The 1,153,433-nt window shown below is 38.5% G+C and overlaps 2 protein-coding genes and 2 long non-coding RNA genes across 10 annotated transcripts; 3 read left to right on the plus strand and 1 right to left on the minus strand.

The window, feature by feature from the left end:
- Positions 1-43,659: 43,659 nt before the first annotated feature.
- HDAC9 (histone deacetylase 9) lies at positions 43,660-868,751 on the minus strand. Of its 4 annotated transcripts, XM_036010543.1 has the most exons (27): positions 867,561-868,751; positions 801,991-802,106; positions 509,028-509,090; positions 425,919-426,160; positions 422,563-422,713; positions 421,410-421,536; positions 419,042-419,163; positions 388,388-388,519; positions 383,856-383,971; positions 374,034-374,156; positions 371,046-371,256; positions 370,380-370,597; positions 352,453-352,716; positions 291,519-291,696; positions 280,278-280,411; positions 268,363-268,483; positions 263,333-263,382; positions 237,858-237,965; positions 208,744-208,799; positions 208,412-208,499; positions 202,316-202,435; positions 201,906-202,003; positions 152,865-152,983; positions 101,925-102,058; positions 80,708-80,792; positions 58,084-58,261; positions 43,660-47,494 (listed from the first exon to the last, which is right to left on the minus strand). In XM_036010543.1, exons 2-27 carry the CDS (start codon positions 802,010-802,012, stop codon positions 47,455-47,457), a joined length of 3,300 nt encoding a protein of 1,099 aa, XP_035866436.1. In that variant the 5' UTR covers positions 802,013-802,106; positions 867,561-868,751; the 3' UTR covers positions 43,660-47,454. The 4 variants fall into 4 exon arrangements, with proteins under 4 accessions (XP_035866436.1, XP_028381164.2, XP_028381167.2 ...); XM_028525363.2 differs by lacking the exons at positions 43,660-47,494; positions 58,084-58,261; positions 80,708-80,792; ... (9 more) ...; positions 280,278-280,411; positions 291,519-291,696 and having other exon boundaries at positions 350,092-352,716; positions 421,416-421,536; positions 422,563-422,704; positions 868,395-868,744; XM_028525366.2 differs by lacking the exons at positions 43,660-47,494; positions 58,084-58,261; positions 80,708-80,792; ... (10 more) ...; positions 291,519-291,696; positions 388,388-388,519 and having other exon boundaries at positions 350,092-352,716; positions 421,416-421,536; positions 422,563-422,704; positions 868,395-868,744.
- On the plus strand, positions 593,374-594,609 carry LOC118497052. Its single transcript, XR_004899603.1, has 2 exons — positions 593,374-593,464; positions 593,507-594,609. It is a non-coding gene; the product is annotated as an uncharacterized LOC118497052 (long non-coding RNA).
- Positions 868,752-977,890: 109,139 nt separating the features above from the next.
- Positions 977,891-1,100,245, plus strand: SNX13 (sorting nexin 13). 4 transcript variants are annotated; one of them, XM_028525141.2, is made up of 26 exons: positions 977,891-978,726; positions 1,014,644-1,014,756; positions 1,018,495-1,018,597; positions 1,021,267-1,021,356; positions 1,022,390-1,022,511; positions 1,037,761-1,037,882; positions 1,037,972-1,038,073; positions 1,039,544-1,039,632; positions 1,043,593-1,043,676; positions 1,045,166-1,045,304; positions 1,045,682-1,045,770; positions 1,049,511-1,049,610; positions 1,050,501-1,050,694; positions 1,057,354-1,057,458; positions 1,058,057-1,058,189; positions 1,062,505-1,062,542; positions 1,066,864-1,066,933; positions 1,071,838-1,072,010; positions 1,080,361-1,080,468; positions 1,082,075-1,082,185; positions 1,086,923-1,087,084; positions 1,088,979-1,089,050; positions 1,091,949-1,092,094; positions 1,092,355-1,092,423; positions 1,094,139-1,094,251; positions 1,096,697-1,100,245. In XM_028525141.2, exons 1-26 carry the CDS (start codon positions 978,127-978,129, stop codon positions 1,096,942-1,096,944), a joined length of 3,495 nt encoding a protein of 1,164 aa, XP_028380942.2. In that variant the 5' UTR covers positions 977,891-978,126; the 3' UTR covers positions 1,096,945-1,100,245. The 4 variants fall into 4 exon arrangements, with proteins under 4 accessions (XP_028380942.2, XP_028380943.2, XP_035866437.1 ...); XM_028525142.2 differs by having other exon boundaries at positions 1,071,871-1,072,010; positions 1,096,697-1,100,227; XM_036010545.1 differs by lacking the exons at positions 977,891-978,726; positions 1,014,644-1,014,756; positions 1,018,495-1,018,597; positions 1,021,267-1,021,356; positions 1,022,390-1,022,511 and having other exon boundaries at positions 1,071,871-1,072,010.
- LOC118497053 lies at positions 981,659-988,478 on the plus strand. The gene is made up of 2 exons (XR_004899604.1): positions 981,659-981,688; positions 981,941-988,478. It is a non-coding gene; the product is annotated as an uncharacterized LOC118497053 (long non-coding RNA).
- Positions 1,100,246-1,153,433: the final 53,188 nt, after the last annotated feature.

Here is a 1,153,433-nt window from a genome sequence, read left to right on the forward strand (position 1 = left end):
GCAAAGACAAATAAAATATTGGCATATTGCTATAAACACAACATGTGTAAGTAAACGCCAGTGGTATTTTCTGAAAAGAAACAAAAAAAACATCTTTTCTCAACTGGTTTTTCTCATAACTTGACATCAACTAACCTTATTAATCAGGACAATGAAGGAAAAAATCACAAGGCCCATGAGTCAGCCCATTTCAGATTCTCAGTGTCAGCACATGGCCGCAAAGCAGAGCCCAAGTGCAGGATGCACGCCCAGTGCAGCTTTGCCTGCTGCTTTCAGGGAGGCCGGGGGAGAGGAAGGCAGTCTGCTTTGTTATCCAGCCACGATCCGGCTCAGTGTCTCTGTCCCCAAGGGCGACGTGGCCGCTTTGGGCTTGTTGCCCACATTGTTAAATCTGCATTTGTTCTCAAGTCTCAAGAAAGGTTTTTGGTTTTTTTGGGTTTTTTTTTTTAACATTTTAAATATTCCTGTTTCTTCATGTCCCCTGCTCATTCTCCAGAGGAATTGTGCAAACCATATGATTGATCTAATTTTAGGCAGCGACTCTGCTACAGCTCTGCAGTGGGGAGACTTGTTTTCTTCCAACTTTATGGTACTTCGTGGGGCCCATTAGTCACTTTTATGCAACATCTGTCAATCTGCCCTTCCAGAATCTCATCTGTTTCTTTCAAGGCTTCATAAGCTAAATATTGTGTACGTGGCTGAAAGACACTCTTCCCAGCCATAAGCATAAGTTCTAAAAATAAGTAACTTTTCTTTTCCTTCCATACTTAATTGTAGTAATTGGATTTTAATGCGGGGTAGAAAAAAATCTATTTTGGGGTCCATGCATATATTCATTATGATAGGAGGCTTTCGGTAAATGGGTGGTGAGTTGAGTTGCACTAATATATCGTCACATGCCTTGTTCACATGCCTCAGACCCCCCCACCCCCTTCACTGCCACACACTGGTGAGGCCTTTGGCCTCCAAAGTTGGCGCCTTTGATTCAGATCTCCCTTGTGGCTGCTCGGCAATATGATGTTTGGCAAAGCGCTCCGTCTCTCTTCACTGTTTTCCTGTTTGTCAGTTGGGGAATAATGGTACAGGTCTAAGGAGGGTGTGCAAGTTAAACAGGATTATCGACGTAAAGGATTTAGACCCCTGTCTGTCACACCATTCTGCCCAATAACCATTCATTCTTGTCTTTGTGGTTATCACCAGAGAAGACCTGGAAAAAAAAAAACCGCTCTTAACTTTTGAGGAAAGGAAGGAAAGCTATTTCTCTGAACTTCTTCCCTCACAGTTCAGTACTTGTTTGAAGCTGAGAACCCTCAGCTTCCTACTACACGGCTCCAGCACAAACTTGCTACCCCAAGTCTGAATTCAGTTTTAGCCTCGAGCACACTTTCAATCCTTCCCCAACCACACTCACGAATGCAAAAGTGTGTGTGTGTCTGTGAATGTGCAGTAAGGTGGGAAGTTGGACCTCTACTTCTTTTTTTTAAAAACATCATTTTTTAAAGATTTTATTTGTTTATTTTTAGAAAGGGAAGGGAGGGAGAAAGAGAGAGAGAGAGAAACATCAATGTGCGGTTGCTGGGGGTCATGGCCTGCAACCCACGCATGTGCCCTGACTGGGAATCGAACCTGCGACACTTTGGTTCGCAGCCGGCACTCAATCCACTGAGCTACATCAGCCAGGGAAGACTTCTAAATAACCTAGTTCACTGGGATGAATGTTTTCCCCTTCAGCTCATTCCTCTTCCCTTGGTGAACCTGATTTACTTGGCAGTGACTCAGGAAGAGTAGAGGTAGATACGGCTACTACCCAGCAGTGGGAAGGGTTGTAAAACTGTGTCTGGCTTAATAATGGGAAGTTTCTGTTGGGTCAGAGGAAGAGCCAGGCTGAGTCACTTTTCTAACATCTGAGATCAAACATTTTTCTGCAAGTCTTTTATGTGATCAGTTATTAAAAACAAAAACAAATAAAAAATAAACCTTACTGACCAGTCAAAGTTTTAAGGTTAACTTAATAAAACCCCCTATTTTCCTGGTTACTGATCACACAGTGACGAACAGGCTAGTTTCCGGATTGATTCAGGAATGAAACACCTTGGGAAGTTTTTGCCGAGAGTGTTGGAATTGTTGCCTTGGGCGTAGACACAGGGATTAGAAAAAGAAGGATATGCATGTCAGTTTTTGCAAGTTCTGCTAGTTCTTTTGAGGATACTCCTGCTACCTATATGCATTTGAACACCATCAACAACAGGAAACACCTAGGTAGCAGAGCAAACTGTTCAGGTTGAGGGCAATTCGTACATCTTTTTATGTCTTGAGGATAACAGCCTGCTCGCTACTCCAGCAAAGGGCTGGAGCAGCACAGAGCGCATGCCCCATGGAGGAGCCCCGCGTAGTCATTATTTGGAGCATGCTCAGTGCCGTCAGTCTGAGGATCTGACAGCCGGGGGCTCCCACGTCTCCTGCAGTCAGTGTCTCTGCTTCACTTCATTTCTACATGAAACATCAGATTCATAACATCATCCCTTTTCCCTTCCCCACTGAGTACCCATATCACTGTCCCTTCTCCACAATACACTTCGCTTTCATTCCTCTCCCACTGACATGACTCATGGAAGGGGTCTGGCAGGCGGTCACCAACCCAGTGACTCTAAGTTAGCAACTGCTGTGACTGTCCCTCTTGCCTCTTCCAGGAAGTACCCATGTGGCAGCCCTTGTCACCCCCACCCATGGCTCAGTCACAGGGAAAAGAACTCATGCAAGGCAATATTTAGGTGCTGTGTTTTGCTTTACGTACAGCTAAAATCTCCAGGCATTTGGACTTGCTATCTGGCTGGTCAGTGTCACATGTAATCTGCTTCATCATTCAACTCAGAGGAAATAACATGTTCCGCATTTTTTTACAAAATGTAGAGCTCCCTTGCAATTTCTAAGATCTGAGTTTGAAACTGGAAATGAACCTTTCCAGAACCAAGTTCAAACTAATGTTGTGAAGCATAACATCACGGTTCAGAGGGAAAAGAGAAAAACATCTAACCAAGGTTCACCAAATAAAAGGTTTATCAGTCCCCTCAGTCATTGAATGAGGGAAACCATGTTGATGAATTGCATGTAAATGAATCACAAACAGAAGTATTATTAATACAAAGCTTCAAAGGGGAAAATATTTGGCCATATGTTCTTCCAAATTTTCTAAATATTGTTCAGTTCTACACCGATATGTAAAAAAAGTAGATTTTTTTCAGCTTTATTGAGCTACAGTTCACATACTATCCAGCTCACCACTTTAAAGTGTACACATCAATGATTTTTTGTATATTCACAAACATATGCAAACACCACCACAGTCATTGTTAGGCCATTTTCATCACTTCAAAAAGAAACCATCTATCATTTAACTGTCACTTCCCTAGGCTCCTCAGCCTCTCAGACCTAAACAACCACTGGTCTACTTTCTGTCTCTGGAGACTTGTCCTCTTCTGGACATTTCATTTCAGTGGAATCAGGTAGTATGCAGTCCTTTGTGACTGGCTTGTTTCATTTAGCATAATATTTTCAGAGATCATCAATGTTGTAGCTTGCATTAGTATTTCACTCATCTTCATGGCCAAATTATATACCATTGTATGGATATGTCCACTGATTGGAATTTGGGCTCTTTCAAGGTTTTAGCTATTATAAGTAATGCTGCTATAAACATTAATGTACCAGTCTTTGTTTCTCTCGAGCATATAGCTAGGAATTGGATTAAGTAAAAAAAAAAGTTCATGTTGCCCTGGCTGGAATGGCTCAGTGGATTGAGGTCTGGCCTGCAACGCAAAAGTTTGCTAGTTTGATCGCTGGTAGGGGCACACGCCTGAGCTGTGGGCCAGATCCCCAGTGCGGGGTGTGTGCGGGGCAACCAATCAATGTTTCTCTTGCATATCGATGTTTCTCTCCCTCCCTTCCCTTCTCTTTAAGAATAAAGAAATACAATCTTCAAATAATGATTCATATTTAACCATTTGAATAACTTCCAGAGTGTTTTCCAAAGAGGCCTCACCATTTTACAGTCCCATCAGCAGTGTGCGAGGGTTCCAGTTTTTCCATGTTCATAATTGTAAACAGTATTATCCGACATCTTGAATTTAACCATTCTAGTGGATATAAAGTAGAATCTCATTGTGGTTTTGATTTGCATCTCCCTGATGGCTAACAATGTCAAGCATCTCTTCTTGAGCTGATTGGTCATTTGTAGAATATTTTCTTTGGAGAACTGTGTATTCAGATTCTTTGCCCATTTTTAAATGGGTTATTTGTCTTTCTGTTATTCAGTTGTATGAGATTTTTGTATGTTGTAGATGAAAGTCCCTTATCACATAGATGATTTGCAGTTATTTTCTCCAATTCTGTGAGTTTTTTTCATTGATAGTGACCTTCAAACACAAACATTTTAACTTTTGATAAAGTCCAATTTATTTTTTCTTTTGTTGCTCAAGCTTTTAGTATCATGTCTAAGAATCCATTGCCAAATACCATATCATGAAGATTTATCTCTATGTTTTTTGTAAGAGTTTTATCATTTTTGCTCTCACATTTAGGCCTTTGATCCATTTTGAGTTGGTATTCTTTACACGTTGTGGGGGAAGGTCCCAACATCATTTGTTTTACATGTGGCTATCCTGTAAAATGTGTCCCAATACCATCTGTTGAAACAACTATTATTTTCCTATTGGAACCCTGGCTGAAAAATCAATTGACTATAGGCACATGGGTTTATTTCTGGACTCTCAATTCTATTCATTAGATCTGTAGGTCTGTCCTTATGTCAGCACTACACTGCTTTGATGAATACAAACTTTGTTGTAAGTTTTGAAATTGAGAAACATGAATCCTCCCACTTGGATCTTTTTTTCAAGGTTGTTTTGTATCTCCTGAATTGCTTGCATTCCCATATAAATATTAGAATTGGCTTGTTGACATCCACTAGGAAGTTGGCTGGGACGCTTCTGGAGCGCACTGCATCTACACATCAGTCTGGGGAGTGTTGCCCCCTTAACAGTGTTGTGTCCCGGTCCATGAATGTTCTTTTCATGCATGTGGTCATTTTAATTTCTTTTAATAATCTTCCATAGTTTTCAGAATAAAGCTTTGCACTTCTTTTGTTAAATTTAATCCTTAGCACTTTATTGTTTTTGATGCTACTGTAAATTCAATTTTTCTTAATTTTATCTTAGGTTGTTTATCTCAAGTGTATGGTAACATTATTGATTTTTGTATTTTGATCCTGCAAACTTGCAGAATTCATTTATTTATTATATTAGTTTTATTTGTTTGTTTGTTTTTTATGTCTTATAGTACCTAATTGTCTTAGACCCTCTGGTATAATTTTAAATAAAAGTGCTGGAAGTGGGCATCCTTTTCTTATTCCTGATCTTGGAGGGTAGGAAGCATTCTATCTTTAACCATTAAACATGATTTCAGTTGTGAATTTTTCATGGATGCCCTTTATCAGGTTGAGAAGACTCCCTTCAATTCCTAGTTTGTGGAATTATTTTATCATGAAAGCATGTGGGGTTTTGTCAAATGAGTTTATTGAGATGATAATATGTTTTTAATACACTCATTATGGTGTATTGTATTATTAATTTTCAGATACTAAGCCAACCATACATTGATGGAAAACATTCCATTGTTGTCATGGTGTATAACCCTTTGTATATGCTGCTAGATGACTAGTGCTTTGTCGAGGACTTTTGTATTCATATTCATAAAAGGTATTGGTCTATAGCAGTGGTTTTCAAATGGTGTGCCACAAAAAAATTGAAAACATGTAATACCTGACTGTCTAGTCAGGGGCACTGAGCTCTTTCCCCCTAGGTTGTCAGTGAAAAAAAAATGACATCAGCCAACACAACTGTGTTGGTGTGAATGAATCATAACTGTTTGATGTTAATGAATCAAATTGTACCTAATATTTTTTGTCAAATCACAAAAGTATAATACATTTTTGGTGTGCCACAGGATTTTGGTAGTTAGTTTATATGTGCATGAGATGAAAAAAAGGCTGAAAATTACTGGTCTATGGTGAATGTCTGGTTTTGGTATCAGGATAATAATGGCCTCATACGGAGTTGTAAAGTGTTTTCTCCTCTTCCATTTTTTTTGGAAGAGTTTGTGAAAAATTGACATTAATTCTTCATTAGATGTTTGGTGGAATTCGGCATGGCCGCCATCTGAGGCTGGCCTTCTCCCTGTGGGTAGGTGTTTGATCACCAGTTCAATCTCTTTTCTTGTCACGGTTCTATTGTGACAAGTCACAGTCAGGTTGTGTATTCTTGGATCAATTTTGGTCGTTTGTGTCTTTCTAGGAATTTGTCTATTTCATCGATGTTATCTAATGTATTGTTCAGAATATGTCTTCATAATTCTTTACTCTTCTTGCAAACTCTTACGTTTCAGAGTAGAAGACCTATCCTGACTGTGAAATGGTATTGAAGGGTGGCATGCCAATGATATCTACCCCTCCCTTTTGGGCCAATAATGTGGTTACTAGATTTTTCCTAGAGGAAATGTGAGTAAGAATTTATGTGTAAAAATATTTGGAAAAGAATTATGATATCCAGAATAGAATTATCTTTAATATCCTATATTAGAATAAATAAATCTGTCACCTTTCATATGTCGAAATGTTATCTAACAAATTACTTTTAGAAATAATTTTAATAATACTATTGAAAATGGTTATGAGATAAGTGAAAAACGCAAGATGTCAGATTGGTAGTGTATGTAATCTTTTCTGTAAAAAATTGAGGTATAATTGACATGTAATATTATGTTAGTTTCAAGTTCACTACATAATTCAATATTTTTATGTGTGATACGGCCACCAAAATAAGTCTAGTTACCATTGTCTTTGTATATATAATCGTAACTATGAATTTTAAAAACATTCATAGGAAAAAAACTAAAATATGGGTATGATTGTAAGTATTATTTTTCATAGTTGTTTGTGTTATTTATTCCAATAAAAGTTATTTCATTGCACTGCAAGTTATGATCTATATAAAATTCTTTAGCTATCACCATCAAATTTTGAGTTGCTATATTATAAAATATTTTAGATGATTTATACAAATTGCTTTGTTTGGAGCTTATAAAAGGATGAATTTCCTGAATATCAAATGCCAAGTTAGATGAAGAATTCCAATCATTTTTCATGCTACTTTTTAAAAAATCAGTTTTAGATGTGCTTGACATTAAAAACTAAATTCTCGTTTGATTCTCTCCTCCTACACTGAAGAACACAAGATCCTACAATGTAGAGGAGACAGAAAACTCTGGAATTATCTTCTCAGGATGACAGAATTTATTGTTTAAAAATGCTCTTTTAATAAAATAGTTCATTGAGTTGATACTGTTTAAATGCTAACACCTTGCCAATTGTCCATTTTTGACATTGCTTTGTTTCTTGTCTTTTTGTTTATTTGCTTTATCATTATATAGTCAGTTTGGACAGCAATTTCTGTTTAGCTTTTATGCTGTCACATGGTTTCCCAGCCTACTGAGCTCCCTAAAATACTCTTAGCATGAGTGATTTTAAACACTATTAAATTTTCTAACCGATGAAAACGTTTAGAGTAACTGTTACAAAGGACTTGCAACATTGATGTCTTATAACATCATCTCTAGGTATAATTATAAAAGATAAGCAAAGAAAAATGGAAAATATGGAATTGGAAAGATAGCATGTCACAGTTTCAGACAGTGGAGCCTGTTTCCTCTGTGTCAGAGGCCCACAAATATTATTGTTCTCATATACACAGTTGTTAGGTCAATTATTAATTGGAACTTTTTCATAATCACTATGGGTAGTAGATGTTTATGATAGTATGTCAATGCATATGCTTGTTAAATCACTTTAAAGGATCCCTATTACATTTCTCAATATTTTTCTCTTTCCAGGTTCCTTCCCCATTTTATGTTTAATTGGATTTTTGTTCAATGTCCCATGTGTTTACCCAAACAGGAAATGTCTCTGATGAAAAACACTACCGTACTGTTTTTTTTTTTTTTCCTGTGGATGAAGGGACTTTGTAGCAAAAAGAATCAAGGATGCAAAACTAGAAATTGGAAATAAGAAATCTAGACCAGTAATAATCTAGAAATCTAGACCAGACTTTGAATACTTGCTTTCACTGTTTGTCCATTTATTTCATCTTCAAATCAATCCCATGAAACAGAATGTTGAGGAAACCGATTATCACAGATGTTCAAGGTTATGTGGCCAGTAAGTGGACTATCTGAGCCTGGAACCCGACTCTGACTGGCTTCAGAGCACACTCTTAATCACTAACTGATGGTAGTAGACTGGGTTGTAAACTGAAAGTCTAGAAACTCTTCCTTTTGGCAGAGAAGTTGGTCCTATCACAAACAGAATTGCTGATCATTCAAAAAGCATATTAGTATCATATACTGACCAGTAAATAGGATCCTTATAGTGAGGTCTTAGGACACACAATTTCCATGCTGAAAAAGAAGTATTTATTATGTAGAAGATGCCTGAAATTAGCCTGCTTCAGTGACTGTTGAATAGTGGAATTAAGTGTGTCGATCACAAATAACATGCACAACAAAGTCTCATTAAGGACACGCAGAAGTATGTGACTTGTATTGGTCAGTGTGCTTGGTAGAATAAGATGGTAACAAAATTAAGGCCTTTGGAGTACAGATCATAGATGTTTTTTACTCACATAGTGAGTTTGGACAAGGCACCTTAAAAAGTCCTTAGTATTTCATGGCAAGGTAGCCTCACATGCCTGTCAGGAAGGTTATTGTGAGGGTCAGTGACACTAGTTTGAAAACACCCAGGTTGGTAGTGGATAGACAACAAATTTGTGTTGTAACTATTGTGTGTACTATAAGCAACAGGTGCAATTTAGAATGAAGAGGGCCTTCATCTGCTCTGCTTGGTGTTCTTATACTAAGAAAAGTGGTTGTGCATTATCTAAAGCCAAGGGAATCAGATGCAAATGCTGATCTAAGCATAAAAAGTAAAGATATATGTGTGTGTGTGTGTGTATATATGTATAGACACATACATATATGAATTTAAAATTTTTCTTATTATGGAATGGAGTGCTGATAATATGCATGGGAAGAATCACAATGTTCATTTCATCACTCATTCGATGCACTGTTATCCAGAGCCTAGTCTGTTCTACATGGTCGAGACAGACTCAATCTCTTTACAGGCAGGGCCTAGAGATCAGAGTGATCTTTGAAGAATGTAATATGGGAATATGCCCAAATAAAGCTATGTGTAATGGACTTATTTCAATTGCAAAATGACAAGCAAGACCTGATTGAGAAAAATGAAAGACACTTTAGGGCTTACAAAGCAATAAAGTAAAATGTGATATTAATGAACAAGAAAATGTTTAAAATTAAAATTTAATTTATTAAACCCTGACTTAATTTCTTTAAAATTGAGATAAACAATAAAAAGTAAAGCCAACTTACTTGCCAAGTGGATTATTTCTGACGGGAGATCTTGATATGTAAACATACCTTATTAAACAATCCAACAGTTAAGGTTACACTACTTGTTATAATAGGTGACCCTCACAACTTCAGTGATTTAATACAGGAGGAATTTATATTCTGCACACATAAGGTTCAATATAAGCGCTTATGTGGTTAATTAAGAGCACCGGGCTCTTTGCCTCACCATGCCATCTCCAACCCCAGGCTCCAGTGTTGTGTCGCTGCGCAACGGGGAAGACCGTGGGAGGTGTGCGTCTGCGGCCCCGGAAGTGGTGGGCCTCCTGTCCAACCACAGGCCAGTGGTCAGAACTGAACTACAAAGGAGACTGTAGTCTAGGTCAATAGTATTCAAACTGTGGTTTTTGGACATGTTGCCCATCTACAAACTATTTGTAACTGATCTTTGATAAGATAAATAACTTGTTCTGTATATAATCAACTTGTATGTTAGTGAAGACACTGTTGGGTACAGGAAAAATTATTTTTTAAAAATTTATTGACTTTATTGAGATGACGTTTCTTAATAAAATTATATAGGCTTCAGGTGTACAGTTCTATAATATATCTAGTAAATTATATTGTGTATTTCCCATTCCTAGTCAAGTCTCCTTCCACCACCATTTATTCCCCCTTTACCCCTTTCTGCCTCTCTTTACACCCCTACCCCTGGGATAATTACCATTGTGTTGTCTTTGTCTATGAGTTTTTTGTTTTGCTTAACCCCTTTGCCTTTTTCACCCAGCTCCCTAACCCCCATCCCTCTGGCAGCTGTCAGCCTGTTCTCTGTGTCTATGCATCTTTTTCTATTTTATTTGCTATTTTCTTTATTAGATTCCATAGATGGGTAAAATCATATGGTACCTGTCTTTCTCTGACAGGCTTATTTCATTTAACATAATGCTGTTGCAAAATGTAACATTGCCTTCATTCTTATGGCCAAGTAGTATTCCATCCTGTAAATGCACCATGGCCTTTTATCCACTCATCCACTGATGGACACTCAGGTTGCTTCCAGATCTTGGCTATTGTAAATAACACTGCAATGAACATAGGAGTGCATATATATATTTAAATTAGTGCTTCAGGTTTTTTTAAAAATATATTCTCAGAAGTGAAATTACTGGGTCATAAGGCAGTTCCATTTCTAATTTTTTAAAATTATTTTATTATTTTTTTTCTTAAGATTTTATTTATTTTTTTTTTATTTTTAGGGTGGGACTCGGGGAGAAACAGAGAGAGAGAGAGAGAGAGAGAGAGAGAGAGAGAGAGGGAGAGAGAGAAACATCAATGTGCGGTTGCTGGGGGCCATGGCCTGCAACCCAGACATGTGCCCTGGCTGGGAATCGAACCTGGGACACTTTGGTTCCCAGCCCGCGCTCAATCCACTGAGCTATGCCAGCCAGGCCATTTCTAATTTTTGAGGAAACTCCATACTGTTTCAAGGTATCTTTTGATTCCTTCCCTGCTCTCATTGTTAACCCATTTATTGTGTTTAGTGAGAGCTGCATCCACTTGCTTCTGTCTGCTGGCTCCCTGTTAGTCTCTGTCACTGGAAGAGCCTCTGATAGTACTCAAACTGCATGAGGCAGGTTCTCAGTGAATCACCAGGTAGGGGCAAGTGCTGCTCATGAGACTGATACAAGTTAAAACTCGGTGCCAGTGCTGGGTCTGCAGCCACTCAGCAAACATCCCCAGGTATAACAAGTCTATCTCCTGCCTACCAGGTGCTCACACACCAGTGTAGCTGGGCAGTGTCTCAGGGAGTTTTCAGGATGAGACCAGGCAGGTCTATCAGGCCCAAACAGACTGAGATTTGGCCTGTGAAGGGTGGGCTCTGCACCAGTTAAGTGTGTGAGGGAAAAATGGCTCCATCCCAGAGCCACACAACTCAGTCTGTCCCAGATTCTGCCCAGACTTGGCAGGCGGAGCCATCAGGAGTCAGAAGGGTGGGGTCACTGAGAGCCCAGAGAGTGGAGCTAGTGAATCTTTCATGAGGGGGAGGTATCGGTCAGGTTCATGGGCAAGTGAGGGCAATGGCTCCTGCCCCAAAGCCAAACAACTCAGTCACTGACACCCCCTGAGTCTTCCCAGACCTCTGCACCCTGGTCTGGGCAGCTGACTCCTCAGCAGGGCACAAGCTCCCCAGGGTGGGGTGACACAGGGTTAGGAGAGTGGGGCTATTGCATTCCCCCAAGCTGATGCCTTATGGAGGTGAGTCCTCCACCCAAGAAAGATGGAGTTGGTGGGGTGCGTGAATGACTCAGCACAGGGATCCTGGCTGCTGTCCCTTCAGCTCTCTCTCCAGAGCCATAAACCCCAGTCTCTGCTCACTCAACTCTAATCTGCTCTGTTCTCCCTCCACCAGAGCCCAGAGTGAGCGGCTGAGAATGATATTTTGTATGTTGGCCCTTTAAGAGTGTGCCTGTGTCTCTAGCAGACTCCTGTCTCTTCCTTGCATTTCCCCCCAGTGGACAGAATCACTGTGATTTTCATAGCCAGATGTTACATGGAAGCCTCTTTTCCCAGCTCTGATGCTCTGGGCTGGGGAGCCTGCCTTGGTTTGAGACTCCATGCTACTCAGTGGAAACTCCTGCAGCTGAGCTATCTCCCCCTGGAACCTCAGCTGCTGCCCTTGGGAGTGGAGCCAGCCTTTTTCATGTCTCCACTTTTCCTACCAGTCTCAATATGGCTTCTCCTGTAAATCCTTGGTTGTAAGACCTCTCTCCACCTACTTTTCAGTTGGTTATTCAGGTTGATTACTCTATATTTTATTGGTAATTCCCATTTGGTTCTGAGAAGAGGTGAGTGTAGCTTCTACCTACTCTATCACCATCTTGAAGCTCTAGGTCCTTTACTATTAAAATGTGACTTACTGCATTTTTTGGACTGTAAGACACACTTTTTTTACCACATTTTTTGCTTCAAAAAATTTCCTCCTTCTTTTCCTCCTCTAAAACCTAGGTGCATCCAGGGTCTGCACCACAAGATGCACCTAGGTTTTAGAGGAGGAAAATAGGGGGAAAATTTTTGAAGCCAAAAGTGTGGTAGAAAGGTGCATCTTATAGTCCAAAAAATGTGGCGAATGAAAAATAATCTGCAGGAAATCAGTGTGCATAATGCTCTTTGAACATATGAAAGCTTGAGCAAATTAAGAATAATTTAAGATAAAAATAATATATGTTAACTGTAATCATCTACTGTGTAAATTTTAGAATCAAATCTTCTTGTCATTTTAACATGTAGCACTCATATGACGAAGTGAGACTTTTAGCACTAAAATATTCTACAAAAAAAGAATTACAGATTTGCATTCTAGACTTACCCAACTGTGCATTATTGGATGAGGAGAGAGGGTCACTGGGAAAAGTGTAATTGACTAGATTGGGGGTGTCAAACAGGTTTTAACTCTTGTGTTAGTCTGACACAGCTGTCTGAGAGTGCTGCACTGAGAAGGTTCTGATGCAAAATCCAGGCCAAGAGTACCTTGGTCAAAAGTACCACCATCAAAAAGAGATTACCTGCTCAGGGTGAAGAATAAGAAATAGCTGCATTTGAAGTAAATATTTGCTATGTCTCAACTACATAACTTATCAAGGTCTTTATATTCCTAAATAAGTGTGCTTCTGAAGGGTATAGGTGTGGTTATCACAAAGTATACCAAAGGAAGGATACGAGATAGGATGCGGATGATTAAACAGCAAAAACAAGGAAAAGGGAGACATTTAGAGAGTGACTTCATTTGTTTGAAAAGAATTTTCAAAACATAATTATGTCCATGTTTCATGTTAGCCCAAAACACATTACAAATTTAAATATCCTTTGGATTAGTCACAGTTTTTAATTATCCACACGATTTTCTTTCTTTTAATGTGGAAAATCAAGTGTTTTCTGGATTGCACATTGTACCATGATTGTGACCTGTTAACTGGAGCATGGAAATGGGCTAGCATACTAATATTGGAGAGACAGTACTGCCACATTATAAGCAAGGGCTACACAATACGTTTAAGGGTAGGGGGGAGTGAGGTACACTGTGTACGAAAAAGCAAACATGGCTGCAGATGGAATTAATGACCTAGGACTTAGGCTGCACGTGCAGATGGTGTTTGACATTCCCCTTTCAAACATCTCAGATGACAAAGCCAGTCTGTTCTGATTAATCTAGCTTTGACATAACCAGTGAATTTAACTTGGACAGTGGTCCAAGTTATTTGGATGATTTTGGATGAAATGAACCTCTTGGTCTGCCTGGGATAAAAATTTTAAGGTGTCATTTTTACATTCATGAAAACTACAGTTTCTCGAGTCAGAAAATCCAGGTTCTAGTGTTAGTCCTGCCATTGTGTGGGCAAATCATTTCCCCACTTAAGATTTTGTTTCTTCATTAGTAAAATAAATGGACTCAGTCCCTGATACTCATGCTGTCCTTTGTTTCAATCACAGAATGCCAAGGACTTCCTGGCTGGTACTTTATAGGCAGAGACCTTGAACATCACATGAAGGCAGAGAGCTAGAGCTCAACAACAAGACTAAGGTTTTGGGGTGTCAGTAAACTTACATAATACAGTTAGATATTAAGTCAGAACCCAATACTCCTTCAAATGGAATTTCTTCCCTTTTCGGCATCTTTTAAGTTCCCTCCACCTGGATCAGTAGAAGACCCTCTATTTCCTTTCCTCCCTCCACTCCCACCTCCTTTCTACCCTCTACTTTAGTGCTTGCTCTTACTCTACTTAATCTCAGCAATTCAAAATATGTCTGCTTTGCTCCCTATAACAATGTAAAGTGAAAAGGTTCATCTCTGGCCACCTCTGTCCCCTGAAACAATGCGGTTTGAAAATGACTACAACAGAATTTTAACAACTCAAGAAGCAGCTATCTCATGAATGGCCCTCATTGATTTGCAGCCTTTCTTCTTTTCTAAAACTCCCTAGTAGCAAGTGAAACTCCCTGCGTGGCCTTTTTATGCGCAGCCAGAATCTCTACAGATCAGGGTAACGGGTTCTTAGAAATTATTCTAAACACCTCAAAGAGGTTTCACTTATCTGGGTTATATGTATTGATATTTACTTTATTACAAATGAAAACTTTGAACATATTTTCCTAAATAATATATCTTCTAAGACTAAGAAATGTAGTGAAAACAGTGACATGGTGTTACAGTTTTGCAACTCTTTTGAAACCTGGTTTAAGAAAAGATGGCTAGAATCTGCTTCTGTATTCAGTCTCTTGCACTATGTTGGTTTGGCTGACACACATGGCAAAGCTCTGGCTTTACAAAGACATGTCGGTAGGCAGAGGAAGAACATTTAGTAGCCTTTAGATGATTGTCAGCACTCTTCTTGGCTATTACACCAAAACTCAACAATGCTAGTTTCTTAAGGATTCATTTCAATGTGGAGTTTGAAACCTCATCAATGCACTTTACCTTTTTGGTTACATGAAAATCTATTCACATCTTGTACTTTGAATACATACTTTACCAGTGCATGATTTTGTCACATTATGCATTGATAATTTGACAAATATCGGTTCACTAAGTTGTGCAGAATTTCCAAACGTTGACATAGTTTATTATCCAGTATGAAAACCCCACATTCATTAACATGGTATTACCGAGCTCACCCCAAAAGTCTTAAGTATGGGGGAGCTGTCAAACTCAGAGTGGTTGACACAAGTTTCCAAAATCTGAAATTTCTACTTGAAAGGTTCAAATTTATTGACAACAAACATTTTAGTTGTTTTGGAGTGACAGTCTCCTTCTGGTAATTTTGAAGAAAATGTCTGCCGGACACCTATGAATGAGGAAGCAGTTGGGCAGTCACCCTTCCAAGTAACAAATGTGTCTCCAATGTGCCTTTCCTATCTCCTCCCTTGCCCCATGTACTTATCAGCAAAGAAGAATGTTTGTGTTTACACCCGTTATCTTACACTGAGGTTGGCACAGAACGCACGCTCAATATGTTTTTGAATAAATATCGTGTAGCATTGTGATAGTATTTGACATAGCAGATCGAGTTACTCACTTGTCCTTTTGTCTAATGTTAAAGTATGAAAGTCAGAAAATCATCTACCCTGACTCTGTTTAATTTATACCTATATTATTGATTTTAGACAACATTTATTTAAAGGAGTCACAGTGTTCAGAATCTTAATATGCCAAAATTTTGCTAAGAGACTAAAAATTATTCCAACCACTAAAGGAAAGGATAATTATGTAATGTGAGAGAGGGGCTAAATATTGCTACAACATTAATCATATAACAATACATATATATATCACATTAATATGCTGTATACCTTAAATTTACACAATGTTACATGTCAAACATAATCTATAAAAAATAAAGCCAGAAAAGAACTAGAGGAAACTAATTAGAAATTCTAGTACTTTCTATATAAATGTTCCCTACTTTGAATAAAGAAATTTAACACTGTAATATCACTCTAATGATAATTTGTGCTAGATTTAAAAACTTTCCATTATATAAGTAAATAAGTAAACCCAAGAATGACCTAACATAGATGTTTATGTTAGATAATTACTAGAATTAGTGGGGTGATCACATTATAAGATATAAAATTGTCAAATCACTATATTATATACCTGAAACTAATATAACTAATATAATATTGCTTACCAACTATACATAAATTAAAAAATTATGTTCAACGTTACAGAAAAGTTTGTATCCTATTATTTAAGTCCCACAACTCTAGCAAGATCTTGGGGTTACTTTCCTATTTTTTAATTAAGACAGCTGAAAAAGGATCACTTGGATAATGAGAAACTGAAGTAGCACATTACTTACAAATTAGAATAATTGAAAAATATAATAAAAGGCAATTTGTGTCATTTCTTTAGCTTAATATTACTGAAAACTATGTTGACTTAGATGCACAAATTTTGTAGACATTATACTGAGTACTATTACCATTGGATTTATTCTAGATATGTTTATATAGGTTGAGCAAAATGTAGAACTAAGCACTTACCAGGGAAACTTCATTAATATAGACAGGCCAACTAATTTATCTTTTCATAAACAGAAGATTTGGAGGCCCAGTTTGGAAAATTGCTTCCACTCCTTTTACTCAGTTCTGGTAGATGGACAAATCATGGACGAACAAATACTTATTGCTTTGGGGTAATGGCGGTAGAGTGGCGTGCATGCATGCATGTTTGTGTGCATGTGTGTGCATATTTTCTGGAAGCCAACATGAAAACCTCCATTAGCCTGGAAGAACTTGGGGCATCATTTCCTAGGCTGGGAGAAAGATTGATGGCCTCAGTAAGTCCTGAAATATGTCCTTGGTTAGGATTGTACCTTCAGATCTTTGGTAAATAATATTTCTGCCCCTACTATACCTTTCTAAGAAAATATACTTGTAATGGTGGCAGTGGTATGATTCTCGACCTGATTGTCATAGTCTTCTAATTTCACATTCACCTACTAAAACTGAAGGAAAATGTGAACTGTTTCTACAAATAAATGAATCATCCAATAGACTTCAGTACAAGTCTCTTTGATGACTGAAAGAGTATAGAAATAGCAAGTAAACTTGTCCCACCTCTTTATGTATCATGGGTGTGTAACACTTGTTAAAACCCAAAGAACCCCTAGTTATAAAGAAAAGTGAAATACAGTAAGGCCTGAAATTCACTTGGACTTTCATTTGCTATCTAATCTTAAGTTCCTTCACTTCTTTGAGCTTCAGGTTCTCCATTTTTAAATTGAGTAATAATATTTTGTGAATATCAAAAATGACATCATGTTGAAATATAAAAAGGCCCCTGGCATAGCACCAACATTTGATAATTTTTATCCTTGTCCTTTATATTTTCTAAGATAATATCCCATGTACAAATTGTCTTAATTAAACAAAGCCTTCTTAATTGGAATTTCAGGACAGTGATGGGGCTAAAAGACTAGAAGGTACCCCTAATATCACAGGAATTGAGAGTTTAGAAAAGTAAAAATACAAGTTGTAAGCCTATAGGAAATTCACCCTTTTTACTAGAAAAGCAACACCTTTCAGTGGTTTGGTTACTTTCTGATGTAGCAGAATTACTCTGCTAATTAAGTGACATTTACTGCCATTATACATCATTATGTTTAAATGGAGTATCTGGAAGATGTCTCAATTAGACAGTCTTCCTAATTAAGTGTGTCCTATAGGTTAATAGGAATAACTTCCTCTCCCTTGGATAGTGATGTTTGGGAAAAATACCTAAACTAAGGTCCAATCATGAAAAGGTCAAAATTGCAGTTGTCAGTGGTCCACAAAGTGGAACTGGGAAAATCTGTCGTGACGGCTGTGTTTTCTGTCAGTCTGGCTGCAAATCAGTCCAGACAAGGACAATCTGAGCTACAGTGTGATGCACACCTTAACTTGGGCAAAATAATGCATAGGGAGATCAACAACACTCTTTAATGGTTTTAGCAGTTAGATAATTCACCACATTATTACTATTTGGGTTTGATACATTTCCTAAAATATGTGGTTAAAAAAAATTAAACAAGACAGGGTAAAAAGAGCAAATGCCGAGGTTATGGATTATACAGGCCAGAAAGAACACTTCACAGGAGAAGGTTGAGTTCACAAACAATCACATGTGTACAGCACAAAGCATGTTGCTCTCTGGCATTAAACATCAAGACACTGTAAAATATTTGTCAGCCGCGGAGCAGAAGATGTTGAACAGTCTTTAGTGGGTACTGCTGCCAACAACATCTGCAGAGTCTGGTGACTCTTAAGTCACTGGGAATCTTGGATGTATTGTGCAAAATTTACAGATCACGAATGTCTAGGCTAAAAATTTTGAATGCCCCTAAGAGGTGGTGTTTCACTTGACATATACTACTTCAAGCTGTTTATGGTTTGGGAAGGAGCCACGGAGGGCAAACGTGCCTTGTTCTTTTTGAGCTATGCTACATAGAGCCTTCATTTCTTTGGCTAAAACAACTAAAACATTTCAAAGACAAAGATTGATAAGAAAGGCTTTAGGACATGAATCTGCACCCCGCTCTACCCCAGAGATGACTGACTTATCTTCAGGGCACACACAAGAAAATATAAAGAGAGAACATTTATGAAGAACATTCTTTTTTAAAATTATATTTTATTGATTATGCTATTACAGTTGTCCTGATTTGTCCCCCTTTGCTCCCATCAACCCAGCAGCCCCCAACTCCCTCAGGCAATCCCCATACCTTGTTCATGGCCATGGGTCATGTGTATGTGGTCTTTGGCTACTTGATTTCCTGTACTGTACTTTACACCCCAGTGGCTATTGTGTAACTACCTATTTGTACTTAACCCTCTCACCTTTGCACTCATCCCCCCACACCTCCCTCCCCCCTGGCAACCATCAAGATGCTCTCCACATCCATGATTCTGTCTCCATTCTTGTTTGCTTGGTTTGATTTTGATTCAATTGTTAATAGATAATGTTTTTTGCCATTTTATTGTTGATAGTTTTGATCTTCTTTTTCTTAAATAAGTCCCTTTAATATTTCATATAATAATGGTTTGGTGATGATGAACTCCTTTAGTTTTGTTCTTGTCTGGGAAGCTCCTTCTCCATCCTTAAATTCTAAATGATAGCTTTGCTGGGTAGAGCAATATTGGCTTTAGGTCCCTGGTTTTCATGACTTTGAATATTTATGCCAATCCCTTCTAGCCTGCAAAGTCTCTTTTGAGAATCAGCTGACAGACTGATGAGGACTCCCCTGTAGGTAACTAACTTGTTTTCTCTTGCTGCTTTTAAGTTTCTCTCTTTATCTTTCATCTTTGGCATTTTAATTATGATGTGTCTTGGAGTGGGCCTCTTTGCCTCCATTTTGCTAGGGACTCTCTGTGCTTCCTGGGCTTGCATGTCTATTTCCTTCACCAAATTAGGGGAATTTTCTGTCATTATTTTTTCAAATAGATTTCCAATTTATTGCTCTTCTTTTCCTTCTGGCACCCATCTGATATGAACGCTGGACCTCTTGAAGTTTTCCCAGAGGCTGCTTATATGATCCTTAATTTTGGGGGTCCTTTTTTTTCTTGTTGTTCTGATTGTTTTTTGCTTCTTTATGCTCCAAATCGTTGATTTGATTCTCAGCTTCATCCACTCTACTGTTGTTTCCCTGTAAATTGTTCTCTATTTCAATTAGTGTATCTTTTGTTTCTGACTGGATATTTTTTATGCTGCTGAGGTCTTCACTAAGTTCCTTGAACATCCCTATAACCAGTGGTTTGTACTCTGCATCTGATAGATTGCTTATCTCCATTTTGTTTAGCTCTGGTTCTGGAGTTTTGACCTGTTCTTTGATTTGGGCCTTGTTTCTTTGTCTCCCTGTGTGTGTTTCTATGTATTAGGTAGAGCTGCTTTGACCCTGTGACTTGGTAGTGTGGCCTAATACAGTAGGTGTTCTGTAGGGTCCAGTGGCACAGCCTCCCTTATCACCCAAGCTGGGTACTTGAGCTGTGCCACTCACATGAGCTAAGTACACCTCCTCTTATAGTTGAGTGTTGGTTGCTATTGGCAGATCAATGGGAGAGATTTACCCAGGCCAGTCAGCTGTAAGGATTGGCTGTGGCCACTGACCACCAACCTCCATCCTGTGTGGAGGATTAGCTGTGCAGAGGCAGGGTGGTGGTGCTCCAGCGTGGTCTGTAGCTATCCACTGGGTATGCTGGCTCTGGGGTTTCTCAGGCAGCACAGGCCAAGGTCGGCCCCCATCTGTGTTTTCTGGGGTGCCACCCTGCCTGAGCTATAAAGCAATCTGAGCTGGCTGCTTTTTGTGCTGGACTTAGAGATTCCCAGGCGAAGCCAACCTGTGAACCTAGGCTGGCTGCTGTTGCTAGTGCTGGGCCTAGGGTTCACTGAGGCCAGCTGTTGCTTGTTTGAAAGAATTTAGGAAGTTGTGCAGCCTGAGTCAAGACTAGCCATTCATATGGAAAATCAGCTTGGGTGGGCCTGTAAGTTGGATGGGGTGGAGTCTCTGGGGATCTCCAAGGTAGTTCAAACAGTGTTAGCCAGGTTGATGGAGTCTCAGTTATGGCAACAGCTTGTTGGCTCTGTGGCCCTGTGGCTCTGTGAGTCACAATTGCCTCTGCTCACCTTGATGACAGACACTTCAGTTTCTTCCAGTGCCTTTCAAGCTGCTACCCTGGTGCTGGAGCTCAGAGGGAGTGAGTCTGAGTAGGTGAGTCTGTGTGAGTTCTTTAAAAGGAACTGCTTGCAGCTCCAGGAGTTTTTCCACTGACTCAATCCCCACTCGTTTTTGTAGCCAAAAGTTGTGGGTGCTTAGCTTACTGGGATTAGAACCCTGGGCTGGTGGGCCTGGTATGGGGCTCGGACTCCTCGCTCCTGAGATATCCTTCCTGAATTTGTATCCACCACACGTGGGTGGGGGACCCGCCTGTTCTGCATCTGTGCCCCTCCCTCCAATCTGGATGGACGTGGTCTCTTTAATTCCGTACTTGTCAGACTGCCATTCAACTCGATTTCTGGCAGTTCTGAGTGATGGCTGTTCTATATTTTAGTTTTAATTTTGATGTGGTTGTTATGTCTATCTTGCTGCCATCCTGACTGAAAGTCTTTGAGAACATTCTTAATGCAATCTTGCCAAATATTCTAGAAAATCATAAGGTATGCGCACCTTTTTTATTATTACCACACAGTCAGGAATAGAAAAGAGTGTAAAAGCTTTAAAAATATTTGTTTATTTACTATGGACTCACAATCTAGATTTTATATTATTAAAAATGTAATGTGATTGCAATCTTAACTGTCTTCCTTATTTATCTCTCAGCAGTGCAGTCTACCTGTTGGCTTTGTTTATATGCATCCTTGATATGCTTGTGGTAAAGCTTCATATATGCTCTAGAACTTTCTTCCCTCTAAAAGCAGATGTCATTTTTCAGAGTTAAGGAATGTGAGGAAAATTTTTATTTCTTCATTTGGCAAATTTAACCTTTTCTAATTCACCAGATGATGGTAATTGTCTCCTGGCATTTTGTTTCTTTGTCAGAATACACACACACACACACACTTAATAAGGAGAACCCACATCCAGAACAACACTGCAAGGCCTATCAGTATGATAGGGCCGGTATCCTGGAGAATCAGGAATCCCAGGCTCTAGATCCTGCCAAATCTTGGCAATCAAGGTGAAGCATTGCAGTGGATGGCCCAGTAGGAAACTCCAGAGATTGAGAGAATAAACCAAAACCTATGTCCCCATCTTCTTAGAATGGCATTCTAAGAAGCATGTGCAATGGCACCATCCAGAGAGCCCAGTATGGTGTCAGGGATGAGGGTGGAGCACTGTGGTGGGCAAGGACATGTGTTGTGGACCTCATTTCATGGGAGGACATGTTACCTTGTCACCTGGCAGCCTCTTCAGGATTTTCCTCAGTTACAAAGGACTGTCTTGGTTATAGTCACAGTTTTCCAGAGAAGCCCACATCCAATTACTGAGTAAGGTGTGAATATAAAAACGTGGCCCTTTTAGCTCAATAACTAGATAACTAGTTATCTAGTTAACTCAATAACTCAATAAGCTAGATAACGCAGAAGAGCTATTCTAATTCCACATCTTCTTGTGGGGTTGGCTGAGGTTTTGCTGGGTCTGCATCCCCATCTGACTTCACCTCTGGCCCTTGCCCCTTCCTTTTTCTCCTTTCCACAGGTATCCACACCCCCCCCCGCCCCCCCAGGTAATATCAGCCTCTCTTTCCAGACCTGCAACAAGCACAAAAGAAATTGCATTTCTGGGTTTCCATATCTCTATTTGCTCCTTTTCTTTGCTTGTTTGTTTTGTGTTTAATGACTCCTGTTAGATAGACCTTAATTCTTAGCGGCTGCTTTGCCTAAAGATTCTCTTTGAATCAAGTAGCAAATAGTATGTTCTAAATCCAGACATTATCAAAACTGAACTGAGTAGGATATGTGTATATTTGCACTTATGAAAAAATATTGACAAAGTTACATAAAATTATTTTAAAGAGATGGACTTAACTCCATTTTAAGTGGTAATTTTTTTTGTATTAAAAAGTCAAAAAATAAACATGTAGAATTCAGGTAAAACATTATATTTTAAATAATATTTTGTTATAAAGAGCAGAAATTAATGAAATAGAACAGAGGACAGCAAACTGTAGCCTGTGGGCCTGCTGGCTGTTTTTATAAATAAAGTTTTATTGGAACACATCCTCATCAATTCATTTAGTACTGACCATGGCTGCTTTCATGCCACAATATCAAGGTTGAGTCACTTTTATAGAGATCATATGGCCTACACTGTTGAAAATATTTTCTATCTGGTCGTTACAGAAAGAGAAAACAACTGATTCAAAGAAATAAAAATCATAAAACTTTAATCTCTGAAAAGATGTATAAATTAACAAACTTTTGGTGAGACTGATTAAAAAAATGAGAGAAGACATGAATAAGCATTTTAATAAATGATAAAGGGGCATAAATAACACATAGTAAGAAGGAATTTTGAAGAAATGTATCATTATGTTTGAAAACTTAGCAGCAGTGGCCAAATTCCTAGAAAGGTGTAACTAACTAAAACTGCTAAAATGTAAGACATATGAATAGTCTTGGTAACCACTAAAAGAAACTGAATTAGCAGTTACAGTTTTTCCCAAGTAGAAAACATTAAGTCCAGATGGTTTTCAGGGCAAGCTCTTACAACACTCAAGAAACAAAAAAGCTGATATATAAATTACCCCAGAGTAAAGAGAAATAGAAAACACTCCCCAATTCATCATCTTAAGTACCTTAAACAACTATATTCCCAGATGTAGATGAGGGTACAAGAAAATAAAATTGCAAGCAAATCTCACTTAGAAAGATATATGCAAAAATTTGATAAAATACTAGCAAAAAACTCAAGTCATGTATATAAACATAATCCATGAAATAGGATTTATCATTAGAAAATCAATTACCATTCATCATATCAACGCATGACAAGCGAACGTCAAATGATTATCTCAATACAAGGATGTGATGGCTAATTTTATGTGTTAACTTGACTGGGCCATAGGGTGCACAGATATTTGCATTTGCATTCACAGACTGGGCATTTCTGTGAGGGTGCTTTTAGATGAGGTTAACACATATGTCAGTAGACTGAGTAAAGCAGATTGCTCTTCATAAAGTTGATGGGCCTCATTCAATCAGTTGAAGATATGGGGGTAAAAATGACCCTCCCCTGAGTAACAGCAAATTCTCATGCTTGATGTCCTTTGAACTGGAACATTAGGTCTCCCTGCCTGACAGGCTTCCCACTGAGAAATGGACTTTTCTTGGTTGCATAGCAGTCTGACAACCTTCAGACTCAGCCTTGAACTGGGACCCTAAGTATAGATTTTGGACCTCCCAGCCTGCACAAATGTGTGAGCTAATTCTTACTCCCAATTAACCTATAGCTTCCATTCAATTACAATAAAAATGTCAACAAACTTTTTGTACAAATTGACAAGTTGATATTAAAATTTATATGAAAGACCAAATGACCAAAAAATGCTAAAACACAAATGAAGGAGGACAATTTCGTAGAGCTAGCTTCATAAGATATGATAAGAAAGAAGCCAATGGAGCAGATACATATACAACAAGAGAAATCTATAAAATGCTCACAACACTGTTGTTCATACTAGCAAAAATCCAGAAACAGTGCAAGTGTCCATCAATTGATAATGATGAATGGAATCCACTCGCACAATGGAGTGTTATATCACAGTCAAAACTAGTGTTCTATTTAAACATGAAACAATATATATGAATCTTAGCAATGTAAACACATGAAAAGGTGTCAAGAAATTATACATCTTCACTTTTTATAAATAAAAACAAGTGAAAAATACTTTCACAGGAATGCTTATGGATGCCCTAAATTAATGTAAAATATAAAGCACTGAAAGAATGACAAAGATTTTAAAAGATAGTATCTTGGGTAGAGGAAGCCAACACAGAGGAATGCTAGGCAAACTATATTGCTAAATTATGTAATTTTCACAATCCTAACTTTTGTTTTGGGTGCTGGATTTCAGGTGGGAGCTATGGGTGATGAATAGCAATAGCTATATAAATAAAAGTAGGTCATGCAATGCTAACATTGAACTGTTATAATGTAAGTTATGAACTAAGGATTATAATTAACTCCCATTTTGTGTGCCCCAAACTTCCCAAAAATTGAAAATTAAATTCTAACTTGATAATGGAATCCTTTGAACCAAATACAAATCAAATTAAAATTACTAAAATAGATGCTACTTTTGATCATTATTAGGTTAAGTGGGTATTACCTCCAACTAAACAGTATTTTATTAGAATGTAAATTCTATAATTTTAAATCCTAGATGCCACATATTTAGGGTAAGCCAAAAAATCATTCTGAAAAAATAATGCTCCTTAATTTTGACTCCTGAAGTGATTTTGACTCCATATTTGACATACTTTCTTTAGGGCAGTACAGTGGCTTCTAGGACACTCTACTCCCTTAACCTTGGACCACTTTGTTACTCCTCATCAATTTCCCCCTTTGAGCCCCTCTGTTCTCTCGAACTTGAGATCACTGGTTGAAATGCTCCTCAACTCAGTCCTTGGTTCTCATGTATCTGTAGTTACTCCCTTCGTGTTTGCCTCCAAATGTCTGGCTTCAAATAGCATCAATGGTTTAGTGACTCCAAATTGTATATCCTTAAACCAGATCTCTCTCCCATAGTCCAGATTTATGTTTCAAGCTGTCTACTTGATACCTCTGCTTGGTAATCTAAAAGACATCTCAAACACAGGATGTTAAAAACTCAACCCCTGAACTTTCCCCTTGAACCTCCACCACCCATGGTCTTCTCCATCTAATAAGTCCATCTTTCCAACTCCCAGCTCCCAAACTTTGAAGTCATCCCTGACTCTCCTCTTTCTTTCTCACCATACATCCAACCCATGAGTAAAGTCAGTTCGTTCTGCCTTTAAAAGTGCATGTCACCATCTGGGTTAGTTAGTAGCTTAGCTGCCAAACAGGTCTCCCTATTTCCAAGTTTGTTCTTTTAAAGTCTGTTCTTAATAAAGTAGCCAAAGTGATCCTTTGAAAATGCGCTCATTTGACTCTTTACTAAGCACCCTGCAATGGATTCCTGCACCTGGGGCAAGTTGGTCTTTGCAAGGGCCTACACCGCCCTAGAGACTCTGAGCCCTTCCTCTCCTTACTGCTTTCCTGTGCTCCAGACTGACGTCCTGTTACCAGCTCCTGCCTTGCTCTAAAGGCTCCTTTCCCAGAGGTATGCTTGGCTAACACCTTCAATTTCTTTGAGTCTTTGCTCAAAATGTGTTCGAGATCCAGCTTTTACCAGTTCATGAAAGCCAATTATTAAGTATTCAGGAGCTTTGCAAGTCATTTTTCAAAGGTTTTGTAGCTTGAAATTACCCGTGGTGGACACATTTACACCAGGCCTACCTACCCTTTATTTAAAATTTCAATTTTAATACTTTCTCTAACTCCAGATTCCCCTTCTCTTGCTATACTTTTTCTTTTTCCCATAGCACATATCACCCAATAGTTCACTGTTTGAATATTTATTGATTTATTACTCTTATTGTTTCTTGGTAATCCCTGCCAACTAGAATATGAGGTTTATTAGAGCAATGGTCTTGGATTCATTTCAAATAGCTCCCAAGATACAATATCTGACACATAGTAGGAATTAAACTAATATTTGTTGATCAAATGAATAAAAGGAAAGGCCGGGAGCTTTATCTCACTGTGAGATGGGCATACGTAAAAATTACAATCAATTCTCAATGTTTTTACATGAATAATTTTAATTTAAATGAATGGCAAAGTGAGGGCAATGCCTTTTTGAATCACTAGACAAACAGCTACCCTGGCTTTGACCATTTCAAAATTGTAGAGAATATTCCAGTTGAAAATCAGTAAGCTATTCCTTATTTGTGTATTTTTTACATTGCTGGGGTTTTCATAAGCAAAGATTGGACTAAGTATAATGTTGACTGCAGACAGTATCACTTTGTGCACACACACATGAGGTCTGTCCAGAAGGGATCCAGCCATGTACTGTGAAAAATGGAGACATTTACTGAAGAAGATACAAGGTACAAGAAATATTGTACACAGGACAATGATGCCTCTGTCCCCTTCAAAGTAAGCACCTTGGGACCTCACATAGTTCTCCCAGTCGCTATCAGCTGCCCTGTTGCATTTTCCTGAATCTCATCAATAGTCAGAAATCTCTTCCCTTTCAAAGGTGATATTTGTTTTGGGAAAAGTCAAAAGTCACAGGGTGCCAAATCTGGGCTGTTGGGGTGCTGAGTCACCTGAGTGATTTGATGTTTTGCCAGACTCTGCATGAGACATGATGCATGTGCAGGTGCTTTGTGGTCATGAAGCTGCCAATCACTAGTTGGCCATAACTGTGGCCTTCTGAATAATCGGAATAGTTTCCAAAGAGGAATGCTCAAGCTTAATATAAAATTTGATGCAGATTCACTGCTCTGCTTGCTCAGTCATTTTGAATGCAATGGCCACACAGGACACATGCTCACTCAACAGCGTCTACTGCCCCCACTGACTAGTACAGTGAAGTCATCATTGTTCACACATGTGCATTCCAGTCCCCTCTCCTTGGCTGCCAGGTTACATCAATGTCTCGCAATATATTCTTGTTATATTAACAATGGCTGGACTTTTTCCAGACAGACTTAGTATATCTGAAAATTTTATATTCCATGTTGACAATACTTTCTTTGGAATGATGTCTAATTACTTTAGTATTTGAAGCATCCACTTTCAATTTGCTTAGGTACTTAACAAAGGATTTAACAGATTTCTAACTCTTGGTCTTTTAAGGTAACATTGCTTTCAAATGTTTCCGTCATGTTGGCTCAATAAAGAATAGTTGAAAATATAAAGAAATGTAAATAATGTACTTAGGTAATTGTTTCGTTGATCATATGTCGTACGTCATTGAGATATCTTTTCTCTTAGAAGAGAAAAGTGACTTCTCTTTTCAGTGTGCTTTTAAATGTTCCTTTATTAGTCTCTCATGTACTCCCTAGCTAAGCTATAGTTTAAAGTCATTTTCATACTGTAATTTGAGAAGTGCCAGAACATTAAATTCTATACACTTAAATCACTAAATTTCTCTAACTACAAATGAAAAAGTAAACATATCAAATTCATGCACTTTGCTTGTGTCAACACAAATATATGTTCTCTAAGGTTAGAAAAACAAATAAAATTTTGGAAATATTAAGCATTATATTCATATTTTATTCTTGGAAATAATAGCTTATATAAACTAGGAGCTTTATACAAAAATATATCAAACCAAATGGGAAGAAACTCTTTTAAAAAGACAAATCGGTATAAATGTAACTTACCCAGGAAGTTACGTTTCCAGGAACTTTGGAATTCAATTAAATACTTAAAATGCCTTTTTAGAATCTTAAATATATTCCTCAGAAATTGTTTTATTTTATTAATTTTTCTAAACATAGAGAAGCTTCCCAAACTATTTCGCTGGCTTATTAGGTTTGTGGGGAAATAATACAGATTAATAATGTAAAACTTAGAGTCAGAAGGAATTCATGCAAATAAGATTATATATCAGAACTAAAATTGAAAATGTTTTGTGGTGAAGATAATAAAGCTTTGAACTCTCCTGTAAATATACCAGTAACAATAATAACCAGTATGCAACCTCTCTTTAATAAGTCTCATGCTTACAGAATTCTACAACTCCGAGTTCTCTTTCAGATTACTCAGTCATTTCTGTTAACATTACTATGGACTCCTTTCAAAATTCTAGGTATTTATTGTTCTAAAGTGTACCATAAAATCTTAAATCACCTGCTAGCCAAAGTCTATGATATTTCATGACTTGAACAAATACCCCAAGGGTGCTGGAAGTCATTACTGTGACCCCTCTTTCCTCTGAATGCAAAGGCACCGAGTCTGGCTCAGGGTTCACACTGGTGTAGAAAGAGCTTGCTGGTACCTTGGGGTAGGAATATATTACTTAGACAGGATACAACATAACATTTCACATTGTTTGAGGTTGCTTTTGTTTCAGAAAATTTCCCCTACTCATTGTCATAGAGCATCAGTCACTCACACTCACTGAAACCAGAGATAATGTTTAAGTTCTCTTTCCCACCATCTGTCCCACCCCCAGCTTCCACATAGGTAAAGTATTCCCAAGTCTTCCTCTTTGGTGTTCTTTTGTGATTTTCTGAACTAAATATATTCTTTGGACACACATTGAATGGTTCCCACTTTCAATGAACATGTAAATCACCTGTTCCTGGTACCGTGCCCTGAGGTTGCTGACTTCGGGAAACTATGGCTTCATTGGTCCCAGGAATGAAGACATGGAGTTGCACCACATAACCCACAAACATCAGTGGGTGGCAAAAATTTTCGGTAGAGACAGGCTAGGGAGGGCGATGAGTGTCTGTTATTCCCACTTAGGGGTGCTGTTTCAGGGAAATCAGGGCCAACTGACCTTCTGCCAGTTATCTAAGAAGTACCATGTGGAAATCAGTGTTAGCTGACCTTGTATTACCATTTTTGTGGAGATCTTTTACTACCTTTTATAGTTGGCTTCCAAGGCAGCTGCCCAGTTAGACTACCTGGTAATATGACTAGGCTCACAATAGTCATAGTTATCTAATTAACATTCTGGACAGTGCTTCTCTCTAATGGTGGGAAAATCCCACTGTGGCCAGGGCCAAGGGCAGAAGCTCTTCATGGGGTGGGGGGTGGGGGGTAAATGCAGACAACTATAATTGAACAATAAAATAATTTTAAAAAATAGAAAATAAATAAAAAAAGATAAATCCCCAGCCAATAGGTGGTGGTGTTTTATCTATCACACATTTGCAGGCTCCACAACTTCTTAGTGTTTAGAAAGCAAGACTCCTCCTTTTCGGTGTGAGAAGCTTCAATACACCATACATAGGTTTTTCCTCCTACATACATAGATGGATATAAAGAAAATGTTTTCTACTAAAAATTCTTGATTCAGTGCAGTTGAACTGGAAGGCAAGCAATTCCATTTTCTACTGGAACCAAGATTATTAATTATTACAAAAGATAATGTGTAGCTCCTCCTTTTGAAGATTTTTCTACAGTAATGGTATAAAGTAGAGGTTTATTCTTAGCTCTTTTAGCTTTCTTTCTAAAGTATATTCTGTTCTCCTGGCATTTTTCCTTCAAGTGTTTATAGGTATTTCTATCTTCTAAGTTCTGCTGGCACACACTACGAGAGCTTACATTTAATGCATGGCCCTGACCAGTGTGGCTCAGTTGGTTGGAGCTTCATCCTGTAACCAAAAGGTTGGGCGTTCAATTTCCGGTCAGGACAAGGAACCTAGGTTGTGGGTTCAATCCCTGGTGCAGGCACATATGATTCCCCAGGTCTGGGCACTGTGATTCCTGGTCCAGGCATGCAGGGAAGGTAACTAACTGATGCTTCTCTCTCACATTGATGTTTTTTTTCTTTCTCCCTTCCTCTCTATAAAAAGCAATGAAAAAATGTCCTAGGATGAGGATAAAAATAATATTAATGCATGTTTTTTTCCCTAAGGGTAGGTGTATTGTTCCTGATGAAGTTAATGACCTTCTGTTCAATACATGTCTGCTGTATGACTGGGAGGGAGACAATTTGGGACAGAAAGCTGAAGTCGCCTTGATGATATAGTTTAGGAACTGCCATGGCACAGGGTTTAATATAAGAGTTCATCTGACCACCAACAGTTTGCCTACTCTAGGAACCACATATGGAATCATATACAACATTTGTCTTTTTGTGAATGGCTTATTTTACTTAGCATCTCACAGTAGCCTACAACATGGAAATTGGGTCCAGAGAAATACTGAGGCAAAGCAAAATGTTTTAATATGGTGAAATATTTGAGAATAGAAAGCAAATCTTGGTTCTTTCTACCAGATACACCAATGGCTTGGATTAGGATCGCTGTGTGGGTCCCAGACTATTGATAGTGATGCTATCGGCTAGGAATGCTTGAGGCACTTCCCCTGGCCCCGATGACTTGTAGCAAGTCTCCACAGACATTTCCCCCACTGGGGCTAATATGGTGGCTGGCCCAGCCCTTGTGGTTCTTATTATGATTGCAGAATGCAGTTCAGCAAAAACCATTAGGGAACTTTGAGGAATGAGTTTCATTACTCACATGTCCTGGAGCATATACCGTGTGCTGGAGGGCCATGCAGTCAGGTCACGGGTCGGGTGTGCTGACCTGGGGCTCTGCCTGGGTTAGGGTCTGAGGTTGGGGTGGCAAGGGTTTTGTAAGTTCACCCTTCATGGTTAATGTAAAGCAAAAGAGCAGGAATTAGGGTGCAGGATGGCAAAAGCAGGACCCTTTGAGTGCAAAAGGTCCAGGCTACCCAGGGCTGTCTACACAAGGCATCTTCATGGGTGGGGGTGGCTTAATTCCTTATCTGATTGTTTTGTTAGTAGGTGCCTCCTGGAGCTGGCAATAGGTTAATTCGAGATGAATGTTTTTGAAATGGATGCCTCAGCAATCAAAAGTTTAATGTCAGGTATTTACACTACAATCAACAAGCTTAATGTCAGGCACTTATACTACAAGGATATTTGCTTTATTTATTCTCACTGCCTTATGTATAAACTTTGTAATGTTCATATGTCTTTGTAATGTTTATAGGTCTATTTTGTGTAAGATAATGGTGCAATATTAAAAATAGCTTGTAAATATTGGAAATAAAATACTATCATCCTGAGAACTCTTAGTCCAGCATCTTACATTTGTACATTAAATTCACTTGAAAGAGTGAAGTCCAAAGTTAAATGAGAATTAAATTAATGAGCCATTTGCTGCCAATGTTCTTTCCAATCTGCCCACCCACGTGTTGTCATTCCCTTTAAGATTTCTCCAACTCCAAATTTTTTCCAGAAGTTTTAGGAAATATTTAGAATATGTTTTTATTGTGGTAAAATATATCTACTATAAAATTTACCACTTTAACAATTTTAAGTGTACAGTTCTGTGGCATGAAGTACATTCACATTGTTATGCATCCATCACCACATCTCTACCTCCAGAATTTTTTTATTTTCCCTAACAGAATCTCTAAACCCATTAAATACTAACTCTCCCCAATCCCTTCCTTCCAGCTCCTGGCAAGTACTATTTCTTTTTCTGGCTAAGATTTGACTGCTCTAGGAATGACATATGGAATCATACAGAACATTTATCTTTTTGTGAATGGCTTATTTTACTTAACATCTTAGCAGGTCTTCAAAGTCCGTCCATATTGTAGCATGTGTCAAAACTTCATTTAAAGGCTGAATTATTGTCTATTATATGTCTATATTACATTTTGTTATTTACATAGCATTTACACTGTATTAGGTATTATAAGTAACTAGAGCTGATTTAAAGTATATGGGAGAATGTGCATAGGTTATATGCAAATATTTCATCATTTATATAAGAGATTTGGTTTAACACCTGTGGATTTTGGTATTCAGGGGGTAGGGGGGCTGTCCTGGAACTAATTCTCTGTGGATATTGAGGGACAACTGTATATCCTACTGATTCTGTTCCTCTAGAAAGCCCTGAGTAACACAAGTATGATGTTGGCTGTGGGGTTTTCCTATATGGCCTTTAGTATGTTCATGTAATGTTTTTCTATTCCTAGTTTGCTAAGATTTTATTGTGAAGGGTGTTGAATTTTTTTCTGTAATAATGGAGGTAATCATATAGGTTTTTTCTCCCTCTTCATTCTGTTAGTGTGGTGTATTACACCAATTGCTTTTTTATATGATGAACCATCCTTATATTCTAGGAATAAATCCCATTTGGTCATGGTGTATAATCCTTTGAGCATTCTGTTGAATTCAGTTTACTAATATTTTGTTGAAGATTTTTGCATCAATATTCAAGGAGGATATTTGTCTAATCTTCTTTTAGTCTTTGTCTAGCTTTTATATCAGCCAGATATATTGTCTGTTATGCTAACCTCATGGAATAGGTTAGGAAGTGCTCCTGCCTCTTTAAATTTTTAGAAGCGATGGGAAAGGATAGATATTTGAGTGTTTGGTAGAATTTATCAGTGTAGCCATTTGTTCTTTGGTAGAATATTTTTATTAGAAAGGTTTGATTATTGATTTACTCTCCTCATGAGTTATAGATCTATTCAGATTTTCTATTTCTTCATGTTTAGTTGGTACATTACGTGTTTTATGTCTTGTCCATTACAATTAGGTTACCCGATTTATTGAGTACAATTGTTTAATTGTACTCATTTTTATTTCCATAAAATCCCTAGTAATTTTCCCTCTTTCATTTCTGACTTTAGTTATCATGGGGTTTCTCTCTTTTTTTCCTCAGTCTCTCTAAAGGTCTATCAATTCTGTTGGTCTTTTCAAAGAACCAACTCCTGTTTATGTTGACTTTACTCTGTTGTTTTTCTATTCTCTCTTTTATTTGTCTCTGCTCTTACCTTCATTATTTCTTTCCTTCTGGCAGCTGTGGAATTAGTTTGTCCTTTACTTTTGTTTCCTAATGTATAAAGTTAAGTTGTGAATTGGGTATTGTCAATATCTTGTTCCAGCAGTCTGGACACACTAAGGCCACCTCCTCCTGACCTCTGTGCAGACAGCTGTGCAGGGCCATGCAGGAGCTGGTCAAAGGTGAGTGAAAGCACCAGGAAATTTACTACCATTTTGAATGCGGCTTTTTCTTGACTGGGCATTTGCTTGGTTGCTGTAGGTCTTTAGCTGATTTCCAGAGCTCCTATGAAGTTATTTTAGTCAGTCTGTGGTTGGTTATTTGATAATTCTTTAGGGAAATAAGGGCCTGGAGCTGCCTACTGCACCATCTTGCTGACATCAACCCTCCTCTACATAATTTTTAATGTTTATTTTGAGAAATAAAGAATAATGTATAATAAATTCAAGTACAATGCATCAATTTGAGTATATTCCTTTACCTAGAAGTTTTGAAAGTTGATTAATCATATTTAGTTAGTATATTTAACTAATATTTTAATATAAATTTATAAACATGCTTAATTTCTAGTAATTCTTGAATTTGTTTCCATAGTTCACGATGTTCACTGTTAAATATCCTGAAGGGTACATGAATAATAGCCAGGTCTCATGACTAAGTGTATGTGATACGTGTGTGTATGTGTGTATATATATATATATATATATATATATACACACACACACATATATACACACACACATACAAAGACATTCCTGAGCAGTTACAAAATATGATTCTGTAACAAGCACTGTGTTTTTTCATATATAACAAATGCATTATTTCCTTGTGCCCAAAATGCAAATTTGCAAATTGCATCCAGGAACTCATCAAATCTGCTAGATGAATTACGTAATTCAATTTGGCAAAATTTTTGCTCACAGCACAAATAGTTTTCTTTGGTTTTCTTGGATTCTGTTCTAAGAAGGAGGTAGCTGGAAAAAAGTGAAAAATTACAGGATATGATTCATAAAAATCCCACATCTTTTTTTTGTGTGTGTGTGTGTGCTTGTACATTCTTTTTTCAGGGAAAATGTTTTTTGTCCCACAGCAATGATTCCTCTCCTCCTTCTCCATAGATACTTTGCAGTTGGAAAGAAACCCGTGCACAATATATCAAGGTCTTCAGAAAAGGGTAGCCAAAATGAGAGGGAGACACATGTCATTTAGCATCTAGAAGAACATGTATGTAGCATATTGCTTAAACCCCTTTTTTCACCAGAAAGAAACGTGAAGCCTGAACTTTGCTATGGCCACAGTATGTACTAGAGAGCAAAGAAACGAAACCTCAGCTATGTATGTTCCTGCCAAGCACTAGCCCAATCGTTTGCTCTCTGACATGCGATGGGTATCTGTTTCCCTGCCATGTTTTGAGAGAAAAGGAAATGCTGCCCATGTAACCTTATCCTCACTTCTAAAGTTCAGGTAAGTGGCACTCACTATTCCTTTCTCCTTTCATTTGCTGCCAGCAGTGAGATTGAGAGCACTCACCCAAAGGGAAGACAACCAGCACTGCATCATCAGAGGTAGTTTTCAGAGGGCACAAGAAACACCAGTTCATTAGTAGTCAAACCTCTATAGATGGCCTGTGTGCTTCTATCCTTCTTTTCTCCCTTGAAGCAGCCTGCAAACTTTCTCATCAGTTTCAGTTTCTGAAAAACAATTATGGCACTAGCTACCCATCACCCAGAGTAAGGAGCTCGCTTAGGCAATGGAATGACCAGCAGTTCCAGAAGCTAAAATATCAGTTTCATGCACAGAAGGAATTCACATAATTCCTCTGTAGTTCCGCTAAAGGGAACTACAGAGAATAGATGCTCTCTTTTCACAGAAAGAACCTGAGACGACTTCTAATACTGTCAATGTGAAGGAACAGTTAAACTGCAATACTTCTGCCATACAGATAAAAAGATGCTGGATGAAAATTTTATTTAAATGTATAGATAAATTTACCATAGCTAGGAAACCCTAAAACCAGGATGGAGGGAGGCATGGAAGGAAGCATGGCAGGTTGGAGAGTGGATGTTGCCATTGGCTGGGGATGGGGTTGTGGGGCGTGGCTAGTATAAGTGGCCCCAAGGGCTTATGTCTCAATATGTACACAGAGACAAGAGATGAATACTTGGGACTTCTAGAGGAAGAGAATTGGAGATGAGAAACCCATCCTGTGCACACATGTGCACAATTAACTTAGGATCCTTGAAAGGCTGCCACCTAAGTTGTAGGATAGACTAAAAATATATCTGCCCATGGACAACAGAATGACAACAAGGAAGCTGCTTGTTTCCTTGTGTGCACCAGGTGGGAAGAAAGTTTCTCCTGAGGCTGCACATAGATCTGTGATTTCATTCATATTAGACATGTGGTCAAAGAACCCATAAGCAGCAAAATGGGCATTAAAATGGCCCTATAGGGTAATACCTTTGGGATTTCTGCCAGAAGAAAATAGAAAACTGTTAAAGAGGGATATGTCCTCAATCCAGAAAACATGGATTTCTCACAGGTAAAAACCTACTAAAAATAAATTCACAATATAAATTTTCGGAGGAGAAAATAAACTAATATCAGCAATGCTTGAGTATCTGAGATTGTAGAGAATGGTAATACACTATAAGGTAAATGTATAGGAAATGATTAAAGTATAAAGCAAAAAGTTTAAGCAGGAAGAAAATAAGACACCAGAATAATGAATATTGAAAAAGGAGTGAGTACATCTTTTAAAAAATGAATAATACGGTCTTTGAAAATTAAAATTCACAGGATAAAAATGCATCAAATCAGACACAAAAGATTAGAGAAAAATATGCAGAGGGCAGCACAAGGAGACAGGGCAATGGAAAATGTGACAACAAGTTTACAGACAAAATGTAGAGAGTGAGGCCTATCAGTTTATGTCTAACAAGAGTGGTACCTAGTAAGAGGTAGGGAAGATGGTTTTAGAAGTTTGGGGCAGCTATTCTCAACCACAAAATTTAGAATAGAAGAAAGAATTTAATTCATAGGTTTAGGAAACATTAAGTGCCTTACAGAATAAACACAGAGATCATACCTGCTCACAGACATCTTAAAAGATCTAAGGCAGAAAAACATTTTCCTTACAAAGCAATTCCAGATGTTTGGCAGTGAAAATAGAAATAAGAATACAATTAAGCAATGTTATCATGGTACTGAGAAAAAGTCATTGGCAACCTAGTGTTCAATACCCAGTCAATATATCATTTAACAGTGAGGCCAAATAAATAAATGCATTTCAGAAGGAAAAGTGGAAGAAAATTATTTACTACAAGCCTGAAAAAAACAGAGAAATAGGGTGCACATAAAACTATCAAGCGAAGAAATAGGTAAACATGATAAAAGTCAATAATTATTGACTTACTATTATTGTTATGGATAGAAAAACATTAATAATCACTGATATGTAGCAACAACTGTTAAAAATAAAAGTTAGAAAAAGTGAAGCTAAATACTAGACAACAATGAGATATAAGATTAAATATGGTATATAGGAATCAGTGCAATTTAAGGCTTTTATATTCTGCAAGGGGAATGCAGAGGTGTGTGATTAAGAAAACTGACCCTAAGTGGGCATTTTATTTTTAAAAATTATTTGGCTTTAAATAATTTTTATTTTTCAATTACAGTTGACATACAATATTATATTAGTTTCAGGTGTATCACCTGGTGATTAGACATTATATGGTACTAAGTGGTCACCTCAGTAAATCCAGTACCCATCTGACACCATACATGGTTATCACAATATTACTGACTATATTGCCTATGTTGTACTTCACATCCCCATGACTGTTCTGTAGCTGCCAATTTGTACTTCTTAATCCTTTCACCATTTCTCCCCATCCCCCCAACCTCCCTCCCATTTGGCAACTGTCAAAATGTTCTCTGTATCTAAGTCTGTTTCTGTTTTGTTTATGTTTTTTAGAGCCCACATATAAGCAAAAGCCTATGGTGCTTGCCTTCCTCTGCCTGACGTATTTCACTCAGCACTGTCCCCTCTAGCCCCATCCATGGTGTTGTAGGTGGCAAGATTTCATCATTCCAAGTAATTGGTCATAAATAGGCAATTTTGACCTATTTATTGACATTTCATTATTCATGTTTTGATCTTTCGTATTTTTTCCTTCTTTTTCTTAAAGAAGATCCTTTATTTATTTTTGTATATATTGGATTTGATTTTTTTCTTTTTTAAGTATATTTTATTGATTGTGCTATTATAGTTGTAGCACTTTTTCTTCCCTTTATCCTCCTCCACCCAGTACCCCCTTCCCTCCATTATTCTCCACCCTCAGTTCATGTCCATGGGTTGTTCATATAAGTTCTTTGTCTTCTCCATTTCCCATACTATTCTTAATCTCCCTGTGACTATTTTGTACCTACCATTTATGCTTCTTAGTCCCTGTACCTTTTCCCCAATTTTCCCCCTTCCCCTCTCCATTGCTAACCCTCCATGTGATCTCCATTTCTGTGATTCTGTTCCTCCTCTAGTTGTTTGCTTAGCTTTTTTTTGTTGTTTGTTTGTTTTAGGTTCAGTTGTTCATAGTTGTGAGTTTGTTGTCATTTTACTATTCATGATTTTAATCTTCTTTTTCTTAGATAAGTCCCTTTAACATTTCATATAATAAGGGCTTGGTGATGATGAACACCTTTAAAAAGACCCTTTAATACTTGTTGAATACTGGTTTGATGGTGATGAACTCCTTTAGCTTTTTCTCGTCTGGGTAGCTCTTTATCTATCTTTCCATTCTAAATATGGCCTGAATTTTTCAACTGGGGAAATTAAACTTCAAAATGGCTTCATAGTTTTAATGACACCAAAACAAAACTCTCTATGAATGCATTCTGTCTGATGAGGATGTTATGGTCTATCAGGGCTTGGAGCCTGATAAAACATGAAGGTACTGCTTATCCAGATCAGTACTTTGAAGGTAAAAATCAACTGGAAATTGTTTCATTATTGGGCAAATGAAATAAAGCAGAAATAGTTATTGAAGAACTCGATTATCTGGCACTCAAGGTACAGGAAATTATAATTAATTTAAAAAAGAAATAATACATGTAAATGATTGCAACTTAGAAAACAATTTGTAAGGGAACTTTTTGGATCTCTATAAATTTTATTTCCTATCCTTCTAATTTTCAGCATTATATACTTTCAATTGAATGCTGACATAAAGAAGGTTGATATTAGAAATGAAATGGACATTAACAAACACCCTAAATCCTATCTACTCTCTTGATGGAACTCTGCACATATCCTCCTGTGAAGATAATTATGTCTAACTGTGTTGGGTGGCCAGGTGAAAAAGGTAGAGATGAAAAACTATGGTTGGCAGTCATCAAATAGTCCTGGGGATGTAAAGTGCAGCATAGGGAATATAGTCAATAATATTGTAGTGACTATGTACGGTACTAGGTGGGTACTTGGAATATCAAGGGGCCCCATTTGTAGAGTATATGACTGTTTAACCAATATGCTGTACACCTGAAACTAATACATAATAATATTGACTGTAAACTATAATAGAAAAATAAAATAAAGTAAAATAATAACTACCTGCAAGTTAGAGAACAAATATTTTTTAATGTATTCTGTGTCTGTTATAATTCTGTGGAGAAAGAAAACAGGTCATACCTTTTTTAAAGCCTTAGTATCACATAATTCCAAAGCCAAATCTATTCTGTGGTAATATTTCTTTTGTGGCTATATAAGAGGGAGCTTTAATGAAACTTTCATTTCTTTTATATAGTTATATTGTCAATTTTCTTGCCTGGCTCCATGCAATTATGAGAATAATATTGAATATATGTGATGTATAGTAGGCATTCAGTGAATATTCACTATATTAAATAAGATAGTTTGGATAGCAGTACAGAATTTTTTTTTAAATTCCTGGTATTTAAGCCTCAATTTCCTCTTCTACTAAATTACTGCCCTCACAGGAGTGCTTTGAGATTTAAATGTGAGCACAGGGCTTGGGCTTAATAACTATCAATATTTTTATTTTTAGAACAAATAAAAACTAAAGTAACCAAATATTTGGAAAGGAGAAAAATTAAAAATAGTACAGTAAAAATGTACCTTCTTAAAAGAAACAGCTTCATTTAACATAGATATAAAGTATTAGTATCCAATTAAGAATATGATTAACTGTTATTAAAATTTTATTTTTACTACATTACTAAATTCATTTATTTTATCACATTGTAAGCTTTTATATCTTATTCTTTTGGAAAAATTACTTTGGGAGAAAAAGCAAAACTATATGTGGGACTATATCCGATTTTAATGTACCATGTATGCTTTCAGTATAAAGTTAATAGTGTCTTTTGAAGATACACTGAGAACTTGAAAGTTGACTTGATCTAAGGTAAATACAATCTCTGTTTCATTTTATTATACTTCCAGTCTTTTAAAGATTAAAGAAGAGGAATCCATGTACCTCTTTCCCAGAATCTTATTTCTCTATTCCTATGATATTTGAAAGAATAGCTGTAAGTTTTCCAATGTTCTTATTAGGATATGTGGGCACTGATCCATTATTGGTACCCTGGGATGACCATAAAAATTGATACTGCTATTACAAAGCTAAGGAGTAATTACAATATATGGAAGACTCTGAGTAACTCAAAGTACTAAGTAGTGAAGAAACTTCCTAACAATTCTATTTTTAAACTGCAAACTACTTTTTATTTTTTAAAAATATTTTATTAATTTTTTAGACAGAGGAGAAGGGAGGGAGAAAGAGAGAGAAAGATCAACGTGTGAGCGATCAGTTGCCTCTCCTACACCTCCGACTTGGGACCTGGCCTGCAACCCAGGCATGTGCCCTGATTAGGAATCAAACCAGCAACGTTTTGGTCTACAGGCCAGCACTCAACCCAATGAGCCATACCATCCAGGGCTGCAAAGTAATTTTAAAAAATAACAATAACACATTCATTCTCATTTTTTACTCATACTCCACTTTTTCAATTGCTCTTTTCACCACAAAAACTTAAGAGAAACAAAGAACCATGAAGTAACATTTGCCAGTTGACAAGTCTGATTAAACTAGTGGTGTTTACCATTAAAACTGACTTTACCTACCCACTCCATCTCAAGTTTACTTTTTGTTAGACAAAATATTACTATTTTTCCCCCGGAAGAAACACAAACCATTGTCCACTGGAAATGGTTATATTTTGGAATGCTAACATTGTAGGGGGTTATAAAATACAAAAATAAGTATTGATCTTGGAATAGATTTCAAGAATTTTTGGAATATGTATTCCACAGACATCTTAGGGTTCTTGGCTACATTAAAGAAAGATGTTGAAATGGAAAAAAAGAAGAACTGTTTTGTAACTTGTACTTACTATACAAGCCTAGCTACAGTTACCAGATCCACTTAAAATGATAATTTAATAAAATCATAAGATTAGCAGAGATTGAGCATTTAGTCTATATGGAAGGTTAGTCATGGTTTTTATAGTTTAAGCATACCTTTAGCATACCATCTTTGACATATCATGTATGCCATTTCGAGAGAAAACAGACTTTAGAGCTACACATGGATAAGGACTTAATTTTCTCTTACTATCTGCAACAATAAGTAAATGAGTTGACCTTTTCCATGCTCCATGCTCTCATTTGTAGGTGGGAGTCACATGGCGTTCCTGTAGTAAATAACCTAATTTTGGTAACAGGAACATAGTTGATGCTTTGTCAGTGTTAGCTATTCTTCTTTTTTAAATCTTCGTCTCAGGATATTTTTAACTGATTTTTAGAGAGGGAAGAAGGGGGAAAGAGAGAGAGATAAATATCTATTGGTTGCCTCTCATACTTACCCTGGACAGGGACCGAACCTGCAACCCAGACAGATTCCCTGACAGGGAATAGAACCTGCAACCTTCTGGTACACAGGATGATGTTCCAACCAACAGAGCCACCCCACCAGGGCCTCTCTTATTATTCTTCATCCTGACCAACAAATTACATTCATATAGCAACTCTGTTTTCGTTTACTTTTTTTTCTTTTGTGACTTCTCACATCATAAAAATGGGGATTTACTTGCAAGTAACCCTTCTGTATTTTGAAAGTGGAATAGTGTATGTCCCAGTAACTTATCATTAGTAGTATTTTATTTACTCAGTGAATAGGTGTCAGCTATCTAGTATTCAGAGTCTAATGGTAGACGCCAAGGGTAGAAAAATAAGAACACTTTTATTTCAAATAGCTTTTATTCACACTAAGACTAGAAGAAAATGTAATTCAGTAGAAAACACAAGACAGAAGGGAATCTTTCATCCGCTTTGAAGGAGAGGCATGTTAACAACATCAGCGACAATTTGGAACACACCATTGAATTTTCCATTTAATGTTTTCAAATACAGAAAAGGAATCAGAAAGAAGGTGAACATTGCATGAAAATGTTTAATCATGGTACTGTTATTAAGTATTAATCCTTTATTGGATAATTATTTTTCACATCTGGGAAAACACCACTGGCAGCACAATTTTCAGAAAAGAGGTTTGGCAACATGTATTTTTCTCAGCAGCACTGGATGACAGATTTTGGTGAAGGCGAGCCAAAAAATTAAGGGCAAAACCACTGGTGCACAGAGGACAACACACTGATCTTATTACAGAAACAGATATAAGACCACGATAGAAAAGACATTTAAATTGTACCCTAAGCCAGGAACTCCAGATTATTGGCATATACATCAAGCCTGGCTTAGAGAGTTTAATCACAAGAGTAATAAATATTGGATTCCTGCCTGCCCTGCCCATCTTACTTAAAAATATCAGGGTATTTGCTTTCAAATGACACAAACTGCCTACACTATAATCTACTAAACAGTCACTCATTTTTAACAGCATGCTCGTTCTGTCCAGCAACCACCAAAAGGGCAACTTCATGTAACTCAGCTATTGTGAAGACAGACACCAACATTGCTTATCCACAAAGAGTGTGAACATCTTACAATTTTGGAGGAGCATATGGAGATTTTTTTATCTAAAAACAATGTTTGCATACCCAAGGAATTTGCCATTCCTCCTCAGATTTTAGAATTCTGAATTCCTACGTTTTTTTTTAATTACTCCATTTCTACTCAATTTTAAGTTAATAAAAGCAATAGCCAGAAACTGCTGCAAGACCTCTATCAATTGTCAAAAAATGCCAGCTCCAAAAAAGGACCCCACAGTGAAGCCTAAAGGATGTGCCCACAAGGTCTCACAAAACATCGTTGGACCCTCCTTATTTTATTTGATGTTGCAACATCTGCCTCCAGTGTACGCCTAAGGCCCAAACAGAAACATAAAAGGACTCAATTTCCTTTGACCAGCCTGGAAATATCTTGCTTCCAAATTACATTAATTTAACATTTCTCTTTTGCTATTTTTTCTTCAGTTTCAAGTGTATGCTTGTGGGTTTGACTCCTAAAGACATTATCCAAAGGGCAAGAATATGAAATGTACAACCCTTTATGTGACAACTAGCACAACACAATGGGCAGTGACAAGAACAGTAGAAAATCTACTAGAGACAAGAAGAGAAATTCTGCATTCACCAGACAGGGTGCCGGGTCCAACACTGTACACCAGAACACAACAACTTGATCTACCTCTTAAGATAAGAATAGTAAAAAAAGCCAAGTGGTTCTTAAAAAGAAAGAGATAATAAGGAAGATAAAAAGTAGCTACGGTACTAGAGTGTTTATATAAAATGACAGAAAACATACTTAGTGATGTCTCAGAAAATAAATAGCCAAGGTTGTTTCCACTCAGGAAACATAAAGTAGAGATTTAGAAAATTATTCTGATAAATTAGATGTGGCAATTTGGTATTGGCAGTTGAACAGGGGAAGGGAGAAGAGTGGGAAGGAAATTACTGGTTAGTGATTGGCACTGGAGGGTGAATTCACCATATTATTTGCTAAATGTTTCAGCTTGAGAATTAAGACAGTTTGAGAAATTGTTATAACCCTATTTACTCTGTCACAGAGATCAAGTCCAAACAGCAGAACATCAGTAGTCAAAGGGTCCATTGTCTGACCCAGCTTTGTCTAGCGTATTAATAGCAGACTCAATTGTTACATAAACCACGGTATAACGCTAGCCAGGTATATATCACAGAAAAAAATCTGGACTGCAGTTGGTTTGAAGAAACCTAGCTCTAGAGGCTCTGAGTATACCATGTTCATCTAAAAAATTTATACTCTGGCCACAGGACAATCACGCTGCACTCCATGAAACATTGGATGGATTGCATGGAAGCTGTTAGGAGGCAAGGGTTGGTATGATTTCCAATGTAAATATGACCAGGAAAAGAAGCCCCACACAGGCGCTTCCGTATTTTAGTGATGGTGTGATGAAGGGGATGTAATACTCATGATACTTCACGGAAAAGGCAGTAAATAGTACAAAACACTGCTGGAGCCTGAAAGTGTAATTGTGTCCTTCAAGAACGCAAGAAATATTTGATGATGGTCACGGCCATGTTGATCAGTTTTGAAGACCACAATAAAATGCCTTCATTTCTTAGCAGAGATCATCTGGTTTTCATTTCTTTTGGAGCTGAAAAGACCCTCTTTGTGGAAGAGCTGGACAGGTATGTTGTTTCCTACGCTTTTTCTTCTCCTTACTTTCTCAGCACGTCAAGTGATTTCATTTCTGAAGCAGGAAAGGAATGTTAAGAAAGATGCTGCCAGAAACGACAATGTCAAACTCTGACAGAGTGATTGTTTCAAGCTCAGAATGAATCACTTTTAAGACAGAAACCTTTGGCTTGTTTGTTTCATGACTATTAGACATTTAATAGTTTCAGATAGTTTCAATAGTTTCAAAGTAAGGACAAAGTAATGAGATAAACTGAGAGTAAATTTTCAAAAGATAAACAGGAGGAGATATTGAAATAAACTACCCTACACATAAATGCTGGGATAAAAAAAATAAGTATAAAGTACTGATTGGAGAGAAATAGTCTTGCAGGAGACTTTCCACATGGTCGTTCCATGTTACTCCCATGGGGAGCCTGTAACGAACCCCAGCATATCTACACAGCTTTATGAATGACCTCAAGAAACAGAACAGCACTGAGCTCCTCACCGAGTCTAGCCCCACAGTTTCTGAAATCTCGAGTGAGGTGTCCTGTCTTCAAACCCGCCATGTTGTCATGGAGAGGAGAAGGCAAGACATCAGTTCCTAGGAGTAGTAATGGAAATGCAATTGGTAATGGCTTTTCATAAGGATCTCTGTTTGTTCCAAAAGATGACTTCTATCTCCACTATTGGTGGTACAAATTTGTTAAAATATTTAAAAATATTTTATCTCAAAATATTCTTCCCACTTACAAAGCATGATTAAATACCCTCTATTACCATTTGAGGTCACTTACTTATCTAATAAAACTGTTTTTCAACTTAATATACAAACCTAGGTTGTAGTATATAATTGAGAAAATTAATTTTCTTTTGTACTTATAATCAAACCTTGTTAAATTGAACTCCTAGCATTGTTTACTAGTAGATTTCTCAAAAATACATTATTCCCCATGTGTGAGTTACTATGAGATTGTGAGAAAGTCTATGTGGTTATCTTTCAAAGTATGCATCAGAAAGATATACTATTCATAAAGCTTAGGGCAAATTCTTCTAATAACCTCATACTGGGAACCGTGAGCAATAAAAGTTAAATGGGTAAGTCAAGAAAACTATAACCGCAACTATGGTTTCAAAAAGTGCTGGCTATTTTTAAGACATGTTGCTATTCTCCAACAGCATCTGTTCTGTCCCTAAAGGCTACACCCCACCTTGTTCAGGTGTCATCGGAAAGCACTGCCTTCTGTTCCTACCACTGCATTCTGCTGTGATTAATCCTCTTCACAGTTTTCCTGCCTCTCTGTGTATGTTACAGACTCTCAGTGCAACCAGTTGGGTACAGTGTCACATGGCAAGGTGCGGAATTAACTTGTTAATATGTTGTGTTTTAGATCTAAATAACCATGGAGATGTCCCAGGGATTTGGCTCTATCAGACCCATGGCTGTGCATAAGGACACGGCAAAATTATTGTAGGAAATATCAGTAAATTAGTATGTTTGCATGCTACTGTTTCCTTTTTTTTACACAGCACCTAAAAATATCTGGGAGGATTGAAAGCAGTAAAAGAGATTTATAATTATCAATTTATTTTAAACAGTCACAATTATGTTTCTTATTAAAAATGATATAACTTTCTGTTGTAAAGAGGGGAGCCTCTTAAAAGTCCCTTTGGCTCCATTATTTGGTTTTCTTTAAGTAAATTTCAAGTAATTGCAGAAAAATAACAAGAGCTAACAAATATGATTGGCATGAATTTCTCTGAAAATATGACTTTTTTTTACAAAAAAAAATCATTACTAGTGTGAATCAAGAATGACCTTACTCTTTTATTCAATGAAAGTAATTTTTACCTAATACTGAGTTACATTCCATTTCAGATTTCCTATTTCAAAGGGCGTCTCAAATTTCTAAGATGTTAAACCACGTATTGAGCCATTTTTGTATATGTAATAAAAGTCTTTAAAATTAAAATGGTAATCCTAAAAAAACCATATGAATGAAAAATATGGTCTGACTGTATAACAAAAGGGAGTTATATAATTCTCCTTGAGTGAAATCTTTCATCTTTGATTTACAGGTTAGAGTCCTCTTTAACTGAAACCATATTGCTCCATATCCTTCTTATCATGGCCTTCCTTAAAGCCTTGTTTTAATTAAGGTTTCTTTCAGATTTCTGAATAAAAGCATGACAATCTTCACTTATGGCTTTAATATATCCTTTGAGTTAGGAAAATATATAAAAAGAAACATCAACTCTTTCAAAAGCATTGTCAGATATTAAATACTGCGAGGTATTCTTATAGCAATGCGTTTATGTGTTCGAGTTGTACACTGAAGTAGAATTCTGGATGGTAGGGAGGTAACCTACTTATATTTAGTAAGTTACTTTTAATCTCACAAATAAATGTCCGTCATGTTTAGTCTTTGACACTAAGGCCACATGTGCAAAGGTTAAGTCTGTGGTTGATTTTTTTTTTTTCACATAAAGGTACAACTTCAAGGTTAACTCAATTCAAGGTAAAGTTCAAAAAGGCAATGCCTTCATTAACACATTTCAAAGATCTAGAAAACTCAGTAACATTGCTTAAGCCATATTCACCTCAGTGATTTCACAGCTACAAGAACACATTAGACCAAGCACTGTGTTAACCTGGAAAAGTAAAAAAAAAAAAAAAAAAAAAAAAAAAAAGTCAATACTCAAAGCTCCTGAGAAATTGCAGAGATTATGGGTAATCTTCAGCTTTTCTATAGGAAGGATGGATGAAAGGTAAGAAAAAAGAAGTGATGCAGGGCAGGAAAAGAGAATTGAGAGAATAAATTCTTGAGAGATTTGGAACAGATTAAGACCACCTTTGAAACGTTTTCAAAGACGCTAGAAATCCTGCACGGAACATATGCCAGAACTACTGCCATCAGAGCGAGGGGTGGGAGCGGGGAGGGCTCCCCCCCAAATACGGCTGCAAGTCTCCCTTGTGTGTAGGAACACAGAGGGGGATGTTAGGGAAATAAGGTCTATTAAAAAAAAAAAAGGTGACATGAAATATTGCACCATTGCATACAGTGTCTGAGGTTCCTTTGGCATTCGGACTTTGAGATGTAGCATGGTTTGTTCCACTGAACACGCCTCAGCCCACTTCCTCCATCTTGAACTCGTAACTAGCAAGAGTTGAGCCATGTGTTAAAACCAAGGCCAAAAGAGAAACAAAACAAAACAAAACAAAACAAAACAAAATCCCTGCGATCTGTCGGGAATTGCCATCCGTTCATAGCTGAAAGCAAATCCTGTAAACAATGTGAGACTGTTTGACAGAAAGTCATCCAATAAAAAGCTGATTAGAATGTCAGGAACAAGTATTTCCTAGGTTTTGCCCCAAATTTCAATGGCTGTGATAGCGTTTGTAATGAACAGGGTCTAATGCCGTATTGGCTGTTTCTAGTTCATACTTCGGGCCTGGGAGTGAGTGGGTCACCCAGCATATTAAATGCATGCTGGAAGCAGTTTCTTCCAATCGTGGTTTACTGTAACTTTAGAATCACAGTGGTTACATTTAAGGAATCTATAATGCCCTTTCAAGTCCATCCAAAGAACAAGTGAAGCTGCTGTTCAGAATTTTGTGCCCGGTGTTTATATTCCATCGAATCTGTGCCACCCAGGCAGCAGACAAGACATGTCTGAGGGTGCTGGGGTGGGGGGGGATACACAATGATGTCACACACAGGAAATATCGGGGGGTGGGGAGAGTGGGGGACTTGGCACTTCACAAGGCTGGCTCCTCTTCCATAGGCTCACCCGCGATTCTGTAAAAATAAACAGGCAATCAGAATACGGCATAAGAGTACACAATGACATTGTAGATTTTCATGCATAATCAAAGCTGATTTTTCAGCTCTTTCTAATGTTTATTTGTGTTATTCAGTTATCCATAAATAGAGTTTCTTTCCTAGGAAGTATAAACAAATGTCAAGTGGAAAAACATTTTAGATCCAAGCAATCATTGGAAATGTTCCTGTTTATATTAAAACATGTCAGAATATTTTATAACTCTGGATTCCAAAATGTACATGTTTTGTGTCTAGTCCAGTCCAATAATTTATTGAAAAAATTAACTATGATATTTTCTTTTAGGAGCAATTGCAGGGATTTCCTATGGAACCAGTTTGCTCACCAGAGCGAAGGACCCAGCTAGCTTCTGGAGGGAACCCACCAGGGCTCTGCTTTTTGCTTCTGTTCTTTCATAACTGGATTGGCTGCCTGCCGGAGGCATTTCAAATCAAATTCTGAATTTGATTAGCAAATCGCTGCTACAGACCCAACACTTTTGAAAGGCACTATGGTAGTGTGTAAATAGTTTTTATTCGGCATCATCTGTGGGGTGTTCTGCTCGGGTAAAACCAAAACTAATTGCTTGAAAATTTATACTTGAGATTTAACCTTAATTGAGTAACACTCTGAGGGTGTTTTAAGGCAAACTTTTCGAATGATTTTTTAATTTAGCCGAAAGAACAAATTGTAGTAGGAATCCATGTACAGGAGGGTGGCCGGCTTGCCGAGGGAGCGGTACTGGAATTTCAGATGCAGGGAGAATTGCGTTTGGGTCTGAGCTCCGCAGTTTGCTAATTCAGTGCCAGTTGAAGTTATGACTGCATTTCTGTGAAGCTGTGGTTTCAGGTTTAAGGCCACGAGAAAAAAAGATGTTTCTTACAGAATTTGTGCAGGTGAGAAAAACGAAGGAGGTAAAACTGACTTGTAAACAACAAACGCTGTGATATGTTAGTTATTTAACACTTTGGAGCTGTCCCTTCGTCATCTAACATGCACATAAAATCGTGTTGAACGGCATCAGCTAGAGGGACAGGACCACGCCACCACAGGGAAACACCACATGCATGTGGATGGGGGTTTTCTCTGGCTTCTAATGATTTTCGCAAATAAAGAGCAGAGAGAATTTAACTTGGGATAAGATACAGCACACAATTAAATTCTTATATTTTCCCTTAAATGGGCATTTCGTATCCTATGATTTTTAAAACAGTATTTGTTAGTTAATATCAATAATATTATTGAGTAAGACACTTCTCTTATTGATTTAACTTAACCCCTATCACTTACTTCCTCTTCCTTTTCCAAGGCAAGCAATCTAATGCTTGCTTTGTACATGATTTTGTCCATAGGGCATTCCCCAAAGCTAAGTAGTATTGCTTTATGAGCACATATTTTTTATTTTATGTAAACTTGATTTGTACATACACAGGCATAATTCACCTTGCAGAATTTTCTCACTCAGCACTGCATTTCTGTTTTCCAGTCTGTAGCTGCCCTGTGTGACATGACACCTCCACCGTGTACACTGTCCACCTTTTAACTAGTCACGCTCCCCACTCAGAGCCGGGTCTGACTCCTCCTGCCCACCCATCATTAATAAAGCGGTACCAAACTTCTTAGTCCACATACTCTAATGACCTCGGGTGAGAATGTCTTCAGGATCCACTGCCAGGAGCAGGACTACTACGTCATACGTCTTGCATGTACGAACTGGTAGCTTATCGCCTTTCAGCGTGGCTGTCATAGTTTACCTTCCCACAGCTGTGAGGGCTTGTTTCAAAGCCCCACATCTCCATGAAGGCTGGCATGCCTCAGTTTACTGAGTTTTTCATTGACTTGAGAAATAATTACTGAGTGTATATATGCACCCTGGTTCTGCTCTAGGCATTAGAACTACAGAGGAAACATAAAAAGCATAACAGGGGGATCTGACCTAATTTTTGGATTGATGGTCAGTGAACCTTTTCCAAGAAGAGACAGAACTATTTGAGCTGGGCTCTAAAATTTAAGTGGAAAAGAATGGAGAAGCTCGTATAGGGTTAGTGGGAGGATAAGGAAGACAAGAGTGGTAATCCAAACAGAGGAAAGGGTATGTGCCAAAAAGGTCTGATGCGAACAAGAATATGGCTCTTTAGAGAAAATCTGAAACCACAATGAGATACCATTGAATACTCACTAGGAAGGCTTAATTATAAAGACTGATTACACAACGCGTAGGTGAGGATATGAAGCAATTGGAACTGTCATTCATTGCTGGTAGGAATGAAAAATGGCACAGCCCTTTGGAAAGCACTTTGGAAGTTTCTTGCAAAGTAAAACATATGGCTCCCTTACAACTTGGCAGGGCTACCTCTAGGTATGCATCAGAGCAATTGAGTGTTTGTGTTCACAAAATAAAAACCTGAACGAAAATTTCAGAGAGACTACATTCCTCAAAAAATTAAAAATATAATTACCATGTGATTCAGCAATTCCACTTCTGGGTATACATCCAAAAGGATTGAAAACAGGATCTTGAAGAGATAATTACATGCTCATTCATTGACGTATTTGGACATAAGAAAGCTAGAAGTCTTGTTATACACTGCAACACGGATGCACCTTGAGGATATCATGCTAAGTAAAGTCAGCTGAGTCACAAAAAGGCAAATGCTGCATGATCCCACTTGTATGAGGGATCGAAAGTAGTCAAATACTTAGAAACAGAAAGGAGAATGCTAGCTCTAGGAGCTGAAGACAGGGGGAAAAGAGAAGCAATTGTTCAACAGGTATCGAGTTTTCAGTTTTACAAGATGAAGTTCCAGGGACATGTGGCATGGTGACACACAGACAGTTCCTAGCAGTCACTGTCCTATCAAAACCAGCTCGGATGACAAACACTGTGTGCTTTTTACCACAATAAAAACATAGCAGTTTTATTCATAACGCTCCAAAAGGCAGAGGACCTGAAGAGACATTTTTCCAAAGAAAACAGACAAATGTGCTCAACACTACTAATCATCAGGAGAACACCAATCAAAACCATGATGAGATATCACTTCATACCTGTTAGAACGGTTATTATAAAAAAGACAAGAAATGACAAGTGTTGATAAGGATAGGGAGAAAAGGAACGCTTGTGCACTGTTGGTGGCAGTGTAAATTGGTATAATGACTACAAAAAAACAGTGTGGAGGCTCCTCAAAAAATTAAAAATAGAACTGCCATAATGATCCAGCAGTTCTACTTCTGGGTATTCACCTGAGGAACATACAAACACCAATTCAAAAAGATGTCTGCACCCCCAAATTCATTGCAGCATTATTTATAATATGCTAAGACATGGAAGTAACCAAAGCGGTCATCAGTAGATAAACGGATAAAGAAAGTGTGATAAATATATATAAATATATATATATATATCACATTTCCTTTATATCGTGTTCCTTTTCTCCTTATCCTTTCCAACACTTGTCATTACACACACACACACACACACACACACACACACAAATTCAGCCCTAAAATAGAAGGAAATGTTGCCATTTGCAAAAACATGGATGGACCTCGAGGGCATTATGCTAAGTAAGGTAAGTCACACAGAGAAAGACAAACACTGTATACCTCACTTGTAAGTGGAAGCTAAAAGCTCCCTAAACTTAGAGATACAGTGAACAGATTGGTGGTTGCCAGAGGTGGGGCCACAGGGACAAAGAGGGTCAAAAGGTACAAAGTTCCAGTTATGAAAGAAGTCCTGGAGATCTGATATACAGCACGGTGACTGTAGTCAGTAATAACATGTTGTACACTTGAAAGTTGCTATGAGGGTAAATCTTCAAAGTTTTCATCAAAAGGAAAAAATTGTATCTATGTGTGGTGATGAATGTTAACTAGACAACTAGACTTATTGTGGTCTTCGTTTCATAATATACACAAATATTGAACACTGAAAGTAATATAATGTTACATGTTGATTATATCTCAATGAAAAGAATCAGAAAAAAAAAAGAATAGCCCCAAATGGGAAATGAGTGAAACACCCATCCACGGGTGCATGATAAAGGAATTAAGGTTTGTTTATACATTAGAATAATGCACAATAATCAAAATGAACAAACAGCTGATTGGGTAGATCTCAAAAACATTAGGCTTATTGAAGTAAAAGCCAGATAAAAAATAACATGTATTACATTTTCCCCTTTTGATTTAATTCAAGAACTAGTAAAACTAATCTACAGTGTTAAAACTAAAAAAAAAAAAAAGGTTACTTCTGGAGGGAGTGCCATCGACTAATAAGATGCACAAGCAACTTTACGAGTGATGAAAATGTTTCTGATCCTATTCTGAGTGGTGTGTGTGTGTGAGTTGGAATAGATAAAAATATTTTGATCTGTGCATATTATTATATGTAAGGCATATCTCAGTTTAAAAAATAAAACAAGGTCATCGCTGGAGAGCAGATCCCAGCACAAAGAGGAACGCTGCCAGAGCTGAGGTGCACAGGGAAGCAGGGGTCTGACCGGCCAGGCGTACAGGCCATGTTAAGATTGAGGGTCTTCATGCTACTGCAATGGAAGGGCATTGAAGGGTTTCAAGCAGAGAAATGGCAAGATTTGCTCCATAGGGTTTTATTTTTTTTTTGTATCATTTTGAGGAGCTCTCTGATTGCTGTGTAGAAAACAGACTAGAAAGGAGGCAAAGTGGATGCGGGAATTAATACAGAAACTACTGCGAGTTTGGAGGAAAGATGAAGGTAGTTTGGACTCAGTGTTGGCGACAGAAGTTTAAAAAAAAAAGAGAGATGGTTTGCTCAAGCTTTGTCTCTCTCTTGGATGCCTTCCTTCTTATTTACTATGTAAAATCACCTCTGGCGCAGTTGTCCCAGTCCTGTGATTTGCTCCCCAGTTCTTGGCCTAGGTTACGTCTTCTTTCAATCTGCAGCGCAATCTATGAAGCGACTTTTCACTCACTATAGTTGGTTGTTATTGCTGATTCTGGGCTAGGAAGGATAATAGCCTCCAAATATCTACGTCCTAATTCCTGGAAGCTATAAATACGTTGCCTTATAAGGCAAAACCAACTCTGTAAATGTGATTAAGGTTAAGGTCCTTGAGATAGAGAATTATCCTACATTATCCCGGTGGGTCTAATACCATCATATGAGTCTTTAAAAGCGAGAATCTTTCCTAGCTTTTTTTCTTCAGTCTGAGAGAGATGTGGTGACTGAAGAAAGATCAGAGAGATAGAAATCGTTGGCTTTGAAGAAAGCGGAAGGCGCTCCTGAGCCAAGGAATGCAAGTAGCCTCTAGATGCTAGGAAAGGCAAGGAAACCGAGTCTCCCCTACAGCTTCCAGAAAGGAACCGGGCCCGTCCAACCTTTTGATTTTAGCCCAAGAGGCCTGTGTCAGCTTTCTGACCTTTTTGTCATCTCAAGCCACTAAGTTTGCAGGGATTTTTTAAGATAGCAATTGAGAACTAATATAATCCCCAAGTATGTGAGTGTTTTGAGGGCTGCAAGGAAGCTTTGTGACCCTGGCTCCCAGTGTTTGTCCCACAGACAGAACATTGTCAGGAAGTGTCTAAAGAACACATAAACTAGACATTCTCCCTTGTCTTTCCGCAAGGGAGAGGGCAATCCTGCAATGGGCTAGCATCGCCCCTGCGCTTTCCTCTGCCCAGAAAGACACGCCTCTTTCCATTCAGACACTTTACCTCCCCCTCTTTCCTTTGTTACACTGCCTCAGCCAACCCGTGTTTATGATACTAGTGCTCTAGATTCTGATTAGTAGGTATAATTGCGAATGAACATTGTCAATTAGGACTGTGAAAGAAAATAAAGGTAAAATACACATTTTAAAAACTCTTAAAAATATGAAAACACCAGTTCCTTTGAAAAACATAAGTAGAGCTAAGAAGAGCTCAGGTATTACAAAAATGTTACGTTACCATTTTTACAATATTTTGACTCTGTCTTTGGATTCATTCATTCTATAAGTATTTGTTTATTACCTACAATGTATTTGGCATTATGAAAGTCCTTAAGTCAACTAACCAGCTAACTGAATCAATGCATTGCCCAGTGATTATTCGTCAAACCCTTGTTTTTAGTGACTATGCTATTGACTTAACCTATGAACAGATAAACATATAGATGCCCAGGCACAGCCTCTGGATTCTAATATTACAGATTACTGGGTGATGAACAATGCATTAAAGGAGGGAGAAAAATAGAGCAAATTGAGGAATAAGAAACATGGCAGAAAACAATAATAAAACTCAACCTTTACTGAGTGCTTACTGTGCATCGGGGGTTCTGTTAAGGTCTTAAGGTGTATCTGTGTCATTTCATCCCAAAACCCTATGAAATTGTCCCTTCATTTTAAAGACAAAGAAAAACAAGCCCAGAGAAATAAGTAACCTTGCCCCTGACCACGGAATTATTATGTTGGGGATTATTACTATTATCTAGAGCAGCTGATTCCAGAGTCACACTCCATACTTCCTCTGTAACTGTGAGAAGATCATCATGAAAGAGCACAGACTAAGATGAGATGATGGGAAGCTCACGTTAGAATGCACTTCATTTCAGTTATGGTTCACCTCAACTGTATTTCTATTTCCAAATGAAACACTTCTCAATAAAGAATTCGGAATGGAACTCTGAAATACATAACTGGGCACTGGATTTAACCCCTGCATATGAAGTCCGACTTCACAGGAGCCGCAAGACCACGCGTTTGGCACTGAAAACACAGAGGCAGAAGATCCCAGGAAGAGGAGGAGGAAGAGGATGATATGGGACAGGCTGTCGTTCCCTTTACCAGGAGTCTTCAAATCTCAGTCCTCCTCTCAACTAAGGATTTGCTGACACTGGATGAAAATTAAGACTAAAAGTCATATTGGTGCATTTGGCTAGTTAGACAGACAAGGGTTTAAAATAACGGGATCAGAGAGAAAAAGGCAGAAACCTCCACAGTCTGTGCAATACTTTAGCTTCCAGAAGCCTTGGAGACACACCCCTAAAGGATGAAAATCAAAGTTGATTTTCTAAGTATATTAGACATGAATTTATACTTTTAAAAAGATTTTATTTAATTTTCAGAAAGAGAGGAAGGGAGGGAGAAAGAAAGGGAGAGAAACTTCAGTGTGTGAGAGAAACCAGTTGGTGGCCTCTCACACGCCCCCACCTGGAGACCTGGCCCGCAACCCAGGCATGTGTCCTGACTGGGAATCAAACTGGTGACCTTTCGGTCTGCAGGCTGGTGCTCAATCTGCTGAGCCACACCAGCCAGGGAAGAATGTATATTCTTAATAGTGGTCTATAGTTCTATACAAATCTTCAGATATGGGAAAACAGGGTTATCAATGTCCTTGGCAGTATAGATAGGCCATTCAAAGCTAAAGCAGATGATACTTGGGATTTTCCAGGATATTGTTGCACTTTTTTTCATACTCGTGAATAAAATAATTACTCAAAAAACAAAATACCAGACTCAGAATCACATATTTTCTTGTGCTTCTATATTACATAATGACTTGAAACCATCTCATTCATGATAAAAGTTGCCTGAATTTGAAAATGAAATGATTAAATAAACAATCAGATTGGGTTGTATTGAAAATACATATAACATGATCCCTACTATAATCAAGAGGTCAAACTCACATTCGAAAACCTCACTTTCAGTTGTGTTCCCAACAACTTAATTATAGATCATCCTGAAGTCTTAATTCACAGATAGATCTTTTTCTTGACTTTCAGCGGATCCTGAACTGGTAACCAAGAATAAACCCGGACACAGTACTGATCTCTTCAAAATAGAAACATTTGAAACATATATCTGACCAATGCAAATTACCATTTTTAAAAGGTACAGTCTCCTGGCAAACAAACCTTTAAGATCACAGTTCTCTTTTTAAAATAATACACTGTATAAAACCAAGCCCAGCTACTTAATATTCTTTGAACATATAACTTGGCCCCACTTAGCTTTTTTCATATTTTGCTTTTGTTTTTGTTTCTGCTGGTCCAGCGGTCATTTTTCCCACTCAAGTCCTTTGCCACCTGAAAATTAGGTCTTGAAAAGTGTATTTCAGTCAATCATCCCCCAAATGAATGCCCACATATCATTTTCTAATAACTTATTCTTCATGGTCCATTAATGAGTTATAAAAATGAAATGACTGTTTGCACTGTGTTGTCATCTCCACTCCCACCCCCATCCAAGAAAAATGAACAAAAAATACTTACAATGGGTCTTAGCCAGGAGCATTTTATCCCTTATTCACTAGTGGTAAGTGAGTCAGATATGAGTTGGCCAGGAAAAGAGCTGCTTTACCCAAAATCTTAGTACAAAATGAGTCATCTCACTCCAAACACCAATATATCCTCCAAAATAACTGGCAAGAATATTCTATAAAAAGAATCTTGCCTTCACCCTTTTCCATCCATTTAGCTCTCTGATTTTTCTAATCTCTCAATTTCCTGTGCACTTATAATATTGCATTCATCACAAGGGCCCCAGAACATTTCCACCTTTTTATCTCATTCTGAAAGTCCTCTTTCCTCTGTTGAGTCGGGGGGACAATTCTGAGAGCATTCCCCTGAAGAGAATAAAGGCTCTGTGGCTTTCAAGGTTTCTCTCTCTCTGATGAAATTCATGCATGGTTCAATAGAAATGCAAAAGCCAGTTCTAGAATAATTTTTCTTTCCCTCTCCTGGAAAAAAAAAGTGAGTTCAAAGCCATAGAAAATATTTCAAGCGAAACTATTTTCCTTTCCGCAAGAAAAATCAATCAAAATTGATACAATCTGTCTCAAACAGATAAACAAATATGAATGGAGGCCACAAACTTCAGCTCTGGTCCCCTGGACGTCAAAACACTGCCCTTCCCATGCTCTCTCCGCCACAAGATGAAGTTTGAAAATCACTGTGAACTGAAGCCCGGGTCAAGTCCCTCTGGATGAGCGGGAGTCGAGCACACTGGTTACCTGGCTACACAAGCACGCCAGAGAGCTAATTCCAGCCCAACTGCTGAGACTTTTACATTTCTTAGGGCTCATAACATGACTTATTAATCTTAATTATTCTAAGCTCCACAATTTAATTGGCAAAATTACTTACAACTCATTTCACCCAGGTTGGGATTGAGCTTCGTTGCTCTATATTAAATGAAGTTTCAAGAATAGCTATTCTCCTTTTATATCCAACACTAACAGATGCTAGTTTCCTCCAGTTTATAGCCCTCAAATGACAGAAACTAACTGTATTTGGCCTTGGGAATAATTGCAACACCTTTGGATTATGAACTTGGTTCAGTTCTTAGCTAGGATCGGCAGGGGGTTAGTTCATATTATCAAAGACGTAAAATAAGTTTTCCCTCACATTCCAGATGCCCGTATGATGATGACTTATAATACAACCCTGTACAACTCTTTTTTTCCCTTCTGGTAATCTGCTATTTAAGTGGTTACGGTAAGAAAAAATAATTGCATAAAAGTAAAATCTCTTATTCAATGTATCTCCTGCTCTGACCAAAACAAGATGTTAAATCCATTAAACTCTGAATATTCAGTAAAAGCAAGAAAGCTAAAACTGTTCAAATTTGTGCATTCTTGGGAAAATTGCCAATCTATCTACTGGTAGCAGGGTCTGTGTAATTAACGGTGATGTTATGTACAGAGGGAGTCTGGTTTCATTTTTCAGAAGCAAGTTTAAAGTGCAAGCTGGCAGAGCTTTAGCAAAGCCTCACCTGAGTCGTTTTTGCATTGAGGAAATGTGACTTTGAAGTCAGCAGAAGAAGGCACCAATATTAATGTACGTACATTTGTGGTGGCTTTGGTCATAGTAGACTTAAAAGAAATTCTGCATATTGCATTATCTGTAGGATGGGATGATGAACACCAAAATGCATAAACTGACAAACATTTCTTAAATAGAGAATAAGCAAACCCCATCTTAGGTTAAACTTATTTTTTTGCCATGAGAGCTATACGCATCCATATGAAGACTAATCAAAATCAACCCATCTTATCATCATGTGAGGTAAAATCAGACTCAAGTCCACACTTTCTGTTACACACTTTCTTCTTTGAAGGCCAATCCCATCCTCATCTCGTTGTCATACCTCGAGGCCAGCCCTCTAAGGAGCCTGCCTGTATTTAGGCTATCCAACCGGCCAGCAGTGTTTCCAGCTTCCGCTCGCCCTTTTTCCGTTTGTTACACCAGTAATTTCAAAATGACGAGAGAAAGAAAAGAACATCTGGAAAGATAGAGATGACTAGGGCAGAAGGCAAGCCCATACTCGGCTCTTTCCATGATAATCTGCACTAAATTATCCACCGAGAAGTGATTTTTCTCACATCCATCTCATCCCCTCCACTTCTCCGTGAACTGCAACCACATGCTCCGGCTCTGTGTTTCCCATGAAGAATGAAACAAATGAATGAATTCTTGACAGCCAACAGCATGTGCTGTGGCATCTGCAGCTTTGGAGAAGACAGGTGGTGGAAGTGAAGGAGACACGTGGGGGGAAGTCTGGAGCGAGGTTCACGAACATTAACGATCAGCCTGGATGTTACTGACCTGCATGGTTCGCCCACATTGGATCCATACCTGCTGTCTTCTTGAGCGAAGGGCTGCTCCACGTCCACCGTCAGGGAAGCGAGAGCAGAAACGGTCTCTGTCTCCTCTTGCAACTGAGGCCCTGCTGGAGCACAGCCCCTTGGCACAGCCGCCATCCTTACCGACTTCCAGTACTTGCCTAGGGAGAAAACCACATGCATTGTATGCTATTGGAATTTTAGTTAGAGCAGTATTAATCAGAATACTCATATAGGTCCAACTCAGAGTAGCAGTTAGATTAAAATTCACCATGTTATACCCAGTTGTAATTTGGTTTCTCGACTATTATGATTGTCTTTTTTCTCAGTCTAACGAGGCCAAGTTGAGAAGTGCTCACAAACCCAACTCTGAGTCTCTCCCATGCTCGGAAGGTGACCAGTGAGGAATAATCTGGATCCGATGAACTCACTATCAGATTGACAGCTGTCTCTGCAAATAAGTCGGCAAATGCTGGGCACCGTGCCCCTGGGAAAGCCTCAAGAGACTGGGAGGTAGAAGTCTCCTGGAGAAACTGAATGAAATAGCAATGTTAAAAATTGCTACTTGAGCCGTTAACTTTTTTTTTTTTAATGAAGCTGGAATATTAAAGAAAAGGAAAAGGCCAGAAATGCCAGCATGAATCGAGGGGCAGCTTTGCCAGAACCATCAGGTTTGTTAGTCCTGGATGTTCTTTCTTTCTTAACCCCAGGGTGTGCACTAGAACAATAATTGATTTAAAACTTTAATATACACACTGGCTGATGTTGGAACCCTTCCACATGTCACAGGGATGTTTCTTTTTTTGAGGCAGGGAAGGAGAGTGAGAGGAAAATAGGAGGTCATTTCATGAGAACGTGCCAGTGGGATACGTATGAAAGAGCAGAGTTAATGACCTTCTTGCAGCCCCGGAGCTATTTTTTGTGAAGTGTTCTGTAGCCCCAAAGGAAAGCAGAGGAATCTCCCTCCGTGCTAACATGACTCACCAGGTTAGAACTGTCTCCGAAGCCTGACCAATTATGTAGAGAGTTGGCATGCATTGTTTGCTTACTTCAAAAAAAAAAAGTTCCATTAGAGTAGAAAAGGCACATGGATGAATACCGGATTGGAAAGCAAGACAACTGGGTTCTGGACCCAGCTCTGCCTCATGCTGGCAACCCTCTGTGGCTCTTTATTTCTGCTTCTCAAAGCAAGGGGAGGGCCTCAAATCATTCCAACTCCAACTAACATTTCATGACTGACCTTTCCCTATCTTACTGTTTCACAAAGGAATGAATGTCGTGTTGGGAGAGGATCCCCGGTCTCCCCACCCACTCCCTGTGCCAACAGGACCTTCTGACACAACTGTCTACTACTGTTAATACTTTCCTTGCCGTGATCACCTACTCTGACCAAAGACTGGGAATCATAAATCTTTTAATGTGGCTCACATAATAGCAATTTTAACAGTGAATGAGCCTGTGTACTACTATTTTTTGAAAGCTAAGCCTGTCCCAGATGTGGAGGACACAAGGGTGCTTCCCTGGCATCAAGAAACTCACGGTCTAGCTGAGACAGCACTTTTAGTTAACAAACAATGACAATTCTGTACAGAGAAGGCCCATGTGTTCCTGAGAGGAAACAAGTAGAACATATACTTATGATGGCAGGAAGGTGAGAGAAGGCTTGCCAGAAAAAATAACACTTGACTGAGTATTTGAAAGACCATCAGAAGTTAGCGAAGCTGAAACAGAGGGAGGTGCTGATGGTGAGGTATCCCTGGAAAAGGAAACAGTGTATACAAATGTGTGGAAACTTGAATCCCTATAGTTTATTGAGGTACAAAGCCCACTGCTAGGCACAACTGGAACACAGGAAATGTCTGGATGTGATGAATGATACTGCTGGGATAGGCATGGGCTGATTAACATACCATCTTCAGGAACATGCCAATGATACTGGACTTCAACGTGTGGGTGTGAAGGCCATGCTAAGCAGAACACACAGGGCATCGGGTTAAAGTTTGTAAAAGATTCCCCTGGAGAGGTCATGAACAATGGATGGGAAGGTGAGGGGAGTGGTAACAAAAAACCAGTTGTACATCTTGGCAAATGTCCAGGGGGAAATGGTGATTTCTCAATTAAGAGGAAGTGACAGAATAGAAATGAGGAGATGGACTAAAAGAGGTTTGGGCGCTGGGCAACGGGAATGTATCTTGACTTATTCTTCTCTTTTAAATATATAATCTTTATTATATTTTTTTCCATGACCATTTAGTCCCCTCATAACCCCCTGCCCCCAGCAATCACCGCACTGTTGTCCATGAGTGCCCCTCCCACCTCTCTCAACTTTCAAGGGTGACCCTGAATCGACAGTTCCACTACAAGGCCCTAACTTCTCTAGATCACTATGTCATTTTAATCTTGCCCTAGTCGGAAATGCTGGGCTCTATCTTTAAGTGCAGTCAGTTGTAATGAGTTTCAGAAAATACTGCTATTAAACATTATTTTAGCTCGTGATATTCACAAGGCTGTCAATGCTGGTGGACATGCTTTCCTTGCTCTCTGGAATGACTAATATATGGGGCCTCTGGAAGAACAGGTAGCTGTTGGCTTATCAGTTAAATTATGTTGTAAACATACAGGAAAGAGAAATAACTGTTATTGAGCTTTGGATACATATGCATATTGACTATATATTGACATATTATTTATATTCATACCATAATATGAATATGAGTATATATTCATATTATGAACATATATTGTCAAGGACTGTGCCAGGTGTTTGCACATTTATAATTTACAATTTCATTACTCCTCATGACTGTGTAGGCAGTGTTAGGTAATTATTTCTAGGGTTACATGGCTAGCAAGCAGAGAAGCTCAAACCCTCAATTTGGACTGCTTGATTCCAAAACATCTATTTCTCTGCAGTCTGTTGTCTGTCTTTATTTAGTTCTCTCCTACTCTCCTCCTAAAACACAGTGCAAAAGAATTATATATATATTCTTTACAAGGAAATCATCTTTGGTAATGACATGTTACCCTTGTTCCTTAGATATATGACTCAGTCGATCCACCTTTTATTGGTTTAATGGCATGAGTTTATTGCAGCAACTGAGACAACCATGTTGAGACTAATTTTTTCTACTCTTCCTTTCTCCTAACCTTATACTTTTGCAAGACCTGGTTACCAGGCATAAGTCACTGACAAAGCTAGTGTAAAACTGGAGACAAGTGCTAACTCATTTATGAGTACGAATAAGAAGTCCACTGAAAATGGAGCCCTGAGCTAAAAGTCATGTTTTCCAGATTGGAGACACTGGGCTAGTCCCAGAGAAATCATTCAATCACTCTGGGACATAATCTCCACATTTATAAAGTGACAGGCATGGGTGTGGTGATAAGGTCTCTTTCTGTTCCACTCTCAGTGATCGTGGTGCTTCTGATCTCATATTATGTACCACTTTTGGACATTAGAATACATTTATTATGGTAGAAAATATTCCCTTTCTGTGAGCCTATGAACCCTTGAAGAGGTCAGCAAACACTTAGTTTTAGATAATATGGCACACCTAGGATGACCAAGGGCTTTAATTTTCAAGCATTGTTCTTTTTCTTCAAGAAGAGAGCTCTTGGTTGTAGAAAATACAAACATCTTCATCCCACAAACACAATCAGGACAGAAGATGTGAATCATTAATAATAATCTTTCAGCAGATAACTGACACTGATCCTTCAAAGTTTAGTCTTTATGTGTGTAAGTAGTACGAAATATCTTAAATGGCTGAGGCCTTTCTGAATAACATGTATAAAATATTCTGCCAAGTTAAGAATAAATGTTAGAAGTTTGGCTTTTATCCAAATGTGTATGAGGTTCCTGACTCAGAAATAACCCAAAACTTAAAATTCAATATGGCCTCTGGCAAAGCCTATAAAAACAAGGGAAATATTTTACATTAATAATGCATTTATAGACCACTATCTCTTTTTGTAATGTAGAATAATTAAAGTGTGTATAGCACAGACTGAAATATGAAGACAATTCAAACCCTGTGGGTTATATTTTCACATGATGAGTAGGTTTTTTTTTTTTCCTTTCACAAACCTGTGCAAGAAAATCGTATCTGTTGGCATGGGAATAATATGCACATTAGCACACAAGAGAAATGAACCAAGGTTTATTAATAGAGTTTTCTGGAGCTGCTATTCATAAAGTAAAATATTAGTAGCCAGCTACTACTAGGTTGTTCTCCTAAGGCAGTAAAGCTGGCCAAAGAGAGCTTTCCATTGAACCCGGATGCACACACTCCCTCTGTGGTCACATCCTCTACCCTTATGCATTTTTCCCGCTATGTAAAGCTTCTCACTTTTCAGCAATTTTTTTTCTTTTGGACTATTCAGCCTTCATTATTCTGCATTTTTGTTTTGTCTGCTAAAGGTAAAGCAAAGAATGAATCTAAAATAAAGGTAAAAGCTAGGTAATGGAATGCAGAAAGTCAAGAGTTAGAGACGGAGGCCATGGATGGAGTGTCACCGAGCCAGATGGGAGTCATGAGAGGGTCTCCTGCAGGTACTGGAGAGTCAGATTTCAGTATATACCAGGGTGCTCTTGGTCATGCGCAAGGTGGAAAAATAGGTAGTTGCTGACACAGGAAGGTCTGTGTTGGAAATAACCCATCTAGCAAGAGGTTTTGCAACCCAAGCCCATGGACGCTTTCAAAACCTCCTGACCCCAGCACCTCCCGCTTCAATCATCATTTTGGGACCTTCAGAATCACTTCTCAGACTTGTTCTTCCCATTTGAATGATGTTGCCTTTCACCATTACACACTGTGTTCTCACAGGAGAAGCTGACACTGACCTAAATCTCTTCCTGTCCCCTTGAAAAATTATTAACACCTGGGATTTACAAGGGGCCTCAAATCATGAATTTTCTAGAACTTGGACCTTCTTAATACTTTTTAAAGATGCAGTTTATGGGGCCACATGGAGGATTTTACTGGGATTCAAAACATTGTATGTATGAAAAAATAAAGATGCATTGAAAAGTGAAGTATAACCAGAGGCACTGAAATTAAGAACAAACTGACAGTAACCAGAGGGGAGATGGGGGGGTGATAATCGGGGGCAATGGGGGGAGGGTTTTCAGGAACAACTGTAAAGAACACATGGACAAAACCAAGGGGGGGGTGGAAGCAGGGGAATAAGGTGGGAATGGCTGGGGTGGGGGAGGGAGTAGTGAGGGGAAAATGTAGACAACTGTACTTGAACAATAAAATAATTAAAAAGAAAAAAGAAAAGTGGAGTATAGATAGCATGACCAGGTTATTTTTCATCGAAATTGGGGCAATTTTGACATTAAAATGGGGCTAAAAATAAAAATTATATGTTATGCAATTTTTCATTTATTGGTTGACTAATTATTACCAGTGGATATATAGAATATCATATTCCAAAATTATTTTCACAACTAAAATTCTTTCTAAAAATTTAAAAATAGCATAATGCATGCATAAGCACAATAAGCATCTTCTTTATATAATCTTAACATTAGAAAATAACATAAGCAGAAGTACAATTATTGGTAAATATTCACATATATTAGTTTTGTGGCCATCTCTCTCACTGATAGAATATTATTGGTATTTTTATGAAAAATGTTTTTTTGCTTTTAAGTGGTATAAATATTTTAGACTCTTTCACAAATTTGGCTTCAATCTTCTTCATAGCGGGATTTAATGGTTAAAAAAATTGAAACTGTGGCATCTTGAATTTACTCTTCCCAAGAGACTATAATATTTTGGTTGACAAATATTCTCTGCAAGGGCAGTGCTACCTGGTAAGCTCAGGGTAATTTCTGCTACTGGCAGAATATTTTCACTGTAATTATTAAGCTATTAAATGAGTAACTATTTCATACCAAACATTTTCATGACTACTGTCTTTTCTGTCTTTTCAGAATACCTTTCTCTGGCAAATATTTTATATAAGCCAAACTTTTCAAAAACATTTTCTCCAGTTATGACTCTTCAACATTTTATTTACTGAATTTAGGTGCTGCAGAAAATCATATGACTTCTCAATTTCATTCCATTCCAGAACAGAATATAAATGTATCTAGCTAGAGAATCGTTTTATCAGTGATTCTATAAACAAATAGACACGTTTGGAAATCCAGTTATACAGATTTTCAAAATCAAACCTGGTGCATGGTTTTTACCCTTCAACTTATTCATTTATTACTTTGTTTTTTTAGGGATCAATTTAAATGTTTTCCTTTTTGTAACACTGTTACAAAGCTTCAAAAGCTTCAAAAACCGAAATTTTGCTTTTTTCATTTCTACTTCTTATCAGCTTCATTGAGGTATAGTTTATAGTCAGTAAAATTTACCCATTTTGAGGGCAGGTTATGATGCACATTGACAAATGTGTACAGTCATAAAACCTCTATAACAATAAAATATATAATATTTTTTTCACCACAGAGAATTCCTTTTGGCTCTTTGGAGTCAACTTTACTCTCAGTCTTGGCCCCTAAGAGTCACTGAAATTCTTCCTCTGTACTTTTGCCTTTTCTAGAGTTTCACGTAAATGGAACCATGTAGTCTTTAATATCTGGCTTCTTTCACATAACTTAATACTTTTGAGATCCAGAAGATTTCTTATCTTTATGTTATCATCTCTATCTTTGTTTCCTTGTGTGTAATATGATTTTCTATTCCCTCTGGTTTCTTTTAGATTTCATTATGATGTTCCCCAGTGTGATTTTATTCCTGTTTATTCTGCTGGGCATTCACTGAGTTTCATGGATATGTGGAATTGCAAGTTTCCATCAAATTTATAATCTCTTTTCCATTATGTCTGCAAAAACTCTTTTACATTTTTTAGGAAGTATAAAATAAATATTACTAAATTTTTAATTTTTATGAAGTTATAAAATGTACAAGTTTCATGTACTCCATAGTTAATACCAAACACATTTCTGTTCTTTATAAATAAGCTGTGCTCCCCAAAAGTTTAAATTTGCATAGAATAAAATGATTTCATTGTCAATGTTAAGTTTTCACTGTTATTTACAACAGTACTCACAATAATGCCCTATGTTTTGTTTTTGGCAAATGTATTTACAAAGCTTTCCTTGATTCCATGAGTAAAAAATATAAAAACCATTATTAGATTTGATTTTTCTCTTTGAAGTATCTGAGGACATTGTCTCATGTAACCAAAATATTCCTCTAGAGAAATGAACAATAACAATTATTAACTCACTTTGGAGCTTGAAAAAGAAAACTTAAAGGTGAATATACATTTAAAAATTTAAAAGCATAGAGATTTTATCCAAACAAGAAGCCAGGCTTCATAGAATGATACTCAAATCATTTTATCCAACTGCAGTTGTTCAATTATCTCCCTTGGTCTCATTTTCTATTTTTGTTTTATTTTGAATAACTAATAAATTTTAAAGTAAATGCTGCCACTGATTCCATAGCATGCATCTTCAGTATTCATGTTACTCATGATATCACTATGTCCCCAAGTTGAATGATGAATATTGACAAATGTTTTATGCAAGTTATATGTTAACTACCAACTTATCTTGGGAAATAACAATTGAGCACTGAATCTTTTAACATGCACATTTGCTTCTGAGCACATTTCCACCAATGTGTTGATAGCAAAATTAAAATATGTAACTAACCACTAAAATAAATAGCTGTGGAGTTGGCATGTGAAATAATCGACAACTTCTGTAGAAAAAATTCAGAGCATAAACACTGCATGCAGGACTGCTGCCCCTATTTCTCGAACATATTTTGTCCATACCTGACCTCTGGTTCCCTGTGTTTCCCACAACCCCACCTCCTGGCAGCTTGGTGGCTTCACGCATGTCACAGCTGCGACTACAGCACTCCTGTCTGCTGCACCAAGTGGCAGCAATGTTGAATATTTTTCCCTCCACTTCTCAGACCAGAAATTTAGCTGTCTTTTTGGAAAATTGTCTCTATATTATATTTTTCCCATTACCATTTAGTCCCCTTATGCCCCCACCCTGCAGGAATATGGCCGGTGTCTTGGTTGAGGTCTGTTATTTCAACATTTCATCCAGTTGTTTCAGATATTTCATTTCTTAGAAACCAAATTGTTCTCACACCCTGTTTTTGTAAATAAAGTTTTATTGAAACACAACTATGCTCATTACACATTGGCTATAGCTTCTTCCTTGCTACAATGGAATAAACTGTTGAAACACAAGGACATATATATTTACTATCTAATGTTGTGCAGATCCTTGCAAACCTCTGATTTAAAGCAATTAAGTACATAGACTAGCATGCCTTATTTAGTAAAAGATCACTCTGGCATCAATTTAGAGACAATTGGAGAAAGCTAGAGTGGAAATGGGTAGACCACTTTGTAGGATACAGAAATAGTCTAGGAGAAACATTATAGAAGCCTGATTTGGGACAGTGGTCATAGCAACAGAAACAAATAAGTGGATGAATGAAATGTTTAAAGAGCACACACAAAAAAAAAACAACACCAGAATGGGTTAATGGACTATAAGTAGACAGCATTGTAAACAAAAACATGAAGAATAATTGCTACCTTCCTGTCTAGCCAAACTGGAAGGGTAGGGTGCCACCTACCTGAATCAAGAAACCCAAAAGAGGTTTGAGCAAAGATAATGACAATGGCTTTGGACATGTTGATTAGACGTGCCTTTGTGATACCAAGGCAAAGACGCTGAGCTAGAACTTGAATAATCATCTGGAACTCAGATCTGAGGTCTGAGCTGACAATATAAATTTTTAGAGTTATCATGTAGAGAGGATTGAGAAGCTATGTTCTGAGTCAAAAACAACAATAAGTAAAATGACAAGAAATAGTTATTGAGTGCCTATGATAATGTGTGTTTGCATGCAATTTCATAGAATTCCAAAACTACCTATGAGATAGATTCTTTCACTTTCCTTATTTTTCAGATGAGAAAACTGAAGAGGGTTAAAAACAACTTAACCCATATTGCACCCTTAGTGAGAGAATATGTGGTGTGAAAAGGATTTAGGCAGAGGATGACAGGCTCAGCTCACTTAGCAGAGATTCTGCATTTAATGTTGCAGCAAGGGGAACTAGGAGGGGCTCTAACAGCTGATTTGTTTGATTAGCCGAAACATGGACAGAAAGGTGAAATGTCAGACCCACCTTGGATCAATGAAAACAAAGGGACTCAAAGACTTAGGACGATTGGAATATTAAAGTAGGCTTGTCATTTAAGACTGACTGATTCACTCTGGGAGGGCCCAGAAGACATGCCTTTCACTATGGCTATGAGAAATAACTCTGTGAGCAAAAGTCCTGGTGTTTTTGAAGAGCCTGTGGCTGCTCATTTCTGTAGACCATGGCTTACAGTGGGAACTGTGGTTGCTGAATTGGGGAACCTAAATGCAATGGAAGTGACTGGATCCCAAGGTGGCAGAAGCCAAGTGGCTATACTTCACTGCCTAAGGCAAGGTGGGTTACCTAACGGACAGCGGAGCTGAGGTGGCTGGGTTGATAGAATTGTAGAATGTCCTTTAGAAGACTGGGTTTCCATGCAATCTAGGTCGTAATATCTTTCAGGCAAGGTTCTCCAGAGGATGGATTTGATATAGACCAGGATCCAATATATGGTGCTGTTTCACCCACATCCACAGAACCAAGGGGTGGAAATGAAAGTGGCATCTATTTTACCTAGTGATCAACTAGCAAAAATTTTTGCTTACTGTTCTGGTGACATTATGCTCTGCTAGCCTAAACGTCTTAGTTCCAAAGGGAAGAAAGCATCTACCAGGAGATACGGCAATGACTCCATTGAACTGGAAGTTAAGATGGTCACCCTAGCACTTTGTATTCCTTGTGACTGAATCAAAAGGCAAAGGAAGGAGTTCTGTGCTTGTAGGGGTGACTGATCCTGAAAACCAAGGCAAAACTGGGCTGCTTCTTCCCAATGGAGGTAAGGAAGACCATGTGTGGAATATAGGTGATCCCTTAGTCATCTCTTCATACTACCATGTCCTGGCATTAAGGTCAATGGAAAACTACAACCACTCAATCTAGGCAGCCATTGCCTTTCAGGAATGAAGGTTTGAGTCACTCCATCAGGTAAAGAACATGAGTAACATGATTAGCTGAGGTGCTTGTTGAAGGCAAAAAGAATACAGAGTGGATTGAAGTGGGTGGGCACTTACGAATACCAGCTGTGATCACGTGACTAGTCACAGTAACAAGCACTCTACTTGTCATGAGTATTCCCTTCTTATTTTGTCATGAATATATTGATATGCAAATATTTGCTTTCCTCCATCCCTTCCTCCCTTATCATGTAACATAACATGCACTGACTTTATATCATAGTATTTAAGTATTGTTAATTTTACATCATAGTATTTAAGTTATGGGACATTGAGGAGAAGAATAAACATCACTCAGAGCTTTACCTCCTCTTCTGGGGAAGGGCTTAGTGATTTTGTTTTTTGTTTGTTTTTTAGTTGTACTGAGGACAGTTGTAACATGTTAGGCATCATAAACTATCACCTTGTTATGGTCTTTAATTGAAGATTAAGTATGATTTAAAGAGATGTGTATGATGTTAAGTGGACCAGAGGTGGACTTGTGATGGCTAATTTTATGTGTCACCTTGACTGAGCCAGAGTGCCCAGATATTTGGTTAAATAGCATTCTGAGTGTCTTTGCACGGGTATTCTGAATGAGATGAACATGCAATCAGTAGACTGAGTAAAGCAGATCACCCTCCCCAAGGCAGGTGGGCCTCCTCCCATCAGTGGAAGGCCTGCAGAGAATAAAAGGCTGAATGAAAAGAATTTTCTCTCTCTGACTGTCTCCAAGCTGGGACATTAATCATCTACAGCCTTCGGACTCAGACTGGGACTTGTAGCACTGGTTCTTCTGGTTTGAAGGTCTTTGGACTTGGACAAGAACTATATCATCCATTCTCCTGAGTCTCCAGCTTGCTGACTGCAGATCTTATCATCTTAGCCTTGATAACCACACAAACTACTGCTTTACTGTATATATATTCTTTTTCTCTGGAGAACCCAGATGAATACAGGCAGAACCAGAGTGAACTTGAAACTTTCTGTGGACCCAGAGAGTAAGGGTTTGTAGAAGGATGAAGCCATGTCTAAAGGACACAGGTGTCCGTCTGAAGGAGCTCTGAATGGCCAGAGTGGGAACAATCTGAGCAACACAATAATGGCAGGACTGGATTCTAACCCATAAAATAAATACCCAGGAGCACATGATGACATGACTCTATGATGAACAAAATAAAGAATGGACGATAGAGAACAGCTCTCTATATTACAGATTATTTGTAAGTAATAAGTGTAGAAGGAGTAAGGAAAATAGAACATCAGCACTGGAACATCAGAGTAATACTTTTGGCAGGCAAGATCCACCAATGGCTGCTGATGTTAGTGAGCAAAAGTTGGAGGGCGAACAGGATACTTGCATGATCTCAAATTATCTTCCCAAGATATAGATTAATTCCCAAGGGAAACATTATAACATAATACTGGCAATCTCCTTAATCATGTGATCCAGATTAACTACACCAATAATAAGATATGCTGACATTATATACTACAGACCTGATGTAATAAGAAGGGGGCTGTATATCTGCGGTGGTAATCTTGCAAAAGATGTAATCACAACGGAACAGCAGAAAAACCTAAGCTGAGAAAAGTTCTTCAAGATGTTTCTGAGCAGTGCTTTACAAAAGAGTGAAAATCATAAAGGGCTTGGGAAGACTGAGCGAGGAACTGTCACAGATGGGAGAAGACAGAGACATGACAACTAAATGCCGTGTGTCCGTCATAGACTGAACTCTGGAACAGAATGAGGAAATCAGAAAACGTGGTGGAATCCAAAGGAAGTCTACATTCAGTCAAGAGTATTGTATTACTGTTATTGTCTTAGTTTCTGTAATTATGCCATGATTATACAAGATATCAACATTAGGGGGAGCTGGGTGAAGGTTATACAAGATCCCTGTATTACATCTGCAACTTTTCTCTAAATCTAAACTATTTCAAAAATAAAGTCTGATAAAATCCCTTTTCAGTCTGGCAGCAGAGAAGACACTGGTAACCCCAGGTGAGAGCACAACCAGACCAGACTGGTTCTGACAGAGATTTGGATATGAAGGAATTGAGATAACTAGACAGACACATTTTTCAAGAATTTGTTCCTAAAGAGCTGAAGGGCAACAAGGTGGTAAGCTGGAAAAGGGGAGAGGTAACTGGAGTTTGGTTTTTAAGATGGGTGAGATTGTTGGGTATTTAACGTTGATGGGAATAAACGTTCAAAGGATGCAGTTTGGCAGCGACACTCACAAGGTTTGTTGCTGAGATTAAGGGGGAAGGTGAGCCCGGTGGAGGCTGGAAAAGAGTGAGGTTTGAAAAGAGTTGGATGGAGGCAGAATAAACTGGCTAAGAAACACAGACGGATTACAGTGGGTCCATTTGAGTTTGGTGGTCGGAAATTTATGAGGCCAAGTTGCCATGATTCACGCCAGTCTTGAGCAGGCCTGCTCATGTATGTCCAGTGTTGGAGGACACTCTTTGTAGAGTAAACTCAGGGTTGAGACTTTATTGGACAAGCAGAAGAGCAAGGTTTTGAAGGCACATTAAGAAGTGGAAGGATAAATCAATTTACGTGTTAGTCGTTCTAAGCTGGACAGACTAAAAAGTCAAGAAAGGAAATGGATAATGAATTAGAAGAAACGATCAGTTAAAATCAATGAAACAACACAAAAAGCCTGAGGTGTGTGGGTGAACGATTCGATGGTGTATGCATGGGTCTGCTGTATCTCCTTCTGGCAGAGACATGGCTGCCAGCCCTGTCTCAGGATTCATATTTTTCACGTCTGCTGAGACAGTAACAGATGGTCATCTGCTCTCCAGGTTCCTCTTATTTCCTTCTTCATGCCTTATCTCTATAAGTGTATGTCATAAAAACAAAACAAAACAAATAAAGCCCCTGTGTTATTATTGTATTTTCTTGGAGTTTCCTGGAAGAGTGAAAGCAAATGAGTATTTTTGGTCTATTATCTTTACTTAAAAATAGTGCCCTTCCACCATTTTAACCCCACATATAAAGCTTATTATTTCTTGTTTCTCCTTTCTGCTGACTTTCCCTAGTGGCTTGTGTTCTTGTGTATTTGACCTGATTCATTTACTTAAATATGTATGTATTTATTTATCTGAGCTCATATCGTTGAGCTTAATCTCTGTGTATACTGAGGATCTAAATTAGGGATATTTCCTCCAGAGAGAAATTGCATCTGCTTCCTCCAGAATCTGGGAGTGGACCAATTTACTCATCTTTAGGGCCTATCAAACTCATATCCCCACCTTTGATGCAGACCAAGGGTTTCTTGAGCACGTGATAGCTCTGACACCATTATCTGCTCCAGGTACACTCTGCTATTTTTATGTTACCTACTGCTTACTACCGCCTCTTAAATTTCAGCTTATGTTTTCTTTTTTCTCTCCCATTCTCTTATATTATAGCAAGTCCAGTAATGTATTAAAATAGTCTGCTTTAATATACACAGAAATCTATTATGTTTTAGAAATGGTCTGTTCTAGTGTCTACCCTGGGATACTGGGGAATAAATAGGAAGGCTGGTGGGACTATGTTTTTGTATGTGAGATAAGGTGGGAACAGGAAGGTCACATGCTTCAATAGAAAGAAAGAGGGCTTATAGCACAGTTAGATCTTGGTTCTACTGCTTACCAGTTGAAAGACCTTCAACAAACAACCTAAACTTGTCATTTAGGTTTAAACCTAAACCTTAAACCTAGGTTTAGGTTTAAGCCTCAATTTACTGATGAACAAGATGAGGAAGCTAATTATGCACTGTTAGTTGTATGAGGATTACAGGATGATATATATATGAATATGATCCAGCAAATGATCGTTCCCCAAACCCGACCCTCTCACATGCCCTGCATCAGTAAATGGTATTGCATATGTATGGGAGGCTCATACTGGTATTTAGTATATAATCACAAAGCATTCCTTGAAGAGTGTTAAATCCTGGAAACATGCAATGCATAGTTTTGCTTATTCTCTTGGTTTGATTAGTTTTGTCTTAGTAGAAACGTGAGTGAAAGAAAATTCATACTTACAGATGCAGATGGATTTTTTTTAAGAATCCAGACAAGTTAAGTCTCTATGCAGATTTCCCTTTTTATTCTGGTACATTCTAGTCCTAGGGCTCCACCAAACAACAATCAGAGTTTCCACATTTCGAGAGAATGGTTAATTAGAAGTGCACAATCAACTTTTGAAAAGCCATGTGAACAGCTCTGACCTGGCTCTGATACAAGGAGGGCTGGCGGGGTTAATAGTGGGAGAACGTCTAACACTGCTTTTCCTCAATGAGGACCTGCCTGGCCCAGGGCTGCAACGTCAAGGCCTCTGTCTAAAGCCAAAGAATCTATGACAAATAGCAGCTCACACCTGACAACAGTCAGGGCTTTAAACTCAGCAGGGCAGGGATTTGAAATTCTGCCAATCCTTGCATTTTTTTGTGATTAGATGTATTTTGCAAGTTTATAAGGAGCTCCAAAATGGATTCATAGCTCCACGGCTCCTTGTAATTTGGCACTGCCCCTCCAAAACTGGCTGTGGCTACCCCTCAGTTGACTAGAACTTCCAAAACTTCAAATCTTCAGTAAGAATTGAATTTTTAAAATAAACATACCCCTTTGGGAAGAAATGGGAAAAGTGTACACAGTATTTTCAAAAGGAAGAGATTTATTTGTCAGGGATTGTAACATAATGGCTAAGACTGGAGCTAGACTGCTTGCTGTGTGCTCTTGCCTTTGTCCACTGCGTAACCTTGGGTGAGCTAGTTAATGTAGATGGGCCTCAGTTTTCCTGGCTGAGAAATGGGAATAAAAATAGTATCTACCTCACAGGTTGCTGAGAGGATTAAACGGGTTAATTTTATACTAACAAGAGCACTTAGAACAGTGCCTAGCACATTGAAAGCATTCAATAATTATTATTTGCCAACAACTTCCAGGGTTTGCGTTGTGTGCCTCATTTCAATCCAGTGTCCCTCCAAAACTTCAGGGTAGTGAAAAACGGGTATTTAGGATGATGTCTTCTCCCCCTGCCCCCACCAAACTTTCAGTCTTCCGGGGAGTTTCTTTTTCTTAAGTCTATTATTCAGCAACTTCCCTTTCAAACCTGTTCTTCCTCCACTGTTCCTTCTCAGAGCAGGTCATACCACCATCTACCCAGCTGTCCAAGCCTGAATCCTGCAAATCACCAATGATTTCCATGTCCATTCATTACAATACCACGCCACTTCTACTTCTGAGTTAAACTGGTCACATCCAACAATCAGCCTTGATGAATCTCCTGTCCTTACCGTAGGCATAAAGATCTTTGAAATGCAGTTCTTCCCTGCCTGAAGTGAAACCTCAAATCCTTATGAGTTAAAAGCCTCTTTCCTACATTGTGGTTATCTCTTGTTTTTCTCAATAGAATGGAGATGGAGGGGGCGGGGGGCGGGAAGCAGAAAAAAGATAGATAATCAAAATGAAATAGGAAGGGACGAAAAGGGAAAGGAAAAATTGAGTGTGGATTATTAGCATTTGGGTGTGGAATCAAGACGCTGTTAAAGTTTGTGAGATGATTTATGCAGTGCATGTTGCAATCTCGGAAAACAATCCTTTGAACTGTACGCATATCCCCATGAGGCTAAAATATTGGACCATTTCCCCACAACAAGAGATGTATACAAATTCCTTTCAGCTTAGGAACAATCTGGATTCTCGCCTGGATTGTCTGATGTAAATGCCCCTTCTCCCTGGAAAGGGAGTAGGCAGAGTATTGTAGCAATGATTAGGGATGGCTGAGAATAGCATTTTACATAAAAAGACAGTTGTCACCTTTAGAGCAAGTCTCATCTTACTTTAATAGCTTTTTCCCCATTAATTTCCATCCAGATCTCTTCATTACCAAGAGAACTGAACTGCACCTACTCTGATCATCCACTCTAACATAGCATCAATAGTGTTTGTGTTTTAGTTTACCAACTGGTTATCTCTTCACTGAAACAGAGTAGAAATGAAATCAACAATATTCACATTTCTTTGATCTTCTCTAGGATCAGTTGTTAATTCTAAGGATAATTTCCAGAACAGAAGGTATTATCGTGTTACATTAATGAGATGCGGGGAACAAGAAAAAAAAATAAGAATGAAGAGGAGAAAGAGAAGGAGAAAGAATAACAATAACAAAAGAAGGAGGAGGAGGAAGTCATTCCCTCTCAATGACACATATGCAAAACATAAATTAAGCCAGTTCTGCTAAGAAGTAGGCCTCACACTCACCTCTGATCTCCCAGAGAAAACTTGACCTCATTTCTATTCCTCTAGAATGCACGAAAGGGTGTGCTCCGCACATTGTGGATAACTCATGGTCACAAGGTACACTCTCCTACAGTGAGAAAATCATACCCCTTTTCCTACTGGCTTCAAAAGCTGGATAACAGAGGACATAAATTCACTTGTCATTGCCCTAAATAATACTGTACGTATGTGTTTAAAGAAATAGAGAGACAATAAGCACAATGACAAGTTTCAGATAGAGGCGACATCAATGTTGTCCTTCAATCCATGCAGAACAAGTCTGACATGAACATACAGTGACATTGTGAAGACTGTCCCTTTCTCATTCTAGCCTGGGTCACTATTTCATTATGGTTGGCATAATAAGGAATTCTGAGGAGACCCAATCCACTGAACAAGGGGAGGATCCTTAGAGTGGGAAAAAGATAAAAGTGGGAGTAAAGGAAGAACTTTCTCACTATTCTTTCATAACTTGGTTTCTAATTTATCATTTTGTTGCCAAAGTAGCACCAACTTAGAACAGTAGTATGGTGATATGCCCTACTATTCCTTTTGAAATTCCTCGGAAATGTTCTGTGGCTTGCTCATTGTCACGAGGCTGATGAGTGGAGGGCAGGGTTATACTGGAATTCAAATCACTTTAAAATCCTTGACACTAGTGTTTTTCAGCTTCCCAGAGGCAAACCACTGGAGGGTTGCAGGGAAATTCTAAAAGCGTTCTCACATCCTTGAGTGCGCACATTTTCTTGATCCACAAATCACAAGATACTCTGATTATCGCTATTATCATGCAGGAAATCTACAAAAATCGGTTGACACTTCAAAGAAGTGCTCCTCTTACTGAAACATTTAAATAAATAAAAGGAAACCATGGCTCCATACTTGTGGTTTTGGTATTTTGGGGTTTCACAGATCAATATCAATATCACTCATTATATGTTTATAGGACTTAAAATTATAGTATTTCAAACTAAATAAGTGTAGTTTTATAGAAAACTTACTTCATGGTTCTTCCCCTCCAAAGATCAGTCAAAATGTTATGATGGGCCAGCACTGGTGTGAAAAATGGCATGTGGGAGCCCTGCTTCTCACCAAGTCATATCAAAAAGGGGAAGATTTCCATGGACTTTGCAGGTTGTGAGGGTGGGTTTCGGGAAGGGAAACTTGGACATGAGGGCCCTTTTCCCCACTCCAGGCTGAGTCCTGCCGGGTATCGCCTGTGAATGATTACAGCCAGCCAACCAAATACTAGATTCAGCTCTGAGCATTGCCACCTCCGAGCGCTGCCATGGAAAGGGACCTCACAAATAATTCATGTTCTTCCTAACTTAGAAAGTATCCACCCCTGTGGGCTGTGAAGGAGGGAAGAAACGGGCTCTCACAAATTTTGCCCACTTTTTAATCTACCATTCTGCATGGGTGAGCCAAGGAGTATAACTGCCTTAGATTTGTTACAATATCAGTCTGGGCTTTAGAAAAAAAGTGTGGCAAATATTGACAGACCGACTGATTCATTCCATCTGCAGAGCACCCACCATGCGCCGGACACCATACAAAGGGTATGACAATTAAAAACAAAGTATCTTGAAAGTAATAAGAATAGTGAACGTAAACTCTAATTTTACAAAATTAAAACCAAAACAAAAATCAAAGAATCTCTGTCATGAAAACACACAGGAACTGTACCTCATCTAGAACAGAGATGAACGGGGGTTCAGAGCTGGGTTCACAGTAGATAATATCTGAGTGAAGTATTGAAAACTTAATAGGGACAAAGCAGAAAACTGTCTCATCTCAGCTGGGCCTGATCTTTGTATACACCCACCATCCTGAGATGCAGCCCGACACTTTACCTGTCAGGAGAAATGTTTGCCTTGCTGTTTGTGCCTTGTAGGATCTTCTCCGCTTGGCTAAATGAGTAACATAAACAAGGACAGGACAACAGGGATGATCCTGCTGCAAAAGACTCACATCCATGTGGCCAGGCAGAGGGCCAATGCTAATCACGGCCTCCAGCACCTGCATACCCTCAGCTGGGGGGCTCAGCTCTCAAAGGGAAATTCCCATACAGGCTGTCAGCACCTTGCTGTCTGCCTTGGGACAAGGCTATCTAGGAACTCGCCTGAATGTTTCCCACATGCTGCAGGGCCGACTTCTCGACATCGGCATAGTTTTCTGATACTGTAGTCCCAACTGCAGCACAAAAGAATCCTTCAGAACCTGGGCTAGGAGGTGGGCTGAAATTCAAACACCTCCTCAAGTTAAAAGGAGGCACCTGTGTGACGCTTAGAGACATATGGGGAGAGGAGGGCCTCCTGTTGAACAATGGCTACCTTTAAGGCTGTCTTCATGAACAGGCTACCTATACAGTCCCAAAGGGCCCTGTGCTCAGAAGGGCCCCCATGCTTGGCTCAATGCTCTGCTGTCGCCTTCATGAAACTATTAACAATTTTTTTTAACGAGGAAGCACTAACACATTTTCATTTTGCACTGGGAAACACAAATTATATAGTCAGTCCTAGCTACTTTTCCCACCAAAGAGGGTCGAGGGAGCCCAATCAACATCCTGGGGTTCTACGGGAACGCTTGAAATGGAACACTGGGTTATAAAATAGAGAAAGTAAAAGTGCGATTTTATATTCTGTAAAGAAATCCGGATTGTTTGCTTACCCAAGAGCCCATCATTCAAGCCATTATGAAGTTTGCTACTCTGAAGTACCCATTGTATTTCATTGCTCTATGGGCCTTACACAGCCCTTTCCTGTGTCTTTAGCCTGGAGGAGCAGCCCCAAAGAGACACAATTCAGTAGAACCACATAAAAATGTATCACACAGTGGTCAAAGCCACAGCATCAAACCACTTCCTCTGTACCGACTTTCACCCCATATCCTAAATGGCGGGATATCACTGTCATCTTGTGTTTGTCTTTCGCTTTGCAATTTCAACCTACCATTCAGTTCCTTCTCAGTCACAATTTGAGTTTGCCTTGTGGTGATGCTATCAGTTTTTCTTGGAAATATATTTTTTTTGTATCACCAGAGCCTTGATTGTCCTCAGAATTGGCTACATAATTTGTGGGGCCCAGTGCAAAATGAAAGCACAGTCCCTGTGTTCAAAACTTAGGAGGAATTTCAAGGCAGCATCAGCAACAGTGTTAAGCCACGTGTAGAACCACTGTAAGTGTGGAGCTCGTGTGACTGCAAAGGTCGACCATCCATGAAGTGAGCCCTGAGTCTTTCTGGCCACAGATGGGTCATGGACCCGTTCCTTAACCAATTGCTGTTAAGTCGTCACTTAATCTATCTGGTCAGTGTTACTCACTGACTAGATTAGCCTTAGACTAAGAACAGCTCCCCTGGAGTCTGGCATACACTCATCTTCCCCTGAGCTGCATGGTATCGGGTGTAAGGCTTTGTGAGTAAAACTGGGCTTCTTTTGGGTAGAGGTGAGGAGGGTGCGCCGAGTAGCAACGACAGTACTTACCTACACCACGAACCCCTGACTCCCCACGACATCACACATCCTTGAAAGGAGAAGTCCTTCAAAAGCTCCCTTTGATGCGACCTTAGGTTCCTGAGAGCCTTGAAGAGTTATTCAAATCCTTCCTACTACAATCTGCCTACTCTGCATTCCCAGACTCCCATGCCCTTCAAACCTCCCACTGCCACCCTGCCCTACAGGTATGTGCAGGGGTGAGAAGATATGATTCCTCTCCTCCCGATGACCATCATCTAATTAAGGAGCCACAACTAAATGGACTGAAACAGTCACAAAAACTCAAATAACAGGAAAATACCACTAATTAACATCCACGTGTCAGAGATGACAGTTTGTAAAAGTATTCAATTAGCAAGCACTGGATAGAATCCTCAACAGGAGTTGAGGAGGAGACAGAGTTTGGAATGGGGGAAGGGGTCAGTATTGGGTGGTATGAAATTTTGGAGCAGAAGGCAGAGATTCAGAATCCATAGTGGCAGAATTCTCTACAGTGGGTTTTGATAGCAGATTGAATTCTTTTCAAGAGTCAAACATGTTTGTTTGGCTAGTGCAGACTGCACAAGACACTTGAAAATGTCAGTGGTGAAAGGAAAAAATCATTTTAGGAAATCATATCCAATCCAAAAGGCAACAATAGAGCTTCTAAAGATATATGATGAATTCATTATGATTTATCACACCTAGATGAAAATGAAGGCCTTGGCTTCTGTTATTCCTTTCAAAACAGTCACTCTTTCTTCATCTGACCAAAATCCTGTTCAGTCTTTAGGACCAAGCTCCGGCCGTATCTCTGCCAAGAAGTCTTCCTTGAACCTTTCTTGAACCTTCCTCACTCTGCAGTACCTCTCATCCCAGCAGAAAGGAGCTTAAGGAAGGGACTGCTCCTCCTTCATGATCTCAGTGCACCTTGGAATCCCGCAATGGAATGATCTATTGCTGTGTCTCTCACTTGCTGGGCTGTGAACTCCTTGATGCCAGGAAGTCTGCCTTATTTCTTCTCATAACCTCTGTGCCTTGATACCTCGATCGAGTTATCATGTATCAACATGTAATAAGTACTCAGGAATGCTTATTGAAAGTGATAAGATGAGGCTATGCAGAGGAACAATAACCTTTGATCATCTGGGTCAGTAATAGCAAAAGAATGCTCAGAACAAATGAGAATAATATGTATAAAAACTGGATATGTCTATGCTACCTGGGGGCATTGGATTGGATGTGGGTGAATATGAGAAGGCTGTCACCTGAGGATTCCTCTCCTCGCTCTCTGGAACACCATATTATAGAGCCTCTGAATCCACTCTCAGTGATAATTAGACATACAGTGACCGGATTGGGTACTCAAACTTTTGAAACCTTCTCCCAGCCTTTCCTTTTTCATCTTTGTCAGTTTCTTTATCTGAGCCTTTTCTCAGAGGCTTCGGTTCCTATTATTTGAATGTTTATTATTCTATACTCTGAAAATCTTTTTTCTTAAGTTTCTAAAAAATGATTGATTTTGGGGGCTAGAGAGAGAGAGAGAGTGAGAGCGAGAGAGAGGTCAATGTGATAGAGAAACAGTGATTGGTTGCCACCTGTACATGTTCTACCTGGGGATCAACCCCACATGTGCCTTGACCAGGGATGGAACCAGTAACCTTTCAGTTCACGGAACAACTTCCAACCAACTGAGCCACACGGCCAAGGTTGTACTTGGAAAATCCTTGAAACTCATAGTTGAATAAACGATGAAAGGTCTGAAATATAGTCAATAAATATTTATTGGGTACCTGTGGTCCTCAATCCAGGCATGAGTGAAATTAAGTAAGGTGAGAAATTACTTCCAGTTTCTGTATGGCATGATTTGTAAATAGGCACAGCATTCCATGAATGGATGATATAGAATCCCAATCCTCTCACATCTCCAAATCACTACTGAACTAGCAAAGGCAAAGACTCAGAGAGAGAGAGCTGGGAGGTGGCTTCTCCAGTGGTGTTTAAAAAGTGTTTTCATAGGACAGTAGCAAAGTCAAGGGTTTTCTGGATCCTCCTTCACACTTAATTTTGCCCTTTGGTTTTCTTCTTCATGCTAACTTTTGTTGATTTGTGTGTGTGTGTGTGTGTGTGTGTGTATGTGTGAGCACATGCATGTGTGAGCTGACACATGTTATCACCTAAAAAGTATAACTCTTGAAAAGAAATGGCAATGTGAAGGGAGCTGCATAGTAATAAAGTCTCTGACTTTCCCTGCTTTGTTTAGTTGGATTTTCTAATAGTGAGACTTTCTCATTAACTTCTGCTCTCCTGCCAAACTTAAAACCAGTAAATGATTTCTGAATTCCAACCTCATTAGAAAATAACTTACCTTAGTTGCAACTGGACAGTAGTTGCAGTTTCTATACTAATTTGAATGTTCTGGGTGAGTGCTTAGTGGTAGTCATGGAAAAAATCCAAGTACTTGGAAAATATGAGAAAAAGCAGGATTCTAAATCTAGAGCCTTCGAGTTACATTAACAATATAAGATGCGACTGCCATATTAGGAGCCAGGCAATAACACATTTAGGTATGAATATATAATATGTGCAAATTATAATAACTCTAAATATGTTTTTCATATTTGAAAAACTCAAACATACTGTTCATATGCTCACATTCTCAACATAAATTTACTTGATTCTGTCTGATTACAAATTAAAAAAAATTTAACACATACTTTGAATTTCAATGATCTTCTGTAAAGAAATAACGGCATTCATGTTCGGGGTTTGGTGGAGAGTATCTTCTGCAAGTGGCTCCAGCTGCAAGAATAGCAGGTAATAACGTCAGCAGAATACTATGACTTTACAGTAAGTCTGACAGAAGCAACGAAAATTAAAACAACCTTAAAAAAAAACAAACCTTGCTCCAAGAACTAGTTAACATTTTGCTGATTTGAGTTCTAAAAATGTAGCCAGTTTTATTTTCTCTTTTGCAGGCTTATAACTGAATTCCAAAAGGCTTTTCTATTGGTCACCAGACTAATCTACGAAGTCCCTGAAGCAGGTGCATGTCTGTGTATTATTCATTAAAAATTGGAGTTATTTGTGTAATTTTTGTAGGCTCCTCACAAACCAAATTCCATCACGTCTGTACATGCAGGTGGGCCCTGCAAAGGAAACCTTGGGGAAGGGGTGGTAGACAGACAGGGGGCAGTCTATGACCCACATTCTGTGGTGCTTTTCCATCTAAGCACCTTGTACTCTGGGGCATTTCACAGTAGGAAACGGTGAGACACAGCTGCCCTTATTCAAATGCTAGTGAATACTTGTAAAGTGGTAGAGTAAATGTTCAAATAAAACCCAATGTAAAATAACTACATTTTAGCTCCCCCCGGACAAATTCCTTTCTTGCAAATCTATCATGATCTTCTGGAATTACACCGGTTTTTCATAGAGAAGCTCAGCACGCAGCAGTTTGCAAGAAATGAAGAGGAGCTTTAAACAATTTGTGGGCTGCTTTGGCAGAACTAATTCTGATGATGCATCCTTGGGAAAGAATACCTTTGTGAAGTAGCTTGGTGTGCCGTGGCAGAAACTGCACATCAGAGAGCTTACAAACAGAATAGCCGTCTAGCTACAGGGACCCAGAAAGCAAGGAAAGTAATAGTAATGAAGGGATTAGCAAAAAATGTTTTCTTAGAACATTTAAAGGTAGTAGTCTCAAATACAAAGGGATGGTCAAACCATCATGTGGCATGAAGCAACGCCATTAGACGTGGTACCAAAGTGGGAACTCACTATGTCCCCTGGTCTGTCGGAAAAATGAAAACACTCAGGGATTCCAAGTTTCCAAAGCATCTGTGAGTGAATCTTCCCCCCGGGGTCTTTCTGAATTGATTATTCTATACTTCACTCACGGCATCTAAGACAATAGCACCTTTCTTCCAGATGCCATAGGATAACAGACTAGCTCAAGGATATTTATACAGGGGTGAATTCTCTAAATATAACTTTCCAGAGTGTTTTTCTTAGTTGACAAAGAAAAACCTTTACAACATCAAAAGGTTTATTTGCAATACAGTTTGAGGACAGGAAAAGAAAACAGCACAGTGTTCAGTGAAAGGTTCTGCGATCTTAAAACCTTAAAACTTGTTAAAATCATTTCTAAAAAGCCTGGTATTTCAGACAGTGCCTTTAAGAATATGTTACCCTCGTAACAACCTCTTAACTCAGAGAAACTACTGAATCATGATGGCAGGTTACTTGGAAAACTCTTACTCAAGACTTAGGCAGGGTTGAGCTACCTTCCACATAAATAATCTTTCACTTCTGTCCCAGATCGCAGAGAATATTTTTAATAGAAATCAGGTGGGTTTTATTAATAAAATATTTTGAAACATCACTCGATGTTCAAATATTGAAGAATAACACCACAAGGTGCTATCAGCATACTTAGTAGTTCTTCACAAAACTTTCCCGTGACTTGAGGGTAAAAAGGCTGACAAATTCAAAGATGCTGGATACTAGAAAGAAAGTTACAGACAGATCATTAACGTAAAAACCTCACTGCTGGAACTCTTTCACTAAAATCTGTGGTCTATTTATAAGACTTGGGTTATGTAGACAGTAAACGTGATTCAGGGTGTTGAGAGTAAAAATACAAACAACCCTAAACCTCCAATTTGGAATCATCAGTTAGATTCGATAAAGGTGTGTCTACTTAGAAAAGCAACCTAGAGAATTAAGGCAATTACATTGATAATTTGTCTCCCAAACCATTTCCCAGCATGTTTTAGGTAAATGTCATTTAGAGGATTTAACCTTCAGTAAATTGCCCCAATCTGTTTCATTTTGAGGGTATACACACAGACAGAGCTGAATTCAGAAAATTCTCAATGTAGGTTCTTTATTTTTTCTTGGGTAGCTCTGGAGAGAAGGCGAAGGGGTAATATCTCAGTTGGCAAGAGGGTGAGCAGCATTTAGAGTCAGTCTGCTTCCAGAAATTAAAACCTTTACGGAGGGACCACAGAATTCAGTTGTCTTTTCAAGAGTTTGTCGATTTAATCATTCACAATTATAAGCACTAAAAACACCTGATTGAAGCATCTATTTACGTATATGTAACAAGCATATAAGTATTGGTCATTATTAGTAATCTAATAACTAACTAATGAAATAATATTAAATAGTCTTTTTATAAATTTGGAGCAAAAATAAGAATATTCAATAAAACTGGGTTATGTATTTAGTTGGGCTAATAAAATATAGCAAAAAAATTGTTTACTGAGGCTGATCAATGTCATAACAGTTTGTTGAGCAATTCCATCATGCAATAATAATCACCGTGCAGTTGGAAGACACACTACATAATTTTAAGACAATATCTTGACACATAAACTGCCTATTCAGCTTTATTATATCTAAAGCTTAATTTTTAACCATTAGTTACAACAATTCTTTATACAAATTTTTGGGCTGTGTCAGGGAAATTTATTTTTCTACATCTTTTACAGGAAGTTGCTATAACTTATTGATCAATCTCAGATGTTTGTAAAGTTGCACATACCATGTAATTTCTAAGTATTACAGCTACTTAAAAACACCATAAATGTGGTCATTACCATGTTGTGAATAAGTAATTTTCAGATTATTTACAGTCAGATTATTTAAATCACCAAAATCATTTTAGTTGGCTATGAAGCATTTACAGAAATAGGCAGGTGATAACCTTGGAGAAGCTCTTGAGTAAGAGTTTTAAAACTTATAGTACTTCCGAGACATTAAAATCAACTCTATTATTTTCATGACTCAGAACAGAACAAAAGAGAAGATAAACAGAGATTTTGTAAATATAATAGGTACATGATAATAGAAGTATACATCAACCATGCGAAAGATCTACTAACTAGTCTTGTTAGCTTTTATGTTTCCCAGATATGCCAAGTACTTTCACATTTCTACACCTTCATTTATTCTGTTCCTTTTGATTTCTATTTTTCCATCCTTCTTTGAATTGGTGATACCTTACTACATCATTCAAGGACTAGCACAAATATTGCCTGCTCTGTAAAATCTTTCCTAAAATTCTTTGTGGAGCAAATTGCTTCCACCTGTGTCTCAGATTCTCTTGTTTACTCTACTAAACACGTTATATTGTAGTCAGCCAGGTCTGCCATTCTCTACTTCCCTGTGAGCCATTCAAAGGCAATGACGGAGCCTGGTATACAACAGGCATTTTTTTTTTAATGTTGAATGAAGGAAGGATTAATTGAAAGAAAAGATGAAGAGGTAGCCTTTATTCTGTGCTCTGTAGCTAACAGATTTAAATGGAGTAGGATCTTCCTCTTGGTTGCCTGCTATAATCAGGGCATGGTTTTAGGGTGAAAGACTAGGAAGAATGACAGTGATAATTTATTTTTAAATCAATATAATTGGTGCTCTTATTTCTCTTCAGAATGTGTAAGTCTTTCACATTTTACTAAATCGAGATAGTTAATTTTAATTAACATTTTTATTTTTAAGTCTTAATTTATTTTTAAATTGCCCATCAATTGTATTAAGCTTATTAATTTTAATGTATACACAAATAATTTTATATGGATTTTCTACAAATGGAATATATAATCTGTGAATAGTAAGAGATTTATTGAATTCTTCACCAATCTTCATGTTTTTTATTTCTTTTTCTTGCCCTATTGCACTGTTAGGACAACCAGTGTAATGTGAAATGAAGCAGTAAGAGTGAGCACCTTTGTACTGTTTTGATTTCAAAGAAAAATCCTCATATTTCACCTTTAAATCTGATGCACCCTATATAATTATAGACAGGCTTTATCAAGTTAATAAATTTTCCTATTTTTCCTAGTTTTCCAAAAATAACTCATCATAATTGGGTGTTTAATACACCAACTGATGTTTAAATATCTGCTGAAATGGTTTTATTTCTTCTTGATTCTGTTAATGTGGTGAATTATATTGACTTAACTCACAAGGTTAATGTGTTACATTCTTGTCTAAACCCAAATTTGTTAATGGGCTTTTAAGATACTGATGAACTGCTATTACTTTGTTTAAGGTTTTAACTTCTATGCTTATGACCAAGATTTCCCTGTTATAATGTGTGTGGGTGTTTTTTAAGTGTTAGATATCAGTATTATACTGGTCTGGAAAAAAAATCCATTGTAAATTGTTTTCCTCCCTTCCCTTTACCCTAAAAGAGTGCAAGATTGGTTATTTTTTATTCCTTAAATTAATGGTAGAATTCCCTGGTGAAACTGTATGGGGGTCTGGTGTTTTCTCTTGATACATTAGAGGGCTGTCATGGGACATGTACAAAGGACAGACACATGGACAAAGCCAAAGGGGCTATGATCGAGGGTGGGAGGTGAGGATGGCTGGGGTCGGGGGGAGTGGAAGGGGGAAAATGGAGACAAGTGTACTTGAACAACATTAAAAATAATATTAAGAAAACAAAGACAAAAAAGATTCAATTTGGTTTATAACTATAGTATCATTCAAGTTTTCTGATTTAGTTTTGCCAGATTGTATTTTTGTAACAATTTTTTCCATTTCAAATAAAATTACAAAATATTTTACATACATTTGTTTTTAAAATATTCTCTTGTAATCCTTTTAACACACTAAAACCCGTAGTGAAGTGCTCTTTTTCATTCTGAGTGCTGACTATGCATGACTTTTCTTTGTTGACCAGTCTTGCCAGATAGAGTTCTATTAATTTTTCAGTCCATGAACATGTCTTTTTATTAATTTGTGTTATGTAAAATTGATTCTAATTAAATTTTACTGTGGTAAGAGAATTTACTCTGTATACATTCAATTAGTTGAAATTTATTGAAACTTCCTTTATGCCCCAAATATGGTCTATTTTTGAAAACATTATGGGTGTCCTTGAAAAGAATTATATTATGTAGTTATTCAGTGTGTTTTACTATATATTTCAATCAGGGCAAGTTTATTAAGGTGTTAAATCTTCTACAATATCCCTCCTTTTATTGTCTTCCTTTTCTATAAGTTACCGAGACAGGCGTATTAAAATCTGCCACTGGGAGTAAGGTTTTGCCTGGTTTTCCTTTTTTTTTCCTTCAATTTTTACTTGATATGTTTTGACACTTTGCTATTAGGTACACAAAATTTGAATTGTTTTATCTTTTTGGTTATGTAAGATTTACTATGAAGTGTCTCTCTTCATCTCTAGTTCTTTCTATGTCTTCTAGTCCACTCTATCTGACAGTAATAAAGCCGCATGGGCTTTCTCTTAGTAATTTTTTGTAGTTTAATTTTTGCTTCATTTCTGTATTCAAACTTTATCATTTTAATACAAAAACTGACCCTTAGACAAAATACTTTATCGTGATGTGTTAATCCTTGCTTTTACGAGTGATCTAAATCTATTTTAGAATCAGAACAAGCTGATTCTAAAACTTTATATGAAAATGCAGAAGGGACAAATGTAGCCAAGTGTGCCTTGAAGAAAAACAAACTGGAAGATTTGTTCTACAAGATATGAAGGTTTCTTATAAAGATACAATAGTTAACATGTCACAAGGATAGACAAAAAGACCTGTGGAACAGCAAAGAGTTTTGATGCATATATGGGCAAAGATACCACTGCCAAGCCATAAAGAATAAATGGGTCTTTTCAATACATGGCACTGGATACAGTGTATATTCACATGGAAAAAAACCTTAACTTTTATATCATGCCAAATGCTCGTCTATATTCCACTCCTGATGAACTGAACATCTCAATGTTGAAGTCAAAAAGAAAGCTTTAAAGGAAGAAGAAGATTTCCATGACTTTGGTGTACAGAACGGATACTTAAACAGAATAGAAAAAGAACTAATTGGAAAGGAAACTACTGATAAAAAGTATTGCATTTAAAAATTAAAGACACAAATTAAGAGGGTAAAAATACAGAAAAGATATTTTAACACATGAAGCCAACAGAATTTGTAAAGAACTGCTCAAGTCAATAAAAATATTGACCTTCTGACAGTGGACAAAAGACTTGAAGATACTTTGAAACTGGTATACAAATAATAAACAGGTAAAGACTGTTTTATTTCATTAGTATACTCTAGCCAGTCAAAACCATAATGAAATAGTGCTATACCTTACACAGAATGTTTAAATTTTAAAAGACTGACAATACAGTCTTTTACTGTATTGTCTTTAAAAGAATGGAAGGATTTAGAACAATGGAAACAGTACATGCTTTTGGCAGAAGTATGAACTGGGACAGCCACTATAGAAACTAGTTTGGTATTACCTACAATGATTAAACACATGTATATACCATTATCCAGCAATACTACCTTTAGATGTATACTAAAGAGACATGTCTGTGCAAACGTAGCAGGAAACATATACGAGTATAAAATGTCAATCATAGCATTGACATTTGGCACCCAAACTGGAAAAATTCCCTAAAACTATCAAAAGTAGAACAGATAATATAAACTGCGGCATCTTCCTAGAGTTCCATTGTATGAAATGCAATGCCGTATCAATAGTGAAAATGAATAAACTGTACTAGCTACAACATGGGTGAATCTCACAAACACAATATTGAGCGAAGAAGTCAGAAGGAAAGGGATATGTATTTTATGACTTACTGTCTATAAAGTTCTAGAACAGGTAAATTAAAATCTTTTGTTAGAAACCAGAAACTTGGTTACTTTTGGAAATGAGACATGGAGTACTGATTTGGAAAGGGATGATACGGTTCCTGCTGAGGTGCAGACATTATTTCTTGATCTGGTTGATAGGCTGTATAGGATGAGCTCTGTTTGTGGTATTTCATTGAGTTGCGCATATATGCCTTATACAGTTTTCCATATAAATATTACATTTTAAGATTGAAGATGATTTAAGAAGAGAATGTATTTTCTGACATAAAGGAATAGAGAAAATGAGTCTGGTTCTTGAGCCCATGTTCTTTCCACTATTTTATGATGAGGGAGATTGCAGGCTTTGCAGCAAGACCCCAAATATATTCTTCGATACAGGATACACATTCATTTACAAGGAGAACTGAAAGTCTCCCTACAACATGCACAGCAACTCAGAAAAAAATACAGGAAAGGTTCAGCTGTCAGGATCAAAGTTACTGAGGAACTTTGGAAGAAGATGATCAAGACCAAGAGAATCAGGGAAGCAGACTGCAATATAGACCTGACCTTCCACGCTAATGAACTATTATAAATTCCCTAGTGAGGAGGGATTGGTGGTTAAAACTCAACTTTCATTTAAATAATTGTCTTAGAGATGTCTGTAATTAGTTGTATATGTTTAATTTGATTGCTTAAGTAGATCTGGTTATAATTTTATCCATATTGTGGTTCATGAGTCATTCTCAAAATAACCTCTTTTGTTCATTTGCAGTAACTAAAATCCTTGACCAAATAGACTGAAAAAAAGAAGTAAATCAGAGTAGATTCTATGGATAATACAGTGACTACACTGACAGACTACTGAGATTATTCATAGTGAGTCTGCCTGTAGCCTATGTACATGTGGATGATGAAGGGTTACATCACGTAGCAATAAAGAAACATCCCTAGCCAAGAGGAGTGACATAAACCTAAGGAGTCTCATGAGAGTATCAGGAGGAGCAAGTGACAAAGACATGGCCATTCAGCTCATGTAAGATACTGAATGCATTCCTTGAATAAATGAAGTGAGACAAGTGGATTATACTCTAAGATCACTACTGTGGTTATCGTTCTATTAGTTGAGTTTTATCCAAAGCTAACGCACTGTGAAGAAATGCAGGTTACACAGTATATCAGTCATTGAATAAAGAAGGAAGAACCATGAGGAATGCCTCCGTTCACTATCATATCCAAATAGTATCCCATAGTTTTCATGACACTTAACTATGAAAAGTTTGGATGAAATGGCCTATTTAAATACTATAGCAATAGTGAGCCAAATAATAAAAATTGCTTTTAAAGGTAAAAAGAAATAGACATAATGGTCTACTGGAAAGAAGATAATGAATGCAATTAGTTGAGTAATTCAGACTATGAATATTTGTTTAAACAATGAGGTAAGATTGTAGATATGTATGTAATATAACAAGAAAACCTTTCAAATCTCATAGTTGAGTTAGGGAAATATTATATATAAATATTGAAAAGTGTATGTTAAATTGAAGTTTCAATAACATTGAAGGGAAGTTTGGTTAGTGCTATATGTATAGTTTCCTAATATAATGCCCATAGTTTCGACATCAATTGTTATAAAGAAGTGTACTTCATTTTATATGCCAAAAATCTTGTTTCCTTTTCCCTATTTTTTGTGAATAAGTTTAAATTTGATGGCTATACTTGGTAAGTCTTCATATTTCATTTCCTTTGATCCCTGGTTTTCTTACCCTCATTTGCTTTTTTAATTTTCTCTTCTTTAATTTGCTAATTTGCATGTTTTTAAACTGTTTTTCCTTAATTTTTTGTTTAGTACAAAGATTTGTACTTGTTTCCAAATGTTGATTTTTCTGCTAAGAAGAGCTGTTTCACATCATGTAGCAGTGGTGTGCTGGTAAATGTTTAACAGCTGGCTGCCTAAAAAATAACTGCAATTTGTAGTATTTGCTGATTTCTGTGGTGTAAATATTTCTACCATGGCCTATTTCAAGCTACCAAAGGGATGTCACTGAACTCAGATTTGAGTAGCGATACAGAGAATTAGCTCTCATAAGCTATTAGAGCCAGGTCCAGCATATCACTGATAAGAGTACTGTTTTGTTCATTGATAATCTGGGGAAAACTTTTCTTAATGATTGTTTTCTTTATAAACTTTTTTTCTTGTATGACATTTTGCTGTTACCAAAAATCATACACTATTCGGTTATTCTAGTGCCCCAAAGCATGGAACTCATTTATTCAATGCTTCTCTATTTTTCACAGAAATTCTAATTCCGTATGATACTCAATTCCACTGATCTAGCTTCATTATTTATTTTTATTCCACTTAAAGTAGCCTTTCTTCTGCCAAAAGCAAAGCAAACAAATCCAAAAGGGAACCATCCACTATTTCAAGAAGTCTTAACGTCTTTATCTATGCATTTCCACAACAAGAGATAACTCCTTTCCTTGTCCTTTAGCTTGTCAAAATCTCATTTTTATTCAAGACCAATGTTAAATGTTACTTCCTCTATTAGAATATCCCTCTATCCAAATATAGCTAAAAACAAAGGGTCATACAATACCAAAGTACTTCATTAATATTTCTTTTATTTTCACTTGTGTTAGAACATTCAGGCACAAAATAGATGCCTAAAAAAAGACTACTGAATAAATGTATATTCCTAGTAGCACCTTCTGAAAAGCCTAAAAACAGTACAGATCTGTATAATGCAATTTGAATTACCCAGGTAACTTCTACTTAATTAAGCATTTGCTAAAAAACACATAAACAAACAAAAAAATCCCACAATTATTTTGGCTCTGTTTCTCATAAACCTTATTAAATATAAGAAATGCAACATCATAGGCCATATCTACAATGGAAAATATCTTCAAATAATACTTTCCAAATATTTTTAATCTCTTTAAATTATCCATACCTTCTCTTTCAGAGTGTGGATAAGTTTCAAAGTCTAAGAGAAGATCATGGAAAAACATTATTTTGGATTATCACACATTTCCCCTGTTCTGAGTCCCCCCTCCTCTACTCATGAATTACAAGCTCCAAAATAGGAGCTTGTAAGCTTTCCCAGATTCACACCAATTCCCCAATGGAGTCAGCCATACATAATCTAAAGGATGAAAAAGATGACAAGACTGCTTCCCTATTCAAAGTCTAATGAAAACAAACCCCTGATGAGCAACTTGGACAACAGCATCTTAAGAGTTCACCGCAGGGGTGGTTGTCAAAACTTACTAGAGTCAATTCAAGAGACTTTTTCAGCAGCTTTAGAGCAAAAAGTCATCTTGGAAAGATTATCAACATACACAATCACTAAGTTTAGCCACTGTTGCTGAAATCCAAGTCAAATGAAAGCAGCTGAGCCTACTCAACAGGAGACAGCAGTTATTACAAAGGAGAAAAAAGGGAGAGGGAGGGAGGGAGGGAGGGAGGGAGGGAGGAAGGAAGGAAGGAAGGAAGGAAGGAAGGAAGGAAGGAAGGAAGGAAGGAAGGAAGGAAGGAAGGAAGGAAGGAAGGAAGGAAGGGAAGGAAGGATTTAGAAACCAAACCTTACAAAGAATGCGGAGATCAAGAGAAAATATGCTCTAGGCTCAAATACGTGGTGAACCTGCAGTACCAGAGGCTGTAGCATCATCTCCATCAATGGCAATTTGTTTTTTTTCTCTAACAGGCTTAAAACTGTCATTTATTCTGTTTTGACAGGTGGTCTTTTAATGGCGATGTTCCCAACTCACTGCACAGGCTCTTACCTACAATATGTCCTCTCCTTTCACCTGCCTGAAGTCCTTCAATGTTTTCCTTTCAGATTCCATAGGAATGCCAAATGCTTAAGCTCTTCTCACCTCTTGAAAAAGTTTCTTTTTCAGAGGAAGCAACCCAGGGTGTTGCTAATTGGCTTTGCAGAACAGTAGGCAAATTTGTCCTTAAAGCAACTGTGACTTTGTTTGCCAGCCAGCACAAATGCAGATTACCAACATCAGTTTCTCTGACAACCTCAGGGATGTTTCTATAACTAATTCTGAAAAAGATGTGACTATTCACATTAGAACCGCTGAAGCTATTCCAAGCAACCTAATGAGTCTTCTCATTCGGGCAGTCACTTCAGTTTCTTGCAAACTCCAAGCTGGTGTTTCTAAGTGCTTCATTGAAGAAGTTCAAAAATATTCATCATACACTGATTGGACTGATAAATCTAAGTGCTAAACTTTGCCAAGAAAAAGAAAAAAATGGACTTCTGGTATGTCTTCAAAATCAGTTGCCTCTAGGAATTTCCTGTACCATGCTCAAATTAGTTTTAATCCAACAGTATATTATTTTGACTGACCTTGTGCATATTTCTTTAAAAAATAGTCAAGAGATATTTTGCTAACTAGATCGCTTTCGTGATAAAAAAACATTTAAAAATAAATGCCTATTTTGGGTGCAACACTCAGATTACTTAATTTTTAAAAAATAAAGTTTTTTGGTACCCATCTACGTATCTATACCAACATGCAGAGCCAAGAGTTCCTGCTGATTTTACAATTCCTTTGGGTTATGTAATTCATATTATTCTGCTGATAATAAGCCATATGAAGCAGCATTTTGCTGTATTGACATGGCCTGGCCAAGAACAACAAGGAAAAGAAATAGCATTAAAAAAACTGGCAAAATGTTTATAAATTCTAATCCTCTGCACATGAATAAATACATCTGACAAAGAGCAGAGTCCCTCAAAAAGGCCCTTCTTGACCTTCTTAATTTGAGTTCAATTGCATGTTCAGTGTTGAGAAGCCAAAGTAGGTTCTGCCAATGTTTTAAGCTCAACCTTTACTACATTTTGTTATTTGTGAAAGTGAAATCCCAGATAATAAGTTATAATTGCCCTATTAATCACTTGAAAAGGGAGTTTGAAGGAAAATTAGGATTTGAAATTTCACAACTGGTATCTGAAAGACGTCCTTTTTGTTTTCTTACCTATAGCTTACCACATAAAACTACTGTGAAAACCCACATGTAGGCACTTTTTGAAATGGCGAGGTATAAGAATATGCCTTATATATTCCTTTTCTGAAGGGATGAAATTTAAAACTTCAATGTAGTCATGGCTGTTAGTCATGATGACCTTTGAACTAGGAAAAAAATACAGAAAACCAGGCCTTGGATTATAAATTATATTGTCAATGAAAGTGAGAAGAACTCTTTGTTCCTGAAGTTGTTTCAAATATTACATTTTCATTTCCTTTTTTCAAATGAATTATAATGTACAACACATATGTATTTTTCTTCCATTTTTCATTTTTAAAAATCATTCTTTCTCTTTGTCTTTTCTTTTCAACTCTGTATACTGATAGACCTGACACACCAAAATTTACCTCTCAAAGTTCAATATACCAAATCTATCTGTTATCCTTCAAGTATCTTGTGGAAAATCCGTAGTCTCATTAATATCCTTAAGAAATCTCAATGGAAAAAAAATACAGAAAGACATAGATTCTTTAAACCTCTCTTTTTTAGTTCATGATCATCAAATTTTAGATTGTGTTTATATAACTGAAGATAGCCAATGAAAAGGGACAAGATGGTATTTAGGGTCTTATAATAACTAAATCAAACTTACTATAAGACATATAGATAATTAAAGTTGATTAAAGTTAAGTGTAGCCAATAATCATTTTAGATATCACTTACTGGAATTTTTAGCATGTATATATTCACATGGCCTTGTTAAGATTGGCCAGTGACACTTTTATCCCTTCCTCTATCTCAAGCATGGCCTTTCTAAAAATGTAGAAAAAGGCATACATTTTGAACTTTAAATTAGGTAACATCCTTCTAATGTCACTAATTGTTCTATGAAAACAGTCTACTTTATCTCTAGGATTAGGTCATATAATAATGCTCTTTTGGCAAGATCTCAGTCCAAGGAGCATACAGGGAAAGGGAGATACAAAATATACTCATTTTCCTTTTTAGTAAACTCAGATAAATTAAGAACAACATATAACTCCACAACTGATTTGAATGTGTTCTGAAATACAGATATTTCTAAAAGAAAGATTGCTCTATCCAGCAAAGCTTTCATTTAGAATGGAAGGGCAGATGAAGTGCTTCTCAGATAAGGATTAAGTTAAAGGAGTTCATCATCACCAAGTCATTATTATATGAAATGTTAAAAGGACTTATCTAAGAAAAAGAAGATAAAAAACATGTACGGTAAAATGACAGAAAACTCACAATTATTAACAACCACACCTAAAACAAAAACAAAAGCAAACAACTAGAACAGGAACAGAACCACAGAAATGGAGATCACATGGAAGGTTAGCAACAGGGGGGTGGGAGGAGGAGAGAGGGCGAAAAGTTAGAGAATAAGTAGCATAGATGGTAGGTAGAAAATAGAAAGGAGGAGGGTAAGAATAGTATGGGAAATGTAGAAGCTAAACTTATAAGTATGACACATGGACATGAACTAAAGGGGGGAATGTGGATGGGAGGGGGTGTGCAGGGTGGAGGGGAGTGAAGGGGGAAAATGAGACTGTAATAGCATAATCAATAAAATATATATTCAAAAATAAAAGAAAGAGATCACAGGAAAATTTACTCCATTCTCACTGGAAATATTCGCTTGGAAGAAAAGAGTGGGCAAAGTGCAGAGATTACAAGAGCATTGTGCTCAAAGAGAGCCAGTGAAATTCTTAATTTCCTTTCACAAAGTTTGAAAAGTAGCTGGCTTTTATAAGCTAGTAACATTTCCTTCTGGACAGGTCAGCCACTCATGGAGCCATAATCCACAGCCTACAGTTAGATTTTCTGCACATCTGGCATAAGCCTTTACAAAGCAAATGTTAAAACCAGTTGGTTTCCTTAAAATGTTTCTATATTTAAAATCAAACAACTTGAGAATATAGGTGAATATGTAAATTACATTATCTGGTAGGCAAATAGAACAGCCCAACATTATCTTATAAGTAGAAGTAGCATTTATATTTTCCACTCCTTGATCAGCACAGAAACTCCCTAACATTCTGTTTGACATTATTTGTTCTCAGGAATCTTAGAAAGACTCTAATATTTAGAAAATCTTAGACACCTTGAACTATGCTTGATCTGAAATAGCAGTCCACTAGTAACAACACTAGTCATTAAATAGCTATATCCTTTGGGTTATTGAGCTGTCTAAAATTATACACAAAGACAAGTTTTCTCTTTCCTATTTTCCTTCAAGTTAAAAGTGTGCATATTTACTTTAATAAATATGGCACAATAATCATGTCAAAACACTATATGTCTTAAATAATGATGACAATAAAACTTACATGTTCAGTGTGCAGAAGAGGATACTGTTTCCCCTCCATAAATAGTATAAGCACAAGCATGAGCTACTGTTAAAAAACATTGTGAGTCACAGATATTAAAAATGATTGTGTATTGTCTATTGCATTAAAAAGTCAATTTTAAAATTCATAAAAAGGAAAAATAAATTAAAAAGTTGTAACATCTTTATACACTCACTATAAAAATAAATCGATAATTAATCTATATAAACTTTTAAATACTTGTGGAATTACAATAAACTGGTCTAAAAGCTTGATCTAGAAGTGAGCCTCATGATAATCTGATGTGAAATCAACAGAGTAGTCATAAAAATGTATATGTGGTATGAAATAAAAAAGAATGCTCTTTGGCAACATAAATTCAAGTTCAAATCTTGGATCTAATGCATTCTGGCTGCCTGATTTTGAATGGATTTCTTAAACCTCTTTGACTCACTATAAACATCTGTAAGATAGAAATAGTATCTATCTCTTAGTCTGGAGAATTCATAAATGGTGAGAAGATAAAAAGAGTTTGTCAATATTTTTAAGACTCCACCAAGACAGAGACATAGGAGGCGTCTGAATTTTCTCTTCCTATACGTGCACCAAATGTACAGCGACACATAAAGCGATTCCCTTTGAGAGAATCCAGAAATTAGCTGAATGACTCCTACACACTGAGTAAGTGAGAAAATACCCACATTGAATGTGTAGGAAAGGCTGAGACACACTTTTACCATAAACCCATCCTTGGCACAGCATCATACAATTGGAAGGGACCCCAAACTTCCAGTTTTTCCCTGAGGAGTGAAGGGTTTGGAACATTTATCTAGCATCCTATCTTTTAAGTTTCTCATTCCAAAAATGGTCTCCTAAAATACCTAGCTATAAAAGCTAGTCTTCATGAGTCCTACAGGACTTTAGCAAACAAAGAAGCAGTTCTTAACAGATGTGAGAGCACTTGCCATGACTATTTCCCCAGGGCTCAGAGCAGAGCAAGTGAGGGAAAAAGCCCATCTCCCAGTCTTTCCCTGGAAAGGGAAGTACATACTTTACAAGCTGCTGCCGAGGGAGTCTGGCTTCTAATTAGCACGCATCAAGGTGCTGGCTGTGATTTTCCCCAGAGCCTAAAAGAGCTGGTGGGCACTTCTGCCTTCTATTTCTGGTTTACCTCAACAATAAAACCAACCCACCAATATCTACTTAGAAGGAGCTTTTTCATATATCTAGCACCCCAACTTTTATGGCTGTTACCCAAAGGATCAGCCCTCAAATTACCTAGCTCGGATAGCCAACATAGCATGCTTTCATGAGTCCCACAAGACTATGGCAAACAAAAAGTGTTTAAACCTGCACAGGAGCAACTCCCACCCACCACAGGCTATACACCCAGGCCCAGTGCAGAAGGAACAGGGAAATATTCCCATGTCACAATTTCTTTATAGAGGGGATCCAGCTTTCAGTCAGCCTACATCTAGGGGCTGACTGTAATCCTCACCTTAGGGACACTGTCAGTTCTTGGCATACACTCAACTACTGGGAGCCACTAACAAAGACTGCAGCTTGTATGATCACAAAGGTTTGGGTGGTGAACAGTAGCTTGCACTGGGCTGTTCGAAGAAGTTCATCTTCTACATGAAACCAATTTGTCAAGACTGGGAGGGTGGCTGTTATGTACAATGTGCACAAACCAACTAAGAGAGTCAAGAAAAATGAAAAAAAAAACAACAACAAAAAACAAAAAATAACCCAGGGGAATATATTATACGCAAAAGAAGACATATATTCAGAAATTAATGAAAGTAATCTTAATGATATGAAGATAAATGATTTACCCAAAAGTATTCAAAATATCCATCATAAAGATGATTACTGAAGTTGGGAGAGATACACAAACAGAATATTTAACCCAAGAGATAGGTAATAGTAAAGGGTACTAAACAGAAATCATAGAGCTAAAGAATACACTAGCTGAACTGAACATTTCAATAGAATTCATCAGTAAACTAGATCAAATGGAAGAAAGGATCAGTGATCAGGGTACTGTAAGACTGGACATTGAAACTCATCCAATCAGAGTAACAAAAAGAAAAAAAATATGAAAAACAAGGAAGTTAACTTAAAGGACTTACAGGACACCACAAAGCCAACCAACATATACATTATAGGGGTCACAGAAGAAAAGAGAAGGAAAAATGCCAAAAGCTTATTTGAGAAAATAAAGGCTAAAAATTATCCTAATTTGGAAAAAGAAACAGACATTCAAATCCAGGTAACCCCAAAGACACCAATTAAGATGGCACTAAAGAGAGTCACACCAGGCACATTATAATTTAATTGTAAAAAGTTAAAGATAAAGAGAAGATCTTTAAAGCAACAAAAGAAAAGCAACTTGCTACATTTAAGAGAAAAAATAAGATTATGAATACATTTTTCAGCAGAAACTGCATACCAGTAGGAAATGGGATGAGATATTTAAAATGCAGTGGGAAAAAATTTCCAACCAAGAATACTTTACCCAGTAAAGTTGTCCTTAAGAAGAATAGTTTTGTAAACAAACAAAAGCTGAAGAATTCTTCACCACTAGTTTGACCTTAAAAGAAATGTGAAGAGGAATTCTTCAAGCTGAAATGAAAAGATGGTAACTAATAATATGAAAACTTATAAGAATATAAAACTCACTGGAAAAGGTAAATACATATTTAAATTCAGAATACTCATATTGTAATTGTGGTAAATAACTTTTAATTCTAGTGTAAAGGTTAAAAGATGAAAGTATTAAAATAACTATAACTACAGTAATGGGCACACAATATAAAAAAAGATTTTATTTTTGACTTCAAAAATATAAATTGAGGGAAGGCAGTGTAAAAATGTAGAGCTTTTCTTTGCATTAGAAGTTAAGATGTTATCAACTTAAAATACACTATAATAACTAGACAATGCTTTCTGCAAGCATCATGGTAACCACAAAACAAAAATTGACACTAGGTAAGCAAAAGGTAAAAAAAATGAGAATCAAACATACCAGTATGGAAAAATAATCAATATCAAGAGAGGAAGTAAAGAACTATGAAACAGCCAGAAAACAGCAAGATGACAATAGTAAGCCCATATATATTAATCACTACTTTAAATGAATATGGACTAAATTTTCCAATCAAAAGACATAGAATGACTGAATGGATAAAACTATGTACTGCCCTTCAAAAGAATCACTTCAGTTTTAAGGACACACAGGCTAAAAGTAAAGTGATGGAAAAGATATACCATGCCAATGGAACCCAGAGGAAAGCAGAGTTAGGTATATGGGAAAAAATGAACTTTAAGTCAAAAATGATAATTAGAGATAAAGAAAGTCACTATATAATGATAATATGGTCAATTTATCAAGCAGGTGGAAGAACTGTAAATATGTGTCTAACGTAAGAATACTTTAATTTGCAAAGGAAATTTTAACACATCTAAAGGGAGAAATAGAAAAAAAATACAGTAGTAGTAGGGGACATTAATAAACAATTTTCAACAACTGATAGGTCATCTAGACATAAAAGCCACGAGGAAACACTGGGCTTAAACTATACGTTAGACTATATGAAGCTAACAGACAAATACAGAGCATTCCATCCAGTGGCGACAGAATGTACATTTTTCTCCCACACACATAGAACATTCTCCAGGATAGATCCTGTGTGAGGCCACAAAACCAGTCCTAGCAAATTTAGAAAGATTAAAATCATCCCAGGCATTTTTTTCCAACTACAATGGCATGAAACTAGAAATCAATTACAAGAATACTTAAAAAATTACAAATACATGGTCATTTAATAGTATGCTCCTAAACAACCAATGGGCCAAATAAGAAACCAAAACAAACAAAAAAAATATTGAGGTAAATAAAAATGGAAACACAGCACACCACAATTTATGGGATGCAGCAAAAGCAGTTCTTGGAGGGAAGTTGATGGTGATAAATGCCTACATTAGGAAACAAAACTCATAGACATAGAGAACAAACTGATGGTCACAGGATGGGAAGGGGTTTGGGGGAATGGATAAAAAAGGTGAAAGGGATTAGAAGTACAAACTGTCAATTATAAAAAGAGTCATGGGGATGTAAGGTACAGCAAAGGAATATAGTAATAACATAATAACTATGTATGGTGTCAGATGGGTACTAAACAGTGCTATCATTTTCTAAGCTCAATAAATGTCTAATCACTGTGTTGTACACCTAAAACTGTATGTCAACTATAATTGGAAAATTAATCAATTAAAAAAGGAAAGATCTTATATCAACAACCTAAATTTATGCCTCAAGAAATTATACAAAGGAGCGTAAACTAAGCCCAAGGTAGCAGAAGGAAATAAATAAAGGTCAGAGTAGGAAAAAATAAAATAGAAACTAAAAACACAATAAAAAAAATCTATGAAACTGTGAAGTGGTTTTATAGAAGAAAAAAAACCTGACAAACCTTACTAAGAACAAGAAAAAAAGGAGAAGCCTCAATTTTATTAATTGATTTTATTAATCAAAAAAAATGAAAGATGGCATGACAACTGACAGCAGAGAATTACAAATGATAATAAAACGGCTATGAAGAATTAATGCTAACATGTTAGATAATATAGAAGAAGTGGATAAATTCTTAGAAACATCAAATCCATGAAAGTGAATCAGAAAATTTAGGAAATCTGAACATACCAATAAGGAAACTGAATCAGTAATCATAGACCTCCTAACAAAGAAAAATCCAGAATCACATGGCTTTACTAGTAAATTCTACCAACTTTAAATGGAAAATATTTCATGTTCATGGCTCAGAAGACTTAATATTTTAAAACATTCATATCCAAAGTGATCTATAGATTCAATGTAATCCCTATCAAAAGGCACTTTTCATAGAAATAGAAAAAAAAATCCTGAAACTTATATGCAGCCACAAAAGACCCCAAATAGCCAGAGCAGTCTTGAGAAAGAAGACTAATGCTTGAGATATCACTCTTCCTGATCTAAAACTACACTACAATAGTCAACACAGTGTGACATGGGCATTAAAAACAGACACATAGATTAATGGAACAGAAAAGAGAACCAAGAAATAAATCCATGTATATATGGTCAATTGCTCTTCAACAATGGAACCAGGAATATACAGTGGCGAAAGACAGTCTTTTCAATAAATGGTGTTGGTGAAACTAGTTAGCCATATGCAATAGAATGAAAGTGGACCCCTTTGTTACATTATACAGAAAAATAAATTCGAAATTGATTAAAATGTAAATGTAAGACATGAAATTATAAGACTCTTAGAAGAAAACACAGCAGGTAAGCTCCTTGACTTCGGTCTTGACTATGGTTTTTTGGATTAGATACCAAAAGCAAAGGCAACAAAAGCAAAAATAAATAAGTGGGACCACATCAAACAAAAAGGTTCTACACAGCAAAGGAAATCCTCAAAATGAAAAGGCAGCTATGGAATGGGAGAAAATATTTGTAAACAATGTATCCAATAAGGGGTTAATATCTAAAGCATATCAAGAACTCATACAACTTAGTAGCCTAAATAAATAAATAAACCAGTTAAAAAATGGGAAAAGTGTTCTGAATCCAAAATCCAAATAGATGATTTTCCAAAGAAAACTTACAAATGTCCAACAGCACATAAAAAGATGCCCAACATCAATTATTATCAGGAAATGCGAGTCAAAACCACAATCAGCCATTCTCTCACACATTGTTAGGGTGTGCATTACCAAAAAGAAAAGAAATAAATGTTGGTGAGAATGTGGAAAAAAGGAACACTTGTGTACTGTTCATGGGACAGTATACTGAGTACAGCCACTATGGAAAACAGTAGGAGGTTCTTCAAAATATTAAAAATAGAACTGCTGTATGACCCAGCAATCCCACTTCTGGGCAATATTGAAAGGGAATAAAATCACTAGAACGTAAGTGTCTACTGACAGACGAATGGATAAAGAAAACATGATATTTATACACGTTGATATGTAGATATGTAGATATATAGATATGTGAATATTATTCAGCCTTAAAAGAGAAGGAAATCTTGTCATTTGCAACATCTTGGAAGGCATTATGCTAAGTGAAAACAGCCAGATAGAGAAAGAAAAGATAAAAAGTACTGCATGGTGTCACTTATGAGAAACCAAAAAAAAAATCAAACTTAGAGAAACAAAGAGTAGAATGTTGGTCACCAGGGGAGTGGGGGAAGGGGAATGGGTATGGGGTATGGTGGTGGTGGTAGGTGAAGATGGGGAAAGGTTGGTAAAAATGTTTTAAACATTTAGTTGTAAGATAAATAAGTTTGAGGATCTAATGTAGAACATGGTGACTATAGTTGATAATACTGTATTGTACAATGGAAATTTGCTAAGAGAGTAGACCTAAACTTGTCACCAAAAGAAAAAAAAAACAAACCCAAAACAAAAACCAAAAGTAACTACATGAGATGATGAATGTGTGAAATTAACATAATTGTGAAAATCATTTCATAATGTATATTGTACACTTTAAATATATTACAATTTTATTTGTCAATTATACCTGAATAAAGCTAAACTTTAAAAAAAAAGCTTTTTCCCCTATGAAGTAACATAATCCTACTGAAAATGTCAAGAAATTTCTTTGAGTTATCTCTTTTTCAATGTTCATTAGTGAGGTCAATATGCAAAGCATTTCTCTTCCCAAGGGTTATCTTATTTATTGAGTTCTGCCAATAAGTTGATTGTGGAGGGTGCAATGTAGATTCTATGACAGAGCAAAAGTTACTGCATATCCCATGAGAATATGTAAACTTCCCTTACCTAAGGCTTACCTTCTTTCTTAGAATTGTAAGAGCAACATTGTGCTGAGTACATGGAATTGTTTTTTTTTAAAAAGACAAAAATATGCATGCATACATTCCTTGTCCTTGACCCTTGCTCTTTTGTACTTTTAGTTAGTGGGTTTTTTTTTACCTCATTTCCAAGAAGGGCATTTACACAAGCTTCTGATGCATCGCAGATGGCTGTGAGATCATGTCCTCCTTCTAAAGCCAACACCACGCGTCCATCAGCCAATGTCATCAATTGCTTCGTCAAATGACCAAAGCCTACCATAATACAAAAATTTTCAAAGTATTAAATCAAGAGAGAACATCTGTAGAGTATAATAGTAATAGACCATTTTATTTTTTGCATGTCTTTTCTCAGCATTTTCCATGTGCTAACTCATTTAATACTCACAATAACTTGAAAAATGAGGTCCTAGTATCTTTATTTACAAATGAGGGAAACAAAACTCAAGACCCTAATAGGTAAGAAGTATCAAAACCAAGATTTGCACCAGTCAATATGGCTATAAGCATGGCATAGAACATTCACAAAACATTCTATATGTACCTGGAACAAAAAATTAGTATATGACCAATGTTAATAAGGTAAATAATGCCATCCACTTGACATTTGTTTCCTGTCTCCATCATCTGCCCTTATCTTCATTATAAAGGTAATTTTCTATGTATCACCTCAAATTACTACAAGTATGTAAGAATTCCAGTTTAGATACAATGTTGATAACATTTGGAGTGATTGGCCAAGGGGGTAGGTGAATAATGGCCTGTTACAGGGTTCTCGTTTAGTATAAGTAGGGACCTTTCTATTTCTATACTTGGAATTAGATTTTATTACAAATAGATGTTGGATTTAATTAAATGGCCTCTTTACACCAAAAAGATGGGTTTTCTCCTATAATTCTGTAGTGTGAGTTACATTACTATTTCTAATTATTAACCCATGTTGAATTTATGGATTAAAATGTTTGCTTGTGATGTATTACCCTTTTTATACACAGCTGGACTTGTTTCACTAATGTTTTGTTTAGGGATTTTTTTTCATCTATGTTCACAAATAGGCTTAATCTAATATTTCCCATTGTTGTATTGATCATATTGACTTTTGACGTGGTTGATATCTTTTCCCATTGTCCGACTCTAGAATGGTGTGTAGAAATCCTCTGCAAAACCATTTGAGTCTTGCATTTTCTTCGAGAAAGATTTTGAACTATTGATAGAATTTCTTTAGGGATTATAGGACTACTCATGCTTTCAATATCTTCTAAAGCTATAGTTGCAAAGAAATATATTTTTTATTTAAGTGTTCAAATTTATTGAAATAAAGTTTTAATTGTCTCCATTTTCTTATTTGGACCTCTAATTAGACATACATGTTCATTGTCATTATATCCTTAATGTCTCTAAGTTTTCTTTCATATTTTCTATGTACCTCTCTGTCCTGCATTATGTATTCTTTTGATTTAGATCTATCATCCAGACTTGTTCTCCAGATGTGTCTAATCTGCTGTTTATCACTTTTACTGATATTTTCATTTCAGTGATTATATTGTTCAATTCCAGATGTTCCACTTGGTTACATTTTATATCTTCCTAGTCATTTTCATAGTTTCTCAGTCTTTGCTTATGTTTTTGTTTCTTCCTTTAGATGTAATTATTTTATATTCTGTATCTGCTATTTGAAGTCCTTATCATTTAGTTTTAGTGTTTGTTGTTTCTTCTGATTAACCATCACAATATCTTAATTTTCCTGTGTTTCTTGAATTTTTTGAGCTCATATTCATTGGAGCTTAATATGTGAGAAGTATTAAGGCTTTGAAGCCTGAGTTGAATGTGATATTTATTTTTGAAACCTAGGATGAGTGTGATTTTGTTTGCCTCTGCTGGATGACTGGGACACTACCAACTAGAATCGATTTTAAATTGTTAGATTGAAGGGTTATTTGTTCATTGCAAATGTAGGTCCCAAAATTTGATTACAAAATCTTATGGAAAAGAAATTCACTTTTTTTTCCTTTTTCAAATATCCTTTGAAATTCTATTGATAGCCATAGCTCAGATAGATTTATTGTTTTATTTGGCAGTATTTCCTTTCCTTCTATTCATCCTTTTCCTTAGATTTGGCCCTTTGACATTCCTTCTTCCTTCTGGTCTCCAATCAAAACCCTCCCCTTCATGGACACAAGACTTCGAGTCTCTTTCCTGTATGTAGTAGTCTACAATATTCAAGCTCTAGTCAACAAGACTAGAATTTTCTCATGTTCTTTCATCTTTTTAGAAGTCATTCATGAACTCAGAAGAGTAGTTTTGATATTGCCATGTAGGAGTATTTCAGGCAGGATATGTAGTCCTTCATATTGCCAAATGTAAATGTTTCTCATTTAACATTTTTAAAAAGTTAAGATTTCATTCAACCTGCCAAATTTCAAAGGCAATTGCAAATAATAAAAAAGAATAAGTGAAACTAAATAAAACTGCCCAAGCCAGTATGGCTCATGGATTGAGCACTGGACTATGAAACAATGAGTCACCAGTTCAATTTCCAGTCAGGGCACATGCCTGGGTTGTGGGCCATGTTGCCAGTAGGGGATGTGGGAGAGGCAACCACACAGTCGTGTATCTCTCCCTCTCTCCCTCCCTTCCCCTCTGTCTAAAAAATAAATAAGTAAAATCTATAGATAAGTAAATGATTAAGAAAAAGAAAAGAAACAAAACCATGTATTCAATATGGCATTTTGCTTTTTAATATGCTTTAAGAACTTGCAGAAAATAAACATTTAATTTTTTAATCAATTATATTTAAAAAATAATTAATAAATTTTATTTCTAAAGCAGTTTTGGGTTTACAGAAAAAGTAAGCAAAAAGTGCAGAGTTCCCAAACACCATTCCATCCCTTGACTGTCATTTCCCATTTAACATCTTGCATTAATGGGGTATATTTCTTAGAACTGATAAGCCAATATTGATACATTATTGTTAACAAAAGTCTATGGTTAGGATTCATTGTGTTGTATGGTTCTATAGGCTTTAACAAATGCACAATGTCATGAGCCCATCATTTTAGTATCCTATGAAACAGCTTCACTACCCTAAAAGTCCTCTGGCCTCCACCTATTCATCCCTCCCCTATACCCAACCAACCCTGCACACTAATAATCTTTTTTTGTGTCTATAGTTGGTATTCATTTTTCAATATTTACATTAATTCCAATTTTTAACTTCTTGCACTATTTGTTCTAAAGTACAAAAACTATCTTATTTTACCTTTTTCATACAATACTTAATACTATTTAGAATATTTCTACATCTATGAAAATTGAAAGAATAACCTTGCATATAGAAATGCATGTTCTGCATTCTGCAAGTGTGCCTAGGCTGTATTCAAGCCCAACTTCCAGTCCTCTCTTAGGTCTTGTGGTCTTTGTCTGAAAAGAATGAAAATTCTTGGAATACAGTTAGAAGACCTAAATGAAAGTCTATAAAATTCATCAAACAATGAGAACCACCACCCCCTCAACTGAACTAAGTAGCTTTCATTTTGGGACAATTAAATAATATCATCCTAATCCTTAGTATGCATACAGATACCCATCCAATAAACCATAAGTGTCCAGAATTTCAGCTCCAGTCCGGTGCTGGAGGCTAGCCATGGGCAAGGTGTGTTCACTTCCCCACGGCCTTGAAACAGCTCAGTGTGTTGAGTCTGTCCACTTAGCTGTTATTTTGATGGAAGTCAAAATAGTCACTTTGTAATTATCCTATGTTTCCAAATAGTTTGTAAAATGTTCTAAAAGTGATTTAAAAATCAGGTAACAAGTTCTTTCAAGTATTGTAACATTTCTCACTTCCTCTCCACCTCATGTGGATAATACCAATAGGAATCTTTTCCACAAGCCATTTAGGAATGAGACTGACCACACTAAACTTCACCTTCTTATCTGGTTACTATAAAAAGAACAGTTAAGCTTTTGGAAAATCTGTAATGCAAAGATCTGATTCCTAAAGCTTAGAAGTGTTCTTGGCCTAAGTCAAGGCTAATAGCATATAGTAATTAGTTCCACTCTAGAAGATAAAAAAGCAAACAATACTCATAGGCAAATTTTCCTGGTAATCATACTGCTAAATATCATGAACACCTTTTCCTATACTCTAAACCAGGGTACAGTAATAACTGAAAAAATATAATAATGAATCAAGCCAGAACACTCTATCTTTCATACTGAAGGGTCCTAGCAATCGAGAATTCAATTATCCAAAGTCACTACTGAGCAGATCCAATCACATGGATTTAAAAACAAAATGGAGTGAAAAAGTCTCAAATCTGATTTAAATTCACTCTTTCCTCTGGGAATAAAAAAAAAGACCCATAAAATACCAAACTTAGATGGGATAGTAAAAAGTAGAAGGAGAGGATGGAATGAAACTAATCTTTGATCTCTATCCAAATTCCTCTTTCTTTTACCTACAGGGTTTATTTCCATTCACATGTTACCCATGTGATCTCTGGAGCCACACACTGAGGCAGCTGAACTCTAAGCTATGCATGCGGAAAACATTCAAGCCAACAAATGAAATTTCTACGTGGTTTGTGCCCTCTATCCCAATCAAAGTAAAGAAGTCGAGAATAATTTTTAGTAATCTGAATTCTACTGTGTCCATTACTGTTGTATGTATGTGTATGTGTATTTAGGATTAGAAAAGCAAACTGTGGCTGCCAATGTCAAGGTATTTTTTCAGGACATGTGAGATAAAATTTTCAGTAGTTTGTGTGTGTGTGTGTGTGTGTTTATTTTACTAACAGTCATGTAACACAGTTTTAATAGGCATAATTACAAGCCTCATTTAATAGTTTTTACTTCCAGCTTCACAAAAGGCACACAAGCTCAGCCTACTTTCCACAGCATACTTAATCTGCACAGCTGAAAACCTGTAGCAGAAACCATAGCTAGCAATGTTTTCGTCAAGAGGGCTGGAGAATCCTCAGTGTGAGGGCTGGGATAACGGGAAAAGGGGAAGGGTTGTCCGAAACATGTGTAAAGGACACGGGCAAAGCCAAAGAGGGGTAGGATCGAGGGTGGGAGGTGGGGATGTCTGGGGTTGGGGGGAGTGGTGGGGGAAAATGGAGACAACTGTACCTGAACAACAATAAAAAAAAAGAAAGAAAAAGAAGTAATCAGGTGACAAAACATGTCTGTAAACATGATATATCTTGGGCCCAATAAATCACTAGATATGAGAATGGAACTCGATTTTTGGGTCCAGATATACCTTAGTTTCTGGATTTTCTTTGTGAGGGAAGTACAGAGCTGAGGGAGGGACCCAAATGCCTGGGGCGACAAGATGGGCAGCTCAGGTCACCAACTCCGACCGAACAGGCACCTACGCACTCAGTCAGCCTCAGCAGTCTCCCCACTGTGACGGAATTCTCTACCAACTTTGTTCCAGAGTGGGATTCGGCACCTTAAACTCCATAAAGGAAATCTAGAAGGAGGCATGAACAAAGTACTACCGTGACAACCACAGTATCACCACCACACTGAAGAATCCTATCTGTTGCCTGGTTGTTTGAAAAAACATTAACTTAACTTAATCTAATTTAATTTAAACAACATTAAATTAAAAGAATGAGCAGGAAGTTATGCTGGAACAAATCATTTCTTTTGATGACCATACACAGGAGCACTGGTAACTACCAAGACTCAGACACCACTGAGAAAGAGAATTAGAAGAGCGTTTCAGTTAAAAAGCCTCTGTTCAGTTCTGTTGATTTGCTAAAAGCAGATTTAATACTTTTTGCTCCTAAAGAGAGTATTAAATAAGTTGTAAATATGATAGTAATTTAACAGTTTCAATTTGAATTTCCTGATGTTCCACGCAGCTTGTTTCTGTCTAAGAAGCCACGTTGTGTCAGTACTTTTTTAGTGCAGAAAAATTGTCGGAAATGAAAAGCTGATCAAAGAAGGCTCAAAGAGCAACTTTGGATAGGTATTTAATAACTAACACAAAAGGATTCATTCTTCATGATAACACATCTCAAACACTTCTCCACAATGTTTCCCAAGTTGTTCCCAGAGAAGAGTGGTGAGAGGAAACAACTCTAACTAGCTTTATTTTAATTTCCATTTGAAAACAACTATTTTAAAAATCAAAATTAGGACATGTTCCCTGTAGAAAATTTGGAAAATAATAGAAAAATAACAATAAGATAGTATAATAAATACACTATCATATATATCATGTACTATTTAATAAGTAATAAACAGTAAGAAAATAATTATATACCTAAAATAGTAAATCTATAGTCCTACCAACTGGAAGTACCAATTCCACTTTTGTGCTATTTCATGTTTGTTATTTTTACGTATTTTAAAAATAAAACAGGATCATATTATACTTTTTTGAACTTACATTTACAAATATCAATTTAGTATAAAACAGTTTTTACACACAGATTTAATACAATATATTTATTTACTTTATTTTTAGAGAGAGGGGAAGGGAGGGATAAGAGAGAGACAGGGAAACATCAATGTGTTATTCCCTCTGATGCGCCTCCTGCTGGGGGCCTGGCACACAACCCAGGCATGTGCCTTGACTAGGAAGTGAACCAACGACCCTTTGGTTCGCAGGCCAGCATTCAGTCTACTGAGCCACACCAGCCAGGGCTATACTATCATTTTAAATGTATTAATATACCAACCAATTCTCTATTTTTAGGTATTTAAGTTATTACTAGGTTTTCTGATTTATATATAAGGTTGCAGAAAATGCCCTCTTGCATGGTTTAAGTGGGCACTATATACTGCACTTATCTGATTCTATTGTTATTAGGGGTTTTTTTAGAATGGAAAGAGCTTGATCTTTATATTGCTATCCTTTAAAAAAAACAGAACATGAGATAGAACACAAACAGGAAAGCAGAAAAGGGCAAAATGGGAACAGAGTACAGTCAAAACTTTACAAACCTCATTCTTTTACTCAAGAATGGTATTACCTTATTTTATTACATTACAATATGTTCTGATTCTGACTGTATTTTTAATTGAATTTATTGGGGTGCCACTGGTTAACAAAATCACAGGGCTTTCAGGTGCACAATTCCACAGCACGTCATCTCTACGCTGTATTGTGTGTTTACCACCCCAAGTCAAGTCTCCATCACCATTTTATCTTGCCTATATCCTTAACTTCATTCTTTTAAAACCTACATGTTTGGTAATGCCTGTGGATCATTGAAACATTCTTACAGAAGCTCAGAGAAATGGGAGATACTCAGAAAAAGTCTGTTTTTATTATGAAATTGACAATAGTGTTCTGGAAGTCCCTATGAGGCAAAACTAAGAGATTTCTGCTGGGAGTTGAAGAGCGACTTCTCTCCAAACTACAGCTAATTACCATTGCTATTCTGCCATTCAGTAATAGATCAGACTGTAATAGATTCAGCAGCCACCTCCCAAAGAAAGGCTGAATCTTGATTCATTTGGTTAATAAAGAAACTGACACAAAGTGATTGATTAGACAAGTTATTTTATTTCTACTTATAAAATCCTAACTTTGCTTATATCAATCTCCTATTCACTAGTGTTTTTCCACTAATATTTCTGTATTTGTTGAGGAAAACCTTCAAATATAAAAAGCAAAAGTAGCTCAGTTTTTTTGGCTCAGTTGATTGGAGCACCGTTCCATGCACCAAAAGTTGTGGGTTCAATTTCCAGTCAGAGCACACACCTAGGTCACAGGTTCAATCCCTGGTCAAGGAGTGTGTAAAAGCCAACCCATCGATTTCTCTCTCTCCCCCACCCCCCTTCCTCTCTATCTAAATTCAATAAATATATCCTCAGGTGAGTATTAAAACAAAAAAGGCAAAAATAATAGTGGCAAATCCCCATCCCCATACTGCCACTTCGCAGAGGTAGTGAAGGGAAAGTCAGCAGTAATAACAGTCTCTTTTGAAATGTTGACACCTAATGTTATTACTTTATATCATTTTTAACACTTTCTGATATGGCTAAAAAGCCTCAATAGAAATTCATACATTTTTAAACAGGATAGTTTAATTTGAGCCTGACATGTTTGTGAAGACTTCATTGCAAGCTTAACGTAGTAGGTGTCCCATTTTAATTTGAAAATTTACTCTGCCCATCTACTGGTCTATTTCTACAGTTACATCCAGGAAGGATCACTGCAGAACACACATCCTGTGAAGTCTAACTACAGAACTGGAGCCCTTTTCCTCTCTGAACCCCTTTGTCATTAAGTTACCATGTTGTTCTTTAGGAAAACGCAGTCAAACTCAACTTGAGAGAGAAGTTTGGGCAGCATGTGGCTGTCTCATGTATTGTGAGGCTCTCTCACAGGACTTCAAAGCAGAATCTGATTGTTGCAGATGGGAAGAAGGCTTTCCACAGAAATACCTTTTTAAGACTCATGGTGCTGTAATTCATATGGTAGGCACTTGTGATTCGTTCCTGATGATGTTGGGATCATTTAACTCACAAAACCATTGTCGCTACCATAAAATCCTTTCATCTGTAGCCAAAAAGGTTTATTTCATGCAAATGAAAATTTTTCATTAAAGTATCACCTTAATAATGGGCAAAGATATATATTTTCTGGTCATGTTTAAAATGTAAATTTATGAACATATTCTGAAGATTCATTTCATGTTATGATCTTTATTTATTTGATGTCCCAGGACTCTTTCCAAGTTCATTGAAGCCGGAAATCAATTTTAGAAGAAATATGGAGATTATTATCATTAAATCTTTCAGTTGGCTTATACTAAGCAGCCCTGTAAATATTGCATATGTTTCAAAGACGGCACTTTCAACCATAGTAAAAATCCTTTTACTGTTGTAGCTAGTAATACACTAGGAGGTATGTTTATATTCTCAGCACTCTTTGAAAACAAATGACTAGTAGGTGTATATCCTAAACAAAGTCTGAGACAACAGGCTATTCCAATGCCATTATTTCTGAAAAATGAAATTAAAAAATATTTATCCTTAGGAATTTCCAAGGGTAAAGTGGCAAGAAAGGCTGACTGGTGTTTTGACCATCCCATCCATCCTTCTATCTACCATCCATCTACATGTCAGTGGCTATTTACTGAATGCTTCATATGTGGCACAGATTTACATGTAAATCTGATACTTAAAAAAGATATGTGAACCTGATTTTCTCACCTGTAAATATAACTAAGGATTATTTATTCTACTTCACAGATTTGAAATGAATATCTAATCATAAGAAGCTTCTAAAAAAAAAAAGACACAAGCACTGGGCATTGAACTGCACTTGACAGCACTTGACACATAACAGGTACTTAGTTTTTATATTTTTAAATATTTTTAAAATATGTTTTTAGAGAGGTGAAAAGGGAAGGAGAAAGAGGTAAAGAGACATTGATGTGTGAGAAAAACATGGATTGGTTGCCTCTTGCATGGTCCCAACCAGGGCCCTGGTCTGAAACCCAGGCATGTGCCCTGACTGGTTTGCAAGACGACACCCGACCCACTGAGCCACACCAGTCGGGGCAGTTTTGATATTTTTTTAAAAGATTTTAATCATAGAGTTTTTAATCTAGGAATAAATTTCAATTTCTATACTCCAACTTTCACTTGAAGAATGAAGAAATGAATGTGGATTATCAAAGCAAACAGTTAACAAAAGAATCGAGGCGGGATCCAAAGCTTACAGTGAGTGTGTTTGCCACCAATCAGCCAACTCATCGATACTAACATCACCCATATTTTCAGACGTGATTTCCAGTTCAAAAGGAACTTTAGAAAGAATTCCTAGACACCAAATGGCTTTAACAAATCATTGCTCTGATGTGTTAGCTGTAAATAAACCAGAAACACGTGAATTTAAATTTCCCTTTAAAAACATAAACATAAAACCAGTGAGGGGAAAAAAAATCCCTAGAAAATTCTTTTGGACATTATAGGAGCATTCCTTCCCAGCCTTCAACAAAATTGTTTTTGCCAAACCCCAACTGCGATTTGATTTGCCAATCACTAGTTTTTGCTGCTGTTTTCAATAATGCATCACACACATGGGACCTATTCTCTCATCGATGCTCATGCATAATTGGCCAAGCGGGATGGAACAAGAGCAGGACAGACTCACACTAAGCAATGATGATCCCATTACAGTAGTTTGCACTACTCAAATTGAACCAATATTTAGTGGGTACATATACTAATGATAGCTAGGGAAATTCAATGATGAATAAGATATAGTTCCTGCTTCCAGTGAACTAAAATATAAGGAAAGAGTACACAGATGACTATAATTTAACATAAAGGTAATTGCTATAAAATAAACACATTTTATAAAGCTTTTATAAGGCTTCACAGAGGGATGCTTACTTGATTCCATTTCAATTGAAGAGTATGGTATGTAGAATTCTCAGAATGACCCTAAATGACTTTTGCCCTTGCATAACTCCTCCCTTTTGAATGTGGATGGAATCTGCGAATATTATATAATCCTGTGATATAGGATTTTTATATTCCTGTGAAAAGGGTATTTTTCAGTGAACTTTGACTAAAACAAAAGAGAGATTTGGGGCAGTGTTGGAGAGGGGATGATCTAATCACATGAGACCTTTGAAAGCAAGGAGTGTTCTTCAGCTGGTCGTATAAAAAGAAATTAGAGACATTTGAAGCATAAGAGGATTTGGTGCACCACTGATGGTTTGAAAATGAAGGAGACCCATGTGAAAAGGAATCCTGGTGGCTTCTAGCCAGCAAAGAGAAGGGGGATCTCAGCCCTGAAACTGCAAGGTACAGGATTTTGGTCAGCAACCTGGGTGAGCTCAAATGAAGTCTTCCTTGGAACCTCCAGATTAAGGGTCCACCCTGGCTGAGGTCTTGATATCAGAGGGAGACCCAAAAGCAGAGAACACAATTATTAAGTTTGCCTATACTTGTCATCCATAGAATGGTGAGATGGTAAATGAGCAGTGTTTTAGGTTACACATTTTCCCACATCTCTGAATATACTACAGGTCTATCATAACTCTGCTTTATGAGGTAAACTGAGATGTAAGGAATAACAATGGTAATTACAATAATTAGTGACTCTAAAATATTTGTCCTATGCCAGGTTGTGGGCTTTCTATAGAGATTTAACTCAGTCCTCACATCAGCCTCATGAGGGGTACATCCAGCTTTCCATAGAGGAGCAAACAACCAGAAATCAGGAATGTCAGGACTCGACTCAGGCTGTCTGAATTTAGAGTCTGAGGTCTTAACCAATGAGAGCAATGCATGTTTAAAATAAATGCAAAGAGCCCACATAATATTTTTAAAAATCTGCACACATAAAGTATGTTTACTTTTCATTTAGAATGAGGTGATGTAACCAGTGCATGTCACCATGTGCCCAAAGAGTTCATCTGTTCTCACTATTCTCTACCACAAAGTGTCAAATGCCAATATGCTGAGGTGTAAGACAATGCCTCAACAAATAATGTCTAGAATCCGGGGGAGGCAGGCTGTTGGATAAAAATTAGGTTGTGATGAGTTTTCAGTTGTGATGAGATACTTCAAATAGAGTCAATGCTGCTAGCTTCTCTATTTCCCTGAAACAAAGCCAAACTCTATGGGTCATTTTGCTTAAGACAACAGAGCGCCACTCCTGGATGAACTTGAGTTCATGTAGATTAGGAGATCTTCCTCAAACAAAGATTTCCAGAACTGTGAACTCTTCTAAAGAAATACAGTAAAAAAATGAACTATTAAAAGTAAATAAAATAAAATAAAATAAAATGTAAAGAAAAGAACCAAGGGCTCCACTAAAGATACATGATCATTGGCCATATCAGGCTGGATCCTGCAAGGCTTTTCTAGCTAATGCATCTAGTGCTCAAGGAATCCTAGGAGGTCTTATGTGGCTGAAGGACTGGAGGAGTTAGAAGACCATGGGCCTGGAGGTGGGCAAGCATGCTAGCAAAAACTCTAAGCGCACCAGCATAGAACAGTGAGTTCAACACCCCAGCCACAAAACCACTTGTCATTGGCTTCTCACAGTTTTCAGGATTAAATTCACAGTCTTCAAGCCATGGTCTGTCTCTCCAGCCCCATCTTTTGATATGCTCACACACTTATACTTCCCATGACATAGATTTAAATGTTTATGCAGTTTGATGCACACTGCAATAAAATAGTACCCACAGTTCTGAGCTTCTGCTGATGGAATGTCCTGTCCACATCCAGCTAACTCCTAGTCTTCCTCTAAATTCATCATAATGAACCTCCTGAACGTCTTGTGAAGTGTAGAATTTATATCTGTATGTCCCCTTATATCTATTTCTCTCTCTCTAGTCCTTGATTTGTGAGTTCACCCTATTAGGCTGTAGACCACTAGCAGAGGGACCATGTTTTGCCTGACTTCGTATAGCCACTGCTTAGTGCAGTGCTGGGAGTTTTCAATATGCTAATAAAATAACTGACATCTGCATAATAAATTTGACACTGACTTTATGGACCTGGCTGAATGTGTGATGACAACTAAAGTTTATATGGAACTTAATGAAGGGTAGGCTCTATACTAAATACCTTATAACTCATTTAATGCTCATGCACCCGCACATATAAGGCATTACCACTATTCTTATTTTAGAGATGAGAAAACAAACACAGGAAAGTTAAGCACATTGTCCAAGGTAAAATGTGACTTAAACTCTCTGACTCTGGAGTCCAGGCTCTTAAACCACAATACTCACCTTTTTTTTGATTTGGGGCCCAGAGTGGTACTGGCTGGATAGCAAGTTTTGGAGAAAAGAAAAGAAAAGGAAGGCCCAGAAAAATATTATACTCATGATATACCTACTATAGAATATCAATTTTCCTTTCTTAAAGAGTGTTTTTAAAAAGATATTGTGAAAATGGTAAGTAGAAAATCTTTTTCAAAGACTGACTAGGACCAGTGCTGCAGAAGAAATTCAGGTTCAAAGAAATACAAAGGCCAAAGAGAAAAGTCAAGTCCTTGTCACAGACTGTTTCTTACATAGTTCTATACAGTGTATAAGGAAATTCACTTAGCTTTACCCACAGTGAAACTGGAACACCTTGTCTTCAAGAGGACTCAATAAAACAATTGTGGTTGGTCCATTCTAAAGATATATGTTGATTTCAAGTGTACATTGCTATAATACATGACCTGTATTTTGCATTGTGGGCCCACCACCCAAAGTCAAATCATCTCATGACCAATGTTACCTCAATAAATTTAATTAAAAAGATTATTTGTTGAGAAGCTACTAGGTGACAGGGACTGGGATGGCCAATGAGGTATGGTTTTGAGCACAACCAAGACAGCCCCTGCCCTTACCCCTTATGTCACTTATTAAACTAATGTCAGTGAGAGCTAACATCACCAGGCCCCATCCTATGTGCTTGAAATGCTTTCCCTCATTTAATCATCCCACCGTTGCCAAAGTGGGAGGTGGAGTTATAAAGAGATTGATTTGCCCAAGCCACACAGTCAATGGCAAACTGTACTGAGAAGGTGGTTGGTTGACTCCAGGATCTGACCCTGAATTCACTCATCTGTGTTTAAATCCAAATGATGTTGAAGCATGAGTCTAATGTATTGGTCTTACATTCATGGCACCAATTGTGTCTGAATAATCATCAAATGTCATTGAATGTAAAACATTTTTCTTATTCAAGCTATAACTTACATTCATACAAATAAATTTTCAGAAAAAATCTACTTCAATTTTTCAGATAATGTCAGTTGAAAGGAAATATATTACCACCCCCACCACTCTCACCCCCCCAAAATTCTCCTAGTTCTTTTCAAATGAACTTTTGAAAGTAAGTTTTCATTTCAACCTCAGTGTGACATTAATTAAGCTCAGATAATGATGGCCACAGCAATACTTGTGGTACCATTTCCTTTCCCCCACTTTTTGTTGAATTCATAGAGGTTAGCAAACTTGTGCATGTTTCAGGAGCACAATTCCATTTTTTAAAAAGAAAACAGACTTTTAAAAGACAGATAGTTCATACTATCTGTCTTTATGGTTACTTGGTGGCTACCTGATTTTTAAAGAATTGATAGTTCCAACTAAGTACCTGACAAATAGTACCCTATTTGGTCTTTTCTTTAAAAACAAACAATAAAAACCCCTGCTGCTGAATTTCAATATACACATTCCTCAAAATAGATAGATGCCTATAAACAAGACAGAGGATAATTTATCTGCAAAGAACTGATAAGTATCAGCTAAATTTTAAAAGTTTGTTGAATGGTGGAAAAACAAATTAGTCTTTTCTAAGTAAAATGAGGACATAAGTCTCATTGCCAAAACATTCCTTAGAATTTCATTTCCCAAATGACCTAGGTTTTTAATTTCAAGACAAAATACCTGATTTTAAAAGATAAGTATCTACCCTCTGGGAAAAACTGATGATTTCTTATTTTTCCCTGCCATAAAAGGAGGTTAGGGAACCTCTAAATTAAAGGTTGCAAGCAACCATTTAATTTAGATTAAATTAGACAGCAATTGTATGTTAAATAAATACAAAATGTCTCTGAATGTATTTGTTAAAGATTAAGAATTCTGTAATACTTGACTTCTATTACACATTTGTTATTGCTGATTTTAAAAATAAATCACCATTTAATTGAAATACTTAAAGAACATTTACAAAGTAAAGCATAGCATTCAGCAAAACCCATGGGAAGCTAATAAACCCAATAGGGTACCTCTTTTCAAAGTATCCCATTCTCCAACACTGGGGCAGAAAACCTGCAGTGCGAACATGGCCAGGATCTGATACAATCTTCACAAATGCCCTACTTCAACTTGCCATATGGACCCAAAAAGGGTTCATTTCAAATATTTGTCATCAGAGTGGTTTTGGTCTATTATACGCTATTCCAATTTTCCATTTAATAAAATGGAATGAATTAAAGGTAGATGAAAACAGGAACTCCACATATCCATCAAACACTTGAATATAACTATCATTCTTTTGAGAAAAATTAAATTATCTCAGAGTAAATATCACTGTGGTTTTTATCCTGCATTCTTGCCCCCTCTCCCCGCCCCCACCACTGCTTTTCCAAGTTGAAGACCTGTGACATGAAAAGGAAGCATTCCCTTGATCACGCATCAGGTCTTGCGTCCTAAGCACAGTTTCTTTGTGAATGAGACCCGGTATCCACCTCATGTCATATAAAATACTTTAAAACCTTCAACATGGCAAAAACGGTATTTCAGGAAGGGTGGTGGTATTTTAGGTAAAATACTTCCAGGCACTTAAGGGATCTGAAAGATGACAAGCTTGTGGAATTGAACGCTGAGAGAGTGAAGTAAGCAGAGGCCAGATTTAGGATGGGGAGGTAGATCAAAGATGAAGACGAGTAGCCACAACTTTTGGATCTAGCTGGGTATCTATCAGAATAAATGAAGATGCAAAATCTGCTGGTAAATCTAGAATCATTAGAATTTAGAGGTCATGGATATCTTTTAACAAGAGACTGTAATGAGATTAGGCAACACGTTTTCTAGCTAAAGATGATCACAAATTCACTGGCCTAGAAGTCAAGCTGAAATACACTTGGTGGATGCAGCTGTTGAGTGTGTGGCTCCTCCCTTAGAGTGTCAGTTCAGATTTACCAAAAACAGTTAAAATTTCAGGATCTGCATGTTAATGGACAGACCGATGGCTAGAATATGTGGTAATTTTATTATGCTGTGGCCATCAGCATTTTTCTCATCCCAAGTGTCATAACTTCAGGAAAAGAAAAGCAACTAGGTGCCCCAAATTACCTAATTAAGAATGTATGACAAAAGAAATTCAAAGTGACTATTAAAAGAATATGACTGTTAACATAACCAATATGTATTAAAAAAGTTGTGTAGCTGGTAACTACTTTCAACCTCAAATTTGCTAGAGAAATTACTTCTCTTAAGAGATAACCAGATATTGCCTGCCAGCTGCTTAAGCCCTCCCAAGGCATTTGTTGATTATTACTTAATGAATATTAGTTTCTAGAAAAAATTATCTAGCTTTCCTTGTGAAGCATCAGTGACATAACCAGTGTGGCATCTCTGATTCTGAATTTGAATAATATTGGATGACATTACATCAACAGTTATAATGGGTACTCTCAACTAAATTCTAGTTCAAGTTCTATGACCTGATGGATAAAGCCAACTCCCACCTCTAGGTTTTTATTTTTCTGTGGGTCAAATAAAGGGTTTAAACTAAGTCAGTATTTCTTAAAGTGATATTAACCACTGGCTTATCAAAATCATATGGGTGTTTATTAAATGCAGATTTCTGAGCCTCATTAACAACCAAGTTGGAATCCAAATCTCTTGGGTGAGACTCAGACTCTGCATTAAAGCAAATGCCTCAACCGAGGGCTGAGAAACAGCTGACTGCAAACTCTCAGAGGGTCCTTTCGGTTCTATCATTTGGGTTGATCTTTTGATATCTTTTATAACTTCATAGTAGTCAACCACTTAAGCCTACCAAACACAAGTAAAATTGACCCAGTTTTATTTTATCAACAGCACAGATAGGCACTAAAATCAAAATAATAGAGTGCATTGTCACTGCAGGTTTGGCCTTCCATGAAATTGCACAGAAGGTAGCGTTTCAACCTGCCCTCTGGCTGCTTCCCTGCCCTGGGCTACCCTCTACCTCCCCTTCAAGGGCTCTTCTCCTCTTCCCGGGGTCCCTGTACAGTATACGACTTCCAAGAAGGGTGCTTACACAGTAAGTTTATGTCAATGGCCTATCTTTGTCAGAAAGCTTTAGATATGGAGGCCTCATTTCCATATTATTTAAATATTAATATTTGTAAAACTCATAAAAATGTGTCTTGCTCATTGTAAGAGGAGTTACATAACTGTCTATTAATTCTGGAATGATGAAAACGTTTTTCTACTATTAGGAAGATTTCTCAAGTGGAACTATGTCCTTCCTAGTTTTCCCAATATAGCCTTGAAGGAAACTACCCACACTTAAGACAAAACCTTGTTAACATCATGTTGGTTACTCTTACAAGGAATTATGAAGAGTAAAATGCCAACATGAAGAAAACTTTCCACTCAGCAAATAGTTTAAGTTATAATGATAATAGGGCAGCTCTGAAAAGAATAATTTGCAAAATGATACATAAGTGCCCTACTGGCTTCATGCTTCTAAAGATAATAAAACATTCCCTGAGCACATACAATTTTTGTTATGAGTAAGCCTTTAAATTCATCTTATCATTTATTAATTCAATAATTAAATATTGAAGAAAGTTTTCTATGCTGTGGGTGTCTTCTCATTACCTACTACTTCCAAGTGCAATGCTTGATTTGAATAGAGAAATCAAGTTCGACCAACCGAAAAACTAGATGTGAGAGGGGCCATGATTCTCAAAGGAAAACGAATTTTCAGGACCCTAGAATGAAAACAAATGGTATTAATAGGAGAACTGTGATGCATATCACCTGCTGTCACTGACTATACATGGAAAAGTAGTTTCCTAGGATACCTCACCATCCCAACTGGTTGATTCAGTCAAATATTGGATCTACTCAAGTTTTGCTTTTGGCTGAAACAACTGAGGTAGCAGCATTTGTAAAAATATAGGGTCAGACTGGCTGTGTGAGAACACATTACTCAAGGATATACTAGCCTTTTAGTGTAGGAGAGATATACAATAAACAAGAAAAGGTAATAAAGCATGGTTATTTCGTGGTTTAATTTAGGGGCCATTTTTAATGACCACCCCAAAGCCTGGAATTCTTGTCTATTGTTGGCATAAATGAGGGAGAAAATTGTAAATCATTTACATAAATATCTCACTTAAATGCATTAACCTATAGACAATCTCTTGAAGAGTACTCTGATTTTCTGTATCATTAATATTTCTTCCCATTTTGATAAACACTCTCAATGGGCATTGTGGCCTCACAGTCAGGTTTCCTTCCTTTCCCTCTCTCCTGGGTCCAGTCTGGCTCCTCGGCCTCCTTCCACCTGAGACACACGGGCACTCCCAAGCTTCTGACCTCAGTGCTCTACTTTCCCTCTGCAAACACTGTCTACTGGGGAATCTTTTCACTATCACAGCTGTATCCATTATCCCTAAGTCACAGACTGAATTCCCTAGCTCTCCTTACCATACTTTTCTAGATCTAATTCTCAATCACAAGTTTCCAGTAGGACATTTATTTGCACATCCACACTTGACTCTAATGGAATATGTCTAAATATTACCCATTGTCCACTTTCCATAGCTTCTCCTCCCAATGTCCCCTTAATATCTGCCAATGATAATGTGCACACTACTTGGCTTGGTAATTCAGGCCCCGATATGCCATATTGCCATATGGACACTCCTAAATAGGATTCATTCTGGATAGTGAATTGGACTAGTACACAGATTTGGGAGGTTGAATTCCATTTCTCTGTCATCAGGGTTATCTCAGGCATGTCCTTTAATTTCGTTGAGTCTCCGTTTCTTCTTCTGTGAACTGGGGCTAAGGTGAATACATGGAAGAATGACCATTATCTATGATACCTAAGCACAAGGTGAGGATGCAGTAAAGCCCCACAAATGATTGCTAATATTTACTTGTGTCCTTCCTTTCGTCTGCTTTCCCTCTTCTTCTTATCCATGTCTAAGTCACCATTCAAGAGCCAGCTCTGCTGCCCACTATCACTATTCTAGAAACTTCCCTGATCACTACACGTGTTGTCTGCAGAATTCACTTAGATACTGTTGTTTCTCACATATACGTCTTTTTCATTTTTGATTTAATTGTGCAATTCTGAAAGAGTGGTTCAACATCTCAATTTTAGACCTGACAGCCAGTAAGCCAAAACAGTAGTATTTCATGAATAAATGAAATGGCGGTGTTCCTCACACTCATATATAGCCAGAGGGACACCCAGACTGGGCAGCGCCCATGTGTGAATCTGAGTTCTTGGTCAGGGCTGACTGCAAACATTGGGACGCTTGAGTCATCGGGGAGATCAGTGCTTCGGCATTCCCTTTGCTTCCCTCCAGGGATGAAGACAGATTTCCTATTTTTGAACTAAAAACATTTCAACTCATCTTTGACTCCTTTCCCTCCATCACACACACTCACAGAACTTTTAAGATAATGTGACAAGTGAAGTGTATTGTCTCCTTTGCTTGGGTACTGCATGCTCTCAAAAGGCAACTTAACAGGAACGAAATGTGGAGTCTACCCAAGCAATGCTCAGGACAGCCTCTCAGGGTCCGGAAATAAACATTCTGAGATACTCTGCAGGCCAGATGTGCAGACTAAGAACTGACATGTGAGAGAGGAGAGAAGGAACCCAAGCCCATGAAATCTAGCATATTCCCAGGGTGGCTGACTTTCTTCGTAAAGACGTGGCAGGGAAGCCCTTTGCTCCCTGCTGCTGCTCGCCCACACTTCCTGGGTGTTTGCTAACATCAGTTAAAAGAGGAAGGCAAGGGTAGGGTTGAGAGTAATAGCTGTGATCAGCAGGTAGAAAGCAGTGCTTAAACCCTGAGTGTTCATGTGCCTGTTTCTCTCTGAAGCCCAAAAGTTTCTGTATCCACTTCATGTGCCATGTGATAGAATTCACCAAAATTCTGCCGTCTTTACTGTGTTATTCTGAGCAAACCATGTTGTCACTCTGAGATGCAATGTCTTCACTTCCTTATTTGTAAAACTAATAAATTGTAGATGATGTGGAACTTCTTTTGCATCTATGATTCTACCTAGCGAGGGACTCATCTTCCCCCCCACGTAACAGCTCACCAGGTCAAACTCAGAATATTCTCCTCGGCATTCCACAAGACAACTGCCAAATTTCTGGCTAGTGACTGACGTTTCACTGGTGCGCTTTTAAACACAAACCATCCCGAGCCTTTCTTTGTTCTTTGGACATGTCTGTTTCCATCATCCCAAGAAAATGCAAGAACAGTCAAACACAGGTGTTTGGGCATGGCCGAACAACTATAGTTGTCTATCTTTCTTTTTTTGCAGGCGGGGTCTGTTTTAATGTACAGAGAAAGTCACAAAGCAGATCCTGAAGTCTGGACATCCCTCTGGTTGCCTGAGTCCCTCTGAAGTCCACGGGAGTGCTGTCCTCCATACGCCAGGCCCGCAGTGGTAAATGAGGGAATGTCCAAGGGGACAGAATTTCAATGTTAACGACAACAATGTAAAAAACCTTAACACAGAAGAAGTGATTTTGTTGTTGTTTTTTGGGAAAAAATGGGAGTTTGAACAGCACATTTATTTCGTTTTAATTTCTGGGCTGTCAGACATCAGCTCTGAAGCCTGATTCGGAACACATGCGAGGTCCCTTTGAAGTTCTGGCTGCTTTATTTTCCCTTCTTTTTTTAACAATGGCAGAAAGAAATAAAGAAATTAAACTGCAACATAATCATGCAACAGAACTTCTGGGCTCCTGATTTACAAATTGTCATTTTTTCCTCATCCCAGGGCTCGGTTTTCAAAGCTTCATTGTGCCACATACCTTTTTATATTTTTTTTCCCTTTCAGCTATTTCTTTCCTCTCCAAGATGAAGCATTCTACTTTTATTTTAATCAACTAAAAAATAGTTTATTGTGGTTTTCAGAAGACAAGAAAGGAAGTGGAAAATCCACAGCAATATGCTAAATGAAACTTTTTTTGATAAAAGCCATAGCTCTATAGGGTTTAGCTCTTAAAGTACCCAATGCTCTTGGCACGAAGACAAAAACGTACCTTAAATTTTCAGGCAGTCCGGAGAAAATGTCTGCTTCATTTTCATGCTCTAATAACAAAAGATCCTTACCAAAGACTTCAAGGATCCTTAATAAAAACTGCATTTCAAGTTCGGTGTGGTATAGGCCACATTTGGAAACAGACGCATGCACACACATAAACAAACACACGCCAATTGATTGAATGTCGTCATCCACTGGTCATACGTATTTATTTGAACAAGGTACCCAGGAATACCGTAATCCAACAGTCCGTTTTAAGGCTACATGCAAATATGAACAGGCTTAACAATTCTTAGTCCTTAAAATCACTTGCCTTGTTCTGGATTTTTTTCTGTCATCTCGTATTGGTTTTAGCATATTAAGTATTCTAACACTTAATTGTCCTTCAAAACATTGCTACACTTTATTCTACGTCTTTCCACTTTTATAGTGAAACTTCTATTCCAGAGTTTCTTCCCTGTATATTCTTAATGGTCAGCATTTTGAAAACAATGATTTTCATTCAATGTATTGACCTTGTCGTCTTCTACGCCAAGTTCCGCCCCCACAGAGCAGAGGGGAGAGGAAAGGTGAAAGAACAACCCCATCCGTGGTCAGCTCACACTGACTTGTGAGACCTGAGTACTGCGTTTTCAGGAATTCTGTGAGCTAAGTGTAAGCACCGTTATTATTAACATTAACTATATAAACTTACAAATGAAAAATTATATTAAAAAGAAAATTATTAAATATTCAAAACCACACTGCCTAATTATTTTAATATATTGCTATTGTTTATGCTCCTGGGGTTATTTACATCAACTGTATTGATACAGAGGATGTATTAAGGATACTTCGCCAACGAACATCTCTTCTCAGCTTGTGTTAGTGACTCCACATTGAGAGCTGCAGTTGGCCATGGGGGAGTATTACATGACAGGCGTATTTGTTTTTCTTCGCTTGTGCTGGAGAAATAGATTTTAAACATTTACCTGCACACCAATAATTGCCCTCTGTACCTGAATTATACCTAAAATACCTGAACCTCAGGCCTATCTAGGTTCAACAATGTACAATGATCACTTTATATTTTATCTGGAATATTTCAAGTAAGAATTGAAATCTGGAGTTTATCTTCGTTAGTCTCCCTTTTGGGGGAAGGACTGAAGGAGAGAAGTAGAGTATGTGGCCCCATGTCTACCATCCCTACTTGCCTACAGCCGGAAACTCGTACTTCCCTAACTGCTTACTAGTCTTTAACCTTTCACTGTTATTAATTGTACTGGCTTTCTTTTATCCCCAAATTCTAGAGTTTCAACTTCTCTTCTGCCTAGAATAAAATTACACCTTCATATCTACTGAACCACCGCTTAAAGCTTTAATGAAACCTTACGTACTGTGATGTCAGTACTAATTAGGAAGGTTAGTATAAGATTCCCCTTATCTTCTGGCACAGGATCTGGCACATGTGGTCCAAATGGAGCAAAAAGAAAATTGTGCACACACACACATATTGTTTAATAGGAGTGGGGACTAACGTGTGTACTGCTAACTCATTACCTTTGAATCTTGGGCTGCAAGGGTTTGGAAGGGAAGTGCCAAGTATGTCAAGTAGCCTAATCCCTTACGTATTAAATAATCATCAGAGGGGTTGCCAAGCTTCCCCCCATTCCACCTTGACAACGGCCTCCATCTACAAATGAAAAACATTCCCATGTCAAGTAGTTTAAATTCTATTATTCAGCTATGAATGATTGTCTTGAATACAAACAGATTTTAGACATAGAAAATTAAGACATCTTTGTCCAGAAGGTATGTGAAAGAGATTTCGACAAGAACTCCAGAAAGTTTGGCCATGGAAATTAGCCATGTGTTGAAAAAATTGGATTATTTAAATAATCCACTTTGAGAAGGAAATAACTTCCCAAAGATCATTCAGCTGCTTTACTAGATCTAAACATATTTAACTCTGAAATTCATATCTACATACTCAATAAAAAATCATTAAGTAAAAGCAGTGCAATTGATGTGGCTCTTAGTTTTCATGTTATGCTTACTCCTAGAACATTAATCTTTACAAGCATATACACATATTTGTGAAATACTAAATATTCATGCAACATTTAAAAATGGGTTCCATGTAAAGTTTTTTATTCCATATATTAAGAGGCAGTATAAAAAATTATATTGTTTCCTTCAGAATAAAATATATTATTCTTGATAGTGTATTATATTATAAAAATACCTAAAATATACTAGGTGTACATACTATGTGTACACAGTTTAATGTACTATGACTGTAACATATATTATATATATAAATTTGTGCAGAGTGAATTCTCTGGAAGTTACCTTTAACTTTCACTCTAAAGGTTCTTTTGCATCTGGATGATGCTGAAAATGACCCTATATTCTTATACCGACTCTCAAGATATTACTATTCTACCAGTATGTCACTACCCAACCAAGAGTACGCTAAACTGTAAGAATGCCTTATGCCCTATGCATGCTGCCCTTCGGTGTATCTTGTTTTCTGTCAACGATTCTCTGAGTTGACATCACTGGGTTGTCTGACACTGAGAATCACTGGTCCACCGTTCTTCTAGCTATGGCTCCAAAAGTCCGCGGCCCTTCTCATAAGGAGAGCCATAATGACATCATTTCTGGATTCAGCTTTGCTTTTTGAGGTTGTGGCATTATCCACCTGTAGTCAAATTTTGCCTGTCAAGTAACATGACATCACAAAATCTGCGGGGAATTCTTCCACTAGCAGTATGACTGAACTGGGAATAACATGAGTGATGTAATCCCCATGTGCATCGAGGAATCTTACGATGTGGCCCCTTTTTAAAAATCTTTTTTAGAGAAACCCTCATAACTTAAGAATTAAATAACTGAAAATTCCTATCATATGTAACCTAGTGACAAATGTTTTTAATAGAAAGTTAATCTTGGCATTATCTCTTTTACCTGGGAAACATTTTCCAAAATTAGAGCATTCTAGTGATTTTTGTGAGAACCTCCTTCCTCCTCCTCTACCCTGAACTCATTTTTTTCCATCCAAACAAAATTATAAGAAAATGCACTTTTCTATGTTCTGAATGGTACTCGGTCCTACAGGTTGGATTCCCCATCACCAGGATCAGCTGGTTTTTACTGGAGCTTGTTTTCCTGGCTCCTGCTTGTGGTTTCTAAGCTTCTGGATGCATGTGGGGCCGGTTGCTTCTTTTCATGGAAGGACGCTCCTACTGTGAAAAGAGAAATCTTCCCTCCATTCCATGTTCTCTCTTTCCCCAGTTTTCTACTCACACCGTCCCCTCTCTAGGATGAGTTCTGGTACTCACTGATCCAAGTAGGAGCTTTCAGAGCTTAAAAACTTTAAGACATTCATGAAGCTATAAATATCCCAGTATTCTCACCATCTCAACTCTGGATACCTCATAATCTTGGGGAGAAAAATGAGCTTCCCAACGTCTTTGGAAAGGAGCTTTGAATACATCTCATCTAGCTTGGAAGGGTCAAGGTAGTGTTAGTGTACATCCATCTACTCTATCTAAGATGTTACCAGCTCCCAAGTACCCACAGGCCAGTAAGGGACATAAGGCAAGATCACAGATTGCAACAGTACAGAGACAGAGGAGTGAGCCAGAGAAGGGATTCCAACGGCATCATGAGCAGTTCACAAGAATACCTCCAGCTGGGAAATCAGGAGGCTGGATCTTCGGGGAATATACAACGTTCACACTGGAGTTCTAGGATTGGTCAGTGAAAGTGGGTAAAAGGGCTTTGAGGACAGAGAGTACACTGAGCAAGTTACAGAGAAAGAAAACACAGAAGACTTGGGGTTGTGTCACTAAACATAAAAGACAGCTTTATTTAAAAGAGGGCAAATGTTATAGTAAAAGAGGGGAGTTTGCAAACCACACATGGAGTTTCTTGAATGTCATTTCTTTATAAAACCTGCTCTATCCCTGACCATCTTGGCTGGTGGAGATCTTCTGAAAGCTTAGAGCAGTTCCTGTTGTCACTCATTTATCATGCAAAGACCATAAATTCATAGAATTTGAGCACTGAAATAACCCTAAATATACATAATAAAAATGAAGGTAAGGTTGAAATGTTCTTATACACATATATGAAAAACAAGCTACTGAGATGTTAATTAGTGCCTCCTCTTTTTGGGAAAATGAAGAGATTTTCTTTTCAACAACCTTCACGCCCCACAGTGCCCTCTTCTAACCACAGGGAGACCCCAGGACTGTGTGTTCTGAGTGCCAGGTTCTCTGGTCTTCAGAGGCTATTGATGGCTTTTATGGGTTGAGAGGAGAGAAGCTGCCAGACAACAGAAGACTGTCCAGATTTTTTTTTGAAACATCAGCCCTGTTAAGATCACTTAATATAGATCACTTCAGGGAAAGAGGGGAATAAACACCCAAGCTTGTGTTAAAGGGAAAGAAACCGGCCGGATGGATCCCAGGTGTGGTTTCCCAGAGATGGAGAGGGAAACCCTAGATCTAAAGTAGCTGCCATGTCACTCTCTGTCATGTCACCTTATTTTAAATTCCCTTTAACACTTCATGCTACTAACATTAGCCATGTTTGCTTGCTAATTGTCTAACTCCCGCATCCTCATTACTCCCAGAAAATAAGTTTGATGAGGATGGTGAATTTTCTTTCTCATTGTCACAACTGCACTCCCAGTGACATTACATAAGGGTTCCAGCAGGAAACAGACTGTACCTCAAAGGGTATAGAAGACAGGTTATTAATAAAGGGACTTTTCCCTTGTTCCAGCTGCTGGAAACAATACTTGCAACAGGGGGAGGTTATTGCAACCTCTAGGAAAGGAGGAGAGTGATGACCTGTAGCTGTGGGGGAAAGGCCCAGCAACAGAGGCTGTGACCTTTGGGAGAAGGATGTAGTCTCTGCCCAAGGCCAGGTGGGAGCAGCAGGAGGTGTTGGAGAAGAAACATTCCAGGCTCTCTCTCCTTGCCCTCTGAGCACCTGCCAGGACTCACACTGGCCACACTCACCTAGAACCCAGAGAGCCTTGTACTGCAGAGTGTAGAGGCTGCTCTCCTAGGGCACAGAGCAGCAGGTTGGACAGCTGATGCAGAGGGGCAGACAGAGAATGCAGTACATGTTGACAATTCCCTAAGTGAAAGACTAGGTTCCCCAAGCAACAGCAAGTGTTACCTTCAAGTAACATTTTGTCGGGAAGCAAAAGGAGTGTTGATGGGGTGGCATATACATTTTGACAGCAACAGAACACCAACAGCTGGTGAAATTGGGAGCCAGAGGAAAACAAAGCACAGCCCCATGCTCCTGCTTGGCAGAGAGTGAGTCAAAGTGCTGCCTACGAATGGCTCCCATGAGCTCAGACAGTGGACGACAGCAACTGTGATGGTCTAGAGGCTACAGCCTCCTTTGAAACCTTTCAACTCTGCCACCTTCCTCGACTCTGCCCCTCAGGTCTCTGCATGACTCTGGGGATGGTCCGAGGACTCCCTGTTGACTTACGTTGAGGATGTGGCAGTGGGAAATTCAGAGCCAGATCAAATTTGATTTAGAAAAATAACCCAGTGCGATATTTTATAAATCCCAGGGTTCTAGAGTGAATTCATGCTTGCAATATAGATCTTATTCTTCCAAACAGATCACTATTTCTATGAGGCTCCTATGGGATGCATAGTGTTCCCCTCCCAAATTCAAATATTGAATGTAATCCTATTTGGAGACAAACTCACCCTATAAAAAGGAGATTACATTAAATTGATGCTACCAGGTGGAGCTTTAATCTAATATGACTGGTATCTTCATATAGAAGGAAGAGATATCTACATGCCAAAGAGAGAGGTGTCGGGAGAAATCGAACATGGTGGCACCTCAGTCTTGGATTTGCAGTTTCCAGAAGTAGCAGAAAATAAATTTCTGTTTTTTAAGCAGCCCCAGCAAACTAATAATATAAGGGCTAAGACCAGATTATATGTTAGTTACACTTTATCACCACAGTGGCAGTCTGGTGCTCTAACCACCATAGCTGCACTCTGAATTCTGTGCCTTGTCAGCTGCATGGGCTGGTCGTCCTTTTCTGATATATTGGAAGTGTGAAGAACAGTGTGTCTTTCATAATTATCTTCTACTTCCATTGTGTGGCCATGTGAAGTAGAAAATAAACCTTACCATTTAAGTCATTTCTACTTCTTACTCAAGTAAAAAGAAATAATCTTTATCTATTTAAATGACATAGGGGAAAATCGTGTTTTTAATCCAAGGTATTTTAAAGCTGTGCTTGTTCCAACTGTTGGGTGTTTTTGGAAAGATAGGAATTGTGCCTATTGTAATTATGAGCACTGCAGCTTCAGACAGTCAGCAGAATCTTGTAGCCAGCATTATTCTTATTCTAGATCCTTTGCCAGTTGCGTAAAGGTCACGCAGAGGTGAGCAGAATATGAGGTATCTGGCTCCAATTCCACTTGAAACATTAAAGTGACTCCAGATTTATAAAATAAAGAGAGGGAACAGCATGCTGAACTACAAAGATCCCAAACCCGAGTGAGCCAAATGGTACATTCTTGACTAATGGTGACTGACAATGAAAAGAAGAGACCTTCAGAACAGAATAGCCGCTCCGTTTTAGGGTGGGATGTAGGAAGACATATGAGGATACTTGGCAGAAAGAGACTGAAGACGTGAGAGTAAATAGCTGGCAAGAAAGTCCAGAAACCTGTTAACATTTTTTGCAAGAATAGGAAAACTCACCCTTTCATGGTCCAACACTGGCGCTCAGTGAGATCATGGCCAAGGAGAATATTAAAAAAAAATGTTAAAAACAGACAATCGATGGATGTCCTCAGTTAAAAGAGAGGAAATTCTACTGAAGGTCTATTTCAAAGAGTATCGAGAGGAAGAATATGTAACGAGGAAGTCAAGAAAGATGAAAATAGGTTAAAGCTTGAGACAATTATTACTGATGAGCTATTCTTGGTCTAACAGTATGGCTTAGGACCATGCTAGTATTGTACATGAACTATGAGTATATTTCTTATTTCTGTCTTATAAAGGAGGGAACTTGATTTTAGGGAGATTAACAACTAGCCTGAGGTCAAGTAGCTTACAAAAGGCTGTGTCAGGACCCCAAAGCCAGGTTAGCCTAGCTCCACAGCCCTTGCTATATTTAACCACCAGGCCGAAATTTGCATCAGTTTTCTAAGCTTTCCGTTTCTCCTACTGTGATCAATAAATTTATACTCTGGCCTGAGCATGTAAATTGCTTGCAAATAGCTGTTGCAAGCACGTGACTGAATATATTTAATTTTCCCCTGAGTAATGGTGTATAGGACTTTATTATATCAGACTTTCCTTTCCTACAAGGCAGGGGGTATCTTTGCACAGTATGTTTTGTTCAACCCTTCGCAATGTACTACCATGTGCAAAATAAGTGCTCTTCCTGTAGATAGTTATACTTGTTAGAAAACACTCCAAGGAATGAGGTCAGTGAGCATCCTGGATTCAGAAAGCTTACATATTTAGGGCAGAGAAATGTTTCACTTATAAATAGTATGCAATTTCTTTCTCCTAATGGTTTCTATTCCTTGGGCACTAAAATCAAAAGTGTTCCTCTTTTGCTTGTGTGCTAATTTGATTCCTTAGCAAAATAATTATATTCTAGGAAATCCAACAAGATGCCTAACAGAGGTAAGTACATTTTTATTTATCTCAGTGACACAATTTACTCAATCAAGTATTTTCCCCTGCCTCCTTCAATTGCTTCAGTTGCTCTCAGGCAATTCTATTAGGAATGAAATATTGTTAGAGGGGGTTCTCAAAAAGTGCTTTATCTTCATTATATTGAAAATTCTATTCTAAACGAATCTTTGGGGAAATCTTTTTTACTGACATACTTTTCTTTCATAGTTTTGTTTCAAACACAGGGAGATTTTCCTGCCAAAGCTTCATTTTTCTCTCTCGTTTTGGCTAAAAGCTGTTTTCTGGAGGCTGTTCATTTCCCTCCACCCCTGTGTGGATCGCACTGTGATGACTCTCCTAAGGACACATTAGAAGGCTTTGCCCTAATCCATACTTTGCTAAGGGGCCCCAGGAGTGAGAAGGACCTTCACTAGGATTTGATTAAACAAATTCTTAAAGCCAGTAAAACGTTTTTGGGCTGCGAGAGAAAGCAACGTTCCTTCCCATTCCCAGGGAGGGCAGACGGCTTGGGATGGAGTGCGTTCTCTCCGAGAGGAGGTCAGAGGCTGCAGACTCTACAGGCAGTTGCCCATGAGGGTTGCTTTAGAACCGTGCCGCACAGTTGTGACTGAAGCCATTTCTGCACATTTCAGAGCAATTTTATATGGAACTTTCCTCAGACACTTTACAGGGTTATTGAAAAGGCAGAAGAAAAGAAAATAGATAAAACCAGGCACAGCTTGTTATTAAGCTGAAACTGAGGTAAAATAATATAACTTACTCCTGGGAGAGCTAAAAAAAAAGCTGCTGGTTAAATATTGTAGATTAGAATATATATATATGCAAATATGTACATTTGCATATATATATATGCAAGCTGGATAAAATGATTATATTAAACATATTACATTGATATATAGAGCCCATTTTTTATTTTTAAACAGATTTGATTATGAAAACAAATCTTACTGAATATTTAGAAGCTGGTTAAAATGCATCAAATTGCTTGAAATATATTAGTTAATAGTCGTATTTATATATGCTAAAACACCCATAATATCGAATGAGAAGAAGCCTAGCAACGAAGTGGTTAATTTCATCACTATCCATAATCACAGAGAGTCATTTATTCGAGGGGGGAACATCCCCCCCAGGCACGGCATTCTCCCTGTTGACTGATAATAACAAACAGGCTCCCTAGAAACAAATGGTCACAGAACCTCCGCTGGATGATGTGTTCAATAGGCATAGTTTAAATATCAACTCTAGCTTTTCTTGTTCCTAATGTCAGCAATGCAGACAAATAACAGGCCTTTGGAGGATTTTAAAACTTCGAGATGTTTAAATTTTTCCCCAGCAGAGAATCAAAGAATCACAGGAGAAAATGTATTATTTTCACACACACATACACACACACACACACACACAATAATGAGCGTCTGATCTGCTGCAGTATGGGAGTCCTGGGAATAAAGCATCTTGTTGGGAATCTCTGTAGTATTTTATTAGACAATCGTGATTAATGTCATAGAATTTAAGCAATCTTTGAAAAGAAGTCAAAATGTGCCACAAAAATTCACTTGATTGTGCCAGTGGGAATATTTCCTAACATAGTCCCAAACTTCAAAAATAGTTAAGCGTGCAAATGGAGTAAGGGGCAGGGTCCATCCACTTCTTCCCAAGTATATTTAATTTATTTAACCCAAAAATGTTGGGAAACTTGTGACTCTCATTAGCATGAGAAAGGAGTGTCCAGTGGTATCTATATGCCGGGATGCACACACGTTGTTTTTCCCAGGGTGAGGGAGGTATTTGAATTTCTTACTGCTTCATGTCACCAGTCTGTAACCCAGATTGTAACTTTAAGATGTTATCTGCTGGCTGTTCAGATAAACAGGCCATTATGTTTTTATGGTGGGCAGTTCTGAATCCTCAGGGGATTAGAAGATCTTGGCTAGAGTTTGTGGTTCCCTGCCAGACGATCAAGGGGTCCATGGGATCTTGTTCAGACTATATCTTTAAGCAAACACCTCTCTCATAATGGTGTCTCACACTGCCTTCTTGGCCATGGACTTCAAAAGCTGATTGCAGGGTGGGCCAAGAAGGCAATAACCCTTGATATAACAGAACCAGCCTGGAAGGGACAGACAGGGCAAAGGTAAGGCGTCTCTGAGGTTGGCATTTGTGTGTTTAGCCACATGGGGTGAATAGGGGCCATCTGTTCTTGAGTCTGTTCACGGTTTTCACACTATCCCAGGATCAAGTACATTTCATGCTCGTTGGTGTCAGCACTGTAAAGCTCTCCCCATCCTAACGATACATATTCTAAGCTTACTGACCTTAACCTCTCTAAAGAATAGTATGTGTAGGTGCAAATGCTCCTGTGTGTCTGTGTGGATGTGTGTTTGAGGAATTAAGCTGTTCTTTGTAGGCTTCGAAGTAAGACTATCCCAGTTAAAATAAAAGGAAAGTATGTATTCATAAAACTCATACATCCTTTGGGCAGGGGAAAAAGCTCTGGAATGCTGTGCTGTGCTGCTGGGATTCTTTGTTTCCTGTGAGTGTACTGTGTGACCTTTTTTTCTTTTTAATTAGAGAAACTGTTTTAGACCCATTGACACGAATCCCTCTTCTGTCATCTTTTGAATTGTTGTATGTTCTGTCTATCGTTTCAAGGAATACTTCATTTCAGAAAACAAAATATTCTCAGTTTTTGAGATCTGGAGATAAAGCATAGAAACTTGAATTTTTCTGTCAATATTTTCAAATCCAATATAAATTTTTTTATATGCCAATTCATGAAACGTGTCTAGTTTATTAAAAATACAATCTGGTTAATGTGAATATTTGCTTTTAACCATACTACTTGATAGATGACACTAACTAGATTGAATAATTCAAAACTAATACATCAATTTTAAATATTAAACCACTGTAGTCATAGTACTTTGTAAATTAAGTTAGCCAGCATGTCTTCTGAAAGAATAATTAAAATACTACTGATTTTAATTTTGGAGTGAAACAAATAAAATTTGTAATCTTCTGGAGCCTATAAAACTTTAAAATCACTCTTCCTTTATCAATATCTTTAACATAACCTAGCCTAAGCTGCCAGATTCTTCATGAATCTCAGTAAGGATAATGGAAAAGGAGAGATCAAGTTTATGTTCAGCTGTAGGAAGTGTGCTTTTCAGAAAAAAATGATGCCAGTGCTAACAAGCAGGCAGAGTTAACTCAATCATGCTGATTGCTATTTCCCACATAAGAGCTCAGTTCAAATCTAAACACAACACAGCAAGTGCCCTCTGTTGATGGGACACTGAATTAGCATTTTGATTCTGAGAGAGAACAGCCTGTAACTCATCCCACAGTTGTGTTTTCAATTAGTGAAACCAGAGCAAATATATCCTAAGATTAAAACATGATTTCTCATTAATAACAGTTAACTTAGTGGAGATTCCAAAACCAAAGTCCATACTTTGGAAACATTCCCTATGCAATAACTTTCTAATTCAGCAATCTTCATACTTTTTTGATAGTATAATCTTAATAGAATTTGAAAAACTATATAGTTTCTTGCAAATTTTAAAAGGGATGTCTAATATTTTATGAGTTAGTATTTTTTAAAGGATGTATTTTAAGCATATTGTATAAGTACTGTTAAAACATTCCCTTAAAATATTGGACCTCTTGATTCAGCTCACTGAATTTATGGAAAATATCTACCAGTCAATGGAATTAGCACTACCAGTCTGCTTTCTCACACCAGTCATTAACTAAATCAGACTTACTCTTTTTTTAGCCAATAAAAACTATTAGTCCCTTTTTACATTTAAATATTGTGAAAGTGAATTCCACATAGGTAGAATGATAACAGATGGATAGATGGATGGATGGATGGACGGACAAACAGATAAGACAGGCAGGTAGGTACATATATACATACAAACATACAGAGAAACACACAGCTTCTTAGTGAGTTTGTAACCACAATAAAAAGAGAGCTGCCTCCTTGGTACTGCTTACTGAAATTCACTTTGTTCTGTGTTCACGGGAAACTCCCCTAGAGATAATGCATTGTCTTAATCACTCTCGTTTACATACACTACTATCTGCATGAGGCCACGTATCATTTTCATGAAAATGCAATGCACTTTTAGAATGTTTTTCACTTATGGGGAATTTCGTTAGCTGTCTATTCCATTCGGCTGAGTACCACTTGACATGCCATGCCGCACTACGTTACCTTGTCAGCAAGGTCTTCCCTCGGCCAGGTAAACTGCTCGACCTCCTCACCTGTGTGCCCACGGGCTATGTAAATGTTTTCCATCTATACTGCCACAGTTGTATACATGTCTCTCGGAACAGACCGTGAATTCGTACTGTATCTTAAAGACTCAATAAATATTTTAAAATGGAACAAATGAGTCAATACATGATATAATAACTAAGAACTAGTGTCACTGAGAAATGTCTAAAGTAGTGACTTTTAAGTACAGTAACCATCTATTCATGCTCCTGAAGAGGTGATTTCTTTAAATGTACAAAATATGTTTTGCTAATCTCTGTAGGTACAAAAATTTACATGGTGATATAATCCTTCCTCATTCTTGGGGACACTGAGACATTCATAGGAGAGATGTTAAGGTGCACAGTACGAAGCAGCGATGTAGAAAGACCACACATAGGCACAGTTTTTGAATAACATCAGATCCAGGCCATTGTGTGGTGGTGGCAATGGGGGGCAAGGTGAAAAAGAAAACAAATTTCAAAGGACATTTGGATGGGGAAAAATAACATTTGTTTTATAGTCGCTACTAAAATCTAATTATAACCATTTAACATACATAACAAATCACAAGTACAAATTTTTAATGTAAATAATTTTTTAAAGTATTATATGCAGAATTATATTCCAGCATTCATTCTTCCTGGTTGCCAAATCAGGCAGCCTAACCGGACCTTCTCCAGTAGAGCATGGTCAGACTGAATGTGACCTACAACTTTGATCATTTGATACTCTGCAGATGAAGGTAGTAGACACCGCTGTGCAGCTTCCTTTAAACAATTTGTGGCAATTGTAACACTGGATTGAAGGAGTCATGTAACACTTATCTATTCATTTATTTTTCCCCTACAAAACAAAGGGAAATGTGTACAGTCCTAGGGTTCTGACAAACAATGCATTCTCATTTTGAGTATTGTTTAGGTTTCAGAAGGTATTCAATAAGTTAATCATTTGAGTGACCTTATTAATTTCTTCCCAAATAGCAGCCAAGCTTCAATATGCATTCTATAGACAGGACTTTTATTTTGGTATTTATTTATCACCCTCTGTTACAAATTAGTATGTAGAAAACACCACTAAGTCATTTCTGAAAACTTCAGTCGGACCAGATTTTGTTCAGCCAGCATTTTTTTCTATGGCTTAAATTAAAAAAAATAGTAAATGTTAGTGAAAATAAGCTTTGAGCCAGTCAAGGAAGTTACAGGTCATGATTTTATATCAGAAAAAATTAGTATGTGAAATCTCTGGATTGAATGAACACACTACTAAATCTTTTAGAATGTCGTTAGATGCAGAAGTAGTTTAAAACACCTTATTTGCTCATGTTTATGATCTTAGAAATTGAGAATGAATTTTCCTAATTGGGCAAGTTAGGGTTTACTTATCTACCTTCATTGTTTCTCAATAGACTTCCTTTGTTACAAAGTTTCAATAGCATAATCTGCACTTTCAAGGTGCTCGGTTAAAATTGGTAGCTTGAAAGCAATGTTCTTTCTTTTCTAACAAGGCACAGGTCCTCAGGAGTGGTGTGTGACCCGTTTTCACCATCATTAAAAAAAATGATATCTTTGTGTATAAAAGGAAAGACCTTTAAACCTAAAAATAAAATCTTGTGACACATTATGAAAATTATTTGCTCTGACATTGGGTTTTATTATGCTTTGTGTTATTCTCAAGGAACAAAGAAGATCATGCTTAAGAATGAAAAAGAAAACATTTAAGGGGGTCTGGGCAGTTTTAACAGCATGAGTGAAATACAACACCAAACAGGATGTCTCTATTCCCTTTGAACTTGAGGCATCCCATGGACCCTAAGCTACCAATTCTCTGGTTAGTTATGTGGTGCCAGACATTCAGTGGCACTTAATGAAGATAAGGTTATACCTTGTCCTTTTAAAGGTAATGGTGAAAGAATCCTGCCAGACCAAATTGAGTGTTTTTATCAAAGTCTTTTTAAAGTTGGAGAAAATGTACACATTTTTCTTACATCTGAAATAAAGCAATTGTCCACTTTCTATTTTTTTCCCATTGACTGCCAATAAATCTTCAAATCAGTAGGCGGAAATATTTCCACATTTATGTCTCAAGAATAAATATAAATATCTGTCCTTTTTCAGAAATATAAATAGGAGCCTAATGGAAAATAAAATTTAAACATAAGCATCAACTGTATCTCATCAAATATCTCCTTCTTTCACAAACAACACTTAGAATTTCCTACATATTAGGAAATGTATCTCCCTGGGTTTTTTTCCCTTTGTGCTAACAAAACATGTACCTACCTGCTCATTTTTGAGCTTTCCCTGTTTGTACAAACGGCTCAATTGTTATGGCTATGGATTCAAATAGTAAAAAACCTACACCCAAAACACTGATATTCTTCTCTTTTAGAAATATATTCATAAAGAACATAACTAAACAAAATTAAACAATGCTTATGGTTACTGGGATTGTATTTAAGTCCCCATACAAGAAATTCTTGGAAATTGGGTGCAAGAAGAAGCTTAAGCTCCTGATCAAATGCAAATCCCAACATTGCACTGTCTAGCTTCACAGAGACAAGCCAAAAAGACCCATCTATGTGATGCTATCTGAGGAGAATGTGCTACCCTATTTTTTTTATTTTTAAATTTAAGCATCAGCTTATGAGTCTATTAGAAAATTTGTTCTTTCATAAAGCGATGATACTTCAAGTCAGACAGAATGTACGCTGAGCTAGTAAGAATTTAAAGTAACTCCCTTTGTGAATTGATGCTTAGAATATGATGTAGTGACTCATTCTTAGGATCATGCCCTGTTGCCTTTAATCAGAACCTTTCATAATATCAATTCCAAGCATTCTCCTCTCATATCATCATCGCCTATCTTTTCGGTTTACTCCACTACTACAGCAACTGGAATAATTTTGGGATCTGCGATTCATTTTGATCCTATCAATTATTCATTTCCCTTACACTCCTCATTTTCTCACTTCCTGCCTTTAACCAGTTTAAAATTCACGGCACACCACAAAATTGCTTCTTTGCCTCTTTATCTCTAATTCAACCCTGTCTAAACGATTGTTCAATGTGGCTGGTGAAAACGAATTGTCTCACTTTGAAGTGATGTCCATGAAACTTATGTGGGTCCTTAAAGCGGCTCCGGGCCATCTTCTCCTAATAGATTCCCTTTTCCTCTCTCTCAGCTAATTGTCGTATCTTCTCTTTGGTTTTCAAACCTCCAAAATCTCCTTCCCATTCTCATTCTCAGTGATGACCTTGGTTCTTGTTTCACTGAGGAAGAAGTCGATCAGAAGCACACTTCATAAATCTCCTACCACTGCACTCACACACCTGCCAGCATCTGGACCCATGCGCTCTGCTTCTCCGACTGTTGCTATGGAGAAACTCTCCATACATTTATGTCCCGACTTTCTATTTATGCAACAGGTCACATGGCCTTCATAAAGTCAAGGACATTTCTCTAGAAATTAATTCTCTTCTCTCTCTTCAACAGCATCAATTTTTGGCTCTGTACTACATATGCTCTGGTTTTACTAATATTAATTTTTTAAATACTCATTCTCTTCTTTCCACCTACTGTGCCATTTACCTAATTTCCATCAGAACAAAATTCCTCACGAGGTGAGTAGTCTATACATAAAGTCTTCAACTCCCCTCCTGCAACGCTCTCCCCTAACCGGGCTTTTAACTCATCAAACCCTTCATTGCCAAGGTCAGCAGTGGCCTCTGTGTTACTGAATTTAGCAGACAGTTTTTATCTCACTTAACCCATCAACAACATTTGATACAGCTGACTATGCTGTCTTCTTAAACCACTGGCTTCAGTTGGGTTCCAGGACACCACTCTCTGCTAGTGACAATCAGCGTCTCCTCACCTGGCTCCTCCTTCTGACTTGGATGTCATCATGTTGGAGTGTCCCAAGTTCCGTCATTATTAGATCTCTTCTCTAACTAGACTTGCCCCACAGGGGATCTCACCCGAGGGCATGACTTTAAATGCCATCTACATGCTGACCACTATATTTATACCTTTAGCTCTGAGTTCTGTCCTGAACTAAAAGCACATACATCCCTCTGCCTTCTGGAAAGCCGCTCTCAAATGTGTAAGAAACATTTCATATCCAACATGTACAGAGCTGAACGCCCGAGAATTGTCTCAGATTGGCTCCTACAACTTTCCCCACTTCAGTTAACGTCAACTCTTTCCTATCTGGTGTCCAGACTCAAGGCTTTGGAGTTACCCGTTATCCTCCACCCTTACCCCTCCCTTGCTCCAGATCTAGTGTGACAGCAAATCCGCTTCCCTTACTTTTACTATAAATCAGAATAGAACCATGGCTCACCACCTGCACCTTTCTTCTTCCTTGACCACTCCGCCTCAGTCACACACGCCTCCTGGTTCCTAGAGCACTGCCAGGAACCTCTGCCCCACGGCCGCAGCCCTGTCTGCTCTCGCACCCAGAATGCTCTTCCCTGTGCCACTCCCAAGGGCTTGCTCCCTCGTCACCTTGTGGTCTTCGTGCAGTTGCCATTTGTGAGCTAGGCCATCTCTGATCATCACCTCTAAATCTGCAAATCTCATTTCTCCCAGCATGATCTTATCCTTTCCCTACTTTATTTTTTTAATTTTCGTTGATTTTTAGAGAGAGTAGGGAAGGGGGGAGGGAGAGGGAGAGAGGAGAAACTTGTTGCTACACTTATTTATGCCTTTACTGGATGATTCTTGTATGTGCTCTGACTGGGGATCAAACCCGCAACCTTGGTGTATCTGATGATGCTCGAACCAACTGACCCACCTGGCCAGGGCTCCCTACTTTAATTTTATTCACAGCATATCAGCTCCCAATGTACTCTATGTTACTATTTTTTGTGTTTAGTTGTTAACCACTGGAAAATGCTCTTCAAAAGAACTTTCTGCCACAATGCAAATGTTCTATATCAGTCTGTCCAAGGTAGCAGTTGCCAGCTATGGATGACTATTAAGCAACTGCAATATATAGTCTGACTTATTCGAATTTAAATGACCACATGTGGCCGGTGGGTAATCTTTTAGACAGCATAGCTTGGATACATAAGCAGCTGGAGAACAGAGAGCTTTGACTTTTTCAGACTGATGTAACCCCAGGACCTACAACAAACACCACCAAGCACACAGTAGGTGGCCAGTGTTTACTGGTTATATGTAGTAAGCACTTTTCACTTCTTTTTCTGGTTTCATTTTCCTGGCTAAACGCTGACCCAGACCACAGGGTTTGGTTGAGGTGCCGAGCACAGTTTACCTGTTAGCTCCCGTCCACCCTGCGGCTCTTTGTGTTGAGCACAACTGCACAACTGTAGACTGTCACCCTGAGTGGCCTGGTTGTGCCCAGAACTGGCAGTTGTTTAGAGCTTGCAGCTTTCTGTCCCTTCAGATACCACCACCAAAGACGGGCAAGGACACCGTGGGGGAGCCCTGCACACGGAGGTGTTTGCACACCTCTGTCTATTACCACCGCCTTCATGAGAAAGTACTGAGGACTCTCTTGGTTGCTGTTTTTTTCCCCCTTTTCCCCTTTTGCCTACTTGAAACCCTGTGCAGGATATCAACACTCACTTTAGAAGAAAGGTCAAATATGAGAAGAATCAAGTATTTAAAAAGAAAAAAGATTGAACATAAACTTAAGCTCCTGCAATTCAATAGTAATTATCCTTACAACGCAGGTCTCATCTCTCTACCAAGAAGGCAGCTTCGGCAGTCCTTCACGAGGAAGACTCAATACCATTGTATGTCTGGGACAAAATCAAATGTGCTTTCCTGAGTCCTCTGGCTTTTGTGTGCGTGCAATCAGCTCCCTTCTCCCACTCTGCATGGCCCCTCACTTTTAATGAAGCACCGTGAAAGAACAGGTACACAGGGCACAAGTTTACCTCTTTCTGTCTTCACAGGGCAGGGCCCCAGTTCTTCTTGGCAGAGAGCTTTATGCTCTCAACATACAAAATAACCTTCCAGGAGAGAAGAAAAAAAGAGTGGAAATAGCAGAATGGGAGAGAGGTGTAGCTACTGTAGCCAAAGGAGTAAACTTAATAAACCTGGTGACGCGAGTCTTAAATGTGTCATGGTCCTTGCCTCTCCTTATTTTCAATTTTTCAAGGTCAATTTCTGATATAAATATAGACAGAAAGTACATTTCACCAGCTTTGAAGCCAGGCCACTAGGGAATTACCATCTGTAGCTCTTTCATAAATCAGGCCATTTACTATATTTTCTTTTATATGTTGGTTTCTTCATTTGTAAAATGGGGATCATAGCAATATTACTTTATCTTAGAGCATTATTATAAAAATTCAAAAAGTACATGTACTGTGCTTCTATAGATTATAAACACTTATTAAATGTTTGTAGCTCTTGCTATTCCAGATAGAGAATTTTAAACCACTCCTTTAGTTGGCCCAAATACTTCATTTTAAAGATGAGGACTGGAAATATCATTTTTTTAAAACAGCTATTTAGTGTGTGAACGAGGATTAGAACAAAAGTCACTTTCTTCCTAGTGCAGTTTCCATGATACCACATCCCCTATTCTTCTCCATTCTTTTCTTGAGTGTTATGTGGAAGTAAAAGGAGTGATCCCACCTACAACAATTGGAGGGGGATATTGTGGTTTTGGTTGCGAGTAAGAGTTACTTAACGTTCTGCTCTTCAAGCTGTTCCTGTCTGATGTGGGAGTCAGCAGACGGGTCAGTTGGAAGCGCCCTCCTCCCTGCCACCAGAGGGGACAGATTCATTGGCATACACACCTGCCAGGCTGTTAGAAAACCAATGCTCCTGTCCCATGAGAAGGTGGCTCCAGGGCTGCCCCTGGTAGACAGTTGTGGCCCGTGTAAGGGATTTTAGTTTCTAGATGATGAAACTTCTAAACCTTGGGTGATCTGTTCCACTTGGATCAAGAGGTGACTGCAGTCGACTTTCTTCTTGCCAAACACCTGAACACCACCTCTGCACTGTCGTGCAGTGAGCTACCGCAGCAGGCACGCTGGGAAGATGAAGAAGCTGGACTCTCACACAAGCCTGTGGTCGTGCCTCGGCCTGGCACTTGCTAGTTATTAAGCCTGGCACTCAATGATTTGCTTTCTAGTGCCTGCAGTGGTGTCTTTTCCTAATTGCTGATCTCATTTTGCACCCTTGTGCCAAATAGTCCCCCTGAGACTCCTGAGTAAAACAATAGGAAAAATTTTCAATGACCATGGCAATCCTTAATAAAACATGGCTCTTAAAGTCGACAACCTTCCTGAAGCCATCCCAAGTAGCCTGATACTCCTCTGTCTTCTTTAGGCCCTTCACATGCCTGCAAGTTACTGAAATTAGCTGCATCTAATAAATGATTCCCTCTCACAGCCACTTGGACAATAAAAAGATTTTCGAGACTCCAATGTGTGCCTTATTTAGATAATTACCCTAAAACAGGAAGGAACTATTGTGTATAAGGGCACTGCTGTGGGAAGAAGCCTTTGACTCGAAATAACAACATCTGAGCAAACAGTTTACAGTAGACCCAGAAAACTGCAAATAAATGAACGGAGCTGGCAACTGTTTTTGAATTTGAGATAAGCGATCCTGAAGGGGATGATGGATTTCATGTAGTGCACAAATGTGTTGTCCTACCTCGGGCACATCACCAGAAGGCAGGGTTCTTTGGGAAAGACAATAATTCTGGGGGAAAACAGAGGCAGCAGGGAAAAAGGAAGACCAAATAGGAGATGGATTAATTTCTTTAAAATAGCCATTGGCCTGAATCCACAGGAGCTGAGCGGGGCCGCTGCAGACAGGACGCGGGGGACATCACTCATTCATGCCCAGGGTCACCAGGAGTGGGAGCTGACTCAGCAGCACGTGACACACACACACAAATATGTGCTGTGAAACCCAGATCAGACACACTTTCCAAAATACTCTGCGCTCTTTGAGTTAAGAAGGGGTTAGCCAAATAAATTCAATCCTGAGGATGCTACCTTGGCCTGTCTGGTCTCTCTGGGTTTACCTTTGTTTTTCAGCATCTCTGGCTACAACTATCCTTTTACCTTTCTAATTTTCGTCTTATTTACAATTTGATATCATAGTATTGATACTACAAAGACAAATTTCCATCAATTGCTCAAAAATAAACATCGTCTCACATTTCATACTACAGTGAATTTCTTTACCTTGGACTGTTTTAAAAAGTCTGCTTTTGAGAAAGTAATCAGTAAGAGTAGATGTGATACATTCCCAGTCACCAACAGAAACGTTCCCTCACTGTCATGCCTTGTTTTTATCTGAAGCAACACGAACAGTCTTTCCTCCCGTATATGAAAATATTTTAGATGTTTACGGAAATGTTCACTAAATGAAGAATTCTGCTCTTTGTTCCAAAATTATTAGCCTGTACTACGATGTCATTTGCCTGTATATGTGCTTGGCCAGCTAGACTGACTCCCTGTTAAGCACAAGTCTGGGAGATTCCTTGCATTTACATAAGTGATCTCCCAAAATCAATAGACTCACGCATTTTGTTAACAGTGCTCGTTGGCTTAGATTTCATCTGTAAATTAGCTTGAAGCATTTAAAAGCCAGACAGTTATATGTTATTATCAAGACACAGATCCAGAGCTGTTCAACTCCAATAAGGGTAATATGCTATTGCACGCATCAAACTTGTTATAATCCAGAGCGCTTTCAAGGCACGGGGAAAATGTAAGACTATTTAATATTTGCTAACTTTTGTTGAGTGCTACTAAATGTCATTCTTTAGGCTGAAAAATGGGCTGTCATATTTAATCTTCACAAACTTATGAAACAGACAGTCCCATTTGTGTTTGAGAAAATTCAGTCCCACTAATGTAAAGTAAGTTGCCCAAGGTCACACATGTATACAGAAGTGGCAGAGCCAAGGGTTGAACCTAGAAAGTTCCATTCCAAGGCCTGTTTTTTTTGAAGTACTACCTAAAACTGCTTGGCAGAATGAATCATTTTCTTTTCTCCATTTTTTTTCTGCTATAACATAGCAACACACGTAGCATAACATGGATCCTTATGAAAATATCTTGAATATACAGGCTGCACCAAACTTTCCAAATAAGAGAATAGATTGACTTTATGGAACTGAAATACATTTTAAATGAGGTCACTTGATTTCTTTTTTTAAAGAGAACAATCATTCAATAGCTGAAGGTCAATGAATATGTTTTGAGCCTGGACAATGAGTGAGGTGATGTTTGAGCCCCTTTGGATATAATAATTAAAGCATCTAGTAGGCCCAAATACCATAGTTTTAGCAAAGAGAAATTAGGAAAAGGGATGGAGGACGGTTGGGGCAGGGTGGGGGGGAGGGGGTGAGCACAGTGGTCAGGGAAGATCTCTCCGAGGTGAGGTCTAGGCTGAGAAGACAGCCAGGGGACACTGCCCTGGAGAACCCACAGCCAGGAGAGTGGGTTCCAGACAGAAGGAATCCCCTTTGCAAAGACCCTGACAGAAGTCTAGTCTGATAGACAGATGGGAAGGTCTGCAAGGCTGGAGCATGGCGAGCACAGGGGACACCAAGGAGGGTAAGGATGAGGTGGGGAGTGGAGAGAGGTCATGTGTGGTGTCAGGGGCAAAGTGTATTGTAGTGCAAGAAGGGAATACTGAGCATAGGGATGATATGCCAGAGGTGGTCAAGGATTTGCTAAAATAAATTTTGAAATAGGTATTTTTCCTAGTTTACAGAAAAATTCTACCATGTCAGAGGAAGGAGAAAAACAGCAGGGAATAAAGGCTTTACCTATAGACTACATTGTTGTATGACTAAGCACAAGTCACTCTTGAAAAAACGTGAATAGTCGAAAAATATGCAGTAATCAATGTAGAGTTTTACAAACTGCATTTTCATAACTCTAGGCATTTGTTTTGCTTCCTTCATTAAAATAAATACTCTTCTATATAGGTGACTCGTTTACACTGAAAAATTCCATGCTGAAAATTTGAAGAAAAGATAAGAGATGAATTAGAGTTTACAATTGGGTTAGTCCCATGCAGTTTCTTACAGAACAAGCGGGCACTGAGACTTGGTGACTAGATGAAGGTGAGAAACAGAACGAGAAGTATTGCATTTTAGAAACAACTTGGAAGAAAATTATATGTCTGTCTTGTCACTTTTCATATTGCTTGATTGCAAATGCATCTCATTCTGAGGTCAAGAGAAAGCTCATTTCTACAGAGTTTTTGCCCAATATTTCCTACCAAGGGATATGGCAGAGCCCATGGTATTCCACCAAGTACCAACAAGGCTGCTTGCGTGGAGAGATAAAGGGAAGTTCTTGGAAATGACTCTTGCTCTGAAACTATCGGAGGGAAATATTGGGCAAAAAATTCTAATCATCTCTAGCTCTCTGGATTCGTAAGTCCTGGTGGTAAAACAATCACTGAAATTCCTGGTGGCTTATCTGTGCCTATGAGCCCCAGCATCGCCTGGGCAAAGTCTGGAAGTTCTGTTGGAAAGAAGTCGGGGAGAGGAAGAGATATGTGAGCTTCTAGCCATCTCCGTATAGAAACAACAACAACAACAAACAAGTTCACAGACACGGAGAACAGATTGGTGGGCTAGAGGCATGCGTGGGCGGATAGGTGGGCAAAATGGGTAAAGGTGGTCAAAAGGTACAAACTTCCAGTTATAAAATAAATGTCAGAGGGGTGTAATGTACTCCATGGTGACTACAGTTAATAATACTGTATGATATATTTGAAAATTGCCGTGAGAGTAGATCTTAAAAGTTCTCATCTCAAGAAAAAAATCTGTAACTATGTGCGGTGATGAATGTTAACTAGGACTATGGTGGTAATCATTTTACAATATGTAAAAATATTAAATTGTTATGTTATACATCTAAAGTTAATATAAGGTTATACCACAACTATATCTCCATTAAAATAATTTGGATGTTTTAAAATATCTTTAAATAGGCTAAATACTTCAAAACAATGCTAAATATTTTAGCATTTATTTTGATATATTATTGCAAAACATTTTTGATGTATGGATTCTGACTTATATTTAAGTCTTTCATGGATAAAAGACATATGAATTCTGAACCCAGTTTAAATGTATGAAAAACGATAGCATCCCTAAATTTAATAGATAGAATATAATTGATATCTTGTTATATCTAGAGTGTCACATATTGAAAACCATTTTTCAAATCCATTATAACTCATTTGCTTCTCATAATATCCCTAAGTTAGCCAAAACAGATTAATTTATATTATTTATCTTTAAGAAACAAGAACAATAAAACACAGAAAAAAATGAGTGTATAGCCAGTTAGACCCAAACTGCAGACCGGTCAACTCCAAATCCTAGTCTGCTCTCTCTGTAACTAGCCCAGCGGTTCTCAAAATGCGGTCCCTAGACCAGGAGTCACAGCATCGCCTGGGAACTTGGAAATGCAAATTACAGACCCCACTACGGACCTAAGGTATGGGAAATTCTCAGAGTGGGGTCCAGCTAGCCTGACAAGGCCACCAGGTGATGCTGATGCCTGCTGGGTGGAAAACCACTGTCCCAGACCATAATGACTCTCCAGCCCATGGGAGCAGGGTGAGGAAAACTTCCTGTAAATGGAAAGTGCACATCCAGTCCCCATAGTTTCCTTGATAACTTTGTCAGCCACACAAATGCTAGAAGGTGATTCTCAGTCACATAGCTGTGGCCCCTACACTTACTATCGCACTGGCCTATGACGTAATCAATTGTTTGACTGACTCTCCTTTGTATTGATTTGATTTGTCAAAGAGGAAACAAATGATTTTAATTAGAGGGGTCATCACAATAGAGTCAGGACTCTGGTCATAGAGATTTCAGGCCAAGGAAGGACAATTTTTATCTAACAGCAAACTCACATTAAGAGAATCCACTATCCAAAATCTCTCCCTGATAATGTTTTTACTTCTTGGTACTGTAATTTTAATTTTTACTTTCTTGGGATTCTATTAAATCACTGGAAGCCTGGAGAAAAAAAAAACATAAAATGAAAATCTAAGCTATAATTTTAGTTATAGCCTTTGACTGGTATTTTTAAAACAACATTTCAAAAAGTAAAATACTATATTTCTTTAAATCTAAGATGTCATCAATTATAGCACAAAATAATTGTGACCAATTTTTAATAGACCGCTATAAAAATAAAAAGAACATTACTAATCCAATAATGAAATGTCATCAAATGTAAGAGGCATCCCAATTCCGACTTGTTAAAATACAAAAACGTGCATTTTAGCATCAGTGAAACTCAGCGCACATCTTGCTCTACAGTTGCAGCTGGCATCCCCCCTCAGGGCAAAGTCTGCTTATGTATTTTCCTTTCAAAAGCGATGTTGATCTGGCCCCAGTTACGGTACAGTTATAGCAATTTTGCTCTTCAAAGTTAAGTAGTAGTCACCCTAGCCTAAGGATTGTTTCATGACATCAGTAACTAAGCACGGCAGATGGAAAATATTCTTCTACAATTTGGTATCTGAGTTGTCAGGTGGTGTAAGGAAACAGGCAATTGAGGGAGAAAATGAAGGCCGGGTAATGGTAAAACATGGAGCACTCATTGAACAAATCTTTTGGTTGTCATTTCAAAATCAAATCATCCCCAAATCTAAGCTTTGTTATTTTTTTACACACTGACATTTTTTTCTTCCTTAATTAGCTGTGTTGCTTCTTTATGCTGGCCATAAGATATATCCAAGGAAACTATGCTGCATAAATGTATTTATAAATATCCATGTCTTGCAAATCCACTTCCTTCTGTCTTTGCAGGGGGCCTCATGCTTGCTTATAGCACAATGGAGAGACGACATGTATGTGAAAAAATTTGAGCCAAAGACTACGTCCCTGACTCGTTCTTCTACAGAATCCTCCATGATGAATGGCAAATAGTCCTTGCAAACTGGTGGGCTCCCCTGTACAGATGAAAAGCTCTGCTTACTTTTTTGACTTGAAGCCTTTCACTCAGATAAGTAATTTATTGTTGGGAGAATTTCCTTGTATTTTCCATAGTTTTCACAACTCAGAATATACTTCGACAGTAATTAAAAACTCTACTAATTTATGTGAAGTATTTTTTAATAACTTGTTGGGCCAGGAAACTATTATAAGCTGGACGTTAAAAGATTTGAGATCGAGTTGTGGTTTTGTTGCTCTTCAGCTCTACGACTGAGTCACTTAATTTTCCTCTCACTGTTTAAAATGACTGCTAAATCCTCTTCAGTGATTTCAGGATAATAAGGAGATACAAATATCATCATAATAAAAATATACACAGAGTGTTCTTTATGTGTATTATCTCATTTAATCATAAAGTATGAAATGAGTTGATGCAGAAAAGTACTGCATATGGTGCCTAGCACAGGGTAAATATTCAACCATTGCCAGCGGGTATTATTACTCCATCATCAATAACAGTAATACTGCCAGGATGACATTAATGTTCCCTTTAGGGTCGAGAACCTTCAAGAGGTTGCGTGACTTTCCTGTGGTCATTCATTCTAGGAGCCCACGCCAGGATTGTCACTTGTCTGCTGGATGACCAGCCTGTGCCTCCCACCTCAGGACCACTGTGCTTTCCTAGCCGCTGGCTTTGAGTAGAAAATCAGTTTTCGATTTGAATTTAATTCCCAAAGTATTCCTTGAAAACATCTTAAAATAATGTTTTTGAATCTACCTGTCACATGACTTCTAGCCCATTGTTTTTCCCCTTGATGGCTGGATTAGACGTGAAGAATATGAGTACACAACAAAATGCTCTCCGGCAATTTTAATGGGAAAGGAAGGACAGGGTGGGAAAGGGAAGGGGAAAGTTTTCGTTGTGCTGGTGAATGCGTTTGAGGGGGACCAGGAATAGGGGCTGTGGTTTGAGGAGTAGCTGAGGAAGGTGGAAGGTGTGCTTTCTTTAGCTGCCTCCCTCATGTTTTCAAGTGCTACCTTGTTTCAAGAAACAAGCCCACCTGGACCAGAACCGTCTGCGGAAGGTAACGCCTGGGCAAGAGGAAACGTGGGAGATGATGTTCACTTCAACACTGCTCATAACAGTGAAAGCCCAGACACAACTTTACAGTCCATTCATAAGGAGATAGATAAAATACATAATAGTATATGTCCATAATTGCCTAATACGTAGGAAGTAAAAGAGTATATAAATACTTATGAGTATATGTCAAAACAAAGATGTTAAAAGCAAAACAAGCAAGTTCCATAAACTATATGCACAGAACAATAATTTAATACTTACCTTCTGCTATATGCATGGTAACTTTGAAACCACACTCACTAAAATATTATAGGAGTGTGTGTTTGTGTACTGGAAAAAACACAAATTATGACACTGTTTAGGAGGGGAAGGGGAATAGGACTTAGGGGCAGTGATTTTTATTTCTTTTATAAGCAAAAGACTTGGAGTAAATGTAATAAAAGTATTTAGCTCTTGCCAATTCTAAATGGGAGCAATAATGAAGTTTGTCAGCACATACATCCGTCATGAGCAGATGAAGTGCACCAACATAGCCTCATCTGTTTAACAAAGTTTATTTCTTGGCACTTATTTGTTGACTGGTTTAGCACTTAAACTTCCTAGAGATCTATTTTTGGAGGACTGACTACTCGAGGGTTTTTGGGCTTCCCCAGGAGGAACTCGCAGCCGAGCCCAGATGCATTTATGCAGGTATCCGCCCACCGCACGCGGTGCTCTCTCCCCGTCAGACGGACGGTCACGGGGGAGAGGAGCGGAGGCTCACCGCAAAGGATAAAACATTCCACCGCGGCGAAGTTGGCAATTCAAGGCTCTAAGATACGTTATTTGATATTTTCCCCAACTATTAGCTATTCTTTACTTGTCAAAAGCCCACTTACGTATTTGCTGAGGGAAATGGTTTCTATCTCAAGAACTGTAAAACTACTTCATGTTTATTAAAGAAACATTTTTAAATCATATGTGGCTATCATCTTACAATGGCTTTTGCATTATTTCAAAGAAAAGGAAAAAAAATTTATACACATGATGAAAGCAGTTTGCACATGTGAATTCACTACCTGAAGCCAATGAAAGTAGAGAATATGTAAATGTGTTTAAAATGAAAAAAAAATTTTTGTAAGATGAATTTGAACTAAGGAACCTCTATTATATCTTTTTAATGATAACAATATAGTAAGACCAGGGGGTTCTGCAATATGGTGAATAAATTTTTTTTAATTTTATTGTTTGAACATGGCACTTAGTTGTCATGCCAACCCTCTTAGACTGTATCCAGAAGACAATCAGATGAAAACGGGAGTATTTTAAAAGATAAATGGATAGCTTCAATGTAACGTTTGAGGTGAGGCTTCAGGTAGGACGCAAGGATACTTACTTACTCCTTTTAGCTTGGGCCGTAATCCGGGTGGTTCATTGAAAGGACAGCATTGATTTCAAATAACTAAGTCAGATAATATATTTAAAACTTTAGTAGAAACAAATCTGAATGTTTTTGTTGTAGTTTCACAGTATAGAATACTTAATGTGTGAAGAAATGAGAGAAGAGAGGGAAAAAAACAGACCAGCAAAGAACCAACTTTAATTTTAAATAATCCCTATATTTGGTCTGAAACTTTTGTCATACTATTAACCAATTCTTTAAAAAAAATCAGGTAGCAAATTAAATGTTTAAAAATAAACAAAAACACTATTGGCATTGACTTTATCCTTTCCTTTCTGAAATACCAAACAAAATCATTTAAAAATATTCATTCAATGTGCCAAGACAACAAAATGTTAGCATCTCTGACATGATCGCAAAACCACTCTGCAAAGTCCTTGAACATTCTCCTTGGGGCCAGGGTGAGTTTTTTCAGAATAGGAAAACAATCGGCGAGAAATGCGTTTTTATAATATCCACCTACTTTTAGATTTAGCCCACTTCAGCCTCATTTTGGGATTCCCTCAAAGGGAGGATGACCTCAGGCATGGGACAGTGAAGGCCCCATAGGAATGGCCTGTGCAGGACTTTCAGACCAGAGCAACCTAAAGGCATCTGCCAGGTGTTCGAGAACAAAAAGACCCAGGGGCAAGGTATTTGGGGAATATGTAACTATGCAGCTGCCCAGTGATGCTAACCTCTGCCTAGTGGAGGTGGCAGCGTCTCAGCTGGTATACTCAGGCCTGCACAGGCTGATATGAACAAACAGTTGTCCAGGTGTGATGCTCTGTTGTTTTTCATGTAAGTATCCAGGGGGCTAGTCAGTGTCTATCACAGACTACACTTGAAAAGTTAAGGGTCCTAGGCACCATAGTGGCCTCTGTAGCAGGCATCCAAGTTCTCTATTCTCATGCATTTTATGAAACGTTTTTTTCCTTTAGTGAAAAAGTCCAGCAGAAGCCTTAGGTAAGTTCCTCTACTACAAATTCAGGATAAGCACTTTGGTTTTCACCCCAATTGTTTCAGATGACAGTATAAATTAGTTTATTTACCTATAAAACACATGAACTATTTCAGATAACCTCTAACTACAATCTCCTTGGATTCTAAGATTTCTTCTCCTCATTGTATATTTTTTCCTTATTAACTGCAAGTACTCAAGAAAGGGCCAGTTATTAAATCACTTATAATTCATGTGTGTTTTTCTTAGTAAGCAAATCACCTAGTAAGGCAGCCTATGGCCTGCTGAGTAGGAAAAAAAAACACAGAAAGGAAGACAAAATAAGAAGAAGTGGAAGGTTGGAGAGATTACAAACACCCTGGCATAGGAAGCAGTGAGGAATGCCCCCCCAAATGGGTAAAGAGACACAACATGAGGAAGGCTTTGGTGCATTGTGCTGAAGCGAGCAGGAGGTAGAAGCCAGGTGACATTTGATATTTGAACTTGATTTGGCAAAACAACAACAACAAACAAACAAGCAAACAAAAAGATCAATTCCTTGGAGCTAATTCTGAGAAGTGGACTTGCTACAGCTTGCCTCCAGGGCAGGGAAAAAGACCCAAATACAGATATTCCTCAGACAAATCCCTCCTGAGGGAGATTCTGGGATGTGAGAACAAGGAACACCTTTTCTGGATTTCCATCTTTGTTCCGTGTGTTTTCTCTCATTTGGGTTTATCTTAATTTGGAAATAAACTCCCCCCCGCCCTTAATTTTGACTAAGCTACTCACCCATCTCGACTCAAATGAGGTTTATATCTCTACAGGAAAGAATGACTTCCATTTGAATGGCATTCAGAAAGAAAGTAAAAAGCTTATAAAGATATTTGATATAACCAAATATATTTCTCTATTATATTTTACAAAAAGTGTGAGTTGTTATGTTTTGTCTGTGTTTGTGGAGTTGCTTCTTTTAATATGTTTTCCATAGACAACACGGCACTGAGAACCCTGGATAAATAACAGATGTTAAAAATAGCTACTACAATGTAGCTGTCACTGGATATGATAGCTACAATGCCACTGGAATAATTAGAGAGCAGAAAACTCTCTCACATGAGATGCCAACTAAAGACAAAGGTTGGCATGATGCTGGTTCATTGGTCCTATTCAAATTAATAAATCACACTTGATCCAAATGTATCACTCTCACATAAAACTATTTGGGTCGGTTTTGATTTGTTTCTATTCCCCTCACTCACCCAAAAAACATGATGGATCCTATTCTTTGTGCTGCAAATATTTGTATGCGTGGACTATGCATACCCTTGTTTTCACATTCAGATAATACAGAAATTATTCTTAAAGAAAGACTCTTTCTGGTCAAATTGCATTTAGTCACATCAATCAAATGCAAATATAACACAAAATTATTTGGTCATTTGGAGTCTGGTTGCTAAGGAACACAGCCCCCAAAATTAATCTTTGCAACACAACAGAAGACCCTGAACCTTGCCTGTAGGATGTACAGAGCCTGTGAGCACGGGAACCACGTCGTATTCAAACCCAAAGATCATCGTGTTATTGGGAAAGAGTGACGTTTTTTTGTTTGGTGGCTTTTTTTTTTAACTCCAAGTACAATGGAGTAAAAACAGTAACCTCGATTTTCCTCGTTAAATGTCCAGTAGCTTTTCTAGACTCATGACCTTCAGCTTATTTTAAACAGAAGCCCTATCACATCTGCCTTTAAATAGCAACACAGGACTCCTGAAACTGTAAAGGTTCTGAATTGTCCCCCCAAGTCCACCAAAGGAAACAAATTAACTTTGTTTTTCTTAAAGGCCAATTTCTACAAAGAGGCGAATCTGACAGAGCAGTAAACACCATCTGAAACATTTCAAAAGTCTCACCTAACTTGACTGGACCCCTGTAAAAGGTGCTGTCTATTTTAAAGATCTAAAGATGTTATGTCATAGCATGTCTTAAAGCCCCAAAGGATATACTTACATTTTGCTGTCACTTTGTATCCCCCCAGAGGAGGGGCGTGGCCTTCTAATGCATCAAATCCGGCGGAAACTAGGACCATGTCTGGATTAAACTCTTTGGCCACAGGCGTCACTACAGCCCTGCACAGTAAAAAGGCAGGCAGTTACACATGGGAACGGCAAATACCTTTAAAAATTGTGCAGTGCAAAGACTTGGCACACTCTCAAGAACTTCCCAAGAATAAAGGAAAGGGGAAAAGAAAACGCTGTTTGAAACGGATCAAAAACTTATCATTTCCTTAATACGGAATCACTGTTATTTTAGCATCCCAATTTAGCCTATCTTTCATCTTTTTTTTCCCTTCAAATTAAAAAAAAAATGCTTTGCAGGTACATTCTTAAGCCCATCATTTCCCATGCACATCTGTGGCTGTTTTATCCCACTGCCTATAAAAACGGCCTCTTCCAGGGGAGTGACTAATGTTTTACAGAGGAAAGCTGACGCTGTCCTGAAAACCCCGCTTGCTCCAGTTAGTGAGAACTTGGTGTAAATTTGAACTATAAATTTCTTTGGGGAAAAAGTTGCTTTTCCAACTTAAAAAAAAACATTTTTAAATATTTGTCGTGGTAGGGGGTGATTCTAGCAAAGAAAAAAAAACATGCAATTCCTTTAATAGAATCCAGACTATAACGTTAAGTGAGTCCAAGGTCAGAGACACCAGGAATGCGGTGGCCTCAGCCACGATAGCCGCCCCTGCTGGCCCCACGCAGGCTCTTCAGCACTTTTGCCTCCTCATCTTCCTCAGGCCCCCGACCCCTCTCTCCCCAGTGCTGGATCTGACAGGGAATGACGAATGGATGCTCCCTGGCTTTCTAACACTAAAATGTTTTCTGAATGCAGGCTTCAAGACCAGTGTGCCATCATTAGAATTCAGTTTCTCAAAGACAATTTAAGGAAATGGGAAAAGTGTCCAGTCCAGGAAATTTAAAAAGCAGTCATGTCTCTTATTCTGTGTTGGGGAGAAATGGCTAAACCGAATATTAAAATAACTATTCTTGAGGAGTGGTGTAATTATTTTAATTCTTTTATTTGTCAATTCCCGATAATAATATCAGTTTGGTACCTTAAAAAATGTTTGCATGTAAATAAGAAGTTGAAGTTACAAAATAAAAATACTTCTTTGAAACTTACCTAGATGGAGACATAAATGAATAAAATGTTCTTCATAACTCCACTACTCTTAGACAAGTTTAAAAGCTCAGTTCTTCAAACCTATTAATGTGCATGTAAATGGCTTCTGTGGAAGTCCTTCCAACCTTCCAACAACTGGAGAGCCACTTACATCTGAATTGGCCCATCAGTGAAACTAAGCCAAATGTTATTTGGTTTCCTACACACGGTTTCATTATTTTATTCTTCCATAAAATAAAAAATCTCTAATACAGTCACTTTATAAGGAGCAGTCTCATCAATTCTTTTCCATCTTAATAATACCACTCTTACATTGCCATTTTCATTAAAGTGTTACATATGATCAATTTACTACTTTTCATATGGGTGAAATAGCCATAAGATGTATGTTAGGATACTAGACATTGGAATAAGTTGTCTCAGAGAATCAAGAGTGTTGCATCAAGGTACTCTATTTAATTTGATTACTGCTATGGATGCACTGAGAGAAAAGGCAATGTGCTTAAGGAAATATGAAGAGATGAATGAACACGTTTGTCCACCCAACCCTATGCATCACACTAACTCATTTCCCATTTCCTTTCCCTCTGTTTGGAAGGTTGCTCCCCTTCCTCTTCTTGTCCCCCACTCCATCTACACTTGTTAGACCGACTGACGGGTAAACATCCTTCAGGGTACAGCTCACTTGCTACCTTCTCCAGGAGACAACAGGAGACGAGGATTGCCAACATAATTTTAGAATATTGAAAACACAGTGCTGATCTACAGAGGGAAAGCTGAAACATAAGTGTGTCTGCAGAGGCAAAGCCACAAAAAGCAAGCTGCCTCCTTTGTCTTCCCGGAGAGACGGAGTGAACCTCAAGAAAACACCGAGGGAGACTGACATGACAGCTCAGACCAATAGCCAGGTGATCTCCTCCGTCTTCCTACAGGGAGCTCACCCGCCAGAAAGCCCCTCATAGGCAAGTCTTCCCAGTGCCCTTTCTCCCGCACATGGACTGTTTGAACAAAGCTTCTCACATGAAAGACAAGAAGTAACACCCAAACAAACAAACAAAAGAGAGGGAACTCCAGAAACATGAGAAAATGCAGTCAAGAGGCTATAATTACAAACACCAGGATGATCCCCAAAACACAAAATAGTACCGTTGGCCCTCCATACCTGTGGGTTCTGCATCCACGGATTCAACCAACCGTGGGTTGAAAATATTCCAAAAGAATCATTGTTGCTGACACATACTGTGTAGTTAGGTGTCATTATTCCCTAAATAATACAGTGTAACAACTACTTACGTAGCACTTACATTGTATATGGCACAGGGGTGTCAAACTCATTTTCACCCAGGGCCACATCAGCCTCATGGTTGCCTTCAAAGGGCCGAATGTCATTTCAACTCCTTAACAGTTAAGGAGTAGTTACATTTGTACAGTCCTAAAATAATTTCAGCCCTTGAAGGCAACCGCAAGGCTGATGTGGCCCCCGGTGAAAATGGTTTGACTCCCCTGATTTACAGTATATGAGTGTGGACATGGACAATGGTTTGGGGATTGCCTGAGGGAGCTTGTGGGGGGCTCTGTGTGGAGGGAAGCAAAGGGGGGGATTGGGACAGCTGTAATAGCATAAGTAATAAAATATTTAGAAATAAATAAATTAAAAATAAAATACAAAAATAAAGTATATGGGGGATATACACAGGTTATATGCAAATACAATGCCATTTCACTTAAGTGGCTTAACCACTCAGAGATTTTGGTACCCACAGGGGTCCTGGAACCAATGTCCCATGGATACCAAGGGATGCCTGTACATCTGTGAAATGAAAAGAGGATGCTATTAAAATACAGAAAAAACAGGAAACGAAACACATAGCAGACTCATTTGGAGATAAAGTCAACGAGTTCTCTCACAGAGTTCAGCACAAAACAGAGGCACAGAAAATCGACAGGAATAGATCAGAAACTTAGAGGACCCATTTAGGCAGTCAACATACGAAGGAAAATCTAAGGGAAATATTTTTTAAATTTAGAAATCTCTTGCCCACTCAAACTATCAATCAAAATTGAGAACAGAAAAATAGAGCTTCAGACTTGGAACTCTCTCAAAAAAAACCCCAAAACAATAGTATCTCCCACAAATATTTCCACAAATGTTATCTAATAATACACTCCATGAAAATAAAGGCATAAAGTAAAAAGAATGAAATTCAAACCATTCCCTCCATGGAAGCATTTTTATAAATATCAATTTTTGCCAAAGTTTTTTTAAAAAATTCACTTTAACTTTAAAGCAAAATAGTAGAAGTTTGATCTGCAATTGTAATGGAGTCAGATTTCATTCCACTGAAACTATTTTGTTAATAAAGATATCACACCACGTATAGAAGAAATACATATATCTATTGCCATATATTCCCATATATACAGATTCCATTAGTTTCTGTTTGAAGCAGATACCACATATGTTATGTGTATTATTCTTGAATGCACAAACAATATGGATTTTACAGTTTCACACAGGCTTTCAAAATGTTCTATTAAGTAATCCTACACATTTGAATTCATTCCAAAAATGTTTTAAAAGATGGGAAATGAGAAAAATATATGATTTGATAATGTACTTCTGTGTAAAGAATTACATGCTTAGAACTGTGTCAGAGTGGTATCTGCTTGTTGAATAGATTAGTGACGCATGGTTATATGAGTTGTGTGATACTCATGAAGTCGTGATACTGGTAAGATCCATTCATTCATTTTAACCAGTATATGAGGCCTGTCTGGAAAAAGTCCAGCCACTGTTAATATAATGAGAGCAATTTGCATGACATCCATATAACCCGGCAGCCAAGGAGAGGGGACTGGAATGTACGTGTGTGAATGATGATAACTTCACTATACTAGTCACGGGGGGTGGGGTGGTAGATGCTGTAGAGTGAGTGCGTGTACTGTGTGGCCATCGCATTCAAAATGACTGAGCAAGTAGAGCAATGAATCCGTATCAAATTTTGGGTTAAGCTTGAACATTCATCCACAGAAACTGTTGGGATGATCCAGATGGCCGCAGCTATGGGCAACTGGTGACTGGCTGGCAGCTTCATCACAACAACATGCCTGCTCATGCATCACATCTCGTGCAGAGTTTTCTAGTGAAACATCAAATCACCCAGGTGACTCAGCACCCCAACAGCCTAGATTTGGTGCCCTGCAACTTCTGGCTTTTCCCAAAATTAAAATCATGTTTGAAAAGGAAGGGATTTCAGACCATCGATGAGATTCAGAAAAATACGACAGGGCAGCTGAGGGCAATTGGGAGAACTGTGTGAGGTCCCAAGGTGCCAACTTTGACAGGGACTGAGGCATCATTGTCCTCTATACAATGTTTCTTGTATCTTGTATCTTCTTTAATAAACGTCTCTATTTTTCGTGTTACCTCCTGGATGGATACCTCCTGGACAGATCATCTACATAGTGAATGTCTACCATGCTGTAAACACTGTTTTGGCTTAAACGTGTGCTACATTTTGAGCTGAATCTTATTTATTTTCCTATTGTTGACGTCGAACTCTTAAACTGTCAGGTCTCTGATAAACAGAGGAAACTGAGCCTCCACACATTGTTTATTGTGGCAACTGCCACTGTTCTATTTATATCTGTCTAGATTGATTCTTATTCAAGAGATCTTTCATGCCTGAAAGATGGAGAAACACACTTGGGAGTATTAAGTGGGAAAAACAAAGTAATTTTTCTTATATAGAACAAATTTTCAAAGGCATTCGTTTTGAATGCAGACATTCAGACATGCAGAAAAATTCAGACATTTTTATCTGAACAGTTGAGTTTTCTGGTTAAAGATAGCAAACAATGTATGTATTTGCCCCTGATCTTTCCTAATATCCCACTAAAAGGAAAGTGTGAAAATATACATGTGAACTCATGGTTTTAAGCACAGCAGTGGGCAAAGAAGGTTTACAGTTGTAATATAATAAATATTATAACTAATAAATAGTATAAGCATAAACTTTGTGTTTTCCCTACTCACAACTATAAACCTACTTTTGCCCACCCCTGTATATATCAGGTAAGTAGATACAGGGGCACCTTTAGATGTGTGTGTGTGCATGGGCCAGTACGACCTTCCAAAAGGCAAAGACAGCCCAGCAGCAAAGAGCATACTTAGTGCCCAAATCTTGTTTTCTAATGTCAATCTCCAGTAAAAGGATTCAAGGATCATTGGAGAAGTGGTTAACTCCAGGACTGCATCAGGGAAAATACAAGCTATTTCTGGAGCATCTAGTGATGACAGAAAACAGTGGGATGGGGACAGGCCAGTAGGGACTATGAACCCATGTGAAAGACCTCCAGTGGCTAGAGTTGGGACAACTTGAAGAACAAAGTAAATAATGACAGTACCGGATTATAATCCAAAAAGTCAAGTTAGTATCTATGAGTCCACAGAGACATTCAAAGATAACAAAATAAATAGAGAAAAGAAGAAACAGCTCTGTCTTACAAAAATTTTCAACTGATAACTCAAAAAATTAAAGGAAGTAGGACATCACTATTCAAACAAGACAGATATACCTGATGCAGGGAAAAGCCATGGAAGGATGCGGAAAGCAGGGCGCAGAGGTTGAGAAGCAACATGATATTTACATAATCCCAAAGTGTTTCCCCCAAGATATTATAAAATAAATAAACAACGACACAGAAACCTGCAGATACCTCCTGAATACGGTGACTCAGGTTAACATGGCTAATGGCAACACGTGTCAACATCAAAATTCCTGGACATGATACACGGAGAAAGGAAGATGAGTCCTATGGCATTCTTGCTGAAAGGATGTCACTTCACGTCTATTCATGAGAACACAGCAGATGGATTTAAAGGGAGGCACAGCTGACAAACTAACTGACCAGGGCTCTTTGAAAGTCAGGGACAGAAAAGACCGAGTCATTGCTACCGACTGCAGGGGACCGAGCAGACAGGACGTGTGGGTTTTAGTGTGAGACGCTGCGCTGGGTTCTGGAACGGAGTGGCTAGCGGCAACGCTGCTGTTCCATATAACATCTGTGGTGAAGCTCACAGTGTTGTACAGACACTCGTTTCTTAACCGTGACCCCTGCACTGTGTTTATGTAAGTTTTTCTATAAAGCGAAGCCGAGTGTAGGGCCTATAGGAACTCTGTGCTGTTCTTACAAGTTTTCTGTAAGTCCAATAATACTTCAAAATAAAATGTTACCAAGTATCAGAACACAAAACAGAACAAAGAGGATCACAGTAAAAGAGGAGAAGGGAGTTGTCAACAAACAGTGATTTTTTAACGAGATTCCCAGAAGAGGGAAACAGGCTGGGTACATACTTTAAAAATGAAACAAAAAAGCGAGCTACCACCCTGAACACGCTCTCAGGGGACCACAGAAGAGATAAGAGACGCTCCACCCAACGGAGCTTCCCTGAAAAACAAGGACAGCGGAGGAACAGAGAGGCAGGGCTGAACACAAGAAACGAATGAAATGTTCGTTGGTTAAGGAGACCAGGACCGGACCCCAACACCTTGGTGACCTTTCCTCTGTGCCACCAAGCAGCGTTCGATGCCAGGCAGATTATGCAGATGACTCTCTCTTAAGAAAAGAATGTCTCTGCAGAAAGCCAAGGCTTCTAGTGTCTTCCTCATTTTATCATTTAAGGAGATTCAGAGACTATGAGCCATCTTCTGGAACGCGTACTCCACAGTGGGGTTTGGCCATCGGCACGCTCTGTCCCCCTCCCGCTGACGCAGAGCTCCCGGCTGACCCATTTACACGACCGCAGGGAAAAATGACACCAGTGACTGCTTTCATAAATATCAATGTCAAAGCAGGAGCTTCCCGGCACATAAGGAGAGCCAGTGGTATAAAGAAAAAGTAAAGATTAAAACGCAGACAGATATAAACAACTCTGGGAAAGCAGACATAATTCAGGCAACGGAAGCAATAATCTCAAAGAGGGTCAAGAAAATATTTAAACCCAGATATGCTGTTATGAAAAAGAACAAATAAGGGAAGCACGTCCAGATAAAAACACAACTGCATACATTAATCGAGGGTCTGAAAAAATAAAATTGAAGTAATCCCTCATGAAAAGGAAGCAAATGGATAAAATATGTAAGTGGGAAAATATGAGACTTAGAGGATTATTGCAGAAGGCTGATATTTGATTAATGGGGACCCTGAGAATGCTGAGAGAAGAAAGGAGAAACAGTTTTTTAAGTAATAATAGAAAATAATTTTTAGCAGCTGACAAATAATTCAGGTCTACAGATTTGATTAGTCTAACCAATGCAAAGCTCTGGACATAAAGACATATACACACTTAAGCATATTCTAATAATACTTCAAATCCCCAGAGATCCTTTAGAAAGAAAAAAGTCCTCCTCAAAAGAGACGACGAAGGAGATTGACCTCAAAGTCCCATCAGCAGCACTGAGTGTTTGCACATTGAGAAAAAAAATTATTTTTAAACTTTAATTCTACTTCCAGCCATTACATATGAGCAATCAAGTATGTTACTTAAATAAAGAACATTTTAAGGCATGTAAAGACTTAGAAATTTAGTTCCAAAGCACCCTTTCTGAATAATTTACTTGAGAATGTCCTCTGCCAAGCAAGGAAGTAAACCAAAGAGACAGAGAGGCACAAGGCCAAAGTAGTGGATATATCATAGGAGGACAATAAAGAGGGCCCCCTGATGATTTGCAAATACATTTATTTGCAAGAAAACAGACTGAAGCAATGATAATGGCATATCTGCCTTTTCATCTTCACCTGCCCTCTGGATATTCTGTCATGCTCTTCTTGACATGTCCTGTTGGGAACTGCCCTGCCTGCTTTCAGAAGTTGTAACCCCCTATCCCCCATGGCTAAGGCTGAGGGAGCAGCCTTTGGACCAGATGCCACTAAGGAGACAAAGCTTATCTCCCTGGCAGGGGCATTGCTTCTGCTCCTTTTTCCATAACTGGCCCCCAATGCTTGATCAGTTAGCCAATGATGGGTAAGATTCCCCAAGGGGGGAACAACCTAAGACAGGCACAATCATGTGGAGACCCCAGGGAAGGACTTGGGGGCTATGGAGAAAGGGGGTGATGGACACTCGCCCATCGGCTTTGACAAAGCCTGAGTCCTCATTCTGTCTGAGAGAAGTCTCATAATCTCTTGGCTGCCTTACTTCCCCTGCCTGACTTAAGCCTGAAACAATGACAGTGGGTGGTGCAGCCCTGGGCAGGAAATGGAGGGTTCCCCAGGGTGATCAGGTCTAAGAAAGAATATGTAAAATCCTATGAAACCTGCTTTGCTATGAATGTTCTCAATTAAATGATAAAGGTCCGAGCAGGAAATGAGTTTGTTTCCCAAGGTTTTGTAGCCCTTTAGCTAACAGACCCTGACTCAGAATAGGCCCTCAGAGTTCTTTGTATGTTATCTATTGCTTGATCCTTACTGTTTAACAATGATTAATGAGCTTTACCTGTATTCCTGTGCAAAACGAACCCAATAAAAGCCCATTGAGGAAAAGGCTCTTGTCCTTTCTCCTTTGAGAGATCAGCCACCTTTCCTCCCCAAGCAGATCATGTCTTGGTAGACTTACTCTCATCGGTGGTGGCCATGGGGGGGCCCTGCAGGCAGAGCCCCCCCACAATGTCTATCCCTGCTGCCCTCTCTCCAGCTGAGACTCATGCTAGAGAGAACACAACGAGCTTATAAAACTGTACTTGAACAACAATAAAAAATGTTAAATAAAATAAAGGGAGACAAAAGTATTACTACTAATAGGCGGACCATGCAATCAGACACTAAATACAGTAAGGAGAAAAGGACCCCATTCTGGATTTCTTTCCAAGAAATGTGACTGATTCGGAACCTCCTCAGTTAGAATCAGATCTCGGGATTTACTTCATCTCCAGTCAATGGCCAAAGAACCGGTGGCAATGAGTCATGTGCTGTGCTTCAGCAGAACCACGCTGGCGCTTTCCCATGACTCACCTCTGTGTGTGTTGATGCAGTATATGCTGTCACTCACCCATTTGTTATGCTCAGTGCAGGGGAGGTCTGCACAGGCTTCAAGGGAAACACGAGCCATTTTGAAGTATGTGAAAGCATTATAACCCACAGAGTTACCCAATAATATTTTTGTTTTCATTCGGAAGTCATTCACAGAGCTCCTACAACATGACAGACATTGGGACTATGCCAGCATTCCAAGACACGTTGTAGCTCTGCCCTCAAGGAGTCCATAACCCAGAATGCAATGTAGGTGGAAAGCATTTGTCTTTGAAGTACAGCATGATATCAACTCGGGGACAAAAAATGTACCAGGAGTCAGAGGGGACTGGGCAGCCAAGAGAGATGAAGACAATTTGAAGAAAAGTCCATTTGAGGAAGAAACACAAAAAGTGGACTTGGACACTAATGCAAGAGGCTGCCAGGAAGAGGAAGTAGGGAGGACAGTTCAGGCCAATGGACTAGCAGGGGCCAAGGCGTGAATGTATGAAAGGTGTGGAGGCCACGATGGACAGTCCGATATGGCACGGAGTGTGTTGGGGTAGCAAGAGCAGAGAAGGCTTGCAGATCCCCAGCCCTATGTGCCTGAACCAGAACCAGGAGAGCCTGGTGTTGAGGAGGCCAGGGACTGGGGATGGTGGCGGCAGGTGCTTAAAGAACTGGAGAGAGCACCATCATATAAATGCATCTCAGGAGTCATCCCAATCGTGTTCTTCATGCAACACATTTTCACCAACCACCCACAATGTGCCAGATGCTGTAGCCAGGGTTCATAGCAAACAAAGTCTTTGATCTCCTGCCTTCCAGGAGCTTACATTGGAACAGAGGAGAAAGTGTGTAAACAAGCAAGCAAGCCTACAGGAAGGACGAAGGCGAAAGTCAACAGCAAGTCAGGGAGGTGGTGCACTTTTAGATGGGGGTGCGCAGCCAAGGGGGCTCTCGGGTGGTGACAGTGGAACAGAGAACTTCCCTGTGCAACGTGAGGAGGGAGGTCACTCGAATCATGGGGAAGGGGCATGGCCTGTGGGAACAGTAAGTACATGGGACCTGATGTGGCAGGGTCTTCACTGTATTTATGGCAGCACAAGAGGTTACTGTGGCTGACACACAGTGAATGACAGCAAGTGTGGTTGGACATGGGGCCAGCAAGGTGGCATGAAGCCACTTTGTGAGACTATTGCAAAGACTTTGGATTTCACTCTGAATGAGAAGAGAAATGGGCCAGTTTGAGGAGGGCAGTGACGTGATCCGACATATATCATTTCTGTCCTCATCAATTAAGGTACGTGTTTAAAAGTGTCCTTTAGAATTATGAGGTCTTGCTGACCTCTGAGACAGCAGATTCTGAGCCCCTGTGTAATTCATAATGACATATTATAATCATGCAAATATGGATTATAGGTGAAAAGTCAAGCCTATATTTTTCTTTATAGTTTAAATGTAAGCCATTGCTTAAAAGCATCACATTATAAAATTACACGCTTGCAAATGGCACAAGGGCTTCTCTTCTCTTCAGATGTTTCTAACAAAAACAAAGCGCGCATTACAGCAGGCACACTTTCTCATCCATCTGCGTGTGTTCATGCACGACACGCTCAGAGGGACACTCCCAAGGAAAACTCTTCACGACCGTTCCTGCTTGGACAAGTGGTGGAGGCAGCGCATCAAAGAGCCGCTGCAGAAGAGACTCCAGGCTGTGGCTGCAGCTGTGGCTGCTGGAGCCTCAGGTGGTCCCACGGGGCCTCACTCACCACCGGACAGTCCCCTTCTGGGGAAGCACCAAAGGAAGGCACAGCAGGGGGATTTGTGGGAGAGGCTCAGCAAGCAAGCATGCATGACTTATATCCAGAAGCCATGTCTCAACGCTTCCTCTGTCATCTCCCTGGCCTGTGCCAACACATCTTACCTCTGTAAGCCACATCTGTAGCTGGGGCACAGCTACAGCTTCCTAAGAGGCACCTTTATTACTTTCTGGATCTGTGCTCTATTCTCAACAAAGCAGCAGGATTGATGTTCAATCAGATCCCCATCATTTTTCTCAGGGTAAAAGGGTATTTTCCAATGCACCACAGGTCTCCATGCCATGAGGCTGTCACACATCTCCATGGTCCCATTTCTTACCACCCTCCACCAGGACTCGATTCACAAATACTCCAGATACACTGTGGCTATTGAGATTTTACACTGGCTACTTCCTCTGCCTGGGGGGGGGGGTCCTTTCCCAAACCTTTGCTCTTAGTATTATAATCTTTGCAAGACCTTTCCTGAAACCCTTTCCCACACCCATCCCCAGTTCCATCACTCCTGTTTATTCTGCTTCCCCTCCATAACACTTACCTTTCAAAGCAGTATATGATTATTTATTTATCACATACATTGTTCCTTTTATTGTCCTGTTTGCCCCACTACATGCAAGCTCCACAGAGGATGAAACCGCCTCTTGGTTCACAGAGGTGCCCCAGGGACCCAGAAGCACGTCTCCCCCGCAGACACACTCAATACATAGTTGTTGAAAAGAATGTTGAATCACAACCTCTCCGATGTTTCCATTTTCAGCTCAGGTTTTCTTGGTCCCTCACTCTGCTTCAGCTTGTGCACATTTCACAGATATGTTCGAGAGGCCTCTTTGAATAAAAGGCCATGAACCTTTCTATTCCCTCTCATCATGCCTGAGCTTTTGCTTTAGTGCAATCATCAAATAATCCAACTTTACCCTCTTGGTCAGCTGATTAGAAAATTCTCCAGATAAACAAACAAGCAAACAACAATAACAAAAAAAACCCAGAATAGGAAAAGAAAAGAATAGGGATGATAAACACAAGAAATGCAAACACTCATCTGATTTTTAATTTAGAAATTACATTAAAGAGGAAAAAAATGGAATAAAAAGTCTTCACAGCTCCAGAAGATATATGTGGCTTCTATTTCTTTATACAACGTGTCTACATACCTTTTCTTTGCCCCTATAATCCAGCTCAGTATGAATTTTCTCTTATCTTGACCTACTTTTGTTAACTGATGTAGACAAGTTCTCGGTGCCCAGCTCTTTGACATTTGTGCAAATCGAGCATTAAACCCGAAACTCTGCCAGCGCTGAGGACATTGCTCTCTGGCCACCTTACCCGATGAGCGTGGGAACACCGCATGAAGGGTGGGGCGGGGGGGTTTCTCCAAAAGCCTGCAAAAAGGGGACCAATTCTGCAACATTTTCCACTGGTGCCATCTCAGAATTGAACTATCTGGCTTCAACGCACAGTTGTAGGAAGATCAGTGGACTCCCAATTGCAGACATCTGGTTTCAGTTCTTGGCGCTGCTGCTAAATGAGTGACCTTAGTAAACTGTCTTTCCTCAACTACAGCATCAGGGAGGAGGTTCGTCTAGATGGCCTCTAAACTCATATGCAGCTCCCACAAAGTGTAATTCTCTATGTCTCAGAGCTACTACATTAAAGGGACAAGCTGCCCACTTCTTACACTCTTTCTCTTTCATTTGACGAGAAAAACCATTCCCTGGGTTGCGGGTGGGAATATTAGGTGAAGGTGGTCTAAGTGTATAAGTTCCAGTTATAAGATAAATAAGTCCCGGGGATGTAATGTGCAACATGATGACTATAGTTAGTGATACTACTGTATGCTTTAAAGTTGTTAAGAGCAAATCTTAAAAGTTCTCACCACAAGGACAAAAAGAATTGTTACCTTGTGAGGTGACTGATGTTAATTAATCTTATTGTGGCAATCCTTTTACAATACAGGGTGGGGCAAAAGTAGGTTTACAGTTGTGAGTACTCAAAACACATAGTTTATCCTTGTATTATTAATTATCGTATTATTTTCCATATGAACAACTGTAAACCTACTTTTGCCTCACCCTGTGTATACTTAAATCAGATCATTCTGTTGTGCCCTGGCCAGTGTGGCTCACTGGTTGGAGCATCGTCCCATAACCAACAGGTTGCGAGTTCAATTCCCGATTGAGGCACACGCCTAAGTTGCAGATTCATCCCAGGTCTGGACACTTCCAGTCCCTGTCCCGGCACGGATCCCCGGTCGGGGTGAGTACAAAGGCAGCAGATCAATGCTTCTCTTGCACTGATTTTTCTCTCTCTCCCTCTTTCCTTTCTTCTCTCTCTCTAAATAAGCAAATGAAAATGTCCTCAGATGAGGATAAAAAAAATCACATGTTGTGAACTTGAAAGTTACATAGTGATTATATCTCAATAAAACTGAAAAAAAAAACACAACAACCCTTGCCTGAAGCCCAACGTTTCTGATCAAAATCTTTGTGCCATATTCACTGATGTGCCCTTATGTTTTCTGATTTCCATTCTGAAGTGTGTCTTTCCTTGGATGACTCTGGGCTATAGACACAAATGCAAATCATTTCTCTCCAAGAACAAAGTATTCCTAGAGCAGAATAGTAATTTTTAAGTATTTTTTATTGATCATGCTATTACAGTTTTCTCAATTTTTCTCCTTTATTCCCCCTCTACCCTGCCCCCCAACCCACCAGCATTCCCACCTTAGTTCATGTCCATGGGTTGTTCATATAAGTCCTCTGAGTCCTCTGTTTCCTATACCATGTTTTATCTTTCCCTGTCTACTTTATGCCTCCTAATTATGCTTCTCCTTCTCTGTACCCCCCCATTCTTCCCTTCCCCCTCCCCACTGAACTCCTTCTGTGTAATGTCCATTTCTCTGATTCTGTTCCTGTTCTGACTGTTTGCTTAGTTTTTGTTTTCATTGTTTTTCTTGTCTTTTAGGTTCATTTGTTGATATTTGTGAGTTTGTTGTCATTTTATTGTTCATAGTTTTGATTTTCTTTTTCTTAGATAAGTCCCTTTAACATTTCATATGATAAGGGCTTGGTGATGATGAACTCCTTTAACTTGACCTTATCTGGGAAGCACTTTATCTGCCCTTCCATTCTAAATGAAAGCTTTGCTGGATAGAGTAATCTTGGATGTAGGTCCTTGCCTTTTGTGACTTCAAATACTTCTTTCCAGCCCCTTCTTGCCTGTAAAGTTTCTTTTGAGAAATCAGCTAATAGCCCTATGGGAACTCCTTTGTAGGTAGCCATCTCCTTATCTCTTGCTGCTTTTAGGATTTTCTCTTTGTCTTTAATCTTGGGTAACTTAATGATGATGTGTCTTGGTGTGTTCCTTTTTGGGTCCAACTTCTTTGGGACTTGCTGGGCTTCTTGGCCTTCCTGGAAGTCTATTTCCTTCGCCAGATTGGGGAAGTTTTCCTTCATTACTTGTTCAAATAAGTTTTCAATTTGTTGCTGCTGTTCTTCTCCTTCTGGCACCCCTATAATTTGGATATTGGAACATTTCAGGTTGTCCCAGAGAATCCTCAGCCTCCCTTCATTTTTTTTTTTTGGATTCTTGTTTCTTTGTTCTGATCCACTTGGATGTTTATTTCTTCCTTTTGTTCCAAATCATTGCTTTGAGTCCTGGTTTCCTTCTTGTCACTGTTGGTTCCCTGAATATTTTGCTTTATTTCATTTTGGGTATCTTTCATTTGTTCTTTCATTTTTTGACCAAGCTGAGTCACTTCTGTGAGCATCTTGATTACCAGGGCTTTAAATTCTCCATCAGATAGGTTGGCAATCTTTTCATCACTTAGTTCTATTTCTGAGGTTTTGCTCTGTTCTTCCATTTGGGCCATATTTCTTTGTCATGGCACAGCTGACAGGTTGTAAGGGGGTGGGGCCTTCGGTGTTCCCTCAGGCAGGGCACCCCTCCTTGCGGCAATGCTGCTGCCTATGGGGGAGGGGCCAAAGAGGGTGCACTGCAGCTCACCTGCTCATCTTTAGCTCACTTTCCAACAGACTCTGGTGTCAGACTGGAAGCATCTCCTACCATGGCAACCCCAGCCATAGCCCACAGTCAGCTCTGAGTCTCAGTTTCCCTCTTATGTCAGTCCCTCCTGCTCAGCTCAGTGGAGCTCAGCAGTCAGCCCCGCCCCCAGCTTCCTGGCTGCAGTTTTTCTGAGTTGGCCTGCACAGTCTGACTTACTGGTCTGGTTGTTCTAGTTGATATTTTCTTTAATTCCTTGGCTGTCAGAGTTCCATGCAGTTTGATTTTCTGACAATTTTGGTTGTTTATTGATTTTAGATTGGCCGTCATCCTCCTTTTGGTTGTGTGAGGAAGTGAAGGGTTTCTACCTATGCCTCCATTTTAGCAGGAACTCCACTCCAGAATAATTTTTAATAAGACTAGTGTTCTAAATATGGCTTTCAGTGAGTTTATATTATTATTTTACTACATTAAAATATTGATTATAGTACTTAGAATTTTTGAAAGAATAAGCCCTTGATGAGAATAAAATACTATGTACAAACTGCATAGTTTAAAACCTGGCACAATAATAGGTCTAAGATCTTATTGCATTACTATATTTAAAGGTGTGTATACCCATATCATAATACCACACAGTATATTCTAACTAGGAACATATATATATTGTAGCTATATATGTGTGTATATATAATATATAATATATATATTCATAGTCCGTAAAGTTCATTCTTTCAATTAAAAGTTTTAAATATGCCATTCAGTAAGTGTATTTGGCTTTAAGACAATAAAATGGCACTGCGAATTCCAGGACTCCGTTACTTGAGGAGAATGAATGCTTGAAGGGACGACGGGACTTTCCTCCTTAAGATGTGTCATGTGGGCCAGTAACCATTCTGACTAACTCCAAGTTGTTGCTCAATGTGTCTGTGAGCAAGAGGCTTGGGAGAAAAAACTTTCTCACCCATAACTCTTCCTGGCTTTTGGGATGTTGTCCATGAGTGTCATATTGTATTTATATTATTATATTTGATGTTCCTCTGAATGTGGAATGGTGCTGGCTTCCCATTCAAAATCCTACACAGGAGCATAGCCAGCTGAGGAGAACTCAGAGAGTGCTAGCCCATCAAAATGAACGTGATCTTAGGTAATTAAAATGCACACATACAGGGGTGATTAACAGATTTTTGCTTTTGCCGAACTCTATTTTGAAGTGTGGTCTAGAAAAATTAACAAAGCACAATTAGGAGTCTCTGACACATGCTTAATTTGGAGTTTTCAGAAGTCATTTAAGAGTTAATATTAAGATGTTATTGAAATGAACATTCTTTACTTTGAAACACAGAACGAAATGTACACATGATTGTATACGTCCCTTCCCAATCATTATTTTATGAAAGTGTATAAATGCCATGCATTTTAATATGCCAAAAATGTGGCTATAATTTTGTAACAGTGGTTTTCAAAACTATTTTATTATGATTCCAAATGTGGGTCCAGTAACTTACAGATGGTCTTACGTCTTTAGTTTCAAAAGTCTTGCTAAATCATTTCTTCCAAATTTGCAAAAAAAACTAGGGCTGGAAAGGAACAATTGCTCAGCCACTATCCAATTAACAAAGGACTGAGTCATAGTAACCAATGCTGAGCCAAAATGGAAAGGGCTAAGGTATTCTACCGGGTAATGCACTGGAATCGCTGATTCCTTCTTGAACCCCTTCAAACATTGCCTGTAACTACCCAAGTAGAATGAGTTTTTCTTTATGGTCACAGTGGAGCTATGGGGATGCTAACTAGCTTCACAGCACTTTAAACTCTAACTTCTCTTACACTTAACTTATTACTCTTCCCTTCCTTCTTTCCTCCCTTCTTTTCTGTCTTCCTTTTTTTTTCATTTCTTTCCTTTAGTAATTTTCTAATTCTCTCTGTCTTTTATAGCCCAGTTGTTCTTAAAGGACATGACAGTAATTTAAGAAAACTTTGGAAACATTCTACACAAATCAGATCACAAAATTTTCAACTTTGTTTCCTTAGGTGAAGACCAGCTGGATGATCACGGAAGACAGTATATTCAAAGAACAGCCTGATCCACATATTCAGGAAGAGAGGCAGAAGCAGCCCCTGCGACATGTATCTTTCCAAATCTGTGTTTATTTTCATTTCTATGGCAACCCTGTGATTGTAAAACATTGCCCAAACGAGTAGAAAATAGAACACCAACGACAGTAAAATGTTCTTATAACTCAAATAGCAGAGAATTGTTTAGAGAATTCACAAAGGCTGATTTTTAAAAAATGGGCTCATAGTAGGAACATGTCTACCTAAGTGGACAGTAAATTTCTTCTCCAGAGGGACAATAAGATGCTTATGACACGTGCACTTTGGAAACTTAATTATGTGCCCATTTCTTGTTATTACTTTCTTTATCCAAAAAATCCCTGAAGAGCTTTACTACCATCGAATCAGTCATAGGGATTTCTCTGCTTTCGGTGGGGTGCAATGTGGAGCTTAGTACACATATTGCATTTCCATCACCCCTATGAGCACAAAATATTCTTTCTGTAAAGTTTCAAATGGGCCTCGCTTTGGTCTTTGCACAAGTGATTGCATTCCATAAAATATTATTACATAAAGCCAAAGGACCCTGGTTAAAAATTAAACTCAGTGTTCCAATAAAAAACAATCTAATATATATATATATTTATACACACACACTATTCACAAACACACACACTTTAAAGAGTATGTTAGCCTTTTTATTTCTTCTCAAAAGAAGATGGAGCTGTGTAGGCATAAAAAGGAGAAAGAAAGGTCAAACTTGACTGTAAGTAAATGTTCTGTGGTTTATAGAATTCACAAAACAAATTACAGCATGACATCCTTTTCAAGGAACTGTTTGTGTCTTCGGAAAAAGTGTGTATTATTTTTGGTGAACTCTACCTTTTGATGTGGCCTTTTTGAGGGAGGCGGCATCATCAGGATTTTTTTTCCTTTTAATTGCATAAAAATGTGAGACAAACAAGACAAAAGGCAAGCTCATTTAGTAATTTAAATCCCTGAGACTAGCCAGAAAGAAATTGAGAAGGAAGGAAGAACCCCGGAGCTGAGTGGAGTTTTAAGTGCAAAGAAGGGTATCTCCTCAGTCAAGAGACCTGACCAAATCAAGGAGTTTTGGCTTTATTCTTACCTAAAATGACAGGAGAGTAAGCTTACTCCCAAAGCTAAAGAAATAATTCATCTATGTTGGAGGCAAGCTAACTCTTTTCTTCTAGCAACAACAATAAAATCAGCCATTCTAAAAGGCACCACGTGCCAAGCATGGAGTTAGACAAAAGGTTATAGACTAGGCCCTGGCTGGTGTAGGTCAGTGGATTGAGCGTGGACTGTGAACCAAAGGGTCGCAGGTTCGATTCCCAGTCAGGGCACATGCCTGGGTTGCTGGCCAGGTCCCCAGTGTGGGCCATGTGAGAAGCAACCACACATTGACATTTCTCTCTTTCTCCCTCTCTTCCCCTCTCTAAAAATAAAATAAATAAATAAATAAAATCTTTAAAAAAATTTATAGACCATCTCTGATGCTGTAATAGCTACAACATATCTGAAGTTATGCATTTTGATTTCCCATTTTATAGATCATTAAACTGAGACTCAATTAAGTTAAAAAAATTGTCAAGTTGATTCAGCAAGCAACTGGCAAATATTGGGATACAATCCCAGATTTGTCTGAATCCAAAGACCATGTTCTCAAAATCTGATAATTTCACTGCCTTCTTTTAAAAGTCCTCACCCAGGATTTAAAATAAAACTTAAAGGATATGCTTACTGATTTTTTAGACAGAGAGGAAATGAGAGAGAGGGGAAGAAACATCCATATGAGAGAGAAACTTCAAACAGTTGACTGAGCCCGCAACTCAGGCATGTGCTCTGACCGGGAATCAAACCCACAACCTTTTGGTACATGGGATGATGCTCCAACTGAACCAACTGACCTGGGCTCACTGTCTTTTAAACTGCACTATTGGAAGACACATTAATGTTCTAAATGCTATGATTCTCTAAGGAAATGAAGGCATGTCATGTGTTTCAAACTAATCACTTCAGCGTTTCTGTGAGTTTGAAAGGAAGCAGGTATGCTGTGCTCTGCTTCACAAAAGATGGTAGAAATGAGACTGGTATGAACTATTATTCTGCAGCAACTTATTACAGGCACAATTCCAACCACCATGTTCATTCTGCCAATGGGCACGGAGTTTCCCTGGTGTCCCTCCTGGCAGAGCAATTGATATTTACTCTTTAATTAGTAATGGCAAAAATAAAACACAAACGACTTAGTTAGATTATGGGTTGTCAGTTGAATTAGTATAAGGACCATTTCTAAGTACGCTCAAACACTGCACAGAAGAAGTATAAAAAGATGATGAACATCCATTTTCCTGAATGTCTGGCTCCATAGACACAAAAAGCTAGTAGCTGTCTGAGGATCTCCATTTTCAAAGACTTGGATGTCATGGCGGCACACGGATGCTGTGGTGGTGCTGCAGTGACACGCTGCATGGGCTGCCGAACATTTGGCAGAAACAGAGATTCCGAAGGATAAAAAGCTTGAGGACTAATCTTCCTTTGTGCATGCCTATTTGTCTTACAACCAAATAATTCTCGGCAGCCGTCTGTCCAGCAGTTCTGCACCTCGTATCACAAAGATTTAAGCTGATGTGAAAAACCTTTCCAAGGGGCAGGTATTCTATACACATTTTCACATTGGTGTGTGTATATGCATTCCTTACATTCCTGTTTGAAAACAGCTGAAGCTAACTTGGCCAAGGTTTTCTCGTTCATAGATTTGTTCATTTGTCCATTCATTCATTTATCCATCAAGCATTGATTCAGTTTCTGCACTGTCTCTTTGCCAGCTGGATTTCATACTAAAGGATCTCACGTGGAATGTGAGAAATAGCTCTGTATAAATTTTCCCCAGTTCAAAGCAGTAAGTTCTCTAATACAGATACAGATTTCCCCCATTTGAAAATGGTAAGTACCTTAAACATATAGATATACATGTACACACAAGAAACAAAGTTATTGATACTTCCTAGGGAACAGAGGAAAAGCTTTATAGAGAAAATTATACTTGAGTGGGATGCTTATACAGTAGCTCAGGGGGCACTTCAAGATTCTCAAAATGCCAGAAGCAGCAAAACGAATTCACTATGTAAACCCATACACACACACACACAAACTAAAGTATACATTTCATGAAACAATACTTACACGCTTACATTTTCTATTATATTCCACTCCTTTCCATTCCAAAAGAGCCAGTCTTGACTAAGTTGATTTTGTAACATTTTAATGAAGGGCAACTCAGAGTTTAAAAACCACAAGTTTTAAAGGAGCAGCAACAATTATTTATTTGAAGAAAAATAATTCCAGACAAAGAGAACCTCAATGTGCCAGTCATTGGAATTACTAAAACCAGAAAACGGTAAAAATGGCAACGGAGTTGAATCATGACAAGTTTGGGGGCGAAGAACTGAAAACTGAGATAGAAGGATCAAAAAGAGAGGAAGAAAAAGATAAGGCTGAGAGGTAGGAGAAGAATGTAAGACCAGACTGAATTTACCTCTAAGGAAAAGAGGCTTTAGGGTGCGCCAACAGCAGTCCAGCAGAAATCCTTTAGGTAGAAAATAACACGCTACCTTTCTGTGAGTTAGAGATAGCTGTGGGGTGAAAAGCCCACAATGCAATGAGACGGATGTCCTGGAGAAGAGTACACTTTGGGTACGGCCCCTTTCAGGCAGTCCTTTTTGAGCACTTAGTAGCCCCTACCTAATATTGTTCCTTGTCACCTTATTTCCAGGAAAATTTGCATTTTATGAGACTAGGGATTGTGATACTCTAATGCAGTGACTTTCAATCAGTGTGCCATGAGAATTTTTAAAACATGCAATACCTGAGTCAGGGGCACTGATCTCTTTTCCCTTAAATTGTAAAATAAAAAAAAATGACAACAGCCAACACAACAATAGCCTACCATTGTGAATGAATCAAAATTATACCTATTTTTAATTTTTGGTCAGATTGGCAAAAAATATAACATTTTTGGGGGTGCCACAGGATTTTAGTAATTAGTTTATGTGTGCCATGAGATGAAAATGAATGAAAATCGCCGCCCTAATGTTGATGTGTAAATCTTAGAATATATCATACTGCATAATATACAGGCATGGCTTTCAGAAATGTTTCTGTGGCAATTTCCATTGAAAGTCAGAGATCAAGTGTTTAGTCAGTTAGCATATTCTTTCTGGAGAAAAAAAAAATCTCTGTAGAATTAGATCCTTTTGTAACGACAAAACATTCTGAAAATCAGGAACAGAACAGAAAATCTGTATTTGGCTACTGCTGTGATAAAAAAGAATCACAATTTTTTACACAGATAGGAAAGCACTTAGTTGAATAAAGCACTAAATATATGTTGATATTTACTATTGAAAGTCAGATGTAACATAAAAGTAGAGCGCACAGTAGAGACATACAATCTAAATTTATCTCTAGGTAAGTAGAGTAACTGGAACAGCCTTGCCATGTTAGGAAGCCTATTCCAAAGCAGTAATACTAATAGCGCTTAGTTTGTGTCACGTCCTATTCTAACTCCATTACTTAAATAAACTCATATATTCCACACAGCATCCTGAAAGTCCTGCTGTTAACGCTCCCTATTTTGCAGATGTGAACAACCGAGGCACAGATGGCTCCCCTGACTGGCCTCACACAGGCAGCGAGTAGAGGAGCTGAGCTCGGAAACCAGGCAGTCTGGCTCCTGAGCTCAGACTCTCAAAAAATTTAAGTAACTGGGCAACCTGCTTTACAGTAAATACGGTGGCAAACTACAAAACTGGTTCCCACAAAAGAGTTGAGGTTACATCTCAACTCTTGTTGATAGAGTGATAGTACTGCTGATATTAACTGCAAACATGTTACTAGAAAATGGTTAAACCACAGTGGTATTTCCAGAGGGCAATGCACGTGAAATTCTGTGTCCTGCCATTTATCTCACCAAAGAAGAACCTGAAATTAAGGGAGGATGCTAATGCATTTGTAGAAAACAGGCTTCCTTTTGCCCACTCCAAGTTTAACAGTAGAAAATGAGGTTGTATCTACACAGTTTCTGAAATCAATCCCACTGACACCCCTCAGAAGCCATTCGTAAGGGGCAGGCAGCCATGAGTGGTGAAGAGCCTGCCGTTGTCAAATACCCGCTCATGATCATGACGGACACAGAAACTGGAAAAGGGCATCCTGACTTTTAGAGTTACTTTAGGAAGTGGATTTTGATTTTTAGGGTTAATTTAAGGGTTGGATTCAAAATCTAACCAGTTACTCATAGTTTCTTGGGGGCTGTAATCCTTTAGCCTGAACCTATGATGTGATGTATCTTAGGACTGAAGTATTATAATAGCACCTTCTTTCCAAAACATGCATTTTAAGAGAGTGGCAGGATTCAGCTGCCCTAACCAACAGACCCACTGCAAAGACACAACATATGTCGGTCTGTGTGCAAAGCAAACATCAGCGCTGCTAATGTGGTCTGTGCTAAATTCTTCCTAATTAGACATTTATTTCCAGTGCAGAGTCAAGGTCATTAGAGGAGAAGGCTGTAATGCTTACAATTATCTTGCCCCTCGTGTTTCTCTGCATGAAGTCAAGGAAGACAGCAGTGCACAGGGCTAAATGAAGGAATGTTTCCATTACTTCAAAGGTCTCCTGGTACTACAGAGGCTGGGAAACAGAGACTCAGTAGTAGAATCAGCTACCGTTTGGTTAAACAGCTTGACCTGATTTTGGCTAAAGATCCCCTTCGCCTCTTCTCTCCACCCTTGTGCCTTCTGACCTATGCAAGGGAAACATTAACTGACAGGATAGCAAGCAAAAAAGTAAGGGACTAGGAACCACAGCCTAATTAAATTTAACATGTTAAGAATTGGTGAAGCCACCGGCAGCTGAAAGGAGCGCTCAAGCTCTGCACAGCCACCGTTGCTAAACCCCGTGGAGGCAACGAATGACACACACAGCATCTGCAGAGGACAAGCAGGAAGCGGAGCTCACAGTGACGTCTTAAAGCACAACACTCTCTAGCAGTGATAGGAGGGAAGAGACTGGGGCAGTTGACAATGCTCCAGGTAAAACACAATCTATTGCAACCTTTTCTCTAAATAGAGAGAACGTGTTTATGTTGGGTTCACAGGGAACGGCCACTAATCAGTTAGTGAAGCTTTCAAACCCCCTTTTTCTACAATAACGCGGTGCTGGGGCAAGACAGATCTTTAGAGGATGTGTAGTTAGAAAAATTTGCTATGTGTAATCTAGTTTACAGTGCCCTGGGCTTGAAGTCAGACAATCTGTGTTGGAAACCAGGCTCTGCCAGTCGCCCGCTGCCTGATGGAGGCGCGGCCTTTGTTTCTCTGGTTTCTGACTCTGCCTTGGAGAGTAGTGTGTGGTAGGATTAAAGGATCCCTTCTAGCTAATGCCATCTGCATCTGAAATTGGATACCAGTCACTTTAACAACCAATAGCATCACTTTTCCCATTATGTTATAAAAGCATTATTTTAAACCTCTGTGATATTCAAAGGATTTCACAATCACAAGGCCTGGCCAATTTGGATGGACACTGACCACACTGCCTTCTCCGGGCATGTGAGTGTAGTGACCAAATATACAGACTATAAAAGTCCTAATGTCAATGAGCATGCTAAAGCCCCATTCTCATAAATCATAGCAGGAATTGGAAGTAATAGCATTTACTATTTTGGCTCTTTTCTTGCTGTAATGGCTCCTTACCCCCCTGCCATTAAAAAAAAGTACCGTTGATTTTATTATTTACTCCTCTATTTGACTTTTTATTTTCCTCCCTTATTTTTTTGTTTTAGCATTTCATATTCAAGACTGTATGCCCTGTCCTCACTTCCTTTTGTCTATTTCCTTTTATTTGGCCTCACTTAGCTACTTCAATACTTTCTTACATACAGACCCTACGTCCTGACCCCCTTTTCTGTCTGAGTGATGCTCTTGAGATGTTACAGACTGGCTTGCTGTGCTATAACACACAATAATAATCCCAGTGCTCACAACACCACGAGCCCCACAATATTATTTACTTAATTTCTATATCCTAGATAGCAAAAACTGTATTTTCCAGTTGCTAATAAATAACAGAGTAATGCGCTATCAATCAGCAGATAGAGCTGTGCGTTTCCCAGGAATGTGTTGTAAAATCCCTTTTCATTTTATTTTCTTGTCCTGCGTATTGGCAGGTAGCTGCCATCTGACATGCTTGCCAAATACCCATCGCTCCATTGCATTAGGCGAATTCTGGTACACATCTGGTGAAATCTGCCCATAGCAATGGGCAAATGAGTTTTAAAAATACAGATTGTATTCACTTTTACTTTCTTAATCTTGATTTTATATTTTAAAGCTCTTCAGAAGTATTTGTTATGGTTGTGAATTATATTAAATGCTGAATTTATTCTCCTGACTCCTGGACTTGTGTATTACTAGTTTCTCCCTCTTCCAAGCTATGCTTGTACACTAGAGTCCACCTTACTTTTTTTCAATAAGATTTTTATTCTTATTTATTCTATTACAGTTGTCCCAGTTTTTCCCCCTTTGCCCTCCTCCACCCAGCCCACCCCCTGCTCCCACAGTCAATCCCCACACTGTTGTCCGTGTCCGTGGGACATTCATACATGTTCTTTGTCTAGTCCCTTCCCCTTCTTTCCACCATTCATCCCCTCCCACCTCCATCTGGTAGCTGTCAGTCTGTTCCAAGTTTCCATGTCTCTGGTTCTGTTTTGCTCATTAGTTTATTTTGTTCATTAGATTCTTCATATAAATGAGATTATATGGTGTTTGTACTTCACTGACTGGCTTATTTCACTTAACATACTAGTCTCCAGTTCCATCCATGCTGTCGCAAAAGGTAGGGACTCTTTCTCCTTTCTACTGCATAGTATTGCATTGCATAAACGCACCACAGTTTTTTTAAATCCATTCATCTACTGAAGGGAAGACCCAGAACAGCCTCGGCAATCTTGGGAAAGAAGAACAAAGTAGGAGGGATCACAATGCCTGATGTCAAACTATACTACAGGGCCACTGTAATCAAAACAGTCTGGCACTGGCATAAGAACAGGCACACAGATGAATGGAACATAATAGAGAGTCCAGAAGTAAACTCATGTCTCTATGGTCAATTAATATTTGACAAAGGGGATATAAACAAGGAGTGGTGGTCTCTTTAATAAATGGTGTTGGGAGAACTGGACTGGTATCTTCAAAAAAAAGTGAAACTAGACCACTAACTTATACTATATACCGGAATACACTCAAAATGCATCACAGACTTAAATATAAGTCATGATGCCATAAAAGTCCTAGCAGAAAACATAGGCAGTGAAATTTCAGATATCCCATGTAACAATATTTTTGCTGATGCATCTACTAAGGCAAGGGAAATATAAAAGGAGACATAAACAAATGGAACTACATTAAATTAAAAGGCTATTGCATGGCTAAAGAAACCATCATCAAAATGAAAAGGGAACTCACTGTATGGGAGAACATATTTGCCAATGATACATTGGACAAGAGTTTGATCTCCAAAATGTACAAAGAACTCATAGGACTCAACATAACCAACTAAAAAATGGGCAGAGGACCTGAATAGACACTTCTCCAAGGAGGATTTACAGATGGCCCATACACATGAAAAAATGCCCAACATCAGTAGCAAACACAGAGATGCAAATTAAAGCCACAAGGAGATATCACCTTACACCTGCCAGAATGGCTACCATTAATAAATCCATAAACAATGATTGTTGGAGAGGCTGTGGAGAAAAGGGAGCCCTACTGCCCTGTTGGTGGGAATGCAGACTGGTGCAGCCACTGTGGGAAACAGTATGGAATTTCCTCAAAAAATTAAAAATGGAACTGCCTTTTGACCCAGTGATTCCATTGCTGGGAATATACCCTAAGAATCCTGAAACACCAATTCAAAAGAACTTATGTACTCCTATATTCATAGCAACACTATTTACAATAGCCAAGTGTTAATCTTGCCTTTAAATAGTCTTCCAAAAATAGGTTAATGTTTACTTGTACTAGTGGAATTAAAACTATGTTGATATGTTCCTAGCAAGTAAACTTCTTCCTTGGCTAACTCTGGGTTTTTTTATGTGTCACAGTTAGCTGGGTAAATTACAATCTGATCACCAGTTAAGATAACCAGACATTTTCTTTACCTAATATTTTTTCAGATGGGTAACTTCTGAGAAAAATTCCAATCAACTGATATTTTTGAAATCTACTTATTTGACTAATTTAATATCTACGGTATTTAATTACATGATTGTGTGGTATAGGCATAGGAAATGCATACTATTAAAATGTAAGAGTTGAAAAGAATCTTTCTGCTTCCTTGTAAGTTCTGTTAAATTAACTAGTTCTATAATTAGTTGAAACAATTAAACACTAGAACCTAAACTCGTAAATTATAAAATTTCCAAAGACATACTTTACCGGTAAAGATGGCACATACTTAATTTTCAATGAGCTAGTCAGAAGGCCTAGTCTCAGATTTATAAAGATGTTTTGAATATATCTGTGAACCATGATTTGGGGATCACATTTTTAGAAGCGAGACCAAAAAAAAATTCAAAGTCATAGAATAAATTACCTTAGAGTTGATGCACATTATCTGATCTTAATGGCTGTTTAGAAATTTTGAAATTGGTAAGAACGCCACAACTCATTTTTTTTCCTAATGGAGTTAACCCTACCCAGGGTCACCTACAAATTTATTCTGGAATGTATTGAAGTCTTCCATTTGTTTTAATAAATATAATCATACAAAAGTCCTGGACATATTTATTTAATATTTTTTAAAGGAGAGTAGGATGTCAAGGGTATTTTCTCTGTTTCATTTCATTAACATAAATCACTCTGGTTAAGATGAAACACCCTACATGTGAACTGCATTAAAGCAACTCTACCCCTTCGGAGGGAAGTCAGAGCCAGGCCAGCTCAGGGGCTCTGCGCGGTCCAGATTTTGAACATGTTCACAAGCAGGTGCAGACTCTTCACACCAAAATCAATACAAAAGGGTGTCCTCCCCATCCAAACAGTCATTGCTCTCCCCATCCCCACTTTGATTTATTTTGTTTGAAGTGACTTTACTGTTTTCCCTTGATCCATACTTTTTTTGGGGGGGGTTGTTTATTTGTTTTAAATCTATCTTAACGTACACTGGAAAGACAGAAAAAAAAATCCTTTACTTTGATCTTCTTGGCATGTGCCCTAGGATGAAAAATTGTATATCCCCAGTTAATTTTTATGTCAAGACCATTCTCCATCAGTGCAATGCTTCTAAGAAATCCTCCACCCTTGTGCAATTCCTCTGCTTCCCATCACTAGCTAGCATGGCCACTAATTTTATTGAAGGCTCATTACATGATAGGTTGTAGTTTCATTCCAAAGAACAGCAATACAAGGCATTAAGGTTACATGAACCAAGGTGTATTTACCATAAAGCTAGTGAAGCTTAATTTTCAGAGTCCCACACTTACATGGATACTTTCCAAGGCACTGTACCTCTTTTTAATATTTTTCCTTCATATTCTTTCCCTGAAAGAGAATCCCTGTAATTGTGCAAGATGGAGACTCATGCCTCTGAGTGGGAAGGGCAGCATGCCTGTATTGTATGAAATCCTCCTTCTCCAAATGTCTGTGGTGGGTGGGGAGAGGGGCTACATATAAGGCTTGGATTGGCATCCCTTTCCTCACTATCAGTATTCTTCTACTGCAAGGTGGACATTTCATGCTCTGTTCATTCTCTAATTGTCTCATATTAATTTTCACTCCCAATCAGCTCCTTCAGGGAGACCACTGAATACTTCTGCATTTTCCTCCACAGCAACTAGCTCAGCACAGAGTCCGCAGATCAGTTATTGTCAGGCAGCCTTCTGCACATCCATGCTCATACGCGATGCCCCGAGCACCGAAGGCTGCCTGAAGACACCAGTCAGGGAGCCAGAATAGAGCTGTGCCATTTCTACACCCCTCGGCAGCCACGGCAGGACAGCCTTGTCTGGGAACAGGTGTCCAGTAAACCTCAGTTTCTCTGGTATTTCTCCCATAGGCACACCTGCCTCCCAGAAAGGAAGGAGGCTTTGCTGAGTAGCTGGACTTGCATTATAAAAGGGGGAGAAAGTCTCCTGAATCTATGTTTCCAGGAAACCAACTTTAAACGGGTGTTTTCATAAAAGAAGGCAAATGGAAAATGGTTTCCCTTCATAAATGGATGTTAAAAGACAGCACTAATTACAGACATTCTATGTTAATGGAATTTTTAAAAGTTGATTGGATGATGTTATGTAAATCAACAAGCCAACTAACCATTTCAGAAGAATTACATTATATAAATCCAGGTCTTAACCTTTCACATGCACCTTTTGAAAATTAAAGATGCGGTTTCATGGGAAGGCAAATTAAGGATGATAATTACTGACAGATAATAATAAAGCAAAGCACCAGAGAAATTGTGGCGGACACCGAGGCCAGATCCTCCTGGCAGAAATTCGGCGAGGGCAGAGGTGCACCGCTGCTGGGCGAACAGAGGCACTGCATCCCTGAGAACGGCTTTCTTCTCGGCCTATTTCTAAATCCATTCATGTTTCTGTCCTTGGAATGCACTCAGTTTCCCATTTTTGAATTACTGGTGAGGGATGTCCAAGCTTTTGTTCTAGTCCTGACGCTAATTTCCTGTCTGATCTTGGTAAGTACCTTTCCAATTTATAAGGATATTTGAGGACAGATAAAACAGCCCAGTAGATGCAGGGCTTTTGAACTTTGGTCAGAAGGCCACTCCATTATGTTGGACCTGGGAAAAAAATCTACTGATGATTCACAGAAGGAAGCATTGTGTAAACTTATTCCAGGGAAGAATTCCTCCCTCAACTGTCACTTTGGAAAGAGAATCATCACCACGCTTCTTCATTTCCGGGAACGAGGAGTACCAGTCTGCGTCCCAAGGAACACTCCGCCCTCCAGCCCGTCTGTGGCTGCTCCAGCACTTCCCCGGCTCGGCCTGTTGGAACAGGGGCCAGTTGAGCAAGGGAATGCTGCATTCTTTGGTGTTAAGAAAAGTATTTTTTTTCTTTTTTGGGGGAGGGGGAGGATCTAGTAAATATTATAGGGCTCGTGTCATAATGACATCTGAATGCTTCGATATACTTTTTTTTCTTATTTATGTGTTTTTATCAGGCTTTTTTTTCCTTTCACTTATAAAATTCAACTTACATGGACATCTTAAAGACACTGGTGGAGTACTTATGCATGGAGTAAAACGAAAGAGCATTTCAAGCAAATGACTAAGAACTTTACTGCTTTAGTGCTTTGAAAGCTGTAATATCTTTGAGCAAATGTGTGATAACCACAGTTGTGGTTTAATAAAGTTCAGAACATCTGCACATCTAAAATATTATCCTTGGAAACAAAGTGACACTGGTACACAATGACACCACGGGGTCCCCTCCCAAAGACACTTTTTTTTCTAACCAGGAAAAGTAATGCATTTTATCATTTACTGTCTTATTGCAGGGTGTGATTTCTTATCACGGAGGGTATTCACTTAATTGAAACTCTCCCACTGACATTAACACAAACCAAGTTCACATTTCCCCCCCAACAAAACATAGTCCTGAATAACAAATGAGGTCTTAAAACTTTCTAAGTCCATAAATGGATTTACCCATAAAACCAATTACATGTTCACACTGCAATTAGTTGCTAATTGTAAGAGTTAGAAAAACAGATCCATGTTTTTAATATGTCATATCTGATCTAAAATAAGTTTGGGTGATATATGCACATATTTAAGCTGAAACAAAATATACTCAGTGACTGTAAAATATTACCAATTTGCTGTAATTTTGAATGACAGTAACTTTACCCTAAGAAAATTCACTGGATGATTTAATAGTGATATCAAAGGAAATTGACCCTCTTTCTCCTTTTCTCTCTCTTATTAATTCTGAGCTTCTCCTTCTTTCTTTCTTTGTCTTTACGACTCTGTTCTCTAAGAACAACCCAGATACACCCAGTGGAAAATGGAGAAGGAAATCTGTAGAATATCGGTCGCCCAAGTGTCCAGTTTATCTGATAATAAAATATTATTTGATGCATTATAGAACAATATAATTTACTTTTTATTAGATTAAGTGTGAGGATCTTAAGGGCAGATTAGTTTTACCTCTATATTATCACATTTATTAATTAATCATGAACTGTTTAAAATGCCCACTAAGTTTGTGCCCTATGTATCAGAATTTTCTATGGAATGCTGGTTTCCATGATATTTATAATTATTTTGGGGGGAAAAAAACTGAGGAAGTGGGGAGGTCTATGTTTAAGAAATCTGAGGAAACAATTAATTAAATAATGTAAGGTTTCCTTACCACTGGAATTCTTAAAGTCTTAAATATGCTTTTTGCAAATTATTTATCTTCAAGAGATTTGCCCCCCATAGGATTTTTTTTTTTATTGCTCAGAAATACTTATTGATATCCTCTGTATCTAGGATATAGCAGAATACAATTTGGAAAATACTCTTGTTGGTATCTCAAGTTAGAGCCATTACGGGTTGTTGTTTGGTCTCCTGAAGACCTTGGCGGTGGCTGCCTTATCTGCTCAGGCTGCCCTAACAAATCCTGCACACTGAGTGCTTACACAACAGGAATTTGTTTTCTCACAGTTCCGGAGCCTGGCAGCTAGAGAGCAGGGTGCCAGCAGGGTTGGGTTCTGGTGAGGGCTGTCTTCTGGGCTTGCAGACGTCCCCCATCTTGCCATGTGCTCATGCAGCCTTTCCTCAGCACATGCACCAGCAGGAAGGAGAAGGAGAGGGAGGGAGGACGGGAGCTCTCGGGTCTCTCTTCCTATGAGGACAATAATCCCTACATCAGGCCTCTGCCCTCAGGACACCATCTAACCCTAATTACTTCCTACAGGCCCCATCTCCAAATGCAGTCACACTGCAGTTAGGGCATTGAGAAACGAATTCCGTGGAAACATGGTCAGTCAATAACAGTGGCTAATGAAAAGAAAAACACGTTTTCAATTAGCTGACTATTCTCAGAATTCTTTCTGCTGGTATGAGCTGACAGTGTGTTCATCACCAGCAAGGAGTCTGCCAGCGCCTCCTCACTTTCTCCCAGGAGAGGTTACGGAGGGGAGGCGAGGCTGGGTCTTCCCAGGGCTGGTCTCCCTGGGCTCTCCACCTGGCTACTGGGGCCCAGACACATCCCCGTGAAGGGCCAGCATGCAGTCCAGCCAGGGACTAAGAACACTCAGAAAGGAGTACTGGATGAAGGGTCACCAGGACCGGGTGTAGACCACAGTAATGTCAAGTTTACTTAAATGATGTAAAAATAATCAACTTTTTATTTCAAAGAGAACCGAGTCAGACACCGTCCTCACGACTTTGCTCCCCGGAAGGTGATAGACAGGGCAGGAAGCAGGCCCAGGCTCCGCGAGCCTTGGCTGCCACAGCGTGACCAGGTCTCCTCGTTGGAGAGGGCCAAGGGCTGAATAATTATTAATTCATTAAAACACATAATCCAAGTTGACCAACTGGCCCAAAAGAGGAGCAGTAGCAAGCTTCAGGGGGATGACGTCCCTGGTGACAATACAGCCAGCCCCAAAGAGGGAGACTTCCTCATTTTTGCCTCTTGGCTTCGGACCGAATTGGGAGCACTTTTGTGTAACCCCTTTGTGAGAGAATCTGGAAGCTGGGATTTAATTTTGTAGAGTCTCCTGAGGGGTCTTTATTCCTCAGGGTGTCAGGACAACTCTAACACCACAGGAGGGTTCCTCACTTATTTCCACTTCAAAGGGGCATTAATAATAATCCTCCTTATTACAGAACCCAACCAGACCTTTCTGGTGTGATGATTAATTGGGAGGTGTTGGATTTTTTTTTTTTTCAATGTATCAGGTGCAAGCATTTTAGCCCCCCAAAAATAAATGTCCTCTCTGCAAAAAACAGGCACAAACAAAAATGTTTTGAAAAGTAATCACTTGTTTAAAAAATGGAAATTGGGCTTCTGTGTTGCAAGGAATGTATGCACATAACGGTGAAATCCAACACTGGTAAATGATCTGACTACCTCAAAGTGAAGTTTTTGCCTTCCTACAGTGGCCTTTAACCCTGCCCTTTCCTCCAATCTGAGAAGAGCTGATGTTGATGGAACATATAATGGCCCCTTTCCTGTGTAGTAAAGTCAGCAATAAAGCTTAGTAATTAAGGGTACCAGGGAGGCCCAGCCCAGCAGGCTAGTGGTGTGGCGAACACTTTTAGAACTTCAAACAATATCAAAGTCACTGAGAAACGGGCCTAGCTCAGTTCTGGTTTGAATTAAGCCTCACTTCCACACGCACTTTTCAAATCCAAGCTCAAACAAGAAAGCCAAGGCCTTCTGGATTTCATTAGAGCCAATTATCTTATCTGTTTCATCTCAGGCCTGACCCTAAGGCTGGCAAACAGCTATTCAGTGCATTTGTGGGGTTGTTTGAGAAAGCCTCCAGCCAGCCAATGGCCCGAGGACCTGCTAATTAAAACACCGTTGCCCCCCTGCCTCTAGTGATTAAATATTTTCAAGCTTTTGTAAATAATTTTTCCATTCTTTGCCCCAAGCCTCAAAGGTCCAATATATGCAGTAATTTATTTAGTTTGTCAGAGAATACTGTTGGAAATAGGGTCATAATGGAGCCTTTGGAAACTTTTATACGTCTTCATACTTCTGAAAGTGACAGTTTATAAACCAGCCAAATGTGTATACTGTTTCTGATGTAATTACGGCCTAATGGCCTTTCTCCTTTTGAAGTGATATAGTATATAACAGGCTTACATTTTGTCAATAATCATATTTCCTCAAATGTCAATGATATCTAGCATCGGAATTTAATGAGATCATTTAAGACCTAGAAACTGTATCAAGGTATATTGCCTTCAGGTTTTTGGCCCGAGGGCGGGTCACAGTCACAGAGCCCGGCTTGGGAAGAAGACTAATCTAATTCTTGCTTGCTCTCTGGCAAGGACCTGCTCGGGAACACCGGGGATTCTTTCCAGAGACAAATTCTGAGGAAGCCATGAATGATACGATGATGCCACTTTGGGAAAGAAAATATTCAGGAAGAAAAGCGAATATTTAGAGTGAAAATTATTAAATTAAAAGCCGTTTCCCAGACGTAAGTTATATTCAGACTCATCTTAGAATGTCAGAATGATACTCATCCTGCAGTTGCGTTGTAGGGGAGGGAGGACATTAGAAACTCGCTCTGTGGCTCGGACAGACACTGAAGCACACCTGGGTTTGGTAAACACCCGGGAAAGCCAGCATGGCCTTCCTAACGCATGGGCTCCCCTGCCCACCATGAGCCTCCGGCTTGCTGTAGGGCCACTCAGCCAAAGTGCATGTGAGTCCAGACCAGCTCCTCCTGGACCGAAACGGAGTCAGCACGGCACACACACCTCTTTCCTCCTGCCCTGGGCCCTGCCATTCAGGCCCACCCGTCTTCTGGCCAATCCAGTCACATTTTATTGGAGGAAAATAAAAAAACCCAGGATTTTGTTTGTTGTTGTTGTTGTTGTTGTTGTTGCTCTTTTTGAAGTAGCACAAGAAAAAATGCCCGCTCGTTAGCTGCATCCAGGGTTCACTAACACACCTATGAAAAAGAACTACGGGACTGAACAGCTCTGCTTCTGTTGTTCTTAAAATGACACTTTGGTCTTATCCTAAATAATAGGCTTTTAATAAAAACATCCACCAAAGGCAAACAATTAAACAATACATAAAGCACCAGGGGGCAACCTTGTGGTTCAGTTACAGTCTGGAGCCATTCCAAAGGAGAACATGTGGGTATTTTACAAGGAACAATACACTTTTCCAAAGTTATTATAAAACAACAAAATTTTAAATTGGACCTCATAAGCCCTTCAAACTTGGTACAGGATTTTACACTAAGTTCTGACAATGGGAAGATCTCTTTACATTCTAATTTCTCAAAAGCTTATTTAGGGAACTGTGCCAAACCCAAATTTAATTGCAATGACATATATATTTATTTTCTATTCTAAAGGACAGATAAAATATTAGTATGTTACCGTTTTAAAAATTGATACTAGTAAACCTACAGGTAAATGATCCTTCTTGCACATTTCTTTTTCATCTGGATTCTACATATAATCATTTGATTTTTATCAATTTTCATACCCTCAAAAAAAACACTAAACAGAATGGAATAAATTAACAAGCTTTTGGCAGACTCGAGTTCTCTGAATAATTTAAAATTTAACCAGATGATTTTTAATTAAATCAGTAAAATATGACACACACCAGATTTTATCATTTCTGTCCCTGACTCTTTCTTTCACCTGCTGAACACTTGGTATAATTATACTCACTGGAGAGAAAGGCCTCGCTGACTAACTTCTGCAGTGACATTTGCCAGTGAGAAATCCCGGAGTATGAAAGTGGATAATAGTATCAGAAACTTGTACCTGGGAGAGGACTCGGGTACACAGAGCGAAGGCAGAGGCCCAGCTTGGCCACTTTGATATCTGAGAGACGCCTTATGAAACTGAATGCACAGAGGATCCAGTGGCCAAGCTTTCTCTGGGCTCAAAACTTTTAAATTATGTATCTGTGCCCACTCCACTTTTGCTCGAGATTGAAAATAAACTCTTTGTTTCTTTGTCTGTAACTATTGTTTGAATAAAAATGCTTATTTGTTTCTTGCATTTGATCCACTTAAGGAACTCCAATATTGCTTTAACTTAAAGACATTATGCACTAGCAAAAAAACATACCTTTGGTGAACCGATACTTTGTTTCACATGCAATGCTACATATGATTCTTTAATAGGTAAGATAATATATAGTTGCTATTTTCTTGATGGGCTTCTCCACAATTGTTTTGGGATGCAAAATATTCCCAAATTGAGATGCAGATGGATTTGAAATTCTGCTGAGATTGAAAGGTGGCTAAATTATCAATTCCCTCCGCTTCTCCTATCCACTTTTTAAATTGTGAAATATAAACTACAATGGCAAGAAGGGTATTTTCCTAAGCCTTTTCCACTAGAAGTTATGTAGTTCACGAGCCTGCTGCCCTCCATTGGCTTTATGACAGCGATGCTGCTCTTTGGAGGAGGAGATGTTTAGACAAGCAATACCCAGAACGGTGCGGTGCCCACAAGAAACATGGGCAGATTCCTAACAGATAGAAGGACAAGTCCTCACCCTTCTAGAAGAGTGTCAGAGCAGTTTAAATGTCTGCATAAATGGGAACAGATGTTGATATACAAGTTTCATCTCATGACATCAAGTCATTGGGATGAAATATGGAAAACTGAGTCTATCATCCAGATGTTTGAACTGGTCTCCGAAGGTCCTGCCTACCCGGAAATGGTGTCAACTCCAGCCTCGTGCCTGGGGAGTAACATGTGAGTGGACTTTCTGTTGAATGGAACTTTCCCAAAGATGATCTATCTAAAAGGTTCATAAGTAAATTCTTATTAATAAACATTATCTTCACCTAGTTCTCAAAAAAAGAAACACCAATTTATGTTAATCACATATTTAAAAAAATTATATATTTTTTCACATGATTTGTCATCTCAACAAATTCATTTTTAGTAAACTTTAGGGGTGAAATCCTGAAAAAGCAAGGGAATTATTCAGTTTGAAGAAAACGCATCTAATACCCAAGGCACTGAAATTTGGTTAATAGCTATTCGATCAGATAGAGAACTGAACTTTTATTTGACTTTATCTTACCAGTAAATGAAGCATAATCTTAAATCCTCACTAAAACTGTGAACAAAGGGTGACCCCACACTTTCTGAATTATATTTACTTTCCATTCTGGCTACGTCATATCATAATTAACTGCACGACAACTTCAGTATTACTGGGTGAGATGATTTAAGTTGATGAATTGATCTGACTGCTTGACCGTCCAAAAAATCTGCTATCTTTGGCCTCCACAGCTTCACAATAAGACTTTGTGGAAAGCTTTCATTTCCTGGTATCTTTGAGTATTCCACATATGTTGGGAGGATTTTGTACAAAGCAACGGTTTTATAATCCATTGTTTCATCTTGACAATAAAAACAAATCATTTCTAGTCACGCACATTGTGTTCTTTCTTAGAGAGAACTGCTAGGAAAAAAAGAATTCAGTGAACATAGCCACTCTTTTAATTAGTCCTTATTATTTGGAAAACTGTGTAATCGCTGCACAAAATCCTGGAAATATGTGGCTTTAAAACTGTTCTAAGTCAGAAGGCAAAAATGTCTTAAAATTTTTATAGTTGATCTGACCTTTTAAAATAATATTAAAAACGATGTTGTAGCATTTGAACTATTTTAAATAGTTCTTCACTGAAAGTATCATTCACCTTTCAAAGCTTCAAGCACTTCAAGATACTTCCTGGACTTTTTACCTGAGCTCTGTACTGTCTAATAATATCATATCTCTTTGATGCTCAGCTCGAAAATGAAGTTTGCAAGTTTCCCAAGGAAGACAGGTGTGCCTAAGATCAATTTACTCGCAGGGTCAAAGAGCAGAATTCGAAGGGTATCTAGAGACACACACCTATAGAAATTGTAATTTTTTGATGAAAATTGGTACAATATGTTGCACAGATGAAAGAGGGAAAAGAGTGTTCTCAAAGTATACTTATTGGTGAAACCAAAGAGCAGATAGAGCTGACAGCTTTCTAAAAATGTACTCCTATAGCTCATTTTCTTCTGACATGTTCTGGTAAAACTTTTAAAAACATCTCCATGGGCTGAATGTAAAGAGTAGAGTCTGGACAATGAATAAGATTGTAGATCATACCAGCAGCAAATTCATATGCACTGCTCTTCATTGAAATAAAATATCAATAGATGAAAATCATTACTGCTTTGTTCCCGAGATTGATTGACAAGTTCAAATTTGAAGCCCACATCTTCTTTATTAGCCAAGTCTTTCTGAAAGAGAAAATGTGGGCTTGATTTGCGAGCTATGATAAATGGTCTGGGAAAGATGGTAGTAGGGCCAATTTGATATGTACAGTATTTCATATTGGCAAATTGTTTCAAGAAATTCCACCCTTTCCCAAAATGTCTTCGACGTCCTTGGGAAAATGCATGCTATCATGAGCGTAATATATCTGGTTGTCACTAACAATTGAGAACCCATTGCAAAGTGGGAAGCATCGACCACAGCTCTTATAGACAAAATGAGACCCCAAATCATTTTGCAGTATTGAGTATGATTTTTAGATGACAACAAATCATTCTTTACCTCAAAATTGGATCTAAAAGCTCATTTATCACTCTATGTCCTAGTAAGATTTAATTTGGTATTTCTCAAGTTCAATTACGTATGCATTCCAAAAACTCTAAATGTATACACAAGAAAAAAATACTTCTTTTAACAATGAAGGAGAATATATTTACCATTGCAAATAGTCTAAGTTATCAAAAGGAAGAAAAGCTGTGGGGGTTTCATTGGATGGGCTGTCTCAGTATTCAGACGAGGGAAAGGCACAGGAAGCAGTGGTTTGGGGTTGTATGATACAAGGTAAGTGACAGTTGAGGAGTTGTTTGCAATTTTAAAATAGTGTTACCAACTTGGACGTCCAAGCCAAAGGTTGGAGAGACTGAAATTCACTTGCAAAGAATTTCTCACTATATTCCTGTTTTATCACCCCTGCTCTTGAGTGAGGAACTACACTTCTTAGCTGGGGCCTAACGGAGCACTGTCCACACACGCATGCTTGCCGCCACCAAGTTCCCGATCACTACATACGAGCTGTGTGACATCAGAAAACCCACTGAAACACAAAGGGGCTTGATGTATGCATCTGGAAACTGGGAGCACTTAGCTCAACAACTGGTAAAGATGAACAGAAACGAGCAGCTAGAATATTAGGTCCTCAGTGAAAGCTCTACATTACTATGTTATTATCATCATTACATTGTTATTATTTTCACAAGGGCATTACTGGCCATTCTCTTCAGATGAAATTACATTAAAATATAATATAAGTAAGAATAATAGCCATAAAAATGTACTTACTTGTCATTTTCAACAGGAGAGAACATAAATACTTACAATGGTCCAATTTCATTTCTCAGAATTTAGCAACCCCTTTTCAGTCTATATGTGACAAGAATTTTTAGAAGTCACTGCTCTGAAATTAATGAGAATAATGATGATGTATTTGATAAAATGACAAGGAGAGAAAAATAAAAGAATTCACTTATTTATGTGCCCTACTCCAAATGACCTGCCATCTCGCCATGGTAATAAACCCAACCAGGCCGCGAGAGCTCCAGGCAGACCATTGCTGATGAGTTGTCTGAGGAACAGATGCTCTATGGACACAACGGGGCTCTATCCTCTGCTCTCGGCTTACATACATATTTGTTTTCTTTTCTGCCACAAGCAGGGGAGAAGTCATAGAAAGCTATGGTTCCTTCCTTATCTTTAAAGATGCTGAACTGAGAACAGAACTGACGGTTTGACTTGTGCCCTAAGAAGAGACATGCCATCTAGTAACGTTTCCAGTCACAGTTTTGTATTAATGGCTTTCAAATTTGCTTCTGTCATTAAAGCAAACAGGCCTGAACCAAAGACAGGGGAGGAGAGAGAGATGGAGGTGCTCTGGACTGCTTTTACCTGCTCAATTGATTCAACTGCTTTGAGTATGGACCACATGCACTAATTTTTCAGTCTTCCAGTTACTTCTACAGTCAAAGTGTGTGAGCAAAGGCTACAATTTGTAAGCACAAAACACGTTGGTTAAATAGAGATCCTTCACAAGACAATGAAAAGAAAAGAAATAGTTTATAATAAACATAATAACACAAATTTGGCTAGATATTTATTTTCCAGGTAGGACAACTCACTCAAATCGCCTTTTTTAAGTGGAAGACTGACAGTCTCAGTGAAACAGACTCAATCCGGCTGCGAGTTTCCCACTGAGGTGAACATCCCCGAACTGCTGATACTATCGGTCCTTTGTCTTTTGAGAATCATCATCATTAAGAAATATTAATTACAGCAGCTACAGATAACACACTGGCTTGATGAGTTGTGACTTTTTATTTCACCATTTGTTCGCATCAGAGGAACCCAGACGGACAGCTCTGCGCTACTCTCCTAGCCAGTCCTCACTGTGTGCCCAATGAGTCATTTCATTCCATCAAACCCTCCTGAATTTCAGGGGTTTGTATTTCCTTTTTTTAATACTAAAAAGTCATACAAGGAATGTCATTTGCTCACTCATTTGATTTATCAATAAAATAGACATAATTCCAAGGACTATTAATATTGTCTACATTGAAAAATATTCTTTTCATTGAATTTATTGGGATGCCACTAGTTAACAAAATTATGCCGGTTTCAGGGGCACAGTTCTATAGCACATCTTATGTACACTGTACTGTGTGTTCACCACCCCAAGTCACGTCTCTGTTCATCACCATTCATCCCTCCCTTACCCTCCTCTACCTTCCTCCACTCCTCCTCCCCCGGCAATCACCACACTGTTGTTCATGTCCATGAGCATTTTTTCTCTTCTTTTTTAAGCTCTACCCTCCACCCCCAACCCACAGCACCAGACAACTGTCAACCTGCTTTCTATCTCTGAGTCTCTCTGTTTTGCCCATTGGTTCATTTTCATTACATTCCACATGAATGAAATTGTATGGTATTTATCCTTCTCTCACTGGCTTATTTCACTTAGAATAATGCTCTCCAGGTCCATCCATACTGTTGCAAAGGGTAAGATGTCCTTCTTTTTCATGGGCCAGTAATAGTCCATTATGTAAATGTACTACATCTTTTTATCCACTCATCTACTGATGGACACTTGGGCGGCTTCCAAAATCTTGGCAATTGTAAATAAGGCTGCAGTGAACATAGGGGTTTGTATATTCTTTTGAATTGATGTTTTGTTGTTTTTTTTCATATAAATTCCCAGAACTGGAATCGCTGTGTCATAAGGCAGTTCCATTTTTAATTATTTGAGAGAATTCCATACAGCTTACCACAGTGGCTGCACCAGTCTGCATTTCCACCAATGGTGCAAAAGGGCTCCCCTTTCTCCACGTCCTCACCAACACTTGTTTGTTGATTTATTGATAACCATTCTCACACATGTGAGGTGATATCTCATTGTGGTTTTAAGTTGCATTTCTCTAATGATTAGTGACATTGCGATTATTTTCATGTCTATTGGCCATCTGTATATCCTCTTTAGACAAGTGTCTATTCAGGTCTTTTGTTTATTTTGTAATTGGACTATTTGTTTTTTGGTGGTGATTTTTGTAAGTTCTTTATACAATTTGGATATCAGTCCCTTATCAGATGTATCAGCATATATGTTTTCCAATTTAGTGGGTTTCCTTTTCATTTTGTTGTGGTTCTCTGTTCTGTGCAAAAACTTTTTTAGTTCGATGTAGTCCCATTTATTTTTTCTTTTGTTTCCCTCATGTGAGGAGGTATATCAGAGAAAATGTTGCTATGCCAAATATTCGAGATTTTACTGCCCATGCTTTCTTCTAGGATTTTTATGGTTTGAGTCTAATATTTAAGTCCTTTAATCCATTTTGAGATTATTCTTGTGTGTGGTTATAAGAAGGTGGTCTAGTTTCATTTTATTGTATGTATCTATCCAATTTTCCTAACACCATTTATTGAATAAGCTATCTTTAGCCCACTGTACATTTTTGCCTCCTTTGTTAAATATTACTTGACTATAAATGCATGTGCACTTATTTCTGAGCTGTCTATTCTGTTTCATTGATGTACACATATGTTTTTATGCCAGTACCATGCTGTTTTGATTACCATTGTGTCATACTATAGTTTGATATTAGTAGCATGATTCCTCCATGTTTGTTCTTCTTTCTGTAAACCCCTGTTGCTATTTAGGGTCTTTTGTGGTTTCATATAAATTTTTGGAGTATTTGTTCTAGTTTTGTGGAATAAGCCATTGCTATTTTGATATAAATTCTGTTGAATCTATAGATTGCTTTGGGTAGTATGGACATTTTAATGATATTAATTCTTCCTACCCATGAACACGGTAAGTGCTTCCACTTATTTGTATCTTCTTCAATTTTTTTCTTCAGTGTCTTATAATTTTCAAAGTACAGGTCTTTTATATCCTTGGTTAAATTTATTCCTAGGTATTTATTCTTTCTGAAGCAATTATTAACAGGATTTTTTTTCTTAGTTTCTCTTTCTAATAGTTCATTATTGGTATATAAAAATGCAACTAATTTCTAGATATTTATTTTATATCCTACTACTTTACTGAATTCGTTGATCAGCTCTACTAGTTTTTTTGGTGGAATATTCAGGGCTCTCTCTCTATAGTACCATATAATCTGTAACTAATGACAGTTTTACTTCTTCATTTTCAATTTGGATGTCCTTGATTTTCTCCTCTTGTCTGATTGCTGTACTGTGTTGAATAAGAGTGGTGAAAGTGGACACTCCTGTTTGTTCCAGATCTTAAGAAAAATACTTACAGTTTTTGCCCATTGAGTATATCAGCTGTTGGTTTATCATACATGCCCTGAGTTCTGCTCCCTCTATTCCTACTTTGCTGAGAGTCTTTTTTTATCATAAATTGTGCTTAATTTTATCAAATGCCTTTTCTGCATCTACTGATATGACCATGTGGCTTTATCCTTCATTTCATTTATGTGGTATATCACATTTTTTGATTTGCAGATATTGTACCTACCTTTCATCCCTAAAATAAATCCAACTTGATCAGGGTGTGTGATCTTTTTAATATATTGTTGAATCCAGTTAGCTAATATTTTGTTGAGGATTTCAGCTTCTATGTTCATCAGGGATATTATCCTATAATTTTTTTCTTTGTAGTATCTTTATCTGATTTTCAAATTAGGATAATGTTGGTCTTGTAAAATGAGTTTGGGAGTCTTCCCACCTCTTGAAATTCTGGGATAGTTTGAGGACAGGTGTTAGTTCTTCTTTGAATGTTTGGTAAAATTCACCTGTAAAGCCACCCAGTCCAAGACTTTTGTTTTTGTGGGAGTTTTTTTGATGATTGTTTTAATTTCACTAGTTGTAATCTATCAGATTCTCTGATTCTTCTTGATTCAGTTTTGGGAGATTGTATGTTTCCAACAATTTATCCATTTCATCTAGATTGTCCTGTTTGTTGGCATATTGTTGTCCATAATATTTTCTTACAATCTTTTGTACAATATTTCTGTGGAGTCAGTTGTTACTTCTCCTCTTTCATTTTTGATTTTATTTATTTGGGTCCTCTTTTTTTCTTGATGTGTCTGGTTAAAGGTTTGCCAATCTTGTTTACCTTTTCAAAAATCAGCTCTTGATTTCATTGATCTTTTGTATTGTTTTTTAGACTCTATTTCATTTATTTTTGCTCTGATCTTTATTATTTCCTTACTTCTACTCACTTTGAACTTTGTTTTTGTTTTTTCAAGTTCCTTTAAGTGAAAAATTAAGATTGTTTATTTGAGATTTTTCTTGTTTCTTGATATAGGCCTGAAATGCTATGAATTTCCCTCTTAGGAATGCTTTCACTGTGTCCCATAGATTTTGGGTTGTTGTGTTCTCATTTTCATTTGTTTCAAGGTATCTTTCAATTTCTTCCTTGATCTTATTGTTAACCCATTCATTGTTTAGTAACATGCTATTTAGCTTCCATGTATTTTTGTGTTTTTCAGGGTTTTTTTCTTATGATTGATTTCTAGTTTCATAGCATTAAGGTCAGAGAAGATGTTGCATAGGATTTTATTCTTTTTAGATTACTGAGACTTGTTTTGTTTTCTAACATGTGGTCTATCCTAGAAAATGTTTCATGTCCACTTGAGAAGAATGTCAGTTCTGCTGCTTTGGGGTAAAATGCTCTGGAGATATCAATTAAATGCATCTGATGTAGTGTGTTATTTAAGACTGCCATTTCTTTGTTGATTTCCTGCCTGGAAGATCTATCCACTGATGTCAATGTGGTGTTAAAATATCCTACTCCGACTTTATTACTATCAATCTCTCTCTTTATATCCATCAAGATTTACTTTAAATATTTAGGTGCTGCTATGCTGTGTGTATAAACGTTTACAAGGTTTATGTACTCTTGTTAAATTGCTCCCTTTATCATTATGTAGTGTCATTCTTTGTCCCTTACTAGAGCTTTTATTTTAAAGTCTATTTTGTCAGATAGAAGTATTGTTACCCCACCTTTTTTTTTTCATTTCCATTTTTATGAAATATCTTTATCCATTTCTTTACTTTTAGTCTTTGTGTGGAGCCCAGGAGAGTGGTCACAAATGAAATTTTGTGCATTGGCTGTTTCAGAGTGTCTGTTTCTCCAGCAGACCCCACCCCTTTCTGGAGGACAGGAGTCCCCACTACTTTGCACAGCCAGATGTTATGTGGGCACCTCTTCCCGACTCTAGTGCTCTGGACTGGGGAGCCCAGCTTGGGATTTAGACCCCATGTTTTTCAGGCAGAGCTGCCTGCAGCTGAGCTATCCCTTCAGAACCTCAGCTGCCCCTCAAACAGGGAGAGGGGCCAGCCCTTTCGTGTCTCTGCCCTTCCTACCAGTCTCAGTGTGACTTCTCCTGTAAATCTTTGGTTGTAAGACTTCTCTTCAGCTAGTCTTCAGTTGGTAATTCAGGATGATTCTTCTCTAATTCAGTTGTAATTCCAGTCTGGTCCTGGGAGGAGGTGCCTGTGTCTTCCCTGTATTCTGTCACCATCCTGGATCCCTCCATTTGGAAATTGCTATTCAATTTTTTAAACATGTTGAGATATTTTCCTCTTTAGATTTAATAAGAAACATGAAATACATATTGTCTCTTGCCTATTACAAACTATTTAAATGTTCTTATATAAATAATCACTTTAACATTTGCAGATTCCTAAAGAAGTAATCTTAAAAATAACTTATCTACTTATGGATAAGACAGATCCATTGGAACAATCCTTTGACGTGACTGGAACAGAGGGTGCTTAGCAGGCATTCAGTAAAATTATTTGTTGAATAAAAAGAAGACACCTGACATTGTTACAAGCAAATGAAGGAGTATTCAGAGTTCTTGTAAACCCAACTCTTTCAAGGGCCAAGAAGTAGTTAGGTTTCAAGTAGCTCTTTCAGACAAAAGTTAGGCTAGTGTCACTTAATTCCCAGGGTTTCCAATGCTTTCTTCATAGCCAGCATAATTTCTATTCTTTTTTTCTGATTCAGTCATTAATTCATCAATTCATTCAGTCATTATTAAATATCCCTTCTTTGCCATGATGTGTACTAGGCATCTGTGACTTAGGTCAGGTGGGGAGAAAGGCCTCTGTTCCAGTGAAAGCTCACTGTGCTTTATTACTCCTTACTCTTTTGAATCATGAACAGTAGAAGAGGAGCAGTGTGGCATGAAAAAAGAGCAACTATTTTAGAGTCATAACCTGAGTTCATATCACGGCCCTTCTAATTAGTAGTTCTGTGGTTCATATAAACCACTTAAGAATTAGCCATAATGTCTATAAAATTTCTAATCTAGGACTTGGCATGTAAGACTTCAATAAAAATAGCCATAATTATTTTGTAAAATGGTAACCTTGAAAATATATTTTAGTTGAACATAAGAGATATTTGATATTACTGAATATTTTGAAAACTCTTCTGAAAAATCTTAAGTATATCCTTTCTTTATTTCAGGGATGAATGATTAACTGCATGGAAGAAATAACTAGCTATCTGAACTAATTTAGGTATTCCATTAAATTTTAAAAATTATCTTTAAAACTAATAACATGAAAATGTTTGGTTTGCCTGACATTTTCTTTTGCCATAGACATAATAGAAACCACAGGGCAATATATCTGTAACAAATTTTGGCTGGAAAAATGAGCAACTGTCTTATATCCCACTCTAAATGTAGTTTCACAAAGAGAGGCCTTCCCTCCAAACATACTCATCACAGTCCAGAAACAATTAAAAACTCAGAAAGAAGAAAAGGTACCATTCCCTCATCACTCCCCCATATCCTGTTCCCATAAACAGATGCCAGAAAGATCTTCAGTTTCAATACTGGGAAACAAAGGTTGCGTTCACAAGGATAAATAATACTACATTAAAATTATTTGGGATTCTATCTCATTAAAGCCACAAATTAGAAAGGAATTTGTATATTTAGACAGGCGATTCTTTGCCTGCAAAAGACTTTATGAAGCATTATCTGTTTTCCTGCCACACAATTCCACCACAGTGGCCTTGGTCCAACAGAGCAAGACCATTTCATGACTCCATGCTTTTCAGTCTATTCTCCCTGCCCCGTATGAATCCCTCTGCTCCAATCCTTTGAAAACTCCCACTCATCCTTGGAAGCACTAGTCAAACAGTACTCAATGAAGCCTTTCCTAAAACCCTCCCAAGAGAGTTCATTATTTTACCCTGTCTATGTCAAAGAACATCTATTCTCTAGAAGAGTAAGTGCCACTCTCACATGTTCCCTAAGAGCAAGTCAGTTCTGAATTGCAAGTGCTTGTCATTGTGTCTGACATATAATATGATGTGTGTGTGTGTGTGTGTGTGTGTGCGCGCGCATGTGTGTGTCCTCACCAAGGACATGTTTCCACTGATTTTCTATTGATGATTTAGAGATAGAGGAAGGGGAGAAGGGACAGAGGGAAGGAGAGGGAGAGAGAGAAAGAAACATCAATGTGAGAGAGAAACATTGATTGGTTGCCTCCCATAAGTGCTCCATCTGGGGATCGAACCTGCAACGCAGGCATGTGCCCTGCCCAGGAATATAACCACAACCTTTTGGTGCATGGAACCATGCTCCCACCAGCTGAGCCATGAGGCCAGGGCTGGTCAGTCAATATTTTTAAATGAGTGATTTACTTTCTTGATTCTTCCACAACAAGTTCACAAGTTTTTCTAGTCATTCATATTAAATAGCTAACAGACATTGCATAGTTCAAAATTAACAGAATTATTATGGTTTAAATCTGGTTTCTAAATAACTATGAATATTAAAAGCTACAGTTATATATTTCTGCAGCCTAGCTAAATAATGGTGCTTCTCCTCTCATTAAACTTACCTGTGGTGACCATACCAGAAAATTTAGAATAGTTTGCTAATGTATGTGCACATTCCAGACAAAGAGAAACTTCCATTCTTGAGGACATTCAGCAACTTTTAGGAACTTGATTTACTTACTGTTTCGATTGAAAAACAATAATGTATATTTACTATCTGTTTTCACATTATTTAATGAAATTGTATTTAAAGGGGTTCTTCAAAAAAAATCTCATTGACCATTCACTTTGCCATGTGAGGACAATAAGAACAAAATATAAAGTATCCTTCCCTGCTGTGAATTCATGATCCATTTTTATGCAAAGCTATAGTGCTACTAATAGTATTATAAATAACAAAATAAAAAAGCCCTAGGAATTCCTTATTGCAGATCTATAGGTATAATAGTATGCTGAGAATAGTAAGGCTGAGAACTTAATGTGTGTATCATGCAAGTTAACAGGTTAACTTTGCAAACAGACATTCATATGTGATGGAGAAGTAAAGTCTATTATCCCATTAAAGTTTCTTTAAGATGGTAGTAATGTTTGTTAAGTTGCAAATATGGGCAAACAAAATTCTTAACATTGAAACTGCTATTGTTTCTTAATATATATTTTTTTAGTTTTACCATCAATTAACACAAAAATATCTTTCTAGACAACCCAAGTTACAAAGTAAATAAACTTATTTCTGCTTCTTTCTATAAGTAGTATAGGTATATGAGTGTATATTTTCTGCTTCCAAAGTACAAATCTGGAATGTGAATAGAATTTTCCTTTGTATCTCAAACATATTGATTTTTAATGTATTTTTCTTGAAAATAGAAATTTTCCATCATTTTTCCCAGGCCTGTTTTCAAAAGAGAAATGACCCTCAAATGAGAAATTGAAGTGTGCATGATACACAGGACAGCATAAACCCATCAAAACTTTGTTTGTTGAAAAATTGCCCCATTATTTCCTTCAGTTTTAAATACATAAACAACATTTTCTTGGGAATTTGTAAGTCTAAATTTCACAAAAACACTACTTCTAAAATTTCTTATTATGTAGTTATCTGCTTTTACATTCTACTAAATAATATATCCAAAAAGGATACATTACCAATAGGTTAAAATCTAAAATCTTACAAGTGAGACACAAATTGACACAGTCTGATTTCTCCTTAAAACAGAGGCCCTTCCAAGGACTCATTTTTTTTTAAATTCCAGAGATAATTAAAAAAACAAACCCATACCCCAAAAAAGGCTTTTAATTTTTTTTCTTGCCTAAATGAATTTTGAAAGTTCTTTGCTTAGGAAAAAAGTAGCAGAATGCAATGTGTATACATAAATCTATATTTCAATTACCACCTAAATTTTGTAGAGAAACGTGAAACAACCAATCAACTAGTGGATGTTTTAATGTGAGAGGGAAACATTCATACCATGAAAGGGAACAGGCACTCGCTCTGCCATGAAATGAGACGGCCTCTGCCAAGGTTCCAGGAGCGAGCTAGCTCCTCAGAACCAAGAATGCTAAGTGGCGCTGTGTACAGGAGAGATCCCATAGTCCAATGAAGTCGGGAATATGTCTGTCCAATGAAGTTAAATAGGTAGTGAAGGACTTCTCAGAGCATTTAATATGCTAATTAATGTCCATTCTAAATTGTGTCCTATGTTATAACAGCAGACTTTCCCAGAGCTACTTAATAATGAAATCTTTTTGTTTTCCTCTTTTGTAGGGAGAGCATGCCTGGGCCATTGGCCAATATACCTATACAACTACAGCTAGCTCTCTTTTTCTTTTTTATATTATATTTTTAATTAATAATAATAAAATATCTAGGGATAAATTTAAACAAGGAGGTAAAAGACCTATACTTGAAAAACTGTAAGAAGTTGAAGATACAAATAAATGGAAGGATATACCATGCTTGTGAATAGGAAAAATTGACATTGTCAAAATGTCCATACCACCCAAAGCAATCTTCAGATTCAATGAAATCCCTATCAAAATACCAATAGGGTTTTTTAGAGAACTAGTACAAATAATTCTAAAATTATATGGAACTACAACAGACCCTGAAGAGCCAAAGCAAGCTTGACAAAGAAGAACAACGTTGGAGGTATCACACTATCTGACATCAAACTACACTACACTGCTATAATAATCAAAACAACATGGTACTGGCATAAAAAGACACATAGATCAATGGAACAGAATAGAGAACCCAGAAATAAATCTACATCTATATGGTCAATTTATCTCTGACAAAGGAGGCAGTAATATACAAAGTGGTAAAGACAGTCTCTTCAATAAATGGTCTGGGGAAACCGGACAGACACATGCAAACAAATGAAGTTGGGGTACTTTCTTATACCATATACAAGAATAAGCTCGAAATAGGTTAAAGACTTAACTGTAAGACCCCAAACCATAAAAACCCCTAGAAGAAAACAGGCAGTAAACTCTTTGACATCACTCTTAGCAATATTTTTGAATATATATCCTCGGGCAAGGAAAACAAAAGAAAAAATAAATGTGAGATTACATCAAACTAAAGAGGTTTTGCGCAGCAAAGGAAACCACCAACAAAACAAAAGACAACTGACTGCATGGAAGAAAACATTCGCCAACGATACAACTACATCTTGATGTACCTGTTGTCTTACATATATTCCTTACTGGCTGTGTAGCAATATTCAGGTCCCCCAAACACAACATTTTTGGAACTTTGAGGGAAGCCTTTAGCTACTTTACCTTAGTTAGACATTTACATTTCTGTTTTGGTTTTGGTGTTGGTGTTGTTTCCACCAACATTTGTTTTCTAATTTGCCACTTGCATAGAAAGAAGTACCAACCTGAATGCTTCAAGGTACTCAGTATCTCCCATGGGGGGATCAAGGCCACCTGTCCAGGCAATATTTATGTTGTATCCTTCCCCAAGGCCTGCTCCAACCTGAGAAGAGAAAAACCACACCACCGTGGGGAGAGGAGGGCACAAGGAAGAAAGCAAGAAGAGAGGAAAACAAACACATGTGAGCTCTCGAAATAAACATCAAACAACATGTCAAGCCAGCCCACCCTTGCTTGACAACCAGTGCGCTGGGTTATGCACTTGTTCTGCACTGGTTCTTGCTCCCGTGGGACAACTCAGTAATCTCGTGTAATTTAAAACACCAGCAAAGGACAAGAAAATTATGGGTAATCATGCAATGCAATTACCTGAAAGATACAAATAAAAGTAGGGCTCTAAAGAAATAAACCGAACCTCATTTGGGGCTCCGCTGCCAGGGAAAAAGTTCCCTTCATCATAGCGATGGAGCGAAATATACAGGATGCTGGGGTCAGCATAAAAGGCCTGCTGTGTCCCATTTCCATGGTGAACATCCTACAGGGAAAAGAAAACAGATGACAGATACAGTCAGGTCTAACTCCGTGTGGAGACAGAACTCTGCATTCTGATTTTGAGTTCCCTGTCTTTCTATCCCAGCCTCCTTCTCCTTTTCTGTCCTCTCCCTGTGTCCTCTTTCTCTCTCCCCTTCAGCTTGCTTCCACACCACCCCCTTTACTTCCTGAACTTTCAGGCAAATTACCCTTTAATGCACTCATTTTTTAAACTGGCTTCTAAAAATCAGGAAACCACAGTGAACATGCCCTGGAGACTCCAGATGAGCAGTCATTGAGAAAGCCCAGTCCTTTGGTACAATTAGATATTTATACACCGGCCCTTTGTACTCTTTGCTTCAGTGATGGAATCTCGCATCCTGTTTTATGGAGGAATTTTATGACTTATTAACTGCCAACAGTTCATAACCCCTCAGGCTTAATTAACTAGCCTCATTGGCCTCTGAAGAAAGACTAATGTTTAAACTACAAACTAGTATTTTGCAGAAGGATCTATGGCTTACAGAGCATTTTCGCATTTCTTGACAGAACACTAAACATACGTGTATGCATTGATTTGCCAAGTCCCACCATTAAGGTCAAAGGCTTTGCAACCAGCTGAGTAAATTGGCTTTCTTGAAGCGTTCAGTTCAGTTAGTAATCCCTCAGCAGTTAGAATCACTTCAAAAGAGATGCCAGATGCAAAAAGGACTTCATACTTTATTTTGGTAAAATCGTGACGGCAAGTCAAAGACACAGGAGCATGAGCTCATTAGCTATTAAATCATTTGGTCTGAAGCAGAAAGATGGCATGGGGCTTTATGCAATCTTCTCCAATCTGCCTAATTTTAATATTATATCGTGGCTTTCTTCCCAGCCTCCTTCCTTCCTCCTCTTTTTTCTTTCCCCACACCACTCCCTCTTCCTTTAAAACAAAACAAAACAAAATAAAAAAAATACCCTTGTCATTTTAATGAATAAAAAAATTCTTCAGACATGTAAATGATAATGATTCAAAATGCAACAGTTCTTTTTTTCTAATTGTTTTATGATGTAGACATATGCTGGAATTGTAGAAGAAATGGGAAAAAATAAAACTAGTAGCAGTTTTTAAAATGTCTTCACTGGAAGACCTAATACCCTAAAATCTTCTGAACAAAAATAAAATAGATGACTCAAAAGCAAACAGTTTATATATTTGTACTCAATACAACATTGCTGCTACCTGTGTAACATGTACAGTTTCAGGTTCTCTAATAAAAAAATGTTGGGTCACTTTTAACTATATATAGTGCTTTATTTTGTATCAGTAAAACTCACACTGTTTTCAACAATGATTCCTACAAGTTTTGGTTCTGGCACTACATTAAATCTTTGCATGGCTTACTTAGCAGTCATGTGGTGTATATGGCACTATCCCTATGGTATTTTAAATTAGTAAATTAAAAATTTACTAAAATTAGTAAATTTTTACTAATTTAGTAAATTAGTAAATTTAGTAAATTAGTAAAAATTTTTACTAATTTAGTAAATTAGTAAAAATTAGTAAAATTAAAACTTTACTAATTTAAGCCCTGGCTGGCATGGCTCAGTGGACTGAGTGCAGGCTGCGAACCAAAGTGTCGCAGGTTCGATTCCCAGTCAGGGTACATGCCTGGGTTGCAGGCCATGACCCCCAGCAACCACACATTGATGTTTCTCTCTCTCTCTCTGTTTCTCCCTCCCTTCCCTCTCTAAAAATAAATAAATAAAATCTTTAAAAAATCACTAATTTAGAAAAAGTAAACTCAGACTCAGAGTTTCAGTAATTTACTAAGGCGATACAAAGAATAATTTGCAAGACAGCATCCTGAACATTCTTCTTACTCCAAAGGCCAAACTGGTAACCATTGTATTGCTAACTTCCATTCATGATCTCTTTGATCCCCTTAGCAAACCTGTGAGGTGAGACTGGTGGTCATTATTGCTCCTCACTGAAATTTGCATAGCTTGTCTCCACTGCAACCTGCAGCCCAGAGCTCCCTCCCTGTGGGGGGTTCTGAAAGCCTGCGCTGAGCTTGCTCTCCACAGAGTAGACATCCACTTGTCCTCTCTCCCTTCCATATAGTACACGGATCCAAAATCAGTTAAGGAGTCAAAAAATACTGAGGAAGATGTGCAGCATTCTGCAGGCTTGTTCTGGTTCAAGGAACACTCATCGGGGAAAAAAATAGCTTACTGAAAAATATATCAATTCAATTCCTGGATTTCTGAATGTTCAGAGGAAAGTAAAGAGAGATGGTAAAATTATTTTCCTTTATGTGAACAAAATGAAACAGCTTAAGCCACAATGTCCTTTGAGATTGCTACTGGATACCTAGAGGAAGAACAAATAAAATTCTTTGAAAAACAACAATGAAGGAACGTTTGCATATCTACTACATGATAGAAATTTTAGCCAGCATTGTAAGAAAAATGTTTCTTGGGGCAAAATGTACCCATACTTTGAAACCCCAAAATATATACTGCCTGGATAACTTTCCTTTCTTTAGTGTTACTATAAAAGTTTATTTAAGAATGTCAAATGAAAGATGATCATCTATCTTAAAAAAGAAATCGTTTGTTCATGAAAAATGTGTTGGGTGCTTATTACTGAATATATTTCTGAATAAGAAATATAGTCTTGCCCACAGCACAGTAAGCTTTCAACTGACATTTTCATTGAAATTCACAAGTCCATTCTAAAAATACTCAGATAATTCTTGATTCCATGTTCATATTCACAAAGTTTTTAGAGATAAAGGTAAGACAGACCAAATGTGCCTTTTGTTTTAGTTAATGACTTATAATACAACCTTGAAAAGTGAAAATATACATATATTTTTTCAGCTTTCTTTGCTATAAAATACTTATGCAAAGTACTTAATGTTCAGGCATGACTGGAGGACTTATTTCTCAATGGCAACAAAATATATGGGACTGTTATAAGAAAATCATTGGTGATTATATGAAAGTCCTATAATGATGAAATTAACTAAATCATTACATGCCTCAAAATACACATTGTGTATAAGATTTTCTTGAAATGCTGAAAAATCACTTCAATATTTTTACTGCTCAAAAATACACTGAATAAGAATTCTGCACAAGAATTTAGAACCAATATATCCTTATTAAAATGTTAAAATAGCTTTGAAAAAGTTATATATTCTACCAGCTAAAGTTATCACTTATAATAATTTAGTGACAATTCTTCAGTCAAGTTTGGTGCTTGATCAAAAGTGGAAATACCCCAAATCTGACATTTAACGTGGCCTTTCTTTTATGAAGAAAGCCCCAAACGTATTATTTTCAACTGGAAGTCACATCATATAAAAGCTACCTGAGTCATCCAGGCAAATCATACTTCTAGAACAGCTTCATACCCTGAACACGATGACCAGTCTCTTGAGAGTTGCAAAGCAAGTGCACCTGCTCCCTCTCCTCGCCAATCTGAATGTCTTTGGAATCCACCCCAGAAGGAGAACTGGAATGAATAAGCTCCACAGATCAACTAGGATTACTTCTACCTAAAATATTCACTGCCTCTGAATTTGGCTGTGGCCCCCAGGAGGAGGTGGACTAGAGTTCTGCTCTCTACTTACTAGGCACGCAAAGCTGCAGATACCAGCTGCCGGACAAGAGGGGAGCTCTGCCTTCCTTTGGCCCAAGAATTTGTGGAGCTAGTTCACACTTGATTAGCTAAAATTCGTGACTTTGGACATTCAGGAATGAAGTTCTTTTGCCATTAAAGAGCCTTCGGTTCTCCTTTGCAAACTTGCAGGACAGACCTGTCAGCCAGGGGGAACGGATGTCTCAGAGCCACGTGGCACTTTAAAACTTCCTTCTCGGCAGCTGGAAGGAACAGGGGAATTTCCTCAAAGTCTCCCTGCAGCTGCAGAATTTGGACGACTTGAACGTAAGAATACGCAGGCTGGTGGTGATCTCAGAGGCAACCCTTTGGACAGAACTTCATATATTTAGAAAATCTGAAACAAATACTTCTCCTCTACTACAGCCTGCTGGGAAATCAGTATCCTTTATGATTGGATAATGGAGCAAATTCATAATCAAAGGCCAGTAATCTTACAGGATACGCCTTGGAGCTACCAAGCAACTTATTTTATAAATCATACTGAATTATCTCTAGCAGTATTCTTACATTAACGTACAAAACCAAAACGCTACAGACAAATCCTCCCAGGTGAAAAATATCCATCTAGCCTAAGCTAGGCATTTTAGCCTCCAAGTTCATTGTACAATTCATTACTTTAGCGCTGGGATGTCGCCAATGCGTTTTCATAGAGACTCAATGGCTACTGATTATTTTCACAGAATCACAAAACAGTAGCAGAAGAGGTTCCTTAGAACGTAATAATAAAAGACTCTTAAGGATAAGATGAACAGTTTACCAATCTTCTTCCTCCATAATTTCAACAAATTTAGAAAGGTTAGAAAAATTTTCCCCGATCCACAGTCTTCATCTGCTGTCCTTCCTTCAAGTTTTTGCTTTATCTTTCTAACAGAACCTACAGTACTAGAAGTCTACTAAATTGTTTTTAATTTACTCTCTTATAAATATGTAAACCAGGAATTATTAATTACTTAAAATGTCATTTTGCATGTACACGGGACAGTGCGTGCCGATGTCCTCCTTTTTGTTAAGCTGTAGGACCTTGCTGCTGTAGTATATCTAGGCCTTCAACACGTTTCTTTAATGGTGAACTATGACCTACACTGAAACTTAAGCATGGTTGCAAAATACACGGACAGTTGGGTTTCAATGTCTCAGCACCAAGTGCTTGCAGTAAGGCTACACCACTATATGTGAAAAACAGCCATTCCTACCAAGCCCTGGAAATGTTTATCAGGTTTTCATTCCCTTTATCTTCGTTTTAACTTAACTTAGTATTTCTTCCCATGGCTTTGTCTGCACTCTCCGCCCTTGTGGAGTGCCTGCTTAACTGAATCGGAGGCTGGATGGTGAGGCCACGACTTCCCAATAAGATTTAATTATGAGTGCAGATATGAACAAGATTTAGACTATTAAGCCTTGCACTTCAAAAAAAAACTTTTAACATATTTTGCCTTTAAATCTTTTATCACCTGCAAAAATTAATTAAGTGCAGATGTAGCAGGTTCGCTTTGGATGCCAGGGTTCATTTCCTGTCTATGCTTTGTCAGACAACCTATTACACCTCCTCGTGAACTGGAGGCAAACCGAAAACGGGGCTCATAAATCACCAGCCAGCTCTCTTTCGCCCTTGCCTGGGTTGGTCCTTTTGTATGGGGCAGATCTCCAGCTCATTATTCCTGAATATACTATAGACAACATGCCAAGTGTCATCTGCATTTAAACAAGCCATTTGTTAAACAAATTATAACTCTATTGTGTAAGAATGTATCATGTTAAAATGCAAGACTAATCTAATGCCTCTGACTTTAATCACTCAGGGTCCCTGCTGGGAGTCATCCCAAACTGGCATACGTGATCTGAAATCTTCTCAGAAAGAATGACATGCTGACTTGTTTTAATAATACCACTGTTGCACAACAAGCAACATGATTGCTAACCAAGGGAAGTGGCCAATTGGTTACCAAAGCAACAGCATTCTTTCCAGCACATCTGACTGTTTAAAGTCTATATTCTGTAGGGAAAAGTAAATTCAGGTTCTGTTGGGTTATTTTAACTGTGGAAGTATCAATTCATTTAAGGATCATAAAAGTTGCCCTGATCTGCGCCTTCTTCTCATTAAATTGCAGTTAACACCATGAAAGTGAAACGTGAATGTTTATGGTTTCAGAACTGCAATCCTGAATTTAATGAGTTTCCACATTCAAAGGAAACACACCCTTCAGTTGTTTGCAAGTGCTAAAAGCAAGACAACCTCACAGAGAAATACAAAGTCACTCTCTTTTATCTAGAGGCACTGAAAATGCAGCTCTGGCCAGGAATACATACCAGATCTACAATCAATATCTTGCTTATATTTAGTTGGTCTCTCAAGTATTTGGCGGTAATTGCAACTGAATTAAAAAAGCAGAACCCCCTGCGGAATAGAGAAGAACAGAGAAATAAGAAAGCAAATCAGCCGGGAAAACCATTATAAATAATGTTCAGAGCATTTTAAAAAATGCTATATGATCTCTGAAGCCATAAATCTGCTTCTGGGAGTACCTCGCAAGATTTTTCATTCCATCTGCTAACAATTAGAGGCTTCAGAGACATGCACGGGGCAGGTGACTGCCAGGAACCGTGGCGCTTGGAGATGGGCAACCGTCCCTGGTACTTACATGGCTGTGGATTCTTCCGCGTGATGGCCTGGGGGCCTCACAACAGCAAATCCATTCTGTAAGAACAAGATATGTTTCCAATGATCAGCTATGGGAGGATGGCTTGAATCTCCGAGTACTACAGAGCATCGGGCATACGTAAAAAGACTGAAGTATAGATGGAGGCTTCCGAGTTTGTTTCACTGCCCCATCACCATTGCACAGAATCAACATAAACAATATAAGTGATCCCATTTTCTCAGATTGTGCCTTAAAAAAAAAGGCTCACCCCAGAGCCAAGGGAAGAACAGGGGTTTGGGAGCTTGTACCTAGCTGGCAAATGTGCACGTCAGCTGTTACCCTAGCATAATTCATATTCAAGAGCAACTTCTTATTTTATGACGCCAACATCCTACAGAGGGAGAAGAAAGTCACTCTTGGTGCAGGCTTGGGTCAAAGTTCGGAAAAAACGGGGAAGATCCAAAGTGAAAATTCTTTAGCTGGATTCCCTCAATGGTTATTTCCACTTCAGTGTCAGCAAAATGATAAATTTACACTCACACACCCACATGCACACAAAAGAAAACCCAGAAAGGTGAAAAAGAGAACAATGGAAAGCCCATATTTCTTCCAGCCTATAAATTTAGCTTGGATGGCTGCCAAGACTTGCAACTTTATTGGATTCCCTAAGTCAATTTCTAGCCCGCATTCTGGAATTTTATAAAGAATTCCAGGGCTGAGTAGCAATCAGATCTGTCCATGATCAAGGAATGCCTTAACCTCCAGATTAGCTGGAATGCCTCACGGAAAGCTGAAGGAACTCCAGCACGCAGGCAGGGAACTATAAATCCTTGCAAAGCCAGAATGCTCAGAAACATTGGGTTTCTTGACATGAAAAAAAAATCATTTATCAGATGGTTTACACCACCTTTCACTTAACTATGACTCGAGTGTTATGCTCCAAAGACAATGTTTTTTTAATATACAATCCTAAAACTTTTGAAATAATTTCAATATACCCCAGGGATATGTTTTCCAAATCTTACTACAAACACAAAGATGATATCAGGAAAAGTAGTCTATTCCCTAGGGCTTTCAGCAAACACAAATTTTTCTAGAATGGTATGGTAATTAACACACAATGGGTTGATTTGTTACATATTTTGATAAGTACATATATAATGATTAACTCAGGAGTAAATCAGAAGTCAAATATTACAGTATCAATTATAAATATATTGGTGATATACAAATGGTGATATATTCCCTATTCCTGTTATTAAGGTACTTACTATCTTTCTGATATCTATGATAAATATGAAAGAAACTAAAGGAGTTCTGACAATGGAGAACTCAGTAAAGATTCAGATAGGTGGCATGTATTTTATTGGGAAAACAACAAGGTGAAACTAACAACAACTATAATATAAGGCAATGCAATTAGCATGCAATAATCTTTACATTTAGATTAACATTAATAATAATCTTTTACAATTCAATTGAAAATACTGCCTTATGGGTAAAAGTAATGGCTAGACAACACAAAGAAGATCAATCCAGTGATCAATAAACTATTCAGTTTATATAAGTAATCAAATGAAAGTGTATGAAAAGCCCAATGGAAAGGCATTTTTCCCAACCAAGAAGCAGAAAATTTTAAAAATACTTTATGTTGACAATGGAGTTGTGCCTTATACACTCATAAATGCTGCTTGTAGGAGGATAATTTATTATGGCCTTTTTGGAAAATAACCCACTCTATCTAGAGCTTTTAAAATATTTATATACTCTTTGAACATATAAGTAATATAAGAATAAGTAATCTACTTAAAGGATTTTTGCCCTAAAGGTGTTATTTACTGTGCAGACAAGTATTTACGTAAAAGATGTTTTATTTATAACAGGAAAAATCGAAGTTAACTGATTATAGGAGAATGCTTATATGAATTATGGTACATCTATACTGCAGGATATTAGACAGTTGTTAAAATTTTGTTATAAATAATTAGTGGAACAAAAACACTCATAAGTTTCAGAAGTATTAGTGTTGAAAATAATATATACAGTATGATATATCTAAGTGATGGTATTACATGGGTTATTTTTAATTTATAATTTCATGTCCTTTCCAAATGGTTTTACAACTTATTTCTTGCACTTATTTCATAGTGAAAAAAAAAAAACATAAAAGGAGAACGTGGCAAGGTAGATTTTAATGGGCTGTGTTCAAAAAGGCAGAAAAATTGTTTGAAGGGCATTCTGGGCAGGAGGAAAAGCATGGACAATGGCTTAGAAGAAAGGAGTTTGGAAAATATTATATACAGGAAATCAGTCTAAACAGAGATCATGTTAAAGAAGAAACTGGAAATGAAATCACATAGGTAATTAGCTAGATTACAGAGGACAAAAATGTCAAATAGAATTTGAATTCCATCTTCCTTTTTTCTCTTACAGCCAAATTCCTTGAACAAAGAAAGAATCTGCCTTTCACTTTAAAATCTTCCACAGCAACCTCCACCATTCCACTTAAACTGCTTCTGAAACTGCTTGATTTGCGGTTGAAAAGTATCTTCTTGTTGCTGCAAACAAATTTCTCTGCAGTCATCACGATCCACCCAAACCTTCTGTGGTGCTCTCAGAAATGGTGAACTCCCTTACATTTCCCCTGTCTTCTAGGAATGTCCCCTTTCCTAAGCTGAAACCTGGCAATGCTGCTCCTCCCCGGATCTGTCTGCCCAGGTGGTAGCTCCTTCCTGACACCTTGCAGGGGATGGAGCTGGCCTTCTTGTTCCTCACGGCCGCACGGACAGCAGGTATCCCACGGCACCCACCCATCCCATAAAACTCTCTTGTAAACGCCGACTGGATCACCCAGAAGAGGGAAGATACAGCCCAGTGAGATGACAGACTGAGTTCCCCGCCAGTTCACTCCCCTTCCCACCTGTTAATCTTCCTCCTGAGGTCCATCCCACCACCTGCCGTTAGGATCCCACCCCCTCCTCATTTTCTACCATCATTGATGTTTTCTCACGAACATATTATATTGTCCATATTAAATTTCCAATTATATACATTTCATTGAGTTTTAAATAGGCTTATGTTTCTGCCATCTTGAAAGTAAATTTTATGTTAACCAAGATAATACAAATATATACATATATGAGGGGGACCCCCCAAAAGTGGAATTTATTTATAAAAAAGTGTGTATTTATTTTTACATGTTTAAACTTCTGTCACCTACATACTCTCCATTTGGTGCAGTACACCTATCGAGATGTTCTTTCCACTGCTCAAAACAGTTTTTGAACTTGATTTTGATGCCTTTTAGTGCTTCTGCCATTTTTTGTTTCACCTCTTCCACATCAACAAAACAGTTCCCTTTGAGGACTTTTTCATCTAGGGAAGCAAAGAAAAGTCTCTTGGGCGAGACTGAGAGAATAGGGAGGGTGGGGCATGGGGGTCACACCATTTTTGGTCAAACACTGCTGAACACACAGCACAGTGTGCCCAGGCACGCTTGTAAATCACCCATCATGAAATGGGCAAACATGTTCAGAGTCTTCAAAAAAGAAATTCACCAAACCTGAATGCCGCCTCTCACAACAATGCCAGCTGGTATCCTGATACAGATGCATTTCTAGAACATTCACTTAGTGGAGGAAGCCTGTACTAAAGGGGCCCACTTGCCAGAAGATAATTCCATTTTGGGGCTCCCCCCTCACATAAAAAGTGATAAATCTATTCTTAGTCCCACTGAACCCCCCAACTACCTTACTTATTTTCTTCCCCTTTAGCAACCAACATTCTTCAAAGGGTAGTCTACCTGGCTTTTTCACTTTTCCTTTTCCTCACCTCTGCCTCTGTCGCCAATCTCTACTTTCTCTTCCACACCCTCTAGTCCACTGAAGAGGTTTTACTTTGGTCACCAATGGCCTCCATGTCACTAAATCCAATGACATTTTTATGGTCTCGGCCTATTTGGTTCTTCATTAGCTTTCAACACTATTAGCTACACCTTCCACTTTAAAACCCTCTACCCTTGGCTTCTGTGACTTTGTATTCTCCTGGTCTTCTTACCTGTCTTCCTAATCATTCTCTCTTGAAGGTTCACAATCCTCGGCCTGCTCATTAAATACTGTAGTTACTCAAGACATCATCTTCAACTTCTCCTCTTCTCTTTCCACTCTTACTTCCTAGGCAATGCAACTGCTCTCATTAATTCAATTACCACCTCCCACCAGATACTTCACAGATTTCTATTTCCAGGGTGAACCCTCCACTGGGCACCAGACCAAAATAGCAGCCTAGTATTCATTATCTGCACTTGGCTATCCCAAGGTCATTTTCAAATTCAGTACATCCAAAATAGAACTCCTTATCTTCTCCCAGCCTTCTCTAACTTGCCAATGTCACCATGACTCATTCAGTGTCTGGAGTCAGGAGCTTTATCCTGAGCTATCCTTAACGGCTCCCTCCTCCTAGCCTTCCTCGATCTCATTTTAATTCATGACCAATTCCTGTTGATTTCGCTTCCAGATACCACTGAAATCTATGTACTTACAGCTGTATCCACACCTTGAATATTTGGCCTTCTGAATGTCTGCCTTTCTCTCCATTGCTCCTCCAGTAATTATTCTTGGTACTTTCAATAGCCACATAGATACCCCATTCAATACCATGATTTGTCAGGTCTCTGACTTGTCACCTTCAATAAATTTGTCTTCTGTTTACAGTCATACTTGTAGATCTTACCACTACCGGTAAGACATCTCCTCCATAATCTCAATGTCAAACATTCAAACATCACACTCTCCTCATATCCTATTTTCCAGTTAATGCTTCAAGTGCACTGAGACTTCCAGTCAATTGATCTTACTGAACTTTTGCTCTCATTTGTCCCTCCACCATATTCACTGCCCTCTTTCTCTACTTTAGGGTCCATTATATTCGGTTCTTGTAAGTACTTTCAGATACCTCATCCCTTGTTCCCTTCAACACACTCTCCTGATCTTTTACTCTGCTCAGGCTACCACAATGAAACGCCAAAGTCCTGGGGTGGGTGGCTTAACAACAGAAGTTTCTTTCTCTCATTCTGGAGGCAGGAAGTTGAGATCGAGGTCTGACAGGGTTCAGTTTCTCTTGCAAGCACTGTTCCTGGTCTGCCTTTTCCCTGGAGTCCTCACATGGCCTTTCCTCTGGTGCACATGCATAAGGAACAGAGAGAGAGAGAGAGAGAGAGAGAGAGAGAGAGAGAGAGGAAGAGGGAGAGGGAGAAAGGGGAAAGGAGAGAAGATACAATAGTGTCTCTTCCTTTTCTTATAAAACTGCCAGCCCTACCAACCAGATTAAGGTCCCACCCTTACGACCTCATGTAACCTTTATCACTCCTCACAGATGCTTTCTCCACATACAGTCACAGGGGCGGTTAGGGCTTCTCCACATACACGTGGGCAGGCACAAACCTCCCGTGCATAACAGACTTTCAGTCACCTTGTCCCTCTCTTCCTCCAACACAGTCCCCTGGTAACATCACTGCACTGATTAAACACAGCTCACATCTGCTCTGCTCCTGCACCTGGAACTGTATAAAAGGAACATAACTGGTCTTCCTTTAAATTCACGGCTACAAACCTCAGGTAGGCTCTTCATGACACCCAGCAATCATAACATATCCCTTGGTCAATTAACTCTCCGAGTCTTTCAGACGAGAATTTCTACCTTCTTTTTTCAAACCTCCGTTAACCCCTGCACACTCTTTACCCCTTGCTGATGACTTTGCTTCTCATTCCACTTAGAAAATAGAAGCAATTAGAATAAAATGTCCTCATCCTTCCAGCATAAAATCTACCCATCTTTCCCTTCCTTTGCCTCATCCTAGCTAAAGGCTACTAATTGATCTCTATATTTAATCCCACCCTCTCTGACCTATTCAAGGTAACCTCATCTACAGTTTTCCCCTCGCTCTCTGGTGTCATCAATTTTTTTCCTACGCTGGATTGTTGCAACCAGACTAAGAGTATATTTAAGTATCTCCTGTTAATAAGAACAAATTAAATACAAATTAAAGACAAATAACAGTATTATACAGGGCAGGGAAAAAGTAGGTTTATAGTTGTCTGTATGGAAAATAACACAATAATTAACAAATAATAATACAAGAATATTGTGTTCATGTACTCACAACTGTAAACCTCCTTTTGCCCCACCCTGTATTGTAATTCTATAATGTAACATATAAAACATAAAATCATATTTGCAAATAGTAATGTGACAAATAATAAGCTCTAAAATTTTGTACTCGCTTAATCCTAACAATATCTGAGGGCAGATATTATCCTCATTTCATAAATGAAAAAATTCAGTAGTAGAAAGATTAAAGAACTTGCTGAAGGTTCTTCAGGTTTATAACCAGCAAGTGACAGTGCTGGGATTCTATCCCAGACAGGCTGGCACCTTTGAACAGGTGCAGTTAATAAAAGCCAGCATTTAAGACTAGCCACATTGTGAACCTGGCCCCGCCCCCTCTTCAGCTTCACCTCCTACCAGCATCCACGTGTTTTCTCCGCTCCAGCCACACTGGCCTTGTTTCCCCCAGCCGCAGGCCTTTGCCCATGTTCCTGGTTCAGTGCAGAATGCCTTCCACTTGCCTGTGCCCTGCCTCTACCTGGACAACACACCCTCACCTGCCCATTTCAGTTCCAACATCGCCCCCACAGGGAAACCATCCCCGAGCCCAGGTACATCACAGTCATGCCCTCTGTTTGCAGTCTTAAAGACGTGCAGCCCTCATTCCTGAGAAGGTGTCTCAGTTTGTAATGATATCCCACTTAGTCTGATTGACTGATTTGTTTTATTTTTGATTATTGTGGTCTATGATTAACATCCCTATGTAAAAGTTAATTTGAATGAGAAGGAAAGGAGTCTGTCTTAATAACTGACGAAATTTCCATTTTCTTGTTAACTTTATCAAAATGTCAAACTTACTTGTGTATTCCTTAGATACAGTCAAACCCTCCCTAGGAAAGTAAAGGGTAGTCAGTAAGCATATCACTAGAACCACTCTAAGGGTTCGCTTTTTCGCTCCACCTTACCACAGTTCAAATTCTTCCACATCAACTCAGTGTACTGCAATGGCACTAATGGGAACTGAACATTGGAAAGTATGAATCTGATTTTTTTAGTTGTTGCATTCCTTAAGATAGTCTCAGGGACAGCGGAAATGTATATTTTCATTCCTCTAACATCCCCATGGTCAAATAGGTAAATTCAATGGATAACAAGGACCATAATGAATTTCCACTTTCTACATAGAGTAAGTTGGATTTCAGAAAGCATGATAATGTGGCCTAATTGCCACTGAGGAGAGTGACGTAGAAAATCAAGAACATACTGCATACGGAATCAGCCAATGCGTACAGAATCCATTAAGAGAAAAGCAAAGATCATTCATAAACTCTTAGAAATATTAAGTGATGAACTAGAGCTTAAACTACTCCTAATACCCAGCAGGCCTATTAGCCACATACTAAGTTTGATTTGTTTATTGTTTATAGAAGCATAACTATAGTGTACAGTACAGAAAGTCTGTGTGATATTTATAAACTGATGAGATTTGCTTCTCTGTTAAGAAGTAGTTGATCGACTATTAGCTTTTTACTTATTTTTTTTAATGTAATTCTAGTTGGGAAAGCTACAAGAATAAATCTTTCCTGTTGAAAATGTTTTATATATAATATAACTTACTACAATCCAAAGAGCAATTGAGCATGTCAGACTAGTTGATTGGAGTTCTGTTTTTAAAATTTCTTTTTTAGTGCACTGCTAATTTAGAGCTCAGTAATTGCCTCATGATGCCCAAGTATTACCACTACAGTATTTGTAAATGTACTAAAGTATCAATCCTCAGTGAAGAAATATGTATCAAAACCAAGCACAGCATGGAAAAACTCTATAGCATGTATTTCCAAGTAAAGATGTGATGGTTGAATTATTACTTCCAATACACTTGCTGAATCGAAATGTCATGTGCAATGACTTAAGTGCTTGAAGTATTTCACTGGAAGTCAAAATCCAAGGTACTTCTGATTCACACTGATGCATTATCCACTTTGAAAATAACTTTAAGATACATTCCTCTACCTACATACATAGGTTGATATTTAAAAGAAGAGTTGGAAATATGTTAATCTACTCAACATTCAATGATAACTATAATTATCAAGCATAGTGGTACATAAGCTATTTGGTGCTGGTATAAAGGCGTGCTGAAAACAGCCAGAACCTGCAATTTACATGACTATGCTAAGAGAGCCAATTTATCTCCTCTAACCAATCCGTGTGCTCTCCAGTGCCCTTTCTAGCCTCACAATAAAAGTGGTTGCTAAGTATTCAAATCTTTTTCCTGCTGATAGCTCAAAAGAGTAATGAAAATAAAGCATGCATTAACTGATTTGATACATTTTATGGACGGTAATAAACTCCCAGGTCTTTACATTAAGTTGGACAGAGGTAAAGAAGTCAGAAACACGGTCAAGATAATGCTTTTGAAATATTTAGGCAGAAGATCCTGATGTTCTCCTCTTATACTAAAAAATTTTGTTTCTCAAAATCATGGCTTTAAATAAATGTTATCTTCTATTGAATCCTATTTGGGTTTCTTAATTGTTGTGTGGGGTCTTGGTTTTGTTTGTTTGCTTTTTGTTTTTTGGTTGAGTGGAGGTAATGATATTTGTTGTAACAAGATTTAAAATACAAATAATTCTGTTCATCTTACTACATTAAGTACTTCATTAAGAGGAATTCCCTTCCTGCCATTCAGGTAAAGTTCAATAAGGCAAAAATGTCCATCAAAATTTTCTAGCATCTGGTGGGACACCTATGATGGTTCATTTGAACTTGACTGAACTCTGTTCCCCCCTCCAAAGTGGTGCCAGTTACACTCAACATAGAGGTATGAGAATCCATTCTTTTTGCCAACAAAACTGAAAATTTTTCAATGGCAATTACATGAAAGTCAGGTGAATGCTACCTTCCCTTCCTATCACTCTGCTAATGGATTTGGGGGTTTAGATCATCAGAAACCCACTTAGGAGAACAAAAAAACAGCTACTGACATGTTCTGCCTTGCTTTCCCCACTCCTGTTTACCTTGTGGGAGCTTGTACAATTCTCTCAGATTCCACTTTCCGGGAATGGCTCAGGCATAGCAGTACTGTTAATGGCCTGTTAAATAACCTGCAATCTAGAGCTGACCATTATGAATGATACAGCGAATCACTCGTGCAATATGCCTTACACAGTAGTCTTCCCTTTTCCACTGGGGTCACGTTCCAAGGCCCCAGTGGATGTCTGAAATGGCAGGTAGTATGAAGCCCTCTCTATATTATGTTCTTTCCTATGCATACATACCTATGATGAAGTTTATAATCCATTTATACATCAGGCAGAGAAAGAGATTATAACAATTACTAGTAATCAAATAGAATAATTATAACAATATACTATAGCAGTAAATGTCACGTGAATTCGCTCTCACTCAAAATACCTTATTGTAGTGTACTCATCTTTTTACTTAAAGAAAGCACTTTATGGCTTCTCCTTGGCAAACCCAAATTGTCAGCATCACTATGCTTGCACTTGGAAGCCATTATTAAGTAAAATAAGGGTCACTTGAACAAAAGCTCTATAATACTAGGACAGGTGATCTGAGTCCCCAGACGGCTACTAAGTGACTGATGGGCAGGGAGCGGACACCACACAGGTATGCTGGACAAAAGGATGATTCTCGTCCCGTGCAGGATAGCATGAGATATCAGACGCTACTAAAACTGGGCACAATTTAAAATCTCTAAATTGTTTATTTTCAGAATTTTCCATTTCATATTTTTGGACTGCAGTTGGCTGTAGGTAACCAAAACCACAGACAACGAAACTGCATTCAAAGTTCCTGTGAAATAGTAACTGTAGATCTTTGCTGTACTTGGAAGTCTTCCTCTTTAGCTACACTAATATCTGTGAGGAAAAAATAGTTCCCCGTGATTTCCCAGCTTTACTTCCTTGCAATAAGATCTTACTTAGAAATAAAAGAAATTCATTATGCCTAGTAAACATCACAAATAGTTTGTCTGCCTTAATTGTGAGAGTCTTAGAGAAGACAGAAAGAGAGAGAAAGAGATTATATTACTTAGAGACCTACTACTGACACATGCTAGACTTTATCCACTTGTGCTCAATTCCATAAGTTTATAAGAAATACTGTGTAATATCTTCATTGTTAATTCTCTATATAAAATATGAAATCTAGTTTTGTGACCTTTTCTGAAGCGAGGGAACTGAACAGGAATATGAGAATAAAAAAATACTGTGTTGCAGGATACTTGAACACTCAGTTAATAGGTATCTCCTACTGATATTAGAACTATTTGTATTGGGGTAAAATTTGGCATTCAAATTAGTAAATCAAGTCTTTTGGGTTCCCTAAACCTGCATTCACTGGGATGCATCTTATTTTGGAATATACTAATATACGCCTTAAAACGAGTTAACTTCGGTCTTTAAAAGGGGCTTTCTAAATAGAGAGTTTGCTTGAGAATCAATGCTATTAATCTACAGCCTCTGAGGGGAAAAACTTTCACAAAGAAAGTTTGTCTCTCACATGCTAGAATCTGGGAGGTTAAAGGAAGCAGGGAGATTTGCCAAGAAAACAATAAGGGACATATGGGAATACCATTTTGTTTCTTTGAGTGAGCTCAAGGGAGCCAGGAAAACAGGAGCCCAGCATTAGCAGTTTAACTGAATGGTGGACCTCAAAGCATATGCGCAGCTGCCAGCCCTTCTCCCTGAAGAATCCAGAAGGAAGGAGCTTGATGACAGCACTGGAAAACAGTTCTTAGGAAGCCTGGCATTTGTGGCCCATAATGCCCACAGCCTTGAGCTTGGCAACGATGTCGCTATAGATAGGAATAAACACATTCATGAAGAACCAGTCTCCTGGTGGAAGGAAGACAGGGCATTTGATGGTGCTTATATTACACATAATTTAAGCTGAGCCCTGAATGAAAATAATAACAATGGATTCACTATGAAGAAGTTTTTGTTGTGTGTGTGGTGGGGGAAGACATCAGGATGTGGGTCTTGGTAAGGCAATAATAACCCACTGAAAGCAATTTGCTTAGTTTATCAACCAGTGGTTTCAGTTGACAAAATGCCCAACAATTTAATTCCCTTAACTTTTTGAAACATGACTGGTTTTTGGACCACACTGACCGAAAAAAATCAGGTATTTTTCATCACGTAAAAAGAGCCTTAGTATGAAAATTTCTAAAGATGAGAAAGTAGGGCAAAGAGTTTTTGCTTTTGTTTTTTTTTCTTTAAGATCCAGAACAGAAAACATTTTTAAGACAGATGATCAGAGCCTCCTGTGAACATAAAATAATAGCATGACAGTATAATAGCAGTAATCATAATAGCATGGTATTATAATAATAGAAAGATTATTCTTTCTATTATTATATAGAAAGATTATTATATAGAATATTCTTTCTATTATAATAGAAAGATGATAGTAATGACCAAGACCTGAGCATAGATGGTATCGAGGGGAAAAGACTGCATCAAAAATGCCTCATAGTAAGGTCACTGTTGTTACACTCGCTCGCATCTTACTACAGTAGATTTGCATCCAATCAATGGTCGTTTCTCAGTAGCTTTTGGTGCATACATACATTTATTTAATTAGATACATAAAATTTCAAAAATTTTAAGAGTGGCAATGTACATTTTATAACAATTATCAAAATGTCTAGTGTTTATGTACATAATTTTTAACTGTGGCCCTATTATTCTTACTCTAATTGTGAATTTTCTTCTTTCATTAAATCCTAATTCTCCATGAGACTTTAACATGAATAGCTACCAATAATTAAATTGGTCGACTCAGTTAAAAGTAGGCAACTGAATAAAAATTTCAACTCAAGGAATTAAATTATGTACCATTATATACATTATAGCATCATGTAGAAAGAATACTGAATCAACTGATCAGACTTCTCATTTTAGAAGTTCATGGTGTTCAGTATGAAATTTACTGTCATATAAAATTACAGAGATGTGAAATACTTACATTCTCCAACTGTATATGATATGTACAATTTAGACACTGATATCAAAGAGCAAAACTCTTTTTGCAGAGATTAAAGAAAAAAAGCAAGGAAACATCTGCATTATACATAAATCAGCAGGTATCAAATTGAATACTATCAAATATTAAAAATAAACATACATTAGTTGGGAGATTTTTCCCCATTATATTTGCTCTATACTTAAAATATCAAAAATATAGCAGTAGAAAACCTTGTAAGTAAATGTGAAATTTGAGAGTGTAATTTATTTCAGGAAGCATTCTCTCCCATCTAAGTTATTTAAAAAATATCATCAGGACTCAGACTAAATGTGTAAAGTAGGTGCCAGGGACTGAGAAGAGCTCAGCAAGGTTTGGAGAGGAGAGATGTAAACAGACTCTGAGGGCGGATGCAGCAATTTTAGTCAGTATGAGCTAAACCACATACAAGTAATGAAACCTGGACAGTCTGAGGCAAAGAACCAGATGAAGAGGCTAGAATAGGCAGATCCAGTTACCATGGAGCAGGCAGTCAAAACTCCAAACTAGAAAGTGAAATATTAGCCATCAGAAAAGCAGATGGGCAGGATAAGAACCTGCAAGGAAGCAGACTGTGCAGTAGGATCATCACAGACGGGCCAAGTGGGCAACAGGTCTTGATTTCTGAGTGAAAAATCTAAGTAGTAGGCAGCCTCACCTTTTAACCTAGGAGTTAGAAAGTATTTGCATGTCTGTCATTTTTCTGAGGTGTAAATAATTCCATAAGTAAATTAAAAGTTGTCATAAAGAGTCGGGGCACTCGGTACACAGGAGGTGTGAAGGTCAAGAACAAGGCCATTTCCCATAAGAGTGAACATGTGACTGACAAGGTTTCTCCCTTTCTCTGGTGTTCGGTAGCCATTCACAGCAGATGTGTAGAGAGCATATAAGTGATATGCATGTTCTTTCTTTCAATTCAAGGTGAATAATCAAGTCAAGTACTAGGTCAATGTGCCGCCATTACAACTGCTGGCAGGTGCTCCTCATACGTGTGAGAGAGAAAATGTGAAACGGGAGAGAACATCAACATCCTCTCAAAAACACGTTTGTTTTAGAGATCCACACTCAGTTTAGAGGAAAAAGGTACGTACGTACAAAACTTCAGTTCTGCAATAGGAACAATGTAATATGAAATAAACCAAAAAGCACATTTTTCTTTAAATCATTCAAAAACTTAGGACACAAAGAAATTTTTTAAAAAGATTTTATTTATTTATTTTTAGAGAGGGAAGGGAAGGAGATAGAGAGAGAGAGAGAAACATCAATGTGCGGTTGCTGGGGGTTATGGCCTGCAACCCAGGCATGTACCCTGGCTGGGAATCGAACCTGCGACACTTTGGTTTGCAGCCCGCGCTCAATCTACTGAGCTATGCCAGTCAGGGCTCACAAAGAAATTTTTAAAAGAATTAAACTCCAAAGCAGAGGGCAGGAGAAGGAAACCATGCAAACCTCTACTTGTTTTTAAATACAATGCTTAGTATATTATCAAGTATTATAAGACATGTAAAGAAGCAAAATAATGAGATGTATAATCAAGTGAAAAATAAGGCACTACAAACATACAAGTGACTCAGATATTAAAACTATCAGATATTTTTAAATAATTATAATAAACATCTTTAAGAATCTGTAGGAAAAGTGGTGAAGAGAGATATAAAGGAGAACTTCAAAAGCAACCTGAAAGCTGTAAAAAAGAATTAACCAGGAATATTAAAAGTGTGCACTGCACTGTGGGAAATAAGAAATTATTTGAGCGGGATAAATGACAGTGTGGGTGTAATAGAAGACAAAAAACAATGAACTTGACTACAGGTGAAGAGAATTATCCAGATAAAAGTACACTGAAGAAAAAAAGACTCAAGTACATGCACAGACCCTCAGTGCACACTGGGACAGTGTGGGGTGACCTAATGAACATAGAATGGGACTCTAAAACACAGAGGGCATAGAGAATGGGGTAGAATAAAGTATGTTAAGAAATATCCGGAAGAACTCTAAAGGACACATGGACAAAACCAAGGAGGGGTGGAAGCAGGGGAGGGAGGTGGGAATGGCTGGTGTGGGGGGGAGTAGTGTTGGGTAAAGGCAGACAATGGTAGCTGAACAACAATAAAATAATTTTAAAAAAGAAATATTAACTGAAAGTTCTCCACATTTTATCAAAAACAGCCAGCACTGACACTTGAAACCCAGTGAACTTCATGCAGGATACAAACAGAGATGTAAATGAACATGTATGAGGGACCCATGGACAGAGCCAAGGGGGGATGGGATTGAGTGTTGGGAGCCACCCTGCTTGGTTTCAGGAGCTGTAACCCCCCATGGCTAAGGCTGAGGGAGCGACCTTCGGACCATAAGCCACTAAGAAGACAAAACCTATCTCCCTGGCAGGAGAGTCACTTCTGCTCCTTTTTTCCATAACTGACCCCCAATGCTTGATCAGTTAGCCAATGATGGGTAAGATTCCTCAAGTGGGAAATTACCTAAGACAGGCATGATCACGTGGAGGCCTCAGGAAAGGACTTGGGGGCTATGGAGAAAGTGGGTGATGGACCCTTGCCCCTCAGCTTTGACAGAGCCTGAGTCCTCATTCTCTCTGTGAGAAGTCTCATAACCTCTTGGCTGCCTTACTTCCCCTGCCTGACTTAAGCCTGAAATAATGACGGTGGTGCAGCCCTGGGCAGGTAAGGGCGGGTTCCCCAGGTGATCAGGCCTAAGAAAGAATATATAAAATCCTGTGAAACCTGCTTTGCTAAGAATGCTCTCAATTAAATGATAAGGGTCCAAGCAGGAACTGAGTTTGTTTCCCAAAGTTTTGTAGCCCTTTAGCAAACAGACCCTGACTCAGAATAAGCCTTAGTAGTTCTTTGTATGCTATCTACTGTTTGATCCTTACTGCCTGACAATGATTAATGAACTTTACCTGTATTCCTGTGCAAATTAAAAGCCAATAAAAAACCTGTGAAGGCAAGGATCGGGGCGCTCTCCTTTGAGAGAGTGGCTGTGCCATCCCTTTTCCTCCACAGGACTTGGTAGTCCGTGTGAATGTATCTCATATATCATCCATACCGCCACAGACACTGCGGGCCGGTGTCCCCGTCAATTGAGGGTGGGAGGTGGGTGTGGGTGGGGTGGAGAAAAGTGGTGGTGAGAAAATGAAGACAGCTGTATTCGAACATCAATAAAAAATGTAAAAAAAAACTATCAAAAAAGAGAAAAACAGAGAAAACTATACCTAATCACAAAACTACTAAAAATAAATAAACAGAAATTCGAACAGACGGAGAGAAGAAAGATGCACTAACCCATTAAATAAAGAGATCAACGATAAGAATGACGGCTGATCTCACAATATCTAAAAGAAAGGCAAAGGGTAACGCTGCAAGGATATCTTTCAAGTGGGAAATAATGGCCAACCCAGAATTCTATATCAAGTGGTAATATCATTCAAAGATTAATAGAAAAGAAAAACATTTTCTTATAAACAAAAGATGAATCTGTTGCCTTAGGCCTGTAATACAAAGAAGGAAATTCTTCTGACTGAAAGGAAATTATACCAGATGGAAGCTTGGATCTGCCCCCACAGGGATACAGCAGACTAAGTAAGAAGATTAAATATGTGGCCAAATATAAAAGATGTCTTCTAGATTATCTCTCACCCACACATGTACACACAAACGCATAAATACACACAAATACTTTAAACTCGTTTCAAAACTTTCAACTATTCCAGTAAAAATAATGATAATTTACTCTGGAGATATATAATATGTGTGAGAGTAAAATGTATGATGAAATTAATACAGTGGGTAGGAGGAGATAAAGAGAATTACACTGTTAGCAGTCTCAATAAATATAAAATGATTCAAGTCATATAAAGTATATTTTACAACTGGCTATAGAAAGTATCTGGGAAAATCCCTAAATAGATACTAAGTAACATACTTCTAAATAATTCAGGTGTCAAAATAATCAAATAGGAAAGACGCCCTGGCTGGTGTAGCTCAGTGGATTGAGCGCGGGCTGGGAACCAAAGTGTCCCAGGTTTGATTCCCAGCCAGGGCACATTCCTGGGTTGCAGGCCATAGCCCCCAGCAACCACACATTGATGTTTCTCTCTCTCTCTCTCTCTCTCTCTCTCTCTCTACCTCCCTCCCTCCCTTCCCTCTCTAAAAATAAATAAATAAAATCTTAAAAAAATAATCAAATAGGAAAGAAACTATAAAGTATTTTGAACATAATGAAAATAAAAATGTAATATGCCGAAATTTATAGGATACAGCTAAAACAGTATTTATGGAGAAATTTATAATAGTTAATGATATTTTATTGTTTTTAGAGAGAGAAAAAAGGGGGAGAGGTGGTGGGAGAAGGAGGAAGGGAGGAGCACTGATTTACTGTTCCATTTATTTATGTGTTCATTGATTCTTTCTTGTATGTGCCAGGACCAAGGATTGAAGAGGCAATCTTTGCATAAGAGAAGGATGCTCTCAGCAACTGAGCTACCCAGGCATGGCCTATAATAGTTAATAATTTTGTTCTGAATACTAAAAATTTGTTTAGAAAGTAGATTTCAGGTGTTCTTACCATTAAAAAAGGCAACTTCTGAGGAAATAGATGTGCTAATTAGCTTGACTGTAATAACCATTTTACAATGTATCAAATTGTGATGTACTACACTACTACACCTTAGATGCATACAATTTTATTAAGAATAATAAAGATATTCATAGCGCTAAATGCCTACATTGGAAAAGATGATTCATCTTGTCTATGGCCTCAGCTTCCACCTTAACAAAACTAGAAAAAAAAGAGCAAACAAAGGCCAACTAAACAGAAAAAAAAAAGAAATACATAATAAAGATTAAATCAGTAAAATAGAAGAAAGAAAAGAATAAAGACTATTAATGAAACCCAAAGCAGTTTCTTTGAGATCAGTGACATTGATGAACTTCTAGCCAGGCTGGTCATAAGAAAAGAAAGAACACTAATTACCACTATCAGGAATTACAGAGGTGACAAAACGAGATAAAACAGTATTCACTTTGCAGAACAGTTTGCCATTTTGTTATAAAAACTACATACACACCTAAGCTATAACACAGTTATTTCTCTCCTGGCCATTTACCCCTGGGAAATAAAAACATTGGTCCGCAAACAGACTTGGAAAAGCATCGTCACAGCAGCTGTATCCATAATAGTGCAAAACTTTCCTTATACTAATCCAACAATTGCATGGCATTCATCAAGTAGAATACTGCTCAGCTATAAAATTTAAGAAGCTTAACAAACTTCGATGTCTCTCTCTCTCTCTCTCCTCCCTCCCTCTTCCCTCCACCTTCCTCTCTCTCTTAAATCAATAAAAACATTCTTAGGTGAGAATTTTAAAAAGGAATAGAAAGAAGAAAGGCTTTCTTTTAGCAGTGCAATTTGGAGCTCTCTTTTGGTTCTTCAAATGACCTCTGTCATGGCAGGAGTTGAAAACTGTCCCTCTTCTATTGGGAGCAATTGCAGGTTCCCCAGCAACACAGTCAGTTACCCCCAGCCTGCAACCTTCATGGCCGTGGGCAATGGACTTGCCGACCAGCCTCGCAACCCCCACCCGTTTTTTCACACGTCTCCAGTCTCACTCTACTGGGGAGTGGTAGGAGGATGCTGTTTGCCCTGGAAGGTAGATGTCTTCTGTGAAGTCCTTTCAAAACGATTCCAATCTGGCTTCCATCCAAAGTGTGCACTGGCCCACAAGGGGAGGGACACCCTCACCTCACCAACAGAGCCCGGTTCAGTGCAGCAGCTCACCGCCCCCCTCCTCAGGCCCGCATGGCGGTTTCAGCCAGCTCCACTTTGCATTCTCCTGGGGACAAGCTCAGACACTCTTCAATCTCTACGCAGCTCTCAAACTCCTGATACATCTGTCAGGCCCTCCAGGGAACTCCTTCCTGCCCCACCCTGGTGGTAGTCTAGAGCAGCGATTTTCAACCGGTGTGCTGTAAGAATTTTTAAAACATGTACTACCTGACTATTTAGTCAGGGGCACTGACCTCTTTTCCCTGAGATTATGAAATAAAAAAATGACAATAGCCAACACAACAGTAGCCATTTGGTGCAAAGGAATCAAAACATATATCTGTATTTTTGCCAGACTGGCAAAAAAATTATTTTTGGTGTGCTGCAGAATTTTAGTGATTCGTTTACACGTGCCATGAGATGAAAAAGATTGTCACTGGTCCAGAGTGATCCTACAGATTTATGTAACTCAACGCACATCAAGCAAAGGCCTGGAAAGCCACTCCTCCTGTGTGCAGACATAGGGATTTCCTTGGACACCTTCTCCACCTCCTGCACATTTAGCTTAGCTTGGGGGTTGGGGGGGGTAACAGGAATAGAGAATATCTAAAACATATAAAGTATGTTCAAAGAATCTTCCATCAAGCACATAAGTATCATCTAGTCTTTTAGGTAAGATGATCACAGGCTTATAAGACTATCTTTTAATAAATTCCCTCAAGTAGTGTCCATCAGGCATTTTTAACATCCATTTGTCCTTGGAGTGAGAAGTTGATCAAAATTGGAGTCAATGCAAATGTTCGACTCCATACCTTATTTGTTGTGCTGTTTTAGGATAAATGGTATAACATTTTAAGGAAGTCCAAGCTGGTGGCCAAAGGTATTTGAAATGACAATGCTGTGTAATAGATGTACGTGTGCATCCCATTATCCAGCACTGACTACCTAAGATCAACTCCCACCAGCGCCTCTGCAGGTAACTCAGGTCCACACACACAAGCCTTCCTGCAGATCCTGAGACATATGTCAAGACTTATTCTCTCCACCCTATGAGAAAGATTACGCATTTGCATCTTCTCTTGTATGGGTCATTCTTTCCCCACACGTCTACATGATTCTTCCCCTACATTATTCAGTTCAAATCTCTCCTTATCATTAAGGTCATCCAGAGTTAACAGAGCTAGTCCTCTCCCTACATCTTCCTCCGATTCTGTTGCATGCTTTTTTTATTCATAGCATGTATTTTTTACCTGAACTCATATCTGTATTTGTTTATCTATTTATCCTTCTCCATGAGAGCACTTAATGCCCCTGTCTTGGTGTTTTCCATGTTTATAGTAGCTCCTGGTATATAATAGGCACATAATATGTATTTGTTCTGTAAATAAGTAATTAATCATTGAAATCAGTAAGATTAGTATTGGTCTGATGCAGGTGACTTAACGCAAAATAGCAACATGGGTTTGTATTAAAATTTAGTTTTGCTAATATGTATTTTAAATAATTTTGAATCAGTAAAATCCACTATTGGACACATGGTATGAAAAATACAGAATCTCAAAGCCAAAATGATGATAAAAGCTATCAGAAAGAAAAAACACAATATCTAAAATAAATGATAATTATGTTGCCAACTGATACTTTTCTTGTAAAAACTGGAAATGAGAAAAACATCAGAACTCTCCAAAACACTGAGAGAAACTGCCAGCCTCAAGCTGCGTACTTTCCAGAACTATCCTTCCAGGGTGAGGGCGAAAAGATATCATAGATAAACAAAAACCGAGAATCCGCCACTAGAGTCACTTCTAAAACATGTACTGGAAGAAGAAAAACAACCCCAAATGGAAGTTTCAGATACAAAGATAAATGGTGAATAAGGAAAATGATAAATATGTAGGCGAGTATAAAGTAACAGTGATGGTTTAAAACAGTATTATAAGGTCTCAGGGATTTCATTTTTTAAAAAATATCTAAAACTAAAATACTGAATCGTAATAGCACATCAGTTAGGGCAGCATAACTGCCTTTAAAACATTCTAAATTTCTTGTATTGTTAGGGAGAATAGGAAATGATGAAGCTTGAAATTTATTAAATAGCTGGGTTAAATTTTAAGAAGCAATTACTAAAACAATAGGAATAATGTGTGTATTTTCTTAAAAACTAGACACAACATGGAATGAGACAGAAATTTCCATGGGAAACAAAGGAAGTGGTGAGTGAAGGAAAGAAGACACACAAACAGTAGGACGAGATGGCGAGATGAAAAACATAGTCTATGATGATAGAAACACATGTGTGCACACTACCAATCATCATCAATAGAAACGAATCTAACTCCTCAGGAACAATATATAGTTAAATTAGAGAACAGAATCCAGATGTGAGCTATTTACAAGAGATAGCTGTTACAGATCATGGAGAAAAAGCATGCAAGTAAAGGGATGGTCAACGAACCAGGCAAATGCTAGAAAAGAAATAAAAAGCTGGTAATTCTTTACAAAAAGCTTAACTGGATAATCACTAAATATTAAGAAAATGTTTAAGAAGAATGTAACAAATTTAATTGATCTACATCTGAGAACAGATGTCCATTGTAAGATGATGGCATTTGACACCCACAAGATTGGCAAACATTTTGAAATCTAAAAATGGTGCATAGAGGCAAGAATGAAGAGCACTGGGAATTTTTATGTGCTGGCTAGCCGGGTCTGAAATTGGCACAATGACTTTGGTAGTTTTTTCTCCGTGTGTCACTTTTTTTGCTGTTGTTCCTTGATTCTTCCATTACTACCTCCTTGTAAGTTAAATAAGTATTCTCTAGTGTACCATTTTAATTTCCTTGTCTTTTAATACATTTTTTTTTAGTTATTTTCTTACTGGTTTCTCAGTGAATTACAGTTAACACCTCAATTTTAACAATCTACTTCAGACATGAACAAAATTCAAAAACTTTGGTTTTGGTTCTAATTTTATTGATTTTAGAAAGAGAGAGAGGAGGGGAGAGAGAGAAAAATCGATTCATTCTTTGACTTATTTATGCATTCATTGGTTGACTCTTGAATGTGCCTTGACTGAGGATCGAATCCTCAACCTTGGTGTATTGGGACGACACTCTAATCAACTGAGCTATTCGGCCAGGGCCAAAAACTTTGTTTTGCTGTTATTTAGCTCCACTGCTAATGCCCTCCCTTGTGTTGCTATTGTCCTAAACATTACATCTTTAAGTACCTTGTTCCCATCAACACGGATTTCTGGTTATTGTTTTATCCAGTTGTGTTTTAACCTGAGAGGGGAAAAAGAGTTATAAACAAAAAATATAATTATACTACCATTTGTATTTATTTATGTAGTTACTTTTTATTGATGCTCTTATTTTTTTTTTCCTGTGGATTCATGTATATCTTTGTGTGCCTCACAGTTTTATGTTGAAAACTGAGCATTTCGAACAACACACCGCGGCAATTGGGAAATCAGATTTTTCATCCCTCCCCAGGGTTTGTTATGGTTGTTTTGTTCGTTTATTGACTTTATGAATTAGTTCTATAAAGTCTGCACTGTAGGCTGAGTGTGGCACAGAGAAGTCCTTGCTTGGTGAATTGAGTGGTAGCTTAAAGACTGGACAGAGGTTTCCTCAAATGCCTGGAACCAGCAGGACCCAGTCTTTCTCAAGGGGTCCTATGTGTGTGTGTAGGGCTCACTTTAATATGCAGCCAGGTAGCTGGAAGCTCCACTTTGGCCTTCACTTCCCGTTTGAGCAGAGCCTCAAAGACAGCTTGAGGTGAGAACTTAGGAACTTCTCCAGGCTCTTCTGAGTGTGACCACAGCCCTATTATACCTGGGACCTTCCAGATTCTTAGAAATCTGATGGGGCTTTTCATAGCCCTTAGGCCTATCTCATTCCGTTTTTCCTTTGAAGCTTTCGGTTAGTCTACTGTTTTCTCCACTGTTATTCAGCACGGCAGGCAGGCATCAAGTTAATCAACTGCCTTTAATTTTTTTCCCCCAAGAAATGCTCCTTGGGAAAAGGCTTTTCATGTCTGATGAAGTACAAATCAGGTCAAATAAAAACAACCTCGCAAGTGGAGTCTTGTATTGAAGCACCAAAAGGGAAAATAATGACAATTCTCTGTGAATGAGTCTTTGAAGAAGCTCCAGCCTCACTCGGCCCTGTCTGGAGACCGCTAAGTGATGGTTTTCAGTGAGAACAGAGGCTGCTACTTGTTAAGGCTCTGGTGGAACTGGAAAGGCTAAGATGAGAGTAGGGTGAATTAAAATACCACAAAGCTTTTTAAACCAAGTTTCAGCCAGTTTGGTTTGGAATCCATGCTTCTTGAGTTGTTGCAAGTTTTTGCTTAATTTCCAAAGTTAAAAAATTAATCCCGACAGACTTTTGCCATGTTTGTCATTGACTTTGTGAAGAAAAAAAATTTTAGAGGTTTAAACTGCCATTTTAGCAGAAGTCATTGTGGCAAAAATGACTTTGGGATTCTATTCTGCATCACTTATTGGAATGTACTACATTTCTAGCCTGGGAGTGTGTTGGCCAGGCTGCTCAAGAGCTGTGCCACAGAGAAACAGCAGGCATAGTGAAAAGTGTTTGTAACAGCTTTGTTCTACAGCGCAAAAGCCTGAAGACAACTGCCATGTTCAACCAACGAATGAAGAAACAAATTATGACGTACGAGGGAATACCTCACAGCAGTGAAAATGAATGAATTATAGCTATATAAATTCATATGGGTAAATCCTTATAACATGATTTTAAGCAGAGAGAAAGAAACCTGAGAAGGGATATATTCAATGAGATTCCATTTACATAAAGGTTTAAAACATATAGTTAAAACTATTAAAGAAAGAGAAAGGAGTAATCTTTAAAATGCAATATTTAATGATTACTCCTGAGTCAAAAGATAGGCGTGAGATAAATACTGAGAGAATGATAGCAGTGTTAGCAAAATACTATGTCTTAAGTTGGATGAAGAACTCAAGTGGGTTTATTATTATGCTTTATAAGCTCTTAATGTAACTTCTTGTCTTTCTGTATATATTAAATGTTTTATACTAACAAAAAAGAGAGAGTATAAACCATCTGGAAAAGGCTGTCTTCACCCCTTTGTCCCTTACCTATTTGTGCTACCTCTGTAAGAAATGACTTCTAGGGTCCCTGAAAGAGATCAGAGGATTGACAAATTCACAGACTTTGCCATGTATTCAACTGTGTACAGAATCGTAAAAGAAGTAATGGTGCCTCTGAGCTTGTACCCAACGGGTGGTACATGTCTCACACTTCAAAGGCCATTGTGCAAATAACGGCAACCACTTACATGTAAATGGCCTAGTCCATAGGCAGCACTCAAGGAAAAGCAGGAACTATGGGCAACACAAAATCACAATGTCTATTTAAACATTTTTTTAAAAAATTATGTTCAGATAATAAGGTATTTTTTGACAAAAATTTCCAGACAGCTAAAACAGTTTTTACTTTTTTATGAGGACATTATTTTTGGCAATGCGGTCAAACATAGCATCAAAATGAACCCTTAAAAAGACCCTGAATAGCCTTAGCAATCTTCAGAACAACATGGGAGAAATCACACTACCTAATTTCAAACTATACTACAAGGGCACAGTAACCAAAACAGCATGTTATTGTCAGAAAAATACCCATAAAGATCAATGGGACAATATAGAGAGCCCCCAAATAAACTCACACCTATATGTCAATTAATATTTGACAAAGGAGGCAAGAACATACAATAGGATAGACAGTCTACTGAATAAGTGGTGTTGGGAAAATTAAACAGATATGTGCAAAAAATATGAAACAAGACCACTTTCTTATAACATATGCAACAATAAACTGAAAATGAATTGAAGACTTAAATGTTAGACTTGAAACCCTAAAGCTCTGGGAAGAAAACATAGGCAGTAAAATCTCTGACATTTCTCTTAGGAATATTTTTCCTGTATATCTCCTTGGACAAGGAAAACAAAAGAAAAAATAAACAAATGAGACTACATCAAACTAAAAAGGTTTTGCACTTACTGAAAAGACAACCTACTAAATGGGAGAGGGTATTCACCAATGGTACCTCTGAGAGGAATTAATATCTAAAATTTATTAAAAAATAATTGTATTCAACACCAAAAAACAAAACAAACAATCCAATTTAAAAATTGGTAGAGGATCTGAACAGAGACACTACTCCAAAGAGGACATGCAGATCAATGTCACTAATCGTCAGAGGAATGCAAATTTAAAAACCATAATGAGATATCACCTCACACCTGTCAGAATGGCCATCATCAAAAAAATCAACAAACAACAAGTGCTGGTGAGAATAAAGGGGGACCCTAGTGTACTGTTGGTTGGACTGAATATTGGTGCAGACACTATAAAAAACAGTATGAAAATTCCTCAAAAAATTAAAAATGGAACTGCTTTATGACCCAGCAGTTCCACTTCTGGATATCCATCTGAAGAAACCCAAAACGCTAATTCAAAAAATCATATACATGTTCACTGCAGTGTTATTTACAATATCTGAGATATGGAAGCAGCCCAAGTGTGCATCAGTGGACAAGTGGATAAAAAGTTGTGGTACATATATACAATGGACTATTACTCAGCCACAAAAAAAAAGAGTGAAATCTTTCCATTTGTGACAGCATGGATGGACCTAGAGGGTATTATGCTCAGTGAAATGAGTCAGAGAAAGACAAATACCACATGGTTTCACTTATGTGGAATCCAAAGAACAAAATACACAAAAAAAATTGAAACAGACTTGTAGACACAGACAAGAAACTAACTGGTGGTTGCCAGAGTAGAGGGGCATTGGGGCACTGGGTGAAAAAAGCAAAGAGATTTAGAAGTACAAACTGGAAGTTACAAAACAGTCATGGAGATGTAAAGCATAGCACAGGGAGTGTAGTCAATAATATTTTGGTAAGTACTCATGGTGCCAGATAGGTGCTGGAAATATGGGGAGGACACTGTGTAAAGTATGTGGCTGTCTAAGGACTATGCTGTATAATGGAAACTAAGACAAAATAATATTGAAAGTAAACTGTAATTGAAAAAATTTATAAATAAATCCTTAGAGTAAATCCTGATACGTGTTGAGCCATTTTTTCTAGCTTTACTGAGGTATGAATGATCAACAAAAATTGTATGTGTTTAAGCTGTACTGGATATTTTGTAACATCTTTTGAACCAAATATTGAGTCATTCATAACTTTAAAAATGTTGAGATTTTAGAGATATTTCTATTTCTAGACATACTTTAAAAAATGGCCTATATAGCCCTGGCCAGATAGCTCAGGTGGTTGGGGCATTGTCCTGTATATCAAAAGGTTTTAAGTTCGATTCCTGGTCAGGGCATATACTTAGGTTTCGGGTTTGATCCTGGGTTTGGGCACCTACGAGAAACAACCAATTGATGTATGTTTGTCTCTTTTGCTCTCTGAATCTCTTTCTCTCTCTCATATCATTAAAAAAAATCCTGCCCTGACTGGTATGGCTCACTTTTGGGGGCATCATCCCCCAAACTGAAAGGTCCCCTGTTTGATTACCAGTCAGACAGAGCACATGCCTGGGTTGTAGGTTCAGTCCCTGATTGCGGCACGTAGGAAAAGCAACTGATTAATATTTCTCACATGAATGTTTCTCTCCCTCTTTTCTCCCTCCCTTCCCTCTCTCTAAAAATAAATAAATAAAATATTTTAAATATATATATGTATATATGTCCTTGGGTGAGGATTAAACAATGTCCTATAGAACAATAAAAATATTTTGACATAACTCTTCTTCCAATTATAGTTTCCAGTGCACCAAACATTTCAGCATTTTCTGAATATTTGTGTTCTTTGGTATAAGAGTCTGAAAAACAGCCAATTTGGGCATTCGTAGCTTTGAGAAATTTCTGTGTATATGTGTATGTGTGTGTGTTTAAATATGTTGTTAAAACCTAGAAAATGAACGCCTCCATAATTTTTACTAAAGTCTACTGAGCGTGTCCATTGTGTACCAAAGTCCACTAATTTACAGCCACAGTTTGCTGCACCCAGTCTGGTGAGACATCAGCATTAGACCCTCTCCCTGTGCCTGGTATGTTCTAATTCTTTCAGCCTATCAGTATCCTCAAAGGAAGAAGGTCACAATTAGGCTAGTGGTCATGATAAGTTCAGCTACAAGCAAAAATCGCAGGTAATCAAATGTGCGTTTGGCATGTTCCATTTTTGTACGTATCTGTCATCTCCTGGATCCCCACCCTCTATGAGTTTGGTGACCTCCTTCCAGCTGTCTCTTACCCCTCAGTTCAGCCCTCCCTCCAGGCCCACCCTATTGGAAATAAGGCTCTTAATTCTATATTTTCTAAGCCAAATTAGTGCAGTCTCGCAAAATGTGGTGTCAAAATATGCCAGCATTGTTTCATTCAGTTACTGATTTTTCTGGGAGGATGTGAATGGGGCACATGAAAACTGAATGCAGATGCAGGATATGAAAAATAAAACCTAAAGTTTTCTCTTTTTACATCTCTGATCAGCAGATAACTTACCAACGTCCTCAAATAAGCCCCCTTATCTTCTTCCTACATCTGAATAAAGTACGCAGCTAAGTGTTACTGCTCCTGCCAGCGGGTCACACCGGAGTTTGGGGCAGGTAGACGCCGAGTAGCATCTTGGTTAGCTCCACACCTCAGTTCTCCACTCTGGCGACAAGTCATCTGTCACTGCTACCTTTCCCAAATGGCATTCCCACAGGGCTCTCGGCCTGTCAGCGCTGGTGCCTTTGTTATGATCCTGCCTGTCTTAGACTAAAGAGAAACCAGCTGCAAAATCTGGAATACTCACCAAACTAAGTTGACTTTAGCTCTGGAATACCTACTCTTTGGTGTGCCATAGTATTATTGAGAATCAGATCCACTTGTCATTTGCAAATAGCTCAGAATGTCAGCACCGCGCACTGCCTTCAACATTACCAAGTCCTCCCTGCTGATCCTGCACAAGAACCAAGGGCCCAGAGAAGTTAAGTGATTTATCCCAAGTGACACAGCATTTAAGTGGCCAAGCCTGGACTAAAATGTCTTAATTCTTAGGCTGGCTCCTTTTCTCTATTCTTCTCTTTTCTTTTTTAACCGTACCTACTACTAATTTCTCAGCTAAGGAGGGGGGAAGCATTTGTATGAATCTTTGTTCTTAACATAAATAGCCAATGTTAGTACAGCTGGTGGTCAGCATGTCCATACTATGTTGCTGACACTTTGTAATTGGCTATTTTAAATGGCTACCTCCAAAAGTAGAATCAGGTTTTTGTTCAATGGACTTCAGACATACATTGGGCGATTCTGCATTCTGTGAGGCTAACAGTGATGATGATTTTCAGTGTAATATGTGGGCATTCTACTTGGGAAGGTTTCTGAATCACTGATTAAACTTCTAGAAAATCAAAACAGTAAGAAATTGTGGATGCTAACATAGTCCTGTTTCTTTGTTATGAAGTGAGTCATAATCACTTGAAGTGAGTCAGGAGAATCATTTAAAAACTCGTACTGTGGCCTGACTATTGCTTGTCGTTTGACTTCTTTTGAAACTAAGACCCTCACATATCGCTCTTTTAAAAAGTCAATTTATTCCAGTGCTACCAGTCACCTACCCCAACAAAAAGGATTATCGCTAAAGTGCTACTGGGCGACAGCTGAAAACTCCCCATAAAGCTGAGTCCTCTTTTCTTTCTGATAGCTCATTACCAAAGATAAAGACTCAGGAGTAAGCAACTTACTAACGGCCCCAGAAATACCCTGTGATGAGCAATTAATGTCCTGATGCTGATCATGTCAACCGTACAGAAGTATAGCTATATATATATATACATATAGATATATATATATCTATATGTATATAGGTATATAACTACCTAGATATATAGATATATATCTATATAGGTAGATATAGATATCTATATAGGTAGATATAGATATATGGATATAGATATCTTCCTTGTCAAAGTCATATTTCTATAGATTCTGGCTTCTTAAAGAGTTGGAGCAAAGATTTCTGGGAGATATAATTCATTATAAAATATACATTCCTAATCTGAATTTTTAACCACAAGAGGAACACTCAGGTGACACAGAATAATAATTCATTAGACACAAAGAAAAATAATCCATGGTGAACACACAATACAATATACAGATGATGTATTATAGACTTGTACACCTGAAACCTATATAATTTTATTGACCAATGTCACCCCATTAAATTCAACAAAAAAAAGAAAAGAAAAATAATCCAATTAGACTTTATTTTAAATTAACAAAATTCACAGTGCCGATGTTGTTGATCACAATATATTTCCCTTAAGCCTCACAATTGCTAAAAATATCAAATCAATCATGGCCCAGATTTCATTATGAAGTGTGTAAAGTAGTGCATTAAAAAGCCGTGTTAGCACCAACCAAGTTTACTGGGTGAGTGCACGCAAGATGCACAGCATACCTTTAAATAGCACTGTTAAAATACCAAATAAAATGTCAGCGTCTGTCAGGTCTCTGGCTTTTATAAATTGTTTAGACTGGGAAACGTTGGGTTTGGACATTGTTCTTTTCATATGATGTAGAAAAGAAGAGACCATAAAAAGAAAAGAACAATAAAGCGTAGCTCATTTTTGAAGTTCTTTCATGGAAAAACATACTTTGGATCATTACCCTTCTAATCAACAATTTCCTTCTTCCTCCCAATCCTTCCCGTCTGGTATTTACCTTTCTCCCCCCGCCCCCCACCTCCTGCACTCTGGGTGGTATTCTGAGCTTATACATAGTACTCAGTAATCATATTTTTTAAATCACTTCAAAAGAGAACCCCAGGGGGGCATGACAGATATGTATATACTGGGTATTTTTAACCTGGACCCTAGCTTTAGTCACCATTTCTATGCTCTTAAAAACACACCAGCGTGCCCTGACCGCAGAGCCCCCCCAAGGGGAGGAAGACCCTCGGAGCAGGAGCAGCTCCTCCCTACCTGTACACTCGTTATTATCACACCTCAGTGGCCATCTCCCTGCCCTCCTCCCTCTGCCCCTTTCTTTTTATTACCACACCACACTCCCCACAATTCCCAAACAACAACACGCCTGTTTCAGCTTCTTCTCTGGATTTCCCACACTTAATGCAACCCAGACCTCACCTTCAGCTCTCCCGAGGCCACTTTGGAAGCCAGCTCGATGACACAGCCAACAGCCATGCGTGCAGCCCCGGACGAGTGCAGCTCATTCCAAATGGTGTCACTGTCCACCTGAGCAAACAGTCAGCGGAGCCCACAGAAAGAGAGGGAGAAGGAGAAGGGATAGATGAAAGAGGAATGGAGGGGGAGGGGAGTTGAGGAGAGGGGAAGAGAGAGAAAGCAAATTTGTGAGGAAGGGCTGGCAGAGTAACAGCCTATGTACAATAACATTAGTCTTCCGTCTTGGCCAGCTGAAAAGGCCTTCTGGACACAGCTTTGCTTATATTTTTTCTCTACGCTGACTTCTCCAATGGAAACACATTCCTGCCATGCCTCACTGCCATTCCCTGTTTAGATTTCTCATTACAAACAGCATTACATAGGCTAGATCTGGCGTAGTTACAGGCCTGCTAGACACCAGGCCCCAGTAGTAGATAGAGTAAAAGCTAAGAGCACTTAGCTATACATAAAAATCGGATTTGCAAGTGCTACAGGGGGAAAATTCAAATGCCTTTCTGGCTGCAGGTTTACAAAGAGCCAAAGACAATTACTAGGCAGGTAGCAGTGGCAGTCAGTGAGTAGGCAGTAGCAGGCACACTTCAGGTTCTCCAGCTCAACGGAAGGAGTGTGTGGTCCTCACACTTAACACTCACAATATTCAACTGCAAGGAGCCAATTTTATGTTTGAAGCGTCAGGTTAAAATTTCTAACATTTAGTGCAGTTTGGCAGGTAGTCTTAGTACAAACTGGTATTATTAAAATCAAAGAGGCCATTAAAACACACGATTGCTTCTCTATTGGAGAACATTCCTATCAAAACAAAGCAGGAACCAGTATTTGGGATTTACCTTTATAAAATGCTATGCAATGAGAGAATATTCACAATAAGGACAAGAGAAGTGCAGTTGTGGTTTACAATCATCATGTATGTTACATATTTTTATGTACAAAATACTTCATAACTAAAAATAACAGTATCAGATGGTAGAAGTCTCCTGTTTTAGAACACAAAGGACTCGATGCACTCTGATACAATACAATTTTTGTGACTGTGCAAATATTAAGATTTCTCAAATGTGTCAAAGAAGGGAAATTGCATACAAAATGAAGATAGTTTTAAATGATGAAAGAGGCCTAATGACATAGACAAATATATGGTAAATAATAATGAACACATATAGACAAATACGGTAAATAATTATAATTAACACCTATTCACAAGGCATGAAGTGGTTTCTGATGCATTCTCATGCGCCTCTGCTCAGGAGACACTTACCAACCTAACTTCTGTCAAGAGCAATGAGGAAATAAATAATAAATGAGAATAATAACTACATAAATAAATGCAAAATTAAGATCCTCTCAACAACAGTAATGTGGTGAAGACAGGAGTTTCTGGAATTAAGCTGTCTGGGTGATATTATGGCTGATGTAGACCTGAAGGACAGTGGGCAACTAATGAATGTCTCTGTCCCTTGGCTCCCTTACCTGTGAAATGGCCACTTTTGAAAGTACCATCAGCAAATAATGTTGGTGAAGATTAAATGAGTAAGCAATAAGTGGATGTTAGCTACTCCTATTTGGGCTACTTTGATGCCCATTTGGTACTGCCTAGCACAGGGCAGGGGCCTAATAAGCGTTCATTGCATGAATACACTGTGGCTTAGAGAGGGTACTCAGCTGGCCCGAGGACTGGCACACGGACCTCTGACCCCAACTGCTCCTGTCGCTCTACCACACTCCCAAAGTGACCCTCGCTTTCTGAGAACGTTCAGCCCATGTCCTACTCAACACTAGAAACTATGAAGTGAAGGAATCATGAAATGATCATTGGAACCTAAACATTAAAAGTTTTATTTATTTATTTTTCTGAACCAATATAAGTAGTTACTTGAGCTTCATGTGACTGTATCCTTGAGGAAGACAGTTGTTTAAGTTGAAAATAAAAACCAACATTCACATTGTGTTGCCCACTTGTTCACAGATTTTTCGACCATTACAGCTCTAGGTGTCATAAAAAGTCCTTGATAACCAGACTGAAAATTCTTCAGAAGGCAAGCAAACATAGAACAAACCCCTAAGTCCCAAAAGACTTAATGGGTGCCTCAAAATCACATACAATTTCCAAACCCCTTTTACTTGATATTGGGATACAGTGAAAGTTGGGTTTTTTTTTGAAACAGTGGAAAATTTCCTTCTAAAAAGTTGTAACACTGCACTTGATTAGAAAAATACTATAATAGCTGTTAACAACATGTGTTTGACCATGATAATAAGGGACATTAGAGAGTCACATGTGACTTTGTCTCCCATCCACCTTCCTGTCCATGTCTTTCTCTCCTCCTGAAACTGTTCCTATAGAGATGAAACTCTGTGCCACCAATTTTGGTGAATAAACTTTTATCAGTCAAAATACTTATTTTTTAATTCAGCTAACCTTTATTGGGTATCTGCTATATAATGGGTGCTATGGGTTACAGTATGAGGTTTACGTTTCTAATAAGAATATGGTTATTGATTGAAAAAGTGCTGGGTGAAAAGTTATATAAATATAAAAACATTTATCTCAATACCACTGCGTCTTATGTTGTATACACAGTTAATAACAAAATGGTAGTAATGATCAAGTTTTGTGGGTGTGATCTATTCACAAGTGGGTAATTGCATTCAATTATGAATTTATGAACAGGTTTATCTTAGCTCAAGTTGCCATCACCAAATACCATAGAATGGGTGGATTCCACAACAGAATTGGGTTTCTCACAGTTCTGGAGGCTAGGAAGTCCAAGATTAGATGGCCAGCCAACTCAGTTGCTCTTTGAAATTCTAATCCAATGTTCTTCCTGGTGTGCACATGGCTGCCTCCTCACCATGTGTTCACATGGCCTTTCCTCAGTGAATGCATGTGAGGATAGACCCGTCTGTCTTCTCCTTATTAGGCCACCAGCCCTATCAAATGAGGGCTCTACCCTTATTACCTTATTTGGCCTTCATTACCTTCTGAAAGCCCTATCCAGTTCAATCATAGGGCTTCAACAGGTGAATTTGGGAGAGACACAATTTAGTCCACAGCAAGGTTATATCCCCAAAGCTTGTTTATGTGTCAATGTCTAAGCATATTTCCCCAAGACATTGAATTTGAAATGGTGTTTCAGGGCCATTAGCTACCAAAAGCTACCACCATGTTTTTGCCATGTTACAATTTAATAATAGTGCCAAAGGTTAAAAAACGGGGCAGTCATGAACTCTTCCTAGAATGATCCGCATCATTAGAAGATATTCCAAAATCCACTTGCTGCCATTTTCTCCTCCCTTCATGCCCCACTTATTGGAGGAGAGATTGTGAAAACACCTATAGACAGGAGGTCCCAGAGACCGGAGAAAGGCAAACTGAAGATGTGCAATGAAAGCAGGGGGAGCAGAGAGTGACAAATGAGCAGACCCCAGAAAATGCGTTAGGTAAACCAATTAAATAATAAAGCAAGTCTTTGATCTTATTTACACCTGGGACTCTGCATTCCATGTCTACCCTCAACTTCAAGCACCGCATAGAAAAGTCTGTGGGGTAGTGTGAAGAGGAAATGGAAAGGCAGACTGAACATTCCTACGATGCTCTCATATTCTGTGTGGTACAAATGCAAGCCCCTGGTTCCCATAATCCGCCAGGGGCATGCTATCGGAGAGCTTTTGATGGGGTACCTATGACTGGGGCCACATGGAGTTCACAGGGGGAGCTTAGGGGGACTCCAGTGCCAAGGAGAGCCAAGCTGAGGCTGCTGGAGCCTGGGAACCCCACCAAGACCCTGCAGTGAAATTAGAAATTGGGAGAGAATCAGCTACTGAGCTCCACGTCTAATGCTGAGAGGCCAGGGACAATCGGGAAGACCAAGGAGGTTGCTATGGAAGCCTGAATGTGCAGACGACAGCCTGGGTATCCAACAATACCATCAGGACTCCATCCCTCCCTCATATCCCCAAATGCCATCTTCGGAGAAGAAGCTGAGAGATTGAGCAATTACCTAAAAAAAAAACTGAGGACAGAATTTTAAAACTGAAAGAAGGCAATTCAAACTCAAAGACACTGATATATTATTAACTGCAGAGATTGGCGTAATTACAAAAAAAGGAGGAGCATATTGATCACACACATGAGTGCACATGGGTAATTTTTTGTCACATTTCCAAGGTCAGATATTTACTCTGCTGGATGACAGGAAAAAAGTTCTAGCCAGGACCATGGGCAGAAGTATCCAAGGATATGCTTCATATATGGCTAGTGATGTACAATTAAATTTTAGAATCAATGTGGCAATATGCAACTTACTGTCTTAGAATTGATCTGAAATGTTTTACCAAGCTTTTGCTTGCATAGTATTCTTAGAAAAAAAACAGTATACTTTCTACTTTCAAACACTTCTGACAATGTAACTAATGTATAAAACATCAAAGCAGTTTTAATAGTCTGCTAAGTAGTTACTATTAAAATAATAGTTAAAATAAAATGATAGTAGTTACTCTGAGTAGTTACTCCACAGAAGCCTTGTTTTATTGTCAAAATTAAAATCTATCCATCTTGAAATTATCCCCCAAATGTTCAACTCACTTTATAAATATGTAGGAAGCTCTGGACCCAACTTGTGTCTAAAACTGGGGTTCAGAAACATTAGATGAGGCTGTCCCACAAATAGTCTCTCCCTACATGGTAACACAGGGTCAGAACTGAGAATTACACAAGCTGGCCCAGAAGGACGGTCCAGCCATTAGGAAGCAGGCCCCACAGAGCCTGACAAAGGTTCAGAGTCTGGCATTGAGATCGCGTAGCCCATACTCCCGGACACTCATGTCTCTTCAGGAGGGCAGAAAGGGGTGAGGGGAGAGAGAAGTCTATAATTAAAACTGAGATAGGCAATGCATTTTAAAAGCTGTTAAAAAGTGAGATTGAAGTAGAACTCTTTGATACCAACTTAAAAGTTATAATGCTAAGAGTGAGAGAGCGGGAGAGGCACATCTTTCTACCCCAGGAAGGACCTCAGCAATGGGAGGGATCAGGAGGGATCAGCAATGGGAAGACCCCACAGGCATCGGCAGAGGCCAGCAGGACGCATAAATTAAAAACAGAAAAAGAAAAAAAAGGAAAGAACAGGAGATGGGAAAAAAATAGTCCAGCAATTCAGAAGAATACAGCAATCATTCATATTAGTCATTATCTAAGTTCCCTGATATAATTAGGAAGATACTCTCTCCATGGAAACGTGGAGGAATTATAATAAGAAGAAGAGCAAGAACAAAAAAAAACATTCTTTATACATCTATTTGTAAAAACTTAGTCACCAGATAATACTCTCTACATCTGAACAAAAAAAGAACATCACTTCAAAACCTCTCTTACTAATAGGGAAAGAGAATACGGGCAATTAGTACAACCGCTGTATCAAACATGATGTATGGAATACGAATGGTAGGAATGTGATCTCATTCACGCCAAGTCATTCATAGCGGAATGAATTTCAGGAAAGAAAAAGAAAACCATGGACATTTCAGGTTTTCAGTTTTATTATTATAGATTCTCCTACTCTTAAAGTTATGGCTTATTATTAATAGCAGGCAATAATGAAAATAATTATAGTGATCATCTCATAATCAGAGTGCTTATTAAGATCCAAGCACTGTGCAAAGCTCTTCGCCTGTATTAGTCCACACAATTTTTACAACCACCGTTGACACAGATGTTACTATAAAGCAGTTTCGTATAAGAAATTCAGAGAGGTTATTCAGTAATTAGTGGAGTTGGAATGAGAGCCCCCCCAAAAAGAGTATGAGCTCTTAACCCATATTGATTTTTGTAATATAATCATAATCTAATAACTAAGTAAATAATAAAATGATCTTAAAAGATTCTAATCATATTTGTAGAATCAAAGATTTACCTAGTGAAATGAATCAGCTGGGACCTATAAGAATGATTTATCATAAAGGTGTTGAACTTGTACCATGTAAATTTTCTATGATACAAAAAACTCAAATGCCACGAGTTGGGTCTGAACTGGTTGGAATTTCCCCCAGTGCTGTCATTTCTCTGCCGTTTTTCTAAGGCAGTGGTTCTGAGTGGGGTTGGTTTTGTCCCCCAGGGACCAATTGGCAACTTCTGGAGACCTTTTTTACTTGTCAAGACTAAAAGTCAGGTGTATTTCTGCCTTCTGTTGGATAGAAGCCAGGAATGCTACTAAACATCTTACAGTACAACAGGACAGTATAACAAAGACAAATCTGACCCAAATGTCAATAATGCCAAGGTTCAGAAACCCTGCCCTGGAAACACCGAGAACCACATAAATAACAGTGCTGCCTTATTCACATTGCCTGCTAGAAATTTCAAAGGCAAATCTGTGGTCTTTTTCTAGTAAAGGTAGTAGCTACTACAGCACACATTTATGTACTAATTCCATTCCTGGCTCCTTGTATTTTCACTTTTGAATGATTGCCACACCTACTTTAGAAACACTCATCCATAGTTCATATTTATTTGTTCTGAGAGCTGCTTAATATCCTTTATGCGGCAAAACTAAAGTAAAAGTAGAAAAAAGGGATGGGAAGCAAAAAGAGAAAGCAGAGAGATGACCCAGAGAGTATGTAGGAGAGGAGAAGGAAGGGACAGAGAAAAAATGTTTTATATTTTCCTGGTGACTTTTTAAAAGTTGTGCTCCTTCTTGCTTATTTATTACTTGGAAGACAACCTAGAATAATTTTTTTCAATATTGTTCTTTTCCTGAATTTAGCCAAATAATTGTGTCTCCTGAACAGAATCAATGCTAATATAAACCTATTTTTAAGAATTGTTCTGCCCTTTTGAGTTTCTTAAGTTTCACAAATGTTGGTGATCGAGCCAGGAAAAACCTTTCACAGTTCTTCTCATTCGTTTGCTCCAATCTCCACTTATCTTCCTTTAATATATCAAAGAAAGGGACTGCAATTTCTTTTAATGGCTTCAAAAAGGAAATAATTATATAATGTCAGTGGCAAAAGAGAAGACCAAGGACATCATGAGGTTACTGGCATCTATACCAAGAAGAAAAAAAAAGAAAGAAAGAAAGAAAGAAAGAAACACTTTCTATTGAAAGCCAGGTCCTTGAGAAATAGTGGTTCATGAGAATGTTGGGTCTGCTCCTGGGCCCAGGGAAGGCTGGGAGTTCACGGGTCGCCTGATGCCTTTCAGCAGCCATGACTTATTTGGCCGAGTGGAAATATATAAGTGCCATCTTTGAGTATACCCATCCCTCCAAAGTGTTCACCTCCTTAGAAACAGATTCTGAGCATCCGAGAGGTAGGTATAATATATCAAAAACCATTGTTTTCACAGTTGAGTTATTCTACCATGGATTAGAAGCATGAATTTAAATGACCAAGACTTCATTCTCTGGATTTTTCAGGAAATGAAGATGTTCCCTGAGTGGTCCCACGCCCACCCCCATCTCCCATTCAAAAGCCTCTGTGCTTCTGTTGGGTATTCGCCTAATGATCTTCAACTTTTTAAAAAAAATTCTCTATCCTGAGAACAGCCACACAAAAATAGACAGCCAAATACAAGTGTGACATACAGTACACAGAATAATCCTAGTTCCAAGTGAGGCGATGATCCAAAGATAGCGCTGCCACTGGCGACACACACCGGCATCTAATTTATGGTTTAAGAAACAGCAGCGAAACAGCAGCAACAACAGCAGTTCTTTCCCTAAATATTTCCTCAGACCTGAGTAGGTATAATTTAGTGTTAACTAGGGCGTCAGGCACATTTTGATGTTAGAGGGACTGATGACCGATGTAGACAGAACGACTCCATGAACAGGGACAAGGTACAAAGAAAAGGCCCGGAGAGACTCATACATAGAGGTGGTACGGATCAGGGCTACAGTGGTGGCCACACGTTCTGTTGACTCCAGAAGTCCTACTGGCGATGCAGAGGTGATGTAACGCAAGGAAAAGGAGGTGGGGCCCTAGGGGCAATTTTTCAATTGTCAATATTGAGAATTCACTTTTTTTAAAAAAAAAATCTCTAGCCAGACTAAAAAAAATTTTGTTTCTTGAACAAGGATCCTGGGCTTCCAGTGCAGAACTTCTGCCATCCACAGAGACTCATGTTTGCACTGAGTTTAAAAATTCTAAAGCAGGAAAGGGAAAACAGTGTCTCACAGGAACGAGCTGGGTTGGCTCCTGTGTACAGTGATCACAGCCTCACTCAAGTGGATCATGTGTGTGTGTGTGGGGGGGGAACTGGGAGTGTGTAATTACACGGGCTATGATTATAAAGGGTTCCAGCCTCTGTCTGAGGCAACGACTGGAGGACTGGAGCAAGGACAGTCAGATTAACATTTCAAGAAAATGCTAAAAATATTCACAGCACTCACAGAGTTTTATTGCACTATTAAAGTTTGTTATTTGAGAAAATATATAGTGATGAAAATTATAATTAACTCAGCAATGATTTTAAATTCACTTGAAGCATATGAATTGCAGCAACATCTACATTCATGTGAAAATGTAGCCTCATGTTTTTAACACATAATGTTTATTCAGTCCATGGACAATGCTGGATATGCGAATGAATTCGTGGATTTCATGTAATTAATAACTTCATGGCCTTCAGATTAGTGAACACAATTTAAGAATAATTGGCCTAAATTTTCTCTATGATTTAAACTCTAAAAGGCTGCAAAGAATGATACACTCATCCTCACAATTTTGAAGAGGCTGAATAAATATTTACTTGAGAGGTGTTTGGGAGCTGAGGTAACAGACAACCAAGAAACCTGAATTGTTTAATACTTTAACTAGATTCTTAAAAAGAGGAAAGAGAAAAAAATGAGGCAGAAGAAATATTTAAGAGATAACAGAGACATTCTCAAAAATAATGGAACCACAGATCTAAGATATTCAAAGCATAACTAGAAAACAAAACAGCAAAGAAAACAATCACACAAACATATGAGAAAACCATACCAAGACACATCAAAATGCTAAAAACTCAACCAAAAATCTTGACAAAAAAAGTCAGAGAAAAGTGACACATCACACAAAACCGAACAAAGTTAAGAAGATAGCAGGTTTCTTGTAGTAGAAAAAAATCAAGCTAGAAGACAATGGAATGCCATTTTCAAAGAAAACAAAAGACAACCAAGAATCCTGTGTTAACAAAAGTATCTTTTCAAAACAACTTTAAGAGATAAAATAAGGATTTTTCAGAAAAATAATAGCCATGCCACTGTATTGCCATCTGATCTGAGTGACAAAAATGGGTTAAAAAGCCCCACACACATTCCTCATCCAGGATAAACAGTGCAATATAAGATGGAAAGTTGGATTGATAAAAATGAATGAACAGTGCTAAAGATGATAATAATGAAGGCTCATATAACAGAGACAGTTCCTTATTTCCACTCCCTTAAAAAAGATAACTGGCTATCTAAAGCAAAAAAATCTGTGGCATTTATGGTGCATGCAACAGCCCAGTGTATGACAACAAACGCACACGCAGACTGAAAATAAACCACAGTCGGAGTCTTATATGTGTGGTGCAGTGATATTACTTGAAAGCAGACTGTGATGAGTATCAATAAGGGCAAATGCTGCAGAAACCACTGAAAAAATAAAGAGGTAGAACAAATAGGCCAGTAGTGAAATTAAAATGAAATATTTTTTTTAAACAATATTCTATTAGCCCTGGCTGACGTAGCTCAGTGGATTGAGCGGGGGCTGCAAACCAAAGCATCGCAGGTTCGATTCCCAGTCAGGGCACATGCCTGGGTTGCAGACCACAACCCCCAGCAACTGCACATTGATGTTTCTCTCTCTCTCTTTCTCTCTCCCTTCCCTCTCTAAAAAATAAATAAAATCTTTAAAAATTAAGTTAAAAAATATTCTATCCAATGGAAGGCAGAAAAAGATATAAAGGAAAAACCAACCAACCAATCCCAAACCAACAACAACAAAAAAACAAAAACAGATGGAACAAATATAAAACTAACAAGATGACAGATTTAAATTTACCCCTATCAAGAACCCCTGGCTTACAATATTGCTCTTTAAAGAATGGGTCAGAGAACCATGGTGTCCCACAGGGTTTTCCCCGTTCACATGACCAACACAAGCAAGCATCCAGAAGTTTTTACAGCAATCTGTTCAGAACAATTTTATATTAATATATATTGACTCTAATAAATATAATTGAGTTTTGATTTTGTATATTTTTATACCTCATTTTCAGTAATTCCTTTTAGGCATTTTATGAAAGTACTGCATTATGACAGATAGGAAATAAAACATAAGCAAACCAAATATTGTTCTTCACACACCACTATTTGAGAAGTGTTAAATTCACAGAGAAAGGTCTTTTTCTTCCGAAGTGTCCAAAGAAAGAACTCTATTTGGGTAAGAGAAGAAGACAGAAAAGGTGAAGCTAGAGGTAAAATTAGGATACATCAAGAGTTTTAGTAATAAATTAGCCCTGTCAAGATAAGTTGTATCAAGAGACAATGAGTAGCAATAATCTTAGTATCACACCAATAGTTTGTACTTGGGAGCTTTCACAACCCCAAGATTTGGAGAAATTGTCAGGCTTTCCAATAAACTTTATAATAGAAATCTTAAGGAACCAATCTTTGGATAAAGTTTCCTTTACCTTATCCCATTCTTTTGGATGGCAGCTTTGGCAAGGGTACTGTCAATGCTTATAGTTCAATAGCACATTATTTACATTTAACTTTAGAGAGCTTGAAAACTATCTCTTCCATTTGTAATCCGTTCCAACTTGGACATGCTCATTAACAACTCCAAGCCTTAAGAAAAATGGAGATAAACTATCTTCCTCATGAAATCACTACACAATAGCATTATGTTAGTTAACAGGTGTGAAGTACTTAACATAGTACAACACAATTGTGAAAGTAGGAAGCTCTCAGTAAATGTGAAGTGTGAAAAAAAATCCCAGAATTTTGGTTCCAACATTACTTTCTATTCCACGGCACATCAAAAACAAAATCATATGTGGTAATGCTGGAAGCCAGAAACTACCTCCAATCAGAATGCTACATTTTTTTTTTTTTTAGCTACATATGGATCTAGTTCAACTAGAGTTTCCTGAATGAACGTGGACCATTTCCAAGCACATCCAGCATAGCTCAATCATTGGCACCTGAAACAAAGCTAATGCTCTGAAAAGCTGCACATGATAGAAATTAAGCTACCTGTACTGAAAGTGGATGTGAAAGTATTTAAAAGGGAAATAGAATGACTTAAAAGAAAAGGAATTTAGGCACCGTCTCCTTTGTATAATCTAAACGCCGCTTGTTGATTCAGTTCAGAAATATTCCAGTTAAATGTAATACTATTGTGCCCACTAACGAAACAGGTTTCACACGCACTATGTTTGGTTGATGCAGTATACGATTCTTCCTAGGATGCCTTGAGTATTTCACCCTGGAAAATGGGCACCAAAACTCTTCAGCCAACACCAGTCAGGTTAGCAAGTTCTTGCTTCTATGCTGTTGGTAGCACCACGGGGCATTTCTGAATAATTCAGTTTAAACTTGAATAATGATCAGATGCCCCTAGAAACCTCCTGACAGACACCAGACTCAATGAAGAAACAGGTTTTTCATCACAGGACTGATTCTGTACCTCTTCAGCCATGTTATATAAAAGTTTGACTATAAAAGAAATTAAGTATCTTTTCAACTTCTGCATTGCATCAGATAAAGTGCATTTTAAGTGAATCATCTATTGCGGACTACATATTTCTTCACACAGCATCTTGATTTGGTAACTTAGAAATTACCTACTATTTTTTAAGTCACTAACATCATTTTAGTTTGATTTAATTTCTAAGACAGTTTTTCTACATGGTTCATTCAACTTCAAGCTCAATATAGTATGTATAATGGCATCTGTAGGCCAAATTTCTTATTTGTTTGTTTTGGGAAATAGAATAATTACTTTTTTCCTTTAAGAGGTATTTGAGTACTTCCACATCTTTCTATCAATAAGCCACCATTCTTCCAGCTGGAGTTGAAGATTCCAGCAGACATTTTCTTCCCAGGAGCAGTGATAGTGGGAGTGGCAATAGGAAAGATTCCAAGATAGAAAAGCCTTATCACTAGTAAAGTCAAATGTATTACTCAAAGCAAGCAAACAGTAAATATCTTTGATCAGCATCTAAAGAAAGACACAGGGGCCAGAGTGAGGAAACTAGTAAATGCTGAATGCTGTTAAATACTTTACAAGCATTACCCATTTTTTCCCCATAACAGCTTAATGAACGTATGGCTTAGGTCACTTGTACAAAGAGGATACTGAGCTTTAGAGATGCTAAGTAACTTGAACAAAAAGTTCCATAGCTGATAAGGCACAGGGCTGGCCTCTCAATCAAAGTCAAACCTAGACATGGGTATTGTTACGTACTGAACTGCATTCCTCCCAAATTCAAATGCTGAAGCCCAATCTGACTCTATTTGTAGCCAGGACCTTTAAAAAGGTCAGTAAGTTAAATGTAGTCATAATGCTAGGGTCCTAATCCAGTATTACTGGTGTCCTTGTAAGAAGGCACCAGGTATCCGCGCACACACACATGGAGAAGGACATGTGAGAACACGGTAACAGGGTCGCCATCTGCAAGCCGAAGAGAGAGGCCCCATGAGAAGTCAATCCTTCAGCATGTGGTCTTGGACTTCCAATTTCCATGACTGTGAGAACATACATTTCTGGCTGAGCCACCCAGTCTGTGGTATATTTTATGGATGCTAGAGCAAAATGATACAGATAGGAACTTTGCAAAAATTTCTCTATATTGTTTGTTTTATAGACATCTTTTTAATGACACACCATGAAAGCTGGTGTTACATGCCATGACTGCAGGGTCTGACATGTAATAGATGCTTAATAAGTTTTTGTCAAGGAAATGAATTAATGAATGGAAACAAATTAATTCTATAACGATATACAAGGTCTGTCCAGAAATAATCCAGCCATTGTTAATATAACGAGAATAGTTTGCACGACATTGCTATAACTTGGCAGCCAAGGAGAGTGGACTGGAATGCGCATGTGTGAACAATGACGACTTCACTGTACTAGTCAGTAGGGGCAGTAGACACCACTGAGTGAGCATGTGTACTGTGTTGCCGTCCCATTCAAAATGACTGAGTGAGTAGGGCAATGTATTTGCATCCAATTTTGTGTTAAGCTTGAACATTCCTGTGTGGAAACTATTTGGATGATTCAGAAGGCTACAGGATGGGCAACTGGTGATTGGCAGCTTCATCAGGACAATGCGCCCACTCATGCATCACATCTCATGCACAGAATTCTGGGAAACATCAAATCATCCAGGTTTCTCAGCACCCTCTATAGCCCAGATTCAGTGACTTCAGGCTTTTCCCAAAACTGAAATCACCTTTGAAAGGAAAGAGATGTCAGACCATTGATGATATTCAGGAAAATACAGTGGGGCAGCTGATGGTGACTGGGAGAACTGTGTGAGGTCCCGAGGTGACTACTTTGAAAGTGGCTGAGTTGCCATTGTCCTACGTACAATGTTTCTTGTATCTTGAATCTTCTTCAATAAATGTCTGCTTTTCATGTTACATGGCTGGATACCTTCTGGACAGTTGTTCGTATGGAAAAGGACACACAGGTTATGATGATCACAATAGCTTTATTAACTCAAAGGGATGTTACCCACAATGGCAAACCTACTTTTGCTCACTCCTGTATTTTTTTCCAGGGTTTTAATGTGAGTAAAAAAATCTAAAACGTGATAGAAAATCTCTGTCCGATTCAGGTCCTGCGGTACACACATAGCTTAGTGAGGAACACCTCTCTCTTCTTCAGCTGGGGCACACCTACACTCGCAGCTCTCCTGTGCCCGTGCCAGACACCTCCTTTTCCTGCCTCATTGTTCAGCAGTGCCTGGAATGCCCCGTGTGCCCTGGACTTTTGTGGTCTAGGTTCACCCCTGCCCCTGAGAGAAACTTTCCTATCCTGTAACTATTTGCCCAAAGGAGACAGAATGCACTCTAGGGCCTAGTCAACCAAATCCCCAAGTATGCCACACTTGATCCCCAAAGAGGATAACAAAGCACATTTCACGAATCACCTCTACTTTGCAGAAGAAACTGAAGCCCATAGATAGTGCATGATTTGCCCATTCATGGTCATATTGAATCTTGCCACTCAAAATGTGGCCCATGGAAAAATAGATAGCATTGATATCACATGGGTGTTTGTGAAAAATATGCAAATTCAGGACCCGTCAGTTCTGTCGAATCAGGATCTCCACTTCAGAGCTGCAGAGCGGGAGAAACACCGCTGAAGCAATGACAGTGTGGAGATGTGAATCCAAACGTTCTAATCTCTCAGTCAAGGTTCTTTGCCCGTGTGCATCAGCACGGTGTCTTCTGGAAACAGTGCCCCCTCCCCCATTAGTAGTCGCCCTAAAGTACCACAATTCTAATGATAGAACATCAGTTGGGTAGGTATGTCAGACGAGACTTCAAGGTTTCAGAGCTTTGAAGAGTTTTTAAATCATACCCTTGAGACAGCAGCCTATTTATTTTCTGCAAAACCAGACCTAATTAGGGCCACCTGTCAGAGTGAGGAAGTGTCTGGTGACCATCACTCTTTCCCTCCTGTAGGATAATAATGAAAGTCATCTTTCTGAGCTGAGGACCTGTGTTATTCTTCGGTGCATCCTTCTTCAGTCAGCTCTGTGGCCTATAACAATGGGTGTTCCCCCTCCTCCTATGTGATACAATGTGCCAGCCCTTTGAATGTATATATTCATTTCATGTTAGATGTTCTGCTAAAACCCTGCGACCTTTGAAATGGAGCTGGGATGGATTTATGATGACAATGGGTGGGTGAAGCCACATGCTTTTTCTCTTTTGTTCAGCACTGGGAGGAACACATAAATGACAGCCCATTCCCTTGGGATCACTTGTAGGGCATAATGCCCACACCTTAGCTTCTTTAGTCATGGTGAGATGAAAAAGAAACAGGGCAGCTACAGGCAGGACCTTCAGATTCCAAGGAAAACCATGGATATGATGAATGAATACTGTGACCAATATTCCATATGGACAGAAGGCGTGAACTATTAATGCAGCAGCTGGAAGAGACGAGGGGCATGTCATGTACGTTAATGTTCTACTACGGACCGCCTCGCGGTATGATCGACGGCTTTCTGGGAGCTCTGCTGACCTTGCATGTGCAATTTTTAGTGACTCTCTCTGTCTTCAGAAAATATTCTTTACTATTTACGTGTCAGTAACAAGAATAGAGGGACATGTTTGTTGTGGCAAAGTATGACACTTTGAGGCTCAAGGAATCCTTACTTAAGATTCTGGTGAACCGAAGAATTTGCCAAGTAATGTATGGACTCCTGTGGATTATGTGGTCAGCCAAGGAATTTGAGAGTCACCATTGTTGTTATTCACAGTTTCAGGGACCTGTTGCTTAGTCCCACCAAGGCTGAGTTCAGAGGGAAAGCCACGTAGTACTGTCTCAGTATTGTCCTACTGTTTCTTCATTAACCTGATATGCACAGTATATACATGGTATTTCATAAAATGCTAACCTTTTCATTCTCTAGAGAGTGCACGTTAGGGCCCCCTGCTCCTACCGGGATCAGCTTCATAAAATTAACTCGGTGTTTGAGGAGAGTTTTCAGTGTTCTAGTTAGGGCTGAAATGCTGTGTAGAGCTGCATAATTTTTCCCCCCAAATTAATGATGTCTGACTAAGTGGATTTAATCCGTTACAGGAATTTCAATAGAGAAGAGAGTACGTTTGGCAAAGTAAACAACTGTGCTCTCCTATGGCTAGGGCCGCTCTCACTGGGGAGAGGAGTGCTGACAGCCACTGGGCGGAAGTGACAGTGAGCTGTGTGTGCACGGTAGTGTGGTTAAGAGCTGCGGAATCAGGAGATTTCTGCTTCACCACCTACTACTTGTGTGACATGAACAACTCACTCCCCTCTCTGAGCCTCAGGGTCCTTTTCTATAGACTCCAAAGACTTGGCTACATCTTTTGTAATAAGATGCCCAGAACTGGTATAAAGATTAAAAGATACAAGGTAGGTTACCATTGCAAACTGCACATAGAGGGTAGTTAGTCTCAGGTGAGGCTGTGAATCAGCCCAGTTACTCGAGAACCAAGAGGGTGAAGAGTTCTCTAGGCCCCTGACAAAGCCAGGGCATTTTACCTGTCCCTCCACCCAGGATCTAATTCCATCATTAAAGTCAATCCTCTGGACCCCATTAGGGCCAAAGTTAAGAGTTATTATTTTACTTATATGGTTAGAGTACAGTCCTGAATTACTTAGTTGTCATTTTTATTGGCTTTTTTCATATAATATTGAAAATATGGAGGCTCAAAAACTGATAGCTATTAGTAAGAGATGCCCCTGGAATTCATATTCCAAAAGTTGAGTTCCTTGCATTATATACATGCAACATACAATTGACCACAAAGAAATTGGAAGGTCTCCATCCTAACGTCCATGCACTAACTTAATGCAATCAACAAATCAGTTGCCCTGAATTTTTCAACTTGGATATAAATTAGCAGGGACCAGACAGAGACAAAGGAGGCCACAATATAATAGTGTCATTCAAAAAGCCACTAAAATGAACATGAAAAGGCGCTGGGAAGTATCATGCAAATTCCAGGGCATTTTCCTCACACTTGAATATGGGCAGGTGTTAGAGTGCTGTATCTAATTTGCAGCTGCACAATGTGTGCAGGAAACTGTCTGAATAACATCCCCGGGGGCTGGGAACCCCACAGCTCATAATGCTGCTAAGCCGTGGAGCCACCCAGGTGTCTCACAGCTCAGGACCTGCTATTGAGTCCCAGACCCATGAGCCCTTTTTAACTGTGCCCCCTGGCTCAAGCTCCTCCAGATCACTAGGTCAGATCTTAACAGAGATCTCAGGATCTCAGGTTGCACCTGTAAATCCAGCTTGCCTGCCCCCACATTGCCACACTTCAATCCACAAGGCAAGGAGGAGGCCAAGAGCTCTGCATGTTCTGGACAGGACACCCCTGCCCCCAGCTATTCACACCTGCATGTGCAGGAGTGACGGTGGGGACTCAGAACTCTGAGCATTCCTGACAGGCCCCTTTCAGCCTCCCTGAATTTTGTTTCCCCATCATCCTGCCTTGGGCCCTCAGTACAGATCTCATGATTTCCTGGGTCCCTCTTTAAGTAGTCACCCCAAGAAGCCAAGACTCCCAGGTGATCCCTCACTCATCGGTTCTAATCTTCAAAAGGCAACACTTCCCATCAACCACCTGCTCTGTCCCCGACCCCACCAGAATCCACGCACCATTCTTCGCTTTCTTTTCTCCAGAATACTCATCATTACACACCCATACAGGGTGGGGCAAAAGCAGGCTTAGAGTTGTGAGCATGCAGAATACAGAGTTAACTCTTGTGTTCTTATTTATTAGTTATTGCATTACTTCCATACACATAACTATAAACCTACTTTTTTCTCTATCAACTCCCAGGTCTTTCTCACTAAAATTGATGAATAGAAATAGACAATTAATACAAAGAAAAGGTGATACAAAGGAGTAGGAGGTATAAGTGGAAATCAAAAAGGGAAAAAGCATCAAACTGTAAGAGAAAATGATGAGACTAGAGATCATTCCATACTTGACACACAGCAGTCTCTCAGTACATGTTTATTTTACAAAGAGCGCACGGATGGATGTTGAAGTATCTAAAGGAAAGGCAACAGGTCAGGTAAAAAAAAATGTAATCTCTTTAGTAGCAAAGAATTTCAGTACTTGCAGGCCGCGTTTTTTCATTTCTTCGAATGACCACATTTCAAACTGGTGTAGGATTATCTTGAGAAGGCTTTATAAATTGTTATAAAGGATAGGTAGATTATGTCTCCATGGGAAATATTAATTAGATACCACATAAATCATGTTATTTAAACTATAACAGAATAAATTGACCAAATGATTTGGGTATCATCCTATATGTGTTAGTTTTTTAAGGGACTCAGTAGTCTTCAGAAAAACAATGATTCAATGTACATAGTTAAAGTCGTTTATTTTACTTATTATTCTATATGTAACATTGAGACTTTGCACGGCAACAACAGTGCTGCCCCCCGGAAGTCAGGAGCCACGGGTTCTGCTTAGGGGGTTTGCAATGACTAAGTCCTAGGAACTCCACCATGAACTGCCCGCTGCTCCTCAAGCATTCAGTCAACTATTTTAGTTCTAGATTTTGAAAGAAAAATTATTTGAAAATTTAGACATTATGCTTCACTGACCTTTCTGTCAAAATACCTCACAATGACAAAGCCAATAACAATATGCCAGTATTATGTATTGAACATTATTAGTTTGTTACAAGGATGAATATCTGGATCTGGAACTATCCAGGCTGGAAATATGACAATGGCGAACATTTTTTTTCATGTTGAAATGAAAGCTGGAGGTAGGACTGGATTTAGATGCATTTCAGGCTGCAAAGTGTAAAAGCTGGCTCAAGATTTGTTTTTCAAGGTGGTCCCATTTCCTTTACAAACTCTAAATTTTTGTCTAACCTAAGGCTTTATGCTTTCTTGACAGTCAGAAGTGGCAATCGGTAGATGACTGTCTATTCAAATTTCTTCTAGTATATTTTAATTTTTCAGAGTTTTTGTTTCATGGAACCTAGATTTCTTGAGTTAGGTAGAAGCTTAAGGTTCATCAAATGCATTTTCCTTTCAGCAACAGCAGATTCTACAATGCGATTTCTTCTCTTCTTGTCTCGGTGCTTATAATCAAGACACATATGGAAGTGAGGAAAATCATTATAGGTAATTGATAGAACAAGTAATTCTAGAAAAGGATGTTTTTTCTTTCCTGCTATTGGATCACTTTGGTTAATATAGAGGCACATATAATTTTTTACAGATATTGAGGTCCAAGAATGTAAAAATACACATTTGCAAAGCTTTGATGATGATTTCATTTTAACAACAGAAGAGTTTTAATACCATCACTAAATTCATGTTTATTTTTAAACAGATAAAAAATAAATAAATAAAAAGATGAAGATGCAATTCCAAAATGCATGCTGCTGTCTTAAGTCATAATGTCAAAACAATTAAAGGAACCTAATCACAGATGAGATGCTACAACTAAATGAATTAAGGAGGAAGTTAAGGTTTTCATTTCCAATTTTCCTGTTTCTGCAATCGACATCAGACACTTAAAGATTCTACAAAATTTTACATGTTAGAGTAAACACAGAGCAATGTATGTATGTGTTTCTCTATGAAAGTGCTGTTTGCATCCCTGCAAATATTATTGAGTATACACAATTAGCATAATCTATGCAGTACTGGAAACTTCCTTTGTCACGTAGAAGGAATTCCCTGTCTTGCATAATAGCTTGGACTACATTATCCAAATCGGGGGCAACATGATCCTTTTGTGGAATCCAGAGCACAAAACAAAATTTTCCAACAATTTCATTAAGGTGGCTTATGTGGTTTACTTTCTCCAAGTTCCGTGGAGTGCTCCTGCTAGTATCATTTACATCGAGTTTGAAATTAATGAAAATCCAAATACAGTTAGGAAGGGGAGATGAGGAGAAGAGAGATTCTGAGATCAGGGTGGATCCTCTGATTGTGCTGGAGGGAAGAAGACTGTGATGTAACTGCGATAACAGCAGCGGAGGAAATGAAGCACTGATTGCAAGCCAGGTTTGAGCTGAACGTTAATATGAGGCAAATCAACATTATCCTGATTACTGCATGTGAGAAACAGATGTGACCCCCTCCTCCTCCCATGGACGTAACACAGGCATTGTGCAGGCTCAGCGTACCGTGTGGGGGGAGTAGCACAGGATAAGGAAGGGGTTTCGGAGTCATTAGCAAAACTTGGGGGACCCACGTTTTGGCATAAGCATTAGGTTTTGTTTTAGGTTTTCATGAAGAAAAAATTCACTATTAATCAGCACCTGCTTGGTACAAATGTCAAAAATACGGTGCGTTATTGCGGATTAAACAGTTAATACCTGGACACCCCCCCCAACCCCCCGCCACAAACTCATGCAAACCCCTTCATTCCTAGTTGTTGTTGGAGATTTAGCTTTGACTGCGTGAGTAACCCCACACGACTTCTTCCTTCTTTCCTGTTCTGGAAGTCCCATCCTCTCCGCCCCGTAGCACACCATGTATCCGAGTCAGCCCCACGAAAAGGCGATGAGCAGCTGAGAAAAAGGGTCTGATCTCGTTTGTCTCACCCCTCTTTCCATGGCTTCACCTTGTTCAACCACTGGCAACCAGTCTTACCTTACTGTTGCTGCTCTTTGCTCCCCTCAGGATGGCATATAGTATGCCTTGCAAACTACTAATTTTGTTTTACAGAAAATCACTCTAAATAGCTGGAGAGGTGTGCGTTGTAACCAACCCTATCGGCTACATTGATTTTTTAACTATATAACCATAGAGTTGGTGATAAAATAAAATAAACCATTTCCTCATATTATAACACAGTAGAGAAAGCCGAAGCAGTTCTTGGAAATGCTGGTCGCTGGAACCATTTGTTACTGTTACTGGGGAGATTAACTATGGACAACCGATGTGGTGAATGAAAAAATAATATGAAGGTATAAATGTAGGGTAAAAGAACAGGATTTTCTTCTGAATATAAATGTACCTAAATAACATTTATGCATATGTAAATTTTATATATCAGATGGGAGAGCTTACATTTTAAACCTGACAGAATGAAAAGGTTTTAGACATTCCATCCAAACCTGCCTCCTGTACAGTGCCTGCAGTTAGTATATAACTGAAATGTCTGATGGAAACCTCAGAGCAATTGGAATGAGCCTTAAATTACCTCCCCACAATCACCTAATTCTCCTCCCCATCTCCCCTTCCCCAAATCACAAAAATGACATCCCTCACCCCCGCAGTGTGTCAGAGCTAGGTGTAATCAAATAGAATACGGACAGAGTAAAAGTTTGCAATGGAACGCCGGCTTCCTGTGCACAGGCTGACTGAGCCGCTGCTGGAGAAAGTGCCTTGATTAAGCTCACAGAGCCTCATTTTTGGCACATCTTTGACTGGTTAGGCTGGCCCAGATTCTGCCCAGGCTCTGCAATTCCTCATTCCTCCCAGGGAATTGTTCTGCCTCTTCCACAGCTCCTCCTCCTCCAATCAAGGCTCTGACACTGCCCATTGACCACGCTGCTTTTTCTGCCTTTTGGCACTGGGAGCTTGCCTGTTGTAGGATAAAAGTGGAATTCTCTGCTGTCTGCAAGGCTTTCCCCAGGGACCAGAGCCTGAAACCCAAACTTATATATAAAATCATATCCTGTTTGCAAACATCATATTCCCTTCGCTTCTCACTAATCTGGGCCTGTAAACCCCAGCACAGCTTGAGAGCCCATTCCTCATCTAAACAAATGCCATAAGCCCCTTTATACTTTTACAACCATGTCAAAAAATAATATTGCCTGCCAATAGTGATGTGATTGGAGTTGCCTCCTCCGAGCCATAAAAGAAGTACAGAGTCTGTTATCAATTTCTCTAAGTGTATCAGGGGAATTATGGGTCGATTCAGTTCCAAGTTATAAATGACAACTCAAAAGCCGCAGAAGCGTTTGAAGCTGGGAGCTGATGACGACATTATCATAAAAGCCTGCTCGTCCTTGCTTTTGTGGGCCTTTTCCCCCCTTTTCTTTCTTTCTTTTTCTTTCTTTTTTTTTTTGTGGCCTATCAAGTGAAGAGGGAAAAATAATGCTGAGAAATGACTTCAAGATTTCTTCACACAGCAGCAGGTCAGATGGCCGGGAAAATGATCACTATTTTTAGTGATATACCCCGAGGAGTGAGAACTAAAGTGGTCCCGCACTGGCTCTCGTTTCCCGAGTCCCTTAATTATCTGTTTCACTGTACAATGACCAAGTCCTGGGATTTGGTAAAATGCTCTTTTCTACTGGTGCATTTTCTTGCAGTGCAATCACACAGTAATCAGAAATGAGTCATGCCATAGTAACTAAACAAAATGAAAACCAAACACAAAGGAATTCAGAAACCTTGAGATTGTTGCTCAAAGTGCAACTCAGGAGAGCATGCTTTATAAAGCACTTTAAATACCACTCACCCACTGAGTTACCTGAACAACACTGTTGCATTATCACATGGAATTGTAGGGGGAGATTTCTGATTTCATTATGTCCCAGGTAGTCTCCTCAAAAGCCAATCAATCACCAGCATTCAGTAGGTATATAATAAACCCATCTAGTAGGAAGGTATACGAGGTCTGTCCAGAAGGTATCCAGCCATGTACTATGAAAAATAGAGACATTCACTGAAGAAGATACAAGAAACATTGTACATAGGACAATGATGCTTCAGTCCCCTTCAGAGTAGGCACCTTGGGACCTCACACAGTTCTCCCAATCGCCATCAGCTGCTCCATTATATTTTCATCAATCTCATCCATGGTCTTAGATCTCTTCCCTTTCAAAGGTTATTTTAGTTTTGGGAAAAGCCAGAAGTCACAGGGCACCGAATCTGGGCTACAAGGGGGCTGAGTCACCTGATGATTTGATGTTTTGCCAAAAACTGCACAGGATGTGATGCATGAGCAGGTGCGTTGTCATGATGAAGTTGCCAATGACCAGTTGCCCATAGTTACAGCCTTCTGAATCATCCAAATAGTTTCCACAGAGAAATGTTCAAGCTTAACACAAAATTGGATGCAGATTCATTGTTCTACTCACTCACTTTGAATGGGATGGCCACACAGGACACATGCTCACTCAACAGCATCTACCACCCGCACTGACTAGTGCAGTGAAGTTGTCATTGTTCATGGATGCTTATTCTAGTCCACTCTCCTTGGCTGCCAAGTTATATCGATGTTGCATAAACCATTCTCATTATATTAACAATGGCTGGACTTTTTCCGGACAGACCTCATATATTCTAGGTAACTTGAATTTCCTTTAACAATTGGGGATCGTTAAGTATTTAGAATTTAACCCAAAAGGTCTACCTTAGATCATTTGAACCAGAAGAATGTCCTAAAACAAAAGAGATTTCAATGGTTTCCAAGCTCACTAGGGTACCCCTATGTTGCCAAGTTGGGCCACTCAAAGTTCACACTGGGTATCTTTCATATACTTAATATGTCTAGAACTGTCCTGGAGGTAAAAATTGAGACTAATGCAAATCCAAAGGACCCAGAGTTTCCCTTAGGGCTTATATCAAAACCAAAGATCTCAAGGGGCAAAATGGTACCTTAATGTCTAAGAACATAATTTCATTCCTGCAACCAACAAAAGGACTAAATCAAAATAGTTCTCTAGAGCATCAATAGGACAAGCTTGTGTACACACACACACACACACACACAGCCATCCAGACCTACAAAAATACCATCTTAAGACCTATAGGCCAATTAGATAAATAGAGGTACCTCTCTCCAGCCTTTTCCTATATTAATGCAGTCAAGCTACTCAGTTGTCCTCCTCCTGCCTCTTCCTGCCTAAGCTAGATTTTCCACCACTGCCACCATCTGGGTTAGGTCAGTGTCTGAGGACATTGTTAAGGACACCCACTGTGTCAGAAGTAGTAGATACTGCTCATTCATTGGGCACATCTAAGAGTTTACTAGAGTGCTTCTGGCTAAAGATAAGAAACTACCTTGTTATGGTTTTAGAGCAGTTGAGTGGAGGTACTTTGAGTTCAAGGAATAGACTTGGCAGGTGGGTCCCAGGGAGCTGTCCTCATTTCGACTCTGGGCTATGAAATAAAGGTACTTAATGTACTTGTAAAGGAGTGGAGCTCTGATGACCACCACTCTTTCAACGGTTTTCATTTCCTCCCCATCACCAGGCCCACTAAGTCATCCTTAGATTTGGTTCATTCTTTGCCTCCTTTGCAGGTAGGTAATCAGCCATTCTCTTAAAATGGCCACTTGGGATGTTAGACAATAATATCACAGCCAGTGACACCCATTTTAAAAGTCAGTTTGTCTTCTGCTTCCTAGAGTAATTCTGCAAGCTCCTGGCTTCACAAGAAGTTTGCTAAAATTAGCAAGGATTGATATGAGGTGGTGATTTTCCTGTGCGGGGGATCACAAAGCAAGCTCCCTGGTGCGGCTCCACAGAGGGGACTACATTACATTGGCCATGTGGCTGCACTGTCGGGCCCCAGGGCCTGTGGCTAGCCTGTTAAAGACGAAATCTGTAGAAGGACCTGAAATGCTCTTTTGGATCTTGTCCACATGGACATGTCCCTCCACCCCAAACTTTCAGCCTTTTACCCTTTCCTGTGTGTCCTCAGGACAACACCCTCACTCCTCTGAGACTTCAGGTTCTCATCTGCCAAATGGTGTTAATAACAATGACTGTTTTTACCAAGTTGTTATGAACCTCTGTTGTATGTTGGTAAAGTCCAAACAGATGTTAGTTGTAGTTGCCATTCTTATTTCTAGAGGGCAGAATCACAGGTAAATGAATAGAAAGATTATCCTTTATGAATCTAACATCATTAAAATGAAAGAGTTAGCTGAAAACATAAGGGGATTCCCTGTACAAAATTTAGTGGTAGTAAAATATTGCCTAACACAGGCCATACAAAGGACTGGCTTTGCTTTTTCCCTTCAATATTTAAAAAACTGAAGTGACTTAAATTTCTTAGTCCTTGGAAACCTGAGCTAGAATTATGTTCTCCTAACATGACTTAGCACTTGGTTCTACAGGATGATGGTTTATTATTGGCAAGGGTTAACTTTAAATAGATTGCAGGCTATAGGATATGTTCTAATCATCCACAAAAATGTAGATATTTTTCTTCATATGTCGCTGGATTCAAACAAATATGTCTTTGCAATGTGGTATAAATATCCTGGGTCAAAAAGACTTTGTTAATTATTGAAGACAAAAAATAGCCCCAAGAGGTTCACAAGCAAAATGTCCCACAATGCAAAGCGCTTTGTGAAGTTTATGTGATTTTCATCAGGATTATGATGTATGTGCACACTCAGGGTGACTGTACTGCAGATTGAATTCCGCTACAAAATTGTGTTAGATTCTCTCATATTACCTTTTCTCCAGGTATATGAAGATCTAGCAAAGCCAGCTTTGTGAACATGTGTCCCGTGCAGTCACACTGGGTCCTACTTTAGATGGGCCCCACACTTGGCTTAGTTCACTATTCTTGCCATCTTGAAATTCTTAGTTTTTGAACAAGGAAATTTGTATTTTCATTTGGCATGGAGCCCTACAAATTATGTAGCTAGTCCTGCAGTCTAGTGTAACTTTTACTGAGAAACAGACTTAAACATAATTAAATAAATAAATCAAAGGAGACCTTTTTTAGAAGTTTGTTATTTAAGAACAGTAAACAAACTCATACTTACCCCAAGTCCACCACAAGGTAATGAAGAAAAAAACTTTTCAGAAGTGTCACCTACACAGTAAGAAGACATGAAAAAAAATATATAAATTGGAAATGTAGTTTTTAAAATTTTATAATTTAAAATTCCTAAAAACTAATTTACAGTTTTTTTGGTAAATGTTTAGCAGGTATTATGTCACATGGTATTTATCATTTAACTCAGGAAGAAAGGGATCTAATTTTAGACAAGTAAAAGCCAATAGCAAGTGAATAAAAGTATTATATAGTTATATTCTATTGCCCCTTATGAACAAATACCTATGACACTTGAGCTTTAAGATTTGTTTTAACTGCTCTACACACTGTATAGTACATTGCAATGTTTTTTAAATTTATACTGTATCATGAATAGCTCAGCTACTCATTGACTATATCCCTCCAATGTGGTTTTGAAAGACAAGATTTATGAAATACATTGTCATTTTTTAAATGTTTCAAATATTACAATGTCTATTCAAATATACAGATTTATTTTTCATTTCTACTTTGGATATAACTAAGACTAAGTATACTTAGCCCCTCCAATATTTACAACTTTTTTAAGCAAATAAGTGAAAAATACAGTACAAAGAGGATAATACTATTTGGGGATCTATATAATATAAATATATCTTTTTAAAAATATATGCCAAAATCTTACTTGTGACTGTCTCATTTTTAATCATTTTGGAATGTTAATCATTTTGTTTATCTGCACTTTTATTTTCTACATTATCTACTGCATGAATAGAGAAAACAAAAATAACTACTCCTAAAATTTCTTAGACCAAAATCTGCCTTGTAAAGTCTTAAAAGGGAAGGCAGTGGGTGTTTCTATATTATAGTCAAAAGGCTCTGAAATAGCTCCGATGGGTCGCTCAGGAGATTAGCGGTAGAAACGGGCACAAACCTCCATGTCATCCTTCCCAATCCATCTGTCCTATTGATGATCAATGAAATGGTAATAAAAATTGAAAACGGGTAGGTGGTGGAATTCACATGCCGTGTCACTAAAAGACTAATTAGATTTTAACGTCAAAGAAAATATTTCAGTTTTGAAAACAATAAATTGCATGAGTTAATTTTTCAAATGCAATTGCTAACAGATGGAAAATGACAAATCACGGTCTAAGTACAAATGAAAAAAATAGTGTGTCTCATTATATATAAGGGTCTTCATAAAAAAAGATAACAAAAAACAAGTCATGAAAAAATATTAAACCTGAAACACTGACATCAGTAAAAGATACATAAAAAAAATTACAGATAGCTTGGGGAGGGGTAAAGTTTTCTTAAGTTGTTCTTCATAACAAAGATACTTCTACATTACTGAACATTTTGCAAGGGTGTATTCATATGTCACACGTGAAATTAAAATGTATAATATTATATATTTTAATGTCTGAACTCTTTATTCCATAGTGTAAAGGAATAAAGTTAATATTATAATGTGATAAAGTAATTTTTAAAAAAGATTTAACTCTAAGAGAATAAGGAAAAGAAAAGATATGCTGCATAAGGAGAATTGTATTTAGTAATGTTTACATAATACAAAGAAGATAAATAATCAATAATTTAAATTTTGTAGTGTGTAAAATATTTTAAATTGCTGAATTGACTGCAGTTTTAAAAAGTAACACTATATTGCCTTACCCAGGAACTGAGATCTGGCTAGCCATACAATCATGAAAACTGGTAGTAAGAACAACAGGAATATTAATGTTAAGGAAAACCTTGCACCAAAAATGATTGGAGAGAATGTTTTTAAAGTGTCAGCTTACAGGATCTAGAGTATTTAAGGAGATGAATGGTGTACATTTTCAAATCTCATTATTTATAAGCTATAGCTATCTTTCAAGATACAACAACTTATAGGTCTGGTCATAATGAGCTCCTATTTAAATCTTTACCCCAAACTCCAGAACATTAACTATCAAGAGGACTACTACCACCTGAACTCAGAATTTCATACAATGAATGAATTTAAATTCAATGTGTGCACACATTGACAAACTACCCCCCACTGACCACCAGTCTGTGCTGGGAGGGAATAGGGGAAGAAGAAAGATATATACAAGTGAAAAAAGGGGATACAGAAAGAGAAACATCTTGATGTTTATAAATTTATGTACATTTACATGTGGCAGCTTCAATCTTGTTTTTTAGGTTTAAATAAAAATTAAGCCACAAGAATTCAAATTATATAAAGAGCAAAAAAAACTTGAAAAGTTAAACATTAAAAAGGATGGAATTATTCACTTAGATCTGAAACTGAGGACACTTTGTTCTTTCTGGATTTACATGAGAAAGTGAAATTGTTAGAAGTGGTTATAAAAGCTGAATTCTGAACTTGACATCAAGACTGAACAACACAATATCCCTGTTCATATTTACTCATGTAGCCCATACATAATATTGAAATTACTGCACTGCTCCCTGAGAGATGCCTATGTAACCTCTAAAATCATTAATTGTATAAATATTATCCCATGTTAAATACCCAAAACTAATGAGATAAGTGGCCAATTTATTTGGATCTAAACTTTAAAAATTAAATTATTGGTTCTTGGTGTTTTCATTGTATACATACATAAAAAGAATTGTCCAAGGTCATTGGACATTGGACATTGGAATTAATTTTAAATTATCAAAATTTTAAATGATATTTATGTTGGATATTTTGAGAAAATCTTTGTGTGCAAATGTCAATTTTAATTTTTCAAAATGGTGGCACTGCCATGTTTCATAAGTAACAGTTCCATTTAATCGTTCTAAGTCATCAAAGTTTAAACTTCATTTCTTTTACAAACATGTCTTTTCTCTTAAAATGTAGAAAATGATTGTTTTGCAACATCTTTCAAACACCTACACTTAAGTTCTTCCCAGTTAAGTCCAAAATATCTAGTCTTTTGTCCAGGCTGATTTATAGTTTAAGATCATAGTAAAGCCCTGGCCAGTGTAGCTCAGCGGATTGAGCACAGGCTGTGTACCAAAGAGTCGCCAGTTCGATTCCCAGTCAGAGCACATGCCTGGGTTGTGAGCCAGGTCCCCAGTGGGGGCCACATGAGAGGCAACCACACATTGATATTTCTCCCCCTCTCTTTCTCCCTCCTTTCCCTGATCTCTAAAAATAAATAAAATATATTTTTTAAAAAGACCATAGTAAAAAATAAAAAAATAATAAAAATAAAATAAAATGGGGATAGTTGCTACTTGTTTTCTCTCCATTAAATCAAAAAGTAATCAAAATGAACACGCTTCCTCTCTTCAAATGTGTGTGTATTTTGACCTCATAAAAACAGGAAAGTTAAGTTTACTTTATCTTTGAGTAAATTATATGAGATTACTAATCCAGATAAAAATAAGCACACTTATTATATAGTATTCACAGCAAATAAAGTACTTTATGTAAAGAATCTATATGTGCACAGATTCCTTCCTTCAACAAAAAGAAAAAGAGAGTATATATGTTTAGATTGACTTATTTGCCTTTATATTAATATATAGATTTAATTCTACACAAATTGTTTTTCATTATCTAATTTTAATAATGTTTTCTAGCCCTGGCTGGCATAGCTCAGTGGATTGAGCTCGGGCTGGGAACCAAAGTGTCCCAGGTTCGATTCCCAGCCAGGGTACATTCCTGGGTTGCAGGCCATAACCCCCAGCAACCGCACATTAATGTTTCTCTCTCTCTCTCTCTCTCTCTCTCTCTCTCTCCCTCTCTCTCTCCCCCTTCCCTCCATAAAAATAAATAAAATCTTTAAAAAAATGTTACTAAAAAAAAATTTAAAAAATAATAATGTTTTCTGAAAAGTGAATTTATCTTTGTGCGCTGCCCTCTCTGTCAATTTCTTCCCAAGCCTCCACTAACTCCCTGCGTGTGTGTGCGTGTGCGTGTGCGTGTACGCCCACATGCCTTTACCCCTAAATTTAGGGAGGCCTGCCGCTCCTTTTAAAAAGGCAGACTGTAAGGAGTATAATGGGTAACTGTTAATTTCCCCTTATTATTTTTTCCAAGACGCCTGCCTACTGCATGTCACATACTTGCTTTTGAATTGTTTAGAACCAAATAACAAAATCGTTTTGAAAAAATATTGAATTAGGTGAGAGAGTCCAATGATTTAGAACTGACACAATAGGTTTTGTTGAAACAAGAAGACAAGAAAAAGCCCTAAGATGCCTTTTTTTAAAGTTGGAATAGTTTTTAAAAATATCCTTTTGGCATGGATTGCCATATTATATATTGTGATTCCATGTTATAAAGGGTTATTAATAAATTTAATGGAATTGTTTTAACTAAACTACGGTTTTGGAATGAACTTTTTCCAAGTCTATCTCTCATATAAAGTTTATATAAACCTGTGCAACATTCATTTTATTTTAAAATCTGATGGCAAAGGTTTGAGAAATATTACATTAAATAAAAATTATGTTTATTAGTTTTCTACTTCTGCCATCTACTTTACTGATTAATTCCACAGTGAAGACATTAAGAAGGTTACATTAAGGTTTAAAATGCCAGCTCACTATAACATGCACTCTTTGAGGCGCAGCGATGAGGAGTTTCCACTAAAAACAAGCTGTGCTACGCCCTCTGCATGTTACAGCCATGGAAAAAAAGAACTGAAAGACACGAAACGAATGCAAAAGGTAAAGATACATTTGCATAAGGAATGTAGAAACCTTTCTTTTTTCAGTTCAAAAATGCAAGCGAACAAACTCAACAATGCATTTATTCCTGCATGCCAAAACACAGTGAAGAAATGCTATTCAAATAAAGATGAATTCAAAAGTAAACATCATGGTACTTGCGCAGCCATTTTTCTAATGCAAGATTTTCTTAATCTACATTGGCTTCTATTGTAAACGGCTCATTCCACAGAGCAATGCTGATGGAAAGGCTGATTTTTTCTGTCGCACTGCTTGCCAAGTATTTTGAACTGACACTGGCCTTGACTAATGACGGTGCTGGAATGTGCTGTTCTCAGTAGAACGGAGGCCCATACAGACCTAGGAGTGTCCTGGGGTCCAGCTTCTGTCCGTCCAGGGGGTTGGTGCCATACAATAGTGAGTGATGTTCAGAATGAACAAGCTGTATTTCCTCCAGGCTGGCTTTTCGACCTTGGATCCGCTGAAAGAAAATAGCAGAAGCCTACCTTACTCCACTGACAACATTCAGAAGAAAATAAGGCCCCGAGTCACATTTAAGATGATTAATAATGGGCTGAGTTTCATCATGTAGGAATGTGACACTGATTTGCTTAGTAAAGTACCATAATAGTATTTGAAAAATGAGAGTATGCAAGGTTCAGAACCAACGGCTTGCTTATGCCTCAATGGGCAATTGACATAAAGCATATTCTTCTGTAGCATAAAAAAATCTATAACAAAGAAATTAGTAGTGGCCTCCTTTGTAAAAGTATCAGCCTACAAACAAATGGGGCCTACTGTTTAGCTGGGAAGTAAACTCATCAACATCTTATTTTACTTTCACCTAAAAAAGTTGTTGAAACAAATTCCTCATAGTTTCTTAAAGGACTGAAGGCAATATATTTTAATGTATTTGATTATAACAAATATGCTAATTACTCCACGCATGTGCAGCTCACAGTAGTGTTAATGTGGACTAATGTCACTTGGAGTGTGTCCTATGGGACCGGTAACAGTTCAGAATTGTTTATGAATGGACTGTGATGAGATATGTGTAGAGTTCAAAGTGAATGTTCAGAAACTTTTAGAGTAACTTGACAGAATATTTTTATGTCTGTTGAATCTAATATAATCATTTTTGTCTTTGGTTATATTTTACTTTTGTAATATTTCACTTTTAATGTATTTATAAAAGTATTAGTTTGTAAGAGGGTGGAAATTAAACAAAAACGATAGCCACTGCTTAACCAGACATTCTAGAAAGTCTGAGACACTCTAGACTCAGTCCATGTTTTGGCACACATGCTGGGCACAGGCTTTCACGTCAATTAAGAAACATGGTCATTCAATATAGACAAATCCATATGTTAAGTTAAAGCTCAGTTAATCAACATGCCACGTGTTCTTCCTAGCTGCCTTTCTCAGTTCAAATAGCTGCAAGCCCAGTAAACATCATATTGGTGTATGAAATGAATTAGCCGAACTTTTGAAAATCACTGTGTTCCCTAAAATTACCCAGACAGAATTAATATTTTACGTAAAACATATATCACAACAAGGCACTTGTAAGGCGGTATACTAGAAGAAAACTGTGACAGTGAAATTCAAAGAGAATTTGTTCAGAGAACGCTGTCCTGTCATGTTTGTGACCATGGCATGAGCAGTTGACATAGAAACATCAGGTGACAACAATAGCTCTCTCTGGACCAGGACAGTTCCACAGTCAGTCTCCCTAATTTAAGGTGACGTGGCTGCTGCTGAGGTGTGACTGTCTGAGGGAGCAGGCCAGGAAACCTCAGTTTACTGACACTTGCTAGGGGTTGACTGGGTAGAGGGCAGGGCTGTGCTTGGCACAGAAAATAAGTCACATAACAGTGAGAGCGGAGCAGTGGGAGACCCATGGGGTAGCAGGAACCTAACAGGAATGAGAGAAAACAGAAATTTCTTGACACTGTGGCATTATGTGCCAAAGAAACAAACAAATGCTTATGGAATTTTCTTTGTCATAGCATTGAAGTTCCCTCTTTTTGACACCCAATTTACATTTCTAGAAAAGTAAAAATATGTGTCAGAGAAATGACTCCCAGATAGGCGTTGAATATTGAAATTCAACTGAGTAACTCATGCTGAAGACCAAGGCAAATTGAACGATGGCCATCTGGTCAGTCATTGCTCTGGTCAATAAACGCACATGTTATTGATCTACACGCCTTGATGATCAGCACTAATTTTGGAAATGTTTATGGAAGACAAGAACAACCAAAGCAATAAAATGACAAGAAATGAGATAAAATTAGGAAGCAAAAGTTCAAAGTCAGTATTAAAGGAAAACATTTTAGCTGTGAGATTTCAGCTTGTGGAAAATCCAAGAAAAATAGTGGTAAATCTAGGGTCTGAGTCACCTAAAACTGGAATGAGCAGAGCCTTGGAAACTGGGCCATGGCAACCAGTCTTATCTGGCAGAATAACGAACACCATGAAATATCAGAGCTTCCTGCTTTCATTTCTATGATACTAAGCAATCCATAGCCACTAACATCTTATATACTGATACAGTGAAACATCTATGCCTTAAATAATGTGAGTTCCATAGCTAATAATCTGATCCACATTTTTACTGATATCATAAATTTTCATTGATTTTTTCCCTTTTTCCTTTTCTATAAATATATTTTAGCTTTAGATTGAATTTATGCCTCTAGGATGACATTAAATATCATTAACCAGAAATGTGTCTTTATATTTTCATTAGCTAGTCATATATATTTGTAACCCCACACCCTGAGCCTGCCTGAACTCCTTTCTCATTCTCACTCACACATTTGAAAAAAATAATCTGCTAACAAGATTCAATGATTGACAGGGGCTCAAGTGCTGACAAACCACAGGAGTACACCTGCTGAATTGAATACCAGTCATCCCTTTATGTAATATCAGCCGATCAACGTAGATAGAGGATCTAATCTAGCCCAGCCTATTTGACATGTATTTATTCTTAGAGTATGCTGTCCCAGTTTAAACTCTTGTCCTCCTTGTCACTATTAAAATGTAAGTTTATTTTCTTGCTCTGATATCACTTTTTCCCCTTCTTTACTTCCAGGAAGTATTTGTTCTTTTTATTATTACAAAACTATTTCTTTAAAAATAATTACACTAAATATAAGGAATACTTATTCTTAACACCTTCTGCTTCTATGGCTGCTGGAGAGTAAGATCCACAAACAGGACATACATGTTTGTACAGAAAGAGCTTTGGGGCAAAAAAAACAATATGAAAATGTTTCTACCTAGAAAAAGGATCTGGAGAAAGGATGCTTTGTGATTAATATCTCACAGGGGCCCGGCTATGGCAACCTGAAGGGTGACTAAGCTAAACAGTCTGAAATGGCCACAGCTCTCCCTTCTCCTCAACCGGTGGAGTCTCCTGGAGTCCTCCCACGTTGCCTCACTGTTATCAGCCACCTCAGATTTATCAGTTTCATCTTCCCTCTCCACGTGAGGTCTCTAAGTTTTCATTCTCTGGTATCATCATGAGTTATTTGTTATGTTACGTGTCTATGCTTAACTATAGATATTTTTGTTTAATCCCTTCCCATATATCTATTTCCGGTGCACCCTTTTTCCCTTCATTTCTCTCTCATGATGCTCTCTTGAGTCAAAGGTCAACAGCATAATGAGTCACAAAGTAGGATAAAGTGCTGTGATAATTGTAATTTAGAGAGATCGTGATTTCCGTTCTCAGAGATATTTAGTCTGCAGGATGTCTCTCTACAGTCATCCATGATTCCCACCAAAAGGCTTTTTGGGAATCCTGAGTATATCTGGAAACCCAACACATGGAAGAGAGGGCACTCATTTGATTATTTCTTGAAATCTGACTTGAGATCCAAATACAGGTCCTAACTACCTTGCTAACACAGGCCTGGGAACACAAGTTTACAGCTCCTCTTTCATGTTCTTAATAAAGGAACCCTACAACGCAGGATGTGTGCGCTATGATATTTCCATCCTCTGTGACTCCCCCTTGGGCAGTGTCTTCCCAACAGTCGGAAAGGAACTCTGTGCATGCAGTGCCTACTCTGTGTGAGCATCTGGGAAGCTTATTCTGTTCGGAACCCCAGTCCACACTCCCGTTTGAAGTTCGACCAAAGTAGCTTAAAACAACCATATCATTGAGTCTCACAAGACACCATGGTTCTTTCCTGAAGAAATAGTCTTTCTGAAATAAAGCCCATTAATGCAACCTGATTATAGTAGGAATTTTCTGAACATGGCCTACAAAGTCATACTGTGGCAGGATGAAATGCAGCCTGCCCACACCCACCCACACACAGAGCACACACACGGTATAGATTCATGGTTTTTTTTCCTGCCAAGGCACAGGGAAAAAAGGAAACAGTTCTATTCCTTCCCCTCCTGTGTTCAAAGCCTGGATTGAGGCCAGTGTCCTAATCAGTTCTCATTGGCCCTGGAGGAATCAGAACCTTTTGTAAAATATAATAAAGGGCATAAAATCATGATAAAATGCATGAAAAAGCAGTGCCTTTGGTTAGGGAACTAGAAATAATTTAGCAGAACAGATGGGTTGCATTGGTTTGGTATTATTGAGGACATGAAAGGGCTCATTTTGCGGCAGTTCCAAACTAAGAGAAAATGTCCAACTGAAATCTGACAAGTCAAAGTACCTGCCTGTGCTGGGGGAGACCCCATTTTCTTTAATCATTTTCAAAGTGGTGACATATTAGGCAAAAATTTCCATTGAAATATCTCATTTTCTGAAAATATTTCACCCAGTGTCCCTAAACAGAGAGATGAGTTTTTTTTTCCCCTACAAAAATCCATAGGGCTGCAGACTTACAGAATGAAAGTGTCATAAATAACTATTGAATGTCAAAGTTACCCTTTGTTACAAACTCCGTACTTGATATTTCATGAACCAGTTCATGGCCTGTTCATTAGTCTTCACACGCCTTCTCTCTTAAACACATACAAAATCTGGTCTCATGCATCGGCCCATGTATACCTACTGGAGTTTTTAAGTACTAGAGACAATCGCTTCTTTAAATATTACATAAGAGAGAGTTTTTATCCCCTCCTCCCCAACTGCATTCTCTCCTTCCATATATTTGGCATCATCTAATAGCCTGTGTTCCTCAGAACTTGCTGATAGAGAAACGGTGGTAAAAATGGGAAGGGGGCCTACAGCCCAGCACGCTTGGTCCTTTCTTTTGGTCACATGGAAAGAATGTGAATTATAAGTCAGGAGTCCTGAGTTCTGGGTTCTGACTCTCCTGTGTCCTTAATGTGCCCAGAGCCGGCTACGAGACACCTGTCGGGGCCATTGCTGCTTCACACCCAACTGTGAGGAGGTATGACTAAATTAGTTCAAGTCCCCCTTTAGCCCAAAAATAATAAGATTCTATGTGAAATAACCTTAAACACAGTAAAAACTCAATAAAATGCCCCTTATTTTGATTTATAGGTTTGCCTTAGGCAAGCAAATATAATGACTGAAGTGATACATAATGATGGTTGAGGCACAAGAGATCTGACTATGAGGGTTTTCACAAGGACCCTATTCCTTGAAGCCTATTTTTATGAACTTAATTATAATTGAAAATTAGGGGTAACTTTTCATTCTTAGACTGTGACAACTAAAATAATGAGCAATTTTCCCAAATAAAAATATTTTTTTCATGTATGAAAGTTTGGAATTAGTACCGCTATTGTTTCTCAGATAAACATCAGTAAGGCTCTGTCTCCAAATATTTGACTCCATTCATCTGTTTGTCCTTACTTACAATGTTGAAACTTTGTCAACTTCAGTTGAGTTTCTATGGCAGTGATTTTTAACACTGACTGCACCTTGGAATGAGCTGCAGAAATTTAAACAGTATGAATTCCTGGGTCCTACCTCCAGAGCTCCTGATTAACTTTGGGTACAGTCTGGGCATTCAGGTCCTTAGGACCACCCCGTGGATTTTAGTGGGAAGCCTGGGTTGAGAACCACGTGTTCAGAGGGACCTGTCCATTTTTCCTGTTCATAAATGAATTCAAGATACTGACTCTGTACTGACTGACCAACATTTGGGCCTAAAGAGTAGTTAATACAAATGGTCAGCAGAGAAACTTTCAAGGTAAAAAAGATCTATCTGATCTTCAAAATGACAAGTGCCTTCTGTTTGCCTGTAACTGCTTGATTTGGTCATCACAACTTAATTTAAAAATATTTTAGGGCACAGAGTACTTTCAAAAGCACTTCAGATAAACAGCAAATCCCTCTTGGTAATAAAAGGCTGAGTTCTAAAAGCATCTGTACTATACATTTTTAAAAAATTTATTTCCACCCATTTCAAATCATTACGCTCATCAGAAAGTTTTAAAAAGTTTTCCATTATAGTAACTGCTCCATTTTCACAGTCTGTATCTCCACTGACTCTCCTGCATTGTAATTATTTTTTAAACACCATTGTAAGTGAATATTTTAATGGTTTGGGTCAAAGCACTGCTCTTTAAATATAACAATCATGTGTAAAACATACTGTCACAGCAAATATTTCGTCTTACTTTGACAGTACAATTTTCAGATGGTAGAGAAACATAACTGTTTTTGTTAACAAATATTTGGTTAATAAGTGGCAGTTAAAAAAAAAATCCTGCATCACTTTCCAAATGACTCAGAAGAGTAGTGTGTCTTACTTCCTTCCACTGGTCCTTTTCCATGTCAATTCTTCTTTTTTTTAAGAAATAAAAATCAAAACAAGAAATTCCAAATCATCTTAATTCTGACTGTAGGTTGCACAGGCATTTTAACGTATGATCTGCCCGGGCCCACTCCACTGTGGCTGACAAATCTCCCGCAGAACAACGTCAGTGCACCCCAGTGCGCCCATCCCATCTGCATCATCCCTACCACTTCCTAACTTAGCCGTATCTTCAGAGACAATTCACAAGACTCCCTATTTGAGTTCTTTTTACTGCTTTGCAGTTAGATTCTAAAACACAAAAACACTTTTTTTTTTGCCAACTAAACAAAACAGTAAGCTGTTGTGTGCTGCCATCTAGTTAGATTACGCTATAAAACAAATGTTTAATTGAATTTCCATTAACCTGCAGTATTCAGTGCTCTGTACCATTGATGTCAGAAAACATGCACATTCCAAAAACCGTTTCTCCAAAGGGTATTGTATTTCTTTATTTAGACTTGCAAAAGGTATTTAAAACCACCTATGTGTGCGCAGGAAAGTGTGCTGGAGATTCCAGCCCTGAGATCCTTGGTATCCTACGATTTTATACTGAACCTGCTCTCCTCTTCTCTCCCTGGAACTGGGGAGGAGTCCCAGAGGGGCAGCAGTAGCTTGGTTTCATGTCACAGAATTGTTTTGTAATTACTTCGAGTTGGCACTTGAACACAAGAGCTAAAACACGGCAGCATAGTACGTTGCTTGTGCTTTTTTACTTAGGAATTAAGCAAAACAAAGTTATTCAGCCCTAGTCACAAAGAAGCAATGCAAATTCCACATAAAGTGGAATCCAACAAAAGCATTATAAAATGTTATTATTCTCAAAACAAATGTGAGAGCAAGCGGGTGTCTGTGGGTGGCTTGGTGGGGCGGAGAGTCATGAGCAGTTTCGGAAAAACAACTGCAAGTGCATTTCTAGCAGATGACGGGTCAGTCTGAGATGTTTTAAGCACAGAAGAGTGCATTCTTTTCTTCAGGGGCACGCGCACTTGAGAAGCCCAGTACCTAGTCAAAGAGCTTGTTCTTCAAGAAGGGAGTAAATGACCCGTCCAGAGCTATTTCTTACGGTGACAAGAAAGCTGCTGGTTTTGCTTTGCCTCTCAACCAAATCACTAAACTAAGTATGGATAGCTCAAGAGGGGGAAAATGGAATGATATTGGCATGAAGGACTACTGAGCATCTCAATTTTGTAAAAGCAGAGCCACGTCATGCCAAAGGAAGTTAATCCTTGCAACCACTACAATCTAACATAATGAGGACTCATGCTTTCTCTGGCTAATAAGCAGGACTAGTGAGGAGAGCCAGTTTACACTACCGCATACCAACTGAAAGCAATGTGTTTACTAAAACAGCCTAAAAATTTTGTCTACACTTAACCAAAGGAAGTGTTATATTCTAAACGAACTCCTTAGCCATCTAATTTTATACAATATGGAGCTGGAGGAGATCCTAGAAAATCCATCTTAACAGTCTCGTCTTACACATGGGAAAACCAAAGATCAGTAGGGTTAAATGATTTGACAAAAGCACAGATAATTAATGGCAGGATGAAGGTCAACTCTAATGTGAAAAAAATAACCCTTGAAGGATCCCGTGTGGTTCATTTTCTACACTGCCAAATGAAATGACACAATACATAAGTTTGATTTGTGGGTAAGGCTATTGTTCGGAAACAGCTGAGCCCTTTCAATGTTTTCAAATTGTCATGTTTTCCATCATCGTTGTTTAACTGCAAAACTGTCTACCCTTGTTGACTGAGGAAAGCTGACTCTTCTCTGTATTCCAGCAGAACTGAAGCTCTGTACATGAATGAAAGCCACTTACCTGGCCACAGGTCTCTGCTTGCTGGCCAGGTATGTCCCCAGAGGTCTGTCAACTCCTTATGTCAAAGCACAGTTTGAACCCTGACTATGGGTGGCTACACAGACAATGGCAGGAAAGCTGTGTTCAAAGATGGCAAACTGCTATCTGGACATTGAGAAATAATACATCGGCCAACTTGGATGTGTTATATCCTACCTGATTATTCCCCTTTCTGTAAAATCTAATAGAACAATTGAGTTGAGTTCTTATTTTCATGAGCAAGAGAGGAATTTGTCCATATCAGTCGAGAGAGTGATAACTCAGACACCAGGGCTGGTGCTCGGGTCCCTGGAGTCCCACGCACACAGATGTTGCCTTCTCAGGAATGCTTGCTGTAGACATAACCAAGGAACAGGGCTGGACTTGAACTGCCTGATAGTCTTACCTAGACCATTTAGAAAGGCAGACCTGATTCTCCTTAAGACCTTGGGCCATTATGGTAAATATTCATTCACATTCAAGCTGGAACCTAACTTCTTCTCTTGGACTGAAAACGTCAAGTTCAATGAGAAGATACTGTCATTGGCCTTGATTTCTTTAAAAGGCTCATAAACACTAACCAGGGAGCTCTTAAGCATAAGAAGCTTCTTTACTTTTCAACCAGATAATGTATCCCCTTGTACCTGATCACTTGCATTCATGGTGTACTTTCCTCCTGGCTTTTTAGCAACTGATTTTAAGGAGTTTTGGTGAATCGTTGAAAGGTTTGTTGTATGTTTCTGGGGTTGTTGGTCCCCTCCACCCATCCTGACAGCACTGATATTTTCAAAATAATTTGGCTTGAGATAGAAAGGTTAGCATACTTGTAGTAGGGTTTAATAATATATCAATGAATGTACATTAGAATTAAGGTGTCAAGCCAAAAACTTTAAAGAAAATCCACAATAAACATGTATCAACTGTTTCAACTGTGTTTACTGGGGAAAGTATAGGCTAAGGGAATAGACTCACTATTTCTGAATGGGCTGAATTGGGTTGCAACAATCTTTGTATGTTCCCTTTTTATTTCATTTCCTCCCCTACTCTCGGGTAGAAACAATCAGGAAGAAGTCACGTTTCTTTTGGTTGTATGTTTTAGACCTTTTGGTACTATGTTTTATCTTACATGGAAGCTAAAAGCCTCCATAAAAGGATTATATTTGTTAAGCTAATGGTCATTTCCAAAAAGTCTACTGTGTGTCTCTAAAATCATTCACACAGAAGTAATATAACATTACATTCCTAGATGTCTTCAAGTTCATTGTTTTTTAGTGGTTTTAGAAATTCCATTTTATGTTTGGGATTAGGTCAGCATAAAGTCCTAGATATTTTAAATATAGGAGCAAATAAATACATAGGGCAATGATTTCATCACTTAAGAAAGCAAACACCTAGTGAACTGCTCCCAAACTATGTTGAGAAAAAGCATGTTCTGTTTGTATTGTTGAGAACTTTTGGATCAGACTTTTGTGCTTGGTCTCCATTAAGATCTGGCCCATGGACATGGACCAATGATGTGGGAATGCACTGTGGGAGCAGAGGGTGGATGGGACAGAGGAGGGCAAAGGGGGAAAACTGGGAAAATTGTAATAGAATCAACAAAAATAAAAAAAGATTAAATCTGCTGATCTGGGCTTTCAAGTACATTGTTTGTTAATGAGACACTCTGATTTAGCTTTCTAGTCTGGGGCTAGACTTACTCATTCTTGTCAACCCCACAAAGCTTCTGATGTTTCACCCTGGGTGTGCTATCACATCAGTCAGTGTGATGTCTAAACTAACTTTTGTGGTTTCAAGTAATACGTGAGTAAAATAATGTGATGTATGAGGAACTGAAGAGGATGTCTGGTCAGATAGGGATGGTAACAGGTTTTTGAGATCAGTGTGGGCCACATTCCACTCTATATATTTCTGTGCTTTTCTCTGTTCATAAACAGTGTTCCTTCAGGCAGAAGATTTAAGGAATACCACAATCTAATAATGCACTTGGATGCTGTGATCAGCCACTACTAAGTTGGAATGGTTGTGGTAAAGCTCCAGGAACTGATAAAGACCTGAAAGTGAAAAAATATCAGCAGCAATGCCTCAGCTGGCAAAAGCACAGAAAGGTTGCCAAGCATGGAAACCATGTACAGTGGGTGTGAAAGTGGATGGGGAAGTCCACATGAAGGCATGTCCATTAAGACCAGTCTACCCCAAACAGGTCCCCTTGCTGGTTTACGTACTCCAAATGGGATCGTGTAGACAGCCTCCAAACTGCATTATCGAAACCATGAAAACGTTGTCAGTAACTCTAAAATTTACCAAAGAGTATGAAAATCTTCTACCATACAATATGGATGCTGCCAGCAAAAGATGAATACTGCTTAGGAAAGAATTAGAGAAATAAATCTAGTTCAAATTCCTTCACTTTGGTAAAGAATACATTTAGTCAAAAGCAGAACTTCAAATATGAAAAAAACATTTGCTAGTTCTATTATAAATATATAATAAAACTTGCAAAACCAAGTCTGTACACAATGCTCTGGTGTGTTCATTCACGTTCCCAGTTGCTGAATGAGCCATAGACATTATCCATGAGTTGATGTAAAGAAAATAACCATTCACTTCCCCTGCAAGATATTATTCGTCTTCAAAAGAGAAAATCAATACAGAAAATAATTTATCATCAGAAATGAATGCCCTGAATGAATGAATGCACCTTCAAAAGTCAGTTATTTTTACCATTTTGCAGAGAAGGATCATACTGATGTAATTCACACTATCAAATACAAACAAGTGTACCTAACTCTGAAAAACATTCTGTCCATTTTGGCATTGTTATTTCAACTGAAATATTTTACAGTTTCATGTTAAACTGAATTGGCTATGATCAGAAATTTTCTTGACTTCATTTTGGGTTGCCAAAAATTAATTAACTCAAAATTAGTCAAAAAGATTGTGTCTTTATTGAAGTATAGTGAACTTAATATGGTCTCAATGTATCGGTGTCCTTATGACATAACTATAATCAAAATATTACCCATTTAATGTCTTTCCAAACTTGAAAATTGTAGTTTTTTGGAATTGTTATCAATTTTGCTTTTAACCTTTGAAAGCCTAAACAAACAGATTTTTTTCTAAATAACCAATGGAACTCATCAGGAATCTACAGAAATGAGTCTAAAGAAATATTGATAAAAGTATTCAAATATCTACTATAAAAATAGAAACACAACAGCAACTTCGACAAAAAGAAGTGACTTTTCTTGGTAAGACAACAGTTAATCTTTTAAATATATTCATTTCCATGAGACAAAACTAGCCTATATCTGAATTCAGTATAACGCATAACAAGAAATAACAACTACTTAGCACTTAACAGTTTGCAAAGAGCTTCTCAGATAACTAACTCAATAAATGGTACCTATTTAGAAATATCAATATCAGCATGTATACAGAAAAAATGCTGCAATATTAGCACTCATACACATCAGGCAGCCGCTCAGTCCATCAACACTGACTGAGAACCCACTGTGTGCCCAACCCAGGCAGGTCACGAGCTCTACGCTCCTTGTGCCCACGATGGTTCCTCCATCAAGGTGTTGGGGCTACAGAGTTAAAATTTTTCTACGACTGCTCTAACGAATGCTGGCCTCTCTACATGATTTATTTAAGTAAGTAAAAGAGTGTGGCCAATTTGGGATTACCTCACATTTATTTAGCAGCCCCGTTTCTTGCAGCCGTGACCAGATGCTCTGTATCCGTCCAGCGTGCTCGGGGTGGGTGGTGGAACTGCCACAGACGCACTGGTGTTTCAGCATCAGAGGGTCGTAGGCAATTCCTTCAGGGCAGAGAAAACACAGCGCAAGATTGACTGATGATACACGTCAGATGACAAGATGATTACTCAACAAAGGCATTCTTTTTAAAACAAGTTTACAAATAGAGAAATAATACATATATCCACAAACTCCCAGGAGCACACAGGAGCTATTTCATCCTGTGTATCTGGATAAGCAGACAAAAAGGGTCGACCCCTGGATCGATCAGTGCTCAGGCCTGGGCTTAGTAAATGTGTAAGGTGCACGACGGTGATAATATTTTTTAAAAATATTTTAAAACTTTAAAGTTTTAAAACACTAATTTTACCAGTATCTTAAATCATTATGAAGTATTTTTAGACAGATAATTCAATTCAGTAGAGGTTTAAAGTTTATCATTGAAGCCATAAAATGAGCTGAGTCTTTAAACTGTGTATTTATTTCATTACTAATTTTAGCCTCACTTTAGATCTGGTTACATTTTTGTAAGAAAGTGGAAGGTTTTCCAATTGCTTGCCTGTTCTGCTTAGCAGTTCCTTCAACACTGGGCAGAAAGAGTTTGTCCTTTACTTTTCTCATAATTTATGCCAATCTGTAAGCAACATGGATATTGTACGTCTTATAATGTCATGGGACAATAAAAGTGTTTTTTTTTAAAAAATGAATAAGTCTATTGGAATCCCTTTAGTAGAAATTAGAGATGCTTAATGAATAAAACCTGCTTTTAAATTTCCACAAGTTAACATATTTCATATTTTAGTTAGACCCTATGATGGGAAAGTTATAAAACTTTGATGAAATGAACTACTACAGATACATAAAATAGGACTTATTAAAGAAACAAATTACATGATAATTATAACGGGTTAATTTTGAAAAGATTTGTACCCTTAAACCAATTTCTTGGGGGGAACACATGTTACTTACAAAATTGTCTAACATAAGAAATTATTTAAACAATATTCCAATAAATTACCATGAAAATACATTTTCTGGGGAAATGAAGTGAGAGCAAAGGAGTCTATGTTAATACATTAAAAAGCAAAAATAAGTACCTATTCAAGAACAGATAAGTACCAACTACTTGTATTATAAAGTAAATTTAATTAATTAATGCTTTTTATTTTCCCTTTGATTTAGAGTATCGTATTAGAATAACGTTACTCAAAAATGGAAAATATTTGTCCCTGAGTATACTAATATTATGCAGAAGACTGACATAAATGTTTTAAACCATGTGGTAAAAATTATGTCTACAAAATATATTGGCTTGGCTAAAAAGTCCATTACGTTTTTTCCATATGATGGCTGTGGCAGTGCTTAGTTGTCTTTAACTTCATTCGAAACAGTTTTGTTAGATTGTGTTGTGACAGCTGTCTTATCAGTATGCATTAAAAAATTATCAAAATTGGTGAATTTTTGTGCAGCCAGCTTAATATTGAAGGTGGAAGAAGATACACAACATTTTTGGCATATTATGCTTTATTATTTCAAGAAAGGTAAAAACTCAATTGAAGTACCAAAAAAAATAGACTTGTGCAGTGCATGGAGAAAGTGCTGTGACTGATCAAATGTGTCAAAAGTTGTTTGCAAAGTTTTTTGGTACTATTGACATTTTGACCAAATAATTCTTTACTATGAGTCTGCCTTAGGCACTGGAAGAGTGTTTAGCAGCACCCCTGGCCTCTACCCGCTAGAAGCCACTGGTGGGAGATAGCTGACACACTCAAAATATCCAAATCAAGAAAGTTATTGGTGAAAATGAAAAAGTGTGTCTTTTATTTTACAGAACAAAACATAATGGTCTTTTTGGCCAACCCAATATTCATTTTGCTGGTCCAAATGATATCCATTCTTAAGAATCAAATGGCTTCAAAATCTATTCTTAGATGCCCGACTCTCAAATTTTCATCCTTAGTGCTATCTCTCTTCTGAGCAGTACACTTGCACACTTGTCTATTCAATTACCCATTCAAACTCTCCACTTGGATGCCTTAGATTCGAGTTCATGATCTTATACCACACACAGCATTCCTCATTTCAGGAAAGGACATGGTGACCCACCATTGCTCCTGCAAGAAATCTTAGTGACCCTATGACACTCCCTATCCAGTCTTGAATTACTTCTTTTCTCCAATGCCAAAACCATACACAATCCAAAGCACTATTATCTCTAATCTGGGCTTCTGAACTAGTCCTGTCATTGGCTACCTGACTTTCACTGTATTCCATTTGCCATTTAACAGTAGCTACTTTTGCTGAAATCCTTTGACACTTCACTGACGGGATCAAGTTTTCTCAAGGTCAGCATATATATTTCTCAAGGTCAGCAAGGTCAGCATGCTTGAGGAGCGTATATATATATATATATATATATATATATATATATATACGCTCCTCCCCTTCCCTCCAGCTTCATCTCATTTACACCTCCCTCCTGATCTCTGTTTCTCCCACAAAAGCCTGCCGTCTATTCACAGGACCAAAATCATACCAGCCTTGAGATCTTTATACACGCTGTCCCACCTATGCCAAAATTCTTCCTTCCGGCCCTCATTTGCCTAGTTCCTACTCATTCTTCAAGGCTGTTTTAATGCCACTTTCTCAACAAAGCATTCCCTGAGATTAGTAAATTAGGTCTCCTACTACATGCACTCATAGAATCTTCAAGGACTTCAGAGCATTTATCACAATTATTTAGTTGTTATATAATCTTGTTAGCTGTATATTTCTTCCTCTGGTAAGATCTATGAAAACACAGACTAGAAGTTGTACTATTTACCTCTGAACTCTTAGCATCTGCAAACATGCTTGGAATATAGTCGGTCCTCAAAAGTATCTTTAATGAATAGATGAAAAACATAAATAGAGGGCAGGCAGAAGGAGGTTTACAGTTGTGAGTATGCAAAACACAGAGTTTATTCTTGTGTTATTGTCTATTAATTATTGTGTTATTTTCCATACAAACAACTGTAAACCTACTTTTCCCCCATGCTGTAAATGAATAGAAATGAGAAGTAGGCTGGACATCTCCCTTACAAAGCCTCTCTCGATGAGCCTAACTAGTAGGTCTCTTGGATTCCTGAAGCTCTCATAGCCTTACTTCGTTAGTATACTACCTTTCATTTTTCTCTTATCTTTCTACTGGCAAGTGTCTCTAATACAGGCATTCATTTTATTTAGCTTTATATTTCTACATGGCAGTTCACACAAAAAGGAAGTAAGTAAATATTTTAAAATAAAGTCCAACTGAAGACATGAAGGAAGGCAAAAAGCAGGCAGTCCTAAAACGTAATATTCCAAAATGTAAAGATATGTAGGACATGTCTTCACAATTCAGATATATCTAGTATTTATGGGTTGCTATTATATAACAGAAATGGTTTACCATATTATCAACCACAGTTTCATAAAACACAAAGTAAAATATATATATATATATATATATATATATATATATGAGAGATGGAAATAAAAGTATAGTATCTCCCTCATTTTAAAAACGTATTCTTCAAATCAAAGATTCTAATCATTAAGTTGCTTAATTTTTTTCACTATTTCATCTCTTCACATATCTAACTTCACCTCCATAGCAATTGTTCCTCTTTTAACATTTTCTCTATAAACCACTGCCAAAAAAATTATGAAACAGGTTATGGTAGCTGGAAGTTATTGCCAAGTATCTGGAGATTATAACACGAAGTCCAGGAGCTCTTGGAAAGACATTTGAATTTAAGGGGAAATAAATAAAGCCTGGAACCCTAAACCTCCACTTATTCATCTTAATGATGTACCAATGAGGTGTTAACAGGTAGACTGCAAGGTGAGACTTAAACCTCATCCTTCATCCCCATTCTTTTCCTCTTTCTTTTTTTCTTTTCTTCTCTTTTTTTTTCTTTTCAGAAACAAAGACTTATAGGGTGAGAAACAATCTTGCTCTTCTCTTTGGGATTCATATGGAATTCTACTTTTCTTTGACCCTTTCTGCCTCCTGTTTACCTCTTGCAACATAAACCCATGGATCCATCTCTGTCTTGATCAAGGGATGAGTTAAGATTTGGATTTGGGGCAATACACAAGAGTCCTAAAGTCTTTACCTATATTTTATAAACCCTAACAATTTATTTTCTACCAAAAACCCCCTAAAAATATTTGATACATGTTTTAGACATTGTGCTTTTTCTCCCTTTTAGTTTTATTAAATAAGCATTTGAAGTAACTAAGCTGTTTTAAGGGCTTTCACAAATGTTGGTTTAGTTGAGCACCAACGTTTGGGTTGGTTCTATTCTGCATTAGACACTGACTAAAGAGATAGTATTACCAAAAAAAAAGAATTTACTCACAGATTATATAAAGTAACCTAGTGCTGGGGTAAAAGAAGGCCTTAAGTTGTAGTGGGTAATAGGGAAGATAAAGTCAATGAAATTTATTGCCATTAAATTCTTGTTTCAATGAATCCTATTTGGTATAAACAAGACAAGTGTATTATCTACTGTCAGCATCCTATTGTGAAGCCATGGCCAAGCCTCATTTCAGTTAGAAATAGTTAGATAGAAGAGGTGACTAAGACAGAATACACTGTCCTTCCCTTACTTATCAGAACACATAAAAATACCATACTATAGCTTCAAATAGAAAGAAAAAAACACCTCTTAAATTGAATATTATTACTCAAATTCCAATACAACCTAAAATCCCTTTGGAAATGTGGCAACCTGACTCTACAACACGCAGTCTTCATTGTCACTGCAGCAGCTGAATGGTCATGTGCTCTTCTTGTCCATTCTGGAAATCCCTTCATCCAGGATCTCTGCAGGGCCACCAGGTGGTAGTTACACCTCAGCCTCTGTTTCCTGGTCTGTTCAAGTCCTCACAGGAAATGAACTAAAGACTTCATCTTTCAACAAGTGGCTGAACTCAGATATTTTCCTCTCGGGACACTGCTTTGTTCTTTATAATAAGGGGGTGGTGTGGCTACTAAGAGTGGATTGCTGAGAACCCACATGGAGGGTGCAGGTTTGAATGGTGTTCCTTGAAAACTATGTGAGTTTAGGACTTCTGACCACGACGGAGGCATATGTAGATATGCTTTGCTTCCTTGCACAAACAAAAGAAGGACAACGACACATTTCAAAACAAAAACAACCCAAATTGCCAGAAAATTGAACTGTATGGAAGTGCAACAACCAAGGAGTTAAAAAAGAAATATTCATTCAGACCAGTAGGAAGGGTGGAGACAGGCAGCTGGGGCAGAGAGGACGTGCAGCAAGGACGCAGCTGGCAGACCAGGTGGTCCCACATTCATGTGTGGGTAAACTGAGAGGAGTAGCTGGGGAGTAAGTCAGACCACACAACCCAGGGTTCCAGGGCAGGAAACTAAAGCCTCAAAACCTCTGGCTATAAAAACCTATGGTGTTTGTGGTGGTGGGAGAAACTGCCAGGCTCATAAGAGAGTTTGTTGGAGAGGCACCCAGGGTCCTAAAACATACACAAGTCCACCCACCCAGAAATAAGGACCAGAAGATCTCAATTTGCTTGTGGGTAGCAGGGGAAGTGACTGAAAGTGGGGCAAGAGCTAAGCAAGTGGCATGTTCCCTCTCTGACCACTCCCCCACATAGAGCACCACAATGCAGTAAAGTGGGTTGACCCACCCTGGTGAATACTTAAGGCTCAGCTCCTTACAACATAACTGGTGCACTGAGACAAAGAAGTATGGCCAAAATGAATGAACAGATCAAAAGTCAAAAAAATAGAACTAAGCAAAGAGGAACTAGCCAACCTATTAGATGCAGAGTTCAAAACACTGGTAATCTGGATGCTCACAGTAATGATTGAGTACAGATGCAAAATACAGGGAGAAGTGAAGGCTATGCAAAGTGAAATAAAGAAATATATACAGGAAATGAACAGTGAAAGGAAGGAAATTGGGACTCACATCAATGATTTGGAGGAGACAGAAAAAACAAACATTCAACCAGAGCAAAATGAAGAAACAAGAATTCAGAAAAATGAGGAGAGGCTTAGGAACCTCTGGGACAATTTTAAACATTCCAACATCAAAATCATAGGGGTGCCAGAAGGAGAAAAGAAAGAATGAAAAATTGAAAACTTATTTGAAAAAATAATGAAGGAAAACTTCCCCAATCTGGCAAAGGAAATAGACTTCCAGGAAGTCCAGAAAGCCCAGAGTGTCCCAAAGAAATTGGACCCAAGGAGGAACATGCCAAGACACATCATAGTTAAATTACCCAAGATAAAAGATAAGGTTTTTAAATTTTAAAATCAGCAAGAGAAAAGGAAACAGTTACCTACAAAGGAGTTCCCATAAGACTATCAGCTGATTTCTCTAAAGAAACCTTGAAGGCAGGAAGGGACTGGAAAGTAGTACTCAAAATCAAGAAGTCATGGACCTACATCCAAGATTACTCTACCCAGCAAAGCTATCATTTAGAATGGAAGGGAAGATAAAGTGTTTCCTAGGAAGGTAAAGTTAAAGGAGTTCATCGTCACCCAACCCTTATTATATGAAATGTTAAGGGGACTTATCTATGAAAAAGAAGATCAAAACTATGGACAGTAGAATAACAACAAACTAACAACTATCAACAACTGAACCTAAAAAAACAAAAACTAAGTAAACAACTAGAACAGGAACAGAATCACAGAAATGGAGATCACATGGAGAGTTATCAGTGGGGAAGGGAGAGGGGAGATTGGGGAAAAGGGTACAGGAAATAAGAAGCATAATTGATAGGCACAAAATAAACAGGGGAAGGTTAAGAACAGTATAGGAAATGGAGAAGCCAAAGAACTCATATGTACAACCCATGGACATGAACTAAAGGGCGAATGATAGGGAGATGCAGGGCAGAGGGGGGGAATAAAATGGGACAATTACAATATAATAATCAATACAATATACTTGAAAAAGAAAAGTATGTGAGTTTAGTATTAAATAACTTTTTAGTTGTATCAAAAAGTATAGCTCTTACAGTATAGATTTAAGCAAATACCTTTACAACACCTTCTCTTCCTTACTTTTTAGTATAACAATTATTGGGTGTGTGAGATTGTATCAATTTCTTTTGATAAAAATCTTAAATATTCCCCATGAACATAACTGAATGTCACTTTTGATTTTTTAGGTGTATCTAAAACAAATAGATATTGAAGAGTCAGAAGAGAGGAGCTTAATGCTGAAAAACATTTGTTTTCAAAAGTACTACAAATGAAAGCCTTTAGAGTTCACCTCTAAAATCAGGATCATTAGAAACACTGAAATAAATTTTGAGATCATGTGGACTGTGAGTCTTCAGGCTACAGGGGAAATAATAAGTTTGGATTAAATCCAGATTAATATGTGAAGGGGTAGAGTAAAAACTGTGCATTTCATTTTCTTTGGATTTGGAAAAGTACAAAATAAAAGTTTTTTATATATGTATAAGATACATAAATATATATTTTATATACATTATACATTTGGAAAAGTACTAAATAAAAGTTTATATATAACACAAAAGTTTATATATAAGCATATAATATATAATACATAAACATATAATATAATATAGACATGTAATATATAAACATAGTTTTTATATATTCTGTCCAGAAAAATTCCAGCCATTATTACTATAACAGGAAAGGTCTGCATGACATCCATGGAACCTGGCAGCCAAGGAGGGTGGACTGGAATGTGTGTGTGTGAACAATGACGACTTCACTGTACTAGTCAGTGGGGGTGGTAGACACCATTGAGTGAGCATGTGTCCTGTGTGGCTGTCCCACTCAAAAATGTCTCAAAAGAGCAGCAAATCTGCATCATATTTTGTGTTAAGCTTGAACATTCCTCCACAGAATCTTCTATTTAGATGATTCAGAAGGCTGCAGCTATGGGCAACTGTGATTGGTAGCTTCATCACAACAACACGCCTGCTCATGCATCATGTCCTGTGCAGAGATTTTTGGTGGAATGTCAAATCACTCAGGTGACTCATACCTGCTACAGCGCAGATGTGGCACCATCTGCGCTGACATTTCTGGCTTTTCCCAAAACTAAAATCACCTTGAAAGGAAAGAGATTTCAGACCATCAATGAGATTCAGAAAAATAAGATGTGCAGCTAATGGTGACTGGGAGAAATGTGTGAGGTCCGGAGGTGCCTACTTTGAAGGAGACTGAGATGTTATTGTCTTATGCACAATGTTTCTTGTATCTTGTATCCTCTTCAATAAATGTCTTTATTTTTTATAGCACATGGCTAGATGCCTTCTGGAAAGATAGGTATATATATATTGGTGGATATATAAATTATATACTTTGTATGTTTATTTATTCATTCATTTATTTATTTATATTCTCACCTGAGGGCAGTTTCATTTGCTTTTTGAGAAAGAGAGAGGAAGGGAGAGACAGAAACACCAAGGTGAGAGAAGCATCAATTGGCTGCCTCTGTATGCACCCAGCCTGGGTATCTGCTTGGGGCCTGGGTATAATACCCGTCTGCACCAGGGGTTGCATGTGCGCAAGCCCAAATTAGGGATGGACCCACAGCCTAGGAATGTGCCCCCACCAGGAATCGAACCCGCGATCCTTCAGGTACAGAAAAACACTCCAACCACTGCTCCACAGCAGCCAGGGCTGCATGATTTTTTTATTAAAAATTACTGAGCATTTTCACTTTTAAAATTCAAGTGTTAGTGTGCAACATTTTTAAGGTCAAGTAAGATAATAGGCAGATTTTTCTCTACTACATTATATAACTTTGAAATCAGTTATTTTGTAACCAGAACAATAGTTAAAAAGTAACTTTTACTTTCAGAGTTTTTGGATTTGAACTAGTAAATTCACAAGTGTTTATCACTGTATCTATATATGTTATATATATGCTATACAAAGTATTCATTGATTCAAGTAGAATTTATTGCATGCCTACTAAGCACATAATCCCGTGTTTTTAAAGTATAGATTTATAAAATTTCTTATTAAGCAAGAAATATGCCTCATGAAGTTATTTCTCTGCTTCTATTTGGAGTATAAACCCTGATAAATACTAGGATGCTGACATTAAGAAAAAGAAACTAATGATCTGAAATGACCAGTCATTACACTGAATGATTAGGTTATGTTTAGGTCATGGTTATATTACTAGTACACCCTTTCACCTGGAACCCTCCAAGGCACAGGTGGCAAACACAAGGCCCACACAGGCCAAATCCAGCCCTCCCGCTTGTTTTATCTGGCCCGGCACCTTGTTTCTACCCAGTGGCAGCACTGACCTCCTTGCCCCTAGTTAAGGAGTAGTTACATTTATACAGTCTGACAATGATATTCAGCCCTTGGAAGGCAACCGCGACACTGATGTGGTCCCCAGTGAAAATGAGTTCGACACCCCTACTAAGGCCTAAAACCTGTCCATTTGGCAATACTGCTTTCTCAAACTTCTAGGATTGTTCTAATATTCAGAGATCTTTCTTCATTCATATTGAAGGAACATGCAAAAAATAAGGAGACCAAAGCATCAGAAGCCACTGCTCTTAACCAAGAAAAGAAACCCCATCGTCAGAATTATACCAGTAGACATCAGTATACAATGAGTACATGGGGATGACACTACAAAAATGTACAGTTCAGCTCACTTTTAAAATGAGGACATGATTTCGAGTGAATGGAAGTGGCATTAGGGTTAGGAGGGTTACGATTTTGTGTTCTCTAAAAGCTTATGGCTAAATAAAAACCACTTTCAGGAAAAGAAATGAGAAGTACCAGGTATTTCATTCTTAAAGGCCATGCTCAAAAGTGTTCCTACAGAAAGCATTCCCCTACATCACGTATTTGGCTTAGAACAAAAACTCTCCGAAGACCAGGGATAGAACCAGGCGTGACTGATACAAGCGGCTTCCACTCCCACTGTGCTGCAGTCCTGGGCCGTTTGGGATGCTGGGGCAGGTCTGCTCTGCTCCAAGAAATAAAGGGATCAGGGGCAGTGGCTAATGTGGTAAAAGAAATCTATCCAAATATACCCAGCCTGTGCTCCTACTATGGAATGCTGGCTTGTGGTCTAACACATTATAAAAAGTAGCTCCTATACGTACTTATAAAGATGTCTGTCAAAGTTAAATAATTCGCCGATTTCATTCATTGCCTTTCACATAAAATATGATATCAAGACTTGGGAATGTGATTTCAGAAAAAAGCATTTTAACTTTTCCAAGCACAAAGGGTTGCACGAGGTCGCAGAAGCCATAAAAAGAAAGTTTGAATCCTGAAAAAGGATTAAAAATAAATCAGATAACCTCTCAGAGCCTCTAGGGGAAGGTACATAAGAATTCTCTGGCTGCATCTACTCCTGAGTCCCTCAGAGCTGCAACATCTTTCGTTTGGTCAGCCACAGTTTGCAAGCCTGGAAAGAAAATGGGGTCCAACCAATAGAAAGGCATACAGCACAGTTCCTCTGCCGAGGGAAGGCACCCCTTTTCGTGTGTGTGCTCCACACACAAAAACCTTGACCTTCCTCTGACATCGGAGTTATCTGGTTTGTTTTCCTGTGTAGCTAGATTCTGAAATATCAAACACAGCTGTAGGCAAAGGAATAGGTTGGTTAAACAGCCCACCCACAGGTGCAATAATAAACAGAAATGGAACTAACTGCATAGAACTGAGTTCAGTTTGCTTGGCATTGTGTGTTGTGAGTCATTTGTATGGATAGTTAAAACAATTAAGAAAAAAAACAAGAAACACAAACTGGGGGAGGGATGCTCTTTAGATTCAAATGTAGCTGAGCATCATAAATTTCCTAGTGGCCGGGACTACTGGCGGGAAGAGATTGAGGAACACTGCTAAAAATATGTTGTAGGGATTTTTGTTTCCAAAAGGGACCATGCACCTGTTGATGTGTTTTCCAGGCCCCTGAATGATAACAATTTATGAGGCTATTAATACTAAGCCCAAGATTTATCAGATGTGCTATTTGTCTTGTGGCCAATATAACCTCATAAAATTTAGGTTGCATCGGGTTAGAATAGAGCGTTCTGCTATTGGAGTTATTCGGAGCATTTAAATCGGTTAATCCTACAAGAACGGTACATTTAGCGTGCCTATTAGGGAGAACCTTTAGGGATTCCTACCAGTTGCGGAGCCAGGCTGAAGGGGGCGGTCCATTGCTGGGTGAGGTAAAACGGAGGCAGCAGGGGAGGAATGAGCCCTGGAGACCAGACGGTGCTTCTCTAATCCATCCACGCCAACCACAGCCAGCTGAGCTTGGCGCACCGAGAGCGCATGCGTGTGCTGGGGGTCCAGGAAGGGCTGCTGCCAAGGAAAAAAAAAGCACAGTAGAAAGAAATGTGAGACAAGCATTGAGGGAGACACTGAGAGCGACATGTCAACAAATTAAGTTCATCAGGTCAGCGACATAATAAACGGTGTGAAGGAAAAAGAAAAAAAAAATAGAGAAAGGGAGAGGAAAAAACAAGATCCAGTCAATAAATCCATTCAACAGATGTTTTCACGCTGACAGCCAGGGCCTGTCTGCCTGGCTAAGGAGGAGTGATGGCAGGAGGCCTGTCAGTTTGAACTGATTGAAAGAAACAGACCTTTAACCCCAAGAGGAGCATCGACTTCGACTCATTTCCTACCTTGATACCAACGTTTTAAATACAGCCCCAGAGTTGCAGTAACACAAAGTCAGAGAACAAGTCAACCCTTTTCCAACTGCCAAGGAGCTGGATTCTGAAAATTCTGCCTTCGTTTGATTTCAGTGATATTGCTAATGAAATCTATGAGATCCTAAAAACTACCAAATAAGCTCTGTTTTGAAGTCTTTCAGTCTTCTCATAATGATCGGCAATGGCAATGGAATTTTTTCTAGGTTGTATGGTATAATCTCATTGCTACAAAAATCATTAGTTTCTTTTCTAGAGTATTAAATATAATCTCAGTGATTTAACAATGCTATCGTTTTTAATGCTTCTCAAGTTACCAAGTCAAAGAACCAGAGTTTGGGAGCCTCTGGAAGATTCACTTAGTCTATTCCTCTGTCGCCAGAAAAAGGGAATCACTAAAGCACAGATAAGTAACTAATTTAACTATAAAAACCACATGGTGAATATTTCTTTTCAACACCAGGGAATTCACTTTTGTGCTGCTTTTTATGTGTCTTTCGTTTTTAACATGGAAAATTGTTGAACAGTGATAACAAAAGATGATTATTACATGCCTTAGATAAGGAAACTGATACTCCAACAGTTTAACAAAGTCTTGTAAATACAAGTCTAATTCCTATAATTTAAAATTTTTACATGCCTTTCTGCTTTGATGTACCTGGCTGGCATTTACTTTTTCAAGACTTGATGCAAACATCACCTGTCCTTAGTGAGGCCTTGCTGTACACTCTCTGTCAGGGGAGGTGTTCCCCTACCACCCACCGCGGCCACGGTGTGCTATGCTCATCCTGCTTTCCTAGCACCAGGCTCAGGATACCCTAGGTGTACCAGTTACTAAGTGGGGATGCTGACATATCTACATATAACACAACTGTATTCAAGGTGTGTTATCTGGTTTCATATCATTGTACAGTTCTCCATATATGACTTAGTGCTATGTATAAACATGAGTTATGATTATAAATATATATTTAGTTGTAAATCATGGGCAGAGATTTTCCGATTTAAAACAATATTAAGAATCATTTAAAAGTAACTTTAAAACAGGTTACAATTGATGTATGTTGTTACTTCTGTTTTCATGTGTAGAATAACTGAACCATCAATCATTTGGAAGGCATCTGTCACATGCCTAGACTTTGGGCATTTGCTTAAACCATTTGGACGGCTTGGTCAAGATCTAGTTGTAGCCCTGACCAGTGTGGCCCAGTTGGTTCAGCGTCGTCCTGCAAAGCAAAAGGTTGCCAGTTTGGTTTTCTATCAAGGCACGTGCCTGGGTTGTGGACCCACTCCCTGGCTGGGCTATGTATGAGAGGCAACCTATCGATCTTTCTCTTCCTCTCTTTCTCCCTCCTTTCCCTTCTCTCTGAAAAATAAAAAATGAATAAAAATAAAAAGATCTAGTTCTAGTTAAAATAGATTCGACATTTTTACAAGAGTCTAACTCTGCTTTTCTCGATTACCTCTATGGTTAATGCCCTGAAGATATATGAGGTCTTTCCAGAAAATATCCAGACACGTAACATGAAAAATTGAGATATTTATTGAAGAGGATACAAGATACACATTGTACACAGAACAATGACACCTCAGTCCTCTTCAAAGTAGGCACCTTGGGACCTCATACAGTTCTCCCAATCAACATCAGATGCCCCGTCATATTTTTCTGAATCTCATCGATGGTCTGAAATCTCTTTCCTTTCAAAGGTGATTTTAGTTTTGGGGAAAAGCTAGAAGTCGCAGGGTGCCAAATCTTGGGTTATAGGGGTGTTGAATGACCTGGATGATTTGACATTCTGCCAAAAATCTCTGCACAAAATGAGATACATGAGCAGGCACAGTGTTATGATGAGGCTGCCAATCACAATTCCCCTTGTCGTGGCCTTCTGAATCGTCCAAATAGTTTCTGCAGGGGAATGTTCAAGCTTAATGTAAAATTTGATGCTGATTCATTGCTCTTTTCACTCAGACATTTTGGGTGTGAAGCCACACAGTACACATGCTCACTCAGTGGTGTCTACTATCCTCACTGACTAGTACAGTGAAGTTGTCATTGTTCACACGTGCACACTCCAGTCCACTCTCTGTGGCTGACAGGTTACATCAATGTCATGCAAACTGTTCTCATTATATTAACAATGGTTGGACTTTTTCCAGACAGCCAATCTTATCAGTAAGATTGACATAGTAGCTTCTTACATAGATCTTACAATCAGATGGAATGCAAATACATAATTATGATTTTGTGAGTTTTCTTCCAGGCAAATGCAGCTTCTATGTGTATGATCTAAAACTCTTGGGTAAATATATACCAGAATGATTATAATGCCCATCCCTCTGTCTCTTCCTACTGTAATCTCCTTTTTAACCCTCATTAAAACAAATGCAAAAAGTCCCTAATTAATCACCCTACTCCTGAATACAATCCTTTCCTGCAAGAATTGTTTTCCTGGAGCCCTTCTGTGACAAAAGTTGATGCACAATTTCCTGAAGGTAAACCAAAGCTCGAGGAACCTCCCCAGCCTGACATTTGGTCTCTCGTTGACCTGGGACCAACCTGCCTCTGCAGCCTTAGATCTGTTCCTTTTCTACGTTCCAGCCAAAATACGATCTGCTGCATAACTAATTTCATCCCAGGGCTGCATGAAGACTTTCATGGGCCCAGGGCACCTCTGCCCTCTATTTAAAAAAATTAAGTAAAAATTACATTTTATGTTTACATTGGCATGCATTGGATCCATTATTATGTATTGTTACAATATTCCTTTTCTTCGGATCAAAAATTAAAATTTAAAATATTCTGTGGGCTCTTGAAAGTATTACAGGCTCTGGGCACAGTGCTTACCATGCCTGATGGTTACCCTGGCCCTGACCATTCGTGCTCCCGCCTGTCTATCTTTTTGTCTCCACCCCCTCTGAGCGTGTCTCATTCGGCACTCATACGCATCCTCAAAGGTCCACTTTGAAGTTTACATAGAACCTTTTATGAGGTCCCACCTTCAATCTGTTTTCACCTTTCATTAAATTCCCATCACACTGTATTTTCTCTCTCCTTTTCCCTGTCATCGTCTTTTCTCTATCAGACTTACTACCTTCAATAACCATTCACGGCTCATACTCTGTGCCAGATGCTTTGTGGGTGTGTGGGGCCTTTTTTGTCTATTGGCTCTAGTGAGAAGACAGACACCAAATATTTCCAAGTTCAATGTAATTATAAATATAATGAGTGCTGTATAGAAAAATGCAGAATGCCATAAAAACTATAAAGAAGAACCTGATTTAAAAAAAGGACTTGGTGGAGAGGTTGAAGGAACTTCTATTAAACAAAGTGATGTTTAATTTGAGATGTGATGGGAAACACTGACTTAGTCAGGTGATGAGAGGAGAGAAGCTCCAGATACATTTACACGTGTGTGTGTAATTATCTTTCCACGTGTGATACTGAAAGATTTTTTAACCAGGGACTGTGTCTAATATTTGTGAACTTATTCTTTTGCTGTATTTTATATCTTTTTGCTTTCTTGGAGCTATATAATTAATTGTGCATTAAGAATATTCAACAAATATTTGTAAATTAAAGGCCATTTTTTAGAAAACAAAACCATGTTTTAGATATCTGGGTTACTAAATATTTTCATCTCTCAATGAACAGCTCAACACCATAAGAACACCATCTAAATAAACCCACATCTTCCTTCTTTTCAAATAGTGCATATGTATTGTTTTACTTTGGCTTCACTGGAAGGCTGAGATAATGGAACAACAGTTGCTAACTGATAAGCATGATACAAATGATGTTACATTTTAGTATAGAACTTGACCATAAGGTAGGCAAAATCCTATTTATCCAACCTCAACTATTAGGAACAGACAGTGTAGATGAGAGATAAATAACTAATTATTCCACAGTCATTATGTATTCACACCATGTAAGTGTCCACCTAGCATCTATTGTGCATGCGGAAGGAAATAGATCATAGACAGAAAAATGAATTAATCATGGCTCCTGAGCTGGTGTGTTGACACCCAAAATTCAAGCACTTTATCCCTAGTAATTTTCATAAGGGAATGAGCTTTGCCCAGACTCATATATCCCCACATAGTGTTTCACACACAGTAGGTGTTAATAAACATATGTTGAATAAAATAATGAATAGAAAAAGGATGTATAGTCATCCTTAAGATCTCACTGTGAAGATAAAATAAACCAATAAAGCATATTATAAGCAATCATAATGTAAAAGAACCAAGGAATGGCTAATGAAAAATATAAGAAAATAGACACCAGATCAAACAATGATCACAGGATGACAATACTCTGATATTACCTAGTGTTGAAGCCAAGAGATAATGAGAGAAACTAGTGATTTGAGGATTATTTTTCCTTTGTACTTTTATGCAGTTTCCAAATGTTCTCCATATCACCTAATAGTAAAACCTTAATTAAGAGAAATGGTAAATGTTATTTAATAAACAGTTGAATGTTTCCAACACTTCATTAGGAAAGAATCATAATTTTGGGCCCTAAGAGCAGACATGGACCAAATAGTTTTGAACCTCCTGCCAGAAAAAGGACTACAGAAGAGAAAAGGATGTATTCAGTCTCAAAGAGTTGACTGCAATTATATACTTTCATGAATTAAGTATGGCTTTTCATGAATAGGGCAAATCTTGACACTCCAGTAAGGCACATGTTATTATTGTGCATATTAGTTACTGAAGTATCACAAAATGGCAGGCCACTTTTATTTCTGATGGATATTACTCCTCACCAACAAAAACATTCTTCTTGAGGTTTAAAATTGAGACAATATTTCTTCAGTTGTAGCTGGAATTGATTGAATATTTCACAAAACCTTTTTTCTACTAGAAAAAATTTTGTCCATGGTTATTTTCCATACATCTAATTAAGTACAAAAGCACATGATTCTCTCTGCATTGTCGGAAAAACAAAATGTCAAACAGGTCAGGCCTTCTTATTAAAAATTAGATGGACACCCAAATTAACTTTTCATCTGCCGAATGCCATTGGAAAATGTGTTTTCCCATGAAATGAATAAATAACACCCTCACCCTGCAAAAAAAAGTATTTTTGATGAAAATATCTTTTAAGTATGCAATACTGAGTCTGTTGCTTATGCATACATTAGTCTTTCATTTTCCAAGTGATTTAGTTGGGGACTTTATTTTGATTTGCTACTTTGTCACGCAGTTAGTTACTCAGGTAAATCCCTCAGTCTACTGAGATGTATTCAATATAAGACAACCTTTTGTTACATGAAGCGGTCTAAGGCTATTATTCCTGAACAGCATCCATCTCCTCCCACTGATAAAAAATGCAAATTCCTTTCACAGAAGGGTTACTATATACCATATACCTATTTTATAAATTCTTCAAGGATGCCTAGTAAGACACCAATGTCACCGGAACCCAACTCCTTCTAAATTATGGGAGATCAGCATTGCCATCTATTTGGAAAGTAATTAGGAATAATTACTCATTATTTGTTGTCTTGAAGTTCTTTGTATGATGAGCACAATGTCCTTGCATACGGTAAGATATTTTTTTGAGGGTGACTTACTAATGGTTATTATGCATTCATCAAGCCCCTGGGCTGGAAAGACTTCAAGGTTCTTTTTTTCTTTTTCTTTTTTTGTAATAGCAGTCATTTTTTGGTTTTGTTTCTGTTGGGTTTTATTTTGCTTTCTTCCTGCCACTGCTTAGGAACCTATTTTATGGCGTCTGGGGTCTCACTTTGTTCTGGAGGGTCACATGTGCTTCCAGACCTGTGGGTGGTTACTCGTGGCGCACTGCGATCAATATCATCATGCAACTGCAGCGAGATCAAATACGAAAATCATCAATTGTGGTGTTTAGCCTTTGAAATAATCAGAACTATTTGAAGTAGTTTAATAAAGGATATGAGCTCAAAGTAAAAGAAAGATCATGAAAAATAATTAGAAACAATAAAATTCTATTTCTAAAGCCATTTCTTTAAAGTATACATTCCTCCTTGTTCGGAGTTATGAGCAAATTGAATTTTCTTTCTGGTTTGCAGTGTTTTGAATTTCAGAAGTCTTGCTTTCATACAAAATGAGAGTCATAAATATGCCCAAGGTTATCTTGTAAGATGCCAAGGGCTAGTGGGAATTTACATGTTCTAACATCTTTGTATTATTCAGGGTGAGTGTAGCAGTACTGGTCAATTTTAGGCTTTTTAAAACTAAACTTGCATGTCAATCATTTAAAGTGACTTTTAAATAAATAGAAGTAATGTTCATAACTTTCCCATAGACAAAAGATTTTGAAAGAAAAGTGAATCAAAAAGTAATCTATCTAAAAATAGAGAAAAATACAACATTTTTGGAAAAAGCTGAATGTAATTCACAAATAAAATGCTAAAAACAAATTTCCATATATCGCTCAACACAGCTGATGTGAATGTACTCAATTACTAGTTAAAAAATGAAGACAATAAAACTGAATTTAAAAAATAGAGAGTCTATATTCTTTGACAGAGCAAGAATAAGTTAAAAGGTTCTATGAAGACATGTAAGGAAAATACTAATCTCCACCCCCCACAAAAAAAAGGAGAAGTAAAAACCTTGTAAAGCCGTGGTAAAAACAGACAAAATCAGCTTCAGGTGAAAAATATTAGAGGCCATATAAGGACCCATATAAAATAAGTGACACAAAACTTCAATTAACCAAAAAAAAATGTTTTCCTAAACCTAATAACACAGGCTCACAATGTAAAAAGCATAAATTGGCAGAACTCTAAAGAAAAGCTGAAAAAACCACATCATGGAAAGGGGTTATAACAAATTTATAACAAAACGATAGAGATTACATACAATTTAAATAACACAATTTACTAGCTTAGAGATATGTTGAAATTTGCAACCAATAAACATATATTCTTTCAAGCACACATGTAACAAAAAAATTGACCAACACCATAAAGCAATGTCAACAAACTTAAAAAATTAATATTTACAAATTTAAGAAAGGCAGACACATATATAAATGGAATTGGATGGAGAGCCCAGAAATGAACCCTTATGCTTATGGTCAATCGATCCTCACCAAGGCTGCCAAGTCTTAATAAATGGCACGGGACAGCTGCAGAGCCACAGGCAGTGGAATGAAGCTGTACCCCTTCCCCACGCCGCAGACAAACATCACCAGCAAACGGATCACAGCACTAAATGGAAGAGCTGAACTATAAAATTCTGAGAAGATATGCAGGAGCAAACATTTTAGATACAAGATTGAAAGAGAAATTAAACCAAAAAAAACCCAGATAAGTTAAATATAATCACAGTTAAAAATTTTTGCGTTTCAACGAACACCATCGAGTACATTTAAAAATAACCCATAAATTATAGAAACTATTTGCAAACCATGTATCTGGTAAGAGACTAATCAGTACCCAAAAGACATAAAGAATTCTTTTATTTCAATAATCGATAGAACACCCAATTTAAAAATGAAGTTTCTGAATAAACATTTCTCTAAAACAGATATACGAATAGCCTATAAGCACATGAAAAGATGCTCAACATCATTAATCATTAGGAACTTGCAGATCAAGACCACAGCAAGACAGCCCTGGTGCACTGGCTCTGGTAGTTAGTGTCCCGTTGGCATAGACACGGTCATGGTTCAGTCTCATGTTGGGCACACACAAGAGGCAACCAACAAGTTCATGAATAAGTGGAACAACAAACCAATGTGCCTCACTTTCTCTCTCTCTCTCTCATCAATAAAAATAATTTAAAAAACCACAGTGAGATATAACTTCACACCAACTAGAAGAAGAGTTTATAATCAACAAGAGAGATAAAGAATAGCAAGTGCTAGTGAGAATGTGGAGAAACTGGAACTTTCAGACTTTGCAGCTGAGACAGTGAAAAGGTGCAGCCACTGTAGAAAACAAGTTTTGCAGTTCCTCAAAAGCTCAACATAGAGCTGCCATAGGACCCAGCAATATCAACAACATGTACACAACCAAGAAACAAAAACTTATGTCCCACAAAATCTTGCACATGGCGTAGCCACACTGTTCATAACAGTCCAAAGTAGAAACAACACAAAGATCCATCAACTGATGGACAAAGTATGATTTATCTATATAATGAAACACTACCCAATTTGTAAAAAGTAATTTTTTGTTCTGTTTTGTGCATTCATAAATGTACAATCTTATTTGCTATTTTTAGGGGAAGCTTAGGCACTGAAGTATGAGCTGATAAAACACGGATACCTAAAAAATCTAAATATCCTGTTAGAATTAATTTTAGTGAACTGAGTCTTAGTATCTTTACATTTTAAAAAAACCACCAACCTATTATGTCAAAGTTGTAAATTAACACTGAGTGGCCAGCAGTCCCCCACACAGTGCCCCCTGCTGCCAACAATGGACAGCGCCCCACGCTGCCAACAATGGGTGCCACCCCCCCCACCCCCCCGCCCAGCTGGTGGGTAAATGCGGCCTATGGAAAAGTTGCTGTAAACTGCTGGCACCAAACATTTCACATACAACAGACCTGACAAAAATGAGAATGGTAAGCCTTAGATGCTGGAGAACTTGCTTAATCGGGTTACTAGCAAAGGGAAAAAGGCACAGGCAGAAGCTTCCAGGAGCAAATGCAACTAGATGTGTCTGAGCCTCTGACCTACCTGTGGGCAGCCCCTGTGGTCAGTGTGCACAGCGCCCCAGAGGCTGGAGGTCAAGAAGCAAGGAGCTGCAGGTCCCAGGCAGGTCCCCCAGACGCTGACAGGGTCCCAAACCTGCTAAGGCAGGTCTGTCCTCACAGCACACAGACCAAAGGTTTTAAGGGAATCCTAACTGCCTCATTTTCCTGTTAGGTGCGCAGGGTGAGTATGAAGCCCCAAGCCTTCCAGAAATATTACCGAGAACTGCAGAGCTACACAACACGCGAGAGAGTGGCCATAAAAAAAGGAGACATTTGTGATGTCCTGGGAACATCCTGTTTTCAACGTGACCTGATGTTTGGGCTCCAGAAGCCAGGTGGACCAACACCCCCCCCCCTTGCCAGGCGACCTCCTTCCCCGACCCCACGAGCTGGCTTCCACCCCTTTTCAATGACTTCACAGATGAATCCATTTTAGGCAATTTCAGAGAAATACAAACACTGGGTAGCCCGTCCACACTGGAAGAGAAGGGCTGCAAAGCCCTGTCACCTGAGAATGAAAACAAACTGAGAAGCCCATTCCAGGCCCGGGTCAGGCCAGGGAGCCTGGCTCTGAAGGAGGTTGGACTCGGAGCAGAGGCCCTGGAAGCAGTGAGCGCGTGGAGGACGCCGAGGCAGCGGGAAGCCACAGAGCTTCACGCCGGGAGGACCGGACTTCCCGACCCACCCGCCAGGGCCTGGTGCATCAGTGGGTGACAGCGGCACCCAGCGGACACCTGGCCCCCAGGGCCACGGTGCTGCGGCCCCTTCCCACCAGCAAGGCCAGGAAAGGCTGGTTATGTAGGATCGGGAATACTGCTGCCCTTGGAAGATTTGCAGTGTTTAAAGGGGAAGGTCTGCAGCAGGTGTCTCGGGCAAGCAGCACGTGAAACACCCGAGCAGAGGCCCCATGCGGACGCCCACTGGCCAGCAGCCTCCTCTGCATGGGGACGCGGGCCTCTCACAGTGGCTTCCCTCTCTGGCCACCACCCATCTCAGAGGGGAAAAAAAAGGATGCACACCCAGCTTGCTAGAGAAATGGACGAAACAGGTGTCTTCTCCAGGCCAACCTTCCTGAGCACGGCAGTGCATTGCATGTTGGGAAAAGGTGAACTGTTTCTTTCAGCTGCCAGCGCTGTCCTCACATCCTGGAACTGCGTCCTTGCACACTGTTGGCATTCTCGTTGGGCTTACGGGTCGTGTGCTCCGGGAAGTCCTGCAGCTCCTTGGATATCACGCAGAACTCCGCCTGACCTTCAACCCCTAGTTGTAGGAGGGGCCAATGCTGACCAGCTGATCAAATTTCCAGCCCTGATGGATGCCATTTGCTGTCTCGTTCTTGGATTTTGTCCTAATTTTCTTAGTGAGGCGATGTAATAAAATTCTGCCCCCTCCAGCACTCCTTCCTCTGCAAGGTTTTTGAGACAGTGAGAACAGCACTGCCCCCCGCCCTAGTAGGTGGGGTCCCTGATGATTAAAGTGGCACCTGTTGCATCCTTGTCTGAGCCCAGGTGCCGGTCCATGGAGCACAAGCCGTGCAGGAAGAATTTGAGGCCCTGGCACAGCGTGTGACCCCTGGGGTGGAGGATGGTGAGGAAGTGCCTGTGGGGTACACTGAGTGCGATCTGCATGGAAAAGCTGCCAGGGCACTGGAGTTGGCATGGAGGCCATCTCCAGCCCCACCCAGCAGCAGACGCGGGAACTGCAGACACTACTCACAGTTACTCTCTGTCATGACCCCAGCAAACCCCAGGGCCCGCGGAGAACTGGCTGGTGGTTGGGAATGGGGAGGGGGTGGGGGTAGGGGGGTGGGGGGTGGGGCTGCAAAATGGATAAAGGTGCTCAAAGGGTACAGATTTCCAGTTATAGAATAAATAAGTCCTGGGGGTGTAATGTACAGCATGGTGACTATAGTTAAGAATACTGTCTTGTACGTTGGAAAGAGAAAAAGTAATAAAGCAGTGAAGCATGCTGCAGCACGGATGAACCCTGGAATACATTATGCAAAGTGAAAGACGACAGTTGCACATATTACACAATTCCATTTACATAGAATGTCCAGAATAGGCTAATTTATGGCGACGGAAAATACATTAGTGGTTCCCTAGAGCCAGGCTGGGGCAGTAGGGAATTATTGCTGATGTGCGCAGTTTCCTTTGGTGGGGGATGAAAATATTCCAAAATTGGCCGTGTTGATGGTTTCGCAACTGAGTGACTATGCGGCACACCATTGAATTGAATGCCGAAATGAGTCAGCTGTACAGTGTGTGATTTCTCAATAAAGCTGCTAAAAATCACACTTTTTCATCATAGTACAAAAAAGGTTTCTGTCCCATTAACTCATAAGAAAAAATTTATTTTAAAATAATGTTCATTTCACTTTTGTCTCACCTTTGTTCATTTCTATTTTTGAGCATGTTTTATAACAATACACTGATAATGGTGTATCATATGTTATACTATGTACAATTTTATAATTTGTAAATACATATTTTATATGTTTATATATCTATATAATGATTATATACATAAGTACATGCTAAAATATTTTTATTTCTTGTGATTCAAAAAATTATAGATCAAATGCATTATGACTTGGTCATAAAAAGAATGAAATCTTTCATTTGGAACAGCATGGATAGACCTAGAGCACAGGTGGCAAACACAAGGCCCTCGGGCTGAATCCAACCCTCCACCTTGTTTTATCCGGCCCGGCACCTTGTTTCTACCCGGCAGCAGCGCCAAGCCCTCACTTCACTGTTAAGGAGTAGTAACATTTATCCAGTCCTGAAATTACATTCGGCCCTTTGAAGGCAACCACGAGGCTGGTGTGGCCCCTGGTGAAAATGGAGTTTGCCACCCCTGACTTAAAAGGTATTATGCCAAGTAAAATAAGTCAGTCAGATAAAGATAATTATCATATGACTTAACTTATATGTGGAATCTAAAAAACAAATTAAATGAACACACAAACAGAAACAGACTCATCGATACAGAGAACAGAGTGATGGGTGCCAGAGGGAAGGCGTGTGAGGGCACTGGGTGGAAAAGGTGAAGGGATTAGGAAGACAAGTTGGTAGGAACCCAATAGACACAGAGATGTAAGGTACAGGATAGGGAATATAATCGGCAACATTTGCTACACCCAGGCGGATACTGAAACTATCAGGGGAACAGTGTCTAAAGTGTGCGATGGTCTAAAGCAGTATGCTGTATACCTGAAACCCACACAAAATAACATTGGCTGAAAACTGTAATTGAAAAATGAAAAAAATGTAGACCAATGCATACAAATTGGAAGGTGAAGTGCTTTTTTAAAGTAAATATTTTGTAAGATGGAAAGTGCCTTCACCAAATATGTGAGACTGTTGGTTATGCCCCCTCTTTCCTCCCGAAGGGCAGCACGCCTGGATGCTGGAGTGAGAGCGGCCCACAGTCTAGGAGGGGCTGGATTGACAGGCTGTGCACACCAACCACAGAAAGCACACGCTCTCTCTCTACCAGCCCTCTTTCCAGAGCCCGGGGCTGCCTCCCACCACAGAGGCCGGGCTCAGAACAGACCACTGGGCGTCTCCCAGTGCTCACTGGTTGCTCCCAGTGCCACCCCGTCAGTCCCACTCCCTTCTTCTCAGGCTCTCTTCCAGACAGGAGTCTTTGTCTAGCATCGCTTTCCCGCCAGTGAACCATATACAGAAAAGCACGGAGGATAAGTAACACTTTATTAGAAATTATCCTCATTTGTAGATCACAAGGAATCTATAAACAACAATGTGACTCATAAGACAAGGCTGGAGGTAGGTGAGCACTGCACAGCTTTCGGCTAAAGCGTCACCAGCAGAAGCAGAGGTCACTGGTTTCCAGTGTACCGGGTGTGTGTCTGTGAGGACAGCGGGACTGTGTGTGATGTGTAGTTAACCTGTGACTCCTCTGGATTGAAGTTCAGAGGTTTATTTTAATTACTGTAAAACTGAGCCTATTTAACAACGTTGTTCTTTAATCAGGTACAATGTTGGTAAAAGCTGCTACTTATATACAGAGTATGTAAATTGTTTCCAATGCATTTATAGATACCCTCAGACAGAAGAGGTCCGAGGGAAAATAAAGGACTAATTCAGTTGCACTATACATTTATATCTGTGAAGGGTGGCTGGTTGAGAAATGTTTAAGATCCATCCACTGTGGAACAGGCTTGAAAAAGGGGACCATGTTAAACAGAGATTTCACTCCTCGACGGAATACAGAAGAAACCACATTCAAATGTTTTAATTAAATAAAGAAGTATTCCATAAAGAGTAATTTTTTCAATAAAAATACTCAAGAAAACAAGTTATGTTTTGTTCCTTTATTTGCTTTTTAGCTTCTACAATTTTACAATTGCCTGTAGAAAAAAATTGTCAAGAGAGTGGGTTGAAATTGTTTTAATTACATCACAGCCCAGAGGAAGACGGATTGTGCGGTGGCCCAGACTAGCACCCTTGGTCTGGGTGGGAGCCAATGTACAGTAAGCGTGAACAATGGAGCTCTGGTCTAGAAATAACAGCCTAAAGATAAAGGGGGGAAGAGGGTTTTTTTCTTCACTATGATGAATCTCTTGAACATTTCCTTTATTCCTCCCCTTTGATAATTAAAGTCCAGATATAAAACAAATTATAATGAAGGAAATGGCAAGCAATATAAATCATTGCCATTTAACACACATGAATTAGATGGATTTATCTTGAATAGGTGTTCCTAGTCTGGGATCTCTGGATGAATTCTAGCAGATACCTTTGAACCTTTGAAGGTCCAAAACCTTTGAAATTGTGTGCAAAGTTGTATGAGTGTGTGCATCTGTGAAATTTCTGTGGACACAGTCCCTAACTGTCATCAAAGAGGTCCCTATTTTTTTAAAGTATTTTATCCCTGGCCTGTGTGGCTCAGTTGGATGGAGCGCTGTCCACTAAACCGAAAGGTCACAAGTCTGATTCCTGCCCAGGACACATGCCTGGGTTGTAGATTCAGTTCCGGGGTCAGGGTACCTACAAGAGGCAACCGTTCGATGTTTCTCTCTCACATCCATGTTTCTCTCCCTCTCCCTTCCCCTCCCTCCCCCCTCTCAAAAATGAATAAGGACGTCCTCCAGTAAGGATTAAATAAATAAGTAAATAAATTTTAAAAATGTTAAAAAGTGTTATGAATCATAGCTCTAAGACAAAAATGCAGTAACTGGCTAAAATAATATGCCGCTAATTATGACTTTTAGGTTTCTCTATTAATAAACCCATTTTAACAATGATAATATGTTGTGAATGAATTGTTTGAACCCCATGGATTCAACCATATCGTGAGCTGAATCAAGTGAGTAGGATCCAAACTCCTGCACAATCAGGCAGAAAGTTTTATACCCTCACCTCTGAGCCCAAGAAAGCATCTTAGGAAACCCGGCATCAAGAGAACCACCTACCTCACTGCCAGCGTCCAACTGCTTGTGTGCACGTTACCGAATGTGTCAAACTCCAGAAAATGTGTGACTTTGTGTCCATTTCCCCCCCGGGACCCAAAGCATGTGTGGGTCAAAGGCAGGATATTCAAAGTCTCTCTTGTCACTGAACTGGAAGCCAGTTAGTGATAGTTCCCTGCTAAAACATTTGGCTCACAAAAAAAAGAAAAAGAAAGAATATTGCTTAACCTTTATTCCTTTTGACATTTAACTGCAAGCATCCTCTTAAAAAATATATGTTCCCCTTAAAATAGACAAGTGCTTGAGGAAGCACACAGCTCAGCCTGTAGCATGGAAGAAAACGTCCTAGACAGAATAAACACTTGCGACTGTCTTTTCAAATTGAACATTGCTGTTCCCTCCACACCCAAACCTGTAACAATAATCCTAGGGTAGATTTGCTAAGATGAGTGTAACATAGCATACCTCAAAAGGCTACGTTTGATATTTTTTAAAGGAATATCTTTGTAAGTGTTTTTTTTCAAATCTAAAAATAAATACCTCAAAAAAGCATTGTAATTTAAAAGAACTCTAATTATTTCTTGACTTTGTGGGGTAGAAATAATTATCTTGTTCATTCATTCACTATAGGAAAAGTCTACTATGTTGTAGAGGCTGTGTCAGAAACTAGAAGACACGACGGTGAACAAAAGTGGAATTGATAGTCTAGTGAGGGAGACAAATATTCATCAAAATTCTGCACAAATAAATAGGGCAACTTTGGTAAGAGCTATGAAAGGGTCGTATACGGTTCTAATTTAAGAGAATCAAGAACTTCACCAAGGAAGGGATATTTGAGCCAAAAGATGACAGAGGATAAGCATATAAGTTGACAAAGAGGGGAAGAAGATGTTTCGCATGGAGGGAACAGCATGTTCAGAGGGGCTCTAGGGGTAGGACACCTTGTAAGTACCACATAATAGGTGCAGGCGGGCATGGCTCTGAATCATCAGGAGAGGAGGCTGTGGGGGCTGCATTCAAAGGGAAACCAAAGGAGTCCGCAGGGTGAGACCTTGCAGAATTTGCATCTTGTCTAAAAAGACTGACTCTTGGTCCTAAGAGCAATGGCAACCCCAATGAATAGTTTTAAGCCCCCAGGAGTTAGGTCTAGGGGTTGGACATTTAGTGAGGATGATACGAACATATTTGTATTTTGAAATAATTATTCTAGCAGAATAGCAACCCATATTAAAAATTAATACTCATCTGAGGACATATTCATTGATTTTACAGAAAGAGAGAGAGAGAGAGAGAGAGAGAGAGAGAGAGAGAGAGAGAGACTGACTCCCCAAAGCACCCAAACCAGGGGTCAAATCCACAACCTTTTGGTGTGTGGGATGATGCTCCAGCCAGCGGAGGCACCCAACTAGAGCTATAGCCTGCATTTTATGTAGGGTAGGTAACTTTAATTTTCAAGCACCTTCCTAAGAAAACTAGAGAAAGTTATTAACAAGAGCATGGAATTCAGAGTGGGTACCTGAATTTATAATGGTACCTGGCATGTATATTGAGTGCTGTGTGATGTTAGTTGTAGTTATAATTGTTTGGTCAGTTTTACCAGACCTTATCAGCAATATCAGACATCATTTGGAATTATTTTTAACCTTGTATTATGAAATTAATATGTAAGGCAATATTAATTATACGTCTATTACAATTCTTGGTTTCCCAGTTATATCCTTACACTTGACCTTCAGTGATTCTATACTCCTTGGGATTGTCCTATCTGTCAAACTTTGCTGTATTCAAACTGTTTTTTTGATCTGCATTTACCCATACCTACCACCATGACCATAGACCAACAGATTTCTTTAAAAAATTCAAAATTAAAAATTCAACTTAATATAAGCAAAAGAATCTTAAAATATCTACAAAGAATAAATGGATAATATAATATTATTAGACAATGCTTAATTTAATATCTTGTCTGGTATTATTTGATTTTAGTATAAAGGATTCAGTTCTAAATAGAATGAGCAGAGTCAAAGCAAATTCCATTAAAATAAATTCCTTGCTTACACAAATAAACTCTTCTATTTGAAAGTTATTTTATCTCTCTGAAAACATAAAATAATATGAGTATGCACATTTTTGCACATTATGTTATTTATTCATAGGTTATCAAAAATAATATTGAAAAAATATATTTTTATATGCTTGAAAATATTCAATAAATATAAGATATTAAAATGCTTATATTCAATTACCACCAAAGTATATTATATTTGACTTATAACATATCAATGAACCTGTAATACCTAGTGTTTACTGGTGTTATTTTTCATCTGCTTGGTTCTTCATCAAAAAGATAAGTAATAATAATATTAGTTAACAAGGCTCAAACGGTTCTCAATATTATTAGCTGGTAAGTTCATCATTAGTTTTACCTGGAGATTTTAAACCTTGCTCTTAGTAAATAGTAACTATTTTTTAATTGACAAAAAAGAAGCACTATTGCTAACTTGCAGAATGGATAAACATGGCATTCCACAATAGCTCTACGGACAACTATTAGCCTGTCCTACTGTGGTTCCACATACCATAGCCCAATTTTTCTCCAAAACATAGAGGTTGAAATAAGGCTGATGGATGAGGTTGCCACAAATGAGTGAAGAGAAGAAAACTGAAAGTGTCTGATTAATGAAAGATCATGTTAATCATTTTTAGGGGTTAATATCATTCTGATGATAATGGGCACTCAATGATATATTTTGAGGAGTTGAAGAGCATGATTACATTTGCATTTAAGGAGGACTTAGTGCTTCAGTTTAGCGAATGGGGGTTCAAAGACTGGCTCTCGTCAGAGCTGATGAGCCATGGCCAGTAGACCACTGGGTGGGCCACATACCCTTCAGCCTGCCCACTTGTCCCCTTTCCCCACTGGCCATTTGCATGACTTGATATGACTTCCCATTGCGTTTGTTTGGCAAAGAAAAAAGGAAGAATTCCAGTGAGACATGAGAGAAGAGATGGGAAAATATGAGGCATGGAAAGGGTGAACGAGCCTTTGGCTCCAAGAGTGGTTATTTGAGCTCCAGGAGGCCAGGCCTTCAGGCAAAAAGTAAGAGAGCTATTTTTAAACGAGGTTTTAGGGTACAAGAACTGTTCTTTTGTGCCTCTTGTGGCAAAGTGGGTCACAGAGCCTGAAGGGTGTTCTGCTCATTCCAGGCAGAATGCATCATGGAGGACAAAAGGCAATGAAGGGCCGTGGGCACTGCGAGGATTAGAACGCTGTCAGGGCCTGGGAGGCAACAACCGAAGTGTGGACGGTGGCCGGCATGATGACTCATAGCAGGCGCTGGCAGTTCCCAAGTCAGCGCACACCGTTTCCTGCACACACGCGAGATCCTTCAAGGCATACCCAGAATACTTGAGAGGCAGTAACGCAGCCTCTGTTTTCAGCATTATGGCGTTAGGGACTATCAGGGCAGAGAAAGGTGGGTAATCAATGCTAACGTGACCTGTTTTGTAAGGACCAACAGTCGCAAGAGTTACAAATGAACCCACGGAATCAGAATACCAGAGACAGGCAGAGGACTCTGCACTGTTCCCGTTGACCATAGTCAGAGCCGGGATCGCGGCAGTGGGGTGAAGGGAGGAAGAGGGACCCATGAGATACGTAGAAGACAGGGTCCACATACTTTGGTGCACCCGGGAGATGTTTGCTGCCTGGGGACCGTGGGCGCAGTAATGAAGAGCACAGGCTCTGAGATCAGATTGCTTTGCGTTTACCGCACACCAGCTGCGCGAGGACACCCAAATCACTTAGCTTTTTGAAACCTTGGGTGTCCCTTTTTTTGCATTTGTAAATTTTGATAATAACAGTATCTACTGCCTAGAGATGAATGAGATGACCCACTAAAAATATTCAGCACAGGGCTAGTACACTCTAGGCACTCGGAACATGCCAACAACTGTCACTCCACTTGCAGAGGGTATGCAGACTGCAAGTAAATCAAAGTGTTAATTTTAAAAATCCTATTTGTAGGTAAATTGGAAGTGTATGTTATTTACAATCATTAGTTTAAAATTCATATTTATTTGCATCTATAAATAGATGTGTGTACATATGTATATACAATTGGCTAATTTTTACCACTGAATAGTAAAGCAATAAAATGTGCTACATGGACTTTATTCTCTATTCCACGTGCTCTATGTTGTTAATTTAAACTCAGTGGCTTTCCTTGTTGGAGGCATAGCACATGATTTTTTATTCACTTAGCTCATCAAAGAGCATTTGTTGTACATTCAACTCCCAGGTGTGAATGCTGGTAACCTGTTAGATGGACAGATGTATCAGGATAGGTACTATCTCCAACATGCTGACTGTTGATCGGTTAATATTCTGAATAGTTCATCTCTTTTAGGACTTAATTATGCTTGCATTTTTTTCCTGCCCGAGTGTATGTGTATGTGTGTATATATATATATGGCTGTGTGTGTATATCTATGTCTGTGTGCATACATGTGTGTCTCTGTGTGCATTTGTGTGAATCTGTGTGTGTGCCAGCATGTGAAAATAAAAGTTTGGGAGTCAGATTATAAAGCTGCATTCAAGATTTTAAATAATTAAGTAGGTATAAAAGTAACATAAAATGAAGCATTAGCAAATTGTGATCACAAATATTGAACACCCTTTTTCCTGGTATTTCTCAGGAACTGTATCTGTGTCTAGGAGGGCCCTGGAAGAACCCTGGCTAGGATAAGTGTTGGGATGTGGGAAGGGTCAGAATCATAGGGCAGGGGAGGTTCCCTATTATTTGCATGATAATCGCTTCAGGTTTTCCATTTGCTCCTAAACCCATGAGGGAGAAGAGTGCCTCCATTTTGTTGTCCTTTAGATTCTCTGATCACAGATACAAACATAGTGTAGAGCTCAATGAGTATCTGTTGGATGAGTGAATCAAAAACTATAGTATTTGGGGTTTCCAAAACTCTGAGATCTATTTTAAAATTTTAATGTAGTTCTGTTTTAAAAAAAAAACTTGTCAAATAGATTTAACATACCCATTTACCACAGAAGAAATTGTTTTCTAATATGAAAGGGACTTACTTGTTCATGACATAGAGCAATTGAGCATCTGGCATTGAACAAGGTCCAGGGCTGTTTTTCTTGGTTGGTAATCTCTTTTAACATCTACTTTATTTTCTTAATAATATTTCAAATTATACACATGTAGGTGTATGTGGGGTGAGAGAGAGTACTTTAATCAACATGACATTTTTGTTTTATTTTGTGAGCGTTTCCGTGTTCCACATACGACCGCAGGTTGTGTTTCCACTGTCCCGTGACCATTCGAGCTCGGAGAGCCCATGGAGACATTGGCTGACACCTCCCACCTCTAACTGGTGATCTTTCATCCCTGGACTCTCACCTCCCAGTGCTCCACTCTTAGCTGCAAGCTCTGAGTACCCAAGCTCTCTCACCGCCTTGCCCCCTTCCCTCGCTTTGCAGACCTCATTGTGACTGCCATTCCTTCCGCTTTCCTCTGGCTTTATTTCTGTCGCTTTCCAGCATACACTCCTTTCTTCATTCAAGTTTTTAAAAGAGCAGTGTTTCTGCAGGGCCTCTCCCCACGTCTGCAACCTTCTGATCAGTCTCAGGATTTGCTTTCTTTATTTTTAAAGTAATGTTGCAGAGTGCTGCGAGAGAAAGCTATATGGACACAGAAATTGATGCCCTTCATTAAAAATTCAGTCTTCATCCTCAGCTGGCCTCTCCAGTCAGCTGGACAATCTGTCTATGTGTCCCACGTCCCCTTCCTCCCTCTTTCCCCTTAGCAGCCCTTCCAAATCCCCATCATTCTCCGTAAACCCTTGACCCCAATCAGCAAATGACCTCACCTTCTTCTTCACAGAGGAAATAGAGGCCAACAGACAGCAACTCCCCCAGCTTCCTGCCCCCTCCTCTGCATTCTTATCAGCACCCACATCCATCCTTACCTCTTTTCCTCATTTTTCAGTCCAAGCGATGTCTCTCCTCCTAGCCAAGGCTAATCCCACCACCTGTGATCTGGATTCCATCCCCTCCCGCTCCCTCCGGGACCTGTTCCATCAATCATCCTTGCTCCTGTATCTTCAACCTCTCTGGCTCTCTCCCCTCGACATACAGAAATGTTCTCATTGCTTCCAACTCAAACACACACACACACACACACACACACACACACACACACACACTCCTTTCCCCTCCCTCTATTCTCTTCAAGTTACTGCCAAAACTTTCTCTTTTCTTTCTCAGCCAAGCTTCTTTAAAAAAAAATAATAAAGCTTACTCTGATTTTTAAAGTAATGCATGCTCATTTTAGAACTTTTGGAGAATAAAGATTTTCAAAGGAGAAAATAATAATCGCCTATAAGATATACTACCCAGGGATGACAACTGTTAATTTCTTGGTTTTGTTTATTTAGTTTAGTTTTGCTCTGCCTATAAAAAAATGGGCATTGTATTGTATAAAGGTTTGCATCTTGTTTTTTACACTTACTGTGACCATTTTTCAAAAGTTTTAATTACTCTTCACCAATATGCCTGTTAGTGGTTATACACTATTACTTTCTATTTGTAACAATTTAAATATATTCTTTATTAGACTGTTTTCAGTTTTTCTCTTCTATAATCATAAACAAGCCTCCTGAAGATAAATCGATACTTTTCCTCTCCTCCTATTCACTTCTCTGCCTAAGACAATCTACCTCCTACCTCCTGCACTTGAGATGTCTCTTATTAAAGTTACCAGTGATTCTTTAGCAATGTTGGGACTGCTTTTCTGGTTTATCTCACTCAGCTTCTCTGAGGTACTTGACATGGTTAGCGAGTCTCTCTTTGAAACTATCTTCGACTCTGGTTTCCATTTCCCTTAGAAAGAACCCACCTCCCTGGGTTCCACCCTCCAGGGTCTCCCTATCAGCCCCTTTGCACATTCTTCTTCCTGGATCTGCCTTTGAAAGTCAGCTTCCCTGGAGCTTCATCCCTAGTTCTTGGCTCTATTTCTGCACCGTCTTCCTGGGGGTAACTCATTCTTCACTCACATGCCTCTGGTTTCCAACCTGCACGCCCAGCCCAGCTTATCTCCTCCGGGGAGCCTACCTTATCTCTCAGTCACGCAGTCTGAATTATTATTCCTTTTCTTGTTCTCTTATGGCGTCCTATTCCTAACTCTTAGCATGATATACATCACTTTTAATTTAAACCACTGGCGACTTGTCCTCTTGCCAGGGTATCTCAGCCTCAGCGCTATTGACATTGGGGGCCAGGTAATTCTTTGTGGTGGGGCTCTGTCCTGTGTACAGAAGGATGTGTAGCAGCATCCTTCACCTCTACCAACTGCGTCAATAGCAGTGCACTCCAGCTGTGGTCATCAAAAATGTCTGAAGACATTGTCAACTTCCCCTGGATACAATCCCCCTCCCCAGGTGGAGAACCACAGCGCTGAACTATGAGCTTTTTGACCAGCATGCACCCCAACGTCCAGCATATAAATGAAGTCAAATAAAGAAATGGGCCCAATTACAAGGAATAACTGGAAAAATTAAAATTAATAAGAACAGGTTATTGTTTTTACAAAAACATTCACTTTTTATTGTCAATGATTAAGCAAACATTACTAACAAGTTTCCTTGATCCATGATAGTTATTAAAAATTAACAAAGTCCTTAACCTCCAAGAGCTTACAATTTTGGAGGAAAGAAATGAGTCAGGCATGCAATCAGCCCACCAATGAACATCAGCTACACAAATGTGATGCTTAGGCTTCCTGTGGCCACTTGGAAACTTTGTTACTACTCAGGGAGAGGAAGGCAAGAAAGGAAACCTATCTGAGGATCTAGACCTTTTCTTACATGTGAACAGAAGTCCTGGTTGGCACAAAGGCAAAAGAAATAAGGTGTTTCCCAATAATATGGGAAAAACTGGGAAACGTTTCATTTGAACAGATAGGTCAGGATCTAGGTCTTCAACGATGCAAGTCTGGCCAGAGACCAACGAGATTACACTCTTCAATCTAGCTACTGAGCATAGGCTCATATTTTGCTCTGGTGAAATACCACATAATGCCTAGAAGTCTAAAAGGTTTTAGATTACAGTTGACCCTCGAACAACATGAGTTTGAACTGTGTAGGTCAACTGGTACTTTTTTTTTTTCAATAAATATACAGTCGACCCTAACTATCCCCTGGTTTTGCATCTGCAAATTCAACCCACTGAGGATCAAAAACAGTAGTTTTTTTGATCTGTGGTTGGGGATTCAGGAATGTGGAAGCCTGACTATATGCATATGCATTGTTGTACACCACTCTTTATAAGGAACTTGAGCACGTGCAGCTTTGGGAACCAATCTCCTAAAAATCTGAAGGACTATAGTTGAGTTTGCAGGGAGACAAAAGTCATATGCAGATTTGCTACTAATGCAGGGGTCAGTGCTGGCGACTTCCGGTTTTTCAAATGTCAACTGTAGTTCAATTCAACTAATAGGCATGGATATATGTGTTCAGCTGCAATACAAGTTCCAGACCCATTAAGATAAGCAGATACAAGCAAATGAGAAGAATCATGCTTCACACAGCATCCCAGTTGTTCTTAATGGGGGTGAATTTTGCACACAACAGGACATTTGACAATGTCTGCAGACATTTCTGGGGGTAGAAATAGGGTGCTCCTGGCAACTAGTAGATAGTGGTGAGAGATGCTGCTAAAATACTAAAATGTGCAGGCAAGTCCGTCCCAACAAAGAAGTATTGTGCCGTTATTTGGGAACGGCAATGGTGCTGAGCCTGGAAAACAAGGCCCCATCCCAGGCTTATGGGTCCACAGCACCAATTAGCATGTTAAAGGAGCTGGGCTCCTGAAGCAAAATTAATTGATTAATTAATATGTAATGTCTTTAAATGCAGGATCTCACCAGATTATTTTATTATGAATTTTGACAATATATGTTCTATATTGAGTGAAGCATGCAGAGTAAAATAAAAATATATTATCAACAATAATTTTACCTGTCTCTTTTTACTTATAAAGTGACTACTAGAAGTCATAAGTTCATGTATGTGAATGCACTACACTGTTGGGTGGGGTTGATCAATCCATTGCTTCATATCAATAAAAAAGGATTTCATTTCCTGTAAAATGTTGAAATTCTTCTTTAGCCAATGGGAATTGATATTTTATTCCTCTTTCCCATTCTGCCTTAATTTATATATTGTAGTTTAGTGTTTAACTGCTGCAATGGATTTTTTTAAAAATTGTTATCCAATGTGTGTTTGTGTAGAATACCTCTCCTGTCGCATGTTTAAAGACAGATTTAACCGTAGCTACTGAAATCGCTGCCATGTTTAGACTTCGAGCAAACTCGACATTATACTTGCTCCAAGTCCTATCTTTGTCCTATTTTTGAAGTAGCTAAAAGGAATAGAAGATCAAGGTCAAAGCAGATGAGAATGTCATTTGAGAATGTGATTGTCACCCAAAAATGATGCTGTAAATGAGAATGTGTCAGTTATTCAAGGAGTAACCAGACCCATAAATTCAGGTGAGTACTTCGAATCACTTAAAATTTTGGAGGGAAAATAGATCGCAGTAGGGCATTATGTACTACGTGGAGGAAGGCTGAATCTTAAAGTCACAAGAGGTAGGGAAGAGCTCACAATACTTCTAGTATTTCTAAATATTTCTAAATAAGGAAAGTACAGAATCTTCTAAAGGCAACAGGTCATGGAGGAAGAAGAGGTGAGCCACAGTAGTGACAGCATAAGGGCGTACCTTTGTGAATCTAAGACTCCCTTTTTCTGTGTGGGGCCAGTTAAATCTTGCTAAGGCTGTGCTTGCCGGCAGGCCACGCAGGTGCCACGGAGCCCTAACTGCAGCAAGGACACTCCTGGGCTCCCGAGGGGATTTAACAGAAGGCACTTGCACCGCAGTGGGGTACGCTCCTGGTTTTGAAGGGCTGTTTCTGATATTGCTGTTCTCCTGGCCGCCCTCCTCCCTGAGCCCAGGAGTGGCAGGGATGCCACATTAGTCAAGCAGGACAAGGTCAGGGCTTGGCTTAGGATCCGGTTGTGGAAATATGCAAAGGGAAGTGGCTAAAATTAGTAATGGACTGAATGTATGCCTTTGTTGTGGAGAAAAGGGAGGCATGGAGGAGCAACTGCCGATCACACTTGTATTGTTCTGCCCGCAGGAAGAAGCAGGGATACAACACTGCCCGGGAGGGGTGGGGGTTCTGAGGAGTGGAGAGCAGTTTTCTTCCCTTTGGTTTTCAGACTTGCCTCATTGCATCGTTTTCTCCCCAACCCCTTCAACTCGGAACCCTTCGTAAATATGCTACAATGTTTCATGCATTATTAGCTCACCATGTCATAAAAAATTGGGTGATGCTAAAAAGATAGGGTTGGGGACACAGTTTGTGCTTCTATGCAGAAAAGTTGGCAAGAGGTTCAGGGAAATACAAACATAGATTTGCTCTCCCATATCTTTGTCTTCTTAAAGTTATTACTGTACAGAATTGGGCAGCTGACAATGGATTTTTACCCTTATTGTGACTTTTGATTATTTTTTTAATTTCAAAGAATAATTATTTAGGGAAACTGTATATCCTGATGTATGAATATTCATAAGAATGTGATGGGAATAGGAAGTTGGGGATATAATTACATTACTGCTTACAAAATACCATAATACTTTTAATTTTTTAATTTCCTCTGAGCTTCTAGTCAGAAAGAAAACATTTAAAGTATTGTTTTATATTGAATGAACATTAAAAAGTCAGAATTGTGGGGTTTTATTAAGGAAAAATATATGATGTACTCGGAGTATCTGGTGGTTTCCTTTGATTCAATTTGGAGAGTTTTAGGGAAGAGTAAAATGAAACAGGTTTTGAAGAAGAGGTCATTGAAACAGATGTTATCTACCATAAAAAGTTTAATATTTTCCCAAATTCTTCAAACACTGGCTGTTCAAATGAAGTAAGCGTAGGATTCACATAGTACGTGTGGATTGCAACATATATAATTGTCATTCAACTAAATACATTTAGGATTCATATGGGATGTGAGGATTTCAAAAGCTACAACCTTCCTCTACCCTCCTAGCAGGAAGTGCGTGCCACACAAATGAATGTTTCAAGTTAGGCAGCCGCTTAGTACATGTGAGGCTAAAGCCACAGCTTTTGTTGCAGAGAGTAAAACGTGGGCAGGGATTTTTGATAAATGTCAGAGTAAAATGTTAATTCTAATTGTTCCGTCGAGTTGTCCTTGATTTGTGACAGGTTTGTTACTCTGCAGATATCCGAGCTGCCAGCACCTATGTGGGGATCTCACCCGGTGAAGTTACCCAGATACACCCTCTTCTCCATCTCACCTCTTTATTCCTAATTAGCCTGTCCCTGGGTTCTCTCAGGGCAGCCTTATGGTTGTCCTGAAGTGCTTTTGATTCTGACCCACTGGCAAATTAAGCCATCTAATGTTTAGGGAAAACACACATTTGAGACACAGGAATGGTCCGGCCCTACAGGCAGTGCCTCGGACAGCTGCCGGCTTTCACCCTGCTCACCCAGGGACTTTCTGGAGGTGCTACGGGCACCCATGTATTCATGATCTCTTTTAAGGTTTGGCTTTTGTGTTTTAAGTTCTCATCATGGCCCTGGAGTACCCTTTTCCTGGAGTAATAATAGCTCTAGGTGCAGGCAGCACTATTATTATTATTATTACAACCCAGTCATGAATATGCAGTGAAAATTAGCAGGTGTCTGAAAAAGCAGACCCAGGAAAATTGGAGTGAGGAGAAAACAGCCATGGGAAGACGGATCCGGCTCCGGGGTCAGCAGCCTGTTCCTTTGCTCAGGTGGCAACATTAGGACTAATCGAGAATCACACTGTCTGTCTCCTGCCTTGCTCCCAAACTGCCCAACCTGCCACTTGTCGGCAAGGCTTCAATTGCTGTTAGTAGGCAAAAGAAGTACTAAGAAAACAAGTGAAAAAAGAGAGGAGGAAAGGCAACTGACACAGTCTTTTCTCCACATACCCCTTGAGTATTTTACTCTACTTCATCCCTCCGGAAACACAGAAAATTGGAGGGTTTTGCTCAAGGCTTCACAGTAATGAACAGAGCCAGAGCTGTAACCCAAGTCCGCCTCCTGTGTGTGTGTTTCTACCTCTGCACACTCCACAGACGGACTTATGGGAAACCGAACCTACAGCACATCACAGGTCTGCTGGAATCTGGAATGTCTCTGGAATCTAACAGATGCTCCCTATCTAATTCATATATGAAGTAGGCAGGTGATTGAGAGATGCCTTTATCTCCAAATTACCCAGGATTCTATCTTCCCAAGAATGGGAAAGATCTTTGTAACTGATTCCTATTTTTTTAAAAAAATTAAAAATGTGAAAGAGCATCGCATTTTCTGTTAGGCAAAACATGCAATGTGTATGTGGATATAATATCTAAGAGCTGCTAATCAAATGCTTTATCCTTGAGAAACTGCCTTCATCTAAAGCTACATATCACTACTAATCAGTTGGATCTCATAGCACTAGTGTACAGTAAACTGGAATTTTTAAAGCAGATGGCATAACAGGATATATTTTATGCTAAATTGAAAAAGTAGAAATGTTTTTTGGCCTGCAAGATCACAGTTGTGTTAAAACACATTTATCCATTATTCTCCTGTCTCAAAAGACGAGAAATGAGAGGCTGAAGCTGGGAAAAATTCTAATTCTCTCCCAGGGCTGGTTTGTATTGTTTTGTTTTGTTTTGCTTAGGGGAAAAAAACCATTGTTGTGCATCTTTTCAAAAACAAGTTTCTGACTTTCAATATATTAAGGTTTATTAATCCTAATATGAATTAAGCTGAAATAGAAATGTAATAATTATTGAAAATTTAAAAACTGTGGCCCTATATGTGTCCAACTAAAGTAGATATCAGGAAATAGAGAGACGATGGTGCAGTGTATCAGTAAAGGCCTCTCTGGCTCATTCCTCCCTGTATATAGGAGTTTAAGCAGTCCCCTCCCACAGTGACCCTGAGCTTGGCCATGTGATGTGCTTTGACCAATGAGATGATATATACCAAGTGTGGCAGAAACAGACACTTGGAAAGTGCTTGCACACTGGGCCTTGTCCCTTCTGGTTACTGAGGACCCTCGTACCGCAGTGTCTGAGCAAGCCAGGGTAGCCCCCAGAAGATGAGAGACCACGTGGAGGGACAGCATTCCCAGCCAGGCCAGCCTTCCCAGAGAGGCGACAGAGGCCATCCTGGACCACTCATCCCTTGCTGAGCTTGCTTAGAGCAGAAGAACCACCAGCTGATCCACAGATGCATGAGAAATAACACATGCATCTTTCAAGCCACTGTGTTGTGAGTTTGTTACAGAGTGCAAGGTAACCAACTCAATACCATTCCTCCAAAACTATAAACATAAATCTAGCTCATGCTTATAGTGACTGAAAAATGTCACTAACTTGGAGCTAAAAGATACCCTAGCCCTTGATCTTACCTTGATAAACAAATTAGCTATTTTTAGCTATTTCGGTTATTTTCAGGAAAATGAATTCTAGAAATGCAATTCCACTGTCACCCATCTTTATGCAAAAGGCTGCAGGGGACAAGGAGGCGCTTCTGGGGGTGGCAAGCTGATAAAGACAAGGCAGTCCATTCATAAGACTGTTGTGTTTCACAGAAATCCGAAGACTTCAAAAATTTTCTCACACACAGACACACACAGACACAGACACACACGTACACACACAACACTGGGCTGTGCGAGTGGAAGAAACATTCACATTCCCTAACTGCTCTAAGATGTCAAAACTTTCAGGCTGTTCCCTCTCCCAAAAGGGGACATTTTTTCTTCTTCTTGAAGCTTCCAATGTCAAGACAAGCCTCCTGTTACTCTATCACCATCATCTACAAGACTCATTGTCTTAAGTAGCTATTCCTTTCTAAGATATATCTACACCTTTATAATATATACCTACTTTCCTTACATAGGTATGAGTTTTAAGGGGTTCTGGCTATTCCAGCAAAGCAAGGTTTTGAAGACTATTCAGCAACATGAAACAATGCTAAAATATATGTGGTAAACAAACCACTGTACAAGATTACCCATTTAATAGGAATCCAATTTTGTTAGAATCCTATGTATTTTATATATAAAATAAACAAAAATAAAGACTTTAAAGAAAATATACCCCAATAGTAGAGGGCATTATGAAACTATAAAACTTTATTTTCTAGTTTTAATCCTCAGTAGTATTAAATATATATATATATATATAAATAAATTAGTGTAAACTGGAAGTTAGTGGGGGAAATAGCTAATATATAAAATAACACCTGAGGACCATGTGGGGAGGGAATCAAGAAATTTGGGTTAAATTACAGAGAGTGAACATTCCTAGGAGTGGGTGGATATTCATCATAGTAGTAAAAGCATGTGCAGATTTTACATAAATAAGTAAATAGATTATAGATGATATTGCATTCCTTACAACTACTTCTAAATTTTATAATCATGTTCTTTTACAGTGATTTTTTTAAACACACACTTCTTCCTTGCATTGAGAGGCTCTCATCAGAAACATATTAAATTGCTTTATAGTTGTCTCTAGAATTCTACATTATCCCTGTCCCCCTCCCACCCCATCTTTCTCACTCTTTTAAGATTTGAATACAAAGAGAAGGTATGAAATGATTTAAAAGCAACTCAATCGTTGGAATGCTTGGAAATGTTAGCCATTATCCAGAGCTCCAGTCTAAGCCAGTAGCCTAGAAATACATCCATGCAGCCCCCCACTATTACCTATGCTGAACACTTCAAAGATCATATTGAGAAATGCAATTTTACAATAAAGAATGTGTCACAAGTTTGAGGTCTCAGTAGTTGCCCTGGTTGACAACAGTTTCAGGGCAGAATCTTCAGGTTTCAGACCCCTAACACAGTCCAGTGCCAAATAGCTGTGTGTGCTTTTTAAGACTAACGCAAGAATTCATGGGCACTGTCAAAAGCTAATCCCCCTGAAGGTGTAAATGGGAAGTTGACTCTTTCCCAACAGATAGGATGACTTTATGAAGCCTGCTGCCAACCTCTTCAGCTTTACTGCATGACAGAGTGTACCCTTTCTTGATGAAACATATTTTGTAAACAGAATGTGACTTGGATTTTTAACAACTAATGTGATGCAAGAACAATGAATGTGGTGGCAGAAAGACTAGAGAAATCAGAGTTTCCTCCTCCCTGAATGCAATATCCACCTATTACTGACCACTGTGACCTTTCTGGGAAAAGTCACTTCCATTGGATGGGGCAGTGGCCGCAAGGCAGCGAAACACCACTCGGGGTAATTCTTTACAGATGCCAGGAACCGGAAGTTTCAAGGGGAAAAATGAAAGCCATTCACTCTTCCAATGACATAGGCCTTTGATAGCACAGAGCCATTTGGGCTGAGAGCTCCAAGGTCAGGAAGGCACATAAAGATTGGTGATTAGAGAAATACTATATCAGCAAAGTGTGGCAAGCTATTAAAAGAAACTATAGCTTTTATGATTGTGTCGCTGAAGCTCCCCAGGGCTATTTGTATTAGATATTGAGTTAAGCATAACTTATTTAGCCCCAGCATTCCAGAAAACATTTTGATGTCAGCTACTGCAGGAAAGTAAACACGAAGCAAAGGAGGAAACAGAGCTGATCTCCAACAGATAAAAATGGTGTAATTTAATTTTTGGAACCAGGGCATTTTAGAGCATTAAGAATGAGGAATTTTAGAAAGGTCCTTTCAACTTGAAAATAAAGTTTATTTAGGCGTTTGGTGGAGGGGGAGGGAAGGAACAAAGGGCTTACTTACACTACTAACGACTTGTTGAGCATATATTAATGTTTGATCAAAATGTATTTTTAATGTATTTCGTGAAACGTTCCCAGAGTTATGCTCTGCGTTTAGACAGTGGGTCAGTTTCCCTCCTGCTCCCATGTCTTAATAATCCTGTAATTTTTGTTCTTGCATCTTTTCCTAGTGGGTCTAATTGCAGTGGGTCTAATTCATGATATTGGTTCATGAAGGGTTCAGGGTTCACCACGTGCTTCCAGGACTACTACCAAAATCCTTTTTTCAAGACTTTAACACTGACCACACTCACCCTGAGATATCCAGCCCTAAAATGAAAATGTTGGCAGTGATGAGCATACCAAAAAATCTGTTTACTTCCATTTTGAACCAGAGACAGCAATGCTTGAACTCTGAACTGCTGGCTCATGCCAGGATCCCTGAGAAGAATTTCCTCACAGAAACTATGAAGCCTGAGCAAAGCTTGGTGACTCAGGGAACAGACAGTAGCCATCCAAACACATCAGCCAGATTACTGTCTAAAACATTAACCACTAAGCAGTATTAATATATGTAGCATGGCGATTGAAAGGAGTTGAAGGGGGTGGTATTTTTCCCCCAAATCTTAGATGTGTCTCAAAGGAATATTTGCCATCTTTGCAAAACAGCAAGGTAATTTGAGAGACAGAGTCTAGAAGGAAACATGCAAAAATGTTAACTGTGCTTGCTTTGGGTGGTGAGATAACGGGTGATTTTTCACCTGCTTTTTATACTTATCCGTCTTTGCCAATTTTCTACCAAGATTACATGCTCCTGATTAGACCATAAAAGAGGGGGAAACACATAAATTCACAGGAACACACAGGCCTTTTTAATGTGAAAGACATACCCACGGCTCTATCTTTGGTAGGCGACACCTTGCCGTGGTGGACATTGGCAAGGACATAATCTCACAGAAACTGCTCCAGGCTTTACTGGCTGCTAAAGGGAAGCTGCTAAAGGGAAACAGTTTTTGGAAGGAGCTACACCTACGTTCAGTATTTGGGACCTTGAATGCACTCCGCTGTCTCTTATTCTTAGCCCAACTCTCAAAAGCTAGTGTTTGCTTCTTCACTAGCAAAGCAACTCTCCTGTTTTCGTTTATTCCTTTCTCCTCCAAAAGTTGTTTCTGTTTGTGAGAAGAATAGTAACTCCAACAAATGTTCGGAAATTTGTTGTTTGTTGCCCAAGGCTGGTGATGTTCAAGGAGCCAGCAATGATTGTTACTGCCACTCTCAGTTCGGCCTGATCACTGCCTGTGCCAGGTGGCAGTTAGAGGTCGTGACTGCCACCTGTAGCTGCACAGCCGTACCGTTCCTCATTTCGGCAATAATCAGAAGGACCTCAGGTTAATCATAGTGGTTATAAAACTACAGTATAGAACTACATGATATATAATATGTTCTATTATCCCAGGTAATAATTTCAACATATAATTATAATAGAGTTCGTAATTATGCAACTGTAATAGTTTTATATTTTGTAGTGAGGTTTAAGATAACTTAATTATAATTTCACAGCCAGTCCATGTTAGTGATTAGTTTGAAGTAAAAATCTGCTTGATTTAAATAAGTTATCATTTTGAAATACTGTGTAAACATAGCTGGTACATGGTTACTATCTCATTGAAAATACTAAGGAAAGACCAAAAAAATATTAAAAGAAAAAGTGTGCTATCACACTTTAACTATGTTTCATTAAACAGTATAGTGTTATGACAAAAGATACTATAAATTCGCACTTTCAAAAATAAAGTAACAGTTTCAGTGCACTCAGCAAAATAGTCACAGGCCAGATATTCACAGAAATAGTTTACCATTGAGATACGGTACATTCTAAACACTAGCACGAAAACAAATATACATGCGAGAGAAAGCTGAGATGTTCTTCGGGTGCTAGTTTTCTCAAAAAAAGTGACAATTCCTAAGGCTGTGTGCTTTCCTTTTGCTTCCTCTTTTTCTGGGGTTGTTGTTAAAGCAAGTTCAGGTAAGGATAAGTGCCCGTTGGACAGTCATAAACTACCCATTCATTCTCGATTCAGAATACTAAGGAACACGAACCTGACATCAAGGTCAAAATAACTCCTGTATCTCTAAGGTTGGTAACGTTTTCAAAACACCAGAGAGATTCCCGAGCAAACCTTCCACGCGCTCTTTCAGCACCACTCTCCACACCACATTCTGGTCATTGAAAGTGTCAGGAGGCTGTACCACAGGCTCTTTCTCTGATCCCAAGGGAAGCAGGCACTCTCAAAAATCAATCTACCACAATGTCGCATACACATGGACTGTAATCACAATCCTCACCTGTTGTTGCCATTTTTATGTGGCTATGACTTGTGAAGTATCATGGCAGAAAAGATAGGAAAACACAGAGCTCCCCCAGGATTCCAGTATTTCGTCTACACGCATTCGCTTGTTTCCTCCCCACAAAGACCACATGCAGACATAACAGGACTCTTCTCCAGTCCGAGTGGCAGCCCAAGTACATCTGCAGATGGAATCGATAACCGTGCCATCATTTTGACCCCGTCGCCCTAAGGAACACCTGTTCAGGTGCAAGTCTGAGTTTCCTCCGGTCATCTTGGTTCACCAGATCCAGTAATGTGTGAGACTTCATTGGTTCAGCATGTTCATGCCTCACTTCTGTCCTTACTAATTCCATATCAAGACCTCCAACTAAATACAATGACACTTTCTTGCCTAAAACATCAAGAAAGTGTAGGGCTTTGATAAAATGAAAGGCTATGTACATTACCTTTCATGGCTATGTACATTAGAGAAAATACTGAAAAGAAGGCAGCAACTATCTAACACATTTTCTTTGATTAATACTTTTTCAATAGCCAAGAAATTCTCCCCACTCTGCCTCTTTGAAGATAAAGTACCATTTGCATACACTGGAGGGGCCTCTTTAGTGCAGTTTTCATTATCTTGACTCCAAAGTGACTGATGTCAAGATCAAGGGAGTCGATGAGGGCAGATACACTCCAGGGCACCAGAGAGAAATAAATCAGCCCATCCTCTCCATCCTGGAGAGTCCCGCCCCGCGAAGGGGATTGGTGAGTGCGTCCTTGCTGATGCAGGAGGCCACGTTCCATTATTGTGAGGGCTGACTCGCATCCCTTAGAAGTCCCTCATTCTTTAAGTTAATTGGGCCCCCTGTATCAGTTATCTAATAGGCTAATGAAGTTTGGAGATAAACCAGTTCTTGGCCACTTCTTGCCCCCTGAACACTCCCGGACACTCACCCCATTCAGCCTTTTATCTCATTATGTTAAAGAGAAAATTAACTCAGAAGAAAGTGAGATAACTGCCCCATGGGTGTTAGGTGAATGTGGTGTGGGTCCTCTGGGGAGGAGGAGGAGGAACCACATTCATTAGATTCGGTGTGACAATTAACTCTTCGTCCGCCTCACCATTCTCCCCTGTCTACAGCTACATTTTGGCCATGGAGGGTCTGTTCGTTGCCCTTTCCTTGACAACCTCAGTTATCCAATTTGTTGAATGATGCCACAGATCTATTCAGTCAGCATAGGTGTGGGGGAATTAAAAATGTCATCATTCGGTCTATATTTCACGAGCTTGAATGTGTGCTATTTCCACTTGCAAAATACAAATGTGAACACTGTAATTTATTATGGTACTAGCAATTCAAGATGTTTTGCTTGGATCTTGTCTGTGCAATCGGTTACCAACATTCCAGCTGGTTTTGCTTTCGTTGGCTACTAGTTTACTACCCTCAATTTCATTCTCTAAATCTGTGTTTAAAAACAATTTAACAACACTTTGATTCTGTTTGGAAATGCAGTTATGAGTTCTCCTCACTAGTGCAAAGCAACATTTTAAATGCGGTTTGGAAAATGTCATTTTAAGGCAGATGACGAGATGCAAATGACTTATTTAGTCACTCTTTAATTTTACCCATACTACTTTATTAGAACAGATATCCGGGTCCCTTTAGGAATACATGGCGAGGTGTTTTCAACTACAGACATTGACGTGGCCTTGAAATCCCAGTCTCCTTGAAGTCGTGAAACGTGTAGCTGGAAGAATCAGCCTTTATGCTCTGTGAGCAGCCCCTACTGGAGAGCGGGTAGTTCATGCTGCCGCTGGGCTGAAAGCACCTATTCTTCTTCCCTTTTCTCCTTCTCCTTCCTCCCTGGGGACGTAGGGGGCTTCGGATTTTTTTTTTTACTTTTCTCTTTAAAAATGGTCACACTCTTTTCTGACATTGAATATTGAGCTGAAACAATTCAATGAAAAGTCTTACATTTAGTTTATTCTCCCATTCAAGGGTTTTTCTTTCCCTATTCTTCCCTTCAATGTTTTGTTTTCTGTACATAATAATGAAAGAATGGTGTTAGTTTTAATAAATGTAACTCAGACATAACTATTAGGGAAATGTTGTGGTGAGCTTAGTTAAAAAGTAGAAATAAAAATATTTTTGTTTGGTTTGATTGTCTCTCCTTTTAACAAATAAGTGTCTGATAGGACCCTTATTGCAAATTATTATTTCTTCTGGGTCCCAGAGATTTAATAATATCTAAGTTGATCTAGCTTTTATTCTCAGCTACTATTCAAAAATAAATTAGTTTACATATTATGTATAGTTTACCACAATAAAAATTTAATATGTTCCCCTCAAAATTAGTATACAAAACATCACATTATAATGTATTTATCACCAGGTAGTGAATGTGGCTATTTTCTTTCACTGCAAACATCTAGCAATAGTGTAGGATTTTTTTCTACAAAAAATGGTAGACAAATAAAAATTCACTATTTGCCAGTATCCAAATGATTCACTCTTCCTTTCAAGAAAAAGTATAAAAATGTACTTTTATAAATTGCTTGCGGAAGATACTAGATGGTCAGTTCTGGATACTTTAAGTTCCCCTTTTATATATGAGGCCAGCAAACAACCAAATGAGACACCCCATGCTGAGAAAGCATTGTATACTAACAAGATCTCCATGAGTTTTTTTTTCCTTTTTGGTAGCCCACAAAGCCTCTTTAAAGAGAGATTAATGAGGAATGCCAAACTTGGTCTAAGATAAATGGACTTAGACACAAATCTTTTTCCTACGTGCCACACACACACACACACACACACACACACAACACACACACACAAATAGTGAAAAGAGGTGGTATGTTAGAGGTTACATTTCACTTCAGTTATATGTTACATAAAGACTAGGATGGGAGGAGCTTAATGTCCTAGGTCAGTGTTTCAAAAAGTACATTTAGTAGAACAGTAACATTTGAAAAAATGTCATAGTCTTATTTCTTAATGTCAGGTTAAACAACATAAATGAATTGCTGTGTTGTGGGACTTATCAGAACCATTCATTTCCTAAGGTACATTGGGTGTTTCCAACAACCTTACACAGAATGCAGACTTTCCAAAATTTATCAGACCAGAGAACACCTCTCTAGAGTGATGTTTCCAAAACCAGTTTGGGAAATTCCCTGTGAAGTCATCCAGTCTTCTGCTTCTCTGTGCTCTTCCAGAAAGTGAAACTCCATTGGTTTCCAGCCTGCAGGTACCACAGTGAGCACCGGGTCTGTGAATAGACCTGAAATATGCTGTCTCAGCTAAAGCTCACCATCGACCTCGGGAGATAAATGTTCTCAACTCCTTCTCATAGAGCAGGGACTTGAGTCAGAGTTTAAGAGGTCTCAGGACAAACAGGCAACCAAGCCAGGACTCAAACACAACGTGTGCTCTCTGCAAAGACCCAAATCTTTCCCTGATCCTGTGTTACAAAAACTGCTCTCTATGGGTGAAACTCTTCCGTGGCTTTTCTGGGGTGTATAGTTCATTGTTCTTCACTGGAGTCAAGATGGTCTGCCCTGCAATAGCGAACCCAATGGTTTGATCTAGTACCATGGCAAACCACGCCCACTTGATTTCTCTGTAGCATGAACAGATTAGCACATTTGATGATAATTGTATTTAGAATGCTCTCCATTCTACAGGACTAGCATTTGCAACACACAGAGTAAGATGGAGGGTGCACACATATTAAAATACCAATCAAAGATAAATTTGAAAACAACCAAAAGAAATGTATGTTAAAATGCAGTTGGAGATTAGCATTCATGTCCAAGATAGTCTAAATTTGCTTCCTCTTTACCTATAAGCCAAATACTATCAAGCCAAAAACTGTAAAGCACCTCCTTCCATCTCGTGGTAACAAGATATTAATAGCCCATGGAAAAATCGACATGTAATTTGGTTTGTTCTTTTCAGTCCCTCTGCTCTTTTGTACTAAAATGAATATGAGAAAACCCGGCAGAAAGAGCAACACGAAGTGGCCAAAAAACCCAGCAGAGAAGTTCTGGGAAAACAAATTGAACTTCTGAGTCATCTTCCATTAGCATTGATTGGGACACATTAAATTCTCACATTGCAGAATTTTTTTCCTATCAGGTAACAATAACCCTCACATGCATACAATGAGTTTGAGTTCACAAATTGATCTGAATGGTTTGCCATTTCTCAAATTTCCTAAAAGTCTTATCTCAGTCACTTTTCCTCCTTCATTAATTATATCGGTCCCGTTCACAGGTAAGACCTTCTACACATGGGTATTGCAAACCCAATAAAATTAGCCTTTTTTCTCAGAATTCTCCAAGATAGAATTCCACAAGAATAATTTTGAAATATTCATTAAACAAATATTTAATAATATTAGTAATTTTTTTGTTTGCCCTGTAATTCCTTAGCAGAAAACTATAATCACATGGTACAATAGCACATGAAAATATGCCATTTTTATGAGTGAGAACAGGAAAATTCCCCAAAGGACACAGAACCTCTCTATTATCAAACCTGATATATCTTTTAATATAAAAAAAGGCACAATGCTAAAATGTGCTATGTACTTTATGTATTATTTGTTAAATTATTTCATTCCTGTCTTTGTTTAACTTATTAAAGAGTACTTTGTCTCTAAATAATTACAATTGCCCCTTCTCTAGGAAGGGGCAATAATACACATTATGGCAACTTTTTTACATGCATGGTACCCTAGCAATTTGACCTTGCTGAACATAGAAAGTTCTCCTTTTTTTTCAGAACAGCAGCAAGAACACAAAAAGGGTGCTAAGTGAGGAAGAGGGTGTGTTTCTAAACTTCTAACATGAGACAAAGGCCCAAGGAGATTTCATTCCACAAGAGATGGACTGGCTAAAAATCTATCTATGCTCACAGCTCCCTTTCCAGCCTTAGTCTGCAAAGATGGTCAAAGTTTAAAGATACCATTTTCCAGTAAAAACAAAAATAAAGTGCCTTGATATATTTTTTAATCATACAATCTGGGGAGAGTTGTGGCAGATGTGATTTGCAAGTATCTGCATTTCATAAATGCACATTGCAGCCTCTGCATCTTGGCATCTTAATTTTTCCCCCTCACCTGAGGACATGCTGACTGATTTTTAAAGAGAAGGGAAGAGTGGGAGAGAGAGTGTGGGACAGAAACATCATTGTGAGAGAGAAACATCAATCATTTGCCTTCCCATGAGCCTTGACTGGAGACCGAACCCATAACCCAGGCATGTGCCCTGACCAGGAATCAAACCGGCAACCTTTCAGTTTATAGGATGATGCTCCAACCAACTGAGCGATACTAGCCAGGGCTGCATCCTGGCATCTTATTGCCAGTAACGTTTCCTTACTTCATATACTCAAAAACTAAAATGCCCTTCAGTTCACATCTAACCTTCCTGAATAAACAGTATGAATAAAAACTCCTCAGTCACCATCAGTGAGGGAGCCCTTGCAGAAACAATTGAGAAACAGGTAGCAATGTGCTGGCTGGAACCGAGCTGGCAGGGCTGCCTATGGAGCCTCATCCTCATTCCAGGCATTGCCTCTGTGCCTTTCCCGCAGACACTCAAGCCATTTGATGAAATACCTCTGTTTGATGTCAATAAATCATTGATGTGAGCTGATAAAATTACCCATGGAAGACTGTCGCCTTGAACATTATATACTGGAATTTATGTCTTCCCGTAGAGGATATAGGCAAGCATCATTCCTTTTCTTAATAAAATGTGGACAATGTGGATTATTCCTCCTCCCTAGATAGAGTTGGCAAGGACATTAAAAGTGCTTATTTTAAGTTTACCATAGCCACAGAAAAACACGCGGCCAACCAAATCAAAGATAGCCTGTTTAAATCAAAGGAAACGAGGGCTGCATGATCCTAATGGGCGTAAGCAAAACACGGCCCGTAAATCCATCATGCTAAGCACGAGCCTTTATTGCTGCCCTGGCTGCACAAAACCGGCCAGCATCAACCTTGCTGTAGAGCCAGAAACCAACAGAAGCTATAGCCTTAGTGTGAACGTCTCTCCAAGAATGTCAGGCACTGCCCTTCAGTTAGAACACTTGCAATACGTTTCTAAAACACTTTTGATGGGATCCTTTGCTCACAATTATTTTCCTTCCTCTCTGAATCTGAACATTCCACTCCGACCATTTTGATCCTCTACCGCAATTACCATTGACCTTCATGACACGGCTTCTCAGCCATGGCCTGCTAGAAAAGCCTACTAGAAAATTCAAAATTTCTGAATTTAGAAAACTGTAACAGAGGCCATAGTATCTGAAATCTCTCTGCAGCCTCCCATGTCTTAGTTTAAACCCACTGTGTCTCCCATAGAAGGAGAGAAAACTGTATTCACTGGGAACTTTTTATACTGTTTAGAAGACAAAATTCCTAAAACCCAAATTAAGTTTTTTTTTTCCTTGAAGTCAGGGCAAGCTCTAGCAATAGCATCTTAAATATTAATGGTACCTGTGTTTATAAGTATGTTTCAATGTAAGTCTTTTGTGAACTGCATTTTTAATTTAGCTGCTCCTATATATTAGTTTTAATTTATGTGAAGGAATGCAGGTTTAAAAGCAATAAAATTGAAATCACTTTTAAAGTAGACTGTAATTGAGACTTCCATTAAGTTAGGCTACCTTATTATCCTTGCTTTTACTAAGTCGGAGATGTTTTAATTTATTTCAGTGGAAAAACAGTCTGTGTCAGGTAGCTAATAACAGTCCAAGTGTCTCCTGGAAAGACATTACTTGTCTTAACCTTTCTTTGCAACTGTTAGGGCCCTCGTCATTTCGACTTCCTTTCAGCTAGTGACCTCTGCCCTGCTCCAATTTAAAGATAAACTAAAAGACATTCCCCCTGAATGCATGCTTCTCCTAGATTTTCTGTGGAAGCAGTAGGGTCTACTTGTCTATCAATTACCTCCTATTTGAAGAACTTACAGGGATGTAGTTGTGCATTGGAAGAAGGAAGTTTGGAAAGAAGAAAACAGGAAAATATAAAGTGCCAAATCTAAGAAGCAAGCCCAGACTTCAATACCAAAATAAGAGAAGAAAAACTGTGAGAATAAACAAGAAGCCTTTCATGAGGTAGCGTTGATCAGCAATGTATGTGGTCATATAGGATAAGATTTCTAAAACAAGTGATTTAAATATGGAACTGAAATTGGAATTAACCAGACCATTGTTTGTACATTTACATATTATTAATAAAAAGTTTGTATCAATATGCTAGAGCTGGAACACTATTTAGAAGTTTACAGAAAGGCATTTCCTGTGTCACTGGAAGCTTTATACAATAGCGTTTTGCCCTCAGCTTTTCTTGTTCTCTGAGAACATGGTACATCTTGGTGTTGCTTTTGAAATCCTATTGTTTATTTTCCTTGTTGATGATAAACTAAGGTAATTAAAAATAGAGTAAATCAAAATTATGACCGAATATAGAATTACTTTAAATAATACACACACACAATGTGTGTATGTGTATGTGTGTGTACACACAGAATCTCAGACAAAATAATTATATTGTCATTCAATTTTCAAGTTATAGGGGCTGTCTCGGGGTTTACATGTTTTTAGTTAGCTTATAGAGGAAAGTTTGAGCCACCTCACTCCTTCACACATTACATTATGGAAAAGCTCTGCAACATAAAGAAAGTATCTAGCAAGACTTTATAGTAGCTAATGAGGAAAATTTATTAAGTAAAGACTAAAATGTTCTTTATTACCAGAGACTGCACCTCAACATACAATGAAGGAAAATGTCTCCCTTGCAAGAGAAACAATAAAACATATCCATCTAACAGACTCTGAAACCCTGAAGAAATACACAGCTTCCTCCCTCCCTCCCTTTCTGAATTCTTATTTATTTTGAGTCAGGCTATCTCAGGCCATTAATTAACCTTCAAGCCCTTGAGGTCACCTCCATGGATCTGTTCCTCATATACTGAAAAGTTTTGTTTTTCAGTGAATATTAAAGATACCTGAATATTAACCACATCAGCAAAATAATAATATATTGTATTACTAAAATTCCTTGAGTTGCAAAAAAAGAAAGAATACAAAAGCCAGTCAAATAAGTTTGAATAGCACAGGTGTTATTTACCCCAATGTAGAAATTTCTGTCTCACCAATAAGAATATCGATCATTAAAAAATTGTTGTAAATTAAGTCTTACACATTTGAACATCTGTTGTTTTTTAGAATCTTAAACTAGTCTTTGGTTTTGCATGCAAATATACACAAAGGGAACCAGCATGATCAGTGAGTGGAATGGAACATTTATTTAAATTATACCCACTTAAAACAATTGAGTTAGTGCCACTCACCAGCTCCTAAATTGAACAGTGTATTGCCCGGGCTGGAAAATGTGTTGACTTAGGAAATGCTTATACATAGAAATAACATTTTTAAAAGGTAGGTTAAGGGTTAGATGGGATTAGAAAGTATCAGTATTCATGAACTATATTTGTATTGTTATGGGGCATTTGAAAAATTCTATCTTTAACAGTTATGTTATAAACAGACAACCCCCCTAAATACCACATCTGCATCCATCATGTGGTACCTAACATCTTTTACCTAATAATTATTAGTATATATCATTTATCCTTTTACCAGATTATAACCTTATTGGAGCTGGGCAGGAAAGTCCTTAACTCTCGTAACAATGTTTTATATGTTATGAATATGTGATGAGCAATTAAGTAGTAAAGAAATGAAGATATAAAGTATCTTAGTTAACATTATTTTACGAGTACTTTTACACATCAAGAAGAGAGGATTCCAACTTGTCTTTTAAACCTAGTGTTTAGTATAATTATGAATAGGAGAGAGGAAATTATTTTGTATAAATGTCTGTATTCAGAATTAAAATACACAATTCACTGGGCAGATTGAGGATAGTGCATTCAGCCTTTTGCCAACATAATTCTCCAAATTCGTTTCTTATATATAGTAAGAAACAAAGGAAGTAAACATATACTGTAAATCAAATACAAATTTAGTAAATAAAGTAAATCTTACATCGAGTATAAAAAGTAAGCACTAATGAAATGAGTGGAGGATCACATAAAAGGCATTTTGTAATGTCTTCTAAGCCATGACCACTAAATTTTGTGAATTAGAATTAAACAGAATTAAAAGACAGTGGGAATGTATTTCATATGCAGAGAAAAAGCAGGGGCCACAACTGTAAAGCCATCCATAGAATGACTTCTGACTCTTAATAATTTTTTTCATGACCTTTCCTTCTACAAGTAGTAGCCCATTCTCATCAAAATAATTGGTAGGAGTAAGAAAGACCTGTTGAAAATTTAATGTAGTAGTAAACGGCTTTCTGATTTGAAGATGAAGGATGGATATTCTGAATTTATTCAATGGTCTATGAGTCAGATCTGAGTCCCTGTTACATGACCACAAATTGGCTGTGAGGCTCGAAGCCATCGCTCAACCTTGCTGCCTTCGGACTGGAGCTGGAATCCGAGCTGCACTCAGTTTTAGATCCCTCCTTAGAGATGGTGACTAAATGATATAAGACACATAAATTGCTGGGCATGGTGTTTGACATTTAATGAACTCTCGATGCAGACTTTTTTGTTGTTATTATCTAACATTTCTGCCAATAATAAAATTGTGTCATCCTGTACTATGTTTTTAATTTATTGACATTAAAGAGAGAGGGGAAGGGTAAGAGAAACATCAACTTGTCGTTCCATTGATTTATGCATTCATGGTTAATTCCTGTGTGTGTCCTGACTGAGGATGGAACCCACCACCTTGGTGGATTGGCACGATACTCTAACTGACTAAACTACCTGGCCAGGGCTGGTACTATTTTTAACATTGCTTTCTATAAAACTTTAAACAGTGTCACTCAGTATTTTTACCTTTACCTTATGACTAAGTTCATTGGATTATTTTTGCTCATAAGGAATATCAAAAATTCTGTCAGCATAGAATGGGTTTCTCCCATCTTCCTCTACACCTATAGGTGAAGCTCTATTTGCCCATTTTGGTTCGAAATAGTAAATAAGCATTCATTTGACTTTTTAAACATTCAACAATAAGCCTTTTGGTTTTTTTCAGCCAGTTAGAAATTTGAAGGAAACTCTATGAAAGTAAAAGAAAAGAAATTTTAAAAGTAAGATGAATAGTCAATATTGGCCTACTTGCCTGACAGCATCAATAAAAGTGTAAAAATGTACCATCTTTCCATGTCAGGTGGGTTACATGCATATACACACATATATAGACACATATACATACATACCTACATAGGTTAATGAGTATCTATATATATGTGTATATGTGATTACTTCATAAAACAATGTCTTTGGGGTAGGAAATAAGATTCCAAACCATTTAACAATAACTAATCCATATCAGCTTTTAGGACCTTGGTCTTATGTTTATTTATTATTTGTTAAAGAATTTATTTATTTATTTATTAGAGAGGGGATGCGAGGGAGGAAGAGAGTGAGAGAAACATGAATGTATGGTTGCCTCTAGCACACCCCATACTGGGGATACGGCCTGCAACCCAGGCATGTGCCCTGACTGGGAATCAAACCATCGACGCTTTAATTCACAGGCTGGCACTCAACCACTGAGCCACACCATCCAGGGCTCATCTTATGTTTAAATTTAAGAGTTGCATCATTTAAAAACTGGATATGAAGGGAATAATCAATAGAGTGAAAGGCAATCTACATACACATTGGAAGTAAATATTTGCCAATCCTATATCTAATAAGGGATTAACATCCGAAGTATATAAAGAACTCCTACAACTCAACATCAATGGCAACAACAATAAATAACCTGATTAAAAATGGGCAAAGGACTTAAACAGATGTTTCTGCACAGACATATACAAATGGCTAGGAAGCACGTGTACAAATGCTTAATAAAACTAAGCATCAGGAAAATGCAAATGAAAACCACAGGATATATCACCTCATACCTGATAAATGACCACTAACAAACAACCACGCAAACAAAAAGTAACAAATGCTGGTCTGCAGAGGATGCGGAGAAACGAGAACCCTTGACCGAGTCAGTAGACTTGTAAAGCAGTCCATCCGCTATGGAAAACAATATTGAGAGTCCTCAAAAAAAAGAGTAAACCTATGTATGGTCCAGCAACCCCACCTCTTGGTACATATAAAGTTGGAAACAGGATTTCAAAGAGATCACTGCACTCTCCTGTTCATTGCAGCATTACTCACAACAGTCAAGAGATGGAAGCAACCTACTATGGTAAATGTCCATCAATAGATAAGAAAATACACTGTATACCTCAATTATTTATATATGTATATATTTCTTATATAATATATGTATATTATATATAATATAATATATAAATTATATATAAATATATGTGTTTTTAATGATTGAACAATGGAATATTAATCATTAAAAAAGACAGAAATCTTAACATTATACTATGGATAAATCTTGAGGACATGCTAGGTGAAATAACCCAATAACAAATGCCACATGATTCCATGTACATGAGGTATGTAAAAATAATCAAACGCATACAAACAGAAAGTAGAATGTGGTTACCGGAACTTGGAGGGGGCAACATGGGGTGTTGTTCTATGGGTATAGAGCTTCAGCTTTGCAAGATGGGAAAAACTCTAGAGATCTGTTGTGTGACAATGTGCATAAAGTTAACACTATTGTACTGTACACTTAAAAATAGTTAAGATGTTAAATTTAATGTTTTTCACCACAATAAAATGTCCCATAAACAAAGGCATATTAACATAACTCACACTTAGAAATTCAACCCATACATATTGAGTCAAATACTGGTAACTGCAGCTTGCAACAAGTAGAGTTAAAAATCTAAGAATTAAAAATTTCACTCTGCCTGCAGTATCCTCCCATTTTAGTGAATAAGCAAAACATTATGAAAGCCCTCTCTTTTAAAAAAAAAAGGTAGTCTCTTCAATAAACCTTCCTCACTGTCATAAAAGAAATAAAAATGGCAACTATATAATTATCAACGGGCTCCATTTCTCAGAGTGACTCAGTGTAGCAGAGGCCATGCAACTGTCGCGTAGAACTCGGAGATCCTGCCTGCGTTCAGTCTCACCAGCTCACAGGTAGCAATGCTTACAGGAGAGAACTTGCACTGTTGACACAGGTTTTAATCTTAGTTCAGCAACTTAGAAGCTAAGATTTTGGTCAAGACCTACATAGATTTTGTGCTGTATATATATTTTTACCATGATGGCATAAATAATACTTTGTTTTCCTGTCCATATTTCTAAGGGACTGCACATTTAGGAGTCCATAGGGCTACCTCAATTAGGTTGGTATCCTCTGGTCTTCTTCTCAGTGTCTGGCCAAAGTCCCAGGCACATGTGGTTGATCAGTCAGTACACATTTATGGAATTGCTCTGAACTATTACTGTTTATTAGGCTAAGCTGCAATTAAAACAAACAAATAAACAAATAAAGAGTAGACAAGGGGCATTGGCCAATTTACACACATAGTTACACACTAATAAGGGTACATTAAATAAAATGCATGCTGACCTGTAAAGAAAATTTGGATTGTTTGTTACAAGCCCAATTAATTCATAAGTTTAATTACAAATGGTCTCTTGCCCCAGCTTTTTTTGCTAAATATCTATTTTAAATCACATAAGTACCTTCACCATAGTTAAATTTTTTGTTAAAAAAGAGTTTTACAAGGGTTATGTTTTCTAGAAGAAACCAAGTTGTACCATTTTAATACCTATATTCAAGGGCTTCCCTTTAAGTTAATAATGAATACCGTTTCCTTAAAAAATCTTAAGCAGATCTGTATTTCTGAATTAACTGTCACCTCATTATAATTTCATTTCAACCTCAGTCATGTTATAGTTCATAACATTTTCAATAAAACTTCAATACTGAAAAGCAGAGTTTTATGAAGAGTTACCGTGTTTCTGCCATAAGTTTATTTTCTGTAGAAGGGTGTGTCTAAATGTTAAAAACATATTTACACTTAAAAAGCTATCAGCAAAGTGAATTTTCTTCAATGAATACTACTTTATTCACAGGTCCATGTGTGAAATTGTGTGTGCACCTTCAGAAAAATCACACATTGAACATACACTTAAGAGAAAATAAAAAGTTAATCATATATAAAACTAATTAATCATATGTCAAACTGGAGAATACGAAAATAAATCTGGAAATAGACACAGTGGTAGGTAGAAGATTGAAGTACAATTACACTGAGGAACTGATCATGAAAACCACTAGAAGTTAAAAACCACAGCTCTCATTTGGCTGACGTTTGCTTGCCCTTAAACAGAACACAAAATCCACGCAGCTCACAGGTCCCAAGTAAGACTTACACTTTGCATGAGTGGTAGTAGCAACACTCATACAATGGGGTCCTTAGGAATGTCTGCATTATGAATGTAAATTATGTTTAACAATTACGTTGGTTAAGAGGATTTACATACTTAGGTTTTAACTCTTAACTTTTTTTTAATTAAAAAGTTATCAATGGTAAGGATTGAATTTGCAAATTCTATCAATGTCAAATCTGCAGTTATTTCTTAAAAATTCCCAATCTATGGGAAAGTAATAGATCTATTAGCATTAGGACAAGGATATTTTCTTTGAGACTGATTGTCGTTTATTCAGTAAGGTCCTGTGAGTTGCTCCCAAGGCCAAGAGATGTCAGAGGGTAGGTCTCTGTCTTGGCACCTAGCACAGTGTGGTACGGGATGATGAGGGGCTCTGTGAGATTTCATTTAACCCTCTCAGAGCCTTATTCAGTCCACGTGCAAATAAATCCTCTGGAAATTCTAAACTGTGCATGTGTTTAAACTATTTCAGAATCTCAGATCTGGAACATCGAATTTTAAATGTGCAAATTCAAATAAGTTTGTTGACCTGGTCAAGTCACTGTGACACAGGGAAGTTTTTGCTAATTCGGCTAGAAATTTAGGGAAAAGTCCTCCTTGCATAGCAGATTCCTAAATTGCAGAATATATATATATATATATATATATTTTTTTTTTAATCTGTTTCTTTTCAAATATTTTTAACTAATTTTAAATTGTAAAATGTATTAGAAATATAATCATACCTTACATGATTAAAGATAATTTTTAAAATTTGGACATATCAGTTAAGCAATTTTAAATACCTTCGGCCTTCTAATATAGTTTAAAATATTGGGAACAGTGCTTAAAGTGACTGTTAAATGTGTTAAGCACTATCCTCTCTATGAAAAAAAAAAGCCAAATATTTTCATCCAAAATATCAAAAGAAATACTTCCTTTTTCAACAATAAATTTACTGAAAGAGTTAGAGATTTGCTACAGTGAAGAAATCATGTTAATTATATGCATGAACCAAACAAGGAGGCTTGATCTAAAGCAACAGTTTGTCAGCTAAGTTAGGGTTACAATGATTCGATGATGATTGTCTTGAGTTTCTACAAAGTAGTAACAAAAATTTCTAATTAGAAGATGATAATATTCTCAACACTGTATTAAACCACAAGAGCAACAGTTCTTCAGGTTCTCAGTATTTATTTTTCACCTTCCCAAGGCCAAAATGTCATCTTGTTTTTTTGTAAAAGAAAATCAAAGCCAAATGGTAAAAATGCAAAGATTTGGTTAAACAAACAGTCAGAATTTCAGTGGTTTTATCTGCAGCATGCCCAGCAACCAAACAAAGCCAAGATATTGTCCATCTCTTTGACAGACAAAGAGCCTCAGAGGTCCAGAGTGACATGCCCGAAGGCTGGCACGTGATTGGGCTAATTAAATTAAATAGCAGGAAACAGCTTTTCTATATGCCACTGCCTGGCCACACACAAACTGTAACAGTAAATCTTTTATACTAGCCAAGGAAAAATGTAACCATTAAAAAATATACAATATCAACACACCATCCCAAATCAGAAGCTGCGTGTCCATATAAACTCCCTGGGTCTGGACTTTAAGGCCAAAAGTCTAAGGACTTCCCAATTCACTTGAGCAGCCACCTAAAAGCCCAGGGTGATAAAGAGCATGAAAAAGAAAGCCAGCACTATAACTTAAGCCAATACTCTGGTTGCTTTGAGGACACTTTTCTACAACAAATGAATTCAAAACCTCGATACTTCTGAATTCAAATTAAAACTCATTGCTCACTTGCCACCAGTTTTATATCCTCCCTCCCTGTTACCCAACTGGAAATTAAGAGATAAATTTGAAAAAGGCATGGAGCCTTGAGAATCTATTGAGAAAACTCTTCTACTAGGTTCTCCACAATTTCTCACCCAGTAACATAGTTTGTGCTGTCATTGCAGTCTTCAGCTTTTGTGTGAGTCAGTATTATTTTAAACAAATCCATACCTTCGTGTATCTAGATGAACCCCTTTGGGCTGGTAGATGCTACTCATTTTATCAGTGATGGTTTTCATTAGGGACCATGTAAAGAATAGGGACCATGTAAAGAATAGGGACTATGGAAATAGTAATTTGTTATTTTAGAAGCATTATGGTGGAAATATAAGGACAAGGAAACTGCTTTCATGGGGAGCCTGAATTAGAGGATTGCAAGGGAATTTTAACATAGAGACACAGCAAATTTAGAACCAGTACAGACCACAGCTTATCTGTTTAAAAAGAATTATATAATATACATTAAATATGTAATATAATATAAAAAATATAAGCCGTACTCATTATGATTTTTGGTGAAATTATATTTATGGTAGCCAGTATTCAGAGAGTATAAATATTCCATTATTCATGCTTTTCTAACTTGAACTTACGAATTTTCACTAGATTTATTATTTCTTGACTTATGAAACAGTTGACTGAATTAATGGGCCACGACTTAATAAAATTATAGTATACATAATCTTTAACTACAAAAACATATCCAGTTCAGGAGCATTCCCTGAGAAAGAGGGAGAGAGGATCTAATTTTAAACTGAGATTGGAAAGGTTTTTGAAGACTCATCGGTATTATTGTTTTTTGCTTGATTTATGTCATATAATTATAGGATGACAAAATGTTACCGATGCATATAGATTAGCGAGACCCACACAGTGCCTTTGTGTACCATGCCAGAAATCAATAAGCAAATTTTAATGTTTGCTTCCTATATCTGCCTTTAACAGTAATATGTGAATGCCAAAATAACCAAATGTCCAAGAAATTCAAAGCCTAGGAGAAAACAGTTGAGCCACAGAAAAGAAGTGACGTGGGAGGCGCAGGTGATGGCCAGCTTCTGAAGTGAAGCCGGGCCTAAGGGTGAGCCGAGTGTCTCTCCCCCATCACTCCCTCCCATAAATGCATTTTTCTCTTCACAACTTTACCCAGCCCCTTCTCCCTTCTTCACCCTTATGCCTGCCGCAGGGCCCTAGGCTAAGACTGACACGTCCCTGGGGTCCTTCACCTCTGGAAACACACAGGACATTGACTAGAGGCCAGGAAAACTCACGGATGAGAGACAAACCAGTTCAGAGTCAAGGTATTATAGGCCTGCCTTAACAAAACTTAAGGTCTTAAAAGGTGATCAATAATCTTCAAAGGGAGACAACAAATTGAAATTGTCTGATGTCTAATAAAAATGTATTAGACATTAAAAGGAGCAGGAAAAGAAGAATAATATTCAAGAGAAAATTAAGTAGTAGACACAAAAATGGCAGAGATGGCAAAATCAGCTGAAAAGGACTTTAGAATGAATGTTATAAATATATTCAAGTATTTAAAAGAAAGCATGAATATAAAGAAGGTATAAATGACAAATATATAAAAGAATTAAATGAAACCCCCAGATCTGAAAAGTATAATATTTTAAATGAAGAATTTATTGAATGTGAATAAAAGTTTATCCACCAGAAGAAAAGATGAGTATGACAATAGAAACTATATAAACTGAAATGCAGAGATAAAAAAAGAATAAGAAAAAAGTATGGAGACTCATAGGCTTGGGAGGCACCATCAAGCAGTTTACCCTGGATGTAGTTGGAGTCCCAAAGGAAAAGGAGAAAAACTAATATTAAAAGAAACACTATCTTACATTGTGCAAAAATTTAAAAGTGCAAACCCACAGATATAAGCAGCTTAGTGAACCAAAGCAGAATAAAGAAAATTGCAGTACAGCACTTCGTAATCAAGTTGCTGAGAACCAATGATAATGAGAAACTCTTAAAAACAAACAGAGGAAAAATACATCACCGGGTTTTAAGATGTGCTATAGGGCAGTGGTCATCAGGTTCTGTGGTATTGTTGCAAAGGTAGGCACATAGATAAAGGAATAACAGGAGTTCAGAAATTTGCCCACATACGTATGTCCGATTGATTTCTAAAAACAGCGCCAGAATAATTCAAAGAAACAAGGATAATCTTTTCAAAACTGGTGCTGAAAATGTGGGTACCTATGTAAGATAACCTCAGCCTTTCTACACATCATACACAAAACTACCTGGCTCAAAATGGCTTTGCCTTAAATGTAAAAACTGAAGTAGAAGAAGAAAACACAGAAGCAATCTTCCTTAGATGGGACACTAAAGCTCTAACCACAGAAGAAAAAAATGATAGAATGGGACCCATCAACATTAAAACATTCTGTTCTTCATCATAAAAGACAAGCTATGAGCTAGGTAAAAACATTTGCAACATATGTATCGAGAAATGGATTGAATACAAAATATGTTACTCCTGTAATTAATAATAAAAAGACACTCTAATCAAAAGACATGCAATATCGCTGGATCAACAATTTGCCAAAGCAGATATACAAATGCCAATAAGCAGGGCACCGATGACATCAGGGAAGCACACCATAAAACCACAATGAGATTCTACTATACACCCACTAGAATGCATAAAGCTTAAACATCATCTGACGATATCAAGTGTTGGAAACAGGAACTCTAAATACATCATTAATGAGAGTGTAAAATAATAAGCAATCAAAAGTCACTTGGCAGTTTCTTACCACGTTAAACAAACAGCTAGCATACAACTCCACAATTCCACTTCCAGTTATACACCCTGAAGAAAGAAATGTCTACCAAGACTGGCATGGGAAATTCAGAGCAGCTGTGCTCATAATCACCCACACCTGGAAACACCAAGATTCCCATCACTAGAAGAATGCATAAACAAATTGTGGCACATCCATATAAAGAAACACTATCCAGCGATAAAAAAGAGCTCAGTACGGATAGACACATGGATGGATCTAGGAGCATGTTCTGAGGGAAACAAAAAATCCAGACAGAAAATATCACAGCCTCTTTTTACATGATTTATGTATATGAAATGCTAGAAAAACCAAAACAAATGCCTAGGAACAAAAACCGGATGAATGGGGCTCAGCGGAGATTGGGGAACTTGATGGAAAAGGAGCAGGAGGGCAACTCTTCAGGGCGATGTGAACATTCTGTGTCTGAACCATGGTGTGCGCATGTGTTGGACTTCATCAAACTGTACATGCTCAGGGTGGGCAAAAGCAGGTTTGCAGTTGTGCGTAGGCAAGACACAGTTTATTCTTGTGTTATTATTGATGAATTATTGTGTTCTTTTCCATAAGAACAACTATAAACCTACTTCTGCCCACCCTGCATATTGAGTGAATTTTGGTATGTGAATTATACTTCAAAAAAGTAGATTAAAAAGTCAATAATTTAGAGAGCTAAAGTAATCAAAATAAAAATCTCATTTCAAAGTTTTAATTCAAATTATTATGGAAAAAACTACCCAGGACTTTAGAACATTAGACATTTTTTAATTCCCTGGAAGAGCCTCTTTCTAGGAAAATATTTTTTACCTATTTCCATATTTATAAACTGCTATATTGAGAAATAACTAGCCATGGTGCATATATAAAGGTATAAAATATATGGAGGTACTTAAAATGTGTATGAGGTAAATAAAGTTAAAAAATACAGGAATCAAGTTGAATATCTAAAAATGTGTCAGATATTATAATAGAAGTAAAAATTGATCATGTAGAATATACATTATGAAAAATCAATTCGGTTTTGGTAATATCAAATAATTTTATCACATAAACAATTTCCTTATGGTAAGTCAAATAAGCCAGTTGGTGAAACGCAAATACCTACATGTCACCTACATCTCAAATACCTATGATCTCACCTACAAGAGGAATCTAATGAACAAAATAAACTAATGAACAAAATAGAACCACAGGAACGGAAACATGGAACAGACTGACAGTGCCAGAGGGACAGGGAAGGAGGATAATGGTGGAAAGGAGGGGAAGGGACTAGACAAAGAACATGTATGAATGACGCACGGACATGGACAACAGCGTGGGGACTGACTGTGGGAGCAGATGGGGGGAGGGGTAGGATGAGCGGAAGAGGGTAAAGGGGGAAAAATTGGAACAACTGTAATAGACTAACAGTTGAAAATGATTTACTTAAGAAAATTTTTAAAAATTTCCATCATTTTCCCATGGCTGAAAATGAACATTAAATAGCAACTATTATTACTAGAGACAGCTTGGAGATAATATTACTAATGCGGACATTCAGCACAATAGTCCAACAAGTAAACAATGATTCCATATTTCACATAGAAAACAACAGTGAGCCTGTAATCATAGTATGGAAGAGCACGTCTGTTTGGCATTCAGAAATATAAGAGAAAGGGAAAACAAAAATCATTCAAAGGAAGTTGCGTTTAGCACGTCACACATTCTTTGTGTGGTGGTAGAAATCCCACACAGTGTATTTTCCCTGGTTTCACAAGTCAAACACACATAATGGCACAAAGGTGATGGTTAACAAAGACTTGTATGGTAAATTGTATAGAACCAACCCCAGGCTGGCTGAGGAACTTGGGTAGGCTAGAGAAATCAGAAATGGCATAAAGGAGAAAAGCAAAGTATGGTTGGAAAAGGAAGTTAAAGTCTTTTCAGATAGGGGGAAAAGCTTGACGAAACCCATGAGATTAGAGCCCCAAGTTGAAAATTTACTGCGCATGGCAAGTGATGAAGTGAGACTGGGAAGGGGTATAAAAGTTGAACTCTGAAGGCTGAAACTCCATACCATTCAAATGAAATAATTCAGAAGATATTACTGTAGGTTCTGCCATAAAGAATGGTAAAATAGTAGTGGTGTGTTACAGTAAGTTACTTGAATTAGTAGTATAAAGAACATGTTAATGCATACAGAGGCTAATGCAAAGATAAAAGAACAAGTTCACTTCAGTATTAATTAAAGCAGTGACTAGGGAAGACAGAGCCAAAGAGAAAGTGGTGAGATAAGATGGCCTGAATTAAGAAATAGGAGTACTAACTGCTGATAAGAAATAAAGAAGAGGCCATAATCAGAGATGATTTCATAATTTATCCAGAGTCTAAATGGTGGAGAGCTGGAAAAAAACAGCACATTCTACAGATGAGGAATTCACTAACTCGGAAATGAGAGTGGAGCAAGCAGTATGTGGATTGTCCTTACGACTGACAGTATTAATAAAACATCTGACAGACTTTGAGTTGCCTTGAAGATAGAGAAGAAAGAACATTTTAAACCATTAAGATGCCACAGATTGCCAACACCATTTTATGGCTTTATCTATGTTAGATTAAGTAAGAGCAATAGAAAGATCCTGGAAAGAGAAAATACTCTTTTGTTCGGGTTTTATAGCCCACTTATTTTCAAAGGGATGGAGGAGAGATCTACTAACATAGTATAAAAATGAGAGGAAGGGATCTAAAGCAGCTTCCTCCAATAACAAACGTGAGCCACACGTCTTCTAATGGCCACATTAAAATGTAAGAGAAAACAGGTAACATTAATTTTAGTCATGTTCTATAGCCTAATATATTTGAAATATCATTTTACTATGTAATCAATATATATTTGTCACTCAGATATGAATATGTATTTCATACTATGTCTTTGAAATCTGGTGTGTATTTTATTCTTAAACCACACATTAGTCATACCAATCACATGTTAAATTCTCCGCATATACATGTGGCTACCAGTTTGGACAGTACAAATACAGAGGTCTCTGCAGAAATTCTGTCAACAAAGGCACAAAGTTCAAAGCAAAGACACCAATATTAGTTCAATATAAAACTTAAGTGCAATGTAGACAAAAAGAAGAGGGTAGCCAGTGTAGAATTTTAAAGCCATATAAATGAAAAACAACTCTGATTTAGTTTTGAAAGTTCATAAGAATCATAGGCATTTCTTAAAGAAAAAATAAATTTAATATCTTCTTTGGTTAATATTAAATAAATAAACATCTAGACTTGGATTGTAGACATCTAGACTAAAGATTGTAGACTTTAAATGGTTCATTAGGAAGAAAAAAAAGGAAATAGCATCAAAAGCTAGGAAGCAATAAGAAGCAGCACCAGGAAAGGCAGAAAAGCAAAACCAAAATCAACTTGAAATAAGGAAAACAGAGCTCACACATGAGGAAATGGAGTCCAACAATTATTAAATTCTTATCTCTTTAAAAATAACTCAACTACATGGACAAGTATTTTTAAAAAACAACACAGATAACTCTAAATGCATCAAAGACCTAAAAGTAAATGAGAAAACTGTAAAACTCTTAAAAGGAGATGTAGATGCAAATCTTTGTGACATTGGATTAGGCAACAGTTTCTTAAATATGACAGCAAAGGCATACGCAACAAAAGAAAATTAGATTAGGTAAGTTAAACTTCAGCAAAACTAAAAATAGTTGTGCACTGAAGGACACTATCAAGAAAATGACAGACAGCCCATAGAATGGGAGAAAATATTTGCAATTCATATATATGATAATGGTCTTAGATATAGAATACATTTAAAAACTCTTGCAACTCAACAACAAAAAGACAAGCAAGCCAACTTAAAAATGGGCCAAGGACTTCAACAGACATTTCTCCAAAGAACATATACAAACATCCAATAAGTAAATGAAAAGATGCTCAACAATCATTAGTCATTAGTGAAGTAGAAAACAAAACAGCAATGAGCTAGTACTCCACATCCTCTAGGAGAGCTACAAAATAAATGAAAATTACAAGTGTTGGAGAGGATGTGGAGAAATTGGAACCACTCATACACGGCTAGTGAGAATGTAAAATATTCAGGCCACTGGATAGAGCAACTGAGGGGTTCCTCAAAAGTTAAATAGTTATCATATGACCCAGCAATTTCACGCCTAGGTATATACCCAAGAGAACTGAAACCATACATTAACACACAAACTTGGTCACAAATGTTGGTAGCAGCACTGCTAATAAGAGCCCCCAAATGAAAACAATCCATCAGCTGATCAACGGATAAACAAAACGTAGTATATTCAGACAATGGAATATTACTCAGCCCTAAGAAAGAATGAAGTACCGATACATGCTATAATGCGGATGAACCTTGAAAGTGTAATGCAAAATGAAAGAAGCCAGACACACAATAGGCCACATAATGTATGATTTCATTTCTATGAACTGTCCACCACAGGCTGATCCATAGAGACATAAAGTAAATTAGTAGTGACCAGGGCTTGGGAGGAGAAGGGAATTGGGAGTGACTGCTTAATTGGTACAGGATTTCTTTCAGTTGACAAAAAATGTTCTGGAATTAAATAGTAGCAATGACAGCAGAGTATCATGAATATATTAAAACCCCTGAATTGTACACTTTAAAAATGATTAAAATGGGGAATTTTATGTTATATGAATTTTATCTAAAAAAAAAAACCCAACATATTTACAACAAATAGCTCAGAACTTGTGAGGAAAAATATTTTCTAAGTTTGGCAAATTAATACTCTACAACTAGGTCATGAAATTATTTAAATTAGAAGAGAAAATAAGCAAAAGGACACCTATTATCAAAGAAAAAAATAGCAGTAGATACAGCAGGAATAACCTATAGTGAAGTTAAAATGCAGATGAAACAGAACAATATACAAGAAATATGAGATCTATTTTAAAACCTATGAGTCAGAAAATGCAAGAATCGTAGGTAAAAGCTATGAAAAAGCAGGCCGCGCTGCAGGAAGTGGTCTAGGGCTCCAGGCCATCTCCTGAACGCTGTTTCTGAATCAGACTTTCCCAAAGGGCTTGAAAAATGTAGATTCCTGAGCTCCCTGTCAGGATAACAGAATCAGAACCTCTAGGGGGGTTTTTATCAGAATCTGAACTGTCAACAGCTTCCCATCAAGAGGATTTTTATGCACCTTTCAATTAGATAACCACCCAGGAGGTCTAGAAACAAATGTCTCTATTTTTCTGCTTCACAACATTTTATATACACTATTTTAGGTCGAAATGATTATCAAGTGCATCCTCAATAGTTCAAAAAAAATTTAAAGGCAGAGTCCTAACGGCTTAGAAATTGGAGTTTCTTAGCCTTTGCTGGGGACTCAAGGCAGAAAGTGGTGAAGAAAAACTGAGCGAGCTGGTTGAAATCTTTTCCCCTTCTGTCCCACCAAGAGTCAATTCCCAATACAGTCCAGCTTTTTCATGCCATCCCAGACCTGTCTTTGGTCAGGAAAAATAAACTCACAACTTTTCATGATTCAAAAAGATAGAACACAAATGTGTACAAGAAGTGGATCTCTCATCTGTGAATTTAAAAAAGGGTCCTAATCTCCCAATTTACAGCAATGATTAAAAGAGAAAATTGATTCAAAACTGAAAGCACTGATGGGCACAGGGAGAGAGAGACTAATGATTTAATAAACTTGGATGTGTGAAAAGAATTGTCGCATAAGCTCTACACACTGCTGAAGTAGAGCTTGAGAACCAACTGGTGCCCGAGTTCCCCAGGTTGAGATGAGAGTTAGAGCCTCACTAATTGGGTGGCCTTGACCTTGTTTAACTTATCTGTGCCCCAGTGCCCTGATCTCTACAATGGAACAATAAAACCTACCCCACGAGGTTGTTGTGAGGATGAAGCTAATTGGCAGATGTCAAGGCTTAAAACAATATGTGGTACATTGTATGTTTGCAATGGTTACAAGTACAAGTCCTTTCGGAAATCAAGATGATCCTCCAAAGTTGCATTGTCTAAACCCCATGGTTTATAAGCTTTAAAGAAGTTATTATACAAAGAGAATAGAAACCTTTATAAATCAGTAATATCCTGTTTTATTTGCTTGATTGACCTCCCATACTTTTCCTTTAAAATTATTGATTATAAAGGGAATGGTAATCTACCTCTCAAACTCCTTCTCTTGCATCTCTGAGTTCTGATTATAATTGGTTGTAATTTGAAGACCTTGATTATTTATCACCATCAACCCACAATTACAATACCCACAATTGCATGTTTCCATTATTGAACAAAATCACAAAGAAATGCCAAATTAAAAAACAATCCTGTTGTCTATATATCTGTTGAGAGCTAGTGTTCAAAAAATGTTTAGTGTCTGAATTCCTTTTTATAACATCCTCTAGAAGAAAATAATGTGAAACATAAAAATCTCTGAAAGGCTGTCTTTCTCAGATCTATGAGAAGTAACAATCTCCATTTCAGCAGCCGCCTCCCCGAACAAGGCCACATTTTGTTGCTGGAAGAGTAAATCTAATGGATATTTATTGTAAGTCCGGGAAAAACCCATTTTTCTGAAGAAAAATTTTCTAACATGAGATCGATGTTTTTTAGTCAAACAGCTACTTTACACTTTGGAAATCAAATAAATACACAGTATAAAACCATACACTCATTGATTCCTCCAATTCTTCTGTGAGGATGTCTAGTATCTAGTTCATCTTGTAATTTTATAGCCCAAAGGTAATTCTCAGGATATTATGCCTAATATCAAACGTATTTCCACCATTCTGACCAAAGTACCAAATGTTCGGCATCATGGAATGATAATCCGTGTATAATAGTTGATGCTATTAGCTCCAGCATTCTTAACAGTCTAGTGCAATATTGTTGTGACTTAGGGTTACTCTGATTTGTAGGACACTATTTAACTTTAGATTAAGGGAATCAAAAAATATAAAACAAATATTTTTAACCGCTTGAACCAAATATACAACATATTATGAAATATTGGCTAAAAAGTTTTGCCAGCAACTGACCAGAAGAGGAACAAAGGAGGCCACGCCCGATGGGATGTGTTCGGTCCAGTTCCCTGCACCCGAGTCAGGCTCCTTGCTTTCTACTGTCATATTAAGTAATTATATCCATGTAAGGGGAGTTCGTTTAATTACGCTTTTCTCTTTAAATTTATGTGCTGACACTTTATACTTACAGGCCTGGCTCTCACTGTCCTATGGATCACTTAGGACACACTGAAAATTATTTATTTTATTATTTATGGAGTGCTGGTTATAGTCGAGGGATTATATTAACCTGTTTAAAAATGATTTTTTTAAGTTGAGAAAAGTTAGGAATTGACATCTATTTACAAAAAATTTTATATTGACATCAAAGATGTTAACATATCATGGAAAAGGCCGCACTGGGGAAATGAAAATGCAACAAATTTTACGTGTGTTTGCTATTGGAAAATGGCTGATGTAAATACTTTAAAATCATTATTGTTGGATTTATTATTTATAATGGCATAGAAGTAACTGCTCAAAATATCTTTATTTTCTTGTTTCAACAAAGAATGGCAATATGTTTTGGTATATAAGACCTAGTGCATGAGTTTCGAATTCGATTATATATCAAGTTTACACAAAGCCATATGTATGAAAGGGGATCTTTTAAAAAAAACTTTATTTGAGAAAGGAAGAGACTTATAACAGAAGGCAAGAAGAGAAACATACAAACAATATATTTACAACACAAAACAAGAGATCACCATCGAGGGTGTAAATTATAATAAATACAGTAGATTTTAAAAGAGACAATTATCAATTAGCTCTAAGATTATTTAAGTCCAGCTTTTCTTTTCACTGGTTCCAGGTAGTTTCTTGATTAAATTCAAAGACTATCAAATTCAAACAATTAACGTCCACCAACTGTACTGATGAAGCTCTCTCAAATGACATTATAAAAAATAGGTTTATTTTTGTTTGTGATTACATATTTTTGAAGTAATATTATACAAAAGTCTGCTCAGCCACATGTTCCTCCCCAAATAAAATGTATTTTAAAAGATGCACTATCCCTTTTTTTATGAGATTGAAAAAAAGACTTTAAAGAAATGTATATTTATGAGATGGAAAAAATAGACAATTTTATCTTAGGAATGCCATATTTTTAATGCAAAAAAAAAACTGACAAAAGTCATTTTAATCTGAAGGAATATACTAACCAAAATATGTTGGTAATAGGAAGTGTTATAGCTATTTGTCAAATTATCAGAAGGACTTTCGTTATATGGAAAAGTTTTAAACTTTCTAACTACTAGTTATATTAATTTAATTTGAATGGAGACTTTTTAAAAAAGGATAATGTATCTTTAGCAGTAACCTTTTTTTAAGAAATATTTTTAAATGTCACAGCAAAATGTAAACAACACGTGCCAGTAACATACAATTGTACAATGTCTACATTTGGCAAAACTGCTGCATCTCCTTTGAAACAGGATACTACACCTTAAAATACCTCAGATTTAGAAATATAAATATTTTAATAGAAAAAAAACTTTACAAAGATTCTAGGTCAATTTGGATTATTCGTATTAAAGGGGTCTTAATACAACGAATCTTTAACTAGCTTAACAAAAGTAAACCTATAAAACAAGGTAAACATATCAAAAGGGAGTATTGAAGGAAATGTTCCAGTGAAAAGCTTCCTTAACAATTTCCCTACTTGCGGTGTTATTTTCTTAGACAATAAATCAATTCATAGAGTGCCCTTTAAAAACAGAAAGCGTAAAACACTATCCTCCGTTTTTTTCCCCTACATTCCCCAGTACATGAATCACTTGGACTTCCTGTTTCCACAAGGCATTTCCTCTTCAGCCTCAGAGAATCAGCTTTCTGTAGAACAGCAGGAACCTGACAAAGAACCGACTTAAATAAACAGTCTTCTGTTGCCTTCAAAGTTGTTTGTATTTTAAAGCATCAAAGGACACAGTCCTTCTGAAGGTGCATTATGTACAAGTAGGTTCTTTTGTTAAGCCTCGCTCGCCTAATTTTTTATTTGCCAAAATGATATGGTGTATGCTGGGCCATTGTGGGATTATATTTAAGAGACCCTGTGGACAATGACTATATAATATGATACACCTTCTTCTTTTAAATGTGATTTTGACTTCGTATCAGATACTAATCACACTGTCACTGTTTTCTATGATTGCAGATGCAGTGGAGTATCTGACCGGACCATAAGGCTGCACATTACTTCTTGCCAACACTTGCATCTGTTTCATTTGATCTTATTTTTGATAGACAACATCATCAAATAACACAAGATAAAAGTAGAATGAGCAGTGCTAGGTGAGACAGAATGTAATATTTAAAATAGTGCTGTACTTTGCATCTATATATTTAAAACCACCTCTACTCCTAATATTTTCAATTGCAATCTATACAGTAACCTAAAACTACTGGTATGGGAACCAGAACATTTCACTTAACAAAAATGAGAGAGAAAGGAAGGGGCAGTCTACCTTTGACAGTATTCAAGACTAGTATGTTATACTATGTACAACGATGTGAAAATTGAATTCTATATATCAAAAAAAAATCAAGAACTAATAGAATGTTTCACTGATCAGACTGGGAAACTCTACCCAGAAGTTACTGATCTCAACAGATAAACTAAAACAACAGTGAGTTCTTTGTCCTTAGAAGTAATCGATGTGGCAGGCTTTGGGGTGAATTTAAAGCCTATTAATTACTACTTGGATACTTATGTAGTATAGTATTAGTGTACCAGGTATTTTCTTACCAGTGAAGTTTCAATGAAACCTTGATATCTATATAGAGATCAGTATATAGAGAGATCTATATATAGAAAATGTACATTAGTTAGAGTCCTTAAACACTAAAACCAAATTACTCAGAAACAGGAAATAATACCCATTTATGAAAACCTGCAGTGCATTTCACGTTCAGATCAGATAATGACTTTAATTACAAATCCTGGAGCTAAATCTTTGCCTATTACCTGTTGCATAAAAGCAGCCTGCTCCCCAGATTCCATTTCCTGGATCTGAGCATCTTCGTCACTGTCCACTGGTTCCTCCTTGACCTTCACAGCCCCAACTTGTCCCAGGGTGTCCTCCACACAAGCACTGCTGTCACTCCTAGTGCTGTTGCCACTAGAGGGCGCTCTGTCTTCCTGCATCGCCTGGTCCCCCTGAAGCTCTTCCTCTGCTTCCTCCAGGTGACTGCCTGGTTGCTTCAGTTGTTCAATAGATTTCGAAAGCAGCTAGAAGAGAGTGTTGAGGGTTCAAAATTCAATAGTTCTTGGTGGCAACAGAGCAGCAACATACACTTTGATTTCTAATGACTCTGTAACACACTTAGAAAATGGTGGAAAAGAGGTATATAGTAAACATTTTTCCTGTGGAAACCATAACATTTTCACAAGAACAAGTTGTACTGAGTGAATTTAATCCAAATACACATGGACGTCTTTTCTCAAAATAGGAAATGTAATGGAAATGATGAAAGGTAATCAAAAATTTCCAAAAATCTCCTTTTTCCAACAATTGTCAACTACTGTAAAAGACAGAGCACAAATGCTCACAGTTCTTCTTATCCATCTAATTTTCCTCTACTTCAATGGTCAAATGATAACATACTTTTTTGTAAAACTAGAAATATTTTGAAATTCTTAACTTCAAAAATATGCAAGAATTGAAAAATTTTTGGTGGCATTAAAATATATCCAAAGGTAAATTAAAAACCAGACATTAATTTTAATTTGAGAATTATTATTTAGACCTCTTCTTGATCTTATAAATTAAATCAGACTTCCTTTTCAGAAGCATATGCATTAACTGCTCAGTGATTTAAAAAGATAATTGACAACATAATTTAAACTGCAAAATACCATAGTTTAGAAGTTTGAAATATAGTTTAATAGTCTGAAAACTGTCAAGATGATTTCACCACACACAGGCCTTTTGTTTTATTTGACAGCGACTCTACTGGCTGACCATCTGCGGATCTTGAACTGTGTTTTCAAAAGCGGCCAGTTTTCCGCTGAGTCAGTGCCCACGTAAGCAACATGCCAATTATGTAATAAGCAGCACTCAGAAGAATTCCACCACCAAAGTCATCAAGACAGACTTTTCCATGTAAAATTCAAGTTTACCTTCCACTCATACCTGCCTATGTTTTTAAAATTAAATACATGCTTTAGCGTTAGAATACACAAGTATTCAAACTTTGAAGCCTGTTGTAACTTCTTTAGGCAGAAACCTCAAATGGCCCTGCACACGCTGATGAACCCTTCAGTTTCCCTGTAGGTAGAACTATGGTGTGTTTTCATTCATTTTTCAAATGTTTTCAAATATTTATAGAGTGCCAGCTATGTTCAAGATACCATTCTAAACACTGAGGAAACAGCATTGCCCTGTCCTCATGGAGTCTATGAGTTAGTGTGTTAGAAAGGCGCCAAAATGATAAGTCAACTCATTCTGGTTTTCAAGCAGGACAAATGAAAAAGGAAGAAACACAGGGTGATACAGAGTGCATACCAGTTGGCATGGAGTGGACTGTGGTTTTATTAAGAAGTTTGCCCTGAGAAAGTGCTGTGTTTAGCCTGAGATGTGAAAGATGAAGGATGGAGAGGAAGAGTCGGTGGCCTGTGTGTGAGGAGTAGAGATAAATGGAAAGAGCAGATGTGGCAGAAAACACAGTGTGTGGGTGGAAAAGGAGCCCTGTGCATCCGCACTACTGCAATGCCAGAGGGGTGTGAACACGGGGACCGACGGAGAGTGATGGGGGATGATGCTGCACAGAGGGACACAACGTGTGATATGTTTGGGCTGAGATTCAGATTCAAGGAAAGAGAACTTCGGGAAAACTACATATAAGATCTAAACATCACCAATCGTAAGTGAGACATGATCAAGCTAAATGAATATATACCAGTCAACATTCATATCAAAATGAACAGGCAAATTTAAATATTAATTTCCTTTGTGTCTGCAGTCTAACTTCTATTGTTCCCCGGGCAGTCAGCATCAGGAAAACACTCATCCCATCATGCTTTAAGTGCCTGTAAGTACTTTTTGGGGAACCGTTTGCAGGAATTTTGTACCAATTCTAAATACTAATCAGCAACTGCATTTATGTACGTATGTATGTGTGTATATATTTATTTATTGTTAGAAACATTGATCTGCTGTTCCACTATCTATGCCCTCATTGGTTGACTCCTGTATGTGCCCTGACTAGGGACCGGAGCCACAACCTTGACACATGGGAACAGTGCTCTAACCAACCAAACTATCTGGTCATGGTTCTTCGTGTCTCATATACAAAATACCTGGCACACTTGCTAAGACTCTGGAGAAAAGAGACAATGTAAAATTCCTGAGCCTTGACTACACAATTGTAGAATCCTATTGAACCGGCTGTTTAAAAAAGAACATGCAACGCCGGAGAAAACAAGCAGTATTTTCACGGAAAAGTCCCAGTTTGGGCTGGCACACCAGGGGAACGGACATCGAGTAACAGCCACTCACTTTCAGAGAGACAGAGAGCTAGCTCATCACTCCGTCCGGCAACCCTACTTCCATCACTCACCTCAAGGCAACACAGAAGAGCAGGTTAGAGAACCTCGTGGGAAAGAGATTTACCTAAGAAAAGGTACTAGACAGGTGGCGAGGGCTGCAGGTGCCCCTCAGAAGGACTGTCCTCAAGAAGACTGCTGCCATTCATCTGGCTGGCGGCTCACTGAGCTGGGGAAAATGCTGCCTCTCACTACCGAAGCTCAGCTGGGCAAGTTCATGGGAGCTAGACCATCAGAGCTGGTGGGCCAAGGACAGTTGTGAGTCAGACAGACACCACTGAGAGGTGTTCAAAAGATCTGCCCAGAAGAACTGCTATGGGGACAAGAGAAAAAGAAAAACAACAATATGGTGTGTGCAGTCATTGCCCAGGAATTGAGGGCCATGCATGAAAAGTTAGCCAGACAGCACACGACCAGTGTCCAGGAAATGCCACCTTAAAAGTCCCTGCTTACTAAAGGGTGACTCTGCATCTTATCCAGCATCTGGGTGCTTGACTACAAGAGTATTTAATAACCAAGAGGAAGCTACGAATACCACCTGCTAAGTACAAAGACTCTCCTGTTGCTATTCCTCTCCTTCCCAGTTCCCACATGGCCTCTCACGCCTTGTCCTCCTCACCTCCAGGGGTCTCGCCCCCTGCTGTACCTCAGCTCCCAGCTTCACGAGCACACCCTACACTTGGTCTTTAGCTGTAACTGCACACTCACCTAAACCTCAGTTCCAAACATCATTCTTTTCTCCTGGCTCGTCCTCAGAATATTCTGACCACAATCGTGCCTGATCTTGGGAGGGTCCTCAAAGCTATGGAGCCAAACACATTTTCACTGCCTGCTTACTGCCACCCCTCTTCCCTCACTTCCCTCCTTGCTGGATGAGGTCCCGCCCTCCATCATTACAACTCCCTCCCTTACACTGTCTTCAACACTCCTGCCTTTTCAATATTAAGACTTCTAACTTTGGTTACCAATAAATCTCTGCCAAACCCAAGCAGCTGAAGACGCTAAGGAAGCGAACAAACAAATTGCAATCACGATGAGCATTCATCTTCAAATTCATGATCACAACCCTCAAATGGGCCTTTGGGCTATCCGGCAATCCTTCTACATTTCTCTGGCTCATTTACTCTCACTCTTTCAATGACCACTTCAAACCACCTCCTCTCTCCTCAAACTTCTAATATCCAGACCTTTTCCTTACTCCCTACTATTACTTTTGCTTCTTATTTCACCAAGAAAATAGAAATATCAGTAGAGAAACTCAACTGTCCCTTTCACCCTCCTCCCATTACAATGAAAGCAACGTCTTGCACTCCTACTGCAGTCAGTCCCTCAGCTTAGTGCCCGGGATCTCTCCACTCCTGCAGTAGTCCGTCCACACTGTCCCCCATCACACACCCCTCTCTGCTGGAGTATTCCATTTGTACACTTTCAGTACTTCTATCCTTCTTAAGTCAAACCTCCCTTGACCACCCCTTTCAAAACTATCATTTACCTTCCTTCACAGTAAAGCTCCCTGAGTTATTTCTCTTCATTGTCTTTATTTTTTCCTTTCCCATTAGAATTCACAACAAATACACCTTGGCTCCAAGTATTTGGCTGAAATCCCTCTTGTTACAAAAGTCAGTGAGTGCATAAATGCCCAAACCCTTGGCAATTTAAATAGAATATTAATACACGTCAGTGAGGGTGACACACTTTAGAAAGGAAAACAAGACACCATCATAGCATCTTTGAAAGTAAGAGATTAATATTACTAGCATTGGCACAGCCAGAGGCTAGGCAAACTGTGTGAATTTACTGGAATATGATTTCCCATAGAAGTAAGTATGTCCAAGAAAATCTCTACTACTGACGAAATGCTGAGTGTTCGCAGAATATATCAGATGTTCATTTTAACAGAACACCTTCTAAAATTTGACCTGTTAATACACTTCTGAGGTCACTGAAGCATCCAGAAATCACATCGTTCCTCCCACGAATCAAACTGAGTCAGTATTTACAGCCGCGCTGACAAACAACATTTAGTGGACAATGTAGAAACAATGCTGTTTATTCCAGCGGCCCCCTCGGCTTCGCCTTCACCTCTGATGCACTCAAGGAACCGCGGGGAAGAAAACCCCAGACTGAATAATGTGGTGGTAACTGGACAAGACCAAATGGCAAATTGATCTTCTTCCAAGGGCAGAATTCCTCAATGGTTTGTAAAAAGAGACGTTGCTTGACATAAAACGGTAACTTAGGAACGGAGTTCACATAGGTATAAAATGTTGGTGTTGGAGAATTTACAACATTCTGCAAACCTGCGTTTTATAAAGAAGAAACCTCATGCCCAGGAAAAACTGAATCATCTCCAAAAGAGGAGAACCCTAGAAGGTTTTGTACCCTTCCACTCTGCACTCTCCTCTGAAGCAGCTATTTCTGGTGACAACCGAACTAATATAAGCAATTCCGATGTCTCTCCTGGGCTCTAAACTTGCAAATTCAGCTGCTTGCTTAATGTCTTTGCTCAGATGTAGAATAGCTAATGGGTACCATAAACTTGAAGTAGCTCAAAAATAATCTTCATTCTCATCCCACTCAAATGTATCGATCACTATTTTCTCATCTGAGTGAATAGTGTTACCCGATTGCATGAGTCAAAAATCTTGGATTTATCCTCATTTCTTCTTCACTCGTCTTTTTTTCATAATTATCTGAAAACTTAGTGTTTGGTAGCAATGCTTTGACACTTTTCTTCCCAGGTCATGAAACAAATGCCAGTGTCAATTTGAACAATAACTACCACTTTTTCATCATCTCTGGGACAAAATGTGCCCTTTGTTAAGTTTCACACAACGTAAGAGATAAATGGCACCTCTCGGAGCCAATACTGCAAAACATAAGTGCTTAGAGGGAGCTGGCCTACACTTCTTATTTTATTTTAGGTATTTGACAAAAGCTGCTTTTGTTTCAACAGTCAAATGGGCCAGAGTGGAAAAATTAGCAATTAACATCAGCACCATCTACAAACAAAAGCCACAGATAATCTGCCTGCCAGCTTTGACTTCTTTCAGATATTTAAAATAGAAAGTGACAGCGTTATCTGTAAGTTTATGACTGTTTACTAAGAACATCGGCGTTCGAACAATGTCATGTTCTATGTGTTTCTGAACTCCGAGCATGGCCATTACGAGGATGGCACAGCCCAACCCTTGTCCAGTGCGCACTGTCGCCGAGTGGCCCCAGGCGCAGGGAGGAGCTGTCTGCTTACTCTCTCTGTGGGGTGGCAGGGCCTCTCTTTGGTTGGACATCTGGAGGTGATCCCCCAGCAAACCTGAGCTGTTGCCTTGCTGGCTAGAAAACATAAGACGAAACATCTGTGTGACAGATACATAGATACATGTGCAAACCCGTGTGAATCTCAGTGGAGGCCCTGGTGGTGAGACACACCGTGTGTCATGCGTCTGACACCAGGTGAGTTCCTCTGGCAGGGAACCCAGCGGAGATAGAGATGATGGCTGTACGGCTTCTCCTGCCCCTTTCATCCGGGCTCTTCCTCATCCACAGTGGGTCTCTGCGTACTCCATGCTACTGGCCTGCAGTGGTACGGACGCTAAGAATGCTGCCGGCCACCTGCGACCACTCTGGGTTTGTAACACACATGCTTACACGTACAGTCTATAGGCCAGATTGCATTATCTATCCAAATTTCTAACACTTCGGGTGTTACAACTCAACCTTCCAATTCTTATCAATCCCTAATAGGGTAATATTTAAATGAGTCCATAATTTCAATGGTTTATATTCCACGTTAAACATCTTATGTCCTATTGACAAATGCTGTAAAATTCTGACAAAATGCTGTAAAATTCCCTGAATATTTAAAGGCTGTGCTGCTCATCTTTATACATTAATCCATTAAGCTCATCTCCATGTAAGTTACATTGTTTGATAAAAATCTGGAAGTCATCAAGCATTAAGTGTTTTTGAATAAAATATCTCTAAATTCTAATTTATAACTTTTGCCACAGAAATCCTTCATGTGCCCACAAATATCTTCAGATTTGGAATGGAAACTAAGAACAGGAGTGTATAAGGAGCAAATCTGTTTCTAACAGACATCTGATTTTCTGAAATTATCAACAAATCATTAAGCACAAGTGTGTGAATGTGATTATTAAGCCATGCAGGCTGACCTTCCACCCAACTCATTGCTTTCTGATTTTGCCTCAGATTTTAAGGCAGATTTTACTTGGAACATGGAAATAGCACACTTACTTTCTTTGAAATAAATGTAAAATTCTTCTCTTGGAAAATCAAACCTTTTCCTGAAGCTCCAAGGAAACTAGATTTAAAAATAATGATAAAATTCTGTCTCAATTCACAAACAGATTAGGTATGTACCAAATGTTCTAAAAAACAACATGCAGAGCTTGGAGGGCTTTCAAATCTAGAGGTCTACTTAGAGAAGAACTCCGCCTCGAGCCAAAATACTCCATGCTATTTTGCTTCTGTGCATTTTAGGAAAATAACCAGAAGAACCAAAATTCAATAACAAGAGAGATTTTCCATATATTGGTTCATTATTCACATAAATTAAAAGTCTAAACTAAAAAACATCCTTTCTTACCAATACTGAAGATACATAAAATTAATCCAGGGGCCAAGTCAATTCTTAATAAAAAACATGCTTTTCTTTACAGCTCTAAATGATTGTGTAAAACAATACCTGAAATTTAAATATCCTTTCTCTGGCTCTCGAAATATCCTAACATTCCAATGACTTCAATGAGTGTTTACTTCTGAGAAAGAGACTGAAAACTTCCTCCTCTCAGCTAGTTTGAGAAAGTTGCCCACTCATACTTTCAGCCATTCAACAGTTTTTGTTGAGCACCTACTATATGCTGGGTACTGCGAAGAGAGAGGTCAGCTAGGCAAGCTCTCCGTGGGCTGGACAGAAAATAAGCAAGTGAAGACTGGAACTTCATGTGACAGAGAATGATCGGGGAAGTGCTGTCTGTCTGATTTGTCTGGGCAGGGAAGGCTTCTCTGAAGACGTGAGGTTTGAGCTGGTGATTCCGACACCGAGAAGAAGTCATGAAAAGGCCTGGAGGTTGACATCCCATACAGAACTATGGCTAGCACAATTCTCAGAGGTGAGATGATATTCCCCACAGCCAGGAGAGGAGGCCAATGTGGCTGCAGCTCAGGAAGGAAGTGAAGGGACTAGGAGGTGAGGTCACTTGGGGGACGAGAGCCAGATCAGGGCAGCCTTGTTAAGTCAAAGATGTTTTAATTTCATCCTAGAAGCAATAAGGAGCAACTGAGGAGTGTTAAGCGAGGCTTTGACATAATTTGACTTGCATTTGTGAATGATCACTCGGGCCACCATAGAAGACTGGAGTTAGGTGGGCAAAAGTGGAAACGGGAAGATTGACCTTCTAGTACATGAAATCCTCAGCAAGAGGACAAGAGCTGTCGGGGGTTTCTCTTAACTGGTGAACAAAGGAATCATTTTTACCTCCTCTTCCAGCACTGTGTAATTTCCTGTCCTTTTATATTACATAACAGGATATTCCCAATAATCTCCTTTCCAATTTTCAGCTGAAAGGACTTTCTTCCAAAGTTTTCTTTCTTTGCTCTTCAAGGGTAATGAGTAGAGGCACCATGAGGAATGGCATCTTTATTTATTTATTTTTGTTAACCCTTGGTGATTTTGAACTGTCTCAGAATGGATAAGATCTCAAAGCCAATTATCTTCCAATCACTCGACACGGGAACATCTCCGTGATCAGTCCTTTTCTTTGGTAAATTGGACAGAGGTGAACCCTGTTTCAAATGGACAGCCAGGAGTAAACCCCAGCTGACGATACCTGCCGCGTGGAAATGTGGGCCCATTGTGGCTAGACTTCTTAATTTTTCAGACGATGCCAAGTACCCAGAATCGTGTTTGAAATCTATTTTTTTTATTTTATTTTAATCATTGTTCAAGTACAGTTTTCTCCCCCCTACTCCCATTCCAGCCCACCCACCCAACCCTCCCCCCTTCCCCCCATTACCCCCCACCCCTAGTTTTTGTCCATGTGTCCTCCAAATTTGTTCCTGTAATCCCTACCCATTCCCCCCTGAAATTCCCTCTTCTCTCCCCTCTGGCCACTGTCAGACTATCCCCTATTTCAGTGTCTTTGGTTATATTTTGCTAGTTTTTTTTGCTTTGTTTTGTTATTTAGATTCCTGTTAAAGGTGATATCATGTGGTATTTGTCTTTCACTGCCTGGCTTGTTTCACTTAGCATAATGCTTTCCAGCTCCATCCATGCTGTTGCAAAGGGTATGAGCTCCTTCTTTCTTTCTGCTGCGTAGAATTCCATTGTGTAAATGTACCATAGTTTTTTGATCCATTCATTTACTGATGGGCATCTAGGTTGCTTCCAGCACCTAGCTATTGTAAATTGTGCTGCTATGAACATCGGGGTGCAAAGGTTCTTTTGTATTGGTGTTTTAAAGATTTACCAATAATTCAAATGCTTTTTAGGACACCAGGCAGGCCAAAGACAGCAGCTCAATGGAATAGATCCTGTCCATGGCCATCAGCTTGTGACCTCTGAAAACAATCCCTTGTGTCCCTCCTTGATGGAACATTCTGCAGTTTAGATCATTTAGGGCAAATGTCTGTGTGCTGTGAACACACACCATCCTTCACAACTGTGACTTCTTGTGTGCTCCTTGCATGGTGAAAAATTCAACTGCTTTGCCAGGGGTTGGAAGTAGGGGTAGGGACTGACCACAGAGGAGAGCAGAAGGGAACTCTGGAGGCTGAAGAACCTGTTCTGTATCTTGACTGTGGTAATTATATGACAATATGCATTTGTCAAAACTCACTGAACTGTACAGCAAAAGGAATAAATTTTACTGTGTGTAAATTACACCTCAATAAAAATTCAATAACTGACCACGATATTTGTTCTGAAGAGAAAAACGTGGTCGGCTGCATGATGAATACAAAGACGTAAGAGAAAACTGGGAAAGAGAAAATGTGGTGGTTTGGTTGACAACAAAGTCGCTTGATGCAGCATGGAGGCAAGTGGGAAACATGTACCTTGGAAGCAGTCTCGCACTTTCAGACTACTGTCTTCATTACCCAACAAGGAAAACAGAACTGTCGGTGCCATATGGGAATATAAATGCTGAGTCGGATGTCAGTGCTGCTGATCATGTTTAACTGCAAAGCACTTTCAGGGCATTTGCTCAGGTAAGCCTCACTAGCTACCTCTAAACCGTGCAGATTGGAGAGTTACTGGACAAAGAGGGTCGGCATTTTGACCAAAGATGCACAACTAATAAATAATGGTGCGGGATACCAGAAACTTCTCTTGGAAAGAATATCAAGCATGCTTGACCTTGCAATTCAAATGTGCTATATATTAGGTAGAAAGCATTATCTGTTTGCACGTCTATGAGCCCATTCAAGGGAGAGAACATGCTTTCTTTATTTTCATTTCCAGTATGCAGCACAGCGGTTGCTAATAAATCTCTGCAGAACATCATAAATTATTCCATGCCAGGAATGCTTTTGTAGAAGTGAGTTTTTATTGTTGGTTGATACAACTAATTTGATAGCAAGAGAGCAACGATACACTCAGGATATGGGAGCAAGGCCCTGGGTGCATTTCTGCCTGGAAGAACGGGACTCCTCTATACCACATGACATTTCAGGGTCACTATAATCCCTCAGATTTCATGAGTATTTAGAGAAAGAGCAGAAAGCTAGAGAGAGAAAAAAATCTACAGTCAGGAACTTATAAGCAACCAAAATCTGTAACAAAGAGACGGCTACACATTGGTGGTTTTCATATCCACAAATCACTTAGCTATATTAAAAATTCCTTAGTAAGACTTAATTACTTCATCCTGTCAAATGAAGCCATTTGTCAAGGTTGGGAAACAACCAAATTATTTCGTTTCCCTCTGCCTTTGAACTGCCTGGAATCAACATCAGTTAAACTACTCACATGGTTTAATTCCCCAGATATTTTTCTTTCCCCTATTTTCTTACCTCATTGTCATGCCCCGCTATTGTTTTTTTTCATTCCGTAAAAGCATCTCTGACTAGATTAACAGTGCGGAGTGATACAGAAAGGTCGAGGTCCTTCCCTTCATCTTCAAGTTATGAATGAAGGAACGTTTACGAACGCTGTGCATTAATCCACTGAAACGGTCATTTACTTTCTTTTACAAACACAGGATTTCATCACATCTAATAATAAAGCAGCAAGCCATTTTCTGTGTATTATAAACCATCATCTTGTAATTATATAGTGAAATGCTTCTCTATGAATCCTCTGTGCTGATGTAAGTTGGCATTGCAGTGTAAGTGGTTTTTCTTTTTCTTTTTTTTTTTGAAGCCGACTACATACTACACAGATCTATTTACATTGGGCTAATCATGTCAGAATAGCATCTATTTAAGGGTAAAGTCAGAGTTTCTTTTATAAACCTCTACAGATAGATAAATAATCTAGGAGCCTTTTTACTGTTATAAAATTAAGACCGCCTTTCAGGGCTAGCTAAAGGTTTTGGACATACTATCCATCTAATGGGCAGAATGTAATCCGAAATTGGTGATTAAAGACTCTGCCTGGAAACCAGCTGTCAAACGGACAGAGAGAAATGAAACCTGACAACAGTAATGCCTACTTTCCTAAATGAAAGCCCAGTTCAAGTTTCTACTCATCCATTTTTCAAAACTTAAAACAAGGCATTTTCCAACCACCCATAGATGAGATGCCAACATTTGCATTTCGGTTGAACTTGATGAAGTCAGTAGACTTTCAGCTTCAGGCTCGCTGGGAATTGCGGCGAGATGTTTGCCCCACGTCAAACAATGGCAACCTTACGACAAGCGAGAGCGGAACGAATCCCGGCCCGGCTGTAGTGGGCTCTGGCCTGCACTTGCTTCTCACTGTTGGAGAGCTGTTTAATCCAACAGCATGTCTAAATGGCCCCTCATCAAATCCATTAAAACAAAACAAAACAACCCCTTCCAAGCCCTTGCTGTTGTGGCCCAGTTGGCTGCAGTGTTGTCCAGTAGAACAAAAGGTTGGGGGTTTGATTCCTGATCAGGGCGTGTATAGAAAGCACCCAATTGATGTTTCTCTCTCCTTTCTGCCCCTTCCTCTCTCTCTAAAATCAATAAACATATTTTAGGGGAAAAAAAACCCTTCCAAGATAGAGGGCAATGCATGGAAATAGGGAAGTAGGGCCAGGAACTGGGATTTCTCCATCCTGACAAATCCAAACACCAAAAAAACCCCAACAAAAACCATAAGATGACTTGCCTTGTTTATTTGCCTTGGTTTTAATGGTAAGTTTTCTATTGTTTGGCAAAAATAAAATTAGGAGGCTCTTGTCTCCTGCTTGGTGATAAAAAACAACACTAAAATCATAAGCACAAGTTTAGGCGAAGGACAGGCTTTTGGGTCTCACATCCTCTGTCAAATAATACCAGCTCTGTCGACTGCTAGCCCTGTCACCCTGATCAACGTGCATACGCCTATTCAGTTGGAGTTCCCTGATGTTCAAAAGAGAAAAGTGAGTTAATACCCCTAAGAATGTAAGCATGGTGTCCCAGGTAAACAGTAGATCCCACAAATAAAAGGGAGCCAGTATTATTTCAATGACCGTATCCCCAGAGGTACCAGCAGAGAAGGTGTTGGGAATTCACGAAGTGCAGAAAAGAAAGGCCGGCCAGGATGCACTGGGAGAAACAGGCACAGCAGCAAAGCCAAGATCGCTCCCTGGTCCTCATCTATTGTACTTAAAATTCCAATCTTCCCACAGGTAAGCCACAGATAGCATTGCCTTTGTTAAAGTGAATATGAAGTGTTTGCTTGTTCAATGCTACGAAGTGTGACTCAAAAAATGTACGCATTTTAGAATGTATATGCCTAATAGTTATTCTTCAGATTAATCTTCTTGGGAAAGTACGCATTTTGTACAAGATAGCTTTATTTCAGGGCGGCCTTCAGAGACACTGCATAAGGAAGAAGGCGGCGCCCGCACATGCGCATGCAGTGCCCGTATGTGGCCACGGGCGCGAGAGAGTGGACTCCCTTGAGCTGCTGCGGAGAGATTGCCGGGGACAAGGAATGGGTATGAACCATGAGAACTGGTGGAGAATATGTAACACTTAGGTTAGAGATGGTGCCAAGAAAAGGAATATAACAAATACTACTCTCCTAAAGGGTCAAATTCTCTTCTAAAACTTAATGAAAGCTCCCATCTGCTCTGTTCCAGCATTTGAGCAAAATTATATTCATGCCTCGCTTGTCAGACACAACATCCACCTGTCTGAGTAAGGGCAACACAGGGCATCTGCTTGGCCTGCCCTTCGCGTGTCTTGTCTTAGATGTATTTTTATTATGACAAAATAGCTCTCCCGTCAAAATGCCTAAGTATCATAGTAATATACATATAATAAATACTTAAATCCAGAGTGAACCTTGACATGTATAAGATATCATCTCATGATTTATGAGTTTTTTAAAAGTGTTGGCTGATACCCAGTCATAGGAATGCATAAGATATTTATCACCAAGCATATATAAGAACGAAAGAGACCAAAAAAAAAGAGAAAAAATGTAAAATGAACGAGAATATCCAGAGAAGTAACCAAACAAGTTTCAAGTCTTATTTCCTCAAAGATGATTTCCTTCCCTCTATCCTAATGCTTAACACATTGCATCATTGTTGACTTGAATCCTGCGCGCCCCTGAGCCCCACACTGCCGGCCCCACCGGGACAACGGACGTTGTTTCCTCGGTGCCTGAAACAGGGTCTGGCACAAAGCAGGGGTTCCGTAGGCTCTGCCAAATGGACCCAAGCACAGACTGGCACTTAATTCAAGTAAGTACTGAATGAAGAAAAAGGTTTCTTTAAATTTCTGCTCCTACGGATTTGGTAGAGTGAATATGAAAATACAGGCTTTAGAAAAGATACTATAATTCTAGCTAAAAGAGAAACCGTTCGGCATGAATGAATGCTATTGTATTAATACTGTAACAATAAAATAATTCAAAGAAAATATCACTGGGCAGGGGGCAGAGAGCTGTATCGAATTATCTCATCATAAAAATGTTTGAAGATACTTTGGAAATTTTCTATATATCATTTAGATAGTGATGTGACTAGAGATTTGTCCTTCATTTAAATCTGCAGTGGTTGCCCTGGCTGGCATAGCTCAGATGACTGGAGCATATACTGTGTATCAAAAGTTGGGGGGTTCAATTCCCGGTCAGGGCACATACCTAGTTGCCAGTTTAGTCCCGGGCCAGGGCACGTATGGGAGGCAGCTAATCTATGCTACTCTGTCTCTCCCTTCCTCTTAATATCAATAAACATTTTTTAAATAAATAACTATGCAGTGATTGGAATACTTCAAAAATCACAAAAATATATAAGTAACTGAGGTGTATCTTGTTTTCATTTATCATAGTTTATTTTACCAAAAAGTCTGTGGCAATATTTAAAGTTGAAATGGTCTCCGAAAAAAATTACCAAATCCCTCTCACTTTTTTATTTGCTCTTTAGTATTTATGAAGAAAATTCTACTTTAAAAACCATTTTCTTTTCTTCCAATAAAAAAGAACAAAAGATACTGGCAAAAGCAACAGTCTTAGTTTGATGCCAGTATAAAGAAGCTCTTGGTTTTTTGTAGAGGCTCACAAATCACCCTTGCATGAAAGTACTGTGCATTAGCAATAAAAGTTGTTTAATGTACTTCTGAATTGTATCGGTGTCTTAAAAAGAGAGAAGAACAAATGTTGTAAGCCATGAATTTCTTATGGTTAAGCTTCTCAAAACACTTTCAGTGCAAGTGGAATATTCATACTGATTAGCAGAGGTAAGTCATTCTGACAGGGTTTCCACTCACCTTTCTAGCTCGCCCCACTGTGTAGATAAACAATTACAAATACTATATAAGCTCATCCCAGGGATATTTCTGATAATCTGTTGAGTACTCACATCATAATTATATGAAGCAAACAATTATTTCAACACACAAATTTTCCATTTAAATGTCATAGTAAATCAGCCAACAAGCAGGTAAATTATTTAGTATAATTAACAACATTTACATTGTATAGCTATAACAAGCATGAATGACTGCTTTCATAAATGCATTCAAGTTATAGTGAGATCAAGAAAGTCTTCAAAATTTAACAAATAACTCATTGTATAAACTATGGTCTCAAAAGTGCAGAGCAATTAGAATATATTGTTAAAAATTTCATACCATGAAGGACAATCATATTTAATGTAATACAGGTTTAGAAATAAACCTACTGCCCTGGCTGGTATAGCCTAGCGGATTGAGCACCAGCCTGTCAACCAAAGGGTGGCCAGTTCCATTCCCAGTCAGGACACATGCCTGGGTTGCAGTCCAGGTCCCCAAAGGGGGTATGCGAGGGGCAACCACATATTAATGTTTCTCTTCCTCTTTTTTAAGTAGTTTTTTTAAAGAAAACTATTTCCTTTTTTTAAAGAAAACTACTTATTTTTCTTCTTTGTTACTCCATTTTTGCTTTTCTCGATTCCTTGAAAAAAAAATAAAAGTTGAGGAAGGAAAAGACAGAGGCATTTTGAATGTCACTGCGCATCTATGTCTTCATCGTACTCCCTGCTATAATAAGTATCTCAAGAGCAGGGCCCGTGTTTTTATGACACCGACTATTAGGCTCCCGTCTGAATGGATCCAATACAGGTTCCTTCAAGATAACGGAAAACAAATGACATAAAGTACAGGTTCTGTGTTTATTGTTCATCGGTGGATAGTCTAAGTCGTTATAGTGCACGTAAATATATCATGATACAGAAACTTGGTAGCTCTGACGTCTAAGTTATGGCCCTCACCTAATGTGAAATAAATGTTTTCATCACCTCATAGGGAAGGGCGAACTGTAACAATTTGTTTCTCGATGGTTCTGTTTTGAATACCTGAGAATGGGACAGAGGTTTAATATGTTCTTTAATAAGATTTTTCTCTGTCCCCTTGGACAATTGAAGGCAGGTGAAATCTTTTCAAGGATCTGGAGAATACGCAACGTGCATATGCCGTCTTGATTAAACATGTGGGATACGTACTTGGACAAAGGCCAAAGGCAGACCTGCTTGAGTAATCTAAACACCCAAGCTGAGAGGGGTTAATGCATAAAGATCAGCTTTGTACTTTGAAGTTTTCTGGACTTCATTTTGCCTAATTAAGACAAGATTTCATAATCAAACCACTGTACAAACATGTACCTAAAAGTATAGGTTTGTTTCTAATTTTGGGAAGAATTCTTAACAGATTCCAAAGAATCAGCTCCACATGGGGGAAAGTCTCTGATAAGACTTGCCTTTCTCGTCGCTAAAATGCAAATGCCTGCTTTCCATCTTAGTTTCTGTCGCATGACTGAGATTAGCATCGCCTATCAAAATCTCAAGGGCGATAATAAAATATAAAGATTCTCATACCAGCATGCCATCGGAGTCTGAAACAGTGGCAACTCTAGGTCATAAAACATACATTCCAAAATATTCTTAAAGGTATTCATAGGAATCTAACAAATCTACTTCCAGATCAGAATATAATCAGGCGGAAAGTAGGATTCCCAATCTTCCCTTCCACATAGATTTTTTTCTCACTAGACACCAGACAATTTTTCATGAATACCAGCCAGTTTTAAGTAGTGCTGAGAGACCACAAAACTAACTTAACTCTACCCTAATCTAGCAAACATGTGCAGAAGCACATTCAAGTCAATGAGTATTATGCCATTACACAAGAAGGAAGTTGGTTCTCCTATGATGAGACTGATTTGGAGATGTAGAGAAATGCTAAAGCAATGAATAGGCATCAATCTGATGATAGAGAAGGAGTCTGAAATACACTGAAATATAGTCTGTACTAGACTGAAAGTTGGCAGAAGCGCCAGATACCACTGCCTGCAATCTTCCCCCCACGCCCTGCAATCCTCCCGTCCACACACATGTCATCCTCAAAAGCATCAGAGGGCTGGGTTGGAAGATGTTCCATTTAGGAGCGTGACCTGCAGCCCATGTTCCCTTCATGGCTCTGCCTTGTAAGGCGGAGGCCAAAGGGAGGAGAAAAACTCTCCGCCCGCCTGCAATCAGGTAAGCAGGTGAGAAAGACCCCTGTCTCCTACTACTATTAGAAAGGTTATTAGATCTTTGCCTGGGGAACTTTTGCTCTGTTTACAATACAATAAAACATTGCAGTACTAAGTCAATTTTCAGCTCTCTAAGAGTAAACAGGAAATCATTTCTCAATATAACACCTCTATATGATACTTGCAGGTGATATAGTAACAAAGGCAAGTGGATAGAATCTTAATATTCAGGACCTTAACATTTTCCAGGAATGAGAAGATTCTGTTTTATAAGCCAACCCTAGCAGAGAGCAGTAGCAAAACTGTGCAGACCAGTTTTGCTTACAAATTCACTGAAAATGCTTTACCAGCCTGTCTGCTATTGTTAGATTGTAATCACTGTTTCTTTGTGGTCGCCCCAGCAGGAGAGCGCCTAAGGATGTGGTGTGATAACAGACATTCACTCTCCATTTCAGCCACAACAAGGCTGCCAGAGAGAAATTACCACAAGGTTCTCAGAAACTGTTTTAAACACTGTTTGAAACAAAGTGGGACGTGCTGGAAAATAAGTACAACATGGAAACATACAAGTTGCTGAAAAATCCCTCGTTGGCTAACCTTGTCCTCGCTGCCTGCATCTGTGCAGACTTCTGAGATGTCAAACCATAACATTCAACTCTGCCCCGAGCCTTTCCTGCAAGCACGAAAAATGAGGCTGGGCACCTGTGTGCCTGTGTGCCCTTACGTATTAAAAGAGGTGCTCAGCCCTGGCCGGATGGCTCATTTGGTTGGCTCATCATCTGTACGCCAAAAGGTTGCTGCTTTAATCCCCAGTCAGGGCACAGACCTAGGTTGTGGGTTCGATCCCCATTTGGGAGACAACCGATTGATGTTTTTTCTCTCTCTTTCTCTCTGTCTCTCTCTCTCTCTCCCTTCTTCTCTCTCTAAAATCAATAAACATATACTCAAGTGAGGATTTAAAAAAGATGATCAGGCCTAAAAGACTTTGCTAATCTGTAATCTCAAAACTGCTACAAATGTCCCGTGAAAGTAATGATGGTGAAAACCCTGATGCTGGGATGGTGTCCTTGACCCCTGACGGCAATCTCCTTTTGACAATGACAGGTACCAACATTTTCCCTTGAATGCCCAAGTCAGGGAAGAGGACCCCAATTTCCACAGTGGTGGTTATGACATTTTGACTCGGAAAGGGGCTTACTTTGTTCATGTGGATCTGTTGCTGGTATTGCTTCTGCTTCTCCAAGAATTGCTGGTGTTGCTGTTGAATGACCAGCTGAGCCAATGTGCTCTGAGGCAAAGGTGCAGACTGGGTTCGGTTCAGGGGCCTGTGACGGGGTAATTTGTGGGTACCTCTGATGCCGGGTGAGATTCTCTCTTTTGTTGCCAAGGGAGACTGAGGATGTAAGGGAACCCCACCTGAAAAAAGCAAAAAAAAATATATGTCCATGTATACACACACACACACACACACACACACGATTTTGTTTAAGAAAAGACAAGAAGCCACAGAAAACAGATGCATGGGATAAAGTTTATGAACGGAGTGACTCTCCTAGGCAGATGTCAGAAGGCGGCTAGCTGGATGGGGTAAGGCAGAAGTACCAAAACATTGGACAGGCACGCGTCTGACCAATGAATGGCTCACCATGTGTCCACCCTAGCATGTGAGGGTTAAGTAAGGTGAGACTTTTTTTCATGGATCTAGGAAAATAACGGAAGATAATAGCCTTTCCCACAGTACCTGGTATCGGGGAGACCTTGGGAAATGGTAAATCTCTATCGGCGTCTTGAGTTAAAAAGATATTACATTGGCTCGCTGACAACAGCCCCCAAATGATCTAGAAATGGTGCCCTTGTTAATTACCAGCCACAAGGAGCTTCTGCTGTCGCATTTGTTCTTTCAGTAGTAAATGCTGCAGGAGAGCTTGGTGGCTGCTGTTGGGCTTTCCCTCTAAGGCGACGTGGGGATGGCTCGAGGACGGCGGGAGGGTGCCCCCGAACTGCCCAGGCAGCGGAACGCCTTGCCTAAGCGGCTGGGTCTCACACTTCTGCTTCTCTTTGAGTGAGTTCGAAGCCTGTGTCAAGAAATAACAAAGATGTGAATCCCTGTTCATCCGTGTGGGTCATTAGGTCTGTAGATCCTCAGATTAGTTTTGTGTCCCATAACCACCCCACTCTCCCCTTAGAAAGGCCCATCCTACCCTAATGCCCAAGTAGGGAAATGGATAACAGCAAGACTTAAACTAACTTAGTTAACAAAAAAGACATAAAAGTAGAGGTGAAGCATTGGAGACAATTTAGTATTGGGTGTCATTGTACTTAAAAAAGATCTTTTAACATTAAAAATCATGCTAATTTCAGGCTTAACAACTAGGAACTGTATTTCTTATTTTAATATACTGATGAAGTGAAAGGTATCTTGGAAAAGTAAAATTTCTTCAAATTGCTAAACAAAAGACACATCATAGCAGTCAAGAAGCTGGAGACGAAATGGTCTGTAATGCCGGAGTCTCCAGCACAAGGAATCATTCGTCTTTTCTCTCCACGTCCTCCAATAAGTTCACAGAACCGTGTTTCCAATATTTAATTTTTAAAATAAAATTCTTCGGATAGCTCATTGAGAGGCTGTGCAAAACATGCAGGAATTTCATTTAAACATGTATTTTATGTTAATTCATAACAGATCCCCAAATCTCCAAATATTGAAAATGACACTCCAGATACTTTTGTTTAATAAAGTAAACTACAAGTGGAATTATATCAAATAAAAATGCTATTAAGAACTTGAAATGTATGATAACAGTAATAAAGCAATAATAATTACACCATCAATAGCAATAATGCATTATCCTATTCAAAGGGTTTAATGAATGGTGGTCATTTTAGTATTACAAAAGCAGAAGTCTAATACCTCAAAATTGTGTGGCATGTTTCTTTTCAAAACTCATGTTTCATCTTTCAAAATTGCTGTGCACCAGGGAAGCAAAGCAATTTTCAGTGATGGAGAAATTAAAGGACAAAGAGGTAAATGGTTTGTCTTAGTCACACAGCAAGTCAACGCGATATTTCATCTAGAAGTGATGCCTTCTCTTGGCCTCTGTTCCTTAAAATTTCCCACTACTCAGTGGGGAAATGGAATATTGGAGGTCCCTTTGCCAAAGCAATGCTAAGCTTGAAAAATTAATTGTGATGGCCTCATCCACACCAAAATGGAAGCAACGAAAAATGAAACTCCAATCCAAACCACATTGGTTTATTCATCCAACGGCACCAAATTGTATTACCATCAAAACATTAAATGGTCTGGCTTTAGTACTTGGTCCTTTGAGAGAAAAATTCTCCCTGACCACATTAAAAGTGGTGTATGTTTATGTTAGCTGGTAGGGGGGACTTAGGGCTTGCAAAAGGGAGTGAATATAAAATGTCTATTCATGTGTCATTAGAAGTTTTCCTGTCAGTATCTGCTCATCATTGGAAGAGACAGGGGAAAACAGGAATAGAAGGGAAATAGTTTCTAATAAGTGAAGATTTGAAAATATCACCCATGAATATTTAGGTTTAGTTTCACCCTTAATTCCTTTTTAATTTTTGCTAGAATCCACTGTTTACAAAGGCTTCATGTGGAATTTCAAGGACGTGCTTGAATCTGGTATTTGTAAGCCTTTCTTCTTCAATCTTCAGCTATATAACGGCATCCAAATTCTGCTTTCTCCTCACTGGTATAAGGTTATTGTAGCACATAAAACAACATTCCACTCTATTAAAAGCACCAAATATATAAGACACCTCTTGGACTTTTATTTAGTAATATATATTGAACCCAGTTATCAAATATATCATTTAAACATGTCACTCTAGGTGTGCTCATATATAAATTGGTATACCATATACAGATAGTATATTCTGAAAATAAACTAGTCAAAAGATGGTCCACTTTTTATAATTTCTTGATTTGGGAATATTGTAAAAAATATATCTGAGTTTGACAAGTCACACCCAGTGAAAGGCTCACTTCTAAACCCTGGCAGAATGCGTGCCAAGGGGGCCACACATTTCTCTTCATGTCTAACGTATCACGTGACCTTTACATAAGTGCAATTAATTTAATTTCCATCCATTTCATAGCCGAATTATTTTAGGTGAAGCTTACAGGTCTTTCACAATGACAAAACAATATTTTTAAGGGAATATGTATTAAATAATCATTACTGTCTTCTGCTAGTCACACAATTGCCTCCAAAAGATCCTATTTCAGTTGTCAGGACTTTTAAAGTAATTTCTGCACTTGAGTCTCCTGGGAAGAGTTTAATATTATTCTTAAAGAGGTTTTCCAGATATGTGCTCTCCAGTGTGATTGAGTCAGTAACTTACATTCTCAAAATAAATTCATTCACAAAGTGAACTGTGTACACATGCGCTGTCGGGCCTGCAACAGAAGCCGCGCCTCTCGGCACGGGCCTGGGTGGAGTCCCAGGGCTGCTCCGCACTGGCTCTGGGACCCTGGGCTTTGAGAACAGCACTAGTCTCAGCTTCTCCTTTTGTAAAACCGTGGCTCGTAATCCCTGTTCCTTGGGACGGTCATGTGGAGCTAATAAAATATCTGGAGAGTACTTTCTTTTTTTAAAAGCTATGAAGCATTTACAAATGTTAGTTATTATTTTTATATATTGTTATAGGAACGAGCATAAGTCTTTAATTTGAAATTAAACTGAACATCTTTGAACAACTCAGTCAACAGCGAAGGAGACTCTCCCATGTTTCCCTGGAGTCTAAACGTGTCAGAGACCAGAGCTCCCCGTGGGGACGTCCCTCGGGCCTCCGCGGGCGCCCGAGGCGCTGGGGGGCGACTTACACTGAGCGGGGTGGGCACTGCCGGGAGCCCCAGGGTGATGTTGGGGAGAGAGGGAGAGGTATACAGACTCAGCAAGTTCATGGACTCTTCGTGAATTAGGATGCGCTGCTGTGAAACCATGTGCTGTAAAAAAGAGAAAAAGGAAAAGAAAAAAACAATGAAAGGGGAGTCTCAAAAGATTGCAATACCACGACTTTTACTGTGAAATATTCAGATTTCAGACAATAGGGTTTGTATTATCGTATTCGGTCAAACTAATTTTAAGTAGTTTGATTATTTATTTTATGATTTCTGTATCCAGATGTCATATGTAAACATTAAATTGGCATTTCCTTCCACAGACATAATTATAAAATCTGAGAAAAGGACTTCCATGTTCATTTTGCCAGGTTCTATTTTATAATTCTAGCTCCATGGACCCAAAATCAGGGTGTTTGTCATTAGTTGGTAAAGCACAACGATAAAGTTCAGTAATTCTTATGAATATATGTACTTCTTTGTATTATTGAGTGATGATTTTATATACAGTCATCGCTCATGTATATATATGAATTTATATAAGTATATATTCATTACTCAATGAATATACCAGTTAAACATGATTTTACTGATACGAAAACTCACATAAGGAAATCTTAGGTTGAATGTCATCCATAATAACTGATCATATGTTTTACTATAAAATTTGTGAGTAGACAACTCCGGGTGATGCTTTTGGATCGTTCACACTTATAAACCAATGTGAATGTTAAAGTGTTACAAGTTCCCGGTAACACAACAGCCTTCGTTTTCACTGCACACCCAGAGCATTTTGGCATCACAGTCCTTCTTACAACAAATACCTTTTTAAAAAATACAATACTCAGAGTCACGTTTTCCCCCATGTGGCCTAATATGGTTGCTTGAATTACATTTTCTGTTTAATTCTTGCTTCCCTCCCAGAACTCTTATACAAAAAGAGTTACAAAGGTCTTATTAGACTAAGGAACTCTGGCCTGATATGGTCCACAAGGGAACAACATCCCTGAAAAAGAATACTCCATGTAACAGTATGACACAGTGACTGCTTTCTTCCCAAACAAAAAGCATATGGGACTCCAATAATAGACCACCTCCAAGAGGGATACTGCACACACGGGCCTCGACTAAAGTAAATATAATAACTTGTCAGGCATGTTTGGGGGAGCTGTAGATTTTCCCCTGGACAAACCTGGGATATCAATTAACTGGGGGAAATATCATGTGCTAATACAATGCAACCTCAGAATGTCACTGAAGAGTGATGCGCCAGCAAAACACAGGATGTTATTCCAAAACATCCCCTCAATCATGCGTTTGTTTGGAGATGAGTCATATAGCCTTAAGATAATAAAGGGAGAAGGTTAAATGTGGATTTTTCTCATTGCAACTTGAAATTCCAAGCTCACTCAGATTTTGTTTTTTCTCCAAAGAAAAAAGTCAGATATTCATGCATGAAAATCAGACCTTTAACATTATGTTGCTTTACATGTAAGCTTTTATAAAGTTGTCTAAAACACGGTAGCATGAAGACTGTTGAAAAGAATTTCAGCATTACAATGCATGAGATTGCAAGTTTATTTTACTGTTAGCAGACACAGTTCCATATTTGCTCTAATTAAGAAGATAAGCTACTACTTTGCTTACACTATTCCTTTAACCTAAATTTTAATTATAAAATATATATCCGTCAAGAACAGAAACAATGTATGAGAAATTAAAAATTTTAACTAGCTCACTGACAGCATGTGGTCATTCATAATAAAGAGATTATTTCATTCACTTATCTGTACTCATAGTAGTGACATAAATGTGGAACAATGTACATTGTAAAATGATGTCTAGCATTCACTCGGGGTGCATCTGCTGCTCACGGCGCTGAGACTTGACACGCACTATGGGCATGACAGCAAAAGATATCACAGACCTCACAAAAGAGGTGACTTTTGTTTCCTCTTTGTTCTGTGATATCCTTCCATGCCCTCACAGGAGGCAAACATGCACTAAAGTGAGAGAAAGTTTGTTTTTTCTCAGATGGATGAAGGACAGTGACACACTGGCTACTCACACAGCCTTGGAGCAAAGTGAAAGAATTTGGGAACACTCTCCCGGTGGGACTGCAGACCCCTGTAATTTCATATTAACACTGAGCATCTCCATTTCCTGTGGCAGTGTACGGGTTCTCAGCACCTGGCATGTGCCAAGCCCCGTGCCGGGGATTTGGGGGGCAATAACCTATTTTCCACAGGCACCCTCCAGCTACCACCACGCTCCTGTGATGGATGAAGAACCTGAGTGATTTCCCCGGGGTCTGGTTCCCAGTGGGATCAGCAATAAAACTTTAAAATTGATCAAGGCTGTATGCTGTGCTGTCAGGTTCTGCAGCAGAAGCTACACACCACTCTGCACCATTATTGAAGGATATGGAATCAGTTAAAAAGTAGGGGAAGAGGGAAGCTCTAGAGAAGAAAAGGAAGCAAAATCAGGCCCTATGGCTTATGGACAAGAATACAAGTGTCCAGCTGACCTGCACATAAGAAGAAAGCAACAGGCCTGGTGACCTCACAGACATGAGTATCTTTAAGTCATGGAGTCAGCTCCTAAGAAAGCAAGGACAGTCCTGAGCCCCCCAAGTTCACTAAGTAGAGTTGGCTCTTCCCAGTTCTTCCCACAGAGACTGTGAACTGCAGGGATGGGGATGTTGTGTCATTTATTCCCTTTGACTGCAGATAAGAAGACAGGCAGCACTCACGCAGACTTGCAATGGCGAGAACGTGAGCAGTCTATCCGCTCCGTGTCAACGTTTCCCAATAAGAATCTGGAGCTGCACTCCACCCAGCTAAAAGAACGCAGACACACTTGAAAGCCAGAAAATCTGGGGGCGAGAGGTACCATTTCACTCAAACAATGAAGGATCTTGACCGGTATTCTTACCAGCCTGAATGGCTACCCCGCCTTAGCATTGTGGTGAGCTCACATTTATTTTCAGACAAAACCAGGATTCTTCCAGGAAGCAGTTTTGAAACTAAGCCAGCCCTTAAATCCGTGCTGTGCTAAGATGTCCATGTTTCACATCTTAGAATGTGAAGAAGATGGTTTAAATCTAAAAAACTTTTCAGAACCACAAACTATTGCTATAGTTAGATAAAATGAAAAAATTAAGTATATACATAGCTAACACTTAACATTCACAAAACAATTAATGAATGACAATTAAGCTAGATTAACCGTGTGGTATTAGGTGGTGGGTGTCTAAAGATGTCCCATCCCACCTAGGTTCACATGCCGTTCAGGTGCACAGACAAGCAGAGAACTAATTCTCTACAGTAATCCTTACTATAGTTAGAGTGGGGTTAACAACTTAAATGGCACAGAGCAGGGTGTCAATTTTAAGCCAGGCTTTGATGGGTAACTAGCATTTCACCAGAAAGTGCATGATCTTGAGAAGAAGGATAGGACTGAGCCAGGTGCTGGGGCAGGAGAGGTCTCCTCACATTTTAATCGTGATCTTCAAAATTTCATTACTTTTCTCACCATGGTATTTAGAAGCCTAGCTTATGGATAATATCTGCAATTCACATCAATAAAATACACATAAACTGAAAAATTTTATGGCTCTCAGTAGAGCTATTTATTTTGCCAATGAAATTAACAAGCTATTGGTTTGGAACAAAAGGTTCAAAATCTTTTACAAAATGGACACTGGCAAAAAAAAAAAAAGAAAAATGTTCGATGTCAGCTGTTTTAGGGATTTAGAAAGTTGAAAACCATCACACACTGCTGGTGGGATAGTGGACTGGTATGGCAATCCTGGTGAGCGACTCAGCACTATAAACCAAAATAATTGCACTACACACCATGACCGAGCCCTTCTTCTGTTGGGTATTACATCTTCAAGAAATTCTTTCACTAAAGCTGCAGGGAGATGTCGGTGGGAATACGTAGTTAAAGCGCATTTTGGTGGTGGGTGAGAATTGGAGGCCACAGGATCGTCCAACTAGAAGATGGGTAGGAGTGCCCAACACAGATTTTTACAATGACTAGAACCAAACCATTATAATTTCATGGGGATTGCAGACAGAGCGGTGCCCATCATGCACCAATGCCATGACAGTTCCAGAAAGGACAGAAACTCCCCTTCTGTGTCCTTCCCCTCTCCTTTCGTGTCTCTCACCATTAACCCTAAATATTAACCCTGGCACCTGGACCCTTTGGCAGGACTCACTTCTTGAGGTCACCTGTACCCTCTGAGTGTGTACTGTCACTTTAATTAGACCTCTGTGCTTTACTGAATCTTTCTGGCTTGCTGTTGAATTCTTTCTAGTGCTGAGACAAGAACCTGGGCTGAAGCCTTCCTCTGGCTTCCCTGTGAGCCTCTGACATCATGGGGATAAAAGAGAAAGGGAGAAGGAAGAAGGACACCTCTCTCTCTCAAGGAGACAAGCCAACAGGTGACCCTTGGCAATACTAGTTATGTGAATAATCACCTACTTTTTAAGAAGCTCATAGAAAAAGTGGATGTAGAATTTTCAATTTACTGCATGTTCAAAATTACTGACAATATGCATGAACATTAGAAAAAGAATGTATCTGTGGTTTGGGTGAGAGACAGTCAGGACTAGTGAAAAGAAGTTCGGGCTAAGTGTGTGCCCTGGGGCTGGACCACTCCCTGGCTTTTAGCTCTGGGTGGCTGCTACCTTCCCCAGACGTCGGTCTAAGACTGACAAATCTCTGACCAGCTCCATCAGATAATGCCTGTGTCTATTAGAACAGCATGCAGGAAGACATGCTTGTAGACCACAGTTTGGCTTTAAAAGGTCCCTTTCCCCAAGTCCAGACCATCTAAAAAGAGAGCCAAATGAATCTCCTAATCCTCTAATGGGTGCCAATGGCTTTCACACTATTTTCAAGACAGCATTTTTGTTTCTACCCTCAGATGGCTGATAGAAAATTAAAATTTTCGTGTGATGAAGAAATTTCTTTAGGCAGCAAAAATCTCTTAAGTATTTTTATCAGACACACACAAGACTGTATTACTATAAAATGGTTTGGAGACAAAAATAATCATCGTTTAACAAGACTTCCCTTGCATTTAAAAGGCATTGATGTTTTGTGAAAGGTCTTACTTTACAATATTGACTCATGTTATTTCTAGTAAATGATTCTTTTGTCATAGCAACCTCTTTTCCCTCAGGGGAGGAAAGCGTTTTATTTGCTGCCATCCAAAACCATGGCCCTACACCCACTCAGAAGAGAGCATAACATTTACAACAAAAATGTCACAACAACTATTATGAAACAATAGGCAGATGAATCATGTGGAACTGGAGCAAAACAGCGACATTTCAGCTGACTTGAGAGTACTTAACCTTATTATTAGAATCCTTTTTAGAAGTTGTTTCTATCTGCTGGAAAAAATTATTTAAAAAATAGCACAGCGGAGCCAGCCACTAATGTTCAACTAGAAATAAACCAGCTGCTTGGCTACTGTTAAAATAGCTATCAAATAAATCTAGGACTCTGAAAGAATGGTGTTGATATTCATGGAAACACATTTGAACCCACAAGCCCACAGTATTAACAATAAAGTAACCAGATAGGTAAAGACATCTCTGACTGCAGTTGGAAAGAGAAACTCCTTAGGTTTCAGCTCCGCAACTATGTTTGCAAATGAGTAAAGGAAGTAGCTCCAACAGTCTGAGTTTGGGATGGAGCATATGTGAGAAATAGAAGAAATGGAACAGAAGTGGTCAGAGCAGATGGAGACTCATTCTCACATGACATTTGCTGGCTGGAAGACAAACATGCTAATGAGCTTTCCCTAATAGGAGTCAGTACCGATAACTACAACAGAAAAATGAACTTGCTTCACACTTCCAATTTGCCACCTGCCTTACCACCACTGATTCCTCCCGAGAAGGCCTGTAGGGGTAGGCAGTACCACCTTCCACTAGATCTGAGGTTCAAGGCAAGTGTACGGACTTCGCCAATGACAACAAAGTGGTTGGTTTTGAAGCCAGGAACCCGGGAAGCCTTCTGAACAGAAGACCCATATATTTGAATTCACTATGTTGCTTCCTTATTCTGGACTTACGAGTAAATTCTCCTCCTACTCTTGGCTTAACCTTATCTGCATTATGCAGGCCATGTGAATTACAAGACAGAAAATTCTCTTTTTGCCTGAGTTTCAAGATCAGCCTGATATACAGACTTACTGCTCTATTTCCGAAAGGCAGAAGAAGGCAGAACCCCATTGATTTCCAGGGGCTCTGAAAGAATTAGGTGACCAGCTTTTCTGCTCACAGGTCACAGAATAAAGAATCCATTCAAATGAGCCCCGTTCCACCATTTTAAAAGGAAACCTCGCCCATGGTGCTTAGGCAAAGATGGTAGAATAAGCCTCTCTGGTAAACGGCGAAGCATGCGACTAACTCGGTTTTTGCAAGTGTAGTGCAGGAGGTAAATTGTTCATACTTGCCAAGTATTTGTTCATAAGCAATTGCATGTTACTATTCATCTGAGATGTCTTTTACAATCATACCAAATTCAAAATGATTGTTAAGCAAGAACTGACTGAAAGTATTTTTTTTTTCATCTTTTCTCTAGGTTAAGTGGCGGCGCTGAGTGTTGCTGAGCTAGGATGTTATTTGCTAGGCGTTTCAGTCTGACTGGTGCTGTCTCCTCGCCTCTCCGGTGTGAATTACACTGCAGACCTCTGTAAATGCAATGCAGCAGAAAACCACATGTTAGCCATCAGGGCTGGATTTTTTTGTTCTGGGCCACGGAGAGGCTACCCATCAGTGCATAAAGGTCTGCCCACCTGGCCTCTGGGTTCATAGTTCAGGCACACAATTAATTCATTATGAGGTCATTGCTTGCTTTTGAACTAGTCTTTCCAGCTTTGGAGGTGAATGTCCTGTCACTGACCTGGAGAAATAAATACCTCTACTCTTTCAAACTCCATTAAATCACATTTCCTTCTGGTTTTTTGGTTTTGTTTTGTTTTGCTTTGTCTTGCTTTGTTTTGTTTTGTTTTTAATGGTGGGAGTGTAAGGAAAGTCTGTGGTTACAGAATATGTTCGACAATGAGTGAAAATCTTGGGCATCTAAACAATTATTTGTGACAGCAAACCTTTGGGGAATATAAAACAGACTACATAACATAAGCAAATCCCTTTCATTTTTATTCTCTACTGTATACATTTTGAAATTTAAAGACTGGATCTTTAGAGTTACAACCTGGGACACTGATTTTAATTTAACAGGTCATGAAAAGCTTGAAGTTCAGGGGAAAATCTCACCTTTTCCATTTATTTCCAATCACATGAGTATGTAATATTGCTTGATTGTTCCTTTATGCTGTACTAAATTCTGTATGCATATTATGTGCATGTTTATAATGAATGAATATGTGTATCTTCCTCTTCAGTAACCAGCCATGTCACTAATTCCCCTTCCTCGCCCAACCATGCTAAATTTTGTGTTCATCATTCCCTTGCCTTTTAAAAATATACTTTTACTACATATGGTTTCCTGATCAAATAGTGTGCTGCTCTTTCTGAACCTATAAAATACTATCATGTTGGAGACTGGCCTTCTGCACCTTTCCACACTAACAGTGAATTTCCAAGAGTCATGCATGCTGTGTAACGTAGTTTACTGTGTCGTTTTCATTTTCCAAGGACACAAAATTCACCCAGAGCCAAACAGTTTAAAGCCTCCCAGCATTCCTGCTACCGCATTCTTTAAAGTGAGTTCAAATGGAAAACTAAAGTTTTTAAGAAATAATTGTTAGCAAGTCATTCTTTTCCTGTAAATTGACTGAAGGGTTGCAGAAAACTGACCAAAGCTGTAGATATTTTTGTGCTAATAAACATAATACCTATAACCAATAGTCTAAGAGTCCCACTTACATCTGTGGCCACGAATATACTCGAGGTGTTTATTCCAGCAGGAGTAATGTTTTAGAACAGGTAACAAAAAAAGAGAAAGAGGAGCAACAATACGGTAATAAGAAATAGATGAAGGACCTGGAGATGATGTAAAGGCCGGAATTGCTATTCTTCAAATAAAAAGACAGTCATGAGCAACAGAACATCTATCTACTCTGCTCATTCTCCTTGGAAATTTGAGGAAAATTTTTGAAATCTCGAATAAAGTGTATTTCCCTAGAGAGGGTTTATATTTGCTTTCTCCAGAAACTCTGGGGAACTACAAACCTGGCCGCTTTAAACCAATTAACAGTCTGAGGTTATGGGCATTTAGGCTACATCTCCATGCAAAGATTAGCTTCTGGTTACCACTTCTAAGGGACAGACTCAGCCTCACTGCGGGACCCAGCAGGACACCTCTGGGGGTGGGGGTGTCAGTGTAGCACCGACAGGGGCCTTTGGGATCCCAGCTTAAACTGTGGAGGGTGTCCTATTAGATGGGCATCCTTGGTCAGTGCTGGCCTTGACTTTCTACCTCCTGAGTTTTGTGCGGCCCTGAAAACTAAAACTCAGGTACACACTTGTCCTCACGGCAAAAGTGGCTTTGCTGGCTTCAGTCCTTCCCTTATCATGGACAAGTTCTGGGTTTCTACTTTCTATTATATTTTGGCCTAATAATTTTATGATTTATAAACAATGTATTATAAATGTATGTGCATGTGTGCACAAAATTACAGAGACACAGATTGTGCCATAAGGCACAGAAGACATTTCTATCCGTCACGCTCCTTGTACCAACTCCACAGCGTTGTCTCGGGCGACAGTGAAGCGGGTTCCCTGTTCAGCAGGAGCGTTCTAGTAGAAGTTGGATAACTGTTATTCATATCAGAAAAGCTATTCAGGCGATGCAAGAATCAGAGATCTGATCGGTCTATTCCAGCCCCAAGGGACCATGACTGCATAAAACACAAGGGAAGAAGCACGGCACACTTACAAACGAGGAGGTACTGCACCAGGTTTCCCTGCATAGAGCAATGCGTGGCTAGGAGGCATTATAATGACAGAAAAGAAAAATCAAGAATTTCATCCAATGGGTGATGACTTCAAAACAGCTGATTCCATAAGAGTATCTATTTCTAGACTGTTGCCATAGCTTAGCCTAATACAGAAACTACACAGACAAATTCTTGCTGTCTCCTAACTCACTGTCTTCTATTCTTATTATCACTGGTTTCAGTAAATCATGCATTGAAAAACAAAGGTTAATAAAGTTGATTGCATATAATCACAATAAAATGATGAGGTTGTTTAGAACCAATTTCCTTTAATATTTCATTCTTGAAGGACACAGTCGGTATCTTATTCATCTTTATGACCCCACGCCAGGCAAAATGACTGGCACACAGTAGGTCCTCAGTAAATGTTTGCTCTGTGGAGCACATTGTTTCTCAACTATAATACTCCAATTCTTTTTTCGTCATTCTTCAGGTCAAGTGAATAAAACCTACCTTTCTACACTGTTCTTCTTTGAGGTTTGCAGGAGGTTGCTTTTATACCTACCGATGGGCCTATTCCCATCAGAATAACCAAGAAACAAGCAGAAGGACCACTGAGCTGTACAACTGGGCAGTTTATACTCAGCATTACTGTGTGTGTGTGTTGAGGATTGCACTTCAGTATTTTCAAATCTGATTAATATCCAAGTGTTGTAAACAAGATCGAGTTTACTCAGTTCCACACATTATAAATTTATCAGAAAAATCACTAAGAACAGTTAGCACTAAACTTCAATTTAGAAATATCACTTTGTTTTGGGGGGGGCTCATCAAAGAAGGTCTCATTTTTAAAAGAACCAAAATAATGAGAGTCTTACCTCAGGATGAGGAGTCGGTGGCAAAACCGAAGTCTCATTTTCAGTAACATTTCCAGCTGGCCCATTGTTCGGGGAACTTGGACCAGACCCTGGAGAACCGCTACTGACAGAGGATTCTGAAAAACATCGTGAAGTATAAATATATTCAGGAAACACATAAAAATGGAACTCTAATTATTCTCTAAGGCATATACAGCATTGAACATTGTTTTCACCCCCCAACTGAATGACAAGTTCCATTTCAGATAATAATAAAAAGAATGGTGAAAAATATTGGGAATATTTCGCCTAAGCTTGTAGCCTTATCCCTTTTCTCCCTCCCTTGTCAAAATCATTCAACATTGTGACATCCACTATCAACTCTAGGCAGAGTACTCTCATGAAAGTCATATTTCTTGCCATTACCTCTCATAAATCCCAGCCTGAATCCCTTTGGGATGCTGGACATTCTTAACCTCTCTTTATATGTGAATCAAATTCAGTGTATGCCAGTATTCCATGTACTCTGCTTATCTGTTTATCGCTAATGTTAGAGTCACTCTCACTTCCCTCTTTACCCCAAACCTAGTCAGTTACTAGGTCAGTTTGTTTTGTTCTTTACATCATCTCTCACCTACCTCTGACCACCATCATTTCAGTTTAAGCCTTCGACACTTATTTTCTCTCAGGGACTCTAGCAAAAGTCTCCTACTATTTCTGAGTGGCTACAGTGGTCTCTCAAAATGTTCCTCTACCAGGCATCTCCTATTTATTGGCATCTCTGGGCCACACTGGAAGACGGAGAGTTATCTCGGACCGCACGTTAAATACACAGACACTAACAAAAACTGATGAGCAAAAAAAAAAGGTTCTAAATAAATGTATGATGCTGTGTTGGGCCACATTCAGAGCCCGTAGGCCACGGGTTGGACACCCCTGCCACTGTTACCAGTGAGAAGGATCACAGTGGGACCAGTTTCACCACGTTCCTACCCACTGATAAAGGTCTGAAACTGTAAAAGAGTTTTGAAGTTTATTTGGAATCTAAAAAACATATGAATCTTGGAGACACAGATTCAGAGGAAGACCCCAACCATGCCCCAGAGAAGACGAAGATAGCCAGAGCTTACAAAGGCACAAACCACAAGCCAGAACCAGAGAAACTGGTCCGATTGGCTCCTTCCCAGGGCTGGTTCAAAATGGTCTGGTCAAGACTGGTTGATGAAACTCTAAGGTCAGAGGGAGGGCAGCAAGTTCCAGAATGCACTTCTACAGCAACACGAAAGTCCAGAAGTCCAAGCCTCATCTGGGTGCAGACACGCGTAAGTCTGACTTCTCTAATGACCTTCAGGCTTCCTTTTAGGGCCCTCTGATAGTAGCGCTGCATTTTGAATAGTGCAGTTCACATTCCTCAGTTTCCTAAAGGAGGCTACAGTGATTTCCTGTTATCGTCCTTCCTGTGCTCTGCACTCAAGTCCAAATCGCCTCCTCCATGTTAGGGGCCACTTTCCCACTTCTCATTCCCCTCTTCCCCCACCTCTCTCCTGGCAGGGCCAGCCCCACCTCTAAGATCAAAGCCTGGCTCTTCACCACCTGCCCCCCCAGGGAGAAGGAGCTCCCAACGGGCAGGCAATACTTGCTCAACCTCCCTTGGTAAACCTCTGATTTCAGCTTCCCACTACAAAGATTTCTCCACACAGAGGTACCCTGCCAATGGAAAGCACAAGAGACGGATGACAGAACTCTGATCCTGCCCCTCCTTACTGTGCATTTCACCAAGTCTTGGGTATCATAACATTTCAAACACATCGTGCTCACTTTCTGTCTATATATCTTGCAAACATTTTGCTTAATCTGCTTTTTTACCTTTGCCTCTTTCTTAGTTACTTTTCTTTAAAAGAAAATGCACGTTTTCAAAGAAACTCTCCTAGGAGCTTCTATTCCCCCCAGACTCCTAACTCTCGTCTTTCCTGTATGACTAAGTGCTGATTTTTCATTGATATCTCATTCCCATATCCTGTCTTTAAAAAAATGGCAACAAAAAAGCTAAGCTATTATTTTGAACATTCTGTCTTGTCATTTTAAAATTATATTATCTATATTATCAAATGTGAGAGTCAGAAGGATTTCCTTATGTAGAAATCACTGTGATGAGCCCTAGAATTCAAGGCGGCAAATACTGGAACACCATCCTGCAACTTCCCACTGGAAAGAGTCTGCGAGGAGAGGTAGCAACTGATTTTCTGGGAACACTGAGAAAAATCTCAGGAAAGAAGACCCTACAATTGGGACTTTACTAAGAGCTCAGGAAATAGGGACAATGGAGAAGAGGAGATTGGAGGAGAGGGCACCCTGGGCACAGGGAGGTGTCAAGGCTCAGAACTAAACACTAACAAGGCTTTGGTGGGGAGAAGGGCAGAAAACTTGAACTTGAAAAAGAGGAAGATGGCAAGTGGTTCCCGTGCCAGCTACCAGGAGCAAAGACATGGTTCCGGTGCCAAAGAGCTGACCTTGGCCTATGAACTGGAGAAGAGACACACAGAAGTGGAGCAGAAATGCTAAAGTGGCAACTCAAGAGCTGCAATGCTACCATGGCTCCTGCTGGACTGCAAAAATAATTAGCATTAGGACCCAAACAGAGCTCATCCAAATGACACGAGAACTGGCAGAGAAAGGACAAGAAGGACGGGTGAAGGAAGCTGTGAGTCCTGTGGTTTGCAGTCTCCAAACACATTTAGAATAAATACAACAATCCAGTTAAAACACCTGCCGGAGCCCCACACAGCCCCACTCACTGACCACAAGTGTGTGTCTAATAAATGACAGGCCTCTCTGAATACACATTATGTCCTCAGAAAAGGGGGTCATTACCTTACAAAATTAAGAAGAGAGAAACATGACATTTCAAAAGTAAAGACATGTGAGTAAAACTCCAGCAAATTGTAACCCTCATAAATGGGAATCAATCATAACTCAGATCAGTATTAAATTAAATTCCAATTTGTTAAGAAAGAAAATGTGACTGTGGAGAAAAGTTATGATCAAGAAAAGAAATTAATTGGAAAACAGAAAAAGAACATTGGGATAAATAAATATGACGTTAGATGATAAGATGCTAAAGCGAAAAAAAAAGCAATCTATATGGATTTCTATTTACTTCAAGTTTTTCTATTACAAAAGAGCTTACTCTCTCCAATTAGAAAAATTACCTATATCTATTTATAGGAGACGATTGACATGCTCATTATTCTTTGTATTCACTAAAACAGGTTCACTCCCCAACTCTGCACCCCCCCAAGGACCTCTATTATGAAAAACTCTATTAATTCTTAATTTAGAATTTGCTCAGCCTAAATTAGTGATTGTATTTGACATTGTAAAATAAACGTAAACTCTAGTAAAATAATTTCCATTTATGTAATATTTGTATCCCTCAAGGAAAACTTTCCCCACTAACACTTTTCTTCAGATAAACATATTAATCTGTCAGGATTGATTGGGAGACTAAACTTTTCCACCCTATATAACCTGTCAAACTAGTCTTTTCCATTAGTATTCTGTACTTCCACAATATATTAACCCCCAAACTAGACACCATCATTGCCAAAGGAGATATAGAAAACAAATATTTTTTTTAATCTGCTAAAGATGAGAGCTGGTCTTGGAGAAATAATATATCAACTGACTACATTGTTATAAACACATTTTTCGTTGAGAATAGAGAAAATGGTAGTAGATCACCACTTTATTGATGCAAGCAAAGGAAATGACCAGTCACAAATGTGTAGCTTGAAGTAGGTACTCGATAAACAGTGGTCGGTATTATTGTTTTGGCTAGCCTTTTTGGGTCTTGTATCCACAGGTCTTCTCTAATTTCAGACCAGGTACAACTGGGACTCGGGGGCTTTGTAAGACATCAGGTTGAATTTCCTAACCTGTTCACCCCACTACTAACTGGGCAGCTAAAAAAATAAGAACTCTTCCATTTGAGACTAGTGAATATGACAGATTCTTTCCCTTCATAAAAGGCAATGTATCCCCTCTCCTGCCATAAGTCCCAGTTCACTAGTAAACACATAAAGTCATTTATGAGTTCTGTAAATTTGTTGAAAAGTCAAGGTTTGCTGCTCCATGTAGTTTCATTTTCCCAGATGTATTTTGTACCTGCACGTCTGAGAGCGGGGGGGAGTGCTCCTCTCAGACCCCCCTCTGCTCATTCCTCATCACATTTCATTAAAAGTTATATCCTCCTGGTTGGCATTCCCCAAATGGCCTGCCTGTTTCTGGAAAGATGAAGGTGAGCCCTGGCTTCCCCAGTTATGCCTAGACTGACACATATTTCTGTTTTCCCTTCATTTCCTGTTTAACCCGGTTGGTGAATGCATGGCAGGGTTTACTGACCTACTCGTGCGTTTTCAATAGAATCTTCTTTCAAGAAAGGTTCCTCCTCAAAATAACTTTTAATGTGCAACAGGCATATGTATTCTAAACTAATTTTTTTCATTCCTACTACCAGCATTTTTTTAGTGTGTATCTGCCCAGTCCTCAATTACCTGTCACCTCAAACACTCGCTTCTTGAATGAAGTGACAACATTTCCATCCTTCCGCCTGAGTAAGGGGCTGCTTCTCCTCTCTGCCACTTTCTGTTTTAACCTGGACCGCACCTTCAAGTTGGGCTCAGAGGCTGGGGATTGAGACAAAGAAAATAGATAAAAATTAAAAATAGAGAGCCAGTTGCTCCTGTGTATAAAAAGTGGCTCACCCTTTACTTGGTCCCTTATCTCAAATGAAAACCCGAAGCATGTAAATAAGGCATCGACCGTGAATTAAACAGACAAATAGAGTAATTATTGTCATGAAATGTGTGAAATGCTTTTACACTTCTCTAAATGTTAAGTGAAAAGAGGAGTTAAAACGTAAGTTTTCTACAGCATTGGATTGTTAGTGGGAAATTTAATCACTATATACGTTTGGGTCAGGGTAAGATTTATTATGCCCTCATCGTCAGTCCGTTTAATTTTCTCAAGGGTGAAACTCAATAGCCACAAAAGCAGTACCCTGATGTGATCTTAAAGACTCTGGCCTGACTTCTGGTAATAAGAAGACACCTCGGTAGCATGTAATTTATGTCGAATTCTGACTTCCGGAATGTTTCTTTGTCAGAAGTTTCTAACCAGAAATCCTGGGAAAATATACTCACCATAATAACACCAAACCAAGTAGAATCACTTTGAATAAAACTTTCTGTACACTGAGCATGCAAGGAACCACAAAGGAGGGGCGGCCAAGTCTTAGAGTAGGACAGTTATGAGTTAGGTTATGTGTTCCAAAATACAAATGCACATTAGATAGATAGATAGATAGATAGATATTTGATTAAATTATTCTAAATAGTGATGCTTTGTAGTCATTACTTATTAGGATTCTAAGTAATTATATTTAGAAGAATGGAAATGTTGGATTAAATTTCTGTGTAGTAGAAATCAGTGACAATGATGATGGTGATAATGATGATGATGATGATGGTGGTGGAAAGGATGTTTCTGATAAGAACATTTATATCATGATTTCTATCTTCCACTACTGTTCTAAACACTTTGTCAATATTAACCTGTGTAACCATAAAACTCCATATGGCATGGACTCTATTTATACTTCGATTATAATATATCAATGAGGCACCAAAACATAGGGCGAGGGTAAGTAACTTGCCCAAGGTCACGTAGGTAAAATGGGATGAAGCTGGGATCTGGAATCGGGTAGTCTACTCCTTTATTTATGTCTGAACACCATAAAAATCGTAACAATTTTCCCTTGGAGAATTGCTAATCTTCTGTGTCAGACACAATGTTATAATTTAGGTAGAACTTTTGGTCGGTGAAAACACTTTCTTTGAAGGAATTTTATATTTTGTCAGACTACAAAAAGTATCAAAAGTAGAACTTGATATTTTATTTATCTCTTTATTTATTGTGCTTTTAAACTTCAAATATCTCTACTTAAGTTTCTGTCTCTGTTCTCACTCCACCTCTCTGCAGCTTCTCTTTGTGCTGAGAACACTTGCATTCCAGCTTTCATGGAGCTGGCCAGGTGAAACAAGAATGTGAAGGAAATATTCAGTTACAAAAAATAAAACAAGTTAATTTTTTACTTTCTAAGACTTATTGTATGCCTGAAAATATTTTATGAAGTGAAAAGGTGGGGTCCTGAACATACAGTAAAAGTAGAAAATGGGGGAAGGGCAGATATTAGGATGCAGAGCAGAAAACCCAGGGACTACACCCCTGGAACGTATCACTTCCTGGGCACCCACTTTCAAGCAAAAAGGGTAAACAGTTTGGGGGAAGGATTAAAGTTCCTGGCAGACCTTCCAGGAGTTCAGCCCACTTTATATTAGCGTAGAAGTCTGAATCAGAATTACTAGCATCCAATTCACCTATGATTAAAGACAGAAAATGGGAATGTATTAATTTAGACTTTTTTCCTATGTATATATTTATTTTTTTAGAGATTTCATTTATTTATTTTAGAGAGGGAAAGGAGGAAGAAAGAGAGAGAGAGAGAAACATCCATGTGTGGTTGCTGGGGGCCCGGGCCTACAACCCAGGCATGTGCCCTGACTGGGAATCGAACCTGGGAAAACCAAGACACTTTGGTTCGCAGCCCGCGCTCAATCCACTGAGCTACGCCAGCCAGGGCTGTATATATTTATTTAAAAATTCCCCTAATCACATCAATTTGTCTCTGAAAAGCTATAACTAATAAATATGTTTATCTAAAACCTAGAAAGAGAAAAATGAGAAATCCCCAGCTATATCCGTATCTGCTGTAGCCTTGCTTAATCCCTAGGACAAAGATCAGGCTCCCAGAGTTGGATCCAGGCATGACTTCGCGATGAACCCTAATGGATTAAACATGAGAGTTCATCATATAGACTGCCATAGATTGCCTGTCCAGAGGGAGCAAATCCACTGATTAATCCCTGCGAAGGGTGGAGCAGAAGAGGCACTGCGCTTTCAGTGGGAAGGTGTGGAACTGAGGCCACATGCCACCACTTGCCAGCTGTGGGGTCTTCCATGAGACGCTAGTGCTTTCTGAGCGTGACCCTGCATTTGGAAAACAAGAACATCTAACACCTTCTTTGTTTATGTCCCAGGGCTCTGACCACCTGATTAGATACCTGAGAGTAACTGTGAGGATCTGGGTGAATGAAAACAAAAAGGAAAGGTTTGTAGAATTTTTATTATTGCTACTACTGCCCAGGAATGAAAGCCAGGACTGGGCCCCAACCCCCTAGTTCTCATTCCGGGCTTCCTCCCTCACCTAACCCACTACAGGGGCTGGAGCAGATTCCAAAAACCAAGACAGAACTGTGCCAATGGCTTGGAAAAACAGCCTATGCCACTGAAACATTCTACACAAAACCTAGGCTTCCACAAGCTTTTCGGGTTGGCAGACAGCTTTCATTCCTACGTTTGCTGTTTGAGAGTGGGCTGGATTGACAGACAGCTCTTAAAGTTCTTTCCATGGGTCCAAACAGAAGAGAAGTGAACACCAGATTAGGAATGAGAACTGGGTTCTCCTCTTGCATCTGCCAGCCACTAAAATCAATAACCTTGAGTAATTCACAGTCTCAACTGAGAAAGCCAGTTTATTCACGCAAATTAGCTTGAGGGATATCTTTGTAGTGCACATCAATAGATGTGCGTATAAATGCCTGCCCCATGCACTAGCACTTGACCTTGGACAACTTACTCTGTATCTGTAAACCACAGTTTCCCATGTTAAAATTGGGGATAATTCTTTTCCCTATTTCTCCCAACAGATTCTATTTTCTGTCCGTATCTGAGCCCATGGAGGCTGAATCCTAGGGTTGCATCACTCCACTCCTGGTGGAATCTCATTCTGGCTCAAGCTACTGCTAGGACTAGAGAGTGATCCAAGGATTAAGGAGGAGGGTGGGGCTGGGGTATCCTCTGAGCTCTCTGCCTCAGTATCACATCACTGGCTACAGCTTTCTGTTTTCCTCCTTCACCCTCCGGAGGCCCTCTGGTCCATGGCTCCAGCACTGCGGGACTCGATTTCCTCTCCTTACTGCTTCAGCCCTGGGGGAGGGAATGGCTTCCTGCTGTTGCTATTTTCTGGGCTCCTCAACACCCCTGAGCATCACACAATTCTGTGACCCATACTGTGTAGGTTCTGTTTCCTGCCAGGACTCTGATGAACACAGTCCTACAGATTTTGCAAAGTTATGATAAAATCAAATGAAACAATGTCCAGTAGAAGATAAACTAGTGGTTCTCAAGCAGGGAAGATTTTGACATCAAGGGACATTTGGCCATGTCTGGAGTTTTCGTCATGTCTTGTTTGGTTTGGTCTGGAGGTATTTTTGAGTGTCATATGCAGAGTTGCTACTGGAATCTAGTGGACAGAGGGCCAGCAATCTTTCTAAACATCCTACAATGCCCAGTACAGCCCTCACAACAAGGAATTCTATGGACCCAAATGCCCTTATTTCCAAGTGTGAGAAACCGTGGGGTAAGCCATCAGTGAATGGCAGTTATTAAGAATTGTCCCACACTGGGGTGATCAAAGGAGGTGATATCTATCAGAGAGTCTCAGAGGATAAGGAACAGAATAGGGGCAGAAAAGGAAGATTGTCAGAAATCAGGGAGTGGTACAGGTAGCTTGAAAATACAAAATATTTCAATACATTTCACCCTCAGAAATTTATTTAAAAACATTTATAATACCACTGTTATTTCTAAAGAAAACAAAGTTAGCCAACTTCTATTGGTTATAGAGATACATAGAAAGATGTACTTTCTCAATTTGGAAGGATAATATGTGAGTCATTGTGATTTTTTTTTCTATATCAATTGTGGACATAACTTCTTAACATGAAGAGTTATTGATATAGTCTATAAAGTGCAACATAAATTAATTTTCTTAACATACGCTATATATAACTTTTCTAAGTAAAGATCCACAGCTATTGGTTTTAGCAAAAACTTTTGCCTACATTTCAACACTGGTTTGAGTCACAGAGATATTAGAGTATCAGTGGCGAGGGTGAAGGTTGGAATGATAACCATCAGTTGGTCCTTGCAACGCTTTAGAAACTCACTGCTAACGTTTCAGAAGCCCACACACCAAAGCTCAGCATGATACATACCCAAGCAGCCAAATTAATGAGTGGTTGTGCTGACTCAGTTTGCAGTTAAAGTTAATTCCATCTTTTTTTAATGTTCTGGCCTCTCTAAAGTCCAAAGATTTCCATTCCAGTGATTTACTAATGGAATGCAAATCCTCCAGGGCCCAGAAAGAGACCACTAACCGGGGAGACATTCTGCTTGTGTTAGAACGTGTTTCATGCCCAGCTGCACTAATTGCATTTCTATTTTTACCACATGCCCATCACTTTCTGCATCTCAATTAATCACAGAAACAGAAACTAGCTTTCCAGTGTGTGTACCCATCTAAATGCACTTGTCGGCTGAGATGGAAACCTTGCATGAAAAATTAATTGTCATTATTTAAATAAAACAATCAATATTAATATAGAGGACAGAACTAGAAACTTTTTTCTCCTTTTACATAATAGAAAAAGTGGACAAAAGAGAACAGAAAACACATGAAGAAGCCTCAAAAGCTCAATTTATTTCAAATTTTTCTTCCAATACTGATCAGGTGCCATGGCGCAGAATTAATTAACTTAGGTGTGACAGGGTATGAGAATAACAATAGCAAGTAAATTGTAAAGTATAAAGCCTACTCCAAGGCACAGTAAGTAACAAGGCCCAGGCATTTCACGGAGATTGGTGCATGAGAGTGTCATTTTCACACATGTGCACACACATACAGACATGGAAACTATCTTCTGTGGAAGCAAGGAGGCCTCTCACACAAACAAACCAGACTCAGAGGTCAATGCTAACTTTGCCATGTACTAACTGCAACCCTGGGGGAGTTGCTGCACCTCCATGAGGCATTTCATCATCTATTACCGCACGGCAGCAACGCCTTCCAAGCACTTTGGTGGAAGGCTACAGGGGTGGCACAAAGGGGCTAGCTCCACTGGCTGTCAGAAATTCAGTCATTCAATAGATAGATGTTTGATAGGTGAGTGTTTAATGCAGCCCACATGTAAGATCAAGGGACTTATATTAAAATGAAACAACTAAAATGAAAAGACAACAAGGTTAGAAGGCTACAAGTGCTTCCCTCTGCCTACCGCAATGGTACCTATAACAACAACAAAAGTGACTGTAGTCCTTTTCCAATCTTCTCTCTGATTATTTAAAAGACATTTTTGGTTAATAATTGACTTTACATATTTCCCTCACTTTTTTAACTTTCCTGTTTATAATTTCTACCCTGTTTAGTCCTATGTTGTAAATACATGGCCATCTACTAAGAATGATTACTTACTGTGTTTGTCTTTGTTTTAATCCTAAATTATGAATATTCTTTACACCAGAACTTAGACAAAAATTAAATACCACCTACTGCATTATAGAGAAGTTCTTCAGTCTCACTGGATATGGCCATAAGGAGAAAAGGAACAAGCTTCCATGGAGCCATGGTTAATAACATTATTAATTAAGACCAGTGATATGAATCAAGACTAAGAACTAATCTATCTTTACATTAATGGGTATTTCCAATATTCTTCCATTCCACCTGCAGTGCACCTTTACCCTATAATCATCTGGGTAGCTCATGCTGCCGCCCCCAGCCTCAGCTGCCTGGTCTGGCATTGTCTGTTCTTCTGGGCTATACCGGATATGCGGTGCTTTATCCGGTACACATCCTCTTTCTCTCCCGGACTTCCCCGGCTACTCCCACCCACGGGGCTGCCTTAGGAGCTGCCATATTCTCACACTGTCACTCAGGACCAAGCACGCAAAATCTATCCCCCATTCTCTCTCCTCTGAACGTCCTTTATAAAGATTATGTTTCCTGGTACAGTCACTGTCCAAGTTGCTTCTCTGTTTTAGGCTAGCACTGTGGCAATCCACGTCAGGTGTATACTGTTCGATCATATAACCCTAACAGTTATGAAAAGACGCTTTGGGGAGACAGTAAATTCTCTAATCAAATTGATCTAAAGATACCGGTTACTCTAATTTTCAAAGTTCATAACTGAACAAAGGTTATGTGTTTTCAAAATTAGCATTCAGAAGGATGAAATAAGTTTAACACAACTTATGGTCTTTCTTGGCTTGGATAATGTGACTCTCACTGTTATAAGTCAGATTTTATACATTTTGATATTGAAGAACAAAATTAATTTCTTTGGGAATTATAGCTTCTAGTAATATACAGATTCAATTTCCTGGACAAATTACAGTATTATTCTTTTTGATTCAGAAATACTACTGTAGAGATCTACCCATTTATTATTGAGAATATACCAATTACATCCATTTGTTAAAAGAGAATTACTCTTTTTCATAACATGTATTAGTAATGTTACTGACATTACTCAATTTATATTGTGTTCTTCTGAAGTGTTTACTTTATAGTGACATTTATTGCTTGCTTCTGATTATGTAACTCATACATGTTCAACATCTTTAGAAACATGACAACTTATGTGTACACTGTTAAAATGTTTCTTTTGTGTTTTGTACATAAAAGTATTTGAAAATGAGGATCATTATATTTATGACTATATCCTATCCGTTCACTTAAGAATGTATTATTAGTCTTTTCCCAGGTAACTATACATTCTTTAAAATGATTCCATTTACTGTCTTTCACTTAAAATTTTATTATGAATCTTCCCTGAGCAATTATATATTCTTTTAAAAATACACTATGTGCATATACCACATATCATTATGCCACATGCACATGTGAGTGCACAATATTGTGTTTCAGCATGCGATAATGTTAAACATTTAGCTCATCTGCAATATTTTGCTTTGAAGGACAGCACAGTGGCACCTACGACTGTGAATCTATTTGTGTGTGTTTATGAGTATTTCCTTCCATCAGTCTAAATGGGATTTTAATTCTTAGGTTCCTCAATGGGAAAATGACAGTTACCACCACGTTCTTATGATTAGAGAAAACTACCAATGGGCATGCAGGGCAGAGTACTGAGGAGTCTTGGGAAGCAGCTCAGAGCAGCCTGAGGACCCAGTGTGATGTCCTGGGTCACAAGGGTGTGGTCTAGAGTGGGCGGTGGTGTCCTCTGGGTGTCCTCTTGGTGCACATGGACATCTCCTTTCAGGAGCCAGGGCAGGGGCTCCAAAGCCCAAAGGCACGTGCCTGGCACGCCATTTCTGCAATCTCAGAGCGGCGCTCCGTGCTGGATCCCGTGTCCTCCCCAGTGTGTCTCCAGACCGCCTGCTGCTCCGGGCGGCTTGGTCAGGAGTCAGTAAAAGTTTAGTGAATGAATGAATGAACGCATGTACTACTACTCAATGCTTTTTTCTTAAATACCAGGACAAATGGAAGAGGAATTAATTATTTTCTTAGGATTTTTATGACATTTAAAGTACTCATTATTATTTTTAACAGATAAGATACTTTAATCAAAAACTATGATTCTGGACAGAAAGAAATTATACTGTGTGATGGATATTTCATCAAGATTGAAACTTTCTATGTGTTGGTTCCATTGTTTAATTCAACTCATTCAAGAGCTATTAAATGACAATATTGAGAACCAAGGTGGTAATTTCCGTGAAAACTGGGAATAGGTGAGAACATGTCATATTCCCATTATTTATGGCCCTTTTACAGGGACCACTAGATAGAATGAACCCATTAGTTACGTAGTCAATGAATGAATCAATGACCGAGAGAAGGGCAGTGTTAATGCTGAGCAGAGAATTTTTTTGACCCAGCTATTCAAGGTCTAGCAACAACGAGTAACGCGCTGACTGTGGTCAATGCCATGTGACTGGCATAAGCAGAGTGCTGCAGCTGTAAGATAGAGATTCGCTGGCCTTGAGGGGAGATCCCAGGGGCGTGGTGGGACTCAGCCCCACAGAGGTGGGTGTGGGGGAGTACAGTTCTATGTAGAGGGAACCACTGGTCCAGAGGAAGGGGCTGGCAAATTCAAGGAATGAAGATGAAACATGCTGGCAGGGTAGGGAAGGGATTCTGAGTGGAAGGTAAGGCTTCAAAGATATATTATGTAACAAGCAAAATTTAGCCGCATTATGCAATATTAACAAAGGCTCTTCAATCTGTAGCTTCAAACTCCAAACTTCCTCTCTCTTCTGGCTTTCTCCTCAGCATGTAGACATGCTCAGATCTTTCCCATTTAAATAAAAAGCCCTCCTGTGATACAGATTTTATTGGCCACTTCCTGCATTTATACTTTAACTCATACTTTAACTTCAAACTATGAAGTCAAGTTTTGTTTTGAATTTTTACACAGCCCTACACTGGCCACCACCACTTCCTAACCTCAGACCACTGCCATAGGGTTCTGACCCGCACTGTCTCGCTGCACATCTTTTACCACACGTACAGCACAGAGCAGCGAATGAAATAGTTAATTTTCTGTCTACTCTTAGTAGTTGCTGACTACACACACTCTGGATGGGTGTCGATAAACAGCTGCTGAATGAATAAATGCATGCTTGCATGTATCCATGCATGAAAGAAAACTTACATCCAAAGGCTGGGTTTCAAATGTTGAGAAGAGAACTGGCTGAACTTCAAATTCTCTAATTTCTAAGAATTTCTTGATGTTGAATGTATGGCAAGAGGTACAGCAGACGTGGAATGGAGAAGGAATTTCATTTTTCTGGCAAGCATCAAAATTGCCATGTTTGGGAGTCAAGGAAATCCATATCCCATGCAGTCTAGAATACATTTATATGTTAATTCCTTTATTTGTTTTAATTTTTCAAATATAAAGTATATGCTTACCTTAGTAAACATAAGTTTGGAAGATCTACACTTCAAAAATATAGCAACCTTTGGAATGATCACTTCAATAAAACAAACTAGATTAAGAGCAAGTTTCATTTTTCTTCAATTTACTCTCTAAAATGTGTTTTTTTGGCCTGAATCCTATGGGATTATAATGCAGTGTTACTTCTGAGGTAATATTTTACAACTTAAATAATGTACTGCTTTGGGGGAAGTCTGAATTTATAGATACATTTCTATCTTTGCCAATCATTCTCTTTAGTTCTAAAATTCTATACTTCTAAATAAAAATTCAGAATTACTCAACTCTATAAATCTTTTAGTAATGAACTGATTCCTATCTATGCGTGAAAAAAAGTACACCATATATTTTACAGTTTTAATTCACCCTCTATTGGATATATCCTTTACGTACCCTTTGAAATGGAAATGCCATGAACAGTATTATTTGTGGGTGTAGACCTCTTTAACATACTTTCTACACAGACACTGCAGAGCTACACGGATAAACACAGGTGTGAACGGATTCCATGACCAGGTGTGGACCACCTTGGCGGCTGAGAGCTGCCCTTGGGCAGCCCCGAGCTTGACAGAGACACGTGATGGGCCAGCTCACAGGTTCTCATTCAGAAAATGAGTATCTGTCTCCTGAGAACTCCCTGGGTATCGGCATAAATTTAACCTTTATTGGACTTATTTGGGTTCTCAGCGTGAACTTCACTGGTTACATTCATGAGCGTCTGGATTCGTCTTCCAGTTTTGATAAACTGGCTGGGGTACAGTATCATCCACTGTTCCTGTGCCTCGATTTTCATGCCTGCAAACGTGGACAGTGATGTCCTTTACCCTGTTTTAAAGAGTTCAGAAGTACTGGATGAAATGACATGCACTAAATATGGCAAATCACTGTCTAATTTAACTGCCTTAAGACTTTTTTCTAAATGTATGGACTTGCAACTTTTTTGTCTCTAATGTTTATCTGAAAGTTTTCTGTTCATTCCCGTGAAACTACAAACATCATTCTAGCTTTGCCTGTTTCTTTTGCTTTCTCCTGACTTGCCCAGTGCACAGCCAGGCAAAAGCAGTCACTCACTCTCTTTCCCGGAACATACTACTGCACATTATCCAGATTGGTCCAATATAATCACAAGGATCCTTTAAAAATATGGAAGAGAGAGGCCTAAGAGGGGTAGAGTGACACAGATGAGAAAGATTCAACTAACCAGGCACTGGTTGGGAGGGTGGAAGGGAGTGCACAAGAGAATGCGGGCAGGCCCCGGAAGGCGGAACTGACAAGGAAATGGAATCACCCTGGAGCCTCCAAAAAGGACCCCAGCCCTGCTGACACCTCGATTTCAGCCCGGAGAGACCCATTTTGGCCTTCTGACCTCTAGTACCATAAGGGAATAAACATGTGTTATTTTAAGCAACTAAGTTTGTGGTGATTTATGACACAGCCATAGAAACAGTCTAATGAATTCCAAGGTTGGTGTTGCTTTGCAAACCCAAATATTCTGAAATTCCAGTTCTGACAAGATCAGGTTTTACTGTGCTGTATGTTTATTGAATTATCTTTGGATAAGAAAGTAGGTTACCAAAGAAAACTATTAATGATATATGTCCATCACTTATTAGCAAAAGTACTACTGTATTTACTATTTACCGCCTTATCATATATAATTTTCTATAAAAGCCAAAGGAACTATAATATATTTGCTTACTTGTAAAAAGATCCAAAGGAGAAAAAAAGAAAAATTTATGTTTTCTTTTAAATTTTTTGGCTTAAGTTCCATAAGGGTGTAAGTTAAGGATCATTTACTTTGACCCTAAAATGCTAAGATCTATTAAATAGCCACAATAAGCAAGCAATTTCCAAAACTCAGTCAAGTGGGACCGTTTTACTTTTTTAAAAAACAGATTCCATTTGAGATATTAAGTTATTAAGCCAAATAAATGTATGATAAGGCCCATTCCTAAGAACAATTTCACATTTTAGTGCAATGTAAGTAACAGGAGGGGAAGAAAGTTTAAAGCTCTAATTAGCCATTTTCAAACTGTAGTTAATTAAAATATTTTTGCTTTTACATATGATCTTTATGGTATGAGATGCAATTCCATCTTCTACAACTTAATCAACTAAATATAAAATGTAACCTTCCATCTGGTAAATCAATTTAACAGACATAATTGTGCCCCACCATAACTCAATAAGACACTGAGGAAAACCATTGAAATGCTATTTCCTTTTCTTTAGAAGAGAATTATGTACAATTTCAGCATGCTTTGCATTTCTAAAAGTTAAAGTCAACAGGGAGGTATCACTCTCCTTTACATGAGTTTCCCATGAGAAAATCAACAGCAAAGTATAAAGCATTTGCTGTTATTCATGAAACACTCCATAATGCTAACTTGGCTTTAACCAGAACATATTATTTGGCAGCTAAAACCCTTAATTAGAGTTGTGGTTTGATCAGATTTTCACTGAATTTATGTTCTACAGGGGCTCAAAGAACAACTTTGTTTTTCTAACCAGTCTATTCTATTTCAGGTGGCTTAAATGTTGCACTTGAGCTAGGAGTGGAGAAAAGGGACTGCTGCTCTGATTCTCCTTTTATTGGCTTCAGTTAGGCCTCAGCGTTTCTGAACAAGTATTAATAGCAGTTAGAGAAAAAGAAGAATGAGGCACTCCTCTTAACAAATAATTACTGAGTGTTTGCTCTGTGCAAGGTTGTATTCTAGGCACTATGTAAGAAAAGACATCTAAAATGATGATTCCTACTTTAAAAAGGAAAAAGAGCTGACGGGGAAAAGGTCTTAACTTGATGACGGACTGGACTAGAGGAAAGAGATGATGATGGAGCCAAAGTGGAATCCAGCGATCTGACCTGCCTGCACAGGGGAGAGGTATTAACGGAACTGTGAAAAAGCAAGTCTTGAGGTGGAAGCTGGGAGGGTCAACTTTTAAACCAGGTAGGTTAAAATAACTGCAGGACATCTTGTAAATGTGAGCCTGCATTCTGTGTAAGGGTTGAACATTACAGATATGGATTTAGATCACAAATAAAAAGGAACGTAAAACAAGGAAGATGGTCCTGCTAAGTCTGATCACCATGTGAATGAGGAAGTCACTGGGTCGACCCCAACCATCAGAGCTACCTACTGATGAGAATGAACAAGAACTAGAATCAAAGCCTGTAAGATAATGACGATCACTAAAACATGGGAAAACCAATATGATGGAACAACATGCTAAGAAGAGACAAATGAACTTTGAAATGTTGTGTTTCCTGGGCTGCAGATGTAACAGATACATTAGTGGAAGTTAGAGAGGAGAAGCTGACAAATGGAAGCGCAGCACATAAAGTTCAAGTTTAAAGGAGGAAGAGTTGGTCAATGGGGTCAAAAGACATAGGGGGTAAAGAGAAAGGAAACCTTAGAAAACTCCATTGATTTGGGATTTGTAAACCATTGGTATCCCTTGAAAACGCTGTCACAGAAGAGAAAAACTGCTGAACCAGATATGCGTATTTCTTTAACACCATAACCTAGCAGAATAACTAATGCAGAATGGACCCACAATACTCATTATCCTGAACGCCATCGCCAAAGTGATGATGGAATAGACTCAAAGTTTGACAAGAGGATAAAAACTAGAAATTTTTAAATACATTTTATTTCTTTTTAATTCTTTTTTTAAGGAGAGGGATTGATTTTAAGTTGAAAGCATTATAGAGGGAGCTTGGTAAATGGGAGATTAAGAGATCCTTCCTTTAAGAGGCTGAGCAAAGTCTATTAAAAACAAACACTCTGAAAGCAAAGACTGTTTCTTAATCAGCTCTATGTGCTCAAAAAGAGAGAAGGGATAAATAATTGTTCAGATTTCCCTTCTTTCCCATCCCATTCAGCAAAATAGAGAGGGGCCACTTTGACATCCATCTCTTCAGAAGAGTTTACAGTAGAAGACTACTCATGAAACTCTGAGAACGACAAAATGTAAGAACTGGTCTTCCCAATATTTTCCTCCTTTGCTATCTTCATTCTGTGAAGTAGCCGAAAGGCAGACTGCATGTAGTATCTTACTAATCACCTGTCTGAATTCCTTCTAATTATAAATTAGGCATATACAATTTTTATATCACGCATTTTAATGTAACTTCTACCCCCAAGTTTAAAAATTATTTCCTTTAAATCAACCTGAAGTTTCAACCTCAACCTACTGAGATTCTTTTTAAATTCAAAAGTTCCCTGTGAACTAAACTTCCTGATTTTCCTTGTTCACTTTCTCCTCTTGGAATCTGCACCTGAATGGAGAGAAGCCCCCTAGCAGTCAGTGTTCCCTCATGTGGGGCATCTCAATCCTTCTCTTACTAAATACTTTCCTGTGTCTCCTGTCAGTCACCTCTGGGATTTACCCAGTACCACCTTTGGATTTTATGACTTACTTGTTTTTAAACAAGTGAACGCTATTATGATCTTTCCAACACCTCTCCTTGAAATATGCAAAATTTCATTTCCCTTTTTACCTTTTGTAGCACAGAACCTTCCTTCATTGAACTCTCCACCTACTGATCTTCATTCCTACCCTGGAATCCTCCTTGAGACTTCTCTTGTCTCCAATTCTCTAAACCAGGGGTGTCAAACTCATTTTCAGCAGGGGCCACACCAGCCTCACCATTGCATTCAAAGGGCTGAATGTAATTTCAACTCCTTAACAGTTAAGGAGTTATTACATTTATACAGTCCTAAAATTTTTTCAGCCCTTTGAAGGCAACCGCAAGGCTGAGGTGGCCCCCGGTGAAATGAGTTTGACGCCCTGCTCTAAACACTCATGTTCACATCCACTCTCCTTCTCCCTCTGCTGCCCTCGCCCCACACACCCACCTTTCTCTTCTAAAGGACTCAAAGACTTCTGAACCTCTCTGTTTCTGATGTGACTCCAAGAAGACTTCCAATTCCAAACTTTCAGTCTGTTTATCTTTTACTTTGTATGTCTCACTCTTATTTTTCATCAGTATAATCAAAACACAATTCATCAACTTTTTTCCGAAGCTGGAAGGAATTACCTTCGGCGACACCTTCACATCCATTGGTTTTTATCATTCTGTCTCTAGTGAAATCTCCGTGCTGTGGTTACACACATGCATGTGGTGTCAGAAAGACTAGAACTAGAATTCCACCTCTGTTGTTTACTGTGAACTCAGATACATTTAGAAGCCCTCTGAATGTTAATTTTTACAAAAGCTAGGTAGCTAACCTGTTTTCCATTCTCTTCTTTTGTTCAGATTGGCACACAATAACCCAGATATATCTTTCTAAAGCTTTCATTGTTTCCTGTTAATCTCACACATAAAAATATATTACACTGACTTCTTTGATCGTTTTTTTTTTATACCAGATTTCAGAAGAAAGTGAATTTCTGCAAATTGGATCTTGCATGGGCTTTCATAATCTGGCATTACCCTAGCTAGCAAAAATTTCTCTCACTGCTGTCCAAAAGAGGTCCTCCACTTTCAGATGCTCACTCTTTATGTCTTGGCCTTTTTCCTTTCCCTAACTCTTGACCTAGCCATTGCTCAAGATATATTGTGAACCAGTTCACTTCACTAAGACTTCCCTTAATATTCTAGCCTTTATTTTTTGTTTATAAAACTAAAGGACTTTAAAAACCTTTGTGCACTCAAGAAATACCATGCATGCCCATTACTTTAATTTCTTTTCCTCTCCTCCTAATGGCCATTTTCTAGTTTAATTCTTTATGTTATGCCACGTTTAAAGGAATTTGAAGATGCTCTCAAGAAATGGCATAAATTAAACCGGAAAACTGTTTAAAATAAGGATTTATTAAACCCATGATAGGTTAGGTTCCAGGAATACTGACATCTTTTTATTCACTGCAGTTGGGGGTGGAGAGCGAAAAATATTTTATAGAGCAGACCGAGTTTGAACCAGAAAACATACCACTAGAAATCTATCCTGTGGGAACAATAAGCAATTTGCCCAAAATAAAAACAACTTTTATGTTTACTGTGCAAATTTTTAAATAGGAGACACTAGAAATACTTTAAGTGTCCAAAAATAGAGAAATTAGAGTACAGCTGTATAATAAATTAGTATATGCCCATTACTGTGACATTGGAGATTTATACTTGAATGTTATACTTAATAGTGCCAACACAGAAGTTAATTTTGTTTCTACTTCTTTGATATGTTTTTAAATAATTACATAGATTCCTTTTTAATAAAAAAGTATGATCTATGGTTTTTAATAAAATACAAGTTAGGAAAATCTCTGAGTAGGCTAAGAATAATTACTTCAACCAAGCAAATGGATAGCTTAGTTTCTAACAGAGAAGAAAAAATTTTTTTTAGATTTTTAAAAAATTTTATTTATTTATTCTTAGAGAGGAGAAGGGAAGAAGAAAGAGAGGAAGAGAAACATCAATGTGTGGTTGCCTCTCACGTGGCCCCCACTGGGGACCTGGCCTGCAACCCAGGCATGTGCCCTGACTGGGAATAGAACCCATGACCCTTTGGTTCGCAGCCCATGCTCAATCCACTGAGCTATGCCAGACAGGGCAGAAAATTTTTAAAAAAGAATTGTATAGTTGCAGTAAATAATCACATTAATTCTTCAAAAAAGATAAACATTATCCTAGTAATGAATCCACAGGAAATTATTTTATATGTATGTATATGTAATGATAATGGAGAACATAATAGCTGTGTCTCTAAGAAAGATTTTTTAAAGCTGGGAGAATATTCTGCATATATTTTTTCTTATAACTATATAATAAAAATGATATATTTTAAAAGTAAAATAGATTCTATATGGAATATTTAAGGCACACATAAAGTATATCTTAATTCTTAGTTCTTACATTTCCATAAGTTTATCTGTATCCCTATAGAAATCTAACATGTTGGGAAAATAATATTTTCTTATATAGTAACTACAAAGTATCATATTTGGACACTAATTTTACATTTAAAGTCTCTCAGAATTCTGTCATCGATCAATATATTAGTTCGTATTTGTGGCAAACATATTTGCAAGATCAACTTAAAATGATAATTTTTTATTTCTGGAAGAGATTATTTTTTAAAAGAAGTTTAAATACATGCAGAAAGAATACATCAGTTTGTGTTTTTAAGTAATTTTCTTTCAATGGAAAATGTCTGTAGTAGTAGCAGTAGTAGTTGGACTTATAAAGAATAACCCAAACTCATCTGTAATTTCTAAAGTAGTTTAACATTACTTATCATTGGACTGAAGTTAAATTATAATGGGTGCAATCTAAATTGTTACAATTCACTACTTTTACTAGGATCAATCAACATGGTGCTTCACTTCAGCAAAACTGTCTTCTTCAATGATACTGGATACCACTTACTTACGTACAAAACACAGGAGTTGAAAGGCCAGGTTGTGAAATAAAACTTCCTTTTTTCAAACCTGGCATTGTATTACTGCTCATATAAGTAAAATGAGACTGAGGGCAATTACTAACTTCTCTTTGTTCCCTTGTCTATAAAACTGGAAAGAAATGATGCAATGTATTTCAAGGGTTGTTGTATGGAATCAATAACACAGCAAGATGCTTAAAAAGCATTTATCATATACTTACTCATATTATCTCTTACCACCTGTAAATCTAATTAGCTGTTAACCTCAATGACCTTCAAATGCATGTTTAATAAACATATTTAAAGTGCCTACATATTTAAATATTATTCTTGCCGGTGGTAATCTAAAAATTTATAGACTACCCATTAATTCATGATCAACTATACTACAATGGCAATGTAATTGGCTGCTCTCTTGTTTACCAGTGTTTTACTGTAGAGTGGCAAAGTTTAGGAAATAGACAAATACTGTTATCATTAATGAAGTAATCATTATGCTTCTCTTGATATTATATTCTTTATTCCCAAAACATGATTTATATCACAAAGTTCCCAGTGCATTTCTCTGGCAAACATTCAACTCATGAGATCATTGCATAATAATCCCCAATGATGTTTCACAAAATGAGAGATGTGATATGAAGCTGCTCTGTTGTAGCCAGCATTTAAAAATAAAATAAATAGAATAGGAAAGAAACCGTTATCTATGATAAAGGCATTGCAAATTTTTATTTTTCAGCTGTGCGTGTGTTCCACATTGTGTGGCAGTTGGTCATAGCCAAAAAAATTTGAAAGACACTAGTATACTACATAAAAATACTGTGATCTCCATAGAGACCACAAATCTTGCCACCAGTAAATTTCATTATTATAGAGAAGCGGCGTTTACATGGGAATAACTATAGGCAGCAAGGACAAATGAAGCAAGCTGAATTGTAAAAGATTTCCACATCATTGCTTCTGGGTAGGGAAGGTAAAGGATTTGGAAAAGCTTCCCATAAATTGTAGTATCTCAGGTGGCTTTTGAAGAATGAGCAGGCAAATCAGAACTGGGTACAGGTAGCAGAGGCCCAGGGCATGTGTGAAGACCCACAGAAAATTTTGAACAGCTGAGTTAAAAGGATCAACTGGAGCTTCCCTTTGGAAGGATGAATGCTAGTCAGTTTTATACTCAGTCCAATTCATTTGAGAACCACCATAAACTCCACCCAAACATCCAGGCTGGCAAGTGAGGCAGGCCCTTGGCCTCCTCACCCCAGCATAACCAATCTCTCTGTGAGGGAGTGATTCAGGATGATACTTGACCCCAACTGTTTGAGCGAGTTAGTCTTGGGAACTGATGAACTATACTGAGGGGCAAGTTCTTGGTTTAGCTGTTCTTGTTAAGAAGTTACAGGTAAGCCTAGGGCTGTACTGCATTATCCTAGCCACCATTTGCAGGGAGCATTACTGTGTGTAGAGCCCAGCAGAACCAGGACAGGGACTCATATTTCTAATAGCAACATGTGAACACATTGAACTCACATCATTTCGACACCAGGCCACTCAAAAAGTCAGGTAAATGAACCCCTCCAAATCACCCCCAACCTTTTTTTAAACTAATTTATAAAGGTTAGGCAAAGTAGGTTAATAGTTGTGAGTACACAAAATACAGAGTTTATTCTTATATTATTTATTAATCATTGTGTTATTTATTTGTATTACAACCGTAAAGCTACTTTACCCATTTCTGTCTCGGTTGCTTGCTACTTAAAAATTAAGAATCCTGAAAGATAGAATTCTGCTCAGACATTCTATTTTCTTTGGCTTACATGGTTTAGAATGCTTCTAAGGCCAAGTAGAGGGAAGAGGTCGCTGTGACTGCAGTGGTGGGCGCCTTGGGCGCCGAAGGACTTTTGTGGCACGCAGGCCCCACGTGTGCCGGCCCAGGTCTATCTATACCTGTGCTGTCCTGTAGGGTGGCCTCCAGCTAGCAAGTTGCGAACATTTACATTTAAATGAATTAAAATTTGTCGACAAAAATTGATCTCCTGGAGTACACTAGCCACATTTTGTGTTCAATTTCAAGTGACTACACCCGCCAAGAGAGCACTGAATTGAACAGCGTAGACACAAAACTTGTCCCTCATTACAGAAAATCCATCTGGGCAATATCAGTCTCTACTTACTTTCAAGGGGCCTCCCCTATGTACAACTGTTGCAGGCTAATGCATTCTCTCTGAAAATTTATTGTGTTACCTATTTTAAAATAATATAATATAATCAAAACAGATAATTCCAATGAAATATACTAATGCCTATAACTAAAAAATTAATGTCTCAATGTCTTCTCTTATCTGCATTCTTCAGGTGGTTTGAATCTTTGCTTTCACTCAGGAATGTTTATAGTCTGGAAATGTGAAATAGTAGTTCCTCAAGGAGCAAGGTGGGTCAGATGCTAAATTAAATTAACTTTCAATCAAACTTTTAGGAACCTACCACATGTCCCTCACCATCACGGCTGTGCGCTCTGTAATGGCAAAAACCCTTTTACACTCCTATTGATTTATTTAATACCCACTAATAGGCCCAGTGCAATGTGTGATTTGTCAGATAAGGAATGAAGATGTTACAAACACTCTCTTCAAAGATATTTTTATCATCCAATTGGGAAGAATAAGATAAAAACAACAGTATAAAATATTATATCTAATAATTGACATATGATTATCAGATTTTATAGCAAAAATTACAGTGATATGGGAATACAGATAAGGAAAATGTCAGAATGAAGCTTTCATAGAAAAAGACTTTTGAATGTATCTCATGCATGGATAGGTGGTAAAGAATAGAGAAATCAGTATAAATACTGAAATAAAAAAAAGCTCTAAAGCAAATAGTTTTATAGAGGAGACTGGTAGACAGAAATAAAGATAAGTCTGCATAGGTAAATTAAAGCCACTTAATAAAAAATGTAGCATGCCAGTATAAACTGTGACTATGTGCTGAATTAAATACTAATAAGGCCTTTGCACAAACGGTTAATGGTTTCTCCCAGACTTCTTTGCCATAAATAACACTTTCATTGCAGAGTAGCTCATTGGTCTGCTAAAAATTTAAAGGAAATATAATCACACATATTTCATCATTTATTTTGTCATCTTTTAATTTATTCATTAGATATGTCTATAGATATATCAGTAAGTATATGTATTTGCATGGAATGTGTTTCCAGTGTTTCAAGTTATAATTGTGAATGTTACAAATTAGAGGCATTTTTCAATGATTTTCATAATTATAAAACAGATGGCTAAATGCTTTTAAAAGTCTTAATTATTATTTTTTGCCAATTTCTCATTCCAATCTTATGTAAAATGTCTTGCCTATTTCTAATTGAGCATTTTATGGGGAGTGAAAAATATGTCATTTGACTTTGCTACAGTTAATTAAAATGAATTTTAGATACAATTTTACAAAAGCACCATCTTTTCTTTCTTATTTATACAGTCTTCAAATCATTAACATTTTCTTATCTTACTTTTTATAAAACATAATATATTTGCTGTTAGACTTGTGTACAATCTTAGGAATTATTTGATCCAAATCTTTCAATTAATTGAGAAATCTAGGATCCCAAGTCATTAAGGAGCTTTGTTCAAAGTCATACATTAATGATGAGGTTAAACCCACAAATCTAGACTCTTTGTGACACTTCACTTTTTTTTTGCAAGTATACCATGTGGCTACAACAATATTGCCTACTACTACTGCCACAACATTTTTCTTAGTAACGCATACTGGCTATCTATACCGAGGTTGTTTTATGTCGGGCACTGTGCTGGGCCCTTTCGTGCAGTAACTTCATTACTTACAATAACCATGCAAGGCAACTATTTTCCTTACTTCACACTTGAAAACACTGAGGCTCAGAGAAGTGCTGTAACCTGCCTGTGGTCACACAGCTCTAAGCAGCAGCACCGCGGTAGAATTCTCAGTCAGATCTACCTCCAAAGCATGATACTATTTCCCACGCTTTGTCCTTCTAATCTAGGTTAGTTTTTCACACTAGATGCCCCCACAAGCAAATAGTTTGAGTTATATTTTCAAAGTTTTTACAAGGTTGATTAATTATCCCACAAGTCTCAATTAATACTTGCTTGCAGCACCCACCGGTGGTACAGATTGCACGCACAATCTGCGAGACCATCTTCTCGTCTGTTGAACTGTGAAACTTAAACCGCTTTGTTCTTCAGTCCTAACCAAATCATGCCTAACTTTTGAATAAAAAGATCTCAGGAACATGATTTTCTATTATGCTCCTTATAATTTTTAAATGAAAAATCACATGTAAATATGTGTTCTTTATCACAAGGAATCACTATTTTAAACCACTTAATTCTTGGGTAGATAATATAGTAATTTATCAGTTGTAACAGGCACAATTAATTACCTGGTATACTACTTTAAAAAAAAAGCAAAATCACTGCTAGTTAAATTATGAAATATCCATTAGACTTTTTCATATTTCAGGTATGTTTTTTAAAAATGAGCATCGTAAAATCAATTAAATATGATAGTTTAAAATGGCTAACTTTTAATAATTTAAATGGTTAAATATATCAAAAAGCCTTCTTCTGAGAAGAAAATTTCTGCAAAAAATTAAATCCTTTTTTAAAAAGGAGCTGAATTTTCTAATTTTTGGAGGGGCACAGAAAGATTAGTTTGATTGGCTTAGCTTGTTGAATCTCTAGTGTTTGATATTATGAGAAAAATAAGAAAACACAAAAATTCCTTATAATTACCAAGTCTCGCTTATGTAGTTTATATGCTATTTCAACCCACTATTTCGTCAAAGTTATTTGCAAAGTAGCAAAAATCAATGGAGTGCTGATCCTCACTGGGGAGAAGAACAAGATGACACCCAGAAGAGGAAACAGAATAAAATGCCATAGAATGAATCATTAGGCAAAACCTTTAGTTTAGCACAAAGTGTTATATTCCTTTCAAAATGTGATTTAAAATTATTTCAGTCTATTCTACTTCTGTCACAGTTTTTTTTTAATTCTCACCTAAGGATATGTTTATTGATTTGAGAGAGAGAGAGAGGGAGAGCTCCATCAGTTGCCTCCTGTACATGCCCTGACCAGGGATCGAACCTGCAACCTAGCTAGGTATGTGCCCTGACAGGGAATCGAACCTGCAACCTTTTTGTGCACAGGAAGACATCTAACCAACTGAGCTACCAGCCAGGGATCTATTACAGTTGTTAGAATATATATTTGCTAGTCACGATCAAGCTGAGCAGAGTCAATCATTAATGTTAACCTTTTAAAAATATCTATTATAATTAATTAATAGTATTTATATTGCTTAAATATGAATCTGACACCTCAAATAGTTAAAAAGTCAGGTAAGTCAACGGTAGACTTGAGGTATGAGCTCCAATATGTAAAGGGCTTAAGAAGTCTTTTTTCCCAAATTCACCACAAGGAAAAGGCCAACAAATTAAAAATCAAAGCAATTTTCTGAGATCTGTCAGAGAATTGAAGTCTCAGAGCAAATCACCACCCCTAATCTAGAGGCACAGGTAATCTAGATACAGGTAATCACAGCTGAGATCAGCTTACCAGGAGCCACTGGAGTCAGTGACCGGTAGGAACACGTCTATGTTAATTTTGATGAATTGCCGTAGGCTGAGTGTGGACTACCTTAAAAGTTAAGAACTCCGAGGGCCCAGTCTCAGAGAGGCCCCTACACATTCATCATAGTTACTGTTTACAGAAACCTAACCGGCTTCTCTCAGTGAAGATCAGTGAGAAGTGTGGTCTTGAATACGTGAGGCTAGACAATCAGGGTATAGGAGGAGAAAAAAAGTAGCCACTTGGCAATATGCTCAGGAGAAAAGTCACAAATTTAAAATATACCCAGATCCTTCTGCACGACAAAAATTTGGCCTCCAAAAGAAAATATTTTACCAGAGCTTTGGACCTGGATGGAGGGGCAATTAGTCAATCATTGCCTGTCTTAACCATCATGTTTCACTTCAAGGATAGATTTTTAAAAAGCTAAGAAAGAGTTCAGTAGTCACAGACCCCTGGCTCAGGCCTGCTAAAATGCTGAGATTTAATCGTAACATCACAGAACACTACTCCTCCCTGACACCTTACTGCCACAGCATCAGGATTCCAGCATAGTAACAGTGGGTTACAACTGAGTCAGTTTCATACACTGACTCTATTTCTGAATGTGTTCTTAGGGAAACCCCAAGAAACCAAGAAAAGAAAAAACAAACAAAACAAAACAATGAAACTAAAGAACATTAAAGCCTCTGGAACCTACAGCTACAGGAAGCATTAAACACAACCCTGTTCCAGCCATATTAACATAAAATCTCACACAAAAGCCTCACCACTCAATTTCCATTTTCTAATATATCACGTCCGGCTCTCAACAAGCAATTGCAAAGCACACAGAAAGCAAGAGAAAGCATAGTTTCAGGGGCAGCAGACCAGAATCAGATCAGACTCAACGACAACAAAGATTTTGAAAATATCAGATAAGAAAACAAAATAACTATATGTTAAATGCTAAAGGCTTTAATAGAAAAAGGTGACAAAATGCAATGGCGTATGGGTAAACATTAGTAGAGAAATGGAACTCTAAGCAAGAATGAAAAGAAAATGGTTTGGAATTAAAAGCACAGAAATAAAGAATGCTTTTGATAGGTTCATCGATAGACTGGACGTAGCTGAAGAAAGAAGCAATGACCTTGAAGACAAGTCAACAGAGACTTCCCAAGCTGAAGGGCAAAGAAAAAAAGAACAGAATGCCCCAGAACTCTTGGACAATTACAAAGATGTAAACATATGTATGATGAGAATCCCAGAAAAACAAGATAAAGGAGCAACAGAATTTGTGGATATGACTGGAGCCCACAGATGTAAGAATCCAAGGGAACACAAAGGAGTATAAACACCAAAATCAAACCACCGAGGAATCATCGACTGCAGAAAACCAAAGATAAAGAGAATAGCCTCAAAGCAACCACAGGAGAATTGAAAGCAATTTGCTTATAGAGCAACAGGGATAATAATAACACCAAATTTCTTGTCAGAAATGGTGCAAGCAAGAAGAGAATACAGTCAAGTTTTGAAAGTGTTACAAGAAGAAAACCCAGCAACCTCAAATTCTGCATTGAGTGAAATTATACTTTCAACAAGAAGTAGAAATAGCAATTTTTGCAGATAAACAGAAACTAAGGAAATTTGTTGCCAGTAGACTTGCCTAGCAAGAAATATTAAAATAAGTTCTTCGGTAAGAAAGAAAAGGATGTAGGTTAAAACTGAGATCTATAGAAAGGGAGAAATAAATGAAAGTGAAATAAAATATTTTATTTTTCTTATTTTTAATTGATCTAATAGATTATTTAAAATAATAGTATTAGCAATGTACTGGGTAACTTTAGTTTGTGGAACAGTGAAATCACAACAGCAACATTATAAATGATGAGAGAGAGGAACTGGGAATACTCTGTTATAAGGTGCCTATACCCTATAAAGCAGTACAACATTATTTGAGAGTGGATGTAAATTAGCTGTAAATATGTACTTCGAACTCTAAAAAAGCCACAAAAGAAATTTTTAAAGAAGAGATACAATCGATATGCTATAATGGTAGAACACTTGGAATCACATAAAATGTTCAATTAAAGCCAGACAAGTCAAAAAAAAGAGGGGAAGATAAAAAAGAAACAAACAACAACAGAGAAAGCATAATGATTAGAAAACAGTCACAAACTTGTTCTATGTCAGTAGCCACTTTAAATGTGAATGGTCTAAATACACTATTTAGAGGGACTGTCGGAGTGGGTTAAACAAACAAACAAACCAAAACACAAAAGACCCAGCTATTTGTTGCCAGTAAGAAAACAATTTTAACTATAAAGAAGACACAGGTTAAAGTGAAGGGAGCAAGATATCCCACGGTGACACTAGGAAATTACAAATTAAAACCACAATGAGGAACACTGCATGACTATTAGAATAGATACAATCAAAACAGCTGAAACAGAAAATCCCAAGAGTTGGTGAGTACGTGGAGCAACAGGGACTGGGATCCATTGCTGGTGAGTGTGTGAAATGGTACAGCCACTGGGAAGACAGTTTAGCAGTTTCTCTCTTAAGTTTCAGCTACAACATTTCTAAGTATTTACCTGAATTGAAAACCTGTATCCACACAAAAACCTACACAGAAATGTTGATAGTAGCTTTATAATTGCTAAACGTTGGAAAGAACCAAGATGTCTTCCAGTAGGTAAATTTATAAACTGTGGTTCATCCATATAATGCAATATTATTCAGCATTAACAAGAAATGAGCTTTCAAACCACAAAAAAAGACATGGGGGCATCTTAGGTGCACATCGCCAAGTGAAAAAAGCCAGTCTGAAAAGGCTACATACTGTATGATTCCAACTATAGGACATTTTGCAGAAAACAGCACCACAGAGACAGGCTGATCAGCAGCGGTTACCACAGGTTGGTCTGGGGGAGGGATGAACAGATGGAGTACAGAGGGTTTATAAGGCGGCGACACTGTTATATTGTAATAATGGATAAAAGACATGACAGTAGGCATTTGTCAAAATGTATAGAACTTTACAACATGAAAAGTAAAACTTCATGTAAATTGTGCACTACACTAATAAAATGTATCCATCATGGTTCGTTAACAGTACCAAATGCACCCCACTAAACCAAGATGTTATTAAGAGCAGAGGCTCTGAGGGAGAGGGAAGAGTAATAGGGAAACCCTCTGCTCTACTACCTACTCATTATTTTGTAAATCTTATTGGCTTGAAAATGACGTCAACACAGAAAGGAAGACTTCCCCTTTGGCCCTAGGGAGCACGGGGCATCTGTCAGAGCTCCTTCTACGGGGAGGGAGAGAGGCGAGTCTGCTGCTGCGTCTGGACACCGCCCTGGGCTCTGACAGGCCAGGCTCTGTGTCCTGTCATTCAACTTGCAAGTTGCATATAGATTAAAATAAAAATATTTTTCACTTTCTCCTGACTTCACTTGTTTTATCAATAAGGCTTGCAATGTAAGACCTTTAAAAGACTTTCCACAACAATAAGAGTTGGTTTTAACCTGATGAACATAAATGAAACTCAATTCCTTATCAACTAGAGGATCCAGGTTAAGATTCAACACTCTTCAAATTGTAGGTGTGATCCCAAATGCATTCCAAGCATTACTTAACTGCATTCTCCCAGTAACTGCATGGCCCAAGTACAATAATTACCCCCACGTTACAGATGAGGACTGTGGCCTGAAGAGGTCAAGTATGTGTCCCGAGACTGGGATCCAGATTTCAAACCGGGAGATGGGTTCAAAGCCTGAGTTACTGTGTCACATTGCTTCTCAATTCTCAGAAAACGGGTGTAAATTCATCACGAGGAGCATATCTCAATAATTTTAAGCAAGAATCGCCACAATGATGGAAGTGAGAGCACTAAAGTATACACATTTCAGTTTTTGTCAATCTGGAATAAGGTTATGAGTGAATGCTTTTCTAAGCAGAAGTGCACCGTAGTGCTATCCGTGCAGAAATGTGTGTGCATGCACAAGGAGAAAGTGAACTAGTGAGAGCCCTGGCCGGGCAGTTCACTTGGTGACAGCATCATCCTAGACGCCGAGGTTGCAGGTTCGATTCCGGGTCAAGGGACGCACAAGAAGCAACCAATGAATGCATAAATAAGTGGAACAACAAAACCGATGTCTCTCTCTCTCTCTCTCAAAATTCAATAAATAAAAAATTAAATAAAATCTAGAGAGAGAAGAAGACAGAAATATTTTAAAACATCAAAAAAACCCCTCCTTGTATTCATTCTGGATTATAATAACTTGAACAGGTTACCAAAGTACCACAACATAAATCCTAACGACTACACTAAGGGATATACATTTTATCTCTGCCTTCTTTCCAATTTACTCAGTGTGGAAAATGACATTGGCCTTCCAAAGCCTTCACTTACAGTTGGACCCCTTCCATCTCTGAGTCTTACTTTAGTGGTGCTGGCCATTAAAATGAATATTTCAGTGGGGCTGGGACGGCCCTATGAGCCCGAGCCAAGCTTTATATGGCTTGTGCGCTTTAAGAGGTTAATCTTGCCAGCCAGCTTCGCTTTGTTCAGAAGTATTAAATGGAAACACTGTAACATTCAAAGAAAAGCAAAGTTCACTGGGTAAGACCCCAATAATATAATGGAGCATAAAACCTCTAGAACTTTTCACCATAATATTTTATGAAACATATGCACATACTCACTGGAACAGAATCCAATTGAAATGGTTTTGAAGGTCAGTTCAAAGTCACCACAAATGTACTATCATTGTGAGAAATATGTACTCTTTCAAAAGTGCCTGGACCCAGAAGCTTTCTTCCCCTGCTTTACAGTTTATTATCTGTCCAGCAGTATACTATATTAGGGGGGGAAAGGTCACCTGCTACAGCATGATATAACTTGTAGCCAAACCATAAAGTTCAGTAAAATCTTCCAAATTTCAGTATAAACAAACCCTTGTGTTATAGAATGAAAGGAATCACAGAGTAGACTTCTAAAAGGAAGTGCTACTTGAAGTAAAGGGAATAAATAAAAATAATTTGAAACAATTATTCTATTCCCAACTTTATAACTAATTAGGAAAGTCTTTGATGTTCATGGTTATGAAAGGAGCAACAGACTCAATTCCTACAATTAAGAGAAGAATGATTTAGAAATGGACCTAATGACGGCCAACTAGTCCTATTATTCTGATGATTCCAAAAACCTCAAATACTACGAGCAAGACTATGATTCTCCTGAGGGGAAGGAAGTGAAGGTCCAGTTGGCTTGACAAAGGTCAGATTTGTGCTGGCAAATGAGGCTTCCCTGGCTGGCTGTTTCTAGGGTGTCACTGTTCGGCTGGGTCCAGAGAGGTCACCAGAGGTTTAGAACTGTGTGCGCTGCTTCAGGGACACCCCTGGGGCCATTTTCTAAGGTCATTAAGATTTTCTACTCCGCTTCCAGCTCTACTGCCTTAAATCTCGCTAATCCACCTCGGCAATTCAGTACTGATGTAGGTTGAAAAGACACTGAAAGTATTTAGTATTATATCAGATCAAAAGATAGCAGCCACTTATTTAACAACTTCCTTTAGGTCTAAGATTCAGTTCAACGAAATCCAAGTAGACCACAGAGGAGGATAATCAGGCCCAACAGAGAAGCCAGACCCTGTGGCCACTGCCCTGGTGTTTCCACTGCAGGATCCAGGCCACTACTCTACATTTCTTTTAAAGGTATGTGGCTTTCTGCAAAAACCATCTTACCCAGTCTCCCCAGTCATCACCTATGCTTCATGATGGTAATTTGTTATTGATTACTTTCTTTTGTAGTAACTCTTGACTCACTAAAATACAACAAAAGCTTAATTAAAGTTATTATTTAACTGTATTTCCATGCTCTTCTATTTAGTACAAATATATGTCCAAACTTTCTCACAGGGGATTGGAAATACACCAAATGGATTATATTTATAAACGTTGTAAGGGTTCTGCCTATTTGTAATTAATGAAGGGTATCTCTAAGTATTTTAGATAATGTGTGGAAAACATCTGCATTTAATTATGTCATATTTTTCTTAGGCAATGGGAATTGAATTAAGAAATAGTTTGAAGCCCCTACAGAGATACAAAGGTATTAATGGTTGTTCAAGAGCTTTATTGGTGCAAGGCTAGAAAATGTTTGGTTTTACAGACCAATTGCCTGGCATTTCATAATCATCAGGAAGGAACTTAAAACACTGGGCAAATACGAAAAATAGAAAAGACAAGGGCTATATCTTTTCACTATTGTTATATACTACATAGACATAGAAAATGTCTTTCATATTAATACACATTTGCGTAAAATTCTATAACATATATCCTGAGCAGGATTTCTGTTTGAATTTTGTTGCAGATGAGAATTTCTAAAAGAATCAATTAACTGCTCGCTTGTTCACTCTTCACAGAGGAAAAATCCTACACTGTTCTCATGGAAACCGTGGGGCACAAAGTATGGGGTTTTAGTACTTGTCCTACGGTATTAAAAAAAAACACATTTTCTTTCTGGATGCTTACTGGTTCCAAAGGCCACTTCTTCTGCAGTCAGTTTTCAATCTCCCAGTGGTAAGAATACATTCAAAGGCTGTGCACAGCAGGGTAGAAGTCTTTCTCTGTGAATGTAACTATATCACTCATCAGTAACCTCCTGCCATAAGGGGACTTGTGTTTTCTTTCCTTTTAGTGACTCCATGGGCTCTTGAATGCCAGTCACTGCCCCGAGACCTGGGGCAATATTCACATAATCTCTGTCAATAGTTCCTCCACATGCATTGGTGCAAGTAAATGTCAAGGCTGCAGATCAAAGACCACACGTTCGAAAACTCATGTCCTTTATGGATCAATTTTCATAAACTCGACTCTGTGTTTGAGAAAGACATGGAGGCTCACTCTGTGCTTTCTTCCTTTTATCCCAGAGATGTTTATTTATATAAAAGGCAACCTGATTTGTAGATAATAGTGTGAAATTCCAATGCAATACATAAAACTCATTCTTTGCATGCCCTTCTTGAAGTATTTTACTATGCCTATTGTTTTCATAGTAGAAATGCAAAAATCTTTGGACTATTTAAAAAAAAAGACATGGATTGCTTTGCAATACTGACCATCCTTCCCCAGTTTATGGTACAATAGATATTAAATAATTCTTGCTCAGGATTGATTTTATTTTTAAATCTTCATTATGCTACAGGTAAATTATTCTTCATTATGCTACAGGTAAATTATGTGAGAGAAAATAACTTCAGCATGTGTTTTCACAATGTATTTCCATTGTAATTATTCAGCATTGCTTTGGAAAATAAGTATAATTATTTAAAATCATTTTCTCTTGGTAGATTCCATATATAAATTACATCAATCTATACTTCTTCAAGTGGACCTGAGTAAAATACAGTGAAGCAAATTATCTTCTCTGAATACCTTTTCAGATCAATTGTGGATATACTTTTTTTTTTGATTTGCCACTTTCTCTAAAGAACCCTACTTGGAAGAAATCATAAGATGCAGAACAAAATGTCCACAAATGCTATTTATGCTTATATCTTGGTAAAGTTTTAAAATATATTTATTATAAGGGTAAGAGTATATAACATGTTAAATGTGTACATATCAGAGGGCTAAAAATAAAGATGTAAAAATAAACAGGCCGTAGAGCCACAGGGCTGCTGACTAAATTCCAAATAGAAGCTCCATTGTCCCAGTTCTCCTAGGTGAATTTTAATATAATTACATGAGATTATTAGGTAGGAAACTTCACTCGGCATTCTCCTGAAATCTGTGAGACATTAGGCAAGTCACTTACTCAGAAGGTAGCTTTGGCCTCATCTGTTTTTACCACTTAAACAATTAAAATGTAAGGTTTTTTAAATGGGTGAGAAACGAAAAACTCATTTTTCTCCTTTTGGGGTCAAATGATTGAGGCTCATCAGAAAATTAGATAAACGGGGGAAATGACAGAGGTCCTAATTAATGGAAAAGATCAAAATTTTCTGAGAACTCAAATTTTTATTTTCCTCAATTCTACTGTTTACTGCTAGTAAGATAACCTGACTAAAATCCAAATATGATAAACTTTTAAATTAGAAGAGGAACTTCAATTATATACTGAATCCACTGATGAGAAAATAGGCGTGTCTGTGTGTGTGCCCATGTGCACACACCCGCAACCACGCACCTACTCATTACTGCAGAGGGCATAACAGCCCTGAGTCCCATCCTCCGACTTGCTCCTACAGGCCAAACAAAGTGCAGGGATGTTATGGAAGAGCAAACCCACTTACCAGTTTTCCGAAGGGGGAAGTCATCCTTTGCGTCTTGTGCTCCTGGTAATGTGTATTTGTAGGATGGAGATGTTCCACTCAGGGGTGGAGAGCTTTGATCCAATGACGTATGGTGGGCAGCCCTGCAAGAGAAGAGGAGGGTTCACCACTTGCACTGGAGTTTTTACTGCATGTTGGTCAGCAATAATCAGTTGCACATGCTGTACACGTGTCTCAGCTGTGTTTACGTTCTTTCTTTTTTGTGTGTACAAACCACAGCCTCATGTAACCAAGTTCACGATCACAGTATGTTATGCAATGATGTAGGATTCCCAGGAATGCCCACCGTGTGTTGGGTCACAGTCACATAGAAAAGTTTGGTTTATTGAAAGAGACAATTTACCAAGAGCCTGAGTCACGATAATCTGAGATGATTTTGTATGTTTTCTTAAGAGCCATACGAGTGGAAAAGTCATCATCCAAATCCTTGTCAGTCAACAATGCAGACCAACCAAGGTAAAAATAAACATATAGAAACATTTCCTTTTTAAAAATTTGCCAGCTAGTGCATGAAAGTACACGAGGTTTCCTGCTAAAAAGACAGCACTGTGCCAACGGCCTCAGGTCCCCTGACGTATGGGGGACACAGGGAAGGACTGGGGATCACAGCCTTCTTCACTACAAAACTGATTGTTCGCAATGTTTCCTCTTTTCTGCATAAAGACAGTGAAGGAGATGCACTTATGCTAGTGAGGAATGGTGTACAGGACCGAGCATAGACTAGCCAGTGCATAGAAATGTCTACAATTATTAAATATGGAGAAAACAATTGGTATCACCAACTAGGGGATTGTTCTACCAGTATCCATTTGAATCACTTTCTTAACTGGTTTAAAGATATTTCATCTAGCTCTACTGGCAAAAAAGTAGTAACTTCAGATTCTATAATTAATGATTTAAGGTTGTCTGGAGTTGGAGCCTACTGAAGTTCAATTTAGTACCAAAAAAATTGCTAACTAACATTTGAGAGTTATGATTAATAAACCCAAAGGAACAGCTAAAGAATTTTCAGCTGACAAGTTGTTTACACATAGTTGTCTCCCATTTAAAAAAAAAATCTCTTCTTAAAACAGGCTTAGGAAGCAAAAATGAATTAGTTATAAATTATGTTTGTAATTTTAGGTAATAAAACTGTGTTTCTTTTAAAAGACTGTGATGTTGACTGAATACATGGACATTTTCTTTAGGGACTGGTTTCTCAAGTGAACTGATCTGCATGATAGAAATTATGAAAACTATTGTAAAGTACTTATATAATATTTTAGAAACCATCTCAGTTACTTTTTTGAATGCAGAGAAGGTCAGATACTTACAAAATAGAATTGTAAGTACAATAATACTTAATTAGAACTCCCGGGATGCTTACAATTCCATTATTGCAACAGAGTAATTGAATATTTACTCCTTTATCCTTATGATGTGAGGGGTTAAATATACATAAGTATAAAATCTTATGGTCGTTCAGCAAACACATTTATAAAATGAGGACATGTAACTATTATCTATTAGTTTATTATCCAAATATGCTCTGCCTATAAATTTTGTCCTAATTTTTAAAACCACTTCCTGCTTTATATTTGCAGAAAGAAGGATTGTAGACAATACAGCATCACTTTACAGGACTTGGGGACACATGGTTCCATAAAAACTGTGATACCACAGCATGTGTGTCACGTGCTCGTGTGTCCAAAGCCAACCTACCCCCACTTTACAGGGTGGGGAGACCTCAGGTGACGTGAGCAGGGAGAAGCCAGTCACGGAAGACTGAGATTCACATGGTTACCATCCTTCACTTTCTTTCCCTTCCCTCTCTTGTCCTCCTTCCTTTTTTGTTTTTAAATAAAAAATCTTCTCGACTTTCAAAAATAGCTCCAATCTCCATCTTCTATCAAGCCAAGTAAAATGAAATCTCAACCTGTCAAATGTTCGGAAATTATTGTGAAGATATCAGATGTACCATCAAGAATAGAAAAACGCTAAGTATGATTTCATTTCTATGCCCCAGTCCCAGTGTTGTCAGTTACATGTTGAGTAAAGAACGTACATCTTTCCTGGCCCTCGAGAGGATACCTGCTGACCTTTATTAAGCCCTGCCCTCTGTTACACACTTTACCATACTATTTCATTGGACTTTCCCAGCAAGCCAAGAGGGCTGGGACTACGATTGTCCTTTTTTACAGAGAAGGAAAAGAAATGTTAGAGAATTCAAACTCTTTACCCATAGCCACAACAGCTGGGAACTGGTAGGCCCCCATTTGTGCCAGGTGGGCTGAATACACAACCTGTGTTCTTTACCCCAGTAAAAAAAACAGCCAAACACTGCACATACGTGTACCAGAGCTTGGGATGGCGGCTCACGGAATGATTTTTTCCATTAGTTGGAGTGTCTTTCGTTGCTGATTTACTCAGAAGGAATTCTTGAAGCTTCTGCTTTACTTCTGTACTTGCCACTGCCCCTGAAACACACGCATACAGAAACAGATGTGACTTAGAGTTTCATCCTTTCATGCTTCTAAAGTATTTAGCAAAAATTAAGAGGTACCACCACTGGTCACAGCACATGAAGTCTGCCTATTAAAAGAAGAAACCGGAGTCTAAACAGGCTTTGGAAAATGGCATAATAAGGTTTGGTAACTACTGATGAAACTGCCAATTTTCAAAAGACCTTCGATGGTTTCCTTAATTGCTTTTGCAGAAAGGGGGTCCCAGAATTAATACTAATTGTTTCTCAGCTTTGATAAAGCACAGCTAAGAAACAAAACACTGCCTTTTAAAAATCAAGAAGTATTTATGTGAAACCATGTAAGTGATTAAACATATGAAATGGCCATTTTTGAATCGCTATTATGAAAAACTAACTTTTTAAAAAACTCTTTTGAGCATTAAACAAATAAATACTGCTGACAATTTCAGTTCAAGTAACCCAATTTTAAACCTTGCTACACAACCTGATTTTGAACTGACCTCGTACAGGGGAATTATTTGGATCTGTCTCCCTCTTGTGGATAGTTGTTTTTTATTTTTTTTTTTATTTTTATTTTTTAAACAACTGCTCTGCCTCAAATCTTCCCCAGGTCTTGGTACTCAAAAACCAAATGGAGGCAAGGCCTGACTTACAGAACAATCATTACTTGAGCTGGAGAAAGGCATAGTGAGGAAATATGGAAGTAAGTTCATTATTAAGCAATAAGGCATAATAGCAAGACTGCTTTACTATGACATTAGTTTTGAAATTCAAAAAACAGAAATTAGTATCTTTGCCAACCAATGTTGTGTTTACTTCCTGAGATGCTTTGCAGACTGAATGCAGAGAGCTGATAGGTGAGGTCAAAGCTTTACATTTGGGTCCATAATGTGTTCTTTTAGTTTAAATGCAGACAATGTGACAAGTTTAATTCCACTCTTTCTCAGGCTTCTTTGCTGTGTGGCGATCGGCTAAAGGTGAGGGAAGAGAGTCCATCTTTGCCCCCGGTGCCTCTTACTTTCTCGTCCTCTGTCTTTGCCTCTGAGAGCAGGAAGCTGCTGTTCTCTGCGATGCCTCTCTACTTCCTGTTCTTGCCTCTGCTGCTCCAGTTTCTGCTCCTTCTCTAGGAGTTCTTGCTGCTGTTTTATGGCTAGAAGTTCCTGTTGCAACTTGCGAGAAGAGAAAGACATGAGTGTGTGCAATTTCTTTAAGCTTCATTGTCATCACCGACCTAAATCGAAATGCTATGAGCTTTTGGAACTTGTTTGAATTTAGCTTACATTTTTACCAACTTTGTCGATAAATTATTAAAATCTAAAGACAAGCACCTAATGTTGTAAATGGTCTTAGTGGCATCAATAAGGCAGTTTTTAAGGAGCTTTATTCCCTGTTCTGCCCTGTCAAACATCGTTACCAAATTCACTCAGATCTTCAGTTCCCTAAGGAATTTTCTCTCTAATATGAAATATATAAAACAGGCAAACAGCAGAACTGTCCAGAAGTCTATTTTACCACTCCTCTCACATTATAAATTAACCATTAAAATCTTCATTTTCTATCCTGAGAAATGGCGTGAAAATAAACTGATTTGAACGATGAGAAATGAGTTAACTGCAGGGAAGTCTACCTGAAATAGAACAAATGTTAAGAATTGCAAAACTTGGCAGAGAAGGTTCTCACCAGATTAATGCAGTCTATTATTCCTCATAGACTCTTCTCTCAAAAACAGCAGAGTAGTTTGCTCACCCCATGCACAAAAACTTCAGATGAGAGAGACTAGTCAAGAAGAAATCACTTCCATTAAACTGCACTCTGATGCACTGTGGTTTGGTTGTCTGTATCCCTTGAATTTACTTCCAGACAATGAGTGACAAGAATATGAAGCATTCTTAATAACTGTTGTGAGATGTCAGTTTTCTCTCGGACTGAGAAATGGATATCTATGAATCACGGTCACCGTGACCCCCTGAGGAATAACTGAAGAGTCTGAGTTCTACTGAAATTCTGCCATTGCTGTACATGAGACCTAGGCAAGTCACTACACTTCTCAGAGCCTTGGTTCCTCATGTGCAAGACAGAGAAACAACTGGGCTTGCACCTCATGTCCATTAAGTATATGAAACTTAATTTGTAAGTTTCCACCATACTCACTTCAGTTATTGTGACTATTTTCAACTCTCAATACCAATGATGTTAGTGTAATGTGCTTTTTATATTAGATAGGTGTCTAAAGATATAAAATTTATGCTCAAAAGTAATAGAATAAAAAGAAAAGGCAGTGTAGAATGGCACCAGAGTTACTCTGGAGCAACTCCATCTGTTAACCCTGGTAGCCTCACTGTAAGGGCTAGGGTAGGAAGCATTTCTGGGTACTCTTTATACTAAAGTCTTTGGCATTTTGGCCTGGATACACTGGTCCTTATTGGGTGTTTTTAGATATTCCATTGTGGCAGAAAAATTCATAACTTTGCTTAAATTCTGCCTTGAATGTTATTTCTGTACAGATATTGGGATTGGTCAAATGGATTCAGTGCTTCACCCAAAGCCCTGATAGAATTAAAATTTCATTGTCTTAGGAATCTACAAACACTCAAAATGCAATTTCCACAGCCAGCATTCATTAATGAAGACTTTAGGACTGAGGCTGAAGAAAACAGAAATAGAGCTTCGCCCCTCCAGTTTCGGATGTTTTGGTTGAGGAGAAACGACGTGGAACAGCTTTGGAGACAGACAAGGCAGGACCACAAACACTGGAACCACCACTCACTGGCTGGGTGGCCTTGGGCAACTTAGAACATTTCTCTGTGTCTCAGCTTACTAGGTGAAAAAATGGGATAATCGCATCCAACTCAACAGATGTTCATTGTAGGAGCCAGATTCAAAACAGTAATATGAACGCTAATAACATCACTAGTAAAAAAAAATGTATAGCCCTGGCCGGGTGGCTCAGTTAGTTGAAGCTTTGTCCCAGACATCAAAAGGTTGTGGGTTTGAGCCCCAGTCAGGGCACAGATCTAGGCTGTATGCTCGATGCCTGGTCGAGGCGCACACAGGAGGCGACTGATCCAGGGTCCTCTCACATCGGTGCGCCTGTCTCTCTCTCTCTCTCTCTCTCTCTCTCTCTCTCTCTCTCTCTCCTTGCCTCTCTCTCTGAAAGCAATAAATGTTCTCAGGTGATGATTTGTTAAAAAAAAGAAAAATTTGTTATAGTTTACATTAGGTGTTGAAGAATGCTATTTTGGATAATAAGATAAAAGAAGCATTTTAGTTGAAGGGTTTAATGTAATACCTTATAAAACAAGGGGCACAGGGAAGAAGACATCAATTTACCTTCTTAGACATGGTAACATTAATGTCATACAATCATACAGTATGGATACAAATTAATTATCTATGTGAACCCCATATGGATGTGTTATTTGATATGCAAGTAATCGATCAAGCATCTAAATAAAATATAATATGAGATAACATAAGGTAATTCATCATATTAATAAATTAGCATATTTAAGTCATTATGAAGGACTTGAACATAACATGAATTTTTAATTAAAAATATTTGCTGCTTTATGGTACTTTTATAATAAACTCATATTAGATATCTATATAATCAGACCATAAATAGTTTTGTTTTAAATGTCTTTGTCAAGAAGTTGACATTTTAGAAACAAAGCTAAAGTAACAATTACCTCTGAATGTAAAAGAGAAGAAATAGATACACAGACACCTAAAATGACCTGACAGGAAAAGAAACCATCATAAAAAATTCCAGGACATGGACATGTTTTTCCTCCTAAAATAATTTAAAAACTTGAGTCTGAAATTGTCACTACTCCCAACATTCTTTTAATAAATTATCATCCATAGTCTACTAGACTCATAAAAATATGTTTCAAATATATACAATAGGAGGTCTTTTCCATAAGAAATATTAGGGAAAAAATTAAGTGACTAACTTATCCTTTCTAATAACTAACATAAGCAGATTCTTTAAAAATATAAAATGGGTCTCCCGAGGCTCACGGTTCTCCTTGATGGAAGATAGGTAAGACAAAGGAACAGTATCATGCAGAAGAGAATCTGAAAACAGGGCAGGAGTTCCTGTTCCTCACTATTGATGCTGTAAACTGAAGGATAAAAGAGTGGTAGAGGCCCCCAGGAAGCAAAGCAGGTTTTTGGTCAGCATTCCTACCACTTACCCAAGGTTTTCACCAATGCAAACACAGATCGAACCCTTCAAGCCAGATCCCCTGTGTTAACCACAATGAACCTTCCCCACTCCCAGCCTCCAGCACCCCAGGGCTCCTTCTCACGCTCACCACACAGTGCAGGCTCCCTGAGTGAAAAGGTCAGAGGCAAGGAAACGTTTGCTACCTTGATGTGCTCCTGAAGCTGAGCCTGGTGCTGCCGTGTCAGGTTCTCGTGCTGTTTCTGGAACTCGGCAATCAGGAGCTGCTTCTGGATCTGCTGCTGCTGCTGGATGAGGAGCAACTCCTGCTGCAGCTGCTTCTCACGGACAACAGGGTCCACCACGGGCATCATCATCCTGAGGTCCGTCCTTAGGTCTAGAGGAGAGATGGGCTCCAGGCCCACAGGAGCCTCTGACTTTACATCCACTGGAGAAATGGGAAGAAAAGAAGGGGATGATAAAGATCAGGAAATGAGCCCATTGACTGGACGCAGACACAAAAGAAGGCGCTGTGTAAAAGAATGTCCTGTACAACACATTTTACAACAACCAGTCTAGTCCTTTTCTTACCATGCTGACCAAAGGTTGTTTGCATATACATATGATAAAACGTGCTATATGCTAATTTTCTCCCAGTCATTTGTACTCTGCCAAGAATCTTCCATATTTCCCTCTTTCAAAGAGATGGCTCCAACCATGCACGGCTCTCAAAGTCGTTCATACAACTTATTCTACTGAACCACTTACAAACATCAAGTCAACTCAGGACCAAAAAGGCAACTCTACTGAGCAAAAGATATCATGTTTTAATAGAGAACTTCTAACACAACCCAATTTGTGAACTTGCGAGCATTTTTGTTTGTAACTAGATTCCAAAGACACATTCTAATACATATTCCTTAAAAAGGTGAAGCTTTGTACATACTGCATTTGTAGGGCTATCGAACCCAGCAAAGAACAAATACAAATCTGCATGCCAAAATGGGCAAATGGTGAGTAGACTGATCGACCATGGCAAAGACGGTCAGGGCCAGTCATGGATGAAAGCAACCAAGCGACTGTGTGCTGGTTTTTAAATGGTGATGATCTGCATGGCAATCACCGTACTCCTAAACTAAACAAGCCAGAAAAACTGGGAGGAAGTTTAAAACAAATATTCAGTCAAGCTACTGGATAGAGAGAGATTTGATAATCTGAGAATAATTATAGACATTTAAATTTATAAAAATTAAATTGGATACTGTGTAGAACGTTCTTAGCACAACTTCTGTCGGAGGCCTTCCAGGAGTAGGATAAGCACAAATGCACACCAACAGGGAAGACGTGCAGACCAGCTGTTTATGGCTTAAGGCGATAACAGAAGATGTCCACTTTGAGTAGCCCGTCTCTACGCCATGCTGGTTGCTCGATACTGCCAATATTACCTTGCCCACGGGCATCAAGAAAATTATGTACTTAAAAACAAAGAAAATTATACAGTTGAATGAAACAGATTTAAGTAAAGACAATAGGGGTTTTGGAGGAAAAACTGTGGCGAACTGGATGACATGGCTTCTCTAAAGTGTCCGACCACTATTATGGAGATCCAGACAACTGCTGGTGGAAAAAAAACAACAAAGAAAGATATGCAGATCCATAGTAGAGTAGAGAGATGCCGCCTAGGTTTCAGTGAAAAGTAACTTACGGGGTCTAAATACTTTGAGAACAGTAACAAAAAAAGCTTCTGTAAGTAAATTTTGATGAGCAGGATGCCAATTTTCAACCTCTGCTCTAAAATCTAAATTCCTGCTCCCATCCTTCTGTCCTTTTAAATGTGTTAGCTGAGTATGTCATTTAAATTGTCTAGGACTCAGTTTCCTCATATGTAAAATGGATATAATCACAGTAAACAGTGACGACAAAGAGTTGTTAAAAGGATTAAATGGGAATTTTTTTAGAATATGTAGCATAGATAGTAAGTAGAAAATAGACAGGGGGAGGGTAAGAATAGTATGGGAAATGTAGAAGCTAAAGAACTTATAAGTATGACACATGGACATGAACTAAAGGGGGGGATGTGGGTGGGAGGGGGTGTGCAGGGTGGAGGGGAGTGAAGGGGGGAAACGGGACAACTGTAATAGCATAATCAATAAACTGTATTGAAAAAAAGGATTAAATGGGATACTTCACTAAGACTTACAACATTAGCACATCCCCCAGTAAAGGCTTTTGGTTTTTTTACTTACATTAAAATGGAAATTTCCTGTGTATGATAATAAATCATCAATACTGTGTGGCTAACAAAACAGAAATATTAGGAGCAAGTGTGAAAATAAAATTGTATGTGATTTCTGTTACATATCAAAAAGTAAAAACACTAACACAAAATGGAGAAATACAGAAACATAGCTTAACAACTCAAAAAGTTCACCTTCTCTAGGAAAGAAATGCACATTTTAAGTCAAAATAATTCATTGGTTTCTAATTATTAAATATCCTATGTATGATTCATGTATATGTATATGCATATATGTGTATACTGTTCCATTGCAAGGGTGGGCACGTGACCAAGTGCACGATTGTAAATTGCAAAAGATACTGTCAACTGGGTTCAAAGTTCTGAAAAACAATTTGGTGATTTGTATCAAGAGGCATTAAATATTTCTGCCATTTGATTCAGGTTTGCCAACTGTAGTAATATATCTTAAGGAGATAACAGTTAACAGAGAAGAAACAGTTCAATGCTATATGTTTAACGAAATGTTATTAGTTTAATTGAAATTGTAAACTACAAGAAAAATATGTTGTGTCCATTTGGTATAAAAACATTCAGTCACTAAACATAGTGTACATGAGAACATGAAAATGTTGTTATAACACTAAATTTAAAAAAGTAATAAAAGTAATGTATATCCTATGATATCTCTTTAAACTAAATAAATAATTTAAACTAGACAATATACATTTATTGAGAATGTTAAATTCCCAGGCATGATTCTAGATGTTGGGATTTAGTATTAAAACAAAAAAGAAATAAATTCTGGGCCTCATACAGCATATCACAGCTACTGGGGCTTTAATTATATTAGTTTCTGAATTCTACCAGCAAAGACTGGTGAGATACTGAGCAGAAGGCGGTGGTATTTAGGGTGGAAATATGAATACTTTTCCCTTCGACTTTACTGTATTTTTCCAAATTGCATCTAATGCCTGACTACTACTGTAAGTAACTCAGATTTCCAGATTCCAGGTTGGGAACCACAAAGCTAATATTCCATATGGAGTTAAGAGCTATTTTCAGAGAGCCAAGAAAGCCAACAGAAATCCTGCCTATAAGAAGTTAAAGCTGCAAATACTAAAAGAAACATTACTGCCCTTGCTTATCATTCGAACTGTGTGTGTGCACCTGTGAATGGGGGTGGGGTGGGGGACTGGTATCAGTCTTGGGGTGCCAACACAGGGTTTTTTTTTCAATGTACTGATCAGAATCTTACGTTGATGGTAATGCCACTTTAATGACAATGGTAATACAATTTATGAATATACCGTAGTTTGGTGGACAATGTCTTTTAAATCATGTTTGCGAAAGGAAAGCTATTAATTGAGCCAAGTCTGAAACTAACTGAGGATGATGCCCATAAGCTCTCTAGTTGCAAGGTCCAATGTGGAACTTGCAATCAAGGCACTGGCGTAACATGAGATTTTGAGCATTAATTTATAGAGTTGGCATAATTCCAATCAAAAGCAAAGGCTGTCAATGATATATTTCATTTTTACATTAAAAAGGCCAAATTGCAGCCTCCAGTTTTTATATGAAAATGCCAATAAACAAAAATCAGAATTGAACCCTATACAAATTTGAAATGTTTCAAGAGACCCTGGGGTTTCTTCTTGTTGGTATTCTTATTATCCATGAACTATAAACATTGAACCCCTAAAAATCCTCCCCCAAAAAGATAAGGAACAAAAGTCCCAGAACCCTCCAAAGCAGCTATTGTAAACCTCAAAGGGTAATTTGACTTCTTAACCTGCTATCCCAACAGAAATGATTGTGTCTAACTGCTTGCCTTTGTTCAGAGACTAATCACTAAATTGTGAAAAATCACCCTCAACTTACAAAAACTGCTCTTGATTATAAATAATTGCCCAAGACTGAGAGAAAGCGGCAGGCAAGATCCCAGTCTTTCATCCAATTTATTCAGCAGCAATCCACATTCCATTTGTCTAGACTAAATATAGCAGCGTTTATACAAGAAATCAATAGTGCTTGCAGAGAGGAGAGCGAAGCCATGAATATTTCATCAAACTCAGAGAGAAATGGCAATCAGCAAACTGATGGTTCTGTGTAGGTCATCTTTGGCCTGCTGGATTAGTGCCTGCTACTTGGACAATAGCTCATCTCTAGCTAATCATAATCATATCATAGCCATTCTTTCTATTTTTAACATTAATTGCACTGTGGGTGACAAAGACTCATCGTATTCCAAAAGGAATGATGGATTTTTCTTACGTCTTTGGTGACAGGCTAATAAGCCTCCCCAGGAGCAATAATAGTAACACAATACCAGGACTGAGTTTTAACCAGTTACAGTCCCTTTCATATCACAGAATGTGAAAGAAAGGGCACTGTCCACAGCTGCTGTATTATCATAATTAGAAGTAATCAACTCACAAGGAATAATTAACAACCCATTTTAACAGCAGGGAAATGGAATCATCCCTGCTCACGACACTTCTTGTCTGGAAACATGCAAATTCCTTACAAATTACTTGGAACAGGTGGCCAGTGATACATAAATTAGAAAGAAGCTGATGACAACAAATATTAGTGTTAGCATTACTTACAAATGAATCATGTTTTCTTAACAGATCTCAAGACCTTCTAGCTTTATTTGAACTTACCCAGTTTGCCTGACATTTCAAATACTACGACAACATATATGTTATATAACATGTAGGCTATTATCTTGATAGCAAATGTCCATTCAGAACACTTCCACATCATATATTAACTTGTCTTCATTATCATTTCACAAAGCCATGTTAATTCTTTCTTTTGTGTTTTTCTTAATTATTCTTTGAAAATTTTTCCATTGAGCATTTATCAACTCATGCAATTTTTTGAAAAGTTTTTAGTTTTTAATGACCAGTGATACAAAAAGTTCCCATTTCAAAATAAAAATTTCAGACCATATATAGATGCATATTTACATTTATTCAAACAACATGAATACATGTTCATCTGAAATTAAATGTCTGTGACCAATGTTAAAAATGTCTTTTAAATACCAAGGCTGTTAAAGAGACAATTCGGAGCACTGAGGGTAATCTAGAAGCCTTGGAATGCTCCCGAAGTCTCCACTGTAGATGCTGGCATGTAGATAGCACAGGTGTGTAGGAAGAATTTTCCTCTGTTCCAAAGAAGGGATCTTTGGCGGCTACCATACCAGCTGACTTACACATGAAGCCTTCCATTTTAAGAAAGTTTTAAGTGAACAATTTGCAAAACCCATGGGTGAAAAAATTGTAAAATAAACAATCCTGACCATTTGCAACAATCACAACTGGGGCTGGAGATCTGTTCATGTTGCTCCTCTGAAATGAGATCTGTAGTCAGTATAGCAGAAAATACAAGTGTCCATACCAAAAAAAAAAAAAAAAAAGCCATAGGCACAATCTCACCACCAATTTTTAAATATATTAACTTATTTAAAAAATGAAACTTGAAAAAATGCATAAAAACTCGAACCATGTTTCACTCTTTCAGTTACTCGTAGTTACAACTTGGGACATAGCTTCACGGGTGCTGCTCAAAGCCAGTTTATATGGAAATTGTGTTCTTTATACCAAGGGAATGGTTCTCCACACCACTGGCAAGAGGATGCTGCACTAGAAATTCTAGATCTGGGAGAAACAAGCATTGGTCTCATTGTCCATTACCTTCTTCTGCTCCTGCTTTCATGCCCAGAAACCTGTGACCGTTTGGGCCTGCTGACTCTGCCCTCGGAAAAAGGCTGCCCACTGTGCTGTGTTCTGCTTTAACATGGTCCAACTGATGATGTAGTTCAGAAAAGAATGTGGAAGAGCCGCCTCAGATACAGGTAATCAGGGTTTCCTCTAAAAGTAGGCTATAACAATAGTTTAAGCTACGTGTTATATTTTGCAGGGCTTTATGTAAAACTTCGGCAACTGTAGGTATATTTCACTCATTTCTTCATACTTGTTTCTTTTTCTCAGCCTTTTCCAGGGGCAGGCTGGTTCTATTAAAATACGTCAACAGGTAACCTAATGATACCACGGCATCTCTGAAACCTGTTCAATACCAACATGTGCACCCACGCAAGCTTGTCAGGGCATGCCAGAGAGGGCATCGTCTCCTCTCTGTGGTATGTGTTGGCCCTCCCTCTGTTTCTGTACGTTCTGGACAAACTAAAATCAACAAGGAATAACAAAGTGACACCACCAATTTTGGCGCGATTGTGTGTAAAACTCTTTGTATGCGTGTATGCAATTCTGCCGATCATCTAGTCAGTCAACACAAGCAGTTTTCCTGGCGAGCCTTCTTGAAGAAACTGAAGAGGTCTTGGGGGCTGAGTGGAAGAAGATCCTTCAGTAGCACACTGGCCTGAGGCCCAACCACACCACTAAATGTGGGATGTCCATCCTGCCTTGAAGAATGTTACAGTTTGCTCTGGCACAGCAATGGCGGACACGCAGCTTTGCTGACTTGGAGTCACCACCACCTACCTCCTCTTCATTGGGTATGTTGATCGCCGGAGAGAGTTTTTCAGGTCGAAGCCATGGGCTTTCAGAAATAAACAGCACTTGAGTCTTTTTTCCTCCTTCAACTCCATGAAGTCAATTTAAAGTCTTTGAAACCACCTTGATGTGTCCTTTTCTGAAATCCTGCTACCTCCTCCTATCTTCTCAAGGTGGACTTGGACCCCCAAAATACAATTTTGTCATTTTATTTACATTTGTATTCTTTAGATCTTGTTGGATATATCATAAAGCTAACTGAGGACAGGGCTGCACCTGATGCTTGTTTGTATCTTGTTCCTCTTGTTCTTTGCCTCATAACGGCACTGCAGCGTAAACTGTCTATTATACCATCTAAAGGATATATTAAAGAATGTACAGGGGACTGTTTAGCACTGTATGTATCTAAAATAATATTGAAGTCATCATTAAAGTGCCTTTAGGATGACCAATATTCTTAAGTGTTATCAAATGCAAAAACTGTATTCTGTCAACAAGAAACTGCTCTCAAGGAACTCATACGCTGATGCAGACAACCAATCCATGAACCTACGTAGAAATTATGATGCATCAAGGGCAATGCAGTTGGTGTTCCAGAATCCCACCTGGGCCCTCGTCTGTTTTCTCTCCAGGAGTCTCCATGGTGATCTCTTCTGTTCCCAGGACTGTATTTGCTCCCTGTATGGTGACAATTCTGTCTCTGCCTAATCATCTATTCCAAATTTGCGACCCATATATTCAACTTCTGTTGGCACTCGCCATTGAGCTGTCTTTCCTGCTATTCTTTCTCCAGTTCTTCTCTTCTCAATTACTGCAGCTAGAGGAGAATATGAAGTGATTTTTGACTCCTCTCTCCCTTTTATTATCCATATCTACTCCACAGAAATGTTTTCTCCTCCTCTTCTTTTTATTCAAATATTCTTTTGAATTCACTGAGATCTGTCTCCTGCCATTGCCTGTTTTGCTAAAGCAGTCCTCAGTCACCATCCTGGCTAAAGCCCTTCAGTGTGTCCCATCTCTCATCTGCTGGCCTGCCCCTCCGTGCTGTGCTTCCTGCTCATCTTTCCAGCTTCAATACTATTGGCTGTCTCTTCACTGGAGTCATGCTGATCTTCTTCCAGTTCCTTAAACACACTGTGCTCTCCTACATCTTGGATATTCCTCATACATGTCATCTCTTCCTACAGTCCATCCCTACCCCATTTTTCTAGGCTGCTTCTTACTTAGCCTTCATATCTTAGCTAAAAATGACTTGATGTAGGATGTCCTGAATCCTATTGCATTTTCCTCTTCTCATATTTTGCAAATCTTTTTATAACATTTGTTAACCTATCTCCCTTCACCATTATTCTAAGTTCCACGACAGGAGGAATTATAGTTTCAGTACCTAATACAAGATAAAAATAGTAGTGCCACAATGCATGTCTGGAATGAATGAATGAATAAATGATAGTCATAAGAATCATATGGAGCCCTGGCTGGTGTAGCACTGGCCTGCGAACCCAAGGATTGTTGGTTGGATTCCCAGTCAGGGGACATGCCTAGGTTGCAGGCCACATTCCCAGTAGGGGGTGTGTGAGAGGCAACCACACATTGATGTTTCCCTCCCTCTCTTTCTTCCTCCTTTCACCTCCCTCTAAAAATAAATAAAATATTTAAAAATAAAAATTAAATTGAAAGAAGAATCACATGGAAATAAAATTTGAAACACCTTTGCACATATACACACACACACACACACACACACACACACAATTAAAACTCTAAAGCAACTGCTTACTAGATTTTTGGACTGTCTGAATTTTAGATAAATATTATTTGACTGCTGAAATTATTGACATGTGAGTTTCTGGCAATAGTGAATATTTATTTGAAAAAAAACTCAAAAAATTTTCCATCTAAGGTGTCACTTTCTCACCTTTCCCAGACCCCAGCGTATCTCTTAAAACTCAGTGTGCTGAGAAGTCACAACCACCGAAATGGGGGAAGGGGCACTGGGTGAAAGGCAACCACGCTGTTCGCCCCAGTGGGGATAACCAAGAAGAAGCCATAGTCCTGCGTTAATCTAAACAATAGGGCCTAATTCATGAATAATTACCCCATGCTAAGATTATTAGAAAATTAGACAATGACTGACAAACTATAAGCTAATGAAATTTTTAAGCTCCAATTTGAAAAGGAAGGAATACATTACTAAATGTAAATGGAAAAGAATAAGCCCTTGTAAAGTTATTTAATCAAAATTCTTTAACATTTTATGTAAAATAACCAATAATTGTTTTTTAAAAACGCCGAAGCACTTTTTATTGAAGGCTATTCACAGAAATGTGTTTTATCATTTAAGTCCTGGAAGGTACAGCATTTTCTGAACAAGTAAATTAATAAATGTAAATGCATCCAACATCAAAAATGGGAAATGGAAAAACCAGCAATACAAGCTCAGTTTGATAACAATACTTGCCGAGTTTCACTTTAGTAATACAACTATTCTTAGCTGATTTTCCACTATTAATATTTTTTAATTTTTTCACTATTAATGTTTATGATTGCATCATCATGAAATAAAAAGAACTAGTAAGTTCTCAAACATGAAAAGCATACTTTTTATAAGAAGAATTATTTAAATTGATTAATGCAGAAATACAATTCTCCCTCAAAGTGATTCTGTTCAAGTTGTACAAGTCTTCAGTTTCTTTAAAGTGCACTAATACACGGCATAAGTGAAAAGAAAATAAATGCAAGAAGCAATCTGGGCTTTGATTTACTATTCTCTTATTTCCCAGGGGCCTGAACAGGAAACAAAAATAACCACAAATGACTAAAATATCAGTAGGCCTTGAAATATCAACATTTAAGTTAAAGCAAGCTAACTTTTTAATCAAAGCCTTACTATTTTGATTTACTTAATTCAAATTCCCTCTCTGCAAATATGCTTTTGAATTAAGCAGTCATAACAAACCATAACACAAACATGAATTGCCAACTCATTTGTAATACCCACTTAGTTCTAAAGTATGGCAGTGTTTGCTAGTTCTTTACCATTTGAGAACCAGGTAAAAGCCTCATTGAGCTTCTTGCAGTGTAACAAGGAAACAAAATCAAACCAATTTATGTGACTTCAAGGTAATACAAGCCAAGAAACTAATCCATATTATTTTGTAATTTGAGATAAAAATTTAATCTGGTCTAATGATAACTGTAAATGAAACCTTTAGTAGATGTAAAATTTTAGTGTTCTAAAGTAGTAAATGTAAAAGAAGTTATTTGGCCAGATATAACACTCATGGTCTAGGATTTGGAGCAGAATTACATCTCTAAGAACCACAGTGAAGGTGAGACAAATTATCTTCTTCTCCATATTTTTTCTCCAATTTATAGCTCTTCTAGGTTAGAGACAAATACTTAATCATTACTATTAGCAAATGCCTAACAAAACTTCCTTCTCATTATGAAAACCAAATATTTGAGGCAGGGGATTCCCTTCTAACTCCAGAATCTTGTCCATCGTCTGACATGTAATATAAATTTAATAAATACATATAAGTTTAATGAGTATTGGTTGAATAAACAAGACTTCTCAGCAGATACCCTTTTCTAACAACACTCTTTCTGAACAAATCACATCAGTTTATTCAGCAAATAAACTTTTTTCAAAGAAACATTACCATTCTCCAATGAGGAAGTTTTGTTTGTAGAAGTATGTAACTGTTGTTTTGATAGAAAAGAAAGAGCTCTTATCGGTTCTTGTGTCCTGCCAGCATGAAAAAAATTACATTTAACCAATAAAAAATATTCTAATATTTTCTGAAAGATTTACTCAGGACGATGGCACATATGAAAAGGTGCAGGTAAGTAGGAGAAGAAAAACGGCAGAAACTGTCAGGTGCGGTGCATCCCTGTCCTTCTCCCTCTTTAATTCAAACCACGTCTTTTCCTTGGCTGCCCTCAAGTCTGAGTCCTGATGAATGGGAACAGGGCCTCACCTGAAGCAATGCACATTTCCCCCCTAGATTTTAGTTGTTTCCTAAGTGCACAGGAAATCTTCACTACAAAACAAAAAGTCTTAAAGTCTCATGAAAACCTCCCAATATAGACTGCATTGGCTTTTAAAAAAGAAAAACAGTTCTTGAAACAGCTATATGTCTTCTTCCAATAAAATCTTAGGAACAGTCCCAACATTTAAAACCAACACAAGTGACTCTGTGAAGAGGAAACCAGTGTTCAATCCATTCATTTGCTCTCCGGTCCTTTTGCCTGGGAATCCGACTCCATGGAATTCGGTTTGAAAATCATTGTTCTAACTGCAATATGCCATTTTTTGTCAAATTCAAATTCAAGGCAAATACATTATTGCTGTTTCAAAGAACAACGCATTACTGTTTCATGGAATTAGGGAAATTTGGAAGTTTTGAACAGGAAGTCATTAATTAAAGCTTTACTTCATACATAAAATTTGGGGGGGAGTACATGTTACAAAATAAAAATTCATCTAGTGCTGCATAATTTCAAACCTAGCCAGACAAATGCATTGGCACCTGTGTTTATGTTACTACCACATGGTGGCACCACTTTTGCTCCTAAGTAGAAATACCCACTATCCTTGGTCAGGAAGAGCTTTGGATATGTGAGTTTTACAATAATTATGCAAGCTTGGAAATTATGCAGAGTTTTGGGGGCTGGAGCATTCAAATAAAATGTGACTGCCCTATGCCAATTCTAAATTTGGTTTTCTAAACCTGGGTAAGAACAAGGACTAATACCATAATGCCAGTCTGCCTGGAAAGTTTTCTTTTAATGTAAAATATGAAGCCAACAGCAATATGGCACTTATTATGGGCTGAACACTCTCCTGAGCACTTTATAAAGTAAATCTTCACTCATTCATTCTTCTTTACAAACCATGAGGTTGTACTCTCTGGTAACCTAGTGGGTAGACACAAGGATGATCCTCATTCACAGCTGAGAAAAAATGGAGGCCACAGAGAAATTTGTCAAGGTCGTTAAGCTAGTAAGTGGCACAACAAGAATCGGAACACATGTCATGCAGCTCCCAAATCCATGATCTTAGCCACTCCACTCTCGCTCTTCTTGAGTTCCATACAAAAGGTATCTGAGTTAATACCTATGCAGTCCCGTTGGAGTCAGAGCTGTCCAGCCTGCAACTTGTGGGCCCCATGAGGCCCAGGATGGCTATGAATGTGGCCCAACACAAAGTTGTAAATTTGCTTAAAACACTGTGAGATATTTTTGTGATTATGTATCGTAATGTATTTAATGTGTGGCCCAAGATAACTCTTCTGCTTTCAGAGTGCCCCAGAGATGCCAAAAGGCTGGACACCCCTGGAGAATATAACTTGATATAAATGAGACTGGAAAATATTTCGTTAAGATAATGTAACATATTTTTTATTTTTAGAGATAAAGAGAAGCATTACTTGTAACCACCAACACAGATCAAACAGAAATGTGCAATGGAACAGAATTCATATTTTCAGACAACTGTCTATTTTCAAGTGAATGCAAAGCATCTTTCATAACATGTATATTTCAATGTTAGAAACAATTCTATATTTAGGAATTGAAAATTTGGTATTTTCCTCTTTTCTATTAGCTATAGAAAATTCTGTAGTGTCTACATAATTCTTAAGATTCATCTTACTCTCAATCTTAGGCTATGAATTCATGGTAAAGACTGCCTAATAATAAAGTCATCATTAGTACTGGATTAACTAAATCCCATGAGGCTGAGTCTAAGGTAGAGAGCCTCAATCATAACTGTAAACAGTGTTAATGGGGTTTGAATGTGTTGTTCATGATTTTTTAGATTACTTTTTAATTGAAGAAAGGAAACAGTAACAAAAAGGGGGAAGCAGCTGCTTTTTGACAATATGAGAAAAGATTTGACAGGATAGACTTCGGTGGTTTAATTTCTTCTTATTTCAGAGCTTTCTATTCTTGGTTCATAATTCCCTCGCATTATGAGAGGTGATCCCTAGCCTTTAAGGCAGGATTTATTAGGTAAGTGGGAGGGTTTACCTTGAAGAAGAGCCTGAAGTTGTCCAAAAAATTTAAGTTTTAAAAATATATAAATAAATAGAAATCAATGCATCTATATCCGTGCATTAATTAAAGACATTCATAATTTGGCATAAGAAAATGGAATAATTTTTCTCTGTGGCTTCTCTTTAATTAGACTGTCATTAAAATTTCTATTTCGGGTAGAACTCCTAGTATCTGTTTATGGAAATAGCCTGTATTCAGAGAACTGTCAGCATTACAGAATGCTTCTCAATATTTTAAGCATAGCTTTGAGGTGATCACTCTATAATTTGAAGTGGTACCATTTGTACAGACAAACGTATGAGAAGTTATTTAAAGTACTAAAAGTGAACGGAACTCCACAGACCAGAGGTCGGCAAACTATAGCTCAGGGGTCAAATCCAGCCTTGCCTAATGTTTTTTTCTTTTTTTTTTCTTTTGGTTTGTTTTTTATTGCCTGCTACCTAAGAATAATTTACATGTTCCTACATGGTTAAAAAATAAAAACAAAAACCATTTCATGATGTAAAAATTATATAGAATCATTCAAATTTCAGTGTTCATAAATAAAGTTTTATTAGAACACAGTATCGTCCAAGGCAGCTTTCGTGCTACAAAGTCAGATTTGCGTGTGACGGAGGCAGGCAGTGCGGATTGCAAAGCCTAATATATTCACTATTGGTCCCTGACAGAAGAAGTCTGCCAAGCTCTGCTGCAGGGAAATCGACAGCCAATTTTGATTCTCACATATGGTACTTCCTGTGATTTCCTAGCCACCTCTCTAAACTCTACCCTACTGGTTTAATGTAGAAGGTTAAAAATTACCATAGTTTATTTCAGCTAAAAGAAGACATAATTAAGTTCCCGACTGGGTGACTCTGTTGGCTGGAGCGCTGTCACATACACCAAAGGTTGTGGGTTCGGTTTTGGTCAGGGCACACACCCAGGTTGCGGGATAGATCCCCGTGTCGGGTGCATACAGGAGGCAACCAATCAGTGTTTCTCACATCCATGTGTCTCTCCCTCCCTCTCTTCCTCGCTCTTTAAAGTCAGTAACATACCCTTGGTTGAGTATTAAAAAAAAACAGAGAAAACATAATTAGGAAGCAGATTATGCTGACAAAGAAAACATCATATAAAAGAAGCTCTAAGTGTCTTTCATTGGATTGATACATTAATTTTAGACTTTGTTACTAGCACTTTGCCTTAAGCAGTAAACTGGAAAACAAAAATATAAATAAGAACTGTGACATTTTTAAATAAGCAAAATGTGCTTTTTTGGCACGGCTTTTTTTCATTTAATATGATGCTTTATCATCATTCCCATTTCACAGGTGAGGATAAGGTCTACTGGACAGGTTCGTGCTAATTTTTCCAAGGGCACATACACATCTTTTTTAAATATTATTATTTGTTTAATCTTGCTTACTTAAAATAATGGTAAATATTAATTTTGAATGACAAATAAAAGTCACTGTATCATATTCCATCCAAAAAGATTCAGGTGTGTTCTCCTCCTGATTTGTGTATCTCTTTTCCATGAGGCAGAGATAACATCCCCTGCATGAAGCTAGATATAGAACAAATATCTGGTCAATTAAAGTTTCTTTAAATAAAATAAAGAAAAAAAACATAAACTGCTCCTATCTGTGTAGTAATTGCTTACAATTCCATATTTATTATATATAAATATGTTTATATACACATAACATAAATTATACATAAATAATATATATGCAAAAAGGCAGTACATGTTATGGAAATCAACATTTGAATGAGTTTAGGAAAGGAATATTTGGAAATTACAGGATATTATGTTTATGTGACATTAAAATTTTTGTTAACAATGTGTGGCTTGATTTAGTTCATACTGAATACTTTAAAACCTTGAGGTTTTAAAGAAACATCACATGTACCTCAACGCTGCAATAATACTACTACAAGGTTGGCTATTATACCCTAGTTGATAGATCTGTAGCCAAACCACTAAAGAAATTTGGTGCCTCAAACAAAATCACCTCAGTATTTAAGCATTGTAAGAAAAAAAAAACTAATGGAAAAAATAGTTACTCAGTTGCTCTTCCAGATATTAATGTAATTTTAAATTAATGTAACCCAAGATCATAGGAAATACATGGCTAATCATAGAGCTTAGCAAAACCATTCTCAATCCAATGGTTTCAATTTTATTTTCCACAGAATTTATAATACAACTTAGATCAGGCCAGTAGAGGAGATTCTACAGCTTGAGAACCCATTTGTTATACAAGATTTTAAGTTCTAAATCAATGGTTTGGAATTCATCATCTTCAAAATAAAAAAAAAAAAAGAAATATACATTAAAAAAGAAGAGAATGAAAATAGAAGCAATTTGGCTTTATCCTTTGAGAAATGCACTTGTGCAGGGGTCATACGTGTTTCTTCTCCCTGTGTGGGTGGGGGGACAAGTAAGGAGGTAGAACCCCCAGTCAGTAAGGAAATTCGGCCCACCATGTTGGGCATGTCTCTGTTAGGTTTGTACAGGCTTTTTGGTTGGGTTTATTCCTCTCAAGGTAAATTAGGCAGGATGCAGGATTTAGTCAAAGCCAGGGTTCAGAAATTTCTGGGTATATCTGAAGAGCAGGTGGGGCTGACCCGGTAGATGTCCATTTGCATAAACAGCTAAGACATCTCCTAAGAAAGATTCACCTTCAGCAAAGAGGAAGCCAGGCCTGACACACTTGACCTGATAACCAAGCCTCGGGGCCAAAGGGATTCTGATTCTAAATGTACAGGGCATCCTTCCGGTCCTCTCTGAAGGCCCAGAGAGGGCCCAGTGTACAAACCTGATTTCCACCTCCCATGGTGTGCTGAACGTGCTTGCACCAAACTCATCAGTGACATCTTATAGTTAAAACCAAGACTTTGTCTGACTCTGATTCTTCTCAGTCATGGGACGCAGTTGTTTTGGAGAATGGATGGATGGATGGAAGAATAAATAAATCTATTAATCTATCTTCTTTCAGTCACTAATGCCCAATATCATGTCATATGAAAGAAACAGAACATGGCAGATAGAAAACTGAGCCCCTTTTCTAATTTTGATCATTCTGCTTCTGTGGGCCTTGGATCCCTCGTGTATAAAACAAATAAAGAAGCTGAAGTACTAATACTCAAGGCTCTTTCTGTACCAAGGTTAGTCTCTCCTCACCCCCAAACTATACAGAGTATATATCAGTCCCTATCAGAAAGTCTGTCTTCTGAGACAGGCAATTACTGTTGGCCTTCACGGACTCCTGTGGGTAAATCGACAACCAGCAAAGCAGGTTCTGACTGCAGAGAACGTGAGAGGGTATGAGAGGGGAAGGAAGGACTCCTACCAAGTAGGGGAAAATGACAGAGAATGGAAACCAGACACTCCTCTGGAAAAGCTTCATCTAGTTAAAAATTATCCTAGAGCAGGCTTTACCTGAGATATAAAACTTAACTATAGTGAGCCCTGGCTGGCGTAGCTCAGTGGATTGAGCGCGGGCTGGGAACCAAAGTGTCCCGGGTTCGATTCCCAGCCAGGGTACATTCCTGGGTTGCAGGCCATAACCCCCAGCAACCGCACATTGATGTCTCTCTCTCTCTCTCTCTCCCTCCCTCTCTCTCTCTCTCTCTCTGTCTCTCTCTCCCCCATTTCTTCCCTCCCTAAAAATAAATAAAATCTTAAAAAAAAAAGTGAATACAGTACAATAAAGCATTTAAAAAAAAAACTTAACTATAGTGAAAATTGTTTTATTCCTTGATTGTGTTGTTTGTAAACTCTCCTCAAATCTTCCATTATAAACAACAAAACAATATGTTCCATTTTCTGTTTCATTGAAAACATACCTTTTAAAAAATATCTTATTTATTTATTTATTTATTTACTTTAGAGAGAAGGGAAGGGAGGGAGAGAGGGCGAAAAACACTGATGTGAGACAGAAACATCAATCAGTTGCCTCTTGCTGGCGCCCCTACCAGGGACTGAACCTGCAACCCAGGCCGTGCCCTGACTTGGAATCAAAGCGGTGACCAATCACATTACGGGACAACGTGCAACCAACGGAACCACACTGGTCGAGGGTGAAAATACACCTTTTTTGTACAAGAGATGCTTCTAAGTAGGGTGGAACAGACAAAAATACACATTTTGTAATTTGTTACTTATGAAAATAAGAATAAACATTTTCCTCATGAAGTGCTACTACAGAACAATATAATACCCAACTTGAGAAAAATCAAAAATACTATTCTGATCCCATGAAAGGTGATGGATATCCAAAGAAACCCACATTGCTTAATAAAGTAACAGAAAACTGCCAGAAATTAGAAACAAGAAAACCAACTACAGTGGAAAAGTAAAACAAAAACATTTACCCACTATTTAAGTATCCTAAAATTCCCTTTACTGGTTAACATAACAAAATAACACCACTTGCAGAGGCTTATATAAAAAATTAAAGCCACATCGGCAACTTATTTTTATTTTATCAATGCATTTAGATACGAACTGAACCTTTCCTTTGGTGGGGAGTGCTAAAAATTCCCCCCTTTTTAACTAAAGAAGCACCCATACTGTCCAAAGCATTTGGTCCTGTTCAATAGCTAAAGCACCCTCCCCCCACCCCCACTCTCTTTAGCTTGGCTTCAAGTCAATGCTGTTTTTCTCATTCCAACTGTTTTGGACATATGCTGGCCCAACTAACAATGGTAAACACAGCAAGCTGTCTCTGATATGGTGCTGATTAAGTCATCTTGTGAACAAGCAGAATTTGGATGTTAAGATGCTAAGAAAAAGAAATTACTTTCAGAAATTCTCCCTTTGAACAATATTTGGATTCTCAATTTTAAATTATATGATAAACAAACCATGGGACACTTTTAAAAATACATTCACTGAGTGTTAGCCTAGGCATTCGAGACACAAAGAAAGCTGACATGGTGCTTTATATTCATAGATTTTACAGTTCCAAAGAAGAAGGGGAAGCATAGGGAAGAAGCATGGAGCTCAAAGGTGAGCTTAAAAATAACTTTCTAAAGAATGGCACTTGCTCTGTCTTGCATGAAAAAAAAATAGTATAGAATTGAAATTGTGAATACTGTGAATTGTATTTTAATATCCGATTAGTAAATTATTAGTAAAAATGTATCTTGAGCAAAAGAATTAGAAATGGAGACCCAGTGAACATCATAAGCATGTGGTAAAAAGTAATTGGAAAGGATATAAATATTGTAGTGCACCTAATTGTTATTCAGAGTGAAAAAATTATTTTTAAAAATTGGCATCTTCGATTCCGTTCTTGTACATTCGAATCGAGGACTTATTTTTCACTGAGCTTAGACTACTATATGCCAGCTTCCCCTCATTATGCACATAGAACTGATAAAACCAAATTTTAAAATAAAGCCAGGAATACAATTCGTCTTTAAATACACACACACACACACACACACACACACACACAGTTGAGAGATTAAGAGGAATAGGCAAGTCAAAAATATCACCACCTTAAAATTGAGAAAACTGTAATATTTAATTTATTTATCAGCAAATTAATACTATACATAGTTTGACAGGAAGAGGAGGAAGAGGAGAAATTATTCAATAGTTATGACTGGCAAACACAGAATAAAATAGAAAAAGATGAATTTAAGAGACGTCTTCGAGCCATAGTAAGATCTGAAGATCAATTGAATGAAACAAATAGGAATTCTTTTTAAAAAATCACTGACAGATTGAGATTATGGTAGAGCTCTTACAGCAGCATTGAACTATTTTATTAAATTTAAAATTGGGGCAAAAGAACATACAATTTTTTTCTTAAAGAGGAAAAATCTTAAATGGGAGCATATTAATGTCAACTATTAGTCATCGCAAAAGTTTTCTGACTGTGTGAAACTGCATTAGAATGTATTTAGAAATCTTTGGAAATTTTGATTAGTAAATACAATCTAACTAAGAGGTCAAGGAAACATGACCTACATCAAAAATATTAACATCCATAGGCATTGCAACACATGTAAGCTGAAATTATAAATCATTTTGGAAAAGAAATTAAAGGAGATCTAAATGCCATAGTTTTAGGACTATAAAATGCACCAGACCATAAGATGTACCTAGGTTTTAGAGGAGGAAAATAGGGAAAAAATGTTGAAGCAAAAAGTGTGGTAAAATATTTAATAACATAAATAACATAGGCCGCCGCCCCCATCACACACACAGGGAGCCAGGTAAGCTACATTCGGACTATAAGACACACCCCCCTTTCCCTCCCAAATCGGGCGGGGGGCGGGGGGGTGCGTCGTATAGTCAGAAAAATACAGTGAGTGAAAATGCATCCCATGCTACCGGATACTCCTGCAAATTGGTCCATGTTCAATACAAGTCCTATCAAAGGACAGTTTTGTTCTGTTTGTTTTGCAGAAACTAACCAGCTGATCTTAAAATCCATATGAAAATGGGAATGGAAGGGACCCAGGGGAGCCCATTCAATCCTGACAAGGACACACAGTATCCATATAGACGCACAGTTCCTGATCTCCAAACTTACTACAAAATTATAGCAATCAAGACAACGAGAAAGTAGCATAAGGACGCAGGGGTAGCTCAATGAAATACAAGTAAGTCCAGACACAAAGCCTCACATTTATGGTTGGTTGTTTTTTGACAAGATTTTTAAGGCAATTCAATGAGGGAAAGCATAGTCTTTCTAATGAATGACGCTAGGACAAGTAGATACCTAGAAGTAAAAAAAATAAAGTAGGAATTCTACCTTCTATCACACACACAAAAAAATTAACTCAAAATGCATCATAGACATAAATGTAGAGGTAAAACTATAAAATTCTTAGAAGACAATATAAGACAAAATCTTTGTGACCTTGGATTATATAATATTTTTAGATAAAATAAAAAACACAAATGATAAAGAAAATTAGGTAAATTTGCCTATGTCAAAATTAAAACTTTCATGCTAAAAATGATAACATTTATCCACAGAATGAAAGAAAATATTTACAAACCATATATCTGATAAGGGTCTAGTATCCAGAATATCTAAAATAAAATTGCAAGAGTATAAACTCAGCAACAAAAATACAAACAGCCCAATTAAAACAATTAGCAAAGGACTTGAAAAGACATTTCTGCAGGGAAGACACAGACATGACCAATAAGCAGTTAAAAAGATACTCAACGTCATCAGTCTTCAGGGCAATGCAAATCAAAACCACAATGAGATATCACTCACACCCGCTAGAATGGCTATAATCCAAAAAACGGTATAAAACAAGTGTTGACAGGCCCTTATGACCCCAGCTATTCCACTCCTAGGTATATTCAACAAGAGTAATGAAAAACACATCCACACAAAAACGTGTACATACATGTTCATATCATGTTATATATTATCTATTCAAGTGAATGAACAATCAATCAAAATAAAAATAAATATAAGAAGATAAAGATTTGGGTCATCTTAGTCCATATTAAATATCTAAACTTATATTTAGGTATTGCAGCTGCCATTATTGCCTCTAACAAACAAATATAAAACAAGTAGACATTAAAATGTGATGTTTGGATGAAAAATATCACGTAGACTATATAAAAGTTTTTGTTTGAGTTATACCCCCAAAGCTGCTACTAAATAGTTGTCTCTATTTTGGCTGAGGTTCCAGGAAAAGCGGTGTCAACAATTCCCCCATTCTAGCCCTCCCATGCAGAAAAACAAAGGAGTTCCTGAAAACCCAATGGGGGAACCCTGGCCTTCCAACACTGGTACCATGGAAGGTATAAGAGAGCCGTGGTAAAACTGGCCAAGGAGTTGACGAAAGGACACAGAGAATTTCTTGAGAGACAGTGACAATACATACTCCACCCCCACCCACCCTCCCCTCCTAGTGATGGAAGGTTTGTCTGTCCTTCACCTTAAGATTGATTAGAAGCACCTTAAAGAACACCTATAGAAAACTCAGTAAGTTTTCCGAAGTTTTGGAGACAAGATGGAGTGGTTTCTAACTCTAGTCTGAGAACTCTAAAGGATGAAAGCCAAGGCTGAGAGGCCGTGGTATGCACTTGGGAAAGTGTGCTGTGCCTGACGAGCAGGTCAAAGGTGTAGGTGTGTTGTGTGGCCCAGATCTGGGCCAGCCAGGAAAAAAAATAAAAAGAAAATGATGAGACTGACTTAGGACTGTGTTAGAATCCGCCCACGAGGGACACATAATTGGTCAAGGAAACTTCAGCAGGAATATTCAGAGATGTGCAAGTTGATGCCCGAAGCGTGGAGGGGCAGCTAAAATCAGCTGGTTGAGGAGTACTTCACCTAGTACAGGACCGTGGGTGAGTAAACCCTGCTAAGCACCCACAGGAGAAAGAGCCAGCTTTAATCATCCATCCAAAGCAGGGATGGCAGCTCAAAGGAAGCTCCAGCACACTGTACCTTCCCTGCCTCTGCACTCTCTATGGCTCCGCGCCTTTTTTTCAGGCTGGAAGAAGAAGGAATGAAGCTAAAACCTGGGGAAAAGGGGAGAGCTGACCACACCATTCTACTTTCTATTTCATGTGTATCCATGCAGCTGTTCTGAGCTCAGCTGAGAAATTTTTACTTTGACTAAAGTTTGACTGCTATATTCATAGTTACTGAACTGACACCATCGAGGGTTGAAGTGCCTTGAGGACATTCAATCCCCCGAGGGCCACCCAGAAGGACACTGCAGCTCCAGGTCTTCCCGAAGTTGGGTGGGGCTTCTCCCCCAGGACGGGTCTGAGTGGTCAGAGAGAACAGAGATTTGAGCTGGTTTTCTCTTGGCACCTACAAATCCCACATGTTTCGTACAAGTGACAGTAGTTGTAAGAGAAAAGAATGAGCCCGCAGAGGGACTAAATCTACAGCTGATCCATCCCGGCATTATCAGAACGGACCACTGGTGTGCAGGCAGGGCACAACCTCGGCTCTGCTCTACAGCAAGGTTGTGGGGATTAGTTCTACAAGTCAGTCTGGAAATGAGCCCTGATGTATATAGACCTCTTAGATGATACTGACAGAACAAAGTTCTCAGCATGTCACTTTTGTCACCTTTTACCCCTTGTATCATCCACGTTTCTTTAATTATCATGGCCTATGGAAGAAACACCAATAATTGCAAATACACCACACTTAGCAATAGATTGTATGTTTATATTTAGCAGTAGGAAAATGAGTGTGTTTCTGAGAATTCTGCAAATGAAATATGTAAAATATGAGAAGAATAACAATTAATGATTGAGTCATAAAAAAGTACTGATGACATAAAGTTCTACATGGCATATACTGTATCCAATAATTTTGGTTCATTATGAAAAGAAACACTTTCTGTTACTGGAGGCCAAAGCTTAACAAATCTTAAGAATATTCTTTAATAGCTTTAAAGTGTTTGTGGCTGTTTATTCCAGGTCTCACATATTGTTAAAAATTTTTGTAGTGCTAGATTCTTTCAAGTTCAGCAGGTGGTAAGCACACTTTTAAAAATAAAAATAAATTCAGGGAGATGCTGAAACATAATTAAATATTTATTAAGCTCATAATATGCCAAAAGCCTATTATAAACTTAAATGTGTGTGTAAATAAATAATTTTCATCTTTTGTTTTAAATTATAAAAGTAACAGGGTGTTCATGGGAAAACATTTTAGCAGTACAAAGGATCAAGTAGAAGGTAAGAATTTCTCTTTCTCACTCCTCCCTCCCACCACTGCTCCTGGAAGAAATACCTACGAAGAGTTTCTTGTACCATATTCATCGGTCTATCTTTCACCACATGTTGTTTCTGTCTCTGTGTATTATAGACAAAACAGATACCATTGCTGAAATGAAGAACAAACGTGATAATGTTATACTTATTTTGACTTTTAATAAAGAAAATGTAGGAAGAGATGACTGTAAAATATACCAGGAGGTTTTAACTTATATATAAAAAAACCCTCACCATCTTGCCACTGCTTTAAAGTTGTCAAAGCCCCCAGGATAAAACATTGAAAGTGTTTTCAGATTCTCCTTTGACCTACATCTGCTTTTTAAATTTTAAGTCAATATCACATGGAGAATAGATCTAGAATGTTGAACTAATAAGACTCCAAAATAGCTTCTACTGGGTTTAAAAATAACCATAATCATACTATTCCTAAAGTAGCTGGGAATTTGAGCACAGAATATTGTCTCTTAACTTAAAACTAAAATGTTAATGAGATCCATTAAAAATTCTTCTCGAATCTATTGGATTCCCTAATTTTCTACTATTACCGGATAGATTTTTCTCATTAAAAGATGCTCAGAAGCCCTCTGAATAAGTAGGAATGTTAACAACCTTAAAAATTTACAACAAAGAAGTAAATAAAGATGGTTAACCAAAAAATGAACCAAACAGTGCTTATTAGATTTATTTAATTATCTCAAAAAATGATTTATCACATTACCCCTAAAACCAGTCTCTATGAGGTGGAACCCGTTTAGTTTTCTGCTGAATTATGTAGCATTACCAACAATTTAACAAACACATGAAAATGTGTGGGAAAACACTGAGAAACAGAAGTTTTATTGAGTTAAATATTAAGATAAGTGACAGTAAATTTTAAAATATTCCATTTACTTCCAGAAGAACATTTTTCCATATGTGGAATTTGGCTGCTGACTTCCACACTGGAATGAGACAGAAATCAGGGAAGCAAATTAAGGAGCTGAGAGAACATATGGAAATTTAGTAAATATTACTTAGTGAAGACGCTTTGGACTTCTGATGACAGATGATAGCGCTGTCGTAAAATTTAACCTTCTTCCAACTTTTGGCCAAATGATAAGACAACAGTCAATTTTAGGTATAGACCCTCTTAAATTGTTTACTTTTGAATCCCTAGGATCCAAGTCTACATTCTATGCATAATTGTTAAATGAATGGTTCAATGAAAAGTAATATTGAGGCAATTACCTTTATGCTGAATCCATACAAATTATAATAACTATATTTTGCCTACAAGAAGTTTGAAGGATCATACCTTATCCTTACAGAAGACACAGTATAATCCCCTCCTAACATGTATTTCTATCACAAAATGTTACTTTTAATTAAACACAGTCATGATTTTCAACTATAACTTTTTTGAACTGTCTGAGAAAATATCCTAAAACTTCTGAAACACATAGCAAAGTTCTTCTAGCAGAATCTTTAACGATATATATTTTCTCCAAACAAAAACTATTATATACTCATTACAGAAAAAATTTAAAAATATAAGAAAATCACTGTGATATCTACTTTTGGGGTGTATACATTCATCACAAACTACTTAAACCAATTTTTCTTCCTGCTGCCATTGTTAATATCTTAATATATGCTGCTGGTTCTTTTATGTATATAGTAGTCCCTCCTTATCTGTGGTTCTGCTTTCTGAGCTTTCAGTTACCTGCAGTGAAACCCAAAAAAATATTAAATGAAAAATTCCAGAAATAAGTGATTCACACATTTTAAATTCTGCACTGTTCTGAGTAGTGCAATGAAATCTCATGCCTTCCCACTTCATCCTGCCTGAGATGTGAACCATCCCTGTGTCCAGAGAAATCTACCTTGTATATATGCTCCTCAGCCTTAGTCACTAAGTAGCCACCTTAATTATCAGATTGATTGTCAAGGTGTCACAGTACTGGCATTTAAGTAATCCTTATTTTACTTAATAATGGCCCCTAAGTGTAGGAGTGCTGATGCTAGCAATTCAGATATGCCAAAGAGAAGCCATAAAATGCTTGTTACGTGTCATCAGGTCAACAGCAGCCTAATGCTATGTCACAATGTCTATGTCACTCACCTCACTTCATCTCATCTCGTAGGCATTTTATCATCTCACATCATCATAAGAAGAAGGGTGAGTACAGTGAAGTATTTTGAGAGAAAGGGAGGGAAAGAGGGAGGAGGAGAGAGACAGACCAGATTCACATAACTTGTAGTATATTGATATAACTGCTCTATTGTTACTTATTGTTGTTAATGTCTTACTGTGCTTAGTTTATAAATTAAACTTTATCACAGGTGTGTACATACAGGAAAAAACATAGTATATATAGGGCCCAGTATTATCCTTGGTTTCAGGAATCTACTGGGGGCTCTTAGAATGTGTCCTTTCTGAATGAGGGGGGGACTATCCCGTACATATCTGTGAGTATGTATTTGTGTGTACCTGTGTACTAAAATGAGATCATATACTCATAGTGTTTGTGCCTGTTTTTCTGAGTTGACGATCCCCCACGATTCTATTTCAGAATAAATTCATTTCATCTAAATGACATCATGTTCACACTCAATTCCCCCAAATTGTTCATTAGAATTAGTTTGTTGAAAATTAGCAAAGTCCCATTTTTATTACCCAGACTTGTTGAAGTCTTTCCAATATTTTGCTATTAGTAATGGTGCTGAAATGGAGACTTTTGTGCATAAAGCTTTTTCTATAATTAGAATTGTTTCCTTAGGAGAGGTTCCCAGAAATGGAATTAATGAATCAAATGCCATGAACTTGTAAATCTCTTGATACCTAGTGCCAAGTGACTTTCCAAAAGCATTGTACCAAATTACATTTCCAACTCAGGGCATGAGAATTTTCTTGAAATGAGCATAGTTAAAGAAGGCTTTTGAACGCAGTACAATTGGTAGTCAGGAAACAATGAAACTGTACAATTTTATGTGCTCCCATCACTCATCTGCCAAGTTCAAGTAAGTTTATTAAACATGTGATACACAGGTAGAATTTAACTAAATAAAAGATGTATACCATAGTTTCTGCCCGCAATGGTCACACAATCTATTGAGCAGCTACAGATGACTCACAACAGCTGACGTCAATGTGATGCTGGAAGACAAGAGATGTGTACCCAGGGACCTGTAAGGACCAAGATAGGAGCCCTCCAACACTGCCTAAGATAAGAGAAAGTTAATGAAGGCTTCTTGGATATTATGACAATGTAGTTCTGATGATTAAGTAGGAGTTAGCCTGGAGGATAAAATGTTTAAGGGAGGAAGAAAAGATAGTCATAGCCGAAGGATCAGCATGAGCTTCAAGAATAATCTGTCATACACCTTGTTATAAACAGGGGAAACTGTCTCAGCCCTTTTTTCCTATGGTTTCTCAACATTTGTGATATGCATCATTCCTAAACATAATTTCAACAAGAGAGTTCTATTATCTCTTCCTACCTGTGGAGAGTATACTTCAGCCCCTCCAACGGTTCTCAGGATGAAGGGGGCTGCTAACAGCCAGTTTGTGGGTCATTTGATAAATACATGAATGTATTTTTCATTGTCACAATAACTAATGATACTAATAACATTCCATGGTCAAGGGCTAGAGAAGCCTAACTTCTAGCGATGTTCTAAACATTTCCATATGACAAAGAAGAGTCCTGTCTAAAATGTCAATGGTAGCCCACCTCACTTTCTTAAGCAATCCTCTTCTAGACTGTAAGTTCCTTGAAGAAAAGATAGTATTTCACATGCTACCCTCATCACACCTAGAACACATGGATGGCAGGTATGTAATAAACATACATGGAATACCTCTTTGATGAATTAAAATGGAAATTAGTAAAATTTCAAAAATACGCAAAATGTTCAAAGCACTTCACCAACTGTCTATTATTTTCATTTTGTAATTCATTACTTATGAAAATAAGGATAAACATTTTCCTCACTCACAAAGTGCTACAATAGGGCAATATAATAAACAACCTGAGAAAAATCAGAATATTCTGATCTCATAAATGTGATGGATATTCAAGAACACCCACATTACTTAATAAAGTCACCAAAAAATGCCAGTGATTAAAAACAAGAAAACCAACTAAAGTCGAAAAGTAAAAACTGAAAAAAATTACCCAGAATTTAAATATCTTAGAATTCCCTTTCTTTTCTGGTTAACAAGATAGCATTATTGGCAAAGGCTTATATTAGTAAAATTAAAGCCACATCAGCCATTTATCTTTATTATTTCAATGCACTTAGATAGGAACCGAACCTCCTTTTTTTGCTTAAAAACACCCCCTCTTTTCTATAAGAGTACTCTATGTTGTCCGAAGCATTTGGTCCAGTTCCGTAGCTGAGCAACTCCTTTTCCCCCCTCCCCTCTGTCTTCAAATCAATAATGGTTTTCTCATCACCATGAGGGGCATGGCCAGAAAATGATGAGACTGTAATTTACCAGTCTGTAAAATAAAATCAATGGCAGCCACCTATCTAACCATTTACATTGGCAGACAAAGCAAATCAGCATTAATCCCCTCTATCACTTGCCATAGATGAAAAAAAATCCTAGAGACATTCAAGACCTGTGAAAACCTTCTTTTTACATAACCACGGCTCTAATGCCCTACCATGGCAACCTGGCACTGAAGTATAATCTTCCAAAGCTGAGACTTAAATTACTGTGGAAAGTGCAGAATACAAATGATAATATCAGACAAGTACACTTGTTCTTAATTGGTTTATTGGACTTTTTGGAAGTCTGCAACATGTATTATCTTTCACTTTTTCTTCTTAAAACAAAAATTGCCATGATTTATTTTTACTAAATCTTTACACACCATTAAAACACAGTCATTTAGCCTGCAAGACACCATGCTGTTCCTGGGGGGGAAACACCCTGAAACATAGGGTTCTTAAGATTTTAATTTTACAAATAAAACAGGCCACAGGCAAATAAACAAAGTGCTGAGTTAAAAGTGGCGGGAGCATTAGGTTTCAGAATTATCGTAAAACAGGAAGGTTGTGAGGGTGGTAACATAGGATGAAAGCAGCCTCAACCCCGGAGCCTTCCTGCTGACGTGGGCCCTGCCAAAATCCACAGTGGTGTGTGCACCACACAGACACGCACACGGTGCACACACACACAATACTCAAAGGGTAACTTATTTGGGATAGCTATTATCTTTCAAAAAGTCCAGTGAGAGTAGGAGATAATAAAATAAAAGGTTCAAGAGTAATTCAACTACTTCTGAAAATCATACGCTGCCAGGACATGTGGATGAGAGATGGGTTTTCACACTGTGCCATGAGCCGTTTCTCCTAGGGCAGTGCCTACTGGGAGAATGATCTTCCCTCCTCGATGATAATTCTGCAAAACACACTATGCACACTTCCACGCCTGGAAAAAAGGTTTGTACCTCCAGTGCCAGTGTCAAATTTTCTGTCTGAACATTGCTTCGAGACCACACCTCAGAGAAAAAACTAAATATCAGCATGGTCAGCATGGCTCAAAATACACATTGTGGGTAGGGAAGATCTACATGTGGTTTGAGTGCCGTACCTCCAGATATAGCCACGTTCAATAAAGGAGTGGAGGCTATGCCAAATGGAGGTAGCAGTTAAATTGCTCACCAGAAAAATAAAGAAAACCGGGGTCATTATTTTTCCTTCCCTGAAATAAAGAAGCAGCTTCTGCTTAGTTTGGAACAGTCAATGCCAAAAGGGAAGCTCGTGTTTATTCAGCTCCGTTCCTCTCAGCGTCTGGTTCATGGGTTTGTAGTTTTTGTTTTGTTTTAGGTTTTTTAAAAATTGATTTTAGAGAGAGCGGGAGAGAAGAGAGAAATACCATATGTTGTTCCACTCATTTATGCAATTCGTTGGTTGCTTCTTAATGGGCCCTGACAGGGTATCAAACCCACAACCTTAGTGTATCAGGATGACTCTCTACCCACAACTGAGTTACCTGGCCAGGGCTGGCTTACTTTTTTATTACTTTGTTATAGTAATTTATTGGTACTGTAAAGCCTATTCAAAAGGTAGCAACTAAGAAGAATACAATGCAGATTATAAGCAAAAGGCCACCTAAAGACACACAAAAGACATGCAAATTAATTTCAAAATATTCTGAGGGTCAAAAATGTTTTAACTTAAAATCTAGCCCTTTGTCTAGATATCAAAGATACATGTCTAAAATTCTCATATTTCTACCTATAATCCTTCATGTTCTTGGCATATGAATACTTAATATACTTGAATAAAATATAGGGAGGAATTCATAAGGAGAGTGTAAAGTTTCATGTATTAGTCGCTGCTTAAAATTTTAATCACAGTTATTATAAAGGATTACTTGATAATTCCAGGTGAAATGCGTAATCTTCTAAAATGCACAGGCTGGAGAGAAATGTTGCACAAAAAAGTGTTATTATAAAAGATGCTAATAATATTAACACGATCATAATACAGATAAGCAGCTTAATTTCTTTTTCCCTCAAGTGATTACACAAAATCATTTCAGCTCAGCCTCCCAGAGTCAGTATAATGAGCATGTTACCAAGCGAGATGTCGTAGCATTGTCTACTGTAAATAATGGGTCAAATACAGAATCACCATAGGAAAATTATTAACTCCTAACCCAGTTTTTAAAGCAATTAAATCAGTGTTGATTCTCTGTTTGAAACCTGAGCAACAATAGCTCAAGAATTTGGCATGATTAATTTTCAACAAAAAATGATCTTGTTCCCAGTATAAAAATAGATTTTATAAAAACGGGGTACAGAAGCTTGAGTCACATTGCACTCACCTGCACTGACAGTGACAGATATATTTTAGCGATTGGGTTCCTTCTGATGAACATTCGCCACTTGGTTTAGAGGACACTCAGCTCTTAGGCTTCTCCTACAGGACCGACTGCTTCTTTGGGGCCCCAGATGGTTCCTTTTTCTTCCCTGATCTCTTAATTCTGGAATTTCCAGGGTTTAGTCCTTGGTCCTTTTCACTGTCTGTAGTGGATCCCCCTTCATAAACTCATCTAATTTCAATATCACTATCTGTTGTCAACTCTAAAATATTTTTCTCCCTTTGGGTCTTTCTCCTGAACTCTAGATTCCATCTACCCGCCGGCTGACAAGCAGTGTCTACCTGTATGTCTAGATCATGTCTCAAAGTCAGCATGTTTAAAAACGAACCCCCAATCTCCCCTGCGAACCCACCCCACCTGTACTCCTACCCATAGTCACTGTTGGTGACTATCTCCTTCCAGCTGCTCAGGCCCAACACTTGAGAGGCATTGTTTAAGTCTTCCACCCTCTTAACGCCCTCTACACCAAATTCATCAGGAAACCCTTTGGTTCTTTCTTCAAAACACTGTATCCTGAGCCCAGGCTGGCATAGCTCAGTGGATTGAGCGCGGGCTGCGAACCAAAGTGTTGCAGGTTCGATTCCCAGTCAGGCCACATACCTGGGTTGCAGGCCATGACCCCCAGCAACTGCACATTGATATTTCTCTCTCTATCTCTCCTCCCTTCCCTCTCTAAAAATAAATAAATAAAATCTTTTAAAAAAACACTGTATCCTGATTTTTAAAAAAATTTTGATCACTCATACCTCTGCTTGTGTACCTCCCTTGCTAACTGTACAGTATTGTGTAAACCAATGTCTTTCTCAATGAGGTCACCACAGTCCTACACGAATTCACACCGCATGATCCTCTGCTGAACCTACCGTAGTTGGCCATTGTGTTCAGAGTACAAGTCACGACCTTCACAAGCCCCATGCAATCATATCTTTCTTTTCCTGTCTGACCTGCACTCCAATTAATCTCCCCTCAGGGCTGTCGTAGACACTGTGGCCTCCCTACTGTTATCACACTCAAATATTCCACACACCACCCCCATCTGAGTTCCAGGAAAACCCTTCCCTCAGACCAATTTATGCCTAAGTCCTTTTCCTCTTCACAGTCTCCCAAATCTTCTCTTGTTTGAAAATTATGACTTTTCCTTAATCACCATTCCACACCTTCCATTTGCTTAGCTTCTTCTTTTTCTCCATAGCATTTACTAATTTACTTTATAAAAATTATTTATATAGTATGTCTATTTGATTTGATGGCCCTTTTGGAGCTATAAGCTTTAGGAGAGCCACAATTTTTATCCATTTGTTCTATGGTGCATCCCAAGACACCTAGAATAGTACCTGACACAAGCAGTACTCAGTACAACATTGGTATGCCTGCCCTCGCCCTAGAATAGGTTGGGCCTCCTCTCCCTAATGATGAATGACGTTGAATGACTCGAATAGATAGAATAGAACAGAAGGCAACTGGCTGTTCCTTTTGCTTACATACTATTATCATGACTGTTTCTATCTTCTAATCTTATTATCATTGACTGTTTCTGCTTCTAATCTATTTTTAAAAAGTCTGAGTATGCAAAGAACATTGAAATAGCTATGAAATGATCTGGACTTTTCAACAGAGACATAATAATGATAAATTAATGAATTGTAAAAATTATAATTCTAAAAAACCAAAAAGGCACTAGTGAAAAGGCCAGAACCAATGAGAGAATATTCCTAAATGAGAAAAGCAACAATTCTGAAAATCCTACACAGAAAGAGAAAAGCAAGTTTGGCCAGAATAAATGAAATGCCTGCACTCCCTATTTATTTCAAAGCAACCCATTCCCAGTGATCAGTAGCATGCATGCAAATTCTAACTTAAAAAGCTTTTCATTTTGAGATAATTTTAGAGTTACAGAAAACTGCAAATATAGTACAGAGAGGGTCCGTATGTTTTCTCCAATGGTTACATCTCACATAATTATAGTACAATGTTAAAACCAGGATGTAAAAATTGATACAATGGAGTCTGTCTGACTCCATTTATGTCCAATAGCACATAAATGGAGTCAGACAGAATGTGTGTGACATTTCTGGATTGGCATTTTTCACTCAGCATAATGTTTGTGAAATCCATCCAAGTTGTTGCTTGTATTGACAGCTCCTTCATTTTTTATTGCTGTATAGTATTCCACCATATGGATAGTTTATTTAATCAAGCACCTGTGAGGGACACTGTGGAGGTCTACTGTTTTAAGCTCTTACAAGTAAAGCTGCAACAGACACTTGTGTATAGATTCTGTGTATGTGAGTCTAAGTTTTATTTTCTCTAGGATAAATTCCCAGAAGTACAACTGTTAGGTCATATAGTAAGTGTATTATTATAGATATTTTAGGGGAAAAAAAGCCTTTTCAGAGTGTCAGTATCATCTTACATTCTCATCAGCAATATACGAGTGATCCGATTTCTCTGCATCCTCGTCAGCATTTGATATTGTCACTATTTTTAATTGTAGCTGTTCTAATAGGTGTATACTGATATCTCATTGTGGTTTTGATTTTATTCCCTAATGGTTAATGATGAACATCTTTTCATGTTCTTATTTGCTACTTGTCTATTTTTCTCAGTTACATGCTTCATTTCTTTTGCCAGTATTCTAATTAGAGTATTTTTTACTACTGAATTTAGAGAGTTAAACACTCCATCTATGAGTCCATTGTCATTTACAAAGTTGTGAAGGTGTTTCATGTTCATATAGTCTGGGTTTCACTCATAAACTCATTTTATATACACTTACTAAAGCAAAAACCCCAGGAGCTCATTACGCATCAGGTACAGCTATGTTGAAATGACTGACAAAAATTCCTTGTATTTTGTTTTTGCCTTTACCTTTTCAGTGTCTGTTTGTATTATCTCTTTATCTCACATATTTTATCTCTGCTTCCTCAGAAAAATTGAAATAAAAAATACATTTTAAAATAAAAATATATGTAAATGTACACCCAACATTCATTCGTGCACACTTATTCTGTGATGTATGTGGTGTATGTCATTATAAAACCATACCCCACCACACACACATCCCACAAACTATTCTCAGCTTTTATACGCATGGATTAAAAGGTCAAATCTTGCCCTTTTGCCACTTGGTAGAATGTGGATCAACAGGTTCCTATCAATATGTTTCAGTTCAGTCATAAAAAAAAGAATGAAATCCTGCCATTAGCAACAGCATGGATGGACCTAGAGGGCATTATGCCATGTAAAATAAATCAGACACCAAAAGACAAGTATCATATGATTTCACTTATATGTGAAATTGAAAAACGAAGCAAAACAAAACAAATGAACAAACAAAAAACAGAACAGAAGCACTCATAAGTACAGGAACAAAAGAAAAACGGGTGGGTACGCAACAGGGAATGGGTTGTGGAGTGGGGAAGCAGGGGAGGGCATTAAGTGGTACAAACTCCTAGCTATAAAATAAGCAAGTCAGGGGGGATGTAATGTACCTAAAACCAATAGAACATTACATGCCACTTATATGTCAGTAAACATATGTACATATATATCGGTAAGGTTCAACAGTAGTTCCTATTTTACTGAAAATTAAACTTATCCTCTTATTGTATGTGACAAAGACCTCACATTCTGTTTGATAATTTGAGTTCATTTACATATGTCCTTTGTCACAAAATTAAACTCTGTCTAGATGGCCAAATTAAAACTGTGTTTATGAGTGAGGTTTCCAGCCACTTTGTTTTCAGTCACACTGCTCATTACTGGGAGTTACAGAAATATCATCATCATCATTGTACTAGTTAGTGTCCATTCAGGGAAAGAGAATCCACATAAGCTACTTCAAAGAATAAAATGATTGTGGCAGAATTAGCTGGAGAAGTGTTGGAAGAGATGGAAGAGAAAACGAAGGGGAAGACGCCAGAGATTTAACAAGTGCTACTGCCACAAGGGGTCAGAGGGAAAGAGAGAAGACCTGAAACACTAGAGCCCAGAAGTTGGGTGGGCAGGATGGAGCCCGAAAGTCAGAAGGCCACCAAGGTACTGCCCTTACGGGCAATGAGGCCAAGGCTATGAGATTAGACTTGGGATTGTGGACAATGCAGCCATTTGGACAGATGTGGAGCCATCACATACACAGTGATTTCTGGGAGGCAAGTGGGCACAGAGTGGGGAAAGAGATGGGAGGTATACCAATCCTTTCCGTCTGCCCTTTGATCTCCACTCAGTGTTTCCCATTCGCTGAACCTATGGAGGAAACGGCTGGCAAAGGAGCCTGGGAAACGATACTTGCCAGCACAGCCACATGCAGAAAAGGGCAGAGTGGGGGAAGGGCAGACGGTGATCAGAGAGTCATGATCAGGGCTCCCACAGGATAAACTGAGCCGAGGAAGTAAGTCAGATTTCACAGGTGCGTTTTAGAAACTCTGTAAAAAGCTCCAGTACAGGTTTGAACTACTACATAAATCTAGCTTTATTGATTATCTTGAAATGTGATTAACCATGAGGTCCATTCGCTCCCATACTTCCAGACTAGCTATAACAACCGAGCAAGACCACGAAATGCACAAGTGGGCAGACGTTTCCCCGGGAACACGCGCCGGTGAGGGAACTGGAACTGGCCCCGCAGACACAGCGATTCTCCAACCCTGTTCCCTGTGCTACTTCCTGTGATGTGCCTGCGTTTTATAACACACTGCTGCTTCACACCACTAAGGGAAAAACTACCATCGTGCAACACAAAATACCAACAAAGCTAAAATCTTCTCTAGTTTAAACGTAGTGTGTTCTATCAGCTTCATCCTAGCTTGTTAGAGTCAACACAAGAGTAAGAAAAAGGAGAAGGAAGGTGTCGGGACGGGTTGGCCTGAAAGAGAAAGGCAACAGCTACTCAGTCTCTCCTCTGGTGCTGGGCACGGTGCTGGGCACTTGCCATCCGCTAAACCAGTCTCGCTCTTACAACTACTTTGAGAGGTAAGAATTTGTCTGCCAACTTCACAGGTGACAAAACTGAGGTCTCAACTGTCCCTCAGTGAGGGTGGGCTACAGAGAGAGGGCTGCTTTTGTTCCTTTCTAAAAGCCAACTTCTTTCCGCTACACCAAGAATGTTTCTGTGAGTTGATACTCTTAATTCATATTCTTATATCAAAAAGATGCTTTTGTACTTGAAACAAGATGAAATCAGTAGATCCATCTAAGGAGAACATCTCTTTCTAGCATCTCTGTAAAGCTAGGGAAGGGCATGTAGTGCTTGGCAGGAGGGACAGGAAGAAAAGCAGCCAAAAGTTTACGCGATATTCAAATCATTCCCTCTTACATATGCCTGCTGAATAAGATCACAGTTGTGTCGATATGCATAAGATAAGTGAGAACAGAAATTTGTATTGTTAAAAAAATTGTAGCTGTAATTGGAGGAAGTAAACTTGCAAGTACTAAAATCAGGAAATTATAATCGAGAGAATCACAGGCCAAAGAGTAAGAAAGCCAAGCTCCCTCCCACCCCAGATACAAATAAAGGGATTGTGACCAAATGTAAACAAAGGGATATTTAGGGATACCTTAGCACACAGTGAACCAGTGTTTAGCTTTACTCTAACTACCATATCACTACCTTGATATCACAGTGCACACTTGCCTCCTTTGTTGATTTATCCCAGGTCTCCTGTTCTATACGTATTCCATTTCCTACGATCTCCACATGGATAGCCAGTTGGCATCACACACCTCACACTGGACTATGACTGTGCTCGGTGCTGGGGTATAAAATCCAACACACAGCATCTATTCTTTAGGAACCTGAAATCTAGCAGAGCAGTTCCCAACTTCCCTTGCATGGTGCCTGCAGCATCTCAGTTACTACTTTACTCTACCACTAAGCCGAAGGAGATACCTATAGAGTGAACTTACTGAGTCGCCAGATCCAAACAACATAATAACTACGCCCTAACAACCTGATGCCTTTTGGACACAGTGCAACTTCTCAATCCTTGGAATCAGATCAGAAACCACCACTCTCACCTCCTGTTCCAAACTGATTCTCTCCAGATACTTGATTGTTATTATAGCCAGCTCCAAAATCCAAGCTTTGCAAAGATAAGAAGTTATTAAAAGGAATGGAGAGCTTATAACATTCAAACTGTCAGCCTCCTTCAGCTGGTGGTTCACATGGTGTTTGACAGATGTCTCTGTGTTTCCAGCCAAAATCTGAAATGTCCCATAGCACACTCGTGGGTCCACCCGAGGAGCTGTAACTTGAGGAACCGTAAGCTTGGCGCAGTGTTTCTCAACTTCGGTGCTGTTGACATTTACGGCTGGATAATCGTTTGTTCTGGGGGCCTGGCCTGGACATTGTGGAGTGTTGAGCAGCAACTCTGCCCTGGCCTCCACCCAACAGATGCCAGGAGCACGCACCCCTCACAGTCTTAATGATCTAAAATGTCTCCAGACATTACCAAATGTCCCTTAGAGTACAAAATTGGCCCTGTTTGAGATTCACAGGTTTACTGGTGAACAGATAAGTAAATCAACATTTGCCAAGAGATAGCAACAAGGCCCTGGCTGGCGTAGCTCAGTGGATTGAGCACGGGCTGGGAACCAAAGTGTCCCAGGTTCGATTCCCAGCCAGGGTACATTCTTGGGTTGCAGGCCATAACCCCCAGCAACCGCACATTGATGCTTCTCTCTCTCTCTCTCTCTCGCCCTCCCTTCCCTCTCTAAAAAAAATAAATAAATAAAAAATGTTAAAAAAAAAAGAGATAGCAACACTGCTATGATCGAGGTGGGCCAGTTGGCAATGTCTCCACAACACAAATCAAATGGTAAATTCTTAATGCATTTGACTCAGATGATCACCCTCCGGTCCTTAAAACACTGTCTTTCCTTGAGCTTCTATTCCACCCTATCCTGTTTTTCTTTCATCTTACTAACCACCCTTTCTGGTTAAATTCTCTTCCTGCTCTCCGGTGGCACAGTGGCCCAGAGAGCTGACCTCGGTTCTTTGTAGTCTATCTACACTCTCAGCCTGTCAATGGACCTATCAGTACTGTCACTTTAGTTACAATCTATAGGCTGACGACACACGTAGATGTCTGGCTGGCATTTCACACCTAATCCGTTTCACAGCCAAAACCCCATAACATGTTCTCACTCATGACCATACCCTTCATCTAGTGTTAGCGGCATCAGTAATCCCGAAAACGCGAGGTTACGGGAAGACCCGACTCCCGAACCCCCAGCTTATTCCTCAGCCTAACATTCAAGACTTATCCTTGATGCTTCTTTTTTCTCGAACAACTCTACTGAATCTTGTCAACTCTACCTTCAAAGCAGCTTTTAAATCTGATCACGTAGGTCCAGCTGTGTCACCTAGGTCCAAGCCACCAGCATCCCTTACTCAACCACCGTGACATCCTCTAACTCAGTGCCTTGCTTCCGCCTTTCGTCTCCAATCCCTTCCCCACACAGCAAGACTGGTTTTAAAACTTCAATAAGATCAAGTCACCGCCATGCTTAAAAAACCTCACTTGGAATAAAATCCGAAGATCTTATTACACAGCCTTCAGGATACTCTTGGGCTGACATCTGGGTGACCCTCTGGTCTCATTTCACTAATCTTCTCTCAACCTCAGTCTCATAAATCCCAGTTTCTATTCCTGGAGCATGCTAAGCAAGCCCCGGGCTCTTACATGTGCTGTTCCATATGCTTTTCTTTCCGATATTTCTATTGCTTGTGAAGGAGACCAGAATAAGTTACCTCAAATATGCCTCTTTGATATAAAATTATTTTGAGCCGAAGGCAATTAAGAAACAACAAATGCAGGAAAAGCTCTCTACCCTCCCCCTTTTCTGCAGAAAGGCAGGGCATAAATTCTCCCTTTACTGGAAACAGCCTCTTCCAGCCCAAAGACCGCACCCGAGAACTCTGCGAACAAACCGTTCTCCGTCCAGTGTGGATTTACCTCCCCACGGTTTGCCACCCTTGGGAGTCTAAAGTTATTTTCCTTTGCCCTGTCATTTCTCTACAAATTGATTGTTCTTTGTTGGAGAGACTATAGAAGCTGGAGTTCCAAGTCGAAGTTTTGAGTTACTCTTTGTAAAGGTTTCTTGCATGATAGGTGTGCTGCAGTCATTAAAAGCTATTTTTCTCTCAGTGACCTGTCTTCGTTAGGGAGTCCCAGCTGAACTCCTAACATGGCAGAGGTCAACAAGTTCTGCCTCCCCTACACTTACTCATTTGCTTCTCCCACGGCCTGCTCAAAATCACCCTTTCAGCTAATTTTTGTGGTTTATTTGTGTACTTTCCATTTTTTCTGTCATAGAGCAGACCTCATATGAACAGAAAATTTTGCCTTTTTGCTCGCCAAGTCTACAGCCAATACTTAATAGTATCTGTAATTCGTAATAGCTCAATGCTATTTGTTGCAGAATAGATGCGATGATGAATGCGTGAATGAATTACAGGTCTGCACGCCAAGCCAGGAGAGTAAAGAGGGACTAAACGTGTAATTCTGAGTGGGGTGGTGGTCAGGGAAAGCTTCCTAGAGCAGGTGGTGCTGCAGCTTGGCCTTGAGGAGCAGAGAAAAGCAGGAAGGGAAGAAGGTACCCCAAGAGGAGAAAACGAGGCTGGTGAGTCAAAGATCAGAAGGGTGAAGCGGCAAGGTTTGTGAAGGACATTCTAATGTGGTCAGCCAAACTGGGGCAGTATTCCTCAGCCACTTTTTGCCTCTACATCATGAAATCACGATTCCCCCGTCTGTCAGAAAATCGCCCATGTTATTCTCAAATGCAGCGGCATGCCCTTCCATGCATGGTGTATCGGAATCTCACAAGGTGCAGGATGGAAACTGGGAAGGAACCCTACGGAGAATAAATGGCTAGATAAGTAGGCGGGGGTTGACAAAAAAGAACTTTAAAAGGTGAGTGTTGGTGTGTTTATGCTCTGCCCACCTAGAGATTTTAATTTTATCTTGAAGTGATGATGGCATATTGAACCAAGAATTACCATGGTTACAGCATTTTCTCTATTTTATGTATTATCAAAATGTGATAGCTACATATTATATGATATAAATACACCATAAGTGATTTCATCATTCTCCTATTAAGCTGCTTCTAATTTTTGCCATGACATATAACAGAGTAATCAACACACTTCTTCATCAGTTTTGGCACATGTAACTCTCTTAGGATCAGTGGGCATTTGGTCCTGTCCAAAACGTCCACTGAGATATTTGGTCCATGACAAAAGGGTCTTGAGATTTGGTCCTATCAAAAATGTCAAGCTCTGGCCAGGTGGTCCACTTGGTTAGAGTGTCATCCCAATACACCAAGGTTGTGGGGTCTACCCCGGTCAGGGCACATACAGAGTCAACCAATGAATGCATAAGTAAGTGGAACAACAAATCGATTTCTCTCTTCTCTCTCCTATTTTCTCTTCATTCCCCTCTCTCTGTCATCTCTCTCTCTCTTCCCCTTTTTTTCCCTCTCTAAAATCAATAATTTAAAAAACGGAAAAAATGTCTGTGAGCATACTTGGTCCACACCAAATGATCCTTTATATCTGGTCCTGTCAAAGCATTCACGCGTAGAAACATCCCTGGTTTCAAATAGCCCATAATGTTTATTTTTGCTTTTGGTTTAGAGGGTTAATATATAAAGTGTACTATTGTGTTTCATTTAGTCCAAGAACCCTGTTGTGGCTGTATTGCCAATAACAACCCTTCTTGCCTTGGAAGCCTGGCTGGTAATGGCTCCTGACCAAGGACTTCTGGCGTGGACCAAAGGTCTCCGTGAAGGTTTTGGACAGAGTCAAATGTCCTGACGCCTCCCTTAGGATAAATTTCTATAACTGAATTCCTTTTCTCTTAAAGGTTATTACACTTGAGAACCTGATACATGCTTCCAGATGCCCCTCCAGAAAGTAGGGAGCTCTGCACACTTTCTCCCAACACAGTGTAGTCGTGACTTTTCGCCACACCGTTATCAGTTCTGAGTATTTTAAAAATCTTTCCAAAGTTAACAGATTTAAATAGTACATCACAATGCTGTTTTGTGTTTTTCTTGATTATTAATGATGCTAAGCATTGCTTCACATTTACTATCACTCATATATCTCTTTTCAAATTGTTTGCATATGTCCTCTGGAAAGAAAAATCTTAGGAGTTTCCTGAGTTGTATGAACATTGCTAACATTTAACGGTGTTCCTTTATTATTACAAATATTTATTAATGTAAGCAACACTATGGGCCAAGAAGAGTTCTAAATGTCTTATGCATATTCGTTCATTCAATCCTCACAACAGGCCAGTGAAGAAGACTTAATTAATGTAGTTCTTTACAGATGAAGACACTCAGGTACAGAGAAGTTAGGAACTTGATGAAGTTCCACAGCTATTGGAGGGAAGCAAGGTTTGCCTCAGACATGCCCTTAGCTTCTCTGGAGAGCAGATCTGAAGGGAAAAGGGGGTTCATGTTTGTACATGATGTCTTTCACAAGCCTACAGAAATTTGAGTTCTCAGCTAAGAACTGAATCAATGTTGTAGGAGACATGAGGCAGTTTCTGGAGACCATTTTGATCATCACACAGAGAGGAAGGGTGCTTCTCGCATCTAGTGGGTGGGGGCCAGGAACCAGGACAGTGTAGGTGCGGAGCGCAACCCACTACCACAAACTGGCCAGCCCAAACCTCGGCGGCGAAGGCTGGAAAACCTCCAAGTGGATAGATGTAGTGTGGGGTTGGGAACTCAGAAAAGTGGTCTAGGGCAGAGAGAAAGACTTGGTATCCACAATGTAGAGGCATTCCATGAAAAAATGAAATGTTCATGGATGGCTGTGAACATATGCTGTTATCTACATATCCACTCCCTGGCAGCTTGTATCAAATTTATTATTAAATTTTCAGAATAGCCACATATAATTCATTTATAGGGCACCCCTGTTTTTTAGTAATTGTACACAAAATTAGAATTCCTGTTTTTGTTCCAAAATTTTTTTTTAAAAATCCCATATACTTAATTATTATATTGTCACCAAGATGCTTTCAAGTAAATTTGCTGAGTAACACACACAAATACTTTAGACAAATTAGGCAATTCAACAATAGGAAAACACATAATTAAAAAAATAATATATTAGAATTACAAGTACATTGTAGGCAGATATATCACTTTTGTTTTATGTTTTTTAATTGACATGAGTAAAACTGACTCTTTGGGTATACATGTCTATGAATTTCAACACATGTATAAATTAATATAACTATAATCAAATTCAGAATACAAAGCAGGTCTATAACCCCTGAAAATTCTCTTATGCTCCACTCACCCCAACCCCTGGCAACAACTGACCTGTTCTCTGTCACTGTAAATTTTACTTTTAAACAAAAATTTAAAGAAAATTAAACTTCTCATTTTGCAATAATTTTAGATTTGCATAAAAGTTGTTAAGATAGCCCTGACCGGCATGGTTCAATTGGTTAAACATCCCACAAAGTGAAAGGTTGCTTTCTTCCCTGTAAAATTACTAGTGTCTCCTTTCTATACTGCATCCATTGAGTCACTCATTCAAAATTAGCACCATGACTATTCTGTTGCAAGCATAACGCATCCACAACCCTGTCTTAAGAATGCTATCATGTGATAGGTGCTTTTTGTTGATTTCTTACCACATACATGAAACAAGTATCATCACCTTGGTTTTTTAAGGTCATTGAGGCTCATGGAAAGTTAACAGTGCTTAATTAGTAAGAGTGACAGTAAAATTCAACTGCATGGATATCTGATTCCCAAACACATGCTGTTGGTTGTCTTACTAAACTGCCCATTCATCTACCCAAAAATCAATGTCAATGGAAGTGAAGTAATAAATCCCAGCCATTGTTCCTAAGTACGTGACACACATATTTTACCTTTATGCCTTACCATTCCAACGTACTTGAACTAGTGTGTTTCTTTCATGAGGCTACAGCTGAGCTGTGTGACAATTTGCAAACTGATAGACAAGACATGTCATTAGTACAGACACTAAGACTGTCATTAGTACAGACACGGTACTAGACGGTACAGGTAGACATTACCAAATCTGGAGAGAAGGGGACAAAGTGGAAAGTGGGATCCCATGGGAGCATGAAAGCAAATGCATGACCAGAGAAGAAACGCAGAATGTGAATGACAGAGAAGCAGAGATAAAATAATGATGGACAATTCTCAGGGGAAAAAAGTCCCATAGCTCCCCTCTGTCCTAAGCTATGGGGCCATGAGCGGCTTATTGTAAAATAACACCACAATAAACCGCAGCAAAGCACAGAGCCGAGATCATTCCAGGCCCTAGGCAAAACAATGTCTGAAGGTTAATTAGGGACTGGAGGTGTTGCCAATCCACAAGGCCTTAGGAAAGACACCCGTCCACCTCTTCACCTGGCGGCTGAAACGGAGATGTTCAATTTCAGGATTGGGGCATTTTCAAGAGATGCAGTATCTGTGGGCACCAAATGGTTAAAAACCCAGATACTACCCTCATCTCCTGGCCCTTAACTTGCTTCCCCCATAACTTTTAGGTCAGATTAGATTGGACTTGTATTCCCTTCTACATGCACAGTCTAACGGCTTTCCTCACATGTAAGGGAATTTCCAGGGACTTACAATATTATGGCCACTTCTGGCTTTAACTTCCTGTCTCCACTAAATTACTGTTTTCTGTGTACATTTTTCAGTTTTATGCATGCCCTGGCATAAGCCTTTGTTAACATAAATTAAAAAAAAACTACTTATCCTTTTGATCCCTAAAATAAGTCCACTCATTTGTGGTCTTTATCTGTGGGAGTTTAAATTTTTTGCAGAGTTGGGGAAGAAGAATACAGCATAAACACTGTAAAATATGAATATGTGACATGTCTGTTTTTCAAGTTCATTGGCTTCTCCCTCTCATTACTTTTCCACATGTTCTCTCCCCTGTCCCACCCCCTCTTCTTCAGTTCCATTCCTCTAGGAACGACAACAACAAATCAGTCTCTTCCATTGTCTTGGCAGACAGATTTGGCTCTCTCCTCTACCTGTCCCCAAAACCCATGCGTCAAACCCTTCTCACCCTTTCCAGTTCGAAGAGGAGGCAGAGGCAGGGGAGCACAGGGGCAGCGTGACTCAGGTCACACTGAAAATGTGGGCTTTCCAACTTATTCCGTTGATTCGATTTCTGTAGTAAAGTCTGTTTTGTCCCGTATTTTAAGATAACCCCAGGAGGGTTAGAAGAATGCGGAATATGTTAGGAATAATAATATCCTACTAAACTCATTTCCAGGAGAAGCTGAGGAAGAATGCGCACAGATACAAACACAGCATTATTTCATGTCAGCATTTATTTCATTACGCATGTAGTTGTTTTTTTTTTTAATTTTGCAAGCTTCTACAGGGAGTAGTAACTGTATGATTAACTTCACTCATACTTTCACTAGTAAAGTCCCATGAATTTATGGAGACTTAGGTAAGATTTTTATTGAGCATTAGTAAGTTAATGATCTCCCATTTTCTTAAAATACTTTAGCACTCACACATATGTTTTAATTAGCACAATAACATTCTGGCTATACACAATTGTAATCAAATCACTCAGGATGGTTTAAATGTCTTTATACATACAGGTCAAATACTGTAACTGTGGTATATTAGCTATTTTAAGTGATAAATCTTTCTTAAATATACACATAATTCTCCTGTTCTTAAGCAGCATATATTGTATATAAATTAGTATTTCCTCAGTGACTCAGGTCATCTAGAAAATCAAATGTTTTATCTTGTGTACATAGAACTCTGTCCTATTGAGGAATGCACATTTGTCCCCCAGACCTAAACAGTCCTTTTTTTAGTTTGCGTTCTCCTAAACTAAGGCAACATTTTTAGTGTGAGTGATTCATGTCGGAGATGATCCTACAAAGCATCAGTAGGAGAGCAGGACAAGAAGACAGCAAAGGAAGGAAGCCAAGGAAAAAAGCAGATTACCGCTGCGGACAACTGGAGCTTCATCCCCTTGGGGAGCTCTGGTCGCCAGTACACAACACATTCTTTAGACTTAACTCAACGAAGGGGCAAGGAAGCTGAGATATTTACACATCAACTCCTGTCAGTCATTGGTTGCAGGCACTTCCCGGTGGCATTAATGCTCTGGCGCTTCTGACCTGTCACGCGCCTGTAATAGGCATTTGGTGTAGGCTTGGGCTACCGGAGAAATCCCTCAGGCACAGAGAAATCTCTGCTGGCAAGAGTCAGACCAGGGAACGTACACAAGAAACAGGCCCAGGAGGTTTGGGTGGGTACCTAGAGCTTCTGCTGGGCTCCTATAGAATGTGAGTTCCTCTGTTTACCAGCTCTAGTTCTCCGTGTGCCTTTTTGTGCTTACACACTTCATAGGTTGTTCCTTGCCCCTGATAGGCTTCCCTTTTATTTTCTTGTGTTTTGATTTCTAACATCTGTGGATTTGGAATATACATTTCAAAAGGTATTATAATTGGTTATGAAACAGAAGTAAAGGGTATTTTGCTTAAGACTCTTATCTGTTGTCCTGGAGAAACATTTGCAGAATCAAAGGCAACCTTACGTTGTTTCAAAGATGTTTCTGATAGTCCCTCTGTTGTGGCACTGTTACCAATAAAACAAGATTGCTGGAGAGCTGAGTGCAGGACAGATGAGCCATTACTAAGGAAATGAACGTATGTAGATAAGAATATATCACTGATAGAAATCACAAATGTGTATCCTAAACTTTAATCTTATAACATTCTCATTAAAATTATAGAGATTGATCAGGTCCACAGCCATAATGTACTTCTTCAGTGGCCTAATTTAGGAAATTTCTTGGAAAGGTCCCAATATTATTATCTTAAAATACCTCCTGTTAAAATTAATAAGAAACATCAAGAATAATACTGGTAATATTAATTTTGGGTGATTTAAAAACTGTATGGCTTCTGAATAAAAGTGACAAACTAAATACATTTATTTCTGCTCTCTCCAGAAATGCCATAAAATGACAGTAGAACACTAAACATTCTACAAACCAGCAATGAAAAAGAAAATGGAAGAGATAACAAAAATGAGCATAAGAGAGCACTGAAATTTTTTCTGTGTGTGGTAACCATGAAAATTAAGTTTAATGCCTTGGAAAACAATAAATACTTTCAAATTAGGTGGAAATAATGGAAGGGAAATTAAAAAAACAAATGTAGAGAGGTTCTGCATTCAGTTTGTATATGGGTCTTTTTTGTTCAGTTATTTTTGTCCCACCTTTTTCCCCATTGATCACCCCAATCCCATCCCCCCCACTCCCACAGTCAATCCCACCCCCATTGTTCACCCAAGAGTCCTCTTCATATTCTTTTGTTTGTCTCTACCTGCCTCCCCCTGCCATTATCCTTCCACTCCCAGCTTCGGTCACTGTCAGTTTGTTCTTTATTTCCAAGTCTCTGGTTCTATTTTGCTCATTTGTTTTGTTTTTGTTTTTGTTTTTACTTGATGGTATATATATAATTTGTTTTTAAGGAGGGAAAGTGAGTTGAACACTTTCCCTCCTTAAGGGATAAACAGCCCGGATGGGTGGAGACAGCACCTCCTGGCGCGACTGCAGTGAAGACGTACAGAAGCAGCAGCCCAGCGCCAGAGTATCTCCAAGAGGCTCAGACTGCCGGCAGAGGCTGAAGGAAGGCGAGTAGTCAAAAGCAGAAGGACTGGGCCCTGGCTGGGTAGCTCAGTTGGTTAGGTGTCATCCTGATGTGCCAAGGTTGTAGGTTCCATCCCAGGTCAGGGCATACAAGAATCAACCATGAATGCATAAATAAGTGGAACAACAAGTTGATATCTCTCAAAAAAATTAATAACTTTTTAAAAAGCTGATGGACTGATTTAAGACCTATTGACGGAGCATTACATCCCCATGTCCTCTCTCCCACAACCAGCCCCCTCTCTCCCCCTGTGCAGGCCCCTTCCTCCCCTCCACAGGTTCTGTGCTCACTGTTACCACTACAGGACTAGGGTTATTCCCTGGGAGATCTGAACCGAGCTAGGACCCCAGTCCCAGCAGAAACCCCGGGACACATGCAGATCTGGACAGCAGAGTAAGTGCAAGTCCGCCTGGACCATCCATTCTACTCCTGAGCTCTGGCAGCCTCGTGTATTGCCCTCACGTGGAAGCCTGGAGGTTCCTTTTCGAAGACAATGACCAACTCATACACACATACAAACAATCAATGGACCAAGAACTACTCAAGTCTCCCGCCCAGGGAGCCCTCTATTCCACAACTGCCACACAAATAATGAGTTTCTGGTGTGCGAATGTTCACTTTTAAATATGAGAGGCCCCACCCAACATGCAGGAGAGATTAACACACGTGTGGTGGGGGCAGAGGAAAAGCACAAAGAGCAGGTAAAAAAATTAAAAGCTGATTATTTACAATTAATGTATATTTAATAAAGGAAGCTGCCTACTACATTAAAATAAGAACAGTATACTTGATAAAGGAAGATTCTCAAAAAAGTAAAGACCTTTTTCATGCACTGCTATTCTGGGAGGTTCAAGGCATTGAGTGTTGCTTACACAAGGACCCAAAGACAGGAATTGCATTTGTACAGTTGATGAATCAGGAAGAAAACTATAAAGAGGACAAAGAACTTACTTTCCCCCCCATTTCTTTATTTGTAAGAAATTCATGCCCTGGCTGGTGTGGCTCAGTTGACTGAGTGCTGGTCTACGAACCAAAGGGTGGTCAATTTGATTCCCAGTTAGGACACATGCCTGGGTTGTAGACCAGGTCCCCAGTAGGGGGTGTGTGAGAGGCAACCACAAAGTGATGTTTCTTTCCCTCTCTTTCTTCCTCCCTTCCCCTCTCTCTAGAAATAAATAAATAAAATATTTAAAAAAAAAAGAATTCATCAATTTGGTTTATTAATACGGTCAAAAAGCCATATACATCATGCATTAACTTAGACTTGTGTGGGGGTTTTTACCAATCATATAAAAGTTGACTTTATTTTAAGTTAAGTTTTTTAAGAGTCCGTTTTCTTATTCAGTTCTTAATTACATGTACATCACAGGAAAGAATTTGAAGAAATTAAATTAAGATAAATCATTTAACAATTTCCTCCAGTTTATGTCAACTGGTTTAAAATTTTTAATTTTCTTAACTAAATAGTAATTTGAGTCGAACCACATTTCTTAATAAGCACATTTATATGGGGCTACAGTTTGCTAGTCTACCGCACTGTAGTATAACAACTTACTTGTCGGAATCATTCATATCTGCATATACCTCACAAACTGAAGACCAGTAAAGAATCCCATTATTCCCCAGTTACTGAGCAGCACCACAAAAAGTGGTAAGATAATGATAATAGTAATAGGGGGAAAAACTAAGAATATGAATGTAACTATATATGAAGTGGGGGAGGGGAAGACAAAATGAGTTATTCTCACCACCATGCAATAAATCAATATGCAATGTTTAAAGTAAATAAATCAGTATCTTATTTAAAGATATAGAGGTTATCACTATAAGCACAAAAGTCAGAAATTGTTAAAATTGACTAATATGGGAAGTAGGACTGGCAAGTAAGATGATATGAGAGAACAGTTTCTCTTCATTGTAAGCCTTTCTATACTGATTGTTTTGCATTCTTAAGATAAACTCCCAATACTTTTACAGGCATTGTGTATGTCTATTTTCTTTTTTATACACGTATGCATAAATGTATGTTATATAATTACACATTTATATATAATTTATATCTGTATATAATGTATATAAATAAATATATATCATATGAATGTATATAAAACCAAGCACCCAGTGCCTTTATAAACATGAAATACATCTTCAGAAGTTTGTGACGTTAGGGGAAATCCCTCAGAGAACTGGGTGGACACAGATGGTGAGTTTATAATGCATGACCAATCACCTATTTCTGATCTTTGAATAAAAGAAAAAGTTCATGAATATAAAATAAGAAACTTCATACCATTTCAGACACTTCTCGATAAGTGTTTCTTTTTTTTTGTTTTGTTTTTTCCTAGAAGATTTTGCATTAGCTGAAAAAAAAAATCCTTGCCATCTCTCTAAATGTATAAATTATTTGTTGGGGCTGTGCAGCAGAAGTGGCTTTTAGCAAAGGTATCATTTTTTGTCCACCACTCGTATGTAAAACACTGTTTATTTTCTGAAGTGGTTTTGGGGTTGGCTAACTTCACATGAGCAGGTCTCTCCCTCAGTTCTGGAAGCAGCTTCCACAGCATGTTAAACAAAGTTGTTCTCAGGTAGAATATACATTACGGTATAATTGCGCCATTCTTAAAGCATTAAATGTTTCCTTTTCAAACATAATTAGAGTATGAATTAGGTCAAATTTTATATAGGTAAGTAATGAGGCAAATGAAGTAAAATGCCGAGTCTCATCATTCATATTGAATGGATGATGTCCACAGCAAATCATGCACCACATCAATCAATGAGGCCAGGTGAGGATTCTCAGCAGAGGAAAGCACATCTTTCCTACCTTATAAAAACAGCTGAAGAAAGACTGATAAAAGAAGCCTTTTGCAAGAAATGAAACTACTTAATGGGATAAGCACATATACACAAAATGCACACATCGTGAGTTCTGTTTCTTTAAGTTTAAGGCAACATTGGAAGCTTCTCAAATTCTTAATTTAACAAGCCCTAGGGACTGGTCCGCCAACTTTCTCAATCTGCTTTAGATTCTACATTGGAAATCTATACAGGCATTCAGCTTTACCTAACCAATTCCTCCAAACTAAATGTCTGGAGGAATCTTAACTAAAGTAATATCTCTGTCCTCACTCTGGTCTTCACACGCCCCTCCCCCCTTTTTAATGGTAGATTTCCTACCACCTTCTGACTTGCTTTATGCCCGATGCCCACTGATGGCCTTAGGATGATGAGGAAGGAAAAGAGAGGGGAAGAAAAGAAAGATACCTGCTCCTGAAATGTTTACCTCAAAGACATGTCCCCATTACTCCAGTGGTTTCTTTCATCCTGGTTATTTCCTGTCTCCTATTATTAATTTTCTTCTTGGCTACAGAAAATTTTCACTGGTGGTATTTTGTTTAGCTGTCTGAAACCCTCTTATATGGGACTCATATAAGGAAAAAGAGACTTTACAACCCAGACAAATGTTTGGGATTCAAGAGATTCACAGAATAGAAGGAAAAAGACCTCAGCAAGAAAATAAAATTAATACCAATACTCTAGAGAAACGCTGATAACTTGAAATAGCAATTTACCTCTGGTTTGGGTTTTTTTTTACTTATATGGTTCCTTTGGCAATATACATCATTCTAAATAACACCCTCCAGACTGGGCAGGAAATTATTGAAACTGAAGGAAAAAGCATTGAAAATGGAGAAGTATTACCTTCTAACCACTTTATGCATGGAATCATGACAAGCTGTCTTCCATAAAAAATCCTTGTTCTCATCAATTCCTATCTTTTTGTGTATCTATCACTATCATAAAATATATTTTATTATTAATATTAGTGTCAAGTTATATATAAATGAAAACATTGTATATTTTAGAATAAAACTCCTACACCAAAGAGAATGCTCTTGTATGTGATTATGAGTTAAGGCACTTTTAATGCTCTAGGAGAAACTACTAAAAAGTAAGTAAAAAGGCAAAGAAGAATAACCATTAATGTTACAGACCATATGTCAGAATTTTAAGTGAAGGACCAGAAAGTCCGTTTGGTCTGAAGGTCCAGAAGAGAATTCAGTCCCCTTCCTTCAGCAGGCTTATGACTTCACTGTTGCTCCTTGAGCAGCTCCAGGCTTCCCAATGCTGACACCCTGCACGTTTAAAAATCCACATACAACTCTTCACTCCTCCAAAACTTAGTTGTCCCTTGGTATCTGCTGGAAAATGGTTCCAGGACTCCCTGCATCCCCCACAAAATCCACAGAAGCTCGGGTCCCTTACGTGACACGCTGCGTTGCTTCGGGACCAACCATAGTGATCTTCCTTAATAATTTCTATGTTTCTACCTGCAGATAAGATGCTACCCTAATATGTTGTACTACACTTCCATTATGTTACATTAGTATTAATTATCATTGCTACTTATCAGCTCCAAACATGTACTTTCTGAAAAGTAAATGAATGAATTTGACTTAAAATTATTTTAGGGAAAAACTCATGGGGACTACATTTTGTATACAAGGAGTTTCCATAGAACATCTTTAGGATAATTTTTTACTCAGACATTTTTTTAACTCTTCTACCTAAAGACATACATAGGATAAACAAGCCAGTAAGTTCAGAACTCAAAAAATATAATATTAAAATTTTTCATCATTTAAATTCCACATGCAAATATCAATTCAGGAAAACTCATAGACTGACTTCCTAAATATACTTATTTTAATTGGGTCAAACTTTTTCTGTGAGAATTATTTTCCAAAAATAATTACCAAATTTTGTGCAAAATACCAGATCTTTTAGTTTAATTATAATTCTCAGGATGACTTTGGCATTGTGAACCCTAATTTAGAGAAAGCCAAAATAGAGATTTTTTCCAGTACTATCACAAACCTAGCTTCCTTGCTGAGCTGCAGTGCTTCTCTCAGAGACTTTCAAATCTAATTCTGTGCCATTACCCAGAGATCCCCCCAAAACTTATAAATGCTTCAAAAACTTTTCAACATTAATTTACTTATTAGACATAGTCCACATAGCAGAAGGAGGAGGAAGCAAAAGAGGAAAAAACAAAGATGGCAAAACTGAGATCACTCAGCTCTCAAATTATGCAAAAGACATGCAAGTTTCACTCTCCAACAAAATTTTTTTCTCAAAAAATTAGCGTAAGGTACAGTTTCAAAGAGTAAAAGAAAATACTAGAAGCACTAGCAGTCTCTAATCCTTTCTCTTTAAAGTTCCAACAGGGCCAGACTGAGAATCTTACGGAAATAATCTTCCACTGTCAAATCCATGTGAATTTCTGATTATACCCTCAATCATTCTTCTACTCACTGTTCTTCTAAAAGATCGTATTTTTCTCTACTAAATCATTTCACATTACTGACTTTTATTGTTATAATATCTAGAGTGTAGAATGTTGCTCTACATTCCGGCTTACCTTTCTTTCAAAGACATTTTTTGTTGAATTTCTTACTGACTAGACAGAATATTTTTCAAAGCCCCGCCTAAGACCTCTTCGCCTTTGAATTAGTTACTGGGCTCCGCGCTCCCGCCTGACCCTGTGTATCCTTTTCCCTCAGGTTGCACTTCAGGTCGTGAAGATCTAGTGGGGTTTTATCCTCTTTAAGTTATGTAGGCTATCCTAAACCACAGATCCTTTGTACTACAAATAGAACCGATACAGTTAATTGAAGGCTTCCCGCTGCTGTTATGTAGTGAGCTACCGAGGGAGTTTGAAATTTCAGTCAGTTCTTGTAACACAGAGCCAAAGGCACCTTTAATTTCCTCTGACACCCTTACGAGATTAACTTTGATAATATGTTTGGTGACACACTGACAAGAATCGGTTTTCCCACCTTTTAGACCTATTGTATTGCAACTACTGGAGTCTGAGTCTTCAAATGTAGATACAGAGTAGTAATAAAGGTAGTGTCAGTTGAAATACCTATGACAAAAATTTCCACTGCTCATAAAATACCGTCCTTTTAATATCTGAGTACCTTCCTGTGTGATTCCATTGAGTTCTAACGGTTCACTGTGCAGTGTTCATGACATGATCCGTTTGGGTGTTGGGAGCAGTCAGTGGAAGGATTTATGCATCAGTCTAGGAAAAAGATGATTCAAGACACAAGAATTCTCAAATATGAACTTAGAATACAGCTACGTGATGCCAAGAAACTACATCAAGATGTTCATATAGCAGTCCATTGCCTACTCTGTGAACCTTTCCCTATGGCTGAGTGACACATAGGGCTTTATGTTTTAGGCAATAAGGGAATATGAGCCACTGGAGATGCAGTACTGGCAGGCAGGACTCCAAGTCAGGTGAACCAGACATCCTATGCAGAAAGGAAAAGATCCCTGAAGAACAGCAATCTGGAAGCTGTATGTTCTCAAGGCGAGATGGACCCAAGGTCAAAGACTCAAGCTCTAAAGAACAGGCCAAGGGCATCTTACCCTGCTCCGCAAGGTCAGACTTAGTTTACAGGAATCTACAGCCCCATATGCAAAGAGCAATCCTATCTTCATGAAGCCATTAATATATTCCACTTCAGTAACATTTCTAACTCCAGAAATGACAGCACACACTGTTCATGAAAAAAGGGGAAATACAAATATACAAAACCAGCACCTTAAAAAAAAAAGCAAAACAATTCAGTGTTTACAAAAAACATGAATTGGGCAAAACAGTTTAGAATTGAACATTACCTAATACCCATATAAATGACCTTACTAAAGCCAAAAGATGAATTAGAGTAATATTGTTTATTAGACAGAAAGAGATTTATTTTCCAAAGACTCTTAAGATTTCTTGGGTGGTATATTAAAAGCCTTACCTTAACTGCAAAAAAGCAACTTTCCTTCTGCATACATATTTTTCTATCTTTATTTCATACACACTTAAATTATTTAGTTTCATGACAATCTTCTACCCAAAATCTTTCACAGAAACTCTCCATGTATACTTTGAACCAGGTGCTGGGGTGATAATATTTTATTAAGCAATGTCATAATCCATATCTAATCATTCTGATTCACTCTCTAAACCTCTCTCTTTCTCCGAGTCTCTCTCTCTCTGTCTGTCTCTCACAGTCTGTGGACATACACGCAGATTATACAGGGGTGGGCAAAAGTAGGTTTACAGCTGTGAGTATGCAAAGCACAGGGGTTATTCTTGTATTATTATTTATTCATTAATTATTGTATTATTTGTCTTATTATTTTATATTCTCACTTATGATTTATGTTTTAGATAATGCTTTTTTTGCATACAAACAACCATAAACCCACTTTTGTATGTTTACCCTTGCAATCCCCCTCCTTTCCCAAGCTTGAAGTTTATTTTCAATTGTATTAATGCTCTTATTAACTTTAGGCTAAAATACCACGAAGTCCCAATCCATAAAATGTGGCTATGCCGGTTCCCATCTCTGCAGGTTGCTTACTTCCTGTGACTTGGACAACGTGCTGCTGACTGCAGAGGGTGCGCCCTCTGGGGCAGAACTCTGAGAGCAGCCCTGTCACAAAGCAGATGGCAGAAGCGATTTTGGTTCCTTTCAGTGAGAGAAGGCAGTAGAGTCTATGTCTGAAGTTTACTACCGACTAGTATTTCTGAGTGTAAAATCCCTGTACCACTTAAGACTACAGTTAGCATTTTCTTCATGTATAACAAAGGAATGCCCTTATTAATTATATATGCATTATCATTCTCCTATTCACTGTACGTGTAAATATGTGTATATGTGGAGGGGTATGTGTCTGCATAAAGATCCAGTTTCTACCCATCTTTTACGCTGGATTACTCTGAGAACAGCGCACCAGCCAGATGCTGCAGCTTCCATAGGGCTCTTTCCCCCTCTTTGCTTTTGCTGCTGCAGGTTTTTCTCCTCTCATCCTTCCCCTGTTCCTCATCCGGGGAAACTGGTCAATGTTCCCCACCAGGCTCCACAAGGGCAGGCGTACATGGTTGTTTGTTCTGTCCCCTCAGCTATCCTAGGCACCTACACAATGTCTGGCACATAAGAGACACTGAAAAGATACTTGCCAAATGAATGAATAATAGCACCACATGTACCCAGTCATGGAGGCTAGAAATCTAAAAGACATTCTACACTTTTTCCTCTACCTTTTGCATTAACTTACAATTTCTCTATTTTGGGTCCATGTAATTCCCTCTCGTTATTCTTTCCCTATTTCTGCCCAGGCACATATAGTTAAATAGTCCACAGGCTGGATAACAGTTACATAACCCATTTTAAGGAGTGTTCCATCATTTATACTATAGCCAAAGTGACGTTTCCAGGAAGTATTTCTGACTATGCGGGTCTACTGCTTAAAATCCTTCAGAGGTCCACAGTAACCGTCTCTGCATAGAAGTGAAGGCCCTCAATCACCCACTTCCTGCCAGTGGTACAGCTTTATCTTCTACCATGATAACAGATCAAGTCTCCAAACACAGTGAACTCTCCTTCCATGATACCCTTTGAGAGGCATCCCAGACCTTTTCCAGTTCTAGTTTTGGCTGTATGTTTCCCCATTTGCTTTACTTTGTCTTTTCCTCCCCTCTAAACGGTGTGCTCTGGAAGCATCATCTACTTCGGAATAAATTCAGTGGTCATCCACAAACGCTTCTGTTTTCCCAGTTTTAATGACAAGTAACTGACACACATCCCTGTATAAGTTTAAGGTGTACAGCATGGTAGTTGGATTTACATGCTTGAAATGATTGTGAAATAATTGTGAAATGATTGCCACAATAGGTTTAGTTAATATCCATCATCTCCTATAGATACAATAAAAGAAAAGAAAAATCTCCGGGTGATGAAAACTCTTAGAATTTATAAACAACATTCCTGATATCATACAGCAGTATGAACTATGGCTGTTATGTTATACATTACATCCCTAGTGCTTATTTCTCTAATAATTGGAAACTTATAGTTTTATCTCCCTCCAGTTACCCCTCCTCCTACCCTATAAATGGCTTGTAATTTTTAAGCTGTTCAGCCTCTATGAGCTCAGTTTCTTCACGTTTTTTTTCTTTACCATCTACCAAGAGGGTCCTAAGAAGGAGCAAATACAGTATCACATGTTGAAAGTTCACAGCGCTTAGTTGATCCTCATGGACTATCACTACGTTTTAGACACATTCTTGTCCCTTTTTAAACTGCCTTACATAGAAGGTCTGAATGAACATTAAATGGGACAAGAGATAGGTATGTGTTTGTATGTTTGTTCAATTTCCTTTTAGTATTAGCGAAAGAATTTTATGACATATCCAAGTGAAAGTTAAGATTTTGAGATCCTGTCTGTTTGTATGGCTGGGAAAAATATGACTAGGAATAGATGACCAATCCTTGGGATAAAAGGAGAAATGAAAATACGGCCAGGTAGCTGGGAGTGAGTTCTTAGCACACTGTTAGAAAGTTCTGATTTCTCATAATTTCTCAGCCTGGAGCCTTGACCTTGGAGTTCTCCACATCCCTGTCATTTTTCTGTTAAAATGTCTGTTCCTATATCCAAAGATTATTTACTAATCAGATTATTTCTGAGTTAAAACCTTTCAGTGTATGGCTGTTACTTCCGAACGGCCCTAGTGTCGTGTGTGTGTGTGTGTGTGTGTGTGTGCGCGCGCATGCACACTTGGAAGAGCCAACTTAGCCATTCACAGAGAGGCAATTTCTCTATAAATGAACAGATTTCCACACGTGGGCTGTAATATATGCATAACACATTTCGCTCGGTGTTAATTTTGGTCTAACATCCTCTTGATGGTCTTCATTACCTTGGAGACTTACATCTTGTCTTCTGTATATATGTAGTTGTTAGTCACTTCTACTAAACTGTCTCACCACTATTTCTCAAGAATGGTAACAGAAGACACAATATTTCAATAAATGATTTTTCCTTTCAACAAATGTTTATTCAACCTCCTGTTTCAAGGCACTTTGCTAAGGCTTAGTTAAATCTCAACTTCATGTAAAATCCAGCTAACTTTCCGGTACAAATAACTGGAATAGGCCCTGAACCAGGTAACTCAGTTGGTTAGAGCATCATTCCAATACGCCAAGGTAGCGGGTTCGACCTCTGGTCACGGCACATACGAGAAACCACCAACGAATGCATACATGAGTGGAACAGCAGATGCTTTTCTCTCTCCCTCCCTTCCTCTTTCTCACTATAATCAATAAATAAAATAAAAATAAATAACTGGAAACATTTCAGGATCTTCATCAAAAAGTTTGATTAATTGAATGTTTTTCATTTTTAAGTAAAAAAGTAAATCTCTTAATATAATTTCACTTTAACTGGTTTTATTATCTTTCAGTCCCCTTAAAATTGGAAATCCCAGACTGCTATGTAGGATCCTCTTATTGATACGGCTACACCTTGAACACTGTGTGAACCAAAAGTAACTTGAGAAAGTAACAGCTCACAAACAAACATGGTGAGACCGTGCGGTGATAAATGCCATGAGAGTAGCACATTACAGTGGAAAGCAGTCGTAATAATTTTCTAATTGGAATCATGAAAGGTTTTATCCACACAGCTTCTTTCATTCATGGTGTGCGCACCAAGTAGGTGGCTAACGGGAGCTGATTCCGCATCAGCCATCTCGAAATGCCAAATCTCAGGGCGTCTGGTTAAGTCGGAGATCTCCTTTTGGGAATTAAAATGAAACAAGAAATGTTTTGCTCCTAAAATCTGTACCCTGTAGATAGGATCCAACAAAGAATCAAATATCCCATCTAACTTTTCCGATGCCATGCTCCCAAAAGGAAATTACATTAAACTTGTCCATTCAAAATGCAAAAAAGTAAGGCATCCAAGAATGAGATTTCCAGCAGAATGTAATTTTAAAAGACATGATTTTTCTTTCCATTACTGGAGATATCAAACATTTGAAAAAGCCTGTTCTTTCATAATTGGATTCCAGATCATTATTTTTTTGGCCAAAAAGAAAAGTTTTCTGAATTCTTAAAATAATTAGGCAAGATTTCAAATCAAATTATCCAATTTCAAAGCTCTATTTTTCTCTCTAAAATGCCTGTTCGAGAAGGGCTGAGGATGACTAAGCTTTGTGTCATTCTCATGGCTTTATTAGGAGAATGTTCTAAGTCCTTCACTTTCTATGTAATCAGAACTATAATTTCTTCAGGTTATTTTAAGACCCAGCTATGGCTAAAGCAGGAAACTCGATTTTATTCTGAGCTCTAGACATGTCGACACAGCAAAGCAAGGCCCCAGCTCTCTGGGCTATCTTCTTTCACAAACCGTCCTGCTCCGCGTCCAAGGCTCTCAGCTAGTTGTACTCTAGTCTCTGGGTATCAGGTAACGGTTTCCAAGACATTGAGGGTAGTAGGGCTGTTATTTTAGAAAATGTGTGTTGACATATCATCACTCTACAAATGAAGAGCTTACTTGCCCAGAGTGTACTACTTACTCTTCCTAACATGAATTTGAAAATCATACTCAACAGAAGGGCAGTTGAGAAACCCAGGTGCCAGAAACATTTGATAAAAAAAAAAGCAGAACAGAAAGCTCTATATACATATGTCTACTTAGTTCATCATCTCCCTTAGAATTTTGTAACTTAATTAACCAACTCTAAGCAGGCTGGTTGCCTCTAATTATGCTAAAAAAATTTTCTGTGCTGCAAAGTGATATTAATAGTGAGTGACATTTCATCAAGTAACAGGTAACCCACTTGTATAATTGTGAGCTTTATCTAAAGAATAAAAGGGAGAGTAAGACAGTATAATAAACTAAGTAAAACTTATCTGCAAGAGGTCCAGTATCACCACCTTAGTTTTGTTGATCTACATCTAAAAGCATCTCATACATATCTGTAATTAGCCTTATCACTGAACTCAGTTTATTAATTTTTTAAAGTTAACACATTGCCGAAACTTTCTTTATATATATATATCTCTGTATATAATATTCATGACTTTAACAACTTTCTTTTTAATTGATATGTTTCATTCTACTGTTTTTTCTTTAGATTAAGTACTCTTATTTATTACTTTTACACAGTCCCTATAACACTAAAATGATATCATGGATCCATTACTTGAGTTTTTCATCCTATATATATGTAGTTATACATTTTGAATTTTTTCCTCACTCAATAATATATCTCACTCATTCTTCCATGCTAATATGTTCAATCATTACTTATTAATATTAATGACTACAATATAACATTTCAGAGTATGGATTATGGTTATCGATTTTCATATTGTCCAATACTTAAATCATCTTCAATTTTTCATGACTATAAATAACACTGCAAATAAATATGCTAGTATACAAATTCTTGTTCATTGGTGCAAGTATTTCAGTATAGCATTAAAGTGGAATTATTGAATTGCAGAGTACGTACTTTTAAAATTTTGATAGTACTGCAATTTCTGTTCATCCAAAATGTCACCAGTATGCTCTTCCTTTAATATATAATGTATAAGGTTGCCCTTTTTCTCCAAACCCCAATCAACACTGGGTATTATGAGTCTTTTTACTTCCACAAAGATAATGGATACAAAAATAACACCTCATTAATGGATTAGCCATGACTGAGACTGATTACCTGCTCATTTATTTGTTGGTGATTTTTGGTTCTTCCTCCATTAAGGTGTTCTTCATACCTCTGACCATCTTTCTTCTGAGTTAATGTTATTTTTCTTATTGACTTAGAGTTTGTATTTGTACCTTACAGATGTTAACCTCGTAAGTGTTTGATATACCATAACTATTCTCCTTCTATGTATCATTTAGTGAAAAACAGTGGCATCATCTGACATAAAATTTGTTTCTGATTTAGACGGACCACCAAGTTAAACTCTCTAGATAGGAATACGACAGAGATCTTTCCTAGTATGAGTCCTGACGACCTCACCCGTAAGCTCATTAATATATATGGAAATATTTTTCCGAGGCATTGTATCTAAAGTATAATTTCTACCAGCATCTTTTTTATTTCTGTCTGTAAAGTAGGGCCTGCAAACCAAGCTTTAGGTTCATCCTACACCAAGTGTTTCTAAATCACTTAACAGAGCTGACAAATATGTGCAAACCTAATACAGCAGGCACGAGGCACCTGGATGCCAAGATTCACCCTCCCTCCTAGTACAGCTTTAAGGGTCAGGCAGCACACCCCATAGCCTCACATCCCTGTCTCAATTCATGTGGGAACAAACGTTTCAGGTGGACGAAGCTTTCTCTTAAAATAGTTTTCAATTCCATTTTACTGCTCTAAGGGACTCTTTGCAAAACAGATTAGACACATCTCTGCTTTTTAAGATGCCCATACAGGAGGACACAGGGCTGTCAGGGGGGCTCACCACTTACCGCACGGTGACACAGGGGTTCCCTCAGGGTTCGTTGGTCCTTATGGGATTAGGTTGCTTTTTCTGCTTGTTTGTTTTAGTTCTGTCTCTGCTTTTTGAAACTGCATTGGGAGGTGCATCTTGCGTGACGCTCTGTGCTGTGGCCACGAGTAAGCCCAGTTCCAGTATCCACCCCTGACGCTCGTCTGTGGCTGCTGTCCACGGATTCAAGAATCCAAACAGCCAAGTTTGTTCTGTTGCCGTCTCAAAATGATTAGTCACATTTACTGGGGTGATAAATTTCTTTGAGAATAGACAATATCCCCAGAAAAATGTGCATGTGCACAAATATATTCCTATGAACATAATTTCATAGGATTCAGTAACTACCTGTAGGCCATTCATGAATCCCTTGGGCTCGTCTAGTGCTTTTTTTTTGTTTTTTGTTTTCTGTGTTTTTTTTGTTCACTTCGAACTCTTGATTCTGGTTCACATACAAGGGGTTCCCATTAATAGAAGTCAGTGTAGTTATAGAAGAAGGGTCTCCAAAAAATTATACACTGGGGGAGACAGGAAACCAATAAATGAAAAATTATGTGAAATCATAATGAATAATGCCCTTTTAAACCCTCAGTTAAAACACAGAAAATAAGTGATAATTTTTGGTGAGACTTTCTCATGTTACCTCAAAAGGTCAAACACCGAAAACTGTGTGTACGAACACTGCAAGTGTGAGCATGTGAATGTGAGAACTGAGAAAAGAAAGTGAAGGGGGTCATTTGTGCTTTTAAAACAAAACAAAAAAAAATGGCCCTGGCTGGCATGGCTCAGTGGATCAAACACTGGCCTGTGAAACAAAGGGTCGCTGGTTCGATTCCCAGTCATGATGCATGCCTGGGTTGCAGGCCAGGTCCCCAGTGCGGGGCATGCAAGAGGCAACTGCACATTGATGTTTCTCTCCCTCTCTGTCTTCCTTCCCCTCTGTCTAAGAATAAATAAATAAGAATATTTTTTGAAAAACTGCACACTGGCCAGCAGAGCAGAGCTGTCATTCCAAAGACAATGTCAGAGGCACAGTCAGGAGTTCCTTACATGTGACAGAAGATTCTTGTCCTCACTGCCCTGTTGCTTATCAAATCTGTATCCAAAGCCCATTTCCCACCCTGTTATCATAATCCTGGCAGGAAGCCAGTGAGTGAGAATGGGGGGAAAGAAAGAGGAACAAAGAGCCTCTTCTTTATTTTTTATCTTCACCCAAGGACCTTTTTTTTTTTCATTGCTTTTCAACAGAGAGGAAAGCAGAGAGGAAGACAGAGAGAAACATAGATGAGAGGGAGAAGCATTGACTGGCTGCCTCCCTTACATGCCCCAGCTGGGGAGTGGGGATGGGGATCAGTGCCAGGGCCAGGGATCACCTGCATCTGCTCCCAGACCGCGGATCAAACCCACAGCCCAGGTATGTGTCCTGACCAGGAGTCAAACCTGTGTCCTTTCGGTTAAGGAACAACACTCCGTCCAACTGAGCCACTGGACCAGGACCGAATGGCCTGTTCTTTAATTAAGATGCCTGGCTTCACTTGCAGTCCTCTCCCTACAAGGTCTTGCCCCTAAAGGTTGACAAATGATCACACCAGCAGTGAGAAAAGCCTGGTTGAACACAACAGAACACAAGAGGCAGAATGATGTTTAACAGCTAACTCTTCAGCTGTATGCTGGACTCTGAGAGCAGCAGAGAGGATGACTGCAGAGGAGGAAATGGCTGAAGGCAGTCTCGGAACCTTCAGTCCATTCATTCCCAAAGCTCTGGCTTCTTACCATGAGCAAGTGATCATGCGTCCATGAGTCTCTTAGCATGTGCAAGTGGGGGAGAGTAAGGAAATGAGGCATTCTCAGAACTCATTTCCATAATGTATTCTTTGAACTTTCACCATACACAGAAACGGAGGCAGGTGACTCATTTTCCAGCCTCTACCATCAGGTTCCAGTGGGGCCTCTAAACTGGACACTGGGAGTTGATTCTGGCCGAAAGGCTCAGGAGTGAGCCTGGGGCTCAGGTTAGACACTTGTGAGTTATCAGCATAGAGCTGGTAACTGAAGCTGAGGAGAAGGATGAGACTATATCAAAAATAATAAAGTCTCAAGAATTTCTGAGGAAGGCAGAATTGTAAGATAGGTCACATGAAGTTCCCTACCTGGTGTTATTCCCATGATTATAGAGTTGGGGAATGGAATTTGCATGTAATTAAGATGTGTTACTAATTAAGGTCATGGTAGTAGTCATCAGTTGACTTTTAGATATTACCCAAGTGGGGCCAACCTAATCAATCATGTGGGACTCTTTAAAAAAGAAGAGAGTTTTCTCTGACTGGCAGAAGAAATCAGAGAAATGTGAAGCTTAGCAGAGATTCAGTGAGAGAGTGCCCCTTAACTGCTGAGATGGAGCCGCCACAGAGAAGCACCCAGATAGTAGCCTTGGGAAGGTGAGAAGGAACCAATCTGAGAGCAAACAAAAACCTCAGGGCCTACAAGAAAGGAAACCCTGCCAACAGCCTGGAGGAGCATGCAAAGGGCTCCCAGTGAGCCCCAGATGAGAGAGAAGGCAGCCCCAGCTACCTGCTGCCTTCAGCCTTGGGGGACCTAAGCACGCTCTAGCCTCAGGCTCTGAAACATACTAAGTAGATGCTGTTTGGGTTACATTGGGTTAGGGTTAGGGGTTAGAGGTTAGAGGTTAGGGGTTAAGGTTAGAAAAAAAAGGTAAAAATAAAAAAAGAATAACAAGCATAGTGGGGCGAAAAGCAATAAATTGAGGAGGCCGGGAAGGTGAGGCCCGTTGGAGTCACCAGCGCCCACGAACACTCGGATGCTTCCCTCCTGACCTTTCCTGACGCATGTGCCGTTAAACATTAGAAACTGAATTTTTTGATGTGTGAGATCACCAGTTTTGAGCCAAGAAATTTAGAAATCAGACTAAATACTCGTGTTTATTGAAAGAGAAATCAGAATGACAGAGAATGCTGGTTGAATTTTAATTTTATTTTTTTGAAAAATGAAGCCTAAAATCTGATGTTGGTCTTTTAAAATAATCTTTGTATAATAATTTTTTTTTACTACGATGCCAGAAGATGTTTGATTTCTCAGTGTAAGCCAGATCAGGTGCTCAACTTGCCCTTGTCCTGGAACCTGAACTTGACACACGGAAGAACACCCTCTGGAGCTCCTTTCTGACGGGGTGCTGGGGGAAGGCTGAGTTGCGCTCTTAAGAGTTCCCAACAGCACGCTGAGTAGGATCATAAGGTAACATTCTCTTTTCTAGTTCACTCTACGAATACGGCACGTAGTGAATCAGAATAACAGACTGTGGCCCCTACGAAGAGGTCTGCAGGAGGCTGAAGGGTTTCCAGCAGAGCTGCAAATACCATTTGTGTCTGAAGGAATCAGCCCAAAAAAACCATAAATGTCGTGGAAGGATGTCCATATTTGAATTATGGCCTAGCTAATATTCATAAAAATAATAATGTACCCTTAATAAAAGTATCATGAAACACAAAGAAAAACTCTTCTTTTAATTTCAGAATTGGCCCTGGCTGGTGTGGCTCAGTGCATTGAGTGCCGGCCTGCGAACCGAAAGGTCGCCAGTTGGATTCCCAGCCAGGGCACAGGCCCGGGCTGCGGGCCAGGTCCCCGGTCAGGGGCCTGTGGGAAGCAACCAATCAGTCCAATGTACCTCTCCCACATTCATGCCTCTCTCCCTCACTTTCACCCTCCCTTCCCCTCTCTCTAAAGGTAAATAAATACTATCTTTTAAAAATAAAGAAAGTATTGGTTTTTAAAATATTTCCTAGTATATCTTTATGCTTGGATAGCCCAGTGCAATAACGGACCTAGAGACTTATAACGTGCAACGGTATACGTGCAGTTTAAATCTGAGCTGCTATAAATGAAACCTTTTCAATTCATTAATTCACTTACTCATTCCACAAGCATTCACTCAGCAATTATAATATGTCAAACATTCTTCTAGATCTCATTTTTGTTTATTTAAATTTCCATGTTTTAATTCATTCAGGGATTTTATTTCTATTTTATAGATATTTTCCTTAAATGTTAATGAATATGTTCCGGGATGGAACCTATTTTGGTCTCCAAAACTCTAATAGGTTTTTACCTCATCCATGAAATATCAGGCCGATTAGCGTCATTCCACAAATTGGCAGGGCCCAGAGGGTCTGGAACGCCACCTCTCGTGCGTGGGAGCTAATACTTAGCCCTAGCTTCCACATCACATATCGAACACTGTGGAGTTAGGAATCTTTGCAAACTGGCTTTCACTAGCTACCCAAGTTGCTAAAAAAAATTTTCATTCTCAGAATACTGAATATTTGTGAATGACTGATGTGTTTTTGGCAAAGAAGTGAATACTTCAGTGAGGCACACTATATTCAGCCATGAGATACACTTAACATATGAAAGAAAAATTTCCATGCATTACATTTCAAAAGATTGGACTGAGAACGAAGGAAAAAATGCTGTTGCTATCTTGATTGCAACATGTAGCTTTGGCATCATTTAAATATCACCCACAGTAGGTGTAAAACCCAATAAAATACGACTTTAGCACCAATAACCAATATAATCTCTCCCTTTTAACATTCTAACCACATTGACTATAAACCAGGGTGTAAAAATTATGAATTAAAAAATTCCAAAGGGTTCTGCAGTTCTTACTGCAAAATACTGTGTTTTATGAAGAAAATTATTTTGATTTAAATAAACTGTGGGGGAAAATAGCTGGAAATTATGCCTTATTTATTTAGCAGCTGACTTGCATTCATTACTTTAATTGGCAACATTTATTGAAATATTTGACTAAACTTTCTGGTTATTTATATTAATTTCTATTATAGTGCAACTTAAATAGAAATTTCTGTTATATTAGTCCAAAATAAGACCTAATTTTTTAAAGTGAACTGCAATTTTAAATGAGATCTAGAGAACTCAGATGCAGTCATTGGGGAGAGACAGAAAAAACTGCACAGTGATGATAAAACCTTGTACTTCTCATGAACAGTAACGTGATCATCGGCACGTCTACAATGGAGACAAATAACAGGTTAAGCTGAGTTTAGGACATTGTCACACCTTTCCTTTTACTCTATGCCTTAGAAGAATGTGATGGCTCTTGCTACAGGAAGATAAAAAGGTTAATTCAGCTGTAATTGTAACACACGCATATAGGTGTACACACACAGATACACAAGCACACAAACACCTACAAGGACATAAATACACACATACACGGCGAGAGAAAGAGATGAACTTTGATGATTTTGAAGTATTATATGAAGCTAGGTAAGTCATAACAATTCCTGAAGAGTTCTTTGTAAGCAGATCTAACCGTAACACTGGGGAACCTGAAGACACTCAACACCGGGTCACAGCAGGAGCTTCAGAAGAAAGTGAAAATAAACTGGAGGAGAATGACTTCCTAAGCCTAAACTATGCAGTGTTATGACCTGACCTGACAGTACCAGACCAAGCCATTCCTGTGGTAACTTGCCCACTGAATCAAAATTACGTTCTGTGAACCATAAAGACACAGTGCTGAGACCTGGCCTGTTTTAGGGAAAAAGGTGAATCACCGACATTTTTGAAGCTGGTGGGGACCCTAACGGCAATCCTGGCCACTCCCCTCACTCCCTTACATCTTTGCATCTTTGGGAGGTGTCCAGAAAGAAGACTAAACTACCTCCCATTATCCAAGAGTGGCAGACCCTGAGCGAACACTCCCATGAGGGATGAGCTCTCTGAGATCCGACTGGTGTTCCTTCATCAATTTCATTTCCCGGAAATCTTTTAGTTCCCTTCCAAAGTCCATAAAAATATGAATGAACAGATACACCCAATTTTCCTGATTTCATATCTCGTACGCCACACAGTACTTACGTTGTTCTTGCATGCACTGGGATGAGAATTACATTCCACACCTTTCTGGCATGCATGGAAAAATAAAAAGGTAAAGAATGCATTCTGCTTTTTAGCACGTGAATGGTGCTTTTGAAAGAAAAAAATTGCAGATATTGGTATACGACAGTGAAGAGCTTATAAAATCCTTAGTTAGGAATATGAAAAATATTTCATTTCAAGTTTGTTGCAAAAGATAGCTTGGATACAATATACAAGTGACCCGGGCCTAACCAGTTACCTTTCCTCTCTGTTTTGTTGAAAATGCCGTGGCCATACTAGCCTTCATTCAGAAAACAGCCAAATAGATTTTTGGACTTAGGAGCCTTTGCATTGGCTGTTCTTTCTGCCTGGAGTGCCTTTTCTTACATCTTTGCAAGACTGGCCTCTCCTAGTCACTCAGATCTCACCTGAACACTCACCTCCTCATTGGCTTTTTTAGGCATCACTTTTTTAGACAGCAGCTGTCTGGTGAGGGAGGCCTTAGAGTGGTGGCGTCTACTTTTCTTTCCTCACTGAATTATCACCCCTCTCTTTTATTCAACAATTCTCTTAAATCTCAACCTTTTATTTGAATTAACCTCAAATTATCATTTGAAAATTGGCAAGCTATATAAATATTGAGTACTTCTCTCACCTCATTTAGCCAAACTTAACTAAACATCCTTCCCGTACCTTCATAAAATTCCTTTCCGTCCCTCCAGCGAAATGAATGACCTGTGCACATGAAACAACACATCAGCTCTGCAGATGTTTACATTGTCACCCGTCCAAATAGACAACGATGGTTTATGAAAACAGGTATTTCAAGCGCAGGCTGCGAACCAAAGTATTGCAGGTTCGATTCCCAGCCAGGGCATATGCCAGGGTTGCAGGCCACGGCCCCGAGCAACCACACATTCATGTTTCTCTCTGTCTCTCTTTCTCCCTCCCTTCCCTCTTTAAAAATAAATAAATAAATCTTTAATAAAAACAGGTATTTCAGTATGACATCATTTGATTACAAGTTTACAAACTGAATATCTGAATTGTTCTCAAACCATTTAGTTACTAGTATATCCTTTGACCATTGATTTGTAATGCAAACTCTGGCACATACAAAGTTAGTAAAAACAGCCCTTTATTCGTCTGGTCCTCTGATGGATTCGAGTGTGGTCCTGCCCAAACCAAACTATCACCATCAATACTGCGTTGTACGCCTTGGTAGCTCTCCTTCTTCTATTTGCCGTTTTACCAAATTGCCATCTGTGCACACTTATGCTTACATCCGAAGGTCAGAATCAGTTATTCCAGGTTCCCCGACAGGCCCTGGTAAGATTTTAACTGAATCTGTACTAATACACAGTACATCTCTACAGCACAGAAGACACTGACATCAGGCTATCTGAAGCAGGAAACTGAATGGTGAAGAAGAAGTGAGATTCACATTTTTACTCTGTAATATCATTAAGTACATTCCACTTTTGTATTATGAATGCATCATGTATTTCAAAGAAAATTAGCTGTTTTAAAGACAGATTTCTAAGTTAATTTTGGAATAACTGACTTTTTAATGATGGAGTCTTCCTATTCATAGAGAATGCATATCTCAAATTTGTTCAAGTTTTTTTATAGGTCCTTCAATAATTTTTATCAATTTCTCCATAAAAGTTTCAGTTGCTATTATAAATGGTATCATTTTTATAATGTTTTGTGTTTGGTTATTTTGTGCATAAAGCAATCCTTTCCATGTTTTCTACTGTACTCACCTTGTTCTGGAAAAATCAAACCAAACAGTCCCTGTCTTAGAACATTGATGAGAATCTCCAACAACAAAGCACCTGACATCAAAGGGAGTGGGTTTTACCTTTACCGTTACATATAACGTTTCAGATAGAGTTGTGGTTGATAACATTCTACCGTCTTCTAGTCTTAGATTAATAAAGGTTTCTACCCTAGAAAAAGTACTGTGTTTTATTGAATATTTCCCTGCATGGAATGAGATGATCATTTTTTAAAAATTTAATCTGTTAACAGGGTGACACTCACTGACACTTTTGTCCTTTATGCATTTTGGCATTCTTCGAAGTACCTCTCCATAAAACAAAACCCAAGCGGCTAATAATATATGGAAAGCATTCAAATCCACTAGTAATCAGAGAGAGTCACAGAAAAAAAGTAATGCTGCGCCATTTTTCATCTCTTCACTTGGCAAAAATATCTAAAATCTAAAAATAGCCAATAATGGCAGGGGTGTAGGAAAAATGGTTTTCACATATATGACTGTTTAGGTATGGAGTAATCTCTACTACATATTGGTTCCAGTGCCCCAGGAACTTGACTGGGCAGTAGATAGTGAAGTAGAAAGAATGGTCTCTTCCCCACCTATAGAGCAATTTAATATATTTCCTAGTCATCTGAAAATGAACTCATAAAGTTTTCTAGAGTTAGAGTTACATTCATATTCAGGTTTAGGACTATTTGCTGAAGACAGAAGACAGAGAGAAAGAGATAGAGAGATCATTGATCTTTTTGACCTTTACAAGTCAAAGATCTACGAGAATCCATTTAATATTGGAATAATGGGTATTGAGAGCTGACTCTTGATTAAAACATGAAGTGATTGTAGATTAGGAACATTGTTTCTAATATGTTTAGTCATCAGTTGTCTGAGGTTGTTTATATTACATTCCTACTTACAATATACATGTTGGGTTAAGGTGACATCCTGATCATGTTTTCTAACGTTTTCACGTGCAACTTTCAGAAAAGAAAAACAAATGAGTGACTCCAATTAACTGGATTTATAGCTCTCACCAGTGTAATTCTCTGGATATTGGCTTGAACTAATTCTTACTTCTTGGTAATGCCTAATATAAGAATGATAACTTCTAACATAGTCAACCAATCTTCATTTGTTGCATCTCAATATGATTATTTCAGCAGTTAGAAATCTTAGCTGGGACTCACAGTGATGAGAAAACATAATTGGCAGCATTTGCAAAGTCTCCAGAAGAACACTGGCATGCACTCATTCCCTGTGCGCTAATAAGCTGAGTTTCCACAGCTACATTGCAAGATTGGGTTTTATTATCCAACCCCTTTCTTGGCTCATATTTATATTATTGACTAGCTCAATTAATTCTCTGTGCCTCAATGCCCATAATTTAACCTATCATATGCCAATAAATGCAAAGATAGACAAAACAAAAGCTACCTTTTACAAAATTCGGCATCTTCTCCCTACCTATATCATACCATCTTCTCTTCACCATTCCTCTCCCACATAGACATAACTGTATTTATTTCATTCTTCTCCTTGAATAGCTGTGGATAGAGATTGATTCATTCCTTCCATCTGTTTTTCCCTTAATACTTCACTCTGTGAACTCCCTGTTCTGACATTTATGTTAGATATTTTCTTAAATCATGGATACCCTTGGCATTCAAAATTTGATTATCAAAGTGTTTAACAAAAAATCTTCCATTGCCCCCTTCCTGAAGAATACAGCCAATTAAATAATGCATGAATAAACACAGATGAGCTCCAAATAGCAATCTGAGGTACAGAAATGTTTCAAATTGATACTATTGTTAACCAAAAGAACCCATCCATTTTTGTCCTTTATGTAAGAAAGCTGCCTCTACATAAAAATATCACTAAGAAGAAAACAGGATTAAATGTGGAGTGGTGTTTGAATAATATGTAATACACCTATAATCATTTGCACGACCAAATTTGCTCTCCACTTTGGATTAAAGAAGTACACATTTATATTCAGGCATACTTAAATTAGCTATTGGCATTATTCATTGAAAACTCAAGTCATATAAGAATATTCCAAAATTCCCTTTGTTAAGAATAATTACATTTAAAGGGTCATATACATATTGTCAAAGTACTGGAGGTCACTCTTGACTTATATTCTACAACGAATGGTTTCAATTTTTGAGTCAAAGGCTCCAACATCCCCCCAGTCTGTATTTTTCAAATTTACAATGAAACTGAGGACTTACTTTCTACATAAAAGGAATCATTTCTAAAATATGAAAATTTTATAAAAACAGACTGTGCAAAGCCACTGTACTCTTTAATCACACATTCATTTATTTAAAAATAGTGTCAGGGATAAATTATGTGCTAGGCACTGTAGGGAATAAAAATAGAAGTAAAACATGATCCTTTTCCTCTTAGAGCTTATAATATAACTAATTGGGGGGATGGGGGACACAAACGTAAATAACCACAGTGCAGGACAGAAAATGGGGATGTTCTAAGAGGGTAATGAAGAGCTATTGGAGAGGGGAGGAGGCAGGGAGGAAGGGAAGGACTCAGAGCTGGGGAAATGCTGCAGAGAATTGTGGGGAGGGGCGAAATTCAGAGACAGTTGAACTTGCCTTTGGAGGAGTTAGGATTTGTCCCAGTGAAGACTAGCTGGAATGGGGCAGAGGGTCTTTCAGGAAAAGGAAATAGCTAATTATTAGTTCATATATATACATACATACACACACATACACACAATAACAGATAAACAAGAAATGCAGCTAAAAATACATTGGGGGTTAAAAAAAAGGTAGCTATTAATTATTTTCCTCAAGCTATACTGTGAATCCAACAAAGCATGCTGGCCAGGAGTTTGGCCAATCCTGGTTTTCTTGAAGCTCTAGAAAACTTGTAGCTGATTGCCTTCCCCTGGTTCCCTCATCTACCTGCTGATAAAGGCTTCCCCATCCCACCACAAGGCAGAAGTCAGTGGAGATTAAAATAGCCCAGAACACTTCCTGCTCTATTCTGGTTGTGCTTTCATTCCATTGGACTTAGACCACTCGGAATGTGGAGGGGAAACCCCATGAGGCATCAAGCATGTGAGAGAGTGTGTCAGTCCCTCGGAACTGTTTGTCCATCCTACTATGTGAATCCTTCATTGTTCCCTGTCCCTGAGGAAGCAGAGCATGTGGGAAAATAGCTCTTAGCTGTCACACTGCTGTTTCTTTTTAAATGTTTTTTTTTTATTTTTATTTATTGGTTTGTGAAAGAGAGAGAGACTGACCTACTGATGCATCAGTTGGTTGATTCTTGTATGTGCCCTGACCTGGGATCAAACCCACAACCTTGGCACATCAGGACGATGTTCTAACTAACTGAGCTACCCTACTAAGGCCTCTCTTTCTCTCTTTAACATATCTATCCCCTCCACATAATGACTGGAACCTTATCCAATGATGGGAACAATTTGTCACAAATCTATCCACTCTCCCACACAATGAAGTCTGTGTATGCTAAATATCTTGTTAGGAAGTTACAGTGCTACAATCATTTAACAAGTTGCTATTTGACCCATCATATCTTTACATTAAAAACTTGGCACATTGTAGGTGCTTAAGAAATGCCAGTGCACTAAATACTGCATTTTATAAAAGGGTATAATACTGCGTTTATGAGAAAATGTTCTCAGACTTCTGGCTTCAGCAGGTGAGGAAATATTGTTCCCCTTCTCTTTGTTCCCTAAGAAAGAGCATTCATTCTTTTCAGGAAACTACTACAATGGTTCCTACTGCTTAGATAATAGGTTTCAGCATTGTGGGATTACGGGCAAAGATGAATCTTTAGGAAGGAACAATGGTAAGAGATTCTAAAAGGTCCTTAATTTTGTGTCAACAGCATTAATCCTAGGAAAAAGTCACCTGATGTCACAGTCTCTCTTTGGAAAATAGAGAAAATCAAGGCCAGCACCTTCCCCCAGCTCCCTGGCCTGCCCACTGAGACAAGCTCCCCCATTCCCTGCAGGAGGCAGAGGTAGGTGGAGACTACGAAAGTTCCCTAGCATTTTCTGTTCTGTTCTAACCGTGCTTCCATTCTATTTGACAGGGCCCAAACGGAATGTGGATAGAAAACCTACCTTTATTGGGAAGATGTTCTATATATCTTAGCTTCCTCAAAAGGCTTTACATGACTATGCATGCTAACACGGTCCTCGTTACCATTGGATACTTTCTACCCCATTTTTCTATTTTGTTTTTCCTTACTACTTGTAACTATCTAAAGTAGCCTTATCTATCCATCATTAATTTGAACAGTCACCCATGTGTCTTCTTATCCATTTCATAGTTGTATTCTCCATGCAGTGAACAGTACCTGGCACATGGTTGGCTCTCAAATATTTGAGTGAAGAAATGAACACATGAATGACTGTTTCACCTCAGCTTCCAAAGCTTTAAACAATTACATCACCTTCCCAAACCTTCAACCTGCTCATTAAGAGTGGTCGGATGCAACTGGTCCTACAATTGCCTCTACTCCTACCCTCTCAATTTATTTACATCTTGGCTTCTTTGAGACTACACTTGAATTGCTGTGTTTCCTGTTTTTGTCTGTCATTTTGCAAATTCCTAATGCGCAATGATGCCTTATACTGTGCACAAGCACAAAAATATTTATCTTTTCAAATAACATGTTTTTAGTATATAATAAAGTTATGCATATTCTTACAGAGATTGAGGTTATCCACTGTAAAGCATTTCAATTGATGTGTAACATGATCAATATTAACTTACCACTTTAACATTTTCGTCATCTAAAAGTGAGTTAATAATCAGGAAATACAAAATACAAATTAAACAGATTAAATCAAATTCTAATTTTATATTGAAGTATCAGTTAGTAAGGGCTGAATGGATTACATCATTTAAGTAAGCTAAGAATGTATAAGAAATACATTTTATTGTACATGAAATGTGTTGGATTCATTAAGAGTTAGTCATATCAGAACAACTAGCATTGGCTAAAACCTACTTTTTTATTTGGGGTTGGCCAAAAAGTTCATTCACTTTTTTTTCCATACGACGGTTCTATTAGTGCTTAGTTGTCTTTAACTTCATTTGAAACAATTCTGTTAGATTGTATTGTGACAGCTGTCCTATCAGCATGCCTTAAAAAAAACAAAAACTTATTAAGCTCTTCCCCTTTTTGGCCATTGCTGAGGCACCAGTGGTCAAAACGAAGCTCAATCCCTTTGTGACTTCTAACTGGAGCAGGAACCATAAAGAGCATTTCAATGCACCTTCCCACATTTGCAGGAAGATTTAGTTTTCTCTTTCCAAAGAGCTGAGACAGAAGTGCAATGTTCGATCCATGCCCATCCGAAAGGATGATGAAGTTCAGGTTGTGTGAGGATATTAGAAAGGGCAGCAAATTGGCAGAGGAGTCCAGGTTTACAGGAAGAAATATGCCATCTATACTGAACAAGTGCAGTGGGAGAACGCTAGTGGTACAGCTGTTCGTGTGGGCATTCGCCCCAGCGAGGTGGCCATCACTAGACTAAAACCGGACAAAAACTGCTAAAAGATCCTTGAATGTAAAGCCAAATCTCGCCAAGTAGGAAAGGAAAGGACAAATACAAGGAAGAAACAATTGAGAAGATGCAGGAATAGTGTAATTTTATATATAGCCTTAATTAAAATCTTGAAATAAAAAAACTTTTTAAAATTGGTGAATTTTTGTGTAGCCATTTTAATATTGAGGAGGGAAGAAAATATGCAACATTCTTGGCATATTTCAAGAAAGGTAAAAATGCAATTGAAACATAAAAATAGATTTTTGCAGTGTATGGAGAAGGTGCTAGGACTAATTGAATGTGTCAAAAGTGGTTTGCAAAGCCACTTGGTACTATTGACATTTTGGCCAAATAATTCTTTGCTGTGGGGCTGTCTTATGCATTGGAAGATGTTTAGCATCTTTTACAGATGTATTTTATGTATTTGTTGTGGTAAAAAGAGAAGGAAGCATATGTGATAGGATTTTACAGGTACTGTAATTATCAGAAGTCATTTATGAGGTACATTCACCTATTTTTCCACATCGTATAGCCAACTTGTATATTCCTCACATTTATAATATTCAATTGTTTTTATAAACCATCTCTTAAGCCCAATCTTCATGGGATTCAAAAAATATTCTCTATCCAGTGGAGGAATCTGATAGAATTTAGATTTCTTAGCTTCAAAAAATCCTAATTATTTCCTTAGTAACAGAACATTCTTGCAAATTGAAAAAAAAAAAAAAACAGGTAAGAGTGTCTGTGTAGCACTGCATAAAATGCCATTTCCACTGGAAAGGTCAACAGTGAGAAGCCCTATTTATGAGCCATATTAACACCGAACAGTGAGCTTAGCAATGTCTGTTTCTAAAAATAAGCCCGGCGTGTCGCTTGTTGTCATCCTCAACCAGAGTACTCTGCGCTGTGTGACAGGAAGCATCAAGGCTGCTCCTTTGCCTTTCCACAGGCATCACACATCACCACGGAAAGGCCTCCCCTCGGTCAAGGTGGCAGAGATAAAACGCACTCTGTGAGCAGCCACGGCGCACTCTCCAACATTGTTGCCCCTTAAGCAGTTATCATGTTGTTTTGGCAGCAGGAAGGAATCTGTGGTTTCACTTGAATGTTATTCTTCTTTATTTAAACTACTAGAAATAACCAAAAATGACAGAATGCTCTTTCTATAAATAATCATTCCAGTGTAGAGTTATATTAGGAGGTAACTCAGATGGCATGATAACGCCTAACAAGCTAATCTTAGACCTGCGATGCCATAAGAAATACCGAGGCTAAGAATAACTGACCCAAAGGAGTCAGGCTGCTAAAGACAGTCACAGACATGTAGGTATCTGCAGACTTTAATGCATTTAATGATCTTCTGAAAGCTTCTTTCCCCTAGGAAGGCAATAAATTATGGTGGTCATTAAAATGGCAATCGATAATGCTTTTACAATGTATCGATTCAAAAAAAATGGCTCAAGATTCTCACAGCAAATAAGATTCCAACAATAGTTGATGGAAACCAGAATTGGCTCTTAAATAATTGGATTAGCATCTGTTGGTGAATTTTATGCATAAGCCACCTGCAGAACATACAATATTCAGCCAATGAAATAGGATGAAGTATAATGTAATATGTTGCTATATGAAAACACTGCCATCTAGAATTGCCCGAATGGACCCCAAATGGACTAATATATATTCAAAACAGGCAGAATCGAAATTTTGGTAACAAGATTGTTCTTTTGGCGCAAGAAGTTGATGTCGCGTCTTTAAATCTGGATTTGAGTGAGACACACAGACTTTCCTGACCGCCTCTGCCATTTCTAGCTAAAAATGAAGGTGGGTATACTTCAAACATTTTGGTAAAAAGAAACTGAACCCCACAGTGCTAACATTTAGGACAAAAAAGCCTTCTGCTGAAATCCATTAGTAATAATGTGCTATTTTGAAGTGGCACAAGCCTTGCCTCTATGATTAATGAGATGCCATGTGAGAGCACTGGCAAACACCGACCAAATGCACTGGGAACGCTGGTTCCATCCCTGGTGTCTGCTCATTCTTCTGTGGACCCTCCGTCTCCTGGAACTTCGGAGGCTGCCTTCGGTCTGCCTCAGCCCTGGACAGTGCTAACTTCAACCCATCTCATTATCAAGCACCGGGGATGTGAAGAAAGGCTCCGCCAGCAAGCCACTCGACCTAGATGCCCACTTGTGCCTTAAACCTCCCAGGACCAAGAAGTGTGACTACATGTCTGTTTATAAATACAGTTGATTCCATATTGTTAGCACCAAGCTGATATGAAAAACCTTACCCCACGCTAAATATTTTTCTGTTTGGGAAAAAGTGGTAGGGACATGGTAAGGAACGACAAGTCCAAAGCAGACCCTGCCAGTTCCTGGCCATGGTGACCCTCAGTAAGTCCTTCTGAATCTATTTCCTCACCTGTGAAATGTGAATTCTGCTGCCACTGTAAATACTAGGCACCTCTGGAGAGGAATAAATGATAAAAGTGATACCTGGTACAGAAAAAGGTTTTGATACATTAGCTTATTGTCCACAATAAGGACAGTGATAAGAAATGATTCTAAAAATGGTCCAATCATTAACCTTTTAAGTTAAGACTAAATCACTAGATCGGAGTAGAATGTGGTAGAGCAACCATAATAATGATAACTAATGCTAATACTTTTTTATATTCCAAAATGAGCAGTTACTGAGGTGAAATCTCAGATTTAAAATACACACTTGAATTTCATTGGTAAGCAGATGTAAAAAGCACCTTGAGAAAGAACACTTAAATTGCATTTACTTCACTGAGAGCTTTTCTAGTACCCCTCACAGGGGGTACCCTGAACACAGTCTGTGTAAACATGTCTGTACTAAAGCAAGAACTCCCAGGCCACAGGTGACTTAATGGAGATTCAGTAAAATGTTCTTGCCTGTTCTTAATTTCCAATTTTCAAAAATCTTTGACTTCTCAATTTTTCACCCAGTTTGGAAATATCATGCCACCAAAATTTACTTCAAGTGATCAAAAAGGACACCCACATGGCTACAATTGTGTCCATACTAAATATAAATCATGAATTAAACATTTCTATCAAAAGTGGTAGACCATGAGGGGAAGCAGCAAGAAAATGAAGTTCTGGGGTATTTCCAAACTTATCAACATGCAAAGAGTCTAATCATAAGTAAATGACTAGTTACACTTTGTGGTTTGGTAAATTTCCTTCTTTCTTAAATGTAGTTTTTATTGGATTTAATTATGGGGTATTTTAAAAGCACTACATATAAAAGGCCCATCACTTATTTTACTGTGAATAATTTAACATTAAAATAATGGATGGAACTGATAGCCTTCTAAAACATATGAATTACTTAGTTTTCTATTAAAAAACCATAGCATCCTAGAGAAATCCTAAAGTATAATGTTCTCTGATAATACTTAAAAGTGTAGGTCATTTAGTACTATGAAAACTTTTGTTTAAATTAAATTGGTTTTGTGGAACTGGCTTAGGCAAAAAAGAATGGAACTAGTGGAAATAGGTATTTTCTTGTCTTTTCTCGTCCTGCTTGTCAATTTCCCAAGCATAGGCGAGGGAAGGCTGTCCCTTGTGGACCCCAAGCTAACCCCCGACAGTCCAAGTTCCTTTCAAGAATGAGCAAGACCACAATGCAGCCACACTGATTTGAAGCACGTGCGAAGGTATCTTTGAATTCCATCTAGAGAAAGATTCTTTTTAAAGTTATTTTCATGGACTTTTATTCCAATTAAATTTTTTCAAAGTATTCCAATTCAGAAAAGAGTTGTTAAAATGCAGTTACCATTCCAGATTGTCAAAAAATGTTCATTACTGTAAAACGTAATAATTGTGAACAGCATACTGGCAAAGAGATTGTATTCCAAGTATCTTGAAGATAACCCTCCTCTAATGCACTGAAAAGTTTATGCATTATTAGGTAAATTTCTCAGTATTCTCTGTATCCCTCAAAGCCAATATAAAAGAAATATTTTACTCAAACACAGAATAAATGTTTGCAATGCATCAGTCCACAATGTTGGTTTTCCTCCTTTTTTAAAAAACAGACTTACAACCTAGACAGACCCAGCTGTCTACCACAATTGTGTACTTCAGTTTGTTAGGGCTCCTTCTAACAACAGATCATACTAAGAAAGTCTTTCCATTTCATACCAGTAAAAAAAAATTAAATGGATATATATTTTCTTAAAAATGAAGACCCACGATTCAACGGAAAGAGAAATGACACAGTCCATGTCCATATCCTTCACTTAATTAACTATATTTTGTCAAAATTACAAGCAAAGATAATTACAGACATGTGGGTACTTGAAATATGGTGAGGGGATCCCTTTATAACGCATATGACTGCCTAACCACTCTGTACACCTGAAACCAATACAAAATAATACTGAGTATCAACTGTAACTGAAAAATAACATTTAAAAAGGTAGAATAAACCAATAGCAAAAGTGTGTTCTAAGAAAAAAGTTTTAAACAAAGATAGTTCCAACCACTAATAAATACAGCATAGGAAATTCTGCCAGTGCCTCACTGACATCCATTGTTCTCCCTCTTTTTTCTTCTTCCAAATAGAAACTAGCTTCTTGGTTCCAGTATCAATCCTCCCTGGCTCAGCCACGACCCAAAGGAGCTAATATGATGGGTGTCCCATTTTTTTTTAATGGCTGGCAAAGGTACTAGCAGGTGATGCTACTCTGGCTAGTGAGTTATGAAGGATGATTTGTGGAGAAATTTGGGGTAAAAAGCCCTTCCTTAAGAAAACACCTAAGAAAGCAAAGTTTCTCTTCCATGCCTCTGGAATTCATTAGGCATAAATTAGTGCAACGCCTGGAACGAGTACAGTCAACTGGTGACTACCGGAGGGAAGGGCCTTGGGAAGTCACCGCTGTCACCATTACTGACCACGTGGTGCTGCCTAACTGTCCTGCTAGTTCACTAAATGGCACGTTTCTTTGTCATTGGTCAGTGTGAGGAGAGTTTCCTGTTACTTGCTGTGGAACACAACCTAATCACATACCTATGACTTATACTAAAGCACTGTATGTATTCTGGCACAGTAGCTTTGTGTGAGGATGTGTTAGAGACACATTTCTGGAAGATATGTGCATATTATACAAATTCAAACAAGGCAAAAAACTATGATGATAAAAGCAAAAGTCCCTCTACCACCCAGGACCATGGCCACGCACACACAATTTCTCCTGACTTCCTTCTACCAACACATGAATTCTTCTGAAAAATGAATAAATGGACAAAATAGACTTCTATAAAAAATTAGGTAATATCACATGTTATTTTTTATCTAAAATCATTAGATCTAAATTAATTTAACCATTAAAAAACTACACTTGAAGTTTTTTACTAAAGGCTTCCTTCTTAAAAGAGGTACCATTTCCAAAAAGAGCTAAGGTTATATAAAGAAACTATTTTTTTTAAATCAGCACTTGGAGTCTTTTTATTTATTTATTTTGTTTCTGAGATGTTGTCAAATGATCTTTAACTGAAATAGTTTCCTTTGTGGCTCTTCACTAGCTGGACATTCACTGCATCTCTGCTGACGTCCTCTCTGACGTCATGAGATGCCATCAACGCTGCAGCCCACAGCCTGGACAGTCCCCAGAATCTCTTCAATAGGTCCAGAGAGTTCTCTGGCTGAAGATCAGTGCCACATCTGTCGGCCACTGTTGACACTCTCATCAGAAGTGATATTTCCACTGTGCTTTTGCTTCTTTCTGTCCCTGGGCAGTTCATGGAGGACTCTGATGACCAGGGCAGAGGCAGGAGGCACTAGCGTGATCTGGGCCTTTCTGTTCTGAATGGTCAGTTTCACGGTAATCCTCAGACCCTTTCAATCACCAGAAGCTTTGGCAATGTCACTGTCAACTACTTTTGGAGACAGACCCAGGGGGCCGATCTCGAGGGGCAGGGCAGGGCAGACATGGCACTGAGTTCCCCACAGGTTCACCTCAGGTGTCCGACTCTGATCTCCCTGGGGTCGAACTTCGGCATCACGGTGAGGGCAGCTGCTAAGGGATGCACCCTGACCCATGAGGCCCGAAGAACGCTGCACCTAAGCCTTCTCTGAGCCAGAAGCCGAAAGCTGGAGTCTTTTTGAAAAAAAGTTTTTAACTATGTGTTTCTATTTTAAGCGGCAGAGAGTCTGTCCCTGCTCAGGGAGAAGATATTAACACTTTCCCACATCCCTCCATCTCACTCATCTCTTCCCTCATACTGGTGAGCTTCAGGCATGTTTTTGCATTGCCCTGCTTCACAAAATTCACTCTCTGTCCTATAACCACAATCCCATTGTTTAAATGGATTCAGTCTTGCCTCATTAACCTTACTATGTTTTCTCAACTTCCGAATTTCATTTTTTGTTTCAAGTTCATCTCTTCATTATGTGGGTTTCACTGTCAAGCAGTCTAGTTCATGTCTGAGAATTTCTGACTTGCCTAGCTATTTCTCTTGTATTTTATGAACATCTTACCTCGGTGGAACATTGGGTTGAACTTCTAGTACTTCAGAGATTTTTCTTCATTACCTTCTGGTATTAGATATTGGGTAATTTGGATATCATAAGCCTCATACTTTCCCTTCCTTCCTACCTTCCCCCACCATAGATCTTTGCTTTCTCCGAGTGAACCCCTGAAGAATTATGTATCATCTGAAATTTAATCACCCAGATGGGACATAACTCTGCTGAGCATTTCCAGCAAAGGTCCTTAAAAGACAGGAGCTCTTTTAATCTGCAGATTTATCTTTTTCTTTTGCAGTGAAATCATCTTTCTTCATTTTTACAAAATTATCTTCTGTTTAAATGTTTTGGAATATCAACTTCAGGGACATAAATAACCTTTTGTTAAATCGTCTTTGTCTTTCTTATTATTATTGACTTCTATCCAATTGCTTTCCTCTTTGTTGGTAAAGATTTTCACTGGTGTCTATTCTGTTTCCTGCTACTTCTAATAAATATTTTTGTTCTATAATTGTCCTGCTATTTTCATTCTCAATCTGTTTCCCTAGATCTAAACTATCCTTTTTCATCTCATTCTATTGTTTCATTATCTAATCTTCGAGTTATTGTTTTACAGAATTCGTGTTATTAAGTTTGGTGCCCTATTTATAAGAAGCAAGTATTAGTTCCACAGACACAATGGGTTGATGTTTTCTTCTTGGCGGAAGCTCTAAGATTAGTTGTGAAAGTGTATTCTGTTGCAAAGAACTACAGATCATTTCCCAATGTGGATGGCGCTCGGAAGCCTCAACTTCTCCAGAGGAACAATGTGTGTGCGCCGTCTTCCATTTCACTAGCTCCTCTTCCAGAATCCTTTCTACTATTCCTCAGTCACAAGAAGCAACAAGAACAATTAAAAAAAAAAAGGTGGAAGATATCCAGTCAGTTTGTCTCTCTCCAGAACTGGAGGGAATTTTCAGCGAGTTGTCATCTTGTCAATAAAACTCTAAGGGGACCAGGATCCCTGCTTCCATTTTTTCCTAACGACCAAGGTCTGAGGCATAGTACAGTAGGTCACACCTTTTTCTGTGCTCAGTCGTGCTAATATTAAGTGTGTTGGGGTGGGGCCGTGTTTCCTGGCTTATACTGTTTTAGGATCACTCTATTATCTATCAGGGTGAAAAATTATGTGCTGGATTTTCAAATGCCTCATCTCCAAAACCAAAATCACCTTTTTACATTCACAATTTGGGTTTATTTTTGTCTTCTTCCTTGAAGGATTTCACAAGTATGCCACCTGCGTCCATAGAAATAAAAAATACTCTATTCCCATTCTGAATGCGCCTTTTCATAACTAGCCTTTTGATTGTCCCCTACCAAATTTTCAAACCCATCACAGCCTGTAAGTGAAGACTACCTGAGTTGGAGAACAGCAAAACAGTGATTAAGGGGAACACCAGAAGTGATTCTTGACATGCCAGGAGCGTTTCACAGACTTACATTTTCATAACTAGATCCTGCTTCCCAAGGGGACACGCACGACACCTGAACCTAAAATGTCCCCTTCCCTTTAACGATACACACCAAGGGCTGGGGGCGGTGGGGCGGGGGGGGGGAGTGGCGAGTGTAGGATTCTGAAAGGGTGAAGATATATTCTCCATGAAAGAGAACCAGGATTTAGGTTTAAATGTTTTTCTTGTATATCCTAAGATAAAAATACATAGTGAAAAATACACAAATAAGTAAATAAATAAATAGCAAACAAAGAAAGAATCCATAGTGAAAAGCTTTCCTGTTGTCACTGTATTTTGCTCCAATGCTGTGCAAACTCGAGGACATTCTCTCATAACGCTGGTTCCGATACTGTCTGGTCAGCTCTGCTGCCCAGCGTGCTAAGCAACAGGCCTGGCAACCGCACGACACCCCAATCTGCCAGCCATGCCTGAGGGACCTGAGTCGACATCTATACCTTCATTCATTATCACTTCTTTTTGCCACAGAAGTGGACATTGATATGGCAAAATATGTTACTCGTACTGAATTCCAAGATTCAATATTATAGACTTTTTTTCCCCACTAAAAAGAGAGTAGCAGACCACACTGAAGAACCTAGCTGTCCATAAAATGTCTAGCATGGGTGGGTCAATTTTAGGGGAATACATGAAACTATTAAAGCACAATTTAGTAGCATATAAAGATCTCTGGAGAAAAATCTTCTGTATTAATGCATAGTATCCAATATATCTGGAATAATCAATGGGAAATCTAAAGCAATGGCTAACAATAGAACAAAGCCTTTTAAACAATCTCAAGAAATCTGCTTCACTGTTCAATTATATATTCTTCACCTTGCTTACCTGTGACCACAGTGTAAGGACACGTTTCCCAGAACACACGCCTATACACACACTGGCTACTCGGCTTTACAGTCACAATTTACACAAGCAAAGTATTTACTTCTTATCTGACCAGGAAAAAATAGCTGATTTATTAGATACCTAAAGTTACTATCCAAACAAAAAAATCATTTCCCTGTGTGACATATAATCTACCTCATCTGTCCTGATCAGAGAGACAGAGCAAGTCACTGAAGAGCCAGGAGCTCAGGTTCATTCACTGGAAACAGTAATAGTAATAGAGTATGTATGTTAATAAGATGATGTTACATGTGAACTCACATGAATACCAAGAGGTAAGCAAGAGGACCCCATGATTCCTCAGGTTACAGGTGAGCAAACCAGCCACAGAGTGGGCCAGAACAGAGCTTCGGACTCCTAGAACAGTGCTCTCTGCACCACTCCACAGTTACCAAGTTATCTTTTCTCTCTTTCAGATCCAAGGACTCCACCCGTGTCTATGCTCATCAATCACATTCCTGCCACTGATCCGAAGGGAGTGGAACAAGATTTGTGACTAAACCAAGAGCAACACACCCTCAGCTCGGAAATTAACTTAAAGGACAAACCCTTCGGACAAGGGTGACCAGCATCACCATCACTCCCCCGCCCCCACATCAGCGATTCTCAAAGGTTTGCTCACAGTGGGATCGCTGGGAAGATTTTAAACACCCCTATACTCAGGCTGTTTCCCAGACCAATTAACTCAGCAACTCGAGAACTCAGGCATCAGTATTTTGTAAAATCCTCCCGGTGACTCCAAGTGTGAGAGCCTGTTCCTCGGGGGAAGTATACAATAAAGACCGGGGTAATTAACTTTAAGGCCATGTTATATTAAACAAAATTAAACTTTACACTACATGATAGGAAGGATGCAAATGTTTTTATGTCTCAAATTTTAAAAATAAATAGCAACTGGAGTTTCTTTCTTTCCACCAGACAGATGTGGGAGTTAACAGCAATTTACATCACTTTTTATTCAACTGTCAGGGCTTCAGTGTCACCTCCTGCGGAACTGACAACAGTGTGGACAGTGTCAAGCATGGCCCTGCGTGAACACATAACCTGCTTTGTATAAAAAGCATTCACTGTTGGGAAGATGGCACTGTCGAGTGAAGCCAGAGGAAAGCGAGGCACACCTATCAGAGGCACTGGGAAACAGTGAAGCTTGTAAACACCTGTAACGACAGACAGTCACTGCCAGGAGCTAGTGGCTGCTGCAAAGGCCCAGCTTTGTTTCTACCTTATGAGGAAAACATTGAACTTGGGGAAGAGCCGCCAGGGCTGAAAGGATGAAGTGTAATACTCAAGCGATATCTAAAATTGTAATTTTTACAGAGTTGGTCCACATTTAAAAAATAACGTGCTCAGTGAAGTGACCGGTTCTACACCAGCTGACCCCTCCCCTAAGCTCTTGTCAAATTCACAAGCAGGAAAATAACAAACTGTACTGAAATTCTGGTACATTTTCTTTAGATAAGTGGGCACTCCTAATGAATATAGTTCCTGTCACTTAAGTGTAAACTTACCCAATTGTCCAAAATTGATATTTAATTCCATGAAAAGGCAGGGTCAATGGAAGAATCTTAAAATCATCACAAGTAACGGAGGTTTAAAGAAAACTTGCTTCAAACACAGAACCCTAGAGGGTGGGGTGCTCAACACCGAAACAGACCTCATGCCAACCTGTGGAATATTTCTTCCACATCAAGTAAACACCGCCCTATGGTGCATTTTTTCCATAGGAGTCTAGGTGGGGATCTATAGTTACGACTGAGTCCACAGAGCAACTTAGAAGATCTCAGGGAAAACTTTAAGTCAAGGTGGCTCGAAGCCTTCGGAAGAGAACCAAAACAAACGCCAAGCTTTCCGAACAAGCTACAGGACATAAACGTGGACAGCACCAGTGACAAATAAGTGATATCGCCTGGAGAGTCCCCTCGTTGGACAGAAACGGGCAAAGCTGACAAGCTTCATCTCCTCAGTACACCTCCTCAAAGGCACCGGCACACGCACACAGGGCAACCAGAAACTGGAATCTGTGACTGTTGTTCTTTAAGACATTGCACCTGCCTCTCACACCTCTATACGTGTGTGACAGCATCACATCGGACTGACAATGCTAGACTCCCCACATGGCTTTGAAGAAAATTAAAATAACCACCCACTAATAATAATTCTATTTCATCCCAAATAGTTTCATTTTGGGCTGATGTGGGGGGAAAGCCACATTTAAACTACCTTCACAACTCCGAAGCAAACACAATTCAGAAGGTAGGTCTATAAACAGATGAGCTCCTGTATGCACACTGTAAATACAAAATCATCTGGCTAGCGGAGAGGCTGCAACGTAAGCCGAAGCCCCCATATGAACTTACCTGATTTTTAAAGTCCCATCAGAATACGCTTCCAATCAGTACTGATCTCCTTTTTCTAGTTGCATAGTAAGGCAAAACACCCCCCACTACATTTGACTTTCTCTCAGTCCCATCCTTCATCAGAAGCTTTGCGATTTCATTCAGAAGCAGCCGGCCCTCAACAGACTGAATATGCACAGAAACAGCAATGAAAGGGATCGAAGATAAACCCTACAGACGCACCAAGAAAATAGCAACACGAACACCAAAAAGCAGCAAATCCTTAAGAAGTGCTTTTCTTAGCTGCATTTCCCAAGCCAGCCCCCTTACACGGGTGGGTACAACGTCTCAGTTAGGAAGGAGGATCTTACCTGAGCTGATCATACTGTGCATTCTCTGCTGAGCCAAGAGCTGCTCTCGTCCAGCCACCCCATCTGAGGAAAAACACGAGTCACTCTCGTAAATTGTCTGCAGCATATTGCAATCACTCTCCCCTCAGCTCCATGAAAGATTCATCTCTGCTCCGTGCAGGGGCCCCAGGAGCTGCCCTCACTGGTCCTCCCTCCTCCCCGAGGAGAAGGCAGCAGAGGATCAACTTCGACAATGATCTCCTTTCTGTTCAGATGGACACACACTTTTTCAAAAGCCCTGGACACTTTTCCCCTGTTACCAACCTGTGTGCAAAGCAGAAATGATCGGGTGGATGCTATGACTCTCTGGAGTTTAGGTTATCCTGAAAACTAAAAGCAGGTGGGAAATTGGAATGTGCTTCGGGGTTATTGCTTTGTCAGAAAAAGTAGAAAAATATTAACTCTCCCCATGAGAAAAAGAAACCAATTAAACCTGGCTTAAAGTTCTTCAGGCTGCTAGAGTTTCCCTGCAAGAACCGTCAGTCCTGCAAGTGGCTTCAGCGGGTGCCCTTCTCCTCCTATCTGTTTGCGTGTGTGTCTTCCCCCCTCTCTGGTCTCTCTCAGCTCAAGTTGGCTAAACCTAGTGATAATCCATTTGCATATGAATCAACAACAGCATGGCCCACAGGCACAGAAATAGAACAATGGTCGGCCTGAGCCAAAAATAGGTCAAGCCTGGCCGAGTGATTGGAGCCTGCATTAATGCATTTAAAAATACCCCAGCAAACCCAGCTGTCCAGCCTCTATCTTTCAAACCATAATTCTCTATTGCAGGGCCTTAGAAGCAATTAACTCCTTCCTCTCTCCAAGCTTGCTTTACACACTGTTTCCACACTGGTGATTCGTATCCAAAGAAAGGAAGGTAAAAAAAAAAATTAAGAAACATAATTCTAAGAGGGCAAATGCACATACATTTCACTTCATTTTATTTTTGTACTATGTGTTTTTGGAAGGGAGAGGAGAGAAGTGCAGAGCTCTGTATTGGTTCTAAAATAATACTGGAAGCTTTTGCTCATAATGTGGTTTCTGCCTCACCCACGCACAGCAATCCTGGTGTTCTATTTTTGCTGCCTGTTTCTTTGGCTACACTGCAGTTGGCTGTAGCACTAGAAGCTTTTCTGCCTTCTAGTTTCAAGACTGACAGGAGATTTAATAGAGGTAGTTTTGGAAAACAAGCGCACTCCAGAATAAAATGTTTATAAAGGACTGGCTCGATTTTTTTTTTACTTGCTATTTATGTAAGGCAATTGTCCATTTCACAAATTCAAATATGATGGTGGTAACCACTATCAATTTTATTGCATCCTGTCTTTATGATCTTTAAATTTTAAAAAAACATATTATATCTGAAAATGTTCTCTCTATTTCAGCTTCTCAGGCTAAATTCAATTTCCTGCAAAAGGAAAAGAAAGTGTGGGTGCTTTCTTATGGATGGATGCTGAACCAGTGAACATATGCACCTGTGAATCAATAAATAAATATGCTGAGTCCCTAGCCATGAATGTTCTGCATTCATCTCTACATTGGTTGCCTGAAATACAGACCTCATTTTTCTAAAAGAAATAGCTTTTATAACAGTTGACCAACACACATTGGGGAATTCACCTATAAAGTAAATGAACTATAGTATATAGTACTAAGAATTCTACAGTCTCTGGTGTACACTTGTAACATCATTTCTGTATGAGAAATAATTCTGCCTCGCAGATTGGGCTGCTAGCATCTAGCCACTCCGGGGCAAACAAGAAAGTGATGGAGCTCTCCTCCTTGTTCTAAACTGGATCAGCAAGAAAATGTCATTCTTAGGGCATTAGTAGCAATGAAGATGGAAGAAGAAAAAGCAGAATGTTTTGAGGTTCCCAGAACCATCAGGTGGAGGAGGGATCTTAGTCAAGGACAGGGTGGGGGATGCAGAGCAAAGAGAAAAGGACAAGAGTTTTGGTGGAAAGGAGGAAACCTGTTAAGTCATTAGGGAGATAACCCACTGCTGAAGAAAATGGCACCGAATTTTCCTTCTTTCACAGATTAACTCCTACTTCTTGCAAAATTATATTTGGACAGATAAATTAAAGGATTTATAAAAAGAAGTTATTCCAAACTGCATTTACTTAAGCTAAACAAGAAAATCTTATGTTCCTGTCAGTGGAAAAAAAAAAAACTTTTAATTCCATCTGGTATTACAAGTAACTTTCACTCAATTAAGAGATGGGTAAGGGATGGACATACGGTGAATCTGGCAATTTACCTCTGAGATGATGTAACCGATCACAGCATTTTAGACCTCGGCAGCAAGTCAGAGGCTGTCTACCATGGCGTTCAAACTCTCTGTCCACCAGGAGGCTAAAGCACCTGGGAGCCGGCTCTCACTGCTCTTCACCCAGAATCGGTTCTTCCCCTGGGCAGGGCAGTCTCCCTGTTACCCGCCTACACGTGGGTACCTAAAATTTCCTCTGAAAAACGACCTCTCTTATTTAAAAAAAATTAATTGAAAACCGTTCATCTAACACTAACCAGTTCCCCATTTTACACATGAAGAAAGGGAAAGGACTCACTGAAGTCTGTAAAGGCACTCATGGGTGGTATTGTGCCTCAAGAGTCTCGCGTGGTGTCTAACTGGTCCTCTCTCGGGAGGTCAGGTGTTCGTGGTCTCTAGGCTGCCGTCTCGTCCCTAACTAAAATGATGTACAGAATTATCTGAAATATTCGGAATAACTTTTAATATTATCTGCCGATGAAAAATGGAGCCACTAATTGTTTCAGAATGACTTGAACAGAATATGCAAAACTAATGATAAACATCTGACGGATAACAAAAATCCCAGTATGGCTATAATATACTCATATGCCTTTTGTCATTTTAAGTTTAAATTGTACCCCTCAAACTACAAAAGTCTTTTGTAATCATAAAAAAGTAAAGTAAAACTCCAAAAGAACGCCTTAGTAATCATCCTATTTTTCAGAGGTTCCAGGAAGGGCATTCCATGGAAAATAGTACAAATAATGTGTCTTCTTCATGTTGACCAAGTTATTTAACTTGAGGTTTATTTACATTTGATCCCTGCATTATTTCATCATTTTCCCTATCAGCAGTCTTGTATTTCAGCACGTGATAATGAAAACTTAGAGTGAAAAGACTTTGGACAATTATCATAAAATAGATACTACTTGTTTTTGAAAGGAAAAATAAGCCTCATTAACACCACTACCAAGTATACTGATTACCACAGTTTCATTATCCAATACATATTTGGAATTTTGAGTTAATATTTTTCATGTCATCTCAAAAATATCAGTAAAAAAGTGTGACTAGGTTTCCTTATAGGCATTTACAAAAGTAATTTACCCACTTAAGAAAAAAGATATTAAATTTTACATTATAAGAACCATGAAAACTAATACAAATGTCTGGTTAGAATAGATTGACAGTGTTTAATATCTCAATACAATACATTTTAATTCCACTTAATAAATATTTGGGGAATTGATCTGATATTACAGTTTACATTTCTTCAAATATAAGGTGCAAAAAATAGGGAAAGGAAAACAGGTTCTGAGTTTAAAAGAAAATGCAAATGAGAACAAATCCTAATACAAAATGTCATTTAAGAGTGACTAAGATAATTTTAATTCTTCTTATGCAGGTGTACAGGCAAAACAAAAAAATGTATAAAATATCTATAGAGCATCAAAATCTTTGCAGAAATATCCTTAGATTCCTAGCTCACAATAACCTTTTCTCAAATCAGCCTAAGTTGACAGCTGAAGGCTCCACTGGAAAGAGGGTTGTACAACTTCATTTATTTTACTACAGTAATACTCCTCTGTTCATCCCTAATCAGGCACAGACTTTTCACGCAGTACCAAATCTTATTATTGTAGAATCTAGATGCAGTAAGATGTAAAATCCGTTTGCCTGAAATGCTGAATTGTGCCTTACAGGAAAGCTACAAATTATTCACCCAAAACTGGAACTCCTCCATTCACGCTCTCATTCGTGTTGTTTCTTCTCCCATCCTCACATTTCTCAAACTGTACTCACAGAAATAAAATACATACGTTTGCATGTAGGCTACCAGCTTGGTTCCTACAGATTCCCAAGGATAAGAAGGGAGAGGGAAAGTTCTGTGCACTGATTTTTATTTTGAACTAAAGACTGCGGAGGATTGTCCAGAAAACGATTCTCTCATTTGCAGTTGAGCCCAGACTCCCACACTTAGGGTGACAGGCATGCATGCTCCCCCTTTCTCCACTAAGCCACTTTGTTTTAGGCTCTATCTTTCCATTTGCCTGTTGCACATCAACCCCTTTACAAAAATCTCAGAGCAGCCAGCCCGGGAGGAGAAGCAACATGATTGTGCAAAGGCCCATAAGTAGAGAGACAGGCAAAACATAATGTCTTTTTGATAGAGTTGAGGGAAATTTGTTTTTTCTCTGAAAGTCAATGATTCTTACCTTGAACATTTACCGTTTCACAACCATAGGGCAAGCCCTAAAGATGAATAAATATATATACTCACACACACAAGAATATCCCAGCCTCTACTTTCATGAACGTTTTAGTTTTAGGAGATATACAGTCAAAGAAATTACTATACAGTTTGATAAGAAACTTTCTAACTCTAGATTTTATATCAGTATTCTTTAAATTTTAATTTATAACAATAGATTCAAAATAATAAATTTGCATGTCTGTTAAGATTATAGAGTACCATATCATACCTTCAAATAAGCATTCTACAAACGGTAGCTAGTATTACTATAACTACTACTAATAAAATATCCTATGGACCTATAATATCCATAATTGTTAAAATACTTGAAAACTGCCAACTGCCTATTTTCCCAAGGAACAAGATAAATTCTAAAGAAGATTATGTGATCAGCTAAACATTGAGTGTCTTACCCTTATAGATCTTTTGTTTAAAAAATTGAAAAAATTTTATTTCCTAGATCACCAGAGCTTAGTATAATGTCATGCACATAGTATGTCACTAAATATTTGTGCAATAAATAAGCAATTCCTTCTCCAGAGGATCCTGTTAAGAGACTAATCATCTAGAGCAAGTCACTAATATGGTATTCAACATCTAATACTTCATTGTTTTTTATTTTAGCATATTATTAAAATCTCAATAATTATCTTCAAATCAATACTAAATCACAATTTTAAAAAGCTAAGCAAATCCATCTGCAATGGATCTTCTGTTGAGGCACAGTTAACGTAAACCCCCCTCTTCTACAAGATTCCAACCTGGACCCACCCACCTAACCCCACATGCCCTTACCAGCTAGGCTATGGAGGCAAGAAGGGTTATCATTGGCAATACAGCCACAAGATCATTACTGGGCCAAGAAAACATGATGGGATACTTTATGCATTAATCCTATAAACTAGCAGTATAAATAAACATTCAGGTCTATTTGGCTGCGGAGATGTTTGCTAAGTATAGACATGATAGTTAGGACTAGGCACCATGAACCATGGGGTGTGAACGAATATGCTCATGGAAGTTTTGGGCAAGATTGAATGTCAAGGACATTTTGGCATGGACAAGATGTCTCCGTGGGTGTTTTAGACAGAACCAAGGATCAAAGACCTGCTGGGATGGACCAGATATCTCCATGGACATTTTGGACAGGGCCCAATGACAGGTAACCATTACTTTGGTGACTGGAAACTAATAGTTCCCATGGGAAAACTATTTCACATTAATATATGTACTAACAGTGAATGTAAATATCATTGCATATCAACCGGAAATCTTTGTAATGGTTCACACTGACAAAGAAGCACCATTTCTCTTTTACACAGCATCGATTTTGAAATACAAACCAACATTGACTACCCATCCTATGTTTACTGAACTTTGTACGTCTATGATATTTATATGAGACCAAAGAGCCTTCATAGAAATTTTAGTTTCAAGACAAAATTTCTGGCTAAGGGCTATGAAAATAAAAATTCTGAGACAATTCCAGTTAAGTAAAATTAGTGTTCTGATCTTAGCTCTTTGGTAGGACTCAAATGTTTAATTTTATATTATTCTACAAAGTAGCCGCACCTTAAATATTTATCACCTTGGAAATAAGTGGGCTCCTGATTAACAAAATTAATAGTTGTATGTAACATGAATAGATGAATTCTACATCTGAGTTGTGTGATAAGAGTAATTTCCACATGCTAACATAAATTATGGCATACAAATAAACCGACTCAGAGCTTTTCAAGTCATTTCTCAGCATAAAGGTCAAGTTGATATTTACCATACCAAACCATTTCAATCACCAAGTTAAATCCAGAGAATGCCAGAACGCCTGCCTCTGAAAATAGCAACATTTCTAAATGTTGCAATTAAATTCTGACTTCATAATTCCATCTAGTTGGGTGCCAGCTACCAAATTTAAGAAATAACAAAACCCAACACATACTTATCTTTGACTGATCAAAATATTTATAGTGATGGTGTATAAACGGAAGTACAAACACTTGCAATTGGCCATATAACTAAGCATAGTAGAGATCCCATGGGTGTGGGTTTTTCCCTATTTCAGTGACCAGAACAGGGAATCGTGATCCCTCAAGCCACTTGGGTTCTCAGGACAACCTGGCTTAGGAATTTAATCCTTTACCTTCTTTTTAAACTTCAGGCTACAGACAATGTCTTGGTATTATCCAAACAAACTCATCCTCCTTCCCTACCCTTGCATACGCTGTTTGTCTTGTCCAGAATGCTCTTCCACTGTCTTCTATCTGGAAAGCGCCTTTTCATTTTAACAGATTACACTATTACTCTTTCAGCTTACTCTTTCTTTGTCCCTTAAAGTGTTCTTAACCTCATAATTAGTATAACAGGCTTTCTTTTAGTTCACACTTGCCAGATTGATATTTTTCTTTTATTTGTAACCCCTTGATTCCCTTTATTTGAAGTATAGCATTTATAGACAACATATTTCTTGGGTTGTGTTTTCCTTTTATCTCACAGAAAAATCTTGCGTTTGGTAAGTTTACGGCAGAGGTTTCACAGCCCTGGTTGGTTCACCGTCATCTCAAGAGCAAAAAAGCAGTAAGTCCATTTCATCCTTGAAAATCCTGCCCAAATATTACTTCTTTGGCAAAGCTCCCTGGACATGAGCATGCGTAAATGATAAGACCTAATTCTATCAGAACACAAATCACTGGATATGTTAATAATCTGGTTGCATATCTGTTCCCCAAACTAGACCTCAGCAAGTCAAGAACAGGAAATGTCATCTACGTGTCTGTCCCACACTGCCCAGCACACCATGAGCACTCTGAACATGTCAGCTGAATGGATACATGTGAATTACATAAATGTGCATGACATGTTTGTTAAATTTACACTTCATCCATGTTTTCACACATAAATGCCAAGCAAATAACACTTACCATCTTCTGCATCATCCCCTCCCATCACACCTGCCACTCTTCCCCAAATCTAACCTTTAGATTCTGTTTTCCTCCCTCAGAAGAGCTCGCCTCACATACTCAACATCATCAGTACTCCCTTCAGAAAAATATGATTATATTACATACAACATTTTTACGGACGATACTATAACTGTACATAGTTTCGTATCATCAATATAAAACACGGGGATTAGCTCTAGCTGGTATGGCTCAGTGGATTGAGAGACTGCCTGTGAATTGAGGGGTTGTCAGTTTGATTCCCAGTCAGGGCACATGTCTGGGTTGCAGGCCAGGTCCCCAGTTGGGGGAATGTGAAAGGCGACCACAAAGTGATGTTTCTTTCGCTCTCCTTCTCCCTCACTTCCCCCCTCTCTAAGAGTAAATAAATAAAAATCTTTAAAAAATAAAAAATAAATAAAAATACTGTTTAGAAATGCAAAGAAACTCAACAGGGATTATGCACTTTATTGTGTTATCTCCTAGAATTAAACATGAGAAATTACAAGTTTAACATACGAGGCAGTTTACTTACAGCATCTCCATACCTACATTGAAACTATTTGTACTAAACATGAATTTCAGAAATTTTAATGACTGTTCCCATGCTCTTACAGCTGTCCTTGGCCCTGTCCAATGGGCAGCCTGGCCGCTGCTCCAATCCCTCTACAGGACACAGTGGCATAACTCTTCCAAACACATCGAAGCTCCTATCAACAGGCATTCCACTTTACACTCTCATTGATGAAGGGTTCCTTTCTCAGTTTTAAAGAGATCCTACATGGTCTAACCCTTTGGGAGGAGGGGCTGCATGTTCATGTATTTTCTAAATCATAGAGGGATATATTCTAGAAAATATGGAAACATTGGCTTTAGATATTAATTCATATTTGATTCATGAGCACCATGAAATCTCTTGTATATGAAGGCAACTACATAACATTCGAAATTTTATCGCTAACTGGATGGAGAAGAGGCTCTGGATTCAGACAGAATTTGACCTGAATTCTGTCTCTGTCACTTATTAGCCAGTTATGGGCTGTGCTTGAATAAGTTAACCTTTCTGTGTCACAATTTCCTCTTCTTACAAAGGAGGATGTTAACAATTGCCTTGCAATATTGTTTTAATATTTAGAAACAGTGAACATAAAACTTCTACCATTATAACAAGAGCATAATAGGCTATCAATACACTGCAGTTATTGTTATTATAGCACACTATTAATACATAAATCAGGAAGGGAATAATTGAGAACCTACTTGTGTAAGCCTACTTCTGTTTTCTGAACTAAAAAAATTGCTTTCTCTCAAGGTCAGCCATACCTCATAAAGTAGTATACAAAGATCATTAGTTTCCACTGGAAAAAAATAAGTATAGAAAAGTTCGATAAGAAAAATTAGAATGGAAATTCTCATCGTACTAATATCACTCTCCAGACCGATAAACTATGTGTGTTCAACAACTGACTGACTCCTACTGTGAAATAAGAAGTAGAAATAACAAATAAGAGTGTGAATGGTATATGCAGGAACATAGATTAATAACAGCACTCCCATGAAGCACAGAACCTTTGCTGGGTGCAGTGAATTACATCTGTGTTTGCCACTTAATTTCGACCTGGGAAGATCTTCAGTCCACAGTGCATCCCCCAGCTGATGTTTTCATCCAGATCCCAGGGACTCTCTAGTTGAAAATCAACAGCTCACATTAGTTATTTCAAAGGAAGCTATAACAACATGGGTGTTTGTTTGCTTGTTTGTTTGTTTGTTTTTAATGAATTGGGGACTATTGTCTTATTTGGCTATATCCAAAGGACTGAAGGCAACTCTCCACAGTAGTTCTCCTAAGTAGAAGAGGCCCTTTGGAAGCCAAATTCACTTAAATCCCAGACCTTAGTTGGGTAAAAATGTACTACTTTTTGATTACCTGAATTACGCATAATTCTGTACTGACTTGATGGAACCTGATCCTAGATAAAGGAAAGTCAAGTCCAGGAGTGATGAGTGTTCCGAGGGCTGAATGGCAGGCAATTCTCAAGCACAAGTTAATGCCATCCCCTTTATAAGTAGGGAGAAAATATTAGCAGGAAATAACATTTAAAGCCCTCAGGTATTTCATTTCACTTAAACTATGTATTTCTCTCAAAACAGCATCAACCATACATATAGCATTACATGAAAAAATAATTAAACCAATATGGGGGATGAGAAATAAAAACCCATAATTACTTTTAGGGTCTATACTAAGGTAACTACTTTTATATCTCATGGTATAACAACTATAACCATATTTTTAATACCCAGTCATTAGGGTAAACCTATAGTACTGCTTTCTCTATTTCCAAATGAATCATGGATTAGTATAATATCTTGGGAATGTTTGAATATTAAATAGTAGTGTGCATTGACTTTCAGACTGCAAATGGATATCATTCAAGTCAATTGATAAGAAAGAGCAAGTTGATAAGGAAGATGATACTCAAAATTCTGAGTCTGTGCCATGAAGATAATGTAGAGGCAGTGTTGTTATCTAATCCATTTTTCTAATAGTAAAATCTATTAACTTGGAACTGTTACATAATTACATAGGTAGCTTTAGTCTTAGAAAGTTTGACAGAAAAGAGGGAAAGACCTTTATTTGTAAAAATTCAAATGACTACATTCCCTAAGGGGAAAAAAATCACCATGAATATCCAGGAGCAATTCTGACTTCCCAGAAAACGGCTGCTTCACATGGGGGTGAACTAAATAAGACACATGAGATACTGTGGCCACTCTTGATTCCAAGAGCACTCTGCCTGGGATTTTTTTCTCTTTCTTTTTTTTAATACTTACCCAAGGATATGTTTATTGAGTTTAGAGAGAGGAAAAGAGAGAGATAGAAAAAAACATCAATGGATATGTGCCCTGACCAGGTATTGAACCCACAACCTTTTGGTGTACAGAATAATGCTCCCACCAACCGAGCCACCCTGCCGGGCCCCTTCCCGGGACTTTCCTCTGATCGTGATGACAACAACAATACTGACACACTTCACAAACCAAGATATTCTGCTATCAAATAGTTTGGGGGCAATGGCTGGGGTTGGGTGGGAAGTGGTAGGGGGGAAATGGAGACAACCGCACTTGAACAACAACAAAAAATGAAAACAATAGCTTGGGAGGGTTCTTTTTTTCTTTTTCTTTTTTTAACTTGCCTCATTTTTCATTAGGTTCTTCATAATTCCAACTATATATCAGTGCTTTTTCAAATGTCCTTTCTACTGGTTTAAAATGATCTCTCCCTCAGTTGAGCAATAGTTACCTTCCTTTTTTAAAAGATTTTATTTAGTTATTTTTAGAGAGAAGGGAAAAGGGCAAGAAAGAGAAGGCGAGAAACATCACCGTGTGATTGTCTCTCAGGCATCCCCTACTGGCAACCTGGCCTGCAACCCAGCCCAGGCACGTGCCCTGACAGGGAATTGAACTGGTGACCCTTTGGTTCACAGGCCCACGCTCGATCCACTGAGCTACACCAGCCAGTTACCTCCTTTTCGACACCTCTACCTCCTCTGTCTTCATACCTCTACCTCCATTGCCTTTGTCTCCTCACACAGAAGTCAGATGTCAATTTTCTTCTTGCTCCAAACCTACACACGTTTCCAACCCACTACTGTTCATACTCTTTTCCCTTCTTTTATATTCCATTAGAGAAGTCATGGATTAAAGATAACAAAGAAAAATTTAACATTGAGATAGACTGAGCCCAAGGATAGAAAAATATCAGTGTTAGTTTTAATGTGAATATAATATTAATATTTTTAGTTAACAAGCTAATTCTAAAATTTATATGGAATACCAGAGCTCTGAGGAAGGTCATGACAATTTTGAAGGAGATCAAAATAAGAGCATATGCCTTATCAGCCTTCAAGACTTATCTCTTATGTTACAAAGACAATGTATTATTGGTTTAAGTACAAACAAATAAGAGAAATAACCAATAAACATTAGGTCCACATGTATATTAAAACTTTACATATGTTAGTAACATAGATAAGTGAAAATTTTCAATAAATGGTGCTAAGATAATTGGTTCTCTGTATTACACTGTTAGATCATTATATTAAACTACATGTACCCCATCACAAAATCAAGTCCAAGTAGACAAAGTAATCTATATACAGAGAGTAAACTTTAAAAGTTTTAGAAGAATAAAATATAAAAGAATATGTTCGGATCCTCAGATTAGGGACAGACTGGTTAAGAAACAAAAAAACAGCTCTGGCTGGCGTAGCTCAGGGGATTGAGCGCGGGCTGGGAACCAAAGTGTCGCAGGTTCGATTTCCAGCCAGGGTACATTCCTGGGTTGCAGGCCAGAACCCCCAGCAACCGCACATTGATGTTTCTCTCTCTCTCTCTCTCTCTCTCTCTCTCTCTCTCTCTCTCTCTCTCTCTCTCTCTCTCCCCCTCCCTTCCCTCTCTAAATATAAATTAAAAAAAAAAAAACATAAATCATGGAGGAAAGATTGATTAAAATGACATAAGAATACAATTGTGCAAACACATCATTAAAAAAGAAAAAATAATGACACTGAGAGAAAATATTTATAGTGCATTTAATCAACCAATTATTAGTATTCAGAATATAATATTTACAAATCAGAAAAGATATGATCCAATAATAAAGTAGGAAAAAGATAAAAATAGCCATTCACTGAAAAGGAAACTCTAACATCCAATCTAAGTATGAAATGTTCAAAATTACTAATGATCAGGGACTTAAAAATTCTCTCCATAATGAGATACAATTATAAATCCAGCTGCAAGGTTAAAATTGAGTCTAATAATAAATACAAAGTATATAAAAAATCTTGAATAATAAGAACTCTTACACATCCATAGCTAGTGTTTTTGTTACAAACATTTCATTTAAGGATAGCTAGAATTATCTGAAAATATTTTCAGTTCGAAGTGGCAAAACTTTGTATTTCCTAAAGCAGTTAAATATTCTAGGTACATACTAGAATTTTAGGTAAAATCCTAAATTGAATCTTGGCTAAGCTTACTTTTTTCCTCTCTCTCTTTCCTTTTTCTTTTTTTATTTGAGGGGGGGCGGTTGGTGCATGTGTGCATAATTTAAACTAAATGTTCTTTCTCAGGTTTTTTCATTGTAATTCTGCTGTCAACAACAGGAAATTACTATGGCACCTGAAATAAAAGTTGATTTCCAAATTAAGTAATATAACACAAAAGGGAAGAGCTAATGTGCAGCCCATCATCGCAAGAGTACAGCGTAGAATTAGTAAATGCATAAATTGCTCTTAAAAGTATAGTTTCTTTTCCAGAGATGATTACTACTTTAAGGAAAATTTCATATCTGTTGATAGCCCACAGGCAATTAAAGTATTGACTAATCATTTAATCATTGTCTGTAGTGTCAAAAGCAAGAATTGTCAAATGCACATATAGTCGTAATAGGCAAACACATTTTAACTTAACAAAATGAAAACTACTGGAACTCTTATTTTAAAATATCTAAATTAATATACCACTGGCAGATTGGGCAGAAGATAGTTACATTCTGTGAAAGCTTATTAATAAATCAAAGAAAACATATACGCCTTCTATAGTTCTCTTCATTTTCACAAATAGTTGAGACAAATACCATTTGAGAATAATGGCAAATATTAAGAACGAACATAACCATTAAATTCTGGAAATCTCACTTTTAAGCATCAAAGATTCATGAAGGCTAGAAACTTTGACAAGAAATGAATTTTGAGACCATATTAAAGGTCTTAAATTATAAAAGTGTTATTATTTTACTATTTTACTTTACTTTCTACTTTATATTTTATTAATAAAGAATATTATCTCCATATGAACAATTTGATCTTAATAAATACACCATCTCAATTATTTTTGGTAAGTGTACTCTTCTGGTTCCTTAAACGAGTATGTATGTGTGTGTTTGCTTGTTATATTACAAAACTCATGACCTCCTCTGCCATCCTTGGTTGAGAAATTTTGACCCATTGGATATTGGGCCTCCCTAGGCTGGCTTGTTAAACCATCAGTTCGTAGGGACCAAGTTAGCTCTCCGAGGTTATTATTTCCATTACATTCAAGTTCTTGGGGAGCTAACTTAAATAAAAAAATACAGAATCTATTTCAGATTGGTCAAGTGGTAATGGTATAATTAATTACTTTAATCTTTTGAATGAAAGATCTATCAGAAAAGATACCATATCTTTGGAGAAAGCTTGAAATTTAGAGGTGAGTATGGCCAGTACCCACCTAAGCTCTGCTCTGGGGGGGAGGTGTTCAGTCCCAGAGGTTGGTGAATTCTAGTAATTAGAAAGAGGAAGCCCTATTTTTCTTAATAGCAGAATGTATTCCTAGGAATTATTAGGTGAAAACCCATTTGGTATGAAAAATGAGCTCTTCAGGTAGCAACTTAAATAGTGAAACTTTGAAAATAGGAGAAGGGTTTAGCTTACTTCAGGATTTGCTTTTTTTGCGTGGGAATCCAAAACCTGAACAGCGTTTAATAGCTCAGGACCACAGTATGTTCCAGGGTATGTGGACAGAGAATGGGGGAAAACCCACAAGAATTAAAGATAAGGTTATTGGCTGCCAGGAAGAAATATTAGGAAAAGAAACTAGATATTGAATGAGGATTTTTAAATGAAGTTTTACTTTGTGGTATTCATTAGACTGTCTTCTGTAGTGGTCTAAAATACTCACTAGTTCTTTAAATCTTAACGTACACGGAGTTCAAGTTTCCTTTTGGGGTAATGGAACAATGTCCAGAGACAGTCACCCTGGGTTTGGGGCCAGAGCCGAAGCTCCCGGCGGTGGGGGGCCTTGCCAGATCTGGGTCAAAGAGGCAAACGCATCCAGTCATCCCAGCCCCATGTTATTAAACCTCCAAACCATATAACTAACGAGCATGGTTTTCAGTCAAAATTCTGCCACCAACCTTCTAATTAGAATCTGGCTTCCCAGAATTTGTTGGTCAGAGGTCACGAGGGTACTGTCCCCCGGAGTAATACTTGTCCCAGGGACTATTCATTTGACATTCTGGCTGAATGCACTTGTGTCTGTGGGCACTGCTGATGGGAATTTGTCAAGGTAACACCACCCTGTGGGGGCATGCCAACACACTCCTGTAGTCGATGGGGCTACCTGTTGCAAACCATCTTTAATCAGTATTTTCTGAAAACACTTCCCAAGCAGAGTTGCATAATTTAAATAAGATATCCACATCCAAAATCAAAATTTACAAGTTCAAGTTTGGGATGGTAATAAAGGGAATTCTTGATTTCAAAGAAATGGCCTATTGTGTATGATGGTGATGGAAAAATGCAATGAGAGGTTTGCCTTATAAATACATAGTTGCATTTCTGTACACAAGACCTAAAATGGGTTAGAAAAACCATGCAGGCAATGGGGCTACTGCATATCACTGTACCAAAGCACATTCCAAAGTAGGGCATTTCAAGATCACATAGCGCTACAGGCAGAATAAATAATGCTGAGATCACAATGGGATGCTCTGGAATATTAGTGATCTTAGTGGATGTTGCTAATATTTTGCTGTTTATGACTGACATCCACAGAAGCTAGAGCCTAACACAGTCATTCGAGAGAAAATTTCCCTGCAATGAACAAAACCCTTTTGTGCTTCTGGTAAAACATGACTCCACTAAGGCAATTAGCTGTTTTAAAAATAAACTAATTCATTTTGGAGATCTGATGTATAATTATGCAGCTGCATGGATGGGGAAGGCATGGTGACTGGCTGGAGTGTTAGTAAAATTAGAAAAAAACGCATCTTCATGCTGACAGCTAAAGCACTGATTTAAAGTCCAATTGGCACCTTTGCCTTGTGTGGAGCTAAAAAACGAAACTCTTTCTAAAATAATACAAGAAAAATTCTAATAATGATAGTAGGATATCTCCAGGGACAGAGGGGATGGTAACTAAAAATATTTATCTAGTGCTTTGCTTCTGAGAAGTTTGGCATCCTTTGCAAAATTAACTCTTCAATCTCCATAAAAACATGACTCAGAAAATTTAACTCATTTGTTCCATAGACAGAACTGCTCCGTACCAGTACCAGAGCAGACCATTTGGTGAAATGACTCTTTGTTTGGTTTCAAGGGCAATGGCAGAAGAGCAAAGGGCTCTTGGTCCACTTTCAGAGGTTTGTTACTAAGGCAGCAGCTTCTGTGGGTGAAAAGATGGCCAGGCCATCAACCACTCAGGATCCTCCCCAGCTTTACTGGCCAAAGGGTTCAATCTATTGTGACACTGCACCTGCCCTCACTGGCAGCCTGAGCCTCTACAGGACACACAGGGCAAATTCACATTGTAGGATGAACAATGTTTTAAAGTTTAATAACACTTATCTGATTCTTTCAATTACATTACATGCTTCCCACTGAAAGAAAACAATAATATTTGCATGATGTCTTTCTAGATTTTGTTTTATCATTCCTTCTTTCTTTCCTTCCTTTCTATCCCTCCTTCCTCCCTGTCTCCCTCCCTCCCTCCCACCGGTCCGTCCGTCCTTCCTTCCTTCCTTCCTTCCTTCCCTCTTTTCCAAGCCTCCCCTCTCTTTTCTCCCCTGCTTCCAATAGTATTTTTATTCATGTTTCTTCCTCTGGGTATTCCAGATTTTGCTTTGAGTATTTTAAATCTCATTGTTTTTGCCTCTGAATTTCAGATTTCTAGTGTTGTCTTTATGAAGAAGTAGTTATCTAATATCCTGAAACTAGATAATATGAATTTCAGCTCAAGATAAACATATAAAATGATCATTACCTATTTCAAACTTGCTTTTAAATTATTTGAGAATGTAAAGTTTTTTTTGTAACTTGGTAATGAATCAGCCCAGAGGGGAGGAAAACTGTAGTACAAAGATAATGAAATCTATACAAATAAAGGAACACATTAAAATTCTATTATTATAAGATGCAACTTCCTCAGTATCATTTTGATGCAGTCTAAACATTAGATACAAACTTTATTTCTTCAAATTTTGTTTCCCTAGGTCTCGGATCTCATCAGCCTAGCAGAGCCTTCCCTTGAGATGCTTGTGGCTGGAGTCTCCCAGGGAAAATCAGATGTTGCCGGGTAGAAAACTGAGATGAGAAATCAGCTCTGAGCACCTGAATGTGGCTGGAATTCTGTGGAACGTTTTACTTAGATCCTTCAAAATTTACAAAAAAAGGTACAACAAAAACACAAAGAACTTACTGCCCCTGATACACAGATTCACCAATATTTAGCATTGTGTCGCATTACATTGCTGGTTTAAATTTAATTTAATTTAGCTTCCAATGAATGTTCCAGCATGCATACAAAAAAAGTTGTGAGCAAGTTGTGAAAAAAATTATTAGCAAGGCTCAAAGCCCAAAAGCAGTGTTGGGCAGAAAGGCAGAAAGAGACTCCTCCATGCAGATATTGGGATGCCATCCCCTTCCTCCCATCTTCTCGGACGGCCTGAAATCATACAGGATAAGAAGCCGAGAAGCACGAGCGCCTGGCAACACCCAGTTGTCTCATTTCTGCATCTCAGGCGGTATGTGTGGAGCACCATCAACTCACAAAGAAGACTCACTGTTTACTCTTCATTGTTTATGCCGCATTATTGAGCCCATACAGCACAAGATCCCTCTTAGATGCTACCCAAACTGGTCAAAAAGTTTGATTTGTGAAATATTTTAGGCCCACTTAAAGCTATTTAAAATAATTTCATTGACCGTTGATTCATCATTATGAAGCTCTAAGGAAAACATAAGGCTTCAGCCAGTGAGAAGTAAACCAACTATATATTATAAGAGCTATGAATAATTATGTATACTGCCCAAGCTATTGGGGCAGGTGACAGAATCAAGCTTGCTAAAGGAAAATTGGCATATCTTTTGTCTTCAGGTTTACTTCCCAGTTTTCCAAAATAACTCCTCTTCTAAGGTCGGGGGTCACTTTAAAGTGACCTGTGATGCTGTGGCTTGGCTCATGCGACACTTTTCATAAATGCAGCTGTCAGCCTATGTGCGCATGCGTGTGCGCATGTGGGCTGGGGGCACTGGCATGAGTAGACGAGAAACGCTGTCCCATGGAGATTCGTGGGGCTACTGCACATGTAGGTAATGTCAGCTGGGCAGAAATTAGAAATGATTGGGCCTTATGAAAGGATGAACCAAAACTGAGTGCTCCGGGTTAATGTTAGGGGTATGCCCTGTGCTAAGTCTCCATCATCCCCGCTACACGGCACTTCTTCCCAGCCTGGGAGAATTCTCCGCTGAGCGCAGCAAACACAGAGCCAGCACCTGTAATGAGAAGGCTGGTCCGAGAGCCTAGGGATCCAAGGTGCTTCAAATCCCCCGCACCGTTCTCGAAGGGGTGTTTGTTCCTGGAACCAGAGATTCAGCCAGTCCGATGATCGCTGCTCCCCACAATCTGAAATATGTGGATGGCTTAACTTTATTCTGCGGGCTTTGCTATGCCCCGGATAGGTGAGCCTGCTGGAATGCTGCCCCTATGGATTGTTGTGCATCAAAGACGCTTTGGAAACTGCAAACTGGCATTCATTTGTTCAATGAGCACCTAGCATACCATGCACTGTTCTAAACCCCTGGGAGAGACTAGAAACAAAACCCATATTCTCACGGGGCTTACAGCCCAGAGCAGGTAAAAAAACAACAGACAAGTACACAAAGAAGAGGGATCCAGAAAGTGACTCCTGCAACAATGAAACAAAACTGCAAGGGGATGCAGAGCAATTTAGGAGGCACAAACCATTTAGAAAGGGTGGTAGAGAAGTCATCTCTCTCTGTGTGACACTTGAACTGAGATTGGAAAGGTGTGAAGGAGCCAGGCTCCCAAACATGCAGGAAAGGAACATTCCAGGCCAAGAGAATAGACCCTTGGTGCCTGCAGTGAAACCAGACCGGTAGAACTGCCGCAAAGAAAGGAGTGGGAAGACTTCGGAGGGGAAAGCAATCAGAAGCTTCTAGTCCCAGCAGATTACAACAGAATGAAGACAGAGTTTGAGGGGTTGGGTATAGGGGAGGTGAGGTCCCAATATGGAAAAGCACTTCATTCTCTAAGAGCCGTCACGCTGCAGAGCGGGCCCAGGACCATGTTGTGACATTGCCTGTCTGGGTGGCAGTTAATGAGGAACAGAACCAGAGATGACCAGATTAGAGGGAGTGGCCTCAATATTACCCGAGCTATTTCTTCCCTCGAAATTTGATTTGAAACCTGCCAGTAACAAACTTTTCTTGGAAGTAGGCAGGGATGGGTATTATAAATAAATGTGATCTAAAAGCAAAACCAGGACTGAAGAAATCAAATCTTCCGGCTAAATGCAGCGAAAGCAGGGCTCCAAATCAAATCTTCGGGTCTAGAGGAAGTCCACAGCAATTACAGAACAACCCCACCCACCCCAGAGCAGCCGTGTAGGGGGAGCATTGCACGGGCTCCTTAGAAGTCTGCAGCCTGGCTCATGGGAGCAGCACAGTTTTAAACATGGGAATGGGCTTTAGAAAACCAAAGTCCGTGATCATACAGTTTTTTTAAGGTACCAAAACAGCGTATCTAAACCAGCTGAGTCTTCCTAGCATCTCCATTCCACTCAACATCCTTGGTCAACAGTCTCTGATTTTCTCTCTAGGCAATAGCAGCTCCAATCCAGGTGCTGAGTAGTTAAAGAACAGGTGCCTGACATTAGTTGGGCAAATCCCAATCTCCCTCCAGGAAGCTAAAACCAGCCCAGAGCACAGCATTTACGAAGGCCTGGAGGTGGGAAAGGGTGGGGGCTGAATTATTTTGGGGGGCATTCCAGAGGAAGGTCCCTGGACCCTGGTGCTAAGCTCTCCCCTAACTCATTTTCCTAATGAATTGCTTTTGTTTAAGTTGGCCATATTGAGTTTATATTTATTACAGCCAAAGATCTTTAGTTAAGATTATGATCAGTTCTTATTAATGTCATCCTGCTTCAGAACTGGGAATATTGGAACCACAATAGAGTAGAGGGCGGGATTCATAACCTCAAAGTTACTCAAAAGGGAGAGGACATTAGATAAAAACTGGAAAATAGGGTATAAAAATCAGGAGCACTGTGGTCTGGATATCAAACACACAGACAGTCAGGTCGCTTGGATGCAGAGCTGGAGTGTATGTTGAGTGGAGAAATGGAAAAGTGCCTTGGGTTCTTCCCACAAATATTTATCAAAACACCTGCCTTATGCTGGCACCAGACCCATATTCAGATGCTGGAACTACAGCAGTAAACAGGGGAGAAAAGGTCCTTGCTCTCTTAGAGGTTCTATTTTTAGACATTAATGCAACAGAAATTTTCCCTTGATACCTTCTTATCAATGATTTGAAATAGAGGTTCCACCTGCTAAGTGGAACCTCTCCACAAACTTCAATGTGGTCAAGCTAAATGGATACCTGCCCCCCTGCCCCACCCAGGACACTGGCAAGACACATTCGTGCCTCAGGTATCCCGGTAAGTGAAGGAAATGGAAGTTCTCAGACTGCAGTGGAAACAGTAAAGGACAACAATACGGATAACCGAGTAAGCGTGCAGATTCCAAGGGCTGATCTCTCTGGAGTCAGGTTCCAGGAGGTATGAGAAGCACTGTCTTCACATTTTTAATGAACGCCATGTCATGGGTAAGGTGAACTGTAGCAAATGCAAACCTTGGTCTGTTCTCTGAGTATTACTGGAACGCAGCCACGTCCGTTCCTTTACATATTATTACATATTCCGTCTATGATTGCTTTCCTGCTAAAAAGCAGAGCTGAATAGTTGGGACAGAGACTGTATGGACCATAAAGCCTCAAATATTGACCATCTGGTCTTTCTAGAAAAAGTTTGTAACCCCCGGGTTAAAAGATTCTCATGCAGGCTCTTTAACCTTTGAGGAAATACTCTTCTGTATCTTAATGATTTTCAAACTGATTTTCAAGTTAATTTTAACTGAAGAGTAAGATATTGAAAATTCCGTAACTGGCTAAGCACTAAACTAAACTCAAGGAAACATAAAGATTATCCATGGAAACTACAGTAGCTTAAAATTAAGTGATTTTTGTTTTGTGTCTTATTTCTCAAATTTAAAGACATATATAACATATATATTTGTTTTAGAAATCATGGAACATTTATAAAATCACTACTAATTAGCAACACATGGAGATAAACTCTATTAAATTTCTGACATATTTCCTTGTAGTCTTCTTTGTAATTGGTTTACTATATGCAAAAGGATATATTTACCTGACATGATTTCATTCTCAAAGTTCATCTTACCTACAACTCATTAGATCTAAAATAAACACCATGAGTGTTATAAAAGCTGAGTTCTCCATGAAACTGAACTGCACACAAGGAGGGATCATAACTCACTAATTTGTATTTTCCCAGCAACTAGGATCCTGCCTGGTACTTAGTAGGGACTTGGAGAATGTTGGCGGAATGATAAAGAAAGCTGCCGGACATTTTTGTTCTTGCCTGAGGTCCTTCCACTGGTGGGAACCCCGGGAACTCTCTCATTCATAAAATACAATGTGGTGCCACGAGGTTGTTACTATTGAACTCCTACACACTTTCTCTTGCTCTTTTGAGCTCCTTGTTAGATGTGTCACCGTTGAAAATGTGCTTTTCTTCTTGTTAATGGGAGTTTTGCAAGGTCAACCCACAGTTTCCCAAAATAACACTATATCTGGTGTTTCCCAGAAATAGCATATACAAATATGACATTTAGAATTGCCCTTCGATTTATGAGATCTGTACATGATGGTGAATAATAGTGAGAAGTCCCTACATTTGAACATAAAAATTTACAGCTCTTTACTGAAGTGCAAGTGGCAAAAATTATAAATAAGTGAACACTGTCACCCTGTCAGCTCTCATACATGCACAAAATAGTTCCACAAACAAAAATCTTCTCACCTCCTCATAGGTTCTGATTTAGTCACGCTGGCCAATGAAGTAACACTAGACATTTCCAAAACCTGGTGGTTTTGTTTTCTATGGAAAAATACCAAGTCTGCCACAATTATGTTTGGGTCTGAATTAATAGAGAGTAAGTGCTTATAAGACTTGAAGGGACGGTAGGGTGACTGAGAAGCACACACACACACACACACACACACACACACACACACACAAAGTCTGGAATGAGAAAGATACCCGAGGTAGCATGATCTCATCCTTTTAAACATGTACAGACCGACAACAAAGAGATTTGCTTGGCTTTTTTTTAATGCTTTTTTTTATATGAATTGCTTTTCATCTATCCAGTAGTCTGGAGGTAGAGAAGATATGAAAAATAACCAAGCACATAGAAAATGACATTACTCAGAAATCACTGAATACTAAATAAGTTTAACGTCATTTTCTCATGTTTACGGGTTCACTCATCCGCATTCATGAGCTGAGTTTTGTGAGGAATAAATATTGATTTCTATGAGGTGTCAGGCCCTTTGCTAACCTTTTTAGATAAAACAGACATCATACCCATCCTCGTGAAGTTTATATTCTATAATTGGGAAGTCAGATATTTAAAATTTACACCTTCCAATGGCTAAATCTATAACAATTTGAACAAGAAAATAAGTAAAGCAGTATTGAATTTTAACACAAAGTATAAAATAGGAATATAAAAGAGGACCTAGCTAAATAATTCAAATATATTATAAAAGGATTTTTGTTTAAAAAATGGAAAATTTAAATAAAATTAACAAATCCCTAAAAAAATCAAACACACAAAAGTGACATAGAATAACTAAGGAAATCTAAATAGTCATAAAACAATTAACAAACTGAACCCATAATTAAAAAATCTTCCCACAAAGAAAATTCCAGGTTTCATCAGTAAACTCAACCACAAAATTAACAAAGAAATAACTCTAAATATTTCCAGATATCAAAAACTTTGGGAATACTCACCAACTAATTATGCAGATATATCCTGATACAAATCTGACAAGGGGATTGCAAGACAGGAAATTTATAAAGTAGTCTTATTCATGAACATAAAAACAACAATCCTGCACAAATGTAGATATGAAATCCATATATAAATAGAAAGAATAGATTCAATTTCTGTCTTTAAAAGTTACAGTGGACTTCAGGAACACTTTCATTACAACCAAAACTACCCCCTGGAACGGCTAAAATTACATGAGTGATGCTCTGAGTTTGACAAGGACAGGGAACCACATGAACAGGACTGTAAGTTGATAACAACCAAACTGGAAAACTGATACTGAGTATTATGTTTGAATACCCTCACATGTTATACCATAGCTACTCATAGGGGCAAATGCATGCTCCCAGTACATGAACAAAAACTATCTATAACAGCATTATTCAGAATTGGTCGAAACTGGAGACAACCTAAATACCCATCAATAGTAGAAAAGGTAAATAAATTCTGATATAGTCATGGAGTGGATACTATATAGCAATGGAAATAAACTAAAGATATAAATAATACTATGGATGAATCTCACAATTTAACTTTGAGTGAAAAGTCTAGTCACAAAACAGTGGACACCATATAACTGCATTTATGTGTAGTATATAAAGAAGCAAAATAAAAATGACATTACCAAAAGCAAAGTAGAGGTTACTTATGGGAAAGAGGGTTGAACTATGGGCTGGGAGGGGACCTCATTACCGCCTTATTAAGTGCTTGCATTATTCTGTTTCCTCATCTGAGGGGTTACAACTAGAATATGTTCATTGAGCACTTTTCTGTATGTGGGTTTGACCTCATTTAAAAAAAGTAAGAAACAAACAAACAAAAGAAACTTAAAACAGCATGTTTTTTTAGCCCTGGCTGGCATAGCCCAGTGGATTGAGTGTGGGCTGCAAACCAAAGCATCGCAGGTTCGATTCCCAGTCAGGGCACATGCCTGGGTTGCAGGCCATGACCCCCAGCAACCGCACATTGATGTTTCTCTCTCTCTCTCTTTCTCCCTCCCTTCCCTCTTTAAAAATAAATAAATAAAATCTTAAAAAAAAAAGAGCATGTTTTTAATGAGAGTAAGAATGTGAATATGGTATCAGAGTAATATTACTATGTAGTTATGTATGCAGAATGGATAAGTACAGGAAGCCAAAATACAAAACAGAAGATAAGAGGCTGTAACAAATCATCCATTATCAAATATTAAATACTGGGGGATGACTATGGAGAGGGTACTGATAAATATCATTATTTGACAAGTTGAGATACATCTTTATATGACCAATTTATAATTTCCAGCCCATCATTTTTAAATGTTAAGATCAGAAGTTTTAAACTCTGAGGTTTCTGATTGAATAATAGGAGGCAGACAGACATATTAAATTATAATAATAAGTACTGAGTCAAACATAACCAGTTACTAATATAGTGACCATGAGCATATGACTCAACTTTCCAGGCCTTGGGTGGAATAAATGAGATAATCTATGTAAGATTATATAATAAGTTCCCTTATTGAGAGCTATCACCATCATCATCATTATATAAAACTGACTAAAGTCATATTACTTTAAACATTTTTAGTATCATAATCTTTTCAATCAAATAATTCAATTTACTCCAGATTTATTACTTGTTCTTAACTAACATAAAGAAGTCAAATGCATCCAAATCACAGCCCTCTTCTGTATTTTATAAGCAATAAAGGGGCAAGGGAGCCACTGTTGCCCCTAAAAGGTTGTTCTTACTAAAACTGCTTAAATCTCTCTTAATCATGCAGTTAGTGCTGATAAGTTTGCAAAATAAAACTAATCACGGAAGATTTGGTTTTGGTTGATTGGGGAACAAAAGTCAAACAAGAAAATATATTTCTTCTAAAAGTTTGTGACAAAATCTAATGGCAATGCAGTGAAACTGATCTTGAAATAATTGGGGGATCCGTCTTCAGATGCTGCCCTGGAGGTATGAGCAGGCAAAGCAGCTCCTAACAAAGTGACTACTTCAGTCCAAATCTGCCAGGGAAAAATAAGACGATAGAAGAAGAGTATTTGCTTTGCCTAGTACCAATTAGGTATTTTTATCTAATAAAAAAAATAGAAATCCTATGATCAAATAACAGATTGCATAATAGTGCTGCTAACAAAAATCATGTGCAAAAGTTATATAACTTGGTTACAATTTTATAAACATTTGAGGAAATACTGGATTTAACTAAAACTATTTAAGCTTTCTTGGTGCTTTTCTGAATTATAACCACTTTCAAATCCTCTAATCTTACAAGAAACACTTTCACTAAAAGTCTTCTTTTTCAGTCGCTTTAACTTAAAATTATCTAAAATTACCAATATCTACTTCAGCATTGGGTCACCCACTTTTACTTTTAAATTTTATGAATTTTATAGTTTATAATAGGATCGATCTGTGTCAAAAAGAGCTAATTCACATTCTAGAAATCAACTTATCAGTTGCCAGTGTTTTACTAAATACTTAGGACTCCAGATTTTTTTCTGACCACAAAGCCATGCGTGTTTGTACAAACACACACACAGATTCTGTACACATTCCCATATGCACACAGGCACACAGAGATGAGACTTTTTGCTAGAACTTGTCTGGCTTTGTTATTCTTTTCCACAGTTAATGGGGTTCCTTACAGAAAGAGTGCCACTAATTTAATTTTCTTCTTGGCTTTTTCACTCTTCTCCTCACTCACCCTTCACTCTAATGGTTTTTAGAACCACTGTTTATTTTCCAGAGTCTATTAAACAGGTTGGGTTGCGAGTGTTAGTCATAGTAGAGCATTAGGTTGTTTTTTTAATCTTTCTGCTTAATCCACCTTACAGGAAAACATAGCGGTCTTTCTCTCTAAATATTTTCTATTACGGTTCAGGAAAATCCACTCTTGATACACTAGAATGATGCTGAAAACCACAAAATATACAAACCTATGACCTTTGCAGCCCCAAATGCAGCTGGTATATGCCATAATTCCATACGATTTTATATTATTAAAAATATAATTGTTGGCCCCAGCTCAGTGGGTTGGAGTGTTGACCCAATGTGCCAAGGTTGCAGCTTCAATCCCTGGTCAGGGCACATGCAAGGAGCCACCAATGAGTGCTTCAATAAAGTGGAACAACATCGATCTCTCTCTCCTCCTCCTCCTCCTCCCTCCTGCCTTCTTCCTCTCTTCCCCCCCAATAATAAATAAATAAAATTTTAATTTAAATAATAATTGTTTATTTTCTCCTGAAACCAAGCTTGGCCACTGTCAAAAGCTGTATTTCTCTCTCATGATTCTATAAAAGTTAAACTACAAATGCAAATGCGAGTAACACCATGAAGTATCATCTCTACGGTCAAGGGCTACAATTACACATTGTGCTGATGAAGAACTTGTGACATCCTCAGTCCTACGTTAACTTCATCCCTAAGCACTGTCCAAACTGAAAATCTGAAATATTCTGACACAGGAAACCTGTGAGGTCTGGAGATGCTGCAGGTGAGATGGATGTGATTCTCAAGGATGAGGACTGGAAGGCAGATAGGCTGTCAGAAATCTAGAAGGCCATTTCCTTTCATTTTAACCACGGAGTCATCCGAGGTAGCCCAAGGGGGCACGCCGTCTTCAGAGAACTCTATTAAGCTTCAGCACAATCCCCCCAAATCTACACTTGCCAATGTTAATTTGTAATTTGAACACCATGAAAACTAAACCATCACCCTAAGCAGGCTGGCTCACTGGCAAGAGAGCAAATACTGGGGGCCAAGGGCCATTTTCTATGGTTACTGTTACTCTATTATACTCAGTAAAATAGAGCTTATCTTGCCTATTTAAAAAAAATGCCTCTTCAGAAAACAGCCCACATTAAAAAAAAACTGGAAAAATAAAACATTTGATCATGTAACCTACTGAAAGGTAGTATTATTTATTTGTTTACCCCTTTCTTTGGAAATGTATTTCACTCCTATTATTTTGATATATTGTACTACTATGCTTTCCTCCCCAATTCCTATCTTGCTACAACAGCCTTTAGACAATCATCTGAGAGAAGAGTTTATTCGGAGGAAGTAAGGGGCTAAGGAGAAGAAGGAATCCAGGGGGCTGACGAAAGAGGTCAAGAAACAAATGAAAAGAATAGGGAGAGGCGACAAGACCCAAAGACACCCCTACTCAACCTGAGAGTTTTGCCCAGCGGGGAACCCTGCTTCTCTACTCAGGCCACATCCCAAGGGCAGTTGGACAGTTGCCCGCGTCAGAACTGGGCAGGACGTCCTGGCCAGAGTGGGTGCTGACCACCAATTTGACCAGTAACCCGGGAAAGAAAGTCATGCTCAGTTAAACTCTAAGAAAACCAAAGAAACAGGGTGCGCTCTGGATCTACCTGGAAAGTAACTACAGCAGCCAGAGCACAGTACCCAAAGTAGGAGTTTTAAAACATCCTAAGTTCACAGGGAACTCCAGTTTAACTATGGGCCCAAGTGTTGATAAGCTGACTTGACTGTGTTGGAACTCACCGACTTTCAGGTGATACAAATGTTAAGTTGATTTTCCTTTGCCTGTGGATTGCTCTTATTCTATGAGGTATGAGCTAGATCTCTATTTCCCGGAATAACTCGCTGTTATTTCTTCCTTAAATTCTTGGGACAGGATACTGGTGAAACCTGGAATTTTCTTTGTGGGAAGATTTTTAATTATGGGTTCAATTTCTTAAATGAGTGAGGTCTGCCGGGGTAGGAAAGTCAGGTTTAATAAGGAAAGACCTTCCATGGGAATGGCAAACAGGAGCCAGCATCCTTACTTCTTTGTTATTGCTTTGGCTAGAGGCCAAGGGCCTAACAGGCATTAATTCAAAGTCCTGGCCTACTAAACAACAAACATTTATTTTTATGTCAAGTTATTCTCCTGCTACCTTTAACTATTAATCTTGTGAATGAAAGTGGCGAATATGTGTAAGCTTAAAAGCTAAATGCAGACTAATAAGGCAAATCAGTTATTTATGTTACATAATGAAATTATCTTTACACAACGTATTCCAGTAAAACTATGCTTATTTCGCCATTGACACCAACACGGAAATGAAGTGTGGGAACGATATTTATGTAATATATTATTACATTTTTACCCCAAAGAAATCTGGGGTAGAGAAACCCACAAATATTTTATTAACTTAACTCTCCTTAGCAGGTAAAAAACAACAAAAAACTCAACTCTTCATTTAGGAATAACTTCCTTGCCTCTTCATTTCATCCTGTGGTTTCATTTTCCAGTTTCAGCTGATGTTTTCAAAGTTGACACTAATTGATGATAAGGGAAAATTTTAAAACAGCAAGGAAAACACTTTCTAAAGATGCTTTATAGCTTTCAGTAATCTAATTTGTGGGAAATGGCGAGTGGAGCACCATAGAGTGCTTTTCAATAATTTATGGTGGAGATTCATCTCCTAAGTTTAGAAACACGACTTGTGGTCCAACTGTGCTGCGAACCTATTTGTGTAATTAGATGGCTGGCTGCATTCCCCAACCCGGCCCCTTCTCGCTCTCTCTTCTGGGTCTGCAGCAGAGTCTGTCCTTTGGAAAATGAGTTAATGAAAACACTTATTTATAATGTGTTTTTAAATTCCGATTATTACCAAAGCACAGGCCTGGCAGACACATCCTCACTGTCAGAAGTATTTTTTCCTCCTGAGCTTAGAGAACAAAATATAATCGCCCATCCAAAATTCCTTAGTTTGTTTTCATTTCATTCACATGCTTTAATAGCACAGGATATTTTTGATCATATAATGAAATCAATGCCCTGGCTAAAATGTCTCATTATAAATGGGAAAGGGACCAAAGTTACCACAAACGTAAGTATTTCTCATTCAAGTTTTACAGGATTTATTAAGTTAGACTTAACATTAAAAAAAAAAACCACTATCTTAAACATCATCTTGAACTTAAAGTGGAAAAGCAGGAGTTTTATCTTTATTTTATTTTATTTTATTTTACTTACATGACTATACTTGAGCTACAGAACATTATTTCTTCCAACAGGCAGGAGGAGATCTGATGTTTTCCCTACACTCACTCCATCCTCCTGAGTCCATTTTATTATCCAAACATTGGGCTTCCAATGAGGCAAACAGACATTCAGCTTTAAAAGAAGAAAAAGGAAAGGCGAGAATCCAGACAACAGGGAGCTGTGAATGGCGCATGGTCTGTGTGCTCAGGGGCAGCTCCCTGGACATCAGTTAAGAAGAAAGTGAGTTCGGGTGCCATCCTCCTCCATTTTCAGGTAAAGAAAACATTTCTTTTGAATATTTGTTGTCAGCGAGTACCAAGATCCACAATGGAATTACTGTACAATGCCCTACCTTATACAGGTACAGGAAAATGTTTATATTTAACCTGGCAATGAGATAACAGAATTGCTAAATAAAACTTGTATAATTAGTGAATTACCAAAAACCACTTTTGTAGGATGAATGCTAAAAATAACAGCTGCTTAATAGGGTAGAAGACAATTCTATTTAATTAGGAAATTAATGAAGCAAATTCCCAGCTATCCACAGGTTCTCAATTGAGTCATAAGTGAAATGAATGAATACAATTTTATTTTGTATTATAAGACTTCTATTTTCTAATGGTTTTATAGAATATATTGTGTTCAACTTGATGTAACAAAGGATTTTGGAATAAAAGCCCAAATACGAACTTGCATTTGACTTCCAACTGGACTGGCTTTGTGAACTTGAGAGTAACTAATTTAAACTTTAAACTTACTGAGCCAAAGTTGCCTAAAATGGAAAGTGCAGGCAATAGTTGGCCTATTGATATTATCGAGCAAAATATCTGAAAACATAACATTTGCAAATTATAAAGCATTATTCAAACATAAAATGCTGCTATTATAAAATTCTCTAAAGTTTTAATCTCAAAATTGTAGTGACTCACCTAAAATCAGAAGGTTAATTACATTGACCAAGAACTTAAATGCATCAAATTATTAATTCAAATTTATTTTTGAGCTCAAAAGAAAAAAATCTCTGATTTTGTAAGTCTCCAGTATTTTCATAAGATTAACAAATATATCAAACATGTCATATATCTTTTTTGCAGTATCTAAACTGGCTTTTAATAATTCTATAATTAATACTTTAAAAAATTTTAGTAATTCTATAATTTTTAATTTAGGCAATTAGTTTCTGAGTACTATGTCTGCTTCATATTAGATTATGAAGTTCTCAGTGCATAATCTAATGCTGAGAATATCTTGGCACTTGCTAAATAAATATTTCTGCAATTGAACTGAAAAGGAACAATTTCCCTATGCATTCAAGGCTCAGGAGTCCCCTTCTTTTGTTTGTAGGCAAATCTAAATGGGACTCTGCTATTTATCTATAGGTTGCTTGGTCAAATGTATTGTTTGAACTAAATCCTACTCATAAATGGTGATAAATTAGTCCCTGATGGCTGTATACAATTACTGACATTTACTTAAAATATCTGTAGAAAAAATTATGAAAAGTAAACCCCACAATAATTGTTCTATACAGTGACGGTGAACCAGTTAGACTAATTAATTAAGGCAAGCTTTCCATCAGGACTGGCAAAAATGGGCACCCCTGCCTCCACAACCTCAACACTGCCCATTCCTTTCCACCAAGCCTCAGCCTCCTCCTTAACACAGCACTCCAGGCAGTTGCTTCCAACTCTGCGGGTTTCACACTCCAAGAGAAACATGTTTACCTATTTATACCTCAGACCATTGTGTGCGCTTGCAGCAGTCTATTAGGTATGGTCTGGACCTGTTAAACCAGATGGATTTTACCTCCAGAATGAACACACATTCCCATTGTATCGGTGCTGATGCTGTTCTGAGCACGGTTAATCATTTTTTAAAGCTAGAAATAGGTTCATATTATTAGGAATAATCCAGTGTGAAAAATGCAAAAGAAACAAGCAGGTCACTCTCTCAAATAAGTAAATTGTAAACTCCAGTCTCTTGAAACAGTAGACATATTTTTTTTAAAAAGCCATTTTTACCCTGACCTTATAAATAGAGACAATCCTAAGGGAAATTCTGTTTGGAATATATAAATGTACCCAATGAGTACTTCATAATTTATTTTGTTCAAAGTATCACAGAGATGAGGAAAAAAACTAACATCATTTTTAACCTGTACTGGGAAACAAGAATAACTACTGGCTCTCCCTGATGGAGAGGCCAAGTTTATATTATGAATGCCCACATTTACACTCTATATCGATGCAGTTTACAAGTCACCTGGTTACCCACATGCTGTCTATGCATAAAAATAAGGCCTGCCTACCCGTGGTTGCACACACGGTTCCTCCCGAGTCAGGCCCCAACTCCAGCCTGTTAGCCTCAGTCGTACCACGTGGCCTCTGAGCTTCACTTCCTGGTGCGCACTGCTGTTTGCTTTCTAAGAGTACTGTGTGTGCTTTTGTGGGTTTCTCTTGGCCAATGCTCCTGTTGCCGCTTCTCCTTTATGCTGTACTTCGGCCATATTCTTTGTGTTCTTTTTCACCAGTTGATGCTCTGTAAAGACTGTACATGATGCTCAGTACTTGGTTGCAACCACGACTCAGCCCATGACTCACCAAGGTCTTAGCACTGCTCCTCACTCCGCTGCTGGCCTCTGTCCGGTAACTTGATGACCTGCTCCACAGGCACCCACACCACCCCAGTTATCACCTCAAGGCTGCTGACTTTCAGAGCAGATGCTGACTCCAGACTTCAGATGGATCCCACTGCAAAGTTGCTTGCAATGTAATGCTTTCATAAAATATCTCTTTTAGGTTCCACACAGATCTTTACACCCCAGGATATGCATCTGCCATAGGATTGCTAGACTGGGGCAGATTCAGTGAAATCACTGTACTGCCCCCAAAATCCACAATTCCCCTAGCATTCACCTCCCCCATGAATCCAGTTCACTGGGCCAGATTTCTTCCTTTGGATGAATTCCTTTCCCAGGAGCTACAAAGCCCTTCCTAAAGCTTGCCTTCTGTTCTCTAAGCCACCCACATGACACAGTTCACCAACAATGTCAGTAGGGCTGGGTGGCAAACATTTTTTCCAAGTTTATCATATCCGGGTAAATCGGTGGCTACAAATAATGAGGAAAGCGGGGATGCGCTGTGTCTAGGAACTCCGCACGTGGGTTGTATGCAATCTGTAATCCTGGTCAGGTGGGGTTCCCTATTACTTGTGCATATCTACATGTGTATCCACCTGTCTGTCTGTATGGATAACACACAAACATACACATATATGTACATGTATACACACCCCTAGCCTGAAAACATAAACTATGTTTAAGCTCTACTACTTTCTTTCCACTTCGTGATACTTTTTCCACTACTCTGTGCGCCTTGATGCTGCACTGAAAGAGCGACTGTAACAGGTGTATCACTAAAACCCTCCTTTCCTGTTGCTTAAGAAACTGACCGATCAAAATATAGTATCTGGAGCTTTGCCTCTTCTCAAAAATGTAAAGAAAAGAAGCATAAAATAAAACGTTTTGTATTAAATAATACCATTTATTACACAAATATGAAAAAACAAGGACAGTACAACTCAATGTCAGACCTCCATGTTCGGTAAGACAGAAGAGAAGCACTCCTGAAATGAGAAAGCACATACTTCTTACTCTTATGTAAAAGTCCTAATCAAATTTGGTCACCAACGGCTAAGTGAATAATGGCAATAATGATGGACTCACAGGTTATATTCACAAATACTTGGGTTGTACAAGGGAGGTTACTAAAAGTGTCTGCCCTGAAACTACCACTGTGCAAGAGCTCGGCATTCCTCTACCCCTGAAATAAAGCCATTTTTGGAGACATCCACCAGTCTCCAAAAGCAAAGGCTCCCAGCAATATTAATGTCGCTGATCTTTTGTCTTTAAAACATTGGTAAAGATGATGAATGAATATCACAGCACTGGAGTTGAAGGAAGAATCACAGAATGTGGCTGCAATCATTAGAATCAGGTACTATCAATACACCAATTAGCCTTACTTAAGGAATGTTTCACAATATTCTTATTGACTTTTCTTGCTCACACGTCCTAGGCATTCAGAATTGGAAAGATACCCGAAAACATTAATACATTCCACAGACGTTTTTGAAAAGCCTAATATTTGTCCAACACTAGAGTGTTGCTGGATTCCCCTTCTTCAAAATGTGGCCACTAGCCTCAGCGGAATGTTTCCAATCAAGGGAACAAAAGCTTTGAGATACTTGTTTCATGTGTTAACAACTTTGGTAAAAAAACGGATTTCCTTAGTTGGAAACAGTGATTATCTATAAGAAGTATGATGTGCAACATATACTGGAAGTATAAATTGGTGACTTTTATTATCTGATACCAGAGACCATTAGTGCAATTAATAAACTGGAGGGGCGGGGAGAGAAGGATCTTTTCTAAAAATCAAACAAAATGTAAAAATAAGTTGCTTTTAATATATATTTAGTAAAATTTATGAATACTTACAACTCTGAGCTCCTTCTCATAATAAACAAAGAATGAATTAAATATAGTGTTTGGAGGAGGGACAGTGAAGCTTTTTTTAGTATAAACTTTTTTATTTTAATGCTACATACATTTTTTTAAAAAAAGTAAGCAAACCACAGGCATAGATGTCTGTAAACTAACACAAAGTAAGCATACCCAAGAAATCAGCCACATCAAGAAAGAAAACATTTTTGCCCTGGCTGGCGTGGCTCAGTGGATTGAGTGCCAGCCTGTGAACCAAAGGGTCACTGGTTTGATTCCCAGTCAGGGCACATGCCTGGGTTGCAGGCCAGGTCCCCAGTAGCGGGTGTGTGAGAGGCAACCACACATTGATGTTTCTCTCCCTCTCTTTCCCTTTCTAACAATAAATAAATAAAATCTTTTAAAAAATAAAACGTCCTGTACACCATAGCAGTCCTCCTCAGGCCCCTCTCTGTTTCAAGCGCCCTCTAAGTAGCTACTAGCTGGGCTCCTAACACCCTTGGTTGGCTTTGCCTGTTTTGTTTTTCTTACTTGATAAAATTAAAAGGTATACTAGGTAGGCACTTCTGTGTCTCACTTCTTTCAAAATTGTATCTGTGAGGTTCGTCAATATTATTGCATATAATAATCACTCATTCATTTTCATTACTGTTATGATATTCCATTATAAGAATATGTCACAATTAATCCACTCTAATTCTGAAGAACACTGGTGTGTTTCCGCTTTTTTGGCTACTATTAATTGGACTGCTATGAGCATTTCTGTACATTTAGTTTTGGTAAACACATCTTGGCATATACATTTCTTTGAGGTTTCTTATCAGTATAATGCTGGGTCATATGGTATGTATATGGTTCAGATTCAGTATAAACTGTTTTGAGCTCAATTATATCAGGAAAAAGGTGAGTTCCATAACACAATCTCCAGTCTTTGGTTTGCCAAAATATCCTAGGGCTCTATCAGTTTCACTCCAAGCATTTTCTTACTCTTCCAACCTGCAAATTCCTCCCCTGACCCTCACTTCTTCTTCTTCTTTTTTTAAACATTTATTATGTCACAAATATTGCAGGTTTCCTCTTATTGGAAAATCAGCAGGTTAGATTCTGCCAGAATTTTAGGGACTTTGCTGTTCGAATAGTTTTCCAACATCACTCTCAGCAAGTTAATAAAACCCAGAATCTTTCCCAAAAAACATAATGTGACTTTTCACTGCATTTGCACTATATTTTTAAAAGGAGTCCTTTCCAAATTGTATTAAAAAACCAACAGGACACTGACTGAGAAGAAAATTAACTGAATGTGTGTGTTAGGAATAAAAAAAGTGTATTAAAAAGTGGTGTTTGGTAGGAATATTTGAGTGAAAATAAATTTTATAACTATTTAATTTGCCATGAAATACTATCTTCCTTTACTTCCCTATGCAACCTAATCATTGTTAGAAGTCTAATAATGAGTATTCAAATAATCTGAATATAACTATACACATATAAAATCTTAAAAGAAAGTATACCAATCTCTTTCTTGGTGGTAGGATCAAAAGTGAACCTGTTTTATTTTAGTACTTTCATATTGTACAATAAATACGTATTATTTGTATAAGCAGAAAATATCCATAAGAATTAGATGGGAAGGAAAATCTGCTTCCCTTTCAACATCCACTCATAGGTCTTAGTTCTGCTCTGTGTAGCTACACAGAATAAATTTAGCTTGTTTTCCACATGAGAGCTCTTGAAACAGTGTATAACTGTTATGGTTCTTTCTTCTTCACAGGACAAATACCTCTAGGTCCTTCTTCAGTGCTTCCTGTGACATGGTTTGAGGACCCTCTGCAATTTGACTCCTTTTCTTTGGACATGTTCTAGCTGTATTCTTCCAAATGCGTGTTATGATGGAAATGTGGACACAATAGGTGCAAAGGGATACTTTTCAGCAATCATACATTAGATTTCCTAAAATCTATGATAGTGGTTAATAATAAAGTTCTTGCTTCAATATTCAATCAGGATAATAAAATATAGTTTATAAGCACTTCAAAGATAGACACTCCTGTAATTCATCAGCATAATCTCAAATGTAAAATTTAAATGTACATGGTTAAGGTCATTGCTCTGACGTTTAATGGATTTCAAATTCTAGGCTGGCATGAATAAAAGGAATGGTAGGCGTAGCTGCACTTGTGTTTTCCCCCAAATGGGCTAATTACACCAATGGTTCTTCAATGATTGAATTTGACACATCTTAATCTCTTCTGTTTTATCAACAGCATAACATTATCAGCATTTATTTTCACCTCCAAAACCAAAAATACAGTGAAAAACTAGAGTAATATTATAGACCATGATTTTGATAGGGGTATAAAATTGTTTTCGTGAAATACTGGAGTAACGTTACACGGCACGCGCTGTGTCTTCACAGAGGGGTTATTTTAAGTGTCAATATACTTCAACATAAATCATTTTAAACTCTCTCTTATTTTTATTTTCATACCACTGACTCATAACTAGATTGGGATCTTTTAAAAGGTCAACAATGCCCTGGATATACTAAAATCAATAAACATTTTCATTATTTTAACTACATCAATAATCCTACATTATTTTTAGGACTGCAAGAAAGAATCTATTGCCATGGGAATTCTACTTTTACCCAAATATTCAGAACTTTTTAAAACAATGTAAAGCTCCATGGTCACAAGCGTTCACTGATTAACATTAACACAAATATTCACTGGGGCAATTTTGTTTTGGTAGTAGAGAAAAACTGGAAAGAGACTAAATATCCAACATTGAGGGATAATGTGCAAATGTTAAAGTAAAATGGGAATATTTATAGCTTTCAACATAGAGAGCTGCCTTAATATTTCTCTAAGTCTTTTTTAAGGCATCCTGTAGAAAAATACACGGAGAGAGAGAGAAAGGGAGACAGAGATTTGCATAGGAAAAAGTCTGAGAGAACCATAATATTAACAGAGCTCTCCCCAAGGAAGAAGTAGAGGTGGAAAGACAGCTTTAGGGGTTTTTGTTTTGTTTTCAATTTACTCAATATGATAATTGTTTTACAATAAACATGTAGGATTTTTGTAATTTAAAAACCCCAAATGCTAAAATACCATTTACATGGAGAGCATGATTAAAGGAGAAGATTTGACTCCAAAATGCATCCCTAACCCTCTACTTTCTTCAAGGCTTGTCAAATTTAGGCTAATCAGATTCTTTTTCATTTCTTTGTTAAGCCCAGCCCCCGCCTCGGCCTGGGACTGAGGGGCGGCCGCTGTTGATGAATGGCTGGCTTGGGAACAGTGATGTCATATTCACCAACCTAGAAAACCATGGATAAAATCTGAATATGACAATAAACTATTTTGGGCCATCTTCTGAATTCCAAATTAGATACAGTTCCCTAACTTTAGTGGAAGCTCTGTGTGTGTCTGAGAGTGTGGGAGCCGACAAAGGCTAGTGTTTGTCCCGCTGCATTTAAATGTCTCTGCATATTATCCTCTCGTCTGGCCAGATGACAGAGGCCCTTGCCAGTCCCTACTCTCTTTAAATAGAGACCTACACTTTTTAAATAGAGCTTACTTGTTCCAGAGAAAGGTTTTCTTTCCTTGTGTTCCAATTTTGTTCTTGAAGGAGCAAATGAGCCTCTATGCCATCAGCCACTCATGCACATGCACAAGATGTGTCTGGCTGCTATGTAGATTTTTGTTCAAAAGTTAAATAACATTTTTCTGTTTATTCACCGCTTTTATTTCCAGCACCTAATGAAAAGGTCAAGTCATTTTCAGGATATTTCCAAATATCACTGTCAGCTCTCCTTTTATCCATTAACTATCCATGCATAAAAGAAGTATTTGATTCTGACAAGCTGACTTTTCAAAACAATGCCTTCATTTCTGACTGTCTGTAAACAGCTCTGCCTCCAGGCATTCGGGAGCAGATAGGCTGGGTTACAGCACACCAAGACAATGGCTGGCACTGATGAACTGTACTGGATTTAAATTTTCATTAAAAAAGGCTCAGAAAGCTCTATGCACATCAACTCCTGTTATCACAGGTATTTCTCCTTTTAATCATGTCAAGTGCGATCTAAAACACATATAGGGCCACCAAGTCCCATATATTTTAGTGTTGCTTGTTCCCAGAACAACACAGTTAAGGAAATTATTGAGTAGAAAATGTACAACCTGTCAATATGTAAAGTTAATTAACATCATTATATAGAATATATTAACAATAACATTATACAGAATAATTACATACATTATAGAGAATATATTGTAAACATATAAACAAATTACACCTCTTATGCAAAATAGCTTTCAGTGGAAAACAACAAAGTAGTCCTCAAAAAAGTGAAAGCAACTCAGTGTAATCGGATTTCTATTACTATTTAAAGGAAGTTGTGATCTGAGCTAACAGAACTAAGTCTACCTTCTGCAATTAGTGAAAGCTGATTACAGTTGATTAAATAGGTAATCTGTTGCCATTGTATGATTATTGTCTTAAAGGGAGGCATAATTCGTTTTTCTGCAGCGGTGAACTCTTGTAGCACTGACATGGCGAACACAGCTCCTGCCTTCCTGCAGTACACACGCTGAGCACTGGGCAGGACCTTCTTAGGTCACAGAGTGATTAAGCTCTTAAACAATTTGAGAAACCTCCCGTAGAGCTAACATTTCCAGCCCAGACTCTTACACTGGCTGTACATTCTAGGGGAATTTAGTCATTAAATAAAAGAGATGAGAGAGATAGTATTTTCTATTCTTAGTACATATGAATAGATGAAAGTCATACTATGACAAAGACCAGAAATAGTACTCGATGCTAATGAGCAAGAAGAAGAGTGAACAAAACTCCGGTTTTTGAAAAATGACAATAGAATGGTGTTATCATTCACAACTTGTATTTCGGCACCAAATATATAACATCGAGTTGACACTATTTTATTTATTCACTAGTGGCTTCTTTGGATATGGCATATTATGAAGAATTATCACCCTGCAAGGAAAAGAGTTCCGGCAAGGTCAAATTAACCAGAATCTACTGTATCTAAGATACCACCATCTCATCCCATATGCTTAAACGGTGAATGTATTTGCAAACAGCAATTTAAATACTGAAATAAGTATGCAATATACACGGTATGGAGGATAATATATAGTGATCTAGTTTCCCCTTTTATTTACAGGATATGCCACCCCATATGTTATATGTGTGTGTGAGTATATATACATATATATTCAAATGTCTATTCAAAGACATTTTACCACTGCCATTGAATAGTGAGTCAGCATCATCATTAGTAGCTACCATAGTCAGTTAAGTTTTTCCTCTCCTGCTGGGATAGATTTGTACACACACTTGCAGATGTGTGCATACATGTGTTATATAGATCATAACATGTGTATGTGTGTTTGTATGTGTGTAGAAATTCAAATTGGGTTCTTCTGTCATGAAAGCATTTTTAAGTTCCTAAATTCTATTTTATAAATGAAGTGTGGTGTTCTCCCAGTTAGCATAAGAGTTAAACATCTAGTTTTAAATACATACAGAAATCTTGAGACCTTTGCTAGTATTCACCTCCAGGGTGTTATTGTTAAATAACAACATGTTTTTAGAATGGACTGTAACTAACACCTGGAGGGCCAGGACTTTAAAAAATACATCCTCAACAGTATTACTGGCGCTTATTTCCTGTTTATATAAGGCTATTTCCTTCTGTGAGGTGTATGTGTGCGCTCCCTGTAACATAACCAGTGCCCAACCTGGCTTTACCAGAGGTGAGGCTATTTCCCCACTGTCTTCTTTGGTATAATGTTCTGTCAGAGAAAATACAGTTACATTAAATTACTAAATAATGTTCTCTGATGTCATGGTACACAAAATGAATGCTACGACTGTACTTATCTCTGTGGACGCTGATCCTCAAAAGCAATGAGAGGAGTTTCCTTCAGAAAAATCTGAAGTCGATAAACTGGTTTCGGCAAAGGAAGGCTAGTCAATGGTTCTAAGGTCCCAACTCAATTCAATGCAAGTAAATTTGTATTGATATTAAGGCAGGGATGGCCGTGAAATCTGTTTCTGTCTGGGGTACCCTAGCACATCAAGGGCTCTGCTGAGTGCTGTTGGCTCGAGAGAATAATTCAGATATTCAGAGGCGATCAGTTATCAGCCCTGTGCCTGGAGCACATGCTGCAGCTGAATCCCCAAAGACGCCCCCTTGTGCACCCTCTCAGCCTCGCAGCAAAGTCACCTTCCCTGGGCTGAAGCTCTGCATCTGTGGCCCGGCTGGGCCCGAATGAGCGGCTGGGGATGTGGACAGACCAGCGGCTAATTAACCAGGCACTGTCATGACTGTCCAACCCCTGAAAACCCTAGAGAGGAGAAAAATACAGATTTCCCACGACACTACAGCATAAGGAATTATAAATAGACATTGCAAAGCAGTACTATCGTGTAACGCCTTCCACTTGAAAGGATAAAACCTATTACAGACATAGTTTGGTTTTATTACTCTGAGAACTGTAGTATGTCAGAAATGCAAGCTCTTATGCATGCACTGATAATACAAAGTATCCAGCTGAACGTGGGCCCCAGTGGATACAGAGAGGAAGGCAGGGATACAGTAGGCAAAGCAGGGGTGGGGAGGGCAGAGAGCAGCATGTTTCATGGTCACAGACAGCACCAGTTTCAGCTTCGCAGGGAAGTGAGTCTAGCTGTGTGTGTGTGTGTGTGTGTGTGTGTGTGTGTGTGTGTGTGGTGGGGGGAGCAATGTGTATTTGGCCTTTTCTATTGTCTCCAGTTTCTTATTTCCAAGCATTAACGTGAATTTAAGGCTGCGTGAAGTAATATATCTTGTAAGAAGAATGAATGTGACATAGAAAAAAATTACAGTTCTTCCCACACAATCCCCACAACTAATAGAGGGGTGGAAAGTACTAAATTTAGACGGGAAAGGAATCCTGTGGATAATAGCAATGTGTATGAGGAGGCGTTGGTGGTCCTATCGTCTTCAGTTTGCTCTCCCTTTGAAGAGCCCCTGAATTGGGATTGAAAATTTGTGTGAAAATCAATTTTCCCTCTGTGTCTCTATAGTCCCACTAACCATGTAAGCCCCTCCATGTGTGGAAGATGGATGAAGGAGCTTGGCTGTTATATAATTTGCCTTCTTTTGTTTTAGATTTCTAAACTGTAAGTCTCCAGAGAGTCTCACCTCAACACAGGTGAATACTGAAAAATGTCTTTGGAACCTAAGACAATTTGCAACCTGTATTATGCACGTGTGGGTATAAAAGCTGAGATAAATCACAACTTATTATTTCCAAGCAAGTGTCATATCACTCTGTAGAAAAAATATAGGTTTTATATGTGTATTTGTATATTTTTAAATCCTTCTAAGTATATTTATCTAAAAATTTAACATTTTGCATTGCCATACCAGTGCTAAAATATTAAAAACTCATAAATGATAACAGTAAATCCAAAATGGGGAGAAAGATAAATGACAAATGTCCAAGTAAAATACTACAATAAGAGCTGACAGATGATATGGGTGAAGTAACGTAATACTTTTAAAAATAATTGGCCAGATGTCTACATAGCACTTGGATATCAAAGAGCTTCTGATGTTGCCATGAGCAAAAGAATGCCCTGGTCTTAGATATACACATGCGAGGCCTTTGAAAGGACTCTGAATCTGGGCTACTCCTTCGGCATTTAGGAACACTTGGCGTTATCACATCCATCACACAGATAAAGGAACACGGCCCAGAGACGTGGATGAGTGGCCTACGTCACTCAGAGCTAACAGGTAAAGCTGGAACTAGACACAGGATCTTCTTTCCCCTAATGTACTGCGGATACCATCATCTCATTATGGAACTGCCTTAGAAAACAATGTCGGGAGGCCCAATGGTCAAGCAGCTTTCAGAAAAGACAGTTTCTAAACATAAGATTATCAGATAAAAATAGATATATGAGGCTGTAGTAAGAAAAAGGTTCAAGAAGATTCTAGAGCTTTGCGGGCATTGTCATGTTTGTTTATTATGGCAAACACAGCTGTCAGAATCTGAGAGAGGGAGACAGACAGACAGACAGAGACAGATAGAGGAGTGGGAGACTGAAACTTTTCACAAGTCATTTATGTTACCATGTGTTATGTGCACTCAGGTACTTTCAATCCTGTGTTTAAAAAGCTGGTCTCAACCCACTAACTTGATTTCTCAAATGACAAATAAGTCTCCTTGTCAGTGAGAAGACAGTAGTAATAAGGGCTGGGACCTCTATAGTTGTGGGACCCAGAAATGTCCAGGGTTTCTTCGAGGATTGACGAGAAAAGGTGGTGGGGGCTAACACGTCATCTTTGGTGCAGAGGCTGTGGGGAACCCGATGAAGTAGAAGCGAGATGAGCACTGAGAGGCTGATAAGATCAGCAGTCCATCAGAGTTTAGTCAGTATTTAACTTGTTGCCATGATTTAATCTATTTGAAACATTTCACAATTTAACATTATTATGAGGAAGTCAGATTACAAATGCTCCAAGTGCTTATATCAAACTATTGTTTAGAACTGACAGAATGGAGAGGAGATATGAAGACAGAGGCAGGACGCACGAAACAGAGTGCCCAGAGTCCGGAGGAAGCGAGGCGGGGAGAGAGTGGAAGAGACGGAGACACCGGACACTGCTCCGTGTGCTAACCTCCCCATCCTAATGCTCTGAGATTTACCGAAGAGGAGTATTTAGCATTATTCCAAACCAACAGATCCAACAGGTACTGAGCTATGCAGGGCAAACTACCTGCAAACTACCAATTGGGATCTACTCAGTCTCATCCAAAACCACATACCATGCACGTTCTACATACACACACACGCTGAGGATGAAGTCATATCACGACATGCACACAATTTATGTCTATTTGGCACTTGCGGTGTTTCAAAAAGATTATTGAAAGTTTAGCCCCATAAAGTCAAAGCAATTTAGAAGTTTAGGAGATATAAAGTACCCTCCTCCCAGGCTTAACAACTATCAATAGTTTGTTGTGGATCCTCCCAGACCCTCTTTTCTCAGTATTTATGTGCACACGACTCCATACACATAACATAACGTGTATATAGCATATCATTTCTTTTCACTTCTGCAATATGTCTTGGACCTCAGACTTTTCCGTATCTAGATATATGTCTCTAACCCATTCTAATGTATGGATATGTCATAATCTAGTCTATCTCCAATCGTTAACGTGATTGTAAATAAAACAAGCCTATATGCATGAGTTTGCACAAAATGTATAAATATTCCCACATGGTAAGCTGATCCTAAAAAGCTGAATCGCTGCAACATATTACATTTAAAATGTTTAATGACAAAGTGACCCCCAAGATGTTTCTAATAATACATCAAATGCCAGTTCCCCAGACCATTGCTGCCTCTGGGAAATACTAGTCATTCAAAAATTTTCACCAGTTCTCAGGGCAAATAGAGGTAGATTCTATGAATGCTGTTTTTTTTCTTTTTAATTAAGCATATGTCATGGGTTCATTGGGCATTTGTATTCCTTCTTCTATGGATAGTATTTGCATATCCTTTGTACATGTTTACTTTGAGTTTGTCTGATGATCCATGGGCATACTTTATATATTATTTATGTGCTTATGGCATACATTTACATATTTATCCAGCATCTAATATATATGCTACATATATTATCTGTCAGCCTACAACATGTCAAATCTGCAATCTTTTTTCTCTATGATATCTGAAGTATGTATTTTGATGACAAATTTTTAAAAAACAGATGACAGATGAGCTCACAGAAGGCTCAGACGGGTTGAAATGAATTGTCCGTGGTCACATAGGTATACACTGGTGACTCAGAGGGTCTGATTTCAGTTGGCAGCTTCCTCTGGCTAGCGCTCAAACAAACTATAGTAACAAAAAAGGCATCTGATATTTTTGGCAGCCTTTATTTTAGTGTTCTTGAATATATTATACATATATAAACACACACACGTATCCATGCACTCTTTCAAAATTCTCCTCTTACGCCCATACTTAAAAGACTACTTTGCACACACTATTATAGCTTTAGATGAAGTGAAATTGAGCCTAAAATCAACTTTAATTAAAATCAGCTCAGAAAACCTGATACTGGATTGCCAGGGCTAGGGGGAGGTTTACAGAGTTAGAACCAGCTAGTAAAACCTCCAGTCCCATTGGAGCAGAGCCTCAGAAATCTCTCTCGCTTCACATCAGCCTCATCCTAAAGAGAATCATTAGTTCTTAATACCTACGTAAGTGGTGTTAGTAGAGTTAGTTAGAGTTATCCACCAGTAAATGATACGTACCGGGCTATGAATTTCAGGAGCAGCAATTGTATTATTTCCCTCACATCAAATCTATTCCTTATCCAGGTACTTCTTTCCTCAATAACTAAACAGTGCTAAGCTACCATCTACATTTTGTTATCTGGCTACTAACACATGGGTGATTTGAAACTGTAAATAATGTGTTAAAATAAAGCCTCATTTAGCAAATGTCACTTTTTATGAAAATGATCTATTGAATTTACAATTTATAAGGTACAACCATCATTAGCAGATGTTAAATGTTTTCTTCCCTTTCTTGTGCAAAGAAATGAAATATTTATGGCGTCGGTGAAGCATCAAACATACATTCCCTCATGATAACTCCACAACTTAAAATAATTAAGACAGATAGGTAGATTCCTAGAGAACTGTTTATCTTGAAATTAACACGAAAACAAAACAACCACATATGAATTTTTGTAATGAAAATTAGTGGCATTAAGGATCTTCTCCCATTTACCTTACAATTATTCACAAGAGTTCCAACTTGCAGCAACTGCAAACTTCATCTATTAAGATTACTACCAAACATCTGAGATTGGTAACCAAAAACTAGTCTTTATAAAATTTTATTTGGAGTAGAAATCTCCTCAAAAATAGCCTTTCAATCAAATTTTGATTGAACACAACAATACTTAAGACTTTAGCAGTACTAGATATTATAAAATTGACTTTTTCTTATATGTCTTCAAAGAAACTTTTTAAGAGACATCAATATAAATATTGTACATTTTTTATTATTGGTACTATTACTACTAGTACAGAACAAATATTTCTGACTTAACATAGTTGGTGTAGTCTACATAACCATAGCGATTTTTATTGATTTTTTTTAGAGAGAGAGAGAAAAGGAGAGAGGGAGAGAAGGAAACACAGATTGGTTGTTCCACTTGGAACAACTCATTTATGGAATGCATCCATAAATGAATGCATTCATTCATTTATTCTTGTATGTGCCCTGAGCAAGGATTGAACTGCAACCTTGGTGTATTGGGACAATACTCAAACCGACTGAGTTACCTGGCCAGGGCTATAACCATAGACTTAGATCTTCTTATGCAGAACCCTTCCTTTCTGATGTTGTAAGTATACAAAATGAACATTCAGATTTCCAGCATAATCCTCAGTGTTCAGTAGGTGGAAAGTAAGATTAGGTATTCCCGACTCCAGGTGAAGATGCAAACAGAACTGCAACAGAGCTGGGGTCCCCCCCTTTTCGGCACCAGGGACTGATTTCATGGAAGACAATTTTTCCATGGACTGGATTAGGAGGGATGGTTTCGGGATGATTCTAGCGCATGACATTCAAGCCCACCTCCTGCTGTGCGGTCCACTTCATAACAGGCCCAGACTGGTACCGGTCCATAGCCTAGAGGTTGGGGACCCCTGCCCCTGCATTACAGTGTTTCAGCCAAGCCCCAGGATCTGAACAGAGCTTGCAACACTGGACTTGTGATAAGAAATCTGTGTCAATTCTTACAAATGTTTCTCCATTCATTAATTCAGCATTTATTTTTACCATGCACAAGTCCTCATACTAGGCCAGGGGTGTCAAACTCATTTTCACCAGGGACCACATCAGCCTCATGGTTGCCTTCAAAGGGCCGAATGTAATTTTAGGACTGTATACATGTAACTACTTCTTAACTAGGGGCAAGGAGCTCAGTGCTGCTGGCTGGGTAGAAACAGGGTGCTGGGCTGGATAAAACAAGGTGGAGGGCTGGATTCGGCCCGTGGGCCTCGTGTTTGCCACCTGTGCTCCAGCCTCTAGAAATGCAAAGATAAATTAGTTAAAATATATGCCCTCATGAGAGCTCCAAATCTATTACAGGAAACAGATAAGTATAATGGGTTACAAAACAACAGAGTTCCATTCAACAGAGGAGTGGACAAGGGAGCTGTGTGAAGAGCAAGAAAGAGGTGCCCCTCGGGCAGAGGCTCTGATGTGCTCACTGCCAGTCCACTGCCCAGACCAGAGCTGGAGCCAAGAGGGCCCTCGGTACGCATTTGCTGAGAAGATAAACAGAAGTTTGACAGTCCCTTGGAGAAAGAAAGCAACAATTGAAAGACATGATTAGGTTTGTCAGACAAATAAAGCTAAACAGCTGGGCTAAGACACAAAAGCATGGGTTCATGTTTTATTCAGGCCTCTTCAGACAGCACTTGTGCAGGGCGATTATGATGAGAAATCACAGGAGATGAGGTTAAAGAGGTAAAAATGACACACTAAGAAATTCCAACTTCATGATGTAGGCAACGCAGATGGCACTTGGCACAGTGTTCTTTCTATACACACCAAGTCCTCAATAAATGCTTGTTGAATAAACTGATTATCTCATAATACATAAAGAAATTAAGGCTGAAATATGGACAAATTGGTATGCAATTCACAGTCATGCTCCCTATTGCAAATATTGTACAGTATTAAAATCAGTATATAATTTGCTCATTCATCAGCACAGCAAGCAGTTATTTTATGTTTAGTTTTTAAGGTACCGTGAGTGGTATAAGAGATTGGTAATAATGTTAGTAACAATTATAGGAGTGACTACATGTACATCAGAAGGATGCACTGCATGTATTCAGCCCATTGTTTTCTAAGCCCATTCATAGCTGCTATCTTTTTTTGGCCCCTCCTGGAGGTGGAGGTCATAGTGTTATTGGGGATATAATGGAGACAATGCATAGCATTACTAGAGATGGTAAAATACCCACAAAATTAGAACATGGCTATCATTCCCCAATTCCCATGGCCTTATCAGGCTGAAAGTCCTGAAAATACCTGAGACGAGGAATCCAAGGAACCTCCCCTACTTTTATGTCCTCATAGTAGTAACAAGTCAAGGGCCTTTGATATTGAATATATTGTTTTGTATGATTACTGGATCTAATGGTTAATTTTCCTCCAGCCATTCGTAGGTCCCTCAAGCTCTGCTTTTGGTGCCCCTTATACTAACAGTGCCTCATGCACATAGAAGCAGTTTCTAGAACAGCGTGTGCCTCATAAAGCCGATTCGGTGCATTGTGGGACATCATGGGATGGGACGGGATACAGAGAGAGAAGAGTGGAGGGGTGGGGAGGGAAGGAAGAGGAGAGGGACAAGGAGGGGATAGGCGTGTCAAGGCAAGGCTAGGCTAGAACAGAATAGAACGTATCAGAATGCATGACATATGGTAAGGGTGTTATATAATAAACTTATACTTCAAATATACATATGTGGGCAAATGCTCCTAATTTAAAATTATTTTATTGCCATAGGTTGGGATCCACCCGTTTGAGAAACACTAAATTAGGAGAATAACTGGAGGCTCTAGTTCACATGGGTTTGGCCTTCCTGGCTCTGTGGATTTCCACAGACCTTTCAGAAGCCTTCATTTCCTAATGTGAAATAAGAATGATATTCTTTACATCAGGAATTTTGATGTAAATTCAATTTGAAATTTGAAAACTTAAATGAACAATACAGGATGTGCCTACAAGAGTTCTTAACACCTTGAGAAGCATTAATAAATTATCAATACTATTTTAGATTACAATCCCTTAGGACATTTTACTTGAATGTCACTGAAATCACTTGTTTAAATGTTTTCACTAAATAATGAAAAAAAATAAATTAAAGAAGAATGCAGTCTACTGAGAGGCATCTATGTTTGACTCAAGCTCTCAGACTCAACTGGAAATGCATCTAAATAGCATAGGAATTCCATGATTCAGTTCAGAGAAATTCTGAATTTATGCCTTCCCAAGCTTAAGTTTTTTGCTTTGCATTCATTGCAACTAGCATGGGAAAATTATATCAAAAACATGTAATCTATATTCCCCTTTGTTTTTATCGCAAACGTTACAGTGCACAGACAACTTGAAAATGCACCCGGGCAGTCACACACCAGTCGACCTTCCGGGAGCCACCTGCCACTGAGAACAGGAAAAGCCACGCAGTGGAAAGGAACTTCCCTGCGAAAATGGAAGAACAGGTAGCACCTTTGTAGCTGAAGAGAAATAAAGGCTCACATTCTGGGAATGTGCACTTGTCTGAATTAAGGAAAGGGTTGGCGAGAGCAATAAGGTAAGGAAAAGATAAAAAGGAAAAAGTAGACACATTAATTATTAATTCATTATTACTCTTTCATTCACCAAATCCAAAGTGTTTATCAAATCCCTACTTGATGGTGGGCATTATTCTGGGCACTGAGGACACAACAGTTCCAAAACAACATCTCTGTCCTGTGAAGTTCATGTTCTAATAAAGGAAATAGGCTACAAACAACTGTGTAGAGAAATTCCTCACTGGCCGGTGGTAAGTGCTGTGGAAGTAGCAGGGTGAGGGGCAGGGGAGTGTGGGGAGGGGAGCGCTAGGGGTCGGAGTGCTGTGTGGTGCTGGGTTGTCAGGAAAGGCCTCTCTGAGAAGGTGACAATTGAGGGTCGGTCTGAAGACTGATTCGGAAGGCAACACAAACACCTGGGAGTTGCGATCTGTCTGTCTCACCAGTGTGGGCAACAAGGACAAACGCACTGAGGGGTGTGCTCGGCATGTTGAGGTTTGGCAAGGAGGCCCATGTGGTAGGAAGAATGGCAGGAGATGAATGAGAAAGGGCAGACTCTTATAAGCTCTGGGAAATGCATCTGCTTGTGCTCTGAGAGAGAGGAGAAGCTACTGGAGGATGCTGGCAGAGGCCAGACATGGTACGACTTCGCAAAGCTCATTGAGGCTGTTGGCTTCAGAATAATAAACTAGGGCTGCCTCCGGGAACTGGGGTGGGAAATTTAGAGCAGAGGCTAGGAGATCAATGAGAAGACCATCCCAACAATCCAAGAGCCATGGCAGAGGTCAGGATCAGCAGGATTATAAAGCCGGAGCTCTAGGATTTGGTGATGGATTGGTTGTGGAAGGGGAGAGAAGCGTCAAGGAAGACTCCCTAAGTTAACATACGTGCTGCCAAAGCAAACCCAGGACTGCCTGAGGTAAGACAGAAATAGATAAGTGGAATTCCAAAATGAATGAATGAACGAATGGATGAATGAATGAGCAGACAAGTAAGAAGAGGAGGAAGACAGGAAGGAAGGAGGGAGAAAGGATGGAGGGAAATTGATCACACAAATATTTATATGTAGAGAACTCAGAATAAATCTTTCCCCATCACTGGCAGCTGTGGCTGGGTGTCTGGGCAAGGTGCTACCCTAGAAAAATGGGGGCTCGAGGCGTCAATAAGCACCCGTACTCATTGCTCGACTTACCACAACAGGAATCTGGGAACAGAACGGAGCCTTCTATTTGAAATAATCACTCAGTTATGGGAGGCACAGAGTATACTGGGATGGTGTTGTGCCTGCAACAATTGGTTGTGACTCTCCAGCCGGTTAATACCAGCCAGGCAATGCAGGTAATTGTACTAAGGATCAAAGAGCTGAGCTCCTACGGCGAAGCGAGTACCTACATTGCCAATATTTCATCATTCGGAGTTATTTTCCTTCTTTTCCTAATATGAAAGCTATAAAAGGAGGGAAAAAAATCAGCCCCTGAAAGTGCTATTGTTAAGACCAAAAACTAATTAGTCATTGCTTCCCAAAGTGTTATGTGAAATGTCTCCAGAAATAATGGTCTGCTTTCTCAGATTTTATAGGTTTGCTGAGTCTAGTGTTCTCTGGAATTTCCTGTTTCCCTTGCTAGGGAAGATTGAGTAAACTTTACAAGTCATCTTGAATAACACAAACCTTTCAATAAAGGCAATCATTTGTGGATTCATAAAGTATACAACTAGACTTAAAATAAGGATGAGAGTGGTAAATAAAAGCAGTTCCAAGATTGTGTATATGAGTGTGACTAAACTTTTTGGTTATTATATGCCTGAGGTAGTCATTTTATACTCTTTGAAGATGCTGAATGAAAAATTCACATTTCCTTTCAGGGTGTACAAATGTCAAATAAATTATGGTCTAAATGTGGTAACCTAATGCCCCTAATGTTTGTAAATAATTTGTGCCAATTCCATTGTAAATTATACAGCTATCCCCAGAGAAAAGTTGCTGTTGGATATTAAGCAACTTTGTCATTGTATTTTAGCAAAATATTCAGATTGTATGCTTCCCAGTATGGTTAAAAAACTCTATGAGCATTTGTGGAAACGCTGTGAGTGACATGGAAACTCACTCGGCACATTGGCCCTTGGAGGGTGAGAAAGACAAATGACTTTTGCTGAGTAGCTGCCTTCAGAGGTTCCCACGAACAAAAGATAATAAATAGAAACCCTGACATTTCTCGTCTAAAGCTCTTGATGTATGCCAATCAATTCCCTGGAACTACTCGACCTGATTTAGCCATGCGTGGCTCATAATTATGCCTGATTCATTCAGAAGAAATGTCATATGGGGGTTGATACCAAGCATCAAATGCAAATAATGAGTCTGTGTGACTGTAATTGTGTACCCACGTATCGCCGTGCTAATACATGGGGTTGGTCATTTCCCCACTGAGTGGCCTGGGACCAGTCAGTCACATCCAAAGTGAAAAAGTCTCTTTCTTCCGCTGTCTCTTCCCAACATCAAAAAACATAGGCAGGCTTGGGAGAAGTGAGCTGATGAACTCATTACCAGGGGATAAAACTACTACAGTATAAAATGGACCCATTTATGTGATAATTCCACCTTTAGGCACTGATTACAAAGACAGTGTTAAAGAGACTGGCAGTTTATTCTAGAAAGGGGCCAAATCCTGGAGGAAGCTTGCCAGGGAGAAACTTCCTCTCAATATTTTCTATAAATGTAATGTATAATGAGCACTTAAATGTGGAATCTCCAGAACCCACGTGGCACTCTCTGCTTCCTGCCAAAGCTCTGGTAAGTTACCACGAACTGGAAGAGGAAGACGCCCCTCTGGAGCCAGGTACAGGAGTTCATCAAATGTTAAACCATGCCTCAGAGGTCAGCCACCCATTCCGGTATTTTGAAAATGCAACGTTCAATGCAGTTGACGAGCTTTACCACGGGAAAGTCAGAAAGCAGCTCCCTCCCCAACACGTATCCCCTGCCCGCTCAGCTGTGGATGAGAAAATGTGTCATATCACCTTCAGCTCTGCATTTTACTCTTCATGGGGAGACAAGTACTTGCTGAATAATCTCAGCTCTCACCCAGCTTTCTGAATGGGGTCCTTGTGATACATCTCAGATGCAAACTGTCACTTTACAGCTATTCCTATGTTTACTCGAACAGGTCTTTCTGCAATAGTAATTATAATAATAAGCTTGCATTTTTCTGAAACATTTTTAATCTACTTGGACACAATCTCACAAGCTGTCTATAAATTCCTGTCCAATTAATTTTTGTAAGGCAAAGGTTCAACGTTCTGAAGATTCTCTTGTGACAAGAAAATAATGTCTACGACATCTAAAAATCAAAATTCACAGTAAAGTATTTTCATAAGTATTTCCTACAGATACCCTCCTCAGATGATGAGAGTACCATATAATTTGAATACACAAGAATAGGTTCTTAATTATGTCATCATAAAATATCGCTACTGATTTATTTAACTATTAAAGGCTAATGGTGGGTAATATCCCATTAAATTGTTTGATGACCTTATTGTAAAAGTCGTATAATCATTTAATATCTATAAAGGCAAAATTTTTAAAAATGCTAAATGTTTTCTCTTTGTGAGGAGTGTTGTCATTATAAAGGCATAAAAAAGAACTCTAAGAAAATGAAATCATGTAAATGAAACCTCAGTAAGCATAAAATTTTAAGCCTCTAGAATTCATATAAAACTTTACATTTTTCTACTTATTTTGTTCTTCTAATATGTGACTGAAATAATCAAATCTAAAACTGAGGAAGGCCTTATTTCCCCAAAAATATTAAAAAACAATTTTTATATAGGAAATTTAATTACTGCATTGAAGGATGGTAGGGGAAAGAAAACCAATAATTTATTTCCCAGTAGAGTGCCCCAGGGGATGTATTTTGTGATTTATATAATTATTTAACTTCATGCCAACCTGATACAGTATGTACAATTATTTTCATGACACATAAAAAAAATGAGAACCAAATAATTTAAATACCTTGTCCAATGTACACACTCAGTAAGAGACAGGATTGCATCTGAACTCATATCCATGCGCCTACAGATTCTTTTCACTATACCATAGTGAAAGGGATGTTTTAAAAAATACCTCAGTTGACTGCCAGGTAAATAACGGTGAACATTTGGAAATGATGTAACTTGGGTGATAACCATAGCTCTTTATTGTTAAATTGAAGATCAATACTAGGAGATACCATAACTTCAAATCAAGAAAATACAAGTCCAAACTGTAAGATTAAGAGTGAAAACAAAATTACAGCATAATTATTTATAGGTAATATGTATCAAAAGACCTTCATAATTAAGATACGGAGTTTTCTCATTCTATCCAAGGATGTTTTTAGTCCCTGCTTGTGCTAGAGTAGTCTCTAAATGTAGTGGCTAACATTCCTTTCCTCCCGTTAAGTGTTTACAATTCCTCCCAACAAGACATGGGGTCATTTCTCCCCACTTCTCCTCTCCTTAAACCTGGGCTGGCCTTGTGACGTGCTTTGAATCATGCCATGTGGTGCGTGTGGTACTATGCCAGCCTTTTAAAACAGACATTAGCCTTTAGGACACCTAGAACCTTCTGCTTTCACTCTCCTGAGATCCATCCTCCAGGTAAGAAGCTTGGGACTATGAATGACAGGAGGCCTGTGGAGAAAGGCCCTGGAGAAGGAAGAGGTCAGCTCGGACTTGCCATCCATCCCCAGCCCCGGCTGAGTGCTGTGAGAGCAGGGAAGGGCCAGGCTGCCGAGTACTGTCCAAAATGCAGAGCCGTGAGCAAATAAGCAGTTGTGTTTCCAGTTAGTACACATTTGGGGTGATTTGTTATACACCAATAGAGAAATAAAACAGCGGTTAATGAAATCTGTTGTTTTAGGCCACTGCTTTAATTCATTTGTACTGTTTTATTCAAAGCTGTCTTCTCATGCAGCATCTAGTACCTAGGAACTCAACTTTCTCGGTATTGTCGGAGAAGAAATAAATTAGGATTACTGTATCTATAAATACATATAGATAGATAGATGGTTTATATATATACACACATAGACACATAATCTCTCTGGTGTAAATGAAGCACAGCAAAAACACATCCAAAATGGAAAAACAATTAAGACTTTTTTGTTGAAGTTCTCACTCTGCAGAAGCTGTTAAGCTTTAAACATTCATAAAAATAATCAATGTATTTTTGAAACAAAAAAAGAAAAGATACCTGTTGAATAAACTTGTAGTGTTCCAGGTAATTGGATTGCAAAAAACAAAAACAAGTATTAATAAAACCCGCTAGTTTAAACCTTTTATACTTTTAGTAAAATCTACCTCAATTACCCAATAGCCATCTGCTATAAAGTGACTTTTGATAGAAAACTGATGTATCTGTAGCTCCTAGCCCCATCAAAACCTCTCCACATTACACTTCGGGGGCATACTCGGAACTAGTAGATTGGAAGTTTTAAGACCTAGCCCCTTTCTCCTCAAACTTAGGGCTGTGAAGAGGTAGTAAAATTATTAACATAAATTCCAGATAGGAAATGAGTCTAGAGAGGGGAAAAAATAACCTTCAGCCCAATCCATTCTGAGGTTAGTGGCAGTTTTTTGTTTTTTTTTGAAAAGCTAATGACAGGTTGGGCTGTGGCCTGCTGCTACTCCTTTCTGTCTCCACGTCCAAACCCCAGGGTGATGCCTTCCTTTCCCATGACCTCTTGCCAGACTCCTGCTTTCTTTCCCCACAGGCCTGGTTTCCCCCTCTTTGAAGATTCTGTTTTACAAAATCAGTGCCTCCTTCTTGCCTATTAAGAGTGCTCTTTGGAGACCACCATTAGCAGTCAATTGACGGAAACTGGGTAGAGGGAGTCCATTCAGATTTTCCTCATGTGTATAAGTATTTGTTTATAATCTATTTCAAATTCGCACATGCATTTGCCAACCAGGCTCTCTCTCGTGCCAATATGAAATCTCTCGTGGTTATTGCTGATTGTTAGCTGCCAATGGTTCCTCCTCTCCATCCTTTGTCCCCTAGTGGTCCCGGTTCCATATTTTCTTCACTAAAATAGGAGAGGATCGAAAAAAGTAACAAGATAGGGGGACATTGAGGAGAATGGGAAGAGTTCACAGACTCTTTTCTCACCATTTTAGTGTCCACCAGAAGACCACCACTGGGAAAGAAAAAAAAATCTTTAGTGACTTGAAGGGAGAATAAACTAGAACGAAAGCATGCACTTCCAGATGTGAGAGTGTGTCCTTTCTCTCACCAGGGAAAGTTAAGTGGGGTATAAGTAGAATGATAAGATCTACATTTAGACTCAGTGAGAAAAAGAAAGGTTATGCAGTGGCTTGTAAAAACAGATTACAACAGAGAAAGATAGTGTGCCAGTCACAGAAAAACAGGGTCAAGGCATTAAAGGCAGACCCAGACCGGGAGCCATGGCCACAGTCCCTTCTGGGGCTGGTCCAGGGCCCAGCCCAGGACTCAGCCTCCACAAACAATAACAACCAGACTCTCAAGATTTAGTGCTGTCCTTACAAGAGACTGTTTTTACTCAGGGTCCTCATTAATCTTGTGCGTTCACCCTGGGTCCAATCACGTGGCAAGCTAAGGTTAAGAGTCTGTTCTTGGGGAGCTAACGGCTTACTTGTGAGGTAAACTCACTCATCCATGACACTGAGCTATCAAGAGGGCAGTGAAAGAAATAATTTAGGAAATTGTGCCCTGGAAGTTTCACGTTACGAATGTGTGAATCTGTCTCCCAGCTTCAAAGTTACCTCACTTGGGGAAAAAAGTCCCCTATATCTTTCCAGACGTAAAAAAGATTTGCATTTCTTTCTTCCTCCCTTTCTCCTTTTTTCCCTTTCTTTCTCTTTCTTTCTCACTTTCTTTCTCTCTCTTTCTCCCTTCCTTCCATCCTCCCTTTCTTCCTTCTTTCCTTCCTTCCTTCCTTCCTTCCTTCTTTTCTTCCTTCCTGTTTTTAGGAGACCTTATTTTTGCCAATTTTAATGGGAGTTTTGAGATAAAAGATTTTGGGTGGAATTGTTTTGAAATTGACTTGTTTCTTCAGTAACTACTTTGAAACTGAACTGTTTTGTGCAATTATTCCAAATGTGGAATAATTCCCTGAAAACACTGCAGAATCAATGAGCTAAAATACCCTTTCTCTGTTCTCCTAAGAATGCAGCTGTCATGAAGAACACACTCATGGGAAGGGTAAGGGGAGATGGGACAGAGTGCAGAAGGAACATTTTGAACAGTAACAGTAAAAGCAGATCAGAGTAGTAAGTCACAGTGACATGATGTGTGTCTCTAACCATGTTCACATGATAGCTACACCTGTGCATTAGCTCTTTCCTCTGCCTGGAACACTCCTCACACACGTCTTTTGCAAAGAAGCCACTTTCTCATTCAGGAACCTGCTTAAATGCTGCCTCCTAGGGGGCACCATCCCTAAGTGCCCTATCTAAAGTGGCTTCCAGGTACACTTGATTACTTCGCTTTGTTTTAACTTCTGAGCAATTTTACCGCTTGATACCTCCTTATTTGTGTTACTCACTGCCACTCTACTTTCTAATTAAAACAGGAGCTCTATGAGAGCAGGAATCTTATCCTTCTTTTTCACCACTGAGTCCCCACGAGCCATAAGGATGTCTGACAGAGATTAGATGTTTTATAAAATAACTTGAAGTCAGTGAATAAACACATGAAAGAACGCTTTCACAAGACTGCTTATGCTGCAGCATAAATTTTACGAGTTATTAGTATGAAAAACCTACAGGGAGAAGAAACGGAAGTACCAAGCCGTAGATGAGACCATAAAAGACAGGAACTCTGTTTACGGTAGACTGGTGTGCCGGTGCCGACACTTCAAACCCAGCGTGATTCACGAGGATGTTCCTCATACAGATGAGGAGAAGCGAGCTCCAGCAACCGCAAAAAGTAACACGAGCAAAGTCAGTGATTTCTTCAAACCAAATAACTTCAGGAAGTACACCTATTCCTGTGCCTGAATTCAGACGTCATGTCAACAGTCTAGAAAGATAAATAAATCATTCTGGGTAATCAGAGCATGTGCTTGTCCCAAGTGTGGGAAAACTACACTTAGGGAGAGAATGTTTGTTCCTGCCTGGCCTTCCATACAACCCCAGCAATTTATCTCATCTCAGTGGTTTATGAGCTTTGTTTATCTCACTGAGGTCCGTTTCTCTGTCCCAAACGTTTGTTTAGAACAGCAGAGCTGCTCGCTTTTACAGAATGGGAACCGCTCCCTGGTGCCGGTGCCCGAGGCTGGAATCTGCAGGTGCAGGCCTCTGGCACTCCGGGGCAGCACCGCCGGGAAGCCCGCCCTTCCCCAAGAGCAGGAAACAGGCTACAGGAACTTTTCACAGTTATGGTGAATGCTTGTAATTTTTAATGAGCCTACCCAGTGACATATCCTTGCAGCTATTCTCACAAAGAAACCAGGCCCTTTTACAAAAATGGAAATATTTTAGATTCTTAGCAAAAGAAAAAATGGATTAAAAAATTGTCCCACTTCTTCTGGAATATCTGTTTCCTTTCATTTCCAAACCTCTTCAAAAGTCCGAAAGGCTTATTGCAATAACGGAGCACAATTTGTCATTAGTAATATTCTCCCCATTAAATAAAATGCACCGTATAATAAAAGGAGCACTAAACGGCATATGGAATAGAGTCATGTGCTCCTCTTTCGAGATTCTGATGCTGAGTAGTGCCTAGAAAGGAACATATTGCCATGATTTGGGAAAACGAAAACTCACCTCCATTGGAGGCAGCGGAGCATAGTCTTTGCATGACACAGACCTGAAACCTCATCTGTACCTTCACCCTAGCTGTGACCTTTTGACCAGTGACTTCAAGTCTTTAAGGCTTAATGTATTAGTTTATAAAACAAGAACAATGATAACCACCTCCCAAAGTTATTGTAAGTTTTGAACGGTAGAGTGCGTTTCTTAGTATACCAGTAATTAACACTTGTACTTATTATTACTATCATCATTGAAATATTACTAACAATATTCATTCCATCACTGAAAGACATTTTTCTTCCTGGTGGTGACGGTGAATTTTATGTGTCAACTCAACGGGGCTAAGGGATGTTCAGAAGAGACGAGCATTTGAATCGGAAGGCTGAACGTTTCCTGTTCTCTTGTCACACAATACAGACAACGTGGGTAAACAATCAAGATCAGTCATCAGGCTCCAAAATATTGCACGTAAGTATCGAGTTGCTAGGCTACACTGGAGTAAAGAATGGAAGGAAATATAAAGATTCTGTGTGTTGTATGAGGCGGAACAAAATATCCACAAATAAATGGATGCTGAAAAACAGGGAAATTACTTGTTTTCCTGAATAAAGTCTTATTGTAATCAATATTTATGTTTTAAAAATAGATAGAGCTAAAGTGTTTCAGCATAGCCAAACAGCTGGTGCCAGAGTACTGGAGAACCCACAGCAGAAAACAAACATTTTATGGGGAATTAACATAGGAAGGACCACTTGTACTTTTGCCATGTAATAATGACTTAGAAAAAAACAAACAAAAAACCAAAAAGCTTCTCATCCACCTGCTATCATAATAAACTCAATAAAGCATGTAACTTTATCACTAAAATGTAGAAAGAATATAGGCAAAAAATAGTATTTGAAAAGGAAAATTTTTTCTTATTCTATAGCCTGGTGAAAACATCCTTAAAGATGAGTACCTATCCATGGATATGACTTGGGCAACCACCTACATAATACTTAAGACAACCCATAAACATCTTATTTCATTAATTTACTGAAAAAAACCTTTAGACATTTGTGTCACTATACTTTCTTTGGTTTGTATGTCTTCATAATTTTTTAATGAGCAAGTTTTTATTTTGTGGAAGAAAAAAGTTAATATAAAGGTACAACCAACAATCAAAACACTAAGATTTATTCTCTGGAGTTTTATGATCTGAGGCCGCCACTTCTGTATCCAGTCTCCAGGTCTTCCCACTTCAGGTCTGCCCCGAATGCCAAGGCACTTGTGCTTTCAGCTTAGGTGCAGTAACAAGAACTGAATTGATCCTCCTACCTGAGACAGCTAAAAGCCTGAAACAAACAAAACCAAAACCAGAAACAATGGTTTTCAATATCCTGAACTCAAGCAACAAGGGCAGTAATCCTGAGAGATGGAAAGGAGATGATGTGAGCCTGACAGTTGGCCGAGTTTGTTGCCTTGAGAGGGTTTCCAGGCAACAGCACAGGGAGGGAAAGCCCAGGAGGAGCCCGATGGACCACCAGACTTGAGGAGACAGATTGAGATTCTAGGGGATGGCAGCTGGAGTTTTGGGGATAGAGTACCAGCGGAAGGAGGGCTACACAGAGACAGAGCTCTGAAAAGCTATAAAGGGTTTCCACTAAGAATTCAGCAGCATACCAGTCACTACAGATATGCAAAGGAACAGCCTGAGACAGGAAACAAAATCACCTGAACGGCCTAGAGGTAACAGTGACCAGCACACCCGCAGGCTAGCAGTAGTGTCTGCTGTCACCGTTATTCAGGCTAAAAAACCTCCTAATGTAAAGAGCATGGGGAAGGGTGCTCAGAGTGGTGTTGTGTCGGTGCTGGAAAATAAATAGCCCAAAATTAAACACTGATATAGTCCTGCCAAACAAATATAAAAGCAATACCCGAAAAAAATAAAACTGTTCACCTGTAACTTTACTACATCCCAGAAAAAAGCAAGTTTTGTTGAAATGCAAAAATATCCAGCACCCACAAGTTAAAATTCACAATGACTAGCTTCAAGTAAAAAAATTAGCAGGCATACAAAAAAAAGTACATGACCCATAGAAGAATCCAACCGGTTGAAACTGACACAGCACTGAAACAGATAAAACTAGCAGACAAGAGATTAACACGGTCATTAAAACTATAAAATATAAAAGATATAAAAAAGATGGAAATTAACCTTATAGAGGTGAAAATTACAATGCATGAGATGAAAAATACAGTGGATTGGATAAATGGCAGAGTAGACTATGTAAAAGAAAGGTTAATAAATCAGAGTGCAGAGCAGTAGAAATTATCCAAAAGGAGACAAAGAAAGAGAAAGAATAAGCTACTACTGCTAATAAAACACCAGTGAGCTGTGGAGTGACGTCAGCAGTCTCATGCATGTGTAACTGGAATCCCCAAAGGGGGTGGGAGGGGGATAGAATAATATGTACAGGAAAGTATCCACATTTGATAAAATCTGTGAACTTCAAGTACAAAAAACAGGAAGAAAACCACACTGAAATATATCATAATCAAATTACTCAAAACAAATGATAAAAGAGAAAATATTTTATAAATCGAGGGTAAAAAAGATATAATGTAGAGAGTAACTAAGATAAAAATTAAAGCAGATATCTCATTGAGAACAATATTAACAAGAAGATAGTGGATCTTGTTTACATTTGGAAAAAAGAGGACACCAAGGTGACATCAGTACAGATTCTATGGATGCTGCAAAGATAATAAGGCCATTATATGAACAACCTTTTTCAAATAAATTGGACAGCATAAAGATGAAAGGAAATAGAAAAGTTCTCTGAAACACTATCAAAGTTTACTCAAAAAGAAATAAGTAACCTCAATAATCTCATACCTATTACAGAAAATGAATATTTAGTTTAAAATATTCACACAAAGAATACTATGGGCCTAAATGGCTTCACTTCAGAATACTATCAAACATGTAAAGAAAACACAATGTTAATTCTACACAACACCTCCAGAAAAATGCAGAGGAGGTAATACTATCCAACTCCTTCTATGAGGCCAGGACTATCTTGATACTAGAACCTGACAAAGATGATACAAGAAAACTGCAGATTAATATTCCTTATGAACATAAATATAAAAATTCTAAGTAATACTTCATTCAGCAAACCAAACAATATATAAAAATATCACATCATGACCAAGCAGCATTTACCCCAAAAATGCTCAGATGATTAAGCATTTGAAAATCAATTGATATAATTCTCCACATTAGCAAAAACAAACTAAAAAAAATTAAAAGACCTATAACGCTTTAAAGATATACCAACAGTACTTCCATACTGAGAAACCACACACAATATACAAAACTCTGAGTTATTTCAGAATTGAAACTTTTAAGTGCCTTTGGAGGCAACATATTTGCACAACTTTAAGAAGCTATGGTTGCTAGAAAAAAAACCAATACTGAATTAGAAGTATCTTGAATTCTGCTTTCAGACCTTTTCCATGACAAGGGATAAAAAAAGAAATCAAAACAAGCAATACCTGGAATCAGCATTCTTTTAGGAGATCAGATTTTCACTCTCATCATTATGAGAGTGAGACAAACTTAAGGGATAAATAAGACAGAGAGTGGCTCTGCATAACTCCTCCAAAGTCCCTAACAATCACTTTATTGGCCAGCAGCTCAACACCCCACTTTGGTTGCTGCTGGGCAAAGCGGTGAGGGCCGAGCAAATTCCGGAATGGTTCCTGGAGGTGCACTAGAGCTTCTGAAGCAGAGGGAGGTACCACTGAGAGGCTCCTACCCATGGCTATTTATTAACCAGTACGCAAACATTTCAATATTTTAACAACTAGTACAACTGTACTGGTGTGAACTGGCTGAATATCAGCCCTATCGGCATAAAAGTGTAGACACAAAAACACACACACATTAAACAACTGAGAACTACACCTCAGTCTCCCAGCATCACCTGATCTAAGAAATAACTCCATTATAAAGTCAGGAGGAGAAGCGTACCAGGAGACAGGAGGTCGGAGTTCTTGCCTCAGCTCTGGCCAGTCAGGAGCTGTGTAAACGTTGGCAAGCTAATTAACGCCTCTGAGCTTCAATGTAAAATTAGGTGAAGAACAGAGGAAAACAAAGAAAAGAAGAATGGGGAACTATAAAATAAGTAGAAAAGTAAGAGGTGGACAGGCCATAGAATAAAGATGCAAGGTGGAAAGCTATGGACCTAAGGCATGACTGGAACCTTTCCAGAAGGTGAGGTGCCCACCAGCACTCTGGGGACACATGCACCCGCACCCCAAGCTGAAACTTCTGGCTTATCAACACTATAAGCCTATGTTGCAAGCTGCTTCTTGCCGCGCAGCTTAGCGCCTTTCCACTTTGCAAGAAATGGATTTTGGAAGCTAAGCTTTGATTCTCAAATACTTCCTTGAGCTGCCTTTTAAAGATTTTTTAAAATCTTTAAACAAAATGAAATTTTTGGATGCTCCTCATACCCCTCACCAAAACAATGCACTTTTGGTAAAGCATACTTTTACCACATTATAAAAAGACTGTTTGCTTGATAAGAATAGGATTTGGGAAAGATTTTCAATTAAAGAATAATTTAAGATAGAAGTCATAATATGCATTCCTATTGCCACACGCTTGCATTTCATCAGGTCAAAGAACCTCTGATTCTTCCTTCCTGAAGCAAAATATCCTGAACAAAAAAAATAAAAGGAAGGGTGAAGAGAACAACTATGTAAAAGAATCATTTTCCTTGCCACCTCATGGTATGTTTGTTCTATGGCTCTATCATTACACATTTGAAAATAAGATTTTAAGAAGTAAACTAATTTAAAGAAAGACACGAAATTGTGTGTGTGTGTGTGTGTGTGTGTGTAATGGTCACTCTCAGAAACATTCTTTCTCAAAACAAAGAACTACAGGTTCTCAGATACAGAGTTTTGGAGAGCAGGTCTCAGGGCTCATGTCGTGTCAGAACTAAAAGCCCCAACAGGATGGTCCATCTCTAGCACAATTTTCTTTCTTTGTTGTTAGTGTGGCCTAATGCCGCATCAGTTTTTAGAAGAATGAATTTGAAGAAACATTCTGTTTTTCTTTCTCAGCAACAAATGGATGCAGTACCTTCAGCCCAAAATGTTATGTAGGTACAATATTCGCCAACAGAGTGCAAAAACTAAATTATACTCCACTGTTCCAAAAGAGCTATTCTTAGGTCATGATTTAACACAGAGAAACAGACAGAAACCCCACCAAAATGTGTAAAGAAAAATGTTGAATTAAAAATTAAAATTAAAAATAAAATACTTTTTATTGTCCATTTTTCTACTCTTGTCTTAATTAAAACGAATTCACTTCACTATTTGCCTATCTTAAAAAAAGCTATAATCCTAATTACAAAGAGCTACTTTTAAGATTTGGGGGGGAAGTGATTAATTTAGCCAATATGTGAAGGTTTTCCCCTTAAAACTACATATACACATAAGAAAGTATAGCTTCCAAAGAGCTACAATCATATCACTTTTTCCAAAATTTAGTTTATAGCATGGAATCGTATCGCTAACCACATTATATGTCTTAATATTTCCTGATGAAGAGGTGGACTCAAAAAGGAAGTACGCTAGCATTTAAATAGAATGCAAGTGTAATTAAGCAAACAGTGTCTTCTGAAGGGAAAAATGAAAACAGCAGATTTATAGCATCTCATGTGGTAGAAGCAACTTCTGAAGCAAGGGCCGTTTCCGAAGGTTGAGAGGTGAAGGCGGAGGGTGTCACTAAGCAGCTAGTGAGTCTCAGAGAGGTACCGCCGCGCCTAATTATTTTCTTCTATGCTTCTGTCCATAAGCATTACACTTTTCACTTTTCTATGAAAAAAGACCCATAGTTAATGAGAACCATAAAGATTCCTTAATCAGCTTATATTGTGAAAGAGTATTAAAGTCTCCACTTTCACAACGGGCACATGAAATACACACTTTTATAATATATGACCAGCCCAGGAACTTACCTCTCTCTCCCCTTGAACCACCTGCAAATTTTAATAGTCATGTATCGCCAGGGTACCAGAAACTCATAAAAGTTTAACCTGCTAATTAACAAGTCGGTGAAGTTCCAGCCCTGCACCATAACGTGTTTGCTTCCAAGGCATAGTCAGCAAAACCTAGAAAATATCCCCTTGGTTTTTTCCCCAGCGCAACTATATTCCAGGCCTGATTCCTTACCGAAGTCACCAAGAAGAAAAAACACACAGCTACATTTGAAAAGCCACGTCCAGATGGAGGGTGTAAAGTTAGGGAAAATGTGGGAAGTAAAAAATTTGACTATCTACAAAACGCTGCTACCTGAAGGATTTTATTTGGACCAGGTAGCTCTCGTTGCGAATTCAATCTGCACCTTTCCTGGCATTGTTACACCACAGGTCTGTGCCAGAGGCTGCTGCGGACATTATTATATATTTATGAGGACGATTTGTTCTTATGTGACTACCCAAGCCACCACCCCAGATGTGGGAGTACAAAATGCAGACATCTAAAGAGAGCGCTGTGAGAAAGAAAAAGTCTCCCCACTCTCTCCTTGTAACAATGCTGATGGCTACCCACCACATTCCCATAAGATGACGTCAGGCCACGGGAGCCTCAAAAAAACGACCCATTAGCGTCAAGGCCCTTGGTCTCAGTCCCAGCCCAGCTCGTCATACTAGGAGTTACTACCATGCTAAGGAATTGGTTCTTTTTCTGAACTTACAATACCGGGCAGAGCTATTTTCTTTTTCTAGTGTTTTATTTATGTGAACTAGCCTCCTAAGAGGGTAATTAAAAGATCTATGCCAGAAAGCTAGTGGAGGTATTATATGATGTCTGATTTTTTTTTTTTGAGGCTGAGAGAGTATCTGCATACGTAAAGGACACCAGAGGGACACAAGTTAGGAAGCAGTTCATTCATTCGCCCTTACTTTACTGAGTGCCTTCTACAACTCAAGAACCAGTGCTGTAGGTGCAGTGATAAAGACAGAACAAACATCCCTGCCCTCACGTGTCTGCTGACCCACTGGGAAGAAACCATGAGACTGGTTCTCCGTGTTTCCTGATTTTAGCAGAACTCATTCTTTGCTAGCATCAAATACACAAGCTAATAATAATAATAATAATAATTCGTATCTACTGAGTACCAACTTTGTGCCCAGTACAACTTGGCTAAGCATTCTATACGCTTCATTTAATTTAAGCCTCCCAATAATTCCATGATGTAAGTACCATGCAGGTGTGAAGTGAAGAAACCTGAACATGGACACACAGCTGACTATGTTCAGAATTCAAACCCACTGCTGTTACACCCCAGAAGCATTTGTTTTTGAGACTTTGTTATCTCTATCTGAAAAACAGTTTAGGATCCAATATTAGAAAATCCCTATCTACCCAAATAAAGAAATTTTCTACCGACCTCATATATCTCAACAAAAGGGTACACAATCAGATTTAAGATTTTATTTATTCATTTTTAGAGAGGGGAAGAGATAGAGAAAGAGAGGGAGAGAAACATCAGTGTATGGCTGCCTCTCACGTACCTCCTACTGGGGACCTGGCCCACAACCCAGGCATGTGTTGTGACTGGGAATTGAACTGGTGGCCCTTCTGTTTGCGGGCAAGCACTCAACCCAGTGAGCCACCCCAGCCAGGGCCAGATTCCTTTTAACAGCTGAGGACAGCAGCAGCCTTTTCCTTAACCATCTCCAGAGCATAGCCCTGACTTCTAGAAACCAGTTTTGCCAGTTTTCCTATTTTTCTATGGAGCTGATGCATCCTGGTACGCTAACATTTAACTCATAAATGCTGCATAGTTTCCAGAATTTGAACAGCATGCAATTTTCTAAGAGCCTAGACACATTGTACCAGGAACCGTGTGAGCCATGGGGCTATATTTTTTCTTAAAAATCTTACCCCCTGAACTGACCAATCATGGGAGGCTGAGCACTGAATCAGAATCTCCCTCTCCTGCTGTCTGTTGACTTATTTTTAGATTCTTTCTTTGCCTGAACAATGTCTCCCTACTTTTTCAGTCGCTTGAGATCTAAGAGTAGAATCAACAAAGAAGGAATATTTTATTGCACAGCATTATTTGTCCCCGGTAAACAAGGGATACCTGCAGGGGATGTTCTAACAACACTCTCCTGTGGCAAAGAAGAGATAAAATTTTTTCTCACGAAATAAATGATCAAATAGAACTCAGAGTTTATCCTAGAAATAGAGCAAAGCAATCAATATATAGGTCAATAAAACCTGAAGATTAGGAGAGTTGAGCCTTCTCCAACACATGTAGTGGGAAGAGAGCTCTAGAGTGAAAGAAAAAAAGAATCAGACCTTGGAATTTGGGAAATTTAGAAAGAAATATCTATGGTGATCAGAGCTGTCAATAAGAGCCTACCAAAGCTGGTCCTACACTTACGGATGTGCCTTTAATTGCTTACAGACATATAATTTATAGCTGTAAGACTGTTTTCATGGCATGCAACTGGGTGTTTCTTTTGATTCACTGAAGAAAATGTATTTTTTATCTCTGGAATCCTATCTTGGATGAATAATCTTAAAATCACATTTGTGCATATGAAAATAGTCATTCATTGCTGTATTCTTAATAGCCAAACAAGGCGATCAAGACAGGGATGGGGGAGGGGGTGGGGAAAGGAGGGAGGAGATGGGGTGGGGAGAGAGAGAGAGAGAGAGAGAGAGAGAGAGCGCACAAATACAAAGAACTTGAAACTCTAGCCATAAGAGAAACAGGCATCCCAAAAAATTATACATAAAGGTGTTTTAGCAACACTTGTCTAATAAAAATGAATGAAAATACGACAATATTTTGTGTTCACTATAATCTAAATTATGGAAAGTCATACAATAGTGAAAAAATTTAATGATTCATAAACCATTTGGCCAGGAGAGTAGCTGGGTTATCAATATTTGTTAGGAATGTTTATTCTAAAAACTTCAGGTAACAGAATCATTTTGCTTTTATATTTAAAATATATATTTACGACCAACAATGGTCTGAAAGTAGTTGTTTATGTGACGACTTCTTCATAAAGCTCAGGGCTGGGTGCAGGCTGGCCGTCCAGAGGTCTGGCGGGAGCACAGAAGGGACCTCCCAGGTGACCACAGTTGACGTCGTGGAGACCAAGGGCAGCGAAGCTCTCCTTAGGTGTCAGAGCAGAGTCTGCCTCACACTTGGCCTAACAGTTGTTTTCCTTTTTTTCATTGCTTTTGTGCTACAAGTTGAAGTGCTACAAGTTGAAGTGCTAAAGGTGAGGGTGAGATTAAATTATTGCTGGAGTTTTAAGTACTTTAAAAGAAAAAACTCCAGTGAAAGTACTCCAACACTATTGATTATGCCTTATTTTTCTTTTCAGAGAAATATTTTCATCCCTGCCATGTAACTTTTTTCATGTCCCTACCTCCATTGCCTTCCTGAAGGGTGACCGGGCAAGCTGGATATTGTATATCAGATCTGATAAAGAAGAGCTTGCGCTGTATGGGGAGGAAAGGAAGCAAAAATGAGTATTCCTACTACCCCATGGCTAACAGGTGCTTCCACACTGTCTGTGATGTGTTTCCGCAAAAGCGAGCACAGAAGAGGGATGGCATCTGGGCCAGGGGTGGGCGGGGCAGGGGGGTGTGGGGAGACAGATCTGTACAGAGACACTGAAAAATGATCTAGAACAGGAATAGATGATTGGAATCAAATTTGCCAACAGAATACCCAGAAAACAAGAGTTACATTTGTATGTGCTTAGGTAAGATTAGGTATATAAAATTAGCCTGCATTCACTGTTTTAAGGAAGAGTTGGGGAAAGTCTATCCGGGTCTCATCCCCAAAGGAGGCTGTCCATGTATTTTGTGCTACTAAACACAGCTAGGACAAGAAACCTAACTTAAGCATACAGAGAGAGGTAGGATTAATTCAGTGTTAGTCATCACGTTACACCCCATCCGAGGAACTAGGGCTACAGGACCAGATAGCTTAGACGTGGCCCTGCCCTTGTAGAGCTCACAGCCTAGCATACGTCACCAACACGCAACCTATTTGCATTCTCCTTTTGATTTGATACTGCTCCTGAAGTCAGTATAAATCATTAAAATGATTTACTTTTGCCCTGGCTGGTATAGCTCAGTTGGTTGGGCATTGTCCCACAAAGTGAAAGGTTGCTGGTCGATTTCTGATCAGGGCACATACCCGCATTGCAGGTTCGGTCCCCAGTCAGGTGCATAAGGAAGGCAACCAATTGATGTTTCTCTCTCACGTCAATGTTTCTCTCCCTGTCTTTCTCCCTCCCTTCCCCTCTCTCTAAAAATAATAAATACATAAATAAATACATAAATAAATACATAAATAAATAAATAAATGCATCATTACTTTTTTCTCATTTAAAGACATGGTAAATTTGTCCTTCCCAGGTAAATTATAAACCTCCTGAAGATAAAATTCTTACATTTTTTCTGGTCATCAATTTGTAGCTCAATAGATACCTTTCGGTGAAATAACTAGATATTAACTGTGCATGTAATATCACTGTATCGCATGGCATCACATCCGTACTGTTACGAGAACAGGAGGTCAGAGCAGAACCACATACATGGCCTCGCCCTTGTTGTTTTCTGGTCGTGCTCCACTCTCCTCCTGTTTTCTCTGTCTCTCTCTTCCTCCAACTTACTACATTCCTACAGTCCTCAAGACTGTCATAAAAGTTTTCCCTCTTCTTGGAAGGTCTCTCTCCTCCTTGATTAATCAAAATTTATTCTTCCTTCAGGATTTAGCTGGAAGGCTACTTCACAAAAGCTCTCTTTAGGATGGGCCAAGTTAAGTACCCTCATAGCAAGCTCTTCTTCTCCTTCCCAACACTTACAGTCTACCTTAATTTCATATTTTCTTCTATAATTATTTGATTAACATATATCTGGTCTGAAAACAAGAACTTTAAACACAAGAACTCTTTCTTGTCCTGCTTGCCATTGGTCCTACACCAGCTCAGAGCCTGAAATACAGTAAGTACTCAATAAATGTTTATGAGTGAGGCCAACCCCCCTACAGTCATTTACTTATTCAGTTATTCATACTTTCTCCATTTATTGACATGCATTTACTCATTAATTCATTTTGCCATTCAACTGTGACAAATATATACAGAGCAATTATTGTGACCAGGCACTGCAGCGGGCCCTGCTTTCAAGGGACACACAATCTAGAAGAAACATACAGGAAAAGAATGAGTGTAACAGATGAGCAAGTTTTTTGATAGAAACAACTATGGAAGAATATGGAAAGAAATAGTTAGAAAACACCTGTCTGTTCTTCCTCCAACCAATAAATTATTTTTGACCAAATCATAAGACCACATATGCCATTCTAAAGTAACGATAATATAACCATAGGACTAACTGAATTTCGTCATTGTTTTTGGAACATGTTTCCATTTGAAATAAGATGGCAAATTGGCAATATCTTACTGTATAAAGATATACCTCACTAAAGTCATGCACTTAACTGGGAAACGTAAGTCTGTATGTACACACAGTCAATATAAGTCCCTGCTCCAAATTTGTAAATAAAGAAATTTCGTATTCAACTTTCAAATCATGCAATCAGATGTACAGTAAGAAATGAAGTGTAAACACATTTCCCTAAGCCACTAATTTGCTATCGAGGAAGGGACTTTAAGGACCAAGCCGACTCTGACTCACAGCTATGCAATTCTATGATTGTGTTTGCTTAAGCCACATGCTGGCGTTTTTATATAATCACTCTGTTTAGAACATCAGATTTCCCATGGATTTTTTTTTTAGTCTTGCTATGATGCCCCACATTTTCTCTCTGAAGGTTAATATAATGTGCATAGCCCTTTGCTGAGTTTGTTCTTGGAGGAGGTACCTAGCCAATGAGGGACAACATGAAAGCAACCTTTCATTCAACTGTCTTATGTCTGTTATATATGATACATATAAAATTCATTCCGACCATCAGCAATCCCAAATATTAACCAGTCCCCCACCTTCAGATTTATTATCCACATTGCCACAAAAGTCAGTTTTCTAAAGCAACAATCTTATCATGCCTCTCACGTGTTCGAAACCTTCTGGTGGTAGTCCACACATTCAAGATAAAAGTCATGTTCCTGGGCTTAGCGAACAGGAGCCTCCACGAACTAGCCCCTGTCTTCCACCCATGCTCACCCCCCAGCTTTGCTCAATCTTGCATGTTATGCTTTGCTGATACTGAAATCTTCTAGTCATGCTCACCTCCACCTTACCCAATCATGCATTTTATGCTCTGCTGATACTGCAAAGCCCACAGTTCCACTTACCACAATCTCACATGCCGTGGTTCCTGTGCTCACACTCGTTCTCCAGCCCAGAACTTGCTCCGCTCTTGCCTGGTATTCCTAATCAATCTTTAAGATTTACTTCGAGGGTTCTTTCTTCCAAATGCCTTTTCTGAGCTTTCTCTGTTTCTCAGAACAATTTAAGATGCTTGTATTGTTATACTTATTACATTATATCGATGTCATCTGCTGACCTGTCATACTTCTGGTTAGACTGCAAGACCCTTGAGAACTGAAGAGCAAGCTAGTATGTCTTTTTTTTTATCCTCCAATCCAAGTCAGCCATGGTGTTTAACACGAGATTGGTGCTTAATAAATATTTGTCACTTTCTTTCCCAAAAACATACTTACAGAATTTACAAAATAAATTGGTGGGAGAGGAATGAGAAAAGTACACAAATAGCCATAAATCGGGAAATAAATGTAAGAAGCGCCACAAAGGATTGTATGAACACAAGCTGGTAGGAGTTGAATGAGGAAATAATAAATTGAGAAAATCAAGGAAGCCTTCCTAAATGAAAGTTCTATTTGAACTGGGTCTTTGAAAATGGGCAAAAATCTTGATAGGAGGCCATGGAAAGACGGTCAGAGGAAACACCTGTACACATAAATCCCAGGAGCAGGTATCGACAGGCTGTGAACTGTGAGCAGCGATGGCTGGCCAAGAGAAGTATAGGGCGTTGAATGGTGTGAAATAAAAATTAAAAGGAGTTTCGCATAGAGCTTTGAGCATCGGGTTCTTTGAGGGATCGTGAATTTAATGAACTTAGTTTTTAAGATGCAAGTTAAGGCAAAACCACTGTAGACGTGTGAGCGTGGTTTTGATCAGAGGGAAGAGCATTGTTGTCGCCTCACTAACGCTGCTGAGGCATTAGGCTTATTTCCTGTCACCACTCCTGCTCTGTCACTTTGTGTGGCTAAATAGGAGACACTAAGCAGTATTATGCAAAACACAAAGATCTCAGATTAGAGACGGTCCAGGAGAGCCAGGGTTCCGTGGGAGAACACGGCCATGCCAGCCCTCAGCATCTCTGCTCCCACTCTTCTGCCCAACTACATCTCCAAACGAGGCGAACAACCGTAGGATCATGCAAAGTGCAAAAGGGAAAAGGGATGAAGGGTAGATGCATAAAGAGGGAAGGGCTGTCCTTTCCTGGAGGGCCAATCCCTTTCACCGAGCGCTGGGGCAGATCATTGGGTCATTTGGTTTCCCATCAGCCTGTAAGTTCACAACTGTCACCCTTTAAATAAATGCACACTACTTCATAAAATTCCAATCCCCCAGAGTTTTCAGAGAGCTATCCCCCAAAGGACTGAAAATAATGAAAGCCGGGGGAAAGTATAGGAAGACTTATTTCCTCTAGAACAGCCACAAACAGCCTAAATATGATTAAGTTTAGATTTAAGAGTTTCCCATCATTTTCATGCCACAACTAAAGTTTCTCAGCCTAGCTTACGCAAGTTGGACTGCTGTGTTTATTTAACATCTGATAGTTTAACCTAAACACTCATGCCCCACTCCATTAGGGAAAGAAAAACTAAGAGGAGAGTTACTTTTACAAAACACGGACTTGATTTAGGGGATACAATCCCTAGTTCTTGAAGGAGATGATCGTTGAGGGCCACTCTTCCTTTTCCAGGCTGCAGGAATGATTGCTCTCATCACGCCTCTACTTGTCCCCGGCCTCGCCTGTCCCCTCGGAGCCCCAGTTCATGTCCATCCTCCTACTAGACTCAGGTAAATCCATGTACCACTGGAAGCAGGCCTTTCAGTGTTTCTATGTCTCACTGGTCAGCATCCTCTCCCACTCCAGAAACTGTTCACTAACCTCTTCTCCACGCTCTTCAGGTTCCTATCCACGCCTTTGGGACACCAGCTCACTGAATGTCCCATGTCCAACTACGTTGCGAAGTTCACAGGTCATCCGATGGGAGGGAACACTGCTAGCCCCAGGCTCCTATGACAGTGCACTCGTCTGACACCTGTCTTGCACACTTGTGTCCCATCTCAGTAGCAGGATGTGTGCTTCTCCCTGTCAATCACTATCCCAACCACTTCTATTGAACAGTAGGGTATGGACCACCTTGTATGTTTCTAACCTGATTCTCCAAAACATTTCTCACAATGACATGCCATGTGCCCTTACTTTGTTGTTGTTAAATGGACTTTAAAAAGCAGAATTAAGTTCTTTGGCTCCATGTGCCAAAGGCCTTATAACTGTTTTTGTCTTTCACCTTCCTCTAAGACCTGGCTCCACACCAGCATATTATTTCTTCTATCCAATGTTGGCATCTCTGAGTATCCATACTGGCCATCGAAATAAAAATAATCAAAGACAGACTCACCCATCACCTCTCCAAATCTCCGCAGTTTCGGGTTCTTCCTTTGGAGTCTGAGGGCCATAGGCCAGTGTAAAGAAGCCCTGGGTGCCTTTACACAAGATGGCAAAAAGGGGATCCGTGACCCCCTAAGCAACATGGCTGCTGCGCATCTTTGCAATTCCCCAGCCTGAGGAAGTAGAGAAAGAAGTGTGATTTCAGGCTGCCCACCACACAGGGGCCTAGGCGCCCTCTGCAGCCTTGTTCCCAGCTTCCGTCCTGACAGGTGACCTGCGAATGTCCTGGAGAGACAGAAGGGGCGGGTTGTCCCTCTCTGTCATACTCTGCAAGACACCCAGCAAACAGTCTGCAGAGCCTCCAGGGAAGAAGCCCGATTATTCCTCTCCGTGATTATGTTCTCCTGATGCTCCTCTGAGCAAACCTGCTGCTTGGGGAAGAGGAGCTCCGTGGAGCCCGACTGCACTATTTGAATGACAATCGCGTTCCGGGTTGCTATGATATGCCTTGCCTCACTCACATTTACTACTATGAGGTTCCCTTGTCAACAAAACGACGCGTGAAAGCTGAGTTCCACTGGGGTTTAAACAATGAGTGCCACTGGTATCAGATTTTTAAGTCTACATTTAGCTGAAATTTCCCATATGCTTCAGTTTTTCCTTCTGGACCTTTTATTCTCAGAGTTTTTTTGCTGCAATAGTAGAAATCTGGAAGAAAGAAGTGTCATTTTGCTCTCCTTTTTGTGACACTGGGGATAACTCTCACCCTTGTAAATGTGGTACAGAAGGGTGGGGCTTTCAGTTTCCCCATATTGTTTTACTCAGCACCACCTGATAAAAAGCTTATAGAAATTAGCTTTGCCATACACCACTGACCTGCGGAGTCATTTTTCAGCTTCGTGAACAAGTCCAAAGGAGAGGAAATTATTTTTTATTAACCAGGTACTAAAAACTAAAAGCTTTTTATAAGGGTTGCTCGCTTCTTTCCACTGAGACCAGTAGGCAAAGGAAAAGAATTGCAAGTGCAATAACTTTGCCCATAGGCAGCTTTATTAAAATCTATAAGGTGAAATTTTTAAATAGAATCAAATCATCATAAAATATGTTAGGTATTTATGGTAAATACAACTATTATTATACACCTTTCTCCTGTGATGCCACCCTTGGGAGAAAACGATTCTGTGTGCTTCAAAAATGTGCTGTTGTAAGGTGCATGTGGGCTCTTCCAGTGAAGGTCAAGTTGCATTTTCCATTATAAACCTGTTTCCAGGGGTTCATTACTTTGTCATAAAAACCTGCTCGGGGCTGAAATATGGCATGTAGAGTCTTAGCTCAGCAGCTCCTTCTTTTAAAAAAAAAAGTACCAGAATTGGCTAACCTCCATTTAGTCACACTTAAATGATGAAATTATGACTGAAATGTATCTTTAAACAATCCAGCGGCTAACTGGGCTCAACCACTGAGCTGAGCAAAGGATCACACCCACCATCTTTCGCCTTCCCACTTGTCAGATGGAAGGATCGATAAAGCCCTCCACAGTGCTTCTAAGCAAGGGAGCTGGGAAACATTTTAAGTTGGTAAAAGACAAAAGGAAGAAAAGAGAAAAATAAACTCAACTCTAAGGCAGTGTTTTACTTTTTGAGGTTTAAAGGAATACTTTTCCGAGAACAAAATCTTACTTTGTTTCATTAAACTTCACACTGAAAATACCTTCTTGTCTACACAGAAAATAAGAAGACATTCAGTGAAACACGAGAAAGTACTGATAAAGTTCCTTATTAAATAATGCTCCTCTGTTTTGAATAGTGTTCTGAGTTTTTGCCTATTTCAAAATGCTGTCTGTTGCAGAAAGGCAGTATCTTGAAGCGCTGGTGGCAACCAGTCATAAGTGAAAGGCACAAAAGATATCTTTTAGAATCAGGATTTAAATATAAATTTTGCCACCAGTAATACACATTTACTTTGGAAGAAATTTGGTATTTAACGTTTTGTGGGACAACCTTGGACAAGCACAATCTCAGTTTGTTTCAGATCCCTCCCCAGTCAGATGATGGAGTTGGATTCGTAATTACTGGAATCCCTTCCAGGCCCTCACCCTAGGATGGAATAGATACACAACACGTGACTTGCAGGCCTTCCATGTTGTGACAGTTAAAATTACCTCCTAGGAAGCTCCCTCTCTGGCTGTCCTGGTCGACCTAGTGCTATAAACTGTGTCAATAATAATTGGGCACGTGGAATTTTTTGTCTATTGCTCTCTGATGTAAACATCACTAGAACTAACTTTTTGTTATCACATACTGGAGTGGGAATGCTGCAGGTAATGTATTTCTGTACAGCAGAATGTGCAGGATCACTTATATTGTAACCTTTCCATACCCTACACGAATTGTTAGGAGCATACTGCATTTCTGAATGATGTGCGGCTTCAGGGTAACAGTGAGAGAGTTCTGCGTTCTCAGACATTCATTAACATGGGGGCGGGCAAACCTAGCAGTGTTCTTAGGAGGTGGCGGTGGTGAACTTTTCCTAATACAGCAAATAAAGTGAATGTCCCCCTGCCAAAATTTCACCTGGGGAATAATCTCTAGCTGATCATACTTGATGGGGAGTTTTGTAGATTTGAGACGGCCACTTCCAGACGCCCTGGCATGTGACTCAGAGTGCTCTGAATTCAGAACACACTAGTATTTTACCAACAAGTTTCTTAGTTAACTTACAGAGTGTCTACATAATTTTTTTCCTAAGAAACAAAACTATACAAACACAATCATGTGACGGCCACTACATTGTGCCCTGTCCTCTTCCATACACCTTCACCCATGCATCCCTTGTGCTTCTGATCTCCTCCTCCTCATACCCATTATCTTCCTGAACCACTGACCTCCATGCACCCCAAATCTACCATTGTTCCCGTCCTGTTCTACCCAAAGATAGGAAGCAGAAATTGTTTTTTGCCAACATAGCATCGACTTCTCTCCTGGGCAAGGAAGGAGGGGCAGCGTTGTAGGACAAGGTAACAGCATTACCCCAAGCCCGTTAATTCTACTGACAAAACTAGCACAAATGAATCAGAACACCTTGTATTTCCAAGGAGAACATGCCAACTGAAGTACTTTTCCCACCCAAGCAAAATTCCAATATTGAACTGTGTTCAATGTATTGGCTAATTGACACAGTTATCACTACTAAGCAGACACCCAGAATTTTTAAGCCTGGTCTCCAAAAAGAAGTGTGAAACTCAGGGGCATCATCTCTTAATGGTGCCAGTCAGGGGTCAACATGAACAACTTGAACTCTACGCTTTAAAACTACTTACAGAGATAGAACTGGGTTCAAGGTAAAAGGCAAGAAAAGCCTGGAAGGGCAAATAAAGTTACAGAAGAGAATATATGGGAGAGGACAGGCGTGGAGAACATCAACTCCTCGTCATTCCTAAGCTGCAGGGGCATTAATGGCTGGTTGGCACATCCTGCGTTCCGTGCGGCGAGACGCACCCGTCTGTGCCTCCTTTGTCCCCTCTACACCAGCACCCTGCTAACATCTGCAGAGTCCTTACCATTTCTGCAATCATCTTCCATGTTTTAACCTATCTATTATGCATCTCCCTCTCTAGAATGTAAGTTCAGTATAAGCAGGGACTTTGTGTTTTTCATTCATATCTGCTCCCAGTGCCTAGCACAGGGCCTGGCATGCTGTGTCCCCCAATAAACGTTTATGGAAGGAAGGCACAGAGGGAGGAGGGAGGGGAATGGCAGGGAGTTTTGGAATACTGACAAATAATTTCAGAGTCGCTGTCCCAGCAACCTACTTAACTAATAATAGCATTATAAGACTGCATTTTCCCGACAACCTTCCTACTAGAATAAAAAGTGTAATTTGAAATATGGCAATTCATCATGTAAGAAAACATACTAAAAATAGAACCAACCACTAGACCAACACCTAAATTTTCAGAAGATGGTATCTCCCAAGTTTTTCTCACATAAGAAAAAATTATTGAATGTTACTGTGTCAGCATGAAATTCTACACCTGTAAAAATTTTTGAGGCAAAATTAGAAGCTTCAGGCTCTTTCTCTGAAATAATATGATGGCCTTGGGGTAGCAGTCGTTGAAAATTTCACGTTTAAAGAGCCTTAGACGTGTTGGCAATGTTAAGTTTCCAACACAGAGAATATGCCTTTTATGCAATCACAAGTAACACTGAAGAAACCCGAACTCTGGGGAGAATGATCACGCCTGTGCCTCCCTAACAAGGAACGTTCTCCTTCCCAAAAGAGAGCGCAGATATTGACAACAATTCCCTTTTGGAAGGCTTAGGTTGCTAAAAAATATAAGTGAGAAAGTGTCTGGAATAATTCGTTTCTTCTGCAATTCTACAACCTGCAGGCACAAATTTGCCACATGATATATTCATATACACTTGCATGCCATTCTCCAACAGGGGACGCGCGAGTCTCAATCCAAATACTTAATGACACTACTTTATATTTATGTAGAATTTCACATAGTATCTCATTTAATCCTCATAATAACCCCGTAGGGGAGCCGATAAAGTTAGCCCCTTACAAGGTTACATTACTTGGCTGGCCATGCTGGCAGGATCATGATTCGAAGCCTGAGCTTACTTCAACTGTTTAGTTTATCTAACTCACTCCCTATACCCCGGCATCTTAACAAAAACAATCCTCTCTCAATAGGATGTCAGACATAGTGTACTTGTCCATTTAGATCCACATTGTAAAATTATAATCATTTTGATGAAATTTTTCTGTAAATCATGTCAACTATCATGTGAAGCAGAATTGTTAGATTTCCTAATATTTCTGTTTTGAACTCGGTGTTTTTCTTTTCTTTTGTTAAAGTATGGTAAATAAAAATTTAAAAGTTAAAATGCCTAGCTATTTAAACAATAAGGACATAAACAGCTGCGTTCTTGATTGATTTGTAAAGTGTCCTTTGATGTAAGAAATAACACATACGTCCAACAGTTCCACTAAATCTTTACCTGGCAATCTCTTAAGAAGTGGGCCTGGCATGCGCAAGTGTAGTTTTTGAACAATGAATTTTCAAAGAGAAGAAATTTAATATATTGCAATAGCTCATATCCCTTGGGTCTGCTTCAGAATAACTTGTGGAACTTTCAACACCACACACACACACACACACACACACACACACACACACACACCCATCCCTTTGAATTACTACTGAATCAGAATTTCCAAAACGGGACCCCATGTACATATTTGAAAGTCCACAGGCGATTGAAATTCAGAATTAGATGCAGAACCGTCACTATAAAGCGTAACATTTGTTTCCTCTGATGAATTTTTGAAACACTATTTTATGCCATTATAGAAAAATGATGCAGAGCAACCACTCGGAGGATTTCAGCCTTTGCTGCCTCTCGGCACGTCACGATTATACCACTCCCAATATGCACAACTTTCTCAGCTTCCATTTTCATTTGTGAAAACCAATGGGACACCTACAGAATTTTAGCAATAAAATTAAGAAGGTCCCCACCTCTTAGCGTCTTAGTGTCTCTTTAACAAACAAGGTCTGACTGTAAAAGATAGCCTCTTCCTAAATATTTAAGGCCCCTTGTAGAAATGCTAAGTGAAGATTATTTAAAGAAGTTAAGTACACAGAAACCCGACACACTCATTTTTAATGGGGAGGTAGACTGTTGTTTATTTAGCTTTAGAAATCTATCCTAAATTTGGCTTTATGGAAGCAAAAAAGTCTAGCTTTAAATTAACAGACTGCGTTCCACTGTCCAAGGGATAATTTGAACTTCACTGAGACATGTCTATGAATGGAAATAAAAATAACTCACACTGAACTCTAAGTACTTCCCCACAAGCATTCCACTTGCCACAGGGCCTATTGTTCCTTGTAGTGCTTTCAAGCAACCTGTAGGAAATTTTCACTGAAGCAATTTCCCATAACCAAGAAAAGGGAGGCCAAAATAATTTTACTTAAAATATATATACTTCCCAAGCTCTCAGCATCTAGGGAATTCAAAGCAGCTCTGTCAGAGGAGTAGGGTGGGAAACGCAAGGCTCACATAACACTCTAAAATTCGGCGGCTTTAATTTTAGCTCACTCTCCTCCTGCCCTCCTGGGCGGCAATCGGCTCCAGATGAAGAGTCCTGCTCCCCACGACCACCTCACCTCGTCCATTCCCTTAAAAACCTAGCGTTCAACTTAGACATAGTTCGACTACACAGAGAAGCAGCAGAAATAATATGAGAAGCATGCCTGATTTAAAACGCATTAATATTTGGCCATATTTGCTTTAAATCTCTTTTATCCTTCCCCCTCCTTTACCGTCCTGGTCTAGTCCATCTTCTGGAAATGTCTCTGATCATCTCAGGCCAAAATCATCCCTCCACCAAAACCCCGTTTCAAATTGTTCTAATTTTGACCAGTTTTATGTTCTATCTCTCTTATTCAGGATAGGTCTTACAAACCTCACTAGTTCAATTCACTCTGTACCTTGGCCTGGGTTCATTTAGTGACTGCTTGATGATCAAGTTTTCTGTTCTATCTTGACTCAATGTATGATTTTATTTGTACGAAATCAATTTTATCTAAGTTTTAAAAACTACTGGCACAGGTTTTCATATTTCTCTATGGTTTTAATATCCCTATCAAAGCATCGTCATGCCCACCCCCATTTCTAACAATGTTTATATACATTAACGCACTTATTTTTTAAAATAAATCTTGGCAGAATTTGGTTGTTCTATGAATCTTTCCACTCATTTCTGTCAATCATATCCAAATCTCCCTTCAGCCCCTGCCATCTTTCCCGCCTTCTGAGCTTCCCAGTGGGCTGTTTAGTCCGCTCCTCAGAGTCCAGCAAGCAAACGCAGTCAGCAGGTCAGTGTATTCCGTTGTATCCGCTGGCCCTCCTCCGGCTCTTTCTTTTTTGGCCTAAATTACATCCAATTGAGCCCCTTCTGTGTAAAAAGGTAAAATGCCATGACCTCTCAAAAAAAGAAAAAGCATGAAATGTAGACCTTTCATTTCAAAACCTTTGCTGATAATAAGGCAGAACATTTTTTTTTAAAAAGTCAACAATGGGCCCTGGCTGGCGTAGCTCAGTGGATTGAGCACGGACTGCGAACCAAACCATCACAGGTTCGATTCCCAGTCAGGGCACGTGCCTGGGTTGCAGGCCACAGCCCTCAGCAACCACACATTGATGTTTCTCTCTCTCTCTCTCTCTCTCTCTCTCTCTCTCTCTCTCTCTTTCTCCCTCCCTTCCTTCTCTGGAAATAAATAAATAAAATCTTTAAAAAAAAAGTCAACAATGAAATGCAGTAGATGTGTGATACATAGAGGTCAAGGCCTGGCAGTTCTGGGGAAAATCATATCCCTTGGACTACAGTGGTCAGAGAAAATAGCAACGGGGAATAGGACTGAAGACAATAATCTAAAAATGATAATGATAGTAACGGTCCTCATTTACCAAATACCTCTGTGTGTGGGTAACTGGGATTAGCACCACACACAGCACATAAACTTTGTGAGTGTGTGTGAGTGTGTACGTGTGGATACATAACAGAATCCACGGCAAACTTGCAGGCCATGAGAACAATCCCGGTTTGCCAGTGCGGGCAGGCTGAGTACCCTGCTCAGGGGACACTGCTTATAAATTGTGTCACTGTCATGAGAACACAAATCTAAACACTGTTCTCTTTTCACTTTATCTTGTTCATCTCATTCCAGAAGGTTAGCTAGGGTTTGAGGAAGAGGAAGTCATTTGGTTTAAGGGAAAGGGTGCATGTAAACATCAAAGTAGGGGAAAGGCAAAGGTACATGAAGGAGATAGGGACTAACAATAAAGGCACCGCTTCCTAAGTGCTCGCTTCACGCCGGGTTCGGCTCTGAGCACAAACCTGCGTGAGCGCATCGAGTCCTCAAAGCAATCTCATTAAGTAAAAGTTACTGTTGCCCTAGTCTGACAAATAAAAAACTAAGGAACAAAAAAGTTATATAACTCACCCAAGGGTGCCCATGTAATGAGTGAGGGAAGTTGGGTTCACAATATTCAGGTGTCTCCGTCGGGAGCTGCCGTTCTCAATAGTTGGTAAAGATGAAAAAGGGGTAAATGTTTGGAAGGTCCTCAGTGCCAGCAGATTTGGTTCACTGCCTCCAAGTGTGCTCTGGGGAACACCTCCGTTTTGGGCGTCAACAGTGATGTGTGAATAGGAGGATCTGACAGTCGGTAAGTAAGAGGCAAGCAGGGTGAACCCCAGGTAAACAGGCCACTTTGAGGCAGAACTTCTCAGAATCTTTAAAATGTTATCACGATGCAATGTTAGACTGCTGAGAAAAGGGTATGGTGAGCCATCTTTTCCAATCTTCTAGGACCAAGAAATAGTTAACTGTTTTGCAGAACAGCAGGTGACACTTAGTGTGTCCTAAGTGACTTCTCCATCGTCATGCAGTAGAATGGGTGAACTGGGAGCCAGAACTGAAGGTCTCTGGCTGTTGGGCCAGACCTTGTCTAGGCACAGATAGTGACAGGTCTTGAAATATATCCTATGGAAAATGCACACCATTTAAAGTTCTTATGAGCAGGAAAAATCAGGGTACAGAATATACTGAAGAGGAAAGAGAATAGAAGCCATTGCAAAACTATTGACCAAATTCAGAAGTGGTATGCCAGGTGGGCTAGTGTAGCCCTGGCCAGGTGACTCAGTTGGTTGGAGCACCCTCCAAAGGTCATGGGTTTGATTCCCAATCAGGGCACATACCTAGGTTCCGAGTTCGGTCCCCAGTCAGGGCACATGTGAGAGGCGACCGATGGATGTTTCTCTCTCACAACGATGTTTCTCTCCCTCTCTCTCTCTCCCCTTGTCTTCCCCTCTCTCTAAAAGCAATATCCATGTTCTCTGGTGAGGATTTAAAAACAAAGTGGGCTAGTCTAAGGGGTGGCAGAAAGAAAGATCAGGAAGCACGAAACCAAACACTGAACAATGGAAGAAAGCCTTGAGAGTTGCTGCGTACCAGTGGTTCCCGTGAGGGACAGAACTTGCTGGCCTACTAGGATCTTAGCTATAATTTCAACGAAGCCCAAGGGCTGCACCCAAACCTCTTCTCCTATTGCAGGGAGTAGCCAGCTGCCAAGAGTCAGGCAAACATCCTCTCCCCGTCATCTAACAATTATAATCATAGCCTTCCCAACAAAAGCCAAGAAAATCATGGTCAGAGCTTTAAACACGTTTGGTTCTCACGCTTGTGCCATCCTCCAGTGCCCCCCTTCCTCAACCATTTGTGAGTGTGCATGTGCGTGCGTGCCTGTGGCCTTTCTTCCTCCAGGACAAGCACAACTGACAGCTAAAAATGTCTTATTTTTTCAAGATGATGACACTAATTGATATGTGTGGAGAACATGCTGGTCGTGTTCACAAAATGCCAACATAAAATTTAAAAACTACATCTTCAGGCAGCCACACACTCTTTAAAGCATCCAACCACAAAGGACAGCTTGTATTAACCCACTCTGTCCTTTGCTGCATTCACAACAATGGGAATAGTTAGACCCTTCAGAATATCACCCGCTATCCACTGTTAGTGCTCAGTACCTCTTTCACCTTTCGGTCCTTTATCATCTATCTAGTCATTAAGTGCAATGGCCTCTCATACTCGTTTTCTTTTTCCTTTTGCATATCCTTGACACACACAAATTCCTTCCCGCTGTCTTGTGTCAGACTGCCAGCTAACTGCTCACTGATTGCCTCCTACCACACACACCCCAGCCTCCCCCGCAGTTTGGTAAGATAACGACATTGTCTCCAATGGAGTGTCAGCAGGAGTGACATGGGCCACTCCGGGGCCAGCCTCTACGAATGACCATGAGCACATCCCCACAGTGCTTAGACAATATGGGAAGCCGTGTGTGGAAAATTTCAAAACTACTGTGTGTATGGATCCACAAAAGACACAGGCAGAGAAAGCTGTTGTGCTGATTTAAACCCCAATGACCAAGGACTTTCATGTAAATGAGAAACAAAATTTTATTGGGATCATCCACTGACATTTTGGGGTCTTTCTGTTACCACACCTACCCTAGCTTAACAGAGATGAACTGACACCCTGAAACAGAATGGAACCGTAACACAGGCCCTGAACTCTAATGTTGGCTTAGTGGTCAGAATCAGGGAACAAGAAAACAGAACGGCTGGGAAGCTGGCGATTCAGGCCACTGACAGTCAGTAAAACTGAAGCCTACAATTACTCAAAAGGCAACCTGAGTGCCTAGTGAACTTGGGGCTCTAGGGGAAGAAGCTGCCAAAGGCCGTTGCACCGGATGTGGGACTTGTCCTTTGCTGCTTATTGTACAGGACACCAAGGAAGATGAGCTCAGGCACAAGTCAACGCATTTGGAGACACAATGAAAGGGAGTACAGAGTCCAGAAATTTTGGGCTTTGCAAAACTCTAAAAGCAGACTGCTTCTCATCCCTAAACAGCAAAAGTAGGTGTAATTGTAAAAGGCTTTGAACAACAAAATCCATTAAAAATTCCCAATTAAGGAGGAAGACTTAACTCTGTGACAAAAAGAAGCTTGTAACTATTGCCACCCCCACCTCTTCCCCGGGCCTTTGTTTCAGATGGATTCAAGATGGCCGCCGCTGAGGAGTACCCCCGACCCCAGGCTGGAAACAAGAGTGAAATCTCACCCTTCACAGCAGCATGGATGGACCTGGAGAGGATTGTGCTCACTGCAATAAGCCATATGACTTCACTTGTATGTGGAATCTAATGGACGAAATAAACAAACAAAATAGAAACAGACTCACAGATACAGAGAACAGACTGACAGAAGGGAGGGGAGTTGGAAGGCCGGGTGAAAAAGATGAAGGGAGTAAGGGAGACAACTCAGAGACACAGACAACAGGCTGGTGACTACCAGAGGGAAAGGAGTGAGGCAGAAAGGGTAAACGGGGGGAGGGATGGTTGTAGAAGGAGGCTTGATCAGGGATAGTAAACATACAATATAATATATGGATGATGTATTATAGAATTGTACACCTGATACCTATATGATTTTATCAACCAATGTCATCCTAATAAATTCAATAATCTTTTTTAAAGACAGCCACCATTGAATTGAGAAAGAAGCATAGCAGATAGAGGAAAGAAAAAGCAGAGTTAAGAACTGCATTTAGAAAACCACGGAGTGTGGCCACGGGACTGAAAGCCATGTGCTGGGAGCTCCTAAATTCATGAGACAACTGCTGAAGAATCTAAGAGACTTTGGTTAAAAAAAAAAAAAAGCTAAGTTATCTCATTAGAATTTCCTGAATGTGCTCTGAAGCTATCAAAAATTTGCCTTCCTTCATTCCCCTTCTAGAAGCTGACAAAATGATACCGTGGTTCCAAACTATGCTAGTGGGCTGTGAGCGGAGAAAGCTGTGGAACCCCCTCAGTGGGCACCTTACCCCCCACCCTCTCCCATGTGCTCATGGGGAGTTGTGGGCAGTGGAGAACTTTGCAGAGAATTGTGGCAGAAGCCACTGAGAACATAAATAAAATACTCCGGGAATAATTCTGGGAGTAGTATCATTTGATTATTTTAGCCATATATTCAAAGTGTTTTTGGTCAGAATATTTATATTATTTTCATAAGGCAACCCTCACAGGTAAGTGATATATATTTTTCTCTCCTGGACAAGATGATCCCCGACATCTCCTATACATGACATAAAATATCACCACTAGAATTTAAAACATTTCAGGAACCTTTCAAATGTACAAAAATTCATCCCTAGCTGGTGTGGCTCAGTGGATTGAGTGCCCGCATGCAAACCAAAGGGTCTGATTCCCAGTCAGGGCACACGCCTGGGTTGCAGGCCAGGTCTCCAGTAGGGGGCGTGTGAAAGTCAACCACACATTGATGTTTCTCTCCCTCACTTTTTCCATCCTTTCCCCTCTCTAAAAATAAATAAGTAAAATCTTAAAAAAAAACACTAAATGTACAGGAAATCTTGAGTTGCTGCAATCTAATGTGAATGGAAAGCTTGCCCCCTACCCAGCCCAGGTGATGTCCTCCCCTGTAGCCTACTTTAAAACATACAAAAAGAGTTCACGTGTTTCTCAAATAGTGACTTAATATAATTTGTTGTTTTACTCAAATACACACAGTCCCTAACAAAGTATATCACCGCATAATACTATTGGAATTAGAATAAAAAATGTCAAGAAAGGATTTTTTTTTCTAACTAATTATCACTGTACCTACTACCATTATTGTTTATCATCTACTTTGCCACTGACAGAAGAGATTTTTAAGAACTCACACTGCCTTACTTATTTCGAAAATACCAAAGATAAGCCGTGTTCCCACCCCACCGGCTTGGCTAGGAGTACTCTTTCCGTTGGAATTTCTCTCTTGTTCAGCCTACCTCCCTCCTCATTTTCTCTGAGTAGTCAAAATAGCAGAGTATCACTTTTGGAGTGACATGGCATTTCAGGAAAAGCCCACACGACAACTGTTTAAAATATTTTTTGCAAGCTTCTAACTGCGAAATAAAACACAGGCAATTTGGCGGAGGTTTTAATTGTACTCAGATTCTGCAATAGCAAAAGAGAATAAGATGTGGGAAGTCAAAAAAAATGGACAGAATTATGAATCCAGCATTTAACTGAGCACCTTTTCCATGCCAGTCTTCTCTCAGGGTACTGGCTGGCAACACAAATATGGCAAGAGCAAGAAAACTTATGAACAGAAAAAGAAGTTTTCTCTTGACCTATCCAATGCTGAAACATACAAAAGGTTATGGTTATTTTAGAAAACACACTTTTAAAGCCAAGACAAAGACAGGCATTCTTTTGAGCGGCAGATACACTCTTCCTCTTTTAGATCTTCTTATCTATCACCAGAAACAGATCTGAAACTCACAATCTCTATATAAGGCCAGACACAAGAGGGGTCCAATGACATAAAAAGACGATGACTACTAGATTGGGGGAAAGCGAAGACAATGGTGAGAGAGAACTCAATGGTAGAGGACCCATGAGGGATGTCTCTGCCAAAAGCAGAGAAGGGGCTTAGCCACATTCTCCAAACAGTGTGTCCCAAAAGACAAGGACTTAAGTTCCCAAAGCAGAAATCAGTAAAAGAGCTGAAAAGACTAGCAAGTGATCTAAAATCCTCTTCACCTTGGCAATTCGATGGGATTGGAAACAGATTGCTTGAGGCTAAAGAGACTGAACACTCTTCTTCCCATTAGAACAGTCCCTCTACCACCCTAACTGGAATTCACAAAAGAGCCTGGGGCACCGCCTCATACACTGCAATGTTAACTAATATTCTTGTAGGTGGTTGATTCCTTCCGTTGGGTGCCAAACTGAGAGCAGGTTCAAGGTGAGAGCTACCTGAGTGTCAAATTATGATTTGGTCACAAAGTCCTTCTCGCCTCAAAATGTGTAAGTGCCCACTTCAAAATTAAAATTACAAAATGAGATTTCCAATGCAACAGGTTCGATGAAAATAAGACTCCCTTTCAAGATGTAAAACTGGAGTCAATGGAAAATAGAAACCAAATGAAGTGAAGAGTGGGGAATTATCTGAAGGAATGAAAAAGATACAAAATGTAGGTACTCAGGGTGCGTGTTACCGGGCTGCCACAGGCTGAGCTAGGCTCACAAGAAGACTTGTAAAGAGTCCACACAAGGTCCATGGTATCAGGTCCACCCCTGAGTCTGAGATGCAGGAAATCTCCACTGATGAGTTAAGGCAGGTAGGATCTCACCAGACAGAGATGGAAGAAGATACACTAGGAAATCAAAGTAGTAATGAGCAAAGAAAGCAGAAAATGGGTATCACCAGCTTAATATCACATAGTGCAATCCTGCTGGTTTAACAAAGTGTACGTTAAATGATGAAAGTTGCTTGAAAGTTAGCCTTAGGCAATCTGAAGAGTGACTTTTTGACAAGCAGTGGGGACCCGACTAAAGTTTTGGAAGGGCAAGCAGAGCTAGTGAAAGACCCTGTGCTAGGGAATTCTTTCCTCCACTTCTTCCAGAATATCAGTACGGGATGCAGCCTTAGAAATTGTCCTTAAAAATAAAATAGCTAAGGATCAGAGGAGAATTCACTGCAGGTTGGGAGGCTTGAAACAAAGTGATCACAACTATGCTGGTTAGAAGTATCTTCTAAAGCTTACTTGAAAGAAAATTGCCATCACCAAGTAGCTCTAGAGAAACAGTATCGTCAGTGTAACTATGGCTCTTACTTTAGTCCATTTGAAATTGTTGTATCTAGTTTGATGTTTTTAAATAATGATCCCTTGTGAACAGGAAAAAAAAACTCAGAGAAATGGCCCCAAACTCAGGCCAGAAGACTAATACAACATATCAATCATGATACACACAAAATATATTTCCAAAACATAGGCAAATTTCTTTTAGTAGACTAACATACCCCAGACCCAAACTGTAAGCTGGCTACATTCACTAGCATACTAACATACATGTATTCATTTCTTACGGTGCTATCATCCAAAAGGAAAATGATTAGGCTGGAGAAGCATGCATGCTGACTGAAGAAAGATACACTGTGCATACAAAACTATCTAAGGAATCGTTTCAACATACTTCTGCACTGTGTGTATTGGATTCCAACATTTTGCAGAACGGTGCCCATAATACATAGAATTAAAGGCTCCAGAAAGTCTGCAATAAAGCAATAAACTTAAAAATTGACACTCGTGGCAATCACAAGATCTCAGATACAAGATTTACAAAGTAGTGGGCCAGAAAAAGGATCAAAGGATTACCTTTCAGCATAGACTTGCATCTGCAAGTGGTAAATAAGAAACAGAAAGAGCTCGCTTTTTACCCAACTCTGACGTTTTGCCTCTAGGAGCCTTAACATCAGAGGAAATAATGCTTTTGTCTTACCATCTCGTGAAGGACCTTACCCTCTCGTGAAGGACTGAATGGGAGGAACTGGGGCCTGGCAGAGAGCCGGACACAATAAGCCCCCTCTTGCTGTCCAGGCCTGAATATAAACCTCCCCCCGGCCAACTCTGCCCCTCCTTTCCCTCCAATTGTGTCTCAGACAGAACAGAGATCCATCCACAACTGATGTTGGGGAGCAGCCTGTGGGGTCACACAAACCTCCACTTGCGGTCACACCTCTCCCACTTCCCACCTGAGTCATCTTAGGACATTTATCTAATCTCACTGAACCTCAGGCCCCTGGTCTTTAAAAGTAGAATATTATTACATACTTTAAGAGGTGGTTCAGAGAATTCAGAAATAATGTCTCTACAAAATAGTCAATATTACATTTTTTAAAAAATATTAGTTTCCTGTGTTTCCCTTCATATATCTGAACATATACTCCTTTCTGAATAACATATTTATTGTAAAAAAATTTTAAGAATAAATTTTCCAGCCCTGGCTGACGTTGCTCAGTGGATTGAGCGCGGGCTGGGAACCAAAGTGTCCCAGGTTCGATTCCCAGCCAGGGTACATTCCTGGGTTGCAGGCCATAACCCCAGCAACCACACATTGATGTTTCTCTCTCCCTCTCTCTCTCCCTCTCTCTCCTCTCTCTCTCTCTCCCTCTCTCTCTCTCTCTCTCTCCTCCCTTTCTCCTCCCTAAAAATAAATAAATAAAAATCTTTAAAAAAAAGAATAAAATTTTCCATCATCTCTCCACCTTAAATGAATGGCTAACATATTTTGTATGTTTCAATCTAGTCTCTTTAGTATGTATATGTGTATATAGATATAGTCATATATTTTCAAATAATATTTTATAAAATATTATAAAACATGCCCAGTATGTTTTATAATAGTACTTTTAAGACTTACAGAAATGAAAATTATGGAGTAACTTCATCTATCCATCCTCTTTTTTCATTGATTTCTTCCTCAAGTTTCCTGCTAAAAGGCCCCCACTTTACTTTGATATTAGATTAAGTATATTATCTTCAAGCTCTTTGGCTTTCTTGTTTTACATTAAATCCTGTGATCCATCTGAAGTTTATTTTAGTATATAATGAAAAGACATTTTTTTCCCAAAGAGTTAGCCAGGTTTTCCAGAATCGTTTCTGAAAGAATCCTTCCTTTCTTTTTACTAACTTAAATGCCACTTTATCACAACCCTGAATATAGTGTCTAATGTTTTAGCCCATGTGCCAACTTCGGGGGCCTAATAACGCCAGCCTGGAGAATTCTCAGACCACGTCCGGGCCCCGGGACTGGACGCGGGTCATTTGGTAGTGCGTGTCTGCCACGGCAAGAAAGTGGGAGAAGACGGTGGCCACAGCAAATGTGCCATCCCGATGGTTCGTTCACTGGTTCCTACATTTTCCAGTTCCGTTCCACTGCAGCTTTATGATATATTTTAATATCTTGGAGCCCAGGTGCCCTTTTATTTCCCTTCTTAATCAAATTATTTATGGCGATTCTTTAATGGTTATTGTTCCAGATGAATATTATATTCTCTTTTGTAAGTGTCCCAAAGAGTTTTGTTAGAATTATAGTGGCAGTAAATTTATTAAAAATGTGAAGATAAATGACATTTTTACAACAAGTCTTTCCAGCCAGAATTGTAAGTTGCACCACTTCTATGGTCATGTGCTATTTCAATTCACTACACATGTGTGTATTAATATATTAATACACGACACATTCATATGTAGATTTTTTAAATTACAAGTCCAGTACTTTCTTGTTAAGTGTGTTCCTGTATTTGTTGCTATTGTGAGTGGAGATATGTGTTCATGACATTTTATGCATGATTCTTTTATAAGTACTACTTTTTTTTAATCCTCACCAGAGGACATTTTAGGTTTTTTTTTTTTTTTTCATTGCTTTTAGAAGGACAGGAAGGGAGAGAGAGGAACATTGATGCAAGAGAGAGAAGCATCGACTGGTCGCCTTCCATACCTGCCCGTACAGCGAGTGGACGGCACGTGTCAGGACCTCCAGGACCACCAGGACCGCCAGGACTGCCAGGACTGGGGATCTACACACACTGACCCCCGGGGATCAGAACCACAACCTTTCGGTTATGCAACAGCACTCCAACCACCTGAGCCACGCTAAACCTGCCACTTCTACATGTATTTTACATTCTTCTGACTTACCATTCCTTCATGTTGTTCATACTCATTTTTCTGTTGACACATTTTGATTTTTTCAGGTAGCCATCACATCGAATCTGAAGTCACTAGAATTCTCTCCTAAATCGTGTTCACTCGCTCCCTTCCTCATTGTCTTCTCCCGCTCCCCCACTCTGCCCTGCTCCCTTCATGGGCCCTCCCAGGCCTGTGCACGGCCTGACCGCCAGTGTCTGGGACAGGGCTGGCCACACAGAGGTTCAGTACATATTTGGTGAACGACTCTGTGGCTTGAAATGAAATAATCTTCCAAAGATAACAGCAATGTCCTCTTGTACTTTTAAGAGGCATATCTAAAAATGTTGGTTTCTGATTTAGAACCTTAAGAATACCATGGTGGGGGTGAATATTTTTCTTGTTCTTTACTGAGAATTTCAATGTTAGTTTGTTAGTTCTCTATCATATGTGGTTAATGCTTAAATATTAGGTTAAGGATAATGTGTCACTGTTAAGAAATCTTCTTTCTATATTAACTAATTGATATCTGGTGTTTTTTTGGTTTAATTTTTTAAAAATACATAATGCACACGGACTCCATTTTGGAGATTCCTGAAAGATTACTATGTAGGTTTTACTCCTTTAGTCTATCAAAGTGATTTATTGTTTCAGTAAAAATACAATTTTGGAGGGTGGGGGGATTCCAGACATCCTTGAGATACTGATATTGACAATACCCAGAAAAACATCATTCACAGAGGAGCTTGCATTTAACCTCCAAAATCCACAGTCTGTATAAAAGTTGTGTAAAAACAAGTTTGAATTTAAATTGCCTTTTAATGAAAAGGCATTACATTTTTTCATGAACTACCAAGAACCCCTATACCTGAGGCAAAAACATGAGACAAGCAACCCAACAACACAGAAAACATTGCCATATTTTCTAATAGGAACATACTGCCAAATCCGGGAGTAAGACTCACGTGATCAAAATGGATCTGTCATACCACGGACCCTTCAATGTATCTGTGTAGTGTATTAAATTTACCTCTAATCAATACTTTATTTTGAAAATCAGTCCCTTCATATTCTTCCCTTAGCATTATGTGTCTAAATTTTAACACTGGGTGGATAGTTTTGTTTCCATTAAGCACTTAGTTAACAAAGCACAGATCTGGAACGTGCCCATCATGTCACACATTTTGAGTTGTGATCTCGTCATTGCCATTTTTTCTTAACACTCACTAATTGTGGTTTTGGATTCTTTAAGATCCAAAAATTTAGAAAAGTATTTTTTGTTTTATGTCTCTAGTATTTTATTTAAAGCTTCATTATTAATTTCTACTTTATTATTCCTTTGTGTTGAGATCATGTAAACTGTGCTCTTTCTAGTTTGAAATATTTATTCATTCACATTAATTATGTCCTCCAAGCTTTTCCCAAACCAGTTGTCAAAGACCCAGAATAATTGTGTTTGCAACACAATTAATCTCTTTTCAAAGTTTTGCTCCATAAATATGACGAGAGAGCTTTCTAGACCTCCAGAGCGCTGAAGTGAAGGTATTTAGTGGAGACCTCAGCACATTAAGTGCTCTTTCCCCACAGATGAACATGCAGCTTTGCAAATAATGAACTTGCCTAAAGACCAAAAAAGTGTTCGTAAGTCTGTAGATCACGAGGGTCAGTTGCTTGAGAATGGTGCTGGGAGCCATTCTCTGTGTAACAGATTCCAACATAGCAAGGATTCAGCCTGCCTCCCTGTCTCATCTGTGAGGACCATAGAAATCTATCTGGCATCAGCATGCAGGGCAAGCGAAAGCCTCACAGTAATGCTTGCATCCTTCCTCTCTGTTCAACCTACTTTCTTCTGTTTAGTCAGGACCTCTGGCAAGTGTTATGACAAACTTATGACAATGTTTTATTCTCTCTGTGCTAATCTTAATTGCCAAACTGCCCATGCAATTTATTTGCTGCTTTTTAATTTGTGTTTTATTATTTTTATTTCTTCCATTACCATTATTCCCCTTATTATACCCTCTTTATGAAGAGTCACAATTGTGTTTTCACTGTGGATGTTTCTTCGTCTGTTATATAAAATAGTCCATTTTGCTCATTAATGCTTTTAAAATTATATTCCATGAGTTGTTCTATCAATTCCCCTATTTGCACTTGGCTGTCTATTTTAACTCATTATTTGATTTTAAACTTATTATTGGAAATGGTATTTTTAAGCCTAATCTGAAAGAACCTCTTTGTTTTTTTAAGTGGGAATTTGATGCATTTGTATTAATTGGTATAATTAAATATCATATTTACTTAAGGATCAAAGCCTTTGTTTCGGGAACTCAATTGGTTTGAGAACAAGACTAAAATGAGTTCTTCACTCATCCATCCAGGTGGGGAAAAGCATGCAGGAAAATCATCCCCACTTTCTGGTGACTTTCTTGGGTAAGAGTGGCAAGATGCAAAGCCAAGGTATTATAAGGCAGTCAGACAGTGAATTAGGAATTCTGGAGGACTGTATGGAATAAAAACCCCATAGATCTGTTCAAATGCCACTGGTAGGAGTCAAGAAATGGAGACAACATACTTAGTTACCAGATATGTGCTGTGAGCGCCAGAGAATGACCACAATGAAAAAAGGTAACAATCTTCTTAGTCAAATAGAAAAATCCATATTGAAAAGAAAAATTCAGAAACCTCATGACAGATTCTGAAACTAAGACAGAAAAGGGCTGCCTACTTATGGTTAATCTTAACATTTAAAAAGTGATTGTAAAGTTAGATTTTTGTGTGCATGTGTGTTCAACAAAACATAATTGGCAATGTACCCAATTCCTTACCTAACTCAGGTCAGTTTCTGATACAGAACAGAAGGTCATTTATAGATAAAAATGTGCAATATTTTCAAGAATCCAGTGAAAAACTAATGCTGACTTTCCTAAGAAGATGCTCACAAAATAAACAGATTTATTGTTGCAAGACAAAACACTTGTTTCTACCATATATATGAATTTGGGGCCTGTTTGCTACACTGGCAAACTTAATTGTTTGTTCCACTGAGAGAAATAATAGAAAATAAACAGCAACCACTAATGTAAGATAATATAGTTAGAATTTCAATCTATACTTACCTAAGAATCAATAAAAACTGTTCTACAACATACTAAAAACAATGCAGCTCTTATATTCATTTTCTTAAGTGCACTTTCTATAGTTCAGAAAACCAAATTTTTGAGTGGTGACTTTCAAAATCATTACTAAGGAGAGAAATCATTTCTGAGGTACGAAGTTATACATTTCAAAAACTGCACCTCAAATAAAAACATAGATCCCCATGTGTAGTACAAGTAATGATTTATAGATACAAATCGTTCAAAAAACAAGTTTTACTTTTATTTCAGTATTTGAATAAAACTGATGTGCCCATAGATCAAATAACCAATTACAGCTGTAGATAAAATTGAATTACGAGAGGCTTCCCATGTTTAGTTCTAGTAAAACAGCACAGATGTCATTTAATAAAAAACAAGCCCCCTCCGCTATCTGCTTCATCACCGCTTCGGTTGCTCAGGCACACTGAAGTGAAGGCATTTGTTTTGTTTGGTGGAAGCTCTGCCTTTATAATATGCATATGTTTATGTCCAAAATACAGACGATGTGTAAACATATTTATATGCATATAAATATACATGCATAAATAAATATATATCTATGCTACAAATGGGTATATATAAAATTTGCTACATTCTGGTCAACATCCACAGGCAAAATATTAGATTACTGAAATTTAATTATCTGTGGTTAGGTTTCTTTTCCTCCTAATTATTCCTAATGTGAATTTAATCCACTCCTAGTTATTTTTATTGGGCATTATTATGAAAACATTGTACTATAATATGGTCAACAACGAAGTAAAATAAAATAAATAATATTTCCAAATACATACAAATGTATAGTTTTGTAAATATATGTACAAATATAAAAATATATAATATAGTAAAATAGATATATGTATATATATATATACATAAAGGTGCATACATATACACACCACACACTACAGGGTGGGGAAAAGTAGGTTTACAACTGTGAGTATGCAAACAGTTTATTCTTATATTATTACCTATTAATTATTGCAGTAATTTCTATATAAACAACTGTAAACCTACGTTTGCCACCATATATATATGTACATACACACACACACACACACACACACATATACATATATTCAAAAATTTAGTTGTGGTATTTGTTTACACTTGAAGGAATATTTGTATTTACTTCAATATTTTTAAAATGTTTTCCTAAATCTGAACTACAACAGTCATATCGCTCATCCCTGGGTTTGCTAGACAAAGAGTGGCACCTAATTTAGCTATTATCTCCTGTTATTTCAGATCTCTAATTTATCCATTTTCTTCCTACCTACTGAAGAATCTGACACCTTCATTAGATTTTCTGGAATGAAAGTTAAGTATTTCTCAATGTGTAAATTGAAACATCTACATGTTCTCTGGTCTATTTAAAGGACCAGGTTTCTACTTTAAATCCAGAGAAATAATAAAATAAAAATCCTTATCTTTGTATGAATAGCTGCAGATTTTGAAATGCTTAAATGTAAGGACATCTTAACAATGGATCATTATTACATTATTTATCCTTGGAAGATGAAACACAAAGATTGATCAGAACAGCTACTCGATATATATACCCTTCGCCTACCCGACGTACTGAAGGAATGAAATGCACCTAACTCGCAGGCTGACATTTAAATTTCAAGCCATACTGAACACCATTGCCACATTCCTTCTGAGAAGAGAACCAGACTTAACACTGAAGTCTTTATCTTAACCATGCTTGAGCTTCATCTAAAACAAGGATCACGCTTATATGCAGACATTGAATGTTTTTCCAATCTTAAAGGAAGAATAAAAAAGAAATTGTCCTAAGTAAATAAGGAATTAATACACTTTAATTAGTAAGTATTACCAACTAGTACAACACCTGTAGCATTTGGAGGTAAAACTAATGCTCGTTTTAAAGGAAACCTCCAGAAAACCAAGATACCAATTTTTTAAAAGAGAAAATACATTATTTAAGAATTAAAGTGACTGCCCAGTAGAAGTTCTACATTAGAAATGAACAAAGTGTTGGCCCATGGAAGTTCCAGGCTATTATCTGGGTCTTAGTCTCAGCAAAGGTAAGGGAATATGACATTAGCATTAGAGTTAGTAGCCAGAAGCTAGTGTGAATATGGCACCAGAGTTATTTCATGATTTCCAGGATCCCACAGCAATACAAATATACATTAATTCATTCAAGAATTTAACAGTAAAATGGAGAGATGTATCATTTTAGGGTGGCAGAGTATGCACTACGCCCAAGATGATGAATCAAAGCCTTTTGCATGCGAACCATGAGGGAAAAGTACGCCTCATTCTGTGAACCCAAATTATGGCATGGGAGCATGTTTAGTATCATTTTTATAATGTTTTTGTCTCAGAGAAGAATTATTACAATATATACACTTCAAATCATATTGAGAAGAGCGATGGTAATTCTACGTCTAGAGTAAATTTATTTCGAAAAGTTGTAACTGAGCAGAGTTACTTCTTCCTTCGGTCTTTGGGTCAATGTCATGCTCTCACCGTTGCCTTTCCTGATGACCTCTCATGTCTCAGACCACCTCCTCCTTAGACTCACTCCCAGTCCTTGTCCGCCCTTCACACACAGCAGCTCTGGCCCAGAGGAGTCACCAAGATCTCTTGGCCTCTTTCTAAAAAGCCACCCCGCTAACTAAACAATAATTCTCACTGTCAATAATCAAGCACCTTAATGATCTTGTCTATTCTGCACTAAAAAATCATCTGTTACATAGAAATTTGCATAATACATTACTTTCATATTATTTTAATAGACATTTTATTTCATGTTTGAAAAATGACATTAGCATTGGAGGACAGTTACTGTGCCCTGTCTTTATATAAAGGAGCAGATAAAAAGGTGTTCAATGACATCTAGGGTCATGTAGCTGATTAGGGACAGGCAGGATTCAGTCCTGGACTTCAAGTTCTCGCATCCGGGCTCCATGGCCTGGGCTAGTGTAAACATAGCTACACACCGGGGCTGGATGCTGATTCAAAGGACAACAGGTCGGATATCAGATATTAACATCCCTGCACCCCTCACTCAGGTGCCCAAATGCAGGATTCCATCTGCCCCACCTGTATGGTGGCCAGGCTAAGGGGATACGAAAGGGGCGTTTCATTATATAAATTATCTACTTTGTTCTTACAAGGTACGTGTTTTCATACACATTTATAGGAGAGAAAACTCACCCCTTATGAAGCCTGACTGTCCAACTTCAGTGTCCATACTCTCTTGGAACATTGCTGCCTCCTGTGACACTTGCTACAGGGGCAAGAAGTACACGGAGACAGATTTAGGGCATGATAGGTGTGTGTGTCTGTGGTAGAGGGAGAGTGAGGGGAATAGTTTAGTGAGTAAACATTCATCCAAATTAAAAGAAACACATCTCACAGAGAACAAGTCACATTTTAATTCCACTTTATGATTTTAATAATTTTTATTATTCTAAAATTTTTTATAGCACCAATAAATTATAATAAATTAATATCTGCCATTATTTATGGAAGTACTCAGGTTAAATATATCATTACAGAGTGTGTTTTGTATTTCTAAAATATCAAGTATCAACCGAAAAAAAAATCAAAGGGTCACAAGTATAAGTTTACTATTTCTTTTAAAAGTTAACATGTCTTTAATGCCAGAAATAATACATTATAATTTTTTTACCAAACAAATGAAATTTCAAGGCAAAGCTGGAAAATGTCAAGGATTAGTGAGGAAGGGGTTACCTCAGGAGTTCAGGTCACGTTCCCTTCAAAGCTCCTTCAGTTTCACCTGAATTTCAAGGGAAGTGGCAGGGCAAGTGCAGGACTTAAACACCTCGCCTCTTGGCATGGAATCTCTAACCTGCCGTGAAATCCCACTACAGAAGAAACATATCTTCGATCTTCAATGAAAGAAAGTTCATACAGATTTCTGAATTTCTTGGACACAAACTCAACGAACACTTGCTAATATCATGTGAAGGCCTCCAAATATACATATTTAGGTGTCATCAGGACCCCACCAGGTAAGCACTGTTATTATTCCACTTTAGAGAAGAAGAAAACTGAGGCAGAGACATACTGAAATAATCCTTTCTTCCTTTATCTTTGTTATAAAAAATGCACTGTAGGTCCTCATTAATTTTTTTTCTGAAACAAGATGTACTCTACATAAATAATAACTATGAATTAAATAAGCAAACACACCCCCTTTTCTTACTATACCACAAAAGTAGCAGGCTCATTTCATTAGAGCTCAGGTAGAAAGTACTACGACTGCAGATAAAAAACTCAAGTCTTTTGGCTCCAATTAATTTGTTTTGAACCAAAGTTAAACAAATGACTATGTAGATAGAAATTCCTAGTTTATTAAAATCTACTGCTTTGGATAGAGAAATAATTATGTAGTCATAACTGTGGTGCCTGTACAAATTGCCTTATCCTTCTCACAATCGTCATACCTAGCCACTGTCATAGCATTGCCAACACGGTCGCCTCAGCCATCCAGCACAACTGAGCCAGCCAAGCTGGTTAGCTGGTCAAGAAAGCTTCTTCTGCTGGCCCTGGTAGATTGTGGATTAGACTGGGTTTAGTCTGAGCCTATGTTGGTCTCATGTTTTAAATTTTTGCAGAAAATTATTGCTGCTGTGCCCCTTATCTTCCACAAATATGTTTTTCCACCATTCAAGAATGATCCTGGGAGTGTGAAAGGATGTCTCTACTAACAAAGTCAAAACCTATAAAAAACCAAAAATTGTATTTAATTCCTGAAGGGGTCTTCAGCTAGAAGGAATCCAACTTGATAAAAGGATCATTCTCACCTCCACAAGCTCTCTGCTGTAGGTTCAGCTATTTCTCCATCACGCCCTGTCCTTGTTCTCAGGACTCAAAAGCCTTCTGAAGATCAGCAGCTACTACTCTATATGGCTCACTGGTTTCCATGTAAACTCATTTTACTTGGACAGTCTGATATTCCACAGTTCCAACCATTGCGTTCAATCTTCTAGCTCAATTGTTCTCAAATCTGCCTGCATACTGGAATCACCAGGAGAACTTGCAGAAATACTAATGCTTGGGCCTCGCTGAAGACAAAATCAGAAATTTTAGGTGTGAGTAAATCCATTGGGCTAAGCTCATTCAGATTCCATGAATCCCTCATTTGTAGTGAGAAAGTAACTGACTCAGGATCATCAGTGTGGTTGAGGAGTATGAGTCAATTTCCATTCAAAAGGGTCACAAGGTTGGCATAAGATCTGCCCCTACCTACCGTGAACCTGATGATGGCTATAGAGAGCACCAATACCTCAGTGTCCACATTTAAAAAAGACACATGACCAATGTCAAAAGATCTCTGAATTGTTTTTGTTCACTGTAAGGAAAATTAGTCTGAGCCATGGAACCAGTATGTATTTTCATTCCTGTAGAATCACATGAGTGGAAATTGATCCAGAGTTCTTAAACCATCTGAGATACTCTAAGGAGAAAAAAAAGCCCTGTATTCCATAATTATTAAATGAAATGAAAAAGATGACAAAGTACAGTGGTGAGATACAGCAATTAATTACACACATTTTTTCTGCTTTTGTATCTGTATAGTGCTTTCAGTGTGATCGCTTCCTAATTTGTTTTTGGCTTTGTTCTACTACATAATAAATACAATACTAAAATAGCTTACTACCTCATAAAATCAATGAGCTACAGTGTACACACAAATGATACTTCATCTCAAGCACCTCATTTACTTAATCCCTTTAATCAGAATTTTAGGAGACACATTTCATTAAAATATTCATTTATCTTTCTTCTTAACATTAATTTTAACTATTAACAATAAAAGTGGTGGAGGCATTCCTCAGAATGAACAAAAAAATAAAATCTCCTGCACCTAAACATCTACACTAAAGTTGTTTTGAGGGGAAAAATGTATATCTACACATTGTTAAACTGAAATCCATACTTTGATTATTGCTGCAGAGGGACTGGCAAGGTTTATTTAGCAAATTTCATGCCAAGCTTCTGAAGTATGCACCCTACCCTTTTCCACACATAATTCAACATAAACACTTTTTCTCCTGACAGACATTTTGAAAGATCAAAGTGCAGAACAAAGGGAAAGAGTGACATGAAGCGCGAGTTCTGGACCATTGAGATGAATGGATGGATTAGCCAGAAAATTCACGATGACACCTTGGACCTGCAGAAGTGGTTCTGTTTATGTGATTACAGTTTCAATGCTTAGGAGACCCAAAGCTCTAAACAGCAATTTTCCTCCATGCCCCAACAGGAATCCCTGCAATATTTCAAAAAGCTCATCCATCAATGTCAATCAGTGCAATTCACCTGACATCTCATTATAGGTTTTAAGCAACTGGATGTCATCTAGAAGAGGACAAATAGTTCATTACACAAACCATTATGGACCAAATAGAACCCTTATGCAAAATGCATCAAACAAGATCCAGGATATTGCCAGCAAGGGCTAGATAAAAGTCAAATAAAATAAACGAACTATTGTGGAATACGCGTCTTGCAAAGCACAGTGATCCAATTGCCTCACACTTATGATTTACAGAGTTCCATTATAAGAAGCAGTGTTGAGCTTGCTAAACAAAAAAATATGGTTTTATGCATATATATATGTGAAATACAGCATTAGATTAGGAGTGAAGTTTTAACTACATGGACTCTCTGATGTAGGAGTAGGGGAAAAAAAGGAGAATGTTTGGGTTCACTAGCTGGAGTTCAATATTTTCAGCAATTTCCAGCCACCCTCTAAATTAATGTTTTCAGCAGTGTCGTATACCATCATGTTGATTTCAGAATATGGCAAAACATCAAAATCCTGGCCAGTGTTACTCCTTTCACTGCTAGCTTGAAAGGATATGCAATTAATTATATTGCAGATTTATGGGATTCTAACTAGAACCACACTGACCGGCTTGCTAGTGAGCACAGGAAGAAGGGAACCCACTTGGGGCTCGAAGAGCCTACAGGACTACATGCACAATGGTTTGCAGGAATAAATTACTTGCTTAATAGCTTGTGCTCCAGTCTATTAAAATTCATACGTTTTTCCTTTGTCATATCATCATCTTTATGGACAACTTATATTGTAGTCAAAAAAAAAGAAAGACTAACAATGCAAGTCTTAAAAGATTGTTTAAAAAAAACTCTTCTTGAATATCCTTTGAACCTACCCAAAAAAGTGATCGCATTGGCAGGTGTTGGGAAAGTTGACCTTATAATTCCTTTCTACTCTAGAATGATTTAAAGATTCCCTATAAACCCGTTTCCCTCCTCAGAGCAGCGGTCACACTGATGCAAACAATCGCATCTCGGGGTGAGGGGAGGGACAGACTCGGAGTGGCCCCCGTCCTCAGGTGTACCTCTGAGTCTCTGTTTGGTAGCTTTGCTCTGCAACATTCTAAAAAAATGTTTAGAATAACAATGTTAGCTATCTTGATTTAATCGGCCTAGTACAGAGCCTGCTTCAGTGCACAGCCCACAGTGTTCAGGGGAGATATGTTCGCCCCGTAATTAGAGATGCCACTGAGCCATTAAATCCATAACGACTAAAAATGAAGCTCCAGGTAAAGTATTCTCAAGGTTTTAATGTAAGCACACCAACCTACAGGTATTTAACAACAACAACAACAACAAAGGAACAAGAAAAGGAAAAGAAAAAAGAAGAAAAGAGACCTATAATCTAACCCTTTTAGAACAACACAATAAGCATTATCATTACAATAGTCTAAATATTGCTACAAAAAATAATGACACAAGTTGTTACTTAGCTTTTCTTGAATTGGAGTTCACAAAAAGGACATTTCTAAACGTAAAAAACGGTTTAAACATCACAATATACTATTGTTTCATGAGACAAATGGACTCAAAGTTTTTCATTCCAGACAACTGAGGACTTTGTCTGATTTCTAATGCAAAAAAATAGAGGAACACATAACATGATCTAGTCAATTTTTTATAGTCTGATATATAGAAAATGTGGGAGTATTTTTTCATTTTAAATACGTAAAGGATACTGCAGTAGAACAAAGGTAAAACATGAAGAAGACCTTAAATGTCCCATATCTAGGTGGTATGAAAGCACTTAGACAGCTGGTAGGTTTTCATGGGCTGAAAAATGGGTGTACTGGACTTTTAAACTCGTAACAGATGGGGAAAAAACAATAATTTATAATCTCTGTGTCTAGATATTTATAAAGATTTTTGTCAGCAGTGTATCCAAGCACAAGAGGCTGTGCCCACACAGTGAGTACGGTGAACAATTCTAAACCCTGTTCCTGACCAGAGGCACCTCAAAGAGGCAAGTCCCTCTTTGAGTTGGCCAGTGGTCATATGAGGCCTTCCATATTCAGTTTTCCCTCCCCTAATATATGTCTGAAACCTGGATTTGTTCTTTCTTCTTCACCATAAATCAACTGAGCCATCACGAAGTTCAGACGGTGGAAGGAGTAAATCCTTACAACCGACACACAGGGGAGAGAAGAGGAAAGGCATGAAATTGAACTGATGGTCTTTTTTTTTCTCTTAAAATTAATTTAAATGTTTTCCCCAGAAAATAAAGCACATTTTAACAAAACAATACAGTTTGCTTTACAAACACATAGTTTATGTGAGAAACAAGGTCTCATCAATGGAACTGAATGGAGCCCAGAAACAGAACAGAGGGTTTTTATACACATACAACAAACTGGATACAATGCAGTGGTAGCGCTGCAGACCACGCATTGGCCCGGGACACGTGGTGAAGCACACGGAAAACAAAAAGGACACTGGATCCCTACCTTGCACTGTGCACACCCACAAAAATCCCAAGTGGGTTTAAAGGCAAAATATGATAGGTAACTTTCACTTTAGAATAAATAGAGGAAGATAGCTTTATGACCATTTGCATAAGAAATGTCAAACAAGACATAAAGGAGTATAACTGGTAAAGAAAAAATAATAAAATTGAATCCATTACAATTAAAATCTTCTGTTTACCAAGGAACACTATAAATAAAATGAAGAGACAACTTTCAGCCTGGGAAGAGGGGAAGAGATATTGGCAACATAGAACTGACAGGGGATTAGTGTCAGGTTGTTCCCACAAGCTCTGTAAGTCAGTAAGACCTTGTAGAAACAACCCAAAAGGTAAAAAGACAAAGGGGCCTTCCCCATTAGAAAATATACAAAAGAAAACACTATGTTAAATAAACACATCCAAAGATGTTCAACCTCACACTAATCAGGGAAGTGCAAATACGATCACATGAATACCCTCCAGATGACATTTGAGAATTCTGAAAACGCAAGTGTTGGAGAAGACGCACCGCAACCGCAACTCTCAGACACTGACGATGAGTGCATAACCCGATGCTGACCATTTAAAAAACAATTTGGAATTGTAAAATTTTATGCACCCATAGTATGACTCAGCAATTCTACTTCCAGATACACCTGAAGAAAAGCTACACAGGTACCAGCCAACATGCATAAGCTGAATGTTTAGCAGAGTATTGACTATCACAGCAAAAACTTAAAACAACATAGATGCCTATTAGGAGGAAACTAGATAAGCAAATGTGACTTAGTCAAGTAATGAAATATTAAAGTACAGTGAAAATGAATACATTCCAGTTATACGTAATAATCTTGGAATGAATTTTAAAACAAAATATTCAGAACAAGCAACTTGTGGAAGACTGCATATATTATCGTATAATGTTTACAAAGCTCCAAATCAAACAAAAAACCTAAACAAATTATTGTTTTAGAGTATATATGGATCTTAGTTCATTTTTATAAAAATAAACAAACAGGAATGAGAAATATAAACTTGGTGGGTAGCAATTATCATGGAGCTGAACTGGTGTAAAACACAGAGTCCCACATATCCTGGAAACGTTGTTAAGTGGGGTGGTGGGTTCACAAGCATTCATTTCATTTAAATTGCATGTTGTATATTCTTCTGTATGTATAAACCCTTACACTAAAAAAGTGACAAATACAATTGACATTTCTAATGTTAGATTTTATACGTATTAAAAAAAGAAAGAATGGGCCCTGGCTGGTGTGGTTGGTGTGGTTCAGTGGATTGAGCGCCAGCCTGTGAACCAAAGGGTCACTGGTTTGATTCCCAGTCGGGGTACACGACTGGGTTGCAGGCCAGGTCCCCAGTAGTGGGTGTGTGAGAGGCAACCACACACTGATGTTCCTCTCCCTCTCTCCCTCCTCTCCGCTCTCTAAATATCAATCAATCAATCAATCAATCTTAAAAAAAAAAAGAATGAAAAACTGTTCGGCATGCCTGTTCTTTTCGGTTTGCGGGTGGTCTTTACTAAGTTTTATGTCATTCAAATTTCAAAGTGAGGTATTTCATGTATTAAAACTGGTACTCTTTTCTTGAAATGTAGGAAGAACTGGTGAACATGGGCCCACATTGTTGCATGGTACAAAAATCAGTGAGGCTAAGTACCAGCAGCTTCCTCTCATCCCAGTTCCCCCACCCACTTGGTTGATTCACTCGCTGCCACTCTGATCCCTCTATGTTATCTGAGTTTGCAATGCCTTAGAATGAACTGGAATTAACAACGGCTCTCTCAGAATGGCGAAACTAAATATGGTGTTAATTCTTCTCTTTGCTTACCTGTGCTTCTTATCCTTCTTAGTGAGCACTACTAATGAAAAGGAAACACACACATTATTCTGATGGATATTCCAAGAGAAAAATAATCTCATACAGAAGAGAAGACAATGAGAAACAAGTTATCTAGAAAGGTGGTGAATGCTACATGTTAAGAATTATGTTTTAATTAAACTAGCCTAATTTATAACACTTCCATAAATATGTTTCATCAAAAACATTTTATACAGTTGTTTTCTCATTAGATTAAATGGAGTAAAAATATATAGAAGATAAACGTATTGAATTAAAAGCATCACTTTTACATAAAAATAGAAGATTTGATTCATTGGAATTTCAAAATGAGAATGAAATATGAACTAGGTGGATAGCTATGAGCATTTCTTTTAGAAACCAAGCTATAACTTTGCAATTGCAAAGATGGAAAGCTGCCTTGTAGCAAAGGCCTAACCTCCCTGCCAAAAAATATTATCATCTGTCAGCGTCATATGTTCTTAAATTTTCTTGAAGAATAAAAAGGAAAAGGTGGTTATGAAATTTATGCATCCCACCCTTTGGCTCTCAGCCCTGTTCCTTTGGAGCGGAGTCATTCATGTGAAAGTTCATCAGCCAAGGAGGTTCTTGGCCAAGTGAGAGTAAAAGGCCAGAGCCAATGGAAGAATAAGCATAAGCCTTCATTGGCATTGCGGCAAGTTATTCTGGGGCAGAAACCTTTGGCTGGAGCAAATCCTAGGTCCAAAATCTAAGCTAGTAGCCATTAGCTAGAAACCTTTACCCGCCCCCAATCCGAGGCTATGTCAGCCATTATTTTCTTCTCACCATTTACAGGCTGCTGCCCCCTCATAACTGACCGTAGGTTCTGTAATGGAACCTCTACTCCCAAGAGTCCCTTAGTAAAGGAGTTACCATTTTCTTAAGAAGCTTTGCTCACAACTACTCTGCAGAGCAACGTCACCCGTGACCGGTTCTCCTTCAGCTTATCTCCACACAACACATAGAGAGCAATGGAAGTGACGGAGATAAATAACTAAATCACACTAGCGGGAATGAGCCTGGGAAGACCAGTCTGCAATTTCATTATTTTGTCCTCATTCATGATTCTTGGTTGCTTTGGGAGCTCACAGAAAATTAAAATAAATGGAGGATCAGTTGACAAAAAAAAAAAAAGGAAAAAAAAAACAAAAACTATGCACTCCCAGAAGGGGAAAAAGAAGTAATATGAGATAATGCATCAGGCATTATGTTACAATGATTTAACTTCTCTTGAATTCTACTTGGAAATTACTATTATTGTTCCTATGTTAAAGATGAAGAAACTGAGCTTTTCATTTTAGGGAAAGGTTAACTATTATGTATCTAATGACACAGATAATAAGGAGTAGATCTGGTGTTTAAATTCCATAGCATGTATTTTTTCCCGTGAGACCACACTTCCTAGAATATGAAATTGTGCAAATTCAGGCTTTATTTGCCCATGCATGAAATATGGATTGTGTAGTCAGGCATTTCAAAAATAAACTCTTTAATGTTTTATTCCTCTGATGGTATTGCCTATTCCTACACTAAGTAGTATCAAAGAAAGATCAAATAATATTGCAAAATGATTTACCCTAAATTCATGTTACTGTTATTCTTTTCTACTCACTAATTTTCATACGATGCCAGGAGATCCTCGATGCCAGCATAGCAAACGGGTGGAGCACATAGCACTACTTCCCCCGGATCACCAACGCCAGGGACTCGTCAGGCTTAGCTGTGCTATTCATGCTATGCTGGCCTACGAGTCCACAACACAATACTCTCTGCAGCCACTACCAACCAATCAGAGTGAGCGCTGCATCAAAAATTTGTGTACCAGTCTCATCCCATCTCACTCACCGCAGTGGCGCCAACCCTACCAAACCAATCACCAGTCATATCCCCGCCCGACTTACTCCCCGTAAATAGCCTTGCAGCCTAGTAAACATCTGGGTTTTATATATTTACCTTCCTGCTTCGGGACCCCAAACTCCTCCATCTTCGTGCCCCTCAAAGAGGAAACGGGCTTGTCTCAAATTTTTAGCCATCGGTGTTCTTCCTCTCCTTCCCACCTCTTGCTCATCAAGCCTCCCTTTACTCACTTCTTTCTAACCTTCCAGCCTCTGTGTGATGTGCTACCTCCACGTGTGAACACACGCTCAACCTTGTCTTCCTCATAAAAATAAGCGATTTTGCCCTCAGCAGCATTTTAAAAGTATCATGCAACTTTTTCCTAATCCTGCTTAATTTTTAAGCTCCTTGAAAGAATTAACAGTAATTCTTTCTCCATTTTATTTTCCCCTTACTCCTTCCTTCTTCTCTACTAAAGGCCTAGCAGTCATATTCACTGGTTTATTTGGTCTTTTTTTTAAAAAAAAAAAAAACATTTTCTGTAAAGGGACATTTTTTGTGTTTTTTTATTTAAAAATTTTAAAAGATTTTATTTATTTATTTTTAGAGAGGGAAGGGAGGGAGAAAGAGAGAGAGAGAGAGAGACATCAATGTGCGGTTGCTGGGGGCCATGGCCTGCAACCCAGGCATGTGCCCTGACTGGGAATTGAACCTGCGATGCTTTGGTTCGCAGCCTGTGCTCAATCCACTGAGCTACGCCAGCCAGGGTGTTTGGTCTTTTTTATATAGCCTTTTAAAGATTTAAATTTGTTTTAATTTTTCAATTATAGTCCCCAATCATTATTATTTTTTATTAGTTTCAAGAGTACAGCAGAGTGGTTAGACAATCTTACACTTTACAAAGTGCCCCCCAATATTTTCAGTACCCGCTTGGTATGGCACAGCTCTTACAATATCATTGACTGTATTCCCCATGCTGTACTTTACATCCCCCTGACTATTTTATAAATGCCAATTTGTATGTCTCAATCCCTTCACCTTTTTCGCCCAGTCCCTGTGCAATACCCCTTCCTGACAACCAGCAGGCTTTTCTCAGTATCTGTGAGTGTTTCTTTAGTCGTAATCCCACTTATTTACTCTGCTGCTCCTTCACTGAATTCCTTGGGGGTCTTGTCGAAATGCAGATTTAGGTTCCTTAGGCCTTGGCAGGATCTGAGATGCTGAACCTCTAGCAAACTTCCAGCCACAGCCTGTGTTCTCAGTCCATGGACCACACTTTGAGTGACAGGCTACATACAACTCTCTCATTTTTAATCATTCTTCTCTTACTCCCAAGATATATACTTCATGCTAGTTCTCTACATTTTCTGATTGTCCTTTTTCTGCCTCCTTAAGATTTTGTTTCTTCTTTGGGCCTAAACATTTTTTAAATTTTTCTAATATTAATGAAAACATTATCTTGAGTATTTTTTCTGTGCCAACCGCTATGCTGCAAACCATAATTAATTATCTTCATTCTCAGAGAAGTTTTTCATTTTACAGATGGCAAATTGAGTACCATCACCAACAGTGCATAGCCAGCCTGGAGCAGGGATTCGGCTCCAAGGAGCTTAATTCCAAAGCTTGGGACCTTCACCTTGGCAATCCTGCCTCACGTCAGTGTTGTTCAAGAAGCCATGAGCAAGCCAGTGAAGCCAACCTTGCATCTTGAAAGGAAGCGTGCAAAAGGTGTGATAAGTAAGGGGGAATTGCTGCCAAGGGAGGGATTATGAACTATTGCAGGAAATCTCCCAGACAGAACACGAAAGGGTGAATGGATTGCCATCGCAAAGCTGATGCAGACCATCCACTCTGAACTAATTTCTGAACTTGAAGAATCTTTGAGAAAAGTTAAACTCAAAAAAATATTCATGGGGGTAGGGAGGGGAAAAGAACCCATGGACATGGACAACGGTGTGGTCACTGCAGGGGGCAGAAGGGTATAAGGGGTTTAAATGGTAAAGGAAAAAATACAATAACAATTTTTAAAAACTCACTTCAGGGTGTTTTACTGGGGGGCAAAATCAAACTCGGGGGCAGTTCATGTGAGTCACTGAACCAACTGACACAATGTCCTTTATGTACAAATGCAAAAGCAAAGCTCTGAGAATGGAGAGCAACCACATCGAAAAAAGAGGAGACACCTGGCTATGTGGCTTTTTGTCTGTATTTATGCCTTCCTCAATTCTCAGGCTAGCAGGCCTTCTCTAATTAATCCTCATAACACTGCACTTCTGAGGGGCAAATTAGAAGCAGAAAACATCTCCATTTTGCAAATAGGAAGCAGATGCAGTGACTTGGTGGTTCTCAGTGAATCAGTAACAGAACTTCACGATCCAGCCTGAATTAGATCCCACTGATTTATCTGCACAGCATAGTACCAAGAATAAACCTTAAAAAACAGAAAGGGCCCTTTTTTTGTTAACAAATTGAACAACCAGGAATCTCCAAAAATTCTCCTCCTTTTTTTTGCTCATTGAAGCCGATTTCTGCTAAACATGCAAAAATGTTCCAGCTCTTTCTTTAGGATTAATATATTTATTTTAATACACAAATCACTAGACAGAAGTCTTGCCCATTAATCCTTGCAATTAGCTTTAGAAGTATCTGAGATCAGACACCAGGAAGTTAACAAAAGATATATACCTCATTTGACATTAAGAAAAAGCAGAGAAGGAAATTGTATGAAAATCCACTGTGGCTAAAATGAAAGTCATGGATTAAAGGCTTTATACAAAACCACCGTATTAAATCCTACCCTTCCTTAAAAGAGATAAATAGAATCAGTATAATTAATGGTTGTAATTACTCTTATAATGTGCTTTTCTTAACATAAACATTCTTTAATCAATCCAAAATGTAAAAATGCTTATTAGTGAGTGTACTATTTTAATAAGCTTTATTGATATAGGCCTAAAACTAGTACCTTTAGAAAACTGAATCAGTCTATGACAAATGTTTCCCCTACAAATTCAACATTATTGGTAATTGTCAGGTATAGACTTTTACTTGAAGAAAGATATAAACTAAACAAAGAGTGTATATTTTTGACCTTTAAAAACATAAGCCAGAACTCTCATTATTCTGGATTGCTCTACCTTCAAAATCGGAGACTCATGAAAAATTCTTGTTAAGAAATACATGCAGCATGAGAGCTGGCACATGACATTTAAAATCATCACCACGAGAAGTTGGTATACAATGTGAAGAAGGGTGGTGAACATAAAAATTTCATTACTCCTAGTTCATTTCTTGCTAATTTTCTGAAGAAAATGACTAGATTTAAATGGAATACTTGTAGTCATGATCATTCTAAGCCATTTACTTCTAGATAGAGATATGAATGGTATGTAGGTTGCTGTGCCATGCCTTTGTGAATCATAAATGTCTAAGTTCCTCAGTGTTTGGAATCTCTGTCATGATTTTGATGAGTAGGCCATAGTGTTTCCAGTCACTAAGATTCATATTTTTACTAAAAACCCAGGTTTTTCTGCAAACACAATATAAACACATAACACATTCCTCTTACACAGACATACAGGGAAAACAGGGCTACCACACATATGCATCATATATTTCTATTCCGTGCCAACAGAATTCTTTAATTTTTGCAATTCTGCAATAAAACTGAAAAGGAGGCCTGGAAGACTGTGGATACTGCAAGTCCACATGGCCGAGTTTGAAGGTTTAGATCATTTGCAGCCTAACAGCTCATTCTGTTCTCCCAGAAACAATTCATAATCAGTGAGGAGTGCTCTGACTCCTAAGAGAACTGCGAGACTCGCTGGTGCTCCACTTGCTCTCCCCAAAGCAACTCCCCAAAAGCAGCAAAGGTGCTAAGTTAGCTCAAGACAGCGGCCCACGCTGAGTCAGCACTTGTCCCTGGAAACAAGAAATTCCAGAAGGGCGGGGCACTGGCAAGGACAAAAGGTTAGAGAAAAGGAGGACTTGGAGGAAAAGAACGTGTCAGGCACTGACAGTGGTCTCCTGAGTGTATCAGTCATGTGGCTTTCTGGCAAAATGTTTCTCTCTCTCTCTCTCTCTCTCTCTGCAGTAAAGGAAATAGTACATTAAAGTGTTCCTTGGACGATGGACAATTTAGGGAATTACACATTTGCAACAGTATTGCTCTATGAGTTAAAGTTAAGGTCTTTTCCTTAAACAGAAGTAGTATTAACTATATATTCAACAAAAATATAACCCTCAGTGAAATGTTATGCCTACTGAGTCAGTTAAAGTATTTCCAAAATACGAGAAATGAAAGTTTCATTTCATTTCCCTGGTGTAATATAACATTTTGCAATTATTTACCAAATACACAGAATGAGAATTGTTTAAATGAAAATTTAACTTAAAGGTTTAAGTTCTTCCTGGAGGCTGGGGGGTGGGCGTTACTACCCAAACAAGAAATCAACACGCAACAGACTGGATGTTTTAAAGGGATAGGAAGCACTGGTGTAAATAACTTCAGTGTGTAGGTGGGGGAAAGGAGAACAGTGGCCGTCTATTTTTGCCTACCTGGGTATTGTTTGAGTAATAGGCACCTATAATTTTAGTAATTTACTATTTTAGAAGAAAATCTACTTTCTCTCCTTGCTATTCTTGACCAGAGAAAAGAATAAATCCTTTCATCTTTTAGAAACCTCATTAAAGTCTTTAAAATACATTATTATTTACTGTTATCAGGTACAGAGACAAAGAGTCAGCTAGGAAGAAAACAAGACTTTGCTGACACTCCCTTATAATTCTTAGAAGAGGAGAAACTATTTTGCTCATAGGAGCAGGATATTTTGGAATGAACCAAATGAACTGAAAAATTGATTATAACTGTCACATATTACAGAGCGATACCAAAGTAGGGTAATTCTTCTGTTATACTTTAGATGTGAGTCAATCAGTCAATCAAGAGTTATGTACCAAAAAAAATGCTGTAGACACCATAGGAACAAATAAGTAAAAAATAATAGCATCCCAGCCCTTGGAAGTTACATGTTTTTTTTTTTTTCTAGTAGAGCAAGACATATAAGTAAGAATCATCAGTAATGTATGGTGTAATAACTCTGAAATGAGTTGGACCCAGATTGCTACACTAACTAAAAACAAGGAAGAAATGATTCCTTGAAAGCAGAACGTGAAAATCTTCCAGAAAGAGATGAACCCGTCTTGCAAGGGGGTCTTGGGGAAAACGCAGAACGTGTCAGACTGAAGCAAGAGGAGGCGCACTGGAGAGAGGGGCGCACCGGGAGAAGGGGTGACTCTGAGGTTTCCCATTTTCCATAGCAAACAGGGCACCTCTAGAAACTTTTGGTGAAAACGATGTTTTAGAAAGTGTAGGGGGGAATATAAAAGTAGGGATAAAATTGGGAGGTCAATAAAGAATAGTCTAGTCATGAAGTTCACACATGTTTCTAGGGCAGGGAAATAAATAAAGAGAAGATGCTAAAATTATTACCAATAAAGATGGGAGCTGAATGCGTGACAGAATATAAAAACAGAAAGAACTTCAGGTTTTCACTTGTGTAAAATGAGGAAAATGGTAATACAAAGGAGGTCCCCTTGGTGAGAAATATGGTTAATTTGTTCAGAAATGTGTAAGAGTAATTGAAAATGTATATGTGGAGGGCAGGAGGGCAGGACTGGATATTGCAATAGTCTCATCTAATTTGGAATTACAGTTGAGTCCAAAGAAGTAAAAAAAAGAGATTCTTAAAACTGTCCGCAAAGAGAAGAGAGAGGACCAAGAAGTAAGGAGCTGACAGAAGGAGGTCTGGAAGACGGAGGAAGGTGGCAGTGCAGTGTAGCGCCGCTTCTGCGGGAGGAGGAGGGGCTGGCCAGTGGAAAAGGAGGCTGAGAAAGTGCTCTTGGGCTTGGCTAGAAAATGACCAAAGGGAGCCTGGAAGATCACTGGAGACAGAAAGCAGACACTGGAGGCTATGGCTACATGGCAGGTCATTGTACTATTCTCTCTACTGTGTGACTTGGAAATTGCCCTTCTTAAGTTTTAGAAAATGGGAATGAAAATTGAGGGAATGAAAGTGAAAGAAAGAGCCAGTTAGGTAATACATGATTTGGGGGGGACTGGGGAGCTTACTCCAACTGTGAAATGGGGTTCACGAAGTAGCCACTACTCCATACCAGGTCAATGGTTGCGATGTTTCCATATCACAGTGGGTCCATGTGTACAGATCTTTAATTTTTCAAAAGTGCATGAAGATTTTTATGCTGACAACTAATTCAAAGTGTTCTAAGACTACTATGTAAGGCAAACAATATATGAAAGTCCTTTGGGATGGTTGCAACCTCAGCATGACCAGAGATGTACTTTTATTCCAGTAGCCTCTAACAGAGCAGTGTTACTCAAATCCCTTGCAGTATCTGACAGAGGAATACAGGTGCCCAGAAAATGGCATGTCTGGTGCCTAAAACAGCAAATCAAGGTTCCCTAAGAAAAACCCTAAAGCACGTGATGACACATTTTGCCTTGTATTGCACTTAACAAATAGCCTTGAGCAACTGACTGATGTTACTGGGAAAACAAACAGGTGTTGCTTTAGGAGTGCCAAATACTGTTCTATGTATTCTTCATATAACCACTCTTTCAGTCATTTCAAGAACAATACGAGCTAGGTGAATTCATTATCCCCATTACATTGAGAAGTAAACTGAGACAGATTAAATAAGATACTCCAGGCCATAAAGCTAGGAAGCTTCAGTGGTGAGATCTGAACCTATGCAGCCCACTCCCAGAATCTGAGACCTTCACCCCTCTTGGCAGGACCTCCCTCAATGTGAATACGGATAGGAAGTCATTAATGCTGCTGAGGGGGGTGGCTGTCATCCAGTCCCTCAGGGGTGCTGCAATGGAGATATGTGATACTTTTATTTTTAGCATTACACGTCACATCAACTACCTCAGCACAGTGGGATCTTACGTGGTAGGTATAAAATGTCCCAAATGTCATTTTTCACATCATTTCCGCTCATACCAGACCACCAATACTTATACACTTATACAACAGCTAAGCAGTATTCACAAATTTATAATAACTTCATATGATTTTAATGCATTACTGAACAATATTTTAGGCATTCATGAATATAAGTATATATATAGATAGATAGATAGATAGATAGATATAGATATAGATATACAAGTATAAAGTCTTCCTGGAGATTTTAATATTATTTCATAGGGTTTTTTTTTCATTTTACTTCTCAGTTTATTACTGTATTTGATTAAGAGAGAAGCTCCAAACAAAATAATATTAAGGGATATATAAACATACTTATCAAGTTCTTAGTGGTCCCATCTACTCCCATATTTCACCAGCAATTTTAAAAATTCAAGCCTTCAGAAAAACACTTGTCTGAAGATGTTTGGATTGTCTCAGCTTTTTAAAATCAATGTCAGTTTGCCTAAAACTAGAAACACAAGATATTAATGTTTCCAAAAGTACTTCTCAATATCCCACTAACCATTAACTACTCTCTCAATGTTGCCACATCTAACAACCTGAAAACTATTTATACCTTTAAAGAAATAAAAAGGGTCTTTTCCTGTACTCCCAACATTCAGGGGAAAGTCAATTACAAACTCATTTTTGTCTAGATGTCTGCAAGTGCCGCCTGACTTCTCCCACGTTCCCCGGGGCACCTCTCCAGTCCTTTCTCCGTGGGGCAGCTGGAAAGATCCCTTCAAAAGCTAAATTGGACGATGAGGCCACTGTCTTTGTTTTGCCCTTTAAAGCCATCGCTGTGCCTAGAAACAAATCCAAGGTCCTCACGAAGACCTTTCCGACCTGGCCCATCTCCCCTTCGACAGCATCTCGGCCCATTCCTAGTGAGGTATCCGCACACCCTTTCAGTTCCTAGAAAAAGCCAAGCTCTTTCCTGACTCAGGGCCTCTCATTCTCTGCCCCCTGCCCAGGAAGTTCTTCCCCCAATCCTCTGTGCACCTGGGGCCACCTAAAGTCACCTCCTGAAAAACAACTCTCCCAACTACCTAGCCTAAAGTCCATCCCAAGAGTTACTCTCCCTGTTCATGTTCCTCTTCAGAAATGATTTTCACTTGTACTGATGCATTTACTTTTTGTTTATCTGTCATTTTATTTGTCTTTTCCACGTATTCCACACAGGCAGAAACTATGCTTGTGTTTTCACTATTGGATAGGCGGTACCTAAGAGAATGCCCAACACACAACTAGCTTGCAATCAAAGTTTATGGAGAGAAGTGAAGAAAGGAGGAAGAAGAGGAAAGAAGGGATGGGAAAAGAAAACTTAATTTAACTGCTAGGTTCACTCAAGTTCAATTTTTCTATTATTGGACTTGAGGTCTGTTCAGACAATGGGAATGTCTGTTCAGACAATTCTCAAGTTACTTCTGACCTTTTTTTTTTTTTTTGGTGTATATGTACATTTTTTCACATATAACCTGGATTGGACGTGTAGGAAGAATTTCACAACCAAAATAAGTATAAGACACAATAAGGTAGACTTTAATATTTGTTCCAGATTGCTACACCAAAAACAATGCTTATAAATTCCGTGTGTTGACAAGATCCTAAAATGGTGTAAGTTTGTAGAGTTGTTTTTGTTTTTTAATTAAATGATCACAGGGAAAATGCTATCAATTGTGGGCTAAGGGGAAGCTAGTCATTTCTTAAAATGACCTGGAGTTATATAACTTAATGATAATTACCCTTTTAACCATTACTTGGTGGTTTCTACTGTATACAAGACTAATTAATAATAGTTACATGAAAACCACTTGATTTACATCTCACAATTCAAAAACTTCTTACAGACTTTTTAAAGTCCTATACTTCTGATTACTCATACATTAAAGAGAACAGTGTCATTGCACTTGTGTTTACTGTAACCTGGGTTTTCCAATGTAACCTTATAAATTTAAGAAGCCTGGGGATTTGTATCTCAGTTTCTTCGACCGTCCCTCTCCCCCCAAGTGCAACTAGTGATTGTGTTCTTTATCTTTCCCTAAAAACCAAACCTTCTAAAGGCAGAATGTGGTGAACTCTCAAGTGACATGACTCCTACACCCCCATGTAGATTGGGCCAAAAGATGTTTCTAGGGCATAAATATCCGGAGGTGGAAAAGGACAGTTGACAGGGAGGACGGGGTGATTCATTCCACTGAGTCGCAGAAGGAAGGACTTCCAACTATGCAGGTCCTTGGGATGATTCCTTAAACTCAGAATGTTTAACTGAGGCAACTTGGCATTGTTGGTGTTTGAAAGTTACTGCAGTTTACTTATGGAAGTTAAGGCTTCTGAGAAGACATTGGTTATTTCAAATTTTAAAAAATGTGCTGCCCTCTAGAGGCTACAAGGAAAAATTACTCAACCTGAAAAATACTGAAAGGGGGGAAAAGTAAAGGAAGGAGGGCAGGATTCTTACCTTTATTCTAACTCTCTTTCAGGTCAAACACATTGCATTTGGTGTCACATTGCATATTCCTTTAAAATGACGAGTAAGTCATGTGGGGGGGAGTCTGAATCTGCTGCAAATAACAGTTCTTTCTGAAGACACAATTCTGGATCTTTTTTTAAAGTTTTTTTACATGCATTTTTAAACAACTTTATTGAATAGTATACACCATACATTTACTCATTTTAAGAGTATAGTTAAATGATTCTTTTTCAGTATATTTAAGCCGGGCTGTGCCACTATCAGCATGCTCCAGTTCCAGAACATTTCCATCACACCCACGGAGATCCTCCTGCCAATTTACAGCTAATCCCCGTCCGTCCCTCCCAAGTCCCTGGAAACCGCTGATCCACTTTGTGTCTCTATGGATTGGCCTCTTATTTCATTTTTGAAATATGAAAGTTGTGTGAAACACCCATAGCAAAATTATTAAGACAGGCTTCCTTTTAGTAATGTTCCTCCTTCAAAATGTGCTGTTTCGATCAATGTCATGAAATCAAACCAAACTTTGGGGGAACGAACCCATAAATACCAACTAAGCCAAGTCTCACATGGTGTGTATTTAACCTTCTGTCTCTCACCTCTATGTAAAAATTGGCCATGGGTACACTTGTAGTATTCACGTTAACAACCTATTTCAAAATAAAGTTTTACATCCCAAGGTTTTATAAAGGATTAATGGCTTTTATATTGGCTTCCACTGGGTATGAGAAATCCATTTTTAATTAACTACCCCCCAAATCCTAAATGATTCTCTTTGCTAACAAGTTTTTTTTAAAAAATCTCCATTTTGAATCTGCTAAGAGCATTTTAATTCTAGTGGCGTGACTCAGACCCCAGCAATGAAAGCAGAGATTCGACCCCTCGCTGGCATAGCTCAGTGGATTGAGCTCGGGCTGCGAACCAAAGTGCCGCAGGTTCGATTCCCAGTCAGGGCACATGCCTGAGTTGCAGACCACGGCCCCCAGCAACCGCACATTGATGTTTCTCTCTCTCTCTCTTTCTTCCTCCCTTCCCTCTCTAAAAATAAAATAAATAAAATCTTAAAAAAAAAAAACACCCGGATTCTCAGAAGGTTACAATCTAGAGCCCCATCCTGACTATTTTGGGCAGGAGTCCCACTCCGGAATTTGTCCTGTTACCCAGTGCAGGGCACTCCATTTTTTGTGCCTCAGTTTCCTCATGCATACAGTGAGGAGCATGAGAGTTTATTTGGGGTGTAAATGAGCTGAGATGTGTGTCTCGAACAGCCCACAGGGACTGTTTGCAGTCAATATTACCTGAGTGGTAATGTACCAAGGATAAGTGCCATCATTTCTATTGGGGTAAAGAACAGATTTGTGATTAGTGGTAGAAACACGACTGACAATAGGCAGACTGAAGATTTTTAATGATCAGTTTACAATTACTTATTATCACATGATTTGTGGATGTTCAAGGCCCGGCTACAGCTGCAGCTCCTTTCCGAGCCTACGGAACAAACCAGGAGAAAATCAAGGCTGTTCTCAGAGAAGGCAGCCGTTAACTTCAAGGCATATGTGCCAAGAATGTGCTGACCCCCCTCACGCCTTTTGTATTTCCTGTTTTTTATTGCCTTCTTAAAGGCAATTTCCCTCACCTATCCAAATAGTGAGTGCCTACACCACAAAGGTCAGACTATGGAATCACAGCAAGGTGGAAGCGGAATAAATTTCGGTCTGGATAAGTAAAATAAAACAAATCAAACCAAACACAAAATCAAAGTTGCCTATTAATGGTTTGGTTTTTAGGTTCCTTTTCCCCCCCCTAAGCCATGTATGCTTTAAAGCATTATTAAGTTAGGAACAATATGTATCTTTGTGAATCAAAACCAGTAGAGAATCAAACTACTATAATTAATGTAACAAGGCCTGCTGACTCACCCCCACTAAACGCGAGTCCCTAAAAGCCCAAATCCACACATGAATTGCGATCAATGCTTCTCTCCTCTTTCAAGCACCACGGAGCAGGGTTTTATAAACAGCAAAGAGTGTTAATTTAAACAAAATATAAAAAGCCAATTCTTTCTAGGTGGCAAAGCTGGGTCTGCATATTTTCATTATTACATAATGGTTACCTTTAGCCCATAAAGTACAAGGTTATAGTGAGGTCACGATGAAGTGGCAAATGTAATAACTGAGAAGAAAAGTAACTAGAGACCATATTTAAGATGACTTTTCCCCAGCTTGGTAAATGAATGTTCTTTCAGTGTAGCTCATTCAGTAGTGCTGATTTAAAATAGGTTTTCTATTTAAGTCATTCATCTAGACTCTGTATTATAATAAAATTTCTTTTTTAGTGCTTTCTCCCTCCCCCTTTGAAATGCACAAGCCAGGATTTGCTGTGTCCCAAATGATGGGAGTTAACTTAAAGGTTAAAGCCATGCTTGGCTTAGAATGTACACATTGAAATAGAAGAATATGAAACAGGTCACTGGCAGACTCTCTGTGTTGCTAAAAAAAACTTATCCCTATACCAGGTGATGATAAACTAATACCAAGAATTCATAATTTTAGAAGTTGTGATCTTTACATAAAAGCACAAAATATGCTTAAGCAGAGAAAAGCTTGAGAACGTCCTATCTAAATGTGTTGGTCAGAGTGATAGCTGTGTTTTTCATTTATATGCTGTTGATACCCAAGATACAGCCAATAATGTCATCAATTTCCTTCAATTACCTCCTAAAGGATTCATTTGCACTCAGGGAATAAAAAGGTTGCGACAGTAGCTTCAGGATCACTCAGCAGCAGGAATCGACATTAATAACTATCCTCAGAGGCACAGAGGGAGGGAAAAAAGTCATTTACTTAACATTCTTCAATTCTTTGTGGTATATATAACAAGACGATGTCATGATTTAGGGTTAAAAAGTACCATTGTTTTGCTCACGAGAAAAGTCTTTCATAATCTACACATTTCCATGACACTTGGAGTTATGAGATCTTAGGCAACCTTTAAATGTGGTATCCCCCCGCTGAAAGCCCTCAAACAGCCTTCAGAGGAAAAAGAAAATCCGGATTTTACTTGACTCCTGAGACTTCAAATAGCCCAGACCTTATTGTATAAAGACGTTTCTTTATGCGATGATTAGATAGTGCTGAAGAAAATAACTTTTGTATGCCTGCATCGTAACACAGGGTCATGGAGAGCTAATTAAGCATTCTTCCTTTGGTTTGATTGCATAAAGAGTTGGTTTTGTAACCTAATAGCACGTGAAGGTCAGTGTGATTATGAGAGAAACCTTAGATGCTGTGACAAATCCAATAACTATCAGGGCATTTTGTTCATAAAAGTAAAGCATTTCTCAAAATATCTGGCTGATTTGTCAAGGTGCTGGGAGATAGTCCGCGGGCTGCAGGCTGCCCTGCTGCACAGCACTCTCCGCGTCAACAGATTTGACCACTATACGGCGACAACTGTCCAGGCTGTCAACAGATTTTCTTAGAAGACACAGGTTAGTGTTTTGGAATAAGGCAGCGACAAAAACGAGGATAATTCAGTCGAGGTACACAGGAATCTGACCCCAGAGGATAAGAAGGACAAATATCGATCCGCTCTTTACTTACACACCCAGCTTCACCAATTCGGTGTGGACAACGCTGACATTTTCACATGGGACTGTGAAGTCCTCTTTTGGTAAACGCTGCCCTCCTTACCCTCAACCCTCCCCAAATCTAAGAGGCTAATAACCCTCTTAGGAGAAAAGGCTTTACTTTCAGGTTTATGTCTCCGTTGAGTATTTAAAACACAGGGTGATTCGCATCTTACAAGGCCATGAATCTCTGAAATGAACTTGAGGAAACGTTTAAAGCTACCCAACGTTCTTGCAACAAACATAAGACTGCACTGCCCTCCAGAGGTGACTTCTTGGCAAATACTCTTCATCGATTAATGTGAGGACCGAGGGCCTGTGTATGCTGTGGCAATGCTCATTGCAATTTTATTCCTGCCATCTCAAATATTTTCTCAAATATTTACCGAAATATACATCTAAAAAATCAGCAGACTGGTGTTTTTCCTTAAGCAGACGACATATTTTCTTGGTTCTTGCATCTTGCCTCCCTTCCTTCTGTCCTGTTCAAAAGTAATATTCGCTGCAGCTTTGGCAAAATGTTAAAATTTTTTTTTTGTTTAGGTGGGCCTATTTAGGATGTGTGCTTGACAAAGAAATCAAGCGAAGTTGGTGGCCTACGGAAACCTTAGCAAAACTGAGAGGCTCAGGGATGCCTGGAGGTATACAAAGGGGCATGTAAGGAAAATGAATACTGCCCAGGCGACTGATATTATAAATATCAGAGTCAATATCAAAAAAACATCTTGTAAATATCAAGCAACTGTTCATGATTCACAAAGAAATAATTGTGACGATTTTTAGGTAGCCATGTAGGAAGGAAATTTTAAAAACCATGATTTATAGGTTAATATTAAACTCATTTTTAAAAGAGAGTTCATACAAGTCTTCTGAGTCAATCATCGAGGCACTTGCACAAACCGACAGTCATTTCACTCAGGCAGGGATTACAAAACGTACCGCAGGTTGCACTTGGGAACAACGTGCTTGCACCCAGCAGGGCCCTCCCGCCTGCGCTGGGGGGCTGGGCTCGGAAACTCGAAGACCCCGGGAACGCAGCTCGGTAACAACAAAGCAAAGGCGGTCAATGCCGGTGTCGTTCTGGGGCTTAGACGGGGTCAGGGCCGCCTGCAGCACCTGCGTGGCTATGACATAAGCTTATACCCTCCATAAATCATACCCCTTCTGTTTTGAGAGCAAATAATAAAAAAGTTGTTCCATGTCTTTGACCTTTATTTCTGGGAAACGTGGAGTTTCCCCTTCGAGCTATGGAATGTACTAACCGCGTCCCCAGTGGGGCGTGCTTAGAAAGCCCTGTCACAGGACATGATGTATAAATATCCGCCTTCTCACTTCCAAAGTGATTTGCGTCTTAAACATCATTAAATTATTATGTTTTTAAAGTAGCTTAAAGTGGGGAGGAAAGGGAGTGTGAGGAGGAAGGAAAAACAGAAGGATACCAGAAAGAGGAAATTAAAATACTCGTACAGAGATGTACAGCACGACCAGCTAGCGGGAGAGGGGAGCTCGGTGGACCTCGCCGCTGACAGGTGCCAGTCACCGCTGCGCGCAGGTGCCAAGGACTCCGGGGCACAATTAGTGTTCCTGAGTTCTTTTCCTTTCTTTCTTTCTTCACGAAATCCAAATAGTCAGAACTATGGCCTCACCCAAATAAAGTGCCTTTTAAAACTTAGCATTAACATTACTTGAGATGTGAATGAAATAATGTTTCTAGAACTTACTTGAGTCAAGACAAGGTGGCTAACTATACACATAAATCATTAAATTACACACACGTGCCATAATGCTGGCCCTGTAAATCCAGTTTGCCATAGGGCACACTTTCGGGTAAAAAAAATAAAATACCAACAGGTTAAAAAAATATTATTGAATTAGTATACCACATTTATATGTTACTACTACTACTTCGAATCATAATGAATGATGACCAGAGCTGGCAGGCACACAGGAAGTATCCTTGAGCAGGTAGAATGTCTCCTAATATACAGGTAAAGCTTAATACCCACATACATTCTAATGCTCTAGCTTCTAAAGAAAAGAGCAAGGGAAATGTCCTCAGTATCAATAGTGAATTGCTACTAAGTTACTTGAGCAAAGGGTCTCTCAGAGGCCCTTTCTTTCTACATATCCTATCCAGAGAGAAGCATTTTATTTCCCTCACAGTGGTATTCCGGTTGGTACAAAGAGTGAAATCCAACCAACGATTTTCAGTGAGGAACTCTATAATGAAAGGTATAGCTAATATAGACAACATAAGGATGATTTCCAAGACATAATCTATGAGGCTTTAATTGCTCTGAAAATTATAACGTCATTGCATAAAGAACATCAAATATGCCCCCCAATTCAGTTTGCAGGCCAACATTCAGTGTTCAATATTGTAACTGAGTTCTTGCTATGTACTAGGCACTGGGGATAAGCCACTGTGCTTGAGGACTGACATTTGCTGGGGAGAAATACAAAAAAAGAAAAAACATCTAAAAACCTATAGTAGATGTGAGCTACAGACCCTGCTACAGAGAAAACATCAGCCAGCCAAGAAGGAGGGGCAACTTCACTGTGTGTGTGTGTGTGTGTGTGTGTGCGCGTGCTCGCGCACACACAGAAGCTCACCTAGGAACTGGGTAAGATGTCTCTGGTGAGGTGGGGGGAGCTGCGTGGACATCTAGGGACAACAGAGGGCAACAGAGACGAGTTCCAGGCACAGGGTGCAGGAAGGGAAAGGCTGGCGAACATGTGAGGCACAGCGTGCAGTGCTTCGTGGGCCTTGGGAAGGGCTGAATTTCACCGGGAGTGAGAAGAGGGGCATAAGAAACCAACGTGAGAACGGTTTTTCAATCTCAGGCATGGGGAGGGGAATGACTGTTCTCACGTTATAGGGGTAGTTTATGTGATATGGTGGCCGGAACTTGGGCTTGAAGACCGACATTTCTGGAATAAAATAATTTCTATTCTTCAATGTCACAGCTGTAGGACTGGCTTAATTACTGCCTTTCCCGGCCTCCGTTTAAATGGTCATAAAACCTACATTGCAGCACTCTAGTGAAGATTAAATAATACAAATAGCACCTAAGACTGTTCCTGGATTATAGTAAGTGCTTAATAAATAATAGCTGTCATTTTAATAGTGTTGTAAGCAGCTGAAAAATGTGTTTGATGTGAACTTAGGCAGGAAACACACATTTTAAAAGGGCTAAAGAGAAGTGGAGGGAGGAAGTTGGTATTAGGACAGGCTTTGAATCCTGAAGATGTTAAGGAGCTCTTGATGTGCACATAAGTCTCCAAAAGTTGCCAGGTCAGAACAGATGTGAGATTTTATAAGGAAGAACCTTATGAACAGATGTGAGAGTTCATAAGGTGTACAAAAAATATCTAATTGTGGTAATTAAATTATTACCCTATAATGCAACTGATGAAAAATTGGTATTACTCAGTAAAAATTAATGATTTCTTAGGGTATATATAACTGAATGCTCCCAAAAACCTGAGTAAAATATTAAACTTCAAAATGAGAAACTGAGGTCCAAAAAAAGTTTTTAAAAAAGTCCAAATCCATATCTAGTAAGTGTGCTCACATCCAATTCATGGTAAGTGTTCGACAAATATTTCTCAAGTGAATACATGAAATTTTAGTCCAAGTTTCATGTCTAAATTGCTGAGATTGCCTCTACAGTTCACTAAACCAGATAAATGTTTCCCCAATTCTTCTGCCTGTGAGAGTCAGTTGGGGAGTCTGTGCTTTTTTTCTGTGCCCCTCTGCAGAGCCCAGAATCTTCCGTGGAACAGTCTAGCAATTGATATTTTAATTAGTGAACCAGGATATTTGTTATGATTGGGGAATTTTGAGAAACACGGGATAGTTCTGCACAGTGTTCTTTTCAACTCTGCAAGGGCTGCTGAGCTCTTCTATCCTTTAAAGGGGGAAGGAAGAATACATGGCCCCTTCCAGCCTCCACCTATTTCAAAACCCAGTATTTAACCTTCCTACCTGGCAAACACACAGGGCCCTGAAATAAAGATTTTAAAAATGTTGCAATGCATCACTTTTGTCAAAGGCCCCCATGTCGTTTTTAACTGAATGGGAATAAACACAATGTACGTGGGAGTTACTGCTTTTAGCCGTTGTTTCCCAGTACTGGCTACAAGCCCCAGCAAGTCCCTGAGGAAGGACTTCCTTATGTTGGAAGTGTTTACAGAGACTTCCTTATAAAAAGCATCTCCTCTTAACCCCTGCAGTGGATTGTGATCAAGGTCTCCTAGTATCTAGAAACTTTTCGTCCTGTTGTATTTCTTGGTGACATAATTAAGAGCATTGCTGATGAAGTATTCATTTTCTCTTACTTTCTGGTAAGAGCTGAAAAACAGATTTCATTTGGTAAGCTTTAAAACTACATACTGTTGTATATTCTGGCAAAAGTACATCCTTTGCAGTACTGGTAGCCATGATTGGATGGCGTTACATTAAAATGGTGAACACTTACATTTTTCATAAAGTTTTGCATTCTAAAAAAATGCTGTAAAACAGGGGTCCCCAACCTCTGGGCTGAGGACTGGTACCAGTCGGGGTCTGTAAGAAACTGGTCCACACAGCGCGAGGCGAGCTTGAATGTAATGTGCTTCAATCATCCAGAAACCACCCCTTCCACCCACGTGGACAAACTGTCTTCCATGAAATCAGTCCCTGGGACCAAATAGGTTGGGGACCACAGCTATAAAACATTCATTTGGTGTGCTGCAAAGAACAAGCAAGAGTAACTTTTTGAACTCCCATCCCCTGGTAGGATGTAAAGAAATTGACTGGTAGGTTTTATCTCTGTACCACCAGGGATGCCACACCCATGAATTAGGAAAAACTGGAGACAGATTTTTAGGCCTAGGAAACTAAGTAAATGGCAAATTGGCTATTCTACATCCGTAGACCAAGGTTAACAATCTTGACTCCCATCCTCTGGCTCCCAAAAAGCAATGGGAAACTCTCAGCTTCTCTTGCTTTGAGAGTTCAGTGAATATTAATGTGACCATTACTAATAACACATGCTGGTGTCTATTTTTTAAAGATTTTATTTACTTATTTTTAGAGAGAGGGGAAAGGAGGGAGAAATTGAGAGGGAGAAAAACATCAACGTGCAAGAGACACATTCATCAATGTGCGAGAGAGGCCTCTTGCACGCTTTCAACAGTGGCCCTGGGCCTGCTACCCAGGCATGTGCCCTGATGGGGAACCGAACTAACAGCATTCGGTTTGCAGGCCAGCATTCATCCACTGAGCCACACCAGCCAGGGCTGGTGTCTGGTAAATATACAAGATAAAAGAATCCTTCAATCCTATTGACCATTAGCTATCAGAAAGCAGCAACATGCTCCAGAAGTCAAATTGAGAAGATTCTGAGAGTGTGTTTACAAAGAAAAGATTACTACATCCTGGTAAGATGACTTGTTTTCATTTAATGACAACAAAAGAATTACGGGAAAACTGCAACACTTCTCTTCACCCTAAAACAAACAGCTCTCAGGAAATATTCACGCTCACCATTCAGTCCAGCATAAATAAAGGGGAAAACATTGTGTAACGGAGGTTGGGCCATCCAAGAAAAGCAAAACTACTGGAGCTCAAAATAGCATGAGGCAATTTTTTGAGATGCAAAATTATACAAATTCTCTCATAAGCAATAGTCATAAAGATGTAATGACCTTGGGTGATACATGTTTCAAAGCATTGTCAAAGTAAATATACTTAGACACCTTCTAGTTCCATTTACTTGCAATATCGAGCTGTCAATTGCAAAAGTTTTATGAATTCTTTAATAATGCAAACAGTTTTCTATTTCCTAGCACAATTGCTGTATATTGAGAGGAAGAAAGAAATTTCCTTCATTAAGAACAAGAATATAACCTTTCTTTAGCAAATGATTTTTAATTAAACCAACTGCATTTAGCATTCAAATACAGAAGTGGGCAAAAGTAGATTTACAGTGGTAAGTCTGTGAGTTTATGTTTGCATTATTATTTATTAATTATTGTACTGTTTATTTGTATTACAATTATAAATGTACTTTTGTCCAGCCATGTATTTAGAATGTCTTTTCTGTGTTTTAAAATTTTAAATTGTATTTATTTTTCTCCTTTTTTATTGAATTTATCAGGGTGACGTTGGTTAATAAAATTATATAGGCTTCAGGTGTACAATTATATAACACATCATCTGTATATTGGATTGTGTGTTCACCACCCCAAGTCTCCTTCCATCACCATTTATGCCCCTATACCCTCTTCTACCGCCCCTCACTGCTATACTTTGAAAATTAGTATCAGTTTACTCTAGTCTTTCTAGGAAATTTTTAAGAAAAATTACTACCTAAAAATTTAAAATATCTACCTTTAAATTTATAGGGCTGCCGCTGTGATTGGAACATAAATATTACTATACCTGGGACTCAAAGAGAAACAGACAGGAACAATTAGCTCGAGTCAGACTCTCGTGTCCTTGGAAAAGATTCAACTCTAATGCATGCCAGGATCCAGCAGGGGGAGTAAATCCCCCAAATATAGGTAAAATAAAGGAACAACGCTGAAGGGAGTTACAGCAGGGAACGACCTGGAAGGAATCAGTCATCCAATCAAATAAGAATGATCAACAAAGTCCTTAGGTCCTTAGGCTAGGATAAAGTGAATTTGAATTATTCCTCATTCATTTTGTGAAAAAATACTTACCTATTTTTACATGTATTCTGGGGAGCAAAGTAAGATAACAGGGAATTAACCTCTTCATCAGCCCACTAGTACCTCAAATAATTGTCTTTCTTTTTAAACCTGCTATTGACTAATAATAATAACACACTGCCCCTCCTAGAAGATAATCGTGCACTTTAGAAAAATTAAGACTATCATTTAGAGCAGTTTCAAGTTCATGGATCATATATTTTTATGAAACAAGAATTTATGAAATTAACAATTTCTTTTTTTAATTCTTACCCAAAGATATTTTTAAATTTGTGAGAGAGAGAGAGAGAGTGAGAGAGAGAGAGAAACATCAATGTAAAAGAGAAACATTGATCAGTTGCCTCCTGTATGCGCTCCGACCAGGGATCAAACTCACAACCTAGCCATGTGCTCTGACCGGGAATAGAACCTGCAACCTTTTGGTTTATGGGACACACTCCAACCAACTGAGCCACCCGGCCAGAAAGAATTAATAATTTTTTTTCAATCCTACCTGTGGTCAACAAGGAGAATCATGATTCCAAATGTCAGTGACCTCTTAATCAAGCATTTGCATCTATGAGAGAAGGACATGAGCTACACGGACTCTTGAAGCAAAGAAAAGGGAGAAATTTCTGAAGGCAGTGAAGAAGTGTATTCAATAATAGGTTAAAATATATTCCATATCCATAATGTTTAATTTGAAGTCAATTTGTACCTAGGGACACAGATTATCTGTGGAAAGGAAATACTGGCCTTTGGAAACATAATAACCGTTTCAGGGTCACAGAATGTCCAATGCACCTGATTAAAATATCACCTGTGAAACCTCTCAGGAGCACCTACCACCATCTGACAGGTGTTTGCTGCCTGGTTATTTCACTGACTAATGAGGGCAACGAAAGGCTAGGAACACCATCCTCTCTCGTTTCCATTAAGATGCGAGGACGTGAGGCTTTAGCACACATGCCAAACTACCCCGATTCCGACCACACAGCCTCTCTGTGGAATGGCCTCCCTGATTACTCTTTAATAGAAGACTTTTTACTCTTCAGAGACCATTTCTTCCTCCTGTGTTTTACTTATCAACCCTTGGAAGCTGGCGAAAGAATTTTTTTAAGTTAAAAAGAGAAAGAGTTTTGCTAGAAAATCTTCAACTGTGCAGTTAACACTGAATTTGATAAACAGTACATGCCTAGTAACAGCCACCAAAATTCCAAGTTAAATCTGTGCCCTTGGAACGGTGCCAAAATGCCACAGCGTATTTGCACTTTGAACAAATTGCACATTTTTAACTCTTATTTTTTTTCTGCCAAAACAAAGGCTCAAAATAAGCAGATTGTATCATCCCTGAAAACTTTACAATGGTAATCTGGATGTAAAGAGAAAAAAAATGCTTTTGAGACCAGCAGAACGATAGATTGATTCAATTTGGTATTTTAGTATTAATACTACCTCAACAATTTCTGGAGGTCCAATGGAAGCACAGATATCCTCCAAGTGTCACTGTCATCATCAGGCTTGAAATCGGATGACTTCATTAGAACACTCTGCTACATGGCCAATGTCCTTAACCCCTCAGCTTAGATTTCTTTATCTGTCAGATGGGGACAGTAACGTCTCCTAGGCTTGTTGGGAGGAGGCAGTGAGACCATAAATGCAGGATGCCTGACCTAGTTCCCACCACCGGGGAGCTGATCGGTAAGTGGTGCTTCTGCTAGGAAAATCTATTAGACATTTGAACATGCTGGATACAAGATACTAATCACGAATTTGCCAAAGGAAAATAATAATTTTTTGGAAAGCATTTCTAGCTTTTGCTTATAATCTGAAATGTCCTTATTTTGGACATTACATTAATGATATAGCTCTGTAAGGAACTAAATAGCTTCTGCCAAATATACTATTCTCCTCACCCCATACTTATTCATTAAGAGACTTCTTGTTGAATTGTCCACTACAGAAAAAAAAATCTAGTAAAAGCAGATATAATTTGGTCAGAACCCAAAAGAGTTCAGTTACTGAAAAAATGAAGTTTCCCATAAAAACTGTTTCTAGATTATATGAGATTATTACTTTAGTGATAAATATTATCTGTTCTTACTCTTAAATAAAAGAATACTATGATTCCTTTCGGTAAAGATAAATTTACCAAAATGGAAATAATTTTTATTGAGAAAATGCAGATTAGTATAGATAAAACCTATGCTACAATGGTTCTTTTTTTAAGAATTGTTATCCTCACCAGAGGACATTTATTCATTCCTTTTAGAGAGAGAGGAAGGGGGAGAGAGAGAGAAACATCACTGTGAGAGATAAAGAAGATTAGTTGCCTCCCTTAGGCTCCCTGGCAAAGAATCGAAACCACCCTGACCGGGAACCGAACCCACCACCTTTTGTTCTACAGACGATGCTCCAACCAACTGAGCCACACCGGACAGGGCACAGTGCTTGTTCCTTCACTGAATCCAAGTAAAGTCGGGAATGAGAGTTTTCTAGCTAGGGCCAAGGCGAAATTTCTTAACCTTTACATTCTGCTGTCTTTTAAAATATATATATATTTGAACCATATTCAATTTTAAAACAAAAATATGAATTTGTATTTTAGTTTTAATTTTGATGTGAGGAATAATTCCTTCTCCTGTCAATATTCTGCCAAGGGACATGCCTGAGCTATACCCCCACATGAATAGATAGGTTTCCCTGTAGGTGATCTCAATGCCATGATGATTCCGAATGTGCCTAGCCTTGTTTCCATTGTATTAATATTATGTCTAATGTATTATAACATGGCACTAAGAGTGGATTTACCATAAATTCCCTTGGAGGTTTTAAATGCCAAGTTACTATTACTCCCTTGCCAAAAGTTCATAAGATAGGAAGTAGTTACCATTAGATAGCTTCTATATGTCACACAGGAAATGCCCAAATGTTTCCCAGAGGGTGACTTTAGTGATCTAAGCATTGAAAAAAAACCCTGATGAGTAAGATACCATAAAGATATGTCAAAATCCCATTGCTGTTGTGTTTATTTTAATTAAACAGCCCAGCTTATCTTGACAAAGATTAGATAAAATGTGCGTTTTTTTCATTGTAGGAGTTGTTATGCACTTAGGGTAAAGAGATAAGCCAAGTTGCAAATACACAACTCAGTGAATTATTATTGGGAATGTTTTGTCTGGACAGGGAATACCATTCTCTCAAGAATATTCTGAGCACCGTATTAAGTCTTCTTGACAAAATTTCTCCCACGAAACTACTCAATTGATGATATTAACAGTTACCACCTGTTAACTGGATCTGTGACTTAATTGAATCTTTCAAAGACACGTGATGCTTCTCTCTTCAGTAGGTCCACTTAACCCTTTGCATGCATAAAACATAAATATTAAGCTTGTTTAACAGAAGTAGAAAATGAATCAAATTAGGTAGACATGCATTTATTTTGTGCGATTTGTAATAGGAAAATAATAACAATAAAATAGGTAATATATTGGAGGCTTTCTCTGTGCTCCTTAAATGTTTTAAAATGTTATCTCATTTATTCTTTCAACCCCCAAAATGAACACAACTACAATTCTAGTTTTATAAAAAAAGGAATTGAGGCACAGAGAAGTTAAGAAACAAGACTCCTTAGTAAAAACAAAAACAAAAAAGTGTATGACATTATCCTTACAATACAAAAATTACTAAGAATCAGAATTTCCACTCCCTGTAAAAATGGAATAATGGACCAGATTTACTCTCCTACTTGAAACAACTAAGAGTGGGTAAAATATTTTAAGCCTTAGTTTTGAGACACAATATCAGGTAACAAAGTACGTGATCACTGAGAGAGGTGGTGTCTACCCATGTAATATGAAAAATAGAGACATTTATTGAAGAAGATACAAGATACAAGAAGCATTTGTACATAGAACAATGATGCCTCAGTCCCCTTCAAAGTAGGCGCCTTGGGCCCTCACACAGTTCTCCCAGTCACCATCCCTACCCCATCGTATTTTCCTGAATATCATCTACAGTCTGAAATCTCTTCCCTTTCAAAGGTGATTTTAGTTTTGAGAAAATCCAGAGGTTGTGGGCACCAAATCTGGGCCGCAGGGGGGCTGAGACACCTGGGTCATTTGATGTTTCACCAAAAATTTCTGCATGAGATGTGATGCATGAGCAGCCACATTGTTGTTATGAAGGTGCCAACCACCAGCTGCCCATCACTGTGGCCTTCTGCATCATCTTAACAGTTTCATTTGAGGAATGTTCAAGCTTAATGTAAAATGTTCTACTCACTCAGTCATTTTGAATGTGACAACCACACAGTACACATGCTCACTCAATGGACTCTACTGCCCCCACTGACTAGTACAGTGAAGTTGTCATTGTTCATGCATGTGTATTCCAGTCCCCTCTCCTTGGCTGGCAGGTTACGTCAACGTTATTGAAACCGTTGTCATTGTATTAACAATGGCTGGACTTTTTCTGGACAGACTTCATACACTGAGACAAACACTACTCTGTCTTACTGCCTTGAATGATTTTCTGGTGACAATATAGTGAACAGGAACTCAGGAAGAACTCAGGAATCTCCCAGGGGAAGAGACACAGGCGAGAGTCTGGGGACACCAGAGAGCACACAGAACAGAGCACTAGAGAGAAGAGGACAGTACCACGGGATAGAAAGGATTCCAGATTTATACAGAACTTCCCTCAAGCAACCGGCAGACTACTCATCAGTACACGTGTGTAAGGAAACCACCATAAGGTATTAGAGGGAATAGTGCCCAGTGTCACAAAGGAGCGGAAATAGTGCTTACTCCCACCAAACAGTAAAATCTCGTGACTCGTGGGGCATTGGACACAGTAAACCTGAAGGGGCTTCTCACAGCAGTGACAAAGAATAAACACCAGGCATGCCAAACTGGAGCCGGAAGGATACAACTCTGTCCATTAACTTAACTGTGCCCTTGAGTGAAACTCAAGAGTATGTATCGGCATACAAAATAAATCCAGCATTCAGGAAAATAAAATATATGATGTTGGTCATATAACAAAAATTACCAGGCATACTAAGAAGCAAGAAAATATGACCCCGACTAAGGGCAAAAATTAATCAAAACAGCCCCAAAACTCATAGAGACAGAATTAATAGGAAAAAAAATTTAAAAAGCTATGAAACTGTACCCCATATGTTCACAATGTTAAGTTGTGACATAAAGGATATTAAAAAGAAGAATGCATTGGAGGGAACTAGAAATTAGTCATGTAAGAAAAAGATTAGTGACCCATGGATCAAAGCACAGATCCAAAGGGAGATTGGGAAGCATCCTGTGACACCAGAAGCAAAGGTGGAAAAAAACGGGTGGTGGTGCGTCAGGTTAAACAGCTTCTGTTCAGGAAAGGGGACCAGCGAGCAAATGGAAAGGCACCCCACGACATGGGAGGAAATATTCACAAACCACACATCTGACAAGAGGCTACATCACAGAAGGAACTCATACAACTCGATAGCAGACAAACGAAATATTCAATTTAAAATTGTCAAAGAATCTTAACAGACATTTTCCTAAAGAAGGCATGCAGTTGCCCAACAGGTAGCGAAAAGGTGCTCCCCATAGCTAATCGTCAGGGAAATGCAAGTCAAAACCAGAATACCACTGCACACCTACTACAACGGTTATGATAAAAAAAAGACAAGAGTCAGCACATGCTGGTGAGGAGGTGGAGAAAGGCAACCCTTGTAAGAGGAAACTCTTGGTGGGAATGTAAACCGAGTCGATCACTATGGGAATTATTATGGAGTTTCCTCAAGAAATTAAAAATAGAACTACCATATGATCCAACAATCCCACTTCTGGGGACACATCCAAAAGAAACAAAACCGTATCTCAAAGAGATGTCTGTACTCCCTTGGTGACTGAAGCATTATTCGTAATAGCCAAGGTTTGGGAACCACCTCAATGTCTATCAAAGAATGAATGGAACAAGAAAATGTGATATAGCTGAATAGGTACACACACACACACAGACACACACACACACACAAACAAGTAGCCTTAAAAACGAAGAAAATCTTGTCAGTTGTGACAATTATGGATGAAGCTGGAGGGCATTATGCCGAGTGAAATAAGCCAGGCAGACATGGTATCACTTTTATGTGAAATCTAAAGAACCTGCCATAGAAACAAAGAGCAGGAAAGTGGTTGTCAGGGGCTGTGGGTGGGGAAAATACAGGGTGGGGCAAAAGTAGTAACAGAATATCACAACTCACAAATACTTTATGCCTATGCATTTTAAAACTTGGATGAAATGGACAAATTCCTTGAAAAACACAAACTACCACATTCAAGAAGAAATGGATAGTGTGAATAGTACTGCATCTGTTAAATAATTTGCATCTATAATTAAAAATGTCCCACAAAGAAAGCTCCAGGCCCAGGTGGAGTTAGGTATTGAATTGCGCCAAATATTTAAGGAGAAAATAATGCCCAATGCAAACTTTTCCACAAAAATCAAAGACAAGTGACCCCTTCCCAATGTATTACATAAGACCAGCATTACCCTAATACCAAAATCTGACACAAAACAAGGAAATTGTAGAACAACATTCCTCAAACAGAATCTGTCAATATATTAAAACCATTATATATCTTGACCAAGAAAGATTTATATCAGTAATGCAAGATTGATTTACCATCAGAAAATCAGTGAATTAAAGACACCAAAACCACATGCTCACCTCAAGAAAAGCAGAAAAATTCAAAATAAATTTTTGATGAGCTACAACAAAACTGGTGCAAATTTTAAATGTATCCAAAATAAGTGCTATTTCTTTAACAATATCATCAAATATAAAAGATGTGCCTATTATGTACCTAACTAAGCCTTATTCTTGGTTCAGAAAACATTCGGGGAAAAGAGAAAAAAACTTTGCCTCGGCAGAGCTTTTATCTTTAACTGTGGTCATCACAACATCACCGTTCCTTTCCGTCTGTTTAGATCTGTCTTTAAACGGGGGGGCCCTCTGCCGCCCACTTCCACTTGCGGACACGGTCAGTTGCTGCCGCACATTCAAGCGATGGTGTGCAGATTACCTCTCCTGTCACAGGCGGGTCCTCATTCTAGTTCTCATTCCATAGATCTGAACTACCTTAAATACAGTAATTTTCTGTCTTGCTTGTTTAGCAAAACAAAATAAAGGCACTTAGCTCTACTGTAGTTCGAGATAAAACAATAATGAAAATAATAATCCCTTTTATCTGCATAGTGATGAACACAGTATTTTCATATGGATTATATCATGATCTAAATTAAAAACCATGAGCTCACTAGAGAAGGTAACAATATCTTTATTTTTCTGGTGAAAAACTGAAGTTCAGAGATATGAAGTAATTTATCTGTCATTCACAGCTATGCAATTTCTTCGCAAACATAGCTGGCATTTTTCATTTTTTTTAAGTTTTATTTATTAACTTTTAGAAAGGGGGAAGGGGAAGAGGCAAAGAGGGAGAGAAACATCAGTGTGTGAGAGATACATCAATCTGTTGAGTCTCGCATACCACCAACTGGGGACCTGGCCTGCAGCCAAGGCATGTGCCCTAAATGGGAATCGAACCGGCGACCTTTCAGTTAGCAGGTCGACACTCAGTCCACTGAGCCACACCAGTCAGGGCATGAACGGCATTTTTCCATCTCTTTCAAGTTTCAGAAAGAGAGATAGTTTCATAAATATGCACCATCTTTCTTGAATATAGTGGCCCATGCTCAAAAATTTTCTAAACTGGCTCCTTTGAATACACCACAATAATGAAACCTTCCCAGTAGGGCCAGGAAGCTGCCCATTAGTAATGACGTCCACTACAGAATATACACATTTCTGAAGTGTTACTTTGTTACAAGATGATCAGACTGGCTGAAGAGTGAGCAAGTAAGTGTGCATGTAAGGGAAACTCTAGATTAAAGCACTAAGAACTCATATTATTGCAACATTAGATTCCAAAATACAAGTAATGTTCACTATACTTCTACAAAGTTAATCTGAAAAAATAAATTCTTCTCACGGAGAGAGCTTTTTGAAGTTTTATATAGGAGTGTTATAAAAACAAGTTGCTTTTTAGCTCCATATCAACTTAGCTAGAAAAATAATTATCTTAATTTAACAGAGACTAACCCAAAGTGCTCAAAAGTATTTTGGATATTCTTTTTACCCAATTTCGGTAGCACTGCCTCTCTCTGCACAGCTGACAGGAAGAAATGAAGAAAGGTTTTCCTCTGCTATAAATAAAATACAGAAGTTTGAGTAGAAATGGGCATTTGAAGTTGGTTAATTTGCTGTTCCTCTTTTAAAAAGTCCCTAAATTGAATGTGAAAATAGTTCAACATAGTAAGTTGTTCATGGATTTCTCCAAATGATTGCCAATCTCTGGAAAACAACCTTACTTCTGTCACTATTTCTGAAATAAATTACATATATTCCAAAATAATGTCATAGGAGAAAAACTAACAAAAGCATTAAGAGATTATGTTTCTAGGCACATGCAGAGCTCATTTTACTTTAATTATACAGTTCTTTAATTTGGTAATTATAAAATATTCCCTGACAAAATTAGTTTTAGTTACAAACTTAGGCATGTAAATTTCAAACAGCCACCACTTTTTCTGACATACTGTCAGAATGTCACAGTTTTTAAATAATGACAGTATGTGGTATGGCACCACTACTTTTTAAAGAAATACATCCATGAGAACTTAACGTTCAGTTGGCTCCCTCAAAAGAAAAGAGATGAGGAATAAACAGTGGCAACAGATTCACTGGCTTATGAAACATAGAATTAAAATGATAAAATTTCAGCTTTCACTCATCGACAGCTGTGACATTTACATCTATACTCACCTCAGCTTGGAGAGTGGTTTTCTAGAACTATTATTGCTCATGAGATTAAACTAACAATAATAATTCATTTTCTCCCAAATGGCTAAGATTGTAACCAAACTTCTACTGGTTGTAATCATTAAAAAACGGAGAGAAGGAACACATATTCATAATAATAAGTGCCTGTGTAAAATGAAGATGTTGTTATTTACATTACTGAGGACAATATGTTATCGGGCCTCTGTTCCCAGAATTCATGGCACGTGCCTGTTTGCTGGTCTGCATGTGCATACCTGGGCTGCATTTGCATCCATGTTTGAAGGTGAAAACATGAAAACATAAAAAGGAGGTTAAGATAAAGCAAATGGATAGTCAGAGTTAAGCAACATCTCATGGGGAAGTTGAAATGAGGCTAGCCTAAAATGTTTATAGTAATAATAATTAATAATAATAATAATAATAAAATAGTCATTTGGCCCTGACACAACACATGCTGTGTGACATCATTATTTACGTTTTAAGGACGGGAGAATGGAGGCATAGGAGGTAAAAATACATGTCCAAGGTCCTACAGTAAGCAAGCATGCACTTGAGTGAAAATCTGATCCAGGACATTCTGTCTAGAGAGGGTGATTTCTTGATTTTCCTAAGGAAAATCTTTAACTTGTTGTGTGAACCTTGTATGATTATAAAAATTATATAACTTATAATATTAGTATGCTATCATGAACAATAAAATAAATAACTGAAAAAAATGACAAACTATGAAATGTTTGTGCAGCTGAAAAGATTTTGGAATTATGCTAATTCACAGCTTACACTTGCCCCTTACATGTAGATCAGCCTCCTTAACATAAAATGACGACCCTTGTCCACTCATCACCTTTTCTGATAGATTGATTGGGAAAGTGATGCTTGGGAGTCATCCTACATACAGCACGGCTCCATGCCCTGCCCTTTACTTCTTTACTTCCTTCTATGAGAATGTTCTAAGCAGTTTTAGAAAGACAAACAGTTCAGCACTTGTCCCCACCGCTGACCTGAGAATAAGTCTACTTTCCCTATGAATCTGTTCTATAATGCTCTTCCTACATTTTTGAAATTAAAAATGTCCCCTTCACCCTCTTCCTTTCCCAGTCTCCAGTAGAATCTTGAAGGCGAAGGCTGTGGCCTTCTGTGTGGACTATGGTCAGCAGCACATCAGTCCATAGCAAGACCATCATGGGCCTGGGTAACCTTAAACATGTCCAAGGGCATGCCAGGGCATCTCTCAGTCTCAGTCCTCCCAGCTGAACAGTTGCTGGCGGCAAAAAGATGCTGTAGGACTAAGAGGTGGAGAGTTAAAGTGAGCAGGGTCAGAGAAAGAAAGAATGAGAGAAGATTGATAAGCCCAAGGCAGAGAAAAGGATCTGTGACAAAACAAACACAGTAACCTCTTCTAAGATGTAGTGCGTTTCTTTTTTAATTTTTATTGAATTCATTGGCATGATATTGGTTAATAAAATGATATAGGTTTCAGTTGTACAATTCTATAATATGTCATCTGTTTTTTATATTGTATGTTCACCACCCCAAGTCAAGTTCTTTTTCATCACCATTTATCTCCCTTTTATTTTTTTATATTCCCTTATCTCCTTTTGCCTCTGGTAATCACCATACTGTTGTTGGTGTCTATGAGTATGTTTGTTCATCTGGCTTTTTTTTTCCTTTATCCCTTCACCTTTTTCATCCAGCCCCCAACCACCTCCCCTCTTAAAACTGTCAGTCTGTTCTCTGTTTCTATGAGTTTGTTCCTATTTTGTTCATTAGATTCCACCTAGAAGTGAAATCATATGTACTTAACTTTCGCTGTCTCATTTCACTTAGCATAATACTCTCCAGGTCTCAAAGGTAATATTTCCTTCTTTTTCACAGCTGAGTAGTGTTCCATTATATAAATGTTCCACAGTTTTTTTACCCACTCATCTACAGGTGGACGCTTGGGCTGCTTCCAAATCTCGGCTGTTGTAAATAACGCTGCAATGAACACAGGGGTGCATATATCCTTTCAAATTAGTGTTTTGGGTTTCTTCAGATATATTCCGAGAAGTGGAATCTCTGGGTCATAAGGCCGTTCCAATTCTCATTTTCTGAGGTAACTGCATACTGCTTTCCACAGTGGCTGCACCAGTCTGCATTCCCACCAACAGTGCATGAGGGCTCCCTTTTCTCCACAGCCTCACCAGCACTCGTTGTTTGTTGATTTATTGATGATAGCCATTCTGACAGCTGTGATTTCCTATCTCTCTGAAACTATTTTTGAATTGTTTTAAAGTTTCTCCTGTTCCCTGCACTGAATATATTTCTTCTGTTTTTTGTTTATTGTTATTGTTGTAGTTTCATCTTCCTGTTTGAGAGGTTTTATTTCTCTTTCAAAGTTCTTCTGAAAGAAAGATCAGGCCTTCTGGCCAGCAGGTGGGAAGGAGGTCAACCATTCTCACCTTCTGTATGTAGACTTTCACTTAACCCTCTGTCTATGAGTTCCATGCCTCACCTCCGGCATCCCATATTCCTGGTGCTCCAAGCCTCTGAAAATTTTTTTTTCTAACAATCAACTTCCCAGGTCCTGCTGAGAAAGAAGGATAGTCTCTTAACTGCATAGGATGGTGGGGCAAGAAAGGGGATGGAGTGATCTGTGGCCTAACCGCTACTTAAATGAACTTTCAAACAGCCATTAGCGTCATCCTTACCTATAATCCCTGGTTCCTTTAGAACCTGGGGAATAATGTATTTTGTTTCTCAATGCCAGGCTGTTTGTAGACAGTGAGTTTGCTTTTCCTCCACTGGTCACCATGTACCTCCTTCCCATCTTCCAATGCTTTATCGGCATCCTTTCTCCATAATTATCTCTTCTATTCTGTCTGTCTCAGTCCTGCCTCAGTTTCAACTTTTTAATTTTTATTGTTACATTAATGAAGTTTCTGAAAATAATAAAAATAAACATGTTTTCATTCATATGCTGGAAAATGACTTGATATTTGGAGAAAGTAACTGTCTCCATTCATATTTAATATGTCATCCAAAATAAAAATATCCTGATTTTTGGCAAGAATGCCTTTGGTATTTCACTGTATGATACTGGCAGATTGAGATATCTTTTCTTACAGAATTAGGGTTATTTTACTATAGTTTATTAATATTTTCCCCCAGGAATATGTTGACTTTTTAATGCTTTTTATTCATATCTAGTGAAACTTTGTTGCTATATGTCTATAATTAATTATTAATGAATTCCTTACACTAAGCCACCCCGGTTGACTTGAATTATTCTTTCAAGATATTACTAAATTTAATTTACTATATTTTACTTAGATGTTTTGCCTATATATTCATAAAAGGGATTGGTCCATAGATATATTCTTGTCATATTTCCTGTTAGGTTATAGATTCTGAGGTATGTGACCTTGAAAATTTTTTATTGGAATGCTTTCATTCATTTCTATTTATGCAAACAAGAATTTACTTCTTAAAAATTTGGAAACCTCAAACATTTTGATAAGGAATTCAAAAATAAAGTGTTTTTCAATTTCTCCCACTTCAGATATTGCATTTCTTTAACTCCACAACTATAGTCAACAACTGCATTTTTCCTGCCTTGTGGTTTCATGGAGAATCAACTTACAATTTTTATGTTTATTGAAACTTATATTTTATTTCACCATTTTGATTCATTTTTAAAATAAGCAAGCATTACATTTTTTTTGCTATATATCCAAAGGATTTTAAATTATTACTTTTAAGAACCAGCTCTTGCAGATACACACTCCGCCTTTCATTATTTCTTTAAAACTGTTTTTTTTAATGTCATCCAAGTCCTCTTATATTGTTATGTTTAAATTTTATGTATTTTTTAAAATCCTAAAATATTTTGTGTTTTATTTTTTATAGTTTAAAGGGAAGGGAGTTAATGCTATACAAGTACATGTGCTTCTAAGTATAACTTTGCTATATTTCAGAATACCCCCCACCCCTCCAAGAGTGTTATTATTTTCTTACTGCTGCCTCTGGTCCTAACAGAACTTTTAGCTCACAGTCTATTGCACATGAAAAGAGGTAACTTCCTTTAGTGTCAACACACAAAGTCAGGTCAAAATGAGAAGTGGTGTTTTTCAACCACTTAACCACTATCTTGAATTTAAAAACAATTTTTCAGATGCATTAATTGAAATCAACAGAGGCTCAGAGACTTGCCTACAGTCTCACACTCAGTACAGAGAACCCAGGGCAGGGCAATTTATTTTAGATTCTGCTGCCATAGTCCTCTTCCAAGGCGCTCCCCCTTTTGTAATTGGTTTAATTATGAGATGAACTCACTAATCTAAAATATCTTTCATTAATTGGATTAGAAAATTACATGCTATAAGAGAAGGAACCATTCAGTTTAATTGATTAGGAAGGGGGTTTTTAGAGAAATCTCACACACACACACACACACACACGCGCACCACTCTAAATTGCAGACCTCCCCCCAAAAAATGAAAAATGGCCTTTGAGATGGGATGAGGAAGCCTCTTAGTGGAACTCGGGTCCCAGCACATTATAATATTTACTGGTCCCACTGGACTATTTATGGTTGTCAGTTTGAAAATGTTTACATGAGGAAATTAACAGAAAAATTATTTAGAATCTTCCTCTCTTAGAAAGAAGTTTAATTAGAACTTTTTTTAAAAGGCACTGTTTTTAAACAAACTTAATCTTCTGAATGCCTGGGTAATGTGGTCACACGAGGCGTCCCTGGCCTGACTAAGTCTGTTACGCATGCTCCGGCCTGGCTCTGCGACTTCAGTGTCTAACTCGAGATGCTTCTCCGGACCTCCCTTTCCCCGAGAGGCTGTGCACAGATGGTCCCCATCATGCCTTTGAACCCAATTTTTGAGCGCACTGTTTACAAATGACATTTTCCTTCATTTCAGGTAATATTAAGAGTCTGTCACGTACCAGAGAATACTGCTAGGTCAGCATAGCATGAGAAGTTATAGTTCCTGTCTCTAACAGATTTAAAGTAGTCCACTATTTCTTCACCTCCAGTAGGGTGATTAATTTATTATATTTCAAAATAAGCATTATTCCAATATGTCTTTCTTATGTACCCAAGAGTCATTCTGTACTTCTTTGGGAGTCACTTAAAGGTGACAGAAATCAACAGAAAAAGAGTTAAACACCTGTGTTATATCCTGCAAACTATAACACGGTACTATATTACTGAGCTGCATTTTTTCTATGCTTATGGGAGCTATTATAAGTTTTAATTGAAAATTTCTATTTCCTAAACCTAAGTTAACTGAACATATTGACTTTTCATTAAAAAAAAAACCTTTCCATTATGCTAATAGTATCAGAGTTTAATAAAAAAAATGTAAGAGATAATTAAGCAGGGACATTTAAATAAATAGAATTCAAAATGTATTACAGCCTTGATTGTTTGACTAAAATTAAACAACTAATCTGATTGACGGGAACGATACTGAAGAAACAGTTAAAGCAACTCCAATAATTTCATTCAGGTTAGTTCTCTTTATTTTCCCTTTGCCTTTTGTTACATAAACCTGAAGTGCAAAACCTTATGATCAGTTTCTCCTCTCTGATTATGGCTGTGGTAAATAGAGAAATCAGTTGTTAATTGGTCAGCCCCAATTGTGTTCATTTATTGTGTCTCTCTCCTCTGTAATCTTTTTTTTTTAATTCTTAACCAGGACATTCTTTAATTGCCTTTTTTTTAAGAACCAGAGAGGCAGGAAGAGAGTGGGGGGAGACAGAGAAACATCACTGAGAGAGAAACACATCAATTGGTTGCCTCCTATACTCACCCAGACCAGAAATCGAACCCACAACCTCAGTATGTGCCCTGACTAGATATCAAACCTACAATCCCTCGGTCACAGAATTACGTTCCAACCAACTGAGCCACACTGACCAGCACACTCTCTGTAATCTTCAGTTTTCCGATGATCCCCTTCAGCGTTGTTTGCCTTATGTTAGTAAAACCAGGATGCCACAGTGCTAAACTTACTGCTCTGCCATTTGTTTCTGATTATTCTTCCTACATGCTCCAATTTGCATAACTTTATTGTTTTGTGAATTCTAAGTCTGTGAATTTATTACCAAGGCACCTGCCAGTGTTACTGTATTTAAGGAACTGTCAGCAGTTTCTATTTCGGGGTTCTAAGTTGGCTACAAAAATTCACTCTGGGCTGATTTTTGGCATGTGTTATAGGGTAACAAACCAAGAGAGAATTATTTTTAGAAAAGGGGGAGAGGATGAAGGGGAAGTAGATTTTTTGGAGGGTTGGGTTTTTTTTTCAGGTACAGAAATATAAAACAGAAAACAGAAGTTCATGGTTTCAGAAGTATTCTGAAAGTTTTCTCTTAGGGTTTTCTGAAAATATCTTTTCAACCCATTAGTCTACATTGCAGACTCATACTTTGAGGGACTATAGCAAAATATTAAAACTATCTGTTTTAGTTATAGGCAAAAATTTTACACATGCAATAATTTTAATAATGGAGTAGTCATTTGGGGGAGGAAAAAACTATCAATTTAGTGAAGAGTATCCTACAACCGAGAACAAATTTCAGGTTTCTGGCAAATGACTGTACATCTGAATATGACAGCCTCTTCAGTAAATGGTTTTGGGAGACCTAGGCAACTACGTGCAGAAAAATGAAACGTGACCACCAACTTACACCAGACACAAAACTCAAGATGGATAAAAGACTTAAATATAAGTCATAACACCATAAAAGTCCTAGAGGAGAACATAGGCAGAAAAACCTCAGATATTCCACGCAGCAATATTTTCACTGATATTTCCCCTAGAGCAAGGGATATAAAGGAAAGAATAAACAAATGGGACTTCATCAAAATAAAAAGCTTCTGCATGGCTAAAGAAAACATCAGAAAATGAAAAAGGAACCAACTATACAGAAAAATATATTTGGCAATGATACCTTGGACAAGGGTTTGATCTCCAAAATACATAAAGAACTCATACGACTTCACTCCAGGAAGACAAACAATCCAATTAAAAAATGGGCAAAGGACCTGAACAGACACTCCAAAGAGGACATACAGAGGGCCCAGAGACATATGAAAGAATGCTCAGCATCACTAGCCATCAGAGAAATGCAAATTAAAACCACAATGAGGTACCACCTCATCAAAATAGCCATCATAAACAAATCAACAAACAATAAGTGCTAACGAGGGCTGTGGAGAAAAGAGAACCTCAGTACATTGTTGGTGGAAATTCAGACTGGTGCAGCCACTGTGGAAAACAGTATGGAACTTCCTCAAAAACTAAAAATGGAACTACCTTTTGACCTGCCAATTCCACTGCTGGGATTATACCCTAAAAATCCTAAATCACCAATTCAAAAGAACCTATGCACCCTAGTGTTCATAGCAACACAATTTACAATAGCCATGTGCTGGAAGCAACCTAACTGCCCATCGGTAAATAAGTGGAACAAAAAACTATGGTACATTTACACAATGGAATTCTATGCAGCAGAAAGAAAGAAGGAGCTCCTACCCTTTGCAACAGCATAGATGGACCTGGAAAGCATTATGCTAAATGAAATAAGCCAGGTGGTGAAAGACAGATACCATATGATCTCACCTTTAACAGGAACCTAATCAACAAAACAAACAAGCAAACAAAATAGAACCAGAGACATTGACATAAATAACAAACTGACAGTAACCAGAGGGGAGAGTGGAGGAAGATAACAGTTGAAAGAAGAGGAAGGATCGTCAAGGAACATGTTTAAAGAACCATGAAAAATGCCAGAGGTGGGTAGCATTGAGGGTGGGAAGTGGGGGTGGATGGGGCAGAGGAAATTGGTGGTGGGGAAATGGAGACAACTGTACTTGAACAACAATAAAAATAAATTTAAAAAACAAAACAAACAAAAAAGTAGATTCCCATGCACCCACCCAGGTACACATTCACTATCATCAGAAGAGCTTCACTAAACTGGGAGGAATTAGGGATACTCCGAGTTTCATTGAGGTTTGAAGCTTCATCTCTGGAGTCTTCACCATTTAAATCTTTATCAGCAAGCAAATTAAAAATGCATAACCATATGTAGAACTTTTGCAAAATAATATGTAATTAGAAAATGTTTATTATCCCAAAGCATCAAGGCCTGAGAGATAGGTATCCTGTCCTTCCGTTACATACGCATACCCCGCCCCCGACAATGAAGCCATACGGTCTGCACAAAGGGTCTCAGCAGATAAGAATTTTGTAGCCAGCTAAGTGATAGTGTCTATTGATCAAACCTTTCTTGAACATGTTTGTGGCCAGGCATTAAGCTAGAAAGCTGGATTAGTAAACTTATGTAAAATACTGGGCCAAGGAGGAAAGTGTAATGTGAAACTGAGGGGGAAAAAAGGACTATCTTCAAAAAACGTAATCTGCATCCGAGCACCATGTACAGGAGGCATACTCAGGTTCACAACCTGGACCGACGAAAGTTGCATCATCATTGCGAGTGAGAGACATCAGTCTCAGGGACCAATGTAAACATGGATCAAGCACTTCATTCCATTCCTTCTTAAGACCATCTCACCCAGTGGTCTTCTCGTTATAATTTCACTTTCCCTGTAGTGAAATGTCCAGTGAAACAGCACTGAGTAGGTTCAGAAGTGTATTTTAAATCATTTGGCGCAAAGAATTCTTATCGTAAACCAATATATTGAATCTTTGCATTTGGTTTGTACATTAATATCTTCTGAGGTGGGTTAATGCAAGCATGTCTGAGCTTTGGTCTTGGTATGCTTATCAAACAGGTGTCTGGCTCTCCCCTGCTAAGGTCCACACCCTAGAACCTGTGAGTCCAGCCCGGACACACAACAGGCACTTCATAAATGAATGGCGAATGGCAACGCCGCTTTGTAAAAGCCCCTGGAAGGGAGCTGACCTCTCTCTGTAGCATGCAGGAGTTGCTATGCAGTTTTCTTTCCAATCTCAACAGGAACTCCAGTTCAAAGAGAAAAACAGTCATGGTTTAAATTTTTACAATTTCTTTTTATTTTCATGCACTCCAAAAAAAATGAGCTAAAGCATAGAGCCCTCTAAAACATACCTCATTTCCACTCTGATGTTTTCCCATCATAATTACTGCTTAAATAAATATTCTTTGAAGCGTGTTTGGGTTTTTTTTTTCCTATTTGTAAGGCAGCCTGTTGCAAAAGGCACCTTAGAACACTTGTAACACCACTCTTTTACAGACGGGCAAACTGACATTATTATTCCATCGAGCCTGTGACAATAAAAAAAAGGAAATAAGTACCAAAAGTGGATGAAAGGAACCATGAAATTGTTCCTCACTAATTAAAATCAGGAAGTTTGGTTAGTTTGATGGTAGTTAGGAAACACAAAATTATTCCGGAGCAATCCATATGTATTTTTGCTGTGTAGCCAACTTTAGTTGCTATAAGCTTTTTGACTGTACCTTCAATTTTGTGGTTATTAATAGTTTTAATTAGCTTTTTCACACTTATACGATGAAAATAAAAATAGCAAGTCCCTCTGATATGTGTTTTTCTTTTAGTGTTTGTTTTTTTAGCACAAAAATTTGCACCACTAGAGTGAGATGTTACCCATTCCACATTTTGTTTTGTTATTGGTTTAATTAGTGCAACATTCCCTGTCTTGGCTTTTAGTACTAGGTAGAAGCAAATGCAGCTGCCATATGTGTAGGTCAAAAATGATCAAACAGCAATTTCATATGGTTCCAACTAGTATTTACTGAGAAACATGGTTTTTACTGCAAATTAGCTAAATGATAGCATTATATTTGCTGGCCAATTATATCTAGGTTCTGACATGTAAACCAAAAATAACAACATTTTAGTTCTCATAAAACGTATTTATTTTTTTGTATATTTACTTGGGCACACTTATTTCTTTTTTTTTTCCTTTAGTTGAATTTACTGGGGTGACACTGGTTAACAAAATCATACAGGTTTCAGGGGCACAGTTCTACAGCACATCATCTGTACACTGTACGGTGTGTTCACCACCCCAAGTCACGTCTCCGCCCATCACCATTCTTCCCCCCTTTACCTGCCTTCACCTCCCTGCTCTCCTCCTCCCCCGGCAATCACCACGCTGTTGTCCTGCCCATGAGTTTTTTCTATTTTATTCAATTCCGTCACCTCCCCTACTCAGCACTCCAACACCTCAATTTATAGCAAACAACTTTGCTGAAGAAATAAGTTATTTCCCTAAACACAACTACTGGTAATCATATGAGCCCTTTACGTACTAATAAAAAATGAAAAAGAAATGTTTCTGTACTAAATGAAGTCCAATAAATAAGTTGAATTTCAATGAGCTCAAATGAAAACCAATGTAAGCATTTATGTTTAACTGTCTTCTCACATATTAGTATGGATTTTAATGGGTCTTTGTCACATGTGAAATGTGTGGGTAGGTGGAGGGTGTCCCTCAACTCTTAATTGTTTTTATAGGTGACTCAAGGTATCCAAAATCATAAGAAAAAGGCAAAATTATGGAAAATAGGGCAGTTGGGGGAAAGACATATGTTTACCTAAATATGCTGCAAAATGTAAAATCACTTAAATCACTGCCTAACATCAGCTCTCCCAGGGTTTCAGCTACAAAGACCCCAGGTTTCTAAAAAAAAAAAATCATACTCTACAAAAGGATCTATAACTAGAAATAATAAATGGCTTGGAAAGACTAACTTACATTACAAGAACATAGCCCACACACACTACAACTCTTAACTAGCCCTCAAAGAGAGTTTTTAAAAATTTACAGTTTGAAAGGGCTGAAAACCCAAAATATAGATTTATTTTAGTGACAGATGGACCACATGCATTGTGAACATGTTTATCTTCCTTATCAGACCCTTCGTTCCAGGTACCCATCACATGCCAGCATTTTTTACTGTTTGGGACCAGATCAGAAGCACGTAAGCGGTGGAGAGGACTCGAGAGCTGCTATTCCTGAAGAGAGAGCGAAGCACCTGCTTCATTTGCATAAAAAGCCAACAAAGTCATGTAAGTACTTGTCAGTGTCTGTCTCCCAACTTAGACACTTCCTTCGAGCTTCCCTCGTCCAAAACAATCTGTACAACAACCCAAGAATATTACTTGTAAGACAGATATGTTATTTTAGGTAATTTTATTCAAATATGCATTATTTGAAGAATGTAGGTAGGAAAACTTCAATTTGAAGTCAGTTCTGAAACATGAAAACTAAAGCCACTACAGGCAAAACTGCAATTTGAAATAGGACAATAGCAGATCTTTAAGTTTAGTAATAACAAACAATGGTAAGTAACATCTGACACCCACTCCGGCAGTGTCAGAATCCCAGCGGTCCAATCTGTCACCTGAAAAATCACTTTCACTATTCACAACACCTGCGAATCGAGAACAAAACCCAGCTGAACTGATTCACTCTCATCAAATACTATTCATTATAGCCAGTGACAAAAAGTTAAACACTTATATCAAATTATCATTTTGGCCTATATCATACTAGACCTTGTGATTTTACCATAACTCGAAGTATATGTCCCCAAACTTGAGAAATTTACCTGTTTATTTAAAAAATAAATTTAAAAAATATAGAAGTAAAATACTTGTGCTGTAAACTTAAGTAAAATGCAATGATGCCTTTAATGTTACTGCAACAGCCTTCAAATCCAAAGCTATCTGTTTCCGTACAAACCTGACCATGTTTCATTTCATCGTGGGAAGGGACTAAATTACTGCATCTCATGAAAATTATCATCCTAATTTTTAATCTGTATCCCCTTAGAAGGCTTCTTGTTTTTGCAAATATACAAGGAGAGTGGATGTAGCTTTTCTTAAATCTGACACATGCCATTCTTTGCCTCAGGTATACTAAACAATGCCAGTCTCTTTCTATATTTTAATAGTCACTTAAATTCAATTTGCTGCTAATACTTCCAAAATAAGTACATTGCAGTGATTATAAGGAGTTTAATCGTGGCCTTTGGTTAAATCGTTTTACCATTAAAAGGAGAAAATGAATAAATCAGTATTTTATTCACCACAGCAACGGGGAAACTATAGGCCAGCTTTCGTGTGTTTGTGTGTTATTCATTGCTTTTGAATTTAAAAAGCAGGGGCTTTTTTTTCCAAAAACTCTGATGATCAAAAATTTAGGTAACTGAAATATTTCCATTCACACGCTTTGTCTTAAATTTGACCTTTCTCTGGGTAGTCTGCTTTATAGATTTAACATTATTGGGTCATTTTTGTTACAGTTTGATACGTATTCCTTTTCTTTCAGGCAATGATTCATCTGGTACTTGCGGGTCAACTGTCCCTAATGTGCATGAACAAATTTAGTTCTTCACTTCCATACATATTAAACTGCAATGTACAGCATTTGGAGGATGGCAGAACAAGAAAAGCATTCACTGTAACTTTAAGAACTTCCAGAATTTATCTGTCAGAAAAGAAACTTTATACTCTTTTCAATTTTAGCTCGAAACAATCTGTGGTATTTTGGCATTTGGTGTGGCTGTCTCATGTCACTTATCACATTATAATTATTTCTGTAAACACTAAAGTTGTTGCAGGGACCTCTAAGCTCCATAAGGGCATGAGCTATTTCTTATGCATCTTTTTATGCTTTACACAAATGCTCCTCGAATTTCATGTGCACATGAATCACCTGGGGACCTTGCTGGAATGCAAAATCCATTCATGGTTCTGAGACGGGGCCAAAGCATCATGATTCTGACCGGTGGGAGGTTACGCTGATACTGCTGGTCCAAAAACCACGTGAGTTGCAAGGGCATGCAGCACCCCGAGCAAGCCATGAAGCGATAAAAGGTATTCCTTTCAATTCTCTTTGAATGCAATACCTCATTAGCTTTGGCAATACTGAATCCTTACAACGTGCCAAACACAGTTGATGATTCTCACATCCCTACGAGGTTGGTACTATTACTATCTCCATTTTACAGAGAGGAAAATTGAGCCTCTAAGGAGTAAAGGAATTTGCCTAAGTAATGGAACCCAGGTTTGCTTGACTCAAAGGCCTCAGCTATTGGTCTCATCAACATGTTTCCTCTTGGCCTCTCCTAGCCACAATACATGACCTTGTCTCGGGTCCACGTTCTCCTTGGGTTCTCAGGAAAGATCACTCAACCTTCAAAGCCTGGCAGGACACTGCGTCTTCGGCTTTCCTCCACTCCGTGTAATTTCCTGTTTCCTCCGAGGACCCCCCAGATTTGTTCATCCTGCTGGTGTAGTGACTTGCCCAAAAGGATGGCAATGGCCTGAGAGGGGTCCCTGCTCTTCCTCACCTGTTATCAGAGCCTTCAGAGCAGGGAACTTGGTCTCCCTCGCTGTCAAAACCCCAAAACTGAGGGCGCGGGGCTTTCAGAAGATATGCTGCCCGGGCATCATTCCGAGGCATTCTAGTTTGTCTGGTCTGGGGTAGAGCCTAGGCATCCACATGTCTGTAAAACTCTCCGGGATGCTAATGTGCTGCCAGGAGGGAATCCCTGATGGAGCCTCAGAGGACACAGTGAGGGCTCAGGGACTTACTCTGAGGGAGGCAGGCATCCCTTGGAGGGTTTGAGGGTTTTGACAAGGTCTCCGGGGTTGATGTGTTAGAATAGTCTACCAGGGAACACGGGCCAAACCCAAGAGCTAGGCTCTCGAAGCCACTGTAATACTCTGGCTAAGAGAGAACAGTGGCCTGGACCAGGGGAGTAGCAAGGGAGATGAAGAGAAATAATTGTGGGTCCAGGTATATTTTCCACTGTGGGTTAACAGGAATTAAAGACAATTGGATATGAGGTCCGGGAGATAGAAAAGGACTGAGGCTCACTCCCAGGTTCTGGGCCTGCATAACTAGAAGTATAGACTTGTACGGACAAAGACAAAGAACACCAGATGACATCAGTAACATGTACATGTTTGACACTGTCCATCGCAGAAGGGGGCCAATCCACCTCGAGGTCAGTGTTATTTAAAATAAAGCCTTCCCTTCACTAACGAAGTTCTCTTCTTGTCTTCACTCTCCCTCCTGATGCTGTTCCCTATACCAGGCCCTTCTCTTCTGTAGGTGGGGCCCCAGTCTTCCCAGAGCCCTTTCCCGCACCCCCCGATTTTTTCCCGTTTTTCCTTATGCTTATTGGACGATTTTTCTCCAGTGGGGACATTACTTTTGCTCCTTCCCCCACCCTGAGACGAGCTGCCGTTTTTCCCTCCCACAGTGACCACACAGCTTGCCCTCGGTCCTCCTGCTCTTAAATCACTGCTTCCTATGGTCCATCTCGGTCTGTTTGCTCGCCCTGTGCCCCCAACGAGGACTCCTTGGCTTCCCAGGCTGAATCTGCATCCTCCACGCCAACCCCCCCACCCCCATAAAGTGTCAGCATACGATCTGCCCACGGAATTAAACCTTTTCAATATGAAAGTATCATCTCCTGGTAAGCAGGTGATGAGAGCTGCAGTCTATCAATGAGGATCAGCTCTTATCAAGAACAACCTGAACATTCTTTTCCTTGGCAACCAAAGACGTATCTAACTCTCCTGCCGGAGGAAAGCTGGACTCTGGTCTCTACTGTAATCCTCAAAAATGAGTTCCTCTCCGAGAGTTTATAATCATGAAAACTACACTCAGTACCCCTTCCTCGATTTCTAAAAGCACTTTTCTCCTGTGCCCAAAGTCTGTGATTATGAACAAAGGAACAAGCTGAGTAATCCAAACTGTGATGCTCATATTTAAACCCTGAAGTACTGAACTGGAAAAAGTAATTTTCTGATTATGCCACAGTTTGGCAGGTAGCCGTGTTGGATGGCTGCTTACGGGTGGTTTTAATGTTAGCCTGACCCACAGAGGAGACTTCCTGTGTGTCATCATCAGACGCTGTTTCAATAAGAGAGAAAGGGCCTTGGGAGGATTAGTAACATGGGAGGCTACATACCTTCTGCTCGAAATCCCAGAGGAATTCCCATCTGAAGGAAGAACACAATAAATTTAACTACTTCGAGATATTGAATATCTCTTGAAATTGAGGCTAATACATAATGAAAAGCAGAAATAGAAATTTGGCACGACTTTTTGTATAAACTCTAAATGAAATGCTCGAAGTTCCAGAAACATCACGGCTCTCCAAATTTAAAAGAAATGGATGCCAATACTTAATGTGGTTCTGTCTACATCAGGTTGCATCTCATCTGGGGCTCACTGTGTAATCTGACAGGAGCTTGTCTTAGTTCAAGACATAAAAGTTAATGCAGCTATGCATGTGCTACCTAAAACAGACATGAATTTGATCTTTCAAAAAAGCATAGTATATAATATTACTCTCAAAAGGACTAACCTTTCTAGAACTCACCACTAATACAGCTTCAAGAGTGTTCTCTGAACCAAATCAAGCAACCACTGTCCCACTGAATTTTATTTTCTATGTTATTCCACAATCACACACACATATTTTTAAGAAAGCTTACAAATGATCCTCTGGTTAAAATGGAATTATCTTAACAACATTAAGTCATAATATCTTTTTTACTTATTTATTTTTAGACAGAGTGGAAGGGAGAAAGAGGGGGAGAGAAATATCAATGTGTGGTTGCCTCTCGTGTGCCCCCCACTGGGGAGATGACCTGAAACCCAGGCATGTGCCCTGACTGGGAATAGAACCGGCAACCCTTTGGTTCACAGGCCAGTGCCCAATCCTCTGAGCCACACCAGCCAGGGCCATAATACCTCTTTTAAATAGCTGGATTGTTGAGTTTGTCATCAATTTTTAGCTCTTTTCCATAGGCCCTCTTTTGTTTTGTCTCACAAGATGCATGAGTGTGGTGTGCTGGAGTCACATGTTAGACAGGTAAGGAGATGAGTAAGGTAGATAGACTGACGATGGGTGGATAGGATGAGAAGAACAAGGTTTTAAAGGCCCGGGTTTAAGCAGAGAGGCAGTGAAGTGAGAGTCGGGGGAGAATAATATGAAAGGGAAGACAGAAAAATATACTAGTGGACACGAAGAACAATTTCCATCTGCTCCATCATTTAGACTCAAATCAGACATGACCATAACAGTAAGAAAATCTATAGAACTTGCCTCTACAGATAAATAGATGTCGATAGAGATACAGATACAAAGACCCACTACTAGGCTTCAAGATGTGAATAGGAAATCTATTAGTATGAACCATATCACATTGCCTGACCCACAAAACGGCCCTGGCATGTGACTTCCCCCGAAGACACATATTTTTATAGAAATGCTAACTACCTCCTGACTCTTTCTCCTCTCTCCTCCTCCCCATCAAGACTCAGGTAAACATGCTGGAAAGTGGGTAATTGGAAAGTTCCCTTAAAGAGCCATGGGGCTGCTCTGAGGGCACAGTGCTGGGCACAGGTGGATCAGGGACCAGCAATCAGGGTTTACCCGCCCACCCCCACTGCCCCTTCCACAACACTGCAGCCACAGCAGTAAGGTCCAAAGGGAGAAACGGAGTGGAAGGAAGAGGAAATACCAGACTTCTTTGCACACTCAGAATTTCACTGACGGACAAAATTATATCCACCGAAATGCAGCTCCCTTCCTCCTCATGTACCAGAGAACAATGAGGGAATAAAAAAATGAATCAGCAGAAAGAATGACAGTTCCCCAAGTTCTATGAGCTAGTAATGTTTTTTAGAGTGAATTCCAAGTTTGCCAAATCCAAGAGTCCTCTGCTGGTAATTAGTCAACGTGATTGACAACAAGGGGTACTTTCAAGAGCTACTTGTCCTGCCCTGACACTTATTTCAGAGTTGGACAGGAGGGCCAGCACGCGGGATTTTATACCTTCGCTCGTTATCACTGACCCGAAACATGAGAGCTCATACCTTTCACAGCACAGCTCCTCCTGCAGCTGGAAATAAAAGACAACTTCCCAAGTCTGATGGAAGTGTCACTACTGGATTTAATGAGAGATCAACCTTGGAGCTGATGGAGGGGAGAAGATAAGGAATAGAGTCAAGAATCTGATCAACCCAAGTCACACATGCAGATAACATGGGTGAATGCTCCAAGCCTGTGTGCAAGGTATGCAGAGATCTCTTAACAGCCGCAGACTTGCTGGAATTAAACAGGCTGTGACTGCAAGCATCCTGGGTGATCGCTGTGGGCACCTCGCTGTGGCTGAATGTCCTCGAGACTTTTCTCCCACAGATTTGCTGTTAAAAGCAGGCCGCCTATGGTGAGCAGCAGGTGCTGAAATAACTTGGACTGTAGACTGAGGGAAAATCTTTTGTTCCCACCACCACGCGTTGTTAAAGGTTATAAAACGTGGAACTCAAAATCGGTCAGCAACAACAACCCGCTGCACTAACTGAAATAGACGGTACATGTGAAAAAAGTTACTTTTCTCAGTTTGTGCTCCAAGGGGGAGGAAATATTGGTGAATGTTTTGATTGTCTGCTGTTAAAAGCAATGCTCTTATTTTAAATAATTGCTTTCAATAGTGGTGTCAGTAATAGTTAAGTCTATCTGTAGAACAGCAAATGTGCCTTTACCTTCCTTTCAAAGTGGGAGAGCTAAAACCTCTCCTGAGGACCACGGCAAAGGTGCCACTTGAATATAGTCTGTTCTAGATTTTTGCCAGGGCAAAATTACAGGCACTATACTGATGAGTTGTAAAAGTCAAATTGAAAAATTAAGCTTGTCACAGTGTTTACAATAATGATTTCTCATTCCAATAATGATGGGGAATTCATGAAATGGAGGCGTTGCAAGAACAACAAATTTGTTAGACTTAATTTTAGATTTACGGGTGCCAACGAAGAGCATAGTTTCCAAATATTCTGATTTTTAAAAAACCTGGCTAGCATTTGCTTACACACATTCACAAGTTTCTATTTTACTGGTTGTTAGATGAGCTTTTATTTGTAAATACCTTGTGCCTACTTTTAAACTGTTTCTTTGGCTATGAAAGCTGATGCTTAAATGCATAAATATCAAAAGAAGGAGATAACTCACTAAAGGCTATTTGAAGATCTGAAAGGCCATTTTGAAAGTTGTCCTGAACCCCAAAGTGATCCTCACCAGCAACAGCAACCACTCTTGTTAGTAATGAATAATAAAAGGGAATGAACAAAAAAAACCCATAAAATGGTTTTGTTTCAACCATCAGATGTTTTTAAGCTTTGCAGCCCAGAGCTGTAAAGCAAGCACCCAGCAGTCAAGACCGGCACTGCTAACTAACAAACGTTTTGTCTCTGTCTGTATCAGCACTTGTGACACTTTAATGGCAACAGGCATCTCGGCCCTCCCCACGCCCGCAGAGATTCTGATGGAGGAGGCTCTGGGAGGGGCTCAGATTCTAATATGTCCTTAGAGTGTTGCTGACTGCTGCTGCTACGAGGTCCAGGCTTTGAGTAGCAAAGGCCCAGCACTGTAGTGGGCATATCTTTTTACATTTAACCTTCCAAATCACCCAGTATCATAGGGAGCAATGGAGCCACCTATCAAATGAGGAAACTGCAGAAAAGAGAGATTTCATACGACTAGTACGTGACAGACCCAAAATATGAATGCTGGTCTTGTAAATGCCAAAGCCCCTTCTCTACAATATTTCACTGCCTACATCTCTCAAGAAGATGATGTCTCATTGTCAGTAGTTAGTGCTATGTGTTAACAACATGCTACTCCAAGAGGAGCCAATATAGATCAAAGTAGAGAAGCTTAAAAATCCAATGGCTTAGCCCCACCCCAGTAAATTTACATTTTCTTCAATAAATGTGGCAGAAATTGAGAATTCTGAATATTTTCACCACCTCCACAGATGACTCTGGAATCACTAAAGTCACTCATTTGTCATTTTCCCTGCAGAGAAAAACCACTGGGGTAAATGCCACCTACCCTCCACTTGCTACTGAGCATGGCAAGTATGAGGTGTGGATGCTGATGCGGTATGTGGGCCTTAGGGCAAACACTTCATCCTTAAAAAAGGCTAGGTGTTTTATTTAGCACTTTCTCCTGAATGACAACATATAAAATGTAATCTTTCAATGAATGCCTAGGCCTGAATTATAGTCCTTTTGTAACCCTCCCTCCTTTCACGAAAGGCTCTGATCTGTAGTTGCCGGCACATTCAGCAGCTGTATGTAGAGAACCCTTCCATTCGGCTCTCTCCCTGGGAGACCAGGGCACTGCGATGGGGCCGGTTCTGATGCGGCTCATCTCCTCTCTACTGCCGTGCTGGGTCGACAGGGAACACATGTCGTCAGGAAAGAGATGCTTAGTCAGAGCTCCTCCTCCCGATTATTATCCTATATTCTGGAGCATAACTAGGGGAGGCCTCTCTCCCTACTTCCATTTTTACAGGCACATTTTTCAGTAGAACCACCTGCTTTCAAGGACTTTCCTACTGGGCTGTGTGTGCAAGACAGAACAATAAAATTTATGAAGAAATCTCAGCAGCACAGAAGTGGTGTGTAGTGCAATGAAGAGAAATGAGACATGGAGCGGGGCCTCACGCCATCAATTTTCCCCAAAGGAGAGGGTTCCATCAGCCTTCACAACAAGGCCACAGGTTACCAGAGGCCTTCTACCTGCCTCACCGTTCCTTTCAGTTGGCAGTCGAGTCAGTGGCTGCCAGCCATATTCAGCATCGAGGCAGTGTGTCATCACTGACCAATTGGAATTGGTCACTCAGCCCATGTTTGGGAAAGATACCTCTAAGTCAGAGATTCTTCCTTTTTCGTAAACTTCAGATGTGACTAGACATTCACACACGGTTTGTCTTCTCGTGTCTTCCGAAGTCACAGTTAAGATGCAAGTGTATCAGAAAACAGTCCAGCATGCTTAAGTGCAGCCATTCCTGAGTCAATGCATATCAAGAGCAATGCTCTTAAAAGAACATGATAGCTGCTTCGGGGAATAATTAGAAATCCATGGCCTATTATCGCTTTCGACAAGGATATCTGGCCATCAGAAGTAAAAACATGATACAATGTTACCAAACCACATCTTTCATTCACTATATTCTCATTCATAGGAATATTTGAATACAGGTAATTTTTTAATGGAGCATTATTCCAAACAGGACTCCACACTGACTTTGCGGGTACAGTGTAGCGCAGAACCAGTATGCAATGTGTTACTTCCCAATGCGATGATTAAATGCCACACTCCTCAAAACTTACGGTATTGTATGTGCATTTTTGAGCAGACCACCCCAAATGGAGTGCAACGTCCTCAATGAAAATATTCTGATAATATGAGATATAAGAGTACGTCCTAGTAGAAATATCTCTCCTGTGCACATTCTGCAGCACCTGCCACTCAAAGTGTGGTCCGTGGGCTGGCATCACCAAGCGCTTGTCAGAAATGAAAAATCTCATCCCAGACCTGCTGTATCCACGTCTGCATTTTATCAAGACCTCCAGGTGACTCAAAGCACTTTAAAGTTTGAGAAACATTGGTGTAGCAGATACTAAGCTAGGCGCATTATTTTTAAATACAATCTTCACAACAACCCTATTAGCTAAAGATTATTCTTTCCATCATTGCCATTTATGGGTGAAAATATAAGACGTTCCAAAGGTCACATGAACAGGAAGAACAAACGCACACCCAAGGCCATCAGATACAATAGCCCAAGTTGCTCCCCTCTCCTCTGCCGTCTTTAGAGCCGAAAGTCTTCATCCAGAGCCCAGAGATGGGTGTTGGGTGGCATACAGAGTTCAGTGCACACTTCTCATTAGAAGGTTTGTAGTTTTCAATGAGTCTACATCCCATAAAAGTCTAATAATAACTTCTTGAATTCCATATGGTAAGCACGTACAGGGGCAAACAATTGCAAAGCAATCCACAGAAAATTATTTTCTTAGCATTAATACTTTAACCCTTGAAATTTGACAAGGACCACACAGGAAAATGTCATATTCCAAGCAGGAATTTATATTTATACATTTCTCTGAAAAGTCTGCAGTCATGCAACTTTTCTCCCCTGCTGATTTTAAGATGCTTAAGAACTTAAAAAAAAATAAAAAAAGGAGAAATACAATTGAAGGACCCTTCATGCTAAAACTTAAAGTCTACCTAAAATTCAGCTCATCATATCAATCTTTAAAAACACAGTGGGCATAGTGATTGGAATTCAACCATTACCTGGGTCTGACTTTTAGCTCTACCTCGTGCTGCATATGTAATCTTGAGAAAGCATGTGGTTCTCTCAACCTTCGTTTCCCAGCACAAGATGAATGTAAGAATGATGCTGACCACTGTGCTTCTTCTTTTATTATGTAAGCAAATACAGGCAGTGGGCCCAGTGAAGTGCCTGGCATTGTAGTAAGCACTCAAGAAATGCAGTCAATTCTTATTAAGCGTGCAGTGTCTTATCAGTGATTATATTATTAAGAGACTTACTGGACCCTTTCCAGGGTCCAAGAAAGCTGTTCTTCTGATTTTCTAATCTTTGTAAACAAAACGAGGGCATTTAAGAGTAAGTACAGAGCTAAAAGCAAAGGGAAGGAAGGGGAGGGCCACCTGAACTCTTTCAGTTAAGTTTCGGGGTAAGTCAGCGCTTCTCCAAGTGTTGTCCCCAGACCAGTTGCATCACCTTCACTAGACACTTCTCAGAAAAGTCAGTTATCAGGCCCTTCCCAAACTTACTCTGCCAGAACTCAGTGGGTGGGACCAGCAGTACAGGTCATTTTACACATTGTCCAGTTCATCGGAAGCATGTGCAAGTTTGAGATCTGCTGATACTCAGGAAAAGGAGCATCAGGCCAGGACCGTCCTGACAATGAATGTACCTCCACCCAGGCCCTAAAGGTCTCCCTTCGGTGTGTGGACACCCAAAGCTGTGACTCAGTCTCCTGTGATCTGTGACACGCCATCACAAGGATCCTCTCAGGAAGAAAGTACCACAGGATTTCATTCGTATGTAGAATCTAATGAATAAAATAAACTAACAAACAAAATGGAAACAGACTCATAGATACAGAGAACAGACTGACAGCTGTCAGGGGGGAGTGACATTGAGGGGCTGGCCCAAATAGATGCAGAGATTAAGAAAAAAAACTTACAGACACAGAGAACAGTATGGCGATGGCCACAGAGACGGGGGGGGGGGGGGGGGGGGGAGGAGGTGGGGAGGAGACAGGGGGATAAATGCTGAGAGAAGGAGACCTGACGTGGGCTGGTGAACATACGACACAGTATACAGATGATGTCTTATAGCATTGTAAACCCAAAAGCTATATAATTTAATTAACATCGCCCTAATAAGTTCAATAAAAATGTTTTAAAAAATAAAAAAGAAAGTGGATTGAGAGTGAGGAGGCATTGGAAATACGTATTTGCATAAATAAGCAGTGCTCACCTTCCTAAAGTTAGGGTGTGATCCTCCTAGAAACTCCCCCACCTCACCAAAGGGGGTTAATTTAATCACCAAATTACGTAGTGCTGTGAACATTTGCATCAGAAGAACATATCATCATCTTCTACAGGAATAAATTTCAAGTGTCTGATCCCAGCTTACAGCCCGTATTTTACGAGGGCAAACTGGAGGACCTCTACTGAGCCTTGAACCAGAGACACGCTAACTGGTGAGCAAAGCGACAGAGTGGAAAGCACAGAGGTTAAGAGCACTGACTGTGGCGTCCTGTGGTCTGATCTCCTCACCCAGCTCCCTCAGCTGTGAGCTCTGTGGACATGAGCTACTCAGGAGTCATCCTCTGCTGCCCCCGCCCCGGGCCCCCCTGTTCCTTTATCTACGCCGAGGCAATACCAATCACAGCACTCAGCTCAGAGGATGGCAAGGATTAAAGGACTTCTTCATACTGGTAGCACATACAGAATGGCTAGTAAGTGCCCAACGGATTTTCATTTTTAAAAAAGGTCCATGAAACAGAACCTCCCCCCCAAAAAGTCAGTTGCTTCTGTCTTTGTTATTCTTATGAAAAGGAATGCATTTTCTGTAACATGGGGTTACACAAATGCCTCTGTGTTGACGGTCTGTATAACCCTTCCAATAGGATCACAACCTTTGTGGGGTTATGGTTACTATCATTTCCTGTCCTTTTACCAGGTTGTTTTTTACACCTGAGAACCACTGTGGACAAAGGCCCTGCCTCTGTTTCCTTGCAGCCCCCACTATGTCTCCTCTGTAGTGCTACACACACACGTACTTATCTGTGATGACACAAAAGGAAGAATTAAAGTCTTAATTATAAAATACAAATTTCAGCATTCATCTATTTTTTAAAAATGAAAGGCACACAATTAGAAATAATTAATGTATCTTAAAAATATTACTAACCTTATTTTGAACTTTTTGCTAAAAATGCATCTGCCCATTGAGGAATTTCTACAGTGTCAACCAGAACAACTCAACCTAGTTGTTCCACTGAGCTACAGTCAAATCACCTTCTCAAAACCCTGGGAACAACCTACTCCTCGATGGAGTAGGATAAAAACCCGATCATGGCATTGAACAACCAGCCCTCCTTCAACTCTTGTAGGTTGCCTCACTGATGCACCAAGAGACATAAAAAAGAAAGTTATTACCTGAAATAAACTATCAGCTTCAATTTATTGCCACATTTCCTGGCATCCCATATCAAACGTAACTATAAATAGTAGGATCCTGAAATGGCAAGTCCACTCTAACTTCTGATTTAATCCCCCACCGTTCCTGTCTCTGTCCTGGAATGCTTCAGCCTGAAACACCACCTTCTTTTATAAGTTTGGATTAGAGACAGTCACTGTAGAGCCACTGCGAATGAGACACTGTCCCCTTGGCTGGGCGGTGATGTGGAGACAAGGCAGGCACGTTACTATACACAATGGCTTCCTCGCCCATGCCCGCCCCCTTCTCCTGTTGCTGACGGCACAGCTGTGGGCTTCTACAGAACCGGCCACCAGGGAACTGCACAACATACTTTGGCAAAGGAATGATTTCACCCTGAAAGAAAAGAGCAAAGGGTGATACTAAAAAGAATAGTCTCCTGCTTGGACACTGGCCATCTAATTAAATTTAGAAGAGTATTGATTCTGTCCACTCAGATTAACTTTAATTTTATATATAACCAAATTATAGATATAAATTAACTGACACAGGTCCTTAAAACACATCCAAGAAGGTATCAAATATTTCTAAAGGAAATTTCCCAAGTGAATGTGATTGCAGTCTCATTTGGGTGGTTGATTATTTTTTATTGTAACATAAAATGCCTAGCACAAAGGAATCAATTGAGGCAGTGTGTTAAGGATAGTGGAGGCTAGATGATTTAGCAAAATAAGAAAGCGCAACTTTCTAATGGCCATTAAGGCTATGTTGTTATATCAGGGATTCATAAATTATACAGGAGAAGCATTTTAAATTAAATTGATATCATGTGTAATAATTTTCCACCGAACACATCGCACATCAGAAAAGCATTTGCATACATTAAGACCCAAATATCCCCAAGTTCGCACATGGTGACAACAATATCAAATCTCTAACCCGAGGCTTGGCTAACACAGATCTGGTTAGTGTGTCCCACGTTTTTACAAAATGCTGAGCAAGAGGAAATGAACAAAGTATTTGGATCCGAGCCTTAATCATTTTCAATGTCAGGTCATAAATCTCCTGCCAGGAAAATATTAAATTCTAAAATCACTTCTCAACGGATTTGCAGCATTGTTTTCTTTAGATTACAGGCTACATCGCACCAATTTTGTTATCTCTGAGTTAGTGTGGGTGTAACTGAGTCAGAAAAACAAAGATGGACCGAATCACTTATCCATGTTCTTCTACCGAGTTTCCACTTGGCAGCCTCGCTTGCTCCTTTTCTCGTGTGATTATCACTCACCGATACTGAACATTTTCCCTGAAATTGGCTAAAATGGCTTTAAAACACACGAATGACAAAAAATGCAGGTGGTAAATGAACATTTTCTTTGTAAAACTGAGCAGTTCCCAGAACTGTCTTCAAATAATAGAACAAAGAAACAGGTACCTGTGCATCTAAGAAAATATATACCTTCCATTTAACTTTCCAAATCTCCATGAATTATAGGAAAATAAATCTGAAAAAGTTCTAATGGCTATAAAGAATAAAACAGATAGAACTTTCAGAGGACATTTTGTCCTTCTAAAAATAAATGGTTAATATCTCTAACCAACTTAGCTGTTAGCAAATTGTGTTTCTTGAACATCTTCAAGGGGACCGCTTTAATCATCGAAAAGATGGTTGTCTAGGGCAAGATATGAAGATTTCTTGCCATGATTGCTGCTCAGAAGCTAAAAATAAGCATTGAAGAAAATTGAGTTCAAGCAACTTCCTGACCTAATATAACAGTCTGATCCTTATCGGTTCCTGCAGAAGACTCGGAGGGCCGTGAGGCTTCTGCTAAGAATAAAAAGACCACACAGAGGACTCAGAGCCCTAAGGGCGATGTGCTTGTAAAATAATCAGACTCGAAAAGGTTAGAAATGACATAGCATCTGTTAAGAGAAACCCTGCTAGATGAATTTTAGACAATCCATACAGTGAAACACGATGTAGCTGTGAAAAAGGTGGCGGGAAGATCCCTAAATATATAGGGAACAAACTCCAAGACATTCTGCAAGGGGAAAATAGACTAAGGCACAAAAAATGTGTGAGAATATATTATTTACTGCACCCCCACATGGAGCACAGCTCAGAGGACCACACAGGAAACAGACAGACAGTGGTGACTTATTCCGGAGAGAGGAGAGGGGCGACCAAGGAAAACACAGGAGAAAGATTGATTCTTCACCCTACAGCTGTTCTGTCTTTGAATTTTATACCTGTGTATCTCATCCATATTTGAAGATCACATTTGCTAGCACTGGGGAGGGAATAATGCCTATGTCCAGAAATATCCTGCCATGTCGGCAGTTCTTCACATCCAACTACGAGGTCTGGCCAGAAAGTATCCAGCCATGCACTATGAAAAATGGACATTTACCAAAGAAGATACAAGATACAAGAAACATTGTATAGAGGACAATGATGTCTTAGCTCCCTTTGAAAGAGGCACCTTGGGACCTCACACAGTTCTCCCAGTCGCCATCAGCTGCCCCATCATATGCTCCTGAATCTCATCGACAGTCTGAAATCTCTTCCCTTTCAAAGGTGATTTTAATTTTGGTAAAAGCCAGAAGTAGCAGGACACCAAATCTGGGCTGTAGAAGGAGCTGAGTCACCTGGGTGATTTGATGTTTCACTGAAAAGCTCTGCAGGAGACACGATGTATCAGTGGGTGTGTTGTGATGAAACTGCCAATCAACCAGTTGCCCATAGCTGCAGCCTTCTGAATCATCAGAATAGTTTCCATAGAGGAATGTTCAAGCTTAACGCAAAATTTGATGGAGATTTGGTGCTCCACTCACTCAGTCATCTTGAATGCAACAGCCACACCGAAAACACGCTCACTCAATGGTGTCTATCTCCCCTACTAACTAGTACAGTGAAGTTGTCTTTGTTCATGCATGGACATCCCAGCCCGAGCTCCTTGGCTGCCACTGATGTCACCAAAATTGTTCTTGTTACATTAACAATGGCTGGCTTTTTCCAGACAGACCTCATATATGTCTTACAAGGAGTCAAGGATTTCCATCTCTTCTCACCACTCACCAGGAAGCTCCACATAACAGAGATTGTTTTTACTTTAGGTAAACATACATTGCACCTACAATTCTTTGGATTGTTTAAAGTATGTTTCCAGTGGTAGTGTGCAGAAGGAGGTTTGGTGGCAATAGTCAATCTCCATCAGCCTCCTTACACAAGCTTCCCAAAATAGCACATGTTCTGAGTTTAAAAAGAAAAAAAGAAAAAGAGGTTCTATTCTCCCCAGTGGGTCCACTTTTCATCTCTCAGACCTCCTATTCAGGATTTCTACACTGTCCCCACACTTGAGAGAAAAATTCCCCATTTGGTATAGTCCTCCTTGACAGTAGTTCAAGGTCGGAAGGTTCTGAGCACCCAAGACAGAACCTAGGGGTACAAGGGAGGGTGTTGGAGAGAAACTGGCTGCGTTTGAACCCTGGATTTGTCACTTGCTAAGTAAACTTGGGCAGTTCTCATAATCTCTGTAGACCTGTTCTTTTACCTATAAAATATGGATAATAATCATACTACATAATCTGATAGCAGAACCTTTCACTCAGCAGGCCGAGGCCCATTAGTGTAATAGAATCAATTTATTGAGTCACAACTGGCACATCTTTAATCGAATGAGACAGAATAAAATGGAATACAATAGAAAAAATACCATGAGTTTTAAGCATAGTAAAAGTTGACCATGAATTTTTACCATTCACATAGAGGGACTTTGTATGGACTAAGTGGCAACTTCTCATTGGGGGTCATGTTCAAAAGCCTAAAATCCTCTATTATACGTTGACTATGTGGGGGAAATACGTATTAATAAATACCAAGTACCTGGCACACTGCCTACCACTTAGTAAGCACACTTGGTGTTGCCTCTGTGATCTTCGCTATGATAACGGTAACCTATTTTGGGCTTCATCATCGTTTGCAGAACTCAACATAAGTAAACCACACAAATCATGTATAATTGATGGCAGCAAAAGATACATAAAAGGCAGACCGTATTGAAGTTTAATGATGTTGAAATGCCTACAGAAATAATTGTCATTGGTTGCTTGGACAATTTTTAAAATCAGAAAGTGAAAAGAAATGCCGCAGTAGGTCTATGGAACATGTTTCAGGTGAGAGGAACACTGAATACAGCGGCCCTCACCAATCTGGTCGGCAATCAGCTCCGTGTCTGTGTGGGCACAGGATTCATTCAGGTTCATGATGATCTGGAGAAATACCTCTCTTTCCCCTGAGTCTGTGTTTGCAAAACAACAATTCATCATCTTACCTGCAGCAGCACGGAGAAGGCAGAAGACTGAATGAACTTCACCAGTGATCCAGTCCCTGGACAAGGATATCCCCAAATCTGGGTATTAATTGTGCACAGCAGGAAGAAATGAGAGGCGTTAAACTTCGGTGGTTTTAATTTTTATGCATCTCGTTGTAATTTGAAAATAAAACTAGCATTCTGGTTTGCATGTATTTTCCTTCGGAGTCTGGTAAGTAGGATGCTAGTGTTGAGGCACAGGCCAATTCCTTCTTTACTGACCACTGTCAGAGCCCCGTGGCTAGAATAATATGAACTGTAAGAGACACTGTCACCCTGTGAAGCCTTTCTGAGCCACCAAATATACAGACCTCCAATGAAAGATCTACCCCAGGGGGTTTCAAAGCTTTGTTTACTGGCAGAACTCAGTCTAAAATGCTGTGATATGTAAAACAGGAAACCCCTTGCTGCACAGGTGAAGACAGCGGTCTTTGGGAAACTTTCTGGCCATTCCCCACCCATTCCTTCTCCTTCCACGTGGCAGATCTTGAAGGAGCTCCCTGGGATATGTCCCCATTCTATCTGTGTAGTTGTCAAACTACAGCGTGGTCAGAATCATCTGGAAGGCTTGTTAGAACCTAGAAGGCTGGCCTCCACCACAGTCTGACTCAGAAGGCCTGTGTGAAGCTTGAGCATCTGAATTTCTCACTAGCACTCCAGATGATGCTGATGTCCTGGTGCAGCAATACACTGAGCACCGAGACCCTACTATCTCTTGGACATATTTGCTAAATGCAACGAAAACCACAATCACCTGCATTTTATTCCTCTGCAGCTAATTGGAGAGATTTAAATATTTTTATTACAACAACATTCTAATGATCAAGGTGTAACAGTAACTGGTCTGAGGATTTCTTTTTCAATCGAGCAGTTTTTAAACCCGTGATTGTGCATCATTAATGAAAAGCACATTTTTCGGAGCAAGAGGGGGCTCTGAACAAGTGCTATAGCAATGAACGTTCCTGCAAGTTCTACAGGTTCTGTTTGCTTACAGAACAATACATGTCCCCTGTTTGGAAATAATCACAAATGTTCCCTCTTGTTTAAATTGCATAAACGCTTAACATACGAGGTACTCGTATTGTAATCTCTGACTGAATGGAGGTCTTCCTGTTCTCCGGGAGAGGAGAATGGAAGGATGCTATTTTGGGAACAGGGAGGCTACCTTTACCATTTTTTTTCCTAAACGGCAAAATACTGTAATAAAGTATCGCTCAACTCAGACTGAAACACTTTTCCCATCTGTCAAAATATTTTAAATAGTATCAAGCTGGTATTACTTTGTCAAAACATTTCATCAGAAACAGTACCTAAATTTAAACAAGCAGTTCCTCGAACTATGTAAGTAAGGTGAAGAAACTGTCACCGACACTATATTTTTTGGAAAGTCCGCAGTCTCATTAGAAAGACCTGGAAGGAAATGGGTGCTTCAACCAAGGACAAATGTGTACCAGGCAGAGAAAAATGAATACTGCATAGAGGGAAGAACATTTCATCATGCGAGAAATGACATGCTTCAATTCTTCCCACACGGCCTAACACAAACCCAGCTTTACGAATATATGATTCTGGCCAGTGTCAGTAAACTCACAATCGTGCGGCACCATAGAGGCCATGCAGACTGGCAGAGAGACCGCAACAAGCAGGAGCAGGAGCTTGAGGCCTGGCGATGATGCTGAGCCTCTCCTCACCAGCTACGTGACTGTGTTCGGGTGTCCTGGTGTTTCTGGACCTCAGTCTACACATTTGCACACATAGGTATAACCCGTCCTATAATGCAGACTTAATACATGGCACCAAGAAGGCATCTGATGGATTCTATTTTCCCATCTCTGTGTTGAGCCATAAACACTCGTATTAATCTCCAGTATTTGAGTTTAAATTAGAAGACAGTGTGAATAAAAGGTGAATAATGGCTGGCAACCTTTTGTATTGACAATATACATAACATACTCTGGCTGTATATATTCTCTCCTACTTTTTGTTATAAATCTAGCACGAGAAAAAGATTAACAGAACAATTTTCTCCCAGTCAGACCCACCTAACGGTTTTTCCCAACAAAGTAAAATATCTTCACTCGTCTACAGAGGCTACCCAAACTTTTACTTCTTCAAAAAGTTTAAAATACCCTACCATGTATTAAATAGTAGATGAAGGTCAAATGTCATTTGGGAGGGAGTATGGTGTATTTGTAGCAAACGATAAGGCTGTGGACTCTCCAAAGAGTAAGTAATTGCAGATCAGAGTTCAAGTTTCACTTTTTCCTCACAGGGAAACTTTTCCTTTCTTGCACATGGTCAAGCAAACAGAAATAACTGAATAAAACAGGGCTAAAATAATGACATTTTTTCTTCTTTGATATTTATAATATTTTTGGTTTTGAAAGTTTCACATTCTAAGTACTCTAGATAGCTAGGACTCAGGTCATTAAATAAATTTAAAAGCCTTAGTAATCAAAATTGGTTTGTAATAGTTATATTTAAACTAGTTGTAATATAAACATAATCTAAGACAAAATACGAAGTTTGTTCGTTCATTCATTCATTCATTCATTCTTTTTATCCTTCCCTGAGGTCATGCCTATTGACTTTAGAGAGAGGGGAGGGGAGGGAGAGAAAGAGTGGGAGAAAAACGTCGATGTGAGAGAGAAAGATTGATTGGCTGCCTCTTGGTGCACCCTGACCAGGGACCAAACCTGCAACCTACGCATGTGCCCTCACCGGGAATCGAACCTGTGACCCTTTCGTCCATGGGATGATGCTCCAACCAACTAAGCCACACTGACCAGGGCTAAAATTTTTATTTAAATTGAAGAAATTGTCTATGTATACATGACGAATGTTTCATCACTCCTCAGATTCCTAGTATAAATTTTAACAAAGAATCTAATTCATTTTTAACATTTTCATATAGATTTTTTCTACTTGTAGAAATATTTCTCTTCTACCTTTTGTATGACTCCAAGTATTTTCATTACCTAGAAGGTGCATGTGGCCACATGGAGAACCATATATGCGCAGCTTCCCTTTTCCACAACGGTGTTCAGTGTTAAATATGTGTTGCTTTTATGTATGTGATTACTGTTTTTTAAATATCACTATGATTTTGATTGTTATGATTTCAAAATGTTAGAAACTACTTTTAGAATGAAAGGATGACTAAGCACTTCCTTTGAGAAAGTGACAAGATGTAACAAGAACAACTTTGGCTTGTTAATGGCCCTACAATTACTTTTTTTTTTTCCACAAAAGTTGATGTTCAAGATGATCCTCACACTAAGAGCCTTTCTAAGTAAGATGCCTCAGGCAGAAATTTCATTTGTTATTTGTGTGTGTGTGTTCTTGGGTTGATCAGTGTGAAAGTCTGTGCAGATTGTGGCATCAATGACTTGCCCACCTACACAAAACTCAGAGATGGTGGAGCCAGGACTTGAACCCAGCAAGAATGGCCTCAAGAAAGATAGTCTTGCCAATCCTCCTCCACTCCCCTGCAAAAGATGGTTTATACAGTGGTTTAAACAACAGAGTTTATTTCTCTCTTGTGTATCACTCTAGCTTAGCAGTCACTCTGTAATCAATGTTCTTTTCATCTTTTGCCCTGATATTTCCTACAGTACTTTTGTCAGCTTGTAGTTGAAGTTGGATCCAAACCATTTGAAGTTCCAGCCAACAGATAGGGAAGGAGCGCAGAGAGTAACAAACTAATGTCTCAGAGCGCAGATTCTAGAGTGACAATTTGTTCATGAGAACTCAGTCACATGGTCACACCTCCCTCAGCAGGGACTGAGAACTGCAGTGCCCAGCTGATTGGCCCTGTGCCTCAGCTACTATTTTATTTCCATGGAACAAGAGGGAATGGATTTTAGTAGACAGCTAGCAGTCCCTGCCATGGACTCCAACACCTAGACATTTTAACATAAAGAATCTAAGGTTTCATTCCGTAACTACTCGTTTGCCATCTCTGAAAACTTAACATCTGATTATGTTATTATTTGACTATGTTACAGTGAGATAAATTTACAACACACAAAATTGCATTAACTCATGTTCTGCTCTTTTTATGACAAACCATCAATCTCTCGGCAGCTGATTTATGCTGCTGCATCCACTGAAATCATATGCTTTTACGAAAAGCCATGAAAAGATCAATTGACAAAATCACACAATATTATGTATGTGGTAAATTGGAACCAGAAAAAAAGACTTAAACTGATCTTCACTATTATTACCTAGTAAATCAGCTAGACATAGAAGCCCGAAAACTGAAAGGCATGGAACTAATACTTGTTGAATACCTACTAGTATTATAAGTGTCCTAATTAACTCAAAAAATAATTACTAAGCACTCATGCCCCAAACACAGTATGGTGTACCTTCTGGAAGACCAGTTTCTAGTTTTACATAATTATTTAATTTTATCTTTACTTCTACCTTACAGAGTAAGTATTACAGATGCGGAAACTGAAAAGAAAGTCAACTTGTCTATGTTGTTTGGAAGGTGAGTTTCAAGCTTTATATGTGACATTTCATTTTACCTTCACTGCTGCCTTACAGAGTAGAGATTGCAAATGAGATAACAGCATCAAAAATGTAAAGCCACTTTGCAAATGTCATTCAGCCAGTCAGTAATACTGTCTAAGTTAAAACCCAGACCACCTTGCCCACAGGACCAGTCTTTTCCATGGTGTCCCGACCCCCTGTTCCAAACACATCAAACAGGTTAGCAAGAACTTTAAATATATATAAAGTCTATATAAAGTCTATATATAGATACACACACACACACACACACACACACACACACATCACATTTCACATCATCATCTAGATGTTTTCTCATTTCCCAACTGAAATGATGCATAAAAACTACATACGCCAAGTGAGTCCCCATGGGAACCATGTTTAGAGAACCGTGCACATGGACACACGTCACAAGTGGCAATTAAGTGCATAAAATCAGCAGCACTGACCCAAGAGTGTAAACAAACAAGCAGACTAGGGAGTACTGCTGATCACATGCACAGTGTCTACTTAATTGCAGCTTGGGCTCTTGAAGTTAGAATAGAAATTTCCACTTAAGGAAACTGCCAACTGATGGGGGATCTCTGTTCTTACTATCTATTTTAGATTTTGGAGGGTGACACATAGGACTTCAGAGTTAACAAACATTTAAGTGAATTACTTAGTCAAATACAGATGCACAAAAACAATGAAGAAGGTTCATACAAAATCCACTTTCTTAAATATCAAATTCCATGGTAGTTGACAGAGAACAGGAAAACACAGATGTAAGGAAGGTCTTATCATCTCAGAACTTCTAATGGAAATGATAAACCCTCCCCCTTGCTTCATGCATTGAATATGACTTTCTGGTGGAGAAATGAGAGAAGGAGCTGGAACTCCTCACTTGAGGGCAGATTTATTTTGATCTCTTGGATTCTGTAATATGTTAGAAACAACGATAATATGGTGATGCATTTTACACACGTTTATTAACGTACATTTTTACATATGTAAATCCACATATCCAAATGCAGTAGGAGTCAAGGTCTGGCCCTCTATTTCTGCACTTAAATGCATAGATAGTAATATGAAAGAAAGTATTAAGCTACTTACTATCTCAGTGGGATACTAAATGAAAACTAAGTAAGTCTCTCAAATAAAAGAGAGGATTAGGCCACTTCATGCAAACAATCTATAATGTGCCTAGATTGTTTTTGGCTATAAGTACAGTCACCGGAAGGTTAAAATAAAGACAACTTCATGTTCTATCATAAAATGCAACTTCAACTACCAAACTTAAATGAACTTGCTCTACCTGAGAATATAGACATTATGTCTTCAAAATCTCTTGGACAATAGCTCATGATCTCATTACCTTCAAACATAATTCTGATGCTTACATTGATAGGCTGGAAGTTCAAATTGAATATTTGACTTGAAGGAACATTCTTTTAAGCAACTTCACACAAAATAAATATGATAGGGTTTTCCAAATACGTATGCAATAAAATTTTTTTTAAAAAATTGCATTGCTGGAAAAAGTGTTTTCCTTTATAGGACAAAAAAATTTACATTTCATAACTTCAAATTTAAAGAAAGAAATTAATTTCTTTAACTCTACTTAATTCTTTATTTGACAGTATTTTTCTCACACGGTTCATGAAGAATTATGTAAGTGCTTCTTTATTACATTAACTGGACTCAGTTTCAGAGTTTTCAACTGCTCTCTCATGACCATTAGTAAAATGACTTTCTCCTAAAAGTATTTTTTATCGGTTATATATATGAGATCACTTTTGCCTTCTAAAATATGTCTTTTTTAGCACGCATAGACAAGATAATCTTCTGCTTAGCTTTAATATAACCTACCTGTTGACTTTGAATAGTTTGTGTGGTACATAGTTCAAGACCTGTAAAATCTATGTGTATTGAGATATTTACTTATATTTACTTAAGAAGATATTCAGCAACTGAAAACTGACTCAATGTGTTCTAAATTTTATTTTGAGAAAAGCTCAGCATGTGTTAATATATTCTTTATAATCTGCTTTTTCCACTTAGTATAGATAAAATGTTTTAAATATTATTAAATATATTTTAATGGCTTATGCAACCTGCTTTTAATAGGTCCTTGTGTTCATTATGTGTATTTATTAAGGCATTGGAAAGTCAAAGCAATCATGATATTTTTAAAAGGAAGGCATCCACCTGTTAAAATCAGATTTCACCCTTGATACTACCTGGGAAAGTCAATATATCTGGAGAGACACAGTCCTGGGAGGAGGAAGTCCTGAATTTTAGGGTGTTATCTGAGTTTCTAGGAAAGTTATTTAATGTTTCTTGGGACTTCAAGGATTTAAAAGTCTAGATAATATGAATATTGTACATGGCAAAAGTCTCTTGAGAAGGCTTCAGTTTTTGGCATGTGTGACTGAAACCGGCAGCTCACTGGGCTCAACAAGAGAGGGTGCTCCGGTGAAGGAGACCTGCCTTCCTCTCCTCTGTGCAGGGCCACTGTCACTGCAGGTCCCACAAGGCCTGATCCTGGAGGTTTCCTTTACAACCAGGCCGATCCTACTTTTCCGCCAAGTGAGAGTCTGTCCTGCTTTCTCAAGCTGGCACCAATATTTTTCAAGTTGTGTCAAACACTGAATTTTATTCAGTGACAACCTTTCTTTCTCTAACCTTTCAAGATGAACACTTCTTTTTCCCTGACTGTAAAAAATCAAATTATGTCACCTTATTTCAAGGAACAAAATCTACAATGGCAACCAGACCCCAAACACCATTTGTATGCAAAGAGAATTAAACTACTGGAAAAGTACCCTTACCAGTAAAGTGTGGTATCATTAAACACAGAACTAAATTTGAAGCAGAAGTAATAGAAAAAAACATATCTTGAAATGTGATAGGGTCCATTACGCTCCTTGATGAGATTACTCGCCTCTCCAATACATTACCCAAAGGCGCTTCCAAACCGAGGGAATGTATTACACTGGAATTATCAGAACTTAGTTCTAAGTAGGTCAGATTTTGAAGCAAACAAGGCTTGAAATTTTATGCAGTGTTACAAAAAAAATCTTAGAAGCTGTACAACCAAGGTGCTAATAACTTTTTAAAATAATTTTTTAAAAAAAGTCTTGCATAAACATTAAATACCACTTTAACATGCAGAGTGACACACCTGAGGCTGTTCTTTCACCATCATCTTCACTCAGTTTTTATTAATAAACCGAATTTTAATTATGTGAATATCTGTATTCTTTTGGAAACTTGAGACCAGCTGGACTCCAAAAAAGTTTAAAATCTACCTCTTATCATTTTGATTCAAACAGATGTGATCTCAACTGTAAGTATAAAATATTTTTTCTACCACCTACCGGGTTTTCTCTCATGATATTATTACTAAACCATGAAATTCTGGTAGTGTTTTTAATCAAAGTTTAGATTTCTTATAGGTGAACCTAGAATAGCAGGTTAACTGTTTGTGTTTGTCACTGTTTATGTAAAATACTGAAAATCTCTAGCAGGTGCAGCATATGTCTGAGACTATCCTATGTAGCAACACGATCGTATCAACAGTGAATTAGGAACCCAGCCAATCAAGTACAAGCTGAATAAAAGAATGTTCATCAGCAGAAAAGCAAAAATTTCTTTTGAAAAATCATCTCAAGTAATAAAATGTAGGGCTTTCATAAATGTCTAATGTTATGTTGACCAAGGTGAAATAAGTATGGACCAAAGAAGGACTTGTGAAAATAAATAATACTGATACAGACCTGTTTGGCTTACATCTGCCACGGTACTGGAATAGCCCACCATTAAGCATCGCTTAGGTGCAGGCCATGAAGCCCCCAGTGAAGATGCCATCTGGGAGTGAATACATTAGGCCAATAATAGCTATTGTGAATTACTGTGAATAACACAGACTTAGCACACTGGCATTGCTAACTAGCAGGCCTCTGAGAAAAGGGAATGTAGAGCTGTAGCACTGAACTTTGATGTGAGGGAGGAAAAAGCGAGAGAAATCCCTCAGGCCTGGGCCCTAACGGGCAGGCAAGAGGCTCACGAGGTTAAAGGGAGAGATGCTCAAAAGGCAAAGTAAATGCTCTTGAATGATCATACACCTTACCTGGGCCAACTTCTTATTTTAAAGAGGAGGAAATTTAGGGTCAAAGAGACCTACACTAAGGGGACTGGCACTCCAAAAACAAACTTTGCTGTCGTTACCGCGTCACCTAGTGCGCACACAACTTCTGGTGCTTCTGATCATGACGCACTTTCTGATTATGACCAAAGACTTCTTTCAAGTCATATGAAAAATCCAAATGAAACCATATCACATTTTTTCAAACCATATTAATATTTCCTGTCCCAAGAATCCAACCTAATGTTTAATGTCCATCCACTATAATAATGCACATTATAAAGACAGAAAGGCAGAAAAAGCATATGTAATCAAAATAAATTGATAGAGGATTTTAAAATGAAAATAAGCAAAGACCAACAGAAAAAGGCTAAGGTGTTTCTTATTAAATCCCACCATTACCCATGCCGTTCCCCAAACTTAATATCCTTTTTACTCTTCTTCCTTTGTGTGCCTTCAACTTGAACCCCACACAAAGACTCTCAAATACCCATCTGTTCTGCCATCTCAGCAAGGACTATATCCCTAACTAGGTATCTGCAAATGCATCAGGGAGTGAACTCTCAGATGCCCTGCTGGCATGGCAAGGTCAAGTCCAGACAACGAACATGGTACTTCACCCTTCTTGAAGGAAGACTAGCATCCAATCCACCCTCACTCTGTGCTTCCTGTCCCCGACCCCTTCTGTGCTTCTGTTAGTAAAACTCCCATTCTTCCCCCATGTTTAAAACACTGTCATCTTGATCTTAGGATCCTCCTTTATCCATATTCTGTGGTACAGTCAGTCACAGAAAGTGTCCACTTCTAGTGGTGTCACTGTTTCTACCCTTAGTGCGAAGCCATCCAGTCAGCGGCCTACGTTTCTCAACTAGTCATTGAGTGTGCTTCATTCCTTCCACCCTTCCCTTTGCCAGTACATCCTATAGTCATAGACATTATTTTACACTGTGGTAAAAACAAAAACAAAAACAAAACACATAACCAGACCGACTCTCAACAAATATACCAGTACAGTATTGTTAACTATAAGCATAATGTTACACATCAGATGTCTAGAGCTATTTCATCTTGCTTCAGTCAAACTCTATACCCACTGAACAGCAACTTCCACTACCCCCTCTCTTGAGTCCCCAGCAACCTCCATTCTGCTCTGTTTTCAGATGAGTCTGACTGCTTTGGATACCTCATAGAAGTGGAATCAGACAGTATCTACCCTTTAGTGACTGGCTTATCCCACTTAGCATAATGTATTCAGGGTGAATCCTGGTGGGAGCACATGATAGGAGTGCCTTCTTTTTTATGAGTAAATAATTTTCCAATGTATATCTACCATATTTTCTTTCTTTCTGGGTATGTATGTATTAAATATTTTTTTTATTTTTAAGTTACAATTGTCATACAATATTATATTAGTTTCAGGTGTACAACCCCATGATAGACATTTACATACTTTTGAGTGATACCCCTAATAAGTCTAGTCCCCGCCTGACACCGTGTGTAGTTACAATATTCTTGACTATATCCCTACGTGGTGCTTAACTACCCTCTGACCATTCTTTAACTACCAATCTGTACTTCTGAAGCCCCTCGCCTTTTTCACTCATCTCCACAAGCCGTCTCCCACTGACGACCATCAAAATGTTCTCTTATAACAACATTTTCATTACCCATTCATCTGTCGATGGAGAAGCAGGTTGTTTCTACCTCTTGGCCACTAAACAATGCAATTAACATGGAAATGCTAATATTTATTTATTTATTTATTTACGATTTCATTTATTTATTTTTAGACAGAGGGGAAGGAACAGAGAGAGGGAGAGAAACATCAATGTGTGGTTGACTCTTGCACACCCCCTTCTGGGGACCTGGACCACAAAACAGGCATGTGCCCCGGTTGGGATTCGAACACGTGACCGACCCTTTGGTTCGCAGGCCAGCTTTCAATCCACTGAGCCACACCAGACAAAGCAAAATGCTAATATTTCTTAAAAATCCCGACTTCAATTCTTTTAGAAAAAATACCCAGAAATGGAATTGTTGGAACATATGATAGTTCTATTTCTAATTTCTTGAGGAATCTCCATTCTATTTTCCATAGCAGCTCTACCATTTTAAATTCCTACTGATAGTTCACAAGGGCTCCAATTTTTCTACTTCCTTGCCAATACTTGTAATTTATGTTTTTTCTTTTTTTAAAATAACCATCTAATAAATATGAGGTGATATATTGCGACTTTTATTTGTATCTCCCCGATCATTAGCAATCTCAAGCATCTTTTCAGATACCTATTAGTCACTTGTATGTCTTTTTTGGTGACATATCTATTCAAGTCATTACCCATGTTAATCAGATTATTATAATAATAATTATTATTATTATTTTATTTTGCTATTGAGTTGTAGGAGTTCCTATATATTTTGGATATTAACCCCTTACAAGATGCATGATTTGCAAATATTTTCTCCTATTCTGTAGGTTGCCTTTTCACTCTGTTGATTAATTTCTTTACTGTGCAGAAGCTGTTTAGTCTAATACACTTCCACTTGTCTATTTTTGCTTTTGTGGCCTGTGTCTTTGGTGTTATATCCACAAACTCATTGCCAACACTGATATCATCAAGTTTTCCCCTAGGAGTTTTACAGTTTCAGGCATTCTGTTTAAGTCTTGAATCCATTTTGAATTTATTTTTGTGTATGGTGTAAGATGATGGTCTAATTTTATAGACAGACATTTTTAAAACTTGATTTAACACCTTGTTTAGTTATGCATAGATACGTAGTAAAATGTTAACACAAATTAAAGAAACAAACAAAAGTTCAGGGTTGTGTTTCCTGTGGGGCGGGGAGGCAGGGAGTCACGCAGGAGGCTTCACTGATAATAGTTCATTTGATTTCTAGGTTGGTTATGAGTACCTAAGACTTTATTATATTCACACATACACACAATTTTAGATATATGAACTATTTTATAATACAGTAAAAATAAATATTCATTTTTAAATGAAGAATTGGGTCCTTATAGAGTTTTTTAAACCAATCTAATAAATTTTTGAATTATTTTTTAATATTAAACTTCCCTAATACACACTTTAGCAAAAGAACTAATTCTGCTTAAAGGTTCCAACTCCGATGTAAAAAGCCTAACATCCATTGGGTGGAGCACTGCCCTCTTTTTCTAACCATATAGATGAATTCTGTTGGAAATTCCTTCCGCAGAGGCAGTTGATAGAAATGCACTTTACTTGTATTTATTCACTGTTTTCTACGAAGTCTCAAGATGCAAACAAAATCCAAAGTCTATTACTATGTAAACTATTGGTAGACAATGAAAAACACAGTGAGAGATCCCCGCTCCCTGACAGAAAACCGCTTGTGAATTAACTGCTGTTGCCAGTGCCTCAGAGTGGGCACTGAGCACGTCTACATCCCAGTCTGTGTCAGGCCTGGTGCTGCTGACATTTCAGTCCGGTAATTCCTTGCTGGGTGAGGTGGTGCCGTGCACTGCAGACTATTCAGCAGCATCCCTGTCCTCTTCCCACTAGGATACAGTGGCATACCTTGCCTCCAGTTGTGACACTCAAAAATATCTCCAGACATTGCCAAATGCCCCCTAGAGGATGAAAATGCCCCCGGTGGAGAACCATTGTGTGAATGGCACCCTCCAGAGACATCCCCGGCAGCAACGCCCAGGGAACTTGACATTGGCAGCACAAATATAAAGAAAGTGATGATTTCAACCAGTCTGGTATACAGGAAACTGAATTTAGACCAGCATAAATATTTTATCATCATTTCCTTGAATGTTATACAGTTACATGAAAAAAATAAGGAAATGTATTAATGTACTCCCACTAGGCAACAAACATGACTCTTAAATAGTATTAGTTTTCATGCATTTATTCAATTAGTCGATAGTAAAATTTTGAATATGTTAAAATTCAGTAACAGTTTAAAGAAATTGAATTTTCTGCCTAATTCTTGTAAGCCAATGAACTCCATGTTACCAAAACTTGTAATTTTTTTGATAATTCATTAGCTTTTAATTAGCATTGAATATAGCTAATTACTCCTTTCCCCTAAGACTCTGTTTTCTGGTTTGCCCTATTCTCTGGCCACTACCTACCCATCTCCTTCACCGACTACTTCTCCTGTACTGGTCTTCCAAATTTTGGACTTCCCCGTGGTTGAGTCCTGGGCCTTCAGCTTTTCTCACTTCATATCATCTCCCCACGTGACTGCATCTAATTCCACGAATTCACATACCATCTGTATGACATCAGTGGCCTACTTGGCACATTCTGCTGAATGTCTCTAAAGCATTTCAACTGAGATGTCCACACATGCTCCTCTTCCAATGACCCCGTCATCATTCATGAAGTCTCCTTAGACCCCGTTGCTCATGTCAAGGTCGTGATTGACACTTTCCTCAGTCTCGCCTTCTTATGCTATCCTCTGCAGAGTGTACTGATAATACAAGATCTCTCAACTCCGTCCACCACTCTCATCCCCACAGGCACTAATGATCCAGGCCCCTGTCACTTCTGGGCAATCTACTGCAAGAGTTTTCTAATCAGTTTCTGTGTCTACTCTTGTTCCTTGAGAATCTGGTCTCCACTCTGCAACTAACTTAAAGATAGTATTCAGATCATGTAACTTCCTATGCAAACTTTTAATGGCTTCTGATTGCACTCAGAACAACATGCAAACCCCCTGCCATGACCTACTGGTCCTGCACAGTCTGCACTCCGCTGCTGACACCTCCTAGCAACCTTCCCCTTTTTACGTGTCCCAACCATGCTGGCCCTTACACTATTTCCCAGATGGGCCAAATTCTCTACCACTTAGGCACACGCAGTTCCCTGGGATGAGAAGGATCTTTCTGTGTCATCGTGGCTCATCTTCAAGGGAAGTTCTTTTGAGAGAGACTTTTCCTCATCCCCTCAATTTATATACGTCCTGCTACATTAATATTTAACATACATAAGTCCTATCGTACAATTCATACAACATCCCTATGAGCTCAGTAGTATTTTACAGGTGAAGAAATCAAGGCTTAGGAAAGTTGGTAAATATCCCAAATCACAGAGAAACAGGATTGAACCACAGCTCCGTAATCTCAGAATTTGGGCTGTTATACACACACAAACACACACACACACACACACACACACACACACACTGCCATTCCCAATGTAGTCAGTCTAATGAAGCCGGAATATATTTTATGAACTACAGCTTCAGTGACTTCATATGACTTTGTTTGACCCACGAGCCTAGTCTGTAAGCTTTCAGAGGGTAGGAGCTGTGATTATTGATCTCTGAATCTCTGGGGCAGGTAGCACTAAAAATGGTGACTAAATGTGCAAAAGAAAAAAAGAGAGAGAACTCAACTTGAGGAAAAATAATGCTTTATTTATTCAAGACTTTTAATAAAACATTTAATACCCAAACAGTAATGACAATAAAGCAGTGAGAAAGTTAAAGATTAAGACAGAGGAGGTAGATTTGGAAGCATGAGGGCATGGTATTAAGTCATCAGTGGCGGGGAGGGACATAAAAGTCCATCAAAAATGACACTAAGACACAAAGATGAGGACCCTGACAAGCTAAATGGCACTTCTGAACTTGTCTCTAACCATAGACAAATATGGACATTTCCAACCTTACATCCTACCTTGTGAGTTATGAATGGTATGTTCTCATGAGATATAGACATTAGAGACTCTCCGCCCCCCCCCCCCCCCCCACCAAAAAACAGTGAAATCAGGGATGGTGGGAGAATTCTAGAAAAAAAGTGGCTTGTAATCACCAGTACTAAATAGCCTCTTTTCTTTCTCAAAGATCTAAGCATGCTTTATAACAATGAACCTGCCCACTGCACTCCCCTGCCCCTGCCAGCCTCAACTCCATTTACCTCCTCCCACCTCTGCAAAATGAGAGCAGTATTTCAACTCTCTTCCCATGTTTTCATAAGCGAACTTGGCTGATCCTACCAAGATAACAAAAGTAAGTACTATAGTCAATGAAGGAAAGCTTAAAGACTGCTGATTGTATCCGATTGCCTGGTAAGTGGATCATTTTATATCTGATGCTTTCATTTTCGACTGGTTATTCCAGAGAGTGTCCCTTTTAGCGAAAGCAAACATTTTGAAAGCACCATTACTGCACTGGAGGGGAAAAATTTCTCCCAAGTTGTGAAATTAACCTCTCCCTTCATTCACACACTTGGTTCTATTTTTACAGTTGTATCAGTAATCTGAAAGAAAAAGCACTAAAAGTCAATTCCAGGTTTCTAAAACGTCAGACTGTGCATGCCCCAGTTCTTTCCAGCACCTTCCAGAAGATGCAGCCAATTCTTATTTCTGCAGCGCATCAGTGTTTATCATTTGTTTTACAACAGCACTGCATGTTCTTGAAAACTGACTTAGATGAATTTCGCCCATCGTTTACAGAAACTCAAGAGAGACAAATGGCCTTAAAAGCAAAATCCACCACTGAGGCATGGTTAATTTACAAAAAAAGCACTTCTTTTTTTTTACCTCCTCAGTTCAGTATTTGCTTCATTACAGTGGTAACTCTACCCCCGGCCTCACCAGCCTCTGTATTTGTCAAGATTTATGACAAATTTACAACTTATAATTAGCCATTATTAAAATTCACTGTGGGAAAGCTATTGCTAGACAAAAGCTTTTCCATTCAGCTTGCTTTAAAGGAATATTGATGATTTTCACCTTCAGGATGGCCAACAGCAAAATCATGGGTGCATTTTTGATTGTACATGTATAGATAAACTGAATTGTTATGGAAACCATTCCTAAGAAATGGTTAAGTCAAAAAGACCCGGAAAAAAATCCTGGCTGTCTCTTATTAGCTGGGCAATGAAAGTAAATTGCTTAATCTCTCCATGTCCCAGCCTCCCTGTGTATAAAATGATGACATTAACAGTACGTGTCACATAGGGATGTTAGGATGATTAAATGAGAACTCACCCAATGCAGTGCCAGATATGTAATACATGCTCAATAAACAGCATCCATTAGTATTTTTATTAATATGGTAGAGAAGTAATAAACTATGAAAGGCCCTCACCTCCCCATTTGCCATCTTCAGAGTTGTACCATCTTCATTACTAATGAAAAAAAAATCTGGGCAGCTTGCAACCCTGGAAGGCAGAGGCAAGCCTGAAGACTTCTGTCTCAGAGAGGAGAGGACAAGATCTCGGAAGTGAGCAGCCTCCCAGGCCCAGCTGGTTTGCCTGGACCCAAAAAAGGCACCCCCGTACCCCAGGGATTAGTGGGGTGCATGACCTCACATGAACTACTCCTATCTGTGAGCTTAGCCAAATTTTACTCCCTCATGTTCAAAGTGAGAAGATAGGCAGATGAGCTCTGACAGTGTTTTCTGAGAGTTAACTCAGAGCAGGGGGTGGGGGGGAGAACAGGAACAGTGCTGTCCAGGGGCCCACTAGCAAAGTAAGGTATTTCGGTGGGGACCTCTAGCCTCACATGACCAAACAAATAATCAGGAGAAAAACAGTGGTCAGAAGACAACCAAGTGTGTCTCAATGCAGATTTGGCTTTCTGCCTAAACACATCTCGTCTTCACTCTCTATTAATTTCAGCAACAGTTCTGTGGCTGACCCACAGTTCAGCAGCACTCTGTTCTCGGCAGTTTGCAAAGTGTTTCCGGGCGCGGTCTCGTTGTTGCCTACCCTTGAAAGATCAGTCGTATTATAACCTTCACTTTCAAGTGAGGAAACCAGGCATAGAAAGGTTCAGAAACTTCCACATGGTCGCTGGATTACAATGGAGACAAAATTTGACCCCAAACAACATTCATGATCTTAACCGTTGTGCTCTATCCCCACTCACACCAGTAAAACAACCATCGGAAATCTGGTCTTGCTATCCTGGACTCCTAACTGAATTTTCTGCGACAGTATTTCTCTAAAACTTATATGGCTGAGCTGGTATGAGCCTTTAGGAGATTCCAGGCCTTTTTCATTCAATGTTCCCAATGGGTATGTTTCAAATACTGTATCGTGATTCAACTAGATCCACTCCACGGGGAGCATGCCACGGCGGTGTGGATGAAGCATTGTGAGCCCTGAGTTCACAACTCCAGGTGCTGTGTGATAGGTGCACGAAAATCTATATGCTGTTCATCCTCCTTTTGTTTGTGTTTGAGATGTTCCACAATAAAAAAAATTTTAAAGCAATAAAACCTTCGACCACAAAGAAGAACACTGAGGATCTTAAGCTGTTTCAAGATCCAGAGGGACTCTGGTTCAGTAAGTCAGCGCTTCTGCCGACAATCCCAGCCTCGGTTTTGAGAACTGAGAGTGTAGAAACATTTATGAAAAATCTCCCTAGCACAAGAACCCTCCCCCGAGAATGTCTTAATCTTGTCTATCTGGAACAATAAAGAGATTCCCAGAATCACACTAATGGGTTTGTTGTTGAAGCTACTGCTGTTAACTGCAAAACCTTTTGCTTTCCTCCTCCTTATAGGTTTATTTTTTCACAGCCTACAAATTACTAAAGGCTATTTGCATAGTCAAACTTCAAAATTTCCACCCCCATACCCTTTTCACGGTCCTCTTAAAAAAAAATCAAAAGAAAGAAACTTACCCGTTCTGTTGTGCATTCCTTCCTTGCCAAAGTGTGCTGTGGTTTCGAAAACTAGCCCAGTCCTTCTGAACTTTTCTGTATCCGTTATAATATTAAAGAGCCACCAGGAAAGGAAGTGGTTAGTCAACTTGCTAATTTTATCAGTCCCTCCCTCTGGTTAAATAGTACCTGATGCTGCAGACACAAAATCAGTTTTCCAGCTCACTTTCCTGCTACGGCACAACTTTATAAAAACAGCCTAACTTGAGGGGAAAGAGAGTGACGGTATCTAGCTCTTAAGCATGAGACAGTTAATGAATGAACACTTTATTACTATTAATAAGAAGCCTGATAGACTATAGAAACCAGCATTCGACACAATGAGGAGGAGGAGGAGGAGGAAGAGAGCACGTCTGTCAGCCGCACACTCTGAGCGAACTCATTCAGCGAGGTGGGAAGGGGGTGATTTGTAATGCAATCAGAAGATGTGTGGGAAGTAGCTGGTGTTTCATTTGTTGATAAATTATTCTGCCCTGGAATGGAGCCAGTTTACCAGATACAGAAACTTCCACAATTTGGGGCCCTGGCTCAGGCCATTGTCTTCCTCTGACGTTCAGCAATTAAAACATAGGACAATGTAGCAGATGTGGGCCTCTGGGTGAGGGGAAAATAAGCGTCCTCTGAAGAAGCTATGAACTGTTTTTGGGGGGGTTTTTTGTGTGCTTTTTCTGCACCCCAGGTATAAAGATCTGCAATAAATGAGAAGAAAATACAGAGCCTAAGACATACTTCAATGATAAAGTACTTTTGATATGTTGATGCAACTGCAAACGATTGCAACATACAAAACACCGTCACCCCAGCACCCTACAACGTGCAATTTTCTGAGCTACTATATGGGTGGCATTTTAATGAAATCTGAACAGTCACTTGGGAGTGCTTTTTCCATGATATGTAAGGATTATGGCATAAAGAAAAAGAATGTCTGAAAGCCAAATCATCATTGAAGACTCATTAACTCTTGCCTCTTATTGGCTGAGGAAATGTTCCTTCAGAGCGGTTCTCATATATTCACAAGTGATGATGGTGTCGCCGAAAGACTTAAACTTGGTCAACTGAGGCAGGTTAAGGGAACTAGCAACTCACCACCGCCACCTTCCCTTTTCAGCAATCCCCCTGCTCAGTGTCACTCACTAGTAACAGGTGAGGGAAAGACTTTAGGACCTACTGCACCTGCTGTCTCTCTCCTTAGGTTTGTTTTCTAATTAGAGCTAAGAGAATGTAGTATAATGAAGCGAAATGCAAGTGATGCTTAACTCTGAGAATCCACCTACAATGTTCCCTGAGGAGCAACAGCTGCGTAGTCCTAAATCCTTGAGGTCACATCTTTGTATTTGCCTGAGTTTGAGGTGAGACCAAATACCTGAAATCAACACATCGCACGCAGGACCAAGTTGCTTTGATCCCTCTCACGCACACCTGTAGCATCTGTATCGTCAAAGAAGGAAGAAGGAAAGGTACAGACCTCCACAGCAAGAAGGAAGGGAAGAAAAATGAAAAAGAGAGAGAACTACCCTCATCCTCCCCTTCTCTAAAACTCTGCAGCCGGCTTCCTCCCTGCTCAAACATACCGACTTGCCTCTCTCTGAAATCCTTGAGCCTATTTCTTTAGCCTCTAAGACTAGGCACAAATTAGTTCTATGCAATGTCTTCCTGGAAGCCTCTTTAGGACTTACAGATGTCCTCCATGTTCACCTAGAATATTAAGCTTAGTTAGCACAAAGCCCCACTTTCAAATCAAATATTCTGCAAAGCCTCTTTTGCTAACCTAGAATGAAACTCATAGATTCTAAATTCAACCTCTATATAGTATTTTTAAAAAAATAAAGTACAAAGTGCTCTCAGGCATGAGTATTCACACATTTAAGAAGTCCTCCAATGTCTGCTCTATTACCGATGAGTAAACATGGATGAACAGTATTAATGAGAAGCCAGTCCTTACAAGAAGGGTAGGAAAGGGAAAGACTGGAGGGTTGAACAGACATCGAATAAAACCTAGTGCTGAAATAAGAAACAATGAACCACACTTACAGGCACATGATAAAATAAAAGAAAAATATGATAAACTGAAGCCCAGGTAGTAGTTTGCTAAGGCAAACTACAGACAACAGAAGTAAAGAAAACATAATGAATGACTAATATTCTCTCCTAGGAACTGAGAATTATTCCTTATTCATAAAAGATCTTAAAGGAGTCTCAACATTTCCTCTTTCCTGTATCCCACAAGGGAACTTCAAACGCACACGATAATGCTGTGCGTGTTGGTTATTCGGGTTCCATAAGCTACGATGTGTCAGTGACATGATTTTCCAAATGGTAAAAAATTAATTCATAGTAAAGTTTCTAATAATAAAACAGGAAAGTGTATGGTAGTTGTACGTCATTGCGAACCAAGACCTTAGACAAACCACTAGCCTTGCAACTCAGCTGGCTTCAGGAGTCAGGCAGGACCACGGGGAGTGCAGGAGGCTGGGGGAGGGCGGCCCTGAATGCGGAGTGCAGGGTCAGCTAAGGCCGGCCACCATCTGCAGCCACAACGGGCTCCTAGCGCTGCACCAGGGAGATTAGGAGCAGTAGAGTGCTTCCCAGCTTTCACGAGAAAGTAGGTATCTAGATAATTTTTATGGGAAATCTCCTTTTTTCAAAAGATTGGCAAACACTTTTTGGATCATAAAAGTTTGTCTGCAGGCTAACATGATCTAGGTATTAATTGCTAAAAAAAAGGTATTGGCATTTATAAAGTGTGTAATGTCAAAGACATGATATTCAGTATAACAAGCAAATGACCAAATACCTTGATCCCACTTTGTAAAAACAAGGATGTATCAATTATATAGAATAGACTCTGGAATACCAGCCAACATGTTAACAAGAATCCTCTATTGATATATACATTTTTTCATTTTACTTTCCATAGTTTTCTAATTTTGTTAAAATGAACACACAAGGTTTTACAATAAGAAATAAGCAGCAGAAAGTATTTAATATGTTTAGTTTTGGGAAATTAGAGAATGACAGCTATGAAAGCCTCTCTGAGCACATTTAGAGCGAATCACAATTAAAATGGACAAACAAGTGAAATTCCTCTCAAATAGTCAGTTCTGTTCCATGCTCCATCTGGCTAAAGACCAGATATAAAAATTAAGCTGTCTACAAATCAGAATATGGATTGTGATCAAGTAATTGGGCTTATTATGTTGTGTTCCAGAAAATAGGTCATTATCTTGTTCCCTTTGTTAGACAGTCAGGCCCAGAGGCAGGGTCTAAGACGGAACTCGTGACACCGGAAGCCCTCTGATTGTGTGTCGATTAAAAAAGAGTTAGGCTTTAAGAGAGGTAAAAAGTAAATTTCCCTATGAGCTAAAAAATAATAATAAAGTTAACCTTTAAAATGAAGACGTTTTAAAACTGAATTACCTTTTTCCTATTTACAAAATTAATATTAGAAGCTGAGTCATGTTTGAATTCAATAAAAGTATTTTATTAACTTCCTCTAAGGTTTTAAGAAATACTTTATAAAACCTCTCTTCATATAATCCAGTTTTATCCTTCAATCTGCCGAAGAATTGGACCACATTTCACTCCTATAAAAACTTATTTTCACCCAAATTAGAAATATTTAATGGAAATGTTTCAAAGCTGATCCCTGTAGGCACCAAACATGACACCCTGGAAAAAATAAGCTAACACCTTTGCATTTATAAGCTAAAGCTAAAATCATAGTTAATAAAACCATTTAAAATACACATGTGTACACACTGAACATTCTGTAATTACTATTGATTTCTTTAGGATTTATAAAAGTGTACCAACAAATGTGTAGAAAGGAACTTTTTTTTCACTCTTTTAAAATTGTTGTTCAAGTACACTCGTCTCCATTTTCCCCCACCACTCCCCCCACCCCAGACATCCCCACCTCACACCCTCCATCCTGTCCCCCTTTGGCTTTCTCCATGTGGGAACCTTTAGAATTATAGTAACACTAGTGTGGAAACGATGACATGCTTTTTGGAGATGGTGTCCTTCTTGTTAGGACGTACAGCCACGCTAGCTTTTACTTTAGAAAGAAACTCACTCTGTCTCCAGTCTCATGCTTCATGCTGACTGGTGTTTGAGTCCTTAAACATGTCTTCAAGTTTATCCATTGCAGTTCTACAGATTCAGGAGATTATACAGCATGTGAACTAAATGCTTCCTTTCAGTTACAGCTTTCAATTTTGATGACAAGAGCACGTGTTTGCAGGTTTGAAAGTTGCTGGTGTGACGTTCTTGGGCCACCCAAGGTAAACAACAACATTACCCATTGCCCAGCACAAAAGGAGGCATGAAAATCTTACAATCATAGTATTGTGCAGCATACCTTTCAAAGGAAAGAATCCCAAATGTAGTCTCTTTACACTGTTTTAAGCATTTGATTAAGGTTGCTGTTAAAGTAATTATTTTTAATCAAGATATTGCTTATTGACATACATCCTAATAGATTTTTCAAAATTGAGATTGGAATACCACATATCTAGTACTCGCTTGGGGAAAAAAAGGATACCAATCACGGTGTGTGTGTGTGAGTGTATCCCTCAATAAACATAATGACACAGTATTCAACTTTATAAGTAATCAAATAAATGCAAATTATAACAGATGAACACTTTTCTGTCAATTGATGCTAATATATGATGATGACAAGCATATATAATCTGAAAAGCACTCTCCTATACTACTGATAGAAGTGTACATTGGCATACCTTTCCTGGAAAAAAACTGTTGCAGTACATCAAGAATCCTTTAGAAAGTTCACAATCCTTGAGACAGACTCTATTGTTCAGAATAATTTCTAAAGGAAAAATTAATGAAAGGGATTTGGATGGTGATTTATGTACATGAATGTCCATCACACCATTACTGTGCAATGTTGCTGAGCACCTGCAAATTCCATGTGGACCCCAAATAAGGGCAATAACAGAAGAAATTATGGTATGATTATATGATGAATTATAACTTCTACAAGTCATGATACTGAAAATATTTAATGGCATTAAAATGTTTATAATCTAATGTTAAATAAGGTAAAAAGATACAAAAACATGTATGCATTATTATCCATATCCTGAAACACAAACACGTTCCACTCACAGCCTCACACCTCACACATGAAACGCATCCCCAAACAGTAAGTCCTCACTTAAGGTCATCAATAAGTTAGGTTCTTGGAAACTGCAATCTGAGGTCACCTTCACCATAGGCTAATTGACATAAACAAGAGTTAAGTCCTTAGTGTATATTTCTGGTCAGAAAAACATCATCAAACATCTAAATTCTAAAGACCCAAATGCTGCTAATACTAAACATTGAAATAAGTGTGAGTTATACACACATTTAAGAAAGATGACTTAAAAACAAGTAAGAAAATTCTTTTCTACCCCGATTACTTCAGTTCAAGGTCATGGTTGCTGGAGCCTCTCCCGGCAGCTCGGGGTGCAAGGTGGGACCCACCCTGGACGGGGCTCATCACACCCGCACCCACACACACACGCACACTCAGACTGGGACGAAGGAGACATCCTGCCTCCCTCACGGCTTGGCTTCGGGATGTGGGTGGAGCCTGGAGCCCTGGGGGAAACCCCACTCAGACATGGATGGGGACAGGGTGCAAACTCCGCACAGACAGTGGTTCCAGCTGAGAACTGAGTTTTTTATTTCTCATCAATACTAGGAAAAAAAACCGACTTTAAATAAAATGCCATTATTTGAGGACCTGCTATATTCCGTAGAAAACAACCTGGAATAAGAGCCTAGAATGTGAAGAGTGGTCACCTCTGAATGGTATGAATGTAGAGAAATTTTACACACTTCTTTTTACCTTTTCTTTTTGACCAAGTTTCCTACTTTGAGTGGCACATCAAAAAAATAGTTCATAAATCTGAAGACATCTAAAAATTTTACAGCACATTTCAAGGGTGCCAGAAACTTTTTACATATCCCGGTGCCCTTTACTTGGTCTTCTGGCTCCAGGAACTGTATTTGATGGCTACTTTGGCTTTGTGGACTTTATATCTTACTCCTCGATAAAGTGAAGCCTGACTGGCAAACAGACGATCCAAAGTGAAGTCACCTTATGTTCATGTGGAAAGATTCTCATCTGGTCATCTTAGTTACTCCGCAAAGAGATTCAGATACAGTAGTCCCCCCCTTACCTGTAGGGGATTTGTTCCAAGACCCCCAAAGGATGCCTAAAAGCATGGACAGACCCCAGCCTTATTTATGCAAGATTTTTTTCTATACATACACACCTATGATAAAGTTTAATTTATAAATTAGGCACAATAAGAGATTAACAATAACTAGTAATAAAATAGGACAATTTTATAGCAAAATACTGTAATAAAAGTTATCTGAATGTTGTCTCTCTCTTAAAATATCTTATCGTATTGTACTCACCCTTCTTGTGATGAAGTGAGATGATAAAACACCCTATTAGGAAAAAAACTGTCACCTTTTCACATAAAGGAATCGCCATACGGCTTCACTTTGGCCTATCTGAACTGCCAGCATCACTACTCTTGTGCTTGGAGGCCATTATTAAAAAGTAAGGCGACTTAAACACAAGCACTTCCACATCGAGATGACAGTCCATCTGATGACCAAGATGGCTACCCAGGGACTAGCAGGTGAGTAGCGCTCCCAGCATGGACACACTGGATGAAGGGATGACTCGTGTCCCAGGCGGACAGAGCCTGAAAGCTTGAGATTGCATCCTGATCCTTGAATGGTGTGTAATGTAAAACTTATGAACTGTTTATTTCTGGGGTTTTTTTCATTGAATATTTTTAAACCACAGCTCGTTGTGCATAACTGAAACTTTGGGTAAGGGGGAACCTACTGTACACTTAAAAACAGATTGTTTAAATCCACATCCAGCTTACATGTAAAATGAATAAGCCATTGTATTTTTACCTGGGACAACAGCTACATTGAGTGTTGGATTTAACTAAGTGAAGAAGAAAGAAGTGCTGCCTTTGTACACTCTCCATGATACCACACACCTGCAAATTTAGGTCATTTCATTTTCACAGCAGTCCTGAGGGTTAAACTTCCTCCCATCTACACTACAGACGGGGAAACTAATTCACCACAACGTTAGGTTCAGTGACCAAGATTCCATAATAGGTAAACGGAAAACCCAAAGTCACTACAAAACCAATGCCTAGCATGAAGAAATTTCTTTCGGAATCTAGATAGTTCACCTGTGGTAGTCTTGAAATTACTTTGAGAATCATGGAATAAATGAGATTAAGAAGAAAAACAAAAGATGTTTGCCTTCTCTGTAGTTACTAGGGTGGAAGATGAAACAAGACCTTACAGAGAATTGGAGAAAAGCACACAGTTGAACACATAACTGAGGCCATGTTTTCCGAACTGAAAGCCCTAACTCACAATCCGACTCTGTAAGATAGAAGTGGTCCCAGAGCGTCGCGTTTCCAGCCATCGCATTGCCGCCGTTTAATTAAAAATAGATATGTATATATGTGTGAGCATTTAAATTGGTAATTTACATATTATTTATAAATGTGAAATAAAATTCATAATCACTTTGTTGACTTTAAAGGAAGAATTTTAATTATTAAATAATATATGGTCATAAAATGAAATAATAGAAAAATATATGAAGACAACAGTAAAAACTGTCTCAGAACCTTTCATGACGAAAACAGCCATCATGAAGGTGGCACCTCCCAGACTGCCCTCCACTCACACGCACGGAATCCCAGCAGCACTTAGAACGGAAGGCTGGGGAAGCCGACCAAGCGGCACAGTTAGTGACGTGACACAGGCTTTGGATGGATGTCTGTCTAACTGCCACAGTAATGTTTTCTCTACCTCCTCCTTTGGGCTGGGGTGGAGGGATGGACGGAATAATCTACAAACACAGAAATAAAGGGGGGAGTGTTTGATTTGTTTTAAATATTTTTTTAAAATTCAAAATATTAGATAGTTAAATTCTTCTATTTTCTACTGTTTCCCTTTGAGCAAATTATTTAATTTCCCCAGGCTGAATATTCCTATCTATAAATAATGGTGATAACTTCCAAGAGTTCTGAAAAAATAAATAGCATTATATATATTATAACTAAATAGAATTACATCATAGTATTTTAAAATCTCTGTTTTAGATCCATGAGTACTGACAACCCATTCTTCAGAGGAACTATAATCAGTTTACCACATAATACTCCACCCACTGTTATACTTTCTGCTACATGAACTTGGTATTTCACCAAGTTTAAAAAGAAATCTCCAAACTTACCTTTGACTTCCTCTCTCTCATCTTACGTTATTCCTATGCCCTACTAGGAAATACCTCCTTGCGTACTTTAAGTATTAGGAAGCCAGAAATCAGAATAGGGTCAAAGGGTTTCACGCATTCCTTATTCCTTTCTAAATGCAGTACCTAAAAATTATCCCGAATTGCCAATATTTCTTTCAGCCCTAGTCCCAAGAATGAGAACCTGTGATCATGCAAACATTCATGGGCTCTCCCTGCCACTGTTCTCGCAGAGACTGGGTTGTACTAAGTAAAGCCCATCCCCTCCACCGGGCAGCAAGGAGGAGGGAATGCTCAGACCCACTTAAGGGCCCCACTGTGACATGCAGTTACAACACCCCTGTGCCTCCTGGGATACAAAGGGACAAGTTCTTCACCAAGTCACACACAATCCAAGGGATCTGAATTCTTGAGGAAGTTTCACCAGTTGATGATCACTTTCCCTCAGGGCAAATGTATGGCTTCCCTTTCTGGAAAAGCTCCTGGGGCCTTGCAATACCTTGTTTAAGGATAATAATCATGATGTAGCACTCTCGTCTATCCCCCAAGGGAGCAAAATAGTTTTATTTTTCAACACTAGGGTGTCTTGGGTGCCATTTTAGGATTTTCATGAGCAATAGCTATAATATATTACCACTCACTCACTAACTATATAGTGCCAGGAATGTCATTAAATATTCTGGCCTTTGCTTTCTCATTTATAAAATATGGCTGACAAGATCCACTTCATAGAATTACTATAAACATTAAATAAGGTCACTCACACAAAGGACCTTCCCACAATGACTAGCACACTGTAAATGATGAAAAAATTGATAACTACAATGACCTCAACTAATCATAAACAATATTTACACAGTCCTCTGCATTCTGAGAGGAATATTATAATGACTTCGCATATGCTCTTTCAATATTTAAGTTGGCTGTAGGCTCATTTTGGGCTTTTTTTCTAAAAGGTTTACTATATATTTTTTTAAAATCCTTTTAAGATCCATAATCCTCTTGAACGAGGACTAAAACATGTACTTAGTTTCAGGCAAACAATTGTTCAGCAGAAGCCCCTTCCATTTTTAATTTCCCCCTCTTCCTTCTCCAGGCTCATGGTTATTCACTGACTTTTTAATCTTGAAAGCCCGTCAGGGTACATTATTTATGTGATATTCAATAGGGTGAAAGCGAAGAAAAGGAATTTTATTCAGGACACTAACTCTAACCTTGAAATGTTATTTTCTGAACATTTGTTCTGCTCACTGAGCAAATTTTAGTCTTCAAGTCAGATGTCTAAATACAGTGCTTGAGCTCTGCTTAAAGGCTAAAAATATAGACTTCTGTGCAAGGTGATGGTTACAAAAGAAGGTGTTTAGAATATGGTTCAATAGAAGCTAAGGTAATTGAGCATTTGCTATATAGTTCAGCCAGGAGGATTTCTCATCTACACTGAAGCTGTGGAGTCAAATCTTAGGCTATTATCCTCTGAAATACATTTTCCTTCCAAAGAGAGTCAATTAAGTGGTTTCCCGAAATCCTTCACCACCAGGTCCTCAATTTTCATCACCTGAAGACGGCTAGTCACAGAAGGCTTTGTCAGCCCCTCTCTCTTACAGTACCTATAAAAGCACGCTCCACAAAGCATACGGAGTCTGAGCAGCAAGACTATCCAATATCTTCCTCCTCTTGAGAAAAACCTATTAGCAGAAGTCAGTGAATAGTTATCATGCTCACTAATACCACATACAACATGGCCATCGTATAGAAAGTTTAGTACCCTCCAGCACACATTTCGCCTGACCCTGCTTTGAACTCGCCGACAAAGCTCTGTCCTTCAATCTCACCCTTCGTCCTCCTCACACGCACCTTCCCCAAAGTAAAGTATCAGGGATGGGACAGAAATAGCAAACTGAAACAAAGGTCTGAAATGGATACTCCTGACTCTGTTTTCAAATGACATGTGACATCATTTAATTTTTAAAATGGTATTTCTTTTAAGTAATTGGAAATGATAACTTTGGATGAGGACAGTGAGATTAGGATACATAATACAAATTTTGATGAGCTCATAAGCAAATATTGCCTGGATGAGTGACTGAGTGGAAGGACTCATAGCTATATTGGAAAACCTCAAACAGGTTATTGTATTATCCCAATCTTCTCTTTAAATATTTATTACATGTAAGTTTCATGAGCTTATCCTGTCTTTTTCAATACTTTATCTCCAATGCTTGGAAACACACCAGGCAGAGGTAGTTTCTTAACAAATGTTTGCTGAATGAATAAATACATTTTCATTTTCTGTTTATTTCCTTTTTAATTTTATAGTCATTTTTATGGTAATGTAAAAATTATTTTCTTAAACCTCTGAGAATTCCCCTTTCAACACTCAGAATTCCCCTTTAAATACCAGACAAAGGAGACGAGTGAAAAATGGAATCATAATTCCTTAATGAAATTTTCATGTAAAAATATTTGGCCAATCTATATGGAGTACATGAATTAAGCCTTTGAGAAAATCAGTTTCTAGGCAACATGTGTCCTTATTAAATGGATAAAATGCCAACATTCATACTGGATATACATTTAACCAGTTTTTTGCATCATCCTCATCAGGATGTCACTGGATAGAGAAGATCAGAACATGAAAATTTCCCTAATCGTTTCATTTATTCTTATACCATAACGATCAGGATTGCCTACACATTTACTTTTTAGTAAAAAGAAAGGGGAAGGGGATAAAATTGGTGGTTCAAAAGCCAAGCAGGCAGGCAGCGATAACGTAGCTGGCAAAGGGACAAAATAATTGTAAAATTTAAAGGAGGCTTCCATCCACTATGTTGGGTCAAGTACATGTAATAAAGAGTAGTTTGCTACATTCAAAATTGTCTTTGTAAGTAAGCTTTTATCATGCATTGATATTTCTTTCTTTTTTGCAGTGGTTTTAAATTTTATACATGCCTGAAATTGCAGTTCAATATCTTTCCAATTTATTTCTAAAATGACATAAAGTGTACTTAAAAATGCCCAAACCACTACATCCAGATTTTTGAGTTCCGACATGAGCTTTCAGAATAGAATACCGCCTTCCATAGAAAAGGCAGCTCTTGTTAGGGGTTAAATGTTCACTAGAAAAAAAATCATTTTTCTTTCTCCAATTACCAAACACCTCTTCATACATCTTTCAAAATGACCTTTTAAAATGGAATGCGAAATGCATAAAAAAATTATGTCTCTATATGCACAAACTCACAATATCCTGAGGCATTACTTCAGCAGGAAAACTCCTGATGGTTTAAGGTCAATTTAAAACAAACAAAAAATGCTTAAGAAATAACTGCATCTTATAGAATTTTAAGTACTTCTCTTTTGCCATGTTACATAAAAGGCACATCTAAATTTAGACATCTGTAGATAAACATACCATCCCCGAAAAACCCTAGACCACAGAAGTTCTAGGGAAAAGTCTGTATTATATTAAACACGAGACTCCATTTCCTTGTTTTGAATTATTGGTGCTGCTGTGGCAACAGCACAATAGGGAACTTTGTTGCACTCTCAGCAGAGCTATTTATATTCTTTAACCTCTTCCCTGGGAGTTCTTCCTCTATGAAGTTCTTCCATTATTTTAATAAAGCAGTCCATTCAAAGCTCTTCAAATATCATTGCTAAATGTGAACAAACAAATGCTACCTCTGAACTGCCTGGAGAAAACATTCTGGACGGGAAACTAAGCTCTTGCAGTGTCTGAGGCACCTGAAAACCCATTCCACAGATCATGGGATTCTGAAATAAAAAGATAATTTTCTGCAGCTGGAAGGAGTGTCACATGATCTCTACATGCTCTGAAAAGTTACCAAAGCATCCAGAAACGGGAAATAGCTAGTTAAGAAACAACTAAAATACTTCAAAGGAGACGAGATTTCTACAAAAGAAACGTTTAAAATGGGGAGCCTTCCTGACTGTGGGATGAAGCACGTGCAAGGACGCAGACCTGGGAAAAGACTTAACTAGTTGCACAAGGAAAGGTACATGTCATTAAAAAGTGTATTTAATACTTACCCCTGACACAGGTAAATCAACCACGCATGCTAAACTATAACTATAAGCATTTATTTTAATTAATATATTGGCTATGGATCAAAGGTAGGGCCTTTCAATAAAATCTTTTGAACACAGTAACTAAAATTAATTCCCCTATTTGAAATTAACCAAGATAGTTGAAAGAAGTTGTTAGAAAAATGAGGAAATGAGAGAGAAAAAAATAACTACCAGTGAGTCTTTTCAAATGGCTGAGAAATGTTTGGGGTTGGAGGGAGTGCAAGAGAAGACAGAAGAGACAGGGAGAAACTATCAAAAGAGAAGAAAAGGACGCTAATGTCTACGTATAAATGAAAACTCCCCTTCTCCAGTTTCCTCTGTCATCTTCCCCAACACCTTCTACTGCTTGTGCAAGGAACTTCACATTTTGCATTAAACTGGCCAAGACTTGACACCCTCCTCCTACCCATCAGCACTTGCTGTCACACCTATCTGTCCCTTCTCCCCACTCCCTTTTGTCGCTGGCACACTTGCTTCCACACTTCAGACTGGAATGAACTCTCTCCATCAGCTTGTCCAGTGTCCCTCACTCAAGCAGAGCTTGTCACCGGTCCCGCAGTATTGCAGGCCATCCTTCCCCCTTCTGCCTGAGTGTTCATATTCCGCCATTATGAAGGTGCTTTTCTCTAGCTCTCACATGAAACTGGGGCATCCTCTCGGGCAGAGCCCACAGAACACTCATTCATTCATCTTTGCACCTCCATTGTTGTTTATAAGAATTGTGCCAATGATTACTGAGTGGCTGGTAATGGGGTCCATCAATAGATGAGTGGATAAAACAACGATGGGAGATTTATACAATGGAATACTTCTCAGCCATAAAAAAGAAAATTTGGCTCTTTGTGACAGCATGGATGGAGCTGGGGAACATTATGCTAAGTGAAATAAACCAGTCAGAGAAAGAAAAATACCATATGATTTCACTCATATGTGGAATTTAATGAACAAACTGGACTAACAAGCAAAACAGAGACAGACTCATAGATGGAGAGCAGGATGACAGGTACGGGAGGGGGGAGGTGAGAGGGCGGAGGGGTCGAGCAAAAAGGAAAAAGGACTCATGGACCTGGACAACAGTGTGGTGACTGCTTGGGGGAGGGGATAAAAGAGAACTAAAGGGCAATGGAAAAAATACAATAAAGACTAAATAAAATACCAAAAAAAGAGAGAAAAAAAACAGTGTTAAAATGAATTTAAAACAATGAAAACTACATGTTTCAAAAAGAACAGTGTTTCAACATGTTTCAAAATGTTAACTTTGCTCATATAATAGAATGCAAGAAGATATTTAGGGTATAGAATAAAAGTGAAAAGAATACAAAAAAATTAGAAGAAAAAGACAAGCCATTTTGTCACTGTCTACTACAATTATAAGCAAACTTATTTAGGCAATATTCTCATATTAAAATTTTTTGTAGTGAATATTATAAAGGCTAAAATGAATAAGCATTATTCCTAGTTTTATATTTGGATCATGAATAAAAGTAAATTGGATAAGCTGTCAATCCACCTATTAGCTATTTCATTATAAAGTGTAACATCACCCACTTTCAGCATTAGAAGAGGATCACATGCTCTCCCTTATTAAACCTATGCCCTCTAGAGGTGCTCTGTCAAGCTGAGAAATGGCATGTCAGGAGACATTATATGCTGCGGAGACAGATGTCCCTATTCAAAATGCATGTACAATGATTAATCAGAACTCAGAACATTCCTGAAAACTCAAGAGCCACACTTAAAAAACAATTACAGAAAGACGTGTTACAATAATATCGCAAGAAGCTGATACATGCTAAATGTATTACCCAAGAAATTCAAGAGTATTTGTAGAACAGGAGAGGAGTTGTATTTTGCTAGGTTTCGTGTAAGAGTTTAAAATGGACTGCTAGAGGAAATACTGTGCCAAGATCCACACCGGCTCTTGGGTGAGCTTCCCCCTGGCCTTATCCTCCTTCAGTATGAGCTATGTACTCAATATACATGCCCAGGCCATCATTAATGCCATTTCTAGTTTCATAAAGAATGTAGAGCTTATCACTCTTGGGCATATCTTTGATCTTATTTTGTATGTACGTAACCCTAAATAACATGATAGCTTAAACATATTTTTGAGATTTATCCATGATTTTATGTATCTATCTCTATCGATATCTGCCTAGTTCATTCATTATCAAAGCCATATAATCCATTCATGAATATACCTCAAATTTTTCTTTTTTCCTACTGATGGATATTTAGTTTGATTCCAGTTTTTCAGTATTATGACCTATGCTGAAACAAACAGTCCTTTACAAGTCTCTTTGTGTACATGTGAGAGAGTATCTCTATGATATAGAAAATCTCTATGAGATTATATCTTCCAGTAGAATTTCTGGGCCCTTATAAGATACACAACTTGACTATGTATATATGAATAAATTGCTCTCCTAATTGGTACTAATTTATACTCCCACTATTTCCCACTATTGTGAAATTTCCAGCTGCTCCATATCCTCCCCAACACTTGCTTGATATCATTGAACTTTACATTTTACCAGTCTGATGGGTGTGTGAAATTATACGGCATACCAGTTTTAATTTACATTTATTTCCTCATCACATTTTGGCTGTTGAGTGGCCATTTGGATTTCATTTTATCAAATTTAACTATTCTTTTTTTAAGATGTTATTTATTTCTTTTTAGAGAGAAGAGAAGGGAAGAAGAAAGAGAAGGAGAGAAATACTGATGTGTGAGAGATACATTGATGGGTTGCCTCTCACACACCTCCCACCTGGGCACCTGGCCCACAACCCAGGCACATGCCTTGACCAGGAATCAAATTGATGACCTTTTGATTCACAGGCCAGCACTCAATCCACTGAGTTACACCACCCAGGGCCAGACTGGACTATTCTCATTTGTCCTGTTTCCCACTAGGGTTACTTGCCTTTCTTCCTGATATCCTGAATGCCAAACCTCTGCCACACCTGTGTTACACATTCCTTTCCCTGGCATTTGACTGCTTCTTTTTCTCTTTCACTATACAAATTTTAAATTTAACACTCAGAGTTATTGTTCATAATTAGAATTTCATTGAATCCATAGCTCAATTTGGGGAGAATTAACTGTTTAAAATTATTGAGTATTCTGACCTATAAGAATAATATTTTTCTATTTACTTAAATCTTCTCAAATTACTTTCATTAAAGATCACGTTTGCACACAATGATATTGTGTCTCTCCTATTAGATTTATTCCCAGGTTCCTTTTATTTTGGGGCTGATGTTAGAGATGTCTTCAATTATATGTTCTACCTATGGAAATACATCTTCTTGATCCTTGTATATGATCTCATTATGCATTTAGTGCTCCTTATATGCATGTTGATTATGAACTAGTGAATGGCAGGCTAATCCCCGGCTCCCCAAAACATTGTGACTTTAAATGAGAAACAAAATTCTGTGATTATTGTAAACTATAAACATACTATTGGAAATTACTTTGTTTCAATATCCGTTGAGCTAAGATTAATGTGTGAGAAAAATTCAGGTAACAATTACCCAAAATTTCAGAGACGAATTTCAGAAGAAACTGTATAAGGAGGGGGAAGATGTACAGAATCACGCCTTTCAGACAATGTCAAGAAAAGAAAGACAAAACCAAATCAGAAAACTTATGTACTACAGAAAAAAATGCCCCCTCCGTCCCACTGACTCCCGGAGGGGGTTACTACTACTGCACACGCTTCATGTGTGTGTGTGTGTGTGTGTGTGTGTGTAGATCTTAATTAACTACGTCCCCAACAAGAAAGAATTAATATAGTTACAAGGTTAAAATATAACCAGGAGACTGAAAGGTCCATTACATTCCAAATGAGAATTTGCTTTAATTGATATCATTTGATCCAAGTGTGAAAACTACAATCATTAGTATGGGCAGTGCTCATCCTACAAATAAAAATAAATAAATATTTAGAATATTGCTATTCTGTGATAATCTATGGTGTGACTAAAGTTGGCACTTCCAAAATTCCACACAATGCAAGTTACAACTTTTGGTGGTAAATGAAAAACTGAGCTTTGATGTCCTATCACCTTTCAGCAAATGTTGCCGTACTCTTACCTTACTTAAGAATTGTTTCTGATATATCTTACTCTTTCCTCCCAAGGAGAATGGAATTAAGACTTATTCTTTCAGGCACACACTGATTCATCAAACATTTGTTAAATTCTGTCTATGTGCTGGGCACTCTGTTAGATGCTAGAGGGGCAGAGGTGAATGGATTGTGCCAGTTTCCACCCTCAGGGAAGCTTACAGAGGTGTTCAATGAGGGCTCACCATTCTATCCTCAAGTTCTGGGTCAAGGGAAGCACAGGGGGCTGTGATCACTATTGGGGATCCGAGAGAGAGGGCACCATGAAATGCCCATCTCGAGGAAGTGCTGTTCACACTCAGATTTGAAGGAAACAGGAATTTGGGTGAAAAAAGAAGTGTTCAGGCTGAGGGAAAGGCAGGGAGTGCACGCAATGTGAGATCACAGCATTTCCGGCTTCCAAGGTTGGTTTCTACAGCTGGATGAAAACAACCAGGAAACTAGTGCCAAGTATTTGAGCTTTGACTTCTTACTCAAACATATGGCAGCCCGAAATACATGGACTTCCAGGTCCAACATGATGCGGAGAGGCAGAATGGGGAATTCTTAATGTTTTAAGCTGTGGCTCTTTCTAAGAATGTATGTAAGTACCTAAAATGTACTTAGGCAAAAGATCTGGGATTAATTCACATACAGCTCCTATGCAATCTAACTTTGATATTCACATGTATACATGCAGTACATGCGTACACAGAGACAGCCACATATGTGAATCTCTCTGATAGAGAATGTGTAATTCTTTTCAAATCATACATTTTACACTTACAGAATCTATATTTCCTGCTCTAATTATAGTTTCTACAGAAAGATTTTATTATAATACAATGATATGTAGTAGTGGTAAGTGATAACCAAAATTACACAGGCATGTTTGCAATTCAGACAAACTTTGCAGAATTTTTCTTCATTTCAAGGAATTTCCATATAATTGTTATTAAATAAACTGAGTATTCCTCACAGGTTATGTTTAGCATGTTGAATCAATTTTAATGCTACATTTGTTCTTACAGGTAAGAAGGTTACAATAGAAATCAAATAATTTGACTATAGGAAAATCTGGGTAATAATTTCAGAAATAGTAAGTAGAGCTGGTAATTTATTTTGTCTTTTCATTAAAAGAAGCAACAAAATACCATTTCATGAAATCCACACAGACTTAGCTGTTTTTCTGTTTATTCTATTTGGCTTTTCTAAACACCAAAGGAAAAGAAGGTGCCTGGTCCATAATGGTTCAGGGGTTCAGATAAAATCTAATCATAATGTCAGACGCAACCATGACCAATAACTTAGCATTTTTTCTCTTGTTCTTTTTTTGATATATACATTAAAAAACAATTCATTCTTTAAGTTTATAACCTACTTCAAAAAAAACCAGAATCATTTAAAAGATTTGGTAGATGACCTATTTTTATAAATGGGTAATATTCCACAGGAGCAATGTTTCACATTAACTTGGCCATCGTCTGCATTAGGAGACATTCAAGTATTTTTGCTGATTTTTTTTTTGCTCTTTATAAATAATGCAGCCTTGAGGCTTTATATTCTATAACTACTAATAGTGTGGGAAATCAATGGCAGAAAAGGTGATAGGAAAATAAATCACCTTTCTTCTCTAAATCATCTTTTAAAAAATTTATACAAACATTGATTGAGGTCTAACTCTATGCCAGGCATTTTGATAAGCACTGAGAACATAGGGATGAATGAGGACCAGTATCAGTTGCCAGGCGCTCACTGTCTATCACAGTGGTCCTCAACTGAAATGATTTTGGCCCACGGGGGACATCTGGCAATGCCTGGAGACATTTCCGGTTGGCACGACACGGGGGAGACTCCTACTGGTACTGAGTAGGCAAGGCCAGAAATGCTGCTAAACATCCTACAATGCACAGAACCAGCCCCGCAACAAAGAATGATCCAGCCCCAAAGGTCAAAAAAGGGGGGGCTAAGAAACCCTGTTCTCATCTTTGCCTGTGGTCTGACCAACTTAATCAAATTCAAGAGATCATCTCACTCCAATGATAATAATTAGTAAATTATTTTAAAAAACAAGTACACCAGTAATCTCCATGAAATTAAATATTTAGGTCAACAGAATGGCCCAGTTCCCACACGCATATTTCAAGCACAATGACTCCATGTAGTACTGAAGGAACTCTGCAGACTGGCAGGTGTGGGGACTTCCATCTGGGGCATATACTTCAGGCTCTGTTCAGTGCAGCTTCTGCTCTCTGTAAACCTTTAGACTTCAGGATTTTCTCAGGCAAGGAAATGAAAACAAGGTATTTTTAACTACCTGCTCAATTGCTTGGAAAATTACCTCTTAAAACATTTGAACACCCACTTCTCATTTTTTCCAAAGCCCTAGAGTAGCCAAATGATATTAATCACTGGAACTCCTTGATGAGGAAGTGTAATTTTTCAGCTTAGACAGCTTGTTTTATTTTTCATGCTGTTTATTTTGGAATAAGCACATATTCTGCATATTCCATATATATACTATACACCGGTATATAGCATGCATATATGTGTATATGTAGATATAGATGTACATTTGCAGGACACATAACTGTAAATTTGCTACAAACCCTGCAGCAGCACCTTCTCTGAAATTCTAGAAGACTCCATTTTGATAGACCTAGATGAGCCTTCAAAAGACAGCAGACTCCTCAGAGCAATAAAAATCTAAGCAATTATAAGTTCTTCAACTACAAATGCAATATTTATTAGGCAAAGGAATGCTGATTTTGTGTAACACTCTATGCAATGGCATTGCACAGTTTCTTTGGTCTTCCATTTGTTCAAATAGCCATAACACAGCTGGTGGCAATAAAACTACTCAATTGTTTTCTCACTGTCTCGACCTGGAATAAATGGTCCAGCTCTTGAAAAGAAGTTGTTCTTTTGTCTGATAAATTCCTTTCAAGTGGTTATCAATTTAACTTAGAAGTCAAAGCATCCCATCAGTAAATACCTCATCACATAAAACATCAAATACCACCCTCCCTCTTATTGAAAACACTGGTTTGGAAAATAAACAGGGCAAAATGGCTCACTGCTTTTAATCAGTGTAATGAATGCCATTAGCTCAAACTGCAAACTCCCTATTCACCAGAAGTGAATTATTTAGTTCCAATATCCTTCCAACGGGTTCCTTTTCTCTTTAAACTTTAATTAAAATCAACCAGCCACGGAGGACAAATACCATATGATCTCACTTATATGTGGACTCTAATGAACAAAATACATTGACAAACAAAATAGAAACAGAGGCCTGGTCACATGGGTCATGGATACATGGATCAGACTGACAGTTGTCAGAGGGGAGGGGGTTGGGGGATCAAGTAAAGAAAAAAAAATATATATATATATATAAAGCACATAGACACACAAAACAATGCGGTGATAGCCAGAGGGAAATGAGGTGGGGGGTAGGTGGAGGTGGGCAAGGGGGGAAATGGGGGCGGGGACAAAAAGAGACCTCACTTGGGGTGAGGAGATGTTTTACTGAGCTACACACTTGAAACCTGAGGTCTTGTGAACCAATGTCACCCCGATAAATTCATTTTTAAAAAAGAAAAAAATAAGTCACTTTTGAAAACTGAGAAGCCTAGGAAAGAATTTTCTAAAACAATTTTTTTAAACTTTGGTTCTGGCAACCTCCTTGACATTTGCAAGTGCTTCAACTCACTTGGAAACGCAGTTCATGTAACTCAAACATCCATAAATAAAGCAGGAATGAAATTGAAGCTATTCAGAACACTTTTATGGAGAAAGTTCAATGGGTAGAATACTATGGTACATGACAAAAAGACACACCTATGAAAGAAAGTATCAGCTCAAACAATTTATATACCAATTGTATGTTTGTCAATAAAACATGGAAATTGATAACAAATTTAAAAATAATTGTGAAGTATACAATATAATTGGTATTTTGGTGTTTAAAAGATTTTCTACTATTCTGTTTGATTTCTGAATAATCTAATAGGTTAGAATGTTTATTTGCTCTATTGAATATCCAGGTTCTCATGAAAGTACTAGATGATCAAGAAATGTACATTTTAAATCACTCCAACAGCTCTGGGGTGGGGGTTGAAGGGGTTAGACGGATCCAGCAAAAAAAGAAAATAAAAGAGAAAGACCTCATAAGCAAGAACAATGGTGTAGTGATTGCAGGGGAGAGGGGTGGGTGGAGGTAGAAGAGGGTATGGGAGTATAAATGGTGACAGGAAGAATACGATAAATAAGTAAACAAACCAACATTACTCCAATACCTGTGAGTGGCACCAACAGCAATCAAAATGGATCTGTGTTCATTCATGGTGTTCAGCATTCTACCAAGTACCAAGCAGAAGGCTAGTAGAATTGGAGATACTAACTTCAAGAGTTTATAATAGCTTCAAGAGTTTCTTTGGTAAAAAAAAAAAAAAAAAAAAAAAAAAAAAAAAAAAAACTCTTGGAGCTATATTATAAATATGACTTCAAGGGTTTTTTGGTAAGATTCTCATAGTTTTTACATGCCAAACTAGTATCTCTTGCCTACTGTGTACACAGATAATGTACAAGACAGAACCAAAAGCACACAACATTCCTGACCGAGGAACTGAATTACAGAAGAGCCGTTGATGGCAGTATACTGGACATCAGGGGAGACAAAAGCTTCCAAGCTGAACACATGTGCACGGACTCTCTTTTTGAGCTAACTCCAATTTCTGGGCGTTTACCAGCCACACACAATAAAAAACAAAGTTATTTGTGAACTGATACAATAGTCCCTGTTAATAGGTCTTCTGCTTTTTAAAAAAATAGTATCTGATCTCTACACTTAAAATTCTGTCAAAGAAAATAGCATGAGAAGATAGATAGTTCACAAGGTATTATTTCCAAGAACATTTTTGTGCATATCATGATTTTTGCTTTGGTCTCGCATTTCAACTATCTTGGAGATTATTATAATTAAAAGTTAAAGCTCATTCAATTGAAATACCCGATACTGATTCCCCCTTGTTCTGAAAAAAGAACAAGTTTTTCTTTTATTTGCAGGATCTTTTTTTTACCAGCTAACAGACTGAAATCAAATCAAGTGCACTATTTATAATAAAAGTCCTTGCTCTCCTTCAGTCCGCATCAAGATTCTTGAACGCCCGTGCTCTGAACTAAACAATGCATCATGAAGGACGTACGTAGACACCTCTGAGCACAACATCTAAATATCCCTAGAGGAACTAAATAGTTTTCTCTTAATGGCACTAAAGTACATAGCCAAAGTCAATACAAGAGGTGTGGCCTAACACCATTAAATGTAGTCAACGTTTTTAAAAGATATATAGCTAAATTTCTAGATTCACTTATATAACCAGCTTTATCTTACAATTCAAATTTTGTGGATTTGAAACCTAAATTTGAGGCCAGGGTTTTGAGCTGTCGATAAGACAGTAAATTATTCTTCCCCATAAGAACTAATCGTGTAGCAGGCATACGTGGGTAAGACTGTCTTAACATGGATCATCCTTTCTAAAATAGGAATGTGTTAATCCTTCAAAATGAATTCCTGGCCTCTCCATCCACGTCCCTCTTACATAATGAGTCTATGTACAGTCGTATTTAGCAAGCTAAAATCCCCCATACCTAATTTTCCCATGGCTGTAGAGAGAGTGCTTTGCTTGTACAATAGCACAATACAATGTTTTAAAAACTGTGATGTCTACAATTTATTTAAATGAATTCGTTAATATAGGTATGTTTACCCTGTTTTGTTCTTCTTTGACTCCTTGGTTATTTAGGAATGCGTTGTCTAATTCTCACATATTTGTAAATATATCAAATTTCCTTCCTTTTTAAAACTTCATTCTATGGTGGTTGGAGAACATACTTTACATTTCTCTCTCCTTACACGTATAGGCGCTTGTTTTATGGCCAGCACATCCTGTCCGAGGGGCTACCCCAAGAGAACAGTCCTTGTACACTTGAGAATGACATGTATTACGTTGCTATTAGATAGAGTGTTTTATAGATTTTTGGTAGACTTAGTTGGTTATACTGTTATTGAAGTCTTCTATTATAGGATTATAGTTGAGTACTTTGTCCCTTTAATTACATCAGCTGTGGCTTCATATATTTGGGGGCTTTATTATTAAGTATATAGATGTTTATAATTACTAGTTTTGCCACTTCAGGTCTCTTTTGTTTATTATTTACATCATATGCCATTTTTCCAACTTTTACATTTAACCTATATTTATTATCATACTTTCCTTTAGTTCTTTAGACACGGTTTCCTTATTTTTAAAAATATTTATAATAGCTGATTTAATGTCAGTCAGTCCAATGGCTGGGCTTCCTCGGGAACAGTTTATATTGACTTTCTTTTTTTCCCATTTATGGGCCATACTTTTCTATTTTTTTGTCATACCTTGCACTTTTTTGTTGAAAACTAGACATGTTAAATAATCCAACATGGCACCTCTGGAAGTCAGATTTGTCTCATCCCCAGGGTTTGTTGTTTTGGCTGTTTGTTGTGGTGGTGGTTGTTGCTGCCACTGCTTCTGCTGTTGTTTACTCAGTGACTTTTCCAAATTCTCTAACATTTGCCTTCTGTCATGTGTGGCCACTGAAACCACTGCTGAGCTAGATTTGTGATCAGCTGATGACTAGACAAAGATAATCCCTTGAGTCCCTTGAACAGGCATGTCTCTCAGCTTTGCTAAGGGGCTCTGTGTGCACGTCGGGGCATGCGGTCAGTGCTCTGGTGGGGGGTTGAGGACTCTACCTTAGCCCTCATTTCCTGCTGTACAAACACTCGGTGTCTGCCAGAGGGGAGAGATTGGAACCTTCTCAGGTCTTTCCTGGACATGTGCAAATCTCTCCACATTCCCTTAAAGTAGACCCTGACAAAAGCTCCATTTTTATATAAAGCAAAACACTGAGGTATCCTCAGTAGGAGCTCTTATTAAATGACACAGAACTTGATTTATTGTGGATCTGTCTTTTTCTATTAGCTAATGTTTTTCTGCCTAGCTCTGAATGAATCACGGTGCTATGCTTGTCAGAATGAATTTCTCTCTGCATATTTTATAGATGATTTAAAAACTATGGAACCTGATCCAAGCATTAAAAGTCAAAATGTTACAACGGTTGCATATTTCAATAAAACTTTGAAGTTGATAGTGTCCGTAAAAATGCCAAAGTGCTTCTCTCTTCAGATTAAAATTCTTAACAGTTGTATGCAAACCTCCCAAAATCAGCATCTCCTCCTGTAGCCCACTCCCCAGCCAGAGGTTCTGTGGTTTTCACACGTGCTCAGCACATACAGCTTACTTAGAGAAGGGGTGATAGAACCAAAGGCTCTGACTTCACAGGCCTGTTCGGGGACCTTCCTGTGAAACGATAATTGAATCTTTCCACTCACGGTCTCTTGTTCAGAGACCATCTCATGAGTGCTCTCCAGGAGGATGAGAGAGAGTGCACCATTATGTCAAATGCTCCCAATTCTTTTACTATGAGTCACCAGAGACTCTACAGAATCTTTCTGGGATCAAACAGCCATCTCTCCATTTTGTCCCCGCTTATGTGATGAGAAGGGGTTAGTCAAATAAAAAAGCCGCTTGAAACTTGACATATCAAAATCAATCCACAGATTTTAACAGTTCCCCCGACTGAATTTCTACAAAAGGAGAATCTGCTTTTAAGATGAGTCACTGGATTTCATGTGACGCTGATGAAAATTAATGTGTTGATATTTTTCATGTGAAAGCTTTTAGGTAATAAACAATATCTGGCTTAAAATTAGCTCACTGATGACCACAGGGGGATACAATAGGTCTTTCTGAAAGATTTTATTAAACCTGGCAACAGGTTTAATTTCCTGAAATAAGTAAACTGATTCTCATCAAATGATATATGGATGTGGTAAAAGATAATTACAATGCTACTCTATTTTTAACTCTTTGGAAAGGAAATAGGTATCATACGTGGGAAAGTCTATTAATGAAATATAAAGTGTAAATTTAAGCACAAAAGCACCAAGAAAGGCAAAAGTTAAGATTCTCAGGTTAACAACCATTTAGCTATGTTAAAATTACTATGTGTTTAATTAGGCTGTTAAGAGTGTGTTTTAATGTACCACAGGTGGAACGCAGGAGTTAACGTGTCTACGGGCATTTAACGTCTGCATTTCCTTACTCCCTCATGCTTAAATGTGCAGCCTTTCAGTTGGGCTGCTGTAGCGCTTTGCTGTTAATTGATTTGCTTAATTTTATTTTAAAAATAAAAGAATAAAGCAATGTGCAGTATTTGCTATAATTCATGTTTAAATGGTCCTCGTTGGTTTTAAAAAGAATCCCTCAGTAAGGGGAAGACATTAAAGGATGTGTTTACGTCTTTGCTGGGGCCAGCCTGCTTGAGCAGAGATCTTTTTTTTTTTTGCCAGATTGTGTTAATCAACAGTAAATCAGTACGTTAAAATGAAGCAAAAGGAATAATCATTCAGTTGTATCATTTCATGTTTTAGAAAAGTAGCCACAACGCATGCAAGAAATCCTTACACTGCCCCTGCTTTACTTCGGCACCGAGGACAAAAACCCCGAGGGAGTACGGCCATGCACCACAGAACGACATTTGGTCAATGACTAACCGCACATACCACGATGGTCCCATGAAATTATAATGGATTTTAAGGAAAAGTTTCTTTGCAATGTTGAAAGAAAAGGATGGACCCAACGAAGATGTTGAATTTATTGCTGGCTTAAACAGAGAGACCCAGCATACTGTTCACCTGCCCTGTGCCTGACTGAGGATGAGGCAGGGGGTCAGTGAGGGAGCAAAAGGAATGGGCTGGGATGGAGGGGAGTGTGGAAGTCCTTCCACGCCTGCCCACGTGTGCCCCTGTGTGCATTCTCATTCATTCTCTCTGTCTCTGTCTCCCTGTTCCCAACCTGTCTCTCTCTCCTGCACAAACTCATTTCCATTGCTCTCCCTCTCTCTCCTCCTCCTCTTCCTTTGGTATTTCTCATCCCATGCTTTATCTCTCTGGGTCTCTTCTGATCTCTGCTCTCCCTTTCTCTCCCACTTTCTTCCTTTCCTCCCGCCTTCCCCGTTATGTCGTCTCTCCCTCCTCACTCTGATGCCTTTTTCTTCCCTTTACAGCCCTCCCCCTGCCCCAATGTGTGCATGCAGGGGCACACACACACCTTATCTTTTATATTGTACTGTACCTTTTCTGTACTGTACCTTTATATCTTTTACTGTACCTTTCTATACTTAGATATGTTTAGATACACAAATCTTACTGTTGTGTTCACACTCCCTATAGTATTCAGTACAGTGGCATGTTGTACAGGCTTATACCCTAGGAGCAGTAGGTTATACCAGGTAGCCTAGGAGTGTGGCAGGGTAGACCACCTAGGTTTGTGTAAGTGCACTCTGCAGTGTTCGTAAAATGACAGGATTGCTTAAGGACTCATTTCTTAGAACATATCCCTGTCATTAAGCTACACATAACTGTATGTGTTCGATTTCTCTAACTCCACTCCAAAATTGCTATGCAATGTTGTTACTATACCATCACGGTTTTATATTTTTGTACATCCCTCACTTCACCTACCACCCTACTTCCCAGGCAGCCAGGACCATTACTTTCCGCTTATTAAGTAACAGCGTTACTGTTTTTATGTAGGAACCCTACAAGAAGGGGCATGGCATAATAATCTTGAACACTCAACACAGGGGTAAGACATAAAAATACAAAAAGCTGGGGCAAACAGAACTAGCCCCTCAAATTATTAAGAGAAGAAAAGCCCCATATCTGTGAGGATGGCAAGGTTTCTGCTAAGAGCCAACCATACTGGTGAAGTCACATCAGCAATTAAGGTTTCTTTAAGATATATGCTTTCAATGTTCTCTTAATCATTTCACTCCATTGTAGAAACTCATCGATGTCTCATCAAAGCTTTCTGTAAAGCTGCCTGGCTTTGAACGCTCTCCAGGGTATGGCCACACCTATGTTTCCAAGTCCAAAGATTGCCCACTCTTTTCACATATGTCATTCTCCAACAAAATCAGTCTTTTTGCTCATCCCAAATGGCCCCACTCTCATGCCCATGTCTTGCTCTGACCACGCCCCCTGCCGGAAGTCCTAGTCCCACCTGTCACACAGCTGAACCCTCTCCACGCTCCAAGAACCAGCGAAACTTTCCTCCTTCTTGACACTGTCTTTCCATTTTCCAGCCTGAAAGGAATCTTACTCTGCCACATCTATGCTGCTTATAATCTGTCTCCTGACTCCTTCTTCCCAATGGCCTTTGACTTTATTTTGTTGTTTTTTTTTTCTATATGATAGCAGCTAACTGGATAGTTCCCTGAAGGAAGTTGTGGCTTCTTTTCATTAATATCCTGAAAACACTTACCTTTCTCCCCACAACCTAATCTTCAAACGTCCATTGAATGAACCCATGCACAAACTCCTGGGAGACATGAATCAGCAAGGCCATTACAAAGCAAAGTAGGGTTAGGTTGTTTATTTGTCTGACTTACAAAACAAGCCTCTTTTCATTGCACCTACCATTTATGTGTATGTGTCTGTGAGCAAACATTCATAATTTTGCAAAACACATGTTGAATATATAAAATGTTCAGTTTGTGTGTTCCCGTTTTGACTATTCATGACATAGTTTGCCTTCACGGAGGTCGATGAGAGCTACTCCTAAAATGTAATTCCACATAATAGTACTCGGCTTGGTACTACCGCAGTAAAGAAAGCACTTCAGAATTCATATCAAAGTACTACAGAGGGCTCAAAATTACAGGAATCAAAGCATTTTAAATGTGTGATTAAATATGCTATAAAATTATTCTTTAGAATACGTATTTTGTTAAAGAACATATGTTCTTCCTCAAAATAACTTGCTATTTTTGAACTATTACTCAGCCACATGCTTCCTACAAGCAGCAAAGGTTACCTCAGATAAACCTGATTTTACAACACTTGAAAGACTTTCCTCTGCTACTCCATGCCAACTGAAAACTCGTGAGTCATAGGTGAATGGCAGAAGCCGTTTTGGAGGTAATTTTTCCTTAATGCAACTAGCCTGAAATAAAATTTGTTTTGCAATTAATAATTTATAAATCCCCTCAAATACATATTTTTACAAGGATAAAAACAAATATCAGTATTACCCCCATTTTTCAGGGGATGCAATCAAGTCTGAGAGAAGTTAAGTGAAGGCTGATTCAAGAACCCGTGGCCGCTTCATGGCGTTGCCCAGAGAGCCGACTCTTCACACTCTCACACTGAGTTGAAGACTTGAGGCACTGAATTAGTCACCCTTCATTTCAGATGGAACGGTCCTTGGATAGCCATTTCTTTAAAAATAGTTGCATCCAGCTTGGTTGCCAATGAACTTGATAGGTCTTTCTCCCTGCAGTGTTTTTGGTCAGTCATTTTTCATTCGATCCACTGACTGTGCTAAGTTGGAAACTTTCAAAGTCTATTGAAAGATCGGGCCCTGGCTGGCGTAGTAGCTCAATGGATTGAGCGCAGGCTGCAAAACAAAGCATCGCAGGTTCGATTCCCAGTCAGGGCACATGCCTGGGTTGCAGGCCATGGCCTCCAGCAACCGCACACTGATGTTTCTCTCTCTCTCTCTTTCTCCCTCCCTTCCCTCTCTAAAAATAAATAAAATCTTTTAAAAATGAAATAAATAAAATTAAATTAAATTAAAAAACATCAAAATTGGTGAATTAAAAAAAAAAGATCGGAAAAATTTAAATCAATGCACCACGCCCCAACACTGTTGCAGAGACAGCGCTGCCCGTTTCCAAACCCCGTTTCCTTCTCCCCCAGGACAGAGGACTGGCTCACATTTCCCAGGCCCCCTGAAGTTAAGTGGGACCATGCGATTAAATTACAGCAGAGGAAAGGTGTTCAGAGGTGATGGCCTGCACCCCCAGACCTGCACTGCAGTCCTCCACCCACACTTTCTCTCTTGTTTGCAGGTCAGAGGCAGAGGCTTCCCCGGGGCCTCCTAGGCGTTTGGGGGCAATGATGCCACGTAATGGAAGAAGCCAGAATTTCTACACGACTAGGGAGAGCAAAGGCTCCCCACACCTGCCCCACTACCACCGGCACTAACTTGCACTGGATGACAAGGTGAGAGATAACCCTTTATTGTATTAGGCCACCACGATCTGGAGCTTGGAGCTTGTTAGTCGCAGTCACCTACTATTTTTTGTTGTTGTTGTTCAAGTACAGTTGTCTCCATTTCCACACCACCACACCCCACACCCCCATCCCCACCCTCACCTACTCTAATTTAAACATGAATGAATAATAATCTCTTTTTACTTATTGTTTGATTTTAGATAGAGGAAGAGGGAGGGAGGGAGGGAGAGAGAGAGAAACATCGATTTGTTGTTCCACTTAACCTTGTATTTATGGTGTGATTTTTATATGTGCCCTGACCGGGGACAGAACGTGCACCCTTGGTGTATGGGGACGACACTGCTACCCAGCCAAGGCAACAATTTCTCTTTTAATAAATATTTTATAAGGAGAAATGTGTGATTTCAGGCACAGGTTCCCCAGCTATTATTACCTTTCATGATCAATTAACTGCTTTTCTAAGTGTGCTTTGGATTTAAGTCAACTTGACACAAACAAAAATATAAATTTAAGGTGTTTAGTAGGGATTATAGATAGCTTCTTTGAAACGTGGCAATAATATTCTTAATTTGTGTATTTTTAATGTTATTCTTGACTGTGTTTCATGCACCTTAGGATATATAGGGTAGATACATACATACATACATACATACATACAGGAAATATGTGTATACATATATATGATAGGTTCATTATATAGAGTATATAATCAAAATACTCTTGTATAGTTATAAATTATTAAGTAGCTAAGGTTTATATGTATAATGTTAACAGTAATGACACAGAAAATGCTACGCGTCACACACGCAGACTGGAGAGGCTGACACACTCCCCAGCTTTCAGACGGTGGCTCTCAGACCTCCAGGCCAGCCCGGGAATCAGCGACCGCAGTGACTCACGCCAGTCTTCTGGACTGAGGGTCACTGCCCCCGGTCACAGTTACACATTGCCTGTGTGGGAGGCCTCAGATATTCCATAATATTTTTGGTTCAACTTCTCTATTGAAAAGTTAACTTCATGAAGGCAGAAGATTTTTATATTTTACTTTATGTCGCTCTGTGCTGATAAATGCTGAGTGTTCTTAAGACCAGCTAATTGGCATGCAAAACTATTTGTAGATATTTTCTGATAGGAATAGAAGTGAAAATCGAGAGGAATATAAAACTGCAAAGCATCATTTTTGCAAAATATACTCTCAAGGAACACAAGCATATACTATACACATAACTTCCTTCCTTTAACTCATACCTCAACTACAACAAAATAAGTTTCTGATGCTAACTGCATAGTAGTTGCAAAACTGGGAAATACCTCAATCTGAAAACCACAGACACATACATAAAAAGTCAGTCACCTGTTATCGCTCAGTTAAAGCACATACATTAAATGATAATTTGTGAATGAGGTGAAAGCATTGACTAGGCACAATATTAAAAGCTATACATCATTTTTAAAATTGCAGGTAAAGTCCTACCTGAAGAGGCTCAAAGGATCCAGGGCTAATGTTGGTTTCATTTGTTTTTATTAGTATAACAAAAATTTGTTCTTAGAGACACCCTGCCCTCTACCTGACCCAAAGTCCATCGTAGCATGTAATATAGTAAAGGCTTTGATATTTGGATGGTGACTCATTCACTAAAAATATTTGTTGAGCACTGACCCTTTGCCAGGCCCCCATCTAAATGCTAAACATATAGAGTGGTCTCCTAATCTGTCCTCAGGTGGGTGATTATCAAGGAATGCGCACAACCTGTAATTATGGGTAAGAAAAATGCCATGTTGGAAAGGCAAGGGTTAACAGCCACCAATGGCAACTGAAGGTTTCAGGAACATAAAAGCTGGGAGGTGGCCCAGTGAGAAGCATCCTCTTCACCTTTGCCCAGGATCCAGATTTCACTGGAAGAACATGCGAGGGATGTTTTGGGTCACCCAGGAAGTATATTATATTTTACCAAGACACTAGTTTCTGTAAAACCACCCACTTTAAACACAGATACTTTAGAAAGATTGTATGAAAATATTCAATATTCTAGATGCTGCCTCTGAATGCAGTGCTGTTGGCTCTAATGACTTATCTCACACGGGCCCGTCCCAACTCCAATAACATGATGATTCAGAGAGATAAAGCATTTCGCAATCTTTCCACAAGTATATCTATACATGGTACGGTTTTCCTTCTGATGCCAACAGTCCATTACTGCTCCCATTTCATTGTACTTATTGGCAGAGACTTTCTAGTGTGATTCCATCTAGATACTGTGTGCTTCCTTTTCATGTTCTCACTAAATTGTTACTTCAGAGCTGGAAAAACACTAATTTTATTTTTTATGCCTTCAGCTCCTGGGATGGAATTTTGTCTAAACGTAGCAGGCATATTTATAATGGGTTAAATCCTAATTTTAAAACTATTTACTTAGTTTTCTACCTGTAGGAGGGTATAACCTATTCATTAAGAGGAAATTAACAGGTATTAAAAAGAAATGTCAAAGATACTAGGTACCTAATTACTTAATTATTTAATTGGTGCTTTCCCCAGAAAACCAGAAAGATCAATCATTGATAAGGAGGAGTTAGTTTGGGGGTGGGGGTAGATGGTTATAGGCAGCAGCAAACACTGACTGGTTTGCCCTCTTGAAGGAAATTTAAGAAATAACTCCTCACCTATAAAAATACCCACTTAAAAAACAGACACTTTACAAAGATTTTTATGAAAATCTCCTGTCTTAAATGAAGATTTAAATAGAAAATTTAAACTTTCTATGTAAAACGTTCCATTTTTGCCAGTTTTTAAAAATGTATCCTAAAATAGAGGAATATAAAACACAAAATATTGTGGGGAGGTAGAAGAGGACGCGGGGAGATGAACGGTGATGGAAGGAGACTTGACTTGGGGTGGTGAACACATAATAAAATATACAGATGATGTGTTTAGAACTGTATACCTGAATCCTAGATGATTTTAGTAATCAATGTCACCTGATAAGTTCAATAAAAACAGAAAATAAAATTTTTCTTATGAGCTTTGAAATCATAAATAATAGCTTTTTCTCCAACTGTATCTCTAAGATCCCAGCTACAGAAAGTTTGAATCTTAGATTCAAAACTAGGTATGTGAGTGATATCAGAAAGCATAGTAGTTCATAAGATCAAATTACAAAGCAAAAAATAATTCCTTTTTTCTGCATCAGTTGCTGCAGACTGACCTCCTTTATACATGTGTTTGAATAATTCAAACGATGTTGGATAAACGTGGACTACATAAATACGTTAATTAGTGAACGAATTAATCTAGGTCTCATTTTGCAGCACAGCCTTTAACACAGTGCTTGGCACACAGAAGATGCTCAATAAATGTTCCATGAAATCAACTCTTTCTCGTTCAGCCTAGTGAGAAAACCTTTGCAGAATCAATTCTCTAAGACTTCTCTTGCTCCTGTTTCTGCTTCCTCCATCTCATGTAGTTCATGAAAGAAACTGACCTGTATTGGAAAATATTTAATTGTAAAACAATTATCAAGTGAAAAAGTAGAATAGCATGCCTCAATCCTCAGTTTTCCTCAGGTTTCAAGGACCCACAAAATTATCTGTTGACATTTGTAAACACTCATTCACCGCTTATGTTGGCAAAGAAACAAGCTAGGCATGACACAATACACCAGAAGTCACTGTGAAAGTCACTCAAAACTGCAAACAATTCAACCAAGTGCAATGTCAAAATAGCATGTCTAATGAATGCAAGGGTTCCCTCCCGGTTACCATAGAGCTACTTTTCATAAAACCCTTCCCCAAAACTTTTTAACATCAACAAGAGCACAGAACTAGTTAAAACAGAATCTGCTTATCTGCGATGTAATACTGATGGTTGTCCAGTGTTTATCTGCTTCTCAGTTCACCAGAACGTGTAAGAAAAGTTAAATTCTTTTCACTTCAGCATCTTTAGAACCCCTTGTGATTTAAAAAAGCAAAAACATCAAACAGCAAATTCAATTAGTAAATTTGCAATTGCTTTCTTAATCTACCATATTTTAAAAATTTAATTATCCCAGACAAAACTTTATTAGTGAAGTTATACATAATGCATTTTTATGTACCTAAATAAATTAAGCATTGTAAAGGCCTTAAAATAAGCACTGCATATAATTCCCTGCATTTTCAAGGGGCTGGGAGGAAAGACTATTCAGGTTATCTCCATGACTTCTAAATTTTCCCAATTTCCTCAGTTTTTGCTGAAATGCTTATAAACTAACCTATAGGAAGGACATGAACACAACTTTTATGGAATAGTTTTTAAAGGCATTTTATTTTGTAGAATATCAGGTTTATTAGTCATAATTCAGAAAGAACCTTCTCTCATGTCTGTTTTTTACCCCTCTCTGTCTTGCTAAAAAAAACAACAACTTTCTTTTTAAATGACAGGGATTTTCCTTAGAATCTATGGCAAAGAAAATGAAAGAACACTTTGCAAAGAAAAGCATCATCCACATGAATTAACTATATAACTATGTTACAAAATAAGAGATAAAATTTCTAGTAAAAGTTGAAGAAGGGGCATGACTCATTTATTCCCACCCTCTTCCAAGAAAATCCCCCACATATTTATCTCGACTCACTGCCCCCAGTTCCTCTTTTCCCATAAACCGATTCTAATCTCACTCACCACCTCATCACACCACTGAGCCTGCCCCACGAAATGCTAGGTCCAGGAGTCAACCGATGAAGCACCATCTCATTGAGTTGACCACTCTCTCCTCCTCGGGTCAGTTTCTTCCCTTGGCTTCCCAATCACTACACGCCTGTTCTGACTCTCCTGCTGTGGCTCCGGCTTTTCCGGCTCTTCCTATACCTCTCACCACTGAAGTAAGAAATGCCCCAGTGCCCACCCCCATCCTCCTGGCTCTAAACACAGGTCTACGCTAATGACTCCCCAAATTTTATCTTCACAACAGGCCACTTTCTAGAATCTAGACACACACATCAAACTATCCACTTGGCATTTTCATTTGGATGAGCATACATCTCAAACTCAACTTGCCCAAACGGAATTCCTGATATTCCCCCAGAAAATGTGCTGCAATATCCTCCTCTTAGTTGATGGCAACTTTATCTTTCTAGTGGCTAAGGTCAGAATCATTGGAATAATCCTTGATTTTGTGTTTTTATCATACCCCAAACCCATTAGCAAGTTCTGTTGGCCCTCGCTACAAATTGTTTCTAGACGGCAACCCCTTCAATCACATGCACTACCACTGACATAACCCTACCTCTTGACCCAACTTCTTCCTTCCACATTGTCTCACACATTCCCGCATCAATGCTCCCAAGGTGCATTTCATCCCTCAGTTTCATGCTCTGGAATGGTGCTTCATGTCAACCAGAGTAAAAGCCATAGTCCTCACACTAGCTTCAAAGCGATTCAGCTCTCCATTTCTTCAGGGACTTTCTCCCCTGCTAACCTCCCTGTCGCTTACTACGCTCCAGCCCACACTAGCTTCTCGGTCTTCATTAAAATGCCAACCATATCTACAGAAGCAGACAGCAGATTAGTGGTCACCAGGGTCGGTGACAGGCAGGATATGGGGTGAGTGCTTTATTATGTGGGTCTCCTTTTAAGATAATGAAAATGTTCTAGAACTAGATAGTAGGGATGGCTGAACAACATGGTGAATGTTCTAAACGCCACTGAACTATACACTTTTAAATGGTTAAAATGGTGAATTTTATGTGTTTTACACTACAAATAAAAAAATGCCAAGCACACTTCCTACCCCTGATGGCACTGTTTCCTCTGCCCAGAAAGTGCTATTACCGCAAATACCCACTTGCCTCACTCCCTTCCACCTGTAAGTTTTTGTTCAATATCACAGTCGCAATGAGGCAAATCCTGACCACCTCATTTACCACCGCAAACTGCTCCTGACTCTGGACACCTCTTACCCTGCTCTATCCTTCCTTTCTAACAGGCCGCATAACTTACTTATTCAACCTATGTATTGTTTATTGTTCCTTTTGCTAGATGGAAAGTTCCGTGGAGGCAGAGGTCTTTGTCTACTATGTTCAGTGATGGAGTCCGAGGTTCACGTGCCCAGGTAAGCACGTGGTGCCCATAAACACTCTGTTAATAGTACCTGTGAATAAATGCTCTTCGGTGTTCTCAGAGATGGGCAATGGCTGAACCAGCCATGGCAACTAATTTCTGGAAACTATTTAACAGCCTGATTTGTGTGAATATATATATTAGCCCGCTATGAGCCAGGCAGTTTGCGAGGTTTTAGGAATTCAGTGGTGAACAAACAGTCCCGACACTCCCTCTTAAGTATAACAGGTACTTTGTGGAGGATTCAGTGTGGCAGAATAACCTCCTGAAGATGTGAGTCTCGCTTTTTTTTAAATTTGGCTTTACTAAGGAAAAATAAAAGCTCTTTTTTTTTCATCACCACGTTCCCCAAAAGATAACCTTAAAAGTTATCTTCAGTATCCTTGCGGTTGACCTCTTTTGAGTGATTCATTGACTGATCAGTCTGAAAAAAAGTGCATCTAGGTGGGTGCCCCCAAGACAAATCCTTCCTGGGCCTTTGCATTGGGAGGCTAAAGCCCATGAGTCTGCTGAGCTAGAATTTTTCTCTGAAAATGGAGGAGCAGATGAGGTCTCAGGGACTGAAGTGGCCCCATCCCCTGGGAGGCCGAATAGTTTCCAGATAGTTAGAAGAGATAGGGAATGCAATTCTACGGGGTGTGAGATAGACGAGCCCATTTGATAGTGAAGCTTCTGAGCTGATGCCTGCTGGCGGCCGTGAAGAAGAAAGAATTAGCACTAAGCCCTAAAGCTTCAGGAGCTGAAGCAAAATTTTCCCGGCTGTCGCAGAGTGAAACCAGCTGCCAGTGGAGCCACCCAAATCGAATTGACACCACATGCCTAAGTGAGGAGCCCAGGAGGAGTGACTAGCATGGACTGAGGATCAAGTCCCATCCATCCTGCATTTTCTAGAACCAAACAGGCCTTGAGGTGCTCACATACACAGAGGAAGGAGCAGAAGTCTCCAAGATTGAGTGGCATTTGCTCTCTGATCAACCTTAGTCACAAAAGCAACACTGAAAATCGAGCTCTTTCAACATCTTATTAAGCAACACTGATCTGTAAGCTCATAGAAGGCAAGAATATTATGCCATTTGTCTGTAACTGCTGTTGTAACTAACGCAGCCCCTTTCACACATGAACTTGTCAAGAAATGAACAGAGGCTGCAAATGAGATGAATGAAAATCTGTTTGCATTTTGCAGTAGTTTAATACTTTTCTAAAAAAGAATACCACTTCATTTCAGCTGCCAATGTGTACGGTAGTGGGGTTTTGTTTTGGGTCCTGGAAATATTGTCTCCTGTTACTAGAACTCTGGTTCCTGTGGCATAAAAAGAATCTCGCTCCTACCCCTCTAGTCCCCCACTCTCCTATACAATTTGGTTTTCTTTTACTTCTGCTCAGCTGTTCACTTGGGAAGAGCTCATGGGAAATTACTCATTTTATTTTAAAACTTACATTTAAGCTCTTGCTTTAAAAAACAGAGAGCCTTACTGTCATGCTGGGTTATTCAGCAACAATCTATTCCTCTCCATGGGATAAACTCAGCCTTCACCCCCATAGTTTATCTGCTTTGGGAGCTGGATTACTGCCTCATAAAACAGCACAACAGTACTATTATCACATAATCATTATCATTACCTCACTTTCAGCCATAGAGATCCTTCCAATCCTGAACATCTTGCCTACTAATCTTGCTGTATCTATCTTCTCCTGCTGTGAAACTAGTGTGTTCCATTTTCACGGCAGCTTAATGCACTCGCAAATGGAAAAATAAAATATATTTTTTCTAACTAGGCCTGCATTTTGTTGATACCATTGTGTTCTACAGGAATTTAAAATAGCTCTATATCTCATTCAAGTAAGCAAAACAAATGTGTGGGTTGCAGTGGGGGGGCTGGTCTTAGCCAAGGTCCATGCTTTCTTCCCCAGTCTTACCTTTCTGGCTTTGGTCCTATTGTTTAGCACAGATGCAGTAGGATGCCTCTGAGTGGGAGCTCCTCAGGCAGCAAAGGGATGGTCTGCACTGTCAGTGGAATTTGGAAGCACCACTGTTCCATCAAGATTGACCCAGAGTCCAGAAGTCGCTTAACTGGGATACCCAAACTGAATTCCTTCCTTGACAACTTTGACCAAAGAATCAGCCATCCTGACTCTCCAAAGAAGACATAATTCACACCCTCCAAAACTTGAAAGAAGTAGGCCTTGGAGTCTAGTTTTCACAACCACAGGAAAAAAAGATAAGAATTTTATAGCACGATCAATTTGATATGATTTGAAATCAAACCATCAAACTCACCATTTCTTTATGTCCATAGAACTTTTTAAATGTGTTTTCCCACTCAGTGTTTGCTCTTAACAATAATATAAAAATATTAGAAAATAAAAATATACATTCAAAGAACTAATGAATGAAATAGTGAAGAAAAAAGAGAAAATACTATAATTATCAAAATTCCAACCACTCTCAAATAATCACAGTCAATATTTTACTATCAAGATGGGTTACTCCATCTTGTTATACATAAATTGCTAAGACAAAATATTTGTTTTCCAAAAAACTGAATCACCCAGAATGCATTGTTGTGTGCTCTCTTCTCCATTCTGAAGGCACGTAATAGACCAAGAGAGTCACAGAAACTGAACTGTAGACTTGAGAGCCAACAGGAACATTTAAGGAAAATGTGAGAAATGCATCTGAAGTGAGAATATCGGGGGGAAAGCAGAAGGCAGGAAAAGAAAAATATAAAAAGTTATAATTAGCATACAAATCTAGTAAAATTTTACTGTTATTATTACTCTGAAACAAAGATTAAAGAGAAAATAATTAATACTGACCTTAATCCTTAAGCATAGAGAATGATAGAAATATGTTATAAATTCCTTTCTAAAGATGAAAATGAGGAAGAACACCAGAAAAAACTGAGGAAATATTATAGGTTGTTGGTGACACATTATCAGATTAGATCAACTCAAGGGTTCAAATTAAATTTTATACCGCTCAAGTTTTTTTTTTCCAATCATTTTTTTCTCAATCATTTTTTTCCTCAAAACAAGCCAATTAGACTCTTGCTCCTTCCTTTGATTTACTCTGATAATATTTTTCCCATGCAAAAATAATACAACAATTAATGATAAGACAGTAAAACTGTAAATCACACAATTTGAATTCTCCACCAAGGGGTATCAAGTGCCTACATATGGCAGAAGGTAGGCTATATGTTCAAAAAGCCCCTCAAAGAACCACAAGCTAGTGGGGAAAAACAGTAATCAGGAAATTCTGAGTCAGAGAATGTGACAGAGCATTGTGTGCTGAGGAACAACAAGCAGATATCCCAACGTTTCCCTTACCGTGCACTGGGGAAAAACACAAGATTCAGAAGGATCTGAAACACGTAGAGCACCCTCACTCGTGGCTGGAAGCCAGCTCTTCCACAGCCATAATCTGAAATGCAATCCATGCTATTCCCAAAGGCTTGCTAAAACCCCAGAACTGAGCTGGCCTTATATAACAGAAGACGGATAATTAATAGAAGCGGCCTAGTCTCCAGCTAGACTCATAGCACTTCCCTGCCCCCCTCCCTATCACAGCACCTCCTTATGGCATATATTTGAAAGTGGTTGCACTTCTTGGTCCAAGAAGAAAGTCCCACTATTTCATTAGCTATGGCATGTTGAGACTTATACTATAACTAGCAACAGCATCCAGTCGGGGGTATAACCAGTCTGATGCTTAGGCAGTGCAATGTCAGGGAACACAAACTTGGCATGTAACCATGGGTGAGCCAAGTAACCAGAAAACTTCTAGCTAAATTATACTAAAATGTTATTGACTTGGGCTTTTAACTGTATGGTGGTATTGCCTTTCCCATGACTAATGAAATAAAAAGCACATTTTCTTTATTCGTTTGTCTTACTGTGACACAGGTGGACTACCAGTATGGAAACCACAAGGAGGTAGCAATGGGGGGAGGCCACCATTTACTTCATATGAACTGCCATAAACAACCCCTGAAAAGCTAAAAGCAGAAACAATACAGACAATTAAAAAGATCTTTATGGGAGGGGAAGATGTCTTTTCTCTGTTAAATATTAGGGAAAGCTATAAACCTACCTATGGAAATAATGGGACATTTCTCAGAAAGAATGCCCCCCTGAAAAGCATCAGCAGGTCACAATTTCATTTGAGAATAGATGTGCTTTCTGAATTTTCCATATACACTTAATTTTGTGGAGTAGCAATTGAAAACCTAGATAGCTACAGAAGCATAACTGATAAACAGCACAGTTGAGCAGAAAGTATCTGTGCTTTGAACTTACCCACATTTAGCCCAGCTGAGGGTCTCGCTGACTCATCAGACCTAGACAGGACCACCTCCTCGATTCTAGGCCCTGGGAAGCCCTTAGTCTCCTGAGAATATCCCCTAATTCCTAGAGTAAAGCTTTCATGATCTGGACCCTGAATCCACCTCAGATAGTGGTGCTATTTCATTTCAGGTGGCCAAGGAAGGCCTCAATAATAAGGTAACACATGAGCCAAGACTGAAAGGAAAAGAGGAGTAGCAAATGTTGCAAATACCCTGGGGAAGAGGGACAGGGAAATGCAAAGGCTCTGAAGCACGTCTGTGTTTCCCATATGCAGGGACCAGCAAGGGATGGGACTGAGGGGATGGAATCAGAAACGTGTATATGGGGCGCATGCTCATATCCGTACAGCCTGTGGAAGTCGGTGGGGAAAGAGCCACTGGAATGTGCTGTCCTGGATGAAGTCCAAGTTGTCCAGAGAAAATACACAGCACAGGTGACAGCAAAGGCAAGCTGTAAAGGATTACTCTTCCTGAATATGTCACCTCTTACATTTCATGCAATATTCCTTTAAACGTTATTCATCTCATTTTTTTGTGCCTTGGAAATTTTATCCTGTATTATGATAAAAAGAGAATGAAATTCCGGGAACTATTAACTGTTCCCCAAAGGCACTCCCGTTCTCCCGTGGCAACTTAATACATTTGAAGCTGAGCCCATTTTTTATGAAACTATAGGAAAACTCTGCCAGGTCTCTGCTCAGATTTATCACTGTATTTCTCTTTCCTATCATCCGAAAAGTTTTCTGAAGAAAATCAAAGGTACCTCTGAAATAGAACTTTATTTTTAACTTCTTTTACCACTTGAAAAGGACAGGGTTGTCAATGATGCTGATCTATGATGGGTGAAGGAAAGAAACCGAGGCGGTCAGGAAGGCAGCTCAAAGTTTTCACAAAGTCCTCGGTCAGCTTTAATGGACATCAAAACGAAACCTATGGCCCCGGTGAGCGAAAGCCTTCATCCGCTCACAGCCTCTCTCCGAGCTCCCCTTTATGCCGGGTGGTTACAGGAGCTCCTCCTCTCCAAGTCAGAATACATATTCCCCCTTTGTGAGAGTCAGGTCTTTTCAAAGCCACCTGGATAAAATGGGGTTCCTTGTATTTCAAATGGCAGTTTAAGCTGTTTTAAAAGGATGTTGCCTTCTGTTCTTCACACATGATCTTAGTTTCTGTCTAGTAGTGTACTGGGGGCAGGGGTGGGGAGAGATATTCTGTCACCTTTTATTGTGGGCTCTTGTCTTTCAGGGAAAAGCAGTTAGTGTCAAATTTGACGCTTGGAATTAGTGTCATAAACTAGGCAATTCCCCACTGTAAGTGAAAGGCCAGTGAAAAATATTCAAGACACACTCAAAAGACCCCTTAACACGAGTGGACTGTACCCAGGGCTAAAAACCATGGGTAAACCACTTGTAGGCATTGTCACCGTTATGAGGACCAGTGCCGAAGGCAATGTTCCTGACCAGCACAAACACTGGAGAATTGCCTCTGGAGTCAATTCTTCCCTAATAGGCCTAGAAGCTACAGACAATTAATTATTACATTATGTAACTCCCACTGCTAAAAGTTAGCGGAACCGTCTATGGTTTCACTGTGAGTGTGCTGCTTTGCAGCTAGGGGTGCAATTTCATCAGCCCGCTCATCTGCATCTTCATGCTACTTAATCCTGGCTTCCCAGGGTTTCTCTTTAATTGGCTCAGGCTTCTTCTGCCCTCAATCAGCCTGACTTTTATTCTTGAGCTTCCAGTGAAGATGATGGAATCTGAAAATTGTGGTGCCAACGTCTTAGAGCAGAGTCGGATGTATATATCCAGCTGAAACTTCTCCGTTTGGAGGGTCTGTCTTTCTCTGATTAATGAAGGCACATCTTTGCGAGTTTCTAAGTCCACACTGTGCCAGGGAAATACCATAGGAATCAGTCATTACGCCAGAGGGGGGGTATGGCGGCCAGCTGCCGGAAGCACGCTGGAAAAGCAATCGGGAGACCTGACTGGCCTGCGGTTGACTTCGCCATGACTGCAGGCAGTGCTGTCTCTCTGAGCCTCAGTTTACTCATCTGCAAATCGGAGATGAAACCACCTGTCTCAGAGGGCTTTGGTCAGATAGAAATGAAATTACAAATGGTAAAATGCTTTGCAAATTATGAATGCTAGAGAAATTAAGGGATTGGACTACTACAGGTATCTTCAAACCCTAATTTGCTAATCATTGTGACAGTAAATAACGCTTGAGGACTTGATAGTGTTTTTATTATTAAAAAGTTCATTAAGAAGCCTCTTATTAGCATGTGCAATCAAGCTCACTGTTCTAATTGGTTCACTGAAACTTCTACTGCTCAAATATCACAGAAGGTACCACAATAAAATCTTGAATAAATGTTAATTACCTAGCACCAACATGTACTGAGGAATAACCAAAAGATTTATAGCCACTGACACCCTCAACTCAGCCGCCTGTGCCGGACAATCACCTGCGACACTGATGTAAGGACACTATTCCACCGCCAAGGTTTCAAACCCTCCCCTTTGATAAGAGACCTTGAACGGTCATATGCAGCCCGCTCCTTCCTCCTAGGCCTTAACCCCAGTGCCAAATTGTGTAGAGTCATCTGGGTTCCTGACACTGACTAGCCCTGAAACTGAATTCAACTGCCTAAATTTAGACTTGCCTAATTTTTCGTCAATGGCGCTATTAATCTCTCAATGACCTAGGCTGGTACTTCATCTGTTCTTCCCCCAAAATGTCTTTCGATAATTCTTTTCTCTTTTTTTCTGACCATTAACTCCCTAGTGTGCCCTTATCATCTCAATCCTAGACTAACAGATGTGTTTTCTCACCAGCCTTCTATGCCTCAGAACCCCTGTCCTCTCTTCCATAAATGGCAGAATTAATTTTCTTAAAATACCACTTTCAGGTGCCACGCAAATAATCCAAATCCAGTGTCATGCCCAGCTTTAAAATTGTAAGTCTACCCTGAGTGATTTTCCTTAAATGAAGTTATTCAACAGCAAGATACTTCCAAACTTTAATAAATTACAGTTACTAATCCGGCTGTGTTAGTAATATGTGACTAGACATTTCCGCATCAGTGAGAAAGACTTAGCATGGTGCTAAATATAACTACTAATCATGCCCTGTGCAAATATGAGTTATGTGTGCACGGACTAGGTGACAGTTTCACAGGAACCCTCAGGAGCCCGTTGCCCTGGAGTTCCCCAGCCTGTCAGGGATGCGGGGTCAGCCTGCACCAGGGAGGGAGGCAACGGACGTGCCCAGTCGTGTTCTTAACTGGGTTAGGTCAGGGTGACCAACTGTGCCAGTTTGCTGGGACCGGGAGTTTCCCAGGACCTGGGACGTTTCATTTTCAAGCTGGGAAAAGATCCCAGGCAAACTGGGGTGAGTTGCTCACCCTAGTTAAGCCCACGGTGAGTGGCACCAAGCAGAAGAAGAAGAATCAGCAAGGTCAGGGATGTCGAAGCCACGAGGTACCGGCCAGAATCTACAGTGCCAACGGCCAAGGAAAAGCCACCTGCAGCATATTTTTCCACAGTTTACTCTTTCAAACGCTTTATCAGCCCACCCTACAGTTGTACATAATGAATCTTAATTCAGTTGAGGGTGTGAACTGCCATCTGACACTACAGGAGGTACCAAGGTCTGTGTGCTCACTTCATCTGTTTGCTTCAGTCCAGGACAAAATTTCAAGCGCATCCAAAGTGTACACAGAAAATTCTATTTTATTAGCCATGAACCTGAGTGTACATGCAGTGTAACTATCTTAATTTCCTTTAAACTGAACTTAATATCTACCTTAAATCCCTGATTCCACCAAATAGCAAACAATGAAGTCACTTCAAATAAATACTATCAAATTAGCAATTATTCAGTTATTTCTTTTTCTTTCCTATTAATTCTGGTACCTTTTTTATTCTTTAAAATTTCATCTTTACTGTATTTTTTTTCCACTCAGTTATTTCTGATTTAAATTCTGTCAGCCTGGAATGAGATACCCAGATCTTCTTGTCTGTAAGACCCCCCCACATCTCCAGGGTTTCTGGGTCTGGGAAGGAATAAGACCTAGGGCTCTTCTCAAATATCAGTAACCAAATATCAGAGCCGCCTAGAGAGCTTACTGATTACACATCACTAACGACAGCCCCTCAGTGTCAGATTCTGGGGGTGTGGTGGGGGCCCCAGGCTGTGCATCCGCAGCAAGTTCCTCAGTGATGCTGAGGGTGTTGGTCTCAGGGACCACACTTGGTTTTCGTTGTTGCTCATGTTGTTCCAGCTCTTACAATGCTATTCAAAAGTTTTCTTTTGTAATTGTTATTAAATTTAGTGGGGATACATTAATTAAGTTATATAGGTTTCAAGTATACAATTCTATAATATAGCACCTGTACACTGTACTGTGTATTCACCACCCCAAGTCAAGTCTCCTTCCATTACCATTCATCCCGCCTCGCCTTCCCTCTGGTAACCACCACACTGTTGTCTGTGTCTTTGAGTTTGTTTGTTTGTTTATTTGTTGTTGCTTTTACTTAATCCCTTCACCTGTTTCACCCAGCTCCTCAAACCTCCCTTCTGACAGCTGTCAGGCTGTTCTCCGTATCTACGGGTCTGTTTCTGTTTTGTTTATTTTGTTCATGAGATTCCGCATACAAGTGAAATCACATGGTGTTTGTCTCTCTCCGACTGACTTATTTCACTTAGCACTAGACTGTCTATGTCCACCCATGCTGTGGCAAAAGGTAACACTTCCTTTTTCTTCACAGCCAAGTAGTATTCCATTGCGTAGTGGCATAAATTTAGAGCTATTCTAGGTGACTTTAGCTCAACTCTCTGAATTATCTCCCTTGATGCTTGGATCTCTCAAATGGCAATAAACTATTGCAGCGTGGGTGGAATGAACTCCTTACCCATCTAGACTTGGGGACGAGTCACATAGTATAGCACGAGGAAGCACGGGGCAGTAGAATCCCTTCACCTAGTACCTCACAATGACCATTTTGCCAGACCCATAGTGTCATTCTCTCAGCATTGCACACATAGCGCCCCTCTGATGCATCTTGTAGCTGGTGAAGTAGTAGTGTAAAGGAAAAAGACTTGACAAGTAGTCTAGAAACTTCTAAGGCAGGCCTTGCCTTTTAATAGCCATGTGACCTTGGATAAATTCCATCATGACTCAGTTGTCTCATCTATTACAAAAAAAAAAAAAAAGGCTGATATTATCTTCCCTGCCATGGTAATTTCACAGAATACTTTTAGGTCTCAAAAGTAATGTTTCAGAACATGCTTTAAAAATATTCAATGATGCCCTGGCTGGCGTAGCTCAGTGGATTGAGCGTGGGCTGTGAACCAAAGCATTGCAGGTTCTATTCCCAGTCAGGGCACATGCCTGGGTTGCAGGCCACGGCCCCCAGCAACCACACATTAATGTTTCTATCTCTTTCTCCTTCCCTTCCCTCTCTAAAAATAAGTGAATAAAATCTTTAAAAAAATATTCAATGGTTATATTTAAGGTAAAGATCTATTATCATGCACATAAATTCCTATCAGCCTAAATCATTTACTTTATAAAAACTGGATATATATACGGCAATACTATGTATATGCAATATAACAATTGTGTACCCGACTTCCCAAATCCACATAATGAAGTTGGTAGCTTGAAATCAACACCTGCTACAAATCAGGACACGGATGTGGTTTGTTTACTTTCATAGAGCTCGTTGTTAAACATTTAGCAGCATACCATCGTCTATCTACATGAAATACTGAGTTTTGAGAGGTATATTTCCAGTGTCAGTCTTTGATAAAGTAATAAATATATATTTTTCTTCTTTATACCACACAAAAATGTTGTCATGTAAACAAAACATACTTAAATATATACAAATGTGGTGTTTTACCAAATTCTCTCCTTTATCTGTAGCAGCAAGATAAGGATCACCTGGGACACTGGTTTGAAATGCAAATTTCAGGGCTGCACCCCTGACAATCCGAACAGGAGTCCAAGGAAGGACCCTGAAAATATATTTTTTTACAAGCCCTGGGGGTATCCCAGATCAGTGTTCCTGAGATGACATGTGGCACTGCGGATAAAAGGCAAAGTCCTCTGCCACCTGGCCACACAATACCTTCTCCCCATCTCCCACTGCTCCCCAGTGCATGCCTGTCCCGCACGGAGAAGCTACCATCATCTCCTGCAACAGACTCCTTGAATTTTTGTTTTACCCTCTTCACCTAGTTTCCTGCATTATGGCTGGAGAGCTCTCCACTGTGGACCCTGAGCTGATACAAATAAAATTGATTTCACAGCCTTTTATCAAAACAAACTTAGTAACTGTTTCAAGGGCACATCCTAGCAATGAGTCAGGATCAACTGAAATCTTGGAGAAAGTGGCAAGGAAAGGGGTAGAGACAGAGAGAGATGAAGGTCTCTGTATGCATTATTCCCACACAGACTATGAAATAACACTGCACATTTTGCCAAAGCAATTCTGCTTTAGCCACAAAGTCTTGCTCTATAAAAATAACTTGTTTTATAAATTAGCTGTCAAATCCTTAGAGAAGCCAACCATGAATAATTTGTTGTTGGTTATATTTCCATTATTGTCACTATTTAATCCATAGGTTAGTGATTAATGGTTTTCAAAGAAAACTTGTTTGAAGTATAGAGAAGGAAATCTGTTAAGCCAAGTAAGACCCGACAAGATTCATTTCTCGTGGGGTCTCATCAGTACTGAACCTGCCACGCCGTAATTAATGGTCCAGGAGATGAAACGGGACAACTGCTCTGCCACGTCCCCTCCATTTAAGACTTCAAAAATGAAAAATAATGAGTAAAGGTGTAAAACAAATTGCCTGATAAGCCAAGAAGCAGAATAATCCCATTAAAATAATTAGAATTTGTGTCAAATTATCAGGCACTCTTGTTTTGTTGGAGGAGAAGCCCTCTCGAGGTGGTTTCCGAGGCATCATGTATGGGCACCATGTATGATGCTGACATGAGAAACTGAAGGTGGACTTCTGAAGCTCGACAAGAAGCCTCTAGAAATACCTCTCTCAGAATTGAAAGGCTGCTTTGGGGCACCAATCTGTGCAAAGTTACCGTATTTTTCAGACTATAAGATGCACTCCCTCCCCCACTGCCAAATTTGGGAGGAATAATGGTTGTTAATGCTGCTGTTTGAGTTCTGTTTACATTTACATTGGTGAAATATTGTTATTTATGCTATTAAATATTTTACTTTTTTGCTTCAAAATTTGTTTTCCTATTTTCCTCTAAAACCCAGGTGCGTCTTACAGTCTGAAAAATACAGTATGTACTTTTCAATGCAATTGCTTGCTTCTTTAGTTTAATGAAGAGCTTCCTACACATCTGAACAGTACAGAGCACAAAACTGAGTCTATATCATGAGGCTATGCTCAGAGATTCACAGGAATTATGTTTTCAAATATATTGTACTAGAAAACGATCAGAAAAGATGATAACAGTCGATTTGTTCAGGGATAGGAGATCGGGCATTAAGTTTCCCATTGCACAATAAATACAAATTAAGAATGCTGACAGTAACTCAATTTGGCTCTCCACACAGCACACAGGGTCAACAGTCTGTGTCCCCGAATGGCTGACAGGTAAACCGTCGCTTTAATCCAATTGATTTAATGCAAGAAACTGTTTTTGAGCACCGACTATGAGAAAAACATTTAGTTAGTATCATGAGGAGTGGAGAGAGTCCAGGAGGCATTAGAACCCATGTCATCAGGAAACAGTGGGAAATAAAGATGTGAATAAAACTAACCATGATAGAAAAGCCAAATACACAGTGCTCTGGGAAACACTAGGGAGGCAGTGATTAGCTCCAGATGGGGCGATAGGCAAAGATTTCACCAAAAAGATAGCAAAAGAGAGAAGCCTTTGATTTTCCTAAGACTTGGAGGCTGGCGACAGTGGTTCTAGGGGCACTTTCGGAGGCTTGGTGACTAGAGTAGCGAGGGGAGAATCAACAAAAAGAGGCTATAATCATACATTTACTGCAACTCTGGGGCTTTGGGTTTCATATCCGCTAGCAGCATGCCTGGCACGTGGCACGCACTCACCATGTTTTTGAAGAAGGCCGTCAAACCCAGTAGGATCAAGGAGGAAGAATACTGCAGATAGGAGAGCTATGTGAGTGTAAGCTTCTCCCCAGAAGGTAGCCAGTGTACAGTGTAAAAGTGCAGGCCAAGTCTCATTTTACATGTGCGTGCTTAAATGTCAGACAGCACAGATCACGAATGTGCTCACTATTTTACCCTCAGTGAAAATGAACCCACTCTCATTTTGCTATTACAAAAAAAATGGTGTCTTATTTATCAATGTGCATTTTTCCATGAGTTCCTACATGATTTTACTTGTTTTCATCAGTTTGAAACAGAATGCAAATATGATTTCTTTGCTACCTAAAGGATAGGGAAAATTTCAAGATGATTACACTCAAATCAAACAGTGCTTCAATTGACACATATAAGTAATAGTTCAACTAACAAACACCCTTGGAAGAGGGGACTTAAGCCAAAGCCAATGCTGTGGAAACTGCTGTATCCTCTCCTGCACCCACGTTTCCCCTTCCCCGGCCACCAACTCATATACCGTGGCTCTGCCTCTTCACATAACATAGCCTTCACAACTATAAAGAAATTCTACTCTTACCACTCCACTTTAACCAGTACTTATTCACAGTGAAATTAACTCAAGGCATTTTTATCTTTAGAGCTCCCTACTTGTAAATAATTTTCTTTATTCTTAATGAGGAAAGGCATTAGGACTGCTGAATTTTTAGACTGTCTATTAAGCCTACTTAGCTGGTTCTTAGGTTGTCCTAAACACTAGCCCACATGGTGTCCCCTCTTGAATAGCGTCCCGCCCCCATGTAAGGAGGTATGGCTTGAGCATCCCAAGGTGGGGAACTCAGATGTCACTTGCCTGTCACCCAATGGATCTGTGTAGAGAAAAACCTTGCACAACTTAACACAGCGGCCATGTCGGAAGGTCAATACAATTTAATTCTTGTGGGATGACCTGAAGAGGGAGGCACAGGACCAGACTGGCTCCCTGTTCTTCTGGGATGCCGGGAAGGCTGCTGGAATCTTGAAGGAACAGAACAGCGTATGCTACATCTGGATGAGCCTGCATCACCCCAGCAAAGAGCTGTCTGCCAGCAGGTCCATCCCTCTAAGCTTGTCCCCAATGGATGTTCCTTTCCCAGGTATAAATCAAGCCCTGGCCTTCATCTCTATTAACTTTGGCTTTTCTTTAAGACTGAAGTTACTGTTGTATTCTCTTGTTTATCTGGAATGTATCCATCTGTTGCCCAGATTATTTCTGCCTGAGGTTATGGAGTCTCTAACAAATAATTATGTTGTTGGAATGCTTTCCTTTCATTAATAAAGCTATTAATGCACCCAGTAAATAATGTTGACAATGAGAGGATTTTTAAATCAACGTTGAGAGTCACTTTTTAGAGTTTTGTTTATCCATTTTACCTACTTCCAAGAGAGGATTTGAGGTGGCTTAAAACACAAAAGACAACACCCATTAACAATGCATACAAAAACCAATCATAAAGTCAAATAAAAAAGTGAAATAATAGAGAAGAAATGACATCAGAAAACCTGGACTGAGGAAACTTGTGGGTCATTTAGGGTGACAAACAAAGAGAAATTTATCACATGGATCTCTCTTTATAATTCACCATGCAACAGAGTGCGGTCTTTCACGAGCAGCTGTCATAAAACACGCAGAGGCATCTTGCAGGGCCAGCTCCATGGTGGCAGCACAGTGCCCAAGCTTAGCAGAGCCCCACCCTTACACTAATGCTCTGCATTAGTTGTCTGGAAAGTTTTAATCTTCTTTAAACTAGGTTCCCAAATTTTCACTTTGCACTGAGCACTGCAAATCCCATAGCTGGTCTTGCCGTCTTTCCAACATCTCGTTCCTGTATCAGCCCCTAGATTTCTTCTTCTAGCGTGTTTCCTGTTTGGCAGCATCAAGTACGGTGTTTGTAAACTTTATCCTACATTTCTTTCCTAAACATTAAAAATAATTCACCATAGATACATAAATACCCTCTACCAAACCCAGCAATTTTAAATCTCATAGACACTAAACATCAGGACAGAATTCTTTTATTTTGGAGCAAGAAAAAAAGCCATCGTTTTTCTCCCTTCACGTACTTAAGCTCATGACACGTTTCATCAGAAAGAATGCATTTATTGCGATGTTTTCTTACATATAGTTAGATGCCTTAGCTGTAAAATCTGTAGACAGACTTCAGGGTTCAAATCAATTACCCAGTTTGATGAAGTAAGAACATCAAAATGAAGAATTTGATCTCTGAATTATGCCTTCCATGAGTTTTTCCCTTGATCTTTTTGTCTTAAGAAATCATTTTTTTCAATGTATCAAAGGGAAGTAAAAATCCTCAGAGGGCATTTTATACCGTAGTCTGCCTTCAGATCTGTTATAATTACTCCTCTTACCAGAGGGATGGATCCCTAGCCTGTTCTTCATGAATTTTTGTGCGTAGTTGAAAGACATCTTTCCCATACATAACACACCAGGTAAAACAGAACTTGGCAGCTGCTGTCCACATGATTGATGAAGACTATTTCTGCATATCATAGCACCAGAGGCCTCCGTTAGCCCATCAAGTCTAGCACTGGAGCTGCTGTTAGAAGGTGTTTAGAGTACCCTGATCTCAGTATCCCTCCGTTCTCGCCTAAACAACTACAGTCCTCCAAGCACAGTGCTAGGCACACCAGGTACATCACTAGACAAGACTTCTCAACTGGCCTGTAGCTTAGAATCTAATAGGCAATACAGACAAGTGGACAGATTATTATTCACATTGTGGAATTATAAAGGAAGAGCCCAGAGAAAGTTTCTCTAAGAATGTGACATTTAAACTTATTCAAAAATACTTAGCTTTATTAACAACTCAGTTTTTTTGTTTCAATCCTCACCTAAGGACATTTTCATTTGCCTGTTTAGAGAGAGAGAGGAAGGGAGACAAACATCAATGCAAGAGAAGCATCGGTGGGTTGCCTTGGTGTGCACCCGGACTGGGGATCAGCCCTTAGACCAGGGATGAGCCCGCAGCCTAGGTATGTGCCCTGACCAGGGATCAAACCTGAAATGTTTTGGTTATGGGATGATGCTTCAACCACTGAGCTACACTGGCCAGGGCCAATTCAGTTTTTAACTTAATGAGGCTAAAGGTAGACTTACTTTATTATTTTTTTTCTTTCTTCTTATTTTATTTATTTTTAGTTAATTTTTTAATTTTAATTGTTAAGTACAGTTTTCTTTTACTCCCATCCCAGCCCACCCCCCAGCTCTCCCCACCTCCCTCCCGTTTCCACACCCCCCCCCCCCAGTTTTTGTCCATGTGTCCTTTATACTTGTTCCTGTAAACCCTTCTCCTTTTCCCCTGAAATTCCCTCCCTTCTCCCATCTGGTCACTGTCAGCCTTTTCTCTATTTCAGTGTCTTTGGTTATATTTTGCTTGTTTTGAAATAATGAACCTTAAGTTTAGGGTTTTTTACTTGCATAGGTACCTTCCAAGACATTTTCACTAATTTTGTATCCCTTTTCTTTATTTTATTTTTCAATTATAGTTTTTACATTCAATATTATTTTGTTTTAGTTTCAGATGTACAGCATAATAGTTAGACAATCATATACTTTAAAAAGTGATCCCCTCAATATTCCAAGTACCCACCAGGCACTGTACATAGTTATCACAATATTATTGACTATATTCCCTTTGCTGTACTTTATATTCCCAAAACTATTTTGTGACTACCAATCTGTAGTTGTTAATCCCTTCACCTTTTACACCCAGCTCCCCAAACGCCCTCCCCCGTGACAACCATCAGTCTGTTCTCTGTATCTAGGAATCTATTTTGTTTGTTCATTCATTTTGCTCATTAGATTCTACATATAAGAGAAATCATATAGCATTTGTCTTTCTCTGTCTAAATGCACAATACCCTCTAGGTCCATCCATGCTGTTATCAATGGTAAGATTTCATTTTTTTTAAAACTCAGCTACGCAAAAGAACATATCTCTTTTCTTAAAGAGGACCCCCAAACTGTATAAGATCCATAACCCACAAAACCTGGGCCCTCCTCTGAAGAGTCATATCAACTTTTGACCTCTCCCCAGAGTCCTTTTCAGAATGACAGGCTTACAGAGCTATATGCTGTTAGCTAATATTAGTTCCCTTTTACTACCTCGTGGACTTAGGACGATAAGGACTGGTTTAGAAGGCTGCAAACTTTATCCCCTTCAGCCTAATTTTCTCAGGCTAAACTCTCTTCCTGAGCTCGATTTCATAGTGCTATTTCCAGCCTTCCTCCTACTAAAAACACAGGGACAAGAGCCGGGGGGCACAAAGAACCAGAGAGGAAAGAGGCAAAAAAAAAAAAAAAAAAGACAGGGGTGTGCTGGGACTTCTCACTTCCTGGTCACGCCCCTCGCCTGTTGGAGCTTTCTAGGCAACCTCACTGGAGGGAAGGAAACACAATTTGCCTATTCTTCTCTAGAAATATTTCCCACTAATGTCACAGGTTTCCTTTATAACGGTGACAGAAAACATCAGAATTGTTGTCTGGGTGAAATGTGTTTTAGGAGGTGTGACCTTATCAGATGGTTTTTAATCAACGAAGTGTGTACCAATCACAAAAATGGAGTTTTAAGCTTCATTTTCAGTAAATTCAACAATGAGGTTATCTATAAATAAAAAATACGGGTACTTATAAAGAAAACTTTTCTTTCTAAAAACACTTGGCATTAATAAAAAAACAAAATCACAATAGGAATAGTGAATTCTTGGAGCATTAAGCAATCACCTTTATTCTATGAAAAAGCAAGTGACCAAAGTGATTTAAAGGTATCCGCAATTCTTTCGCCACCAAACATTAACATTTGCACCAGATAAAGCGCAGGGATTAGGAATTGCAAGCTAAAGAAATTCAGTTCACATGGTGACATTTCCAGCTAAATTTATTTTGATTTATTCTATAGAAATGCAAAGAAATCTTTTGGCCACATATACAAACTAAAGAAGATTACCATGAGATTAAGTATAATTATTATAACACAAGCGATAGTGAATTAAAAAGTGTATTAGCACAGTGGCTTAGAAAAAGAGACACTCAAAAGATATAATTCATCTGATAAGCACTAACAGGTCACACTGTTTCAGCTGAAGAGAACCAACGGAAGTTCTCAAAATATCAGAAAACTTCTTTGGAAGCTAAGGTTACACAAAAGCTGTGAGAATAACAACATGATAATATTGCTAACAGAGGTAAAATGACAACACGCAGTAGGCTGCATTTTTAATTGATGCTGAGGGACCTGCAACGAGGTAGCACAAAATTATTTTTGCAAAGGACTCTTTCTCCTATAAATTTGGAAGCTTTATCAGATATGGTTCCAGGCTCTCTATATGCAGCTATGAATGTTGGTAACACATTGTCATCTTTTCGAATAGTGCAACCTTTAAATGGTTGTATTTTGGTAGCATCTTAAAAAAACCCTGGCTGCACAATGAATGCATTTTGGGTATGATTATGCATTTTGAGCAAGTTCAGTTTCAATGGAAATGTGCTTACCAAAAATGAACTTGAACTTCCTTTTGTTCTCTCATAAACTAGAACACTTACAAGATATCAGCTGCATCTGGTGGCAAACGGCAGAAGTAAACAGTAAATTTTCACATGTTCATTCAAATTGTTAAGTAATTTTATTCAAATAATTGGATTCACCAGAGAACTAAAGAAAATATTCACAAGTATTAGAAAGTTTCTACCAGAAGTTGAAAAGTCTAATTAGACTTATGGCTGCCTAGATTAACTTAAATTCACTGATCAATATTTCAAATATAAGGCATTTATAGCAGATTTTTATATACGCCCTCAAACTTCAAAACACCTTTACTTGCCCTTCGAGGGCAAACACAGAATTATACTAGTGCCCTGCACATTTCCTGCTGTAAACCTCTTTTCCCTCTTTCCCATGCCACGAACGGGTCGCCCTCTCTCCAGCTTTGCTTCCCTCCCAGCTAGAGCCAGAGTGACCTTCCCCCGAAACACAAAACTGATTATGTCATTGCTCTATTTGAAACTCTCCAAACGTTTCCAATTTCCCTTGATTCACTTGAATTTGGCTCACAACACACTCTGAGATTCGGTCACAGCTCGCCTAACTCTGCTGTATCACGCTCCATTCTGTCTCACAGTTTATTTAGGCTGTGACCAGCCATGCCGAACTGCTCTGAATTCCATAGACGTATCAACTTGTCTCTCATCTTGCTGCAAAAAAAATCTTTCCCCAACTCGACTCCTTATTCTTTCCGTTTAACTCTCGTTTCCATGAGACCCTAGATGAGCTTATGTTCTTATAGTATTCCCTACTTCCTTTCTCATAAACCCTAACTTACCATGCGTTGTTATTGTTCCGGGGTGGAGGGAAATGCTTCTTCCCCATTCCTGAGGTTTCTCTTATGTGGGAGGGGTGATCCTAGCACAACACTCTTACTCCTCCTCCAAGGAGTGAATTTTAGAAGGGCAACTCAGAGTCCCTCACCTTTTTCTCCCTGGGAGCCATCTTACCCGCAGGGGCATGAGCTTTGCTGATAGATGTTCTGCTGTGTTTCCCAGAGGCCGGGTTCCCCTCTCCGCAGAGGACTTGGTGGCTGTCCCGTCCCCATCCGGGGGACATCTCTCATAGTATCAGAAAGGCTTTAGTATTGGAAAGCCCACTTGCCCTTTTTACAAGCTACACATTCCAATACCAGCTACATCAGTATAAAGGTCATGTTGTTTATTGAATAAATGAATAAGTAATTAGATGCCATCCATCCAGCTTACCCACGATTCTGGCATTGCTGTTACCACCAGTTAAGGTGTAGCTACTTTTCATATATTTCTGACTTCCAAACCCCTTCCAACATTTTCCATCTAATAAATTTTAGACTCTTGACATAAATTTGATATACTTTAAAAATTCCTATTAATAGCAGTCTATTTAAATAAGCCCTAAATTGGAAACAGATGAGCTAGCACATTAAGAATTCACTAATTTGCAGATCATTTTCATCTATTAGTTCATTGCAGAAAAAATCACACGTTTAGAAAAATGTTCAAACAGCAATTTCACCAACATTTCAGCCTTAAACTTCACATATTCTAAATTTATCTTATATAATAAAGTACAGGCATGTTATGATTAAGTATAGTTCAAGACAGCTAAAAAGAGGTAAGTTAGAATTTTGGAAAGAACTAATAAGTTAATGAATTGCATTATGTATCAAGTTAGGAGAGATAGACTTCTCATTTTATTTTGAGAGTTTCTGGAACTGGTCAACTTCAATTCAAAAAAATTTATTGACCATAAGAACAGATGTTAATATTATGAATGTTTGCTAATAAGTTTTACAAAATTACTATTTTATGTTTAAATATATTATTTTAAAAGAACTAACACATTCTTAAATATATTTTCTGACTTACTTAAAATCAAGAAATACATTTTCCCTTTGATATAAGATAAGATCTAATAGGAAAATATAAATCATATAATAGAAATATCTGACAGAGAGTGTTTTTTTCTTGCAAAGTATCTGTTATTTTAAGGGAAGAATGCCTGCATACACTATTTTGTGGCAACTTCATTTTTATTCATTCAATTATATTTAAAAGTCCATGTATATGCATGAATACATAATTAAACATTCTTGTAAAATGTGTTTCTAGCCTTGAAAAAAACATATATATTCTTAAAATCTGAGAATTAGGATGCTCCTGCATGAAACACAATGAAAGATGTGTCGATGTCTCCCTTTTGTGCTCATGACAAAAGGGAAAACATTCCAAGAAGAATTACAAATGAAGATCTAAGTTGTACAGGACAGGAAAAAAAAAATGTGCAAGCAGCAGAAGTCTTTGGGGATATATTTTTAAACAGGAGGTTTTGAAAACTCCAAATTTAGCTTCATAAAAAGAGGTAGTGCAAGTGTGAAGCATGTGGTCACTTTGGCAAACTCTGTGTGTAACTTCTCTCTTTACCTATATAAGGGTACACTGAAGCCTCAGAAATGCGCACGGCAGAGGTCCTCGGTACTGTTTATTCACTTCCAGTCAGGTAGTAAAATATCCTAATGTTCCATGAAGAAGTCTTCAAAATGCACCTACCAAAACAGCCTGCTAAAGAGAAATCAACAACATCTGTATTTAGACACTCAGCAGTTTAAGGAAAGATTCTTTGAAGCCAAGTGCATCTGCAAGAACCAGCCCGGCTGACTGCATGTTCCTTATCTTGCTTGGTGGCATTTTTTTCACACGGCCATTCCCCCTTCTTCCTCTTCTATCCCCGTATTCTCCAACTTCCTCTCAGGCATTTTTTTTTAAGTATTATTTTCTTGGTCTCAGTGCCCTTCATCTTTTCCCATCGTTATGAACTTTTCTCCTTTTTCTGGCTCCCTCTGGCCTTCTTTCAGTAGTGTAATTACTTTCGGGCCTCTTATTTCTTTAGAAATTCAATTTCTAAGACACTCTTTTCCTTCTAATTCTCCAGTCCTTGGCCATGCTTTGTAAAAAAAATGTAAACTAAAGCCTTCTTGCTCTCAGTTACGTGAGACACAGAGCAGCAACTGAAGAAACAGCAAAAAGTTTCTGCGTGTGACGTCACTGAGGCCCTTAATTTCAAAGAGCAAACCGTACTTTTCCCATACACTACACCTATGGCAAAAGCACCCATAACTGGGTGGAAAAAACTGAACCTGTTCACATAGAACTATTTCTGTTACAATTTAAATGTGACATACTACGTATTTCAGGGGTGCCATATGACTTTTAGTTACGCTTTTAAGAATTTGGACCCCGAAAGTCCATTAACCTTTCACAAATAATTTTAAACAAGTATCTGCAATTCAAACCAACTAAGGATTATGAGCATATGAACAAAACACATCATCAAAGGAAGCTAGGTCTTCAGGTATTATTACCTCATTAAGTGGAGTCTTTAGTCGTCGGACCCTGAAAGCTTCCCTTACTCTCTGATACTGAGTGTACAAAAAAAGGCCATAAACTAGCATCATGATCATAAAATGGAAATTGAGTTGGTAATATAAGTGGCAGTTCACGTACACCCACTATCAAGGTGGCGTTCCATTGTACGACAAGCAATCAGCACAGTCAAGGCTTCACCAGGAATACACATGTACTTCAAATGCCCAATACCTAAAGTCAACTGTGTAATTTTACTAACGCTGTTCACTTAAAAACATACCATTTTTCTGAATAAGATGATCAGTATTGTAAAGATGTTAATTGTGCAATTACAATTAGTGCAATTGCAAACTATTTGGAAGGGAGAATTTGCAAATGGAATGTAACAGATTGATTCTGGAAGAAAAATGTGTAGGAATAGTTAAAAGGTGTTTTAAAGAAAAAAATAACAATGGAGACCTTCCTATAGGTATAAAAACTACTCTAAAGCTAGGGTAATTTAGAGGGTATGATGCTAGCAAAGAAATAGTATGATTACAATAATAAAAGAAGTCAACAGATTGACACACACATATATATGTAAATGCAGTAGAAGATGAAAATGAAATTAAACAGTGCGACTCTTCTTACCTTACACTGTTAGAAAGACAAATTCTACAGGAATTACTATACTTTAAAATTTTAAAGAGAAAAGTAGAAACAATACAAGAGATTTGGCATCTGCATCAGTAATCTTGGGGTTAGCGAGGCATCTAACTGCCTATATTTGAATTGTGACACTATCATTTAAAACTAACCGTGGGTAAGTGTGTTACATATACACAATGGAATACTACTCAGCCATAAGAAAAGATGAAATCCTGCTATTTGCGACAACATGGATGGACCTTGAGAATATCATACTAAACAAAATAAGTCAGTCAGAAAAATCTCAGAACCATATGACATCACTTACGTGTGGGATATAAAACTGAAACTCATAGACACAGACAACAGCATGGGAGGTAGTAAAGGGTAAATGGGACTAAATATATGGTGACAGAAGATGACTCTGGGTGGTGGGCACACAATACAATATACAAGTGTCATAGAAATTACACTTGAAACCTATTGGATCTTATTAACCAATGTTACCCCAATAAATTTAATAAAAAATAAATAAAACTAACCTTAGTTAAGTTACTTAAACCATCATCTGTAAAAGAAAACTAAATAGTGTCCTGTTCATAGGGCTGTTCTGAGGTTCAATGAGGGTATGCATGTAAGAGTCTTATGAGGTGCCCAAGAAGTGCTGGCTGTGGTTATTATTCTCAGTGTGGAACAAAATCCAGAACCATAAGCAAAAAGAATCACATGTGGGTACATCAAATCTTAAATTGTTTTTGCCAAATATAATCACAATAAAGTTAAAAGAAAAAAGTATGTAAATACTTTTTACATACTTATAATATATATCAAGGGTATATGTTATGAATATGAAAAATAAGCACCTTAAGAAAAAATGAGGCAAGTGTCATAAACAAGTTATTCCCAAGAGAAATATAAAGGCCCACAAATACATGACATTTTTCAACCTCTCCAACAACCTAAGAAATACATTTTTCTTCATTTCCAATTAGCAACCATGGATTATTCATAGTATTGTAAAGGAGTAAGGCAAAAATAAACAACTTTCTTATGTAACACTTGTAATACATTTTTCATTCTTTTTTTCCTTTTTATTGAATTTATTGGGATGATGCCAGTTAAACAAAATTATACAGGTTTCAGGGGCACAGTCCTATAGCACATCATCTGTGCACTGTATTGTGTGTTCACCACCCTAAATCAAGTCCCCGTCCATCACCATTTATCCCCCCCACACCCTTCTCCACCTCCCCGCACACCCCCTCCCCAATCAGCACACGGTTGTCTGTGTCCATGAGTTTTTTTCCTTTTTGATCAACCCGTCTGACTGCCCCTCAGCCTCCCACCCCTACTCCTGAACAGCTCTCGGCTACACTCTATCTGTGAGTCTGTCTATATTTTGCTCATTAGTTCATTTTGTTCATTAGATTCCACACATAAGTGGGATCATATGCTATTTTTCTTTCTTTGACTGTCTTATTTCACTTAGCATAATGCTCCCCAGATCTATCCATGCTGTAGCAAAGGGTAAGATTTCCTTTCTTTTTAGAGCCAAGTATTGATAGTATTACATTGTGTAAATGCACCATGGCTTTTTTATCCACTCATCTACTGATGGACACTTGGGCTGCCTCCAAATCTTCGCTATTGTAAATCACACTGCAAGGAACATAGGGGTGCATATATTCTTTCAAATCAGTGTTTTGGGTTTCTTCAGATAAGTTCCCAGAAGTGGAATCACTGGGTCAAAAGGCAGTTGCATTTTTAATGTTTTGAAGTAACTCCATAGTGCTTTCCACAGTGGCTGCACCAGTCTGCATTCCCAACAGTGCACGAGGGTTCCCTCTTCTCCACATCCTCACCAGCACTTGTTTTTTGATTTACTGATGATAGCCATTCTGACAGATGGTGTCTCATTGCGGTGTTACTGGGCATTTCTCTGATGATTAGTGACATTGAGCATCTTTTCATATGTCTGTTGGCCATCTTTACGTCCTCTTTGGAGAAGTATTTATTCAGCTCACTTGCCCATTTTTTAATTGGATTGTTTTTTTGGTGTTGAGTTTTATAGTTTGTTATAAATTTTAGATATTAACCCCTTATCAGATGTATTGGCAAATATGTTCTCCAATTCCATGGCTTGTCTTTTCATTTTGATGGTTTCCTTTGCTGTGCAAAAACTTAGTTTGATGTAGTCCCATTTATTTATTTTTTTTGTTTCCCTTACCTGAGGAGTATATAAAAAAAATATTGCTATGAGCAACATCGAGATTTTGCTGTGTTTTTTTCTAGGATTTTTATGGTTTCAGGTCTAACATTTAAATTTTTAATCCATTTTGAATTTATTCTTGTGCATGGCACAAAAAGGCAGTTCCACTGCTAGGACTATATCCTAAGAACCCTAAAACACCAATCCAAAAGAATTTATGCACCCCAATGTTCATAGTAGCACAATTTACAACAGCCAAGTGCTGGAACCAACCTAAGTGCCCATCAGTAAATGAATGGATCAAAAAACTATGGTACATCTACACAATGGAATTCTACGCAGCAGAAAGAAAGAAGGAGCCCCTACCCTTTGCGACAGCATGGATGGAACTAAAGAGCATTATGCTAAGTGAAATAAGACAGGCGATGAGGGACAAATACCATATGATCTCACCTTTAACAGGAACCTAATCAACAAAACGAACAAGCAAGGAAAGTATAGCCAAAGACATTGAAATAGAGAACAGGCTGACAGTGATCAGAGGGGAGAGGGGAGGGGGTAAAGTGGGAAAAAGGGAAAGGGTTTACAGGAACAATTATAAAAGACATATGGACAACAACAAGGGGGTGGAAATGGGAGAGGGAGGCAGGAAGGTCTGGGGTGGTAGGGAGGAGTGAGGGGAAAAGGCAGAAAACTGTACTTGAAAAACAATAAAAATTTTTTTAAAAAGGTGGTCTACTTTCATTTTTCTGCACGTTATCTGTCCAACTCTCTCATCATCATTGATTGAATAAACTATCTTTAGTCCATTAAATGTGCTTGCTTCCTCTGTTGAATATTAATTTGCTGTAAAGGTGTGGGTTTATTTCTGGGCTCTCTATTCTATTCCATTAATCTATGTGTCTGTTTTTATGCCAGTACCATGCTATTTTAATTATTATTGCTTTGTAGTATAGTTTGATATCAGGTAGTGTGGGTCCTCTATGTTCTTCTGTTTCAAGATCACTGTTGCTATTTGGGATCTTCTGTGGTTCCATATAAATTTTTGGAATATTTGTTCTAGTTCTGTGAAATACGCCATTGTTTTCTTTATAGGAATTTGTTTAATCTGTAGATTGCTTTCAGTAGTGTGGACATTTTTATGATGCTAATTCTTCCTCTCCATAAACACAGTATATGTTTCCACTTATTTGTATTTTCTTCAATTTCTTTCTTCAGTGTTTTATAATTGTCTGAGTGTAGGTCTTTTACATCCCTGGTTAAATATATTCCTAGGTATTTTATTTTTTTTAAGCAATTGTGAATGAGACTATTTTCTTAGTTTCCCTTTCTGATACTTTATTATCACTATGTAAAAATACAACTTATTTCTTAATATTTATTTTGTACTTTGCCAGTTTACTGAATTCATTTATCATTGGCAGTAGGTTTTTTTCTGGTAAAATCTTTAGGATTCTCTATCACACCATCTGCAAATAATGACAGTTTTACTTCTTTCTCTACAATTTGGATGACTTTTATTTCTTCTTGTCTGATTGCTAGGTCTAGGACTTCCAATACTATGTGGAATAAGAGTGGTGAAAGCGGACATCCCTATCTTGTTCCCGATCTTAAAGGGAATGCTTATAGTTATGTAATACTCATGAGGGAATAAATTGGTAAAACCTCTTAAAGAGAAGTTTATGAAGATATATAGAAATTTAAATATGTATTACTTTTCTCTTAACAATTCTATTGATATGAATTTATCCTAGGGAAACAGAAAATTGTGTAAAAACATATAAAATAGGTATTTGTACACACTGTTGTTAAAACAGCAAAAGAAACAAATCAATAACCTAAGACGTAGCTGTATAATTACTGAAGCAGAACTAGATCAATAAAAAAAATTCGATAAGAAAAAACAAAGAATAGTATACGTAGTATAATCAATCCTATTTAAAACATATGTGGATGGCAATATAGGTTTATATTTGAAAAGAAAATTCTGGAAGAATATATATTTAACTAATGGGTGGCCATCTTGATGGGGTAAGATTAAAGAAAGCCTTCTTCACTTTTTAATTTATACTGTTCAGTAATATTTGAATACTTTTTAACATTAATAATTGCTTTTATAATAAGAAAAAAGAGAGACATTTCCATTTTTGAAAAAGTAAAAGATAAAGAAACTCATAACAATTACTCTTCTAGTTTCATATTCTCATATAATACTAACAGCTACCTGCCTTTTTAAAACACCTTTTTCAATAAGGTCCTTGTCAAGAATTAATACATACTTAAGTGTTAACTTCCTTTTTAAAAGAGTTACAATTAAAAGAACCACTTTAAAAGAATTCACAAACATGCTTCTCAGTTCAAAGTTTAACTTTCAAGTAACATCTCCATTAATATTGAGACCAAGAATTACAGCCCATAGCAGGCAGAACATTAAAAGAAATTTTAATAACTGGAAGGGTCCAATTCAGTTTGACCTTCAAAGTGTTTTTATACTTTAAAAACTAGGAGATTCCCTACATTCTATAAAACTTGTACCTTTCACGCTAATTTTTAGGAGGAGAAAAAGTTATTTCTTACCATTAATGATAAACTAATTCCTTTCTTTCTGAAACTATAGTCATATGGAAAATTCATGTTTCTTACAGCAGAAACAGAGCATGATATTCTTTTTCATCAAAGAAGAGTATTAGAATCTTCTTGAGGTCAAGTATTTTGCACTTTCATGGTTTTTAACATTTTTACTAAAGCAAGCTCTAACTATATTTAAATATGGAAAGCCACCACCCAATTTAGAGAAGAATTTCACTTCCTCAGGAAGCGGGAGAACAGTCCTCTGACTAGATCTTATATCCTTCAGAAAGAATTAAGTTGGATTCCATCAAGGAAGAGCAACTTCCCTATCTGTACAGCATGAAAACTGAACATCACTGCTCTTAGTTCAGACTTCACTCCTCCCACAAAAAGGTGTGTGTCCCCCATGCAGCACTCACCAGAGGTCAAATTTAGAGAAAGGGGAGTGAGCGCACACAGCTGTAAAATGGGAACAACATCACCTGCTTTATGAGATGTGTGCAGGCCAAATGGGACGCCTGCACCACACAGGGGCTCAGCGAATGTTACCTCTTCTCCAGCTTCTCTGTGGCAGGATAATTCAGAGTCAGTGCACCAAGAGAGAGCAAAACTGTGAGAGATTACAGTAATAACAATTGTAAAATTGTAATTATGTGATTTTTAAAGCATGCATTTCTTTTTGTACTTGAAAATAGAGTGTGAAATTAAAAATAAAAGAAGTAAAACAAAGCGAAGTCAACCAAAGGTAGGTGACCGTTAGCCAACCATCTCACATTTAATTTCCTTTCTTTTTTTAATCAATATATTCGTAAGAGACCAAGAGCAAGAGCACAACGCTAGAAGCTTCTTGGGCAGGACAGAAGTGAAGCAGTGTTTGGAGCTGGATCGTCTCATTCCTGGGTTACTGAGCTGACTTTCCGCATGCATCTTCAAATCAGGATTATGATGGAGGCAAAGACTCACTTCTCTTACCCTAAAGTCCCTCAAACACTAGAATCATGACTGGTCTCTTGCTCCAAAATCTCCATGTGACTGTCTATTTCTGCTTAACGTTTTCAGCCTGATCATCGATCAACCTTCCTCACCCATACTGAACCCCAAACGCAGATTCTCTACTGTGGGTTAAGGTCTGTGCATCCACGGCAAAATACCGCATGGATCTCGTCTCCATGTGAGTGTGGATACCATCCCCAGACTAAGACACTAAGCAAGGGAAGCTTGTTCTTGTGCAAGCCAATCACCCTTTGAATCCAGTTTGAGACCTGCCCCTCCCTCAATGAAATGAATGTATATGCATTTACATAGAGAGAGTTACTTCCACAGAATTTTTCCTATCTCTCAGTTTCATTTTGATGTCATACTATTAGTCTATGGCTTTCTTTGCCTGGCATGATCCTCAGTTCAAAACAGAGTCATAGCAGCACAATCTACAATAGCTAAGTGCTGGAAGCAACCTAGATGCCCATCAGTAAATGAATGGATCAAAAAGCTATGGTACATTTACACAATGAAATTCTATGCAGCAGAAAGAAAGAAGGAGCTCCTATCCTTTGCAACAGCTTGGATGGAGCTGGAAAGCATTATGCTAAGTGAAATAAGCCAGGCAGTGAATGACAAATACCATATGATCTCACCTTTAACAGGAACCTAAACAACAAAACAAAGAAACAAGCAAAATATAGTCAAAGACACTGAAATAGAGGACAGGCTGACAGTGACCAGAGGGGAGAGAAGAGGGAATTTCAGGGGAGAATGGGAAGGGCTTACAGGAACAAATTTAAAGGACACATGGACAAAAACTAGGGGGAGAATGGTAATGGGAGAGAAGTGGGGAGGGATGGGTGGGCAGGCTGGAATGGGAGTAAAAGGGAGAAAACTGTACTTGAACAATGATTAAAATAAAATTAAAAAAACAGAGTCATGACTGATATGATTCTATTTTTTAATCCTTTAGAAAACTTTTATGTGAGTGTAATAACAAAATTCTTCACAGGTGCAAAAATAAGTATTTGCCCATGCCCTCCCGATCAGAAAAATGCTTGGTCAGAATTATGGCATAAGTTTAACGTTCACCTAATGAATCACTGCATTTGCATTTTGCTTAGGTCTTGAGAAGATACCGCTTTCCGAGGATAGTACACACTTCTGTAGTCATTTGTGTTGCTTCATACACATGTAATGCACTTGTGAGGGCCAAGCACTATGTGTATATGCATGATATGTTGCAAAGTAGGCATGTTTGCCTTTTTTATATAGGTAAGGTAACAGAGACTGAAAGGGTCAAGGTCACATGACAAGTAAGCAAGGGCTGACTATCAAATAAGGACCTTCAGACTGCAGGGTCTCTCTGTGGTGCTCTGCCCCTGCCTGACCAGAGACAGTGGGATCACACATTCCATCCCTGCCCCAACTCTCAGCCTCTTGCTGGCATTTGAAGTGTGTTCTGAGATCCAGAAAACTGCTCATCCGTTATTATTTTTATTATTATTTTTTGTACTACACTTGAATACCAGTGATATGAAAGTGCTGGGCAGGAAAACTTTTCAAGTAATTATAGTCATTCTATCACATGGAAACACTGAAATTGCTGGGGGTTTTTTTTCCTTTTCTTTTTTTTTTAGACTAGACAACTCTCAATTATGCTTTTTTAGCCCTGGACAAATGTTCTTCAACACTCACCAAATTTTGGCAGATGGTTGACAACAACAAAAAAAAGCATCTTCTCAATTTTTATCCACAAGTCTAGCAAATGTTCGAACAATAAAATATAAGTTCGGGAAACTTATATTGATGAGCATTTTGAAAATGCTTCACTTATCCAATTATTTTCCAGTATTCTCAGGTTCACTACAGAACATTCCGTAGCCTTAATGGAAAATTCCAATGAAAACAAAACATAACATTCTTAAAGAGAACCACCTACTCTTTTAACAGTAATTACGAGGAAGATATACCTTTAAAAACCAAGAAGAAAAATACTATATATATTCAAGAATAACACTTTTAAAATAATTCCCAATTTATTAGTAATCCAAAAATAAAAGTTAAAACTACAATTAGATATTATATCCCTATCACATTGTTTTTATTTTTCAAATATAGTACCTAGTATTGATAAGCATATAGAGAACCAGACACTCTTCAATTAGATCAATGGGATTACAAATTTAATACAAATGTCCAGAGAGTATTTTGGCAATGTGTGTATAAACCTTAAAATGTTTATATACCTTGATCCAACAATAATTATTATAGGCTGGTGCACGCTCCCTCTCTGGAGCACACCCGCGCCTTTCCCTCCTCCCTCTTCTCCCCCAGGCAGGCTCACAACCTTTGCCTTTGTCTCTCCTTGGCTCCAAGGGCCCTTCTGCCTCGTAACTTGTTTCCGGAGCCTACACAGCCCAGCTGGCTCACTTCTGCCACCTCTGTAACTTTCTAAATAAACTTTCTATTATTTAAAAAATAATTTATTATATGCAAATGGTAGAAGATGTGCTCAAGGATTTATAGGCAAACAAATTAATAAATAATTTATAATAGTCAAATACTCAAAACAATGTAGTTATAAAATAACATTAGTAGATGGGTAAAAAGAAATTATGGCATACCCACACAATGGATGCTAAGCTAACGTACAAAAATCCTATTTAGAACACTATTTCATGACCTGAAAACTGTTCGTGATCTTAAGACAAAACTGTTTGTCTTATGAGAAAAAGCTGAAAACAATATATGCCCTGATTTGTTGTTCTAAAAATGTTCAAGGTCATATCTGCACAGGAACAGAAAAACAGAGAAGCAAACAAACAAAAGCTCCCTGGAAGACCCACTGTAGGTGAATGGTGGAGCCAGGTAATTTTCCATCCTTAGGTATGAGCAGTGGCTGACGTCCAAGGTGACCCATCTTCCCACCTTCTGGCATTCACTCACTCGTGTGATAACCTCCTACACTCTACCAAGGTTGGTACATGGGACTAAGAGAATACAGCAGAAAGGACAGTATGTCACTTCTGAGGGTAGTTCATACAAGACATTATAGCTTCTGCCTCACTCTTCTTGGATCTCTCCCTCTGGGAGAGCAAGAAGCCCTGTGGAGAGGCCTACATGGCAGGAACTAAGACCTTCCTCCAACAGCCAGTGAGGACCTGAGGCATCTTCCCAATCTCCATGTGAGGGACTGTCTTGGAAGTGGGTCCTCCCAACCACCCAAGCCTTCAGAGGACAGCAGCCCCAGCCTACAGCTGGACTGCAAGTTCATGAGAGACACTTAGCCAAAAGAACCCAGCTAAGCTACTCCCAGATTCCCGACTCTCAGAAACTATGTAAGAAAATAAATGTCAACCATAATTTAAGAATAAAATTAAAACACTAAAGAAAGAAAAAGAAAGCATTCTTTGCAAATAAAAAAGAAAACAAATATTCGTTATTTTAAGTTATTAACTTTTAGAGTAATTGTTACACAGTGGTGGTAACTAATGAGGAATATTTCTCTATATATTCCCAATTTTTATGGATTATGTGTGCTGATCTTTAAAATTAAAGAAAGGAGAAAGGGCCATTTTAAAGCACTGCACATTGTTTGTCAGTGTAATCTTAATACAGATTTTTTACGATTAATTCCAGTGTCTATTCTTCAAGCTAAAGTTTCCCGAGAATTCTCACCAGGTAACACACATGTGCTAGGTCCGCTGCAGAGAGGTCCAAGTCAAATATAAACTGAATTCTCCAGTTACAGTAAATTAGAAAGCTGAAAAAATGCCTAGAAAAGCCATTTGCAAATGAGAAATAAAAGTAAATTAATGAACTAGTGATTGCAAATAGTTTTTTAAATATTTTATTTATTTATTTTTAAAAAGGGAAAGGAAGGAGGAGGAGAGGAAGAGAACATCAATGTGTGGTTGCCTCTCACATGCCCCAAACCAGGACCTGGCCCACAACCCCAGGCATGTGCCCTGACTGAGAATTGAACCATGACCCTTTGATTCGCAGACTGCCACTCAATCCACTGAACCACACCAGCCAGGGCTAAATTGTTTTTAAAAGAAAACAAACTATATCCAAGGAAAACAGGAAGAAAAAATACCAAAGACAAAAACAATTATGTTTTTAATATAAGACATGTATAATTGGTTAATAAAGCCAAAGATATCTGAAGAGGGAAAGAAGGAAGAGAAGGAGAAGAAGAAAGCAAGACTCCATATTCAAGGACCGAAAAGTAAAATAAGAAAATAAAAGAGAGAGAAAATCACTAACACAGGAGAGGTTAAAAGAATTATAAAGTGTTATGTATAGTTAATTGGTAAAAAAAAAAACTTCAATGAAATTAAAAGATTCTCCCAGAAGAGTATAGAATATATACATAAACAAACCAAGAGTTCACAAAGAATTTTAACAACTATTGCCAAATAAAGTTTCTAGACCACAATGATTTTGTGTGTTAGTTCTTTTAACCACTGAAGGAACAGAAAAATTTGAGGATATTTTTAAAATTTCTTTTAGGATATTAAAGTAACGCTTACCTTTCTGCTAGCAGATAAGGGTAAGTCTACCAGAAAAAAGGTCCCCTCCTTGAGTACTTTATTGCATTGGTCTGTAAAGCTGGAATAAGCTATACGCGTTATAATACAATAGGTGACAATGTACAAGCTATACAGTCACAAGTGACAGACCTAGTAACCCTAACACTAAACCTGAAAAACAGCTGGGGGAAAAAAGCAGAAAACTACAGGTCAGTATCCTATATGAACACTGAGGCAAAAATGTTAAGTGAAATATATATCAAACCTGGCAGCATATTAAAATAACAATAAAACATGTCCAGTTCAGTTTGTTTTTCAGGAGCCCCAGAATGATTTAATATTGGGAAACCTACTAATAAACATCAATAGGACAAAAGCAATTAACATAGAACCATGCCCTCAAAAAACAAAGCAACATGTATGCATATGGATGCATGTCCACAGGCTAGTAAACCAGGTCAGTGAATATCATGATGAAGACTCTCTTCATCTTAGAGTCATACCTTATTGAGTGTTTAGCAGAGTCATTTTGAATAATGGCAGATGTATATACGCCCTTCATTAACATTAAAATGAAACTGTGACTTTCTTACCAAAACTAAAGAAAATGAACAAAGATTTATAAGTATTGGAATGGCAGATTATATATGCATATAATCTTGCTGCTTATCTTCAAAAAGAAAAAGAAAAAACAAGGCAAGGAACATGAACAGAGGGCTCACAGGGCCCAGACGACGGGGTGGGATGGACTGGGGGGCGGGGGCAGGGGAGGACAACGGGAAAAATGGTGGGGCAACTGTAACTGAAAAACAGTAAAAAATGCTTCCTTAAGGAAAACAAGAGATTTAACTGAAATCGATGAAAAGTAAAGAGATTTTGGTAAACTTTTCAATATGCCACCAACAACAGCTGCAAAGTTCTCAGGAAAAAGCCTCAATCACAGAAAACCAACCCATATTTCAATCTTCCTTCTTTCTCTTTTCTCAAGGTACAGGACAACAGAAGCCACAGGGAAGAAATGGTACAACTTTCAAAAGCCATCTTTTATGTCAATCTGACATACCAAGATGACGGCTTGCTTTTCAAGGAATGAGCAGTATTTCATAAATTGTCTAAATATGTATTTGTCTGATTGACAACAACAGCTTGGAATGTGCCGATGGAGCCCAAGGGTACAAAATATACACGTTCAGGCCAGTGCTTGTCTTTCCTTCAGGAAGACAAAGGCAATAAAGTCCCCCATGAGCGAAGAGAATAAAATGTTTCCTTCATCTACCTTATTTTCTTTGGACTCCCTAAACAACGAAAGTCACAATGTTCTGGGATCACACTTTAAATCACACAAGAACAATGGCCCATTTTGGTGCCAAGCGCCAAAAGCTCTTTGAGGACAAGGACACAGTCACTTTCTTAGATGTTCAATATTTCCTGATTAAATCATCCAAACAAAGCTGACTGATTATTAAGTTACGAAACCTTAATACAGTGAAAAAGGAACAATCCACCCACATTAGCATAAATATGAATAAATTTGGCAGAGACTGATTTTCATGTACCTTTTTTCTTTGCATAGAATGAATGACAACACCTCACACATTAGCAGAAAACTGATATATACTGACTAAATCAGCCTTCTGGGTCCTTTCAAGTTATCACTCCATGTAAGGAAAGGACTGAGATTCTCTCCGGGCCATTGATACTGCCTCTCATCTAATGGCATAGAAATGCATTTTTCATTTAGGCCAAGTAGGTTTCAGAGTTCATGTCTGAATCTGTATCTTAAGGATTGAGCGCAGGCTGCGAACCAAAGTGTCGCAGGTTCGATTCCCAGTCAGGGTACATGCCTAGGTTGCAGGCCATGACCCCCAGCAACCACACATTGATGTTTCTCTCTCTCTCTCCCTCCCTTCCCTCTTTAAAAATAAATAAATAAAATCTTAAAAAAAAAAAGAAAGTAATGGTTTCTATCTATTTCTCCTTTCCATTTCCAGGAAACAACAAATAACATAAATGATTTGCTAACAGATAGCATAAGTCCATTATTAAACAATAGCGCTTAAGTATAAGTTTTTCTATTATTTTATATTATCTTTCAAGGAGTAGCATTTTATGGTTCCAGATGTAAATAATCACAGCACTATCACCATCTGAAATGATGCATCAGTTTGCTTCAGGTGGACGGAATCCCAACCAAGACATCTTGGACAATTCTCTGCCTCATTTCCTGCTACCTGCAACACAATGACCACGGACTGTCTGTTGCATTCATTACCAAATTTATCTTATTACTTGGTTTGTTAAGTAAAGGCATACATGTGGGATTTAGATTTTGGGAAATTTCATAAACATTATCTTCCTATGCTGTTTTGTATCACACAAACGCTTACCAGTTTCTCCAAGCACTACATTTCAGTACAATTTTTATCTGCATATTGGAAAAGTACCCAAATGAGATTTCCCCCATCGGTAGGATGTTTCCTTTTAAAGCAGTGAGAATATAGCTAATGAAGTGGAATGAGAGAGGTTAGACCCTTTCCCTTATTAAACTGAGAAGATTAAATTCCAAGAAGCATCTTCCCTTAAATTCCAAGAAGCATCACTTTTATCCCAGGATGGACAGAGGCATGCGTTTATCTCTGAAAAAACAGCTCTGGCTAAGTCAAATGCCACTTTTTGTAGCTTAATTGGTGGAATTAAAGAGTGGGAGTCAGGCAGACCACTAAAATGACAGCAGCTTCCCACTGTGACTCTGACACTTTCTCTATGATATTGAATAATTATACTCCAAATCTACTGCTTCTTTATCTGTGAAACAGGATAAAAATACACATCGTATAATGTTATGTTGTCATGCAGTAATGCATAGAGTGATCAGCAGAGCTCCTGGTAGTAGAGGAAGGGTGGATAAACCTACAGCTATTATCATAGTGAAGTTTAAGTTCCAATATCACTAATGCTGTGGATGAAATATCCTCTCCTCTTTAAAACTCATGGGAGAATGCAGAACTTAGAATCCTAGAAGTCTTGGAACTGTAGAAAAACTGTGACACAAGAGCTCCTTCAGAGGCACTTAGCAATCTATGATTTGCTGCCCTAGAGATGTGTAGAGAAATAAAGGAGAGAACACTCCATTGCATGTAATGGGAGACTAGGGCTTCAGAATGCTTTTCTAAGAAGTGGTGCCCCATTGCAAATAGAACTACGAGTTTCCCCCCCTCTGAAAAGCAGGCTGTACCTGAACTTAGGTCTTTGAGTGTGAATGGTCCAAACATTCAGCTTTGCAGTTTTATCTGAGTCGATTGAAGATAGGATGAAAGTAAAATTCTCCTAATATCGGTGACTATGTCTGCTGTCACCTTCGGTCGATGATCATCTGTCATGGTCACATCAGGCTAATAGAGAAAATGCCTTTTCAAAGAACACGGTCATAAAAGTAAAATCCCCAGAAATACCACATTAATAATGGTCTGTGGACAAACAGGAATTCAATAACTATTATCAGAGTATATAGTAATTAGATCTGTGGAGAAGAAAGTGAAAAACGAGCCACGCCATCTTTCTGCAGGTAAAGCAAACATAATTACAAAATACGGAAAATCATGGTCCCTCATACACACACCAGGTTTTAAGAAAAAAAAAAGGGGAGGGACTGGTCCTGATTACTCCTCATCATTATTTAAATGCCAAGCCTAAGAAGTTACCACTGGCATACAATAACTCTCGAACAGTCCTCTCCCCCGTGAACAGATATTTCTGTAACCTGTTAAAATTATTCTTTGTCCTACTCTAGAGGGAAAAATTATTAAAATAAATTAACATTTTACTGGATTTCTAATTGGAAGTGGCTGCTCTCAACAAATATGTTTATCAAACAGTGTGACTGGCAAAATATATTACTATAGCTGTAGTTATCCAAATTACATGCTGTCTAAAGAAAAAGGGCAAAAGCCATCTGGCTCATATAACTTGCATTTTCTAGACAGCTTGCAGCTGGTTCTGATTAAGCAGCATCTCAGAACTCTGAGGTTTATTTTTATCCCTGGGAGGGTATTTTTAGGGCTCACACATCCAAGGCACAAGGCACTGGCATTAATAAGTGAACAACTATCTTCGACTGTAAAGAGGTTCGTGTAAAACTGTGGTTGGATCATCAGCTGTACAACACAGACTGCGAGTTGCATGCAACAGCCTGAATGCTAATTTTGAGACCCTGCCCCTCTCTGGATGTGTTCCAAGGGAGAAAAGACACCTCCTCTGCCTTATAAATACTTAAAAAAAAGTAGCTCAACAAGAAACATGATTTTATCCATACTAGAAGCTCGGCACAATTATTGTCCCATTGGACAGATGAGGAAACAATAGTTTAGAGGGGCTAAAGAACAGGCAAAATGATGGCCTCTCTAAAAATGATGCCTCTTAAAAGGCAGCAAATAATGCAACCAGGAATCATACCCATATCTTCTGGCTTCAGAGCCTGAGCTATTAATCATAAGATTATATTGCTTCACCACTGGCAGAATTAATAATTAATTTTAATAATTCACTTTATCATAATAAAATTTAATAACATTGTATAAAGAAGTAATAAATTTGGATGGAAGAAACATAGTAGGACACTCTAGAATGGAATCTTATAGTAATAAAGGTGAATACTGAATAAGGAAATTTTTTTCTTTTAATTTAAAACTCTATAGTGGTATCACCAATTAACCTAGTCATTATCAGCAGTATAATCATCAAATTAGGATGAAGTCAGACTTGGGTGCTAGATAGAAACATACAAAAAAACATTTAGATTACTAAAAGGATATGGGCATTCCTTCCCCATTCTATGAGGTCTGTTGAGAAAAAGTCCAGCCATTGTTACTACAAAGAGAATGGTTTGTGTGACATTAATATAACCTAGGAGCCAAAGAGAGTGGACTGGAATTTGTATGTGTGAACAATAACAGCTTCACTGTACTAGTCAGTGGGGGCCGTAAATGCCATTGAGTGAGCATGTGTACTGTGTGGCCATCAAAGAGCAACAAATCTGTATCAAATTCTGCATTATACTCAATCATTCCTCCACGGAAACTATTTGGATGATGCAGAAGGCCACAGCCATGCGCAACCAGTGACTGGCAACTTCGTCACAACAGTGTACCCACTCATGCATCACGTCTCCTGAAGAGTTTTTGGCAAATCACCCAAGTGACTCAGCCCCCTAGAGCCCAGATTTGGTGCCCTTCAACTTCGGACTTTTCCCAAAACTAAAATCACCTTTAAAAGGGAAGAGATTTCAGACTGCCAGTGTGATTCAGGAGAATATGACAGGGCAGCTGATGACAACTGAGAGAACTGTGTGATGTCCCAAGGTGCCTACTTTGAAGGAGGCTGAGGCCTCATTGTCCTATGTACAATGTTTCTTGTATCTTGTATCTTCTTCAATAAATGTCTCTTTTTTCATATTGCATGGCTGGATACCTTCTGGAAAGACCTCATCATATATTCACACAATATTCTGTACTTGCATTATAAAAAAAAATCGCAATGGCCATGCTTACAAATCTGCACTATACGTTACTTTAAACATTACTTATTTATGTCTTTCCAGCTAGAATGCCAGGTCCAGGTCTTTCCTGCTCATGTTTCATCCTCAGAGCTCAGCACCATCACCAGGTCTCAGAAGTGCCTGCCGAAATCATGACTGCAAAGGTCATTCGTTTCAGGTACAAACTTAAGATACCCAGTATCCCCAGTTTTCTCCAGATTAGAGCTTTCTTCCTGTTCATCACTAATTAAGTAGATACCAGTGAACTCCTATGTAATTTTTTCATAAGGACCAAGTCAAATAAGATCCTTAGAATACTATGACTGTATCAGAGGGAAATCATGAAGATATCAGCACTTTCATTGATGTTTTTCATGCTCACATGCATGGGTAAAGTCAAATCATTTTGGATGTCCCTGACATTCACTGAACTTCCCTCAATATACCCCAGCACTGTTAGGCCCAAAACTTTGTAAGCTGCTTTAAAATGTGGATGAAATGCCTATTGTATAGATCACCACCAATGGGATTACCAAATCACTAACCCAAGACTGACATTTTCTCCTTTGACTATTAGACATTCTCCTTCCACAGCTGTAATTACAAGCTTTTGTGTTTCCAGAGGACTGGGCATGCATTTTAAGTAATTATGGTCATATTTATCATTATGACACCGAAGGAAGGGCCACCCTGTATAAAAATGTTCGGGAGTATTTCATTCCTGCCCTTGACGTCATGGCCGTGCTCTCCTTACAAATAAATACCTTTTGATGGTAAAAACAGAGAATAATGAGTGGTTGCCAAGTTTCCTCTCCTCCAGACTGTCGTGGAGGATTAAGTGTTAAGATGATGAGGTTGGCTATAAATAAAAGGGATTATTTCATTATGCATAAATAAAAATTGTCAACTTATAACATGAGAAACGACCTCATGTCCAAATTAGGGGAAACAAGAAAGTTTCCATTTATTTTACTACCTTGAGCAGAACACGATTCATATGAATTCAGTTCATATGAATTTGGTTCCACATAATATAACAACTCCTTAAAAACAAAAACAATACTTTCCTGATCCTGGAAGTCTATGTGTCACAGGGTACAAAGAAAGGAAAGGAAGTGACTAGTTTAAAATAGGCTGGGTAAATGACTCAATTACATTATAAAGAACTCTTTTCAACACCCTTTAGTTCTAAAGGTAAAACTTGGGTTATACTTGAAAAGGATTTAAAATCATGGTACAAGCTAACTTACTTTACATTGTCTAAAATGAAAAAAAAATTTAGCCAAAACTTATATTCTTTATTACATAAGCAATAAATAGCCCAAGCTGATGCTTCTAATAAGAAATTTACTGAATTTAAATTCTTTGAGAATTAGTAATCTCATTATAAATTTGACTTTATATTAGTCAACTTTTTTTCTTTTCTCATTGACAGCTAAGTCAAATTTTTCATTAAATTTTCCTCCTATACTCTATACCAGTGATTTTCAACCTTTTTCATCTCATGGCACATACAAACTAATTACTAAAGTTCTGTGGCACAGAACTTTATCACACCAAAAAAATATATCATATATTTTGCCAGTTTGATTTAAACAACAGATATACTTTTGATTTATTCACATTGGACAGTATCGTATTGGCTGTTGTTAGGTTTTAAAATTTGACAGTCTAAGGAAAAAGTGGTCAGTACCCCTCACTAAATAGTCAGGTATTGCATGTTTTAAAAATCCTTGTGACACACCAGTTGAAAATCACTTCTATATGCTATCAGTGATTACTTTGCTACAGTTGGAATGGATATGCTTGAACTCTTTGGTTACAAATGGCTAGGCCCACCCCACAACCTAAAAATGATTTCAGACTGGGGGAGTTTATTTTTGTTTTGTTTGTTTTAGGTGATGTTAGAGTAGAAGTGGGAGCTGGGATAACAACTGTGAAAGGCTATGATCTCAGTAACTAATAAAAAACATTTTATGTGAGATATATACATATGTGTGTGTGTGTGTGTGTATACATACACACACACACACAAACACAATGGAATACTACTCAGTCATAAGAAAAGATGAAATGCTGCTATTTGTGACAATATGAATGGATCTTGAGATTATCATGCTAAGCGAAATTAAGCCAGCCGGAAGCAGCCAAAAGTCCTTCGATTTCACTCATGTGGGATATAAAACAGAAAACAACAAATGAAAAAACAAGAACAACAAAAACTTATAGACACAGACAACAGTGTGGTGGTGACCAGGCAGAAGGGGGTAGAGCGCAGTAAAGGGTAAATGAAGGGGGTCAGATCTGTGCTGACAGAGATTTGACTCGTATTGTGGCACACAGTGCAATGTGCAGATGATGTATCGTAGTATTGCCCACTTGAAACCTATATAATTTTATTAACCAAAGTCACCCTAGTAAATGTAATTAAAAAATAACATTTGAGGAAGGGGAGTTGGGGGGCTGGGTGAAAAGGTAAAGGAATTAGGCAAAAACCAAAATAGACACAGACAACAATATGGTGATCACTAGAGGAAAAAGGGGGTGCGGGAAGCAGAAGAGGATAAAAGGGGATACATGGTGATGGAAGGAGAGTGGGGTGGTGAACACACAATATAACATACAGATGGTGTGTTGTAGAATTGTATGCCTGAATCCTAGACAATTTTATTAAGGAACATCATAGTAATAAAATCAATAACAATTTTTAAAAAAACATTTAAAGTTTTCTCTCAAAGGCAGGATTCAGTAACTTTTCTACATCACATTTATCATGCCTCCACTTCTACCCCAAACAATTCTTATCCCTCCACTCTTGAATTAGGTGCTGAACAGGCTGATGCAAAGTCACCCACAGGCAAACCAGTTCTTCTAAATAGAATCATTTAACAGTAAACACAGCACTTGGTACATGCTTTATAAAGGTCTATATAAGAATTTCTTTTAGAAGTTAGAGATTCGTATAGTTGTGCTTTTCCTAAGAAACATGAATGCAATTTGCTTTTTGTAAAAAACAAAATAACACAAATATAAAGATTTAATAAATAGAAAACAAGTAACTATAATAAATAAGTGTATGTAAATAGTAAGAAATATGACATGTAAAATAAAACACTTGTTCGCTTTTTTATAGTTAAGACTTCCTACTTATTTATATTTTCCTAATAATGAAACTTTTCTTCTTTATTATTTGAGATGTCTCAAATAATGTTTTGAATGAGGAAGGGCATATATTAATTAAAATAAACACCTGGGTTAAACTGACTATCTCGTGCCTACCTCTCCCCTTTTCCTGCACTTGAACTTAATCTGAAGTCACAGAACTTCGGCCACTAAAACAATTTTAGTGTGCCCCAGAAAGAATTTGCAAAATGCTGCCTATTTGTTCAAGTCAATGGCCCTGTGTGCCCATATTATTTCCATGATTCATATAGGAAGTGAACTCCTCACTATTCTTTCATCTCCTGCAGCCGCACGAATAATCGAGTAATTGAAAGCCCAACATTCGAGAAGTCTCTCTGGGACTATTTATCCCTCTACACCTCCACTCTCTTTCTTTCTTTCTTTCTTTCTTTCTTTTTTTTAATAATGGGAACCCGGCCAAGAGAAGTGTTCTGGTGTATAAAAAGAATTATATGAAAGAAAAAGTCCAAAGACAACCTTCCACTGGGATTTGTTTATTTGCGTCACTAGGCCCTGCGTATTCCTGGCCTCGTTTGTAAATACACAAATATTGTTTTAAATAGAAATAATTACTTAGAACACTGAAATAAGGAAATAAACTTTATTTTGCATTTTAAAAGTAGTGTTTAAACAACTGATGTAAGTGGAATTCCAGACATGATCACTATTTAATACATGTTTACGTTGTATTTTTCAAGACTCCTTAGCACCTTTTATCCCCATCTTTTCACAGCTAACAGCTGCCATGACAGAAGCCATAATTCACTTGCCAAAGACAATCAGCTTCAAGTTTCCATGGTTATGGAACATATTGCTTTCTACAATTTCAATCAGATTTCAAAAGTATAAAGTTTTCAGCCTGGCCAGGTGGCTCAGTTGGTTGGAATGTAGTTCTATGCACCAAAAGACTGAGGAGGGTTCAATCCCCAGTCAGGGCACATATGTAGGTTTCGGGTTCAATGCCAGGTGAGAGCATAAACCAAGGCTGTGCTTCAATTCCTGGTTGGGGCACCTACAGGAGGTGGGCGGCCAATCAATGTTTCTCTCTCTCCTCCCTCTCCCTCTCTCTCTCCCTCTCTTTCTCTGTCTTTCTCTTCCCCACTTCCTCTCTCTCTAAAAATCAATAAACATATCCTTGGGTAAGGATTTCAAAGAAAAGAAGCATATAGCTTTCTCTGTATAAGAATTTCATATTGGCCTATTATTGGTTTTAAAAATTAACTACTAGTAAACATCAATGGCCTGTATGTTTGTGTTTTATATACCTAAATCCTATCAAATCCCAGAAAGATTATCAACGAATGTTTGAGCATCTTCCAATAAAAAATGATGGAGTATGTGTCCCAATTTCTCTGTATTACAACCAATATGAAGGCCTTTTTAAAGAAATAAATCAAATATAGAATCACCTGAGCATTGTCACAAATAACATTCCTAACATATACATGTTTAAGTTGAAATTTTTCTAACAAGTATTTAATATTAAAGAAAACTACAAAATTTAATTGCTAAGTAAAAAAGATGACACTGACAATAATCCTGAGTGAGATTATAAGATTAAAAATCAAATGTTCTCATTTTATTTTGTAGACACAATAAAATAGCAATCATAGGACCAGAAAATATATTCTAGAAGAATAAACAGATGAAAATATACTATTCTCTGTCCTCCCACATATAAGTATTCCCCTGTCTCTTATGGTTCTTATCACATTCATTTTCTAGGAAAAACTGACTACCAGGGGTGGGAAACCTAAGTAATTCTAATTTCTCTATCTGCTTTTTTGGTACTTTGTAGAAGCTCAATGATTTCTGAGAAGAAGAGCTGAAAACGCTAGATTTTTAAACATCTCATGAAGATGTTTATAAATGATTATATAATTAATCATTTATATAATGTAATTTTGATATATAGTTAGAAGTAAATTAACAAATAAAAATAAAATGTCCAGTAAAATATCTAATTATATGAATAAAATAATAACATAATGAAACTGTGGTAGGAATATGAGGGTAGAAAACTATTTAATAAATGATATTAAGATAACTAGTTGATAATTTGAGGGAAAATGAAACCAACTTCATGCCATACCTTATAATTAGAATACTAATATCCTCTCTCTATATATTTGTATATATGTATCTCTATTAATAGGTATGTAGAGCATATAGTTTAACTCATAAAAAGTAGCATAAAATAGAATTGAGTGTTTTTGAAAGAACAATAGCTTTCTAAACCTTGAGTCAATAAAATAAACAAAAAAGTATAAATTTTGTACAACATTAATCTTGAATACTGAGGAAAGTAATAGTTCCAGTTGAAGGGAAACAGCTGTTGCATAAATATATTTATCAAATACAAGAGATAAAAGGTTAATGTCTGCGTTTTAAAGATGGGATAAACAATTTGAGAGAAAAACATAAAATCCAGAAGAAACATAAATTGGAACAAGTACATGTGCATGGAGAAATCAAAGTATTAAGATACACAAAGAAAAAAAGGACATTCAAGCATTTTATTTATCAAAGCAATGCAAATTAAAATGCTGAAGCACCTTACTTTTAGCCAATAAAAAATTCTAGAAAACAATAGCCAACACTGTCCAGATTCTTGGAAAAATAAAACTGATAACGCCATACATTATTGTTGGCCATTTACATTAGAAAGCAATAACATACTTCAAAAGCTCTTTTTAAAATATATTGTATGACCTATGATAATATTGAAAACATTTAACCTGAATTTAAAGACCAGAAAGTTTAAATTGAGTAAATAACTGCAAAAAGAAAAAAAAGGAAAGAAAACAAATAACTATTCAAATAGATTTTTGTGGTGATATAATTTATAATAGCAAAGCATTATAAATTTAGGCTTTAACATCAGAAGAGTAATTAAGTGAACTACCAATTATTTTACCACTGCTCTTGAAAAACACTGATCAAAGAGTATAATACATGGAAAGGGCAATATAAATTGAAACTGAATATGATCTGAAATTGAAAGAAAACAGACAAATTGCACAAGTCGGTATATTGAGGCACAGTTCCTTTCTGAGTGTACTATTGTTTACTGTGTAATAACAAATTGAGAGAAAAAACTATATAAATTTATTAGATGTTCAAAATTAGGGACCCACAGAATTAACATATGAAGCCAAAGTTAAAAAACGAAATTAATCCCCTTGAAAGAGATTACCATTTCTGGGATGTAGTATTATGTAGTATATACCATGGCATTTCAATTGAGAAAAGGCTAAGGGTAATGGGAAAATTAGCATAGCAAATAAAGACAAAATGAAAATGCTGATGGAAAGTTGTTCTTTTTATGGAAATCAAGAATTAAAGCTGGTTTTAAGCTAAAGAAAAGAGAACAGAAATTAATTAACTGGTCCAAAAAGCTGGAAAGTAGAAAAGAAATAATATTTTTAAACACTTCCCCAGTGACTACTTTTTTTTTTTTTTTACTTTCCCCCAGTCATTTCTCTTCGTGCCTGTGGCCACTGATGCTGAACTATGAAAAGCAAGAAGGTCACAATCGACGTTTGTTCTTGTACATTTACCATTTGGACACAAAATTTAATATTAGAAGAAGAATATGGGTGCAGTAGTTCGAAGAAAGGGCAGACTATGCCTTAAATCCATGCAACTGTCTGTAAAATGTAGTGCTCCTTCTACTTTCAGTTGATTAATTTCACTAAAATGAGAAAATTTGTTATTCATCGGTATTCACACAACTCTACCCAGATCAGCCACTGTGTTGGGGCGCATCTGATGTGCCAGAAACAAACTAGGAAGTGGTGTGTGGGAGGGGAAAAAATCAGAAGTTGTCAAACATATTTCTTTAGGCATTCAACATAATCTGTTATTCTAATTATTTTCCTGGTATTTGTGTAGCCGACTTAATTATTATGCAAACTCAAGTAAAACTTTGAGGTTTCCCCAAAACTTTTCCTTCACTATTCCTTACATGACTAAATTGGCATGAGCACATAACTTACACCCCATACACACAAACATATATATATTATATTGTGAAACTTTCTGCTTGGGGTATTATGCCCCTGGGTGGTATGTCTCCTCACATTCCTCCAAATACACAGCTATTTTATGCTTACTGCGATCTGTCAAAGCGGCTGGAGGACTACTTCCTCAGTATTTCCCTTCTAATCTGAGCAACTGTGAAAGCAGGACAGTTGCAGCGCCAAAACCAGCGTCAACGGTGAAGACAATATATACAGTTTGTCGGTGAGAAATGAAATGCCTGAAATCGTTCAATAACTTCACACAGACGACCCAAGAGCCCAGGTTCCTTTTTAATATCAAATTATCCAAAATGAAGGCTCACAATTTTCTGATGCAAGTTCAGCCCTAAAATTACATTCCAGGAACACTTCAGAAAAGATGCTTTTAGTGAAGGTTTCCATAAATAATAGCATCTTGAGAAGGGAGAGCAATGGGGAAAAAGCTGAGACAACCATAATAGAACAGTAAAAAATAGTAAAATAATAATAATGAGAAAGTGCCCATGATATGATACTACATAAAACAAGGACTATAAAAAAACGGCAGCTATGACACAATCCCTACTGTGCTTATGGGCGAATCTTTTCTTCTTGGCGACAGAAGATGCTAATGGCTGACCAGACCACTGTCTTTAAGAAGGCTACTTGACTTGGGGTGGTGAACACACAAAACAATACTCAGATGATGTATTATAGAACTGTACACCTGAAACCTATGTAATTGTGTTAACTAATGTCACCCCAATAAATTCGATTTTAAAAAATAGCATCCTGAGGGAAAAAAACTTGCAAATACAAAGATCCTTGATTCATTAACCCAATTAGGAATGTGAAGACTGTTTAACAGCTAACATTTATAAAGCACATATGACATTTTTGATACTGTTCTAAAGTGCTCTACTTGCGTTAATTTATTTAATTCTTCAGAAAAAGTTTTTAAGGAACATACCTTTAATGACTCTGCCCATTGCAGAGATGAGTAAATTGAGAGAGATTATGAAAGTCAGTGTTGGAACTGAGTTTCATCCCAAGTACCTAGCTCCAGGGCCCATGGTCTCCACTGTTACCTTCTACAGCCCTGGTGTCAGACACTGTGGCCTGGGCCTGCCTTAGTGCTATTCCCGGTGTGCCGGCTCTTAGTTCCTACTGTAACAGGTTCTTGACATGCCCACTAAGCAAAAACATGGCAATGACTGAATAGATGCCAGCTAAGCCACTTCTTCAGAAATAATTCATCTTAAAGATGAGGATTTTGATTCCAAGAATGGTATTGGAACATCTTAAATCTTAACATCTCAAAACATAAATTCTCAAATCTATTCATCAGCAACTCAGTATCTTTTTATCTAAATGGCCTTGAACCTACTGAAAAATACACACACAAAGCAAAAGCTTAGTAATCCTAAAAATAATAGTGGGGGAAAAGGCATGTGTGTCCAGAACATTCAAATACTAAATTACTTCTAATTTACCTGAGAATTAAGTACAAGTGTCTGCACACAGGTACACCATGCTCCACAAGGCAAAAAATCCTGAGGAAAAAAATCCATTAATAGGAAGAAAACTGTTCAGTGTTTTCTGGGCTGTCATAGGTAACTATCTTAAAGACTTGAAATGTAGGAGGTAAAGAAATAGATAATCATTTTAAAATATCTGGGGAAAAAAATGACCTGGTGAAATCTAGCAGAAACCTACCTACATAATACTAAGTATCAACTAGAAATTCCAAGAGAATTCTGTGACCTGAAATTTTACTTAGTTCCACTGGCCCAGAGGAAAACAAATGCAAAACAAACAAAAGATCACTTGAATCTGCCTATAGAGGCATATAGCTGGGAATATATGCACTAAAATACATGATGGGTGTTGGCAGGGGTGTGGAGTTGAAACAAAGACCTGGAATAGAGAGGGGAAAGTCTTCCCCAGCTTCCTCTTAAAAACGTCAGAAGAAGAGGGACTGGTGTGGAGAAGTTACTCATTTCCCATTACTGCGATTAGTCTGAGTGTAGGTACAAAGTGTCCTGCAAATTCTCGTTAATCTTCCTCAAATGTAAATAATCAGTTGTCTAGGCTGACGTCACTACCTCCCTCTTTGTATTCTATTCAATGTAAATGACACTGGAGTCAGAATGCATGTGGGAAAAGGAAGAAAAAGGGAAGGAAAGACAAGGGTACTCACCAAAAGGTGAGCTACTGGAAAGGGAGTGCTTCCCGTGGGTGGGGCAGGGCCTCCCTGATCAGCCAGAGTCCGGCCAGAGGCCCTGGGCCCTCAGAAGCCCTGGGCTGACAGTCCGCTCTGAGGCTCAGCCTGCATGCAGGTTGAGTGGAAACCTGCAGTTCCACACTTCTCCATGTATCACTGGGTGTGACAAGAGAAAACTTCTGAGATATCCTACAATAAAATACAGAGGGCCAGAGGGTGGAAGAAAGAGACTAGTAGTTACCCAGCTCATAGTTGTGGGCCAACTAACAATAGACGGCTCACATTCTGAGTGCAAGTCAAAGCTTTGAATCAACTTCTGTAGTGCCCACCAGATGCCACCACATCCCATGTGTCCATGAACTTGCAGGCTCATTGCCTGTAACCAACCAACAGTAGGAAATATTTCTTCCTTATGGACTGTGCACCTATTGTAAAACTGCCCCTACTTCGGTGTCTCCTCTCCCCCATATCTGTGGCTGATGCAAATCCTTACGAATCAGCCTATATCTTTCTTCTCTAGAATGCAATGTATAAAAGGGCCTGTCATCTCCAGGATGGTGGACTTGCTGCCTTCTCCATCCAGCGCTGCTGCTGGTGGTTCAGGCTACATTTCCCAGAACCTGGTCTTTTTCTGGCTGGCATTTGCCTCAATAAACCCTTCCTGTGAGAAAAAGCTTGGGCCTGTGGAAGTTTTTCTAACAGCGCGGCTAAGCTCCATAGGAGGTTGGGGGAGGCACAGAAAACCACATTCAGCCTTGGGTCCATTATGTGTTCTAAAGCTACACATTGTTTAGAACAAAGCAATTATGTAGTTATGTTGATCCCTTTCCATTTCCTTTGTTTATTTCTTTGCAGCTCAGAACATGAGGAGAATGGAGTAGCACCTGAAACTCTGGAATCCCAACCAAATATAAAGCAAAAAAGGTTGTTTTTCCAAATGAATTGGAAGTATGGAAAGCTCAATTTAAGAGGGATTAAGGGGACTACCTTAGAGGTACAAAATCTGAGACAGGGAATGGGGGAGATCTTCCAGCAGGCCCGGGAGATTCTCTAGACCAGCTCTCTTGCAAGACGGTCATGACTTCTAGCCTAGCAGCCTTACTTGACAACCGAGGAACCGGGCCTGGTCCCCTTATATGGAAAACGAGAGAACTGCACCAGACCATCTGCAGAGCACCTACAGGCACCAACACTCCATGGTGTTAGAACTAAAATTAACTAGCTTTGGCAGCACCTTTAAAGTGAAAAACGAAAACCCACATCAGCCCCACATCACAAGACAAGTCAGCCAAGAGCCAGAGCAATCTCTCTCTAATAAAGAAAGAAAAAAAAAAGCTGTTGACCTGCAGTAGCTTTAGAAACTGCTGAGGAGGGGAAAATTATAATAAGGAATTAAAATAGAACATTGACCTCTGTGAAAAGATTGGATATGAGAAGCAGCAGCACTGAGCTAAAGGAAAAGTAGTCTCTCCTTGTATTATTTTTAAAGTAGGTATGTCCTTGGATATATTTAAAAAATACTGAATCTTCAGTTGCCCAATGGTGTGAGCTCAGTACAAAACCCAGTAAAATCCCAAATTAGCTTGCGGATGAATTATGGCACTTAGGGTGTATCCAGAATCCAATGTGATCCTATAGATGGGATGAGCCCAAGTCCTCAGAAGATGCCAAGAAACATTTGAGGCAGGCCAAAAAGTGCTGAAGCGTTCCACTGACACAGAACCCACAAGTCAACACGGAGTTTGCACTGGAAGATACAGCTTTTGAGTGCAGTTTTCCAGGGATCCAGCCAACACTCAGAGATTACTGAAAGAAGCTCTCAAACCCACAATGGTTCCAAACAGAAGTTTGTATTAGAAGGGAATTTTGCATGGAAATGTATCACTCACAACCAATGGATTCAGCTGCTGATCCCATTACCTCAGAGGATCTTTGTTTTTCCTGGAAAGCCTTTACAAATTACAGGTAACCACAGCCTGAGCAGAACTAGAACTTCTGTGTACTTTTAAACAAGTCAATTGTTTCAATGAGATAAGTACATTACTTCCACCAGACAGATAATTGTTTTCTTGTTCAATTGCATTACATTTGTGTACCCAGGTATAAAATGTTACGAATGGAAAATTACTGAGGAGCAAAGCAGTCATTAGTGGGACTTATAAATGGAGCAAAGTTGTCGCAAAAGTTTTACGAATGCTCTTTCATGTTCCTGTACACATAGACCTTATTTTTAAATCTATTCTATACCTGCTTGCAAAGCACATAGTAAAAGTAGATCCCTGTGCCTCCGCACAACAGAAACATAACTAAGATGTCAGCTGACCCACAGGAGTGGCTAAGTGACTTGGACATAAATATACGCAGAAATAAAATGAATTCAAGAATAAATTGCTTGTCATGACAAGAAATTCATCCCTTTCAGGTCTGTAGGAAGTAAACAGAAATAATTTTAAGGTATTGCTGTTGGAAATAAGTATTTCTAGATTTTACTTTTTACATAGAAGAATTGGCCCAGGAAAGTACATCTTCATACTGTGGTGACACTTAACTGCTAATCGTGCTCAATTAAGGAGCCCCCGGGCAAATACGAGAGGCACTGAACGACACAAAAAGCAACATCAGCACGTTGTCAGTTCAAGGCAGATGATTTCCAGATGGAAGGTGCACATCATAGACAGTCCCTGAGTAAGAATGGCTAGACAGGGCTCTTATATATCCGAAATTTGAATGACAGCGTCTAACAGACAGTACATGTTCTGGGGGCACCATCAGTTCCATTTAATTAAAAAGAATGTTAGGTTTCAATGCCAGCGCTTTAATGCCTTTGGATTAAATGTTATGACAACTATTCCCCAACTTTTGAATAGTTTCTGTGTCATACATATCAAACATACATGTTGCTCATGATAAAAATAGAACTGTCATTTTTTTTTCAAACTCTCCTTATAAATTCACCACATTTCATATTGTATAGTCAGAAAAAATTATTAAAGGGTATAGGCTACAATTTCTTTTTTGTTTTAAATTTTACTTTTCAATTACAGCTGACATTCAGTATTATTTTCATTGGTCTCAGATGGACAGCACGGTGGTTAGACAATCGCACACATTACAAGGTGGTCCCCCCAGTATTTCAACTACCCACCTGGCACCATACATACTTAATGCAGCATTGTTGACTGGAATCCCCAGGCCGTACCTTACATCCCTCTGACTACTTTGTAACTACCAATTTGAAGATTACCATTAAACATCACATATTGATGAAACGCCCAAAACTGATATTTAGATGTGTCTGAGAAATGTGCTTTTCAGAACAAAAAGTATTCTTTCAAAGTAAATAAAAAACAATACCGTGAGATTATATGATGTAAATACAGATCTAGAAACATATAAAGAGGTACAGTATAATTTTCAATAAAGTATGGTAAGTAAACACATAGGATCATTTTAACCAGCGATTTCTTTCTAAGAAGTTACATAGGTTGAGTCTATGAGATTTGAGGAGTTAAAAGACTTTGTAATAGAAGAAAAATACCTAGGAACCAAGGGTTCTTCATAGTATTAGAATTTAAGACAAAAATAATACTTGTATTTTGTTTTCTGGGTTTGTCTTATTGCTATTTGAAATGAAAGCTATATAAAGTGGGGTTAGGATCCCTGCAATTAATTTTTTAATCATACCTTTAATGTTTAGGAAGAAATTTTTTTTTGGCCAAAGCTGCTTTTAGACAAAGTTATATAAAAGCTTTTATTAGTTAACATATGATAATATTTTTATTATATTAAATTGATAAAAAACTAAAAAAAAGAGGTGAAGAAGAAGAGTTGCTATAAATTTTCTGAATTTACCCAAGGCCACTTTTACAGCTTAGAAGCATTTTTTTTGACATACAGATATTTTTCCCAGCATTATTTCTGCTGTGAGGAACTCTAAAAATTCTTAATCTAACCTGTACCTGTTTGGAAAAGGAAATCAAAGTCCTAAGAATGAAAATGTCAAACCTGATTCTATACACCTACTTAAATGCTACGTCACAGAGCAAAGGAACAGGAACTCCTGTTTCGGTTATCATTTAAAGTGAAGGAGGAAGGGAAGGCAGCATTTAGAGACCTGGAGCATCTGAAGCGCTGCCGGGGTAACAGGGCAAGTTGTCGCCATCGTGGGGCTTACATTCTCGCTCAGGAGACAGACAAACCCACGTCAACAGAGAACTCTGTCACCAGCTGCTCTTTGTATAATGACTCATCCATTTCCTCTAGTCCCATATGTCCAACCTGGAGAGCCTCAGTCAAGCTTTCCAGGAGAGCCTCTGCAAAGTCGTCCCCTGTGGACTTCATTCTGCCGTGAGACTTCTGTTCCCCAGCTTCCAGAGGACTCCTAGATGCCACGCTCAGCACAACCCACCCAAGCTATCCACCCTCCTACAGCTGCTTCAGATAATTTCGTGTGAATCTCCAATATCACTTGAGAGTCGACAGAACCAAAACCCACACCCTCTCCCTGAATATTGATGTCCTCTTTCAACTTCCACATTCCCATGACTATCATTATTATTCTCCACACTTCTCTTTTTTCATTGTATTTTTTGTATTACCATTTAGCCCCCTCATACTCCCCTCCCCCCTGCAATCACCACACTGTTGTCCATGTCCATGAGTCCTTTTTCTTTTTTGCTCAACCCCGCCACCCCTTAACCTCTCCCTGCTGCAGTCGTCTCCAGACTCCTCAGTCCAAATTCTAAGCCGTCTTTAATTCCTCCCTGTCCGATGACTCCCATATCTAGTCAGTCTCCATATCCTATGTGTATTAGTCACAGTGCTCCGGAGAAACAGACATGTATTATATGGAACTGGCTCCCACAATACGGGGGGGGGGGGGGGGGGGGGGGGGCGGCGGCTGGCAATTCCACACTCCGAAGAGCCGATGTCCCAGTTTGAGTCTGAAGGCCAGCAGGCTGCTGTAGAACTGGCAAGGACCAATGTTCCAGTTCAAAGCTATCAGGCAGAAATCTCTCTTATATTTGGGGGAGGTCAGTCTTTTGTTCTATGCAGGCCTTCCACTGATTGGATAAGGCCCATCCGTGTTATGGCATTCACACTTCTTTCCTCAGGCTACAGATTTAAATGTGACTCTCATCCAAAAACCCACTCATGGAAATCATTTCTGACCAAATATCTCGGTACTCGGTGGCCCGGTCAAACGGACACACACAAACCTTTATCATCACACTGTGGTTTTACTTTTGAAAAGTTTCACACTCTTTTCCATTCTCACCCCCAGTACCATTATCTCAATTCAGGTCCTTACCATCTGATTTTCAGCAAAACAGTGTAAACCAAGCCCCTCTCCCATCCTTTAGTTCAGGTATCGCTGGGTATGCTGAGGATACACTTATTTTCAGAAATGTTGTTGTCACATCATTTATATTCAATTCCTCAACTCACAACGGCATCTTACTCTAAATAGACCCAATTCTTTTTCTTATAATATGTTGTTCTACATAATCCAGCCCTCCTTGGCCTACTGACCTGTTTCTTTCATCACTCGCCTAATTTGGAACTTACGTTAAAAATGGCCAATAGCTTAAGTATCTTCTTCACTGATCACTGCCCCCATTCTCTCCTCAACATGCCCCCTTCTCTGGAAGGCACTGTGCACTCACCTTTGCCAACCCCAAGCCCATCTATCTGCCAAGGCTTGTCTCTACTTTCAAGTCTTTGAAGAAGTTTGCCTAATTCTCCAAACAATGTAAGTCTTCAAATTCTCTAACCCTCCTGCTCCTCTAAAGCACACTGTCTTGTTCTCTAATTTATTTCTGTTGCACACCCCTCTTCCCTGGTTCCCAGTCTCACCCTACTGCTTTCAAATACACAGCCTATTTATCCTGGGCTGAAAATCTTTGACTCTGTGAGGTTCCATGCACTATGTGAGGCAATGGATATACAAAGAGGTACCACACTCAAGAACATTACAGTGTGATGAGACAGGTCATTATTCAAATTATGCAGCAATGAACTGCATGCTATAACAGATCTGTAAGACAGCAGCACCTTTAACAAAGGAAGAAACTAAACCATCCTAATAGAACAAAGGTGTAGGGGATAAATTTAACTGGAGGAGGAGAAGAAAAGACATTTCAAGTACTGAGGATAACAGTAAAAGAGACGGGGGCAATGAAGAATATACACAAAGAGAAGCAATAAAGAATATCTATATCTATCTACATATACATATATGTAGATTTATATATATGTATATCATGATGAGACATTTACCACAACAGCAAACGTACTGGGTATAAATGATCAGAACTCAGACCCAGAATGGCTGACAAACAGGAGGTTTAACTCAGCCAAAGCATCACTGAGTAGTAAGAACAGAGCCCCAGAAGCAAAAATGTAAGTACCACCGAGAAGGTTAAGTCACAACCGAGTGGGGCTGAGGAGAAGCGGGCGTGGCTGGAGGACGGAGCCAAACTGCTGCCAACCATGGCAGTGGGCAGTCCCTGAAGTCCAGTTAAAACGTGTCTGTCCCTATTCATGATCAGAAAGAACAAAGGCTTTTCGTAAACTAGCAGTGTTTTGTTCAATGGAAAGTTTTCCACACACATTCAGTGATTAACCTCATTTGGCATCGGTGTATTTTACATAAAGAACATGTTAGAAACAAAACAATAAATTGCCAATCATGAACTCTTGAGTCAACCCCTTTCCTCCCCTACTAATGCCAAGAATACCAGGGGGGAAAAATGTGAAACAACATTCTCTTTGCCTCCTATAACCTTAATAGATAGTTTCCTGGAATTGTCTATTCAAATAAAAAATTAATGTCCATGCATAGCTGGAAATGCCACACTGGCAAGTGAGGAAAGCATCAGACACGTAATCAGATTACGTAAAAAGTTGAGGAACTATAAAGGCTCAACAAAATAGAACTTGCTCAATAAGGTAGTCATATGAAAACAGCTTTTTGCCTGTTCATTTAATGTGTGAATGCATCTTTTAAAGTGAAGTAGCCATAATCGAGGAGGACCTGGATCCACAGAAAGAATGAGGGGATTATATCATTCAAGAAGTTTTTTCCAGTGTTGTATTAAGGAAGAAAAGTTAGCCTCGCTCTCCCTTTGCCAGGATAACAGACATCCTTGGGCCTACACAACACATGTGTGGTTAAGACATTGTCACCCGCTGCGTGGCATCTAACAGCAGTGGAGAAAGGGTGGGGGGGGGGGGGTGTTGTTCCTTTACCACCTTAGGATGAAGGAAAAGTTCTGGAGAGAAATATTGGCAAGAGTTGCACAAAATGTGAATGTACTTAATGCCATTAAAGTATATGCTCAAAAGGGATTAAAATGGTAATTTTGATGTTAAATATATTTTCCCATGATAAAAAATAATTTCAGTAATACATGAAAAGCTTTCATAAATCACAAAATAGAGAAGTCTAAAAGAAATACAGGCAAAGTACACAAGCAAATTCAAAATGGGAATAAAATTTAAGAAATATATGGGGAAAATGTTCAAAACCACTAATCATTGAGGATGTAAGTAAAAATTAATGAACTATTTTGTTTAATCTTTGAATTAGCAAAGATTAAAAAGACTGAGAATTTTTTAAGTACAAACCAGTAATTATTGCAAAATACTCACGGGTGTGTAAAGTACAGCATAGGAAGTACAGTCCATAATAGCGTAATTACTATACATGGTGCCAGGTGGGGATTGGAAATATCGGGGGGAACACTTTGTAAACTATATGACTGTCTAACCACTCTGCCGTACACCTGAAACTAATACAAAATAACATTGAATGCCAACTGTAATTGAAATACAAATTTTTTAAATGAGAATTTCTTTGTTTTAAAGAATAGCACTTCTCTCTAGCCACCAGCAAGGTCAGGCCTTTGGTCTACATCCCCCTCCACTGGCTGGGACCTGATGACGGGTTTCCCCTCTCTGCACTGACAGCCGAGTCAAGAACAGGCAGGCTCAGGGTGCCATCTGGGGACGCTTCCCCATGCTGTAACTGCCTCAGGCAATGGCTTGTGTGGCCAACAGTCAACTAATAGCCAAACTAAAGGGAATCATACACTTAACACAAACACTCTAAAAGCAAAAGGAGACAGAAAACAGACATGCCTTAAGGAGCTGACGCACAGAAAGGCGAACCAGAAGCAGTAACAATGTGGGAAGAACAAAACCCCACCGGCACCCAGACAGGCAGCCGCCTTGGCCCTGCCGCGGGGATTCTCGGGTTGTCAGAGAAAAATTAAAAACCTCCATCAGCTCTCAGCACAGAACCGACACTGTGTACATAGCGACAAGGAGAAAGTCCAATAAAAATCAATGTGTTATGAAAGCAAAGACAAAGAAAAACATTTGACATGAATCTGATCATTGCAGGACTTCATAACGAGTGAAAGTCCAAGGTCAAGATATCAGGAACATTTCTAGATAAAGCCCAGCAGAGTTCCAAAGCGTCACGTTGTATTACAAAATGTGGAGCCCCATCTCTTTGATCTTCGACAAACAACTCCTAGCACCTTGTGCTTCAGTAAATCCTCTGGGATATCTTGCAAGCAAAGTGAGGGATTGCTTTAATTACCTGAATATTTCATTCCCCATTCAGAGCCAAGTAAGTGGCTGGCAAAATACCTGGCACAAAGCAGGAGCTGAACAAACATTTGTTCAACTGAACTGAAACAAGACCTACCTGTACCTACTGAGGAAACTGATTATGGTTCCACCTTTCCACCTGTCTTCACCTATGAGAAATACCTGGCCTTTTCTCTAGAGAGAACTGTGAAGTTGCCGTTCTTTTCCACTTGGCATCACAAGTACCAACTACCCACCAAGCGTGGTGCTTCAGAGGTCTGGTACAGCTTCAGTTCCCCCAAATCCACATCTTTGACTCAATCTCTGGTGACAAAAATAGAGGTATTTTAAAGCATTGGGTGGGGGGGGGTTGTAGATGATGCCTAGGTGAGCAAAATGACACTCCTAACAGGAGAGAGCTCGACACAGCTAAGCCACCTCATAGACCCACTCACGTAAACTGGGAGTCAGCCTCTTCCAATGTCCTCATCTTAAAAGGATGCTAGGACTTAGTCGGTGGCTTTCAAGCTCCTTCACCTTCTACTCACAGGTATGAAATACATTTCATATTAAATGTGCTATATTTATACATATAGAGCAACCTGCTCATCTATGTAAAACTCGAACATCAGTTTCATATATCAATACCTAGCTTTACGATGTATGTGTACTCTGGTATGTTGTGATGTGGTTTATTCTATTCTAGTGTCTACCACTTACTAAACAGATTTCATGGACAACTAACAGTTCATGATATACAGTTTGAAAAACACTGGACCAGGTGAATTCTTTCCACTTCATTTCAAAAAAAAATTATGATTTTACTTAGGAGCAACCTAAAAATGTCCACCACTGCCAAATAGTAGTTTCTCAATGACCTTTCCAAAGCTAATTCCTGAGTGAAATGATGTAAACCCTGTGACATCTTTACCTTCCCTTCTTCCTCACAGTCAATACCCATGATCCTTTCCACTCACCAGGCTTTAAAAAGGATTTTCCCAGGGTGCATGACTGCCAAACCTGACAGCAGAAATGAACACAAGGAATTTTGCAGTAAAAAGTTAAACATCTACGGAAGGACCCCCTTTCGCCCACAGTCAAGTCTGTCTGAGTCTCTCTGTACACGATCGGGCACCGGAAGTTTAGCGGAAGTAAGGAGGCCACGCACGCGGCAGCAGCGCAGCGCACCGCATAAAGCTCGACTTTAATTAGACAAGAGCTACTTCAAAGTAGAAGCATCCTGCCTTCCAAACTATAAAATTTGTTCCCAGAAATAAAAATATTCTAACTTCGTAGAGTAGCATCTATTGTGGCTTTTGTAGATTTTCTTAATTGTCTGCCTACTGCTGCCACACCCCCTACCTAATCCATTTCACTTCCACGGTCTTTAGTCCTGTCTCAAGCTTGTGGATGCGCAGGCATCTCTGGCGGAAAATGAGCTGGCTTTCGGTCAAACAATACTGGGGTTTTTTCAGCACAGAGCTGGGGAAAGGCCTTGTTTACGCCTTCCCATTACAGCTTAGAAACCACCTACATCACCGTCTCCTCAAAGGCATTACCCCCTTTACACGGAAGGCTAACAGTATCATTTGTGTGTGCCAGTGATTTCAAAATGCTTTCCTCTACTAAACCTTCTCTTCTACGGGGTACAGAAGAAATAAATTCCACAGGTGCTTAATGGCATTTGGCTATTTTAATCATTACAGTTTATAAAATAAAACCTAAAGCCTCGCTATCAAAAAGCCCTTCAATTCATACATGTGAAAGAAATACTAATTAAAAAAAAAAAAACGGGTCCACTGTAATCCTGCAATCAAAGCATTCTGTGTATTCCCCACACTTGGCAAGACATATTTTTATTTTTAATTTTTGGACTACTAATTCTGGAGGAAAAACAAACACCATTAACTTCCTCTTCAGTCATCAGCTGTCTGCGCCAGGTGTTTTTATCGCTTCCTGCCACAAGGAAACACGACTGAAACAAAAAATGATATTCAGGGGAGAGCTCTCTGGCTGACTCCACAATCATTCTTTCAGGACTTGAGACACAGGGTAAACATATTTAAATAAGGGGACCAAGTGATAACGCCACTCAGAAAACCTTCATTTTTATTGTATTATATCATCTACTGCCATAAAATAGGTCTGCCAAGATAATTGGATGGATAAATGGAGTTACCCGAGTTAACTTTCCTTCACCCACACAGCTGATACATGTGCCGTGTTAGAATTTAAATCAATTCTGTTTCACAGACAACCTCATGGTGGAAACTATATCACAGTTGTCCCTATGAACCTTCTGATCAAATTGTTTTTATTTCAGCCTATGTGTCGAAACTGTGATGGGTTTTTGTGTCTGAGTGGTAATGGAAGGAGACTGATTAATGGAGACTGCAGGTGATAAGAACATGAGGACTGATTTATCATTCTACACCCTAAACGGTATTCAACAGTTATTTATTGAATCCTATACACTAGATAATACAATACATTCTGGGGATCCTAAACAAAGATGCAAATTACAGCTCTTACCCTAAGGAGGAAGAAGTTTAGAAAGGAAACTGTGTTCATCCGCACGGGCTGCCCTAACAGAACACCATGGGCTGAACACCAAGGGGTTCAACAACATGACTCTATTTCTCACAGTTCTAGAGGCTGGGAAGCCCAAGATGAAGGCGTTTCCAGATTCAATGTCTGGTGAGGACCCTCTTCCAGGTTTGCAGATGGCTGCCTCCTTGCTGTGTGCCCACATGGGTCTTTTGGGGGCACGTGTTCATGAGGAGACAGATCCCTCTCTTCCCCTCATACGGACACCAATCCCATCATGAGGATGCTGCGCTTATGGCCTAAACTAAACTAATCACCCCTCAAAGGCCCCTACCACCACATACTATCACACCGGATGCTACGGTTCCAACGTATGAATTCTGTGGTGACATAAACATTCAGCTCCTAACAGAAACCCAACAGGTAAAATGCATAATCAAGTTAGCCTGATAATGTAATTCTAAAATCATTATCAGTTAATTAATTATGTTTAACAAATAGTTACTGATAGTGAAATGAAAATAAAGTTGTTTTCAAACATTCATTAACTTTTTTAATTTTTTCTTTTTCAATTACATTTGGTATTGGTTTCAGGCATACAGCACAGCGGTTAAGGGTCATATATTTCACCAAGGATCCTCCAATACTTCCAGTGCCCACCTGGCACCATACCGAGCTATCACAACATTACTGACTACTGGGAAGTAAAGTTTTGACAGGGAATAAATTCCATACCATAGACAATACTCTCTCCACATTGTACAGGTGAGGAAATTGAGGCTCCAAAATGATCATTTGTCCCAGAAGTAAAAATGAGAAAGTGAGAGAGGTTTAAATATGTATCTACCTAGTTTCAAAGCCCAACCTCTGTCCAAAGAACAGGAGAGCTGTAACCAGGGGCAACAATAGCCTCCCCGCCTGCCTCTTCCAGGGTGTGTGGAGCATGACTCTCCCCACCAAGGAAGAGCGCAGCCCCAAGGGCCAGGTGCAAACACAGAGAACACACACGATCCCTCTGTAGAAGAGAGAACTAAGGCCCGAATGCTGGCCCAATAAAAGCAGGTCAGGGAACTCATTAAAGCACAATTCCTAGACTAGCCAGTCCCACCTGGAAAGGAGAACATTCCATCCAGAAAGACAGCAGAGCCACTGACTGCATGGCCAAATACAGTAGGACTATAATTCTCATAAAAATATTTCATAAGCTGTAACAGGAAAATCAAGATGCATACATATTTGAAATATTAAATCGTTTTAAAAAGTATTGTAATGTTGAAGCAAATCAACCTGGGATGGTGGCACAGATACCATGTGTCTTTCTTCAGCTCTGAGAGGGTGTTACTCAGTGACTGACAGGCCACAGCAAAATGTTAAGGACATACATCTGTTCTGCCACTTCGCATACTAGGTACCAAATATGTATCCTGTGGATGAATGGGTGGATGAAAGGATGGATGCAGGCAAGAATGAATAGTAACCACACTAACTGGCCACATTCTGAAGTGTATAACTAAATGTCTCATTTTACTTAAGGTTTTAAAATTGTTTTCTCACCTTCCAATTAAATATCTATCTGTATTTACTTCTAAGCCTAATTTGTATTGTAAAATAGCCAAAAGGTCTAGGTTTTCTGTTTTCAGGGAAAAAAAAATTACATGCTACTACTTCACTTATAGTTTTTTTTAAATTTGGGGTTGATAAAAATTCTACACTTAAAAGGAATTTTGGGAAAATAGAAATTACTGAGAATAAAAAATGTATATATGTAGGGGAGAAAGTATAAGATATAAGGTAATTTTGCTTATTTACATTGTAAATTAGAAAAGATAAAAGGAAAAAAGCAATTATGTTTATTTCAATGTACCATTTATTTTCATTTCAATGATAATGTCAAAAGTTTTACAGAAAAAAAAATGCCTTTCCTTCATCTTACTTTCTGGTCATTGTTTTTCTTGTTTAAGAATCTTATTGTTATTGTCCTTCATCTTGCATTATCGGAGCCTTTGTATAAGCCAGTTTATATCACTTTTTGAATAAGGACAAGCCATGTACTCATACACATACACACATAAGCCTGTAGCTATTTATGCACATATTTAATACACACAATTATATATGTGTACATCTCTGTAGACATAATTTAGAAATGAGGTAACTCATGTCTTAGCTAAACATTTATTTACAAGTTAAACTCCTTTATGTATTGCATGTCACCGACAAAAGTACCTCCCGTTCACACAAACGTGAGAAAATCATTCTTTTGAGAACTCGATTTAATTAATGTGTCTGGGTTTTCCAGCACTTGGTTTGCACCTCAGTGATGTGTGTGAAAGGGTGGCCAGGAGAACTCAGACATGACGAAGTGTCACCATGTCAGGCCGTACTGGCTGCTTTCCTAAACACGCAGCAGCAGGAGGAGTTCCACAGCGGCCACACCCACAAGCCTGTGCTCTGAGCCCGTCAGAGACCCACCAGGCCTTCCCATGCCCACGAGGCCTTGGGATCCCCGAGGAGCCTGGCTCAGCGGGTTCCGGTGGGGCCTGGGAACTTGTGCATTCAGGAGTCCCACGTGATTTGTGTCAGACAAGCCTGAGGAACGCTGATGTCGTGGATGGGAGAGAGTTCACTGATGGAGAAGTCTGCAAATGCAGTGCCCCCAACACCCTGGACACAGGGAACATCTCATGAGTGTCAGAAATTGTTGTAGACCGTGGCAAACTGTGGAAGATTTTTGAAACAGGAAATAATCAGATTTGTACTTTACTAGGAGTCACCAGGCACCATTATACAATTAGGCTGCGTGGAGGAGAGACTAAAAATAGAGAGACTAGTTGGGAGCCTATGACAATAGCTGTAGCAAGAAATAACAAGGGCTAAAGGCTGGCGACAAATATGGAGGGCAGAGTCGATCAAGATTCGAGACCACTGGATGTGGAAGGGGGCAGGGTTAGTGTTTCAAAAATGGCACCATTGGTTTAAACACAGGTGGCTGAGAAGACATATGTGATACTCACAGAAAGAAAGAAGGTCAAAAAGATACAGACTACATGAAATATGAGTAAATATGAGTGCTCCAAAGAAAGACCATTTGCTGAGAGAAGAAATAGGGTTTTACTCCCTGTTCCACTATCTCCTTGCTAGCAGGCGCCAGCGCATGCCTCTTCAGCTCTCTAAACCTCAGGGTCCTCATTTATAAACAATGCTAGTAAAACCTATTTTGCAGGATTGCCTCGAAGATTCAATGAGATTAAAACATAACACCTGATCCATAGTGGGTGCTTACTAGACAATAATCGTTTATGCCTATTTTTACTTTCATTGTCAACAATTTAAAACCACTGCAGACACACAGTAGGCACTCAGTATACACTTGTTGAATGAATGGATTACGGTTGTGATTACAATTCTATTGAAGACGGAGAAAAGATCATGGGATTTGGCCATTAGACAGTAATTGGTACACTTAGAGATTGCTTAAATGCCTGGGGGTTTTGAACGCTTGAAGAAAGTACCAGTCCAAGTGTTTTGGTGAGGACATTCTAAATACAGTAGCATTGCCTAGCAAATGTTTTCTTGAGTTGTATCAGTTTGTTTTCCATACTGCACAATAAAGAAATCAGAGCTTCCAGCTAGAAAACAAAAATCTGTGTTATTAGCATTAACAGTTTTAAAAACACCTTATGCTTTAGAGTTTATACAATATATTATCTCATTTGATCTTCAACCCTGGAGTTAGGGAATTCAGTTACTACTATTGTCCTTTCTATTTTAAAGATGAGAAAAGTGAGATTCGGTAAACTTGAGTGACTTTTAGAACATGAGTGTAAGAGCCGGGAATTTAATTGAGGTCTTTTGACCACAGTGTTCTGAGCTTCCCCCTACAACAACTACCCACACTCCTCAAGCCCAGTCATGTTATCCCAGATGGGCTCTCTCCTGTCCTTTCAGCTGCCCTGGGATTTTCCTCCTACAATCTGGAAGTGCAGGGTGAGACAGAGTCTTATGGGTTTCAGAAAGCGCTGAGAGCACCACTCCTTTCTCAAAATCCACCCGGCACGACAGGGCATCATCTGTCCTCCTCCCAGTGCCTGTGCAGGACATTCGCTGGTCCTTGTTAGCTCCAACAGAACAATCTGCTGTTCTCATGGGAAGTATCAGAACTGTCTTTTGGAAAGCTTTTCCTATAAAGAAGGTACAAGCTTCGCCTGATGGGGTACCTCAGTTGGTTGGAACATCATCCCGTACACCACAAGGTTGCAGGTTCGATCCCCAGTCAGGGCATGTACCTAGATTACAGGTTCAATCCTTGGTGGGGCACATGCAGCTAATTAGTGTTTATCTCACTTATCTCTCACAGTGATGTTTCTCTTTCTCCCTCTCCCTTTAGAAGCAATGAATAAATATATCCTTGGGTAAGGATTAAAATTTTTTTATTATTTTTAAAGATTTATTTATTTTTAGAGAGCAGGGAAGGGAGGGAGAAAAAGAAGGAGAGAAACATCAGTGCGTGGTTGCTGCTCACATGGCACCCGCTGGGAACCTGGCCTGCAACCCAGGCATGTGCCCTGACTGGGAATCGAACTGGCGACCCTTTGGTTCACAGCCTACACTCAATCCACAGAGCTACACTGGCCAGGGCTAAAAAAAACTTTTTTAAGGTACAAGCTTTAATTTTCTGATCTTAAGTAATTGGTTAAACAGAAAAATTCATCAGTTTTTTCATCTTGAAAATGGGAGATACAGATACTAGCACTTATTCCATAGGATTTTCACTATGATTCCATGATCTACCACATACAAAGCACATTTAGAACTTGAATACAATGAGCACACAATACATAGTCGTTGCTACTCAGCAATGTGTGGTATCCCAGTCTTACAGAGAAAGTGACACAAGTCCAAAATGATCAAGATACTTTGCCCAAAGTGAGCAAACATCACCCTGTAACAGAAACCCTGCTTTCATGATGGAGGAAAAATTCCCAAGGAAATCACTGAAGTTTTCATCAACTGAAAGTGTCACATTCACTCGTGATTTTAAATCACTCGGCTCATAAATTAATGTACATTACAGTCCATACATTGGAATAATGGGTGTGGGAGTCTAGACCCATAGTTGAGATTCAATGATCTTAAACATAATAAAATAAGTGACTTTAAACGCTTGTAGAGAAAGGGCTTTTTAAACTCATAAATATGTCATCTCACACATCTTCATGATAAAATTAATTTGTCTCCTTTCAAAATAGAACTAAGAGTGTAGCTTTCATAGCCAATTAGACAATATTTCCTTTTTTAGAAACTATTTTTTCCTAAATGGCAATTCTATATTTACTTTCTCCAGCTCTCCTGTACTTCCCTAGTATTTCTTTTAACAGTGGATCTCAACATTGGCGGCATTTTATAATCACTTTGGAGGTTTAATGAATACCCCATCTAGGCCTCTCAAAGGTCCAAGTCAGCCTGAATCGTGGGTTGGGGGTCCCAGCTCAGGGCTTTTCTTAAAGCTCTACAGATGGGCTCGGCACTGTTAGTACACAGCCCAAATGGAGAATCACTGACTTACCCAACGTCTTTCAAACAACAGAATGATGATGGATTTTTTTTTTCTTTTTGCCTTTTCGGCTGCTGTCTGTAAAGAAAGTTGTTTTACTTCAAACCACAAAATTGCTTACTATGAATGCCAGTTTTGATCTTTAATACAAGTTAATTTGCTTTCCCTTGATCTCCCTTTTGTGCGAGTCCCATTCCAGTCGTTCTTCTAAGTTAGGACGGAGGAGTTATGCAAGGAGACCACATCATACCCAGCAGTCAGTTACAGTACTAGCAAAAATGGGGCGTGCAGGACACAGATCGGAGGTCTGCAGAGTTTAGGTTTGATGTTAATCTTGTAATACCTGAAATTATAAATCAATGAGAACAATGTGATTCTAAGGAAACCAGCGTGGGAAACAAAGCATTATAACATTAAAGTATTTGACACAACCACACAGCTCTTTTGAAATCCTTTTTACTCAATTCCTGAAACCCTTCTCATGAGTATGCTGGATTTGGATTGTGAAACAACGGGGGTTAAAAGAACAAGACAAGCCCAGAAAATCTGATCTGGTTGTACTGACAGGTAACATGAAAGAATATAACATATTACAAAGGCAATAATTTTATGTTCCTGGGCTATTTAATAATGCCATTGTATGCATACGCTGTGATAATGGTGGGATGAAATAAATTGCAGATACTCTGAGAGGATCAGGAAGAGAGAGACACTCAACAGTCAAGACCCCTCACCCTTTACATGTTACATGTTCTAAACGGATACAAACTTGAACTACTCTGCCAATCCTCTCGCACCAGCATCACCTCTCTGCAGAGTGACCCTGCGCACCGGGGAAAACATGGAGTAAGGCGGAGAAACGCAATCCAACAAAAACCTCAAGAGTATGAAACTGAACCAGGTTCACAAATACAGGTAACAGAAGTTTAAGAAAATATTTAGATTTATCTCCTTTGCGCCACTGAAATTAGTAGGTAGAATCTTAGGCATAGGAAGAAAAATTCAGGATTGATAGACTGGTGTATTTGCTTCTTTAAATATTCAAGAACTTTCTTTTAATGAATCATGTGTTAAGTGCCTGACATCTTTAAAAAGGGACAAGATACTGTCCCTAAAATCTCGAGGTCCTTGACCCTTCTATCTTTTCATTGATAGGTTGACGCTTGCCAGTTTGAAGCTACCCATGTTTTCAAGTGTGACCTTTGTTCAGATGATTCTGAAACTCCTGTCTTTAGGTTGAACTTCTCTTCATCACCTTTACTCTCAAGTTAGTCTCCTGATAGCTAGCAGAAGGATGGTAAACAATAAAAACTAGAATCTGGGTAACTAGACCTGAGTTCTAGATGTTCCACTAAATTGACTGCAAGAACTCCCCAGAGCAGACTTGACTCTTTGTAATTTCTCTATCAGTAAAAGAGGGCTAAGAATTGTAACTACCTCAAGAGTTACGAAAAGAATTCCATGACATAAAGAAAATAGAGTACTAAAGCCCCTGGCCTGTGGAAAGAACTGAGCAAGTGCTAGCTACCTTTCCTGTCAATATCCCTCACTCTCACAAATTCTAGCATCATTCTTGAACTTCAAAATTACCTCTGTCACTTCCTACTGTATTTGTCCGTCTTCCAGTCAATCGCCATATCCTGGTTATTATTCCTTCGAAATATTCTAAAGACAATTTTCCTCTCCATTTTTATTTCTCTCAATGAAACCTCCTAATATTTACAGAACCTCCAGCAAGAGTACAAATAGAGGCAGTTTGTTATGTTTCTAATTTTTTTTAAGTATAAATCAGTCTATCAGCTGTTAAATAACACATGTTCCAACCTCCTACCTTAGAAAAACATACCTTCAAAATGTCCTAGAAGACCAGGTTCAAATTTAGATTTTCAGCTTCCTCTGGGTTCCAGGCCCGAAAGGCTGAGCCAAAGAGAACTGGTGGGTGCCCCGCGCCCTCTCCCTACCTCCTCGCCTCTGTGGACTCTCTTCCCACCATACCACCCTTCCCAAAAGCCCTTGAAGCCTCCTCACCCAGCCGTCAAGGACAGTTCAAATACTTCCTTCTCTAAATTCACTTGAGCCAAGTATGAGTGCATCCCCCTCTGGGAATCTAAATTATTTTGTTTCTATATATCTGAATGAAGCTTACAGCATTTTGCCTTGCATTTTTGTCAGTGTCTGTGTATTTGTTTTCCTAGTTACAGGTAGCTTCTACCGGATCAGAGATTCTCTGTGTTCAATGTTGCATGTAAGAACCTCCTAATGAGCTTAAAAGAAAAAAAAAAAAAAAGCCCTGGCTGGCATAGCTCAGTGGATTGAGTGCAGGCTGTGAACCAAAGCATCGCAGGTTTGATTCCCAGTCAGGGCACATGCTTGGGTTGCAGGCCACGACCCCCAACAACCACACATTGATGTTTCTCTCTCTCTCTCTTTCTCCTTCCCTTCCCTCTCTAAAAATAAATAAATAAAATCTTTAAAAATTTTTTTAAAAAGACCCCTGGGCTCCACCCAGAACCAAGCCCAATGTGGGGTCAGGGAGAAAGCACAGATATTAAAGCTCTACTATTTATGTGGATGTGCAGCCAGAGTTGATAAAAATTGAGTAAGATCATAAATTCTTTGAGTGTCAATGTCCATCTTTGACTTGGTACTAAACACATTCTTTTGAAATGAATTTAGGCGGATACCTACCCTTCCCCTCTGCCAAAACACTTTCTGGCCCTCATGCTGCACAGAACCCCTACAGTTACTGAAATAATTTACAAGCACTGAGGAATGATAGGGGTTGTTCTCTAGAACGATGCGAAGAGACACACAAAGTATTAATCTTATAGCCTAAATCAAGTTGTCTACCTCGTCTTCATCTCCGCATCTACCCTGTGTGGTACCTCTTATCAACAACTTGATGAACTTATTAAAGGCGTGGTCAGTGTATTATTCCTAATACCTAGCACAGGGTCTGGCATATGATAGGCATGAAATAAAAGTCATGTGGACGGGTGAATGAATGAGCAAATGCATGACTAGAACTTGCAAGCCAGAAGGACTTCAGAAATCATTTCAGGTGTTTGGTATATATATATATATATATATATATATATATATATATATATATATAATGACATCTTTTGCAAAGATACCCACATTCTTATCCATGGAACCTGTAAATGTTACCCTATACAGCAAAAAAAAAAAAGGGGGGGGGACTCTGCTGATGTGATTAAAGGTCTTGAGAGGGAGAGACGATTCTGTGCTTCCCAGGTGCGCCCTACACACAATTCCATGCATCCTTACAACAGGGAGGCACAGGGAGATCTGATAGCACAGATGAAGGCAATGTGACCCCAGAGGCAGGGACTGGAGTGATGCAGCCACAACCACAAAATGCTGGCAGCCACCAGAAGCTGGAAGAGGCCAGGGACAGGTTCTGCCCCAAAGCCTCCAGAGGGAGCACCACCCTGCTGACGCCTAGTTTTCTGCCCAGTGGCACGGATTTTGGACTTCCGGACTGTGAGAGAATAAATTTCTGTTATTTTAAGCCATCAAGTTTATGGTGATTTGTTACAGCAGCCACCAGAAACCAATGCAAGATGGAACACTGCAATCCAGAGAGGTAAAGTAACTTTCCCAAAGCCCCAAGTCCATCTGGGCAGAGCTGCATCTCTAACAAAGATTTCCCGACTCTTCCCGGCACCCTTACTCTCTCCTTCCATACTACTCAGCTGCCTGCTGCAGGTGATAAAACCCACAGCTCTGCGACTCTTTGCTCTTGACCTGGGCACCAGCCATAACCTCTTCTCGGGCCATGGGATGGAAACTGCAAAAATGATAAATCCTTTACACTCACCAATGTTACCGTATTTGACCAAAAAAAAAAATCGTTTCACAAAAATGACAATACAACATTGCTAGTAAAAGATCCAGGAAGCTACCTGTGGCCAATATTTTCATTAAACCACATGTAACTAATGTACAACAGCAAATGTGCCGAGGGGAAAGGAGAGAGGGTGTGCTTACAAAAATTGCTGGCCTGGCAAATAGTATAAAAACACCCCAAAAAAGGTGAAGCAAGGCAGGTGGCAGAGAGAGCTGGTATACAATATAAAAGAGGAATGGAATGAGTCCATCTGCTCGAATGTGAGCAAATCTGAGACAGAGACAAAACTGGAAATTGTGACAGCCTGGAAATGATGGTCTTTCGCATCAGTGTAGAAAGACCTGCAGATGTCAGAATTTACAATGACACCACGAAGGACAGTCACAGGTTGCCCTTTGAGAGAAAAACAAACGCATGTGCAATAATTCCGAATCCACACTAGAGGCTTTACTATCTTTTCCTTTTTTACAATTATACCTTTTATGTACCAATGCAACAAAAATTCATGACATATTTTCCAAATAAGGAAACTGGGACAAAGGGAGGTTTAGTGAATAACAGCTAGACGACACATAATACTTGTTCCAGAGCCTATGTTTAAATCCTGGGGTTTTACTAATAACTCCAAAAGTGCATTTTATAGTTTATCACTAACAGATAAGGTAACGAAGTGTTCAAAGCAAGAGATATAGGCTTATTTCGACCTCATGAGTATGAAGACTTTTTTTTCATGGGGGTGGGGAATAGAGAATAATAAGGAATACAAGCATTAAGAACACACGGCCACAATAAGAAGTAAACATTTCCTTAATAACCCTACAGTTATAACAAGCAAAATAAACAATCTAACCTTAACAAGTCCCTACTCACCAAGGACCTCAGGTTTATCTCGTAGTTTGAGATTTAGTCACTCATTTAGACTGGGGCAAATCCCTGTGGATTCAGGGAGTTCGCGATCAAACTAATGGGTTCGGGCTTTATTGTCAGTGGATGTTACCCCACAGGAGGCCGGACCATTGCATCATGCAGGGCAAAGACACACTTGTTATATGTGTGACAAACAAAAGCCTCCCCAAAGGGGTTCCCTGGGGAGCCCTGCGTGAAAGGCATGCAGTGCCTGCCTGTTCCACATCTGTTCTTCCCCTGATCTTCACAGAAATGAACTTCCGGGGCAGGTGGGAAGGGAACCTCAGTTGCCTAGAAATATTAGGTCAGACAAAGTATTGTTTCTCAAATGTATACTGCCCACTGTCGAATGATACCAAAAACGCATCTTTAATGCAAATGCACAGGAAGTGTAAGACCCTCATTCAATCTCTCTTAAGGCTTCAACTATTATATTAAAGTGCTTATAAGCTCATTATTTTTTCCTCATGTCAAAAACAAATTTCATTAAATTTATTGGGGTGACGTGGGTTAATCAAATTATTTGAAATGAGAGGGACTGAAAACAATATATTGACAAGTCACAAATTTTAAAAGAGCTGTTCCATATGCATATTTTACGGACACAGGAGTACAGAATATAAAAAAGTAACTTAATAATACAGCATGCAAAAATGCATTTTTCAAAGTTTAAAGGATGTCGGACTAATGAATTCTAAACTAATTTTGAAAACAATTTCTTGGTTAACTACTCGAAATCCTTTTACTCTTTTCTGTAATTCTTAACTACGACGTGTATTTTTCACGGGGAGGCAGGTAGCTTCTAAGTGTTAGAACAGGGAGGCGTCCAAGTTACTGAAAGGAAAGAGGCGGTAGGGCTGCTTCTCCGCCACTGTGCTAGCTAAAGCACTTCCAGATTTAGAGGCTTCTCCACATTTAGGGAACTCAGTCTCAGCCACAAAGTCTTGCAAACAATAACCACCCTGTTGTTGCAATGTTAATTGTTCAAAGAATAGGCAAGCCACCCTAGAAATAGAAGAAAAAACACTTCAGTGGATAGCACTCAACAGAGGTCAAAGAACATTCCAAAACTGTCATTTGGAAGAAGTGAAAAGAAAAGAAAGTCAACAAATGAGGGGGAAAAAAAAACCCGCAGAGGAAGGGACATGATTTACCAGAGATCAAGCAGCTTGGTTTTGCTCAGATATTTTCAATCTCCTCCCGCCCTCCAATGATAGCACCACTATCAACAGCCTCCTCACAAACTGTCCTTTTTTTTTTCCCTCACTTATTTGGCTCCTTTTATGTGCTAGGCACTGTATTACTTAACTAAGCGAGCAACTGTGAGTAAAATAAATAGCACTGTTTTAGTTTATACCAAAAAAAAAAATCTTAGAAAGATGTCCTTAGCTCTCAAAAAGCTTAGTCTATTACTAAGACAACTCCCAGCACCAAGAGAAGTTGTACAATCAACAGAGGGAACAGATGTCAGAGAAGCCCCGGCCACGTGGGGCGGCTTCACGGGAGCACGGAACTGAAGTCAAGTCTTGAGGATAAGTAAAGACATTTCTCAAGAACTAGGGGGAGGAGGAGGGGGTGGTGTGTGTGGGAGGGGCGGCTCATAGTGTGGGGCGGGCGTGGGGACACTCCCAGCAGTGAGAAAGGGAGGAAGCAGGACCTGGAGACGATGCCCAGCTCCATGTGGCAACGAGGACAGGGTGCAGGGCTCACCGAGAAGAGACAAAGGGAGACAAACCTGAACAGGGCGCAGGGTCCCTGTGCACCTCTGGTGGAGGTGATGAAAAGCCACTGACATGTGCTAAACACAGCAGGGACTTGATCAGATATAGGCTGAAAGAGGATTAATCTCGTAATAGAAAACAGAGGTGCTACCAGGAAGATCAGGGCCCATTCCTCTACTAGAAACTGTATAGAACTGGAGTTATGGACTAAGGTTATTTACTTTATCCAATTCTCCCTCCTTCACATCCCTTCCTCCTCAAGTACTTTATTTTTTAAAACTTATTGTATAGATCCCAAGCCCTTTTTTTTTGGAATTAGGCAGGATAACAGTAGAAGAAAGAAAGAAAATGGAGAAAGGTAGGAAGGCAGATGGGTAGGCGAATTATCTGTTCTCCCAACAGACGGGAAGATGAACTCTACTTTGACATATTTTATTGAAATTTGGAGATTCAGTAGCACACACTGCCTAACACAAGTTATGGTATGTATTATTTTTCCTCTTTCTATAATTAGCTTCCTGACTTTTTCTACTAATTTCTAGGCTCTTTCACTAATATATTGTTACCTTTAAAATCTGCTTTCCAATTTATTATTTCACTTCCAACATAAAGACAAAGTAAGATATCAATATAGTCAAGTCTCCATCATTAAAAAATGAAGTACCCTATTACAGGCACAAAGATTCAGCTACACTAAAAATAACATAAAAACCATCCCCAAAGAATTTTTCACAGCTACACACTTTTATCTTAAATCTTTCATTACAATACTTCTTTTAATACAACCTATGATGAAAGAATATAAGTCTTTCTGATCATATCAGGAAGATATTTCACAATCACTGGGTTAATAGTTTATTTCAACAGACAGTACACCCTAAATGAGAGTAAAATTCCCAAAACACCCCTGTCCATGAACATAATTGGCATCCCAGTGACAAACCCAACAAGTACAATGACTTGGCGTGTTTTTTTTTTCCTATCAGAGAGAGATTTTAAAAAGAGGAGTTGAGGATGAAGTTCCAGCTCTGCCCACCTGTAGAGCAGCAGTCTCAGAGCTCCACCAAACATGAAATCTCAGGATCAGAGAAACACTGGTCAGGTAAGCAGCAGCCCTTCTGGTCAAAGTGGACCCGGGAGGTGGCACCAGCTGTTATTGCCCACGCAGACATTTTCAGAGTCCACCCCTCATCACTAGCTTTCCTCGTTAATAATTTGCTTATACGTAATTTCAGCATTTCTTTCTGAAGAGCAATTTCCTCCAGAGTGAAAAATAAAAGACGAATGCCTACATGTGTGCTGCTGTGATCATTTGCCCTCTCTCAGGACTCACCTAATTCCAAAGGGGGTGCAATTATTAGGGCAAATTCCAGCTCCAAAGGAAATTCCCCAGCTCGGCCAGCTGCCAGTGGAACTATAATATCACTATGAAGAGTAAGTCTTCCTGGAAGTTAAGAAGAGTCTGGGGAGAAAAGGTTCATTATGCAGAACTATCTAAGGAGCAACCTCCCATCACAAGAGGAAAGAGGTTTGTTTACATAATCAAATGCTAGGAAGTTATCATGAAAGAAAGACTTAAAATAATTGCACAGACCATCTCAGTTTTTCCATTTTCTATAACTCAATATGGGATTTTAAAGAAAAACCAATAATTTAGTCATGTCTTTTATTTTGGATATTAAAGTAACTCCAAAGCAACACATAAATCAACACATGGATATGCACTGAGAAAACTTATTGAATATCATTTGTAAGACATGCATGGAAAAATCAAAACCATAATAACGTATCACAAAGCTCAGAATTGTGTAAATATATACAGCAAAGGCAGAGAGAACCAAGAAAATAAGGGGTTTCAGAAGACAGTTAAAATATAATCACTATAGGCAAGGAAAAACAAAGATGTATTTTGCTAATAAAAGAGACCTTTGTGCATCTCCTGAGAACCTATAAAACTTGTTCTTATCTTACTAACAAGTTTATTTAACATAGCTCTTTGCTTTCTAAACCTACAATAAATTAGAGGCAATAAATTATAAATGGAGGACACTGCTGTATATTGATATTCTCATAAGATGACAGACAAAAATTAAGAAATAAACAGAATATAAAGCAAAGCATTTGAGTGTTATTTGGAGGAAGCAATATGGCCCTATGTACCTCTGTATTGCTCAGATCTATTACAGTATCACCAAACAAACACGAAAACGCACATAAGCTACACAGCCTATACCTACACAAAGTTCTGGTGCTCTTAAGAGCAAACTGTAAAGTATACAGAGAAAAAAATTTATAAAGGTCCCACAGAATGCTATAAACAAAAGGCTGCCCCTGTGTATTTTGCAGAAATACCAACATTTTGCTCATGAATCTTCAGAAAACAAAGCCTACTGTTGTTTTATAATTTTGTCCGTGTAAAGATCAGTGCAAAACAAGTATGTATCAATTGGCCTAGATTTTCAGAGTAATATTTAAAACTATGAAGGTGTCTAAAAATGTGTTTAAAATGCCAATGTGCAATAAAGGCCAAGCATAAGAACTGGGAATATTAAGGAAATTCTTCCTCAGTATATATGAAACTATAATTTCAGACAAACTGACTTGACCTTTTTCTTTTTCAGTCTTCCGCTGTCACTGACATGACTTTTATACACTAATTAAGGACACAATAGTCTACATTAGATACCATATTCCCAATTCCTGGAGAGTTCCCACTAACAACAACTTGAATTTTCTGACAGCTACTCAGCTTCACTATTCAGCATGATTCGTAGAGAAAGGCTTAGTCAAACAGCTGTTAGAAAATGTTTATAAGTTGATTTGTCCTGATGTTAATGGGTTTCTATTTCTTTAAAGGAACCTTACTTAATTCTTTAATAACTGGAGTTTATGAAAGAGTTAACAAATTCTTAAGTAATTATGAAATACTGCCCCTCTTGTAAGCAATACCGTATTTGCGCTCCCAGTGAATGGTGAGTGGCGAACACTAATATGGTAGAGGCTGGCCAGCTATTCACCAAAACTCCTTCTCTCTTCCTGGGCTATTACTAGACTACATTTCCCAAACTCCTTTGTAATTAGGTGTGACTACATATCTAAATTCTACCCAATAAACTGTGAACAAAAGCAACAGACCTAGGGAAACTTACTCACAGTGCACTTCTCCCATTTCCCTTCCATCAGCCTGCTGTGGAGAGGCACGGGGATGTTAGAACCCCTGAGCGGTGGAGGTGTGAGCCACCGTTCTCAGCTGTCTGGGGCCCTGAACAGCCACTAGAAAAAGAACAGCCCGCCACTCAGGAAAACCCTTTTGGTCTTTATGTGAGTAAGAAATAACCTTGCTTCCTGTCTGAACTGTATTATGGGGTGTTTGGTAGTGCTGCAAATGAACACAGTAAGAAATATATCAACTGAATTACCCACCAAAATTTAATGTGGAAAGTAAAGGTGGGAACAAATAAACGTGCAGAATAAATTTAAACAGAACATTTGGGAAAAGACTGGGACTAACTTTTAAGACACTGTCCCTCAGGAGTTGGAGAATAAATAAAATAAAATGCTCACTCTGGTTGTTTCAAATTTGAATATGAGATTGAGAAGTTTAGACTTAGAAATAGCAACAGAGCCCTGAGCGGTGTGGCTCAGTTGGTTGGGTGTCATCCCGTAAAGCGAAAAGTCACCTGTTCAATCCCCAGCCAGGGCTCATGGCTGGGTTGGGGGTTCGGTCCCCTGGTCGGAGCTCATAAGAGAGACAACTGTTTGATTGATGTCTCTTTCTCACACTGAAGTGATGTTTCTCTCTCTTCCTTCCCCTCTCTCTAAACATAAATAAGTAAAATCTTTCAAAAAAGGAAGTAACAAAAGAATAACTGTAAAGTTATATTAGTACAAATATATATTTGAAACAATATTTAATAAATGTAATATTCAGTGTTTCCCACCAATACTATACTCTGCAATCAAATTCTATTACAAGAAAACCTTCTAGGAATTAATTCATTTGATTATCTTAGAATACTTTTATTGAATACCACTTGAAATAAATAATTAGCCAGGAAACTAAAAATATTTTACTTACACACGGCTTATTGCAATGAGGTTTGACCTGTATTTCATTAAAAAGCCATCTGATCACTCACCAGGAGAAGCCATTACCGACTTGGTCTGTCCTATGGCTACTTCATTTACCATTCTTTTTTTTATTTTTATTGAATTTATTGGGTGTACCATTCATTTTTTATGGTAACACTGTGAACAAACTGAAGAAAAAGTCCCCACTTGGACATTATGATACTTGTTTGTAGCTCTGTCCTGGTTTTCGTTTCCTACTTAATGACTAAATGGCACCGTGGTGGGTAATGCGCTGGAGTAAAAGTGGTGAATCATTAAAGAGTTCGTAAATTTTAAAAACAGGGGCAGGCCTTCTGGGCCCCATATGCTTCTGGAAAACCCAATGTTGTGCTGTATTAATTGAACTGTGAAGCTTTTATTGGTCCTCTTTAAAAAATGCTTGCAGTGAAGCTTTCATTAATGCTTGCCCTCAAATTGTTTATACTACTTAGCATTTCCATAGCAGAGTTATATTTCAAAGAACTTTTTGATTATCAGCTAATCTACATTTTTATAAGAGTATTCAGTTCTTTAGCAAAACAGAGGCATGTAGGGAAAACGCAATGAATTTTTGTTGAAGATTTGCCAGTGAAGAAAGGAATAGAATAGAATATAGAATATCTTGCCACGAACCTTTAGCTTATATAAATTGCCTGGTCCTCTGACTCCATAAGGGTGGAATAGTTATTACATGCTCCCACAGTGGTGAAGAAAAGAAAAATGAGCTACCTTTATGCAGTGGGCTTTGAAAACTAAAGTTATCGAACTTTGCAATGACTGCTATGGCAACTCCATTACCCAAGGTCATCTAGAAGGCCACAGGGCCACATCGCTGTATAGGTCTGGGGTATGATGCACTATGTGGTCAATGTTTGGAAAATTCCTTTGGGAACATTCTCATCGAAATTACATCATATAAATTAGATTCGTCAAATTAAAAGTCATGCTGGAATCACCATAGGGTTGACACAGCCTAATTTATTTACTCTTAAAAATGTTCAGGCTCAAATCATATTTTCTATAGTATCATATTAAAAACCCGGTCTCTGCTAAAACAGGTAGAAACATGTTTTGAGGGAGTGGGGAAGGGACGGAAATGTACCCTAGAAGGATCGCTTCGGTTCATCTCGACATGAACATGGGAAGGCCTAGGTGGCAGAGAACACACACAAACACACACAGAACGTCCCCACACATTATTCCCTCCTCTTCTTTTCCACAGCACTGCTGTTTTATCTATCAGAAAGCAGAATGACCGAGTTATATCTCAACTCACAGGAGAAAACACCTACATTAAGATCGGATTTGATCAAGCATTTTTTGTTTTTCTAGAGTCCCAAAATAAGAAACACTAGAGTTTGTTAGGCAGATTAAAGAATATTTATTTCTGCACTTCACCCAGTCACAGTGAAGAGCAGGGTGTTCCACCTTATTTGGTACCCCCTCCAGGTCTCCCACACCAGCCTCGTGAGGGGAGGGGCCCAAGAACCAGTATTACTAACAAGAGCCCCACGTGATTCTTATTATCAGACGTGTCTGGGAAACTCTGGATTAGATGAGCCCTAAAGTCTTTCCTTCTGAGATTTGGCACTTCTGATAAAAATTAAATTACTAGAAATGGCATCCATACTGAGGTACTCAGAAATTAGGTTCTGTTCATATATATATCTTAAAAGAGCACAAGGAATGAACCAAAACTATTTACACTTTTGTCTCCCCCACTAAAGGGTGCTGTGCATAAGGCTCATGACTTAGTACCACTAAACAACACACTGCCTGGCACAAAATATTTGCTTCATGAGTTTTAAATAAACGACTCTGTCGATTGCAGCAACTAGCTGACAATCTTACCCACGTAGTCTTTCCTTGTTCAAGCTCCTTGGTGCCAAAAAGCAGCACCCAGTGCCCTAAGAACATTATTGGCGAAGCAAAATTAGAATAAGAACCAGTGATTCTATATTCAAAACTCAGTGCTTATTGTTTGGCTGAATGATCAAGACAGTACTATTTAGTACTTGATATTAACTATACTTGAATATAGATGGAGAACTCCTGTGAGACAGGGAAAAGAATTCACACCACCCGGGACAAGTTTTCAAGACAAACAGAAATATTGTCCTGTGTCTGTGACACGGACTATTAAAGAACTTCTGTAATAACTGGAATGAGTCTGTTGTCCTGGTGCACAAAATCCCTTAGAGCCCTTTGGGGAACAAAAGCAAAATAAATGGATGGCGAATGCATAAACCAATTTAATTCTCTTTTTGCATAGTTAGAAAAAAAGGAGATGTAAGAAAAAAACACTTCTAAGTCAAACGATTAGGTTATTTCTCACCAGTGGAATAGTTATGGTGCCATAAGATACAGACTAAGAGCAGAATAATATATTCATGTTTGTGGCCAAACATTTTCCAAGTGCATTTCGGGTCTCTAATCATGATTTGTACTTACTGGCAGTAAACAGAAAAGATTCCCACCCACCTGGCCCATTTGCTATGACTGTCCTCAATTAGGATTTCATTCATAAAAACTTCCCAAACAGAACTGATTAAGACCTCTGTCTAATGCTGCTCTCACCAGAGCAAATGTATTTATGAGAGAGTACACAAGGAAATTTTGAGGACTCTACAATCAAGAGCTTCACTCAGTATTGTCTCATTTATCTCCCACTTTTTCCCTTCTCCTAACTGCACAGTTATTCTCCTGGCCAGAACTCCCTCATCGACACAGCAGCCTCCAAGGATACTTTCATATTATAAAGTCAATATTCTTGAGGACAGGGTAAGCTGGATTCAACTGTGAGATATTACCAGTAGTGAGTTTGTGTCAGCTATATGTGAAACTCACCAAGGCATTTGGTATTATTTTCCTTTATTTTTAAAGAGTCCCATATATTTGACCATGTTATATCTTACAATAGATTCACCTATAAGAACTCCTATTTTTTTTCTAAAATGCTACAAGTTGTGATAGTCTTCAGTAGGAGAAGCTGAGCTATGCATCATAGTCCCTCCTTCACTATATGCACCTTGATGCATCAGCTCACATTCACTCTCTACACAACCAACCATCTACCCCAGGTGGACAATGTGACTCATATTAACTCTCAAATCCCCTCTAATTGTGTCTGTTTCTTCTCCCCTCAGGAGGAGTTAGCTGCATGCACTCATCTGTTTTCCTTCTCTTTTACCTCACAAAGTTCAGTAAACATTGCTTCTGACCATCTGTTCCTTACATATATACAGCATTTCCATAGCTTTGTTGCCCAATGTACTTTACCTCTTAAGCAGTTAACATTAATAACAAAAATCTCACCCTACCCTCTGTTTCACACATAAGATGAGAAACCAAGAGTGATATCACCCTTACACAGACCTCTCCAAAAATAATACTTTTAGAATGAAATTAGATGCAATACAAACCTACCTGAGAAATTCTCTAAAGTGCCCATAGCTCCCACTAAAAATCAGCATAAAATCTCTTACCTGTTTAACTTTCTGCCATTTGATCCACTTTTCCTTAAGCATGTACAATTTAAAAATATTTCTTATTACATTGCATTGATTCTCTTTTTCAGCTAACTTTATCAAAATATTTCTGCATCCACTCATTGCAGTGTAGTTACCTTTAAATAGGCCTTGATGAGCTAAACAGCAAATCTAAGCACTTCTAATAGTGTTCTGATGGGACTGTGTGTTTCTCCGTAAACAAGTGGGTCCAGGTCCACACATTAGAAACATGATACATAAAGACCATAGAGACGCTGAAACCCTATGCTTGCACTATTCATAAGTTGTGTAAATTGAGTTCCATTATAATTCGGATTCAAAATTTTCCTGTGTAGTTTCATCTCTCATTAGCCTCGATGACATCTGCACTGTGTGTCCAGTTCAAGATTACATATCCAGGTAGAAATGCCTTTTCAAATGTCTCATTTGCACACAGCTGTTGTCACTGCTGTAAATTCTATTTTCCCATGATTCAATCTGCCCTGTCACTCTCTGATGACGCGAAGGTGGGAGGTGACAAACAGTGTGGGAGGGGTGTGTGTGTATCTGCACGTGTCTTTGTGTGTGTGTGTGTGTGTGTGTGCATGTTGAGGGGGTAGAGAAAAAAGGGACAGGGGACATTTGTTTAGATGTATAAACAGTCTAGGTTCTGGCCGTGGGAACTGCAGGCAAGCCCCTGTATAAATTCTAAATAATAACTTCTGGAAATGGGGGAAGTGCTTCGCCACTTCTGTACTTAGCCAATGTGTTCCTATTACTTTTAGTATGTTTTTTAATGATTCCAACACATTCTACCACAAGGGAAAAAAAAGTTCGACTGTGGTGGTTCTAAATTAAATGCCTGTGTTAAATTATGCAATTTTGAAACATTAAATTTATATATAAATGAATATATATAATATGTATTTAAAGTGCAATACATACATAGATAAAATGCTAACATGGGTTTAAGTTCATCTCAGTAGAAAGTATAAGAAGACTAGGCTATACCTGATGAGCAGAGCAGCTCGCGCAGGGCAATGTACGAGAGCAGGCTGGGGAGCCGGCAGGGGCGGGGGAAGGAACAGGGAGGGGGGAAGGAACAGGCACAGCAGGTTAGACCAGGAGTTACCAAAGCCTAGTCCCCAGGCAGCCAAAGCCCTGCAAAAATCGCAGTTATTGGGCCCCACTCCAGACCTACTGAGTCAAACACTATGAGCATGGGTTTTTTTTGGTTTTTAGAGAGAAAGGCAAAGGGGGGAGGCAAGAAAGAAAGGGTGACAAACATTGATCGGCAAGAAAGAAACATCAATTGGTTGCCTTCCGTTCATGCCCTGACTGGGAACTGAACCCGCAACCCAGGCATGTCCCCTGCCCAACTGGCCACCTTTCTGTTTGCTGGACGATGCCCAACCGAGTCACACCAGTCAGGGTCACGGGCTTGTTTCGAACAACCCCTCCCAATGATACTGATGCGTGGTAAAGTTTGGGAGCCTCTGGGACATGTGGATTCAGAGATAAGAGGCTGAGGTTACCCTTTATCTGCTTATCCAGATGACAATGCTAATTATAAACTATACCTATAATGGAAGACTCTGGAAGAGAGCTCTGCCATGTCATCTAGAATCAACAACCACAGTTCTACTCCCCACTAATTTCCAGTTCCAAATTCAACATGCAAGCTTCGGGCCCCCTGGGGGTGTGGGGGGAGACTCATGAGGCCATGACCTTTCAGAGCAGCTAACCTGGGTGTGGCACTCTGCAGAGGGAAATTCTTGGCAAAGATTTCCCTTTATAAACTCTAAATATAATATTACATTAGCTTCAATCTTGGAAGTTGGATAACTCAAGGATATCAAGATGCTGAAACAGTGTTTTAAATAATACATAGAAATGAATGCTCCTACAGTCATCCAAACAGAAAATTCTTTTTAAATTCGTTCATGCTAAGCATGTGGTTTCTGAGCCTGCTCCGTCATTCTGAAGACCTGGTCTGTGCTTGTTCCAAAAGTGACACCCTGTTCCTGTAGGAATGGGTGTTGGCAGTGCTGGTCACAACATTACACGAGCCACACAGTACACTGGATTCGGAGGAAGCAGGTGCTGAGATTATAATTAAGTACGCACAGAGGAAACAGGAGTGACAGCAGAGAAGGGTGGGGAGGAAAACTATCCTTCCTGTGTGTCAAGAGATGAAGGAGGAGCGATTCCACATGCTGACTTCCAAAGTTCACAGAACAATTTAAGATGCCCACCCTCATCTGGAATAAACATTTATAGCTTCATAAAATTCAACCCAAATGTCACATGAGACCTGGAAGAATGAAAGCCCAGTGCTCAGATAACAACGCGAATGAAGTCAGTTGCCTGAAAAGCCAACTGGTTTACATAATAGAGGATTGGCTCCAGAATAAATATTCAAAATTCATTCCATCAACCAATCTACATCAGAAAACACAGAAAGTCCTTTCATGACTTAAATTTTTGGTTTGAAGCAACACAAAGCAATATCTTTCATACACAGTCTGTTAAAGGTTTAAAAAGCAATGAGACTGACCGGGCTGCACTGGTGAGCTCATCACGGGAGTCAGTCGGACTGATGGGTGGGATGCGGGTTCACAGCCTTCCTTCAGCTGGCAACGTCGGTCCCCAGGGGCCTGGTGGAGGAGAAACCTGGAATGCAAGAGAAAGGCACGTGGATGATACACATTATGTCAAACCACGAAGGAAAAGAGACAGAGAGTCTCCGCTCAGCCACAGCTCAACCGTGGGTCTTTGAAAAAGTCACATCAGCTTCCCAAGTGTCTGCAATCTTCATCGATAATGATCTATATCAATATATGTTATTATAGATACATATAGGTACTACATATAGATATACAATTAATATAATTTAGGCATCTATTATCTGAATTTTATCTATAAAGGAGCAAATTTATCAGTCATGCTAAAAACACAGAAATATTGTGAACACCAGAATAAAATCTGTGAATGGGAAACCACTTCACATAGTTATAATTAGTTCTCTATTAACTAGTCACTATAAGTTGTTGTTTTTTGTTATCATTATTTTAGAAATTTAAAATAGTTTGCGGAATTTTGGATGTTAGTATCTCATTCCATAGTATTTTTATCATTGTCAAAGATTTCCATCTAGAGATAAGACATCTTGGCGGAAGAATTTTAATGGACTTAAAAAAAGGGATAAATAAACCATAAAATATAAGAGCGGCAGGAAACTCCCCTTACAATTTCCATTTCTTCTTGAAGACTTTTGCAATCTTGTTCCAGCCGAAAGCAGTAACAGCTATAGTCTTTCTAGGAGTGGCACAGGATGGGCTTCTTGGAAGGGATTTAAGGGGCTTTCTGATTTTAATTCGGATGCACTCTCACCACTCGACACTGCAGCAAAGGAAGAGCAACTGGAAGGGCAGTTTCCTCACAGTTTACTGGAATTTGTCAAAGTTTAAAAAAAGAGGAAAAAGAAGGAGCTTTTAATGTTGCTCTTAATGAGTTTCTTGCAAAAATAGTATGGCCCAATTGCACTATTTTTATACACAGAATGCTGTAACCCTGAGAGTGAGGCATCTCTTTACCTTGAGAATCCAATGTATTTATTGTGATTCGTTTTCCCAGCCATATTTTGAAAGTGTTGTTACTATTTTTTTGCCCAGATGTATAAAGCAGTATATAAATATGTATTTCTTTTGAAGAACTATGCAAGCTCACCAAGAATACCTATAATACTTTAAATGGTCTCTCAATAGAAATATGCTCATTATTAGAACAGTTAAATAGAGTCATTAACTGCAGCAGGCTACTTCTCATGGCCTCTTTAATGCGGGATATACTTTAAGATTTAGTAACAATAAACTGTATATTTTTATAAATCTTCAAAATTATACGATGTGCATATTTTATTAACATTATTTTAAAAATCTTAATTTCCATGTTGATGAAAAAGCAATATTTCTTTAAAAACTGAAAAAGGAAGAACAGAAAACTTTTTATTTCTGTATCAGCAAACAGACATTCTGATTCTGACTTGTAAATAAAAAAAGTCAATATCATATTTTAAAGAAGAAATCATTTGCATAGTTTTAAACAGTTACAAAGTACTTTTAGAAAGACCATACTGATGTCACTTTTATTTTTTTAAATATTTTATTTATCTTTAGACAGAGGGGAAGGGAGGGAGAAAGAAAGGGAGAGAAACATCAGTGTCTGGTTGCCTCTCAGATGCCCCCCACCGGGGCACCTGGCTTGCAGTCCAGGTATGTGCCCCAATTGGGAGTTGAACTGGCGACCCTTTGGTTCACAGGTCGGTGCTCTGAGCCACACCACTGAGCCACACCAGCCAGGGCTGATGTCATTTTTACATCAACCATGCTAACAGATACTTGTCACTCTCCCCACACCTCCTTCGGAGGTGAGAAAAACAGGTGAGATGTCATCTGCTTCATAATTAAAAGGTAATGAAACAAAATCAAAATTAAAACTTGAATTAGATTTAAATGTATAGGGCATCTAAAATTAATGAGTGTGGACTTTGATATTTTTGGCACTTTTACCTTTTTTACATTGCAGTCTGGAACATATCCTAAATGTTCTCGCTGCACTCTGGATTCTCAACGGTTTGATTTTGAATTAAGAATAACAAAAAGCAAGGGACTTAAGGGAATGGAAGGAAAGGAACACCAAAAGATGCCTTCCATCAGAGGCACAGTTCTCGGTGTTTAAACAAAACAAAAAAGTTAATCCATAATGTCACTTTGTAAAATTGATGCTTGTATATTTCCAAATACAACTCAGTTTAACCAATAATATTCAATAGTTAAGAGTAGTAACACCAAGGTGAAGTTTTGCTCCTTGTCCCAAAATCTAAAATTAGAAAAGACGTTTCTATTTTCACCACCTCTGCCTCTCATTTCCACAAACATAAATAATGCCGGTCCAGGACATGCTGATTTATGGCTGGTGACATAATTGTTGGGTTTTGCCTTCACAGCCCTAGATTTGAGTTGCAGTTAATCTCAAATGGAAATGCAAATTCTACTTCTAAAATATCATCATTCAATGCCTTGTTAAAAGTTGAACTACTCTCCTTGCCATTCAATCTTTTTAATAACTTCCTAATCATGACATATTCCTCTACTATTAGGAAAGCCTTGTTACCTGGACAACTATAAAGAGAATTAATATGCACTTCTATGTTGATAGGTACTAGTCTCCAGTTATTGCATCTTCATTCATAATGAGCCACAATGAACCAAAGTGTCACAGCTATAATTGCATAACTGGAATATATTTTTTTTTCTTAAAGACTTTATTTATTTATTTTTAGAGAGGGGAAGGGAGGGACAAAGCGAGGGAGAAAAACATCAATGTGTGGTTCCCTCTCATGTGCCTCCTACTGGGGACCTGGCCCACAACCCAGGCATGTACCCTGACTGGGAATCAAATACATGACCCTTTGGTTCACAGGCCGGCACTCAATACACTGAGCCATACCAGCCAGGGCTGGAATATGATTCTTTAAAGAGCTGTCCTAACAAGTTTCAGAGGTACTGATCCTTTAAACATACATGCACATTGTATGTGTCTGTGTGTGTGTGTGTGTGGGGAGAGAGAGAGAGAGAGAGAGAATGAATCATCAGTTACCTACCTAAGCTTCCCTTTTTCCCTTTCCTGGTGGCTGACAAATCAACAGATTAGCAGTTCCTATTCACACCTTTTAGGGACAAAATTGTTATGAAATTTTACAAATGAAGCCCTTTTTAACTCTTGGAAAAGAAAGACCGGGTCAGTGGGGAACATCCATCAACAAGAATGACCAATTTATTCTTAAATCTTCCCATACTTCTTTATCCAAATGGGCTTCAGAGAAAAACTATTATCTGAGAATGGGGACGTTTCCCCCTAGTATATAAGTCATCCTTACAATGAGCCTAAACTAGAAATAATAGGAAACTGGCCTTCAACTGGGTAGATAAATTTTAAAAAAATGGAAAAAAAGTACTGTTCATTGAGAGTACAAGTGATCAAAGCAGATATGGGAATATATCTGGTTTCAATAATTTGCATCCTAATTGCCTATGCTGTAAAAATATGTGCACACTTAGGACGTAAAGAGAAGAACAGCAAGAGGAAAACTGTTGCTGTGAATCTTTTACTTAAAGAGATACAAGAATTGTTATTTTGGCTCTTGACTATACTTGAGCTACCTGAATCCACAATTAGAAGCTAAGAATCTTTGCTTCCAAATGACTATCTCTGACTATAAGTTAGTCTGCTGCCTGCAAGCAAGTTACTGCTTCGATATCCTGGGATATACAGTACAAGGCAACAGCCCCAGGGGTGACATCCTGCAATGTCTTAGCTTTGCAGCCAGCCCACACTGCTCTCATTATCACTGTGGTTGTCATTCCGTGGGTCCTCCACGCACTCCACCTACATGGACTGTTCCATAGTAATGAATGGCAAAGCAGCAGAGCTTTACAAATGACAAAACTTGCCCAAGGAGTATCTCCCCCAATCATCAAACGGCCCTTCAGAGTATACTGAATAAGCCATCATTATTCCCATTTTACAGATGAAAAATTCGAGGCTTAGAGAGGCTGAGGGTGTGTTCACAGACATGCAGGTGGGAAGTGAAGGGCGGGTCCTCTGACTCCTAGCCCAGAGCTCTCCTGCACAGCACCGCAAGGAATTATGGCCGTTCTAGCACAGCTGCTTCAGTGTCAGGACTGTCTCCCTAGTTGTCACAATTTCAATATTGACACATGAAATGCGGGTCTTCTTTACTAAAAAACCTATCTAGCCAATTAATTGACTGAACTCAGACACAAAAAAATGATAAAATAAATAAAAAATCTAAAATAAATGTCTGCAAGAATTCTCACAGCATAAGCTTTTAAATCTGACTTAAACATTATGTTCTTATCACAATATTTCTATTGTTTTTTTTTTAAGTATAGCCTGAGCTTCTTATTATGGTTTCCTTTTTTCTTTTTTTCCTTTTGGGCAATTGGTATTATTTTGGACAGTGTGCCACTAAGAAAGCAGAATGCTTTTGTAGTTTACGTAGCCAGCGAAAACTATGTCTCTACTGTATCCTCCCCAGATTTCGGGCAGTTGTAATGCACAGTTCAGTCTGCAGGCCCTTTTCTTCCCAGATGGAGCCATTAGCTCCAATTCCTCTGAAGAGTAGGATTCACCAGCTGACTCAATTCATAGCATCCACTGTGGAGATAGTTTATTAGTGGAATAAGCCTACTGTGCCGGTTCATTGAGTATCAGGGGGTTCTTCGGATCCACAGTCTCTCTCTCATGCCTCAGAATCTAAAATTCTGCCACAATTTCATCTTTAGAGAAAAATACTAGAAAATTGCTCTTAACATTCTATTCAATTCAACAAACTTTTATTGGCTACATCAGACACTCCATTATCCGTTATGGAAACCTCAGCTTTTATTTCACTTTCTACCTCTTGCATTTCACATGTATAGTCACCAAAGCCAGTACCCTGATACCTTATTTTTTTTAAAGATTTTATTTATTCATTTTTAGAGAGGGAAGGGAGGGAGGGAAGGAGAGAGAGAGAGAGAGAGAAAGAGAGAGAGAGAAACATCAATGTGCGGTTGCTGGGGGTTATGGCCTGCAACCCAGGAACGTACCCTGGCTGGGAATCGAACCTGGAACACTTTGGTTCCCGGCCCACGCTCAATCCACTGAGCTACGCCAGCCAGGGCTGATACCTTATTTTTTAATTGTATTTTATTGATTCTTCTATTAGAGTTGTCCTGATTGGTCCCCCTTTGCCCCTTCTCCATCCAACATTCCCAGTTCCCTCAGGCAACCCCCCACCGTAGTCATGTCCATGGGTCATATTTATGAGTTTTTTAGCTACTCTATTTCCTATACTGTACATTATATCCCTATAGCTATGGGGATATACTACCTATTTGTGTTTCTTAACCCCTTCACATCTTCACCCATTCCCCCACAACCCCCTCCCACATGGCAACCATCAAAATTCTCATTGTATCCATGTCTCCATTCTTTCTGTTTGCTTAGTTTGTGTTGGGTTTTTTTTTTTTTATTCCATTGTTGATAGATTTGTATCCTTTGCCATTTTATTGTTCATAGTTTTGATCTTCTTTTTTTTTAAATAAGTCCCTTTAACATCTCATATAATAATGGTTTGGTGGTGATGAACTCCTTTAGTTTTTTCTTGTCTGGGAAACTCTTTATTTGCCCTTCCATTCTAAGTGAGAGCTTTGCTGGGTAGAGCAGTCTTGGCTGTAGATCCCTACTTTTCATGACTTTGAATATTTCTTGCCAATCCCTTCTATCTTGCAAAGTTTCTTTTGAGAAATCAGCTGACAGTCTTATGGGAACTCCCCTGTAGGTAACTAACTTTTATCTTGCTGCTTTTAAGTTTCTCTCTTTATCTTTAACTTTTGGCATCTTAATTACCATGTGTCTTGGATTGGGCCTCTTTGCATCCATCATAATGGGGACTCTCTGTGCTTCTTGGACTTGCATGTCTATTTCCTTCACCAAATTAGAGAAGTTTTCTTTCATTATTTTTTCAAATAGATTTCCAATTTCTTGCTCTTTCTCTTCTCCTTCTAATACACCTATGGTGCAAATATTGGACTGCTTGAAGTTGTCCCAGAGGATGCTTACATTTTCCTCAGTTTTTTGGATTTTTTTTGTCCTGTTGTTCTGATGGGTTGTTTTTTGCTTCCTTATGTTCTAATTCACTGATTTGATACTTGGCTTCATCCACTTTACTGTTGTTTCACTGTAAATTATTCTGTATTTTGATTAGTGTATCTTTCATTTTTGACTGGATCTTTTTTATGCTGCTGAGGTCCTCACTAAGTTCCTTGCACATCCTTATAACCAGTGTTTTGAACTCTGCATCTGATAGAGCATTTCTTTTCATTTTGTTTAAGCCTTTTTCTGGAGTTTTGATCTATTCTTTCATTTGGGCTGTGTTTCTTTGTTTTGGCAGCCTCCCTGTGTTTGTTTCTGTGTATTAGGTAGAGTTGCTTTGACTCCATGTCTTGGTAGTGTGACCTAATGTAGTAGGTGTCCTAAAGGGTACAGTGGCACAGCCTCCCTTATCAACAAGCTGGGTACTCAAGGTGCGCCCTTTGTGAGGGCTGAGTACACTCTCCCCTTGTAGTTGAGCCATGGCTGCTGTCGGCAGATCAATGGAAGGGATTTACCTAGGCCAGTCAGGGGTAAAGATTGGGTGTGATCACTGACCACCAATCTCCGCCAGGATCGGCTGTGCAGAGGCAGGGTGGTGGTGCTCTGACGTGGTCGGTAGCTGCCCACTGGGTGTGTTGGCCCTGGGGTTTCCTGGGTGGTGCAGGCCAAGATCAGCCCCCACCTGTGTTTTCCTGGGGGGCCACCCTGCCTAAGCTATAAAGCGATCTCAGATAGCTTCTCCTTGTGCTGGGCTTGGGGATTCCCAGGTAAAGCCAACCTGTGAATCTAGGCTGGCTGCTGCTTGTGGCATGTCTGAGGCTCATTGAGGCCACCTGTTGCTGGTTTGATAGAATTTAGAAAATTGTGCAACATGAGCCAAGACCAGCCATTAATATAGAAAAGCAGCTTGGGTGGGCCCATGAGTTGGGTGGGGTAGAGTCTCTGGGGATCTCCAAGGTGGTTCAAACAGTGTTAGCCAGATTGATGGAGCCTCAGATAGGGCACCAGCTTGCCAACTCTGTAAGGGGAGGGCTTAGAAAGGGGACAATGGACTCTGTTTTCCTTGATGCCAGACACTTCAGTTCCTCCCTGTATGCCACCGGTGCCTGTCAAGCTGTTACCCCAGTACTGGAGCTCAGAGAGAGTGAGTCTGAGTAGGTGAGTCCGTGTGTAGGTTCTTTAAGTGGAACTGTTTGAGGCTCCTGCAGTTTCTTCCACTGACAAAATCCCTGCTTGTTTTTGTAGCCAGAAGTTGTAAGGACTTATCTTCCTGGCACAGAAACCCTGGGCTGGGAGGCCTGGTGTGGGGCTGGAACTCCTTGCTCCTGAGAAAACCCTCCCAAATTTTTATCCACCACACTTGGGTGAGAGACCAGCCAGTCCTGCTTCTGCCACCTCCTCCCAGTCTGGATGGATGTGGTTTAATTCCGTTGCTGTCAGACTTCCATTCAACCTAATTTCTGACAGTTCCAAATGATGGTTGCTTATTTTTTGGTTGTAATTTTGATGTGGTTGTGCAAATAAATGATCCGTGTCTGCCTACACCACCATCTTGACTGGCAGTCATCCACTGATATCTTAAAAATACCTTTCATATTTGGGCCCTCCTTTCCATTTTAATGAATGCTGCCATAGCTCAAGTAATAATTTGTTCTTGATTAGATTCTTCACCTAGCTTCCCTTCTGGTATCCCTGCCTCTAGGAAATGTATGAATGAATAAATGGGTGAGTAAGTAAAATCCGGTGTCTGCAACCTCCTTAGCTGGCATTCACATTCCCCTCCCACTCCATTTTCTCTTCTTCCTTTTTTTCCCCCTCACATGTAACTTCTATGGTTCCAGGCAATCTGTCATTATTCTTAGGGTAATATTCAACATCATAAACTCCTGCTGAGGCACAGACACCCATAAATCAGAATGAACACTAAATATATCAGTTGAGTGTAAGTCCTGACTTTTCCTCTATAGTATCATTCAAATTTCCATGTTTTTGTGCCATTTTCTGCAAAGGATAGTATCACCTCTCCTCTACCTCCCAGCTCAAATTCTTTTTATGTTCTTTTTAATCCTTACCCAAGGGTATGCTTATTGGTTTTAGAGAGAGAGGAAGGGAGAAGGAGAGGGAGAAAGAAACACTGGTATGAGAGAGAAACATCAATCAGCCACCTCTCATATGCACCCGGACCAGGCATCAAACCCACAACCCAGGCATGTGCCCTGACAGGGAATTGAATCTGCAACCTTTCAGTGTATGGATAATAGTCCAACTAATGAGCTACCTGGCCAGGGCCCAGCTCAAATTCTTTAAGGCTGTGTTCAATGAGAATTCTTAAGCAACAACTCCAAGGAAAAGGTCAGCTCCCCATCGATGTTCCCATTGTGTCTTGTTCCATACTATACTGTTGGGAACCACCCTGCCTGGTATCAGAAGCTGTAACCCCCACCAAGGCTAAGGCTGAGGGAACGACCTTGGACCATAAGCCACCAAGGAGACAAAAGCTTATCTCCCTGGCAGGGGTGCCACTTCTGCTCCTTTTACTTCACCCTGCCTGGCCCCCAATGCTTGGTCGGTTAGCCAATGACCAGTAAGATTCCCCAAGGGGGGAACGACCAAGGACAGGCACGATCACATGGGAGGCCCCCAAGGAAGGACTTTGGGGGCTACAGCAAAAGGGGGTGATGGACCCTCACCCCTCGGCTTTGACAAAGCCTGAGTCCTCCTGTCTGGGAGAAAATCTCCTAATCTCTTGGCTGCCTTACTTCCCTTGCTCCACCTAAGCCTGAAACAATGACAGGGTGGTGCAGCTCTGTGCTGGAAAGGGCAGGTTCCCAGGGTGATCAGGCCTAAGAAAGAATATGTAAAATCCTGTGAAACCTGCTTTGTTTAGAATGCTCTCAATTAAATGATAAGGGTCCAAACAAGAAGAAAGTTTGTTCCTCAAAGTTTTATAGCTGTTTAGCTATCTGACCCTGACTCAAAATAGGCCCTCAGACTTCCTTGTTACCTATTGTTTGATCCTTACTTCCTGGCAATAAGTAATGAGCTTTACCTGAATTCTTATGCAAATGAACCCAATAAAAGCCTGCTCCGGTGGGAGAACAGCGTGCTCCCCACTAGAAAGAGTGGCCGTTTCGTACCTATTTCCCCACAGGATTCGGTTGTCCGTGTGTATGTTTTTCTCATGTTTCGACGAGCATCTGCAGCCGCAATGGATACCACTGGCCCAGTATCCGTCACACTATACCAACACCCTTCTATGTTAGATAGTAATACCTCTTATGTTGGCAAAGTACATCTATCCACCATGAGAGTATGTTCCTCGGTTTAGGGACTGCACCATGTGCATTTCAGTAATTCCCACACTTAGTACAGTGCCTGGCACATGTGGGTGCACAATAAATTCTTGGTGGATGAGGGATTCAGCAAAGGGAAAGGGTTAAACCAATGAATCTGTAGTTGCCTGACTTCGGGGCAGAATCACTTACCCAACCTGTTGGTAAAACATTTTGAAGGACTAACACACAGTCCTTTGATTTGGATCAAAGGAAGAAAGAAATTTATTCCAGAGTGTGGACTACCATGTAGAAAGAGCAGACCCAGATGGGGCGGGTGCTTTGTGAATCAGTGGGAGACACCAGATATCGCAAAATGCCCCTGAATTACGAAATTCAAGATATTGTCACTTCTCAGATCATTGGAAGGGTTCAGCTTCTCACCTGCTTATTAGTTTCATTCTTTCCCCTCCAAAGGAAATTTATCTCTTTATTAGACAAGTTCTACAACCCCACAATTACATGAAAATAATTGAACCACTTTTCATCAAGACACAGGAGAATGGGATACGGAGATTTCAAAACACTTGCTCTTTCAACGTTAGTAGCAGAAGCAGGACTATGCAAATAATTCTCCTGACATTAGTTAGGTTGTCTTCAGCAACAGGACCCTGGAGGCTCTGGGGACTGGGAAACTGATGGGCACAGATGGGAGCCACACCAACAATGCAGTGAGGAAACCTCCCCTAGTACCACAGCAGCCACCTGGAGCTCAGAATCAGCGAACACGCTAGAAAAACTAGTACATCTACAACTTCGGTCTCATCCTGATCTCCGAGCAGTCACCTATGAAAGACTAGTGGCTTTGAAACCAGTCTACTTGCCAGGTATTTGCTGGCTTCACCCTTAGAGTATAGCTAAGAGCAGAACGTGTCGTGTCGTGCCGAGGGCCACACGTGCCACTCCTGTGCATACTCTTTGCTTAGATTTTAAAAGCAAATAATAAGCTCCATGCTCAGACTTTTGGAAGAACCATTTAAGCACAGGCTACACTGTAGAATGTAATATAGAGCAGGAACGCAGCTTGGGAGGTTAGTTATGCATATATTTTGCATATTTAAGATAGGATTCAGTAGTCTATACTATAAATATAACTCAATGGTAACATCTAAAAATACATAACATAATCAGAAATGGTCTGCAAGATATTTTATTTCATAAGAAGAAATTCTGCCAACTACAGTACCTGCACTAATAAAAACAGGCCTTTACTCAGCAAGCCTTGGTTTTTAAAACAGTGTGATTAGCCCCAGGGTCTTCAGTACCCAAGTCATACCCCAAACGGTTTTTGTATAATAAAGACCATTTTATCAAAAAGCCTTCCTTCACTGATCTTTATTGGATCATCTTTGAAGTTCCCCACCTGCAACTTCCCCCGCTTGGGCAATAGAGGATAGGGAGTCACAGCCACTATTATCATCAGCCTGTGTTTAAAACGAGAATCACAATGCCCAGAAACTGCAGGATACACAAGGCTCCTTTTCAGTCATGGCAAAGGAGAAAAAAAAAAAGGCTTTGTCTACCTGTAAATACACACAAGACAGAAGTCCAAAATAGAATTGTGAAAAGGAAGTAATAGTCGAAGTGAAGGAACTTGCAACAGACAACCTCTGACACCCGTGCGGTGGGAGGGCTTTGTAACGCTCACACCGCAACCTTCCCTGCAGAAAACTGCCTGGTCAAGCACGCTTAAAAGAACCGGCTCCAGGTGTACTACCCTGCCAGGGTGGAGGCCGAGCTATGATCAGCTAGCAACACACAAAAGATCTTTATTCATCACTGCTATTTAGATTGACTTGGTTCTCTTTTTCAAACTTCAATATTGAATATATATATATATATATATATATATATATACATATATACACGTAGTCTGTGATTTCTCTAATGCTGCAACCTAACCCTTGAAGATCTGATAATCCCTTCATGCAGGCAAGTGCCCCTGGGAAATGGCTCACTAGCTGGGATCCACAAGTCAATTAACCTCTCGGAGCCTCAGTTGCTTAAACATGAATTATTTCGCTCACCGGGTCGTTGTGAGGCTTGGAGAAAATGAATGCAATCGTAAGGAGAAAGTGCTGGAAAATGTTGGCTGATTGTCATTATTAGTACAGAAGCCGTGTTTTACTACAGGCCAACTCCATCCCAGGAGAAAACAGCGGCACGTGGCGCCTCTCACCCCGGAAGAGAGTGCTGCCGCAAAGCTATTCATCTTGCTCACTCCACTAGGGTTACAACAGGGATCCAATTACTGAAGTTTTTTTCCCTTTCTTTGCTTCAGTTCTTTTAGAAGGCAACGTGGACCCTAAGGAAATATACTGTGTTATCGCGTTCCTGTGAATATACCACATTTACCCATTTCTTTCACTGACGTTACTAATATTTTAAAAAACCACTTGGGCATTGATGGAAAGGAAAACAGAAATATCAAACGCAGGAAGTTAGGAACAACTATCATTTTGTAGAAACTTGAAGAGAAACATGAAGCATATTCCCTGAGTACTGCATAAATCCTTCTATAAAGGACTTTTCAGCCGTTTTAACAGATCACCTTGGGAATTTCGACAGAATCGAAGGCCTCTCTTTCTATGTTGAGGAGGATTTCACTGATCCTTTTACTCACGACTCTATCTCTTGCTAGTGGTCAGTTCAATTTTAAGCCAGCCAAGATACATCACCAGATGTGGACAGATACGCACCTCGGGTGAAGAAATGACAAAGCAGGATGCCCACATGCTGAAGAAAGAAACAGGGTAAGTCTGAGCCACCAGGTCCCCTGCCAAAAGATGAGAAGTGCACGGGACCCCTCCTCGACAATACGCACATTATCACTGACTCGTTTTACTCCTCATCTTTTCCTTTGACCCTCTTTTCCACTAATCTTCTCCAAGATCTCTTCCAACTAAATAGGTCATTTACTTCTTTGATCCCTTTTCCAAGCATCTCTTTTCACCGAGTTGAACCAACTCCCACCTCTATCTTCTCCTCACCCCTCTCCCAAAGAACTCTATTCCAACGATTTATCTTGATTTCACATCTCTGGTTCTTTTTCCACCTATGCTTTTCCTTTTTCTACAAAGGCATCTGTAGAACACACACACCGATCCTTTAGCATACACCTAAATTTCTAGAATACACTGACATGTAAGAAATGAATCTTTGGACTTCACCCTATCAATTAGTATCGAACTTTCTAACTTGTACAAACTTTACATCCACGTTAAGACTAACCCAGGTTCATGCTATGGAACTTTGTGGGCTACGTTTAGCACAGGAGCGGCAGTTCTAACCACACTTGAACTGAACATGTCCGCACTGAGTGCTTACTCCACATGTTCAAGTACAAAGCTGAGCAGGTAGCTCAGATGGCTCCTGCCTCACAGATTTTACTCCAGGGATTCCTCAGAATTTGGTCCAAGGACTCCCCTCAAAATGCAGTCTTTTCTAAGACTTCCCAGATCACTGAGCTAAAGTATGAGAACAAAATAACAAAACACACAGAAAGAAACACAGTCGGGGTTGGGGGAGGACACTAGCCTGGGAGTCTGAGGGACCTTTATCCAAATACCACCTCTCTGATTTTCCTGCTCTACTTTCACATGCAAATGACCTTACCACTCTAACAACTTTCACTGTGCGCACTGGTAAGTTGCTGGCTCTCACGCTTATTGCAGGATCACTAGGGACAAATGACAATATATTTAAAATATTTGGCCTCATAGTCAGTAAATGTGAGACATCATTATGACAGGGCTTCTGTGCAGCAACTTCCCCCTGGAGTTGTGCAACACTGCAGCCCTAACAGGTGTTATTTCTTAAGCAGAACAGCCTTGCACAAGTGCAACAGGAATTTGGAGAAGCAAGTTTTCACTGTACAGGCAGTGGACCATGGAAGACAGGACATTGAATTGCATTCAAACATGCATGGGTGGCAAAGCCATCCTCCTTTCCTGGAAGTTCCTTAAGTCCTAACCTCAATGAGTTGTAAATAGTTTCAAGAAATCATTGAATAAGTACCTTGCTGTATCCTTCAACTATTTCATGATTAAAATGACCTATTTTTGTATTCTCATATTATAAAATGTTTTCAGGGTTAAAATTATCCTTAAAATGATCTCAAATCCTGTGCTAGACAGCATGTTGGTTGTTTAATGTTGTGCATTCCATTCCCGACAAGGTGTAGAGCTTTGTACAGACTGCTTCCCGGGTTTACCATATTCTTTATATACAAAATGATAGCCCTGACCTCCTTCCAGGAGGGGGCACTCTTTGGGTTTCTACACTACTATTACTGATGGGCTGCAGCTTTTCTACCCCTGTGAAAGATGTCCACTGACAACCAGGACGGTCACCTTTAGCAGAGATGAAAATCCACCTGCCCCAGGAAGCCAACTGTCTCATGATGGGATCAAGCCTCTTGATCCCATTAGTAAAACACAGTAATCAATTAAGCCAACTCAGAGCCAATCCTATTAAACCTCTTTATCCCTGTGAAGAATAAAGAGTAACTAATATTCCAATTCAAAAAACGGAGAGAAATTTCAAATTATAAAACCTGCACAATAAGATAACAATTACTGAGTGTATAAATATAAACTTAGAACTCAAAACAAGTTCAGCATCAATCCACAGGACATGTATTCTCTCTGCGTGAAAAAGCCTCCTTTGAAACTGAGTATCTGTATAATAAACAAAGGGGCCAAAACAAATCATTTTACTGCAGGCAACCGCGCTATTAATGTCACATAGGGGAGAGATACAGCCTTCGCTTTCATATTTCAGTCCTGCAGGAAAAATGTGCATATATACATATATATTAAAATAGACTGAGACAGATCAGCACATATAAATAGCTCAATGCAACATCTGTAGCAGTCCTTAAGATTGTATTAAAGTTCTTGCTGTTTATCAGGTTGGTAAATCATATCAGCTCCTGCTTATTTAAACTGCCAGTTGCTGGGCAACAACATCTTCTGTCAACTGTCATTCACTCTCAAGTTCCTCTGCAACACTCCTTTGAGAAAAAAAATAGTGGAAAATTATTGAGATGCTTACTTGGGATATAAGAAATGCACTTAAATTTATCCCTGAGCTTAACGAGTCTGAGAATTGAGTGAGATGGAGAAAATAAACATGTGTAGTGACTTGGAGGAGGGGCGGCGCGGTAGAGGCAGTGATGTCGGTGAGCCCCCAGACAGAAAAGTCGAGGGACTTTACTGAAGTAAGTTTCACTGTTGGAACATGGTCCCCAGTAGAGACGTGTCTGTGACAGAGCTGTCCAAAAGAAAATATGCACTCTGGGGGGACTAGGTGATTCTGAACAAAACTGATGTCTAGTTTTGTTTTTGGTGTTTTTTTTTTATAGTCATATGCTCATCACTTAAGAATAAATAACTGGTATAGTCGCAGTAATCATCCTTGCTTGTTTTGTATGCCGCCCTGTTTTCTCCTAAGGTTCTTAGAAACAAAGTGAATTGCTACCCTATCATGGAAATTTCTACTATGTAAACGGAGTTTTATTTTCTTGGACATAAGTCAGCATCCATTATTTTACTCAGTCCAAGAGTTACCTACCAGTAGCATAAATCTCTTTAAGGTAAGGTAGGCTTCTCAGCCACGAACATAACATGATGTAGTATCTATGCAGTTCACTCTGTCCGTACAAGCAGTTCTGGAGTTGCTGCTCCCTGTCCCTCTGGGCCTCAGTATTGGACCAGATCGCCTCTAAAGTTCTTCTGAGCAGTAACATGTCATAAACGCATCCATCTTTAAATCATACAGTTCTCAGGTGCAGCCTATATAAAACTGAACCAACCCAATAAATAAGACTTGTTTGTGCAGCAACAGCCCACAAATATAGATAGAAAGGTGCACATCTAAAGACAAAATATTAGTAAAATGTAAAATGTGCTCTGTGGCACAAACCTTTATAAAAATGAAAAGGGATATCTTTATGACTTCAAGGAGAGTATTATTTCTGAAACAAGACAGAATTTATCAACTTTGAAATGAAAACCTTTGTTCAGTAAGAGAAACTCTTAAATAAAAGTGCAAAGATAAATTACACCTAGGAAAAAATATTGCACCGCAGACCAACACAGAATTAGTAATGGGAATATTTTAAGAACACCCATAAATCAGTAAGAAAACAAAACAAAATAAGAACTATTTAGAAACAGGAAAAGGAATGCTCTGACTAGTGTGGTGCAATCGGTTGGGCATCGTCCCGCAAATCAAAAGGTCTCCAGTTCGATTCCCGGTCAAGGAACATGCAGAACAGGTCCCCGGTCAGCGATGTACTGGAGACAACAGATCAATGTGTATCTCACACATCTATGTATCTCTCCCTCTCTGCCTCCCTCCCTTCCCCTCTCTCTAAAAATAAATAAGTAAACTCTGGAAAAAGAAAAATGAAACAGGAAAAGGAATGAACAATGACCTAAAAGGAACAGTTCAAAAGCCAATAATTATCTGAAAGAATACTCAGTGAGATACCCATCACACCCATCAGATAGGATATCATTTTAAAATCTTCCAATCCTAGTGTTGGCAAGGATATGGAACAACTGAAATTCTCACACACATTCCGAGACAGTGTAAATGCAGGCACCGTTTAAGAATAGCAATTTCCTATAACCTGCGGTAGACGGAATGATGCCCCGCCCCCCAAAGATGATGTTCAGAGCCTTATTCCCAGAACCTGCTACCTTACATAGCAAAGGGGATTTAAGATTGCCAATGGAGTTAAATTTGCTAGTAAATGACCTTAACACGGGGAAATTATCCTGGATTACTCAGGTAGGCCCAGTGTGCTCACAAAAGTTCTTAAAAGTGGAAGACAGAGGCAAAGAGAGTCAGACAGAGGGGTGCAGGGCTGCTGGCTTCAAAAACAGGAATGAGGCTGCAATCCAAAGAATGTGAGAACTCTCTAGAAGCTATACAAGGCAAGAGATGAATTCTCCCCTCGAGGTTCCATAAGAAACACAGCCCTGCCAACACCTAGATTTTAGCCCACTGAGACTCGCCTGAGACTTCTAATCTCTGTAACGTAAGATAACAAATTTGTGTTGTTTTCAGCCAGCAGATTTGGCTAATTTGTTTCAGCAATAGGAAGCCAATTAATGACCCAGCAATTCTACTCCTAGGGAAATTCTCCTATATGTTTTCTTGGGCAAATTCACAAGAATGTTCACAGCAAGACTATTAAGAACGGAAGTTTTGGAACTAATCTTCATCAGCAGGAGAATGGCTATACGAACACTTTGATCATCTATATAATAGAAGAGTAGGTAGCCATTACTATATAGGACCTAGAGCTATATACATCAACAAGAATATGGCTCAAAACTTACAGTAAATTAACAAAATAAGCTTAAGCATGATTTATATAACATACCATTTGCATAAGGTTCAAAAACATACAAGATAATGTGATGATATTCGTGGATAAAAATATATTGTAATTAAAAACAAATAAATCAATGGGAATGATGAACACTCTACTCAGGAGAGTGACCATCTGAGAGGAGTGACTGAATTGTACAGGGCGCATCAAGTCATCTTAAATGTTTTAATTCATGAAACAAAAATAAAAATGTAAAAACGCTTTAGTTCATGAAACAAAAGTGAAAAATAAAAACAAAAGCAAATCGGACAAAATGTAAAGGTCTGTTGAGTCCATAGCGAGTAGATGAGGATTAAATGTATCATTAAATATGTCATAATCAAAAAATAAACAACATATGCTTCAATGATGTATTTTCCTTGTGTCCACGGGCAAACAAGCAACTGATAATTCCCAAACTCACAGACCGTAATCTCACCCAAGGACCTAGCCCTATTAACCTGCCAATTAAAAGACAAAAATACCAAAAAGCAAATATCAATATTTGACCCAATTTTTATAACCCTCCAAATGTACACTGAAACAAGCAGATTTTTATTTTTCTGTTTATTTTAAGCAATTTCATCTCCTGTCTGAAAGTCAAGAAGTAATTCACATTGAGAGGATTTTTTCTGCATGTCTCCAAATAAGCACACCAAGCTGTGAAGAAGGCTATTTGTAAGTGGGTATTTATGAAATGGACATAATAAACATGCTGTCACCTTTCAAACAAAGAGTGAGATGGTTCATTTAAGAAAACGGTGTTTGAATAAGTTGTTAAGTAAACAAAATAGCTTTCTACTTACCATTATGAAAACCCTCCAGCAGTAAGGATTATAGTAAGCCTATTAGCTATGGACACAAATATTAAGCAAAAAATGTTTACTTTTTGTGATTTATAATTTTTCCTTTACTATTTATACTTCTATCAAATGTGTTTCAATTCATATTTCTGTCTTTTTAAAGCGGCAGTATCTGTCTCATGTCCCAAGGGCATTATGAGAGTAGGAAATGCCTATTCTGCTTCTTGGGGAATGTAAAACATGAGGGGGTGTTCCACTTCGACTGTTTTTCCTCATGAATGGGAAACTTGAACTCCTTTCTCTAGGAAGCATTCACAACTTAAAATTTTGGCACTAGTTTGTTTTTGCCAACTTAAATATGTGATGTGGGTAAAAGTAGAAGCATTGTATTGCAGCCCATTGTTATTCAAATAAAGCGTACTCCACCAAGGTCCCTTTCTTTTAAGCCTTAGAAAACTAAATGGATTATATTTAGTTCTGGGTAGAACACAATTTAATGCTTGTGCCTTCCAGTACACCAACGACAAGGAAAAGGCAATATAGCAGCTCTAAAGGAAATTCTGTTTCTTCATTGTTTTCCTGACCAAGCCAAACCTGAGTCCGATAAATGTATGACTCAATCAACAATTTTGAATATCAGATATAAGGGTTGCTATATTACTATGCTTGAAATAAAAGAAAACCACCACACTCCAGTTTACTTTAATTTACATAAATACTATTTAGGGTACTCATGGAATAGGAACTATTACCTAAGAAATAGTGGCTTAAGAAATATCCCGGCCAGATACGATCTTATAATCCAACTTTGTCCCTTTAATTAACACGCTGAATTTATGCAGAACATGACTGCATTTTACGGTCCAGGATCACTTGATAGAGTCCTTCTTATTCAATAAGACCCTTTTCCTTTCTTGATTTTTACCTCCTTTTTTTTTGTTTCCTTTTTCTCCAACCAATCAGCATGAAGACCTTTCCTTTGGTAGATCTACATTCTTACATGTTTGTATGTGCCTCCTTCTCCAGAGAAATGCCACCCTTTGTTCCATCCACTTCGGAGGGGTCTTCCTTCTCCGGCTGGGATCATTTCCCCTTCAAGCCCACGGCCGCCCACTCCTCCTAAGTTGGGCTTCCTGAATGCAACACAACAGCGGTCCCTGAAACCAGCTGGTCTGCTTTTTCTCTTCGGAAGAAATTACCTACTGACCATGGACAGATCACCTGAACACAGCCCCTGTCAAAGACTCACCAAGTCCATTCTATCGATGAGTACACTGCAATCGTTTTAAAGATGTTCTCTTTATTAAATTGAAGTATACTTCTCTGTAGGTTCTATTTATTGGTCTACTTCATTCAGTCTCTTGTGGGTGATCCAGAATCTCTGTTATGTGATATAGTCATTCACTTACTTGTATGCTATTGTTTTCTTTGAATTTTAATTAAATACCCTCTCTCCATTCAGAGAAGCCACTAACCCTAATACCTTTAGCGCCCATAGATATGCACTGTTTTCACTGCCAATTGGTGTTAACCGAAGAAATGACTGGCATATGCCTGGGTAATATATGGACGTGTATGAAACAGCACAGCCCTTACCAGCTCAATCAATCTAAAAGCATACTACCACACCCAACCATAACACATCACTCTGGGTTCATTACTCCAAATTATTTATCTCCCTGAGAAACTGCCTTGCTTATCTGTTGTCTCTGTGGAGTGTCTGTCTCTACCGCCTGACCACAGACTCCATGAAAGTAAAGGTGATGTCTGTCTAGAGTACAAGAACCAGCAAACAGTGTCTGGCATATGATAAATAGTCTGCATAGACTGTTGATGTCCAAATAAAATCGATGTAAAATATTGCTTCTCAATATTTTCCACTTGACAAACATTCAGGATCACTTACTGAGCTAAATCATCAATGCCTAAGTGCTGGCCATAAATTATAGGAACACAGAATGAGGGCAACTCGGGTCTCTGAGGACAGGGAGTGCTCCCAGGATGACAAACTGAGCTCTACGGGGGGAGCAGGGAGATGTCATTCAAAATGTGTAACACACAAGCAGGACTGCAATGCCTTTCTGTTTCACTTTTTTAGCCTTCAGAGGACTTGAGACTTCAAGGAGATTGGATGAGAGGTATTACAGGGATGGGGAACAGAATGTGTGGACATTATGGAGACAAGAAAAAGAACAGTCTAGGAACTGCTGTTGACCAACTGAGGTGATGGCTGAAGAGAGGATGGGAAGGGGAAAGGCAAGGAGGGAGGCTGGGGAGCTGTCAGGGCAGATCGTGGAAAAGGGGGCACAGGGAGCCACTAAATGGATTTAAACCAGAGCATGACCTAATTGGGTTAACAGGAAAAAAGAATGTTAGTTCAGTTCATGGGTTTGGAAGCAAATTTAAAAGCACAGGAACATGACTCAAGCCTGGAAACCAGGGTCTCTTTTAGGGGGGAAGAATGTTCTTTCTTCTGTGAGCATCACAATAATGTACACTGCAGAGACAAGCATAACTAGGGGCAGGAAGATTGGGTGGGAAGCTGCAACAGGATTCCAAGTAAGAGATGGAGGGAGACTGAACAAAGGCGAGGAGAGTAGGGATGGACCAGAGAGAACGGAGCACAGGGACGCTGAAGGAAGTAGGACCCTCAGGGTCAACTGATGAAGGGGTGAGTGAAAGGGCAAGTCAGGTGACCCCCAAGCTCTCCTCTTCCTTTTTTCTTGAAATGAAATGAAAACAGAAAATAATAAGTTTTACTTACTATTTTATTTTTCAATTAAAGTTTTCATTCAACATTATTTTGTATTTGTATCAGGTTTATAGCATAGTGGTTAATCAAATACTTTTCAAAGTGATGCCCCCAATTATTTTAATGTGTTTATTGATATTAGAGGGGGTGTGGGAAGAGAAAGAGAAAGAAACATCAATTGGTTGCCTCCCATATGCACCCCGACTAAGGATCAAACTCGCAACGTAGGTAGGCATCTTGACCGGAAATCAAACCCACAGCCTTCTGTTGTACAGGACAACGCTCCAACCAACTGAGCCACACTGCCAGGGCCCTCCAAATTTCAAGTTACAGAAATCAGAAATAAGGAATGAGGAACACGCAGCTCAGAAGCCTTCACTTTCTCTGAACAGAGGAAAGGAAATAAATATATCAGTATGTTAATAGTTCTCTCTGAGAACTGGAATTTAAGGTGATTTTATCTTCTTTAGCCTTTTTTTTTAAATTTTCAAGTTTTAAAATGTAGTATTCATAATTAAAATATTTTTTCAAAAATTTTCAGTTTTATTATTTGATTTCCTTCCCACTAAAGAGTATAAAAGTCATTAAAACCAGAACCAGGTATGATATGTAGACAGATTTAGGTGTTTGGAGATTTAAATTTTTACATAAATATAGCCAGTAATAAAAGCGTATGACAATATCAGGCGATCCATGTCAACTTGGGCTTCTTTTAATCCTGTAATGCGGTTATCTGCCACACGCCACAGAATGTGTAATGCCTCCTATTAGGGTGTGTCATGCACAACCACAGTCTATACCAAATTAATATTGCAAACAAATATGTAAATATGTTGCTTCAAATTTTTACTGAATTATAGCAGCAACTCATCTTACTTACACACTTAACATCTTGACATGGTCATTCAAGCGTAGTCAGTCTACCAACCTGCCAATAATAGACAGACTTCCTTATATAACATGCCATCTTCGTAAACACACAGACCACAAGCATTATATAGAGTTTCCTCTAAAGTTTCTCAATGTAGTCAGTTTGTGTTTCACAAGTGTTATAACCCCATCTCCCGATCTCTTTGAGGAACTTTTCTTCCAGGTTTTGAAAAGAATTACTAGTAGTATTTGCTATGAAATGCAAATGTGCCAATGCAGAGACTTGCGTCATTTAACAGTAGATCTGGGAAAAACACCTGTTACAACAGAGGGGGTGGAGGTGAGAAAGCAGCAGGGCATAGGGTTTTGGGAGTCTTTCCACGAGGTTGCCATAACCCCATGAGATTTAAAGAGAGGGTTTAAAGAATGCTAGTGGGACTGAGTATACCTAACAATGAAACCCAGTGCTGCTGAAATAATGGAAGATTTTCACAGGAAGAGGCCCCCTCAGCTTGGTGCAATGTTTGCTGCTATAAGTATACTGCACAGACTTGGGGGCAGGAAGAGCTGGAATCACGAGATGTAAACATAAAGCTGAATACTCTTGACCTGCCAAACCCTGCTGAAATGGGAGTTGACTGTTCTCCTTCAAGGGAAGGAAAATTCTGCAACCCTTTGGGCCGCCAGAGATAAGGGTCCTGGGAGAGGGCAAGTTGGGAGGCTATCAGACCAGCCTCAGATGAGCTGGTCCCAGAAAGGAGAAAAACAAAAACCAAAAAACCCAAACCAACTATATGGCTTGCTGCCCCTTCTGCTAGAAACAGAGAAACAGCCAGGGAATTAACAGAACTTGAACTAATTCTCTTGCATGATGAAGATGGGACAAGAGTCTAAATGGTGATGTTCATCTCATCCCTGTAACAGAACTGATGTCTCTACAGTGAGCTGGGGCAGTGCTAAGACTCCAATGTACCTAATCTTCAAACATGTTTGTTTTATTTTTCTCTCACTGGGGAGAAGAACCTCAGGTATAAGAATGAGAACAGCCAATGAGGCAGGAAGGGTGTATAAAAGTGAGTGGTCCCTTCAGGAGACAACCCTGCTATAATTAATTATTTTGGAATCACCTTATTTTTAAAAATAGTGCCATCGGCTCAAATTAAGTTATTTTGGGGGGCCAAATTAAGACACTTTTCACTTTTAATCCCTTCTATATCCCCTAAAATAGATTTGCAGGGGATGGAAAATGGGGGACACTTAGAGATACAGGTTCTTTGTCACTTTGCCCCACCTTCTCTAAGAGACAGAATAAATCCTACACACAGAGCAGGTGGTGGGGGTGAGAATTCTTCAGGTAGGGCTTTTACTCAATTAGGATTTAGGGGAAAAGAAGTCTTGAAACAATGAAGGACTAAGGTCAACTCAATAAATGAAGAACCTGGAAATTTGTGTGGGGAAATCAGGATGCAGTGAACTGAAAGGGTGTTCTAGACTCGATCCCATACTTGCCCCCTGTATTCTAAATGCAGCTTACACTAACATTTAAAGTCTATAGAGCCAACATTTTAATAAATAATTCTTAGAGCAGGACCAACACTGTGGTTATTTCAATTTGCTAATAATGAAGCGACACAAATAATGAAGAAGAAAAGATACATGAAAATGCAGAAAGCTAGAAGTCGAGCCCCAACCCTCCCCATACCCCCCAATCCGAGAACCTCATAAGCACTCTATCAGAAAACACAAATGAGCTCCGAATGTACCATTTTATGTGGTGAAAGCCACACCACAAATACCTTGGGGTCCTGAAAATTGGCTCTGTTTACTCAGGGATGTCAGTCCTCCCCTGCACTTTCTGAATACCAAAGTTCTCAAGTCCTCACTATGCAAAATTTCCTGCCCTGCCGGCAGCTCAGGAAGCAGAGCCCCGCCTGTGGGTCTCACGCGTTTTCAGACTCTGCACCTGGGATCAAAGGCAGGACTTTTAGATCATTTGAAAGCCCCTGCTTGGGTGCTCAGGAAATGTTCAAGGTTTTTTAATTTATCACCAGACATGGGGGGAAAAATCTTTTTTTTCAAATAGATCTTTTCTTTTTTTTTTTTTGCAGTCCTGAAAGTGCGTTTCAGGAAACCATAATCACCTCACTCAGATGTAGTGTAACTGGCTAGGGAACAATACAGTTTACTTTGGAAAGGGCTCTGCAAATACTCATTACCAAACAATAGGGGCCGTGAGGCAGCAGAGCCCTGGGCTCCATTTGAAATGCGTGAAGCCCAGTGTGGCTTGCTTGCTAATCAGGGCACACAACTTCTCACCAGCTGAAGAAGCTACTTTTCACAGTGGCTGGTTTCTTCTAAAGAAAAATGCTGTTCATTGAGAATTGTAGTTTTATGAAGGGAAAGGAAGTCAAATTCAATTGTAATCATTTGATTTCAAAAAAAGGCTTACAATTTGATTTTCCATTCAAAATATGAGTGACCTCCAAATTAAATGCTGTATCAACAGAGCAGCTTTGTTCTTAATTTGATATATATGACTAGAGAAATTTAAAGAACAAGAGATATATATACATACATACATACATATATATATTCAATGTCATAGGCATATAGATTAAAATCTTTGGTACTGAAAAGGAAAAGAATTATTTTTCAAAGTATTGCACACCAAGCAATAACTTCAAAAACAATCCTAAGTTATTGTAATTAGATGGGTGTAGTTAATATGCACAGCTAAATAAAAGGAAAATCTTGAATACTCAATTGTGTAAGCATAACTACTAACAATTCTTCTTAAATAATACAAAGTCCTAGGGAAGATGACATATTATTTTTTTTATTTGGTGTGCCCAAAGAGAAAAACCTGTAAAATTAGTTGTACGCTGGTATTTTGATTTAAAAGAAAATACAACAGAATCCACCACATTAACTCTTTTCTTTAGACCATTTCTGCCTTTGAGGGGACAGAGGCAGTTTCCCTGTTGCAAGGCTCCCTAAGCAGGGCACTGTCTTGCCACCACCAGTTTCTCACTGAAACCTCCTTTTTATGGGTGGAAGGGCCCCTGTCAATTGGGAGATTTCCCTTTGGCCAGATGTGAATTTTACCTGGGCAAATGAGTGTCCTGGCTTTGTGGGGAAAAGCCTGCACCCTGCCCTTGCTTTTCTCATGGACTGAGGTTAGTTGAGGGGCTTGGATTTCTCTGTGGTTCTGTATTCATTTTCTAGGGCTGCCACGACAAATTATCACAAACTTAAAACAACAGACTTTATTCTCTCACAATAGTCCTTGAGGCCAGAAGTCAGTCCAACATCAATTTCACTGGATGAAATGAAGGTGTCAACAGGACCACAGCCCCACCAAAAGCTCTAGGGGAGAGAATGTTCCTTAATGTTTCAAGCTTCTGACAACTGCTGGCTGGCATTCCTTGGCTCATGGCAGCACCACTTCAATCCACCTCCATGGTCACGTTGCCTATTCTTCCTCTGCACGCTCCCAGTATCCCTCTGGCTCTCTCCTATGTGGATACACGTGACTGCCTTTTGGGATCCCCTGCATAGTACAGAATAATCAGGATAATCTGAAGTTCCTTAACTTAGTCCTCTCTTCTGAGTCTTTTTTTTTTTTTTTTGGCCACTTAAGGTGACATTTACAGGTTCCAAGGGCTAGGACATGAATATCTTATGGGTGCCATTATTCAGCATACTACAGGTGACTTTATACTATATTGCATAGTATTGTACTATGCAATATAGTATAAAGCCATTGTAAAATCTGACAATTTACTTCTCCATGACTCTCTGAAAACAAAAGAATAGCCAAAGATAGTATGTGTAGATTACAAGTAAAGTCCTATGTGTCCTATGTTCCTTAATTTCTAGTTGCTCAGGATAAGATAAAGTATCATAAAAAGTCTAGATTATAACAGTAAGATGATGATAGCCAACAAAATTAAATATCTGCCATATCAAAGCATTCTTTTTTAATCTCTAAAACATGCCATTTAAAAAAATATTGACAAGCACACCTGATTAGCAAGTTTAGAAATGGAAGATTATTAGAACTGCTAGTAAGCAGATATCATCATAACATTTATTTGTTGGGACACGTCTCATGCTAGAGATCCTTATTCTAGCAGGCCAGGAAAAGTAGAACAAAGAGAATCCAGCACTCCTAATTGAAAGAGCCCTGGACTTGCATCCCAGCCTTGGCCCTGACAGGTGAGTGACTTCAGGGAAGCGCTTATGCTCAGTGTGCCAATCTGTGAAGAGAGAGATGTCCCTGAGCATTTCACTGCATTTGAAGATCCATAATTAAATAAGACTTGAGCCCCTAACTCTTTGGCTGGTACAGTCCCAAGTAATCCCATCTCTTTTGCTACCAGTTCTTGGGGAGGCTGCAGCCTGTCACGGTCTCTGCTGCTTGGGCACTTTCTCCACCACTGTGTGTGATTGAGCCAAGAGCCCAAATTTTCATACACAAAAATAATATTAATCATTTTTAAAGATTCTAGCGAAAGCTTCCTACCATCTTACTGTTTTTTTCTCCTCTCATCTCTATTTCACATTCCCTCTATCTCAGATAAACCCAGGAGCTCGAAACCCTTCTCACATTAGTCTGGAATCCAGTTCCCACTCTGAAGCATTGGAACCAGTGATGGGAAGAGAAGCCCTTGAAAGGAAACAGGGAGAAAAAGGCATTGGGTGGGTCAGAAGCTCAAGGTCTCCCCAGAACCCCTATCAAGCCTGCAGAATAACACATTTCTCTCCCTAAGAGAAATTTTTAGTTTTGTCAAACAGATACGAATTTTTCCACCTTGTTACACTTTCAATGGGGCTAATACTACCCACTTGGAAAGATACTGATGAGAGTTCAAAGAGAAAATATATGTAAAAAAATTAGCACATTGTCGGGCACATAGAATGAACTCAATAAGTGTTATTGCTATCATCATTATTAATATTACTAGTGTGCTACAGGAATTTAAATTAGATCTCTTTAGATATAAACCATGTAAAGGCATCTATAGTCAATGTTCTTAAATGACTATAAAAATCGTTGATGCCGGAATCATAGTTTGATTCAATGCTATATTCTAAAGGGTTGTCATGCATAAAAACAAATGCCAATGAATTCCATTCTGAAAACAATTTTGCATATTTTGCTTTATTTTTAGTTTCACAGAGCCAGCCTGATTTTTTTCCCCTGGGTGAATAGAATTCCCTCTGAAATCCCTAATGTAGCAAATAAAGAGAGAGGTATATTTCTGGTTTCAGTTAAATAGTACTTGGGTTGAGGGTGGGGATGGGCATGCAGATGAGGCTGAGAACGAGAAACATAAATCTGATTCAGAATCCCTCTTGGTGTTTAAGAATGAGTAATAACGTTGCTCACTAATGTTGATAAGTTACAATTGATCCTCTTCTTTTTCTTCTTATGTAGCCCCTGAAACTAATTTCTGCCTTTAAAGAGTCATACCCAATTTCTACTGCTTCAAAGAGAGCCAGGCAGGAGGCTCTCTAAGCTGTATTCAATCCATGAATTTTGATAATGACAGATATACATTCAGTTAATGGTTGGAATGAACCACTAGTTTCATTGGTTTCGATCCATCAGAGTTATAAGGGAATTTATACAGTCACCCAAAGGCTCATTTCTTTCCCTAGCAGTCCTTTAATAATACTTCTTAATTAATATATACTATGACATTAGTGAAAAATAATATGCTATCCAGCAGGATTAGGAATAAAGCACGTCAATTTTCCATCGCTCAGCCACAAGAGAATGTAGTCTCTGAAATACCAAGCCTCTTGGTAAGGAGGCTCGAGCTACTTCGCAGTCCTACAGCATGACACAGAGAGTGCTCTGGTGCCAAGGGACCCGCAGTTACCGGAAACTTCCACAAGGTTATTCACACAATGGTTATAATGGACCCATTCCAGGAGGCTGAACATTATAATCAAAGCTACATTTTACTCTGTTGGCCCTCCCAGAGAAGGGGCACTCAGGTATTTAAAAAATAAAAATAAAAAAATATATTTATGCATACATAGATGTGTGCTATATCAATACATAAATACACATAGATACAGGTATGTATATAGATATATGTTTATATATACAAATATATAGAATTTTTAAAGAATAACTTCAAACAAGCAAACAAGGAAATACAATGCCATAGAAATGCCGCATGCTTCCCACAGCCACTTCCTATAGTCAAATGGTTTTCTCTGAGTAAGCGACATGAAAGCGTTTACAGAAACGTGCTGCTTTCCCCTTTTCTACAATAATTATTTTTTCCATTTTGATGCTTTTGGTTGTCTGACTCAAGTGCCTTTTTAAATGCAAAATAACCAACAAACACTGAGCCCACCAACTCATTAAAAAGGCGTCTATATATAAACGGAATACACTGAGTGAAAATGTTCCTGTCTGCGGAGTAACGTGTGTGTCCTACAATTGCGAAATTAAGGCCAGGGATAATGACCAGCAAAAACAGATATCACACCCGCTAAAAATAAGCTGATACCAAAGCTAGCAGACTTAGTTCCTAAGCCTCCCTAAAACGACAGGAAGTCGCGCTGTTTCTAGTCTCAAGTCATGGGTATCTGATGAGTCCTCTCATATGTCATTTAGAATATCACCTCCACTTAACTAAAAGCCCAGTGGGTTTTTTTCCTTAAGAGGGTGATATGAGGAATGAACAGCTCTAAATATATTATGAGGTTCTGACATGTCCAAAAACTACAGTTCTTTTCTGGGATTAATCCTGTTTTTCACTGGCATGCCATGGGTAATTTGGGAGGAATCTGCTCTGCTTTGAACCCGAGTTCATATCTCTGTGTTATTTTGTTGCTGTTCTTATTATTTTCTAATGCAATTTAAGACAGAAGCTAAGGATGACGGGGGTTGGTGAGGAGCAGGAGTACAAATCAAGATTCGCTTTCTTTGACAAACAGACCTCTGATACCCACTGTTTCCATGGTGAGCAATTTCATCTGTATTAATGGCCAGAGGACCCAGTTAGGCCGGGGCCCAAAGTTCACAGCCAGCTAATTTAATTCTGAGAGTTATTTTAAAAGACTGTTAACCTTAGGATGTTTTACAACACTAAAATCAAATAAAAAATAAAGGCACCTCATTCAGAGGAGGCAGAGCAGGGCCCACTGGGATTTTGATAGGAAGAAACAATATCACTTAAAAGAGCCATTCCTCACTGTCAGCCTTGTGGGACCCACCTCGCGAACCGCCGATTTAGGCTGACTTAATTTCACAGATAATAAAACTAAGGCCTCACAGGTCCAAAGACTTCAGCCAAGGTCACTTAATGATTTTTATACCATTTTCTGAATAATCTTATGTGAAGGAACTCACTGTCTTTTTATAAATTATTAATGTCTTCCACTTAATTCAAATGTAATAAGTTTTTTTTAACTCCACAAAGAATAGGCTACAGACTTCAATAACAACTTTTGAATGTACTCAGATATGACAAAACATTTTGCCTATTACTCCTCATATTACCACAGTCTTATGAGTTTCTAAACACCTTGAATGCAATTAAATTTTACTTTTGTCGTTAGCAGTGTAAAGACCATTGTGGATTTTGGAAACCACTAATTGTCTAAAGAAAAGAGGAATAATGTCACTGGGACACGTTGGCACACTGAAGGCAAGAAAAAGTCCTAATTGCTGTAACTTGGAGCAAAGAGACGGAAGCAAAGGAACACACAACAGAGAACGTTTAAAAAGAGGCGTGTTAAGGTGTTAGAGAATGGAACGCATTCAGCTCATTGCTCTCAGTCTGTAATTACCTCCTGGCCCCAACTGCAAGCAGTGATTCTCCATAATCCACCCATTGCCATTAACTGAAATAGCTCCTAAATACCTGATGTCAGCCTCTTCTTCAATTTATCTAAAACAAATTGCGAAAGCTCTGTCTTAAGTTGTGACTCCAATTATCTCTCATTACACCATATTTTTTAAATTTTGCATTGCTCGGGTTGCAAAGACCGAAGATGAGGGAGCACTGAGGTGAGGGTCCAGAGTCCTCTGCTAGGATCAAGCTACTCACTGCCTTCCAAAGGCAGTGCTCGCTTCCATCCTCCTGTCTCACTTATGACATCAGAGAGTCTTTCCTTCTCTGGGGTGGGTGGAGGTGACAACAGCCAAAGCTTTGGCCCAGGAAAGACATGGACTCTTCCTTTTCTACCTTCAAAAGGCATTTTCTATAACTGCCTGCAAGAGTGCACATTATATCACCCACACCACACCGGACAAAAGGTCCAGTCAAAACTAAATAAAGACTAATACTTCTTAGTTTATTTTCCTAACTAGAAAATAAGTGACCTCCTAATTTCTCAGAAACCATGGAATTGTGATCGGTGCTACAAAGCTAGTTTTTCAACGATAATGTTCTGATTTTCAGCAGACTGTGACTATCTAACCAGCAACCAAACAGCGCTATTATCAATCAACCAATCAAGTTCACACAAACAGGTATTATACACAGAGTTATCATTGCTCTATCTTCACAACAGATGGCAATCTCGCTTGTTTAAGGATTTTTTTCCTTACGCACAACACCCAAAACTCCAAACACATGTTCCCCAAGTTTGCCTCTTATTTAGAGAGGCAAGGAAGCTTATTGCAATGCATCTACTACATTACAAAGGTTCAGTCCAGACTCCTAACACTGTTAAGTGAAAGAGATCAAATTTGTGTAACAGACCAAAAACAAGACCAATTAATGGTCTATTAAGATTTCTAAATATTGAACAATAGCGAATAACAAGAAAGACAACTCTTTATCCATGCAAATTTTATTACTGCACTTGGAAATCTGGAAATTGTTCTAAATTTGGAAGTTGCTGATGGTCTGAAAAAAAAAGAAAAAGAAAAATCACATTGCTAGAAAAAGTTGGCACACTGGAGGCAATAAATAAATAAACAAATAAATAAATAAAAGCCCTGCAGTTGTGTTGACTGGAAGGTAGAGAGAAACAATGAACACGCAATAGCAAACCGAACAGCGGCCGGACTCAGACGACCAGATATTATGATTCCATGTATATGAAATGTCCAGAATAGGTAGAACTATAAAGGCAAAATTGAATGACTGGCTGCCTGGGGCCAAGGGACTAGAGGGGTTGAGGGGTGCTAGCTGAAGAGTTCGGTACTTCTTTTGGAGTGACAAAATGTTCTCAAATAGACTATGGTGATGATTGCGAAGCTCTGTGAACGTGTACTACAAAACCACTGAAATGCACACTTCAAATGGGTGAACTATGTGTAGTGTGTAAACTATATCTTAATAATGCTGTTATTTAAAGAAATAGGCCTTCAAGGGTGTTGGAAAATGGAACCTCAAGAGAAGTAACCGCGGGGCAGTCATTTGGTGAGGGAACAGAACATTTAGGAACAGGGCACAATGGAGGGCATCACCACTCCCCATGCCACTGATTCCCGTGTTCAACTTTCAATTCTTGTAGTGCATACATGCCAGGTAACAGGTCCAATGCGCTCCCCATCAGTTGTTTTGTATTCTGTCCATCTAGCCAAGAACTAGTCATCCTCAAGAGCAGCTCTCTCCTAGCTTACATGGCACTGTCTCCAAGAGTTTAAATAGATCCAGCCTAGACAGGATGACAGTTACTGCTCCCCGCCCCCCATTCAAACCCTGAATCCTTCTTACCATTTATCCCAGTTTGCAATTATATACTCACATATATGTACTTCTTATTGCCTTCTCCTGCATTGACTATAAGCCTCCTGTTGACAGGGACCATGTCTGCTTGTGCCTAGCACAGTTCAGTGGACATTGTGTGGAGAAAGTAGGTATTCTAATAAATTAATAGATTAAGAATAGGTGAGTGGACACTACAACCAATACCTTACAAGACTTCACAAGTTGCAGATATCTGAATATACAAAAATAGATAAATAGCAGTAAAACAGTTCATGAAATACAATAACAATACATGTACGTTGTCTATGTCCTCATATTTTAACATTCTATTTAACAAATGCACAGAACCATAACTCAAATAAAAGCTAGCTAAATTTGTGTGTACCACTATATGCTCTGTACACCAGGACAATAAAAACCTACTAAATACCTACCCATTTAATAGGTTCTATAGGCCTACTAATTGGGGTTAAAATGGTAAATAAAACAAGGTTCTCCCCTCAACAGACTTAAAATCTAGCATGAGAGAAGCACCCCTCATAACTAGCCCTTATGAAGGGGATCAGCGCCCTTATCAGAGAGGCCCCAGAGGGATGCCCAGCCCCCTCCACCGCAGCGGGCCCTCACCAGACACCAAATATGATGGTGTTCTGATCTGGAATTACCCAGGGTCCAGAACTCTGAGAAATAAATGTGGTGTTTACAAACCACCCAGCCCACGGTATTGTGTTGTAGCAGCCTGAAGGGACGAAGACAGAGCTAATAAACCAAAGCCAGCAGCCCAGCGGGGGGCCGTGGATGGCTTGAATGCCCAGAGAAGGGCAGAGGGGAAAGAGACATTACTAGAGTTGCCAGATTTGGAAAATAATGATAATACAGGATGCCCAGTTAACTTTAAATCTTAGATAAACAATTAATAATTACAGCAAAAATAAACCCCATGAAGTATTTGGGACACACTCATACTAAAAAAAATTGTTCATCGATAGGATAAAATTCCAATTTAATTGGCCACCCTGCATTTTATCTGGCAAGCTAGACACTGGTGAGGAGGAAAATAAACTCACAAGCCATATGACTTTGGTTTGTATCCCAGGTCTACCACCGACCTCATGTTATCTCTTTAATTCTCTGAGGATCACTTGGAATCTGAAAGGATTTTTGCAATGCCAAAATTAAAAAATATTAAAATGCCAATGCATCAATACTATCCACTTATCCTCTTGCCCTCCTGCACTTAGTAATTCTGCCTCAGGCTGACTTGGACTTGGAAGACATTTTTACACAGGTTACTAATTTTATTCCCAATTGCTCCTCCTTGAACCCACACAGAACATAAAGTACTTGAAATCTTGGCTTATACTTGACCTACTAATATCTTTAATCCAAACCAAAACAAAAGTATGACTTGGGAAAACTGTTTATAGCAAATTGATAGCCAGCATTAATAAATCCCTCACCCTCAGAAATTGGTAGTTTCTGCAGAAGGATTGGACTTTCCATGGCTAATAAACTAAATCTCCAGCCAACTGTAATAAACACAGAATTGAAAGCTAATAAAACACCACAGGGCATTTCAAGGTAACGCAGCGGGAGCGAGCTCACCAATACAGACGTGTTTACAGATGGTGACTAAAGATATAATAATTAATCTGCTTTTGAACTAATCAACGAATCACATGCTTCCTTAAAATACAAAGCACAAAGCTCTTAGCTGCTAATGAAGTTCAGGAGTGGAATAAACACTTGATTTGCAGCAAAGGATAAGGCTCATAAACGGTAATACACAGCTATCCAAGTCTTGAGGGTCTGACTCAGGAAAAACAAGTGGCCTATTCAGGATGTAAAACTGACGTGACATTCTCATGCATCTGTGGGTTTTGAGTCTTAAGAAGGTCCAACATTATTTGTCATTAATTTATCATTAGATGTAATGCACTTCCCTAAGCATCTTTTATAAAGAAATTACTCCAAATTGGTTAAAAGAATGCTAAAGGTAGTGTTTTGAAATCATAATGGTAATATTTAAAGCTTATACAAGTTCAGTCTCAGAAAACACAAGTGAATCAATAGTAGAGACTCAACAGATCAGATATTCTCTATCTCCTTTCCAAGTATTTAGAGCAGTTGCCTATATGAATATGTTAGACATTCTTGTATAGAATTTAGTGGAATCAGATTCTTGCTCAGAGATGACAGAGGGAAGATAGGTAGACAAACAAATCTGGCCTTTGTCCTATCTTAGCACTACCCAAAAGGTAAGAGTGGCTTTTATATTTTTAAATGATTGAAAAAAATCAAAAGAAGAAACATTTCATGACATGTGAAAATTATATGAAATTGAAGGAAACACAAGGAAGTTGCCCGTAAATTATCCCTGGAACAGCCACATCCATTTGTTTGTCTATTATCCATGGAGTTTCTGTGGCGCGGTGGCAGAGTGGGGCACTGTGGGGGGAGAGGGGTGGCAGGGGGCAGAGTGATGGACAGGCTGAGACAAAGTGTAGGGGATCTCCACCAACACACTTTTCTCCTTCCACACCAAATCTGGATATTTCTTGGAAGTATAAGTAGATCTTGCTTCAGTACTTTGGATTCAAAGAAGCACTATTACTCTCTTTATGCACTTGGGTAACTTCACAGGTCTAAGAGAAAGAAGTGGAGCAGGTGAGACACTCCCTCCACACCACCACCACCCTCTGTTTCCTCTACTGTTAACAGTGTATCTTTAAACACACACACACACACACACACACTTAGAAAGCATCAATCAAGTTATCTATTCCTTTGGGGGTAGAGTTATAAGAAACATGCAGTGAGACCGTCTTATTTTAGAATGGGCACTAAAACGCCCCCTAGAGTTTACACTATCAGACAGCCTTACAGGTCTACACCATCCTACCCCAATGCCCGGAGCTTTACCAACAGCTTATGACACAGAATCACAGAGAAACATAAGAAAGCTGGGAAGGCCTGTTGAAGGATCGCTAGTATATCCTTTGTGCTAACATTCTGCTTGTAACAAAGTAGATGCTTAATGAACATTTGTTAAATGAATAAATGAATATATTCTCCTCCCTTATTTCACAGAAAATGGAGTCAGAGGAGGGAAATAACATGGTTTTTCCAAGTTCCCACAGCTGGTTAGAGAGGGCTAAGACAACAACTCGGGTTTTCTGACCTTGCCCTTGCTCCCTAGAGGCAGACAGTGTGAAAGTCATGGAGGACATCCACCCAACAGAGAGGGAGCCTTCTTCTTTGCCTACAGATCTCCAAATGAGTATGGCAATCGGCTCAGAGAAGGTGTGCATCTATCCCACCTCCCAGAAGATGAAATACAATTTCTATGAGGCTTAGACTCTGAGCCAGTTCTAGCGAGCTAATTTTCAGTGATTAGTTTAGGAGCAGGCTTCTGAATAATTGTATGTAAAGAAAAAAGTCTGCTGTAAGGGAGAGCCTTCTAGAGATATTTTCCTACTTATTGAGACTAAGAGACCAGTCCTCATTCTTTCACCTTGTAGCATTTGTCATGCAAGGACAAGATACCTGTGCCTCAGTGGACACCTTACAACCATGGGGTTATAAAGATTTCAAAGAACCTAACCTAACCTAGAACTTTGACTTCACGGAGTTGTTGAATTCACCAGCGCCGAAACTGCCTGTTCTAGACTTTGTATGAGAGAATAAGCCCCATTATTTCAGTGGTCTCTGGCTTTGCAACAAAAACCATGGTGAGTCATGTATCCACTCTTAGAAGATGCCCCATTCCCTGCATTAGCCTTCATCCTGCTAGAGTCTTCACCAAAGGTCATGGGAACCACGGATATTATCATACCCCACAAATGCTAACTCTCATTGCTGAGATGTCAGGGCTTCAAGTACCAGCTGTACCCCAGTGAAGCTCTGGTCTATTCTAAGCCAAACTCCAATTGCATTTTAACAGGGAAATATTATTATATATGTTGTGTGGGCCCCATGATGATTTTAGAGCAGAAACTGTACAATATGGCTTAAGTAGGTTTTTGTGGGTTGGCCTGGAAACCTAACATTGTTTCTATGGAAAAATGTTTCAAACTCCAAACTACTCTGTTCCAAATGAACTTTTGAATGCAACCTGTTTTAAATTGAGAGGTTGCATATTTATTTATAGTTAAAATACACAGGCATAAAACTGAGTTATCAGCTACAAAACTCATATCTGGACTCGTGGCTTTAAATTCATCAGTGTCCCTTTTCCACCTTGGACAAAATCAGCTCTGAATAAAAAGGGGCTGTGACATCTTGCAGTGCCACGGAATGCAAAGTCAGAACTGAGATGACCTACCAGGTTCCATTTGAAGTAATTTTCCATCAGAGGAGGTGTTACCTTAGAAATTAAATAGTGCCCATGGTGCCAAAATCTGTCATTGTAGCTAATGGTCTTTAGGGACACTGTGAAATACTTCAAGCAGTAATTTGAAGGAGTGTATAAAAACCTTCCCCACAAACAGCAGAAATCTTTGCATTTAACCCTCAGAGGTTTGTGTTCAAGTTAACCAACTATAACTCGAACACCCGCCTTCCCCACTAGAATCGTCATAATTTCTTGGTCCAGGTGCTGAAGGTGGAGTAGGGTAGAAAAGGTGAAAGCAACAAATGAACAAACAGGAAAAACAAACAGAAACTCATGGACACAGACAACAGGATGGTGGTTATCAGAGGGAAGGGGGGGCAGTAAAGTGTAAAGGGGGCCAATATATGGTGACAGAAGAAAGACCTGACTTTTGGGTTGTAGGCACACAGTGCAATATACTGACGATGTATCACAGAATCGTGCTCCTAAAGCCAATATAATCTTATTAGCCAATGTCACCCCAATATTTTTAATAAAATAATTTAAAAAACAAAGAAAAATATTTCCTAGCTATTGTAGCTTTTTGTCTCTGTTTCCTCACAAATAACACCATCTAGACCCAGAGCTCCTGCAGCACTGACAGGACCCAGCTGTGCCTGAAGCCAGCGAGCGCTTAGGGACAGCTCCGTCACTCCCACCCTCCTGTCCCTATAGGAATAAGGCCCGCACACAACACACCGGGTCCTCACCCACAGACACACGGACCTGGGAGCCACGGTCCACTCCACTGGTACATGTGCACATGGCCTCTCAAGAAAGTCAAGTCTAACATAATCTTTCAACTGTATGTGCAAAGGAATTGACATTTCTCTCTGCCTTATATAAAACACCGTGATGGAATGCTATGGGGACTTTTCAATACTGTAATTACGGTAACATTTAAATTCAGATGAAACCATGGGTCTGGATGTTGGCTTCTGAGAAATTGGCATGATGAAGAAACACAGGGATAGCTTTGTTTCATAAAAGAATGAAAAAGAAACAATGTAACAATTATAATTCAAATCAAGGTCTGACACGCTAGAAAATCTCATCTTTTCCTTAAGATCTCATATTTTTGTGTGTGTGTGAACTATTAAGTTTCAGTGTCCAAAACTATTCTCAATAAATAGATAAATAGAGTGACTTTTTTTTTTACTTAAAAAAATTTCCATCATCGGTGGATGCCTGTGAAAATAATGATGCCTGTAGTACATACAAGGCAGTAAAGATTAGACCTGTGTTCTTAAAGCTTTGAAATGAACACTGAAAAGCTGGAATTCATTCTTTCAGTTAACTTGACTGCCACACTGAGCATATCTCTGTGTATTGCTCCCTTAAAGTGTTCAATTTTCGAATGCTGATTAGAAGCTGCCTCTTTTCAACTCCTCTATAGATAATTCCGAAGTGTTGTTTGCATGTTGTTAGGGAGCTCGCCTTACCTTGGCTGCACGTTCTGTTCCTTCTCTGAGTATTAAATCAACCAACTGACAGAATGAACACCAGGTAACTCAAAGAGGTACCTTTGTTCTGTGTGATTAGCAAGCCGAGCACTGAAGCTGCCGCCTCAAGTCTCCAGAACAAAACCGGACTCTGCACAGGTTTCAAACTCTAGGGGCAAATGTAACCCTACCCAGAGCAGCTGTCTGGATCTGTCCATGTACAAGTCCCCAAATACACTATGCAAAAGACAATTTCATATTTTGGCAAAAAAACTAATATTAGAGAAGGATGAGTCTTGTCAATCTCCTAAGCTACACTTCCCACTGATAAATGTAAGTTTTCAAATAAAATAATTTACATTAACTTTTCCCTATGGCGTACTCCAGTAACCTTACTTCTCTGTCAGGCTTTATCCAAAAGCTGAGATTTATCGGTGACTGGAGAAGTAAGTAAAACGTAGTTTTCTCATGGGGCTCCCCACAGTTCTCTCCACAAGGTACAATTTGTTGAACCTTTCTCACGTCTCTGCACCTTCCTTTATGCTTTCTGCCCAAAATGCCCCGCATCTACCTCACTGCCTGCAGGGAAGCAAACTCTCACCTTAAGGACCCACAAAGAGTGTTCGATTCCTCCACAACCAGCAAGCTCTACAAATCACCATCACACCCAAGAGAAGAGCAAATCAAATTGCTTTTGAAAGATACAAGGAGAAGTAGAAACGAAAAGCTCTCATTCTTAATCTAAAAACAATGCATATGTATGAGCAACACTAAACTCTAAATATATTTTTTGTATTTCACCCACACTGCTTATGACTACAGATTTTTGCCAAAAATATTACATTTAAGTATAATACCTCAACTTTTTGAAAATCTCCAAACCCCCTGTTTTTCCTCTCCACTACCTACCCCCAACCAAAAAAAAAATATTACTACAAACTTCTAGGTAAAGCACAAAAAAATGCTCTCATAATGAAGATGAAGAATGTAGGTGAAGGACACTGCCCAGTTCCTTCATGCAAGAGGAATGAGCTTCCCAGACAGAGACGGAATGCTGGCTCTGTTTGGAACAATTTAACCCTGAGAAATTGACTTAACCTTTCTGAACCTCAGCTTAACATCTACAATCGTCATGCATGCAAATTAAATTAAACACTGCCTATAAAGCAGGGTTTCTCAGCCTCAGCACTACTGGCATTTGGGGCCAGAACATTTTTGTTGTGAGGGCTATTTGGAGCATTAAAGGAGGTTTAGTGGCGTCCCTGGCCTCCTATACGCACTAGATGCCTGTAGCAGCCTCCCTTCTGTCGTGATAATCAACAAGCTCTCCAGACCCTGCCAGTGTCCCTGGGGCAATGTGGAGTACCAGTGAGTTATTTGGCCCATGATAAATGCTCACCGACTTCATAGTAGTACTCATCATTATCATTATCCATCAGATACTGGTTTCCAGGTAAAAATCGTGATTTCATCCACATTTCAAATTTTGGATATGGACAAGATCGTTGGGTGCAAAAAAAGGCAAGGTCACAGCAAATGTCCAGGGGATTGATCCACACTTCATGACAATATGACATGTATGGTCTTCCAGTAAATAGAGAAGAAACTTCAAGGACGTTAAAGAAAATACAAAAACCCAAGCTTTGACACATGAAGAAAGTCACTGCCACAAAGCACCACTTCCCGGTCCTCATGTTAATTGGCAGCAAACCTAGGGCCAAAATCCTGACACACTTACTTCCAGTCCAACAGATATATCACCTCGCCATGACAGGTATAAAGGGAAAACCCAAGTTGGACGGTCACACTTCTGAGTGTCTATTCACTGTCCAAGTGCGTTTTCCCAGAAAGTCCTTCTGGGAAACGGGCTGAGCTCCTCAGCCTCTCTTCCTGTTTCCTACACTGTGCTGCCCAGTTCGTCCGCAGACGGACGGTCCTCTAGCGTCTAGAAGACAGAAGACAAATTTAACCAAGGCAGGTTTGGGTGGCAAGAAACCAGTAGCTTCAGTCTCCCTCCTGTGCCATGACAAACATTTTCTGTGGCAGACACCCTCAGCTGAGATAGAACAGACAGTCTTTCATAGTTCACTTAAGCCATGTGCATTGCTGGGCCAGATCAATTTCGCCTCTAGGACCTACTCAAACACGACTGCTCACTCTGTTTTCTGAGAACATTTAGTGTTTAGAGGCATGTGACAAAGTGTCTGTGACAAAAATGGCAAGAAATGGATTTCTTCTGCCCTCTGATTTCAAATATAACATCTTTTCTATTGCAGGGTTGTAACCTCCCGTATACTAAAAGGCCCATGTTAGGGATCGAGTGTAGAATTTGTTACCAGGTTCCTGAATGGGACAATATGAGCAACCAGAAGGTTCAGCAGGAAACATTCCATTTTTGCTTGGCCCTAATTATGGTAATTAAAGGCAATTAGTCTAATTCTAGAACAGCTTTAAATTAAGTGTTCCTTAAACAGCCATGTTCATCTTTGATGTCCTGATGCTGACACAACTGGGGTCCCTATGATATGCCCCATCCCCAGGCCTAAGTCACTCCACCCAGCACATCGTTTTTCCAATGTTCCCGGGTTTCCCATACTCACCTACCTTAGCCAGTAGTATCCTCTTAGGGCCCCTCTGCCTGGCTTCCAAGTTAATCATTAACCTGATAAATTAATCCATGTCACTGTGTTAATGGCCTTCTCTAACAACAATGTATAAAAATAAACTCTGGAAGCAAAATAGACAAGGATTTGAAGACTAGTAATTTTGACCAAATTGCTTTCCTAAGACTCAGTCTCTAAGCCGTGGAATAATATCAACTCTCTCACCGGCTGCTGGGCGTAATGCAGTCTAGCACACAGTGATTATCAAAATGTCAGTTATATCATTAAATCCCCCTATTATATCCTAACTTGAAGTAGCTACAATAATGAAATTTTCAAGCAAGCTGGAAAATACGAAAACTATATTAAAATGTTTTCACGCTAAAAAAAAGGATAAAGTATAACAAAGGAGGGGAGCTCTAAAAGTGACAATATGAACCCTCTGATCTGCAGAGGACCTGGCCGAAGCGAGAGTACTGGGCTGACGTAGCGCCCCTTTCTGATGGCCTGCCCTCCCTTCTACCCAGATCAAGTCAGGCTGGGTATCTGCTGTTACCTGTCCCATCAAGGAGACATAAATGAACTATGTCAGCTCTGAGTCCCATGTTCAGGTCACTAAAGGGACAAGACAAGAAAAAGTGAGATGTCATTATTTGGCTTATTTGGCAAGTAGGGATAATGAAATATATACCTCACAGGGTTCTTCTGAGAAGTAAATGAGCTAATGCACATTAAGCATTGAGCCCTAGGTCTGAATAGGGAAAAAAATCTCATAAATATTGGCCATTTATTATTACATAGGAGGGTGAGAGATCCTCACTTCAACTAGGAAGCAAACGAGGTCCAGAGACACCAGGTAATATTGCAAAGGTATGTGACAGAGGGGGAAACGGAACCCAGTTCCCTGATTTTATGATAACAACATGAGGAGAAGAAGGAAGACGTGGACCTAGAGGAGAAGGCGCAAACCCACAGAGCACCGGCCCTCACTCGCTCTCTCCCATGATTGCTCCGTTCTTTCCTCCTGTGTTAGTTTCCTGGGACCGTCATAACTGCTACAGACTAAGTGCCTAGAAGTCCGACATCAAGGCGTCCACATGGCCACGCTCCCTCTGAGACTCTGGGAGGAATCCTTCCTGGCCTCTTCCCAGCTCCTGGTGGTGGTGGGCAATCCTCAGGATTCCTTGGCTTGCCACTGCCACCAACCAGTCTCTACCCCTGCTGTCACCGGCGTTCTCCCAGAGCACCTCTGTTTCTTCTCCTCTTCCTATAAGGACACCAGTCATACAGGACTAATAGCCCACCCTGCTCCGGGAATGATCTCATCTTAACTTGATTACATCTACAAAGACCCCTTTTCCAAAGAAAGTCCCTCTCACGGGTACCAGGGGTTAGGACTTAAACATAGCCTTTGGGAGAACACCATTTAACCTACAACAGCTCTCTCATTTTGTTTTTGTTTGGTTTGGTTTTTCGGTCAGTCCTAAAGCTACAAATGTGAAGTTCACTGAATGATATTCATGCTAATAGGTCAATTCAGAATTATTGTAACAAAAAGGCAACTATCTCTACTTAACCATGTTTACTTCCCAAGCTCATTAGTGGTTCCGTGTGGTAAGAAAAATTTCCCGCTCACTGTATCAAATTTAGCACATTTATTTAGTCTAAGTCAATGCTTGAAATATCCTTTCATACTTTTAAGCCAATATCCCCAAGGTCATGCGGCAAGATAGAAGTCATGGATTTTTCTCCTGTGAGTCAATCACTACATAATACAGCACTGAATTTGGGTAAAGGGGACTTACGTGGTGAAATGTGCCTGGAATAATACAGATTTGACTTTTTATGTAACAATTTTTTTAAATTTTATATACATTTGAATGAGCACCAGCGGTCTAGAATCAACTATAATTTCATGTGAATATTTCTGTAATGTAGATTTCTTTGAGACTCGATGGCAATCACATTTTCTTTCCAATCACAATTCACAGAATAAAGAAGTATATATTACTTTCTATTAGTATCCTTTAAGCCAGGTGGCATTTGAAGAATAAAAATGATCACTTTCCCCTTATCATAAAACATCAGCAGTTAACATAAAACAGAATTTTTCCAGTCGGGCATAATCGTTCACCACTGTTGAATTGTGATGTCAGCTTTTCTCAGCCTGGAATTTTTTCCAATATAATTAAGTTACATTTGATAAAGAAAAATTCACTCAGTCACCTAAGAAACTAATCAAAGCTCTCTCTGGCCACCACGCAATCCAGAGCGGATTTTTATTAACACGCACAAGAAAAATGGCTGCCAAATCTGATCTGAGCAGAGAAACGTCATCTCAGTGTGAAACCATTGAGAAACATGAGAAGGTTTTTCTGAAATTTTACAATGTGGATGAAATTTTCTCTTTAGAAATAAATGTTGCATTGTATAGAAAACTATAGAGACACAAGTGAAACGTGTGTCTACTTACACAAACAGTGCAGTGGAGTGGTTAGGGTCCACATGGAGTCACGTAAGAGCGCCCAAGTTAGAAGTCATGCTTTGAACTCCGTTAAAAAATTAAAACAGCTACTGTATCTCTTTCTAATGCTTGGTGTCCTCCGCCATAAACCAGGGATAATGAGAATAGTACCAAAGCCTAGGATTTTAATGCATAATAGATGAAAAGGATATAAAATATTTGGCATAGTGCTTAATTGTTTTTATTATTAAAAGCACAGGCCCACACCTGGCAGGTATGGCGGACTGCCTGATTTCAAATCACAGCTGCTAGGAATTACGGGCATTGAAACCTTGGACAAGTAACTTAACCTCTGTGAGCATCAGGTTCTTTAAAAGGGGAAAATAATACTAACTACTATGAGGATATAAAATAACATATCTGAATTGCTTAGCTCAATGCTGGAATACAATATGATCTCTGAAATAATATATCTCATTATACCTTCATTAGGGAATTTAATTTTATAAATAATTTGTAATTGGCTTTTCATTTGCATGCACTGCAGATTTTTTGTCACTTAAAATTATTCTCATAAATTCAAAACAAAGCATCATTCTCTGCCTTGAGGGTCAGAAACATGTTATTTTTGCAGGTGTGATAGTGCAAGATCTCGATAATCTGGATATGAATTTTAGGAATATAGTCACTTCAGATCCATTCTCAGTGCTCCCAAGTGGTCCAGTACCCACAGTTTGCGTAAATTTTACTCTTTTCTAATAGATTTTTTTAGCATCAAAGCAAGAAACTAACAGATCACAAACAAGGAGTCTTATAACATGGTCCCACACCAACCAGAAAACCACCAGTAAAACATGCAGCTAAACTTGTTTACATCATTGGGATAGGATGAGTCGTATCTGGCAGACTCTCAAGTTACTTTCTTCCTTGCCGATCTTTTCCCAGGGGGCATGCTTGGTATTGGGATGCTGTTGACAGTGGTTTCCTTCAATTTCATGGTTTTGTGTCTTAATTCCTAGAGAGCTCTACCTAGACTGGTATTCAAGACTGTCCCTCCACCTCCAGAAGGGACTGTCTCATGGCTTCACATACCAGTTAAAAGAAAAGTCAAGTCTAGAGGGGAGCCAACCAAGTTTCTCCTAGGCCTGCGGGTAGGGACACGAGAAAGGTTGCTTTTCAGGTAAGAGAGCCTTACATTGATGTTACAGAAATGCAAAGGTTAGCGCTAAACAGGACTTGAGATCCTCACCTGTGGCAAATGCTGCTAATTGACTCACCAGAGCCATTCCCCACCAACATCCCCTTTGCTATCTCCCCCCATAGATATTGGGAAGCTAAATACTCACTTTCCAGACTCTCTGTACCCACAGGTGGCCAATGAGGTCTAAGCAGAACTCTGCTGAGGAAGAATTTCTACAGCTTTTTAAACTAGACACACACACCTGGCACCGTCCCTTCCCTGCCTCCCACCCTTTATTTCTACCTTGAACATGAACATGACATTTAGACCTGCAATAGCATCTGTCCACCATGAATCAATCAGCAAACATAAGGACTAGCTGCCTGAGCAGGGCCACAGCTCTAACTCACCGTTATAAATCTTAACAACACCAGCACAGAGTGAGGGATTATTCTTCCAAAAGTCAACGCTAAGACCTTGAGACTCTCAGCCAGATAGGTGAGGTAACCATAATGTCAAAAAATAATAGCTATAAGGGCCAGCTGCATGTACTATTTAATACCAATACCCATGTTTAGCATAATCAGTACTAGTACTTCTGAATATTTAGGATAATTATTTAATGTCTTTTGAAGAAATAGACCTGAAAAGACTTGAAATGTAAAAAGTACCATGAAGATATGAAATAGTTCTTTATGTTACTATATTTCAATGGAGAGAAAAATAAGAATTGTAAATTTCAAGAGCAGAAAACTAATAGAACTGAGATAGTGTAAGCAAAATGTTATGCATTTCTTTGATTGAAGCATATATATAAATATGAGTGTGTTAAAAGCAAGAATCCAAGTGAAAAGTCATAAATTATAATGCTGAAGAAAGTCATGTTCCAAAATAAGACTTGTTTTCTTCAGCAGTCTGGATAACATTTTACCTTGTGTTCAAACTATCCATGCATGCAGTGAATGCTTTTTAGTCAACCTCAAATCATACCCTATTTCTGATCACCCTGTAGAAACTTAACCTGTGTCCACAGAAATTTATCAGGCAAAAGAAACACTTAATATTTAAATGCATGCAATGCCTTTAAATGTTCTTTGTTATTCAAAAATATCTCCGTGTAGAAAAAGAGACTGAAAATACTATATAATCTTTCAGAGATTAAATCATCATGAAAACTTGCCCTGGTCAATCACAGTATTCACCTCTTACTCTACAATTTATTCATAAATTAACAGATATCTTTCTTGATTTATTTTCTGGAATTCACCCTGCCCATTTCTTAAATTACAGTTCACTGATGCAAATGACTTCAGTGTACATGCAGTTAAATTGACCATCCTTTCTCATCCTTACAGGAACGGGGTGCTCCCTGTGTTCGAGGTGAATTTTCCCACCATGGTCTGCATTCTTATTTCCTCACACTTCTCTGTCACCTTTCCCCAACATTTATTTCTACCTTTCTCTTTCACGACATTGAGTTATATGAGTTCTTTATGTGTTTGGGTATTAACCCCTTCCTGGGTATATCACTTGCAAATATCTTCCCTGTCAGTAGGCTACCTTTTTGTTTTGGTGAGGATTTCCTTCGCAATACAAAATAATTTAACTTTCAATTATGGCTATGTTTACTAGCCAGCTTGTAATCTGGGTCTCACAAGTCAGTGTAAACCTGCTCCAGCAAACCACTGCCTTGTACACCTACCTCACTCTACTCTCTGCTGTTGCTGGACCCAACATGGACTTGCAGGGCTGAAGTCAGAACTTTTATACGCCTGTCTTTTCTGACCCTTTCCCAACCCTTTTCGCACGCCTTTCAACTACTCTGCCATTCTATTCCAGATTTGTCCTAGGGTTTTATTCATCCACCATTCCCCTTCGAAAGTTCATACTATTCTAACCTCAGTTCTGTTCCTGCTCTTGTTTTGCAAACCCAGTCTAGACCATCTCGCTCACAGCTGCATTAGCAACTCTTCACCAATTACCTCCAAAAGTCTATCATGTAGCAGACCAGGCTGTTCTGCTAAGCTCTAGAGCGGAGTGCAAACTGCTTTATGTGTTAGGTCCCCTTTTTATTTACTTAGTAATTAAGTAGTTATTTTGGTCATTATTTGTTTATGCTTGCCTCTCCCACTAAGCTGTAAGCTTCACAGGCACATGGGACATTGTGACTCTTGTCTTGCCATATCCTTGGAGTCTAGCACATTCCCTAGCACAGAGTAGACACTCTAGGAATCAATGACAGTACAAATGGATAACCAATAAGCACTTAAATTTAACAAGTACAACTACCTTCTCATCTTCTAAATATCCTTCAGAGCTGTTCCCTCCTCCCCATCATCCCTCCTACTACCCTGGTTTAGACTCACTCTTGCCTGGACCCCTGCAGTAGGTGGTCTCCTGAGCTCCATGCCTCCTGTCCCTTCCTACTCCAAAACAACTGTTCCCAAAACAATCTTCTTAAAATCACAACAATAGCCACCTCTGTTTCATAATCTATCAGTGGTGCTCTCCCACCTAAAGATAAACTCCAGGCTCTCTCCCTCAGCACTTACACAGCCCTTGTGGCCAGTACTGCACCTGGCTTCCCAGCCTCGCCACCTCCCACTTTCCTAGGAGGAGCCTACAGTCTCCCTGCACTCAGGTGGTTGCAGCTCCCCCGCCCTCCTTCACTTTCATCTCTGTGCCTCCTCCCATTCATCTCGCTCAGCCTGGAACAGACCTTCTCTATTGTTCACAGGGCAGTGCATTGTAAGGACTGCTGCTGTTGGGAAGCATTTATTGACCCCCAACACAGACCCATCCTCCATACCTACATACCTCTCTGATCCTTCTATGACTGTATTTATCCCTTCTATCATGATTGCTTTTGAACATTTATTCCTTCACTACCAGGCTATGAACATCTGCCCCATATAAGCGGTATTTATCACAGGGACAAGGACATAGTAGGAATGCAGCACTCCTTATGCAAACGTAAAATGACAGACTATCTAATCTGCAGAAGGAATATGCATCCAAGTAGCTGCCATCCCTTTGAAAACCATTCACCTTGAAAGTTATCCGCTTCGTTTAATGACAATGGCATTACTCCAAGCATTTTTGGAAGTCGACTTTCAGAATTGTCTGGGGAGTGTTCTTTAAATTATCTCAAGCGAGGCCAAGAAAACCATCATTCTGAACAGACCTGAGACCCAGAAAGAATCACAGGGCAAGTGATACAATTTGGTAGAAAACCAGAAGTGAAATATGTAAAAGGTCGTGTAACGATGAACGTAGGGGACTGACATAAACTGGCTCAGAGGTGTAGCTGAAGAAAAGATCTTTAAAAATATTTTGGCCAAAGGCCAAATTACTGAGGATCACACACAAGTCCTTCAGGTGATTACTCTGGTAGACAATGTTAATGTGGATGTGTAAGTATTGGTAACTTGCTTGATGCAATTCATGAGACTCTTCAAATTACTATGTCCCAAGAAGTAGCCAATGTGAATCCTTATTACATTGTGGGGTGGGAGGGAGAAACTGGTGATTAAGGAAATTTAAAACTCAGTATTAAAGTCAAAAAAGTTTCCTCAGACACCTCGGTACTATTAATATCTTAATAGGTCTCTCCATAAAGACCATCTATGGTACACAGGGTTTCTCAAATTCTCTTAATGTCATAATACTTTTTTCTTACAGATGTTGTGAGATTAATGTGCCATATACTTCGGGAAACCTCACGTGGTGCGAGGCTGGATACATCTTCGGGCAATATGACTTGGATTCTGAAATTACCGTGATACCAGAAGCTACAAATGAGGCTACTAAGAATTATCTGTATTCTAGCTGCCTGATAGAATGTATCTCATTTATTCTTAGACTATAACCTCATAACAGTCTTACAGTACAGGTAGTACTAGAATCCCTGAATTATAAAGTAAGAAAGGCCAGGAAAACTGGAGTAACTAGTCAGACACTTCATAGCTAGTTAGCAATAGAGACAGAATGTCACCCTGTCCTGGTCAACCCACGCATTCAAAGCTTACCCTGGGCATCGAGTGCATGCTGACCTGCTCCGCCTCTTGGGCTCAACAAAAGCTCTCCTGGAATGCACCACTCCTCCATAAATTTCCCTGTTTCCACATGGCTAATTCCCACATTACTGTGGGGCTCCTTTTACCCACTTTCCCTGGGACCCCTTCCCTGCCAACTGGCTAAACATAACCGTCCCCATGGAACCCTACTCCTTGCACAGGACTTATAAATTTGCTGTCTTGTACAAACCGCACAGAGGCCAGAGTCACAAAGGCTGAATAAAAACAGCTGCTGAGTGGCTAACATATCCTTGATAAGAGACAAGTTTATGGCCCAACCACATTTCTACTGCTTTCTTAGGGCAAGATTGGGTAAGTACCATAATAATAAATTTGAAATACTGTTTTAAACACTTCAAAGTATTTTTGGAAACACCACGTCTTTTAAGTCTCAACTTTGAAAGGAGAAAAATAAGTTATCTTTATAAATGAAGAACCTGAGCTTCATTTAAAAAGCTGAGTGCCTCAACAAGCAAATAGGTTTAGCCCATCGTCACCTAGCACAGTATTCAGCACGCAGTGGATACTTCTCTGTAGGCTGAGTAAATGACTGAGTAGGGCTAACTGAAATCCCAACATTGTTCACACGTCAACACTCCTTCCACCAAGGTGCACCATCTCCAGTGATAACGTAGCGGTCGATGCCTGCCCACGTGCTGGACCGCTGGAACTCGAACGCATGCCCACAGGCTGCCCACTGCCCGGACTTCTGTTGTGTTGCCTGGGGATTTTTCTCTGGGCCTGCACAGCCCTCGGCTGAGCACCAATGGCTCTCTGGTATAACACTCCAGCTCCCTCGCTTCTCAGGGAGACGACTCTGAGACCTGCCTTCTACAGCCCCTGAAGAATTAAGTTTCCATTGCCCCAAATGGTAACTGGCTTACCCTTTACTGACTGCCTTCCATACTCCTCCTGCTCATGGGTTCTCTGCCTCCTAAATGAGCTACCTGCCCTCGAACCTTGGTCTCGGGGTCTGGCTGTGGGATCCTAAACGAGACACCTCAGGACAGGTAAGAAAATTCTAGGTTTAACAACCAAAGGTAAAAAAAAAACGTGAGGGATGACATAAATAATTAAGTATAATCGCATTTTTCAAAGAAGAAACATTAACTAGCCCCTATTTGCCTCTGCACAGTGAAAAGATCCAAACTGGGAGATAAAATTAGTTTGTGAATTTTAACTCATGACTTCTCTGCCATGAAGAGGAAAGACTGTTTTGAAAAGTACAGAAAACACTTTAAAAATCTGTTGGGGAAAGTGCCATTTTAATACCCACTTTAGGCCTGAAATGTAACACCTTCCTCAGGTGCATGAGTTGTGAGAAAAGCGAAAATTCTCATTTTTTTATTGTACTCTTTTTGAAATAGCGTTCTAAAGGGTGTGTGTGTGTTGAGGAAGGGGGTGAGAGAGAGAAAGGCAGAGAGAGGTCAGGTTGTATTTTAATAAAGCCATCTAAAATTACACAGCATTGCTTTTTCTTTTTTTTTTATCTTCACCAGAGGATATGCTTATTGATTTCAGAGAGAGGGCAGGGAGAAAGAGAAAGACAGAAACATCCATGTGAGAGAGAAACAGCAGTCAGCTTCCCCCTGTACATGACGCAACCAGGGATCAAACCCGCAACCTAGGTGTGCTGCCCTAACTGTTCTCCAAAGCGGCTGCCCCATCCATCCTACATGGACACCAGTGCCCAGGAGTCTGAAGTCATCTACAGGCTGGGGAGCGATTCGATTTCTTCAGGCCAGATAGAGTCCAAGGAACATTTTAATTTTAGGAAGGCCACTCTAGAAGTGGCGAGGATGGAGAATACGAGAGACAAAACTCAGTGAAGATTCCACTCAAGCAAGCTGGGTGAGACAACAAGATAGGCTAATTAGGGTAGTGGGGGTAGGGATGGGGAGGAGAAATCAGAAATGAAAAGGGAAGACAAGGGAAATCACTTTGAGAAAAGATTAATTACACTTCAATTGGCTAATAATATGAGTATCATAAACTTAAATGCCTAAGTGATCAGGTAAGTAAATAAATAAATAAGCAAGCAAGCAATAGAGCGTGATGGGGACCATCGCAAAGAAGAAAGAACATGCCCCATCTACAGGAAGCAACAATAACTCAGCTCCAACCACCTAATGCTGAGAATGCAGGTGTGGCGTTGTCAGATCTCCTCGGTCAACAAAAAGCCAAAACCTGAATTGCGTGTTAAATATCCTGATTTTTAAATATGGCCCATTAATTCCATTTTTCTTTAAATTCTGTGCAATAGCAACAAACCATGCCTACAAGCTGTCAACTTGGGATCTCCCCAGTACAAAGGAAAAGAAACAGTGAGCCAAGGAGGAGAGTATGCTCACAGAGAGATGGAGGGGAGGAGGTCCCGGAAGGGGGCCACAGAGGGAGCAGGGGCCCAACGGCCAGGGAGTGACATCCCACAGAGGCGACAGTTTCCAGAAGAGCAGGCAGTTGGCAGGGTGAGATGGCACAGAGAGCCTCTTCTCACTGGGAACTGAAAAGTGGACTTTGGGGTTTGAGAACCATGAAACACAAAGTACGGGACAACTGAAAAAGTATTGGGTGACTGGAGGCAAAGGAGAAAGATGAATCATTTAGCTTTCTCTCTTTCGCCAAACCTTGGTTTCTTCAAAAGTCAGAATAGGGATCATGTGCCTCAAAACTAAGTTTCTCAGAGAAGAGCCAGATGGGATTAACTGTGTTGTCCTCTTCAGCTGATAATGATGGGCTGGTTCAATTTAAAACAAAAACAAAAAAAACAGGTTCTTTAAAGAAGTGTAGGTATCTATGATGCGTGATCACTTTGTCTTTTCAAGCCTACAGATATAAAAAGCAGCTACTAACATATCTTATAAACAAAACTGGTGGGAACAGTGTGCATAGCTTTGCCTGTGTGACAGCCCCATATAATAGTGGCTTAGACAAGATAAAAGTTTCTCACTGGTTCACATGAAAAACCCCAAGCTGTAACAGCAGCTCTGCTTCAAGAAGTCATCATCACCCCAGGGCTTTTGTCAATGTCTTGTTCCAGCCTCTGGAGTCCACCCCATCCCCACACCATGCCCTGTCCTTAACGGCCCATTGGGAAGTTGCACAAATCACTTCTGCTTGTATCCTATGGCCAGAACTGGGTCACATGGCATAATGCCTACTTCACGGGAGGCTGAGAAATGTCACCTGTATTCTGCAGGGGTCTGTCCGCAGTGAACATTTAGAGGATCTCTGTCTAAGGGTAATGGAGAAAAGGGTTATCAAGAGACAACCAGAAGTTTCCACCAGAGTGGTGTTCAATTTTTTAAGAGTCTGTTCTTAACATGCTACAAATAATTTATATTTTGGTTCAGTTTTACAAGAGAATATAAATCTGGCCTAATCTTTATGCTTCAGTATTGGAAACATAGCAATGTAATAGTGCTGCAATTTTGGCTTCGGCATGCTAGTATTTATGACAGTGCTGAAGAGAGTTAAAGTTAATTTTAATTTGTTCTCACAAAATTATTTCCCTAAGAATTCTAAAGCAACTCTAGCCTTCTTGCCATGCTTAACAACTAGCTTTCAAAAGACTGCATTAAAAACTCAAATTATAAAATAAAAAAAATCATTGACATATTCCTGCAGCATATGGAACTATACCACCTCAAGGATTCTTTTAAATTAACAGTCAATTGTGCCCTTACTGCCAGAAAACTCTTGAAGCAACACGACATGTGTACTATAGCAAGATGTGCTCCTGAATTTTGACATTTTATTTTCATATTAGCTCACAGGGCTATATTTATCATTCAAATACTAGAGAAACTAAAATATTTTACCAGTGCATAGTTCACTACTTCTTGATATATGAGCATTCTAAAGATCTACCCATGAAATACAGAAACTTCTAAAAATATATTTAAGAAACTCCAAAAAAAGTAATACAACTTACAAGACAATAAATTAATAGCTTTTAAAAAATCTATCTAAAAGTATATTATTTCAAAGCTACTTGGCTTCAGTCCTTCTGAGAAACAAGCTAATAAGAACACAGCACTTCACTATAGCAGAGTCTTTCTCCACTTGGAAGTATGTATGCTATGTTTAACAAATTTAACTCCTTAAATCTGGATGGCTTACCTTAAAAAATGGTTTTGAATTGCTAACCTTATATTTTGGTTCAGTTTTACAAGAGAATATAAATCTGGCCTTAGCAATTCACAAAAGTGAAGATTAAATTCACCAAGCATAGTATAGGATGTGGCTGAATATAATTAAAAACTAATTTTTGAAAATAAATTTATAGTGCAAAGTATTCACTACAGAAAGTTTGGAAACTACTGAAAAATAGGAAGACTATCACAATGAACTATGTTACACTGAGTATTAAACATGTACATACATAGTTTCCAAAATTATCTTGGCCAATAAGATAGAGAGTAACAGGGATGAGATTTTCCCTCCTGCCTAAAAAAAAAAAAAATGAAAGTGCTGTACAAAATATATGAAACTTCAGTTTTCAAGGCCCTGGACACCAAGCAATAATCCTTGAGAAATGGGAAACATAAGGAAAACCCTAAGAAGTGGAAAACTGATGACACGGGCCCTATGACTGTGCCAGTTTCCAGAGCACAGCCCCAGGAGAGAAAATCCCTGGCAGGCCCCAGCACGACCCCTGAACTGCAGAGGTGTATCTGAAAAGCCAGGGAGATCAAAGCAGGTAGAATCTCAGGACAGAGTACCAGATGGAGGAGGACTGCACAAAAAAGATATCCAGAGACTTAAAAATACCCCTGAGGTAGTCAGCTGGGTAGGGCTCAGCACACGTGTGTGAGCAAAGAACAGCCACCAGGAAAGGAACCGCCTGAAAGGATTAGAGGGAACCATACCTTGCACTCACACGGGGCTGAGAACTGTGCCTGTTCCCACCCGGCAAAGTGGAAGATGTATAATTCATGGGGTTTTGAGTAGAGTACTCAGAAACTAATCTTACAAATAAGATCTGAAAGGATCAAACTGTTTCCAAGTATCTGGCTGCATCCCATTTTTTTTAAAAAAAAAAAAAGGATCAAAAAGATTTATAGGGATATAAAAATACCCAATACCCTACAAGGTAAAATTCACAATGTCTGGCATCCATCAAAAATGATCAGGCACACAAAGAAGTAGGAAAATTTAACCCATAACAAGGAGAAAAATCAAGCAAACAAAATTGACCAAGAACTAAAATAGATGTTAGAATTTGCAGACAAGATCATTAGAACAGTTACTATCAATTTACATAAAAGGTTTTAAAACACCCACGTTGAACTACATGACATGACAACTATAATGTATGAGATAAAACATAGGCCAAGCGTGATTAGGGGTAGTGAACTCGACACAACCACAGAAACTACCCAAAATGAAACACACAGAGGGAAAAAAACATAAATAACCAGCTCATCAGTGAACCTCATACAATAGTGATTGGAGACCATGAAATAGAGGAGTGAAGGGAGGAAAACCAAAATAATTTGAAGAAATAATGCCTAAAATTTTTTTTCAAATTTGATGGAAATTATAAACCCAGTGGTCCAAGAAGTTAGTAAACTCAAAACACAAGAAAAATTAAGATCGCTATAGCAAGACACATCATAATCAAACTGTTCACAACCAGTGAAAAGGGGAATGCCTTTAAGGATATTTTATACAGAAACAGGAACAAAAATTAAAATAACATATTTCCCATAAAAAAACAATTCAAGTGAGAAAATAGCCCAGCAACATCTTCAAAGTATTAAAAGAAAAAGACTGTCAACCTAGAATTCCATACCCAACAAAAATCTTATTAAATGAAAGTAAAATAAAAATGTTTTCAGACATACAAGAGCCAAAAGTGTCCAACACCAGCAGGCTTCTGCCGCCAGAAATGTTCAAGGAAGTGCTTCAGGAAGAAGGAAGAGGATACCAAATGGAAACGGTATGAAAAGCACTGAACTACGTGAGTACAGTGGTGCCCCCTTACCCACGGTTTCACTTTCTGTGGTTCCAGTCACCCATGGTCCACCATAGTCCAAAAATATTGAATGGAAAAATTCCAGAAATAAACAATGTCTAAGTTTTAAATTGCAGGCTGTTCTAAGTAGCATGATGAAATCTTGGGCCATTCTGTTCCTTCCCATCTGGGACATGAGTCACTCTTTGTCCAGTGTATCCACACTGTACATACTAACCACCAGTTAATTACTTAGTAGCCATCTTGGTCATCGTTTGGACTGTCAAAGCATCACGGTGCTTGTGTACAGGCAACCCTTATTCTACTCAATAATGGCCCCAAAGCTCAAGAGTAGTTATGCTGGCCATTCAGATGACAAAGAAAAGCCATAAAGTACTTCCTTTAATTCAGGGATTTTCAACCTTTTTCATCTCATGGCACGCATGAACTAATTATAATAATTCTGTACAGACCAAAAAATATATTCTTTTTATTATATTTTTTGCCAACCTGACAACCAATCTGATGAAATTAATAGGTATAGTTTTGATTCATCCACACTGTTGTGTTGGCTATTGTCATGTTTTAATTTGACAGTCCAAGGGAAAAGAGGCCAGTGCCCCTGACTAAACAGTCAGGTACTACACGCTTTAAAAATTCTTGCAGCACACCAATTGAAAAATCACTGCTTTAAATGAAAAGGTGAAACTTCTTGACTTAATCTTAAGCTACTTTAACATCTCATCGTCACAAGAAGGGTGAGTACAATACAAAGCTATTTTGAGAGAGACCATATTCACATAGCTTTTATTACAGTATATTGTTATAATAATTCTATTACTAATTATGATTGTTAATCTCATACTGTCCCTAATTTCTATATTAAACTCTATACCAAGTATGCATGTATAGGAAAACATAGTATATGCAGGGTTTGGTACCATTGGTAGTTTCAAGCATCCACTAGGGGTCTTGGAATGTATCCCCCACAGATAAGAAGGGACTACTGTAAATACAAAAGATTTGTTTTTATTACAAATATTTCTTTAAAAGATAAATTGATGTTCATGCAAAAATAATAATATAATATGGGGATCATAAGATATGTTAAGAAAAACAGAAGAGGGTATGAAATAAGTCTTAATGTGTTTTTAATAGGTACTTGAAAATCAGAAATTCACACAAGAACATTTCAGATTTGCTATTCTAGGAGAGTTAAAACTGTAGCCATTATTCTGAAATCCCATTCCATTTGGCCTACACTTTCCCATTTGGCTTGAGTAGTCTTGGCATTATACGTTCAAAAGCATAACAAGCTGAATTTATTAAATTTGTTTTTATAGAGGAAAAGTAGTAAGTGACTCCAAAAGGGTGTTCTTATTAGTAAACAAGTTAGCTCACAAGGTTTGGCAATGGCTTTTGCGGAACTTTATAGATAAAAGCAAACAGCTATTGTTTCACTACAATGCTACACTCATGAAATATTTATTTAATGTAGGTAACTTTTAAAAATTGGGTCAAACAGATAAGTAGGAGCTTTAAAAATATATTTATAGCACGAGTCACAAAAAAAACTTCCCTTCTTTGCTCCCTGAACCTGCCTGCAATGAACATAATGCATTAACACTCATCATTAGGGATTTTTAGGAGGATGTTTCTTGGGAAAGTTAAAGAAAGATAACAAAATGGCAGTAGCCTCTCACCATTAAGAGGTAGATGAAAGCAATCACGAGACCGAAGCACAACTGGGTATTTATGAGTGCAAAATTCTATATATTGCTACTGAGTTTTTCTCCTATTTTGTGAAACCTATTAAAAAGCATAACTACAAGTTCTCCCAATGAGTAGTCCTGTGCTGGAATGAAAGTGGAAATAAGGGAATACAGAGGAGTTGCATCTTTTGGGTAGTGAGGGAAAAGTAGGTCTCAACATAAAAACCTAGTAATGACAAAAGTGCCTCGGAAAAGGAGTTAACTCAGCTGTAAAGAAGTTTACAGTCTTTTGTGCGGATAGCCCTGCAGAGAAATTCTGCAGGCTCAAGTTTGGAGACTATTATACTAGACTGAAAGGCAAGTCTCTGTGCTGAAGCCTGTGCTTTCAAATTCTGCCATTTAAGACGAGTATTAAATCCTCAGCAGTAGAGAAGGAGTGGAAAATGCTGAAGTGTTTCTGCTTGTCAGCAGAGTTCATTTCAATTTATTTGAATATTTTGTCTCTGTAACCATTACATATTGGTAGGATTCAGCATTCTTGAAAGAAATGAGACAATATATGTGATATACCCAATACTGGCACTCAATAAATGTATGATGGATTTTAATCTAAGTCTTGCTATGGAACTGCCACAGGTTGCATGAAAGACTTGGCCACTTATAGGAAGCAATTTTTGCCTTTCTAAACGGTAAATCCTATTGTATTGATTTCACGTATTTTGACTCTATGAAACTTATCTTCTATAAGGACTGGGTTACAATATGTTTAAATGCATGTGATTCTTCTTCATTCTTCTCCTGTAGCAATAAAGACTAAAAGGACAAGAAAAGCAAAGAAAATGAATCAAAGAGAATATTCAAAGGCATTTTTGAGAACACAGTAAATTTGAAATCGGTTTACAATATCAGCAGACATTAGTGTATCAAATACAGGCTAGCAGAGCATAAACACCATTTTATATGACGACGACAACAATGACCACATAGATAATCCAAGTTTAAATGTTTTATTGGGAAAGAAAAAGATTAAAACAAGATAAGAAACAGAAAAAAAACCCGGGCTATTAAAAAACATGTATGTAAAATGTATCTGGTAAAGTGGTCAGTGTGAGGCCTCTAGAATAATAAGGAAATGATTTTAAAAAGTCAGATGGTGGAGTGAGTGAGTGAGTACATGACATGCAAAGTCGTGCGTCATATGGGAGAATAATGACACCAATTCGATGAAATATATCACTGTGTATAACATGACATAACCCACTGTAGCCATCCAATAACAATGTCCAGTAACAGCTTCCAATTACAACCCAAAAACGAAGCAGTGTTGGAGATGCAGGCAAAGAAATCTGAGAATAGAGGCATTATGTCTGGATGTGGCTGCCTACTAGGCATATGACATTATTTTATAATTAAAATTAAATAAAAGTAAATTCAGGCTCTTGGCCTGACTATACTACACATGCTCATCGGTCACATGTGCCTAGTGCCTCTGGTGCTAAAGGACACAGATATAGAATATTTCCAACCTGACAGAAGATTCCACCGGACAGCACGGATATGTGCAACTGGTAGAAGTGTCTTGTACATGAAAGACGAGATCTGAAAGAAGACACGTACACATGCCCACACACATGCAAAGCTTATATTTTACCCATTTTCCTTCTTTCAGAACCTTTATTATTTCTCCTCTAAGAGTTGCTGTGCTAGGAATTTGGAGTCCCCAGATTAAAACAACGTAGTCCCTGCCCTCAAGGGGCTCTCAGCGCGGGAGGGAATAACGACACCTTGACAGTTGTTGTTGGGCTGCACCTGTCTGAAGTGTACTTACTGCTGCAGAGGAAAGCAAAGAGCAGTCCACAAGTCCTCTCTTCCATCGAAGGGCTTATGGCCCAATTCATGACATATTCCACACAGTTAGATGTAAAAGGTTTTAAGTGGCAATTAATATTTGGGAATATGTACTTCATACTGAAGTCCAGGAGTTTGAGGTGGACTTTTTTCCCCCACTTTCAGTTTGCATTAAGATGATAATCTGAAAAAGTAAAATAAATATAAATGTATTCTAATTTTTTAGTAATCATCTTAAAACTAAATATGGCCACCAAATTTTCATTCTGGCATTTGCTGTGGGTATTCTCAACCACATACAATTCACTAACTAAATGCTGGTTCGAAAAGAGGCGAAGATGAATGAGGCATTAAAGAACACGGGGCGGCACAGGCAATCTGAAGGTACCTGCACTACATGGTTAAAATCATCATCTGAAAGTGATGCCTGCATCCTATCTCTGTGTACTTTCCACACAATCTGTTCTCTATTCCTGCAATTATGGCTAAAATGTTTGATTCAGAATTCAATAACTTCACAATGCTAATCACATCTTTAAGAGAGCAAAGAGATGTTATAGAGTTCTCAGGGGATGTCTCACTAAAACCGACATTTGGAGATAATTTACTGATAGAGTTTGGATCATGTATGAAGTCTGATTAAACAGAACCAGCAGACAAAGACTTGAAGTTAATATTGTTTTCTTTTCATCTACTTTTTAAAAGGATACTTTCTGCATTTCTATTAATATAAAACATACAAACAGATTAAATAAGAACAAGATCTGAAGCTACATCTTTATACAATTAAACCCTACACTGGTGATATAATTTCAACAGTAGAATATCATTTGCCACATAAATAAATCTTTTAATTTCATCAGTTCTGTTGTTCACATTTAATATTTGTTCATTGGTTTTGGTTTTATAATTTGTGAAACATACAAGTTAAACCATCTGTATTTATTTTATGTTCCTACAAGCGTAAGTAAAATGTGTAAGAATAACTTAGGTTCATACTGTATAGAGGAGTAATCTTAGCTAAAATCAGACCACTCTTCCTATGGCATTTTACTTGGAGAAGGCACTGCTCATTAGGAGGCTGAACCTTCTCTGCCCTCCTTTCCACGTAAACATGAGAGGCCATGGATCTCCACTAGGCCATAGAGGCATTGGAAAGAAACCACAAATACATATGCAAATCACTCCATATAGCAAATATACTACTCTATGTCAAAAGCATCAAGATGTTGTTCTGGGTAATAAAGTGCAAATTCCTTTAAAAGCCTTAATCATACAGTAGCCATTTTATTATGGATTGGTGCAATCAATTAATAGCAAACGTCAATTTGTAAGCCTCCGTGAACCACTGCCATAGTCTTAAATGACTGTGGGAACTTAAGAGAAGAGTCAGACCATGGCCGCGTGCAGAGAGCAGGGGACGCATCACAAAGGAGGAGGAAGGTATGTTGGACCTAGAGCAAAAAGGAGAGCAGAGAAGGTGCAGCCTCCTCATGGGCACACTTTCCAAATAGAACGCCAGAGGAGCAGAAGTCTGGTTTTGGCGAAGAGATGGCCGCCAATGCTTCTGGAGGTAGCAGGTTCATAAAATGCACTGAGCACGCTAGGCTGAAACAAACCAGGGCTATTTAGTGCCCTCAATTACAAGACGCAGAAACTCAATTTGTGGGTAATTTATTGCTTACATAACATAATCCCAGAGTAATCAGTGGTAGAATGACTTCAAGAGTGACTAGATATAGGAACTGAAAAGCTAAAATGTTGTTATTATTTGCTCCCTCCCTCCCTGCCAAACACACACACACACCTGCACACACCCACAGACACATACATTCACACACGTTTATACATACATCTTGACTTTTTTTTTGGTAGTGACTTAGTCTGTCAGGCTGGTTGTTCCTGTTATCTAAAATCTAAGCCATTTGCTAGCTCCAAGCTTAGGGCTTAAATCCTTAAAGCCATAAAGCAGGGAGCGTCAAGAATTTAAAAATGTGAAAGTCACAAAGACAGACGAGGTCTAGTCTGGGAGAGAATCTGGGTGCCATGCTGATGAGATTGGGCTTTTGGAGTCAAATCTGGCTTAAGCTAAATTAGAAAATCTAAAACCTGTATGAAGAAATATGTTTATTTCAAGAATTCCTGAGTTACATCTTGCTCTGGATTAGGTTACCATAGTTGACCGTAGTCAGGCGGAGGGTGGTCCACAAGTGCCCTCTGGGGGAACAGTCCCACTAGAGAAGGGCAGACACCTGAGCTCAGGTGTGGCCATCACAACACTCTGTCCACTTGGCCACAGTGGAGTGGTCCATAGGTCTACACCTGACCTAACACAATCCAATCAGAGCACTGCTTTCGGGTACTCAGTTTTAAACGTCTATGTTTTGGCTCAAATACCGAGGGAAAGCTTAGTCTTCCTCAACTGTGCTGGGGCACAGGGCGCAACTCAGTAAAATTCACAGAATACAGATGAGCCCGCACGGAGCTTGTATGTCACAGTGGAGCAGCGGAGGGATCTGGGCCAACAATTCCGATCAATGGAACTAGATCCACCTAAGGAAGGGATTTAATACATAAAACAGAAGAGGGAAAAAAGCAGAATATCTATGAATAGAATACAGAGGCACCACAGAGTAGAAACGGGGACCGAGTAATAGAAGAAAAAAGGAGGAATGTCTGAATAGACTTTTCAAGTAGATCAAAAACTGAAAAAGCTATAGAAAGAACCCAATGGCCAAAGAGGCAATGAGAATTCATAATGTTTCCTGATTGAATTTAATAGTGGAAATCTACATATAGGAGAGAAAGGAGACAGTGCTTTTGATTGTAGCCAAGATGATAAGTATAGAAATACACAGCACTCCACATTCTTACTTTTAGATGGAAGAGACCTATAATCTGCACTTCCTGCTGGGAAAATAAAAGAAGGCGCGATACAGCACACTTTCTCACTCGGCTCTGTAGCCCTCATCTTCCAGTATCCAGCTCTCCCATGATGAATGGAGGAACCCAAGAGCAATTATAGTGCTGACAGTCTCTTCAATAGGAAGAAGAAAAGCTCTTCCCCTGGAAACTTCACTTGCTGCTCACGAGTATGGGATGTGTACTTCAAGACTAAATAAGGGCTCTGAAATCAGACCTAGATTTCATATCCTAGCTGAATGACCCTTAGCAAGTGATTTAACCTTACAAAGCTTCCATTTACTTGGGCGTGGGGGAGGGTGGAGAGGTGAGGCAGAACTAGGAAATCTGAACTCAGCTGCCAAAGATGAGATGCTGATTCGATAAAAAAAATCATTCCCATAAAGTGCTTGGAGCAATAGGCTGTGCTCCATAGACCCCCATGTCCCCACACAATACCCCACAGTCGTGGGACCACAGACGTACAGCAGATCCGAGGTGGTCTCTGGCTTGTTCACTCTTGTAAAATAAGGGCAGGCCACGCTGCTGGCCTCCAAATCACAGAGCTGGTTCCCTGCAAGGATCGGTGGCACCAGTTCCTTAAAAACCTTTCGCATGTGGAATACATTAGGGAACTAATTACGTCAAATCCTAGACTAACATATGTGCTAGTGATTCATCTTTTTAAATGCTTCCACACCTTTCTAACCACCACCGTTCCTAAATGGGGCCTCGCTACCACCATTCTCCGAAGTCCTAGAAGAGGTTTCTTTCTAAGGAGTCGTGTGACCCCCGCTACTCTCCTATCCAAGCCCACCTCTAAATGGTCATCGCGCCAATCCTGGTCAAAAACGTCAACATTTCATCCATCAATCATGTGCTCACAGTTTTTTCTCCTTTCCTTCAGCAGTGGACATTTGTCTTTCTCTTTGGCCAAGAACAATTGAGCCCCATCTTTATATATGGAGAATCCTCTTATGATACAGAGCCCGCCTTCCACTGCAGAAGCTGACATGACAACAGTGACAGCCACACTAGCTCACAAAATTGGTTCTTCAGCGTGGTTGAGAGGGCATTGTTTCCAACTGAGTGGCTTCTAAGCCACACCTGCTGAATATTTAAGATATGAGGTAGTCAACGTGGCAGACATATCCTAGAGGGGCCTCCAATGAGTCATGCCCTTGCATGGTCCGTTCCCCTTAAATGTGGATGGAACATGTGACTTGCTTCTAGCCAATAGAATGTGGCAGAGGTGATGGATGTTACTTCCTTAATTAGTTTATGTGATATGACAAAAGTGACGCCCTAACACTCCTGCATGTTACAGAAGAAGGTAGATGCGGACTAGTCTACTTTGAATAAAACAGTGATGACTGTCTTTTTATCCTGGAACAAGAGATTCTTCCTTGCTGGCTTTGAAGAGTAAGGTGAAATGTTGTAAGAGTGCCTATGAGGGCAGTCACATGACAAAAAACAGCAGGCACCTCTAAGAGCTGTGACAGCCAGGAAGAAAATAGAGACCTCAGTCCTACAGCGGCAAGGAGATGAATTCTCCCAATAATCTAAGGGAGCTTGGAAGCAGATCTATCCCCAGTTCAGTCTCTGAAAAGACTGCAGCCCTAACCAACACCACATGAGATCCCTGAGCAGAGGACCCAAGCAAGCTACGTGTGGACTTCTGAGCAATGAAACTAAATCTGTAATAATGTATTACCAAACAATAGAAACAAACAGCATCAATATCCTCGAACACATTTATTGAACACTTAAGTTAATTAATGTCAGCGTCGATGACCTGCTACCAAATTTCTTGAGTGATTTGGAGTGATCCAAATCTTATCCTTCCTTCAGTAGCCACTTCAAATACCCCTCATCACTATTTCATTCCAACCAGACTAGTCCACATCCACGTGCTTCTTCTGGAGAAACGGGAAGAAAGTACCATTTCCAGCAACTTCAGTTCTTCTCAGCCTCACTCTCAGTATGCTATAGTCTCCCTGGTACAGAAAAAATACACAGAATAGGAGTTTTTCTCTCTTTGGGGCTCTAAACAGATAGTAACTAGCAAACCATACTCCTATAATCCATATACTTAAGGAAAAGAGCAAAAAAAAAAAAAAAAGAGAGAGTTCCTAGTATCACCTGCTTGTTCAAAAATACCAAAAGTACTTTCATCAAATGCATGTGCTCTCCCATAAGATTCTATATTTCTATGAAATATCAATGTTTTCTTCCGCACTCTGGATAGGATGGATAATATATCCCACTTTTGAATCTAACAATACAATATCGGAAGACTGTCACCTTGGCTGTCGCAAATCACGTGAGCAATCGTCCTGAAAGATTCTGGGGAGAACTGAAGGAGAACGAATTGTGGAGGATGAAGAGAAAGCCATAAGAGGATCTTCTCTAGAGAAGAACGAACTGCCCTCCTTTTTCTTTTCTTTTTTTTTAACTCTGATTTATCCAGATGCCAGGTCTCCATGGACAGAAATGACTAGATAACTGCACAAACCCTCTGTCCACTTTGATTTCTAGACATTCAGCTGGAAAAGCGGAGCTAGTAAGAGATGGTGGGTATCCTGACACCCAGAACAACATGATCGCTAATCAATATTGGCTTGCTCTAGAGTGGACGGTCCATCACTGTCCTCTGTCAATATTCTCTTTTCTAAAACATCACGTTCTGAGTTATCTCACCAGTGAGCCTGATGATCCTCAAGCTTGACAACTGCGCTAATAAACTTCAAATCAGTTTAGCACTGTCCAATGAAAGGGCAGGATGTAGTTGATAAGGTGGGGCCAGTGTGGACAGGGAGGTGTGAGGAATGGACACCCCTCAGAGGTGTGTGTATTTGTTTTAGCATTAGCTACAGGAGTCACAGCTCTTCCCCGTCGGCAGGCAACAGGCAAGATTTAGTCCCTTACGACTATCTGGCCTGATATGAAAGCTGACCTGCACATTTACAAAGCTAAGTGCTTTGAAAACCTAGGACTGTATAAATTTATGAGAATGTCATAATACAGCCACCAGAGTAGTTGGCGGTGATGAATAGGACACAGGAAATATAGATGTTACCCTCAGCTTCACACTGAATCTCTAGTGTGTGACCTTGGATGTATCAATGTACCTGCTGCCTCCTTCCGAAAGTAAGCACAATGTTTTCCTATCTGGCTCTCAAATGAAAGGTAAGAGTTCCAATAACAAGCTAGGAGACAACTGTAGGTATCAGGTGGATGTGTGCAATAAAAATTAAGTACGATGTCCTTACTAAAAGGGAAGGGCTTCAAACAATAAAAGCCTCTGCCAACTTAAACATTAACATAAGTTACATTTTAAAACAAACAAAAATCCATTGAAGCAAAAATTAAAAGCCACATTTGGATGTAATAACACAAAAATGTCCATAACTACAATATTTCACTAATGAGAAGGTACAGATGCTACAGACAGAAGGATTTTACGGTGTCCATATGTTTCTCAAATGACCCTCCTTGTTAGCTATTGCTCCATATCTCTGTTTAAGAATCACCTACCTTCCCCACTCAACGGGTGTAAGTACAGCACAATGTGCGGTAATATTTAAACAACTTCAAAATAGAGGTAATTCTAGTAAAAAGAAACGATAGCAACACAACCACAAAACATCCTTAGATGCATATATTAATGCAAATCTGAATTATGTGTATCGTCTAAACTAGTTAATTAAACAAGTTATATGGTCAATTGGCTTTATGATTTAAAACTCCTTAAACCTTTAATCATCAGAGAAATGCAAATTAGAACCACAATGAGATGCCATCTCACACCTGTCAGAATGGCTATCAGCAATAAATCAACAAACAATAAGTGCTGGAGAGGATATGGAGAAAGGGGGACCCTGCTGAACTGTTGGTGGGAGTGCAGACTCGTGCAGCCACTGTGGAAAGCAGTATGGAGATACCTCAAAAAATTTAAAATGGATCTGCCTTTTGACCCAGTGATCCCACTTCTGGGAATATATTTGAAAGAACTCAAAATACTAATTTGAAAGAACATAAGTACCTCTATGTTCATTGCAACATTACTTACAATCGCCAAGATATGGAAGCAACCCAAGTGTCCATCAGTAAATGAGTGGATAAAACAGCTATGGGACAGTTACACGTACTACTCAGCCACAGGTTTTACCCTTTGTGACAGCATGAATGGTCCTGGAGAGCATTATGCTAAGTGAAATAAGCCAGTCAGAGAAAGGAAAATACCATATGATCTCACTCATATGTGGAAACTAATGAACAAACTCAACTAACAAGCAAATCACAGACAGACTCATAGATGGAGAGCAGATGACAGCTAGTCAGGGGTGGGGAGTTCGGGATAGATGGATTGAACAAAAAGGAAAAAAGACTCATGAACACGGACAACAGTGTGGTGACTGGTGGGGGGAGGGGGTATAAGGGGAGTAAATGGTAATGCAAGAAAAATACAACAAAGATTAAATAAAGAAAAACCCCTTAAATCCAAATATATTCCAAATATATCTCAAATATATATATAAAGTAACCACACATATATAGTAGTAATAACTTCATAAAGTGATACTCTCTACTATAATATTGGGCATAATAGACAAAATGATGCCCACAAAACACTCAATCCTAAAAGTCTGTGATAACGTAGGAAGTTATCTTTTTAATTTCAGAAGGGCATTGTTATTCTTACAGAAGATGATCATTTAATATGCCAAACACTCTCTAGCCAAACAATGTTTGTTCTTACTTTATAATAAAGGCCCACTCACTAGGCTCAATTGCAGAGGGAAAGAAACAGGGAGACAAAAGTCAAAAACAACAACAAAAACACCTCCCCTTCTAGCCACAAACTGGTACTTCACTTACAACTTTTAACTTCCTTCCACACAGCCTCCTGTGCAGCTACTAGTGCCCACTCTGCAGCAAAGGCCATCCGTTCAGGAGGGGAGCTGGGGAAGCGTCTCTGCCTCCAGCTGGCAGCCTGACACCAAAGGCCAGACTCAGGAGTTGCACCTTCCATGCACCTGTCTGTGACTGAGACACACAGGCAAACACTCACTTCTTCCAGAAAATGACATATCCCAAGAAATTGCTTCTCTCCCCAAGATGTGTCTCATTCAAACAAAATAGATGGAAATAAATTACAAGAAAGTTTTACAACTAACTAAATTATTTGTCCTTTTGGAAATACAATATCCTTATTAAGCATTTTAAATGCAAATGCTTTCCAGAAGGCATGTCAGTGATTGGGTGTTTAGATAATTAAGTTGGTCCAAACTGGAAAGTGGTTTAAAAGGAAAAGGAGGACTAATGATCTGTGGTAAAAAGCAAATATATTAAACAAGAAATGTTCAGTCAGAAAACGATTTCCATAATAAACATCCACAGTCCCAAAGAGTAGTTCAAAAGATACCCTTTTCCAAGCCTGATATTTTAATTGTCCTCATTTATTAACTGCAACATATTCTGTGCTGTTATTAATCACAGGATTAAAAAAGATTTCTAAAGCATCAGAAAATAACATTTGGACCTTTTCAAATGTCAAATGCTTTTCTTTCCAAATAACTTAAATTACTTTAATATAACTTCTCTATATACTTATCCTTTTTCCTAGATTTCAATACTGCTTGTGAGGTTTGAAAATATCGATTGCACTCCAAATACCTATAGTTCCTAAATCTTCTCCTTTATGAGAAATTTCAGCACGCCAAGAGTATTTTGTATAAGCACTGTTATACCCTTTGGAGAGAAAAAAAAATTAACTCTTCACTTTCTTTTCCGATTGCAGTTAAACTTTTTAAGCCTTTCTTATGCCACTCCTACATTTTGTATACACATACACACACAATATACTCGTATAGTGGGATATACGTAGATTTCTCAGATTTCAAATGTTGTAGTTACCTAATCTAAAAGTTCCTTTCCAGCGATCACACACGCCTCCCTGGCAGGGAAAACAAACGCGACTGATCTTCCTGAAATTAGAGCATAGCAGACTCACTAGAGATTTTCCAGTTCCATATCACAGGAGCCGCGTCCTCAGCTCCCCGCCGCAGGCCACCTCTCCCCGACAACCGCGCCTGGGATCTGGAGAGCAGCTGGGTCCCGTTCGATCACACCGCGGACGCACAGGCCTCCGGCAGCAGCACCTCTCGCTGCGGACAAGTGGGCGAAGGCAGGCTTCAAAGGCAAACAAATGCTGCCCGCTCGGCGCTCAGGGAACGCCCCCGTCCTCTCCTCCCTCAAGTCACCACAGTGACAGTCTCGGGTGGCGTTTAATTCGCCAGTTTACATTAATAAGCTTACGATTCATCACTCTCCTTCCACTAGCCAAGGAATGGCTTTGCCCACCACCCCCATCCTCCAGGCTCCGGAACTTTCTTAAAACCCAGTGTTCTGATGTATAGACTTGGAACTGAAGTCCCCCAGGATACATCAAAGGTACCCCCACTAAGTATTGCTCCTCAAGCAACACGTTGGCGGTACAACTTTCCATCCAAAACTGGGCTCCAACATAAACTGGGGCCGGAGGCAGGGGGACCGCCCCGGGAGGGGGGCGGGTCAGGCAACCGACCCCTCGCCTAGGTTGCCTAGCAAATGTTAGGGTCTACACCAAAAGATCACCTGGCACCGAACTTCTGACAAAGGTTTCCCTAAACCCCCCAAACCTCTGGGTTGCAAGATGCAAGGCAAGGGGCATCGGGGTCCGGACTGGGATGCTGTTAATCTGGGGAGCCCGGCCGGGGAATTCAGCGGCGGATCCAGAGAACGCTTGGCCCCCAATTCCTAGCTTCCCCAGCTCGCGAGCCGTGGACCGGGCTGTGGTGCCACTCACCTCCGCCCGCTCCTGCTGAGGCTGTCGCGCCCTCCTTCGCCCCGCGCCGGCGACCCCCTAACTTCTTCCCCTTCTCCAAACAGCCATCTTTCGAGGAGATGAGAATGGCGAGGCAGAAACCAAGGGGGGGCTGAAAGTTGACTCGGGGACCGCCGCTGCTCCGCCAGCGGGGACTTAGCAGCTGCGACAGACTCCGGAGGAGGAGACGGCGGCGAGCGCGGCGGGAGCGGGGGGCCAGGTCGGAGAGCCCCGCTCGGTGTTCGGGACGCGCCGAGGTTGGAGCTCGGGAGGGCGGCAGCGAGCGGCTGCGAACTGTGAGCTGCGAGCTGAACCGGTGGCGGCGCACGGAGGATTTGCTAAAAATAGCAACTCTTGGGGAGGAGGGTGGGGGGCGGAGGTGGGAGGGAGACGGAGAGGCCGGGCTGGGAACCCCGGCGCGGCGGAGGCTGGGCGGGGCCGGGTGGGAAGCGAGGCCAGACCCGCGGCGGGAACGCGGGCCCGGGCGCTGGAGACCTGCAGGCCCGGGCCGTGCGGGCCAGGGTTGGGGACACCTGGGCGCTCGGCCGAGACTAGGGATGGAGGCACAGCGGGCAGAAGGACCTAGAGAGCCGCCTAGGGCGGAGCGGTTGAGAGCTCGGGGCTGCACCCACGATCCTCCAACGCGAAGGACCGGCCACCTGAGACTTGGGATTTCTGAGGCGCAGCACACCCACCCCAGGCGCAAGGTGATGGCCAGGAGGCCGGCCCGCACGCTCCTGCTGCGGGACGCCTAGGCAGCGGCGGCCTTGACCGTGGGCGATGCGGGAAGAAGCCCGGCTGTCGCGGCGCCCGCCTTTGCTCAGGGAGCCTGGCCGCTCAGGTGCGCGCCACGCAGCGCCCACGGGGCGCAGCTCCGCCACTTCTTTTGCGAGGCTAAGGGAGCGTTAAAGGTCCGTACCTGGAGGGTCCTCAGATACGCTGGGAGCTTCAAGAATCATTCAAGGGAATTTTTAAAAAGTGCTGCGTTTGTTTGTTTTTTTTATAAAGGACCAAATAGGAAACGCGAGGAAATATGGTGACTGCTACTGGAAACAAGAATTAGGTTTGTCTCGTGTGAAGGCCAAGAGGAGAGCCCCATCCGCTGTGAAACCAACCCTTTTAGCTGGAGAGGCAGAGTTGGTAGATCTGTGAACTGATGAGCTGATCCCCTTCAGTGGTTACTATTTCTACTTTGTGACTTTAAAAGCAAGCAAACAAAAACCCAAAAACAATGCTATAACTTAGTCTATACTGGCATCACTAATACATATAGAATTCTTTATAAGGCGTAGCACACTGAAAGTTGGAAAAAAAAAAAAAGTGTAGTCCTAAACATACTTGCCCAACGCTAATATGTGATCACTCAAAGAGGCTAATTTTTACCGCGTGTATAATTTGACCCTCAAAAGACTTAAAGCTAGTGACTCTACATGTACATTTATGTTTTCCTCTACTTCAGCTAAAACATAACAGATTCGTAAAGTATAGGTATGGAAAGAACGAGAGACCTAACCCAGTGCCCTCGTTTTCAGGGGAAGGAACCGGGATCCACAGGAGTAAGGTGATTTGCCTGACGTCTCACAGCTGGTGGCAGGGTTCAGATGAAAACCAGGGTATCTTGGAGAATAGCGTAGACACCGTGGAGGTGTGATGTCTGCAATTTAATTTAAAATACTTGCGCAGTCATTGCAGAATGAAGGCATGTAATGGTTAGATTTAACCCTCGCCTCGCTCTAGTCAGGAATTCAGCTACAGGGATGGTCAGCCAGCTTTCAAGAGAAAAGATCGCACTCCTAGTGCTGTTGGTGCCAGAGCTTCTGCTGGTTTAACTTTCTGTCTACACTAGGGATTCTGCTAATTAGCCTGATAAATCTCAGTAATGGGTTCTCGGTGGAAAAATCTGGTGCTGACTAAAATATTTTGAAGGGACTTCTCACTTGAATATAAACACAGTATAAGCTGATGTAAACATCCAGTGACCTTTCACCCTTTACCTTCCAAAAATGGAGTCCTTTCTGACATGGTCAAGTGTCCAGTCTTTTGAGTGTGTGTGTATGTGATTCTGGTTGCCTACTCCTGACTCCAAGAAAAACAATTTTCCCTGCTGTTTCTCAAGAAAATCCTTCATGTGAAGTTGAGGCACAAAAAAGGACAAATGGCTGGGATCTCACCAGCTGTTTGTGGAAAAAAGGTGTGTGTGACAGAATTCAAACTGGAACTTGAGGTCACCATTTGGGGAGGTGATAGAGGGGGCAGTTTAGGGAACTGATCTTTATTGACGTCTACCACATATAGGTCGTTTTCACAAAAGGGACCTACCTGGCTTCCTCAGCCTTTTCTGAGATGTTTGAGTGCTGCCCCTGAGCAAGGCACTTGCTAGGTGCTGCTGATGATTCAAATATTGTAAGATATGGTTTAGTAGACAAGATTCTAGTTTCTCTTAAAAGTCCTCGTGCAACTCCCACAGCTCCTTGTTCAAACCGATGTTATAAATTTATGACACGGTATGGTAATTTTTTTCTGATTTTATTCTCTCAACTGAGCTCTGGAAGAACACAGAAATTCACTCATAGTATACTTTTTGTAGTTTTTTTTAGAACAGTTTTACATTTACAGAGAAATTTAGAATATACTACAGAGAATTCTCTTATATCCTCCCAATGCACACACACAATTTCTGCTGTTAGTAACATCTTACATTAGTGTTATACATTAGTTACAATTAGTGAACTAATACTGACACATTGTTACTTGAAGTCCACAGTTTATTTTAGGTAAAACCAGATTTCCTGGGGTTTTACCTAATGACATTTTCCCATTTCAAGGTCCCATCCGAGGTTTGTTATAGTTAGCAGTCATGTCTCCTTAGGCTCCTGGTGTCTGTCACGGTCTCTCAGACTTACCTCATGTTTGAAGGCCATGACAGTTTGAAGGAATAATGATCAGGTCTATTGTAGGAGGCCACTCTATTGGAATTTGCCCCGTGTTTTTTTCATGATGAGACTGGAGTTACGGGTTTGGGAAAGAAGATCAAAGAAGTGTCATGTTTTAGCACAACACATCAAGGGCACATGCTAGTGACACGATTTACTGCCTTCGACGCTGACGTGGCTGCAATAGTGTTTGCCAGGTTTATACGCTGTACATGTACTCTTTTCCCACTCTTTCCAGGCTGTAGTCTTTGAAAGAAAGTCACTTTGCACAGCCCACTCTTAAGGAGTGGTAGTTAGTCCAGCTTCCTCTAGGGCAGAGTAATTTACAAAATTCATTTAGAATTCTCATGCACTCATTCATATTTTTTTCTCCAGGGAACATCATAATGCTCTCATCATATTAGGTTCTTATGGATCACAAGATTAGATTTGAATGTAATTTTTCCCTCTAAGAGAACTGATAATTCTACATTTTATTATCAGAGAAAGAGAGGGAGAGAAACAACAATGTGTAGTTGCATCTCGAGCACCCCCAATGGAGGACCTGGCCTGCAACCCAAGAATGTGTCCTGACTGGGAATCAAACAGGTGATCCTTTGTTTCGCAGGCTAGCCTCAATCCAGTGAGCCACACCAGCCAAGGCAATATTCTGTATTTTAGCAAAAAAAAAAAATGCCTCAGGCTAAATCTCCATTTTTTATTTATCTTTTAAAAGGTTTTATTTATTTCTTTTAGAGAAAGGAGAAGAGATGGGGAAAGAAAGGGAGAGAAACATTGATCAATTGCCTCTTTCATGCAATTGGGACCAGACCTACAACCCAGGCATGTGGCCTGACTGGGAATCAAACCAGCAACCTTTCGCCTTGCAGGATGACACTAAGCCAATGGAACCACACTGGTCACAGCTCCGTGTTTTTAAATGTTAGGCATAGCAGGGAAGATAAATGAGAGATTTATGGTGGTGTGATGGCAGGTATCTTGTCGTTTTCTTTATAAGGAGAAATGCTGTGTACATTTCACTCCTGTTATTAATTTTAGGGTGATGCCATTTAAAAAGTAAACATATAACATTTAGAAGTAATAGGTTAAAAGACTTCAGCTAGAATAATATACTACCACAGGTAGATTTTACCAGGAAGCTAACAAAGATTAGACTTTAGGAACTCTTGTTTGCACAGGTGCCTTCTAAAGCTCAGTATTCACAATTTCAGGTTATTTTACTTAAAAGAGCCCCAAATATGTTTGAGTTTAAGACGTCACCAAACCTGGCTTTTCCCCTGTACACTAACAGATATGAAAGGAGGAGAGCAGAGAACTTGAAGAGCCCTAACATTAACAGGCAACACTCCCCCAGTCTGTGTGTCTGCCTTTCCAGAAAGGGCGCTGTGCCAGGTGAGGCCGAAGGTTGGGTTCGCCAGTCAGATTTAAAACTGGTCACCGACCCTTATTTTCTATCTTAAATTTGCCTTTAAGCCCATCCAGTGAAATTGATGCTATTGTACATTTCTTAGTTTTACAATTTCCTTTTGATTTTTTATTGTAATTTTCATTTCTTGGCTGATATTCCATGTTTTTACTCATTGAGATTATCTTTTCCTTTAAGTCCTCACACATAATTTGTAACAGATGATTAAAAGTCTTTATCTGCTAAGGTACACCTGATTTATCTTAGAATGTATGTCAAGATACCAGTTTTCTAATGCCTGAAAATTGCCGTAGATATTTTGTTCCGTTGTTCATAGCAAGAAGGTAAGTCTTGGTTACACTTCCATCATGTCTGGAATTCCTCATTGCTTTTGTTTTTCCATTAATTTAGCATCAAAATCTCAAAAAGGGGTTTATCATTTACATTCATAAGTTATCTTTTGATTTCGATAGCCATTTAGATTATTGCAAAAATAATTCTCTGGAAAGAGTAAGATAGGGATACATAATCATGTTAATCTGTTATTATACATTATTGTAAGTAAAAATGTTACTTAGGGTGTTTGCATTTTTGGTCAATGAAATGATTAGCCTACTTTTGGTTTAATCTTTTTTTATGTTCACCCAAGAATATGTTTATTGAATTTTAGAGAGAGGGGAAGGGACAGAGAGAAACATTGATTTGTTGTCTCCCGAGAGAAGATCGAGCCCACAACCTACATGTGTTCTCTGATCGGAAATCAAACTCCCAACCTTTTGGCAGACAGGATGACAGTCCAACCAACTGAGCCCCCCAGCCAGGGCAGTTTCATCTTGTTTAGGAATCTTTCTAAATGTTTTAGGAGAAGGAAGATGGGCATTGGAGTAAAATAGACCTGCACTCTTGTTCTATCTTGCACATTCTGTGACCTTGATCAAATAAATTAGTCTGATTATCAATTTAAAAAAATCTGGCCGGCAAGTGCATCTCCAATAAGAGAGGAGGACATATCAGAATTGGGCGGAGCCCCCTGAACCCAGAACAGCCCAATATACTAGGCCGATATCTGTGTACCTGCTATAGCATGTTCCAGTCCTGTGGCTTTCTTCTTCCTTTTTTTTTTGTCACCAAGAAATATCATTGAGCACATTGTTGTCCTCTCCATAATACTTCCAGTTTCCACTAAAATCATTTTTCCTAGACGTCATTTCATTTTGAACATAATTTTTTCTCATGGTTGCTGATAATACTTCCTTGGGAGGTTTAAGTGACTGTTGTGTTTTGTTTTGTTTTCTCAATTCATTTGGTCTGTTTCTAGGTCTCCAGCAATAGATACTGTATTGTTCATTATCTGTTCAGGAATTCCCCTCTGCAGGGAGAGGTCTGTGAAGTAACAGAGGTTGCACTGTGACCCATTAAGGATTTCTTCCCCTTACTAAATTCTGAGTGGAAACTGGATGAGCATTCTGCTCCTGTTTTTAATAATTCCCCTTCGTATGTAAAAATGTGTGGGTCCTAGTAAGGTTGAATCGAACCCACTGTTCATTTTGAATGGAACTCAACTGCAGTGCGTTGCCCACAAGTGTGAAGTGCGCTGTGTGCATGTCAGCAGGCTGGCAGACTGAGTTTTTGAATTATGAAACAAAAGCCTTTGCTTATCCTTTCATGGTGTCTTTTCAAATAGTACTTTTCATATTCATTTTTATAACTATTTCATATGAAGGTATTCTGCGTACCTCAAGTCTATGGCTGGTAATCAGCTCACACTGAAATAAAATATTTCAAAATACAGATATATATTTATATGTGTAAGCCTATATTTACATATAATATTGGCAGGTAAATTAAAGTCCTTATTGAAAAATCCTAACAAACAAATTTTATGCCAATTAAATCAGAGGAAGAACATAAACAAATTAATACCATTTTGAAGCTGTTTCTCATTATACTTGGACTTATCATTAAGTTATATTTCAGCTCTAATATAATATTACCTTAGGATGTGAAAGTATAAATTTAATGTTGCCTTTCAAGTTGAGGGTGTTCAACCAGCTGCATAATATTGTTTGTTATATGAATAAACATCCACAAATTTTAGGATGCCTTTACAAAGGAACCTATTTTCAGTCACTCTAAGAAGTCGGGTTTGCTTTTCAGCTCTGGAAGATCTAAATAAGCAATGGCTTGAGCTAACAAAGTTTTATTTACTTATTTACTTATTTGCTTATTTATTTTTAAGACAAAAGGAAATAGGAAGTTACTAGTGTTGGTTTAATAGCTCAAGAAGAGAAGGGCAAGGTAACTTTTCAAGGCCTATTCGTTATTGTCACCAAGAGGGCCCTGGCAGCTCCGGACATCAAGTCTGCCTTCCAGAGGGTAAGAAAAGGCAATGGGGAGGGGTAATATAAAAAGAGCAACACCTGTGTCCATGAAAACAAGTTTTTCCAGGAGTCTCAAACAGGCTTCTACCCGGTTCTCGCTGGCCACAGCTGTCTCGAATCAGCAACCCTGTCTGCAAGGGAGGAGAGAGCACATTTTATGTGACGTGTCTTTATTTTCTTTTTTCCAGACCCTGTACTAGAGAAAGACAAGGAAGAGTTCAGTAGGAGAGTGAACCAAATTATAATATCTGCCGTAGCCCCCAAAGCTAAATTTTTTAAAAAATTGATATTGACTCTTCTAGAAAAATTTTGTTATTCGATATTTTTAAAAAGAATGTGTTTGTTAGAGAATGTTTCAGTTTCAGAAGTTCATTACCCTGATTTTAGTGATCACATCTAACCAACTCAATTTTACAAATGAAGAAACTGAGACCCAGAATTTTAAGTAACTTGCTCAAGACCACAGTCAGGCCTTAATTATTCCAAAACCTAGAACCCTCTCTGCTCCAACACATGCCAATGTCAGCATCCTCCCCTGACCTGCCCCCCGCCCCCGCCATCTCTGCTTCAGTATTCTCGGAAAGTATGCCTACCATCCTCTTCTAGCCTATTCCCTTCCCCTGAGCTGGAATTCCAAATACATGGTGAAAAACTTTCCAATACATCTCGTATTATTTGGATGCATATTTCAAGACAGTTTTACATTATGACCCTCCTTTTCAGCCATCCCATCCTAAATCTTCTGCTAAGTTTGACATTGTTATTTCTGAACATTAAGAACATTCCAATGCACCTTCCTTCTCTGACGATAATTATAATTGCATTTAAAGGAGTGCACTATTTTCTGTCGTTCCTTGTGGCTGCCAATAAAGACTTAAAATAGACTTAATAAAATAGACTTAAGAAAACTCTGATTTATTTATTTGTGTTATAATAGTTTTTCCCATTGAAATCTGTAATTATGTGTGGTTAAATATAACTGGAAAATAGGTGAGAATTTTTCTTAAAATTTCTGAAGTGTTTAAAAATTATAATGTCTGGATTATATTATATAACAAGCTCTTCTAGTGATTTCTAAATTCCCAATTTTTATTTTCACGCAATTCAGGAACATGTAGAAAGCATTAAATAAATTAATTCCCATTATATATGTAAGCATTATTTCTTCTCAGCAAATGAATAGCAATAAATAGCTTTTACAGTATCTGAGAGTCATTGCAGAAAGTTCTTTAAAAAGAAAACAACAAGATTTTATTCCTAAATTTTCAAAAATGGCCATGGTTCGCTGAACAGAGTACCCACATATATGACAGGGATGGGACAGAGCAGCAGGTGATGCGGGCTTGTCCGAAGGGAGGCCTGCTCAGAGGTCAAGTCTTTATAGTAGCCAAATGACCAGCTTCTATGAGACCATAGAATGCACATGTTACTCTATAAAAAAGAAACATAAACAGAGCCCTACATAAATAAAGAAAGTGCACAAAAAACAGCCTGACAGTGAATTCTGATGGCATGAAGAACATATTAGCTTTCTTTAAATTATGCATAATTACAAACAATCCCCCCCCCCCAATCTCCAAGGTTTATTTTATGTTCACGAACCTGGGCCTTGGTTGCTCAGCTACTGGCCTCCTCCACGCTGTGTCTATTCCAGGACCCCGACACCCCGAGCACCCACTGCTATCTCAGAAGTACATTTTAATGGTCAAGGGAGTGAAGCTAGATGGTGGACAGGCATGCTGGCTCTAAAAGCTTCCCTTGGAAAGTTGCATACATTAATTCCCCTCATGTTTCATTAGCAAAAGCAAGTCACTTAGCCTAGCCTAACTTCAATGTAGCAGGAAGTATGAGCCCCTCAGAGGAAGGAACCTCAAGTGGTACTGATAACAATATACTAACAATAATCATGTTTATTAAGGATTTCCTATATACCAGGCAATAGGCTAGGTGCTAGTACATAGATTATTTAAGTTTTACAATAACCATTTATTTAAGTTTTACAATAACCCTACAATTTGGGTACTTATAATTGTCACCTTTGAAGAAGAGGAAATTGAGATAGAGTGAAGTTAATTAATGCTAAAATCCCAGTGCTAACAAGTGAATATTGGAGCCTAAATTCAGACACAGGCAGGCTGACTCCAGGGCCCAACTGCTCACCAGTGTGCTGAAGTAGCACGCCAAGTCCGACTGCAGTGTACTGAATACGGAATGCAGAAGACAAGAGAGGCACTCTTCAGAATTATGAGATGAACAAAGGGGGCCCACATATCTTCAGCACTAAGTCAGCAAGTCCTGGTAATATACATAGTTAGTAAACTTGATTGCTTGCAAAACCACTCTTGCAATATCCACAATAGTATGGGGAGAGACATTCCTAGGGATTGAGGATTGAAAGATCAAGAAGGACAATGTAAGAGAGATAATATGTATTTAAAAAGTCCAAAGACCAAGAGCAAGGGGACCTCAGAAATGAGCTGAGATGTGGATCCTTGTCCTTGCAGGCTCGTGAACTACCTCTCTGGGTTTAGAGGGATTTGTGGCCAAAACTAAACTCACACTGAATGTTCTTTACTTGTAGCTATGTATACTGAAGTGTTATCTGAAATCTTAATTTAGTAACAGTTTTGTCTATAATACATACCTGGGACTCATTCTCAAATGATGCCACCCTACTAAATCTGAAAGTTGGTGGATATTGCTCTCAGCGATAATAACCATTGGAAAGAACCATTGTGACGTTGCCATGGGTATCATCATTGTCATCACAGCTGCTAACATTCAGGGAGATTTCCTAAGTGTCAGACATCTTACTCTGCAGGCATGACCTCAAGCAATTCAAATAATAACTTTTTGAGAAATGCACCAGTATCATCCATCTCCTGCCCCTGAGGAAACTGAGGCTGAAAGGGTTAAGTCACTTACCTAAGGTCGCAGAGCTGGTAAATGGTGGTCCAGGATTAGGTGCCACATCCCTCTGACTCTGCAGCTTTTCCATTATCACCTAGACCATCACTTCGGTTGTCCTGCTGGCACCACTCCAGAATGAGTTCAGAAAAGTAGGCAGGAGTGTACAGAATTAAAGCCCCAATTTACACAATGACATGAAAGGTATGTGGGATCAATCAGTACATTTTTTTTCCAAGCCTGCAATTTTGCTTTCGACCCTTTTCATCCCATTCGTTCTTTGGCAATTCCCTACACCATCAGAATAAGAAAGGTCTCATATTGATTATATTCTAGTGCAAATACATTCCCATTAGTTTTCTCACCATGGGGAGGATAAGCTCACTGCTGTCTGTTACTATAGAATTGTTTCTAGGGACTAATAAGTGTGAACAGATGAGTAAATAATGCTGCTACTTGAGTTTTCAGGTTACCGTTCTGCTCTTTCCCTACTAACCTGACTGACCAAGTCCTCTTTCTTTTGCCCCAACAGGCCAGTTGCTTCCTCCTCTTCTCTAGTTGCATGTCCATACCTGGACATGCAATTGTCCAGGTATGTCTGCCTATGAACTTGGAACTTAATTATCACATAAACTTAGCACATACAATGTAGCATATTTATTTCATTCCTTTTATCCTGGGCTCTAATCCTGATCCCCTGATACACTAACAAAGAGGAAAGTTTGGTTTTTTTAATTAAAAACTAAGTTAGGATTCGAATATGAATCACCGTCTGTGGTAAACCACTTACCTTGCAGATGACTGAATGGTTGAATAAATGAACACCATATTGACTAAGCACATTATTAAATGTGTCGATTCCTCTTGGGTTCCAACCTTAACTGTTCATTCATGCAATATTCTTTATCATTTGTGCCTTTTCTATAATTGCTAGTCAGTTGCTGAGTTTAACTGAGTCACATTTTTTAGTTTAATCCCAATGTCATTTTAGTTTCCTAGTACGCGGACCACATTTTCAGTTTAAAAGGACTATTTCACCTATTGTTCCCAGATCCACTCTCTTCTCAGCCTGGCTCTGCGCCCAGATGTTTGGCCTCTAAAGACTATGTCGCTGGACTGTGTTTGGCCAGTGGGAGGCTCCCAGAGAGAGGTCATAGCCATTTAGTCCATCCACACCCGAGCTGGGCCTGCGGGGCCATAGTTTGGCAATGATGGCGCTCTTCCTCAGCCTACAGCTCCTGCAGACACAACTTCTGTGGGGTTCTGGGCAATTGCTCCCACCCTTCAGCACCTCGGGCAGTGGGGCATTCGGCACCGCTGCTATTGCTGGGCCCAGGCACTCTGTCACCGCTCAATTCCTCTGACACCGCGCACGCCTCTAGGGGTCGCTCACACCCCAGCAGCCCTTTGATTGTGCCATTTTCCTGCTTGGACGGAAAACCTCCTGAACTAAGAATGAGGTTTTAAATCATCAACCACAAATGCTCTGATATCAGCCACCATATATCACCATCACCAGAGTTAAGATGGTGTAATTTTAAGGCACAACAGGGAACCTACCAAAGCCTAGAATTTCAAGGTTTCCCCTGAACTCTAGATTTTCCCATCCACCGTGATTCAAGGTACCTAGGACACATAGGTGTTCCTCCAAGCTTTAGCCAATGAGGGGAGAATAATTATTTGTGTGTGTGTGTGTGTGTGTTAACTTAGGAGGTACATGCATGTAATCAGAGGGTTATGTGTTAACATAGTTCCAGTAGTAGTGACATAGCAAGGGGCATGGAAGTGAATCATCCATATAAAATATGTAAATTATGGACCAAAAGGAAACGTATTTGTAATACTTAACGCAGAAAAGCATTCTTTCCATTATAATGTGTTCTTAGGGGCCATGATTGAAGAAAGATGTTCCTTTCAGTCTTCAAAAGAGGTGTTTAGTACCCCAACCAGACAAATTTAGAATAGGAGGTCTAACCCCATAATGAGGTGTTAAGAGAACAGGAAACTTCAGATTTGAGGTTAACCATTATATATAAAGAAAAGGGAAAATGTGTATTTCCCATTCCATTGTTTCATTAGCATAATGGTTCATATCAAAACTGCCAGAGAACTGAAACCATGGGGTTGTTGAAAGAGTCAAAGTAATACATTGGAACAGTCTTTAATGATTGTGAAATAATCAGCAAAATAGAGCTAACTCAATGAATGGGGGTTAGTCCCCTAGCACAGCAAGGGGATTTTTAACCTACTTCTATTGGTTTGGACCTGCATGTTTTCTTATTATTCCTCCAGTATCAGTATTTATTTGTATTGTTTAAAGGTGATGTCAGCATAATATCTCTTGTGAATGCTTTTCTCTCTGTACCTTAAAGAAATGAACTTTCTCCAAATGAAGCCAGAGTTGTAAATCCCGGTCCCATCAAGAACATCTTTCTTCTCTTCAGAAAAAGACTCTGATTTTTGGTCTTGAACAAAGAATTTATAGTGTCAGTTGAAAACCCTTAAAAGATAGAATTCAGGCCCTGGCTGGCATAGCATAGTAGACTGAGTGCGGGCTTTGAACCAAAAGATAGAATTCAGCAACTATATTTTATAGGTATTACTCAACTCATAACAGATGTATACTTCAGTGCTTTAAAAAGCATTTTAAATTTGTAATATATTTCTTAAATATGTATTATCAGCTCTCCACTGCCGGTGCATTGTTCAGACTTACCCATTTAATACTCAGAAACAAAGGGCTATTTTCCTTCCTTAACTTGCTTGAAAAAAAGGCGTATCTTGGGCCCTGGCCAGGTATCTCATTTGGTTAGAGCATTGTCCTGGTACACCAAGGCTGCATGTTCAATCCCCGGGTAGGGCCCATACAAAGATCAACAACCAATGAGTGCATAAATAAGGGGAACAACAAACCGATGTCTCTAAAAATCAATAAATTAAAAAGAAAGGTGTATTTTGTCATCTTTAAATATGAAATGCATTCATGACTTTAAAAAGTATGTTGCTTTATAGCCTGACAAAGACTAAGGTAACATATAGGACACACGAGATATAAGTTAATGTTAAAAAAAAAAATCTTACTGGGAAAATAGTCTTTCCTGCTTGCTTTTCTTGCTTTGAAGTTCTAAAAAGATGAAGAAGCTTTCCCCAGAAGGACTGGGGACTTTTAGAAGAACTAATAGGCTATCTTCATTAATCCTTATATTGATGTGCTATTTTAATATATTGCATATGGAATTACACGAAATCTTCTTTACTCCTGTTTCAATAGCACTTAACCTCAATGGCAGCCAAAATATTTATACTATAACAAATATTTTTTGAAGAATTCTTTTGGAGACTAATTCCTTTATTGCATAACAATGACTTTCTACAATTTTATTATAAACTTAGGGTCTCTGAGGAAAAAAGTTTAACTGTTTAAGAATACTCTGGAACTTTGAATGAAATATAGTGGATTGAACAAGTATTTGTCTCAGGTTCTCCCCAAACCCCATTAAAATGATAATAGATTTTTAAATCATAAACCATGAAAACAAAAGAAATAGGAAGAAGATGACAACAGTACAATCTGAGGTGTTGAAAAACCAGATGGATGGAAGCCAAGAGAAGAATACAGCTACAAATAAGTCATCTCACAACTCAGGACCTCGAAGTAACATGCACCTTTGCAGGTGGTGCTCGCCATGGGAAACAGCATTGGAATGCACAGTTGATAACAATCACTCAGAAAATTTTCATTGTCCTCAGGAGGTAATTTGATAGTGAACCACTGGATGACCAGAGAAACGGAGGAGACATATCTGTACACTACACTGATAACCAGAGCACACGGCACGCTGACTTGAAATGCCAGCGCTCATGTGGTACTGTCCACCTGATACCCAGACTTTAGGAACTGGGTTAATACTCCCTGGAATCAACTAGCAGAGATGAACCTAGAAATCATGCAGGTTGAGGGTGGGATTCCCCTAAAAGAGAAGGAAGTAGACTGTGGATGCTTGAGAAAGGATATGCTTATTATTCTCGTGTGTGTTTGGCAGGGTGCAAGGATTTGAAAATTGAGAACATAATAAAGGCCTGGGTTGTGTCCATAATGGTCCCTCAGTAATGAGTTTAACATTTTTTTCTTCTCTCCTCTGTACTACGGAGTCAGCCAGCCCTATTTAGTTGTGACAGCTTTCAGTTGCCTGCCATGCTTCAGCAATTCAGATATATCCTTGCAGCCTGGCGTGGGTGATACTGTAGAGAATAAACACATAGAACCGTAAAGGGAATGGTGCCTGCCCCACATAGAGTCCTCTAGAGAGGCTCTTGCTGGGACAGAGCACAGCAGTTCCAGGACGTAGGCAGCAGCAAAGTGAGTGGCAACAGAGATAAGCACAGGACAAGGAGCAGCTGAGGACAAGCACCTCAGGAACAGGGGGGAGAAAGACTCTCAGTCTCAAATATTCTGGAAGGACGTGACAGAAAGCAGACTCTGAGATGGAGACGAGCATAAAAAAGGCTTACTGAGCAGAGCTGTGGGAGCCAACCTTTTCAGGCTGGGGCAGGCAGCAGTATTGGGCAGAGGGGGGACGCTGGGCCTTGGCTGGCCCCACATGTAGCTCTGAGCTCTGGAAGGGACGACCCTCCCAAGCTGTCCTAAACTGAGGTGAGGAGGCTGGGCCATTTTTGTCCTTAGTTCAAAGGCACGAATTGGGCAAGGAGGCTGTCTGCAACAGGGGACAATTCTTCCCCTCGGCTGAGGGAGTAAGGCCCTTAGTTCCGTACAGGAGATCTGAGCAGCACAGGACAGTGTCCACCACACAGGAGGAGGCGAATGTATGGGAAATGTTAGAGTAGAACATATACTGCTTTATATCCAATTACCCAATGACGCATATTATTTACATGGCAGAGGAAGCGAGTTCCAAAATGGTTATATTAACATGAATAAGTATTAGGAGTATAAAGATTGTGAAGATATGATCAAAATTTTCTTGGTATTTTATGCTGTTCTTTATTCAAACTATTACCAAATAAAAATAATGCTTTTTCAGCCTACATTGTAGTTCTTATCCAAACTTTGTAACAAATATGCATTAATTTGGAGAGTTCTTTTTCAACACCCAGTCTCTTTCTTTTTCTCTTCTTCCTTCTCTCTCTCTTTCTCTCTCTCTCTCTTAAAGAAACCTATCTTTTGGGGCAGATATTTGGATAAGTACTTTGGTATGGGTGGTTGGTTACCTAAAAGTCAAACGTGAGCTATGGTGGAAGGTTGTGAAAAAAGTTGATTTGGTTAAATGTAGGAGAAGGTTTTGTTTTGCAGAGGGTGGAAACTGAGCAAGCCTAAAATCAGAAGTGACTTGTTTGGGTAGTAAGGTGGGTTCTGAGAGACAGTGGAGGGATGGGGGAAGGGAATGAAGGTGTGACATCTGGTAGCCTAAAGAAAACTTTGAGGGGGAAGAACAAAGAAGGAGCATGTGTTTATTATATTTTGTGTATACAGTTTGCTGGGTCAGCTTTCTTCTGTCAAACTGGAATCTGCATTACATTTTTTATTACCAATAATTGCAGAGTCAAATGTTTTCTGCTCTGTTTTATTTCATTTGGTCTTGAACTACAATGAAATTGAGTGCTGTCTCCTTGTGGTTTTGAGAGTTAGAAGGCCCTTACTGCTCACTCATAGTCAGCCCTGTATAGTAAAAAATGCCTTCCCAGTAAAGAAGATAGTAAAGTTGGAAGCTAAAAGTAGGGAAAAGACCTGTGTTCGATATTATCATCAGACAAATTCCAAATATGTCAAAGCACCATCACCATCAGAAAAGACAACAGCGTAGGAACTGGAAATTTGATCTCATGAGCAAATCCAGTCCTACCACTTTAAATACCACCTATGTGTGGAGACTTACAAATGTGTACCCCAGCATATTGCCCTCCCCACATTCCAGGCCCCCTGCCTGCTGCTCAACGAGTCTACTTAGATGTCCAGACCCAGGGGTGTGAGCTTCCCTGTACAGCCCAGCATCACTAAGAGTTTTTCCTGTTAATAGCTCCAGACTTCCAAATTCTCAAGCCAAAAATTCAGATTCATATTTGATTCTTTTACTCCTAAACTACATCAAGTCCATTAGCCAATCCTGTTAGATTTACCTTTAAAATAAATCCAGAATCTGACCACCTCCCACCAACTCCACCATTTCACTCCCAAGCTATCACACCTCTCACCTGACCATTGCAGTGGCCTCTTGCTGAGGCTCTCTGCTTCTGTCCTCGTCACACTACAGCTTACCCTCGAGACAGCAACCAGTGCAAATGACAGCCAGAGTCTTGATAATGGCCCACAAGTTCCCTTGATGATCCACTCCCCCCTGACGTTCTCTGACCTTATGTCTTTCAGCGCTCCGTCTCTCATTTCCGCTGGCCTCCTTGCTATCCCCTGAGCACACCGGGCACACCACTGCCCAAGACCTGTGTGCTTGCCGTGTCCTCTGCAGCAAGGCTTTCTCCCCAACGTATGCACAGCACGTTCCCTCTGGCCCCGTAGTATTTACTGACAAGTCACCCACTTAAAATTGAACCCCCCCTCCATTCTGTCACTCCTTATTCCCCTTCCTTTCTTGCTTCTTTGGTACTTTTCTCTATTTGATGTGATTTTTTTTTACTTAATTATTTGAATACTACGTGCTTTCCCCACTTCTACTAGGTGCACACTCCACAAGGTTAGAGTGTCGTGTCCTATTGAGTATTGTATCCTTAACTACCTAGAACAGTAGACAAGTAAAAAAAAATTAATGAATTTAATAAATTAGTGTTTGAGAATGTCAATGACTTCATCTTGACCTTCGTTTTGAGGACTGTATCATGTTGGAATACTGTAGATCTCCTAATTGATCCTCTGGAAGTAGGAGAGTTTCATTTGGCTAGTCCAAGTCGTAGTACTCCAGGATGCTCAGGGTTGCTGTTAAGGCACGTTGCCCGCTGAACATAATCTTACTGTGAATATACGCAGGTGGCAATGTAAGAGATGCTTGTGGCCTAAACCCCAAATCCCAACCCATGTCTTACAGGTCATCCCTGTGTAAACACAGAGTTACAAATAACGTTTCTAACAGAATGAAATCATTTGGGGAAGGTAGAGCGGAAAATCAAGTTGGTAGCTTGAGAGAAAAACACTGGAAGTCATAATTTACCTTTTATAAATTTACACAACTGAGAAACACGTCTAAAAATGGAAATTCCAAAACAACCAGAAACAATATGACGTTATGAACCAAATCTCTGTTTTTCTTTCTCTTCTTTTGTGAAAGTGGCTTCCATTTCCTGCAGTTCTGCCACTCAGAGGGAACGTTGGTAAAGGCACGGCTGGAGCACATCTGTCCTTCTTGTCCCCATCAGTCGGCGGTGTTAGTGAGTGTCCACTGCTGATACCAGACACGGTGACGTGTTTAAGAAGAATTAGAGCTTTTCTTTCTCTCTCTAGCTTTTTCAGTTGCAGTGAGGAGCACTGGAAAGGCAACCATACCTCTTTAATTCACACTCCCCTAACACTGAGTTTGTACTTATTCAGAAGGCCAGGTTAGTGTTTATATTATCCCTAAAGAAAGTCTTTCTTGAGCAAATGAATTTTCTGCAAAATTGCATGAAAACTACTTAAGCTATTTTAGGCCACTATTTTCAAGTACCTTTAAGCATTTAAAAGCACTCATTTATGCATAGCTCGTTGTTAGGCTGTTTAGAAATGATTTTGATCTATTTACTGAGAACGAGTCAGCAAAGGACATCTGAGCCAGCACTTCTTATGAATCTAGTTATGAGGCTTTCCTTAAAAGAGGAAAAAATGTAATTGTTTGTAAATGTCTTCTCCAGACTTCACAAATTTAGTATAAACAACTAAATGCTATTAAAATTATTTGAGCCTATATTCATTGCTTGGATAGGGCAAGCTAATGATAAACGATTCCCCAAATAAGATGGGTTTTTAGCACTGACGGCTGTGGCTCAGTTGGCTGAGTGTCGTAACTCAGGTCACTGGTTTGATTCCCCATCAGGACACATGCCTGGGTTATAGGTTAGGTCCCTGGTTGAGGCAAGTGCAAAAGGCAACCCACTGATGTTTCTCTCCCACTCTTTTTTTTTCTTCCCTTCTCCTTTTTCTAGAAGTAAATAAATAAAATCTTTATAAAATGGATTTTCAGCAATGTGGTACAGGTTTTAATATAGGTTTCTCCGATAGATGCCCACAGATGCTTTCAGAGAGTTGGGGTAGACGAAATAAATTATACCTTCATTAGGAGGTCATAGCCTTACACGCTTACTTCCTGAAATAAAAACAACCCATAGACACTTCAGTAGCCCCCCTTTCTCATGTTAGAACGAAGTTCTTGCCTTAATGATAAGCAAGCAAAATGGTCTAGATGACTTTATCTTCTGATGAAAAAAGTTAATTTGCTATAAAACCACATACATAAAAGGGAATTTCTGGTCCTCACGGACCAGCAGCTGTTTCCTCTGGAACAGCAGTAGGGTATGTCTGTCATTCTCTTTTGAAGTGAATTCTTAAATTTAAAAAGTATCTCTTCAGTGCATGTGCTTGCAGATGTTATTTCCCTTGATGTTTATAATAACCAAGTAGGATAAACATCATTATCATGAAAAGTAGATATTAATATTTTTAAAAACTCTTTTAGAGAACCTAAGGAACTAAGCCAAGGTCAAATAGCTAGTAAGGAAGTGAACTAGATTCAGATTCTAAGTCCAACTCATTCAGTAACTTTTTATCAAGTATATATATGTGCTATATGTTATGCTGAGTTCTAGGGCTATGACTGCTCCTTGCCCTTTAATGGTTTTCATTCTTAAGGTAATAGAGCAGCAACAAAATCATTACAATACAATGGTAAAGGAATTTTCATTCATTCACCCATTCAGATTTATTGAGTGTCTGTTATATCAGTCAGGGTTCTAGCAGGAAACAAAAGGTATACTGAAAGTATTTAACCAAAGGCCTTTTTTACAAAGTTATAGTTACACTTAAGGAGCCAGTAAAGGATGGGAATGCACCCAGGCACCAGCTGTAAGAAGAAAGGCTTCTTTGCAGGGTCTGTGGCTGGAGAGAATCACAGCCCTTGATTTAGGTAGGGTCCCAATGGAAAACAGGTGGGAGTCTCAAATTAGGATCACTTAACTAAGGTTTAATAAAGGCATGATTTTTAAAGGTAGAATAATGCAGTTTCCAACGACTGATGAGCAATGAAGCCTAAAGAACCAAAGAAAGAATGCAGTTTCTGGAGTCCAGAAAGAGTCTTGCAGAGTGGGTCATGTTCAGAGGAGCTATACCCTTTGATTGTGGAACATCATCACTAGGATGATGGGCCCAAGGAGGAGGGCAGAGAAATAAATATGCTAAACTCAGTCTCCTCTGACTGCTGATGAGATTCTCATTGGCTGAAACCAACTGGAAGCAAAGGTCAAGCGAAACCAAGGCACAGTTCATACAGAGCAGCCTCACAAGGCATAGAAGATGATGAAGGGTGGAATGTGGGTATGGGGAAGCCGACAGTTCTAGGGGGGAAATGTCTGGGATAGTTTCCCTGGGCTACAGCGGCAGGGCCATGTTCCCTCCAGAGATCCTAGAGAATTTGCTCCTTGCCTCTTTCAGCTTCTGGTGGCTGCTGGCATTTCTTGGATTGTTGCCACGTCACTACAACCTGTGTTTCCATGGTCTTAGCACATCCACTTCTTTGGTGTAACTGTTTTCTGTCTCCCTTTCCTAAGGACACTTGTGATGGCATTAAGGGTGCACCCAGAAAATCCAAGATAATCTCTGCATCTCGAAATCCTGAAGTTAATCACTTATGCGAAGACTCATTTTCCAACAGAGTAACATTTGTAGGTTATAAAGATTAGGTGTCATATCTTCGGTGGGGGAGGCAGTTTTCTCCTTACCACAGTCTTCCTTGTTCACCATGAGAAAACAATATATAATATCTAAATCTGAAAAATCAAGCAGTAACCATAGAGGCATATCTTTTTAGTGACACAGAGGTAAATACCCAAAGTATCAGCTAAAAAAGGGTAAACATGGCTGTCGCTGTGGAGGGGAAAATAAATTGTGGGATATTAGGTCATTGGTTTCACTCTGACCCCCACCATGGCTTCACTAGAGTTTTAAGCCTTAATGACCAAAAGCACCCATTATGTGCTATTAATTAAACCCTCTCCTATGTGTTATGAAGGGTACTGTGGCTGTACTATTCATGGGAGATCTTTTTCTGTGTGAGATAAGAAATTTTGACTAATTCTACTTCATTCTCCACTCTCTTATGATTAGCACTTATAAAATGCAGCCACTAGGATACAGCAACTTCAGAAGATCACTTAGACTTTTTTTAAAAACTAGAAATTCAACTTCAATTTGGTATTTGAGTTGACATCAGCTTATAATCATTCTCTGAATTTACATCTCTCGCCTCTTAGAAGGAAGAATGTTGGTGATGAGGAAAGCTGTCAAGTTTCTGATTACTGCCTACAAATATTATCACTTACTACTGTTAACAGAGTTCTGATGAATATATTACTACTAATGGAACAACATGCATATGTTTTTAGGATGGAAATAGTATTACTACATTCTGTTTGCTGACAAGTAAAGTAAATTAGCATTGAACTGAGGTGAAAAGTAATTCCTTGAGCAAAGTTCTCATGAAATTTTAACTCTGAATGCACACATTTCATAGAAGATTTCAAGAGACTTCAGACTTGAAAACTTTTCTAAATAAAACCTCATCTCTCAGTAGATGAGATCTCAAGTCTCATCTTCCATCTCATCATCTCATGATGGCAGAATGAAAGCTATTAATGCAGTTCCTGATGGCCAATTTCATATTTCTGGGTACATTACATTGTGTCTATTGCCATAAACTTTCCCCATGGGGCTGACAAAGGACAAAAGATAAAGCTAGTAACCACCATCAAATCAACCTACAAGCCAGTTTCACACACATCAGCCATCTATCCAGTTGTCTTTCCTAAATTCAAAGTAAATTTTATGAAAGTGTGTCCAGTATCTTTAATGACAATGACAGAATTATAAATTTAAATGTAAAAGACCTTTAGAATATAGTGCAATGTAAAGGGTGAGTACACACAGGAATTTTTACATGAAATAAGAAATGGCGAAGAAATTTTTAAATTATAACCAGAAAATGTATGATGTTTGTCAAGAGTCTTAAGATTTTCCACATACTTGAATCAATAATTCCAACAGTGGGACTCAATTCTAACAAAATAATTGTATGTGTGGACATTGTAAGTAAAGATGTTAAGTACAGCATTATTTTTAGTGCAGAATTTTTCTTAGTTCTCAAAGTTATGAAACAAACCAGTCTACATCAATGGGAGAGTGGGAGTAAGCAGTGAGGAAAGGTTAACTACACTATTAGACATCTATTCAATGGAATTTTATGTAATCATCAAATTCTTTTTATAATTTAAAACTATGCAGCTGTTTAATGGGGTAAACAATGATAGGTAGTAAGATATTCAAAATGTATTAAGTGATAAATATAGGCAGCCAAACTATATACAATATGTGATAGCTATGTTTCATGTTTATGTTTGTGTGTGTATATTTATTTGTATATATGCATACAAGTTTGTGTTTAAACACACAGGCAAAAATTTGGAATGATATATGCTAAATTTTGCCTCATTTATTTCTTTGTGATGAGATTACTGTGTATATATACTTGTATATATATGTACTGTGCTGTATATACTTGTGCATTATTTGATATTTCTATAACCAGCATGAATTATTTATGTAATGAGAATAGGAAATAAATAAATATCTATTTTTGCTTTAAAATTTTGTATAGTGAAGTCTCAAATATGTAACAAAAAATGCAAGAAATATGCCAAAATGAGTAATCAAATTTTAAGTGGCTTTTTTTCTATTTATTGAGACTTTTTCATACTTTTCAAAAAATAACAATAAATGTATATTAAATTTAAAAATTAAGACTTTGATCAACGTAAAGCTTTGCAGAAAATGTAGAATCACATGCAAAAAAAATATCCCAACTAGGAACTAATGTTAACCTTTGAAAAATTCCCACTGATAGGTACTCACTATGGTATTTGAAATAGGCACTTCCTTCTAAGTGATCATTTATCCCTTTTAAAATTGATCTTGATACTTTTTGTAGACTAGAACTCCAAAATTTCTAGCCTCTGGGGCTACAGCATGGCTAACCCAATTGAGTATAAACGAACAGTGGCTAAAGTGTCTAAACTTTTATATAAATGACTATCTATGAGTCCTTGAGCCATTGTCAAATGAACAAATACAATATATAGATAACACTTTACATTCAAAGGTTAAAAAAGAGGGTGTTACTATGACTTAAGGAAATTTAATAAACTGGGGTTGAGGGAGTATAGGAGGGCAAACATGCCTGGGACTTAAATTGGGTTTTAAAGGATGGGAATATTTGACTACAATGAGGTAAAGTATTTCATAGAGTGTGGAGAGCAGACCCAATAAAATGGCATTAGTCTGGTCAGGATAGCATAAAGTATATACAACAAAATAGAGTCACTCGTGTCAACCAAGATGCCCACCAGTTAGCCATGACACTTTGGTTCAAGAGGGAAACTACCTAAATCACACTAGACACAGCTGGCAAAGAGACACACCCAAGATATCGGCACAGGTGATCGGAACAGCCTATCTGCAGGGCAGGACCACCCATAGATAGGCTTCTAGGGGCCAATTCCCCTCTTGCCATCAGGGATGCCAAGACACTTATCAAGATGCCCAGAATGGTGGAATACATCACTGTCAAAGTATAACTTGACAGTTATACCAAGGCAGGCTCCAGACCTCTGCTAAGACAGCTGAGCTCCACGCACCAGAGTGCTGCTCCACACCGTGCTGATCTCCCTTGGTGTGACCACCAGAGGCTCTGCCCCACTGGGCTGAGGACTTCATCTACCCTGCTGCCCACCTGGCTCCAGAGTTCCTTCCTTGCAAAACGCTGATGACCCTTCTTGCCTGCCATGCTGTCTCCTAGACCTGCAGACTGAGACTCTGGGACTCAGGCTTGTCACCTCACGTTGATTGCTGTGTGTGTGTTATATTTCTCTTAGGTTGTTACAGTGTGAGTAGGATATTAATGTACGTTGATGTCTACTTTGAATGAACCTACATTCGATACAACCTGCGTAATAGCATCGTTTCCTTGTGTGACTCTTGTCTGTTCCTTGGTTCTGGGCTGCTCAGTGGGCAGCTAGCCACGCAGTGGCTCAGCTGACTTGCAGGAAAGACTATATTGTAAGCATATGCTCATGACATTTACATATAACTGGGTTGAAAATTAGCACTTTAACAACCAAATAGGTCAAGAAAACATTTTGTATGTGTGTGTTTTATAATGGTAATAATTTATCTTGAGCCCAATACTGCAGGATGTTGATGGGGAGAATGAGCACTATACATGAGGATGTAGACTTACCAAATATTGCTTTCTCAGTCTCTTCAACTCTTAGTGATGACTCTGTATTTTTGAGATAAATGCTCAACCTTTCAGATTTCCTTCTGGAGGCAATGGAGGAATACGTTACTCTATGTAAAAAGAACAGTGGTGTAATCACAAGGTAGTGGAAGCTCCCGATCGTATTTCTTCCTCTGTAGACCTGCCACAGTAAAACAGAGGCACGCCATATCCTCTACATAATGCACTTGTTGGATTGAGTCATGCTGTCTTTACCAGGAACAGATGCTACTTTGGTAGAGTCTAACTCTCACTCTGAAGACTGTGAGTAGAAATGTTTTCTCAATCGGTGAGGAGCCTCCCCCATCCCATGTTGTGAAATGTCACGTTTGGTTTCTTCCATCTGATGAACCCTACAGAGAAATAATCTCTTCAAAGCCATTACAAGGCACTTTAAATGCTGTTCTCTTATTTCTCTGAAAGACAGTTCAGATTCTAGAAATTTCTTTAGTGTGGAGAATCAGAGAGCTGAGGAAGCCAATCCTTTTTCTTTTTTAAGCATCCAGTGTTTCCCATTCAACTTCCCAACTGTGCTGCCCTTCTGTATTGCTGACTAAAGCAACTAATTACCCACCACTCATTTTGGGGCTCTCAGTTGTGTGTCTTCTCATTTGAAAGACCTCTCCCCGGGCTCTGCCACAAATCCTGAGGAAGGAAGGAGTTGAGCAGATCTGGGCTGAAGAACCAGCTATGTGTTATGCCTTGTGATTCATTCAGAATTCCCTTTCTCTCCCGACCCTCATCTGCTGTTTCTGGGTCAAGTCTGTGAACTTCAGCTCTCTGCCACTCAGGATGCACTTATTCCCCATCAAGTATACTGCCAGGGAATTTGAGCGTAACCCTTATTATCAGCCCGGGGGAGACCAGTGATCAGCTCCAGCTATAGCCCTTGGCCTTCCCATGAGGCCCTCAGTCCATTTCAAGAAGGACTGGATGTGTTTGAGTTCTCCACTCTCCAGTTTGGACCTCATTTTGAGGTCACATCACTAATCAAATGTATCCTGAGCATCCACACCTGCCAGGCCCTGAGCTTCAGCTCATGTTGGAATAAAAAGATGGGAGAGACATGTTTTTACACTAAAATACGTCAGAGGTTAAGGAGAAATTAAAGGCAGATGTGGAAAATTTCTGTCTTACAACTGGACTGTAGAGGGTCTGGGAAGGGGGTGGGTGCCTTAGTTGTCAGGAAGGTAAACTGGGGCTCGATTATCAAGAACCTTTAATTCTTAGCAAAAATGATGAAATGTGACAGATCTTATTTCTTAAGCAGTGATATTTTTGTGATTTATGTCAACAGTTTATTTTTGAATCTAAAAAAAAGTTATTTTGGTCACTTTAAATATACCACAGCACATTTTTAAACTCTGAGATTTTGTTAACACCTGCAGCTTTGTCATTGTACAAAATAAGTCACATTAAATGCTAAGTGGAAAAGCTTAAATTAAGTCTTTCAAGAATAGCCTCATCTGGAAACCAGTGCTTATGCTTTGGGGCACTACTGCTCTAATATCATGTTTATCCTTAAAATTGACTCTGTCATAGAACCTTAAGGAGACTAAAGAAAGAAAGCATTTGCTTCTTGGTCATTGATCAAAATCATTAGTGAGTGTCTATTAGCACATGATGCTATGCTAAGTGCTATTTAGGAGGAAGTTAAAAACATGGTTCTCCCATTTTCACATTTGCAACCCTAAAATAAATTAAATTATAAGAACTCTAATGCCTTAAATCAAAATTCCTATTGATTTTCCACCTGTCATCATAAATCTGTTACATGATCTTCACTTTTTCGAGAATCTCCCAATAATGCTAAATCAATTTAGTTATTGAGTGCCTGCTTCATTTATCTACTGAGCACCAATTATGTGCTTGACCTTTCCATATATTACCTGACTTAATCTTTAAAACAACCTTATGTGAGAGTCCTGACTATCCTCATTTCAAAACCAGTAGCCTGACTCTCAGCAAAGTTAAGCCACAGGGCTTGGTTACCCAACTAAAAAGGACCCAATCCGATTTTGCCTTTTTGTACAATTTGTGTTCTTTTTCCATCATACACTGCCTGAGCATCCAGTTAATGAATGGAATAGTGACTTTTCATTGGTGTGCCATGGCACCCTGGTATGACACAGTTTTTAAAACATGCAACGACTGACTATTTAGTTAAGGGCACTGACCCTCTTTTCACTTAAATTCTCAAATTGAAAAAAACGACAACAGCCAACCCAATAACCATCTGATGTGAATGAATTAAAATTATACCTATTTTTGTCAGGTCAGCAAAAAATATATCTTCTTTGTGTGCCACAAAATTTTAGGAATTAGTTTATATGTGCCATGAGATGAGAAAGGTTGAAAATTGCTAGTATGGAAAATTACAATAAGGATATATACTGGGCATGGAGGAGTCATAAATGTTGACATGTCTGGTTCTGGCTAAAGGAATCTCCTCATGAGGAGGCAGTGACCTAGGTCCAGGTTAAAAGGAAAAGAGAAGTACTTTACTAGATAGAGGGATCAGCAGGTTCATAGACAGATATGAGTACAAACACATGTCGGTTTCAGAGACCTTTCCATGATTTGATAAAACACATAGTGAGTGTGTAAGAGTGATACAAAGTGAATTGGGCAGGGAGTAAATCATAAGAAGCTTCCTAGTGTTTTGCTAGATAGGAGGATCTTACTATTAGGAAACAGAAGTTTCATTTAAGGGAATTCAGTGGTTATAACTGAGGTTCCTGTGCTCAAATAGCCAAACTGAAAATGTGGCTTGTTTATTCATCATTCATTTATTAAGTATTATAATATGCCAGACGTTGTGCTAGGCACTGGGGATATAAAGATGGGTAAGATACTTCCTATTTAGGATACTCTACTGTAATTGATATTGAGGTTGACTCTCCATCATCTGTCCTAGCAACTACATTGTTATAAGAGCAATGTGACTTTGAGAAGTGATGCATCACAAAGACTGTAATGATTTTCCAAGTCAGATATAGTAATTCTATCTCCCTTTCAAGTGATTGGTTCAGGAAACCATACTTAAGCCAATCAGAGTTTCAGATGTCCTTGAAACGATTCTTGCCCATAGGTGGACTCATAATCCAGTTTTCAAGAGGCTGATTGATTGATATATCACTTTATTTTTTTTTCAAAAAGGATTTAAGGTACCCTTCAGATACACATGCGAAATAGCAGGATAAACAATAAAGTGATGAGAAATTGAGAATAAGGATAATAAAAGAATAGTGAACAGTGGCTAGAAGTAGCAAATTTGATCCTAATATTCCTAGGGGAAAAAAGCAAAAAAGAAAGCATGAACAGTTTATAAGACTGGCAAATCTATGATAACAAAACAATAATAATAATAAAGCTTACACTTATTAACTACTTATATTCCAAACACGATTCTAAGCACTTTGATATATTAATTCATTTAATCTACAGAACTACCCTATAAAGTTGGTAAAATTTTTATCCCCACCTCAGAAGCTAGACAAAGTACAGCCCATAAAGGTTAAATAAATTATTCAAGTCTCAGATCTAATAAGTGACAGAGCTAGGGAAAAAGATAAAAACAGATGAGTAGCTTATAGCAGGCATAGTATCCCTAATATATTGCAGAGAGAAATATGTCTCATGGTTCCCTATAAAGGAAGATTTTGCATTATAATAGTTGACTTGGTTGTATAATAATATAGAAAATTCCACTGTGGATAAATAAGATTTTTTTTAATGCAGGGAACCACCCATAAAAGATAAGAATTAGAAGTAAATTCTGGATGCTCAGAAAGATCTTTGTATTTCCTCTCAGCAGTGATGATCCTTTTTTTCTGCCAGATGACTAAGGTTTCCAATTTCAAAAGTGTAGGCTTAAAGCGATCGTGAAATGAATCCTTCACTTGGGGACTGGAAAATTCTACTCACCTAGCAACTATCTTTCACGTATGTGTGAATATACATATATATGTACATGCATATCATACTACCATATATATGTATAGTGTGTGTGTATGTACATATTATATACATATTTCTAATTTGCTATTTGAAGTTTCTAGTTTGCTCTTCTGAGAAACAGTAATTTTGGTATTCTTGGTTACAATAAATATAATGGAGAAAAATATCTTAAAGCCTCATATTTCACAACACAATCATCTTACATGTAGTTCCTTCATCATTGACCTTTTGCATTCTTGACCACTAGGACAATGACTCTGATGTTCAAATCACGGGAAAGTCTCTGGTACTCCATCACCAAGTACAAGGCTCAGACACAGCCCACTTTGGCAGTATCCCTTCTCCACACCTGAGTCATTCTGTTCCCCCAGGCTTTCCTCTTCCCCTTTTAATTAAAAGCCGTTATCAAGAAAGGATCTGAACAACTCATTCCCACTAAGGTTAAATGTAGGTGAGGCTTAATATCTACTTACATTTTAACCATGGAAATACCCTGAAGGATTGGTCACTGACCATAGGGATTGTCTGAAGCTGGTCAGATGCAGCCTGTGGAAGAAATACTACGCATTGAGAGAGGGGAGTAGGAAGGGAGAAACAAAGAGATTAAGGTTCATTACAGTTTACATTTCACTCTTATTCAAATATTATAAGAAAACATATTTTCTGTAGATGAAGACATGAATATTTTCACTGTAGTATCACAGCATTGTAGATATTATATTTATTTTTCCTTAAAAATGTCAAACTTACAAAAACAAAGTCAAACTTGCTTTTCAAGACTAGTGCAACTCAATGTCTTAGCCAGAGATCAGTGCATTTTTATAAATTCTTTGCTATCAATGTATGACAAGTATAGACATTGAGAATAAAAATTTGAGAGAAATAATTTTAGGGCATTTTATTAAAATAGTGTATATCAAGAAAAATAATTTTTAAAATTGGATTTATATGTTTATTCTTTTTAATGATATTCTTTTTCTTGTAAGTCATTAATTAGTTTTGTATTTTACAAAAGAATGGTATACAGTGAATGGGACATTAAAAAAAGAAATATCTCCTCACTAAAGTTAGTTTGAGAAGCACTATATTACAACAACTAATTTTGTGTTAAATGGAACACTGTCATATTTTGTTCTAATACAAACAAATGGTACCCACTGTCAGAGGTTTAAAAATATTTTATGGGAAAAGTCTTCTATCCATTAATTCAACTTTTATGTCTGTGTGTGTATGTGAATTAGGAAAATCTTTTCATTATTTGTACCCAAATGGATGTCCAGGAATCAATACCTGAGAAACACTACAGTCAGGTGATAAAAATACTAGATGATAGAAGGTAAAGCAATTTTGCAAAAATCGTTAGAGAGTAATGAAGGGAGGAATCTCTAGGTACTGGGGCTGTTGCATTTTTGGCAAATGGCTGATCCTGGAGAAAAGATTAATAGAATCATAAAAGTTAGAAATCACAGAATCCTACTTCTTTGTTTTGACAGATGAGCTCAGAATAAGGAAGAAATTGTTGGAACTAAAAAGATGAACTGGTGGGTGAGAACTGCAGTTCCCATTATATATACATTTTACATATATAAATATATCCTTGTTGCTATTTTGTAATATCCAAAATCACATATTAGTCAGAAGAAACCATCACTGTCATATAATACAGCTTCTAAATTTTACATATAAGACAAAGGCTTACGAGGTTAAGTGAACATGTCTGGAACTGCGCAGAACTTAAAGAGAAAGACTAGGAAGATAGAATTCAGGTATTCTGAAACCCATTTCAGTAATTTTACGTGGCAATGTGTTATGGAAGACTTTTAAATGAGCTACCATATTAATTCCTCAGGAAAACTCTTCTACTCCATACCTAAAGTAGTACCTTTCATGAAAATGAAGTTGGCTTATATAAATCAGTGAAAAATAAGATTTATTTAATGAGTTAAATTATTGGTCAGAATGATAGGCCTAGATGAATTTTGCCAACTAATGATAATGTATCTGGGTATATGATACAATTTATAAAAATTAGAGAATTTCAGGGTAAGATTAAACCTTATCTGATCTGTATACACAGGCTGGAACTACCCTCTAGCCTATGCACAGGAAGAGTGGCAATGAATCCAAACCCAGAATTTCTATGCTTTTGTACTCATGAACTTTGCCAACTTATAAAAACACCAGTCATTTCCTGAGTACTTCTATGATCCAGACACCAAACTAACCATTTATTTCAAAACTTCGTAATAACCTGTGAAGAAGGTACTATTACTAAGCCCATTTACAAATAGGATAACTGAAGCTGGAAGAAGTCAAGTAAGTTGTACGTGTTAACATTGCTCAGAGGAGACCAGACTTCAGCCTGCTTATATACCCCTCATTCGCATCTGTTTTACCATACTGTGGTCCAGCTAGTCAGGTGAGGTGGCATCGTAGACAGCCACGAGGGCCCTGGAGTCAGACTGCCTGGGTTAGATCCAGCCTTTACTGCATACTAACTGTAGATTCTAGGAAATTCTTTCATCTCTCTGTGCCTGCCACTTCTTTTCCTGTAAAATGACGGTGGACCTATGGCAAAGAATTCCAACTGCTTGGCATATAGTAAGTACTCAATAAATGTTAGCTACTATTACCAATAGTAGCTACTGTTATAGTAGCAAATGTTAGCCACTATTACCAATTCAAACTAAAGTAGGCTTCCTGGTTGCGCTGGGCACCATGAAATCAATTAACTCTACCACCCTTAATCTTCCTGTCTGTAGGCTCTCCATCTGGCTGGAGGAGGCAACCCAACTAATATAGGACTTCTCCAAGAAGCCATATATTTCTCCTGCTGAGATAAACAGGACCAGACCTCTCTCTAGAACTTGCTTGGCGGCATCAGCCTCTGCTGCTCCCAGGGGTTCTCAGTATCACTTTATAATAATAAAAAAAAGAGAAATATTTGAAGATAGTAATGAACTTATAAAATTGTAAAACAAATCAATATGAAGTGTAAGAAACTCTAATCAAGAAATGTATCGTGTAAAGCAATGGTTCTCAAAAGTCGCCGGGCGTTAGCCTGGGAAGCTCTCAGGGTTCAGGCTACAGTTACAGTGACTCAGAAGCAGCACATCAGGATCTCCAGGGACGGGGTGGAGACAAGGCTTCGGGGTTGTTTTTTTTAAATGTTGGTTTGTTTTAATCACTAGCTTAATGTTACCAAGTTAAAAAAAAACACACATCCTGGAGTTGAGTCTGGAAATCTGTATTTTCAGAAAACACCCCAGACGAGACTGATGATCGGCCATATTGGGAATCACTGGTTTAGAACATGTAACACCCCAGTAAAATAGCTGAGGGCCTATTTTTACAGTTATGAAATCTGAGAAATTGCCCATGGAGAATTCAGACGGATAAATACTTGGTGATAGTTTGAATTCCAGATCATGAAACTGGAAATAGATTCTTAAGATCTCTCCATTTACTAAACTACAAACAACATATAAGAGTTGGAGGTTTACGGTGAATATAATGTGCATTTCCCACTTCCATTATACTTAAATTATAATCCTCAACATGAACCAAAATAATGTCTTTTACTTACCAGGAACTCTTTTCATATGCAAATGGTATGAAACTCAGCCCTTATAATACCGAAGAGACAGCACAAAAGTCACAGCTATGTAGCAACCAAGCAAAAACAGTGCTGATTTATGGAAACAAAACAGTAAATATTCATGAAATCTTATACAGTAACACATAAGTCACATCTCAGCGATTTGTAACTTTATACAGAATAATAATAATCTGAGCACATCCAAAACATATGGAATCTTTCAAGTGTTAAGTTCACTAATTTTTGGTCTTATTTTATTTTGAGTCATAAATTAATTATTAATATGCTGTAAATGGTTGGCCATACTCTAAACCTTTCAAGAAAGTAAACAAAGGTTTCATCAGCAAAATAAGACAGTAACTATGGAAAGAAGGATTTAATGAACATCTTCTCTGATTGCAATGTTTTAAAAAAGCGGTTTGGTTTAAAGCTCTTCAAAGACACAAAGACAAATGGAAGAGAAGCAAAACGTTGTCATTACACAAAGCAACATCATAACCTGTCATGCATACAGAGTTAAAATAAGAAAAAAATCTGGGCCATGTACTTTGTATTAACCATAAACTCAAGCAATAATCTGATAGCTAATAGAATAATCAAGGGAATCTTAAATTTCACAGAGTTACCTTGCCAATATTGGTTCCAGTTTCATAACATAATTATCCCAATTTTATTTAATGATACTAATGAAAAATGTGAGCTTCAAATATAAACACTAGGTCTACAATCCATGTTAAAAATGTAAAGATTAAAAACATATCACTGGTGAAATCCAACAATTCAACACAAGATCTACTTATTTATTTCAGACACATTGGTTTTTTAAAAAATTATACAATTCAATTAATTGCTAAAAATCCATTCCTTATCCTATTTACGCCCTGTTTCCCTCCCTGCCTTCTATGTATAATAAACCATAATTAACCCCAAGTAGCTCTGGAATATAGTGCTGTTCTTTAATGACTGTTAAAGAACTTGTTTAATTAGAAAGAAATTACAGTCGAGATATACTCTTTTGTGTGAAGGGAGGATATTTGTTTTCAAATGGCCTTCGTTTACCTGTGACACAAATAGAAGCTCAAAGATAATGTGTCACCTCCACTGAAATGCTTTTACTGTTCTTAAAAAAGCAAGGGTGATCCTGAGATGTATGAGCAGTGGGGAAGCATTGGCACGGGGAGGCGACACAGCCGGTAGAATACTACACTGGTCAGCCCCACAGAAGCACAAGTCATTTAGATTCAAGATTTAAGAGGGAGATATGGAGAACAGTAAAAAAAGATCAAAGGATTTAAAAATAGCACCTGTAATACAGGCCTTGACAAAATGAGATTTTTCAGCAAAGGTATTTTTAAATAATGGCCCCAAGCAGATGAAGAAGATAGTATCGGCTGCCCTCCATCTTTACTGCGGAATAAATAAGCGAGAATGAGATTAAACTTCAGAAGAGTAGACTTAGGAAAATTTCCCAAACGAGTTATATTTTTTTAAAAGCACAAATCACCAAAAGGACCTGTGGGATTTCCCTGGAGGAAAATAAGGCGTATATTTCCTTGTTCGAAACGTTTCAACAATGTCTTGCTGGGAGACATAGTCCACTACCATAGAATCTCAGGACAGGAAGGCTGTGTTTTGCAATCACCGTTTATTGCTATAAAATACACTGAAAATGGAGACTTACTACATAGTCATAAGAATCAAACATGGAAACATTCAAAAGATTTTGTGAAATTTGGTTAAAATATGCTTAGTCCCTGTAAGATAAACTAAGAAAAATGAGAAACCATCCTCTTTGGGTTAAGTAATAATTTTCCACACAGCCTTATGACTGAGCTGTTGGAGAGGGACCTCATTATACGCTTACACGCGGAGAGAGTCTGGGGCCGGAAGGATGCATTAGGATGCCAGCGCCTTCCCACTCTCACCTGACCTGATGTAGGAGCCTTTGGGTAAAGCCTCACTCTAGTTCCAGGAGTCAGAGGGAGCCCTGCCCTCTTCGGGCGGGCCTACCTTCAGCCCACCACCCTCTCGCCACAGCTCACACTAACTGCACAGGACAGAAAGGGACACGGTGATAATTTGCCCATTCTGCTACACTGTTCTGCCCCTTCACAAGGAATACGTAGCAGATAAGAAGAACCTGGAGCCAGGTTCTTGGCAGACAAGATTCTGCTACCACTATTCAAAAATTTCAACACCCCCCTGTATCTGATACACATGAATAGCTAACATTTATACAGTATATGTGATATGCATTTAATACATAAAGTACTGTTACTAATGGCTTATGGCTGTTCTACTTATTAAATCCCCACAGTCCTCAGAGGTTGATAGCACAGTGGTACCTCAGTACTCGCCTGTAATTTGCTCTGGAACTGTACCGAGTGCCAAAACCCACAAGTACTGAACAAAGCATTTTTCTCTTGCGGGACTGTGTTGTGGCTCATACAAGTTCTAGCAAGCGCCCGACAACAAGTGTGAGCAATTGCCCAGTGCTGAAACACTTTTTTCTCATCAAAATGTGAATAGTACAGGGTTTGACGAGTTCTGAAGCCGACGAGTACCGAGGTATGACTATAGTCTTATTGACATCCATTTTGTACCTAAGGAAACACTGGCAAAGATATGTTTGCCCCAAAGTATTCGCCCCAAATCACTCAGAGGGTAAGCTATTGAGTCAGGATTCACACCCGGGCTGTCTGGTGTCCAGAGCCTTTGTGCAAATACAGAACATCAAACTGCCCGTCTGCCACTGGATTAACCTTACAGAAAACAAGAAGTCACCTGCTTCCTCCTCACACTTGGAAGCACCATTAATCACTATTTTTCTAAGCCTCAAACACAGAGCAGAACTCTCCCGAGTTAGTGAAAATAAAATATCGCTCTAAAAAATATATAATTTTCAAGAAATACCATAATAGCTTATTGTCATATTTAGCCACTTGGCAAAACCTCTTATGTCTACAAAAGGAAGAAAACAGATTGACACTAATAAGCTGTTTCTTGTTTCTCATTGTAGTTTATTTGAATCGAGAGCTCATGAATTGAATTGATAAGAAGTAAATTAACATATAAAAATACGAAGCAGAATGTATTTACACAAAAAGTGACTGTTGGCAAAGTAAACTGCTAAAGTGAGTATAACAATCATGAGTAACATTTTTTAAAGATAAATTACTAGAAGGTAGTATTTACAATATATACCCATTATGTGTATTTAGTCTCACCACTGACTTTAGGTTTATCATAAATATAAGTATAACCTTGATTTCAAAGGCCCTAGCTGACATAGTAAATATGACTCTAATGGCGCAAGCTTAAACTAGCTGATTCAAAAAAATAAGCCCTGTCTCAGCATGTCAAGACTACTGGTTCCTGTTACTTATACAAGATTTTGAAGATTCATCCGCTCAAGGCTGTTCACCATGCCCAGCCTCTTCCACCGCTAATCTTCCTGAGATGCCTTCTCCCCAGGGACAGGTGTTCCCTGCCATGGCAGTTGCTGCTTACTGCATCCACCATTCTGCCCTCGGGGAGGAGATCTGAGCTCACACTTAATTCTTGATACAAGAGCTAAGATTAGCTATAATTACCTTGGGTTTCAGTTTTATAGACTTCATGGGTCAAGGGCAATGGGAGTTAAGGCCCAGGGCCTGCCCAAGGTAAGGAGTCTCGTAGGAGACCTTCTACTCATTAAATTGGGACCCTCAAGCTCTCTCTCTTCAGAATACTAGTGGGTGAAGCCGAAGTAAACCTGCCTGTGCAGTCCACAATACGATGTGAGATGACTTATTGGTGAGCACAGCAGACAGCCAGAGAAACATAGTGTGAGAAAGGGACAGGAAAGGGTTGGGAGGAAATGGATCCCCGAGTTGTGACCTTAAGCTGCCCTTGCACAGTTCTTCAATCTGGGGTCGTATCACCTGGGTGGTCCAGGGAAACTTAAGCACTATATGTGGTTTAAGGACTAACAGCAATTCCATGTAGAGTCAGAAGCAAATTCTCTCTGGAAGAAAAAACTTACATATGCCATGAGGGTACACAAACAAGCACACACAAACAATAAACTCAGCATGAACAAGAAAAATCGACAACAGATATGGATTCCAGAGACTTCCAATATTGGAATTACCAGATATATCTTATAAGACAGCTATTATACCATTTATTTTATTTTATTTTTATATACCATGTTTTAAGAAATAGTTCGAAAAAAGAACACATTTAAAAATATATTCAGAGAACAAGGAACTCTAAATATTGCCTCAGAAGAATTGAAAGGGGGGCTAAAGAAAGTGTCTTAAAATTAACAAATGAACTTCAAGAACTAAAGTTTAAAAGCGGTGGATATACACACCTATTAGAATGACCTAAGTCTGGAACACTGACAACGCCAAATGCAGTGAGGATGTTGGCGCAACAATAACTTTCACACATCACTGGTACAACCACTTAGGAAAACAGTTTGGAGGTTTCTTACAAAAACTAAACACATTCTTACTATGTGATGCAGACATCACACTCTTTGGTATTCATGCAAAAATGAAAATTTATGTCCACATACAAAAAAACCCCTGCACACAGATATTTATAGCAGGTATATTTACAATTGCCAAAGCTTGGAAGCAACCAAGATGTCCTTCCATAGGTGAAGGAATACATAAACTGTGATACATCCAGGCAATGGAATATTACTAAAAGCTAAAATGAAATGAGCTATCAAGCCATGAAAAGATACGAAGGAACCTTAAATGCATATTATGAAGTGAAAGAAGTCCATCTGAAAGGCTACAAGCTGTATGATTCCTACAATACGATATTCTGGAAAAGGCAAACCTATAGAGACGCTAAAAAGATCAGTGGTTGCCAGGGGTGAGAGAGGAGAAGAGAGATGAAAAGGCAGAACACAGAGGATTTATAGAGTAGAGAAAATACTCTGTATGATATTTTAATGATGGATATATGCCGTTATCCATTTGTCCAAATCCATGGAATGTATAACACCAAGAGTGAACCTTAAGGTAAACTATGGACTTTGCATAAATATGACATCAATGTAGTTAATCTCTAGTAAAAAAAAATGTACCGGTGTGAGTGATGGTGATAATAAGGGAAGTTATGCATGTGGGGGGCAGTGGCTGTATGGGAAATCTCTGTACCTTACTCTTGATTTTGTTGTAAACCCAATACTACTCTAAAAGAATAGTTATTTAAAACCTCTCAATCAACTGTTTTATGACACAACGGATCCAGGTGAAAAGAGAGTCAAGGAATCTGGGAGATAGGTCAGAAAAATGCAACAAAAAATATATTTTAAAGGGAACTATGAAACAGAGGTTTATGGAAAATAGAATGAGAAGTATATTTTAAATTTCATGAGAGTTCCACTAGAAGAATTTGACACAGGCCACTATTTGAAGAGATAATTAATGAGAATTTTTTTCCCACAACTGATGAAAAATACCAGCCTACAGATTGAAGAAGCCAAATGAATCTCAAGCATGTAATGACTTTAAACAATTTTTAAACAAAAGCAGACCTTGGACATATAACACTGAAATGTGAATCAGAAGGAAAGAAGGAAGAAAGGAAAGAAGGAAGGTCTTAAAAAGCAGCTTGAGGAAGAAAATATATTATCTTCAAAGGAGTAATTTTGATCTCCACCTTTAACAGAACCTAATGAACAAAACAAATAAATCAAGCAAAATATGACCAAAGACACTGAAATAGAGAACAGGCTGACAGTGACCAGAGGGAGAGGGGAGGGATTTCAGGGGGGAAAGGGGAAGGGCTTGCAGGAACAAGTTATAAGGACACATGGACAAAAACCACAGGGGGTTGGAATAGGAAGGAAGTGAGGAGGGAGGGGTGGGTGGGCTGGGATGGGAGTAAAGGACAGAAAACTGTACTTGAACAACAAAATAAACAAACAAACAAACAAATAAATAAATAAGAGGCTGAGTTCTAAACAGCAACAATGAAATCCAAAGAGAGAGAAAATGATGGCCTCAATGGGTCAAAAGAATATAACTGGCCACCTAGAACTGCATATCTCATAAAAATATCTTTCAAAAATGAAATGAAGGTATCAGACCAAAAGAAAAAAAGAAGTTTTTCACCAGCAGTATCTTGAAAAATTTTAAGGATGTACTTTAGGCATAAGGCAAGGGATCCCACACGGAAAGCTTAAGATGCAAGAATAAAAGAGGAGCAAAGAGATAGATATATCTAAATAAACTTTGATTATGTAAAACAATAATGTGATTGTGAAAGTGAAGAAAAAGGAAAGGAAGGAAGGAAAAAATAATACCTGGGTAGCCTATGTCAGGATTGGTAAAGTTAAATAACAAAGTTAAATGGCACAAGTTGACATAAAGTTAAGTCACATTTATAAGCAATGCATCTAATACATACAGTATGGTTAAAACTAAAAGATAGAAAAATAAAGCAGATATTATTTAAAAGATAGCTAATATAGTCTATAGCCATACCACCCTGAATGCGCTCAATCTCGTCTAAAAGATAGCAAATGTAACTACATTGGTAACAGACAAAATAGGATTTAAGGCAAAAGGCATCACAGTCATCCCTCTATATCCACCCGGGATTAGTTTCAGGAGGCCTGCCCACCACATACACACTCCTGCCCGTGCGAGAATCCAACGATGCTGAAGTCCCTTATACCAAATAATGTAGTGTTTGCATATAACCCCGAAAGTCTCAGAATATAGAGAAATATAAAAGATAGGCTTATAAGGAGAGAGAGAGACACACACACAACAACAATCACTGTGGAAACTTTAGCATATTTATCTTAGTATTTGATAAAATAGGAAAAAATCAGTAAAGATAAAGAAGATATAAATAACATTACAAAAGAAAAAAACAGATCTAATATGTATATAGCACCTAACCACTCCAGAGTACATATTTTTTTCTGGGATACATGGAATATTCATGAACAGTGACCATATAGGACCATAAAAAAATTACAGCAAATTCCAAAGCCCTTCAATCACATAGAGCTTCTTTTCTATCATATGATTAAGCTAGAAACCAAAACAATAATATAATAAAAATTTCTTATATATTTGATAATTAAGAAATAAGCTAAATAACCTCTCAAGCAAAGAGAAATCATCATCAAACTGGGAATTTGAACACTATAAAATCTGTTGAGTTAAAATAGTACTTAGAAGAAATGATAGAGCTTCAAATATTAATACATAATAAGCTAAGTATACATTTTAAGTTAAAAATGAAGAACAGGAATGTAAACACAAATGAGGGATGAAGGGAAAGATGCAGAGTAAAAATCATCTCACAGTCAACCAAGTTTAAAACAAGCCACCAGCGGGCAGGGGTGCATCAGCAATTTCAAACACTAGGTTTTTCGAAGAGACCAATAAAATTAGTAGACTCTGGTATGATTGATTTAAAAAAGAATAGTTATAAAAATCTAATACAAGAAATGACAAAGGGAATCATATTAAAGATGCTAGGGATACAAAAAATAAAATAAGATATAATGAAAAGCATCTAGTCAGTAAATTTGAAATTTTAGATGAAATAGGAAATTTGGTAAAGAAATAGAACAATAAAACTGACAAAACATTAGAAATTCAGAATATAGCCAATAATCTATAACCTGAATGAGATTGATAAGCATTAGAAGAAGTGAAAAAGTAGTCAAAATCGTCTGGCCCAATTGCACTTCATGTTCTACATTATTCAACCTTCCCATAGAATAGAAAAAGATGAAATGGTGAAATGTTCTTCAACTGACACATAGCTACTAGCATAATCTTGTTTCTAACCTACTGAGAAAAAACAAGAGAATTATTGGCCAAAATTCTCTTGTAAAGATACATGAAAAAATTTTAAATAAATTATTAGCTAACTGAATCAAGTGATATATATATATATATATATATATACACACATATATAATGTATCATGATTAAATTGGGTTTATCCCATGAATGCAATGTCTGTTTAACATTAGAAGATAAATTATTGTAAATATGAAGAGGTTATATAAGAAAAAGCATATTATAATTTCCAAAGACACACACACAAAAAAACACCTTAAATTAAGTCTGTTTCTTGATTTAAAAAAAAAGAACTTTCAGCAAACCAATAGTATAAAGAACTTTTAAAATCAAATAGAGTATTTCCTGAAATAATCCAAAACACAAATACATACATAATGGTAAAATATTAAAAGTGTTCCCTTTTGAGGTTAGGACTAAGGCAAGAATGCCTTCTGCCTTCACTTCTAGCCACCCTGACTGGGGAATAGGGGGTGAGGGAGTACAAGACACAAAAAGAAGAACCATGATTGCCATTTCTTTCCAGATAGCACGAAGGCTTGTATAGAAACTTTGAAAATTTACAAATAAATTTTAAGAATGGATACAGTATTTAGAATCTCAAGTATATTCCTGTGTAAAAGCTGGAAAGTACAATTTTCTTTTTTAATATATTTTATTGATTATGCTATTACAGTTGTTCCATTACCCCTCCTTCATTCCCCTCCACCCTGCACACCCTCTCCCACCTACATTCCCCACCTTTAGTTCATGTCCATGTGTCCTAAGTTCTTTAGCTTCTACATTCCCCATACTATTCTTACCCTTCCCCTATTTTCTACCTACCATCTATGCTACTTATTCTCTGTACCTTCCCACCCCCCCTCCTCCCACTCCCCTGTTGCTAATTCTCCATGTGATCTCCATTTCTGTGGTTCTGTTCCAGCTCTAGTTGTTTGCTTTGTTTCTTTTTGTTTTTGTTTTAGGTGTGGTTGTTAATAATTGAGAGTTTGCTGTCATTTTACTTTTCATGTTATCTTCTTTTTCTTAGGTAAGTCCCTTTAACATTTCATAAAATAAGGGCTTGGCAATGATGAACTCCTTTAACTTGACCTTATCTGAGAAGCACTTTATCTGCCCTTCCATTCTAAATGAAAGCTTTGCTGGATAGAGCAATCTTGGATGTAGGTCCTTGTCTTTCATGACTTGGGATACTTCCTTCCAGCCCCTTCTCGCCTGTAAAGTCTCTTTTGAGAAATCAGCTGACAGTCTGATGGGAACTCCTTTGTAGGTTACTGACCCCTTATCTCTTGATGCTTCTAGGATTCTCTCCTTCATTTTTACCTTGGCTAATGTAATTATGATGTGCCTTGGTGTTTTCCTCCTTGGGTCCAACTTCTTTGGGACTCTCTGAGCTTCTTGGACTTCCTGGAAATCTATTTCCCTTGCCAGAACGGGGAAGTTCTCCTTTATTATTTGTTCAGATAAGTTTTCCACTAGTTGCGCTTCCTCTTCTCCTTCTGGTGGAAGAAGAAAGTACAATTTTCAATAGACACCTTTTAAGCCATATAAAAATAAAATATCTGAAAATATAAAATTATATTCCCAGTCAGGGCACATGCCTGAGTTGTGGTCCAGGGCCCCAGTAGGGGATGCATGAGAGGCAACTGCACATTGATGTTTCTCTCCCTCTTTCTCCTCCTCTTCCCCTCTTCTCTCTCAAAAAATAAATAATATATTTTAAAAAGAAACAGAAAAAATGTATAAAATTATTTATAAAGTATATCTAAGAAAGGATTTCTACAAAAAATTATAAAAGCTTATCATCATTTTAAAGAGTAACAAAATAGAAACAGCATTTTCATGGGTAAGAAAACTCTAGTATTATAATCTCAATTTTTCATGAACTGGTTTATAGATATTATGCAAGTTCAATTCAAATCTCAAGAAAAGTATCTGTGGAACTTGAAAGCTAATTCTAAAATTTATGTGGAAATACAAAGGGGCAAGAATAGACAACATACCCTTGAGGAAGAACAATATGGAAGCCTTAAGCTTCTATTCATTCTAACACATATTTGAATAGAGAAATTCTTTTGTTTTTGCTTAATTTTCCTTTATAAACTGATATACATGATGCTTTCTTCCCAAAGGGCAATATCAAATCAAACTAGCAAATATTTACTCAGTCCAATGCTTAGTATCATCATGATTAGCCTAGTGGTTTTCAGAGTAAGATGAAAAGATCTTTGTCAGTGCTGACAAAGAATACTGTAAGATACTCAAAGAAATGGAATCAATAATAAGCAGGAGAATCTCTTAGTTTTCATTCAGTTCTTAGTGAGCTGATAGGTCAAAATTGGTTTTTAGATGTTCAAATGTCTAATGGAATTTTAAAATCCCTGAAATAATGAGAGCTCATAGTACATGTATTTTTCAAAATATTCCTGGAATACTGGTATTACCAGATAATACTGGTATTTTAAGTTGAAATATGTATGTATATAGTTCTGAAAGGATGATGTGAGATTTGAAAGCAATATTAATACATAGAAAAGAAGAATATGATGAGAAAAAATCTGGAAGCAAAATAAAATATGCCACATTATAAAAGATAGTAAAATGTATAGAAGCACAATAAAGCAACCACACTTTGTGCCTTCCCAAATGGCACAATAAATATTACGATAAACTAGTGGTTCTCAAAGGTATGGTCACCAGAATGGCAGCATCAATATTACATAGTGCCCTGATAGAAACACAAAGTTTAGGGCTCCACCACAGACCTCCTGATCAATAACCCTGGATGCAAAGCTGAGGAATCTCTATTCTAACACTCCCTCCTGGCGGTTCTGATGTCCTTAAACTTTGAGAACCACTGAACTGTCCAAGCCACAGTTCACATTCAGATTTTACTTATGTGGATGGACAACAGGTCTTCATGTATATCATGAGGATTAGTCACAATTGAAGAGAAAAAAATGAAATGTCTTTAAAATAGGTTTGAATAGCATAAGTGAATCTTGCATTTTGTCAAAATCTAATTAACATATTTTTTCAGTAATTTCATGAAACTAATATTCTCCATGGGAAAGAAAAGATCCATTATCAACAACTGCTTAAAAATACTTTAAAATACTTGAACAATGATTAAAATAAAATTTAAAAAATACTTTAAAATATTGCACATAAATATGAGGATTTTTTTTTTGTTTTGGTATCTTTTCTTTAATTTTGTAAAATCTTTTCCTACATTTATTTTAATTTCCACATAATTAGTTCCGCATTTATTTTAACATCCTGAATTTCTAAGATCTGTGAATAGATTTATATTTTCTACCTTTCTTTTATTTTACTGTTGTGCAGGTACAGTTGTCTCCATTTTCCCTCACTACTCCCCCCCATCCCAGCCATCCCCACCTCCCACCCTCAATCGTACCCCTCTTTGGCTTCATCCATGTGTCCTTTACACATGTTCTTTGACGACCTGCCCCCCTTACTCCCATTACCCCTCTCACCACCCCCCCTCTGGTTACTGTCAGTTTGTTCTTGATTTCAATGTCTCTGATTATATTTTGCTTGCTTTTTTGTATTAATTAGGTTCCACTTATAGGTGAAATCATATGGTATTTGTCTTTCACCACCTGGCTAATTTCACTTAGCATAATGCACTCCAGATCCACCCAGGCTGTTGTGAAGGGTAGGAGCTCCTTCTTTCTTTCTGCTGTGTAGGATTCAACTGTGTAAATGTACCATAATTTTTTGATCCATTCATTTACTGACGGGCATTTAGATTGCTTCCAGCACATGGCTATTGTAAATTGTGCTGCTATGAACATTGGGGTGCATAGGTTCTTTTGAATTGGTGTTTCAGGATTCTTAGGGCATAATCCCAGCAGTGGAATTGCTGGGTCAAAAGGTAGTTCCATTTTTAGTTTTCTGAGGAAATTCCTTTCTGTTTTCCACAATGGCTGCACCAGTCTGCAATCCCATCAACAATGCACGAGGGTTCCCATTTTCTCCACACTTGTTTTTTTTTTCTCCACACTTGTTTTCTTGCCAACACTTGTTTGTTGATTTGTTTATGATGGCCATTCTGACCAGTGTGAAGTGGTATCTCATTGTGGTTTTAATTTGAATCTCTCTTATGGCTGGTGATGCTGAGCATCTTTTTATATATCTTGGGGCCCTCTGTATGTCCTTTTTGGAAAAGTGTCTGTTCAGGTCCTTTGCCCATTTTTTAATTGGGTTGTTTGTCTTCCTGGAGTGGAGTCATGTGAGCTCTTTATGTATTTTGGAGATCGAACCCTTGTCTGAGGTATCATTGGCAAATATATTTTCCCATATGGTTGTTTCCCTTTTCCTTTTGCTGATGTTTTCTTTAGCCATGCAGAAGCTTTTTATTTTGATGAAGTCACATTTGTTTATTCTTTCCTTTATGTCCCTTGCTCTAGGGGACATCTCAGTGAAAATATTGCTACATGGAATATATGAGATTTTCCTGCCTATGTTCTCCTCTAGGACTTTTATGGTGTTGCAACTTACATTTAAGTCTTTTATCCATCTTGAGTTTATTTCTATGTATGGTGTAAATTGGTGGTTGATTCGATTTTTTTGCATGTAGTTGTCCTGATCTCCCAATACTATTTATTGAAGAGGCTATTTTTACTCCATTTTATGCTACTTCCCCCTTTGTCAAATATTGATTAACCATAGAGACTTGGGTTTATTTCTGGGCTCTCTATTCTGTTCCATTGATCTATGTGTCTGTTCTTATACCAGTACCAGACTGTCCTGATTACTGGGACCTTGTAATATTGCTTGATGTCAGCTATTGTGATTCCCTCCTACTTTGTTGCTCTTTCTCAAAATTGCTGTGGCTATTCAGGGTCATTTATGGTTTCGTATAAACTTTTGAAATGTTTGTTCTATATCTGTGAAATATGTCACTGGTACTTTAATAGGGATTGCATTGAATCTATAAATTGCTTTGGGTAGTATGGGCATTTTGATGATGTTAATTCTTCTAATCCATGAACATGGTACATGCTTGCATTTGTTTGTGTCTTCCTTAATTTCTTTCTTCAGTGTTGTGTAGTTTTCTGAGTATAGGTCTTATACCTCCTTGGTTAGATTTATTCCTAGGTAATTTATTTTTCTTGTTTCTATATCAAATAGGATTTTTCTTCCTAATTTCCATTTCTGATATGTCATTGTTGATGTACAAAAATGCCTTCAATTTCTGAATATTGATTTGTATCCCGCTGTTTTGCCAAATTCATTTATTAGGCTGAGTTGCTTGGTGGAATCTATAGGATTTTCTATGTACATTATCATGTCATTTGCAAACAATAACAGCTTTGCTTCCTCCTTTCCAATTTGGGTCCCTTTTATTTCTTTTTCTTGTCTGATTGCTGTGGCTAGGACTTCCAATACTATGTTAAATAGAAGTGGTGAAAGCAGACATATTTGTCTTATTCCTGATCCTTATTGGGAAAGCTTTTAGTTTTTGCCCATTGAATATGATGTTGACTGTAGGTTTTTTGCATATGGACTTTATTATGTTGAGGTATGCTCAGGGAGATGTTTTCTTATTTGTAATCTATGAGTTAGAGAACCTATCCATATATTGATTCATCTGTCATTTTAATGGTATATTATTCAGCATATGTAACCTCATTGTTATTCTAAGGTTACTATTTCATACTAAAATTTTTGAGTTCACCAGAGAGTTGTTTTAAAGTTGAACGTGTGTTTCAAAAAATACCCGCATGAGTCCAACATAATGCTTAGACTTAAAGTCACATTTCTGAATCACAAAATTTTCTCCTACTTGTTTCACTCAGCTTTATTTACCTAATCACTATCTTCACATCTATTGTATAAAATGACAGGCTTCCAATGAAAAGCTCAGTAAAAACACACAGTAGTCAACTTTAATTGTAAACAATCACAAAACAAGCTTTAAAGTATTTTTCCAATGTAAAGCTCTGTGGGAAATTGTTTTCTCAAAGTATTGGAGATGATTATTATGAACAATAAATGAGGGAAGGTAATGTTACAATAGTGATCTGGAACTGTGAGTTGAATGCATAAGATTAAAGGCACAAAGAAATTCTTCCTAATAAACAGGCAGATAACTGCTGGAAAGAAAAATATGTTCCTTGTTTGAAATTAACTGCCAAACATTCTCAACCTACACAAAGCTGTCATAAAGGACATCTAAATCTGTCCTTGTTTGTAACATGTGTTGTGACAAGATTTGACAGTTTATCAAAGAACTATAATTGCCACCTAAACATCTAGCATTTTGTCAACTGCAAGTATGTTTAATGAAAGCATTTATTTTACTTAAAATACAACTGTTTTTCTCCATTTTCTCCACTTTCTGAAAGAATTGACTGAATGTCTTTTCTCCTTAGCTGATCAAGTTGCATCAGGGCTGTCTTTGAATTATTTATGCTGGAATTGTGAAGGATAAAAGAATGATCAAGAAAGCAAGAAACTATTACCAAGGATATATATATTCTGGACATTGACTCAAAAGACCTTCAAAATACAACAGTTCTCACAGATGGGTAGAAAATATGTTGAAATATGCTTGCCATGGGAAGGAGAAAGACAAGGCATTTTCTCCATACCACAACTTTTGTTTTCAGAGTAATTTATTAAGATACAGTGTCTTAAATAGAGAGAATGTGCTATTCGATAGGCATCATTTCTACCTGTAACTTTCACCAGAAACAGCCAACAATAAGACAGATGTCTCCCTCAACCTCCAGCAACCACAGTAGACAGGAGCTGCACCCCCTTGCATCCATGTAACAGAGATGTCAGAGTATAAAGATATTTCCAAGACATTACTAATACTTTACCTCTTTCCAGAAATAACTTTTTAGTATTAAGAGAATTTTCCAGTTTCAGGTTTGGGATTTTGTTCTTTTTGTAGTTGTTTGATAAAAGAGTACAATTTTTCTGCCAAAATTTCTGCACAACTTTTTAAATTTGTCCTTCATTCTGATAAACCTCAAAGAAAAGCCCTAGAAGTGGAACAGTGAGAAAACCCTATTTGAAAATTCAGAAACCACGTATTCTAGTCCACATTCTTCCTGCAATTAGCTCTTAGATCTCAGGCAAGTTGCTTCATGTCTCTGGGCCTCCGTCACCTGTCTGGTCTGTGAACTGGGATGTTAGACTGGGTGGTCTCTAAGGCCTTTCCATCTTTAATGTTTTGTGATTCTATCTAGACCAATCCTTGAAACTAGTAGGTGTTGCAACAGCCACCGATTGGAGCAAAAATAGAAGCAAGACAAAAATTTCTCCTACTTAACACCTCAAGGAAAATGCTACCAACTATGGGTTTTTAATGTTTACATTAGCATTCAGTCCTATTTAGGTAATATTAAGTCTATTTAAAAACCTGTTTTGTTTTTCCTTAAAACTTGAAAAATGTGTGACACATTGAGAACACTAAGAGAAAAATCATTTTAATTGAAGCTGCAAGTACTTTTTAGTGCTGCTAAATTAAGCCACAGAATTCTTTAGAAATCACTGTATGTAGTCTGGCTGAGGATGAGAATTATATGGTATAGGTGGGTTTGTTGATTTTATGATAGGAAAGAACATAAGTGAAGGATTGTGGACAGAAATGAGCCAGCAGGCACTGTCAACCATGAAGAGCTTGAAATGAAGGGAGAGACAAGCATGTTGATATTGGGGAAAGATGTGAATGGATCAGCTGCAGGACATTTAGATATAGTTTTTTGATATAGCTCTTTGTTTGGCTTTATAAGAATAGAACATTCAATATATAAAACACTTTTTTTTCTCCACAAAGTAATGTGTTTCACAGACATTGCCAAATCTTACCATTTCTGTTGTCCCTCCACTCCTTATCCAAGTCAGAAGCTTATCCTATCCAGGAAGCCACCCCAGTGGGGAAAGCTCAAAAATAGGTGAAAAAATATATGCAAAAATCATTTAATAATTTAAATTTAGCAATTTTAAAATATGAAAATATAGTTTTAGGCTATATCAAAATATTATAGAAACAAATGTCAGTCACACAATTAGCAAGATAAAACTATATGATCTATATCTAAATGACTCCATTATTTTTATGACAGGTTGTTGCTGAAATTCCTGGTCTCTATGGTTCTTTCTAATTCTTGCCTCCTTACACCCAATGCACAGTAGAAGCTGTGTGCTTGAAATTGGCTATCCAGTTTATCCAATTGGCTAACCAATACTATCATCATATATATTTCGTTGGTCTTTTTACAATTAAAGAAGTTCAAATACAGCCTTACTAGATTGTAATAATGTGATAGTCCTTCATCTCTTAACTCCCACCAATCTACTTTTCTTCCAATAAGAATTATAATACTAAGGACTTCCATAATGATTTGATGTGGTGACTATTATCTAATTTTAAATACATAAATATGCTATACATATTTTTGTGACTGGGTTTTTGGCATTTAATAATATTTTCAAGACATTTCCACATGACTACACATACATTAGTCTCCTTAATGGCCGCTTGTGTGTGTACAATACATTACTTGACAACTTACCTATCGATGGACATTTGTTAGTGTCCAGATTTTGATTTTATGAACGGTTCTGGAGAGGCTACTATTTTTCATTCCATCTTAAACCTGTAAGTGGCATAATACCAGACACACAACACCTCAGGAAATATTGAATAAATTTTTCAGCAACAAATGCAATTATCATTATATTTTTGAGGTGCTTGTGGATATTTTTATTAAGTAGATTCATAGAAGTAGACACATGGGGTCAAAGATTATGTGCAAAATTTCCCTTGTGAAATCTACACATTTACACATTCTATTGATATACAAGGAGTTATCGATCTTATAATTTTGGCTTAATTGGTGTGGGAAAATAATGTAGCATTTTCTTGTTACTAGTGTTTTTCATATTTATTGCTACTTACTTTTCCTGTGAATTGCCTATTTATACCATTTTCAAACTTTTTAAACTTTAATTATCTTTTTCTCCCTTGATTGGAAGAACACTGTCTAAAACATATTTTAGACACTTCCTCCAGTCTGTAACTTTCCTTTTAAACAATTTCCTTTTTATGATATTTTGTCTTGTAGAAGTTTTATATTTTTATGCATTCAAATTTAAGAAGCCCTGGGAAACTAATACAGACACTAATAGGAAAAAATATCCATGAACTGAAGAAAGACTTGATTCTTTTTTTTTTATCCTCATCTGAGGATATGTTTTTATGTGCCCTGACTGCATGATGGTATATAGGATAAACCTCCAACCAACTGAGCAGGATGAGGATCCAACCAGGGTGAGGATCTTATCTAATTTGGGAGGAAGTTTACTGACACCAATGTTTGCCATTATTGGGACACATGAGTTAAAATGAAGACAAGCAAAAGAAGAAAATAATGTAATAAATTATTATCAAACTCTTAGACAGAAAAAAATAATGACATAGGCAAAACTAACTAAACAGATCCAGCTGAAGACAGCAAATAAATGAGGAAGAAAACGTAGCACATAGAAAATACCAGATATGTATTATTGAAACTAAAGTCATCAAGTTAATCTTACAAAAGATTGTTACATTGGGCAGCAAAAATATCTAATAATATGCTGTTTACAGAAGATACATCTAAAACAAAAATATAAAAGGATGATGAAAATATACCGAGTAGATGCTGAAATAGTGAAACTAGAAGTGGTACTCAGAGTCAAAGTAAAATGAAATGTGTCTACCGCCACACCACACTGAATGCGCCCAATCTCACCTGATCTCAGAAGTAAAATGGAATATATTTTGTTGAACTCCCATAAAGGGCAACCATCATGAATCTTTATGCATCTAATGACTCAACATGGAACTATAAACAGAAGAACAAAACAGTGAAAATGTAGGGAGAAATGTATAATCTATATTAACAAAGAGAAGTTTGAACAAAATGTTTTAATAAATCAAATAATCAAGAAAAATATAGGAATAAACATCTCCCTAATCACAATGTAATAAATGCATATGGAAATTAACAAATAATTCATCTTTTCCCAGCATGAATTAAAACTATAAACATAATAGGTCAAAAAAAGCCTTATTACATTTTTTAAAAGATTTATATAGACCATATATGGTAAAGTAGAATTATTACAATCATCTTGAAAATATTGTGAACCAATAAAACTGGGTAAAATAGGAATCGAATGAAGCTTGCTCGACCTGATAGGAAATTTACTAGAGACATACAAAGATATACTTAATGATAAAATTTTGAAAACATCTTCACTAAAATCAGTCAAATTTCTAAGCTGGTGAAATAAGGCAAGAAAAGAAGAAAGGCAACAACCCTGGGGTGGGGTGGGGTGGGGGAGGTAACACTGTCATTTCCAGACATCACAGTTGAGAGCGCCAACAGCAAAAGTCCAGCAGTCAAAAGAAAGAACTGCCTGTCCCTACCGGAGGTCAGGAACGTGGCTGCACACACGATAAATAAGGTAATTGTCTTTCCTCAATACCAACAAGACATAACTTCAAAATATGATTTTATAAAGTTTCCCCAACTAGAGCATTAAAATTTACAAAATAACCTGTAAGAAACCCCCAAACTGAAGGACTTGTATGAAAAAATTTACTATGGGATATAAAAACTACCTAAATAAATATATTATGAACCTTGAGAGGAAAAACAATATGAGGGTTTCCCAAAATCATCTGGTTAGTATAATCCCAATGAAAACCCTCATATATTTCTTTTAAAAAAGAGAACTTGTCAAGCTTAAAGTTCATCTGGGAAAATAAGTGATCAAAAATATTCAAGCTCTTTCTGAAATGGTTTTCGTAGTACAATATGTTAAAACGTTCTAAAGCGACAGCAATTAAAACTGTTATATAGATGCAGGAGTGGACAAAAATTAATACTGCAGAATTTAGATTCCTGAAACAGACCCATGTGTACTTACGGGAATCTAATACACATATACTCTTTTTAATGGAGGGACTGTGTTACTGGAAAAAGGAGCCTAACTGAATCAATTCTATAGAAGAATCACTATTACAATGTCCCTGTGGAGATGCTTTCCTGATATCTTGCCTTGGCAACCATGCCTGCAATCTACTCAGATTCTCTGAAGTGAAGATGAGACTCCTGGCATTGTTTTTTTCCTAGGGATCTCCATACAGTTGTATGGTCACTCCAGATCATAGTGATGCTCATCACGGGCTTCTTGATGTTAGTTGTCAATCATCAATATCTAGCTTCTTGATGATCTTAACTTTCTGCTTTCTTGGTTACATCATGGAAAACAACTCCAGCCTCTTAGAAATGTCCACATTAAGACCCATTATAACAGTATTACTGTGTTTATATGAAGTATATCTGATAGTGTTATTTCCACTCATTTAATCAGCCATTATTGGAGACACTATTCTCCAATGCACAAAATAAATGAGAAAGAGGTCAGAGCACCTTTGAAATGACACATGCTGCAGAAAATATTCATCCCATAGTTAGCTAAGTAGCAGATTCCCCTGCTGAAATCTATAGTATGGTTACACTTATTAGTTGTACTGTTTTATACAGTTGACCGCAGTACATAGCAGCTCCCATTGGCTGAGAGCTCACAACACTACTTACAGGTTGAAGAGGAAATATACATAGAGAATTAATTCTGCTAAATATATGCATAAGTATGCATATATTTGATAAAACTGGTATGTCACTCTAAAAATAATGCTCTAATCATTCAATGATGCTAGACAACTATTGATTGGGAGACTAGTTTTTTCTTATCCTTAAATGATGCACAAAACTACATTCGAGAAGTAATGGTTATAAAGAACAGAACTCTGTAGCATTGAGTGGAAATGTGGAATAACTTTTCTACTCTTGTAACAGAAAGACCTTGTTAAGATGGATGTAAAACTCAGAGTTCATAAAAGATGAGATTGAGACATTGTTTCTGGGATTCTACAGGCAGGAAATGGGCTGATGGTGCTACTCAACTGCAAACTTGTGCAACCCCATTCAAGAAAAAAGAAAGAATGACTCCAAGGACATAACTGCCCTTTGTGCAAATGCAGGTGGGCCCACTGAGGCTCCTATATGAGTGAGCCCAGAAGCTGAAGGGGTCCCTGCTGTAGGACCAGACACTGGAGCCCCGGACCCGGGTGGTGAAGCGTCAAGACAAAGAGGATTATTCTTAGCCTTAAAATCTAGTGAAATCTGTCCTAGTGGATATCAAATTTGCTTGGGGAGGACAACCCCTTTATTCTTTCCAATATCTTCTTTTTAGAATGAAAGTGTATATCCCACACCTGTCCCACCATTGCATTTCTGAAAGCAGATAATTCATTTTCTATGTTCACAAGACCGTAGATGGAGATGAGTTTTGCCTCAGGATGGTTCATACCCAGTCTCGTTCATGCCTAATTTAGATGATGAGATTTAGGTATTTGAACTGATGATACTTAGATAAGATTTTTGGATTTAGAATCAATGTGGTAATGGACTGAGATTCTTGGAGGTATTGGGATGAGGTGAATCTGTTTTGTATGTGGGCCACATGTGCATTTGGGAAGGTTTAAAGGGAAAACTGTGGTGGGTTGATTAGAGACCCCTCAATGATATTTCCATGTCATAACCCACAGAACCAGTGAATGTGACCTTATTTAGATAAAGAATATTTACAGATGTAATTAAACTTAGGATTTCTGGATGAAATCATGCTGGATTTAGGGTGGGCCTTAAATACAATAGCGGGTGCTTTTATAAGTGAAAAGCAGAGGGAGATTTGAGAGCTATACAGAGGAGAGGTGGTATGAAGATGGAGGCAGAGATATGAAGAGGGGGCAGTGGGTCTGCCAGCCAAGGAATGCCAGCACGCACCAGAAGCTAGGAGGGAGGCATGGAATGGATCCTGCCTCAGAGCCAGAGGAGCCAACCTTGCAGACACTCTTGCACTTTTGGCCTCCAGAACTGTGAAAGGATAAGTTTCTGTTGTTTTAAGCCACCAATTTGTGGTGATTTACAACTGGAGCCCTAAGAAACAAATACAGGTCTTAGTACCAGGAATTGGGATGCTGCTGTAACAAATATCTAAACATGTGGAAATAGTTTTGGAATTAGGTAATGAGCAGAAGCTGAAAGAATTTAGAGACGCATGACAGCAGAAGCCTAGATTTCTTTGAAAAGACTGTTAGTAGAAATACAGATGTTAAAGCAGATTCTTGTGAGAGCTGAGAAGGAAACAAAGAGGATGGTGGACAATACTTCTCTTATTTTAGAGAATACATTATCATCATGAACAAATTGTTAATGGATTATGAACATTAAAAGTTCTTCTGGCATCCAAGCCCTGGCTGGCATAGCTCAGTGGATTGAGCTCAGGCTGCAAACCAAAGCATCGCAGGTTCGATTCCCAGCCAGGGTACATGCCTGGGTTACAGTCCATAACCCCCAGCAACCACACACTGGTGTCTCTCTCCCTCGCTCTCTCTCTCTCTCTCTCTCTCTCCCTCTCCCTCTCTCGCTCTCTCTCTCTCTCTCTCTCTCTCTCTCTCTCTCTCTCTCTCCCTCTATCTCTATCTCTCTCTCTCTATCTCTCTCCCTTCCCTCTCTAAAAATAAATAAATAAAATCTTTTAAAAAAAGTTCTTCTGGCATCCAAAGGAAACAAGGAGATTTTATTGGAAACTGGAGGAAAGGCTATGCTTGTTATAAAGTGGCACAAAACTAGGCTGAATTGTGTTCTGTTGGGTGGAAAGCAGAAATCGTAAGCAATGAGCTTGGGTATTTAACTACCCAATGCTGAGCCCAGTGTTGAAGGTGTGGGCCTGGGTCATTCTTCCTGTAGTAAAATACAAGAGGAAAGAGGTAAACTGTGGAGAAAACAGACAAATAAAAGGATCCAGCACTTGATGATTTGGCAGGTTCTCAGATTATCCAGATTGCAAAGGATACTAAAATCAGGAAATGTTTTTTGGGGGAATGTATGTTCTGAAAATAAGGTGGAGGATATGGCTGCACAACCTTTCATTGAAGACATTAGGCATGTAATTCATGCAGCCGATCTACTATCTTAGCAGGAGGCAGGACTAGAGACAGCGTTATCTAGAAGGATCAGTAAGGAACCCTCCTGTCTAATGGTGCGAACCCTCATGACATACACAAAAGCAAAGGGGACAGAGACAGGATAAACGAACAAATGCTGTCATATTATTTACGGGGCCACTATTCCACCCACTATACTGCTTCTCTCCCCCCTCTGTCTTTTTTGGGGATCTCTTATTAGAAGGGTATTTCATCTCTAGATATATCTTACTTATAACTTTTCTCACATCTTCATCTTTTGTACTCTTTGTCACCAGGTTTTTGTAGAATTCTTTAACTCGAACTTCCAGTCTAATTCAGTCTTTGATTGTATTAATTCTATTATTCATCTCACCTATTGAATTTCCTTTCTTTACCAGTTATCATGCTTCTAATTTCCAAATACTTCATGTCTTTTTCATAACAGTCTCTTTTTTATGTAATTGATATTTTTTTATTTTATGGTATATAATATCTCAGTTCTTTTGGATATGAATTATATATTTAACTTTAAACTATATTTGCCAGTATTAATTGAGGATACACAATAATGGAGAAAAAGAAATGGAGCAGGTGGACTTTTTTTCATAGCTTGTGAATATTTTGACTTCTGGTGAAGGGATTTCCTAGATGTTGGATACTTACTTTCAAACCTGAAAGCCCATCTTAAAATTCTCTCGTTTCACTTCTAAGGATTGTACTCACCAATTGTACCTTGCAGCAAGATTCTGAAGTCCACTGGTCAAAAAGTGGGAGGCAGTCACAACCACTTCACTGCTCTTTAATGTGGTCATTAAATTAGTTCAAGTCAACGCATTGCTCATAGACCATTCCCTTTCTCAACATCCAATGCACCTTTGATAAGTTTTCTGTGAATCTACTGCAGGACTTCCTTATTTGGAAGTCCCGTGTTTTATCTTTTTGAACATCCATTTCTTGAGCCCTATATAGACTGGCCAGCATTGGTTTCATATGCTTTGTATCACCTAGAAATTGTCTACTTTTCTGATTTTTTGAGGGTTTCCTTTCAAGGATAAGTATTTACCTATTGGTAACTATTTTTTTTATCATAATGCACTCTTCACTTGACTTTTTATAACACTATAATATAGAAGCTTTTCTCCCAACTCAATATCCAATCTCTTTTTCTCTCTCCTATTGTCTACACCATTCTTTGTAATGTTGCCTTCTTTTATGAGATCAGTTTGGGTGGTCCTTAAGGGTTGTGAATATCTCATCTATTTTTTGAATGTTTAAGGTGCCTTATATAATACTTAATATATACTAAGCAGTTAGTTGTTATGCTTTGGTTGATTTTTAAAAATTGATATAAACCTTACCTGATGATGGGTAAACTTAGCAATTGCTAAGTAAGTATGGGCCTTAATGCCAACCCAAGAATTTAAAATTCTATTTAGAAAAGCAGTGAGGAGCCATGGTAACATTTTTAGCATATGTTCAGTAGGTGTCTGATACAATAAAAGTAGTACCTTCTCAAGAGTTGGCAGCAGGGAGACCAAATGTGTCTAGGTGAGTTCCATTTTGAGAAATTAAGCCTACATTATATTATTTTAGATTTCTAGTAAACAAAGTAGCATTCATTTTCCTAATCCCCAATGCATACAAGGGATGTTTACTGGAATTTAGTCTGAGTATAAATGTCTAAATGTAACACTGACAATATCTCTGATCAGATGACATGATTAATGATGTTTTCTTCAGAGTTGCTGCAGTTAGTGTTTATTAAGATGCTTCCCATCCCTTACTGCTGTTTCAAAGATGCAGTTAGATGATTACACTTATAAGCACCCCACAAGAATCCGAAAAGATAAGGCTGTGATTGAATGGCTTTAAATAATACATTTTACCCAGGTTTAATTATTATGCAACTGGTGACTTTCTTCTTCTTTGTTTTTGTACTTGACATTCCATATCTTTCTTTTCTAGGAAAACCATTATTTTCTTCACCCTGATTTCATTGCAGATGCTGTGTGCCAACTCGCATAATTCATTGCTTATAGCTAGGGAAGGGAGCCTCCCTTTCACAACATTGAAAAGTCTCTGGTTGTCAGATAGGCAATGAGTAGTGTCTGCTTCACAGACTTAAAATTGTGCTTTTCTTCTCCCCTCTTAACAACCAGATCTTTCACTTAATAGCCTACAACTTAAGAGAGGAATAGAAACACTAGCCCTGTGAAAGCCTCCAGGAATGACATCTCATGCAGGGGGACAACAAGGGCAAAGGCTTTGAGGAGGGAACATGCACTTGTTACAGCAACAGGAAGAATAGTGTGGCTGGAGTGGAGTGAGTGAGAGGAAAAGCAGAATGAGATGAATTGAGCAGTTTGGGCAAAGCCAGATGAGGTAGGTAGGCTTTCGCATGCTGTGAATTTTTCTGGTCACCAGTCACCATCAGATTGGTCTGTTGTTTGCCCCTGGCCTGTATGTACTCAAATCTCTACTAGAAAGATTATGTCTTAGAGTACTGCTGCTTAATAAGTTAATAAAGTCCTCCAGAGGGACTTTCTGAATACAAAGGCAACTCAAATATTCCAAACCTGCCACATCATAAAATTCCTGGCCTCCCCCTCTCTTAACATCCTGAATATCCAGATAAGGGGCCCGCGAAACAATATTTTTAAATAATTAACCTAGCTGACTCTTATAATCAGGCCAGCTTAGGAAACACTAAACCCCAAAAGTGAGATTATTAGAAAGAATTTTGAGTGTGGAAGGCAGTTTTACATACTACTTTGTTAATATTTTTGGCAGCTCTAGCCAACACACAGTAAATGTGCTGCCATTTTCCTCTCTTGTGACCATGGACTTGGTCACTAACAGATCCCAAGGCTACTTCTGCTAACTCTAGCCATGACCTCAGATTTCTTCTCCATGCAGAGATCCAGGCAACCACTACCAACTGATAAGATCTAGGAAATGAAACTTATATGCCATTTCTCTAGTAGGGTTATCCTTAGACCAGAGGGACTTCTCAGTTGATTTTTATTTTGAGTAATATTGAATTATTACATAGGAAAATATATTTGTACTTAGGGGTTGATGTATAGGGTTTACTTTGTTTTATTGAGTCAGCAATATACAGGGTGAGGCAAAAGTAGGTTCTCATATGGAAAATAATACAATAAATAATAAATGATAATGTTGAATATAAGAATTAACTGTGTCTTGTGTACTCACAACTGTAAACCTACTTTTGCCCTACACTGTATATTGATATAGACTTCATAGTTGCACTATTATATGATAAAGTGGATTTCAAAATTTCTTTCATTAAAAATTGATGCATACAGACATTTCTAAAGCATAGGACAGTGAAAGCCTGAGCTGTAGAATTAGAAAGGTCTTAATTTTAATGCTGGCTGGACTGCTTACCAGTTGTGTTACTACCCAGTTAATATATGTCTTTGAATCTCTGATTCCTCATTTACATGATGGAGACAAAATATCTCATGCAATTGCTATGATTCAGTATGACCATGTGTGAAAAACTAGAACAGGTTTGGTTACACAGTGTGTACATGAAATAAAGCCTAGATTTCCTCCTTTCCTTTGCTTGAAACAGAAATCTCCCTCTATTAATAGATCTGCTTATAAGAACTTTTCCTGTGTTCCTCTACTTGGTAACACAATTTGAATAGTATAATGTGGAAATTTGAAGAAATACTCTAAAATGTTGTTTATTCAAAGTTTTGATGACTAGTGTATATTCAAGCAAGCAAAATCCTTAATTAATCTTTCCTTGTATGAGAGTATTCCCTAGGCTTATAAGGATACTATGGAATTATAGTTAAATGGGAATTAAATGGGATCCTCAGCACAGCTAGTACAATATACTGCATGCGTACAGCCAAATGATGAGAAAGTAAGTTCATATTGGGGACTCATTTATAAAAATGTATGTCCTAGAGTTAATAAAGACTTGTCTAAAACTATACTTTATACTTCTTCAGTAAAGAGTAATGACTGGGAGTCATGTGCAATCTTTTATTATTCAAGTAATTTATGCCATGTGCATTCTACTACCATGAGAAATCAGGAAAGTTAAGCTAACATAAGAGAAATAAATTTAAGAAGAGTTTATATCCAAGAAATTTTCTATGAATAATTAGAAATCTAAATGAATCAGAACAATTCACTCAATCCCTGAACAAGACAGTTATTCAACATTTTATTGAAGTTGAATATAAATGCCTCTCAAGTTTTCCCAGCTTCTCTCTTTCCTCTGCTGCTTGGGCATATGTACTTCTTCAAATCATATATCATTAGGCTAAAGTTTTGAAAAGGTAAATTATGGGCTCTTACTACCTGTGTTACCAGATCAGCTCCAAGGGTCAGTCATTATTTTATGTCTCTTGTCTGTCCTTCCTCTGCTGCTCTCACAGGGATTTGCTAGCTTCTGAATGAATCCTAACATCAGGATCAAAAGCTTTCACTCTGCAGCCTGGTGTAGTTTAGAATTAAGTGCAGCAATGCAACAGCTACACACCATGGTGGGCTCCCGCAAGGTCTGTTTTTCCCTTCTTTATCCACATAGCGCAGTCCAAGGTCTGCTACATGAAAACCAAGCCTCAGGTCTCCTTGGCCATCCCTTGGGTTGGGACACTCTGACACTCTTCATGTTAGCCATTAGACTGGGATTTTCCTTTGGTTATCTTTCTTCTTTATCTTCTACCCCTCTGTCCCCTGACTCCTGTTTGACCTGGGACCGTGCACTGAGCCCCGGGTGATGACAAGGCCCAGGAGCTTGCTGGCTGGCAGTAGTGTCTGCCTTCTTCCATGAGAAGAAGCCTAGAATGGTTTCTCCCACACCTGCCATGTTCTCACAACCAATGAGCTCTCTCACACCATCACCCACATTTGTCATCACTTCTCTGCCCATTGAATCCACCCTGCCGATTCCAGCAGTTGCCAGTATCATGCTCAAGCACACCTTTTGGATGCTGTGCTTTCAGAGCACCCATCTGACCTCACTGGGGCTGCTTTCCCACTTCCCATGCTCTTTCTCCTCCCACAACGAGTGACCTGACCACCCACGTCTGCCTTGACCTCTGCTGAGGTCCTGTGTGCTTTCTAACAAGCCTCACCTGAGTTACTCCTACTTGGTCTTCTGCCACTAATATTCACCTATACACTCTCTCCTTCATAATGCTGACAGACCTCTCATCAAAGGCATCCCTTTAACATTACCAGCTTGTTGCTCACAAGCCCTGTAATAGCTTCCTATTGCCTATTGCATTCAACTGATTACTCTTTTTCAGCTTTTAGGAACCTCTCAGGACCCATCCAAATATCCCAATAGTTCCCAAGAGTCAAGTATGATGTGCTCAGTGGCCATGCTGTTTGTTCCACGAAAACAGCCTTCCATCCTCTTTTCTGCAGGTCCCAGTCCTAGTTACAGCTCAAGGACAAGCTCAAGTATAAACCCAACATATAGTCTTTCCTGACCCCTCCAGCTCTTTGGTACATTGACCCCGTTTGTGACAAGTTAGGACTTAATTCTTCCCTAGTTGCTTCATAGATTTCATTAGGCCTGACTTTCATAAGACATTTGGAAGAATTCTGTAAGAAGTGATCATTTTCTCTTCTCCTATATCTCTTATAGTGCTCAGGACAGTGACAGGAGGCACGAAATAGACTAGAAAAGAAGGTCATTTGGTTTAAAAATTGTCCTGTGCACAAATCTTTTATTTCCTTTGACAACATGGTGGGGTTCAGTCACGTGGTGCTTTCCTCTGTCAAAGCTACCTAAGCATCAGAGAGGACGGACGGCAGCCCACCTGTGTAGAGCAGAAACCGGTGTGGTAACTGTGGAAACCCGTTTGCAGGGGTAACTGGGAAGATGATGTCTAACTGAGCTGAGTTCAAAGGCCTGGGAATAACTGTTTCCTGATGATTTCATTTGGAGAGAATTTCTGGATTATTTATTTCAAACGGCAGAAGACTGAGGAAAGGTAAAGATGATGAAGTATGCTCCCAGGAAGAAAGAGATAGAGAGAGAGGAGGGTGGGGGCACGAAGTGAGGGTGAATGAATATAAAGGTTCTTTATCCATGAACAAGCTAAGAATCTAATTAGAAAAGGCACTAGAGAAAAGTGATGCCAGAGACATTTACCTTGCATGCAAACAGTGGGGTGCTGATAAGTATTTAGCAAACTGTTCTCCGGAAAACAAAAGTTCTGACTTGTACTGTTTGCATATTTCCATAGAATAAATATTCTTCTTGCGGGATGCAAGCTACCTCACTGAACATGGAATTGGGAAGAAAGTTCACAATCCAGTCCAGTGAGCTGGTAGAAGCCTGCTCCAGCACACCCTGGCACAGAAATTTAGGACAGTCCCTGGGAGAACTTTCTGAAATTAACTTGAGGACTTGTAAATTCTCTCATATTATTCAATCTCCAAGGACATTAGGCAGTGAACCCTTTATTGGAAACAGTGTTCTGGAAAGACTAGTCCTATTATTCAAATAGTCTTTGGAGGCAAGCAACTCAATGTTGCAAAATATATAAACAGGTTTCCCATCCATTTTTCTGCTCCTGAAATAATCTGTTCTATAACTAATAATATTCTTTCCTATAGTAAATTTGAGCTGACTTGTAAAGTTTACTCTGAGCCTGCTTGGTCCTGAGTACTAGTCTAGGTAAAGGTGTTAAAAAATCAGTGGCTTGGTTCCTGCCTGTCTCAGTATCTTAAGAAGTCTTTCCTTTTGATAGAGTACCTAAGGTTCCTTTGAGAAGAATCTGTTTCTTCACAACAGTAACCTGTCTTAGTCAGTATGGGTGCTGTACCATGACACCATAGGCTGGGAGGCTTAAACAACAAACATTTGCTTTTCCTAGTTTTGGAGGCTGAGAAGTCCAAGATCAAGGTGCTGGTGAGAGCATGCTTCCTGGTTTACAGCATTTGTGCTGTATTCTCACAAAGTCGCCTCCTCTTTTTATAAGGACCTTAGTTTCATCTTGAGGGTCCCACCCTTATGACCTACTCTAAGCCTAATTGGCTCTCCGTATTACCTCCTAATACCGTCACACGGAGGATTAGGGCTTCAGTATATTGGAGCCACAAGCATTCAGTTCATAGCATAACCAGTTTCATACAACCAATAGAAACAGAGGATGATATTCTGTGGCCAAGACTGGGGGCAGGAAGGAGCTGAGGAAGGGTAAGCTAAAGCAGAAAGCCTGGAAGAGAGCTCAGTTTAACTGAAAAAAAACCTTTCTTACTCTTAGGCTAAATGGGATAACAATGTAACTATGATAGTTTTAGGAAAATGGAGGTAAGAAACCATTTAAGAACTAGTTGACCAAAAACTAAGTAACTGATCTAGCTAAAAGGTTACAGAAATACATTGATATAAGAGTGATCTATACAAAGTAAGTTTAGACAACTTTGATTTATTTAAATGAATAAAAACAAAATGTTAATTTATGGACATAATTTGGTAGGCTAATTAGTCATGCAGTACAGCATTGCCCTTCGACAGTTTATTTCCATCAGCAGAATTAATCACCGCAGAGCAGATGTAGTAGGGACAATCCAAGGTTAAAACAAATGATACAAAATAATGAACTAGAGCACAAGATGATAACCTGGAGAAAGTAATGATTTATTATTCTGCCAGAGCCTTCTGTGGATTGTGCAGCCCCTTTATGCAAGCCTGTCTCCCTTTTAACCAGATATCTCTGATTGTAGTGATCTTTTACTTTGCATTAATTTTATCTGCCTTTGAAGGTAATGTAACTGTGATAAGAGCCAATTAGTTTTGCACCATTGAGAAGCACAATGAAATGTGACTTAAGAAAACAAAGATAAAATTAACTGTCTAAACGAGACTACAAGGCAATCTCATCTTTGCTATTTTCTTATAGGGCTGGAGCGCCATAGGTTCAGCATCATAAACTGAAGGACAACTATAAGGATATTTGAGTCAGTTCAAAGACATGCTGTAATGAACATGATTCTTCCAGAAGAACATTAACCGGTAATTTAATGCTAACTTTCCACAGGACTTGAGATCTATATGTACTGATTACCTTACAGACAAACACAAATGTCAGGGTAGCACTATGGAGAACCAAATCCCTTTTAAAATTTATGTTTGGGATTTTGATTATGAAATAAAATGAGCAAGTGGGTCTTCAATTGAACATCATCTGGCTTTATTATGCCATTCTCGTTATTTCCCTGTTGCTTCAGTATACCCAGGAAAATTACAGTGCTTGAATTACAGAGGCGTTGCGAAAAGGAAAAACTTTAGTGGAGTTAAACTTTTGCATGTCTTTTGTGTTTTCTAGCTTATGCTTCTGGTAACAAATGGATGCACATAATGGTTAAATAACACAAACTCATTACATTGTTCTAGTCTCATGTATTCATCATAAAAACAACAAACTATTTTATTCTTGACAAAGGTTTTTTTTGGAGGATTAGAGAATTAATAATGAGAGGGTTTTTTTTTTTTTAATTTTTAGGTCAAGAAACTGGCACACAAAGATCAATGGAACAGAATAAAGAACCCAGAAATAAATCCATGCCTATAAGGTCAATTAATTTATGGCAAAGGAGGCAGGAATATGAGGTTTGTTCAGAAGGTATCCAGCCATGTAATATCAAAAATAGAGACATTTATTGAAAAAGATACAAGATGCAAGAAACATTGCACATAGGACAAGAACGCCTCAGTCTCCAGCAAAATAGGCATCTTGGGATCTCACACAGTTCTCCCAATCGCCATCAGCTGCCCCATCATATTTTTGTGAATCTTGCTGACAGTCTGAAATCTCTTCCCTTTCAAAGATGATTTAAGTTTTGGGAAGAGCCAGAAGTCACAGGGTGTCAAATCTGGGCTGTACTGGGGCTGAGTCACCTGGGTGATTTGATGTTTTGCAAAAAAAAAAAAAAAAAAAAACTCTGCAGAAGACATGGTGCATGAGTGGGTATATTGTTGTGATGAACTGCCAATCACCAGTTGCCCACAGCTGTGGCCTTCTGCATCATCCCAATAGTTTCTGCAAAGGAATATTCAAGCTTAATGCAAAATTTGATGCAAATTCATTGCTCTGCTCACTCAGTCATTTCTTTTATTTTAATTGTTGTTCAAGCACAGTTTTCTGCCTTTTACTCCCATCCCAGCTCACCCCCCAGCCCGCCCCACCTCCCTCCTGTTTCCATACCCCCCCCTAGTTTTTGTCCATGTGTCCTTTATACTTGTTCCTGCAAACCCTTCCCCTTTTCCCCTGAAATTCCCTCCCCTCTCCCCTCTGGTCACTGTCAGCCTGTTCTCTACTTTAGAGTCTTTGGTTATATTTTGCTTGTTTGTTTGTTTTGTTCATTAGGTTCCTGTTAAAGGTGAGATCATATGATATTTGTCTTTCACCACCTGGATTGTTTCACTTAGCATAATGCTTTCTAGTTCCATCCATTGCTGTCACAAAGGGTAGGAGCTCCTTCTTTCTTTCTGGTATGTAGGATTCAATTGTGTAAATGTACCATAGTTTTTTGATCCACTCATTTACTGATGGGCACCTAGGTTGCTTCCAACACTTGGCTATTGTAAATTGTGTTGCTATGAACATTGGGGTGCATAGGTTCTTTTGGATTGATGTTTCAGGGTTCTTAGGATATAATCCTAGCAGTGGAATTACTGGGTCAAAAGGCAGATCCATTTTTAGTTTTATGAGAAAATTCCATACTATTTTCCATAGTGGTTGTACAAGTCTGCAATCCCACAAACAGTGCACTAGGGTTCCCTTTTCTCCACAACCTCTCCAACACTTGTTTGTTGCTTTGTTTATGATGGACATTCTGACTGCTGTGAAGTGGTATCTCGTTGTGGTTTTAATTTGCATCTCTCTGATAGCTAGTGATACTGAACATCTTTTCATGTGTCTTTGGATTTTCTGTATGTCCTCCTTGGAGGAGTGTCTGTTCAAGTCCTTTGCCCATTTTTTAATTGGGTTGCTTGTCTTCTTAGAGTGGAGTCGTGTGAGTTCTTTATATATTTTGGAGATTAAACCCTTGTCTGAGGTATCATTGGCAAATATGTTTTCCCATACAGCTGGTTCTCTTTTTATTTAAATACTGTTTCCTTCAGCCATTAGCTCAGCCATTTGAATGCAACAGCCACACAGTGCATATGCTCACTCAATGGCACCTACTGCCCCAATGACTAGTACAGTGATGTCATCATTGTTCACACATGTGCATTCCAATCCACTCTCCTTGGCTGCAGGATTACACTGACGTAGTGCAAACTGTTCTTGTTGTATTAACAATGACTGGACTCTTTCCAGATAGAACTCATATACAGTAGGGAAAAGATAATCTCTTCAATAAATGATTTTGAGGAAAGTGGATAGCCACATGCATAAGAATGAAACTAAACCACTATCTTGCACCATAATCAAAAATTAATTCACAAAAGATTAAGGACTTGAACGTAACTCCTGAAACCATAAAACTAATAGAAGAAAACATAGGTGGTAAACTCCTTGACATTGGTCTTGGCAATGATTTTTTGCATCCAACTCTAAAGCAAAGGCAACAAAAGTAAAAATAAATAAGTAGGACTACATCAAACTAAAAATCTTCTCTACAGCAAAGGAAACCATCAACAAAATGAAAAGGCAACCTATTGAATGGAAGAAAGTATTTGCTAGCCATATATCTAAAAGGGTATTAATATCCAAAAAATACATAAGAACTCACACAACTTGGTAGGAAAAAAACAATTCAATTTAAAAATGTTTGCTAGTATTATTATAATAGTGAAAATTTAACATCCTTAAATATATCCCTTGAGAAAATATAAAATGTGGTAAAAGTAGGTTCACAGTTGTAAGTACATGAAACAGAGTGTATTCTTATATTTTTATTTATTATTATATTATTTTCTCTACAAACAATGGTGAAACTACTTTTACCCCATCATGTAGTCATTAAATAAGTCATAGTGCATCCATTCAGGGGCATTTTACAACCATTAAAGCCAAGGTTCCCAAACTTGTCTGCAATTTAGAATCATCTGGAGATCTTTTAAAAATTCCAAAGCCTAGGTCACATTCCACACCAATTAAATCATAATTTCTGGGAATGAGGCATAGGCAGTGTTATTTTTTTAAGCTCACCAATTGCAATGTGCAATGTCATTTGGAAACTATTGCATTAAGATGGCATTTATTAACACCTATAAAAATTTATCATCATGAAAGAATGTTTACTATATATTGCTTTGTGAAAAAAAATCAAGATGCAAAATAGTGTTATTGAGGATACAGCAGTGTTCTACGGAATACCAGTGACTTGTATGCTACTTGCAACAAGGCTGATCATCTCATGGAAGGGACGGCCTGAAGCCTCTGGTAACATGCTCCACCATTACCACTGCTGACTGGGCCAAAAATGAAGTTGCTGACCTAGAGGCTGCCAGTCTATGAGCTGGCCAGAAGCTCAGGGTCACTTGGCATCAAAATCTCTGACCAAGCACAGAGAAGCTGGGGCAATCAGAATCTTGCTCTAAGGAAGGTGCAAAATTGTGAGTTTTGAAGGAATCCAGCAGCAAGATTGAAGTTGAAAGGATGTACAAAGAAAGGTCTTGAGGCTGAGAAGGGTCCAAGGCAAAGCTACAACAAGGGAGAAGGTAAAGAGAAACATGGGTCAGCAAGCAGGTGGTAGGAGAGACTGTTTGCAAAGGCATGCAGAATGAGGAAAGAGCAAGAGAGACCTGATGTGTGGCATCAGCGAAGCTCCACAAAGACTTGTTCAGAGTCTCCAGTGCTTCCTTGGACTCAAAAGGCTCTCCTGGGCCAGTCTCCATGAGGTTCAGTACAGTCCCGAAGATAATTGTTAAGACATGTGCTATGCATGGTAAGGAAAGTCTCCAGGAGTTCCTGTGAGAGAAGAAGCTGAAGACGCCAAACCAAGGAGGCAAACACCACAGCAGAAAGCAAGGAAACAGACGCTGGTCAAAACCACGGAGAATAAAAAGATAGGGTGACAACTCTGGAACGCAGGCTGTGAAATGTAGATCAATTTCCTGGCAAGAGGCTTGTGTGCGCAGAAGCCCCCTCATTGGGGGTGCTGCACTTGGCACTTGGGAATTTTTGCATTCTAGTTTGAAACTATTTTAAAGCTAAACCTTAAGGAATAAATATCAGAAAATTTCTTTCCCAAGCACTGTGGTTCATAAAAGAGGGCACCTGGTGGCTAATCCCAGTTACTCTATTACTACTGACTACACAGGAGGCATGGGAGGAATCATTTCCCTTGGTGGGCATCTCAGCTTTCTTTTTTTCTTTTTCTTTTTCCCTTTCTTTTATTGTTGTGGAATTAAAATTGTCCACATCCCCCTCCCCACTGCTTCACACCCTCAATCCTCCCCCACTTTGGCTTTGTCCATGGGTCCTTTAATACAATGTTCCTTGAGTACTCGTCTCTTCCTTTTCCCCATTACCCCTTCTCCCCTCCCCACTGGTTACTGTCAGTTTGTTCTTTATTTTCACGTTTCTGGTTATATTTTGCTTGCTTGTTTGTTTTGTCAATTAGGTTCCCCTTATAGGTGAGATCATATGGTATTTGTCTTTCACCACCTGGCTTATTTCATTTAGCATAATGCTCTTTAATTCCATCCATGCTGTCATGAAGGGTACAAGCTCCTTCTTTCTTTCTGCTTCATAGTATTCCATTCTGTAAATGTACCACAGTTTTTTGATCCACTCATTTACTGATGGGCACTTAGGCTATTTCTAGCACTTGGCTAATGTAAATTGTGCTGCAGTGAACATTGGAGTGCATAGATTATTTTGAATTGGTGCTTCAGGATTCTTAGGGTATAATCCCAGCAGTGGAATTGCTAGGTCAAAAGACAGTTCCATTTTTAGTTTCCTGAGGAAATTCCACACTTATTTCCACAATGACTGCACCAGCCTGCATTCCCACCATCAGTGTACTAGGGTTCCCTTTTCTCCACAGACTCGCCAGCTGTAATCAGATGATTGAGCTAGTCTCCACCAGCCATAAACTGTGATGACTTATTATTATACAACTGAATCTAGGATTGTTAGAATTCCCTCTCTCTGAATAACCAGCATTTTTTCCCAATAAATCTTTTTAAAATATTTGTTGTATTTTTTCCATTACCATTTAGTCCCCTTATACTCCTCTCCCCACAGCAATTGCCACACTGTTGTCCGTGTCCATGAGACCCTTCTCCTTTTTGCTCGATCCCTCCATCCCCTAACCTTCTTCCTCTACTAGCTGTGAAGCTGCTCTCCATCTACGAGTCTGTCCCCATTTTCCTTGTTAGTTCAGTTTGTTCAGTAGAATTCACATATGTGTGAAATCATATGCTTTAATATTAATCAGTTAAGTCAAAATATGTAGGCAAATGTTTTACTCTTAAAGACCTACTGTACCCAAGGGCATCATTGAAGGGCTCCACATGGCACACCAGTGCTGACAGTTTTGAGAAAGTCAATTTCTAGGTCTTTATACTTTAAATGATTATTTTTCCAAAACATGAAAATGTGCCTGTGGTCAAAGCATCATGTCTGTTTCCTTTTCCATGTTCACTTCCCCTAATGCCCTCTTCCATTTTACCGAAGACAGACACACCTCTCACCCATTGTGAACTTAGGATGTTGCATTTCCCCAGACTTAAAGACTATGGGGTACCAGACAAAGGGCAATTCAAAGTGTTGATGTCTGCAAAGCTTCCTTTAATCAAGACACTGTCTGGGTATTTGTTAATTATTTTTATGATTTCAAAGAGGAGTTCGTGAAATGTTCCATTTTTACTTCCTATGAGTGTCTCAAGTTTGAGTGAAAAGAACAATGGTGGACATAAGTTAATGAATTTTTTATTTGTTCTTAGCATATACTCAGACTCATAGAACTATTCTTATTGACACTTGCGGCTGTATTATTGATGCTGTAAGTTCACATGTGTCTTATCTTTGGGTAGGTCTCCTGCCCACCATCACTTGTCAACAACTTCTCTGCTTATTTCTTCATTCTTGCTGCATACTTACTCTATTCAGACTAACTCAAAAGGGATTTGTTGTAGATTCTTCAGCAAATAAAGTACTTAGAAACAACCACGAGAAAATTTCATGTAGCCATACACTTATCAGTGACCTTTTGGTTTATTTCTACTAAAACTTTTCTCATGTTTTTAGAAACAAGGCATGCTTACCCACAGATACACCCTTTTTTTTTAAATGCATCCATCGTGTTAAGAAATGCAAATGCACGTTAATCTTACCTTAACGTGTAATAATTATTTATAAAAAGCATAATGTATTTAGGTTTCTTTGATCAATCATTTGATATTAAATACAATCACAACTCAAACCAAAAGAAATCTATTTAACACTTACAGCTTTATGGTAACAGATAAAAAATGAGTTTTCCAGTGTCATGTTATGCATATATTTTGTTTCAGACAGGTAGAAAGGTATAATCAAATCCTTTCAAAACATAAATACTTTGAACAAAAATACCCACGGAGCCACTGGAAGGGAATTATGAGCATAAGGAAGAGAAGGAACAATGTACATTTTCTGACAGAAAGTGCTTGTTGACATGTCTTTCAAATGCGCAGTTGTGGGCATCGAATCACTATAGTATTAGCTCCCATTACCTGTATTTAAGAGTACTGTAAAAGTTTTAATTCAAAATGCTGAAATTTTAATATTGTAGAAACGGTACATTTGGTAACTATTAAACCCATGATAAAAAACAATTCAATGTTTACTTAAAATGAGCAATTAAGTATCTAAATTTTTCAAAATATTTTCCAGGAGTAATAAAATAAAAATTTGAAGGTGTATAAGTGGGACACTGTATATTTAGTCTTTAATATTTTCTGTCACTACAAATGGTCTTATTGAAGACATGTAGAAACTTTCAAAATATATTGCTTACTAAATGACTGTCACAACCTAAAACACTGCAATTTTTAAAATCTAGGAGATGTTAGAATTTTAATGGTATAATCGATTTTAGCATATCTGTTATTTATTTGAAATATATTCATTAGATTTTAATATTAATATCAAACACTAAAATATTAGTAATGATTATTTCTGGGTGGCAGAATTATGAGTGATTTTATTTTCATTCCAGCATATCTGTTATACCCTGAGCATATATTATTTATATTGTAAGAAAAAATAATATAAAACAGTAAAGTTTATTCTTTGAGCTGCACATAAACAGCTTTTCTCAGGAAACGAAAACAAAAACAACAACAAAAACCCCTGCAGAATTAGCTTCTTTGACGGTAATTCTGAAGCTTTAGCTATGACAAATGCTGAAATAAAACCTTGCTTCTTGATCCTACATTCAGCTGCCTTTATCCAGGATTCTCAGGACATTAATTCTGAACAAGGAGTGCAAAATCAGGCCCCCTAATAGCAACGGTAGTACATCACTAAAAATGTGCTGCATAAGTCTTTGTAAAAAAAAAGGCCTATCAGCAGAAAACATATTCTATAAAGTCACCTCCTGCGTGGTCGTGAATTATACTTACCTTAACTGAAAAATATAGGAGCGAAAGAACACAGAAATAGTAGTCAACTTACATTCTACATTAAGTTTGAATTATTGTTCTTCAAGGAGTTCTGAGGCTGTTCAGTGTGTATTAAATCTCAAACAAGTTACAGGTTTTTGGAACCAAACAGTAATTGGTTTGTAAAAACGGGCTTAAGCATTTCCATCTGCACACATAAAATTTTGATTAATTTTCTTTCTAGCTATGTGGTGAAGCACAGCAATGCATTTTGACATTGCGCTCTTAGTCTCACTGTCTGTGAAGACACTTCTGGATGATAATAATAATAGACAATGCAAAAATAGTACCAGGTGATGCTTGGCTGGTAGTCAGGCGGAGCCCCGCTTTGTCTGCAAATAGCATTTTGGAAGAACTCAATTCTACAAACACTTGGATGAATATTTCAGTTGTGTTAGTTTCATCTTGCATATTTTAGAAATGGTTAGTGACTAACTAGAGGGTATCCTGGTAACACTATGTCAATACATATCTCTTTCCTCAACTCCAAATTTTTCTTAATTTAAGACATAGAAAACAAAGTTTTGCAAGGAGTATAAATAAGAACATTCTAACAAGCAAAGATGGAATTACACTTAATCTAGCTCAGTTGGTTAATAAAACAGAACATTGAATGCCAAATGGGATATTAAAGTAAAACTATCATGTCTTGAATCTACACTTATTTCAAATGTACAAATTGTGGCAATTCTATAGGTTATATTGAAATACTTAGGGAAGAGAGTAGTTGAGCTTCATGTAGAGATAGAAGATATTGCTCCCTGGAAGCAGGACTTTAGTTGAAATAGAAGCAGCTTAAAATAGTGACAAACAATTCTAATGCACTTGGATTTGAAGTGAGGGCTCATGGAGAGGAGAAACCATACTAAAGTTTGAACTGCCCACCAAACCAATCCTGTCCTGCAAAAAAATCTATATTTCATTTTATTTATTTTTAAAAGGGGATTTTTTTAAGACTAGGATGTATCTTTTTTTAAAGATTTTATTTATTTATTTTTAGAGAGGGAAGGGAGAGAGAAAGAGAGAGAGAGAGAAACATCAATGTGCAGTTGCTGGGGGCCGTGGCCTGCAACCCAGGCGTGTGCCCTGACTGGGAATCGAACCTGCGATGCTTTGGTTTGCAGCCCGCACTCAATCCACTGAGCTATGCCAGCCAGGGCTATATTTCATTTTAATATGTAATTTATTTGCCCAAGATATTGCTATTACTTATGAAATAAAAAATTCTTCATAAAATCTGATTTTTATACTAGATTTTGCTATCTCTTCTATGCTTTTCTAGCATACTCTCAGCCTATAATTGTTCACAAAGTGCCCCCCACCCAAATTCCCTTGTTTATTTAGAAACTGGACTACCACAATTCCGTAATTACTTCTGATGAGGTGTTAGAAACAGTACAATGGCACACCAGAATTTGAACCTCAGTGCTAATACTGGCTGGATGTTTGACATTTGACAAATTATCTAAACATCTAAAAATTTGTTTCATTATGATTTAAGTGGAAATGGAAATATACATCCACTTTGGTGTGAGGAATAAATGAGGTAATATAGGGAAAAAATGTCCACCATTTCGAATACATAATGGCTCCTTTTTCAAGAAGCATTCTGTTACGCTGTATCTTACTGCACCACTGGTTGGGTTACATTTACTGAAAATGAGCCATAGCAGCAGCCCTGGTCAGTGTGTCTCAGTTGTGTGAGTGCTGTCCTGTAAACAGAAAGGTCTGCAGGTTCGTTTCCTGGTCAGTGCATGTACCTGGGTTGTGAGTTCGATCCCGGATTGGTCAGGGCATCTATGAGAGGCGACAGACTGATGTTCTCTCCCCTTCTCTACCCGCTCTCTCTAACATCAGCGAGTACTAATATATCAGTATGTAAAACCAGTTTTCTTCTGATCATAAAGTCCACTGGATGAGTTCAAAGAGAAATCTATGTTAAACCGAATTGTATGTCGTAAGTGGCTTGATCGTGTCCTGTAGTAATCATCACATGCCCAAATGTATTTACTTTATTGGTGCATTTATTTAATGATGTCCTTAATAATTCAGTCAATGTCAATGCCGTTAACTCTAAACTTTTTAATTGCCTTTGAACTTCAGTTAGCACATTGTTGTTACACTAAATTAAGAATATAATGTGTAAGAACCTCAGTGTTAAATAAATGCATTTTGATTTGGCTAAAAGTCCAAAGAAAAATGATGGAAAAAGAACTCACCGCTATGGATAGGTTTACTTTTAGTGAATGTCAAGTTATTGAAGGCTGACTGCAAGGGGAAATGTATTAATAAAAATCTTCCTGCAAATGTATGACTAACCTCAAAGCAATTAATTAAAAGCGAGTGCCATTCATTCACATGGAAGAAAGTATTAAGTGAGTCATTTAATGCTGTTGTGACCTTTGTTTCCCCAGACAATGACAGCTTTGGAAGCAATCAAAACTTAGGCAATAATCACATTAGTAATTGGGTCCAGTGGCCATACAGAATTTTTCCTAGAACTCCAAATTCTCTTTTCCTGGTGGGGCTATTAAAAGAATATTAATAGTGCCAGTCAATTATTATATGTGATGCTACTCTGAAAACTTTCATGGATATTTTAACAGGGCAAGTTAATTAGAATAAAGAAAACAACTACCAGTTTTCTTCATCAGCTCCAATCTGTCAAAAATTCATAATTACATCATCCTTTCACTGATAAAAAAAAAACAAACAGATAATAGGAAACAGAAGGGAGATTTACAACCCCTTCTCCTACTGTGAAGGTTCTAGCTCAATTCCCTTCTAACTGGAACACTGAGTAGCTGAAAGCCCAGTGTAGTAAAGTCGCTGCTTACACGGTTCAGCATTGCCATGGAAACATCTCCCCCTCAGTGAAATAATGAGATGGTAATGAAAACAGCTGCCACATACTGAACCTAAGCACCAGTAGAGGCTGAGTTACTTGTGCCAAAAAGTGAGTGACAGGGGAGTCCATAGGCAAGGAGTGGGATGGGCAAGAAGGATGAAGAAAGCTGTCAGTGGGTCTTAGGAGAAAAGTCAGGAAGAACTATATAAAATCCTAATACTGAAACTCTCAGAATTTGATTACTGCAAATTTTGGTACTGAGTTTCTGGCACTCCCATTGCAGAGACAACAGGATATATAACTGGAGTTTTGATCATCTGCGTTCAACCTGACATTTTACACATAATTCAAACTCAAAATATGTGGCGTGACCATGAAGGGTTCAATGTTCTGTGGGATCCTAAGGGACATGTGTAAAATAGGAACAGTATCAGGCTGCCAAGGGGACAACTACATGTTGGGGGCATGAAAGGACATGATACCTCCCATTAGAGCACTCCCAAGGGATTAGAAATCATACCCTTCTCTTCCAAGATGCCATGGGCTCCCCAGTTTCAAGATTAAGGGCAGAAATAGGTTGGAACTGGTTAATGAAATTGGAGGCATAAGACAAAAGACACAAATGAAAAGCTGTGTTTTGTGAAAAAACTCACATTAAAAGACATGAATCCAAAAGTTTGGGCCAAAGATGAACAAAGAATATAACAATATGAAAAATATACTCATATATAATTTATATTATGTTTATCATATCATATATGTTTATCACATATTATATATATGAAATTATATTATTAAATTATATAATTATTTGTTGAAATTACATAATTATATGAAAACATATGATATGTGTGAAGTATGTGTCACATATTATATGAAATTATATATTATATGAAATTTCATATATATATGAAAATTGGTCTGAAAATCCTCCTTAAGGAGAAAGCCACTTCTGTTGAATGAATTTGTTTGATTAGCCCCTGGGCGACTGGGTCTTCAAGGTTGCTGATTCAGCTGGTCGCTAAAAGTGACCAGAAAATCATGAACCTTGTCCTAGATTTTGAATTCAGAGATGGGGTGAAAACTAGTCCCAGAAAAAAGTATTTCAAAGGAGAGTGGGAGACAAATATAAATGTTCTTATTACTATACTACGTAAGCTATACTTGTCTGATGCAACAGTTTGAGCTGGTAACTTGCTGCATGTGTGGAATGATGGGGAGGAAGCTGTTACAAAAGGAGAAGTAGGCATAAAGAGGGAACATCATGAGTTTAATTTCAGATGCAGCAGGACTGAGGTTTCCAACACTTGTTGGAGGTGGAAATCTCCATTTTTTTTTCATGCATACGTACATTCACTTGAGAATTGAATAAAACTTCAACAAATGCCTCGTGGTGCCTCCACTGTGCTAAGCATAGAGGATGAGTGAGCGCAGCAACAAACAGATGTGGTCTCTGTTCTCATGGGTCCCCTAATTGCAAGAGTTGAGACCAGAGGCATAGACTGTTCATTCGTGAAGCTTCCCTGTGACAGGGAAAAATGAAAGTACCTAGAAGGAATGACCAAATTAATGATTTTCTTTTCTGATGATGAGAAAGACCTGACCATGATTTTACCCTGAGAGAAAGGAGCTAGTAGAGAGAGATTAAAATACAAAAGAAGGAATAGAGAATAAAGTAAGACCTAGAAGAAGACAAGAGGATCTGGACTTCGTATTCTCAAAGAAATAGTGGGGGAAAGAGGGTGGTGGATAGAGGAGGCAGGGGAAGGGGCTATACTAGGCCAGCATGATGTAGAAAGCAAGGACAATTGATGAAAAGAACTGGAGGGCAGGAGTCCTAGGGCCCTTTAGGAGAGAACAGTGGAAGTTGAGAGTAGCCTGTTGAAAAGTATGCAGAGCCGCCTAGTGGTTAAAATGTGTTGTTCTGGAGTCAGAGGAATTGATTTGAACTGTGGCTCCTTAGTCTGCTACCTGGGACTGGCAGCAAATGGCTTAATGTCTTTAATCCTAAATTTTTTCACCTGTAATATGAGGTCAATAATAGTACTCGTCATGGTGTGATTTTGAGGATTAAATAATATGATCCTTGTGAAATGTCTATCACAAGGAGTGTTCAATAAATATTAGCTATCATTTATATTAATACAAGTGAAAGAGGAGGTGACAGATTACTAGAGATCTGGAGAGAATGTATATTGACACATGACATTTTAAAAAGGATTTTCCCATAATATTAAGGGCTCAACTGAAATTGGTAAAAAAATAAAAAGGTAAAAAATGCAACTGAAACACACAATAAAAGATTTGTGCAGTGTATGGAGAACATGCTGTGGCTGATTGAACATGTCAAAAGTATTTTGTGAAGTTTTGTGCTGGAGATTTCTCACTGGATTATGCTCCACGGTCAGGTAGAGCAGTTGAAGTTGATAGCGACCAAATCGAGACATTAATTGAGAATGATCAATGTTATACCACTTGGGAGATTGCTGACATACTCAAAATATCCAAATCAATAAAGTTACCAGTGAAAATGAAAAGCGTTTATTTTACAGAAAAAAATTAAATGGAATGTTTGGCCAACCCAGTATTTTTTTTAAATGTATGTCTTTCAGGCAGTAGTAAAAAAAAAAGTTTCACTTCTCGTTCTTCTTCCTCCTCTGCAGTCTCCCCTTCTCTCCCCTGAGTGAACTAAGTTCCCCGGGGACTTATGTATGCATCACCCTGTCGTATTTGTGTGTGAGGGTGAGGCTAGGGACTATCTATCTGGTTTAAAAACTGTGCTCCAGTTAGTTGTCTCTTGTCTCACCTGGTCTTCGGGCCCCATAACATGGCGTTTGCTGTGGTTTAGCTGCCTGTACCTGGCCTTGGGGTGTTATGAGTTGGCATTGCTGCTGAGAGCTGCAGTGTCCTGGTGCCTGGTCACAAGATCCTGTGCATCTGAAGGTTTTCTCATCTCAATTTCAGGCCTTTATACCACCACCGCTGCAGCCCTCCCCCCGGGCCTCTGAGCAATTCTATGTGCCTCTCGAGAACTCAAGGGCCCCCGGCTGTTTCCCCCTCCTGTGCTGGAGTGTACGGGCCTCTGTGAGCGTGTTCCTTCAGGCTCTGCTGCCTATGCACCTCCTCCAGCCATGGCCACCGAGTCCTGCAGCACCGAGATTCCTGCACAGCTCCTCTAAGGGCCCCTGTCCTTCTTCGTTGCTTCACGTGAATCCCTACTCAACCTATCTGAGTCTTCTGGCTGAAGGAAGATCTAAATCTTAGTCAGGTCTTTTTCACCCTCTTCTTGACAGCTAGCCGAAATTTTCTCTTTTCATCATGGTGAGAAAGATGTCCTGACTTTCAGCAGTAAATTCTTCCCAGGTTAGTTTGCAGAATAAACCATAGATTTTCAAACCATAAATTAGGACATGTTAATAGGTTATAAATGGATTTATTTTTATTAAAATTAAATAGAATCTAACAGAATAGAAAAGGAGTAAGGGGAACTATTGTTTGGTAAAACTTCTGTTTTATGTGTTTGTGTGTGTGGGTGTGTTGTATATTGGATCAAGATGTAACATATATATTTCTGTGAATTATGGTTGAAAAAAAGGTTTGAGAAGCTCTGGTATAAACTCTTCTCAGTTCTCCAAATTCTAACTTTTTGGGACCTAAAATAATTTTCCCCTTCAAATTGTTTGGCTCTTGCATATCAAAGTGCTTTGACCTATTGTTGCTCTTGGCCATAGAATTTCAGAATAAGCATTAGCTCTTTAGTCCAGATTCTATTATATCTTCCTCTGAGGGGATGAATAGCACTGGATGATTGGATAACGATTGTGAAAAGAAGAAAAGGCGGAAAAAAAGAAACCTGGGACCACAATCTAAAATTTTCCTATTAAATGGTCTCAGGATGCATGCCAGTTTCTCGAGCGGGTAGAAATAAAAGAATTCATACAGTTCCATGTAAATGAAGTGATGATCCTTTTGCACAATAGCTACCTAACATGTACTGCGGATGGGAACACAGAGCTGAATAAGAAATTTCTGCTCACATCCTAACCAGGTAGACAGACAAAAATAATTAATCTTTCAAGGCAAAGTGCTAACGATCCACAGAGGAAGAATGTCAAATTTCAGAATTTTAGAAGGACTGCCCCGTTTACACTCTGAAGATAGAAAGATGTTTCCCGGGTAAAGAATGGCAGGAAGTGTCGTCCAGCCAGAAAGAACAACAAACGTGGCAAAAATGTAGCAACGCACAACGCATGTTCAGGAGACTGGAGGGACCATACAGGCAGACGGGTAACGAGGTCAGGCTGAACACGAGGACTGAGGCCAGACTGAAAAATAGAGGTTCTCAAACGAGGTCCTGGAGTAGCGTCCCTTGTTTATTCCTTCGTTATGTGCCCTGCTTAGGAGTTTGTGTTTGCTTTTGGAAGCAGGTCGGAGCCAGAAAGTTGTGAGCAAGTATGTGATATTTTCACGTATTTTAGGAAGATAACTGCAGTGGGGAAATGTTGCAATGTGAAGGCAGCATCCAAAAGAACACGGTGACCCACTGGAGGCAGAGAATGAGGGAGTAAAGGCATTGCAACACCTCCTAGTGCTGGCAAATGTGTAGGTGGTGGTCGTGGCACCTGAGATGCAGCTCATAGAGAAAGAGCAGACTTGAGAAGCACAGGGTCACAAGTGTAGTAACATATAGGGAGGACTAGGGAGGGAAACTCTAAAGGTCAACCAGGTGGAGGAATTTGCTCTAGAGTGGGCTGCCAGGGAGGGACGACTGATAACAGGATGTCTGCCAGTCATAAACATGCTCCTTGTCGTGGGTTCGATGAGGTGTCTGGCTGCATCACAATGCATGGGGCAGACTGGGATAACTTACAACCTGGATATGCTGGGCTGGGGCATGTGCTGAGGTGGTAAACCCAGCTGAAGGCTGAGGCAGTCTGTGGCACCTGGAATGGACAGAGAGAGGTAGCACGTGGTAGGAGAGGCAAACCCCTGGCAATGGAATATCTATTGTGATCCTAGGAAAGTGTCCAATGGGCAACCAAGCCTACTGATATAGAATTCAGGAGAGGGTAATAGCTGGGAATCCCAGCAGACAGACAGCTATCAGGGGGACTGTCTGTTGAAGGTGGCCCATTCACTAGGTGGGGTCTTGGGAGAGAAGTCTAGTGCCTGAGATGGAAACGAACAAGGCAAGGGACTACAGACCCATGGGAAATGAAATACTGCATGGGTATTAAGTAGGGACCCAGGTGGAAAAGCAATAACCAGGTTCAAGTACAAGGCTCTGGGTATAGTTTTGCAAGTGGGGCCTAGAAAGAAGATACCAGCTGTTACCAGCTGACCAGGAAGATCATAAAGTTGCTGACAGAACACTGAATTCAAAAGTGTCAGCCAATGTTTCTCCACCAGGCTCGTACACTGTCGTCACTAGGAGGAAGTTGAAACAAATCTCTTTGCTTAGTACCCAATCTAAACCAATTGTAGTCAGAATCACTGGAGTGGAGACTGGGCATTGCTATTTAAAACCCAAACTACCCGAGTGTTCTAAGCCAAAGTTGAGAAACAATATTCTAGAGGGTTCCCAACCAACCTTAGGTGCCCATTACAATGGCCAGGTAAAGTGTAAATAAATTCTGAAGCCATGTTCTACCCCAATAGAGTCTAAATTCATGACTTTGGGGTTTGGCTTGGACATCAGGGCTCTTAAAAAGGTCCCTAAATGATTCTAATGTGCAGCCAAGATGGATATATGGACATTTATGGCCTAAAAATACATTTTCCAATATGGTAGCCCCTACCCACATGTGGCTATGTACAAAGCACAGGAAATGTCATTAGTCTGAACTGAAATGTGCTATAAGTATAAAATACACACTTGATTTCAAGGCTTACTATGACAATAATATTGTAAAATACTCATTAATAATTTTTGTATTGATTACATGTTGAAATGTCAATTGTGTGCATATTAGAGTAAATAAAATTACTTTTATTTATTTTTGTTACTGTTTAAAATGTGGCTATTAGAACTCACAAATGTAATGACTCGCATTCTATTTCTATTGGACAGTGCTGGTCTGGAACTCCTTCCACGTTTCCGGCCTGAAGTCCAGGGGGTCCAAGAACTGTAATTGAGCTGAGTCTGGACTAGACCAGCAATGGGAGGCAAAGGGTCTGGGATCAAAAATGCCCTTCCCTTATACAACCCTGTTTTAGTCATAAAATAAAGGAACACCAGGGCTAAAGGGAATCTTAAAGGTCATTCAGTTTAACTCCACTTTTTTTTGTTGTTAGGAACATTAAGACAAAAGAGACTATTACTCACTGACACGTGGATTCAAACGAATTCAGTCAGGTCGCTTTCTTCAGAAGACCTGAAGAGAGGGTGTAGGGGAGGAGCCCTGAGCTGGGACTGCAGCAGGGGAGATAAGATAATGGAGAACAGTGGAACCCCTGGAGAGGAGGGCGGGCCTCTGGGAGGTCTCACAAAGGGTGCAGAGGGCAGGAAGAAGACACTGTGAATCCCAGTGGACCAGGAGGAGATAGGGAAAAATAAGATACTAAAAGGGAAGTGGGAAGCTCTTTATTTCAAAAATTCGCCTGTTTCCAAGGAAACAAGGGAGAGAAAACTAGACTTCCTGTTTTGCAGTTCCCATAAGAATGACTAATACTACAGTACTGAAGTTCAGTGATACTGAAAGTTAAATAGGCTTTTAAAATTTCAGAATTGCCCATGTACAACACGGAGCACTAAATGGAAAATTCCTCACAGAACTTAGCTATACACAGCACCTAAGTTTTCTAAATAGTAGCACATGGAATAAATCTGGACAAAATTAAGCATATAATACACCCAGATGGTGGTAGCTTTATAGCTTGGAGATTTTGCAACTTTAATGGCTAACATCCTTGAATTGGAATCCTTGGGCAGGAAGGCAAATGTTCATTTCCCCTTCACTCACCAGAGTCCGCCCTGATAGGCAGTTTAGAGAATCAAGAGAGTACAATGGGCCTAGGAGTCTAAACCTGATTGGTAACTTTTGACAGTCGATGATTTTTTAAGTAAATTCTATTTCAGGTACCATGAGAAAAGTTTCTCTTTCTCCCATCACTTCCTCATATGAGATTGTTGATCATTTAAGACCAGTTATTTATGTGCAATATGTAGCAAATGCTAGATTCTTCTTTAAGGTGAGCCATTCTATTTTGGGGTACAGAAATAAACTCAGTATTTTGGTAAAATATTACAGTAAAAAGAAACTGTAGCCAAGCAAAGGGGGGCATATGAAGAAATCATTTTGAGTTGATATTCTACCCTAAGTATATATTTGGCTCACAAACACACACACTCAAATAATCTTTGCAAGAAGACCCAAATGTGACTGAAAATTTTAACAATAAGCGAAAACTCTGAGGTTACAAGATCAGTGAGTTCAGTCCTTAGGTTTGTGGATGTTTAGGTCCTCACTTATATCTTGGGGGCTTTATTCTTCCTGGCTTTATAACCCAAGATCCACTGCCCAGAACTTCAAATATTAAGCTGTTTTCCAACTGAGTCCCAGAAATGTTTCTTTATGTAGTGTAGTTCATTTGAAACCTCTAGGCTTGATATATCTTTTTTCAACTCTATAGTAGTGACTCCATCTGATTCAACTGAGTATATATATAGTCAATTGCCCTTTTTCAAAAAGAAACACTTTATAGCCCCCAAATTAAAAGGCCCATAAAAGGCAATCAAAGAAAATTCGTAGTTCTGTAAGCCAGTATTTTTTCTTCTCAAATGTAAACTGATTTCTCTCTTGATTTAAAAAAACAAGCCAGTGATTCTCAGAGCTTAATAGAAACTGGAGTTGGGGCATGGAGGAGCCACTGGAAGGGGAGCCCAAGAGACTCTTAATACCAAGTGTCACTACAGCTCACAAACACCCTGGGACAATGTGGCTGGTGTGGGATTCATCGTGTGCCAAAGTCCTAGCAGGGATTTTACAGTTCCTGCTTCATTAGAAGTTATTAGGTTTTTTTTAAATTGTTTTAATTCATACAAGACTCTTTTTAAAACAGCATTGGTTTAAATGGGCAGTATGTTATAATGACATTTCCAAGTATATGTTATAATGACATTTCCAAGTAAATCTTTAGTAAAACATTATCACTTTTGCTTGATTGGGTAAAACAGTATCATTTTTACTGTGATTATTAATGGAACTCCTGTTTTTTAAAATTTATTTTTTATCAAATTCATTGGGGTGACATTGGTTAATAAAATGTAATGGGTTTCAGGTATACAATTCTATGATACGTCCACTATATAGTGTGTTGTGTGTTTATGGTCCCGAGTCAAGTCTCCTCCCATCACCATTTATGGAGTTCCTGGTTTTTCATTGAACATGTGGTCTCCCAAAATAAGGGCTACATTTCTCAGATGTCCATGTAACTAGGTATGCACACTAAACCAGCTGTATCCAATGGGATGAAAGTGGAAGTGACAAGCACAACTTTCAGGAAGCACTACTAACGTGAGAGACCATAATGGTTAAATTGTTACTCCCCAAAATATATATTCACCTGAAAACTGTAAATGTGACCTTATTTGGAAACGGGTCTTTGTGGATATACTTAAGTGAAGGCTTCTGAGACAAGATCATCCTGGATTCAGGGTGGGTTCTAAATCCAATATCAAGTGTCCTTACAAGAGAAAGGCAAAGGGCCTTTGAGACCCAGAGACACACAGGAGAGATGGCTGTCAGAAGACAGAGCAGGGACTGCAGGTATGCAGCCCCAGGCCAAAGAATCCTCAGAGCCATCAAAATCGAGAAGAGGCAAGGAAGGATTCCCTGGTATCTTTGAAGGGAGCGCTGCCCCATCCAAACCTTGATTTCAGATTTCTGGCCTCCAAAATGGTAAGAAAATACATTTCTGTTGTTTGAAACCACCAATTTTGTGGCAATTTGTTAGAGCAGTCTTGGGAAACTAACATGGAATGTCTGCCATTCTTCTTTCCCTTCCCCTTTCCTGCTGACTGGTCATCAAGGCTGGACACCCCCACGCCCACCCCAAAGCAACATGAGGCCAAGAACAAGCCTTGGAAATGAGAGCTCGGCATGGCCGAGTAACCCTGCCACCCTGGCTCCCCGTTGGTACTGACCACCTCTTGAGTTCTTAACATGGAAGAAAAAAACCTTCTTTAAGCCATTGCTATTTTTAGGTTCCCTGTTACTCACATGTAAACCTAATGCTAACCAATACCCTCCTGTACTTATTTTGTGTGGTTAGCTTGTCATCTTCCTGGGAGCCAATTGATATGGGATTCACCTCTGTATTCATATTAAGTGTTGATGTCAATGCCTTACATATTATAGTCACTCAATAGTTATTAATTAAATGGGGGATTCCATATTAAATATTTCTGTAAGTTTAAAGAAGATTAAACTTCTGAACTAAAGCAAAACCTAATCAATTCTAAGTTTTAATAATAAAGTCTGTTCTATAGTGATAGGCACATAAAAGGCAATCAAAGAAAATTCATAGTTTGTAACCATTTTTGAGAGAATGTAAGAGACATGGGTACAACTTATTTTTGTTTCCATAGTTTTTTAGTTTCCACTCCCCTTGCCTTATCATTTTGCAAATGAAAGGCCCTTTTCTCACAGTAGTGTGTCCATGTGTTTTTAAGGATGTGCTTTAACCCTTCATGTGACCCATGATAAAAAATGCTAGAGGTCTAAATAATGACCCAATGAAAGAGAACTAGAGAGTAAAATTCAACAGTCTTCTACCCAAATCACTATCCAATAACGGAGCTACAAAAATCAAATTATAACCTATGAGGTGCAGGATTTTTAGAAGATATGTCTTAACTCCTCCAAAACCAAGGTCTACCATTGGTAGTGGTAAAGAATGGAAGGGGATATATATTAAGGTTTTATTTATTTATTTTTAGAGAGAGGGGAAAGGAGAGAGAAGGAGAGGGAGGGAAACATCAATGTATGGTTGCCCCTTATGCGCCCCCTACTGGGGACCTGGCCCACAACACAGGCATGTTCCCTGACTGGGAATTGAATGGATGACCTTTTGCTCCACAGTCTGGTGCTCAATCCACTGAGCCACACGAGCCACATGGAAGAGTATATTTTAGGAAGCTTCTTCAAATCCAAGTAGCTGTCAGTGACAAATTGTCATAACCTACCACTGGCCTCACAGAGAAAGGAATAAGAAGGAGAGTGATTCACATTTCTTCTTCTTTTGATTTATAATTGACAAGTCCCAATGTTTCCAATAATTAGGTAGGGTCGGATCTGTAAATTTCAAATCTATGCCCATGCAGGGAGTTGGAGTGGAGCAGTGACAATGAGCTTTCCAATCACGACATTTAAATTTGGTATTAACACAAGTCTAATACACCAGATTCTCATTTTGAGCAATGAAATGGCTTTTCATTTCACTTCCCTATATTTAAATATCACTGTGGTTCTCAATGTCCTGTGGTCAAGTGTGCATAAAATGAAATCGACTCCTGATAAAGTCAAGCTCAGTATTAAATGTTACTTGAAGTAACAGGGTCAATAAAAGAGCAGATGACTACTATCCTCATGCCTTACTCTTATGCATGTGTTCATTCATTTGATATTAACACATATGTCACTCTTCCTCATTCCAGGATTACAAAGCTAACTCAAATATGGATCTGTCTTTCAAAAAGTTCATACTCTCCTGGGTGAATGGAACAGAGATTAATGGTTGTCCCCTGTATTACTCTCTTTCTCCATAATATACCCCCATTTTTTTTTAAATTAGGCATGTGGCCATGTGGCATAAATGTTGCATTTTCAGCTGACCTGGTTACTAGATGTGGGCATGTAATTCAAACCTGGCTAGTGGAATGTAAGGGTGGGTGGTGTATATAACTCAGAAAGTGTCTTCAAAGTGCAAAGGTAGTGCCCTTCTTCTTCCCTTCCTTGTTCAGCTAGTTAACTTTCTTAATCCATGAGGTTGGAGCTACGTGCTGAGGAAGGCAGAGCAACAACAGGGAAGAACCTAAGCGGGTGCCACTATGAAGCCCTGCAGCAGCTCTTAGGCAGCCTCTTCTGGACTTTATTTATGTCAATGAGAAAACAAAATTATTTATTTAAACTCTTATGATTTTGAGTAATTTGGTAATTTTCAGTTACATGGAGCTGAGCTGATTCCTAGTTAATTCTGGAATATAAGATGCTATGGAACATGGAAATAGCCATACAGAGAGAAAAATAAAATGGTGAAGTTACTTAGAAAAAGGAGATTTTAGTTGAAGGCATCAAAAAAGCTATAGAGAGACAGTTGCATTTGCATAGGATTTGGTTTGTGGGAATGCAATGGGGAAGTGCGTTCCAATATGAGGTGGGAAAGATATTGGTAGGAAATAGACCTGGAAGTGTAGCCTGGAGCCACATAATCTGTGGGTGTGAAGACCACCATAAGGGTGGTCTTTGCTTACTAGGCAATGGGGAGTCATCACAAGTTTTTGTATATGATCCATATTTTCTTTGGGAAGATTATTGACAGGTCATATAACTATGGAATATATTCAGCCCTTGATAATGAGAATGTCTGGGGATGCTAGGATAGTTCTTTCCAAACTGTTTCACATAAGAGTATACATAGAAGTAATCATATTTGCACAGCACCCCATGTTAAGTGGTGAGGCCGTTGACTGCTGAGGGCCCTGTGCACAGGTGTCCTAAGCCCCACCTGGCAGCCCTGACACCTTCAAGGACCAATATGTCAGCACCCCTATTGTCTGTACATTTTCTGTGTAGCATTCCGATTAGGAAGCACTGCCATAGGGATGTTTCATTTAGACATATTTATGTGAATAGTTTAGAAATGGAACTTGAGTAAAATAAAAAATTACATTCTATTTTTAGGGAGGGTACTTTTGGTTTCTACATAAACCTTGAAGATCTTTACTAAAGTGAGAGTGGAGATGGTGATAACATTGCAATCATATTTCTCTCTCCATCCACACATCCGATCAATAAATAATTATATATATTCACACATACACAGCATATATTAAGGAGAAATGCAGAAACCATTTCAGTTTTGCCAAATATACTTTTACATTCATTTTTATAAACAATTAGACACATTTTGGAAATTGGTCATTTTCCCACTCTCGTGACTAATATCCTCACCCCATACACCCATGCCATATGGCTTTTTCCCATCTTCCTTTTACATGTAGGAGGCTATGGAAACAAGGCTCAGCCCAGGACAGCCACAGGCATGCAGTACCATAAGTAAGAGCTCTTCATAAGTTTGTCACATTCTAGTTGGTACCCTTTACTCATAAAAATAGGAATAGTGAGAATAAGAATAACTAATAGGCCCAGAATGCCAGGTGCCTGTTACTGTGTACAAGCATTATGTTACTTCATGCTCACACCAACACAGAGAAGTAGGTACTGTTGCTATCTTCATTTTAAAGAAAATCTAATTTGAGGACAAAGTTTAGACCCTTACCCATCTTTCTCTTGCTAGGACTAAAAGATGAGGGAACTATGAAGTGGAGTGAGTTATGTGGTGGGAAGGGACTAGAGCCACTCTCACGTCCCGTTGTTGGAGCCCTTACAAATGCAAAACAACACAGGAGTCATACAGGTGTGGTTTGGGGGAGAGTGCGTTGGAGGAAGCACAATTTTTAATCAGGCAGCTTGAGTATTTTGGTCTTTGACAACCCAATTGAACTTTGACTTCATCTCTTTCCACCAGTGAGATGCAAAGAAACATAGGTGACAGTCATTTTCCTTCTTTGTAAGCATATTTTTCCCTCAATAAATCCATACCATTAAACAATTTCAAAAAATACCCAGTCTTGAACATCCTTGATATTTCTGAAAAGTATACATGAAAAAAATTATTCATACTAAATTCTATTCTGTATGATAGAAACACAACCTTGTCATGGAAGTGTAGCATGATTTTAGAATTATATTCCAAAAAAATATTGGTTAAAACTCTCATCTTTATTCCTTTTTGCTTCCTCCGATCAACTTAATGAAACCAAGAATGACAAGATACATGGAAAACCTCTTGCTAAAATTAAATCTAATTTTAACAGCTATTGAGAGCCAGAGACTAATTTTTACACAAAATTATGCATCCATGGAAAAACTGTGAATGAATCTACTGCTTATTAAATGAACATAAGTAAGTGATGGAGTAAACTGCCACCTAGAGTTGAGAATTTAATTCAGTTCAAAATATAATATAAAAATGATTATCAACTTCTGATCTTTTAATATCTCAATATTTACATGTACGCAGAAGTCCTTCACTTCTGGCAGCTTACTTGGGCTGTTATGCCCAAGAATAGGGATGATATTTTTATGAGGAAATCACAAGACTACTAGAAGTAAAATATGTTGAGATTCATTGGCTATGATTATTTAAAACATGAGTCTTTGAGAAAATATTTTTAATATATTAGCATAGGTTAGTGCTCCAAAAACAAGAAGTCAAATTATTTAGAATATCTTATGTTATAAATTCCTGAACAAAAATATATTCAGCCCAACTCTTCCACTAATAACCTGTTCGATTTCCTGCTTCATACCGGGAGGCCAAAGTTTCTGCTGCCTGCCAGAATCGCCATCACAATTGGAGTGAAGTATTCAGATTTAAATATGACAGTTCTTTGTTCTAGGTCTAGAAAGCTGGTATTTTCACTTTCTTAACTGGGTTGCTCTAAAATCACACCCTTGTCAGAACCCCTGAAATGAATATAGTAGCTATAATAGAACCTGTGGGGTTTCATAAAGCATGAACAGCACATTCTCATCCTAAATGTGCACCTGCCTACACGTGTGAAACAGATTTCTACATCCTAACCTGCACGCATGTGCAGCATAGACCAAGCTGCAACTCTGTGTATGTCTTACTATGAGTATGAGTTTTCCGGGTGAAGCAGAGAGTGTTCATGAGGGTTTAGAAATAAGGTCTATAACTCTTCGTCAGCATAATTCTGTGTTTGCAGGTCTGTCACCTGACTGCCCTCATGTTTCAACCCTGGCCATGTAACTGATTGACCTTGAAGTCTCTTGGTGCATAGAAAACTAGGTTGTTGACTCCTGTCTGCCTCATGTACTGTCCAGCTCCTTTCTCCTACTCCAGTACTTCCTCATTCTTATTTTCTCCACCCACTTTCCCAGCACACATTTATGATCCTCATTTTTACCCATAACATTTTCTTTCAGCACTCCTTTCCCCCCATGTCCATTATTTTCTTTGTGACCGCCATAGCTCAGTATCCCCGGGGCAAATCCCTGTTTGATCCCGACCATTCCTCACAGCTTCCCTCCGTCAACTCTTAGCTCTTGGCAGGTGTGCTGGCGGCTCTGCTTCCCCTATGAAGCTCCTGTCTTCGCCGTTTCTACAATTAGCTAGAGAGGAGGCAACATAGGTTTCCTCTCCACCCCCTAGCAATGTCTGTATTGTTAAATTGAGATTCTTCTCTTACGACTGGACATTTTCACCTTATTCCTTCAGGTCTGTTTGCCTACAAGTCTCTGCACCTTCTCTTTTCTCTTTCTTTCATTAAGCACTTACCTACTTTAGAGGATTTCAGTGCTCAATCTTCATCGCCCTTCTGTCCAACCATAAACTTTCATCGTCCCCATGTCTAACCATAAGCATTTTGCCATTTATGTTGAAATACCTTACCCCATGAATTGAACACTCCCTGTGAAAGGCATTATTCTATATGCTTCGCAGTATTTATTACTTCATATCTTTAAAAAGCTCCATAAACTTAGGTATTGTTATTGTCCCAGTTTTGAGATAAGGAAACTCCTGCGCAGAAAGTGTAAGTAACTTGCCCAAGCGAATGCAGGCAGCAAGTAGTGAAGCAGGAATCTGAACTCCAGAAGGTTAGGCTGCAGAGTCCACAGACTCAGTCACTACGCTCTACTGCTTCCTTGCCTCAGGACTTAACTTTCCTTCCAATTTCCGCTGCACACTAGCCGTGAATTTCAAAACACCTGGGAAAACCTAGGTTTGGGTTGCTTTCAGAAGGGCTGAGAAAGCCAGCTCACCTGAGGCTCCTGCGAGAAAAAAGCGTCACAGGCCCAGGCAAAGAGGATTCGTAATCAGATTGCGATTTGACTCCGGGCTCTACCACCTGTGTGATTTTGTGTGGTTATTTGACCGGTCAAGTTTATCTCGTGTGAAATGGAATACGTATCTGCCTTTAGCTGATGTTGTTATTCTCATACACAAGTTAAGTCTCTTTCTTTCTTTTCCACTTTCCAGTCCTAGTCATATCCCTTTCAATCTACTGCTCTTTTGGCCGGCTGCTCTCTGACCCGATAAAGATCTCCGGTTCCAGACTGCAGCTCCGCCCCCCGCCCCGCGCCACCCTGATCTCTCCTAATTGCTCACTCTTACAATTTTTGGCTCTTGTCAACAACTTCTAAATGCCAGGTTTTAAAAAAACATAGTACTCACTAGAAGTACTAAGTAAACCCCCAGAGAAGAAAGGGTATTTCCTATAGGAAATAAGTGACAAATGGGAAAACTGCTTGCCAGTGGAGGGTGACTAGAAGAATTTTAGTAGCTCTCCTAAAATCATATCCATGAGACAATTGTTTAGTCTGCACAATGGAAATATTAGGCAATATACACAAGAATTCTACCATCTATCAGCTAGTGTATCTATTAGTATACACAGTATGTATATGGATTGTAGATTTTTAAAATAGGTTAGATGACATGAGATAATGCAAGACAAATAACTAGCATAGGGCCAGGCACATAATAAGTGCTCAATAAATATTAGCTATTGTTTTCCTTACTGTACACATGAATCTATCACTTGACTACTAAAAGCCTAATAGTCTCTGAAAATAATAGGACATGCCCACATTGCTTTTATAGTTGTGTTTTTCAGATTGATGCAATAGATTACACTACTCACACACCACCAGTTGTAGTTTCATCTGTATTAGCTTTTTTATGCTGCAGTCTGAATGGGGCTCTCAGAATATATCCTATAAAGGGAAACTTAAAGTAATATTAGTATTGGTTTAAAATATATATAGATTAGTACCAAAAGACTCCTAGTTTCCTATGTTTTCTCCTGAATTTTGGGGACACAAGATATTCCATGAGCTTTGATGGCCTCAGGGGAAAATTTTAACCACTATGGGTGACAGTATCAAACCTTAATTAATGGGCATAGAAATTCAGGATGTAAAGTCAGAAGCAAGGGAGTTATTAAAATGGGGAACCCCAGACTCTGTATTTTCTCTCTGGAGAGGAGTTATTAAATACCAAATAAATACAGAGTGGCTTATAAAAATAAATAAAAGTGTAGATCAGAACATTTCCATATACTAAAACATCTGAAAACACTGAAAATATGCTATAACAGGGTACATGTTCAATGTGTTAAAATATATAGTTTCCTAGGGGATTAGTTTCATGTCTATTATTGCTGAATGTCATATCCTAGCAAGGGCAAAGAAGAAATCTGGGAAGAGGTCTGGCCAGGAAAATGGGTGGTTTCTCATTCTCTCTGAATTCTGGGAAGTGACATCAAATATTGGTGGGCAGAAGTTTCAGGAGCAGTTGTACATCAAAAAATACATACAATTGTCTGGGGCAGGGGGGAAATCAGAAATTCCTCATGATCTTGATGAAAGCTGAACTGAAAAATAGATGGAACAACTAAGTATTGTCAACAAAAGTGATCAGGAAAAAGCAAATTCAGATTAAATTTTCCATAACCCAGTCACACATACTAAAAGTTTTGGTGATGCCTCAGATGCATTGTTCTGCCATGAGACCTGCAGGGAAATTGTAGGGATCACAAAAAGATATAGAGAAACAGTTCAGAGCCACATAAGTACTCAGCAATAATGCTAGTCCCATAAGCCACCGAGGTTCCTGAGTGACTGGCCACGTTAGTAAACTCTATGTGACTGCATTTCCTTACTTGCAAGACAGGGATAGTAATAAACCTATTGCATAAGATTGCCCAGAGGATTTAAAGGGGTTGGGGGCCTGGATGAAAGGAGATGAAGGGATTTGTTGAAGAACATAGGCTGTGAAGTGTTTCAACCTTATCGTGGAATGATCTTAACTACCATTTTCTTTAGTGTGATATCATTAAACACATAGCAGTGGAGAGTCTCCTACTACTAGTGAGAGGGAGCCAACAATTACTTTCTTCTTTACATCTATTTCAACCTAAATGTATAAATCATGCTTCTTTTGTCAACACAGCTCCCAAGGAAGCTATACTAGTTCTTCCTGTTTACGAAGGGCTTGATATTTTCAAAGCAACTTCAAATATTAATTAAACAACATCCCTAGGAAGCAGGTCAGTACTGTCATCCCTCAGAGTTGGTAAACAGGACACAGTGAAATAAAATAGTAATTTGCCTTTGGTCTTGAGCTAGCTCATAATTTGAATTGACTTCCTGTCAGTTAACTAGTCTGTGGTTCGATCTGATAGGCCGAGTTATAACAAACAAAATATTAAACTACTACTTTGTATATTGTTATATGTAGTGAGTCATCGGTGTATCCTGTGCCTCATGAACCTCCGCTTTGTATCTCACGTTCTCACTGCCTAAGATGGCCTTCCTTATTTTTCTAGCTAATTTCTACTTGTGTTTTATAACTTAACTCATCCATGACCTCCCCCAAGAAGACTTCCTGCCCTGCTGTCTGATTTAGAGACTCCTATTCATGATTCGTATAGCACCCTGGATCCCGCAGCCTGTCTCTAATTTTGGTACTAACTATACTCTACTGTAACAATGGGATCTATGATGAAAAAAATTTTCCTCCTTTTGTTTTTATATTCTCTTGCACAATACCTAACACGTGGTATTGGCTCAACAAACATTTTTGAATGAAGAATGTATAAGTGATATATGTATTAGGATAGGAGATATATGATAACATCAAAGACAGCCTAAGCTTATTCCTCACTTAGTAAAAATGTCCAACACAGATCAGAAGGATGCTCTGCCCCAGTAACATAAGGACACAGGCTGGCAAGACCCCACCATCTTGCAAGGCCAGATTGTTTGAGGCAGATAGATCTCTAGATTGTGAATAAAATGCTGGAGGATCACACACTGTAGGCTAGTAATTTCCATCTAAAAATTACTGGCTGTACCTACTCACATACCACTTAAGGCAGACAATGTCTTTCCTTGACTTTTTCCCCTTAAATCCTGAGTCTATTACCTGGGCCTCTTTTCAGCAGCCTACCTCTGAGCTACAGGAACCCATTTACACAGAGTTTCAGAAATGCTTGGCATTCACATGAATAGACCCTCAAATGTCTGTTGATGAATGAATGTCTTATGCAGAATATGAGCCCAACACCCTCTCCTCAGCTTAGGATAACTCAGAGGCTTCACTGAGTCTCCAGAACTCTCTTGTGGGATCACGCTCAAGCTTACTCTCTGTGGGATTTTTGCCTGACCTTATGCTCTTGCTTGAGTTCATTTTTTGTTTTGCTTCTCTCATTCCTTTACCAATCTCCCTTAATAACATTTCTTCATATATCACTTGCATACACATTCTTGTCTTAGAGACTGCATTCAGGGAAGTCAACCTAAGATAATGCTGCCTAGGTGGACAGAGAAGTATAATGCATGATGTTTCAAGAAAGAGGAGGACTGATATAGGTGAGCACTGTAATGTCTACCGCAGAATAATGAAAAGCATTTGGTGCTTAGGCTGAGTGCTAAAAGACATGGGGTTAGCTATGTGACTCCATCAGGAAGGACTGGGCGTGGAGAAGGAAGACATGTTTGCATGGGGAAAGGGTCCCTGTTGGGTAAGATGCTGAGGAAGCCAGGCCAGTAGTCCAAAATACAAAGTTGAAAGAAATCCTGGGCTCCGTTCTAACAGAAGTCATCATCTGGAGAGACTGCGTAATAATAATAGAGATGACAAGCAAAACAAGGAGTCCTTGCCACATCAGAACATAAACAGCATACTGGGTAGGTTGACAGTTGTGAGTATGTGAAATGCAGAATTTATTCTTGTGTTATTATTTATTAATTATTGTATTATTTTCCATGCAAACAACCATAAACCTACTTTTGCCCTGCTCTGTATATAGGGAAATGTAAATACTGGAAGAAGTCAATTTGATGACACTGGTTCTGGGTTATTATTTCACAACAGTCATCACTCAGTGACTCATGGGGCAGAGATTTAGGGAACAGGGCATAGTGTCTTGGTGGGAAGATGGTGGTGAATGCTCTGCAGTCTCCGGGTATTAGAGAAGCAGGCTAGAGGCTCTAAGTGGATTGCCAGGCAGGACAACAAAGGCAGGATTCCAGTGGTATGAAGTGAGTCACACTGTGAGGGGTAGGGACAGGCTGCACTCGATGGGCACACGTCTGCCCAGGTGCAAAGGTCCTCTAGGATGCAAATTCTGTAGGTGCAGGGTTCATCCCAGACTCTTTCCGGCTAACTGTAGCTGCTCTAGTGAGCTATGCTCAGCATCCCATTGAATAAAGATTCCTTCAACAATGAAGGCTGGGAAGTCAAATACTTTCTATTAATGCTTCTGGATCTTGAACCGTAGTTAGAAAAGTTTTCTATATTCCCATGTTTTAAATTAATTTACCCATGTTTTCCTCTAATACTTGTGTGATTTAATATTTTACATTTAATATACCTGATGCATACAGAATTTCCTCTTTTGTATGGGTAAGGTATGCATCCCATTTTGTCTTTTTGAAAAGTATATATAATAGCCTAATGCAATTTTTCAAAGTCTGTTATTCCCCCCGCCCCCCGCACAGAGACACACAGGAATTTAAACTGCCACCTTTATTACTTACTAATTCCATAGGCAGTTAGATCTATTTCTGCACTCAGTATTCTGTTGCATTGGTCTTTCTATTCATACATCTACTCCCTACTTTTTAAATTATAAACGCTTTTTAGCATGTTTGATATCACAGAGGGTGAGTCCCCGGTCATTAAATTTTCTTTATTTAGAGTTTTTCTAACTGTTCTTTCATGTTTACATTTCTATATGAACTTGAGAATCAACCTATCTTCAAAAAATAAAAGTGAAACAAACAAAATAAAACAACTCTAGGGTATTTTTACAAGGGAAGTCTTTCTATATCTTCAGGTCTACTTTGTAAATTTAAGTATTTAAACATTTTCTTTATATAGGTTTAACACATTTTTTGTTAAGATTATTTCTAAGTATCTTTCTGTTATATTTACTGTTCAGTTACAAATTTTAAGTTCTTATATTTCTATCCATTAAAGCTATTGATTTTTATATATTGTCTGCTACCTTATTAAATGTTTTTATTTGTGTTAGTCTTATCATTGATTCTCTTTTGTGTGCTAGATATACCAACATATTATACATTATTAGAAATAGTTTAACTCCTTTTTCAATTCTTAAACTTCTGCTTATTCTCTCTTACATTGTATAATTAAATTGGTTAATGCCTCTAGTTCAGATTCAATAGTAGAGGAGCAAATAGGCACCTTTTCCTTGTTCCTGACTGGTGGGAATGGTTTTAGTGGTTATCTATATAGTCATCATATTATGGAAAGATGCATGAAATTATAGAGCTTTTTAAACATACCTAGACCTGTGTATGTATCGGTGCCTGAGCATCTTTTGTATAAAAAGCTTTAAAAATGATTCTAATATAAACTCTCACTTGAGAACATGCTCCATAACAATATAAGGTATAAGTACATTATCACTTGCACAAACATTAGAGTTACATTTTGTGTGGGACATCTGGATGCAAAGACAAGCGTCTTTCCTTCAAAGCACTCAATTTAATAAAGAAGAAAGACCTACAAACTAATGGTTACATATAGTAAAATTAATACACTATGGAAAGTGTTTACTAATAACTTCCCTGAAAGTTGACTCTAGAGAGTTCATAAAATATTTACTCTTAAGTTGTACCAAATTGCATCCTATAAAACTATCAATCTCTGCTTTTAAATAATAATTCAAAATTCTATTGGCTTTTATCAATAGTCACTGACTGGAAAAAATGATGGTGTCTTAGAGAAATTCTACGTTTCCTGCTCTGCTTCCCCTTTACCCCACATTGTTTTCAAATTGTAGCTGCATTGATTACAATGACCAATGTCACTCACTCGTCAACTCCTGGTGTTCACATAATTGTTTTATCATCAAAGACCCATCCATTTTCTGTTAAACAATGTTATGCAAATAAATGTTCTTGAACACACAGGATTCTCTTACTTTTATTTAAGGGTCTACAGTAATGTTTTAAATATTCTGTACCCACCCTAAACCATATTTTTCCTCTTAGTGCCCATTGATTTCATTCTCTTTTTAATTTCTCAGCTAATTTCAAATTTAGAGGGTAGTAGGAAAATGGTCTGAATGCTTAGGACGGTGAGTAGGAGTGGAACTTTTGGAAAAAGAAAAGAGAAAATTTTAAACTTAAAATGGTCTTTTGTTAAGTTTTATTTGTTAAAACTTAAAATTTTAAACAAATAAAATGGTAGAATTTTATTTTATTTATCTATGGGAAGGGGTTGTAGCATTTTAAAAATTAGACATATTGAGGTAAACTTTTGGCTCGTGTATATTTGCACTTGAACGGGTACAATATTTGGAAGTCTTGCTCTCCCTTGCAAGCTCTCTGTCTCTTTGGTCTGGGGTACCTTCAGTTTGGGAGTTAGTCCTGAATCAGAAAAGATAGAGGGGTCAGGATACAGTATGAGAAAGGAAAACACAAAAGTGCCTGCTCAGGATTAATTCTAGGTGATGTATTTTAGGAGAGATTAGTAAAGAAGATTTTAAGATTTTTTCTTTCTAGCTTACTGATCTCTGTTGATTAAAATGGAATATGAACCCAGGACAGAGGTTCTTACCAGAAACAAAGGCTATTAATTCAGTTAGGCTGTTAACTTTCAGGAACAAGCATGCAAATAAGATTTAGGTGGAAGAAGAAACCCAGCAGAAGACCAGCAGAAATGCTATCAGCTATGGAGTTTGCCACATTATTGGCCCTCCTTCTGGATGTGACAACACTAGTGGCATCATTTCATAAGTTTTTGCCATTTGTTTTCAGCTTTCTATATGTGGGGAGAAACTTATGCATCTATCCAAGTAACTTGTATGAAATAGAAAGTGGTATTTGATCATTACTCTGAAATATAATATTAACTTCCTGAACATTTGAAACACCTCATAATTTCTTTTTTGATCATTTCTTTACACTTCATGGGGTAAATGTATTAAGCATATCAATGAACCGTGCATATCATCTGCTCGTAATTTCGCTCTGACGGTGTAAAGGTGAAAATATCCTAATTTTTTATCAGTGCTAGGTATGGGCGAGCGCACAGGTTTTATATGCTCCTTAGTGTCTGCGAAGTCTTTGGTGTGGGGAGCTGCCACACGGATCTGTTGGTTATTTATTTTGACTTTTTAAACTCCATGTCACTTGGAATAACTACTTAAATAAATGCCAAACACAGTTTTACAGTATTTTGTTTAGTTTTGGTTAAGTTTCTACTTTTGACATAAGGTAAAACATCTTATGGAAGAAATGAATATCAATAAGTACATGATAAAGAGTAAGAAGTCACACAGTTCCTGTCCCAAACCAGATTTCTTTGCATCTAACTTTTTCTTCTTGAAGTTGAACACCTAGAGCCAGGTTAATTTGCACTTTTATTATAATGAACTCTCATCGTAAAAAGTGGAGTCCTGTGGTCTTAAGCATCCACGGGCCAATTTCTAAATCTTATTGTACATAAGCCTTTCTTTTTTAGATACATGGCGAGGTCTGTCCAGAAAAAGTCTAGCCATTGTTAATATAACAAGAACAGTTTGTACCACATCCATGTAACCTGGCAGCCAAGGAGAGTGAACTGGAATGCACATGCGTGAACAATGATGACTTCATTGTACTAGTCAGTGGGGGTGGTAGATGCCATTGAGTGAGCGTGTGTACTGTGTAGCTGTCACATTCAAAATCACTGAGTAAACAGAGCAAGAAATCTACATCAATTTTGTGTCAAGCTTGAACATTCCTCTGCAGAAACTTTTCAGGTAGTTCAGAAGGCCAAAGTTATGGGCAGCTGGTAATTGGCAGCTTCATCCAAAAACATGCTGGCTCATGCATCACACCCTGTGCAGAGTTTTTTTGGCAAAACATCAAATCACCCAGGTGACTCAGCCCCGCTACAGCCCAGATTTGGTACCCTGTGACTTCTGGCTTGTCCCAAAACTAAAATCCCCTTTTCAGACCATCAATGAGATTCAGGAAAATATGACAGGGCAGCTGATGGCAATTGGGAGAACTGTGTGAGGTCCCAAGGTGCCTACTTTGAAGGTAATTGAGGCATTGTTGTCATACGTACAATGTTTCTCATATTTCGTATCTTCTTCAAGAAATGTCCCTGTTTTTCATATTGCATGGCTGGATACCTTCTGGATAAATCTTGTATATTAAAAGATGGGGAAATATAGTTTCCATTTGGTGATCAGGGTCTTCTGGATCATGATTATCTCTCAATCTATTTGTACACATTTGGATAAATATTATAGCCAATACCATAAGATGGATTTGTGAAGACAATTATATAGACAAAAACAGAGATTACCAGAATATTTTTATATAACATTATAGCCAATAGCATAAGAAGTATTTCTGGAGACAATATAATACAGAAATAGGGATTCCAAGAATGTGAGCTAGCCTTAAAGGTCACACTAGCCCAACTACCCCTTAAAAGGTCATAACCTCTTGCCACCTTAACACTAAGAATATAATTTCTTTTTGTGCATCATTGTCAGTCAGTAACTTGATGGTTTATATAATTTAGAGAAGCAACGCTAAATTTCAACTAAGAATAAAGACTAACTGTTATAAGTTTGATCTCTTTACCTCTTAAACTCCCCTTACTAGACTTAACAATTAACCCGATATCTTACTCTAATTGTATTCAGTGTAAGCCTTAAACATCATTTGTTCACTTCAGCCTTGACCGGATATTTATAGTGTTGTCTATTGACTCTAATTACAAAGTGCTTTTTCTTTTCTTTAGAAATGTAAGTATACCACATTAAAAAATATTTTATTTATTTACTTTTAGAGAAAGGGGAAGGGAGGGAGAAAGAGAAGGAAAGCATCATCCATGTACAAGAGAAACATCGACTGGTTGCCTCTCATACACCCCCAACCAGGGACATGGCCGGCAACCCAGGTGTGTGCCCTGGGAATTGAACTGGAGACCCTTTGCCTTACAGGGCGATACCCAACCCACTGAGCCACACCCGTCAGGAGTAAATATATCACATTTTAATTTTGAAATAAATTTATTTTCAAAGAAATCTTAACTGTATTACTTTACTGTGTCCATTATATTTTAAATGAGATTTAAATAATTTATTTTTGGCGCAATTGGCACGATCGATCAAAACTTTCACAAAGCTGAACAAAATATCGCTTCAGTTAGGTGAGCAGAACCTGCACAGTCTTCTGTTTCATGCTTATCCAAGCAATAAATTACTTTTTTAGATGAAAATCATCCTCTGAAATTGCTTTAGCTTTTTCTGAAGTAAAAAGTATTGAATGCGTAGTATTGGGAACACTTTACTTTGCCTTTCATCAAATACAATTATTTTTCATGTGATAGCTAACACCACAAGAGAATAAGATGGGTTTCCTGTATTTTACTGTTTTCTCATTCATATTGATTTTAGTTCTAATTTGTCCCAACGAGGATTCTTCTTGCCCTATAACTTAATGCATCGTTTTCTTAAGTCAAAGTTATTTTGAATCTTAATCTTCAAACATCTGAGATATATGTATCAATTTGAATATAATGCCTGATATATTATTTCCTTGAGTTATTCCTAAGGTAGATAAAAGTCACTTTTTAAAGTTCCGATAAAATGTAGATACTTGCTTCTTATTAGATGTTCATCTTCCTTGAAGTTTTGTAAGTCGAGTGAATAACAAGTGCTTCCCATTTTAGCCTCTCGAGAAATATGCTAACAATATCACACATACCCAAATAGGTTGGGATGTGCAGAAGGTAACAACACTAATGGAATTAAATGAAAAGTAAGTGTCTTTGGTATTCAAAACTCTTAAGAAACCTTCAAATCTAGGTTAAAAATATCAGGCAAAGACAGACTCAAATTCCTACTTGGGTGACTGTAACCACCTCTAGGTTGGTGTGGTATGTGCTCATTAAATTCTGACACAGAAAGGTATCTGTTTAGTTTATTTTGTTTCACATTAACTTAAGTCAGCTTTTGTGAGTCTATAGCTCTTTTTGTGACTGAGAGAAGCTATGAACTTTATTTTGGGGTAGAGGAATGCACTTAAACATAAATGCAGAAAAATTTGCATACAATCTCAGGCAGTTTGCAGACTTGTTGAAGCCTATCCATAAACTGCATAGGGGTTTGTATTAGTCAGTACTCTAATACTGCAAATATGAGAAAAGTAGATCATATTTTCTTAAGGCAAAGATAAATGTAGTGGTCTGTGTACCTGGGAAGGTGATGGAATAACTTGCAGAGATGAAGAAATGGCTGCAGGAAGCATGGCTATAGGAAGCAATGCCTATGGGAAGAACTGGACCTGGGAATTCAACATTCTCTGTGGCTCATTTCTGATTGTCGACACATGTCTTAGCATATTAATCCCATCCTCTCTTGCTGCAGAGATGCCTCCTTCATGTGATAGAGAGCATACCTGCCAGCAGATCCAGCTCAGCAAACCCAGGAAAAACGGTATTCCTGGGTCTCCAGGTGCCAAAGTCAGAGACAGACTCTATCTCTGCTTAGGTCGCTTGTCAATCCATTCATCGCTGTTGCTGAAATTAATCAGTCCACATTCCACAGAAACCTCCGTGGCAAGAGAGATAAAGTCCGGAACCAGAAAAAAAGAGGCTAGATCACCTTAAATACTATAGCCAGTATTCATGAGTCCCTGCATCAAGAATCGAAGACAATAGAGATAGGGGTCAAGGAATTACCTTTTTGGACCTCTGTCTGAGAACTCTGTTTCAAGTCTTTACCAATCAAGTGTGAGCCTGGAGGAGAGGGAATAAGCCGACAACCAACAGGTAAACTGAGTTTATATAAAAGGGGTCAAAGAGTCTGTGAGAGACAGTGGTGAGCTACTAAACTGGCTCTCTGGAAAAATAGTGCATGCAATTATTTATAGATGCACACAAATTTATTATATATTTTACTGAAATAAAGAATGAGCAGCACACAATTTAGTAAAATGATACAATGTTCAATATTTATATTGTTTGCATATAGCCAGTTCCCTTCTAATGCTTCTGTTGAGTTCTGCTGAATTTTTATATCCCAGCTAAACTATGCTTACAATTAACAAGAATGTTTGTTGGTATTTTCTTGTTTTTTATCCTCACCCTAGGAAATTTTTTAATTGCCTTTTAGGTAGAGAGGAATGGGGGTGGGGAGAGAGAGGGAAATATTGATATGAGAGAAACATCAAATAGTTGTCTATTTGTACATGTTCAAACGAGTACAATGTACACGATCAGGATTAAACCTACAAACTGAGCATGTGCCATGATCGGGCATTGAACCCACAACCTTTGGTCTATGGGACTACGTTCCAACCAAATGAACAATAACAGCCAGCTGATATTTTCTTTTTTTACAAACTAGTAAGATGTCAGCACTTCATTCATTTGTTAATGCTGTGAGCAACTTCTTTGCTAACTTGGATATTAGTTAATAGTTGAAGGATAATTCCTAATTATTTTTGTGTCATTCACAATGTAACAGTTAGTCATCACGCCTTTTTAGTTAATATGAATTATTAATGTGTTCTTGATCACTTATTTAACTCTAGAACATCAACAAAACAATAATTCAAGCCTTGATTTGTAATATTTGCCAATTTCCATGCTGTCAATACTGTCACCACAGCTGGTTTGAGCTACCAACGCCATACCACTGAACGGAGTTTGGAAGAGATGTGAACCAGGACACTCTTCCATGGTAGTTTTCCTATAAAGATGAATAATCTCAGAAACATAGACAATAGTAAAAGGCAGTAAAAAAATTAAGATTTTTGATTATACATATAATCAAAACTGTGTTTTCTTTGTTTTATATATACTTTATTTAATTATGTTTATATACTTTAATTTTTAGTAATGACTATATCTAAAAATTGGCTAGTAAAATTCCAAGAATTTTAATTATTTCCCTAACTTATGAGCCAGTCTAAACCAGCTGCAGCATACCACTAGTGATGGTTTACATGATTCCTATGAAGAATAAGGTAGTTAAGAAACAATGACTCGCCTGGCTGGCGTAGCTCAGTGGATTGAGCGCGGGCTGAGAACCAAAGTGTCGCAGGTTCGATTCCCAGCCAGGGTGCATGCCTGGGTTGCAGGCCACGGCCCCCAGCAACCGCACATTGATGTTTCTCTCTCTTTTTCTATCTCCCTCCCTTCCCTCTCTAAAAATAAATAAATAAAATCTTTAAAAAAAGAAATAATAACTCAAAGTTATTGTAAAATAGAGGGCTGACATTGAAATCGAGGTTCTGCCTGGGTATCACTATGCTTTATATAAAACAATATACTCAATAAATATAGCTAGGGATATTCAATATTAGATACACTCAAATTTGAATGACTTTGCTTTATAGTTTGACAAGCTTTAGATTATTCACCATTTCGGATTTTTCAAATCCATTTTCTCTTTTATTAGTGCAAGTGATTGAGAGGTTATCTTATCACATTTAGAAAAAAATGTGTAATTTCCATAAGCTTTATATTTTAGTTGGAAAAGGAAGCCAATGCAGAATCTCTGAAAGCCTTTTCTGCTCCTTCATTCATGTGTGTGATTAAAATCTGACTTCCATTTCTTCACATTATAAACTCTATCAGAATCTCTTTCACGCTTCAACAGGCTTCTAAAAAAAACTATACTAGACAAAATGAGACAATGAACACTAGGAATATGCTGTTTATCTCAGATATACTGCTGTCTTTCAGTGAACATTGAATATGAATTGGCTAGGAAACAGGAATCAAGGAAACAATGGTGAAAAACACTCCTGATATTTTTACTTTATGTATGTGGCACGGAATGCAGCAGTGTCTGCTTGTTGGCTTTCTGGTGACTCGAGTTCTTACGTGCTCTCAGTTATAAAAGAAATGGATAAATGAGAAGAATTGCTGAACAGATTAAGTTGAAAACTGCATAGTAATAGTGCCATTTAGTGATTATTTTCTCTTTAATGCTATGTTGAGTGCAGACTTGTTGCTTTTAAACACAGCAGTTGTAAAAACCTATCGGTTTTCTTAGTATACGCTTTAAATTGTAGTGTCTTTATTTCTTAAAATGAGCAAAGAAAAACATATAATTATGTGAGATACAGTATGCCAAACATGTTTCTAAGGAATTGATTCAATAGAAAAGGAATAATTAATGAGACAATAAGCAAGGAAAAGAGAGTCTGGCGCTTAGAAGAAAAATCATCAGAAATGACTAAAAACAATGAAAGAATGAAAGTAAATTTGCATTAGTTGCATGTGACACCAAAAATGGAAGGCTCAACTTCCGCTTTTGGAAATTAACTTCTTGTAAGTGTCCCTGTGCTACAGCAAAACAGGCCTGCTGTTGAAGTTCATGCACCTTTTGCACTTCGTCCTTTGCTCTTTCTGAGGGTGACAGATCACAGGTTCCTCCCTTTCTGCTCTAATGGGATTGGAGACAGCCTATGATCACGGTCACAAAGGATACTTTGGGGACTATACTTTGGGGACTAGGGATCAGCCTAAGGAGGAAGAGGAAGATTTGATCAAGGCTGGACTTACTGAGGTCAGAAGCAGGTGAGGAGTGGGAGATGTAATCAGTCTAGAATAAGAAAAGCTTAGTCCCCTGAGGGTGAAAAGTGAAAGAGAACAGAATTGATGCAGCTGGCAGCTCACTTGGAAAGGGCGGCAAAAGGAAAGAAATGGACCAAAGACTCCTAACCTGCAGGTAAAGGCATGGCCTGAGGCAGGGGCTAATAGGCACCAGGCAGACATGGGAGGTCATATTGATGCCAGTGATAAAGCAGCCACGAGTCGGCTCTGTGAGATTGGCTGAATACATAAAGTATGGCGAATGAGAAAAATTAAGTAAGTATGTGAGAGTAGCGTTTTACAATCAGGATAGGTAAAGTGTATTCACATTAGAGTAGAACTACAAATTTACAGAAGAAATCAGATGAAACTCTATTGGGCTCATAATCTTGTCTTTTCTTATATGAGACAGGGTTGGGGGAAACAGCTAAACTGGAAAAAAAACCAAGTCATAATGGTAGTTTATTTCCAGAGACCCTCGTGAGATCTGGACTGTTTAAAAAGCAGGAAATGCTTGGGGAAAAGAGATAAGCTTTTACTGGCTATTCAAAGAGTAGATTAACTACTAGATTTCAGGCTGAGCTTGAAATGGATTCTTTCATTCACTGTTCTACCACACCTACCTACGAAAACAAACATGTCCCATTCAAGGCCGAACATTTAGCTCTCAGCAAGGGGAAGGGACGGCAAGGAACGTGTACAAAGGACTCAGGGACAAAGCCAAAGGAGGGGTAGACTTGAGGGTGGGGCAGGAGAAAGTGGTAGCAGGAAAATGGAGACAACTGTACTTGAACAACGATAAAACAAGACTAAAAATAGAGAAAAAAAAAACAGTTAAGTTTCAACTCAAGACTCAAACTGATTTGCTATTTATTAGCAGAGAACTCTTAGAAAAATTAAGTAATCTTCCGGGCATTGATTTTTTGATTTTAAAAACGGGGCTAACAATACTTACCACAAGGATTAAAGGTAGCCAGATACACAGCACATTGGCACAGAGGAGGCGTTTAATAGATATGAGTGCACTGGTTCCTGGGTGAACTGTTCAGAGGTGAGGAACACCTGTAAGACATCCCCAGGGCAAAACCTGCCCCCCCAGTCCAAGTAATCAGAAAGTCATCTTTGATACAATTCCTGAGCCAACCACCTCACTGCACTCCCTTCCTTCCCAATTTGGCAACATCCTTTGCTAATGGCTATTAAATTCTAGGAGGGCTCTCAGGATTTTCAGAGCAACTGGTTCTTGGTTCTGATTCATGCCTGTCTCTTACACACTCTCTTCGGTACTACACTATCTTCCCTAGCTTTCTTCTCTTCGTGGACCGGATGGAGCAGGGTCTTCAGCCATCCCCTACCCCCAGAAACCTTTAGGTGCTCTGTGTGTGTGTGTGTGTGTGTGTGTGTGTGTGTGTGTGTGCATATGTGTCTAACCTGTAATACCCAGGCCATGGCTTATTAAAGTGGTTCTCCTTTAAAAAAAAAACAACAACTGTGTACCTTTTAAGGATGTACTTAAATAATATCACTTAAGGGAGAGGGGGCAGAGAAGGTGAGGCTTTCTCAGGTTAGACACTTTCTGTAAGGAGAGTTAGAGAGTATTTTGTTCAGGGTTTGTACTGCTAGCTGCTGTAACAACAACCCACGACAAAAGAAAATGCCACTCATGCAAATTCCAAAGATCTTTTTTTGATTTAGCTGACAGGCTCTCCCATGTGGGTTCTCCCATCTTGAGTTTCTATTATCTCAACGAGTAGACTTCACAGCACCTTTAGAGGTGGAGAGAGGGGAGGAGGGCTGCATTCCACAAGTCTGAGATACCTGCATTTCCCCACCTCTTAGAGAGGCAGGTCTGTAATCTCCCTTTGTGCCCTGGAGGGAAATGAAATAAAAGGTTAACACAGTATCACCATGCCGCAAAATGATTCAGAGAAACATTCTGAAATATTCCCTCTTTCCCAAAAGCCAATGGCCCATAGAATAACAGCCTCCTTCTAAATACAAAATGAAATTTGGAAGACAGAAACTCAGTTATATTTTCTCAGCGTAGAATTTCAGTGCACCCAAAATTTCTGGCATAACCATGAAATATAAATTTGATGTATTACCCAGAGACGCAGCTTCCAAGAAGATTAAAGCTCTTGTTTAAGAAATCATCAGTCTTTCACAGAGTACTTGGACACAATTAAGATGTGGGAATATTAGAACTTAATTTTAGCTTAACAAAATTACTTTGAAAACAATTCTGTAATTTTTATTTTAAGCTGGGGATAGCCAGGATGGCCATTTCTCTTTCATACACTTTTAAGCACACTGATATTTCATACAGGTTTGCTTGCCTGTGATATTGTCCCCATCATTTTTCTGGCTTAGACAGTGCAAACAATAACATATAAAGGTGAAGAACAAGATGGCTTGTATTGATCATAGGGGTGAAGGGAAAGCCAGACCTCATCTATTTCTACCACCCCGCCCCTTTTGAGGCTAAATTATATTGGACAAAAATGTAAAGACGATAAATATCCTCTCTGTACCTTCTTACCACTAGAGGCTGAGGTGATAATAGATGTTTCACCATGAACCCTATACCCCTGTTATCTTTAAATTTTGAATAGCTAGCCCATTTAAGATTTAGTGAATAAAATGATGCGTAAACGCATGAGCAAGTTTCATGATTCTGTTAAAGGATTCTCTGGTAAATAGTCAATCATATCCCTTTATCCAGGAGGCAGACATCTGACTTATAGAAACACAATTTTAAAAAAATGATTCTTTCATTCATCCTTCTACCACACCTACCTATAAAAACAAACATGTCCCATTCAAGGCCGAACATTTAGCTCTCAGTTAGCAACAGAAAGAACACTTCCCGAGCAACAGGAAAACCCAAAAAGGACATCTATTTTTAAGAACAAATTGTGAAGCCCTCAGCATTTTGCTGATTTAGTGAACTAGATAAATCTTACCCATTCAAATTAGGTGAATGTCCTATAGATTTCAAGAATAAATAGCTTGATTTTACATGCCTTGTATTTGATTATTTACTTTGGTTTTTATACACTAGACCTTTTCTTGACATTTCTGCTGATTTCTCTGTTTGTGGGCATTTACACACATGACCATGATTAGGTGGGAGGTGTCTTGGTTTTAGTGGAAATGCGGTAACTCGAGTTCATTTCCATACGCAAGAACAGTTCACAGCAGTGTGTATAACTGCTTGGTAGCAAGGTTTTTAAAAAAAAGGTGATGATGAATACACTTGTTGAAGGAAAGTGAGAGGAAAATGAACTGCAATTTACTTCCTGTCATAATACCACAGCTGTAAAATTGAAAGAAATCTTGAAGATTATTTGAGCTTGAGCCACAGGGCATTGCCCAATGCTTCAAATAACCGATTCTACTAATGTACAGAGCATATTAGTGTTCATCTAATTATAGGTTTCAAACTCTTAACTTTATAAAAAATGACACTGAAACTTAACAAATGATGAATTTGCACTAGAAGGCTTAATCCTGTTTAATTGCAAAGGTAGAACCACAGTGCAAATCTTCTCAGGCTTTTATTCTTCCCATTCCACAGCCAATATTGCTGGAAACATGTCAAATAGCACTTCCACTTAATTGTGTGTACATCTGTTACAAATAGAAGTAAATTTAAACTTTGTATTGAAAACAGAAAGATCATATATGCAAGGATGAAGCCAGGTCAAAGTAACTTTGTGCCCATTAATGTAATACATTACCATTTAAAACCAGTAATGATTCCTAGAATAATCACAGTTTTTTGCCTTAGTTGTTAAACTTGTAAGTAGGAAGCAATACAGTAACGGTCTTTGATTTTACCCTTACTCTGTAAAAATGGAACTAGCTGAGGTAAGCCTTAAGTATGGGGACGTACTAGGTTTTGTCTTTGAGCCCAGATTCCTTTTCTCATTTCCTCCTTTGGCTGAAGGCAAAAACAGGAGGTCAAAGGTTCATCACAATTCTTATGATTTATATAAGAACTTGTGGACAAGGTCATTGCGAAGTTTTAGTTTTTAAAGTTAACTGATTCAATATACTTGAAGACATAGTATATACACACATATAATTCTGAATTATATATTTCTTTTTTTCACTCAATATTTGTTAACTTGGGCAAATAAAATTAATTTTCTGAGCCTTGGGTTGTTGTACAGCACTTAGAACAGAGCCTGGCCCATGGTAAGAACTTAATATTAGGTATTATAGAGAATTATATATCTAATATTACATATGTGTGTATATATATCCCTATTGATATCATTATTTATATACAAGTGGAGTTTTTTTTTTAAATCCTCACCTAGGGATATGTTTATTAAATTTAGAGAGAGAGAGAGAGAGAGAGAGAGAGAGAGAGAGAGAGAGTGAGAGAGAGAGAGAGAAGGGGAGAGACAGAGAGAGAGGCAGAGAGAGAAACATGGAGTGGCTGCCTCCCATACAAGCCCTGACTGGGGACCAAATCCAAAACCTAGGTAAGTGCCCTGACTGGGGTAGAATCTATCTGGTGCATGGGACAACCTCTGAGGAGCTGAGCCACCCAGGCAGGACACGTGAAGTTTCTACAATATCATCAGTTATTTGGTTCTACAGACAAAAAAAAAATGTAAAAGTAATTTTATTATGCATTTCCCTTTATGTTGTAGTATTCCGTATGACTAACATACAATTTTTTCAAAAGTCAGCACAAAAAGTGACAATTTAAAAAATCAAATCATTTAGAAGTTTGGGGAATCTCAAGAAACAGAGTGGGCTGCAACAAGAGAATCTAACAATATAGATTTATGAAATAACCTCATAAAGGCGGTGGGCAGAATGGGGCTGAACTAAGCAATTTTGGAACTAAGTGAAGTTTGTAAGACAAAACAAAAGGAACTATGTCTGGACATTGTGCTCTAGTTCATAAAGTCGTTTTTGCAGGAGGGTGTTGGTTAACAATACTGCTGTACAGGTGCACTGAAATTGAACAATTAAGTACTTGGATGGCAGATGGTAGCAACCAGTTTCCTCCACTGTTGGAGTGGGATTTTACAAACTAGCAAAGGGGAGATGATCCATCCTAGAATGATCCCTTTGTAATGGATACAGCAGTAGATATATGTTTAGCTTAATATACAGATAGTTCCATAGAGAAATATTTATAGAATGGTATGTTATATATGGATTAGAGCACACCCATATATGTCCTTGCTTTGTCAACTGCAAGGGCTGAGAAAAGAGGACACTCTGAGTAGTAAGGAACACACCTAATGCCTCCATCTTGATTTCTAAGACCATTCTTAAAATAAAAGAACCAAAGTTCCCTAGAGAAGCGGCCGATTCTAGAACTGGGGTATAATGTTGTACCAGGAAGTAATGAAGTGCTCAAAAACAAAAACAACAAAGTCACCCCACACTGATGGATATTTAAAAAATACAGGACAACTGAAAGAGCTCCCAATGGCCAAAGCTGGGACAATCTGAGGAACGAAGTGAAAAAGTAATGAATTTAACCCAAAGTATAAACTAAATATCTGCGAGTTCATACTCATATAAATAAATGATTTATTCAGTAAAATGCAGAAGAGAAAAATTTCCTGTGCAAAATCATTCCAAATGATTTATGTGGATTCCTCCACCCCAAGGAAGAGGAGCATAAATTCCTGATTATTAAGAGTAGGCTGCACCTAGTAACTTCCTTCCAAGGAGTACAGTGTGGAGGGGGGCGGGGAAGAGTAAGTTTGCAGTAGAGAAACCTGGTAAACACTACCTCAGCCAAGTAAAGTCAACTAATAAATCCTGTCAATAGTATGTATTTTTGAGAGGTGACTTGGGGCAAGTTACTAAACCTCTCACCACCTCTGAGGGTAGTAAGATCTATTGTGATGGTCTTTTTCAATTGTTAAATATATGTAAAATCCCTCCCATAGCGCCTGGCCCATAATAGGTCTGAAAAATAATATTCATAGATTAGAACTAAATGTTTGAAAATGGCTTGGGTCTAATTTTTGTGATGTAAAAATATTTAATTTATAAACTATTGCCTGAGGTTGCCAGTGATTTAGTAACTTCTGAAATATACCATAGACATGTATATTATAATGTGCATATATAAATAACATGGTCTTTTGCTTCAGATCTAGGTTTCATGGAGCTATTATTGAAGAGACTTGTGAACATTATTGTTATGGCTGCATCTGCTGTTAGCAAAGCTTCATATTATTTGTCTGTCAGGCTTAAATTGCCTCAGTATTTCTTCAAAAAATACCACGCAAGATATAAGTGCACACTGGGCTGTTTGAGGTAGATATCAGATTATGCATAAAGGCCCTGAGATTTCTGCTTACTGTTGCCCTACATTAAACTGTAACAAAGAGGAGGGATATCCTGCTGTTAGAAAGCATCTCCTCAGTTGGCAACATTTTACTTCACTACTGGACCTTGTTAATGAAGGCACAGTACTATTTAATGTTCTGTAGAGGTGGTGACACTGATGATATTGCATTATGAAGAAACTGAAGTTAATGACATGATTTGAAAAATCAAAAGATTGAATATGACAATTGATAGATGCAATTTACTTGGGGGGTTGATTCTGTACTTCGCCAGTTTCTCAGAAGGAATTATAGCAAATTGGTGCTGACCTCAGTATGTAGCAGATTAAAAAAAAAACTAACAAATAAGCAAACTGGACACTGTGAATTGTTGTTTGGAGGTTTGGAAATCACTGGCAGTGGCCTGTTTGAAAGCATCAGACATTTGATTTTTGCCTCTGACCTCTTTTTGTCATCCTTTCCTGTGTTAATCGGACAGATTGGATATGGCTATAGGAGGATCAAACATTTGGGAATGATAGACACAGATGTATCCTTAGCATGTGTTTCTTAAGATGGATTGTTTTGTTTTAAATTTGATTGATAGCCAAAGAATCCAGCATCTCAGCTCAGCCTGTCCCAGGTTTTCTCTATAACAACTGATATGATGTTTTTAAGATCACATGGAATAAAACTGCAATCTCTATCAAATTAGGTACTTCATTATTTTTTAAAGCTAGCTGCTTCTGTAAGCATTCTTTCCCAACTACATAACTCCTACATTTCCATAACTCTAAAATGACATCTAATTCATTTTGTTGATTCCCTTGCTAGCAAAATGACTTTGCTGCATGCTTAAAATATGAGTTTAAGATATTTTACCTTGGGCCCTGGCTGGCGTAGCTCAGTGGATTGAACACGGGCTGGGAACCAAAGTGTCCCAGGTTCGATTCCCAGCCAGGGTACATTCCTGGGTTGCAGGCCATAACCCCCAGCAACCGCACATTGATGTTTCTCTCTCTCTCTCTCTCTCTCTCCCCCTCCCTTCTCTCTCTAAAATAAATAAATAAAATCTTTTTTAAAAAAAGATATTTTACCTTTATCTCCCCTCCTATTACCCCCATTGAAAATATTTGCAATGTATATGGTGAAGGGAAAGGTGTAGCTAACCGTATTTTTCAGACCATAAGACACGCCTAGATTTTAGAGGAAAATAGGAAAAAAATTTTGAAGGAAAAAAAGTGGTAAAATATTTAACAACATAAATAACAGTATTTCACCAATGTAAATGTAAACAGAACTCAACAGCAGCATTAACAACCATTATTTCTCCCCAATTTTGATGGGGGGAAGTGCATCTTATAGTCCAAAAAATACAGTAATTCTTCCCCATAACTGCGTGATAAGAACAACCAATGGCCAATCTAAAACAAATTTTTCTTTCAATATCAAGGATTTTGTTTCTTAGCAGTTTTAATTATGCCTATTCCTTTTGGAGTCTTTTAGGAAGTGATTCACCCATTCACTTAAGAAATATTTATTGTCCATTTTGTGCCATGTACTATTCTTGAATTCTACAACAGGTGCTGAGAAGAGATCATTGGACAAAACAGAAAAATCATGGAACTCACATTCTAGTAGAAAGAAGACAGATAATAAGAAAAATAGTATTTATGTTAGAAGGTGTAAGTGCTATTAAGAAAACTGAAGCAAGGAAGAAAGGGTGCTCCGGGAAAGGCAACATTTTAAATGAGATGGTCAGCGCAGACTTCTTTGAAAAGGGTGACATTTGAGCAAAGATGGGACAGAGTGAGGGAGCTAGCCCTGCGGTATCTTGTGGAAAGATCTTTCCAGATAAAGAGAGTAGTTAGTGCAAAGGCCCCAGGGCAAGAGGAAGCCCTGTAGTTACAGTAGCGTGGTGTATAAAGTGCTTAGTAGAAATGAGGTCAGAGAGGTGACTGTAGGGATTTGGTAGGCTAGCTAACAAGGTTTTTTAGGTCACAAAAGGGACCCTGGCCGAGAACGCTGGAAGCTGAGGATTTTGGCTTGTTCTGAGGTCTACAGATACACCTAAATATTAAAAGCATACCTATGTCATATTTTAGGTGGTATAAACTCAAGTTGTGTCTCTACATAACCTTTACAATAAGTGAAAATGTCTTGCTTGTGGTATTGGAAAAATATATGAAGAAAATGAAATACTCAAGCCAGACCCCTAAATTGGTTTTAATTCACTAGCTGGAACCTTAAATATTAATGAGTCTCCCTCTCTGTCTTCTTATTTACAGGTTGGAACAGTATCTTTTTCCAGGTTCCTTGTTGTCTCTAGTATCTCTTGGTTTCCCTTAATGTTAGTCTCGGTAGTATTTTCCCATCTTATTTCCGATTCATGGTTTAATATGTCAATACCAGTAACACGTTTTATTGTGTTGCAGAAGTCAGAATTTTGCTGCATCAGAAATAGGAAATTATCAGACGCATATTAAAACAACAGAACCTACTTGGCCTCAGTTGAGCGGACTAAAATCAGGATTTTTAATTCCTGCCTATCTAAATGAACCATTTTGCTTCCTTGGTAAGGATGCAATAGTATAGGGGTAGCACAAGGTTTGTACTACTTTTACTTAATGTTTTGAGATGAGAGTAATGTATTAAGTAAGTTTCATTTTCTGAAAACTACTATTATTCAGGAACGGAGATGGGGGTGGGGACTCTGGCAAAGGGAAAGGAACTCTGGCAAAGGCATTTCCAAAATGCCTTTGTACCCCTTGTAGAAACAAACAAAACAAAAACGGAAGGTGGTTTTGTATGTCAAATCTGAACGTTTACTTCCCAATATTTTTAGGAACTGGTTTCCACAAGTGGGTAACACAGCAGGTTCAGGTAAACTACTTCCATTGCAATTGAGGTAGAAATGACTGCCTCCAATTCCACACACTGTAACCAGTGGCAGGCTCAGAATGTTATCTCAGGGGCTTTTAGGCACACTGCGTTCCAGAGTTCTGTCCCATTGATGCTGAGACTCACCACAATGACACCTGCTAAAATTGACTCACCCTGACAGACAAACACATCGGGTCGAAAAGCCAATAAAGCAGCAGAGATGACTGTTAAAAAACAAGTGACTTTAATTTTTTTTTATAGTTCTCTAAGCCCTCATTGTTATGCAGGTGCTCGCCAATCAACTAATCAGCGACAGTCCTAACTGCTGGGATCTGGGTAAAGCTGATACGACCCGTATCACTTCCACAACCTGTCGCGTACCCCAGTAAAGAACTCGCCGAGGACTGGTACAGACATAGGAAAGTTTCTGTCAAAGTTTAGGAAAGAGAGACAGAGCAGGAAGCACTTTCGGATCTTTTTTAAGGTCCAGACGGTGCAGCGAGCCGAACCTCCCGCGTGCACTTCGGTTGCCCTGGGGGCCACGGCGATGAGAAGGGGAAGCTCTTCTACAGGACAGCTGCCGCCAAGTCCCCGAGATGCGCGAGCTCCACAGCGCCATCCATCAAAAGCTCGGCCTCTGTCGATCTCGCTCCACCCTAGGGCCAGCCGACCCCGGCGTGCGGCAGAGGACAAGCGGTTCCCGCTGGCGTGCGCGCCGGCTCCTTCGTTAGCCTGGCGTTGGGGCCTCTCTCCACGCCCCGCCGTCCCTCTTCGGCCAGAGCGCCGGACTCCAGGAGCCCAGCCACCTGCTCCGGGTGGGCCGCCGGACGCCGGTCTCCGCTCTCCGACGCGCCGGCGCTATGGAGACAGTCACGAGACGCCGGCGGCTCCCGCGTCCGCCAATGGGAGCGCACGTCACGGGGAGACGCGGACGTCGCTCTTCCAAGATGGCGGCGCGTCCGTCGCGAGCAGCCGGGCCGGGGGGAAGCCTGCGAAGCCGAGTAAAGCTGCCGCCCGGGAAAGGACTGAAGGAGCTGTTGCCGCCGTTGGCGGCGGCTCGGGCAGTTTTCGCTGCTGCTACGGCTGCTGCCATGCGGCGAGGCTAGGGAGGAGCTCACTTCCCTGGGGTGTAATAATGTTAACAGAGGTAAGCGGCGACGGCGGCCAGTGTTTACCTGTGAAATGGGGAAGGGATCGGTGTCAGCTCGCCAGTGACCATCATTTCTCATGCCGGCGGGCCCGACCCTCGGCAGCGGGCTGCGGGGCCCGAGCAGCAGCCGGGATCCTACAAGTGCCCCCCGAATAGGAGCTGTGCTGACTCAACAGAGTCCCACCACCTCCTGCTGTCTGTGCTCTTCTTTCGCAGTTGTCACTTGTCCGTCGCCCCGGCACTGGTCTCCCTCCTGCTGTCCTTACCTCTTAACTTGCCGCTCCCTTCGTGGTGTCCCCTTACAGGCTGCTGTGTGGCAGCGAGGGGTCTCTCTGCGTTGCCACTGGTTCCCATTTCCCCACGGTGTGCCGGAGCTGTCCCTTCTCCAGCCTCCGGCCTCCACGGCCCTCTGCCTCCGCGCTCGGGCAGCATCCTGGGTTTGTCACTTGGCCAGAACGGTTTGTGTCCCACCCCACCTTTGAGGTGGACCTTCTCTTTCTTTCAGCGATACTTGGGTAAGCCCCACTCCCACACTCAGTCACCTTTCGCTTAAATCGTGGGAAGAAGAAAGTTCTGATTAGCATCCACCCTCTCGATTGCTTAATGCTCCCTTGGCACTGTCTGTCGGGAACAGGTTTTTTTCCCCCCTTGGACCTGAAATGGAAATAGGGCAGCTATGACTAGCCAATCAATTTCTAGTGCCCAATGTCCACTGCAAAAAGCAGACTTTTTGAAGAAGAAGAGTTTCCCTTTATGAACTAAATTGATGTAGCTAGGTATTTGACACAGCGAACACAATTATGTATACATAGGCAGGTGTAGGTATCATTGAAGACAGGTTCCGAAGTTTGTGGATTTAAGGAAATATCTTAAAAGCTACTCACTTGAAGTCCTGTGAGTATTTCGGTGTCAGCTGTCAGGAACTAGTTTGGGCATCTTTGCGGCCAAACTCCGGATAGGAATCAATTTTAATGGGCACTGGGAAGTCTTCTTACTTGGGTCACAAAGGAAGTAAAAGCGTTTGTGATAATAAAGGACCTACTTGTCTTTCCAACTTGGTTAACTCTGAGGAACTTCCTACTTTGGTATTTCTGCTTAAAAATGTATGCACAGTGCCTGGCATATGACGTGTTTATTAAATACTGATTGCTTTTAATTCACAAACTACTTACTTTCAGTAGGTTGTAGGTCCCTTTGTATTTCTAAATTCCACAGATTTTTTTTCCCATTTCTGAAGTTTATTTCATTCCTGCAGATCATGGTATATCATAAGCTTCTGTTGTCATTAGCAGTATTAGTTTAAAAAAAACCTTAGAAGTAGCAGAATTTCTATTTTTACCTTCAGTGTGATATTTTGGTGAGAATAATTAGCCTTATAATAAGTTTTCCGTTGTCTCTAAATGCACAATATTATATGAGATGATCTTTTGATTCAGTTTGGCTTAGGTTAGCACACTTGAAGACAATCGTAATGCTTTCACATGAACTTATTGTATCTGCTGAGACAATAAAATGATAGTGACCTGATTGGGAAAGATTGAACTTTCTAAGCTTTTGTACTTTAACATGATTGTGTGTTTCAGGAACATGTTTTTAACAGTAAGTCAGTGGCAGTAGTAAGTTGCACTTGAGTGCTTTGTGTGTGCCGTGCAGAGCGTGGAAGTGGCAGAGCCAGGGCTCCCACCTTGGCAGCCCTGCCAAGTCTGCTGCTGCTGTGCTGGGTTGCCTCTCTGAAGTAAGGTGCAGATTTAATGTTACTTGGATCTCATCTCTGTTTTTGAGTACTCATTTCATAGATTAGAAAACTGAAGTCCAGAGACTTGTTCAAGGTCAAACAATTATTGGTGGCAAAGGAGAAACTAGAATCCCATCTCTTACTCTCAGAACAGAACTCTGACCATTTTGCTCTCAATGTGTTGTTTTCAGCTCTTTTGATAGATTTTAAAATAGGCTACTTCCTTATCTGAATATGGTCAGATAAACCGAAAAGTTATCATTATTTGAGACTTTTTGCTTGACTTTTAGCTTTTTGGTTTATTTAAACAAGGTTCAGAAATAGCCCTATTTTAAAATGTTTTAGATACAAAAATTTTACTTGGCCTGTATGGGTGGCTCAGCTGGTTGGAGTCCTATACACCCAAAGGTTGATCTCCTGCCAGGGCACATACCTGGGTTTTGTCTTCGATCCCCACGTCGGGTTGCCTGGGGGAGGCTATCAGTCCATGTGTCTCTAAAAAAATTTTTTTTACTCAGTGTTACTTACTAAAAATTAGTAGCATGGGACTCCTTTTTATTGCTTCTGCTAATGCTAACAATTAGATAAGCAAGTTTTAGGAGATGTGATTTATGTTAGGTAGTAGAATATATGCTGAAGAACTATGTTATGAAGGATTTTCTTGTTCAATGAGCATATCCTATGCTCAGAAAGTAGTGATCGCACTATCTGCTTGGTTCTTTCAGATTTTGACATTGAGGTATGTGATAGCATCTCCATTAGCCTGATGAGAGGGCTGAGATTGAGAGTTCAAGTGGCTGGCTTGTAGTGAGTGGTGGAGCCAGCTGTCACTTCAAGTCCTCTTATTCCAAGTTGTGTGTTGTTTTTGTGGTTCATTATGGAATGTGTTATTAACTTTTTGTACCTGATAATCACCAGAATACTATTTTTAGGGCTTTTTAAAAACAAGGTGAGGATTCCAAGTTTGTAGACACATAATAATGATAAGCATTCATATGAATGTTTTGCTTTTTGTCAAAATAGATCCTGGAAACCTTTTTAGAAATGAGAAGTCATACAAGTGATTAAATTAAGCTAAAAGAGAAAAATACTCAATTGAGCAAATATGTACAAACTTTAAACTTGTGAAAAATGATAGATTAGTGCGAATTGAAAATACAGCTCCAGGAGGTCATTTTTTTTCTTAATGTCCCATTTTTTCCCCTTGGTACTGTCTTTGCTCCTGTTAGGACTTCTTATTCTTTTTTTTTAATGTATTATATAATCTTTTATTTTTAAAGATTTTATTTATTTATTTTTAGAGAGGGAAGGGAGGGAGAAAGAGAGAGACAGAGAGACAGAGAGAGAGACAGAGACATCAATGTGCAGTTGCTGGGGGCCGTGGCCTGCAACCCAGGCATGTGCCCTGACCGGGAATCGAACCTGTGATGCTTTGGTTTGCAGCCCGCGCTCAATCCACTGAGCTACACCAGCCAGGGCAGGACTTCTTATTCTTAATGTTACTCCTACAACATTTGGCAAAAAATTTGTCAAACTCAAAAATTACTTGTTTAGTAGCCACTTACCTTCTAACCCCCCTGTTCCCATTTTTAAAATAAGAGTAAACTTCCTGTATATCAGAATTAGTTAGGTATGGGATGTTTACCTGATAATTTGTTTCAATTAATCTTAATTTTCACAACATTGAATGTGGTGAGATATTTATCAGTTAGTTTTCATTAAACACACTTTGAAACTATTCTTTGATGTTTCATAGCTATCAGGGTTTTTATTTAGAGCATTTATTATCACAGAAAACTAAAGGTGTAGAAGATGTAGGAAAACGCGCCAAATTTGCACCAGTGTCTGGTATGCTCTGGAGGCCGTTTCATGGGAAAAGCAATTACCAGCTTATTGACACTTATGCTTTTAAAAATAGCAAATAAAAATTTTATTTAAACGTAATAGTTGTATGGGTTGTGTGCAAATGTGGGGTATTAGTTAATGTTAAATAAAAATGGTTTATTTTATATTTGGGTTAAGTTACTTCCATCCAGATTACTGATTTTTAGTATATTAGCACTAATTGTTGATTTTGTGGTTAAAAAAATAGGATACAGAGGGGAAGAGGTGTAAAGAGTAGCACTGTTAGAAGTCCTAGGTTAATAGTTGTTAAGGGAGTAAGATTTTATGGTTCAAATAAATTTGGAAGATATTTGCCTAAAGGAATTGTAATAGGTTTCTTCTCTGGAGGACAGCTCATAGATTTTGAGGTGATTTACCCTCAAAAAAGGCGATAGAATTTGCATTACATTTCAAAGTTGTGTAATCTGTTGGTTTTGTTTCTCTAATATCGGACTAATATTGAGCCTTACAGGCTTTGTGGTATTTCATTTTAGGAAATCCTGAGATGCAATGAGTTGTGCATCAAGGAAGGAACTGTGGACTTGTAGGGCTCTTTTTATACGCAAACATATACTCACATTGATACACGCTTGCTCATAATAAATGATTAGTAAAAAATTACGACTTGATTTTGTTGATATATTTGTTAATAGGAATACGCTTGTGATGGGGCAGTTCTTAAACAACATGAGCTATTTCCTTAATTATTAATTGATGACACCATAAAGGCAACTAACCAGGAAAAGAACTTTAGGTCCATTGGCATTGATAGGATGTTAAGCTAGAAAATGTGAAGAGACTGAACTTTGAATTAAAGCAAGTAGACAACTTTTAACATACCAATTTAAAAAAAATGGTTGAAATTGAGTGAAAAATAAGGCTGGAGTCATAGTAATTCATACTTATGTCTATCGATACCTACCAGAGTAGCGAGGTAGCACACGAATGACCTGTATGTTAAGCATTATAAGGATGAGTCCCGACTTCACCTCTTATTTATGATGCGACATTGGGGCAGTTTGAACTTCTTGAGCCTTAGTTTCCTTCTGTGTAAAATTGGGATAATAGTAGCACTTTCCTAAGCTGCTCTCTCATTATTCCGAAGATGAAATGAAGTGAAAGAGGGTATGCAACTCATTGTAAACTGTCAGTCATTCTACAAATATCAGTAGTTAGTACATCAGATTTTTTCTTTCTATATGCCTTGTACTACTATGAATTCAGGTCCTAGGTTCCATCTAGCTTTGTGGCTCACTAACTTCTCAGTAGGTGGGTGGTGGGTCCCAGGAAAAAGATGTCCCCTGGCCATTGGTGTGGTTACAGAGGAGGTGAAGAGTAGACTATACGAAGTGAAAGGAACAAATAGACTGAGAACATGTCCTGCCAACTAGTGATGAGGGTAGTTTATTATGTGGTTAGTAAACCGATGCCAAAGAATTTCTGAAAGGGCGTTCCAAAAAGTATTTTGTAAAAGTTTACTTATTTGAAGGTTAGCAGTCATTTGTGTGTATATACTTAGAAATATTTGCAGGAAATCTTTTATTTTTAATCAATCCTGGCAATCCTAAAAATCCTGGGATGGTTTTTAAAAGGAAAGCTGTTTAGGATGATTTTGATAAGGCTTTGTGATGACCTGTACTGGACATTATTTTTAGTGGATTAATTTGTTTACCAAACACAAGTACACCTACTGTGTGGTAGGCATGAGCTAAGTTCTGGGGCTTTAAGTGGTGAGTCAGGCCTAGAATCTGCCCTCAGAAAATTAAGTATTAGAATTAAATTCTGCCAGTTGGGCCATGGTTCAGCCAAAGCCTTGAGGTCTTTTGTCAGAAGCAAACAAGTAATATAATTAAAGGGTGAAAAATGAAGAGGAAGAAAAGGTAATTACTTATATTAGCTTTATAACTCCAGGTAAAGCTGCTAGTTTGGATGAGATGGCAGCTTTAAAAGGAGGTTCTTACAACTGTAGTCAGCCCATCTCAACTGTCTGCATTTGCTCCAAGCAGATTCACAATGTGAAGTAAAAGAAAAAATGACAACAGAGAAGAAAAATCGGTGAATTTGTCATTATTTTTTCCTTGAAAAGACCCAGATCCCTTAGACCGTAGATCCCTTTAAGAGGTCTACGAAATTTTACCAAAAGACCCAGCTGAATTCCATTACCCTGGTAAAGGTAATACTTGGTCCCCACGCACCTTTCATTTATTTGCTTATTTTCCATTTCTCCCCTACTCGAATGTACACTCCTGAAGATGGGGTTCACAGTCATATTCCCGGTGTCTGGAACACAGCTGGAGGCTCAGTATTCCTCACTTAACATCTGTCAAATGAATGTTGAATATTCCTTGCAGTAGAATTAAGGTAAAAGTGAAAAATTACTAAGAAAACATTGCGTGTGGTAAATTTAAACTATCACGTTAATTACCCTTCATGGATTGTTTACTCACTATGTCCATTAAACTCTTTTTATTAGTGCATTGTAGTTTAATACTGTGTTTGGGGCCACAAAACAAAAAAGAATTTGACAAAAAAAAGTTGAACATCAAGCTTTTATTTGGACTGTAAGTCTCTTAATTTCTCCTACTGGAAAAATCTGATTAGATTGATGTTATTTTCATGTAGCCCATTATAAATGCAGAACAGCTTGGATTTTATCTTGTACCTTGTCCTGTTTAAATTTTATTGTGATTTCATATGTGCCACTTAAAAACGTATTCCTGATCTAGATAAATTGAAAGAAAGCTTTATTTATGATAGTACAATAATGCTGATTTTTGTGGCACTTCATTGAATGTTTCATAGCTTGTACGACCTTTAATACTATCTTGAAAATTTGCAAGCATGAGTAAAAATTTGGTCATGAATTTTAACAAGTTGGAAAATTTGGGGGCATATTTCCAAGAAGTACAGCTGCCACCACAGTCTCTAGACTAAAGTGCCTCTCGGTGTCACATTGTTAGAGGATTTCACCCACCTACAATTCCATTGCATACTTAAAAATAATATGTGCCAGAAAAGTTCAGTAGTGATTCTATGCTCACATGTGAAAATTAAACTGGTCTAATGATTTTTAAGTTAGTACAAGAGACTCATATACATCAAGTGTGGTAAATCACAGGTGTGGGCTTATTGCCCTGTTTTCTCCAGTTTCCTGAGGAATCTTTTTATTCTGAATCCTCTGTGAAATCCCTAAATTGACATCCTGCTTTGCTTTTGACCTTAGCCCTGCATTGTTGGAGAGTCCTTGAGTGTTACTGTATTTAAACCTGAATTCCTTTTGCTTCTGGAACCCTGGGGCTATTTTTAGCCTGGCCTTGGTTTGGCACAGGAGAGAGTTTGTGATTCTTTGTATTGTGACTTTTATTTTCAGGCTAGACTTGTGTGACAACAAGTGTGTGTGCAATTGAATGGCTTTTGGATTCACCATCATTTGAGGCTTGGGAATTGTAAAACCGATTGAAAGTTGTACAGTTTTAATGGAGGAGTTAAGTATGAAATAAAATTTCACCTCATTTTAGTTATTACATAAATTTTGGGAAGTCATGGTCTGATTTTAAGATATCAAGTGTTTCTCCAAATCATAATATTGTACTTTAGAATTTGTTCTTGATTTCTCTTCAGGAGTTTGAGATGGCATTTCGTTCTCGGAATTTTTCTCAGCGTTTAATCAGACTGCAACTATTAACACAGTCAGCTTTTTTCATATTCAGTGTTAATTACGAACATCTGATGCTTTTTCTTGAATAATAGTACCTAAGCATTCAACACTTAAACTGTTCTAATAGTCTAATCCTGGTAAAGTTTAGCAGAAGAAGAGGAAATGGGCTACTGGGAGTTGGAACTTGAAAGGTAGAAAACAACAAAAAAACAGAAAAAGAAACTGAAATAGTGTGCTTTAGTGGATGTGCTGATTACATAGCAATTTTAGAAAAATCAGTTAGGCTTAAGAGTATTTTATAATTTATTACAATGTATTTTATGAACTAAAAAAGCTCTATAAGATAATATCTGATAGCTGAAAATATTCAATCAAAAAATGGGCATTAGTGCAGAATTTACAGGACTACCAAAGTTAGACCGTCTTTGTGTTGGGACTCAGAGTGTCAGTCACTTATATCTGTAGCTACATCTCTCTCCATATATATGCACTTCTAATCACAAATTGACTGTTCCTAATTTTGGAAGGAGAGTATATGCTTTTGGTTAAGAATGATGGCTTGTGTCTGATTATTTGGATTTGAATCTAAATTTTGTCACTTCAGAGCATTTTGACTTCAGTCTTTTTGAGCCTCAGTTTTTCTCTTGTGTGTCACTTGTAAATGAATGGTCCTTACTCCTCAGGGTTGTTATAAGTATTCAGTGAAATAACACATTTTAAGTGTTTCCCACAGTAGCACTCAATAACTATGAAGTTTTATTATTATTTTCTCAGATGTAAATAGCAAGTGATTTATTTTTGTAACTTGGAATTTAATGTTTGAAGCTGTTTTCTGTCTTTGTTTCATTGAGGAAGTTTTAAAATATCAGATTAATGACTCATGATCTAATTCTTTGTTTTTATTAACTTTCTAATTTATGTGTTGCATTAAGATCTAGATTTAGACTGAATTCAGGATGAAATTAAGAGAGTTGACACCTGTATAATATGAGTTGGTCATAAATAGAACTTTTGACTAACCAAATTTCTTCTGGCCATTTTGCTACAAATGAAGGGAAAGGGAAAATTGTAGTATAATCTCATGTCATGCTTTAAAAATGCCAGTGTTAATGTAGTTTTCTGCTATAGGAAGTACTATGGTCCTTGTCAATTTGATAATATTTTATGTAAAGTAGCTCTAAATTTATATAAGCTTTTTTACTGAATAGTTCCTTTAATAAGAAGTATAAACGTATTATTAAAATCCTTTGTATAAAAAATATGTAGCCGGCTTGATTGGTCTTAGAACTGTGCTGTGGGTTAGGAAACGAACTTAGGGCTAAGTTATTACAAATAAAATTTGTGTTTAGAATTCTAAGTATAGATATTAGACCCATAAATAGTTTTAGTCCCTTTATCAATAGCAGTTATCAGCATTCATGTAATAGCACAATAAACTGTTATACTTAACCAGTGATGTGTTCTTGTTATAACAACATTTTACTTAGTGGGCGGTTATGCCATCAAAGTCCTTTGTGGGTGGAGCTATGTCTGTCTGTATTTTTCTTTCTAGACTTATTTTTCCCCTTTACCCTGTCACTTAGTGGATATGTTGATTTCCCTCCACCCCTGCTGTGTCTTTTACTGTTCTCCTCTATGTCTGTAGGTCTGCAGCTTGCTAACTCAGTTGTTCGCCCAACCTTTACCTTTTTCTCCTCTCAAATATATCAAACAGGCCATAACAGAGAATTTAACTTTGATTTTTTAAGTTATACTTATAGGGTTAAAAATATTTTCCATTGTTAATTTAAAGGGCAAACAAATTAAACATTTTATATACATTTTTAATATATGGTTTGATATAATTTCCTTTTACGATTCTATGCCTCTTGTCTGAATTTATCTTGATTAAAAGGCTCATAATCTCTGAGTTAATTAACACTGTTGTGCTTTTTTAGTTGTGAATTAAGAGATCTGGTAGTACTTTCAGAATCATTGTTCTGATATTGAGTTATTGTGTAGCTGTCAGGAATGTGATGGAAATTTATTTTAATCTGTACCAACTCTAGAACATACCCTAAAAGTTACCTAAATACTAATACCTACAAAAATCTACATATTAAAGAGTACCAAGAACTTTAAGGGTTAGTGACAGTTTAGTTACGTTAGGTTTTTCTGAGAAGTTGAATTTTTAAATCTTAATAAATTACTTTCATTTGATTAATCAGATACATTCGCAGAATTTGGCCCATCTCCTCCCCCCTGCACTGCCCTACCTCCTTTGTAAAAGCCTTCTTGAGAGTCATTGTAAAGTATTGGTTCAGAACTTGCTTGAATTTTAAACCCAGCTCAGTTTTCATGGTCTAGCCCTATGACTTAGCTGTTTTTCATTTATAGAACAGTCAGTAATTTAACTTTTGCCAGAGTTGTTGTGAGAATTAGATGTGTATAGTAAGTACAGATTTATAGTCTGTGTTTTGCAAACGTATATAACATATAAAATTGTCAGCAGAGGCCCTAGCCAATGTGGAGCACTCAGTACGAGATGGCTCCTGTTGCTGGGTTAGAGGACGCCCTATTCCGTGAGAAAGAGAGGGAAGGCAGGGGGTTGGTGGCAGTTCAGTTATGTTCTGAGTTTAAGATCCCACTCTCTCTGTTGTAATAGGCTGTGTTGCTTGATTTTTCCTTGGGTTATGTAGTGTGGGGAAAAGTAGAAGTTGAGTGGTGAATATTGGCACTTTTAGTCTTGCATTGTTATAGTCCTGTATGAATGAGGGAGAAGGGGACCATGTATTAACATGGCCTGTTTTGTCTTGCTTTTGTACCAGTGGATTGCTGTGGTGTAAGTTGAGTGTACTTGAGTAGAGGAACACTTTTGTGACTGGAAGTCTTCTGATGTATACATTAAATCTCTTCTTTCTATTTCTCTCTACTTTTGTTAGAGGAGCTTAAGATGTATTGTTGTGTATCAACTTAGTTTTCATATGTGAGGATCATCATGCACTATAATGTGACCTGAACAGAGTGGTAGGGAGTAGACAGATTGCTGGGTTAGAAATGACATGTGCAATACTGTGTTATATCAAAGTAATTCATTTTCTTTTAGTTTAGTGTCACAGTGACAGGATCTGAAGAGAACAAAGAATTTATGAGATAGTAGGTGAATTAGTGAAGAACCTGGATAGTCAAGATTTTAATTTCCTTTTAGTGTTTCCTTTCTGGCTTTGAAAAGTATAGGGGAATAATACACCCTCCCCCATGAAGACATTTCCATAGTTGTTTCGTGGAAAAGAGTGAATTAAAATTCCATTATTCAGGACTTCTGGCAAGATGGAGGAATAGGTGGACACACCGTACCTCCTCGTACAACCAAGATTAGAAAACCAATAATTTACAACAATAATTTACTATCAGAATAACACCCAGATCCGGCAGAGGATTTATCTGAATGGAAGTCGGGCAACCAAGAAGTTGAAGTAGATGCGTTCATCCGGACTGGTAGGAGAAGACGAGGAGAAGACGAGCCGGGGGGCGCGGGGCTGGCTCGGGTCGGTGGTGCGCGGAGGTCGGGGGAAGGTTTGGCGCAAAATCAGAGCAAAAGGCATCCGGAGGCGCAAGAAGGCAGCGGTGATCCCTGAGTACGCAAGCTGCGGCTGGCAGACCCAGAGGGGTGGCGATTGTGGACCAGGGCAGAGGTCGCGGCCCAGAAGCCCAGACAAGGGTCTGAGTCCAGGGGAACGGAACTACCGCCATTGTTTTCTCCCGCCTTGCTCCCGCTCCCGCCCCCGCCCCCACATATAACGTCACAATCTAGTGACTGGGGTGCCCAGCCCCGGTGAGCACCTAAGGCTCCGCCCCCCCACCGTAACAAGAGCAACCAGACCGGGAAAAAAAAAAAAAGGAGAGACAGGGGGAAAAAAAAAAATATGTTTTCAACAGAGCAGATCAGTCCCCCAGGACTCATCCTTTTGAGCGACCAAGAATTAGCCAGTCTATCAGATGCACAGTTCAAAACACTGGTGATCAGAAAGCTCACGGAACTGGTGGATTTTGGACGAAATTTAGATGAAAGAATGCAGATTACCATAAAACAGATGCAGGAAGACATGCGGAAGAGATCCAATAGTGAAAGGAAGGAATATGAGTCTCAAAACAATACAGTGGACCAGAAGGAAGATAGAATCAACCAAGCAGGAAAGCATGATGAAATAAGAATTCAAAAAATTGAGGAAAAGATTAAGAGCATCCCAGACACCTTTAAACGTTCCAATATCCGAATTATAGGGGTACCAGAATCGGAAGGGGAAAAGCAACAGATTGAGCATGTATTTGAACAAATACTAAAGGAGAACTTCCCCAATCTGGCAAAGGGAACAGCCTTCCAAGAAATCCAAGAAGCTCAGAGAGCCCCGAAGAAGTTGGACCCAAGAAGGAACACACCAAAGCACATCATAATTACATTAGCCAAGGTAAAGACGAAGGAGAGAATCCTAGAAGCAGCAAGAGACAAGGAGACAGTAACCTACAAAGGAGTTCCCATCAGACTGTCAGCTGATTTCTCAAAAGAGACCTTACAGGCAAGAAGGGGCCGGAAAGAAATATTCCAAGTCATGAAAGACAAGGACCTACATCCCAGATTGCTTTATCCAGCAAAGCTCTCATTTAGAATGGAAGGGCAGATAAAGTGCTTCTCAGATAAGGTCAAGTTAAAGGAGTTCATCATCACCAAGCCCTTATTTTATGAAATGCTAAAGGGACTTATCTAAGAAAAGAAGATAAAGAAAAGACATGTATAGTAAAAGGACAGCAAACTCACAAATATTAACAACCACACCTAAAGCAAAACCAAAAGAAACTAAGTAAACAATTAGAACAGGAACAGAACCACAGAAATGGAGGGCACATGGAGGGTTGGCAGCAGGGGGGTGGGAGGAGGAGAAAGGGGTAAAGGTATAGAGAATAAGTAGCATAGAATGTAGGTTGAAAATAGATAGGGGGAGGGCAAGAATAGTACGGGAAATGTAGAAACTAAAGAACTCATAAGTATGACACATGGACATGAACTAAAGGGGGAAATGTGGGTGGGAGGGGGGTGCAGGGTGGAGGGGAGAGAAGGGGGGAAATGGGACAACTGTAATAGCATAATCAATAAAATATATTAAAAAAAAACTCCATTATTCAGAGAGAACTTTTTAAAGAATGATTTTAATATAATTTAAACTTTTATTTTGTTCTTAGATGTTTTATAAGAAATGCAGTGTTAAATGTTTAATTTCTAAGAATGTGATAGAAATTTCTAGCAACATAATTTTCAACCTTTTAAAATTCTCACAAACTGTTGGTGGAAATCCAGGTTTCTTTTTCTTTATTCACATACATTGAGCCGTCTAGGCATAGGAGAAGTATAACCTGTTAGAGATGATATCATTTTAATTCACAGACTTATTTCTGTTGTTGGAGCCTGAAGTAGGTGATGCAGGTATCTCCTTTTCTTTATGTAGGCATTCATAGCAAATTATTTCTCTTTTTCAGATGAAGGCAGCTTTTTTGACAGTTTTTAACATAATTTATGCTTATAAAATTTGAAACATCAAGTTAAACATAAAGAAGAAAAATTGTTTTTAATTTCATCACTCAGAATAAGCACACTTCCTATCTTCAGTATTCTGTGTTATATTTGTACACTGTTTAAAGTGGGATTGTATGTACAAATTTGTATAACCTCCTGTCTTCATTTAATATAAATTTGTAGAACAATTTTATGTATTATTATTCATGTAAAAATTGTAAGTAAAATAGATTAGTGTTGGATTTTACTTTAAAGGAGGACCATGCCTCAATTAAGCAGGAGTCATTGCAGATATGCAAAAATGGCTCATTTCTTAGAAATGTTATTTTAACTGATAACTTTATTGATTAGTCAATGCAGAAAAAATCCTGATATTATAGGCCAAGAAAGCATTTGGTGGAATTCAGCTTCTATTTCTGATTAAATATGTTTAATAAAATAGAAATAGATGAATACTGTATTAAAAATTGTATGGTAACCAATGTCAACAGCATAACTTTATATTTTTAATATTATATTTAGCTTTTTAAAATCATAAACAAATTTGACTTACAGTTTTTTATCTTTGCTTCTCACATAGGTGAAAATTATATTTTTGCTTTAAAAGTTTGGATTTTTTTGAGCACTGGTAGGGTTGGTAATTTTTCATATCCTTATAGGCCATTTATATTTTCTGTTCTGAGTTGCTTGTTCCTATTCTGTTTTCTTTTCAAGCATTGGTCTGTTTCTTAATGATTTATAACGTCCCTTCTCATGGCTTTTAATCTTTTATTGTAGTTGGTGCATATATTTTTACAAGTGTATATTGGGCTGGTCAATAAGTTTGTTTGTTTTCCAGAAGATGGCTCTAGTAGTGCTTAGTTGTCTTGAACTTCATTTGAAACAATTTTGTTGTATTGCAACAGCTGTCATATCAGCGTGCATTAAAAAAAACACATCAAAATTGGTGAATTTTTGTGTAGTCATTTTAATATTGAAGGTAGAAGAAAATATGCAACATTTTGGCCTACTAAGTATGCTTTATTATTTCAAGAAAGGTTAAAACACAACTGAAATGCAAAAGAAAAGATTTGTGCACTGTATGGAGAACATGCTGTGATTGAATGAATGTGTCAAAAGTGGTTTGCGAAGTTTGTGCTGGAGATTTCTTGTTGGATGATGCTCCACTGTTGGATAGACCAGTTGAATTGAAACTAACCATGAAATCGAGACGTTAATTGAGAGCAATCAACGTTCTACCAAGTGGAAGATAGCTGACATACTTAAAATATCCAAATCAATAAAGTCATTGTTGAAAATGAAAAAGGTTCCTTTTATTTTATGGAAAAAAAAACTAAATGGACATTTTGGCTGGACCAGTATATGTTTATGGATTTTTTTTTTGCTATAATATAAATTTATTTTGTGTTGTTAAATATGTGAATCTTTTCCTACAGATTTTACCATGTTAAAATGTATAATTCTGGCCCTAGGGTATACAATGGTTTATACCTTTTTTAAGAAAATCTAAGCGGTTTTTTTACATATTTTTAGTGTTTTGAGGAAAATACTCATATTTATTATTAATTTTTATAATACAGAATTACAAACATATAGAAACCTTTAGAAATATTGTTATCAGAACCTGTGTACCAATTACTTAGATTTGTTAACATTTTGTCATGTTTGCTTTAGACTTGATTCTTTGTCTCATTTTTGTTGTTACTGTAGCTGAACCATTTTAAAGTAAATTGCACACACTTTGCCACCTCTCCTCAAAATACTCTCCTAAATATCCCAAGAATAAGGGTGTTTTTTTGATAGACCTATATAGCATTGTCACACTGAATAAAATTACTAGTAATTCCACATTACCATCTAATATTCAGTATATACAGATTTCCTCAGTTTGAACCGGGATCTAATCTAGCAACATCATTATTATGCCTCTTTAATCCAAAATAAGTAATTTCTCCATCTTTCTTCCTCTTCATTGTTGTGGATGGTTGTCTTGTGCATTAGGATGCAGTTGTAGGATGCACACAGCAATATCCTTGGCTGCTATGGTGACCCCCACCTTCCCATTTTGATACCCAAAAATGTTTTCATACATTACTAAATGTCTCTGGGGGGGCAAAACTGCCTTTGACTAAGAACTGCTGCATTAAAGGTAGTACCTTTTCCGCACTTTGTTTATTTATTTTTAGATACTTAGAATTTTTTTTATCTTGAATCTATTCTGTGTGTATGCCCTTTAGCCTGTTTTATTTATTTTACTTTTCTTTGTTGTTTAACTAGTAAGTAGTAATTTTAAAAATAGCTTTATTGAGATAAAATTCACATATGATGTAATTCATCCAATTAAAGCATATAATTCAGTACAGTTCAGTGGCTTTTAGTTTATTCACAGAGCTGTGCATGTATTGCCACAATAAGTTATAGACTTCATTACTCCAAACAGAAAAGCCCTTAACCTTTGTGCTCACATAAAATTAGGTGTTTTGTCTACTTTTTATTTAGTTCATTATCAGATATATGATTTCCAACTATTTTCTCCCATTCTGTGGGTTGTCTGTTCATTTTCTCCACGGTACCACTTGTAGCACAGAATTTTCTAATTTTTACATAGTCCAATTTATCTACTTTTGTTGATTGTGCTTAGATGTCAAACGGTATTTAAGTTTTGCATTGAATTTTCTTTCGCTAGCTTCAGTAATTGGTATCAAGTATCACACACGTAAGATAAAAAAATTGAGGAAAGTGGGGCTGAAATTAAGCCATGCTATTTTTTCCTAACTTGAATTTTGAAAGTATAATTTTTTCAGGAGTTTTATTATCATATCTAGATGGGGCATGTGTGTGTAGAAGACTACTGAAAATTTAAGGGAGAAGAGGGGTTGGGGTTTACATTATTGCAATGCTGGATAATTAACAACCACTATTCTCTGTAGTGGGGATGCTAACTACAGTGACCTAAACTGTAGTGTTCCTGTCCTCAGTTGCCCTGCTGTGAATGTTCTTCATGGTTAGCCACACCTATGAGGGGAGGAAGGCTCCTCCCAAAGCAGAGACCATATCATTCCAACCCTGCCCTCCTCTGTGTGTGTAATCTGCTCAGTTCCTGCTGAATTCCTGTCTGCATTATTTCATAATTATTGGGGTGCTTATCCGTGTTTTTTTTTTCTCAGCATATTCTGAGTCTCTGGGTCTTAACTTTGGAGATTTCTTACTAGACTGGCTTGTTATTTCAGCAGCACTCCGGGTTCAGGAGTCATAGCTCAGACATGATATCCCTGAGGACGTCTTTGTTTGTGGTCTACCTGTCTGCCCTCACACCTCCACCTTCTTAGTGGCATACTTCTTATTAAATGTCTAAACAGTTTTGTTTACTACTTAAATAGTTAGACCTAGACATTATACAAATATGTTTTTTCTTTTTAAGGTTTTCCATATACAAATTTGTTTTAAAAGTTGTATCTGTGTTTTTTCCTTGTTATTACCATAATTTGACCAACTATTTTGTTTTGCCTTCTCGAACAGGATGTTGGTTTCATGTGTTTTATTTGGTGAAGTAGAAGTCTTATGGCAGCCTTTATAATCATTGCTTGATAGAAATAAATAGTAATAGTGTATTTACTTAAATGTTTTAAATGACTGCTAATTCAATGTTAATAAAATGAGTTAAGGATATGGTGTGTCTTTAGGAAAGTGGTATGTGCAATCTAAAAATAGGTATTTTTAATATAGTTTTTGTTTAAAAATTACGTGTTTATTGAAAAGTAAATCAATGCAGAAAGTAAAAGTATTATTTGCTTTTTCCATTTTAAAAACAGTCTAGATACTTCTATACCTTTCTTGTTTCAACATACATGAGGTAGAATTTTCATTAAATTTTTAAAAATCACTCTTAAAGATAGTGATATGAATTATCTTTTCCTGCTTTGAAAGTTTCTCAAGTGTTCATTTAATTTTTCCAATAGTTTCTGTTTGTTCTAACATTTTATACTCTTCTCCCTTCTCTCTGTCCTGTGGATAGTAGTTACTCAATGAATTGATTTGACATACATACCAAAAGCAAGTGGAACCTAAATGTTAAGTGTGGGGGGGCTCCGCCCATAGACCCCCCGCCCCCTGCATCTGCCACGCTTGAGAATAAGGCTACCAAGACATGATCTGCCTGGGGAGGAAAGGTGGCTGATCTCTCAAAGGAGGACTAGAAGCCTGTTTCTCAATGGGCTTTCATTGGGTTGAATTTGCATAGGAATATAGGACTTTTACATAAAAGCTCATCAGTTATTGTCAGGCAATAATGATCAAACAATAGATAACATTCAAAGAACTATGAGGGTTTATTCTGAGTCAGGGTCAGATAGCTAAAGGGCCATAGAACTTGGGGGAAACAAACTCATTCTGTACTTTGATCCTTATCTTTTAAATTGGGGGTGTTCTTAGCAAAGCAGGTTATACAGGATTTTATGCATTCTTTCTTAGGCCTGATTGCCTGGGGCACCTGCCCTTTCCAGCACAGAGCCGCACCCACTTCTGGCATTGTTTCAGGCTTAAGTCGGGCAGGGGAAGTAAGGCAGCCAAGAGATTAGGAGACTTCTTATAGACAGAATTCCAGGCTATGTCAAAGCCGAGGGACGAGGGTCCATCACCCCCTTTTCCTTAGCCCTCAAGTCTTTCCCTGAGGGCCCCTTGTGACCATGCCTGTCTTAGGTTGTCCCTCCCTTGGGGAATCTCACCTGTCATTGGCTAACCAGTCATCTGTGTGGATCCAAGCAGGGTGAAGTGAATGGGGGCAGAGGCAGGGCCTCTGCCAGGAAGATAAACTTTGTGTCCTTAGTGGTTTATGGTCACAAGGTCTTTTTACTCAGCCTTAGCCATGGGGGGTACAGTTTCTGAAACCAGGCAGGGCAGTTCCCTACAGTTAAGATGCCAATTAACTAATGATCAGAGAGGAAGATAAACCATTGAAGATTATTATGGGAAAAAATTTTAATTTATATAACATTGACTTAGATGATTGGTCAGAAAATCTGTGTATTTAATAGTACTGACAGTATACTACTGTATGTGCCAAATGTTATACTTGGCACTAAGAATATATGGTTGACAAAACATACACAATTTATGTCCTCATGTGACTTATAGCATATGGTATGTGAAGGAAAATAAACAGGCAATTACAACATAATGTGGTAAATGAGGATATTGGCAAAAGAGTGGTTGAAATGGTGAACTGTGGCGTCTGGTCTTGATAGGGAAGTGAATACAGAAGTGGATTAAGTAAGGAGAAAGTAGAAGAACCTAGTGCCTGCACTTTGGAATGTAAATGAAAAATAGATGAAGTTGCTATAGCTAATTTAGGACTGGAAGATTGTGGTCAGAGAAAAAGATAGTTAATTTTCTCATTTTTCTATTCAGAGAAGACAAGGTGATGATGAAGTTAGAGTGTGGTCTGTAGTGGCTGAAGTGGAGTTGCATGAAAGTTGGTGGAGGTGAAATGCTTATGATAATTAAAAATAGACTGTTGGGTCTACTATGCTTATCTATGTTGAAATAATTCAAGGTTATGTAGAACCTGAGATAGAGAAGAATGTTGTATGTCACATGTCAAGAGTTTTGAGTCTCTTGGAGATCAGTGGTTCCCACTGTGACTGCATATTGGAATTACCTGGAGAACTTTACAAACTACTAATGCTCTACCCTAACTTTGCTGCACTGTTGGAAATTCTGTTGGTTAGCTCCCACCCGCAGCTATTCTGGTTTAATTTGCATAGGGTGTAACGTGGGCAGTGGGACTATAAAATGCCCCCGGCTAATTCTGATATTCTGGAGTTGCATGGGGAGGGTTTTTCTTTTAACAGGAAACTGGGTGGGAGGTTGGGGCTGTGACCCTGCCTAATGAAGCTGGGGTACATAATGAATAAAAGAGTAAGCAGACCTTGAGAGGGATGCAGGAGAGGCAGCTTTTACTTAAACAGTGAAGATTTTGAGGATACAGTTGTGTTTATTTTTCATGGAACATAGCTTTCCTGGAAGGAAACTGTGGTAGGGAGGGAAGCAGTGGGAAGTTGGACAGAGGAGGAAAAAGCAAGAACAGTGCAGTGGATAGAGAACAGGAGAGAACTGATAATTGAATAAATTTAGCTCTTGGACATGATGAAAGATAACAGTGAGTAGTGGGTTCAGATTAGTCTGGAAAATATGTTCAGCAATCCCCATAGTGGATGACAGGCCTTAATGGGTCACACTTCATCAAAAGCCCTAGCCTTGTATCCTCTTTGTTAAGGGGTTTGGATTGATTGTGAAGGGGGTTAGATCTTCAAGACCTATGGGGAGGCTCAGAGTTCAGGCTGATGTTCTCAGGTTCCCAGGGAAGGGATTAGAGGCCCATCTGTTCTGACTCTGGCAGACAGAGGCTCTGGAGTGTTAAGGCTTGGTCCGTTTTGCATAGCATAGCTCTGCTCACTCTTACATGCTGCTGTACTGTTCCTTTACTTTTACACTCGGTGCTTTTCAGGCAGTTTTAGTTGCCCATTCCCGATTTGTGAGCAAGACTGATAGGTGTCTTTTTTTTTTTTTTTTTTTAAGTAGAAGAAATGCTGTAGACTTAGAGAAAATGAAAACAAGCTTTTCTGTATTTAGACGTTAGAATTTTATGCATAGAGAATCAAAATGTTTCACAAAGAAACCACTCAGTGTGAGTTAACTAAAGTATAAACTGTATATGGGACTAGAAATTAATAACTGTTACACTGATTTCAAATTTAAGAATAAATTGGTTAACTAATTTTATATTGGACATATAACTTAATTTTTTTGTACTGTTAAACTTGGAAAATGAGAACATCAGACATCATAGTCAATGCAGTACAGCAAATTTAATTTTCTTTTAAAATTAAAGAGAGCTTTTTAAAGCATAATACTTACAGTCTTCAAGAGCTAACCTAGTTATGCAAATAAGCTTTGAAATTACCTTTGAATGAAGAATTCATTTAAAATATCAAAAATTTTCAATAATATGTTTTGGCCAGAATAAGGTAAATAGTAAGTAATAAATTTGGGAACAGCTTGATGTAGAAATAGGAAAATTTTATGCTAAGTGGAAAATAAGACTTTTGCATGATTATAGTATGTCATGTTTCCTAGTAATTAAAACCCACTGCTTTTACTAAGCAAATATGTGATGATTAAAGCTTTTATACTTTTTAAAACTTGATGATTTTTGTATACAGTGGCCTTATATCACATGTGTTTGAATTACGAAACTAGATAACTTTTCTAAGCTGTGACACCAAGTAGATGAAGCCTACGATGGGTCATGGGAATTTAGGCTATATCAAAAGGATGCTTCTTAAAAATAAATATTTTATTTATTGATTTTGGGGGGTGGGGAGGAGAGGAGGAAGGGGGAAAAGGAGGAACAGAAGGAGAGAGGGAGAGAAACATCTATAGTTCTACCCATTTATGCGTTCATTAGTTGATTCTGTATGTACCCTGACCAGGGATCAAACCCTCAACCTTGGCACATTGGGATGATGCTCTAACCAACTGAGGGTCAGGATGCTTTTAAATGCTGGGTTGTGACATGATTTTTATATGTATCTTTTGTATATATAGTTTTTGGATGTGCCTTTTAAGAAGATGAAAACTGAGGAGCAATTTAAATGGTCCTTTTCTCATTTTTGGTTACATTCATTGACTTACCTGATGTTTAGGTGGATGTGAATGATACCCATTTTTCAAAACTGAATTGATACTTATTTTTAAAAAATTCTGCACAAGTTCATTGTCTCAGTCATCTGTGGCACGTTTTATAGAATCAGACTGTTTATAGGACTGTTAATAAGATTTTTTTCTTTTTTTTGGCTGTGGAAGCTATCACTTGGCTTAAATTTTCTAGGCCAAAATTATTTCTGTTATACTGTATTGTGGGAAATTCTGATAAGTCAGGTCAACATTTATTTTGAAATATATCCAAGGTACATTTGAGGAAAATTTTGGCTTTGCTTATTCAATCAGCTTTGCTATAGTCTGTCACCTTAAAAAAGTAGGGTTGTGAGAACGCTTGTTAGGAGTTTCTTCAGTTTTTAGGGCTTATCTCATTTGTAGGGACATGCGTATTAACCCTAAAACAGAAATGCAGACTGCCAACACTCATGACCTCAGACTCTGTGACACTCAGTGTCTCCCAAAGCCCCAGAGAATTGATACTGGAGAAAAAAATCCCAAGAGTTAGTTAACCTTTCCAGATTCTCTAATTTCATCTATTTACTTGTATATTTATAACTGTGGTTAGATTATCTAATTTCTGTCTTTGGATGCCAGAAAACAATACTCTTAGAACACATTAGTTTTTACTCCTTACAGAATTGCCTTCTTTGAATTGCCTTTTAGTGTTTAGGGCCACTTTTATTTAAAGTCATTAATGAGAAACAATTTTGTTAAACTTTCTAATGACTTTCCTATAAGACTTTTTGCTGAGAACATTAACACAGTACTTCATGCTTTGTTTTTCAGATAAATTCCTATATGATAATTCTTAAAAATTCAGAGCTGCAGATATAGAGCACCAGTTAATGAGAGGAACGCTGGATGTCATCTGTTCACAGCCTGTTTGTAAATGAGGAAATTGAGGCTCAGAGAGGTCTGTTATAAGCAGCTGGCCTAGAACCCAGGACTAGAAATTTTGTCTTCTAACAACTGACCCAGGTGTTTTTTGTTGTTGTTATTTAAAAGATGGAGGTGAAATTGAAATTGACATAAAGTTAACTATTTAAAAGGAAAAATCCATTGACATTTACTACAGTCCTAATGTTGTGTAACCTCTGTCTAGTTTCAAAACATTTTCATTACTCCAAAAGGAAGATTGTATCTATTCCATTTGCTCCTCATTTTCTTCCTCCCCCAGCAGCTGACAAGCACTGTACCATGATCTTGTATTCTGTCTCTATCGATTTATCTATTCTGATATTTCATATAAATGGAATCTCACAATATTTGACCTTTTGTGTCTGTCTTCTTTCACTTAGCACAATGTGTCCAGGTAGCAGTATGTATCAGTATTACTTCTTTACTTTTTATGGCCAAATAATACTCCATTGTATGTAGCTACCACACTTTGTTTATCCATCCATTCATTCATTGATGGCTACTCAGGCCATTTCCACCTTTTTTTGGCTATTGTGAATAGTGCCACTATGAACATGAATATGCATATATTAGGTTGGCCAAAAGTCCGTTTAATTTTTCTGCAAAATAAAAAACACATTTTTCATTTTCACCAGTAACTTTATTATTGATTTGGATATTTCGAGTATGTTGCCTATCTCCCACTATTGGCTTGTAGTGGGTTGAGGACAGGGGTGCTGCTAAACATTTTTCAATGCATAAGACAGCCCCAAGAATTATTAGGTCAAATGTCAGTAGGACCAAGAAATTTCACAAACCACTTTTGGCACATTCGATCAGTCACAGCACCTTCGAAATAATAAAGCATAATATGCCAAAAATGTTGCATATTTTCTTCCATCTTTAATATTAAAGTGGCTACACAAAAATTTACCAATTTTGATACATTTTTAAAATCCATGCTGATCTGATAGCTGTCATAAGTACAATCTAAAGAAATGGTTTTGAATGAAGTTCAAAACAACTAAGTGCTACTGGAGCCATGTTAATGGAAAAAAAACGAAAACAAAAAGCAAATGTACTTTGGCCAACCCAGTATGACTGTAATTGCCCTTCCTAGTTTTTCCTTTCCTCAGGTTTTCCTATTTCAAATCTTGCAGGTAGTTGAAAGTGGCTTAAACTTGAATGTCCCATATGCTTCTCACAATCTACCTTTTAAAAACAATCTTCAGTGACTTCCCATGGAACCCTTTTTTGCTTCAGTGCCTACTCCTGTCGTCTTCTCTTTATCAGGTGCTCTGTTCTTCACTTGGCTGTGTCCTGTCATCCTCTGAGACTGCTCCTTTTCAGGATGCTTCCTCTGATTTGCTGCCTACCTCCCCTTCAGAGTGGGTCAGATCACATGCTCCTTCTTAGTACTTTGTGATAGCTGATGCATGTCTTTCATTTTACTTACTGCACCGCCACACACACACACACTTACACTTTTCACAAGACTGTGAACTTCTTGAGGCCAGGATCACTGCTTTACTTATCTTTGAAATTACAGAGGCTGGTTCTAGTGGGCACATAATAGACCTCAATAAATGAATAAAAGAAGCTTCCAGTATAGAAAAAGCAGATATACATCAATAACTACTGTAGAACTTCAGTGCAGCAGAGGTAGAGAATGCAAGAACTGAACACTCTATCTGGGAATAGGGAGAGGTGCTATGAAGGAAGGCTTGCTTCACGAAATATTCAAGTTTGAGCTGCTTCTTAAAGTGAACTTGGTAGAGGTCTTGCTAGTGAGTAAAGGTGCCATATTTTTCAGACTACAAGATGCACTCCCCCCAATTTGGGAGGAAAGGGGGTGCATCTTATAGCCCAAGTGTAGCTTACCTGGCTTGCTGGTGGGGGGGTCACAGGAGGCAGGAGCAGGGTCCCCGCTGCATTTTCCTCCCAAAAGGGGGGTGGGGGGGTCTTACAGTCTGAAAAATGGTAATCCATCCTAGATAATAAAACTAAAACCAGCAGGGCCTGCTCATGGAAAAGCGAGGTATCTCAAAATCTCTTTTTCAAAGATCATTTTGGCAGCAAGGCTGATAAAATAGAGGGCAGGCAGGAGTTTGTCTTGCAGGTTACATTGAAGGTCTGTCTTGTCTGAAGCTTTGGTGGTGAGGAGGAGAGGGCCACAGGAGAGGTTTGGGATGTAAAACATAACTAATTCATGGACGTGAGAGTTGTAAGAGGGCAGTCTAAGATCACTCTCTTTTCAGTAATTGGGTATGCACTGATGCATTTAGATAAGGGAATATAGGAGATATTTGGAATATGTAATAAATTTAGTTTTAGACATGGCGAGTGTTAGGTACCCATGAGAAATTCAGGCAGAAATGCTCTGTATACAGTTATACATAAGTTTTAGATACTCAGAAGGGACATCTAGGGGGAGGCACGGTTTTAGAAATCACAGTACATATGAGGTACTTAAAAGTGGTGGATTAGAAAACAAGGTTACTCAGGGGTTGTATATATAGTAAGACTGTCGGAGAGTGAAAACAATCCTGGGAATTGTGGGTTTTCTTTTGTTTAAAGATAATCAAGGATGTACTTTCAAAGCAGTATTAGTTTTCTTTGATTATTTTCATTTCCTTTTATTCTTTTCCACTTGAACAGAGTTCAGAAATTTCCCGTTTACAGCCTTTACTGTTTGTGATTTCCTAATTTTTTCCTTCTTTACTCCACTGAATTTTTCTTGAGACCATGAGTTTATTCCTCTTTAAAGTGTTTGTTGTCCGACTAAATTAGGGAAAAATGCTTAAAGTAAAAAAGGAAATACTTAAATCAGATATGTAAATTCAAATCTTCATGAAATGGGCATATATATTTATATTTGCACTTCCACTATGAAATAGCTATCTGTCATTTTTTAAAGCATATTACTGGATTGGTTTATCTTTTGTTCTCCATTTTTGGCAGGTATAGATAAATATTTTGCTTCTCTCACTAAAACAGTTGCAAGATTATGATGATGATCTTTGGATTCAGAATCTGGTAAACCTTATAGCTAGTGTTGGGAACTGGCTCATTTTCATGGGGGTTGTGGCCCATCAGCTCTATCCCATTATTGCCTTGCAGGGATGTGATTCCACAAGGAAAGCCAGAATTCCTGATTTATATGTAATTTTTAAAAATGTTCATCTAGAATTAAAAAAATAAATATATTTTGGCCAAATGGAACACTCCTGTGTTTTTTATAAATAAATATATAAATAAAAATATATTTATTTTTTTAACACTCCTGTGTTCCATTCTCTTTGTAATCCATTCTCTTTTTGATCTCTTTGTAATGAAGACCAACTAGTATCCCCCACTGAGATCTTTGAGATGTGCTTGGTTCTCTTCCATACCATGGTGAGAAAGAAGGCTTGACTGGAAGCCACAGAAGATTGTAGTGGAAAAGGAAACAAACAGGTGTGATCCCTTGGTTTGGAAGATTGAGTAGTAATGGGGTCGTGAAGTTAGAGGTCTGGCCCATCTGCAGTAAGTTTTCTGCCAGTCATCTTGCCACCATTAGCTTCTTGTTTGTTGAGATCTTGATTCTGGGTACCATGATTTGTGACTTGAAATTGGAGTGGTTAGTTGGGGAGGATATTTTTCTATTATTTTATCTTGTATATCTAAGTACAAAAATACAACACATACATTGTACTTTGGCATTTTCTCCCAAGAATATAAGCTAGATGAATTATGATGTTTCTCTCAATCAGTGGGCTTCACATTCTGAGCACCTGATTTAATACATGAACTCAGAGTAAAATTTGTTAGGACTTACTGTAGTATCTTTATTTATTTTTATTGAACCAAAGTAAATAATTTTTATAGGAAGGCTCCTACTCATCCCTTAGGAAAATCAGGGAGGTATGTTGGAACTGACTTTTGGCTTTTCTATTTGTTTTCCTTGGGAGGGAAGAGTAATGATTTTTACAAGTGAAATTTCTATAGTTTTGATTATGCATGTTTCCTTTTAGCAACAGCATTCCCTTGTAAATAAATTCCATTTGTATAAAAATTAGATCTCACAATTAAAGAGTATATTTTAAAAATGTACTACAACATGGTACAATTTGATTGCTAATTCTTCATCTAACTGGCTTTGACCCCATCCATTAGCTTATGAGAAGAATTTATATTTTCTGCCCTCCTTTTGAATCAATGAGTATTTTCCCCGTGGCACACTTTTGAATAGCCTTAGCATTTGTGAATCTTTGTTTTGCATGGAGTTTCTGTTTTTTTTCCTTAATTTTTAATTGTTTTTTAAATCCTCACTTGAGGATGTGTTTATTGATTTTAGAGAAGAGAAGAAGGGAGGGGGTGGGATAAATATTAATGTCAGAGAGAAACATCCATTGGTTGCTTCCCATCTTCCCATACACACCCTGGCCAGGGATTGAACCCCACAACGTAGGTATGCCCCCTGACCTGTGACTTAGGTAAGTGCTCTGACCAGGGATTGAGCCCAAAACCCTTTGGTGTATGGGACAACACTCCAACCGACTGAGCCACCTGGCCAGAGCTGGAGTTTCTGGTTTTGAAAATTACCAAAACTTTGGTACAAAAAGTTAGTAATCAGCTTTAAATAATACCATTTTGATGGAAATAAGTGGCTATAAAGAAAAGAAACAGATTTTTCTTGTTTCAAAGCAAAACTGCCTTTGAAGCCAATCTAAAGGAGTTTCAATACTGGTTAAGCTCTGGAGGTTTCATCTTTTCTGTATCCCCAAACACTTTGTAAATCTTTTTACTTATGGCACTTAACACATTTATTCTCTCATTATATGTGTATTTTACCTTTTCAGTTTGTAAGCATATTGAGGGCAGAAACTTTCTGATTCACCTTTGTGTGATTAAGGCCTAACACATAGTTTACTAATAATTATAGAATCAATATGAAACCCTCCAAAATAATTATTGTGAAGGACAGTAGTTCTTATATAAAATGTACACATACCCACACATAAAATAGGATGCTAAAATTCATTACTTTGTTCTAATTTAAAAGAATTTTTTTCTTTTTTTTAATTTTATTTTAGTCATTGTTCAAGTAAGGAATTTTTTTTCTTAATTGAATAGGCAAGTATATATTGCTCTACTATAAATCATAGGAAACCTGTTCCCAGGTTGATTCCTTGGGCTGTAAACAACGTGGCATATTGTGGACTGTTTATTTCCTGTGGTGGTTACTTAAGACATGCAAGTACATTTATTGTATAAGTGAATTTTGTAATTATTGTGTGTTTAAAAAAATGTTAATGAAAAATTTCAGGCGTTAAATGTAGACTGATTAGTGTAATGAACTCCCTGTCCTTATGCCCAGCTTAGACATTTATCAACTCACAGCCAGTTTTATTTCATTTCTGTTCATTTCACCTTTCTCCCAGAATTATTTGGAAGCATATTCCAGATATATGACTTCATCTGTAAATACTTCGTTGTGAATCTCTAAAATATAAGTATTCTTTTTATTAAAACAAACCATGTCATTGCACCAATTATTAATAAGAAGGAAAAAAATAACTTAATATCATTAAATAACAGAATATGTATAGAATTCCACAATTCTTTTTTCTCTTTTTTCTCCTCCTCCTCTTTTTTGTCCTTTTCCACTGTATTTTTTAAAAATAAAATTAAATAAGCTCTACATATTGCAGTTTTAACCCACAGAGTCTCTCCTCCCCTTCTCTTTTCCCTCTGTCCTTGATTTGTTAGGGAACTGGACTTTTTGCCCTGTAGTGTTTACCACAGTGTGAATTTTGCTTTAGTTCATCTCCATGTTGTATTGCAACATTTTCTCAGTCCTCTGCATTTACTAAATCAGAATCAGGTTTGATTTTTTTTCCCCAGCAAGCCTCATTTATAGATGGCGGTCTATCTTTTTCTTTCAAGAGGCATGTAATTTCTGGTTTGTATTCTCACTCTCATTCTCTGTCTCTTGTGACTTCGTGACTGCCAGACTCTGAATATATTAAGGATTGCAGTATGGTGATATTCTAATTTTATCATTTCTTCATCATTGTATTGAATATTTTATTAAAGAGAACCTTAATTTTCATCAACTCTCTGATTGCTCTGATAAATGCTTAATTCTCTATTTTTAAAGAGTTCTTTAGCACTCTCCAAAGGTGATCAGTGGAATTTAAAAAATCTCTACGATTTCTTGAACTGTGTGAAGTGCTCTAATTTATTGCAGTAATGATTCTTAATGATTTTATGTGGAGCCACTTGCAGCCTTTTCAGTTTATCTTGTGAGTTTTTTTGATATGTCCTCAATAGTCTTTGTGGTAGGGCAAAGTGTTCTAGGCTCATCTTAAACTCATTTCCTGCTCCAGACTTGGAATTGGCCATTTTTCCAACAGCCCTGGTTTGTTTTAGTGGAACTATCAACACTGTTTTGTTTTGCTTTTTTTCATTCAGAATTTATTCATTTATTTTTAGAGAGAAGAGAAGGGAGGGAGAGAAATAGCACCATGTGGTTGCTGCTCACATGGTCCCCACTGGGGACCTGGCCCACAACCCAGGCATGTGCCCTGACTGGGAAGCGACCTGGTGACCCTTTGGTTTTCAGCCTGCGCTCAATCCACTGAGCTACACCAGCTAGGGCTCAACACTGTTTTTTGACTGACACAGTTTAAGATGTTTTGAGTGGTTATTTTTATTATTATTGTATATACCACTAACAATTTACAAATTATTGTAAAATCACTTGAAATAGCTTATTTGGTTATTCTACATTTTCTGTATATAGCATAGAGTTAGATTTGTTTGTTTCACTTTGCTTTTGATTTGGAGATTGCTTTTTATATGTAAAATATTTATACTGTTACAAAATCAGATAGATGGAACAAGGTATCAGAGATGTCTACTTCTTATCCCTGCCCCCTCTATCCCATTTTCTCCATTCCTCATAGATCATTATTTTTAAAGTTTCTGTATAGTACATTTTAAAAAATAAGCAAATGTTTGTGTGTTATTATCTCCCTCCCTCCCTTTCTGGGATGCTTGATAGCAATACATACTTTACTAGTATTAATTGAATTTTAAAGAATAATCAGGATAATGTGCTGACACAAAAATAGCATTTGTTCCAAATGCATGGAATTGGTGTTTTCTGATATCTTGATGGATTTATTAGCTCACGTAATTACAAATTTCACTGTCTTTGATAGCTTAAACATTTTTGCTTTATTTTTGACAGAATATTTTTTTGTATGTCATATATACATATATGTGTACATTGTTTAGGAATAAAATGGATATATATTTATATAGGGTGAGTCAAAAGTAGATATACAGTCATTCATATAGGACATAATACAATAATTAATAATACAAGAATAAACTGTTCTGCATACTCACAATTATAATTCTTTTTCTGCCTCACCCTGTATATATCTTTGTGTCAAATGGTAACATTTTAAAGAAAAATAATCGATTTTGTTTTTGATGAAGTTTGAAAGTTTATTATGTATTTAAAAGAATCTTTACTATTTACTGAAAGTTATTATTAAGGCACAAAAACAACATGTATAGCTATAAAGGTATAGTTTCTAAAAAGCTTATTTGACTTATTTACTTCAACCTGTATATCTATCTACTAGACTTTTTATCAAAAATTCATGAAACCTTGAAAAAAGTAGTTTTGTAATTTGAGGCAATATTTGCTGGAAGCCTGCCAGGACTATTCTTTGCTTTGTTGTCCCATTCACATTGTAAATACTTTATTATTCTTCTTGTATAAGGGAAAACATTCAGTAAATAGAATATTTTTCTTTAATAACTGTAGTTACTTCTAGTTCCCTAATTCAGTGGTTCCCAAAGTAGGGGCTGTGGGGGTAGAGAGGGAGAACTGCAGTCTTAGTTTGTGTCCTGAATAAACAAATATATATTATGAATGTCTCTATTTTACTTCAAACTGCACAAATATTTTGTAATTAATAGACTCTAGTTCTAAAAACACTGAATTTATTATAGTTTTTGTTGTCTTGTTATATTTTCTTCATCATTGGATGCTAAGAGTCCTAATTATGTGATAGTCTATGACCTTTTATAATTTCTGCTTTAATTGAAAAAAATGAAGGATTTGTTCAGATAATCACCTCCATATATGTACATAACTCATTCTTGAAAGAGTATAGAAGTTGAGCAATATACTTGTGTTATAAGGGAGAGTGTTCTGTTACCAAAGAGCTAAAAGTACCGAGGAGGTAGTGTGTATGTATGTGTATGACCTAATTATTGTGCACATTGCCAGTTGGGAGAGGAAGGGGAAACTCCACAGGTACCGAGTGGCCATATTTTTTGCCAGCTAGACAGTTAACCAGCTTGTTGAAAAGAGTAGTTAATTGAAGTGTCTACCATTTCCACAGGCCCTCTATCTCTCCTGGCTCAAAGGCTGGATGGAAAATTTGTACCATATTACTACTAGTCTTTAATCCTTCTCAGAAGGATATAGTAGGTACCTTAAGTAGGGCTGAATGGAAAAGGATCTTTATTCCCTTGGCCCTGGAGCATGAAACGAGGGGTTTGGGACCAGGTGACCCAGCAGATGTACTGACAATTCCTGTATGGCCGTCTCTCTGTGTCTGCCTTCCCGAAAGTAAGTAATGATGTGGGTTGGTGTCCGGGGATGCTGAGACCACGGAAGAACACTGTTGCAGTACATCAGTCCCATGGGACAACAAGGACCAAGTTCTTGGATGATTTTTTTAAAGGTGGGTGTTTGGTTTGGGTTGTGCTGATAGAAGTGTGTAGCTCTGCCTAAGACCAGAAAGCACGAGTGGGGAGGAACACTTCAATTTAGGGGTGTTTTCTTTTTCATTTTCCCTCCCCTGTTCCCATTTCTTGTCCTTTTCCCCTGTCCTCCTCTTTTCTCTCCTTCCTCCTCTTCCCATTTCCTCCCTCACTTTACTTATCTAGTAGGAGATTTTACTTACCTAGTAGGAGCTTCACATGTAGGGAGCTGCTTCTTTGTACCGGGCCTTGGTTCAACTGTTGTATAATGTTGAATGAGACAAGGTTCCATGTCAGGAATACATTCTATTGAAACTAGTTGCTGAAGAACTTTCAACTTATTGAAGAAGGAATAGGTGGGAGGAAGATAATCTATAGTTACAATGAGACTACTCTTATGGTTACTTATTTGTGCCGTTGAACTCATATATACCATTTCTGTGACCCAAGGTGCACTGAAGTGGTATCAGCTTCAAGGCTCTCAGCCCTTTGCCGTATAATATGTTAAGATATACCAGGGAGATGTAACTCAAAATTGTTGACGCACACTAGTGAGATTCATTTCAGAGTCTAAAGTCTGTTTTGTGGGAGCTCTGACAGTCTGTTCATGTGATCTGAAATGGCCGTGTCCACTTAGCCCCACTCATCACTTGTAGCCGGGAGAGTCTGGGCCTGGCTCTGTGTTGAGTCAGCTGTCTCATTATGAGCAGAGTTACTTAGCCAGTCTGTTATGGCTAGACTTGATTTGAGAGATGGCCTTACAACTTAGCCTTTTGTTGTGCTAACAGGAATCCTGGGTCAAACAGAGGTTAGTGATTTTGCAGAAGTGATACAGAAATTTGGTGGCAAACTGGAGCCTGTAATTTGTGACTCGTGTTCCTAGTACCCTGTTATGCTACTTTTCCTTTTATAAAAGTCAGTGGTGAGGATCAAATTACATAAAATGTCAGTATGACTTGGTAGGCACAGAATATCAGGAGGTAAATTATTTCCACTTGCTTTGTATTGTTGGGAGGCATACATTAACCTTTGCATTGTCATTTAAGCATCTTGGCAATGGGTCATTTTTTACGTCTTTGTGTGCCCCTGTGCTTAAGGCCATACCAGTAAAGGTAGTTACATAGTCACACTCATATATCGATACTTCTCGAAACCAAAATTTTTTCCTTTATTTGTGTAGGGTATATATGGATAAACTCTTTAGTAATTAAAACTGTATACTTTAATTTCAGACCAGGGATTTGTTACATTATTTACAAGTAGTTTTCTGACTGATTTATTAGGAGGCATATTAAACTGATTAATATATAGATAAAAGAAAGCACTCATTTATGATTTCAGTATGTTATTTCTTATCATGACTTTTAGCTTAAGGCGTTTGCCAGCTGACAAATTTTAAGGTTCGATAGAGAGTTGAGATTTGCCTAGGATCAAGCCTCACTCTTATGCTTATTAGTTGTGTGACCTTAGGCAATTTTTGAAAATATCTATGTGTCTTAGCTTCTCTGTTGTAAAGCTACTAATAATAATAGTGATTAAGCACAAATTGACTGTTGGACCATGGACTCATTTAGTCCCCACAACAGCTACATGAGATAAGGGAGGACGTGAAGGCATGTGGCGGTTAATAAATAAATAGCAAAGGTGAGATGTGCACTATGTTCTGTTAACTCCAGAGTTCATACTTTTTGAGCACTATGCTGTATGCGCTACCATCTTAATTTCTTCCTGAGTTCTGAGAGGTTAATGAGAATAGGGTATGTAGAAAATGCTGGGTATAGTTTTTAGTGTTCACAGCTTTTGGGGTTACAGAATTTTGAATCAAATTTAGTGCACCTAGAAGTTAACATTGGGGGAATTTTAAATATGTAGTTTTCCTTCGTTCTAAACTGTACTGGTAGCTTGTTAGGATGAAAGAATCATAGACCCCACCCCAGACATCCTGGGACAAAATCTGCATTTTCATAATCTGCATTCAAGAACCTTAATGTTTGAGAACTATTGTTGCCTTAGATGATCTTGAAGGTTTCTTCCAATTCACTAATAGTTGGTGAGCCAGCGATTCTACAGCATCAGTCATTGTGGATATTTCAGTGTTAATTATTAAATTTAGGCAAGAAAATGGTAATATATCAAGGATTGCTTTAATGTAAATCACTGTAACTTACATTTCTTTTTTTCTTTTCTTTTTTATATTGGCCTTCATTTTAAGTCACTTGTTGAAGTAATACCTGTTTGCATTTGGAAAAGGTTTCTGTCACAGTACCAACTTTTCCTAAATTTTATCATCCTGTATTATCTGAGGAAATAATTAGAACTCAAGATTTTTAAATGGTATTTGGGCAAATGTTTTATTTAATCTCATGAGATGAGATTGTAATATCAGTCAACAATGTATATGGGAACACTAAAAATAACATAAAATTTTCGTATTTTTGAACATTTCACTATTCTGGTGTTTCAGTGAACAGATTACCTAGAAAGCCAATGAGCACCAAACTTGCTTGATTGGAAATGTTTGATTTTATTGGTCTCTAGAATATAAAAATTCTCTCCAACTTAATTAAGGGAAGGATCTTCTCCAGAGTCTCTTGTTCACCGTTAAATCACTACCAGCTGGCATGTTGTAGGTATTCACAAGTATTTGTTAAGTGAATAGATGAGCTTGTTTTTTGGTGATTTTGCCACTGTTTTCAAATGAATAACATACTTGAAGATTCTAAAAAGGAGTTTTTAGATAGTTGAGCATCTCTCCCATGTAAACTAATTACTGCATTAAATAATCTTCCCCATATTAATTGTGATTCTTCTTTGAAAATTTCTCTAATTGTGGAAGATATGATTCAGATAGAAGAACAAATGAAACATTTATGCAGTGTAAAAAGCGAACACCTGGTTACGAAACAGAACACTACCGAGTATTTGAGAAGCTCCCCGGTGTGTTGTCCTCCAATTGCAAGCTCTGGTCCTTTATCCTTAGAGATAGCCCCGTTGCTTGCTTTTAATTTTAAAACCTTTGAATATATATGAATATATCCTTAATAAGTTGTTTAACTTGGAAAAACTGACTAGCAAGTGTAAATCTAAATGTGTAAAGAAAGTAATGTTGCTAATTTTAGATCAAATCTTACTGGAAGAGATACGTTGAATAAAGTATCTGGGTCATAGTCTGGTTTCAGCTTTCCTGAGAGTTTACGAGAATTCTTTTCAGGGAAGCCTGTGGATCAGATTTTGAGTGAATAGCACGTTTTCTGTGGTTGGGCATCTGGCAGTACTGCAGTTGTGTATTAGGTACTAGGTGTTCAGCAGAGTTATTGTCAGAGGGTCTGAACTGCTCTGTACTTCATTCTTAATCACCAAGGCCTACTTTCAGCTCTTAGACATAAGTCAGGAGATCACTTCTGTAGGTGAAGTCATGTCCCCACCTGATCCATGGAGGAGATCATGAGGGATCATGAAACTTCAAGCAGAAACTTCAGCAGTCATTCTGGCTTCTGGTTAAAAAGATGATAGTGGCCAGGATGAGGGAAAAGGCTAATGAAAATACACATGAAAAGGGTTGTGCCAGCCTTATATGGAAGACATTTAAAAAACTCCACTGAGTGCATAAAGGAAGATAAAAGTAAATGGAAACATGTTATTTTAGGTTAGGAAGTCTCGACATTGTAAGTTCTCCTTAAATCTTGTCCAGACTTTCTGTTCATGTGTCATCTAATCATTGAGAGCTTCTTAGATCAACCATATACATACAGTTGCTTTATTGTTCAGAATAACACTCATCCCCATCTTACATAACTATATAGTTACTTATTTGTTTCTTTCCCTTTGTGGAATGTAAACTTACAAAGATGTGTATATATCCCATACCCAGAGCAGAGGATAGCAGGGCCCTAAATGTCCTACCCACTTCTGCCTCCCTTCCCTTCCCAGAAGATTGAAAAAAAATTCCTAATGGCATGCCTGTGAAGAAAGTGGAACATGTTTAGAGATACTGATAAGAAATGTTTTGCCAACTTGTACTACATGTGGGAGGAAAATGCCCTCAAAGGGATCCCACTACAAGGTAAACAGACTTCCTTTTCTGGAACTCCTGTGGCTTAGAGGAGGTCACTTTGAGTTTCCCTTTGTAACAGGCAGGACTTCTGGATTAGGCATTTTGGCTGCCTATGGACTAATAACTGAGAGACTGCAATCCAGGGCCAAGTCATGCTACAAAGTAACTCCAATACCAGTGAGAATAATATAATGGCACCTCATAATCCTCTGGTTGGGAAATTTCACATTTTCCCCATCTTAACCGCTGGGAGAAGCAGGTCTACAACATCTCTAGGCTCAGACCAAATGGCAGCACTTGGACTGTAACCAGGCAGTCCCTGCAAAATAGTAAGCAGCAAGAAATTACATCCAGATTCTCATAGAGACTACTATAAGGTACAGAGTAAGAGCATGAAAGCAATCAAACCTTGTATAAATAATGTGCCTTTTTTTTATTTAATGATGGTATGTTTGTCTTTTTCCCCTTATTGCATGTAGACTTAGGAGAGTATATTTTATTCATTATGGCTTCCCCAGCACCTGAACTTATAGCACATAGGAAGCAGTCAGTGACCTTGAATGGCTGAATGGATGGATGGATGGATGGATGGATGAGTGAATACAACTGTCCTTTCTCTCATAATCCACAGCACTTATTGTCTGTCCCATAGTCTTTTAGTCACTAATTCTGTTCAGTTTAGCATCTTATAGTGCTTTCTATTACTTTCTATTGGTTCAGTGTCTAATTGTTGCATTCCTATAAAACAGTCTTCTCTGTGCTCATTGATGGCAAGGGTGGGACAAATGCTTCCTTGTACACCTCACAGTGAGAGGCAGACGGAGACAGGGACTTGCTGAATTGAAAACATTTATTCACAGTGACTTAAATTGCTGAGATCTAGTTTGCCTTCAACAAAAGGAATATTTTTATTGGATAATACGGTATACTTTAAACAAAATATTTTTTTTGTTTGTTTTTTAAGTATGGAGAATTTATGGAAATATTTTGTTGAGCCTATGGTGACTTCTGCTAAGTGGAATTTGGAAGTTTTCTAATTATGCTTTTATAAATTTCTATATACAGTTTGCATTAAAATCACAATTTTCAGTGAAGTATGGATTTCTTACTTTGAAATTTTAGTTTTTAAAAATGTTGTCATGCTACAGTTATGTTTAAACTTAGTTTTAAAATGAAACATTCTAAATAACCACAATTTTAGTCTACGTTTTATGTATACTGTTGCATATATAAATACACAAATGTGTTTATACTTTACCATTTTTCATTGTAGCATATTCTTCAACAGTGTGTATAAGTATTTCTTGTTGTACCTTTACATTGTCACTAGCTTTTAAAAAATCACTGGAGGGGGAGGGGGAAGGGGTAGGGAGAAAATACAGACAACTGGAATTGAACAACAATAAAATAATTTAAATAAAAAAATAAATCATTGCTGATGTTCTATAAATCTCTTTCTCCATATAGATTCTGTATATCATTTCTTGGAGATAAATTTCCAAAAGTGTGCTTAGCATTTTCAAAAGTAAATATTTTAATAGTAATTGAAACATTCTAAATGTACAAAAGGAGAAATGTAAAAGTTGTGTTGGTTTTTTCCTAATTCATTATTTATTTATTTATTTATTTATTTTTGCTTTATTTCAGATCAGTCTATCCATATGGGGATGGGGAGGCCTTGTCATTGTCCTTTCTCTAATAACATTTGGACCTTTTGTAATATTTTATTTGGCATTTTATATCCTCTGCTTTGTGGGTGGGTAAGTATGCTTAGTGATAATTTTGCAATTCATATGTCATGTTCTGTTGTTCCATATTGAAACAAATGATCAAAAGAAGTAGAAGTACGATTTATTGTGAATGTTATTTTTACAAATTGTTTTTATCAAAGCTTTAAAGTAAAACTAAGACACTTAATAGAAATAGAAATGATGATAATTATTGGTACCAGAAATATATCATCTTCAAAATTAACATAAAAATTTTAATGATACAAACTTTTTTTGTGCTAAAAGAAAACTTTTAAAGATTTTTTAATTGCTTTGGTGTTATTCTTTAAGGTTGAAATTACCTTATCTATTATAATGGTAACAAGGTAAGTAACTTAGATGGAGATTATGCATCAGATTTTATGTAGAGATATTGTGTTAGTGATTAGACTTCGAACAATAATGTTAATTATTTTCCTTAGTGAATGCTGTCATTTTGTTTAAGAAAATTCAAACAAATACCTGATTTTGCAGTTTTCTCTTCATGGTAATTTGGTTTACAATGTTTATGATGCCTTTTACTTTGCTTCGATAAACTTTTGCAAGAGATGTTTCAGTCATGCTTTTGTATAGCTTCCTATGCAGAGCATTTGGTGTCAGACATGAGTTATTTGTAAGAAAATGTATAGACACGAGAGATGCTTGTTTTAGATACTCTAACCAGCTTAGCTGAAATGAGCATTTTGTTAATAGATGTGTGTATGTGTGTATTGTATATACATATATATGATATGTCTATGTACTTATTTGTGGAATGAATACCTATGAGTTCTTTTAAAAATACCTTTTGAGAACCCCCAAACTTGGAGGAGTTATTTTATCTCACAGTTTTAGAGGACTTAATTGAATAGCATATGTAAACTATGGCCTGCAAGACTATGTGAAACACTAAAGGGGTGGCTTCTGAATATATCTACGATCTGTTACCTCTCTCAGGGTATGGGTTTGAAAGTCATGTGTTGTCATTATAAAAATAGGGAGTGCATCCACTAATTGTTGAACAAGTGAGAATTAACTAAAGGACTGTTCATAAAACTACTGTTTATTTTAGTTTTAGTGTTTTTATTAGAATTGCTTAGATATAATAACTATTGAAAAAATTAAGAAATAAGTAGCAGGAATCAGATAAATGGAGTTCTGAAAATCTTTATTGATTATAAAGATGATTGAAGACTGTAGATCTGCAGCCATTTGGCTTCTAAATTGTACGCCTTTGTTCTAGATTAAGGCCAGAGCTGCATGATTGCATAGCTGCATGGTTGCACCTCTCCTGCATAGCATCATAGCTGCTTTTACTTATCGGAAAGGAGAGTGTCTCAAGATGTTTATTTGAAAGGAGAGATTTCTTCTACTTTACTAATTGAATACATCCTTGGCAAAAGTGAAGGAGAAGGATTTCCCAATACTTCAGAAAGGGAGGACATTGCAGCTTTGTAGAGGAAGGTAGGAGTCCTAGGAACCCTTGGAAGATGGAGAGGTGGAGAATTACTTCTTTTAGACTAAATTGCTTTATACAAAATTTGGGAAAGAGAGAAAGGTGATGAGCGCATTCATTTTAAATTCGTGGGAACCTGTTTTCCCTTTCTTGCATCTGCTAATTTATTAAAAAATAATTTTCAGAAAAATTGTTGGATATTTGTACAGTATGCAAAATTTTTTGGATTAAGATGGGACATTGGAGAGTGTGAGAGAGCCACTAAAAACTCTTTAGATAACATTAAGTCACATGGTAGGGTCTGAAATTCCAAGTTCATTCTGGCTCATAAATTAATGTTGTGTTCCAGATGTTGATCCCAGTGACAAGCACTGCCACAATTAGGGACTTCTACTTACATACTAGCAAGCTTCTCAAAAGGAGATTAGTTAATTAAGCACTCTGAGGTTATTCAGTTATGGTCAGTGAGTACCATAATTCCTAAGTCAGGTCTTTCTTATTTTGGCTTTCATTACGAGCAGTGACTGCCCCTTTTTAACTTAGTACAGTTGAATGCCTTATGAATTTTAAAAGCAAAATAGGCTTTTAAATATCAATCTCAAGTAAAAACATTTCATATAATTAATTTTAGCCTTAATGTATTTATTGTGTGAGTTCTTAATGATATATTTTCTTTTTTCTTAAAATAGAAGCTTGAGGGAAATTAATACATTTTTCTGTGGAAACCACTTTTTTGTTTTTCACAAATGAAACTTAAGTATTTATGTTAAGTTCTGCAGTTTATTTACAATGTTGAACGTGTATGTATTTTTCTTATAATCAGAATGGTATTATGAGTTATTTAATGACATTCTGTTATGTTTGGTTATGCAATCACTTGTAGCACCTGTTTTTTCTTAAATCTCAATGCTAATGCTGTGAGGTTCTTTGTGAGGTCAGACTGTTCCATAGCCTACTTCCTACTGTCATTGTGTGTTCAAAGGTTTTTGTTTTATCAGTCTGCTTCAAGGTGATGGTTTTAGAAGTACATTGTTTTCTTAATATAAGCATTTCATTGTGCCTGTAAATGTGCTTATAACCAAGTAAAACTGAAATACAAAGCCAACTTAATTCTTAGTAATAACATCAGATATACACACGTGAAATTTACTGATAATTCCGAAGCCTTTTTTAAAAGAGACAAAAACAGAATTGATGACATAAGCTGATTGATTTTGTGTTTTCCACTCTCCTCCCTGTTTTTGTGATGCCTGTACTGAAGAGCAGTGAAGTGGCAGTAGCCATAAAAAGCAGAGAACCCTGAGAATCTTCAATTCTTGATGCTTGAGCATATATAATTTTTCACTCTTCCATTCTTGTTACTATAGTCTTTCAATTTGTAAGATTCCCACACTGTTGTTAGACAACAGTGGGTCATTCTTCCGTGGGTCATTCTTAGATGTTCTTTAAGTGGTCCCTTCCTCTCCTTTCCACCATTGTCCCTCGACCCCTACCCCTCTGGTCACTTTCAGTCCATTCCTTGTTTCTGTGCCCATGGTTCTATTTTGTTCATTAGTTTGTTTTGTTCATTAGATTCCTCTTATAGGTGAGATCATGTGGTGTTTGTCTTGCACTGCCTGGCTTAATTTCACTCAGCGTCATATTCTCCAAAGCCTTATTGCCCTGAGTGGACCAGCTTCCTCTCATCTGGCAGTTTAGATTTTTTTCTTTACAGAATTCCTGTCTACTTAGTAGTGCTTAGATTTAATCGGTAAATTTTACATATAGGAAATGTTGATAGCATCTATTCAATATTTAAAGGAGTACTAAACCAGTACTTATCTTACCTTGACTCTATAATTTTCTTTTATTAATTCCAGGCTTATTTAAATAAATCGTACTTTGGATCATTTTTTTTCTATATAGCTTTATTCTGTATTCAGAGTGGCAAGTTATATTAATATCTTATGTTAATTAGTTAACAATAGAAAGCATGTGATTTAGCTATAGATTTAGATCTCATTTGTTTTTGCTTTTGGTTATTAGCTAGCCTACTTATTTAATGTGAACTTATTTTCCTAAGTATACTGGGTGAAAACTTTCAAAAGCATTATTACATAAATTCAGAAATGTTTACAGTTGATTTAAACTTCAGAACATAGCAAAATCTGTCAATTTCTAGCCTTGCCAAAGTCACAGACTGATGTCTTAGTGAACAATAAGCCATCTATTGAATCTGAAAAACATACTTGGTCATAGATGTGTTAGATTATAGTAAAATTTTGTTTTTGCATGTATAATTGAATTTTTTGCAGGGGTATTGCGGTTACTCTCCTGTTCGGAAAAACAAACTCAGAGAAGCACCTAGATCAGTGTGAACACTCGTATCTTCCTCCAACATCAACTGGAATTCCTAAGGTAAATAGGCTAAAGGAATGGGAAACCTCAGAGTCCTGTCCTGTTCAGTGATGATAATGTGATCATCTGTGTATGGTTTGGCAGATTTGTCTGTAATTCACTAATGCTCATTATAAATTTATAGAGGCTGTCTGATCGTGCTTAGAAAATGCATTTTAAAAAGCTACCTTGTACACTTAGATGTTAAAAGTGGGAATGCACATTTGAGGAAAAGACAGAAAATTGGAGAGTTTTTCCCTGTATCTTATCTAGAATTTCAAAGTATCAAATGTATGATTTGTGTCAATAAATAAACTGCTTTGAATGAAATAAAAAGCATATAAAACAGGGAGAAAGGGGGTACCTTTTTTTTTAACTCACTTGAAACCTAGCTTACAGTTAGGCTATGCATTATTTATAATTTTAATAAGTTAGGGCCAATTTTATATCATCTTGAATTTTGCTATTTTCTTTTTTCAATATATGTCATAAATAAAAATGGAATTGAATATGATAGATAGTAATATAGATAGGCCTCAGATTTGCATTGCTGCAGTTCTCATTGTGAGATTGGGATGGTTTTATCTTTTACAATGATGCAAAAGGTCTGGAGTTGATGCTGTGACTCTAATGTTACAATTACTAACTTGTTCCATTTGTGCTAAGGTTTAGGAGATGCAGAGAAAGTAATATATAGAGTGTTATTTTGCATTTTCTAAGATGAAAAACTCCATCCCACTCATTTTCATATTAATAAATATCTTTTTTTCTAATACTATAACTTTTAAAATAATTTGAGACTTTGTCTTCCTTTATGACTGCCATTAATATGTATTCTTTGAGTTTGCATACAAATCTAAGGAAATGAACCTTTTTCTTTTTTAGATTCATTTCTTAGCCATTTGAGTGGTAAATATAGAAGATGGGAAATACTTTTTAAATATATTTTATTTATTTTTTAGGGAGACAGGAGGGAAGGAGAAAGAGAGGAAGGGAAACATTGATGTGTGAAAGAAAGAAATATAGATCAGCTAGCTGCCTTTTGCACATACCCTAGCCAGGGGCCTGGCCTGTAGCCTAGGCATGTGCCCTGACCAGGAATTGAACCCACCTGTGACCTTTCACTTTGTGGGACAATGCTTGGCCACCTGAGCCACACTGGTCAGGGCAAGATGGAAAATATTTTTAAAATTAAGACCCCAAACAGTCATAAATCATAGCCAAGACTGATAAGTCTTTATAATCTGTATTTTAGTAGATAGTATAAAAAATAGTGATTTTGAGTTGCTTTTTCTAAAATGATTTATAAGCAGGAATTATGAAAAAAACTTAGGTTGTATAAACTTGAAGCATATGTTTTATATATATAAACATATGTGTATATATAAATATGTATATATATGTATATGTATATATACATATGTATATCAGTATGCTTTGGTTTGTATTTTTAACTGAAGAGTGTCCTATTACTTTTCATTGTGTTTCCAGACTTCTGGTCTTTCTGAAAACTACAGAGAAATAGAAGAATTAATTTTCATTAGTTGCTAAAAATCATTTCTAAATAAAATCAATTTAAAATACATTCCTTTTGTAGCTGTTTGGACTGGGAGGGGATAAAAGGGAGAGGAAAATTAATAATTTAACTCACTTGAAACACTAACATACAGTTTTAAGGGGTGTCCAACACACGCCCCATGGGTTGTGTGTGGCCCAGGATGGTAATGAATGCAGCCCAACAAAAAATCGTAAGTCTACTTAAAACATTAGGAGATTGTTTTGTGATTACATGTTACAGTGTATTTAATGTGTGGCCCAAGACAACTTTTCTTCTTCAGTGTGATCCAGATGCCAAAAGGTTGGACATTCCTGTTTCGTTGAACTGCGGCAACAACATAGCTATATATTTTCAATTTTCTTACACTCTAAATAATGTTTACTGATTTTATTAAATTTTGAAGTTAAGAATAGATTTTATTTTGGGTGTGTATATGTCATGACTTGAGAAATAGTGTTTGTCTTATATTGGATTGTCCAAAAGTCTGTTATGTTTTTTCTATAAAATAAAAGACACATTTTTCATTTTCACCAATAACTTGATTGATTTGGATATTTTGAGTTTGTTGGCTATTTCCCAGCATTGGTTTCTGGTGGGTAGAGGCCAGGGGTGCTGCTAAACATCCTCCAGTTCATGAGACAGCCCCACAGCAAAGAATTATTTGGCTAAAATGTCAGTAGTACCAGGAAACTTCACAAACCACTTTTGGCACATTTGATCAGTTGCAGCACCTTCTCCATACTCTGTACAAATCTTTGTTTGCATTTCAGTTGTGTTTTTACCTGTCTTGAAGTAATAAAGCAGAGTATGCCAGAAAATGTTGCGTATTTTCTTCCATCTTCAATATTAAAATGCCTACACAAAAACTCACTGATTTTGATAAGTTTTTTTAAATGCATATTGATGGCAACTGTCACAATACGGTTGTTAAGGACAACTAAGCAGTATTAGAGCCTTGTACAGAAAAAATGTAATGGACTTTTTGGCCACCCCAGCACTGGTCTCAAGAAATAAGTTATTTATTTACTTGAAGATAATGAGAGGAAAGTTACAATGAATATTCAGTTAGAAGTAAACTACAGAGATTTTTAACCAAGGAAGTATGCAGTAAGATGTGATGGTTTCCTTTCAGTGTTTAGAAGAAATGAAACAGGAAGCCAGGACTATAAAGATCGATCGAAGATTGACGGGTGCCAATATAATTGATGAACCTCTTCAGCAAGTGAGTTTCAGTATGTGGTATTTGAATTCCATATATTGTGTGCTAGGTGTATTTGTTTTGAAAATACTAAGATACAATTTTGCTGTTTATGTAATATGCTAGAAATGTATTATAATGCTATTCTTGGATTCTATATTTAAAAATGCTGCCTTATTGATGAACTAACTTATAATAATGTGTTTACTTATTATTTAAAACCTTTTGATTGAGTTTGCATTTAGAAAAGAAAGTTTTTACTGATATGTTTGATGTTTCTAGGCATTTAATAGTTGAAGTGTTAATCTTTAAAAAATGAACACACACTGTGCTTTGTTAAATCAGATACTATTCCCTACTAGTTTTATTACTTCAATTCAACAACATTAAAATGTTACAATTAAGAACTTTATTCCCCCCAAAATATTTCTCACTGATTTTTTAAATTATAAGATTATTATAAATAATAATTTTAACATTTTTAACATCTTTAAAATTTTAACATTCATTTTATAGACAACCCCATATTTAGTTTAACAAAAACATTATACATTAAGTTCTATTATTTGCTTTTTATTGGCTAACAATACTGTTGGCAGTATCAAAGGTATTAGAATTGAGTGAATGACATAATTTTTGTAATTTGACCAAAAGGAATCTGATGATATAATCTTGGAAAAATTATTTCCTTTTTTAGAATTAGGGTCCATTGACATTACTTTGCATCTCATTCCATCAAACCAATTAAAACTGTTCATAATATTATAGCATTGAAAGTTTACTTTTTCTGTCTTATGAATTTGGGGTGGGGTTGGCCATAGATAACTAATTTTTAAAACATTGGGGCAGTGTATGAGGTAGGGTACCAAAATAGTTAAAAATTTTTTGAAATGGTTTTTAGTATATTGATGCTTTTTAAATGAAAGTATTTACCACCACAGTTTAGTGTGTAAGAGAGTAAATATCAATTGGCAAGTAATCCTTTTAGGTTTTAGTTTGCCATCGTCACTTTTAAAATCCTAAACAGCTGTATTTCCCCCCACTATTCTTGTTTTAGGTTATCCAGTTTTCCCTGAGGGATTATGTGCAGTATTGGTATTACACACTGAGCGATGATGAGTCTTTTCTTCTTGAGATTAGGCAGACTCTTCAAAATGCACTCATCCAGTTTGCTACTAGGTAAGGTTACTGGATTGTATTTAGGCTTAAAAATATATTGTTAGGTTACTGGATTAAATTTAGGCTTAAAAATAAATTGTTTGGACCAAGTGGGGAAAATGAATTATATTTGACTCTTGAATAACCTGGTAGGTTAGGGGGCCAACCCCTACACGGTTGAAAATTTGCATGTAACTTGATTTCCCAAACTGTAAGCCTTACCAATAACAAGCAGTCGATTAACACATACTTTGTCTGCTAAATGTATTATATGCTATATTTTTACAATAAAACCAGATGAAAGAAATGTTATTAAGAAAATCATAAGGTAGAGAAAATACAATCACAGTACTGTACAAATTTATTTTTAAAAATCTCCATGAATGGGTTTGTGTAGTTCAAACCCATGTCGTTGAAGTGTGCACTGTATTAAAGGTAAGTTGGACAGTAGATAATAGATAACTTGGGTTATGGAACTAGAGCCCTAAAAACCTTGAAGTTTCTCCTTTAAATTTAGCCTTTGTATTTACAGAATGTTTATTTTGATTAAGCTCTTGTTCTCTCGGTCTCTATGTCCATTTTTTCCTCTGGATCCAATCCTGTGACTTTTCAATCTTTCACCCCATTTGTTGATAATTTATTTCCCCTGTTACCCATACTCTGTTTTATTTGAGTGCTAAGGAAATTAGTTTCTCTTACTTTTTGGCACTTACCTAATAGAAGTCCTCTTAGTGGAAAAAACCAAAGGGTCATAAGTGAGCGGAGACTATTCAGTTTATTATTTATTCATAGAAGAGAATATGAATATATTTTGTTTGTCCATCATTGCCTTTTTTTATTACTGTATTCTGATGGTTCGCTTTAAGAAACAACCACTCATACATATAATATTTTGGTCTAATCCGTGTACTTAAAATACTTGATTTTTTGAGGGGGCTATTTCATATCCAGGTATTATTTATTTTTGAAAGAAAAAAATACTTTTAATCCTCACCTGAGGATATGAAGATATGTTTACTGATTTTAGAGATAGAGGAAGGTCGGGGGAGAGAAGGAGGGGCAGGAGGAGAGAGAGAGACGGAGAGGAGAGAAGAGAAGAGAGGGGAGAGTAGGAAACATTGGTATGAGAAACATTGATGGGTTGCCTCCCGTGGGCACCCTGACTGGGGATGGAACCCACAGCCTACGCCTGTGCGCTGACCAGGGATCAGACTGGAAGCCTTCTGGTGTACAGGATGATGCTCCAAGCAACTGAGCCACCCAGCCAGGGGTGCAGTCTTTTTTTTTTTTAATCAAGAATTTTTTCTTCCCAGTATACATAAAGATTTTCCTACTAACCTGTGCCCTGAAAGCCCTAATGTGTAAAGCAGTTAAGGCCTTGGCCATCAGTACACTCAAATCTGAATGTGTTATTTTCTACCTAACCCCTCTTCTTTCTCTTAGGTTCTTGAAATACATTCCTATACTTTTGAGAATCTTGGAGTAGATCTTTTTCCTAGGGCTCTTACTGTATGTGTGTGTGTGTGTGTGTGTGTAATCTCTTTTATGTGTTGTTAACTGCCTGCCTTTGAGTGGGGTCTGACTTCTAAGGACCCTATGAATGAGTGATGTCCACAATGTCATGTCCATAGCAGGCCTGCTCAGCTTCTCTAGACTCAGGCCTGTGGCTTCTTTTATGCAATCAATCCATCTTATATTTTGTCTTCCATTTTTTCCTACTGCCTTCTATTTTTCCCAGTATTACTGTCTTTTCCAAAGAGCTCTGCCTTCTCATGATGTGCCCAAAGTAGGGCAGTTTCAGTTCTCGTCATTTTTCGCCTCTAGCCAAGTTTCAGGCTTAATTTGCTTTACAGCCCTGTGCCCATAGATATTTCCAGCTCATCTGCTCTGTTAAGTCTTTTCCTCTGTAACTCAGTTGATGCTCAGCTTTAGAGTAGGAGGTTAATTCTTCATCCTCAAGTCACTGGGGAGGCCTGCAGTAAGATGTATGGTTTGAACAGTAACCTTAGTTGTTGAGATAGATTTGAGCTGCTTCTTCTTTATGATTAACAGCAAACATTTGCAAAGTGACCAGCCATAATTATGAGTGTAGACTCACTGTGGAACACAGGAAGTATAATAAAGGATAATCAAGCAAGGTCAGAAATTAGATTTTATTCTCCTTTATTTCATATATGTAACATTATTGAATATTAGGTATTCTTTCAGATAACTTCTGAATCAGTCATTTACTGCTTTCTATAACACCATCCTAATGATTTTTCCTTGAAGGGGTGGGAATAAGAAAAGTTAATTATTCTTGTGTCTGACTGCCTAAGAGTATATTAAAATACAACACATTTTAGACCTGGAAAGAACTTTGAACTAGTACATAATTGGAAGACCTGAGTTTGCATCCTGTCCTACCACTTTGCTGTGGAACTGTGAACAAGTATTTTAAACTCTTTGAACCTTGGTTTTTCTCATATGTAAAATAAACATAACATTACCTACCTTGTTGTGTGTTCCTCAAAGGATTTATTGTCAGGATCAAACTCATCTGTCCAGCTAATGTTTTGTTCCTACTTTGTATCAACCAGATGCTATGGGTACAGTAGTGAGTAAAACAAAAGTCCTGCCCCGTGAAATGTAATGGAAATAATTCTTGTGAAATGTTTTCTGAGTGGTTATGCCATCCAGCATCCCAGTTTCACAAATCGGGAAGCTAAGGTCCAGAAAGATTAAGTGGTTAGTCCATTGAGTTGGGGGCAAAATTAGAATCAGATTGCTCTTAACAGTCCAGTGTTCTTGCTCCCCCCACCACCCCGTTCCCTGTCTGATATATTATGATGTAGACTGGTTCTTGCTTTCCCCCCATTCCCTGTCTGATATATTATGGTCTAGAGTATTCATCTTAGTCTCCTCACCTTCCTTTCCTCTGTGTAATGCTTTTCCTGTTTTCAATCTGCAATCCCCTTTTCTTTTTTTTTTTAAAATATTTTATTTATTTATTTTTAGAGAGGGAAGGAAGGGAGATAGAGAGAGAGAGAAACATCAATGTGCGGTTGCTGGGGGTCATGGCCTGCAACCCAGGAATGTACCCTGGCTGGGAATTGAACGTGGGACACTTTGGTTCCCAGCCCGTGCTCAGTCCACTGAGCTACGCCAGCCAGGGCTCCCCTTTTCTTTAAATTTCATATTTTTCCCTTTTCTGTCAGTCTGTTATCAAGCTAAATATTTGGGTGATTACAGTCTAAGAGCCAGGTTTCTTCCATCCTAGACTGACCTGAATTTATATCTTTTCTTTGCCATCAACCTTAAGCTTTGGGTAAATTAATCAATTCCTCTCGAGTCTTGGTTTCATCTTCTAAAAAGCTGATGATAATATTTTAGAGGCTGCTTTAGGCTAAAAACCGCATGTAGTAAAACCCCTGGCATACAGTACGACTTAACAGTTGTTTGTTGGTGCTGTCTCTGTGAATGACTTTTGTTTACCGTCATTGGCTTTTCTTATTGCTAAAATGTGCTTCTTAATAGAGACGCTGTGACTATTTTCAATGCCAATATCAAGAAAATTAGGCCTATTTGTAGTCATTCAGATATTTCTTAATCCTTGTTCTGTGCTCTCTGCTATGTACTGTGAAGCATATGACGAGCATTCGTTGTTACTCCTGTCCTTCAAGTTACAACTTTGTATAGGGTTCTTAACTGGGGGCCCACAGAGCACTGAGAATGTATGCAAAACTCTGTTGTGTGTTTTATTTTTCCTATGGAGTGGTTTCTCTAGATTTCATCTTTAAAAAGGGTTATGAACCTAGAAAAAATTTAGAACCACTGAATTCTAGTGTTTATATTTATTTGTCACCTTGGAGGAATAATTACAGAATGTCAGCATAAAATGAAATGCTAGTTTTGAGACAACAGAAAGAAGAGGTCATACTTAGAGTCTAAAGTCTTGGTTTTGAATTCAGCTCTATTATTTATAAAGCTCTATAGCCTTGAATAGGCAGAACTCATGGATTCTTTGAAATCTTGTGGTCACTCGTATGTACTTATCAGGTTGTTGTTAGAATTAAATGACATCACATTTGAGAGAGTACTTTGTAATGATAACACCTCTTGCTAACATTAATACAACATCTGTTACTTTAGTAGCAATTTGTGGAAGAAAACCTTCACAGAGCACTCATTTTTTAATAAATTTTTAATTTATTTTAGTTATTGTTCAAGTACAGTTTTTTGCCCTTTACCCCATCCCAGTCCACCCCCTTCCCACCCCCCTCCTGTCTCCACCCACTCCTTGTTATTGTCCATGTGTCCTTTATACTAGTTCCTTCAAACCCTTACCCCCATCCCCTGAAACACCAATCCAAAAGAACCTATGCACCCGAATGTTCAAAGCAGCACAATTTACAACAGACAAGTGCTGGAAGCAACTTAGGTGTGCATCAGTAAATGAATGGATCAAAAAACTGTGGTACATTTACACAATGGAATTCTATGCAGCAGAAAGAAAGAAGGAGCTCCTACCCCTTTCGACAGCATGGATGGAACTGGAGAGCATTATGCTAAGCGAAATAAGCAAGGCAGTGAAAAACAAATACCCTATGATCTCACCTTTAACAGGAATCTAATCAACAAAGCAAACAAGCAAAATATAACCAATGACACTGAAATTGAGAACAGGCTGACAGGGAATTTCACAGAGCACTCTTGAGTTCTCTGGAACCTGGGTTTGAAATAGGCTGGAGCCTTACTTAGCTGATGAATACTTAATAACCTATCTATTTTTATTCCCCCTTCAAATAAGATATTATGACATAGGACAGAAAGCCTGAGACATCTATATTATAATTCTACCTATACCATTAAGTTACAGTGTATTTAAAAGAAAATTTTGTAACATCTATTAGTAAAATAGTAATACTAATTCTTATAGCAAACTTATGGTTGTATGGGACAAATGAGATGATATGTATGAGGCATTTCATAAAGTGCTTGTTAGCTGATAAATAACATTTTGAGCATGTTACTTGACTTTCTGTTTTTCAATCTCTGCATTAGTAAAATAATTATCCCATAGGGTGGCTATAATGATTATATGGGGGGAAAATACTTACAAGATACCACAGGATCTGGTACATAACTGTTTAATACAGGTTAACTTGGTTATTATTTGTGTTATTTATTATGTTCCTAGGATATATACGTGGACTCTTTGACCTTGTTTTAGTTTGCTTTCTTTTATTATTATTTTTTTTTGGGGGGGGGTGCTGGTAGGAGACAAAATTAAAGCATGTGAAGTGGAAAGAAAGAAAGTCATCACTAAATGGAAAGAAAGAAAGAACAAATCTAATCTAGAGCTAGAGTGGACCAGAATAACTGCTAAAGACCTCATGTGGATTGAGGCCCAAACTGGTCAAGAATGGGTGTGTTGGGACAGAGAGAGAGGGATAAAGGACATGCTAGAAAAGAGAAATAGTAGGAGCAGAGTTCTGCGAAGGGGGATAAGGTCAGGTGGTGGAAACGGTGAGGATATACAAATGAACAAGGAATCTTGTTGCTCTCCAAAGTGAAACGTGATTACTAGCTCCCTCCATTTTTATTCCCCTTAACCTCAGGATTAGCAGAAAAAAGAGATATTCTAATGCCACTGTGCTCCCTCCTAATGGGTTTTCCTCTGGGGGGAAGAAGTATTGATATGATGTGGGCCCCAAATTCAGTGGTTATGGTGGTAATCGTATCATTGTTTCTGAAATGACAGGGGGTATGTTCTGAAAGTTTTGCCATTTTTCTCACTGTATTTTGCCTAAAAATAATAAGTTGTATGTTCCTAAACTTGTCCAAAAGGCAAGCACAATTTAAATAATGGGCATTTGCAACTATAAAGCTTTATACTCCTTTGCCATTTTATGTTCTTTGCCATTTGAAAACAGCTCAAAACTAATATTAAATGAAAAGGTGATTATTGTCATATCTATGGTAGTAGAGCAAAAATGATTAAGAATCATCTGAATATTTAAAAGAAGGGGAAATAAGTTAATGTTTTTAGATCTACAGAGTAGATGGATTTTTAATTGTGCAGCTGACTCTTGAACAATGTAGGGGTTAGGAGTGCTAACCCCTTGCACAGTCAGATATCTGCATGTAACTCTCAGCTCCCCAAAAACTTAACCTCAGTCTTTCCTCAGTATCCACTGAGGATTGTTTCCAGGACCCCCAGAGATGCTCAGCTCCTTTATATAAAATGGCATAGAACAATGCATATATCTGGCCCTCTGAATTCTTGTATGCAAAACCCAGGAATATAGAGGGCCAGCTGTGTATTTATTGGGGAAAAAAACAAAACTGTGTATAAATGGACCCAGACAGTTCAAACCTCTGTTCAGGGATCAACTGCATGTATAATTCAGATGCCATGCAATTCACCCACTTGAGGTCCGTGGCTTTTAATATATTCACAGAGTTGTGCAACCCTCATCACAATAAATTTAAGAACATTTTACTGACCTGTATTCCCTATCAGTCTCTCCCCCATTTCTCCCAAACTTCCAGCTCTAGGCAACCACTCACTGTATTTTGCCATGTATAATGTACTCCTGTGTGTAATGCTTACCCACGTTTTTGGCCCAGACTTGCAGGAAAAAAATCTTTCGTTTTCATTTCTTAATTCATTTTTTAATTTATTTATATTTAGAAACAAAACCAGTTATCGTATTCCAGAGTAGTATTTTGCATACGGATATCATTATTATTTTCTAGAGTTAACACTTTTAATGCAAAAGCATAAATCAAACAATTAAAAACATTTATGTAGATATGGGATTAACACTACCTGTGTATAAGGAACATTTTTCCCTCAAAAATTTGGGCAAAAATGTGCAAATTACCTGGCAAAATACGGGTATCATGTTATCTCTGTGGATTTGCCAATGCAATATGTTGTCTTTTGTGACTGTTTCCTTTCACTTAGCGTAGTGTTTTCAAGGTTTATCCATGCTGTAGCCTACAGTAATGGTTATCCATAAGAATAACAGTTGATTTTATAGGTATACCACATCTTGTTTATTCATCAGTTGAGGGGTATTTGGATTGTTTCCACCTTTTGGATATTTTGAAGAATGCCACTGTGAGCATTGGTGTACAAGTTTTTGTGGTCATATGGTAACTCTTTAACTTTTTGAGAAATTGCAAACTTTTAAAAAGTGTGTTATGTTCTCACCAACAATGTTATTGTTGCGTTCTCACCAACAATGCAATGTTTTGTATTGGAGGGTTTCAATATCTCCATGTTCTCATCTGTACTTATTACTCTTTTTTCCCCTTCATTCTCACTCTAGGGCATGCTTAGAAAGAGGAAGGAGCAAAGAGGGGGAGGTTCAGAGGGATGAGGGGGGAGAGAGAAGGAGACAGAGAGAGAGAGAGAGAAACACTGATGTAAAAGAGAAACATTAGTCATTGGTCCACTGCCTCCCACTCACACCTCTACTGGGGATGGAACTGAGTCATGTGCCCTGACTGGGAATTGGACCCACAACCTTCTGGTGTATGGGGTGATGCTCCAACCAACTGAGCCACCTGGCCAGGGCTTGTCTGTCTTTTTTGTATTAGCCCCCTACTGGGTGTGAAGTGGCATTTCAGTATGGTTTTTATTTGTATTTCCCTGATAGCTAACAGTATTGAGCATCTTTTCTTGTGCTTATTAGTCATTTGTATTATATTCTTTAGGGAATGTCTATTGAGATTGTTTCCCCATTTTTTAATTACTTGTTATTTTATTACTGAGTGTACTGCTGCTTATTTTTGTAAATAGTGTTATTGGACAGTCATTCTTATTCGTTTGCATTTTGTCCATGGCTGTACTACAATGGTGGACAGATTTGTAACTATGAAGTAATGATACTTGTTTCCTTGTGTGATTGCTAATTTAGTTCGAGTAAAACAGGAATTTTCCATATATTTTGGGGGATTATATTAGAGGATAATATTGATAGTAAATTTAATATAAATTCAAGAATGTTGTGGAAAAAATCAGCTTATTTTATATTCATTCCTTAAAACTAAATCCTTATAGATTTTAAAAGGGAAGCAAGATGCTCTAAAGAGATGTAACATGTAGTATTTATGAGTGAGTTGACATTACAAGAAGGGGAATTCTTTTAGTGGATTTAGGAACAAGCTTATAATTCTTTGCCTTTAAAATTTGACTCAAATTCAATTTCAGATTGATGCTTTTGACACTGTAAAAAAGTAGTTTCTCAAAAACTCTAGAAGGATGGAAACAAGTAAAGGTTTATTGTATTTTTTAAATATTTTATTTATTTATTTTTAGAGAGTGGGGAAAGGAGGGAGAAAGAAAAGGAGAGAAACATTGATGCAGGGTAAATGTAGATCTGTTGCCTCTTGCACACCCAGCCGAGACCTAGCCTGCATCCCACTGAGCCACACCAGTCAGGGCTGCTTATGTATTTTAAAGAGCATATCCTTTCTAATAGTGAATTATGAGGGAGAAGTTACTGCCTGATTCAGTGGCTTAAGCAAGAAGGAATTTATTCTTTCACAAGTAGGCTACTGCTTTGAACAGAAGATGTCTGTGGGCCAATTGATAAAAAAGCCCTCTAGTGGAATACAACTTTCCTCAGAATCTCCTCAGCGATGCTTGTCAAAATCTACCCAGAAAAACCATGAACTTTACTACACTAATGATTTGTTAATGTCTGATTTTTCTATATAAAAAATATTGCATGGGATTTTAGTACATATTATTTTAATTTTATGTGATTGGTTATATTGCTTTTTATAATTTAGTCTTTAAAAGGCCTTTATATATGTATATATGTATGAATATATATGTATATACATACACACATACTATTTAGTAAACAGTATACTGTGGCATTCTTAACTGTTTTTAAGTAAGGTGTTAATAGTCATTTCTGTGAAAAAGTAATGTTACATCAGGAACATAACATTTATTATAGGATTGTTTCTATGGGAAAGTCAGTTTTTACTTTTATCATTTTGACATAAAGGACCTTTTCCAGGAAAGTATTCTGCCAAGAATGTGAAGATTGCCTTCACTGCCAAATGGCCACCCACTTCTTTAGTCAGGCAAGTCTACAGGATGCCTTTCACACACGCTGGTTCATTCCCTCTCTTCCACTCATTCATGTATCGTTCGTTCTGGATTTGGGTACTACTTATTCTTTAATCCTATTTAAGTTACAACATATTACTTAATTAGCCTCTACTTATTTCAGTGTATGGTTATTGTCAACAAAATTTTAAGCTATTTTTGGAATGGTACCAATTCTGTATTTCTACTACAGTAGAAATTCCTTTAACTTACATTTAGCCAATATTCTCCCATTCCCTTTGTAAGACATACAGACTTATGCCCCTAGCAATAAAGCTAGCCTATCGGACCACTTTCTAGTAGTTCTGCCTAGTTCTTTCTGCTTTCACCTTTTGAGTTCTAAGCTTATGAAAAGTCAGTTGTATGATGCCTGGGCCCTGCCCTCAAAAAGTCTGATGCAACTGGTCTGTGGTATGAGCTGAACATTTGTGATTTACAGGAGAAGGACAGTTGTGTGTTGAAAAAGAAAATTGCATGGTTTGGCCAGAAAGTCCATTTAGTTTTTTTCCGTAAAATAAAAGACACATTTTCCATTTTCATTGATTTGGATATTTTGAGTATGTTGGCTGTCTCCCGCTACTGACTTCTAGGGGTAGAGGCCAGGGGTGCTGCTCAACACCTTCCAGTGTATAGGACAACCCCACAGCAAAGAATTATTTGGCCACAAAGTCAGTAGAACCAAGAAACTTCGCAAACCACTTTTGAAACATTCGATCAGTCACAGTACTTTCTCCATGTACTGCACAAAGCTTTTTTTTGCATTTCAGTTGAATTTTTACCTTTCTTGAAATATTAAAGCATAACATGCCAAAAATGTTGCATATCTTCTTCCATTTTCAATATTAAACTGGCTGCTCAAAAATTCATCAGTTTTGATAAGTTTTTTTAAATGCATGCTTGTATGACAGACGTCACTATTCAATCGAACAGAATTGTTTCAAATGAAGTTAAAGACAACTAAGTACTACTAGAGCTGTCATATGGAAAAAACTAAATGACATTTTTGGCCAACCCAATATTTCCTTCTGAACCTATGTATCCCAGTTATACTTTAATTTTTTCTTTACTTTTATTATCAACACTAGTACAGATGTCCCTATTTTCACCCCTTTGCCCACCTCCACCCAGCTTTCATCCCTCTTCCCTCTGGCCATCACCACACTGTTGTCTTTGTCTGCAGGTCGTGAATATATGTTCTTTGGCTAGTCCCTTCCCCTTCATTCATTTAGTCTCCCTCTCTTCTACAGTTATTCTTTTAATTATAATCATATAATTTAATTCATTCTTGTGCCTATTGAAGAAATATGAGTATGGCAAGGTAGTTCCTATAAAAACTAAGTTACTTGCTTTGGAATTTTACTTATAGCCAGTTGCTAGATAGATTGTAGTTGGATTAGGTGTGCAAAAGACGGCTATGAAATATCGGTGAAAAGTTTTGAAGGACTCTTAATTCACATTTGTTCACAAATGTCTTTAGTTGGCATGTCATTTAAAAGAAACTGGAAACAACTTCTGCACTGTGGGAATGATTTATTCATGACAAAGGCTACATTAATATCACTAAGTAAAACATTAGTCAAATAAAAGATTTTAACCTTATGTTGACAGATTTGTATGTTTTAAGTTAAAATGAAATATATTCATAACCTTCTCTTTTGATCAAAGATTTTGATTTACAAGTACTTACCAGTTACCAGTTTTTCATGTACTCTGTTCGTGTATGTGTGTGTGTGAATGGGTATTTAGTTACTATAATCATACATTTTTAAAACTGTAAGAGTCCTTAGTGAAAACAAACCCTGGGAAGTGATGTGACTTGCTGAATTTCACAACTAATGAAATGGTGAGTCTTCCTTGAATTAAGGGCATATGTCTATATGCTAGCCCAGTGCTCTTTATTACAGAAATAGTTAATTTTGTTGGTATTTTTGTGATGATAAGCTGTACACTGCCTAGAATAGATAGCCATTTATATAATCTCAATATCAGTCCACATATTTGGGACATTCATTGCCTTTTTTAGGCATAGCATTAAGTAGCTTTGGGGTTTAGAGAGGCAGAAAAAAGTTCTTCAGTTTATGTTCTATTTCAGAACTTAAAGGTGTAAAGAAGCAACTGCTGTGAGTGTCGTGGGGTCATTGTCCGAGCACGTGTTCACAGTGCTCTGTCCGTGAAAGAAGAATCGATGAATCAATATGTATTGAGTGCCTTCTAATGTTCAGCACATTATTTAGCCACTGTGGATAAAATGAACACAGACTAGAACAAAGTCCCCGACTTCCTGAGATTTTTATCTCAGCAATTGAATTTATTTCTAGCAATTGAGTTATTTAACTGCACATTAAAGTGCTATAAAAAGTGAAAAAATCAGTGCTATGAGAATGTGTAGCTGGAGATCCAGACCTGGTCTGAAGGATTAAGGCAGAGGGTGAGGGTCACCGAAAGCTGACATGTGGTATTGATGTTTTAGTTGAACTCTAAAGTCTTAAGTGGGAATCATCAAGTGACTGTGGTGGAGAGAAGGGACATGCGTGGAGAGTGGGCCGGGGTGAGCAAACTTGGCAGAGGGAATAATAGTCTGTCCAGAGACACTGAGATAAGAAAATGCATATTTGAGTTTGAGAAATGAAAAGAAAGCTCCTGAGTGTGCAGGACAGAAGGGAAGGAAGAGGGCAGAACAGGTGATGATCAGGAAATGGGCATTGGCCAGGGATGCAAGATTTTACAGAAAGTATTTGTGCTCAGGCCTAAGGTCAGTGGAGAATTATTGAGAGGTTTTTTAAGCTTTTATTATGTACGATGACATTTGTATTTAAAGTGATCACTCTGGCTGCTCTGTGGAAAATAGAATGCATTGAGACAAGATATGCAGGCAACCAATTAAAAGGCAAGGAATAGAATCTTTCTGTTACAGGTGAAGATAAAGGCATGCGAAATAAATGGTCAGAGAGGCACATATTATAGTTTGGCTTTTGCTTTTATGCTTAAATTAAAACTCTATTGCCTTTTTGTATCTCATTGACCACATAATTCTTGCACCCGTTCTGTCAAGTATGTAAGCTTCAGGAGCCTACCACAAATTTTATATTTTCAAGGTAGGATTGACTATGTCACTTACCCTCTTGATCATATAGGAAATATGCTCTCTTATTTTTAAATTCAAATATGAAAGCTCATAAGTAATAATAGAATGCTAGTGTAGGTAATAGGGTTGATTGTATTTTTATTAGAATAAGAATCACGGGGAATATTTTAAACAAAGTGAAAAAGAACTTTGACCGTAAGCATAACTTAAGAATAATTGACATTAAGAACTCTACTAGAGAGCTGTTTGTACATCAGTAGAAGAAAGTATGGCAGTTACATAAATCAAATGATGTTTTTGATTCATATTCATGTTTCATTTATTACATATTTATCATATACCCATAATTTTAGGAAGCACTTCACTTTCATCAAAATATTTTCAGATTTTGTTAATACAAAAACTATAAATTAGGCATTTTCCTAATTTATAAATGGGAAGAAATGTGTTGCTGTTCTTATCTTTCTAACCTGGAAAAGTTCCTTTTAGTTGAGATTTACATTAGGTTTGCATGTAGTCAGTGGAAATGAGTAAAGAAGAGGGAAAATAATGACCTTGGATAGAGGTACAGAATACTGTGTTCCCTGTTTTCCCCACCCTAAACATATATGTATATTGAAAGTAAAAATCTATATTTAAAATAATGTTTATATACTTGCATTGGTCTTTAATTTTGACTAATTTTAAGTGTCATTACCTCCTCTATAGTGATGGGTTATAGAATTGATCTGGGCTTAAAATGCCTTGTAAAATTAGTACATTTTATTTTGTTTGAAAATTTCAGTGTTATATATATTGCATTGTACCCTGAAATGGAACAGATCTTACTTGAAACAGTATATATTCTACTTTCTTCTAAATTTGTTAAAAGGAACCTTTTATGGATTAAATGAGCTAAGGTAATGGCTTATATCAAGTAAATTGTGGTTTTATAAAATTTTCAGTATGTATTATTTGGCACAAATATTCATAATAAAGTCTTTTGAAAGGTGCTTATATAGATTGTGATATTTTAATAAAGAGATTCTACGTATTGCTAGGTTTAAGTTCTTATATTAGTTTTTATGTTGAGGCTGAATATTGTTACCAAGTTTAGTACATACGTATTATATACATGGCTCTCTCTTCTAAACAACGTTAACCCTCCTCAGATCCCTGAGTTCAGGTTCCCTGTTACAGTTAATTTACTTTCTTCACACATATATAACAAAATAAGAGCTGTGTATATATTTTTTAATTAGTATATGTGTGTTAATAACTTTTTTGTTTGAAAACAACTCTTACATTCCTCTATACCATTTCCTTTTAAAGGCTTTCTCTCAAAAAGTGACAGCTTAATCAAGTCATTTTCTTCACTAGCTTCTTTATTGCACATTTGTGGGTAATTAACATAATGAATTATGGTGTACTTTTTTCTGGTTCCCACTTTGCCCAGCATCTTCATGAATAGACTCTTTGTCTTGTATCTACTTAGTTTGTTTCTAAAAGAGTAAATTAATTTTAGTGTTAATTTAAGGTAAACAAAATTAAGAATGTTTAAAAATACCCCTTAATCCAAGGAGAAGTGCAAACTGTTGCATTTGTATTTGTTTCTCTGTTGTACTAAATTAACAGTCTTTTTCTTTCTTTTTCTTTAATCTTCACTTCAGTGTATGTTTGAGTGAGTGAGAGAGAGAGAGAGAGAGAGAGAGAGAGAAACAGATGTGAGAGTGAAACATCGATTGGTTACCTCTCATGCATGCCTGGACCAGGGATGGAACCCAATCTAGATATGTGCCCTGGCGTGGTATCAAGCCTGCGACCTTTTGGTGTATGGGATGATGCTCCAACAAACTGAGCTACCTGGCCAGGGCGAATTAGCAGTGTCTCTGGAGGTCTGTTGTGTTTAAGATAGAGTACTATATGTACTTTTTTTATGGCTAAATATGGCCACATTCTTTAAGCCATTTCTGTGTTATTTTGAATACACAAGTTTTTAAGTGCTAGACTATGCAAGCAGAAACCAATCAGGTTCCTTCCAAAGGTATTTAGCTTGGAACTTGCCTGTATAACTAAAAAGAAGAATGTGGAGAATTCATAAAGGGTTGAAAAAGAACCAAGAAATATTTCAGGTGCTTTTTTATTTTTTATAGATTTTGGGGGGGTGACATTTATTTTTTATTGATTTTTTTTGTGGCATTGGTTAATAAACCCATGCAGGTTTAAGTGATATAATTCAATAAAACATTATCTGCATTCTGCATTGTACCCTCACCACCTGAAGTCAAGTCTCTTCCCCTTCCCATTTATCCTCCCTTTGCCCACTTCCACCTTCGCTCGCACCCTTTCCGTCTGGCTATTGCCATACTTTTGTTTGTGTCTGTGTATCTATATATATACATATTTATTTATGCTTATACATATATATATATTTATGCTTAATCTCTTCACCTATTTTCACCCAGCCAAATGCCCCTCCCCTCTGACAGCTGTCAGTCTACTGTGTTTTTTTTTTAAGGTTTTATTTATTTTTAGAGATAGGGGAAGAGAGGGAGAGAAACTTCAATGTGTGGTTGCCTCTTGTGCGCCCCCTACTGGGGAACCTGGCCTGCAATCCAGGCATATGTCCTGATGGGGATTTGAACTGGTGACCCTGTGGTTTGCAGGCCGGCACTCAGTCCACTGAGTCACACCAGCTCGTCTCAGTCTACTCTTTTAAAAGCAAGCAGAAATAGTATGAATTCCTAATGTTTTCTTATATCTGGGTTGAGAAATTAATTGTATAATATACTTGTTAGACTCATTTCTTATTTAACTGGAAAAAATATTATATTTTTCTATTTATTTTAATGTTTAAGCTTTGGCACATAAAACACCTAATATTGCTTGAAGTCTTAGTCAAAAACATTTGTACACCTTGGGTCTTGTGAAAGGAAAGTCCTAAGATATAACAGTAATTAAATGAACAAAACCTCAGTATAAATAAACTTAGCTTCTGAATGTTTTCTTTTACATGTCATTAAAAATGAATTTATATTTTTTGATTGAAAAGCATTTATATAATGCTTTTATGTAATGTGTTTTTTATAAGGTCAAAAGAAATAGACTGGCAGCCTTACTTTACTACACGCATCGTAGATGACTTTGGCACACACCTACGAGTATTTAGAAAGGCTCAACAGAAGATAACAGAGAAAGATGATCAAGTAACAGGTAATATCTTTATTTCTGAAAACTACGATTTTCAAATCTGTTTTTCTTTATCATTCATTATATCTTGAATTATTCCTTTCTTCATGCAGGTACAGCAGAAGATCTTGTAGATACCTTCTTTGAAGTTGAAGTTGAAATGGAGAAGGATGTTTGCCGTGATCTAGTGTGCACTTCTCCCAAAGATGAAGAAGGTTCCGTTTTCAGTTTCACTCTTTTGAGAGCAGCAGCTATTCAAATTGGTCAGACAAGTTAGCAGAACCAGTGAACAAATATAAGGGTGAAATTATTCTTACAGGACAGGTAGCATAGTGAAGATACCTTTACTCTTCAGTTTATTTTATCTTTTTAATTCTTAAAAGTAGTTTAAAAAATAGTTCCCATTTTTTTTTTGTTTTAAAGGTTGTCTATAAAAGTTAAAGATGGTAATTAAAGATTACCTTGTCTTGTAAAATATAACTAGCATAAACATTTTATAATTATAAATTTATTTTTTGATCTATACTAACTTTATCTTCACCTTGAATTTATTTTTTTCTTAGAGAATATATCTGTTACCCTAAAATATCTTCTAATGGAATGTTTACACTGATTTTAAGTAAAATTGATAGAGTTGAACGAACTTGTCTTCTTTGTGGGAAGTTAGCACAGATAAGCTTTAGCTGAGGATGTTGTGTTTTTCCTGCGAGGTTTTCCTACTTGGCATTTTTTTGGTTTGTTTTGATTAACAGGTATCAGCTATGTAATTATGTCCCCATGAAATGTCAGCATATGAATAACTATAGAAAAGCATTTCTAGTTGTGGAAATTTTCTTTGATTTTTATAATTCGCCTAGCATTTTGATTTCTTTATTTTTGCCTTTTCTTTCCTCTTTTTTATTTTCTTCATTCCTTCTTATATTGTACAATTTAATTTTTAATTGCCATTTATTTACACTGATACAAAGATAACTAAATGTAACAAATAGATACAAAGATGTGCAGTACTTTTATGTAAACCAAGCCCTCATAAATCAGCAAATTTGAAGAGCATACTCTTTTATTTTTTTGTTATTACCTGCCAAGATAGAAGAGATTCTTTCTCGAAAGAAGAACTATAGGTGTATTTTAAACGTGCAAATAATTTTTAAGTATGCAAACATAATTAGTGTGGTAAAGTACATAATACATGGTATAACTTAAGTTGTTTCAGGGGCACCTTTGTAATTGAAGATTATTTTTTTTAGAGATTTTATTTATTTACTTTTAGAGAGGGAAGGGAGGGAGATAGGGAGAGAGGAACATCAATGTGCGGTTGCTGGGGGCCATGGCCTACAACCCAGGCATGCACCCTGACTGGGAATCGAACCTGCAACACTTTTGTTCGCAGCCCGCGCTCAAGCCACTGAGCTACGCCAGCCAGGGCTAATTGAAGATTTTTAATGATTAAAAAGTGGGTGAAACTGAGCAGAATTAAAATATCATTTTGATTAATGAGTAGTTACTGTTGGAGAAAAATGAAGGAATTTTTAATGAATACTGATATGTACTAATTAATTACTAAAATAATAAGCCAGTATAATCAGGAAACTGCTTATTTCTACCTTTATATGTTTGTTTTATATTAAGAATAGGTAGAGGTTCATATTTTCTAATGTTACTATAGCTACCTTTTTTATTTCTAGGATTCCTAAGGGATTTGTGTGAGGTCTTACTATATTTATTGCTACCTCCTGGAGATTTCCAGAACAAGATCATGCGGTACTTTGTCAGGGTAAGCTTAAACTCCTACCAGATAAATGGCTGTAAAGAAACGTAGAGTAGTATTTCTTAAAAGTTTTCATCTCTGGACCCCATTACAATCTTTTAAAAATTATTGAGGATCCCAGAGAGCTTTATTTATGTGGTTTTTACCTATCAATATTTACCATATTAGAAATTAAAACTAAGAAATTTTGAAACACAAGAATATACAAATTTCCACTCCATTAGTTAAATGCTACCATCACATCTTGTTTCATTTGAAAGTATGACTGTAAGCTTGTCTCCCCCAACTTCCCAGTGGTCCCTGGGCAACACTTTGAGAACTGCTTGACTTAGTTAGGTACTTGGATTTTTGGTTATGCCAAGATATTTTAATTTTTCTTTAATATTTCTTTACCTATAAGTTTAAGCTAATTAAATTAGGCTAATTCAAATAATACCTCTGGCTAGAAACCTAAAAAAAAACTGAGTAGCTGAGATTTTGCTTCTTATAATTGGAAAATTAATAAGAAAGATGAAAACAGTAGTCTAGGACTTTCAGTTCCCTGGCCATAATATAAACCTTCGGAGTAAATATTAAGAGGCAGAGGAATAATATTTTGGCTTTGGCTGCTGCTTATGATTGAGAAATGCTAGCTACATAAGACCTTACATGATTATGAATGGATAAAATGGAAGTTTCCAGTTTTTCTGAAAATAAAACTTTGGATCTCTTTAGCCTGACTTTCTGTGAAACAAAATTTCAGTTCCTAAGGTGTGCTTTTAAGCTTGGATGCTATTATTTAAGCAATACCATACCATTTCCTAATACCTACCTGTCTTGAGTCCAATTCACTTGTCAGGCAGAGTAATGGTACTTTGAAGTCAGTAGAAAATATTTGGTTTTGATGAGAAGAATCTATTAGATTAAATATTGTTAAGACCAGTTATTTGGGCTAGTTGGTTTTCTAGTAAACACCTGGAATACCTATCATAAGATTCATCGCCACCACTAAAGGACGATGTTACTAATCCATCTTAGCTCAAATCCATGGTAGCTCTGTTAGTGTCGTAGCAGCACTCCGAGGGGCTGGCTATCTTTGCCTTCTTGAAACTGTCTCTCTTGGGTTCCCTGTCAGTGCTGTTTCCTGATTTTTTGCCTCCATTTCATCTCCTTTTTAGTCACCTTTATATATTTTAACTCATCTTCTATATAGCTTTTAAATATGCAAATTATTCAAGCCTCTAGGCTTTAAACACCATCCAAATGCTAATGTCTTCCAGATAATAGAGTTAGGCCAGACTTCCCTTCGGAGCACCACTGAAATCACCATTTTATTGACTTATAGCCCTTTTAAACTTTAAATGTCCAAAATGGAAATCTTATTCTTGCCTCTAGATCCTGTCTGCCTTTTAGAAGTTTCCCCATCCCAGTAAATGTAAGACCTACCATCCGGCAAATTTTTCACATGTCAGGTCCCTTTAGGAGCCAACAAGGCCTGTGTGATGTGGCTTTGTTTACCTTTCTGACCTTCATGCTGTAAAGTCATTGTATTTCAGCCGCACTGGCTTTTTCTCCATAAGTGTCTCATCCTCTGTTCTTCCCTCTGTTCTTCTGGGAAAAAAAAAAAAAAAGGTTTTCTTTATTTTCTTGGCTGAATTGTATTCATCTCTCCTTTCTCACTTCCTCAGAAATGCCTCCCCTGACCTCTCATAATTCCCTGTTACTATAGCTTATTACTCAGTTGATTTCCCTTATAACACTCTCGGGAGATATTTTAAAACGAGAATCTGGTTGTTGTGTTTACTCACTTGATGCCTCTTTCCCCCATAAAGACGGGGGCCATGTATTTGTATTTATCATTGTTATGCCCTTGGTGGTCCTCTCAGTAGCTGTCAGAGAGCAGATGCCCAGTCAGAAGGTCAGTTTGATGTTACGAGGAAACGTGTTTGCCCTTCTTGCTGGCCGTGGTACACACGTCACTGCAGCTTCCTGAAGATTGAGCTGACCTTCAGGGTCCATGAATAAAGATCTGCCTTGTTCATGAGGTTAGAGTTTAAAATAAGTAGAATTGTTTAAAGAGAAAATATGTTTTGCTATAGGTTTTTTTTTAGACCAGCATTTCATTTATTTTTGGTAGAATCTAATTGAGTATAATTGTAGAGCACTGCATTCAACAAATTAGTTTTTTCCTTTTAATTTGATAGGTCTTTATCAGTTTTCTTTTGTTGGTAATACATGTTTACCCCAAAGGTTTTTTTTTAAGATTAACACATAACTTCTTTTTTTTTTTTTTTTTTTTTTTGTATAGATCCTTGGCCTCACTAGAGCCCCTATAGGAATTGTTGAGTTAATATGGTGACATCTTGACTAACTAACCAAATCCTTTTTGAGGCAAATTAAAAGATTATACTAGTTTACTAAAACAGATTGACTAATTGTGTTAACTAATAGAAGCATTAAATTGATTTAAAATTCTATACCATATATATTTTTAATCATTTTGAAAAGCAACTTAAAAAAATTTTTATTTATGTGTTTTCTTCTTACAAAAAACATTTTGAGACTTGAGCATTGGGCCAGAGACATAATTTGAAGAAAGGAATTATATAAATACTGAAAACAATTTTTAAGCCTTGAAAGAATAAGCAAATCCTTCTAATTTGAGACTGTAAGATGTCTCAAAAGATACCTCAGAAAGTTAGTTGAGCCTTTATTAGTGCCTTTTGGAATTATTAATTCATCATGGTGAAATAGTTGTCAGAGACTTGTATAGCTTACAGAATTAGAATTTATAACATTTCTCTAAAGGAAAATAAAGTATAGGCCACCTTCTGTGAACTTACATCACAAAATGGTCCAGGTAAATTAGAGATCTGAAAAGATTAAATACATCAACCTTTTGCTTAGGAAGGTGAAACATCCTGTTAAGCTTGCAGTTATTTAACTTCTCCATTATTCTTAAGAAATAGTGTTTCATAAACTCAGATATTATAGGCATAAAGTTGTGTAGATTAATAGCACCAGCACTAAATACTTAGTTTCTTTATCTTCAGTCACATCATGTTTGTAAATGCCTGCTATGTTTAAGACAATGATGTTGAGAAGGTGAAGGGTAAATAATTTTGAAGATACATAAATCAATAGAACACCTGACTAGTGTCACTCATGTACAAAGGATTCCTAGACAGTAGTGTATTAGAGAAGTGGCAGATACAGAGTTACATAGAGGAGGGTAAGTGATAAATGCCATAAATAAAGGGTATAAGTATATTTTAAGCATGTAAGTAAAAAAAGTGTTTAGCTGAAATGATCAGCGTTTATTTAATTGGAGAATTGATTCTGGAGTCAGTCCTTGAAGGAAGGGAATATTAATAGGAGCATAAACAGCTGGAAAGAATAGGAAGGAACAGCTAGAGAATGGTGAACGGTTGTATTAATATTTTATTTTATTTTCATTATTTTCTATTAGGAAAAATTTCAAATAGACAAGTATAGAGACTGTAATAGACAGTTATATACCAACTACTCAGATTTAACCAGTGTTAATATTTAACTATATTTGCTTTATTTCTCCCTTGAAGGTAACCACTACTCTCAAAATAGTGTGTATCTTTTCCTTTCTTCTTTGTTTTTATACTTTAATGTAGATAGAGGAATCCATAAACACTTACACGGCCATGTTTTGTATTTTAAAAATTTACAGAAATACTAACGCACTAGAGGTATCTTTTGCTTTTCTCCATTCAACTCCAGGTGTCATTGTGGAGATGTATCCACACTGATACAGGTAGCTTCATCTCAGTTTATTTACTTTATCTGTGGTAGACTGGCTCATCTGTTTATAAGCTTATATTGGTTTTCAGGTTTTACTTTTACATGTATTGTGCTTTTCTTAAGCAACAGCGTTGTGTTAGGGGATTTATATTATGCCATTGATTTGAGTATATTAGATAAAATTTATTTTTGTGTTTTAAAATTCTTGTCCAGGAAATCCTTGCACGAGGAATTCTTCTTCCATTAATAAATCAACTCAGTGATCCTGATTATATTAATCAATATATCATTTGGATGGTATGTACTTTCTAAATTACAACTCTTTAAAACAGTTTTTTAAAATGTACAAATGGTATTTGGAGATTAAACAACAATTTATTAAATGAAAATGTATCTAAAGATAATCTTTATCTGTCCAATATTTCTGTTTGCTAATATGTTGAATGTGTTAGCCAAATTTATTTTTGAATATTTTTAATCCTCATCCGAGGATATGTTTATTGATGTTAGAGAGGAAGGGGGGACAAAGAGAGAGAGAAACATTGATATGAGAGAGAAACATTGATTGGTTGCCTCCTGTTTGCACCCTGACCTGGGGTTGAACCTGCAACCTAGGTATACACCTGACTGGAAATCAAACCCACATCTTTTTGGTATATGGGGATGATGCTGCAACCAGCTGAGCCACCCAGCCAGGGCTCACCAAATTCTCTTTAAGAAGTGTATTGATAAGATAAATTTCACAATTTTGGTTCTGTTACTACTTGTTTAAATTTACAAAAGGATATTTTACTGCCCGTGTGTATAGATGCTGAGTATTTTTTAAAGTTAGAGCCTTTCATGGGGGTCACAGATTCTTCTTTGTCGACTGCATTATGGAGTTCTATAAGGCTCTACCAAGAGCTTTAAAAATATGCATATCCACATAATTAAAAATTTTTAAATGTATATCTCTTGGTTAGGAATTATCCTCAAATTTATTATAAAGTATTAATAAATTTGCAACATTTAAGGATTGGAAACATTGCTTATAATACTGAAAAAATGAAAGCAATTTAAAATTGCAATCTATGACCTAATAGATGATTAGTTTAATAAATTATGCATATTGATACAGTAGAATACTATGCAGCCATCAAAAGGATGGTAGTGTATGCCAAAGTATATTTTCATAGCTCTCCTTACTGCTTTACTTGGTTTACATTTTATTGGCAGTCATAACGATTGGTTGCTTCTGAACATCCTCAGCTACCTTTTCACTCTCTCTCTCACTGTACTTGTTTGGTGAAACCACACTGGTTAAATCCAGCTTAACCATTTATCTACTCTGTTCCTGTTCTTAAACAGCAGGTGACTGGAGAAAAAGAGAAATAATAGTTATTCACATCATCATAATGATTCTGTTAAATTTAGGTCATAGAATTCCACTCTTCTGTTTAAAACCCTCCAGTAACTTTACTCAGAATGAAAGTCGAAACAGCCACTGTGCCCTGCTGATTTGCCCTCCACCCCCACTCCTCCTCATGTCTCCTCTTCTCCCTTTCTTTGATACAGCTCAGCCATCACAGCTTCCTTGCTATCATCAAACATTCTGAGCATGCTTTTCTACTTTCTAACGTGCTGTGTATTTTACTTACTTTGTTTACAGTTTGTGACAAGAATTTAAGTACAGTGAGTACAGGGATTTTCATTTTCTTTTGTTATAAGCATTGGGAATATGGCAAGTTCTGTTTCCCCTTAATAAGTCTGTTCCCCTCCAACCTGTTTTTTAAACTTTATTTTTCAGATCCGTGACTCTAATTGTAACTATGAGGCCTTTATGAACATTATTAAATTGAGTGACAATATTGGAGAGCTAGAAGCAGTCAGAGATAAGGCAGCAGAAGAATTACAGTATCTTCGATCTCTAGATACAGCTGGTGATGGTAAGTTAAAGTAAAAGAATGTTTTCCTTCTTCATTGATTACTATAATTCAAACAAAACTAATTTGCCTAAGTATTATTTTACCCTGTTGTTTGTTTTTCCCTTAACTAAATTGAAATCTGGCTTATTGTATTAATGTGTACTAAGAATAAGGCATAATTTCTGAAATGAGACTATTATTACAGTTATCTCTAAAATAAAGAGGGTTGGCATAGTTTAATATTAAATAATTTCACTATAAAATTTGAGGTTATTTATTCAGTAAAATAACTGATCTGTGCATTGGTTTTTATGTTAAATTACAGTAAGGGACTGTTTAAAGTTTTTCACATATAGCATTACCACTTTCTAGTTCATAATCAATTTGTTTGTTTTTAGATATCAACACTATCAAAAATCAAATAAATAGCTTATTATTTGTAAAGAAAGTATGTGACTCAAGAATACAGCGGTTGCAGTCAGGCAAGGTAAGTAATGTGCATTTACAGTAACGTTTAGTATAAATACTTTCTATTTTTTAAACTGTCTAGCAGGGTGGGGGGATGGGTGAGAAAGGTGAAGGGGACTGAGAAGTACAAACTGCCAGTTATAAAATAAGTGTTGGAGAAGTAATGCACAGTCTGGTTATATAGTCACTAATATCACAGTAACTACGTGTGGGGGCAGATGGTTTCTAGACTTTTCATGGTGATCACATCATAAGGTGTATGAATGTGTAGTCACTATAGTGCACACCTGAAACTAATGTGGTATTGTCTGTCAAATATAGTGTAATAGTAAAATTTTTAAATGTCTAGCATATAACAAAAAGTGGGATATTAACCAGTACAGTACTCTGTAAGAGAACTTTCAGGAAAAAACTCCTCTTATACAGTGTATCATAAGTATTTGTGAAACCAAGCTAAAGAGATTGAAACACTGCCTGAAAAGTGCTAAAGTAATTAAAGATTTTATTTTAATTTGTGACTTATTTCTTCACTTACCCACTTTACTCAAAATTCAGCATTTACTGAATTTTGTGTGGTGGGCACTATTGTAGATTGACCTAATAGACAAAATCTCTCTCTTCATGGAGCTTACATTTTAATTGCAGAGTCAGAAAATAAGCCAATATATAAATTGATATATAATGTCTTAAAAAATAAAAAGTAAAATGAAAAAAATTAAGTAATGCAAAGTAAAGGGATAGAGAATGCCTAGGAGTGTTTTCTATAGGTGTTGAGAGACTGGGTCACATTTGAGCATAGGGAGGCCCAAATAACATGAGAGAGTTCTGAGATTTTTAAAAATAGAACCTTTCAGGCAAGGTGAGAGCAAAGGCAAAGGTCCTGAGATAGGAAGGTGGTTGGTGAGTTAGAGAAGGTCAGTGTGGCTGGTATGGAATGAATGAGGATTGTTAGTAGGAATGAAGTTGGAGAGGAACCTTGGTGACTAGATTATATGTGGTTTTACCTGCCATAGTAAGATTTTTTTATGATTCTAATAGTGATGGGAATACACTGGAGATTTTCTTTGGTGAGTGACGTGTTGTGATTTGTGAGTTAAAATGATTCCTTTGGCTCTTTGTGATGAATAAATTATGGTGGAGTGGTGGGAGCAAGAATGGAAACTAAGTGATCATTTATGAGACTACTGATTTCATATAGTAAGAGATGTCTGCAGAGGGTATAAGAAGTATTAAATAGTTAGGGACTGCATATAGTGCTAACAGGGTTTGGTAATGGATTAAATATGTTAATTGTTAAACTCAAGTTCAAGGGAAAGTTTAGTGACGGAAATACACTTTGAGAATCCTTGGGATTATCAGATGTTTATTTAAAGTTAAGAGACTGGGCGAGGTACCTAAAGTGTGAGTGTAAGAAGCTACTAAGAACTCAGTCCTGAGGCACTTCAGTTACTATAGTTTAAAATAAAATAGGAGATCTACCCAAAGATAGAGTGAAGTCGCTGGTGAGATTGAAGGAAAACCTGAGAGTGTGATGTCCTAGAAGCCAAGTGTAGAAAGTGTTTAAAGAAGTGAGAAATCAGGTTCGTCAAAGACTAATTGCACATTGGGTGTGCTATTGAGGGGATTATTGGTGATCTGATGATAGCATGTTGGTGGAATGTGGAGAGAAACCCTGAAGGAGTCAGTCCACGAGGAAATGGGAAGAGACAAATTAGAAACAGTGGTTCTTGTTAGCTCTTTAGAGTTTTACTATAAAGTAGAGCAGAGATTTGGGGCTCTAAGACAGGAAAAAACATTTTAATTAAGTTTAGTTTTTAGTGCAGTCACTTTTCTGCACTGGTTTTCTATTCTGGAAATTTATTTGTGACTCTCTTATCTTGTGATTTTGCAATTTTCCATAAGGAATAGAAGACATTTTTTAAGAACTTTGGTTTGCTAGGTTAATTTAAACTCATATTACTCGAGGCTCACGTTTGTCATATACATGTGTGTGCACTTGTATGTATGTCTTTATCTTAAAATTAGTTTATACACCCCTATAAATTCAGAATAGAAAAAGGACCTGGTTTTACTAGTGCTTATTGTATCTTTAAGTAGATCTTAGAGTTAGTAATCCTTCAGCATCATTATTTAAAGTGTACTTGCCCACTCTTTGATAATTGAATCCTTTTAAAATTTAGATGCCCTGTTTGGAAGCCTGTGAATTCTATTTTGAATATCAAGTATTACCTCTTTAATAGTTCAAGTCATGCATTTTCCTTTTGAAGTAACTTCAGAATCCTCACAGAGATCTATTTTTTAACCATATTACTTATCTTGAAATCTTAAAAGACCTTTTATCCTTTTTATTACAAATAAAGTTATAGTGACTACTCTTACCCATCCCATTAGCCATGGAGCTGCTGCTGGGCAGGAGAAATAGAAGAGAAACCATGTTCTAGCACTGGGTTGCATTATGCCAGACACTTTAAGTTAGTTACCTGTTACTATTCAGTACTTATATGAAGGGATAATCATTACACAAGAAATTTTTTTTCTACTTTCTTCAGATTATCTTTCTTCTCCTTTATGTATCACCTATGCCTAATTTAGTATCTGTCCCTGAATAGGGCAGCCTATTTTAACTTTTAGAGAACCTGCCTGTCTTTTCATTTTAAATCAAAGACTTTTTAAATCACGGATTTGGGAATATGCACAGAGAAGCTGGTGAAAATAGTTCACAGATATATCATGGGTTTTAGAGGAAAGGACAGCAGGCTTTGAAAACAGACTCATTCTTACTAGCTTTGTGATCATAGGCAACCTTTCTGGTCTTCGGTTTTCTTACGGGTTAACTGGAATTGGTGACGCTCACCTAGTAGGATTGTCGTGGAGATGAAGTGAAGTGATGTGTGAAACGTGCGTCCCTAGCATAGTGCTTGACATGAAAAGTTGTGAACCTTTTTTTAAGTTTGTTTTATATGTGGGTAGTTATGGTGCTTTACAAACTTCATAAAACATATATAATTTATCACTTACATACTCTGAGAAGAAGTACATTTCTACATTTATATTTCCATAAAATACATTATAGAGTTTTTACTCTCTTAGTAGCAAAATCAGCCTTTGGGAATATTTTCTGTTTTCCCAGTAGATAGACTTCAGTCTCTGCTTTGAAATGTTGGGATTTGTTCATTCTTGGACATATTAAGCATTCTAAACATCCCCTTGAGCCTCTAAAATTTTCATTTTTCTCTGGAGTATATATAAGTAGAGAATAATTAAAATACAGTAATTTAGATTTATTCTGCATTGGAAGAAATGAATGCTTATCATATTTAATATACAGGGTCTGGTACAAATAAAAAAGATTTTTATTACAAAATCATAACCATGTAATTCTGTAACATAACAATCACACTCAAGCACACCATATGACATTTTAGGTGTCCAAAATGTTCAAATTAAAACTAGGGAAAAATGGAGACAACTGTACTTCAAGAACAATTTAAAAAATGCAAAAAACACCCCCTATAAATTTTTATACCTATATTATTACCCTACCAACCACACTCAAGGCCTTACTCCTGCCGAACCCTGTATATTTACTAAGCAATTCTGAAAATAACATTCACTGAGCTGAGACTATTTTATTGGGCATCCCATTTATAGAAGGAAAAACCTTTATTTTTATTCTGCTTCAATTTTTTATACCTGTATAGAGATCTTTAACCTAATGAATGAATATATTGAGTGACCTGCATTTGCTTTTATTTGTAGGAAATAAATACTGTGAAACTGGCAGCAAACTTTGGGAAACTTTGCACAGTCCCTCTGGACAGCATCCTTGTAGACAATGTTGCACTACAGTTTTTTATGGGTAGGTAAATCCATTTTATGAAAATAATATAGCCCTTGAAATTTTTAATAATTGTAAATATTATTAAATTTTAGATACTTAATGTTTTACATGCCAAATCTGTTTCTCCTTTACTCCCTATTCTCCAAAATGTTCCTTTTTCACTGGAAAACATAGTGGTAGAAATTTATTTTGTTTTTGAAGAAATAAATGCTTATTATAACTTGAACGTGCATTTGCTAAACTTCTAAAAATAAACCCTAGGAGAGTCTACTATGAATTTAAATTACTTGAGGAAGAGTACTTTGTGAGTAATACATGGTAATATAGATCTTATTTGTATCATTTTTGTGTATGAATGGGAAGGGACTTTGTTTCTCTACCATTTTAATAAATATATACTATTATATACATATTGTTCATTTTATTACTATTACATCAGAATTGTTTTATTTTGAGGACATTTTCACTAAAATTTCCTGATTCTTAATTTTCAGAATTAAAAACATAAATACATGATTTATGGTAGGCTTCAATCCTTATATATTAATATGTAAGGAAATATTAACACATGTTATGATTAGTAACCTTCATTGAGAATGAAGACTGAATGTTAGTGAAATAGTTTATTTCTGATGAAGTCTTATATAGCAATTTTATCCCCTAGCGATTTTATTAAGAAAAGTGAGATTTTTTAAGAATGTGCTTTTATTTGTGTGTCCTACATAACTGTTCTTAGCTTTACTAATTCATAATATATCTTCATTTCAAACATTTGTTAAACATTTTCAAAATGCAGAATTTTAAGTATTTGAAACGTTAATCCTTCTTAACTTTCCTGTCATACAGCTGCATGCACCCAGAAATTGTGTGGCATTATTATCTGTGTTGTTGTGGGTTTTGTGTGGTAGATTTCATGCAGCAAACTGGAGGTCAAGCACATCTCTTCTTCTGGATGACAGTGGAAGGGTACCGGGTTACAGCCCAGCAGCAGCTAGAAGTTTTATTAAGCTGTCAGAAAGATGGAAAACATCAAACCAACCAAACCAAAGGTCTTTTAAGAGCAGCTGCTGTTGGAATTTATGAACAATATTTATCAGAAAAGGTGAGGATATGTTTTGGTTACTGTGTTCTTATCTTCTTTGGCAGTATCATTAATAGTAACTTTTATAGTTCTTATGAATATTACTCATGCTAGGCACAGCTACTTCACAAGCATTGTCTTATTTTATCCTGGTAATAGTCTTATTATGTATTATTATCCTAATTTTATAGGTGAAGAAACTAATGTTTAGAAAATGGAATTAATTTGGCCAAAGTCATGAAAATATTAAATGGCAAAGTTAAGATTCAAAGTCACATACACTTAGATTCAAAGACACAGTAGTTGAAAGTAAAAGGATGGAAAAAGATAAATCATGCAAGCAGTAACCAAAATAGCTGGATTGGCTATACTGATATTATACAGTAGATTTTAAGACAAAAATTGTTACTGGAGAAAAGAGGAACATTTTATAATAATAAGATTAATTGATCAGGATGATAAAACAGTTAGAAACATAAAAAAAATCCTACATACATGAAACAAAAAACTGGCAAAATTGAAGAGAGAAATAGAGAGTTCAGCAATAATAGTTTAAAACTCCAATACTTACTTTCATTAATTGATAGAACATTTAGAAAACCACCAAGGATGTACAGGAATTAAGGAACACTGTGAATCAGTTACACCTTTTACAAGTACAGAATATTTTACATAACTGTAGCAGAATACACAATATTTTCATGCACACATGAAACATTCTCCAGAATAGACCATGTGCCAGTCCATAAAACAACTCTTAGTTTAAAAGTATTGAAAATCATGCAAAGTATGTCCTTTTCTCCTAATACAACAACAGAAGGATTACTTAGAAATCAATTAGAAATTAATTAATTAGAAATCAACAACAGAAGGAGTTTCAGAAATTTGTACATATTTGACATTAAAGAACACATTTCTAAATAGTCTCTAGGTCAAAAAGAATTGAATGTAAATGAAAACATAATGTCACAATGTATGGGGATGCAGCTAAAGCAGTGCTACGAGGGAAGGTCATAGCTTTAAAATACCTAAATGGAAAGAAGATTTCAAATCAACAATCCATGTTCTTTACATAAAAATATAGAAAAAGGAAAGCAAAATGAATGTGAGGCAACAGAAGGAAGGAAATGGTAATGATCAGAATGGAAATCAGTTAAATAGAAAAAAGAAAAACAATGATAAAAATCAATAAAACCAAAAATTCATTCTTTGAAAAGAGCAACCAAAGTGACAAACCTCTAGCTAGATTGGCCAAGAAAAAAAAGAGATCACCAAGATTATGAATGAGAAATTGGACATCACCACCAATTATATAGAAATTAAAAGGACTATAAGCAAATATTCTAAGCAACTTTGACAACAAATTAGACAACTTAAATGAAATTGCCAAATTCCTGGAAAGATGCAGATTACCAAACTGACTCAAGAAGAAATAGAACATATAATATAATAAATAATTTTAATAAGTAATTAAAAATCATCTCATAAAGAAAAGCTGAGGCCTGTGTGGTTTCACTGGTGAGTTATATGACACATTTTAAGAAAAAATAATACTAATTTTTCACAAACTCATCCACAGTATAGGGGAAAAAAATACATTTTCCATTTCATTTTATGAGGCTAGTGTCACTCTGCTGTCAAAGCCAGGTGAAGATCATTTAGAAAATCATAGATAAGTGCCATGAATATAGACACATAAATCCCCAAAATTCAAGATTACTCATACCCCAGTACTTTTTTCCCCAATCCAAATAAATATTTTTTAACTCCAGTACTTCTAATAGCTATGTTGTAAAACCTATTTATACTTACTGGCACAAAAATGAAATTTTAATTTACAGTATGAATTTTATTTGAAAACTGCTCATTAGTGTATTTGATTACATTTTTGGCTTATAAAATATATTTAAATAGCATAGTTTTAAGAATAATAGTATAACAAATACCTATACACCCTGTCCAGCTTAAGAAATAGAATATTCAGTGTACTTTTGAAGATCCCGACCTATTCTTCACCTGTCCTCACCTGTCAGGTTTACCTGTTTCCTTCCTTCTTGATGAAGTCAGTTACCTGTAGTTATTCACTTGTTTTCTCATACAGTTTTGCTATACATGTGTCTTTTAAACAATATATTGCTTAGTTTTGTTTCTAAACTTTGTATCAATGGAATGATACTACGAGCGTTGCTTTTCTCCCCATGGGCACCATTATATTTTAATCAGTAATGTTGATTCATACAGGAATAGTCATTTTCACTAAAGTATTTCATTGCATAGGTATACAATATACCTTTGATAATATTTATGACCATTTGGTTTCTATTGCAATATTACAATTGCAATAGAACATTTGATAATATTTATGAACATTTTTTTTCTATTGCACTGTTGCTCTGAATGTTGTAGTTCATGTTTCCTTGTGCACAAATTCAAGTTTCTGCTATCTGAAAACATTGCATTGAGTATATAAGTCTTTTTGTGTGTTAATTCTTACAAGTAAGTTATAAATTCTGTTGTAGTCCAATAATATAAATTACAATTATAATGGAAAAATCAGAAAATTAAGTTACTTAAGTTGGTTTCAGCATTTTAAAGATATTTCATTGTATTCTGGCTCATTGTTTCCATTGAGAAATTTAGTTTGTTATTCTTTTGAAAATAACCTTTTTTTAGCATTGAAAGACAGCCCAGTCTCAGGAAACCCTTTCCTGGGACACCAGAAGTCCCAGAGGATAGCCACGGGCAACTTTTGTCTCCTTGTCACCATAATGGATCTTGTATTGCACAGCATTCCCAGTATAACTGATGGGCACTGTGTCATGAGTGTTAACAGTTCATCTTTCACTTTCCTATTCTCTGCTTTGTATTATGATAGAAGTGTGTAGTTTTTAACATTCTGAATATTGTAACCAGGTTTTTAGAAGTTAACGAAAATGAGAATGATTGTAGTACCAGCACCATCCGTGACTCAGACAACACCAGAAAAAGAAGATGCAATGACTGGGCTATTTTAACGACAGACGGAAGGAACTGTACAACTGGGTTAGGGAGGGCACATAACCAAATAGAGCATGCTTCACAGTGTGCAAAAAGTATTTTGAGATTGGTCATAGTAGAGAATATGATTTGCAGAAAGCAAATATGAAGGCTGAATATTACAAATACTTTTAAGTCAATATGGGGTTCTTTCTGTCTCCCAAAAAGACTCCAGTGATCAGTTAAAAATAGTGGCTATTGAATTAGCTTGGTGATACCACAGAAATTAACACACATTAGCCTATTTTCCCCGTGATTATTTTGTAAACTGAGTAGAGTTACATGTTTTGATTCAGAGGTTTCAATTAAAATATCCTGTGAGTAAACAAGAGAGGAACATGATTTCGCCCTTTTTAAAATTTAGAGCTTTTTCGGTCAGCTCTTACCTTTGAGCATGCTTTCTGTAGTATATTGTGTTGCATCAAACTGGGACAACACAAGTATGTTTTTCATAGCACCTGGGTACTGTGGTTTGAAAAAATGAGTTTTAGATATCTTCTTGAATTCTAATATTTGTAATAAACTGCAAAAACATAAAACAAACTTTACTTATCTATCTGCAATTCAGTAGACAGTGCAGTGCAAGCATAAATTTTAACAGATTCTATTTAATCCATAAAATTTTTTCCAATGAAAAAGAAAAAGATCTTATCTGCTAAATACCATGTGTTTTGAAATATATATGTAACACTGCTGAAAGGAGAGATCATTTGCTTACTGAGGGTTCATAATGAAAGTTTTTGTTTTAAAATATGTACAAACCATGAGGTTTTTGACATTATAAAAAATATGAGGAATAACTTCTTTAGACAAGTGACTTTGAGATGGGTATCATTGTTGACAGTTACAGAAAAGATGCTAAAATGTTCGTCTGTAGTGAAATTATATTTTCAAAGAATGGGACAAGAATACTATTCTTCTTTAATTCAAAAATACATCAAGAATGAGTGTTGTATAAAGAATTACAGTAAACAGAGATATATATGCTTTTTCTCCAAAACTGTTGGATGATCTTTGAAGAGGCTAAAAGGAACCTTGAAAAGGATGGTCTGACCTGAGTGGCTTATAGGTAGGCTATTACAAAAACTTAACAGTGAAAAATGAGTCAGTTTTTGGAAATAAGACTATTGAGAACTCAGTATCACCAGAAAGAGCCAGCCAGCTTAATAGGATTATCTGGGTTTTTGGTTTTTTTTTTAACTAAAACTATAATTATTAAGACTCTACCTTCAATCTTTACAAGTTTGAAGATTGTATGTGTTTTAAAATAATTTTCCTTGAGAAGAAGGAGGTTTATGATGACATGATGCTTCAAAGTATTAAAAAGTGGGCCTTTCAGACTTGGCTAGCTTGTTTGATGAATTCACATACCAAAAGGGCCTGACTGGACAAACTGGTCTGCCAGACAAGCCTTTAGATAAAAGGCAATGAACATTGTTTTCGAGAGCTAGAAACAAATCCCTACAGTTCTTAAAACCCACTGTTTTTAGTAAGTAAAATCCCATTATTCTATGGGTAAATGATTTTACTGAAAGGATATTTAACTTGATCTTAGCACATTGGACTGGTAAGAGACATAAGTATAATGTAGGCTTAAGAGAGAGCTGAAGGTCAAAGTGAATTTTACATTTGATTATACTCATTTATACCACTATATAAAACAAAAGGATATTTTAAAGGCTGCAGGCAGAATAGAGAGTTTTATTAAAAAAGGAAACACACAAAGTAAAAATATCCTATGGGATCATGGCATAAAAAGAAAATTGTTCATTTTTTAAATTAAATATAGATAATAGCACTTAAATAGTCCTAACGTGTATAATCTCATTTTAAGTCTTGCATTTATTTATTTTAAGAATACACAGTAGCATAGCCTCTAATATTTAAATATCTAATAGTTAAAAAGTTAAAATACTGTATCAGAAGACAGAAATATTATAAATACATTATCTATTTCATGTTATTTATTTAACTAGTTCTATTACAATTGTCATTGTTACCCAGTGTTATTTTGTTTAATCACATGTGTGTAATAGAAAAGTAAAGAATACAGATTAATAGATACTTTTGGAAAACACTTATTTTGTATCTGCATAAATATTTCTTCTATATTACTTTCTTCGCGGGGGGCAGTCTGGTAAATTGTGACCTGTGACAGCTCTCCCAAAGTGGTGTCACCCTCTGCCAGGGAACATTAATCCAGTGCTGTATTAATGGAGTCTGTAGGAAAATTAAACTAAATAAATATTCAGTGTTATTTTCAAATTTGCCTTTCCTTATTCCTAGGAACGGAGTTTAGTGAGCTTAGAGGGTAAGTGAAAGGACAGAACCAACTAACATCATGTTTCTCTTTAATCTTGGTCCCCTCTCAGGGTCTCCAGCTCTCCTGCTCCCCGGTCGGGGGGACATGCGCACACACAGCACAGCACACCCTCCTCTACACAAACCACAGATGAAGCACCCTCTTCCCCACTCGGAAAGGGAAGCCGCCACCACACGCCTGCTTGGTTTACTCACAGGCATGTGGAATAAACAAAGGAGCATTGGAAGTTCTGTAGCCCTTTTCCTACACATTTGTACCATGCTATTTACTTTCACTTGCTCCTTTTCTCCCTTTTCTTGATTTATTCATTTGTTCCTTAGACACTCTATTGGATAGCATGGAGAAATTATTTAAATAATGCCTTCTTTTGCTAATTTCTAAGAGTTACCACCCTCATCACTTGTTTACTCTCCAGAGCCTTCAGAACTAGAAATTCAAAGTTGACATCCTAAAGATGACCACATTCCTAGATTTTTCTATTTTTGTCACTTTAAAAATTTTTATTGTATTTTTTTCCATTACCATTTAGTCTCCATATGCCCCCCTCCCCACAACAGTCTACCTGTGAGTCTGTCTCATCGCTTCTCCGCTTTTTGGCTACGAGCAAGGGTAGTATCTGTTCTTAATCAGTTCAATATTAGTCTGTCGCTATTTTGCTTGTTAGTTCAGTTTGTTAATTAGATTCTACATATGAGTGAAATCATATGGTATTTGTCTTTCTCTGACTGGCTTATGTCACTTAGCGTAAGCAGTTTTTCACATTGAACCTCATATTTTGTCAGTTGCTGGAACACATTAACTTTTCAGATATTTTCTCCTCAGGTCACAGTGGAACTTGACTGCAGTGTTATAAAACCAAATTTAGGATAAGGGCAGTCTTTTCTAAAGGCCATTCAAAGGATTGTTTCTAGTGTTAGATAAGTAATAAATGGCTTACTATTTTGACAATTACATTAATTATACATCCAGAACTACTGAATGCTAAAAACTAATTCCTGATGACAGTATTTCGTATGTGCCAGACATTGTTCTTGTATGGTTTACATTAATCTCTTCTAGTCCTTACAGTAACCTTGTGTGGTAAGACCTACATTTGGCAGGCTGAGTACAGTGTTTGCCTGCCAGGCTATATTACACGATGACAAGGAGGTTCTAGCTCTTACTTCAGCCTTCTTAAACATCGAGTTGTCATTTACAAATCAAGCATTTTCTGCTAATTACTTTTAACAATATGATTCCATTATTTAATTCTTCTACTCTCAAGGCTTCATTTGTATTTAGAAATTCCGAAGATAATTACTATTGTTTTTCTGTTTGTTAGGCATCTCCGAGAGTTATTGTTGATGATTATTTGGTAGCAAAATTAGCAGATACTTTGAATCATGAAGATCCAACTCCTGAAATCTTTGATGACATTCAAAGAAAGGTATTATATACAACATTTATTATTAGATCTTCCTTGAAAAAATGTGTATTTCCATGTGTATGTAATTTGTTTATTAAAAGGTTACTGAAAATTATAAAAGAGAGGTAATTAAACAGAAGAGTTATGGTAATAATACTTCTCAACTACAAAAATGGTAGGCCAGTTTTATTTGTTTGTTTAACAAATGACGAAAATGCTTATTTTAGGCTGTTTTATTTGGATCTGATTGCAGAACCAGATAAACAGTTTTAGAATTTCATGAATTGATGGTGTATGTAAATAACATCTCTCAAATTTATTTTAATGTGTGTTGAGCCTTTATGTGGACTTGTTTCTTAGACAACACTACTTCTTAGAACATTAAGTATAGCCTGCTGTCATGTGACCTGTGTCGTAGTAGGACCTTTTCAATGCAATTTAAATACCAGTGGACCAGAAGAAGTCATTAATTGTGACATAGTCTTATTGCTAACATCTTATAAATAGGGAGCCATGATTCATTATAGCAAGACCTCAGTCTAGCTGTTGGTAAAATCCTACTAGTGGAAATCAGTATGTTATCCCTATTAATAATTGAATATCTTCATTTATTCAATAGGTATATGAACTGATGCTACGAGATGAAAGATTTTATCCTTCCTTCAGACAGAATGCTCTTTATGTGCGCATGCTAGCTGAGCTGGATATGTTAAAAGACCCTAGTTTCAGAGGATCAGATGATGGCGATGGAGGTGGGTGGCACACTGTGTGTGCATCTATGTGTGTGTGTGTGTGCGCGCGTGTGTTCCTGCATAGTCTGCTTACCAAATAAATTCCCTTTCAGACAAGATAAAATGTGTCTTTGAAGTCCAAATAACAACTATAATATAATTGAAAATCTATAAATGAGTGACAAAGTTTAGTTACTGTACTAAATTAAAATGTTGAAAATTTAATAACAGATTAGAACGTATGACTATAGAAGCTTTGCATTCTTAAAGAATACTTTTTTGAGTTTTGTCATGCAAATATTTTTACAGTAAATAAGAAGTTCATGACTAACAATAAGATTATTGAGAAGATTAAATGAGAATAACAAGTAATGATTCTGAGAGGGTACTATAAACTATTAAAGCTTTGTATTTTTGAACAAGTACAATTTTTTCTCTTTAAGTATATTGTTTTCCAAATATTGTACAGGATAATAATGTACTGGAAGGAGCTACAAGAGTTATTTATTCCAGTCTTTTGGTTTTTTCAAATGTGGTTACTATCAGCTTGGTGTAGTGAGGAAAGTGGACTGTAAGAGTCAGAATATTTATATTTTACTCCTGTTGTGCTACATAGTACTTGTGTGATATTGACCAAACAATTTCTTTAAGTCTCATTTTTCTCCGTTGTGAATCTGGATTAATATTCTTCTCATAATAAAGATTTTACCTCTGAGTCATTATCGGAGTTAAATAGAATTTTATACAGGGTCTGGCACATATAACACCCCTTTTTATTACAAAAATTTGTATTAAGAAATCATAGGCATGTAATTCTGTGACATAATATCATACTCAAGCACACCATATGACATTTTAGGTCAAATGTTCAAATTAAAAGTATAAACTATTACACCCATATTATTACTCTACCAACCTCACTCAAGCAGGCCTTATTTCTGCCAGACCCTGTATATGTAAATGGTTTATAAACTAAAACATAAATTAAGTTTTTATTGGTAGTAAATAATCAGTTATTTAGAATAGTGGGAGAGGCAACCCTTAGAACACAAGGTTCCAGAATCCTAGGCCCAATGACCATTTTACTTGTGATCCAGCTCAGAAGCACTTGTTAAACTCAGATGAAATATCTGAGGCTTGATAAACTTCTGGTATGTTCTACTAAGCAAATAAGCAATGTAAATAAAAGGTAAATGGGAAGGATTTGACTAAGGAATAGTTAAAGAGAATGCTTTAATTATAATCACTTACTTATGAATTGGTTTATGAACAGAATCACTTGGGGTTAGTTATATTAACAGATCTTTTAAGTAGTGAGCACTGCTTTAAAAAATACCTCTATCATGGAAGTTTCCTAGCCTTCCTTCTCCTCCAGCCCACACTCCTCCCAGTCTGTATTAGTGAGATTTTACTTTTCAAATAATCTAGGAATCTAGTTATGGATGTTTGTGTTTGAATTTTAATAACCTTTGTATTGATTATTGATCTAATATCTTGAGTTTTTAAATTAACTGTCTTATTTGTAAAATTAGAATGATATTTTAACTGGATTTGATTGCATAATTAAGGAAGTTTTCTTTTTAAGGAGTACTTCTATGGGAGTAAAGTTCAGTGTACCTCAATTTTACTATATAATATATCCATATTTAGTGTCCATTGGAAAATCTTTTATAGCACTGCTATGAAATTTGCAGTAGTAGCTGTACTTCTAGAAAAGGCTGCTATAAATATTTTTGTTGTTTATTTAAATTTCATTAAGGAATTTCTTAGTACTGTGAAATGTATTTGCTGCATTATCCAGAATGAAAGAAGATAACTTGAATCATAATCATATCACCTAAAATGATAGTAACAATATATTCTGTGGGAGTAGTTTTTGATGCTGTGGTGTAAAAACTCTCCCACTCTTCTAAATTGACTTTTAGCTTCCGTGCATGTCTTTCTAACTGGTCTGTCTTATCTTCTTGTATTGCACTAATGGATATAAATTATTTATAAGCCACTTCAAACTTCCCAAAGCCTCATATTTACTTAAAGTAGATTTTTAAAAAGTTTTTCTGCTACTGGTTTTGATCTGAAGTAAGTGTCATTATCCATCTGTCAGTGAGTAATGCTCACGCTGGAGTCATTGACTGTAGCTTGGAACTGCATGTGTACGTATCTTTTGTCTTCCTAGCTTTTTGACATTGAGCCCTAATTGATGAGCTTTTATATGTTTTATCACTGAGAAATTGGCTATCCCTTTTTTAAAATTACTTGAAAAACATATGTGGAATGATGGGTATAAATATGAAATATTAAAAATAGCTATAGATTGTCAGTGTTTAGGTTTCAGGCAATTAAAACTTTTTCAAATAGTAAGGCTTATGATTTTCTCATCTTTATGAGATTGTTTAACCAAAAATAGGCTTTCCCCACATCTTTTTATATAAATTCATTTTCTGACTTCTAATGGATATAAATTATTTATAAGCCACTTCAAACTTCACACTTTTTCTCACCGTGTCAAATTTAAGCTTTCTGACACTTTGTTCATATTTTAGACGTTCTGAAATTTTGGCTACTTTTCAGATATTTTGAAAGAATTGACTAATCCAGTGTTTAGTCTGTAGCTAATTTTTTGAAAATGCAGGCTATAGTTGAGCCTAAAATTAATGGGCCAAGCCTTATCAAGTAGAATAGTATCCTTTGGTAGTTTTTCTCTGCTGGGGAAGAAAGTTCATTCCTATTGAACCAAACTCCGGTAGTTACGTAGGAAGCTGACAGCTTGCTCATGCATGCCCTCTCTCTCATCTCTCTCCTCTCTTCCTCCCCTTTCTTCCTTTTCTTTTCCTCTTTATTTGTGATTGCTTTCTTTAGTAGTTCAGCTGTAAGTTATTTTAAAGTAGATATTTTCTTTTTTATTAAACACGGTCTTTTAAAAACATGTTTTCTGTTTTAAATTTTAATTTTAATCACACTTTTTCTCACCATGTCAAACTATATTTTCTTTTGTTTTCTAATATTTATAGACATTTGTCAAATTTCTTGATTAAGTGCAGACCTAGATTGATTTTAAATTCTATTTCTGCATCTTATTATTGTTTATTGATCAAGAAATTAAACTATGCTTGCTTTGCTCCTGCTTCCTGATTCCCCTGACCATTGGTAGGGAGATTTAAGAGGTGGTACACCACAGGGGCAGGAGGTACATATTGAAAGAGAATAGAGAACAATTTATTTATTCATTTAAATTATCACCTTGCTGTTAACCAAGAGGTAATCTTAAATGAAATTTCCTGTTTACCTTTTGTGACCACAGGTCTGAGGAACCAGAAAATGTTCTTGAGCATTTAGAATTATTGAAGTTGGAAAGCAACACCAGCTGCCTTTTTCTGAAAGTAGTAGAAATTTGCTTTTAGGATCTCTTTAGAGATCCAAATTTGTTAATAATCTCTTAAGTGCTAGAAACCATACATAGTAATTTTAACATATGTATATAAAGGGACATCTTAGCTGTTAACTTAATTTGCTGAGATGTAGATAAAGCCTGAGGGAAAAAACATTAATTTTCATAAAATATAATGACTTACTCTCTAATAATTTAAAAAAATAATTGACATTATTTAAATGACATTATACATGGAGTTTTACATATATTTTGCTCTATTAGTTATATATTGATTTAAGAATCTAGACTTCCGATGTTTTTTAACCAAATCTAGCAAGAATAAGTAGACTTAAAGATATATTAAATATCTTTAATCCATTATTCACACTAAAGAGTAATTTTATTTGTAATATTTCTTAATCCAGTGAGACAGAAATGACAAAATACCTCTCACTTCCAAACACTCACTTTGCAGTGTTTCTTCTCATGTTTATATTGTATTAGACAACTTAATATGGTACTATGAGGGTAAAATATTTAATAGTTGCTCTCTTTATACATGAATGCCTTTGTGTGTGTGTGTGTGTGTGTGTGTGTGTGTGTGTAGGCAACTTAGGTACAGATGGGGGAGGGGGAATTAGGTTTACACTTGTGAGTAGGCAAAACACAGTTGTTCTTGTATTATTACCTATTATTAGATTGTCTTTTATATGAACACCTGTCTATAAACTTACTTTTCCCCCACCATATAGATAAAAATGTGTATATATTTTCAATGAAATTCCTGTCTTGGAAAACCATGGGGTGTGAGGGGACAGGTGTTTGGAGTAGTGTATGACAATTTTCTTAACTGTTCTGTTAATGTCTTGGCTTGGCCGACTTTCGTTCTTGGTGTTTGAACCTTAGATAAAGCAGCTGTTTCAAAAGTTTTTTACTATATGCTAAGTTGAATTTCCCTTCCCACAGAATCTTTTAATGGATCTCCTACAGGAAGCATAAATTTGGTAAGTACTATTATGGGTACTTTAATTATTAAAGTGGCTTGAAAATAATATGAAAGGCAGAGGCTTAACATATAAAAATGAATGATACATTAGAAGCCTCAGTATTATCCTTTAGTGTTATAAGAAGTTGTACTTTTAAAGAAGTGTTAAATTCACATATAAGACAGGTGTGAATTAGAATTTGAAAATGAAACTTACTTTCATTTTAAAAAGTGGACTTGGGCCACCACTGCATGATTCACTTGTATTTGATTTAAAAAATTGATTTTATTGTTTTCAGTCCTAATATTTAGTATTTTTAAATGACTAGTAAAGTCATAGGCAGTAAATTTATACAGACATGTACACATGTAAATGTTTACATTGAAATTAGTTTTTCTCTTGTATTTAAAAAAGATATATAAAACTAATTGGGATATCTGAATGCTTCTAGGTAATTCTTAAAGTCTGTACTATAACAAATTCAGGTGGTTGTACATTTTATTTTTTTTCTAAGATGAACAGAGTTGTACCTACTTAATTTTTTCAAGTGTGGAGAGTTTTATAGTGAATTAAGCACCTAATCTATGATTGCAGGTTTAAGAATGGCATGTTTTTAGCATATAAACTGTCATTAATGTTTCATGGATGCAAGGTGAAGTGTGAAATGATGAACATTTCAGTTCTTTTTAGTATATTCATTCTTGCCATTGAATAACTTAGTTCATAAAATGCTGCTAGAAAGAATATTAGTGTTCCATAAAAGATTCAGCTGGAGTTTGCAGGGCGTCGGGGGAGATTGTTCTCTTTGCTTTTCCTTCTACCTGCATTACTCTCATTCAGACGGTTACAATAGCCAAGTTGTTTAGAGGCCCACTGTATTGTGTTGTCTTCTGTACTGCACCTTTATTTGTAAAATAACCTCACCGAGCAAATGTTCTGATACCTTACAGAGTATAACCTTTAACAAAATACTACAGCAAATCAGCCCTAGTATTATATATGATCTTTTGTAACATTTAAAATGTTTTCCTCAATCATTTCGTATCATTACTGTTTACTTGTTATGTTCCATAGCCTTATAACAACAAGGAATAGCTCCTACAGCAGAAGAAAACGTTAGTGATAATTTTCATCATAAAGAAAAGGTTTCCACTGTGACAAAACCTTTGATTGGTTTGAAATTTTCTAGTATTTACTTACATTTGTAGTGCTTATACAAGTGTTTGAACAGTAGTAAAATGTAATTTTTTTGTTTATTCCATATCTGGAATAAATATTTTTTCAAGTAAGAGAGATCCCTTTTGTAAAGTAGTGATATAAGCCAGAACAGTCTCTGGATCCAAGAAGTTTCACCTGAGGTTAGTAAATTGCAACTTTTTGTTACTCAGATAAATCAGTTAAATTCAGGCTTTTAAGTAGCTGGAGTTTCTGTTGTTGTTGTTGTTGTTGTTGTTGTTCTTTTGTTATGTAGACAAATTTTAGTGGATACTTGCATTTTTAAAATAGTTTAAGATTACAAACTAGATCATGATAGTTTATTCCAATATACTAAGCAAATAAAATATTTAATATGTGGTGTTTTACTTATTTTGCAGTTGAAATTGGCAGATAAATTGTAAGCATTTGTAGCATTACCTTGTAGCTGTGTTTGCTGAGTTCATTGTAGTAATTTTGAATTTTCAAGGTTTTTTTCTTGGCATAATGTTAAAAAGAACACTTCTTTTTCTTTCTTTTTTCTTTCTCTTTTTTCTTTTTGGCAAGTTTAAGAGCTTCTAACCTAAGGATTACTTTACAAATTGTATTTTATTTCAGGACTGTATTAATGTGCTTATTTTGAAATCACAATTTCCTTTTATTAATCAATACTTACAGTTCTTATCAGAGTGAAGTTCTGTAGTTAATATTTTTTCACTCACTTTAATTATATACCCTACTTAATATTACATGTGCATTTAACTGTGACTAATGTTTAGGAGATGTGCCATCACATTTTCTCATAATATTTAATGAAAATATTTATTAATTGTATGTTATAAATGTGCTAAAAAGACATTTATATGTGAAGTTTTCTAACAGTTTCAGGGTTGCATAGTATAAGATGCTGACATATTTAAAACAATGAGTAACAGTTAGCTTTTTAAATACAACCTACAAGGGAAGGTTACCACTAATAATAATGCTTTTTTGAAAACTTGATTGTTTTATGTTTCCTATGCTGGCTTATAATGTGAAACTCATAGTAGATAATCTAAATTTTGTAGAAAGTATATTTCCTCTGAATCTTCTATCTTTCATATAAACATAATATTAAAGCAAAAGTTGTGCTATTTCTATAGCAGTGTTTTATTGTAGGTCATATGAGTATTTAACAATAAATTCTTTCTGTTTCCTTTCAAAGTATCTTCCTTCACATTGTGTCCTGACAGTTGTAGAGCAGATCTTGTATTACTGGCAAAACTGAGATATGAGAAAGACTAGTTGATATGGCTAAAATTTCATGGTATCAATGCTGAATCCTAGACCAGTCTAATTGAATGTAATGATCCACTTGATGAGGGAAGTACAGTGGATATCTGTCTGGTATTACCGCATTTGCTTCTCTTAGTGAGTCTTTAGTAGACATGCTTTTGGCTTTCTTCTTAGAATGCAGTTGCCTTAATTTAGATGGCTTTATGTCATAAGTGTGGCTGCATTCAAGTCATTTAGATGACTCTTTTAGTAATAATTGATTATATCACATTAGGACTTTAAAGTTCATTCAAATCATATGATTTTTAAACTGTAAAATATGTCTGAATTACATAATATATGTATGTCAGAGGTCCCTAACACCACCCCTATATTCATTGATTTATTGAGAGGAGTCATGCACCTCGGCATAGTCATACTCATGGGCTAGGATTCATAGTAGCGAAAGGCTCTGAAGCAAAATCAGCAAAGGGAAAAGCCCAGAGGAAATCAGACACAAGTTTCCAAGAATCCTTCCCCATGGAAGTCCCGTAGGACAAAGGAACTTCCCCCAGCAATGAATGTGACAACATATGCGAAACATTGCCACTAGGAAAGCTCACCAAAATAAGTGCCCAGGGTTTTAATGGAGGCAGGTCCCATATGTACTCTCTGCCTAGCATCTGCCACAGTTCCAGACTTCCAGGACGAAAGCAGGTGTTCGGGATAACCCACATCATACAAACAGTTCAGGCAGTGTGAGCCACTCCTAGCAGTTAGGGAATGGTGGTAACCTTCCCTGAATCTAAAATTCCCAGGTGCCATCCAAGGGCCAGCATTGCAAGTAGTCTTAAGAAGCTTCATGCCTCCTGTGTTAACTCTTTTCTGGACAGTCTGTACTCATTTTATGATTATGTTCTTTTGTCTGTATGTGTGGGTGTATGTGTATGTGGCAGAATTCTTAAAATTTAGACCCAAAAAACATTGTTATAAAAGATTCATTCTGGGTCAATCACTAATAATTTTTGTTGGTGAAGTTAATTTCAAAAATTATTTAAAATCCATATTAGGCTATGAATTCACTTCATTTAATAAGTAATCATAGTATCAGTTAACATTTTTTTGTGTTAGGCAGTCTTCTGAATGTATTATATGTCTTCTCATTTAATCCTTACATAACACTATGACATAGGAGCTATTATTCTCATATAGATAAGGAATCTAAATTAAGGTTATTTATAAATTAACAAAAGTGTTAAATAATACAGAGTTGGCTTTAGTATATTTCAACATTTTAAAAAACTGAAACAGTAACTTAAAAATGTGTCCACTGCCCTGGCCAGGTGGTTCAGTTGGTCAGAGTGTTGCCCGTGCACCAAAAGCTTGCACGTTCAATTCCCAGCCAGGGCACATGCCCAGATTGTGGGCTCGATACTTTGTCCGAGCACACATAGGAGGCAACTGATTGATGTTTCTGTCTCACATCAATGTGTTCCTCTCTTTCTCACTCCCTTCCCTTCTCTACAACCAATAAACATATCCTTGGGTGAGGATTAAAAAAAAGAAAATGTCCACTTGTTTTTATCCACATTTTTCTTGCCATGTATTGAATATAACTGAAGTAGCAAATGTTAGTATATGGACAAACAATGAAAGAAGAAATAATTTTATTTATTAAGTTGATTTTTAAATTACTTTGTTTTATAGTTTCTTAATCTTGGATTTTCTTTCTCCTATTGGTGTAAATAGTGAGGATTATTGTTAAGAGGTGAGGATACAAATAAAAACCTTCTGTGGGGCTAAGATGAGTAATGCATATATGATGTGAAACTTTTTTAACACTTTTTCCCTATAAAACTAAAAAATCTTGTTTTCTGATTTCTGCCCCCAGTCTTTAGATGACCTTTCAAGTGTATCTTCTGATGACTTAATACAACTTCATGCTTACATTTCAGACACTGGTAAGAGACTTTGCGGTATATTTCTTATTTAAAATTTGATTATCATTATCTTTATGTTATTTCCACATTTATTTTTACAGACCATTCTTCTGTTTTGAAATCATATTTTTAAGTTACTTCCCCCCCCCTCCTGCAGCATGTTCTTTATTAAATTCTCTGATGTTTGTTTACTTATGTTATGGGTGCTTCTTTTGTCTAAGGTTGTCACTATTAACACTTTAGAAAGCTCAAATTCTAAGCATTTTGTCATTGCTAATAAATTCTGAAACCAATCTTTCTTTTTGTTTGTGTCTAGCTGATAATTGTCTGCATAATTATTACTAAATCATTTGAGGGCATATTTTAGTTCATAGTTTGTTTTCATGCATGCAAAATCAGATTAGATAAACAGGGTAAATGAAGCTTTTAGGTACTGAGTTTACAGAACTTCAAGACTTGTTTAGAGTAGGTGAGAAACCTAAGATTTTGTTGCTCCTAAACAACAAAACAAACAAACAAGCAAAATATAACCAAAGACACTGAAATAGAGAAGAAGCTGAGAGGGACCAGAAGGGAGAGGGGAGGGAATTTCAGGGGAAAAGGGGAAGGGTTTATAGGAAGAAGTATAAAGGACACATGGACAAAAACTAGGGGGGCGTGGAAATGGGAGGGAGGTGGGGAGGGCTGGGGGGTGGGCTGGGATGAGAGTAGAAGACAGAAAACTGTACTTGAACAACAATTAAAATAAAATTAAAAAACAAAAAAGTAAAATAAATAAATAATAAAAAATTTAAAACCAAAAAAGAAACATACATACTCTAATAAAAAACTGGACATAGGATCTGACCAGGTATTTCAACAAAATAAGTGTATCTATGTCAAAGAAACATTAAAAGTAGTCCCAAATCATTAGTCCTTATGGAAACACAATTTATAACCACCATAAGATAATACTACACACCTATTAAAATTATTGTCATAAAAAATAAATATACCAATTAAAAAAAAGATTTTGTGTCTCAATCAGCAATATGGTTAGTGAACTGAGGGGAAAATATCCATTTTCATCATTGCCATTAGATTACTAGATAACACTAGTCCGTAGTAGATAATGGTGTTTCCTTATCTGGAAATGCCTCTCCATTGTCCTAGAGTATGGGAGTGTTGTGTCAGATTACAGTACTGAAATGTAAACATACCAAATGTAAACATACTGAAATGTATGCATCAGTTCAATACAATGCTTATCTGATTACATTTTATATACTGAAATGAGATTTACAGTATAATTACAATTTAGAAGATAATTTGCATCTTTTTTTAATCTGTTTTCTTTTGCTTCTCACTGGAGCTGGAATGTCATTTTGCATTCTGTTCTCTGCCAAATTTCTAGAATAAGTTATCTATAATTGCTGTCTCAGTTGTTCCTGTATCTTTACAAATAGTTGCTCTATACATTACTCTGTTCTTAAGGTCATTAGCTAAAACCCTTCTCAGTAAAACAACAGGTCTTATTTCTTGTTGCTTTTTTTTCTAGCTTTTGATACAGTTGTCTCACTTTTTCCCTCATTAACATTTTAAATTCTTTTATAAACCTCTATTTTCTCTGTTGGCTTGTCTACCAAATGTCAAAGCCTTTGTTAAAGTGCAAATGTTCAGTATTTGTCCTTTTACTTCTTTCTTGAAGACCTTAAGCTTTGATGTCTGGAGGAAGACAGTCATGTCAATATTTCTTATGTGGACCTTTCTCTTCTCTGAAGAGTTCTTATTTTTCAGCTGCTTTGTCCCTTTATTCAAGTATTTATTAGCGTCTTCAAATGTATGGAAGCACAATGCTAAATGTTTTTAATAAATTGTTATTTCTGTCAGACAAACATATTTAAATGCTAAAGAAGCAACATATATAGTGGTTAAGAACATAGCTTTTTGTCCAAATTACTTGAGTTCAAACCCCAGCTCTGCCACTTGATACTTGGGTGAATTCCTTAACTTCTCTACTTCAATTTCCTCATCTGTAAAATAGGATAATGATAAATAATACCTCATAGGATTGTTATGGGACTGATTAACTAACTGAAAAGAGTAATTACACAATGGGCATTTTATATTAGTGCTTGGTCTATAAATGTTTATTCTACCAATTGGACTCCTGAGTCTATTTGAGTCTAGCTCTCCATGCCCTTAACATCTTTATTACAGGAAGTAGGACTGATAGTCTGTGTTGCATTGCTACTCCCTCATTGAGAAATCTCACTTTAAGAAATACTGACCAGATTAAGCAGTGTGCTTAGTGATGATACTGATTTGTATTCTGGTCCTGCTTTCTTAATCTAGTTATGGATTAGTAACAAATGGTTGGCATTTCACCTGCTATGAGTAACATTGTCCTAATGAAAACGAAACCTATTTTTTCCACTGCAATACTCACTATCATCTCAAAATCAATATACAGGGTCTGGCAGAAGTAATGCTTACTTGATTGTTTTTGGTAGGGTAGTAATATGGTTGTAATAATTTATAGTTTTAATTTGAACATTTCACTTAAAATGTCATATGGTATGCTTGAGTATGATATTGTTATGTTACAGAATTACGTGCATATGATTTTATAATAAAAGATTTTGTAATAAAAAGGGGGCGTTTTTTGTGCCAGACCCTGTATGTCACCTCATTTATCTTTGCTTAAAACCAAATTACCTTCTGTCTTCTGGCTGCTTTTATAATAACCCCATTACTTTTCCTATAGTGTATGCATCCTGGTTATGATCTCCCTGCCTATTAATTTGTGACAAATCCGATTATTCTTTTTTACAATGCTTTTTATATTTATCCTTTCTTTCCTTTTCTATTCCTAGCTATTCTTCTTGTTCTTAACTCCAGTTAGTTATGGTTTTCTGCCTAATTGACTTCTGCTTTCTTTTTTCCTTTCTCAAACCCATGTATAACACAACAGATAAAGTCTTTCCCTTATTTCCATGCTAACTCTGTTGAGTGATGGTGGTTCTCTAGCACAATGAAAAAGTGTATTGCAGTTTGCTATGCCTAGGTCTCTAAGAGAAGGATACTTGGAAGAGGTGAGCACTGAAAAACAGTGTTACCGTAGTTAAGGTCTTTGAGAGCAATGTAACCAAAGTCTTTCCCTAGTTTTGTATTTTGCCAAATCAGGAACACTGATACTAGATAGAAAGGAATGAAGGGCAATTTTGAATAAAAAGTCCAAAGCTTAGAAAAATTTTGATGAAAGCCTGCATAGATTTTTAGTTTTTATATAATTAAAATAGTTTACTAAGAAGCTACCCAGACTGTTCTTTGCATAATTGTATACAAAATAAAAAAAATATTTAGCTCCAAATTCAGCCACTTTTTATTCACAGTGTGGATCAATATAATCTGTTAGAAGAACAATTTTGGTCAATATGGTAGTCTAAACTGCTATGGGAAATGCTGCCTCCACAGAAAGGCTGAAAACAATAAAATACAAATAGCTAAAGGAGGAAACCTACAGATGCCATAGACTATGAGGAAAACAAGTTTAAGAAAGTGAAGAGTTATTGAAGCCAAGGAGCTCATAGGAGCACGAAGACTGCTATCCTGGTATTGACAGTATTTTTATGTCCTTGAGCTTAGAAGAGACAGAATGGGCTAAGGCCATGGGAAGCTGGAGCCCTGACCTCTGCATAAAGGGTGGCTGGATGTGAAGAGATACTAGAAAATTTTAACCTGTCAAGGAACAGAACCAAGAATGGAAAGATCGTGGTTAGAAATACAGTGTCTGTCACCCAGAAGAAATTGAAAGCCTGTCTGTGTCCCAACATGGTGTGTCTGGATTCATCTCTCCTCAAGTGACTGTATTCCTAGCCTGAGGGTGTGTTTAAAATATTCAGAGAGATAAGAATATAACACTACAAAGAACCAAGTAAAATTATAGAAATAAAAAAATACAGTTATTAGCCCTGGCTGGTGTGGCTCAGTGGTTGAGTGCTGGCCTGCAAATCAAAGGGTTTCTGGTTCCATTCCCAGACTAGGGCACATGCTTGGGTTGTGGGCCAGGCCCCCAGTAGGGGGCACACGAGAGGCAACCGCACAGTGATGTTTCTCTCCCTCTCCTTCTCCCTCCCTTCTCTCTAAAAAAATAAATAAATAAAATCTTTTAAAACTATATATATAATGATCGGAATTAAGGTCAGTGGATGGAATAGACCAAAGACAGATGAGTGGAGACTCAGTAAACTTTTGGAGACTTTAAGAAATGATCTAGAATAGAATACGATGAAGAGAGATTAGAGAATGGAGAATATGAAAGACAAAGGATTAAAAGGGCAAGCATCTCTTTCCTTGAGATTGGTACAAAATATGAACAAGTGGATGGTTTGTAGAAAACCAGTAGGAAAATGCCTTTTAAAAATCTCCAGAATAAACTACACCTGTAAACTGTGGAATATTAGAAATGAGAGTGAGTTGCCCAGACAGCAGATAAGTCTTATCCTGTGGCTTTTGCTTTCTGTTCAGTTGAGGGCATTTTAGAAGAAATATAACTAAATAGTTAAGGCTAGTACTAAAGGTTATTATTTTGTTCTGTTATTTTTCTTATATGAACTTTAAGACTCCAATGCTCTAGTGTGGTATCATAACTAATGATAGAAGTAAAAGCTCATTGGGAAGGTAGTCCAAAGTAAACATCACTGTGTGGTTGGTAGTGCCATTATAAACTTGTGGTTTATTGTGCAATGTAGCCCTCATATTTAATACCTTTTGGATGTGAGTACAACGGATGGGAATCTGTTTTATCCATTAGAGACATCTTTTAGTCTCAAGTCTGTCATTTCAAATTCTTCATTTCATGTCGTCCTTTTTGTTTGTTTTGTTCTTCATCTTCCCCCTTTTTGTGTCTTTTTGTTCCTCTTCATTTTGTTTTAAATGACTAGTATATGCTGACTATGACCCATATGCTGTGGCAGGCGTTTGTAATGATCATGGCAAAACATACGCCCTGTACGCCATCACTGTGCACCGGCGCAATGTGAACAGTGAGGAGATGTGGAAGACCTACCGCCGTTACAGTGACTTCCATGACTTCCACATGAGAATCACTGAACAGGTAACAAGGGTTAAAGTTTGTGTGCTTTAAATTGTTTCCGATTCAGTGTTTGATTTTGAATAGTTCTGAGAATGCTAAGGTATTGATCAAAGCTAATGACAGAAAACAAGGTAAAAATTTCTGTATAATCATAAATGTTAGAATGATTTCTGAGCACTTAACCAATGAATCAACTTTAAGCAAACATAACCATTGTAAACTAGACAAAATATCGGTGGTAGACCTTGGGAAATTAAAATGAATGTAACCCTGGCGGGGTGACTCAGTTGGTTGGAGCATCATCCTGTACATCAAAGGGTTTCAGGTTCCATCCCTGGTCAGAGTGCCAACAGGAAGCAACTCCTCGAAGTTTCTCTCTCACATTGGTATTTCTGTCTCTCTCTCCTACCTTTCCTCTCTCTCTAAAATCCATAAACATATCCTTAGATGGGAATTTTAAAAAATAAGTAAAATGAGTGTATGTTTCCTATTTTAAGAGTTGTGTGTGTGTATGTTTTGTGCTTTGCAGAGATATCTGGGTTTGGTTTAAAGTGAGAATGGGGATCACCATAAAACATCTTCTGGTTTTATTTTCAGCAGTCGCATTCAGAGCTATAGTAATTTTGAAGGACATTTTTATTTAATGTAATAGTTAAATCTTTGATCCATTAAATTATTTTAAGAACCATAACCTAAATTACATTTAACATTAACCAAATAACATTTTTAATTTTTACTAAATATTAAATGTGTTATAGAAGTATAGGGACTGTTAAAGATAACAAATATAAACAAATCCTTTCTCTGTTCTATATTTATTAAGTATAAAATATTAAATATTTTATTAACTATAAGATTGAACAGGTTATTAAATATAAAATATTAAATGTGTTATTAAATACAAGGCATTAAATGTTATTAAATATAAAATATTAAGTGTTATTAAATATTTTATTAGATAGTCTGTTTTTATTAAATGTTCTACTTTAGTAAATATTTTATTAAATCTTTTCTTTTTATTAAATATTTTATTTAAAATGTAAATATGTTATTAAATATATTTCTCTGTTCCATTTTTTAATTAAATAAACAAATACTGTCCTTAACTTAGAAGAAAATAAACCATCAGTGGATGAATTGGAATAGATTAGGTGATCTATGAAATTTATTTTAATTTCTTGAGAGTCTTTAATTTCATTAAAATTTTAATATATGTAACTGGTATTAAACCAGTAAAAATTATAATAATGGAGGCATTTGATTGGGTGGACTAAAGCTTTGAAATAACATTGTACCAGTTTATCAATTAGAAAATGCCTTATTTATTTAAGATAGTGGGGGAAAAATGATTGGCACTATTACTTACTAAAATATTTTTGAATGAGATACACTATTAATAGTTTAAAAATTATTAAAAACAGGTTAGTGTTGACTCCTAAAGCCCACATTAAAAGGACTATTTTGAATTACCATATTTTGCCATGTATAATGCATGCTTTTTTGCCCAAATTTTTGAGGGAAAAATAAGGATGCACATTATACATGGGTAGTACTAATTCTGTATCTGTATAAGTGTTTTTAATTCTTTTATTTATGCTTATGCATTAGAAGTGTAACTCTAGAAAGCAATGGTGATATCCATATGCAAAGTAGTACCCTTTATAATCCCCCAAAATGTATCTAAGTATAAATAAATGAATGATTGAATTAAAAAATTAAAAGATGTTTTTCCTGAGAGTTTAAGCTAAAAACGTGGGTGTGCATAATACATGGGAGCACATTATACATGGCAAAATACGGTATATTCAGAAGGAAATGAATAACTTTGGACACGTCTGTTCTTCATGAGGTAAAAGAATTTTTTGTCCCACGTTGAAGAAATAATTGTTTTAGATTTATAAAATACTATCTGTTTGATACTGTTTTAAAACCCATAGCTTACATATTTTTTCTCACCCTCACTTTAACCAGAGGACAAATTTTAAGATAATTTGAATGGGTAAAAGTAATTTTATTTACTTGGAAATTAATGAGAATTTTCCATAATATTAAATTTTTGTGTGTGTGAGTAGCTCTGATTTTATTCCTGCTATTAAAAGGAATAATCATTGCTTAATTTAAATGTTCTAGGCTAGAATTTCCTATGTAAATGTTATGTTTACATATTGAAAAATGTAAGTGAAAACATACTTTTTAAAAACTTAACAGTTTATAAAGAAGTTTCCCTTTTCAATACAGAAGCAGATATTTAATGAAATTGATAAAGTACAGTTCATTTTTGAAAGGGCTCAGTGCAGACAAAATAGATGTGTTTTGTGTTTGTGTTTTCTATAAAGTCACAGTAGTGTATGATTCTGTAAGTATTTAGATTGCTCACAGAGCTTAAGAAATTAAAAACTAAGGTTGTGAATGAAAATTTAGGTTTAAGCAAAATACTAAGTATTTCTGAATAAGACTAAGGGTGTTTGCTTTTTAGCTCTGCCTTATCTATATTTTTATTTATTTGTTTTAGTTTTTAAAATGCCACAATTTAATTTGTTTTAAAATTAAACTGCATTTTCAATTTGGTTTAAAAATCTTTAATATTTACATATTGAATATTGTGTATAAAAGCTATAAAACTTTTGTTCATTTTTCTTTTTATATTTTTTATTATTATTCAGTTGTAGCTGTCTCTTCTTTTTCCCCATTGCTCTCCTCTGCCCATCCCCTCCCACTCCCACAGTCAGTCCCCCCATTGTCTGTGCTCGCAAGTTCTCTATTTGTGTTCTTTGGCTTGCCCCTTCCCTTTCTTTTCCTCATTATCCCACTCCTCCCTTCCCTCTGGTTACTGTCAATTTGTTTTTTATTTCCAAGTCTCTGGTTCTATTTTGCTCATTTGTTAGTTTTGTTGATTAGGTTCCACTTATAGGTGAGATCATATGGTATTTGTCTTTCACATCCTGGCTTTTTTTTTTTTTAATTATTGTTCAAGTACAATTTTCTATCTTTTACTCCCATCCCGGTCTACCCACACAGCCCTCCCTACCTCCCTCCCATTTCCACCCACCCCTAGTTTTTGTCCATCTGTCCTTTATACTTGTTCCTGTAAACCCTTCCCCTTTTCCCCTGAAATTCCCTCCCCTCTCCCCTCTGAAGACTGTCAGCCTGTTCTCTATTTCAGTGTCTTTGGCTTATTTCCCTTAACATGTTGTTTAGTTCCATCCATGCTGTTGCAAAGGGTAGGAGTTCATTTTTTTGCAGCATAATATTCCATTGTGTAAATGTTCCACAGTTTTTTGATCCATTCATTTTACTGATGGGCACATAGGTTGCTTCCAGCACTTGGCTGTTGTAAGTAACACTGCTATGAACATTGGGGTGCATAGTTTTTTTTGAATTGGTGATTCAAGATTCTCAGGGTATAATCCCAGCAGTGGGATCTCTAGATTGAAAGGAAGTTCCATTTTTAGTTTTTTTAGGAAATTCCATACTGTTTTCCACAGTGGCTACACCAGTCCTCATTCTCACCAACAGTGCATGAGGGTTTCCTTTTCTCCACATCCTCGCCAGCACTTGTTTGTTGATTTGTTCACAATGGCCATTCTGATTGGTGTGAAGTGGTATCTTATTGTGGTTTTAATTTGCATCTCTCTGATGGCTAGTGATATTGAGCATTTTTTCTTGTGTTTCTGGGCCCTCTGTATGTCCTCCTTGGAGAAGTATCTGTTCAGGTCCTTTGCCCATTTTTTAATTGGTTTGTTTGTCTTCCTGGTGTAGAGTCCTATGAGTTCTTTATGTATTTTGGAGCTCAAACCCTTGTCCAAGGTATCATTGCAACTATGTTTTTCCATATATTGGTTCCCTTTCCACTTTGTTGATGTTTTCCTAGCCATACAGAAGCTGTTTAGTTTGATGAAGTCCCATTTATTTATTCTTTCTTCTATATCCATTGTCCTAGGGGGACGTATTGGTGAAAATATTGCTGCACAGGATATCTGAGATTTTCCTGCCTATGTTTTCCTCTAGGACTTTTATGGTGTCACAATTTATATTTACGTCTTTTACCCATCTTGAGTTTATTTTGGTGTACGGTGTGAGCTGGTGGTCTAAATTCCCTATGACATAGCAGAAGGAAGAAATGTAGTGACTTGTGATTCACTATTTGGTAACAGTACAACCTGTTGACACAAATTTTAACTTTATTGAACTGTTAAAATATTAAATTTATTTTAAAATAGGTTTCATTTTGTTTATTTAACTTTATGATGTAAACTTCTTTCAGTCTAAGTGTATGAACTATCATGTATCTTTTAAAGATTTTTAATAGTCTAATTTGATATTTTATGGATAAAGAAAATGAAAAGGAGATAATTAAAATGTTCAGTGTCATATTATATTAGAAATGGGCTGAACTACCCATTTATTTATTTAGCAAATATGTATGGAGGTTTTTAATGCATCTAGTACAGTTCTCAGAGCTGGAAATAAAATAGGGAACAAGTCGTTGCCCCCAGGAGTTTGCATTCCAGTAGATGCTGTGCTTGTGTGTAAGTATAGGTAAAACAGCAGTGATTTAAAAGATACTAAGTGTGGCCCTGGCGGGTGTGGCTCAGTTGGCTGTGTTATTGGAGAAACCCTGGTTCTTCTCGGCGATGCAGTAAACAATTACAGGTCAGAGAGCATGCAAGCAAGGATTATTAGTGAATGAGAGAACAAAAGCAAGGGTGGCCAGCTCCCAGGTGGCCAGAAGCCAGGTGGCCATAAAGGGGTGGCCAGAGAGCCCCTGGCTGAAGGCCAAGTGGCCAGGGGCTACCCATGTAGCAAGAGGGCCACAAACCAAGAGAGTGTGAGTCCTTTATTCTAAGGACTTATGTAGTTGCCAGGGTGGGATGAGGGAGTTACATTTTGATTGACGGGTAAAGGTGGTGCCAATTTTCCATGGAGACGTGATTGCCTAAATGTAGGTATGGGTCAGGGTCTGTTAGCTCAAATTCTTATCTTTCTTCAGACTCTATTTGCTCATTTTGTACATGACAGGAGGCACACAGTTGATCAAAGCTGTTTATGGGCTTTTTCTTTTGGACACTGTAGTCCCCCTCCCCTTCTCCATTCTAGGCCTTGGGATGAATACACAGTCTCAAGGTTTTCCTTTTCCCATCTGGTGGAGATGATACACACAGACTTTCAAGGACTTCCCACTTCCCTAGATTACCATGATTTCACTTGTTGGGAATGCCTGGCAGCCTCATCAAACCAGGCTCAGGACTACTGGGTCACAGGTGCTGGCCAGCAACAGCAGAGAAGGCTCAGGATTCTCCCTGTGCTATCTCCTGCAACCGCTGGAGTGTCATCTCATAGACCGAAAGGTTGTGGGTTTGAGTTCCAGTGAGGGCACATGCCCAGGTTGTGGGTTCTATCCCTGGTTGGGGTGCATATGAGAAGGCCATCAATCAGTGTTTCTCTGTAACATCCATGTCTCTCTTCCCCACCCATATTCCCCTCCTTTATCCTCCTCCCTCCCCCCTTCCTCTCTCTCTAAAGGCAATGAAAAAATGTCCTCAACTAAGAATAAAAGATATTAAGTATGTATTAAAGTAACTAAGTAAAAGTATATTTGTGCCTAGATGAAAACACATTTTCAATCCTTCTAACATAAAATGTCGAGCATGTTTTTTTAAGTTTTCCAGTAGTGTATCAGGAATCTAAACCTGACACATTCAGTATGGAAAGATAAAAATGTTTGATTTTGGAATGTGTATGATTCCTATAAATTACTTGAGTTTTTTTGTGAACATTGAAATACTCCTTATTTTTACTCATTCTTTTAATTCTTTTGAATTCTATAGGTAAATTTCTAACTTTTTAAAATATCTTTTAAAAATATTTTTATGAATTTGTGGCAGAGGGAAGTATATTACTCTTCATGAATGGGCCACCTTGTGCTGTAAATAATCTTTTAAATGCTAAGCTTATAAGTTAATATGAAGTATAAAATTTCCCATTTTTCCTTTTGTAAAAAATATTTGAGGAAACCATTAATCCTATATGCTTCTGTTCCAGACAGATAATTTTAAAAGGATTTTGATAACTTAGACTTCAAGAAAAAAAAACTTATTGTAGCATTTAATTTTTTCTTTTCATTAATAAGGTTTAATATTTTACAGTTTCTGAAATTTTTTTACGGATATTGTTATATTCTCTTAGTGTATTACTTTGCTAGGGCTGCCGTAACAAAATACTACACACTGGGTGGCTTGAGCAGAACGAAGTTAAGTTTTTCATAGTTCTGGCAGCTACAAGTCTAAGTCCTAGGTGTTGGCTAGCTCAGTCTCCCCCGAGGCGTCTCTCGGTGGCTTGCACAGTTGACTGCCCTTCTGACTGTGGCCTCACAGGGCCTTTTCTTTGCGGGCTCTCATTCCTGTGTCCTCTCGTGTGTCGGGATTTCATTCTCATAAGCACAGCAGCCAGATTCGAACAGGACCCACCCTAAGGACTTGCTTTAATTTCGTCACCTCTTTGAAGGCTCTGTCTGCGCACACAGTCACCTTCGGGAGTCCTGGAAGTGAGCGCTTCATGTTGGGGGCTACAGTTCAGTCCAGAACACATTGGTGGTGCCAGAATAAACTGCGTCCTGTAAAATCGAGTCTGTAGTTTAAGATAATGTAGATAAGGAATATTCCAGGAAATTAAATATCTTTTAAGATATCTTGAAAAATTAAATTTACTTCCATTAGATATGATAAAAAAAATTGAGCCATTGGCCATTTGATGTCCAAGGAGGAGCCATTCTAATACTTTTGTGAATCAACAAATTTGTGAATATCACTACAGCATAATGTTTTCCCTGCAAATAGCCTCTCCGCTTTTTTGTTTTTCTCACTTTGGCTGGGGCAAAAGAACTGCTTTTAACTTTGGTTGTAACATACAGTGAACTTGTTCACATTATAGCTCCGAGCAACCATCTGGTTTGCCGGCCACGTAATAGTTTATCACAAAGAATTTTCCAGCTTGGGGATGAAAATTATTCTATATCTTTTCACTTCCTCTTTAATCTCTGCACCAGAAGTGAATATTTTAATATAGAATGGTTTTAGAAAGTTGTTTCATTTGAGAATATGTATCATATAGGAAAAGCAGTGAAGCTGCTTAAAGTTTCAGGTGGGAGGCTGCTGTTGGCCAGGCAGAATCTCTGACCATTGTAAATAATGGGACTCTTAAACGTTAACAGCTCGTGTGGTTAAAACAGTGCTTTAGCAAGGCACAGCACATTACCACATATCTGGAGCTTTGAAGGTGCACCCAAATGTTAAGTCTATAAATGCTGATGGCTTTATTTACTTTTTTTGTTAGTAATCTGAGAGTTTATTTTTCATGTAGTTGGTAGGTATGTATTAGTGTAGTACTACAGTTGCATATTGCAGAGTTGTAATATAGCTGTAACCTATATATATTTTTTAAAGATTTTATTTATTTATTAGAGATATGGGAGGGAAGGGATAAAGGGAGAAAAACATTGATGTGAGAGAGAAACATCGATAGGTTGCTTCTCAGATGCACGCCGACTGGGGACCGAACCTGCAACCTAGGCATGTGCCCTGACTGGGAGTCAAACCAGAGACCTTTCACTTTGCAGTACGACACCCAACCTACTGAGCTACACCAGTCAGGTAGGTCTGTTAGCTATATTTTTAAATTTCCTTTTCTACTTTTAATAATTAGCCATTACAAGGATTAATTTATTTGAAGTCATCAATATAAAAAGTATTTCTTTATAAGATTTTTTAACAAGCCAGGAACTCATAACTTTGATCATTATCAGTTTATTTGCTAATACTTTATGCACGAGTCAAATGGTTGTTAAGGACAATTTTTAAAAAACCTTTTGTTATAAAAATTTTGAACAGTCTCAAAATTAGAAAAGGTACTAAAAATGACATCCCATGTGAATATCACCCATCTTCCACAGCTATCCACGTTTGTCATTCTTCATTGAAATGGCTTTATAATAAACAACATTAGAACTGTGGTTTGGACATACTTGGAAAATGTTTTTCTATTTTCTGATTTTTGCTTAATGAAATATATTGCAAAATGATCTGTTCAAGATGCTTTTGATATGTAGAGAAATTGTCACTATGAAAATACTTTTCTCTTTTTTAGAGAGAGGAAGAGGGAGGGAGAGACACAGAGAGAGGGGTGGGGAGAGAGAGACATCAATTTGTTGTTCTTACTTGTGCATTCATTGGTTGATTCTTGTATGTTTTCTGACTGGAGATTGAACCCACATCCTTGGCCTGTCAGAGTGATACTCTAACCAACTGAGCTATCCAGAGCCTACTTTTGTATTTGTGTAAAAAATTAAGATTATTGAATGTATTTTGTCTTCTAGTTTGAAAATCTGTCAAGTATATTGAAGCTTCCTGGTAAAAAGACTTTTAATAATATGGATAGAGATTTTTTAGAAAAGAGAAAAAAGGATCTTAATGCATATTTGCAGGTAAGTTCGTGTTTATTATTTCCCATAGATTTTCATTTTAATATAGCATACATTTCTTTATTAAGGAATGAATTTCTGTAATAGCAATCACTTTTGAATAGCATGTCAGATGTGACATGCAATTTGTTCAGTAATTTACCCGTATTCATTTTCTGTTTATTAATTAACTAAGAAGTTTTCTTGACACTCAGTGCTGGGGTTTTGCTTCTTCAGGTTTAGATGAATACAAACACGCAGACACACCTGTCCATTCTACATTATTATAAGGGCTAAGTGTCTTATAGCAGACTAAACAGTTACATTTTTCCAGTTCAGTAGATAGTAGTGTAGATAGTAGTTCTTCATGAGGTATCCAAAGCTAGCAGATTTTATTTCTCAGATAAATGCATATAGCTGCCTCCCATGGTCCAGAATGAGTCAAATGCTTCTAAAATTACAGGGTAATCCAAGCGAGGAATACATCTGAGGGGCTATTTCTGATGTGTAGCATTTTAAGCTTGCAGATTTCTCCTGTGCAAGCCAACATGTCTCACAAGATACTGTGTAAGCTGTTTGGACTTCCAGAAATAAGATTGTTTTAGACATGGGTGCCCAGATGCTAGAGTTAATATTATTTTTATAGTTTTTTTTATTCTAATGAATGGTTTACAAAGTTTTCTCCTCTATTACACAAGGCTTCAGCTGAGGTATGTATGTATTGTTTCACTATTCAGCGCCCCACTGCGTCCTCTATAACGGGTCAGCAAATTAGAGCCTGCAGTCCAAATCCAGCCCACCGCCTGTTTTGTTAAGAGTAGTTTCAGCAGAAACTCTGTGGACCACAAAACTTAAAATAATTACCTGGACCTTTAGAGAAAAAACTTCCTGACCCTGCCTTAAGCATTTAGTTTAACTTAGCTAATATTGTACTGGATATGTACTGGATTTCCATGCATTATTATTTACTGAAAGGATAGCAAAAACTGGTAAATTTTGCCTTTATTCAATTTTGTCTTCTCCTGGCTTAAATCTGAATGTCTGACACAAATTTTATTACTCTTGTCAAATGTTTTTACTTTTTTAATATACTAACTTTAGTTGCATTAAAATCTGTGATAGTTATTTGTAAGATTTAGAAAATAACCTCCTGTTCCCAAATTGGGCATCATCACTGGATCCATTAAATGAGGTTGTACTGTATACTTCCTAGCTAATGAACTTGGCGTGTTAGACATGCTTCCTTGAAGGGGCTGAGCTACAATGCTGGGCTGCATCATGAGCAGTATCATTAACAGTTTTCATTAAAACAAAAAAGCAGCATTTTGTCTTATCACACTTAAGAGTTTTTGTCTGGAGTATTTGATGTATTTTCTATTAATGTTAAATTTGAAATTAGTATTTGAAGAACATAACAATATATTAATGTGGAACTTCGTATTAGCTACAAAACCTGAAAATGGAATAGTAAATTTTTAGGGATAACTTTCATATTAGATGTGCTGAAAGTCAAAATGACAGATGGGAAAAGTATATACCAAACTGTTAATGGTAATAGAATTATTGATGACTTTAACTGTGTAATTATTTTTAATACAAAATTAAAATACTTTCTTTTTTCACCTGTTAGTTACTGTTAACTCCTGAGCTGATGAAAGCTTCCCCAGCTTTGGCCCACTATGTGTATGACTTCCTTGAGAACAAAGCCTACAGTAAAGGAAAAGGGGATTTTGCTCGCAAGGTGAGCAGAGCATTGCATTTTCTTTACAGATCTATTTTCGTGCTTTGATTTTGATATTAGAGAATACATTTATATTTATGTACATTTTAAAACTAGACAGTTTTTAAGTGTTTCTTGACATGTTTATCTTCTATGCTTTATTAAGCCTACTACTTATAGTCGTATCTAGTAAGTGTAAACTCCTGTCTTCACATGTAGATTGAATCAGCAGTAGCTTCATAGAAAGGAAAAAAAAACTTTGAAATGATGCATGAAGGAAGGTTTGCCTAAGACAGGTCACAGGTTTTCGTTAGCTTCAGAAGGAACTGTTTCTTACTGGGAGGAAATGTCCTACGTGGAGTAAGGATGAGAAAAGGGCTAAAATAGGATATGTTTTTCATACCTCTTAAGTGAAATCTTTATTATTTAAAATTCCTTTTTGTTTACAAGACCTGCGCTTGGATAATATACTAGATTAAGACAATAAGTGATTAAGTTCTCAAGTTGGGAGAGCTAGCTTAGTGGATGAGAATACAGAATTTGGGATCCATCATCCTTTGGTTCAAATCCCTGCACTTCCATATACTAGCTGTGAACTGCCACACATTACTAACCTTTTTGATCCTTTAGTTTTCTCAACAAATGAAGATGTCAATCCTCATTTTAGAGCATCTTGTGAGTCAAGTGAGATAATCCGTATATTGCAGTGCCTGGTTCATAACTAACCTGAATAAATGTTGGATCTTAGTAGTAGCAATAGCAGTAGTAGCACATACAACAAGAACATTTGGGAAGCTGGATGAAGGAACTCTGTGTATTATTTTTGCAACTTTTTAAAGGTAAAATTATTTTAAAATGAAAATTTAAAAGAAAAAAAAAGACTCTCTTGCCTCCCTCCACCTAAAAAGACTTTAAAAAAAAACACCGTTAAGGAGTTGTCTCAAAAAATTAAAGATAGAACTGCCTTATGACCCAGCGATTCCACTTCTGGGACTATATCCAAAGAAACCTGAAACACTAATTTGAAGGAATATATTCTCCCCATCTTCACTGCAGCATTATTTACGATTGCCAAGATTTGAAAGCAGCCTGAGTGTCCATCAGTAGATGAGTGGATAAAAAAAGCTGTGGTACATTTACACAATGGAGTACTACTTGGAAAAAAGGAAATCATACCTTTTGTGACAGCATGGGTGGACCTGGAAAGTATTATGCTAAGTGAGATAGCCAGTCAAAGAAAGACAAGTGCCATATGATTTCAGTTACACGTGGAATCTAGTGAACAAAAACTAACAACAACAAAAAAGAAAGACTCATAAATCCAGAAAACACTGATAGCTGTCAGAGGGGGGGAGGGGGTTAGGGGGCTGGTTGAAAAAGGTGAAGGGGTTAAGGAAAGTGAAAAAACTCATGGACACAGACAACAGCATGGTGATTACCAGGGGGGAGGGGGTTGGGGGAGGTAAAGGGGAATAAATGGTAATGGAAAGACACTTGACTTGTGGTGAACACACAATGCAATGCAATATACAGATGATGTATTATAGAATTGTACACCTGAAACCTATATAATTTTATTAACCAACATCACCCAATAAATTCAATAAATTTTTTAATTGAAAAAAATTAAGGAATTTGTACAAAGTAAGTAAGACTTAACGGCTGTAAGCAAAAGAACTTCCTGTGATTACTCTATGATGTGTTGGGTTTTAATATCCAACTGGATGTTGACATTTCTAAGTGGAATGTTTTGTTTTAATAACAACTTCTAGGTCATGTACCTTATGGTAGGAGAGAAATGGGGTGGTCTTATGTTTGCATTTCGTAATGGAAGCTGTTGAGTTTAAATTCAGACTATAAATGGTTTTATTGTCAATAGAGATGTACTCATGTATTTTACCTTTTTGTATTCACCTTGTTTTCTCTCAAGGTTTCATCAATTTTAAGAAAGCTAATAAATTGATAACAGCTTTTTGAAATAAAAGAAGCATTATATTAAATGTACATAATTTCTTTTTACTAGCAAACACTAGCTTTTATATATCTGAACAGTTATAGATCACTTTAAAAAATTATTGCTGGAGTCTTAAGATCCTTCTGAATCATTTCTGGAAATCCACAACATACATTTAAAAAAATAAATCATCTCTGTAATTACCAGGGTCATTTTGATGTCTTCTGGATTGTCAGAATAATTTTTATATATAACAGGAACTAGGGCTTTTTGCTGTATTTTCTTTTTGGCTAAATTATAGTTTAATATTTTTCTTAATTATATTTTACTGGAACTTACATAGCTATTAGAGAAAATTATCTGTATACATTTTATTGACTGTTTAGAGCTTCAGAAATAATACTTTAAAATACATTAACTTGATCACACAATGTCTAGCTTTGCAAAATCATCGAGCCAATTCCTAGAAAATGTAACTGACAAGCAGTCTCTCTGCAAATATAGTATCTTTCTGTCTAGTTTCATATTTTGGTGTGAAGGTATTTTAAGCTGTAGTTAGAGGCCTGAACTTAAGTTAAACTTACTTTGTGTTGTTACCAACACAGTTAACTAAACAGAGGTGGTGACTGAGTGAACAGACTCGTTTGTAAGTCAGACTACGTGTACGCTTGTGCCAGCAATCTGTAATCTACTCCTCTGTTCGGTGATGTGCACGTGTCTCTCTTTTTTTCTGTTCTAAACATCTGTTTTAAGGTAACTCTTGTTTTTAGAAATATTGTGATATGGTGATGGACTCTGCTTTATGCTTTTAGTTAGGCATCACAGTCTCCTGTAGTTTTTCTATCCTTTTTGGCTCTCCCAGTCCCCATCTCAATACAGATGCTTGGGCTTTACTCTCAGAAATTGGGGAAAGGAAAGGGGAAGAAAGAGTGAAAAAGAAAGAAATGGATTCTGTAGGTCTGGGGTGGTGCCCAGGCAGCTGTTTTGGGTACCTGTCTAGTTCATGATACAGATTTAGGTTCTGTTGGCCAGAGTTCATCCGGTGTCTGGAGGGTGTCGGGGGTGGTGTTCGTTTCCTCAGCTCTAAAGGTTGTATCAGAGGGACCCACCTTTCTACTAAACCTACAGGTCTTAGATGTAAGCTATACACAGTTCTAAAATATTCTTGAGGATATTCAAATAGCTTTTAATGCAGGTTGTGGCTTGAAGTGAAATTAATGCCCCTTATGCTTCTGAAATTCAACTTCTTCTGTGAACATCATAACTTAGTAGATGGGTGGCAGTTTTCCTCAAGCTGCGCATTTTAAATGTGGCATTCTCGTGTTTATCTCTCTGAGGGATTCTGCTTGTGTTCTTATGACTTTTACTGCATTTATAATGTCATTACAGTTAAAAAAAGAAAACACTCTTGGCAGTAATGTCAGTGTTGGAAATAATATTCTGATTGATTTGAGTACTGTTCCAGTTAATTACTGTATATGGAATTAGAATTACACACACAGACACACACGTAATTTTACACACACTTAAGTGTGCTTGCACACATAAAGAGTTAGCTTCATCTTTTTATTCTTTTTATTTCCATATCTCTCTTTACCAGAGGTAGTGTTTTTCAAACCGTTCTTCATCCTCATTTCTGTTCTTTGGTTCTACTGTAAATTCTCCTACTGTGACAGTGACCGCCCCGCACCATGGGTTGCATGCTCTACCAAGCATGTCTGTAGTTTGTCGGTTCAGCTTAATTCCGAGAGTAACCAAAGCCCCAGCCCATTTACGGTTTTCTTAAAGTTCAGTTTTTGTTGTTGTTATTCTGCCTCTTCAGAGTATTTTTATTAATGGAAACCCTGAAAGCATATTAGAGTAAAGGAGTTTTGCTTCTTGATTGTATTGCATTGTGCTATATTCCTTAAATAATGGGGTTCGGTGTTTTTAAGTATTTTTTTTCTTTCCACATGGCACATAATTTGTTTCTGTGCCGGTTTTTATGAGACGCAATACTTTCTGGAACTTTTTCTTGGAGTTTTGCATGACTGGTTTTGTGCCCTCCTCTTTTTAAATAAATCTCAGAAAGTTTTCATATTCAGCTACTTTGGCTTCTTTAGATGTCTCTTCCTTTCCTAATTGAAGTTAACTTTTGTATGGTCACATGTCTGTTTTAATGCTTCCAAAGCCTCTGGAGATTATCCCATTTTATGTAACTGATGACATTTTCTTTCACGGTTTCTCTCTTCTCCCTTACTGAAACGTGGTTTACATAACTGGTTTGCAGCTTCTCTTTTTCTTTTTCATAATGGATTTCAAATACCCTCCATAGATTCTTAATTGAGAATGTATATATCCTAAAAATTATTTTTAAAAAGTTAATTTTAAATAGTCACTTGTTAGTTACTTCAGCTTTTGGTTTATTGGCTTATTTAATTTTTATATCTCTTCAAACTATCCATGTCCTTGTTGCCTCGAATTGCTGCAGAAGCATATTGTAGCTAATTCCACGTGCATCAGTTTCTGTTTTGGAAAACTTTTTTTCCCCCAGATTTTGTTTAATAAGAAAGGCAGCCAAGGCATATTTACTTTCTAGCAATAACCTTATTACTCAAAAATTTTAGCCACATATTTGTGTGTGAAAATATATTTTTAAGACACATTGAAGACAGCAGTTATATACTTTTATAAGGAAATGAACTATTGTAGACTGGAAAACTATTGTATCTTTCATATGTTACCCTCTGTGATTTCCCAGGCTTCTCAGTTGAATAACAAATATGATACAATAAAGTCATGCTATACTACCTTTTCCTCTTTAGATGGACACTTTTGTAAACCCACTTCGAAATTCTATGAGGAACGTTTCAAATGCAGTCAAGTCCCTTCCTGATAGCTTGGCAGAGGGAATGACTAAAATGTCAGACAACATGGGCAAAATGTCGGAAAGATTGGGTCAAGACATAAAGCAATCATTTTTCAAGGTAAGATATTTTCCGTAATGTCTAAAGCAAGCTATTTTTAGGTCAACCACAATATATTGAGCTCATGCTTAGATTTACCTATTTCAGAAGTCCAAAGCCTTCTAACACAGTCTCATAAAGAATTAAAAAAAAACTAAAGGGAAAACATTCTTATCAGAAATGGACACTAAATCCAGTCACCCCTCAGGCTCTGCTGTGGTAGAATTTTATGTTTTTCATTGACTTTATTACAGATGTCTCTCATTCCCCTCAGCCACCCGGTCCCCACACCAGCCTTCATCGTCTGTGTCCGTCGGCTGTGCATACATGCATATATGTTCTTTGGCTAATTTCTTCTAGTCCCTCCACTCCCTCCCCTTGGAGATATGTCAGTCTGTCTCATGTTTCCATTCTGTTATATGGTAGAATTTTTAACTCTATTCAAAACAAATATTTAAAATTGGTAAAGTTAGCCCTGGCTGGTGTGGCTCAGTGGATCGAGCACCGGCCTGCAAACCAAAGGGTCACTGAGTTGATTCCCCGTCTATAGCACATGTCTGGGTTGCAGGCCAGATCCCCAGTAGGGGTGCACAAGAGGCAACCACATATTGATGTTTCTCTCCCTCTCTTCCTCCCTTCCCCTCTCTCTAAAAATAAATTGAAAAATTTTTTAATTGGTAAAGTTAACATTTTTTGTACTGTTTTATTCTGTTATGCCAGTTTTTTTCCTGGAGTGCTATTAAATTTTATAAGAAAACAAGTAGATGCTATTGTGTAAATTAGTTATGCTGATATTCATCAAGAAACATTAAGTCTGATTTCTCCTGATTTACATGGTCAAGGTGAGGAAATGCCTTGCACCGTCATCAGTCTCTGGGGCCATACTTGTGAGTCTGTACCTTCGAGTGATACAGAAGAGTTTCCTAGGAACCTTTTTTATTACATTAGCAAATACAGATAGTGGACCAAGTAATTTGTTGCCTGGTAATTTGTACCTTTCATGGTTTTGACCTAGTTGTCTAAGGTTATGTTCAAGGCTATAAAAGAAAACATAGAGCTATTAGAATTTTCTACTTGTTAGGTCAGTTTGAATGAAGAAAGAATACACAGAAACACAGAATTTTTTTTTTTAGTATAAGAGACAACTAAAATAGTGTTTGCAAATCATGCTTTTCTATTAATTCTCATACTTTCTCTGATACTTCATCTTTGTTTCTAATCATGGGAAGTATACTAACACTGAAATGAGGATTTTCCCTGTGCTACTTCTGCTAACAGTCACCCCTGTGCCTTCATACAGAAGTCACTGAACTTTGCCAGGCTTCTTTCTCACTAGCAACACGAAGGGTTGTAATAGGTGATTCTGATGGTTCTTCCTGTGCCAATCCGTAATTATCAGCAAACACCGTTTTTCTGTTCTCTTTTCCCATAATTTACATTATCCTATAATTGGTTAGTAAGTCCTTTTATCCTGTTAACATACCATCAAGCTCTCTCTGGTAAAAGAAAGAAGATGGGTGTTCTGTTAAATTATTTAATCTTTCTTAGCTTTAAATTTTTCTAAAAGGTATGGGAGCTTGACTAAGTAATCTCCCCTTTCAACTAAATAGCTAAGCATTTTTTTCAGTGTGGGATGATATTTTTAAACTATTTTTATTAATATTCGAGTACAGTTGTCTCCATTTGTTTAAAGGAAAATAATACTTTGGTAATGAAGTAATCACTCTTTTGTATTTGATTTCTAATTTTAGAGTAATATTTTTAAATAGAAAATATAGAAACTTTATATATTGTACCAGATATCAAATCAAATGCCATTTATTATGTTTGATAATCATTTTGATTTATTATTATGCTCTGTTATTTTGTCTGCATGTTCACTTTGTTCTGTTTCTTTCTTTGTTTTAAATGTTAGATGCCCCCTTTAATTCCGAAGGTTGATTCAGATCCTGAACATTGTCGGGTCTCAGCTCAACTCGATGATACTGTGAGTTCATTTTATTTTTGGTAGTTTTCAATTGCAATACAAATCATGGTTAACATATTTTTAACTTTTAGGTAAAGTATAGTAATATATATCCATCATTAATGTGCATATATTGTAAGTGTTAAGTTTGATGAATTCTTACAAACTGAACATGCCCATGTGATCAGCACCCTCAACAAGAAACAGGTTGTTGCCAGTACCCGGAAAAGACCCCTGATGCGCTCTTCCTGTCACTGCCCTCTCCCCTCACCAAGGGTGATCACTCTCCTGACGTCCACCCTGCTTTTACACTTGGTGTAAATGACACCACGAAGTACGTACTCCTTTTAGTGTGGCCAGTTTTGGTCAACATTGTGATGCTCCCTCGTGGTGTTTTATTGATTCTAGTTTCTTTGTTATCGTGGTCTACAGCACTCCCATTTTGTAAATATAATTTATTTGTCATATTATGAATAGTACTCTTAGGAATACGTCTTTTGGTTAAAAAAATAAGTACATGTTTCTGTTGGGTCTATACCCAGGAATGGAATTGCTTGGACAGAGTGTGCAAACGCTCAGTTTTAATACATACTCTGCAGTAGTTTCCCAAAGCGTGTGTTCCACTTACAGTGCCGCCAGCAATGCACGAGCACTCCAGCGCTCCACAGCCTGCCCGCGTTGTGTCTTCTTAACTCGAGCCACTTTGAGCTTTGTCTCTGATGTGGATTTTCATTTCTCTGATGACTGTGAGAAATGTTGAACACCTTTTCATATGTTCATTGGCCATTTGGGCATCTTGTCTTCTGTGTCTGGTGCTTGCCCCCATTTTTCTCTTGGCTTGGTTGTCTTTGTCTTTTGATTAGTAAGAGTGCTTTTATAATCTGAATAATGGTTCTTTGTCAGGTGTAAGTATTTGAGTGTTGCAGATATCTTCTTTGTGTGCTTTTGTGCACTGTATATACCATTCATGTCCGTTGAAAGGTCACAGAGATATTTGATTTTCTCTATTTATTTTTGTTTGTTTTACCACCCTGAAATTTAGATTTGGCATTCATCTAGGATTGATTTTTGTGTATGGAATAAGTTTGGGGTCCAGTTGACCCAAGCACCACTTACTGAGAAGGCCCTCTTTTCCCCAGTTACTGGGTTGGCCAAAACGTCCGTTTAGTTTTTTCCATAAAATAAAAGACACATTTTTCATTTTCACCAATAACTTTATTGATTTGGATATTTAAGTGTGTTGGCTATCTCCCGTTATTGGCTTCGAGTGGGTAGAGACCAGGGGTGCTGCTAAATACCTTCCAATGCATAAGACAGCCCCACAGCAAAGAATTATTTGGCCAAAATGCCAGTACAACCAAGAAACTTTGCAAAGCACTTTTGACATGTTTGATTAGTCACAGCACCTTCTCCATACACTGCACAAATCTTTCTTTGTGTTTCAGTTGCATTTTTACCTTTCTTGAAATAATAAAGCAAAATACTCTAAAAATGTTGCATGTTTTCTTCCATCTTCAATATTAAAATGGCTGCACAAAAATTCACCACTTTTGATGAGTTTTTTTTAAATGCACACATCATTTTTTAAATGTATGACAGCTGACCCAATAAAATCTAACAAAATTGTTTCAAATGAAGATAAAGACAACTAAGCACTACTAGAGCCATAGTACAGAAAAAAACTGAGTGAACTTTTTGGCCAACCCAATAAACGTTTGGGTCTGGGCTCAATATTCTGTTCTATTAGGCATAAAGTTACAATTATCTCCCCTTGGTTTCTCATGAAAATTCTTTACGATAAACTGTTTAAAAATAAAATATTTTTATTTGTTTTTCAGGAATATTTTAGAATGTTTTATTAGGAGTTATGCTGTGTAATATCCATAACATACCTTTTGTTCAGGGTTTTTACAGTTTAACCTTTTATTAAATTGTCATGTGGCACCAAACTTGAATATACTTGATCAGAGACTAGAACAGCATTCAGCCGCAGTAAATGAAGGTGCCTCTCCCCATCCCTGTCCAGTGCTCCCCTCCCCTTGGTTAAGCTCTGGGCTTTCAGTGGGAAAGGAAGGGTGCACTAGGAGAATGTTCACAACGTGACAGTGAAAAACAACTCATTCTGTTTCCTCAGTATTTAAATTACAACACTGATGAAGAAAGAATCAGAAAGAGTATCTTAGTGATGAAAGAGTTATAAACTTTCTGACACTTATATGCAGTTGTAGTTCTAAACCTGCACCTGTCTGGGCTTTATGTGTATTTTTTTTTCCACACCAAAAAGCATTCTAGTTGTCTTGTTATTTTTATATCATTAATCAAATATTCCCATTATAAAAGTGTTCAAATTTTCACTTGTTAAACATTAAAATTCTAGTTTAGTGAAATATGTCTTATGTAGTGTTAACTTAGTTATATACTAGATTTTATTCCGTGCTTTTCCCTGAAAATATCTAAAAACATACTACTCACTGACCAAGCAAATCACGTTATTCTGGGTAGACTGTTTTTTGTATTAAATAAAGAGACTGTTGAGTATATTTTGTTCTTTTGAAAAAGCTGCCCCAGGATATAGGCAGAGGGGTTAGTATCTGCTGTATCAAACTAGCGTGGGCCCCACTAAAAGTAAAAAAGCCAAATCATCTTTCCCCAAGGTCATCAGGAGTCCACTTGGAGAAATTGTTTTCATTATAGTTGTGGGATTTGCTATCCGTATAGGGCTGTAAAATTCTACGTTCTATCAAAATAACAGTTTAAAAGGTCTTTTCTAAATTAGAATGAAATGTCAGATTATGAAAGCTATAGTATAACTTGTTCTCTGACCTGCGAAATAGTAGCAGTCATTCTGTAAATGTATCCATTGATGGGAGGTACGGAGCTCAGATGGACATAAGCTTATTTCTTCTTGTGTTTTGTCAGGTGGATGACAATATTCCACTAAGGGTAATGCTGCTTCTCATGGATGAAGTGTTCGACTTAAAAGAAAGGAATCAGTGGTTGCGAAGAAATATAAAAAACCTACTTCAACAGCTTATTAGAGCCACATATGGTGATACAATTAATAGGTACCACATTTTTTTATTCTTTGTTTTCCCACTTAGAGCTGATCTTACTTAGCTTTTAGACGTTTACTTCTGGAACTGGATTGTTCAACCTTTACAGGAGAATTTCCTTCTCTGGACCTTTTAAGAACATTATTAAAGCAGTCTGCTTCTCTTAGAGATAATTTACATACAAATTGAGTTGCTTACTGAATGAAAGTAGTGTTTATTTTATTCACCTTGTAAAATTTTGACCGTACTCATTTAAATGTCTTTACTTTCAGAAAAATAGTTGACCATGTTGATTGGATGACCTCCCCTGAGCAAGTAGCAGACTTAGTGAAGCGTTTCCGGTATGTCTTAAGACACAGTCACTTCCTCCAGGTGGTACAGAGTTTAGCATCATTACTGCTGACTGACTTTGCTTTACTTTTCTTCTGGGCCATGAAGTTAGTTTTAGTTAACACTGATGAGCAAAAAGACTCGTAAGAATTATATAAACATTTTATACATGGGCCTATTGATCTTTGTTTTCTTTAAAACTAGAATAGAGTATAAAAGAAAAAATTATAGAAGGTTACATTTTATCACAGTAAAGTGGCTTTAGAATAGTTGAAATAGTAGTATAGACAAGGCATTGTCATATAATCAGATACCTTGCATTAGGGTTTAGTTTTTCTCACTTGTATTTGCTAGCCTTGATTTTTAAATGCAAAATTTAAAAAAAAAAAATGTATGTCTCTGGCCACAGTTTAATTTTTTAACTATTTGAACCTCTGAAAAAAATACAGATTTAAGAGCAGTGATACTCCAGTTTATATGTTCACCCTACAACAATATTCTGAGCTCCTCCCCTGCGCCTAGCGCTTTGTCAGTCACCAGTTACAGTTCCTCCAGGAGAGCACTGCGCAGCAGAGAAATAGACTGCGTTTCCAGCAGTGAGAGATAAGCCGGGCAGAAATATTCCCGGCATCGTGCATCTCAAAATAACAGGAGCAGGAGGGAGCTCTTGGTGTGGAGCACGGTTTGCCTGGTGCTGTGCCAGCTACTTTAGGTACACTTCCTGATTTTATCATGTTTCACCAGAGAGGGATTTTTGTCTACGTTTTGTTATGAGGAAATTGAGCGACAGTCAGGTCAAGCAGCTTGCCCAGAAGCTCGTGTGCTGTAAACAGGGAACCAGGTTTCTCTGATCTGAAGCTACATTTTCCCTCGCCGTACCACATCTTTCCAAAAGTCGGACCCCCGGCCCTGGCACACTGACTCTGTTTCAGGGTGGGTGAATGATGTGCCTCCCTGGGAGCAGTGATTCCCACCCCGGGCTGCACATTGAAATCACTTGTAAAGCTTTAAAAAGTACTGGTGCTTGGGTCCCTCTCCAGAGAGTCTGGCTTAATTAATCCATTGGAAGACCTGCACATTAAGATTTTTTAAAGCTCTCAGGTGTTTCTAATGTGTAAAGTGGAGAACGACTGCTCTAGGTTTTTCTCTCCCTCAGAACCAGTTCCCAGATGGAAGCTTAGTTATTGTGCTTAAATTTCTGCTTTTGGCCTCATAAATAAGGAACAAAAATTAACCATGCTGTGAAAGTGAAGGAGAATGGGTTATATATGCGAAGAGAACATTGTAATCAATCCAGCTATAAGGTGCAGGTGCCGAATTCGTTTTATATTGGCGTAGATATACGGAAACTCGGAGATCACATTACCTCAATTCAAGATTTTGTGGGGTAGTATTCAGATGAGCTGCTCAGTCTCACTGAGAGGCCAACTCTGAGTTGAAATAGATGTGATATAGTCATTTATATATTTTGTTTTGCTCTCCTTATCATTTGTCAGTATTTATATTTTATTTTAGGGCAGAATTCATCAGTTATCTTTCTTGTGTATATCATTTTACACCTAAAATTGAACCTTGTCCTTGATTACTATTTGTTGAATGTCACAGTTACATAAAATTTCAGAAATATTTCCTCTTTCCATTTTCTGTGGGAAATTAGAATAATTTTACCAACTTGTATCATTAGAAAATGAAGATGGTCACAAATCTATTTGATCTTTTTAAATAGAGATGCCTTTTGGCCGAATGGCATTTTAGCCGAGACTATTCCGTGCAGAGATAAAGGCGTTCGGATGAGAACAAGGGTTGCAGGAAAAACAAAACTGCTTTCCATTATGCCAGGTGAGTGAACATGTTTGGTAAAAATCTCATTAATTTGTAAGTTCTGAATTTTTGGCACTGAGCATGCTTGTTTGACTATAATAACTACTATTTTATTGCTTACCACATAGGAGGCAATGATCCAGGCGTTTCTCACTTTTTGTTAACTAATTCCCATGACAGTGTTGTGAAGCTAGGCACTGTTAATTTTGCAGCTTTATATGTGAGGAAACAGAAGCTCAAAATGGTTCAGTCGGTCACCCACCATTCATAGCTAGTGAGTGTTGGGATTCTGACTCAGCTTAAATGACTTAAAAGCCACTGCTTTCAATCATTTGAAAAAGTGCTTTTAACCACTTCGCTTTACTGCCTTAAAACATTTTGAGAATAAGTTGATGATAAATATGTAACAGATGAAAGGACTAATAAAGGAATCTGAAGTTTGAGGTTTTCAGGAAGAATATTTGTTCTACTTAAGAGAACAAACCAATTCTCCTCAAGAATCCCTTTACTTAGGAGCAACTGATTGATCCATTTGTCAATCTGTATTAAAACATGGTCCAAAGAAAGTACACATGGTGGCATTCCATTGGTCTGACTTACCTCCTTAGTACACCGCTGTCTCACCAATTTAAATCCACTGTGTCCGTCTTGTCTTCTCCCAGTAAGAGATGCTACATAATATAACAAGCAGTTTTGTGCGACTTGGTGGTTACTTGATCCCTTCTTTGGTTATGAATATCTTTGAAGTAACTAGATACCTTCTCTCCACGTTTAAATTTTGGATATAGGGAATCTAAAAGATATATTTAAGTTCTTGAGCATCATATAATACCTGTTTCTTTTTCTATTATGTAAAACTACATCTTCATCATAGATTTTAATAATCTACTTTCTCTTCTATAAGTTAAGTTGAAAATTTGCCACATGGCTATTAATTCTGCCTTACAGACTGACTACACTGTTGCATTTGGAGATAAAAAACAAAATATGGAAATAACATGGAAGAAATATAAAAAGAATAACTTAGAATATTATATAATAAACTATGAAAGTAAACTAGATCATGCTATAGACCGACTCAGTTTTCAGCTGGAAGAAACCTAATGTAGTTATTCAGTAAATATTTTTGCAAGCTCATCATGTGCCGGACACTATTTTTTGCACTAATCTTTCCCTTCTTGGACCTTACATTCTAGTAGGGGACACAGAAAACAGACAGAACAAATACAGAAAGTACAGTATGTGTAGACAGTGGTAAGTGCTGAGGCGACAGAGAGTGCAGGGCGAGGGGAGGGTCAGTAAGCTGCAGACGCAGATTGGGTGATCTGGGAAGGCCTCCCCGAGGAGGTGCCACCTGTGTGGACACGTGAAGGCAGATGTGAAAGTGTACATACATACCTCCTCAGTTGTTTTTAGTAAATTCACAAACTTTGCTTTAAGTCATATTGTTCCCCTAGTCAGACATGCACCTTTTAGAAGTTTCCTGTTTCTTTGGAAAGCACTAAAAACGAGTGCTGCTGCTGAGGTCCTGACCATGACCAGGAGGAACCACTCCTGTCGTTCCCATCCTCAGACACCTCTGGCGACTTCCCGTTGCCCATGAGGGAATGCCACTCTCGCCCGTCCTGGAGGGCAAAGCACTGTCAGTTTTCCATTCGCTTCTGCACTTTCTCGACAGGAATCCTAAAATTCAACCACACAACACCACCCCTGTTTCCTGAGTCTGCCTAGTTCTCCTCCCTTAGTGCTCATTTGCTCGCTGATGTTTTCTCCGGGAAAGCCTGTCCTTCATCTGCCTGTCCTGCCCAGGCAGCAGAGTCAGCTGCAGTTGTTACTTCCTCGAAGGGGACCTTTCCTTATAGTCTCATGTACAATCCCCCCATGTACATCTTTGTGCTTTTAGTATATTAATGGCACTTTACTGTGTCACAGGTTTTTGAAATCATAGATCAGCTGTCACATATCATTTCCTTATAGCAGATTTCTCACTGTGCATTATGCATAGTAAGAGTATTTGTGTGATGTTTCAGGATGTACAGATCACTTTTTATATTATCTTCTTAAAGCCTTATAAACCTTACAGTTATACGGACATTGGTTATTATAAATGTCCATTTTACAGATGAAGAAGCAAACTCAGGGTAGGTAAATGTCAAATAGGTGTTAAGGGCCAGAATTGTAATTCTAATGTGGGGCTTCTGAGTCTGGGTCTTGCTGCTTCCTCTTGCACTGTCTTGTCTCCCAGGATCTGTTGCATAATGACGGACGCACGCACATGCACACACATGTAGATTTTAAATCTCAGTTACAATGCACAGCTGAAACACATTAACTGCATACCTGCTGTTTATCAGTTACGCTGCTGAGCACTTTACATGTTTACATGATTTAACGTAGAGCCTAGCTTGTGCCTGGTGTTTCCTCTACTGGAGTAATGAGTTATGTTTATTCTCCCCCGTTTAGATGAACTGAAGCACATTATTGGGGCTGAGACAACACGGAAAGGTATTCTTCGTGTTTTTGAAATGTTTCAGCACAACCAATTAAATAGAAGAATGGTTTATGTCTTTTTGGAAGGCTTTTTGGAAACCTTATTTCCACAGTATAAATTCCGTGAACTTTTCAACAAACTGCATTCACGATCAAAGCAGATGCAAAAATATAAACAGAAACTTCAAACAACTCAAGCGCCTTCTTTACAGAAAAGGTGACACTCCAATCTATGAAGCTGGTGTTCGTTTTGTCCAGAACTAGTGGGTGGACAGACCTTCTGGGGCTTAACTCATACACTGCTGTGTCTGCACCAGTCTCTTCATGTCTCAATAGATTATCAGTACATCCACAGGACTGTGGTTCTTCTCATCCTCGTCCGTCATCCAGCCACTACCAAGAGAGTTGCTGTGTCTTAAATGATTTGGTGCATATTTTTGCAACATTGAGAGGATACTGCCCCCATCTCAAGCAAGAAGGACGTCGGTCTCTTTTGTTTCAGACTAATCAGCGTTCTCCAGCAATGACAAAGTGCCAGAGTGTGTGTATGAGAGCTAAGGAAAGCACAGAACAACGGTTCACAGATAACTTGGCTAATTTGTTTAACAGTGGGAGACTGTGCAATGTATGATTTGGAGGGATTTGTTTTGCATAATGATTTTATAGGTCTCTGTCGGCATTTTGAAGTGTTGTAGATTAGTGAGGTGAAAGATCTTTGCAGCATCGATCTTGGTCTTGGGTGTGGGGAAAGTGACAGAATGCCCTTCAAGTATGAAGTAACCTTATACCCAAACTACAGTTTTGTGACATAAAATAAAACCTAGTGTAACATAAAACCAATCAAAAACAGAATGCAATTGGATTTGTTTATTGGTATAAAACAATGTTTAATTGATACTTGTGTGCTTTAAGGGCTCTTATTTTGCTCTTATGGTACTCAATCTATGTTTTTTCTGTTTTTAGTTTTGTTTTTTGGCATTCTGTGTGCAAAAAGAAGCATATGGTGGCTGTCATTTAAGTTTCAAAATTGCAGTTTATCTTTAAGAGATTACTGTTTATATAGTAGGGGTGTAATTTGTTGAAAGAATTGCCAAATAAATTCTGTGCTTCTAAAAATATGAAAATTTAAAAGAAAACAGCACTCTATTGAAAGTTACCATATGATAATTTTAAATTGTGTGATCTAGACATACCATAGGTGATTGCAAAAATAGCAAATTAAAGGATTAAATGAGCTTATTAGTCATATGTAAACATACAAATTCCTAATTCTATTATAGTGTACATATATGAAAATAATGAAAACAGAAGTATAATATTTTTTAAAATATGCTCTTATTTATATTTTGCATAATGTAAACTTCTACTAAATAAAGCAAGTTGGCAAAACCCCTCAGTGTATACATTTAAGTCCCTAAAATAATTTTGTATCAATGACAACGAAATACCTTTTCCAGTTTGGAGCCTCCGCATTTCCTATAGTTTTCTCATTCTCCATGTGTCCGTCTTTGAAGTCTTTATATTGCTTGTATGCATAGTTTTAAGTATTTCCACTGATTAAGGGTTTGGATGTGTCAGCATTTTTTGTTTTAGAAATATTTAACACTAAAACCTTAAAATAGTGAAGCTACTTATCAGACCACTGAGCCAAGATCCTGGTATTAAAAGATATGTCTGGGTGCTTAAGACAAAGGGACAAAGTATTGGTATCCCAGTTATTTGGGAGCTTTAAGATGGGAACAAGATACTGTTGTCTTGTTTTCACTTAGATCCTACTTAAAGAGTGAGCCTAATAACAGAATAAAGCCTTCCTTTAAAGCTTTATAATAACCATATTTATTGTGATGCTGGTGTGCATACTTGTAGTATGCATACATTCAGCATGTGTTGCATGTCTTCAGAATTACAAGAATGAAATCCCTTTCGTTGCAACTTGCAAAAGAGAAAAGTTCCCCATTGACTCTGGTGGAAGAAATATTTCTTCCTCTCGGCGAGACTCCCCGCTCTGGTCCCTCTCCATGCCCAGGCTTGAAAAGTGAGGCCGTGTGTAACACGTCTGTCAAAAGCATCAGCATGGCCGTAAGTGCAATGACTTTCCGATATACCCCTGCCCAGTTGAAGTATACTTTTGACATAAGTAATCTAAGGGTAAACAGTTCACATCCGAGTCTAGCGTGTACACGTGAAAGAACATTTCTAAGTAATGCGAGGAACGCTGGCCGTCAGCCAGGGAAAGAAATGTCATGTAAGATTGCAGATTTTCATAACAGAGCCCTGCCACGTTAACTGCATCATACCAAAAAATATTTGAGTAAGTGGGTTTTTAAAATAATTTTTGTTTAAAAGAATTTATATTTCAAAAGCAGCAATGTCAGGTGGTGGTCTGTGTAGGTGGTTGTGCATCTTGTCTATGCACATCTGTGTTTTACATCAGAGAGAGCCTGGGTCGTGCTCAAGTCGGCTTTTGAATGACTTGGTCAAGCTGTGTTTAGAATATTTAACCCATAAGTCAAGTACAGTATACTATGTTTAATAAAGTTATTACAATCTAATGCATTTATTACATATATGAATATATGTGAAGAGGCTTTATGTCTTCTAATATTTGATTTTTGAATGTGTTTTTTTAAGTCAGTGGTGCCTTTAGGCAAAAACCTTCAAAATTAATCATTCTTTGGGTTTTATGATTTTTCAGGTAACAACCTATTTGGAAACCATCACTACTAACTTTTAATAGTTCATTCACCTAAAAACTTTGATTGTATGATTTAAATATAGCACTTAGATGGGCATTTCCTAGAATTAGGGTGTTCTGAATAGTTGCTGGAAATAATTGTGCCATTGTACAATGGATGCACTTGGTTAGCCTTAATTTTTTTAAAAAGAAAAAATGTTAAAAATTTCCTGACTGTGTCACTTCGCTCATTTTAAGTTTGTGCTGCTGGTGTTTGGGGAAAAATCAAACAGTTAAGCGCTACCAGAAAGTGTACCGATTTTTAAAAAATTAAGATCAACATAAATTTCACAACCTAAAAATTTTAGTTTTGTGCAATATTTTCATTTAATGCATGTGTATTTGCGTACTTGTAAAATAAATGAATTTTAACGTTTGGAGATCTAGTTTAAACTGTCTTCTTAACAACCTACATTCCGTTGTTGCTGCATCCTTTCATTTAAGGACTTGTTTTAAAAGTCTTTTTTGTCACTCCTTGTACAATGCTTTTGTTACTAGTGAAGTTTGCTTATAGGAGCATGACTCCTGTATTACAAGGGAAAAGTATAAAGAGCACATCTTAGGACTGTAATTGTGAAAGATAACTCGTGCATATCATTGTACAGTAAGTGTCAACTGTGTGCCTAATTATTCTGCCAGTACTTTCCTCCTTTAATGAAGAAGGAACAACAATCAGAATGTCAGCTATTTTTATGGAACTAAAAAGAAAAAATTTTATTTGGTTTGTGTTATGTTCTGTCCATTAGAAAATACTAATAAAGTATTAACAAACCTTTTTGTTCAATTTATTTTGTAGTAATGTATTTTTATTACTTTAAGAAATGCGTGCTCAGTGGTGTTATTTTAGTGTCTCTATTTTCCTTTTCATTTGAGAGATCAAGCAGTGTCGGTTCCAGGTGACAGAGGAGTTACTGAGTACCCACTGACTTAAACTAACTGCATTAATTTTCCTTTTCTGGGGCAAGTAACGTACCACCGTAGTGTTAAAGAAACGTCATACTTCCCTGCCATTCAGAATTACAGTTTCCTTATAGAAGGATCTATGGTAATCCATTAGCAATTTTTACTTGATCTCATTTTTAGCTTGTAGCCTGCCTAATATTTCAGACATCGCAGTTCTGACAGCTGTTCCTCCATAGTGTAGCTGTGTCTGGTTGACCATAACGTTCGCAGCCTTCTTGGACCTGTATCCACGGGCTTCTCAGACATCAGATGTGGTGACCGCTGCCCTACCAGGGGCAGGCATTGTATCGCTCAGAATGCACACTGTGAAACGTTCACCCCTCTAAGATGTTCTTGGGAGCATAGTTTTATACTTTTATGTAACTGACACAAATCTACAATCCAAAACCCTAAAATGTTCACAATTCAGATGAGTATATCAAAGGTTCTGAAAAGTTCTATAGTAAGTAAATCTGTTTGTTTACCTAACTCCCCAAACTTAGTTAACCATGGAATCTTTTGTCATAAAAGAATAGCTTGAGGATAATGTTCCCAGGGAATGTGGTTTGAAAAGAATCTTAGTAAGGGAGAAGTAAAGTGTGAAGCATCTTTAATTAGGAATATAAACTCTCTAGACAAAAAAAAATGGATTTGGGACACAAAGATTTATTTTATTTATTGCCTATCTTTCCAATGGAAAGTTCAGTTATTGGAAGAAAAAGTATATGAAAAATGAACAGCTGATAATATAGTAGATATTAGAACTGAATTCAGCTGTTGGTACCAGAATAATGAACTTGGGGACAATAGAGCATGTCTTATAAAAAGTGGGCAAGATACTTGCTGAGGACCTTGTGCATAGGATCAAAAGAGAAGTAACTAGGAAATGCAGGGGCGGAGAGGTGTAATACTGTACAGTTCAGTTTTTAAAGTGTATGCCAGGCATTGACCTCTATGTAATGGTGGATACTATGTTTGATATTGGGAAAATTGCAGCAGCTGAGAACCTCGGACTTGCCAAGAAGAAAATGAATAGAATAAAAATTATCCTTAACAACTTATGTCTATCTACCAATACACAGTGTATGAGAAATGTATGAAACGTGATATTTTAAGTTGGTAAACATGACCTTTCACCTGTCATCAGGCGGAATAAAACACTAGGGCTGTCTTTTGGAAGTGCCCAAGACCACTCCCTGGGCACATCACAAGGAGGACTCACAGGACTGAGCCTAGAGTCATTTCACAGCTCAGATCTGTTACAGCAAAAAGATAGAGAACATCAAAGGGAGAGGGTGCAGAGGGCAAACTGAGGGCAGCCGACCTTGAGCTTCCACAGTTCTCCCAGTGGTATCTCTTAGGGTACCCTTACCCCGGCAATGAGCTGTGGCAGCGTGTGAAATGCTGCCGACCAGGTGAGCTCTTTCAGGACTGCCTATCATGTTTATAGGAGGCCTGTCGTGTAGGCACCCTCTGCATGACGCACAGCAAGAATCCGGCCTCTCAGAAAGTAAGCATGCCTTTTGCATAAACCGTTTATATTTTGTACAAACAGTTTCGGCATAGTGAGCCACTTTTATCAATTTGAGGAATGTAGGAATACTGAAATGTAGGTTCTTGGACACCTGAGAACAGGGCCCAGTGCTGTATGCAAACCCTTTCCAGGTCCTACCTGCTGTGTTAACTCCTTCCTGTACAACTGTATACCTTGATGCAAAGAAATGGCTAATAGAAAGTGTTACACTGAAGGCCAATGAGATTTATCCCTGTGTTGAAGCCTCCATACCTGGAAATAGAAACATGGCAGAAAGAATTTAGATGTAGATAAAAAGAGAAAAAAAGATATATTGATACAAATATATAAGAAGCCGAAGAAACAGATCTTGTGCTTCCAATAAAGGTTCCCATAGCATATAACCTTTTGGGGTGTGGGTACTGTTATCTTCAGTTTATAGACAGAAAAACTCAGGCATGCAGGTTGAGTCTATTATCCAAAGTTTCAGAATGGGTAAGTCAAGGTGTCAAACCCATTTTCACAGGGGGCATCAGCCTCACAGTTGCCTTCAAAGAGCCACATGTAATTTCAACTCCTTAACAGTTAAGGAGTAGTTACATTTAGACAGTCCTAAAATTATGTTGGCCCTTTGAAAGTAACTGCAAGGCTGATGTGCCCCCCCCCCCCCCCAGTGAAAATGAGTTTGACGCCCCTGGGGTAAGTAAGGCTGAAAACTCAACCCAGGTGGTCTGACTCTAGCTTCTACGCCAGTTTCTCAGCAGCAGCACTGTTGACACTTGGGGCTGCGTAATTTGTAGAGGGAGCCGTCCTGTGCGTTACAGTGTGTTTAGTAACGCCTTTAGGTTCTATCTACTAGGTAATACCAAGTGCACCACCCTCCACCCTCCACCCCGGATTGTGACAACCAAGTACGTCTTCAGACACAGCCAAGTGATGTCCAAGGCAAAATTGTCTCAGTTGACGACCACTAATCTCTGTTCTCAATCACAACAACAAGATGAAGTAGAGACTGTAGACTTTGATTGTGGACACCTGTGTCTTTTCTCTGTACGCAAACACCTGGCAACTTTGTGGCTCGCCTCGTGTGGGAGAGTGTCAGTTGGATGTCTACTCTGTCCGAGGAGGGGAAGGGGTAGAACCAAATATTTTACTTTCTCTCTGTTTAAGTGAGCGTCTCATAGTTGAGGAGGGGCTCTTGGAAGAGAAGGACTTTGCAACATGAGATAAATAAGAAAACAGTTTTTTTCTTGGAAGATGGAACAAATGGTTCAATGGAAAGTTGCTGCTTTACTCTCATGACTAGGCTATTAACTCAGTAACATTGGTACTTGTGGGATATTTGCCTTCCAGTTAACTCTTGTCCTTTTTATATTTTGTGAGCCAGTCAGTTTAAAGCCTGAAGATTCCCTTTCGGTCTTCTCTGCAGGTGAACACCTTTCCTAAACGCTCTTGTTCCTGAGTTTGCCTTTGACAGGTGCATGAGCCCCTGGGACGGCCAGGTGACTCAACTTCTGCACGGATTTGGCCAGTCAGAGTGAACCTGGTTCACAAGTAGAGCTTGGGCCCTTGCTGACTTTTCTGTATTTTCCCCTCCGGTTCTTTTCATAGGTCTTGGGCAAATCTGGTTCTGCTTTTGATTAGCACGCAGCTGCTTTATACCTCCACCGGTGGAAGCAATGCTGGGAAGCTGATTGTTGTGGTCTGACCTGATTTTCTCTCAACCGGGCATTTGTCTTTCCATTTGCCTGTTTGAGGGTCCTTGGTATCCACCGGCATTTCAGATGGGCCTCAGTCAGCCCGGTGGTTGCTCTCACCTGTGGGATTACGAGGGCGGTCATGCTGCAGCCCACACCCGTGATGGTGTTTCTTCTGCCACAGGTGGAATGCTCCGTGTCATTTGTCTGATTTACACAGAGCTACGTGCTAAAAAAAAAAATCAAGGAAAACTGTTTTTGCCTGCTGGACAGAAAGCGGCTCCCTGCAATCCGTGTCTCTGGCCTCCCTCCCCAAAGCTGCTACAGCAAATTGGTGAGTTTTGTCCTTTATCTTTGATTCATGGATGAAGTTGTACGAGTGAGCCTGTTACCTCTTTCTCTGTGTGTGGGTCTTTGTGTGTGTACATAAAAAAAAAGTAAGACTTTTCTCTCTCCTTGTAACAGAAAAGTAGCCTTTTACAAATGGTTTGTTTATAACTAATGACTGTGGCTGGCGTTCACCTATTTTATTGTCTCTCAACTTCTGGAAATTAATTGAGCATAAAACCTGATTATTTATATGCACTGCTGGGGATATCTAATTCAAATATACAGATTTACCAACAAATAAGAAAAAGTTGGAATCAGTTTCTTGTGGTTGTAGAGTAAGAGTTGAGACTTAAGAATGCCCCTGGTTTTGTAGCTCTATGGATGAGCGTGTGTGTGGTGTGGGGCTGCAGACTGAAGGGGGGAGGAGGCCCTATGTGCCGGGGCTTCAGGACTTCCTCCGCTACCTGAAGGGTGCTCAGCAGCCCGACTTCTTTCCTCAACTCTTTAAATACAAAGGAGACATCACAGTGAACCAGATGAAGATAGGAAAAAGAGCCTTGTGTTCAAAACAAAACAAAACACACATGTATAATAGGAAGATATCCAGCACTAAATTCTTCCAGAGTTCTCACGCTTGCCCATGAGTTGGATAAAATTCTTTTACTACATGGATATGAGATACTTTATAAATGTGTTGATAGACACATAATGCCTCTGCGTATCTCCTAAATTATAATAAATTGGGCTATCACCCTCTTAAATTTAATGAAGCTCCTATTTTGAATGCATCAATAGGCTAAATGGGAACTTTAAGTTCAAATTTTTAAATTTGAAATGAAAGAATGAAATAATTTTCAGAGAGAAAGGAAAAAATCCAATGAGCAAGTTTGAAGGACACTCAAATACTTACTAAAGGAGGTCAGTGAGAAAACTTAGCCACTCCTAAGTGCCCTGATTGCTAGGATACAAGATAAGAAACAGGCATCCACGTGTTATCAGTTCACAAGAAGAAAAATGCTAAGACCTTGTTAGGCATGAAATTAGACATGTAAATATAGAAAATATTTAGATAATATTACTAAACAAAGGGAATACTTGGACAAATTAATTTTAATAATTTTGGTTTAAAACAACTGTCTTTCCCTACTGTGAGAAGTAATACTAGTATAAAATTTCTGATTTCCACACAACTGGAATATGTTCCCCCATGGAAGGCCTCATCTGAATGCCATAAATTTCCTATATTGATTCAATGGATCACATAAGTTATCTTTATGTCCACAAAACATTTCAAATTGTATAAATGTACAATTGTGTTTCACTAAATTAGTCATTTTCAACTTGGGGTGGCTTTACTCCTCATGGGACACTTAGGAATTTCTGGACATTTCTGATTGTCAACATTGGAGAGATTGCTCCTCAAATCTTAAAGAGCAGATGCCAGGCCCTGGCTGGTATAGCTCAGTGGGTTGAAGGCAGGCTGCAAACCAAAGGGTCGCCGGTTTGATTCCCAGTCAGGGCACATGCCTGGGTTGCGAGCCAGGTCCCCTAATGAAGCCTTAGCATTTTTCTTCTTGTTAATTGATAACACATGGATGCTTTTGTTTCTTACCTTGTATCCTAGATGGAGGGGACGAGTGAAATGCAAACCACACATTGATGTTTCCCTCCCTCTCTTTCTATCTCCCTTCCCCCTCTCTAAAAATAAATAAATAAAATCTTTTAAAAAAGAAAAAGAGCAAAGGCCAGGGCACCGCTAAACATTCCACAGACCCCACAGCAAAGAACTGTCTGGTCCAACATGCCAATAGCACTGAGGTTGCAAAATCCTGAACTAAAAGAAATTATTATGGCTCTATGAAAAAGGATTTTTTCCTCTGATGCTACAAATCATAAGACAATGTACATAGTTATTGCCTTTACAATGCCTATGTAGAGAAATTGCTATATCTTTGACCTTCATTTATATTGTTGAGTATATCAATAACTCATTCTTTTTCTGGTAAGTAATATCCCACATAATGGGTATACCCAATTGTTTCATCTACTCACCAGGTGGAGGACTTGGGTTATTTTAGGATTTTGGTTAATTATGCATGTTCAATTGTTGTATAATAAAGAACTTGGCCTCCATTCCTGGTTCCTGGGAGGTAAATTCTAATCCATGGACTTCCCTGAGTAATAGGAGTGTCTTAGTTGTTTATTCGTGAGCCCCTGAGTTTATGCTCATGAGATGAGTTGACTTAGGGTGCCAGTGTCAGCTGGTCGGCCCATCAGCCTTATTTATGATTAAAAGTTGGGGACTTTGGGCCAGCCGACCTCTGGGGAGGGGAGGAGTCCTGGAGATGGAGTTCAAGCACACGTGTGGCCAATAAGCCAAACAATCCTGCCTGTCTCCAGTGAACCCCAGGAAGAGCTCTGGACGTCAAAGCTCAGGAGAGCTTTCTGGTTGGAGAATGCAGTGCTGGGCCAGTAGCATGACCACACCATTGTCTCTTCAATTGACTGGTCCTGATTTTTATTCTTTACAGGAAAGCTGTAATTGTAATTATAATGCTTTCCTGAATTCTGTGAGTCATTCTATGAATTATCAAACCTACAGAGACGATTGTGGGACCCCCTAGATTTGAAGCCGGTTAATCAAATATATAAGTAGCCTGTGGACTGCCAAGTGTGGCTGTCAATTGGACTAAGGGCAGTCGTGTTGGAGACCGTGCCTTTAAACCTGTGTAACGTGAAGGTGACTGACTGTGAGTGGTTACTGTTAGAATTAAATTGCCTCCAGGTGGTGTCAGAATAAGCATTCATGTTCAAATCTCTGTGTGAACATATGCTTTCATTCTCTTGGGCAAATTTCTAAGAGATTGCTAGGTTGTATGATAAGTATATATTTTAGTAGAAGATGCCAAACTATTTTCCAAAGCGGTTGTTGAATTTTATATTCCCACTAATTATGAGAGTTTCAGTTGCTGTGCATTTTTGCCAGCCCTCGGTATTACAAGATTTTTTAAATTTATCAATTCTAATAGGCATGTGGTTGTCACTTATTGTGGCTTATACTTGCGTTTTCCTGATGACTAATGTTTTGTGCATTTTTAATGCTTATTTGCTGTCCTATTACTTCTTTGGCAGAGTATGTGCTCAAATATTTTGCTCAGTTCTTGAGCTGTTTGTTTTCTTATTAATGAGTTCTGAGAGTTCTTTATGTATTCTGGAAACACATTTTTTAGCAGATGTGTGTTTTGCAAAGGTTTTCTCCCAGCAGCTTCTCTTTAATTTCTTTAGCAGTGTCTTGCAAAGAACAGGAGTTGTAAATTTTGAAGAGGTGTAATTCATCAATTTTTTGTTTTTGATTCTTCTGTCTTGTTAAAGAAGACTTTTGCTCAACTCAATACCACAGATACTCCCTTATGTTTTCTTTTGGAAGTTTTAGTTTTGGGTTTTATTTTTGGGTCTGTAGTCCATCTCAAATTATATAAAGCATGAGGTATGAATTCTGGTTCCCTTTTTTGTTTGGGTTTTTTTTTTGCATATTAATAAACAATTATTCTTGAGCAATTGTTGCAAAGGCTATCCTGGTCCCAACTCTTGAAATTTGGTTGTCTAAGTCCTCTAACTTGTTTGTTAAATTATATTTTATTGATTATGCGATTATAGTGGTCCCAATTTTTTTTTTACCTTTACCTCCCTCCACCCACCACTCTCTACTCCCTCAGGCAATCTCCACACCATTGTTCATGTCCGTGGGTCATGTGTACGAGTTCTTTGGCTGCTCCATTTCCTATACTGTACTTTATAGCCCCATGCCTATTCTGTAACTACCTATTTGTACTTCTTAACCCCCTCACCTCTTCACCTGTTCCCCCACACCCTCCTCCCATTTGGCAACAATCAAAACACTATCTGTGTCCATGATTCTGTCTCTGTTCTTCTTGTTGCTTAGTTCGTTTTTTAGATTCAATTATTGATACATATTTATTGCCATTTTATTATACATAGTTTTGATCTTCTTTTTCTTAAATAAGTCCCTTTAGCATTTCATATAATAATGGCTTTGTGATAATGAACTCCTTTAGTTTTGTCTTGTCTGAGAAGCTCTTTATCTGCCCTTCGATTCTAAATGATAGCCTCACTGGGTAGCACAGTCTTGGCTATAGGTCCCTGCTTTTCCTGACTTTGAATGTTTCTTGCCAGTCCCTTCTAGCCTACAGTTTCTTTTGAGAAATCAGCTGACAGTCTTATAAGAACTCCCCTGTAGGTAAATATCTGCTTTTCTATTGCTGCTTTTAAGGTTCACTCTTTATCTGGAAACTTTGGCATTTTAATTATGATGTGGTTTGGAGTGGGCCTATTTGCATCTATTTTGTTTGGGACTCACTGTGCTTCCTGGACTTGCATGTCTATTTCCTTCACCAAATTAGGGAAGTTTCCTTCACCAAATTAGGGAATTATTTTTTTCATATAGATTTCCAATTTCCTGCTCTTTCTCTTCTCCTTCTGGCACTTTCTCTCCTTGTGTTCTGGTTGGTTATTTTTTGCTTCCTTATGTTCTAAATCATTGATTTGATTTTCAGCTTCATCCACTCTATTGCTGTTTCCCTGCAAATTGTTCTTTATTTCAGTTAGTGTATCCAACATTTCTGACTGGATCTTTTTTATGCTATTGAGGTCCTTACTAAGTTCCTTGAACAGCTTTATAATCAGTGTTTTGTACTCTGTATCTGATAGATTGCTTATCTCCATTTTGTTTAGTTCTTTTTCTGGAGTTTTAATCTGTTCTTTCATTTGGGCCTTGTTTCTTTGTCTCCTCATTTTGGTAGCCTTCCTGTATTTTTTTTTTTTCTGTGTATTAGGTAGAGTTGCTATGACTCCCTATCTTGGTAGTGTGCCTAATATAGTAGGTGTTTGTTCTGTAGGGTCCAATGGCACATCCTACCCTATCACCCAAGCTGGGCACTCAAGGTGTGCCTATTGCATAAGCTCAGTACACCCTATTTTTGTAGTGGAGCCTTGATTGCTGTTGGCAGGTCTGTGGGAGGGATTTACCCAGGTAAGTCAGCTGCAAGGACTGGTTGTGACCACTGACCACCAGCCTCCACCTTCCATGGAGCATCAACTATGCAGGGGCAAGGTGGTGGTATTCCAATGTGATCTATAGCCGTCCACTGGGTACACAGGCCAGAGGTCTTCCAGATAGTGGACGCCAAGGTCACCCCCACCTGTGAGTTGCCCAGTGCCATCTGCCTGAGCTATAAAACAATCTGAGATGGCTACTACTTGTGCTGGGCTTGGAGATTCCCAGGTGAAGCCAAGCTGTGAATCTAGGCTGGCTGCTGCTAATGCTGGGCCTGGGGCCACTTAGCAAGAAGTATGGAGACTGGGGGCTCACTGAGGCTGGCTGTTGCTTGTTTGAGAGAATTTAGGAAGTTGTAAAGCATGAGCCAAGAGACCAGTCACTCATATTGAAAAGCAGCTTGGGTGGGCTCATAAATTGGGTGGGACAGAGTCTCTGTGGATCTTCAGGGTGGGGCAGACAGTGTTAGCAAGGTTGATGGAGTCTCAGATATGGCACCAGCCTGCCAGCTCTGTGGCTCTATGATAGGAGGATTCAGAAAAGGGACAATGGCCTCTACCTGCCTTTCTGTCTGGGAGAAAGCTGTCCCCCAGTTCTTCCCTTGATGCCAGACACCAGTTTCTCACTGGTGCCTTTCAAGATGTAACCCCGTTGCTAGAGCTCAGAGGGAGTGGGTCTGAGTAAGTCTGTGTGTGGATTCTTTAAGAGGAACTACTTGGGACTCAAGAAGTTCCTTCTATCAGCTCAACCACCACTAGCTTTTTTGCCACCAGAAGTTATAGGGGCTTAACTTCCTGGCCCTGGAATCCTGGTCTGGGGGTTCCTGTATGGAGCTGGGATTCCTTGCTCCCAAAATATCCCTCCCAAATTTGTATGTACCACATGTGCATGTGGGACCAGCCCATCCATGTCTCTCCCCTCCTGCCAGTTTGGATGGATGTGGTTTCTTTAATCCCGTAGTTGTCAGACTTCCCTTTTAACTCAATTGCTGACAATTCTGAGTGACGGTTGTTCTGTAGTTTAGATGTGATTTTGTGAGGAGGTGAGCCATGTCTGCCTATGGGGCCATCTTGACCAGAAGCCTGGAAATTTCCTCTAACTTGGCTTTGTTTTTTCAAAATACTTTTAGCTCCTTGGGCCCCTTTACATCTCTATATAAATTTCAGAATCATCTTGTGTGCAAAACAAAGTAAAAACAAAACACCCTCGGAGGGTTTTGACTGAATTACATTTAATCTGTAGCTGAGGCTTTTCAAGGCATGTGTCCATTTCATCTAAGCCAGGATTTCTCAACCACAGCGGCATTTGGGCAGGATAATGATTGGTTGTGGGGGGTCCTGTGCATGATAGGGTGTTTAGCTACCTCCCAGGACAAACAAAAATGTCTTCTGACACTTTTACCAAAAGTTGGCTGAGAACCACTGATTTAACTTGCCAAATTCATTGGCATGGTTTCTTGTAATATTCTCCTCCTATTTTTTAATGTCTGTAAGATCTACGGGAATTTCCCTTTGTTTATTGGTAATTTGTGTCTTGTTCTCCTTCTCTCCCTCCTCCAATCATCAGATTGGCTAGCATTTAATCAATTTAGTTAATCTTTGCAAAGGACTACTTTGGGTTTTATTGATTCTGTTGTTTTTCTGTTTTATTTGTTTATGCTCTTATCTTTACTAGTCTGTCCTTCTGCTTAATTTAGGTTTAATTTGTTCTTCCTCTTCTAGTTTTAAGGTGGAAGCTTAGAGCATTGATTTTTGAAACTTTTTCTGTTTTGTAACATAATCTTTCATTACCATAAATTTTCTGCTAGCTATGCTTTAGTAGTGCCCCACCAATTTGGGATTATTTTTTATTCATTGTCATTCTGTTCAAATCATATTTCATTTCTATTTGACTTTGCCTTTGGCTCATGGGTTATTTAGAAGTACATTTAATGTCTAAACATTTGGGGATTTTCCATATATCTGCTATTAATTTCTAGTTTAATTTCAGTTTGGTTATCTCTAACCAAACTTTATGTATATATAAAACATTATTTTAAATGTAGTGGGGTTTGTTTTGTGGCCCAGAATATGACCTATCTTGGTTAGTCTTTCGCATTTACTTGAGAGAGTGCATATTCTGTTGTTATTGGGTGGAGTGGTCAATGGCTGCTGGCTAGGGCCAGTTGATTGGGTGTGGTATTGAGGCCTATATCTTTACCAATTTTATTTTGCTGCTTTATCTTCCAGTTACTGAGAGGGGAATATGAAAATCTCCAGTTACTATTGTGATTCTGTTTCCTTTTGTTCTCTTAGGTTTTGCTTCATGTTTTGAAGGTTTGTTCATATATATATATATATATATATATATATATATACACACACACACATATATAATTTTTACCTCTATATAATGCATTGACCCATTTGTTATTGACTGATGCTTCTCCTTATTCCTGCTAATATTCTTTGTTTATGTGTGCACTTTGGTAGTAATAAAGGCCTTTAAAAACTATACTGCAGGCCAGATGTAGCCCAGGGGCTATAATGTGTTGACCCTGCTTAAAATACTTCTTGTTGACAAGACCTCATTGAGTGATTTTGTTATTGCTGGTTACTTAGTTTTTAATCTCTGAATTTTAATTTGGGTACTTAAATCATTTATATTTACTTTAATAATTAATATGGATAAATTTCAATTTTTCACCTTGCCAGTTTTCTGTTTTTCTCATTTGTTCTTTATTCCCCTTTCCCTCTTCTCTTGGATTAAGCAATATTTATGATTCCATTTTACCTTCTATTAGCTTTTAGCTTTACCTCTTTAAAAAAATTAATGGTTCTTCTAAGATTTTACAAATGCATTAAAGTAATATTACATTGCTTTATAGTGTAAGAATAGTACAACAATATATTTCCAATTCCTTCTTCTATTGTTTTGTTGTTGTACATTTTATTTTACACATAAGCACTACAATAAACTGTTAATTATTTTATGTTAGTCAAATACCTCATGAAGTGATTAAAAACAAGGAAAAGTATCTTTTATATTTATATTCATTTTTCCCATTTATAATGCTTCTTACTTCTTTGTGCAAATTCAAGTTTCCATCTGGCAATAACACTGCTGCCTGAAAAATTAATTTAACATTCCTCGTGGTACACATCTCTTGCCACTGTGTTCTTTCAGTTTTTGTTGTCTACAAGAGCCTTCATTTCACCTTCAGTTTTGAAGAACATTTTCATTGTGCATAGAATTATGGGTTGCCTACTTTTTCCCATAGCATTTACGCAGCTCTATGGCGTCAGAAGATCTGTGGTGGTCAGGGGTTTGGGAGGAGGGCAGGGAGGGAGGACTAGAGGAGCAGAGGGGATTTTTAGAGTAGGGAAACTGTTCTTTGTAAAATAAATGGAAGATACATGTCATTAGGCACGTGTCAAAACCCATGAGCTATACAAGAGTAAACCTTAATATAAACCATGGACTAGAGTTAATGATGTAATTATTAATATATTGACTATTCATGGAATAGGTATATTGAATTCTATACATCTCTCAATTCTGTGATACAAAAATTACTAACAAAAATAAAGTCTACTAATGATTTTTAAGAATGTCACCGTTGGTCTTGTGTGGTTTTCTATAAGAAGTCTGATGTAATTATACACGGCATAGTTTTTCTGTCTTCAAGATCATTTCTTTTATCTGCACTTTACTGGGTTTGACTAGGATGAGTCTAAATTTGTGTGTGTTATTTTCCTCTTGCTTAGAACAGTTGTCCAACCTTCTTGGAGCTCTGATTTTATGTATTTTATTTTGGGGGGGGGGGGGCCGAAATTATCTTCATATGTTTTATTTCTTATTCTCTTACTGTTCCTGGGACTCCGCGTACTCAAACGTTTGTTTGATTGATGGTGCCCTGCTTTTGGGGGGATTTGATTCCATTCTTCTTTTTTTCCCATTGTGTTTAATTAAGAAGAGAGGATTTGATTGATTCAGCCAACATTCAGTTCAGGGTACTTCCGTTCTGGGTGGGGGTGGGGAGTGCATTTCAGGACAGACCAGCTGAGAAGGCGGCCGAGGGTCAGGAGCCACTGTCTGTCTGGTCGGCTGTGGCAGTGCTTTCGGGTGTGCAGCAAGGGGGGCTGCAGCCGGTGCTGCCAGCAGGGTGGGAGGCAAGGGGCTCTCTGATGGAGAGGGGCCCAGGCAGGGCCAGCAGTCAGGATGGCCGGCTCCTGTCCAGCACAAGGCAGGGCAAAGTGGGAAAAGCAAACCATTCTCTGGGAGAGGGGAATCGAGATAATTTTCGTATTCCTTTCCTAATTCACAGAAATATTGGATAAAAGCTTATATCTGATTATATAGAAGCACATCCTCTGGTTGTCCGTATGAGTTTGCAGAGGTAGTTCCTTCCTTTTTTCCTAGAATAATGTATACAAGGTAGAGGTAGGAGAGAGTTACCTCTGAGGAGACAGAGGAAATCCCGAATGATACCTACAATCATATAGTTAGTGATATACTGAGGATTAGACATCAGGTCTGGGTTCCTATGACCACAGTCTCCCACATCCCCCAAAAGTACACTTGTTTGAAGTTGGTACATCAAAAAGAGTTTCATACCACAGTTTGGTACTACAAAGACCAGCTGTAGTGAGTCTTAGGCCTTCCTGACTTCTGCTCCTTGTAATGAACTTGCACTCCATCATGGAGGGAGGCAGCATGCAGTGAGGAGGAAAAACAAAAAGAGGAAGGGCCTTGGAATCAGAGTCTTGTGGTGAGAGTAGGCGTTGTGTGACCACTGACTCTGTGACCCTGCTCACCGACAAAGGTCGGGGCAGGGGCCAGCGCAAGTGTCAGCGGGGCTCATTCCCGAATTCAGATGCTTCCCAGCACAGGTGACTGACAGGTGGAGAGGCTCTGGGACCCACCTGCAGGACAGCATGTCCTTAGGGAAGTGAGGGGGGTCTGAATTGAAGCGTGGCCAGAAACTGCCCAAGTGACCTGAAAGCCAGAACAATACCGAGGGCAGCGTTTCAAAGAGGGATCTTTCCAAAGTCTCTGCAAAAGTGGGAGTCACGTGTGACCCAGAGCGTGGCTCAGAGAGGGAGCAGAGAGGAATTCTCTCCCCTTGGGTGCCCCGGGGGGCTCAGGAGAACAGAGCCCACCTCGGGCAGCTGGGGCCCGTGGCAAGTACAGCGCTGATGGACCTGAGACCAACAGAGCCCTGAACCCTGGCTCATCCTGTGTGTAGTCCTCTGGGAGTGAGTTCCTGCTCCCCTAAGTCATTTGTTTTTCACGTGAGCCTTTTCACCTGTTAGGAGTTAGGCTTCATAGATGATGCCCACACATTCTTTTGCAGGATGGCCATTTCTTGAACTAATGCCAGACTCACAGAGTCCTATGCGGGATTTCCTTACGTGGACAGAACAGCATCACACAGTTAGAGGTAAAGGAATGAATGGTGCGGTTCTCTCAGTCCATCTGTGTGCTGGGACTTAGAGCCACTCTCTTGTCCTGGTGCTCCGAGGGGATCGGTGACACAGCCTTCAGTTTATGGACTCATCGAATTTACTTCTGGTGAGCTGTAGTCATGGAGATAAATTTACCAAGAGGCATTTATAAGGAAAGAACCAGGTGCTTCTACATCACATCCTCCAACCCTGTGCTGCAGGGTTACAGAGGGCTGATAGCGGGCCCTTTCCTGAGTAACCAGAACCCTGGCTAGCGTCCACAGAACGCTCCACATCTGAAGTGCTGTACATACTTTTGCCTCATGCCATCCTTGAAAAATTCCCATGAGGTATTACTGTTACTATTAATTGTCTGCATTTGGTAGCCGCAGTAGCTGACCGGGATAAGGTACATAATCCGTGTAAGGTCCCAGGTAAGGCTTGCGGAGCCAGAATCCCACGCTGCTCTCGATCACTCTGCCATCCTGCCTCCCAATAGTCAGGGAAACGCCGCTGGACGCAGAGCCAGGCCTGCAAGCAAGGAGACTAGGTTTGGAATTGCAGTGGCGACAAATGGCCAGGACAAGAAAACCCACAGCCCCTGAGGTATAAGTCTGTGATGTTGGCTAGTTCATGGACATGGGAGCCCTAATGTACAATGAAGCAGCTGATTCCCTGAAAACTGGGCTGGACACAGGAAATGCAGGACCTCAATAATGCTGCGTATCCGTCAGTGGGCCGTTTTCTCTGGAGTGACAGTCACGGAGGTGGGCCATTTCCTTTGAATGATCAGTTCCTGCTCCCCTCCAGTGACATAGAAGGAAACTCAGGTGGCTTTCAATATGTACCAGAGGTAGATCTATTGTACTACACACACCCATAAGGATTCCACATCAGAACGCCAATTTCAAGAAGAAATGATATTTTCAAAGTTGTTTAATGTCAGTGTTTCGTTTAACCTCACAGCAGAAGGCCTACCCACCTTTGTCCTGGGGCTCAGACTCGCCGGAAGGACTGGCGGAGCAGGTAGGCCGGGGCTGCGCTGGCAGGAGGGACTGTGGACTGGGGTGAGACTGTCACATTTCTGAGATGGAAGAGGGTTCTGAGGACCTCTTCTAAAGGCAGAAGATTAAAGAACGGTAGGTCTCAGGGAAGATGTCAGTCACTCACTTAGATGGCCCTCAATACTATTTTCACTCTGAGTCCTGAAGTAAAGGCTATAATGAAAGATCAGTCCAAAATTTAATCAAGCATCAAGCCTGGATCAGAGAACACACGATGTCAGGAACTTAGGTGTCAGCGCCCAGAGACGATCCCTTAGCACGGAGCTCCGGTGTCAGCAATCTCCACATGGAGATGTGATGACGGTGCCTCAGCAGCCATAATGGGACCTCCTACAGGCATGAAGCACACCACACAGCCAGCCAGAGCAGGCGGGAAGAAGAGGCTGAAAGCTAAGGCTAGTCAAGAAGACCAGGCCAAGGACCATGGGAGCTGCCTCCTCGGATAATTTAGCAGGTATTTGAGGCCTATGTGTGTCCCCCAGCAAGGGCGAGCGGAGCCAGAGGACCAGTCGCTAGTGGCTTTCCTGCAACCCAGCGTTTACGTGCAGGCTGTGCTGGCGAAGCTCACGGTGCAATGGTATGTGAGGCTGTTCCCTGGAAAGGTTGCCCTCTGGGGCTCCTACGTAGAGTTCACAATCATCAGGAGCAGGTGAGAGATGCTTTGGACTATGACCAACCAACCACTTGTGATGCGAGCTTGCAACCTCCTAAGATCTTTCTAATAAAAAGTTCAGACTTAACAAGAGATAATCTTCAGACAATAAACTGTAAGAGGTAGGATCTTTCAACCCACACACAGTGTGGGATAGTTGAGCATGTGAGATTGCCGAAACTGTTTCGGTGACAGGTGGTGTTTCTTTCTCTCTTCAGGGCGTCCAGAGGTTAAAGGGGCATGAAATTGTCCCTAATGCAGCTTAGCTGCTCATCATACACAAAGACGTGAAACTGTGCTGGAGTCGTGAACAAACGCCCTTTGGCACCTGTTTTAGCCATCGTGGCCTGTTTTCTTCCCACGGCATTTTACACGTCTAAATTCATTCTGCCACTCGCCCCCTCCCTCCTAGCTGTGCAGGCTGACAGAGCACGCACACTCCTTCCAACCGTGGTTGTCAGAGCTTATTGTGGGGTTGAGCCAGGATCATTGGCCAGATCACAGGCCGCTCAAGGCCCAGCACTCCTGCTCCATTGTCTGTCCCAGTGCGTGCTGGTGACTTAAGACGGGAGTCCTACAGGGAGTCGGCACAGTTCAAAACCGGTCAGAAAGTGCTTCCCATTCCACTGGCCTTTCTGGGGCTCTCAAGGGAGTTCGGGTCAGAGTGGCCCACGTGGCAGTTTTGTGATACGGAAAATGTGACACGCTCACCCTACTCCTGAGTTGAGCTGCTATTCTATTGTGCTTTCTGGGGAATATGGGCAGATCTTGGGGGCCAGCAGCAGACACATACACTCAGTTAGGAGCTGGGAAACTTGGAACGTTTGATTTTGATTTCGCACTTTTACACAATGTCAACAAGAAGTGAATGGCCAGAGGTAGGGCGTGCGCTTTCTCTTTTGGGTACAGACGATGTGAATTTAACTCAATCCTCAAAGCTCTCATTTCCAAAGGGTACCTGTAGGGTTGAGTGCACAGCATGGTATGACTGAAAATCTCATCAGATGAGTGGCACAGTGTTTTTTTCATCATCGGGGACAGTGTTTCTCTATCTGCTGGCTTTGTCACCATTGTAAAACCACTGTGCGTCACGCCTGTAACTTCCTGGGATACTGAGGGATGTTGGCAATAACATGGCACATTAAATAGGCCATAAATTTAACTCCGGGACTGAAATAATATTTAAACACAAAGACAAAGTCCCCTGGTTGCATCATTAATCAAAAACATGGTCCCCAAAGGGACATAGCAAGTCCAGATATAATCCAAAATATGTAAGAGAATTCACTTGATGATAAAGGGGGCATCTCACAGCAGGAGGGCAAAGGAGGCAACTTAGTAGTGGGCATTGTGAAAATAGCTCTTTTATACCTTACCTCTATATCACAGTAAACTTAAAATACATTAGAATCCTGTATTTAAAAAGAAACTCTAAAAGCACCAGAAGAAAATATTGGGAGAATGTGTCCTTGAAGTGGGGAAGGCCTTTCTAATTAGATGATTCAAAATCCAAAAGCCATAAAATGAAAGGTTAATTCATGTACATAAAATAAGAATTATTTTTCCATGGCAAATGATACCACAAACATATCAAAAATCAAATGACAAACTGGAAAAAGTTGTAACAATCAAAGATTAAACTCCCATTACATAAAGATCTAACAAAAATCAATTTGAAAAATATTTTTTAGAACACAAAGGCAGCATGTTATACCCATTGTGTGTGTGGCCTTTCAGCTTCGTGATGGCTTCTTCACACTTTTTCACTGCTGCGTTTCATTGTTTGGGAAAACTCCTGATTCCTTGACCCAGTCTCCTGCTGGTAGGCATAAAGGTTTGTTTTTTTCCAATCTTTTGCTTTAAATCATTTTTCAAGGAGAAGAGTTGTAGAGTTCAACAGCTTATGAAGCTCAGTTGCCCGTGGTCGTAGTTTGGTTATTATCAATTTCCAGCTGCCTAACCTTGACCTTGGGCCTCTCTGTCCTCACCTGTGTAATGGGTTTGAGGTTAAGAGTATGAATAACATGAAATTGTTGTGAGGATTCAATGCATTCATATGTTGGTAAAGAGCTTAGAATAGTAACCTGGCCCATGATAATTGCTATGGAGATGTAAGTTATCGTTATTATCACTATGTGCCAAACAATATAAATTTTACTGGGCTTCATAGACTTCTTAAATAATGTTTAGGCCTCACAATAAGAGAGTGAGACCTTAAGTGGGAGGTATTGTTTCCTAAAGGCAAAACCTGGGATCCAGAAATGAGGAAAGAAACATGCTCCTTGCTGCTTCTTGCACTATGAGCAGTGCCGGGCTGCTTAGAAACGCAGCAGGGCAGGCGCCAGGCCTGGATGGCAGCAGGCATGGGGCAGCACTGGAGTCCGCACTGGAGTGAGCATCCACAGGACTCTGCTGCCTGCGATCCCGGCCAACCTTCAGAGAAAGCACTGCCATCCCCTGGGTGGATATTCAAACCGTAAGCCTAGTGTCTTCAAGACATTGATCAGGTTCAAGTTTCTTAGAAATAAAGTCAGTGTTTAACAGTAACAAGGATCGTAAGCCAGTCCAGAAGAGAAAAGGGTGACTTTATCGAGGCATTATTGCCTCGTAACTGCTCTCAGGGTATGGTGCTTGTTTGTGTGTCCTTGAGGTCAGGGAACTCGATTTCTGGCTTTGCCAACGTCATCCGTGTCCAGGATGTGTTCTCTCAGTGTATCCTTGTTAATATTTTAATGATGTTACAGCTGCTAAACTACAAGAGTAGTTTTGTGCTACTTCAAGATATGTTATTATCCTGTAGGACTGCAGGCATAAAAGAACCACCAGAGGCTTCAGAGCCAAATCACAGTTGATCGATGACTCAAGTGAGAAATACTGAAAAAGTCACTGTACTTCCCTGGACTCAGTTGGCTTGTGAGTGATATCAGGATGGTGATACTTACACCCACAATCATTCCAGTGACCACGGATAACATAAATGGCGTGTCCACAGCAGGTGCTCAGTGAACGGCAGGTGTTATTTGATTCGGGCTGATTTTTCCAGGGGCTTCTCTTCTGGGTAGCTGATGCCCCCTCCTGGACAGTCCTACACCTGGATTAAGCAAGGGTCAGCTCACTTGCTTCAAACTCAAGGTCATGTGGTTTCTTTTTCTTTTCTTTTTTTAAATTTTATTTTAATTGTTGTTCAAGTACAGTTTTCTGTCTTTTACTCCCATCCCAGCTCACCCACCCAGCCCTCCCCACCTCCCTCCCATTTCCACCCCCCCCCACCAGTTTTTGTCCATGTGGCCTTTATGCTTGTTCCTGTAAACCCTTCTTCTTTCCCCCTGAAATTCCCTCCCTTCTCCCCTCTGGTCACTGTCAGCCTGTTCTCTATTTCAGTGTCTTTGGTTATATTTTGCTGGTTTGTTTGTTTTGTTGTTTAGGTTCCTGTTAAAGGTGAGATCGTATGGTATTGGGTTTCTTGATGCAGGGTATCAGGAAGAGTCTGAAATCGAAGCCGGGCACCCAGTCCCACCAAAAATAAAGTCCAGGAGACAGGCCCTGGGGGGTGAACTAAACAAACCAGAAAAGGGCAGAAGACAGAGCCCAGAATTTTCTGAATGATGATATTAATGACGATCACTACTTTCTGCTCTTGTTTACATGTCCAGGCCTTACGTACATTATCTCAGTTATTCTTCACCCAAATTCCATAGGATACAGAGGTAAATCTTCATGACCTTGCAATAGGCAACAGTATCAAAAAAAACACAGGGAACCTGAAGAAAAAAAATAAATTGTGCCTCATCAAAATTAAAAGTGTTTTGTTTTGAAGCGTACTATCAAGACAGTGAAAAGACAACCCACAGGGAGAAAATATTTGCAAATCCTACATCTGATAAGACACCTATATCCAGACTACAGAAAGAATCTCACAACTCACTAATAAAAGGACAAACTGCTCTACTAAAAAATGGGCAAAGGATCTGAACATTCATCCAAAGAAGACATGCAAGTAGCCAGTAGCACGGGAAAAGTTGCTCAACATCGTTAGTCATTAGGGAAATTCAATCAAAACCACAATGACATGCTACTGCATATTCCCTAGAATGGCTTCAGCCAGAAACACACCTCGGAGGTGCAGAAATTAGACCCCGCACACACTGCTGGTGGGAATGGAAAATGGTGCAGCTGCTTTGGAAAAAAGTCTGGCAGTTCCTCAAAATGTTAAACATAGAGCTACCATATGATCCCGCATTTCCACTCCTACGTTTATGCCCAGGAGAAATGAAAGTGTATGTCCACGCGGAATCTTGTACTCGAGTGCTCGTCATGGCACTGCTCATCATAAGTAGCCCAACTGGCAACAACACAAATGCCCACCAGCTGATGAATGGATAAATGAAATGTGGCATATTCATTTAATGGAACATTATTTGGCAAGAACAAGGAATAAATATCAGTAAGTGCTATAAACCTTGGAAAAACATACTAAATGAAAGAAAGCAGTCACAAAAGGCCACATACTGTATGATCCCACTTATATGAAATGTTCCAAATAGGCAATTCTTTCTGTCAACACTGGGGGCAGGAAGAGAGATGGGGAGAGGCTGTTAATGGGTATGGAATTCCCTTTGGGGAGGTGGGATGTTCTGAAATTAGGTGGTGGTAGAGGTAGCACGACCCTGTGAGTAGACCAAAGAACACTGAAACCATATTCTTCAAATGTGTGAATTGTATGGTATGTGAATTATATATCAATGAAGCCGTTAATAAACGAAAATTCAAAAACTCTCATGAAGGTAATGGATTTTCTGTTTAACACAGTAACTGAAACTTGCTGAAGGCCAAATGGGGTAATGACGAAGCCAGAATTCAAAAGCAGTCTGTCACCTGCAAAGCTGGGATTCTGGAGCAGAATGTTCTAGTGCTACTAGCCCTCCCTGAGTTGGAGTGAGAACCTGGAGTGACTTCCGCAGGGGACCTGTGGTTGCGGGCCTGAGGAAGAGGGAGCCCTTTCCTATAGGTCAGGCCAGGTTTCCGAGACACACTGTTCTGAGCTGGCTCCGGTTTGTCTCTTCACTAAGGAGTGATCTCAGGATGCTCAAGTCACTCACTGGCTGTTACAGACCGATAGGGCATCACCTGATAATCTTGTTCAGAACGCAAACACCCAGGCCTAACCCCAGATATATGTAATTACAAGGTGCACATCGCTACTCGGAGAGTGCTGTCAGCTGGGTGAGAAAGAGGCGGAGACTGGTGATCACGGGTAGGTTCCCCGCAAATGGACATTGGTGATTAAGAAGCTGCACAGGGTTATTATCCCAGTTCCCATCCTGGGGGCGGTCTCAGGAGCTGAGCTGTTCAGTGCAGGAAGCTGCACCGTAGCCTTTGTCTGAGGGGCTCGGGGGGCCTTGCGTCATGTTCGGAACCCCCATCGCGGCCCAAGAAGCAAAGTTTTCATTTTGGGAGATCCATTCCGTGGCTGTGTTGATAGAAATAATTTGTCTTTCTTGGAAAGCTACTCAAACAATCCACAGAAGTATGAAGTTTTGAGTAGAAGTCATCCCACATCTTTCCAGCAGGGAAAACCATTGTTTCGTGTGTCTGTGAACACGATCCCAGATACGACCTGACTCGAGATTAGGTACACGTGCAGACAGTCTTCCCCACGGTCACCTCAGTCAAGGGAGCTCCGACACAGTCAACACTTATCTTGTAAACTTGCTCTCACAATCTTTGGGACCATACTGCCCCCATGTTTTAGAAGGAAAACACTTCATTTTAGATGAAAAAAAATACAGCTTAGGTTTTCTTTTTTACAGTTTCATAGCAGCCACCATTTTAGTTTTGAAGTGCATATCCCAAGTCAGCAGATCACAAAATTTTCATTGATATTTATGTCATTACCCTCTTTTCCTTTGTGTATTGCAAAGCTAATAAAAAGTAGATTAAAATAAACAGTTCGTTTCCACCATAAATTCTTAGTGGTGCAGAGAATATTATGGTTGTCAAAAAATTTTATGAGCCCTTTCTGGGTGCATGGATGTGTATCTAGAAATGAAATCGTGTTGTTTGAGAGTTTATAAATTATTTAAAATTTGACAATGTTTTTATATGCAGAAGTACAGATTGTTAGTTTTTTGTCACTGAGTTTCTCTGCTATTCTGTAATTCTACTGGGGCAAGAATCAACTCACACATTATTCCATAAACTTCATTGTACTTTGTAATAAACATGTGCTGGAAATGTCTCATTTACTCACTGTCAGAAATTCAAGAATTTTTCAAAACCAAACTTTACGTCTGGATAACCATTCTTCCCATATTCAGGGAATTCAACAGAATACTTTCTGCTTTTGCCCCGGGGGAGACCGACGTGAGACTGGAATTCTCGAGTCTAACTGAGAGCAAGAGGTAAATTAATCTAAAAAAGGAATTAGGTGAAAGAAATTTTGTTTTGAGACATGTATTTAATTTCCCATGACACGAGAGTGGATTCTGCAGACATTAGTTTTTTCTCAAGGGAAATGCTCGACTGGGCCTGCAGGAACACTAAGGGGAAGCAGACCTTTTTTATTCATGGTGAAGTGGACTGTTAGCAAGTATTAAGGAAACATCTGGAACAGACGGACAGAAATCTCTTACACTAAATGATACCCATTTAAATAGAACGAAGAGTGGTTGACGCTTTTTTCCTTTACATACAACTGCCTTTCTCCACTGTTATTTTGAATCCACGTTCTTTTTTTAGAGGTGCATTCTACCCGCAAAGAAAATGTTAAAATTAGGTCAGGATATCCATAAAGAAGCCATTTTTTAATTCCAAGGATTTTGTGCATAAAGAATTTTTCTGCTTGTAACCACCTCCAGCCTTGTCATTCAACAGCTTGATAAAAGTGAAAATTACAATTTCTCCAAAAAGCAAAGACGTACCAGACCCTTATGAAAGCCTGCCTGGTTTTCTGTGCCCGGGGGGCCATGCTGACACACCCAGGGGGCTGCTGCATCACACACAGGGTCTTTTCTTCCCTGAACCTGACAGTGATGCCTGGGGCTGGGGGTGGCACTGCCATTCCCTGGTTTTGAAGGGTTAATGTTGGGGACTCAAGTATATATCAGATCATTTGCCCATTAGCATTTTTAGTTACTGACCAACCAATTAGCACATGTAGGTAGTGACCGCAAAGAAAGAGAGAAAACTTTGAAAAATAAGTGTTAATTGGCATTCGGAGTGCTGGGCACGCCCTGTTTCCCATCCAGCGAACAGTGTCAGAGTGAACCAAAGAGGGCTCTTTCACAGGGCACATGTGTGGTCCCCTCAGCGTGACAGCAGCTCTCTGCATGCAGAGATGGTTGTTGAGGTTTTCCTTTGAATGTCACACCTCCCTGCCGCGCCCCCCCCCACACACCAATGAAGAACCCAGACCTCTCAGGGGGGTGAGAGTTTAGAGCTCCATCACCCTAACTGCAGATGTGAACGTTGGGTTAACTGACTTAGGAGCCCAAGTAGGGGAATTCAGTCATTATGGAGGTCACTTATTTAGAGATTCTGGTTGTTTGAGAAAATGTCAGGCTAAGATTATATGAGGGGGAACCCCGATAAAATAGAATTTATGTATTTAAGACATTGGATAGTTTTACATGTTTAAACTTGAGTCACCTTCAAAGTACTCTCCACTTGATACAATCCACCTATTAAGACTCTCTTCCCACTGCCCAAAACAGTTTTTGGCCCATCGATTTTGAAACCTTTTAGTGTTTTTAGTGCTTCTACCTCTTCGTTTCACCTCTTCCACATGGGCAAAACATTTATTCCCCTTTGAGGACTTTTTTCATCTGGGGAAACAAAAACTGCTGAGCACTCAGCCTGGTATGGGCAGGTATGCTCATAAATCACCCATCATGAAATAGGCAAACACATTGAAGGAGCATTTCAATTTCAAAAGAAATTCACTGGAGCTGAACGCAGCATCTCACAACAATGCCAGCTGGTACACTGATACAGACAGGTTCCTAGAACACTCACCTAGTGGGGGAAACCTGTACTACAAGGGACCCACCCTCCAGAAGGTAATTCTGCATTTGTTTTTTTGGTCCCCTCTCATAGGATCCTCAAAGTGAGGTAAATGCATTGGCATAGGCCTCTGAGTTGCATCAAAGGGTGGAGGGAGCACCAATGCAGGTTTATATCATCCCGCTGGGGTTTTTGCTTCCCTACTGAGATGACGGCGAAAGGCAGTTCAGTCACTTAAGGAAGTGTGGGGCCCTCCCGAGAGAATCGGGAGACCTTTGGAATCAGCACAGGGAGACGGAAACTAGGGGCATGCAGGTCATGCATTCCACTTCCTGCAACCACAGCTTTCCTCATGCGTTCATCACTTCAGCCTATCAACTCTAACTAAAGTTAGAATCTTTAACCCTTCAGTTCCCCTATGACAAAGAGTAGGAGCGCTGAAAACACCCAACCTTGCAGTCAGGATGGTGGAAGGAGCTGTACCCCAGGAGTAGGGATATGTTGGAAAGGTAGAAAAACAAACCCATAGTGTAACAATACTCGAATAACAGAATCACTAAATGTTGTCAAATAACACATCATCATAGAGTGCGATGGGAGAATGGAGTATTGGTTACATTTTTTAAAATATCTGCTTATCGTTCAGAGAAACACACTCGAGTATTTACAGATGAACAAGGGAAAAGGCCCCGCAGGCTGTACGTGGCAGGGGAGAGAGGGCGGGTGGGAGAGGGACTGAAGCTGGAGAACGTGAGGGAGCAGGAGGGCTGGGCGTGCGGCTACAGCGCCAGAGTGGGGCTGAAAACAGCCTACGGCACTCGGACAAAGGGCTTCGAAACACCTTTCCCAGCTTAGGTTGCGTATCGCTGTGCTTCAGAAAAAGGTTCCGAGTATGACAATAATATGAAATATTTTAAACACAATGTTATCATTAAAACTGAGTGAGATGCCAGTTTTTCATGTATAGGTAATACTTGAATGAAAATCTGTTGTAAATCTGTAAAAACACGTGGAGTCTCCAATCTCTTCTGTCACAGTGCAGCGCTGCTTGGTGTTTGGCAACATCATAACTTTTTCACTGACCCCTTTCCAACCAAATGTGTAATTGGAAATGCTATAAATAAGTAATTTAGGTATTTCCAAAGAAATAAGTATAAAAGTCTTAATGGATCCAATTCTTTTGTAGTTACCCTAATTAAATTATGCTTTACTCTCTAAGTCAATTTTTAGCTCAGCTAATTTCTTCCTGAAATGCTGGCCAACATGTTCCATTTCTTGTTTAAAATGAATAAATCCCAGGGAATGCTATTGTAAAGATCATATGTATCTTTAAATGTCATCATCAAATCTTTTTAACAGCTTCCAATGGGGAATAGTATATTTTCAAATCAATAGCTTAAGCCAATCATTTTCTAATCACTATAAAAACAGAAGCTCTGGAATTTCTGTGGGCAAGTTTACTTTAAAATGATGTGAAATTGTCTATTAACTCTCATTAAGCTTTCTTTCACTTTGATGATCCCATTTCCTTCCAGCTTAATAAGGATTTCATTTAAGCTTTTAAATATATTTTAGAAGGGTTAATGTAATTTCATAATATTTTAGCTTTATTGCTTAATTCTTCCTTTAGTAGAATAAACATCAACAACAGTATTCAACAACCATCATATTAACTATTAAACCAAAGACACTCAAACGATTTCCTTTGGGAGGTCAACTTATTTACTTCTGTAGGATAAGGTATACAAACTCTTCTTCACATCATGAAGCATTCTGTAAAATAATCTATCATTTAAGGAATTATTCAAAATAAGAGTAATAAGGCTAGTAGCATCTATTGATTTGTTGAGTCTTTCACCACAATTCTGAGTAGTTAATTGTGAAGGAACAATATCATGAACTCCTGAAATATTTGGTGCTACTTTTCAAAACACTATAAATCTATCGTTAAAAACAACCAAACAAAAAAACAAGACATAGGCTCAAAATGGAGCCACACGTCACCAAAACATGACTCTCAGTTCTCAGTGACCACGGAAACGGGATCTGACACCAGTCAGTGAGGAGCCTCCTGATCACACCAGTAGGAAATCTGCCTGGTAGGTCCCTGCCGTCCCCTAGGGCAGCGATTTCCAACCTTTCTCTGCTCGTGGCACACATAAACTACTCAGATTCTGTGGAACAACAAAACGATATATTTTTTTCCTGTGTGACCAAAAAATATGTATAATTTTGATTCATTCACACTGGATGGCTATTGTGTCATTTTTTATTTGACAGTTGAAGGGGAAAGAGGTCGTGCTGTGCCTGAACAGTCAGCAATTGCATGTTTTAAAAGTTTTTGTGGTGCACTGGTTGAGAATCGCCATGCCAAAGGAAAGTAACCTTGGCAATAACAAACCCAGATTTTTTTTTTTGCTCATATAACTTCCTTGTCTCTGGACCCTCCTGCCTATAAAAATCTCATTTTGTATAGCTCCTTGGAGTTCCTTTTCATCTGCTTGATTTAATGCTGTCCAATCTGAATAAAATGTTGCTCAAATAAACAAAACTTTTCATATGCCTCACTTTTTTAATACTGTGTTGCTAACCAGTTGTAGTTGTGACTTTACCTTTTGCATAAGTAACAGTGTTGAGAAAGGTGATACTTCCCCTAATTGTAAAGGTTTCAAACATTGACAACTCTTTCGTATTCATTGTAATTAAAAAAAAAATTAATCCTCACTGGAGGACATGCTTACTGATTTTGGAGGGAAGGGGGAGGAAGGGAAAGAGAGAGGGAGGGAAACATCCATGTAAGAGAGAAACATGGATGGGTTGTCTCTCACCTGTGCCTTGACCAGAGACCAGACCTCCAACCCAGGCATGCGCTCTGACCGGGGATCGAACCTGCGATTTTTCAGTTTATGGGATTATTCTGCAACCAACTGGGCCATATTGGCTAGGGCCATTTCCTGTAACTTTTTTTTAAAAAGTCATTGCCTTTATTGCCTTTTCTCCTTACACTTGTTACATAAGTAAAAAACCTCATTATCATGCAGAATACACGTTGATTTGACTGCTGTGTATTACACAGCTGAATTTTGCCATTTTTCATCATCTTATTGAGTATTCTTAAAACAGTAATCATTCTTCAACAGAGGGTAATACATTATTCTGGTTTTTTCCTTTGTCATGCTAAAATGCCCATTTAAATAGAGGGCAGTGCATATTTTGGTTAGTTTTATTTTTCCTTTGCCACACTAAAAAACCTGGGAAGGTCACTTTCTCCAGCGCTGGGTGCCTTCACCCACCTGTGACCTTCCTGCTGTTTGATGATCTTTCTGGTAGAAAGATCTTTGAAAACTTCCAATGGCAATGTTAATACCTTTCAGACTTCTCTTTTGACTCTTACAAGGGTGATGATTCTATTTTGACAATTCTATTAATGTGTTTCTTGTAAAATGTTTGGTTAATCTTGATGATTAATTGTAGCATCAATTTAAAAAAGAAAGGACACAGGTATGTTTGTAGGGCTGATAAATGGTTTGTTCCAATATGGAGATATTAGTTGCTAAAATAATGAAATATTCCCGTTCCAGCTGGTAAATAATCTCCATTCTGTATCTCTGAGTTTTTAAAGCAGTTTGTTCATATGTATTTTGTATCTGTATATGAAACAACAATTGGGCCTTGGCTCGGATGCTTGTGAGCAGGTATAATGTATGTTTTTCTTATCTATGTGAATGTCTGGAGAAGTATTTGGACATTTGGAGGAATGTGGAGCATTGTTTTTTGTAATTCTGGACTGCCTAGCACCTCTGATCCCACGTTACATACCAATAGAATTCCTCAGTCATTGGCACAACAAAAATGTACCTACTAGTTTCCAGAATTTTCCATGAAGGGCAATACTGTCATTGAGAAATATTTGATTAGTATATATCATTAAATATTAGTGTATCTCCTACTTTGGCTCATCAAGATGGCTGGAGTCAAAACATTTTTCTAATTTAAATGCTCCCTTGAAAGAAAACAGAATAGAATAACCTATCTTACTTCCATGTAAACAGGGAAGGTGAGGCAAATGAGCCTGAACTCCATAGTGAAGGGCAGGGAAGAGTGCTTAGCAATAAACACATTATCTGAAATAAAGACAGGAAGGATCAAGAAACATGAATGAAGGACCCATGGACAAAGACAGTAGGAGCCCGGAGGATTGAATACGGAAGGTGGGGGATGGGTGGGGCGGGGAGAGTGGTGGGGGGGAAATGGGGACAACTGTAAGTGAACAACAATAAAAAATAACATTGTGAGCACATGTGATTTTTTCCAACAATACTAATAATAAAATATAGTTTATTGAAGAATTACTTTGCGCCAGCTCTAAAGCCATTATTTTACAAATTTAAATTTTATTTAATCCTTCCAATTTCCACACCTGGAATAGGTATCACTACCCACTTTAGAGGAAAGTTACATTCTCAGAAAACCTGCCTGCCCTGTGCCCTCAGCCTGAAGGCCGATTTCCAAGGCAACAGGCTGTCCGAGGGTTGAGGCCACCGCTGTGCTCAGACCCAGGAAATAAACCCTGGGAATGGTGGAGAGCACAGGAAGTCGTCCTGGTGTATTTCTGTCTCGCTGTCTCCTAAGATCTTCACTCTATGTGCAGCCCCTATTTTATAAAAGTCTCTTCCTCTCAGTTGTTGAAATTGAGCTATTAACTTGAGCCAAACATATTTTTGTTTTGTTTTGTTTGGGGGTTTTTGGTTTCTCTTAGCATTTTGTCATTCTACTCAAATTCTTGGACTGATTACTAGAGTTTTGTTTTCATATAGGAGTAATTAAACTCTGAATTTGATTATTTCTGTAAATAGGCTGAAATTGCTATTTAGAGATAAATAATTTCTAGCAGAAACTTGGAACATCATCAGAGTGGTAGAAAGAAGCCATTTAGTCTGACTATTTGTTGGAGAAAACAACGTCTTTGTTAATCCCCATCATTTGGAAACGAGATGTGGATCCTTCCCCTCGGTTCAGATCTATTGACGGCGGCATTCGGACCGAGGAACACGTGCAATAAGGCAGAAAGAGCGAGTTATTGGAGTGTTTGTCAAATGCATTCTGCGTGATGATGTCAGAAAATAACCGAAATGACAGCAGCCCTGCTAGAGCCTCGAGACGAGAAGTTCCAGCGCGGACGCCTTGCCCACTTGAACTGATACGCTTCTGGTATGAAAGTTTCTCATGACCGTAGGCAGGCTTTTCTTTTTCTTTTTCTTTTTTTTTTACCTTAATTCTAACTTTACGTCTCCTATGATAGAAGGGGCCTACATCAAACAGACAAACAAGCGAACAATAACCTTTCATCACTTCCTTTCCCATCAGTACTCTCGGAGAACTGGGCGCGAGGCGAGGACGTGGTGTTGGTGCACTTATGCACAGCTTTGTTGTCTGATGTACCAGAAAAGATTAAGAAGCTCGGACACAGTGTCTTCTGGTGAGATCTGTCACTTTCAGCTCAATTCCAACTAATATTTAATGAATAAAGACCAGACTGCCAAGACGTGGGTTCCCAAGGCTGATATAACTACAAAGGTCAGCGTCTCTCTCTGGGGTGGGGGTGGAGGGACGTCAGGAGCCCTGAGAGAAATGGGTCCAAGTGTGCATGCATGTATCGCTGGAAAAAAAAGACAAGTAAACAGTGAAGGCCTTTCCAAGAACTAGAAACACACATAGAGAAGCTTTGTGGGGGCTGACAGCAGGGAGAAATTTACCCAGGCTGATGTGAGGAGTGTCGGCAAAGTGGCCTTTTTTTGAGTTTTGGACCCAAACAGATACCACTGTGGTTCCCAGGCCTTCCCCTAAGCTTTTTTGCAGTATGTAAACCTTCCATATAAAGCTGAAAGTACAACTTAATTATGGTACATTTTTAATTTAGGGGGAAAATCAGGAGCCAAGGCTGAAATTTTAAGAAGATTATTAGAAATAAGTGATCTATTTTTAAATATCGAGTGAGGGGCTGGTATTTTAGCCCAGATTCTGTAGAGAATAGAGCCAGAAAAAGCTTGTATTCAAATGCATTATTCAGGATTGCAATCCCACGGAAGGAGGAGTGAAGGAAACAAAAAAATGGGGCGGGGAAGGAGGGAGGCCAGTACCAGAGTGTGCAGCACAGGACAGGCCACACTCAACATTGAGAGCGAATCCCGGCTCTGCCCCACAAAGCCACTGCTGAGAGGCCCCATGAACGACCGCATTTTAGGAAAGTTCTTCCAGGAAGAGAAGGGAGTCCTGTTTCCCATTGGTCGAAGGTTTACCCCATAGGATGTTCACTCTTCACAGCCTGTGAACTCCATAGGTCCAGGGTACACACACTTGACCATGAAAAGGACCCCGGGCTTCCCATGCTACAATGGCAATAGCTGGGGAGGAGGGCGGGGGCATGAGGCGGCGCACTGCGGGCTTGTGCCATGGAAGCCAACGCTGCCAGGCATTGGCAAGTGTCCAAGGGTCTTGGGAGCTCAGTGCTGCCCAGAGAACCCGAGGTGGCAAGTCTGAGTCCTGAGGAGGTGGTGGCTTGTGCCTGGGCAGTCTGGCCCTTGAATGCCTAGCCCCTCCACCTGGGTCAAGACAAAATTCAGTTAACACTGAACACAGGAGACCCGTGGTAAGAGAGACAGGCTGTCTGTGGTCCCACTTTGGGCAGCCAGACACCTTGCAGGGCCTCATTCTTCTCCCGGGCGGGTGAAGACCCAATGTTTCGGTATGCCATGAACATGGGTGTGGGGGATCACATTAGGGGAGTGCATTATCTCGGAGGAGAGGAAATCCAGAAGTCGGTGGCCTGAGCAGATGAATCATGTTCAGTCTCTCTGCTTTCAAATAGGCTACCATCTGCTCAGAATTCCTTCCTCTTTTTTTTTTTTTTTTTTTGAGAAATACACAGTCATATGTTCCAACATCATAATTTTTTTCTTATTTCACTTTCTCCAACAGCTTCAGCACCCCGAGGTGCAGAATCCAACTGTTTTGTCAGGCCTGTCACAATTCCCTAGGGACCCGTGCCAGCTGGGTAAACGAGGCAGGCTCTGATTTATTTCTTCCCTCCATTTTCCAGCCTAACACATCTACATGTTGCCTTCCCTTATTTGCCATCCCTCCTTTTTCTATTTTGTACTTTTGTATCATAGTTTGTACTTGTAGGACGCTTGGTTGCAAACAACGGTGAAAGTGTGGCTAATGTAAGTGGAAATTGAATCTATTGAAAGTATTTCTCAGTTGACAGAACCTCCAGGAAAGCTGGAGAAGGACTTGGGCAGCTATCAGGACACGTAAAAACACAGCCAGAATTCTGCCCTAGTGCCGGCTGCTGGGATCTCGCTGCTGGTGGCGTTGCTGCCGGACACCTGGTCCCGCACAGCTGGACCCCCGGCTTGGCCCAGCCCCTCCCTGTGGTGAACCACTTCGCCCATCCAGCGCCTGGTGATTTCTCATCGTGATTGTTCACTGAAAATCACAAAAAGTTAATACTTGCATTTCAGAAATAGACACCGTTATAGTCTAATTGATTTTTTTAAATCCCTGTTGTCACTAAAGACCTGGTTTTGCAAATTGTAAATCTTAAACATTATCCAATAGCAAACGTAATTATTATGTGAGCTGTTGCCCTGTTGGGATTTTACCACAAATGATTGTTTTCTCCCTGTTGGTTTCCCTGCATTTTCATCTAATATAATCAGATAATTTGAATTTTCTGCCAGAGTATTTGGCATGTTTTCTGCAACTAAATGAATAATTTTACTGAGCATGCATAGCTTGGAATTTCCTGGTGATAGTGTTTGATTGATTTGCTCTCTTGTAATTAAATCCAATAAGCTAACATTTCCAGGTACCCAGGCAGAGAGAACATGACTTAAACATTTATAGGACTGGATTTGTTATTTTGTGGCGTTGTGCTGATGGACACACTGAACCATACAGGATGAGATATGAGACGTAATAAATCTCACATACTATCCACAGAGCACAATCTCCTTTTATCTAAGCTTTCCAGATTTTTTAGCATCAGCTAAGGAGGAAAGGGCCTGACTTACGTTAACTGCACAAGTGTGATTACAGCTAGAAAAAATGGGTCCTTATCAGCCTGGAGGGTCTTTCCTCCAAGGAACTTCAAAATTATAACTACATTTTGCAGGTGTTTTCAATGTATTTAGTTAAGAAAAACAGTAGAAGTGAATAAAAAATATTTAATTTTGCAAATGGGATCTATAAGATATACATGAACAAAACATTTGACTGACTTTTTTAAAGCTTTTATTTATTTATTTTTAAAGAGAGGAGAAGGAAGGGAGAAAGAGAGTGAGAGAAACAGCAATATGTGGTTGCCTCTTGCATGCCCCCTACTGGGGACCTGGCCCGCAACCCAGGCGTGTGCCCCAACTGGGAATCGACACAGTGACCCTTTGGTTTGCAGGCCGAAGCTCAGTCCACTGAGCTACACTAGCCAGGGCCATTTGACTGACCTTTTAACCCTTAACCAGCATATTTAAGATGTTATCTTGAACTAGTCAAAATTTGTTATAGATACTGTACACCTCCACTGAGACTGGATTAGGGGCTTTCAAAAGGAACAAACCAGAACACAAAGGCCCATAAACAACTGATTATATTCACAAAGTTAATTAACAAAATCAATGACTAGACTATTTTGTGTTTCATAATGCGTAAGGAAACAATCCCCACCAGGCCCTTTGTCGTAACCACAGAGTTGCATAAGATAGTCTGTTCACTGACTTGATTCTGCTAAAATTCTGTATTGGAAATTCAACCTGCATAAACCTAGAAACATAGTCTCTTTTTTTCCCTAACCAAGAAAAAAGGACCAGGGCTTAAAGAGTAATGTCTTAAAACTGGATGTCATTTATACATGAAATATGTATACATGGTATCATTGCATGACCGGTGACCTTGTCCAAGGGCAAAGTGGCACGGGTTGCTCTTTCCACCTGGGTGTTAGTGTCGGAGGAACAAAACAGGGCTAATTTGAAGAGCGTCCATCATTCTTTATGAGTGTTGCTAAACAGCCCTCCTGGAAAGGCTGTTTTAGCTCCTGGAGATACTTCAAAAGAGCCCGTGGAAGCCTGTGGAATGCAGGTTCTTCCACAAACTTTAAAGGGCTCCAGGAACTACCTGAGTGTCTTGGGCTGGAATGTGTTCTGTACTTGGCAATAAGGAAGCTGGCTGAATCAGATCCATTACAGACTCACCAGAGTCTGTGGCTCTTGACCTTGTAAAGATCAGGCGCTCCCTTTCAAATGCCTGACATTGTAATCCTAGTTGAGAGGTACAGATTGGGGGTGACCTGTGATTTTCAGGTTTTCTTTTGATCTTCCAGCCCCCCTCATTTGTTGCCCTGCCACATGTGTGTTCCAGCTCAGCAACTGTCCCTGCACCTTCCCTAGAGAGCACCCACCTGCTCCACCAGCCGCCCCTTTGAAGTGAAGGGCTTCATTTCACGCCCCCCCCACCAAACCCCGCTCCCACTCCCGCTGCCCCTCCCTGTCCCATTAAACACCCACATACACAGGCTGGGCTCCTGGGTCAGAGTGGAGAAGCTGATGTGATCTCTTTACATTTGGACTTCCCAGGGGAGAGTATGCCCTGGTTTTTAGTGATTTTGTAATGCATAAGAATGATACCATTAAGCAAATATTACTCAGCAGTATTATTAAATTGGGCTTCTTTTCTATATGAAGACTTGGAGATAATTTAGCAGTACAAATGACTGCCACATTATGATTAAGCACAGGATATTTCTTGGTACTTTTTCATTATTTTAAGTTATAAGAACACTTGTAAATTTCGTATGGACTCACCCATATTTTTTAAGTTATTTTTAATAACTTATCAAGTCATTTAATCCACTACCAAATGGCAGTATAAGTATTATTCTGAGTAGGTCTTTTTAGAACAATGATTAATTACCTGATCTACGTGATATGTATGAACGATTATTTAATAGCAAAACAAAATCCTGTTTTCTTCACTTCTTAATAAAAGCACAGATCAATTTGTAAAAAGGACCCAGCTCCTTCATTTCATCAATATCATTACAGAAGGCAGAGCCCAGAATTACGCTGAAGATCCGTTTCCCTCGGGCCTCCAACATTACATTTTAAAACATGTTCCTTAAGGGGATAGCAGGATGGGATCTTGCTTGATTTTGTTAGCTTGGGGCAGTTTCTTAACTCCCAAGAGCCTCAGTTTCCTCATCTATAGAGTGAGGATAATGGGCATTCCTTTATAGGGTCGGATGAGAAGCAGTTACGAGCCTGAAAGAGTCAGGAGCCTGTTTGTCAGGCAAGAATCCTGAAACTGCTCGCAGGGAAGACGGGAGCAGCGAATCCGTGCTGACTTCCTCTTCCTTGGGGATCGAGTGAAAGTCTGTGAATTAGGTCTTTCTTCCAGTACCTTCCGGTCAGCCACATCCTCCAGGTTCCCCTGTTCCTTCTTTCAAGTTGATTTCTTACTGATGGACTGGTTATCACCACCTGGCCTAACAACTCCGACCCCACAAGGCACACACTGTCTGAATGCAGCATCTGGTACTAAGTACAGCGCCATCTAAAAGACAGTGTTTGCCACATGCTCAGGACAAGTTGATAATACTTTTCCCCACCAGGTGTTCTGACCAAGCGAACACGTTCGTGTTTGAAGACACTCCCTGCACTCCCCGTCTCCACTCCCTCTCATTAGACAATGAAGATATGGGAACAGAGGATGGGTGACTACAACATTTTCACGGAGTTGAACCAACATTGAGGACTTTTCACAAATTTAATTCAATTTAATTGCTTGGTCAAAAATTGTTACATAGCATCCTTAAAACTCTTCTGATTTGTCTTACTATACCTCTTCCATTGAATCCCTTTCAGCAAGATCAGTTCTCTTCTATGTAAAGTTAACCAATGTACGGGTTTTGGGTGGCCTTTCTTTCTTTCTTTCTTCTTTTTAATGAACCTATTCTAACCCTCAGAAAAGTTGAAGGAAGAGTAAATCAAATGCTCATATAATCTTTTCATAAATTCATTAAATCTTACCTCAGTTGGTCTAGATGTTAAGGCATTTCCCTTTCCCAGAGTCACTAACAGGACACATAATCATGGTACCTCTCCCCTAAATACTTCTCCATGCCTATCCCAAGAACAAGAAAACTATTCCACGAAAACCAACTCCTTAGTTGTTGAATTCATAGTTGAGAAGGGGAAAATGGTTTGATGAACATTAATTTAATAGGATCAACGAACATACAGTCTATGTTATATTTTCCCAAACTGTCCCCAAACATCCCTTGTAGTTTTTTAAAATTTGCTTTATTTTTTAATCTAAGGTCCAATTAGCTGCATACCTTCCACAGGGCTGTTACTGCTCTTGTAGAAGCAAAACTGCTACTTTTCCATTATGACTCACGTGAACCAACACAGTCAGGAGCAAAAGTATTTTGTCTTCTGAGACAAACAAAAGTAACTGGGTCTCCCTGTGTGTGTCTGACCCTAACAAAGTAAATTTAAGCAGTTACCCATAAAACAAAAGTCCATAACTTTTACAGTGCTAATACTGGAGCACATTTTATGGCCTTTGTTAGTGTGTTAGTCCTAAGAGAAAGTTGCTGTCTTTCTACCATGAGCAGATGAATGTAAATTTGGTAAACTTGAGAAGTTTTGCATCTTTATCTTTAAATGCATTTGTGGTTTTTTATGGTGGGCTGATTCCCTCAGGCCTCTTTGCATGTCTTTTAAATTACTTGCATCTTCAAGTCTTCCTTGGACCCTCCTGAGTCTCTCTCAGTCCAGAACAATCCTACTACCTCCCTCTGTTCCTGAGACACCGAGTCCATCCTTGAATCCAAGCACATTGTCTGAGAAGATCCCACATCCAGGACTGTCCTGTGCAAGGTGACAAAACCCATGGCCACCATCACTCTTTTCGATGGCAGCATGGTTCCAAACTTAGCCAGCATGTGCCCCGTTCATGTGTGAGAACCCCTCGCTTTGTGGTACAGTGAATTGTTCCACACTCACCCCAGCCCTGAAATCAGTGGTTTCTCCAAACCGTCCTGGTCCCCTTTAAATGGAGAAGGGCATTTAGAAATCAAGACCCAGGCCCCTTCAATAAACAGAGCTGGGATAAGTTTTTAGAAATCCTCTGGTATTGGTATTTCCAATGAAATTCAACAACACACGAAGTTTCCATCTTCTCCCATTCCGTTTTGCATCCCTTTCCTCTCAAAATAAAACCACTGGTCCCTAAAAGCCTCACTGTGTTTACTCATTTGCTCCAAGCTACGATAGGCAGCACTTTCAGAATTACAGCACCAAGAGCAACACGTCTACTAAGTAGTTTAAGGCTGATGTGCAGTTCGTTTTGTTCTCAGGACACATCCCACAGCACTGTGTTCAAATTACACATACTGGTTATTCTCTCTGTGTAATTACGTTGTTACTTATATATACCATTAGGATAGTTAATTGCTGGTTATAGTTCATTTTAGTGTTTACTCTTTCTATCATTTCTGTATTAATTTTATTAGAAATGTGAAAACATTTATCTGGTATAAAAGTCGAGACTAAAAAATAAGTTGCAGTCAGAAAAGTTTTACTTCTGTTTCTATCTCCTCCGCGTCATTCCTGCTGATTGTCACTAGGAACTATTTTCATTAGCTGGTGTATCTTTCCTGTGTTTCTCGTAAGCAAAAAAAAAAAAAAAAAAAAAAAAAAAAGAGAGAGAGAGAGAGAGATTTTCTTATGATTTTTTTATACAAATAGGTAGAATTCTGAATATACTATTTTGAACTTTACCTTTTTTACTTAACAATAATATAACCTGGAAATGATTCCTGACTGGTTCAGAGCTTTCTTCTTTCTGACCATTGTCATTGTCTCTATAAAATTCAATTCTCTCGACCTAAATAGATTTTGTATCAATTTTAAGCCAGTGAATTTACTGTTCACAGTCAGCATCAATTATATTTTTGTTTTTCTCAAGTCAGTTTTTAAAATTAAATTTTCATTGTTACCAAATTTTTATAATTCTGTCATTATTTCATCAAACACAAAATTTTCTATTCATTTTTACATTTTTTATTTCAACAGTAAATTCAGCATTTTTGAAATGGGACTTTTTTAGAAACCTTTGTTACTTTGATCATTAATATATATGTGCTTTATATTTATGTTTCATCTCATCTACGAGACTTTAACCAGTACCCTTCAGGGTCATTCTGTTGTTCAGGAGGAGATGGCAAATCCATTTTGCGTCCTTTACATCCCTCCAGTGACATGGGGTGGCCGACTGCACGGCCGGCTAAGCTACGAGTCAGTGGCAGGGTTCCAGCTGGCGGACGTCCCCCAGTTTGAAACGGCTACGTGAAAGAGTGAAGTCGGGCTGCCTGGCTGATCTGCAGGACAGATACACGGACAGCCCACGCTGCGCCATGGCACAGCCACTGTCTTCTGACCTGTGACGTGGATGACTTGTCCCAGGTGGCGATCGACATTCCATCAGATGGCACGAGCCTCCATGGTCACTCCAAGCTGGAGTTGTCGGGTAAATTATCAGCAAGAAGAATGTGGCGACGTGGTAGCACTGTTATTGCTCAAGGCTGGACATCTCAAAAACACATCCCAGCAACCCTGCTTGCTTGTCTGTGCGCTGGTTACAACCGGAGCTTTTAGCTCCGGGCTGAAGTCTGAAAAATGCTTTTCTCCGGCAGTGAGGATCGGATCCCAAAGGATGCCGGGGGAAAACCCAAACCCAAACCATTACTGCCACTGACTTCTTTCTCTGTGACACTCATACATGTATCTGAGGTCTCTCCTCTATAAATCACAGTTGGTGCGAACTGGAAACGCTGGAAGGGAGCCAGCGAGGGCGGGTGGGAAATGGGGAACAGAGCAACGACCTGAGATGGATGTCCCTGTGTTGGGATTCACAGGGAGGCGTTGCCATATTTTTACAGAGTTCAGCCCTTTCATCTCAGGCACTCTGGTGTAACAGCTTTTTATCTGTAAAATGGAGGTAATAATACTTACCCTATCGTCTTGACAAGGGTTGCTGTAAACATCTAAATTAAGCTATGCTTCTCCGTAGACAAATGATAGGACTACTTTAAAGACCCCTATAAATAAAGGCAGGGCTCTTTTATTCTTGCCACAGCTACAGAGCAATGCAATACCCTTGCGCCTTCCCTATGTCTAGCTCCTTCTTAATATTTTTACTTTCGTGGCTGTTGGATTTCGCCAGGCAGCAATATTTGAGAAGTGAGTATGGCCTTCACGGTTTGATGTGATGTAATAGGGTGACTCTTCTGAAGTCATTGTTTACTTAAAAACTGAGAAGTGTCTAAGGAATCGCTCCCTTTCTTGCATGGCCAGCAAATAAGTCGTCATGAGTGTCAAGCCAAGCCTTGTTGACTATGCACTTTTCATTTTGGGGGGAGGGGCTGCTAGAAGCACACATGTTTGGATGAGCGACCACCAGCCTGTGGTAGGTGAGTAGAGTGGAAATCCAAGTTTAAGCTTTCACAACCCCCCAGGTTGTTTTTTTTTTTTTAATGGACTTGACAATGCCTGTGATTGTGGCAGCAGGCTCCCGAGTGAGTATTCTCGCGAAGTGAAAGGTGATCGTTCTAAGTGATGAGAGAGTCAGAAGACACAGACCTGGGCTCATAACAAGGTTCCAGCCTTGGAGGGGAGGGGGAACAAAGGATAACATGGCCACTGTCATCTGGGGTCTCCTCTGGCTCAGCCCACAAATTGGTTTCATGCAAGGGGCTCTGAGCAGAGCAGAAAGAGGCACTCACCAGGAGTCTCGCTGAGGCCTCGGGGACTCCAGACCGCTGTGCTTCGGGACCCGTGTAACAGGGAGATGTAATCCTGTAGTCTCGCCTTGGTGGACTGGGAACTCTGGTGCCAGCAGTTCTGGGACTCTGGAAATCATCACAAAGTGGAGAGTGTGTACGTGTGTGTGTTATGTGTGTATGGTCGGGGATGTGTGGGAGGAGGCACTTAAAAGGCTCTAGTAGTCCTAAGAGACACTATTTTTTGCAATTATTGGGACCTTCTATTAGTCCTCAATTAGTGCAGTAGTTTGCTTAATAATTTAAAAATAAATAGGGAGGAGGCAAAAATGTGACTGTTCTTAATGCCTGTGAACTGCACACTCAACCATCATTAAGATGGTAAATTTTATGTTACATATATTTTACCGTAACTTGAAAAAATGGTGGGGGTGCGTGTGAGAGGGAGAGGGTGGGAGAGTGAGGAAATACAGGTCACTTAACCTTTCAAGGAAAAAAAGTTACTTAATTTAATAAACAGAACAACGTGAGACAAAGGATAGCCTCAGAGGGATTTCTGCCAGCCAGGCTGAATAATAATCCACTCCGGCTGGGTCATTAGCTCTTCTATCTGGCCATTAATCCCTGTACCTTGAAAAAGACAAGCGCCAACTGCAGTGCTTTCCAATAGGATATCTGCATTACACTCACTCCACTGAACCCCTTCCAGACCAGATGTTGGAAGACTCTTCAGGCCTCTGGATCAAACCTGTCCTTTATCTTCTTGATTTATGACAGCCTTTCATTTGATGATCAAACGGAGCCACTAATAATTCTGCTATGGATGTCTCAGAAGGTCCTCAGAGAATATTTACACCCCTAGGCTTTTGGCCCGAGGTCCGCTTTATTCTATCAGCCATGCTGGTCTTAGGCACTACACACTTTCTTCCATGTTGGAATATTACTTAAATAGTGTTCTTTTTCGATCGGGCCTCTGTAGGGTGATGCTTGAAATGGCAGTCACTTGGGGCAAATTGCCTCAGGAACTACCCCAAACCACTTACGGAATTTGACCCAAGCAAGTCTTGCTCTTCCTCTGTGGTAGCACTCGCTGTGATGTTCTGAGAGGTTTTCTGTTTGACTTACTCAGTGCAGGCAGGAGAGGTGGGCAATGCGGTTCTCGTGTATTGAGAAGTTATTTTTAAATCCGTATTTTTTTAGAAGAAAGATAATGAAAAGACATCTTTTCTTTAGAATGAGAAAAGTTGTTAAAGAACTCAAAGATAAGATTAAAATGGTGGAAGCATTCAGAGAAATGCACATTTAGAAATATAACTTGCTATTGCTACTGGATCATACCCCACCCCCAGCTATAAGAACAGTATCTCACAAAGCAGTGGAGAGATCTAGTCCTTTTAATCTTTTTAGACACTAAATCTCACAGCCCAGGCAGCAGTTGATTGGAAAATGCTTGGTTGGATTTGGGTACAGCTGCAGATCAGGGAAAATTCATTTGGAAGGTGGTTTCAGGTCTCGTGACTATGGGGATAAGAGAACCCACACTCTCTCCAGAGTAGCTTTCCCATCTACTGTCAGGTGCCTGAAACACCATCCTTACTTTTTCTCCCTTACACTTTAATGCTTTATGCACAGGTGCCTCTGGAGGGAGGGAAGCCACTTTTTCTAAGTGTGGGACCAGCTGTTTTAAAATCACCTGGGGTACTTGTTAAAATAGAGATTTGGTGCCAAAACTCTCTGAACCAGAAATTTAGGGATCTACATTTCCATAAGGCCCCCAAGTTAGTTTTCCCACCAAAGACTGGTGTCATCATCACAATGTCATGAGTCATTCTGGCATAACCGGGCTGTTGTCCTGAGGGTCCCTGTTGGTAGGGAGGAGACCTAGAAGGAGAGGGGCAGGAGAGCGTGGGGACAGAGACTGGCCAAGTATGGAGAGCCTGATAGGGGAAAGATTCGTTCCAGAGTTTGACCCTAGGAATTAGATGCATGGTAGGGTTGGGAGGGTGTTTCAGAACTTGCAACACAGAGGAGTTAAAGGAGAAAGTCCAAATCCACACCGTAGACAAACTGGAAGGCACAGAACAGGCATGCCACTCAGCATGGAGAAGTGATAGCTTGAAAGTCTTGGAAAGAACACAAGAAATCACAGGTTGAAATATGACTTAAAACACCACAACAGAACAAGAATTTTATATCCCTGAGTAGAAGAACATGAAGGCAAATGAGAAATATATGTAAACACACATTTACCACAAACATGAAGGAAAAAATTACAAAAGGAATTTAATATGTATTGTAAACCTACTCTATGGCAGGAACTTCCACATTATTTATCTAATCTAACCCTTAAACTGCCCTACAATTCCCTTAGTTCTATGGCCAGATGATAACAATGAATAAAAAACCCAAGGATTAGGAGGTTTAGGTAATTTGCTTCTGTGACAGCTAGGTGGGTGTCTGAGTCTCCCCATCGAGTGCGCAGTGGGGGAGACTGACAGCTCCCAACCACTGCCGTCCTCCTCTTCCTAAATACACAGCGGGGCCACCTTTCTCAGAGTGCCTGTCCTGAGTCGGCCATGTGGCTGAGTTTACCGAATAAACTGACAGTGGAATGAGTGTTCTACTTCCATGGTTGGCCTAAAAATCCCCTTCTCCTTCCTGTCCCTCTTCTTCATGACTGCAATGGAGACTGCAATGGAGACGCATAGCAGGGCAATGCTGGAGCTCACTGGCTGAAGAAGACAGAGCTTCCACAGCCTGGGGGCCCAGCAGGTGTCCAGAGGTTGACGTGCATAACCCTTGTTAAGTTAGCCCGTGACACATTTAGACCCATTGCTTACCACAATTATCCTGTCATAGCTAATGTGTATGTGGAGAAATCATGCAACACCTCTCTTATGTTGTTCATATACTGGCAAACACATGGATTAACACCAGTCTCTCAGAGGTTTGACCACTCTGTGGCTCAGTCCTCTGCTAAGCTGCAAAGTTGGGGGGACCGTGTGAGGGTCAGAGGAAGAGAAAGCAGAACTAGATGGCTGTGGAGGCAGTGCAGTCACAGGCAGTGCAGTTCTGACAGTTGCTGGGACTTGACGGTGCCAGCTCTTCATTAGTTTTCAGACACTGAGAAATACTTCCAGCAGAAGACAATGGAAGCAAAACCCCAGATGGGCCACCTTTGGGTTTCTTGCTTTCATTTCTGAAAATGGTCACAAGGATGTCAAGTACAGCTTGAGGAATATAGTCAATAATATCACAATGACTATGCAGGGTGTGAGGTGGGCACTGGATGGATCAGGGTGACCAGTTTGCAGGTATAGAAATGTCTAATCACTGTTGTACACCTGCAACTAACACAATATTGTATGTTCACTGAAACTGGGAAACAAATTAAAACAAAAAAAGAAAGGAAATATTCCAAAGCTTTTGAGCCTTGCCACGGGGCAATGGGGAGTGTTTTGGAGGAGATCCAGGTGCTTCATCCACATGGTGATGGCTGTGAGTTCTAGGCTGACAATGAACGCCTCTATGACGGCTAATATTCAAAATAGTTTCTTCTTATTTTTAAAGTTTATTATAAAGATTGACTGCCAGCACAAAAGTATAAAGAATAAAAGGATATAAACTCATGCACCTACTGCCCAGATCGAAGAAAACAATGTTATTAAGATAGTTGAAGTAGTCCTGGGGGTCCAGCTCCTTTTCTCACAACCCTCCTCTCTCCTCCGGGGAGCCTGCTTCTCAGGCAGGTGTTTGTCACAGCACATGTCCGTGACAGCGTGAATGTATACACATATGTATATATCCCAAATACTTAATGCTCAGTCCTTTCTTTCATTATATATTATGCTATATAAGTTCTTAATACTTAATCCCTTAATACTTTATTTATATGTGTGTATGCATGTATGTAAAATATGTATTTAGGGATATATAAGTGTTGTGACATGCACAGTTTTGTTTTTCATTAAAAATTTTTTATATACATGTGTATATTCTTTTGTTATTTGCTCTCTGACCAAGTTTATTTTGAGATAAGAAAGATTCATTTGTTTTCACTGCTGCATAATACTCTATTGCATTAATACATTACTATTAATCAATTTACCTGTTTGTGAGTATTTGTTTATCTTAACTAGTAAGATAAATATCTGTGGAAAAAAGGAGAGCCATGTTACCATTTTTTTTTGGTTTAGTCAGTAAGCTATTGTTTTCCAATCAGTGTATATGAAGAATGTCAGGCCTTTGTCATCAGTAAACAATGTTATTGGACCTGGGTTGAGAGGGAATTTGTGGTGCTTTTCTCTATTCTAGTATTTCATTGACTTCATTTCCACTTTCATCTTCTTTCTGGTGGGGAATATTTTGCCAAAACCCATTCTCTTCTTCTTTATTGAAATATAATTCACATACCATAAAATTCACTTTTTATCATAAACAAGTCAACAAACAACAGGTACTGGTGAGGACGTGGAGAAAAAGGAACCCTAGTGCACTGTCGGTGGGAATACACACTGGTGCAGCCACTGTGGAAGACAGTGTGGAATTTCCTCAAAAAACTGAAAATGGAACTGCCTTTTGACCCAGCAATCCCACTGCTGGGATTATACCCTGAGAATCCTGAAACAAAAATTCAAAGGGACCCACGCACCCCAATGTTCATAGCAGCATTATTTACAACAGCCAAGTGCTAGAAACAGCCTAAGTGCCCATCAGTAAATGAGTGCATCAAACAACTGTGGAACATTTACACAGTAGAATTCTATGCAGCGGAAAGAAAGAAGGAGCTCCTACCCTTTGTGACAGCATGGGTGGAACTGGACACCATTGTGTTAAGTGAAATAAAATAGGCTGTGAAAGACAAATACCATATGATCTCACCTCTAAGTGGAACCTAATCAATAAAACAAATAAGTGAGCAAAATAAAAGCAGAAACATGGAAATAAAGAACAAAATGACAGTGAGCAGAGGGGTGGGGGAGGGGTAACCAGGGAAAGAAGGAGAAAGTTCAAGCCAAGGGACCTGTATAAAGGGCCCAGGGACAAGGACCACAGTGGGGAGGACTGGATGTGGAAGTGGTGGGTGGGGAGGGCAGGGGAGGGTGGGGGGGAATAATGGAGATGACTGTAATTGAACAATAAAACATTTTTAAAAATTAGAAGAAAAACATTCACTCTTTAGAGTATAAAATTCAATGGTTTTTAAAGTACATTTACAAAGTTATGCAACCATCACCACTATTTAACTCCATACATTTCATCACTCCAGAAGGGGAGCCCATACCCGTTACAGTCACTCCCAACCCCCGTACTACCAGCCCTTGAAAACTACTAACTTACTCTGACTGACTGACTTTGTCCATTAGATTCCACTTGTCTTTCTCTGACTGGCTTATTTTGCTTGTTGCAAAATCTAAGATTTCCTTCTTTTTTTATATGGCTGAGTAGTATTCTATTGTATAAATGTCCCATCTACTGATGGGCTATTGTAAATAATGCTGCAATGAACATAGGGGTACATATATTCTTTCAGATTTGTGTTTCAGGTTTCTTTGGATATATTTTCAGAGTGGAATTTCTGGGTTATGAGGCAGTTCCATTTTTAATTTTGAAGAAACTCCATACTGTTTTCCACAGTAGCTGCACCAAGCTGCATTCCCACCAACAGTGCATGAGGATTCTCTTTTTCTCCACATCTTTGCTAACATTTATTGTTGTTGATTTATTGATGATAGCCATTCTGAGAAGTCTGGGGTGATATTTTATTTGTGGTTTTAATTTACCTTCCTTCTTTCCTCTCCCTCTCTCTCTTCCCCTCCCTCCCTCTTTCTTTTCTTTTTTCCTTCTTTTCTTTTCTCTCTCTCTCTCTCTCTCTTTTCTCTCTCTCCCCTCCCTCCCTCCCTCCCTTCCTTCCTTCCTTCCTTCCTTCCTTCCTGACTTTATTTGACTTTTGTTACTCTTCTTAATGCTGGTATGGTCCAGGTACCAATTTATACCCAAGTTATAGGCTATACTAGTCATTCTATTTTTTATTGTTATTGTTTTTTCATTGTCTTTTTATTGTTAGTTTAATAGCGTTGAGGACACTATTACAGATGTCCTCATTGCCCCCACCCAGCCCCACCCCACTTCCCTCTGGCCATTACCACACTGCTGTCTGTGTCTGTGGGTTATGCATGTGTGTTTTGGGCTAGTCCCTTCACCTTCTTTCATCCAGTCCCCCAACTTGCATTTCTAAATACCGTATGATTTCACTTCTATATGGAATCTAATGAACAAAATAATCTAATGAACAAAATAGAAACAGAATCACAGGTACATGGAACAGACTGACAGCTGTCAGGGGCAGGGTTTCAGGGGCTGGGTAAAGAAGGTAAAGGGATTGAAAACACACATACACACAGACCACAGTGTGGTGACTGCCATGGGGAAGGGGGTGGGGGGGTGGAAGAGGGTAAAGGAGGGGTAAATGGTGGTGGAGAGAGACTTACCTTTGGGTGGTGAGCCTAAGATGCAGTATGCAGATGATATATTATTGAGTTCTATACTTGAAACCTGCATGGTTTTATTAACCAATGTCACCCCAATAAATTTAAAAAAACCCAAACTCCTAATTTACTTTCTGTTCCTATAGATTTGCCTACTCTAGAAATTTCGTTTAAAGGGAATACAATGTATGGCCCTTTGTGAATGCTTTCTTTCATTTATCTCAACGCTTCATCCAGGACATAGCATGTATCAGCACTGTATCTCCTTTGTGGACGAAAACTATTCCATGGCAGCAATATACCATATCATATTCAGCTGTTGGTCAGTTGAAGGGCATTTGTGTTGTTTTCACTATTTGACTATTATAAACAATCCTTTATGAACATTCGTTTACAAGTTTTTGTACAAACATGTGTTTTTAGTTATCTTGGGTGGACACCTAGGCATCGAATCGCTGGGTACAGCTTTTTGAGGAACTGCTGGACTATTTTCTGAAGGGGCTGTCCATTTCACATGGACTCTGGGCGGTGAGCCCAGGATGCAGTAGCGCCTGGCCACCAGCAGTGCCTGAGGGTTCCCGCTGCACCGCCTCTTCATCAGCACTCATTACTGCCTTTTCAGAAATTATTAGTGCAACCTTCTTAGCGGGTGTGAATTAGCATCTCATTGTGGTGTCCATGTTTGTTTTTATAATGACTAATGATGTTGGCTGTCTTTTCATGTGCTTATTGGTTATTTGTATATTTTTTGGAGAAATCTCTGTTCTAATCTTTGTCCATTTAAATATTATGTTGTTTGTCTTTTAATTGTTGAGTTCTAAGAGTGTTTTATATATTCTGGACACTAGATCCTTATCAGATATGTGATTTGCGAATACTTTAATTCTGTGAGTTGTCTTCTCACTTGCTTGATCGTGCCCTTTGAAAATGAACTTTTTAAAAATTTTGTTAAAGTCAATTTATGTATTTTTTAATATTTTTGTGGCTTGTGCTTTGAGTGCTATATCTTAGAAACCATTGCCTAATTCAAGGTCACAAAAATTTACACGTATGTTTTCTTCTAAGAATTTTGTAGTTCTAGTTCTTATATTTAGGTCTTACATTTTCATCAGTTTTTACTTAATTTTTGTATATGGTATGAAATAGGAGTCCAGATTTATTCTTTTATATGTGGATAAGTTTTTCCAGCACCATTTGTTAAAAACATTCTTCTTCCCTCATTGAATTGTCTTGGCATCCTCGTCGAAATCAATTATCATAAATGTTTGGGTTTGTTTTGGATTCTCAATTATAGTCCATGGATCTGTGTCTGTATTTACGCCACATTCTCGATTACTGTGACTTTGAGAAACTGAGGAGCACAAGACCTCCAACTCTGCTCTTCGTTTGCTAGATTGCTTTGATTATTCTAGATCTCTTGCATGTCTATATGAAGTTTTAGCATTAGCTTGTCAATTTCTGCAAAGATGTAGTTGAGATTTTTATAAAAATTGTGTTGAGCCCTGGCTGGCGTAGCTCAGTGGATTGAGTGCAGGCTGTGAACCAAAGCATCACAGGTTTGATTCCCAGTCAGGGCACATGCCTGGGTTGCAGGCCACAGCCCCCAGCAACCGCACATTGATGTTTCTTTCTCTCCCTCCCTTCCCACTCTAAAAATAAATAAATAAAGTCTTTAAAAAATATATTTAAAAAGATTATGTTGAATTGGTAGATCAACAATTAATTCGTGAAGTTAATTACCATCTTAACAAGTTTGGAAGATCTTCCAACAATTCTGCTGATCCATGCGGCCATCACTTACTGCATCTTTGTAGTAAGTTATCAGTGAGATATTTGTGAATAGTGCATACGAAGAGATCCACAGAAAAGCATTTATTCCCACAAGGACTGAGGAAAGTATATTCTTCTTCAGACAGCAGTTACTGTCATTCTGATGTTTGATTAGTGCATTTATTTCCTTTTGTCCACATAGTCAGAATGCTATTAGGTTTTAACTGCCTCCACGAAGACATGCTTCTGTGAAATATATCTTAGTGCCCCCTGAGGATAGGGTCACGTCACAGATACTGTACTAAGTAAGCATTTAGATGTCTCTCATGAATTTTTACAGTCTCCAAAAATGCCAATAAAGTACATTAGATCACCAAAACCGATTTCACTAATCCATTTTTTTTTGTCACTAACCAAATGATACTCTTTCAATTTCTCCATTTCCAGGGTTGAAGGAAGAGAATTTGTGACTATCGTGTCAAAAAATCACTCAGTCAGCTTCTGAAAAAACCAAAAGATAACTTTTGCAACAAAACAAAATTCTTCCGTTTTCCCTCTGTTGCGGTGAACAATTGGGCCGATGGCCGCCTTCCCTGCCTCCCACGCAAAGGCTACAACTGTGAGACAGCACTGCCCTCTGGTGGGCAAACTTGAGAAGTGACCGGCTTGAAAAAGTCCCCCAGGGCATCTGCTGCCCGTCTGTTTATGATAAACTGCAGTCCCATTGAAACCTAATTTTGCAAACCACCGATTTTTTTTTTACCACAGCTTTCTGTCACAGGTTCACAGAGCCTCTGATACTTAATTTTCATCCTAAAGGAACATTGTCAGGGTTCTAATAATCATGGGCCTCCTCATCCCGCCCCCCCCCCCCCACACGTTCTATAATGTTTCTTAGATTTCGAAAACCTCAACGTGTTTCCCCAAATGATTGTAACGAAACAACATCAGGTATGGATTTCCTTCAGTAACGGTGGTAGGAAATTGACCATGTGGATGAAAAGGAAAATCGACGTAGCTGGCCAGTTTCTTCCCCAGATGCCACCCCTCCCTTTTTGTGGGCGAGAAACCAGGGTCCAGAGAAATGTGCTACTTATCAAAGCACCTGATTCTGGATCTTTGTCTCCTGTGTCTCGGTCCAGCCCCGACTGTTGCTGAAGGACGGGACGCGATGTAATTCCTTAAGGGGACAGCTGCCCCGAACCGCCTCTGTCAGCCTGCTAGATCAGAGGTGTGGCGAACACGAACCGTGGAGGTCCTCTCACCCACCCAATTTCCCATTCGCATTTTTTCAGTCTTCACCCAAGGGCATGTTTATTGATTTTTAGAGAAAGAGGAAGGGGGGAGAGAGAGAGAAAACAAAACAAAACATGGGTCAGTTGCCTCCCCTACACACCCCAGCTGGGGATCCACCAGGGGTGGACCCGCACCCCAGGTGTGCACCCTGACCAGGGGTCCAATGCTCAGCATTTAGTTGTTCCAGACGATGCTCCAACCAGCTGAGCCACTGGGCCGGGGCTTGGCTCCCATTTCCAATCTCTATTACTTGAACCTTCTCTCTCTCCTCCCCTTGAAAAACACAGGTTTTGGAAGGAGGAAGGTCTAGCTAAGAAGGTAGGAAAAGTTAAATAAGGAGCCAGTGAAAGGGGCGTTCCGCAGGGACCTGCGCCTTGCTCAGAGCTGGAAAGGGGAATCGAAACTGCAGAACAGGAGAAGCCTTTTTCCCTCCTTCGCTCTCTCGTTTCTTGCTTCGCGTCTTTCCTTCTCTTCCCCTCTTTATCTGTTTTCGAGGAGCCGACCGAAACGTGGATTTGAAGTTAGCAGCTGCCATATTCTCATCGTCTTGGACATAGTTGCCTCGTCGTCTCTCCCCACGGGCCGACTGCGTGCGTCTGCGGTGCCCGATTTCCTGCTCTGTGTCCCAGGGCGGAGCCTGGGGACACGGCGCGCACTTCCTGAGCCCCAGCTGAAACTGACGTATGACTGGACCGGGAGCTGGGGCTGGTTCAGTGATCTTCTATGACGATTAAAGTTTCAGCGCCAAATTCTCCCGAGCTTCCTTTTGTTTCGTACTTATCCTCTCAGTGGGGAGGACCGAGAATCATTTCTAGGGCTGCTTCCCACAGCTGTGTGGGTTGTGTGCTGCACAACACGGCTGGGCAGCCTGGAACAAAACACGGCCCTTGTTTGCACAGAGCTTACAGACTAGTTGAAGATGGTACTCAATGGCCTATTTGGATGCCTCAGACACCTTAGGACGAATGGGTTCAAGTTTAGGCTCCCTAGCCTGCACCCAGAAATCCAAGTCAGGGGCTTGGGAGACATCCTAGGCATCTCCATTCCTCTGCCTCCTAGTCAGTCACCGCAGCCAGTTGATTCTGTGGGAGTCTGTCCCCTCTCTGTTCCCACTGCCGCCGTCCACAGGCCTGTGCAGATTTGGGCGCCGCGCAAGGAAGGGCACCCGGGTGAGAGCTCTGGGACCGAAGGCCACAGCTCAGCCCAGAACCTGATAGGCGGAAGCGCAGTCTTTTTGCAAGGAGCTCTTTTTTTCAAGCTGTCTGTGTCTGCAGGACTGCGTTGCTCAGAGAACGTCCTCCCTCTAATTCCTTCCCCAGAGACGGTGAACTGGTGGCTTTTCCTGATCGGTACAAAGGTTTCTTAAGGAGCAATGGCCAGCTCTCCACTAGGCTAGCGCAGTCACATCCTAACCGTTCTCCTGGCTCATGTCTCCCTTCCAATCCACCCTCCCGTGCAGATGGGCACAATGATTTTCCTCAAACTCAAAACCGACTGTGGTATGCCCTGCTTCAAGTCCTTCTGTCCACCCCATCACCCCCAGAATAAAAGAAAAATTGCTTTGAAAGCATATAAGACAGTCCCTAATATGGTGCCAGCTCCATTGCTACCAGAGTTCCATTTTATGCTCTGCCCTCCAGTCCTGTGACTCTCTCCTCGGTCCCTCAATGCCCCTACTGTCTTTGCCTCCGCCCCTGTATGGGCTGATGTTTCTGTCCCGACGTGCGTTTAAGGCCTATCCCTCAATGGGATGTTCCCAGGAGGTGGGGCCCCTGGTGGTAATGAGGTTTAGTTCAGGTCAGGAGGGTTGAGGCCCTGTGATCGGATTAATGGCCTTAGAAGGAGAGACATGAGATTCCTGTCTCCACCATGTGAGGACACATTGAAAAGACAGCCATCTGCAAGCCTAGTGACAGGCTCTCAGCAGGACCCGAACTGGCTTGTACTTTCATCTTAGCTCTACCAGCCTCCAGTGCTGTGAGAAAAAAAAAAATGTTGTTGTTTAAGCCAGCCAGCCTGTGATGCTTTGTTGTAGCAGCTTAAGAAGACTAACACATTCCCCTCCAGGTGCTTTCCCCTGCATCTTGAAGAGTCATATGTCTTGTTCACTTAGCTCGCTTCCCCTCACCTCTCAATACCTTGTCCATGGGTCACCTCAACCTCAGCATTAATTGTCCTTGTAATGCAGTCCATTTCCTTTGTCTTCTTTGGAACATCACAACTACTCAACAAATGATTATTAAATGGATATGCTGACTCTACCTTTAAAATGTTTAAAAAATCTGCTCTTGCTTCTTCAGAGCTCCTTTCAGAGAGAGAAGGTCACGGCAGGAACGATGTTCCAGTGGAAACACTTGTGGAGCAAATAACCCTACCTACCAAATGAAAGACATTCAGTGGGTGTGTGCAGGTGGGTGGAGCCAGGTCCCCAGTAGACAGGCTGAGCATCTGCTCAGGTCACCAGGAGGTAAGGACATACAGGGATGTGGAAACATTTCTTGGAAAAAAGAAGAAAATTTTGATATTTCAGAAAATGCATTGCATGATTATCATGGTAAGAGTTTGAACTTCATTGAAATTTCTTTGCTTCAGGGTTTAGATCTTTTAAAAATGTGATATCACATATGGTTTGAAGTGGAGGAAGGCGGTAGCATCCTCTCTGACACTCAGGACTTCTTAACATTATCCTCCAGCCTCGGGAGGGAGTTGTATCAAATCTTGGTCAGAATTTAATGACTTGGCCTTCGGTAGATCTTCTGTCAGTTTGAGCTCCCATGACAGGGCAAACGTTCATGATCCTGGAATGAAATTCAAAGGCACTGGAGCTTGAGAGGACAGGCAGAACATCCCCTTACACGAAGGCAGAACATTTGCTTTGCTTCAGGCACTGTGTTTGCTGGTGATGGACACACACTCAGGGATGAAGTCCGAGCGGACAGCCAGCTGGTGACCTCCTTCCCGCTCCTGTGGCTGCTCTGGAGAACACTGTGGTTGGCTTTCTTTTTCCCAGACACCCCTTGGGCAATAGGTTGCCCTTCCTTCTCTAAGTCTTCATTCAAGACTGCTCTGGAGGTACCTTCTAACTGGATTTTACCTTCGTAGAGAACTTATGAGTGACCCTGCTATAAGCTTTATTAATGCCCAGGAATCTCTAAAGATGCCCTTCATTGAAAGTATTTCTGTTTCTTACCAAAAAAAAGAGAGAGGGGCTGAAATTAAGACAAGTTGTGAGATGTGAGATCAGAGACCAGAGGAAGATAACAGGAAGAGTTAACAGACTCAGTGGTGACATAAATCAAAGATGGAGACATTTAACTTTGAGAACAGAGGGAGAATTCAACCATCCGGACAGAAAGAAAAAAAAAAAAAAACATGGATAGAAGACAGCTTATTAAATTCAATTTTCTACTGTTTATCAGCTTGAATATCTTTGCATTGCCTCTTAATGACAGAAGACTCCTCTCCAGTGAAATCATCTCAGTGACTAAGAAAGGCTTCCCTGGCGGGCCGTGTCCAGGCTGAGGGCCCCCGGGGACACCAGCCATTGTTTGTGCGCTCGGCTGGTGTGACGCAAGACCCAGGCGGCAAACCTGCGACCGCGCTGGCCTCTCTGAATGCCTTGGGCCTTGTTCTAGACAATATTTCTTTTTAGGCGAAGGGGTGGCAGGCTGCCCACACTGCTTTATTTCCAGTACCAAATGAAACCTTCCTTAAGTGTTACTACATGTTAATAAACATAGTCAGTGAACCCCACTTAAAAAGAATGACCTGTTTATGAAAGAAACCTTTTGAAAGACAGAATATTTTTCCCTGTGGGCCAGCGCTTAGGCAAGAAAACAAAGAGCTCTTTCAAAGGCTTAAAACATGACGGAGGATGGATTCTGACTTTCTAACTACAAAAATAATGATGCTTTTAGCTGCAACCTGCTCCGGGGAGCTGTAAATACACTTCACAGGCACAGGTTGAACGTTCCCCGCGTCCTACCTCACGCGCTCTTCGAACTTGTTAAGGGAGGGCGATGTGAGCCCGAATCTATGTACCAAGAAACTGAGGCAATGCAAGAAGCTGAAGGCATTTGTCTGGTGCCACCAGATACCCAACTCCCAGGTGAAGTCCAGAATAGGACCAGCTGAGGCTGCGTGCTTCTGCAACACGGGAATGCCTCCTGCCCTCTGGCCTGGCTGCCTTCTTTTCCCCTGGTGGTCTTCTTTTCTCTTTCTGCTTTGCCTTCCACTTGTTTCCTTGCTTCTCAGCTCCTGCCAGTGTGCTGGGCACAGCACGCATGCGGGGCTTCCGTTAGGAGGCCTGTGCTGACCCAGGAGGCACAGAACCTGGAGCCTGTGTAATTGACGAGCTTGTTCAATTTCTTGTTTTTCCTGTGAGCAAGGAAATAGTATTAGCAAAGCTGATCTTGAAAACAACACTCTTGAGAACATAGGTAGGAAAATCTCAGATATTTCACGCAGGAACTTTTTTACTGACATGTCTCCTAGAGCAAGGGACATAAAGGAAAGAATAAACAAATGGGACCTCATCAAAATTAAAAGCTTCTGCACAGCTAAAGAAAACAGTATCAAAATAAAAAGAGAACCAACTGTATGGGAAAACGTATTTGTCAATGATACCTCAGACAAGGGTTTAATCTTCAAAATATATAAAGAACACACAACTGCACTCTAAGAAGACAAGTAACCCAATTAAAAAATGGGCAAAGGACTTGAACAGACACTTCTCCAAGGAGGACATGCAGAAGATCCAAAGACACATGAAACAATGTTCAATATCGCTAGCTATCAGAGAGATGCAGATTAAAACCACAATGAGATACCACTTCACACCAGTCAGAATGGCCATCATAAACAAAGCAACAAACAACAAGTGTC

Source organism: Phyllostomus discolor, chromosome 10 (genome assembly GCF_004126475.2).
Source record: "Phyllostomus discolor isolate MPI-MPIP mPhyDis1 chromosome 10, mPhyDis1.pri.v3, whole genome shotgun sequence".
NCBI lineage: Eukaryota > Metazoa > Chordata > Mammalia > Chiroptera > Phyllostomidae > Phyllostomus > Phyllostomus discolor.

Coding starts and splice junctions, on each gene's coding strand:
- HDAC9 (XM_036010543.1), bottom strand. CDS start 802,012: ATGAGCTCACCAGTGCAGCCCG. Junction 352,717..370,379: donor AACAGATCCACATGAACAAA/GTAAGCCCCTTT, acceptor ACTCTCTTCTAG/CTGCTTTCGAAATCTATTGA. Junction 208,800..237,857: donor TGGCCTCGGGAGAGCTGAAG/GTGAGGTCTGGG, acceptor TTGTTCTTACAG/AATGGATTTGCTGTTGTGAG.
- SNX13 (XM_028525141.2), top strand. CDS start 978,127: ATGAGAAGGGGAAGCTCTTCTACAGGACAGCTGCCGCCAAGTCCCCGA. Junction 1,018,598..1,021,266: donor CATCAACTGGAATTCCTAAG/GTAAATAGGCTA, acceptor GTTTCCTTTCAG/TGTTTAGAAGAAATGAAACA. Junction 1,057,459..1,058,056: donor TTGATGACATTCAAAGAAAG/GTATTATATACA, acceptor TTTATTCAATAG/GTATATGAACTGATGCTACG.